This window comes from Schistocerca cancellata, chromosome 1 (genome assembly GCF_023864275.1).
Source record: "Schistocerca cancellata isolate TAMUIC-IGC-003103 chromosome 1, iqSchCanc2.1, whole genome shotgun sequence".
NCBI classification, from domain to species: Eukaryota; Metazoa; Arthropoda; class Insecta; order Orthoptera; family Acrididae; genus Schistocerca; species Schistocerca cancellata.
The window spans coordinates 160,655,936-161,654,268 of NC_064626.1; the positions used below are offsets into that span (position 1 = coordinate 160,655,936).

The 998,333-nt window shown below is 42.6% G+C and overlaps 6 protein-coding genes and 2 non-coding genes across 11 annotated transcripts; 4 read left to right on the forward strand and 4 right to left on the reverse strand.

Annotated features, from left to right (window-relative positions):
* Positions 1–8,885: 8,885 nt before the first annotated feature.
* On the forward strand, positions 8,886–546,552 carry LOC126167666 (huntingtin-interacting protein 1). 4 transcript variants are annotated; one of them, XR_007535451.1, is made up of 23 exons: positions 8,886–9,053; positions 424,836–424,899; positions 435,784–435,983; positions 446,360–446,517; positions 446,609–446,670; positions 447,301–447,441; positions 456,610–456,743; positions 460,812–461,011; positions 468,767–468,905; positions 476,711–476,795; positions 476,889–476,977; positions 481,045–481,251; positions 481,535–481,715; positions 487,386–487,475; positions 491,332–491,379; positions 510,204–510,401; positions 518,185–518,438; positions 524,338–524,490; positions 524,589–524,689; positions 525,841–526,070; positions 535,180–535,352; positions 542,515–542,794; positions 545,613–546,552. XR_007535451.1 is itself a non-coding variant. In XM_049920493.1 (22 exons), the coding sequence occupies exons 1-22, from the start codon at positions 8,970–8,972 to the stop codon at positions 545,613–545,615; spliced, it is 2,994 nt and encodes a 997-aa protein (XP_049776450.1). In that variant the 5' UTR covers positions 8,886–8,969; the 3' UTR covers positions 545,616–546,552. The 4 variants fall into 4 exon arrangements, 1 of the variants encoding a protein (XP_049776450.1); XR_007535453.1 differs by lacking the exon at positions 8,886–9,053 and adding an exon at positions 54,939–55,036; XR_007535452.1 differs by lacking the exon at positions 491,332–491,379.
* Positions 546,553–597,026: 50,474 nt separating this feature from the next.
* Positions 597,027–597,100, reverse strand: Trnat-ugu (transfer RNA threonine (anticodon UGU)). Its single transcript has one exon. It is a non-coding gene; the product is annotated as a tRNA-Thr (tRNA).
* An 85,535-nt stretch (positions 597,101–682,635) lies between these two features.
* On the forward strand, positions 682,636–814,704 carry LOC126167697 (4-hydroxyphenylpyruvate dioxygenase). Its single transcript, XM_049920494.1, has 13 exons — positions 682,636–682,761; positions 710,821–710,847; positions 764,617–764,679; positions 778,102–778,206; positions 792,169–792,294; positions 792,382–792,471; positions 792,569–792,672; positions 802,252–802,329; positions 802,405–802,519; positions 804,303–804,422; positions 809,213–809,335; positions 814,155–814,271; positions 814,351–814,704. Exons 1-13 carry the CDS (start codon positions 682,759–682,761, stop codon positions 814,423–814,425), a joined length of 1,146 nt encoding a protein of 381 aa, XP_049776451.1. The 5' UTR covers positions 682,636–682,758; the 3' UTR covers positions 814,426–814,704.
* A 49,262-nt stretch (positions 814,705–863,966) lies between these two features.
* On the reverse strand, positions 863,967–864,041 carry Trnat-ugu (transfer RNA threonine (anticodon UGU)). The gene has a single exon. It is a non-coding gene; the product is annotated as a tRNA-Thr (tRNA).
* Positions 864,042–889,554: 25,513 nt separating this feature from the next.
* Positions 889,555–890,448, reverse strand: LOC126154430 (MICOS complex subunit MIC19-like). The gene has a single exon (XM_049916138.1). It carries the CDS (start codon positions 890,358–890,360, stop codon positions 889,836–889,838), a length of 525 nt encoding a protein of 174 aa, XP_049772095.1. The 5' UTR covers positions 890,361–890,448; the 3' UTR covers positions 889,555–889,835.
* A 12,009-nt stretch (positions 890,449–902,457) lies between these two features.
* On the reverse strand, positions 902,458–903,071 carry LOC126138247 (baculoviral IAP repeat-containing protein 7-like). The gene is made up of 2 exons (XM_049915222.1): positions 902,901–903,071; positions 902,458–902,753 (listed from the first exon to the last, which is right to left on the reverse strand). Exons 1-2 carry the CDS (start codon positions 903,034–903,036, stop codon positions 902,458–902,460), a joined length of 432 nt encoding a protein of 143 aa, XP_049771179.1. The 5' UTR covers positions 903,037–903,071.
* A 5,388-nt stretch (positions 903,072–908,459) lies between these two features.
* Positions 908,460–909,728, forward strand: LOC126139907 (uncharacterized). Its single transcript, XM_049915235.1, has one exon. The coding sequence runs from the start codon at positions 908,460–908,462 to the stop codon at positions 909,726–909,728; it is 1,269 nt and encodes a 422-aa protein (XP_049771192.1).
* A 71,641-nt stretch (positions 909,729–981,369) lies between these two features.
* On the forward strand, positions 981,370–985,830 carry LOC126167713 (protein RFT1 homolog). The gene has a single exon (XM_049920497.1). It carries the CDS (start codon positions 981,644–981,646, stop codon positions 983,312–983,314), a length of 1,671 nt encoding a protein of 556 aa, XP_049776454.1. The 5' UTR covers positions 981,370–981,643; the 3' UTR covers positions 983,315–985,830.
* The last annotated feature ends 12,503 nt before the right edge of the window (positions 985,831–998,333 follow it).

Genomic DNA, 998,333 nt, shown 5'->3' on the forward strand with positions numbered 1-998,333 from the left:
TTACAATGTTCCTCTCTCTTTTCTGCCCCCATGACACCTCCGCCGTCATCTCCGCCGCCGCCGCCGGATCGCATAGGAATGGTTGCACCCGCCGACACCAGGTTACGAACCTCCACCCCCACGTCTGTGCTGTGCTGCTCCCGGCTAAGGATTCTACTACTGCGGATATACATTTCGTGCAAGGACATGAAGATTAGACACGAGAAATTGGCGCCCATTCGGAGGCATATACAGGGTGGTCCATTGATCGTGACCGGGCCAAATATCTCACGAAATAAGCGTCAAACGAAAAAACTACAAAGAACGAAACTTGTCTAGCTTAAATGGGGAAACCAGATGGCGCTATGGTTGGCCCTCTAGATGGCGGATATCAGCTTCCTTTTTTTTAAATTAGGAACCCCCATTTTTATTACATATTTGTGCAGTACGTAAAGAAATATGAATGTTTTAGTTGGACCACTTTTTTCACTTTTTGATAGATGGCGCTGTAATAGTCACAAACATATGGCTCACAATTTTAGACGAACAGTTGGTAACAGGTAGGTTTTTTTTAATTAAAATACAGAACGTACGTTTGAACATTTTATTTCGGTTGTTCAAATGTGATACATGTACAATTGTGAACTTATTATTTGTGAGAAAAACATGCTGTTACAGCGTGATTACCTGTAAATACCATGTTAATGCAATAATTGCCCAAAATTATGTCCATCAACCGCAATGCATTTGGCAATGCGTGTAGCGACACTCCTCTCAACAGCGAGTAGTTCGCTTGCCTTCCGTAATGTTCGCACATGCATTGACAATGCGCTGACGCATGTTGTCAGGCGTTGTCGTTGGATCACGATAGCAAATATCCTTCAACTTTCTCCACAGAAAGAAATCCAGGGACGTCAGATCCCGTGAACGTTCGGGCCGTGGGATGGTGCTTCAACGACCAATCCACCTGTCATTAAATATGCTATTCAATACCGCTTCAACCGCACGCCAGCTATGTGCCGGACATCCATCATGTTGGAAATACATCGCCGTTCTGTCGTGTGGTGAACATCTTGTAGTAACATCGGTAGAACATTACGTAGGAAATCAGCATACATTGCACTATTTAGATTGCCATCGATAAAATGGGGGCCAATTATCCTTCCTCCCATAATGCCGCACCATACATTAACCCGCCAAGGTCGCTGATGTTCCACTTGTCGCAGCCATCGTGGATTTTCCGTAACCCAATAGTCAGTGCATATTATGCCGGTTTATGTTACCGCTATTGGTGAATGACGCTTCGTCGCTAAATAAAACGTGTGCAAAAACTCTATCATCGTCCCGTAATTTCTCTTGTGCCCAGTGGCAGAACTGTACACGACATTCAAAGTCGTCGCCATGCAATTCCTGGTGCATAGAAATATGGTACGGGTGCAATCGATGTTGATGTAGCATTCTCAACACCGACGTTTTTGAGATTCCCGATTCTCGCGCAATTTGTCTGCTACTAATGTGCGGATTAGCCGCTACAGCAGCTAAAACACCTACTTGAGCATCATCATTTGTTGCAGGTCGTGGTTGACGTTTCACATATGGCTGAACACTTCCTGTTTCCTTAAATAACGTAACTATCCGGCGAACGGTCCGGACACTTGAATGATGTCGTCCAGATACCGAGCAGCATACATAGCACACGCTCGTTGGGCATTTTGATCACAATAGCCGTACATCAACACGATATCGACCTTTTCCGCAGTTGGTAAACGGTCCATTTTAACACGGGTAATGTATCACGAAGCAAATACCGTCCGCACTGCCGGAATGTTTCGTGATACCACGCACCTATACGTTTGTGACTATTACAGCGCCATCTATCACAAAGCGAAAAACGTGGTCCAACTAAAACATTCATATTTCTTTACGTACTACACGAATATGTAATAAAAAATGGGGGTTCCTATTTTTAAAAAACGCAGTTGATATCCGTTTGACCTATGGCAGCGCCATTATAATTTTAATTAATATTGTGTTTATACGGGTTGCTGGTGAGGAGGAAAGTTAGTTATTAGTATTTTATTAATGATCTCATTCATAAGCAGCCATATCACAGTCATCACAGTCGCTCAAGAAAGTTACAATTAAGCTTTACTTGTTTAACCAGAATCGGACGATGACTCTCCTTGTCCGCAGTCTCGATGATTCGATGCGATCTGCAGTCGTGTGTAAATAAAATGTCTTGGTTTTCTTGCGTTGCATAGTCAGTCGGGAAACCTCAGATCGAGCGGAAAGTTTGATTTGATAGAGTTTAATTATCCGATGAAATAATGGAGCTCTTGGATCTAATAATTGCAGGTTCGTTTCCAATTCATCTGAAGTTACCTTCTGATTACCAAAGAAACGACAGTATATTTTCTTGAGTAGCATACAATATATTTTCAATCTCTTTCTTCCAGTAATCTCGATAGCAAAATTACAATTATTCAATGCGGCTATTCGGCACGGAGAAGATCCTAGAAGTCCTCTCAACACACCAGAGAGAATATTTCAAAGAGTAATTATGCGCTCATGGAATAGTAATAGTACTGTACTACTTTGCGCATCGATTCTGCGGGTATATAGATGGTCAAGTAGGAAACGTAATTCACTCATAGAATTGTGCAGGGATAATTAATAGAATATAAAGAGATATTACGCCATCTAGCGGGCCAACCATAGCGCCATCTGATTTCGCCCTTCAAGCTAGACGAGTTTCGTTCTTTGTAGTTTTTTAGTTTGATGCTTATTTCGTGAGATATTTGGCCCGGTCACTATCAATGCACTACCCTGAAGACAGTCTTTTTTTCCCTCACTCTATTTGTGAGTGTAACAGGAACGAAAGTGACAAGTAGTAGTGCGGTGTACCCTCTACCACACCACATACAATGGCTTGCAAAGTATGGACATAGATGTAGATGTAAATTTAGTCTACCTATTAAGATGTCACTCCATGCATCTATAGGGACACAAAACTCACAGAAGAAAGTCTAGCCCTAAGAAGAAAGCGTTCTGAAGAATGTTTTCGTGTTATTCCCTGGGTGATCTCATCATCGTGGAAGACGCGTTGGATCAACATAAATATGCATCTATCATTCAAGATCATGTATACCCTTACGCGCAGTTTGTTTTTCCTCGGCACGACGGCGTCTACCAGCAGAACAAAGCTCTACATCTACATCTACATACATACTTCGCAATCCACCATACGGTGCGTGGCGGAGGGTACCTCGTACCACAACTAGCATCTTCTCTCCCTGTTCCACTCCCAAACAGAACGAGGGAAAAATGACTGCCTATATGCCTTTGTACGTGCCCTAATCTCTCTTATCTTATCTTTGTGGTCTTTCCGCGAAATATAAGTTGGCGGCAGTAAAATTGTACTGCAGTCAGCCTCAAATGCTGGTTCTCTAAATTTCCTCAGTAGTGATTCACGAAAAGAACGTCTCCTTTCCTTTAGAGACTCCCGAGTTCCTGAAGCATTTCCGTAACGCTCGCGTGATGATCAAACCTACCAGTAACAAATCTAGCAGCCCGCCTCTGAATTGCTTCTATCTCCTCCCTCAATCCGACCTGAAAGGGATCCCAAACGCTCGAGCAGTACTCAAGAATAGGTCGTATTAGTGTTTTATAAGCGGTCTCCTTTACAGATGAACTACATCTTCCCAAAATTCTACCAATGAACCGAAGACGACTATCCGCCTTCCCCACAACTGCCATTACATGCTTGTCCCACTTCATATTGCTCTGCAGTGTTACGCCCAAATATTTAATCGACGTGACTGTGTCAAGTGCTACACTACTAATGGAGTATTCAAACATTACGGGATTCTTTTTCCTATTCATCTGCATTAATTTACATTTATCTACACTCCTGGAAATTGAAATAAGAACACCGTGAATTCATTGTCCCAGGAAGGGGAAACTTTATTGACACATTCCTGGGGTCAGATACATCACATGATCACACTGACAGAACCACAGGCACATAGACACAGGCAACAGAGCATGCACAATGTCGGCACTAGTACAGTGTATATCCACCTTTCGCAGCAATGCAGGCTGCTATTCTCCCATGGAGACGATTGTAGAGATGCTGGATGTAGTCCTGTGGAACGGCTTGCCATGCCATTTCCACCTGGCGCCTCAGTTGGACCAGCGTTCGTGCTGGACGTGCAGACCGCGTGAGACGACGCTTCATCCAGTCCCAAACATGCTCAATGGGGGACAGATCCGGAGATCTTGCTGGCCAGGGTAGTTGACTTACACCTTCTAGAGCACGTTGGGTGGCACGGGATACATGCGGACGTGCATTGTCCTGTTGGAACAGCAAGTTCCCTTGCCGGTCTAGGAATGGTAGAACGATGGGTTCGATGACGGTTTGGATGTACCGTGCACTATTCAGTGTCCCCTCGACGATCACCAGTGGTGTACGGCCAGTGTAGGAGATCGCTTCCCACACCATGATGCCGGGTGTTGGCCCTGTGTGCCTCGGTCGTATGCAGTCCTGATTGTGGCGCTCACCTGCACGGCGCCAAACACGCATACGACCATCATTGGCACCAAGGCAGAAGCGACTCTCATCGCTGAAGACGACACGTCTCCATTCGTCCCTCCATTCACGCCTGTCGCGACACCACTGGAGGCGGGCTGCACGATGTTGGGGCGTGAGCGGAAGACGGCCTAACGGTGTGCGGGACCGTAGCCCAGCTTCATGGAGACGGTTGCGAATGGTCCTCGCCGATACCCCAGGAGCAACAGTGTCCCTAATTTGCTGGGAAGTGGCGGTGCGGTCCCCTACGGCACTGCGTAGGATCCTACGGTCTTGGCGTGCATCCGTGCGTCGCTGCGGTCCGGTCCCAGGTCGACGGGCACGTGCACCTTCCGCCGACCACTGGCGACAACATCGATGTACTGTGGAGACCTCACGCCCCACGTGTTGAGCAATTCGGCGGTACGTCCACCCGGCCTCCCGCATGCCCACTATACACCCTCGCTCAAAGTCCGTCAACTGCACATACGGTTCATGTCCACGCTGTCGCGGCATGCTACCAGTGTTAAAGACTGCGATGGAGCTCCGTATGCCACGGCAAACTGGCTGACACTGACGGCGGCGGTGCACAAATGCTGCGCAGCTAGCGCCATTCGACGGCCAACACCGCGGTTCCTGGTGTGTCCGCTGTGCCGTGCGTGTGATCATTGCTTGTACAGCCCTCTCGCAGTGTCCGGAGCAAGTATGGTGGGTCTGACACACCGGTGTCAATGTGTTCTTTTTTCCATTTCCAGGAGTGTATATTTAGAGTTAACTGCCATTCTTTGCACCAATCACAAATCCTGTCCAAGTCATATTGTATCCTCCTACTGTCACTCAACGACGACACCTTCCCGTACATCACAGCATCATCAGCAAACAGCCGCACATTGCTATCCACCCTACCCAAAAGATCATTTATGTAGATAGAAAACAACAGCGGACCTACCACACTTCCCTGGGGCACTCCAGATGATACCCCCACTTCCGATGAACACTCACCATCGAGGACAACGTACTGGGTTCTATTACTTAAGAAGTCTTCGAGCCACTCACATATTTGGGAACCAGTCCCATATGCTCGTACCTTAGTTAGGAGTCTGCAGTGGGGCACCGAGTCAAACGCTTTCCGGAAGTCAAGGAATATAGCATCCGTCTGATACCCTTCATCCATGGTTCGCAAGATATCAGTGGACGTGCGTGGTTCCAAGAGCACCATGATGTGTTTGCCATACTCCCCTGGCCACTACACTCCGCAGATAGAAACCCTGTCGTCTCGATCGAGCTGTTCATACAATGGACCTCAAACTAGAAACCTAGCGCAGCTGCCAACGACACTGTAGTCGATATGGTCTCACATCCCTGTTGGTACCTTCCAGAACATCAATGATTTTCTTCCTGAACATCTCGCAGCAATTTGCACTGCAAACGGTGGTTATTCAGGCTTCTGCCGTGTGGTTACATTAGTGTGACTGGACAGTGTATGTAGATACTGTGGGCAAAATCTATTGCGATTAGGGTTAATAGCAAATAAGCAATCGCCTTGCCGCAGTGGATACACCGGTTCCCGTCAGATCACAGAAGTTAAGCGCTTTTGGGCGTGGCCGGCTCTTGGATGGGAGACCATACGGGCCGCCATGCGCTGTTGCCATTTTTCGGGGTGCACTCAGTCTCGTGATGCCAATGGAGGAACTACTCGACCGAATAATAGCGGCTCCGGTCAAAGAAAATCCTCTTAACGACCAGGAGAGCGGTGTGCTGATCACCCGCCCCTCCCATCCGCATCCTCATGAGGATGACACGGCGGTCGGATGGTATCGATCGGCCACTTGTGGCCTGACGACGGAGTCCTTTTTAATAGCAAAGAAGTAGTAAATTAAAATGGCTTGATATTTAAGAATTACTGCTTATAATTTTAAACAAATGTTTCTGACGTCATTTACCGAGAGCTGTGTGTCACTCAATGATATAGTCTTTCTGGTACATTCAATGGTATATGTGAATACTGTCTGCAAAACGTGTTGTAAATAGAGTTACTAGTAAGCAAATAATAAAGTAAAAACATCATGTGTGGTGCTGAAGATGTGTTGGAGAGCAGTGAAAATATAGCAAGCAATAAAAAAATTTCTTTCATTATTCTGCAGGGCAGATCACCGAGAAAAAGTTTCATAATGGCTTGAAATTGTGTGTATTCTCTCTAGAAAGTTGCTAAGTTCTCTCATCCTCAAGTACTGGATGAATAAAGGCTAGGTATTCCGTGATCTATACTGCCTCAAGACAAAAACACACTTTCTAACTGTAGTTCTTATCTTATTGAGCTGCACTATTAATATCAAATTATAGCTATTAATGGGCAGATTGTGATAGGAATTTAAATTATTAAGTTTGGCCAATAATTGCGTGAAATATTGAAAATCTAATTTTTGTTTATTCTACACTGCATCTGGTACTAGGTTCTGGGCTTTGGGGTAGCGCGTTAGTAATATAGATGGTCGCCATCAACTAGAGTTAATTGCATTTCGGATCCTGTACATTGTACACCAGCGAAAGGGTAACGTACTACGAGCGGGCTCTTGCAATGTTAGAAGTTTAACGTGACAGGTAAACTAGAAAATATTAAAATGGAAAGGCTCACTCTTAAGTGTATTGGGGGGGGGGGGGGTCTGTGAACTGAAATGGAAACAAGATTACTATTCCTAGTCAGACGAGTGTAGGGTAGTATCAGTAGCAGCAGAAAATGGTGTGACGGAAGTATGATTGGTTATGGATGATTAGCGGCACAAAGAGTGAGATACTGTGATCATTTTCCCTGATAATCCAAAAATTCTTTATTCCAGTCAACATTCACGAAAGGTATTTTTTCTTGAACTAGGAGTACTATAATTGTAGGTTCGCCTGTCTTCAGTCTATCTTCTAAGACAATTTTTAGGATTAGTATTGGCTCATTAGTTCCCAAATTATTCTGGAACACAAATGTTCTTCCACATGGTCGGTTACTACATGTCATGCCATCCTTCTGTAATCCAGTGAATTGAAAAGACTGTAGACTCTGGTGCCACATTTTGGGAACTATAGTACATTTAAAAAATGGTTGAAATGGCTCTGACTGAGCACTGTGGGACTTAACATCTGGGATCATCAGTCCCCTAGTCTTAGAACTACTTAAACCTAACTAACCTAAGGACATCACACATATCCATGCCCGAGGCAGGATTCGAACCTGTGACCGTAGCAGCAGCGCGGTTCCGGACTGAAGCGCCTAGAACCACTCGGCCACAACTGCCGGCTATAGTACATTTAGATCAGCTTAAATTCAGTAGATCTGTTGTTAAATGAATAACTATTGCCATCATTGGATTAGTGATAGTAAAAGTAGCCAAATTCATAGCGTATAAAAAGAAATAATTTCAGTTTAAAAATAGTTCAAACTTAACAGTCGATAAAAATTAATTACAGTTACATAATTACTGGCATTTACTGTTTGAGATTAGGCCGGGAAACCGCTTATCGTAACAAACATCATGCACAATTTTAATTTTCTTCTAGTAAGGCTACACTTAAAATGGGCAATTATGAGTGCATTTCGTTGTATTTTCGATCTTGGCCTGTTGTTAAGCACTTGAAACGAAAACTATTTGCTGGAAAAAATCATCCCATTATTCCGTTGGGAGTAGGGGACGCCAGATTACCGGTACATTAACAGCAATTTCATAACGTATAAAAAGAAATAATTTTACTTTAAAAATAGTTCAAACTTAACATTCGATAAAAACTAATGGACCGAATTCAGTCAAAAGCTTCAGTTTATTGTACATGTTTATTACAGTTACATAATTACTGGCATTTACTCTTTGAAATTAGACCGGGAAACCGCTTATCGTAACAAACATCATGCACATTTTTAATTTTATTCTAGTAAGGCTACACTTAAAATGGGCAATTATGAGTGCATTTCGTTGTATTTTCGATCTTGGCTTGTTGTTAAGCACGTGAAATGAAAGTTATTTGCTAGAAAAAATCATCCCGTTATTCCGTTGGAAGTAGGGGACGCCAGATTGCCGCTACATTAACAGCAAGTATGCTGCCACCAAGCCGTCAACGAAATTTTACGGAATTAAACAGTTGAAAATGGGCCAGAATATAGTGAAATACCGTCTCACTGCCAGATTAACTTAGCGATTTTTTTTCACGTGTTTAAAGAACAATTCGAACTAACCGCCGCCGCCGCCGCCAGTAGTTCTCCGTATGCCCGCTTCAGCGCTAGCAGCGCCACCAGAGACTACTGCAACGCTGTTGTGGCTGCTTGCTACTAGCAACTTTGGACGCATATGTTTTGATCCCTGTCGTCAGTAGTGAGTGGAGGCTTGTGTAGTGCGGTGTTGGTCGGGGCTTGCGAAATTATAGCGTTTTAAAATTACTGGCAATGTCGTCGCTGTCGCTTCCGAGGGTTTTGCAGCAACGCAAGACCGGCTTAGAGTTGGAGAGGGAGAATTTTGAAAAGAACCAGGTAAGAGATATCAGTTAATAATCTTGTCATTGACAGCGTGAAAGAAACTACCTTGAGAAAAGTGCGTTAGGTTGAGAAAATATGTATTCTACAGCTGCGGTACAAAGTGCAAATCTTTTGGAGTGCTCGTCATTAGTTCGGTTTAATTCCTGTCAGTTTACTTTTTAAATAAGTTCTTGAAATCTATTTTTCTGATTTTTTTATCGTGTTATATGTGCTTTGAGTGCCATTTAGTTCGTACAATTTTACTTTAAATGGCTGTGAAACTTGGCACTGGAGAAAATTACTGTTTAACATTAGTGTTTTAGCATTTATTGTTCTGTCTCGGCTGCGCGCCTGTATTGGCGCGAAAATATGTAAACATTGGTGACAGTACCATCATAAATGTCCTGGTACAAGTAATCTTGATGGGCATGTTACCTCTCATTTTAATTTTCTTTTCGGATGTACTCTTCAGAATCTTCTAGGAAAGCTGGCACTAATACTGCGAACGAAGACAGAAGTTTAAACCATTGCGGAGTTCATGGTATTAACAGGAGTGAATTTTGTATCAGAACTGAATATTAAATATGTGCTTGCAGTGTCATTGGGTCATCGACAGAACGCATGTATAACGACACAGCAACAGATGCTAGAAAGTAGTCAGTATTTATCTATTTTTCTAACACTTTTTCAGTCATATCATATGCTGGTAAAACGAGATCCTGTCAGAAATGTGATATTTGAAAATTCACAGATTTCATTCTTTAACTGTGCATAAATAATACATATCAGTTATTAGGAAACGTAGTTGTAATTCTTCTGTGTTCAGGCACTGTTGATTGTCTGACATACAACAGAGTAACAACTAACAAACAAAATGACAGATGGTGTTTGTCGAACATTGAGATAATCAGTTATTCGATCTATAGAAAATGCTCATTGCAGCTAATAGTATTAAAGCTAACCAGGACCTACGGTTGAGCCCTAATTGTTCATCACAAAAATCTAGTTCTTGCCTCCTACTGCCACTACTAGAATTTCTAGGTAAGGCGTACTCGCAGTGTCCCGTAAAAGTGGTCGAAAGACTGAGGGAGGATGAACAATTTTTCAGGATTTGAATATTTTGATAAGCTCGATTTCTCTTTCTGCGAAGTAAACTGAGTTGGTGACCCTACGTATGAATAGTTATACATTATTCGTGAAACTGAAGTCAGCCGATTGACTGGCAATACCGTGTCAATCTTAATTTGGAAATATGTTTAAAAAAAGTATTATGCTGAGTAGTATGCTGTCGTTATATGAAAGGCAAAGTGAATGCGTAATTCATCTGACAGACATTAAGAACCTATTTTCAATGATGGTTGTATTGCAGTCTGTCATCTATAGTAAACACACACAAACAGATTACTGTTAGGCAGTAATTACATATTCGGTGTTCACATACTCTAGTTTAAGACGAAGAAACACCAATTCAACAGCAAACACATTAATTATGACAGTGTATAGTTCGGAGCTAATGTTAACATATACCAAGTTCCCGAATCTGTGTAACAATTTTTTATCTGATGTAACTTGGGTTCTGTGTGAGATGGTTACTCTTAGCTTTCGAACGGTTATCTGGTGGATAAAGGGCGACCACACGATAGTTTGTTGTGGGGGAGGCACCAATTATTTTGTTGGAAGAAAAACCTCTATCTACACTGCATTTTTTCCTGTCTTTGAGAGCTAAGACGAGGGGGGGCGGCTTGTCGCGTGTCCCCCTCCCCCCTTTCGCTCGGGCATGGGCGTCCTCGTGGTGGATGCGATAGTTTGCAGCGGTGTACCCCGATGTCGCAGGCAGTAAGAAGTAAGGGCAATTGAAACACAGTTCCCGTTTCTGCATTTGCCCTTGGGGAAAACTTGGTGTTGGTTTATGTTTACATATCATGACAAGCTTGTATCTTATGACGTGGGGGCGACGTGGTTGCAACACAAACAAAACCAGCGCACTAGGTAGAGCTGCGTTGTGCTTACTCGTAATTTTCGTTAAACGTTTGTGTTCGTTCGCTGTTCAGAGTGATTAAGACACAAGAACTGCATTATGGAGGAACGGGCTCAGTTTCCTCATCAAGCCATTCAGATTGAGCTGTTTTTTTTTTTATTTTCCTGCAGTAAGGCAAATGCTGAGTTGGTTCCTGCTCCCTTACATAATCATAGCTTACGCTTTTTACTGGTTGCATTATCCAACACTGGCTTCGATCTTAGCAGACTGTAGTAACGTCGCCGTAACGAAGATGATTCTATGCCATTGGTAGAACTGCCAAGGCTGCTCATCCCCCTCTTTCCCCTCCACTCCCCACCGGAAACCGTTGTTTACGGGGTCTTGGAAATCAATCAATTACATCAAATTAGTCATCGCCTTCAGAGTATGATCAGTTTGAGGCACACGTGCCAGCACTCACTAATGATCGGAACATACGTGCAAGTCGTTCTCAGAGAGGCTGTGGAAGTGTCCGCTGCCCCTAGCTTACGACTCCAGTGTCAACGGGTTGTGCTTCAATGAAACTGCTCACTGTGCAAGGTCACAACTGATGGTAGAAAAAAGTTATGCACTAATACGCCACGACAGATAGTTGGGAATGCGTTCAGTGTCCTTTTTTCATTGTATAATGGTCGTTTTCTTGGTTTAAATTATGTACTTGCTCTGACAGTTCTCTGCCATATCATTTAAGTGTTACGTAATAGCATTAATTAATAAATTGTGTAGAAAGTTCTACTGTATTGCAATGAAATCTTGAAGTCATAAAGACATAATTGATTAGATTAATAAATTACTGTTCCCTGTGTCATAAAAACAGCTATGAACTTTTCCTACCAAGGAATCAGAAAAGTGAGCGTAGTATGCAAACTTTCACTCGTTCAGGTTTTGTGGGATAATGTTTTGCTCTTTGACAATAAATATTTATTGCACAAAATAAACTGTTTCACATGCAGAAATCGTTTAGAATATGGTAAGATACGTGCAATATAGTCCACAGCCTTGCATTTCTTTAATATACATGAAGTGTGACACCTAAATTCCGATTAAGGTTTGAATATAATTGACACATTCAGAAGAAAAAACCTACGCTATCTCAAAGTGAACCTGATTGTCATGGTGGAGCAAAGACGCGTCTTTTATGTTCTATCCCCCAAAACTTGATATGGACGTCTGGAAAGCACAGCAAAATTTCTTTGTTCGTAAATACGAATGTTTTGGAAAAGTTCGCGAGAAACAGCATTTTTTTTTCCCAGAAGCTCGTTTGAAGACCTCTTGGAATTGCACTTCCCGAAGTCTTTCTAAACGCACAAGGACACTGTTGGTTTCCCGACGCGCTGAGAAACATGCTTCGCTGATCTTCCTGAATGTAGCAAAGACGTACTTGGGATTGCAGTATTACGAAATACTAGTTTACATTGTTCTTATAAAACTGAAGCTCTTGTCATTAGTCCGAAGAAAATTTTGAAGTCTCAGCACGTCTACACAGCTGCTAACCTACATCTATGAGAACGTGCTTACTGTATCTAAGCCTTCGTCTTCCTCTACAGTTTTTACCGCCCACACTTCCCTTAACGGAAATAAATATTCCTCGATGCCTCAGGATGTGTGTTGTATTAATCTGCTTCCTTTTAATCAAGTTGAGCCATCACGTCTTTCCTTACCAGTCAGATTCTTTTTTTTCTCCGATCTATTTGCGTAATCTTAAACATCCTTCCTTAGCACTACATTTCAAACGTTAGCCTCGCGTTTTCTGAGCTATTAATAGCGAAAACTTCTGTACAAGGCAACACTTCAAATACCTCCAGAAAAGACTTCCTAACTTTTCAATTTACACACATTAAAGTTTTGTATCGCCTCTTTATTTCGAAATTCAGGGCACAGAAAGCAAGTGTTAGCTCCGAAGCATGCATTTATATTCATTTGCAATTTTTTCATCACCAAATAAAATAAGCGACATTTGTGTAACGATAGAATCGTCTGTTTCCCATGAAGGGTTTTTCACAACAGTTCTGAGAAACGTCAGTACGTGGTAGAACGTCCCCTTGTTCGGATGCAGGCTTGACTCCGTCGTGGCATTCCACCGGTGGTATCAAGCCAGCTCTGGTCCAAACTGACGCGATCTTCAATATCGATTTTGCGTAAGTCGCGTGGAGTACGTGGTCGTCGTTCACATCCAAATATGGCTTGTTTCAATAGATCCCACACGTGTTTGACTGGGTTAATGTCCTGAGAACAGGCTGGCCACTCCATTCTGGCGACCGTAGCATGTTGAAGGAAAGCGTCCACGAGAACAGCGCGGTAAGAAAGGGAGCTACCCATCAAATTGAAATTGTTACCGAAATCTTGGTGGTCGCAGAATCTCGTCCCTGTAAAGTAGATCAGTGAGATTTTCCTCAACGACATCGACGTATAATCCCACCCCACAACATACCACGACCACCATCGCCACCACCTGGCTGCACATATGGGACAAAGTGTTGAAGGCGTTCCGTATTACCGGGTGCCCCCAAGCAAGTTGTCTGTGATAATCAGGGTATATTTATTTTTACTTGAGATACATATTCCATAGATGCAGTATGGCGTGATTACGCTTGGATGTGGAACGAGTCAAAGCAGATACCATATAGATATACCATATAGATATACAGTACATACTGGTATATTACTCGTGGTAGATGATTCAAAACTGGTACAATACAGTAATATAATAAACAATACAATACAAAAATGCAATAGCAATAAAAACAGGAAATGATCCGAATTACTACTCAAATTAATCTCTGCTGAAGAATTCATCTAAAGAGTAGAAACATTTTTCCAGTAGGAATTCCTTTAGCTTTTTTGAATAACGTTTTATTTTCTTTTAGACACTGTATATTACTCGGGAGTGCGTTAAAGATGTTTCTACTTGTGTACTTTACCCCTTTTAGTACCAGAGAGATTTTTCCGTTCACTGTGCATATCACTTTTCCGTCTTGTGTTACAATTATGTTATGACTCATTTGTTTCATATTCAGAGGAATTGAGAAGTGTGAAAACCATGAGTGACAGGAGATATTGTGAGGTAGTGGTTAATATACCTAACTGTTTAAAAAGATTGTGACATGAGGTTGTTGGAGGAACACTACATATAATTCGGACTCCTTTTTTCTGGCTTACAAAAAAAAAAATATTGAAAGTGGTGAGTTGCCCCAAAAGGTTATTCCATAGCACATCACTGAATGAAAGTAGCCAAAATATGCAGACTTTGATACGTTGATGTCTCCAATTTTGGAGATTATTCGAATGGCAAATATTGCTGGGCTAAGCTTTTTTAGTGTTTTCTGTATGTGGAATTCCCAGTTGAGCCGGTTATCTATGTGAACTCCTAGGAGCTTTGTGCACTGAACGCTCTGTAACTGTTGGCTCTCGTGTGCAATGTTAATCTCTTCTGGGATTATGTAACTGGATTGGAACTGTATGTAATTTGTTTTACTGAGGTTTATTGCTAGAGAATTTGCTGTGAACCAGTTCAGAACATTTGCAAGTGCTTGGTTGGCATTTAACTCTACGTCAGTGGAAGTTTTGCTGACTGTCACTATACTTGTCATCTGCAAACATTGTGATATTGCTAGCACTGTTTGAGGGTAGGGATAGGTCATTAATATATATAATAAATGTGTCTCTTCAGTAAAGGAACCCCGACGCCAAACCTGAAGCGTCTGTTCTGCACGATTTCGTGCCCAAATGTAATGTAGTCGATGTGGTGTATGAAGCGCTGCTCGTCATGAACATTAGAAATGGAACTTCGCATCATCCAGTCAACATTTTGATGCGATACATGGCGTCCTGTAGTCTCTTCCGTTCTGGAGCAGTCAATGCACAGCTCCTTTCACTCAGAAATCGCACATATTGGTCGTCCTATGCGCCTGTCGAACGTGGACGGCCTGTGTGGTGTAAGTCAACACTACCTGTCAGTAGGAACCGATACTGCCCGGGGCATGATGGATGTCCAGTCTGCTGTTCCACAGACGCGTCCCGTCTGGTGCTTTTACTTTCAACTGAAATGCAGCAATTAGAGTGCGGCGTTCTATCCGTAGTTATCGCTCATATATATATATATATATATATATATATATATATATATATATATATATAATATGTGTGTGTGCGCGCGCGCGCCTTTTTAAACAATGTCAGGTGTGACCTTCAAATCGGGGCAAGAACTGTCACAAAAGCACGACATACCAGGACGATGCAAAACTTTTGTTGATGTGTGTATATTTGATATTGACAAACTCCTCTCTTTCTGAAATGCATTTCTTGCTATTGTTAGTTTGCATGTTATATCCACTGTACTTCGCGCATAGTCTGTTATTTTATTGCTCAAGTAGCAAATGTCGCTTACTGTTTTCACTATAACGTTTCCTGTGTAATTCCTTCTACATCGGTTGAATAATTCGACCCATTACATCTGTTTTAACTTCTTGTCAAGACGCACTCAATTTCGTTCAGCTCCGTCGCTATCTCCGAATTACAATGCCATCGGCAAACAGTAAATTCATTTCATCTCTGTCGACTTTAATTCCGTTCCTGAATATCGCCTCGGTTTGAAACGTACCAATATATGGGCATTAGGACAAGTATGACATGAAGTGTTGACATCAGGTATCTGGCTGCTACATTTACAGCCTTATATAAATTTTGTAACATTTTTACTTCATTTATTTGGTCATTTTTAACTCAAATTAGTATGTCACTAACTCCATTTCAACTATGTTATGGTTCGACTGTTACTAATCAATACTTGACCATAAATCGTAAGTAGTTCTCATTTTGAAATTCCTGAATACTTTCCACAAGAGATGAAACTAGCTTTTCGTTTGTATTTATGTAAAGCACTCGCGTACATGTTACAAACATTCACCAAATAATAATTTTCATGATATAAACGACTAAATAAAAAGCATTGTTTTCGAACATATTTTACGAATTTCTGTACTAGAAACTAAGGGCGAAGTAAAACTTTGTCGCAGCGTGGTAGGAGCGAGTTAATATTTAATTCTGTAATGTCAGTCTGTAAACGCAACAAATTTTTAATTTTAACCCTTAAATTTTATTTCTGTAATAATGACGTAACAGTTTTCAGTTTTTTGTAGTCAGTTGTGTATCATTTTTGTGCAATAAATATGTAATTGTGGAAGTGAAAACTTCGTGTCAACTTAATTACTTAAAATTTCTCTTGGCATACCAAATCATTAACTACATTGCCAATAACTCAGGAAGTCTCAGCAAAATTGGTGGAGCAGATACTCGAAAATTCTTTTACAACTACTGCAGCGTCAGAGTTGGCCAGAAAACCATCGGTGAAACCCACAAAGTCCTGTTATATTTCAATCCCAGCTCCTCCGCCACAAGTAAAATATTCACACGAAGTTTTCATTGCGCCAAACTGCAACAGAACTGACTCCCAAAAACTGTCACAAAACTGGCACCCTCGAAATCTGAAGCAAAACTGACATCATGATACCTCCGTCGCAATCTGAGTTAAAATGCCATCGGCAAACAGTAAATTTATTTCATCTCCGTCGACTTGAATTCCGTTCCTGTATATCGTCCCACCAATTATAATTTTACGTCATCCATTATTCCGGAAAGAAAATTTGAATACAATCAGAAACTCATTGGCGTTTACAGACTGACATTACCGAATTAAATATTGACTTGCTCCTCTCATGCTGCGACATTTTTAGTTGGGTACTGAAATTCGTAAAAAACTGTTAGATAACGATGTTTTTGTAGTGTTAGTTAAATCATGAAGATTATTAGTTGGTAAATGTTCCTAATATGTACATGAGTTCATGCATAAATACAAACGAAAAGGTAGTTTCACTTCTTCTAAAAAGTGTTCTGGAATTACAAAATGGGAACTGTCTATGACCCATGAAAAAGTGTCGATTAGTAGCGGTCGAACCTAAGCACAGTTGAAATGAAATTGACAGTAGAATAAACTGCGCTTAAAACTGACCAGATAAATGTAGTAAAAATGTTACAAAATTTATATAAGCCTGTAAATGTGGCAGCTTGACACCTGAGTTCAACATTTCGTGCTTACCCAAACGATGAAATATTGGTCCATATTAAGTTCCCTTTACTGTTTGCTGCGTGCCAGGTCAGAAAAATACGTGCGATGTGCTACAGAACCGTCTTACTTGTTTCACAGTTACTGCGGCTCTTTAATGTCTGTAGAGACCTTAGGTCTGAAGTTTGATATCTGCACGTTCTGTAGATAACCTTCCGCTCTTTGTATTTTATCCCTTGCAACTTTTAAAGTTCACACCTGAAGATATACTGATCTACGGATGAGGACAGTACATCTATTTTCAGATATATTTACAAACCCTTAACTTTCGTGGTTTTTATTTAGTGGTCTATAACCGGCTTTTGGCATTTTCGTTCAATTTCAGATAGCTCTGCTTAAACAATAAAGACATGTAATTTTTCCGCGCGTCTGGGATCGAACGCGTGCTGCAGCTGCTGTCAGTATTCGCTAAATTACTGTATAGTTCTTGTGTACGCCTTACAGGCCACTCAGAACACACAGTGAATGCTGTGGTTCAGATATACCGCATAAAGACGCATACTTTCACCTTGAAAGAAGTAAATACTGCTTATGCTTATACGGGTGTGATTAAATTGTTTGGATGAAGCGAGCTGTTGGGCAGCGCGGTGCTGCTTCGCTTCTCTTCAGCCTGCCAGTGCTGCGCCGACTCTCAAATTGCCAGGAGGACAGACAGTGTCCGGCTTTACTCATTACCCGCCAGTCTCCGCTTACAAGAGCGTGTTTGTCAGCTCATGTTTCTTGACTGCCGCGTGCCTGGAACCGTTGCTGGGCGAGGTGCATACACAGCGAGAAGTCAGTTCTCATCGTAGCCAGAACAGCGAGCGCTCTGTGTCAGTAACAGTTTCGCGCCACAGTTTGGGCCTGCATGCTTTATATAAGTCGCCTGTTTTGGATTTACACTTAAACTTCCCTCCGGTTTTTGATAATTTCCAAGAATGATTGCCTATCGAAGTTGGTGAGCTCCAAACGATACATATCGAACGTGCGAGAGTAATCGATTATGGAAGACGTGCGGCGCGCGTTATGATCAATGATTTATGATAGTTATTTTTATCAGTTTTGCGATGTTTCTTCAGTTCATGTACATTACATTCCAGCCGTAATTGTTTGTGATTCCTTTGGGAAATCGACATGGTTTCTCTTGATAGCGAGTGTAATGTCTGCTGCTCCTGACGTTTCTTCTGCGGATTGCCTCACATGGAAAACGCTAATTCCATGCATTCCAGCATAGACAAATGTTTGGCTTTTTGCCGGAAATATGGACTTCAGCCGGACGAGGAAAGGAGGGACTGTGTTGACTGGTGCTGCGAAGTCGGGGGAAAGTCAAAGCATGCGATACTCTGCCGATATTCCTGATCGATATTGGCAGAGTTTACCCTGGGTAAGGGGAAAAAGGAATTGCCCCTGTCGCTTATACATCACGCGGACTGTCACAAGACGATAGCAGTGACGACGAGTAAGGTAAGTCGTGTCATTTGATTTTCAAGTGCTAATCTAACGCTTTTCTTTTGTCGTTGCTGTAGTGACAATTTGAAACATACTCGTAACGCGCGCCTCGAGACTTCCATAATCGATTTACTATCGCACGTTCGATACGTATCGTTTGGAGCCCTCCAACTTCGATAGGCAATCATTCGTGGAAATTACCCTGTTTTTTCCTAACTATAAAGTACGTCTTCAGACCATCTCGTATAGCTTTCACCAAAAATGTCAATTTTCGATTTAATTTTTGTTAGTACAACTCGTGGACAATAAGTTCCCAAAGTTTCAATGTTGAAATCGCATCCGAAGTGCCTGAAAATTAATGAAAAGTGTGACGCGTCATCCCTGCTACGCCCACGTTTTGAAGCAGCACGTCGGCTCAAAGGGATAACAACCCCTAAATTCACAACCAGAGGGTTCCAAATTGTATCCTGGATCTTGTCAAGCCCACTTACAGGTTTCAGGCCGATCCTGTACTTCTCGAAAAGTGTGTTCATGGCAAACTCAAAATCCAAATGAGTCTCTAAATTAACTCATATGGAAACGATGCCCTAAAAACACATTTGCATCTGCTACCGTTGTCAGAATTGCAACTTATGATGCAGTTACTGTATTTAATGATAGGAGGATGAAGGTATTAGAAAGAATGGGCTTCAAGATAAGAAATTTTACTCAAGACATCCTGAGAAAAATAGATTTACAGCGCGATTCTGCAGCTGAAAAGTCAGTTGAAGACCTGGTAAAGGAAAGAAGACAGACAACAGCAACCAGAAGAGAAGCCTTGATGAGAAAGACGACCCAGAGTACAAATGTGGTGCCTTCTGAAGAAGTGACGTAAGGGAAAAAGTTAGGTTGAACTTTAAATTGCATTTCCTGAAAAGTTGTTTTTTTTAAAGTTTATGTACCTTTTCCTCAGTTTCTATTAATGCTGGAATTGGCCGGCCGGAGTGGCCGAGCGGCTCAAGGCGCTACATTCTGGAACCACGCGACCGCTACGGTCGCAGGTTCGAATCCTGCCTCGGGCATGGATGTGTGTGATGTCCTTAGTTCTAAGTTCTAGGGGACTGATAACCTCAGAAGTTAAGTCCCGTAGTGCTCAGAGCCATTTGACACATTTGCTAGAATTATGAAATTTTGTACACATTTCTGTAAACCTAATAAATATTGGCTCAAGAGCAAGTTTTGAAATTGTGATTGCAAGCTGAAATCGGGGCAAAGTGCTTGGAATTTTGCATGAATTTAAAATTGTACTTGAATTATAGTTAAAAATTATGAAAATTCTCCTATTTGACCTATTCCAAGAAACCTAATGAGAGAAACTTACAACGTATAGAGAGATGAAACAGATTCTTTTTGTAGAAATCTCGTGAATGCTTTCTCAGAGAAAGGAACATGCATTATTTTTTGAAAATAAAACTTCAAATTTCATTCATAAAGGTTGAATATATATAACAAAAGAATTTTATATGTAAATGTATTACTTTTATGTAAAGTGTGGTACAAAATGTTATTGCCATATCTCCGAAACTGTGGATTTGGTGCATTTTTGAAATAGTGTGTGTTTATCATCAACGTCCCCCCTTAACGTGATTTGTGCTAGCTTATGAGAGAATTTTTAGCCACATCCGGATCGAATTTTTGCTTCGAGTTAGCGGGTATTGTTCTGGTATACTGATAACGAAGTGTAGTTACTAGCCTGTCTCCCAAGCTCGTTTAGACAAATCTTATGGTGGCCCACATTCCTCACCTCAGAGAATACGAAACATTGCAGAACAGATTTTATACGATTGGCAGACGGATCCTTTCTCCCCAATTCGCTTCGTACCCCGCCATTATCGTTTCAACTCGAGTATTCTTCAGTAGCACCGCATTTTAAAAACTCCTTGTCTGTACCTACTGTTTATCGTCCATATTTCACTTGCATACAAGGCTGCAGTCTAGACATATACATTCAAAAAAGAACTTACATTCAAAGTTAACAAACCTTTCTATAATAAAAATGATTTTCTTATTTCCGGTCTGCATTTTATATCCTCCCCACTTCGACTATCAAGTGTTGTTTTGCTGCCCAAATAGCAGACACTCATCTAGTTTTACCGTATCGTCTCCTGATGTGTTTACCACAGCAGGGACTGATTTAAGTCGACTACAATCCAATACGCTTACTTTACTTTTCTTGATATTCAAGTTATAACCTCATTTCAAGATACTACCCGTTTCTTTCCTTGTTCTTCAAAGTCAAAAAAAGTTCAAATGTGTGTGAAATCTTATGGAACTTAACTGCCAAGGTCATCAGTCCCTAAGCTCACACACTACTTAACTTAAATTATCCTAAGGACACACACACACACACACACACACACACACACACACACATGCCGGAGGGAGGACTCGAACCTCCGCCGGGACCAGCCGCACAGTCCATGACTGCAGCGTCTTAGAGCGCTCGGCTAATCCCTCTTCCAAGTCCTTTGCCGTCTCTGGCATAAATACAACGTCGCCATCGAACCTCAGAATCTTTATTTCAACCCTCTAAAACTTAATTTCTTTTCCTGATTTCTCTTTGGTTTCCTTAGAGCAGCTTGCTCAATGTGTGAATTGAACAACATAGGCTGAAGTTGCAACCGCGTGTTACTCACTTCAGAAGTACTTTCTCCTTTACATGTCCCCCGATATGGCAGTCAAATTTTAATAATACGTCTTAATACACAGATTGTCTCAAGGTTTCGCTTTTGTACGGTTGAAAAATGAAAAACTAATGATCCTGTTTATCTTCAGGCAGGTCTGTATTTTATATAATTCAATCACACTCATATCATGAAGTATTTGTAAAGGTGCAGACAGGAGGACCCCAGTGTTGGGCCGCCTGGTGATTTCGGTAGGAAGTATCGGCAGTGTGTGTGTGTGTGTGTGTGTGTGTGTGTGTGTGTGTGTGTGTGTGTGTGTGTGTACGACAGGGATATGCGATAACCATAGATATTTAGAAAATGTCAATGTTGGGGTGATTAAACGTAGATTTACAGTGTCATATTCGAGTCTATGAAACATCGTAAAACGGTGTTAAACACAACATATCGTCCTCCGGCGTTATTTGTCAACACTGCCAAAAATTTCTCGTCATTTGAGAGTATCTTTTTTTGAACGTACAATAGCAGTGCAGTGATTAAGAGTAGAAGTAACATTTCGAAGAAAAAGTTATATATCGAGTTTTGTCCACATACTCAATTAAGTAGGAAAAGATTCTATCGAGAACTCTGAAAAACTGTCCGATTTGTTTATTGTTCTGAAAAATACTGTAATGTGGTTGAAACAAAGCGCAATAGCAAATGATGAACGAAGAAAAGAATCAGATCTCAAACTGATTAACGAAGTATCCATTAGATGGAAATAAACGTTCTGTACGACTGAAAGATTTTTGTCATTGCATAGACTAAGTCATCCCAGTGCACCACCCGTCCTGCGAGCCTCAGATAGTGTAGATCTGGCAAATGGTTGTAACATTCTGGGGCTTGTGGAAGTGGCTACTCATGAAATTTCCGTAAAAAAATGTACGTTGCAAACAGTAAAGTAAACCCAATAACTGGTGTTGAATATCAAAATATCTATCGTGCAAAATCATAACAAATCAAAAACCAATTGCTGCCAACTGGACATACCAACATATTAACCACACCAAAGGTGTTCGATAATAGAATCAAGAATATAAAATTCCAGTGTTCTTTAGCATGTTCGAAGCCAATGAAAACGATGAAAGACTTGCTACTTGCTTGGAGTAGTTGAAACGAATATACTTGTTTTGAAAAATCGTTCATGCATTGTAGGGAAACAAACCAAATTTGGTTTATGTAGTGAACATCACGTTATTGCACAAGAAAAGAATAACTTAAAATTTGAAACAGAAACGGACCTTCCATAACAGCAAGTTTTTCTGAAACACCGCCTTCTAGATCTTAAACAAGACCACTGCAAATATGGATTACATCGTCGCTATTACGTGTCCAAAGTTGCACTTAAATATCTGACACATCGGCAGAGTCTTTGTACAAAAGGTTCGGGGATGCGTAATGTCAATTATTGTCGTAGTTACGTATTAATAAATACTTTGAAGCGCCAAACTGGTATAGGCATGCGTATTCAAATAAGAAACAGGCAAAATACGACGCAGCGGTCGGCAGCGCATTTACAGGGTGTTTGGGGGGAAATGTCAATATTTTACTCAGGGATAGTGTAAGTAATTCTAAAAAAAAAAATGTTATGTGAACATAGGTCCGCAAATGCTTCGTTAGGGAGGTATGGGTATTGAAAGGAACTTTAATTCTGCAAAATTGATGTGCCCAATGTGAACGTATGCTCAATACAACTGGACCGTAACTTGATTTTCTTGAAAACAGTTAGAGAAATCGTTATGTTACATATTTTTACATAATATTTATTTCCTTTGCATTTAGTACATAATGCATTACAACATGCATGTTACATGTATTCAGTTGAAAAAGATATACCACGTCTTTTACAAACGGCTTTAACACTTATCTTACAGACCGAGCGAGGTGGTGCAGTGGTTAGCACCCTGGACTCGCATTCGGGAGGACGACGGTTCAATCCCGTCTCCAGCCATCCTGATTTAGGTTTTCCGTGATTTCCCTAAATCGTTTCAGGCAAATGCCGGGATGGTTCCTTTGAAAGGGCACGGCCGATTTCCTTCCCAATCCCTCCCTAACCCAAGCTTCCGCTCCGCCTCTAATGACCTCGTTGTCGACGGGACGTTAAACTCTAACAAACACCACTTATCTTACAGATGTTGTACAGTTCTCAGAATAGGTTCGAATATCCCACCATGAACTACAATGCACTTTTGCGCCCTAGTGGTAACATGTGTTGCTTGTTCAGTTGCCTGTGGTTGGTACCTAATCAATTCAGCAGCGTCCATGATGCGACGAAGCAGTTCATCTCGTGTATTTACCTCACTTGGTGCACCTCTGATTTCATCCAACCCCCATTAAAAGGAATCTAAAGACGAAAGGTCAGGTGATCTTCGAGGCCAGTTAATAGCACCGCCACGGCCAATCCAGCGATTAGGGTAGGTGCGGTTGAGATGGTCCCTCACACAGGTAATGTAACATGTGGAGGGGCACCGTCACGTTGAAAGTACAGTCTAGTTGGCTTGGCTAAAGCAATGTCTAATAGTTCCACAAAAGAATTTTCAAAAAATGTAGGTACCACTCTCCCGTCAATGGCTGATATAATGACCTGTCAAAAGGTTACCGATCATGCCGCACCAGACATTTGTGGCTAAACGGACTTGGAAATTTTTCCGTGGCCATAGATGATGATTTCGTGTGTTTATTCCATGTCGTTCAAAACTGGCTTCGTTAGTGAATAGTATGTACGGAAGCAAATGACTATTCTCAGTTACCCAGTGACAGAATTGAAGTCGTTGGGCATTGTCGCCACCGTTGAGATTTTGGGCACCCTGTATGTGAAATGGATACAGGTTTTCCACATGTAATGTTTCCCATACACGTGTCTGTGGGACATTCATACGCATGGACATTCTTCGTATGCTCGTACTGGGACTGCGCTCAACACTTGCGATAATTTCTTCCTGTTCTTGCAGAGATTGTTGACGTGCACGCTTGGACGGAAAATGTCTACTTGGAAAAGAGCGTGTTGCACGCAGAGTGATAAGCACTTTGGTGAACACCCTGCGATCAGGTAATCGTCGAGCGCCTGTGCTATTCTCTTGCAGCGGTAGCACTACACCATATCTGCGTATTCCTCATTACTGTAGACGTGTGGCATTGTTAGCAGCGCGTGTACACTACACAGCTAACCGATCCGTCGCCGGTACACTACACAATGCTTCTTACACGGCGCAGCTGCGCAACCAACGGGTGATTGTGGTACGTACACCACATGACCGTAATACATGGTAGGTTGCGTAGCGTAAACATGGTATGACCCGTGCATTGTTTGCAAGAAAATAACGTTACGGTCCAGTTGTATTGCATATACGTTCAAGTTGTGCGCATCAATTTTGCAGTATTAAAGCTCCCTAACGAAGCATTTGCGACCCTATGTTCATGTAACATTTTTTGTTCAGAATTACTTGTACTATCTGTTTAAAATATTGACTTTTCCTCTCCAAACACCCTGTATAAGGCAGTAAGTGTCTGGCGCAGTTGTTAGATCGGTTGCTGCTGCTACAATGGCAGGTTATCAAGATTTGAGTGAGTTTGAACGTGGTGTTACAGTCCACCGAGCGATGGGACACAGCATCTCCGAGGTAGCGATGAAGTGGGGATTTTCCCGTACGACCATTTCACGAGTGTGCCATGAATATCAGGGATCCGCTGAAACATCAAATTTCCGACATCGCTGTGACCGGAAAAAAGATCCTGCAAGATCGGGACCAACGACGGCTGAAGAGAATCGTTCGGCTTGACAGAAGTGCAACCCTTCCGAAAATTGCTGCAGACTTCAATGTTGGGCCATCAACAGCTCTCAGCGTGCGAACCATTCAACGAAACATCATCGGTATGGGCTTTCGAAGTCAAAGACCCACTCGTGTAGCCTTGATGACTGCACGACACAAAGCTTCACGCCTCGCCTGGGCCCATCGACACAGACATTGCTCTGTCGATTATTAGAAACAAATTTCTTGGTCGGACGAGTCTAATTTCAAATTGTATCGAGCGGATGGACGTGTACGGTAGGGAGACAATCTCGTGACTCCATGGACCCTGCATGTCAGAGGGAGACTGTTAAACCTGTTGGAGGCTCTGTAACGGTATGGGTCGTGTGCAGTTGGAGTGATACATCTAGATACGACTCTGACAGGTGACACGTACGTAAGCATCCTGTCCGATTATCTGCATCCATTCGTGTCGACTGTGCATTCCGACGAGCTTGGGCAATTCCAGCAGGGCAATCCAACACCCCACACGTCCAGAATTGCTACAGTGTGGCTCCAGGAATACTCGTCTGAATTTAAACACATCCGCTGGCCACCAAACTCCCCAGCCGTAAATATTATTGAGCATATCTGGGATACCTTGCAACGTGCTGTCCAGAAGAGATATCCACCCCCTCATACCTTTACGGATTTATGGACAGCCTGCAGGATGCACGGTGTCAATTCCCTCTAGCATTAATTCAGGCATTGGTCGAGTCCGTACCACGTCGTCTTGCGGCACTTCTGCGTGCTCGCGGGGGCCCTACACGATATTAGGCAGCTGTACCAGATTCTTTGGCTCTTTGGTGTGTATTAGGTGTACCTGCATGTTGCTTTTTACATCATCAGGCTCAGATTTTTTCAGGTCGATTATCAACCATGAATGTCTACACGTCGATGATGAAATCAAAATAAACATCGATGATTTTCAAAAAGATGCGTATGCCGAGTCTACGGTATTTATATGTGACAATGGAGATCGGTAAACATCGTAATTGTTGTTCCATAAAAACATGGGAGAACTGGCGGATATCAGTTAACGCCCTGCCACGATATTTCGGCGCAGAGTCTTCTGGCCATCTTCAGGTGAGTGCCACTGTAGTAGTATTGGCGAGTACGCGAGTACGCTCGGCTATTTAAAGCCTTACTGATGTGACATTGCGCATGCGCTGCTCAGCGTGCACGTTCATAACAGCTCCGCGCCCTCCACGGTGAAAGCTTGGCGTATCGATATCAGGTCGATTTTCATCTTTATGCAGATAACTACGTCGACTACGAAGTTGCTCTATAACAGGATTCTAAGTAGAGTTTAGCTGATAACCGTTATCTCGATTGATGAGTCTTGTTGTCAGACAATCTTATTTCCACTGAATCATTGATAATAGAGCTCCAAAAGTTTGATGTATGGGCCAAAATTTTTGTGTCGTTGTAATTCATGGAATGGTCTGTGGAAATACAATGTTCGGCGATTGCGGACTTGATGGGTTGGAGAAGGCGAGTATGCCGTTGGTGTTCCACAATGCGTTCCTGCACAGTTCGTATTGTTTGCCCTATATATGATTTGCCGCATTCACACGGAATTTTGTAAACACCTGATTTACGCAGGCTCAGATCGTCTTTAACGGATCCCACCAGTGACCAAATTTTGGAAGGAGGGCGAAAGATGACTCTCACTTGATACTTTCTCAATATTCTGCCTATCTGTGAAGAAATATTCCCAATAAATGGTAGATAAACAGTCGACCTGAAAGCCTCTTCCTTGTTCCGTCATTCGCAGCCCTTCATCACTCTGTTCACTTGCCTAGGTGAGAAGCCATTTTTCAGAAATACTTTTTGCAGGTGTTCCAGTTCCGCTTGAAGACTGTCGGCGTCAGAGATAGTATGGGCACCGTGGATCAAGGTTTTGAGAACGCCCATTGTCTGTGCTGGATGGTAGCAACTAGTAGCTTGTAGATACAGGTCTGTATGAGTGGGCTTTCTGTACATCGAGTGACCAAGTGTGCCATCACTCTTTCGTCGCACCAAGACGTCTAAAAATGGCAGACAACCATCTTTCTCTATCTCCATGGTAGACTTTGTTTTCATGTATGGAGTTCATATGACGTAAAAATTCTTGGAGACGGTCCAGACCATGAGGCCACACTATCAAAGTGTCCCAACGTAAAAATCACAACGTAATTGTTGACATGCCGTTGATAACGTGTACTGATCGGCTGGACTGCAGCGCGCCTCGGCCCCCTGTCGGGTGGCAGCTAGGAGAGTCGTGGGAACGTCTGGGAGGTAGCTGTGGCACGCGTCGCGGCCTGCCATTACGGATGCCCGGCTACGGCCGGTGGCTTCCCCGTGCCTGCTTCTTATGCACAGCACGCCGCGGCCGCATCGGCGCTGCGCCTGTCGCCCTCCCGACTCTTACTTTATGAACCCGTCGCTGTAGCCGGTGCGCACCGCACATCGCCGGGAACCTGTCCACCTCGCCACGCTTACCGCGCTCATTGTCGAAGTGCTGTGCAACTCGACATTATGCGGATTTATAAATAACTTCTTACAGTAAGTTCTGTATGAATTTAATTAAACTATCTAAAATCATACGAATATCGGGCCAGTTTGGGATGAAACCATTGAAGAGGCACTAACGTGAATTGGTAACAGCTATTGTTGTTGTTGTTGTTGTTGTTGTTGTTGTCTTCAGTCCAGAGACTGCTTTGATGCCGCTCTCCATGCTACTCTTTCCTGTGCAAGCTTCATCATCTCCCAGTACCTACTGCAACCTACATCCTTCTGAATCTGCTTAGTGTATTCATCTCTTGGTCTCCCTCTACGATTTTTACCCTCCACTCTGCCCTCCAATGCTAAATTTGTGACACCTTGATGCCTCAGAACGTGTCCTACCAACCGATCCCTTCTTCTAGTCAAGTTGTGCCACAAACTCCTCTTCTCCCCAATTCTATTCAATACCTCATTAGTTATGTGATCTACTCATGTAATCTTCAGCATTCTTCTGTAGCACCACATTTCGAAAACTTCTATTCTCTTCTTGTCTAAACAATTTATCGTCCACGTATCACTTCCATACGTGGCTGCACTCCATAAAAATACTTTCAGAAAAGACTTCCTGACACATCCATACTAGATGTTAACAAATTTGTCTATTCCAGAAACTATTTCCTTGCCATTGCCAGTCTGCATTTTATATCCTCTCTACTTCGACCATCATCAGTTGTTTTGCTCCCCAAATAGCAAAACTCATTCACTGCTTTAAGCGTCTCATTTCCTAATCTAATTCCCGCAGCATCACCCGATTTAATTCGATTACATTCCATTATCCTCGTTTTGCTTTTTTGGTGTTCATCTTATATCCTCCTTTCAAGACACTGTCCATTCCGTTCAGCTGTTCTTCCGGGTCCTTTGCTGTCTCTGACAGAATTGCAATGTCATCGGCGAACCTCAGTTTTTATTTCTTCTCCATGGATTTTAATTCCTACTCCGAATGTTTCTTTTGTTTCCTTTACTGCTTGCTCAATATACAGATTGAATAACATCGGAGATACGCTACAACCCTGTCTCACTCCCTTCCCAACCAGTGCTTCCTTTTCATGTACCTCGACTCATTGAACTCCCATCTGGTTTCTGTGCAAATTGTAAATAGACACACGCTATTGGTCAGAAATGCTCAACCAGCGATGACAACAAATGTGTCGGTACAGTTAAAAATTGTTGTCAAACCAGAATTTAACCTAGATTTCCTGCATCTCACGAACACGCATCTTCAAGATTAGGCTATTTGAGTGCACTACAGGCAGCACTCGTGTAGTTCTCTCTTCATTATTTTTGTACTAATTGCGGAGGATAGACTCTTCATGCAGAGATTGGAAATTGACCCAAAATATAAAAAAAATTTACATACTGCGCATAGTAGGCAGAAAGACGCTGTAGTGTACGATAATGCGATTGCAGAACAATCATTGGAAGCGGCCACTCCATAAAATACGTAGGAGATTGCGTACGAAGCTATTTAAAGTGGAACGACGACATAAAACAGCAGCTAAGCCACATGCCCACATGCTAGACAGATTCATTAAAAGAATGCCCAGGAAATATAAACCACACGCAAATGAGGTAACTAACAAAACACAGGTTCGACCAGTACTTCCATATCGCTCTAGAATCCGTACAAGATCGAATTGATAGAAGAAACAAAAGATCCAAAGAACAACACCACGTTTCGTTACAGGTTTATATAGTAAGCGGTCAAGCGTCCTCGAGATGCTCAGCCAATTCCAGTGGCGGATGTTGCGAGACAGGCGGTCTGAATCGGGGGTTTACTGTTGAAGTTACGAGCCGAACTTCCCTATAGGAGTCAGTGTATTGCTTCCAGCTACGTACATCTCGACAAGAGACCCTGAAAGTAATATTAGAGAGAGATTAGAGTCCACACAGAGGCTTAGCAGCAACTGTTCTTCCCGCAAATCATTCGCGACTGGAAAAGGAAAAGGGGAGAGACTGTGGTGCACAAAGTATCCTCCGGCACACGACGTATGGTGGCTTCCGGAGTAAAGATCTAGATGTACCTTGTTGGGTAAGCCACGATCGTCTACCAAATCCGTTTCTGTAGTTTTACCATGCGCCCTGTAAGAAAATCTATAGTATTTGAAAACGTAGTTGAAAGCATCAGCGACAGTGAAGGTTTGGAAGTAGGCGTGCAACTCAGACAGCATTATGGTTAAATAAAAAAATAAGTCCACAACGAGCAGGGAATAAAGGTGCGACTGCCAGTCGGGCGCAAATTTTCAATTGATACCACATATGTTTCTTACATTAAAATATTTTTGCTGGAGCTTTTATTTTAACATGTTTAGACATAATTTACGCAGATGGAATTACAGCAGTTACATTACCATATTTGCTCAAAGTTTCATATTGATAGGAATTACAAGCCAAACGCTTTGTAATGCAACCAAGAACTTCAAACCATTTTCTTCTGTGGAGAAAAAGTAGAAACATAGTCAAGGGATTTCCGCTGCCATCCTTGCAGTTTCAGTGTGTGTATTCATAAAGTCTCCCTGTTACAAGCTAGCAGCAGAGGTTAGGTGTAGTTTCAATTATAATGTTTGCTCTTATTGTTCAAAGGAACGTATCACTGTTCATATAAACATTGTTCCTATAATCAATGATATCTAACTATATGAAAGGGGGGAGGGGTAGCCCACTGTTCGCTCACTTTATACATCCATACGCTGCAAGCAAACTTACGGCGTGTTGCAGAAGGTAATCTGATACGAGTGCCAATATCATTTTCCCCCTTTCCTCTTGCAGTTCCGATATCGTGGCTCGTGGCAAAGTGCATGCCTGAATACGAAAGATTTTTGAATCGTGTCCCTGCCAAAATACAGACTGTTTGTCTGCCTCTAACGTAGCCTTCATCTCTAAGAGGTGGGAAGATTCGCTATGAACGACACGTGCTTTAGACTCTGTCATAAACTTCCCATATAAGATTGAGATACGTTAAGAGCACAAAAGTCGTCCGTAGAACTGAAGACGTGCACCAGGCCGTAGAGCCACACGGAGTTTTGATTGACGACGACGACGACGCTACTTCCATTCGCAAATGGCACATAGGAAGAACGACTGATAAAACTTCGTAAGATCTCCATTTCTCTGATTTTCATGTCTTGATCATTTCGCGATATGTACGTCGGACGAAATATTATTTTGATGACCCTTCTCTAATGTAAGATTTCGAATTTATGAAACACGATGCTTAGAGGGGACGTGGCCGCCATTCGGAATAACTTATGGAATATTCTCACCTTTCAACTGAAATTTACGAAACATTCATCTAGGATATTTACTTTTGGAAGAACACAAGGCGATCACGCAGGTGTGGTCCCTTGGCGCAATTTCACCATGATTCTGCCTCTGTTACCGTCTGCCTAATGCAGATGTACGCACTGGATGTACCGCTCTTCTCTTGGTGTCCTGTCTCCTATTAATCTTACCTGATGATGTAAAAATATAGTACAATACATTAAAAATTCCATAACCTAAAATGCTGCCTAACCGTAAGTCAAGCGTTTAGATGTCATCAGCTGCGGGTTCTCTGCACCCTTCGACTCGATTGTCGGCCTTAAGAGACGATCATGACGTCGTTAATATTGCAATCGAAGACGGAAAGCTAACACGACGGACTGCGTCTTCGGCTGCTGCTGCAGACTCCAGTACCAAACGTTCTTTTTATGCCACAACGCTCCCTTCAGTTTCATTCAACAGCTATCTACTCGCATCTTTAGAATTCTGTAGCACCAAATTTCGAAAGTGTATATCTTTCCATGTTTGGACTGTTTTGCGTCCACGTTTCACTTCCATATTAGATTACACTACGAATGAATACTTCCAGGAAAGACTTTCTAAGAAATTTATGTTCGCTGTAAATTCTTTGATAGATTTTCTTACTATTGCCAGCCTAAATTATATAGTCTCTTCACTATTGCATCATTAGATATTTTGCTGCCCAAGTAAGAGAACTCTGGGTATTTTTTCAGCGTTTTTTCCCTTACTTTACTCCCTAAAGAATTACCAGATTTGAGTGCACTCCATTACCTCAGTTTTATTTTCCGTCATCTTATAACCTTTTTTCAAGACATTCATTATGTTTACCTCATTTTCTGAGTCCTATACTTCTCCTTGCACTTTCATTTCTTTTCTAAATTCCTCACATGTTTCTTTTACCGTTTATTTAATCTGCATGCTGAATAACATGGGAGACCGGCGACAGTCTGCTCCCTTTTTCACTACTGTTCCGTTCATGTCCACTGCAATGTGGTTTCTTTAAAAGTTTAACATTTCGCTCCCGTATTTTACATCTGCTAATTTCAGACTTCCAAAGGTGTACGCCAGTCAACTGTCAAAAGTTTTTCTAAATATAGTAAATGTAGGTTTGGTTTCCTACAATTTATCTTTTAAGATCAACACAATTCGCCATGAACTGTTCACAAACGCTGTGAGAAATATTTACGGCCTTTGAAACAGAAATGTGCAGCAGATCTTTTCTATTGCTCAACAGTTACTGAAGTAGTGGGTTACGGATCTAAGTGATAGCGATACCTTGTATCATTCTTTAAAGCACTACGCCAAGGCCTAGTTTACCACGAGTAACTAACTGGAGGCGTGAAATCTAACGTTACTTATATTTGCAAACGCAGTAGATGTAGCGGAGCTCATAATTCAAAGCAACGTGGTGTATAAGCGGATGCTAACAGATTTAGCATAAATAAACACAAGCTGATTGACACAACTGGGTGCCACGGCCTGCGGAGGTCTAAGGGGACAAGGGAAGACCACCGCATGCCGATAAACACAACTGCAATATGGCAAAGTCTTGCTGAAGGTACAGTTGTGGTACGAGGGCAGTTCAATAAGTAATGCAACACATTTTTTTTCTGAAACAGGGGTTGTTTCATTCAGCATTGAAATACACCACGTTATTCCCCAATCTTTTAGCTACACAACACTATTTTTCAACGTAATCTCCATTCAATGCTACGGCCTTACGCCACCTTGAAATTAGGGCCTGTATGCCTGCACGGTACCATTCCACTGGTCGATGTCGGAGCCAACGTCGTACTGCATCAATAACTTCTTAATCATCCGCGTAGTGCCTCCCACGGATTGCGTCCTTCATTGGGCCAAACATGTGGAAATCCGACGGTGCGAGATCGGGGCTGTAGGGTGCATGAGGAAGAACAGTCCACTGAAGTTTTGTGAGCTCCTCTCGGGTGCGAAGACTTGTGTGAGGTCTTGCGTTGTCATGAAGAAGGAGAAGTTCGTTCAGATTTTTGTACCTACGAACACGCTGAAGTCGTTTCTTCAATTTCTGAAGAGTAGCACAATACACTTCAGAGTTGATCGTTCGACCATGGGGAAGGACATCGAACAGAATAACCCCTTCAGTGTCCCAGAAGACTGTAACCATGACTTTACCGGATGAGGGTATGGCTTTAAACTTTTTCTTGGTAGGGGACTGTGTGTGGCGCCACTCCATTGATTGCCGTTTTGTTTCAGGTTCGAAGTGATGAACCCATGTTTCATCGCCTGTAACAATCTTCGACAAGTAATTGTCACCCTCAGCCACATGACGAGCAAGCAATTCCGCACAGATGGTTCTCCTTTGCTCTTTATGGTGTTCGGTTAGACAACGAGGGACCCAGCGGGAACAAACCTTTGAATAACCCAACTGGTGAACAATTGTGACAGCACTACCAACAGAGATGTCAAGTTGAGCACTGAGTTGTTTGATGGTGATCCGTCGATCATCTCGAACGAGTGTGCTCGCACGCTCCGCCATTGCAGGAGTCACAGCTGTGCACGGCCGGCCCGCACGCGGGAGATCAGTCAGTCTTGCTTGACCTTGCGGCGATGATGACACACGCTTTGCCCAACGACTCACCGTGCTTTTGTCCACTGCCAGCTCACCGTAGACATTCTGCAAGCGCCTATGAATATCTGAGATGCCCTGGTTTTCCGCCAAAAGAAACTCGATCACTGCCCGTTGTTTGCAACGCACATCCGTTACAGACGCCATTTTAACAGCTCCGTACGGCGCTGCCACCTGTCGGAAGTCAATGAAACTATACGAGACGAAGCGGGAATGTTTGAAAATATTCCACAAGAAATTTCCGGTTTTTTCAACCAAAATTGGCCGAGAAAAAAAAATGTGTTGCATTATTTATTGAACTGCCCTCGTACTTCCTTGGCGCCCCAGACTCAACACCGCACCTACGTTCCGGTTAAGCGCCCGAGACGAGTGATGGGTATCTTCCGGCTCACCCGCAGCCTAATTCCGCGCCGCTTTCTCTAATGCACCATTGTGTATTGTCCCGGCTGAATACATCCTCTAGTGAAACTATTCGCTGTCGAAGTATCAGTGTTGCCCGTTCTCTCTTCGCAGGACCCAACTAATACAATAAGTCACCGTTGCGCCAGGGGACCACACCTGCGTGATCGCCTTGCGTTCTTCCAAAAGTAAATATCCTAGATGAATGTTTTGTAAATCTCAGTTGAAATCTGAGACTACTCTATAAATTATTCCGAATGGCAGCCATTTCCCCTCGAAGCATCCTGTTTCATAAATCATCATCTCAAAGAAACTACAATCCGTCCTTGTGAATAATCTTGTGGCTGAACAAAGACAAAGCAAGTGGCTTAAGATAATAGTGCGTAAAATAATTTAATCATGGTATCTTGGTGGAACACACTTCTGTTGATTTTTCGCTTTGACCCAGACATGGTTGTGACGTTGCACCGTCGGTGTGGTCAAGGCGGCATCTTTGTGAACAACTTTAATTCAGCAAAGACACATCTGTGTTGTGAAATTTGAAATCATCTTGGAAACTTTTTGAAATTTTTAAAAGAAAACCACTGGCACAGCAGGAAGAACGACACCCAGAAATGAGTAGGCGTTCTACGAGACCTACGTAAGAATTTTTCTTCTTTCACTCTTCCAATGTAGTCTGTATCCTTTTGTCAGATTAGTCTCTCAGTGAAACTTCTGAAATTTAGGTTCCCGACTGAAAGATTTCAAAATTCGTCCGTTTTAAACAACTTGCATTCTTCAGAAATAGTGGACTGATACTCTTGACAAGAGATGCATTGTATATTTTGAAAACACACGTTACAGAAACCTTCCGCATATTTTCTTGTGTTGGCCTGTATTTTGTGATACGGTTCCTCAGGTAAATCACTCTTCCGGAAATCCTCGTTACTTTCACCTCATTTGTTTCGAGATATAAATACTTCTCAAATTCCATTATCGTCTAGCAACACACTCAGTATTTAAACCAGGCCTTGTCTATACCATTTGTGCAGACAAGAATAACTCCGAAAGTATGATAGCAGCTGAAAACTTTGTGGGACAAAGTTGCATGGGACAACGGGGCGATAATTGGTTTTTTGTTGCTAGGTGGGGTCGCTTCAGAGATATGAAGGCCAACTTTATTTTTTTATGGGATGCTATAGTTTGATACTTATTGTCTTTGAAGGTCAACGAAGGTCAAAAAGGTGGCATGAAAGTCTGTTTACAGAAGGTGTTTGAAGTGATGGCCATTGGTATCAATGCAATGCTGCAATGTTATCATGGATTGAGTGGTATTCCTTATCACTTCGGCACTTATCGAAGCACATGCTGTGACAATTCTCTCTCGTATATCGTACAAATAGTAAATATTCACCGAATACGCCGTATCCATCTAACATGCCATTGACATGTAGACACCATTCGACAGTTTCGCAATACAACCCGCGGTAAGACTAGTATCGTCGAATCAAGCGAATGGGAATGATGTATTCCTTCGAAAAACAAGTCGATATGCTTCTCATTTACGGAGAATGCCAACGAAATTCACTGAGAGCTAGATACTTATACCCCGAAAGATATCCTCAACGTACTCAACCTACACGCCGTACATTTATGTGTGTGTGATAAATTTAGAACAGCTGGATCTTTAACGCATCGGAAACATATCCGGCAAAGGATAGTTACTAACGAGGAAATGGAAATAGGTACACTTGCCGGTGTGGTTCGAGATCCTTGTGTTAGTTCACGTCAGATCGCAAGGGACTCTGGCATGAGCCAGAGCAGTGTTGTTCGTGTTCTGCATCGCCATAAGTATCATTCTTACCATATGTCTCCACCAAGAATTAACTGGTACGCATTGTAAGCGTCGCATTGATTTCGGCAGAAAGGCTCAACTTCAGATTCAGATGAATGACACATTTATTAATTTGATTTTATTTACTGACGAGTCAATATTCACGAACCATGGAAATGTAAATTAGCATAGCGTACCTTATTGGGCAACTGAAAATCCATGTTTGCTGCGGCAAGATGCACACCAAAAACCGTGGTCGGTGAATGTATGGTGTGGGATTCTGGAGGACAGAATTATGGGCTCCTATTTCATCGAAAGGAATCTTAATGGTAGGAAGTACACCAAATTCCTGCAAGAAACATTAGGTCTGTTATTGAAGGAAATACCTGTAGGAACAATGAACAGAATGTGGTATCAACACGGTGGGTGTCCGGCACGTCTTTCGCAGATGGCTAGAAATAAGTTGCAGAGATAAATCCCAAATCGTTGGATTAGGCGCGGAGTAGATGGGTCGCCAGACTTGACGACTCGGATTTTTTCTTGTGGGGATTCATAAGAGAAATTGTTTATAAAGACGTTCCAACTACACCTGAAGATATGCGAGAGAGAATTGTCAGAGCATGTGTTTGGATTAAGTGCCGAAGTGATAAGGAATACCACTCAAACCACGATAAGGTTGCAGCTCTGCATTGATACCAACGGTCATCACTTCGAACACCTTCTGTAAACGGACGTTCATACCACCTTTGTGACCTTCGTTGACCTTCAAAGACAATAAGTATCAAACTACAGCATTCCATATAAAAACAAAATTGACCTTCATATCTCTAAAGCGACCCCACCTAGCAACAAAAAACCAAGGTCATATTATGGCCCCGTGGCCATAAGGTGGCTTACGGACAACATCAAATTCACAGTGGAGCATGAAATAAATAATAGCATCAATTTTCTGGATCTCAAAATATCAAACATAAATAACAAACACCATTTTGGTATCTTTCGAAAACCAACAACCACAGATGTTACCATCAATAACACATCCTGCCACCCGGACCAACATAAGATGGCTAATTTCCGGTCAATGCTACATCGTATGCATAAAGTCCCCCTCACCCCCACTGAACAGCACAAAGAAATCAACATAATCAAATCAATTGCTCAAAATAATGGCTATGATGCTTCAATCATAGACACACTCTCTCAAAAAACAAAAGAAAAAATTACTAGCAATAAGTCTTTGCAACAAGCAACAGCCACAATAACTATGAAAGACAAAAAATCAGTAAAATATGAAGCCCTACCATACATAGGCCCACTTTCATACAAAATTTCCAACCTATTCAAGAAGAAGGTCAAAATCAGTTTCTCTACCAATAACAAACTCCAACAAAGGGTCATACACTCACTCCCACACAATAGCATACCCCAGAAAAGATCTGGAATTTATAAACTTAAGTGTAACAACTGTCCTAAATTCTACATTGGCCAAACAGGTAGAGCTTTCGAAATAAGATTCAAGGAACACCTTGATGCCCTACGTCTGAAAAACCTAAGCAAATCTGCTTTTGCCACCCATCTTGCAGAAAACAATCATACAGTTGAGAATATAAACAACCTGCAGATATTACACCTAAAAGACAAGGGTTTCACATTGAATCTCTTAGAGGATATTGAGATTCATACACATAAAAACAGGTTCCCTGATCTCATTCTGAATGAACAGTCAGTCAGTTAACACCCCCTTCCTAAATAACTTTGAAGAAGCTTTCACTTTTTTAAAAAATAACTTAAGCCTAATATTCCATTAAAAACTTTCAGTACACAGGCCCCCAAAACTGCTTATACGTCATTGAAACATTGCTTAATGAAAACATGTGCATTGCTTATGTCATATATTAGAATTTCTCTTAAAATTGTAACAACTAATTAGTAACACACAGTATTTCTGTACTACATATAATGTTTGTAATCTTATTTGTATGTAATTTTATTTATTCGGTTTTAGATTAATTTCATACAATAGCAAAGAGATATTTTACTGTACCCATATCGACTATACAGCTACTGTAAGTTAACATTGTTATGACTGTAAGCTCTTTGCAGATATTGTTCTCTGATATGAAACTTCCTGGCAGATTAAAACTGTGTGCCCGACCGAGACTCGAACTCGGGACCTTTGCCTTTCGCGGGCAAGTGCTCTACCAACTGAGCTACCGAAGCACGACTCACGACCGGTACTCACAGCTTTACTTCTTCTGAGTACCGGTCGTGAGTCGTGCTTCGGTAGCTCAGTTGGTAGAGAACTTGCCCGCGAAAGGCAAAGGTCCCGAGTTCGAGTCTCGGTCGGGCACACAGTTTTAATCTGCCAGGAAGTTTCATATCAGCGCACACTCCGCTGCAGAGTGAAAATCTCATTCTGGAAACATCCCCCAGGCTGTGGCCAAGCCATGTCTCCGCAATATCCTTTCTTTCAGGAGTGCTAGTTCTGCAAGGTTCGCAGGAGAGCTTCTGTAAAGTTTGGAAGGTAGGAGACGAGGTACTGGCAGAAGTAAAGCTGTGAGTACCGGTCGTGAGTCGTGCTTCGGTAGCTCAGTTGGTAGAGCACTTGCCCGCGAAAGGCAAAGGTCCCGAGTTCGAGTCTCGGTCGGGCACACAGTTTTAATCTGCCAGGAAGTTTCATATCAGCGCACACTCCGCTGCAGAGTGAAAATCTCATTCTGGAAACATCCCCCAGGCTGTGGCCAAGCCATGTCTCCGCAATATCCTTTCTTTCAGGAGTGCTAGTTCTGCAAGGTTCGCAGGAGAGCTTCTGTAAAGTTTGGAAGGTAGGAGACGAGGTACTGGCAGAAGTAAAGCTGTGAGTACCGGTCGTGAGTCGTGCTTCGGTAGCTCAGTTGGTAGAGCACTTGCCCGCGAAAGGCAAAGGTCCCGAGTTCGAGTCTCGGTCGGGCACACAGTTTTAATCTGCCAGGAAGTTTCATATCAGCGCACACTCCGCTGCAGAGTGAAAATCTCATTTTGGAAACATCCCCCAGGCTGTGGCCAAGCCATGTCTCCGCAATATCCTTTCTTTCAGGAGTGCTAGTTCTGCAAGGTTCGCAGGAGAGCTTCTGTAAAGTTTGGAAGGTAGGAGACGAGGTACTGGCAGAAGTAAAGCTGTGAGTACCGGTCGTGAGTCGTGCTTCGGTAGCTCAGTTGGTAGAGCACTTGCCCGCGAAAGGCAAAGGTCCCGAGTTCGAGTCTCGGTCGGGCACACAGTTTTAATCTGCCAGGAAGTTTCATATCAGCGCACACTCCGCTGCAGAGTGAAAATCTCATTCTGGAAACATCCCCCAGGCTGTGGCCAAGCCATGTCTCCGCAATATCCTTTCTTTCAGGAGTGCTAGTTCTGCAAGGTTCGCAGGAGAACTTCTGTAAAGTTTGGAAGGTAGGAGACGAGGTACTGGCAGAAGTAAAGCTGTGAGTACCGGTCGTGAGTCGTGCTTCGGTAGCTCAGTTGGTAGAGCACTTGCCCGCGAAAGGCAAAGGTCCCGAGTTCGAGTCTCGGTCGGGCACACAGTTTTAATCTGCCAGGAAGTTTCATATCAGCGCACACTCCGCTGCAGAGTGAAAATCTCATTCTGGAAATATTGTTCTCGTTTGTAATATGAAGCTGGGCCACGTTTTGTAAACGTTATTCGTGTGTGCTGCGTGTGTAATTAAGATGATGAGGTTGAAAGTGACGTCCATTGACTGGAATAGCACTCACATAGTGCATATTGAAAAGTGTATTAAGCTTGCGCTTGAAAACATAAACGCACGAATATTTCGTCAGGCAGAACTACATAGCTCGTAAGTACAAGAACCTGCACGTGTACTTAGTTTAAAACAGAAAACTATCTCATGAGCAATTAGATTTTGTAAAAGAAGTAAATCTTTTGTAAAAATACCATTACCGATATGACAACAAATATTTCTTCTCTTTCCCAGTGCAGCAAACGAATAACAAAAACAAAACTAGGTCCAACTTAGAATGCTTGTAACTGCCATCTGAAGATGGATTTGTAAAGAAAAATCCGAAACCGGTCATGGTCTGAAGATAATAAACCTTTTAAACCATACATGTGGCTGGTAGCTGTTTTTTATAAATTATAAAGCTTACGGAGTATGTTTGTAGATGTAGACGATTGCTTTAGGAAGGCTATAACGGATACCTGCCCCACTGTTCTTCCATCTAAGGTGTCTTGCATGATCATGATGCCGACGGCACATGAAACACTTCATTGTCTTAAGTAAATGATTAATTACTGCTACCTGCTTCCTGCAGCTGTATGAGGTGACGCAGTGGCAAGACAGTGGATCATTTATTTTATTTATTTTTCATAATTAGAGCCTATAATCTGAAAAGCTAAAATAGGCCATAGAAATAAAGTCCTTGGATAGTAATAATATATGCACACACACACACACACACACACACACACACACACACACAAAACTACTTTAAACCCTTTACCAATTACCATCTGCTAATTTACTGCATACGATACAGAATTTATTCTGTTGGTTCATTTATTTTGGTACATGTAACTTGAGATGGTTGTCTCCACTACTGGACAGTGGACCAGCCCTACTGCCCAAATTAACTTTTTCGTGGTTTCCTGAAGTCGCTTAAGCCAGTTGCTGGGATGGTTGCTTTTAAGTGACAGCAGATTTTCTTCCTTAATGCGAGCTTGTGACCCGCATCTAATTACCTCGCTGTTGATGGGGTGTTAGACCGTCATCTTCCATCTATTTTGCAGTGTGCTCCAGCTACGAGACTTCTTTCATAAGTATGCACGTAGTAATAAAATCGAAATATTTGTAGGCAGATGAATCAAGAGTAATGTCCCGGGTTTAGCGCTCGAAAAGGAATTCGTTCCTGGTAGCTTAGACACACGGCCCTAATGACTCCTAGCGTTACTTCGTGAACCTAATTATACCACTTGAGCAAGAGGAATGTTGTTTCGGCCTAGGCTATTTCAGACGTATGTTTCCGCGTACACAGTGTCTGTACACTAGGTAACCTGCTAAGTGTAACCATTATAACTTTCTCCTGCTTTCTGTTATCACGGTATATTCACACATCTGACGCCAACATCCATAATTTAAAACATTTTCATTCCACGCGTAAACTGATACAGAAATCTTAAATGAAATCCATATTTCAGCTTGCTTGTATGGCAAAATCGGGCTGCGCGAATAAAGTTAATGGTAAGAAAATCCACTCTTTAAAAATGTGATTTGAAGAACACAGTCTCTGTCAAAGTTAACAACTTTTACAAATAATGTGGTTTTGAACAAACTTAACTATCTCAGAAACTTCGTGACAGATTGAAAATATATGCCAGACGGGGATTCGAACCTGCAGTGGGGTTTAGCAACTGAGCTATACAGGACACGTAGCGTGTCTCGTAACTTCAATAGTATTGTAGTACCTTTTCTACTTTCCAAACCGCCGGTGCGCCATACAAAACTGTGAGAGTTTCAAAGGACATACTTCTGGATGAATAATAGATAAAAAGTGAAAACACATCCAAAAATGTAGTTATTTAGATGACAACAGAAACAGCTGTGGTGTCACCGTCAGACACCACACTTGCTAGGTGGTAGCTTTTAAATCGGCCGCGGTCCGCTAGTATACGACGGACCCGCGTGTCGTCACTGTCAGTAATTGCAGACCGAGCGCCACCACACGGCAGGTCTAGAGAGACGTACTAGCACTCGCCCCAGTTGTACAGCCGACGTTGCTAGCCATGGTTCACTGAGAATTACGCTCTCATTTGCCGAGACGATAGTAGCATAGCCTACAGCTACATTTGCTACGACCTAGCAAGGCGCCATTACCAGTATAGATATTGAGATTCTATTAATGTATCAAGAGCGATGTTCTACAAATGTGAATTAAAGTTAAGTATTCCAGAAGCTACGTACTACGTATCCTGTTTCAGACCTCACGCCATCCTGCGTGACTTTAAGCTCGTGCCTTTCGGCTTCCTCGCAGTGTGTCTAGGCTGTCTTGTCTAGACACAACAGCGTTGGAGTGTCGTTGAAGTAACAGCAAAAAAAAAAAAAAAAAAAAAAAAAAAAAAAATACAGTGCATTGTCCAACAAGCAACGTAGGCACGTCGTACATGTTAAGCACGAGAACGTAACGGAGATAATAACACTCCATTGGCAGATCCTGTAAGAGGCGTTATGCGTCATTGAGGGGCTTACTGTTCAGATTCGAAGAGCGTACGTTCGAGAAATAATACACTACTGGCCATTAAAATTGCTACACCACGAAGATGACGTGCTACAGCCGCGAAATTTAACCGACAGGAAGAAGATGCTGTGGTATGCAAATGATTAGCTTTTCAGAGCATTCGCACAAGGTTGGCGACGGTGGCAACACCTACAACGTGCTGACACGAAGAAAGTTTCCAACCGATTTCTCATACACAAACAGCAGTTGACCGGCGTTGCCTAGTGAAACGTTGTTGTGATGCCTCGTGTAAGGAAGAGAAATGCGTACCGTCACGTTTCCGACTTTGATAAAGGTCGGATTGTAGCCTATCGCGATTGCGGTTTATCGTATGGCGACATTGCTGTTCGCGTTGGTCGAGATCCAATGACTGTTAGCAGAATATGGAATCGGTGGGTTCAGGAGGGTAATACGGAATGCCGTGCTGGATCCCAGCGGCCTCGTATCAGTAGCAGTCGAGATGACAGGCATCTTATCTGCATGGCTGTAACGGGTCGTGCAGCCACGTCTCGATCCCTCAGTCAACAGATGGGGACGTTTGCAAGACAACAGCCATCTGCGCGAACAGTTCGAGACCATGGCTGCGGTTACCCTTGACGCTGCATCACGGACAGGAGCGCCTACGATGGTGTACTCAACGACGAACCTGGGTGCACGAATGGCAAAACGTCATTTTTTTCGGATGAATCCAGGTTCTGTTTACAGCATCATGATGGTCGCATCCGTGTTTGGCGACATCGCGGTGAACGCACATTGGAAGCGTATATTCGTCATCGCCATACCACGCGGAGTGATGGTGTGTGGTGCCATTGGTTACGTCTCGGCCACCTCTTGTTCGCATTGACGGTACTTTGAACAGTGGACGTTACATTTCAGATGTGTTACGACCCGTGCCTCTACCCTTCATTCGATCCCTGCGAAACCCTACATTTCAGCAGGATAATGCACAACCGCATGTTGCAGGTGCTGTAAGGGCCTTTCTGGATACAGAAAATGTTAGACTGCTACCCTGGACAGCACATTCTCCAGATGTCTCACCAATTGAAAACGTCTGGTCAATCGTGGCCGAGCAACTGTCTCGTTACAATACGCCAGTCACTACTCTTGAACTGTGGTATCGCGTTGAAGCTGCATGGGCAGCTGTACCTGTACACGCCATCCAAGCTCTGTTTGACTCAATGTCCAGGCGTATCAAGGCCGTTATTACGGCCAGAGGTGATTGTCCTGGGTACTGATTTCTCAGGATCTATGCACCAAAATTGCGTGAAAATGTAATCACGTATCAGTGCTAGTATAATATATATTTGTCCAATGAATAGCCGTTAATCATCTGCATTTCTTCTTGGTGTAGCAATTTTAATGGCCAGTAGTGTAGTTTCATCGTACAATTCGTGGAATGCCCTTGACGAGGAAATTATAAATTCATCTCGTGCGGAGGTTCACCGGCAGCCTTTCTTTTTTTTCCACGCGCTATTCGTGATTGAAACACGAAAGCTGAGATGTGGCACAGGGCTGAAGAACGTGTAGTATCAGCTTTGTGCGTGTATTAACAGCAAGTAAACTGGGTCTTTCGTTGGGTATCTTTCGTAAGTGGGTGTGTAATCTCAGAAAGGAACAGTCGGCGGACATCTCTTGTGGTTCATAATTAACACATCTGCGTTGTTTGTTTCCATTCACAAAGTGCTCGATGTGTGAATTGAGTCATGAAATAAATAGTGATGTGAGCTAAGGAGCAACAAGGTAAAGAACATTTTTAGTCTTAGCAGATGCTGAGGCCATGTAAGCAGCTCTTCAGAACTCCAATAGCACCAAAACGAATTCGCCACCTTTCATTGCGAGCCATATACAGCGCGATTGCGAGTTTAGTTATCTCCGTAACTGTAGCGGCAGACAAATAACAGAACGTGTGCAATTTAAGTTGGTGGTATAAGATGTAGATGTCGCTTAAGAGGAAGAACAACGTCGTATTAAAATATGATTACAAAAAGAAAAATGGTAGTGTGATATAAACTGCACTCATTTCAGCAAGTCTCGAAAGGTAAATTTTTCACTAAAAATAGAGCGCTGCTATAGATTTTTTTTTTCGTTCTATTGTCAACTAAGTTACTGCATGCTCTGTAACGAGTTATCCACTGGCGAAAAGTTTAACAGTAGCATACGGTTTTTGTTTGTGCTCGGGATTTGTGCAAAACGAGAGTGCCTCATCAGCCTGCGGCAGACGATTGGACTTGGCCTCGAAGCGAATGAAGCTCGATTATTGCGCGGAGTAACTACCACAGTGGATGCCTTAATGCGCATTCGTACACATTAATCCTCGCTGACGTGTCGATTATCCTACGTTTGAACATGTACAGCGTTCCGCGTACATTACGCGCAAATGGATAAACAGAACGTCCCCGTGGCACGGTGTCGTCCGTTGCCTACAAAGGGACTTACTGATACAATGTCTGAACCGAATAATGAGGGAGTGCACTCAGTTGCAATTCGTTTCCAATTTACTTTTCAGGTGAGAGAGTACGCCCAATTAGAGCTCCCTATATTCACGACTGGTTTAGCCGTGTTCGATTATAAAGGTTCAGTCTGTTGTGCCAAAAACAAAAAAAAAAAGTCGGTTAGATACTGCTTATGGAACGAGACAAGTGACGCATTCTTCTCCTCACTAGGGTCACTTTCGGGGGCAGTAGGACACACTCCCGGCAACATACACAGGCGTAACATCAGCCGATAGGACGGTTCCGTCGAACGTCATGCCCGATTCCTTCCTCGTGATTGCCCTATTGAGATAATGCTCCTCTCTTATGACCTAACAGTCGACTGTGTATCAACTCTAATCTTAAATCCTTTCCGTAATCTGTGACTTCCTTGTTGGTAGGAAGTTACACTTTGTTTTGACCTACACACTTACGGTCTTCGACTGGAATACTCTTTCAGATTCTGAAGGTGGCAGGGGTAAAATACAGGGAGCGGAAGGCTATTTACAATCTGTACAGAAACCAAATGGCAGTTATGAGTGGAGGAACATGAAAGTGAAGCAGTGGTTGGGAAGGGAGCGAGACAGGGTTGTAGCCTCTCCCCGATGTTATTCAATCTGTATATTGAGCAAGCAGTGAAGGAAACAAAAGAAAAATTCGGAGTAGGTATTAAAATCCATGGAGAAGAAATAAAAACTTTGAGGTTCGCCGATGACATTGTAATTGTCAGAAACAGCAAAGGACTTGGAAGAGCAGTTGAACGGAATGGATGTCTTGAAAGGAGGATATAAGATGAACATCAACAAAAGCAAAACGAGGATAATGGAATGTAGTCGAATTAAGTCGGGTGATGCTGCATCAAGGGATCACCAATTTAGCATTGGAGGGCAGCGTGGAGGGTAAAAATCGTAGAGGGAAACAAAGAGATGAATACACAAAGCAGATTCAGAAGGATGTAGGTTGCAGTAGGTACTGGGAGATGAAGCAGCTTGCACAGGATAGAGTAGCATGGAGAGGTGCATCAAACCAGTCTCAGGACTGAAGACAACAACAACTTAAGAGTCTGTGTCGCCTTGTAATGTCGTTTATTCCCATTGTTGAAATTTCTTATTCGAACTACTACTTGCTGAACCCTCTTCCTCTTGTGTTGTCATGCACCTCGCCCATCTCCCCACACTAGTTTATTGTATCCTGGGTAAGTTAGCGACGTACGACTTCGTTTCGTATCTGTGTGGTTTCTAATCTTCATGATTTGATATTGCTACTCCTGTTGACTTTGCTTTCTTCAATCTCTCTCTCTCTCTCTCTCTCTCTCTCTCTCTCTCTCTCTCTCCCTTTCGGAACACTGGAACAAGCCTTCACTATTACCATACGTCATAAGAAAACGGGTTATCTTTTTCGTTGTTACGGGCCATTCTTAAATGTGATTCTACCAGTGCTGGGGATCCCCCTCGGCTAGTCTCCCCTAGCACTTCACTGTTCATGGTCGACATCCGCCGCTCCCCGTAATTACACCAGGCTCAGCAGAACAATAGTACTATGTTCTTTCTGTGACACAAAACAGCATGTATAAGTGACATAATGCATCTCATGTTTGTCGAAAAAAAAAACCGAAGGAGAGACACTTCAATGTACTTTTTTTACCATTACGGGCTTAATATTCGCAACCAAGCTGAGTGTCAATTTGTTGGTACGTTAGGGTCGGATCATTTTTCGCGTCCACGACGGCAGAATATCGTTAGTTATCGGTTTCTCAGGTACTCTCAAGTTGAATTAATCGCGGACTGAGAAATCCTTTAAAGCGCTAAGAAAGACTCTGGTAACTGCAGTATGTTAAATTCTAAATTTTCACATCTTTGCTGATTTTGTAGCTAGCCCTGTTATACGTTAATTCTCATGTACGTTGTTAGGCAACGCCATAGGCATTAAGCATCTGAAAGTAATTCTCTATCTATACCAGAAACATTTTACGGCAGTAATCTCAGCGTTGCTTTCAGTCAATTGCGTTTTAAAGGAATGTTTTAAATAGCTGCAGTTCCGAACTCAACTAGCCTTTTCTTGTACGATAGTCTTCATTAATTTCCTGCGTGCCAAAAATTTACGGTTTTCTATTTTGAACACAGTACCACATATATGCGGGGAATAACACGAACCCTGTATTACGCAACGCTTGCAGATACGAAGTAATAAAGATAACTTATCTACACGCTTTTATCAGTATTCCTAAGTAATTGTTTACACCTGATCACAGCACCAGAATCAGAAGACACGCTAACAGACTAGAGTGAGAGCACTTCCCCTTTGTTCCTGTTTCCATTAAGCTTTTTTCCATGCCCTATTCCGTATCGTTACGGACATGCCGTGTTAATCTGGACTTGCCGTGTTAATCTGGACTTGCCGTGTTAATCTGGACTTGCCAACGTTAGTGGTAGACGGTGATCTTACACTCTACCTGTCGCCACACCTTGCAGTCCCACAGCCTCTCCACCCCCCCACCTTTTTTTTCAATCGCTAAACTCTCTCCCGTAGCGGAAACTGTGCAACCCCCACCCCAAAACCTGTTTTAATGTTATCCAGTGTGAAAGTGTCAACGTTTTCGAAACGTTTGCGAATCGTGTAACTGAGACGGGACATGGGTACCAGCACGGTATTCACCTAGTTGAATATGGGAAACCGCCTAAAAACCACATCGAGGTTGACTGTCACACCAGCCCTCGTCGTTAATCCGCAGGGCGGATCCACTCCAGGGTGGTTGAGCGTCTACCCGGTGGGTATGCGGGGAATAACACGAACCCTGTATTACGCAACGCTTGCAGATACGATACATTAGCCACACTGTGGGGCGGCGGGTGGAATAATTGTTTATTAAATAAAGGTTTTGTTTGTTTTTCCCGGCCGATTAGCAACATATATGGGGCGGCGGGTGGAATAATTGTTTGTAAATGTTCCTATTATTTATGCTGTGGTTTGCCGTTCTCAACACTGGCTCTCTAACTACAATACTGGCAACCAGAAAGTGATTAGCAAAACGTGAAGCCTGTAATTAGAATTCCTAGTGCCCACTTCATCTGAGAAATACATTTATAGCTACAGCTTATAGCTCTGAGGAATTAGGAGATTGTCTGGGATTCGTAATCAGAAACGATTCTCTCTAAAATGTTCACTATATTCTGAAAGCCACATACCAAAAAGAATCCACACAATCCAATTACCAGAGCAGTCTAATGCGCTGATGCAACTATAACTGTTCAAATTAATTGTTTAAGTGAATGCTCGCCAAATTTGATGATAATGTTCATCAAACGCCACGCTAAATAATGGTAGAATGTCTGTCCCGCGATGGCACGTGAAAATACGACATACGCAAACTGAAGATAGATCATTAAAATCATCCCAGAATTAACACTTCACTCGAAAACGATTTCATGGTTACGCGTATCCCGAGTAATTTATTACGGCATCCGAGGCTGTTTATAGCAATGATACCGACGCGACGCGACTCCCGGCACAGGTGGTGTGCTATTCAGCGTGTGGAGAGAACTGGGGCCTTCCTCTCGCGCAGCGTTCTTACATATAAGGCTGCGGTCCGGACGGCTAAGGGAACGCCTGATCAAATTTGCTCTCCCGACTAGCCGCTGGGCTAGTAATGCACCACTTTAAGTTATCGAATAAATCATTGCTTCCTTTGCTGATGGCCGATGAAGCTCTCAATTTAAATGTGCAATCAGCACACAGGTCAGTAATCATAATAAAAGTCTGACGTGGCTAAGTCAAATATTTTGGGCGTGAGAATTAATTTAATTATACTACACGCAGTAGACGAGCTCTGAACTTGCTCTTTGGAGATACGCTATCGCTATAATTTTATAGTTAATCAGTTGAAACTTCTCACATCTTTATGATTATAGCGGATTTCCCTTCTACTTAAATTTAAACATCCTAGCCTTATTTATTCGCCTACTTAATCTATCTTGCTTCCTTAATTTTTAAGACAAAAACCAGAAAATCATGGATTTCAACTAAAATGTTAATTTGTGAGATCCAGAATACTGTCTCTACTAAATTATTATGCAAAAGGAATCTAAATACAAATTTTTAAGTTTCTAGCTCTTTTCTGTTGCGCCAAATTTCTAAAATGGTTAAAGTTATTGAACTGACATTCAACACACATTGATTTAGTATTACTCCTGACATGCTAGAAACGTTTAAAGTATTGCGCAACATTTATGACGTCAGAGCTAGTTACAGCGGACTAGGCTGGCACACAATGGAAAGACTGATGTGAATTTTATACGGCGTGAGTAGGCTCCTTCCCTACAACACGGATGAAAAGTTGATTTCCTGCAAAGTCGGAACTTAGTACATAGCAACACACCGCTCACTATGGACGTCTAAACAAGAGAGAAACTTTCGCGTTCAAAACAAACCTACACATAGGCAAACGAGCCCCGAAACATTGTAAGTACTTGCTTAATAGTGTGCGTGTCGACCTTTGGAATGCAATGAAACAGCGGTTCTGCATGGCATGGAATTGACAAGTCCTAGGTAGATTTCTGGATATGTGGCACCAGTATGTCTACGAGCAGGTCACGAAATTCTGGTAAATTACGGGCCGGTCATAGCGTCCCAGCCGGCCGGGGTGGCCGAGCGGTTCTAGGCGCTCCAGTCTGGAACCGCGCGACCGCTACGGTCGCAGGCTCGAATCCTGCCTCGGGCATGGATGTGTGTGATGTCCTTCGGTTAGTTAGGTTTAGGTAGTTCAAAGTTCTAGCGGACTGATGACCTCAGAAGTTAAGTCCCATAGTGCTCAGAGCCATTTGATCCATTTGATAGCGTCCCAGATAGTTTCCATTGGCTTCAGATCACCCATATTTCGTGACCCAGACATCAATGATTTCACTGTCGTCCTCCGCAGAGGACTGTAACAAGAATCTGGTATTGCAACAAGGACAGTTACCATGCTGCAAGATGCTTCGCTGCCAGGGTACACATCACACATGAAGTAATGCATGTAGTCCTTAATAATCTAGTAGTCCGCAGTTTTTTTTTCTCGTAAATTCTAATTATTGCTATGAATTGTAGACTTCTTACCTTGGAACTCTAGTCAAGTCGACCATATTTGGCATTCAAAGGGAAGTACAAGGTGAATTATATTAGTAATAACTATTGTTAATGTTGTTGTGGCAATAAAAAATACTGAAAACATAACAGAAACAATATAAAGTAAAAATTTAATTCAAGTTGTAAGTGCTAAAGTCCCAGCATATATTACTAGATCTGTTACCGGCAGCCTCGAAAGGACAGCACTGCGTAGCTGTCGTAGTGCTTTCGCTTACCACCACAGGCCCCATGGAAGCCCAGGTGATGACAGTGTAATACTGCATCCACCTGTCTTCCTCCGTGGCACAGTGCATGTTTCGAGCAGCTGTTGGCTTGCATAAATGCGCATCCGGGCCGTCAACCTGGCACACCAAGAAGCATGATAAATCCGACCGCACGATGGTTCCATAAATCCAAGGTCTAATCTCGATGATTCCGTGCCCACTGCAATCGTAATTCACAAAGTCGTAGCGTCAACATGGAAACACGCAGAGGGCCTGTGCTGCGGATCCCCATGTTCAACAACGTGAGAACTCGGACCGTGCATTCCGACGTTGAGCGTGCCGAGTTCCTGACGTCATAGCGTGGAAAAACCACGGTGAAGAGTCTTTCCGAACGTGCAGAGCAAAATCTAAAGCCGGCGGCGCACGGACCGTGCAGCGAAACGTCAACATTCAGCGTGCCAAGTTCAGAGTAGTGCTGAACGTTCAGAACGCTTGTGGGTACGGTACGTGGTATACGTGATAGGAGCGCGGTCCAGCGGCAGTTACCGGCTCTGTCTGGCTCGTACACAACTCTGTTTACGAGATGGACGGGCGTAAAATTTCCACGCTAGCTCTATTACGACGCACGTTTGCTCCCTTGTCCACATGTTCGTTTTGTTATGTCTATAATACACGTAAATAAAAACATTAATATCCATGGACATCTTATAAGGCAAAAAGGGAAATACCAAGTTCAGTTGAACAATATCAGCTTGTAAAAGTTCCATTTAAAATATTGCAATACAAATTCTTATCGTCATTTTTGTCTGATTTCCGTCTTTTCCTTTAGCTGATCCAAATTCCTGGAGGTATGTGCCGTATATGCAACTAAATGAAGGCAGTTTGTTTCTTGCCATACGCGTTTCGCTTCTTTTATTTGGGAAACATCAGCGGCCTGAAATACAGGTTTCTTTTTATACATACAATAAAAGTATTATGTTATAGATGTAATACGAAGAGTGTTTAAGTACCGTTTTGAAATTGAAAAAAGACGTGCTAAGATATCTCAATAATTTTATTTTCGCATGAAAGCCTGTACCTTAATCTACTTTTCTACATAATTTCCGTCAATATTGACGCACTTGTCATCACCACTGTTTTGACTTGGTCATCGTCTTGAAAACGCTGACCGCCCAGGTGTTTCTTCAAGTGCAGGAACAGATGGTAGTCACTGGGGGCAAGATCGGGGATGTACGGAGGATGACATAGTTTCCCATCGAAAAGATGTGATGAGATCTTTTGCCTGATTCGCCACATGCGGACGGGCATTGTCTTGGAGCAAAACGATGCCCTTGCTCAACTTCCATGGACTGTTGCTTTGATTCTGGTGTGACGTTGGCCACTCACGTTTCATCGCCCGTAATTTGGCTTAAGAAATCATCACCGTCGTTGTGGTACCGCTCAAGGAAAGTGAATGTACTGTCTAAACGTTTGGTTTTTTGCACATCCGTTAACATTTTCGGTACCCAACGTTTGCACAATTTTTGGTAATTCAAGTGCTCGGTCACAATGTCATACAAAACACTACGTGAAACATTAGGAAAGTCATCCCGCAAGGAGAAAATAGTGAAGCGTCTGTTTTCTCACCTTATTGTCCACTACCTGCACCAAACTTACATTAACTACCGAAGGACGCCCACTCCGTCGTTCATCATGCACATTTGTGCGGCCATCTTTTAATGCTCTCACCCACTTTCTTAAGATTTCATCATTCATAATGTTTTCTCCGTAAACTGCACAGATATCACGATGAATATCGATCGCTTTTAGACCTTTAGCACTAAGAAATCTGACAACAGTCCGTACTTCAGTCGGCGGGACTCAGGATTATCGGAGGCATCTTAAACACTCAGTACACAACGTAAACAAGGAAGAATCAGACTGTAATGGTGTCAGTGAGTAGGTTAAGGTACAGGCTTTCAAGTAAAAATAAAATTACTGAGATATCTTAGCACGTCTTCTTTTAATTTCAAAACGGTAATTACTTTAAAAAACACGCCTCGTATGATGCTATATTACATGTTTTCGCGTTTTTCTCTTGCTTTTTAGGTTAGAAGCAACTTAGGTAGCACAAGTTCTGTATTGTGAATGTATCGTTCGGTGTTAAGATTTCCAGCGCTGTTAACACGTGTGTGGTCTTGAATTTGTTAGTCTTCATACTCCAGCTGGCCAATTTCTGGTGTTTCATCCACATAATTTGTCACATAGCATGTTTCACTTCCACTCGATCAACATGTGTGTGCTTTCGATGTGTAGTACTGTTGCCAACCATTTATCATTTGCAACCATTTACGTTTGGAGTGGGCTCATGAACTAATACAGTCCATGGTACACATAGACTAAATATTACATCAAGTCTATATACATTTAATTATTGGTATGTTTGTCTGATGATTCCATACCTCAAAACATGTTGCAAAAATGAGTAGTACAAGTAAGATATCTAAGGTTTGTGACTGATAGTGAGTTCTGTAACACATGTTTAAAAATTGGAATTCTAACCTTGAGAGACTGCAGCTTACGGTATCCCCTGAACAAGGTGTGTCCTACTGGTATCTGTATGTCTGAACAGTGTGAATAGGAGCAGGCGTTGTGTGATAGATTTTTTTTTTGGGGGGGGGGGGGGGGAGAGGAATTGTTCTTGACAGAGCGCCCTTGTCGCCGAAGTGCGAACCCAGGACAGAACGACGCCTGGTCCGCTTAGCGCCATGGAAGAGTGGGGGGGGGGGGGGGGTACCCACGAGTATAAAGAGAGAACTCCCTGGCCTTCAAGTACTAGTCCATCAGCACATTCGGTCATAACTGGCTCTGACGAAATTCTTCACATGTCTGTCAAGACGACTCGCCCATTCTCCCGAGAACTCTTCTTACAGGTATGTAGTAATATCAGTTGTAGGTTATACATAAAATATTGTGATGTACGCCCACAATTTGATACAATATTTTGGAGTAAACACCTTCTACTTCAACAGAAGGCACCATTTAGCACTTAGGCTACATTTATTTACATCTCCTCTTCGTTAGACTATGAGTTTAGACTTCTTAACGTCATTATCGGGTGTATAGCTCCATCAAGGTATCACGCACGTGGGAGTTGCCGCGTATTTACGGTACAAGTTGTACTGTTTTTGTGGTTTGATAGATACCAACGCGAACGGTAACACATCGTGTGAATACAATGTTACTTTCACGCGTATGGCACCGTATTCGAGCTAAACACACGATAATGGATTTAAGAAGTCCAAACTCGTTGTGTAACGGAGAGGTCTGAATAGTGCAAAACTGCCTCCTAAATTTCACCAATTTATGCCTATAGTGTCCACTTTAAATAAGGCTTTCTATTGCTTTTGGGAAGCATTCCAAACATTTTCGAAAAATAATTTACGAATAAAATGACGGGAATCTTGTCGAACATTACTAGGCCAAACTTTTATTCATTATGGAAATCCGAGAATCCGGTGACTGTTGTTCAATAAAAAGCGGTTACCCTCGAGACTTAAGAACTCGATCTTATCCATAATCGTCAGTGTTTCTTCTGTGACTGTACTACTTCCGTAGAACAAGGAATAAGAATCTTCAGCCACAATAGTAATTTGATTTTAATTCACGTTGCATTTCGAGCTTTGGGGGCTGATCCTCAGGTTTTCTTTTCTCAGGTTTAGGAATTCAGCATTATTTTATTTAAAATTCTATCACTTGTTTTGATTTTCGTTTGTAAATGCGCGGTCGAGTGGAAAGTGTATACATCAAGATAAACGTGTCCACTCATACTGTGCTTCAAACCATTTCTCCACTGCTGGAAACAGTTATTTTTCGATTTGTCGTAGTTTTGTCAAATTATGTTCACAATGACCCACTTTTTAATAAAGCATTGTATTCTTGCTGGGACCAGAAAACCTAAATCTAAGAAAAAAGAATTTAGATTGTTAAAGCACCTAAACAGAGCCCTCAGCGCTCGAAATGCAGCGGACATTGAAATAAAATCACGATTGTGACTGAAGGCGGTTGTTCATTTTATGAAAGAACTTAGGCACTGGAGGAGACGTAAGTGAGCATTTCGCGTCTAATTTCTATGTCTTTCAATACATATGTAGCACATACATGAAAGTTGTAATAAACTTGTCGTTTACACATCGTAAAAAGTGATGCTAACGCAATAAGCAGTGCGCGGACGGCTCAGAAGACTATGTTTCTGTGTAACAAATATAAGTGCAGGGATCTAAAAATGGCCATAGCTACCAGAAGCCGGCAACGGCAGAAATCTAATAACTTCTCAAGAACTCTTGTAGCCAGCTGCGGTCTCCCTCAACAGGATTTAGTAGTATTAGTTCATTTATTCTTTCCTGATATGATGCATGTCTGAGTACAACGCCGTGTGTGAACGGTAGATCTCTAACGTCTGTGTGTTGGTGATATGTTTATGAAATGACTCCAAAGATGTAAAAACTATTGAGTCAGCTTCCAAGAGTACAGCATATAGGGCCGTAAAAGAACGTAACGTAACATTTACTAGGATGGGGTTAAAAAACTCATAGCATGTGACAAATTGTAACGGACGAGCGTGGAAAACTTCCCCTGATAGCTCTCTTTTGTGTCTGCATCTACATCATACTTCAAAACACCTAACGGTGTATGGCGGAAGGTACTTCTTACATCACGGATTCCCCCTCCCCATCCTTCTCCACTTACGAATGGTGCTTGGGAAGAATAATTGTACACGAAACCGTGATGAAACGCGCCGCTCGTCATTGGATCATATCTAAGCCACTTCTTTCTGTGATTGGTTACATAGCTCTCGTACCACTTTAGTTTCCATCACTACTGTATCGCTTAGTGAGATGTGTGGCACTTGTTTAACCATATTCACAAATTACACACAAAATAGTCTTGCTAGAGATAGCAGCAGCAGAGCGTACATACCGCGCTGGTGACTGCCGGCTACAGTATCGGCACGGACTGCGGCGCAGAACGCACTGCCGGAGATGGGACGGCCGTAGGTGTGGGCTATTGGCCATCGCTAACTGCGTTATCGGACGCGCGGCGGTGCCCTTATCTGATTAGCGACGTGGTGGTGAAGCCGTAGGACCCAGCAGGCCAGTCGCTCAGCCGTGGTCGTCCCTCCGTAGAGTCTGTTTCACGCTCCGCCGATTCATCCGTCATCACCATGCCGCTGATGACGGACAAGCAATACCATCAATATGTGAGTACACTGTGCCCTTCGTTTCTGCTCGAACCGAACCTTCGCTTACGCTCCGAGCGAAACCCTTGCGCGCTGCTGCTGCTTCTGCCACCAAACTTCAGTGCGCTCGCCTGTCCCTCAAGAGTATTGTACCCATCAGAACGCTACGAAACTGAGAGCGTTGAAAAGTAAGATACGACCTGCCGCTAGCATTTCAGGATATTCACAAGTTTCGAAGATTCGGATCACCCGTTTCCCGTACTAAATTACTTCCACTTCGACTACCACTCATGTCCTCAGTCGATCCACTTCTACAAAATATCAAGGAAACTACAATTTATTCGTTTCCTCATATTCGCATCCCAGCATCGATGTTTTTTCTAGAGCTCAGAATCATTTTATTGGCCATTGACACCTTAATTTAGTCTTAACATTCATTCTTGCCTCTTTCAGCCTGTGATCATTTTCATTCTCAGCTGTAGTATCCAATGTCAACAAATTTGTAATGATTAGAGTTGCATCGTTACGTTATAAATGATTTAGCTATCTACTTGTACATCGATGATGTGTGTGCCATCACATTGACCAGTCCGACCACGCAGTAGTAAAACTTGCTTTTACGTGGTAGTTATGTGCAAGAAAATTCAGTGTGGGAGGAACAAATTCCTGTTCCCACGTAATAAGAATCGATTTTGCGTATGATACACCCGTAATCGATGTTACACCTAGGTCTTAGTAATTACAACATTTTGTATGTTACAATGTTTTACTCTTTAAAATTTTATTGGTCTCTTGATGTTGGATAGCTGCGTTTGAAAATGATCATGGGTCGAAACTGTTTAGTAATGCAAAATAAATGTAAAAGTTAAATTTGTTCCAAGTAATTAAACACCTTACGGCGGACTATTTTGTGGTGGGTGGTGGAAACTGAGTCTTGTCGTCGGAAGATGGTGGATTCTCACACTATTGAGCACTTACAGAATTAGTCATCAAAGGACTCGATTGATATATTCAGTCTGTTCCTTCAGCTATAATCCCTGCTTCAAAATATTTGAAAAAGTTTAATGACCCAGCGTTTCAGTAGTTAACTGCAAGTCGTCGTCCTGGTGTATTTATTTGCCAATTTATACGTTTAATGAATGTACTCTGTAACTCTAATAACAGCAAATAACTTTCTTGTATCTATTCTCATATTGTAAATGTTCGTCTCCTTAATGAAAGCTGGCCGTTGTGGCCGAGTGGTTCTAGGCGCTTCAGTCCGGAACAGAGCTGCTACTACGGTCGCAGGTTCGAATCCTGCCTCGGGCATGGCTGTGTGTGGTGTCCTTAGGTTAGTTAGGTTTAAGTAGCTCTAAGTCTGGGGGACTGATGAGCTCGGAAGTTAAGTCCCATAGTGCTCAGAGCCATTTGAACCATCTGAACTTGCCCAATATTTCAAAGTTATCTTTCCATTTTCTCTTGAGTTTGTCCACGACCATGGAACCTAGGAAACGACTAACAGCAGTAGTAGTTCTTCTGTACATGGGATTAGTTGTTGTTCTGACGTGCTTCGGCTAAAAAGTTGATTGTATTTATACATTTTACTTTGACTAGTGCATGCTAACTTACTGTAAGCTTTTGAATTTTACTGCACTTGCAGTGTGAACTGACTTGGGAGTTCCGTAAAAATGAGAAGTAGCGGAGCAGCAGCACTTACATTGCATCCAGAGACGGCTTGGGTTAGTGTTAAATTCCTGGTAGTTGAGACGAACATTGATTAAAGATGGATAGGAACTACACCTGTTGTGTACGGATGCGAGGGAAATCAACCACTGTCTGTAAACTGTTGGAAGCTGTGTTGGCTACGTCGACGGGCCTCAGGCTGCTGTCCAGGGCTGCGGTGGAATTCCTGAGACGAATCCTCAGCATCTCTGGCACGTGTAGAGTAGCCTGTATGGTCCCTGATATTAGCTTGACGGTGAACAGAGAACAGTAGTGGCGACGCGAATCTGGGCGGAAGACGGAAGTGGATGTCCACACGGCTCTCCCTTTACGACTTAACGGGCTTGAGGTATCGCCCGCTGCTTAAAGTACATATGAGCCAGTACGGAGTGCCTCGTTAGTTGGGAGCCGATGAAGGTCCGAACAAGCTCGGAGGGTGAGTTTGCTCATTACTGGGAGCTCCAGCGTTATGTCGGTAACGGAAGCCATTGGGGGAACGAAGGCCAATCTCCACCTCGTTCTTACCTGGGGGCTCTCGTTACAGATGAGTACGGGGTCCCGGGTTCGATTCCCGGCGGGGTCAGGGATTTTCACCTGCCTCGAGATGACTGGGTGTTTGTGTTGTCCTCATCGTTTCATCACCATTCTTGAATGGGGCGAGATTGGACTGAGCAATGGTTGGGTATTTGTACGGGAGACTAGATAAGGTACACACAATAACCGGTGTGCCCATAGAGACGATACGTCACCTTAAAAGTTGGCGTTTCGATACATGGCAAGGTGAATGGGATGTAAGTGATAAGGTACGTAGACTGCACGACTTCCTCCCTGACATAAGGGAGCGGTTGAGAATGAGACATATCGATCCCAGCCGCGGTATGGTACATTTCTTAACCGGGCACGGACCTTATCCCACGCTCTTAAACCGCGTGAGTCTGAGGCAGACACCTACATGCACATGCGGGGAAGAAGGTTCCACAGAACACACTGTCTTTTTCTGCGGGCAATACGCGAACAATAGACATACACTACACTTAGATTACACAGATACAGACATAGATATGTACACAGCAATAAGAGACGAAGAACAATGGGCACAATTAAACGCACTGACAAACAGTATTTCAAAAACAACACATGAAGAATATATACGGACACATCAGAAATGCTTATGTGCAGCGTAACAGAAATCTCCAGAGGATGGACAGCGATACCCACAGTGACAGCGAAAATAGTGACAATGAGGAGGAACAGGAGGAGGAAGCTGAGATATGACAGTAAATAAGCAAATTGCTGGAAATCTAGCCAAGAAAACACCAAATGCTGTACATGGATGCGCACCTAATGTAGTTAATACATAGGATTAGTAACAAATAGGATAAACATTATTTTTCTACTAATAACCATTTGTGTGTGTGTGTGTGTGTGTGTGTGTGTGTGTGTGTGTGTGTGTGTGTGTGTGTGACTCGCGGTCAACGGCTCGATGAAACCATTCCGAGGTATTCACCGTCAGTCACACAGTCACACTCGGTGATGGTACTAACATACTAACAAATCTCTCATCTATCCTACCTTCCTTTTATATTCTTCTTAAAAACAACAAAATTTTATTTATATTTCAACCTCAAATTATTATTTTTAATCATTCTTTGTAAATGTTATAGATAAAACAAAGGAAAGAAAACTGTAAAAAGATGAAAAACGAAAATTGTAAGATGTACGACCTGTTTTAAACATCAGGTAACAGGTCTATAATTTGGCAATAAATAAATAAAAATAAATAAAAATTTGTACTGGCGCTGATAACCACGCAGTTGAACGCTCCACAAACCAATCATCATCATCTAGTTACAGATGTGGCAGCGGTTCATCGCACTGGGTGCACCCTGCTGCAAATCATGGCTCATGTAGGCACGAATGACTCATGTCGCCTGACTCTACAAGCCAGTCTGTTCCTACAGGCAGCTGGCAGTCTTCACGTAGAAATCTAGCCTTGCGTGCGTATTCGAAGCGGAGCTAGCTAGAATTTTGTAACGTCGTCACCAGATCCGATAACGGTCCTCTGGTTTGGAACCGAGTGGAAGCCTTAAATCAAAGGCAGAGACGGTTCTGTGACGATTTTGGACGCGGATCTCTCGAAATCTGCTTCGGGTGAATAATTGTATCATCCCCTTCAAAGGTCGCACCTTACTCACAGGAAGCGAATATTAAGATGACTTGCACGTGTGAAGTTGTTTTTATATATACAAGGTGTACAACTTTGCTTCCGCCGTTTGCCGATAGGTGGCGACAACGGTAAGTAGCGGTCGAAAGAAACAGATCGCAGACTTCACGCAGCTAGCTTGGACCTCGGTCAATATAACCTCATTCAAACATTAGTCGATTTGTGTCTGCATCATAAGGTTGTTCTTGATAGAAAATGTCAGTTTACGAGCCTAATTCTCGTCCTTTGCGGGGGTGTTACTGTTTTGTTTCAATATGAAGCAAACAGCGGCTGAGTCTCATCGAATGCTCTCAAGTACGTATGGTAAGGACTATTAGTGAAAGAACGTGTCGTGAGTGGTTTCAGCGCTGCAAGAACGGTGATTTTAACGTCGCAGCCCGACATAGTGGTGAAACAGAGAATGTTTTCGAAGATGCAGAATTTGGAGACATTGCTGAGTGAAGACGCGCGTCAGACTCAAGAATTGGCTCGATTGGTGGGAGTGACACAGCAAGCCATTTCAAAATGTCTCGAGGCTATGGGCATGATTCAGAAAAAAAGGAACTTGGGTCCCGTGTGAGCTGAAACCAAGAGACGTTGAACGGCGTTTGTGTGTTTGTGAGCAGTTGGTTCAGAGGCAAAAATAGGATTTCTGCATCGCATTGTGACCGGGGGCGAAAAATAGGTTCGTTACGATAGGGGATATCCCGGCCATGCTTCCACGTCGACGGCCAAACCGAATGTTCACAGCCCAAAGATCATGCTCTGCATTTGGTGGGACCAGCTCAGACCCCGGGATAGGTGGGTGGGGTAGACTATTCACGTTAGTCTGTAGACTCTGTGAGGCTGGAGACATAACATCAGACTTTTTGAAAAATATCATTTACACAATCCCGAATATATCAAGGGCAGATGAGTGCGAGAATTATCGCAAAATCACCTCAACGTCTCATCGTCAAAGTTCATGCCTAGAATAGTATAAAACTTCGGACAAGTAAAAGCACCAGTGACAGTTTTGGCATTGTGCGGGATAATGGAAGCAGTACTTAAATAAAATGAAGATACCTTGTTGGTTTTGTCTCTCCAGAAAAAGTATTCGACAATGTAAAATTCTGAAAGATTTCCAAAATTCTGAGAAAATTAGGAATAAGCTTCAGCGAAAGACGTGTAATATGGGATGTGTACAAGAACCAACGAGGAACAAGGAGAATGAAAGAGCAGGAGCCAAGTAATCGGACAGGGACGAAGTATTTCGCTGCCTACTGTTCAGTCTCTGTATCGAAGAAGCAATGACGGAAATAAAGGGTGATTCGAGAGTGGGATTAAAATTTTGGGTGAAAGTGTACCAGCGCTAAAATTCCCTGGTTATATCGCTATCCTCAGTGAAAGTTAACCAGAATTACAGGACCTGTTGAAAGGAATTAAGTCTAATGAATATACATTATGGATCAAAAGTAAACCGAAGAAAGACGAAAGTAATGAGATGTAGCAGAAACGAGATTAGCAATAAATTTAGCATCAAAATTGGTTACCACGAAGCAGACGAAGTGTTGGAGCTCTGCTACCTTGGAAGTAAATATAACAAATGATTGACGAATCGAAGACTAGCATCGGCAAGGCGGGCATTTCTGTGCAGAAGCGGCCGACTAGCATTAACATGGGTCTTAATTTGAAGAACGTATTTCTGAGAATGTACTTTTGCAGCACTGAATGGCATGGTAGTGGACCTGTGACTTTGGAAAAAGCGGCAATGAAAGGAATCGGAGATTGAGATGTGTGTCCTGCTGTAGTAATGTGTTGAAAATTAGATGGACTGATACGGAATACGAATTGCAAAAAATTCAAACTAAATGTCAATGAGAAAACTAATAGCAAGATTTTTTCCCTCGTAAGGCTATTCTATTGGTGTCCACTGTGGGCGGTGATGTGCTCGGTTTCTATTGTGACGAAAGAATGACAGCTGGTAGCTGATAGTGTTCTCGACGCACGTAAAATCGTCAGGCGTGAACCACGTACACAGGAGTGGTTATTCAAACGTCTATGCTAAGCACATAATGTTAATAGAGTAAGATTTCCCGTGGACGAGTGACAGACTACCTCGTAAGTTGGCGAAAAGTAACTCCAAATCTCGTGCAGGGGCCACATCCCTCACTGTCAACTGATTTGCCGCCACATAAGCGCAGTACTGAGGGTCATTTGTTTGTAACACCGATCTTTCGTCCGTCATTTGGGCTTTCGGAACCAGAGCCGTTCTTCTACGTCGTTGTCTTTGAGGGCGAGCGGACCCCATTCCAGTCTATTCCAAGGAAGATTCATGGAAAGTGTTGGGAATCGAACCTAGCTTCTCGGTGCGGCGGTCGGTTTTGCTAACAGCTCATATACGACGGTGTCTACCAACTACATGTAGTAGCCAAGATAGGCCATTCGGTACTGACCGTCCGCCGCTTCATCCTTTGTTTGCTCATGGAGTCATTCGGCTGGATTATGAAGGGACATGGCGTCGTAATACGGCTCTCAGTGCCGTTGTCAGCCCAGACCTTGGAGACGCATCATCTCGCTCAAGTAGTCTTTTAGTTGCCATCTTGAGGCAGAATCTTCACACCAATGAAAATTCCCTGGCAGTACCGGGATTTGACCCTGGTCCTCCGCATAGCAGATTGTCTTGGGATTTATTAATTTCGATGTAGCAGAGTAAAGGTAAGAAAATCGGCTTTCTAATTTAGGGGCGAAAGAGCTTCCTGCTGATTGTCCCATAACTTCGACGATCAGCGAATACAAAGTGCCCGCTCGTATTTTATGTATTCATACTGACGTCGGGTAAAGGTGCATGTAGCCTGAGATAGCTAGGAGAGATAATGTAGGTAGATAAACAGCAGGAAAATGTGAGGTGATTGCAATTTCCGATAACATTAAAAAGACACTGTCCGTTGGATTTATGGCTGGCGCAGAAGCGTCATCTCTGGAGGTAAAGTGTTCGCGCGCGCGCGCGCGCGCTTGTGTGTGTGTGTGTGTGTGTGTGTGTGTGTGTGTGTGTGTGTGTGTGTGTGTGTGTGTGTGATCTTCAGACGAGGTATAGGTTTAACAAGGAAATTTTAGATAATTTTGACGTCCTTCGCCGTCTGATTTGTCGTTTTACTGCGCCGAGCATAGAGTGCGGATATGCATCTTTAAAGTGTCTGAAAAGAGCCATAAAGAATTTATGAAAACTAATGCGTGTGAAGCTTCAAAGCTACTGAATGAAGGGGGCAGAGGGACCATTCTACATTTGAGTAACAGGAAAGTACCCACTTTGTTGGCGTATGTAGCTATCATCTTAATTTAGCTTGCCGATCAAAATGGTACAGTGGTAGCGTGAGTTGGCACTCGGCGGTACTCATCTCAACGTCTTTTTCTTTTTCTGTTGAAAAGAATGTAGCGGGTTATAATATCTAGGATTCACTTTGGGAAATTGAGAACACTTTGATTAGTAGCAATTCTTATGCTAAATTTCCAGCAGCTGTTTCGGTGCACAGTGCTGCAATGCTACCCCTTGCTCCTTGGTGGTCACAGCTACTCCACATATGCCGGTAAATCACCACCTTTCCCCCTCGTCTTTCGTAAACTAATTCTATCCGGATCTGATACTTTTTATGTGAGTGCTGCACTGATATTCGAAAGAGGGTGGTTGTTGACTGGTAAAAAGATAGAAGATATGAAACAGACGTGAATAGAAAAGTTCGTTTTTACGTCTCGGTTGCATGATAATTGGCTGATAACAAATTTTGATCGTGCAGCTGTGACAAAAAAACTACGTTCTAATAACACCTCAGTGTTCACAACTGATACGCGATGAAAATATTGCGGGTAAAAGTAAAGTCTTAAGTTATATAGCAGAGGAATTCTGATATATCAGAGGGATACTAGTGAGAGATAACCGATAGAGGGGTAGGTGATGGAAAGGAAGATATGAGTCAGTTTCTGGTATGAAGTGGCCAAAAAGTAAACCTTTGTTCAAATTAAATGATTAAAATTAACTGCAGAAGCAGAAAACCATTGCCATTTTATGTTTTCTGAGATTCCTTTGTTGCGTCTATTTTGTCATTTTGTTGGAGATGTGGTTAGCCTACGCGCTATGTTTGGCCTCTTAGGAATTCACACACATTTGAACATTTACTTGCATTTGACTTGCCACATCCCTAAGATTAAGATGCTGGTGCTGATCATCATGATGGTAAAACTATCTTAAGTTTGACAAACAATTACATTCGTACATGATGTCTTGTGTATAAGTTAATAAACTGTTCTTGAACCGTTGTTTGCGTTCCTTCACTAGAGGCCAGTAAATGTTTAAGAGTTTCTGTTTTATAACTCGAGACTGATCACTTCCACCTACAATATTTCACCGATCATCGGTTGTCAAAATTCAGGTATTACTAGAATGTCATAGTTCTGTAAATGATTTCTCCTTTTTTATTATTTAAAGAGGTGCTTTTTAGAATTGAAGATGGCCCGTATATTCAATGGAAACTAATCATCAATTATTTCTATAGCGCAGTTGAAACTCTAAAATAAACTTCTGTTATACGAGTGTACAGTTTCGGCATCTCTCGCAACAACATGGTTACATTTAGAATTTGTTTCGAGTTTCCGTATTTTGCAGGGCCCCTTTAGAACGCCTCGGCGTGAAGAAAACTGCCGTTTATTAAGAGTGTATAGTGTCGACAAGGGCCGCTTGTGTTGGCAACACAGAGGGGGTCATTCTCCTACCAGGCTACAGATAACAGCGCAAAATACTCTGAGGACTAGCAGGGTGATCCGCTTAACGTAAACATCCGCCCCTGCAATCAACACTTTCTTTCTTAAGGATCATAATAAAAGCAATTGGCAATAAATTTTTAAATTACTAAATAACGGGAGAGCTTGTTAACTACGTGCCTATCAGAGCTTTATTGTAATCGTACAATTTTACAGACGCTTACAATAAAATGACCGCCCTTACCTACAGTGTGCAGAGACTAGGATCTCGAGCAGGAAATTAGATGAGGCAAGGAATCAGCATATGTGCTCTGTTACGCTTGATCTAGCATGAATGTAGCTAACTACACTTAGCTGAATAACAATAATCAATTACTAGGAAACTTTTCAGTACACCATATAATTTCGACATAAATTGAATACGTATCGAGTGACTCCTCTAAAAATAACAATGTTAGAGAGCTGTTTGGTTAATGGATAAAATTCCGTCAGCTGTCTGTTTTCCATTACGTTTGTCTGTGTGTGTTTCAGATCTAAAACTCTATCTTCAGAGTTCACAACTGATGTTGTAAACCCTGAAGAGCAATCTGTCGCTTTGAAATACTTAACGACAAATAAAAAAGTGGAATACAGGCGGTGTGAAAACATTGCAGTTTCATAAAAAAGCAGAGGTTTCGTAATAATTAGTAAAGAACTAAAGTAATAATGCTAGTGTCTTTCCATATTTTTAGCTGTATGTAATTATCAAAACTTAGTTTTTCACTAGAATAGCATATTGTTGCCTATACTTACGTCCATTTGTTTCTGTCAATAAAATATGTTGTTCACGAGTTGCGCATCTGCTCAGATACAAAAATGTTTATTTTTCTTTGACATAAATTCGTTTCTTCTACTACGTGGAGACTAGTGTAGGAAACTAACAATCATTTTGAAATGTCAGTTTAAGACATTAGTAAAAACTTGAGACGTTCTCTTTCATATATTAATGTGGACGATGTTTCGCTTCCAGTTTTGCCAAAACTCCCTCGTCGATTAATTGCTATCCCCAAAAGTTACCAACAGCAAAGTGTATAGACTGTAATATTTCTGAAGAGGGCTATGCGAGATGTTAGCGCATTAAAAACATTGATATAATGGCAAAGGTAGCTCCTGTGCAGCATTTTTATTATTAACTTTGACTGAAGATTCAGAATGTGTTTACAGTTTGCAGCGGAGTGTGCGCTGATTTGAAACTTCCTAACAGATGAAAAGTGTGTGCCGGAGCGGGACTGAACCTGGGACCTTTGCCTTTCGGGAGCAAGTGCTGTACCGTCTGAGCTATGCTAGCGCGAATCACGACCTACCCTCGAAACTTGACATCCGCTAGTACCTCATATTCATTGCAAATAAAGTGATAGGCTTGAAGATACAAAGCTCGCTGAAGTTACTTTTTGCCTGTAGTGTCATTACGCTGTCGGCATAATTATCATACATTGGACACCAAAGACTCAAACATGTTTTGTTTTAGTGCAGTGGTAATAAATCGGGTCGCTACTAGGCGTTTCAGCGTTCGTGGTGGGCGTTAGGCTGTAGAGGTTCGAAAATAATTTTCATTAAGTTTTTCTAAATTTTGACCAAGTACTTGGTAAATAATTATTATTTTATGCTTTAACTTGACGTTACTGTCCTTTATAAATTTTATAAAGTAAAGTTACTCCCGACTTTATAGATCACCATACTGTGGAACCGATGGGCGGCTAGAAAATCTTGCTACTGATGGAGATACTAAAGTGGGCGGAAGGGGAAAAAGGTTGACTACTCCTGTTGTAGAGCCTGCCTTTACGAAACTTCGAGACTAGCATTTCCTCACTGGAACTGCGTCAGACGATTACATCGATAATCACTCCTTTCTTTGTCAAAGTGTCTGCGCTTTCAGCTACTGTTTCGAATTATTCGTGAAAATGTCTGTTATTTATGTAGTGACTAATAGGAACGATTTAACTGATAACTTTGTAGATTTCGGCAGAACCTCTAAAAGCTTGGTCAGGTAGTGATGATTCGTATGACTAGATTTTTAGCTAGCACAGGAAATCAGAGATCTCCTATTATGACAGATACGAGGTACTGTATCAAATCGAGAAAATATTAGTGGCTTATGCCGTGCTGAAAATCTGCCTGGAACTGGGGTCAGCGGCGCAATTCGCGGTGGCGCAGATTGCTCTGCTCTCTTCGCTCCGGGCTGATGAATTGAGCTGCGCTGGAGAGGACGCACTTTTTGTCACTGTAAGGGCGCTGCCTTCCAGGGCTTTCATTTGTGCTGAGCAGACGGAACAAAAAGCGGAAAGTGGTGTCATGTTCGTCAGACGTAATTGGAAGTCTCGTCTCTTCTTGCTTAGTGCTGAAATCCAGGATTCGTACTTCTGAAAGGAGAGTCAAAATTGTATTCCAACTGTTCACATTTCAATTTTTTCTGCATCTGACGTACACTGAGGTGACAAAAGTCGTGGTATAGCTATATGCGCATATACAGATGATGGTAGTTTAGCGTACACAAGGTACAAAAGGGCATTGCAGTTGTTGTTGTTGTGGTCTTCAGTCCTGAGACTGATTTGATGCAGTTCTACATGCTACTCTACCCTGTCCAAGCTGCTTCATCTCCCAGTACCTACATCAACCTACATCTTTCTTAATCTGCTTAGCGTATTCATCTCTTGGTCTCGCTCTACGATTTTTACCCTCCACGCTGCCTTCCAATACTAAAGTGGTGATCCCTTGATGCCTCAGAACATGTCCTACCAACCGATCCCTTCTTCTGGTCAAGTTGTGCCACAAACTTCTCTTTTCCCGAATCCTATTCAATACTTCCTCATTAGTTATGTGATCTACCCATCTAATCTTCAGAATTCTTCTGTAGCACCACATTTTGAAAACTTCTATTCTCTTCTTGTCCAAACTATTTATCGTCCACGTTTCACTTCGATACATGGCTACACTACATACAAATACTTTCAGAAATGACTTCCTGACACTTAAATCTATACTCGATGTTAACAAATCTCTCTTCTTGAGAAACGCTTTCCTTGCCATTGCCAGTCTACATTTTATATCCTCTCTACTTCGACCATCATCAGTTATTTTTCTCCCCAGATAAGAAAACTCCTTTACTACTTTAAGTGTCTCATTTCCTAATCTAATTCCCTCAGCATCACTCAACTTAATTCGACTACATTCCATTATCCTCATTTTGCTTTTGTTGATGTTCATCTTATATCCTCCTTTCAGGATACTGTCCGTTCCGTTCAACTGCTCTTCCATGTCCTTTGCTGCCTCTGACAGAGTTAGTGTCATCGGCGAAACTCAGTTTTTATTTCTTTTCCATCGATTTTAATACCTACTCCGAATTTTTCTTTTGTTTCTTTTACTGCTTGCTCAGTATACAGATTGAATAACATGGGGGATAGGCTACAACCCTGTCTCACTCCCTTCCCAACCACTGCTTCCCTTTCATGCCCCTTGACTCTTATAACTGCCATCTGGTTTCTGTACAAATTGTAAATAGCCTTTCGCTCCCTGTATTTTACCCCTGCCACCTTCAGAATTTGAAAGAGAGTATTCCAGTCAACATTGTCAAAAGCTTTCTCTAAGTCTAAAAATGCTAGAAACGTAGGTTTGCCTTTCCTTAATCTATCTTCTAAAATAAGTCGTAGGGTCAGTATTGCCTCACGTGTTCCAACATTTCTACGGAATCCAAACTGATCTTCCTCGAGGTCGGCTTCTACCAGTTTTTCCATTCGTCTGTAAAGAATTCGGTTTACTATTTTGTAGCCGTGGCTTATTAAACTGATAGTTCGGTAATTTTCACATCTGTCAACACATGCATTCTTTGGGATTGCTGTTATGGAGCTGTCATTTGTGCTCAGGTAATTCATGTGAAAAGATTTGCGACTTGATTGTCGCCGCACGCCGGTAATTATGACTTCTAACGCGGAATGGTAGTTGGAGCTGGCGCATGGGACATTGCAGTTCGTAATTCGTTAGGGAGTTCAATATTCCGAGATCCACAGTATCAAGAGTGCGAAGAATACAAAATTTCAAATATTACTTCTCGCCATGGACAAGGCAATGGCATGCGACCTTCATTTAACGACCGAGAGCTGCGGCGTTTGCGTAGAGTTGTCATTCCTTACAGACCAGCAACACTACCTGAAATAACCGCAGAAATCAATGTGGGACGTAAGACGGACGTATCCGTCAGGACAGTGAGTCGAGATTTGGCGTTAATGGGATATGGCAGCAGACGACTGACGATAGTGCCTTTGCCAACACCACGACGTCGCCTGCAGCGCCTCTTTGATTCGGGACCATATCTGTTCGAGCCTAGGCGACTGGAAAAAGTATCCTAGGCAAATAAGTAGCGTGTGGCGCGGACCCAACGAACCCGTGGACCCAAGTTGTCAACAAGGCACTGTGTAAGCTGGTGGTGGCCCCATAATGGTGTGGGGTGTGTTTACATGGAATGGACTGGGTCCTCTGGTCCAACTGAATAGACTATTGACTGGAAATGGGCATGTTCAGGTACTTGGAGACTATTTGCAGTCATTGATGGACTTCATGTTCCCAAACACCGATGGAATTTTTATGGGTGATAGTGCGTCACGTAAACGACCCACAATTGTTCGCGGTTGGTTTGAAGAACATTCTGGACAGTTGGAGCGAATGATTTGGCCATCCAGGTCGCTCGAGATGAATCCCATCAAACATTTATGGAACATAAGAGGTCAATTCGTGCACGAAATCCTGCATCGGCAACACTTCCCCAGTTATGGACGTCTATAGAAGCAGCACGGCTCAATTCTGCAGGGACTTCCAATGACTCGTTGAGACCATGCTAGGTAGAGTTGCTGAACTACGCCGGGCAGAAAGAGGACCGACATGGTATTAGGACGTACCCCATTACTTCTGTCACCCAAGTTAATCGCTTTGGCAGCGGCTACAATTGTTCGGTGTGAACCGCGGTGTTAACAACGGATTCGCATTCACTGCTGCGGTTCGAATCTGGTGCAACAGGAAGCGGGAAGAAAACAGGAGGAAACGTTTTCGGCAAGGTGAACTCTCTCCCCCAGGGTTTCGGAGGTTTTCAGGGAAACTTTGTGTATATTTCGGTGCAAGGGGCCCGTGGGCGTCTGTAATTTCTTACGCCATTTACCTTTTCATATGTAGTGCACTGATCTGCAGAGCAATGCAAATGTTGGCAGTAAGCACTGTCTGCAAAGTAAGATTTTCTTCGTTTTCCTATTACCTTGCGCCTAAGATTCAAGAGTACACTTGGCTATGCTAGCAAACTTTTTGTATCAAGATTGCTATGTACGTCTTAAATGTAGTCCTTCGAAATGACGGAAGTAGGTTGAAGCTTTTGACAAGTGTGGTGTTCGTTACTGACATGTGCGGCAAACACGAATTCGGTTTCGTGAGTTTTTGTACCATTCACCACATACCGGTAAAATTAGGAGTACAGTGTTTATCTAAGATTTATTCTCGTAACGTGAATGTGTGTGTATGTGTATGTGTGTGTGTGTGTGTGTGTGTGTGTGTGTGTATGTGTATGTGTGTGTGTGTATGTGTGTGTGTGTATGTGTGTGTGTGTGTATGTGTGTGTGTGTGTATGTGTGTGTGTGTGTATGTGTGTGTGTGTGTGTGTGTATGTGTGTGTGTGTATGTGTGTGTGTGTGTGTGTGTGTGTGTGTGTGTATGTGTTTATTTTAACCCAGATATGTCATGGTTGTTTTGTGAAGTATGAATGTATTTTTGTCAGTGGGATAACGAATCTTGATGTATACCGGGTGATTTTGCGATGTTACAAACTTTCAGGGATGATACAGGAAAATGTATCAATTTGAGGTAAGAGTCCCTGGTCCGGAAACAAGACTCAAAAGTTGACAGTGGTATACATGTGCCCGTACTATTGCTTCTAAGATGGTAAGGTAGGCAACTTTCAGACGTGGTAGTATGGACCAAAACATGAAAAATCTGTCCAGTAAATGTGGGTTCTAAAATGCATACCTTCACAGCTATGGGTACTTCTTCAGCAGAAGAGACGTTTGAGAGTAAAGAATATCAAGAAATGCTAATAACTATTAATTGTATGCATGTTGGACTCATGTTTACGCGACATTTTCTTGTTTCAGTCCATACTACCGCCTCTGGAAAGTATTCTACCGCACCCTCTTAGCAGCAACAGTACCATTGCAAGTATTCCACTGTCTGACGTGCCGGAACCTTATAACCTTCAACTCGGTAGTTTCTGGCCCGGAAACCCTTACCACAAATTGTTACATTTACTTGCTCCATCGTTCCTGAAAGTCTGTAGCATTATCACGGAATCACCCATTACATTGATTTCAGTCGAAACTTGTTGAAGAGCAATTGCAATGGTGGATATTGTAGTAAATAGTACAGGCGATGACAAATACACCGAAGAGCTAAAGAAACTGGTACACCTATGAATGCCGGCCGGAGTGGCCGAGCGGTTCTAGGCGCTACAGTCTGGAACCGCGCGACCGGTACTGTCCTGCCTCGGGCATGGATGTGTGTTAGGTTTAAGTAGTTCTAAGTCCTATAGTGCTCAGAGCCATTTTTGAACACCTGCGAATACCGCGTAGGGCCCTCGTGAGCACGCAGAAGTGCCGCAACACGACGTGATATGGACTCGGCTAGTGTCTGAAGTAGAGCTGGAGGAAACTGAGACAATGAATCCTGCTGGGCTGTCCATATATCCGTAATACTGCGAAGAAGTGGAGATCTCTTCTGAACAGCACATTGCAAGGCATCCCAGATATGCCCAATAATGTTCACGGCTGGGAAGTTTGGTGAGCAGCGCAAGTGTTCAAATTTAGAAGAGTATTCCTGGAACCATTCCGTAGCAATTCTGGACGTGTGGGGTGTTACATTGTCCTGCTGAAATTGCCTAAGCTCGTCCGAATGCGCAATGGATACGAATGGATGCAGCTGATCAGACAAGATGCTTACGTACGTGTCACCTGTCAGAGTCGTATCTAGAAATATAAGGGGTCCCATGCCACTCTAACTGCTCACTCCCCCACCTTTACAGGATCTCCACCAGCTTGAACAGTCCCCTGACGACATGCAGGGTCCATAGATTCATGAGTTTGTCTCCACACCCGTACACGTCCATCCGCTTGATACAATTTGAACAGACTCATCCGACCAGGCAGCTTGTTTCTAGTCATCAGCAGTCCAGTGTCGGTTGACGGGCGGAGGCGAGGCGTAAAGCTTCGTGTCGTGCAGTCATGAAGGTGCACGACTGGGTTTTCGGTTCTAGAAGCCAACATCGATGACGTTTCGTTGAACGATTCGCACGCTGATACTTGATTATGGCACAGCATTGCAACCTGCAGTAATTTGCGGAAGGGTTGCACTTTAGTCACGTTGAACGATTCTCTTCTCTTGCAGGATCTTTCTCCGGCCGCAGCGATGTCGGAGATTTTATGTTTTACCGGATTCCCGATATTCACGATACACTCGTGAAATAGTCGTACGGGAAAATCTCCACTTCATCGCTACCTCGGAGATAGTGTGTCCCATAGCTCGTGCGCAGACTATAAACACAACGTTCAAACTCGCTTAGACTTCCTGTGTGGATTGCAAGCTCTCGACCAGTGTTTTTCTCTGGACCCTTTGGTGCGGGGTATTCAAGATGCTGTTTTTGCTCTCGCCGCGTGTGGTCGTTCAGCGATGTTCGTGTGGACCCCGGGCCACATCGGCATTCCAGGAAAGGAACGTGTCGATCGGTTGGCCAAGCAGGCCACCACTTCGCCACCACTGGAGTTTGGTCTCGTGGAAAGAAACCTCCGGTCAGCCCTACATCGCAAGGTTCGCGATGTCTGGAGCTCTGACTGGTCTGTCTTGAACACGCCAAATAAGCTCCGCATGGTAAAGTCGTCCACGGCCGTATGGAACTCATTCTTGAGGAGCACGCGTAGGGACTCAGTTCTCTGCCGTCTCCGAATTGGACATACGCGGTTGACCTACAGCTATCTCCTTCGCCGTGAGAACCCGCCCAAGTGTCGCTGTGATGCAAGGCTGACAGTGGTCCATCTTCTGATGGACTGCCCCCTTTTAGCCCCCTTGCGGCAGTCCTTTAATTTACCAACTGCACTTCCTTTAATCTTAGGTGACGATGCCTCTCTAGCTGACTCAGTTTTACGTTTTATCCGTGCAGCTGGGTTTTATCCCTCACTCTAGTGTGGGCGCTCTCGCATGATTCCTCAGGCTACACCCACTCCAGCGACTTTAAATTGTGACGTGGATACCAAAATAGTGTCTTTTATGGTAACAAGTTGTCTTGGTACCTCTATCAATGCTTTCCAGCTGGAGGTTCTTCGTTTGTAGTTGAGCTGTTGACCTTATACCTGATCCATCGACCACTGTAGTCTGTTTTACTCTGGTCAACTATTTGCACTGCTCCTTTTACGTGTCCTCTATTTTGTGTTATTGCGGTGTTCATTTTAGCTCTGTACCCATTTGTGTTCCCTCCTTCTGGGTGCAGAGGTTACGCTTTTACTGTATAGGCATTTTACAAGTATGTCTGTTTGGAACAATTTTCTTTGGCACTTCAATGTATGAAGTAAATAAAAGCGTTGTATAAAATAAACCTCAATCGAAACAAGGCCCCCGGAGTAGACAACATTCCATTAGAACTACTGACAGCCTTGGGAGAGCCAGTCCTGACAAAAGTATACCATCTGGTGAGCAAGATGTATGAGACAGGCGAAATACCCTCAGACTTCAAGAAGAATATGATAATTCCAATCCCAAAGAAAGCAGGTGTTGACAGATGTGAAAATTACCGAACAATCAGTTTAATAAGCCACGGATGCAAAATACTAACGCGAATTCTTTACGGACGAATGGAAAAACTGGTAGAAGCCAACCTCGGAAGATCAGTTTGAATTCCGTAGAAATATTGGAACACGAGAGGCAATACTGACGTTACAACTTATCTTAGAAGAAAGATTAAGGAAAGGCAAACCTACGTTTCTAGCATTTGTAGACTTAGAGAAAGCTTTTGACAATGTTGACTGGAATACTCTCTTTCAAATTCTGAAGGTGGCAGGGGTAAAATACAGGGAGCGAAAGGCTATTTACAATTTGTACAGAAACCAGATGGCAGTTATAAGAGCCAAGGGGCATGAAAGGGAAGCAGTGGTTGGGAAGGGAGTGAGACAGGGTTGTAGCCTATCCCCCATGTTATTCAATCTGTATATTGAGCAAGCAGTAAAAGAAACAAAAGAAAAATTCGGAGTAGGTATTAAAATCGATGGAAAAGAAATAAAAACTTTGAGGTTCGTTGATGACATTGTAATTCTGTCAGAGACAGCAAAGGACTTGGAAGAGCAGTTGAACGGAATGGACGGTGTCTTGAAAGGAAGATTTAAGATGAACATCAACAAAAGCAAAACGAGGATAATAGAACGTAGTAGAGTTAAATCGGGGGATGCTGAGGGAATTAGATTAGGAAATGAGACGCTTGAAGTAGTAAATGAGTTTTGCTATTTGGGGAGCAAAATAACTGATCGTCGAAGTAGAGAGAATATAAAATGTAGACTGGCAATGGCAAGGGAAGCGTTTCTGAAGAAGAGGAATTTGTTAATGTCGAGTATCGATTTGTCAGGAAGTCGTTTCTGAAAGTATTTGTATGGAGTGTTGCCATGTGTGGAAGTGACACATGGAAGATGAATAGTTTGGACAAGAAGAGAATAGAAGCTTTCGAAATGTGGTGCTACAGAAGAATGCTGAAGATTAGAGGGGTAGATCACATAACTAATGAGGAGGTACTGAACGGAATTGGGGAGAAGAGAAGTTTGTGGCACAACTTGACCAGAAGAAGGGATCGGTTGGTAGGACATGTTCTGAGGCATCAAGGGATCACCAATTTAGTATTGGAGGGCAGCGTGGAGGGTAAAAATCATAGAGGGAGACCAAGAGATGAATACACTAAGCAGATTCAGAAGGATGTAGGTTGCAGTAGGTACTCGGAGATGAAGAAGCTTGCACAGGATAGAGTAGCATGGAGAGGTGCATCAAACCAGTCTCAGGACTGAATACCACAACAACAAAAAGAATCGTTTGAGGGCACTGTAGAATTATAGGGGACTGGCTCAGCATCCCAGTGAAGACGCGTCGCCTGGCGCGCTGCGTTGGCTGGACGGCTCGGCCGTGGCCTGTCCGTGGCGCGGCAGGAAGAGGGAAACCGGGCATCCTGTGTGCCCGCCCCGCCCCTCCCCACCCCACCGCTCTCACGCCCCCTCCCCCTCCATCTCCCCCCCACCCCCCTAAACGCACCGTCTGCTCCCGCGCTGTAGCCGCGGCGGTCCACGCGTTGCCAGGGACGGCTCTCCAGACATTCTGACTCACGTCGCGCGTACAGCCATCGCTGTTCCCGCGTACCACATCTCAAAATTCTTCGTACCGTATTATTGTTGTGGTCTTCAGTCCGAGCACAGCTTTGATGCAGCTAGTCTGCCTTGTGCAGGCCTTTTCACCTTTGCATAGCTACTGTTCTTCTTCCGTATCCGGCTGCACCAATTATATCTTCCCTTCCCAGTAATTAGCAACGTAGGTTGCTTTGTCATTGACTTTCAAAATATCGTCTTTAGTGCATGTTATAGATAGGGTGAACAGATGCAATTGTTTATAAAGGACAAACAGCTTCAAAAAGGAGGACAAAGGAAGAAAAAAAGAGGACACATCAAACGGGTCAACTGCAGATGAGGATACCACCCGTCAGCTTTGGACAAGTCACGTGACTGCCGGGAATTCCCGGTAAAACTGGTAGTTAATTGTTACTGATGGTCAGGTGATGGTTAACTGAGCAAAATAAAAAAAATTAAAAACATTGATTGTGGTGACAGTGTGGTGTCAATTGTTTTGTTATGTCAACAACACGGAATTGTTTACAAATCGAAAAACGTAAGACCATTCACCTCCCTTCATTTGACGCACCGCTACCAACATCTACAATTCAAGAAGCAGCTGACGACATGTAAACTGTACTTTAACCTTCCGAATACAAATAAATTGAATGACTATGAAACAATGAAATAAAACCATGATAATCGGTCGAGTTATTTCTTACCTTTATTGTCCACTGAGACGTACGTTCCAGCTCCACACATCTTACATTCCGCTTCAAATTCATTTCTCCTTTTCTTGAAAACCGGGTATTTGTAAGAAAGGAGATTAGAAAATGGACGCTTTCGTTTATGCATAGCCAAATATTTTACGTAACTCACTCAGTTGAAAATTACTCACAAATCACACGTGCACTACAGGAAGCCAAGCCAATACAAAGCGAAGATACGAAACGAAAATTTTAAGTAATTGATATTTGCATTCGCTTATAGGTCGATCAACGATAACATCGACGATCTGGGTGCCACATACTAACACCGCCTTCGTGCGTGTTTATCAAGAAGGCTGTGCCAATGGTTAAAGTATTCAAGAAAAGAGCAATGGAGCGAGACGAATTGTAAATTTAACTGTATTACGCTCAACTTTGCGAGAGAGCCGGACACACTAAAAATCCGCCCGGACGCCGAACAAAGAGCTAAAAAGGACATGCCCGGGCTAATCCGGACGTCTGGTCACCCTAGTTATAGACCTATCTACATCCATACTCTGCAAGCCACCTGACGGTGTGTGGCGGAGGCTACCTTGAGTACCTCTATGGGTTCTCCCTTCTATTCCAGTCTCGTATTGTTCGTGGAAAGGAGGATTGTCGGTATACCTCTGTGTGGGCTCTAACCACTCTGGTTTTATCCTCATGGGCTCTTCGCGAGATATACGTAGGAGGGAGCAATATACTGCTTGACTTCCTCGGTGAAGGTATGTTCTCGAAACTTCAACAAAAGCCCGTACCGAGCTACTGAGCGTCTCTCCTGCAGTCTTCCACTGGAGTTTATCTATCATCTCCGTAACGCTTTCGCGATTGCTAAATGATCCTGTAACGAAGCGCGCTGCTCTCCGTTGGATATTCTCTCTCTCTTCTATCAACCCTATCTGGTACGGATCCCACACTGCTGAGCAGTATTCAAGCAGTAGGCGAACAAGCGTACTGTAACCTTCTTCTTTTGTTTTCGGATTGCATTTCCTTAGGATTCTTCCAATGACTCTGTCTGGCATCTGCTATATCGACTATCAACTTTATATGATCATTCCATTTTAAATCACTCCTAATGCGTACTCCCAGATAATTTAATGGAATTAACTGCTTCCAGTTGCTGACCTGCTATATTGTAGCTAAATGATAAATGATCTTTCTTTCTATGTATTCCCAACACATTACACTTTTCTACATTGAGAATCAATTGCCATTCCCTGCACCATGCGTCAATTCGCTGCAGATCCTCCTGCATTTCAGTACAGTTTTCCATTGTTACAACCTCTCGATAATACCATCCGCAAAAAGCCTCAGTGAACTTCCGATGTCATCCACAAGATCATTTATGTATATTGTGAATAGCAACCGTCCTACGATCTGGGCAGATAAATAGGTGGTCCAAGTCCTGTATTGCTCCGCATTCACACCTATCGCTATCACTGTAGCCTCATTTAAATAGGTTTGATTTGCACACAGTTACTCTAGTGCGCAGCCGATTTAATGACCTCCAAGTTGTAAAAGGTAGTTGAAATCCTGCAGATCCCTCCTCAGGTAGTTCCATTGTGGTGTGTGGCACCATTTCTTCCCAAAGAGATAGCCGCCATGCGACGAGCTTGGTGGCGAGCTCTTCAGTAGTTTCAATGAAACTCCTGCGGGATTTCAGCCGGACACGTTGTTTTCCGTGCATATGCATCGGGTGTCGAGAATCATTCTTTTGTTTTGATCTTTCTATCTCGGCGGCTACTTGTCTGCAGATAGTGGGTGGTGCTATGCCTATGTTGGGATAAATTTTGTGCCGGCCAGTATGGCCGTGCGGTTCTAGGCGCTTCAGTCCGGAACCGCGCGACCGCTACGGTCCCAGGTTCGAATCCTGCCTCGGGCATGGATGTGTGTGATGTCCGTAGGTTAGTTAGGTTTAAGTAGTTCTAAGTTCTAGGGGACTGATGACCTCAGATGTTAAGTCCCATAGTGCTCAGAGCCATTTGAACCATTTTTTTTATATAAATTTTGTCTTTGGGAGTTGGTTTGAGGCATCCTGTAGCAATAAGTACAGTTTCGCTTACGGCAACGTCAACTTGCTTAGTGTGAGCAGAGTTCCTCCAAACTGGCTGCCGAGATACTCAGCGCCAGACCTGTGGTGCGCAGAACGTGTGGTTGAGCTCCCCACGATGAACCTGTTAGCTTCCGCAGTATGTTGTTCCTGGCACAGACACTTTTTTTTTTAGTGTTGCGACAGTGCTGCTTAAAAGTAAGCGCTCTGTCCAATGTTACTCCCAGGTATTTTGGGCTGTTTGTATGCTTCAGTTCTTCCCCTTGCCACATGACTCGGAGTTTCCGTTTGGCTTGTTTGTTCCTAAGATGGAAGGCGGATACTTGAGATTTACTAGGGTTTGGTTTTGAGGTTATTGCCTTCGTAATAGGTAGCAAGTTCTGTTAAGGCTCCTGTGAGATTCTCCTCCACTTGTTCAAAGGTTTTACCCTGTGTGGCCACTGCTGCATCATAGGCATAAATGAACATTCGTGTCTGGTGGCTGATGGGAAGGTCATTCGTATAGACGTTAAATAATATTGGAGCCTTTGCAAGTCCATTTTTCTGTGTCCTCCATCGGCTGTTTTTAGATTGTAAGGTTACATAGTAGCGTCTGTTCTGTAACCTGCATTGCACGAACATAGAAAGGGTGTAGTCCTTAGTGACATACACTTTCTGGGTAAGCAACGCATGGCTAACTGTGTCATATGCGGCGCTGACATCCAGGAATGCGACCCCAGTTACTTCTCTCTGATAGCCGTCTTCCATGTACTGTGTGAGATTAAGGATTTGGCCACAGAATGATTTTCCTGGTCGAAAACCAGCTTGTTCGTTAATGAGGGCTTTGTCGACATAATCAGCTATGCGTTTGAAGATCATTCGCTCCAGTACTTTAAATAGATGACAAAGCAGTGAGACAGGCCGGAAAGAAGATTGCGTTCACCACACGAATAACAAGCAATCGGGCGTCCCCTGGAGACGACCTAATTGGCCAATCCTGCAAACACCGGAGCACCAAAACCAAAGATAGCTAGTGTAAGCCTTATGCATTAGAACCGTTGTTCTACATTCAGGCCATCGTCTCTCACGACGATTTTTTTTTCCTTTCTGCGTGTTTTGATCCCTTTCTTAACCAAGTTCTGCTACAATTTTCTTCTCTCCCCACTTGATTTTAGTAGGGCTACCTCGTCATTGGTTATTCGATTTACAAATACAGTCTCAAGTATTCATACGTAGCACACACTGAAGAAGCTTTTCTTCTTGTCTGAACTGTTTGTTGTCCACATGTCACTTTCGTACAAGGCTACACCCCAGACAAGTACAAAAGACTTAACATTTAAATTGAGGATTAATGTCCTCAAAAATTTCTTTATGAGGAATGCATTCCGTCCTATTGCCAGTCGGCGTTTTGTATCCTCTTTCGTTTGTAAATGTGCTTAAATATTCTTATATGCAGTGCCAATCTTCAGTGTATCTCAACAGTATGCAGAGGCTTTGTTCATCTCGCAAGCATGCGTGAATGTAGATAATGTGTACCGCTTGTATTACTTTAACAAAATAACGTATTGATGCTTATGACCCAGCTATTCCCGATATTACTGCCATGTATGACGATCAGTAATTTTCGTGTCACTTAATCGCAAGACCAGGCAGTTGTTCATTAGTGGTACATTTTCGGTACTTCAGCGCATAACTTTATTCTTCCGTTCAATAAAAACACACACTCTCGGCTCGAAAGCCAATAGTTCTTTTTCTGCAACTCCTCGTCGTATTTACTAATGTGGTAGTTGCGTTGGTGTAGTGCGTCAGTGTTGTATTTAAGAACGGAAGGACGAATGTTTGTGACGACTGGGACTAAGCAATTAGGTTAGCACAAATTCTCTTCTCGTTGGATTGGCTGATATCGCAGGCGGCAGAATTTTTTGAAGATGGAACGTTTTCACTCGTTCAAAGATATGAAAAATAGTTAATTATTGATTGATATTGCATAGAGGAGTCATACGAAGGTGTACTCTTAAGATTTACCTAGTAAAGTTGGTCTCGTTATTTCAGTATTGTGTGTAGCCTAGTTTACTTTCCGGGTAGCTCTTGTAATTTATGCGAGATGTGCAAATACCACCTGTACGGAAGAAGGTAGGTAAACTGTTCATTATTTCAAAATTAATCGCTTGATTTATATTTATCCCACTGAGAGATAAGACGGTCAATATCTTTGCGGTTGTCTACGGAATCATGATTGTACCCAGGCGTCCACCTCTTCGTCCGAAGAAAATAGATCACCACGAATATCTTCCTTCAGAGCTCCAGAAATATGGAAATCGTATGAGGAGAGATCGGGACTGTATGGAGGATGTGTAAGGGGTTCCCAGCGTAACTTTCGTAGCGCAGTCCAACCAACCTTGGCAGTACGTGGGCGGGCATTATCCTGTTACAGAAAGATGCCGTCCGTCAACATCCCTGGGCGTTTGGATTCGATGGCGAGCTTCAATTTTTGCAAAATATCTACGTACCGCTATTCTTAAATTATGGCGCCGAATTCCAGAAAGACAGTGAGCAACGGGGTGATGGACGGCGTCATTTTGTAGCAGGATGCCGCCCACTTGTTGTTCAGGTTGTTCGGAGTACGCTGCAGCAGTTTCCCTGGAAAGCCCTTACGTATCCTCGGTACAGTCCAGTTTCCTCCCCATGTGATTTCCAGATTTTTGGAGCCCTGAGGAAAGACATTCGTGGTCGTAAATTTGTTTTGGACTAAGAGCTGCACGCCTGCGTACACATGGGTGTTCCTATGTTGACACTACGTTGTAAATGTAATTGAGCAGGCACGAGATCGTGGATATTGAATCTTGGATCAATGTAAACGTATCGCCTGGTCGACTAGACCGTGTTCCTTGTTGCACAAGATGGATCGTCGTGTCCAGGTACGCCGTCATCCACTTGAACGGCTGCTTGGTATATGCAGCGCCACGAACGCAGCCCTGATGGGTGCCGTATTACTTGCTAGAGTGGGGGGGGGGGGGGGGGCGGCATTCCCCAGGGCTTCCATTGGACCAAGAACCTGCGGCTCAGTGTAAGGTATAATCGAACTATATTATATTAACAAAAACGCTTTTGTTGCAACACTGGAAAACACGTTTTTGTTTTCACGATTACAAGCCAACCTGTAGGGTTACACGTGGACAAGATCGTGCCGTTTTTCATTACAGTACTTAAATTTTTCTCGACTGGATGCTAGATGCGGTTACCTGGAAAACGTCAGAGTTGCTAAACCATCAATTTACTGAGAACTTGGTTTCAGTGCTTTACAGTAGCCGTTTATAGGTTTTACTCTGGCACGTTAGGTTTTCAGGAATATACGATAGAAGATTTAATCAGATACATCTACATCTATATCTACATGCATACTCTGTATATCACATTTAAGTGCCTGGCAGAGGGTTCATCTAACCACCTTCACAATTCTCTATTATTCCAATCTCATGCAGCGCGCGAAAAGAACGAACACCTATATCTTTCCGTACGGGCTCTTGATTTCCCTTGTTTTATCGTGGTGATCGTTTCTCCCTATGTAGGTCGATGTCAACAAAATATTTTCGCATTCGAAGTTGATTAGAATTTCGTGAGACGTTTCCGTCGCAACGAAAAACGCCTTTCTTTTAATGATGTCCAGTCCAAATCCTATATCATTTCAGTGACACTCTCTCCCATATTTCGCGATAATACAAAATGTGCTGCCCTTCTTTGAACTTTTTCATTGTAATCCGTCAGACCTATCTGCTAAGGGTCCCACACCGCGCAGCAGTATTCTAAAAGAGGATGGACAAGCACAGTGTAGGCAATCTCCTTAGGTCTGTTATATTTTCTAAGTGTCCTGCCAATAAAACGCAGTCTTTGGTTAGCCTTCCCCACAACATTTTCTGTGTGTTCCAATTTAATTTGTTCGTAATTGTAATTCCTAGGTATTTAGTTGAATTTACGGCCTTTAGATTTGACTGATTTATCGCGTAATCGAAGTTTTAACGAATTACTTTTAGCACTCATGTGGATGACCTCACACTTTCCGTTATTTAAAGTCAACTGCCAATTTTTGCACCATTCAGATATCTTTTGTAAATAGTTTTGTAATTTCGTTCTTTTTAAATAGCTCTAAGAGTATCTTAATTCACCCAAAGATTCTACGTTTGTTCATGTAGGAGATACATTCTTATGAAATGGGTTTCTGTCACTCTATGCAGAAGAATTCTGCGCAGAAAATCCGGAACAGTTCAACGTTCCACTTTACGCTGTCTGGCAAAAGCCTGCATTCTGATCTTAGCAGAAGTTCCAGCATCAGGAGGCGTCGAGTTGCTTATCCATATATGTACACATATATATATGTACACAGATTGTTGTTAGAGTTTGTGTTTCTCAGGCTCTCTCGTTTCCTGTGCCCTGAGAACCTTGCGTTGTTCGCGCTGCTCTCGTCTCTTTATCGTCCTTTTATTTGGATTAATAACAGAAACAACGAAAAGCTATGAACGGAAGTGGAACGTGCAGATACGTCGTACGAAGCTACGAGACGATAAATTGCTGAGAAATCACTGACACGTAAGTCACGCTGGAGTGTGACGGCGTCTCTGAGAATGCAGGAAAACAGAAGTTGTGCAACATCAGATGTGAATTACGTCACAGGTCGTAGCTGAGCCGATAAACCTACTGCCCCATCGGGCTGTCTTGTCGTAAAGCTGCTATAACTTGCCATTCGAGTTGCATACGTACAGTGTAATTTGTGGGCGTTGGCTGACTTACGTCGTAGTCTTCGATATATCCAGCCATTGGTGATTTTCCTCCTAGCGTAGGAGGTGACGGTCTATCAGAACGGCACGCGAAATGTATTGGGGAGGGAAATCCATCCTGTAATTTGATATAACTGCTTTTTTCGTGAAGAGCAAGGGTAAATAACCTAATAAGATCTCTAGCAATTCATCTCTCGTTCCGCTGCAGTCAGGTAATTTTCCTTATCAACTTAGAAAACGCAGGCGTCGCCAGCCAGGTACACAGCAACCGCAGTAATTAATCCACATCTCTTCCTGAACCACTGGATCATTTCAAGCAAATTTGGTACATCTGTTAGATATTGTCTGAAACTAAATGCTATGGAGGTTAAGAACCAACTGCCTCCCATTAAGGTGAAGTTGAAAGCGCGTTGATATAGGAGATGAACAGAGATAGGGGAAGAAGAGGTAGGCAGAGAGGACGGATGGGAGGAAATGGGCAGATAAGAGGAGGGGGAGGTGGTAGGTAGGGAGGAAGGAGGTGGTAGGTAGGTGGAAGATGGAGAGGGTTAGCGGGTAGGTGGAAACGGAGGTGTGTGAGAGGAGGCATGTGAAAGAGGGACAGGATGAGATGAAACAGTTGTAAGAGGACAGAGGGAAATAGGAAATTTTTTTGACTACTTTGATGCAACCATAGCTAACACCTTCGATCATGTATTTAGTTGAAACCGTGATTACAATTCGTTCCATACTTGTGCCTGTCAATGTGTCAATCAGGTCGCGAAAATGAGCACTGCAGAAGTCAATAATTTTCGAACGTGTTTCGGGACCAAAAATAAAGCGCACGGCTGAATATCGGATATATTTAGCATCCTCTCTAAAGGAGTGTGGTGTGAGACTTTAGGCAGACATACCAGAAGTATGAAATCCAAATTTCCCTATAGATAGTGCTAGCTGTCGGTGTAGGTCCCGTGAGGCCGCGTCTGCAGCGCCATCTGCTTTTTGTAACGGCTGACTAACATTGGTATCTGTTTCAACCCATAAACACGTAGTTTTGTGCCCACGAACTACGATTTGCGGACAGCACTGGTTTTCTGTTTTCATTTGAAGAAAACTACTGCAGAATGACATCGAATGCTTGCTTCGGCGAACATGCTCTTGAGAAAACAGTGTTTCGAGTGTTCAGAAAACTCAAAAGTGGTGATTTCGACGTGAGAAACGACGAGCGTGGGAAATCACCGAAAAAGTTAGAAGACAACGAATTGCAGGCTTTAATGGATGACGATGATAGTCACACTCAACAGGAATTCGCGGAACAATTGATGAAACAGAAATCCGTTTCTCTTCGGTTGACAGCCATGGGAAAGGTGCAGACAGTGGGAAAATGGGTTCCGCATGAACTGAATGAAAGACAGCAAGCAAATCGAAAGACCACTTGCGAAACGCTGCTCTCCATCGAATAGTGACAGGTGGTGAAAAGTGGAACCTAAGCGTCATAAATCGTCGGTGAATTCAGGCAAGCCATCGACATTCACTGCAAGACCAAATCGCCCCGGAAAGCAGACAATGCTCTGTGTTGGGTGGGATCAGAAGAGTGTCATCTATTATGAGCTGCTAAAACTTAGTTAACACTGATAGCTACCGGCAGCAAATGATCGAGCATTACGTTAAAAACGACCGGAATATGGAAAAAGACAAGGCGCATTGCTCCATGATAACGACCCATCACACACACAGCAAAACGCGTCAGGGAAACGATCGAGGCGTTCAATTGGGAAGTACTAGGGCATGCTGCTTATTCTCCAGACTTGGCTCCGTCCGATTATCATCTGTTTACATCACTGGGACACGCACTCGGTGAACAACGCTTCAATTCGTATGAAAATGTTCGAAAATGACTCGCTGACTGCTTCGCTTGAAAAGAACTGCTTTTTGGCGTGGAATGCATAGCCTGCCGGAGAGGTGGGAGATATATATAAATAGCAGTGGAGATTACTTTGAATAAAATATTATCAGTTTCAAACAACAGACGTGTAATTATTGCAACCAAATTCCAGTTCCGTACTTGCACACCTAGTATATCTGTACAATAAATGTATGTGACATACGGGTACGCGTGCGAAGCTAAAAGTAAAAAGCTAGTATACAGATAAAACAGCCACACGTCTTACACAATTTGATTTACTATTACCGAATATCCGTCAGACGCGAGCGTCAAGAGATAATCATAGCTCGGCCGGCATCACAAGGTTAAAAGCTTCTCTCTGTATCGCAGTCAGGGGGAGGATTAACAACTTTTAATGTTGGCGTCTGACTGGCGAAATCGGCAGTTGGAGATTAAATCGTATGCTGTCTTTGGCTGTTTTATCTGAATACTCGGTACTAACATTTGCATCTTTCACGTTGTTTAATTGCTTTGCACCAAGCGGATTGGCGCAGTTTTAGGCACTGCAATCAAGGTTCAGTTCCCCGTCCCAACATGCAGATTTTGGTTTTCACAGGATTTCCTAACATATTTAAGCAAATGCTGAGATGGTTCCTTGGAAAACGACTCTGCCGATTTATTTCCAAAACTGATTGTGTACTCGTGCTGTAAGTTTATGAGAGGATGAATCCTAATTTTGTTTGCTTGTTTTTTCTTAATGGAAACGGAGGAAGTTGAATACTTGCGACAGTTTTCACCAATCTGACGAATATTTTCCCATTACTTTTCCTTCCTCACTGAGCGGCGATAAGTTCAGGTGTTCACAGGCGAGCATATCACTTTTGTAAATGTTTAGACTTAGTGTTAGTAGATATGGGGATACGATGAAATTGCTAATGGCACTTCAGGGTAAAGGAGACGGCAGTGTTGTCTAGTGTCGACCCCATTGGAGGATGGAGAGTAAGTGGAGATTGGCAAAGTGACCGTTCAGACTTTCTCACTCTGAGCGTGCAGGTTTCACTTTCAACGAGCAGACAGGACGCCGAGATGGTGCTTGGCGACGCTACGATATTAGGACTGCGGCTACGGCAATAGAGTACAGCGTGGCAGAGCGCAGGACGTCCTCTCTGGATAGGCTCCTCGGCGGCAGCTCGTAACTGAGTCGTTGCTGACACCGAGCAGGTGGCGCTGTGATTACCAGACTGCACTCGCATCCGGGAGGACGGTGATTCAAATCCGTGTCCGTCCATCCAGATTAGGTTTTCCGTGATTCCTTAAGTCACTCCGATGGTTGCTTTGGAAGGGCCCGACCGATTTCCTTCCCCGTCGTTGAATCACTTAGAGCTTCTGCTCCGTCTGTAATGAGCTCTACATCTACATCCATACTCCGCAAGCCACCTGACGGTGTGTGGCGGAGGGTACCTTGAGTACCTCTATCAGTTCTCCCTTCTATTCCAGTCTCGTATTGTTCGTGGAAAGGATTGTCGGTATGCCTCTGTGTGGGCTCTAATCTCTCTGATTTTATCCTCATGGTCTCTTCGCGAGATACACGTAGGAGGGAGCAATATACTGCTTGACTCTTCGGTGAAGGTATGTTCTCGAAACTTTGACAAAAGCCCGTACCGAGATACTGAGCGTCTCTCCTGCAGAGTCTTCCACTGGAGTTTATCTATCATCTCCATAACGCTTTCGCGATTACTAAATGATCCTGTAACGAAGCGCGCTGCTCTCCGTTGGATCTTCTCTATATCTTGTATCAACCCTATCTGGTACGGATCCCACACTGATGAGCAGTATTTAAGCAGTGGGCGAACAAGCGTACTGTAACCTACATCCTTTGTTTTCGGATTGCATTTCCTTAGGATTCTTCCAATGAATCTGTCTGGCATCTGCTTTACCGACGATCAACATTATATGATCATTCCATTTTAAATCACTCCTAATGCGTACTCGCAGATAATTTATGGTATTAACTGCTTCCAGTTGCTGACCTGCTATTTTGTAGCTAAAAGATAAAGGATCTATCTTTCTGTGTATTCGCAGTACATTACACTTGTCTACATTGAGATTCAATTGCCATTCCCTGCACCATGCGTCAATTCGCTGCAGATCCTCCTGCATTTCAGTACAATTTTCCATTGTTACAACCTCTCGATACACAACAGCATCATCTGCAAAAAGCCTCAGTGAGCTTCCGACGTCATCCACCAGGTCATTTATGTATATTGTGAATAGCAACGGTCCTATGACACTCCCCTGCGGCACACCTGAAATCACTCTTACTTCGGAGGACTTCTCTCCATTGAGAATGACATGCTGCGTCCTGTTATCTAGGAACTCCTCAATCCAATCACACAATTGGTCTGATAGTCCATATGCTCTTACTTTGTTCATTAAACGACTGTGGGGAACTGTATCGAACGCCTTGCGGAAGTCAAGAAACACGGCATCTACCTGTGAACCCGTGTCTATGGCCCTCTGAGTCTCGTGGACGAATAGCGCGAGCTGGGTTTCACATGACCGTCTTTTTCGAAACCAATGCTGATTCCTACAGAGTAGATTTCTAGTCTCCAGAAAAGTCATTATACTCGAACACAATACGTGTTCCAAAATTCTACAACTGATCGACGTTAGAGATATAGGTCTATAGTTCTGCACATCTGTTCGACGTCCCTTCTTGAAAACGGGGATGACCTGTGCCCTTTTCCAATCCTTTGGAACGCTACGCTCTTCTAGAGACCTACGGTACACCGCTGCAAGAAGGGGGGCAAGTTCCTTCGCGTACTCTGTGTAGAATTGACCTGGTATCCCATCAGGTCCAGAGGCCTTTCCTCTTGAGCGATTTTAATTGTTTCTCTATCCCTCTGTCGTCCATTTCGATATCTACCATTTTGTCATCTGTGCGACAATCTAGAGAAGGAACTACAGTGCAATCCTCCTCTGTGAAACAACTTTGGAAAAAGACATTTAGTATTTCGGCCTTTAGTCTGTCATCCTCTGTTTCAGTACCATTTTGGTCACAGAGTGTCTGGACATTTTGTTTTGCTCCACCTACCGCTTTGACATAAGACCAAAATTTCTTAGGATTTTCTGCCAAGTCAGTACATAGAACTTTACTTTCGAATTCACTGAACGCCTCTCGCATAGCCCTCCTCACACTACATTTCGCTTCGCTTTCATCTAACGCATAATGTACGACGGTTTTGAACTTCGTCCACTGACCCTCAACTCTATCTGTACTTGAGACAAAACTTTTGTGTTGAGCCAACAGGTACTCTGAAATCTGCTTTTTGTCACTTTTTCTAAACAGAAAAATCTTCCTACCCTTTTTAATATTCCTATTTACGGCTGAAATCATCAATGCCGTAACCGCTTTATGATCGCTGATTGCCTGTTCTGCGTTAACTTTTTCAAATAGTTCGGGTCTGTTTGTCACCAGAAGGTCTAATATGTTATCGCCACGAGTCGGTTCTCTGTTTAACTGCTCAAGGTAGTTTTCAGATAAAGCACTTAAAAAAATTTCACTGGATTCTTTGTCCCTGCCACCCGTTATGAACGTCTGAGTCTCCCAGTCTATATCCGGCAAATTAAAATCTCCACCCAGAACTATAACATGATGGGGAAATCTACTCGAAATATTTTCCAAATTATCCTTCAGGTGCTCAGCCACAACAGCTGCTGAGCCAGGGGGCCTATAGAGACATCCAATTACCATGTCTGAGCCTGCTTTGACCGTGGCCTTCACCCAAATCATTTCACATTTCGGATCTCCGTCAATTTCCTTAGATACTATTGCACTTCATATCGCTATAAACACGCCTCCCCCTTCACTGTCCAGCCTGTCTCTGCGGTATACATTCCAATCTGAGTTTAGGATTTCATTACTGTTTACGTCTGGTTTCAGCCAACTTTCTGTCCCTAGTACTATATGGGCGTTGTGACCGTTTATTAATGAGAGCAGTTCTGGGACCTTTCTGTAGACGCTCCTGCAGTTTACTATTAGCACATTTATATTGTTACCTTTCCTTCAGTGCTGGCGACGCAGCCGTACTACATGGCAGTTGTGTTGTGCCAGCAACCTGCACCGAAAGTGCAGTGAGCGAACTCCGGCCGCCAACGTGTGGCTGGCGGTGTCCACGGCAGTAGTCGCGAAGCAGGGGATGGCTAGTAAGGTCCTAATTGGACTACGTCTATTTTTGCTAATTGCAGGTCCGTATGGCAAATGTTCCCGTTGAATGCTATTGACTGACGGTGATGTTTGCACCGTAGGACCGTGATGGAATGACAGTGCTATAACCCGCTCTATAGCGGTCGCCGACTCGATTGTCTCTGCTGAATTTGCGGACTTGATTTATATGCTCCGGACCTGACTCGACATTTAGCCATTACACACCCCAGGCGTCACGTAGTCAGCCTTTCGTAATTCTGAAGTGGCGTCTCAGATTTTTGTGACAGCGCATGTTGGCGAACAGTGTTCGCACCAGCGTACTTGGAACCCGATGGCGGCATAATGCTGAAACGACTGCTTGCAGCATTCTGCGGCGGTTTCGCGGTGACCTGCAAGAACTGACTACGGTGTTACATCAGTTACGCTGACTGACCCTCCGTAATTTGTAGTCTGCTGTCGGTTGTTTGGGGGTTGGTAGGAAGAGAAATCGACTGCGAAATGGAATGTTGCAGCCTGTCCTAAGCACGCTCAGCTGGACAGTCTTCCGTGAGAAACACCAGTTGTGCGTGTAAGGTTATTGCATGTGTGAGATACGGTAAATCGCTGGGTAGCGGTGACGCAAGAACTAATTCCAGAATTTTTGAACGAGAATGTTTGAAACGTAATCTGATTGTGAGTCTGCCTGCAGATAGGTGAACCGGTGTCCGTAATTTCTAAAGCACTTAGCTGTATATTATTCGCTAGGCCTCTGTTGGTGGTGTTCACAAATGTTTCCATTGACGACACTCGTGGTCCTGCTGTGTGATACGTAATTTCGTAAACATACTTAAAGCAGATTTCGGAATGATTCCTTGGAGAGACTTCGTTCGTCAATCCTTCCCCAAAGCAGCAAATGCTCCATTTGCAATAATCTTGACTTCTCATATTATAAACCTTTTCTCTTTTACTTGCAGTAGGCCATATACTAGAAAATTGTATTGTTTAAACCTGAATCATCACACCGTAATCCCAATTGGCCCTCTTGTCACATTGTATTTGTCACCATTGGACTGCCGTTTACGATATTTAAGTCAAAAACGCAAAGAATTTTTTTTTTTCATTTCCTGCGTAGCACTCCTAGAAGTAACAAGTAACAGCATCTGAAAATCACGTCACCACAGGCGCTGGTAATAACTATGCAGATAACGCGGAATTTCCGAAATAACTTAAGATTCTCGAGTAAATAATAATATATTCCATACATATTTCATACATTTTTATTAGGCATTACTCGCTTTTGTGCCACCTTCTCGTATATTCAATGGCTGATGTGTAACCACAAAATGAAACAACGTAAGATTCCCTTAATTGTATTTCACAATTAGGCTGTTAGAGTAAGTAACGTTATATCCACCGAAGTGCCTAATTGTTAAATACAGTAAGGTGGTAAGCTTACGTTGTGTTAATTTCATGCCTACACGTCAGCCGGTGAGGTAACGTAAAGGGGACATAAAACTCACCAATGCGTAATAAGATTAGATGAAGTATGTTTGTTGGAAACAATAAATATTCAGTTGTAAAAGACATTTTAACATAATTGAAGCTGCAGCTGAGGAAGAATAGGTGCAAATATTGACAATATGAAACTCATGAACTAAGAAAATTCAGACGCAGGTTCTTGGCCTCTCAGGGATCAGGAATATGGCAGAATCATGCTACTGAGACTTAACTGCTTTCTCTGTGAATTGTTGTGTAACATGACTATTCTAGTTACCTGAATCCCAACTTGTCCACCCCCTTTTTGCGAATGGATTCACTCCTTCAATTTGCTGTTTGCGCTGCGAGCTCACGGTTTCCCGTGTAAACATGTTTCTATCGTTGTACTGAGGGCAAAATGTGCGAGCTGAAGTGTGAAAATACCCACGGGCTGAGGTTGTTAATACCGCATGTACCGAAGCCCCTCAACTTCCCTACACTGACCTCCCACACCAGGCCTCACAGTATTTTTGTCCCACGTGCGTTCTCAGTGTGGCCGTCTCCGCCAGTGAGCGATCGCGTGGTTTTCTACAGCCGGAACTGAAGAGAGAAAAAAATGAAGGCTACGAAGAATGCCGATCATACATAAGCTATGCAACTAACATATCAGTTTTTGTTTTAAATTGGCTGGCTTGACGCAACGCATGCCACAGAACTCTATAACAACTATGTTCGAACTGTGTAGCGATAAATTCGATAATTATTGCGTTTAAAATACACACTACCGGTCTGAAGTTTCCGCTCGTCTGTCATAACAATGGATTTGTGGTCGAATCAGGGATTTCGTTTTGAATATTCAAAAAAATGGTTCAAATGGCTCTAAGCACTATGGGACTTAACTGCTGTGGTCATCAGTCCCTTAGAACTTCGAACTACTTAAACCTAACCAACCTAAGGAAATCACACACATCCATGCCAGAGGTAGGATTCGAACCTGCGACCGTAGCGGTCGCGCGGTTCCAGACTAGCGCCTAGAACCGCTCGGCTACTCCGGCCGGTTTGAATATTCTATCGGCCTCCGTTATGACAATACTCGTAAAACAAGTATAAAACATGTAAAGACTAAACGCCTCTGTTCTGTATTTGACCCTGTGTTCGCATAAAGGGACGACAGGAGCAACTACATCATCACTGATGTGCCTTTTCGCAAGACCGTTCAATTCGAAATTATTTCAGTCCTTTAGCTGTGTGTGTGGCAATCAGTTCGCATTACATTACAGTACATTGTGTGCACTGTGTATACCTGATCAGGTTCATATCATATTACAAGCTAATGGGACCAAATCAAAAGACTGGAATTAAAAAACGCGCTGTAATTAAAACTGTGCATCGGGAAGGCTATTCTAGTAGGGCAATAGCAACAAAAGTTTGCGAAGCTCAATCTACAGTGGTGTATACATTGCAGCGGTTCAAGGAAACTGGTGCCAATGCAAGTGTTCCGCTATCCCGTGTGAACATCATACAGGGAAGATCAGTTCATGTGTGTACAGAGTAAACGTCAGAGGACTCGTGCTGCGCCTGAAATTCGCGAGGATGTAAATAGTGAGTAGGTCTTAAAGGGGTGCACAGCTACTTAAAAAAACAGTATTTCTCAAACATAACTAGTAGATAACGTCAATATGTGCTTGAAATGATGGGGCTGTCCACGATACGACGTTTATGTTGATTAAGTCGGAAGTAAATGACAGTATGAACATTTTCATGAGCTTCTGACTAAAGCAATTTGTAGAGCGTCCTTTCAGTGATAAACACTGGCAACTTGAATTAAATGTTCAAAAATGTGAAATATTACACTTACCAAAATGTCGAGAAGCAGTGTAGTTTACTCCACTGTCAATGAGTCACCGTTGGAGGCAATAAAATCATACAAGTAGATGCGTGTATCTGTTTGTAGCTGTTTAACCCGTGCCAAATACAGAACGTGTATAAGGGGCAAGAGAACTGGTCGCAGATTTGTCTGACTCACTGGAGAGCGTCAGAGAAACGTCGAAAAACCAAAACTGGCAGATGCTTAAAAATCTACACACACTGTATCACACGACAGCCTACTTGTAAAATTTCAAGAACAAATATTAAGTTCAGTTATCTAGGAATAGACTGCAGACTGCTACATATCGTTCCTGTAGGGACCGAGAACCCAAGATTAGGCTCACACAGCGCACAAGACTGAAGAGACTTTTATTCGTATTACTTTGGCGATCTTTCTAGGCGGAAACCGTAATTAATTGGAACACTCAATTTCACTGAAGGATCTTAATACTTGAATCAAGGAAAAATTGTTTTCAGGTGACGCAGGTAATGTTACGTTCGAATTATTTCTTAATAGCAGTTTCTGCCTGCTGATTTCAGTTGATAAACTGTGGAGGATATATACAGTACAACAAAAATGCCGTATAAAATATACCTTTACGTGTTTCGATCAGCCTAATAATAGTGCTATGATAAGGGCTTTACATTGTTTCATTGGTTTTCGTAAATTACATCAAAGACATGTTAACGGTTCGAGAAAAGGAGAAAATGTAGTTGTCGAGGCATTAGCATGTAAAGGACATGATTCGTTAGAGCATAAATTGAGCTGTGTATGCACTCTGTCCCTGGGTTTTATACAGTGGAAAATGTTAGCTTTGGTCCGATCTGTGATGTTGGTATGCCTCTCATCATTAGTTGTGGGTGATGTATATGAAGAGTCTGAACAGTTTAAGAGCACCTATTACTTTTAGAACCAGACTAGCTGGACAGTTAACAGTTCGGAGTTTCTGTCTGGCTCGTGTTTCTGCTCGTTAGTGAGATAACACACGCCGCAGTTATTGGGGTTGGGTTGCAGAGCGATTCATAATCATAAGGCGAGAATCATCCAGCTTCGTTTAAGACCGGACGAGAAAGTCCTTCGTTCATTTGCACAGACATCTCCCCATAAATCTACGTGTGTACTCCGCAAACTACCGTGCGGCACATGACGGAGCCTACTTTGTAGCACTGTTAGTCATTTGCTTTCCGGTTAAATTCGCGAATTGAGCGAGAAAAAGACTTTCTTTGCTCCCGTTGGTCCTGATTTCTCTGGTCCTCGCGGTCCTGAAGCGAGAGCTGTGTTGGTGGTTGTAGGATTGTTCTGTAGTCTGTCGCAAATGTCGGTATTCTAAACTTCCCCTAAGTGTGTTTCGTGACAAGGTCTTCCTCCCCTCACTTATTCTCAAATGGGTTCACTCAGATTTTTCGTAATATTTACCTCTTGATCGAACTTACCTGTAAGAAGTCTTGCAGCAATGTCTGATAAAATTTTTCTCCCAGTGCCATCTCTGATGGCGCCGATGTTGATCATACAGATTTTAAACTGATCTCATTAACAATCGCCGGTCAGAGTGACCATGCGGTTCTAGGCGCTACAGTCTGGAACCGCGCGACCGCTACGGTCGCAGGTTCGAATCCTGCCTCGGGCATGGATGTGTGTGATGTCCTTAGGTTAGTTAGGTTTAAGAAGTTCTAGGGGATTGATGACCTCAGATGTTAGTCCCATAATGCTCAGAGCCATTTGAACCAATCATTAACAAACAGAAAATTCAACGAGAAGGTAAATGAACGACATACCTTCAAATAACATAAACAGAAAGCGATAGTGTTTAAATCACTGTCGTATTTCCGTTCTAGTATTCTAATTTTCTCTTGGCGAATGCTGCAGCATTTCAATAACGCCACAAAAGTCTTTGTCCGAACTGATCGAATAGTTTGTCATGATCTCGGTTTCAGGACTTCAAATCTGATGGGGAAAAAATAAATGACCCTCTAAGGATCCTAAATGGAAGATTGTTTTATTCAGTGTGAGAGTCTGGAACTTTTATCACTGGTAGGGGGTGGGGAGGAGGTGCTGTTGGAAGGTGTAATTGTAAGGAGCACTAGGTTTCTCCTCACATTATCATCAGTAATAACATCAACATTATAGCCAACGTGCTGAAACTGCCTTATCATTGAAGCTCTGCGGTTACAATACATAGTTTCTGTAATCTGCAGATTAAAGCAAATGAACGTTATCGTTGCAATTTGCCACTCGAGCAACACGGATGGGTGCCATTTGAAATAGTAGTAACATATCGCTTCAGTTTGCTTCAGAATTATGACGTCAATAGCTTTACTCTTATGTTGAATCCCTGTGGAAACACGTAGTGAAAATAACTGTCAAGAAGTTCTTCCACGTCGGGTGCCACAACCACAAATTCAATAAGAGAATGCCATTTTTCACGTCTGTATGTATTTGATAGACGTATATGTTAAGAGTGAGTTCTTCAAACTTGCACATCCCCGAACTCAGCTGATCGTGTGAAGGAAATGGCTATGATCATAATAAAGCCAAGGCAGAAAATGGAACTGTCTTTTTAGTAAACAACTTTGGTCTCTGGTAAAGCTTTGTGTGTTCATAAAAATGGGTCACAACATGGTTATAATTTGGTGCTTACGTGAAGATCCTAAGAACCGACTGTCAGATGGTTTTCACGTCAGTGAAAGGTAAAGGCGTATCATTTCCATTCGGATCATTCGTAGTACAGCAGTGTGGAGACAGCTTTTTCCGTTTATATGCGACAGTGAAGTGTGCGTTAGACTAAAACTCCAAATGTCCAGTTCTCGATCCTTAGTATCTTTTTTTGCTTCCTACTCATCTTGAAATGAATTATTAATGTGAAAAAAGTCAAGCTGCACAGATTTGGAGACCATGTTGAACTATAGATGGCCTGGTAAGTCAGTTAAAACTTTGCAGAAGACAAGGGCGCGCCACCTCTAATACGACCTCGCCTACTAAGGAACGGCGGTGTTCAGTCTACGGATGTCGAGGAACTTCGACTCCTCACACTCAGTGTGACGGTTCAAAGTTCGACGTTCAAATATTAAAACGTGTAATTGCGTTCCGTACGACGTTGTCTGTTAGTGTCCATTAGTCAAACCTTAGATTCTGACAACCCTACCACAAACAACGACATTTAATGTAGCAGACACAGATGTACTCCCTAGCAGCTCTGATACTGTGGCAATAATGGGTGAAATGAACGTCTTTTATTATCCAATATCTTGTCGATTAATTTTAAGGCGAAGTTTAATGATTGAGTGCAACAGGCTAAACTGTATTCCCATGTCTGCGGATCCTCTGTCGTGAGCAAAGTAATCACAGCGTTCCTGTTATTCAGTGCCATACTATGATAGTATTTATCTTCTCTACCGGATTCAGTGGAGAGAGATCAGCTTTTCTAATCAAGCAGGGTTAATTTAATAGCTCTTAAAAGACGTTAAAAACATAAAAGCCCACAAAGTATAACTTAGTAATTCGGGAAACTCATGGCTCAATTTAACTCATATAGTAGAGTTTTCCCTTTAATTTCTTCCTTCAAAACACATGTTTCCATGATATGCTGCAATGATTGATGTAATCTCTCTCTCTCTCTCTCTCGCCGCCCCCCCCCCCCCCCCTCCTCCCTTTGTTTCCACGGGAGAGAGTAACATATTTGTTAGCTGCGTATCATGTTTACTCTGCTCTTTGACTACCACCTGCGTTCACGACAGCCTGTAACCACACTAGTTATTTCACATTTGTTCGCAATACTTTCCGAAAGGTTGACCATGGTATTTTCTGCCGCGGCAACAGTAACTTCCTCTAATTGGTGGCGCAGCTGGCTGTCGGGCTCTCTGAGCAGTAATTCCCAAATCGCCAGTTAATCCTAAATTCCGAACCACATTCTCCAACCACGGTGCAGAAAGAGGGCCTGTCCGTATTCCTTTAACGGTTAACTGCAACTGTAATACGCACCCACGCTCGTTTTTCAACCCTACCTCGCAGTATCGGTACCGGCGTCCAGCGACAAGTTGACACCAACACTACTAACAACGCGAACCCTATAGAACACAGTCCGCACATCAGTCCTGTAAATTTGGGTACCCATACGGTAAAAAGTTTCCCCGTCTATACTGGCTCAAGTAGACATAGTTTAATTGTTAATGTTCATTATTATAAAAAATGTATGTATGTGCTGTGTATTCGACATCTTGTCCTAAACCAATGGGTCGAGTTCACCAAACGTGATACACGTCACTTACTATTTGTACAGAAACACTGTGGTGGTAGTAAATGGTCCAAATGGCTCTGAGGACTATGGGATTTAACTGCTGAGGGCATCAGTCCCCTAGAACTTAGAACTACTTAAACCTAACTAACCCAAGGACGTCACACACATATCTATGCCTGAGGCAGGATTCGAACCTGCGACCGTAGCGGTCGCGCGGTTCCAGACTGTAGCGCCTAGAACCGCTGGGCCACACCGGCTGGCTTGGTGGTAATAAACACCTGCGTCCCAGTAAGTTGTGGGTGAGGCCGAATAGGAGGTATCACAGTATCTTAATTTAGGAATGTCTGGGCCCATTTCAAACAAATTTTATATGTGCCCGATCTATTTTGTGTATTATGTGCACCTATGACGGTAATATACCTCTACCAACCGTACGGGTGAGGGTTAGAAGCTGTGACATGAAATAATATTCGATAACAACACAAAGTGTCGATTCCATAGTTATTACTTATCGTCGTCGCGAGCGTAATTGGTAACAGTCAAGATGTTCCACACCTTAGGGGTTGGAGGCGGCGGCGGGATGGGGGGCGTGGGAGAGATGCGGCGGTAAAGACGGTGGCATATCAGTACATCTCTGTAACGGCTGAAGGAATTTCTACCAAACGTGGAACACGTATCACTTGCTGTCTGAAAAAAAGAAAAAAATTGATACATATGACACTATTTGTACAGAAATACTCTCGATGTAAGACTCCCTACTACAGCTTGGGATGAGAGTGAAAATAAGTAGAAACGTTCGAAAAACACATGTTGACATCTCTTTCTTGTTAATAGCTGACGTGTAATACTTTCAAAGTACTGAACGAAGTCTCTCTCTTCATCTGTTGTTCAGTGCGATAGCCAGGTCGTACGAATGACAACTGCAGCAAACGAATAATTCTGTCACCGTGTTTCGGGCCGTATATCATGTCATGCGGCTGAATACGTCAGATAAATTTAACGTTCTCTCCGTAGTGCATGGCGTAAAACAGCGGAGAACCACACAGTGGCAAAAACAAACGCGACATAAGCGTACACGGGCGTAGCCGCATTCAAGCAGGTAACCGTAATATAAAATTAATTCTACATCGGTAAATAAACCGACCATTTTGCACAGTTCAGTTAGTATCAACAAATTATTAAGTAAAACCATGTCCGCAGACGCAATTGCGCAGACAGCAACCACGACTGCGGCCATGCCTAGTCGGGCCCAGATTTCGGTATGAGGACAGCAGCACTGGATTTACGTAGTAATGAAGTGGTGTTTTTGGTCGAGTAAATTTAAAAAAACTAGGCGAAGCTGCAAAGTGGCGATAAACCAGCGAGCTGGGCGTGCGGCGCTGTGCCCGCTATCTTGGCGTGGTCAGTGTGACGTGCCAGCTGGCTGCGGCGATAAGCCACACACAACATGCACCCCGGGCGCAGTGGAGCCGCCGCTGCGTATGTGGCCAGCGCAGCGCTCTGGCGTGTTCGATTTTCTTGCTGCAGTGGGATTTACACGAGTCACTAATTGCTGGCGTTTTTGTCTTTCCTGTTAGATTGCAAATTCAATTTGCCAGTCGATGCGTGACATGAAATAATGTTGCTGACGTCAGATAAACAGATTAATAATATGAACAACGGTAATTTTTCCTCTATGTAATTAGTTGCGTAGCCGTCACCTGGGATTTTGTTCTCGGAGCCACCGTTCCAGAACAGGTAGAAAAAAAAATACTATTCAATTATTAAATCCTACAGAATTGAGGATTTAACAAACGTAGCTAGACTACGAAAGCAGGCTGTCCTCTGAATCTCCGCGAGGTGTGGTCGGGATAGTTTCCTGCGGCGATTACCTAAATCTTCACACAGTCTAGCGTCATGTAAAGTGTAGGTGCATTTTTTGTATGCAACGATGAGCCCACTAAAATCTGTCGATCGTTTGAATCTTCTGGCTGGTTTCCGAATAGTAATAATACTGTGCAGATGGAGAAGAAACTAAAACTTACTGGCAGATTAAAACTTTGCCGGATTCGGGCTCAAGGTGGGACGTTTGTCTTACACGGGCAAGTGCTCTATCGACTGAGCCGTCAAAATGCGACACACGAGCCGTCCTCACAGCTTCACTTTTGCCACCACTTCGGGAAACAAGGCCTTAGCTGTCACTAAGCATTTCTCCAAAGCATACCTTCTTTTTGGAGTGCTAGTCCCTCAAGATATGCAGGAGACCGGCTGCGGAGTGTTGCAGGTGACAGAAGAGGTACTGGCTGAAGTGAAGTGAGGCTGTGACGACGAGTCGTGGGTCGTGCTTGGGTAATTCGCTCGGTACAGCACTTACCCGTGCAAGACAAATATCCCAGCTTTGAGTTCCAGTCCGGCACACAGTTTTCATCTGCCAGTAAGTTTCAAATCAGTTCACACTCGGTGAAAACTTTTTCTAGGTAGAAGCAGCCGTTGTAACCATTCTACATCTACCTGGATACTCTGCAACATTTAAGTGCCTGGCAAAGGATGCATCGAACCACCTTCACAATTCTCTATTATTCCAATCTCGTGTAGCGCGCGAAAAGAACGAACACCTATATCTTGCCGTACGAGCTCTGATCTCCCTTATTTTATCGTGGTGATCGTTTCTCCCTATGTAGGTCGGCGTCAACAAAATATTTTCGCATTAGGAGGGGAAAGTTGATGATCGGAATTTCGTGAGAAGGTTCCGTAGCAATGAAAAACGCCTTTCTTTTAACGATTTCCACCCCTAATCCTGTATCATTTCTGTGACACTCTCTTCCATATTTTGCGATAATACAAAAAGTGCTGTCTTTCTCTGAACTTTTTCGATGTACTCCGTCAGTCCTATCTGGTAAGTATCCCACACTGCACAGCAGTATTCTAAAAGAGGACGGACAAGCGTTGTGTAGGCAGTCTCCTTAGTAGGTCTGTTACTTTTCTAAGTGTCCTGCCAATAAAACGCAATCTTTGGTTAGCCTTCCCCACAACATTTTTTGTGTGTTCCTTCCAATTTAATTTGTTCGTAATTGTAATACCTAGGTATTTAATTGAATTTACGGCTTTTAGATTAGACTCATTAATCGTGTAACCGAAGTTTGAGTTCCTTTTAGCACTCATGTGGATGACCTCACACTTTTCGTTATTTAGGGTCAACTTCGACTTTTCGCACCGTTCCGATATTTCTTGTAAACCGTTTTGCAGTTTGTTTCGATCTTCTGATGACTTTATTAGTTGATGAACGACAGCGTCATCTGCAAACAGCAGAAGACGGCTGCTCAGATTGTCTCCCACATCGTTTATATAGATAAGGAACAGCAAAGGACCTATAACACTACCTTGGGGAACGCGTGAAATCACTTGTTTTATTTGATGACTTTCCGTCAGTTACTACGAACTGTGACCTCTCTGACAGGAAATCACAAATCCAGTCACATAACTGAGACGATATTCCATAAGCACGCGATTTCACTACGAAGTGGTACAGTGTCAAAAGCCTTCGGGAAATCCAGGAATACGGAATCGATCTGAAATCCCTTGTCAATAGCTCTCAACACTTCATGCGAATAAAGAGCTAGTTGTTTCACAGGAACGATGTTTTCTAAATCCATGTTGACTGTGTGTCAATAGACAGTTTTCTTCGAGGTCATTCATAATGTTCGAACACAATAGATGTTCTAAAATCCTGCTGCATATCGACGTTAACGAGATGGTCCTGTAATTTAGTGGATTACTCACACTACCTTTCTTGAACATTGGTGTGACCTGTGGAACTTTCCAGTCTTTGGGTACGGATCTTTCGTCGAGCGAACGGTTGTATGATTGTTTAGTATAGAGCTAAGGCATCAGCATACTCAGAGAGGAACCTAATTGGTATACAGTCTGGACAAGAAGACTTGCTTTTATTAAGTGATTTAAGTTGCTTCACTACTCCGAGGACATTTACTTCTACGTTACTCATGTTGGCAACTGTTCTTGTTTCTTATTCTGGAATATTTACTTCGTCTTCTTTTGTGAAGGCATTTCGGAAGACTGTGTTTAGTAACTGATGATATTTATTTCTTGCCGTTCTTTATACAGCTGGATCCTAGCAGGAGAAGATTCTAAATTGTTCAGCTGTTTTCCCTGCTAGAGTTTTCAAAGTGTATCTTTCGGTAAAAATTACAAATTATGATCCGGAGTTAGATAACTTTACGATGGCATTGGAGAGGATTCACAGACATCACTGTACAAGGTTTGTCTGTTCCGACTCGCTTAGTGCACTACAAGCACTTCACCAAATGTGTCCAGTGGACTGATTTAGATCATCCATGATTCCTTCCAGCGACTCCAACACCGCGGCGAGGGGGTGATCCTTCACTGGGTACCTGGCCATATCGGGATACAGGGAAACGGGGTCGACAAAGCAGCCAAGGAAGCATGTCGGGATGGTGTTGCATGCCACCATCTCATTTTCTGACACATCATGCATCAGTGGGAGACTGAATGGTTGCAGGTGACAGAAAACAAACTGCGGTCGCTCAAATCGACCACACAGGCATGGCGGACTTCATGTAAGCCTCGCCGCTGGAAGGAGGTCCTGCTTACAAGGCTGCGCATCGGACATAGCTCATTCACAAATTGCTTGCTCCTCCAGCGGGAGGATCCACCACTCTGAAGTTTGTGGTGTGTCACTTTCAGTTCGGCATATTCTGGCAACGTGTGTATTGTAAACTGACAACAGGGCTGTCCTCTGTCTGGATGATCTGCACACCATCCTCGCCGATACTGATTCCAGTGTTAAGAGTGGTGAAATTGTGTGAACTGTCAGGCCTCATCCCTAAAATGGTGGGACAGGGAGGCAGATTTTGATGTATTATAAACTGCTCCACCTGTGGGGACAGCCATCGTCCTAAACCATGAGATCGGCATGCTGACTTTTCGTCAGGGTGCTGATGACGCTGATGTTGAGCGCCCCTCACCTCAAAATAATAAAAGTTCATTCAAATGAAACGTGGTCAGTGCGTCTACCTTTGCCTTACACGTGAGGTGACACCACGTAACTGCGGGGTATGGTGGCGCCATCTGTTGCTAGAGAGACTGACGCATGCTCGCCAGTTCATGTTGCATAGTGCCAGTGTGGTTTCACGCCGAAGAAAAGGTGGTCAAGTAAGTTATCGTCGACTACCGTACATGCAGGCGAGTAATCAGGGACAACAAGGAGTGATTAGATTTTTGGCTGAGGAGGGAGTTGGAGGCCGTGAAATGCATCGACGGATGAAGGCCGTGTACGGTGAGTACAGTCTGACTCGTTCAAGTGTTGCGGAATGGCGCAAACGATGCCTTGAGGGGTGCGAGTCACTGGAAGACGACGCTTGTCCTAGAGAGGGTCGTCATGTCATCACATCGGAAATGTTTGCGAAAATGAATGGTTTAGCCTTGGACAACGGCAGAATCACCGTGGACGAGATCCATCGATAACTGGGTGTTAGCGTGGGCACCGTCCACACCTTAGTACTCGAATGGCGCTGTCTTTGAGTCATCTGCAACGTTATCATGAGGAGGAATACGGCTTTCTATCGCGTATTGTCACAGGTGACGAAATTGTTGTCACCATTTTGAACCGGAAAGCAAGCATCAGAGCAAGCAGTGGAAACATGAGATTTCACCACCTCCAAAAAAAAAAGGCCGTGCACACCAGTTCCGGTAAGGTCATGATGATGTCCTCCTTTTTTGACCACAAGGGCCCACTGCTTGTTGAATTCCTGGAACAGGGAACCACCATCAATGCCCAGCGTTATCAAGCCACTTTACAGAACCTTAGACGAACCATCAAGTCGAAACGCCGAGGCATGTTGTCTAATGGCGTTATCCTCCTGCATGATAATGCCAGCCCACACACGCCCATTGCGGTGAAGACGACATTGCAACACTGGAACATCCCCCGTACAGTCCTGACATTTCACCGTGTGTCTTTCGTGTATTTGGATCTGTGAAACAAGCTATTCGTGGACATCGATTCGCAACGGACGACGAAGTGTGTGACTGGGTCCAGGCCTGGATCCGACAGAAGCCTAGTGTCGCAATGGGATAAATGTGCCAACAGTTTTGTCGACTATTCTTGAGTATGTGTATTGTGTATAACAACATTTTTGAGTTAATAAAATCGTTACCGTTACTTTACACTAATGACCGGGTTTCATTTGAATGCCCCTTATAATTTATTTCTTATGTAATGTTTCGAATTGCAGAACAAATGAGGGAAACCTTATTGAAAACTGCGGCACAACGTTGATTTAAGAAAGGTTCCTCATTACATTCCTAAAAGTTATTTCCATTAAGAACATTGTACTCTTGTACACCAGACTGAAGTTTCCGCGACATAGCTAATTTCGTACGTATTTTTCATCATCTCCCACCCCCCTTTCTCTTAATTTTGTTTCCGCCAATGAGCTACACTTCTTTTCTCTTGATGCTTCAAATGAAAGTACTGCGCTGTTAACGAAACTGTTTTGTCCACAGCATCACATCAGTCGATCACTCATTTGTGTTATCTGTGTCGGTTGGTCCCATTACGATTTCTGTTATCTTTATTTTACCGCGCCTTCACAGTACTATTTGAGGTACTGTATCAAGTGATACTTCGCTGCAGGTTCCTGTTGCAGTATTTAAACAACAGTCTTACTGAACCCACATTCTGACTCCCAGATTTTGCCTGCATCGTGTGTAGAATACTGCAGTAACGGCAACGTTCAGTATTTCCAGTATAAGAGGTGGTCTACTGTTGCGATGTCGTGACATTGCACGACGAGTATAAAATGTAATTTGGGGCTGGTACTATTTCCACGTCAATCGTAGTAACTTACTTTCCATATCCACTTTTTTCTGATGTTACTTTTTAAGAAACAGATATTGTCGCAAAGGAGCACAATCGGTGTTAACATTCTGCCAAATGTCCATTTAATCTTCATCGCAACCACACTGTTAACTAACCATTTTGGGTTACTAGATCTCTGATTAGAAGTACTGGTGTGTGTGTGTGTGTGTGTGTGTGTGTGTGTGTGTGTGTGTGTGTGTGTGTGTAAAAGGCAGAGTAAAACATTCGTAACTTAGATTGTAGAACGTCAGTGAACTTCCATATGGAGCCCTTCATTTCTTAATTTTTTCGCAGTAAAGTATCACAGACAAAATGGAACTCCCAGGATGTGTTACAGATCTGACGCATACACAACCCCAGCAATTTCATTTTGACAGTGCACGTCTACGCTTGGAACCTTGACGTATTTTGGGTGTAATTAATTCATTTACCAGTGATTCATAAAAACAGATTTTAGATATCTTCATTCATTGTCGTTCACCAAATCGAGCTACTTACTTTCATACAATAATATGAAGATACAGCAGTGGAAAGCGATAATGAACTGTGCTAGTGTGCAAGACTGTTAAAATATTTTGATTAGGATGTCGCCCACGGTGGGCTTGCCATTTATGTATTAAGTTACTAATTACCAGTATTAAGGAATTCTGTCCAGCTTAGAGGAAAGCGCGTTGTTTGCTTCACGATACGGTAATAATTATCTAAGATATCGGAATAGTTTTTTGTGTTCGATACCGCTGTAGACAAGATCAAAGGTGCTGATGAGTCACGCCCAGTACTAAACTGCCCTGGTAATATCAAGCTGATAACAGATTGTCAAGATTGCACGATAAGAAAAATGTTAACATCTGAATTTAACCCGTACTGTTAGAAAAACGTCAGTGCAGAACGCACTGCCTAAATAAACGTCGAGGAGTGTTCGGTTTGTGGAATGCTATTACGTCATACAGTGCGTCGTCGTTGAGCGATACTGGAGTCAACTCGAACCTCCGCTGTGATGGGCCGCGCAATCCTGACATGGCGTCTCAAACGGCGCGGCTATTAAAGACACTAGAAATATGTAGGCATTGGGTGGAGAAAGCATCTCAATCGGTTTTGTTGCCTCAGTGAAGACACGGTGCAGTGTCTGCTACGGTAAACTGTAGTTTCTGCTGCCACCTATACTGGGGAGGCTGCACTGACTCACTTCCTCCGGCTTTCCAAGCAGGAGGGGAGGTTGGGGAGACTCCCTGGCTCTTACGTTGGCCATTCCACAGTGGCGTTACTCGAATATCCTTGGAAAAAGTTCTTCTCCGCAATGAAGCCAAATTAAGCGAAGCAGCTCATTTCTTAAACGACGTACGCCATCTTAGGACTGACGTAAACGATACGCTTGGCGAGTATTAAAATCACCTTCTCTGCATGCGGTGGTCCTGTACCTAAACAACACATCGGCGGGTCCAGAGTACGGTGAAAAATTTATATTATAGTGAAAATTCACGCAATCGGCCCGTGAATGCTGTCATCAGATTTGTAATTTTCTCTGGCTATATTAAGTTGTAATTGAATTTATTATTAATTGAATAATTAGGTAAGCGTTCCTTGTAAAGTCTGGCCTCACCATGTGTGGGAAACATTGAGGAAAAGTCTTAGTTTTACAATCAGATACTCAGTTCTACAAATTATTTATCTGTAGAAGTAGAAATGTTCTGACGAGTAACGTGTAAGTCGCACAGTAGATTAATGAAGATGGGTAACGTGTGCAGTACATCCAAAAATAATTTTGAAATGGTATACTTGAATTATTTTATTTCGCCTATTATGTAAACGATAATGACTTCAGATTCTTTAATACAACCTCTAATCACAAAATAATGTTCCTTGAATAACGTAGTACAGTTATGACATAGTTTCATTATTTGAAGTGTAAGTGCAACTGCGGAACGTTTTTAAGGAATCACAAGAGTAATATTTTGTACCCAAGTATAGGTAATCAGTAATAACGCCTTAGTCATTACATCTATCTTGACAGCGACATCTTTTCAACTGCAGGTAACTGTTATTGTGTTCATTTACTCGTAGGTTATAAAGTGACGCAGATTTAATTCACAAAAAAAGTCGCTGTAGTCCTTGACAACGGAGTTAAAGCTCTGAAACTCATTTGACTAAAACGGGAAACGTTTAAACATTGTGACTGAAGACGACGTGCTACTACTAAAGAGATTGCTGACCACAACTGGAGATTGCTGTTGTGTTGGTGAGAGTGTATCTGTCGCCAAGGCGAATGGAATAACTAAGCGAGTCATCTGACCCTCGTGTCATAAAGCTGAACGGCCATCTGCATTGACAGTCTATCGCAGTATGAGCAATACGTGCGATACCAGAGCATTTGAGTCCCGATGGTCGACGCGTGAGACACCATATCACATAGCTGCAGCAGACGCCATTTCGAGAGTGTACCGCGAACTCTTTGCTGAAAACCATCGCCGTCGGCTATCGCCTATTGTAACAGCTGATCGACAAGCCTCAGTAGAGCAAGTCACCCGACTAATCGAAAAATGTAAAAACTCCGCGTGGACTTCAGTCACTATACACGTTCGTACACGTCGATAACAAGAAACGAGTATTTTGAAACGAATACGTGACGATGCATCCTCCTGGACAGGACACCGTTCACACGGATAGTGAAAATAGTTTGTTTTGAGAGAACGGAGCCTTCTCGTGAGATGAAACTGAGCCTTCACCTCTCACCAGCGAACTGAAAAGGCTGCTACTGCATCATCTTCTGCGTCCGTTTGTTGGCCCACAGGTATCCTGTAACTTTAACTGACAATATAAACTGATTTTCCTTCGAACTGTATCAGAATGTTTTGAAATACTTTGCATTTATATGAAGATGACTGTGTTCAGCCCTCTCTAAGGTCACATGGCCTCAGTCCAACTGAATACACAGCATAATTACTGCACCCTGTATCCTACATCCACTTGGATCTCTCTCTCTCTCTCTCTCTCTCTCTCTCTCTCTCTCTCTCTCTCTCTCTCTCTCTCCCTCCATTAACAAATTATGGACTGTTGAGGGACTCAAGCACAACAGGTATTTCGTACACTATGAGGCTAATCATATCGTTTGTTTCCTGAGCAGAGGCGTCGCACTTCCTCCACGATTCTCTCGTTGAGTCCATATCCATTTGACTCTCGTATTGAACCGTATACATTCCAAACAGCAATCTGCATAAAGCTATTCTGAAAAACGTGTCTTGCGATCACATTTACGTGCAAATATTACTCAGTTGGTCGCTTTTTTCTTTTTCTTTTTTTCAGTTTTCGTTACATTGTAGAAGCTGAAAGTACCACCCAAGTAAATCCAAAATCATGAGATTCCTTCCCCATGCTTAAATGCCATTGTTGAAGAGGATTTAAAATGGGAGTGCTCTTGCACTACAGATAACAATTTCTGAGGAGTAACAGGGACTGTATGATTGTACCGCACACCCTTCCGGCCAGGCAGACGTCGTATAATAAGTCAGCCTACTGATGCACCGCTTTGAGCATCTGCCCTCAGAACAACATATTTTGTAAACATCATGCAGTCATTAATGTGGAAAGTATAATTGTCACTGGTCGTTAATGTTACAGCTGAGCGGGAGTACTGTATGTAGTATAGATCACTATTAGATGTTGAGTTATTTAACTGTGCAATCATCTTTATCATCTCGAAATTGATTTCAATGGCAAATAAAAACAAATTCGCCTCGACCCAGAATCGAACCGTCGACCTCTTGCACGCTAACCCAAAACGCTATCCACTGCACAAACTACACAGCACTACTCGTGCAAGCTGCCAGAGAAAGTTACCGTGAATGACATTAGAGTGTTGTCAGACGTCTTCAACGTCCATTTACTATCGGAAATATGCGCAAGACGAAATTTTTGACAGACATTTTTGTGTAGAATCGCGCTGCGAACTAAGAGCGTCCGAATTTTTCTTCGCCCTATAAATAGTGTTTGTGTCGGCCAAAGATCCCGAGACAGAAGCGAATAGGAAGTTAGTAGATTGTGATCAATTATTCGGTTTTATGCAGTGGACAGTGACTGTACGTGCTAAAGTGAGAGATAAGGAGAGAACAATTCCACGTGTCTGTATTTTACATGTATGTTTCAATCGCTTTCCTCTCATAAAGTAAAGGCGCCAGTAACCACGATCTAAAACGCCCTAAACAAACAAACTTAAGGGATTCCCTCCTAAAAGAGGTGATAAATATTCAGTGCAGCAACTTCGTGCGTGCGCGGCAGCAAACCATGTTGAAAGAACCCGTGCCGTTAATATCGAGCGACCTCTATCGAGGCGGTGTAGCGTAGGCGGTGATAGGACGGTGTGTGTACGTGGCGGCGCCGCTGTCAGCAGGCTAGTGCGTTGTTGCACCCGACGTGTCTAGGAGCAACTGCAGAAGCTCCCCACAAGCGGCTTTCAGCACAACAAACCGGCGGACAGGCTGGCAAAGGACGCGATCATTACGGGCAGCCGTGTGGCAAGGTCCTAACATTAGAGTTCGTTGCGATGTCGAAGGCATCCCTAACGAACCAGTGAGACAATGAAAGGAGAACCACTAGCGCCGGCTGAGGAGGGAGGAGGATATTAGTGTTTAACGTCCCGTCGACAACGAGGTCATTAGAGACGGAGCGCAAGCTTGGGTGAGGGAAGGATGGGGAAGGAAATCGGCCGTGCCCTTTCAAAGGAACCATCCCGGCATTTGCCTGAAGCGATTTAGGGAAATCACGGAAAACCTAAATCAGGATGGCCGGAGACGGGATTGAACCGTCGTCCTCCCGAATGCGAGTCCAGTGTGCTAACCACTGCGCCAACCACTGCGCCACCTCGCTCGGTAGCGCCGGCTGACACCAACTCCGCTGCTTTTACCTGCCAAGCACTCGAATTCCGGAACTTGCCCAAAACCCGCACTCGAACTCCTTAACAACTTAGCAATAGACATGTGATTTTCTCTCGGCCATTCCCACAGCACGTCAGTAAGCCATACGAATTGTTGTTTTTTTTTGTGGTATTCAGTCAGAAGACTGGTTTCATGCAGCTCTTCATGACGCTCTATCCCGTGCAAGCGTCATCTCCCTATAACAACAACAACAACAACAACAACAACTTACATCCTTCTGAATCTGCTTACTGTACTCATTTCTTGATCTCCCTCAACAATTTTAAACCCACCACCACCACCACCACCACCACCTTTCTCTCCAATATTAAATTGTTGATCCCATGACGTCTCGCAATGAGTCCTGTTAACCTATCCGTTCTTCCAGTCAGGTTGGTCACAAATTTTTCTCCCCAATTCTATTCAGTACCTCATCCAATAGTCACGTTATCTACCCACCTAATCTTAAGCATTCTTCATTAGCACCACATTCCATAAGTTTCTATTCTTCTCTTGTCTATTCCATAAGCTTCTATTCTCTTCTTGTCTAAAATATTTATCTTCCACGTTTCACTTCCATACGTGACTACACTCCATACAAATACTTTCAGAAGAGACTTCCTAACGCTTAAATCTATAAAGGGCTTTCGAAAAGTTTTACTCAGTCGTTCAAATGGCTCTGAGCACTATGGGACTTAACTTCTGAGGTCATCGGTCCCCTAGAACTTAGAACTACTTAAACCTAACTAACCTAAGGACATCACACACATCCATGCCCGAGGCAGGATTCGAACCTGCGACTGTAGCGGTCGCGCGGTTCCAGACTGTAGCGCCTAGAACCGCTCGGCCACCTCTGCCGGCTGCTCAGTTGTCTCCTTTTTATTTTTTGTCAATATACTTGACACATTTCGCTGTACATTGAGCCTACTCAATGTAGCCTCCATCAGCTGTGACGCATCTGGCCCAACGTTCTTTCTATGATGTAAATGCACTTTGGTAAAATTCTGGGGATTGACCTTTACACCATCGCTTGACGCAGGAAATAAGGTCATGCTCACTATCAAATGTTTTACCGCGCAGTTGAGCCTTCAGATGACCAAAGAGGTAAAAATCAGACGGAGCCAAGTCCGGACTGTAGGGAGGATGAACAATTTTCCTACCTATTTTCCTGATTTTCTACTGCGTCATAAGGGCTGTATGGCGTTTGGCATTGTCATGATGTAGTTTCATGAGCTGACCCTGAAGCTGTGGTCTGTGGGTCTTCATGGCACGACGCATCTTGTCCAATGACAAACAGTAACGGTCCCATTTACTTGTGGAACCAGGTTCCAAAAAAGTCAATGAAAATGCCACCGCACTGAACCCAGAAGGAGGAAGCCATCACCTTTCGTTCTGCTATTCGTGAAAGTCTTGGTTTCTTTTTCCGAGGGGATCCCGGATGACCCAACTCCATGGATTGGGTTTTGCTCTCAGGTTCGGACAAAACAACCATGTTTGATCCTGGGCAATGATGCTGTCAAAACACTGTTTCCACTCTTCAGTAAAGATCTTCATGAGACCCTCGCAGACCCTCGCACACATTCTTCCTCATCGTTTCCGTGTCGCGTGAGGCGTAACACAGGAGGACGCAGGATGTTTGTGACGTACCGTTGTCAGTATCCCTCAGTCGCTACCAGCCGTGATTGCGTAAGACCTGGTGACTGCCCACAGCTATGGCGTCACACCGCTGTGTGTCTCCAAAGCATTGGAAGAATGGGGCCTTTCCCCAGGTCGTCACAAACATGACGACGATGATTAACCAGTATAGCGCTCAACCGCTGCTGCTGCTGCTGCTGCAACTCCTAATTACTGGTTTGAGGAGAGCAAACTCCTAATGTTATCCAGTCTGCTGCTCCCCTCGACCTCTGCCGCAGGATAGAATAAATGCACACCATCTGTCTGCGTCTGGTGTTATCAAAGTGCAAGTACGCTTTCTAATTGTTTGCGGAGCGTTTATCTGAGATGGGACGTGGATTGTATTGGCAGACGAAGTGACAATAAATACAATTTACAAATAACTTGGCAGTATGAGCCGACTTATCGGTATGCGTTGCACCCACTTCGACCCGTATGGATGCACTGGAAGGATGTCATAAAGCCGTTGCAGCCTCTCCTGAGGCGTTCTGGCTCACCACTGTTCGAGCCGGCTGCCGATATCCTGGGCAGGACTGGGACAGAGTTGACGTCCAAACCGGTCCCACCCACGTTTTGTTGGAGAGAGATTTGGCCACGGGAGTACCTCAGCACCACGCAAACAGTTTATAGAGGCACATGTTATGTGTTGAAGAGCGTTGTGCTGCTGGAAAACAGAGCGTTGTGCTGCTGGAAAACTTCATCACGATACTGTCGTATGAGAGGGAACACACATGGGACGCAAGATGTATGGAAGGTACCGTTGGGGCGTCAGAGTTCCGTCAATCTCTGCCAACCGTGAGCTGATGCCATACCCGATGGGTTCCCCCATGACGATGCCAGGAGTAACATTCCTGTGCCTCTCCAGTACATTCTAAGTACAGGACCTCTCCCCAGGTCGCCGCCATATTCGCTGACGATTGTCACCCATGGTAGTGCACAACCACGATTCATTTCTGGGCAGGTTTCGGAATTTGTGAAGGGGTTAGTCATCTTGGTATGCTGTTTCCAACATTTACCGAGTCGAAAACAAAATTTCACGGCTGTACCGGTATGAAATGAGCGTTAAGATACAAATGTGTCGATAGGGCACATTTGTTGTGTGAACGACCCTAATTTTTTTTTATTTGGTTGGTATGATATCTGTCAAAGATATTTAGTATATATCAAGTCATGGAACAAACATCATCATATGTTTGCATCGTGTTAACAATGTCGAATTTTGTAGCAGAAAGTAATGATTTGCGGAAAGCATTAATTTTTTTTCATTTGAAAAAAAAAGTGCTGCAGGGTCGCATCGAATGCTTGTAGAGGCATATGGTGATCATGCTCTATCAGAAGCAACGTGCAAAAGATGGTTTCAACGGTTCAGAAATAATGATTTTGATGGGAAGAAATGAAGAACGTGGAAGACCACCAAAAATGTCGAAGACGCCGAATTGCAAGCAATATTGAATGAAGATGATACTCTGTCAGAAGCAAATGGCATCAATGCTAAATGTGGCACAACAAACAATTTCTGACTGTTTGAAATCTATGGGAAAGATCCAAAAGTGTGGAAAATGGGTGCCACATGAATTGAATGAAAGACAGATGGAAAACTGAAAAACCATTTGTCAAATTTTGCTTCAAAGACATGAAAGAAAATTTTGCATCGAATTGTTACTGGCGATGAAAAATGGATTTATTTTAAGAATCCTAAACGGGAAAAATCATGGGTTATCCGGGACAACCATCAACATCGACTGCAAAACCTGATCGATTCGGCAAGAAGACAATGCTCTGTGTTTGGTGCGATCAGAAAGGTGCGGTGTATCATGAGCTTCTAAAACCCGGTGAAACTGAGAATACTAATCGCTACAGACAACAAATGATCAATTTGAACTATGCATTGATCGAAAAAAGACCAGGATGGGCCAGAAGATATGGCAAAGTAATTTTTTTACTCGATAATACACCTGCATACAAAGCAAAACTGCCAGAATGAGATTTTCACTCTGTAGTGGAGTGTGCGCTGATATGAAACTTCCTGGCAGATTAAAACTATGTGCCCGACCTAGACTCGAACTCGGGACCTTTGCCTTTCGCGGGCAAGTGCTCTACCATGTGAGCTACCGAAGCACGACTCACGCCCGGTACTCACAGCTTTACTTCTGCCAGTACCTCGTCTACTACCTTCCAAACTTTACAGAAGCTCTCCTGCGGCTGTGGCTAAGCCATGTCTCCGCAATATCCTTTCTTTCAGGAGTGCTAGTTCTGCAAGGTTCGCAGGAGAGCTTCTGTAGAGTTTGGAAGGTAGAAGACGAGGTACTGGCAGAAGTAAAGCTGTGAGTACCGGGCGTGAGTCGTGCTTCGGTAGCTCAGATGGTAGAGCACTTGCCCGGGAAAGGCAAAGGTCCCGAGTTCGAGTCTCGGTCGGGCACACAGTTTTAATCTGCCAGGAAGTTTCAAAGCAAAACTGGTTCAGGATACAATCAAAACACTTGCCTGGGAGCTGCTACCCCACCTGCCTTGTTCACCAGACTTGGCCACTTCCGACTACCATTTGTTTTCATCAATGGGACACGCATTGGCTGAGGAACACTTCGATTCCTACGAAGAACTCGAAAATTGGGTGTCTGATTGGTTTGCTTCAAAAGACGAACATTTCTATTGGCGTGGTGTCCACAAATTGCCAGAAAGGTGGTCAAAATGTATAGAAACCAGTGGTCAGTACTTTGAATTAAATGTTTTTACTTCTCAATTATAAATTAGTCTTTAATTTTCACAAAAAAAACGCTCGTTTCATACCAGTACACCTGGTACTTGCCGCCATAAAGAGCGAAACAAGAACAAAACAGCGCCAGCACAATCACTGGAGATGAACAGAGCAGCCAGGTCGACAACACATGCGGCGCTGAACTGGCAATGAGTTGCGCTATACGCGCCTAGAAGCACAAATGCGTAATACCCGAGGTAATGTTGTTCCGGTTTTTTCCGTGTACCCCCTCGTAGATGCACTTCATGTCCTCTTGACAGCGTTAGTTACAGGAATTTCAACCGTAGGTACTTTCAACAAGATGGCGCACCGCCGCGCTAGGGGTTCTTTGTTAGACAGTTCTTCCATAAAACCTATCTAAACAGAGGACTTAGTAGAGACCCTACAACATAATGGCCATCACCTTCACAAAAGAAAACCCCTCTTGATTCATTTGTGAGGGTTAGGTTAAGGGTAAAGTGGTCAGTTTACCAGTTCCTCATATACAAACTATTACAGCACGAATATGAGCACAATTCTCTAGAAATATTTTTTTGTAGTCGCAGAACGACTTTATGCTCACACTGTATAACTTGATTTGCTCTCGCTGTCTGGATGATCGAGCGGTGCACATTCTGCAGCAATCGACAGTTGACCACCATCGAAATCCTTTCTGTTTAGTACAGCTTCTAAATCACTCGCCACCGGACTGAACTGGTTGTGGCTCTGATACCTCGCATTCTGGAAACCGCGTTGACGTTCGCAGCACAGCCAGTTGCGAGTTCGGAGAACACGCCTCGCCTCTCCTTCAGCAGCACTTCAGCTGTGGCCCAGTGCCGTTTGCTTTGCGTCTCGCCGACTTTATTTTCGCTGCCGCTGCTAACGAAATACGGCGTGCACAGCCACCAGAAATAACATATCTCCCTTTTGGTGCGTCATACTCGTTCAGTGTTTGCTGTAAGTTTTACTTGTTACGCTGCTCCGCGTACTGGGTCCTTCATTTTTGTCCTTCGTTTACCTGCAGCCGCGTGCTGCCTTTCGACGTCGTGGCGCCCTCTTAAGCATATGCTGTACTTTCTAGACTGCAACGCTAGAGGTGCTCTATAAAAGTTTCTTTTTTGTATTGTTGTGGGTAACGCTTTTCAGTCTTTCCAGAATTCTGCAGTTTAGTGTGAACTTAACTTTCACAAATATCCTTTCAAAATGAAGAGCATATTTTAGAGTATATTTTTCTGCTAGGTTCCACGGCGCCCCCCGGTAGCTGAGTGGTCTGCCGGCACGGTAGCTCAGCGTGTTCGGCCTGAGAGGCGGTTGACCTCTGCAAAAAATGAAAAAAAAGAAAAACTGAGTGGAAGGATCAAAAAATGGTTCAAATGGCTCTTAGCACTGTGGGACTTAACATCTATGGTCATCACTCCCCTAGAACTTACAACTACTTAAACCTAACTAACCTAAGGACAGCACACAACACTCAGTCCTCACGAGGCAGAGAAAATCCTTGACCCTGCCGGGAATCGAACCCGGGAACCCGGGCGTGGGAAGCGAGAACGCTACCGCACGACCACGAGCTGCGGACTTGGAAGGATCAACAAACGAACTTGAATGTCATGTGACGTCTGCAACGACCAAACACAACGATTAACAACGACAAAGTAAAAAAAAAAGCCGGCACGGTAGCTCAGCGTGTTCTGGCAGAGGGTTAGCTGCCCTCTGTAATAAAAAAAAAACTGAGTTAATGGATCAACAACGAACTGAAACGGGTGTCTGGCGACGTCCGCACCGAGCAGATGAAACGAACAAAATGAGATTAAAAAAAAGTGGTCAGCGCGACAGACTGTCAATCCTAAGGGCCCGGGTTCGATTCCCGGCTGTGTCGGAGATTTTATCCGCTCAGGGACTGGGTGTTGTGTTGTCCTAATAATCATCATTTCAGCCCCATCGACGCGCAAGTCGCCGAAGTGGCATCAAATCGAAAGGCGGTCTACCCGACGGGAGGCCCTCGTCACATGCCATTATTATTAAATTTCATTTACGAAGTCTGTGCCGTATAACATTCCACATTCATAACAAACGGCGCTATATCGTGCATTCACAAATGCCAGGAACGCAGAGTGCAACCCTTATTCGGGTCTAGTCACGATACCAGCACATACAGTAAATACATGAAATGGTGTCAGCGAAATCTCATAGAAAACCTTTCTTGTCATCACGTACAGTACTCTCATCACTGTGAAAAATATAATAATCCTTGGGCATGTATTTACACATGCGGACAGATCCCGAGTTTACTCGCATTCCCGCGCCATTCATTGCTGGCTCATCTCGAGATAACTCATGTTGTCTACACGCTATCTGTAGATGCCATCAAGAATGATGTATTTTAACTACTTCGTCCACTTAAGTGTTTGAGCCTGTAGTCAATCTATCATACGCGATTGCCTTCATATGCGTTTTGGTTATTTAGCATTTTGATTGTATTTTGATATTTCAAGTATTTATGTTTTCGTCGTGTAGTTGTTTCTGCTTTCGGAGGTTGTCCTATTCAGAAAACTGAAGAAAATGAGCGAATCTGAAATACTTTTTGATGTTTCGGCGATGGAAATTCAATTTCCCTAGTGAGAATGAACATTCGGATGACTGCGTGAATGGACGTTTTTATGATTGTGGGGACGGTTCCAGTGGCAGTGACATCTTTACGCTTGTAAAGATGCGTAAGATGGCACTGCTTTCAAGTGATTCCGACAGCAACGATGAAGGTGTGAGTTCTTGTGAGTGATTAGTTTTGTCGTAATATTACTGCCTTTTATTTCTCATCGATAAATTTGTAATCAGTTAAATTTAAACATTAATGGAATATTTCGCCGGTACTTGTAGGAACATAAATTTATTAAAAACTTGGTTTTTAGTAACTTTTTACATACATTGATGGTTTTAATACTTCAGATGGTCTACATAGTCTCTCCCCGCTTGAGTAGAACGTACAGTGTGTTCATTAAACCATGTAAAACTCAGAAAAGTCCTTAACCAGAATGTTGTTCAACTCGCGCGACACATTCGTACCTTCCGCGGTCTTGGCGAACGGTGAGAGACCCGTTGTGCAAGCTTGTCGTTTAGTGGCAGGTTAGTATTGATAACAAGAAGTCTCTTCACCCGTGATGATTTTTTACAGAGAATAATTGTTCGCTTTTTGAATTTCCATCTGTCGTTTTTGCTCGGGAACCAATGTGTACGGGGTAAACGTTGCAGACACTTCTCTCTCCTTCAAAACTTGCTGGAAAATGTCCTCAGCACTTGATTTAGAGACGTTGTTTCATTACAGATTGTGACACAATAACGTCGACACACTGAAAATGCAGTTCACAGCTTGACACTGCTTGGTCAGAAGTTACCGGATGCGTATGTGTTGTTTACAGTTGTCAGCTCGGTCGGACTGTGTAATGAGTTTGTTAAAATGTGACTTACATACTCGTATTGCTCTCTGACATCAAGAACAAAATTCCAGGAGAAGATGGAATCCAGGCAGAAGTCATTCTAGCTGGAGAGAAAGATCCCACAAGAAATTAATCAAGAGCATCTGGATTTTGGAGGAGATTCCAGAAGTTTGGAAGACAGTGGTCATCTGCTCTATACACTAGAAAGGTGGCAAAATCGACTGCACCAAGTATAGTAGTAGTTCGCTTAAGCTCTTGCGAAACTTTAATGTTGATAGAATCCAGCTATTTGCGGAAGAAGTGATTTGTATTAAGAGGATTTCAGAAAGGGTCGTTAGACTAAAACACAGCAAAGACGTGGGAATATAGCGCAGACATACATGTGCTCTTCATAGATTTTAAGAAGGTATGTGACTGCATCTACTGGTAGAGCCTGATTAATTACCTAACAGTGTTTGGAATACCCAAGAAACTCGCAGCCTATTTTGAGCTCGCCACACTGATTCCAAAGGCACAGTGAAGCAGACGGCAGCGAGCAGAATCAGTCTCCTTGTGAATCAATCCCAGACGCTATCTGGTGACGAGCAGGACCCATGCCTGTTCAAGAAATCCACTCCAGTCTCTGGTAGTTCGAACAGTCATACAAAAGGGTTCATAATTTTAAATATTTAGGGGTAATGTTCACAGAAGATGCCTCGTGTGAGGCAGAAATCAAAGCGAGGATCCAAGCAGCAAAGCGATCATACTTCAGTCTGATGAAGCTTTTTTAGTCGTGTAGCCCCAAAGGAATTAAAAATTCTAGCTGTATATAACAGTGATGCAACTCGTAAGGCATGGCGCGCACTATTGCAATATTGCGTGAGTGACCGAAGAAATCAATGCGAGTGCCTTTGTTAGCAGCACGATATGGCCTGCAGTATCTCTCTTCAGGGCTCTTGACCATATCGGTTGGACCCTAGACGACTGGAAAACCATGGCGTGGTCAGCTGAGTCCCGATTTCAGTTGATATGAGCTGATGGTAGGGTTGGAGTGTGGCGCAGACCCTACCCAGCCATTGACCCAAGTTGTCAAAACAAGGCACTGTGCAAGGTGGTGGTGGCTCCCTAATGACGTGGGCTGTGTTCGAATGGACCGAGTCCTCTGGTCCAACGGAACCGATCATTGACTGGAAATGGTTATGTCGAGCTACTAGGAGACTTCATGTGCCCAAACAATGATAGAATTTTTATGGATGACAATGCGCCATGCCACCAGGCCACAATTGTTTACGATTGGTTTGAAGAACATTCTGGACAATTATAGCGAATAGTTCGGCCACCTAGATCAAATGGTTCAAATGGGTCTGAGCACTATGGGACTTGACATCTGATGTCATCAGTCTCCTAGAACTTGGAACTACTTAAATCTAACTAACCTAAGGACATCACACACATCCATGGCCGACGCAGGATTCCAGACTGTAGCGCCTAGAACCACTCGGTCAGCTCGGCCAGCCCACCTAGATCGCCCGACCTGGATGCCACCGAACATTTATGTGACAAAATTGAGAGGTCAGTCCGTGCACAAAATTCTGCACTGGGAACACTTCCACAATTATGAACGGCTGTAGAGGCAGCATGGCTCATTATTTCTGCAGGAGAATTCGAACGACTTAAGTCCATCCCACGTTGTGTTGCTACAATACGGTGGGCGAAAGGATGTTCGATACGATATCAGGGCGTATCCCATGGCTTTTGTCACGTCATTGTAGAAGTGCTACTTTGGTGCCTTTGTCATGTGTCGTTTTGGCTGGCAGGTAGCTGCATTTCACCTTGCGACGCTCCTTAGTTACACATCCCGCTCACCTCATATGCTTAAGCAGTCGCATGCTCGGCAACTTGGGCTGGTACCGAGGAGTGAGGGATACTCGCAGCTAACAAGGGAACCTCCCCATCGCACCCCCCTCAGATTTAGTTATAATTTGGCACAGTGGATAGGCCTTGAAAAACTGAACGCAGATCAATCGAGAAAACAGAAAGAAGTTGTGTGGAACTATGAAAAAATAAGCAAAATATACAAACTGAGTAGTCCATGGACAACATAGGCAATATCAAGGAGAATGTCAGCACAAGAGCGCCGTGGTCCCGTGGTTAGCGTGAGCAGCTGCGGAGCGAGAGGTCCTTGGTTCAAGTCTTACTTTGAGCGAAAAGTTTACTTACTTTATTTTCGCAAAGTTATGATCTGTCCGTTCATTGACCTCTGTTCACTGTAATAAGTTTAGTGTCTGTGCCTTGCGACCGCACCGCAAAACCGTGCGATTAGTAGACGAAAGAACGTGCCTCTCCAATGGGATCCGAAAACATTTGATCCAGGAAAACACGTCTGATATATTCTATACGACACTGGTGAAGGCATGTGCGTCACATGACAGGAATACGTTGTCGACCCACCTAACTTGCACACTTGGCGAATGGGTAAAAAGATTCTTCTACCTTGCCCGATTTAGGTCCGATTTAGGTTTTCTTGTGGATGTAATAATCACTCCCAAAAAGTGATGAAAACATAAGAGTGTGTCACATAAACTGCAACAAATGAATGCAACAGTTTCACAGTCGCACAGTTTTCTCTGTGCTCTGTCGAAACATATGTTTGTAAAGTTTTCAAATTTTTCCGTGTGTAGACCGTCAAATCCTGCATATGTTCAAGCAAATCTGAACATGTCCTGGAATTTTGGAGAGCGAAGTTGACTATGTGTGAGTGCCTGAACTCTGATAATTGTCTGAAAATAAAAATTTAAACTTTTCACTCGAGGGAAGACTTGAACCAAGGACCTCTCGTTCCGCAGCTGCTCACGCTAACAACGGGACCACGGCGCTCTTGAGCTCGTATCATCCTTGATGTGGCCTATGGACTACTCAGTTTGTATATTTTGCTTGTTTTTTCCTAGTTCCACACAACTTCTTCCTGTTTTCTCAATTGATCTGTGTTGAGTTTTTCAAGGCCTATCCACTGTGCCAACTTCTAACTAAATCTGAGGGGGGTGCGATGGGGAGGTTCCCTTGTAAGAGACGCGATGCTGTCGTTCTCTCGGCAGTCGTATCCGGGCGAGCCTTGCTTCCAGCTTGACTCTACGCCACGGCGGGCACCACCCATATCGAGCGGAAACGGCCGGCCTTCCTGTTTATGGCGCGGGCTCCCCTGCCGCTGTCGCCCACGCGTCGCCACGCCTCCGGCGCCGCCTCACGTCTCGTTGCAGCACCCAGCTGCAAGCAACGACGCCACTGCACGACCGACCAACTTTTTCTCGCTTCTGAAGGTCGCAACAATATTGTTTACTGTTTTGGTCGTCGCTCTTCTGATTGGTTCGATGCAGTGCTCCTCTATGTCCTCTCCAACGCCAACGTCATCACATTACAGTACCACTTACACTCTGCAGGAGACGTACGTGTAAGATTGCTACTGCGGCGTCTTGTTACGAAGATTCCGTGTCTGTAGGCATTTTTGGGGGGGGGGGGGGGATTTCTCACGTCAGACCTATTGTTTTATAAATTGTCCATAGGTACAGGACTGCACTATACTTGCTATCTCGTTGCACATTGCCTTTGCTATCCGTTTAATGACGTATTAATTTCTATGGCCTACGCACGCTATGGGGACGTTCCGTTCTTTCGCCAGTCAGGAGTGACGTATTACCTTTGGTCATTGAGTTACTCATAACGAGCTCTGCTCCAGATTACATATGCTTATTCAGTATGTGAACCCGTAGATGTAGATGGAAGCTATTATACGGGGTCTCTCAAACATTTTGGGTCAAATTAAAACAGATAGTGGGTCCACAACCCATTATATAGAGATAGGGAACCAATGGCCAGAAATGCATATTTGTGTCACAAACATAGAACGTAGCTCATAGTAATTGGTCAAAGCGACGACCTCCAGTCGCAGTATTGCGACGGCACATGCAGTTCTGCCGCACTCCTGCGAACATCCCGGCTGTATATTGTATACTGGAACTGGCAGCGGGTGATAAACAGCGGACACCCCTGCCCACCAATCGCATACTGTACACAGCTTAGCTCATAGCACGTATCATGTGTCGACGGCATGCATCGCACTGGACCATTAACCTGTGCCTCACGCACACCATTATCCCTAGTATACTTACATGGATATGGTGTCTGTTCTTTCGGACATGTCCGAAAGAACGGACACCATATCCATGTGAGTATATAGTTCTGGCAATACCGGCCATGATCTTCTTCTTCTTCTTCTTCTTCTTCTTCTTCTGTGCGGATGCACACATATTCCCCGAACTCTTACGAGACTTGGTAAGAATGTCTTCCACGAGTAATGAGAGTGTTGGGGTGGGACACGACGAATGTAGTATGTGGACATGCAAGGTCCTGCAGTCGTGCTATCCTCTTCGCCCTCGGTGGCAGGAGATCCCGGGTTCGAGTCCCGGTCTGGACACACATTTTCACTTGTCCCCGTTGATGTACATCAACGCCCGTTAACAGCTGAAGGTATTAATATAATTATTATTATCCTTAGTGTCAGTTGTCCATAGCGTCAGACAGCTTGTAATGTCTCCATCGTGACGTGTGTTCAGTGCATGACGCGTAGTCAAAGATGGAACTTTACTCGTCATGAGGGTTGGCAGACTTGCCTGATGTGCGTTTAATGCACAATGCGGCAGAATGTAGTGCCTGTAAAGCAGCACGAGTCATTCTAACTGGAAGAGGTTTATCTCTGTAGACATCAACGTACGAGAGACGTTACGCCACAGAGAGCCGCCAAAGACATGCCCGAACGGTAGACGTTGATAAGATGGTTTTGGATCATGTGGCCGACCATGCAGTAATAAGCATCCGTAAACTTTCCAGTGAAACGCACACTTCCAAATATGTAGGGTGGAGAGTACTGGTGGTATAGCTTTTACACTCCTTTTATACAAGACCGTGTCAAGCTCTGGGACCAAAGACAGATTTTGAGGCTGCTGTGGTTCCGAACTTCGTAGAGTTTGTATTGTTCATGGACGACGCCTCATTCACCCGTGATCCTGTTCTCAACAGCTATGTCTGGAGTGAGGACAATCCCTACGCCACCCACATCGGTGGCCAGCACTTGAACTCTGCTGGGGGCACTTTCCGTGAGGTGTCTGAATCTCCGTGGTGGAACGACAGACCATTCTTCGTAAAGAGCAGAAACGAGAGAAGGTAGCGATGTTGGACGCTGGCGTATTGAGCGAAGTCTGCGTTATAATCATTCCCAAATTGTTCTATTGGGCTACCCTAAATCTGAAGTCTGTCAATTCAACTAAATAGCTGCGGATTACAATTACGAATAAATTGGAACGAGCACACAGAAAATGTTGTGGAGAAGGCGAAGCAAAGACTGTGATTTATTGGTGGAACAATTGGAACATCAAACAATATAGGGTGATTCAAAAGTAACTGTACACACTTCGTGGGTGTAATGTATGTATCATAATAAGAGTAACGTGTCAGATAGTTTTCTCTGGAATGGCTTTATTTCTATGCATTTGAGTAGGGATCACAAGTGCAACGCAACAACACAAAATTAACTCTTCTCCGAATCCAATGACATGAAGGAACTCTAAGTTCAACTCAGTTGCGCACTGTACGTTTGCTCCAGGTCATGCTCAAAGTGATATCCATGTAGACGAAGACAGTGACGTGCTCGATCTCTTATCGCTCTCGGAACGTCACAGGCTCCGTTCATCTCATGCTGCACAGTTGCACAGCTATTTTCATTTCGCTTCTGTAGTTGTCCCACATTCTCAGTTGCAACACCATACACGAGCTCCCTCAGACGGCCCCGAACGTTGATTCCAGGGGGCTAATATCCGGAGATATGACGCACCTGGACACCATCCATGAACTATCCACTTCCCAGGGTAAGCAGCTATAAGATACTCTCTTGTCGCCCGACTGAGACGTGCAGGGACTCCGTCTACCAGTCAACATCAGTCGATATACAGGCGAACACCTCACGCCAAAAACCTGAACTGGCCCATCATGCAATGCCTACCACAAATGACATTGTAGGAAGTAAATCAGTTTCAGACAAAATTGTGTTTAACATTTTACCCTTCTTTTGATACGTACATTCCACCCTCGAAGTGTGTACAGTTAATTTAGAATCACCCTGTACTACTGAAGAGACTGCCTGCTGTAGTCTTGTCCATACGCTTCTGGAGTACAGCTGCGCGGTATGGGATCCTTACCAGATAGTATGACGGAGCACGTCGGTAAAGTTCAAAGAAGGGCATCTCATTTTGTATTATCACGAAATCGGGGAGAGAATGTTAGATATGGGTTGGGATTGGCAATCACTAGAACAAAGATGTTTTTCGTTGCAGCGCGACCTTTTTACAGAGTTTCAACTATAAGCTTTCTCCTGAGAATACGAAAATATTTTGTTGACGGTCATCTAAATAGGAGGAAATGACCATCGTAATAAAAAGAGGGCAATAACAGCTCGCACGGTAAGATTTAATGTTTCTTTTCCCCTCGCGCTTTAAAGATTAGAACCGTGGAGTAGTAGTTTGAAGGCGGTCCGATGAACCCTCTGCAAGGCACTTCAGTGTGAATTGCAGAGTAATTACGTAGATTTAGGGAGGTTGGGACTCTGGGCAGGCCAGTCCATTTCAGGAAAGTGGCTGTCCATCAATCACTGCCTCACAAATGTTGCTTTGTGTCTGCTACCTTATTGTAACACAAACATTTATCATCTCCGAACTGTTTACACAGTGCTATAAAATTTGTTCATGTACTTAAGCCTTTAGCGTTTTCTTAAGTGCAATAAGGTGATCACATCCTAACCATGAGAAACGCTCACACTGTTACGCCACTTACTTCATACCTTGACATAGATAATCGCCACGCCGAACTACGCAGGTCAGATTGTCTAGAGAGGGGTTCCCAGTAGGAATCTTAGGCAAAACTCCGAGCTGGGTGGCGCAGTCACAAGACCCTGGACACGCATTAGGCAGGACCTGGTTTGAAATTAGGTTCCCTTTTTTTCCTATATGCTGGGATACTGGTTTTCAGCGGAAGACCGTAATGCGGTTCCTCCTTCGTCATAGAATGAACGCTGAGCAGGGAGATTATGAGGTGATTCCAAGATAGAAAAATCAACAAAAATCGCGCGCTAATGAAAAGGCACCTCCTACTTCGTTAGATACCTGTAAAATTCCATACAGATCATGGGCAATAAGTTTTTTCCCTTCTGTCTAAAATATATAGTTGGTCACTGCAATAGTGAAAAGTGCCAAACGTTTGGAAAAAGGCGCACGTCATGTCAGTTTCCAGGAAGGTTTCGCAGGGCGGATACGCTTAATTACATGTCCATATTTGGCATCCATTGAATTAGGGAACACGTTTTGTTATGTATTTTCGAGGGTACTAATCAACATGCATTCCGGAAACAAAGATCTTTGTGAAACTCAATTTGCAGTTTTCGTCCATGACATCTAGAGCGCCATAGAAGACACCGCGTAGATAGAAACTGTGTTTCTTGACTATCGGCTGGCATTCTATATAGATCCGTAGTGTCACTTAGTGAACAAAATACGAACTGACGAACTGTCTGACGCGGTTAGTGGCTAGATTCAGGAATCCTCTCAAACAGAACTCAGTACGTCCTTATAATGGGACGAAATCAACAGATGTGAAAGGGGCTTTGGGTGTACCACGAGGGATTCTTATAGGTCGGTTACCGGTTGTCGTCTATGTATATAGTGGATAATTTCGGAAGCTACTTCAGGCTTTCGCGGTCGGTGCTGCTGTTAATAGGAAGGTTCCAACGCGAAAAAACTGAAGCGAAATGCAGATAGGCCTGCAGAGAATTGACGATTGGGGCAAGGAAAGCATAGGCTCGCCTACATACATTACTTGTGAACAAAAGAACGTATGTAAGTATGTATGTATTGAACTGGGGACCTAGAAACGACGGACAGGCTTAGTCACCGCCGTAGCCCTCAGTGGTACACAACGCCACAACACGCTACAGCAGTCCATTCACCCCGCCGCCGCCCCACACCGAACCCAGTGTTGTTTTGCCGGTCGGCCCCCAGTGTTTGCGTCGTAGAGTAATTATGGTGTACGTGTATGTGGAGAAAGTATACGTGCAGCAATTGCCGACATAGTGTAACTGAGGCGGAATAACGGCAGCCAGTCCGCATTCGCCGATGCAGATGGAAAACCGCCGTAAAAACTATCCACAGGCAGGCCGGCACACAGGACCTCGACACTAATCCGCCGGGCGGATTCGTGCCGGAGACCGGCACGCCTTCCCGCTCGGGAAACAGTGCGTTAGACCGCTCGGCTAGCCGGGCGGGCCATCAAAAGAATAATGGAATTAACAATTAATGATACATCCAGTCACCCGCAACGTCGATAATTGGCATCTCAGAGGCAGGTTGAAACGAAGTTTTCCGCGTGTTCACGTGGAAGAGACTTCCACATGCGTCGAATTTGCTATTTTATAGTGAAGATGTTTTTTCCAGAGAACTTCTTTTTGATGTAAGACCATACATTACAAATAGGTTTAGTGTCAGCCGACTGTAAATGCCAATCCAGTACCTGCACACGCATTGCCCACTCTTCGTTTTTGTCGATGAGCCAACGTTCAGCTGTCGACATCAAATCTCTTTGATTAATTTGTAACATTATGTCCGCATTTAAGTTGTCCGTGAACACCTGCAAATCTGTCTCCAGAATTCAAAGCTAAGCCGTATGGACATTACATGATGGATAAAGGTTCCCTCTAGTGGGCTGTGAAACAACTAAGGCGATATCTTCTACAGTCTGTGTGTAATGCTGACAACGCTGTTACTTGCACAAGATAGGCGGAGTGAATGATTACTTTTCGATTACTGTATTGCACTGTCTTAAACGTGCCAAGGTAGTATTCGAAAAAGCTGATGCCACGCTGAGATTCGTCGCCTCTCAAAAAACTGTAACTCATCCAGGAAAGAAATGGCTTATAAAAACTTGTTAGCCCGATTATTGGGTACCGCCAGCCTGGGACATATCCCTGGTAGGTTTAATAGAATGGTGTGTAGCGTGACGGGTTCGTTTAGTACGCGTGAGAGCGTTGCAGAGATCCTGATCAAACTCCTGTGGCAGACGCAACAACAGGGACATAGTGCATCACGAAGTAGTACATTCTTAAAATTCCGAGAGCGTACGCTCCAAGAACAGACACACAATATACACTACTGGCCATTAAAATTGCTAAACCACGTAGATGACGTGCTACAGACGCGAAATTTGACAGGACGAAGATGCTGTCATATGCAAATGATTAGCTTTTCAGAGCATTCACACAGGGTTGGCGCCGGTAGCGACACCTACAACGTGCTGACATAAGGGAAGTTTCCAACCGATTTCTCTTACACAAACAGCAGTTGACCGGCGTTGCCTGGTCAAACGTTGTTGTGATACGTCGTGTGAGGAGGAGAAATGCGCACCGTCACGTATCCGACTTTGATAAAGGTCGGATTGTAGCCTATCGCGATTGCGGTTTATCGTATCGCGACATTGCTGCTCGCGTTGGTCGATATCCAATGACTTACCAGAATATGGAATCGGTGGGTTCAGGAGGGTAATACGGAACGCCGTGCTGGATCCCAACGGCCTCGTAGCACTAGCAGTCGAGATGACAGGCGTCTTATCCGCATGGCTGTAACGGATCGTGCAGCCCCGTCTCGATCCCTGAGTCAAGAGATGGGGACATCTGCACCAACAGTTCGATGACGTTTGCAGCAGCATGGACTATCACCTCGGAGACCATGGTTGTGGTTACCCTTGACGCTGCATCAGAGACAGGAGCGCCTGCGATGGTGTACTCAACGACGAACCTGGGTGCACGAATTGCAAAACGTCATTTTTTCGGATGAATCCAGGTTCTGTTTACAGCATCATGATGGTCGCATCCGTGTTTGGCGACATCGCTGTGAACGCACATTGGATGCGTGTATTCGTCATCGCCATACTGGCGTATCACCCGGTGTGGTGGTATGGGGTGCCATTGGTTACGCGTCTCGGTCACCTCTTGTTCGCGTTAAAGGCACTTTGAACAGTGGACGTTATATTTCAGATGTGTTACGGCCCGTGGCTGTATCTGTCATTCGATCCCTGCGGAACCCTACATTTCAGCAGGGTAATTCACGACCGCGTGTTGCAGGTCCTGTACGGGCTTTTCTGGATACAGAAAATGGTCGACTGTTGCCCTGGCCAGCACATTCTCCAGATCTCTCTAATTGAAAACGTCTGGTCAATGGTGGCCGAGCAACTGGCTCGTCACAATACGCCAGTCACTACTCTTGATGAACTGTGGTATCGTGTTGAAGCTGCATGGGCAGCTGTACTTGTACACGCCATCCAAGCTCTGTTTGACTCAATGCCCAGGCGTATCAAGGCCGTTCTTACGGCCAGAGGTGGTTGTTCTGGGTACTCATTTCTCAGGATGTATGCACCCAAATCGCGTGAAAATGTAATTACATTTCAGTTCTGGTATAATATATTTCTCCATTGAATACCCGTTTATCATCTGCATTTCTTCTTGGTGTAGCAATTTTAATGGCCAGTAGTGTATTACTTTTTCTCACATGTAACTCGCGAAATTACCCCGTTCCATCAACATCCATTACGGAGGTGCTTCGGGAACTCAAGTGGGAATCCTTGGAAGGACGATGATGTCCTTTACGCGAAGTACTATTGTGAAAAGTTAGAGAGCTGGCATGTGGGGCTGATTGCAGAAATGATTCTAATACCGCCAACGCATGTTTCACCTAAGGACCACAAAGACAAAGTAAGAGAAATTACGGCTCGTACTGAGGAATAAATACAGTCATTTTTGCCTCACTCGGTTTCCGTACGGAACACGAGATGGAATGACCTGTAGCGGTACGAGATACCCTCGGCCATGCACCGTATGGTGATTTCCAGTGTACAAATGTGGACGTGTTCCTTTTCCATTTGCAGCTTACTCTGCCTCGTCGTGGGCGGGACGTTATACTTGGACATACCCGTCGTCCTCATTGTATCGAGCTTCGTTGGGATAAGATTCTACCTGTGATGTTCGACACTCGATTAGACGCCAGTTGCGTAATTTTTAGCGTTTGCTTACGTGGAATGAGTCTGTTTCCTGCCAAGCGATGTCATCACTGCGCATGATGTGAACGGAGTGAGTGCAGGAAGACGGGAGTGTGTGCGCGCCAGCTGTCCGACCTTCGTGCATTGCAGGTGATGCAGGCCGGCTGGTCGCCGTCTGTTGACTCACTTGCTTACACGTGGCGCTGGGTTTTCAACTGACGTCACCGGAGAAAGGAAACAGACTTTCCCCGGAATTCACAGTTTACTCTCCCTCGTACCGTTACTGCGTGTCGAGCAACTGTTTTATCGATCAAGTGTGTGTGTGTGTGTGTGTGTGTGTGTGTGTGTGTGTGTGTTTGTGTTTAACTCGGACACGCTGTGTTTGCTTAAAGGTTGAATCCTCTTTTTCTGGAGCTACACTGCTTCATGTGCGGAATTTCTTATTCTTTGATAAATAAAAGCAATAGTTTGCTTTCGTTCTACAGTATTACTTTTATTGTGTTAACCAGTTTTCGGATTCCAAGCCCGTCTTCCGATATTTACTGACTATTAAAGCCAAAGAAGTTCCAATGTTTGTAAACGACATTGGAAAGAAGTTACCTATCTCGATTGAAGCAGAAACGTACAGTAAGTAACACCTTACACAGTGTGGTGTTAATGCAGTGTTAAAAGTTGAACAGTGGAAAATGTAAAGAGAGTAACATTACAAAACTTTAACACAAAACTGGAACACCAAGTCTACGTAAGTTTATGTTAATAAACAAAACCGATAAAATAAAATTGGTGCTTGTCAAGACTACTTCAGGAAGTATAAAACGTGGCGAGTGACTCTCAAACCAATTAAAAGAAAGAATTATCAATGTAACTACAGAACATATGAGCAAGTGGAGCACTATTCATAAAATAAACAAATGAATAAATGCAGGAAAATGTAGTGTGAAGGAACATACAGTAAACGCCATCTTTGAGTGTGTGGTCGTACTTCATGGTAAAAAGTAAAAAGTTGAATAATACACTAATATAAAAGGAACAAACAGGAAAAATATTAACACTAAACTCACAACTGTGTTTGTGTAATTGTTTGCATTAAATAAATGAACCAATTAAAACGAAAACAAAACTTGATGAGACAAATTGAAGTGGTATTTAACATGGAAAGTAATAAAAAGTACCAGTTAAGAAAGGCTTAACAGTTTTAACTACAGTTTATATGGATTACATAGACAATTTTAATAAAAATCTCAGTGAATACAGGAAAATGGGAATATATAGGAACACATTATGGGAAGTAGTGAAAAACAGGAGTGTGTAAAGTTTAGGAGAGGGAAGTATTATGCTGTGTCTGGTCCTTAAAATTAGATCTGGACTGTGAGCTAGATGTTCGTTAATTTCCAGAGCTTCCAGCAGGTTGAGTGCTAAGTAAAGGACATGGGGCCCTGGCTGCCAGTTGTGGTGGCCCTCACTCGGCATATGCTCAGCAAATCTGGAGTCTGAATTCTGCAACCTCCAGCTGCGTTCACGTTCAGCCAGCTTAGTTGCTATGTTTCTCCCTGATTGCACAATCAGAACAGGTAATACTGTATACCCCACCGTTGTCTAATAACTGGATCTTATATTTGCTATTGAAAATACACTGGAGAGGATTCGCAGATCCTCAGTACGAGATGTCTTGTCTGTTCCGACTCGGTTAGTGCACTAAAAGCACGAAATGTTTCCAGTGGGCCAATCGATTCAGCTCATCCATGGTTACTTACAGCAGCTCCAACACCATGGCAAGGAGGTGAACCTTCGCTGGGTACCGGCCCACATCGGGGTGCAAGTAAAAAACATGGCTGACAAAGCGGCCAAGGGAGCATGTCGGGATGGTGTTGCATGCCACCATCTCATTTTCTGACACACATCATGCATCAGTGGGATACTGAATGGTTGCAGGTGACAGAAAATACTCTGCGGTCGTCCAAATCGACCACACTGGCATGGCGTACTTCGTCAGCCTCACTGATACAAGGAAGTTCTGCTGAACAGGCTGAGCATTTGATACAGCCCCTTAACATGGTTTCCAACTCTGGCGGGAGGATCAACCATTCTTTGAAGTTTGTGGTGTGCCACTTTCAGTTCAACATATTTTAGCAACGTATGTCTTGTCTAGTGTTATCGGAGGAGTCTTCTGCCTCGCTGGAGTTCTGCCTATCATCCTCGCCGATACTGATTCCAGAGTTAAAAGAGGGGAGAAAAATAGTGAACTATCAGGCCTCATCCCTAAATTGATGGAGAAGGGAAGCAGACTTTAATGTATTATGAACTGCTCCACATGTGGGGACATGCTTCGTCCGCATCCATGCGATTGGCATGCTGAAGTTTAGTCAGGGCGCTGATGACAATTATCTTGAACGCCCCTTAGCTGATATAATCACCGACACCACCATTCGGGAGGACGACTGTTCAGTCCCAGGTCCGGCTATCCAGATTTAGGTTTTCCGTGATTTCCCTAAATCGCTCCAGGCAAATGCCGGGATGGTTCCTTTGAAAGGGCACTTCCTTCCCTTCCTTCCCTAATCTGATGAGACCGATAACCTAGCTGTTTGGTCTCTTCCCACAAACACCACCATCCATTTTGAAAAAGATGTGCTCCGAAACACTGTTGCCTGAAACAGCTTTGTGCTGTATAGTGAGATCTACCACATGTCGCAGCATACCCTAATTTACAGAGCAGCCAAGACTCCGACGTTCACGTTCTGCGACGATGCATGGACGCACAACACCGGACGCCTACTCGTGGTATCGTGTCTCGAGAGGAAGAAAGGACGACACATAATAATTGACAAGGGCTTCACTCGATCGTCGCAGGCACGAGAGACTAATCGCGTGGACAGCTGGCAGGACTCCAATCTTCAAAGCACTCACAAACTAGAGTGGTGTTCAGAAACGGAGAACTAGTGAATTTTCAAGGAAACTCAGGGGCAATGAAACTACGAATAGCTTAGTTTCAGTGGAAGTATATTTCTGGCACTACTGAATGGAGTTACTGTCAGTGAACGCTGTCACTGTCACTGTCATGGCCTTAGGCAGCACTTCTAGTCATCTTCCTTCAACATCGTGAAACAGTCTTCTCATCAGTAATGATACTCTGCCGATGTTCTCCCGCGGTCCTAACTACGCATTCTGGCGACGTCCGACACAGGGATAGCGTGCCAGACGGCTACCGAAATGTGTTCTCTCTCACTCGGAGCGTGTTGTGGAAGACAACCTTTATGTACATAGGGGTCACTTGCGTGAACCGTACCATATCTGGGGCATATCACGAGGCTCGTCCTCTGCTGTCACGCGGATCGTTAGGGAACCAGTCACGCGCTCGGTGGACACTGCCCTTCTCGCGTTTATAGCCTGTGGTCGATTCGGCGCCAGGCTGACGCTGTTGGAGTAAACGCTTACGCAAATGCATCCGCTGCCTTCAGAAGCAGCTTCTGGCTACAACAAGAATTAAATGCCGATTTCATCTCTCAGTATCGGATTCCACGATAGTGGTGCGCCGTCCTTCGACCACTTTCCATAGACGCTCACAACAGCGTGGGAACAACCAACCAGCTTCGCAGTTTTCGAGGTGTTCGTTACCAGGAGTTGGGCCGATGTGTCAAAGACGCTAGTGTTAATGAATTTCCGCATCTGCAGTCCGTAGCGTCGAGTAATAAACAATATTTACAAGAACCAGGAGCGAGTAATAAGAAGGGACGACCAAGAACGAAGTGCTTGGGTTAAAAAGGGTGTAATACAGTGATGTAGTCCTTTGCCTCTACTGTTCAGCCTCGACATCGAAGAAGCAATGATGGAAATAGAAGAAAGATGCAGGAGTGGTATTAAAATTCAAGGCGGAAGGATATCAATAATAATGTTCGCTGATGACATTGCTATCCTGAGTGAAAATGAACGAGAATCACATGATATGCTGAATTGAATGAATAGTCTAATGAGTACAGACTATGGATTGAGAGTAAACAGAAGACGAAAGTAATGAAAAGTAGCAGAAGTGAGAACATGAGAAACTTAACATCAGGATTGATGGTCACAAAGTAGAGGATGTTAAGGAATTCTGCTGCCTAGGCAGCAAAATAACAAATAGTGGACGGAGAAAGGAGGACATCAATAGCGGACTAGCACTGGCAAAAATTGTGTTCCTGGCTAAGAGAAGTCCAGTTTTATCTACCATATGCCTTAATTTGAGGAAGAAATTTCTGAGAATGTATGTTTGGAGCATAGCTTTGTATGGTAGTGAAACATAGACTGTGGGAAAACTGAAACAGAAGAGAATCGAAGCGTTTGAGATGTGGTGCTACAAACGAATGTTAAAAATTAGGTGGATTGATAAGGTAAGAAATGGGGAGGTCCCGCGCAGAATCGAAGAGGAAAGGAATATGTGGAAAAAATTGACAAGGAGAAGGGACAGCATGATAGGACATCTGTTAAGACATCAGGCAATGACTTCCATTGTACTAGAGGGAGCTGTAGAGGGCAAAAACTGCAGAGGAAGACAGAGATTGAAATACATCCAGCAAATAATTGAGGACATAGGTTGCAAGTGCTACTCTAAGAGGTGGGCACGGGAATTCGTGCTGGTCGCATGAAACCAGTAGAGAGAGAGAGAGAGAGAGAGAGAGAGAGAGAGAGAGAGAGAGAGAGAGAACCGTCGCTAGAATGACTGCCCGCAATTTGGAAACCCAGAATCTACTCTGTAGGAATCAACATGGATTCCGCAAACAGCGATCGTGAGAGACCCAACTCGCATTATTTGTTCATGAGACCCAGAAAATATTAGATACAGGCTCCCAGGTAGATGCTGTTTTCCTTGACTTCCGGAAGGCGTTCGATACAGTTCCGCACTCTTGCCTGATGAAGTAAGAACCTACGAAATATCAGACCAGCTGGGTGGCTGGATTGAAGAGTTTCTAGCAAACAGAACAGAGCATGTTGTTCTCAATGGAGAGACGTCTACAGACGTTACAGTAACCTCTGGCGTGCCACAGGGGAGTGTTATGGGACCATTGCTTTTCACAATATATATAAATGACCTAGTAGATAGTGTCGGAAGCTCCATGCGGCTTTTCGCGGATGATGCTATAGTATACAGAGAAGTTGCAGCATTAGAAAATTGCAGCGAAATGCAGGAAGATCTGCAGCGGATAGGCACTTGGTGCAGGGAGTGGCAACTGACCCTTAACATGGACAAATGTAATGTATTGCGAATACATAGAAAGAAGGATCCTTTATTGCATGATTATATGATAGCGGAACAAACACTGGATGCAGTTACTTCTGTAAAATATCTGGGAGTATGCGTGCGGAACGATTTGAAGTGGAATGATCATATAAAATTAATTGTTGGTAAGGCGGGTGCCAGGTTGAGATTCATTGGGAGAGTCCTTAGAAAATGTAGTCCATCAAGAAAGGAGGTGGCTTACAAAACACTCGTTCGACCTATACTTGAGTATTGCTCATCAGTGTGGGATCCGTACCAGGTCTGGTTGACAGAGGAGACAGAGAAGAGCCAAAGAAGAGCGCGTTTCGTCACAGGGTTATTCGGTAAGCGTGATAGCGTTACGGAGATGTTTAGCAAACTCAAGTGGCAGAATGCAAGGGAGGCGCTCTGCATCGCGGTGTAGCTTGCTGTCCAGGTTTCGAGAGGGTGCGTTTCTGGATGAGGTATCGAATATATTGCTTCCCCCTACTTATACCTCCCGAGGTGATCACGAATGTAAAATTAGAGAGATTCGAGCGCGCACGGAGGCTTTACGGCAGTCGTTCTTCCCGCGAATCATACACGACTGGAAAAGGAAAGGGAGGTAATGACAGTGGCACATAGTGTCCTCCGCCACACACCGTTGGGTGGCTTGCGGAGTATAAATGTAGATGTAGAATGCCACGAGGCGGTATTCAGTCAGGTGGTGGGCAATGGTCACTTTGTCTTCGTTCATCAGTGTGTCTTTTGCAAAGACGTGAATGTAAAATAAGATGGATTCGAGCTAATTTACCGACACTTGTTCTTCGCATGTACCGTTCGTGCCTGTAACTGGAGGGGGAGGCTCTTACGTGACAGTGATGTACGAAGTAAATTCAGTCACCTACACTTACATGGCTTGTCTAGTGTAGATGTAGCTGTAGACGTAGACCAGAGTAGTGTTGGTATCGATTACAGAGGGCGTGGTCGACAATGCTTGTGGAATCCCCTGGTGACGGCGGAGGCGCGCCGCTGTGCGGCGAGCCGCGCCCTCCCCGTTCAATACTTCTCTATCCCGATGTTGGGAGGCGGCCTCCCACCCGCAGGCGAACGGGTCCTCAGAGAGAAGCGGCATAACAATGAGACCGGCCGCGCGCGCTGCGCATCGATCCCTTTTGTTCTCCAACTTGCCATCCTCCGACTTCTGCTCTGCCCTGCCCGCATCTCTCAAAGCGCCACCGGGCACCACATCGCAAATTACTGAGCGCAAGTGTGCGCCGTCTTCGGAAATTCTGTACTGTGACAGGGAGCGTACCTGTCAGTCTTTTTTTATGCTGCCGATCACTGATGCTCCTCACTGTAATATTTGAAGCAAAACACTGTTTCATTGTCTGTTCACATTCTCCACTTCCTACACTACCGGCCATTAAAATTGCTACACCACGAAGATGACGTGCTACAGACGCGAAATTTAACCGACAGGAAGAAGATGCTGTGATATGCAAACGATTAGCTTTTCATAGAATTCACAGAAGGTTGGCTCCGGTGGCGACACCTACAACGTGCTGACACGAGGAAAGTTTCCAACTGATTTCTCATACACAAACAGTAGTTGACCGGCGTTGCCTGGTGAAACGTTCTTGTGATGCCTCGTGTAAGGAGGAGAAATGCGTACCATCACCTTTCCGACTTTGATAAAGGTCGGATTGTATCGCGACATTGCTGCTCGCGTTGGTCGAGATCCAATGACTGTTAGCAGAATAAGGAATCGATAGGTTCAGGACGGTAATACGGAACGCCGTGCTGGATCTCAACGGCCTCGTATCACTAGCAGTCGAGATGACAGGCATCTTATCCGCATGGCTGTAACGGATCGTGTAGCCACGTCTCGATCCCTGAGTCAACAGATGGGGACGTTTCCAGGACAACCATCTGCGCGAACAGTTCGACGTCGTTTGCAGCAGCATGGACTATCAGCTCGGAGACCATGACTGCTGTTAGTTACCCTTGACGCTGCATCACAGACAGGAGCGCCTGCGATGGTGTACTCAACGACGAACCTGGGTGCACGAATGGCAAAACGTCACTTTTTCGGATGAATCCAGGTTCTGTTCACAGCATCGTGATGGTCAAATCCGTGTTTGGCGACATAGCGGTGAACGCACATTGGAGGCGTGTATTCTTCGTCACCATACTGGCGTATCACCCGGCGTGATGGTATGGGGTGCTATTGGTTACACGTCTCGGTCACCTCTTCTTCGCACTGACGCCAGTTCGAACAGTGGACATTACATTTCAGATGTGTTAAGACCTGCGGCTCTACCCTTCATTCGATTCCTGTGAAACCCTACATTTCAGCAGGATAATGCACAACCGAATGTTGGAGATCCTATATGGGCCTTTCTGGATACAGAAAATGTTCAGCTGCTGCCCCAGACAGCACATTCTCCACATCTCTCACCAATTGAAGACGTCTAGTCAATGGTGGCCGAGCAACTTGCTCGTCACAATACGCCAGTCACTACTCTTCATGAATTGTGGTATCGTGTTAAGCTGCATGGGCAGCTGTACCTGTATACGCCATCCATGCTCTGTTTGATTCAATGCCCAGGCGTATCAAGGCCGTTATTACGGCCAGAGGTGGTTGTTCTGGGTACTGTTTTCTCAGGATCTATGCACCTAAATTGCGTGAAAATGTAATCACATGTCAGTTCTAGTATAATATATTTGTCCAATGAATAACCGTTTATCATTTGCATTTCTTCTTGGTGTAGCAATTTTAATGGCCAGTTGTGTAGAATCCTGTCAGGTATGAAAATTAACTAGCTATGAGTTTAATAAGAAATGACTGAAAGATATTAACACGACTTTTCTACAGAATGACGGAAAAACTGATAGAAACCGCCCGCGGGGATGATCTCCTTGTATTCCATAGAATCTAGGAACACGCAAGGCAATACTGACCCTTTCTTCTCATAAAAAATAGGTTAAGGAAAGGCAGATCTATGTTAATAGCATTTGTTGACTTAGAGAAAGCTTTTGACAGTGTTGACTGGAATGCTTTCTTCGGAATTTGGAGGATAGCAGGGGTATCATACAGTAAGCGAAAGGCTGTTCACAAATGAACAGGAATCAGATGGCAATCATTAGTCAAGGAGCATGAAAGGGAAGCGGTGGTTGAGAAGAGTGTGTGACAGGTTTGTAACCTATCCCTGTTGTTATTCAATCTGTACATCGAGCAAGAAGTAAGAGAAACCAAAGAACAGTTTGGAGAAGGAATTAAAAGTTCAGGGACAACAAACAAAAACTTTGAGGTTTTCCGTTGACATTTGTAATACTGTCAGACTGAGCAAAGGACTTGGAAGAGCAGTTGAATGAAATGGACAACATCTTGAAAGATGGCTGTAAGATTACGAACAACAAAAGCAAAAGAAAGATGACGGAACGTAGTCGAATTAAACCAAGTGGTGCTAAGGGAATCATATTAGGAAACTAGACACTTGAAGTAGGAGACGAGTTTTGCTGTTTGAGCAGCAGAATAACTGATGATGGCTGAAGTAGACAGGATATAAAATATGTATTGGTAATGACAAGAAAAGCGTTTCTGAGGAACAGAAATTTAACATCAGATATATACCTTAGTGTTATGAAGACTTTTCCGAAGGGATTTGTCTGGAGTGCAGCCGTGTACGTGGGCGATAAGCAGTTCAGAGAAGAAGAGAACCGAAGCTTTTGAAATCGGTGCTACAGAAGAATGGTGAAGATTAGATGGATGTTGAAGGTTAGATGGTTAGGTCATGTAACAAATCAGGAGGTAATGAATAGAACTGGGGATACTAGAACTCTGTGCCACAACTTGAGTAAAAGGAGGTTCAGTTGATAGGACACATTCTGAGACGTCAAGGGATTGCCAATTTATTATTTGAGGGTAGTCTGAGGGGAAAATATCGTAGAGGAAAACCTAGATATGAATACAATAAACAGATCGAGGGATGTAGGTTGCATTAGTTATTTAGAGATGATGAAGCTTGCACAGGATAGAGCAGCATGGAGAGCTGCATCAAACCAGTCTCCTGACTGAAGACCACAACAGCAACTATTGGCAGTCTTGCTATTAGAACCTTATCTCTGCTGTTCTGTGTGTATTTATACTGACCGTACGTATAGCAATACGTGAGCACAATAGTGTTGCCATCACTACTTCTGCAGTGTGGCTAAAATACAATGGTCAAGATATACGGCCGTTAGAGGAGACTGGTATGTGTTGCCGATGTTATGCAGAATATTTCGTATGGCCGAGCCCTATCTACCGCTGCACTTGTCTGTAAATGATCTCATCACAGTCTCAGCTCTTATTTTTCTCTCTCATGGCAACAGTACTATTTCGCTTTAGTTTGAAAGATGACAGATGCAAGGGCACTGAATATCTTTGTTGCGTACAGCAATGTAGAATCAACGACCGTAGCTGTGGAACACACAGAGTAATATAAACGACGATCGCAACCCGAAAAATTACGTGCTCGCTGCTACCTAGTGTAAAAGATCTGCAAAAGTAAGCCGTAATTGTGTTACACGTAGATTCGAATACATATTATTTTTTTTTTTTTAGCTTCATATTTTTCCTTGTTCATGAGCAGCAACTTACAATCTTCATGATTTTTTGTAGTCAAAATATGCTACAGTATCGTAATATCTGTATCATGTTTTGATTACAAAAAGAAACAGTACAAGTGATGGTTTGCATGTGCGTGATTTCTGTGAAATGTAGGAGACATAAAACTTCGTAACCTCAAAAAGACATCTACAGTGCAAGAGAGGCAGAAAATCAGATCGGCAAACACACACAAATATTTATGTAAGCAAATGTACTTGAATATGGGAATGAATTCTCGAAATTCATTGTGCAGAGCATGAAAAAATAATTAAATGGTACAGTTTTCCGTTAGTTAAATGATCAGTTACTGTTTCAGATTTTCCAGAAACATCGATGATCATGAACGGGACTTTCTTTTTTTATTAGTCTTTGTATGTCTACATCACTTTTCTCGTATCATGACTCTGCTCGCATGGATGAAATTCATAGTTCTCTCTATTCTGGTATACAACAATAAAGTATTAACGTAAACATTTCATTTTTTACAGCGTATTGAAAATAGTGTTTCAATATTCTGGGAAAGGTTAGTATCCAGAATCAGTTCACAAGTTTCGGAGAAAAGAAGGTAACCATTAAGCCCTATTCCTTTGTTCGTTTCTAACTTTTCATGTGAAATGCAAATGCTGGAGGGTCACGTTCACTCCCATCAGCTGACCTTCGTCTATTTCGCATCCATACTGTGACCCACGTAAACATTTTTGGCCGGGAAATTGACAGGCAGCAGTGTCCCGCAATGTTGTCAAACATGTGGCTGCAATTCGTGTGGCCTGCAGTGTTGCCAGACAATAAAACTTCTATCTGTTGAAAGCATTTTGCAAAAATGGAATGGACCTGTAAGGGACATCACATATAATTCACTGGCGCAACATTCTAGAGTGCTTGGAATCTTCATCTAGAAGCCATGAAAATAGACATCTAACGAGTTGACAGACCAGCTACTGACCTTTTAACTGATGGGTATATGCCTTACGAATGTGTAGTAGAAATAATCGTAGAATTTAAGTGGCAGTCCTGGGAAGGAAGACGACTGATTTCCCGCGAAACGCTTTTGGACAAGTTTAGAGAATCTCTATTTGAGGAAGTGTGAGCGACAATGCTGGTCCCACCATCGTATACGTCGTTTAGCAATCATGAGAATAAGGGTGTTCATGTTGCATACAGAGGAAAATAGACGGCCATTTCTCCCTCGCTCAATACGCGGACGTAGTAAGACAGAAAATTAGTATGAAGACCCTCCACCATACGACGTACGAGGTCCATTCAAGTTCTAAGGCCTCCGATTTTTTTTATAATTAACTACTCATGATGAAACTGGCGTTACTTCTCGACGTAATCGCCCTGAAGACGCACACATATTTCACAACGCTGACGCCATGATTCCATGGCAGCGGCGAAGGCTTCTTTAGGAGTCTGTTTTGACCACTGGGAAATCGCTGAGGCAATAGCAGCACGGCTGGTGAATGTGCGGCCACGGAGAGTGACTTTCATTATTGGAAAAAGTCACTAGGAGCCAGGTCAGGTAAGTAGGGAGCATGAGGAATCACTTCAAAGTTATCACGAAGAAACTGTTGCGTAACGTTACCTCGATGTTCGGGTGCGTTTACTTGGTGAAACAGCACACGCGCAGCCCTTCCCGGACGTTTTTGCTGCAGTGCAGGAAGGAATTTGTTCTTCAAAACATTATCGTAGGATGCACCTGTTACCGTAGTGCCCTTTGGAATGCAATGGGTAAGGAATACGCCCTCGCTGTCCCAGAACATGGACACCATTTTTTCAGCACTGGCGGTTACCCGAAATTTTTTTGGTGGCGGCGAATCTGTGTGCTTCCATTGAGCTGACTGGCGCTTTGTTTCTGGATTGAAAAATGGCATCCACGTCTCATCCATTGTCACAACCGACAAAAAGAAAGTCCCATTCGTGCTGTCGTTGCGCGTCCACATTGCTTGGCAACATGCCACACGGGCAGCCATGTGGTCGTCCGTCAGCATTCGTGGCACCCACCTGGATGACACTTTCGCATTTTCAGGTCGTCATGCAGGATTGTGTGCACAGAACCCACAGAAATGCCAACTCTGGAGGTGATCTGTTCAACATTCGGCGATCCCCCAAAAAAATTCTCTCCACTTTCTCGATCATGTCGTCAGACCGGCTTGTTCGAGCCCGAGGTTGTTTCGGTTTGTTGTCACACGATGTTCTGCCTTCATTGAACTGTCGCACCCACGAACGCACTTTCGGCACATCCATAACTCCATCACCACATGTCTCCTTCAACTGTCGATGAATTTCAATTGGTTTCACACCACGCAAATTCAGAAAACGAATGATTGCACGCTGTTCAAGTAAGGAAAACGTCGCCATTTTAAGTATTTAAAACAGTTCTCATTCTCGCCGCTGGCGGTAAAATTCCATCTGCCGTACGGTGCTGCCATCTCTGGGACGTATTGACAATGAACGCGGCCTCATTTTAAAACAATGCGCATGTTTCTATCTCTTTCCAGTCCGGAGAAAAAAATCAGAGGCCATAGAACTTGAATGCACCTCGTATAAGGGCCGTCAGTAGATGTAGAGGTATGTAAGAAAACGGAGAATCTACAATATTTAGTGCTATTCTTATACGTGTCATTTATTTACCGTTCAATTAGTGTCTAATCGGTGAATGCGAATTCTGCAAGCTGTCCGTTCTCCTCTGTTAGAATCCTCTCTTCTGTGTGCCCTCCTGAGACCTAGTCGCGTCATGTCATCCCCCTTCTGCAGAGTCCCCTCTTGCAGCATTGAAAAGCAACCGCCATTAAGGAGGCAGAAAAGAAGCACCTAAGCGCCGATGAAGCGCGAGAACAAAGGCTCTCTGGAGATAAAAGGCGCCCACTGCACTTCGTCTTTGTGGTCAGAGGACAGCGGAACATGCGAGCGGCGTGCCTCCTGCTGCAGGGACAAAAGCACGGGATAATCGCATACGCGGGTTCCCCTGCTGTGGCGCGTTGGTTGAGGCGGGAGTAAAACTCAAGGAATGCACTGACATTGTTACGCTACACATTACACACTGGATCTTCGTGTTCGCATCCGTTACTACTATGAGTACAAAGTCCAGGAACACATTCAATTATTTATTACGGAAGAACCAAACATTGTACAGATATCATAAATGTGTCATTTTGAAGAGAGACCCTGAAAGTTTTTTCGTGTATAACGCCACAGCGTAGTTTGGTAATTTGTCTAAAGTCAGCGCTACTTGCAGACATGGCGAGTTCAGGTGCGGAGCGAGCTTTCTGCGTGTTGTAGTTCGACGAAAACAAGTGTGCCACAGCTCTTCGTGGATGTTTAGAACCAAGTTCGGTTAGAAGCCACCAACAAGAAAGGCCATTTACCACTGGCACAACAAATTCGTTAAGACGGATTGCTTGTGCCCGACAAAGAGAAGCGGATGTCCCTGTGTGAGTGAAGTGAATGTGGAGCGCGTACGAGAGGCATTCATGAGGAGTCCAAAGAAATCGGTACGTCGAGCATACCGTGAACTCGAAATGGCTCCAATGACAGTGCGAAAAGTTCGGCGATAGAAGCTGCCTATGAAACCATTCAAATTGGAGCTAGTGCAGAAGCTCAATGACGACGACAAAGACAAGCGTTTCTTGTTCACAGTTGCAACAGTTGAATGGGGATGGTATTGTTGATCGCTTAATTTTTAGTGATGAAGCCACTTTTCACACTACTGGAAAAGTGAACAGGCGTAGTTTTCAAATCTGGGATGCAAAGCATCCACAATAATGCATTGAATTTGAGCGTGATTCCCCAAAGGTAAATCATTTTTGCATGTCACGTCGAAAACTGGGCCATTCATCGTCGTCGAGAGCTCTCACTGGATATTCCTACTTCTGACATGTTGCAGCAGCGGCTGATGCCTCAAATGCAATCCTACTCTCCATCTTTCAGCGGATGGACCTCCACCCCATTTTCATCGTGAAGTTCGCGGGTACTTGAACATGGAGCTGTCCCATGTATGGATCGGCCGTGCTAGAGAAGGGGACAGCTGTTTCATGATATGGCCTCCCCAATCACCATATCCCACTCCGTGTGACTCTTCTATGCAGGGACACACAAAACATCTGGTGTGTGTACAGCCTCTTCCACGTGGTTTAGCAGAGCTGCGGGGAGAGAATACGGGAAGCGACTGCCACAGTCGACGATGCCATGCTGGGACAGATATGGCAAGAATTCGATTACCTTATTGACGTCTGTCAGGTCACCCATGGTTCTCATATCGAATGTTTCTTCAAAATGCAATGTTTATGACATCCGTACAATGATTAGTTCTTGTGCAATAAGTAATTGAAAGTGTTCCTGGACATTATGTACATCCTGTGTTTTGAGAACTGTCATGCTGAGATAGAAAACAGCCGAGAATACAGTACTTATACCGATGTATTGGTCTTACAAGGAGACCATACGGCCATCGGATTTTTGTATTTATGACCAGTGACGTTCAGTCTGCTGAAGTAGTTAGATGCGACTAACAACTACTCTCGAGAAAATCCCCTTTGAAGCTTTCCGAGCGTCTTTAATTCCCTAAAGCAAGGACAACTTTCTGACTGGTCGTGTGGCTCCGTAGTAGAATGCTTGCCTTCGACGTTGCGATCCAGGTTCGATTCCCAGCTCGTGCAAATTTGGAAACGAAGGCACATGTTGTACGAACATTTGTGTCAAGCGTAAAATACATAAAGCTGGCGAATTGTTAGCGCTCTTAACTGATAATCGCTGGAACACTGGTTTGAGTCTACTTGCGGCCATTTTTTTGGAATCTCTTTCAGTTCTGTGGTAATACGTACATCATTTTAATATGAACTTCATGATATTTTTGTGAAAAATGCATGCTGTCTCATGTCAAATTACATATTGCACACACAAATCTAGTTTTCGCTACAAATATAATTTCCTAACTATCGGTATTATAGAAAAACTGTTAACCATTGTCTAAATTTTAAAAAAAAATTAAAATTTTCGCTTCACAGATATGCCCGTAGACAGGCACCTTTGTTTGCTTCGGCCGATTGATGTTTGCCGTCTTAACTTCACGTACCATAAATATAAAAACCACAAAAATCCAATTCCCATGTGGGCTCCTTGTTAGGCAAGTGAATTGCGATCTCAGTAAAAATAATCTACATTGTTTGTCAGATAGTTGTGCAGTATAAAAGACAGCGCTGGCTGAAGATCCTCATTGTCAGATCTACTCCTCAAATCTAACCTCGGATACTCAGCTCGTTGCATCGTATATTGATGATTATTTGTATTATGTTGTTGTGGCTCTAGTCATATGAGGTCGCTGAAATTCTGCATGACGGTGAGTATGGCTCTCCTGAACACGTCAATTCCATAATAGCATGACAGTCATGGAAAAGTGATCCACGCAAGCAGCAACATAGCGGAACGATAACGGCAGTCTCACTGTCGAATTCGATACGTGGTGGTGGACGTTCCTCCTACTTACGCGAAGCATAACACAATCTTACTACGGAGAAAGTCAAAAGCTATACCTGGATGGTCGGTGCGTAATGTTTACATATACAGGGGTGATCCATCTGCCCCTACTGTTGTCTTATGCTACCCGCAATGTTTTTGCTCGCATTCATAAACTACACGAGAGATTTTCGTATTCTCTAGCTCGCTACGCTCAAACTATTAGTCCTACAGAAAAAAATGAGCTGGGCATTTTTGTAGGAAATTAGGTGTAGATAATTTTTTTACTGGGATAAGTTTTCGGTAGAGGTCTTAGTTTGAGTTATTAGAGAAAAAAACGTACAAAAGTAACCTTCAGACGCACAACTATCCCCACACACCTCCCCCATTTGTCAGGATTTCTCTGATGTTGCTCAAGACACTTCCTTCTTCGACTGTAAAAATATTTGCGACTGCACCAATTATTTCCCATCGATCTTTTTTGGTCTTCATTAACTGGCCTTATTACGCCACCAGGTTGCTCGAACACTTACTAAAACACTTGTAAAACTGACTTTTTCTAATTTTCACCAAACAATTTTGTCAATTTTTATCTGCATAAAACAATTACATTGTGTCCGTCAGGCCTTCTAAGAGGCCGATGTCTTTGTAGGGGTTAATTTTAGATCGAATTGTCACCGTAATTAGCTTTAGCGTAACATTTACACAAGTCGGTTTTGGGTTATTACTCTCAGGGGCACGTTTAAGTTAATAATGTTAACGAAGTTGTCGATTTGACTGGTAGTGTAAGAGCCAAATCAGTAGAGACAAAAAAAAAAAAGGACCCGCAACTCGTGGTCGTGCGGTAGCGTTCTCGCTTCATACGCCCGGGTTCCCGATTTAGATTCCCGGCGGGGTCAGGGATTTTCTCTGCTTCGTGATGACTGGGTGTTCTGTGCTGTCCTTAGGTTACTTAGGTTTCAGTAGTTCTAAGTTCTAGTGGACTGATGACCATAGATGTTAAGTCCCATAGTGCTCAGAGCCATTTGAGCCAAAAAAGGTCGAATACTGGGAATAATTCATGTAGTTCAAAATCTTAGTGTAGTGGTAGGAGGGAGTGCCACGAAGAACATACTAGAAATGACGATGGTGAGGACTGTGTGAGTGATCGAAGCATGTTTGGTGGTCACTTCTGTACGTTTCTCCTCAACAACTTCAAAACCGGTGGCCTCTAACGAAAACGTATCCCACTCAAAATGTATCTACATCTAATTTCCTACAAAAAGGTCCTGTTCATATTTTTCTGTAGGACTAACAGTGTGCGTGTAGCGAGTGGGAGTATATGAAAATCTCGTACGTGGTTTATGAAAGCCAGTTATAGCATTGCTGTCTCAGCAGGAATAGAACAGGCACTAGTGCTAAACAGCGTATAAAGTTTACTACACTACATTACATCTAACTAATTCTATATGCCATTGGCCGGCCGGGTTGGCCGAGCGGTTCTAGGCACTACAGTCTGGGACCGCGCGACCGCTACGGTTGCAGGTTCGAATCCTGCCTCGAGCATGGATGTGTGTGATGTCCTTAGGTTAGTTGTGTTCAAGTAGTTCTAAGTTCTAGAGGACTGATGACCTCAGATGTTAAGTCCCATAGCGCTCTGAACCATTTGAACCATTTTTATATGCTATTGGTTTAGTTTCTTGTCCATACGGAGCATTTTGGTGTAGATTGCGCAACTGAAGTAATGATTTTAATGAAAATGTCTGCAAGAGATGCACTTGATATTTTCTTCAAAATTATTGTTATCGCCCGGTCTTAAAATCGTTCGGTATTTATTGTGTAGTCCTAAATCTTGTGTATGATTTAATGATACAGTTCGGCTGGAAGATTATTTTTTTGGGGGGTGGGGGGTGGGTGAGTTAGCAATTACGATTGTTGTTACGTCTGATGCTCATTTCACTGTCATTTTGTGGGGATTGCGAATACGGCATAGTATTGCGTGCCTTTGATAACTAGTGTCCAGAGTAAATAAATTTACTGTTCAAGGTACTTCGAGAAATGATATTTTGTTGTAAAATTTTATTTAGTCACTTTGAATTGTAATTATTTGGCTTGGCCAGGTGAAAATTGTTTTTTTTTTTTTTTTTTTTGGCATTATTCTTACTGTCCTTTCGCACTTTCGATGGTGTTGTCATTTTCGATTTTAATAATTGAAAGAGTGATTCTTTTCACTCTCCGTTATTCATGTAGCCTTTTGTGTTCTTCTCGAATATCTGACTTGAAATTCGCTGCTCTTGCGAGTTACTTAAAGACTTCTTTCAAATTTTTGTATTTATAGCGGTCTGTATCACTACATAGATTTTGGTGTTTAATAAAAAATCTATAGAGAATAACTTAAATATTCTGATAAGATAATGCCCCCACAATCCCGAGTCGCTTCCTGGCCGCAGTGTATGTTTCTGATAATCGTATTGTATCATATTTTATACATTTTATTTTTATCGGCGAAATCTTAGGCATCTGACACCTTAAAGGTGGCAGTCACAGGTTGTACAGGGTTTTATGCTAACCGTAACACGTTCAAAAATCACATGGGTGATTTTCATCGACCGCTATGTGCAAAATATTAGTCCTACAGAAAAATGAACAGGCTTTTTTTGTATGAAATTTAATCTAAAATTTTGTACTGAGAAGTTTACGCTGGATGCTACAGTTTCTCACTTATTCAAGAGAAACGTATAATGGTCACCTCCAAACGCATTTTTCTTCAGTAACTCGAAAACTGTGGCCTCCGGCGAAAACGTATTCCTGTACAAAATTTAATTGCAATGAATTTCCTACAAAAAGGCCCCTGTTTTTTTTTCTCTAGCACTAATATCTTCCACGTAGTTGCCAAGAGAATGTAAAAATCTCTAACGCAGTTTTTTAGTACTTTGTGAATGGCAGGAGGGTGTCCACAATGAGGAAATCAAAGAAAAACAGGGAATGAACTCTGTAGATGTAGCAGTCAGGGCGAATAGGCTTAGATGGTGGGGTCATGTTACACGCATGGGAGAAGCAAGGTTACCCAAGAGGCTCATAGGGTAGGAGGAGTCGGGGTAGCTCAGGGAAGAAGGTACCTGGATTCGGTTAAGAATGATTTTGAAGTAATAGGTTTAACATCAGAAGAGGCACCAATGTTAGCACTGAATAGGATCATGGAGGAATATGTTCCAGACTGAACGCTGAAAGGCATAATCAGTCTTAAATGGTGACGGTGGACGGTGGATAAAATCCGTATGTACGAAAAGCTGAATCACGCTTCCCCCTCCCCTCCCTTCCGTTCCTCAGCCCCCTACGTCCACGTACTTTATCCTGTGCTTTTTTAATGCTAGATGATTCTTCAGTTAGGACTAAATGGACTGCATCAGGATTAATCCGTAGTAAAAATGCATTATAATGACTTCAAAAATAATCCGTATGTTGTAATGTCATATCACTGAGTTGCTAGTATTACGAAGTACGTCTTGGATCGAGATGGAGAAAGAGAAGAGTGAGGTACGTGTGGTGTAGGGACGCGGCGGCACGTGGGAGGCGGGCTGCGGTGTGGTGCGGGTGGAGAGGACAAAGGCGGCGCGGCCGCCTCGGGCTGTGCCGGGGGCCCAAGGCCGGCCACTCGGTCCACCAGCCAGACACCTGCCACGGGCGCCCTTTCGCTCTCTCGCTCTCGCCTCACGTGCCTCGCAGCGGCAGCTCGCCGCACAGCCACCGTAAATTAAATGTCCCGCACTCCGCCGAGCTCACACGTTTCTTTCCCAGCAGAGATCGCAACAGTACACGACCGTAGCGAAATGCATCCACATATACAGGGAGACAGCCAAGAGTCTCCATCCTAAATACACGCCGTTCAAAAGATGTCACATACTCCTACACGATGTACTATTGGACAGAACTAGAAGAAACGTTCCTTTAATGAGACAACCGGAAACAGTAACTTTTGAATATGGGCCATTGAAGATACGCAGTTCTCAGCTGGCAATTTATTCAGACGAGGTAGTCAGAGTTGTAAAAGTCTTCCAGCCTGCCTGGCCCTATCTCCGCCGCAACTGTTAAAACAACTTAACCTGCCGCAACGGAGACAAAAGAGTACATGTGTACTAGAAAAGTTAAAGCAGACCAGCTTGGGTTTCTGAAAGCCTGGCAAGTTTCACGGGGCTCCAGCTTGCTGCCCCTGGCAACAGGTTACGCTCTCAGTCCACCGTGATTGCAGAATAGCGAGATACATGTTTGTGTAGGGAGTTTCACTACAGCTTAGCTGTCTGAACGGTTGGAGCAGCAAAATAAGTCAGACGTCAACGAGACTGAGGAGAAATTAAGAATTTTGGGGTACATACCAGTCGCCGGCCGGTGTGGCCGAGCGGTTCTAGGCGCTTCAGTCTGGAACCGCGCGACCGCTACGGTCGCAGGTTCGAATCCTCCCTCGGGCGTGGATGTGTGTGATGTCCTTACGTTAGTTGTGTTTAAGTAGTTCTAAGTTCTAGGGGACTGATGACCTCAGATGTTAAGTCCCATAGTACTCTGAGCCATTTGAACCATTTTGAACATACCAGTCACGAAACAGAACACAGTTCCTGCATGGAAAAAGTTTTTGTATGTTTATCAGGCAGCTCCAAATAAATCGGTAAGTGTCTCGTAATGCGAATTGTGTAAGTAATTGCTGAAAACTCTTTCGGGAACTTGGAGAATGTTACATGTTCGTTTCACCAGCAGCTGCATCAATTAGTAATTTTTGTTTTTTTGTTTTTAGAGAGAGGACGGAGAGTTAGTAGCTGACGAGTGTGTTGGAAATGTGTGCTAAAGCCTTGAAGCTATTTAACAGTACAGGCTTTCTAAATTTAGGGCAAACATTGATTGAACTAAGAAAAAATATAGGGCGCAGTGGACACTAAATGCCACATTCTGGTAATATGCGTCGTTATACGTAGAAAGCAAAGCTTCTTCTATCCAACACGTACTTTTTAGATTAAAATAATACGAAAAACGAACCTCCTGTTTGCGAAAATGCACTAGGGAATTTAGAATGGACTGTTTTTGGCCACTTAACAATGAATTCAGCGAACCCGCAACGTACACCCTGGAAATACTAAAATTTATAAAACTAGATCAATATTTGGCTGAAACACATTACGGTTACAGAAACTAGACTTCGAAAACCTTACTTTAGTTGTCGCTGCAGAACAACGGAGATCCCCACGTTCTTAAGTGCAAAGCATCTCGACTGTCACAGGGGGCTCTGCTTACTACAGAAAACATAGAGGCCTATTTGAGGTGACCTGATTATGGTTCGAATTGAGAACAGCCACTATTGTTGAAAAGAGGGTGCAGTTGCAGAGAGAACCATTCATATCGAAATAAATAAGCTCGAAATACGCCGGAAAGGAAAAAAGGACAAATAAAATAGTTTTCTGGCCTACATGACCCAGAATGAATATATATTACATTAGGCCTCGTCTGGCGATACTCGGTTACAGAACTTCCGAACCGTACTCGTAACACTTCAGTGAAAGCATTCAGAATGAACTGCTGCGTAGCTTAGCACAGCGAGGAGACGGGCGGGCAAACAAGATTCCCTTAGCCTGCTAGGGTTGGGGGCATAGCTTGGCTTGGATGAGAGTAAAGCAGCCTGCCTGTTTGGTTGGTGACGTGCCGCAGCGGACTTGCCTGGCTAACAGATAACCATGGGCAAATTTAAAGCGGAATGGGTACAAGACATGGCCCTGTAGATTACCACAGTTCGCACTTGGGTGCAGATGCAAATACTTGAGCAGTCATACAAGTGAGGCATCAGCATCGCTTCAGTATCAGTGTATAGGAAGGAACTGACAGTGACAATACAGTTCACCACACACATTAAAGGTGCCCTGTGTTACCGATTTTCCTCGGTAAATTACTAGGGCTCTTGGAAACCATCACGTCCGCAGGGGGATGACGACTGTGGTTTATGCGCGACGGGGAATCACCCCATTTTGTACGGAATGTGTGTGACAACCTCCCAGAAACATTCAATGGGCGGTGAGTAGGTCGAGGGAGGTCCGGTAGCATGGCCTCCCCGTTTACCATATCTGAATGCATAGGATTTCTGGCTGTGGGGACATTTAAAAGCATTAGTGTATATCCAACGAATCTACATCGTCCTGACGTTACAAGAGCGTATGACCAATGCCTGTGACTCAGTCTGAATGCATCCTGGTGTATTTGAAAGAGTGCGTGATTCACTTCGAAGAACTGCTGAAGAACGTATCAGGATACGTGTTAACATCATGTAACACTGCCTGAAGTATCTACTTCTGCGTAATAGATACATGGAAGTGGAGGATATATTGGCCCAAACGTCAACAGGTGTCATTATAGCAACTTCTCTCCCAGTTTAGACCATTACTACCTCTTGTAGAATGCTATGTTTCAACGGACAGTGTGATAAATTTTTAATACACTTGAATAGACATTTATAGCTTCCGTGTGATTGCACAGACTTTTATCGTGTATTTTTCGTAAAGGAACTCCTAACTTTCTGGCGCATTAAAAATAGCCTCCCTAGAGGAATTCAACGGCATAACATGTGTGGAACTTTACCTAATAGTAACAAGATAAAAGTGCCGCAAACCATTGTCTGCTGTCAGAAGAGCTGTCCCAAACGTCTGCCCTATTTTACATTATGTGAGCAAACACATCTCGGATACTATTCGTAATTTTCGTAATTTTGTCTATTATGACAGTTGTATGAAGTGCTCGAAATGTTGATTTTGAATCCTGATACATGCAATACGGAAATTCTGGACGAACAACACAAAAAATGTTTCAAATGACTCTGAGCACTATGGGACTTAACATCTGAGGTCATCAGTCCCCTAGAACTTAGAACTACTTAAACCTAACTAACCTAAGCACAGCACACACATCCATGCCCGAGGCAGGATTCTAACCTGCGACCGTAGCGGTCGCGCAGTTCCGACAGCGCCTAGAACCGCTCAGCCACTTCGGCCGGCCGAACAACACAGCACGCTGAATTTAATCTGGACTAAACGCAGCACAAGCCCATCGTAAACGGCTGTTCGCACATTCGGGATTCGTCCGTGATTCCTTGTAGACTACTTCTTTTAATTTTCCCCAAAGACGAAGGTTCACAGGTGTTAAATCTTGTAAGTGTGCTTGTGTTTCCAGACAACCAGTCTAGGGACCTCTTGTCTGTAATTTTTTTTGTGAAATTCGCTGTACATCCATGATACCGGTGCATGTTTTGCCTTCAGTCCAGTGGGATGTCTTCCAATAACTGTGGCAGCATATATGTTAAGAACTGTGTCTACTTGTAGAGTCCCCCCCAGAAAACAGATAATAATATCAATGAAGAAATATTGTACCGTGGGATGGACGTTGTCAGCCAGAAATGTCATAATCTTTAGCAATAATGCGATTCTTGGAATACCACGATGTGGCTGCCCAAATTATTATCGAACCCCCACGATGTTCCACTCTTCGGATTAAACTCGATCTGAAGATGGAAAAAGTGTGAAACAAAACTCATCCGACCAAATGAATATCTCCCATTGCTGCACGTCCAAGTTTTATGACTTCGCCGCAAAGTTTTCCTGTTACACGCATTTGCAACACTGATTTGTGGTTTTGAAATACCGGCTCGCCCTGTAATTTCCTGCTAACGGAGCTTCGTATTTTGGTGCTAACACGGTTAGCGAGTGCGAAGCTTAGTTCTGCAGTGGCGGTAGCAGCTCTCTTCCGCTTCTTTTTCATCGGTCCTCTTCAATGACGATCTGTTCTACGATCACTCGACAAACACTTTCGTCGGTGTTGTTACTTAGTGGTGATGTTTTTCCGCTTTCCCTGTACCCGGTATAAATCTTGAATACAGTGCCGCTTGAAACACCAAACACTACCTTGGTTGCTGAAGCCCACCATACGGGCACCAACAATTTGACCAAGCTGGAATGCACTTACCTTCGACACAGTGCACTCACAACTACATGGAACACTGTTGCGACCACGACACTTGCAAAATACTGAGGAAATGGCACAGGTGCCTTCGTGGTCGCACACAACAGCCTAACCTGCAGGCTTGGCCGGTATCTGCATATACACTGATGAGCCAAAGAAACTGGTACAGGCATACATATTCAAGAGATATATCTAAACAGGCAGAATACGGCGCTGCGGTCGGCAACGCCTATATAAGACGGTGTGTCTGTCGCAGTGGTTACATCGGTTACTGCTGCTACAGTGGCAGGTTATCAAGATTTTGAGTTTGAACGTGGTGTTGTAATCGGTTCACGAGCGATGGGACAGAGCATCACCGAGGTAGCGAAGAAGTGGTGATTTTCCTGTACCACCACTTCGCGAGTCTACCGTGTATATCGGGAATACTGTAAAACATCAAATCTCCGACATCGCAATGGCCGGAATAAGATCCCCCAAGACTGGGACCAACGACGACTGAAGAGAATCGTTCAAGTGCATCCCTTCCGCAAACTGCTGCAGATTTCAATGCCGGGCCATTATAAAGTGTCAGCGTGCGAACCATTCAGTGAAACATCACTCGTGACTGCACTACACAAAGCTTTACGCCACGCCTAGGTCCGTCAATACCTACATTGGACTGTTGAAGACTGGAAACGTGTGGCCTGCTCAGACGAGTCTCGTTTCAAATTGTATCGGGCGGACGGACGTGTACGGGTATGGAGACAATCTTACGAATTCGTGGATCCTGCACGTCAGCAAGTAACTTCCAGCTGGTAGTAGCTTTGTAATAGTGTTGTGCGTGTGCTGTTGGAGTGATACGGAACCCCTGATAAGGCTAGATACGACTGATAGGTGACACGTACATAAGCATCCTGTCTGCTTGCCTACATCCAGTCATGTTCATTGTTCATGCCGATGGACTTCGGCAATTCCAGCAAGACAATGCGACACCCCACACGTCCGGAATTGCTACAGAGTGGCTCCAGGACCACTCTGCTGACTTGAAATACTTCCACTGGCCTCAAACTCCCCAGACATGGGCACTATTGAGCATATCTGGTATGCCTTGCAACGTGCTCAAGTCTCTCGTACTCTTACGGATTTGTGGAGAGCCCTGCAGGATTCATTGTGTCAGTTCCCTCCAGCAGTACTTCAGATATTAGTCGAATCCATGCCACGTCGAGCTGCGTTACTTCTGCGCGCTCGTGGGGCCCTGCACGATATTCGGCAGGTGTACCAGTTTATTTGGCTCTTCAGTGTGTATTCAAGCGTGCATTTCTCGCAATGTTTCCATGTTTTTCTCCAACCGCTGAACTGTGTCGTCTACGAATATCCTAGTCGTATTCGCATATGGGAAAGGCTTGTAATACTGAAAACATTGCGGTGCTGCACCTGGCTGTATGTGTGGTAGACGGGTTGGGTGGGAGTTGACGATGTACCGTCAGCTCTGCGGCAGGCAAAGAGGTGCCTGGCGGGCAAGAGGTGGCTGGCGCATCCGCAGGTCGCGTGGAGTCAGGGTCAGCCGGGCCACGACCGCTGCTGCCGGTGGCTTCGGCTGCGGCCGCCGACCGCCGACCCACGCGCCAACCTCACTGTAACACGACACGCTGTATGCATACTACTCGCAGTTTCTTCTGCTCGGCAAGTGTACCGTGGACCCGGCTGCAGGCGGAAATAACTTGGTCGTCTAACGGGGTACAGGCAACGAAAAGTACACTGCTGTTTGTAAAAAGTGAAACACAAAAGTACCGAGAGATGTAATTACAGTGAAATTTATTCCACACATTAGGGACATGATACACAAATAACTAGCATTACCTGTGTGTACATGCACTATGACTGCGGAAATTCAGTACGGAGTAGCGCCAGCACGTGCTGCAATCAATGCTGCTAGATGTCGTGGTATAGAATCGAAAATAGGCTGAATATGCTGCTGGGGATACTCAGCCAAGTGGTTTGTAGGTGCATCCACACAGCATCAATTGTGGATGCAAGACGACCTGAATGAACAAGTTGCCGACCAACCATATCCCAGACATGTTCAATGGGCGACATGTTCAATGGGCGACATGTTCAATGGGCGACATGTTCAATGGGCGACATGTTCAATGGGCGACATGTTCAATGGGCGACATGTTCAATGGGCGACATGTTCAATGGGCGACATGTTCAATGGGCGACATGTTCAATGGGCGACATGTTCAATGGGCGACATGTTCAATGGGCGACATGTTCAATGGGCGACATGTTCAATGGGCGACATGTTCAATGGGCGACATGTTCAATGGGCGACATGTTCAATGGGCGACATGTTCAATGGGCGACATGTTCAATGGGCGACATGTTCAATGGGCGACATGTTAGACGAACAAGCAAGCCAGGGAACCAGTGGTTCTTCGAAGAATGCTTGCACATTCCTCGCCACATGTGGCCATGTGTTTTCCAGCTGAAATATGGCATGTGGAACGATCTGCAGGACGGGGTAATGCCTCGGGCTGCAAAGTTTCCTTGATGTAGCGGTAGCTGTTAAGATTACCTCCAAGACATAGAAGGCGATTTTGCGTGTTGTAGGCAATGGCGCCCCAAACCATCACATTTAGCGTTTGTCTTCTACGCCGTTCAACATCACAGTATGCATGACTGAGTTCACCACCGCGGCGTATGGAGCCTCACTGTAGGACAACCCCATGTGGGCTAGCCACTCTTTGGCGAATTCGTGCTTGGCTACCACAGGGCCCCAGAATTTGTAGCATCTTTCCCGTTCCGTACTGCATGTCTATCCTCTTGCTATTTTACCCCTCCCAAGTCTGGGGTGTTAATAGGAATGTTCCTCATTGTCTGTCGCTGACATAAGAAGTCTCACCACTGTTTTCGTTACCTTTTCCTTTGTTTCCATTCACCTCTCGTTCCTCCTTCGGCCTTTGAGGTTCCTCTTTTTCTTCGTCCTCCAACAACTGACTGGGTAACGTGTAATTCCCAGCCCAGGTTTGGCAGGTAGGGTTCGATCGTAACTGTGATACAGGCCAGGCCCTGAGCTGCTAGCTTCCCAAACTGCCAATTGGTCCCTCTGTCAGATGTTAGAGGTGTGACGTGTGAACAACCACCTAAGGCGGGTGCGCCCCCTTCTGAAGGGAGCCCCTTGTTGGAAGGAGCGCATCGTCCGAGACACTGGAAGTCATGGGGATTTTGTCTCAATGTGTCAGTCATCTTCCCAATCAACGCTTAAGAGACGTAAACGTAATGAGGCTGATTATTCAAAGATCCTTCCCGCTGCATCACGGTTCCTCGTGGTCTCACGTACTGAAGACAGTCAGTCCTTCACCATGGTAAATCCGTTTATTATTAAGAAAGGTGTTGCTGCAGTTGCCGGCCCTGTCAAATCCTACTCACGTTTACAGAATGCCACTTCGCATTTGGAGATCACTTCTGATTCTCAAGTACAACACCTGATTGCTGCCTCGCTTCTCCACAGTTACTCAGTTCGTGTCAAGGGCCATAGAACTTTCAATTCTTCCTGTGGTGTAATTTACACCAGACTGCTCGACGGTCTAACCGAGGTCGAAATTCAATCTTACCCCTCTGATCAGGGCGTCATTGCAGTTCATCGTGTAATGAGAAGGTAGGTTCCTCCTTAGTGCCCACACACACTCATTTTCTCACCGTTGATAGAGTGGTGCTTCCGTCCAAGATCAAAGCAGGCTATGAAATTACTACAGTCCGGCCGTACATTGCGAACCCAATACGCTGCTACCAGTGTCATCGTTTCAACCACACTAGAATGTATAGACACCTAGCCAAATGTCGTAGGGATGAGCACGAGGGTGTTCGTCTGCCCTCCCCGCTTTATCAACTGCAATGGCGGCCATGCCGCCTCCTCTCGGGATTGTCCCGTGTATCTTGATGAGCGGGCTGTCCGAGAGATCCAGGTAAAGGAAAAAGTGCCTTAACCTGTCTCTTGCAAGTTACTGGCTAGTCGCAAACCCTACGTTCTCCCGTCTGACACCTATAGTTCTGTTTTTATTACCCCTCGTTCCATCAAGGACAGGGGCATGCAGACATGCGACCTCCAATTCGGTTCTGAGGTTTTGAAATCGCCCAGTGTCAAGGTAGCATCGCTATACCCCCGTCCAGCTGTGCAACAAGCCATCAAACTCTGCCCTCAAGGAGCGAAGCCACCAGCTACTAAACCGATAGGCCGGAAAGGACAGGAGTAGTACTCTGTTGAAAAATTCCTCCAGCCAAACAACAACCGAGTCTTCCTCTAACCGGAAAGGCTCGAAGAAGTCCACCGAAGGCAAAACGGTCTTCTCCTTCGCCCATTCGCAGACCCTCTTCGACGGTGTCGCCACATGATACCTAAGCCCGGCCTCCTTGTCGCCGGTGCGCACCAACCACCTTTTTTTCAGCGTTGGACTCCACAAACCGACCGCAGAAGCAAGCCGATAATTCTGTGGACCCCATGGAGTAGGATCCTCCTCCTCCTGTGCCCTGTAGTAGCGACTCTTCGCAGGCTGTCACTCGGCAGCCACCGAGTTGACACTCCTACATCTCTTCATCGTGACTCTCCTACATCTCTTCGTCATCGTGACTCTCCTACAACATCTCTTCGTCATCGTGACTCTCCTACAACATCTCTTCGTCATCGTGACTCTCCTACAACATCTCTTCGTCATCGTGACTCTCCTACAACATCTCTTCGTCATCGTGACTCTCCTACAACATCTCTTCGTCATCGTGACTCTCCTACTACATCTCTTCGTCATCGTGACTCTCCTACTACATCTCTTCGTCATCGTGACTCTCCTACTACATCTCTTCGTCATCGTGACTCTCCTACTACATCTCTTCGTCATCGTGACTCTCCTACTACATCTCTTCGTCATCGTGACTCTCCTACTACATCTCTTCGTCATCGTGACTCTCCTACTACATCTCTTCGTCATCGTGACTCTCCTACTACATCTCTTCGTCATCGTGACTCTCCTACTACATCTCTTCGTCATCGTGACTCTCCTACTACATCTCTTCGTCATCGTCACTCTCCTACTACATCTCTTCGTCATCGTCACTCTCCTACTACATCTCTTCGTCATCGTGACTCTCCTACTACATCTCTTCGTCATCGTGACTCTCCTACTACATCTCTTCGTCATCGTGACTCTCCTACTACATCTCTTCGTCATCGTGACTCTCCTACTACATCTCTTCGTCATCGTGACTCTCCTACTACATCTCTTCGTCATCGTGACTCTCCTACTACATCTCTTCGTCATCGTGACTCTCCTACTACATCTCTTCGTCATCGTGACTCTCCTACTACATCTCTTCGTCATCGTGACTCTCCTACTACATCTCTTCGTCATCGTGACTCTCCTACTACATCTCTTCGTCATCGTGACTCTCCTACTACATCTCTTCGTCATCGTGACTCTCCTACTACATCTCTTCGTCATCGTGACTCTCCTACTACATCTCTTCGTCATCGTGACTCTCCTACTACATCTCTTCGTCATCGTGACTCTCCTACTACATCTCTTCGTCATCGTGACTCTCCTACTACATCTCTTCGTCATCGTGACTCTCCTACTACATCTCTTCGTCATCGTGACTCTCCTACTACATCTCTTCGTCATCGTGACTCTCCTACTACATCTCTTCGTCATCGTGACTCTCCTACTACATCTCTTCGTCATCGTGACTCTCCTACTACATCTCTTCGTCATCGTGACTCTCCTACTACATCTCTTCGTCATCGTGACTCTCCTACTACATCTCTTCGTCATCGTGACTCTCCTACTACATCTCTTCGTCATCGTGACTCTCCTACTACATCTCTTCGTCATCGTGACTCTCCTACTACATCTCTTCGTCATAGTGACTCTCCTACTACATCTCTTCGTCATAGTGACTCTCCTACTACATCTCTTCGTCATAGTGACTCTCCTACTACATCTCTTCGTCATAGTGACTCTCCTACTACATCTCTTCGTCATCGTGACTCTCCTACTACATCTCTTCGTCATCGTGACTCTCCTACTACATCTCTTCGTCATCGTGACTCTCCTACTACATCTCTTCGTCATCGTGACTCTCCTACTACATCTCTTCGTCATCGTGACTCTCCTACTACATCTCTTCGTCATCGTGACTCTCCTACTACATCTCTTCGTCATCGTGACTCTCCTACTACATCTCTTCGTCATCGTGACTCTCCTACTACATCTCTTCGTCATCGTGACTCTCCTACTACATCTCTTCGTCATCGTGACTCTCCTACTACATCTCTTCGTCATCGTGACTCTCCTACTACATCTCTTCGTCATCGTGACTCTCCTACTACATCTCTTAGTCATCGTGACTCTCCTACTACATCTCTTAGTCATCGTGACTCTCCTACTACATCTCTTAGTCATCGTGACTCTCCTACTACATCTCTTAGTCATCGTGACTCTCCTACTACATCTCTTCGTCATCGTGACTCTCCTACAGTGGAACGTTCACGGCCTTCAATCCCACAAAGAGGATTTACGGCTGCTTTTAGCATTGCAGTGTCCCCTTGTAATCTGCCTTCAGGTAACGAAATTGCGCCCTCATGACCGCTTTGAGCTTTCACATTTCTTGCTGACTCGTTTTGACCTTCCCCCGAGATCGGCATTCCATCTCATGGGGGCGTGATGCTGCTCATGCGAGATGACATTCATGCTCAGTACATCTTCCCGACAACCCATCTTCAAGCTGTTGCAGTTCGCCTTTTCCTTCACCACCTGACTTTATCCCTCTGTACTATACAGGGTGTTACAAAAAGGTACGGCCAAACTTTCAGGAAACATTCTTCACAAAGAAAGAAAATATGTTATGTGGACATGTGTCCGGAAACGCTTACTTTCCATGTTACAGCTCATTTTATTACTTCAAATCACATTAATCATGGAATGGAAACACACAGCAGCAGAACGTACCAGCGTGACTTCAAACACTTTGTTACAGGAAATGTTCAAAATGTCCTCCGTTAGCGAGGATACATGCATCCACCCTCCGTCGCATGGAATCCCTGAATCCCTGATGCGCTGATGCAGCCCTGGAGAATGGCGTATTGTATCACAGCCGTCCACAATACGAGCACGAAGAGTCTCTACAGTTGGTACCGGGGTTGTGTAGACAGGAGCTTTCAAATGCCCCCATAAATGAAAGTCAAGAGGGTTGAGGTCAGGAGAGCGTGGAGGCCATGGAGTCGGTCCGCCTCTACCTATCCATCGGTCACGGAATTGTTGTTGAGAAGCGTACGAACACTTCGACTGAAATGAAATGTGCAGGAGCTCCATCGAGCATGATCCACATGTTGTGTCGTACTTGTGAAGGCACATGTTCTAGCAGCACAGGTAGAGTATCCCGTATGAAATAATGATCACGTGCTCCATTGAGCGTAGGTGGAAGAACATGGGCCCAATCAAGAAATCACCAACAATGCCTGCCGAAACGTTCACAGAAAATCTGTGTTGATGACGTGATTGCACAATTGCGTGCGGATTCTCGTCAGCCCACACATGTTGATTGTGAAAATTTACAATTTGATCACGTTGGAATGAAGCCTCATCCGTAAAGAGAACATTTGCACTGAAATGAGAATTGACACATTGTTGGATGAACCATTCGCAGAAGTGTACCCGTGTAGGCCAATCAGCTGCTGATAGTGCCTGCACACGCTGTATATGGTACGGAAACAATTGGTTCTCCCGTAGCACTCTCGATACAGTGACGTGGTCAACGTTACCTTGTACAGCAGCAACTTCTCTGACGCTGACATTAGGGTTATCGTCAACTGCACGAAGAATTGCCTCGTTCATTGCAGGTGTCCTCGTCGTTCTAGGTCTTCCCCAGTCGCGAGTCATAGGCTGGAATGTTCCGTGCTCCCTAAGACGCCGATCAGTTGCTTCGAACGTCTTCCTGTCGGGACACCTTCGTTCTGGAAATTTGTCTCGATACAAACGTACCGCGCCACGGCTATTGCCCCGGGCATCTGCCAACTCCGCATTTGTAAACATTGCACTGACTGCGAAACCACGTTCGTGATGAACACTAACCCGTTGATGCTACGTACTGATGTGCTTGATGCTAGTACTGTAGAGCAATGAATCGCATGTCAACACAAGCACCGAAGTCAACATTACCTTCCTTCAATTGGGCCAACTGGCGGTGAATCGAGGAAGTACAGTACATACTGACGAAACTAAAATGAGCTCTAACATGGAAAGTAAGCGTTTCCGGACACATGTCCACATAACATCTTTTCTTTATTTGTGTGTGAGGAATGTTTCCTGAAACTTTGGCCGTACCTTTTTGTAACACCCTGTATATATCCCTCCATCATTCGCTGTCACCAGAACAGATTTCCTTCAACTTATCGGGCAGCTACCGTGTCACATTATGACGTCCAGTACCCTGGCGACGCTGTTTACGCCCCTCTTCAGACACACTGGTTGCATATCTGCCTCACCGCTGAAGCAGACTGCCCTGTACGAGCCGTAGTGTCATAGAACGACACACACGCCTGCTGGAGGCCCATCATTCTGTCACGTTCGAACGCACTCACATGCCGATATTCCACCGTGTGATGTCGGCGAAGCATAGTCGCTCTTGATTACTCGCTTCCACTTCGTATGACGGCTCCGCAGCGACTGAGCGTTGCGTAACACTGACCTGCTCGGTCGTACAAAAGAGGGCGCCGTTGGTTCTGCGTGCACGCCACCTCTCCGCCACTTAAATCCCTTATTAGGTTCCGCAGTTCTACATGTGTTGCAGACCACTGCGTCTGACAAGGGAAATTCCTCATGCCCACCCACTCAGATTTAGTGGTACCGTATTGGGTAGCCCGTCAAAAACTGAACACACATCAAGCATGAAAACAGGAAGAAGGTGTGCTGAACTGCGAAAAAAGAGCAAAATACAAATACTGAACGCTCGAAACATAAAAAGTGCAATAAGGAGCAATCTGAGAGGGCTACTGCGTCATTGGTAAGTGGTCATGGTACTGACCTGCCAAACGAACGATCAGTGTTCAAACGTTCCTCGCGCTCTTTATTTATATACCGGGTGATCAAAAAGTCAGTATATATTTGAAAACTGAATAAATCACGGAATAGTGTAGATAGAGAGGTGCAGATTGACACACATGCTTGGGGTTTTTATTATTGGTTATAGAATGTGAGTCATTTGGTAAGAATAAGTTACCGTCGCAAGTAAATGTGATGAATTGTGAGAGTAGGCGAGATACCTCATCGACGTCTCACAGAAATGAAAACGCCGGCCGTGGTGGTCGTGCGGTTCTAGGCGCTCCACTCCGGAGCCGCGCTGCTGCTACGGCCGCAGGTTCGAATCCTGCCTCGGGCATGGATGTGTGTGATGTCCTTAGGTTAGTTAGGTTTAATTAGTTCTAAGTTCTAGGGGACTGATGACCACAGCAGTTGAGTCCCATAGTGCTCAGAGCCATTTGAACCATTTGAAGAAATGAAAACAGCAAATAAACAGGTGTAAACAAGGTCACACCCCATAGGGATTGAAGAGTCAATTTTTTAAATTTTTATTTATTTATTTATTTTTTGCAGCTTATGTGACAAGCTATTACATTTGCATCATATCCGTGGGAACAACCACATTCATACGAAAATCTATATCGGGCAAGGAGGCACATCTCACTCACTCACTAGTCGTACAAATAAGGTGCGTTGATAAGAGATTCCTGTCATATGACACACCAGACGTGTTTTACGGTGGAGGATTCGATTGACTTTTCTTCGTGTCATCGAACGTTTGCGGTTCCCATTCGAAAGCCACTTCTTTTCGGCTGCTAATAGAGTAGTTCTGCAGAATCAACTATCACTGTAGGTCTCTACTTACACTTCCTGCTACAAACGGACGTTACACGTCGACAGAGACACAAATTTGAATAAAGCGAACAGCGAAAAAAAACTTGGCGCGAGAGAAGTTTGAACACGGCTCACTGCTTGGCAGGCCAACACTGTAATCACTTTTTTACTTCTATATCGTTCGTTTCGTTTGGTTTGGGTGTACATCACATAACATCCGTTCAAGTTGATCGTTCATTCCTCTACTCAGTTTTTTTTTTAATTACAGCGGACAATCTACTCTGACCGAACACGCTGAGCTATCGTGCCGGCTTACCACGACGTCATTTCTGTTACTGGCTGCTCTATATTGCACTTTTTGTTGTTGAACCGTACATTGTTTCTGTTTTCTATTTTTTTTTTTTTCACAGTCCGGTACGCCTTCTTCCTCTTTTAACTCTTGATTTTTGTTCAGTTTATGACGGGCTGTCCACTGGGCCCTATTACCACTAAATCTGAGGAGTAGTTTCCCTTGTCAGTGTTTCACTTTTTACAAATAATAGTTTAGCTCGTGCTGTTAGCTCGCACTAAACGCGTGATAGCGGAATGCGCCATCGCGGGCGGTCGCGGAAGGTGTGTTGCTTACGTCATTAAATTTGCGATGGAAAGGAGAAAGGAGTGACAGTGCCAACGGAGAAGGCAACTGAATCGTACGAGAGAATATGGTAATGTCTAACATTCTAAGTGCCATATCTAAATGATTAATGGAAAATCTCATATAGAGATGTGAAACAAATACTAACAAAGAGATAGAGGGGCTGGCCAGTACTTACCTCAGCTCAGTACAGCCGATAGATACACACAAAACAAAACCGAAAATTTATGTTCCTAGCTTTCGGAACAAATGTTCCTTCATCAGGGAGGAGAGAGGGGAAAGAAAGGGAAGAAGGGAAAGGAGATTCAGTTACTCACAACCCAGGTTATGAAGCAACAGGGAAAGGAAAATAGGGAGGGTAGCAAGGATGGAGGCATGGTTGTCAGAGGGAAGCCAAAGATATTCTACTGTAAGTACTGTGCCAGCTTCAAACCAAAGAGGATGCATACAGAAGTAAAGAGGTATATAGTATAAAGATAAACACAACTATGCAGGATGAAAAGATGCGTGAATGGCAAAGAGGAAAGGGAAAGAGAAGAAGACTGAAGAGTAAATGGGAGTGCGGTTGTTTAACGTAGGTTCAGTCCAGGGGGATGGCGGGATGAACGGATGTGTTGGAGTGCAAGTTCCCATCTCCGCAGTTCAGAGGGACTGGTGTTGGGTGGGAGAAGCCAAATGGCACATACGGTGTAGCAGGTTCCTAGGTCCCTAGAATTATGCTGGAGGGCATGCTCCGCTACTGGGTATTGGGCATCTCCTAAGCGGACAGTTCGTCTGTGTCCGTTCATGCGCTCAGCCAGTTTAGTTGTTGTCATGCCGATGTAAAAGGCTGTGCAGTGCAGGCATGTCAGTTGATAAATGACATGTGTAGTTTCACATGTGGCCCTGCCTTGAATTGTGTACGTTTTACCAGTAGCGGGGCTGGAGTAAGTGGTTGTGGGGGGATGCATAGGGCAGGTTTTGCAGCGGGGTCAGTTACAGGGGTAGGAACCGCTGGGTAGAGAAGGTAGTCTGGGAATATTGTAGGGTTTAACAAGGATGTTACGGAGGTTAGGGGGCCGACGAAAGGAAACCACCCAGAGTTTGTATCGGGCATTATAATTCTTGCTTAGTGATGACAGTGCAGCCATTGTGATCGTTCATCATAATGCAGAGCAGAAAAAAAATCTGTTCAGGGAAGAGAAACCACTGAAATGGTGCATTCGCAAGCATGGTTATAGCCCCTACTTGATTGGGCAACAAGAAATATTTGTGTGTGATGGCTACATCAGTAATGATATCCAATACCTAAAGTAATAATTAAGAGTACCATGCAATGGGTATGCATCTTGACAATACTGAATATGGACAGTAAAAATTTAGTAGTTCCTGAAGTCCTAAATCTGGAACAGCAGGATTAAAAATGTAACAAAATGTATCTGATGTTCGTGACACTGCGGGACTGTTTGCAGGTTTCCTGGTGATTGGGAAGAAACCTACCCTTAAGCGTATTGTTGCAGGTGACGGCAGCTCAGGCGATCATAAATTATTCCAGGAGTTGCTGCAACTTGGCAAACTTACTGTTTGGTCGGTCAGCCAGTGAAGCGCCGAGGGAGCGCCAGAGGCCACCTGAGGGAGAGACGGCACTCTACATTATGAAGCAGCTAGAAACTTCGTAGTGCGGCTGAAGTTTCGCCCTGTGTGTATGAGCGCCATCCTAGACTTCAGGAGACTTTTACAAACAGCAAATTTCACGTGACACTAGATGATCAACGTTTCGACTACTATTGCCTCAGGGAGGACGACGGTTCAATCCCGTCTCCGGCCATCCTGATTTAGGTTTTCCGTGAGTTCCCTAAATCGGTTCAGGCAAATGCCGGGATGGTTCCTTTGAAAGGGCACGGCCGATTTCCTTCCCCATCCTTCCCTCACCCGAGCTTGCGCTACGTCTCTAATGACCTCGTTGTCGACGGGACGTTAAACACTAATATCCTCCTCCCACTATTGCCTCAAATCAAGACGACATTGTTTTGCGTAGTGTTAAAAAAACAAGTATTCCATATTCTGAAAGGTAGTATGCACCAGCCCTTTAGGTAAATGCGTTTTTTACGTACTGACACCTCTCAAAATACGGAATACTTCGTTAACATACCGTATAGAGAGGTAGCATGTTGTGACGACTAACGCACTTTTCAAGGAACGTAATAAATACATGTCAGATGGATTTTACCAAAATAGATGCCAGAAGTAGACGAAGACTTATTGTGATATTGTTTTAAATATGCGTGATAAAAATTAGAAAGTAAATTTCCAGTTTCCAGCAGGGTTACCCATTAATTTCTGTACAATAATTCGATAACAGCACTTGTCATCTTATTCCTGGAATGAGAGCGATGGTTTCATATATTTGCAGTGTAGACCCCTGAAATGCTAAGTGTAACAGACTGCACGACACCCATTTCATCTCTAGTACCGGCCACTTCCTACTATTATTATTATTATTATTATTATTATTATTATTATTATTACTAGTAGTACTAGTAGTAGTAGTAGAAGAGTTATCATTTACATGTTTATATGTTGCTATTTTTATGTACATTCGTGACAGTTGTTTTTCTTTTGTTGCAGGTGAGTATCTGAGTAACACTCCAGCATAGCAGGAGACGTGTTATCCAGGCAGCCACGGTAGGGCCTGCACAGTGACCTTTAATGTAGCTGAATCATGTCGTAGACACATCATTTTAAACTATTACAGAAGTCAGGACCCAGTGACGTGGACCTATACGTCTTACGCCTAGTCCTCCGCTCGTTAATAGCTATTGTACCCTTACTTATGGCCAGTAATTCGCTATTTTGTAGTTTCACTGAGTCTGACTTGTCGAACCGAGGTATTATTCGTGGCTCTTGTAATTTTTATACAGTGTGATTCAAAATGTTTACAAGCTGACATGGCACATTGGCCATACAAGGCTCAGTAACCACATAGGAACCGGAGGTCACAAATGCCATGAGGGTGCGCTACGGTCACCGAGAGGGGGTTTGTATACAAACACGGCCGGAGCGCACGGACGAAGACCATTGTCATTCACCCCGTGGAAGCGTTGGGAATAAGATGTCTAGCTATACATATTTCGAAATGGCTGAAACGATTTTGATTTATGGCACGGCCAATTACAATGGACGAGAAGCCGTGCGATTGTATCGTGCGAAATATTCCGATAGAAAGGTGCCGTGCCGCACATTATTCGCCACCCTGCGTCACAAATTGTGCGAAACCGGCTCGTTCCTAATAAACAAACGGGTGCCGGTCGCCAACGAACAACACGAACAGTTGGAGCGAAAGAAAGAATTCTCGAAAGGGTGCAGCGTGCGCCGTCAACAAGAACGCGAGGGGTATCCCGCGCCACTGGTACCCTCCAACCCTCCGTCTGGCGCATTGTACACGACGGAGGACTGAATCCATTTCATTTCCAATGCGTCCGGGCATTGCGACCGGCGGACTGCAACAAGCGCATGGGATTTGCGCGTTGGGTTCTGCAGGAATTCTCTGCAGACCGAAGCGTTACAGTGAGTGTCCTCATCAATGATGAGGCTGCGTTCTGCGAGGGTGTGAAGAACGATTACAAACTGCGTACGTAGGCGAATGCTACACGTACGCATGCCTCACAACGCAGATTTGCCCGGAAGGTTTGCGATACTGATTAATTGGGCCGTACTTTCTCCCCGAGCGACTTGAGCGCACGTATCTCGTATTACTACGAGAGATTCTGCCGGACATACTGTTCATCGACGCATTCGATTTCACGACGACGTAGCTCCCCGCGCATTTCGGCGCCCAAATGAGGGCACATCTGCAGGCAACCTCTACCGGCCGCTGGATAGGTCGCAGTGGGCCGATCGCATTGGCCACCATGATCGCCAGATCTGTCCCAATCGATTTTTTTCCTATGGGGGTATCTGAAGGGCGTTGTATGCGAAATACCGATTACATCGCCGGGGGACTAGTGAACTGGGTTGTTGCGTCAGAAGTTAAATATCCACCAGGTGCTTTGAGCGGGTGAGCCGTTCAACGCAGCGTCGTTCTCAGGCGTGTCTCGATGCAGAACTTTCGAGAACCTCTTATAGTTAGCGTCCATTTGTAGCAAATGACAAAATTTAGTAGCCCCGGATAGTATTGCGCGGCCACCGGTTCCTATACACACACACACACACACACACACTGAATGCCTCAACCGTACTGCCTCTGCTTGTAATTAATCATGGCAGAGCGCCGTAATAAAGGAATTTGAAAAACAGGAAACATCTCCAGCTATCTTCAGAACCATTTCTCACGTGTTCTCATGAGGCTTCTACGTTGGAATCTTCCTAATTTTACCATTTTCCTTATGAAAGCATGTCTGTGCTGCTGCTCGCTTTTTTCATGTTCTGAATTTCTAAATCCTTTTCTAGTTTCCGGACTTATCTTCTCGTTAACTTATTTTTCCATTGTGTTTATCGTAACAAGCTGTTTTGGTAGCCTATTACCGCTCATTCTTCCTAAATGCCCGTGAAATCATTTTTTCTGCAGTGTTTATTTTTTGTACGTTTAAAAATATTTTGTAATTGCTGTTTAATTTCCAGGTTTACGTGCTTCTTATTGGACCTAAAATTGTCCCCCTTTTTTCTTTCCACTACGTTTACTTAGTGTACATAGTAATTCGGTGCTCGGGATTCGCTTGTGTGGATGCCCTTTCCGTGCATCGCTTTGTTGTAATATATTATTTTGTATTTATCGATGTGCTCTTATTGTTGTAAATATTAGTTATTACTCTGTTCGTTTTTCGCGAAGCATCATTGATAAAATTTTCCAGCCTATTTTGCCCTGCTGACTCTCCTAATTTTTTTTCCTGGCCCGTATCCCGTATCTTCACGGGGTCGGCGTGGTACTTTTTGGATTTGGCAGTCTCATTGGGAGAGGGTGGCCGGATGTTTCTTGTGTCTCGCCCCCCCCCCCCCCCAACCCCTCCTCAAACGCACACGCACATAAATTTTGTACCCCATCTGTTTGAGTGTAGTGTTACCCACATTAAAGTGTGAGAATGTGTTTCTAAAATTGTGTAACTGAAGCGCGACGTGTTTAATATTAATCGGCCAGGCGCATTCGTTCCTGGGTCGGCACATTTTCCCGAATCCCGAAATCGGCGTCCTAACGCGCGCAGGTATCAGAACGGTTCATTGCCTGTCATAGATACTTCAATTTTCCAAACTTTTCTATTTTACCGATATCTGGTGCTCACATTTGTGGAATATTATTTATTTTAGGAAAAAATTTTCCTCTGTGGAGGTTCTTAAACTACCTCGATTGGCTATCTGTTTCAAAAGACTTACTTCCCCGCCCGGGAGATTTTCAGACAGTTCAGGAAAATCAACCGCTAATGACAGACGGCTTTCTTCAATACATTGTATTGATCATTGTTACTATTATTTTCGCCGCCGCCGCCACCACTACCACTCGAAAAACATCAAAAATATAACTCACACTATATCTGAAGTGCATTTGAATAGCTTGCATATTTTACTATTTTCGTCTAGCGTTTATTTTGCCTAGTACGGAGACTGTTCTTTCAGGATTTGCCGTTTTATAATTAATATTATTATTTCACTTTGTGACTTACGTGATACCACAGTCAAGGTAATCCAGTGGGAGGAAGTCGTGTGCGCCTCCTGTCTGTGCGTCGTGTAAACATTCTGTGAGCCCAGAATTTGCCTAAACAAGCTTGGGGAAACCGCCGAAAACCGAAACTCAGGCTGCCGGTGTACCAGTACACGATAGTTAATCCGCCGCGCTGTTTGTCTCGTTGTAGCTCACATCCCTGTCTCGGAAGCTAGAGCAAGCCTTTACTCTTTACATGCAGGTATTTGAATATCTTACATATACCACAATTTACTACTGATGTTGTGTTGACGCTTGTCTAGATACCTGATGGGTTACAGTAAAGTAAAAGTACTGTTATTTTTAAGGCAGAAGTTGATAAAGATGTTGCGAAAGCGCAGGAATGATGACGAAGCTCGTATTGGAAGGAACATCTCCTCTCTGAACGTGACCGTCTGAAGTGTGCCCCCTATTCGAAGAAGAAGAAGAAGAAGAAGAAGAAGAAGAGAAGAAGAAGAATTCTCGCGAATTTTTCCAACATGTGGTGTCGTGTACTAGCAACGAAGTATCAAATACCTGTTGAGATGCAGCTGACGATGAATTGCAGTTGCTCTAAGGTGCTATAAACAAAGTAATACGCATTAGTGGGTGCGGTTAGCGACTGTTGGAACACCGTTCTGGTACGTGATAATCGTTACCGTTGTATAGTTTTTGCTGGGAATGTGTTAGCGTCATACTGCTTGCATGCTGCGACGTCAGCAGTAACGAGAACAGCGCGCCGTTTAGCGATTATAGATCGTGTAGGTGTCGCCATCGCAGTGATTGCTTCAGTTTCCTCTTTGCTGTCGGAGGTCATTTCCGCTCCATAATCGAAACTACATCGCACTGAAACGTGGCGGCCAAACTTTTCTGTTACCAGAGGACGAAATATTAAAAACCAGCCGCTGTGTGTTGCGGAATGTTGAAGCTCCTTACAGTCCCACCGGCGAGGTTTTAAGGGTTCGGGACCGAGCGGATAAAACGTTATCCGCAACCGCAAGTCAGCGATCGGGATTTGCAAGTCTTCGATTCACATCCGTCGATATTACCTCCAGAACACCGTTCTCCGTCTTTATAGCCCGAGGGACGATGTACCTTTCAGCTGCGCTACGGGACACATGGGAACTGAGATGCGACTGCCAGGGAAGCATCTACCCTAAAATACCGTGGCTAAATGTGCCGCCCCTCCCCTACGCGCTTAATCCTTGCTTGTTTATCTGGAGGATTATGCTTCGGCCGGAAAAAGAATGGCTGGATGTGACGGGCAATAACCTGCTGTGGCTAAAATCAACTAATCGTCTCCATCTGGCCACAGAGGCGAAGTGTAGTCCTCAGTCGACTACAGACAGGGCGACCCTCCAGTCTGTGATGCCTGTGGCATGCAGATTCCAGTACGCCGCTTTTTAATTGAACGTGTTTTCCATTCGGGCATGACGCCAGAAACTAAGAAAAAATACTGTGTTTCTTCAGACTAAAGTTATACTGAATGATGACATAACTTCATACCAATGTTAAAAATGAAATTTTATTCTAATAGGACATAATTTTCAATTTCCCTACCACTCAGCGACTGTAGATGTAAAGACGTTACCATCTCCGTTGCGATGTGTAATTCGTACTGTCTAATACATTCGGTAAAACTGAGAAAGTGGTACAAAGTACCCAGTTGACTGTAACACATTAAAATATAAGTGCAAGTACTGTTGTTAGTCATTCTTTCTCTCACACAGACAACAAACATTTATTCACCCAGTTCAGTGTTAAAACTATGGAGTACCTGAGGATGGCAGCAATCTGAAACCGAACTTTTATCGAAGAGTACTGGCGGGGGAGGGGAAGAGGGAGACCACCACACACTGTACAATGGCTCGCAGAGAATATACAAGGTGGAGAAAAATTGTCAGAAATTTTAAACCTGGATAGCTGATGCCAATAGGAACCAAAATTCCTAATGTTATGTAGCTCGACAACCCATCATTTTTAAACTACGGAAACTTGGCGCCACGCGCTGCGATTGGCTCTGATGTGAGGTGCAGACAAACAGCAAGACTTATTTGAGACCTGTGCGTATGACGTTGAGGCATTGACGTGGCGAGGGACGTTTGTATGTGTGAACCGACCACCATAACGCTGCCCATCAACCGACGAATGGCAACAGGGCAATCCCACCGGAAATCGGAGCGCTTGCCGCCAAGTTTGCGTAGTTCAAAAATGGTGCGTTGTCGACGTACGCGACATCAGTAATTTTGGCTCCTACTGGCGTCAATTATCCAGGGTTAAAATTTCGTGACAATTTTTCTCCACCCTGTATATACACAGTGTCTGTCCTAGGAGTCGCCAGGCGCATTTTCTCCGCTTTTTGGGCAGATATTTTCAATTTCGTTTTTGTAATGTCTAGCTGAAGTCAGCCCAAATAAGTAGTGCCCATCGCGTCTTTCACATGACACATTTGGTAGATTGTTTCGCTTATACTTGTGATATGTTCGATGGACGTTATTTCGGTCTTTAATGTACATACATTTACTTCACAGGGTAGCTGGATGGCCAAAGTGCTGCATTTGTATTGAGGGTGTTGAAGTCTTGAAACTCCAGTACACACACACACACACACACACACACACACACACACACACACACACACACACACACACACACACATATATATATATATAATTACTCCCACGAGTCGTCAGGCGCAGTTTCTCTAATGTTATGACTGATATTTGCAATTTCTTTTTTGCATTGTGTAATTGAAGTTAGCCCAAACAAGTACTGCTCATTACTTCTTTCCGGCGACACTTAGTGTTGACGGAAAGCGTCGATTTGTTTCCCTTTCCTTTTTAAAAGCGGAATTTTACATGCTCACTCAATAGATCACTCCCAAATTAGTCTAATGCGATGTTCTTTTATTGATATGTACTAACAGCGACAATAAAGCACAAATATTAAATACCGAGCGAGGTAGCGCAGTGGTTAGCACACTGGACTCGCATTCGGGAGGAGGACGGTTCAATCCAGCGTCCGGCCACTCTGGTTTAGGTTTTCCGTGATTTCCCTAAATCGCTCCAGGCAAATGTCGGGATGGTTCCTTTGAAAGGGCACGACGGTCTTCCTTCCCGTCTGATGAGACCGATGACTTCGCTGTTTGGTCTCCTCCTCCAAACAATCCAACCCAAGAAATGTTAAAAGGGAATCCAGCATCTACAGCACTGCTCGGGCCCGCGCTGACGTACCTCCACGCAGCAGCTATAGGAGTACTCGTTTTACTTTTCTTTCTTTTTTTCTCTCTCGCTGTTAATATACACAGATAACACGAATATGACCTTAGACTAATTTGGGACTGTTGTATTGAGGTGGGCACGTAAAATTCCGCTTTAAAAATAGTTTGTTCGTAAAGGGAAACAAACCGCCGCTTTTCGTCAACACTAAGTGTCGCATGAAAGAAGTAAGGTCGAACTGGAGTTTCAACACTTCAACACCTTCTTACCCCAATACAAATGCAGCACTTTGGCCATCCTGCTACCGTCTGATGTAGATGTATGTACATTGAAGACCGAAATAACGTCCATCGAACATATCACAAGTGTAAGCGAAACAATCTACCAAATTACGAGCACTCGAAAGTCGTGACACAGTCATCCAGTTGGTGCGGTTTAGTCAATGGGCAGCACTTTCAGAGGAATTTGCTCTTCGTGGTTGCGACAGTATGTTTGCATGTCAGACGTGCTTAGCAGCACAAGTGTAAGCGAAACAATCTACCAAATTACGAGCACTCGAAAGTCGTGACACAGTCATCCAGTTGGTGCGGTTTAGTCAATGGGCAGCACTTTCAGAGGAATTTGCTCTTCGTGGTTGCGACAGTATGTTTGCATGTCAGACGTGCTTAGCAGCACGTGGCCTTAGCTGCACAATCGCTACACAAGGCAGGAGGAAACCTACTACTGAAGTTCAAAAGCACTTGTATAGGAATTTTAAGCTCTTATATTATTCTTGGCAGTAAGTGCATTAACCTGTAGTTAGTGGTTTTCTTTATCAGCTTGAACAATCTACACTTCCCTATAGCACAAGCAATCGACTAGCAGAAGTCGTTCTCACTCGCCTTCAAAGGCATTTGAATAACCAGATTCTTCCAGTAATTATGTCCGCCGCTGTTCGCATAGTAAGCATGAGTGCACACAAATACGCTCGTCGGTATACGTACGTTATTACGTTCCACTTGAGCAGACCGTGCAACTGGTCGTTCGAAAATGAGTTTTTACTTTGGTGTATCTTTGAGCATACTCCAGCTTCAGTGTCGGCCTTCCCTGTGAAGTTAACTCATAATGGGTCATCGTAGAAAAATATTCTGTTGCACATTCTCGTATTGTAGATTATGAAACAGTTGTAGAATTTCTCTCGTGTATGTGGTACTCCGTCAGTCTGCGTTTACTAAAATCAGTATCGAGAAAAGTGAGTGTTCAAGATTTTTCGTAATCAGTTTGTAAGTACACAACATTTTCCTGTGATCTTTATTTTATTTTAAAAAGGTTTCAGAATAGCGTATACTTCCTTGACATCACAAATATATGTATGAAATGGACTTTTATTAATGGTATGGCTAGGGCCCCCCGTCGGGCAGACCGTTCGCCGGGTGCCGGTCTCTCAATTTCACGTCACTTCGGCGACCTACAGTCGATGGGTTGATGATGACACCACAACACCCAGTCCCTGGGCGGAGAAAATTCCCCGACCCAGCTGGGAGTCGAACCCGGGCCCAGAGGGTTGACAATCCGTCACGCTGACCATTCAGCTACCGGAGGCGGACATGAAATGGACTAAAACCAAATAAATCAATCACTAGGGAAGAAATCAGAGCAAAGGCAACAACATGGGAAACTATCAGTAGAAACTGTTCAGGTATAGGTTCCACTTCAGGATTAGTATTTGTTGTAGCAGTTCAAATTTGTGCCTTACTAGAAGGCTTATCGCGAATGTCGCCTTAAAGCCCAGAGTATGTGAGAACGCCTTGAAGTCAGACTCCCATCCACTGTGACCGATCCGTTCCCGCAGTCGTGCTGTTGCCAGATACCCATGGGGAAGCCTCTGGTCGTAGTGTTCGAAATCATACGTGGGAACATGTTAGACAACAGAAATTCCTGTGAGACCTGGAAGATTGCGTAGATACCTTAATGGTTACGGCGACTGCTGACAAGCGCGAAATCGGCGTTCGGGTCGCAGTACGACAAAAAAAAGTTGTCAATATACGTTAATCGAGAATATATCAAAAAAGACTTGGAAGAGATAAACTTCACAGAAGACGACAGCCGGAGCTGAGAAAAATTTAGAATCGAAATAAACAACTTAAGGGTTCTGCGAGGAAAACACAGGAATCTTCACCCGGGTACGAAAGTAACAAAGAGTGAAGGAATAATAGAGTAGTGGAGAGATAGGAAGGAGAACCTCATTCGAAAGAACAACTCTTGTGTGTGTTTTACCTGGCCCGCAGTTGGCCGGATTCGACATAAGGGGAGATCAATCGAGAATACATATACATCAATTGTGAACAGAAAAATCGTTCAAATTTGGAGGCCACGTAGTCAGTGTTCGCAGCTACAACATGGAGTAAGAGTTAGGTTGTTGGGTTCTCCAAAGTCATTCTGTATCAGTATCTAAATTCATTCTCCGCAAGCTACTGTACACAGTGTAGAGCAGGGTGCTTGATACCAAGATTTGCAACATTTTTGTCCAATTCCGTTCACGCATTGACCAAGGAATAAGGGACAGAATGTGTGCCATCTAGTCGCCTGTGTCTTGTTCACCTCTACACGAGATACACGACTGTGGTAGCCATTCTGAAAAGCGGGTTCTCAAAATTTGTCATACAGTTTTACAAGAGCAATGTTGTTGTCTTCCAAACTTTTCTATTTAAGTTCTGCGAACACCCCCGTTAATAGGCTACAGCGGCCTGTTACGACATTAGTAGCGCGTTTCTGATTCAGTTCGACGTCTTACTTGATACGAATTTTAAACTCTGGAGCAGTATTCCAGAACTGATCGCACTACACTGCCCCAGAATCTTTCCAGTAATACGCGGAAATACGCGTTTTGCACGCTTCTGGGATATGAAGAGGGGAGTGAGTTCATAATACTCGGAATAAGAATCCATGTCCTGGAACGTACCGTTTCCGCTCTACGACGGTTGCAGTTCAGACGCTTAACTCATTCACATCTGCTTGAGGAACTGAAATAGGCGTGATTCAGTATAATTATCAGACAACAATTCGCAAGAAAAGATAACGAAACATCCATTATCACTTAAGCACATTTGTTTCTATTAACACTCAGTGCCTCAGCTTCCAAGAACGGTCGAGAACATTTGATTGGAAGCTCAAGTATGCGGGACCAGTTAGCTTGAGTGGAAGAAGGTATGGCCCAATCACGTGACCTTTCAGAATACCTGCCCGCATGTTAGTACCAAACCGGTGCTGAAATCCCTGAAAATGCGTGGCACGAGTGTTTTCGTCTGCACAGACATGACTTTCGCGAATTCAGAACATATTCCCTAGTGAACTTACATTCATGTGTGAACAGAACTCGACATGGAAATAGGTGTGTGTCGATGAAGCGGTGCAGGAACCTCGGGTAGTATGCAACGCGCTGTGGAAAATCGGCTGGACCCATAGCGTGAACCCCTTGCAAGTGGTACGGACTTTGTTGTTGTTCACGCAGAACGTGCAAGACGATACTGGACTAACAAGGGGACCCTCCATACTGTAAATCACGGATTTTGATGCGCTTCAAATATCTTTAAGCTTAATGAGTCACACCTTAAAGATATTTCTAAAAGTTATACACCAAAGAATATACAAAAAAGTAGAAGGTATAAGTGAAACACAATTCGGTTTTAGAAGTTCCCTCGGTACAAGAGAAGCATCGTTTGCTTTTAACATATTAGCGCAACGATGTATGGAGGTTAATCAGCCACTATATGTGTGCTTCCTGGATTATAATAAAGCATTTGACAAAGTTCGTCATGATCATCTCATAGAATTGTTAGAAAAGAAAACACTTGATAAGAAAGACATCCGCATTATATATAACCTCTACTACAATCAAACCGCAACCGTGAAGGTAGAAAATGAGTTATCGAATGATATAGAAATAAAGAGGGGTGTGAGACAAGGTTGCGTTCTCTCACCCTTATTGTTTAATATGTATTCAGAAGACATATTCCAGGCAGCTCTATCAGATGAAATAGCTGGCATTAAAGTGAATGGACTAAACATTAACAATGTTAGGTTTGCTGATGACACTGCACTACTAGCTGGAAACCTCAAAGATCTACAATTACTTCTTGACAAAGTCGCAGAAAAAGTGAAGAATTTGGCTTGACTCTTAACGTAAGCAAGACTAAGTTCATGGTGATATCTAAAACACACCAACAAGAAAATCTTACAATCAATAGGGAAAGAGTCGATCAACTACGTAAATTTAAATATCTCGGAACAATTGTAAATGAGGAGATTGAAAGCTCAGAAGAAATTAAATCGAGAATAGGACAGGCCAGAAGTATCTTTAATAAGATGAAAAATGCATTCTGTTCGAGAGACATTTGTTTAAACACAAAAATGAGGTTGCTAAGATGCTATGTATTCTCAAAATTACTATACGGAATGGAAGCGTGGACATTGAAAAAGGACATGAACAGTTTAGAAGCTTTTGAAATGTGGGCATATAGAAGAATACTTAGAATTAGTTGGGTGTCGAGGATTACTAATCAAGATGTCCTAAGAAGAATGGGAAAGGAAAAAGAATTAATTAAAACTATTAAAGTAAGGAAGCTACAATATTTAGGCCATGTTATTAGGGGAGTAAATTACAAAATATTGCAAATAATACTAGAAGGGAAAATTTGTGGGAAGAGAACGAGGGGTAGAAGACGGACATCCTGGATTACCAATTTAAAAAATTGGTACAACTGCTCAACGTCAGAACTCCTTAGATCAGCCAAATCAAGATCAGAAATTGCCATGATGACAGCCAACCTTCTTAGAGGAGACGGCACATGAAGAAGAAGAAGAAGAAATATGTTGTGCAGGCACTTTCTTCGAGTACCCGGGTATCCGGTATTTTAGCGACGGGCCTTGGTTTTAGAGAAAATAGATTTTGAAGTTTATTGCGCGATTTGTATATTCGTAACATTGTATATTCCGAGTAAGTCAGCGTAGCGCAGCGGTACAGGTTTACGACTACCGCGCTGGAGGTACCGTGTTCGAATCCTGCTCGTGTACTGTTTTTTTCTTCAAAATCGACCGAATTTTTCAATTTTATTTCAGAGAATATCAACACAGTGTTAGGTGTGCGAAATTATAAAGACATATTCAGTTATTAATTTTTTCTGTCCTACAATATTACAAAATCTTATTTTCATCGTCCATCTTGCTTGGTGTGCCAGAACAATATTGTGGGTGATACTTATCATAGAAACAACCGAAGCACAAATTTTCACAACACCACGCGCACTTTATGAAAACAACCGTCTTGCAGGCGCACGGTTTCTTCATGAGCGATACCGGAAAACACAATTCTTTTGCATTCAAAAACATCTTTCATCCGCTAATTTCGATGCGAACCATGCGTATCTAATCATGCTTTCAAAATTAGGTGCGCTGGATTGATGTAGGATTAGCGAATGTAATTTTATCGAATCTTATCTAGAGACGCGATCTCTATTGTCTTTCATCAAGTCGGGAGCATTCTGAATAATTTTCGTGAAGATTTTCTCCTGTCGCTAAAAATAAAGATCACATGTCTGGCAATAAGGAGTGCACTTTGGTGGGACCACTTTCAGGATGCAGGTGCTCGCTTTCCTTTCATCAGTGAATAGCTGATTGTATAAAATTGATTCGGTTAGCCCTCCCCACAAATCGATAATGTACAAAAAAAAAAAAAAAATTCTATCCCGCGTACGGAAGAATTAGAGAACGCAAATATTTTTCGTACACCAGTTTCGTGAACTTCCGGATTTCGTGCAGGACACGACTACATTTCTGTATTTCCCAGTTTATTCGTCTACTCGTTTTTGAACATTAGGGCCAAATTTTCCGGTCGGGTCGTGCATACATAAAAAAAAATGGGAGCAGGATTCGAACACAGTATCTGCAGAGCGGTATCCGTGAACCTTTACCGCTACGCTACGCAGACTTGTTCGAAATATATGTAATGTTACGGGTATACAAAGCGCGTAATGAACTTCAAAAACAATTTCCTCAAAAACCAAGACCCGTCGCTACAACACCGGATAGCCGGGTACTCAGGGTAAGTGCCTCTACAACATATTTGAAGCGCATCAAAATTCGTGATTCACAGTTTGGAGGGTCCCCTTGTAAGACCCATTCCACATGCAATTGTTACAGTACTAACCGGGTTGTCTTCAACGTGATGCAGTATATTTTCAAATCCGGGCGAGCAGCGTTGCCGTGCAGAGCCACAGTCCTGCCTCCTCGTAGTGAAGGTACCTGTTCTTCAGAGACGCTGCGTAACTTGCACAAAAAGTTTGTGCGATGACGTGCTACGTTGTGGGAAACGTTCGTGATACAGCCGACTTGCAGCTCTTATGTTAGCTAGAACTTCGCCATGCACAAGGAGCATGTCTGTGTATTCTGAAAACGTGTACCGAGCGATGTTTACTGTCTCGGAGACGCACAGGCATTGAATAGGTCTCGCAGCAAGGTGACGTTAAGTGACATCAGGTGTCTGCCTCACGTAATGCACATAATCCTGTCCACCCTATTGTATACCAGGGCAAGCAACTCAGAGGCTTTTCTCTTTCCCTCAGCGGACGTTCTCGCTTCCCGAGCACGGGGTCCCGGGTTCGATTCCCGGCGGGGTCAGGGATTTTCACCTGCCTCTAGATGACTGGGTGTTTGTGTTGTCCTCATCATTTCATCATCATCCAGGAAAGTGGCGAAATTGGACTGAGCAAAGGTTGGGAAATTGTACGGGCGCTGATAACCACGCAGTTGAGCGCCCCACAAACCAAACATCATCATCCTCAGCGGACGTGTACGTGTTACACATCTAAATTGAAACTGTCGTAGAACGTAAACGGCACGTTTCCGGACATGGATTCCTGTGCAAAATACACCACTGGCCGTTAAAATTGCTACACCAAGAAGAAATGCAGATGATAAACGGGTATTCATTGTACAAATACTAGAACTGACAAGTGATTACATTTTCACGCAATTTGGTTGCATAGATCCTGAGAAATCAGTACCCACCTCAGGTCGTAATAACGGCCTTGATACGCCTGAGCATTGAGTCAAACAGAGCTTGGCTGGCGTGTACAGGTACAGCTGCCCATGCAGCTTCAACAGGATACCACAATTCATGAAGAGTAGTGACTGGCGTATTGTGACGAGCCAGTTGCTCGGCCACCATTGACCAGACATTTTCAATTGGTGAGAGATCTGAAGAATGTGCTGGCCAGGGCAGCGGTCGAACATTTTCTGTATCCAGAAAGGCCAGTACAGGACCTGCAACATGCGGTCGTGCATTATCGTGCTGAAATGTAGGATTTCTCAGGGTTCGAATGAAGGGTAGAGCCACGGGTCGTAACACATCTGAAATGTAACGTCCACTGTTCAAAGTGCTGTCAATGCGAATAAGAGGTGACAGACGTGTAACCAATGGCACCCCATACCATCACGCCGGGTGATACGCCAGTATGGCGATGACGAATACACGTTTCCAATGTCCGTTCACTGCGATGTCGCCCAACACGGATGCGACCATCATGGTGCTGTAAACAAAACCTGGATTCATCTGAAAAAATGACGTTTTGCCATTCGTGCACCCAGGTTAGTCGTTGAGTACACCGTCGCTGGCGCTCCTGTCTGTGATGCAGCGTCAAGGGTAACCGCAACCATGGTCTCAGAGCTGATAGTCCATGCTGCTGTCGTCGAACTGTTCGTGCAGATGGTTGTCCTCTTGCAAACGTCCCCATCTGTTGACTGAGGGATCGAGACGTATCTGCACGATCCGTTACAGCCATGCGGATAAGATGCCTGTCATACGAGTGATACGAGGCCGTTGGGACCAAGCACGCCGTTCCGTATTACTCTCCTGAACCCACCGAGTCCATATTCTGCTAACAGTCACTGGCTCTCGACCAACGCGAGCAGCAATGTCGCGATACGATAATCCACAATCGCGATAGGCTATAATCCGACCTTTATCAAAGTCGGAAAGGTGATGGTACGCATTTCGCCTCCTTACACGAGGCATGACATCAACGTTTCACCACGCAACGCCGGTCAACTGCTGTTTGTGTATGAGAAATCGGTTGGAAACTTTCCTCGTGTCAGCACGTTGTAGGTGTCACCACCGGCGCTAACCTTATATGAGAATACTCTGAATAGCTAATCATTTGCATATCACAGCATCTTCTTCCTGTCGGTTAAATTTCACATCTGTAGCATGTCATCTTCGTGGTGTAGCAATTTTAATGGCCAGTAGTGTATTATGTACTCCCTTCCCTATACAAGACTTAGAAGTTAACGGAAATTCCCGAGCCCTCTGTAGTAGTCTTCCATTCGCGTTCCCCACGTTCTTGAGATTATGAACAGACGCAACGAAGGAAATGGAAGGTAACGTTAGTTTATTTTGCTTGTGCGTCTAAGACGCGTTGAAAGAATAGCCTTTTTTCTTTCTCCGATCATCTTTGGTGTAGGCCGTTGGCAGGAACACAGCGAGCAGCCAAAATTTCTGTTCATGCGTGACGTGGCGCCTGGCCAGGCGGCTCTGCGTGCAAGAACGCGCCTGTACCAAGCGCCCATCACCACCGTGTTCACAGCAGTGATGCAGCGATCTGCGAAGGACGCCTGTACTATGTCCTTGTCCCGTACTTACCGTATGTGAACCTTGGTAGAGACGTGGTCCGTTTCATGACGACACCTCTCTTACGAAGACGAAAGACGCAGACTGACGTGAATGTGGATAGGTCGTTAAACAAATAATGTACGAATATTAAAGTCTGGCAATAGCAAGAAAAGCGTTTTTGAAGATGAAAAAATTAACATCGAATATAAATTTAAGTGTTCTGAAATCTTTTTATGCGAAACATAGACGATAAACGATTTAGACAAAAAGAGGTTAGAGCCTTTGGAAATGTGATCCTGCTAGGGTTAGATGGGTATATCGCGTAACTAATGAGATGGTACTCAATAGAACTGGAGAAAAAAGAAATTTGTGGCACAACTTCAAGGGATCGGTTCGTAGGATACAGTATGAGGCGTTAAGTGTCACGGATTTAGTATCGGAGTGAAGTGTGTGTGTGTGTGGGGGGGGGGGGGGGGGGGGGGTAAAAATTTTAGGGAGAGGCCGGGCTAGAATAGCATGAAGAGCTCCTTCAGACTGAAGACCGCAACAAAAATAGTGACGTTAGGGGCAATAACGCTGTAGATCTGCACCTTCGTTATGCATTAAAAACCCTTATTCCGGCAAACTATTGAGAACATGGGAAGCAAATGTCTCGCAGTTTCTAGGGTTCAGGCCACAAAGGAAGTGCATATAGCCGAAACGTAAAGCAATTGTCAAGTCATCTAAATCAGATTTTCAGTTACCATTAAATACAAATGTTGTTGTTGTCTTCAGTTCGGAGACTGGTTTGATGCAGCTCTCCATGCTACTCTATCCTGCGCAACCTTCATATCTCCCAGTACTTACTGCAACCTACATCCTTCTGAATCTGTTTAGTGTATTCATCTCTTGGTCTCCCTTTACGATTTTTACCCTCCACGCTGCCCTCCAATGCTAAATTTGTGTTCCTCTGATGCCTCAGAACATGTCCTATAAACCGGTCCCTTCTTGTCAAGTTGTGCCACAAACTCCTCGTCTCCCCAATTCTATTCAATACCTCCTCATTAGTTACGTGATCTACCCATCTAATCTTCAGCATTCTTCTGTAGCATCACATTTCGAAAGCTTTAAATACAATTACTTTTATGAAATATGTTAAACTCGTGTATTAGGTAGTTGTATCCTTTCCTATCTTCTACACTGAAGCGCCAAGGAAACTGGTACAAGCATGCGTATGCGAATACAGAGAGATGTAAACAGGCAGAATACGACGCTGCAGTCGAAAACTCCTATATAAGACAACAAGTGTCTGGGGCAGTTGTTAGATCGGTTACTGCTCCTACAATGGCAGGTTATCAAGATTTGAGTGAGTTTGAACTTGGTGTTATAGTCGGCGCCCGAGCGATGGGACACAGCATCTCCGAGGTAACGATAAAATGGGGATTCTCTCGTACGACCGTTTCACGAGTGAGCCGTGAACTTCAGGAATCAGGTAAAACATCAAATCTCCGACATCGCTGCGGGCAGAAAAAGATGCTGCAATAACGAGACCAACGATGACTGAAGAGAATCGTTCAACGTGACAGAATTGCAACCCTTCCGCAAATTGATGCAGATTTCAATGCTGGGCCATCAAAAAGTGTCAGCGTGCGAACCATTCAGTGAAACATCACTCATGTAGCCTTGACAACTGCACGGCACAAAGCTTTACGCCTAGCCTAGACCCTTCAACACCGACATTAGACGGTTGAAGACTGTAAACATGTGGCCTGCTCAGACATTGTGTCGGGCAGAAGGACGTATACAGATATGGAGACAACCTCATGAATCCATGGACCCTGCATGTCAGCAGGCGACTGTTCAAGCTGGTGGAGGCTCTGTAATGGTGTGGAGTGTGTGTGGAATTGGATCCATATGGGACCGACAGGTGACACATACGAAAGCATCCTGTCTGATCACCTGCATCCATTCATGTCCATCATGCATTCCGAGGGCTTGCAGCAGAACATGTGACACCCCACACGTCCAGAATTGCTACAGAATGACTCCAGGAACACGTTTCTGAGCTTAGACTTCCGCTGGCCACCAAACTCCCCAGACATGAACATTATTTAACGTATCTGGAATGCCTTGCAATATGCTGTTCAGAAGAGATCTCCACCCCCTCGTAGTCTTACGGATTTATGGACAGCCTTGCAGGATTCATTATCAATTCCCTCCAGCACTACTTCATACATTAGTCGACACCGTGCTATGTCTTGTTGTGGCACTTAGGCGTGCTAGCTGGGGCCCTACACGATATTAAGCTTGTGTACCAATTTATTTGGCCCTTCAGTGCATTATATTCTGTAATTGTATTTTATTTTCTGAGGCTGATTCAGTTTTAGAGCAACAGGATGAATATACTTCGTAATTGTTCGTACTGAGTATCATGAAGCTAAACAACTAGCAACCCACATCAGACGCCGCGAGTTGTGTTGTACTGAGTTCCTGAAGAACATTGAGCTTCGTTTAGACAAATGAAAAACTCAATTGGTACAGAGGGTGCTCTGATCATGGAGTTTTGCCAAGACCTGTGCAGACCCTCTTTCCAAAGAATTCCCTAAACTCTGCTAAACTAATTGTTGAGAATTATTCATAAAGTTTTAATTATCAGTGTAAAAATAAAACAGCTGCGACCATGGTTCTGCTCGGTGTTAGACTCTTACTATATACCCACCCTTCAAGGCGACACACATTTGTCTCATCAGTGGATGACTGGGCTGAGACCTTGGTTGTTGAAGTCTGCATGTTGGCGGTCCGCATCGAGATTCGCTTCCTGGACATTTTGGAAACGCAAGATACAGATTAACAGTAAACCGAAGAAAGACGGAAGTAATGAGAAGTAGGAGAAATGAAAATAGAGAGAAACGTAACATGAAAATTGATCACGAAGTATACGTATTTAACGAATTCTGCTACCTTGAACCAAGTAACCCATTACGGACGCGGCAAGGAGGACATAAAAAGATAATCAGTACATGCAAAGAGGGCACTCCTGGCTAAGGGAAGTCTAGTGCTGTAAAACACAGGCATTAACTTGGGGAAGAAATTTCTGAGAATGTACGTTTGGATCACAGCACAGTATGGTAGTGAGTCACGGACAGTGGGTAAATCAGAAGGGAAGGGAATCAAAGAATTTGAGTTGTGCTGCTACAGAAGAATGTTGAAAATTAGGTGGATTCATAAGGTAACACCGAGCGAGGTGGCGCAGTGGTTAGCACACTGGACTCGCATTCGGGAGGACGACGGTTCAATCCCGTCTCCGGCCATCCTGATTTAGGTTTTCCGTGATTTCCCTAAATCGCTTCAGGCAAATGCCGGGATGGTTCCTTTGAAAGGGCACGGCCGATTTCCTTCCCCATCCTTCCCTCACCCGAGCTTGCGCTCCGTCTCTAATCACCTCGTTGTCGACGGGACGTTAAACACTAATATCCTCCTCCATAAGGTAACAAATGTGGAAATTATCCGCAGAGTCAACAAAGAAAGAAACTTGTTGAGAAAGTGACAAGAAGGGGGTACGGGATGATACGTGAAGTACACCAGCGGTAAGATGCAATCGATACTATAACTGCGCGATAGTAATGACGATGTAAACAATGACAGCGCCACTAAAGACGACGAAGTAAATATTCCAGAATTCCAATCTAGAACAGCTGCCAACATGAACTTAAAAGGAGATATCGTCGGTGTAGCAAAGCAGCTTAAATCACTTAGTAAGGCAAGGCATCCGGTCCAGATTCTATACTAGCCAGGTTCCTTTCAGAGTACGCTGATGCAATAGCTCCGTTCTTAGCTATCGTATATAACCCCTCGCTCGTCACAATATCCGTACCTAAAGACTGGAAAGTTGCATAAGTCACAATAATACCCAAGAAAAGAAATAAAAGTAATCCGCTGAGTTACAGGCACATATCACTATCGTCGATTTTTAGCAGGAATTTCGAACATGCGCTGTGTTGCAACATTACGAATTACCTCGGCTCTTTATTTTCATGAAGCATTGAGTGCGAACCGCAGGAATTTCAAATTGATTCCGTATTTTTATTTTTGTTCTGCGCTTATAGGCAGCACACCGCGCCTGGTACACGCGCGTCCGGGTCCACAGCACAGCTACGACACCTGAGGATGGGCTTATAATAGTGCGAAACTGGCAGTGTGAAAATAAAGTAATTTTCAACCTCTATTTTCAGAAGGGTTTTGACACTGTGCCTCACAAGCATCTCCAGATGAAACTGTGTACTTGTGGACTGTCGTCTGTTTTGCGACTGGATTCGTTATTTCCTGTCAGAAAGTTCATAGTTATATTCATTTACGGAAAGAAATAAGAGCAACACAGAATTAATATGGGGCGTTCTCCAAGGAAGTGCAATAGGCCATCTGCTCTCTCTGCTCATTGCAAATTATGTAGATGCCGTCATTTACCATTCTGTTAAGTCTTCAGACGATTAAACCCAATTGCAAAATGATTTAAGCAAGATATATGTATGTTGTGTGTTACAACCAGACGAAACTACTTTCGTCTGGCCATAACTGTGGGTTCTTTGATTGCTCTATGAGAAGGCTCATCAAACAAGAAGACATGAAATAGTAATTCACTTTATTACATAACTGAACAAAAGATTCATTTAACTTTGACACATTTCTTTTCCACAGGAACACTAGATAATTTGCAACTGTCGTTGAGTAGCAAAACATCAGGTGATGCACTTACAAACTACTCTTAAGGTACAGTGTTCAAAATTTACTAAAGTAAAAGCTCATCGGAAAGTTTAAATCGTTGGCCGTACACTGTGATGTTGACTCCTTCACATGAGGTCACGAATGCTCGACACTATATTGAGCTCAGCGTGAGGGCGCTGCTATACTGAGAGAAAGGCCTGGTCTGCAGGAGTGAGTGCCTCCCATTGGTTGTTGCGGATTGGAGCGAACTCTCGCTAATATCTGTGGTATCAATTCGCTTTGCTGACTTTGGTGTGGCACCGCGATCTCTAGACGATACCACAGTGCGAAAAGTGGCAATTGACTGTAAGTAATAAAAAATATGAAGTCACCCACGTGAGTAATAAAGGAATCCTCTAAATCTCGGTTACGCGATAAATCACACAAATCCAGAGACTGTAAATCAATTAAATGCTTATGGATTATAATTACGAATAACTTAAATTGGAAAGATCACGCATATAATGTTCTAGGGAAAGCAAACCAAAGCGATTTATTGGCACAACGCTTAGAAAATGCAACAGGTCTAGTAAAGAGGCGTTCCCGTCAGATCACCGAAGTTAAGCGCTGTCGGGCTGGGTAGCACTTGGATGGGTGACCATCCGATCTGCCGAGCGCTATTGGCAAGCGGGATGCACTCAGCCCTTGTGAGGCAAACTGAGGAGCTACTTGATTCAGAAGTAGCGGTTCCGGTCCTCGGAAACTAACATACGACCGGGAAAGCGGTGTGCTGACCACATGCCCCTCCATATCCGCATCCAGTGACGCCTATGTGGTGAGGATGACACGGCGGCCGGTCGGTACCGTTGGGCCTTCATGGCCTGTTCTGGGGGGTTTTATTAAAGAGGCTACTTACAGTACGCTTGTTCGCCCTCTTATGGATTATTGCTGTGCGGTGTGGGATCTGCATCAGATAGGAGGAGATCGAAAAATTTTGAAGCAGCACAGCTCGTTTTGTATTATTGCAAAGTAGGGGAGATAGTGGTGCGGATATGGTAGGCGAATTGGTGTAGCAGTCATTAAAACAAAGGCGCTCTTCGTTGTGGCAGGATCTTCTCATTAAATTTCAATGAGTAACTGCCTCCTCAGTGTGAAAAAATTTTGTTGGCGCCCACCAATATAGGGAGAAATGATCATAATAAAATAAAACAGAGGTCGCACCGAAAGATTTAAGTGTTCGTCCTCCCCTCGCAGTTAGTGTGGAAGGGAAGGAAAATAGCTTGAACATGGTTCCATGAACCCTACGCCAGGCACGTAAATGTGAATTGTAGAATAATCATGTAGATGCAGACATGTGTTAAGCCATAATAAAATATCTTCTGTGTTAATAGAGTTGCAGATGAAGAGAGAGATAGGAATACATGCAATAAATAAATAATAACGTAGGGTGTGATGACCACTCTGAGATGAAAGACATTAGCGCAGGAGAGAGATTCGTGACGGGCCACATCAAACCAGTCACAAGACTGATGACTCAAACGTTATCACTACGCTCCGCCATTCTGTTGCGACTCCATTAGCGACGCCCTAAATTAGTGTCGCAGTAAGTTTAGCGCATACCAGAACCGCAGACATGTACCTACAAAAAGAAAAAAAAGAAATAACTGATTTTGGAGGTGACATTTAAAACTTCGATTATCGCAACGTATTTATTAAATTTGTGACATAATCTTGGGATCTTATTGTAATACCTTTTTGTCTTTTTATTGTAGGATACGTTTGCTTTCAAGATCAGTAATTATACGAAGAGCGGAAATAGCGGAAATTCATTGTTTGAGAAGCTCTGTGACATACTTGTTCCAGTTCAAATTTTCATCAATATGTACACCAAAAAAATTTGGAGCATTCTAGCCTATTTACTGACTCCTGCTCTTGTACTACATCAGTTGTTGGTATGACTCTATTTTTTGTACAGAACTGAATTTAGTGTGTTTTTCAAATTTAGAGAAAGTCCGTTTCCAGAGACACACTTAATAATTCTTTGGAAAATACAATGTTGCTTTTACTACACTAGTATCGTCTGCAAAAAGTACAAATTTTACTTGTTGAATGTGAAGTAGAAGGTCATTCACATACTAGTGTATAAGGAATCGTAGCGAACCCAAAATTGAACCCTCTGGGACACACGTAAATCAACCTTTTGCGTTCTGTTCGTCAAGTAAGATTCAAGCTAGATGTGTGAAAAGCCATCAGTTCCATAAAACTTGAGGTTTTCTAAGAGAGTATCATAATCTACAGAATTAAACTCCCTGGAAGAATCATACAAAACCTACTAGCAGTATGTTGTTATTTAAGGATTGTACTGTTTGATGAGTGAATGTATACATAGCAATCGCAGTCGAGCAACCTTTCTGGAATTTAAACTCTGATACGCTAAGTAAATTATTTCAACTTAAGTATTCAATTAATCTGTAGTACATTCCTTTTTAGAACATTTTGGAAAATCTCAGTAAAAATTGGTCAATGATTAAGTCTGTCTTGACTCCTTTCTTATGAAGTGGTTTAATAACTGCATATTTTTACCTGTCTTGAAAAATTCCATGTGGTAGTGATGCAATTCATGTATCACCAAGAACATTAATTCATTCGGTAGAGAAGTCCAAAGAAGACTAATTTTCGACCTGCCATCACTTCCGATATTTTCTCTTTATTTTCGTAGATCGTCTAGTTACTTCTCATTTCCTAGCGATCTGTAGTTCGTATTTAATCCATTATTTTTCTGATAATCCTTTTTATTTTTTCGCTTGATTTATTATTTTTGCTTCAAGCTGAGAATCATAATTTTTTAAATACACAAAGATAGTCTTCCTATGTGAGATATTTCTACAACATATTGGAGGCAACTAGCGAACAGCTCATGTAAATCGATAGCCTCAATAAATGTTAAAAAGATTCCTTTGCAGTAGCGGTGAACTACAGGTAAATTCCGTTCTTTGATTGTCGAATTTTTGTCTCTGAGTGACAGCAAAATATTCGTTTTGCGGTAGCCCATTGCCTGCATGTCACGCCACAAAGGCCTGCATATAAACTTTTGTTTGAGAAAACATACTGGCGCCTGCTGTACTGAAACACCTGAATTGCGATGTCAGTTCTAGCGCTATGTTTCATGTCAGTAATTGTTGGTAACATGTGGGAAGTTAGGATTTTTCTTTTCATCCCTGATATTCACTGAAAAATGTGGAACTGTTTCTAATTTCTCGCACTTTAAATACCGCCCATAACAGTTGTCTACATGCAATAGAACAAAGCAGCAGTTATCCCGCAGACTCGTATGATTAAAGCCAACCGCCCCTACATGCTCGGTACAGTGTTTGCAGGGGTAAAGGAGGAAAAACGTACTTCTAGGACAGTAACAATTCTTGGTAGCCCGTGCGAAGCTGTAAGAGGCGCTGCAGTCATGGGCTGTGCGGCTGGTCCCGGCGGAGGTTCGCAAATGGTTGTCTCAGGAAGAAGGGCGACGTTCTCTCGACTCCCTGTTCATTACATTTAGAGAGCCGGTGTTTATGGGAGCCTGTGTGACCATTACGCTGCCACCATTGCACGTCTAAAATTACAGTGCTTAGGGCGCGCGCGTAAAGAGGCATATAGATAGACTTTTTCCGTTCCTCAGTACGCGGTTACAAGAAAACAGATAAGACTATATTGGTACCCTCCACCTCGCCCTGTACTGTGGCTTGCGGGGTATATCTGTAGATACAAAAGGTATTTCGAGAGGATCATTTTTATATACCTGTGCTTTGTGCGTGAAACAATTTAATTAGAAATAGCTTATAGGTAGCGCCCACGTGTTAACTTTAGAACGTGTTAGCAAGGAAAGCACTCTTACATTGTACAGTTGACAATGTAATGACAAACCAAAATGTACATATTTATCTGTAATCTCACTCGTTACACTCAGTTGCGAAGAAAAAATATGCAGGTTATCTGCAGAACTTGTTACTTTCCGCAACTGTATGCGTTTTTATTATGTTAGTCATTCTCAAGTACTTATCAAACTTTTCTTGAAATTGCTTTGGAGAGCCGTGCCATACATTCTAATGAATCCTGTAATTTCGTTCCTACAACCGATCCTCTTCGTCTCAGCGTATTCCGAAGTGTCGTCTGCCGCCGCTCAGCGATAACAATGCACGTAGGCCGCCGCGAATTTGACGACGGAGTGTGTGAGAAACTGCGGGGAAGCTGACGTGATGATGACAAATGGTGAGGCAGTTTGCGCCAATCAGCCACGGTTATTATGTAAGTTGCGTAGTCTGTTACTCTCTTAATGCTGTAACGCAAATGTCTTTTTGGAACATAGCGCGTTGTTACACACAAGCTCAGCATGAGATTCTACTGACAAAGTCCAAGGGCTCCTCTCTGCAAGTTTCGTCCATAAAGAAAGTTTATACCATGTTCGCGTGTAACAAAAAAACACTTCAGTCAAAGAAATGAAGACTACGATGTCTGTCCATCAGACTTCACTCAGGGGCTCGTAAGTCTTTTCTGAGTCCGTTGGCTACCACGGGACTCAAGTCTTCGCAGCATTACTTCCTTTGTGTGCTGCAAGCTTCTCCGCGTGGGATTAGCCGAGCGGTTTAAGGCGCTGCAGTCATGGACTGTGCGGCTGTCCCCGGCGGAGGTTCGAGTCCTCCTTCGGGCATGGGTGTGTCTGTCTGTCCTTAGGATAATTTAGGTTAAGTAGTGTGTAAGCTTAGGGAGTGATGACCTTAGCAGTTAAGTCCCATAAGATTTCACACACTTTTTTTCTTTTGTACTTACACAATCCCTTACGCCCTGTACCTCTCTATCGGATGATTTTCTTGGTGCATAAACTAGGTCCAAGCTTGGACCTGTTTATGATATGGGACTGGACTTACCACTTCCTGGATTTTCTACAACTTTTCATTAAATAAACACGTGGTTCCCATTGCTTGGTTTGACCTGCCACCAGTTTTCAAAATTATCTAGAAGTGCGGGTCGTGCAGGGAAGGTCGTCCAGTGCAGTGTGTGCTCCAGCTTTGTGCCTTTCCATCTTTACACCTTTTCCCTTAATAAGGTAATACACCCAAAACCAGCACTGTAGCCATCCTTTTATTGGAGAAGGTCCTCCATTACCTGGACTGTGGTAGCCCCCTGACCACACAGGGATCACATTGTTGCTGCCTGTGCTGAAAACTCCCCATGTATGCCAACCCATCGTGACTGGGACACGGGGACTCTGAACAATGGATTACTGGCCAGGGAAACATTGCTAAGGCTGGTTGGCACACATGGGGGGAGACTTCGTTTGGACTGGGTGGCACCATGGTAGATGAGCTGCAAGTGAAGCGCATGAAATTTGCAGTCATACAGCCCCAGCAATCTATGTGGAAAGAAAGTCCTTGTTTAATGCAGAGGGACACAACCCTAAAATATTCCCTTCCCTGGCTGTGCCATGGGATGAATGTAAGGCTAAGTGGCAAGCAGAGAAATACTCACCCCCAGTACTTAGTTTGCACAAGGACTGATGGGGTTCCTTCTTGGCCACATAACTCTTATTGTTCGTGGAAAATATAGAAGACAAGAACAGGGAAGTGGCGGCCATCTAGAAAATGAAAAATGGATCAATTTAGATCAAAACAGCATCCCCTGCCAGTCATGGGTGCTGCTCACTTGTAACAAGTTGGGTGACATCCCAGTGACTGTCACTCCCCATGGCAGTCTAAAGATGGTTCAGGGCATGATTTTTCACCAAGACATGCTCTTACAATCTGATGATGAGTTACATATCTGCTTGAAATGATGGGCTGTACAATTTGTCTGTCGTGTCCATAAGAGGCCAAAGAACAACAGGGATGCAACTGGTACCTTCATCTTGGCCTATTGGGGGATTCATTGCCCGAAATGGTCAAGGTGATGGTATACTGATGCAGTGAGAAACCTTGTATCTCTCCTCTCCCTTGTGATACTGCAGGTGTTTGAAATTCTGGCACACGTCTTCACATTGCATTTCTAGCCCCACCTGTAGAGATTGTGGATGATCGCTGCGTACAAACACTCCTTGTGCCGTCCGTCCCCCCCCCCCCCCTCCTCCCCCCCTCCGATCTGTGGCAACTGTGGAAAGTACCTTTCTCCCTGCTCGCCAGATTGCACCATTTTACAGAAAGAGAAGTAGATAAAAGTCTGTGGACAAACTTATTTACCAAGGGGCCAAGAACTAGTATCAGCAGTTGCACCCAGTGTGTATAACAACGTCCTGTGCTGCAATATATCACCTGCCGTGGCGACAGTACTCCAACCCATTACACCACCTACTGTGGGCCCTTAGGGCTGCTCCACCAAACCTGCCCCTCAGATGGTTGGGGGCTCTCCTCTTGCTGCTTCCCCCCTCACCTACTTCGGAATTGTTGACCTCTCACCCACTCGGAATATTGGTCCCTACATCCCAGCTGGAGACTGAACGCCTTCCTCTGGCTTCCCTCGCCTGGAAGGGGTCCCTCAGGACACTTCCTTCCAAGACTACTGCCAGTCTACAACCAGTTAACAGCCATTGGCTGAAGAGGCCACAGCCTGCTGGTAGCAGGGCTTAATGATCATCATCGTTACCTCTCTAAGGAGACGATCGATGAGAAAAAGTACTCAGAGAAGGGATGGTTCCAGTGGCCCCTACTCACCATATTCCACTTTTTCCACTGCTGTGGCTAAGACAGAGATCCTGGAAGCTCCTGAGGCTCTGGGTCACACACACAACTGAACTCAGAACTTACGTGTGTTGATGACTTAGCCCCTCAACCAGTGTCACCATGTGATCCTAGGGCAAAACCCACCTGTGTCTTTTCATGGTCTCACTGTGCACTGACATTATTCGCCAGTGGAATTGTAGCAATTCTTTCTACTACCTGGTTGAGTTAAAGACATCTTTTAAGCACTTCACCTGCCTTCTACATTGCCCTTTAGAAGACTTGGTTTCCAGCAACGTGGACCCTGGCACTTTGTGGATACTAGGGATGCTATAAGAATCGTGCTACTTATGACAGATGGAGTATGCACATACACTCCTGGAAATTGAAATAAGAACACCGTGAATTCATTGTCCCAGGAAGGGGAAACTTTATTGACACATTCCTGGGGTCAGATACATCACATGATCACACTGACAGAACCACAGGCACATAGACACAGGCAACAGAGCATGCACAATGTCGGCACTAGTACAGTGTATATCCACCTTTCGCAGCAATGCAGGCTGCTATTCTCCCATGGAGACGATCGTAGAGATGCTGGATGTAGTCCTGTGGAACGGCTTGCCATGCCATTTCCACCTGGCGCCTCAGTTGGACCAGCGTTCGTGCTGGACGTGCAGACCGCGTGAGACGACGCTTCATCCAGTCCCAAACATGCTCAATGGGGGACAGATCCGGAGATCTTGCTGGCCAGGGTAGTTGACTTACACCTTCTAGAGCACGTTGGGTGGCACGGGATACATGCGGACGTGCATTGTCCTGTTGGAACAGCAAGTTCCCTTGCCGGTCTAGGAATGGTAGAACGATGGGTTCGATGACGGTTTGGATGTACCGTGCACTATTCAGTGTCCCCTCGACGATCACCAGTGGTGTACGGCCAGTGTAGGAGATCGCTCCCCACACCATGATGCCGGGTGTTGGCCCTGTGTGCCTCGGTCGTATGCAGTCCTGATTGTGGCGCTCACCTGCACGGCGCCAAACACGCATACGACCATCATTGGCACCAAGGCAGAAGCGACTCTCATCGCTGAAGACGACACGTCTCCATTCGTCCCTCCATTCACGCCTGTCGCGACACCACTGGAGGCGGGCTGCACGATGTTGAGGCGTGAGCGGAAGACGGCCTAACGGTGTGCGGGACCGTAGCCCAGCTTCATGGAGACGGTTGCGAATGGTCCTCGCCGATACCCCAGGAGCAACAGTGTCCCTAATTTGCTGGGAAGTGGCGGTGCGGTCCCCTACGGCACTGCGTTGGATCCTACGGTCTTGGCGTGCATCCGTGCGTCGCTGCGGTCCGGTCCCAGGTCGACGGGCACGTGCACCTTCCGCCGACCACTGGCGACAACATCGATGTACTGTGGAGACCTCACGCCCCACGTGCTGAGCAATTCGGCGGTACGTCCACCCGGCCTCCCGCATGCCCACTATACGCTCTCGCTCAAAGTCCGTCATCTGCACATACGGTTCACGTCCACGCTGTCGCGGCATGCTACCAGTGTTAAAGACTGCGATGGAGCTCCGTATGCCACGGCAAACTGGCTGACACTGACGGCGGCGGTGCACAAATGCTGCGCAGCTAGCGCCATTCGACGGCCAACACCGCGGTTCCTGGTGTGTCCGCTGTGCCGTGCGTGTGATCATTGCTTGTACAGCCCTCTCGCAGTGTCCGGAGCAAGTATGGTGGGTCTGACACACCGGTGTCAGTGTGTTCTTTTTTCCATTTCCAGGAGTGTATGTTCTGGACACTCCACATGGCGAACTTGTGCCTCCAGGATATTGCCATCTGCAATGTTTACCTCTCCCCCAATCGTGAAGTGTCTCAGAACATATTCTTTGCAGTGGTTTCTCAGATCCTCCACGTTTCCTAATCTCTGGTGATTTCAATGGCGGTAACCATTTGTGAGCCAGAACCACAATCTCTTGTTGTAGTCGAGACCTCGAAAACTTACTGACACAACATGACCTTTGCCTCTTGAATACTGGTGCCGCTCACACCTTTCAGTGTGGTGCACACTGCTTTCTCAGCCATTGATCTTTCCACATGCAGTCCTTGTCTTCTACCATCCATCCAGTAGAGTGTCTGCAGTGAACTGTGTGATAGTGAGTACTTCCCGATCCTTCTGTCTCTCTCAGTGTAACTCCCTGGGTGCCTACCCAGATGGGCCCTCTTCAGTGTTGACTGGGGCACCTCTGCTTCTTGCCTTTGGCTCCCTGGTGCGTGGAGATATAGATGAGGCAGTCCAGAAAAACTACAGCCATTGTTTCAGCAGCTGATTCAGTGCTCCACTGTTCCTCAGCCCTGCCCCGACGGAAGACAGTACCTTGGTGGTCATCAGAAATCGCAGAGGCCATTAGAGATTGTAGGTGGGCTCTCCAGCCTTCGGTTCCACAAAAAGGATTTACAGCTGCTTTTAGCGTTGCAGCATCCCCGTGTACTGTGCCTTCAGAAAACAAAATTGCGGCCTCACGAGCGCTTTGAGCTTTCACATTTCTTACCGATTTGTTTCGACCTTCCCCCTGAGGTCTGCATTCAGTCTCATGGGGGCGTCATACTACTTACATCGGATGACATTCATAGTCAACCCATCTCCCTGACTACCAATCTTCAAGCTGTGGCAGTTCCCCACCTGACCTTTTCCCTCTGTACTAGATATGTCCCTCCATCATTCGCTGTCACCAGGGCAGCCAGCAGGAAAAGTTGGAGGCGATGGTGTTATGGTGTGGTCCTGTTTCTCATCGAGGGGGCTTCCACCCCTTGTTGTTTTGCGTGGCAATATCACAGCACAGGCCTACATTTATATTTTAAGCACCTTATTGCGTCACACTGTTGGGAGAGCAATTCGGGGATGGCGATTGCGTCTTACAACATGATTCATAATGGACAGCCTGTTGTGGAGTGGTTACACGACAATAACATCCATGTAATGGACTGGCCTGACCTGAATCCTAAAGAAACCTTCGGGATGTTTTGGAACGCCGACTTCTTGCCAAGCCTCACAGACCGACATCGATACCTCTCCTCAGTGTAGCACTCTGTGAAGAATGGAATGCCAGTCCCCAAGAAACCTTCCAGCACGTGATTGAATGTGTGTCTGCGATTCATGTCGGCCTCCTGGACCTTGGAGAAGGCTGTACAGGTGGTTCTTAATATGGTGTGTGATCACCAAGGGCGGCAGTACATGGTTTGCAATGTGCTCCTATGCTAGCTACAATGTTGATAAGAGGTTTTTGTGACAGGGCGTTCCATTCCTCCAGAAGCGCGATACACAGCTGCTGGAAGGCCGACGGTGCTTGTGGACGTGCTGCAGTACGTCTACTGAACTAGACCTACACGTGCTCAGTGGCGTAAGGTGGTCAGACCATTCGCCAAATACCCCTCGTTCCCAGAGTTGCTACACCTGCGCTGTTCGATGTGGTCGGGCATTGCGATCCTTTAAAATGAAGTGAGGAGCGTATGCACCCCTTGAGAAGATGTGTCTGGGGAATATTGTCACAATGACATTGTGTGTGTTCAAAGCTTTGGATGTCAGTTTGCGAATGCAGCATTGTGCCTGCACGCACCGTATCACATGAGCACCAAAACGTTCACGTTCGACAATTTTCCTGGCTGTGTTATGTGTTACCACCTGTGGCTATACGAGGGTACGTCCAGAATCACTGGACTGAATTGGCTCTCATCCGAGAAGAGCACGTGACCCAACTCCTCGTTAGTTCAGTCCCTTTGTTCTTGATGTCATTGCAAATGGTGCCGCTGAAGTGCAGGTGTGCACAGAACACAATGTACTGGTCGTCGGGCAAGGAGACCACCCCCGTGTGGTCGCCATGCCATTGTGGAGAATGCGTGTCTTGCTCCTGTTAAATATGGTTCCAATTGGTCCATCTTTTTGACATATGTCTTCCTTTGCGTGTTGTATTATGTAGCGGTCTTCTGCAGCTGTAGTTGACTGTGGCAGACCCGTCCTCTCCTTTGCGGAGCAATGCCTTTTGGTCCAGAATACCCTCCATTCACACAAAATAATACTGTGCGCAGTTCCAAAGTCTGGGCTATACAAGTAACACTTCATTCGTATAGTGCCCACTGATTCTTCTCTGTACAAAGTCATCCACATAATTGTCTCCAGGCAATGTTGTAATGAAGAACACCATCATTGTGCACCATAAGGGCTGACTGACACACACTTCATTTTCCTGTTCATTCAGCTGCCTGGTGCTGTGGGGCCAGTTCTGTGTGGTGTCAGTCACATTGATCTTACGTCATGCGACATCCAACTTTCTGCACACGACTTGGAGACCTCTGGCAACATGCTCGTGAACTTTAATATGTTTTCACTGTGTAGTTAATATTTTATGGTACTTTATCTAGCTCGTCATTAAGTTTTGCAGAGGAGTGTGTGTAGATTGTGCTGGTGTAAGCTGTCGCCAGCACACTGGGTGGCAAAGAGGTTGCGAGAAGATCGATAGTAGGCACCGGAGCAAGTGAGGCCAAAGACAGACTCGCAAGAAACGCGCCTCCAACGCCATCTCAGCCTCCAGTATTTAGATCGCCGCCACAGACCGGAGGGCCCAGTGAGTCACCGAGTCGAGTCTTTAGTCACAGCTCAGTCACGTGCAGTCTGTCGCAGACAGCACTTAACGACGAAGTAGTGTACATAGCGGACTTGTACTTCACCATCAGTGAGGCTAATGTGGACTATTAAGGAAGAGATGATGCCATAAAAACTTGGTTTAAGATAGGCAGTTCTATGTTTATGTTAATAAAGAACCCTGTTAATACATGCGTGCAGTTGTGTTATAGAAAGAGGATACCGGCCACCAAACAACATTCCCAACTTGCTTCCCGTGGTACAAACCTACAGTGAAAACGAGATGACGCAAAATAGTAACCGTATTACGAACTCCGCTCAAAACAATTTCGGAAGACCTAATTCAGTACTTCGGCATCTCCCCCTATCTGCGATACAAAAGGAGTTCAAACGGTGACGGGTGATGCCGTGTTGGCATACAAGGTAGGCGACACCACCAGCGAAGCTGAGATTGTCGGTGTCCGTGGCTAGCTGGGCGTGCCGCGGCCACCGACTGCCGGCCTACGTGAGCCGCCGGCCCCAGCCACGCCTAACAAGGCCGCGGCCGTCCCCAGCTTTACGGCCGCTTGCCCGCGGACGTGTCGCGCCAGCAAAGCAGGCACGACGCTGCGGAAGGATGCGTCTCGTCGCCGAAACACCGCCCTCCTGTGCCCGTCCGCAATATAAGTAACTGAGCCCTGTGTTGGGCCACGCACTAGCCTCTGTCGCGTCTCTCTAAACAAAAGAACGGAGCCAGCATGTCCCTTAGAATTGTGTGTGATGTATACAGGGTGGTCCATTGATAGTGACCGGACCAAATATCTCACGAAATATGCTGACTGAGGACCACATGCGGCAACGAGTTGATACTTCCCGCGCATTTCTTCACCGCCTTGCAGCCAAACAGGATAACTTTGTGGACTCAATTGTCACGGGTGATGAAACATTTACCCGGAAATGAAAGAAGAGGTTCATAACTTTCAGAACAACATGGCGGCGAGCTGGTATGATTTGGGCATACAAAAACTGCAACAGCGTCTACAAAAATGCATCGACAGAAATGGTGATTATGTCGAAAAATAGCTACATGTTGAACCTGTAAACCGTTATAAACCACTGTGTATAAATAAACAGGTCTATGTACTCATAAAAAAATAGACCTTACTTTTGGGATTACCCTGATAATTACACAAAATACATAAATGTTTTAGGCCTACTGCTCAGTTTCCTAGATATTACACAAGTGGAGAAGATTAAAATATACACCATCATACGTTGAGAACCGTTTGGTGAGACACTGGGCTGTGCCGTCATTGTTGTCTGTATTGTTGCTCTATTTTGATCGATACTGTTTCGATAATGAGTGATTAGTCGGTTATTTGACATGCCCATCAAGCAGCAATCTCGGTTCCAACACGAAGTATTTAACTGATCATTACGTTGCCATGCAGATTGTTGTTGTGGAAGCTGGGAAACAGATCTGTGTTGCCTATTGGAAGAGCAGCAGTGTCTACAGGGTGGTCCATTGATAGTGACCGGGCCAAATATCTCACGAAATAAGCATCAAATGAAAAAAACTACAAAGAACAAAACTCGTCTAGGTTGAAGGGGTGAAACCGGATGGCGCTATGGGTGGCCCGTTAGATGGCGCTGCCACAGGTCAAACGGATATCAACTGCGTTTTTTTTTAAATAGGAACCCCCATATTTTATTACATATTCGTGTAGTACGTAAAGAAAAATGGCTCTGAGCACTATGGGACTTAAAGAACGTAGAACTACTTAAACCTAACTAACCTAAGGACATCACACACATCCATGCCCGAGGCAAGATTCGAACCTGCGACCGTAGCGGTCACGCGGTTCCAGACTGGAACGCCTAGAACCGCACGGCCACACCGGCCGGCACATAAAGAAAGATGAATGCTTTAGTTGGACCACCTCTTTCGCTTTTTGATAGATGGCGCTGTAAGAGTGACAAACACATGGCTCACAATTTTAGACGAACATTTGGTAACAGGTAGGTTACTTATATTAAAATACAGAACGTAGGTACGTTCGAACATTTTATTTCGGTTGTTCCAATGTACCTTTGTGAACTTGTCATTTCTGAGGACGCATGCTGTTACAGCGTGATTACCTGTAAATACCACGTTAATGCAATAAATGCTCAAAATGACGTCCGTCAACCTCAGTGCATTTGGCAATACGTGTAACGACATTCCTCTCAACAGCGAGTAGTTCGCCTTCCGTAATGTTCGCACATGCATTGACAATGCGCTGACGCATTTTGTCAGGCGTTTTCGGTGGATCACGATAGCAAATATCCTTCAACTTTCCCCACTGTAAGAAATCCGGGGACGTCAGATCCGGTGAACGTGCGGGCCATGATATGGTGCTTCGACGACCAATCCACCTGTCATGAAATATGTTATTCAGTACCGCTTCAACCGCACGCGAGCTATGTGCCGGACATCCATTATGTTGGAAGTACATCGCCATTCTGTCACGCAGTGAAACATATTGTAGTAACATCGGTAGAACATTAGGTAGTAAATCAGCATACATTGCACCATTTAGATTACCATCGATAAAAAGGGCGCCAATTATCCTACCTGCCATAATGCCACACCATACTTTAACCCTCCATGGTCGCTGATGTTCCACTTGCCGCAGCAATCGTGGATTTTCCGTTGCCCAATAGTGCATATTATGCCGGTTTACGTTACCGCTGTTGGTGAATGACGCCTCGTCGCTAAATAGAACGCGTGCAAAAAATGTCGTCGTCCCGTAATTTCTCCTGGGCCCAGTGGCAGAACTGTACACGACGTTAAAGTTGTCGCCATGCAATTCCTGGTGCATAGAAATATGATATGTTTGCAATCGATGTTGATGTAGCATTCTCAACACCGACGTTTTTGAGATTCCCGATTCTCGCGCAATTCGTCTGCTACTGATGACTGGGTGGTGTGTGATGTCCTTAGGTTAGTTAGGTTTAACTAGTTCTAAGTTCTAGGGGACTGATGACCATAGATGTTAAGTCTCATAGTGCTCAGAGCCATTTGAACCATTTGTCTGCTACTGATGTGCGGATTAGCCACAACAGCAGCTAAAGCACATACCTGGGCATCATCTTTTGTTGCAGGTCGTGGTTGACGCTTCACATGTGGTTGAACACTTCCGTTTCCTTAAATAATATAACTATCCGGCGAACGGTCCGCACACTTGGATGGTGTCGTCCAGGATACCGAGCAGCATACATAGCACACGCCCATTGGGCATTTTGATCACAATAGCCATACATCAACACGATATCGACCTTTTCCGCAATTGATAAAGAGTCCATTTTAACACGGGTAATATATCACGAAGCAAATACCGTCCGCACTGGCGGAATCTTACGTGATACCACGTACTTACACGTTTGTGACTATTACAGCGCCATCTAACACAAAGTGAAAAAAGTGGTCCAACTAAAACGTACATACTTCTTTACGTACTACACGAATATGTATTTTTTTTAAAAATAGGAACCCCCATTTTTATTACATATTGATATCCATTTGAGCTAAGGCAGCGTCGTCTAGCGGGCCAATGCTTATTTCGTGAAATATTTGGACCGTTCACTATCAGTGGACCACCCTGTAGACACTGCTGCTCTTCCAATAGGCAACACAAATCTCTGTTTCTGAGCTAACACAACACAACAACCTGCATGGCAACGTAATGATCAGTTAAATACTTAGTGTTGAAACAGAGATTGCTGCTTGATTGACATGTTAAATAACCGCCTAATCACTCATTTCGAAACAGTCGCGATCAAAATAGTGCATCAATACAGACGACAATGACGGCAAAGCACAGTGTCTCACCAGACCGTTTTCAACGTTTGATGGTGTATATTTTAATTTTCTTCACGTGTGTAATATCTAGAAAAGTGAGCAGTAGGCCTAAAACATTTATGAATTTTTGTGTAATTATGAGGGTAATCCCAAAAGCAAGGTCTCCTATTCTTTATGCGTACATAGACCTGTTTATTTTTACAATGGTTTACATCAGTTTACAGCTTGAACATTTAGGCATTTTTCGACATAATCACCATTTCTGTCGATGCATTTTTGTAGACGCTGTGGCAGTTTTTGTAAACCCATGTCATACCAGCTCGCCGCCATGCTGTTCAAAAAATTATGAACCTCTTCTTTCATTTCGTCGTCGGAGGTGATTCGCTTTCCGGGTAAATGTTTCATCACCCGTGGCAATTGAGTCCACAAAGTTTTCCTGTTCGACTTCAAGGCGGTGAATAAATGCGCGGGAAGCATTAACTCGTGGCCGCATGTGGTCCTCAGTCAGCATACGTGGCACCCATCTTGCGCACAACTTCCGGTAGTTCAGTGTTTCCGTTAAAATTCTGTGAGCGGTGCTTTGGGAAACCTCAGGAACCAACGAGCAGAGATCATCCAGGGTGATCCGCCGATCTTCACGCATGCGTTGCTCGACCTTCAACACTGTCCCCTCAGAAATTGACGGTCTCCCGATCCTTTGTTTGTCGTGAATTTCGGTCCGATCAGCTGCAAACTCTCTACACCACTTACGAACATTTTTGACATCCATGCACGACTCACCATACACTTCCGTCAATTGGCGATGGATTTCAATCGGCGCAGTGCCCTTTGCGTTCAAAAACGGAATAACTGCGCGCAATTCGCACTTGGCGATAACATCCAACTGGGGCTCCATTATCAACGGCTGCCAAGCCAAGACTGAGCGCCTCGGCGTGGCGTGCGCTTGTTTACACATAGCGCGCGAAGCACTCTTCATAACAGTGTGACCAACTGCCACACAGAGTTCTGTACTTACATATAAAAAAAAGACCTTACTTTTGGGATTACCCTCGTAACATGGTTAATTTTGGCTAAATGTTGTTCTCAAATTAAACCTTCATGAATTTTATGTCAGTGGACCTCCAAATGATCTAAACTGCATGTAGTGGTTATGAAGCCTGAAAAGGTTGGGCACCCTTGTGATACACGCTTATTTCCGGTGAATTCCTGGGAAATGTTGTTAGCTACTTTAACATACTGCTGCAGCCCTCATATATGTTTATCATCGCGTTGTCTTATTACAGCTACCAAAATTTTGTATTGCTACCCACCTAACAATATTGAAATACACGGTCCAGCCACACTGATTTGACCACCTGTCAAGCGACTGAATAACCACCTTTTGCAGCGCGGACCGATGCGAAACGTGCAGGATTAGGGTCACTGAGGTTCTGGAAGGTACAGACAGAGATGCAGAGCCATGTCGACTCCATTACCGTGGCCCATTCCTGGACTGAGGATCCATGACGCAAAGAACCCGATCAAGGTGGTTGCACAGATTCTCGATTGGATTTAAATCCGACTAGTTTGATGGCCGGGGGAGGACGGAAAATTCATCCTGGTGCTCTTGGACCACGCAGGTAGACTACAAGCTGTGCTACACGTTGCATTGTCCTGCTGGCAGGTGACATCATACCGATGAAAAGTAAACTGTATGTAGAAGTGGACATGGTCACCAAGGGCGATTGTTGCACAGCCGTACACGCCAACCGCCACCTATCCGGTGGAGCATTAAACGTCATTCATCTGAAAAACCCAACTGTCGCCACTTACAAGGGCGTGGGGTCGGGGATTTTTCCGAAATTTTGTGTGGTGGAGGAGGACCCCCTAACACCTCACGTGGTTAAAATATTAGGACGTACTACTCGGAAAATCCCGGGAAAAATCGATCCGAAGTTTCTTAGGTGCCGTATGAGTATAAAATGATAGTCCATTACCGAGGCGCCGTCTGGGCTAGATGTTTAGGACTCGGACTCCTACGCCACAGGTCTCGGGTGCGATTCCTCCTCCGGCACTTTTTTCTTCTGTTTCATTTTCTTTTGTTATTCCACCAACTATTCAGAAAGTTTCCCAAACCTACATTATCTTTAACAAATTAGTTACATTATTGAATAAAAATTTTCTTTTTGTCCAACACAATTCATGGCGGTGGGTTTTCCATTCATCATTGTAAAGTGCAGGGCTATTACAAACGATTGAAGCGATTTCATAAATTCACTGTAGCTCCATTCATTGACATATGGTCACGTCACACTACAAATACGTAGAAAAACTTATAAAGTTTTGTTCGACTGAAGCCGCACTTCAGGTTTCTGCCGCCAGAGCTCTCGAGAGCGCAGTGAGACAAAATGGCGACAGGAGCCGAGAAAGCGTATGTCGTACTTGAAATGCACTCGCATCGGTCAGTCATAACAGTGCAACGACACTTCAGGACGAAGTTCAACAAAGATCCACCAACTGCTAACCCCATTCGGCGATGGTATGCGCAGTTTAAAGCTTGTGGATGCCTCTGTAAGGGGAAATCAACGGGTCGGCCTGTAGTGAGCGAAGAAACGGTTGAACGCGTGCGGGCAAGTTTCACGCGTAGCCCGCGGAAGTCGACGAATAAAGCAAGCAGGGAGCTAAACGTACCACAGCCGACAGTTTGGAAAATCTTACGGAAAAGGCTAAAGCAGAAGCCTTACCGTTTACAATTGCTACAAGCCCTGACACCCGATGACAAAGTCAAACGCTTTGAATTTTCGGCGCGGTTGCAACAGCTCATGGAAGAGGATGCGTTCAGTGCGAAACTTGTTTTCAGTGATGAAGCAACAATTTTTCTTAATGGTGAACAGACACAATGTGCGAATCTGGGCGGTAGGGAATCCTCGCGCATTCATGCAGCAAATTCGCAATTGACCAAAAGTTAACGTGTTTTGCGCAATCTCACGGTTTAAAGTTTACGGCCCCTTTTTCTTCTGCGAAAACAACGTTACAGGACACGTGTATCTGGACATGCTGGAAAATTGGCTCATGCCACAACTGGAGACCGACAGCGCCGACTTCATCTTTCGACAGGATGGTGCTCCACCGCACTTCCATCATGATGTTCGGCATTTCTGAAACAGGAGATTGGAAAACCGATGGATCGGTCGTGGTGGAGATCATGATCAGCAATTCATGTCATGGCTTCCACGCTCTCCCGACTTAACCCCATGCGATTTCTTTCTGTGGGGTTATGTGAAAGATTCAGTGTTTAAACCTCCTCTACCAAGAAACGTGCCAGAACTGCGAGCTCGCATCAACGATGCTTTTGAACTCATTGATGGGGACATGCTGCGCCGAGTGTGGGAGGAACTTGATTATCGGCTTGATGGCTGCCGAATCACTAAAGGGGCACATATCGAACATTTGTGAATGCCTAAAAAAACTTTTTGAGTTTTTGTATGTGTGTGCAAAGCATTGTGAAAATATCTCGACTAATAAAGTTATTGTAGAGCTGTGAAATCGCTTCAATCATTTGTAATAACCCTGTATATGAGGAGAAATATTGGTTTTTAATCAGAATAACAAAGTCGATTGGGAAACATTCAATTTTTATACATATAATAATTATAAACAAGAACTGCAGTGGTAATTATCATAAAAACAAAGCAATAGTGTTTGCTAAATCTTGCGCATCTTTTTACAATCACAGGGCGTTTGCATTAAATCTGTACAAAAACATGCCCCATTAACATTTACGAAAATGTTTTAGTTTCTGATAATTTTGAGGCAAACCAGGAATATTGAATCATGTCTCGGAATATTGGTGACGATAATTGATGGTGAATTATAGAATGAATTTTTATACAATGTTCCCGGGAATTAATTTCACGATTCTCCAGTAACAATGTGCTCGCAATTTTGCAAGTAACAGATGAAAAAAAATGTGCCAGAGGAGGAATCGAACCAGAGACCTCTGGCATAAGCGTCCGAACGCTAAGCATGTAGACCAAACGGCGGCTCGCCAATGGACTAACATTTTATACTCATACGGCACCTAAGAAACTTCGGATCGATTTTTCTCGGGATTTCCCGAGTAGTGCGTCCTAATATTTTAACCACGTGAGGTGTTAGGGGTCCTCTTTCAGAACACAAAATTGCGGACAAATCCCCGACTCCACGGTCGTGTCGTCTCCTTGTTAGAGTACGTCCAGTTGCGGTATTGGATGGATGGATGGATGGATGGATGGGGTTGCATGGGCGCACGTCGGCAACGTCTTCAGCGCCCGCTCAGTAACAGATTGAGAAGGGTGTCCAGAAAAGACAGAACAGTAAGATAAAACAGAACGTAAAACACGGGTAGCAAGCTTGGAAAAATATGTGCCTACCCACACCGAAGCGTGGGACGAAGAATGCCGTCAGCACTAAAACATGGACAACACAGAATATAGCATATGGAAGTGGCTAGCTGACCGCGGTGTGCAAAATCCAGCCTTCATCGCCGATGAACAGCTATGAGCATGGGTGCATTAACCAGGTGCCTGTTGTGGAGGCCCATACGTAGCAAAGTTCGCTGAACGGTCGTTGAGAGCCCCTGATAGTAACCCCTTGCTTCAGTTGCTCAACAATTGCACTTGTGTTTGCCAGTAGAAATTGTGACCTCCCCTTCTCTCTTTGCTCCGTTTCTTTCGCTGATCTTTCCACTTCTTCCTTCCTTCTTCGTACCGCCGCTGTATCTCAAGGTTTTCAATGCAGAAATGTAATGAGAAGGGGGCACATGTGTGTGGTGGTTCACGATATCGTAGTGCCGTGAGGGAGCGTCACTCGTGCCTGTGGTTTGAGAAGACTGATGACTGAAGTACGAACATTTCTCAAAAGAAAGAAAAAAACAGATATGTGCTCTCTCTCATTTTAAATCTACAAATAGTAGCGTAGCTATTACTATCTATCGTTCTACCAAACTGAATGAGCGCGACAGCATTGATGAAGTTTCAGTCTGGAAAGAAGTTTATTAATGCCAATTAGCTGGAAAAAAAACTCATCCAATCCAGAAGTCACAGTTAGAGTAATTAGTTTCTGATGTGTGTGAAGTGGTCATTAATACTCAAAAGATCGTTTCAATAATTCTGTCACTGTCTGTTTATGATTTGCTATTCAACGTATCAAGTTGACTATGCAATGATGCACATTTGTCGTATCCCGGCAGTAAATAGCTTGTCGCTTGCTTTAAGCATCAAGACGATTGCTATGCCGCTCGTCTAAGTCTTTGATAGTTAATATGAAGCTAATGTCCGTAAATTGCGGTTAATGTTACTGAATCATACATGCGACGATAACGCCCGGGCCCGCATCTCGTGGTCGTGCGGTAGCGTTCTCGCTTCCCACGCCAGGGTTCCCAGGTTCGATTCCCGGCGGGGTCAGGGATTTTCTCTGCCTCGTGATGGCTGGGTGTTGTGTGGTGTCCTTAGGTTAGTTAGGTTTAAGTAGTTCTAAGTTCTAGGGGACTGATGACCATAGATGTTAAGTCCCATAGTGCTCAGAGCCATTTGAACCATTTTTTTGATAACGCCCGATATCCAGCCGCGTATCATGGAACTCCGCGCCGATATTTGAGAATTCGCGCGCGATTTGTTTGCGCCAAAGTCTGGTCGTGGTTCCCTAGAAAATTTTTTAAATCAACTGCGGGTTGTAAATGAACAATTCTATGCCCAATAATGAAAGTTACAGCAGATCGGCACTCGACGACTACTTGATCGCGCACACGAGCAACACCGAAATTTTTGGTTCTTACAAAGAGAAAACATACGATGCATAATGCAACAAGGTGATATGCTATGTTAACACATATTTATATCTATCTCATTAAAACTCATTATCTATTAAATGTTGTACATAATTAAATTATTTTGTAAATAATCAATAAAATTAAGAAGTGAATGACACGTATAAATAATCTCAAGTTGATATGACATCACGGGTCACTACTGGTTTCGACTCCCCTACACTCACGTGACGCAAAGTACTGGGTGATCAAAAAGTCAGTATAAATTTGACAACTGAATAAATCACGGAATAATACAGATAGAGGGGTACAAATTGACACACATGCTTGGAATGACATGGGGTTTTATAAGAACCAAAAAAATTCAAAAGTTCAAAAATTGTCCAACGGATGGCGCTTCGTCTGATCAGAATAGCAGTAATTAGCATAACAAAGTAAGACAAAGCAAAGATGATGATCTTTACAGGAAATGCTCAATATGTCCATCATTCCTTAACAATAGCTGTAGTCGAGGAATAATGTTGTGAACAGCACTGTAAAGCATGTCCGGAGTTATTGTGAGGCATTGGCGTCGGATGTTGTCTTTCAGCACCCCTAGAGATGTCGGTCTATCACGATACACTTGCGACTTCAGGCAACGGCAAAGCCAATAATCGCACGGACTGAGGTCTGGGGAACTGGGAGGCCAAGCATGACGAAAGTTGCGGCTGAGCACACGATCATCACCAAACGACGCGCGCAAGTGATCTTTCACGCGTCTAGGAATGCTTCTTTTGGTTCCAATGAAACCTCGTGTCATTCCAAGCATGTGTCAATTTTTACCTCTCTATCTACATTATTCCGTAAAGTTTTCAAATTTATACTGACTTTTTGATCACCCAGTAGTTCCGACTATATAGGACATACTCACGTAATGTTACAAAATCTTGACAGTCATCGTTCACCCGTGTCGTATATAGCGCGTGGTGCACTACATTTGCCTCGGCACCGGCTTTCGGTGACAACAAATTTGCCAAGCACGGTGTACTTAACCACAGTAGCACGCGAACAGTTTATAAACTTAGCCGTTTCGGAAACAGTTCCACGAGTGGCCCGAAAGCCAATGATGATGCCGTTTTGGACGTCAGATAAATCGCCCGTTTCCGCATTACTACTACTGCGCTGTTGTGTCTCCGCGACACGCTTCATATGCCCTCCGCTGGTAGTGCCGTCACCTGTCGTCTGTCAGCGGCTATTGGACGTTGGCGTCGCAAATGGGCGGTGGTGACATTAATGTGACTGGACCGTGAATTACCGCCCGCAGTGTGGTACGAACGCGCCGGAGCACAGGCATGGGCGCGGGCACGTGCACAGGTTGTGTGTGTGGTGAAGGGAGGGGGGGGGGGGGGTACCGAATTGCCGGCACGCTCGTTGCGACACAGCTGCCCGCGGTCACTTTCCTTTCCTCTCCGCGCCGCTTGCCGGCAATGCTGCCCAGTACAGTGCTGCTGCCCGCTGCCTCAGCGCACCGCTCTTGCTCCTCTCAGGATTCAGCTCAGGGGTCCGCACTCCGTTGCGGTTTTTCCTCCTGCAAACATCAGTCGCTCATAGAAGGTCGTTAATGAAACGAGGAAATCACAGCAAGCTCCAATCAATCTTGGCGCTGGTCGTCCTGCGTGCGGCTCACCCGTACTCGTACAGACTAGTCCATTGATCGTGACCGGGCCAAATACCTCACGAAATAAGGATCAGACGAAAAAACTACAAAGAACGAAACTTGTCTAGCTTGAAGGGGGAAACCAGATGGCGCTATGGTTGGCCCGCTAGATGGCTCTGCCATAGGTCAAACGGATATCAACTGCGTTTTTTTAAAAATAGGACACCTTTCAGCTGTGAAGCCAAAACGGCTGTAGGCAAAAACAGTAGCCATCTATAGAGACCGATGTAGAGGCGGTGCAATAGAGACGTCTACAAAATCGCATTGTATACACGCGAAGCAGCTGCGCCCATCGTACAGAAACTGCTTCATAATTTCTAAGCTGCTTTCAGAAACACATGGAAAGGAAATTTTGTCGATAGTACACTACAAACACACTTCATTTTTTGTTTTAGATCCTAATAGGAAACTGGCAAAGTGAATACCCGTGCAATGCGAGGTTTATCAGCTAGTTAGTTTAATAAGTTGTCGTTACAAAATACTGACAGGAAATACTTACAGAAAAATGGGCAAACTCTTAGAAGGCGACCTCGGAGAAGGTATGTGTGGATTCCGCAGAAACGTAGGAACACGCGAGGCAATACTGATCCTACGTCTTCCATAGAAGATACGTTGAAGCAGACAAAATCTATAAAGGGTGGTCCATTGATCGTGGCCGGGCCAAATACCTCACGAAATAAGCGTCAAACGAAAAAACTACAAAGAACGAAACTTGTCTAGCTTGAAGGGGGAAACCAGATGGCGCTATGGTTGGCCCTCTAGATGGCGCTGCCATAGGTTTAACGGATATCAATTGCGTATTTTTAAATAGGAATTCCCATTTTTATTACATATTTGTGTAGTACGTAAAGAAATATGAATGTTTTACTTGGATCACTTTTTCGCTTTGTGGTAGATGGCGCTGTAATAGTCACAAACGTATGGCTCACAATTTCAGACGAACAGTTAGTAACAGGTGAGTTTTTTAAATTAAAATGCAGAATGCAGGTACGTTTGAACATTTTATTTCGGTTGATCCAGTGTGATACATGTACCTTTGTGAACTTACCATTTCTGAGAACGCATGCGGTTACAGCGTGATTACCTGTAAATACCACATTAATGCAATAAATGCTTAAAATGATGTCCGTCAACCTCAATGCATTTGCCAATACGTGTAACGACATTACTCTCAATAGCGAGTAGTTCGCCTTCCGTATGTACGCACATGTACTGACAATGCGCTGAGGCGTGTTGTCAGGCGTTGTCGCTGGATCACGATAGCAAATATCCTTCAACTTTCCCCACAGAAAGGAATCCAGGGACGTCAGATCCGGTGAACGTGCGGGCCAATCCACCTGTCGCGACATACGCTATTTAATACCGCTTCAACCGCACGCAAGCGATGTGCCGGGCATCCATCATGTTGGAAGTACATCGCCATTCTGTCATGCAGTGAAACATCTGCTAGTAACATCGTTAGAATATTACGTAGGAAATCAGCATTCATTGCGCCATTTAGATTGCCATCGATAAAATGGGGGCCAATTATCCTTCCTTCCATAATGCCGCACCATACATTAACCCGCCAAGGTCGCTAATGTTCCACTTCTCGCAGCCATCGTGTATTTTCCGTTGCCCAATAGTGCATATTATGCCGGTTTACGTTACCGCTGTTGCTGAATGACGCTTCGTTGTTAAATAGAACGCGTGGAAAAAAATGTCATCGTCCCGTAATTTCTCTCGTGCCCAGTGGCAGAACTGTACACGACGTTCAAAGTCGTCGCCATGCAATTGCTTGTGCATAGAAATATGGTACGGGTGCAATCGATGTTAATGAAGAATTCTCAACACCGACGTTTTGAGATTCCCGATTCTCGCGCAATTTGTCTGCTACTGATGTGCGGATTAGCCGAGACAGCAGCTAAAACATCTACTTGGGCATCATCATTTGTTGCAGGTCGTGGTTGACGTTTCACGTGTAGCTGAACACTTCCTGTTTCCTTAAATAACGTAACTATCCGGCGAACGGTCCCGACTCTTGGATGATGTCATCCAGGATACCGAGCAGCATACATAGCACACGCCCATTGGGCATTTTGATCACAATAGCAATACATCAACACGATATCGACCTTTTCTGCAGTTATGTTTTGTGACTTCTGGGTTATTGACCCCTAGACTAATGACAACGTGAAAACCAGAACTGGTAAACGAAGAAAATAACTGGTAAACGAAGAAAATAACTGGTAAACGAAGAAAATAACTGGTAAACGAAGAAAATAACTGGTAAACGAAGAAAATAACTGGTAAACGAAGAAAATAACTGGTAAACGAAGAAAATAACTGGTAAACGAAGAAAATAACTGGTAAACGAAGAAAATAACTGCTGTATATGTTCGTGTAAGTGATGAGTAAAGTCTGCGTAATTTGCCTTCCGTTCCAAGCAAATGTTGGTCCTTCACACACATCTGTGATTATGACATCGTATCTCCTGAATTGTATGTCGCACAGTGATAATTTTGTGCTTAAATTTACTGGTATGTGTGCATATTGTCGCCAAAATGTGTTGCGAATGGAGATACTAGTAGTAATTAAATTGCCATCCCTCATGAAGTTTTATTGCGTGAACAGTGAAAATATAGCGAAGTAAGCGATAAACATTGTTTCTTTCATCATTTAGTTGCTGGCGTCAGCGACAAAAAGTTTTGAAAAGGTCTGAAATTTTTTGTAAATTATCTTGTAAGCTGCAAACTGCTCATATTCTCAAATACTGGATGCATATATTCTGTGTGATTTGCGCGCCATGAGTCAACACTTCCTCAAGATATATACGCTGTTCGTAACTATAATACTTTTATTACTGTGTTAAACGTGTAACGTAAGACTATACCTCGTTATGAATAAATTATGACAACATTTTTAAATTTGGTCATTAATCATGTTAAAGATTGAAAACTGAAGTTTTGTTGACCATGGAAGCCATCTGAGGGGCAACCTGCAACTGGAATTGGTTGGCAGTTTTAGGCCAGTAGTAATATAGATTTCTGCTTGTACTAGTTTAGATCACAGTAACATGCGTGAGTGGTTAAATAGAATTGCCTTTTAACGTGGATTCGAGTAGCTAATCGGCCCAGTTACAGCAAACAGTGTGATTGGTAGAGGATGATACAGAATACTTGTAAATATTGTTGGACACCCCTCGACTTGGTATTACCACTTCGTACAGCCGGCACACTCTGGTAGTAGAGTGTATGCTGTTAACTGAGGATAGTTGCCGCTCTTAAATCTTCAAAACGTAGAGGTAACGCCTTGTATATTTTTTACAGACAGGAAGTGGCAGGCTACACATTCCTCGCTCCCAGTAACGGTTGGGAGGTGTTGCAAACGCTCTTTTCTCTGGCGGGCACCCAAGAGCGCCACCAGCCGGCCACTCTCACTCTGCGTGCTAAAGGTCAAGCAGTGGCGACCACTTGGCACCGGCGCTGCACACAGGGATGTAAATGCGTGCGGGCGTCGTAATTGCAGCAACGGTGCCTGCAGTCCCATTGTATGCTGCGCGCGCAGCCTCCCGTGTCAGTTCCCCCCGCCCCCCCCCCCCCCACCTAATGAGAGTAATTAACAAGTAGCGCGGCGCTCGACAGGTCAGCGAACTCGCCATAGAGGCCCGCTCGGCTCATTCACGTCCGTTGTGCATCACTACTGCTATGATGGCGGTAGGTTCAGGGAATCGGGGGAAGGGGGAGGGGAGCGCTTCAAAGAAATTCGGGACGGGAGGGTGTTCGATAGTTTCAAGGAATCTTGGGGAGGGAGGGGGGCGGCGGGGTTCGAGAGCTTCAGGGAATCGGGGCCCACAAGAGCTTCAAGGAATAGTTGGCAAAGGGCGTGGTGGTGGTGGGGGGGGGGGGGGGGGTGTTAAAGTATCGAATACACATCTGAGAACCGAAAACTTCTAATACTAGTAGATACGTGCTGGCACATTACTGGTCATCCATCTAGATTTCTGTTCTCGGTTGTGTGTAAATCGTGCCTGCGTCCGTAATGTGGGATTTCCTGTCAAACAACACATCTCTAAAAATTCCTTTACGATGCAGTGGCTTGTGCAATTTTAAGGGAACTATACGGCAAATAATACATTATGTGGACCCTATGCACACGTTTAGAGATTTGCGTGTTTCTACAAGGCAAGCCCTCTCACAGACCTAGGTGATTCTGTGATTTTTTTTTTTTTTCAGTTAGGTAAATGGCCGCAATTGTTTGACACATGGTGCATTAAAGACTGACACTTACGTGATGTTGTGACGTCACGTTTTAAACTAACATTTAACCGCTCCCTCTTCGTCACACCATGTTAATGGTTTTTCTGCGACTGAAACTATGACGTTAGCTTTCATTTGCAGTTAATATAAATTTCTTACTTCGTTTTTATCAACATTTACTAGTAGAAAAAAAACCATACAACGGTCATTTTTTTCTTTTGCAGGAGAGCTTAAAATTTTTGTTGTATTGTTGCAAATGTACATACGAGGTTGTTTGATAAGTCTGGTAAAACAGTTATAAAAATGCTTGTTCTGTTAACAACCTTACTTCTCGACGTAGTCTCCTTTGAGGGATATAGACTTCGTCCAGCGATCTTCTAGCTTTTTCATCCCATCGGAAAAATAGGTTGTGTCAAACTCTAATTCGATGAAAATTTCTTTCCAGCAAGCAAAAGTATAAAGTTAGGGAATAGGAAAAATATGCTCGGGGCAAAGTCTGATTGGTGAATATTGTCGAAAGGGGACCAACTCGACGCCCAGTTCGTGCACTTCCTCCATTGTTACCGCTGGTGTGTGTGGGATAATGTATTATCCTTGGGAAAGAGCATTTTTTGCGTGCCAACTTTGCGTCTTCTTTCAGCCAACGCAAGTTTCAAACGATGCAGCAGAGATGTGTAATGTCCAGCTACGGTTCTGCTTTTTTCCAAGAAATCCATGAGGATTATTCCGTGGGAGGCCCAAAAAACAATGACCAACACCGTACCAGCTGACAAAATAGTCTTCTCCTCCTTCGGCGCACTTTCAAAAGCGTTCCTCCATTGTTTTGACTGCCGTTTTCTTCTGGTTTCAATTAACAGCCAGAATTCGACCCACAAGGTCTTCCGGATTGCGATTAAACGTCGCTAGACATTACGTTGAAATATTATCCCTGATGCGCTTTCTGTCGCCTGTGAGCAGTCGCAGCACCGACCTCGCTCGCAGATTCATAGCCAGTTCTCTGTGCAGTATGTTAAGCATTCGCTCAGTTGAGATTCCTGCAGTCTCATCAATCTGTCAATTTTTTATACGGCTGTCTTGCATTTTGTCAGTGGTTTCCTTTGTGGTGACCGCAGTTGGAAGGCCGGAGCACGCTTCGTATTCGGTGCTTGTCCGACCACTTTTAAATTCATCGTCCCAAAATTGAATGGTCTTCAGTGATGGCACGGAGTCCTCGTGACCTTCATCCAATTCTGTTTTGATTTGTGCGGCAGTTCAGCCGGTCAAGTGGAAATGTTTAATAACAGCATGAAACACAATTTTCTCCATTTATAATCGCAGTTGTTCTAGGCGCTTCAGTCCGGAACCGCCCTGCTGCTACGGTCGCAGGTTCGAATCCTGCCTTGGGCATGGATGTTTGTGATGTCGTTAGGTTAGTTAGGTTTAAGTAGTTCTAAATTCTAGGGGACTGATGACCTCTGATGTTAAGTCCCAAAGTGCTTAGAGCCATTTGAACCATTTTTATAATCGTAGCTGACACACTTAAAAGTGTTGAAATTCGTTATACGGCCCTTGCAATAATCAAGCTTATCAACACAGAAGGCGCAACAAAAATGTTCTATTCTTTTGTGGAACTTTACCAGACTTATTATACAACTCTGGTATATGCATGCAAATGTATGCATACTCCTATGTTATTTCTTGAGTTGCATCTTTCTTTCTGTACAGCGATCTTTTTTGTATAACGATTGTGCAGGTGAAAACTACTGCCAGAATTCCGTAGATTTTAGGAACTGGAAACAAGCGCGAACGAATACTCATCTGAGAACTGCAACCTTTTATGAGAACATCAAAACAAATGTTTTCATTGTAATCTTGAATTCTGCAGACACGTGCTGATCCGCTAGGTTAAATGGTGTGCGGGGGGGGGGGGGGGGCGGTGTCTTTTCTGATGAGGTATTCGAATACCCGACTCCAGTTCCCGCTGGCCATATTTGAATCAGCCACCTCACAATTCTTCAGGAGGTTGCTCAAAACTATTCTGGAAATGCTTCGTGGCAACTTTTTCCAGTTACTACCCTAGATGTTTCGGAAATGCTTGTGAAGAGGGAGCGGAATGACCGTCCTATGTGTCTGCTCATGTACACTGTACACACCAAATAGCCGGTTTGATCGCAATTACCATGTCATGATATTTATAGACAGATGAAGCAGCGAGACCCATTCCACGGTGTGTATAAATTGCTTAACACTTGATTGGGGGAAACATTTTACTACAGCCATTCCAAAACATGCATAAAGTCTTTAGCTTCCATTACTAGTCGATCTGAACCTCCTCATCATATTACTCAAGCACTAGAACGTTTTGTCAGCACAGCTCACGGGAGACCAAAAATACGTTCGATCGAAGATAGGTACTATCACAGTCTTTATTCTGTTCTACAGTTCGTCACCATTTCCAACCTGACAGCGTCATATACTTCTTCAACCCACTCCCATGATCAGAAATTAATTTTGAACACTGTGGAAGCCAGCCTACTGGTGCGGTGCAAACCGTCCGACGTTCAAATGTGCGGCTGGGCAGTCACCGTAATGTAATTTAATACAATATGTATATAATAGTAATTAATAAAAACAATAAAAATAATATAGTTATAATTATTATTTGGATATTAATAGTAGTAATTCTTTCTTTGCCAGAGAGGCTAGTGTACGAATTATCAATATATATTGTCTTTGAAATTAGTTTTGTGATGTGAATGAGAGTGTGAATATGCTGGGATAGCTTTTAATAAAGTGACGTCAATAGAAAAGAGAAATAACTCTGGTAATAGTATGCTTACAGTTCTGTTAGGTAATTATAAACTATCTCGCAATCATTGATAACGGAACATTACTATTAGCCCGACGCTGATCAGCAATCAGCAGACCAGCTCTGTATTCACGATGGTTACGGGATTATAAATAATTAATTGCCTCTATCTTGAATCAGCACAGAAATTTCTCAATATATACCAAAAGTATAGTTCAACTCCTGTGCTTACAGCACCAGATAATATTTCGTAGGTCAGTTCAATGAGAAGTAATAAAACCCGTAGCTCCAGATCGTGGTTTCGTATCGAATGCCAATATAAGATAGCAAGCATACTCTTTTGCAGATGATATACTTGAATCCTTTGACCAGGCCTGTCTTCTGGGATGTTATCTCGCAACCGTGAGAAAATCTGAAAGTGGAAATATATTGAATTATTCGTAGCCGCCGCGTAGCTCGTGGAATCTGAAAGAACGTTTAGCGTCCTAACCGGCGGCACGTCTCGAAGATGAGCTGAAAGAAAATTACTAATTATTTTCTAGTATGGCGCCTAACAATGGTCAGTGTTCCGTTAAGGCCACGTCTACTCAGGACAAGCAAGGTTTAGGTTTTACAATTAATTATGTACCATCCACAAGTCTGAAGTCATGAACAACTATATTTTTGGTTTAGTTTACAACTGACATTTACTGCTACAGCAAGATGAGTCTCAGACAATCGTTCTTTCTTCTTAGAGTCGAAGAACAGAAGTCAACCAAAATAGAAAGTTGAGACACAGAATCTCGAATGTCCATGGAATATTCATCAAGGCATACATTACAGCATAATGCATTTATTTACTCTTTGGCATACGTCGCCAGCTATTCATACAATAATTATAAATACATTGTATTTACAACCCCAGGAGATACTACATCACGGAAAGTACGAGAATAATCTCAGGGTAGTGCACCTTGCTGTAAATACCTCCGTCAATTTTGTCTGCGTTGTAAATTCATCGGAAGACATCCTGCTGGAATAGATATAGCCATACGACTGAATCCACTGTGGGGAATCGATAAGTTACAGATACGCCGATGGCAGTAATCGCAGGAAACATTAAACTGCCGCCAATGACGTTCATCCTGTACAAATTGCGCGCTTTGGGGCACCCCACAAGATTACTTCGTGGTTTACGTGTCAACATCTATGAAACATGGATGTTCCTAGTTTGTGCTTGGATTTTGCAAAGTTCATTTCGCGTCTGTCTGTCTTGCAGTCGATAAGTCCGAGTTCATATGTCAAAATTCGCCATGCTGTTTTTGAAATGCCTGCTTGAAAACTGCACCTCCTTTTCGGCCTCGACAGCTTCAGCAAGACTCCGCAACATTTTTTGCGTCACTCCCATCTGTTACTGGTTTTGTTGGCGCCTCCTCAGTAGGTCTGGTTATCCGCTATCAAATTAGTCTGGAGTAGGAACTTCTCTTACGTGCGATAACGCGGCCGGAGTGGCCGAGCGGTTAAAGGCGCTACAGTCTGGAACCGCACGACCGCTACGGTCGTAGGTTCGAATCCTGCCTCGGGCATGGATGTGTGTGATGTCCTTAGGTTAGTTAGGTTTAAGTAGTTCTAAGTTCTAGAGGACTTATGACCACAGTAGTTGAGTCCCATAGTGCTCAGAGCCATTTTACGTGCGATAACTTGTTTCGTTGCTTGATGGATCGCGTGCAAATCGATCTGCAAAATCTTCGACGGACTACATTTTACGAACTGTAACCTTAAATCACACTTGCGCCTGCCGAAAAGACACTTGTCAGTACGACGGTGTGTTCTTTACTTGCTAAGAGTGGAGAACGAGTGGAAACTAGGTGTAAAATATTAGTTCACTTTATTAGAAGATACATATGAATGTTTATTTAACTTTGTATGACCCATTTCCACAGAAATGTTCTCAATATTTACTACTATCTAAATATGGTTGGTTGGTTGGTTGGTTGGTTAAGGAGACCAGACAGCGTGGTCATCCGTCTCATCGGATTAAGGAAGGATGGGGAAGGAAGCCGGCCGTGCCCTTTCAGAGGAACCATCCCGGCATTTGCCTGGAGTGATTTAGGGAAATCACGGAAAACCTAAATCAGGATGGCCGGACGCGGGATTGAACCGTCGTCCTCCCGAATGCGAGTCCAGTGTCTAACCACTGCGCCACCTCGCTCGGTATATCAAATATTGAAGTGGCACTGCATACAAACAAATTTACAAAACACTTTACACGAAGTGCGTAGCCTTGATGTTTGCTGTTAACCCTTTCGTGAGCCGTACGAAAAATGTTTCCCACTACAATGAACTCGCTCCTAGTCCCGTGGGATTCACAGTTCCCACCTCTGTATGGTGCTACCACCTAGTAAACAGTATAGGATACTACTTCCAATTGGAAGTTCCCGCCGTTTTTGCTGTATCTTCGCGCAGAGGCATTGTATAGCTAAGTGTTGCTCTGTAGAGGGGCCTTTCAGTGCTGTTTGCGTGAAATCTTGATTTTTTTCTTCAAAGCTATAGTATAAGGTAAATACTTTTGATTTACCCAAATTTATGAAGGAAAACATAAAATTAGAACGAGGAGAATTCCAGTTTGAAACAAAAGGAGCCATTTCTGCAGTAAAATGAATGGATAACCGTCTAGTCACTTTCCTGTCCTTAATTCATGACCCATGAGAAACAGCCACAGTGAAAAGGAAAAACAAGGATGGTACTATTACAGAGATTTCTTGTCCTGAAGTTGTGGCAGAATACAACAAAATAATGGGTGGTGTCGATAAGTTTGACCAATTACGAGAAAGGTATGCTACTGGCAGACGTTCTGTAAAATGGTGGCACAGAATATTTTATTTCCTGGCGGACGTTGCTGCAGTGAACAGTTTCATCCTGTGGAAAATAAGTAAAAGAGAAAGTGGACAGCATGATCAGCTCACGTACAGGATCCATCTAGCCAGACTATAGGTCGCTGGCTTCTCATTCCAAAAAAGGCTTGGACAAAATCTGTCTTTCTGTCAAAAAGGGTAAAGTACCTGAAGATTTTCGTCATGTGGCTGTAGGGGAGCATCAACCCATTTTAGGAGAAACCTACTGGACGTGCCGTCATTGTAGTACCAAAGATGCGAAAAGAGCACTCGTTGTGTTTGTACATATTGTCAGATACCACTTTGCTTAGACCCATGTTTCAGAAAATTTCATGACAAGTAATTGTGAACAAAAAATTTGTTTTTGTCATTTAACTCCAAGGAAGGGCAGTAGGAAGAATACTTCCCACATTGTTGTGTGACCTCATTTTCAGAGTTGGAGCAAATTTGATATTATGTATGATAAATATACCTATCTGTTAACTACTATCTGCTCTCCATTCATTAAAAAAAACTGCTCAATAATTTTGCCCACGAATGGGTTAAAGTTCAGCGTAAGACATAGTGTAACAGATTCCCTATCCGATATTTTAATCGTCGGTCACAATCTAGGTCAGAATGTTCCTTTGTTCGGCTGTATATCGGCTTCTCGATGCGGTGGCAGCGCGAAGCTGAGAGAGGGCGTGTCACCGCCAGTGCCTTGCATTCGTCATCGCAGTAACCAGCGAGACGTCGTTATCTTCTGTGGTATCGAAGCGTGGCACGGACTTTGTCACGGCACCGCGCTCTTTGGATGATGCCACAACGCTAGCAACCGCTCCTCTGCGTTCTAGATTCAGGCTGTTGAACGTGTGCGTGTGCACATCTCCTCCTAATCCACTGTACTGATGTCAACCAAATTTCGTACGAGGCAATAATCGCTGTGGGTGTAAGAACCACCTACCTAACATAGTTCGGAAGATACGTCATAAACAATCAGATGCCTGAAAAATGCCGCGTCATGCATGACTTTTAAATTTATTACTTCTGTGTTACTGACTACTCGCAGCTTATTTCGCAGACGAGATCCAGATGTGCCACTGAATGTACCTACACAAATATATCTTTGTATGACGCATAGTTCAATACATATGACGTGATAAACATAATTTTAATACATTTATCCTTAATTACTGAGACACTCCTTCAGTCGAGACAACTTATGGAAATCCGGGACACTAGACAGCGCTTTTGACACCTTCCAGCTGCAAATCGAAAACGGCTGCAGTCGAAAACGTAGCTATCTATAGAGAGTGATGTAGAAGCGGTGCCAATCGCATTGTGTACACGCGAAGCGGCTGCGCCCATCGTACAGAAACTGCTTCATTGTTTTCGGTAATATATGGAAAGGAAATTTAGTCGATACTACACTACAAACACAGTTCATTTTTTGTTGTAGTTCCTAATAGAAAATTGGTAAACTGAATACTTGCGCAATGGTGCAATGCGAGGTTTATCTGCTAGTCAGTTTAATAAGTCGTCTTACCAAATACTGACAGGAACTGCTTACAGAAGAATGGGAAAACTGTTAGTAGGCGACCTCGGGGAAGTATGTGTGGATTCCGCAGAAACGTATGAACACGCGAGGCAATACTGACCCTACGTCTTCCATAGAGGATATTTTGAAGAAAGACAAAATCTATATTTATAACATTTGTAGATTTAGAGAAAGCTCTTTGCAATGTTGAGTGGAATACAGTTTGAAACTCTGAAGACACCAACGACTAAAATACAGGGAGCGGAAGGTTATCTGCAACTTTCACAGAAATGACTGCAACTATTATACTTAGAGGACACGAAAGGGCGGTAACTTATCCGTGAAGCTGTTAAATCTGTACTCTGATCAAACAGTAAAAGAAACTAAGGAGAAATTTGGAAAGGGAATAAAAGTTCAGGGAGAAGAAATAAAACCTTTGAGATTTGTTGATGAGTTTGTAATTCTGCCAGAGAGCGAAGGAACAGGGAGAGTAACTGAACGGAATGGATTGTGTCCTGAAAAGAGATTATAAAATGGACATCAAGAAAAGTAAAACAAAGGAAAGGAACGTAGTTGAATTAAATCAGTCTATTCTGAGGGAATCAGAGTAGGAAATAAGAAAAAAGTAGACGAGTTTTGCTACTTGGGCAGCAAAATAAGATGAGCTTTGCTACTTAGGCTGCAAAATAAGTGAAAGAGGGCGCAGTAGAGAAGATATAAAATAGCGAGAACAGCATTTCTGAAAAACAGAAATTTACTTACTTCGAACATAAATCTAAGTTTTAGGAAGTCTGGTTTCAATATATTTGTATGGAGTGAAACATGGACAGTAAAAAAGTTCAGGTAAGAAGAATAGCTTTGAAATGTGGTGCTTTAGAAGAATGCTGAAGGCCAGATGGGTAATTAAAGAACTAATGAGGAGATACATTGATGGCACTATTGATTTAAAGAAGCGCTCGGTTGACTGGATACATCCTGAGGCGTCAAAGAATAGTGTGAATTTGGTAATGGAAAGAAATGTGGGAGATAAAAACTGTAGAGGGAGACCAAGACTCAAACCCGTATAAAAGTTCAAGTGGATGTAAGTAGTTGAACAGTGAGCTGTTGGTTTAGGAGCGCGAAAGAAATGAGCATTTAGGTTTTTTGTTTTTTTTTTCCCCAGCATGACAAGTCATGGGCTAGACAGTACGTCAGCTTATTAAAGCAACATAGGCCATCTTAATCATAGAACGAAGACAGATGAAGGAAGCTGTAAGACAGTCCAGTAGCCGTAACAGTGGCATGTTGTTTTACAGTTGGACACAACCGGGGACCTAGAAACGACGGAGAGGCTCCGTCCCCGCCGCAGCCGCAGTGGTCCACAACCCCACGACGACTACCGCAGTCCCCTGCACCACCACTCCGCCGCCCCACACCGAACCCAGGGTTATTGTGCGGTTCGGTCCCCGGTGGACCCCCCCCCCAGGGAACGTCTCACACCGGACGAGTGTAATCCCTATGTTTGCATGGTAGAGTAATGGTGGTGTACGCATACGTGGAGAATGTGTTTGCGCAGCAACCGCAGACATAGTGTAACTGACCCCCCTGCGGGTCCGGGGATTAGAATAGGCCCGAGGTATTCCTGCCTGTCGTAAGAGGCGACAAAAAGGAGTCCATCCCCCTCACGGGGGTAGTTAGCGCCTGCGTCCGGAGACGGACGGTTCCACGACCTATAATCGTGGTCTTTCTGGTTTTTCACTTCTCGTCTCTTCCTTCCTTTTGTTGGTTCCTTTCTTTGCTCTTCTCCACCTCACTGTCTTCCTTACTCTTTCCCTTGACTTCTCCTTGCCTTCTCATTGCCTTTTTCTCCTTGCCTTCTCATTGCCTTTTTCTCCTTGCCTTCTCATTGCCTTTTTCTCCTTGCCTTCTCATTGCCTTTTTCTCCTTGCCTTCTCATTGCCTTTTTCTCCTTGCCTTCTCATTGCCTTTTTCTCCTTGCCTTCTCATTGCCTTTTTCTCCTTGCCTTCTCATTGCCTTTTTCTCCTTGCCTTCTCATTGCCTTTTTCTCCTTGCCTTCTCATTGCCTTTTTCTCCTTGCCTTCTCATTGCCTTTTTCTCCTTGCCTTCTCATTGCCTTTTTCTCCTTGCCTTCTCATTGCCTTTTTCTCCTTGCCTTCTCATTGCCTTTTTCTCCTTGCCTTCTCATTGCCTTCTTCTCCTTGCCTTCTCTGGTCTCCGCCTCGGCGTTTGAGACAGTCTGTCCTCTTTCTCCCTCTCTCCCTTCTTTTTCCTCTTCTTCCTTCCTCCCTGTGCGTGTCTGAAGGCCGACCCACGCGTTCGCACGCGTAGCCGGTGACGGGGTAACGCGTAAGTCCCCGCCCTGGGTAGACATGCAAGGCACGCGCGTACCCCCTGGTAAAGGCCAGGCCCGGGGAGGGGTGATTGCCTGAGCTGATACCTTCTGACCATGCCGATTGGTCCCTCCGTCTGTTTCTCGGGAGGTGTGACCTGAGGTGTAAACATTCACCTAAGGCGGGAGTGCCCTCTGAGAGGGTCCCCACAAGGAAGGAGCGCGCCATCGGAGACGCTGGCAATCATGGGGGATTCCTCCGCAATGGATTCTACTCCATCTCTCTCGACTTCGACCCAAAAACGGAAACGTGACCAGCCAACAGTGACAAAAGTACTACCGCCTGCCCCACAGTTCCTCGTAGTTTCTCGATCTGAGGACGGAAAGGATTTTTCCTCTGTCAACCCTTTCGTTATTCAGAAGGGCGTAGATGCCATAGCCGGATCTGTCAAATCTTGTACCAGGTTGCGTAACGGCACCTTATTACTAGAAACTGAGAGTGCCTTTCAGGCACAAAAACTGCTTCGGGCCACCCTCCTGTACACGTTCCCTGTCCGGGTGGAGGCCCACCGAACTTTGAATTCGTCTCGTGGTGTAGTCTATACTAGCTCCCTCGACGGATTGACTGACGAGGAGCTTCAGTCTTTCCTCGCTGAGCAGGGCGTGACGGCTGTCCATAGGGTCATGAAAAAGGTCAACAATGACCTTGTACCGACCCGGACACTTTTCTTGACCTTCGATAGTGTTAAGCTGCCATCGCGCATCAAGGCGGGCTACGAGGTTATTTCTGTTCTCCCCTATGTCCCGACACCTACGCGCTGCTACCAGTGTCAGCGTTTCAATCACACTCGACAGTCTTGTTCCAGTGCGGCTAAATGTGTCACTTGTGGCAGGGATGCCCATGAGGGTGACTGTCCACCTCCGTCTCCTCGTTGTGTGAACTGTCAGGGTGACCATGCCGCATCCTCCCGCGACTGTCCTGTCTATAAGGAAGAACGCTGTATCCAAGAAATTCGTGTCAAAGAGAAAGTGTCCACCTCGGCTGCTCGCAAGCTATTGGCTAGTAGGAAGCCCACGCTGCTCCCAGCGGGGAAATACAGTACTGTCCTCGCCTCTCCTCGGACTACCCGGGAGGTAGCAACCCAGACATGCGATCTGACCTTCAGCACCACGGTCGTCCGTTCGGCCAGTGCTAAGATCGCGCGGTCGACGTCTCCTCTTCCTCCCATCACCCCACAGACACCAGCCCCTTCCTCAGCTTCTGCTAAGACGAAGACCCCGAAGTCAGATGCACGGTCCTTCAAGAAGGAACCATCCCGTGCAGACTTCCTCCGTACCTCGACCTCCCAGCCTTCGACCGGTACTTCCACCAAACGTCCTTCCAAAAAGGCGCATAGGAAGCACAGTTCTCCTTCTCCGCCACGGCGCATTTCTTCTCCTGCGCCACCCAGCGGTTGCCGCCCCAGGCAGTCATCCGTTTCGCCTGGCCGCACCGCTGGTAGCCGTACATCTGGCCGTTCACCGGCGGAGGAAGCTCCCCCTCCCGGCCATCCTCCCGAGATGGCCGATGACCCTATAGACCCAATAGACGATGACTGTCCGCCTACTGATAGCGGCGGCAGTGCTCGCTCGAAGCCAGGCCCTCAGCGGCCTTCGAGGTGACCCCTTCTTCCTTTTCTTACGATGGCACTTATTCACTGGAATATTCGCAGCATTCGCTCCAACCGAGAGGACTTGAAGTTGCTGCTCCGCTTGCATCGTCCGTTCGTCGTAGCCCTCCAGGAAACGAAGCTACGCCCATGCGATCACATTGCCTTGGCACACTACACCTCTGTGCGTTTTGACCTACCCCCTGTGGTAGGTATCCCAGCTCATGGAGGGGTTATGTTGCTGGTCTGGGATGATATTTACTACGATCCCATCACGTTGCACACCGGCCTGCAGGCAGTTGCCATCCGCATTACTCTCCCCACTTTTACGTTTTCCTTTTGTACCGTTTACACTCCATCGTCATCTGCCGTTACCAGAGCAGACATGATGCAACTTATTGCTCAGCTACCTGCACCATTTTTGTTAACTGGAGACTTCAATGCCCACCATCCCCTTTGGGGCTCTCCAGCATCCTGCCCGAGGGGCTCCTTGTTAGCAGACCTTTTCAACCAGCTCAATCTTGTCTGCCTCAATACTGGCGCCCCTACTTTTCTTTCGGACACATCTCACACCTATTCCCATTTAGACCTCTCTATCTGTACTCCCCAACTTGCACGCCGGTTTGAATGGTATGCCCTTTCGGATACATATTCGAGCGACCACTTCCCGTGTGTTATCCATCTCCTGCAGCATACCCCCTCTCCGTGCTCCTCTAGTTGGACCATCTCAAAGGCAGACTGGGGGCTCTTCTCTTCCAGGGCGACCTTTCAGGATCAAACCTTCACAAGCTGCGATCGTCAGGTCGCACACCCCACGGAAGTCATTCTCGCTGCTGCTGAATATTCCATCCCTCACCCTCCTTCTTCTCCATGTCGCGTACCGGTCCCCTGGTGGACCGCAGCATGTAGAGACGCTTTACGTGCTCGTCGACGTGCTTTACGCACATTTAAACGCCACCCTACAGTGGCGAATTGTATCAATTATAAACGATTACGTGCTCAGTGTCGTCGTATTAGCAAAGACAGCAAGAAAGCCAGCTGGGCTGCTTTCACACGCACCTTCAACAGTTTTACTCCTTCTTCTGTTGTCTGGGGTAGCCTGCGCCGGCTATCTGGCACTAAGGTCCACTCCCCAGTTTCTGGCTTGAAGGTCGCGAATGAAGTCCTTGTGGCCCCTGAGGCTGTCTCCAATGCCTTCGGCCGCTTTTTCGCCGAGGTTTCGAGCTCCGCTCATTACCACCCTGCCTTCCTCCCCCGCAAACAGGCAGAGGAGGCTAGGCCACCTGACTTTTGCTCCTCGAATTGTGAAAGTTATAATGCCCCATTCACCATGCGGGAACTCGAAACCGCACTTGGCCGATCACGGTCCTCCGCTCCAGGGCCTGATTCTATTCATATTCAGATGCTGAAGAACCTTTCTCCTGCGGGTAAAGGTTTTCTTCTTCGTACATACAATCGCATCTGGATTGAGGGACATGTTCCCGCATGCTGGCGCGAGTCTATTGTTGTCCCGATTCCTAAGCCAGGGAAGGACAAGCACTTGCCTTCCAGTTATCGACCTATCTCACTTACCAGCTGTGTCTGTAAAGTGATGGAGCGAATGGTTAACTCTCGATTGGTTTGGCTGCTTGAGTCTCGACGCCTACTTACCAATGTCCAATGTGGATTTCGTAGGCGCCGCTCTGCTGTTGACCATCTGGTTACCTTGTCGACCTTCATTATGAATAACTTCTTGCGGAAGCGCCCGACCGCGGCTGTGTTCTTTGATTTGGAGAAGGCTTACGACACCTGTTGGAGGGCGGGCATTCTCCGCACCTTGCATACATGGGGCCTTCGCGGTCGCCTCCCTCTTTTTATTCGTTCCTTTTTAATGGATCGACAGTTCAGGGTACGTGTGGGTTCTGTCCTGTCCGACACCTTTCGCCAGGAGAATGGGGTGCCACAGGGCTCAGTTTTGAGCGTCGCTCTGTTCGCCATCGCGATCAATCCAATAATGGATTGCCTCTCAGCTGATGTATCAGGCTCCCTTTTTGTGGACGATTTTACCATCTATTGCAGCGCGCAGCGTACACGAGTCCTGGAGTGCTGTCTTCAGCGTTCTCTTGACCGTCTTTACTCCTGGAGTGTCGCCAATGGCTTCCGTTTTTCTGCCGAGAAGACGGTCTGTATTAACTTCTGGCGCTACAAAGAGTTTCTCCCACCGTCCTTACGACTTGGTCCCGTTGCTCTCCCAATCGTGGAGACAACCAAATTTTTAGGCCTCACCTTTGACAGGAAACTTAGCTGGTCTCCACATGTGTCATATTTGGCCGCCCGTTGTACCCGTTCTTTAAATGTCCTCCGTGTTCTCAGTGGTATATCGTGGGGAGCGGATCGAACCGTCCTACTTCGTCTATATCGGTCGATCGTCCGCTCCAAGCTGGATTATGGGAGCTTCGTATACTCCTCTGCACGGCCATCCATCTTACGCCGCCTCAACTCCATACAACATCGGGGTTTACGACTTGCGATCGGAGCATTTTATACCAGTCCCGTAGAGAGTCTTCATGCTGACGCTGGCGAATTGCCACTCACTTACCGGCGCGATATACTGCTTTGTCGGTATGCCTGTCGGCTACTGTCAATGCCCGACCATCCGTCTTATCGTTCCTTTTTTGACGACTCTCTTGACCTTCAATACGGGTTGTATGTCTCTGCCCTGCTACCCCCTGGAGTTCGCTTTCGTCGCCTCCTTCAACACCTTCATTTTTCACTCCTTGCAACCTTTCGAGTGGGCGAGAGCCGCACGCCACCTTGGCTCCAGGCTCAGGTCCGCGTTCACCTTGACCTCAGCTCGCTCCCAAAAGCGGTCACCCCCGGTTCGGTCTACCACTCCCGTTTTTTGGAACTTCGTTCGAAGTTCATCAACATGACTTTCATTTATACAGATGGCTCTAAGACCAATGACGGGGTCGGGTGTTCCTTTATTGTCGGGGCACAAAGTTTCAAATACCGGCTCCATGACCATTGTTCGGTCTTCACAGCTGAGCTCTTTGCCCTCTACCAGGCTGTTCTTTACATCTGCCGCCACCGACATTCTGCTTATGTCATCTGCTCAGATTCCCTGAGCGCCATCCAGAGCCTCAGTGATCCGTACCCGGTTCACCCTTTCGTACACCGGATCCAACGCTCTCTTCAGTGGCTGGTGGACGTCGGTCCGCCGGTTAGCTTTATGTGGGTTCCTAGCCATGTCGGTATCCCTGGGAACGAAGCTGCAGATGCCGCGGCCAAGGCTGCGGTCCTCCAGCCTCGGACAGCTTCTTGTTGTGTCCCTTCGTCCGATTTTAGCAGGGTCATTTGTCGGCGCGTTGTGTCGCTGTGGCATGCCGATTGGGCTGCACTTACCGACAACAAGCTTCGGGCCTTAAAACCTCTTCCCGTGGCTTGGACGTCCTCCTCACGCCCTTCTCGGCGGGAGGAGGTCGTTTCAGCAAGGTTAAGAATTGGACACTGCCGGTTCAGCCATCGCCATCTGCTGACGGCTGCGCCGGCGCCGTTCTGCCCATGTGGGCACTTGCTGACGGTTAGACACATTTTACTGTCCTGTCCAGATCTTAACCAACTGCGCCTCGATCTTAACCTGCCTAATACTTTCGATGCCATTTTAGCGGATGACCCACGAGCAGCTGCTCGTGTTCTTTGTTTTATCAATTTGACGAACCTCGCTAAGGACATTTGATGATGTTGTTTTTTAATCCTATGCCTGTCAGTCTCTTTTATCGTGTTTTCCCTTTTTAGTTGTTGTTGTCAACTTGTGCCTCGCGGTGCATTCTTAGAGTAGTCAGGGCGCTAATGACCATTGAAGTTGTGCGCCCTAAAACCACAAAAAAAAAGTGTAACTGAGGCGGGATAAGGGGCACCAGCCCGCATTCGCCGAGGCAGATGGAAAACTGCCTAAAAACCGTCCACAGACGGCCGGTTCACCGGACCTCGACACAAAACCGCTGGGCGGATTCGTGCCGGGGACCAGGCGCTCCTTCCTGTCCGGAAAGCCGTGCGCTAGACCGCACGGCCAACCGGGCGGGCCCGATTATTACTTACTTGTTTATCGTATGGCGAAAACAGCAAATATTAAGAAATACATGTAGTCTACAGTTATCAATTTAAGGATTGAGATGCAAAGCTAATATGTTTAAATTCGGGAAATTAGTAGTTCAATAAAACTAAAAGGAAAACCTTTCAAACTTTAAATTAGAACTGTTAATAAAGACAGATACATTTAATCAGTTAAACATCTAAAGAATGACGCCATTTGATAGCAGAGAGAGCAGCATTAATTAAGTCACTGAATGCTCGTGGATACGTTCTCAGAGGGCAGTCTCTGACAATATGTCGAAAGTTTGGTTCTTGGACCCCACAATAATAGACTGGAGAGTTTTGGAGCCTCCCATTTATGCATCATTTGCACCTGGCGTGAGTGGTTCTTACCGCGTTCGGTCTTGGACTCTCATCTCTCTTCAGATCAAATCCTGGTATTGTGACAGGTGGATTTTGAACACCTTGACGTTTTATTGTTATAGCTTATCTCTTCCACCACTCTTAGTTAATGTAGAATATCTTGCAGTTACTTCCATTATGCCACAGTGGAGTGCTTGATATCAAGCGCTCTGGAGGAGGGTCATTTAAGACTATATGAATTTGAACGTCCTGGGATAGTTGGAGTGAAGCAGCTTCCTCCATTTTCGGTTGTATGCTTCTTGGCGTCGCAATTCAAATGATGGAAAATTACTAATGGTATGAAGCCAAGGGATCAATGTGGATTTTAATGTAATCGTAATAATTATCATTGAGTCTTTCAGATGACTGTCTGATTTCCTTATACGGGCACTGTGTTGCCATTGTGGATCACAGTATTCAGCAACTAGGTATTCCGTAAACTGTAGTCCCTAGAGTAAGTGCTTCAGCACCCCAGGTTGTGCCATCCGTTTTCTTTGATACTTCTGGTCTTCAGCTTTTTGCTAATATTTTCCAGGTATCTTTCATATGTTAAAGACCGATCGAGTGTGACCCAAAGGTATTTAAGCTCGAAATTGTGTTCAATCATCTGTTCAGTGTTCACAGTAGTCCACATTGAGCTATTGGTTTGAAATTGTGCTGTCTAAGTGGAATGCGGTTGGTTAGCATATTTCCCGCAAGGGTCGTAAGTTTCTTACCTTGGACATGATCCTTTTGTTTCAGCCATACTTAGTTTTTGATTAGTCCCCAATAATTGCGATAGGCTCTCTAATCATAACGTCTGCGCGGTAAGTTATGTGTTCATTAATAATGCTTCATAAACTTTATGAATGTGTTGAATATTCGGCTCCAGAATAATTCATGCGATGTAACCACGAGCTCTACAGTAGCCATAGCACAGAAAAGGAAGGAAGATGGAATTCAGCATCTAGTCGTCACACATCGCTGGTCACGTGCGACATTTGGTGTCGAAGCTAATCTTTTATTAGTGCTAATGGCTTCATCACAGTCGAAAGTTTCAGAAGTAGGATAAGTAACACAGTATTCCTGGCTCAAGCTGTGTGCGGGCATTTCTCGTTAAGTTCAATTTCAGTGACTTGCGTTTGCGACAAGCACGGTGTCTGTAAACCAAGTATGTTCGAGTGTACTGTTGTTGTTGTTGTTGTTGTTGTTGTTTGGTGATGAGATGGTAATGAACCTGGCACCGTTCAGCAGCCCACTCATACGAAACAGCATCCAGGAATCCGCCAAGCTCAATGTCATCCGACGGACGAGCCACTTGCTCCAGTCAGACGACCTTACTGCGTAAGACGCAGCTAAATGATTTGGAATTTTGCTGATACGTAAGCGTGAAGTCTGGGTATGAGGAACTTTGCGCCACCGTTTGTACAGGTTGGGGCAGATAAAAGTGGCCCAGGGAACAGAGTTACAGGGTACAAACAAACACAGCAGAGGAAAGGAAGTAGAGTACTAACCTCACTGTAGGTGATTTGGAACGTGACCACCATTCGTCTCTTGGCACATCTGGGCCCAGGTCATAAAGTTGCTGAAGGCGGATCGAAGCTGGGCTGCTGGAATTGCTTCAGTCTCGTCCGCAATCTTCCGCCGTAGTTCTTGAAGACTCTTGACAGTTGTAATACTACTTAGACTTCCGGCTCCCCTCACAAAATAATTGCACACTGGCAGCTCAAGTGACCTGGGTGGCCAGCTAGGGCCACGACCAGACTGACTTCCGCTAACAGCTCTGTCAGGTGTGAAGATAGTGTGAATGTGCTTCCAGGTTTGATCTGCTGTATGGGCATTTGCTCCACACTAGAAGGGGAAGAAAGCTAATATGATTCCGTGTGCTTACCGAGTGAACTCATTCCAGACGTGGAAAGGGTTCAGCCAAAAGCCATGAAGAGTACAGGATGTAGTCAGCTGCAGGTGGTGGTTCACGTCGGTACCAATGATGTGTGTCGCTTTGGATCGGAAGAGATTCTCTCTTGTTTCAAGCGGTTAACAGAAGTGGTTAAGACTGCCAGTTTTGCTTCCGAGATGAAAGCAGAGCTCGCTGTTTGCAGAATTGTCGACAGGACCGACTGCGGACCTTTGGTAAAGAGCCGAATGGACGGGCTGAGTCAGAGGCTCAGACGGCTCTGCGACCGTGTAGGCTGGAACTTCGTCGACTTGCCCATTGGGCGGTTGGGTTTCGGGCTCCGCTGAATCGGTCAGTAGTCCACTACACACAGGAGGCGGCTACACGGGTAGCAGGGGCTGTGGGCCGTTGACTGAGCTGTTTTTTCGGTCCCGGGGAAATACAAAAAGGGCTTCAGTCTCAAAGGGTGCTGGTCGAACATAGGAAGAACAGAGATACGGGAACCATCGGTATAACAGTTGTAAATTGTCGTTATGTTCGGAAAGTACAAGAGTTACAAGAGATAATAGAAAACACAGATGCCGAAGTCGTTATAGGCACTGAAAGCTGGCTGAAGCCGGAGATAAGCACAGCCGAACTTTTTGCGAAGAGCCTAACGGTGTTCCGAAAGAATAGGCTGAACACAGTTGGTGGTGGCGTGTTTGTTTATGTTAGAAGTAGTATCTTCTAGCGAAATTGAAGCAGATAGTTCATGTGCGTATGGGCAGGAGTCCTCTTGACAACCGGAATAAAATAATAATTGGATCTTTTTACCGACCTCCCAACTCAGGTGACACAATTGGCTGAAAGGTTCAAAGGAAAATTTCAAACACGTACCCGACTCTCACAATTGTAGTTCGTGGTGACTAATTTACCCTCGATACGTAGGCGAAAATATGTTTAAATCCGGAGGAACGCATAAAACATCATCCGAAATTGTGCTAAACGCATTTTCTGAAAATTATTTCGAGCAGTTAGTTCATGAGCCCACGCGAAAAGTAAATGGTTGTGAAAACGCACTTGACATATTAGCATCAAATAATCCTGAGCTGATAACAAACATCAAAACCGATACAGGGATTAGTGAAGATACGGTTGTCATAGTGAGATTGAATATTGTAACTCCCAAATCCTCCAAATAATACCTGCTAAAAAAGCAGATAAAAATTCACTTGACGTCTTCCTGAGAAACAATCTACACTCCTTCCAAATTAACAATGTACAGTAAGCGTAGACTAGATATGGCTTGAAGGCAAAGAAATAGTATCGACAGCATTTACACCAAATAAATTAACGACGGAGCTGATCCACTTGATACACACAACGGGTCAGAACACTGTTGCAGAAACAACTAAGAAAACAAGCCAAATTTAAACGAAAGCAAAATCCGCAAAATTGGCGATCCTTTACAGAAGCTCGCAATTTAGTGATGACATCAATGCGAGATGCTTATAATAGTTTCCACAACGAAACTTTATCTCGAAACCTGGCAGAAAATCCAAAAATGGTCGTATGTAAAGTATGCTGGTGGCAAGACACAGTCAATGCATTCTCTGCGCGATAGCAGTGGAAATACTATCGACGATAGTGCTGCGAAAGCAGAGTTACTAAACACCGCCTTGCGACATTTCTTCACCAAAGAAGACGAAATAAATATTCCAGAATTCGAATGAAGAATGAGTGACGTAGAATTACATAGATATCCTCGGAGTAGTGAAGCAGCTTAAATCACTTGATAAAAGCAGGTCTTCTGGTACAGACTGTATACCAAGTAGATTCCTTTCAGAGTATGCTCACGCAGTAGCTCCATACTTAACAATCACATACAACCGCTCGCTCGAATAAATATCCGTACCCAAAGACTGGAAAGTTGCACAGCTCACACCAATATTCAAGAAAGGTAGTAGGAGTAATCCACTAAATTACAGCCCCAGATCATTAACGTGCATATACAGCAGGATTTTGGAACATATATGGTGTTCGAACGTTATGAATCACCTCGAAGAGAACGGTCTATTGATACACAGCCAACACGGATGTAGAAAACATCGTTTTTATGAAACACAACCAGCTCTTTACATACACGAAGTGTTGAGTGCTATTGACAAGGTATTTCAAATTGATACCGTTCGCCTAGATTTCCAAAGGGCTTGTGACGCTGCACTACACAAGAGGCTTGGAATATCGTCTCAGTTACATAACTGGATTCGTTATTTACTGTCAGTGACGTCACAGTTCGTAGTAATTGACGGAAGGTCATCGAGAAAAAAGGAAGTGATTTCTGGCGTGCCCCAAGGTAGTGTTACAGGTTATTTGCTGTTTCTCAATTATACAAACGATTTTGCAGACAATCTGGGCAGTCCTCTTAGGTTATTCGCAGATGATGCTGCCGTTTATAGACTAGTAAAGTTATCAGATGATGAAAACAAATTTCAAAACGATTTAGAAAAGATGCTTGAATGCTGCGAAAATTGGCAACTGACGCTAAACAAGGCGAAAAGTGAGAGCTCATCCACATGAGTGCTAATAGAAATCTGTTAAACTTCGGTTACACGATGAATCAGTTTAATCTAACAGCCATAAATTCAACTAAATACGTAGGAATTACAATTACGAACGATTTAAATTGGAGAGAACACACAGAAAAAGTTGTGGGGGAGGCAAACCAAAGAAGTGCATTTTATTGGTAAAACAGTGAGAAAATGTGAGAGATGTACTAAAGAGGATGCCTACACTACGATTGTCCGTCCTCTTCTGGAGTAATGCTGCGCGGTCTGGGACCCTTGCGAGATAAGATCAACGGAGTACATCGTGAAAGTTCAACGAAGAGCAGCACGTTTTGTATTATCGCGAGATATGGGAGACAGTGTCACGGACATGTTACAGGATTTGAGATGGACACCATTAAAACAAGTTTTTCGTTGCGGCGGAATCTTCTAACGAAATTCCAATCGCGAACTATCTCCTCCGAATGCGAAAATGTTTTGTTGAAGCCGACCTACACAGGGAGAACACATTATTATAATGAAATAACGCACGGAAAGATACAGGTGTCAGTTTTTTCCGCGTTGTTACAGTGGAATAGTAGAGAATTGTGACGGTGGTTCGATGAACCTGTACCGGGTACTTAAGTGTGATTTGCAAAGTATCCATGTCCATGTCGATGTAGACGTAGACTGTTTGAAGTAACTGTAGGTTTTTTCCTCCTCCGTTAATGCTGCCACAAATGGCTTCGAAATTGCCAATGTAACGCGCTGAAGTCACCGTATGATGAAAGAAGATGGGACCAATATTGCGGCTTGCAGACACTGCATACCAAACCTCAATCTTATTCACCATGCAATGGTGTTTCGTGGAAGTTATGCGGATTGTCCGCTGTCCAGAACCTGTGATTCCGGGAGTTGGTAGAACCGCTCAGGAGAAACCATGCTTCAGCAGACATAAAGAACAGATCCATGTCCAAGCCTTTCATTGTTATCGCATTGAACCACCACTCGAAAAAACTGGAGGCGCTTAGGATCATCTGCTGGTTTTAATGCATGAACCACAGACACTCAGTAGGCATGCGTGTGCAGGCTCAGGTGGGGTATTCGTCCGCAGGATCGACGTGATATCCCGGTCTCTTGCGATAGGTGTCACGTTGATTTGATAGGAATCTGAAGCATTTTCTGGTGAACTGCAGCCACATTTTGTGATGTACAGCCACGTTTCGGAATGTGTTTTGACTTGTTCAAAACAGATCCTATCTGACGCCATTTTCGGACTAACTGTTGTATGGCATTCGTTGCTAGTACTCTGACGACGTTAAACTTCGCGGCAAACAACTGACCACACTGTTTCCGCGATTTTATTGTCGCGTAATTTTCCACAACGAACACCCGCCGCCCCCAATGTGAGCACCATAGCCCCCTTTGCACTGCTTCACTCGCACTGACGCAGCCCGCACTACGCTCTGAACCGGCGGGGAACACGTAACAGGCGCACACGTGGTTCGCGCGTCACGGTTTGTGGTTATATACATACATCCACTCGTCTGGGCCACTTCTATTGACCCTACCCGGTACTTTCATATGGGATGAAAACTTTTCCTGTCTCCAGTACTGAAAACGGCCACTCCAGGAGCTGAGCGCCACCTCACAAACGTGTGATTGGGACTTTGATTGTGGAAGCGAGTTGGAATTGGAAATTTGGAGATGAGCTCCAAATTTTTATGAGAAAAGTTCAAGGGTACTACGATATCGTTGATCAGACTGAGGTTAACCAACTGCCGACGCATTTTATAACACTACAAGATCGGAGATTGAGTTAGTCTTTGAAATTATGCTGCTTTCAGCTCGAACAAGATGCGCTACACGAAAATTCTATTATCATCAAACACATAAAGGGATAGCGGAACTGGTGCTTAGGAAAGAAGCATTCCAGCTTGCACCGCTAAAAGAAATTCTGTTCTACTGCTCGGCAAGGTCATTTATCTGTAAAAACTCTACTTTTGTGTACAATAGTGGTGCAACGGACAATTATGACCAGCTGGTTCCCAAGAGTCATATATACATAAACGCATGCTGTATTTAGTGTCACATTTCTCACTATTGCAGTTACTTGTCTGTACATTCTTCAGTAATTCGTCAACGAATGTCCAGTTTCAGTGCAGTAATTAAAACCCAGCGGAATGGAAGAAAATCCACATTTAACCAGCGCAACATGTCGTCGTTTTAAATCTCCGGTATACCCACACTGCGGTAGTCTATAGTATCAAAAGTAACAGACGTCGCTTGGTCCACGGGCTGTTCCATTCCTCTTTGCACCGAAACTCCATATTTGCACTTCGTTGACGATTAAGAGAGAAATTTGCAACAGAGCGACTTCCATTTTGGGAAAAATTTATTTTTATTTGATCGTTAATCGGATCTTATAACGGCCATGAGGTTCTTTCTTGCTTCGGACGAAGATTTTTAGTACCTTTTTTACATCATAGTTAATTAATAAATAACAATTTTAATAAGATATAGTAGTAAAATGATTAGTGTCTGTATAGTCAATGTGAGTAAATAACAGTATGAGCTAAAAAAGTTAATAATGACAGTGCTGCTGCTGCTGCTGCTGCTGCTGCTGCTGCTGCTGATGATGATGATGATGATGATGATGATGATGATAGCACATATAAAAAGAATTTGTAGGTGTAAAAAATGCCCATGTGATTTAGCGAGTTCTGGGAAAAAGAAATTAAGGAGATTGCACCAGTTACGAATACTGGTAAATACAGTAGACGTGTCAACTGTCTTCTGAAGCTGGAGATATTTCTCTACTATAATGCAGGAGGTTAATCCAGAGTCGGGTTCGTGCTACTGAGAATGATTTAGAGAAATTGACTGAACGATGGATTGGGACAGAAGGCAGTTTACTCTGATAAGAACTGGTATTTCTCATGTTGTTCAGGCGAAAACTTTAAGGTTGAGGAAAAACATGAGGGATAGCGAAAGTTGGTAAGACAGTAGAGAAGAAAGAGTGTATGGAAATATCTGCGCTTTTCTGCACGCAACCAGGACAGCTGTGAAATATTATCGGTGTCGAACATCACAGATACGTCGAACATACGCATTCATAACCTGTCCTTGGTGCCAGAGCTTTTCTAAGGAAGAACGTGCAGGACAACATCGCTGTAATCAATAATTGGAGGTAAAAGTTTCTTTTTCGGGTCAACAGGGAAGAGCTTTTTATATTTTTGTAGAGCGTGGAGAGATGATGCGTTGTTGCACATCGCAGTTATATGCTCAGTCGAGTTTACATATACATCTATTATTACTCTTAGACTCTTTGCTTAGGGAGAGAAGTTAATATTCGCCCCATTTAGCGAAAGATTGTAGGGATTCCCGATATTTCGGGCTAATGAGACTAGAATGTCCAACCAGTACCGCACGGATTTTGAGTGGGTTGAGCATTGACTATATATCGTATACCGATTTTGATAGTGCGCACAGGTCGGCATTGAGAATCTGTCTTCAGGTTTATTGGTTTTTACGGCTCTTAAGCATTCTTGGCAAGCGTCAGGTCATGTTACCTTTATTAAGGAAGATGATGTGGTGCGATGTTTATGAAAACCTGATTTGTATTCGTCTAGTAGGCTGTATGTAGTTACGTAGTTCGTCACCTATATTGTGTTTCAAGAAAATGTTGAACGGTTTGTAATATTTTGCCTCGTTACCTCATTTATGGTTCTTATTAATCTGCTGCTCGTAATTCTATTTTTTAACATTTTTTAATGATATTTTCCTTAGATTCGTTACCGTCCAAACACCAGCGGTTCACAAGTGCAGACTTTAACAGACAAATGTCATTAATGTATGGTAGAACAGACACGTGTCCGTGTTATTAAAGTCATTTTTATCGGTTTTAGCTGTTCGAGGTGGGATATTTCTCGTTTTGCATTCCATACCCAAAATCACGGAATAATGAAGTCCAACAATACATAACGAACTCTATGGTAGATTTCAAATGCTGTGAGAAATGAAACCCTTGTTAAAATTATTTCCAGTAGTTTAAAAATTCAATTTCTAATTTACAGTTTCTCTTTTCGATGATACGTAATAAGCAGGTAATAAAACGAAACATCTCCGGATATCTTCAGGTTATGCAAAATAACATTGACTGTTTAACAGTGAAACATAAATCAGTCGTTTCATTCATAATCATTGCACATTTCTTGCCGTTTAATAGTGTTTCAACACACTCTGATATAAGCTTTTTATTTCTGTGCTTACGCAGCGACGTTCGTTTTCCACAGAAACATACACGAACTCTATTGTAGTAGATTTCACATGCTGTGAGAAATGAAACCCCTCTTACAATTACTTTCAGTAGTTCAAGTTGTAAAGGTGTCTCTTAAATTGAACGCTCTAGATTTCACGCACGTCATCTCCCCTTGGCATCAGTCGTTGCAGTAATATGTGATCTGACAGCATTCTGCTGCTGCTCGAGAGGTATAGCGACAGGCTGAGAAATACCTTCCCTGGCTGTGAGTAACTGTTTTTTGTTTTTGTCAGAAATGCACTGTTTAGTACTAAGCTTTGTTAGTTCAGTTCACTGCCACCAAATTTTTAAAGTGAATAGATCCAATGAGAATGATCCTATAGTCCTGCAGAGTAATGGCATCGTTGGTGGCTGTTTATTCACCTTCTCTTCAGATTGCATTTTGTTTTTCTGGGACAGTCTACCGATTTCAGGAACGGACCAGTAGTTAATAAAGGATGCAATTGTTGTTGTGGTGAGCATTTTATAAACCTTGAGAGGTAGGTACTTCAGGCTTGTCGATTTTTGAGCCTGGGGGTGTTTTCTTTGTGGGCATTCGCAGTTTTCGTTGAGAGAGAGCGCGGAAGTGCCTGCTTCGGATGCTACAACCGTGGTCAGATATGTGTAGACAAACACAAATACATAAATGTATTTTGTTAGAGCTTGAAAACTGTGCGTGCAAAGTTAAAGAGCTTAAAAATGCAATATGAGAATTGTTATTGCCGGCCGCGGTGGTCTAGCGGTTCTAGGCGCTCAGTCCGGAACCGCCCGACTGCTACGGTCGCAGGTTCGAATCCTGCCTCGGGCATGGATGTGTGTGATGTCCGTAGGTTAGTTCGGTTTAAGTAGTTCTAAGTTCTAGGGGACTGATGACCGCAGATGTTAAGTCCCATAGTGCTCAGAGCCATTTTGAATTGTTATTGTACATACATTCTTTTTTAAGGTGGTGTTCTTACGATTTACTTAACAGATGTTTCCTTTTTCTTCTGTTGCAGGTGAGTACCGGGAGGATCAACCACGGTAGGGCTCACAGTGACCTAAATGCAGCTGATCCGTCCCGTACCTAGATCTTCTCAAGCTGTAACACGGTTTGGCCTTCGGGAGCGTGGAGCGTTCCCTCTCTAGTCCAATCCTTAGCTTGTAAAGAGCTGCTACGGGCAAAATTGTGTGTTGTTATATGTATCCAGCAATATGTGACTTAAGTTACAAGGGGTCTGAGTCACCAAGCAGAAGTGTTGCGTGTTTGTTTATTTTTCGAATTCCACATTCCGAACTGTCCTGCTTCCTTACCTTCGCCGCTATTGTGTCCTATCAACATCATATTTCCTATACTGCCAGAGATATTAAAACTGCCAATCACCATCTGACAGTGGCCGTCTGCGTCTGATAGAGTATAATTCAGGACAGATCCCCTGCGCATTGGACTTCATTTGAATTCATCTCAGTATCAGATATTCCTGTAGGTTTGAGAGTATTACTGTGTTATTTTCTTTTCAGTCGCATGTAAATTTTAACATAGTTGTTTGTTCGTGATATGTACGTCCAAGGACAGCTTTTCTTGGTTAAGCCGAAGTTTTCATGCAAATAATTCAGTCTTAATAGCAGAGATATCGTCTAGGGGTGCACAATAGGACTTTCCTCGAAGTCTTCCATAAACAAATTAGCGATCACAGGAGACAACCTGCTAGGTCGTAGTCTCACTGTCGATATCTCTGACTTTGGTCATCTTTGGTGGCACTAGTGTTCAGTGTGTGTGTTTCCTGCGTTAGTCCAAGAACCGAGGTTTTAAATTTGCCTGTACATCGTCTGTCCGTTGTAGTTTACCTTGAAAATGGCGGGGTGTGCTCCCGCCCAAATATCGGCGGTCGCTATTAATATTACCTGGCTGAATTCTCGTAAGTTGTTTGAAAAAAGAAGGTGCTGTTTAAGGCTTTCCCCGACGTAATGCATATTGCAGAAACACTCTGACCTTGGTTAATATGACGCCGCTGAGACTTTCGTAATTGGTTCAAATGGCTCTGAGCATTATGGGACTTAACTTCTGAGGTCATCAGTCCCCTAGAGCTTAGAACTACTTAAACCTAACTAACCTAAGGACATCAGACACATCCATGCCCGAGGCAGGATTCGAACCTGCGCCCATAGTGGTCGCACGGTTTCAGACTGCAGCGCCTAGAACAGCTTGGCCATCCCGGCCGGCCTTTTGTAATTCTTTGGACGATTGCTTGGTCATCTTCTTCGATGCTGTTCGGTCGACACTAAACATTATGGCCTCAGAGTGGCAAACTGGTTGTTCATTGAAATATACAGGGTGGACATTAATAAAACCGACAAACTGCAGGACGGTATCCTGACATGAAACGGAAGAAAAATGGTCCTATGAACATGCGTCCGGAAATGCATCGTTGCCACGGTAGATGGCGCTGACGATTGAAAGTTCCTCTGACCACGTGACGTGTGTTCCTTGTGCGTTCCAGGCTGTGAGATTGACGCAGCGTACTGTAAACAGCAGAATGGTCCGGTATTCATGTCGGGAACAAGCCGAGATGATGTTTGTGTACGACCAAGCAGATGAAAACTGTTGAGAGGCAGCACAATTATACCGAAACAAATGCCCTCACACACACAGACCACATTGCACAACATTTCACACCCGTTTTTGGGTGTTTGTGTGATCATCATATAGGAGAACGTACAAGGAGGCAGCGAACTACGCTTACACCAGATTTGGAGGACCGTATTCTGCAGGATATTAAGACGAACCCTAGTACAAGCTCCAGGCAAGTGGTCCACCAACATGATGTAAGCCACAGTACGATTATATTTATCCTGCATGACAACCACCACTATACTTATCACGTGCAACGAATGCAAGTATTATCAGCAGCGGATTTCTTTCCACGGAAAGGATTTTGTCGAGGGTTTTTGCATCACACTTACGGGATTTCTATCGTCAGACATCTTTGCCGACGAAACAACCTTTACCAGAACCGGTATCATCAATCTGCCTAATCGTCATCTCTGGCCTAAAAACAATCGTCGGGGAATGGTTGAAGTGTCTCATCAGCATCGGCTCAGCATCAATTTGTGGGCAGGGATTGTTGATCACATACGTGGTTCGGTTATTATCCCACATCGCCACGACGGAGGAAGGTACCTGGACTTCCTGTGGAACGCTCTGGCTGGCCTGCTTGAGAATGTGACGTTGACAATGTGGTTTCTGCACGACTGAGCGCCATCCTACGAGGGTGAGTCAAATGAAAACCTCAAATATTTTTTTAAATATTATTTATTGTGCAGAAGTGGTACAAAGCTGTGTCACTTTTCAACATAATCTCCCCCACGCTCAATGCAAGTCTTCCAGCGCTTACAAAGTGCATAAATTCCTTTAGAAAAAAATTCTTTTGGTTGTCCGCACAAACACTTCTGCACCGCGTGGCGTACCTCTTCATCAGAACGGAACTTCTTTCCTCCCAATACGTCTTTGAGTGGTCCAAACATATGGAAATCACTTGGGGGCAAGGTCTGGTGGGTATGATGGATGAGTAAGACACTCAAAATGCAGGTCTGTGATTGTTGAAAGTGTTGCACGGGCAGTGTGGGGCCTGGCATTGTCATGTTGCAAAAGGACACCTGCTGATAGCAATCCACGTTGCTTTGACGTGATTGCAGGCCGTAGATGATTTTTTTTTTTAGGAGATCTGTGTATGATGCACTGGTGACTGGTTCCTCTAGGAATGTAATGCTCCAAAATGACGCCTTTTTCATCCCAAGAGAGAGTCATCATAACCTTCCCCGCTGATGGTTCTGTTCGAAACTTCTTTGGTTGTGGTGACGAGGAATGGCGCCATTCCTTGCTCGCTCTCTTCGTTTCCGGTTGGTGGAAGTGAATCCAGGTTTCGGCCCCAGGAACGATTCTTGGAAGGAAGCCATCACCTTCTCGTTCAAAGCGCCGAAGTAGTTCTTCACAAGCATCAACACGTCGTTCTCTCATTTCAGGATTCAGCTGCCGTGGCACCCATCTTGCACACTTTTTGTGAAACTGGAGCACGTCTTGCACAGTGTGGTATGCTAACCCATGACTAATCTGTAAACATGCTGCAATGTCATTCAGAGTCACTCGGCGGTTTTCCTTCACTATGGCTTCAACTGCAGCAATGTTCTGTGGAGTCACAACTCGTTGTGCCTGACCTGGACGAAGAGCATCTTCCACTGAAGTCACATCATTTGCGAACTTCCTACTCCATTCGTAGACTTGCTGCTGTGACAAACATGCATCACCGTACTGGACCTTCATTCGTCGATGAATTTCAATAGGTTTCACACCTTCACTACGCAAAAACCGAATAACAGAACGCTGTTCTTCCCTGATGCAAGTCGCAAGTGGGGCGACCATATTTATACTGATACTGCGACGGTATGTGTGCAAGTGCACTACGCTGCCACCTACAGGCCAATTCTGCACGCTGTTTGTAGCACGCTTATCAACTTACAGGATAACGGCGCGAAATTTCAATTTGTTATTTCAAGTTTCAGGTTTTAATTGGACTCAGCCTCGTACTTCCGCATCACAGTTCGCCGGCATGATCTTCCCCGGACTTTGGGTTGGACGCGGAGGCCGTGTAGCATGATCTGCTAGGTCACCAGACTTAAACCTTTGGGGTCATCTAAAGAGAGTTGTGATGTTGAACCAGTTCCTGATTTGTAGATCCTTCAACAGCTAGCTCACTACGCTTGTGACGCTACTCTGAGAGAGGCCGGAATGTGTGAAAGAGTGCGGCAATCCATGATGCAACGTGTGAAAGAGGCACTCCACCCAATGGAGGCCACTTTGAACCTCTATTGTGACGTGGATCGATGCAGCTCGGTACTGTGCTCCGCGACGATTTGCAGTCGTTTACGCACAACGTCCATTTCCGGACACGTAGTCATAGGACTTTTTTCCCCCCTCCGTTTCCTATCACGAATTCGTTCCTGCAGTTTGACGGTTTTATTCATGTTCACCCTGTACTGCAGTACTGAAGAACGTGACACTGTTTCACTTCCGCTACCATGGGCGTTTGTGGTCTATGAAGACGTCACAGCACAGAAGCGCTGGCGTAGCGCGGACAGAACAGACAGGCAGGCGTGTGCGCTGGCATGGCGCCAGTCAGCTGGAGAAGGCATTTACCTCTCATTGTTACCGTCCGCCCGCCGCAGCCCAGCTTCCTAGCCCCCACGAGCCGACTATATTTGGATCGCAGTCGTTATTTCAGCTGTCGACGCTACACGCGTGTTGGGCCCAGCTGCTACAGACAAAGCCCCGATGCATCCCCTATCGGCAGGCGAACTCAGTTCCTTCGTCTCAGTTTCAGGGATCGCTTAGGGATATTTTCTGGGTGTTTTAGTGCAAGGGAGCCGTGGTTCCCGGGAGCTTGTTGCTGAGTGTAACGGTCCTAGTACACAATTGTTTCTTTTTCCCCGCAAAAATAGCGCGGTAGTAGAAAGACTGATGCGAAAGCAATGAGCGGAGGCCTCAGATGCACAGAGTCCACAACCCGCTGTTTCGCAGAGACGAGACAATTAAGACTTTGTATTAGCCAGTCACAGTTTTGTGCACGCTCCTGACTGGACGGTGTTCATTTGCACCAGACCTACTCTAGTTATATTTGTTTGTTTTATACAAACTGCCTGTAGTCATTACAAAGCACATTTTTTGTAATATTATTCCAACAATGTGCAAAGTGTCCCAGGAGGAAAGGTGATAATTCAGGGATATGATAGGAACGAGTATTCGAAGCTAAGAACTCTAGTAAACATAGGATCTAAAATGCATATCATCAGACCTACGAGGGAGCACTAGTTCGTTTTCGCCAATGTGAAACAAATTACTTTTACTAAACAAATGCCCATACGCATTTTAGAGCTTATGTTTACTTGAGTTTCTGCTTCGATCGATCGTTCCTGTCACATCCCTGAATACTGGCCATTCCTCCTGGAACACGGTTGTATATCCCATTTTGTTCTTAGCAATCCGTTAAGTCATTTACAAAATGACTGGCGTGAAAGGGGGATGATTTATATTCAGTTTAGCGCAGTGTGCAACTATTTTTTTATTGCTGCGTGAAGACATGACTGTTATTTCCTTTTCGACTAATCATTTGGTATTCTTTCGTTGTGTTGGCCTCTCCCGGAGAGGCATAACATTACTGAAAACGGTCAAATAAGTATTCTAGGCTCCCAGTTAAGATTCTTAGACTGATAATGTAAAATTTCCAGGGCATTTTGATTGGTCACCCTACCAGCTGTGATTGACAGAGACAAATTATAACGAAACTACAATGAAATCAATACCCCTAGCTGCATGCAGGCGTTGATATGTCAACGGGGACAGTTGAAAATGTGTGCCCCAATCGGGACTCGAACCTGGGATCTCCTGCTTACCTGGCAGACGCTCTATCCATCTGAGACACCTAGGACACACAGGATCGTGCGACTGCAGGGACTTACCTCTGGCACGCCTCCCGTGAGACCCAAATTTTTGCCCCGCACTATATTCATAGTGTCCCTGCCCATCATACTCATTACTCGCGGCTTTTTGCCGATTCCCGTAAGAGTCCTGGCACTGTTTGTGCTTCCGCACAGAAGATGATGATCAAATGGCCGGTGAGTCATATATATATATAAAGATGGTATCTGTTCTTTCGGACATATCTTTTGCAGGTAAAATTTTCTTATGTTCAATCTACATTTAATATTTTCTTATTTCTACCGCCGACGGTTTTTGCTTATTTCGTGTTGCATTAGGAGTTTTATGCCGTATGGTATTCGAGCTTAGAACGTACTGTCAACTCGTCCTTGAATAGTGTAGTCGGTTAGAACTTTTCTCGTAGAAGACGGCGTTTCACCTTAGAACGCCGGTACTGCACACGCTTTTAAAACTGTCGCCAAGTTTCAAAACAGCCCAATCTCTGCCGTAGAGTGGAAGATCCCTCTCGGAGTTACTTTGCTTCGCAAACAGTGACACACATCAAACTATTTTCAGCGAATCGTTTCCGAATAACCGAGCGAGGTGGCGCAGTGGTAAGCACACTGGACTCGCATTCCGGAAGACGACTGTTTGAAACCCCTACCAGCCATCCTGATACAGGTTTTCCCTGATTTCCCTACATCGCTTCAGGCAAAAAGCCGAGATGGTTTGAAAGGGCACCGCCGATTTCCTTCTCCTCCATTCCCTGATTCGAACTTGTGCCCCGTCTCTAATGACCTCGTTGTCGACGGTAAGTTAAACACTGATCTACTACTACTACTACTACTACTACTACTACTACTAATCCTCCTCATTTCCAAATAAAATTCCCTCCTTACGTACTTCAAATCGGTCGTTTCCGTCTACTGCGATTGAAATGTAGATGCGATTAAAACGTTTCCTTGTTTGACGACAGTGAGAGAAGGTGACAAGCATTTCTCGTGTGGAACGCGTGTTGGCAGCCAAGTCGGTGGTGGTTGCAGTAACGCTGTAGTGCTCGGGCAGCGCGCCAGGCGAGCGCGTATGTTGCCGGGAGCGCCTTAAAGGGCCGCCGCTTAGCCGGCACACATACTCGTATTAGCATGTGGTGTGCCGCAACAGCGACAACACACCTACGTAGTCGGCTTGCTGGAATGCCGTCCGGCGAGAGGCGGTGCTAGTCATCTGTGACTCACCGAGCAAAGCTCTACCTTTGTTGCTGCTCTTCAACCAGAGCGCATCGCGTGCAGCCACGGTTTCCATTAATGTCCACAGTCGTCGGAGACTTCACCAGTAGGGTAGTGATTCATCTTGGTCCTAGCTTTTCGACGTGAAGCGATAGGAAATGTGTAACCTAGATACATGTGTTGAAAAATGTCACTATTCTAAGGTGGTTTCCATTCTTCAAGACGTAACCGGTTTCATGCATACATGCCTACCTTCAAACAAAGTAGGAGTAACCCATTAAATTACAGGCCCATATCGATAACGTCTATATGCAGCAGGATTTTGTAACATACATTGTGTTCGAACATTATGAATTACCTCGAAGAAAACTGTCCTACGGTCGCAGGTTCGAATCCTGCCTCGGGCACGGGTGTGTGTGATGTCCTTAGGTTAGTTAGGTTTAAGTAGTTCTAAGTTCTAGGGGACTTATGACCTAAGATGTTGAGTTCCATAGTGCTCAGAGCCATTTGAACCATTTGAAAACTGTCTATTAACACACAGTCAACATGGGTTTAGAAAACATCGTTCCTGTGGAACACAACTAGCTCTTTATTCGCATGAAGTGTTGAGTGCCATTGACAACGGATTTCAGATCGATTCCGTACTTTTGGATTTCCGGAAGGCTTTTGTTACTGTACCACACAAGCGGCTCGTAGTGAAATTGCTTGCGTATGGAATATCGTCTCAGTTATGTGGCTGGATTTGTGATTTCCTGCCAGAGGGGTTACAGTTCGTAGTAATTGACGGAAAGTCATCGAGTAAAACAGAAGTGATTTCTGGCGTTCCCCAAGGTAATGTTATAGGCCCTTTGCTGTTCATTATCTATTTGGGAGACAATCTGAGCAGCCGTCTTCAGTTGTTTGCAAATGACGCTGTCGTTTATCGACTAATAAAGTCATCAGAAAATTAAAACAAACTGCAAAAAGATTTAGAAAAGATATCTGAATGTTGCGAAAAGTGTCAGTTGACCCTACGTAGCGAAAAGTGTGATGTCATCCACATGAGTGCTAAAAGGAACCCAAACTTCGGTTACACGATAAATCGGTATAATCTAAAAGCCGTAAATTCAACTTAATACCTAGGTATTACAATTACGAACAACTAAAATTGGAAGGAACACACAGAAAACGTTGTGGGGAAGGCTAACCAAAGACTGCGTTTTATTGGCAGGACACTTAGAAAATGTAACAGACCTACTAAGGAGACCGCCTACACAACGCTTGTCCGTCCTCTTTTAGAATACTGCTGCGCAGTGTGGGATCCTTACCAGATAGGACTGACGGAGTACGTCGAAAAAGTTCAAAGAAAGTCAGTACGTTTTGTATTATCGCGAAATTGGGGAGTGTGTGTCACAGAAATGATACACGATTTGGGCTGGAAATCGTTAAAAGAAAGGAGTTTCTCGTTGCGACGGAATCGTCTCACGAAATTCCATCACAAACTTTCTCCTCCGAATGCGAAAATATTTTGTTGACACCGACCTACATAGGGAGGAACGATCACCACGATACAATAAGGGAAATCAGAGCTCGTACGGAAAGATATAGGTGTTCATTCTTTCCGCGCGCTTTACGAGATTGGAATAATAGAGAATTATGAAGGTGGTTCGATGAACCCTCGGCGAGGCACTTAAATGTGATTTGCAGAGTATCCATGTAGATGTAGATGCTGCAATAGATATTTAACACTGTATTAGAAATAATTAAGTAGTCATGAAAGCCACGTTCGTTCAGTTGGAAACAATTTATTTAGTTTAAACACCAAATATACTCTCCACTTCAAAAAATTTGTGATGGTAGACAAAGTTAACGCTGAATTATACCTTACAAACATGAGTAAGCGTTTTCCTGCATATTGTATTGTAAATCTGTTACACGGTTTCCTCTAATACCTACTGTCCACAATAATACAGATAACACCGTAACATTTTTCTGATTTTCCTCTGTAGTAAATCTTTGATTAATGTAGAAACATTACTTTTATAACGCTTGTAAAGCTAATATTCGACGATTACTCCCCTTAAAACTGGGAGGGTTATTAATAAGTGATTACTTCTGAAAGAAGTCAACATTGTTCGTAAAATGAATATTATATCCTATATCACGTTAAAGGACCTTTTTCGTATTAAATGTCGTGCAATGATACGAGGACGCCAAAATCAAAAACCGGAGTGCACATAAGTAGACATTAAGCGTTAGTCTTTCCAAATAAAGTGATTCCCACATGCAGACACCTGCATACAACTACAGTTGTCCACAACCAGTCTGCAGACATCAAAATGCGTACATATTATGAAAATGGATTGTTTATGTATGTGCAATGAAGGTGTGTACGTATTCTCCCCATGTTCTCTTAAACTACTGGACCAGTTTCAACCAAACGTGGTACGTCTATCCCTTGCTGTCAGTCAACAATATTTGTGGGGGCAGGAACCACCTACCTATCATACTTAACAATATATGATGTAGAGCTATGACGAGGCGTTGCCGTAGTGACGTTTGTAAAATCGCGTTGTAGATATGCGAAGCAGCTGCGCCCGGCGTACAGAAACCGCCCGCCATCAGGTGTCTTAAATTTGGATACTGTACTTCTGCACTTGTACATTATGCATATTTACTTGTATGACTATTTCATAATTTCAAAGGTGTTGTCACGAATACATGGAAATGAAATTTTGTTCGATATTAAACTGCAAACACGATTCTTTTTTTTTCGTTTCTAATACACGGGCAATGCCGGGTTTGTCAGCTAGTAGTAAATAGTGAGCCAATGCACAACAGGAAACGACTTGATCCCTTTTTCAGTGTATTCGGCCACAACCTGGCGCATAAAGTGAGGGGGCTGTAACACATGAAAAAGTGGTGGAAAAACTACGCCTTTGTAGATTGAACGACAGGAACGAGATGCATTCACTCTTGTAAGGTGAATTGAGGAGCTGCTTGAATAAGGAGTTCCCCCCTCCCCCTCCCAAGATTCGGAAAACTAAGTGTCCTGGAGAACAGTGTGCTGGTCTCGCGGCCTTTATGACGCATCCAAATGATACCATCTATCACGATGACCATCAGCATTGCGTTTCCTGGGAGCATGATCACAGAGTTTAATTTTTTGTAGTTCTTATCGAAAGTGCGCTTCCTGATCTGTAATACGTTGCGGGTTATGTTGGATAAATCTAGCGCCGTCAATGGTTTGTAAATTAAATGCGTAAGCAGTGGCATTGACCTGTTGTGGATGTAGATAACAACTGACGTTATCTAGATAATGTCGTGTTAGTTAGCGTATGTTCTCTTATCTGGAGCGTAAACTACTGTTGGTGACACAGTATTTGATAGTGAAATGTCACTTAGGGCGTACTTAACGACTCGGTTTAGGATCGATATGTATAGGCCAGACTTGTAGTTTCGAAGCGTACTTATACCCTTGTTTCTGAAGTTCGTCTTATTTACTGCTTTTTATAGGCTCTTGGTGAACTAGCTGGGAGATTTTTCGTCTTTTAAGTGTTGGGTACACTCAAAGCTGCTCACGGGTATCAAATACGTACTACCTCAAAAGTATGTTAAACGGATAACCCCGATATTTTCTGTATTCCTCGCAGTATCCGACTGGCACACAAACTTTAATCTATATGAAGCTGGACGTGTTACCTGTTGACTACATTACCTACGTAGAATCTTTCGTTATGTATTTTGTAGTCTTTCAGATGACTGTTCAGCTGGTCCCGAAGACAGTTGATGGGCGATTCACCTAAAGCAGCAAAATGGGACTTCTTTTGTCTCAAAGTAGGAGTTCTTGTCAGGGAACGCAGCCCTAACCGGTGCACACAGCAGAATCTTGTGGTTATTAACAGGATTAATTTATGTTCGGGAGGAGCTTGAATCCAGTCTTGCCTGGTCGCCGTATGTTACCGAAGATACGTACGTGGATGTTCCCTTCACAGATCCGCGATGCTATTCCCTCTGAGTTGTGACTGTCTCAAACGGCCCCGACCGCACTGAAATGTTAAAACTGTAAACATTCTTCCATTTCACGAGTGGAGTTCAAAATGTGCGACACAAAAGATGCAGTGAATATTGCAGGTAAACATTTCCTGTTGAGCAATATATTTCAACACGTGCAGGTCAAATTGAAAGGTTCCAAAGTTTCATCGTAAGAAACTTTAGAGATGTATTGCGCAGTATGAGGAATATTGTATCGACTTTGGGCATTATTACGCAGTATTCTACCCGCTGCCTGAGAGGCTGGATAAATAACCGTGACTGAACTCTGCTGTATAGCATTGCTTTCGTTATTGACCAGTGTTGAGCAGTTGTTAACGCTTAAGGAAAATGCCAGGATGGTTCCTTTGAAAGGGGCCCACCGATCTTTTTCCTCATTCTTGCCCAATACCAGCTTGTGCTCCGTCTCTGATGGCCTTAATCTTCCTTCCCTTAGATTTCGATCTTTGTTTCAGAAGTTAATTTTTCAGTTTTGCTATTATTAATGCGTTGACTGGAAGATGGCTGAGAAAAATCGATGTGGACCCATTACCGAATACACTGAACTGTATACAAGACTTAACTATCTTTGTGAAATATCAAAGTGAAAGAGTATAAAAACAGACGGAAGGAAGATGAGGAAAGTAAAGTTGGAAAAAAAATGAACGACTCTAAGAAATGGCAGTGATGAAATTCCCAGTAGTATTTTGAAAGTTAATAACGTGGGTGAAGTTATGGAGCTAATTTTCTTTTTTCAACGTCATTCCCCCTCCGAAATCTTTCGCTCGCGCATTTTTGCCGCTCCTATGACTTGTCATTCACGTTTTCTCCTCTTGTTAAACAAAGTAGAGCAAATAAGGATGAGTGCAGTATCTGGAGTGCCCAACTTTTCGATCAAGGCTAAATAACTCTCCAGTGATATTGCTTTGTTTACGAATAACTTCAGTGATGCTGTTGACCAATGATATTGACCGGTTCAGTAACGTTGACAGTTTACTGGCCGCTCAAGGCCTGTGCTTTGACCTCTAGAATAGGAATTATTGCAACTGCTCGTTCAACGAAAGATCCAAACCTAAGACTAGTCCAACTTTCAAGTCAGACCAATAAACAGGGGAAACAGAAGTAATACTCTGAACTATAGACTGTATCATTGACATAGATTTACAGTAGGATTCTGGAATATACACTGTGTACTAACATAATGAAATACCTCGAAGAAAGCGATCTGTTAGCACATAGCGCGGATTCATTAAACGTAGTCCTTGTGAAATATGACTGGCTCGTTGGTAACACGAAGTAATGAGCACTGTCGGTAGGGCCTCACAGATTCGGTATTCATAGATTTCCGGAAGGCTTTTGGCACCATTTCTCTCAAGCGGCTTCTAATAAAATTGCTTGTCTATGAGGGACTGTCTCGGTTGTGCGACTGGATTCCTGATTTGCTGTCTGTAAGATCACAGTTCGTAGTAAGTGATCGGAAGTCATAGGTTGAAACAGAAGTGATAGCTTGCGTTATCAAGGAAGTGATGCTGGTCCTTTAGTGCTTTTAATCCGTGTATAGAGTCTGAGCAGCCCTCTTTCATAGTTTGCAAATAATGTTGTCGCTTGCCCCATAGTAAAATCATTAAAGATCTAAATGAGTTGCAATATCATTTAAACGTGACTTCTGTATGGTGTGAAAACTGGTAATTAACCTTAAATAATGAAAAAACGTGAAGTTATCCACATAAGTAGTAAAGGCTCGGTTAAATTTCGTTTACAGTATGAATGTCATAAATATTTAAGGTTGTCGATTGAACTAAATACCTGCGGATAACAGGCACATAGAACTGCTGTGGGATGACCAAAAGGCTGCGTTTTATTGGCAGAAAACTTTGAAGATGGAACAGATGTATTAAAGACATTGTCTACACTAAACTTGTCCAACCTCTTCTGAATGAACACTGTGTTGTTTTTTATATACTTACCATATGGCTTATAGAATCATATTTTAAAAGTACATACAGTTAAGTTGATATAAGATGAAACGTTACGAATCACTACAAACAATACACCTGTAGATCAGTATATATATGTATCTTTGTACGTAGGCCTGTCTAGGTAGTAAAGAATGCGGGAGAACCAGCAGGAGAGAAAGGCAGTTGATAGACCCATTTTTCATCATAGTTGCATATCCAAAGACTCCAACCAGTTACTTGCTGCAGATGTTACTCCTGCAAAGTCTTTCCACGTGCCCATGAATTTTCTTTTTGTGCAGTCGTGCAAAACGTGCGGCAGCGTTTGTTCCGATGTTCCGCAGTCGCACTGACTGCTTTGGTTACGGCGTGGCCAGTTCTGACACGGTTCAGGGAGCCCCTTTTTTTCTTTGTGGGTAGCACCTGTGCTTTTGATGGTCGGATATATAGTGACTAAGATCTTGTGACCATGGGAGAACGTTCACCGATTTCTCCATTCATTTCTTAGATTATAGCTTTCTGGGGACGAGCTAGCCAGTTTTTACACAGTGGTTTGTTTACCCAGACTGGTATTCTAGATTTTAATCGAATGCTTGGTAAGTTGTTCTGTGTTTCATGAATTGGTAAGTCTGTGGATCTTTTGAGTTTCTTCCATTAATGTATTACTGCTTGTTGTCGTCGGAGATTTGGAGGGACAATGCTGACGAGTATTGGCAGTCGTGGTGTTGGTGTGGATCTAAAAGTTCCTGACACATCCTCATTTTGTCATTTAAATGGATGTTTATTTTGTTGACATGGGTTCTTCTACGCAAACAGTAGAACAGTATTCGGCGACAGGGTACACAAGTACTTGTGCTGTAGTTGCTAAGGTTTTTGCATTAGATGCCCAGCTAGCACCAGCACGTTTCCTTAATATACTACTTCTAGATTTTAGCTTCAGTCGTATTAGTTCTGGACCAAGCGAGGTGACGCAGTGGCTAGCACACTGGACTCGCATTCGGGAGGACGACGGTTCAATCCCACGTCCGGCCATCCTGATTTAGGTTTTCCGTGGTTTCCCTAAATCTCTCCAGGCAAATGCCGGGATGGTTCCTTTGAAAGGGCACGGCCGACTTCTTTCCCCATGCTTCCCTATTCCAACCTTGCTGTGTGGTCCCCTTCCCGAGAACACCCCACCTCCCCTATTAGTTCTGGGTCTTTCGTAAATGTCAGAGATATTTCGAGAGTCAAACCCAAATATTTGAGGTATCGACATGGTCGTAATTTTTTGTTACGGAAGGTTATATTCAATTCTCTGTGCGGTATGGAAACTTTACGAGATGGAATTGCAGGAGGGCATTGAAGGAGTTGAAAGGAAGGCAGCTCGAAATAGGGGAGTGTGTGTCGCGGATATAATATGGGACTTCGTGCGATAATCATTAAAACAAAGACGTTTTTCGTTGCGGCGAGATCGTCTCGCCAAATTGCAGACAGCAACTTCCTCGTCCGCATGCAGACCTGTTTTGTTGACGCCCACCTGCGTAGACGAAATGACACTTGTAGTAAAGTAAGAGAAATCCGAGCACACACGGAAAGGTTTGGGTGTTCAATTTACGACGTGCTATTCGATTGTGGAACAGTAGAGAAAAAAATGTGATGGTGGTAAGGTTTTAAGGGCGCACGACAGCAGAGTCTTTAGCGCCCGGAATAAACCGTAATGAGACTAGTGTAACGGAACTACTGATTTGAGATCTACGAATAAAAACGCAAAAGAAGTCCTGAAAAACTTAATCTCCCCCCCCCTCCCCCCCCCCCCCCCACACACACACACACAAAGCAAGGAAAATGACAAATCCAACACAAGGTTTGGAAAATGCGTAAAATCTGCCAACCAGTTGCATAGGTTTTCTGTATACCTTGACCAGGTTTCTTCACCTCTAAGGGTGACTTCATCAGAAGGTAAGGTAACTACATGAGGAACATATCGTCAAAGATGTACAGTTGACGATATGTTCTTCATGTAATTACCTTACCTTCTGATGAAGTCACCCTTAGAGGTGACGAAACCTGCTCAAGGTATATAGAAAACCTATGCAACCGGTTGGCATATTTTTTCATATTTTTCAAATTTGTGTACACGGTTGCTGCAAAAGTCAGCCATGTTCAAAGTTGGTACCAACACAAGGTGTAAGGGGGGGAAAGCGGATACCTGCGGCTGGGTCATCGCTGGAAGAAAAGGATCTGACCCATCCAGTCTGCAACACACTAAACTTTGCAGCATAAAAGCTTACGCCACAGTCCAGACATGACGAAGTGTTAAAACCTTCACCACACACGTTTCGTGATCAGATAAAATTGACGGGAGATCTCCACCTCAATTTGCTTCTGCTCGTTTGCCAGGAAATAAAATGCACTCAGTTCAAATGAGGTGTACAGTGGCTTTGAGCAGACAGGACGGTTCTTTCGCTGGAATAAAAAGCCACTTGTGAGGGGAAAATGCCCAATGCTGAGGTGAGTCAGGACCGGAGCGACCGGCTCGAGAATCTTCTAGGCTGGATAGTTGGCTGCCCTAACAGCATCTTATTGCCCGTCGCCATCTGCCTCTCCTCCTCCCATAACTGCAGACATCTGTGTGGGACCATCGATATGACACCCTGCGTGGGAATGGCGCATTCTGTAACTGTATGTTCCCTGCAGGCCGCCCTCGCCGCTTTGTCAGCCTAAGCACACTACTGGCCATTAAATTTGCTACACCAAGAAGAAATGCAGATGATAACCGCGCATTCATTGGAGAAATATATTATACTAGAACCGACATGTGATTACATTTTCACGCAATTTGGGTGCATACATCCTGAGAAATCAGTACCCAGAATAACCCCCTCTGGCCGTAATAACGGCCTTGATACGCCTGGGCATTGAGTCAGAGCTTGGTTGGCGTGTACAGGTAAAGCTGCCCATGCAGCTTCAACACGATACCACAGTTCATCAAGAGTAGTGACTGGCGTATTGTGACGAGCCAGTTGCTCGGCCACCATTGCCCAGACGTTTTCAGTTGGTGAGAGATCTGGGGAATGTGCTGGCCAGGGCAGCAGTCGAACATTTTCTGTATCCAGAAAGGCCCGTGCAGGACCTGCAACATGCGGTCGTGCATTATCCTGCTGAAATGTAGGATTTCGCAGGGATCGAATGAAGGGTGGAGCCATGGGTCGTAACACATCTGAAATGAACGTCCACTGTTCAAAGTGCCGTCAATGCGACCAAGAGGTGGCAGAGACGTGTAACCAATGGCACCCCACACCATCACGCCGGGTGATATGCCAGTATGGCGATGACGAATACTCGCTTCCAGTGTGCGTTCACCGCGATGTCGCTAAACACGAATGCGACCATCATGATGCTGTAAACAGAGCCTGGATTCATTCGTGCACCCAGGTTCGCCGTTGAGTACACCATCGCAGGCGCTCCTGTCTGGGATGCAGCGTCAAGGGTAACCGTAGCCATGGTCTCAGAGCTGATAGTCCTTGCTGCTGCAAACGTCGTCGAACTGTTCGTGCAGATGTTGTTGTCTTGCAAACGTCCCCATCTGTTGACTCAGGGATCGAGACGTGGCTGCACGATCCGTTACAGCCGTGCGGATGAGATGCCTGTCATGTCGACTGCTAGTGATACGAGGCCGTTGGGATCCAGCACGGCGTTCCGTATTACCCTCCTGAACCCACCGATTCCATATTCTGCTATCAGTCATTGGATCCCGACCAACGCGAGCAGCAATGTCGCGATATGATAAACCGCAATCGCGATAAGCTACAATCCGACTTTGATAAAAGTCGGAAACGTGATGGTACGCATTTCTCCTCCTTACACGAGGAATCACAACAACGTTTCACCAGGCAACGCCGGTCAACTGCTGTTTGTGTATGAGAAATCGGTTGGAAACTTTCCTCATGTCAGCACGTTGCAGGTGTCGCCACCGGTGCCAACCTTGTGTGAATGCTCTGAAAAGCTAATCATTTGCATATCACAGCATCTTCTTCCTGTCGGTTAAATTTCGCGTCTGTAGCACGTCATCTTCGTGGTGCAGCAAATATAATGGCCAGTAGCGTAGTTCTCTTGGACTCTGTACCAAACGTTTATGAATTGCAGAGTGGATTTAGACTTGGCTGCTCGTGACTTGCACATGGTGACCGGCAGCTGGTGGTGTCTCGATCTCCCGGACATTGCCCGGTTGTGGCTCGTCGGCAGGCGATGTCCAGGAAGAGATGAGGTGGTGTGGGAACCTGCGGCGCGGGGCGCGCAGCTGGCGGAGGCCAGCGAGGTCAGTGCAGCTGAGCCGGTCTCGCCTTCCCACGGCTTGCTGGTCGTGACGCAGGCTGGAGGCTGCGGGTGTGCCCGCTGATTCACCAGCCGGCGCCTCCTGAGGAGCTGGCCTAGCCGAGCCGAGCCCAGCGCGCTTGCGCAACGCCGGCTTTTTCCTGCGTCCTCTCGCTGGCTTCTGCGTCTCGATGCAGGCTTCCGCTCTGTGTGCCGGCTTCCCGTGCCTTATTCACGCATTACCCTCACTTCGTACAGTAATAGAAATAAGTATTCATACACTAGAGCGTGGAAAAGTAAACTGCCTTTATTGACAATACGAAACCAAAGACACTAATTGGATATGCACCATACACATTGGCTAATCGCCAATGCAGCTATGATGGTATATAGAACGAGAATAAACAAGCCTTCACAAAACAAAATACAAAAATGTCTGCAAAGTTGTCTACTGCGCTGGGAATTAAGTATTCATACACCAACAAAAAAAGACACTTCTAACAAAGCCAGAACATGTTTACTTCGTATGCATACCCTTCCGATGTATTACTTCTCGCAACCTCCGTGGCATGGAATGGACCATTTTCTTGTAGTTTACGACGTGATACCTTCCCATTTTCGAAGGAGAGCCTCTTTGAAAGAGGCCTTATACGGATGTCGTATTTTGTCACTCGTGTTTCCAGCTCACTCCACAAGTGTTAGATGGGATTCAGGTACGGACTCTGAGCTGGTGTTTTAAGTGTGTGTGTTGTAGAGCAACCACAGCCGAACAATTTGCGCCGTATGTTTTGGATCATTGTCCTGTTGGAAGTAATAATTTCTAGGAAGACCCAAGGCGTCAACACTCTGTAAGTTCTGTTTGAGAATGTTCATATACACAAATCTGTCCATAGTACCTTCCACAAACACAAACTTTCCGACACCAGATGCTGACATACAGCCCCATACCATCACTGCACCACCTCCGTGCTTCACCGTTGGTTAAATGTTGTTTCGGTCGAGGTCTGTATTCGGTCTTCTCCAGACAAATATCCTACCATCATTGTGCACGATATTACATTTGCTTTCAGCACTAAACAATACAGTATCCCAGAAGTCTATTGTCCTGGATACATGCTGTTTCGCGAATTCTATCCGCCACTTCCTGTTCTTTTTACTGATGTAGAGCTTTCGTCTCGAGACCCTGTCTCTGTAGCCCGAACGATTGAGATTGGTACGAACTGCCCTTTCGGAAGTGGTCATGTACATATGCGGATAGTACCGACGCTGTCGTTTTCGGGTTTTTCTTGATGATTCTTAGTAACATTCTGGTCTCTCATGTTGTAAGCTTCTGTGGACGACCGTGTCGTTCACTGTTTATTACTACATGTCTGTCCTTACATCGCTTAAAGTTAGATTGCACAGTCGCTCGGCTTCTCGTCCTATGATGATCGCAATTTCGGCATACGACTTGTGTTGAAGATATTGGGCGACAACGATGTTTCGTTCTTTAATGGTCGTTTCCTTCCCCTTGCGGCCCATTCTGCTGTTCCACGGAACCCTCGTCCGACGTGCTGTTGCTTCACGGCCGCCACACTACTACACAAGTGTGGCATGCACTCCGGGGCTGCGTCAGCCGTTTGTTTGGTTGAAAGTAGTCCGCTGTATGAATACATTTTGCCCTGTCGTAGACCGTGCGGAGTGTGACATTTTATTTTACCAGAATAGATTCATGGCATACGCGAAGCTTCATTACCAAGAACATGGTTGTCTGACGCTACGTCATCGTACTTATTCGTATCGGCACTGGGGGTGATTTACTATCCCAACACACCATCGTAGTTTGTCACCATCTACTGTATGAATACTTATTTCCGTGACTGTAGCTTATCAATTCGTGGCTGTTCATGCGTACTAACCCTGTTCGCTTTTTGTAGTCGTGTCAGCAGTTTTCCGGCTGCATAGGGAAAGGGTTTCCCTTCTGATCCTCCTAAATGTGTGATGGTCGAAGCCATCTAGATGCATTTTAAGGGCTAATATTTCCTCTTGCGCAGTAACTTCTAAAGGATACGCCAGAAAGTAGAAAATGACCAATGAAGGCCTACTTGTTGCACCTGATTTTGATTGCCGGGAATGCCTGTCGGTTAAATAACGTCGCAGCTCGGAAAGCGAAGAGTCGGCAGGGAGGCCACATGGGGTTGAGATAAAAGTCGTGTGCCCACGGACGTTTTCGGTTTGTATTTTTGAAGTTGCGAGTAGGAGATGGTTTGTGGGAAACCACGTGACTGTGCGAATACGTAGTGCCTCTGCGGCCGCGATATTTTGCTCAGTCGTCTTGTTGTTTGTCTCGTCAGATGTTGTTGTTAAGGCTTGGACTTGTTCTGTAAAAAAAAAAAAAAAAAAAAAAAAAAAACTCTTACCGTAGCGTGGAGCCATTTGCTACCTGAAGGTTCTGCTAGATAAACATGACGTGGTTGGCTAGGGCTAGGGTTGACGCACTGATTTGGCAAGTCATGTGAAACCTCTTAATATCGCGCCGCACCCCCTTTCACATGGCGTAGTGTAGCAACCAGACGTGCAATGGAAGTCTCTTGCAGAAACATTAAGCCATGCTGCCTCTATAACCGTTCATAATTACAAAAGTGTTGCCGGTGCACGAACTGACCCCTCGATTATATCCCATAAATGATCGATGGGATTCAGATCGTGCGATCTGGGTGGCCAAATCATTCGCTCGAATAGTCCAGAATGTTATTCAAACCAGCCGCGAACAATTGTGGTCTGGTGACAGCGCACTGGCATCTATAAAAATGGATGGGAACACGTAGTCCATGAATGGCTTAAAACGGTGTCCAAGTAGCCGAACATAATAATTTCAAATCGGCGATCGGTTCAGTTAGAGCAGAGGGTCTAGTCCATTACATGCAAACGCCTCTCATACCATCATGGAGCCACCACCAGCTTGCACAGTGCCTTGTTGACATTTTAGGTCTGCCGCGCGGTTTGAGGCACCATGTCACAGATTGCGTGGCCCCTTCCGCCGGAAGTTTGACTCCTCTCTCAGCTGTGTGTGTGTGTGTGTGTGTGTGTGTGTGTGTGTGTGTGTGTGTGTGTGTGTGTGTGGGGGGGGGGGGGGGTGTTCTTAGCATAAGTTAGTTTAAAGTCGTGTAGGGACCGATGACCTCAGCAGTTTGGTCCCTCAGGATTTCACACACAGTTGAACATTTGAACACTTCGGGTCCGTGTCTTCGTGGCACCTACGCCACACTCGAACCCTACCATCAGCTCTTACCAGCTTAAAGTTTTACTTATCTGATCAGGCCACGGTATTCCAGTCGTGTAGGACCCAATCGATATGGTGACGAGCCCAAGAGAGGCGCTGCAGGCGATGTCATGCTGTTAGCAAAGGCACTCGTGTCTGTCGTCTGCTGCCAGAGACCATTGACGCCACATTTCGCCATTGTGTCTTAAAGGAAACGCTCGTAGTATTTCTGCGGTTATTGCAAGCAGTGTTGCTACTCTGTTAGAACTGACAATTCTGCACAAACGCCGCTGCTCTCGGTCGTTTAGTGAAGGCCGTCGGCAACTGCGTTGTCCGTGGTGAGATGTAAACCCTGAAATTTGGTTTCCTTGACACTGTGGATCTCAGAATACTGAATTCCCAACTCCGAAACTGAATATCCCATGAGTCTAGCTACAACTACCGTTCGGCGTTCAAAACCTGTTGATTCCAGTCGCGCAGCTTTGATTCCCGTCGCGCAGCTGTAATAAAGCCGGAAAGCTTTTCACCGCTGTCTGTATATGTGCATATCGCTATCCCATTACTTTTAGTACCTCAGTGTAGATACCAATAAAATTTCATGTGTTTCTATGCAAATTTTAACGTGATGTGTTTAAGTGACCTTCCCACCAGCGACTTTGAACTCTGTCCCTGTTTTGTTGTTTATCGGCGTGTGTCGCTATTAACCAGTTCGAGTAGATGCTATGAACTTACAGAAGTTCCCGATTAAGTCCGTGTAGAGAACCTCGCGTAATTTCTCTCTCGCGACGCTCCGGACGCTTAGAGGACTGACGAAAGGAACGTTTCATCTTGTACCCATAGATGACTGCGGCAGTGTTCACATGTGACATTGTTCACTTCTTAGAATCGTACCAGACAGTAGCGGCTGGGTGTTCACGAAGTTTTAGAGTCAGGTAAATTTTAGTGAGTCGTTTATAACTGTTACGCTTTTAACAAGTATATAAAACTACAGCGACTACCAGTAATAATAATAATAATAATAATAATAATAATAATAATAATAAAGACAAAAGCTATAAATACTTACTTTTTTTTTTTTTTTTTTTTTTTTTAACCAGACTTAAGTCTGAGAAAAAAAAGTCGATGATAATAAAGACAAAAGCTATAAATACTTACGCTATGCCAATATTGACCTACTCATTTGGAGTAGTGAAATGGAGTAACACAGACCTAGAAGCACTCAATACACTTACACGATCGCAATGCCACAAATATAGAATACATCACATACATTCAGCAACAGAAAGATTCACATTAAGCAGAAAGGAAGGAGGAAGGGGATTTATCGACATAAAAAACCTACATTATGAACAGGTAGACATTTTAGGAAAATTCTTTATAGAACGAGCAGAAACTAGCAAAATACACAAAGCAATCACTCATATAAATACACCAGCTACACCACTGCAATTTCATAACCGCTTCTACAACCCTTTAGATCACATAACATCAACAGATACGAAGAAAGTAAATTCGAAAAAGAAAACACTACATGGCAAGCACTCGAATCATCTAACACAGCCACACATCGATCAAGACGCATCCAACACATGGCTAAGAAAAGGCAATATATACAGTGAGACGGAAGGATTCATGATTGCAATACAGGATCAAACAATAAACACCAAATATTACAGTAAGCATATTGTTGAAGATCCCAATACCACAACAGATAACTGCAGACTTTGCAAACAAGAAATAGAAACAGTAGATCACATCATAAGCGGGTGTACAATACTAGCAAATACAGAATACACCAGAAGACATGACAATGTAGCAAAAATAATACATCAGCAACTTGCCATACAACATAAACTAATAAAACAGCACGTTCCCACGTACAAGTATGCACCACAAAATGTACTGGAGAATGATGAATACAAATTGTACTGGAACAGAACCATTATAACAGATAAAACAACACCACATAACAAACCTGACATCTTACCAATAAAAAGAAGAAACTAACACAACTAATCGAAATATCCATACCCAATACAACAAATATACAGAAGAAAACAGGAGAAAAAATTGAAAAATACATCCAACTGGATGAGGAAGTCAAGGACATGTTGCATCAGGATAAAGTTGACATTGTACCAATTATACTATCAACTACAGGTGTCATACCACACAATATCCACAAGTACATCAACGCAATACAGCTACATCGAAACGTATATATAAAACTACAGAAATCCGTAATTATTGATACATGTTCAATCACCCGAAAGTTCCTAAATGCAATATAACATATATCGTACAGTTAAAAGGAAGTCACGCTTGATCAAGGTCCGCGTCACTTTCCAGTTTTGACCAGACATAACATCTGAGACAGGAAAGAGAAAATAATAATAATAATAATAATAATAATAATAATAATAAGCATAACTTACCTGACCAAAGAATTAACTTTTTTGTGGAATTTTGTTGTTTGTACATAATTAAGTACAGTTTACTGCAATAACGAAATAATGTGTAAGCTTTCGCAACTCTCCATTTCACATTTTTTTAAGTGGGAGTTTTCGTGCTTTTCCAGTATTTGATTTCCTCACTTTCTTAATCTCGGAGGCCCTAGTTCCTTTGCTGGTATCTTTTGCTGGTAATTTCTGTTCCCAGAATGAGACTTTCGCTCTTCAGGGGTGTGTGCACTGATATGAAACTTGCTGGCAGATTAAAACTGTGTGCCGGACCGAGACTCGAACTCGCGATCTTTGCCTTTCGCAGGCAAGTGTTCTACCGACTGAGCTACGCAAGTACGTCTCACAAAACGTTCTCACAGCTTTACTTTTCTGTTAACGTTTAAAATAGATTCAACATAGTTGATGTTTACATCGCACACGAAGGCCGATTCCTGCACAGTAAACAACTAGCTCCAAACACAAAGTGCCGTTTGTGGAAATGAGTAATCTAAAGTAGTTATGTCTACCAAAATGGCCACTTGACAGGAATACAAATGAGGCGCTGAGATCCATGATTGCGTAAAGCACACCGGCGTCGATCGCACATTTAAGTTATTATCAGAGAAACCAGTGACAGGGCTTTTAGTGAGTTTTCATGTATACAGCGTGGGCCTACACTACAGATACTCGTGACTCAGCTTAAGTTCACCAGTTTTCAGAAGCACGAATAAATGCTACAGTCTCACAATCGACGGTGAAGTGCTTTAGGCCCTTACGATTTTCAGCACCTGTATGGTAAAATTCACTCATTCAGAAACTCGCAAAATAGGTTCACTGCTAGTACAACTTTAACATATACTGACGTCCGATCTAATTTTACTACAGTATGTAGTGAGTCAACTAGCATATCTGAGGAATGTTCTGTCATCGAGCAAGATTTATGCCGAGCGAACGAGTATAAAAGTCTGCTGCAGTGTGCTACCACCTGGTGGCACTGAAGTGAACTTGTAGTTCAGTGTCAAGGACTAGCTGTGCACATTGTTTATCAAATCCGTAGGTATTTGCCCCTTAAGGCAGTTACGTCACGCGAGTTGTGGATGCGCAAAAGCTCCTTAAAACTTGCATAACTGATTTTCACGGAGTCTAGAGCAGCAGTAGCACGGTAGATTTAAGTGCGGAATCTTTCAGATTGCAGCGTCTATGTTACATTTAACAGCATTCAGAGAAAAGTACCCAATAAATCCCCAAGATTTCGAAAGTTGGGTGTCCACGTGCTATTGCACTCTTACACAACTGCTGCCACTGGTATAAGAGACCTTTGTCCTACCTTTCTCCAGTGTGACAGAGCAGGTGTTTTAGCTGTCACGTACATGACTGTAATGAGTGCTTCAGTGCTCTTGTAGGGAAATTTCGGGTCGATAGCGCTCCGCAACTTCATTTTATTACCAGACAAAGCGAAGAGAACACCTGGTTAGGGTGGCAGCACTGTCCTGCTGACGTCCGGGAAATGGAAAGGACGATAGTCCTAACATACATTCTAGTATTATTAGAAGTGCTGTGTCGCAACAAGATTCATGTGTCTGCACAACTGCCCTTGACCGCCAGCTTTGTTTGACAATAGGCCTACGTTTCACCCATTATAACTACCACAATACACAGTGTTTATAAATTAGTTGTATGCATATAACCTTCAACCGTGAAAAGGTACACAGAAATGTTTGTTATAGCACTGAATGCAGTATATCTCCAAGGTAGAATTACAAATGTTCATTGTGGGTGCCTTTTGTAACACGACAGGTGTACTATTCTTTACCATTTTCCTGCCAAATCCTGTGAAGCAAATTCTGAAGTGTTGTGGTAACTGCTTGTATTAAGAGTTGTCGCAGCTCGTCGACGTTTCCTGCAAGTGGAGGAACAAATACTCGGTCTATAATGTAACCCCCATACACGGAAGTCCATGGGGGTTAAATCATTATCGTGGTGGCCAGGAGAATGTTTCAACACATACAGTCCAAGTCGGCATATTCCTACGGAGATCAGAGACAGCTTCACGATGATACTGTGATGGCGCACCATATTGCTGAAAAGTAAATACTGTACCCATATTCAGTTGTAATTGAGGCATTAGATAATGTTCAAGCATGTCTGGGTGCGATATGCCAGTTAAAGTTGACTCGGCAAAAAAAAAGACCGTAAATTTTGTTACATCTTACAGCGCAAGAAACATTTACCTTCGGCGAATTCCGAAGATGATCGATTACCTGACATGATTTCTGCTCACCCCGCATTACCGTAGGTATGGAAGGTGGCGTCGTCACTGAATGCAATTTTATTACGAAAATCATCTTCAGTCTGCAGGTAGTTAAACATTGCTACACAAAATTCAGCTTGTTTTTCTTTGTCCCTTTCTGGTAAAGCTTGCAACAGTTGCAGTTTGTAGGGTTTTAATGATACAAGTTTCCATAATATCTTCCACACATTAAAACTAGGCATATTCAGTCCTAAATTGGCGCCGGCCGCGGTGGCCGTGCGGTTCTGGCGCTGCAGTCCGGAACCGCGGGACTGCTACGGTCGCAGGTTCGAATCCTGCCTCGGGCATGGGTGTGTGTGCTGTCCTTAGGTTGGTTAGGTTTAAGTAGTTCTAAGTTCTAGGGGACTTATGACCTAAGATGTTGAGTCCCATAGTGCTCAGAGCCATTTGAACCATTCCTAAATTGGCACCTCTCTTTGATTTACCCGGACTCCGAATATAAGATTGCCGAACCTGTTCAATCGCCGAGTCAGACTCTTCTGGCCGACCAGACGCGGTGTCCTGTGTAATACACGGCCAGTTGTACCAATTAACAACAGTTTGTCTATGAGGCGGATTTGGATTTATGAAACCATAAACAACTCGGCGCACGCTGAACATCTTTATACGACTCGATGATGATTGCTGGAGCAACTCATTCGCGCATACCACCTAGCGGGAATGTCGGGAACTAACAATGTTAAGCAGGAATAAAACTTGACGAGATACTGCAATCAGAGATGTATCTAACATTTCTGTAAGTTATTTATCCTGTTCACAGTTAAAGGTTACTTTTGTGTAACTGATTTATAAACACGCTGTATTTATTGGCAATACAATGCGTGTGAGGCGACATCTCGCCTGAATAAACAAGTGGTCGCTACAATTCTGTTGCTTCATTTTTTCATAAAAACCTAACATAGTGTGCTTTTTGAAAAGATCGTGTCGTGCCGATTGCACATGACGACTTGTTTATTATGGCACATTTTACAACCAAATCACCTAGACATAATTTTTCTTCGTGTCTTTGCTTGCCTTGGAATAAAGTACCATTCGTAAAGCCCGTGAAGCTTTTGCACAGTTGACAATTCTTAATACTGTTCGTAATATCTGAGGAACTTCAGATGTTTATTATTTCAGTCTTTGATCACAATATCAATTCTTTAGACGATGACCGGTTTCAGTCTGTAATGACCATCCTCACATCTTTTTTACACCATGTCCTAAAGTGATAAGGCCATAATGGTATCGTCAAAACATGTAAATATAATCAGCACAGCATCGTCACATAGATCTAAAATTAGGTGTAGAAACGAAAGAAAAATTCGGAGTAGGTATTAAAATCCATGGAGAAGAAATAAAAACTTTGAGGTTCGCCGATGACATTGTAATTCTGTCAGAGACAGCAAATGACTTGGAAGAGCAGTTGAACGGAATGGATAGTGTCTTGAAAGGAGGATATAAGATGAACATCAACAAAAGCAAAACGAGGATAATGGAATGTAGTCGAATTAAGTCGGGTGATGCTGAGGGAATTGGATTAGGAAATGAGACACTTAAAGTAGTAAAGGAGTTTTGCTATTTGGGGAGCAAAATAACTGATGATGGTCGAAGTAGAGAGGATATAAAATGTAGACTGGCAATGACAAGGAAAGCGTTTCTGAAGAAGAGAAATTGGCAAGGAAAACGTTTCTGCAGAAGAGAAATTTGTTAACATCAAGTATTGATTTAAGTGTCAGGAAGTCTTTTCTGAAAGTATTTGTATGGAGTGTAGCCATGTATGAAAGTGAAACATGGACGATAAATAGTTTAGGCAAGAAGAGAATAGAAGCTTTTGAAATGTGGTGCTATAGAAGAATGCTGAAGATTAGATGGGTAGTTCACATAACTAATGAAGAGGTATTGAGTAGAATTGGGGAGAAGAGGAGTTTGTGGCACAACTTGACTAGAAGAAGGGATCGGTTGGTAGGACATGTTCTTAGGCATCAAGGGGTCACCAATTTAGTATTGGAGGGCAGCGTGAAGGGTAAAAATCGTAGAGGGAGACAAAGAGTTGAATACACTAAGCAGATTCAGAAGGATGTAGGCTGCAGTAGGTACTGGGAGATGAAGAAGCTTGCACAGGATAGAGTGGCATGGAGAGCTGCATCAAACTAGTCTAAGGACTGAAGACCACAACAACAACATGCTACATCGTCCACAGAGTCATTATTGCAACCATGTCCAGTTCGTGAAACTTGTGAAACTTCGTCAATTGTATATTTTGTCCTGACTATCGTGTCCCTCCTGTCATAAGTTGCATGCCTTCGACCTAACAGTCACCTGTTCCGTCAGTGCTGCACTCAGTTCTGCTTCCATCGTCAGTAAAATTAATTACGTTAACAGCAAGCAGTTGCGGCTGCCCGAAAGACACTTCTCGTCAGCACTTTGTGTGCGTGCAATGCGGCGTAACAAAGCTCTCTAATTCGAATTGGAACTTGGCTCCATCTACTCGTATGGCCAAGTTAATTTTTGCTACTGCTGTGTGTAAGTTCGGCTGTGTCGAGTAATACTTGATTAAGCAATTAAGAAAAACCTTTAAGCTGCGTGCCAATTACTTACTATTTGGCCGCCGTTCGGGGCTCTCTCGCCTTCAGGAATGCGATAAAGGGAGTAATACAAAACTTAAATTATATCTGGTTTCGTTTCAGATAAAAGGGGATAATAAAAGCACACACCACTTACACTAATCCCGTGAACTGCCTAGCAACTGCCGGAATTAACATTGTTTAGCAGAGAACTGGAACAACCTACATTAACATTAAAGTAGTTAAGCACTGAACGTGGCCCAAAAAGAAATAAAATTCCCTTGAAAATGATAACAATGTAATTACATTGCAACTTGTTGTTATTGTTGTGGTTGTGGTCTTCAGTCCTGAGACTGGTTTGATGCAGCTCTCCATGCTACTCTATCCTGTGCAAGCTGCTTCATTTCCCAGTACCTACTGCAGCCTACATCCTTTTGAATCTGCTTAGTGTATTCATCTCTTGGTCTCCCTCTACGATTTTTACCTTCCACACTGCCCTCCAATGCTAAATTTGTGATCCCTTGATGCCTCAGAACATGCCCTACCAAACCGGTCCCTTCTTCTAGTCAAGTTGTGCCACAAGCTCCTCTTCTCCCCAATTCTATTCAATACCTCCTCATTAGTTATGTGATCTACCAATCTAATCTTCAGCATTCTTCTGTAGCACAACATTTCGAAAGCTTCGATTCTCTTCTTGTCCGAACTATTTATCGTCCATGTTTCACTTCCATACATGGCTACACTCCATACAAATACTTTCAGAAACGACTTCCTGACACTTTAATCAATACTCGATGTTAACAAATTTCTCTTCTTCAGAAACGCTTTCCTTGCCATTGCCAGTCTACATTTTATATCCTCTCTACTTCGACCATCATCAGTTATGTTGCTCCCCAAACAGCAAAACTCCTTCACTACTTTAAGTGTCTCATTTCCTAATCTAATTACCTCAGCATCACCCGATTTAATTCGACTACATTCCATGATCCTCGTTTTGCTTTTGTTGTTGTTCATCTTATATCCTCCTTTCAAGACACTGTCCATTCCGTTCAACTGCTCTTCCAAGTCCTTTGCTGTCTCTGACAGAATTACAATGTCATCGGCAAACCTCAAAATTTTCATTTCTTCCCCATGGATTTTAATACCTACTCCGAATTTTTCTTTAGTTTCCTTTACTGCTTGCTCAATATACAGATTGAATAACATCGGGGAGAGGCTACAACCCTGTCTCACTCGCTTCCCAACCACTACTTCCCTTTCATGTCTCTCAACTCTTATAACTGCCATCTGCTTTCTGTACAAATTGTAAATAGCCTTTCGCTCCCTGTATTTTACCCCTGCCACCTTTTGGATTTGAAAGAGAGTATTCCAGTCAACATTGTCAAAAGCTAAGTCATGACTGGCTCTCCAAAGGCCGTCAGTAGTTCAAATGGAATGTTGTCTACTCCGGGGGCCTTGTTTCGACTCAGGTCTTTCAGTGCTCTGTCAAACTCTTCACGCAGTATCGTATCTCCCATTTCATCTTCATCTACATCCTCTTCCATTGCTATAACATTGTCCTCAAGTACATCGCCCCTGTATAGACCCTCTATATACTCCTTCCACCTTTCTGCTTTTCCCTTCTTTGCTTAGAACTGGGTTTCCATCTGAGCTCTTGATATTCACACAAGTGGTTCTCTTTTCTCCAAAGGTCTCTTCAATTTTGTTGTAGGCAGTATCTATCTTACCCCTAGTGAGATAAGACTCTACATCCTTACATTTGTCCTCTAGCCATCTCTGCTTAGCAGTTTTGCACTTCCTGTCGATCTCATTTTTGAGACGTTTGTATTCCTTTTTGTCTGCTTCATGTACTGCATTTTTGTATTTTCTTCTTTCATCAATTGAATTCAATATTTCCTCTGTTACCCAAGGATTTCTACCAGCCCTCGTCTTTTTACCTACTTGATCCTCTGCTGCCTTCACTATTTCATCCCTCAAAGCTACCCATTCTTCTTCTACTGTGTTTCTTTCCCCCATTCCTGTCAATTGTTCCCTTATGCTCTCCCTGAAACTATGTACAACCTCTGGTTCTTTCAGTTTATCCAGGTCCCATCTCCTTAAATTCCCACCTTTTTGCAGTTTCTTCAGTTCTAATCTACAGTTCATATCCAATAGATTGTGGTCAGAGTCCACATCTGCCCCTGGAAATGTCTTACAATTTAAAACCTGGTTCCTAAATCTCTGTCTTACCATTATATAATCTATCTGATACCTTTTAGTATCTCCAGGGTTCTTCCATGTATACAACCTTCTATCATGATTCTTAAACCAAGTGTTAGCTATGATTAAGTTGTGCTCTGTGCAAAATTCTACCAGGCGGCTTCCTCTTTCATTTCTTAGCCCCAATCCATATTCACCTACTACGTTTCCTTCTCTCCCTTTTCCTACTCTTGAATTCCAGTTACCCATGACTATTAAATTTTCATCTCCCTTCACTATCTGAATAATTTCTTTTATCTCATCATACATTTCATTAATTTCTTCATCTGCAGAGCTAGTTGGCATATAAACTTGTACTACTGTAGTAGGCGTTGGCTTCGTGTCTATCTTGGCTACAATAATGCGTTCACTATGCTGTTTGTAGTAGCTTACCCGCACTCCTATTTTTTTTATTCATTATTAAACCTACTCCTGCATTACCCCTATTTGATTTTGTATTTATAACCCTGTATGCACCTGACCAAAAGTCTTGTTCCTCCTCCCATCGAACTTCACTAATTCCCACTATATCTAACTTTAACCTATCCATTTCCCTTTTTAAATTTTCTAATCTACCTGCCCGATTAAGGGATCTGACATTCCACGCTCCGATCCGTAGAACGCCAGTTTTCTTTCTCCTGATGACAACGTCCTCCCCGCCCGGAGATCCGAATGGGGGACTATTTTACCTCCGGAATATTTTACCCAAGAGGACGCCATCATCATTCATCCATACAGTAAAGCTGCATGTCCTCGGGAAAAATTACGGCTGTAGTTTCCCCTTGCTTTCAGCCGTTCGCAGTACCAGCACAGCAAGGCCGTTTTGGTTAGTGTTACAAGGCCAGATCAGTCAATCATCCAGACTGTTGCCCCTGCAAAGGCTGCAGCCCTGAAAAGGCTGCTGCCCCTCTTCAGGAACCACACGTTTGTCTGGCCTCTCAACAGATACCCCTCCGTTGTGGTTGCACCTACGGTACGGCCATCTGTATCGCTGAGGCACGCAAGCCTCCCCACCACCGGCAAGGTCCATGGTTCAAGGGGGGGGGGGGGGGGTGCAACTTGTCAGTCACGAGGTAAAATCAACAGCTCATGCTAGCTTCAGTAGGATACCACTTGCAACAGATGTTTATAATTAAAGTGCAGCTACTCACGACGGTCCAGCGTGGGCTGTAATTATCATATGGCAGCGAACTTCGTAGATATAGTAATACGTTAATGCAGAAACGATTTACGCCGAAAAAATAGTTCTAGTTGTGGCCACCAGGTATAAATCAGGCGCTGTAACGGTACGACATCCACGCTGTCATTTGACGAGCCCTTAACGTGAGTGGACAGTATGGCTATCGGAAAGAGAGACAGTACACTGTCAGTGAAACTGTTTTGTGTGAACGGCAGCAGTTACAGTGTTGCAATGAGAGAGTATCACGACTGAAAGTTTGAGAAGCTGCCCGATGTCATTTAATGGTTTACAGAAAATTATAATGAAATTCGAAAACATGGGTGAACTTGATGTGGCGCCTGGAAGAGGAAGACTTCCTATCCCGGTGGAAGTTGGTTGCTTTAACTGATCATGCAGCTTGGTACGGGGTTGTGCTAAGTTCGTGCAGTGTCACGAGAATTACTCATCCCACGGTCAACAGTACGGAAAGTTTTGCGGTCTTTTTTTACACAGGTAGCCGTTCAAAGTCCAGACGGCGCAGCAACTGAAACCTCATGATTGGCAGTAATGTTCTGGTTATGCCCTTCGGCTTGTGACACGGATCGAAGTTGATGACATTTGACCGGACAGTATTCTGCGGAGTGACGAGGCACATTTGACAGTATAGGGCGCAGTGAATACACAGGACTGCCGATTTCGAGGTGCTGTTAAACTGCGACTTGTGCACGAAGCACCGTTGCCCTCGCCGTATGTGACTGTGTGGTGTGGATCCATAAGCACCTTCATTCTCGGTCCGTTCTTCTGTGAAGAGAGCACATCTAGAGGGCCTGTAAGGTATACCGTGACATCCGCGCTTCATCGAGACCACCTTATGCGGCGTGTAATTCCTGCTTTGGAATAGCTATTTCGTGGAAACAGCTGTATTCTTTGCAAGATGTTGCAACACCTCACGTCGCTCGCCCAGTGCAAGATACGCTTCCACGAATGTGATATTTCCAGATACATGGCCTGCAAGATATGAATCCATGTGAGTGCTGGTTCTGGGGATATCTAAAAGAGCGCGTTTGCCAGGAACACGTTCTATCTTTCCCTGATCTGAAGGTCAGTATACAGGAACATGTTGCTCACATTCAACCAGTACTTACTTATTTCCGGCATAAATCGGTTACTCATTAACGCATCAGAATATCTAAACCACCCGTTCGGTACATAATCAATGCGTTCTAGTGCTCGGCTGTGTAAATCGGTAGAGCTGGCACGGCCACTGATAAACAGGCTCCTCGGCCACACCGTCGGATACGCCACTGGACTCCATGGACGGCTGACGCAAAGTGTTTCACAATACACTGCATAAGTTTTTTACTAACTTCATAGTACAGATGCTGTCTGAAAATGTCTCTTTATTCAACGATTTGTTTCAGTCTTTCATCACAGGGTGTTCTGCACACTCGAACGCGACAAGAAAGCATACATACCGGGCAAGGTGGCGCGGTGGTTATTCGGGAGGACGACGGTTCTGTCCCGCTTCCGGCCAACCATAGTTAGGTTTTCGTGATTTCACTGAACTGCTCCAGCCAAATGCTGGGATAGTTCCTTTGAAAGGGCACGACCGATTTCCTTACCCGTCGTTAACACAATCCGAGCTTGTGTTCCTTCTGTAATAACCTAGATGTCGATGGGACTTTAAACCCCGTCTTCCTTCTCCTAGAAAGCATACAAGTACGCGTAATGAAGTAAGACTGAGGAGCCCGCATCTCGTGGTCGTGCGGTAGCGTTCTCGCTTCCCACGCCCGGGTTCCCGGGTTCGATTCCCGGCGGGGTCAGGGATTTTCTCTGCCTCGTGATGGCTGGGTGTTGTGTGCTGTCCTTAGGTTAGTTAGGTTTAAGTAGTTCTAAGTTCTAGGGGACTGATGACCATAGATGTTAAGTCCCATAGTGCTCAGAGCAACTTGAACCATTTTTTAAGACTGAGGAATCAGTCCACATGGAGTCAGAGTTTATAGTACTTAAAACGCTTTCAGTTCTGCAAGTTCATCAGAACTGCATGAAGCACAGTCGAATCCATGTAAGGAACTACTGTACCCACGTCACATGCCTCGTAATTTTATTGTTCATAGTACTCTACACAATTAGAAGTGTCTACCATTTAAACTGAACATTTCGTAACTTAAGGACAAGCGAAAAAGAGCACGCGAGGGCAAAAATATAGCGTATTGTGTGCAAGTCAAGGATACTAGATTTTAAACATAGTTCTTAACAATCTTTTTCTGTGACCTACCATGATATAAACATATTGCAACTAGCTTAGAATAATTAATGTTAACTGCCTACTTTTTTATCGTGAGGTTTTGACGGTTGTTCAGTAGATAAAGATATTTTTTGAAAGTGATGTACCAACCTTGATTTCTACCCAGTACACTACAGTTTTGCGCAAATGTAACTGTCGTTGTGGCTAGCGCATAAACAGGACATGTTCTCTCCAGATTGTCCTTCCTTTATGAAATGTTCAGCTTAAAGTGTACGACATTATTTATTGTACACGACAGTATAAATACTAAACTTACGAAGTTATGTTGAAGTAGCCTTCAGTCCGAAGGCTGAAAAGTGTCGCTCAACATGCTGGTTTATCCTGTACAAGCCTCTTCATCTCTGTATGATTACTGCGATGTTATTCATTCGAACTTGTTTACTGTGTTCAAGCCTTAGTCTTCAAATGGTTCAAATGGCTCTGAGCACTACGGGACTCAACATCTTAGGTCATAAGTCCCCTAGAACTTAGAACTACTTAAACCTAACTAACCTAAGAACATCACATGCACCCATGCCCGAGGCAGGATTCGAACCTGCGACCGTAGCAGTCCCGCGGGTCCGGACTGCAGCGCCAGAACCGCTAGACCACCGCGGCCGGCCCACCTTAGTCTTCCTCTGTAGTTTTTACCCCATACAAATTAAGGAGTTATTAATGCTTCTGGGTGTTTCCTACCAACCGATTCCTTCTTTTAGTCCGGTTCTGACATAAGTTTCTTTCCGCCATTTCAGTTTAATACCGTCTCATCAGTTAGTCGATGTCCTATCTAATCTTCAGGGTCATTCCATGGTTATGGTCGTAACATTCGTGCAATTTTTCATTGACGTATTCGCTTGAAAATAAAAAATATATAAATAGCGAAGGTTTGATGATGCGAGCTCCGTTAATTTTCCACTTAAAAAAAAAAAGGGAAGACTGTCAGTTTTCATGGAATATCCTCCAGCCTTCTTTTGGAGCGCCACATTTCTAAAGTTTTGCTCTTCTCTTGTGTGAAATGATTATCGTCAGCGTTTCACTTCTTCACAAGGCTACACTACAGGCAACTAATTTCAGAAGAGACGTGTTAAAATTAGAACTTAATTGATGTCAACCAATTTGTCTCTAAAAATGCTTTTCTTGCTATTGCCAGTCGGCATTTTATATCCTCTCTTACGTCAGTCTTCATCAGTTATTTTTCTGCCAAAAATAACAAAACTCATCTATTGCTTTAGTGCCTCATGTCCTAATGTAATATCCTGAGAATCGCCTGATTTAGACTGCATTCCATTACCCTTGTTTTAGTTTTATTGTTCACCTTAAGATCTCTTTAAAGACATTACTTCTTTCGTTGAATTGATCTTTCGGGTCATTTGGCGTCTCTGAGAGATTTAATTTCTTCTCCCGGAACGGGGATGATTCCATTTACAAATATCCCTTGCGATTCGTTTTCAATGCACCGATTGAAAACATCGGTGATAGGCTACAAAGCTGCTGCTCTCCCTTCTCAACTACTGCTTTGCTTTCATGTTGAGTTCTTAGAGAAGCGGTGTGGTTTCTGTAAAAGTTAACTTCTTCTATATCTCAGCTACCTTCAGAATTTTCATTAGTATTCCATTACGCTGTAGTCTGATTTTTGACGAGCAAGTTTCTCATCTTTGTTTCCCTAAACCGCTTAATGCAGTGACATGTATGGTTCCTCTCAAACGACGCAGCTGATTTCCTCCCCCATCTGACTTTGCGGTCGGTCTCTAATGAAATCGTCGTCGGCGGGACGTTAAGTAATTATTTACCGTGCTTCGCCCTTATTCGCAAATCCGAAAATGAGTACCATTGATGAGTCAGGTATGTCGCATTATTAATACTTGTGTGAACCTTTAGTGAGACGCGTACGGGCTGTTTGTGATGTTATATTCTCTCTACATCACATCATAAAAGCTCACATCTCATGAGTATGCGAGGTGTAAGAGAACGTCAGATGTAGGTGGACAGTAGTTCCAATGTTCTTAATACGACCTCTATTTCTGCATTGTTCCAACGTTGCTTTCGGTGAAGTTAATGGTTGCCAGCGGTCGAGGTGGTGCCGTGATTAACATACTGGTCTCGACTCATCGGGAGGAAGGCTGTTAGACTACCAGACTGGCTTCCCTGATTCAGTTTTTAAGTAGTTTCCGTAAGTAGTCAAGCGAATGGCAGTTTGGTTTCTTCGGAAAGGACAAGGCCGACTTCAGTTTCCGTCTTTCCCCAATCCAGGCTTGGGGTTCATTTTTAATGACCTCATCGTCATTGTTACACTCCAGTCTTCGTTCTTCTCAATGGTCTCTAGTAACAGAAACTTAAACATGTCATCATTCAAGTAGTATATACGCTAATAGATTTCAAAGTTATTTCATATTATTTCCGTTAGTATATACTGAATTAACGATGTGAAGTGGCCAATACAGTTCTTGTTGTGAAAGAAATTTGCGGCTATCAGCCGTAGTGATTCTGTGGCTGCTGGTAGTGTAAAAGTATAGTCACCGGACACTCAGTGGAAAAGTATAAACACAGTGCAGTTAAAACCAGAAAAGAGCTCGTGCTGTAAATTTTCTGCTGGGTAATTTGCACGCTACTTAGCTAAATGCTGTCGCCTGATGGCTTGCATCAACCTGATTATTTCAAATTTTTCAGTCATTAGAATTTAATAATGTTAGAGATAGCAATTGTTGGCTGTACTCAGTGACAAATCATTTTCAGAAATCTGAAACAATGGATTAGGGTTTTGGATTATTTGAAAGAAACAACACGCTTAAATACATCAGCGAACCTTACTTCTTGGCAAGAGGCGTTCTTATTTTTACCATCTTACTGTACTATCAGCACTACGTTTTTGTCGTGCTTTCAAAATGCAGTCGACGAAACCGTAGTCCTGATAAAGATATGAGTGTATATATCAGTCTAAGATGAATGAAAACCTGTCCCGGCATAAATGGAGTTACACAGGAAGTAGCTGGTTCCTGTAGTTATAAAAAGTAGTTTAATCCACAAGCATGGAGCTCAGACGCCTTTATCAAGGCTAAATTAGTCTGTGAAGAATATTCATCGCTTGCAGCAGCGAGCATCGTATTAAAAATAGTGTATAGGTAGCAGAATTATACAGAGTAAATAGCGTAAGAAGCGAACAGTTCGACATAGAAACGTAATTTACAGCAAATGATAGTGTGCAGAGAATACACAGTTTTCTTGTACGTTAAACAATATAACTGCGCGCCTCAGTCGCTATTTTTATAATTTAAACGCACACCTTACATTGTTTCTGCGATAGATATCATCACAGTCTGTCGGATTACAAATGTAAGACATGGGAAGTAGTATGTCTATAAATATAATAATACGTACACTCGTATAGGACAGAAAATAAATCGCACTGAGAAACTCGGTATACTGCATATTGTCAATTCTTATGCACACTTGTATTATAGACTGGAGCTGTTTAGTGAAGCAGTCTCTCCTAAGTGTTAATCTGTGTCCGTTGGGTGGCGTTAATGCTAATAAACTTATCACGCAAAATTCAAATTAATTTTGTAAATTTTTCCAGTATTAAGAATGCAGTTTCCATGTGCAACCAGTCTATAAACTAATAAAATAGACAAATGCGAGGATGAAAACAATTTTAGTTTTGGGTTCCAGTTACACAAGGCGGAACTGAACACTATTGTTTCCTCCTCTGTAAAGTCTGTGAAAGCTATATTGTATCCCCTTCTTGTTGTAAAATCGTTACATAAAACGTGACTTTGCTGTGAAAATGTTCAGCGAGGACGTTAAAATGTTAACATCAAAACATTGGAACTGTAGACATTAGTACCGTCGCCATCTCGCGGCTGTTTGTTAACTTCTGCTGTTGACGCTGCAAGAGTGGCCATAATCGCTGAGATCCACGCCAGACACGCTCACTATCGACGAAAGGATTGCACCGTTTTCCCATTTTGCTGAGTTCCGCCGCACTTACACCGAACGGGGTGGCGCAGTGGTTAGCACACTGGACGCGCATTGGGGAAGACGACGGTTCACACCCGTCTCTGGCCATCCTGATTTAGGTTTTCCGTGATTTTCCGAAATCGTTTCACGTAAATGCCGGGCTGGTTCCTTTGAAAAAGGCACGGCTGACATCTTCCACAATCGTTCCCTAACCCGTTGGGACCGAGGACCTGTTTGGTCCCTTCCTCCAAATCAACCAACTAACTGTGAAGTCTTATACAACCCACCTTGTATAAGGTGTTAGTGTGCCTGTCTCAGTTTTAAATGATTCTCTGGTACTTCTCAGTTCATTCTAAACTCTACTTCGAGGCCTTAATTATGGCAGTAACTGTTCCTCCTAACGTAAAAATTTAATGCTTCGCAAATACATTATTAATAAACGCTAAGGAGTGGGCTGTCCGTCACGGTAACTTCTAGGTCGGCGATGTTGTTGTCTTCATTTCAGAGACCGGTTTGATGCAGCTGTCCATGCTACCCTACCCTATCCTGTGCAAGCTTCATCATCTCCGGGTAACTACTGCAATCTACATCGTCCTAAATCTGTGTAGAGTATTCATGCCTTGGTCTCCCACTACGATTTTTACCCTCCGCGCTTTCCTCCAATACTAAATTCGCCATCCCTTCTTCTAGTCAAGTTGTGCCACATATTCCTCTTCTCCCCAATTCTATACAGTACCTCCTCATTAGTCATGTGATCTACCCATCTAATCTTCAGCATTCTTCTGTAGCACCACATTTCGAAAGCTTCAATTCTCTTCTTGTATTTTATCCTCCATGTTTCACTTCCATACATGGCTACACTCCCTACAAATACTTTCAGAATACTTTCCCCAAATAGGAAAACTCAGCTAGTAATTTAAGTGTCTCATTTTCTAATATAATTCCCTCAGCATCACTTCATTCAGTTCGACTAGATTACATTATCCTAGATTTGCTTTTCTTGATCTTATATCCTCCTTTCAAGACATTGTTTAGTCTATTCAGTTGCTCTTCCAGGTCCTTTGCTGTCTGACAGTACTACGTCTTCTTCAAACCTCAATTTTTTTATTTCTTCTCCATGGATTTTAATTCCTACTCCAAATTTTTGTTTTGTTTCCTTTACTGCTTCCTCAATACACAGATTGAATTACATCGGGGATAGGCTACAATTCTGTCTCTTTTGTCAACCACTTCTTCCCTTTCGTTCTCAACGACTCTTATAACTGCCTTCTGGTTTCTGTATAAACTGTAAATAGCCTTTCGCTCCCTACCCCTGCCACCTTCAGAATTTGAAAGACAGTATTCCAGTCAACATTGTCAAAACCTTTCTCTAAGTCTACAAAAAAGTTAGAAACGTAGGTTTGCCTTTCCTTAACTTATTTTCTAAGATAAGTCGTAGGGTTAGTATTGGCTCAAGTGTTCCAACATTTCTACGGAATCCAAACTGATCTTCCCCTAGGTCGGCGTATTCGTCTTTAAAGAATGCGTGTCAGTACTTTGCAGTCGTGACTTATTAAACTGATAGTTAGGTAATTTTCACACCTAGCTTTCTTTGGGATTGGAATTAATATATTCTTCTTGAAGTTTGAAGGTATTTCGCCTGTCTCATACATCTTGCTCATCAGATGGTAGAGTTTTGTCAGGGCTGGCTCTCCCAAGGCTATCAGTAGCTCTAATAGAATGTTGTCTACTCCCGGGGCCTTGTTTTGTCTTAGGTCTTTCAGTGCTCTGTCAAATTCTTTACGCAGTATCGTATCTCCCATCTCATCTTCATCTACGTCCTCTTCCGCTTCAATAATGTTGCCCTCCAGTACATATGTTAATTGATAGTATTCATTCACAGTACTTTCAAAATAATTGTCCAATACGTTTCGGAGATACTCTATTTTCAAGCACTGCATAGGTATAATGGGCTTTAAATGTGCTTCAGTTTTTCACCTGACAGTAACAGAACGACGCACTTGTTAGATTTAACAATAAAACTGCCTTACACGGGGCTAATGGGAGAAGTTATAGAGAAATGATAAAGTATTGCAATATATTACCTACCTCTGAAAGCACAACGTGCTTTCAACTGGTAAGAGTTCACACTTGCACTTACATTCTGCATGATTTAAAATGTTTGACTGTACTACAATGGTGTCCAAAATTAAAGCAACAAAAGGAAATTCTTCATGGGTTGCGTTTATTTTGCCACAAAACAATACAAACAGGCGACAGTAAAGTAGAAACAATGTAAAAAAATACTTCACGCAGACAACTTCACATAATTTCACACACATGCCGACAGCCGGTTAATGTGCTCAGTGTGGGGTGTGACCACGTCTCGCAGCAATACAGGCCTGACAACGATGGGGTATGCTGTGAAATCACCAGCCTCGTGCTGAGGCAGTGACGCTTACTCTTCCTGCAGAGGAGCTGCTCGCAGCCTCGGAGAGTGGTTGGTGGATGCTAACGTGGTGCAAGCAGTCTCCCTAGTGCACCCCAGACATGCTCTACGGGATTCAAATCGGGAGAGCGAGCAGCCCACGCTATGCGTGCAGTATCTTCCGTTGCCTGGAAAACATCCATCACCCGTGCTCTGCGAGGTCTAGTATATTCGCCCATCAGTACGTCTGCGCCCACAGCACCTCGCAACAACCGCGTATGAGGCCCCAAGATCTCGTCAGGATACATGACAGCAGTTAAACATCGCCGATTCACCCATACAATTTCAATGAAAAAAGGGTTTCGAATGGTAAACATAATCCCAACCACGCACCATTAGGGATCCTCCTCGATCTCCGTCCCTTTCCACAACGTCTGGGCCCCGAAATCGTGTTCCAAGTTCCCTCCAGATGCGAATCCATCGAGCATCACCCTCCAGACTAAATCGGGATTCGTCTCTGAAAAATAGCATTGCCCCACTGTTCGACCGCCCAGGTGACATGTTGTTGACTCCGCTCTAGACGTTCTCTTCTGTGAAAACGCGTCAGAGGTAGACGAACGTATAGCGTTTCTCCGACAATAAAGGCCACTCTGCCGGAGCGCTCTGCACATCGCTTGCCTCGATACAACACGTCTAGTGGATGCTGCCAACTCGCATGCCAGTTGCCGTGCAGCACTAAGGCGGTAGTGTCGTGCCCTTACAGCCAAGTAACGGTCCTCTCCTCAGAAGTAGTCACACGTGGTCGGCCCTGCTTCGATCTTCGGGATAAAGTTTCGGTCTCTATAAACTGTCACCACATCCGAGAAACAACAGAACAATTTACATTAAGCCATCGGGTCAGATCAGTTTGCTACTGTCCTGCTTCCATTCTTCCTACGGCTCTCCACCACGGTGTGTCTGGTAGGCATCGTCTCTGTGCCATACTTCACCTTCTGTGACTGTGTGCACAGCGAAGGTGGATGTGAGGCTACCCAGCAAACACTATCTCGTTTCGTAGGTGCACTGATGTCATCGCCGGCCGGACTGTCTGTTGACCGGAATGCCATCTTCCGTACAGAACACGATCGCACGGACATCTGGCTGGCAGTTTGTAAGGTTATATCCTGAATTAGACACAAGGTGGAGAAACAGCGGTTTTGTTGTTTTAACTTTGGAAACCTGTGCATATTATTCAAATGATGTATACTTATGTTACAGTGATGTAATGAAGTATTGAATTTCTTGTTACTTGTATGTACATATATTCACGAAGTAAAAAAAAAAGTCTCTAAGCACTATGGGACAACATCTGAGGTAATCAGTCCCCTAGACTTAGAACTACTTAAACCTAACTAACTTAAGCACATCACACACATCCATGCCCGAGGCACGATTCGAACCTGCGACCGTAGCAGCAGCGCGGTTCCGGACTGAAGCGCCTAGAACCGCTTGGCCACAGCGGCCGGGGAAGTAAAGTAAGAAATTCAAAAGTTACTTAAATGAGTGACAGTTCACAACCTTCACGTTCTTGCATATTTATCACGATATTTGACTTGCTTATTAGGATACAGTGTGACGAAAATACTCGTTCAGTTTACTGCTTCTCTTGCCAATCGTGTAATAATCCTTGTCGAGATTATAACATAGTTATAAAAATATATTGTTTTACTTATGCATGAAAATGTAATGCACCTACATGCAAAGTGACCGTTAGTACGATATTAGCTTCTTAGGTATCTTTGTTTTTTACAATATTTAATCACTTGTCTTATTACTGGATTTCGAAGTAGCATTTACGTGTAGCCTTATAACTTACATGATGAACAGAATGCTGTAAGCTGTGCGTGTACTTTTATTTTCCTTCCTGTGCCACACAACTTTGTTAATCTCTCGGTAACTCCGAACACACTTCTTTTTGTAAGGCAACGGTTGCAATGTCAGTTCTGGCGTGCCTCTCGTATGTTTCTTAACGGTACTTGTAATTCTGGCAAAACAAGTTTTCTGAAAAATGAAGGTTGTCCCCCGCTCACCATGGGTCGAATTACATGTAAAACTGCCTTGCTCTGCAGAGAGAAAAGTATTGGGTTAATCTGCACACACGAAGGTAATTCTATAGTCCCTGGGTTAGGATCCCCACTAAGAAATGCAAAGTGATGTGCCTCCGACGGCACTGGTGCACGAAGGAAACAGCTGTCTTAACAGATACAGGGGTCTTGTTTTAAGTGTGACCTCGTGTCGCCTTGTCTACACGCGACTCTGTTGCGGAAAGGTGCTTACCGAGAATAATGGGGCCTTGTAGCGCGAGTTGTTTCGAAAGGCCCCTTTGGCTGTCGTGAAATTCGCTACAAGCAAGTGTTACTCCCGCTGTTTACATGCACTTGTTTCAGCTGCTCTCGCCAGCAGAAATCGAAGATTTTCTTCCCGGGCTGTAACGTCGCCCAGCTACATTTCAAGAGCTTGAGACATGATAAAGCCGACTAGTGACAGAATTTGGAAGGTGAGACTGTGTGAAAATAACGAGAATGAACTGAAACCTATTGTAGCTATACATTTTGATTCTGTGATAATGATACAAATTTTCAGGGATGGCTGAGAAGGGTAAATATATCAATTTGAGGTAGCAGATGCCTGTTCCATTTTGTGAGGATGTGTATGGACAAAACCAAGAAAAACAAGCCCATTAAACTTTGGCTCTGACGTGCATGCTTGAAGAACTGTGAGTACTTGTTCATCTTCACTACCGTCAAACAAATTTCTTTCAGCATGCATTTTAAAGCCCATGTTTACTAGAGAATTTTTTCTTGTTTTGGTCCATACTACCATAGATGATGTCCACATCAGAAAGGTTTTCGCTTATAACTTTTGACACAGTTATTTTCAGGTCAGCGTTCCTCATCTCAAATTGATACATTTAAGTGTCAGGAAGTCGTTTCTGAAAGTATTTGTATGGAGTGTAGCCATGTATGGAAGTGAAACATGGACGATAGTGTTTGGACAAGAAGGAAATAGAAGCTTTCCAAATGTGGTGCTACAGAAGAATGCTGAAGATCAGATGGGTAGATCACATAACTAATGAGGTATTGAATAGAATTGGGGAGAAGAGAAATTTTTGGCACAACTTGACTAGAAGAAGGGATCGGTTGATAAGACATGTTCTGAAGCATCAAGGGATCACCAATTTAGTATTGGAGGGCAGCGCGGAGCGTAAAAATCGTAGAGGGAGACCAAGAAATGAATACACTAAGCAGATTCAGAAGGCTGTAGGTTGGAGTAGGTACTGGGAAATGAAGCAGCTTGCACAGGATAGAGTAGCATGGAGAGCTGCATCAAACCAGTCTCTGAAGACCACGATAACCACCACCCTTCTTCATCATCACTGAAAGTTTGTATCATCATTATGAAACGAACCTGTATACAGAGTGATTGTTATTAACGTTTAAAATATCCCGAAGCGATTCGATTACTTTGAGAATAAGGTACATGGGGTCGCAAATGTCGCAAAATACCCCAAAATCTGAACACACATGTTGAAAGTATGACGTCACCAAATGACGTACCTCGTCGTACGTGCAGTGGTCGACCTTACTCGTCTGTCGCATCTGATCATCCGAACCCTGGTCAAGTATTCCCGTCGATCTGGCTCAGGGTCCGCATATGCGACTGTAGCACGTGTCTCAGGGCTTCAGGCTTGAGTTTTGCGTGGGCAAGCAGTAGCTTTGTCACTGCATTAGACAATTAAGTGCTTACATTGATGTAAGATTTATTATTTTATTCACCTGTTTCGTGGTCTACGCTGGTTTACTGCGAACTACAGTACAACAAAAACCTACCGCGTTGCGTCACACGTAAATTAGTGTGAGATTCCAAATTGAATCGGTACTAGTAAATGACCCACGTTTTCTTTATTAAATAATGCTTGTAAACAGAAAAAAGGAACAAAAGAAGCACAAACCAAGAACAGGTTTTACATGGTTACAGCGACGACACTAATTTTGTGGCTTCTACGTTTACAACAGATCACATTTACAGAAGGTGTTCGAAATTTGCACCATTTGTTCGAACGCAAGTAATACATCGCTCAGTCATCACTTCACGGTTAAACCCAACCGATACACGTGCGGCGAGGCATGTCATTTGGTGACGCCACATGTAGAAAAATTCTTATCAGTTTTTGGGGGTATTATCTCCCGACATTTGGAACCTCGTGTGCCTTAAATTACTTGACTGTGTCATCTACGTCACTTCGGGGTTTTAATCGTTAATACGAATCACCTTGTATAAATGTTGTGTGTGTCAGTCTCGGAATAAAAGTTTTTTGTAAGTTCGTGTCCTAAGAGTTCCGTGAATAAGATTAAACATTGATTGGAAATACTGTCCGTTGAACTGTTTATCCGTCGAAAATAGGCCTTTTTCATATCTACTTTCAATGCGGTTTTGTAGCTGTCTTCTCAGCCCCACTTTCCAGTGCGTTAAGGAATTATGTTTTGAGTTTCACCGTCGCTCCACCATTTACTGTACTGATTTTATCATCAATTCGCATGGATCACTTAATTTTGAAACAGAATACACAAATTCAATATTAAATTTTTCAGGTTCAGTTCCAGTGTCTTTCGAAATTTATCGAAAGAAGATATGTTACATCGAGGCTGCGTACTTGCTTGACAGTATTTATATTTAAAACAATGTTGGCTAATTTTTGTTTGTTCCACAGCGTAAGTGCAAATACAGACTGTGCTCGGCACTGCTGGACTGAAGCTCGCATAAGACACATCATGGAGTTGCCCACTTACAGTGATTATATAACAGACATCGGCCATTAGTGGTTTGAATAAATTGTTATGCGTAAATGTGTAGCATCGACTCAAACAGTTTTCCAGGATATAAGATAACTCGCTGAAAAAGACATCGTATAAATTATGCTGAAAGAAAACGGAAAGTTATTAAAGGAGCTACCACTGCTTTTCTGTAGCTCACAAACGAGAAGTCAATAAACATAAAAGTAATACATCAGTAAAGCGGTGGAACTATATACACTGAAACGCCAAAGAAACTGATATAGTCATACGTATTCAAATACAGAGATACGTAAACAGGCTGAACACGGCGCTGCGGTCGGGCAACTCCTTTATAAGAGAACAAGTGTTAGATCCGTTGCTGCTGCTACGATAGCAAGTTATCAAGATTTGTGAGAGTTTGAACGGCATTCTATAGTCGGCGCACGAACGATTGGACACAGCATCTCCGAGGCAGCGATGAAGTGTCGATTTTCCCGTACGACCATTTCACATGTATTCCACGTGGTTGTTCCACGTTTCATCCCTATTGCTTGTAGGAGGTAGTAAAGGTTTCCAGCAGTATAATACTCTTGTTTTATAATATTATAATACGCGTTATAAGAAACTGTTACTACATAAATTGGTTGATGAATACCTCCTGTAACGTCGGATTTCGGTGTATTGCTAAGTGCAGTGTTGCCTGTATTTCGGTATTGTAGAGGAAAGACATAAAGTACAACAGACAGAAGACACGCTGAGCAGTCATTGCGAAACTCCGCATACGTGGACGAAAGCTGCAAAACATGTATTCGCTTCTCCAGCGTTTTCACCTGACTAATGCACTTACAGGGAAGGCTCCTCTAAGTACATACGAAACAGCTGGTAAGCTGCTAGAGACAAGGCCATCTGGACGCTGTGTTTTCCAAACTCAGAAAAAGAACTTCCGCATCAGTTCTTTCCTTAGTTAACGTTCTGTAACAACCATTCTCCATCTCCGTTCATCTTATGTCGATCAGTGTGTGGAATATTATTATAATGCTATTCTTGCTTTCTATAGTTTTTCCTGTGGATAAATTTTATAAATATGAGGACGTTGTACTTGCCACATAACCTCCAAGGCTGCTACCCAGCGACGTGGCACGGTGGCTAGTACGGAGAACGAGGGTTCAAATTTTCGATCGTCCATCTAGATTTAGGTTTTGCATGATTTCCCTAAATTGCTTCAAGAAAAGTACACAGCCGTTTCCCTCCCCCACCCTTTCGTAATTCGAGCTTAGGCTAATTATCTAATGACGACACTGTCAACAGGTCTGTTGCCCATGTTTGAAGACTGACGTCGTTACTCACTGATTATTATTATTATTTCTCTTTTTCTCAGACCTTAGGTCTGGTTAAAAATGGAAAGTGACGCGGACCTTCATCAAGCGTGACTTCGTTTTAACTGTACGGTATATGTTACATTGCATTCAGGAACTTTCGGGTAATTGAACATGTATAAATAATTACAGATTTCTGTAGTTGTATATACACGTTTCGATGTAGCTGTATTGCATTGATGTACTGGTGGATATTGTGTGGTATGACTCCTGTAGTTGATAGTATAATTGGTATAATGTCGACTTTATCCTGATGCCACATGTCCTTGACTTCCTCAGCCAGTTGGATGTATTTTTCAATTTTTTCTCCTGTTTTGTTCTGTATATTTGTTGTATTGGGTATGGATATTTCGATTAGTTGTGTTAATTTCTTCTTTTTATTGGTGAGTATGATGTCAGGTTTGTTATGAGGTGTTGTTTTATCTGTTATAATGGTTGTGTTCCAGTATAATTTGTATTCATCATTCTCCAGTACATTTTGTGGTGCATACTTGTACGTGGGAACGTGTTGTTTTATTTGTTTATGTTTTATGGCAAGTTGATGTATTATTTTTGCTACATTGTCATGTCTTCTGGGGTATTCTGTATTTGCTAGTATTGTACATGCACTTCTGATGTGATCTACTGTTTCTATTTGTTGTTTGCAAAGTCTGCATTTATCTGTTGTGGTATTGGGATCTTTAATAATATGCTTGCTGTAATATCTGGTGTTTATTGTTTGATCCTGTATTGCAATCATGAATCCTTCCGTCTCACTGTATATATTGCCTTTTCTCAGCTATTTGTTGGACGCGTCTTGATCGATGTGTGGCTGTGTTAGATGATACGGGTGCTTGCCATGTAGTGTTTTCTTTTTCCAATTTACTTTCTTCGTATCTGTTGATGTTATGTGATCTAAAGGGTTGTAGAAGTGGTTATGAAATTGCAGTGGTGTAGCCGATGTATTTATATGAGTGATTGCTTTGTGTATTTTGCTAGTTTCTGCTCGTTCTATAAAGAATTTTCTTAAATTGTCTACCTGTCCATAATGTAGGTTTTTTATGTCGATGAATCCCCTTCCTCCTTCCTTTCTGCTTAATGTGAATCTTTCTGCTGCTGAATGTATGTGATGTAGTCTATATTTGTGGCATTGCGATCGTGTAAGTGTATTGAGTGCTTCTAGGTCTGTGTTACTCCATTTCACTACTCCAAATGAGTAGGTCAATATTAGTATAGCATAAGTATTTATAGCTTTTGTCTTGTTTCTTGCTGTCACATCTGTTTTCAGTATTTTTGTTAGTCTTTGTCTATATTTTTCTTTTAGTTCTTCTTTAATATTTGTATTATCTATTCCTATTTTTTGTCTGTATCCTAGATATTTATAGGCATCTGTTTTTTCCATCACTTCTATGGAGTCATTGTGGTTATTATTATTATTATTATTATTATTATTATTATTATTATTATTGTGTGGCGTCATCATATAGACGACATTGATTCGTAGGTTACAATGGATTTGGCAGCTGTTTTAGCCAATTGGCCTATATAGCTGTCACTGCTATGGAAAAAAATAAGTTATTGCTCAGTGACTCATTTTTCGCTTTTGGATGGGAAATCGTGTGACAGGATAAAAGTGAAATAAGACACTGTGACTCTCCTCAACTATGATGTTTCAACTAATTTAAACGTGGCATCTGTTTTGAGTCGCCTGCGCGTGGTACTACTGAAGGAATCATTAAAAAGTTCACCAGATTTTGTCACTAATCAAAGTGCGCGAAGTAGAGCATGCCATGGATGTGTCGACAGGAAGTCATTAATATTTCGCGCGGTAAATTGGCGATGAAAGAACTGTCGTCCCGATAGGTGACCCGTGGCCGGACTGGGATCCAGGAGCAGGTGCGGCTTTTCAATTACGAAGTTGTTTGGAGCGGTTCAAGGGAGATCTGGAGCAGCTTCATGTCACCCTCGATGGGATCTGGATTCACTACTCCCCGAAAACATAGCAACGATAAAAACTACTTACTCCTAGTGAATGTGTCCCGATAGGGCGAATACTGACCTATCGGTCGGAAAACTTACTACGACCATTTTTGGGATACGAAATATCGTTCCCATGAGGTTAATAGAAGAAAGATAAGGTATTACTTAGGGACATTATAGTAAGGTGCTCGGTCGATTCCAGAAGAAATTCAAGGGAACGGAGACCCATTTGACCAAAGAAAAGGGTGTTTCATCACGACAACTTGCTAGATTATTCCTCTGCGAGTTTTCGCCGCAAAACCGCGTTGATAGTGTTTGTGTCATGAATTACTGCCGCGCTCTCTATATTTGTCCTACCTGGTTTCCTGCGATTTGTTAATGTATGTCGATAAGAATAAAGTGCTTGAAGTTAAAAAAAAATGTTCAAATGGAGTTAGTCCAGAGGGGTTTTGGAGTGCTTGGCACTTCATATTTTCGCAGAAGTTAAAAATAATGACACGGACACTAGGAAAACGTTCGAAGTTGTAAAATATTTTAAACAAAAATGCCCTCATTTCTGACATACTTGAAGAGCACAACACAAAAAAGTATTTCTTTGTTTTACGAGTCGGTGGTTACATACTAGTAAGGAAATTCCAAATTGTTTTCTTCAGATGAGGTTTTTTTCCGTGTGCGATGGGTATAATACGTACTGAAACTGGTTGATGTATCAGTGCCAGTCTACAGTTGCTACGAATTAAGTTAGGACTAGCTTTAGGTCCCAATACATCGCCGGGCTCTTGGGAGTTAGTGCACAAGTTGATGGCGGTCTTGAAGAGGAAATGACTCCCGTTTTACTCGCTGCCCGGCCCTGAATGCCGGCAGCGGGCTGCAAAGGGTTAGCTCCGCAGTTAGCTTGCCGGCGGCGAGGCGTCCGCCTCATTTCCGGGCGCATTCTCGCGCTCCACTTGCATCGGAAACTATTTCCGGCCTCACCCCCAGCCTCCAGCTCCTGCTCAGAAAGGTTCTTTGTTTCGGTGGGATCGCCTCCCCAGCCCCCGTTGCCTGGCAACCGTAATCAGCGACGGGGAGCCGCTGGCCTCTCGCAGCTGTCAGGTCCAGCGCAGATGGCCCTTCCACTTCTCGAGACGATTGTCTTCTTCTACGTCCCGCCTATTGTCAGTGTTCTAACCATTTTCTCTGTTCCCAGTGTTGACGAGAAAATCAATTTCGTCTTCAACTGCGTTTCTTAATCATTCTTAAAAGTAGAACCCTAGTAAACATCGACTTTTGTTGTCGAATCCCTGGTTTGTTTCTATAGTATGTTGTTAATATGACCTTCAGTAAGAGAGTTTATTTGCAACGAAATGACGATGTTTGTCAAACTAAAATTTATAGATACACGATGTCCCTCCAACGACTCGCCAGACGCATTTTATTTGGTATTCCGGCACGTATTTACAATTTCACTTTTTCAATGTGTAGCTGGAGTCAGCCCAAATAAATAAAGTTCATCTCGTCTTTCATGTGACGCTCATTATCGACGGAAAGCGTCAGTTTTTCCCGGTTAAACGAAATTATCTGTATATTGAGCAAGCAATAAAGGAAACAAAACAAAAGTTCGGAGTAGGTATTAAAATCCATGGAGAAGAAATAAAAATTTTGAGGTTCGCCGATGACACTGTAATTCTATCAGAGACAGTAAAGGACTTCGAAGAGCAGTTGAACGGAATGGACAGTGTCTTGAAAGGATGGTATAAGATGAACATCAACAAAAGCAAAACGAGGATAATGGAATGTAGTCGAATTAAGTCGGGTTATGCTGAGGGTATTACATTAGAAAATGAGACACTTAAAGTAGTAAAGGAGTTTTGCTATTTGGGGAGCAAAATAACTGATGATGGTCGAAGTAGGGAGGATATAAAATGTAGACTGGCAATGGCAAGAAAAGCGTTACTGAAGAAGAGAAATTTTTTGACATTGAGTATTGATTTAAGTGTCAGGAAGTCGTTTCTGAAAGTATTTGTATGGAGTGTAGCTATGTATGTCAGTGAAACATGGACGATAAATCGTTTGGACAAGAAGAGAATAGTAGCTTTTGAAATGTGGTGCTACAGAAGAATGCTAAAGATTGGATGGGTAGATAGCATAACTAATGAGGAGGTATTGAATAGAATTGGTGAGAAGAGGAGCTTGTGGCACAACTTGATTAGAAGAAGGGATCGGTTGGTAGGACATGTTCTGAGGCATCAAGGGATCACCAATTTGGTACTGGAGGGCAGCGTGGAGGGTAAAAATCGTAGAGGGAGACCAAGAGATGAATACACTAAGCAGATTCAAAAGGATGTAGGCTGCAGTAGGTACTGGGAAATGAAGCAGCTTGCACAGGATAGAGTAGCATGGATAGCTGCATCAAACCAGTCTCAGGACTGAAGACCACAACAACAGCAACATCTGCAAAGCGGAATTTGACCTGCCTATTTGATACAGCAGTCCCAAATGAGTCCAGTGTGATATTTGATACACCGATATGAATTGTCGGGGACAGTAAAACATGCAAAATAACCAGTACTCGAGCAGCGACTGAGTAGCGCTGCTGTACGGCGGTAGCAGTAAGCGCAAGCCAGAACGGTACTGTCGCTACTGGAAGACTTGCTGTTCTTCGTGTTTTAGTGCCCCTGTATCGATAAAAAAATATTACACTAGACGATTTGGGGCTGCTCGCGAATGGGCAGGAACGAATTCCCCTCCAAAAATCTTTTTTGTAGCGGAAAAACTGACGGTTTCCGACGACTCTGTGCGTTGCACGGAAGACGTGATGAGCAGTATTTGTGTTGCATCCAGCTACACAGTAAACAAACTAAATTGCGAATATCTGTCGGAACAGCATAGAAAAAGCGCCTGTCGACTCTTAGGAGGGACACCCTCTATGCAGGTTGTTTAAAAGTTTTTGGATGAAACATCTATAAGTGATAGATAATGTCCTGAGATACAATTTTTGCTAGAGACGAAATGTTCACGCACACTTTCCGGCGAAACAGCGTGTCCTTTTATCCCGGTTTTGCCCCTTAGAGGCGGCAGGGCGTAGGCACTTAGCGTGAGACGTAGTACTGCCTGGCAGTGACAACACAGACAACAGTTGCTTGTGTGAATAAAAATTGATACTACGTACACACACGCGTCTGTATTCTCGTGTGGTAACAGAAGAGTGTGTTTACCCTGTAGTTTCGAATTATGCACGTTTTCGTTACTCAAATCTAGTGAGCTGTTGAACGAACATTAGTCTACACCAGGGTTTCTAAACTGTGTTCCTTGCAGCATTGGTGTTCTGCGGGAAGTAAGTCCTCCGCGAAAAACTATTAATAAAATGGTTCAAATGGCTCTGAGCACTATGCGACTGAACTTCTGAGGTCATCAGTCGCCTAGAACTTAGATCTAATGAAACTTAAGCAACCTAAGGACATCACACACATCCATGCCCAAGGCAGGACTCGAACCTTCGATCGTAGCTGTCGCTCGGTTCCAGACTAACTATTAATAACACTGCGTTTTATCCCGACATTTGGCCGATACTAATTATTGTTTAAAATTTTTATTATGGTTTCTATATTGTTATTTATCTTTTTAAATTGGAGTAATCACTGAATAAAACATTTTCATGATTTTTAAAATTTCAATTAACCTTCAAGGTAGACAAGGTGTTCTATCAAAGTACAAGAATTCTTAAAATATTTTGTCAGAGGAAAAGTTGGGGAACTCCTGGTCTACACATTTTTGCTGCTTAAGTCGTATTAGCGGTGCTTAAAATGTATTCGTGCAGGTTATAATGCAAATTGAATAAAACTCTATTTTCGTTACTAAGATGCCGTTTGGTGCTGTGGAAGGATGCTAAAAATTAGGTGTCCTGCAAAGAAATAGGAAGGTATTCCGCAGAATCGGTGAGGTAAGGACTTTGTGGTACAGAGTGATAAGAAGTGTGCCAATACATCAGAAGTAATTTAAGGGGGACGAAGATGCCAGAAATTGTATCGAAAGGCAGACGTTGAACATATTCAATAAATAATTAAGACTGGCTTAAGAGCTACTCTGAGATGAAGTGTTTGGCACAGGAGAGGAACAGTGGCGAGCCGCATCAAACTAATCAGAAGACTGAAGGAAAAAATAGAACAAGGTTTGAGTTTCCGAGGTAGGAAGAGTTAAACAGATAGCAACAGTCCATTGCCTTGAGCAAGTTCGTAAAGCACTGCTGTTTTACACTTGGTAACGACACAGCGGGTGGTGGCGAGGCGACAGCAGGTGCAGAGCAGAGGGGCCGGCCCTCTGCTTTCAGCAGGATCGCCGTCTCGAGTGGGCGTTAAAAGCACTCGCAGCACGGGCTGCCCACGGCCGCTCAATAGCAATCCCCTTTCCCTCGCCTCCGGTCTTAATTCTGGCGCTCCCCTACTTCCGGCCCCGTCCTGCGTGCCTGAGGGGACGCATTTGTGGTTCCTCTTCCGCCCTCAGACTGCGTTCTATATTTAACGCCTCGTGGACGCGTACATATCCTCCGCAAACTCGTCGCTCAGTCGGATGCTGGGTTTAACGCAACAAGCGTTACGAAATATGTCACACCTTGCAATGTTCCTTTTCCCGCAAAGTCGAAAAAAAAACCTCTGCATCTCATGACCTTCTGGGAGTAATAATCTTCAGGGATGTCAGACAGAATGTTCACATAGGCCCACTTGGAAGATCGGATGGCGCCCATCGGTTCATTGGCAGAATACTAGAAAAATGTTTACAAAAAGGATTGCTTAAAAACCTCGTGCGACCCATGCTGAATTATAACTGAAGGGGTGTGTGTGTGTGTGTGTGTGTGTGTGTGTGTGTGTGTGTGTGTGTGTGTGTGTGTGTGTGTGTGTGTGAGAGAGAGAGAGAGAGAGAGAGAGAGAGAGAGAGAGAGAGAGAGAGAGAGAGAGAGAGAGAGACCCGTACTGACTGGGACTGACTAGGAATATTGAACTTAAAGAAGGGCAGCATGAAAGGTCACAGGCTTGTTTGTTGCTTGTAAGAGAGACGCGCAGATACTGGGAAGCTGAATTAGTGAATGAATGGTCGAAATAGACGAAATCTATCCCCATGAAAAGTTGACCCCAAAAGTTTCAAGGACCAGCTGTAAGCGAAGAACCAGGCCTATTCTAAAACGCCACGTATCACGTCCGTAGGGATGGCTAAGACAAGGTAAGACTACCTCCCAACAGAAAATTCCGTAACCTTCCAATAATACAATGTGACTAATCTCTCAATACAATTGTGGTTCACTTCTAACCTTTCAATATTGACTGTGTATTTAAACTGGTAAATTTTGGAAGTCAGCAGTGCTGCGTCATGACCCTGAAAGATCATTCTAAATAAACTGAAAATTTTTACGTCAATTAAGTCGCCGGGTAACGCGTATAATCGGCTCTTATAAGAAATTCTTCTGGCACAGCCCAGTGCAATGCTGGCCGATACATTTATCATGTATAAAAGAGACAACTGATTTTTCTTTACAATAATCGGGATGATCATGGATTGGAGAAATTAGTAAATTCTTTAAACTGAGATGAATAATTGTCAAAAGTTAATTTTTTATGAGAAAGATTATTATTAAGAGATTATAAAACATTTTACATGGGTCTTGATATAACAATAATACATACGCGCGAGGCTGCTTTTACCTTACATTACAACGCTCAGGCACCGCCATCGCTCCCCACGACCGGTCTCGCTAACTCCATTCACCAGGCTGCTAGCTACTACTTTGCATTGCATTGTTTGGGGGGAAGAGACCAAACAGCGAGGTCATCGGTCTCATCGGATTAGGGAAGGACGGGCAAGGAAGTCGGCCGTGCCCTTTCAAAGGAACCATCCCAGCATTTGCCTGGAGCGATTTAGGGAAACCACGGAAAACCTAAATCCGGATGACCGGACGCGGGATTGAACTGTCGTCCTCCCGAATGCTAGTCCAGTGTGCCAACCACTGCGCCACCTCGCTCGGTGCTAGCTACTACTTACTCCTACTGCCACTCAGTTCCTACTGCTGACGACACTGCTCTGTGGTCCGAGATTCTCTTATAGCTTACATATCAGAGGCAGCGCTTGAGCAATCCATCGAAATTACATCTGCTAGAGTGCGCTAGCATCAAATTCCTTAATCATGGACCTTTTACACTAGTTTCAGTGCGCGTAGAGCAGCAGGAAGAAGGCCTACTAATTGGTACAATGGTAAGTACCCTCTGCGATGAACTTCAGTGGTTTGCAGAGTATAGATGTGGGTGCAAGTATGGTCAGGGTGAAGTGCAAAGCTTGCAACCCAGTTGGATGATTTAATGATACCACATGCGAAGTGATCATTTTACCAACGCACCCTTATAAAGCTTCGACACTGCTGTTGTTTATGGTGGTTAAACTCGAAGATCTCTCCACACTAGTTGTCGCACTCAACTTCCGTCACTGCTGCATTCCTGCTGCATCGTAAACACATTTCTACATCTACATCGATACTCCGCAAGCCACCGCACGGTGCATGGCGGATAGTTCCCTATACCACTGCGAGTCATTTCCTTTCGTAATGCACTCGCAAAAACAGCAAGAGAAAAACGACTATCTATATGCTTCCGTATGAGCCCAAATGTCTCGTATCTTATCACCGTGATCCATACGCGCAATTTATGTTGGTGGCAGTAGAATCTTTTGGCAGTCAGCTTCAAATGTCGGTTCTCTAAATTTTCTCAACATTGTTTCTCGAAAAGGATGTTGCCTTCCGTCCAAGGATTCCCTTTTGAGTTTCCGAAGCATCTCCGTAATACGTCCGTGTTGTCCAAACCTACCGGTAACAACTCTAGCAGTCCGACTTTGATTTGCTTCGATGCTTTCCTTCAGTCCGACGTGATACAGATCCCAAACACTCGAGCGTACTCAAGAATAGGTCACAACAGCATCCTGTAAGCGGTGTCCTTTACAGGTGAACCACTTTTTCCAAAAATTCTCGCAATAAACCGAAGTCGACCATTCGGCTTACTTACCACAGTTATCACATGCTCGTTCCATCTCACATCACTTTGCAACGTTACGGCCAGATATGTAATCAAGCAGGACACTAGTAATGCTGTAACCTAACGTTACAGGTTTGTTCTTCCTATTCATCCGCATTAACTTAAGTTTTTCCACATTTAGGGTCAGCTGCCACTCATCACACCAAAGTGGAAATTTTGTGTAAGTCGTCTTGTACCTTCCTACAGTCACTCAACTTACCGTACCCCACGGCATCATCAGCGAACAACCGCACATTACTTCCTAACCTATCCGCCAAATCATTTGTCATTTTCGTATATAGAGAACAGCACCAGTCCTATCACACTTGCATGGGGCACTCCTGACGGTACCCTTTCCTTTCATGAACGCTCGTGGTCGAGGACAACATATTGGATTCTATTATTTAAGAAGTCTTCCAGCCACTCATATATAATATTTGTGAACTTATTCCATATGCTCGTACCTTAGTTAACAACCTGCTGTGGGACCAGAAATTTAGAAATATGGAATCTGCCTGTTGCCCTTCATCTGAAGTTCGCAGTATATCATGTCCTATTGTAACATGCATTAGACACTTGTTCTCTTTCTTATTCCGTGATGCCTCAGATTTGTCCTACCAAAGTGTCTTTTTTAGTCAGTTGCGCGATAAAGCTCTTTCCTCCCAGCTTCGCTTAAGTACCTTTTTATTAGTCCACTCAGCCGAATGAGGTGGCGTACTTGTTGGCACAAAGGACTCGCTTGCAGGACCACCATGATTCGGATCCACATATGGGCATCGAGATTTAAATTTTCCATGAGGCCGTGGGCCGAACGGACCTATTGTCTTCTGCAAGACTTATTTCCTAACACAGGCCCGGCTGTACTGTACACTGAGTGGACTGTAGGGCAGGCCAGGCGTTGATTTCATAGAGATTCCATCAATTAGGATTCTCGCTCGAGAGCCGCTTCCATGACGTCGCTGCCTGACTCCGCTACCCAGGAGCAGTCAGCTGTAGACGTTCCTCGCCGAAGTAGATACGGACTCTGTCGTAATGGCTTTGTATATTTATTCCTATTGACTTTCAAACGGCTAAACGCGGGTTTTGCTCCCTTCGAAGTTTAAGTTTTGTCCCTTCAGTTTGTATTTCAAAGCTGAGCGTTTTTTTTTTTTTTTTTTTTTTTTTTTTTTTTTTTTTTTTTTTTTTTTTTTTTTAAATGGGCTTAACTCAGTGACAGTCGCCTGAAGTACTGATGCTCTATTCCAAGATGTCTTATATTGTATGTTGTTTCAGTCCACGTCTGAGTGGATGTGCTATTAATCTTTGATAAGCAAACTTGTCAGTCAATGTTACCGGATATTTCTTGCGCCGCCGCCGCCGCCGTCGTCGGACATATCATTTTTATTCGATGTGTAGTTAGTTCTATATTTCAGGAAAGAATTTCTTGCTATTACGAGCCTATATTTCGTATTCTCTTTCCTTTTATGCAATCAATTATTTTTCTGGAATAATAGAAAATCTCTAAGATTTACAGCGTCAGATTTGCTAATCTCATTCCCACATCGAGTGATTTGACTACATTCAATTACTCTCGTTTTTCATTAACTGATGTTCATCAGTTAACGTTTTTATCAAGACTATCTTTTCCGTTCAACTGGCCTTCCAGGCCCGTTGCCATCTGTGACAGTTTCTTTTACTACTTGCTCAGTTTACAGGTTGAACAACTATGGGTCATGTACTATAAAGTCGCCAGTCCCACTGTGATTTGAAAGAGGAGGTTACCGGCAAAACTGTCGTGGTCACTGGTTTGAATTACGACATTTTGCGACTGCTTAGAACACTGAACGGTAATGGATGAAGGTTGGGGGGAGGATTATGGTTAAAGGCCCCGTCGACAAGGGAATTGTTCGAGACGAATCAAATGTCATGATTTATGGTCATAGACGTGGAACATCCAAAGATCGGATGCCGGACGTGATTTGCACCCCATAGCTCCAGAATGCGAATGCACTGCCTTAACGGTCGCTAGACGGAGAAATTAATCACTTGCCTCGTACCTTCACAGCCTGTTGATTGCTATCGTCACTGAATCTCATAAGTTCTCGGTTAATACATAATGTTTTAGAAAGATTCATCCTATTTCACAAGACGTATCGAAATGGAATGTTTACTACGGCACCAGTTATAAGTTGCCGTTGCGGTCACCCGTTCATTACCCTGTGTGCGAGCCGATATGGCATCCACAGTTTCAAAGACACTGGTCTAACGAAGGCACAGGGGCAAACAGTTGAAGATATACAGTCTTCGAGCCCCACAGGAAGCCTATTTCGCTATGGTCCGTATCCGAACCTTTTGACTTAGCAGCCAGTGAGCACTTTAGTTCATAATTGACTGGATTTTGCCGCAGTAACGAGGATTCCCATTCGTTCTGTCAGGTGATCTGCTAATAACACACATCTGCTCAATTTTGTCCCCTTGGATTGTATATCTTATTACCAACATTTACAAGTCAAAATTGAGGGAAGTTTCTACTGACAGAATGGAAAATGCCGTAAAAGTTAGACAGGTCCAGAAAGCTCTTTCAAGGTAATTCAGTGAAATCCTCCGCAAGAGCTAGACAGGTCCAGAAAGCTCTTTCAAGGTAATTCAGTGAAATCCTCCGCAAGAGCTAGACAGGTCCAGAAAGCTCTTTCAAGGTAATTCAGTGAAATCCTCCGCAAGAGCCAGACAACACACAGTTTACAGAAATCTACCCATTTCCTATTGATAAGTCAAGAAACGAGTTGTCCATTGCCAGTGAGCGAACCGGAATATAGGTTCAAATGGCTCTGAGCACTATGGGACTCAACATCTGAGGTCATCAGTCCCCTAGAACTTAGAACTACTTAAACCTAACTAACCTAAGTACATCACATACATCCTTGCGCGACGCAGGATTCGGAATATAGGGTCTATATCCAACAAATCCGAAGTGGGAAGTGCACTACTATGACAGCGACCACCTACAGGCTAGAAACCATTTATTCCGATCATTTAACAACGCCAACCTAGCCAGGCTTCAGTGTTACATCTTCAGATTACAGCAGTTCGACGTAATAAAGTTAATGGCAAAACAGTGTAGCGGCAGTAAAGTTGGCTGATACGGCGACGTTATGCATTACGCGCGCGAAATGACCCAGACGTTAATGCTGTTTTCGGAGGGTAACTTCAGTTTTCGTAATTCATCGTGATTTTATGGACAGTGCTGGCACCGTGATATCCATGAACTTTATAGTATACCAAAATAATAATTGGCTCCTTCTACCGACCTCCCAACTCAGATGATATAATAGCTGAACGGTTCAAAGAAAACTTGAATCTCATTACAGTTATAATTGGTAGAGACTTCATTCAATCTACCCTCGATTTGTTGGCGAAAATACATGTTCAAAGCCGGTGGTAGACAGAAAACATCTTCCGAAATAGTACTAAATGCTTTCTCTGGGAATTACTTTGAACAATTACTTCATGAGCCCACACGAATTGTAAATGGTTGCGAAAACACACTTGACTTCTTAGCCATAAATAATCCTGATCTAATAAAGAGCGTCATGACGGATACACCGATTAGTGAACACAAGGTCATTGTAGCGAGGCTCAAAACCACATCAACCAAACCACTAAAAATAAACGCAAAATATATCTATTTAAAACAGCAGATAAAAATTCGCTTGATGCCTTCCTAAGAGTCTCCATTCCTTCCAAGCTAACTATACGTGTAGAGCAATTCACCTGCCATACTCAGGCATGCAGTAGTCCTACATTAATGCCTTGCATTAGGTGCTAGTTGGTCGAAGCTAGTTGTGTATCTGTACCTCAAGAATAATTGTGCTGCAGTGAATATTGAAGAATAGGGACAGAGATAATCAAACCCAGTATCGACACCTGCCCTACGCCTGTGGAATTATTATACCAAGGGGCCGTCTGGCTTCATATTTCCATCTGATGTAGATAACCATCAAGCAACAGAATAACATCACTTGAAGATACCGTGACACTGCGGGAACATTTGGATTTAAGTACAACGCACGGAGAAGTGAAAAGGAATTTTACGGCGTAAATTCTTCCGCTCACACTGAGCAAGACACTGAATTCACATTCAGGGGGACATCCCTTCAAGTACTGTTCGACTCTCCAGATTCAGGTCTTCTGTCGTCTCTCTAAATCACTAGAGGGAAATGTAGGAAATCCTCATTTGAAAAGGACACAATTTCTTTCCGCATTCCGAGCTCTGATTCGCTTCGAATGACCTCGTCGTCGCTGGAACGTCAACCCTAATCTTCTTCCTCCTTCATTTACTGCAATGATGGGCTAAGGGTCCGTGTTTAGACAAACAACTTAATGAAACAAGTAAATGTATTCTTTCAATTTTCTAATATTCTTTGTTCGGAAAGCATGATCTTTTTGCTACTTATTTTGTTTTCCTAGCGTCTACTCCTCTCGAAATGTCCTGCGTTTAGTACTTGATACGAAGGAAACCCATTTTGACAGTGAAATATTACACCAGTGCAAGTTGTGATGGGCGAAACAACCAGTTCTTGAAGAGATGAACATTTGACACTTCATTCAGCAGCTGCTGGTGAAATACTTTAATTTTTCCTCAAATCGCGAAGTTTTTCTTAATTACCCTGATTACTTTCAACCATTTTATTTAACTAGATCTCACCCTAGTCACTTTGATACCCCACTTGTCCACTGCGTTCGGCTATGAAAATTCGGACGAAAACCCATTGCGTATTTACAAGAGACTTGTTTTTTCCGCGCCACTCAGACTTTTGATCAAAAACATCATCGGCAAACCTCGTTGTTTATACCACGTTTTTATTAGGCCGCCATCATGTCGATCTGTCTCTCTGTTCGTCACAAATTGTTCAGATAATTTTAAATTATCTTACCGATGAGTTCCAGTTTTGTAGAATAATTTCTGAATATACTATGTATACAACCGTCTTCCCCCCCCCCCCCCCCCTGGCAAATGAAAAGCATTATGGTAGCTTGTTGAGTATCCGCGTGAAATACGGAACAAAAAAAAAAGCTGGTGAAAATGTTGGGGGGAGGGGGGAGGGAGGGAGGAGTTATTCAGACGATTGCTTCTCTGCTTCCATATAATGAATACTTTCTTCAGTCACGTTGTTTAATACAGGTTTTCTATAAGTTTTGCACCTTCATTTGTGGTTGCTCACCTTCCGATTGGCCTTAATACTTTGCATGCGAGGTATTCTAATGTCGTTATACATTGGATTTTTGCGTTATGTTTAGATTTTTGAAGCACGCTGAGCATATCCAGACACCATTAAAACCGCAAATGCTCAGTCGTCCTCGACTGAAGTGGTATAAATTATGTCGGTGTGTCTGATCTAAGCTTTGCAGCCACTAACCTGGCTATTGTGGTAGTTTCCATCGATTTAAAAAGGGATGGTGCCACTTCCCCACCTTCAGCATTGTGCCTTAAGTACGTACGCTCGCGTTTCAGGCACATACACACTGGGCCATCAAAGGGCAGCTAACGACAGCCAGTCGTTTCATTGACCGAGATTTGCTTAGTGTGTGCGGGCGGCAAATAGGAGCCATGGAAGGGGTCGGTCCTGATTGCGGTTCGATTAGCTGGAGGTAACATCAAAGCGGTGGCAGTCGGTTGGCGTTGGAGCCCTTCCGGTGTGGACGCCGCGTTCAATGTATGTTGGTTCAGTAGCAGTTTGTTGTCCTTCTAGACCGTATATGTATTTAAGCTTTCCAGGACAGCCACAAGTCTCACTTACTATGTTTTTTTGACCGGTTGTGCTCTTTAATTTAATAAGAGCATCATCAGAAAGTCTGGCTTCTACAGTTTAATTTAACACCCCATTACCACTTTAAAGAGCGAAAGCAGTCAGTGAAACATACCGAATGCGGCTTGTGTGTGTTCCGAAAAACGTAACAGTCGCTCTTTACCCTGCATGCAGTGCTTGCTCTAGCGACGGACGGTATTGATTGTGTTATTTTACTGGAATATAGAGTGACATATGTAGAGAGCGTTAAAGCAGATAGTTTTATCGCGAACGGAAATGTTTATGAACCCTAAGGACTGCGATTATAAAAACAAACTGAAATGATTCGACGCTTTGAGGGAAATAATTCAGTTACTAGACAGTGATATACAGGATGTGGAAGAGAAAATTGTTTTTATTGACATCTTTACGCCTCGAACGACAAATAGAAACAAACAAAACTGGGACTGACTAACTTTCTACTGCTGGTGAGCTGACCTGAAAGAGGTGTTATTTTTGGAAATTTTAGGGCCTACACAGATCAATAGCAATTTTAAATCTGTTTCTTATATTCGAAAGAAATTACGAATGGACATTTTGTCCAACCACCCAGCTCTCTACTTTTTAAAAGAGGGGTCGCCCACCAGCGTCGTTCCTTCTCCTTATTTCTCTTACCAGATTGCTGTATTAAAATAAATGCTGCACATGCGACGGCTGCTAAATATTCTTCATCTCTCGGCCGGTGAAAGTGTAACTAAAATGCTACTTATGTAAGTCTGCAAGCTTTCTCTAAGTCCGCAGGCTTTCGTGGCCGTTGTCACTGAATTTAAAATCTTTTGAGTTATTAGGCCGCGTCATATCTTCTCTAAAACATCGACCTTTCTACCCCCTCTGCTGGGATCTTCCGGTGTCCACTACTGCTAGAACACTATCAGAGATCAGTGTTGCGTTCTCTTATAAAAAAGGGGGTTTTCCCGCGTTAATGCTGGAGAAGTGGTAGGTTTGGTTAAAATTCTTATGGCCACAATTGATGGGCCATCGTCATAAGGCTAATATTCCCGCACTGATGCCGGAGGAGGAGGGGGGGGATGTTATTGGATACTGTTGGTAGCCCATCGTCATTTGATAGATGGGCACTATTCCACACTTAACGCTGAAGAAGTGTTGTCGGCTGAAATTCGTCGTCCTGCTATTGGTTGGCCGTCGTCATTGTCTAGATGCGAAACGGACAGAGAAAGATAGCGGGAATGGTTAATCACAAAAACAATATAAAAATAACAAAACTGAAGCAACATCGTCAAGTTACCAGAGCCAACTGCGATTCGACAATGCCAAATCCCTTCACCCAAAGCCGTTGGTTTGGTGTGAACGAGAAGCTGAACGCCAATGCATTGGCGACCAATGTTGGGCCGAATTCAGTCTCCGTTGTCCGCTGGCCAAGCGTGTACGCACCTTGTGATGAATATTTCCTTCAGTCACTTGGCATAACACAAATTTTCTTTAATTTTTGCTCCTCCGCTTCTAGTTATTGGCTTAATCGATTGCATACGAGGTATTGTAATTTCCTTTGAAATTGAACTTTTTCGTCATGTACAGAGTTTTGAAGCGCACTGAGAATATCTAGACACCATCGCCATACGTTAACGTATGTCGGAGTGCCTGACCTAATTTTGTAGTTCCTAATTCGGCAATTGTGCTAGATTGTATCGATTCTTTTAATGTACTCTCCACTTCAAGCATTGCTCTGTAAGTACGTAGCTTGCGTCTATGGCTAACCAGAACCCAACTCTGGCCATTTCTCTGAAAACAGCACATTGGTTGCAGTTCCCATGCACTACATAATGACTTCTGACCACCCCATTTTATCGCGAGCGCTCACTCCCCAGTCGCATCTCGAATAGGACTGTGCTAAAGCGTTCATAATAAGAATAAATGTGATGAAAGCGAACACAAATGGAATCATTGGTCAGCAGTCGTAGCATGCATGCACTGATGGTGTTTCGGTCTTGGAAGTAAGTAGATCCTATTTATGTACCAGATACCTTGTTACGCTAATTGTTGCGCTAATTGACACTTACAAGATATTTTGCTGTATGAACAGCCATGAAGGTTTTTCTTAATCATATTCTAGCTACATAATTCTTATTTCAAAAATCGTGTACGATCGTAGTCTCAATACTGTTGTGCACTGATAGTCGCGTTGTTGATACGTAACGTGAAAATAACTGCTGCTGCTTCCTGCTCTGCAGTTAAACACGCGCGTGGAGCGCCGTACAGAAAGAAGTCTGCTTTCAAATTTTCCTAGGACTTGTATACTAAATTTAAGGTATTTTTGTAAACTGGACGCGGACCTGAATCGGAAGCGTTGCAGAATTCTAAATAAAGATATTCCATAGACTGCTGTTTAAACTCTTTTCGTTCCATTTGGAATACCTGCATCTTTTAAAATATAAAATTCATCAAATATATGCTAATTAACACATATCTAATCATTATTTTATGAAAACCCACCTTCAGTGGGTTCAAAATTCTTGTTTGTAATTACATAGTTCACGTACATTTCCTGTTTCATTGCAAATATAGTGTCCTGATTATCAAAGATCGTTTAAATTAAGAAAACTTTAGTTACAGGTTTTGGGCAAAAATGAAAAATCAGATACTCTTTATTTGGACTACGTTCATTGTTTTGTTCTACAGATGCAGTCCCACACGAGCAAGTGCTAAGCGTCATAGAAACATTGAAAAAAATCATTCTCACCAACTCGAACACACCGTACAAATTCTTAAAGTTGCCATAGTACCACTGCAATATGAACCCAAAGAATTGATCTGGAGCGAACTTACGGGATTTGTCGCGAGAAATAAGACATTTAAGCTGCCAGACGTACTGAGATTAGCACGAAACTTTGTCACACGTTACTGCGACCGCTAACGTAATATAGAACGCCACGTCATAAAAGAAAAGGAGAAAGGGGGAGGGGGGGAGAGGTCTCTTCTGGACAGCACGTTGCAAGGCATCCCAAATGTGCGCAGTGTTAATGTCTGCGGAGTTAGATGGCTTAAACTCAGAAGAGTGTTCTTGGAGTCACTCTGTAGCAATTATGGACTTGTGGGGTGTCGCATTGTCCTAATAGATTGCCCAAGTACGTCGGAATGCACAATGGACATGAATGAATGCAAGTGATCGTACAGGATGCTTATGTACGTGACACCTATCAATCTTATCTAGACGTGCCAGGGGTCCCATATCACTCCAACTGCGTACGACCCACCATTACAGAGCCTCCACCAGCTTTGAGAGTCCCCTGCTGACATGCAGAGCCCATGGATTGATCAGGCCCCCATAGCCGTACACGTCCATCCGCTCGACACAATTTGAAACGAGGCTCATCCGACCAGACAACATGTTTCCAGTTTTCATCAGTACAGTGTCTGTGTTGACGCACCCAGGCGAGGCTTAAAAGTTTGTGTCGTGCAGTCATCGAGGGTACACGAGTGGGCCTTCGGCTCAGAGAGCGCATATAGATGTGTCGTTGAACGGTTCGCACGCTGACACTGTTCATAGCCCAGCATTGAAATCTGCATCAGTTTGCCGAAGGGTTGCGCTTCTGTCACGCTTAACTATTCTCTTCAGTCATTGTTGCTCTCGTTCTTGGAGGATCTTTTTGCGGCCGCAGCGATATCGGAGATTCGATGTTTGCTGGATTTTCTCGCTACATCGGAGATGGTGTGTCCCATCGCTCGTGCGCCGACTATGAACACCACGTTCAAACAGACGTAAATCTTGATAACCTGCAATTGTAGAAGCAATAACCGATCAAACAACTGTGCCAGACACTTGTCTCATATAGACTTTGCTGACCGCAGCGCCGTATTCTGCCTGTTCACATATCTTTGTATTTGAATAAGCACGCCTATACGACTTTCTTTGGCGCTTCACTGTAAATGCGCCGGTAAGCCTGATGTTCCATTATTATCGCTCAGACGATGTGCAGGTAACGCACAGCATAAAACGTATCCCTATTATCGTACTTGATTGCACTCGAGACAGATTGGTTTCCGCTCCAAGTGAAACGAAATCTATTGAGATTCCAGCAAACGGCGGAAGAATACATGGTGAAATGTTTACATCAGGTTTATTCTTGCGATGAACATGGTAAGCGGCACAGCGATAACAAAGCTGTGGCCTCCGATATGTATTAGACCCTTCCGCATTCACCAGTCCTTCAGCAAAAGGATACCGATTTACTCGAATCTAAGCCGCACCTGAAATTTGAGACTCGAAATTCAAGGGGAGAGTAAAGTTTAAGGCCGCACCTCCAAATCGAAACAAAGCTGGTTCATTGTAATAAAAGACACAATTTAGGTCGAATGAATGACGATACAGGTAGAGTAGTTTGGTTCGAGTCGTAAGCTTAGCAGTTGAGCTTTACCAGGCAGCCATTGCTATGCGTCAGGCGCTCCTTCCGTATTTATACGGGTACCCTTCCTTTTTCACGTGCTTCGTCTGGTTTGAATTGATTGCTCATTTTTCTTTGATATGATAAGTGCCGTTCTCTTTGTTATAAGGGTTCACGTTACTCTAAGCTGAAACTGCATTATTGTACTGTCATGCATTTTTTGTCGCATTCCGATAATGAGTGTTTACGACCTGTCGCCGATCGCGGCATGGCTTGTTTTTGTGCGCGCTGCCGCCGCTTATAATTAAAAAAAGAGGAATTGTCTCATTAGCGAAACAATGGCAAGAGACTGCTGTTTGTTACTTACAGTGCTGCTGTGCCGCCCGGTGTGGCCGAGCGGTTCTAGGCGCTACAGTCTGGAACCGCGCGACCGCTACGGTCGTAGGTTCTAATCCTGCCTCTGGCATGGATGTGTGTGATGTCCTTAGGTTAGTTAGGTTTAAGTAGTTCTAAGTTCTAGGGGACTGATGACCTCAGATGTTGAGTCCCATAGTGCTCAGAGCCATTTGAACTGCTGCTTTCTTTGATAATGATCAACAAGAACCAAATAATAAAGTGCGTATGATAGATGTTCTGAACGAGAGTTGAGCGAAAATTTTTCTCCGTTTGAAAATCTTTGCAGATGCCTCTTTAGTATGTTACATTCTGCACAGAAATTACTGATCTTAGATTTAAAAATCTAGTAAATTGCCGTGCTTCATTTCTGACTGTATCACTATTAGGCATAAGAATAATACGAATATAAACATGACATGATATGTAGATTCTATAGCGTTTGCTGTTGTGAGGACAGGATTTCAATGCGATAGCAGCAAACACGAAATTATAACATGGCAAAATGTTTGTTAGTATTAGTTTTATGGTGAAGAGAATACTGCAAGTGATTCACAATTCATAAAAGTTCCTATTAGCAACCATCTCTTCTCACAGGTAGGAAAAAATTCAGAACGTAGAGTTGGCCATATTGATAAGCACCCGAAACAGTCTTGCGAGTCGGATTTTCGTAGTACATTGAAATGCTGCTACATTCGAAGATGAACAATACGGAATTTGTATTTACTACGTTGAATAATGTATGAAGACGCAGTGGTCGAAACTCGAGGCGGAGAAAAAAAGCTCGTCTTCCACCTTTTTAATTTATTTACTGACGCAGAGGTTTTGGCGCCAGTATTTATCTTTGTGCCTGCAAAGCATGCCTGTGTAGCGCTACATATATTAGACGGCAGAAGTTAGTTGTGTCGGCGCCTACCAACATTTTCCAGAACTTCCGCATACTTTGCACTCCATTCTAAGCCGCAGGCGGTTTTTTGGATTAGAAAAACCGGAAAAAAGTGCGGCTTAGATTAGAGTAATTACGGTTTTTAGGAATCAGTGTTTGCATTCCATTGAGGAAGCCTTTATCTCTGCTCCCTTAGGTCTGTTCATAAATGTTACTGGAGGATTAGCGCCATTCGCGTGTGCGCGAGAGCCCTGAAAAAGTTCCGGGGGCTGTTGGCTAACAACATTAGCGGTGGCGCCCGCTCGTTAGCGGGTCTGAATGGAGAGCAGCAGCGTCTGTATGACAATGGTGGCCGACGGCGGTTCGCACGCGAGCAGTGTGGCCCGAAGCCGAGTAATTCGGTGGGCGGCGCGGGCGGCCACCTGGCTGCACAGCTGGCGCGTGAATGGGGGCCGAGGGCGACAGGTGTCGGCCATTCATCACGGCCGCGCCCGAGGCCGGCCGAGCGCGCCCGACGCGATCGATAGCAGACGGCCGCCGCCCACCGCTGCCGCTGCCGCCGCCGCCACGCACCCGGCAGCCGCTCTGCTCTGGGGAAGGTCATCTCAAGGCCGTCTGCCAGAGTGGCGCTTCGGCACACGCAGGCTGCGGACTGACAGATGTCTCTGCGGTCAGGGTATCGTGATCCTACAAGACGGTGCGCCAGCCATTCTAGCCGATCCAGTAAAGCAGCATCTCGCTATAGCTTCAGGTTGTTGTTGTTGTTGTTGTTGTTGTTGTTGTCTTCAGTCCTGAGACTGGTTTGATGCAGCTCTCCATGCTACCCTATCCTGTGCAAGTTTCTTCATCTCCCAGTACTTACCGCAACCTACATCCTTCTGAATCTGCTTAGTGTATTCATCTCTTGGTCTCCCTCTAAGATTTTTACCCTCCACGCTGCCCTCCAGTACTAAATTGGTGATCCCTTGATGCCTCAGAACATGTCCTGCCAACCGATCCCTTCTTCTAGTCAAGTTGTGCCACAAACTCCTCCCCAATTCTATTCAATACCTCCTCATTAGTTATGTGATCTACCCGTCTAATCTTCAGCATTCTTCTGTAGCACCACATTTCGAAAGCTTCTATTCTTTTCTTGTCCAAACTATTTATCTTTCACTTCCATACATAGCTACCCTCCACACAAATACTTTCAGAAACGACTTCCTGACACTTAAATCCATACTCGATGTTTACCCCTGCCACCTTGAGAATTTGAAAGAGAGTATTCCAGTCAACATTGTCAAAAGCTTTCTCTAAGTCTACAAATGCTAGAAACGTAGGTTTGCCTTTTCTTAATCTTTCTTCTAAGATAAGTCGTAAGGTTAGTATTGCCTCACGTGTTCCAATATTTCTACGGAATCCAAACTGATCTTAACCAAGGTCGACTTCTACCAGTTTTTCCATTCGTCTGTAAAGAATTCGTGTTAGTATTTTGCATCCGTGACTTATTAAACTGATTGTTCGTTAATTTTCACATCTGTCAACACCTTCTTTCTTTGGGATTGGAGTTATTATATTCTTTTTGAAGTCTGAGAGTATTTCGCCTGTCTCATACTTCTTGCTCACCAGATGGTAGAGTTTTGTCAGGACTGGCTCTCCCAAGGTTGTCAGTAGTTCTAATGGAATGTTGTCTACTGCCGGGGCCTTGTTTCGACTCAGGTCTTTCAGTGCTCTGTCAAACACTTCACCCCGTATCATATCTCCCATTTCATTGTGGAACGTGTGACTTCTGTAATATTTCTGGCTTAGCCAGCCATAATATTAGGTGCGGTATCGATAGCAACGCATAGTTTCAATGGTTGGCACTACCACGACTCACAGACGATAGCGACCTCTACATCTACATTTATACTCCGCAAGCCACCCAACGGTGTGTGGCGGAGGGCACTTTACGTGCCACTGTCATTACCTCCCTTTTCTGTTCCAGTCGCGTATGGTTCGCGGGAAGAACGACTGGCGGAAAGCCTCCGTACGCGCTCGAATCTCTCTAACTTTCCATTCGTTATCTCCTCGGGAGGTATAAGTAGGGGGAAGCAATATATTCGATACCTCATGCACCCTCTCGAAACCTGGTGAGCAAGCTACACCGCTATGCAGAGCGCCTCTCTTGCAGAGTGGGCCACTTGAGTTTGCTAAACATCTCCGTAACGCTATCACGGTTACCAAATAACCCTGTGACGAAACGCGCCGCTCTTCTTTGGATCTTCTCTATCTCTTCCGTCAACCCGATCTGGTACGGATCCCACACTGATCAGCAATACTCAAGTATAGGTCGAACGAGTGTTTTGTAAGCCACCTCCTTTGTTGATGGACTACATTTTCTAAGGACTCTCCCAATGAACCTCAACCTGGTACCCGCCTTACCAACAATTTTATATGATCATTTCACTTCAAATCGTTCCGCACGCACACTCCCAGATATTTTACAGAAGTAACTGCTACCAGTGTTTGTTCCGCTATCATATAATCATACAATAAAGGGTCCTTCTTTCTATATATTCGCAATACATTACATTTGTCCATGTTAAGGGTCAGTTGCCACTCCCTGCACCAAGTGCCTATCCGCTGCAGATCTTCCTGCATTTCGCTGCAATTTTCTAATGCTGCAACTTCTCCGTATACTATAGCATCATCCGCGAAAAGCCGCATGGAGCTTCCGACACTATCTGCTAGGTCATTTATATATATATAGTGAAAAGCAATGGTCCCATAACACTCCCCCCTCTGGCACGCCAGAGGTTACTTTAACGTCTGTAGACGTCTCTCCATTGATAACAACATGCTGTGTTCTGTTTGCTAAAAATTCTTCAATCCAGCCACACAGCTGGTCTGATATTCTGTAGGCTCTTACTTTATCAGGCGACAGTGTGGAATTGTATCGAACGCCTTCAGGAAGTCAAGGAAAACAGCATCTACCTGGGAGCCTATATCTAATATTTTCTGGGTCTCATGAACAAATAAAGCGAGTTGGGTCCCACACGATCGCTGTTTCCGGAATCCATGTTGATTCCTACATAGTAGATTCTGGGTTTCCAAAAACGACATGATACGCGAGTCGGTGCTGTCGAGTTCTACGAGCTCCGTGACTGCTTCGCCCCCTTTTCATCAGGTGCAGCCAGCCAGGAAACTTCGTTCCAGTTTGCTCTCCATACGACGGGTCGAAGACTTCGCATCTGTACAAAGTTATGTATTCTTTCTTGCACCAGTAAACCATTTTTACCCACTGCAGTACCGATGTATTTTTCCTGCTCCTTCTCCTACCCACGCGCCGCCTTTCAGGCGGGATACAAAATTAGGCTCCAAGAAGCTGTTCCCAGAGCAGTGGAGGTGCAAGAAGTATATAGATGTCGAAATGTGGTGTGAGGTACCTGTGACAGATGTTAGATTCGGTACCATTCCGGTGAGAAAGACTGGCTGCATAATGCTACTGCTCTGTAATTGGCTGCTGTGTTCGGAGCAAGGGCGCCAAAACGAAGTATAGTTATTATTATTTGTTAAACTACTCATAGCCGGCCGGTGTGGCCGAGCGTTCAGTCCGGAACCGTGCGACGGTACGGTCGCAGGTTCGAATCCTGCCTCGGGCATGGGTGTGTATGGTCGTCCTTAAGATAATTTAGGTTAAGTAGTGTGTAAGCTTAGGGACTGATGACCTTAGCAGTTAAGTCCCATAAGAGTTCACACACATTTGAACATTCTTTGATTAAGGTATTGTTCTTAAACCCCCTGAAGATCCAGGAACCCTCTCGGAGAAATTATACCCTGTTTATTTCCCCAACAACAACAACTACTACTACTACTACTACTACAGCGATAATCGAAAAATGATTTTTTTACCGTTATTGACTTCCAGAACATTCTGTGTTAACGATATAGTTCACGCACACATGCCCTGCAATTTATCTTAAGCCATTCTATGTATCGTTTCTCCCCACAAAATTGTGACTGTTCTTTTATTATGTCATTTATTCAACAATATTTCGTTTATAGGCAGGGCAAGGCAGCCGTAGAAACTACAATTCAACGTAGGCTCCGAACCACATTCCGATTCAAAGGCTTTCTGTTGCCTATTTTCCATCGACCTATGTGGAATATTTCGCGATACCAGATAACTAGGCCGGTCATTTCAACCATGCCAGCTTGACATTGTTACGCGCCAGGTGCATTGCCCCTATCATTTTAGTGAACACTCGAAAATCGTTATTGTTGGCAGCAGCGAGGAAAGGGCGGTAGTACGCGTTTTCCGGTGCTGAGAGAACAGCGTGTGACGTTGTCTCAAGATTTGTCCGCGGGAGGAAGTGACGCTTACGGCCCGTTCTCGGAACAGCGAAACGACGCGACGCGCCCTCCGTGCCGGCAGCGCACTTGGCGGAGATAAACATTCCCCGGAGGGAGGAGTGGCGAGTGCGTGACGGCGGCGCGGCGGGCTGAGTCAGCGGCCGTGAAGGGGGCAGCCAGGCGAGCAGACGGGAGCGCAGAGAGCGTGCCGGGCAGAGCTGCGCGCCGCGGCAGGAAACCCCCACTTGGCACACGTTAACTGGCGCGCTTCGGTTTTCGGCAGCGGAAACCCAGCCTCTGCCCTCCATTTCCACGCCTACTAGCTCGTCCTCCACGTAGTCTACAGCCATTTCTGTGCGTCCACACGATACCTTTATTCTGTTCAACTTCGCGCATGCGCTAAAGTTCCAAACATCGGAGCTACGCATGCGCATTTGCGCATGCGTTACTTCCTGGAAATGCTGTGCGTGAAGCGCATTGCTTCCCGCCTTTGGTGGGAATATTTGCACTCCTTACCAGACGATAGGCAGCTGGAGCCGTAGTGAGTTCAGGCTAGCTGTGAAGCGATGTATGTGCAATAATGAGTGTTGACTTCCGAAGGAAGCACGTTTAAATTTATAGGCGATTACAGAGAAAGAAATGTCGCATGGAATACCGCCTTTAAAGATTATTTGAACAAAAATTTGAGATGTGAGGCCTTCAGCTTCAGCTGTAAAGATACAGTAAACTTCGAAGTAGGAGAATAGAGAAGAATAAGCCTTGTATGAAACAACAAGTTTACTTATACCAGTCACTGTTTATCTCCACGATGCGTTTCAAAGTTTTAAACCACCTTCAGGTGAATTCGCATTTGTTAATATGACGTGTGTTTGTGTTAAGATTTTTTGGAGGAGCTTGTGGCACTGTCTAGTGAGAGAAGCAAGACTATTTCAGAACATGGTTTTGATTTTCTTTTGACAAAAAAACTAAACGTATATTTAACGGTAAGAGTATCTCCAGTGGTCACAAGTACCATCTGTGGCCACTGGAGGTACTCTATTTCACTTTTACCGTTAAATATACATTTAGTTTTTTGTCAAAAGAAACCCAAAACAATGTTCTGAAATAGTCTTTTGTTTCTTCCACTAGACAGTGCCACAAATAAAAAAAATCGTAACACACACACGTCATACTCACAAATGTAAATCCACCTGATGATGGAGGTTTAAATCTTTGAAACGCATCGTGAAGATAAACAGTGACTGGTAACAGTAAACTTGTTTCATTCAATGTCAATAAGTCACGGTAAAGCCTACGTAAAATGTTAGAAGAATAAGCTAGTAATTTATTAAAAAAATGTGTATGAAATCCGTGGACGAATATTTATACTGTGGTGACTTATAGCACGACTACTGAGGAGTCTGACATCTGAACAAAAGAAATGAGGGGTTATGTCTAGCTCCTCAACAAACTATATGTCTAGCTCCTCAACAAACTATATGTCTAGCTCCTCAACAAACTATATGTCTAGCTCCTCAACAAACTATATGTCTAGCTCCTCAACAAACTATATGTCTAGCTCCTCAACAAACTATATGTCTAGCTCCTCAACAAACTATATGTCTAGCTCCTCATGTCTAGCTCCTCATGTCTAGCTCCTCATGTCTAGCTCCTCAACAAACTATACAAATCGAAGTGAACGACATTGATCATACAAAAAAACAGAAATCGGAAAACATGATATCCGTTCTAGTGGATTATGGTAGCTATGAAATTCCCAATCTTATCAAGTCCGAGGATGTTAATGTACACATTATCTTTCACGATTAGAGTCGCGTAAACAAATTAAATACATTTGGTGCGTTGCAAGTTAATTAACCCTCACATAACTATTGTGAACCTCCCTCACGAATTCTCAGTTTCAGGAATAATCACTGAAACGCTTTGTTTCGAAATGCGGGATAAATAGCTCAGAATGATATTGAAGCATTGGTTAGTAACTAACGAAATATTATTGCCAGCCTTATCGCTGCAGTTTCCCAAGCAGATAATCTAAAATCTCACTGTGTCCTCCTCCATAAATTTTCATACAAAACGTGTCGTCACTTTTTATTTTTCGTACCCCTGTTACTTACATACTTCTTCACATACTTACATACAGTCGCGTTTGCATCTACTTTTGCTGTCGCCTTTTCGTCACAATAACCGCAACGTAAGCTCCTGGGCAGACTGCTTGCACAAAGAGCCAACGTGTCTTCACGAGAACGCGTATGCGTACATCCGTTCTTCTTAAAAGTTTTTGTACATGATGTTGTATTCCTGTGCGTCTGCGATTGCCCACGAGGAAAGAGCTATCGTGTGAATGTAACTACGTAGTCCCTTCATCACTCCACATGGGGCTGTCTTTTCAATCATGTGATCTTTGTACATGTTATCTCCCACATCATTTGGCTATGATATCTCCGGTCCTTCTTGGTGTTGCATTTTGAGTGGCGAGGAGTGTATAACTATAATCTTTTGCTTTATTCATTGAGTGTAAATATTACAACTAAGTAGTAATAGAAAATTTGTGTCTTCCAAGTTTTAAGGCTACTCTCGACTTAAATAAAATCCCGTGTAAATAGAATAGTTTTCTCATTGATATACCACTATTCTGCACAGCAGTGCAAAGTTTGGTTACAAAATTAAGCGAAGAAAGATAGAGAAGCACGGGTAACTCCAGAAACAGAGCACTGAAATCAAAGCCTTACTTTCGTTCTGATATGTCAACAGCATCCAGAATTTAATTTAAACTTATTACTATAAATTAAAATTTAGAAACTGCATTTTTATGAACGCATTAAGCATCGTACGATGGTAGTTACAGGGTCCCCATTTGCCAGGTATCTCAGTGTCGGTTACAACTTAGGGCTGCTGCTATGTCATCTCGCATACGTGGACCTGACTTCCGTATCGAATGAGAAAAATAGCTCAAAAGAGTAGTTACATTCATTCGTTCACATTTCGAGCGACGTAGCCCTCTTTCAACATTTATTAGCATGTTTAGCTCTCCCAAATGATTTCTATGAGAAACCCACTTCCGTAACCTATGTTTGTGGGACTCAAACTTCTCGTTAACATTTCCGGATTGTCTTGAGCTAAAACTTGCACAATTGCATTTACATCTGCCCTGCTTATTTCAGTTGATGCCATTTTGATTACAGTCGCAGCTGAAAATCCATTCGTGTGTGCGGAAACACTACCCTCAGAGGGCAATAGTGGTAGTATGCGTGTGCAATTTTCTGTTGTCTATGGAAACGCGCTTTTCTAGCTGGCACTTACGAGAAATGTAACAAAGGGACTGTGCTGAAGAGCGATTAGCTGTAACGGGGGGTGAAATGGTCTTTCCCGGGTGAGCGGGCTACCTGGCGTAGATGAATAGGAAGTAGTATCCATGAATAAGGAGCAGTGCAGCGTGCAGTGATCTCCGTAGGTTCAGTTGATACGCGTTTCTGGCTTTAGTTCCCTTAGTCACCAATTTCTGTGTTCCGTATGTTGTTAACACATTTAGTTGAAAATAAACACATACGTGTGTGAGCACTGCGTTGTCACTCATTTCAAAGGTACGCCGCGGAAGGCCGATGTAACATTGCGAAGATGTCTGTAGGTGCTGCTTGACACAGATTGAGTAGCAATAGAGGCGATTTGCCTCTTCTCTCCTGATTTTACCGACGGACTACGTAGTTAATCCACACGATAGCTCTTTCCTCGTGGGCAACCGGAGACGCACAGGAATACAACGGAATGTACAAAAACGTGTAAGAAGAACGCACGAACGCATACGCGTTCTCATGAAGACACGTTGCCTCTTTGTGCAAGCAGTCTGCTGTGGATCGACTTCTTTGCTCATGAGAGTACGTTGCGTTTATTGTGACGAAAAGTCTACAGCAAAAGTAAATGCAGTCCGATGGATGGCGCAGAAGTTTTGAAAATTGCGTGCCATGTGTGGTCGCTCATTATTCACATTGCAATTTGGCCGTCGACACGCTCCGAAGATCTAGGAGGACAACAGACTCCAACACTTCGAGATGTAACTTTGGCTGGTTAGTCTACCGGCAGTGCGTACTTCGGGGCTGCGGAAGCGGAATCCAATACCACCCCAAAACATAATACCGGGTGCAGAACCAGTATGCCGATGCATAAGACAACAGTTCAACAGTCTCCCATTACGGTGTCTCCAGACTCGAATCTGACCATCGTGGTGGTGCAGACCACGTCGGTAAAAACAATGTCGTTCTATTCGGTTGTCCCTGTCCGTCATTCATTGCGACATTGCCGGCGCAAAAACTTTGGCTTCGACTCAGTGGTAAACGCAGCAGTGGACACCTTGAGGACGGTCCACTCCGCTGCAAAGGACGTCGAATGGTACGCGTGGGTATTGCAGGTTGCGCAACAGACGGGATTTGTTGCGATACAGCTATTTACGCGGCAGAGCGATCCATCTCTGCCAGGCGCACGATATGCGTGTCACCACGTGTAGTCGTGCAACGATGTGGGTGAAATCGGTCCCGTCGTTCCTTCCTGCTTCCAGCGATAACATATCCGCGTCGCAGTTACTTCTTTCCGACCCACACGATAACCGATTTCTCCGAAGTAAATTCCACAAACCCTATAGGCAACTATTCTTCCGCGGTCAACTCCGAAACATGCTCGAAAGACGCCCGATGTCTACGATGCATACTTAAGCTGCTTGCGCAAAAACAATCACACGAAATAACAATTAGAGTACGTCCACACGGCCGTCTGTTCCCCCTTTATACAGCGATTGCAGGTGGCCCTACTGGCGCCCATGATGTGCGCATGCGCTGAAATACTAATCATGTGCATCTGTCGTCGCCGCAAACGCTTGCTGCAAATTTCACCTGATTTGGATGCTTCCTTCAAGGTGATGCATGTTGGATGGCCATCAGTGTACTTAAATGAAAATATCTTTACAACATACTGTTGTGCAGTAATACGAACCTCAGCAACCCTGTACACTCTTACAATACTTTCGGAATACGTTATCACTTCAATCAATCATGTGTTATTTTATTACAAACCCTGTATCCAACGATAAGGAACTGATTAAGGCTAGAGTCAGATCCTTATTACATGATTTAAAAAAAGAATTTGCCACTCGACAAGATATTTATTTACTTAGTTGAAACCAAAGCCCATTTTTTTGCCATCACGCTGTTTATTTGTCTACAGATAGCAAACATTAAAGACCAGTGCTCTTGAATGAACGGAAACAGAATGAGACCAGATCCATCTAATATTTCCATACTTAATTTTTGAGATTCTGCCATATAAGACAAATTCCCCAAAGTGATAAAATTTCGGCAACTTTTCCCCAAATATCTTAAACTTACCATATTCTTTAAACTACCATTTGTTGTGAGTGTTGGTAACTTGAACATGAACAATTATGTATTCAGGGCCGTAAAATTATCGTCCATATCGAAAAATTATAGTACATTTACTAAAATTTTTAATTTGTAAATAAAAATAGCCTTACCAGAAGTAAAAAGAAGCTGCTGTAGGGGTGCCACGCTTCCTTTCTTAACGCTTTTTTCATTTTTTCCATTGTTCTGTTGATTTACCATTAGCGCACCACCTATATCTCACTTGGCAACTCCACACGTGCTACTGTGAAGACACGCAATCCGTTCCTGTCTCTCTTAGTTACACCTCCTGAAGGCATTTATCTGCCTATCTGTCGTTACGTTACATTCGGTTATAAGTTATCGTAGCAATACTGACGAGGTTTCGAGAGATCATCAGTATTTGAAACAGTATATATTAAAAGGACATACATTATAATATAAAAACCATCGAATGAAACCTTAAACTAAAACGACGAATTTCAGTATGGCGTCTCGTCAGAACTCTATCGAAAGTTGCCAGGCATCCCCAACCGTCCAAATGGGCATTTATACGTCATAGTGACGTCACGTAGAGGCTTCGTTGTAGTGGTTCAAAAAATGGTTCAAATGGCTCTGAGCACTATGGGACTCAACATCTTAGGTCATACGTCCCCTAGAACTTAGAACTACTTAAACCTAACTAACCTAAGGAAATCACACACACCCATGCCCGAGGCAGGATTCGAACCTGCGACCGTAGCAGTCCCGCAGTTCCGGACTGCAGCGCCAGAACCGCTAGACCATCGCGGCTGGCCGTTGTAGTGAACCTTACGTCTCCCACAGAATAAAAGGTGATAGATTTGAAGAAATAGTGACATCGGGTGGATATGCCTGTACGTATTGTTTGCACTAAAATCACAGAGATGGCATTAGCAGTAAGGCTAGGAAGATAAAAATACTTCTCCAATTTCTCTGGTGCCGAAAGTTTCTTCCTCAAAAGTTACTCAAAAAGATTTTTCCCCAAAATCGCGAAAGAAAACCCGAATCTAGAGTCGCAGGATTCGTGTAGCGGCAGCTGCTGAAGCTCTTAGACGATAATGGGGTAAGTGCACGTGGCCACTGAGTTAAACCATTTTACTGACTGTCCGGTGCAGGTTTTTGATTTTTTTTGGGGGGGGGGGTGGAGGGGGGGGGATGCATTTGCAACGTTACGTTGCCTGTCGAAACTGGACCGAAATCGATCCAGTCACGGGAAATCTGTGTTAACGAGAAACAGGCCAAACGTGATTTGCAGCTTCGTTTGTTCACGCCGCTGCCGCACCAGGACGCCGGCAGACACGCAAAGCGCCACCTGCCGCTCACCTCTACCTACGTATTTTCCCCTGAGCTCTATGGGTAGTTATGACTCCGAATCTTTTGTCTGCGAGATTGAGATGAGATCAGCAACAAGGGACGGTCCATCTCAGGTCTACTCGAAACGCGAACTGGAAAAAAAAGTGTCGGGAATTATGAGCGTCCTAAATGAAGCAAAGTTCAATCAATAAACCTATTCAACTTATAATCACGTTCAAACTACTTATTGTAATCTCTTGGACTGGCTAAAATCGTGGAAATTACAGATCGTCTATTTCCTCACAGCCTGTTCCAGATGCTCCAAACACAAGAACTTTACACAGAGGAAGCAAATTTTACTATCCGGGCTATGGAAGTATTTCTCAAAACCTACTTCCATAGCGAAATAGCACAGCTACATCTCCTGCTGCAGAAAGTGATGTTAATGGGTCGGATACTTAAGACACGCCATAATTATTTTAAAAAATAAGATACGTAACCAAATGAGGCAGGTTTTCTACTTCTTGTCTAAAGCATTTGTAAAGTGAATTTTAGTCTATAATAACTTACTTTTCAAATAAAAACTGAAAAATCACTTTTATGAAGACTTTTCAGTTAAAACTAAAGCGGTAAATATCAGTGCAGACAACAAATTACCACCTTCTGTTTAGACAGGTCACGAAAATCTTTTCGTTTGGTGAGATTTCTTTCCCTAAAACAGTGTCCTTTTTCGTCAGTTGATTTCCGAAGATCTCCACTAACCAGTCAAACGAACGTGCTGGCAATCTCACGAAACTGGAAAATTTAGCCCTGTAATTTCCTAAATTATACGTATTACATATACGGGTTATTGTACACAGCGTGTGAAATAACCCGTATATGTCACGACCAACAATGTGGGGATGTACACAAAACGTCTTTTCTTGCATTCTCTTTCCATTTCGAACTTGCACACAAAGCTACTAGCTCTTCTACTGAGCACAGACTGAAAGAATTCCTCTGCGTCTCGTACTGTCAGACCTGAGTGCTGCCAGCAAACCTGTCGCGGCCTCGCAGTGCGGTAGGGCCCTAAGGAACAAGTTGGGTAGTGGAGCGCAGTGGTACGATGTCGCGCAAAACAGAAGAGAGACTTAATGAGTTCTACGATCTGCCTATGGAAACTGCACATTGGGTATGGATCTGAACTGATGATATCACGGAGGGTAGAATTACTAGTGTAGGGCCTGACCCTTACTCAGCCGGGCATCTCGAAGACAAGTTGCAGCTACTTTTAAATGAGATAACGTGTTCCAAAACACATACCAGGGTGCTGACCATTTTGGACAACGAACGTAATTAATCGTGTGGGTAAACGTCCGTGGTACAGCGGACACCTCGACTACTTCGAAGGGTGGACCTACGTCATACTAGCGCCGTAACAGCTTCATGTACCAGCACAATGATGATGTTACCTGCCAGACACTTGTAACATTCCCAGCGAGATGTGACATCAATCCTCTCTCCTTTTGCTACCCCAACCTTATTTTTGTAATCTTCTACGCAGGGGGTCGTCAGTATCTGGTTTGCTCGACAGGGTTCATGTTAACGTCAGTAGTACTTTATTCCGTTGGTTCCCCGAACACAGATAGCCGCAAACACATTATGCCTGAAAAATGCCTAAACGCCACAACTTCTACGAACATTTTTCACAATGAAGCTGCATCTGTCAATAATCCTGAGTCGAATAATTAATCTAAGCTCGAACATAGCTGTAACAATAATAAATGCATATTATCAACCCTCTCGTACCTCGCAAATGTAACCAACTGATCTAATCCTAAGCCCGCGAACAAAAACTATAAACCGTGAAACACTGAGCAGACGAAAAATTTTTTACCACTGGGGACAACGTAAGCAGCTGTTCCTGCATGTCTGTCGATACATGACGATGCATGCTGCTACAGATAAAATTAACATTATAAAACTACCAAATATAATAAAAATCTATGACGTGTGGGGAATACAATTTCCTCGCTGACTCTTAAAGAAATGTCACTCCTCGAATCGAGACTTCAGCCTCTGCGTTAACTATCGCGACGGGTACGTGACTGCTTATCTATGAATGAGCTTCAAATGCAGCTGTCTCTCGTGCCGAATTACCCTAGTGTCGAAAGCGTTGCTGTCTGCGTAATTACACTTCAGTGTCTCCTGTCGCCAACGTGCCGTGCCTGGCTGGCGTGCGGAAAGCGTGTTGCGCTTATTTAGAAGAGGGCATTCAATAATTAAGGCAACACGTTTTTTTTCTCAGAGTTTCGTTTGAAAATATGCGGAATTTGTTGTGGGACATCGTGGAATATTCTCGCTTCAGCCCCCATAGTTTTATGAAGTTCCGATACATGACGGCACTATACGTTGCCTTCAAAATGTCGTCCGAATCGGAGGTGCGTTCCAAGTAGAGAACAGTCATTGAGTTTCTTTTGGCGGAAATCCAGAGCTTCGTAGATATTCGTAGCCGCTTGCAGAAACCTGGCAGTGACAACGCAAGGCCTCAAACAGGTCTGCGCACCAGAAAGGAGCTCACAAAACTTTGTTGGACTGTTCTCCGTCGTCTACCCTACAGCCCGGATATCGCACCTTCAGACTTCCATCGCTTTGGCCCAGTGAAGCATACTCTCCGCAGGAAGCACTAGGTGGATGACGGGGAGGTTAGTGATGCAACAGGAGCTTGGCTCCGACGTCGACCATCAGAGTGGTGCCGTCCGGACATACAGCCCCTCCGCGCAAGGTGGCGTAAGGCCGTCACATTGAACGGAGGTTATGTTGAAAATAGGGTTTTGTAGCGAGAAGAGCGGGGAATAATATGGTGCATTGGAATCCTGAACAAAACCTGCCTAACAGTGCGGTGGCGCGGTGGTTAGCGCACTGGACTTTCATTCGGAGGACAAGGGTTCAATCCCGCCTCCGGCCATCCTGATTAGGTTTTCCGTGATTCCCCTAAATCGCTCCAGGCAAATGCCGGGATGGTTCCTTTGAAAGGGCACGGTCGACTTCCATCCTCGTCCTTCCCTAATCCGACGAGACCGATGACTCGCTGTTTGGTCTCTTCCCCCAAACAACCCCCCCCCCCCCCCCCAAACTGCCTACTTTCAGAAATAGTGTGTTGCAGTACTCACCGAATGCCCCTCGTACATTAGTTTTCGGCAAGCCACTGTGAGACGTGCGCTGGTTGCACCTCCACCTTGTTGTATATATGTTATATTAACTGGGGACCTAGAAACGACGGAGAGGCCCAGTCCCCGTCGCAGCCGCAGTGGTCCACAACCCCACGACGACTACCACAGTCCACTTCACCCATCCGCCGCCCCACATCGAACCCAGGGTTATTGTGTGGTTCGGTCCCCGGTGGACCCCCCCCCCCCCCCCCCAGGGAACGTCTCACACCAGACGAGTGTAACCCCTATGTTTGCGTGGTAGAGTAATGGTGGTGTACACGTACGTGGAGCACTTGTTTGCGCAGCAATCGCCGACATAGTGTAGCTGAGGCGGAATAAGGGGAACCAGCCCGCATTCGCCAAGGCAGATGGAAAACCGCCTAAAAACCATCCACAGACTGGCCGGCTCACCGTACCTCGACACACATCCGCCGGGCGGATTCGTGCCGGGGACCGGCGCTCCTTCCCGCTCGGAAAGCAGGGCGTTGGACCGCACGGCCAACTGGGCGGGCCTGTTGTGTATATACTTTTAGATGTATTACTGTGCTTCTTAGTGTTAAGGTGAGTTAGAACGGAATTTTTTTTCGGATTTTTATCTCATTATAAAATTTGCAATTTCACGTTATGTTGAAAATAGGGTTTTGTAGCGAGAAGAGCGGGGGATAATATGGTGCATTGGAATCCTGAACAAAACCTGCTTAACCGAGTGTGGTGGCGTAGTGGTTCGCATACTGGACTCTCATTCGGAGGACAAGGGTTCAATCCCGCCTCCGGCCATCCCGCATTCGCCGAGACAGATGGAAAACCGCCTAAGCTACACCGGTTGAAAATGTTAAAGTTTTTACGTGCATTACTTCAAGATATAATAAAATTGGTAATTTTTTATATAGAAGGCTGTGGATTGCTGTCTTATGAAGATCATATCTAGAAGAAGATGGGCACCAGTTTGAGGAGGTTGAAACAAAGTTTGAGAGACAAGAAACTTTCTGATGGTAAAACCATAAGAGGCAGGCTGACAGACAAAACGATTGATGAACTGCAGCAGTATTATGGGATGACCATTAGAAATAATGCTGAGGATTTGTTGAAAATGAAGCAGGCAGTATGGGCTACCTTCTTCCACAGTCAGTCAACTGATGAAACACCAGTACACCACCTTTGCCCTCCTGTACCTGATTCATGGTGCAACTACCTTGATGCCCAGTACTCAAGCAGTTCATACAGCCAGAAACACTCCATCCCAGCAGCAGTCATGGATATCATAAAACCTTTTTACAGAGACCTGGCAAATCCTGAATTACTGAAGTGTGTGCATGGTCAGACTCAAAATCCCCAATGAGTCGTTCAGTAATCTTACATAGACTCGCTTACCAAAAATGTTTTTGTTGGAATGAGCACACTAAAGTGGGGGGTCAGTGATGTTATTGCTTTTAATGATGGCAACAGTGGTAGGGTGAAAGTGCTACCGCATATGGGAATTAATCCTGGAGCAAAGTGGATCAGAGAACTTGAACGGATGAACAAGATTCGCATTGATAAATCAGAGTATGAAGCACAGTTGGCAACTAAGGAGTCCGGAAAGAAGAAAAGAAGAAAAAACTTGGGAAAAGATAAAGAGGATGATATGCAGTATGGCACAGGGTGCTTCTGAGTGACTAAAAATAAAAAAAAATTAAGCGCATATTGAGTTACAGTCTTTTGAAACTTTAGAAGTCGTTACTGAAAACGTACATTTTCTGTTGCATTTTTCCCTAAATCTCAGAAACCACTTCCAGTAGAGTATTCAAATTTTCAGGGAGTAATAACATACATACCCCGAGCCTACTGAGCTAAAAGAACATAATGTCATGTATAACTAAAATTATTTAGGATAACATACAAAGAAGTACACAGTTTTAACCGTGTAATTAAAATATTGTATTTCCGAAAGCAGTGGCTGAAATGCAATTATTGTAGTTCAGTTGACTCGGAACATAACAGTTTAACGCCCTGTAAAAGTTTCATGTCAATGACTACGGTGGTTCCTGAAATACAGGGAAGCAAAGTCACTAAATTTAACATTGTTGGGACAGGGCGTTCCAACTCCCCTTAAGCCCTAATTTCTGTTTCGCCGTCACGATCAGTACGTGAAATGCCTGTGGAAGTAATATTAGTTGGCTCACCTTTACGTCAGGCGCTGTATCTTCCCTGTGTTTTGTTCCACCTGTAAGTTTTGTTCCCGCGCCCGGGTTCCCGGGTTCGATTCCCGGCGGGGTCTGGGATTTTCTCTGCCTCGTGATGACTGGGTGTTGTGTGATGTCCTTAGTCCTTAGGTTAGTTAGGTTTAAGTAGTTCTAAGTCTAGGGGACTGATGACCATAGATGTTAAGTCCCATAGTGCTCAGAGCCATTTGTATGTTTTGTGCAGTGACGCGTACGTGTTGACCAAGTAAAATCATGCAGCTATACCTTGCGAAGTATAGAGGACGTTCTGCGTGGAGAATGTGAGTCCCATTTTCTGGGAAGTTGTTAATCAATATATGTATGCTTTCTGCGTATCTCGTGGGCGAAGTCTTGAATAGTCGATTAGCAACTGCCTTTGTGGATTCACTTTGGAGACGGGGCGCTACCGTGACCTTGAGACCATCTGCACGGTCGAGGTCGCAGCAGCGTGATCCGGACGTAGCCGGTTCGAACCCTGGAGCTGGAACAAATTTGCTGGCGACTGGAGACAATGTGGCAACTCCTGATCACCAGGCAGTTTACCATTTTGCTAGGTTATTTAACTCTCTCCTAGGTCTCAGCAATTCAAGATGTGTGATACTGTTGGTGAAACGTCTGACGGTTGGAGACTTTAAGTGCGGTGTTCCTCTCATTTGTAGCAACTCTGCATTATATCCTTACCATTTCCCTGTCAGCCGTTCATTATTAACAACATACAGGCGCAAGCGAGTCTTCAGTGAGGTGATAATTTTCAGAAATAACACTTGTAAATTTGTGTGTGAATAAGTCTTTCCAGTTAGAAGACTGAATCATTGTTATGGGCTCTCCAGTCATCAATAACCTTCCCTTACGCTGACTTTATTCGTTGCTTCTTGTTGACAGTCATCAAAGTTTCGAACTGAAGGCGTTGATTTATTTTTATTGTTAAGTTAAACAGTGCAGACACGATTTGGAGCAGAACAATACAGAACAGAACGTAACAAAGCGTTTACATAAAGATTATTTCTGCCCACTCTGGCTTTTCGTGGAAGAGCTACAAGAGCATGTTAAGCGAACATATCGAGCCACCGTCATGTTTGTGATAGCGAGTGACAGTGAGCGACGTAGCAGTGAGGAGAGGTAGGGGGAGGGATGCTGTACCGACCACATCAACTAGACTTACAAATGTCAAGCCTGAAACTTGGATAGCGTGAACTACACGAAAAGCAAATTGGTCTAATCTGTGTCAATCACAGTGTATCTTGAAGCCTGCTGTAGAACTTGGATGATAAACTTCATTTCTCAATGATTTACGTCAGATGATATTGGATAGTGTTACTGCATGAACGAACACATTCTTCAGATTGTTTTGTAAGTGCTCGTGAGTCGATGTACACACTCTCGGTGCAAATATATTACAAGAGGTGTTAGAAAATAATAATCCGTTTTTTTTTTAGATGCGGGATTATGGAGCAAACCAAAAAAAAGTCCAGTAAGCATGGCCTCTAAAATGTATACCTTAAGAGCTATGAGCAGTTGTTCATCTTTGCTTTTGTGAAACACATCTCTCTTGCTGGGCAAGTGCTCATATCTCTTAAAGCATATTTTTAGAGGCCAATTTTATTACACATTTTTCTTGTTTTGGCTCGTACTACCACCTCCAAAAATATGGGATATTTTTTTTAACACTATATAACTTCTTTTCGGCAGAATTTTTAGCTTACCTTGTGGTTACGCACTAGAGTAGGTGAGCTCCGTACCGTTATTAGTGATGCTGAATGCATTGCAAGAATACTAAAAGGTTTATTTCAAAGACAAATAAAGGTGCAATAGACAACACTTACAAAATGAAGTTAGAGTATGAAATACACAAAGGTATTAGCCGTCGCTAGGCACATATTTTTGTGAAATAATTTATCCGTAAGTAAACACCGTTGAAATGAAATTATGTCCAACGATAATAGTAGTTCTGGTATCGTAGAAATGTGTTTAGGTAGTAGCAGTGGCTTTGCGGCGTAATATTATTATTTTTTTTTCCTTCCTTACGCTACTATGCATCCATTTACGGTTTCTTCTCGTACAAAGTACAGGGTGTACAGAAAGTCGGGGAACACTTTCAATTATTTATTGCACAAGAACCAAACATTGTACAAGTGTCATACATATATCATTTTGAAGAGAAATCCTGTATTTTTTTTATGTATACCGCCACAGCGTTGTTTGGTAATTTGTCAATAGTCACCGCCAGTCGCAAACGTGACGAGTTCAGGTCCGGAGCGAGCTTTCTGTGTGGTGGAGTTCGACAAAAACAAGTGTGCTACAGTTGTTCAACTGACGTGTAAGACAAACTGCGGTGAGAAGGTACCAACAAGGAAGGACTTTTACGACTGGCACAACAAATTAGTTAAGACGGGTTGCTTGTGTCCGGCAAAGGGAAGCGGACGTCCCGGTATGAGAGAAGTGAATGTGGAGCGCGTACTAGTGATGTTCATGTGTGACGTTCTGTGTGTCGTGCATCCCGTGAGCTCGAAATGGCTCCAATGACAGTGAGGAAAGTCCTGCGACAGAAGCTGTCTATGAAACCATTCAAATTGGAGCTAGTGCAGAAGCTCAATGATGACGACAAAGACAAGCGTTTTGAGTTTTGTTCGCAGTTGCAACAATTGAATGAGGATGGGGATGGCATGACACTTTTCACACTAATGGGAAAGTGAACAGGCATAATTGTCGAATATGGGGTACAGAGCATCCGCACGAATGCGTGATTCCCCAAAGGTAAATGTTTTCTGTGCCTTGTCACTTCGAAAACTGTACGGGCCATTCTTCTTCGCCGAGAGCAGTGTCTTACATAGAAACGTTGCAGCAATGGCTGATGCCTCAAATGCAATCGGACTCTCCGTTCATCTTTCAGCAGGATGGGGTTTCATCTTTCAGCAGGGTGGGGCTCCACCCCATTTTCATCATGAAGTTCGTGGGTACCTGAACACCATCGATGGATCGGCCGTGCTACAGAAGGGGACAGCTGTTTCATGAAATGGCCTCCCCAATCACCAGATCCCACTCCGTGTGACTCTTTTCTGCAGGGACACATCAAAGATCTGGTGTATGTACCGCCTCTACCACGTGATGTAGCAGAGCTCCGGGAGAGAATACGGGAAGCGACTTCCTCAGTCGACGATGCCGTACTGGGACGGGTATGGCAAGAATTCGATTACCGTATTGACGTCTGCCGCGTCACTCATGGTTCGCATATCGAATGTTAGTAAAAAAAACTTTGAGTTCCTCTTCAAAATACAATATGTGTGACATCTGTAAAATTCTTAGTTCTTGTGCAGTAAATAATTGAAAGTGTTCAAAAAATGGTTCAAATGGCTCTGAGCACTATGGGACTTAACATCTGAGGTCATCCGTCCCCTAGAACTTAGAACTACTTAAACCTAACTAACCTAAGGACATCACACACATCCATGCCCGAGGCAGAATTCGAACCTGCGACCGTAGCGGTCGCGCGGTTCCAGACTGAAGCGCCTAGAACCGCTCGGCCACACCGGCCGGCAATTGAAAGTTCTCCCGGACATTATGTACACCATGTACATTGAAACTGAAACAAATGCACGGCCTGTAACTAAGTGTGTATTAAAAAAACACTCTTCGTTTACATGGTACTCCAGTATTTTTTCCTTCTTTAGTTGCAGGGAATGAGGTCAAATTTTTGTATGAATACCTTCACTAATTGATGTGATGGGCGTTAATTTGAATATAGGATTGCTTACGTTTGTGTATAAATTAAACACTTTCGTAATTCAGAGTGATTAAAGTCCGTTCCTCTGCAGTAACACTGTCCTTCACGCTGGTATTATGTTGTCTCTTGGCGGGAAATATTGAAAAGAGCTAAATGACAAAAGCACGGTTTTGGCTGTCTATAAAAAGATGTGAATTTTGAATCCTGTCTGCAGCTCCTTCGCTTGTACAAATGGCTTATGGTTTGCGTTTTTATATCACAATACCGCCTCGTCTTCTGAACTTGAGTCTGAACCGACGCGCTGTCCAGTGTAACAAAATATTGCGGGAACTTAATAAGACAGTAACCAGTCGACGAAATATAGTGTTTCATAAGTGATGGTCAATATATAGGGATATGACAGGAATGAACTCTTGCTCATCTTCGCTACTTTAAAACGCAACTCTTCTTATCAGCAGGTGCTCATAAAACTTTCAAGGTATGCATTTTAGAGCACATGTTTACTGGACATTAGTTTCTTGTTTTGGTCCATACTACCAGTTATCAAGAATTGCTCATTGCTCTTAAAGTATGCGTTTTAGAGCCCTTGTTTACTTGACCTTTTTGTTTCGAATGATGATTCATGTCATATCCCTGAATATTGACCATCAGAAACTTCTGAAACTGTGTGTGTGTGTGTGTGTGTGTGTGTGTGTGTGTGTGTGTGTGTGTGTGAGAGAGAGAAAGAGAGAGAGAGAGAGAGAGAGAGAGAGAGAGAGAGAGAAGAAGAAGGAGGGGGTTAGGTAGGCCAGTCTGCTTCACTCTATGCAAACATTCGTACATTTTGGCGAAAGATACTTCGAAATTTGCACGCAGTGTTGTAATAGCTTGAAAACAGTCGAGAGAGCGAAGCGAGAATTAACTGTGCGGCACCTTTCAGCACTGAGGAGTGCTAATGGAATGTGGAGAGAGAGCGCTTCATCTGCGCTTGGCAAACCGGCCGCTACTACTGCTGCTGCCGCCCTTGCGTTAAATTGTTGCGGTTTTGTGTTTCCCTCAAGGTGAATGCAGCTATTTTCAGCTGCGAAAGCTGCAGTTTGAGTTAGTATGCTAGCGTGACAATTTCATGCACGTCACATCTAGGGTTCTCCTATCGCTAGAGCTAACGGACGTCTTCCGCTATGAAAATGCATGGCACGCCATTCTGCGTGCTCAAGTGATTATTTACGGAGCTATTGTATATATTCATCGCCGTATTCATGAGCATTAGCGTAAGAGCGAAACTAACTTAAGGGGCGACATAGCCCAGTAGCATAGCTTACGTCACATGTAACAAGGTACTTCTCTTGTTACGGCAGCGAGGAAAAGTTGGTTGTCTTAGCAGCAAACTGAAGCACAAAAATACTAGAACTACTACGGCGTCTATGAAGACAGCTTTCATAAAAAGATTCTTATTAATGTGTTTTATTAACAACTCCATAAACTCATTTTTATCTGATACGTTTGAAACTGCTTGTAGTAAAATATTCGGTAAAAGTGACCTGTATGCTTGTATTGACACGATAAGTGGGTTAGCAAGTGTGTCACTAATCTAAATGCATATCAGTGCCATTTCAGTCTTATACAACGCTGAACTCTGTGTAACAGATGGGATTTTTTTCGCACAGTTTCGTTGTTAGGTGCACGTAATTCCATACAAAAAGCGTAAGCGTTCATTAAATACATACTAAAGTTCAGTGACCATAGACATAAACCTCTTAAGATCTTCTTGAAGTAACCAGCCGTCGGTAATTAAACTGTAGAAATTGCGGTGCCTTAATGTATTCAAAACTTACATTATAAATTTTCTCTCTCGTGGCAAGGCATAGCTTAGCTGTAATCCAAAGCATTTACCTGTTGTTCGTCACTGTCCCCAGTGGGGTTATTTTTACTATTTTTTTCAGGTAAACTAAACCCATTTATTTGCATTCCATCAGCCCTATTCTGTCAGTAGTACATAACATATCAAGTAAAGAGCCGCTGCAGCTCGGTAGTTAAAACCGTTTTCAGCCCGACGGCTGCTTTTACGACAGCAGTGCAAAATCAGGATTCATCCGTTTGGGGCTGGTTGCTCTTATGTTCCGCAGAACCACTCTAATCTGACAGTATCACCATATACACGGTTCAGCGTGCAAGCCAGATCCGGAACGACACTTCAGTTTTTGAAGTGTATAAAGAACTGCCAGGATGGAAATGGCATGAAGCTCATAGGAAGAAGCACTCAAAACGTGAACGACGGAAGAAAAGCAAGTAAACAGTTCGTTATCTCCAAAGTAATCGCCATATCTGTTAATACATTTATCCCACTGTGAGAGAAGACGGTCAGTGCCTCCAGGAAAATACACTACTGGCCATTAAAATTGCTACACCAAGAAGAAATGCAGATGATAAATGGGTATTCATTGGACAAATATATTATACTACAACTGACATGTGATTACATTTTTACGCAATTTGGGTGCATAGATCCTGAGAAATCAATACCCAGAACAACCACCTCTGGCCGTAATAACGGCCATGATACGCCTGCCATTGAGTCAAACAGAGCTTGGATGACGTGTACAGGTACAGCTGCTTCAACAGGTGCAGCTTCAACACGATACCACAGTTCATCAAGAGTAGTGACTGGACTATTGTGACGAGCCAGTTGCTCGGCCACCATTGACCAGACGTTTTCAATTGGTGAGATATCTGGAGAATGTGCTGGCCAGGGCAGCAGTCAAACATTTTCTGTATCCAGATAGGCCCGTACAGGACCTGCCACATGTGGTCGTGCATTATCGTACTGAAATGTAAGGTTTCGCAGGGATCGAATGAAGGGTAGAGCTACGGGTCGTAACACATCTGAAATGGAACGTCCACTGTTCAAAGTGCCGTCAATGCGAACAAGAGGTGACCGAGACGTGTAACCAATGGCACCGCATAGCATCACACCGGGTGATACGCCAGTATGGCGATGACGAATACACGCTTACAATGTGGGTTCACCGCGATGTCGCCAAACAAGGTTGCGATCATCATGATGCTGTAAACAGAGCCTGGATTCGTCCGAAAAAATGACGTTTTGCCATTCGTGCACCCAGGTTCGTCGATGAGTACACCATCGCAGGCGCTCCTGTCTGTGATGCAGCGTCGAGGGTAACCGCAGCCATGGTCTCCGAGCTGATAGTCCATGCTGCTGCAAACGTCGTCGAACTGTTCGTACAGATGGTTGTTGTCTTGCAAACGTCCCCATCTGTTGACTCAGGGATCGAGACGTGGCTACACGATCCGTTACAGCCATGTGGATAAGATGCCTGTCATATCGACTGCTAGTGATACTAGGCCGTTGGGATCCAGCACGGCGTTCCGTATTACCCTCCTGAACCCACCGATTCCATATTCTGCTAACAGTCATTGGATCTCGACCTACGCGAGCAGCACTGTCGCGATACGATAAACCGCAATAGCGATGGGCTGCATCCGACCTTTATCAAAGTCGGAAACGTGATAGTACCCATTTCTCCTCCTTACACGAGGCATCACAACAACGTTTCACCAGGCAACGCCGGTCAACTGCTGTTTGTGTATGAGATATCGGTTGGAAACTTTCCTCATGTCAGCACGTAGTAGGTGTCGCCACCGGCGCCAACGTTGTGTGAATGCTCTGAAAAGCTAATCATTTGCATATCACAGCATCTTCTTCCTGTCGGTTAATTTCCGCGTCTGTAGCACGCAGTCTTCGTTGTGTAGCAATTTTAATGGCTAGTAGTGTATTTACGCTTGCCTACGGAACCATGACTGTTCGCAGGCATGCACCTCGTATGGAGGATGTATAACGGCTTCCCAGCGAAGCTTCTGTAGCGTAGTCGAAACTACAGGCACACCAGGTCCTGGAAAGTCATGATATTTTCATTGATTGAAAGATCCTGCAGCTCTTCTCGTCTTTCTGGAACACGGCCCCACAATTAACGCACAATGGTACGTGTCACTTTGCAAGAATTCAAGCGTGCCATCAAATCCAAACGCCCAGAAATGCTGCCGGTCGGCAACACTGTTGCAGGATAATGGCCGTCGTCGCGTGACAGCGGGGTGAATATGATTAATATTTATGGCGATTACTTTTGAAACGATGAACAGTTGATCTTGTTTCCATGTATCTCGTTTCCATTTGACTCACCCTTAGATATCCAACCTACAATCGAGCATCAGACTTTCATATTGCTAATTTAACACGTGATTTACTCAATCACTGCACCGCCCTCGGTAGCTGAGTGGTGAGCACGACGGAATATCAATCCTAAGGGCTCGGATTCGATTCCCGGCTGGGTCGGAGATTTTCTCCGCTCAGGGACTGGGTGTTGTGTTGTCCTAATCATCATCATTTCATCCCCATCGACGAGAAAGTCGCCGAAGTGGCGTCAAATCGAAAAATTTAGACAACTGTAATGTGCTGCGAATACACAGAAAGAAAGATTTCTTAACATTTAGCTACAATATAGCAGGTCAGCAGCTGGAAGCAGTTAATTGCATAAATTATCTGGGAGTACGCATTAGGAGTGATTTAAAATGGAATGATCATATAAAGCTGATCGTCGGTAAAGCAGATGCCAGACTGAGATTCATTGGAAGAATTCTAAGGAAATGCAATCCCAAAACAAAGTAAGTAGGTTACAGTACGCTTGTTCGCCCACTGCTTGAATACTGCTCAGCAGTGTGGGATCCGTACCAGATAGGGTTGATAGAAGATATAGAGAAGATCCAACGGAGAGCAGCGCGCTTCGTTACAGGATCATTTAGTAATCGCGAAAGCATTACGGAGATGATAGATAAACTCCAGTGGAAGACTCTGCAGGAGAGACGCTCAGTAGCTCGGAACTGGCTTTTGTTGAAGTTTCGAGAACATACCTTCACCGAGGAGTCAAGCAGTATATTGCTCCCTCCTACGTATATCTCGCGAAGAGACCATGAGGATAAAATCAGAGAGATTAGAGCTCACACAGAGGCATACCGACAATCCTTCTTTCCACGAACAATACGAGACTGGAATAGAAGGGAGAACCGATAGAGGTACTCAAGGTACCCACGCCACGCACCGCCGTGTGGCTTGCGGAGTATATATGTAAATGTAGACCGACGGGAGCCCCTAGTCACACATTACTTTTTTTCTTCTTCTTCTTCTTTTCTGCAACCAGAAAGTAATTCGTCAGAACTGAAGACAAAAGCAGACTAGGCAGATAAGCTCTTTTCTCACAAAGTTACCAATCCTGGCCTCATCATGTCAGGTACGTAATTATTGTAGAACAGAATAAATATACACGTGTCATCCCGTTTGTGTGTCTAAAAAATATACTTCGCTGAATTATTTTTTGCCTTCGCCGAAAATAAGCTGCGTCCGCTAATTTAACCTAATTCGGCCGTGCGGTGAACTCTTATTATTCCCCTCTTAGGTTTATAATTAGCTGGCGGTAATTCATTCATCGCTATATATAGAATGTCAGCACCCTTAAATTAACGACATTATACGCCACTGTGAATCGCCGAAAATGTAGAAGACTGAGAAAGCTATTCAAAGAGTTGGATCTCGGGGCGTTAGAGAGTTAGCTAAAGGATTAATCTGACAAAGGTTAATATGAAAGGTCAAGATGTGAAGCAATGGGATTATACGTTCGTAATGTAATTTATGTGCTAGTGTCATCGTCTTGGAATACTCTGTTGTTCATAAAACAATTATTTTATCGTACATACTTGGTGTTCGTCTCACAGAAACTAAATTAAGAAAATTAATGGAGAAAGGCGATCGCGGTTGTGAATGTACACTTACACAGCTAACAATGACGACGTGCGTGTTGTAGGTCCGTTACTGAAACAGGGAATTGTCTTGTGCTTCCCACTACTTTCAGTTCAGGAAGCAACGTGAGAAGAAAGTGTTGCCTGTGCACTTTCATGCGGGCTACATTCTCTCAACATTAAAGTCCTTCCACGAAGGCATAGAAACAGCGACAAAGTTTATGTATACGAGACTTGTAGTACGTTATGTTCTCCATGGGGTTTCGTACGATATATCTTAATGACGTGGAAGCACTGGATTTGACGGCAATTAAATTATTTGTATTGAAGTACGATACATGTTATTCACAGATGAGTTCACTTTTTTAAAAATCACAGAAATATGTACGCAAAACTTTGATATCAAATAGTTTAAAAGTTCCTAAATATTTTTTTGTGCGGAATGTTATGTTATACATTAGAAACTTTAAGTTACTATCAAATTTGTATTTGCTATTTTCGTGGATATGTGAGCGAAGATTTTGGTACCACTGTTTTTCACCTCTTGCTGAGTTTATTTTAACAAAGAGTTAAGGTAATTTTGCATTTAATAATGTGTTTATGGAAGACATAATTCCATTTGAACTTCACGGTTTATTTGCAAGTAAGTGCTGACATGCTATAAAAATTTCTAAGCCTTGTAAGACTATTTAGGATGAGCACCATGTTACTCCTGTAGCACGGTTTTGTACAATGAAAACGTTTCCGGAAGTTGAGCTATGTTGAATATAATACCTTGTAGAGAAAGACTGTCAAGACACAACGTACGGTAACGGCTGAAATGACTTGTTTAGAACCATCTAAAATTTGGCGTTTCCTTTTCAGATTAATTTCTGTGAAAGCTAAAATTTTTTGAAGTATCTCCATTGATAACCCTTGTCCGTGGTTTGTCGTGGCTGTTCGACCCGTCAATTTCTTAAACTGTGTGTGCTGAGATTTTTTTATTGAAGAGAGAACATTTGCTGGAAACGAATCAGTAATATTGTTTCCTGCAATCTTATGAAGGGAAAGTAAGTAAATAAGCAGGCAAGTAAGCAAGTAGACTGGAGCAGCAGTATTCCAATATGAACAAATAGTACTGCTGATGTTTCGCCTGTGGTACGCACTCCATCGAAATGCAGTGAGAGTTTTTACTACTGGCTTGCGTAGAGAATAGTTTGAGAAACAGAACTCATAGTCGTATTGCCGTTTTTCTCTTTCGGTCGACTTCATTTCCTTTCGACTTCCATTTACTCGTCTTTTTTTCTCGTTACGTGTTATTTTTTTATTTGACTTCACACAGTGTTACATTGTTTTCGAGACACTGGATGTATGAGCCACACCGTGTCGAGTAGCAGTGGAATTCTGAACCGCTAATTTATAATTAATTGTGACAAATATATTCTAATGTTGCGTGTGTTGCTGTTGACGTACTAGGTTCTAAAGAACGTGTAAACCTAGACCCTGTGAATCTGTGGTTGTGCCAATGGAAGGTGGTGGGGGTCCTATTGCGAAGTTTAGCGCTGTTGGCGTGTTGACTTTCTCTTAGGTTGCTTCCCACATGTTCCACAGAGGGTGAGTGCTCGCTGGAAAGTGGTTTCTAACGATGTGTGACGAACAAGTGCTGAGCAGGGAGGTCTCGTGTTGCAGCCGTTAGCTTCCGCGCGCTAAAGACGAACTCCAGCTTCGTTCGCCACTTTCTTGCGCTGGTATTCGTTTCGCGAACCCGCTTTCCTGACTAACATGCTACCGGGTTTTCAAGATTTATTGCTTCCTCTTTTTTTTTTTTTTTTTTTTTTTTTTTTTTTTTTTTTTTTTGTCGTGCCGGTGAGTCGACTAGATTTCCATACCTCCACTGTCATCTGAAACTTGATCACTACATAGTGATTAATAATAAAATCATAAACGAGGTATGTAAGCTATCTGACCACAAGTATATGGACACTGTCTTAGTGGTCATTAACATGGGGCGTGTGCATCCTTAGCCTTCTGACGGCTTGCGTGATGTGTCTGAATGTCTTTGGCGGAGTGGCTGTCCTTTCTTCTCCACGATCTGAAAACAGTGAAGGATGCTGGGGTCTGGAGTGAAGTTAACGTTTTGGCTTGTCCCAAAGGTGTTCCAGAGGGTTTGTGGTCGGCACTCTGCGCAGGCCAGTTCATTTCAGGGCTGTTCCTGCCACAGCTACAGTCTTATGACTCGGTGCTGATACACCCATTCGTCGTCGCCGAAATTTTTCAGGACTCTGTACATAATGCATTAATATCCATTCACATTTAGCGTTTTCCTAAGCTCAATAATGAGGCAATACAATAACCACGAAAAACACTCCCATACCGTAACAGTACTACCTCCTCTCTGTTTCACTGGTGGCACCACACATGGGGGCAGGTAACGTTCTCCAGGGCACTGCCCAAACTCTCCCCTTCCACCAGATTGCGACAGCGTATAGTGTGACTCGTCACTCCGAATCATTCGTTTCCAATCACGTAGCGTCGCTCTTTACACGATCTCAAGCGTAGTCTAGTATTGATTGGTATTGATTGTGGGAATATGTGGCACATGAGACGCTGCGTAAACATTGTGCGCCATTATTTTTAACTCCTTACACACACTCATTGTGCTAGCTGGACTGCTGGCAACACATTGGAAATCATGAGTGATTCCTTCCACTGATTTCATGCAGTTTTTTATAGCCACCGACCCCCCTTCCCCCACAATGCCTTCCACAATGTCTGCCTCAGAAGGGCTGATGTTTTGCTTGATGGATTTGTTACTCACGTGACATTCAATTACTACTCGACATGCGAAGTCACCGTACTCTCCTGTCCAACCCATTCTGGTGTCACTGCTTCTCTGCTGATAACAGGATCCTCGTAATATACGGGCGGGTCCTTTGCTCGTGACGTCTAGTGGCGAGTTTGGCATGATAAAGGAGCTTCCAGATACCTGTGATTGTATAGTGTATTTGGCAGCACTCAGCATTAGCGCGTGTATTTTGAAGTACGAACTACACTAAAGTAAAGTGATTCAGTTTTTAACTTTAACTTTAACTTTAAACATGCCGCATGGTTTATCACCAAAAAGCTGGATGAAAAAGTTGCTGCTGTTCCGTTAAAAAATTGGAAAAATGTTAGAAAGCTGCCAATTATAGTTGCCGTAAGTAAATAGGAACGCTTTCATTCGTTCAAAAGTGGCTATGAGCTTTGTTCAGTAGAACGCTGTTATTATTATTATTATTATTATTATTATTATTATTATTATTAAATTTCTGGCGATTATAATTACAACACAAGGAAGGATTACCAGGGTATGACGGAATTTTACTTTTGCTTATATGGTACGCTATGGACGTAAGAGGGCAACAAGGCCCCTGTAGTACTAAACATCTCCTCACAATTACAGAGATCCTTGGTAGAGCCACCCATGACGGAGTTATTCCACCTGCAGAATATATGTGAGAGGCCAAATACGCTCAGACTTCAAGAAGAATGTCATAATTCCACTTGCAAAGAAACCAGGTCCTGAACATGTGAATATTACCGAACTATCGATATAATAAGTCAGGGTTACAAAATATTGACATGAATTATTTGCAGAAGAACGGGAAAACTGGTGGAAGACGACGACGACGACGACGACGGCCACTTTGGATTCCGGAGAAATGTAGGAATACGCGAAGAAATACTGACGCTACAATGTATCTTAGGAGGTACGTTAAGGAAAAGTAAATTTACGTTTGTGCCATTTGTACACTTACGGAAGCTTTTGACATTGTTAGCTGGAATAGTCTCTTTGAGATCATGAAGATAACAGGGATAAAGTACGGGGTGCGAAAAGTTATTTACGACTTTTACAGAGACCAGATGGCAGTTATAGCAGCCCGAGGACATGAAAGGGAGTTACGGAGGGAGAGGTGTAGTCTATTCCAGGTGTTACCCAATCTGTACATTGAGCAAGCAGTAAATGAACAAAAGGAGCTATTTGGAAATGAAATTTAACTTCATGGAGAAGTAAAAAGCTTCCAGGTTCATGAATGACACTGTAGGTCTGCCAGAGGCGACAAAGGAGACTTGGAAGAGCAGTTGAGTGGAATGGATAGCGTCTTGGAAAGAGGCTATTAGATTATGCTTAAGGAAGTATATTAGGAAATACCACTAAAGGCTGCAGATGAATTCTGCTCTTTGGGCATGTATAGTTTCACTTAGTCGCACAGAATGACGAGCTCAGCTCGGAAATGTGCGCTTCAGTATGTGAATGCTCATAGATGGCTCTTAAATACATTCTGGAACAAATGACACACCATTTGTGTCACTTGGTAGCTAATGTTAGTATACACTCAACATGGCAAAGAGAGTAGTTCGTGGTGGTGATGTGGTTTTACAGCAACTACTAAACAATGCTCAGCTACCAGAGTACTCTGTCCGCGCGCGACGATCGGTATACCAATGCACATACCCCAGATTAGAAGAAAAATGACACAAAACGGTGTTCAGTGAGCTTCTCAAGAAAGGAAGTGAAAGTACATGTCATTGTTATAGGGTGTTGCTGCTCTACATTCAGAAGTCTGGTTTGATGTCTACCAGACCCAACAATTATACTAGGTGATACGCAAAACAATGAAACTAGCTGACATCTGATTCCACTAAAATCACTTGCGTATTTAGATATGTCATTGGGTTAACAGGGTTGGATACTTTCCATTCAACTGCTAACTGTTCCAGGCTCGCGTTCCGAAGCGCTCAGGTATAAAGTCATGATGTTGAGGGTGTACCATACTCTGACGAGCGTAGGGGATGATATGGGAGAGCCGCACCACCGACTAGGGAAGGTCCTAGCGGAGGTGGTTTGCCATTGCCTTCCTCCGACCGAATGGGGATGAATGACGACGACGACGACGACGACGACCAGTCATCTCGAGGCAGGGAAAATCCCTGGCCCCTCCGGGAATCGAACCCGGGACCCGTGCGCGGGAAGCGAGAAATCTACCTCAAGACCACGAGCTGCGGACGAAAAGTCATCATACAGGGACCTCATAAAACTAATCCCCAAAATTGCGTAACACTATTGTTTAAATTTTCTATTGGTGGCCCAAAATCTTTAAATGACTACTTGTTGCGGTTATGGTCTTCAATCCGAAGTCAGGCTTGATGCAACTCTCCATGCTACTCTATCCTGTGCAACCCTCTTCATCTCCTGAGTGACTACTGCAACCTACATCTTTCTGAATTTTCTTACTGCATTTATCTCATGGTCTCCCTCCACAGTTTTTACCCCCCACACTTACCTCCAGTACTAAATTGGTGATACCTTGATGTCTCAATCTCTCTTCTCATCCACTCCACGCTTGTTGTCAGACTATGCCATAGATTCCTTTCCTCACAAGTTCTGTTCAGTACCTCCCATTAGTTACCTGATCTACCCATGTAATCTTCAGCATTCTTCTGTAGCAGCCCATTTCAAAATCTTCTGTTCTCTTCTTGTCTACACTAAACTGTTTATCGTCTGTTTCACTTCCATACATGGCTACTCTCCAGACTGATATCTTCCGAAAATACTTCCTTACACTAAAATCTACATTCAGTGTTAACAAATTTCTCTTCGTCAGAAATGCTTTTTGTCGTTGCCAGTCGACATTTTATATCATCTCTGCTTTGTCCATCATCAATTATTTAGCTGCCCGAAAAGCAAAAATTACCTACTACTTTCAGTTTCTCGTTTCCTGATGTAATTCCCTCTGCATCGCATGATTTAATTCAACTTCATTCCATAATCATTGTTTTGCTTATGTTGGTGTTCATCTTACATCCTTCTTCCAGGACACTGTCCATTCCGTTCAACTGCTCTTGGAAGTTCTTCGTTGTCTCTGAGAGAATTACAATGTCATCGTCAAACCTCAACTGTAATTACTGCTCCACATTTTTCTTCGGTTTCCGTTACTGTTTGCTCATTGTACAGATCGAATAATATCAGGGATGGGCACAATACTGCCTCATTCCCTTCTCCACCATTGTTTCCCTTTCTTGCCCCACCACTCTTATAATTACCTTCTGATTCCTGTAAAAGTTGTAAATGGCCTCTCTCTCCGGGTATTTTACCTCTGCTATCTTCAGAATTTCAGAAAGTATTTATTCCAGTCAACATTGTCAAAAGCTTTCTAAAAGCCTACAAATACTATAAACGTAGATTTGCCTTTCCTTAGCCTATCTTCTAAGATAATTCGCAGGGTCAGTATTGTCTCGCGAGTTCCTACATTTCTCCGGAATCCAAACTAATCTTCCCAGACGTCGGCTTTTACCAGTTTATCCATTCTTCTTCTTCTTCAAAGAATGTGTGTCAGTATTTCGCAACTATGACATGTTAAACTAATAGGTTGACAATTTTCACAGACGTCAGCAACTGCTTTCCTTGGAACTGGAATTATTACATTCTTGAAATCTAATGGTATTACTCTTGTCCCATACATCTTGCTCGCAGATGGAAGAGTCTAGTCATGGCTGGCTCTCCCAAGGCTATCAGTAGCTCTGACGGAATGCAGTCTACTTTCGGGGCCTTGTTTCGACTTAGTCTTTCAGTGTCCTGCCAATTCTTCTCGAAGCATCATACCTCCCGTCTCTTCTTCTACGTCCTCCATATACGCATTCAGTGACGTTTATGGGTTGAGTATGACACGGCAACCAGTCGGTACCGTTGGGCCTTCATGCCTGTTCGGGGGGAGTTTAGTGTTAGTTTTCTGTGTCTATAATACTGCCTGCAAGTTCGTCTCCCTTGTATAGACCCTCTATATATTCCTTCCACCTTTCTGCTTTCCCTTCTTTGCTTCGGAGAGGTTTTCCATCTGAGCTCTTGATATTCATATATTTTGTTTTCTCCAAAGACCTCTTTAATTTTCGGTTAGGCGGCATCTATCTTCCCCTTGTGAAATAAGGTTCTAAATCCTCACATTTGTTACCGAGCCACTCCTGCTTAGCCATTTTGCACTTGCTGTCAGTCGTATATTTTTGGCCTTTGTATTTTTCGCCATGCTCATTTACCGCAATTTTGTATTTTATCCTTTCATCAATTAAATTCAGTATCTCCTACGTCATCCAAGGATTTCTATTATGCCTTGTCTTTTTACATCTTTGATCTTCTGCTGCCTTCACTACCTCACCTCTTAACGATATTCATTCCTCTTGCTACTGTATTCCCTTCCCCTACTCTAGTCAAGCGTTGCCTAATGCTCCCTCCGAAACTCACAGCCACCTTTCGTATTATCCACGTTCCATCTCCTTAATTTCCTATATTTTTGCAGTTTCATCAGTTTTGACCGACGATTCATAACCATTAAATTATGACCTGAGCCCACATCTGCCCCCTGGAATTGTCTTACAATATAATATAAAATCTGGTTCCGAAGTCTCTCTTACCATTACGTAATCAATCTGAAACCTTCCGGTTCCTGCAGGTCTCTTCCACTGACTACTTACGACACAAAATTCTTCCTATGGTAAATCTTTAGTTGTGGAATTTATAGCTTTTCCAAAAAATACGTATTTTCTTTTAATTTCGCCTAGTAACCAAGTGAATAAAAATCCTGCGTCGCGCGTAATAGAATTTCGGGCACTTATTCATGCTATCTCAAAATATAAAAAAGACGAACTACTTGAATAACACAACTTCAACGCGAATTCTCAAAAGAAGTGCTAAAAGAACCGTTGTTGGTGTCTAGATTTTAAGTAATTCAGGTAATGGTGCAATCAGTATCATAACGTCAGTATCATACGAGCACAAAACAATCACTGACCAAATCATCTTTAAAATAGCGATGGCCCCCGGACGCTCTTTCCTGGTTGTGCGATTGTTGGGTCTTCTTCACTGACCAGGTACTGCATTCTCCGGCTAATTTTAACTACTGTGTTGCGACTAGTTTATCAAACAGATTAGTACAAGGATGAACACCCACTTGTAGCTTCAGTTTTATAGCTCAGCAAATGTTCTTCCATATCGTCCTAACCTTACTACTTCACACGAGGAAATTAAGGAATAAACTGTGAAAAAAGAAGCAAAGTACAAATACTGAACGGTCCAAGTTATGCAGCATCCATCATAATAGCGTAGCCACGGCATCGTGGCATCGTGCTTATGTGTTGGCCAGCGAAGGAGGAGATCAATGTTCAGATCTCGATCGTGCTGTTTTTTTTCTTTTCTTTTTTCAGGAGATTATGAACTGTCTGTTCGGTTATTGACGTGTCTGTTCGCTGTATTCAGATTTGTGTCTGTATCGTTGTGTAACTTTCGTTTGCAGCTGCGAAGTGTCAGAAAGGGGCCTCCAGACGTACGTCCCTCCTATTTCCTCTACACAAGTTATAACTCTTGCATTCTGCTTTGGAAGTTTTGACTTTCGAATTCCATTGTTGTAACGTTGTTCGCACCCGCTTAACCAAGCGAGGTGGCGCAGTGGTTAGCACACTGGACTCGCATTCGGGTGGACGACGGTTCAATCCCGCGTCCGGCCATCCTGATTTGAGTTTCCGTGATTTCCCTAAATCGCTCCAGGCAAATGCCGGGATGGTTTTGAAAGGGCACGGCCGACTTCCTTCCCTGTCCTTCCGTAATCCGATGAGACCGATGACCTCGCTGTTTGGTCCCTTCCCCCAAACAACACAACCCAAGCACCCGCTTATTTGTTGTTGGCATTTCTGTGAAAGGCCGACGCGGTATCTCGCCTGCTGTCACTATACATTTACTGCGACGGTAGTCTATTCTTACCACATGACTCATATTCTGTAAACAATGTATGGTATGGCAATTGCCAACACTACAGAAGAACAGACACATGAATGACCGGACGGAAACTTCATAAATGAGTGGGAAAGAAATGGGGCACAAGGGAGATTCGAATACGGATCTACCGCTTTGCTGTTCTATACCGTGCCTACACAACCACGGCGCCGTGATTCAAGCATTTCCCTCTATTTTGCAGATCTTGAGCTGGGACCGTTCGCTGTTTATATATTTGCTTCCTTTTTCACTGTTTAGTACACTTTCTTCCTGTTTTCATGCTTGACCTGTGTTCAGTTTTTGACGAGCTATTCACTGGGTCATCTTACTACTAAATCTGAGGGGGTTGCGATGGGTAGTTTTCCTCGTGAGGAGGACACTCTGGTATGGACGACCATTGTCTTACGTACTCGTAATCAAACATTTCAGCTGTGGTGTGTGTAGGGCGTATTTTTGTTTGTTTTATTTACTTGACTGATTATTTTTTCTTTCTTTGCAGGTGAGTACCTGAATGATGATGCAGCATAGCAGGGAAGATGCTGTCCGTGGCAGTCACGGTAGGGGTTTCCGCAGAGTGCACTAGCCTAAACATTCTGTACCAGTGTGCTGCTTCATTGTCACCAACCGCATATTTTCACTTGTAACGTTAATGTTAAACGGGTTCTGTAGGCGAACGGGAAGCAGTATGGTTTTCTCGCTGCCGCAGCTCGACGCTGACCGACCTACTGAGTAACAATCCGTTTGCATGGGGCGCCCAAAACCATATTATGTAAACCGATTTCCCAGTACCGCCTCTCGGTTGTCTTGTAAACACTTCAAAATAGAGTCTGGAAGTCTGCTTCTATTTGCCGGCAATCGCCTTCCGCTCCCATGTAAACGCAACCGGTTTTGAAACGTTCTTGGATTGTCAAGCCACATATCTTTTTCAGAATATTTGGTTAATACGAATTTATTGTGCAGTGATGGGAAAATAGAGGTATTAGGTTGAGAATGAAGTTGTCTAATATTGTTTTAACTGTTTAACGGTTGTTTTAACTGACTCAGAAACTGCATCAGCTGTTTTCCAGACGCCGTAATTAACTGGGCTAGCCAATCAGCTTCAGACGTTAACATGTAAACGGTTTCTGAAATTCGGTTTTCGTCTTTCGAAAGACGTATGTAAATGTCGTAACTGTAGCAACTGTTCCATTCTTTCCGCTATTTCCTATGCTACCTCAAAACGAAGTTACTTTCCAGATAGCCCTCGTACGCCGGTAGTGCACCCATCTGTTGCTCGTCTCTGTCTTCATATAAGCCTAACAAAACTTTCATTACATGATACCCAACGTTGCAGTTACGGAAAATGCTTTTGCCACTGTCCGCTACTATGAAGACCTTCGTTATTGGTTTCGATTACTACTAACCACCATCAGCCACAATGAGTTTTACAATGACAGTATCTGTGTGGATACGTACCTAACTTTCGGCCGGCCGACTCTACATAACGTCAAAAATACCAACTGCACAACGGAACTCAGAAATATAGAAAGGTCTTGATCACGCAGTTCCTTATTAAGCTTTATGCGCTGCAAAATTTCATAATTAGACTGAAGCTGTGGAATAAAATGTACGACGAAATTAACGATGGCACTTATGTACATAATAAGTATCTATCTCAGTAATCCATATAAAGAAATTTCAATTAATATCGTACCTACGTTTGAATCAAACTTTAGTAAAAAGCTCACAAAGGTGAACATACAGACTCAATATGACAGATATCATCACGTATAGGCATATTTGACAATGTCGTAGTGCGTTCGAAGAGAACCACTGCCAAACTGAATGTGACGATTGAGCTATGTAAGAAGTAATCGAAGGCAATGAAGCCAAAGAGTAAGAGCTTGTTTTTGTTAGATACACACACATAAAAAAAAAACTTTTGAATCACCTCTGTTCCGAGAGTAGCGGAACCTGCACAGAAAATTGGAATAGAGATCAACATAAACATAATTTCCGCCCTTTTTATTGCGCATGAAAACCACACATTGCATGCTGTACAACCATACAGCGAGACCTTCAGAGGTGGTGGTCCAGATTCCTGTACACATCGGTATCTCTAATGTCCAGCAGCACGTCCTCTTGCATTGATGCATGCCTGTATTCATCAAGGCACTGTTGGTTCAGAGTGTTCCACTCATCAACGGTGATTCGGCGTAGATCTCTGACTGGTTGGTAGGTCACATCGTACATAAACAGCCCTTTCCAATCTATCTGAGGCATTTCCGATGGGGTTTATGTCTGGAGAACATGCTGGCCACTCTCGTCGAGCGATGTCGTTATCCTGAAGGAAGTCATTAACAAGATCTGCACGATAGGGGGCGCGAATTGTCGTCCATGAAGACTAGTGCCTTCCCAATATACTGCCAATATGGTTGCACTATCGGTCGGAAGATGGCATTCACGTATCGTACAGCCGTTACGGCGCCTTCCATGACGACCAGTGGCGTACCTCAGGCCCACAAAATGCCACCCCAAAACGTCAGGGAACATCCACCTTGCTGCATTTGCTGGACAGTGTGTCTAAGGCATTCAGCCTGACCGGGTTGCCTCCAAATACGTCTCCGACGATTGTCTGGTTGAAGGCATATGCGACACTCATCAGTGAAGAGAACGTGATGCCAGTCCTTAGCGGTCCATTCGGCATGTTGTTGGGCCCATCTGTACCGTGCTGCATGGTGTCGTGGTTGCAAAGATGGACCTCGCCGTGGACGTCGGGAGTGAAGTTGCGCATTATGCAGCCTGTTGCGCACAGTTTGAGTCGTAACACGACGTCCTGTGGCTGCACGAGCAGCATTATTCAACATGGCGGCGTTGCTGTCAGGGTTCCTCCGAGCTATAATCCGTAGGTAGCGGTCATCCACTGCAGTAGTAGTCCTAGGGCGGCCAGAGCATGGCATGTCATCGACAGTTCCTGTCTCTCTGAATCTCCTCCATGTCCGAACATTATCGCTTTGGTTCACTCCGAGACGCCTGGACACTTCCCTTGTTGAGAGCCCTTCCCGGCACAAAGTAACAATGCGGACACGATCGAACCGCGGTACTGACCATCTAGGCATGGTTTAACTACAGGCAACACGAGCCTTTCTCCTCCTTCCTGGTAGAATGACTGCAATTGATCGGCTGTCGGACCCCCTACGTCTAATAGGCGCTGCTCATGCATGGTTGTTTACATCTTTGGGCGGGTTTAGTGACATCTCTGAACAGTCAAATGGCTGTGATACAATATGCACAATCAGCATCTATAGTCACGAGTTCTGGGAACCAGGGTGATGCAAAACTTTTTTTGATGTGTGTAGTTCTACATTTCCATACTGTTATGTACTTTCGCATTACATTCCGTATAACTCCATGTCCAAACGGAATCCATTATTTCCGAAATAGTCTGATCACTATTCAGCATTACGATTGTGTAGGCATCAGATTTTGTTAACTTACGATCCTAACTCCACATCCCCAACCACAATGTCGGCGTTGACGGGCCGAGACGAGGCGTAAAACTTTGTGTCGTGCGGGCACCAAGGGTAGACGAGTGGGCCTTCGGCTCCGAAAACGCATATCGATGATGTTTCGTTGACACTTGTTGATAGCCCAACACTGAAATTTGCAGTAATTAGCGGAAGGGCTGCACTACTGTCACGTTGAACGACACTGTTCAGTCGTCGTTGGTCCCGTTCTTACAGGATCTCTTTCCGGCCGCAGCAATGGCTGAGATTTTATGTTATACTGGATTCCTAATATTCAAGGTACACTTGTGAAAAGGTCGTGCTGGAAAATCCGCACTTCATTCCTATCTCGGAGATGCTGTGTCCCATCGCTCGTACGCCGGCTGTAACACCACGTTCAAACTGATTTAATTCTTGATGAGCTGCCATTGTAACACCAGTAACCGGTCGTAACTACTGCGTCAGACACTTGTCTTATATAGGCGTCGCTGATCGCTGCGCCGTATTCTGCGTTTGCATGTCTCTGTACTTGAATACGCATACCTACAGCAGTTTCTTCCGCGCTTCAGTGTAGATATTGTAAATGAAAATATTCTTGCGCCTGATATTTGCAGCAATCGAAACTGATAGAAGTTAATAATGTTTTAAAGCAGCGGACGGTGGTACGACGCAGTTTTGATCTTAGCAAATACTCAGTGTGTGAATTTAGCTGATGAATATGCATATGAAAAATATGAAGTAAACTATTTACGAGAACTCGTCGTAGAAGGTGGTGCAGTTTTTAGCGCCACTGATGATTAGTGAACAGCACAAATTTTCGCGGAATTGGGAAACTTCCAGCTTTGTCCACTGCGGCCACGCTTGCTTTCCTAATTAATAGAGCGCCATTAGCTGATTAACCTGAGCTGCGGGACGGGACTGTTGTCGCGGAAATAAACGCTGTCATCAGACGTCAGGCCCGGGATACGTGCACGACAACCTGTGTGTGTGTGTGTGTGTGTGTGTGTGTGTGTGTGTGTGTGTGTGTGTGTGTGTGTGCACTGCAGAGCTCATCCGCGAAAGTACCGCGTAGTCCGACGTCGCGGAAACAGAATATCTTCCGCTTGGGCGAATGCCCAACGAAATACCAAGGGATTTAGTCTGCCCGCCGGCATCGCAGCATTTTGCAAAATTAGGAAGCCATAGTCGACACAGACAAATTTCTGCGATACATTTTGAAATGGTATCAGAGTGCTACGTACTTATCAAGGAAGGAAGGAGTATTTTACCGCCTGTTGCTGCATGCCCCGTCAGTTTTGTTGCTGTACGCGGTTCCTTTTCGCTGACTTACGCGTACAAATATTTGCCGTGGATTACAAAGGATTAACCTGCGCAGCTCCATACATTTTTTTGAAAAGTGTCAAAAATCTACCTCTACATCTACATTGATACTCTGCAAATCACATTTAAGTGGCTGGCAGAGGGTTCATCGAACCACCTTCACAATTCTCTATTAATCCAATCTCATATTGCGCGCGGAAAGAACGAACGCCTGTATCTTTCCGTACGAGCTCTGACTTTCCTTACTTTATCGTGGTGATCGCTCCTCCCTGTGTAGGTCTGTGTCAGTAAAATATTTTCGCATTCGGAGGAGAAAGTTGGTGATTGGAATTTCGTGAGGAGATTCCGTCGCAACGAAAAACGCCTTTCTTTTAACGATTTCCAGCCCAAATCTTGTATCATTTCTGTGACACTCTCTCCCATATTTCGCGATAATACAAAACGTGCTGCCATTCTTTGATTTTTTTTTCTTCGATGTACTCCGTCAGTCCTATCTGGTAAGGATCCCACACCGCGCAGCAGTATTCTAAAAGAGGACGGACAAGCGTAGTGTAGGCAGTCTTCTTAGTAGATCTGTTTCATTTTCTAAGTGTCTTGACAATAAAACGCAGGCTTTGGTTAGCCTTCCCCACAACATTTTCTGTGTGTTCCTTCCAATTTAAGTTGTTCGTAATTGTAATACATAGGTATTTAGTTGAAGTAGGGCTTTTAGATTAGACTGATTTATTGTGTAACCGAAGTTTAACGAATTCCTTTTAGCAGTTTGTTTTGATCTTCTGATGACATTATTAGTCGATAAACGACAGCTTCATCTGCAAACAACTGAAGACGGCTGCTCAGATTGTCTCCCACATCGTTTTTATAGATAAGGAACAGCAAAGGACCTATAACACTACCTTGGGGAACGCGTGAAATCACTTGTTTTACTTGATGACTTTCCGTCAATTACTACGAACTGTGACCTCTCTGACAGGAAATCACAAATCTGGACACATAACTGAGACAATATTCCATAAGCACGCAATTTCACCACGAGCCGCTTGTGTGGTACAGTGTCAAAAGCCTTCCGGAAATCCAGGAATACGGAATCTATCTGAAATCCCTTGTCAATAGCACTCAGCACTTCATGTGAATAAAGAGCCAGTTGTGTTTCACACGAACTATGTTTTCTAAAGCCATGTTGACTGTGTGTCAATAGACAGTTTTCTTCGAGATAATTCATAATTTTAGAACACAATATGAGTTCGGATTTTAGTTCTTTAACTTCATTGTGACTTATAAATTGAGCCAGGTGTCGAAATGCTTTTGTTTTAAAAACTTGTTTAATAACATGCTATCATTGATGCCCCAAAAATCTTAAAATTTATACAACACAATATCCAAAACTGTTTTAAATACCTAGAAGAATGGATAACGAGCAATGCAAAAAGGAAACATATTAATAGAGAATAGAGTGCATACATTGAAAAAGGGCATTCGGTATGTCAAAAACATGTAACAAAAAAATTCTTGGCATGGAGCACAAAACAAAGACAGAAGTCCCGAAACACGGTACGCAATAGGAACATTAAACTAACAAGGACAATACTGCAGTGCTTGTGTTCCTTCGGGCATTCATCCATGTCCGGAGGCATTGTACTTCGTAACAACACAGGCACGGCAATATCGTATTTTTCCGGCAACCTTGGGAAAGCTACTTTCAGTTGAAATGTCTCCCCTGTGTGGGCATAATTACGTGTAATGAATGTACGTGTGCAGGTTGTAGACACATGGTTGACGACATGTGCAAGTTCCGTTGTGGCCGTGAACCGTGCTGTGATAGTGACCGTTCGCGATAAGCGGGAAATTTGGGTTAGAGTTCCGTCCAGCACAGATTTACATTGTCGTCATTCCATTATACAGCTTATGGTTGTCTATATTCGCAACTTACATTTCATGTAAACTAACATGATGTGGAGGTCCTGAAATACTGGAAAAAGTTGAAAGAAGAATTTTAAGGAAAATATTGGGACCACTGGCTGCAGTATCTAGACAGTAAATAACAAAATACTTTATATAGAAGCAGGATTTCAAGAAAGAGGTCTCCAAGACAATACTGAACCCAGGAAGAACACGAACGCCACTTCCGAAGGATGAAGTAACTAAAATTAAACCCAAAGAAGGAAACCCAAAGTTGATGTATTGTACCCTCCAAATGGGTTACTCGAATAAAAAATAAATAAAAAACTCTTCTTGTACCTCATTAATTGGTTGGTCGAGCGTTCTTTGGGTGTTTCTTTTCGTTTCGTAGGGGAGGACGTAAATTACTCATCAAAGTAGCATAAAGTTTCACAAATAAGACATTTTAAGCTGTGTCAAATAACTGCGTCTAAGTTTGCCAATGAATGACAGCAGCCTGTTCCAAAAGTTAAGATGCTCTATATGCTTAAAATACTGATCGTTGTATCTTTTCAAGTCTGTTTCTGACCAAACAATACTGTAGAATAACATAGGTACTCTGTAAGACAAAAAAGGCGCTCCACGAAATAATTATCCGTATGGGACGGAAATTGGTGGATCCTTAAGATAATACACATCTTGCAAAACTGAGCGCGACTTACCGTTTCCGGTGTACCTCTGTTAATATAAATCTAAGTCGTATATTAACAGTATTAGCTCTCATTAGTAGGTGATTTATTCAGGAAAATGAGCCTCACAAATTGAGCATGTCAGTAACATGTTGGTTAAGCTCTGGGCCTTACGCAAACAGTTATTCTGCTTGGCATATATTGATAGAGTTGTTGCGTGTCCTACTGAGGTATATCGTGCTAAATTCCGCCCAGTTGGCACGTTAGCCCTTCAAAATCCGAGCTGGTTGGAGGGCCTTGTCCATAATCTTCCAAACGTTCTCAATCGGGGAGACGTCTGGTGACCTTGCTCTCCGTGGTAGGGTTTGGCAAGCAGTAGAAACGTCGCTGTGTGCGGGAGGAAATTATTTTACTGAAGTGTAAAGCCAGGATGGCTCGCCGTGAGGGCAACAAAACAGAATGTAGAATATCGCAGACTTACAGCTGTGCTGTAAGTGTGCCGCCGATGACAGCCAAAAGGGTCTTGCTGTGAAATGAAATGAAATGGCGCCCTACACCATCACTCCTGCTTGTCGGGCCTAATGGCGGGCGACAGTGAGGTTGGTATCCCACCGCTGCCCGGGACTTCTCCAGTCAGTCTCATCTGTTTATCGAGGCTCAATTCGCAGCAGGTCTCATCACTGAAGACAATTCTGCTCAAGTCAGTGAGATTCCAGGCCGAATGTGCCGACATGGGCTTGCCGGCATCCGTAGATGGTAATCGGAGCAAGAGGCGCCGTGAGCTCAACCTCCTTCCTGTGAGCCACATAGTAGTGATCCTTGCGGTCGCAGAAGCAACAGTTGCACGTCGGTTCGATGATACTGGCGAATCCGGGGCTCTGAGTGCGCGTGTTACGATTTTTGGGCCCTCTCGTGATGTCGTTTCTCTCGGGCGACCGCTTCCTTCCTGACCCTGTGTTCGGCCATGGTTCACCCATTTCTGCCAATATTGTCGAATAGCGGCGTCATTCCTATTCAGATGTCGAGCTTTTCCTCAATTGCTCCAGCCGGCTTCTTTGAGCTCAATTAAAAGTCCTCTCTCAAAGCTGCACGCCACTATCTACGGGGCATACTTACGAGGTGCATTCAAGTTCTAATGCCTCCGATTTTTTTTATAATTAACTACTCACCCGAAATCGATCAAACTGGCGTTACTTCTCGACGTAATCGCCCTGCAGACGTACACATTTTTCACAACGCTGACGCCATGATTCCGCGGCAGCGGCGAAGGCTTCTTTAGGAGTCTGTTTTGGCCACTGGAAAATCGCTGAGGCAATAGCAGCACGGCTGGTGAATGTGCGGCCACGGAGAGTGTCTTTCATTGTTGGAAAAAGCCAAAAGTCACTAGGAGCCAGGTCAGGTGAGTAGGGAGCATGAGGAATCACTTCAAAGTTGTTATCACGAATAAACTGTTGCGTAACGTTAGCTCGATGTGCGGGTGCGTTGTCTTGGTGAAACAGCACACGCGCAGCCCTTCCCGGACGTTTTTGTTGCAGTGCAGGAAGGAATTTGTTCTTCAAAACATTTTCGTAGGATGCACCTATTACCGTAGTGCCCTTTGGAACGCAATGGATAAGGATTACGCCCTCGCTGTCCCAGAACATGGACACCATCATTTTTTCAGCACTGGCGGTTACTCGAAATTTTTTTGGTGGCGGTGAATCTGTGTGCTTCCATTGAGCTGACTGGCGCTTTGTTTCTGGATTGAAAAATGGCATCCACGTCTCATCCATTGTCACAACCGACGAAAAGAAAGTCCCATTCATGCTGTCGTTGCGTCAACATCGCTTGGCAACATGCACATGGGCAGCCGTGTGGTCGTCAGTCAGCATTCGTGGCACCCACCTGGATGACACTTTTCGCATTTTCAGGTCGTCATGCAGGATTGTGTGCACAGAACCCACAGAAATGCCAACTCTGGAGGCAATATGTTCAACAGTCATTCGGCGTTCCCCCAAAACAATTCTCTCCACTTTCTCGATCATGTCGTCAGACCGCCTTGTGCGAGCCCGAGGTGGTTTCGGTTTGTTGTCACACGATGTTCCGCCTTCATTAAACTGTCGCACCTACGAACGCACTTTCGACACATCCATAACTCCATCACCACATGTCTCCTTCAACTGTCGATGAATTTCAATTGGTTTCACACCACGCAAATTCAGAAAACGAATGATTGCACGCTGTTCAAGTAAGGAAAACGTCGCCATTTTAAGTATTTAAAACAGTTCTCATTCTCGCCGCTGGCGGTAAAATTCCATCTGCCATACGGTGCTGCCATCTCTGGGACGTATTGACAATGAATGCGGCCTCATTTTAAAACAATGCGCATGTTTCTATCTCTTTCCAGTCCGGAGAAAAAAAATCGGAGGCCTTAGAACTTGAATGCACCTCGTACAATCCAACAGACTACACGGAATGAAATTCGCAAAGACTTTACGCCCTGGTATCAACATGTCCCCTGCTCTAGCTGCGTGGTGAAATTGCGCTGCAGCGTCACACATTCACTCATCTGCCGCCAAAGTTTACAATTTTGCTTGTGTGTACCTGTATGAATATCAATTTATGACCAGTTTGCATAACTCCTGCTTGGTGAGTCGATTTTTTTCTTCTCAGCGTGTATAATTGTGAGATGTGTGTGTTCAGAATTCTTTGCAAAATGATTCCTTGCAGATAAGGAGAAGTGACACGTCTTTCTTTCAAGTACGCCACTTCACGATCATGCAGGACCCAACTTTCGACTGCTTGATTGCTTAAAGTTTGGTTCCGACAGAGCTCTTAATAAATGACGAGGTGCTGACAGTTAACAGTAAACATCCTAAGAAAGATTAAAAACTTGAGAGGTTATTCGTAGGTGTGAGTTAATTATGTTTCTAATGAAACTGGACGTTCTTTGTAATATGGCAAGCAGTATGATAAAATGAACTTCTAGGTATGGGACGTTAGTTCGTTTGTGGAACTGTATCCTATAAGGCAAGGGAAGACCCCAGAGTATTTATGTAATAGTGGCACGGCTGCTTTTATTTTTTACGGCAGTCGTTTGCACTTCGCGGGTGAAACCTCACGTAATACAGCTAGCTATCTGTGTTGTTCTTTCGCCGTACAGAGTATAGAGATACTCCCGAAGCCGTAACAGGTACTAGAAATAAACTGAAAAGTATTCATTAGTAGACAGCATTCGCCCAGTAAACGACGGTCTGTGCTAGTAACGTTGATCTCATCGTGTCCGTAAAGTGTCTTTCTGTAGATACTCGCAAGAATGACGGAACTCCGCGGTAAGAGAACATTGATTCGGTAGTAACTCCCAGCTTTCCCTAAATCTTTTAAAAGATGTAACATTGTGGTTCATTTGAAAAGAATACGGCTCATTTTCTCTACTAGTCCGAGCTTGTACTCCGTTTCCAATGACGTAGTCCTTTGCAGGACAATAAACCCCTCATATTTTTGTTCCTTTGGAAACAATATGAGGAATTGTCAATCTCCTGATAGTAAAACATTCGATCACATAAAAATGAGCCCGATGCTAAAATTTCTGAGATACATGAGCTGAAAAACTGGCGAAAAATCAGTGGAAACTGCAACAACCGGAAAATACCCAGAAGAAATAGTCGAAAACAATTTGAACTGCAATGATCACATAAAACTAATTGTAAGAAAAGCAGATTCCAGGCTGAGAGTCATCTGAAGAATCTCAGTGATAGGTAATTCATCCGTGAAAGAAGTGGCTTATAAAATACTTGAGTTTTGGTCATCACACTGGGAACCTTACCAGGCTGGGTTGATAGGAGTACAGAAGACCAACAAAGAGCCGCACGATTCGTTACGCTGTCGTTTAGTAACACGAATGAGTCACAAGAGGTGACTGAAGAAATTACTGTGGTAGAAGCTACACTGTGGATAAAATAAGTAGGCTGCAAAATGCCATGCACCTTAAGATACGTCCTCTGTCCCGCGTGACGAAGATGTAAGTTGGGTTGCCTATCTTAAGGTGCGCGAAATATTTTCCGGGTCAATTTTATTTTACCCTCATTGTACAAGGGAGATGTTGTGTGACGAAGAGAGCTTAAAATTGAAATAGTGAATCTTCGAAGATATGTCTCCTGAAATGACCACGACGATTGTTCTTCCCACGGACCATTTGCGAATGGAGTTGTGTAGGGGGGAAAGAAAAGTCTGACCTGAAGCACCTTCCGCAACATCATGTACGATGGTGTACAGAGTGTAAACGTTGATGTATTTCATATCACAGGCGTAAGCACGACCGTCGCTGGATGGGACTGGTAACATATGAAGGTCTCACATAAAGGCTCATCATAAAGGCATATAATAAATGTCAGCCGGACTCAGTATAAGTGAAAAATTGATGATATAGAACATTATGGTACTCCCCGCTGTCGTAAACGCTTCTGGAGTCTGGAGCATTGCGGCTGACACCCACCTTAAGAGAATACACATCTTGCAAAACCGAGCGCGACTTATCGTTTCCGGTATACCTCTGTTCATATAAAACTAAGTCGTATGTCAACAGTATTAGCTCTCATTAGGCCAAAAGGTTCATAGTTGTGACTAGAAACGCCCTAATCTCAGTATTTCAAGAACAACAATTTTCTAATTGCTCAGCTTCCTCATTCATTGACACACAACTTCGCCCGACATCATAACCAGCCGTTTATTACCAGAATAACGCAGATTAGAAGACAGAGATACAGTGCACGCGCCCTTCAACTGGATTTCACAGAGTAACGTGAAAGCGCTGTAGTGGCGTTCAGCGGAGGCTCGACTGTGTTTGGGTGGACGGTGTCGTCTCGTCCGCGGCGGAAGTGATGGTCAACGGAGCTGCCGAGGCGCACCTGCGCTCCGCTCCTGCTGACGCTGCGGAAGCCCGACGCTGACATCCGCTTGAGCAACCTGAGTTGCTGCCACCGAGCTTCTTCCTTTCGCTCACAGCGGAAGGTCACTGAGATGCGACTCTCCTCGGTGTGAATCTATGGCGCAGTTGCGAGGGGTAGTCATAAACGGGTAGTTTTCACCTCTCAAAAATAAAGCTGCGCTAATGACACGTGGTCACGGTGTCTGTCCTTCCCTACGTGTTCGCCTTCCCAACGACGGATGCCTTCACGGAGACCTTGGTTGTAGAAGTCTTCACTTCGTGTTGTTGAGGAAACATCCCTCTTTAAAAAATCACCTCTCCGTCATTCTGGAAATGCCAGCCAAGAAATTATTTCTTAACTCTAGAAAAGAGGAAGAATTCACAGGGGGCATGCGGTGAGAATACACGGAGTAGGACAAAATCAGATATAATAATGGACGATAAATAGTTTGGACAAGAAGAGGATAGAAGCTTTTGAAATGTGGTGCTACAGAAGAATGCTGAAGATTAGATGGGTAGATCACATAACTAATGAGGAGGTATTGAATAGAATTGGGGAGAAGAGAAGTTTGTGGCACAACTTGACGAGAAGAAGGGATCGGTTGGTAGGACATGTTCTGAGACATCGAGGGAACACCAATTTAGTATTGGAGGGCAGTGTAGAGGGTAAAAATCGTAGAGGGAGACCAAGAGGTGAATACACTAAGCAGATTCAGAAGGATGTAGGCTGCAGTAGGTACTGGGAGGTGAAGAAGCTTGCACAGGATAGAGTAGCATGGAGAAATGCATCAAACCAGTCTCAGGACTGAAGACCACAACAACAACAATGCAGCATGTGTGATTGTTGTGTGCAGTGGGAGCTAAAACTTTGTCGTGGAACAAAAACCCCCTTGGACTGCTTCCCGCGTTGCTTCGTCTTAATATCCGTAATTACTCATAGAGGTTTTGGTTTATGCTGGTGTTACAGCTTGGCCTTTACTACACCTACACACACAGAGTCCGCAAACCACCGTATCGTGCGTACCGATGCGCATCCTGTGCCGCAACTAATCATTTCCCTTCCTTTCCCACTGGCATGTAGAGCGAGGGAAAACCGACTGTCTATATGCCTCCGTAAGTCCCCTAATTTCTCTTACGCTCGTGGTCCTTACGCGTTATGTTGGTTGGCGGCAGTGGAATCGTAATGCAGTGAGCTTCAGACAACGATCGCCTAATTTTCTCAGTAGTGTTCCTCGAGAAGAACGTTGCCTCCCCTCCAGGGATTTCCATTCGAGTACCAGAATCATTGCCGTAATACTAGGGCGTTGTTAGAGAGTAATAAATTTACCAGCCCACCTCTGTACTGCCTCGATGTCTTCTTGTAACCCAATCCAACGTGGCGTGGATTCCAGATATACGAGCGGAGTGTAAGTGTAGGTGGGACTAACATTCTCTTTGCGGTCTCCTTTACATATGAACTACACTTTCCTAAATTTTTCCCGATGAAACCTAGGTCGACCATTCGCCTACCGTCGTAAAATTCTTACAGGCTCGTTCCACTTCATATCGGTTTGCAACGTTACGCCTAGATATGTAATAGATGTGGCTGTCAAGCAGCACATTCCTAATGCTACATTCGAACGTTACGGGATTGTTTTTCCTACTCATCCTCATTAACTTACATTTTTCTACGTTTAGAGCTAACTGCCATTCATCACACCAACTACAAATTTTGTCTAAGCCATCTCGTATCCTTCTCCAGCAGTTAGTCAGCGACGACACGTTCCCGTACACTAAAGCATCATCAGCAGACGGCCGCAGATTGCTGTCTGTCCGTTAGGTCCTTTATGCATACAAAAATAACAGCGGTCCTATTACACCTCCTGGCCACTCCTGTCAGCGCTACACCATGACAGTCCAGAAACCACTAGGCATCACCTCTCCAAATGGTGGTTGGTTTCTGACGATGTTCGGCGGCGGTGATTCCACTGTGTGCTTTGCTCGGGGCCATAGTGATAGTACGCAGCACTCCTTCTTGGTGATTAGGCGTCTAAAGATGTCATCTGTATCGGTCTGACACAGCTGTAACATTTCCGCTGCTAACACGGTTGGGCGGGCTTTGAGAACGGGTGTGAGCAGTCGCGGAACCCAGCAGAGGGCGACCTTTTCTACTGTTCAGAATGTCGCGCGAGACTTCCAGTACTGATACGCAGCTGCTTTTCACTCCTTCTACAGTCGCTACAATTGTGATTCGCCGGTCTTCGAGTACCAGTCCTCCACTTGTCTTGAGATTCCGGGCTATTCGCAGAGAGGTGGTCTGCCGTTTCGTTCGTCGTTCACACTTGTTTGATCACAGTGTAAACATCTGCCCCATTTCACTCCCGTGTCGTATGATAGTGCGTCGTAGCCGCTCGCTTCCGCCAAACCAGTTGGACTGCTGCCAGCGTTATTCCCATTCAGACACAGAAAAAGTTTTCGTGCCCATACAACCATCTCAACAGTGGAAAGACGATACGACAGTGTTTGCTTTAGCAGTGCAGAAAGTAGGTTGAAGTGGTATCCTGGTACCAAGTCACATACGCTGAATACATGACATGCGTATCCAGTTAGGCGAATTTTTCGTGTCAGTAAAGACGATAAGAAGGTAAGAACTACCGAACAGCCAGTGCCCGCGAGGAAAAACTCCGACTCGGCCGGGAATTAAAGCCGCCCCCTTCGATTAGCTGTCTGCCGCGCTGACCGTGCAGCTACCAAGGCGGACTAGGAAAAAGTCAACGCACGATACTCCTATCAGCAGGCTGCACAGTTTTGTTTTGGTTCCCCTAGCGCCGGGCGTCGGTATTACGAAACAAGGATTTCAGTGTGTATAAAGTCTGCAGACATGTAGATGGAAAGTAACAAAAATGAATTACGTTACTTCGAGGCGATGATTAAAACTTCAAAACTGCCAGTTATATATGATGGACAGGTAGGAGTATGAATAAATCGCGTCCGATGAAGTCTCTGCCATACCTTGTTATTCACGAACAGTCACTATAAGCATCAGGTCCTCAGAGTGCCCCGCCAGGCGTGACTCGAACTTAGTTTCATTGATTCAAAGTACACTACTGACCATTAAAATTGCTAGACCACGAAGGTGACGTGCTACAGACGCGAAAGTTAACCGACAGGAAGAAGATGCTGCAATTTGCAAATGATCAGATTTTCAGAGTATTCATCCACAACCGGCTGACATGAGGAAAGTTTCCAACCGATTTCTCATAAACAAACAGCAGTTGACCGGCGCTGCCTGGTGAAACGTTGTTGTGATGACTCGTGTAAGGAGGAGAAAAGCGTACAATCACGTTTCCGACTTTTATTAAGGTCGGATTGTATCCTATTGTGATTGCGGTTTATCGTATCGCGACATTGCTGCTCGCGTTGGTCGAGATCCAATGACTGTTAGCAGAATATGAAATCGGTGGGTTCAGGAGGGTAATACGGAACGCCGTGCTGGATACCAACGGTCTCGTATCACTAGCAGTCGAGATGACAGGCATCTTATCCGCATGGCTGTAACGGATCGTGCAGCCACGACTCGATCCCTGAGTCAGCAGATGGTGACATTTGCAAGACGACAACCATCTGCACGAACAGTTGGACGACGTTTGCAGCAGCATGGACTATCAGCTCGGAGATCACGGCTGCGATTACCCTTGACGCTGCATGACAGACAGGAGCGCCTGCGATGGTGTACTCAACTACGAACCTGGGTGCACGAATGGCAAAACGTCATTTTTTCGGATGACTCCAGGTTCTGTTTACAGCATCACGATGGTCGCATCCGTGTTTGGCGACATCGCGGTGAACGCACATTGGAAGCGTGTATTCGTCATCGCCATACTGGCGTATCACCCGGCGTGACGGTATGGGGTGCCATTGGTTACACGTCTCGGTCACCTCTTGTTCGCATTGACGGCACTTTGAACAGTGTACGTTCCATTTCAGATGTGTTACGACCCGTGGCTCTATCCTTCATTCGATCCCAGCGAAACCCTACATTTCAGCAGGATAATGCACGACGGCATGTTGCAGGTGTTGCACAGGCTTTTCTGGATACAGAAAATGTTCGACTGCTGCCCTGGCCAGCACATCCTCCAGATCTCTCACCAATTGAAAACGTCTGGTCAGTGGTGGCCGAGCAACTGGCTCGTCACATAGGCCAGTCACTACTCTTGATGAACTGTGGTATCGTGTTGTAGCTGCATGGGTAGCTGTACGTGTACACGCCATCCAAGCTGTGTTTGACTCAATGCCCAGGCGTATCAAGGCCGTTATTACGGCCAGAGGTGGTTGTTCTGATTTCTCAGGATCTATGCACACAAATTGCGTGAAAATGTAATCACATGTCAGTTCTAGTATAATATTTTTGTCCAATGAATACCCGTATATCATCTGCATCTCTTCTTGGTTAGTGAGTAGTGTATGATTCCCTAGCGCTACAACCACTGGTTATCCAATGGGTAATGTGGAAACAGCCCAGACATATTTATACTGAGGTGACAAAAGTCGTTGGATAGGGATACACACATATACAGATGGCGGTAGTATCGCGTGCACAGGGTATAATAGGGCAGTACATTGGCTGAGGTGTCATCTGTATCAGGTGATTGATTGTGGAAAGGTTTCCGACGTGATTATGGCCGCACGACGAGCATTAACAGACCCCGAACACGGAATTGTAGTTGGAGCTTGCTGAATGGGACATTCCATTTCGGGAATCGTTAGGGAATTCAGTGTTCTAAGATCCACAGTGGCAACAGTAAGCTGAGATTACCAAATTCAAGGTAGTACCTCTGCCCACGGACAACGCACTGACCGACGGCCCCCACGTAACGAGCGAGAGCAGCGCAGTTTACGTAGCGTTGTCACTCCTAACAGAGAAGCAAAACTGCGTGAAATAACGGCAGAAATCAGTGTGGAACGTACGACGAACGTATCAGTTAGAACAGTGCAGCGAAATTTGGCGTTGATGGGCTATGCCAGCAGACGACCGACGCGAGTGCCTTTGCTAATAGCACGATGTCGCTTGCAGCGCATCTCCTGGGCTCGTGACCATATCTGTTGTATCCCAGACGACTGGAAAACCATGACCTGGTCAGTTGACTCCCGATTTCAGTTGGTAAGAGCTGATGGTAGGGTTAGTGTGACGCAAGACCCACGAAGCCATGGACACAGCGTGTGCAAAATGAAGGTGACTCCATTTAGTCTTAGTCCTCTGGTCCAACTGAACCGACCATTGACTGGAAATGGTTATGTTCGGCTACTTGGAGACCATTTGCAGCCATTCTACATCTACATCTACATCTATACTCCGCGAGCCACCTTACGGTGTGTGGCGGAGGGTACTTATTGTACCACTATCTGATCCCCCCTTCCCTGTTCCATTCACGAATTGTGCGTGGGAAGAACGACTGCTTGTAAGTCTCCGTATTTGCTCTAATTTCTCGGATCTTTTCGTTGTGATCATTACGCGAGATATATGTGGGCGGTAGTAATATGTTGCCCATCTCTTCCCGGAATGTGCTCTCTCGTAATTTCGATAATAAACCTCTCCGTATTGCGTAACGCCTTTCTTGAAGTGTCCGCCACTGGAGCTTGTTCAGCATCTCCGTAACGCTCTCGCGCTGACTAAATGTCCCCATGACGAATCGCGCTGCTTTTCGCTGGATCATGTCTATCTCTTCTATTAATCCAACCTGGTAAGGGTCCCATACTGATGAGCAATACTCAAGAATCGGACGAACAAGCGTTTTGTAGGCTACTTCTTTCGTCGATGAGTCACATTTTCTTAGAATTCTTCCTATGAATCTCAACCTGGCGCCTGCTTTTCCCACTATTTGTTTTATGTGATCATTCCACTTCAGATCGCTCCGGATAGTAACTCCTAAGTATTTTACGGTCGTTACCGCTTCCAATGATTTACCACCTATGGCATAATCGTACTGGAATGGATTTCTGCCCCTATGTATGCGCATTATATTACATTTATCTACGTTTAGGGAAAGCTGCCAGCTGTCGCACCATGCATTAATCCTCTGCAGGTCTTCCTGGAGTACGTACGAGTCTTCTGATGTTGCTACTTTCTTGTAGACAACCGTGTCATCTGCAAATAGCCTCACGGAGCTACCGATGTTGTCAACTAAGTCATTTATGTATATTGTAAACAATAAAGGTCCTATCACGCTTCCTTGCGGTACTCCCGAAATTACCTCTACATCTGCAGATTTTGAACCGTTAAGAATGACATGTTGAGTTCTTTCTTCTAGGAAATCCTGAATCCAATCACAAACCTGGTCCGATATTCCGTAAGCTCGTATTTTTTTCATTAAACGTAAGTGCGGAACCGTATCAAATGCCTTCCTGAAGTCCAGGAATACGGCATCAATCTGCTCGCCAGTGTCTACGGCACTGTGAATTTCTTGGGCAAATAGGGCGAGCTGAGTTTCACATGATCTCTGTTTGCGGAATCCATGTTGGTTATGATGAAGGAGATTTGTATTATCTAAGAACGTCATAATACGAGAACACAAAACATGTTCCATTATTCTACAACAGATTGACGTAAGCGAAATAGGCCTATAATTATTCGCATCTGATTTATGACCCTTCTTGAAAATGGGAACGACCTGCGCTTTCTTCCAGTCGCTAGGTACTTTACGTTCTTCCAGCGATCTACGATAAATTGCTGATAGAAAGGGGGCAAGTTCTTTAGCATAATCACTGTAGAATCTTAAGGGTATCTCGTCTGGTCCGGATGCTTTTCCGCTACTAAGCGATAGCAGTTGTTTTTCAATTCCGATATCGTTTATTTCAATATTTTCCATTTTGGCGTCCGTGCGACGGCTGAAGTCAGGGACCGTGTTACGATTTTCCGCAGTGAAACAGTTTCGGAACACTGAATTCAGTATTTCTGCCTTTCTTCGGTCGTCCTCTGTTTCGGTGCCATCGTGGTCAACGAGTGACTGAATAGGGGATTTAGATCCGCTTACCGATTTTACATATGACCAAAACTTTTTAGGGTTCTTGTTTAGATTGTTTGCCAATGTTTTATGTTCGAATTCGTTGAATGCTTCTCTCATTGCTCTCTTTACGCTCTTTTTCGCTTCGTTCAGCTTTTCCTTATCAGCTATGATTCGACTACTCTTAAACCTATGATGAAGCTTTCTTTGTTTCCGTAGTACCTTTCGTACATGATTGTTATACCACGGTGGATCTTTCCCCTCGCTTTGGACCTTAGTCGGTACGAACTTATCTAAGGCGTACTGGACGATGTTTCTGAATTTTTTCCATTTTTGTTCCACATCCTCTTCCTCAGAAATGAACGTTTGATGGTGGTCACTCAGATATTCTGCGATTTGTGCCCTATCACTCTTGTTAAGCAAATATATTTTCCTTCCTTTCTTGGCATTTCTTATTACACTTGTAGTCATTGATGCAACCACTGACTTATGATCACTGATACCCTCTTCTACATTCACGGAGTCGAAAAGTTCCGGTCTATTTGTTGCTATGAGGTCTAAAACGTTAGCTTCACGAGTTGGTTCTCTAACTATCTGCTCGAAGTAATTCTCGGACAAGGCAGTCAGGATAATGTCACAAGAGTCTCTGTCCCTGGCTCCAGTTCTGATTGTGTGACTATCCCATTCTATACCTGGTAGATTGAAGTCTCCCCCTATTACAATAGTATGATCAGGAAACTTCTTCACGACGTTCTGCAGGTTCTCTCTGAGGCGCTCAACTACTACGGTTGCTGATGCAGGTGGTCTATAGAAGCATCCGACTATCATATCTGACCCACCTTTGATACTTAGCTTAACCCAGATTATTTCACATTCGCATTCGGTAATAACTTCACTGGATATTATTGAATTCTTTACTGCTATAAATACTCCTCCACCATTGGCGTTTATCCTATCCTTGCGGTATATATTCCATTCTGTGTCTAGGATTTCGTTACTGTTCACTTCCGGTTTTAACCAACTTTCCGTTCCTAATACTATATGCGCACTATTTCCTTCAATAAGAGATACTAATTCAGGAACCTTGCCCTGGATACTCCTGCAGTTTACCAATATTACGTTAACTTTTCCTGTTTTTGGTCTCTGAGGACGGACGTTCTTTATCAACGATGATAATGTCCTCTCTGGTAAGCCGTCAGGTATTTTATCGTTTCGCCCAAGGGGGGGTCCCTCTAACCTAAAAAACCCCCGTGTGCACGCCACACGTACTCTGCTACCCTAGTAGCTGCTTCCGGTGTGTAGTGCACGCCTGACCTGTCTAGGTGGGCCCTACAGTTCTCCACCCAATAACGGAGGTCGATGAATTTGCAACCATTATAGTCGCAGAGTCGTCTGAGCCTCTGGTTTAGACCCTCCACACGGCTCCAAACCAGAGGACCGCGATCGACTCTGGGGACTATGCTGCAGATATTAAGCTCAGCTTGCACTCCGCGTGCGATGCTGGTTGTCTTCACCAAATCAGCCAGCCGCCGGAAGGAACCAAGGATGGCCTCAGAACCCAAGCGGCAGGCGTCATTCGTTCCGACATGTGCTACTATCTGCAGCCGGTCACACCCAGTGCGTTCAATAGCTGCCGGAAGGGCCTCCTCCACATTACGGACGAGACCCCCCGGCAAGCATACCGAGTGCACACTGGCATTCTTCCCCGACCTACCCGCTATTTTCCTGAGGGGCTCCATAACCCGCCTAACGTTGGAGCTCCCTATAACTAATAGGCCCGCCCTCTGTGACTGTCGGGACCTTGCCGGAGAATCGGCCACTGGCCCAACAGGCGAGGCATCCTGTGGTGGCTCGGAAACGATGTCATCACCACTAGGAAGCACCCCGTACCTGTTGGAAAGGGGTAAGGCAGCTGCCACGCGGCCAGATCCCACCTTCGCCTTTCGGCCAGGCACGCGAGAGCCCACCACTGTCCGCCATTCACCCTGGAGTGATGGCTGACCGGTAAGATGCTCACTGCCGGAAGACGCAGCGACATCAGGGGTTCCATGTGATTCCAAGGCCACCGAAGTAGGCATAGGTCTCACCACAGTTGCCCCAACGCCACTACGAGCCGACGCCTGCGCCTCGAGCTCGATGAGCCTAACAGACAAAGCCTCCACCTGCCCCCGAAGAGTGGCCAATTCTCCTTGCGTCCGCTCACAACAACCACAGTCCCTACACATGACTATGTTTACCCTACCCTATACGGTGACAAATTCCCAAGATAATCTTCTGATGAGCTACTCTGATAATCAAGAAACACTCACTGAAATACGAGACGCGAAAACTACGCTAGGTTTTCCCAGAAAAACTATTTAAAAGCTAAGCGCAGCAAATAAGTACAAAAACGCTTTATACAAACAGTACTGTGCTGCTGCTGGTGCTCTCGCTCTCGCTGTCACAAGACAACTGCTGATTCAAGTGACTAGTGGCTAACGGCCGCGAAACAAACAAATGACGGTTTTAGGGCGCTTTCTGTTCTAAACGATCAAGAAAACACTAAGAAATCTAACACGAAAACTACGTAAAGTTTTATCAAGAACTGTTAGTTACTATGCAGAGCAGATAAACACAAATAGAATCCCTTCCTTAGTGGAAGGTCGTAAACAAAATGCAAAATAAACGCTTTATACAAACAGTACTGTGCTGCTGCTGGTGCTCTCGCTCTCGCTGTCACAAGACAGCCTATATGTTCATGGCCTATATGTTTCCAAACAACGATGGAATTTTTATGGATGACCTCGCGCCATGAGATGGTTTTGAAGAACGTTCTGGGCAATTGGAGTGAACTATTTTGCCACCCAGATCGTCCGACATAAATCCCGGGGAACATTTATGGGACGTAATCGAGATGTTAGTTCGTGCACATAATCCTGCACTGGAAACGTCTTTTCTATTACGGACCGCTATAGAGGCAAGATGGCTCAATATTTCTACGGAAGACTTCCAGCGATTTGTTTAATCCATGCCACGTCGAGTTGCTGTACTACTCCGCGCAAAAGAAGATCCGACACGATATCTCGATATTAGGAGGTATCGCATGATTTTTGTCACCTCAGTGCATTACATTACGGTTTCGACGTTTCTCATCCCACCGCGCAAGTATCATTTCATGTCGTGCATCTTCACTGATTTCATTTCCATATTAATTCAATTGAAAGCTGAGTATGTTTGCTCTGTGTCGAAATCTATTAGTTATCGTTGAAGTGACTAGTACTTGCCAGCAGGTCACTGCGTCATCTGTTGCTAAATTGCTAACCCTGGGCACGGTGCACGGTGCACGGTCCAAGATGCATGTTGCCTATCTAATGACTTTCGTGAGGCAACAAAAATTTGATCTTCAATATTTCATATTATTATTCACCGAGTTTACAAATTTTAAACGCTGTCAGTGTACTCATTAGGAGGTATAATCTTATGATAAAGGTTTAACACAAAAAGATAAGTAATACGGTTAGAAACTGTATATATACCTTGAGGCAGCCTAATTAACAGTGCGCAAATTAACCGAAATTTATTCATCCAGTGTTTGTGAATGAGAGCGATTTGCGATTTCCAACATACTATAGGAAAAGATTCAAAATTATGTTAAATTTTCCTTGCATGCTAAAAGTCAGATATTTTACATATCAACTAGTTTGTAACGTAATCAGAGGTATGAAACTGTTTTATATATGGGAGGTCGATTATTTAAGAAATCGAGGATGGGAGTAGTTTATTGCGTTTTGCGAATACCGGGTACAGTACTTCATAGACGCGAGGCAGTATGAGTAAATTATCAGCGGAATTGCAGATTAGATATATAGCTACGATAAACGTAGTAATTTTCACAGGGCATAACAGCCGCGTAGTGGTAATTATTGAAAACTGAGATGTTTGTCATTTTTTCACAAGAGATCGTCAGTATGGCAGGTTACTGAACGTTTGTGGAACGAGATGCAGTCACATTTTGCATAAAATTCGCAGTTATCTACTGTAAATTAATGTAATGGGGTGCATAATCTCGAACTTACGGCAGAAATACACAACCAGTTATTCCTAGAACAGGAAAATAAGAGTTTTTAACCCGCTTTCAGTCAGCATGTACATAATCTTACATCATCGGGTTACTTACGAAGTAGGCGTTGATGCAACATACCGGCGGGAGGTAGGACAGTGGTTAACTTAATGTGTATTGAAGCCTTAGCTCTGAGACAGGTTGCTCTATAACAGAAAAATACACATATTGCGTATGTAACGAAAGAACACTAAATATCCAGAATGAGATTTTCACTCTGCAGCGGAGTGTGCGCTGGTATGAAACTTCCTGGCAGATTAAAACTGTGTGCCGGATCGAGACTTGAACTCGGGACCTTTGAGGAGACGAGGTACTGACAGAAGTAAAGCTGTGAGTACGGGGCGTGAGTCGTGCTTTGGTAGCTCAGTTGGTAGAGCGCTTACCCGCGAAAGGCAAAGGTCCCGAGTTCAAGTCTCGGTCTGGCACACAGTTTTAATCTGCCAGGAAGTTTCATCACTAAATATGTCTGACTTCACGGTCTTTAACATGTTTTAGATGAAAGGAGAGGCAGTTTGTTGCGGCCGGACGCAGTAACTTTTGTCTTCTCAAGCCTTATAAAATAAAAAGAAATGTTCAAATGTGTGTGAATTCCTAAGGGACCAAATTGCTGAGATCATCGGTCTCTATCCCCTGCACACTACTTAAACTAAATTACGCTAAGACCAACACACACCCCTGCTCGAGGGGGGGACTCGAACCTCCGGCGGGAGGTGCCGCGCTATCCGTGACATGGCGTCACTAACCGCGCGGCTATAAAATCCAGACAGTTGCCATATACAGTGTAATTTATACTAGCCCACAATCTCGGCCTTGCCCTGGTAAACATTTTGCTAGTTTTATATTAGAAATGAGATCTTATATCTACTCCTGCAGTAGATACGGTGTGAGCTGATCCCGGACAGTTTCCTCATGCTGGGCGCAGCTGCTTCGTTTGTCTACAACGCGATTTTGTAAACGTTCCTGTGTCAACGCCTCTCCATAGCTCTATAGAAGGCTATTGTTTTCGCCTACGGCCGCTTCACAGTTAGAAAGCTATCGAAAGTGCTGGTGTCAGTGATTTCCTTCAGTTAACTCGACTGTAGGAGTGTATTAGTAGTAAAGAATGAATGTTTTAAAATTTCATGCATGTTGCGGCATTTTTTCGATGCATCTCAGTGTTTACGACGTAGTATCTCTTTAACTATGTGTTGTGCAATGACATATTCGCGTAAGTGCCTTTAACCGCATATATGGATACTGCCTGCGAAATTTATTGCGAATTAAGTTAGTAACACAGACGTAATGAATGGTTTATGACATATCTTATGAGCTATGACGGGTACTTCCGTTCTTACCTGCAGTGCGATTGTTGCCTGACAGTAAGAGATGTGTGTACCAAGTTTAGCTGACATGGGTCCAGCCCACCGGTACTGAATTTCAGCCACACTTGTGCAACGGCAGCGCATGATCGATTTTTCAGCTCGGCTAAATTGTTAGATAGGGGAGGAGCATAAATACGGTCTTTACTTAATCCCCCGAGAAAGAAATCTTGTGGTTTAAAGTTTGGGGAGCGAGGTGACCTTGACAGCACACTCCGCACCAGTGAAAGTAGCCATTCTAATTGCACACTATACTGGCATTCCTGATGGCTAAATAGGGTACTGATGCTCTTCGTGGATCAAACTTGAGATTGTTTGCTACAAAATGACACTCCTATCGATTCTATGAGTTACCCACGGAATTTTTATATCATTCCAAAGTTGTAAAGTCCTTTTTGACTCACTCTGTACGTATGGATTAGGTACCAATGAACTTAATGTAGACATTGCAAGATCAACTTAGGACGTTCCTAGTAGACAGAATCTGCATCTACGTGGATACTCTGCAAATCACATTTAAGTGCCTGGCAGAGGGTTAATCGTACCACCTTCACAATTCTCTATTAACCCAATCTCGTATAGCGTGCGGAAAGAACGAACACCTATATATTTCCGTACGAGCTCTGATTTCCCTTATTTTCTCGTGGTAATCGTTCCGCCCTATGTAGGTCGGTGTCAGCAAAATATTTTCGCATTCGGAGGAGAAAGTTGGTGATTGGAAGTTCGTGAGAAGATTCCGTCGCAACGAAAAACGCCTTTCTTTTAATGATTTCTAGCCCAAATTCTGTATCATTTCTGTGACACTCTCTCCCATATTTCGCGATAATACAAAACGTGCTGCCTTTCTTTGAACTTTTTCGATGTACTCCGTCAGTCCTATGTAGTAAGGATCCCACACCGCGCAGCAGTATTCTAAAAGAGGACGGACAAGCGTAGTGTAGGCAGTCTCCTTAGTAGGTCTGTTACATTTTCTAAGTGTCCTGCCAATAAAACGCAGTCTTTGGTTAGCCTTTCCCACAACATTTTCTATGTCTTCCTTCCAATTAAAGCTAGGTATTTAGTTGAATTTACGGTTTTTAGGTTAGAGTGATTTATCGTCTAACCGAAGTTTGAGTTCCTTTTGGCACTCATGTAGATGACCTCACCCTTTAACTGCCACTTTTTGCACCATTCCGATATTTCTTCTAAATCGTTTTGCAGTCTGTTTTGATCTTCTGATGACTTTATCACTTGATAAATGACAGCGTCATCTGCAAACAACCGAAGACGGCTGCTCAGATTGTTACCCAAATCCTTAATATACCGGGTGATCAAAAAGTCAGTATAAATTTGAAAACTTAATAAACCACGGAATAATGTTGATAGAGAGGTAAAAATTGACACAAATGCTTGGAATGACATGAGGTTTCATTGGAACCAAAAAAAGTATTGCTAGACTCGTGAAAGATCTCTTGCGCGCGTCGTTTGGTGATGATCGTGTGCTCAGCCGCCACTTTCGTCAGGCTTGGCCTCCCAGGTCCCCAGACCTCAGTCCGTGCGATTATTGGCTTTGGGGTTGCCTGAAGTCGCAAATGTATCGTGATCGACCGACATCTCAAGGGATGCTGAAAGAACCCATCCGACGCCAATGCCTCACCATAACTCCGGACATGCTTTACAGTGCTGTTCACAACATTATTCCTCGACTATAGCTATTGTTGAGGAATGATGGTGGACATATTGAGCATTTCCTGTAAAGAACATCATCTTTGCTTTGTCTTACTTTGTTATGCTAATTATTGCTATTCTGATCAGATCAAGCGCCATCTGTCTGATATATTTTTTAATGTTTGTATTTTTTGGTTATAATAAAACCGCATTTCATTCCAAGCATGTGTGTCAATTTGTACCTCTCTATCTACATTATTCCGTGATTTATTCAGTTTTCAAATTTATACTTACTTTTTGATCACCCTGTAGATAAGGAACAGCAAAGGGCATATGACACTACCTTGGGGAACGCCAGAAATCGCTTTACTCGGTGACTTTCCGTCAATTACGACGGACTGTGACCTATCTGACAGGAAATCACAAATCCAGTCACATAACTGAGACGATATTCCATAAGCCCGCAATTTCACTACGAGCCGCTTGTGTGGTACAGTGTCAAAAGCCTTCCGGAAATCCAGAAATACGGAATCTATCTGAAATTCCATATCAGTAGCACTCAACACTTTACCTGAATAAAAAACTGGTTGTGTTTCACAGGAACGATGTTTTCTAAACCCATGTTGACTGTGTGTCAATAGACGGTTTTCTTCGACGTAATTCATAATGTTCAAACACAATACATGTTGTAAAATCCTGCTGCATATCGACGTTAACGATATGGGCCTATAATTTAGTGGATTACTCCTACTACCTTCCTTGAATATTCGTGTGACCATTGCAACTTTCCAGTCCATGGGTACGGATCTTTCGTCGAGCGAACGGTTCCTTCAGAAGTTTCTAATACATTGTGTTTAAGGCAGGAGTTGCTGCTGGGAGTTGCAGACTTGCAGTCGCTGCAGTGGTGGTTCCCTGTTATGAAAACTTCAGAGAGGTTATAGGGTAGACTGGCTCGTCTTTACTAGCAGCCAGTCGGGGCGGAAGGAGGGTCGGCCTGGGGTGGCGCAGATAGCGTTGGGGATGTCTTGTGTCACTCAATATCCTTGGTGTCTGCCGCCTGCCGTCTTCTCGCCCACTCGTCCTCAGACGCGAACGACGGGCAACACTACAGCAACTGTTTCTCACTCTGCCTGCTAACCACAGGGCGGCATGAAGGGAAGCAGTCATTGAGAAGGGGGCGAGGCAGGTTCCTCGGTGACGTAGTTCGGTCAGAGACGACAACCGACTTGGAGGGGCAGTTGAACGGAAGGGATTGTATCCGTAATGGTATTATTTATATGAGCATTAGGCTGTAGTCTTTCGCATGTTTTGTGCTAAAGTTCCGTCTCCTGATACTGGAGATCTCATCTGAGGCTATAAAGCCTCAGTAGTTCCAAACCTAAATCAGCTCAGGTTGCATATAGCATTAGCAGACGAAACGATAGGCACAGACACATGTAACGGAACAGGGCGTGAGGTTCATATAACCAAAAAACGTTATTGTTATTGTTGTTGTGGTCTTGAGTCCTGAAACTAGTTTGATGCAGCTCTCCATGCTACTCTATCCTGTGCAAGCTTCATCATCTCCCAGTACCTACTGCAGCCTACATCCTTCTGAATCTGCTTAGTGTAAGCGATCTGACATTCCACGCTCAGATCCATAGGACGCCAGTTTTCTTTCTCCTGATAACGACGTCCTCTTGAGTAGTCGCCGCCCGGAGATCCGAATGTGGGACTATTTTACCTCCGGAATATTTTACCCAAGAGGATGCCATCACCATTTAATCATACAGTAAAGCTGCATGCCCTCGGGAAAAATTACGGCTGTAGTTTCCCCTTGATTTCAGCCGTTCGCAGTACCACAAGAGCAGGGCCGTTTTGGTTAGTGTTACAGGACCAGATCAGTCAATCATCCAGACTGTTGCCCCTGCAACTACTGAAAAGGCTGCTGCCTCTCTTCAGAAACCACACGTTTGTCTAGCCTCTCAACAGATACCCGTCCGTTGTGGTTGCACCTACGGTACGGCTATCTGTATCGCTGAGGCACGCAAGCCTCCCCACCAACGGCAAGGTCCATGGTTCATGGGGGGGGGGGGGGGGGGGGGGGGTAAAATGATGCAAATTCTGGCTGTGAAAGCTTGCATCGGAAATGATAGTGTCTCGAAAAGAGGTTATCAACATAAATAAATGTCGGATAAGGGTAATGGAGTGTAGTCGAATAAAGCACGTGTTGCGAAGGAATCACGATGAAAAGTAAAAGTAGTGGATGAGTTTTGTTGTTTCTGGAACAGAAAGCTAACGATCACGGAATTAGTGATCTAAAACTTAAATTGCCAACAGCGAAAAAAGATTTTCTGAAAAAGAGGTACAAATATAGTGTCTGCATATGTTTGTGCTTGCAAAACTCGAAAAGTAGTCGGTCGATTGACTTGAATTTTTGACACAACGTTGCCTTCGAATACGCTCTTGTTTTTTTTGTACCAGTTTTTCAATATCTATAATATATAAATCAAAATGTAATATATAAAGGGAAAACACTGTCACCAAAAATCCGTGAAAATTCCTGGCCGATTTACTTCTAATTTTAAACGAATCCATTTAGCATTTACGCTGAGACGACGTAAACATGGAGCAAGAAAGAAAATGCGCTGCTGCCCTATGCTGTAAAAATGTGCTGTTTTATTTCCTTTGTCGCAGGTAGTTTTAACTACTATATCGGGGCATCTAAACCATTAGACATACGCATGAAGTGTGTGCGCAGTTGCGAATGTGGACAACCATCATTTGTAGAATGGAATGACGACAATTTAAATTTGTGGCTGACCGGGACTGCTCCCGGATTTCCTGGTTACCACGAGCGGTTCCCCTACCATCAGGCTATCCGTGCAGAACTTACGGCCAGACCCAACTTCCATGTGCGTCAATAATGTGTCTACAACATGCACTCGCACATCCGTTATGTATTCCCGTACATGGGACACACCTTAATACAAAGACGCTCTGCAGTGTCGAGTGATAAATATGATGTTGTAGAGCGTGTTGTTCAGAAGTACGAAGCATCTCCGAAGAAACATTGCATAGTAATTTGGAATAACACAGGTACAAAATGTTCAAATGTATGTAAACTAACTTATGCTAAGAAACACACACACACACACACACACACACACACACACACAACCGCGCGCGCTGTCGGGAGGGGCCACGCAGTCCGTCCATGGCGCCTGAAACCACGCGGCTACACAGGTACTCCAAAATATCGTTTTAGACGAATTCTTTCTCCCATATATATAGTTTCCTCATTATATGTATTTTTAAACATAAATTGTATAGACAACAATTTGCTGCTTTCTTCCTCAGACACACCTTCACAGAAAATGGGTAATTTGTATTTCTGGCTAATGGCGGAATACTACTATAGAATGTGAATTTGCAATAACAGTAGACAAGGTGCAAGGTCATAGAGGGGAGAAGGGAAGACATGGACAGAGGTGCGCGGAAATCGACATAGAGAACGGAATGGAGCAGTGTGGGGGGGGGGAGAGAGAGAGAGAGAGAGAGAGAGAGAGAGAGAGAGAGAGAGAGAGAGAGAGCAAGGGGGAGGAGGAGGAGGAGGAGGAAGAGGAAGAAGAAAAGAGATGGACAGGGACAAGGGAGGGGCGGAGATCGGGACATACATCCAGTTCCCACACACACATTAGAAACGTGTGTCTTTTCGTTACTTTTCAGTTTAATCAGAGTGAGCTGCAGCAGCGTATGGCTTGGTAAATCTAGTCTACACATATGGTAAATTAAAGCAGCCAGTACGTTTTTCTGTTTGTACCGAAGGCTAATATCAGAAGCCACTTTAAGGATTTTGATACGCTTTTCAGTAACAAACTGGGTGACTAGGAAGGTTTGTGTATTTCATTGTCCGCAGCTCGTGGTCTTGCGGTAGCGTTCTCGCTTCCCGCGCATGGGGTCCCGGGTTCGATTCCCGGCGGGGCAGGGATTTTCTGTGTCTCGTGATGACTGGGTGTTGTATGTTCTTCATCATCATTTCATCATCATAGACTCGCAAGTCGCCGAAATGGCATCAACTAAAAAGGACTTGCAATACGGCGGCCGAACTTCCCCGCATGGGGCCTCCCGGCCAACAATGCCATACGATCATTTCATTTCATTGTATTTCATTACGTATTATAAAGTCGTACGGTCGTAGATACTTAGTGTTGCCCGTGGAAAGCCGTTACGAAGTCTCTTTCTCAAAGTACTTGTTTAAAGTGAAACGTCACAGTAATGGTAACAGACAAGAAGAGAGTATCAGTTTTTGAAGTGAGCTCCTGAAGAATGCTGAAGATTATTTTGGTAGGTTGGAGAACTAATCGAAACCGGCCGGAAACGAGATTATGTGAAGTCTGGACTGCAAAGGGTTTGTTGACACTACACGTGCTGAGTCATCGTGGAAGAATTAATTTGGAAGTGGAGGGAATTGTGAGCGGTAAAAATGGTAAAGAGAGGTCGCGGGTCGACTGCAGTAAGCAGGTGAAAATAAATGTAGGATGCAGTTGTTAGGCGCAAGCGAACAGTCTTGTATAGCATAGACTAAGTGGAGAGTTGCATCGGAACAGTCTAATGCTGATGACTACAAAGATAAATATGACACCTCTGGTCCTGCCCGCCCCTGGTAGCTGAGTGGTCAGCGTGACGGAATTTCATACCTAACGGCTCGGGTTCGATTCCCGGCTGGGTCAGATATTTTTTCCGCTCAGGGACTGGGTGTTGTGTTGCCCTAATCATCATCATTTCATCCCCATAGACGCGCAAGTCGCCGGAGTGGCATCAACTCGAAAGACTTGCACCAGGCGAACGGTCTATCCGACGGGAGGCCCTAGCCACACGGCATTTACATTTTACCCCGGGTACAAAACTGTCAAGCGAGAAACGAGACACTTCGTTAATCTTTAGACACCAGATTTATCTACAACTTACTTCGGCTACGAAAAATGTCAAACATTCATGATTTCATCGTTAACAAAGGAACTGCGCAGTGGAAAACCAATAGAGCCATAAACACGTGATAATCAGTACAGGAAAATAAAATAAAACGACAGTATTTTATTATGGCAGCTGAACTACAGAAGACAGAAATGTGAGCGGTAAAATGTACTTTAAATAGAATGATGGGAAACCCCGTGATGATAGTGTAACTTTAGCGAAATATGTATAGATTAAGATAGAAAAACAAAAAAATTGGTTTTGCTCTAGGGGGAGTCCCCAGAATACATGTATTGTTCAAACAAACAAGGACGCAAATAGCAAGGTTTCTTGAAGAAATTCGCACAACATGAGTAAGAGGTCATAGTGCTCTACAGTTCTCATAATAACTGCAGGTTCGTTCGTGGCAGTGATTCCACAGAATACCGCATTACCAATGCAAAAGCGTGCGTAACACAGTATCGCTCTTTCCAATTCAGCGTAGAAACTCTGCGTGTCCGAGCTGCTCGCGTGCGCCCCGACAAGTTACAGTAGGTTATCTGCTGTTTGCCGGACAGAAGTAAGTTTTCGCATGTGAGCGGCGGCGTCCAGCTTTCTTGCCTGCGCCAGACTGCTGTGTTCTCAAGAATCGGAAATAACTGCCAGGTATAGCTTCTGTTACGCAAGCCGCCGCCGCTGCCATTGCAACCTTGAGGCAGTGGAGTTGCAGGTATCTTTCGATGTGCTGTTTATCGTCGCAGTATTCGTAACCATCTTTCTTTTCTTAAATATTCCTCCAAAAAATAGAATCCCGGCATAATGAAACGAAAGGTCGGGACTTCGTCAATGGCCTGACAGAGCACATATACACTACTGGAAATTGAAATAAGAACACCGTGAATTCATTGTCCCAGGAAGGGGAAACTTTATTGACACATTCCTGGGGTCAGATACATCACATGATCACACTGACAGAACCACAGGCACATAGACACAGGCAACAGAGCATGCACAATGTCGGCACTAGTACAGTGTATATCCACCTTTCGCAGCAATGCAGGCTGCTATTCTCCCATGGAGACGATCGTAGAGATGCTGGATGTAGTCCTGTGGAACGGCTTGCCATGCCGTTTCCACCTGGCGCCTCAGTTGGACCAGCGTTCGTGCTGGACGTGCAGACCGCGTGAGACGACGCTTCATCCAGTCCCAAACATGCTCAATGGGGGACAGATCCGGAGATCTTGCTGGCCAGGGTAGTTGACTTACACCTTCTAGAGCACGTTGGGTGGCACGGGATACATGCGGACGTGCATTGTCCTGTTGGAACAGCAAGTTCCCTTGCCGGTCTAGGAATGGTAGAACGATGGGTTCGATGACGGTTTGGATGTACCGTGCACTATTCAGTGTCCCCTCGACGATCACCAGTGGTGTACGGCCAGTGTAGGAGATCGCTCCCCACACCATGATGCCGGGTGTTGGCCCTGTGTGCCTCGGTCGTATGCAGTCCTGATTGTGGCGCTCACCTGCACGGCGCCAAACACGCATACGACCATCATTGGCACCAAGGCAGAAGCGACTCTCATCGCTGAAGACGACACGTCTCCATTCGTCCCTCCATTCACGCCTGTCGCGACACCACTGGAGGCGGGCTGCACGATGTTGGGGCGTGAGCGGAAGACGGCCTAACGGTGTGCGGGACCGTAGCCCAGCTTCATGGAGACGGTTGCGAATGGTCCTCGCCGATACCGCAGGAGCAAGTGTCCCTAATTTGCTGGGAAGTGGAGGTGCGGTCCCCTACGGCACTGCGTAGGATCCTACGGTCTTGGCGTGCATCCGTGCGTCGCTGCGGTCCGGTCCCAGGTCGACGGGCACGTGCACCTTCCGCCGACCACTGGCGACAACATCGATGTACTGTGGAGACCTCACGGCCCACGTGTTGAGCAATTCGGCGGTACGTCCACCCGGCCTCCCGCATGCCCACTATACGCCCTCGCTCAAAGTCCGTCAACTGCACATACGGTTCACGTCCACGCTGTCGCGGCATGCTACCAGTGTTAAAGACTGCGATGGAGCTCCGTATGCCACGGCAAACTGTCTGACACTGACGGCGGCGGTGCACAAATGCTGCGCAGCTAGCGCCATTCGACGGCCAACACCGCGGTTCCTGGTGTGTCCGCTGTGCCGTGCGTGTGATCATTGCTTGTACAGCCCTCTCGCAGCGTCCGGAGCAAGTATGGTGGGTCTGACACACCGGTGTCAATGTGTTCTTTTTTCCATTTGCAGGAGTGTATTTGCTTGGTAACCTAATCCTCTTCATGTTTCTCAACATAATTTAGAAATGCCATTGCATATACCTGTGAAATCGTGGAAGATACGAAGACGTGTCAGGACAGATTTGTGATACTTTTTTTTCCAAACCTGCATTGAATGAAAGTATGGGACAGCGAAATAGAAACTGAATTAGTACACTGAAGCGCCAAAGAAACTGGTATAGGCCATGACTGTTCAAATACAGTGATAGGTGAACAGTCACAATACGGCGCTGCGGTCGGCGACGCCTTAATAAGACAACAAGTGTCTGGAGCAGTTGTTAGATCGATTACTGGTGCTACAATACCAGATTATCAAGATCGGAGTGAGTTTGAACGTCGTGTTGTAGTTGGCGCACTAGCAATGGGACACAGCATCTGCGAGGTAGCGATGGAGATTTTCCCGTACGACCATTTCACGAGTGTACCGTGAATATCAGGAATCCGGTAAAACATCAAATCCCCGACGTCGTTGCGGCTGGAAAAAAACATCCTGCAAGAGTGGGACCGACAATGACTGAAGAGAATCGTTCGGCGTGACAGAGTTGCAACCCTTACGCAAATTGCTGCAGATTTCAGTGCTGGGCCATCAATAAGTGTCAGCGTGCAAACCATTCATCGAAACATCGATACGTGTTCTGGAGCCGAAAGCCCACTCGTGTACCCTTGAAGACTGGACGACACAAAGCTTTACACCCCGCCGGGCCCGTCAACACGGACGTTGGTCTGTTGATGACTGGAAACAAGCTGCGTGGTTGGACGAGTCTCGTTTGTATCGAACGAATGTACGTGTACGGGTATGGAGACAACCTCACGAATCCATGGACCCTGCATGTCAGCAGGGGCTGTTTAAGCTGGCGGAGGCTCTGTAATGCTGTGGGGCGTGTGCAGTTGGATTGAGATGGGACCTCTGAGACATCTAGATACACTGTGACAGGTGACACGTTCGTAAGCATCCTCTCTGATCACATGCATCCATTCGTGTCTATTGTGCATTCCGACGGACTTGGCAAATTCCTGCAGGACAATGCGACACCCCACACGTCCGGAATTATCACAGTGTGTTTCAAAGAACACTCTTCTGAGTTCAAACACCACCGCTGGCCAGCAAACTACCCAGACATGAACATTATTGAACATATCTGGATGCCTTGCAACGTGCTGTTCAGAAGAGATCTCCACCCCTTGTACTCTCTGTGGGATTCAAGGTGTCAGTTCACTCCAGCACTACTTCAGACGTTAGTAGAGTCCATGCCACCTCATGTTGCGGCACTTCTGCGTGCTCGCGGGGGCGCTACAAGATGTTAGGCAGGTGTACCAGTTTCTTTGGCTCTTCATTGTATTATGTGTGGGTACTATTATGTGTGTTCGGACATGTCCGAAAGAGCAGACACCACACACGTAATAGTAATATCTAAGCCTTGACGGCATTTCATGACATCGTTATTGTGAATGCTTCCTGAAACCGATCTTCAAATGGTTCAAATGGCTCTGAGCGCTATGCGACTTAACTTCTGAGGTCATCAGTCGCCTAGAACTTAGAACTAATTAAACCTAACTAACCTAAGGACATCACACACATCCATGCCCGAGGCAGGATTCGAACCTGCGACCGTAGCGGTCACGCGGTTCCAAACTGAAGCGCCTTTAACCGCACGGCCACAAACCAAACTCTTCTGGAAATCGTGCGATATGCTGCGAGCAGCGAGGCAACTGGACAGGGCGAGCTACGGAAATAGTGTCCGACGAATTGGGAATTTGGGTCGGATGTGAAGCCTGCTCGGATAGCCGAAGCGGTCAAAGCGATCACTCGCATAGAGCGAAAGATCAAAGTCCTAGCCCGCTACAGATTTCTACTTGTCGCCACTGAATTATTTCAGTGTCCTCATACAGCTGATGCAGCTGACGTCGTTATTTCTCTTTAATCAGAAACTGAATTCTCGGTGGAGAATGACACTGGTGGAATGCAAAAGAAGCACTTGCCCCTATGCTGTCGCCATTACACAGGCTTCATTCGCTCTTCTCCCATATTCTGTGGAAGCCAGTAAGAACCTTGCTCTCCTGTAGGACAAATTGAAAGCTTTTTTCTTATTTTAAAATGTACAGTCTAGCAGGGATCGTACTAATATTGTGTGAAAGGTACTGCTTAACTGTTTTACAAATGCTGGGCGATGAAGCGTTCGGAAACGCCGAAGTACTAAGAACTCGCTACTTTTTTTTTCCTCATCCGACATTACTATTGTGAAAGCAAAGTGCTAGGTATGAATTCTTTGAAGTTTACTGAGCGCGCGCGCAAAATTTCCGTTTCCTCCGACAGATGCTACAGTGTTCCAATATGGCGCCCGTAATGTATGCATATTGCATGCAGCATGATGTCATTGTATTTTTGAATACGGAGAAAGAGACTGTGGAGAATATTCACAAACGTTTTGTGTGACATCTATGTAGCATCCGCAGTGAACAGTGCACAGTTGGTCGCTGGGCACAAAGGGTGAGGCCATTGGAAGGCCGTTCGGCGGAACTTCACGATTTGCTGCGAGCGGAGAGGCCGTCAGCGGCCGTCACAGCTGACGCCTTGCAGCGTGCTGAGGTGCTCATTCGTGCGAGCCGATTGGCCAATAACGCCATACCATTTTATTTCATTTCAAAACATTAATATGCGGCAGTCGGTTGCTGCTGTCGTTAACTCAGGAGATGTTTTAGTGTTACCCCGCCCACCCTAAAATTCTGACCCGGCTGCCTCGGACTTTCACCTGTTTCGGCCGTTAAAGGATAGCATTCTTGGAATACATGCTGAAGATGATGTGGTGATTCACACAGTGAAGAAATGGCTGCGTGATCAGAATTGGGACTGGTACCGACAGGGAATAAAGGCCCTAGTATCGCTGGAGGAAGGCCAAGGAACTTGGAGTGGAAAACAGTGTCTGCAGATTAATCTTTCCTAAATGGCTGTAATAACTGCCGAAGAAAAAAATATGGGCATTTCTTTCTGGGCAATCCTAGTATATTCTCAGCGTGAAGCTCATCTGGTGAAGCTTGAATACGTCTTTAAGCTGTCGAGTTAATTTCGACGAATTCTTAATTAGTTCCCGACACTTCTTCAAAATTCAACGTCACTGGTGTGCTGTGATTGCTACTCTGCCCCTGACCTACACGTACAGCGTAATGCGCAGCGCTCCAGTTTGAGAGATAGGTATGCCCGGTTCGAATCCGCGCAGATTAACGTCCACTGATCTGGTCTACCGGCCAGCCAGAGTTGTTTCTTGGCAGTTAGTATGCTCATTTAGGCAAATGCTAATTTGGACGCCAAACTCCGCCTGAGAAGGTATGGCATAGAGTTGAAACACCATAATACACAGAACAGAGTTTACATGGTTCACGGACAGATGGCGCATATTTCTCTCACATAGAAAAGTAATGTTGGTGGTATTGTATGTTAACCGGGGGCCTAGAAACGACGGAGAGGCTCCGTCCCCGCCGCAACCGCATTGGTCCAGAACCCCACGACGACTACCGCAGTCCACTTCACCCCTCCGCCTCCCCACACGGAACCACTCTTTCAGGGTTATAGCGCGGTTCGGCCACCAGTGAGCAACCCCCTCCCCCCCCCTCCGCCCCAGGGAACGTCTCACACCAGACGAGTGTAGCCCCCATGTTTGAGTGGTAGAGTAATGGTGGTGTACACGTACGTGAAGAGAACTTGTTTGCACAGCAACCGCCGACACAGTGTAGCTGAGGCGGGATAAGGGGAACCAGCCGGCATTCGCAGAGGCAGATGGAAAACCGCCTAAAAACCATCCACAGACTGGCCGGCTCACCGGACCTAGACACAAGTCCGCCGGGCGGATTAGTGCCGGGGACTAGGCGCCCCTTCCCAATCCGGAAAGCCTTGCGTTAGACCGCACGGCTAACCGGGCGGACATGGTGGTGGTACTTTCAGTTATCTGTAGACATCTTTTACAAGGACATTGGGCTTGTCTTGGTCTCGCTATTTAAGAGCAACAAAAATAAAGTAACTCACATATAGAGACATTTACATACTCACAGGTTTAGAATGGCAAGTATGGGACAGGAAGTCGGCTGTGGCCTTGTAGTAGAAACCATCCCGACTTTTGCTTTAAATAATTTACGTAAACCAGGGAAAACATAAATCAAGATGGCTGATGAAGATTTGCGCCCCCACCTTCCCGGCACTCTGATTTGAACAGGGAGGGAGGGAGGAAGGGAGGGACAATGTTACATCATATATATGACGGTAGTATCTGTTCCCGAAAGAACAGTTGCCGTTGATGACCATGCAGCTTTGCTAGAAATGAAATACTTAAATGGACATCCTAGCTGCAAACAGGCATGGGGACATGTTGAAATTGCGTGCCCCGACAGGGACTCGAACCCGGGATCATGAAGTACATCAACGCCTGTTTGCAGCTAGAGTGTCCATTTAATTATCATTTAATGTTACATCATTCGGTTTATCCCTTGGGTACAGTACTGTTGTAAATATAAGTTATTTAATAATGGGAAAGGTAATTCTACACAGTTCATCGATTTCTCACTTCCAGACACTACAGACACAGTACACACATTGTTTCATAACACTGTATGCACTATCAACTGATGTGATTTTGTGCACCGCAACTTCCGGTTTGCTAGCCTGAAAAAAAACGAGTCAGCATCACTGTGTCAGTCAAGTGCGAAGCTGAGCTTAGAAAGAGGATAAGGTATTAGTATTACACATTGTACAGCTTTGGTAGTAAGTTTTTCCAGAAAAGTAAAAAAAAAACAAGAAAAAATAGAATGTGCAGGTATTACGTGTCATGTCATATTTTATTGTCATTATTATGTTAGATTTTTTTTACCAAGTGTGTTACCTAAGCAATCCTTCAGTGTATAGTATGTTTGGGTTTACAGGTAATTTTTAATTGCCTTTTTAAATAAGTTTGTTTTAGCAGTGTCTTTAATTTCCTATGGTAAATTATTGCACAGTTTTATTCCTGGATAGAGAATGACGTTAAGAGTTTTATGTTTATTCTTTCTTGATAAATGTAAAATCTGTCTAAATCTTGTTTCGTGGCCACCGACAGAGGCGTTTGTGCAGTAATTACCAATGTTACTTTTGATATGCACCACTGTTTGGCAAATGTATGCTGAGGGTGCAGTTAAAACCCCGGTGTTTTGAACAGATCATTTACAATGATCTCGGCTAGCATTTCTGCTTATTGTTGTTATGGCCTTTTTCTGGAGTTTGAAAACTCTGGTCATATTATGTGCATTTGTTCCGTAGGAAAGGATGTTCCTACAAAGAATTGCCTGTACAACTGTCGGGTAACTTTAACTACAGGAGGGGCATCTAGCCACAAAGTTAAAATGTGTGTGAGAGAGAGAGGGAGGGAGGGAGACTGTATGATCAGAAGTGTCCAGAGAGCCATATTTAATTCTGAATTGACCACTAGTTGCCACGACAGGGGACCCGCCACCCGCCAGTGTAAAAGGAGGCAGAAAGTGTTGTGTTACTAGAGAAGCAGTAACAACAGAATGGGTTGACCAGGAGAGCTCAGTGATCTTGAACGTCATTGGAGGCTACCTGAGTAGCGAATCCGACAGGGACATATCGGCCATTCTAAAGCTGCCCAAAAAGACTATTCGTGATGTAATCGAAAAGTGGATATGCGAAGGAACAATTACAGGTAATCAACGACCACACAGACCTCATGTACTGAGCATTGCGGAGGGTGGTTCTAAAAAATCGCGTGAAATCAGCAGAAGGAAACACTTGTGAGTTCTAAAATGTTACCAGTAGTCAGGCAGGGAATGACAACGCGTAGGGAGTTGAAACGAACGGAGTAAGATGGTCGAGCAGCTCCTCATAAGCCACACATTTCTGCAGTCACTGCTAATTGATGCTTGAGGTGGTGTGATGCGCGACGCTTCTGCACTTTGGACGACTCGAAACCAGTGATTCGGAGTGACGACTGCAGCTATCTGCTGGGTTATGGTTTGGCGAAAGCCTGGAGAACATTACCTGCCATCTGGTGTAGTGTCGACAGTGAAGTGTGGAGGACGTGGTATTACGGTATGTTGGTGTTCGCAGTCATAAGGGCGTCGTCCATTTGTTGCGTTTAGGAAAACGGTAAATGCCGAAGGATATAAACAAATTTTACTGTGTTGTGTATTGGATGCAGTAAAGGAACAGTTCGGAGATGATGGTTGTATCGGAATGACAGTGCATCCTGTCGTAAAACAGCATCCGTGAGGCTTTGGTTTGTGAACAAAAACATTTTTAAGTACTCCCTGTTCCACGACGAGAAACACTTCTGCAAGCACTTGCAATAAGATACTGAAATTAGCTGCCACTGTCAGACATAAACTTTCGCACGTTAAACGCCTCAGCAACGCCCTTCAGAAGTTACTCGTGAAACTTACTTGGCAGTTGACACACGTTTTTACTTGAAGGCGTAAAGTTCACTCGCTACTGTGTTTTCTACTGTCGAAATAGTGTCAATCTCGGTACCCACACGCTAGATGTTTCACGGCAGTGGCCTGACTAGTTTGTGTCAAACTACGACATCAGTCTAAATTGTTTCCGTGACTAATGAAAGCAGCACCAAGTCGAAGGCCTGTAGAGCTGTAGAACCCATTAAGGAGACACTAGAGGTTCTCTGTGTACCTGCCGACAAATCTAGTTGGGCTCCTGTTCTACTGTGGAAGAAACGAGGCCAGGACTAGACCAGGATGTTGATTTGCTTGGCGGAGAGCGCGGCGCACGAGGCGCCATGCTTCCATCATTTGTGTTGCTACAGCACATGATGTAGCGTGCTGCTTCGCTGGAGGGAACATAAATGTCCACATTAATTATCCCGGGTTGCCAGCGCGGACGCTTTTTCTTCCCCTGTGGAATGTAAGCACTGTCGCTGCGCGTACACACACACACTTTTTTTTCGTCACCCCGCAAGGAACATACGGTCTTCTGTACATGCGATGCAGAGATTAAATGACAAGGGTCTGGAGCGAAACGGCATTAAGTTCCTACATCATGGACTTAAAATGCACAGGAGGATGCACTTGGCGGCGTTGGCGGTGATGATACGACCTATGGCGACAGCGATAATTTTGAAGCATTCCTAAAAAGCAGTGGAGCTCACACACTAATTCACTCATAAAGCTGGTTAAAACCGGAAATCGACAGCAGTGGTATTTTTTGATTACATCTAAATGTATATCGAAAGGGTAGACTAGTGGGAACTGATGTGTTGTGTTAATACGAGGGCTATCCACAAAGTACATTACGTTTTGGAATTAAAAATAAATAAAGTATTGATTCACGACAACGCCCGGGCCCACACGGCAAATGCCGCTCGTGAAGTTCTCGAATCTTTTACGTGGGAGTTGTTTCCTCATCCGCCGTACAGTCCCGACCTGGCACCGAGCGACTTCCACTTATTCCCAGCAATGAAGAAGTGGTTGGCTATGCAGCGTTTTGATGACGACGCACAGCTTCAAGAATAGGTAACCACGTGGTTGAAGGCGCAGGCGGCCGAATTTTAGGACGGAGGAATTTCTAAGCTCGTCCATCGCTACGATAAGTGCCTTAATTTAAATGGCAACTATGTAGAAAAGTAGTATTTAAGTGTGGCTTTCATCTGTATATAATAAAAAAAATTTCCAATACTTTATGTATTTTTAATTCCAAAACGTAATGTACTTTGTGGATAGCCCTCGTAGCATTAGACTAGGAAATCAAGTCCACAGAGTTCAAAACTGAAGAAGGTACATGCGAGACTGACTGCGCAAGACTGTCGGTTCCGAGTAATGTCGTAACCATAAAACTGGATCCTTGAATCGACACCAGACTCGGGTCAGATGTGACCGAAAGCTTGAGCGAGAATATTAGCTCGGTAGTACATACGTTTCTCAGTCAGACTGTTATCATTAGGCTGCGGTAGTTGCAGCTTTTTTAGTATTGGTGGTGACAAGACATCATGGAAAACATCATTAAATGCTTTCTTAGGAAATAATTAGAGCAGATAGTTCGGAAGCCCACTCACCGTGAACGTGTATTAGATTCGAAGGCAGCAAACATATCTGACGTCTCTGAGGGCGTTAGCATTGTAAGCTACCTGTGATCATGAGGTAGTCACAGTTGTAAAGATTTCAATAAACTAAAACGAGTAGTAAAGTAGGTAAGAAGGCTCTAGAGGTAATCCAAACCATCAGCTCTCAGCAGGATCACATAGAGGATGAAGTTGAGAGCTAAAGTTAAACAAGCACTGAATACACATGTCAACCTAGAATTTTTCCCAAATATGAATGACTTGGCTGCGATCTTCGTTGTTGAAATCTGCTTTTTGATAGCTCAGGAAATGTTATACGTAAAAATCACGTTATTATGACAATGTATGCCCCACGCAATTACTATGACTGGGGGGGGGGGGGGGGGGGGCACAAATTGGATGGCCGAAAGTAGCAGCACGTGTAAATGTGTCGTGCGTAGAATGATCAGTGGCGTTTAGTGATGCAGAGCCACCACCCTAGACCGCTGGTCGCTGCTCTTCCTCTCTGCAGATTTCCTTAACTACGCCAGCAGATTTCGGTAATATGCTGCTGTGACGGTCACTTCTCACGAACACAATCTGTTAGGAACATGACAGTAAACCTTTTCGGCAGAGTTTTAACCACGTGTTTCCATTGCTTGATTTGCTCCTTCTCGGGGTCACAGTGACACACCCGGCACTCATCTGTGCTGATTAAACGGCTTTGGAAATCACCTGCATTAGCCTGATACAGCTACATCTGCCTCGGTTAGCCAGGCTTTTCGAATGGGCGCGATCATTCGCGTAACTCATAGGGCAGAACATGTCATCTTCGAAACGTCGTGCAAGATGTTTAAAGCCGATCCATGAATGATTTGCAGTTGTTCCACTATCGGCTGGTCTCTTTGAGTACCAGGGCTCCCATTTCGATTCTCATTTCGTCACAGAGAGATTGCCTGTCACCCATTATTCGCCGTTCACATTTTTCAAAACGCCATTCCGTCTGCTCCCGTAAACGCTGGTGCATTGTTGCGGCACGCACCTGTCAGGCAGTGTTGCTGCAGCATTGATCGCCATCAGATTTATTGCACTATCAGATTTTCTGTACTATACTCCACTTTTATGAGCGGGCTGGGCCACGATCGTCTTCAGGCCCAAGGGGCATTAAGTGGCCAGTTAGGGCGCAGGCTTACAGGAGCGCCACACACACCAAAGTGCGAAATTTGTATTCAGGGTGTGCCGTAATTAGTAGCGAAGACTGAAACGGGTCAATGTGTTCTATATTGTAAGACAAAATGTTCCGCAAAAGAGCCTTCTTCAACTATACTGACGTGCTAGCTTAGCGCCAGCTGCTTCGCTCGTATTTGCGTAGTAATTACTTCAAAAATAATTTTATAAACAAATATTATTCTACTGAAAAATTAATGTACCGGTGACCCGTTTCTTTTCCTATGCAGTTCTGACAAACACAATTTGTCGTGATGCCTGTTAAATAACTTGATTTAGTTCACCAGTTGCAACACCCTTTAACCTTTTTATGCTAATTAAGGCTTCTAATGCATGGTCTTTTCCGCATGTACTTCTGACCAAAAAAGGATTCTGGTAGCTGGAGTCAAAGATTCTTGTTAATCATGCCTTTTGCGTTCTTGTGGTGAATATCTAACCGAGAGGTGAAAGATCAATTTTCGTGGAGTTAGCTTTTTTTAATATAACGAAATATTTTCTTAATTTTCATCCCCCATTTCACCCCTTGGGGTTAAATTTCCAAAAACAGTGGTATACGTATTTTTATTTATAAAAGAGAAGTCAAATATCAGTTTTAATAAATGCAGCTTCAAAAATACTTCATTAGTTCTTTAATCGTGATTTATTTTCAGAAAAACTTTCACCGCCATTGGGGCTAAATTTCCAAAAATGCTGGAACTTGTATTTCTTTATTTCTGACCGAGAAACCAAATACTAATTTTCGTATTTCTAGCTTCAGCGACGGATTTTCAGAAAAACTTTTCATCCCCCACTTCACTCCCGGATGGGTTTAGTTTGAAAAATACCTTCTTAAACGAAGCCTACAAGATAAGATAAACACCCTATGCAGATTTCAAGTTTCTGTTCTGTCCTTAGTGGTTTCTGCTGGGCGATGACGACTCATTGAGTCGGGACAGAGCATTTTATACATATAAAATTAGATATCCGTCTTATATCAGCCGCAAAGTGTCTCATTGTCCCATTATCATGTACCACTTATCGATCATTGTGTAAAGGGAACATCCGCAAGCAATCCTGGAAGATCCCCCCCTCAATCCGAAAGTAGCCTCCTTCAGAAAGTTTTATTGGAAGAGAGAGTGGCCCAGTGAGATGTATACGTACTTCCCCTAACCAGACATCTAATGAAAAACGCTGCTGCTGGTGACTCAAGTGTTTGTGCGATTACATCAAATTTGAGCTCATTTATCTCGCAAATAGCTTGTTTATGTACTCCTGTGTACTGAAACGTTTTTACTTTTGTTACTGTATATTTTAATTTACATACAGTTTTCGCTATTAACTGTGACCCATTCTGTGTACAGCTCGAAGAAAAATGCCACTCTTAGCGATCGGCACGCGATTTCTCATCCCAGTTCACAAGTGTATCTGGCAGAACCTAGTCCAGTCACTTCGTTTAACAGAAATGTGATTTAAAAAACGAGGCTGTTGCAACGCTGTAACCCCGTGCAGCGTGGCCAAGAACAGGTAGCAGGAACTGCCCGCTCTATCGGAGCTGTCCCAGTAGCTCAGTGAGACGAGACGACGCCGTGGGGAACGGATATGGAGACTCGCCGATGTCTGAGTCGCGTTCGCGGCAAGCATTTCTTTTCAGTTAAGGCATCAAATTGTATCCAACTGCCTCCTCCAAAATTCTATATCTTGTGTATTTCTTTTTGTTGCTGTTACTTTTATGTAAACATTAAGACATAACATGAAGTTCGTACAGACGTAAACAACCACTTTGTTTCGTCCATAACACAAATAAAGCCGACAGAAAATAATTAGAATACAGTAACATCGTCTGTATCCATCGAGGCTCACGGCCATAGATAGGCTACATTACATTGCAAATTATGCTAGGCACAGTAATTCCATTCTATATGTAAGACGTCAAAGTCACAGAGCGACCTCCTCCCATTTGTAAACACTTCCCCACTTGCTGGGTCAGGTTTTATGGGCCCTACGCAACACACCTGCATCCGCCATTGCCGAAGCGGCATGCATGCGAGGTCGTGAATCTACGTGGGTGGAGTACTACAAACTTGTTTCTTTAAGTATTCCAACAAATAGAAATCTAGTGGATTACGTTCCAGGGAACGTGGAGGTCAGAACAGTGGGCCTCAACGACTTGCCTAGAAACATTTCATTTAAATAGTTACGCACATTGATTCCAAGTTGAGGCAGTACACCATCATGCTGAAAATGTAGCTCTCGCCGAACACCAAAATACGTTTTCTAATGCATCAGGCAAAGTATTGGATAAAAACGTGCACTGCAGAGTCGCATTCAGCTTACCGCCACAGGTAAGGGCTCAGAAGCACTCATCACGCGATTCCAGCCCACAGGTTTGTGCGAAAGCGTGCCTGAAAGCCATGTTCGCGGGTGACATGTGGGTTGTGTTACCGCAGAGCCGGCCGCTGTGGCCGAGCGGTTCTACGCGCTTCAGTCCGGAACCGTGCTGCTGCTACGGTCGCAGGTTCGAATCCTGCCTCGGGCATGGATGTGTGTGATGTCCTTAGGTTAGTTAGGTTTAAGTAGTTCTTAGTTCTAGGGGACCGATGACCTCAGATGTTAACTCCCATAGTGCTCAGAGCCATTTGAACCATTTTTTGTTACCGCCGAAAATGGCTGTTGTGGAGATTGAAAATACCTTGACGAGTGAAACTAAATTCGTCAGTCCACATCACGTTATTTATAAAATGTTCGTTGTCTTCCAATTGGTGCAAAAACCACTCGCGAAACTGTGTTCGTCGAATGCGGTCTTCTAGCTCTGGTGTTGAGTAAACGTGTAATGATATCGACTCAGTTCTACATCGTGCGAAACTTCAATAACAAGTCTTTCCGATGTCTGGAACTGTCTTGCAGTATCATGAATACCTCGCCGAGGTAACAGGAGAACGGTTTCAAGAAGCGCGTCCTCTGTACGTGGAGCACGTCTAGTCCTTGGACTACCTCTGTCCATTACTTTTGAACGAATATTACCGGCTTCCCGATGGCGTTGCTCCAGGAGATGAAAAACATTCTTACCGGGATGGCACCGTTGAGGGTGCCGCGCAGCATACGGACAAGTAGCAGGAACCTGGTTATGACATGCACCCAGCACCAAAACAATATGGACGTATTTACTATATCGGGAAGCCGCCCTACGTGAACTTGACGGGACAGCTATAGTTGTGCACTGCGCTGTCGATACACACATGCATGCAGTTTAACGGATCGCACTGTCTTGTGATAGGCAATTGTCATGTGACAGAATGATGTCCTGCGGATTCGAACCATAGTTCCATGGTGGATGTGGGTTTTGGCTTGGCTCTGAGCACTATGGGACTTAACTGCAGTGGTCATCAGTCCCCTAGAACTTAGAACTACTTAAACCTAACTAACCTAAGGACATCACACACATCCATGCCCGAGGCAGGATTCGAACCTGCGACCGTAGCGGTCGTGCGGCTCCAGACTGTAGCGCCTAGAACCGCTCGGCCACTCCGGCCGGATGTGGGTTATATTTCCCACCAGTCCACTCAGTGAGCTACCACGTCTGGTACGGTAGCGCGGGCTGATACACGTTCCTCTGTGAGTTTCGACGTGTCGCTTGATGTGACACTGTTGCCAGCTCCACGTTTTCATACCTGTGTTTTCACAATAGGCTCCGTCTGATTTTGCTAGGTAAACTATTGTCTTGAATCTGGATGGGGAATCACATGCCGACCTCGGAAGTGCGGCATTTTTTCTTCGTTTTGTGTACGTCGACAATACTTCATTGTAATGTTAGCAAATAAATAAATAAATAAATAATACATGTCGTGAGGCTCGCAGATTGGTGCAAATATTTTCATGTAAAGCCGTTTTAATAATGGTCATAGCCTTTTTAATTGTTACTGTCACTCATGAATCCATTCGAGCAGGTGGAATATGTGAACGCTGTCGTTCAGGTGCAGTGGGGATTGGTGTAAAACACCAAGGAACGACAACTAATGTCAGAGAGAGAGAGAGAGAGAGAGAGAGAGAGAGAGAGAGAGAGAGAGAGAGGGGGGGGGGGTGCAAATGAAATACGAGGGTTGCAACTTTAATAGTGACAACTATTTATATACAGCTCGTACAAAATAGACTGACCTTCAAAGTAGTCACCAGCATTGTGTATAACCCGTTGCCAGCGATGTGCAAGTCGTAGGATACTCTTAGCAGTGGCAGTTGTGTTGACAGTTCGAGTGGCGCGGTCTATTGCCCGACGAATTTGTAGCAGTTCTGAAGCGAATGCCGTGTAGTGTTTCCTTCAGTTTAGAAATCGAATCGAACTTACGAGGGCTTAAGTTGGGGGATTGCAGTAGGTGGTATAGCACTTAGCAGCCCCTCAGTCAAACAAATTAGTAACAGCTTGCACTGTACGTGCTTGAGTATTGTCCTGCAAAATGATGGTCGGGTCCTGTGGAAAGTGTCATCACTTCTGTCTCTAAGCTGGTCGTAGGTAGTGTTCAGAAAATGAATAGCATAAAGCTGTGATGACACTTTCTGCAGGACCTGATCATCATTTTGCAGGACAATGTTCAAGCACGTACAGTGCAAGCTGTTATTGATTTGTTTGACTAGGGGGCTGCTAAGTGCTATACCGCCTACTGCACTCCCCCGACTTAAGCCCTCGTGAGTTCAACTAGATTTCTAAACTGAAGGAAACACTTCACGGCATTCGCTTCAGCACTGCTACAAATTCGTCAGGCAATAGACCAAGCCGCTCGAACTGTAAACACAACTGGCCCTGCTGAGAGTATCCTACGACTTCCACATCGCTGGCAACGGGTTATACACAATGCTGGTGACTACTCTAAAGGTCAGTAAAACTTTGAAACTCGTATCTATTTTGTACGAGCTGTAAATAAATAGTTGCCACTATTAAAGTTTCAATCCTCGTAATTACGTGGCTCTATGTATTGGAGCTGACAATTAAAACTTTCTCTGCCATCGTACAGTCTCGATGAGAAACAGAGACCAGTGCAGCTAGATTGTTGGCAGGAGGCGGTACCAGCTGTTGCGGGGTGGACCACGGGTGGCCTTGTGATGGGATGGGAAAGGATAGCCGGCAGGTGCATCGCGCGGGGTTTGTGGAGTCCGGGAGAGCAGGCAGCCCGCAGCACAACACAGGGACAATGGCGGGCGCGCAGCCAACACCCGACTTGGGGGAGGTCAGTTCTGGGCGCCGGCTGCCGCTGTTCCGCGTGGCTCCCTCCACTCACCACGGTCAGGTGCCGGCCCAGGGTTACGGTTTGTTGCTGCACTTTCTCACCACCACCACCACCACCACCACCACCACCACATCGTCCTCCCCTCCACACATCACATCTAAGATTATTTCACATGCACCAACTACTTAAATACACACTGAAACGCCAAAGAAACTGGTTTAGGCATGCATATTAAAATACAGAGATATGTAAATAGGCAGAATATGGTGCTGCGGTGAGCAAAGCCTATATAAGACAAGTGTCTGGCGCAGTTGTTAGATCGGTTACTGCTGCCGCAAAGTCAGGTTATCAAAATTTAAGTGAATTTGAACGTCGTGTTATAGTCGGCGCACGAACGATGGGACATAGCATCTCCGAGGTAGGGATGAAGTGCAGATTTTTCCCGATGACCATTTCACGAGTGAACGGTGAATATCAGGAATCCGGTAAAACGTCAGCGAGCGAGGTGGCGCAGTGGTTAGCACACTGGACTCGCATTCGGAAGGACGACGGTTCACACCCGCGTCCGGTTATCTTGATTTAGATATTCCCTGATTTCCGTAGATCGCTTCAGGCAAATGCCGGGATGGTTCCTGCGGTCCCTAAACCGATGAGACAGATTAACCAACCAACCAACCAACCCTCCAGCACTACTCCAGACATTAGTCGAGGTCATGCCACGTCGTGTTACGGCGCTTCTGCGTGCTCGCAGGAACCTACCCGATCTTAGCCAGGCGTGCTGGTTTCTTTGACTTTTCAGTGTGTAACAAGTAAAGCTAGATTACTCCTCTAATCTCCTACGTCGACAAATTGATCTTCAACAACTTGTTAACTTGGCCGGAGATTACAGTAATAATATAGGGCTGAATATCAACACCAAAAGATGCATTTTATGATTGTCACATGACAGCCTGACTCCTTAATATGAAGAGTAGACACGTTAGAATACCTTGGAATGTGCCTTTATGAACATTGCATGTGAGACATGCAGATAAAATGGCGCATAGAGAACGCCCGTAATGCTGTCATAAAATTCAAGAACATTCTGGAAAGTACAGGCATAGACCTCCACTGTAAGACTCCGGTTTGTAACATGCTGCATCTGATTTGTAATTCTATATCGTTCTAAAGGGCAGGCACTAAATAAAACAGCAGCAAAGGAGATGAAGCCCTTTGAATTGCGGATTTACCACAGAATGCTTTAAGTACCGTCGACTACAAGAATAATACCTAGTTGTGACCAACACACAGTCAGCGAGAAGTATTAACGTTTATAAGAAGGAAAAAGTACATACCTGGAACATATCTGGAACATACCTTATGGCTCACCAAATACTTCTGTTGGTTAGCCCGATCAGATGCCCTTTTTTCCGAGCGACAGTTGCTTTACAAGAATGTGTAGATTTTGTCATCACGATGAAGCATGATTTTTAAGAAAAGAGTTGACAGTTTCCTGAGACATGCAAGTCAAGTCAACTAGTAGAGGGAGAGGGAGAGATTTTCTACAAGAACAGACATTTGAAGATCTTATCCTCGGGAATGTGTTGGTGCGAAACTGTTTAATTACACTCACTCACGCCACGCGCATCGTGGGGAAGTGCAGGACGAACAGAGGGACTTTCCTGTTCCTCCGCACAGAATTGTCGGCTCCGTAGCCGCCAGTCAATGACAGTGTACGAGAATCGTTATCTCTTTGTGTATATGTCAGTTTATATTTCAGTTGGCTGTACAGAAAATAGGGTTGTTGTTATTAAGCTGTTCGATTTCGCTACCACAGAAAATATATCCGCATTTATACGGGGTGATTGACAAACTGCAGGAAACGATTCCTGATAAGGAGAAAAAAAAAGGTCAGACATATGGCAGGAAATGCGTTCCCAAGAGTAGTACAACAAGCGGAAGGTCTTTGATAGTGACATCTACATCTATACCCTGCAAACCACCGAGAGGTGCAAGGCAGAGGGCACGTCCCATTGTACTAGTTATCAGGGTTTCTTCCCGTTCCGTTCACGTATAGAGCACGGGAAGAATGATTGGCTACCTCTGCGCGTGCAGTAATTATTCTAATCTCATCCTCGTGATCCTCACATGAGTGATAAGTAGGGGGGTCGGGGTGTGTATATTCGTAGGGTTATCATTTAACGCCGATTCTTGAAACCTTGTTAATAGACTTTCTTGGGATAGTTTACGTCTTTGTCAGGCTGCCAGTTCAGTTCCTTCAGTATCTCTGTAACGCTCCTCCGCGGGTGAAACAAATCTGTGACCATTCGTGCTGCCCTTCCCTGTATACGTTCAGTATCTCCTGTTAGTCCTGTCTGATGACTCCGGTATTAGTACCAGGCAGGTGGCCCGCCAGCTTCAGGTAAGCCAAACGACCGAGTGGAGCATTCTCCGTATCACTTAACACGTAAGCATGTGTTATTACCTGCGAACTTGCCTCCACGGTGGCGGTTTTGTCGTTGATTCGTTGCACAGGCCACCACGGTGCTCGCATTTTTGTCGCCCATCCTAATCACAGATGAGCCTACTTTGACGAGGTATCGTCAACCTCAACAACACCTACCCACCCACGGAGAATCCCCGTAGTATGGTGGCAACGAACCAGCAGCACCAGTTGAGCCTCAGTGTATGGGTGGGGGTTATTGGCAACCACCTCGTGGGATCAGTCATTTTCCCACAGAGGCTCACAGGCGAGGAATATCTCTTCTTGCGGACGACTGTGCTTCCTCTGCTGGAAGACGTGCCTGGTGTGGAGAGGAGGGTTATGTGGCTCCTACATGATGGTGATCCAGCTCATTGGGCTCTTGTATGTGGGCCTAAAACAGCAGCACAGAAGGAAAAACGTATCTTGCCTGATGTCCTCATGTGTACTTTCAATCACTGAAACAAAATACTGTCAAAGGTCTTCTCCCTCCTCATTCGAGTAAGTGTACCTCTCTTGGAAAACATTTCCGGTCATATGTCCATACGAAATGTTTTGCAATTTATCCTTTCGGGGATCGTTTCCTAAAATTTATTCGTGTTTACAGCAGGTTAGCAAAATTACCCTGTATACATCTTTCCAACTAATAATTAGAGGTTCTGCTTCGTTTCCAGTACTAACTTTCCTTAGCTTCAAGCCAAATCACTTCCTTCACATTGAGTAGTAAACTGACCGTCCATGCTCGACTCAAATGCTTCGTAGCGTTTACGTGGAGCAACTACCGATTATGAGAGCTGAAATCCAACGCCCAAGCCCACATTTCAAAATCGATAGTAGAGTGTTTACTTGGCTGATCGGGAGCGGTATTAAGAAAATGATTTCCGCAAAATTGTATGTCGACGCCCATGTGACGGTAGTTTCTCTACTGCTTCGAAGATAACACCGGAAGCTGTCTCTTTCTGACATGGGAAGTTAGTGCACTGCTGTCATCGGGAAAGAGAACGCAAGCAGTCCTTGAGAGAGCCCTCAGCAGCGTGACATGTTTACTTTTTTAATGGCGTATCTCGAAAGTGCCTTGCTTCTGCCCGAGCTAAGGAGCAGGTCGTGAGCTAATAAGCTTAATTGGCGTAACTTGAGGTTGCACAATAACCGGGAGAAACCAGCGCAACTTGCTGCTCTGGCCGGCGAGTCCATGGGCCGTACGGAGAGGCACTCTGCAGACACAAGTGTCCTTTGTGTGCGGGGTGTGTCAAATGTGGCAAGAAGAGAACCCCCTACCACCAAGAGTAGTTGTCACGAGGCAGCTTGCTAGCTTACCTAACTATACAGCTTTGTAACAGCGGCGGGTTGTTAGGCAATAGCTATGGAAACAATAGATGACAATACAGATAAGCTACAATTTATAATGTTTTATTGGGAAAGGTTTTGTATGAGAATGTAAAGTATGATGATGCTGCCTGGCAAATAGGTCACTGTTCACTTACAGTGATCTGTCTTTAAACTTGGGCATCGTCCTAGATCCAGTGGCCGATCCACTATAACTCTTTGTGGTGGCGACTGTGCATGAATTCTGATACTCTGCCCTCAGGTATTATCTAGAGGTATGTACGTGCAAAATGCTGATAGAGCCGGGTGTCTAAGTATTTCCATGCTTGGCAGATGGATGTCTACATAGAAACTGTTTGCGTGATGGTAGGCGGAAGTATAACATGGTTCTTGCCCTGGGCGCCCGCTCTCAGACCTCGGAGTCTCAATGTAACTATGTTGTGTCCGTGTTGTAGGCAGCAAAAATCAATAAATAAGTGTGTGTGTGTGTGTGTGTGTGTGTGTGTGTGTGTGTGTGTGTGTGTGTGTGTGTGTGTGTGTGGAGGGGGGGAGAGAGAGAGAGAGAGAGAGAGAGAGAGAGAGAGAGAGAATTCCTAAAGGACCAAAACTGCTAAGGTTATCAGTCCCTGGACTTGAACCTCCAATGGGAGCGACCGCGCAGTCCGTGACATGGCACCTCAAGCAAGGCAGTACGTTGCTCTTCTATGTAGGCTGTGTATGTTGTATGTTCTGGACTTTAGGAGGACACAGCATACTCTTACCAACACTTATAGCAGGTATCATATTGGATGACCACAGTAATTATTGTTTACGTTTTCATTATTTTCCCAAAATTATGGTCACGTGACTGGAGTTCAAATACTTTAAACTGTTGAATCCACGAGCACCAGCAGAACAACAGTTGAGCGAGCGGCGTGTGTGCCAGGGGCAGAGTGAATGTATGCATAAATCTGTGAGGCTTCACCAATGTTTGCAACTTTTCACTTTTCGTTCGCGACTTCTTTTCGTTCGCGACTTCTTTTCGTTCGCGACTTCTTTTCGTTCGCGACTTCTTTTCGTTCGCGACTTCTTTTCGTTCGCGACTTCTTTTCGTTCGCGCGACTTCTTTTCGTTCGCGCGACTTCTTTTCGTTCGCGCGACTTCTTTTCGTTCGCGCGACTTCTTTTCGTTCGCGCGACTTCTTTTCGTTCGCGCGACTTCTTTTCGTTCGCGCGACTTCTTTTCGTTCGCGCGACTTCTTTTCGTTCGCGCGACTTCTTTTCGTTCGCGCGACTTCTTTTCGTTCGCGCGACTTCTTTTCGTTCGCGCGACTTCTTTTCGTTCGCGCGACTTCTTTTCGTTCGCGACTGGGATCCCTTTGTTTTCACGATTCGATCTGTTAATTTTTCTGTTGTGTAAAATAGTTAAAGTGCAAGAATTACTGATCAGCAGACCGAATGACACCTACCAAAAGTGAAACTTCCCAGTACTTTGGTAAACTAGATAATAAAGAAGTACAAAATCAGTTTGAAAAATTTGGAGTCTCTGGTACGACAGAAGTGAAAAAGCACTTGAAAAAACACACCAGAACAACAGTAAGATAAAATTCTTTAACAAAATGAGAGATCGAATAGAATGTTATATAGTTACTGGTATGAATATATGGCGACATGGCTCGAAGGAGGGCAGCAATAAGAAAGTTTTGAGATAATAGAGTTTCAAAAATTACTGGATTAAGAAGCTGTCATAGGAAATCATACCTTAACGATACAATCTACCATAATAATCTTGATTAGCTGGAAGAATGCACTTAAAAAATGTTTATAAATATGGGAGCTTTGAGTTTTTTTTTTCTTGAACTAGTCCCTTGTATCATAAACAGAAATTCATTTTAATAAAATCTCAGCTCTGCAATTTCTGTTTCTTAATTTTCAAACATAAGTATTGACACCTCAAGGTATCCTTTCCGCCCGATACCATGTCCTTGGGTGTTAGTTGGCAATCTGGCAAAGTGTATTAGTCAGTGGTTCGATTAATGTTTACATAAAAATAAAGTATAAGATCTGTTACTTTGTTGTGTCCGCTCGAAGAAACTATTTTTTGAAGAACATCTTTCTCTAACACGATTTTTACTTTTGAAAAGTGTTTACCATTCGGAAAATTTTCTTGGATAGACAAATAATACGGCATTAGTTGCATTCACTGTAAGAGTTTTTGCGCGTGAGTGGGGAAAGTTTAAATGTGGCCACAAAAGCGTAAACTACGATCATCGCTTCGGTGGTCATGTAGCAGTGACGACCTCGGCGTTGGAAGCTTGTATTGACTCACTAATTCAAGAAGACCGACAATTTGTATTCAAGATTGCTATAGCTCTTTCCATCACAAAAAACAAACCGAATTATCATAATGTGTACGGAGGTTGGAATGAGGGAGAGCTTACCAACCATCGCAAAGAACAGTGTGTTCGCACCTACACGGCGGTCAAAAATCGCTTCAACAGCGAAGCTGATGTATTTTTGGACAGGATTTTAAATGTCATAAAATTGGGATACATACTGTTGAGCTGAAGTCAGTGTCAAGCATGCATTGAAAACACAGTGAATCACCTGCGTGTACGTAAATGGGAACGCAACCATTGGCTGGTAAAGTTATGTCAACTTTCCTTTGGACTGCCCACTGTCCGATTTCCTGTTTGGTTTTTGTTGCTAGAAACTATGGACAAAGTAGATTGGGAGCCCCTTCATCTTCCGCACAGCCCCTTCGGATTTTACTTTCTATGATCCAGTGAAAGGATCTTTGCGTGGGATCAAGTTTAATGACAACGAAGATGTAGAGAAAAACGAGATTTTCGTCTTCAGTTTAATTGTTTTAATTGCAGTTGACCCTGTTTTGTAACCCACGTAAAAATCATCGCCGTCCATCAAGAAAACTCAGTAATATATACTCTGTCTGCTTTTATCCACGCTCTCTTGTAAACCAGTTGCAGCTGGTGACCAGCAGCTCGGCACAGCTCGCATCTCCGTAAACATCACGTATTCTCCCGGTGATCACCAGCTACGTGAAAGAGAGATAGAACACAATTTTTGTGTTGTTACAAAAGGAACACATGACAACTTTCAAACATAAGAAGTCTTGTCAGAACGCATACTGCACACATTTGGTCGGCTGCTGAGGAAGAAGGGTGTCACAAACAACTTTGTGAAACTACAAGATCAATGCAAAGAAAACTCGTGAAGAGTGAGTCAATTTTTGCCGTACGTCTATTAGTTTGTTTACTCGTTAGAGGTTTCTACAAGCAGCCAGTAGATTGCGCTGCTGAGATCTGATATTGCTGTTATCTTCAAGTTTGTCAGTGTTCCGAAAAAATTGAAGTTTGAGGTGAAATTTCTCGTTCAATGATTTTGACATAGATCTAACTCCATACTGACGCCTAGAATCACTTAGCACTTCGTTCATCTTTGGTTGTCAGTCATCTACAGAAAAGACTGTTAACAATCGGTTCGTAGAATTACGTCGTCGACGAGTTTTCGACAGCGATTTGTTTCGTGATGGTGTACCAAAATCGGTTATTCCAAGAAACATTTATGTTGTACATAGTATTTTTAAAGATGACTGCCACGTGACTTAGCGTGAGACAATGACGTGCTTATACGTATCGGAGACTTGTGCATATTGGAAACGCGCTATTTTTCCATCAACGTTTAGCCATGGATAAAAGATGTGTTGCATCGGCTGCCGGCGGATTGAGCACCGTTTTAGCGAGCCTCAAAAACAGGTTCCTGTTAATTTGATAATGGGAAACACAAAAAAAACTCGATCGAGGAAATACAAAATCTACTTCTACCATCGTAACAGGAGGTGAAACTACAATATATTCGTACGAGCCGTAAATAAGCAGTAGTCAGCTACTAGCATTTATAAATGACATGAAAGCAATAAAAGTGAAAAACTTCCAAGAAAAGTATTGCTCATTAGTTTGATTACACTGGATATATTGCGACCGTTGTTTTAGAGTGTAGAACAACAGTTACTGCAGAATTATACACGATGGCTTGTTCGCTACAAGCCATCAGAGAAAATAGGAAGAACAACTGAAAAAGCTTATCTTAGTAGTGACAATGTCAACTGTCTCACAGCATGTCAAACAACTGATAATTTGACAGAGGAAAACACTCTCTTATTTCTCGTATTCACATGATTTATCGCCTGACGTCTTGTTATTCTGCCCTTGTGTCAAACAAAATATGGGCGGACAGCTGTATGTCACCTCGTGAAGCAGTTGGATCCTCCCGAAAGAATGTTTTTGAGGTGCTAATATGAGCTGAAAAAAATCACAGCTGGATCGAACATATTCAGACGTAAGTTAATTAATTTCAGACGTAAGTTAATTTCAAACACGAATATTGTGAGAAACAGTAAAACACTGTATACCAAACATGTTTTCTCTTTTTTGTAAAAACTTTAATGACAACCCCCTAGCAACCACTCAGCATCTGTTCCAAATGACAAACTGAGACGACTTAGATGTCTTATACAATAATCCACTGACAGAGGTGAACGCTGGGTTCACTTCACCACACACATTTGCGATAAAAGTGTAATATTACATAATAGCTACAATAAGCTTAAGTTTCCATAGCGATTGTCTGAAGCAAGGCACCGGCTTTAAGTACATGTGTAGGAGAATAAAAGGATGGTAGATCATGCCAGGGGATTTCATCCAGAACTGCACAAGCTAAAACGGCATTGAAGGAGAAGAATAAGAAGATGATTTAGAACGTGAAAAACTACAAGCTTTTCAGGCATGATAGTGGAGAAGGGTCCTAAAGATCTCATGCACAGAGAGAGTGATCAGTGAAAAATCTAATGTTGTGGACAGCTGTCACAGAACGGAGGGACCGATGGATGTGACACATGTGTGTACATTGCTCCTTCATCATGAAATTAATACAAGGAAAAACCGTGGACTGGAGCATAACACATCCAATAGGGTCGTGCCTAGTAAAGCACAGTGGTTTTCAAACCAGCCTTCGTGTTGGGGACAACAGTGGAACAGGAAGCAATGTTAATGCGGTACGACGAAGAGCGCCTGCTGTCCTGCACGGTTCCCCTCCTGACTTACCAGCTGTAAATTAGTAAAACGAGAGAAAAAAAAGACCAGGAAGGGTCGTTTTCTTAATTTGTTCGATGTCAGGTGGGCTTTATCCCCGAATGACCCTTCCCTCTCGGAATGTAAAAGTATAAACACGCAGACAGCGGAAGTACCGAGGGGAGCGAGCGTGTTGAACTCGGAACCGGCCAGGCAAGAGAGGGCGAGGGCAGATGTGCCGGTGGCCGGTGGGAATCTGAGCGCCGCTCGCCTGTGAGGCAGGTGTCTCGTCTGGTCGTGCCGAACAATGGTGGGGGCCGAGCAGCTGCCGAGGACCGACGCCGCGCTCCGGCAAACACACGTCTCCGCTGCGAGGACTTGCTTTCAAAGAGATGGGAACAAAAGATAGCTGCAATAAAAAATGGACTTCAATCTCCCTGTGCGTAGCGTTCGTTCCTCGTGGTCCAGTGTGAACGCTGGAACGAAATCGCTTAAAAACTATTCGTTATTTATGCTTTAGTGCTCCGTTAGTACACATCAACATTTGCATGGCGTCCAGATCGACGGATCATTAAATTGAAGTGCTGGTTTTTTCGTCAGTTTTCGCATTTCTCGGATTTTCTCATCTCACTCATTTCGTGACACATACACTACTGGCTATTAAAATCGCTACACCAAGAAGAAATGCAGATGATAAACCGGTATTCATTGGATAAATATATTTACTAGAACTGACATGTGATTACATTTTCACGCAGTTTGGGTGCATAGATCCTGAGAAATCAGTACCCAGAACCACCACCTCTGGCCGTAATAACGGTCTTGATACGCCTGGGCATTGAGTCAAAGCTTGGATGGCGTGTACAGGTACAGCTGCCCATGCAGCTTCACAGTTCATCAAGAGTAGTGACTGGCGTATTGTGACGAGTCAGTTGCTCAGCCACCATTGACCAGACGTTTTCAATTGGTGAGAGATCTGGAGAATGTGCTGGCCAGCACAGCAGTCGAACATTTTCTGTATCAGAAAGGCCCGTACAGGACCTGCAACATACTGTCGTCCACTGTCCTGCTGAAATGTAGGGTTTTGCTGGGATCGAATGAAAGGTAGAGCCGCGGGTCGTATCACATCTGAAATGTAACGTCCACTGTTCTAACTGCCGTCAGTGCGAACAAGAGGTGGCCGAGACGTGTAACCAATGGCACCCCATACCATCACGCCGGGTGAAACGCCAGTATGGCGATGACGAATACACGCTTCCAATGTGCGTTCACCGCGATGTCGCCAAACACGGATGCGACCATCATGATGCTGTAAACAGAACCTGGATTCATCCAAAAAAAGACGTTTTGCCGTCCGTGCTCCCAGGTTCGTCGTTGAGTACACCATCGAAGGCGCTCCTGTCTGTGGTGCAGCTCAAGGGTAATCGCAGCCATGGTCTCTGAGCTTATAGTGCATGCTGCTGTAAACGTCTCCATGTGTTGAGTCAGGGATCGAGACGCGGCTGCACGATCCGTTACAGTCATGCGGGAAGATGCCTGTCATCTCGACTGCTAGCGATACGAGGCCGTTGGGATCCAGCTCGGCGTTCCGTATTACCCCCCTGAACCCACCGATTCCATATTCTGCTAACAGTCATTGGATCTCGACCAACGCGAGCAGCAATTTCCTGATACGGTAAACCGCAATGGCGATTGGCTACAATCCGACCTTTATCAAAGTCGGAAACTTGATGGTACGCATTTCTCCTCCTTCCACGAGGCATCACAACAACATTTCACCAGGCAACGCCATTCAACTGCTGTTTGTGCATGAGAAATCGGTTGGAAACTTTGCTCATGTGAGCACGTTGTAGGTGTCGGCACCGGCGCCAACCTTGTGTGATTGCTCTGAAAAGCTAATCTTTTGCACATCACAGCATCATGTTCCTGTCGATTAAATTTCGCGTCTGTAGCGCGTCATATTAGTGGTGTAGCAGTTTTAATTCCAGTAGTGTACGTGGAAAGAAAAATGTTTCCCCTCTCTTCTTTCAATGTACTCCAGTGCTATTGTAAGAGCAAAAACCTTCCGTAATGCGCAACACCCCTCGTGTAGCGTCTGCCCCTGGTGTTCGGTGGTGAACATCTCCGTAACGCTCCCACGCTTACTAAGTGATCACGTGACGAAACGCGTAACTCTGCTTCGGATATTCTGTCACCTGTGAATTCTATTCAGTAAGATTCACCGGCTGACCAGTGACACGAGAGATTCAGTTGAACGTAGCTTTCGTCAATCGTCTCCTTTGTAATCAGCCATCACACATGATCTCGTGAGCAGATAAGGGCTAAACTGTTGCTATTCTGTTGTACAGCAAAGGGAGGACTAATCGTTATAGGGATTGGGAACTGATGACAGTTATGTATGCACTGACAAGATGAAACATTATGACCATTGTCCACCGCAACGTTGGATGCGCCTGGTGGCGTTGCGGGCGGGTGATGCTATAACAAAAGTATGTAAGCTGAGCAGACACGGACGGGGATCAGCCTAGCGTAGATATGGACTGCAAATGGTGAAATCCATTGAGATAAGTGGCTTTGACGAAGGGCACATTATGATTACGCAGAGCTGTGAACGAGTATCTCGAAAACGGCGAAGCTGGTCGAATGTTAACGCGCTACTGTCGTGAGAATCCACGGAAAAAGGTAGGCCAGTGAAACTACCACTAGGCGCTAAATGTTTGGACGTCCAGCACTCTTCACAGAACGTGAAGTTCGGGTACTTGACTGCTCTGTAAAGTAGGATAGACGGTGACCTGTGGTACCTCTGCCGAAAAGCACAGTGCTGGTGCACGCACAAGTGTTTCGAAGCACATGGTTCAAGGTACATTGTTGAACGTGGAGCTCTGCACCAGATCACCCGTACATGCTCACGTGTTGACCCAGCGACATCGTCAGTTACGACTGCAGTGAGTACGGGAGCATCGGGATTCGAGGGTCAATCGAGGTAAACATGTCAGATCTTCGGGTGAATCGCATGTTTGCTACACTAGGTCGACGGTCGTCTCCACGAACGCCCTGGTCGACGTGAACAGCGGCTCGAAACGTGTAGCCGTGGGAGCAGGCTGGTGGGAGCATTATTACGCTATAGAAGACATTCCCTTGCAGCTGCAAAGGACCTGTGATGATAACTGAAGACATGCTGAGAGCTGCGAATCACCTCCACCCCTTCATGCTTGATGTCTTCGCCGATGGCGGTGTCGTCTTACCCGACGGCTATGTCGTCTTTCACCAGTACACTTGTCCATGTCTCTGAACCAGAACCGTGCTACAGTGGTTTGATGAGAACTGATGTTGATGACCCGGCGACCAAATTCGCCTGATGTAAATCCTATGGAACCCATGTGGGTCGCTATCGTGGGCCATCACCGCGCACGCAAATCAGCGGCCTGTTATTTACGCAAATTACATGACCTCTGTCGCCCCATACCTCCCCAAACCTACCCATAAACTGTCGGATCCCTGATATGCAGAATCAGTGATGTATTTCGTTTCAAACACGGGCAAACAAGCTATTAAGCAAGTGCTCATAGCGTTTTGGCTCATCAGTGTATTGCAGCCATGTTTGTGTGCTGGGAGTCTGCGCTTGAGGCTGTTGGATCGGGCCATTTTTGTAGCTCGGTAAGTACTCTACGGGAAGGCGACAGGAAGAATTGCGGACACTATTTCAGTAGGGTTCTGTAAAGGTTTGCATCGAATTTGATTTACTGAAACATCATCGAAACCGCCCGCCACATTGCCGAATAGGCGTAAATATTGCGTGAACAGCATGACTAGGGGAAACAAAACAAAGAAGATAGGTGTACATTTATTGCTGAAGTCAAAGTATTTTTCGTTCACGCAGGACGGTATCTGGTCTGCAGTTTAGCTGAGTCGCAAAAGAGAATTGCTGTAAATAGGTGAGAATTTTGTAACTAATAAAAAGCTTGTGATTAAGATTTTAGGGGTGCGCAAGAGTCTTCTATTACATCCGAAGATTGTTGCTTCGATGCCTGCTTTGTCTTGAGCGTTTTTTTTGATCGCTTATTACAGAGTTACTCACTGTTGTGTCTGTATTTTCACGGAAGCAAATTTAATAAGGGGTAACAAACCGAATACATCATAATTACACTACTGGCCAAGAAGAAATGCAGATGATAAACGGGTATTCATTGGACAAATATTTTGTACTATAACTGACATGTGATTACATTTTCAAGCAATTTGGGTACATAGATCCTGAGAAATCAGTACCCAGAACAACCACCCCTGGCCGTAATAACGGCTTTGATACGCCTAGGCATTGAGTCAAACAGAGCTTGGATGGCGTGTAAATCAACACAATACCACAGTTCATCAAAAGTAGTGACTGGCGTATTGTGACGAGCCAGTTGCTCGGCCACCATTGACCAGACGTTTTCAATTGGTGAGATATCAGGAGAATTTGCTGGCCAGAGCAGCGGTCGAACATTTTCTGTATCCAGAAACGCCCGTACAGGACCTGCAACATCCAGTCGTGCATTATCCTGCTGAAAAGTAGGGTTTTGCAGGGATGAAGGGTAGAGCCACGGGTCGTAAAACATCTGAAATGTAACGTTCACTGTTCAAAGTGCCGTCAATGCGAACAAGAGGTGACAGAGACGTGTAACCAATGGTACCCCATACCATCACGCCGGGTGATACGCCAGTATGGTGATGACGAATACACGCTTCCAATGTGCGTTCACCGAGATGTCGCCAAACACGGATGGGACCATCATGACGCTGTAAACACAACCTGGATAAATCCGAAAAAATGACGTTTCGCCATTCGTGCACACAAGTTCTTCGACGAGTACACCATCGCAGGCGCTCCTGTCTCTGATGCAGCGTCAAGGGTAACCGCTGCCACGCTCTCCGAGCTGATAGTTCATTCTGCTGCAAACGTCGTCGAACTGTTCGTGCAGATGGTTGTTGTCTTGCAAACGTCCCCATCTGTTGACTCAGGGATCGAGACGTGGCCTCACGATCCGTTACAGCCATGCGCACAAGATGCCTGTCATCTCGACTGCTAGTGATACGAGGCCGTTGGGATCCAGCACGGCGTTCCTTATTACCCTCCTGAACCCACCGATTCCATATTCTGCTAACAGTCATTGGATCTCGACCAACGCGAGCAGCAATGTCGCGATACGATAAACTGCAAACGCGATAGGCCCAAGCCAGAAACGTGATGGTGCGCATTTCTCCTCCTTACAGGAGGCGTCACAACAACGTTTCACCAGGCAGCGCCGGTCAACTGCTGTTTGTGTATGAGAAATCGGTTGGAAACTTTCCTCACGTCAGCACGTTGTAGGTGTCGCCACCGGCGCCAACCTTGTGTGAATGCCCTGGCAAGCTAATCATTTGCATATCACAGCATCTTCTTCCTGTCGGTTAAATTTCGCGTCTGTGGCACGTCATCTTCGTGGTGTAGCAATTTTAATGGCCAGTAGTGGACGTTATAATTCTGTAACGAGCCACCTAAGACCATGTATCCCTTATCACGAAATACTCAGAAAACATCCCTGAAAAACCACCGAAATTAAGTCTGTAGTTAGAGTTAACCCTGTAGGGTATTTCTGAATCATTGCAAGGATGCGGCTGCACGCTAGAGCTGTCGTTGCGTTAGCTCCAGAACTGCGCCGCGAGGCGGCAATGCCGTTACGGCGTGTAGGCCGCGACACGCCTGCCAGCCGCGTTCCTGCGCTGCAAGGACGCCGCCGCAACACGGAAGCGACGCCGCTCGCTTGCCGATTGCGGCCGCTGCAGCCCGCTGTGCCCGTGCGAGCGCTCCATGTTAAGCGTACGCGTACGCTGGAAGTGACGTGTGGCTTCCATAAGGTACCGCCGGTGCTACCCTTGCATCACCCTTCAGCAATCGATACCCGCTCCAGATTGTACGGAGCGAGGTAGAAAGACAGCACGTGGCTCTCGAAGGCATCTTACAAGTGGCTGGTTGAAGTGCTCAGCACCGAGGCTCGGAAAATCAATGACCTCAGCACTGTGCGTTGTCTCATGTAGCGTGCAGATATGCAGACTGTTATATAAGACGGCAGTGTGGCTCCATGAATTCCTGGGGGTCATATTACCAACCCAAAAGTCCACCTTTCAGTCCTCATTCATTTAAGTATTTTTTTGTGTCACGTTTCCCGTCCTTTACCTTGGAAATAATTAGGATATGTGAAAACTGCATAGTTGCGCAAGTCGGTCAAAAGCTGGGAAGAAATAAAGGGCATACCACCCTGATCAGGATCATGCCTAGTAAAGCACTAACCGTGGGGTTCTAGACTGCTTTACTGTACAGTCAAAGTCAACATTTTTGCTGGCCTCTTCGACCCCTTCATGGCTAATACGTTTGCCTTTAGATATGAAAATTTTCCAGAAGGTAACTGCCCAGGAAAGGTGGGTATAAGATAAACATCAACAAAAACAAAACGAGGATAACGGAATGTAGTCGAATTAAGTCGGGTGATGCTGAGGGAATTAATTAGGAAATGACACTTAAAGTAGTAAAGGAGTTTTGCTATCTCGGGAGCAAAATAACTGATGATGGTCGAAGTAGAGAGGATATGAAATGTAGACTGACAATGGCAAGGAAAGCGTTTCTGAAGAAGAGAAATTTGTTAACATCGAGTATAGATTTAAGTGTCAGGAAGTCGTTTCTGAAAGTATTTGTATGGAGCGTAGCCATGTATGGAAGAGAAACATGGACGATAACTAGTTTGGACAAGAAGAGAATAGAAGCTTTCGAAATGTGGTACTACAGAAGAATGCTGGAGATTAGATGGGTAGATCATATAACTGATGAGGAGGTATTGAATAGAATTGGAGAGGAGTTTGTGGCACAACTTGACTAGAAGAAGGGATCGGTTGGTAGGACATGTTCTGAGGCATCGAGGGATCACCAATTTAGTAATGGAGGGCAGCGTGGAAGATAAAAATCGTAGAGGGAGACCAAGAGATGAATACACAGATTCAGAAGGATGTAGGTTGCAGTAAGTACTGGGAGATGAAGAAGGGTGCACAGGATAGGGTAGCATGGAGAGCTGCATCAAACCAGTCTCAGGACTGAAGACCACAACAACAACTACTACTACCCAGGCATACACCCTCCCCCCCCACTCCTACCCCTCCACCTATTACATGATCTGATTTTCACTACTCGACCGAGAGCATCAAGCTGGGAATTCTTCCTTCTTCTTTCTTCTTCTTCTTCTTCTTTCTTCTTCTTCTTCTTTCTTCTTTCTTCTTTCTTCTTCTTCTTCTGATTCAAGTTGGCGGATCACTCTGGACGTAAAGTTGCGGCGTGGAAGGCAATGTCTAACGTGCAGTTGAACCATTGGTACTTGCATTGTTTAATTCATAAATTTCGGGCGTATTATAGTATTTGAGAGTTGTAGCATCGCGTTTTAGTACCTGAATAGTGTAAATTCGCGTAGTCGTCTGTCATCTGTTTTTGTTTTGAACGGCCAGTGTCGGTTGGTCACAGTCAGTGTGCTCCCTGCCGCCGTTGGATAAGCAGCTGCAGCAGCAAGTCGTATACTCCTAGCTCACTCATTTGTTACATAGTTTACTTCTTAATTTCTTTGCGTGTTTTTGGTACTTGCATTGTTTAATTCATAAATTTCGGGCGTATTATAGTATTTGAGAGTTGTAGCATCACGTTTTAGTACTCGAATAGTGTTAAATCGCGTAGTCTCCTTCCGCCGCCGAGCAGTGTGTCAGCAGTGCACAAGTGGCAGCATTACTGCATTTACTAGGCAATCTTGTATTTTAATAACCGCTTCAATTTTGTGTCGTTTTGTTTGCGCTCTCTGTGGATTAGTTCAGACGTTCTTTGCACAAGTTTTAGCATGGATAGGGACTGCAACTGCTGTGTTCGGATGCAGGCTGAGTTGGCATCCCTTCGCTCCCAGCTTCAGGCAGTGTTGGCTTCGGTCACACAGCTTGAGGCTGTTGCCAATGGGCATCACTGTGGGGGTCCGGATGGGGGTTTGTCGGGGACGGCCAGCTCGTCCCACGCATCCCCCGATCGGACTACGACTGTGGTTGCCCGGGATACTGCCCGCATTGAGGCTGATCCCTCACCTGTGGTAGAGTGGGAGGTCGTCTCAAGGTGTGGCAGGGGGCGAAAGACATTCCGGAGGGCTGAACGGAAGGCCTCTCCAGTTTGTCTGACGAACCGGTTTCAGGCTCTGTCTCAGGCTGATACTGATCTTCAGCCTGACATGGCTGCTTGTCCTGTTCCAGAGGTTGCCCCTCAGTCTGCAAGATCCGGGCAGTCGCAGAGGGTGGGCTTACTGGTAGTTGGGAGCTCCAACGTCAGGCGCGTAATGGGGCCCCTTAGGGATATGGCAGCAAGGGAGGGGAAGAAAACCAAAGTGCACTCCGTGTGCATACCGGGGGGAGTCATTCCAGATGCGGAAAGGGTCCTTCCGGATGCCATGAAGGGTACAGGGTGCACCCATCTGCAGGTGGTCGCTCATGTCGGCACCAATGATGTGTGTCGCTATGGATCGGAGGAAATCCTCTCTGGCTTCCGGCGGCTATCTGATTTGGTGAAGACTGCCAGTCTCGCTAGCGGGATGAAAGCAGAGCTCACCATCTGCAGCATCGTCGACAGGACTGACTGCGGACCTTTGGTACAGAGCCGAGTGGAGGGTCTGAATCAGAGGTTGAGACGGTTCTGCGACCATGTGGGCTGCAGATTCCTCGACTTGCGCCATAGGGTGGTGGGGTTTCGGGTTCCGCTGGATAGGTCAGGAGTCCACTACACGCAACAAGCGGCTACACGGGTAGCAGGGGTTGTGTGGCGTGGGCTGGGCGGTTTTTTAGGTTAGATGGCCTCGGGCAAGTGCAGAAAGGGCAACAGCCTCAACGGGTGCGGGGCAAAGTCAGGACATGCGGGGACCAAGCAGCAATCGGTATTGTAATTGTAAACTGTCGAAGCTGCGTTGGTAAAGTACCGGAACTTCAAGCGCTGATAGAAAGCACCGAAGCTGAAATCGTTATAGGTACAGAAAGCTGGCTGAAGCCAGAGATAAATTCTGCCGAAATTTTTACAAAGGCACAGACGGTGTTTAGAAAGGATAGATTGCATGCAACCGGTGGTGGAGTGTTCGTCGCTGTTAGTAGTAGTTTATCCTGTAGTGAAGTAGAAGTGGATAGTTCCTGTGAATTATTATGGGTGGAGGTTACACTCAACAACCGAGCTAGGTTAATAATTGGCTCCTTTTACCGACCCCCCGACTCAGCAGCATTAGTGGCAGAACAACTGAGAGAAAATTTGGAATACATTTCACATAAATTTTCTCAGCATGTTATGGTCTTAGGTGGAGATTTCAATTTACCAGATATAGACTGGGACACTCAGATGTTTAGGACGGGTGGTAGGGACAGAGCATCGAGTGACATTATACTGAGTGCACTATCCGAAAATTACCTCGAGCAATTAAACAGAGAACCGACTCGTGGAGATAACATCTTGGACCTACTGATAACAAACAGACCCGAACTTTTCGACTCTGTAAGTGCAGAACAGGGAATCAGTGATCATAAGGCCGTTGCAGCATCCCTGAATATGGAAGTTAATAGGAATATAAAAAAAGGGAGGAAGGTTTATCTGTTTAGCAAGAGTAATAGAAGGCAGATTTCAGACTACCTAACAGATCAAAACGAAAATTTCTGTTCCGACACTGACAATGTTGAGTGTTTATGGAAAAAGTTCAAGGCAATCGTAAAATGCGTTTTAGACAGGTACGTGCCGAGCAAAACTGTGAGGGACGGGAAAAACCCACCGTGGTACAACAACAAAGTTAGGAAACTACTGCGAAAGCAAAGAGAGCTTCACTCCAAGTTTAAACGCAGCCAAAACCTCTCAGACAAACAGAAGCTAAACGATGTCAAAGCTAGCGTAAGGAGGGCTATGCGTGAAGCGTTCAGTGAATTTGAAAGTAAAATACTAGGTACCGACTTGACAGAAAATCCTAGGAAGTTCTGGTCTTACGTTAAATCAGTAAGTGGCTCGAACCATCATGTCCAGACACTCCGGGATGATGATGGCATTGAAACAGAGGATGACAAGCGTAAAGCTGAAATACTAAACACCTTTTTCCAAAGCTGTTTCACAGAGGAAGACCGCACTGCAGTTCCTTCTCTAAATCCTCGCACCAACGAAAAAATGGCTGACATTGAAATAAGTGTCCAAGGAATAGAAAAGCAACTGGAATCACTCAACAGAGGAAAGTCCACTGGACCTGACGGGATACCAATTCGATTCTACACAGAGTACGCGAAAGAACTTGCCCCCCTTCTAACAGCCGTGTACCGCAAGTCTCTAGAGGAACAGAAGGTTCCAAATGATTGGAAAAGAGCACAGGTAGTCCCAGTCTTCAAGAAGGGTCGTCGAGCAGATGCGCAAAACTATAGACCTATCTCTCTGACGTCGATCTGTTGTAGAATTTTAGAACATGTCTTTTGCTCGAGTATCATGTCGTTTTTGGAAACTCAGAATCTACTATGTAGGAATCAACATGGATTCCGGAAACAGCGATCGTGTGAAACCCAACTCGCTTTATTTGTTCATGAAACCCAGAAAATATTAGATACAGGCTCCCAGGTAGATGCCATTTTCCTTGACTTCCGGAAGGCGTTCGATACAGTAACGCACTGTCGCCTGATAAACAAAGTAAGAGCCTACGGAATATCAGACCAGCTGTGTGGCTGGATTGAAGAGTTTTTAGCAAACAGAACACAGCATGTTGTTCTCAATGGAGAGACATCTACAGACGTTAAAGTAACCTCTGGCGTGCCGCAGGGGAGTGTTGTGGGACCATTGCTTTTCACAATATATATAAATGACCTAGTAGATAGTGTCGGAAGTTCCATGCGGCTTTTCGCGGATGATGCTGTAGTATACAGAGAAGTTGCAGCATTAGAAAATTGTAGCGAAATGCAGGAAGATCTGCAGCGGATAGGCACTTGGTGCAGGGAGTGGCAACTGACCCTTAACATAGACAAATGTAATGTATTGCGAATACATAGAAAGAAGGATCCTTTATTGTATGATTATATGATAGCGGAACAAACACTGGTAGCAGTTACTTCTGTAAAATATCTGGGAGTATGCGTGCGGAACGATTTGAAGTGGAATGATCATATAAAATTAATTGTTGGTAAGGCGGGTACCAGGTTGAGATTCATTGGGAGAGTCCTTAGAAAATGTAGTCCATCAACAAAGGAGGTGGCTTACAAAACACTCGTTCGACCTATACTTGAGTATTGCTCATCAGTGTGGGATCCGTACCAGATCGGGTTGACGGAGGAGATAGAGAAGATCCAAAGAAGAGCGGCGCGTTTCGTCACAGGGTTATTTGGTAACCGTGATAGCGTTACGGAGATGTTTAACAAACTCAAGTGGCAGACTCTGCAAGAGAGGCGCTCTGCATCGCGGTGTAGCTTGCTCGCCAGGTTTCGAGAGGGTGCGTTTCTGGATGAGGTATCGAATATATTGCTTCCCCCTACTTATACCTCCCGAGGAGATCACGAATGTAAAATTAGAGAGATTAGAGCGCGCACAGAGGCTTTCAGACAGTCGTTCTTCCCGCGAACCATACGCGATTGGAACAGGAAAGGGAGATAATGACAGTGGCACGTAAAGTGCCCTCCGCCACACACCGTTGGGTGGCTTGCGGAGTATAAATGTAAATGTAAATGTAAATGTATTCCGTTGTGTTTTACCTTCGTCTAGATATTGAGGTTTTCTTTGTTTTATAGTCAGCAATAGTTATTTTTGCTTTTCCATCCGATGCAGGACTACTTCGTGCGCACCGGTGGTTCCGAACTAATATACACGAATCGAGAATCTGAGCGATTTTTGGCTGTTACCGATACTGATACTGGCAAGACATCGGTCCCGGTAATTCACAGACCGCATCAAAATGTCTGTATAGCTCCGCAGACTAGCCCGGACATACAAAAAGAAGCGAGCAAAAAACTTCACTATGTATGTACAGGGAGAAGATTTAATTAAAGATTTATTTACTTACTAAAAGATTACAACAACTTATGTTTTATGTTTACATGCAGTACTGCTCGTCTATTACGCTTTTCACATATTCTGAACGCAGTTAATGTTCAAATAACTAAAAGATTTTTGGATATAATTACTTTTTAACAGGTTTCTCATTTTTTAATTTACTTGTATTGTAAAACCTTGCTTCTTGATTGATTTCCGGATTCTGTGTCAACGGAAAGTGCCCTGTAGGTTTTAATGAGTGAGTTTGCTAGTATCAAAATATATGTCATAAATTGCCGAATCTTTTGAGTGCATTGACTTAGAAGCTTAAAATTTGTACGTCGCTAAGGGGCCATAGAGCTCAATACGCGGCCTAAACTGGAGCGTGATAAGTGTACCCGTCACTGAGGAAAAGGATTCTTAACAGTATGACTGACTGACTGAGAGACGTACGAATGGTTCCTTTTGTACAGATTGAGGCACGGAACCCAAAAAATGGAGAATAGATAGCACTAAGATCCGATGTTACATAAACACATAGGTGTTACAGACAGTTTACCTTCGTGGGTGGATTTTTCAGAAATTCTCGCTTGTTCCGCAGAGTTCAACGTGTTTAGGCAGTAACTACGTGTGCTTGTCTTTAAAATATAGCTATATAAGAGATGCATATTAATTCTCACTAAAAAAAAGAAAAGTTCCACTGAACTGCTGTTGTGTGTGCTTTGAATCGTTAGATGTGCCTAGTGTACGTCGTAGTAATCCTCTAAGAAAAGCATTTTATTTTCGTCTTCGATAAGAGAAACGCTGACAAAATAAAAGTGAGGCGGAGAAGTGTTTTTTGGTGAAAAGTTGCTGTGGCCACTCTTGTAAATTGCAGCATTACTCTTGCACAGCGGTTTAGTAATGGCGTTAGTTCCCTTGCCAGCTAGCCGTCGATCATATCTGAACAGAGGAAAAATAAATAGCGTTATTGGAAGAAGGTGTCAGTCACATATGAGTTGTGATCGTCCGAATATACTAAAGCTGGAAGTGGAGAAAATGCTGGGCTGGTGACCACAACGTATAGCGACCGAACCAGATTCCTGAAGACGTTGAGAAACAAACTCGTTCGAATGTAACACACAGGTCCTAGGGAGCAGAGGTCAGTATTCCTACAGGGACTCGCCCTTGTGCTACACAAACGCATGTAGGTCGCCAGGTGCACGTTCTCGTCGTCGTCGTCGTCGTCGTCGTCGTCGTCGTCGTCTGTCTCTCTCTCTCTCTCTCTCTCTCTCTCTCTCTCTCTCTCTCTCTCTCTCTCTCTCGTTTGTATTAAGATTTACCTTTCAACGACCTTGCATAGCTAAGCAAGTAGAATAAGTTGTTTTACAGTACGTTGCTACATTTGTAGCTACACTCCGCAAGCAATATTACGGCGTGTCCCAGAGAGTACTTCTGATATGAAGTATTATGGCGACACGTTGCTGTGCTTTGGGTTGTGCCTTGTTTCCTTTTCTGATTTTGAAATGAGTGCAGAGACTAATCCTGGGCCGTGGCGTGGTTCGAGACGATCTCTCACAACACCAGAAGGGATGAGTGAGCCACATGACCACGTGTCATTTCTGCTTTGGTACGAACACAGAACGCGGGTGTAGTCCGGTTGCCCTGCGAGGAGGAGGCAGGCCCTTACCGCTCCCTTAAGCCGTCGGCACACGAACCGAGCATCCGAACGTTGAGCGTGCCGAGTTTCTGACGTCACAGCGTGGGAGTCTTTCCGAACGTGCAGAGCAATATCTGACATGTCAGATATTATGAGCGTGCGTCTGAGCGTTGACCAATGAGATGGCAAACGCCACCTACGTCACACGCACGCCGTCTCCCTTCAGTACAGAGTTGAGGCGCCATATTGGCATTCATTTCAAGCCTATATGTATATATGCCGTTTCTGGGCACCAGCAAATTGAGAATCACTGGAAAACCCGTTGTTAGCTGTGTGATTCGTTCCAATAAATTAATGACAAACATCATATTCGTGGCAAAAGAAGTATTGTAATTTGCGTATTATGAGAGTAGGCTACTTGAAGGCAGCGACGCACTGAAGATCCACCCAAAACGCATTGTTCTTGGTACAACTTCCTATAATTAAATTTCAGTTAGTAACTTATCTACGATTAAGGTTTTCAGCAACGGTTAACATAAAATAATTGGAGGTCTTTCGTATTTTGTTCGTGCAGCGTAATGAGTAGCGTCAGTGTCATGTGCTGAGGTGCTAATTGGGCCGGCGGTTCGCGTCTCGACGCTTCCATATTTTCTTTCTTAACATTCGCGTTTTAGTTGGGTTCTGATACTTTATTATTAGTTTAATAAGTATTTATTATAATATTTGATATGTAAACCATTTTTTGAGGGGTGACTTTGTTCGATTGGCTTAATCTACAGGGCAGCTTGCGCTACTTGCATAAAGATATTTTGCTCCTTTATCTTTTACGCTTCGTAATTCACATGTTGCAAAGATTCTGCAACGTGGGGGGGGGGGGGGGGGGGGTAGGAACAGTCATCATGTAAGGCTGACCTTGGGGTTTTACTAAAATGTGGGAATGATGAAATAACCAAGAACCAAATTAGTGCCGCACTGTTTGTAATGGAACTTTTATAAGCCTGTGTCCTTATTTATTGGACATTGTACTTTCCTTTTCGTGGAGGATGCAGGAAATTTGCGTTTTAATAGAGCTAACGTGGGAATTTTACGCACGCCCGTTAAGTAAACAGTGTGATTTACGACAGGAAACATCCCACAACTGCCGCTAGAGTGCGTCGCGATACCGTATACCACGCTGGGGCCCACGTACCGTATGCACAAGTCGCACCGTTCCTGAGCGTTCAGCAGCACGTTGAACTTGTCACGCTCAGCGTTAACGTTCGGCAGCAAGGTCCGTGTGCCGACGGCTTTAGCCTCGGGCAGGTCTAAGTTCACAGCTGTTTACGCTCGCAGCCGACTGCCACGTTAATGTGGTAGCAGTTTTCATACCGCTATCTTTATCCGCCCCGCCACCACTCCCTTCCCTGTTCCATTCACGAATGGTGCGCGGAAGGGGAGAGTGTACGTAAACTGCCGTACGAGGACGAATTTTACACTTATTTTCTAGTCGTAATCGTTTTGCGGGACGTATACGAGAAAGTTAGATTTTGCCAAGTTCCTCTTCGAATTACGGATCGGAAAAACCGACCGGTTAAAACCGAGACCGGTCTCTTAGTTCTGAATAATCAGAATTTTTCTGTATTTGTTTGGTCTCAGGAAACGAGGACTAGAAACAACATACAGCACTTCTTATTAAATAAAACAGTAAACCAGTGAAAAACTGCTTTTAATAAACATTTTAAATACAAGAATGCACTTGTACAATCCGAGAAAACATGCAGCATTTCTTATTAAATAGAACAGTAAACTAGTGAAAAACTGCGAATATCTTCTGGGGGGGGGGGGGGTAGCTGCCCCCGCCCTGCCCCTCGCTGGGTACGCCCATGACCCCATATGTCCAGAATTTCTACAGAATGGCTCCAGGAACACACTTCTGAGTCTAAACACTTCCGCTGGTCACCAAACTCCCCATAGGAACGTTATTGACCATATCTGAGATACCTTGCTATGTGCTGTTCAGAAGAGATCTCCACCCTCTCGTACTCTTACGGCTTCATGGACAGCCCTGCACGATTCTGTGTCAGTTCCCTCCAGCACTACTTCAGTCGAGTCCCTGCCACGTCGTGTTGCGGCACTTGGGCATCCTCGCAGGTGTCCTACACGGTATTAGGTAGGTGTACCAGTTTCTTCGGCTCTCCTGTTTATATGATAGCGAGAGTGGTGTATACTACATGTGGCGCAGTGTTTGATCTCTCTGTCTGAAATTTTGAAGATACACTTTTGAAAACCTGAAACATGCTGCATAGTTCTTTATTGCTATAGGACGAGCCAAATGAAGCCAAATGGCTGTTCAGGATTATGGCTGCATACTGCACTACAGACCATAATATTGGGTCTTTCGGTTTGAAACTTTGAAAATGGCCTTGCGAAAAATCCGAAATTCTCAGTATAAATTGTCTAACATCCAAATATCTGATGTCAAAGCAGTATTTTCCACTTACTGCATTTTTACTTGTTTTTTAAGCTATATACTTATATCATACAATTCGTTCAAGCTATATGCTGAGTATTATTTTACTTAGGGCAGTTTATAATGGGCGATATAGTAGTAAGTGCCTCGCCACGAGCATGAGTGGTTACTGCGCTGCAGGCCTCAATTTCGAGTATTTTGACAGAAATTTTGTTTATAGTGGTGATAGACTCTGAATTTGGTGAAATGGTTTGTCGACGGTCTTCAGGTAGCCAAATGCCTCGTCATGAGCATTTGTGATGCCGCACTAGAGGCTAAAGCTTGAAATTACCCTCACGAGAAGCTTTAATTTGCTGTAAGATTTGGTCGGTGATCGGATTATCTTAAGGTAACCACATGCCTCGTGATTTGCTTGAATGGTCATCGTGCTATGAGCCGCAATTCTAAAATACGCTCATGACACACGAGGAATTTGCTAAGGTATTTAACGACGATCTTAAGGTAGCAAAAATACAGAGGGGTCTAAAAAAATGCATCCGTTGTTTAAAAGTCTTAACTTGCAAACTAATTGACGGAGTTGTCTCATTTTTGGTGAAAGTATGGCTTAAAGTCCAACTTAAAGCTATCGCTGTAGGTGTTCGAAATGGTCACCATTAACATCCACACACAAACGATGCCGCCGAAGTGCAACACGAACTACTGACTGCAACGTGTTCAGTTGGATATTTGCACATGAATGTACGATGGCTTCTCCAAGCTCATCCAATGTGCGTGGTTTTTGTCGATAAACGACGTCCTTTAGTGTTCCCCACAGGTAAAAGTCCAGAGGAGTTAGGTCTGGGGAACGTGGTGGATACTCCACAGCGCCTCTACGGCCTATCCATCTTCCTGGTAGATTCTCGTCGAGATACGCCCTAACACGATTTTCTTAGTGGGCTGGGGCACCATCTTGTTGAAAGTAAACTCTTCCGTCTCCATGCAAGTCTCGGATGGCAGGTAAAATGGATGTCTGAAGCTTCTGAAGGTACACCTCACCGGTAGCTGTGCCGTCAAAGAATGGCCCAGTCAAGCCCCGGTAAGACAATCCACACCACACATTTACTCCTGGCAAATTCACGGCTTTGTCTACATGGACGTTCGGATTTTCGGCGGCCCAGTGGATGCAATTGTGGCGATTTACTGTACCATTGAGTTTGAACTGTGCCTCATCAGACCACACAATCATCTCTGCAAACTCTTCATCGTTGCGCAACATGTTAGTAAACCACTCGCAGTACTCCATTCTACGATCTGGGTCGGCCTTGTTCATTGCGTGTAGCAATCGTGGGATGTAGCACCTCCACTTTGCTGTCTTCAAAATTCGCCGAACACTTGAGCGGCTCACTCCAGTTTCACAGGCACACTGTCTCACAGACTTCAGTGGTGAGCGAGTGAATTGTTATAACACACGATGGGAGTTAGCTGGACTTGTTAATGTTACAGGTCGTCCAGATAGTTTTTGTGTACATCTTTAACTCAGCCTTCGGCTTCAAATGTGTCTCGAATGCGACGAATCGTTAAAAGTGTCGGTGGCTGTGTTTGATACTCATTTCGCCATTGCCGTTGAACCTCATTAATGTTTTCGTACTTAAAATACCACTTCAAAACTGACTTCCTTTCATCGAATGTAAGCTTTGCGCCAGCCATGTTTACTCGAGTAACTAGGTGCAACTAAGAACAAAACACTGACTCTCTGGCGACTGTCATCTGACAGAACAAAACAAAACAACACAATACAACGCTTGTGTGGTGTTTGTCGGAACTACAAACTATTACACTACCAAAGATGAGACAACTCCGTCAATTAGTTTGCCAGTTATGGACTTTAAACAATGGATATATTTTTTTGGACCCCTCTGTATATGTATCAGAGCTGTCATGACGTCAATGTTTGTATAGACCCACTTATAAAAAAACACCGCTTCTAGAATTTCGATAGAACATACTAAATCAAAATTAACTGCTGCGCGTTTAAAGATTACAGGGATTGACGTCCCGTTCTGTAGGCATAGGCTCAGCTCAGTTTCAACTCTGGTTTGGGCGCTGCGACGGAGGTAAACTCCAACCTCGTGCGAAACCGTCACCGATAGATGCGGTTAGACAGTCTAACTAGGGTTGACTTGAAATTTCCTCAACCCGAGTTAACCCGGTTTGGTAATCGATTGGACCCCTCTCTGGCTTGAGCGCTCTGTGTTGTCCCCATTTGGTCTTTACGGTAGTTTATCACTGCCTCCACCAGACATCTGTTGTATCGCAAAACGGCACCAAACCTAGTCTGGAAATATGTTCACGAAGTAACGTAGCAAGAAAGTACAATACTTCATTTCCTTTAAAAGTTTAAGGCTTTGTCTGCCATTTCTATGAAATCATAAAACAGGGAGGAAATTATACTAACAGTAGAGAAACGGTAAAAATATGAAATACCATTTTACTTTCCATTCCTAAATTTCTCTGTTTCTCACATTAAGCAAACGAAATATCTATAGCACATACTTTGGGATGTATTTTAAATCTTCCTATATTTTCGAGTACATACTACGTTAGTAACATACCTAAATTAAGCTTAACGCAAAGTTTGACATTATTGGATCTTCAGATTTCGGCGTACAAATATGGAATAGTCCATTAGTTTAAAGTTTGTCAAAGTTAAAAAAAATAATGGAACATGTCAAAGAAAACCGTATAAAACATAAGAACACAACAGAAAAACAAACGGAAAGTCATCGAGTAAAACAGAAGTAATATACGGCGTTCCCCAAGCAAGTGTTATAGGCCCTCTATTGTTCCTGATCTATATTAACGACATAGGAGACAGTCAGTAGCCGTCTTGTAAAGTCATCAGATGATCAAAACGACTTACAAAATGATTTAGATAAGATATCTCTATGGTGCGAAAACTGGCAATTGACCCCAATAAGGAAAAGTGTGAAGTTATTCACACGAGTACTAAAAGAAATCAGCTAAATTTCGATTACGCGATAAGTCACACAAATATGAAGGCTGTAAATTCAACTAAATACTTAGGGATTACAATTGCAAATAACCTAAATTGGAACAATCACATAGATAATATTGTGGGTAGAGCAAACCAAAGACTGCGATTCATTGGCAGAACACTTAGAAGGTGCAACAGGTCTGCTAAAGAAACTGCTTACACAACGCTTGTCCGCCCTATTTTGGAGTAGTGCTGTGCTGTGCGGTGTGGGATCCGCATCAGGTTGGACTGACGGATGACATCGAGAAAGTACAAAGAAGGGCAGCTCGTTTTGTATTATCGCGAAATAGGGGAGATAGTGTCACAGACATGATACGTGAATTGGAGTGGCAATCATTAAAAAAAAAAAGGCGTTTTTCGTTGCGACGGGATCTTCTCATGAAATTTCAGTCACCAGCTTTCTCCTCCGATTGAGAAAACTTCCTGTTGGCACCCACCCACATAGGGAGAAATGATCATCACGATAAAGAGAGCTCGTTTTTCCCGCGTGCCGTTCGAAAGTGGAACGGTAGAGAGACAGCTTGAAGGTGGTTCATTGAACCCTCTGCTAGGCACTTTATTGTGAATAGCAGAGTAATCACGTAGATGTAGATGTGTGGGATGGCAGGAGAAGGATGGGTGAGCGGGCGGTCTTTCTCGTTTCATTTGCGTCTTGAAAATTACAGGCTGTGCACCTATCAAAATATTGGCGCTCCATTACTGCAGGTTATTTGAATACTGTGACGTTAGTTCGGTAGCACAATAACGTTGCTAAAAAATCTAGCCTGTTGAGGTTCATGTTTATGATCGAGATTTATCTTTATGGTCGTAAAGCAGTGCATTAAAGTTTTGGTAATGTTCTCGTTGCAGTTTCACTGACTGCAACGTCCATCATCATCTTTAAAAGCCATCGCAAGCTGACGAACATCACTAGCATATTGCCTCATTTTATCTTTATTCTTCAGCCGTTTTGATGGGTTACGTGGCCTTTTTCTGGCATATCGTAAAAAGTTGACATTTATTCCCTCATCTTTCTGGCGTAACTGCTAAACTCTGTGCCCTTCGTCAAAACCACTGCTGCCTTCTCCTTTTTAAGATACGTAGACTCTGTAAGCACATACAATCATTCGTCCAAACACACCACTAATAAACTTCTGTTAAAATTTAATCATATGGTGACGTGGGAAGCAAATATAGACCTATGCACAAACTGATAATTAAGACTGTTTGTGGAGTTAATGGTAAGAGAAGAATTCTAATGATATTCAATTTGCTTATAATTCTGCTTTACAGGGACGCATTCAGTGTGGCAGTGTTAAGCAACAAAACAATCACCATTTACTGCCAGGTATCACTACTCCACCACATACCTTCGGAAATTCCAACGAGTAATATACATGTACTGTTAAATCTAATTTCAAACTTTTCCTGTCGAACAAGTGGGACCGTAACTAAGCGTATAGACTCTAGCTGAATATATTTGGTTTGTGAGAAGGCTTTCTGTTCTCGCTGTATCAGGCTAAACGGTTTGGTTAGATGCAATACCTTCAACTGTTAAATAACTCTTCAGAAGTTGGTTTATTATTTTTAAGTACTTCCCATTGCATATAGTTTCGAATTTCTAATAAGAACTCCCTCTAGAATGAATTAACGGCAGTGTTTGTGCCAGTATTGAGATAGTTCACTTTTAATACGCAGCGGATTTGTTAATATTGCGGTCGCAGGTGTGATTATCATTGTCTCCTGCATGGAGAATGGCCTTCTGCCGCTGTGGGATGCTGTGAGATCTCTGATGATGATCCTCGATGGTCGATCTTCGTCGTTACTGCAAGTAGCGGCCGTCGGAAACCGTTTGAACCAATTTAATTGAAAATTGTTACTCATGTAATCCGTATCCAGCTCGTTATAAGATGCAAAACAAAGGTTTCAAATAATCCACAACATAGATCTACCAGTGTATGGGATTTCAGGCGAAAATCCACGAATATTGGCCAAAGAAAGAGTACACGCCCGCCTGAATTTGTTTGCCAGCGTACTCGTTTATTTGGATATTTACCAAGCCGAAACTTCGTGCTGTGCCCTTACAGTTGGTAATAACCATCTTTTACTTTCGACCAGAAGCTCTAATGTGCACGTAACGTTTTTATCCTGTACACCTCCTTCACAGTCCAGATAGTACGCACGATGTTCTTTTGGTGATAAAATTATTAGTTCTTGACATCTGCTGTTCCTCTTCACCCCTTTCAACTGTACGTGTCAAACAACTACGAAACGTCACTAAGCTTCAAAAATATCCTGGTCAGCATTAATATTTCCACAATATCTTCAACTTATCTCTTCTTGATCTTGAAGCTTTACTATTAAAATACTTCTGTCCACACTTAAATCTCTCATCCTTGTAGTCTGGCTCCTTTTAGTCATTCAGTGTCCTTTAAATAAAGTGTAGCTCGTTATAAAGTTTATCATATTGTTCTTATACACCGCCATTACGCGCCGACACCACGGCAATTTTCAGCCCTCGACAATAACTCTCGTATCAGATAACTTTTTACTATATTACCAGGCACTTGGTTTAACGTTCCAATTTACAAATCTCAGTTCCTATCGCTGCTCCGCTATGTTACTTTCTTACCGTCTTCCACAAAACTGTGAGCACTAGTACACTTCCATTCCAATTTACTCTGCACTTTCAATTGGTTCCGTCATCTACTTTCGCTTAAAACGCAGATTAAATACAATCTTTACTGGGCAGAGCATGAGAAAATTAACAGTAATTATTTCATTATAGGAATTACTATAACTTGAAACTTTTCAAAACCAGTTTTTTTGCGCCACAATGGACTAGATATTTTCTGTATTTCTTCTTCGAATAAAGCCATATTATTCAAATACTAGCACCACAAAACTCAACATGTCAATATAATGCATTGACGTTTGTCGGTCCACTATGGAGTTAACAAACTATGGTCGGAACTTTAATGGTTCAAATGGCTCTGAGCACTATGGGACTTAACAGCTGAGGTCATCAGTCCCCTAGAACTTAGAACTACTTAAACCTAACTAACGTAAGGACATCACACACATCCATGCCCGAGGCAGGATTCGAACCTGCGACCGTAAGGGTCGCGCGGTTCCAGACTGAAGCGCCTAGAACCGCTCGGCCACTTTGGCCGGCGGAGCTCTAATACAATGCATTGATAATGGGAGTAAGAAAAGTGTTTCTGTCGACTGCGCGAAAATGCGAAAGATTGGGAGGAAACATCTCGCTTTGGATACGGTTCTGACATTCCGATACCGTTTTCAACAGTACGAACACCACACCAAAAAGGAAAAAAGGTAGTATGATGGAGAAACGTCCAGACAACATTCTTCCAGCAGTTTTTCTGGTGTTGGTACTGTCCTACGGTAAACGCCGCCAACAAACATCCTCTCTGAGTTTCTGCTGTTACCCACTAGGCGTCTTTTGTATGTTGTAAATCAGGCTAGGAGAACCACTGCCCGTTCCTCTAGCAAAAGCTGTACGTTTGTAGGAAGGGGGAGCGAAGGGGGTGGCCGGGAAAGGCGGTCGCTGTTTTGAAACTTGCTGGCGTATCAAATTTTGTGACCCATCTCGTTAGCAGCTCTTGTAGTGTCTGGAGTGAACACTATAGCGTCCGTGACATTAATGTTTACGCGGTAACGCACCCACAATGACATTCCTTTCTTACACGTTTTGGGAGTACTTCCATTTTATATTCACTCATCTTCAGCTGTGTGTGTTTATATACGCATCACGAACATTGCTTCTTTAGTTACGTTTTACGGTAACTGTTAAAAGCTAACGTTGCAAAATTCTGCCCGTAGACCGGATACGGCTCACGGGCCGCCGATTGCTATCCGTGTTGAAAATAGTAATGCCCTTTTAGCAATCCATTTAGGGTCTCCAGAAGTAAATTTTAAATGTGTTAATTTCGTTCCATTAAGAAGGACGCGTTGAGTTGCGTGTGATAAGAGGTCCCGTTTCCACTCACAAACCTGGTTCGATGCATTGTAAACTCTTACATAGTTTAACATACCTCATTCTTCTGACATAGGTGTACGGTAACTTAGCACTCCTTTGTATGACCCACACCTACGTCTCCTTGCTCATACGCGTGGAGAACCACTGTCCGTTCCTCTTGCAATAGCTGTTCATTTGTATGGAGGGCGGCTGAAGAGGATGAGATTGGTGGGGGAAGGGGGGAAGGTAGGAGGTGGAAGGGCTCGGCTCTGGTGCTATCTTGTAGCTTGTATCGTGCCACTGAAATATGAAAAGATGTTTATTTCTTGTGTCAAGAATAAATATTTCGCTCTGAAACAAAGGGTGCGCTGGTTTGAACGTACTGGCAGACTAAATTTATCGGAGTGCGACTGTATCACGGAACGCAGATAGTGCTCTCACCGAACGAGCTGCCCAGGCGCTATTCACGACCGGCACTTGTAGATTCAAATCTGTCCGCATCTTTCCTACTCAGCAAACTTCGTGGAACCTCATCTCGTACGTTACTGGACTGGCACTCTCGCAAGAAAAGCTAAATTGGAGAAATGACTTCCGCACCTAGACGGCTGTTTATATGATGAGCTTTGTATATTTACGTAATTTTTGAGTTAGTCAGTTTGATGCGTGTTAGTTCTGGACATTAATGGAGTACCACCTCACGTCCACATGACCACACTACGTTCGTCGGATTGCCCAATAATGAACGGTAAAAGTTAGGCTATAGTAGGGTGAACAAATTATTTTCGGTGAAAACCGGGACACACTCACCCGGGTGCCAATGGACACCTCATTCCACATGTACCCAGGTTTCTTAATTTTAAACATGAATGTTTTGTTGATACATTTTGTTAACCCGATTATTATAACTAATAAGGATACAAAAGATTGGTATAATCTAGATATCTGTATAATTAATGACATTTAATAAACGTATACAGTAACAAAGAAATGTATTACGATTTTACAAAATTTTACAGCCATTCAACTTTTAATTAATTAATATTAACGTGAGCTTAAAATCACTGAGCACTTGTAGATGGAATTGACTGTCCTTGTAGAAAAGGGTATTTTTCACTGCCTCCAGCCTTCTTGATCATGTCTTTGTTCTTTGAGACACAATGATAAAACTCGGCACAATCCATTTTGTAGTTGTACAGGATCTGCAGGATTGCTTCAAGAGAGTCCACCTCCATTCTGTTTCTTTCATCAGTCCACTGGATATTCATGAACGAAAATATTCTTTCCACATTGGCATTATGGGCTGGGATGCAAATAAATACTTTGCAATTATTACCAACGCAGAGTAATGCTGAAATCAGTCACAGCTTTTAAAAAAACTCACCCACTTCTCATGACATTCCAATGGTGTTTTCTTTTATCATCATTCCACTTGTGAAGACTTTCTTCAACAAAATTTGTCAGTATGCCGAACTGATCAAAGAGAATGGAATCGTCGATTTTAATCTCTTTACCCTTCAAATAAGAAACTGTCTCTTCAACACTTTCCCATTTTGGCACTCTCTTCAGTAACATCCAATCAAACACCGGCGATGAGGGTAAATATGAGGCGCTCCACTTGCTGAGATATTCTATACAAGTGTCATAAAACTTGTTAACTTCTTCTCTAAAACTCCTTTCCGCTGTTTCTGACACTTCTGCTCTTTTAAGGACAGATTTAACATTAAAAGAAATGAACTGCTGTTCTCTCCTCTTTCAACAGATTCCAGAGTATTTTTCAAAACATCATTTACCTCTATTACACTTTTCGTGCTTCCCTCAATTTCATTTATCCCATGCTGCAAAGTGCTAAGCTGACTGTGAATGAACCATACGTAGGCTTCACTTGAAGGGTTACTGAAAAACTGAACCAATATTTTGGGGGCTTTGTCTTCATTTAGGAAAAAATCTTTTAACGGTTCAAACAGGCGGATTACTCTTTCAACTGCTGGAAACAGTGATAACCAGCGAGTTTTCGAGTGACACATTACATTCATATATTCAGTTCCCACATAATCACAGAACTCCTTAAGCCTCTCTGTTCTAACAGCATATACGTAAAAGTGTGAGTATACCTTCATGACGATAGTTTCAACATCACAGCTTAAACTGTCAGCAGATGTCTGCACGCTATTGTGTAAAACGTGTGAAGGGTACCCTATGCCTTCAACGTTCTCATGCAATGTTGCCTTTAATTTGAGAAATACGTTGTATTTGCCTTGTCTTTTTAAACCACCAAAGTTTGTGTTGTCTCCACAAAATGCCACACTTTTTTTTCCCTCAAGATCAAACATTTCGATAGTATTCATACAAAATCTTGAAATTTCGTCAGATGTTTCATTAGGTAGGGAACTCACCTTCAAAAGTTTGGTCTGAATTCCCTGATTAATATCGAAAAACTGAACAACAAACGGAAATATTTTAGTGGCCTTATGATTGCTGGCATCAGCGGATATCCGGTAGAAAGAAGACTTTTTGATGTATTCAAGGCTTTCCTTTACACTCTGGGGAGCAATAACTCCTTTCACTAAGGCTGGCACTTTAGTTCTTGCTGAACTAAACTTTTTTGCAATGAAGAATCATCAAACATAATGCTATTAAGCTTATTAGTACAATCACTAGATCTATAAGTTTGGTGATGTTTTACCGTGTGGTAGGCTAGTGTAAGCTCGGCTGCTCTCGTCTCTTCACTTGACTAATGTTTCACAAAATAATTTTGTAGAGTTTTACTGCAGCTCGGTGCACTGTATCTGTTAATGTGTTTCTTTGACCTGATGTGATCAATTATGTCGGAACGTCCACCATGACTTATACTAATAAAGCAGTTACATACGGAACACTCTGCTTCGTAATCAAAACGACCTTTCTTAATGAAATTCCATTCCTTGGAATAGCAGTCATTGAACTTGCAAGCATGTTTCGGCATTGCGTTTCACAGTACTGCAGCAATAATACCACTAATGAGAAAAAGCTATTGCAGTTTGTGTGACAAAACATCAACTACTACACTGTTCTGACAATGAGTGTGTGAGTAAGTGGCGCGACAGTCGGACGGTTTCATAGCTCTGTTACAATAATACAACTTACTACTTGTTGGCAAAAGTACCGCTCAAAGCAAATTATTGCCTGAGTGTATCAATACTGATACTGTGATTACTAGTATGGGACAATGGAGGTTTTAGACAAATAAGCTAAAATATATTAATTTCTTGTGTTGTATTTCCTTTAATATAGCGAAATCCCAAAAAATTTGAGAAAGTTTCACGAAATGTATTTAAAAACTGAATTCCGGGACTTTTGAGCGTCCCGAAACAAATTTTCGGGACACCGGAACACACGGATGAAAAGCGGGACAATCCCGGTTTTCCGGGACGTTTGGTCACCCTACCGCTATAGGGGCTGACCATCCTATAAACAAGTTTGAATGTAGTATCAGCATCACAAGGGCTGTAGAGTGAATTACAGATATTGCCGGGAACTGGAATATTTACTTGTTCGAGAATACATATCAACATAAACTGAATAATACGCACAAGGCAGTTCATTATTACCCCCTTTGCTTTGTTGTTTGCATTGTTTCTAATTGCTTCAATGAAAATAATTTCCCCTGTTGAATAACTTTCATTAAAAACAGTTTACAGGATGTCTATCTTCGTACGTAGGCGTATACAAAGTGTTTGCATTTTATTTTTTCATACATTGTAAAACTTAAATAATTTTTCGGTTTATGATATCTTTCGTGGGAGGGCATTTGTGCAAAAAATAGGAAGTCTTAGAGTAGTTTTCGCGTTATGGCGATTCTAAAAGAAGCCATGAATCAGAATTCATGGAATGTACGTTCATGTAGATTGTATAGGGCATTGTAGAAATCACAGTCGAGCGATGTCTGGTAGTGGTGATATCATTGTACACTTTCAGTCCGTACTTAGTTTTCTTCTTCAGCTTTCTAAGCTTCAACTAATGGTAAACGACAGTTTATTCCTGTTCCTAAGAGCCCACGATTTCAAGTGATTCACGCTATTTCATCCCTCCATTGACCATCGTTCGGTGTGGCTTGACACATTACTTCATTGGTAACACGTGCGTTGTACGGACAAATGTGTCCTGGTGTTCTCCACCGCAGCGTACAACCCCAGGCTGCCGGGAACATTTTCCTGTGCGGTGATTTAATCACAAGTATACGGGCGATTGACAGTAATTTTACTCATTGACTCATCCTTTGGTCTCCACCATTCACGAAGTTTTATGCTACCTCAATAACACAGGAACCTTTGTGTTAATCCTCTGGACACATTCACGTAGACATCCTGGCCAATGATTGCACTGCTACATTAGCTCTGGAAGCCTCAACAATAGACCTCTCGAGACAAATCCCAGAAGTTGACTTGCGGACACCTATCACATGCTATATCTTAAAAAATGGGGACAAAATTGGATGACCAATATATGTCCCAACGAACTCCAAACGATAAGCCTCCAACAGTGGAGAATGTCACTTCCAAACCCTCGGAGAGAAGCTGGGATTCCGTTGTCGCACCCATATTGGTCATACTTGAAACAAACACACACACACACACACACACACACACACACACACACACACACAGACACAGAGAGAGAGAGAGAGAGAGAGAGAGAGAGAGATAACAGGCACGACAACTCTTCAGTGTCACAGTTTGCGATTCAAGACACTCCGCCACATCGATAAAGCGTCTGCATCGCATTTCACGTACAGCGCAGATCGCGTCTTGGCGAATCATTGCTACATATCATAGTTGATGTGATGAAAGCAGCTTGCGTTTTTATGTTCCTTTGGGAAACTGTATATTAACAGTTAATTTAAAGCACTCATTTTAGTGGACTCTCGGGGTAGAATCGGGTAGATGACACTTCCTATTTATTTTCCCGCAGTCCTGATATAAATCCCCAGATTTTACCTCCCGAACTTGAAATCTCTGTGATGGTTGTCCATACTAGCCGGAAGACTTTGGATGATGTCTCCTATTTACGATATCCTCTTCTCGTATGGATGCAATAGGGGGAAGACTTGAAAGCGACATAAAGTGGAAGGAACATTAAACGAAATTAATTTCATGGAAGGCCAATGGGCGGGCTTTGGTTTATTTGAAGGATTCTAGGAACGTGTGGTTCATCTACAAAGAATACTGCATACAGGACACTTAAATAACCCATTCTTGAGCTCTGCTAGAGTGTTTGGGTTTCCCGGACCCGATTACAGCTAGACATTGAAGCATTTAAGACGCTTTCTAGTGGATTTGTAAGCGGCAGGTTCAATCGACATGCGAGTATTACTCAAACGGGAATCCGTGGAGGAAAGAAGACGCTCTCTCAGCTCGCCACATTTCCGTGCCCGCCACATCGTCTGTTTTTTTTTTTTTTTTTTTTCAGTTAAGGCAGGGTTCGCACAGAAGCATACAAAAAGCGACACGACACGCTGCGGTGGATGATAATGAATGGCGTTTCTGAGGGACTCAGCAATGTCAGTGTTCGTCTCTTTGTCCTCATTTTCGATGCGCCAATACAAGCGTTTTGCGAGTAATATTGAACGTGACCGCGAAACACAGTTGCGGAAGTTTAGAGAACTGGCGTTTGCAACAGACTGCAGAACTATCCTACCGCCACCAACGTACTTTGCGCATAAGGACCGTGAAGACAAAGCCAGAGAAATTACAACTTGTACGAAAGGCTATAGACAGTCGTTCATGACTCGCTCTATTTATAAGTGGTACAGGAAAGGGAATGACTGATAGTAGTGGTACAAGGAACTCACATGGTTGCTTGCGGAGTACGTTTGTAGATGTAGAAAGAAATGTAGTTGCAGGATGCCACTTCAACCTCAGCCCTTATTCTGGAGCACCATCTGGCCTCACACTTCCTTCCTCTCGCTGCTCTTCGTTTAACGGTACCGTCCGTTCACTGTTATCTGTAAGTCATTTCTGGACCTAACTCTACCCGTTTTACTCGGAAAACCCTTCTAAAGGCTCATTGAGAATAGGATAAAGGGACGAATACCACAGTGTTGAGTTCCTCAGTAACACCAATTATCGTCATCCACAGCAGTGTGTCTTATCGGTTGTTGCGTCCCATCAGTGGTAACCCCGGCTGGCTGGGAAGAACCAGCCGATTTGACGGGCAGGGAAGTGTGGCGGGCGCAGTGGAAACAGCAGCAGCCGCTAATGGAGAAGATCCAGTTAACGTTAAGCAGAGTGGCGCAGTTAAGCTTTTACGCTCGTCGCTGACCTAGGAGGCCACGGCGCGGCTCTTGCACTTAATTACGTCTCGCTGTTTCCGTCGCCCATAGGGTCTCCAGTAAGCCGGACCGTGGGCCGCGAGCGTTGGCTGCCCGCTGCGCAGCCTCACTGCCAAACCGGATAGTCCCCAGCTTTCTTCGTTTATAACCAGTAAACACTGTGGTCAGTGTAGCGCACCTTCTTGTAGCTTTCTGCGAAAAATATTTCGATCGTCAGCATCCGAAGTTGGCCTTCGCAGCGTACACCAGAGCGATGTAATCCGAACTTTGAACTGCTGTTCTGAGGCGCACAACATTGGGGATCGGGTCACTCGCCTTTAGTAACACCGTAGGGTTTTCAGAGTTCGCCTGCTGGGACATTTAATAAAACGGGGCTATACAGTGTTTTCAAGGCACTGGAGCAGGTACGAAAGCAACACAGCAGGAAGTTTCTCATCTGCTCAGACTGAGTTCCCTATAAGCCATACAAAAGATGTACTGATTAGGAATAATAATTCAGACTATACACGATTTCCTACAGAAGATCCAAAACCGAGACAAGGGCGTGGTTTTCTGCTGGTACCACGACACGTTGGGACGCAGGGAAACAACGCAGCGCAACGCAAGAATCATTCTAGTGATGGTGGTGTAATTCGGTGTGGCGTCCCCAGTGCACCGAAGACATCGTCTCAGTAACTCCAACTAACTGTAATACTATTAATTCTTATTCTAACTATTCTGCGCAATGCAGTTTAAAGGGTCACTTTTGCGAATCACCATCATTGTATCCCATTGCGACGCAGGAGTTTGAAATGTGGGTCAAAGGTACCTAGAAATTTCCACTGTAATAGTCACACTCGGGCTGGACGACGCTTCGAGCATCGTGTCGACACATGCGCAAAAAAAAAAAAAAAAAAGAGCCAGAGCTCTGAAGTTGGTGAGAGGTGTAAGGTGGGTTAATGGTGGCACATTTACGCCAAATCACACCACAGTTCTGCCAAAAACCACCGCAGACTTCAGCACGACGGGCAGGCCGTCACACCCCCTCTTACCCACATTTGACCGCAATGCCCAGCGTTGAAATCGTGCTGTTTTTTTTATGGTCGGCAAGGGAAACACACACACACACACACACACACACACACACACACACACAGAGAGAGAGAGAGAGAGAGAGAGAGAGAGAGAGAGAGAGAGAGAGAGAGGCGTTCAGTATCAATACAAAAAAGCCTCAGGAGCCGGCATGTGGGCATCAATGGAATCACCCCTTCCCTTGGAGCGTTGATTCACACGTACATCTTGCTTTGGAAAACGACTGTTTGCAGTATGTTGAGCACCAGTACGTTTTGACAACCTCTGACACAGCTGAGAACCCCGGCCGATGGAGTCGTTCTGGCACTGTGAGGTTACAATCGCATTGAACGCGACCACATCCTTTTGGAGTGTAGCGCGATCGCAGTTTTTGCTCTGGTATACAGGTTGGAATCACTGTGGACCGTTCAAACCCATTCGACGGATTTTGAACATGGATCCAAAGCAACAAAGGCTATTTATTCCGATTTGTTTCGCGCTTTGTTGTGGCGTCATAACGGGGAAATGCGACATTGACACATGCTTATTCACCCGGTGAATGAGCGAATAAAACGTCAAAGGGTACCTCGAAGAACCCTTCCCGCCTACATCTTCCCCGTCCGGTCTCCTGCATCCCCCCCCCCCCCCCATCCACCCCAGTTTCGGCCACATACTCGGTGCCACCCCACAGTGGGCACTTTAAAAATGTACCTGTACAGAGACAGCCAGTAATTGATGTTAAGGCATCTCTTCCGACACAATGCAACAGAGCGCGCGGTTGTGGATTCGTCATCGGCCTACCCTATTCTACGAAACAGTGATTGATAATCTGATCTGTCAGTGTGATAAAGGTCCTAACGTATTTGGAGATAACGTTTGAATGGAATCTTTCCATGTCCCGTTGTGGTGGGGATTCGGTTTTCATTTGACTGCCCTCATCTAATAATTTTAATCGTCTATGAGTCCCTTTAGGTTCGTAGTGGTGTATCAAAGTGAAAGGTAGAGATAACGTCTCTGAGAGTCGGAGGGGGATTGTCAGATTAATTTCTTATATCTCTGCTGTATTTATGTTATGTGAATACAGCGATTCACGTTGTAGAGATGAGGAACTGTTTTCTACAATTTCACATCTGGTGCTGGCTTAATTTTGATGAGATTTTTTTCTTTTACTATTGTTTGAACCTGCCATGTGAAATTCAAGTCTGTCTTGAAAGTAAGAAGAAACGTTCTCACTTTATCATGGACCCTGGCTGGCATCCCTCTCGGATGTTGTAGTAGTCATGTGGTACCCCTTTCCCCTCCCCATTTCTGTCCATGAATGTTTCGTTGCTGACATTTATTTGTTTAAATAAGTAGTAAATAAATGAATAAATATATTTACATAATTTGTAAATAAATACTTATTGGTGGTTTGTTTAATATGTAATACAGCTTGAATTTGTCGTAGAGTGTGAGTAAAGAAAAGTGCATTAATAATGGAACAAACTTCGACCTCGAGCTACATTTAACATAAGTCTGTTACAACCACTTTTATTTCGTATTTACTGTCGTTGTCTTCAGCAACTCACAACCAAGTTTCATCTCTGGACGTAACTGAGATCATGGGCTATGCAACAAATCAGTCAGTAGTTGCAGCCAGGATTGTGATGAGAGGAGGTGGACGACACTATCAGCCTCCACCTCAAAAGTTGTAAGGCAACTCCAGAAAAAAACCTACGTCTGGTTGGCTGGATGTGTTTGGTGCGGTGCGTTGTGAACATAAAATGGTTGCATTCTAATATCTAGGTTTTTCAATAGCCTTGGAGCAGTAAAACCGTAAGCGTGGGATGGTTGTTGATTAGTGACGTTTGTATCTGATCCCTGACGATATTGAGCCTGCTGTTTTTAACTGCTACCACCTGAAGGACACGTGTCTCATAGAAGACATTAACGGGATGATTTAGTAGTTATACTTATTCACACCCTACAAAGAAATGTGACCTCGTCAGTTTGCAACTTTCAGCGATACACTCAGTGGTATGGGCCTGCCCCGTCGTCGTCGAGTAGTCTTAGCAGCTTGTTCTATCTTCACTTAAGCCACCTGTTCCTCTGTTGTCCTACAACTCAATTCATAATTGATAATATGTTTAACTAATTTGCCTTTCCCCATTCTGTTTTGTTGTTTCCATATAATTTATCTTTGCTCTTGTACATCTGTATAAAGCGTATATATTCATCTCTTACAATATTGTTTCGTATTTGATCTCTGAGGGTTACCCTTCTTAAGTCAGATTATAAATTTTGTCTATTCTTTTATAGTGACAGTTAAATAACGATGTTATACTTGTCTCTTGTGATAAATTTCCATAGTCTTATGGCCAGAATTTTGGTAACTTTGATTGTTCTCCTCATTTATACATCTGAAGACGATCTGTTCTCTTTGTTACAGGCCATCAGCATCAGCAAGGCTATCAACAATATGGAAACTCCAGTGAAGCAGAAACATGTGAGAAGTATCCTTTTTTACGATAGAATTTTTACTGGCGTTACCACAGTGCCATGGATAGAAAATAGATTTTTCCCGTGTCTTGCTAGAAAGGTAACTTCCATAAGTATGCTGAAGCTATGCGATAAATTTCCGTTAGGTACCAGTTGTTGCCGGCCAGTTGATGTGAAGTGACTGCCGTGGCTTGTATGTCAGTATCACTGCTTATTTTTGTGGTATTTTCTCATTTGGTCTCGTGAAAAATCAGAGATATTCACCAGGAATAAGGTCAGGAACTTCAATGTTAGTAGCCAGCGAAGTCAACAGCTAACAATAGATGCAGTTACTTGTGCATTCATGTGAAGAAGAGGATCTGCATAGTTGTTCCTGCTTGTGCAGCAATTTCACAGACTCATTTGCAGGTATCCATACAATTTACAATATGATAAGAAAAAGATCAGTTGGATTTATAACACATTCAAATATTTATTAATACTTCAGCCGCATATGCATTTCTTCACTTCTTTCTTCTTTCGCTTGTTCCTTTTTTCCCACAGGGACGCAGGGTCGGCATGGTTAATCGGATTTGGCAATGTTAGATTAAGGGGTGACTGGATGCCCTTCCTGCCACCACCCTGTACAACCCCCCCCCCCCCCCCCCCCCCCCGCGACGGAAATAGTGTACCCCAACTGTCTGCGTCGAGTGTAATCCATGGAATAATGCGAAAGTGGTCAGTTGTCTGCGAGCCGTGTAACTGAGGCGGGACATGGGGACCAGCCCGGTATTCACCTAGGGGATGTGGAAAACCGCCTAAAACCCACATCCAGGCTGGCCGACACACCGACCGTCGCCGTTAGTCAGCCGGGCGGATGCGATCCTGGGCCGGCGCGCCTACCCCAGTCCACGAAGCAGTGCATTAGCGTTCTCGGCTAACGTGGCGGGTTATTTAATTTTTAATTAAAATTGTAGAAAACTATTCAAGCAAATATCAGTGTATAGACTTAATACTCATACACTGAAATGACAAAAGTCGTGTCGGACCTACATTGCTTCGGCGTAGTGCAGCAACCCTACGTGGAACGGATTGAACAACTCGTTGGAAGTCCCTGCAGAAATATTGAGCCATGCTACCTTTATAGCCGTCCATAATTTCGAAAGTGTTACCGGTGCAGGATTTTTTCACGAACTGACTTCTCGATTATGTCCCATAAATGTACGATGGGATTCGATATGAGTGGTCAGATCATTCACTCGAAGTGTCGAGAATGTTCTTCAAACCAGTCAGGAACAATTGTGGCCCAGTGAGATGGCCCACGTCACCCATAAAAATTCCATCTCTGTTTGGGAACTAGAAGCTTTTGAATGGCTGCAGATGGTCTCCAAGTAGCTGAACATAACCATTTCCAGTCAATGATCGGTTCACTTGGACCAGAGGACCTCGCATCGTTATGGAGCCACCACCAGTTTGCACAGTGCCTTGTTGACAGCTTGGGTCCACGGCTTCGTGGGGTCTGCTCCACTCTCTAACCCTACCACCAGCTCTTGCCAATCGCAATAGGGACTCGTGTGACCAGGCCAGGGTTTTCCCGTCGCCTAGGATTCAAACGATATGGTCACGAGCCCAGGGGAGCCGCTGCAGGCAGTGTCGTGCACAGCATCATAGGCACTCGGGTCGGTCGTCTAGTGGCATAGCCCATTGACGCCGAATTTTGCCGCACTGTACGTTCGACGCACGTCTGGCAGTGATGTCTGCGTTTATTTCAGGCAGTGTTGATTGTCTGTTTTCATTGGCAATTCTACGCAAACGCCGCAGCTCTCGATCGTTAATTGAAGACCATCGGCCATAGCGTTGTCCTTGGTGAGAGATGATGCCTGAAATTTTGTTTTCTTGGCACACTCCTTACGCTGTGGATCTCGGAATACTGAATTTCCTAATAATTTCAGAAATGGCGTGTGCCATGCTTCTAGCTCCAACTGCCATTCCGCGTTCAAAGCTCGGCAATTCTCGTCGTGCGGCTACAATCACGTTGGAAACCTATTCACATGCAGCATCAGCACGCAAATGACAGCTCCGCCAATGCGCTGCTCTTTTATACCTCGTGTACCCGAAACAACCGTCATCTATATGTATTCATATCGCTATCCCATGTCTTTCGTTACCTTAGTGTACATTACCACAATACATTACTAGTACTGTAAAATTGACACTGCATCTCAAAGTCTTGTTCATTGCACGTACAACAATCATTACCGTGTCAGAATGGATTTTTTACTTAGTAGCAGGATGAGTGAGGTGTAAAAGCCTGAGTAACACAGACCAAATTGAAGAGTTCCAAGATAATATTATTGCCTGAGTAACAGTACATTGAGAGTCATACTCTGTGGTAGGTGATAGTTCCCATCAAGAGCACTCATGCAGTAGTTTCTCGGGGAAACGGGTGGGGGGGGGGGGGGCGCAAGACCTGAGACAATGGGCGCACTTGCTTCCCATTGTATAAGGACGTAGCCAAAGAGGGGTCGTGGAGGTCCGGACCCTCACCTTCCTTCACCGAAATGAAATTCCTGGAGTCACTCCAAAAGAAATGCACACTGTTTTTGTATAGAAATACAGTTTTCATTCTGCATGTGCGAAAGTTTTACAGTGTGTATATACATCCTTGCCGCTTGTTTTCAAACTTAGTTCAGCCTGTTCCCGTGAGTGGCGCCGTCACAGCATGTCTTCCAGATGGCTGCTACACTTGACGTTCGTCAAAAGCAACGTGTTGTCATAGAATTTCTGTGCTGTGAAAGCGAGACAGTGGGAAACATCCACAAGAGTTGAAAAAGGTGTATGGAGATGCTGCTGTCGATCGCGGTACAGTTAGTCGGTGGGCAAGCGGGTTACGTGATGAAAGCGGGCACGGCAACATTGAGGATTGTCCTGGCAGCGGCAGGCCTCGTACTGCACGCACTCCAGATAATGTGCAGAGAGTAACGAATTGCTGACACACGCATCACAGTGAACGAATTGTTACTCTACGTTGGAATAGGGGAAGGAAGTGTTTGCAGAATATTGAAAGTGTTGGCGTTAAAAAAGGTTTGTGTCAGGTGGGTTCCCAGGATGTTGACAGTGGCTCGCAAAGAAACAAGAAAAACGGTATGCAGCGAACTTTTGGAACATGTGACTATCATCTCTTTGGGAAACTGGAAGACTCTCTTCGTGGAACAAGGTTTGAAGAGGATGACTCCCTTGTGCACACTGCCAAACAGTGGCTCCAACAGGTTGGTCCAGAATTTTACCATGTGGGTATACAGGCGCTGGTTCCAAGATGGCGTAAGGCAGTTGAGAGGGGTGGAAATTATGTGAAGAAATGAAAATATTGTTCCTAAAGGATGAATCTACAAACTGTAAAACTTTCAAACATGTAGAATAAAAGATGGATTTTAAATAAAATAGTGTGCATTTCTTTTGGAGTGACCCTCGTACATACGACCTAGCTGCCTTGTACTGAAACTATTAAACTAAAAGATATCTTGATTTTCTATCATACGATGAAAAAGGAATACGTAATATCGATACTCAACAAGGCGAACGATAGATATAAACTATCTCTCTGTCGATAGAACTACACGCTAACGCCCATCCCAGCCAAGACCAACTACTGTACTTTGTTGGCCTTTCTTTAGCTGATTGTTGGGTTTTATTAATCATTCAGTTTGCACTTGCAGTTGAATTTAATTAAGTACCATAGTTTCTGTGTTGTATGCTGTTCTGACAGCTTCTAATTGTGGATAAGTTTGTAGCAGGAAAGAAGCAGTAGACCGATCTTGATTCGTCCGTCCACTAGCTACAAACTTATCCATAATTAGAAACTGTCACACAGTGACAAATCTAAAGTGTTCAGTGAGAACTATTTACGTGTGCAACAACAAGGATGCAGTGGGAATGCATTTGCATCTGTTGGACGAATGTTATGAAAACAAACCCTCGAAACCGACGTTTCACGTAAGTCACATGCAACGATATAATTATGTATTATTTATATTTTAGGACAATTAATCTAAAAAAACACACCACATGTCATAAAGAAAGCATGTAAACCGTCTGAGGATGAATCACAACGATCGAAACCGGTAACGATATCCTTTGAATAAAGGAACTGAAAGTAAATTTGTGGCTAGTTGCTGTCCTAACACCACCAACATTTAATATTGTTTCACAGGATGTTTGACACACACCACTTACGAACCTGTAATTATTCCAGTTGGTTGTGAAATAACTTGAGATTGCTGCGGTGATAACGGCCTGCCTCGCAACAGCGAAAAGAGTCATCTGGGCAGGGAAGAACTGAAGCATTGTGGATATTATTGGTATTCTCGCATAACACGCCTTAAGAGACTCGCCCAGATAAATATTCTCTTCAGTATATGTCATGGCCCTGTGTATTAAAATATCAAGATGTTAATCAATAATAGTATGTATTACTTAAACTCAGAAGGAGCGACACCCAATAGAGAGATTCGTACATAAATAACAGTACCTCAAGGATTCAGTTCCACAAGTTACTTCCGTGGGCCATAAAAAAAGAAACTTGGTGGATGTGTGTGTTTTTAATCTTTTTTTATAAGACTTCTAGTCTCTTAGATACAACCTTGGCACAGGTTCATCAATGATGTCTTTGTAGTTTGGACGTTTGGTGGATGATGACTTTTCCGAATGGCCAGCTTCTTTCCCAAATTACCGTATCCACCTCCGCCTTCCTCATTTTGAAATAGTTTGTTGGCTTCCCACCCACACTTGTGCTGAATCAGAGTATATTTTAAGAAACAATATATCCACTACAACTGCTACCAACCCTTCCCTAGTCAGGTGCTTACTTCTCTTCAGGTAAGTTATCCATGGTAAAAGAACCGGTTCTTAACGTTGATCCTTCAACAAATAACTTCTCTCAGGTCTTCCTATTCAACTGCTATTCCAGTGACACAATCTAAAAACAAATTTCCCAGGCTGCCTTCTTCCCGTTGCCACTGAAGTATCTACTTCCAAACGATAACAAAGCATGTTCTCATGACCTAATACCATCCTTCCTGGCATTCGACATATGATGTTGCAAGGGAATGGAGGTGGAAAAAGAAGTGATTTGTCAGTAAGTTATAAACTTGAATCCGACGTCCTCTATCCTAAGAAGCCCAAAACATTAGGTTCACTGCATTCATATATCCGTTGTTCACCGCGATGATACTTACCCGCGATGTCACTTTGACATGCCCATGCCCAGTTTCGGCCGTGTTGGGTGCTTTGAGTTTGTGGAGAGTTCTTTCATCGAAAATTCCAGCTTGCGTTGTTTCAGAGTGTACTAATGTATCCGATCGAAATCTTAAGTTTAAAGGAATCATACTTTATACATAAGTGGAGGCGTTCAAGCAATATTTTCTTTTGTTTACATCAATTATGGTGCGCTGTTTACTTTTATGGTAGTGGTTTTATTTCTGTCTTTTGATTTTGGCCTTGCCTTAACTTTACTCAAGACTCCATTTTTTCTCTTCTTTCCTGTGTTTCTCATTGACTTTCAAATCGCAAGTACTAGGACATCCGAGCGCACTGTATCAACGATGACGCCTCCGGAAAACAGACGGCTACGGCTACATAACGGCTCTGATTGCTGGGGGTAGGCTCTCATTCATGCCTTTCATTCCTCCCGTCGACAATTATGCATTGTTCACATTTCCTCTCCCACAAGAAAAGATTCTTGCTAGAACAGTCGGAGACAGTGGTCATGTATGTTGAGCTTTCGTGGGTATGACTGTATGAATGTTTATCTGTGCTTTGCTTCTTTTTCCGAAGAAGGTTTTGCCGAAGAACTTTATAGTAATTCCCTTATGAAGTTTGTTGTAAATGACCCACTACACATCCGTATGAACAATGATGACCATAATTAAAGCACCAGAAGAAAAGAAATGACATTCACTATGCCACATTAAGGTTGTACATAGCACAGACAGAGGTAAACTACATTGAGACTAATGCACTGACAATCTAATGAAACAAGAACTCTGCTCTGCATGGAAGTATACCAGTATGCAGTTCTATTTGACATTTCAGTGACATGCAAAAGATAAGATTGCAGGCCTCGCTTCTATCCTTATTGCACACGTTTATGGGTTAGCAAAGACCACGTAGGTAATAGTTATGGTTTTTTTTCCCCATACAAGCATTGCTTTCGGAGTTCCAGCTTCATTTGTTATCGTTGCAGATATAGTAAAAGAGGAATAAAATGCGCTACGAAAGCATCCTTTTCACATCACATCCGTTTCTTCGTGGCTTTTCGAAATATATCAACGGAAAAAAGTTACATTAATGAGGCCAAATGTGTCGTATTAAAAGAGGAAATACGCATTCAACAACAGAAAAACATTCGAAATTGCCTTCCTTACATTCTGTTATTCATGTATACTCTGTAATTTTTAGCATTTAAAACAGCTGCTGCGTGCACACAACAGAAATAATGAGCAAGAAGCAATCACAAACATTAGTCTGCAAATGTTTTGGGCTATTTAAGACGGCGTCAGGCCCTGCCCACTCTGGCTTCATAACAACGTACAGTGAAAGGTTATAGCGCCATCCCCCACCTCTCTTTTTTTTCTCCATGTGTAAGAGCGAAAACTTTCCGTACTCAAGCCTGAATTGATGTCATGCGTCCCCAATACCCTTTCCACACCACCCCTACCGTCATACGTTGTCGCTCCCCCTCTCACATTCACAACATTTTTGTTAGTTGAAATGCAATAATTTTTGTTTCGATCGCAATTAGGCATTGAAATAATTTCAGTGGCGATAAGTGGAAATTTCTGCTGGACTGGGAGTCGAACCCAGATTTCCTACTTCTCGCTAATAGTCGCCTTGACTGCCTAGGCAATCTGTACATAACGACTGTCTGATTCAAATTCCCGTTTTGTCGCACACTACTGACACAGTGCCCTCGGTCCGTCATAGCAGTTGCTCGCCAGCATTTGCCTTAGTCCGGCAAGAGTTCAGGAGTGTGTGAATTTGCAATGAAAAGGCGTTCTGGCTGTCAGGCGATGCTCGAAAGAACAGGCACCATAGGTATGTATGGCTTGACGGTCATAAGATCTCATGAGTGCGAATACACACTCTCCCCCGAGCTCTTGTGGGGCTCCAGTCAGCAATGAGTACGATCGAGGCGCCATGTCTGTAGTGTGCGACAAGATAGGAATTTGGTTCAGACAGGAGTCGCGTCCAGATAGTAAAGGCGATCAAAGTGACTTTGGTGAGAAGCGGGAAATCGGGGTTCAAGTAACTGTCCAGCACAAATTTTCGCTTGTCCCACTGAAATTATTTCCATGCCCAATTGTAACCAAGTCAGAAATTATTTCATTTATTACATACGGTATACGAGTATACACGGCTGCAGGATCATGATAGGTGTCTGTTGTTTTGGGCATGTCCAGAAGAACAGACACCACACATATATAAATTCTTGCCAGATCTTACTACATTCTTCGACCACCGTTCTTCCTCCAAGATTCCCAGATCTGTGGTTGTCCCTTTTGTAAACTATGCCCCATCCACCCAGCCAGTGGCAAAATGCACAACTGTATAAGACATGAAATATCAGTAGGCATTAGCGATCTTTCTGTTCAACACTTCAGTAATTTAAGCCCTTAAAAACTTTAATCCAAGTGGAATATTTACATTATTAGCATTGAAGAAATATTTAATACTCTGTCCTATTTTTCTTCTCAACTGTTCGCACTACCGTTAAGTGCGGTCGGTTCGGAAGAAATTGGCATTGTTGGTTTTAGTATTCTTGTGAAAATGGAGGGAGTGGCGTGTACCAGCAGTTACGAGAAGAAAAGGGTGAAACATTCTTAAGAATATCAAGGAAATATTGTGAAGAAAGCCAAAATTCGTTAAAGAGGCAAAGCAATTCCGAAAAATGTGTGTCCGCAAGTGTCGACATTTTCTGCACATGGAATGCAAGGATGACCAGTACCTTTCTATGCAAGGACTGGTCATGTCTAGTGATGTTAAAAAAACACCGCCGAAGAAGTGAGAAAGGGTGCAGGCGTGAAAAATCTTTTAGCTACTGTGTCCTCGTTGGAGACAAACGATTTGAGCCATATAGAAAAGATTTTCTAAGTAGGCCTATTTGTGCAACAACTCATGCTAGAGTTAAAAGTATTCACAAACTACTGTGTAGTGGACAGACACCGAAAGACAGAAGAGGGAAATGTAAGAGTGTCAATACTGTTAATGCTATGCCGTCAGAGGAAATTGTCAAAATTACAGATAACATCAGATTGTTCCCCATTAAGGAAAGTCATTATGGTAGCCGCACTATGCACTACGTTGACTGTGAACTGTTTGTGAAAAAAATGCACCAACTTTTTATTGGCAAACAATCTCGCCATTGAAATACTACTATAATGTTTTTCGTGAAAACTTTTCACTTGCTTGCCGAAGACCGAAAGTTAGACACTTGCTGCACCTGCGAAGAGTTGACGTTAAAGATTAAGTCAAAAAAACAAAATGAGGTAGCAAAACGAGCAACAGTAGCCGAGAAGATTGTCTACGAGTGAAGATCCAAGGTGGTTTCATGATGCTCTGCAAGATGGGAAAAGACCGTTGGAGACTAATCCTAGACCTACTGCTTGTGGTTTAGACTACACGAAAATATTGAACTTCCTCGTGTCCCGGTGCAGGAGCTGTTCTTCTTTCGCCAGCTGACTGTTGCAGTATTTTGTACACATAATCTGCATACAAGGTAATCTCTCTTTTTATCTCTGTCTCGAAGGGAATGTAAAGAAAAGATCCAACGAAGTATGTATTTTTCTATTGAACTACATCAAAGACCATATAGCCCAGGAAGTGAAAAACTTCTGTTTTCTGATAACTGCTCGGGGCAGAACAAACACAACACAATGATGCGCCTGCATTTGGCTCTTGTGGAGTTAGATCGATCTGGGAAGATTGAACGTTTTTACCTTATCCGCAGTCATTCATTCCTGCCATGTGATAGGATATTTGGGGTAATAAAGAGAGCTTTCAAGAAAGTAGAGAGAATGTACATAATCCATGAATTAATGGAGCTTATAGTGACTGTAAATTTCATCATGCAATTGGTGGATGGAGGTGAAATAGTAGACTTCAAGACGTGGTGGCCACCAATTTATAAGATGGCTAGCATTTCTATTGAAATGTCGAAAAGAGATACTCAAAGGGCTGATGAGGTGCCACTAAATATTTCAAAGTTTCATCATTTCTGTTATAAATCATCAATTCCAGGAGTTATGGAAGCAATAATTCATTAATGCGCTTCAGACCAGTAACTTCTCCTTGAAATTTGACCAAAAGAAGCAGCCACAGTTGCCAGATAAGTGTTAAAAGGATACAAAAGTGCCTATTGGTGTGAAGAAAATGGAAGACATTAAACAATGTGTACTATTTGTTCCTGACAGTGAAAGTATGCCATCCTTATGGATGAAATATTAACTTGACCTACAGCAAATATGCAAGAAACATTAGGTGAACTTCTCTACTATAAACATTAAATACTATTTAGTTTTGTTCCTTGTTTTTTCCTTTTGTAAACAGTTTAATCAGCAAAAGCATTCAAATGTGTTGTATTACAGCTCTGCAATAAACATAAGCACAGTGTATTGTATTCTAGATAAAAGTAGTTAATTTGTTTTGGTATTTTTGAAATTTGTTTTGATCAAATTCATTGATTGCAAAAACAACCTAAATCCAAGGCATAAAAAGTTTTTTGCAATGCAAGTGGGTTAGCATGTACGTGTGAGATGTTGACACTAAACCTGTTGAGTGCTACTTAAGGTTAAGTTTCACCTTATTCTAATAATTTATGTAGTAGGCTACTTATATTGTTTCTCTCACTTTCCTTAAAGGTTTCTGAATGTGACTTTGGTTGTTTTGTAATCGGCAAGTCATTTATAAAATATCGCAATTACTGGGTCTTCAGTGATACAACACATACATACAGTTTGTGTGTCTGACTTGAAAATCTACAGCTGAGAGTGCTCGCATATACAGCATACAGTGATGTTCTTCATTTTCTGTGCATGTGGATCCTATGTTAGCCATACAGTGATACTGCTGGATGGAGAGAAAAGATGGTTGTTAAGTTCACTAAAGCCAAGTTGAGACTGGTGCTATTACTCAAATTTTGCATTTCTGTATTAACAATTTTTAAGGCTTATGAAATGATTTAGTTGTGTGTGAAAATAATTCACCAGCATACAAAGATGAGAAAAATTCTTTGTCCTCAGCAGAATTGTCAGATGCACCACAAGGTGGCAAGCTTTACATGAGGATGGCATCCACATTTTTCAAGTACTTGTAAGTGGAAGCTTTAGAGTTCTGCAATAGATGACGTAATTTACAAATTGTCAGAAAGATTTGCATTAGTCCTCACCAACCTACCATATTGTACATAATAAACTACCCTTGGCAAAAGTGTTTAATTTATCCTCATTGACAATGACCAAGAAAACAGTTGTTTTCTTTTGTTTTAGTTCAAACACAACAAGTGAATACCAATAATGCATCACTTGTAACGTGCTTGTTGTAAGCAGAAGTCACTAACTGCCGTATCTGGCAAGAGTTGGGTGCTGCTAAAGATTTCATGATCCGTGGACTGCATTGCAGATTCAATGAGATAGCTGTTTAGCTCATAATTAAAAGATTTCAGCTTGTGACAAAGGCCAACTTTGTTGTTATACATTTTTTTTGCTAGTCATAATTAAATTTCCTTCCACTGATTGCATAAAATTATATTTACCTAATCAGTGAAATTGAGAAACATCATGGCTAAATAAATGTCTGTCAGGTAAAGATGATCCAAACTTGAAAACAATAATTTTCTAAAACATGTAGACCTTAACGTATGTCAGGCACAATTATTGGAACATTTCAAGAAAAAGGTGGAGCAACTTTCTGGGCATGTGTGCTTAGACTGCCTTTGCAGGATAGTCGTATTGTTGCATGGAAGTTCTGTCATGTGCTTCACAAGGTGCTGAGAGAAGGCCACCCACAGGTGTTACCATATTCACAACGTTACAGAGGGAAGATTGAGGACCTGGGGAAATATTGGGTGAGTAAATATTATTTAGTAGAATTTTAGCAGCAATGTTTCCACCCATTTGGTTTGCTGTGCTCTTTTCATGAGTATTCCATTTGATTTCTTATGTTGTTCTTGTTCTGCGTAGTATAATATTAATTCTTGGTCTCCATGTCTCTTAAAAATAAGCGTAATGATAAAAGCCAGAGTTTTGAGATACAGTGTAGGATGCAAACAATGCTATTTAAAGATTAACCATTAGTGTTTTCTGTTGCTCCTGATTACATTGTTTTTTTTTTTTGCAGGTCTAGATATCTCAAGTTACATATTTCAGAAGTTGTGACAGCCACGGCATTATAGTTAGGTGGAGGGTGAACTAAAATATTATGATTTTAAAGGCATTCCCTACATGTGGGTCAAATCATATATTAACAGTAGAAAACAGAGGGTGGTTAACAAATGGTATCACAAGAAATAAACTAAATTCAGAGTATGAAAATATTTGATATGGTGTCCTCCAAGGTATGATGGTTGGGTGACCCCTGTTCATGGCATAGATAATGATTTGGCAGGGCTGTTGAAGGACTCTTGCTGATGACACAAGTTTAGTCCCACTGATAGAGGGCTCAAACACACCCATTCAAGATGGAGCCACACACCCATCCAAGATGCAGCCAGGAGAACAACAGAACAGGCATACAAATGATTCACAGCAAATAGTTTTAACTCTTACTCATACAAATCTTCACATTTCCAAACAAATAAAAGTGGCTTACAGGTGCTAGAAGAAGAGATCAATTGGCATGCGCTGGATGAGGCTCAGTTGCTGAAAGTCATTGACATCTGGGTGGATAATAACCTGAGGTTATTAACAAAGTGACAAGTTGACCAAAAATCTCAGTTCTTCTTGCTTTATGCTTAGAAATCTTTCTTGGAACCAAAAAGTATTCATTCACTGAAGTGTGCTGTAAGAAAATTAATAATCAAACACCTTGTAGAAGCCTCTACTTTGTTTTCTGGTATCTTAAACTTGGAGTGCCAATACATTTACATTCTGATGGGGTTTGTGATTAAAAATGAGAGTGAATTTAGGATGAACTGTGCAGTTCACAACCACAACACCAAAAGTAATAATTGCCATACTAGACTACCATACTAGACCACCTGTCTAGGGTTCAGACTGAAGCTTTATATTCTATTGCGAAAGTCTGAAACAGGTGCTGACAGACATTGGACAAGAAACAGATAATCCGCAGATATTCAGAAATGTAGTGACTAGGTGACCCTGCCATATTAGCCATTCCTTCTATAATTTGTCAGAGTATTTCAATGCTCGTCTGTGAGTTTCAGTTTATGTTAATGTTGAAACTAAAGTGTGTTTTTAACTTTTCAGTAATAGATCGTTAAAGTGGTTCCTGAAATCAGTCATGTGCCCCCCCCCCCACCCCCCCACCCCCACCCCCACCCCCGCCAGTGGATGCTTGAGGAAAACAAACCATGTCCATATTCTGGCTTTTGAGAAAAATAAACATGCAAAATCTTCTTTGTTACAAATAACACATGTAACATTCATTGAAACATTGTATTTGTTAGAATATAATTACCATTGCAGTTAAGGGACATTTGCCATTCAGTGTTTGCCATTATGGAAAAGAGTTCTGACTGATTGTACAGATGCTGAGATTTTGAGCAAAACTGGGCCAAGTGCACACAATAAATTTTCATTGCAAGAAATTTATTTGTAAATACGTTCCACTAGCAACCTCCATAATGCTTTACAATTGTTAGATATGTATTGTAATCGGATAAATGTCCTAAACTCTCCCCCCCCCCCCCCATCCTTCTCTCTGCCCATCTCCTCCTGTCCCCTCTCTTTGTCTATTTCCTCGTCCTTCACCCCTCTGTCCATCATATCCTTCCCTTCTCTCTGTCCATTTCCTCTCCCTCCTTTTACCATCTCAGACCTCAAGCCTTGTTTATTGTTATTTGCAAAATAAACCTTAATGGTAATTGAAGGACTGGGTAAATCAGTTGGGATCATTGGTACATGGAATATGAGACACCCTTCTCCAGCTGCTGGATGTATATGGTCCACAATGATTCATTTTTTAGAAGTAGAGAAATCTGCTAACAGATGATGGATAAATAAACATTCCAGGACTAGTTTCCCTGAAAGATCTCTGTATCAGCTACAAGAAGCAAATATTGGGAAGGGTCCATTTTTTTGCACTCAAGTGGTCCATACCAAAACGGTACTGACATGATCCCTGTGCCCCTGGTAGAACTGTCAAAACTGCAACCTCACTTCCTCCTGTATTCAATTCCCTCTGCACAAAATTGGGCAATTTTGTAATTTGTGAGGTAAGTTTAACAAAACTGGAGCATTATGGGATAATACTACATGAATGAGCTGTTTAGATGAAAACTATTGTACAGAACACTTTACTTGTATTACTGCAGCATATACAGTAAATTACAAATTGTACCAGTGTTCTAAAAATGAGGAGAAAGTAAAATAAAATTTATGTTTACTGTACATAGATTTTAGTGTAATGTATAACAGACATATTTTATTTGCTTTTCACAAATTATTAATAGCACATAAATTATTGATTGGAAATAAAAGAAAATGGTTGTATTTAAATGTTGAGAGCACATTCCTTTCAAAGGCTTGTTTTTGTTATACTTTTCATTGCCTTGCTTTGAGTGAAGCAAAATCATTGATTATTTTATTCAAATCATATTGAGCAGCTGTGTTATTTTCTATTGACAAGATAGCTGATTTTGACTATCTGCATCACCTATACTGGATCTTAAGTAGCTTTTCTAGTCATCTTTAATCTGCTGAAAGTACATTCAGAAGATGCTACAGTCACTTCTTCAGGTTGGGGGGGGGAGGGGGGGGGGGGGGGGAGATCAATGAGAAGTTGTGCCAGTACTCCTCATGAGCCCTTCCTGCTGGAATTTAAAAGCTGCTCTTTTGCTACCTCAGCTGTATCATTGTTTCTGCTATATTTGACACAAAAATCAGCTGCTTTTTTCTCGAAATGAAACACGGGAATCTCATTTAAGATTGTCCCGACACAAAATTAAAGTGAGATGAAATTGTGTGCTTTACATGAGATTTGTTTCCCATTTCTCTTATTTTATTCAATAATTTCAAGCACTCTAGCTCAAACGGCTTTACTCCATTCATCAGTTGGCAGAAACTGGCAAAAATCAGAAGTCTTCACTCAAATAGTTCACTCAGCAATCACTCGCCAACCTTAGAGATTTTACTACATCATAGCGGAGTAGCAGCAGGAACTCCAGTGCTGGACATGAGCTAGTTGTGTAAGTGGTAGCTGAATAAATTAAGCATGCTATTGATACACATCCTCTGTGACATCTGTTCGGTAGTAGTCCTTTCCTTATGATGCTGCTTGGGTGGAATTAAACTATGACAACAGTGTGTTTCTTTTAGTCTCATGCTGAAGGAAAAGCTTCTTGTTGCAAGTAGAAGATACGAACACATGAGACCGGAGAGCTTGTGTACCTTTGCCAGTTAATTGTTAAACTGTCTTACTTGTTTCAGAAACAGATAAGTTGAAACTTTGTAATCTTACCCATTGACAGATTAAAACCATGTCACTGATTAGGCAGTAGGATTCCAACTATTTAGCAATTCATTTTAAGCAACTGCAATTCCCAAAGGAGGGTTCATCTGCAATAGCAATAAAGATGGCTCAAGGTTGGGTGGGAGAGGAGACAGAGCAGGAGAAGAAGGGAATGAAGAGTGAGTGAGTGAGGGGGGGGGCAGGGGGGGGGGTTAATAAAGATAAGAGGAAGAGATTAATACTTACAAGCAATTCTCTTACATATTTAGCAATTGTGAAGCATTGCTGGGTTTGTTAGTACATACATAAAATAGATTAGGTACATTCCTAAGAGTATCAGTCGAGTAATTTCTTGTTAGTACACTTCTCAGAAGCAGCCCCCCCTGCGGGTTCAGGGGTTAGAATAGGCCCGCGGTATTCCTGCCTGTCGTAAGAGGCGACTAAAAGGAGTCTCACATGTTTTGGCCTTATGTGATGGTCCCCTCTCGGGTTTGACCTCCATCTTTCTAAATTATTCCGAAGAGCGAGCCAATTGGGGAAGGGCGCCTTACATGGTGCACTGTATCCGTCGTGCAATTAGACCTTTAGCCGTCTTTCTCGTCGTTGCAATGGTGTCCCGCTCGTTTTTGATCTCTTGGGCGATTACCACACTGCACTCTGCAGTGTTTCTTTTAACTGCGACGACGACCTTGGCCATTTTTGCACCTAAGATCCAGCACGGTAGCCAGTCCGTTGTGGTGGGGCCGCCATGTACCCTCTTGGTTGTAGCCCCCTGACAACACAGGGATCGCTCTACTGATGCCTGCGCCATTAACTCCCCACGTATGCCAAGGAGTAGATGCCTATCCTCCTGGGGTATCAGGACTCCCGGCAACGGCCATCCTGCCAGGTGGCCTTTGCTGTGGCTGGGTGGCGCCCGTGGGGAGGGCCCTTGGTCGGAGTAGGTGGCATCAGGGCGGATGACCCGCAATGAAGCGTGGTACATCATCTCTCGCTGGCGGCCAGCCGCCAGCAGTCTCTAAGCGTTCTCGGGCTCAATTTAATGCTCAGAAGTACGATCCGAAAATGTTCCCCTCCCTGGCCACGCCGTGGGAAGAGCGTAAGTCCCAGGATGGAGGTAACAGTTATTTGCCCCGATTCTTAGTTTGCACGAGAGCTGATGGGGAGTCTTTTCTCTCCACAAAGCCTCAGTTCTTCGTCGAGCATTTAGAGGACAAGTTTGGGGAGGTGGAGGGCTTGTCTAAAATGCGCTCTGGCTCAGTACTGATACAAACGGCATCCTCCGCCCAGTCACGCAGGTTACTTGCTTGTGACAAGTTGGGGGATGTTAACGTTACTATTACTCCACATAAGAGTTTAAATATGGTCCAGGGTGTTATTTTCCATAGGGACCTCCTTTTGCAGTCTGATGACGAGCTGCGCGCCAACTTAGAACGTAGAGGTGTTCATTTCGTCCGGCGCGTTCATCGGGGTCCGAGGGACAATCAGGTTGCTACCGGTGCCTTCATCTTGGCCTTCGAGGGTGATACGTTACCGGAAAAGGTCAAGGTGATGGTCTACCGATGTGACGTCAAGCCCTATATCCCTCCCCCGATGCGGTGCTTCAAGTGCTGGAAGTTCGGCCATATGTCTTCCCGCTGCACTTCCAGCCTCACATGTCGAGATTGCGGACGCCCATCTCATCCCGATACTCCATGTGCCCCGCCTCCCATCTGCGTCAACTGCGGGGAGCACCATTCACCTTGCTCGCCAGACTGCAGAATATTCCAGAAAGAGCGCAAAATCATGGAATATAAGACCCTGGACCGACTGACTTATACTGAGGCCAAACGGAAATACGACCGATTACATCCTGTGCGAATGACAACTTCCTACGCCGCTGCTACACCACCTGTGCTAGCCCCATCAGTTTCACGCCTTCCGGCCGGATCGACGAGTGGTACAACTCCTCCTGCCCCCTTGCCAGTGGGGGGCTCTACCCACCGGGTTGCTCCTGTGCCACCTACCTCAGGAGCAACACCATCCCCCCCATCGGGGACGTTGGTCCCCGCTTCTAAGCCGGAGAAGTGTCCAACTTCTTCGGCTTCTCATGCTCGCAAGGGGTCCCTTGGGTCCCTCCCTTCCCAGGTTTCCACCGGCGGGAAGGCTGACGATCGACAGTGGCGTAAGTGCCCACAATCTGCAGGTCGAAGGGCTTCCCGATCCTCCTCAGTCCCGGAGACTGAATCGGTGAAGCCCTCCCAGCCAGTTAAACCCAAGGAGCAGCGTGAGAAATCAAAGAAGAGCAGCTCTAAGCCCAAGGAACGCGCGGTGGTAGCCACCCCATCGCAACCTTCTAGCTCTGCGTCTGGGGACGAGGTGGAGATTCTGGCGTCCGCTGAGGACCTCGATCTCGCCGGTCCCTCAGACGCCGTGAATAGCAATAGCACTAGCACGGGTGCTCAATCGGAGGCAGCAGGTGACCCAGCGGCGTAATCTGCCGTCCCAGTCCCGGCACGCCTTTCTCAGCCATGGACAAAACCATCCTCCAGTGGAACTGCAGCGGTTTCTTCCACCATCTAGCTGAGCTCCGCCAACTTATCAGCCTTCACCCTTTCCTCTGCATTGCTCTGCAGGAAACTTGGTTTCCAGCAATGCGCACCCCCACCCTCCGTGGCTATCGGGGTTATTATAAGAACCGAGCAGCTTATGAAAGAGTGTCTGGTGGCGTCTGCATCTATGTCCTTAACTCTCTTCACAGCGAGTCTGTCCCTCTACAAACAGCTTTAGAGGCTGTCGCTGTTAGGGTGTGGACGCCGCAGGCTCTTACCGTCTGCAGTCTTTACCTTCCACCGGAGGGTGATGTCGCGCAGCATGTCCTGGCTGCGCTGATAGCCCAATTGCCGCCACCTTTCTTATTACTGGGCGACTTTAACGCCCATAACCCTCTGTGGGGTGGGTCAGTGGCAACAGGTCGAGGCGCCACCGTTGAGCATTTATTGTCGCAGCTCGATCTCTCGATTTTGAATGATGGTGCCTCCACACACTTCAGTGTGGCGCATGGCACCTACTCCGCCATTGACCTTTCAATCTGTAGCCCTAGCCTCTTACCATCTGTCCACTGGAGTGTGCATGACGACCTGTGTGGTAGTGACCACTTTCCGATTTTTCTGTCACTACCACAGCGTCACTCTTCTGGGCGCCCTAGCAGATGGGCTATGAATAAGGCTGACTGGGACTTGTTCTCCTCCACTGCCGCTATTGAGCCTCTCTCAACTGATGCGGTGGTTACATCGGTCACCGCCGGCATCGTCACTGCCGCAGAGTCTGCCATTCCCCGTTCTTCTGGGTCCCCTCGGCGGAGGGCTGTGCCTTGGTGGTCGCCTGAGATCGCTGAAGCGATTAAAGATCGCCGGCGGGCGCTCCAGCGTCACAAGCGACATCCCTCCATGGACCACCTTATTGCCTTCAAACGGCTGCGTGCGCGGGCCCGCCTCCTTATCCGCCAAGGCAAGGAGGACTGCTGGGAGCGGTATGTGTCCACCATTGGCCTCCATGTCACTCCATCGCAGGTCTGGGCCAAGATTCGACGGGTCTTCGGCTATCGGACCCCTGCCAGCGTCCCTGCGCTCTCACTGCATGGAGCAGTTTGTACTGACTCCGACGTCATTGCAAACCGCTTAGCAGAGCATTTTGCTATGAGTTCCGCTTCTGCGAATTACCCCCAGGCCTTCCGCTCCATTAAAGAGCGGATGGAACGTCGGAGCCTTTCTTTTCGCACCAACGCTTCTGAATCCTACAACGCTCCATTCAGTGAGTGGGAATTTCAGAGTGCCCTTGCCGCTTGCCCTGATACTGCTCCCGGGCCAGATCGCATCCACTGTCAGATGCTGAAACACCTTTCAGTGGACTGCAAGCGACGCCTCCTCGACCTTTACAACCGTCTCTGGGTCGAGGGTGAGTTTCCGTCGCAATGGCGGGAAAGTATTGTCATCCCCATTTTGAAACCTGGAAATAACCCTCTGGAGGTGGACAGCTACCGTCCCATTAGTCTCACCAACGTTCTTTGCAAGTTGCTTGAACGGATGGTGAGCCGGCGCTTAAATTGGGTGCTGGAGTCTCGGGGCCTTCTGGCTCCGTCTCAGGGTGGGTTCCGTAAAGGCCGCTCCGCCACCGACAATCTGGTGAGCCTTGAGTCGGCCATCCGTACAGCCTTTGCCCGCCGTCAGCACCTGGTCGCTGTCTTTTTCGACATGCGGAAGGCGTACGATACGACATGGCGTCATCACATCCTTTCTACGCTTCATGGATGGGGTCTTCGGGGCCCTCTGCCGATCTTTATCAGAAATTTTCTGTCGTATCGTACCTTCCGCATGCAAGTCGCGGCCTCGTATAGTTCCTCCCTCGTCCAGGAGAACGGGGTACCCCAGGGCTCTGTCCTCAGTGTCTGCCTGTTTTTAATTGCAATAAACGGTCTCGCTGCGGCAGTGGGAAATTCTGTCTCCGCTTCCCTGTATGCTGACGACTTCTGTCTTTACTATAGTTCTATTAGCATTGCAGCAGCTGAACGTCAGCTACAGGGCGCAATCCGCAAGGCGCAGTCTTGGGCTGTAGCGCGTGGTTTTCAGTTTACGGCAGCCAAGACCCGCGTTATGCATTTCTGCCGGCGCCGAACGGTCCATCCTGAGCCGCGGCTTTATCTTGCCGACGAACTTCTAGCTGTGGTGGAGACCCACAGGTTTTTGGGTGTCCTTTTTGATGCCCGGTTGACTTGGCTGCCTCATATCCGGCAGCTTAAACAAGCGTGTTGGCGGCATCTCAACGCCCTGCGTTGTTTGAGCCACACCCGCTGGGGCGCCGACCGATCCACCCTGTTGCGGCTCTACCAGGCGTTAATCCAGTCTCGCCTGGATTATGGGTGCCTAGCTTATGGCTCAGCATCCCCATCTGCGTTGCGGGTGCTGGACCCAAATCTCCACAGCGGGATACGCCTTGCCACTGGTGCTTTCCGCACCAGCCCTGTGGACAGCGTCCTAGTGGAGGCAGGTATACCTCCACTGCGGTTCAGACGCCAACGTTTGCTGGCCGCTTATGCTGCCCATGTTTTTAGCTTGCCCGGGCATCCAAATTATCGTGTCCTGTTCCCGCAGTCGGTCGTCCATCTGCCAGACCGTCGGCCCCGGTCGGGTTGTCCGATCGCCGTACGCATCAAGGAGCTTCTCTGCGGGCTTGGGTTTTTCCCAGTTCCACCTCCTTTCCGGGCGCCTCTGCGTACACCCCCGTGGTGTGTTCCTCGCCCTTGCCTTCGGCTCGACTTGGCACAGGGCTCGAAGGACTCGGTCCCTCCAGAGGCCTTCCGCCGCCGCTTTTATTCCATCCTGGCCACGTATCAGGGCTCTGGAATTGTTTACACCGACGGTTCGATGGTTGCTGGTCGTGTCGGGTATGCGCTAACTCTAGGGGACCATTCCGAACAACGGTCCTTGGCGGCTGGCTGCAGCGTTTACACTGCTGAGCTAGTCGCCATCTTTCGTGCCCTAGAGTATATCCGCTCCTGCTCAGGTGAGTCCTTCGTTATCTGTAGCGATTCCCTGAGCGGTTTACGAGCTCTCGACCAGTGTTTTCCTCGTTCTCGTCTGGTGATGGCTATCCATGAGTCCCTGCATACTCTTGCGCGTTGCGGCCGCTCTGTGGTCTTTGTGTGGACCCCCGGTCATGTCGGTATCCCGGGCAATGAACATGTTGACCGCCTGGCGAAAGAGGCCACGAGTAAACAGTCTCTGGACGTTGGCCTCCCAGAGACTGATTTGCAGGCAGTCCTCCGCCGAAAAGTTTTTGCGCTTTTGGACGCTGAATGGCGCAATCGGATCATGCCCAATAAACTCCGTGCAATCAAGGAGACGACGACTGTGTGGCAGTCATCCCTGCGAGCCAACCGCAGGGACTCTGTCGTCCTTTGTCGGCTCCGCATTGGCCACTCCCACCTGACACACAGTTATTTACTGCGCCGGGAGGACCCTCCTGTATGTCGCTGCGGGGCGGCTTTGACAGTGGCCCACATTTTGTTGGCCTGCCCCCTTTTAGCTGTGGTCAGGCAGACATTTGCGCTGCCTGATATGCTCCCTGCCCTCTTATGTGAAGACCCTGGTATGGCTGCCTTAGTTTTACGTTTTATTAGGGCAGGGAGTTTTTATTCTTTCATCTGAGTGTTTGTTCTGTTCTTTTGTGTTGATTCTGGCCATTGGCCTACGATTTTACGCTGAGTTTTTAATGTGTTCTCGGTGGTTGGCTTTTCCTTTTTATCTCTATGGTCGGCCAACCACTGTCACACTCTGTGTGATTTTAATTTGTTTCGTCTGATCTCTGTAGGAGTATTTCTTGTCCTGTGTCGTCTGACGTCTTTCCTGTTGTTCGTTTTTTTTTTTATTCTCTTTGGGTGGTTTCCCTTTTTTTTTGGAAAAAGGGACCGATGACCGTCGCAGTCTGGTCCCTTTAATCCCCCCAAACCAACCAACCAGAAGCAGCCTGCTGTGGCTGCTTCTGGAATTGGACACAAGTCTTAACCTCCTCCTCTTATCTTTGCTAATCACCCTTCCCCCCCCCCCCCCACCCCCACCCCCCTCTCTCTCTCTCTCTCTCTCTCTCTCTCTCTCTCTCTCTCTCTCTCTCTCTCTCTCTCTGTTAATTTGTAACTTAACTTGTTCCACATCCTTAGTGGTTTTCCTTTGTGATGGTATTAATGGAATATAATGTGTGTGTGATTAAGTCAGTGAATAAATTGTTTTTTTCTCAATCACATTTACAAAAATCTGCTAATAACTATTTTTATTACAGTGCCACTTGAGGGAGGGATATGGGAAATTAATACAAATTTACTGCTCATTACTGATGACAAAATTGGACTTCCATAGACGTAATCCTCGGTTTCCAGGAAACATGCAAGTTACTCAAGAAGAACTTGAAAGTATTGGAGAAAATGATATAAATAATTAGTAAGCATTGTATTACATATTGTAATTGGGAATCTTGCTCATGTTGTTTGTACATAGTTTAATTTTAAAAACCTGTGTTCACTACTTTCAGCTTCCAGATGTCAGTGGAGATGTTTGACTACATGGATGAAATTCTAAGTCTTCAGTCAGCAGGTAAAAAGCAACTCCTTACAAACTTTAGTTATGTATCTGTGTATTGCGAAACAAAACATTTCCCCCTATAAACTACGAAGTAGAAGTTTTCAATGTGCATTATTTTGTGTCAACTGCATGAGGCTACTACGTGTTTAAGTAGCGCATCAGAGTGCTTGTGAAATTTTGTGGACTTAGTACATTCGTTTGCCTGGCCATCTTCTGCAGCAGCTGTTGTATACCAATTACAATTATTTTTTCCCAAACTAAATGTTCAGTAGTGTAATAGTGTTTTTCACCAGACTTGTTTCAATCCTGCTTACAAATCATCTTGAGTGGTCATTGGTGCTTTTTCCATGTTGTTAACAAGGGCAGAAGCACTGGATGTGAGAATATGTAAGGGGAAAACACCCATGACCACACTGAAGATGCTTTGTAGATAAACACATCTGGTAAAAACTATTAAATTGCAGTAAGTCTTAAAGCGCACGCGTGCTAGCGCACACACACACACACACACACACACACACACACAGACACAGAGAGAGAGAGAGAGAGAGAGAGAGAGAGAGAGAGAGAGAGAGAGAGAGAGAGTAATACAGTGTTTACAAGCTGTTTTTTTGTTTCATACAAGCTGTTTTATTGTTTCAGTTTTTGGACAATTAGACATGTCCCGGTCGAATTCAATGACTAGTTGTGGACAGTGTCGCCTGGCTCCACTAATACCATGTATACAAGACTCATCACAACTCTATGACTATTGTGTGAAAATACTTTTTAAATTACATGCAAGTAAGTACAATACATATATATTCATATTTTTATGATTATTGCTCAAATTAGAGTTTAATATTAATCCTTGTCTGTCTGTTCTCACCAAGTTTCTAGTGATAGTGGTTCACAGTTTTCTTCTGACTTGACAACATTCATAACAATGAACTTTTATCCTGTTGCACTGAATAGTTTTGCTTGTACAAGTTTTAAAGGGCTTATTTTCAGTGATTGATTCAAATGGAATTAATTGACTCCTGTGCCATTACAAAATACTTTGCTGTTGATAGTGTACTGGAAATAGATATTCATTGTAACTTACCATGTATCTCTTCCTTGATTTTCAACAGTAATGCAGTGGACTCAACTGGATGTAAAAATGCACAGGAAGAGGTCTAAGTTGCAAAACAGAGAAAGTACCTTCTTTCATAAAATGATGCTCGTGCCCACCAAGATGTTTTGACAATGGTGAACTGAAAGTTTTGGTACCATTTGTTGTATTCGAACTGATTAATGCTATATGCTGTCATTTCATCAGGTCTGGCTGTCTCCAATCTCTTATTCCCACCCACAAATCAAACTTGTGGGTGGGGAACAATTTTAGCCCAACATGGGAATTACATCAGCTGTAGATTGATAATTTGGAGGCCTTGCAAAATTGTGTTTCAGAATTGAATTCTGTTCATTGGGAAACATTCGGCAATGTGTTTAGACCTAAAAAAGGTGACTGTTTGGGGATACCAAACCATATCTGAAGAAAAATCCCCCTCGTCATTAAGGTGACAATCAGTACCACCATTCAAAATTGGACCAGATTCCACTGGATCGAGTGCAGCTGTAGAGCTCCAGGTTAGCTCTCTTCAGGGCACAATGTCATTAAATATTTAGATACATCTGCGTGTCCCAGATAGTTTACTTTCATTTTTTCGTTTAAGTGAAATGGCACTTACCAGCACTGTTCCTTAGACATGCTAACATTGACATTGTTTAAAAGCTTCTTCCAGCTGTTTCATATGTTCTTCCATATTCTTTGAAAATACAATTACATCATAAAGATACATCATGCAGGTTTTTTCCAATGCTGGTAATGTCCCCATGGTGTGGATAAGCTGTATTCTGGAACTGCTTCACACTTTTGCTAGCCACTCTTCAAACATTGGCCCATATTGTTGAGAGTCTCCGTAATGTTTGAGATGGGATACACGTTGGTGACAGTGTGTGTGTGTGTTAAAGAAGTGAGAATCGCAACAGAGCTTGTGTTTCTTGGTACCGTCTGAGTACTTTCTGGGCACAATGGCAATATTTGCACTCCAGGGGTTATCACTCTACTAAGTGATCCCGTAAGCATAATGTGGGTCAATGAGCTTCTCAGTCCAAGGCTCCAAGTGCTTTGGGACCCTGCATGGTTTCTTATATACTGGAGCATTGCTCCCTCTTGGTATCCTATCCTATGTTATTAGTGTTGCTGGTAGCAGACCTACTGGATTGAACAAATCCACGAGTCTAAGCAATAAAGCTTCAATGGCTTCACAATCCTTTCCTTAAAAGTATTTAACTTTATCATGTAGTGCAGAATTGCTAATTGTATGCTTGTGGCTGCTGTCATTACTCAGCCTAGCAATATCATCATCTTCCAAGACAATCAAAATAGCAGATTAACCTTGTCCATGCCAAAATTGTCCAGACTTACAGGAACCATAAATTCTGGATCTTGATGTGTAACACATACACTCCCTCCATTGCAGACCAATGGTTTTACAATGCACAGTAATTCACTTGTTAACTCGGTACCTACACTAATCCGGATCAGTTTTCCTGTACTTGCTAGTACATAGCCTTTGTATTAACATTTAGTGTATGTGTACATTGCTTAGATGACACTACTTTCACAAGATGTACCCCTTGTGACATTGTTTCACTAGCAACTCTCTTCTTCAGTCAGCAGGTAAAAAGCAACTCCTTACAAAGTCTAGTTATGTATCTGCGTATTGCGAAACAAAACATTTCCCCCTATAAACTATGAAGTAGAGGTTTTCAATGTGCATTATTTTGTGTCAACTGCAAGTTCCACAAAGTTTGATCATATGTCATGAAAGATCAATTACAGCACAATGTTTATTCAGAAAATAAACTCGGAGAATTGTGCAGTACTCTTCATGAATGTGTGGAAATATCAACATATTTTTCTTAAATCTTTCAGCCCCAGTGCTAAAAGTGAGCAATGTTATCCCCAACGTTCTCACCTCATTGTTACCCACTCCACATAACCTATACTGTGGAGACTGCATATGTCCCTACCCAGGAGGGCCACACTAACAACTTGCACGCATGCACCCTTGTCTACCAACAATTCACACTCATTATACCAGACTACATCAATCAAGCAACGATCTGGCTCTGAACTCGTCCTTGCAGTGTACTGTTTTATTGGGAATGATCTCCAACATTCAAGGCACCCCCATTTGCATTTAATGCATGCTTCTTTCTGTTGCGCTTATCCTAATTTCTACTTTCACAGTCACGGACCTTATGCTTAACCTCACTATGTTCGAAGCACTGTGGTTAGAGACATTGCTTCTTCATGTGGTCAACGTCTGTAGCACTGAACCTTGGAGGAGATGACACCAAGGTCACTCTATTTCAGAATTGCAATTTGTATCTCCTCCAGCTGTGTGACAATTCTAATAGCTGAAGACAGATCACCAAGATTATCCAGTCTCATCCATTATGACATACCTGCAGAATTACCCCTTATGAATACATCTAAGGCCCTATTGTCTGCTTTCCACAAGAGGATTCTCTCTGCCTATACATTGTGTGTCAGTTCGTAAGATTGTGAGATTAACTTACGAACTATGTCAGAGATGCCCTCTTCTGACTCATTATGTTTCTGTGTTAATTCTGTGAGCTTTTCCCTGACGAATCTGGCACTATTTTGCCTGCAGTTGTGTTGGGTAAGCCTTTTGGCCAGCTGGTCAAATGTCCTGTGTTTTACCAAGGGTTTCATAGTATATGATATACATTTTAGCATTACCCATTATCCGTAATTTAGCAATAGACAAAAATGTCACATCGCTCCAATTCCCCAAGTGAGCTGCTTTCCTCACATCTTCCAGAAAGGCTGATAAGTCCTCATTCTCAGATGCTTTCTCAGAAAAAGGTGTAATGAGATTAGCTGCGATAGAATCGTTGGGTGGCACACACACATTTATTATGGTCTTGTATCACCTCCCTGTGATTGCAGGAATCTACTCCCTGCCCATAATGCTTCTAGCTCTCTCTGCTTTTCTTCGCCAGCCTGGATTTGTTCTCGGAGTAACACAGCTACCTGACATTTCAAAATTTCCCCAATTTCCACAGTTTCACTCAGTTACTGCACAGCTTCTGGTCATTGTGTAGCCTCTATTTTAACTTATAATACAGAACAAGTAGAGACCTAGTATACTGACACACTAGCAATAAACGAAGACAACTAGACAACTACATTAATCTTTCTACTTAACATAGCCCACCGGGAGTCACTGCTCTTCTGTGCTTCGTGGCAAAACCTTTTACAAGTTTCACATGTTACTGGTACTGCTTCACAACACAATAATTCATATCCTGATAAATTACAATACTACCACTAGTTCGCCATAAGTACTCTTCCCTATAGTTACCTTGAAACTGTGAAAGACCTCCAGGATCATGTGACCTGTACAGTGTCACTTTAAAGTTCATATGCAGATCCTTCCAACTCAAATTGGCCCAAAATAAAAGAAAAGGTCAACAAAAATTGTTCTCTCACCTCATTGCATAGCGACAGAAGTCAATCACTGCTGATCTGCAGGAATGGCCCCTGGACAGTATCAACAGCTGACATCAGCACATCTTGAATCCAGTGTGGAGGACTAAAAGTTATTCTGACACTAATGCAACTTACACTAAGGTGTAGACTTTCATGGCCAGAAATACCATGCCCATTATAAATATCCGGGCTGTTATGCCGTGGTCGGTTGATGAATTCTGTGTCAATTCCCAACATTTCGTCTCCGACTGCGGGAGACATCAAGGGGGTCCGTAGCTCGATGGAAGGTCCAACACACCCACTGGTAGCGAGCCAGTGGGTGTGTTGGACCTTCCATCGAGCTACGGACCCCCTTGAAGATGTCTCCCGCAGTCGGAGATGAAATGTTGGGAATTGACACAGAATTCATCAACCGACCACAGCATAACAGCCCGGATAATTATAATGGACACTAATGCAACTTGTCAGAACTACTTCTTGCCACCAAATCTGTAGACATTGGGACATCAGAAGACCACTTCGTAGCACCAGATTTGGAGGAGCCCACCAGATGCGGCATTCTGCTTCGACATTCTGTAGGACAGACAAACAGAAGTGTGGTGGCGGAGTCCTTTGGAGCACCTGGATGCTGATGAGACCTCATTCAATTAACAATCATTTATTAGCAAGTGTCTTATACTCACTTTGTCTTCTTCCCGGCACTGCCTGGCAGTGGCCGTGCTGAGCACACATTGCATGAAGGTGCAGAGCAGCATGTCAGTGCCCAGTGAGGAATTCACAGGCTCTGGCATTGTTGAGGATCAGGTGCCTGGTGCATCGCTACAGACTCACAGGGCAGTGGATGTCTCCAGAGCCTCGGCATTCTCATTGGGTCAAGCTGCACTTGAACTCGGTTCCAGACATCTACCTGTCATTGTCGTCAGTTGCCGACATGGCATGTAGATGGAAGACCCAAAAGTGATGTGAAGAACAGCCTGAGAGAGGTTCCCAGCATAGGTATTACTTGTACTTCCCAGGAGTAGCAGCACATGTGACTTGCTCCCAAGTTGCGCAGCTCACAGATGGACAAATCGGTTCTTCAGTCACAGGAGATTGGCCTGGTGCCCATTTTCAGTCCGTCACCATTGTGACTGGCAGGAGTACAGCTCATAGAATCGAAGTTCCCTCCACAGCTGGATGGTTGTGGACTCGTAGCAATGGACTCCCAAGGTGACAGCGACTGTAGACACTTCTTTGTATTCATCAGAGCATCCTGCAACTAGTAGAGTTGATGTTCCATCAGTATCCATGATGCGAATAGAATGGCCTAACTCTGAGAGTAAATAGAAGCAAGGCACGGGGTTTATGGCAGTTGGTGACGTGATTCCCCCCAATAAAGGTGACCAAATGTGCTCCTTTTTTTTTTCTTTTTGATCATGTCAGCACTCTTGGCTGGCCTAATGTTTATATCATTATTTTAAGCAAAGCTTGGAATCTGAAAGGTGTTCTTGTGTGATCCCTTGTTACAGAAGAGTGTTGTCTGCTGTGTCCTGTTGTCTAAGTGTTGAATTAGTGTTTCCTGCCAGCCTCTGTTATACCCTATGAGGGGAAAAAGCCCCTCTCTGTCTTTACTTTGGCACTCCCACTGCTGACATTGGTTGCACTATCGTTGCATACATGGCGGATGTGTTCCAGTTAGCGTCATCCCTGCTGGTTCTAACAAAATTTTATTCCTACACTTAATTATCGTTCTGCTGTGTAACAAGATAGATGACGAGCTGACCAAAATCAGCTCAAAAATTGCAAAATCTTCTATGTTTCTGTCAGTTGTAGATTTGGACACTTAACTAGAATATAGCTTCAGTTTCTAAGAAGAGCTTTTCAGAATAGGTCTCCCCCTGTGGGTCCGGGGGTTAGAATAGGCCCAAGGTATTCCTGCCTGTCGTTTGAGGCGACTAAAAGGAGTTTCATATGTTTCGGCCTTTATGTGATGGTCCCCTGTAGGGTTTGACCTCCATTCTTCAAAATTTTCCCGCAGAGCGAGCCAATTGGGGAAGGGCGCCTTACTGGGTGCATTGTGTCCATCGTGCATTGAGGTCTTTAGCCCACTTTCTCGTTGTCGCATTGCAGTCCTGCCCATTCTCCAGCTCTTGGGGGAGGACACCTTCCTGGGTGCGTTTTCCACCATGCACTATGCAGTGTCGATTTGTGTGTTGACGATTACCATGTACTTCTTTGCACCTGATATCCAGCACGGTAGCCAGTCCATTGTGGTGGGGCCACCATGTACCCTGTTGGTTGTAGCCTCCTGACCACACAGGGATCGCTCTGCTGATGCCTGCGCTGTTAACTCCCCACATATGCCAAGGGGTTGATGCCCATCCCCCTGGGCCATCGGGATTCCCGGTAATGGCTATCCGGCCAAGTGGTCTTTTCTGTGGCTGGGTGGCGCCTATGGCGAGGGCACCTGGTTGGAGTGAGTGGCATCAGGGCGGATGACACACAATGAAGTGTAGTCTATCATCTCTTGCTGGTAGTGAAACACCAGCAGTCTCTAAGCGATCACAAGCTCAGTTCCACGCACAGAAGTATGATCCTAAATCGTTCCCCTCCCTGGCCACACCATGGGAGGAACGCCAGGCTAAGGATGGCAGCAGATCTTATTCGCCCCGGTACCTTGTATGTTAGAGAGCTGATGGGGAATCTTTCATGACGATGAAGCCTCAGTTTTTTGTTGAAGATTTAGAGGACAAGTTTGGGGAGGTGGAGGGCTTGTCCAAAATGAGATCTGGGTCAGTCTTGATCAAAACAGCATCCTCTGCCCAGTCACGGGAGTTACTCACTTTGACAAGCTGGGGGATGATTCTGTAACCATCATGCCCCATAAGAGCTTAAATATGGTCCAGGGTATCGTATTTCACAAAGTCCTTCTTTTGCAGTCCGACGATGAGCTGCGCGCCAATTTAGAGTGGGGAGGTGTACATTTCGTCCGGCGTATACACCGGGGTTTGAAGGATAAGTCAGGTTGCCACCAGTGCCTTCATCTTGGCGTCTGAGGATGATACATTGCCCGAGAAAGTCAAGGTGATAGTCTAGCTGTGTGATGTAAAGCCCTATATCCCTCCCCCGATGCGGTGCTTTAAGTGCTGGAAGTTCGGCCATATGTCTTCCCGCTGTACTTCCAGCATCACATGCCGCGATTGTGGACGTCCATCACATCCCAATACTCCATGTGCCCCATTTCCCATCTGTGTTAACTTCGGAGAGCACCATTCGCCTTGCTCACCTGACTGTAGGATTCTCCAGAAAGAAACGAAAATCATGGAGTATAAGACCCTGGACAGACTGACGTACACTGAGGCTAAGAGAAAATTCGAATGCCTGCATCCCGTGTATATGACATCGTCTTAAGCTGCGGCTACAACAGTTCTGGCATTGTGAGCTCTGCCATCCCAGGTCACTTCTCAGAGCTGGAAGACTACACCTGCCCCTTGATGGTGGGGGAATTTCCCTCCCTGTTGCTCCTGCACCACCTACTGTGGGAACATCATCTCCCAACCATCGGGGATGTCCGTCCCCACTTCTAAGCCGGAGAAGCACAAGTCTTGTTCGACTTCTCTCACTAGGAAGGGGTCCCTTGGGTCACTCCCTTCCCAGGTTTCTTGTAGTGGGAAAGATGACACCTGAAAGTGGCTGAAGAGCCCAAAAGCAGCTGGTCGTAGGGCTTCACACTCATCCTCAGTCCCGAAGACTGAGCCAGCGAAGTCCTCCCAGCCAGGGAAAACCAAGGACCAGCGAGAGAAATCCAAAAAGAAAACCTCTAAGACCAAGGAGATTGCGGTGGCACCCACACCACCACTGCCTACAAGCTCTGCGGCTGAGGATGGGGTGGAGATTTTGGCATCCACTGAGGACTTAGAGCTCGCCAGACCCTCAGACACAATGGATATAGACTGCTCAGGCAATAAATTGGTGGTAGCAGGTGACTCTGAGGCGTAAACTGCCTCATTGAATGTTCCATGCCTTCCCAGTCTCACGACATCATCCTCCAGTGGAATTGCAGCGGTTTTTTCCACTGCCTGGCTGAGCTACGGCAACTGTTAAGCTTTACACCTGCTATCTGCATTGCCCTACAGGAAACCTGGTTCCCAGCAATGCAGACCCCTCCCTCCATGGCTATAAGGGATATTACAAGAACCATACGACTATAATAAAGTGTCAGGTGGAGTTTGCGTTTATGCCCTAAACTCGGTCTGTAGTGAACATGTGCCCCTTCAGACCCCTTCTGAAGCTGAAGCTGTGGCTGTCAGAATAAGGACAACACAGGAAATAACTGTCTGCAATGTATATCTTCCTCCAGATGGTGCAGTACCCATGAGTGTATTAGCTGCACTGGTTGGTCAACTCCCTAAACCCTTCCTACTTCTGGGAGATTTTAACGCCCATAACACCTTTGTGGGGTGGTACCATGCTTACTGGCTGAGGCAGAGATGTCGAAACTTTAATGTCGCAATTCAACCTCTGTCTCTTCAATACTGGGGCCGCCACATATTTCAGTGTGGCTCATGGTAGTTACTCGGCCATTGATTTATCAATTTGCAGCCTAGGATTTCTCCCATCTATCGACTGGAGAGCACATGACGACCTGTATGATAGTGGCCACTGCCCCATCTTCCTGTCACTGCCCCATCTTCCTGTCACTGCCCCAGCATCAGGCACACGGACGCCTGCCCAGATGGGCTTTGAACAAGACAGACTGGGAAACTTTCACCTCTGTTGTTGCCACTGAATCTCACCCACACGGTAACATTGATGTGATGGTTGAGCAAGTGACTAGCACAATTGTTTCTGTGGCAGAAAACGTGATCTCTCGCTCTTTAGAGTTTGTAGAATGCCTGGTTGTGGCTCCAGGTGATTTTTTAAATGAAGAAATTAGTTTATTCTAGACATTACATCCACTAATGAGGTATAGAATTAGTGAGGATATTCAACATAGAAGGTTACTATGTTCAGAATACCGAAGTATATAGTAAAAACAAAGATGATGAGACTTACCAAACAAAAGCGCTGGCAGGTCGATAGACACACAAACAAACACAAACATACACACAAAATTCTAGCTTTCGCAACCAACGGCTGCTTCGTCAGGAAAGAGGGAAGGAGAGGGAAAGACGAAAGGATGTGGGTTTTAAGGGAGAGGGTAAGGAGTCATTCCAGTAGTATATTTTTTTATATTCTTCTGAAAGTATATAGTAAGGGTTATATCTGGTGTTAATTCTAAAACATCCTGCAGAGACCTCTTCAAATAAGTTTTAGACCTATGCTTCAAAATATATTTATCTGACTTATACGCCAAATCTCACTGCAGCTTTTACAAGCTCATTGGTTTTATATATTTCACTAAACCATGTACAATTTTTTAGGCTTACCACCGGATACACTGGGTGGCCACAGAGAGAGGTTTCTTAAACAATTTAAAGACCTGAGACAGTTCTACCTTACTGCAAATACAATGCAATACTTCCAGTCCCTTATACAAATTCCGTTGTTGCCAGAGGTGAGTAAAAATGATTAAAGGAATAAGTTGCAATATTAATGTACATTTATGTGTAAGACAGATACTGTTTACCATCATAGTCAGTATTCCACTTAGCTTTAGTATTGAATTTCTTTTCATAATTCCTGTTTGACTTTCTCATTACTTTCTATGCCCATGTATTTTTTATATCCTTCTGAAAACTATTTTGTATGTGCTTCAGGTTTCTCTTTTTCAGGTTTTCACTGATTGTGTTTTATTTCACTTCTTTGCTTTGTTGTGTTGTACTCTCAACAGTAATATAGCAACCTTCCAAAATCTTGACATAATATTTTCACTACATACCTCTTGACGATCTGCTTATCATCTTCCCTCTGTTGGCCCTCTTTTGTCATCTTTCTTACAACATAAGGGTATGTTAACTTCCAGTTTTGATGTTCAGACAGATTGTTTTCAAGTTATTTTATCACTAACTTGATTTTATGCAGATTGGCATCTCCACTAAATTTAAGGTACTGCTGTGCTTCCTGACTGCAACAAGGATGACAGTGTCAGTTTCCACATTTGTTTCAGATGTGAATAACTCACTCTTCCCCCCCCCCCCCCCCCCCCCGCCCCCACCTCCCCCCTCCAATTCATTGCCCATTAAATGTAAGATGACAAGCTATCAGCTAATGTTCGTTTGGTTCCAACTTTTGTCATAACCATTTTTTTTAATTGGTTGGTTGGTTTGTGTGTGTGTGTGTGTGGGGGGGGGGGGGGGGGTCTATACATTAACATGGAAAAAGTTAAAGTTTTTACTTTTTACTGTTGCAAAACAGGCATGTGTGTGTACCCTTATATCATCACTAGTTAACCAAAGAACTGCTTGCTTCCTGAAATTCATCATCACTCAGTAGGTCTGGTGCTCCCGTGTCCTTTTGTGTATTATGTGACTGAACTGTTTGAAAGCTTGGGGGTGTCAGTATGATTGGATAAATAAAGTTGTGCCCTGAAAGCTGAATGTTTGCTAGTAGCTGCTGAGATAGTTTTTAATTCATTTCTTGTTTCACTTGTTGTGGAGAAATATATCCCCACCTTTATGAACTTTTCACTCGAAATCAGTAACTACAGTATTTGTGGCACAATAGTGTTGCAGTCATTGTGTAACATACATGTGTTCATTGACTCTAAAAGGTGAGGTCTATTTGCTGGCAACGAGTTCGGAACATTTCTCTCACAAGTGGATTGTCTTCCCAATAGTTAAAACATAATTTTTAGAGAAGACTGATCTTTAACACTGTCATACATTCTTCCAGTGAATAGATCGTGAATTGTATTCTTTCCTTATGAGTGCATCTTTGTCAATGAATCAATATGCAAATTACCCAAGCTCTCTTTAAATCCACAGCTTGTGTATGTCCTTCCCTCCGTCTATCTCCTCCTCCGCCCCCTCTCTGCCCCTCTCCTCCTCTCCCCCCCTCTCTACCCATCTCCTCCTTCCCCTTGCTCCCCCTGTCTGTCTCCATATTATCACCCCTCCTCAATACAAGGTTGCTGGTTCGTACTCCCCACAGTATTTTTTTTTTTTTTTTTTTTTTTTCTGGATAGTAAGTAACATGCGTAAAAAAGATTGGTTGAAATTGGTCCACTGGTTTAGGAGTAGTATTTTATAAATTGTGTGGACTAGTGAGTTCTTAACAGCAAGAAATTTGCTACCGGCATTGGTGTCTCATATGTTTCATGTACATATTCTATTCAAAATTAAAATGTTGCCACTGCTTATTTCTAATTTCAACCAGCTTCTATCCCAAATATAATACATAATTTGGATACTAATCCCAAATACTTCTACAGTTCACTAATATTTAGTTTTTGAATTTTTCCCACAAGTTTCAAGGACACACATACCCCTCCAAAGCAGTTACAGGTGGCTTGGTCTTGGTTCTGCAGTGTTCTACATTTACTTGCTAATTGGTTTTACGAAGTGCTATTTCTAATCCAAGAAAAAAAGTTGACATGGACACAGCACATCATATGCTACCCAGGTATCTGTTTATTTTGTTTAACACTTGCACAACTGATTCAGAGAACCACAATAATTCTCCAACTGATAGCAAAACTCAAGAAATCGGTCTCCTCCTCCTCATTGCTGTTGCTGGCTTTCTTCTTCCTGTTGTTGTTGCTGCTGCTGTTCTCCCATCTCGTCACTATATCTCTCAAGCAAAAATATATTTTATTGCTTAATAATAGAAGGAAGAAATTGGAGGAATGATTAAGTTGCTTGAGAGATATAGTGATGAGATGGGAGAACAGCAGCAGCAACAAATCTGAAACATTTCTCTCCACATGTGGATTGTCTTTTATGTGTGTTTGAGGTTCGCCGATGACATTGTAATTCTGTCAGAGACAGCAAACGACTTGGAAGAGCAGTTGAACGGAATGGACAGTTTCATGAAAGGAGGATATAAGATGAACATCAACAAAAGCAAAACGAGGATAATGGAATGTAGTCGAATTAAGTCGGGTGATGCTGAGGGTATTAGATTAGGAAATGAGACACTTAAAGTAGTAAAGGAGTTTTGCTATTTGGGGAGCAAAATAACTGATGATGGTTGAAGTAGAGAGGATATAAAATGTAGACTGGCAATGGCAAGGAAAGCGTTTCTGAAGAAGAGAAATTTGTTAACATCAAGTATTGATTTAAGTGTCAGGAAGTCGTTTCTGAAAGTATTTGTATGGAGCGTAGCCATGTATGGAAGTGAAACATGGACGATAACTAGTTTCGACAAGAAGGAAATAGAAGCTTTCGAAATGTGGTGCTGCAGAAGAATGCTGAAGATTAGATGGGTAGATGACATAACTAAGGGGGAGGTATTGAATAGGATTGGGGAGAAGAGAAGTTTGTGGCACAACTTGACTAGAAGAAGGGATCGGTTGGTAGGACATATTCTGAGACATCAGGGGATCACCAATTTAATATTGGAGGGCAGCGCGGAGGGTAAAAATCGTAGAGGGAGACCAAGAGATGAATACACTAAATAGATTCAGAAGGATGTAGGTTGCAGTAGGTACTGGGAAATGAAGAAGCTTGCACAGGATAGAGTAGCATGGAGAGCTGCATCAAACCAATCACAGGACTGAAGACCACAACAACAACATGTGTATGTTTAAAATGCTCTATAGTTTTGTGTATAATGGCTATTGAAAATCTAGTGCCGTGAAGACTGTGATCATCTATTGTAGTTTCTGGAAAATTGAGTTTATTTGCCAGTGAAATTATGTCTGGTGAGTGTTTTGACCTGAACATTCAGAGTGGTTAAATGGCAAGTGTGAATACCATGTAGTGAAACTAAACCCCTTGTTGTGCTCTCTGTGTTATCCCACACTGACATTTTACTTCTAATTTGCTCTTTGGACATTGTCATTAGACTTGCGGTAATATGTACATAATAGGGCAACAAAAGTGACACTGTGTATTATTATCTGTAATATTACACTGCTTTGCATTGCTTTAGCATACTGAATATCATCTTTTTCAAACAATAAAAATGATCATACACTGGAACAATTGGCATGTCAATATGATGTCAGGTCGAAAGGTGTTAATTACAGCATTTTATTTTTAATATATACTTTAAAATTAGATCATGGGTCAAATGAATAAGAGCAACCAGTTGAGAAATCAAATGAATTGCTAGTACACAGGTGCTGCTCATCATGACAGTAGGAACACTGTTTGAAATTTAAACTGTGCTTTCAATTTTAAGCAAAGGTCTTTCCATGTACTGTAATAGTTTTATATTTGTTTTCTTATTGGTGCTGTGACAAAAATAATGTATCAGAATTACAATTTCATAATGTTGTAGAAATACAGCTACAACATAGTAAAAATGTGTAACAAAAGCATGTTTCATAGTAAAACCTAGATATAAGTTTAATGTAATACATTACAAACAAATGTACTAGTGAAAACCTTGTTATTAATTATTTATTAAATAAAACAGTAATATAAAATATGTGCATATTAGTTGAAAATAAGTATTACTTGAATTATTAATTAGTGTGGATAGCACCCAGCAGAAATTTATAAATTATGTTTGCGTGTAGAAACCACCGAACTTCTTAGTGGAAGCCGATCTTCGCAGTTATGTGACACCAGTCGTAGTGCTTCCACCAGAGGAGAGTACTCATGAAACAGAGTCTACTGATGGTACCCTGATTGATACTACTGATACGGGATCAACTGGAGAGTTATTGGATTTACATAGTCGAAATGGTTCCATATCGCCAGATGTACTAGCAGAAAGGTGACAATTATTGTCTTATAACTAGATGTGGTTTTACATATAGCTAATAATCATTTTGCTGTTATAGTTCCTTCAGATCTTTGGTAAAGTAATTTCTCTAGCTGGCTGGCCTGCAGTATGTAGGCTACTTACGAGTGATCCAGTGACCATTTGAATAATTGTTGTACTGTCAATGTGTTGTTTTGCTTTGTGAGTGAAAGTTATTTTTAGAAACACTCAAGTTTCATACCACAACTGCAATAGAAATGAATTTTACCAAATAAAGTTGTATAAATGGACTGAACATAGTGGAAAATCCAGAATGACATTGTTAATAGAAAAGATTGCTACTCACTATATAATAGAGGTGTTGCGTAGCAGAAGTAAGCATTCCTATCATGTGCTGTTGCTTGCAGTTGTGTGTATGTGAGTTGAATAGTTGAATGTGTGTGTGTGTGTGTGGGGGGGGGGGGGGGGGGGGAGGGGGGGCTTGTCTAATTCATAAGGCACTTTGGCCAAAAGCTTACTTGTCTTACAGTCTTTTTGTTATCTCTGACTCAAAAGCTCCACTACATGGTGAGTAGCAATCTATCCTTTTCATAATGTTGTCTTTTAACATACTAATATCTGAAGTTATCCCTTAGAATGTTTACCTGGAAATATGTTTTATCTTTATGTGCATTAAATGGTTTGAAATATCTCCATGACTTATGCAGATCCTCTATATGAAGACTTTTTCTCTAGCTCCACTTCCGCTACTGCTTATGTTGTTACGTCTCTGCTACTCCTTGTTTGGTTGCCTGAACTGGCTGCTGCTTCTATGATTTAACAGATAAAAATTGAATTACTGGCTCTTTATTTATTGTAGGCAGTTTGAATATGATGAAAACTTAGGCATCATTTTTCAGTATCTTCCAATTTTTGACTTGCATTCAATCTGAGACTGGCACAGGAAGGTGGTGTCACTTTTCTGCTCTAGGTTATTTCATCTATCAAAGGGGACAAGTTAAAGTGACACACCAGCAAAGCTATATTTTGCTCAGGTGAACAACAACAACAACAACAACAATAATAGTAATAGTAATAGTAATAATAATAATAATAATAACAATGAATGTATAACACCACTTTAAATTGTGAAACTAAATGGATTGTGTTATATCACAGCACAGGAAGATTTGTTAAGACAACAGAGCCACCAGATACAGCATAAATTGCTAGGTTAATGATTTATTTGCTGCTGTAGCTCAACTGCACTTGACATCCTTTCAGAACAATGTACTTGTCTGTGGTATTTTTCCTTCTCTGCTTTACATGACTATACAGTTAAGTCCTCCACTTTGTATATTAAAGGCTAACAGTGTTGTGGGAAAAGTTACACAGTGCCAAAGAATTTTATATTCATAAATATTGAAGTGCTAAGAACTTCGATGCAGATGTGTTCCTGAATGTGTTTTTATGTAATAATGATCCTTCTGCATGCAGTAAAATCCAATTACTAAGAACTTTGATAAAGTTTTTTACAAATAAACCTCTCTAGGAAATGTTGGATATGTGCACATGGGAAATCGCATAATATTCGTACTGTGTACCTAATTTTCATTTATGCAAAAAATAGTAATGGTATTCTTTTTTGATCCATTTTTCACTTCAGTAACAGATAAAGGTGTTCATATATTAAAAAAACATTAAATGGTATAAATAGTACAAAGGAAGGATGCCCTAATCTAAAAATTAGAACTGCCTTGCAAGAGTAAGATGTTTGAGATGGCTAAGGGACACTTTCTGGAGTTGCCTAGATGTACGACAGAATGTCCTCCTCTGATGTTATGGGTGGCAGTTCATTAGACAGGTAATGGGGTTCTTGTGCTGTGTTATCTTAGACTCACACATTATCTCAGCAATGAATTATTTAATTTTTAATGATAAATATGAGGTATTATTAATTTTAACAGCAATATATGTGTGTTATAAAAATTATCATTTACTATTACATCAATAGTTTCTTCACAAAGCCAGTCATTTAGTGTGAACAAAAGAAGCCATTAGTGTCAACAAAACCAAACCACGATATTGGCCACCCAGGGGACACTCAATTCTTTCATGAGTACATGCTTTGCTACCAAGGGGCCCTAGCCTTTGCATCAGTATTTCGTTTTCTGTGCTGCAAGCCTATACTTGCGCTATCTCTTTCCTCTCTGCCTTTCCACCGGATGGTCCTCCTGGTGCAGATCCCACTTGGATCTGTTACACGATTTAGGACCCTAGTTTTTCATCTCACTTCCAGTGCTTTGTACACCTTTCCATTAATAAATACATGGTCCCCATTGTTGGGTTCAACCTGCCACTATTTGACAAATTTTTCAGAACTGCACATCATGCACAGAAGGTCGCCCAGTATTTCACCTTTGTGCCTTTCCATCTTAGTGCCCTTTCTTTCCAATAGGGTAGTATGCCCAAAACCCAACACGGTAGCCATCCTGATGGGAGGGGGTCATTAAATACCTGTATGGTGATACTCCCCTGACCATGCAGGGATCACACTTTTGGTGCCTGAGCCAGAAACTCCCCATGTATGCCAAGGAGTATGTGCCTGTCATGACTGGGGCATGGGAACTCCGAGCAACAGAATACTGGCCAGGTAGTTATTACTGAGGAGAGACTCCATTTGGAGTAGGTGGCACTATGGATGGTGTGCATTTGAAGCAGATGAAGCTTTCTAGCCTCTGGTGACCATATGGTCCCATCAATATCTTCAGATGGAAAGAACTCAATCAGTGTAGAGAGATATGAAGCTAAAATGTTTCCGTCCCTGGGGATTCTTTTTTGGCCAAAAAGCCTTTATTCTTTGTAGAGAATGCAGAGGAAAAATTTGGGGAAGTTGAACCATCCCCAAAATGAAGAGTGGGGCAATTTTGATTTAAATGGCATCCACTGTCCAGTCTTGGGTGTTGTTAACTTGGTGACATTCCAGTAACTATCACTATAGTCTAAATATGGTTCAAGGCAACACTTTCCATCATGACCACCTCACTGTAGTCTAATGATGAACTACATGCCATCTTGGAGTGATGAGATGTATGCTTCATCCATCTTGTCCATAGCGGGCCATAGGGCAACAGAGCTGCGATCGGGGCTTCATCTTGGCATTTGAGGGCAATTATTGCCTTTAAAGGTCAAAATGATAGCACACTAATACCACTGTGATGTGAAACCTTATGTTACCCCCCCCCCCCCCCCCTACACACACACACACACACACACACACACACACACACACACACACACACACACACACACACGGTGCTTCAGGTGCATGAAATTCGGACATGTCTTCACATTGCAATGCTAGCCCAGTCTGTAAGGATTGTGTAGGACAGTTGCAGGTGAATGTTTCTTGTGTCCCTCTCCCCTTATATGTCAACTGTTGAGAGACCATTCTCCTTGTTCACCAGACTGCTCTCTCTCTCTCTCTCTCTCTCTCTCTCTCTCTCTCTCTCTCTCTCTGAGAGGGAGAGGGAGGGGGGTGGGCATAGGACTCTGGAGAGACCAACATACCAAGAAAAAGTGTAAGCGTCTTCACCTGCACGCGTGACAATGACGTGCTACAGCTGCTCAACCATGCCTGCGCCTTGATGGTTGGTGGCTCTCCTCCTGCTGCTCCCCCCACACACATTTTGGGAGCAATGCCTCCCTATCTACTGGGGATGTCATCTCCATTCCCCCAGCCAGACACGCATCACCCTCATCCGGCGTCTCCTACCGGGAAGGAATCCCTCAGGACACTGCCCCTCAAAGGTTCCTACCAATCTGCAACCATGTATCAGCCAATGGCTGAAAGAGGCATAGGTTGCTGCTTGTGCGGCTTCACAACCTTCTTCCCAGTCATCTAAACCCATTAAGGAGAAGAAAGATAAAAAGAGGTCTTTCAAGATGGAGGAGGTCCTGCTGGCCCTCACACAACTGCTTCACGCATGTTCCACTTCTGTGGCTGAGACAGCGATCCCGGCAGCCTGTGAGGCTCCAGATCGCACCACACCGTGTGTCTCAGAACCTGTGTATTGATACCATAACGTCTCAACAGGTGGTAGCAGGTGACCCTAGAGCTTAACCTGCCTCCTTGGTCTCTTCACGCCCTCACAATATATCCACAGCATGATGCTCCAGTGGAGTTGTAATGAGTTTTTCCACCCCCTGGCTGAGCTACAGTGTCTCTTAAACTCTACATTGCCCTTCAGGAAACTTAGTTTCCAGCAACATGGACTCCTGCCCTTTGTGGCTACTGTGGATATTTTAAGAATCATGCTAACTATGGTAGGATGTCGGGTGGAGTTTGAACATATATTCTGGACTCTGTATATAATGAACATTTGCCTCTTGATACAACTTTGGGGGCTGTGGCTGTTTGGGGGAGGGCATTTCAGGATTTTACCATCTGTAACGTGTCTCTCCCTCCAGATAGTGATGTACCTCAGAATGTATTGTCTGCATTGGTGGTGAGGACATCAAGAACTTACTGGCAGATCTCTACTTTTGTCTCTTGAATACTGCTGCCACACACACTTCAGTGTGGAACATGAAACTTACTTGACCATTGATCTTTCTGTTTGCAGCCATGGTCTTCTCCCACTCAGCCACTGGGGTGATGTGGTGGTGACCACTTCCCAATCTTGTCTGTCTGTCAGCATCACTCCCCTGGACACCCACCTATATGGGCTATCAAAAACACCAACTGGGATGCTGTAACCTCCTCTGTCGTTCTTACCTCTCTGCTAAATGGAGCTATTGACATGGCTGTCCAAGATGCAACAGCAGCCATTCTATCACTGGATGACTTAGTGATCCCCTATTATTCGGGATCCCCATTGGAAAGACAGTATCTTGGTGCCTCTCAGAAATTGCAAGGCCATTAGAGATCTCAGATGGGTGATAAAATCTTCTCGGGTAGCCGAGTCAATGCATTGTTCTCCGGCAACGTTTCAGCAAGTTTCTAACTTACCATCTTCAGGTGAAGTGTCGAGTTCATGTCACATCCAGAACTTTATAGCTGCTGGGCCACTGACTAATGGATAGGATGTCACAGGTGAGTGAACTGCAGCAGTACGTCCTTGTCCCAACAGCGTTGCAAGAACACAAGTCTGCTCAGCAAACTCACCTTCTTGATCCAGAGTTTTTGCTGCTGTAGTTCACACACTTGTAATGTCCTATCCGTAAGCCCATGGTCCACTGGCTATAAAGGTCCAGATGAGATATGAACCTGGCAGTTCGCCTGAAGATAGCAAGTAAGAAACTTGTTGAAACGTTTTCGGAGAATGACGCATTGACTCGGCTGTCAACCTGACAAGATTTTAGCATTGAGATTCGCCAAGAAATCCTGCATTCTCATATCTCAGATGGACTCTCCAGTGCCGTAAGTGGCATCAATCAGTGGGACACCTCTTTGCCTTTAAATGGCTCCATGACTGGGTCTGCCACCTAATAAAGTAACGGAAATGAGAATGCTGGGAGCATCACATTTCAACCATTACACAACATACACCTCCTTCACAGATTTGGGTGAAGATCAGACAACTCTACGTATACCAGTCCCCTGCAAGTGTACCTGGTATTTCCTTGAAATCTGCTGTTTTCACTAACACAGACACAGCCACCATACATTTTTCTCTTTATTATGCTCAAGCCTTTGCATCTGAGAACCTTCATCCTCCCTTTTGTGACAGCGTGTGGAGCTAATGCACTTACCTTTCATTACTTGCACCTGGAGCCCTTTAATGCTCCATTCAGTGAATGAGAATTCCTTACTGCCTTAGCCCTTTCGCAGTCGGGAGGACGACAGTTCAATCCCGCGTCCGGCAATCCTGATTTAGGTTTTCCGTGATTTCCCTAAATAGCACCAGGCAAATGCCGGGATGGTTCCTTTGAAAGGGCAAGGCCGACTTCCTTCCCTGTCTTTCCCTAATCCGATGAGACTGATGACCTCAGTGTCTGGTCTCATCCCCCACAACTACCCAACCCTTAGCCCTTTGGTCTGAAATAGCCACAGAGCCAGACTGCATTCTTAAATGCCTATCGGCAGATTGTCAGTGTCGTCTCCTTATCATCTTCAACCATGTCTGGAGCATCATCACACCAGTACTGAAACTGTGTAAGATCACCTTGTGATGAGCAGCTATCATCACCCAGTTAGTCTTACCAGTGTACTCTGTAAGTTGTCTGGTACACATGGTGAGCCGGCAGCTGTGTTGGTTCCTAGAATCACAGGGCCTTCTGGGTCTGTCCCAGGGCCATTTTCACTAAGGCTGTTCCACTACTACTAATTTGATTAGCATGGAGTCTGCCATCCGGACAGCTTTTGACCAATCTCGACACGTTATTGCAGTCTTCTTCTACCTATAAAAGGCTTTTGACATCACATGGCGACAATGCAGCCTTGCTACCTTACACGAGTGGGGTCTCTGGAGGCCAGCGTCCAATTTTTGTCCAGAACTTCCTGTCACACTGTACTTTGTGGATTCAAGTTGGTACTCGTCCCAGTACACCCCTGTCCAAGAGAATGAGGTCCTGCAGGGCTCTGTATTGAGTGTCCCTCTCTTTCTAGTGGCCATCAACTGTCTAGCAGCAGCTATGGGGTATCCAGTATCACCCTTCTTGTACGCCAATGATTTTTGCTTTGACTATTGCACCTCTAGTGTGGGTGCTGCTGAATGCTGACTGCAGGGCGCCATTCGGAAGGCGCAGTCATGGACTGCCAACCATGGCTTGCACTTTTCAGCTCCCAAGATTCACGTCATGCACCTCTGTTGACGTACTGTTCATCCACAACCAGAACTATGCTTTGATGCATATTTGTTGTGGATTCTCCATTTTCACCAGATTAAGCATAAGCTTCTCAATGCACTTAACTGCCCCAGTAACACGAGCTGGGGTCAGACTGCACTGTTCTTCTGCAGCTTTATAAAACCCTGATCCTGTCCCATCTTGATTATGGGAGTCTGACATATGGTTCAGCATCATGTTCAGCATTTGTCACTGGCTTCGATACCCCACTGTGGGATGTGACTTGCGGGTGTGAAGTCACCCTTCAATACATCGTATGTTCCTGTAATCCTCCTGGCCTCACCCTTCATTAGTCATTGCCCTTTTCACATTCCAGCACTGCACTGTCCTCTATTCCACCAGCACACCTACAGTCTTGTACTTCTCTCCTTTTCCGCTACCACCGCCCTCCGTCTGAGTCCCTGACTGCGCCTATCTGCCATGCCATATCTCTACCTCATCCCTGTACATTCCCACAAGCAGCACTTTACCATCCCCCACCCCACCCCCTACCCTGCTATTGCTCCCCCTCCTCACCCCAGCCTCCTCCTCTTCCCCACCACCCGGTTACCTCTCCCATCAAGTACTCCTGTTTACGGGCTGGCCTCAGCAGCCAGACTGTGGTCATGTGTGTGTGTGTGTAAGTTGCGCTTGCGCTTGTGTGTGTGTGTGTGTGTGTGTGTGTGTGTGTGTGTGTGATATGTCTATTTTCGATGAAGGCTTTGTTGCCCGAAAGCTCACTTTCTGACAGTCATTTTGTTGTGCTTATCTGTGACGCAGCATCTCTGCTATATGGTGATTAGCAACTATCCTTTTCTTAGTACTGTTACTGTCCATCATGGACTTCCCATTGTGTGATTGTGTACCATGTTAACATTTTATTTTGTATAACGTTCTTCAGTGGTTTGTCACAGTACAAGGAAAATGGAGATTGTTAGTGAAATCAACTTCTTGTTACAGGGACAATTTAATTGAACACCTACATATGGAAATAGCACGCCTTCGTCAAGAAATTCAGAGACTAACAGCAGAGCACAAAAGGATTGTGGAACAATTGAATGAGCGAATAATGGACTTGGAGACCCAACTAGCAACAAAGGTTTTTTGGACTGAATACTATAGAGAATAATAGCTTCATTAGAAGGGTTAACTTTGGTGGACTTGTGTGTAAAATTGAACTGAAGGCAATTGTCTTCAATTGATCATTTGCATAACCATTTCTATCAGACCCATTTTTGTGTAATGCATGCCTGCCCCGTTTTTGTATAATGCACACCCACCCCTTTTTTGTATAATGCATGTCTCCCCCATTTTGGTATAATTCATGTATATTGTATAAAATAAACTTTTCATTGTATTAGTGGCAGTGTACAATATAAATTACTGGATGTGTCTATCTTCACTGGATGAGTAGGCCACAGCACAGAGTAATCTTATGGAAGTATTTGATTTGCTACATTGTGTGTTGACTTGGAGGTAAAAATATGTACTGAGGTACCCGCTGTTTTGTTTTCAAAATTGCTCATTCACCCACTTTGGTCTGTGTGTTTGAGGCAATGTAGTCTAGCATTCTCTAAGAATCACTGCACTTGCTGTGACATTGAGATTGGTACGAACTGGAGACTCTGTCTCCCAGAGAGAATATAAGAAAAGCCAGTTACAGTTGAAAGTAGCAGATATGACAACATTCCGTTTTAACTGTATTGGCAGATAAAATAAAAGAAATTTGAATATTAAAAAAATGCAAACCATATGAATTGCAAAGAAGGTAAGTACTGGTGAATAGGAAAATGAGGGGGTTGTTTCTTCTCATCCCCTTGTCCATTGTCTTTGTTTTTAGTAGATGTACAGCACAGTGGTTCATTAAAGATTATTGACAGTTACATTTTTTACTTATTTATTTCTTTTGGTAGATATTTGCAACACCATGATGCAGCATGATAATAAATTTTCATATATCCTAGTTGCTGTGCGGGGTTCAGATATTATTCTTCAACTTGAGAGGTTCAGATTCTTTTGCTCAGCTGAGCACACGTTGAGCAGACATTGGTGTGGGACATGTTACTGAACACTAATTCTGGCAGTCATTGACTGTTTTGAATAATGATTTAATGTATTTGCAAACATCTTCTTGGAACTCATATGATGAAATGCCTCAATTAGATTTCCAGTTGTTTAATGTCGGGAGAAAATACATTACCCCATTGTAAATAATGTCTTCTACCATCTGTACTCTGCATTGTGGTAATTTCATATAAAATACCTCCAATCATTACCATGTCCCTATGTGAAATGTGATGTCCACATTTATAGATGGAGGGCGTCCTTGCCATTGTAGAGTTCCACGTCAATCACTTGTATCAACTGCTTCCCATTAGATCAGACAAGCTGAGAATATACCTCCTTATATGATAAGAATGGGTTTCGGATAAATTCTGGTAATTGTTTCCATAAATCATCGTAGACAACAAAGATATTGTTTGCACCTTTCACTGTTGTTATGGGGAACATTGTCCCTAATGTTTTCGCATCTGAACTAATATAAAATGCCTAAAACTCCATGTCAGTAGGATGTTATTCCTCAATGAAGAGGAACATGGGGTGAAAGATGATTTTTATCTGTTAGTGATGAAACATTGTTGATTGTCAACGGTTCTCATGCTTCAGTGACCTTGTAAGTTTCTGCAGTGAGCCACACAAAGAAGGGGTCACAAACCCAGTGAACACACTTAGGGAACCTCAGTGATACTGTTGCACCAAGGTGTTACACCACAGAGAGAAATTTCATTATGGCAGTGGAGCAGGAGGTTAGTATTTAGTATTGTGTGACTGTTGAATTAAGACATGGATATCAGAATCCATACATATTTCTTTGCAGTACTGAGAGTAAAATTAGCATACATTTCTTCAGTCAGACATAATATATGTAGTTCATTTGGAATAAATTTTCGTGTAGCGGTGGCTGGTTCCAGTTTGTTTTATTTGTGGTGGGAAATCATGGTTCTGACATTCCAAGCCGATCTTCAGGCTCTTGTTAATTCATTTTGACTTTTCAGCTGAGTAACCGTCTTCCATTGGGTGATATGCTGTTTCCTTGATAAACAGTGACCTGCATTAGTTTTGATATGTTATAAGATTATAAAAATATACAAATTGGAAGCATTAAAAGTAAAAGTGTGTAGTATGGTTGAGGCATTGCTTGGCACATAAACAAAACTGCTGAGCTTTTTGATAAACCAGTATTCACAGGCAATAGAAATGCACATGTTGTACTGGCTGATTACATTGTGCCAGAAATACAGACCAACTGGTGTGAGGAACTGAGTTAAGTGGAGTAAGCAAGGGCAGAAAGGACAGGGTCAAGGGGGGGGGGGGGGGGGGGTGAGAGGCAGCAAGTATGTGAAATGGGAATGTGGCACCAGTGAGCTTGCTCTGGCACCGGTAGGGAGAGTTGTGTATTGGACACTGTGACTTAACAGGAGTAGAACAAAGGAAGAAGGTAAACTAAACTGTGAGAGGTAGTTGGGTGTGAGTGCAGTTATGGTCATGGTGGTAGGGGTGGAAGTTGGTTTGGGACAGAGGGTGGTGATTTAGGCCAGGGAGATTATAGGAATAAAGAATGTCTTGAAGGATAATTTCTATCTATGTATTTCTGAGAATCTGTTGTTGGTGGGAAAGGATCCAGATGGCTTGGACTGTGAAGCAACCATCGGAACTGAGTATGTTGTGCTCAGCAGAATGTTCCGCCACTGGACAGTTAACTCAGCCCATGACAACATCAGTTACAACAGAACTTGTCTACGATACGGCTCCTTTCACAGATGACCCTGCCCCTGGATAGACTGTAACTGTGAAGGGATTGGAGTAGGGTGTGCTTGATGCTTGCATTGGATAGGTCTTGCATATGGATCTACTGCAGGGGTATGATCCGTGTGGTAAGGGGTCGGAAGTATACAGGGTGTTAAAAAAAGGTACGGCCAAACTTTCAGGAAACATTCCTCACACACAAATAAAGAAAAGATGTTATGTGGACATGTGTCCAGAAATGCTTAATTTCCATGTTAGAGCTCATTTTAGCTTCGTCAGTATGTACTGTACTTCCTTGATTCACTGCCAGTTGGCCCAATTGAAGGAAGGTAATGTTGACTTCGGTGCTTGTGTTGACATGCGACTCATTGCTCTACAGTTCTAGCATCAAGCACATCAGTATGTAGCATCAACAGGTTAGTGTTCATCGCGAACGTGGTTTTGCAGTCAGTGCAATGTTTATCAATGCGGAGTTGGCAGATGCCCATTTGATGGGGAAATAGCAGTGGTGCGGTATGTCTATATCGAGACAGATTTCCAGAACGAAGGTGTCCCGACAGGAAGATGTTCGAAGAAATTGATCGGCGTCTTAGGGAGCACGGAACATTCCAGCCTATGACTCGCAACTGGGGAAGACCTAGAACGACAAGGACACCTGCAATGGACGAGGGAATTCTTCGTGCAGTGGACGATAACCCTAATGTCAGCGTCAGAGAAGTTGCTGCTGTACAAGGTAACGTTGACCACGTCACTGTATGGAGAGTGCTACAGGAGAACCAGTTGTTTCCGTACCATGTACAGCGTGTGCAGGCACTATCAGCAGCTGATTGGCCTCCACGGGTACACTTCTGCGAATGGTTCATCCAACAATGTGTCAATCCTCATTTCAGTGCAAATGTTCTCTTTACAGATGAGGCTTCATTCCAACGTGTTCAAATTGCAAACTTTCACAATCAACATGTGTGGGCTGATGAGAATCCGCACGCAATTGTGCAATCACGTCATCAACACAGATTTTCTGTGAACGTTTGGGCAGGCATTGTTGGTGATGTCTTGATTGGGCCCCATGTTCTTCCACCTACGCTCAATGGAGCACATTATCATGATTTCATACGGGATACTCTACCTGTGCTGCTACTAGAACATGTGCCTTTACAAGTACGACACAACATGTGGTTCATGCACGATGGAGCTCCTGCACATTTCAGTCGAAGTGTTCGTACGCTTCTCAACAACAGATTCGGTGACCGATGGATTGGTAGAGGCGGGCCAATTCCATGGCCTCCACGCTCTCCTGACCTCAACCCTCTTGACTTTCATTTATGGGGCCATTTGAAAGCTCTTGTCTACGCAACCCCGGTACGAAATGTAGACTCTGTTCGTGCTTCTCCAGGGCTGCATCAGCGCATCAGGGATTCCATGCGACGGAGGGTGGATGCATGTATTGTCGCTAACGGAGGACATTTTGAACATTTCCTATAACAAAGTGTTTGAAGTCACGCTGGTACGTTCTGTTGCTGTGTGTTTCCATTCCACGATTAAAGTGATTTGAAGAGAAGTAATAAAATGAGCTCTAACATGGAAAGTAAGCGTTTCTGGACACATATCCACATAACATATTTTATTTCTTTGCGTGTGAGGAATGTTTCCTGAAAGTTTGGCTGTACCTTTTTGTACCACCCTGTATATATTGCATAAGAATGGAATACCACATTGAGAGGTGCTTGAATACAAGTGTGACATTGAAAATGAATCTTTGGATAGGACTGAAATTTATGTAGAATTGATAATGCTGTTAGATAGGATGCCAACTGTTTTGGGTTTGTGTCTTATGTTTTGAGGGATGTTGGGAAGGAGTTTGGGCTAGGTGGATATGCGGGAAGTCAGCAAGGCAGGGTCCAAGTCCTACTTGGGTTTGATGAGGCAGTTCACTTGAGGCACGATAGGTATTGTTTGCAACTGATATTCCAAAATGGATGTTGGATGTCAGTAAATTGGAAATGTTTAGGGGTGGTGCCAAGACTGCTGCTCAAAATTTTTATGGCAGTGATTTCAGTTTGGCAGATGGGGTGTAGGTAGTTAAGGTTGCTTGGTAAAAGAATTTTCTGAAGGGCGCAGAGGTGATGTGGAGCTTGTTTCATGATTTGTTTGTCCAGTGTTAGATTAGTGATGGATAGGGACAGGCAGACGCTGAAGATTTGAAGGTTGTCGTGAAAGGAGTGGTGGTATTCAGAAAAAGTAATTTTTGTGGCTGGCATGTTTGAAAGCAGGGAGGGGAGGAGGAGGAGATTGTATGGGTCAGGTGGCATTTATACAACAGGATGTGGGACTACAGGTAGGAAAACTTTTCTGGACTAACATAGATTGATCGAACAGGCACCGCCTGAGAATGAAATGTTGCTGTAAGTAGGGAAAAGGGTTGTAAATGAGTGAAAAGCATGGGTAAACAATTTTGGAAATACTGGAAGTAAAATTGCCTGGTGTACACTGAGGTGACATGCAAATATACAAATGTTGGTAGTTTCATGTACACAAGGTATGAATTGGTGGAGGTGTCATTTGTTATCAGGTGATTCATGTGAAATGGTTTCCCATGTGATTATGACCACATGATGGGAGTTAAGACTTTGTAGCGGAATAGTAATTGGAGGTGGTTGCATGGGACATACCATTTTGGAATTTATTAAGGAATTCAGTATTTCAAGATCAACAGTGTCAAGAATGTGCCAAGAATACAAAAGTTCATCTCACCACAGACAACGCAGTGGCTGACAACCTTCATTTAATGACAGAGAACAGTGGTGTTTGTGTAGAGTTATCATTGTTAACAGACAATAACCACAGAAGTCAACGTAGGATGTACAAGGAATGTATCCGTTAAGACAGTGCAGCAAAATTTGGCATTAATGGGCTATGGCCGCACACAACCTATACGAGCGCCTTGGATAACAGCGTGAAATTGCCTTCAGCACCTGTCCTGGGCTTGTGATGACAATGGTTGGCGTCTAAATGACTGAAAAACTGTGATCTGGACTGATGGGTCTCGATTTCAGTTAGTAAGAGTTGATGGCAGGGTTAATGTCTGGGGCAGTCCCTGCAGAGGCGTGGACCCAAGTTGGCAACAAGGCACTGCGCAAGTTTATTCCGGCTCCATAACGGTGTGGGCTGTGTTTACATGGAATGGACTGGGTCCTGTGGTCCAACTGAACTGATCATTGATAGGAAATGGTTCTGTTCAACTACTTTGACCATTCACATCCCTTCTTGATTGGTTTGAAGAACATTCTGGACACTTTGAGCGAATCATTTGACCACCCAGATTGACTGACACGAATCGTATCGAACATTTATGGCACTTAATTGAGAGGTCAATTTGTGCACAAAATCCTGCATATGCAACATATTCACAATTATGGATGCCTGTAGAAGCAGCGCAGCTCTATATTTCTGCAGGGCTCTTTCAGGGATGTGTTGAGTCCGTGCCACATTGAGTTGCTGCACTGTGCTGGGCAAAAGGAGGTCTAACACAATATTTAGAGGTGTCCCATGACTTTTGTCACATCATTGTAAGTTAGAGGAAAAAGCATGAAGCAAACATCTGAAGCAGATGTAGGAAAAGTGAAAATAATACACACACAAGGTGGCTGAAGGATCTGTCAAAAATGGCTTCACGGTTTGAGGATTGAAAACAAAAAGAATTTACACTGTGAGTTGTAGAATGGTTCCACAGTTAAGAGACATTTATTTGAATATTGATGATTGTTGCACTCCTCCTTGCCCCAGTATGCTTTCTTTGCGGTTGTTGAACTCTACCTCTTTGGTGGCTCCATAAAAACCTGTGTCCACATCAAGGCCCTAACAGTCAACAGTATCTGCATGCTTAGAAATGGGAAACATCTTATCTATAATCCTCTCACCCATCCCAAAGTGGTATTTTGCCACCCACCCACTTGCAAAATATGCTAGTATATCCTTATCTAGTAACAACCCCTTGCCACATGGGTTGTACCCCAGTGGAAGACCCAGGGGCAAGACCTGTCTTATGCACCCACCCAGAACATCCAGTCCAGTCCAGTCCTATCACAGGCATCCTACCCTATTAGAGGAACTTTAAGTGAGCATGAGCACCAATCAGCTGTGTGCAGAAATGAACGGTCACTGACAAACTGTGGCCAATTGCGGTGCATGCTGGTGAACACAACATGCTAGATGTCAGTGCCCACTTCACAGCCCAAGCTACGAGGATCCTTTCCCCTAGTCTCTCTAAAATATGTATATGAGAGTTTTCCTTGCAAGACAGTCTTTAATCTTGTAATCCTCTTGGGCTCGATCTCTGCTAGCCTCTGTCCCACATGGACCTCCACCCCTTCCCCATGACCTCCACATTACTCGGCCTACATTCACACTCCTCTCTGCAGCCCTGTTTCTCAGTCCTGCCTCCCCCTCCACCTCATTATGCACTACCCACAACTCTCCATGCAGTTCACTGGTGCCATATTCCTGTCCAGTACACTTGCTACATCTTCTCCAAGCAGTTAGCCAACATACTCCAATGTTTTCTCCCATTCCTCACCTTGTTTCTCCACTCACCCATCTACCCAACTCTACCTATCACCCCAGTCAAGGGCAGTGTGGTCGGCTGGGACAAGACAGTATAGTTGGCCAGCACAGGACAGTGTGGTCGTGTGTGTGTGTGTGTGTGTGTGTGTGTGTGTGTGTGTGTGTGTGTGTGTGTTTGTTTTTCAGTTGTTATAATTATAAAAATATATTACAACTTTGCCCGCATCTCGTGGTCGTGCGGTAGCGTTCTCGCTTCCCACACCCAGGTTCCCGGGTTCGATTCCCGGCGGGGTCAGGGATTTTCTCTGCCTCGTGATGGCTGGGTGTTGTGTGCTGTCCTTAGGTTAGTTAGGTTTAAGTAGTTGTAAGTTCTAGGGGACTGATGACCATTGATGTTAAGTCCCATAGTGTTCAGAGCCATATTACAACTTGAGTCACAATAGCATTGTACTGCTCGATAAAAATTTCACATTATCTTTGTAACTAATGTATTGTTTATTGATGTAAAGGGATTCACTATTTTTATTTCTTCTTCAGGACAGTGAACTTCTTCAGGAAAAACAGCTGAAGGATGACCTACTTCAGCAGACGGAGGATTTTTCAAGATACCAGGAAACAGAAAGTAAAACAATTTACTGTTTCAGAATCAGTTTATTATTTCTCTGTCGAGATTAAATTACATTTTCATTTGTTTATTGTATTACTTGTATTACAGAGAAGGCCAAAACAATAGAGGAAAAGTTTCAGAAATTAAAGGAGGTGTACACAAAACTGAGAGAGGAACATATTCAGCTAATACGACAGGTAATAATTTCTTATTCAAACAGTTGCTTTCAAACTTACTATAAAATTCTTTGTAAAGGGGGGATTTCCTGTTCACAACAGAAATATTGACCATGTGGATGTCATTATCTGTATAATTAAATAAAGTGAAAGGCTTTCAGAAAATGTTTGTTGTGAAAAGAGATCGCATGGTCCTATGGAGGAAATTAATGGTGTTGATGGATAAATAACTGGAAGGATTCATAATCTTGGCACATTTTGATTTATTTAAACATTTTGTGGCATCAGATCTATGACCTTCAGGTTTTAAAAAGAGCAGAGGTGTGTAGGAAATGTAGTTGTAAATTGATATGTTCCTTGCATGTCACTGCTCTCTTAAACATGTAATGATGCTTGCAAAGTTAAAACTGATAAATGTTTAAATAAGTCAAAATGTGACCAAGATTAGGAATTTTTCAGTTTATTTAATATTTGTCACCTTTAAATGTGAATGAACAGACACAAAAAAGTATTGTGGCTTACCTGTAAATTTTAAATAACCACTGGAACATGTAAGGAACATTATCCAAATGTGATCATATCAACATACTGTAATAATGTATTATTACTTCTAATCTTTTACTCTCATATAATTTCAGTTTTAATAAAAAAAACTATAGTGATGTGATTAGTTGAGGGAGATCTATGTACCAAGTGTGGAACATTCAAGGACTGTGTGTTAATTTGGTTTATATTTATTTAAGATACATATTTAACATAGAATGAATCAAAATGTTTGGTTAGGTGGTGAGGGAAGAAATTTTACCTTCAGTGCCAGGCCGAGTGATGGAACACAGTAATCTAAATCTTAGACATCACACATTCATCTCTGTAAAGAAATTGAGTTTCATAAACAGGGTATTATTAAAGAACAGTTCAGTATGGGATAATATGCACTGCTGTGGTATTAGATGTCATCAGTGCTGGCTCTTAATGACTGAAAATTACAGAATGTTACTTTTAACCAGTTGTCATCTCTTTAGAACTAGACACTAAGGATCTACACTATCTGTGGCTCCCTGGATATAGAAGTTTTAGCAGACACTCATAACAGTCTCACTATTGCCTTGCTGCACTTCAGTTTCTATAAAGCTGCTTTCGTTGTGAATTTTCCCTGGCAAGAATGCTTGGGCTTAACTATTCCACTCAGTACGTCATGTCTCTAGGGGTACTGTATTTTTAAATCGATAGATCCTTTCCTGAAGAACTGCAGTAATCTTTCACTGAACTTATAACCTCAGTTCTCTTTGTTGGTGTGTACTTCATCCTTTCATATATTCTCCTTTCCTGTGCCCCGTACTATTATTCATTTAACTGATAATCTCCATTCCATTTTCATTATTCAGTATTGGATTTCATTGAAGTAGTTAGAATCGAGATGGCAGTAAGCATAGTTTAGAATTAAACTGGTACCATGTGGTAAATTTGCTATCAGAATTTTTGTTATCATGTGAGTATGTATGATTGCCAAAGTTGGGTTATTTTCAAAATATATGATGGGGTCATTTGGGAAATTGGAGATACCTGGAGGCAATTACAACCAAAAATTGGCGTGAGTGAAAGAGGAAACTAGTAAGGCTTATGTTAAGAAATGACTGATGAGCATCTGAGATTGGACCAAGTCTGCTAGTGCTGGGTATGGGATAAAGGCAGTGTACAGCAAACATCTAATCTACCTTCAAATTAATGATCCATTTTCAGTGCCAGTGATTCACTAATTCCTTATCCCTGTGTATATATCCCGGTGTTGGCTTCATTAACACATCTGCAACTGATTTATGGTAAGAAAACATATCTTTTCCATTACGTGATGATAAGATGTAATTTGTTAACAGGTAACATACTTTCATAAGTTATGACATTATCAGTCAACTTGATTCACAAGTATATTACTTTCCATGTGACAGGTTTCAAAGACTTTTTTCCTTTTCATTTCTTTCCCGCCTTTCTTTACTAAACTATAATAAATTTTACATTATTGCTAACTCAGTTCCCTCGCATTGGTTCCAGCCTACATTCATCTCGTTCCACTTCACTATTAAAAGATTTTATTGTCTGTCTTGGATCTGCTGCTTATATTTCTCAACAACAAAAATAAAATTTTTCTTCCTTGTAGTATTGTTAATATCCAGTGGCAACTCCAATTTTTATTGCCTTTTGGCAAGCAGATTAAAAATTATTCACTATGAGCACTTCATATCACCATAAATAACTCTGGGAGTATCCAGCATGTGCTATACAACAACAGTGAAGATGAGCTTGAAAAGACTCAAAACTACAGTGGTGCACGAAACTTCAGGACAAAAGTAACTTTTGCATGATGTGTCAATGTGGTGAAACTTGGACCATACTGGTCCATTGAAAGACAAGCTACAGTATAGTGTAGTATAGAAGGCAACTGAAAGAAATACACAGTAAGATGAACAGAAATGAAATATTCAGAGGCAATAATTACATTGAAGTCATCACAATTTATGATGGTATCCTGAACGTTACAAATGGGGGACGTTGTTCTTGAAAGTACGTGTGTGGGTTGACAACTGCTGGATGGTCACTGGTGCATGTGGACGTTCTGCAGTATGTCTTCACAACACATCTCGCACATGCTCCACGGTACTTGTGTGTGTGTGTGTGTGTGTGTGTGTGTGTGTGTGTGGGGTGGGGGGCCGGAGGCACATGGAGTAGTAGTACAATGCCACAATAATGTGAAGTTTTGGAAGTCAGTACACCCAGTATTGTTGTGACATTTTACTCCTTTCCTATGTCCATCTTTCCAGAAGTCCGTTCAGTTAAAAGTTCATTTTATGGATGACAATGTGCAACCACGTTGAACTGCACGGATGGAGCAGCTCTTGAAACGAAGATATATGGCGAATGGCCTGGTCTGCTTGTTCCACTGACTTAAATCCCATGGAGCACATACAAGATGTATTTGGTTGATGTATTGTAGGATGACCACATCCTTACCCAACATGTGGCCAGCATAGGATCACATTGCGAATTATGTTTTGCTATCTGTGGTGATCTTACACCCTATTAAGGACCATATTATATTCAGTTACTACACAATCACGTGTTTTACAGTATCCATGATAGATAAGCTCAATCATATGCTTGGCTATGACATGGTGTATTCTCTGTTTGATGTTCTAAGGACTCTGTTGCTAATTGATGCCATTCCTAGGAATGAGCTGTGTAACAGTTTGGAAAAACGCCTTATAACACCTTAAAAGGCTGCAGTTTCTGTGCAATGCATACCAAACTTATTTTATATTATTAATAACTGGCTGTCTTGTCAGCCGATCAAGAGGGTAAAATTTTCACTCTGAAGAAATTCACTGTCTTGAGTTCAACAGGAATTGTTGTACATAAGAGTACATTTGCAGCAGTTGCACCTCTGCAAAGTTGCCCATGGAGCTGGGTACTGTCTGTCTCTACTTCTGGCTGCTAAGTTTTCTTTGAAGTACAAGCTGAGATGTACATCTCTGTGTAACCTTCCATTGTCATGTCTTCCCATACCATAACCTCATTATTCTAGTCTGAGTTTGGACTAATTCATTATCTAGTCTTGAAGTACCTGTATCCATCATAAATGAGCCCATCTCTGCCCTGTCTTGAATGAGACACATACTGTTGATATTTAGTATGCAGTCATTCATTCCAAGCCAGCAGCTACAACACTAGAAGAAAGAATCATCTTCACTATTCTGGGTTAAATCTGACTTTGGTACAGAAAGGGGTGAATTATGCTGCCACAAAAGTCTTTGGTCATTTATCAAATTGCATTAAAATTCTGACAGGTAACCAACAAATATTTAAAAACAAGTTCAAAGGCTTTCTGAATGACAACTCCTTCTGCTCAGTAGTTGAATTTTTAGATATTAAGTAGTAAGTGAAAAAAAAATTATATTCTGTAAAGAAAACTCGTGTTAAACTGACAAGTTTCACATCATTATGAAGTGTTGTATTCATGATCTATGGAACAAGTATTAATGAAATGTAATGTAATCAAAAATAAAATTACCTACGCCATTTTCTGCATTGTTTAGAAAGCAGATGTAGATAAACAGTTACTTCATGCAAGAACTGTAAGTGATCAAACTCAGAGACTGCAAGCAGAAGCAGAAGCAAAATTGCAGGAAATGCAGTTTGAGAGATCAAAAATGGAGCAGAACCTTGTACAGTCAGCAAATGAGGCTAGCGAACAGGTAGCTGCACTGAAGGCTGCACAAGAAAATGCAAAATTGGAGAATGAGGTTAGTAAAATATATAATATAAGGCTGCCCCACAGCCTTCCCTTTGCCTTTCTTTAGCATGATCCAGTAATTTTACATATATGATGTGTAGTTTTATTACATGCTTAAAAGTTGGGAAACATTACTACAATTTGAAATGAAATATGGAATCATATAAGAATGTTTAAAACAATCGAAATAAAATTTAAAATGAAAATGTTTTATCTTACACATGTTTCATCTAAAGTATTTCTCTTTTGTGTAATACTATTGCTTGAAGGAAGATGGATACGTTTGCTTACAGACACTTGCAGCGCGAGTGGACTGGGTGTTAAAAGAGAAAAGTAATCTTGAAAGTGAACTCCACGATTTGCTATCACAGAAGGAAGAGTTAGATCAACAGTTACAGGAAGCAGAAGCTAAGCATAAAAAATTGCAGGATCAGTTAAAGAAAGAGGCAGAGGATAGAATGAAAAGCATACTTGGTAAGTATTGCTCATGACAAACATGTTGGTGTAAGAACATAAATTGTCAAAATGGAATGAAGTTCCCGGTTTTTTTCTTTCAAAGTGATGCTATGGCAGAAACTTGTATTGTGTTCAAGGAATGGATGGAAAATCTCTTAACATAGAAAAAATATTTAATTATAGCGGGCAACTGTACTGAAAAGTGGAAGCAAATGCTTTCTTTGGTTTATAAAATTCCATATGGAGGCTTCCAAAAAGTTATTCTTGTTCCTATGTATTCATTATTTGTCAGTGGAACAGGAAAGGGAGGAGGTATATTTCTTCAGAAAGTACAGTTTCTTCATATGTCTGCGAAGATGAAACTTTAAATATAATTTACATGGAGTCCATTTACATTTGGCAATACTGGTTAGCTCCAGGATATGAAGTAGAATATCACACAGACCATAAATATTGCTCTCGTAGGGTTCACGAGGACAAGATTATGGTTTATACTAATCATAGTGTGTGTAGAGGCACTTAAACAATCATTCTTGCTGCACTCCATACGTGAAAGGAATGAGAAGATGCCCTAGTAATTGGTACAGTAGGAAGTAGTATCTGCTATGCAGTTCAGTCATTTTCAGAGAAGGGATCTCGAAGTAAATGAAAAGCAAACAACTTGAATGTATTAGTGGTTTCAAAAAGATGGATTCTTAAATCATTTTTTTGTGCTACTGACACTTCATCAGACATATAACCTCTTTCACTCAATTAACTAAAATTCTGCAGATTTAGGATTGGAAAGATTGCAACCAAAATTTTAGGCTTTAGTTTTCTTAAACTGAGATCATGCACTTTCTGGTGAATTGTAAGTGATGGTAGCCATTGATTATGATTTCAGGACTATGAAGTGTATGGGCAACAGTTTGCCAGTAAAGTTGGCTGATTTATGAGGACCTCAGTTTGTGCAGATCAATATAATTGGGATGAAGGGTAGATATCTTACCTTCAGCATTTCTAGTCACCATTTTTAAATACATGCTTCTCAATTGTTAAAATAGAGGTACCGATGTCTGGCTTTTTTCCTCACTCCATGTGCTCTGGCTGATGTGAATAATTGACTGTGTCTCTTCTGTTGAGAAATGACTAACTGGACCACACATCTGCCTTGATTGTTTAGTTGGACTCTGTCACTATCTGACAAATGCAAACAACAGTGGACTGGCGATTACTTTGATTTCACATGCTCAACAGCCTAGCTTCCATTAGGTCTTTACTATAATTTAGCTTGTACTTTTGAAATGAAAGTCATTTACTGTCATCTGAAATGATAAGAATTGGCATCTTAGTATCTCAAATAAAATGTCTGGTGAAGCTCTTTTCACTCATTTAATCAATTGAGTTACACTGCCAATTAAAATATAAGAGAACTACCATCGTCCCACAATAGTCAACTGGAGACCAGGAACTGATTTTCCTTGTAAGTCATCCTAAATGCCCCTCTTCATAAGGTATACTGCTTGAACTTCTTGGAAGGTTCTGTTTGGCTGCACATTTTTTGCTTTCAAATACTCAGTTTCAAAACTTACAAATAGAATGTAGATTACATTGTTTATTGGAAGTTGACCATCTAAAAACAGTCTTGAGAACGGGATTCTCCTGAACAGTTACTGAAGTCTTCTGCATTATGTTTATTGTTGTATGATTTGTAAATTTAACTGATATTTAAACTTAATATTCTAATTTAACTTTGAGTCAAGTAGATTATTATTATTATTATCTTCTTGACTTTTTTTCTCAGACTTAAGTCTGGTTAAAAATGGAATGTGACGCGGACCTCGGTCAAGCGTGACTTCCTTGTAACTGTATGGTATATGTTATATTGCATTTAGGAACTTTCGGGTAATTGAACATGTATCAATAATTACAGATTTTTGTAGTTGTATATATATGTTTGGATGTAGCTGTATTGCATTGATGTACTGGTGGATATTGTGAGGTATGACTCCTGTAGTTTATAGTATAATTGGGATAATGTCGACTTTATCCTGATGCCACATGTCCTTGACTTCCTCAGCCAGTTGGATGTATTTTTCAATTTTTTCTCCTGTTTTCTTCTGTACATTTGTTGTGTTGGGTATGGATATTTCGATTATTTGTGTTAATTTCTTCTTTTTATTGGTGAGTATGATGTCAGGTTTGTTATGTGGTGTTGTTTTATCTGTTATAATCGTTCTGTTCCAGTATAATTTGTATTCATCATTCTCCAGTACATTTTGTGGTGTGTACTTGTATGTGGGAACGTGTTGTTTTATTAGTTTATGTTTTATGGCAAGTTGTTGATGTATTATTTTTGCTACATTGTCATGTCTTCTGGGGTATTCTGTATTTGCTAGTATTGTACATCCGCTTGTGATGTGATCTACTGTTTCTATTTGTTGTTTGCAAAGTCTGCATTTATCTGTTGTGGTATTGGGATCTTTAATAATATGCTTGCTGTAATATCTGGTGTTTATTGTTTGATCCTGTATCGCAATCATGAATCCTTCCATCTCACTGTATATATTACCTTTTCTTAGCCATGTGTTGGATGCGTCTTGATCTATGTGTGGCTGTTAGATGATACGGGTGCTTGCCATGTAGTGTTTTCTTTTTCCAATTTACTTTCTTTGTATCTGTTGATGTTATGTGATCTAAAGGGTTGTAGAAGTGCTTATGAAATTGCAATGGTGTAGCTGATGTATTTATATGAGTGATTGCTTTGTGTATTTTGCTAGTTTCTGCTCGTTCTAGAAAGAATTTTCTTAAATTGTCTACCTGTCTACAATGTAGGTTTTTTATATCTATAAATCCCCTTCCACCTTCCTTTCTGCTTAATGTGAATCTTTCTGTTGCTGAATGTATGTGATGTATTCTATATTTGTGGCATTGTGATCGTGTAAGTGTATCGAGTGCTTCTAGGTCTGTGTCACTCCATTTCACTACTCCAAATGAGTAGGTCAATACTGGTATAGCATAAGTATTTATAGCTTTTGTCTTGTTTCTTGCTGTCAATTCTGTTTTCAGTATTTTTGTTAGTCTTTGTCTATATTTTTCTTTTAGTTCTTCTTTAATATTTGTATTATCTATTCCTATTTTTTGTCTGTATCCTAGGTATTTATAGGCATCTGTTTTTTCCATCGCTTCTATGCAGTCGCAGTGGTTATCCAATATGTAATCTTCTTGTTTAGTGTGTTTGCCCTTGACTATGCTATTTTTCTTACATTTGTCTGTTCCAAAAGCCATATTTATATCATTGCTGAATACTTCTGTTATCTTTAGTAATTGGTTGAGTTGTTGATTTGTTGCTGCCAGTAGTTTTAGATCATCCATGTATAGCAAATGTGTGATTTTGTGTGGGTATGTTCCAGTAATATTGTATCCATAATTTGTATTATTTAGCATGTTGGATAGTGGGTTCAGAGCAAGACAGAACCAGAAAGGACTTAATGAGTCTCCTTGGTATATTCCACGCTTAATCTGTATTGGCTGTGATGTGATGTTATCTGAATTTGTTTGGATATTAAGTGTGGTTTTCCAGCTTTTCATTACTGTGTTTAGAAACTGTATCAATTTAGGATCTACTTTGTATATTTCCAAAATCTGTAGTAACCATGAGTGGGGTACACTATCAAAGGCTTTTTGGTAATCAATGTATGCGTAGTGTAGGGACCTTTGTTTAGTTTTAGCTTGATATGTCACCTCTGTATCTATTATCAGTTGCTCTTTACATCCTCGTGCTCCTTTGCAGCAGCCTTTTTGTTCTTCATTTATAATTTTGTTCTGTGTTGTATGTGTCATTAATTTCTGTGTGATGACTGAAGTTAATATTTTGTATATTGTTGGTAGGCATGTTATGGGGCGATATTTAGCTGGGTTTGCTGTGTCTGCTTGATCTTTAGGTTTCAGATAGGTTATTCCATGTGCAAGTGTATCAGGGAATGTGTATGGGTCTGCAATGTAACTGTTAAATAATTTAGTTAGATGTGAATGTGTTGAGGTGAACTTCTTTAGCCAGTAATTTGCTATTTTATCATTTCCAGGGGCTTTCCAATTGTGTGTAGAATTAATTGCTCGGGTGACTTCATGTTGCAAAATTATCACTTCAGGCATTTGTGGTATCATCTTGTATGTGTCTGTTTCTGCTTGTATCCACCGTGCATGCCTGTTATGTTGTACCAGGTTTGACCATATGTTGCTCCAGAAGTGTTCGATGTCTGATATGTTTGGTGGATTGTCTATTTTAATGTGTGTGTTATCCATTGTTTGGTAAAATCTCTTTTGGTTTGTGTTGAATGTTTGGTTTTGTTTCCTTCTATTTTCACTTTTTTTTGTATCTTCTAAGTCGTTTGGCCAATGCTTGCAATTTCTGCTTTTTTTCATCTAATTGCTCTATTGCTTCTTGTTGTGAGATTTTACCTAAGCTTTTTCGTTTTTTGTCTGATATTTCATTTCTTATAAATTGTGTTAGCTGTCAGATGTCTTTTCTCAGTTTTTCTATTCTGATCTGTAACCTGTGTTGCCATGCTGGTTTTGTGGGTTTCTTCTGTGTGTTGGTTTGTTCTGATCTCTGCCTAGTGTGTATATTTAGTGTAGTGAGTGCTCCTATATAAACCAGTAGTTGTAACTCTTCCATAGTTGTGTGTTCATTTATTTTGTTGTGTATGATTGTGTTGATAGTTTTTATTGTTGTTTCGACTTGTGGGTTATTTGGCGGTCTATGCAAGAATGGTCTAATGTCTGTATTTGTGTCTTTGTATTCTATATACGTCGGCTGAAATTTCTCTTCTATATCTAACACGTGTCTCTCTTCGTGTTCTATTTGTGCTTGTTCTGGTGGCTGTCTTAAGATTTCGTTTTCCTCTGATTGTTTAATTGATGCGTGTTGGTCTTTGTTTGTTTGCTCTGGGATGTTTGAGTCCATTACTGTGTTTTCTTCCTCTTCTGATTGCACATTATTTTGTTCCAGTATTTGTTGTACTTGTTGTTTGATGTTTTCTAATTCTGACTGGGGTATCCTGTTATTTTTGATTATTACACGGATCTGATCAGCTAGTCGTTGTTCTGTTAAAAATTTTAATTCTGGGTATCTGGTAATAAATGTTGTGTATACTTGTGATCTGTATCCAGTTATGTTGGTTCCTAGGTTTGTTCCTTGGTAATAACAGAACATGAGGTGTCGATTAACTTCATCTGACCATCTCATCCTCTGTCTTTGTTTTCCTTCTAGGGTGGTTGCAGGAAGCATATCCTGCAAAACACCTCTATTCGGATTTAAATCCTTTTCCAGTTGGCTAGCAGTGTCGTTACCATTGTGGGCGGGCATAGGGTTCAAGCGTCGTCCCCGACCATGACGGCACTTGTCCGAGGCTTCTTTAGTTCTGTCCTGAACCAAGTAATCACACTAAAAGGGGGGTTAGCCCTATTAGTGGTTTGTTCTTTTCGTCGCCTTTTACGACTGGCAGAACATACCGGAGGCCTATTCTTTTCACGGGCCTCCACGGGGATTATTATTATTATTATTATTGTTATTATTATTGTTATTATTATTATTATTAATATTATTATTATATCATTGAGTATAGGCTATTTTTTGCTAATTAGGGAGTGATAACGAAATTTGTAAAATTTGTGCCGAGATTCTGAAATTACTTCCATTTTTTCTAGTATCCTGTGTGGTGCAGGCTGAAACCATAGTGCAAAAAGCAATTCATGAAGTCGACAATCCAGCTTTATCAGCAGTTACGTGTACACCAGGTAATGAATTATGAAACAGATTTTAAGAAAAATTTAATGTATAATACATTCGTTTGCTTATTTCAAAACACATGCAAAGATATGAATAAAAACTGATGTTTGGAAACAGGAGGACAAAGATGATCTAGTCTTCCTTAGCATGAGAATAATGATACTGTCACTATCCTCCATCTCTTGTGTACAGGATTTGTCAGCAACTATGTACCTACTATTGTATTTGGCAAGAAGAAGTCGATAATCAGCATATGTTATCCAAATGAATATAGATGTCCATAATTATCAGCAGATATTGTAGTTCCAACAATAAAGAATAAGAGGTTGAATAATGCACTTACTTAATTATCCAATTGCTATTTTTGGAAATGAAGAGTTCAGATCTTAATCATGAAACAACAAAGTTGTAGGAAAATCAGGATTTTTTCCCTGCAGGAGAAAAAGGAATTGGAAATATAAAACATTAATTATTTCAATTCTGAATTACGTTTACATAGATTTGCAATATTAGTCGAGGGGAGGAGATGTAAAGAAAAAAATCATATTTTAACTGTGGAACTACTATGTATGAGATAGATGGCTGTACTCAAATAAACTGTTTTGAGATTTGAAGATGATGTGGGAGCAAAATGAAATAATTATATGTAAAGAATTGTACCTCCCTCTACGCTACCAAATAACTGCTATTTGCTTGCTTCTTAATAAAGCAACAACATGCAAAAGTGATAAATACAGAAGCAAGGCTTTTTTAGAAATGTTTTGTTGGTGCATGTTTTTGTTTTCATATTCTTAGATGTGAAATCTGTGCCTTCTTGGGTGACATGAAGTCTGTTGAGGGCTCCTTGACATATGTTTTTGTTCCATTTCTTGTTTTTTTTCCCATGTTTTTAAAGAAAGGAGACCAGATAGTTTTCTATGGTGAAGAGCAGTGGTACTTTCGGAGAAACAGATGTGTACACATTTAGGCCATAGACAGCAACTACCTGAGTGTTTCAGACCAGTAACACAACTCTTACTTGTTTCAAAAAGGAATAAGACAACATACATTGCCGAACACTAATGAATACTATCATGCAATTTGAAATCTCCTCAAAACTAACTAAATTATTACTGATATGTAGAAAAGAAAACTTCTGCCAAATTAAAACTTCTTTGGGAAGGTTGAAAAATTTAGACTGAACTTTGGATAGCATACAGATGATTACATCTCACCTGTTTTATTTAACCACACCCTAGCAAAAACTGAGATAGGTCATGAAAACACATTTCAAATGAATTCCTGCACCAAATAGTATCACCCATTAAACGTGATATTCCGATATTTTACTTTATCCCAGAAGATAATCTCTCAAACATAATGTACACAAATTGCAAAATAGCCATTATGTCGCAACGGGCTGCAAGTAGGAATCCTTTATAGCCAAAATAACTGAAATGATACAGAAATTGATGCGTAACTGCTGCTAACAGGAAAGCTTGCAACTTCCTTGAATGTTGCAGTATTTTTGTAAGATTCTAAGTTGAGGAAGGACTGTCATATTTGAAACAAGAATTAAAAGAATTTTTTTCCACATAGCATGGATAACTACTCCCAAGAACTGAAAAATGAGGGGGGGGGGGGGGGGGGGGAGGAAAGCTTACATGCACTGTATAAACATTTTAATATTTATAATTAGGCTACACTGGGCAGGGCATGTATCTAGAATAGCCTACCTTGCATATTTTTCTGAAGGAGGGGAGGAGGAGGAGGACCAAAACAAGACTGAAGGATAAAATGATGGAAGATGTGATAATGATTAATGAATGCCACAAATAGATGATTGATACACAGAATGGAATTGAGCAGAAGAGGTTTATTGAGGAGCCATGGTCACAGCTGTTTTTTCTTGATTACACTATAGTTGTAAAAGTCACTTTTCAGAAATACTGCAGTCACTACAAGAAAATAGGCGTGTAAATTTTGTGTTCCAAAGACTATAATTCACTATATACGGGAGGGTTTTAATTAAAGTGCAGCTACTAACTGAGATCCAGTGTGGGCTGTAATTATCTTAATGGCAATGAAACTTGATACAGTGGAAAAATCCGGGATATAATGTAACATATTATGAAAAGGAAAGTGCCACTCATCTTATAGCAGATATACTGAGTTGCACATAGGCACAGCAAAAAGACACTCACAATTTGAGCTTTCTGCCTTTATCTGCGACTCAGCATCTCTGCTATATGGTGAGTGGCAGCTTTCCTTTTAATAATGTTGTGGCTGTGAAACTTGACAGGTATTCTAGTGCATTAATGTGGAGCTGATTTAGAATGGAAAAAAAATAGTTTTGGCCACCAGGTGCAAATCTGGAGTTGTGAATGCAAGAAAAACTGACAGAATTATTTTCATTTGAGATATATTACAGATGGGACATAGGCAGAGAATGCCAAACAAATGAGAAAGGCACAATGTAGATTTAGTTATTAACATTTGCTTGCACAGTTTGCTCAGTATGAGCTACAGAGATGTCAACAAGATGATGCATCTTTAAGACTGTGTGATCAGCATTTGCTCGCAGTAGTTGTGGTGGAATCTGAATGATTATTTCCTGTGTACTGACCTTCAGAGTAAGTAGAGACTGAACGTACCCAGGTGAACACATTCTTTTAGATATACCTAGAGCCAAAAGCCTGAAGGATTCAGATCAGGTGATCTTGCAGGCCATGCATCTGGAAAACTTTGAGAGATAAAATATCGGTGGAAGGTTGCATTAAGCAGATCTTTCACTGGGTGAGCGGCATGAGGTGTTGCCCCATCTTTCATGAAAACAGTGGTTTACACACCATTGCACTGTTACAGAACAGGAATCACATGCTGTACAAGGAGGTCTGAATAATGTACAGACATTACAGTACACCTGACAGACCGTCTGGGTATAGTCTCTGCAAAGAGGAATGTACCAAGAAGAATGGTAGTTGTGAATACGCACCACACAGTCACATATGGTGAGAAATTCAGAATGTTTCTGCAGATCTTGAGGTTTCAGTTGCTGTACTTTCTGGATCTTGTGCAGGTGCCAGTGTAAAATAAACTGCATAACTTTCCGTATGGTTGACCATGGGATGGACAGTTCTCATGATACTGCACGAGCGCTTGTACTACCTGGGGCTGCATGGTCAGCTAGAGTAAAGACAGCTTTGTTCAGACTTCCACCGGGGTAGGATGCTATCCTCTTCCAAGTGCCACACTAAACTAACCCATTTTTGTGAATTTCATTATCATAATCTTTAAAATATTTAATGACATCGGGTGTCTCATCAAATCTTTCAGTCAGTGATACTCGCTCGATGCAGCACTGTAACCACTGCAATTCACATAAGAGTTTCACTAATAGTGCATGGTCTCTTTTCTCAATAGTCTCACTGTTTATTCACATAATGGCTAGTCAAATGACAGTGTGTATATCATACAAACAGTGTACAGTGCTTTATTTGCATCTGGTGGCCAAAATTGAAACTACCCACCTCCCCCTCTAGCGTAAATCGGTTCTACTTTAACACATTAGCATATCTACCAAATTTTGCTACCATATGATAATTACAGTTCACACTGGACCTCAGTGGGTAGCTGCACTTTAATTATAACAACTCAGTACTTTAAATTTCGACCATTCTGATAAATGTTTGTTTATTTTTTATTTACAGTGTTACAAATCTAACAGTACTTGAATTCAATTAGAATGTAATCTTTCTTTGCTCTCTTACTTAACTGATAAAATGTGTAAGGAATTTTGTGCTTTCTATTTATAATTTTATTCAACATAATTGTGATTTGTCTTTAATCAAAGAATGATCATTTATCTCAAATATTCTGTATCAGCCACAGAGTTGCTTCGAACTATCATCTCACAGCATCTTGCATGGATTTGTAAGTGAAATAAACAGCTTACATAGTAAAAAGTGTCCAGTTTGTTTATTATCCCCTTTGATTGCTAGTTGTTCTTGTAGCTGCTTGTAGGCATGTAATATATAAGAGCATTTTTTTGAGGTGGAAGCAAAGATAAGAAAAGTAATAAATGTATTGCAGATGTTACTAAAAATTTCACCTCAATAATGAAATGATTACAAAATTCTTATTAAAAGTTATTAGTCGTATGTTTTTATTAAACTAATCACTTTTTAGATTAAATTACTTGGCATGTTGTGAAGGAAAATTGGGTTTTAATACATTTTTATTAGATAACGAATATGTGGTGTTTGATTTCCAGTCCAAAAATTTGAGGGCTGATCCCTGATCCGTTGGTGCCTTACTTGGCACCCTAAGAGTTTCAACCCCACCCGCATGAATAATTGTCCATGTAATGAGTTTCCAAATTGCAAAAATATGCAGGTGTACCTTCAGTAGTACCATGCTCCTGAAGTACTTTCGTGTTCAAACCAGACTTACACATGTACTTTTTTTTATCATGATGTGTATAAACCCAAGATTTAAATACATTATATTCATATGTAATTTCCATAAATTACTTCACATTAGTGCTGGAAAATCTCTTTAAAGTGTCCAGAGACACTCTTTCTTTTGTGAGCATTGCAATCAATCATTTTGATGTTAACCCGTGGTTATCAACTACAGGACTGATAGTTCAATGAGAGAGTGTGTGACGATGCACTACTACTGCGCTGTAGCAGATTATGCATCACCCAACAAAAGACAACATTGTGAGCATTTTTTTCTCATGTCATAAGTGTGGAGTATCTGCTTCAGGTGGCCCATTAAATTATAACGAGTGTGGTAAGATAAGACCTCTTGTTCTGAACTGTATGCAAACCAGTGCAGCACCACGCACACAGTCGTTAGAAGACTGAAATCGCAACTGTGGTAGATTAGCTTTACCTACAGTATCTCAAATCCATTTATTTGTATCTGGTATTTGCTTTAGTCTCTGTGTTTGATCACAGAAAAGTACAAATAAACAAACTTGAGGTACCATGGGCGAAGTTGATCTCTGTCGGACAAGATCATTTTACTATTTGCATATTCCCTTGATCGCAGTGTTAGCTTAGCTTCATTTACCGTACTTGAAGAACATTAACAGTGTTTTTTTAAAACTGTGTAAACTGATTCCCCACGCATCCCCACTCCCTCCCCCTCCCACAGGCCAAGCTCCACACTGTGGCCAGTTGCATCTAATGGCTGCTGACATCATATTTCCCCACCATCCATCTAGTGCTTGCCACACCAGCACACGTTTGTTGTGCAACACACTACTCCACCATTCCAGCACTGACACAGGGAGTGAAGCATTATGTCGCAGGGTGAATCTGATCTTACTGCTACCTTAGAGTTTGCCCTCGGCCAGTAATCAACCACCCCTCCCTTACACCCCCACCCTACCAATCTAAAAGTGCGTAAAACTGGGTTTCATGCTTTTCTCAGCCACTGTATCAGCTCACGCAGATCATCACAGTCCCGGCACACGCTCCTGTCCCATCACCCGGCTGAACCCCACTGCCATCCACCTGCTGCATTTCAGTTCCTGCAATCACGGCTGTTGTTTGCTTCCACAGAGACAAAATTTTTAGGCTCCTCAACTACCAGTGACTCCATGCACTTCACCCTAAAAGTTGCCCAGCTCGAGCCCTACAGAGGTGCTTGACATCATCGCAGGTGTACCACAGTCGGGCAGGTTTTGTGTGTTGAAAAACTTTCCCTGTTAGAAATGCGGTGAGCAGTGGAGGTCCCTGGCAGCCCCAGTGGTTCTTTTTCATGAAGCGCTCTGTCTGTCAGAGGAGTTGGGCCATATACGACTGCAAGCTCCTCACGTTACCGGAGGTGGTGCAGTACCTGATTGATGGCGCCAACCTGATGTGCAACACTTGGGACCCTAGAGTGGAGGCTGTCCTGCTGTTGACACCATCTGCCCCAGCAGAGCTGCCTAAGACACATGCCACCTCACACCCACCACCGGACCCATCCTCTGGTGTGAGTTGACAAAACTATGTCTTCAGACAGCGAGGCACCTGCCACCACCCCCACGATATCGGCACATGCTTCCTCCACAACGCGTGACCCATTCCACAAAGAGGCAGAGGCCGAGGTGCCTACATCTCCCAGCTGGCGAGCTGTGGCACTCGTGCAGGCACTGGGTGCTGCTCGCTGTGCATGATCTACCTGAGCACCAGCACACTACTGTGGCTCCATCAGGCTGCATTCCCCCCACCCAACCATCTGCACCCCAGCTCACCCAACTAAGCCTGCCCCAACCACACTGTGTTGCCACTGCCCACCGCGACTGCCAGTATGGTGGGGTGTTATCTCAGAGCCGAGCTTGTGACGTGACACTCGGAGGCCATTGTGTACCATGCCGCCGCTCTTTCACCGTCACTGGCAGCCACAGCCTTGGTCTTGCCGCCACCACACCTCCACCAGTGGCACTCCACTGATAGACGCCGGGAGTGGCCACTACATCCTGCAGCCTGCCCTCTTCCCCCAGGGGCTCGCCACTCTTAGGTGGGTTTGTGCTTGGCTACCACAGGACCCCAGCCTTTGCAGCATCTTTTCCCTTCTGTGCTGTATGTGTTTCCTCTTGCTGTTATTTTTCCCCTCCCTTGGGGAACAGAATTGGGGTGCTCTTGGGAATGTTCTGCATTGTGCATCGCTGACATAAGAATAGTCTCACCACTGTTTTCTGTTTCCTTTTCCTTTCTTTGTTTTTCTCCTATCCTTCTTCAGCTTCAGCATTTGAGGTTCCTCTGTCTTCATCTTCCCTGTGTGCTCCTGAAGGCCAACCCATGCATCTGATGCGCAACAGGTGACAGGGTAATGCATAACTCCAAGCCCCGGATTGACAGGTGGGGTTCGCCCAGGGAAGTGAGATCACTTGAGCTACTAGCTTCCCAAATTGCTGATTGGTCCAACTGTCAGGTGTTTTGGAGGTGTGAAGTGAGATGTGAACAGTCACGTAAGATGGGTGCTCTCCCTTGTAAAGGGGATCCCCAGTTGGAAGGAGCATGCCATCTGAGACACTGGCAATCTTTGGGGATTTTCTCGTAATGAGCCAATCATCTTCACAATCAACGGCTACAAAATGTAAACGCAATGGAGTTAACGATACAAAGTCCCTTCCAGCTGCACCACAGTTCCTCATGGTTTCATGTACTGAAAATGGTCAGTCCTTTGCAACGGCAAATCTGTTTATTATTCAGAAAGGTGTTGATGCAATTGCCAGCCCTGTGAAATCCTGCTCTCGTTTGCAGAAAGGGACTTTGCTTTTGGAGACTAATTCTAATTCTCAAGCACAACAACTGCTTGCTGCTTCACTTCTCTATGGCTATCCCATTCGTGTCGAGGCCCATAGAACTCTGAATTCTTCACGTGGTGTTATTTACACTAGGCTGCTTAATGGTCTGATTAAGGCAGAAATTCAAACATACCTCTCTGATCAGGTGTCATTGCAGTCCATTGGCTGATGAATAAAGTAGATGAATCCCTAGAGCCCCCATGTACTCTTTTTCTCACTTCTGATAGTGGTGCTTCCATCTGAGTTCAAATCAAGCTATGAAATTACCACAGTCTGATTGTACATTCTGACCCTGATGCGACCAGTGTCATCGTTTCAACCACACTCTAATGTCTTGTCGACACCCAGCCAAATGTGTAACATGTGGTAGGCATGTGCATGAGGGCAATTTCTGCTGCCTCCTCCCCACTGTATCAACTGCGGTGACACCCCCCTGCGGGTTCGGGGGTTAGAATAGGCCCGCGGTATTCCTGCCTGTCGTAAGAGGCGACTAAAAGGAGTCACACTTGTTTCGGCCTTATGTGATGGTCCCCTCTCGGGTTTGACCTCGATCTTTCTAAATTATTCCGAAGAGCGAGCCAATTGGGGAAGGGCGCCTTACATGGTGCACTGTATCCGTCGTGCAATTAGACCTTTAGCCGGCTTTCACGTCGTTGCAATGGTGTCCCGCTCGTTTTCGATCTTTAGGGCGGGGATACGTCCCTGGGTGCGATTACCACGCTGCCCTCTGCAGTGTTTCTTTTAACTGCGACGACGACCTTGGACAGTTTTGTACCTAAGATCCAGCACGGTAGCCAGTCCGTTGTGGTGGGGCCGCCATGTACCCTCTTGGTTGTAGCCCCCAGACAACACAGGGATCGCTCTACTGATGCCTGCGCCGTTAACTCCCCACGTATGCCAAGGAGTAGATGCCTATCCTCCTGGGGTATCAGGACTCCCGGCAACGGCCATCCTGCCAGGTGGCCTTTGCTGTGGCTGGGTGGCGCCCGTGGGGAGGGCCCTTGGTCGGAGTAGGTGGCATCAGGGCGGATGACCCGCAATGAAGCGTGGTACATCATCTCTCGCTGGCGGCCAGCCGCCAGCAGTCTCTAAGCGTTCTCGGGCTCAATTTAATGCTCAGAAATACGATCCGAAAACGTTCCCCTCCCTGGCCACGCCGTGGGAAGAGCGTAAGTCCCAGGATGGAGGTAACAGTTATTCGCCCCGATTCTTAGTTTGCACGAGAGCTGATGGGGAGTCTTTTCTCTCCACAAAGCCTCAGTTCTTCGTCGAGCATTTAGAGGACAAGTTTGGGGAGGTGGAGGGCTTGTCTAAAATGCGCTCTGGCTCAGTACTGATACAAACGGCATCCTCCGCCCAGTCACGCAGGTTACTTGCTTGTGACAAGTTGGGGGATGTTAACGTTACTATTACTCCACATAAGAGTTTAAATATGGTCCAGGGTGTTATTTTCCATAGGGACCTCCTTTTGCAGTCTGATGACGAGCTGCGCGCCAACTTAGAACGTAGAGGTGTTCATTTCGTCCGGCGCGTTCATCGGGGTCCGAGGGACAATCAGGTTGCTACCGGTGCCTTCATCTTGGCCTTCGAGGGTGATACGTTACCGGAAAAGGTCAAGGTGATGGTCTACCGATGTGACGTCAAGCCCTATATCCCTCCCCCGATGCGGTGCTTCAAGTGCTGGAAGTTCGGCCATATGTCTTCCCGCTGCACTTCCAGCCTCACATGTCGAGATTGCGGACGCCCGTCTCATCCCGATACTCCATGTGCCCCGCCTCCCATCTGCGTCAACTGCGGGGAGCACCATTCACCTTGCTCGCCAGACTGCAGAATATTCCAGAAAGAGCGCAAAATCATGGAATATAAGACCCTGGACAGACTGACTTATACTGAGGCCAAACGGAAGTACGACCGATTACATCCAGTGCGAATGACAACTTCCTACGCCGCTGCTACAACACCTGTGCTAGCCCCATCAGTTTCGCGCCTTCCGGCTGGATCGACGAGTGGTACAACTCCTCCTGCCCCCTTGCCAGTGGGGGGCTCTACCCACCGGGTTGCTCCTGTGCCACCTACCTCAGGAGCAACACCATCCCCCCCATCGGGGACGTCGGTCCCCGCTTCTAAGCCGGAGAAGTGTCCAACTTCTTCGGCTTCTCACGCTCGCAAGAGGTCCCTTGGGTCCCTCCCTTCCCAGGTTTCCACCGGCGGGAAGGCTGACGATAGCCAGTGGCGTAAGTGCCCACAATCTGCAGGTCGAAGGGCTTCCCGATCCTCCTCAGTCCCGGAGACTGAATCGGTGAAGCCCTCCCAGCCAGTTAAACCCAAGGAGCAGCGTGAGAAATCAAAGAAGAGCAGCTCTAAGCCCAAGGAACGCGCGGTGGTAGCCACCCCATCGCAACCTTCTAGCTCTGCGTCTGGGGACGAGGTGGAGATTCTGGCGTCCGCTGAGGACCTCGATCTCGCCGGTCCCTCAGACGCCGTGAATAGCAATAGCACTAGCACGGGTGCTCAATCGGAGGCAGCAGGTGACCCAGCGGCGTAATCTGCCGTCCCAGTCCCGGCACGCCTTTCTCAGCCATGGACAAAACCATCCTCCAGTGGAACTGCAGCGGTTTCTTCCACCATCTAGCTGAGCTCCGCCAACTTATCAGCCTTCACCCTTTCCTCTGCATTGCTCTGCAGGAAACTTGGTTTCCAGCAATGCGCACCCCCGCCCTCCGTGGCTATCGGGGTTATTATAAGAACCGAGCAGCTTATGAAAGGGTGTCTGGTGGCGTCTGCATCTATGTCCTTAACTCTCTTCACAGCGAGTCTGTCCCTCTACAAACAGCTTTAGAGGCTGTCGCTGTTTGGGTGTGGACGCCGCAGGCTCTTACCGTCTGCAGTCTTTACCTTCCACCGGAGGGTGATGTCGCGCAGCATGTCCTGGCTGCGCTGATAGCCCAATTGCCGCCACCTTTCTTATTACTGGGCGACTTTAACGCCCATAACCCTCTGTGGGGTGGGTCAGTGGCAACAGGTCGAGGCGCCACCGTTGAGCATGTATTGTCGCAGCTAGATCTCTTGATTTTGAATGATGGTGCCTCCACACACTTCAGTGTGGCGCATGGCACCTACTCCGCCATTGACCTTTCAATCTGTAGCCCTAGCCTCTTACCATCTGTCCACTGGAGTGTGCATGACGACCTGTGTGGTAGTGACCACTTTCCGATTTTTCTGTCACTACCACAGCGTCACTCTTCTGTGCGCCCTAGCAGATGGGCTATGAATAAGGCTGACTGGGACTTGTTCTCCTCCACTGCCGCTATTGAGCCTCTCTCAACTGATGCCATTGATGCGGTGGTTACATCGGTCACCGCCGGCATCGTCACTGCCGCAGAGTCTGCCATTCCCCGTTCTTCTGGGTCCCCTCGGCGGAGGGCTGTGCCTTGGTGGTCGCCTGAGATCGCTGAAGCGATTAAAGATCGCCGGCGGGCGCTCCAGCGTCACAAGCGACATCCCTCCATGGACCACCTTATCGCCTTCAAACGGCTGCGTGCGCGGGCCCGCCTCCTTATCCGCCAAGGCAAGGAGGAGTGCTGGGAGCGGTATGTGTCCACCATTGGACTCCATGTCACTCCATCGCAGGTCTGGGCCAAGATTCGACGGGTCTTCGGCTATCGGACCCCTGCCAGCGTCCCTGCGCTCTCACTGAATGGAGCAGTTTGTACTGACTCCGACGTCATTGCAAACCGCTTAGCAGAGCATTTTGCTATGAGTTCCGCTTCTGCGAATTACCCCCAGGCCTTCCGCTCCATTAAAGAGCGGATGGAACGTCGGAGCCTTTCTTTTCGCACTAACGCTTCTGAACCCTACAACGCTCCATTCAGTGAGTGGGAATTTCAGAGTGCCCTTGCTGCTTGCCCTGATACCGCTCCCGGGCCAGATCGCATCCACTGTCAGATGCTGAAACACCTTTCAGTGGACTGCAAGCGACGCCTCCTCGACCTTTACAACCGTCTCTGGGTCGAGGGTGAGTTTCCGTCGCAATGGCGGGAAAGTATTGTCATCCCCATTTTGAAACCTGGAACGAACCCTCTGGAGGTGGACAGCTACCGTCCCATTAGTCTCACCAACGTTCTTTGCAAGTTGCTTGAACGGATGGTGAGCCGACGCTTAAATTGGGTGCTGGAGTCTCGGGGCCTTCTGGCTCCGTCTCAGGGTGGGTTCCGTAAAGGCCGCTCCGCCACCGACAATCTGGTGAGCCTTGAGTCGGCCATCCGTACAGCCTTTGCCCGCCGTCAGCACCTGGTCGCTGTCTTTTTCGACATGCGGAAGGCGTACGATACGACATGGCGTCATCACATCCTTTCTACGCTTCATGGATGGGGTCTTCGGGGCCCTCTGCCGATCTTTATCAGAAATTTTCTGTCGTATCGTACCTTCCGCGTGCAAGTCGCGGCCTCGTATAGTTCCTCCCTCGTCCAGGAGAACGGGGTACCCCAGGGCTCTGTCCTCAGTGTCTGCCTGTTTTTAATTGCAATAAACGGTCTCGCTGCGGCAGTAGGAAATTCTGTCTCCGCTTCCCTGTATGCTGACGACTTCTGTCTTTACTATAGTTCTATTAGCATTGCAGCAGCTGAACGTCAGCTACAGGGCGCAATCCGCAAGGCGCAGTCTTGGGCTGTAGCGCGTGGTTTTCAGTTTTCGGCTGCCAAGACCCGCGTTATGCATTTCTGCCGGCGCCGAACGGTCCATCCTGAGCCGCGGCTTTATCTTGCCGACGAACTTCTTGCTGTGGTGGAGACCCACAGGTTTTTGGGTGTCCTTTTTGATGCCCGGTTGACTTGGCTGCCTCATATCCGGCAGCTTAAACAAGCGTGTTGGCGGCATCTCAACGCCCTGCTTTGTTTGAGCCACACCCGCTGGGGCGCCGACCGATCTACCCTGTTGCAGCTCTACCAGGCGTTAATCCAGTCTCGCCTGGATTATGGGTGCCTAGCTTATGGCTCAGCATCCCCATCTGCGTTGCGGGTGCTGGACCCAATTCTCCACAGCGGGATACGCCTTGCCACTGGTGCTTTCCGCACCAGCCCTGTGGACAGCGTTCTAGTGGAGGCAGGTGTACCTCCACTGCGGTTCCGACGCCAACGTTTGCTGGCCGCTAATGCTGCCCACGTTTTTAGCTTGCCCGTGCATCCAAATTATCGTGTCCTGTTCCCGCAGTCGGTCGTCCATCTGCCAGACCGTCGGCCCCGGTCGGGTTGTCCGATCGCCGTACGCATCAAGGAGCTTCTCTGCGGGCTTGGGTTTTTCCCAGTTCCACCTCCTTTCCGGGCGCCTCTGCGTACACCCCCGTGGTGTGTTCCTCGCCCTTGCCTTCGGCTCGACTTGGCACAGGGCTCGAAGGACTCGGTCCCTCCAGAGGCCTTCCGCCGCCGCTTTTATTCCATCCTGGCCACGTATCAGGGCTCTGGAATTGTTTACACCGACGGTTCGATGGTTGCTGGTCGTGTCGGGTATGCGCTAACTCTAGGGGACCATTCTGAACAACGGTCCTTGGCGGCTGGCTGCAGTGTTTACACTGCTGAGCTAGTCGCCATCTTTCGTGCCCTAGAGTATATCCGCTCCTGCTCAGGTGAGTCCTTCGTTATCTGTAGCGATTCCCTGAGCGGTTTACGAGCTCTCGACCAGTGTTTTCCTCGTTCTCGTCTGGTGATGGCTATCCATGAGTCCCTGCATACTCTTGCGCGTTGCGGCCGCTCTGTGGTCTTTGTGTGGACCCCCGGTCATGTCGGTATCCCGGGCAATGAACATGTTGACCGCCTGGCGAAAGAGGCCACGAGTAAACAGTCTCTGGACGTTGGCCTCCCAGAGACTGATTTGCGGGCAGTCCTCCGCCGAAAAGTTTTTGCGCTTTGGGACGCTGAATGGCGCAATCGGATCATGCCCAATAAACTGCGTGCCATCAAGGAGACGACGACTGTGTGGCGGTCATCCCTGCGAGCCAACCGCAGGGACTCTGTCGTCCTTTGTCGGCTCCGCATTGGCCACTCCCACCTGACACACAGTTATTTACTGCGCCGGGAGGACCCTCCTGCATGTCGCTGCGGGGCGGCTTTGACAGTGGCCCACATTTTGTTGGCCTGCCCCCTTTTAGCTGTGGTCAGGCAGACATTTGCGCTGCCTGATACGCTCCCTGCCCTCTTATGTGATGACCCTGGTATGGCTGACTTAGTTTTCCGTTTTATTCAGGCAGGGGGTTTTTATTATTTACTCTGAGTGTTTGTTCTGTTCTTTTGTGTTGATTCTGGCCATTGGCCTACGATTTTACGCTGAGTTTTTAATGTGTTCTCGGTGGTTGGCTTTTCCTTTTTATCTCTATGGTCGGCCAACCACTGTCACACTCTGTGTGATTTTAATTTGTTTCGTCTGATCTCTGTAGGAGTATTTCTTGTCCTGTGTCGTCTGACGTCTTTCCTGTTGTTCATTTTTTATTCTCTTTGGGTGGTTTTACTTTTTTTTGGAAAAAGGGACCGATGACCGTCGCAGTCTGGTCCCTTTAATCCCCCCCAAACCAACCAACTGCGGTGACAGCCATGCCACCTCCTCTCAGGATTGTCCCGTGTATCTCAATGAGTGGGCTGTCCAGGAGATCGGGGTAAAAGAAAAAGATCCTTACCCGATCACTCGCAAGTTATTGACTAGTCACAAACCCTGCATTCTACCATCTGAAACTTGTAGTACTTTCTTCCTACATCTCGCTCCATGAAGGATGTGGCGACACAGACATGTGACTTCAAATTCAGCTCTGAGGTTGTGAAATTGCCCAGTGTCATGGTAGCATCACTGTCCCCTCTTCCTGTAGTGCAACATGCCATCAAACTCTCAGCTCAAGGGGCGAAGTTACAGATACGTAACGGGCTGGCCAAAAAGACAGGAGTAGTACTCCTGTGAAGGCTTCCTACATCCCTCCAGCCAACAAACACCCGATTCTTCCTCTGATAACTGGAAATGCTTGAAGTAGTCCCAAAGGCAAACAGTCTTCTCCTTCGCTGACTCAAAGATCCTCTTTGACGGTGTCACCACATGACACTTTTATCCGTGCGGCCTCCATGTTGCTGGTGCGCACCACCAACAATTTTTCTGCATTAGGCTCTGCAAACCAATAGCACAAGAAAGCCGATGCTTCTGTAGACTGATGGAACACGATCTTCCTGCCTCTGTACCCTGTAGAAGTGAGTTTTCAAAGGCTGGCACTAGGCAGCTGCCAAGGTGACACCCCTTCGTGTTTTCCTCGCCATGACTCTCCTTCAATGGAGCATTTGCGGCCTTCAAGCCAACGAAGAGGATTTACGGCTATTTTAGAATTACAGCGTCCACTTTTTCTCTGTCTTCAGAAAACAAAATTGTGTTCTCACTACTGCTTTGAGCATTCGCATTTCTTCCTGGTCTCGTTTGACCTTCCCCCCTGAGGTCAGCATTCCATCTCATGCTGTTCATACAGGATGACGTTCATAGTCAACCCATCTCCCTGAATACTCATCTTCAAGCTGTTGGAGTTCGCCTTTTCCTTCCTTACCTGACCTTTTCCCTTTGTACCATTTATATCCTTCAGTTATATGATGTCACCAGGACAGACTTACTCAGTCTTATTGGGCAGCTACCTCACCCATTTCTGCTGCTCAGTCATTTTAATGTGTACCATCCACTTTGGGGTTCTAGAGCGATCATTTGTAATGTGCTATCCATTTGCTGACTCCTACGCCACCTTCGTGCACATCCAAATGGCAGCTTACTAATGCTAACTGGTGGCTTTACTCCTCCCTGTTCACCTACAAAGAACAAGATTTCCCAATTTGTGATGATCTGGTGGAATGTCTTACAAACATTATCCTTACTGCCACAGAATGTTCCAATCCTCACTCTTCCTCATTATCAAGCTGTGTCCCAGTCCCTTGGTGGACTGAGCCATGCTGCAATGCAATTCACATGTGGAGGCGAGCTCTCCACATTTTTAACAATCATCCTACAATGGCAAACCACATTCATTATAAACAGATGTGTGCACAGTATCATCATGTTCTTCAGGATAGCAAAAAAGCTAGCTGGATTCCATTCACTACTTCTTTTAACAGTTCCACCCACTCCTCTGTCATGTGGGCCAACCTCTGACGACTCTCTGGAACCAAGATTCATTCCCCAGTTTCTGGCCTGACAGTAGTAGACGATGTCATCGTGGACCCTCCTGCTATCTCCAACACCTTGGGCCACCATTTTGCAGAAATTTCGAGCTCTTTCCAATGTCACCCTGTCTTCCTCCATTGAAAATGAGCAGAGGAAGCTCGAGTGATAATCTTCTCTTTCCTTAGAATTGTCTGTGCTACAATGCCACCTTCACTATTAGGAGCGAGATCATGCCCTCGGTTCATTCCAATCCTCTGCCGCAGAATCAGACGCTGTTAACATTCAGCTGTTGTAACACCTTTCTCTTACAGGCAAGCACTTTCTGCTTAAGGCCCTCTATTGTTCGTGATCTACACACATAAAAAAAGAAGGTTATGCATCACTTCGGTTCAGAGAATTCTGGAACATGTACAGAAAATTGGAATAGTGATCAACGTAAACATCATTTCCGCCCTTCTTATTGCTCATGAAAACCACACATTGCATGTTGTACCACAATACGGCGGGACCTTCAGAGGTGGTGGTCCAGATTCCTGTACACATTGGTATCTCTAATATTCAGCAGCACGTCCTCTTGCACTGATGCATGCCTGTATTCATCGTGGCATACTATCCACAAGTTGATCAAGGAACTGTTGATCCAGATTGTCCCAATCCTCAACAGCGATTCGGCGTAGATCCCTCAGAGTGGTTGGTGGGTCACGTCATCCATAAACAGCCCTTTTCAATCTATCACAGGTATGTTCGATAGGGTTCATGTCTGGAGAACATGCTGGCCACACTAGTTGAGTGATATTGTTATCCTGAAGGAAGCACATTCACAAGATGTGCAAGATGGGGGCGCAAATTGTCATCCCTGAAGACTAATGCCTCACCAATATGCTACCAATATGGTTGCACTATTGGTCGGAGGATGGCATTCACATATCATACAGCCCTTATGGCGCTTTCCATGACCACTAGCGGTGTACGTCAGCCCCACATAATGCCACCCCAAAACATCAGGGAACATCCACCTTGCTGCATTTGCTGGACAGTGTGTCTAAGGCATTCAGCTTGACCGGGTTGCCTCCAAACATGTCTCCGACGATTGTCTGGTTGAAGGCATATGCAACACTCATCAGTGAAGAGAACATGATGACACTCATCAGTGAAGAGAACGTGATGCCAGTCCTGAGCGGTCCATTCAGCATGTTGTTGTGCCCATCTGTACCGCACTGCATGGTGTTGTGGTTGCAAAGATGGACCTTGCCGTGGATAACGGGAGTGAAGTTGCGCATCGTGCAGCTTCTTGCGCACAATTTGAGTCATAACATGACATCCTGTGGCTGCACAAAAAGCATTATTCAACATGGTGGCATTGCTGTCAGGGTTCCTCTGAGCCATAATCCATAGGTAGCGGTCATCCACTGCAGTAGTAGCCTTTGGGCAGCCTGAGCGAGGCATGTCATTGACAGTTCCTGTCTCTCTGTATCTCCTCCATGTCCAAACAACATCACTTTGGTTCACTTTGAGATGTCTGAACACTTCCCTTGTTGATAGCCCTTCCTGGCACAAAGTAACAATGTGGATGCGATCGAACCGTGGTATTGATCGTCTAGGCACAGTTGAACTACAGACGACACGAGCCATTTACCTCGTTCCTGGTGGAATGGCTGGAACTGATCGTCTGTCAGACCCCCTCTGTCTAATAGGTGCTGCTCATTCACGGTTGTTTACATCTCTGGGTGAGTCTAGTGACATCTCTGAACAGTCAAAGGGACTGTGTCTGTGATACAATATCCACAGTCAACGTTTATCTTCCCGAGTTCTGGGAATAGGGGTGATGGAAAACTTTTTTGATATGTGTATGTTTACGACATAGGAGACAATCTGAGTATCACTCTTATATCGTTTGCAGATGATGCTGTTATTTATCATCTTGTGTAGTCATCGGATGACCAAAACAAATTGCAAAATGATTTAGATAAGATATCTGTACGTTGTGAAAAGTAGCAATTGCTCCTGAATAAAAAAAAAAGTGGGAAGTTATTCACATGAGTATTAAAAGAAATTCACTAAATTTTGGTTACGCGATAAGTCATACAAATATGAAGGCTGTAAAGTTAACTAAATACTTCAGGATTACAATTACAAATAACTTGAATTGGAATGATCACATAGATAATGTTGTGGGGAGAGCAAATCAAAGACTGTGATTAGTCGGCAGAACATTAGAAGGTGCAATAGGTGTACAAAGAGGCTGCTTATGCCACGTTTTTCCACCTTATTCTGGAGTATTGCTGTGCATTGTGGGATCAGTATCAGATGGGATTGACAGATGACACCAAAAAAAGTTCAAAGTAGGGCAGCTCTATTTGTATTATCGTGAAATAGGGGAGATAGTGCCACAGACATTATACATGAATTGGAGTCGTAATCATTAAAATCCAGGATCTTCTCATGAAATTTCAATCACCAGTTTTCTCCTACGATTGCGAAAACATTCTGTTGGCGCCCACCTACATATGGAGAAATGATCATCATTGCTCGTTTTTACCGCATGCTGGTCGGGAGTGGAATGGTAGAGAGATAGCTTGAAGGTGATTCATTGAACCCTCTGCCAGGCACTTCATTGTGACTAGCAGAGTAATCACGTAAATGTAGATGTTAATATGTACAACCGCATTTGGACAGAGGGCACATTACCCAGACACTGGCATGAAGCCATTCTCTTACCCATACCTAAGCCCAGTAAGGACAAACGACTTCCTTCGAGCTACCGCCCCATCTCTCTCACCAACTTTGTTTGCAAAGTGATTGAACATATGATTCATGCCCGGCTGGTATGGTGGCTTGAGCCTCGCAATTTACTAACCACTGTACAGCATGCCGTTCTGCAGTTGACTATCTAGTCACTTTGTCCACCCATATCGTGAATGGTTTCCTGTGGAAATCCCAGACTAGAACAACAACAACAACAACTCCTGCTGGATAACTGATAGCCTACATGGGGGGCTCCAATGGCTACCTGCCCCGTTGCTTTGAGGACTTTTAAAAGGACGGAGTTTTCAAGATGCATGTGCATTCTACCTTGTTGGACACCTTTATCCAGGAAAACAGTGTGCCTCAGGGTTTAGTCCTGAGCGTTGTCCTTTTTGCTATTGCCATTAACTCTATAATGGCCTGTCTCCTGCCGGGCTTCGTCGGCTCCCTTTTTGTTGTTGATTTTGCCATCTATTGCAGTTCTCTATGGACCTGTTGCATTGAGTGATGTCTTCAGCGATGTCTCGATCGTATTTACTCATGGAGCATCAACAATGGCATTCGTTTTTTCACTGACAAAACTGTTTGTATGAATTTCTGGTGGTGCAATTGGTTTTTCCCAACATCTTTACATCTTGGGCCTGTTGCCTTTCCGTTCGTTTAAACTTCAAATTTCAGGGGCTTGTCTTGATAGGAAACACTCTTTGTTTTCTAATTTGTCTTACCTGACAGCCCGCTGTAAGAGATCTGTTAATGTCCTAAGTGTTCTCAATGGTACTTCCTGTGGTGCAGATGGAACCACCCTCCTCCGTTTGTACTGGTCCCTTGTCCATTTGAAACTAGGCTATGGGTGCTTTGTTCATGCATCTCCACGTCCGTCCCTCTTACGCAGCCTCAACACTATCCACCATCATGGCATCTGTTTGGCCACTGGCACCTTTTACACTAGCCCAGTCGAGAGTCTGTATGCCAAAGCTGCTGAAATACCATTGTCTTACCACTGTGACTTTCTCCTCAGCAGATATGCATGCTGTTTGCTGGCCATTCATGGCCACCCATCCTGTGCTGCCTCCTTCAATGACTTCTTTGATCCCTAGCATGGGGTGCACCCCTCTTCCCTGTTACCTCCTGGAGTCTGCTTTCGGCACTTGATCCGGCGGCTTAACTTCACACTACCTGCAACTTACCCGGTGGGTGTGAACCTTTCACTACCTTGGCTTCGTGTGGCAGCCCATGTTCACCTTCTTTTTCACTCGCTTCATAAGGACGCTATTCCAGCCTTGCTGTATTGCCTTAAGTTTCATAGCCTTCATATGGAATTTCGCGATAGTACCTTCGTGTATGCTGATGTCTCTGACTGACCGTAGTGTCGGGTGTGCCTTCGTTGTTGGTGCCAACGTTTTTTGTTATCAGCTTCTGGCACACTGCTCAGTATTTCAGGCCACGGAGTACATTCACCAAAACGGGCTTTTCCATTGTGTCCTCTGCTTAAACTCTTGCAGTGTCCTTCAAAGGCTCAGTGCACTGTACATACCAATGCCTTAGTGCAACTGGTCCAGGTAAACTGTCACTTGCTCACTCTTGAAGGAGCAACTGTGATGTATATGTGGGTTCCTGGTCATGCTGGTCCGCCAGGAAACGAGGCTGCTGCCAAGGCTGCAGCCCTCGTACCTCAGCCCACTAGTTCCTATATTCCCTCCAGTGAGCTCTGTGTTGCTGTCTGTCAGGAGGTGGTGTCACTTTGGCATCACTATTGGTTCTCCCTTCATAGGAATAAGCTCCAGAGTAGCCTCTTCCAGTGGGTTGGAAGACCTCCTTTTGGTCCTCCTGCCAGGAGGAAGCCATTTTAACTAGGTTATGTATGTGGCCTTTTTAGCCATGGCCATTTAAGTGGTGTGCCCCCACCACTTTCTGCACATTGTGCCGAAGTTAAACTGTTCGCCATTTCCTGACAGAATGCCCCTTTTTTAACCATTTATGTTCCTGCTTGGGTTTGCCGTCTTGAGTTAGTGGCCATTTTAGTGAAATGAGCAAGCTGCTGATCACTTTTTACTTTTTATTCATCATAGCAATATGACAAAGGCCATTTGATTTTTAGTTCTGGACCTCTGTTTCTCTATGGTATATTTTATAGACCTTTCTCCATGTCCCTGTTTGTAGCTGTTTTTTCTTATGTCGATTGGGATTGACTTGTGGTAGTCTTTCAACTCTTGTCTTCGTGTTCTATAGTTTTGACTTGGGCTCATACGACCCCAGTTGGTTTTGCAAAGAGAGAGAGAGAGAGAGAGAGAGAGAGAGAGAGAGAGAGAGAGAGCACCTTGCCCTCTCCTTCTCGCAAGACCAAAACTGTGTGGTGACATACTACTATGTGATGATGCATGTCATCCATCTAATCTAGCAGACGATCTCGTGCTGTAGCAGAAGACTCAACTCCCAGAAAAAAACTGCCACATTAACTCCATGCATCTTTGGACGAAAGGGGTTTCTCTGTTTGCAGCTCTTTGCTGCAGCATATGGTATTTTCCTGTAAAGCATGCTACTGAAAGTGTCTCTGAGTCTTGGCACCTCCTGGACCAGTGCCGAGCTGTCCACCCAAGTGCAGGGATCTAACGTACCTTTGGTGTTAAAACTCATGTTCAATTTATTTCATCATCAAAACTTAACAGCCTGCCATACTGCTACCCGATAGGTGCACAACCCATGAAGACATCAATGGAGAGTCAGTTTTGTGTGTCTGTAAAGTAAACCACAATGCAGGCTCCTGCAGAACCTATGAAGGACTAGTGGGGGAGATTGATACCTTGCTTCAGGGGAACATTATTCAGAACCCAGCTCATGGTTATGTGTCCTGAGCATGGAGGATCCATTTTATGGAACCCATTGAGTTATAGCGAGTGCCACTAAGTCCGACCTCTTTTTGTGAATACACGAACCCCTATGGAGCCACATCTGTGGCTGTTAAAGACTGAAATCCCCAACTGTGTTAGATTAGATTGACATATGGTACCTAAAGTTTCTTTTATTTGTAATAGAATTTTGCTTCGATCTCTGTGTTAGATTAGCCCTGAAGAACATTAACAGTGTTTCTCATGTTGTCTTCAAAAAACTATGTTGACTCATTCCTCACTCACAAATAGTGGGAATTCCTTATTTGTACTTTTAATGTCTTCATAAATGCTGGGGATTATCGGAGCAACTCAATTGAGAGTTTTTGTTCATAGACATTTCTTGTGGCAACTTACCTTTATAAATGCGTTCTGCTATTAATTGTGCCTGTTAACATGCCCTATGCTGACCCATCTGTCTTATGCTCCACACTTAACAAACTCATAGTACCTGCCTGCCCTACCCTGTTCAGTGAGGAGCACCATTTCCACAAGAACATTTTTGTGTTTTAATTTTTCATTCTTTCAGGCTTTAGAGACGGACTGTTTTGTAAATCACCACAAAATTCCCTATTTTGGTAAGAGGAGCAATAACTTCTGTAAGAACATGTGTTTCACCCAGCAATCATACAGGAGTCTCAGTATGAAAGCTGTTTACTAAAACACAAGCTGTGACCTCTGATATTCGTAGAGTCTGTTTTATGTTCTGTATCTGTTTCGTGTGGGGTCAAATGTGTGGGAACGCATCTGGTCAGTATTAAAACTTGGTGTGCATCATATTTGACCCACACACAGTAACCCTTTTCTTCCAGAGAAACTCATTTTGTGTTTGTAGAACAATGTCACTCAGTTGCTAATATTGTTGGTAATAAACTAAGTGTCTATTCACTGTAGTGGACTTGTACTTCACTCTAAGGAAAAATGTTTTCATAATCGACCAGTGTAAAAATGTGTTAAAATTTGTGTGGTGAGATAGAACAAATGGATTCTTCACAATTTCCATGAAATATTTGATAAGCAGTAATTTGTAGAGGAGATTTATTTATAACATGAAGAAATGTTCATATAGTATACTTGTAGTAAATTTTATAAGAATGACGTAGGACACTGGCTCTGTTTGTCAGCTTATTATCTATTCCTTGGAGGATATGTCAATGAACGAAAGCTCAGCTAACAGCCTTATTTATTTTTGTGATTGGATGATGGGTTCAGATTCAGATGCTGTGTGCTTTAGAATTTAACATTACCTCAATTAAGTGTAGATAATTTTAAAATAAAATAAATTAATTTTGAAACAAATGCTTCTAATGGCAGCTGTTGTAATGACTCAAATATATATTTGTAGAAATTCCTGTTTTTGGTATCTGTTTGTGACACCTGCTATCTGAAATATTTGCTTTAAATATAAATACCTGTAAAGTAATTTTTGTAGCAAGTAGTGTACAGCATAATAATTGCAGTACTAACATGCATCTATTGGTCAATCTCAGCATATTGTAAAGAATGTGATTACATAAATATTTTCATTAATGCTTTGAAACTTTCACATTATATCCATTATAATTGATTTTGATTGGTAGAAAATTTGCTATCAAAATGACTCTATGGGGGGTGTGTTGTCTGAAAATTTGAAGATTGTTTTCATCTTGCAGATTATTTCCAAAGTCTGACGGATCCTGTTGTTGCATCATTGGATGACATCAGTGCATCGTACAAAATGTTCCATGACAACTCGGCAAATATAGACGACCTCTTAAAACATATTTCACATGTTGCACACCTAATAGCTAATTACTTAATTCAAGGAAAAACTACTTCAAACACATCACCAGACATAGAATTTGGAGAGAGTAAGTAGTGTCTAGTTATAATTATTGATTTGTCTTGTTGCAAAAGAGAATACTTTCTAAATGGAGGAAAATTCTACATTTTCTGTCTTTTTGTGAGAAACAGTTTTCATAATTTTTTCTGTCATGTCTCTCACTTCTTTATATTGCTGATGTCATATTAAATGTGTGTGCAACAGTTATGATAGAATTTTTTAAATTTTTGAATGGATAGACTGGTGTAATTTTAGGTGTTAAACAGTGAAATCATCCAGGCCATTCTCATTTAATGGTACGAGTAGTTAGTTATTACAATTAAAAATGAAGACTGTTTGTCTACAATCTGAACCATTAAAATGTTGCATAAACAAGTATCCCTTGTACTGTTATCATTTACATAAAATACTGATAGAACAGTTTAGGTGTACATATGACTCGCAGATTGTACAATTAATAGGATTAATTAGCCATAAAAGACCTATGAATCCTAAATAAGTCAATAGCCTGAACAGAGTAGTTGCTAACAGATAACAATTGATGACTAATTTGTCTGTGATCAATGAGGTTATACAAAATGTAAGCAATAGAACTGCTTTTACTGGCTGAGTATATGGTATTCCATGAATTAAACTTACTTTTACACTGAATGCATGTTACGTTTATCCTCTATCGATTGTAATGTATAGTGTAATTTAACTAGATACATAAAAAAAATCTTATATTAAGTGGGAGCAGAACACACACATAAAAGGAGGTTATAATTACAATTAGGCTAGCTTTTGTAACAGTGGCTCATTCTTCAAGCAGAAGGGTTGAAGGGGAAGGAAGAGGGATGAAGGAAAAGGACCTTGGGAAAGTCACCCAGAACCATGCGTTAGGGAAGACTTACCAGACGGGACGAGAAGTAAAGACTGATTGTTGGGGACTGCATCGGACGAAATTTGAAAACCTTATAGCTTAAAGGTGGAAGACAGGCTAATATGCAAGACAGAGATTATTGCTTAAACTTAAACATTGTGCAGGGGTTAATAAGAGTGAAGAACTTGAGTGCATTGTACGTAAGGGATGTAGGAGGGGCGGGGTGGGCGGGGAGGGGGGGGGGGCAGTTACAAATAGACAAGTAAGATAATGAAAGATGTGGAAAACTAAAATGGAGTGATGAAAAGAGTGGATACTGTGAAGAAAGGCTGAGACGGTTAACGAAAATTAAGGCCTGGTGGATGCAAGAACCATGGATATGATGTAGTGCTAGTTCCCAGCTGCAGAGTTCTGAAAAACTGGTGTCTGTTGGGAGAATCCATATAGCATGTGCGCTGAAACAGGCACCGAGGTCACGATTGTCATGTTGTAGAGCAAGCTCTGCAACAGGATATCGCATGTTGCCAGTATACACCCTCTGCTTATTCCCAGTCATCCTAATTGATAATTTGATGGTAGTCGTGCTGATGCAAAAGGCTGAGCAGCTGGTATGTGACGTGTCATTTCACAGGTGGCTCTCCCTTTGATACTATATATTTTGCCACTTACATGGCTGGTATAAATGGTGGTAGGAGGATGCATAGGGCAAGTCTTGCTGTGGGGACAGTCACACGGGTAGGAGCCATAGGGTAGGGAGATAGGTGCAGAAGGACAATAAAGTCTGACAAGAATATTGTGGAGATTGGGAGGACAATGGAAACCTATTCTAGGTTTGGTGGGTGAAATATAAGACAGAATGGATCTCATTTCACAGAATGATTTTAGGAAGTCATGGCCTTGTTGAAGTAGCTGATTAATACATTCCAGACCAGAATAATACTGAGTGACCAGTGGTGTGCTCCGAAGTTTTTTGGAAGGATCAGCAGCACCAGGATTGGATGTGATGGCCCAAGAAATGTGCTTTTGAACTAGGCTGGTGGGGTAGTTACATCCAGTGAAGGCTGAGATGAGAAAGATGGTGTATTGCTGTAAAGAGTCTGCATCCAAACAAATATTTTTGCCTTGAATGCCAAGGCTGTATGGGAGGCAATGTGTTTTAGCACAGCAGTTACAAACTTTCAGGAGAGAGCGAGTATACCTAGAAATGGAAGATCACATGGCAATGCGCAGTCAGAAATGCTTTAGTGTTGAAGTAATGTTGACACAAAATACAAGAAAAGGAGGAGATGAACAGGATGAGAAAACGTGTAGTACAGCTAAAATGCCGGGACGGCTTTGGCTGGTGTAAGCAGCAGATGCTACATACGTCATAGTGTCAGATGATGTGGCAGGTTTGTGGCCATGCTCCTTGTAAAGCTTCATTTTGCCAGCTGACAGAGTAGAAGTAAGTGGCACATGACACAAATGCAAGGAACACAGAGCTCATCGATGTGCATCTTTCATATGAGGTCGCTGATTTAAATGGTAGACACATACAGTGGTTGTATGCCCAATGTTCCCCACAAGGTAAACTCCCTGCTGCACCTTCTTTGTAGACTTTTACTGGAGGTTGTCTGAAAGGAATCCTTCAGTGAGGGGAAACAACAGTGTGAGTGAAAAGTGATAATAGTAGCCAATAAGGAAATCGCACTGGGGTTGGTATGCCGGTACCGATATGTTAGCTTTTCTCAGTCGTGTCAGGACTTTCCACAGCAATATCTGGTGGATCCTGTATGACAACTCCATGCACCCATGGCCTTTCCATGGTAGTATTTACAAGTGTGCACAACAGATCACCATTTGCCAGCCATCATTTTGTTCGTCAAAGAGGCAGTTTTCATGCAGGAGGAAATTTCAGCCCATGTAACACCCAAAATTGGTCAGAGAACAACCCATATGCATCAAGAACCCAAGCAGCGTAGAAATGTGTTTCAGTTAAAGTCAGGATTGTCATAATTGGAAACCATCTTGTCAGGCCATACTCGTTGCAATGTATGACAGGTGCAACCTACCTCATCTTTCGTCAGCAACAATTGCTGTAGCTATTGGATAATGCATGCTTACCTGCTATGATGCGTTGTGCCCTATGGTTTCAGCATGATGGGGCCCCCCCTCACATCATCACCCGGGAGCCAAACTGCACAATAACACTGGGTTCGGTGTGGGGCAGCGGCAGGGTGGGTGGACTGCTGTGGCCTATTGTGAACCACTGAGGGCTGCGGTGGGATGAAGCCCTCAGTGGTTCACAACATGCCACAGCAGTCCACCCACCCTGCCGCTGCCCCACACTGAATCCAAGGTTATCGTGCGGTTCATTCCTAGGTCCCTGGTTTAATAAATACATACATACATACATACAGCTGACTGTGTGTTATTTAGCTGCTGGTGTAAATTAGCCAAATATGCAGTGAAGTAGGATAATGATGCCTACCTGCAGATATGATCCGTAAGTTGCAGAGATGTGAGCCAGCAAAAAAAGAAAAAAGAAAAGAAAAAAGAAAAAAAAATAAGAGAAATCGAATACAAAATTGGGCAAGTGTTTTAACAAATTAAGAAATAAAATGGAGTAGAAAAACATAGACGTACATCATTTGCTGTACACGATTTAAAGTACAATTCAAAGGTATGTTAAGTTTTTTTTTTAAGCCCATTCAGAAAGCATGTTCGTATTGATACTTCATTCGGCTTCCTAGCATCTTCTGTTCTTGAAATTTCCTAAATTTGGTAGTTAATCAGAAATAAACCATTTTGATAATTAAATATCACACCAAAGTAACCTTTTATATGTAAAATAGCTAGCTCTTGAAGAGAACAATTGTTAGCACTTCATTTAGATAGCTAGCACCAGCTGTTCAGGGTTACTTTCCAGAGATGATTTTTTGCAAAACTAGACCTCATGCTATTCCTTTTGATAAGTCATTTGCCCATTTCCCACTCATTGTTTGTCTGCAAAAATCTGAGCAAAAGCCAGTGTGATCTATAGGGTGACATGTTTTTGCTCTGTTCAAACATTTGGGGGGGGGGGGGGGGGGGGGGACCAGGGAGGAGAGACGATGTAACGAATCGGAAAAAGGCTATTGTGAAAATTTCAAGTTTTTCAGATGTCCTTTGGATACACCATTTACTCATGTAATGATGTACATGATGATGATGATGATGATGATGATGATGATGATGATCTATGTGCCCTATTTTTTGTCCATTTTTTTCTAAAAGACGAGACTCGTTACTCATGTTCTCTATAGCAAACAGCAAACGATCTAGGATGCCATTTGCATACACCCGATGAGCTTGAAATTTCCACTAATTTAAAAGTTACTGAATGAACAATGCATATCTAGATTATTTACAGCAACAGTTAAGTAATGTTTTACTTTCATTTTGAAGAGGTATTGTCTCCAGTGGTGACTGGTTATCATACACTAATGTGCTACATTACACCGTGAATATTGCATTAAAGTTATGCCTTTTCACTTTGAATGCAAGCCCGAAGTTGCACTAACATTACACTGTTTCTCTTCAAATGCGAGCCGGAAATAATATTAAAATTCTGTAATTCCTCTTTGAATGCATGCTAATAGAACTGACAAAAACAGATTTTGTAGTGCTCTCTCGCCGATGACATTGTAATTCTGTCAGAGACAGCTAAGGACTTGAAAGAGCAGCTGAACGGAATGGACAGTGTCTTGAAAGGAGGATATAAGATGAACATCAACAAAAGCAAAACGAGGATAATGGAATGTAGTTGAATTAAGCTATTTGGGGAGCGAAATAACTGATGATGCCCGAAGTAGAGAGGATATAAAATGTAAACTGGCAATGGCAAGCAAAGCGTTTCTAAAGAAGAGAAATTTGTTGACATAGAGTATAGATTTAAGTGTCAGGAAGTCGTTTCTGAAAGTATTTGTATGGAGCGTAGCCATGTATGGAAGTGAAACATGGACGATAACTAGTTTCGACAAGAAGGAAATAGAAGCTTTCGAAATGTGGTGCTGCAGAAGAATGCTGAAGATTAGATGGGTAGATCACATAACTAAGGGGGAGGTATTGAATAGGATTGGGGAGAAGAGAAGTTTGTGGCACAACTTGACTAGAAGAAGGGATCAGTTGGTAGGACATGTTCTGAGGCATCAGGGGATCACCAATTTAGTATTGGAGGGCAGTGCGGAGGGTAAAAATCGTAGAGGGAGACCAAGAGATGAATACACTAAGCAGATTCAGAAGGATGTAGGTTGCAGTAGGTACTGGGAGATGAAGCAGCTTGCACAGGATAGAGTAGCATGGAGAGCTGCATCAAACCAGTATCTGGACTGAAGACTACTACTACTACTACTACTACTACTACTACTACTACTACTATCTGCAATAACTAGAAACTAGTGTTGAGTGCTGAAGTGACAGTCAGCCACATTAAGATTAACTCGGAGAAGGAATGTAGCTGTTTGTTTTCTACTGCGCATGCTCTGATGTGACAACATCCCTTATGGCACTATGATTGCTACGTTGCTCACAGCACTGAGTGAGTAATTTTCTTTAAAATTGTGTGTAGCATATTGTGCAGGTGTGCAGTATGAACCACTGTCATGATGGAAGTCTGGACAAGTGGTCTAAAGCACAGTCTGATAATTTGTGGACCCAAGTTTGATTCCTACCAACATCATTACTATTATTTCTTCCATTGTTTTCCTCACATTGTTAAACTATGAATTATGAAATTTGAGAACAACAGTTCAATTTACATACCTAAAATTAATAAATTTCGTTACTGTCTGAGTATACGAACAAATTCAGCATCGAAGTGTATCCTGTACATGATGTGCTGAAGAGGCCCATTTCCAGTAGATCTTTGGAGGAGGAAATGAGATTTAAAGAGTTAATGTACTTCAAATTTAAATCTAACAACAGAGGGGCATGGAACAAGGCTAACCAATCGGGTTTCGTAACATGGAAAATTTTGAAATACTTGCAAAATATTTTGACCAGCTTCTTACTGTCCATTATCAGTTGATAAGCTCTAATATTCAGTCATAAAAATCTAAAAAAAGATTTCCATCAACTATCAAAAAAAGTGAAGAAGTTATTAAAACATTAGAAAGCTAATGGCTAAGACTCTATGCAGGAGAGTTTTTGAAATGGTCTCTACCAGAAACAAAAAAGAGCTAAAGTTAATCTTTGAGAGGACCTGAAAAAACCGTAAAACAACCAGGAGAGTGGAAGGTAGCCTTGCTACATTCACTACATAAGAAAGGCAATAAACAAGATATTAACAACAGTAACGATGACAGAGGAATTTCTTTGCAACTAGTTGTATTTTCTGGGATAAACTAGAGTAGAAACAATACTGGTAAGCAATTTAGGTGAATATCAAGGTGGATTTGGGAAGAGGAGATCATGTTCTGAAGAAATATTTAGTCTGAAGTCAATCATTAGTCACAGATTATTGAATTCAAAAAGTCGGTATTTTTGTTTGAAACTGTGTAACATACTGTGCAAACATAGAATATGAGGGGCTTAAAAGCACCATTCTCACAACTCCACTGTGAGTGACTAGTCTAAAGCATGAGTTGGTAATTCACTGACAAAGGTTCGATTTGTGCTGATGCAAATGTATTTTTTAATTTGTTTATATTTTTTTTAATTCCTCACAGTGTTGAATTATTAACAGTAAAAGTTACTGTGTGATGCATTCAAGCACATATTGTTACGAATTGAAGTTAATTTGATTTATTATTTAGTTTCCTAGTATTTACTAACCCCCTTTTATTTCATTTTAAACTGATAATGATACCACTTTGGCGACATGAGGCTGAATTGTATAATAAAAAAAAAAGGGCAGTCACTGTGTTTTTCTAAGACAATGTGCCTCGTCTGTATATTGTTAAATTTGTCCAGAGTTGTTTTCAAAGTTAGTGATGCATTTTAAGAATTTTTCATGTTATTCTGTAGCAAATGTAGGCTTAATGGACATTAAGAATGACTGCGCAGGGATACATGAAACTTTGTCATCAATGTTGCAAATACACCATCGAATTTATTCACAGGAGAGTAGTGGTTATATGAGAGTCTCTAGAAGAATTCTCTCGTCTGCACATGCAACGTAGCTCTCATTGCAGAACTGTCGATCAGACTTTGTCATCAGTATCCCACTATGGCCCCCTGCTGTGAGACATGAAGTGCACAGTGATTATATTGAGGCTTGGCAGACAAAAAAAGGGGGCAGAAGGGTGGATTGCTATTGTTTTAGTAACATAACCAAAATTCTTCCATCAATTTTGATGTTTGTACTACTTAAAATAAGTGTTAACAAAGATCTGTCCATGGTGGGAGTGCAGATAACCACAAGGCTATCTTGCTGAAGTACTTAGGGACGTCATCTTAACAGTTTCAGGAATATGAGGACCATAGAAGTGTTAAGGTAATTATATGAAGGTCTTGGCACATTTCTGGAGTAATATTGTGGCTGAACAAATTTGTCAACAACCTTTTACTGCAAGACCAGTGTTGGGCACAGTTATCTGGTATAAAAAGTTGACTAAGCAACACACTCAAACTTAAAAAATTCAATAGCTTAATAAAGGGGGCTTGAAGATGTATTAAGTAGCAGGAAAGTTTATTCATTCATTTCAGGTCACCTTCAGCTAAACTTTTTACTACTGTTGTCAATATGCATACTGGATTTCTGAATCAATAAAAATCATATTCTTGCCTCCTTAACATTAATTCATATCGAAAGGTACATAGACAAAATAACGTAAATAAAATAGTAATTCTACTGATTTTAAATGCCAGACTAATGAACTGACTTGTATCAATTTAATTTAACAGTCATAACTGTAAGTAATTAGTTAACTCTTCTTATATCTCATCAATGTCTGTGCTAAAATTTGTTTTGGGTTTTGCATTTCTTCAGGAATTGCAGAAGCCTGCAAACAGGCTGGAACTGAGTCACTTGTACTTCTTGCAAGTGTAAAATCAGTGGCTCCATCGTCATCTATAACAGACAATGCAAACACTGTTAAGCAGAAAGTTAAAGATGTGACTGATTTAATGGAAAGGCTGATAAGTCAGTTAAAAGGAGACTCTGCAGAAATGATAGAAGATCTAGTTGAGAATGAACTATCAAGTATGGACAAAGCAATAGAAGAGGCTGCAGCTAGAATAGAGGTAAATTTCTGGATATTTTTTACAAATGACTAGCTCATCTCAGAGCATTCAACAGCAGATTGTTAATTAATTTTCTCGCATGAAACACCTTGGCTAAGCTGATACAGAAAGTTTTCCAACAAACATCAGATGATGAGAATTTAAAGCCATGTTGACTGTTAATTGACAAGGACTGAAAAATCTTTTAGTATTTTTGAAACGGAGACCAATTCCTGGCACAAAATTAGTCGACTGTTTAAGTTATTTAATGGAGCAACATGTTTGGTGTTATAAATCTCATCTCCAGGCTGCAATGGGAGAATAAACACATACAGAGAAAATGTACAAAGATATTATAGTTGTTCTGTACAGTCTTTGCATGTACTGTGGTCATCCTGTGGAGAAAAAAGAATGCTAACCTAATATCAGCAAATACTCATTTCATATGTTGATCTGCTGTTGACATAAAAAATTTTAATAATCAGTATCTTGGTTCGAAAAAATAGCTGCCTTCTTGTGATTCATAAACTTGCTAAGGATAGTTAAAACAGTACATCACAATGAACTCTGCTGTGCAGCAGAAACAAGATGATGATCAAAACAAAATGCATATATTGTTGTCAAATCTGTGATGTTGGTTGATAAAATGCATTGCAGTAAGGTTGACTGTGACAATTTGACGTTAAAAAATGAGAGAATAAATTATTTTAAAGAATAACAAGATAATTGAAGTTGATGAACTATTAGTTAGTGAATTCTGTAACTTCATTTAGGATCTCATTTTTCTACTTTTAGCAATGGATATATTATTTCCATTTCCTCCAAGATGCATTGCTGTGTCCTTTTTCATATATGTTTTGCTTTAGCTGACTTGTTAGCCTTATTAAGTCTGAAACAGTCAGTGTGTTGTTTAAAATGGGTTTTAAAATGTCTGCGTATTTGGCCATTGTAGTATTTCTTGCAGTATCTGAGCATTATAAAATCCTGATTTGCTCAGTTTCTCATCTTGTTCTGAAATGTCATGAACCAGTTCCTTCCAAAAGTTGTTGGTGCAAAAATGATACTGCAACATGTATCTATGTTTTTAAACTGCTTGGCTAAATTATCTCAAATATGTATTTTGTACAAAATTATGTTTCTGCTGCACATTAGACTTCATTGACAGGTTGTGTTTTAAGTATCCTTTGCAACTTCATTAACAGTGGTCAACAAGATTGCAGCCATAGCAATGGTGGTATCTGAACACACCATAAGACGACAAACATGTCATAAGAACAAAGTGACTGATGATTTACAATTTATGCAAACAGTAGACCAGCATGTAATGTGAATGTTGTGTCATATAGATTATCCTTCTTTTTCTCCACAGCACATCACAAGATGTACAGAACATTTTAATATACAGCTTGTCCCAAAAAGAATGATCCAATTTTAACTTGTAACAATATTGAGCCAAATTTCACTAGGTAACTGAAACAGTGCTAAATGTTTATGCTTATCCATTATGGATATTTTAGAACCGTGACTGTATATTAATGTAAATAAGTTATACACAACTGCAACCAGTCACTTTTTCAATAATAATGCTTTATTACATTAACCGGTTTTCGAACCCTTTCAGGTTCATCTTCAGATGATTTCGGGAGGATCTGGGAAGTTACATCATTACTGGTAGTAGCATAATGCTGGGTGCTGGTTCTATGGCAGAAAGATGGGTCACACTTTAATGTATCGTCATGACTATACCTTATCTGTCGATATGGATGTAAATTTAGTTTTTACTTACTGTGACAGTATAGGCGGCTTTTTTCGTATCTGTCTGCCTCCATTTTGGTGTCCTGAACACTTAGGCAGACAGATACGAAAAAAGCCGCCTATACTGTCACTTAAGTGTTCAGGACACCAAAATGGAGGCAGACAGATACGAAAAAAGCCGCCTATACTGTCACAGTAAGTAAAAACTAAATTTACATCCATATCGACAGATAAGGTATAGTCATGACGATACATTAAAGTGTGACCCATCTTTCTGCCATAGAACCAGCACCCAGCATTATGCTACTACCAGTAATGATGTAACTTCCCGGATCCTCCCGAAATCATCTGAAGATGAACCTGAAAGGGTTCGAAAACCGGTTAATGTAATAAAGCATTATTATTGAAAAAGTGACTGGTTGCAGTTGTGTATAACTTATTTACAGTGCTAAATGTAATTGGCTGGTCTAGAGTTTCAGGAAAAATCCGCTAGAGGTCGCTGACCTGGTGCTTGCAGCGAGTCTTGTGCAATATGGCATCAGCACAACAGAAGACGTATTGTGTTATTGAATTTAGTCCTACTCAATCAGTGATCTCAGTTAAGCGGGCATTTCATATTCGATTTCATGCTAAACCACCATCACCAAAGAACATTCGACAGTGATATAAACAATTTGAAGAAACAGGGTGCCTCTGTAAAGGCAAAAGTCCTGGCCGGCCACGCGTTCCTGAACAAACAGTGGAACAAACCCAACAAGCATTTGAGCGGAGCCCCCCGCAAGTCTACGCATCGTGCTAGCCGAGAACTTGCGTTACCGCGTATGACAGTGTGACGTGTGTTAGGTGTCGTTTAGCCCTCAAACCATATAGATTACAACTGGTACAAGCTCTTAGAGATACTGACAAAGTGAAGCCAGTGGACTTTAGCAGTACTATTCTATAGGACATGGAAGAGAAACTTTTTTTATGTCATGGTTGATATTTAGTGATGAGGCAACTTTCCGTATTAGCGGTATGGTTCACCATCATAATGTGCATATATAGGGGCCAAAAGTGAATGTTTTTTGTGCTGTTTCACAAAGCAAGGTTTATGGACCCTACTTTTTTGAGAAAGAAAAAGTAACAGGACAGTCATATCTTGCAATGCTACGAAGCTGGTTATTCCCCCAAGTTGACTCTGATAATTTCACCTATCAGGAAGCTGGAGTACCACTGCACTGGCACAACGCCAATGTGCCTCAACGTTGGATAGGGCGTACAGGACTGTGAGACCAGGCTTTACACTCTTGGCCTCCTAGGTCCCCTGACTGAACACCGTGTGACTTCTTCCTGTGGGGCTATGTAAACAATGTGTTTACGTTCCTCCCTTACCTCGTGACATTGATGAACTAAAAACCAGAATATCAGCTGTTGTAGTTTCAGTGACAGAAGACACCTTACGCTCATTGGGATGAATTTGGCTATTGGCTAGATGTTGTCTGTGCAGCCAATAGAAGACATGTTGAACATTTATGATGGATTTTTATAAACTTCTGTGTTTTCTGAGTAACTGAGTATGCAATTTGTTCGTGTAAGCCCTTCTGCCTAATAAATATTCTATTTAAAATTGGATCATTCTTTTTGGGACATCCTGTATATGCACACTTTTACTGAAAATTATTGTTTTGTCATTGTAGCTTGGAGATCAGTTTTACACCTCATTAAATAATGTAAGTAGTCAACAAATTTAGTGGTTGGTAATGGTCTCGGTATAACCTTTTCATATCTAATAAGATGACCTGCTTCAGTATCAGCTCCATACTGGCACTTTTGCCCTTGAATTTATATTTGAAATTTTATGTAATTACTCTAAAGTTTCTAAAAGGGCAATTAAAAAATTATATCACACCATTTGTGAGATTTTTTGGAAAATAAAGAACATTTGCTCTCCTGATGTTTGGCTGTTTAGTGAAGCTAGTCCATAATTCTGAATTCATTTAAGTATAGAGGCTTACCATGTGTTATTTGCACTGTACACCTGCTCATGCAATGAATGTAATAAGGATACAGCAACAATAAATACGCAGTAGCAAGGTCACATAACTGTGAATCTTATGATTTGATTTTTGCATGACGGAAGAGCTACGCTTATGTAGTGTATGATGAAGTTTATCACAAATGCGGCTTCTTTCCAGAACTTGTGGTTAGTCTTAATGATAGATTTTTGTCATTTGAGTATGTATGAACATGCTAGAAGGAAAAGGTGAGTTTTGAATTCTTTTTGTCTTCATAGAAATGGAGAAACGGCCTGCAAGTAAATCCTTTGTGGGTGACAATTACTGCCTCCAGGATACTTTCATAAAGTATCTGGACCTGCAAGAGATTGCATAATACAAGAAGAAACTGTATAATACAGGGTGATTCAAAAAGAATACCACAACTTTAGGAATTTAAAACTCTGCAACGACAAAAGGCAGAGCTAAGCACTATCTGTCGACGAATTAAGGGAGCTATAAAGTTTCATTTATTGTACATTTGTTCGCTTGAGGCGCTGTTGACTAGGCGTCAGCGTCAGTTGATGCTAAGATGGTGACCGCTCAACAGAAAGCTTTTTGTGTTATTGAGTATGGCAGAAGTGAATAGACGACAGTTGTTCAGCGTGCATTTCGAACAAAGTATGGTGTTAAACCTCCTGATAGGTGGTGTATTAAACGTTGGTATAAACAGTTTACAGAGAATGGGTGTTTGTGCAAAGGGAAAAGTTCTGGACGGCCGAGAATGAGTGATGAAAATGTAGCACGCATCCAGCAAGCATTTGTTCGCAGCCCAGGAAAATCGACTCGCAGAGCTAGCAGAGAGCTGCAAATTCCACAATCAACTGTATGGAGAGTCCTACGAACTTATCTGTCCGTAACTACCTGAACGTCAACTACCCGAGGCGATGGATCGGCCGCCATGCAGCCCGTGACAGAGCACTTCATCACTGGCCTCCAAGAAGCCCTGATCTTACCCCCTGAGATTTTTTCTTATGGGGGTATGTTAAGGATATGGTGTTTCAGCCACCTCTCCCAACCACCATTGATGATTTGAAACAAGAAATAACAGCAGCTATCCAAACTGTTACGCCTGATATGCTACAGAGAGTGTGGAACGAGTTGGAGTATCGGGTTGATATTGCTCGAGTGTCTGGAGGGGGCCATATTGAACATCTCTGAACTTGTTTTTGAGTGAAAAAAACCTTTTTAAATACTTTTTGTAATGATATATAACCGAAGGTTATATTATGTTTCTTTCATTAAATACACATTTTTAAAGTTGTGGTATTCTTTTTGAATCACCCTGTATAATATGGACATACAACAAATGCCCAAGTCTTCATGTGATTATTTGAAGTAGTGTGTTAAACTGAATGTTTCACAAATTTTGTAGAAATTTTGATAGATACCTTACAGACAAAATATTTTTTATTATCTCGATGAGTTACTGAGCAGCAGGATTGATCAGTAAAAGAACTATAGTCTGAATCATCCAAATAATTTGACAATGTAGGCCTGCCTAGAAACATGTTTGTCTACTTTTGCTGTCCAAAATCATTAGAGCTGCAGATGCTCGTTTACGAAAGTCCTTTATACATGACTTGGGCAAATAGCAGCATACATCTCGTGTTTTCTATAGGTTAAGACAAGACTGTTTGAGAGTTATTAGGTGCCACATTTGACTTCACAGTTTTACACCATATGAAGCAAAAAATATTTTAACACAATTAATAAATCATCAGATTTCACAAAACTTGTACAAGAACTTAGTGGTATATCAATCTTAAATGAAGAAAATACTCTGAAGCTACCTTCAGCCATTTGTATAATGAAGGCTTCGTATAAAACCTGCATGAACCATAGTTTTGTATGACAGTGACTCTCAGTATGGTGTTCCCTCCACCCCCTCTCTTCCTTTCACAAGAAGTGCTCTTTGTCATAATTGAGGATAGCAGATGGACACTCAAAGCTAACTTATGACATAAATAGTATAATGGTGGCTATTTGGAAACATTTGCTATAAAATTTAAGTGTAAAAGTTACTTAACATGCAACGATAAGTTTAAATTTGTGCAAATAGTGCATATAAATGCTGTGTCTCGTGTAATAATATTGTATTTTTGGTAATTCAGTTTTTGTCTTTCTTTCAGGAAATGTTAAATAAATCCAGAGCTGCTGATTCTGGTATTAAGCTTGAAGTAAATGAGAAGATTCTAGACTCTTGCACCAACTTGATGAAAGCAATTAGGTTGCTTGTTCAGAAATCTAAACTTTTGCAAGCAGAAATTATTTCCCAAGGAAAGGTAACAAAACTTATTTAAAGTAGTTTTTTTACAGGACATTGGTAATTGCTTTTTTCTGACTAATTTGCAGACGTTATGTAATTTTCATTTTGTGGCAGGGGACTGCATCTACAAAGGAATTTTATAAACGAAATCACCAGTGGACTGAAGGCTTGATATCAGCAGCGAAGTCTGTGGCAGTGGGAGCTCGTTTCTTAGTGTATGTCCATCATAAATCTGTAATACATTAACTAAGAAATTGAAGACATGTTACATACCTCTCAAATTTTATATTTTTGTTTACTAGCTTTATACTTGGTGTTGACCAGTTACTTACTTATCTCAGTTTGTAAGAACAACTTGCATGTTTAGCTCATCTAAATAGATCACCAGATTTTTTATTTCTAGAAATTAATAGGTGCTTGTACAGAGTTCATGCTGTTTAAGTGAGCTGTGGCTTTAACATAGTTTTTGATTAATATTAATATAAATGTAACTGCTTCCCCATCCCGATCTTTACTTCATGTAGAAAGGTGGGGAGGGGGCAACTTATTCCCACAGTAATATTTTTTCCTGGGTTAGAAAATTATGCATACTGAAATTGGTTGACATTGTTCCAGGCATTCCAGAGTGACGCCTATTTTTATGTTGTCCTTTTTTCACTGCTACTACCTCCCTATTCAATGCAGGCATGAGCGTGCCCCCCCCCCCCCCCCTCCCTCCCTGCACCACACACACACACACACACACACACACACACACACACACACACACACACACACACACACACACTTTGAATGAATCCTAGAGGTGTGCCACACATGTAATATGATTCAAGACAATTGAGTTGACAGTTCTATAACCTTAATTCATTTGCATTGTTGTTTTGACTGGTCTGGAAAGAATGAGTGTGATATTACCATGGGTTTTTGTGGTTACCTTTATTCAAGAATGTAATTAAAAGTTAGCACATTGTTGGTACACTGTGAAACAGTAAAGTAACATAGTCTGTCTAACCTTAATTATATGGACAATGATCTGAAATGATAAATTAGTATCCAGCTATTAAAGCATTGACAGTTCCCAGTCAGAAGTTAGACACCGAACTTCTTTGTTCACTGAATGTGGTCATAATGGGGCAGTTGAGCATGAGCAGCATGGTGATAAGAATATAATACCTATGTTTTTTACACTATGTATGGAACTCCGAGAGTGTATGAACTTTTAGACAAAGAAGTCTATTCTTTGTGTAGATTCTCTGAAAGAAAGCATATTTTATAATAGAGGTAACAGGTTTATTTAATTCTTTATGTATTCTTCTTACAAGAAAAATTTTGATAAGTTATACTGACTACTAATATTTACTTGTAGATCGGCAGCAGACAAAGTTGTTAGTGGAAATGGAAAATTTGAACAGCTCGTTGTGGCATCCCAAGAAATTGCTGCAGGAACAGCACAGTTAGTTGTTGCAAGCAGAGTGAAAGCAGACAGGAATAGTACTAACCTTGCTGCCCTGTCCCAAGCATCAAAAGGTGTGACCCAGGCAACAGGTGGTGTTGTTGCAACTGCAAAGTCCTGCAGCCAAATGGTAGTGGACAATGGTGAGTGTGGTAATGTTTCTCAGTAATAAAATGCGTAGGCTAGGCCACATAAGACTTGTGTTTGATAAACGTGATTGTCAGATAATTAATATTCTTATTTATTGGATGGTACTACACCATTCATGTTGCAGAAGTATTTTACTTAGTTTTGACTGATAATACTAGAGACAACATTTTAATTGCTGTTTCAACCTTGTATGAGGTGTCTTTGGAAATGATTTATAATTGCATTGTTTTACAAATCCCACTGAGGCTACGAGCACATCCTCTCGTGGGATGATGAACTGATTCTAGGGCACCACGCAGATGCTAGATGGCAGTTATGAACATTGTGTATGATGAAAGGACAGCACTTGCTTGTTGTTAAATAGGAAAGCTGTGTGCAAAATGGAAGGTAATAAGTGTGGAGAAAGATGGACAACATGGTGTTTGTGGAGGGAAGGAGCCTAAATAACAGATATTCATAAACATTTAACTGTGATGTGTGGTCAAGAAGTGCCTGTGCAAAAGACTGTTTACAGCTGGGTTAGTGGAGTCACTGTTAGAAAGAAATCTGTGTGCAAGAATGTGAGTATGAGTCATACATCAATGTCGTGGTTTCCAGGGTACATTGAGGTTGTATCAGCAGCAGGGTATACAGTGACACCCGTACACAGATGTAGTAGTCATCAAAGGTGACAGGGAAAGTAGTCGAAAGGAGTGCTCCTCTAGCACAAGAGATGTGCGGCTTCACACCTGAAATGCCACGACTGCAGAGTTGACATCAGTGGGATTCTCTGTTGTGCCATGGACTCCATATTCACTGGATTGCACACCATCTGTCTAAGCTTTGTTAGATAATGTGAAGGACACACTGTGAAGTAAGAGGTGGCAGTGACGAAGAATTGCAGGCAGCTGTCCACGAGTGGTTGCGTAGTACCACCAGACAGTGGTTCCATAGACAATAACCAAGTTGCCAGGAAGGTGGCAGCAGTGTACTGATGTCAATGGGGAGTATATTGAGAGAGCCCACGTACACTGACTCGCATTTCGTTAACAAATACAGTAAAAAACCAATTATTATAAATCATTTCCAAATGCCCCTCATAGTTATCAGTACTGTTTTAGTTGCTTGTTTATTCTTCTACAGATCACTTTACAGTGATATTAACATATTTCAGCCTAGTACAACCAAAAATGTAATTAAAAGTTAACAAAAATGCCTAATAACTTAATATTCCATGAAATTGGAGGAGAACTGCCTGCTGTCAATAACTTATCCCAGCCATCTTCATGTGTATACTGGCATAAATACACTGATCTTCCCTGTTGAAAATACCACCAGTGTATGCAGTGGCAACTGGGTGTGCTGTGTATGTGCTGGCAGGGTTTTAAACAGGGGAGCTAAGATTACTTTTGCCATTACACACCTGAAGATGGTCAGAGGACTCTGTGCTGAAATATCTTCAAAGCAGGTTACTGACTTCCATCGGTTTGCTTGAAATTTCATGGAATACACTATATGTCAGGCAAGTTCTAAAGTTCATAATTTAATGTTGTATTTAATTCCAAAATGAATGTTGCACCAGTTATTCTCTCACATTGCAATCACTGTACACACTACACATGAGTCCTTTGGCTGACATCAGTATAATAAAGATATCTGCACTTCTTCATTACGTTCCTTTTGTGTTCCCATATGCTCCTAAGAGTCACCAGATGCATTTTCTCTCCTGTTTCAGCAGATATTTTGAATTCCGGTTTTGCAATGTAAAACTGGAGACTGCCCAGACAAATAGAACTTATCATGTATTTTATGTGATGCCCAGCATCAATGAAAAGCATCGGTTTGTTTCCTGTTAAAAAGAAAATGATTTAAAAATGGAATCGTACATTCCCATTTGATTAAGTGGTCTCTTATTAGTCTAGTGTGATATTTGTTTCATTGATATCTATTAACAGAGACAGTAAAACACAAATACTTACCAAATATTATGAAAAGGAAAGGTACTAGATAGGATGTGCCTATCTGTGACTCAGCATCTCCACTGTTTGGTGAGTAGCAACTTTCCTTTTCATAATATTGTTACATTCCAGCCTGAATTTTCCATTGTTTGACAAAGAAATACCAGTTACTTCAGCAGTCACAGTGCAGTTCTGCTGTATGGGGCTAGCAGTCAGCCAGGATGGTGCTGTCACTGCTGGAATACTGTTTATTCTTATTGTTCAGCAGGCCGTGTTAATGGATATTGATAAAACAAATATTGGACTAGGGAACACACTATTGATTGAACATGCAAAATTCCGCTCTAACAATCATTTTGTTTGTAATGGAAAACAAACCTATGCTTTCCGTCAACGCTAGGCATTAAGAGGAGATGTTGTGGTTGTGCTCAGGAAAATGAAAAGCGCTTGGCATTTATAATCTCTGATCTGTGGCATACAATTTCCAATAACATGTGTTACACTCTGCAAGTATATTGAGTGATCAGAAACAGTCTGAAAAGCTTGTAGGAGTGTTGCAAGGGAGTGTGTGTTGAGAAATAATTGCTAAGAAAAAACTGATACATTGTGCTGTTTCAGAGTTACTTAGTGCTGAAGTTAGCCAATCAGGTTGTTGCGCGTGCAAATTCAAACTTGTGTCCATGCTAAAAATGTGGTAATGCACAGATATGTGGGTCTGTGAGTTATCACTTTTTCAGATGCTCATTACCAGTTAAAATGTGTGTTTTTCACCAGTGATAACTTTAAGCCAGGTGAGAAAAAACTGTCTGTTTGGTTTGAGGACACAAAACGGAGAACGTGTTTTGTGACGCTGCTTGAATTTGCATGTGTGACAAGCTGATTGATCGAATATTTTTATTAACAATTATTTCTCAGCAAAATCTCTGCTGCAACACCCTTATAAGCTTTACAGACTGTTTCTGACGACTTGTGTAGTGGAACCACATCATTGTCTTTCAATTTTTACTAACCGTAACTTTTTTGTCAACACTGCTTACACACACACACACACACACACACACACACACACACACACACACACACACACACAATCACTAGGCTCATTCTTGTTGCTTTTCCCTAAGCTCATTTCAACAACTTCCTATGTGCATAACTGTATGAAACAATCAGAGCAAAGAAGAAGCAGCAGAAACATTTTTATGTGAAATGTGTAGCAAAACACATTTCATGTAATCTTGAACACAGTGATGGACTTGTCTTAGTGGGCACTTACCTATTACTGAATGTCATAGAAACAATTAAATGTTAGTATCTTTTCAAAATCTTTCTCAAATTTAGCAAACTTTTTTGAATTCTTTATTTTTGTAAACAATATGTTAAGACTGTTTTAGGTTAGGTAGCATATTTTTCTTATATAGAGAGGTATATAGCAAACCCTTAAAGCTTGTCATCAACTTGATGGTTAGTTCGAGCACCACAGTGTGTTTAGCTTTGTTTTGGCCTAGTGGAGGTGGTACACCATTGCCTTCCTCAGATCTTTGGCAAGTTTCACATTAAGTTGTGGTGCCAGAGATGGAAGAAGTGATAAGCAACAGATTAAGATTAGAATCGTAGGTGTGACTGTCTGTCTTGACTCTGTACCATCCGGGACTGGAGCAATGGAATCAGATTCTCTGCCATTGTCTTTGTTATGCCTTGACACAAGAAGTATCTTCCCCACCCTTCCCATAACGATATTTCACCATCCACCCAACTTACGCAATATCCCCCCTTCTTCTCAACCCTTGCCCCCCATGACCTTATACATCTGGAAAACACCTAGATGTATATAACCTGCCCTGTATATCCTCCCACTATCACCTACTCCAGTTCTGTCCCAAGCATTTGCATTCTTATCGAAGGCAGGGCCCCCTGTGAACACAGCCAGGTAGTCCACCAACTTAGCTGTAATGACTGTGCGGTATTCTAAGCAGGCACATCCACTAACAAACTGTTTGTCTCCTTGAATGGACACCAAAAACTGTGACCTGGGCAGAGCTGGACCATCCAGTTTGCTGAGCGTGCTGCACAACATGGTGTGTTCGACTTCAGCGGCTGCTTCTCAGTCTGTCTCCAGTTTTTTTTAATTGTGCGGGTGATAACTCTACCTCTAACACAGCCATCGTATCTCTAATCCCCCTGGCCTTAACCTTATCTAATCACTGTCTCCCAGCTTCCTCTTTCCCCTTCCTTCTCCCACTGCAGCTTCCCATATGTCTACTAAACTCCTAGATCACCTGCAGGTCCTTAGCCGTTTCTCTACTTCTCTCTTCTCCCACAGTGTAGTTCCTTGATACTGTATCTTGCAGCCACCATCTTGTCCCTGCCATGACCTTGCCTGCTTCCTGAGGCAATACTGCACCATCTTCTCCCCTGTTACCTTTCTGGCTCACTGTCTCACACCTCTTCTGTAACCCCCCCCCCCCCCCCTCCCCACTATCCACTACAGTACGCACAAGTGTGTGCTTGTGTTTGTTTCTTCATCTGTTAAAAGATTTTGTCCCATAGCTAGGAAAGAAAAACAGGCTGCACAAATGTGCATCGTAAGCACACAGAAGTTTGTGTTACAGTAGTCTCTAAGCATTTTAAAGGTTGTGACTTCTGAAATTTTCCCGGCGTATTTCTTCTTCTAATAATTTCCGGGTATGCAGCCGGATCCCGTCGACATTCTGTATTTCTTTGGGACATTCAATGGAATACAATGTAACAAAAATTTTATCCCCGGTTTCCGGTTTTTGGGATTCCGTAATCAAGGAATCAGTGGAAATACGTCTTGCCAATAATCTTATAAATCGTGACAACGGCTTTCAGCTGGATAAAAATTGGAATCCTGTTATTAAAATTATACAATCACAGCGGAATCGACAGTGTCATTCGATACTCAATGACTAGATGAACCTTTATTTCCACCACCGAGGGCAGCACGTACAACTCGGCTATGCTGCGCATGTCAACACCTGACGCATACGCTGTAGGATGCCAGTACATTTCACATGCGCGAGATTCGGCATAAATACCGCGACTGCACCTGGGCTCTTCAGTAGTTGTGTAATCACCTGATGATGGCCGGACGTCTCTGGGCCGAAATATCGTGGCAGAATGTCGACGGGATCCGGCTGCATACCCGGAAATTATTAGAAGAATTTTAAAGGTTGTTCAACATTTTGTTCAGAAGTTCAGCATGTTTTTTGCATTTTAACCGATCATCTGTCCAAGCTCCCAAAAGCTTTGTAAGATGTTTGTTCAGCGCTACAGTCCCATAATTCTTAGATTAAGTTGCTTCTGATTTTCATTGTTGTCTCTAATGCTCATCTATACCATTTTGTTCTCATTTAACATGATGAAATTGCTTCTAAACTGTCATTGTGTTGTCATGGAGACTTGGCATAAGGCATAAGAGATGTCCTAACACAGAGCCTTTATCTACTTTCAAAGTAGCTTTTATTTTCATAAACAATAACAACAGTATCAAGAAAAGAATAGATTGCTAATCAATGTAAAAATTACCCGTTGAGTTGCAGACAGACAAAACGAAAAGATGGTTACACATTATAGCTTTCAGCCAAAGCCTTTATACACACACACACACACACACACACACACACACACACACACACACACACACACACACAAAGCAAGCACACCTTGTGCAAGTATGACCGCCACCACCACCAGCAGTTCCGACCTGTGGCAGTGGTCATGTGTACATGAGGTTTGCTTGCTTGTGTGAATGTGTGTGTGTTTTCTTCGCTGAAGAAGGCTTTGGGCAAAAGCTGTAATGTGTAACAGCCTTTTCATTGTGCCTGTCTGCAACTCTACAGTTCATCTTTAAGGTGGTGTAGCAGTCTATCCGTTTTCTAATATTGTTGATATATTTATTTTATTTTATTTTCATAACATTTCTTCCATATGTTGCTTTCCAGTTATAAGAAACTCCACAGATATCATCTGTATCTGTTTAAATTCATAAAGACCAGTCCATGCTTGATCAGATTGAAGGCTTTTAATAGATCGAGGAACAGTCCAAAGTTCAATTCATCTTGGTCTGTAACAATCATGACTCACATCAGACAGCTGTTTTGGCAGTTTTTCCTAAATCATTCTGAGAATTAATTAGTATTTTAATTTTGTACAATAAGTTAAGTAATTTCTACTGCACGGCTTTGTCATTTTTACACTGTAGTGTACAAATATACTTTTTTAAAAGATGAACCTGTTATTTCCACAGATTTTTATCAGTTACATGAGAATGTATTTTGAGTGAACTCCATTTAACGACCTTATCTGTGATACCACCAGAATTATAGGATCTTTTATATTTTAATTTACTGATTGTGTTTCTTACTCCTATGCTACTACTATAGTCACTAGATGCAGCAATGTGGTATTTTCAACTTTGTTGACTTTAATGTTATTATTTGGATTACATTGATTTTTGATTAAATTTTGTGCTACATTAGTGTAATGTTAATTAACTACATTGACAATCTGTATGTAATCTTAAAAAGTTCTTTCAATCCTCCTTCTGACGAATTTACTATCTTTCTTGAATTTACCGTCTTTCTTCGTTTACTCCCACATTATTATTAATACCTTACAAGACTCTTAATTCTCTCAGTTCCTTGTTTAATAATTCAATAATTTGCTGACATTCTTGCTGCTGCTACAGCAACATCTTAAAGAGTCTTATACAGTGTTTCAAAACTCCTACAGTTTGACATGAGAAACTTCTCAAGAGGTGGTGGCGGCTTCTCTCGCAAGCTGTTTACTTCGCTGCTGCTTCTTGTACTAGTGGTTGTCTTCAAACCAGATATTTTAATCCTTATGTTTATCTCACTGCTGCTGTTCTGATTTTAGATTGAAAATGCTCTCGCTCCTACCTGCAACAGGAATTTGAATCACCATGAATCTGAATAAGGGTGACCTGAGACCCACCCATAATATCAGTACCAACTTCATTTCTGACCTGTTGAAGTGTAAACCATGGTTGGTGAAACCCAGTATACCAATAATCTTAACAGGCACCTGAGAACTGTTTGCAAAGGCAACCATTATCACCACCATTTCCAGCTAGGCATTAACAGGCTTCACAGTTAGGCATTAACAGGCTTCACAGCAACACTGATACATAGCTGATGATGGTAAAACACCTCAAAAAAGCGCGTGCTGGTGTCAAGAGTTACTGAATCTATCAATCATTCACCACCAATAATGTCCCTGCCCACATTGTTGTCTGCCACATCCATTATTGGTACTTGATCTTGCTTTGTGAATTCCCTACATAGAGCCTGTAAGACATGGGTCACACGCCCATTCCCTGCATTAGCTGTAAAGATCTTGGTTACTTGTTAACACTGTGCCTAACATTCTGTATACATGTGAGCCACCGTCTTCATTAACAGCTCTCTCTTGGGTTTCCTAACCATGACTGAGGTCTGCTAATTGTTTTTTACACCAGTTTCTGCCAGAGGCCCCCTTTTCTACACTAGCAGAAGCCCCCTCCCTCCACCCACCTGCGACAATTGGTGAAACCTGTTTTTTTAATGTCCAGAATAAAACTGTTTTATTTTTTCCCTCTCTTCTTACCAGCCCCCTGTGCTCAGTGTCTCCCCTTCCTCTTGATTGTACGTGGTTGACATATGGTTTCTTCCAGCTGTGCCTGAAGGGCACAGACTTTCTTCGCTGTTTTCTCATTGCATTGTCCCCAATGCACAACTCCTAGCAAACCTCATTGCTTACTAATTCTGTGATAGCTCACACACGTTGTACTCCTGCTCAATTATGTGTTTAGAATTACTGCACAACAGCAGCTCATACGTGCTGTTTGGTCAATAAAGCATGTGATACATGAGGCCTGTTTCTAATAGGAGTCAGTAAATCCATGAAAAAGGATGGAAAAAATGATTCGGATATGAGCTCAAGATGTGTATGAAAGCAAAGGTAAAGAAAAGGTATGGCTGACTGACACACTGCTGTTTTTCCTTACTTGATATTAATTATGGCAACAGAAATAACTGATTCTTACGAGATTTGAAAACCATTTATGGTTGTGTGCTGGGTTAATTTGAGGTATTTATACTGGAATTTATGCCTGCAACCATGTCTTTCATACTTACAGTTCATACATAATGTTTGTTGTATTTCTCTAGCAGGAAATGTTCACATCTCAGTTTATTAAATGCATGGATACTACAATTATACACACAATGAATTATATTACAGTCGAGTACTTTTCATATTTACTTATTTCTGTGTATGAAATAAATTGCCAACTTCCTGAATCCCCCAAATATCACATGCTTCGATAGTCTTTATAGACATATTTGTTTCACTCTCTCTTTCCTTTCCTTGAGAAGTCTATTGTACTGTTGATTCTCTGGTATCAAACACTGTTTCGAGTATACTATGTGTAAGATAATTCTGGCTCTTGTTTCATGGTTATTAAGAAAGTTGTTGCTAAGGGTTAGTAGTAGATTTATAAATGTAACTTCCTTAACTATAAATTATTTTAGTTATTTCTTAATCTCGTTGGTGTTGTTGTTTTAAGTACGAGATTACACATCTCTCTAAAATGAGATAAATATGTGGGGATCAGTATAAAAATACATAAAAAGGTTCAAAACACTTGTAGAAGATGATCCACTTTAATGAATGTGGAAGGAGGAAAAAAGTTTTGGTAAACCAGGAATAAGAGAACTAAGTAAATAATTCAGACGGACCTCCTGTTATGGATTGTGACAGAGGAGAAGTCATGTGTGTTGATGATTAGGTGGAGATAAAGCAGTCAGACAATGGTCACATGGCACACAATTTTCAAAGGAAATGGGGATATGAAACTGAATACATAGGGAGAATTAGTGATCAGAGATAAAAAATCAGTAAAGCAGCAGTTTGCTCGGTGTGTTCTGTGCTGACTTGACTGGTGAACATACAAGCACATTTCATAGTTACCTACTCATTAGGACTGTATTTCATATGACAGAAGACTGTATTATTCCAAGACATATGGAGCCTAGGTTTTTTTAAAAAAAATTAAGGGTAGCCATAAACTGTGAAACACAATACATGTGGCATGTACCAAAACACAAATAAGGCATTTTTGTTCTCATGTTTTTAACTTTTACAGAGGAGCTGGATGTGAGTGGCTTGACTTTACATCAAGCAAAACGGCTGGAAATGGAGTCCCAGGTTAAAGTAATTGAGCTTGAAGCAAACCTGCAGCAGGAACGTCTTCGATTGGCAGCACTCCGGCGGCAGCACTATCAGCTAGCGGGGGTCGCGGAAGGTTGGGATCCAGAGGTATGTTGATTTCTGGGAATTAATGTGCTTCACATCTACTTCGAACATACTATTTCTCGAAACCTCGGTTGACATCACTATTTCAATACTTACCACCTCCACCTCCACCACTATCTCCTCCACTACTAACATTGCCAGCAGTTTCATTTCCTTAGTATAGGTTAAGACAAGTATTTACTGTTTTCCTGTTTCTTAATTCATTTGTATATTAATCAAATACACTAATCTTCCTGGAAATAAAATGCCAAGGGGAAAATGGTCTTATGTGAGCAGAAATAATTGTTACAAATTTAGGTACTTGCATGGAAAGCAAATGATGTTTCAAATCAGGCAATATCAGACTGATCTGATACATTTGCTTTCAATGTGAGTACCTAAAATTGTAGCAATACCTTGATAATAATGGAACAATAGGATCACATTGTATTGATTGCTTATGTGTTTTTAATCTCTTCTTGGACACAAAAAGGCCTGCTTAGAATACATAGCAAAATGTGGAAATAAAGCTGTTTGCATGGACTAACTAGAGTATAGACTAAATAATTTTACCACTTTTCCAAAGTAGTGGGTACACACTTAATATTACTTGTATCCGTTACTGAAATCTGATAAGTTTAATTTTTACTCATTCACTAGTCTTTTCGTATGTACTACATAGAGACCACGTACATTCTGATTCTCATCACATTAACAGTGAAAGTTTGGTATTTTCTCCATAACCATGTAATATTTCAGATACCCATATTTTTTTCCAGTATTAAGAAATGCTTTCTATTGATACCGATACCATAGGCATCATCACCAGTATTGATAAACTAGTTATGACAAGGTCAGACAGTAGAAAGTCGTAAAACTGTCGAAATGTAAAATCAAGTACCAGTAAATGTCAGTGCCAAAGGGTAGGCAAGTTCAAGCATGACAGAGCGATCAGTCCGTATAAAATGATTTTGCACAATGATTAGCTGGTACTAGACAACACAGTGTGACCACAGAACTGAGGGACACTCTCGTCCACTTTTAATCAGATATTGTATCTATCTCTGGAATCATCATCATTTTTGTATTCCCATGTACCTAACGTGGTGCAGGGGCTCTTTTCATCATGTTCACTCCTCAGTGTAGTTTACTACTCAGCACATAATTACAAGTTAAAAATATAACTCATTTTCATAAAAAAACACAAAGAAAGTATTAAAAAGGGACAACACTACAGTCCATTCAAAAGATTACATAATTGAGAAGGTTACTAAAATGAACTGCAGTAAAACTTCGTTCATACATTTTTTCAACAGACTACAGAAAGAAAAGGTGTAAGTGTGAAAAATGTTTATATGAAATATAGCACCATACTATCAAATTAATTGGTAAATAAAAATGGAAAAATCTAGTAAATAAAAAGTTACATTCTACAAAACGTTATATAGGCTTACTAGGTACCATATTTAACAAGGATATAAAGAAAAAATGTAAACCTCTACACAGAAGAAAACGTCATTTTGTAAAAAGTTCCGTAATTTTTGCTAGTTTTTTCTTTGACAACGCAATAGCGTACATTGCATTTACTGCATCATTCAACATCACGAAGGAGTTCTGAGGCTCTTCTGTATCATCCTCATTGTCAGTATCTTCCTCATCCAGGTCCCGCGTTCAAAGGAACCATCTCGGCATTTGCCTAGAGCAATTTTTAAGGAAATCGTGGAAAACCTAAATCAGGATAGCCAGATGCAGGATTGAACTGCCATCCTTCTGAATGTGAGTCCTCAACGATAGGCATGGGTTCTGTAGTGACAAGGTTTTCATCAACGTTCACATAATCCTCAAATTATGCTGATATGGTAGGGAGCAGGATACAGGGGCTGCTGGGGTAGAAGGCTGAGCAACAAATTGAGGATAGAATATAAATTTTAATTTATTGCGCAAGCAGAGTCATGCAAGGTACTTGTAACAACATATTGATGTGTAACTTGTCCAATTCAAATGTATATCAGCTGATTTAACAGGAATCATCAACAAGTTATCTAACATCAAACAATCTGCAAATATGAGATTTAAACCTTTCCCAAAATTGTAATGCTTGTAAAGTGTTATTATGAAACACAGAAAATTACCAAACTGGTCACTGTATTTAAGTCTTACATAACCTAGTGGGCACAATGGCTTCCAGTAAATAATATCACGTATAGCAATATCTGTCCACTACAGCACTGTCTTACATGACCTTGGGTGCCACAATGATTCACAGAACCAACTCATATAGTTAACAGGTAAATATTACCCACAATGGCACTTGTGTTAAAATCTTACGTAGCACACCAATTTACCAAGACAATGCAATTAATGCCAAGTACAGTCTGGTCCAGAATAATGAGTGCCCTACCACTGATTAAACTACTCAGAATCAATAATGAACTTTTTTACAAGGCAAGCACATTCAGTTCAGACAAGTTAACAAGACAGTGTCTCCATTTGAATTTTACCACAGAAATCCATCAGTAGTCGTAGGCCAACAGGTAAACAGTGGTGTCACAGTAGACTTAAACTTTACTTGACTAGCGTGACAATTTGGGAGTCCCTTAACTGACATAAGTTCAGTAACGAACTGAAATGCAATTTAAAGACACTCAAGTAAGGGTATTGTGAAACACTTCATCAACAATTTAAGCAAAGACGCCCACATAGGCATTCCAGTTCATATGTAAATCAACCAGGGCACAAGTCAGTATTTCAACACGCGACGTGGGAGCACTCACTGCTCAGCAGAGCAAACCAGAATGCAATGGAAAGAGGTCTCACTGTAACTCCACCAGATGAAGATGCAGCAAACTAACAGCTCATAGCCAATAGCTGCAGAATGAGGAAGGTTGAACTCGTAAACAGAACGAACGACAGCGAGTCACTGCAGCACCTCCAGTTCTGCAGCTCGGCCGGCCCCAATGCAACTGCCACGCTCACACCACTTGCCGACGCGACTTCTGTGGTCTTCCAGCGTTGCTCCGCCCAGGCCCGCGCGTCTCTGATGCCTCTCTTCAAGTCAATTTCATACTTCTTCATTACGTGAAATTTCGTCAATATGATCATTTCCACCATGATCATAGACAACAGTTCGAAATGGTATCATCTAAAACTCTGTGCCATGGAGCTGCAATGTGCCTATCATAAGAAACAAATTCATTAATAATTTCTCGAAGTGTTCTTGTACTCTGGTAGCACAACATGAAATAAATCACAAGTAAATATCTTACCTTGAAAATGTCGCCCCCCCCCCCCCCCTCCAATGTTTACACACCTGATGGCATGCTGCACGAGCATTTTCATTTTGCGATAATGCAACTTAAAATTATGTATTATTCAAAGGTCAAGTCGCTGGAACAACTCACTCATGCAATTTGCTGGAGAGAATTCCATGGTCACATTTCTCAAATAGGAAGTAAGGTGAGGATGTGCTTGCACACCTGTCTATGAACAATAAAATTTTCCAGTCTGCTGCAGAGGTAGGAGATGAGATACTGGCAGAAGTAAAGCTGTGAGTACCGGGCGTCAGTCGTGCTTCGGTAGCTCAGATGGTAGAGCACTTGCCTGCGAAAGGCAAAGGTCCCGAGTTCGAGTCTCGGTCGGGCACACAGTTTTAATCTGCCAAGAAGTTTCATATCAGCGCGCAGTCCGCTGCAGAGTGAAAATCTCATTCTGCTGCACCCATTTTTGCATCGACACTTCAAAGCCAGCTTTCAAAAACTTTTGTCATAATCCAGGTGCAGTTTGTGGCAAATGACAGTGTTCTTAAAACAATGGGGCTTGGCAAATTACCTGATTGTAGAGGGGGGGGGGAGGGGGGGAAGCTTCTCACTCTCATCACTTTACACGTTGTTTACTGCGTTTTCCTCTGTGGCAGTTCTCACCTGTGAATGCCATTGTGCGGTCAGGCATAACATTGTAAAACAAGCCCGTCTCATTTGCACTGAAAATGTTTTTAGGAGTATATTGGAATGTCAGTTCTTTCAAATGGGTTTCCTTCCAATCTTGCACTGTCTTGGAATCGACACTTGTGCTTTCGCCACATACATTCTGACAACTGATGCCATGTCTTACCTTAAATTTGTGCAGCCAACCTGATGAAGCACCGAAATTTTTCACATTGAGTCGAATTGCAAATTCATTTGCTTTTTTACAAATCATTGGGCCACTGATAGGAATGCCTTCTGCACTATATTGCCTGAAACACTGCAACGATCGGTCTTCCACGTCTTCATATCTTCCGCCCTGAATGTGTGTCCGCTTACTAGCAGAAATTCCAAACGCACATGCACTATCTTCAATTTCCTTTTTCTTTGCTGCTATAGAATCTAAAGTAGGCATAGCAACTCCTAATTCCTTGGCAATATCCACTCACTTTTGATTACTGTTTTCCTTCCCAACTTTCAAAATTTGTAGCTTTTCAGCGATATTAATGCTTTTCTTCTTTTTTCCACTCAAGTTACCAGTTCTCAAAGTTATTAGAAATGCAGTAATACAGTACTATAGCTTGTACAGTGTGAGGTGTGTTTCGGGATTCCAGAGTGACACGCAACAATTCTTGTCCAGTTGTGCTATAGTTCGGCAGAAGTCGTGTAATTTCGGGAAAACAAATGAGTGCTACACCTACTACCACCCTTCCCTATGGCTATCACCACTGCCATAATAGTAAGCTTCGTATGTTATACTGTACTTTCCAGTACTGTACAGTCTCTGTATAACATCTGGTTTTTGTGATGACTCTAGTATTGCAGTTTATACTGTTGTTGCATATCTGCCAGTCTATAAAACAATCTCAAGTCTGTCACATTGAAAATTAATTGTTAGTTGGATTCGAATATTTGCAACGAAGTGATTTTCTAGTTGACAACTGCGGTGCCATGTTAATAGATGGTGCTTAGGCCGGTATTATACTATCAAATTTTCTTTGACAATGATCTTTGATGCAACGCAAAAGGGGGTCTTACACTGTCATCAAATATCTCATCAAAGTTCCTTCATAATGGCTGTCGAAGACTTAATACTATTCTCTGCAGTTCAATTTTACTTACAGCATCGGCAGTGTAGTGTGATGATGTTGGCAGCAGAATCTTCATATTATACAAATATTTTGTTATGAAATGTTCATTTTATGAGTATAACTAATTTACTGAGTGGACAAGGGTACATACAAGAATCTGCCAACCATAGAGCAAGAACAGATTTAATTATTTACTTCATGGTGAAATAAATTCCCAGCAATGAATGGTCGTTACCAACAACAACACTCTACGCCACCGATGCCGTAAGTAAAATTATACCTGGTCTGCAGTTGTGTGCACTGCAATTGCATTGTCATTGCAGTTGGAAGAGAAGCGCTAGAAAAGGAAACATACTTCGGTAAAGCCATGGACTTCACGGTGATGGGAGCTGCAAATCGAAGACGTAAAGTCGCATGAAAATCCCTTTGAGAATGGACGAGAGTACATTTCAATATGTGCTCAAGAAAGTGCCTCCTCATATTATGTAGGTGAACACTCTCCTCATAAATGCTACATCAGCAAAAGACAGACTTACCGTAATAATGCAATTTCTAGCTACTCTAGATTACAGTACCAGTATAGCACTCTAATGCTGCAATACACATTGACGAAAATAATACCGGAAACGTTTGAAGCTATTTATAACGCACTGAAGGAGGAATATGTGAAGGCAAATAAATTTAATACGTACTGCAGTCATGGATAAATTTTTATTTCCACAGAAACTGTAGATTTTCTCCTTTATATTCTCAGGGGTATATACTGGCTGTACTTCATGGTTCCAGTAGCATGTGCAATTTTTCTTTGTAGCTCTCACTTTTTATTCTGGTTTTGTATTTGGGATGTCGTAAGCTACACAGTGCTTAATCTGTCTCGAATATTTCTATCAGTTTCGTTATATATGCGACACACCATGTAAATTCGGGAGTCTTATTGATAAACATTGTGTGTCAGATAGCTGCAGCGATCCTAGTGTTCAAAGCCGGTTGATTTCTCCATGCAGTAAACATAAGACGAACGGTTCCTTTGATCCAATCTAAGGCGAGGTGCTAGATTTGATAAAAGACAATTTGACCAATGCCAACTCTGACAAAGTTCCTTATTACGCTATCAAATTTTATTATCGTCTAATATTGGCCTTACCAATCCATTTCCTGGCAACCCACTCGGAACCACGGCATCATAACTTGTGCACACTGTGGATATTTTGCTGGGACATAAAAAAAAGTATAAGTGAAAAACATATAAATGAAGTTTTACAGTATTTAGGATACTTGACTCTGTATCATCAAGATAAGCATCTCAGAAAAAAATAAAATGGTACCTACAAAACACGAAAAGATGCACAAATGAAATATAAAGTAATGGCACTTACCACACAGTTATATGGTTGTGAGAACTGTGTTCAAAGAGAACTATTGAAACAATGGAAATTAAATTCCTGAAAGTAATGGCTAGATGCAGCCTGAGACACAATATAAGAACTGCAAACATCAGACAGATATGAAAGAAATTGTAATTAGAACAAAAAAGATTAACTGTTACAAGCACCTTTTACAAATGGAAGACAAAAGCACTGTGAAACACTCTTTCCTCTAAAAATTAACAGTTTGGAGAGGTGTTGGATGTTGGTGAAGGCAACAGTGTTTGTTTCTCATGCACCCCTCCTTTCTTGTCAAAACTCACAGTATTTTAAATGAGATATTCTTGTTGTACTTAGTATCCCTGTCTCTCTTCTCCTTTCCCAGTTATTACTTAAATGTAGCCTTCATTCTGGATCATGAAGCTAGCTAGCTTTACATGGATATGGTGGGAAATGTTTTTCTGTTGTTTCATGTTCACTACTTCTGAGAAAGAATTTGATCAGGTATTTTAGAAATTGTGAACCCCATTTATTAAATGTTTTTCTGTCATCCATGTGTGTGTTTATGTGTTTAAAGTTTTATTGTTATTGTTGTGCGTATATTTTGTGTGGGAAGTTTGTAATTGTCTATTGTTGTGTCTATGTTTTGTGTGGGAAGTTTGTTACTGTCTATTGCTATGCCTATATCGTGCGTGAAAAGTTTGTTATTGTGTACTGTTGTGCCTGTAATTTCCTATTTACTACAGATTAAAATTATGTTCCTCTCTAGGCTGATGAGCAAGCACCCAGTACCCCTAAATAAGTAAATGAAGATGCAGTGTACATGTAAAAAGTAATTGTATATAATCTCTTGAGTCATAGTCACCTCATTAATATTAAACCATGAAGATGAAGTTTCGAGATAAAAGCCTTCACCATAAAAGAAAGGTATAGACTCAGGCAGTCATTGCCATAACAAGAAGTTCAGTTTACCTCTGCATCATAACACTGCCAAACTGCAGGCTGGTGACTTCACAAGGAGAATACAGTCTACATTTAATCCAAACCGGGTAATTTTATTCATTAATTGTAATCATTAAGAGTGATATTTAAGTTAAAATATGTGACTTTATATGATACTTGTTCAGAAGTTTCTATAATTATAAATGATGTGTTGTTGTTGTGGTCTTCAGTCCTGAGACTGGTTTGATGCAGCTCTCCATGCTACTCTATCCTGTGCAAGCTTCATCATCTCCCAGTACCTACTGCAACCTACATCCTTCTGAATCTGCTTAGTGGATTCATCACTTGGTCTCCCTCTACGATTTTTACCCTCCATGCTGCCCTCCAATACTAAACTGGTGATCCCTTGATGCCTCAGAACATGTCCTACCAAATGATGTGTATGTCGTCAAAAGTACAATAAAACAGGACCCTTCACATATGAGAGATGGAGATTATTAATCGTGTGCCCTAAATATACACAATGCTGTTAAAAAGTTTTTTCTGGGCATACTAAAGATTATCACCATACTCTACCTATAACCCCACAGTACCGTATTGGAATTGGTATTTTATGCATCTCAGGCATTGAATGTTATTTATGATATGTATTAACCTTGTTTGATTGATTAAGCTTTTATTTAAATTTGATTTTTTTTTTTATGATAAACATAGTCAGTATTCTCAGTAACTGAAGCAAAGTTACCTTCATCCTTATTTGATTTATGAGTTTCTGTTATTAAAAATGAGAATGCTCAATATCTCTCACTGGAGACTAATACAGGTGCCTTATTGAGTGGCAAAATGTCCGATGAAGCACTCATACTGAGACCACTTAACTTAAAATTTTCGGTGATAATAGAAAATCACGATAAATGTAATACATGAAATCCCCATTTGTTTTCTTTTGTGGTTCTAGAAACCTTGTTAAAAAAAATGGCCGTCCATTTGTATTACAAACTTTTATTTCATTTATTCATGTTATACATATCTTATATAATAAAAAGGTAGTCCTGATGCACTAGTGTAGCATATACTATGAACGCTCAAATGTGTTCGGGTAATTTTTTTTCTCTCCTGAAACATTGCAACATGGAAGAGCAAAAGTACTAACAGTGTGTTTTTTAATGCGTTTGTTTTATAAAACTGTAGAAGGATGATTGCAGAACACTGTCTTCATTGTATAAATGAAAAGACTTAAGGTAGATTGGGGCTTCAAAATGTACATTCTGTAATGAAATACCAATCTGATAGATAGCCAACTTCAAGGGCAGTACAACACTCTTGGACTGTGTCAAGGGTATCGTGACTTCCAAGAAAATTAGGGAAATCACAGTAACAAATGTACTGAAATAAAGACAGGATGAGGTGGTTGGAACTGTGTGAAATACTGGGTGTTTTAAAGTCAGTATTAGAGTTTTAAGGCTTTGTAGCATTTTTAATATTCAATTTACAGTTATATATAATACATCAAATGAAAGAGCAACTTGAGAAAATTTCATTTCTAAAGTCCTAGTACCAAAGATGGCTACTAGTGAACAGAAGGCTTTTTTTTGTTTTACAGTTAACAAGAACTTAATCTAAAATCCATATTTGATATCATCAGTTTGAAGAGACTGGCTGTTGTTGCAAGGGAAAGACTATGGGATGACCAAGAATGACTGAAGAATGTGTTGAACAAGTGAGAGAGTCTTTCACAATTAGCCCCAAGAAATGAGTTCAGAAGGCTAGTCGTGGATTAGCAATTCCAATAGAGTTTGTGTGGAGATTTTTAAACTTTTAAGAAGGCACTTCCAACTCGGTCCTTATTATTTACAGTTGTTAAAAGCTCTAAAGCCTACAACTATGTGCCAACTTCACAAACAAAATGTTGCTGCATGACAGTAAAGAGTCCCTGGTCAGTCATCGTCAGTGATGGATCAACATTTCATCTAAGTAAAAATGTTAACACATGTAATACACGCATTTGGGGGTCAGCAGATCTCCACAAGATGATACAGTTGCAATAAGACTCCCTTAAACTGCATATTTTTGCACCATATCCCAGTAAAAAGTTTATGGGCCTTTCTTTATCGGTGAAGCAATTGTAAATGGTGTTTCTTATCTTCACGTGCTAGAACTATGGCTCTTTCCTTGATTGGAAGTAGCTGAACCACCAGAACTTTATTTGGCAGCGAGATTGTGTGCTGCCTCATTGGCATAACTCATTTGATGTATTTTTAAAAATTGAGAGTTAATGTAATGAATGCTAAAAGGCCTTAAATCCCCAATAATCATTTTGAAGCACCCAGTACAATGAAAATTGTCAGGGTTGAGTGCAATTTCAATATACAGTTGATTAAACAACATTGTACCCAACTGCTGGATTGGGCCCAAGGGGCCAGATGACAGAGGGGCCGGATGACAGAGCTTGTTTCACATGGCCTTCACTTTCACCCCATCTGAGCTTTATCTCCAGACACACTAATCAAGGTGTGGGGAAGAACTTGTCTATCAACTCGATGTGTGCTGTGTGATGACAGGTGCTCACATTGAACACTTGTAGGGAAAACTGTTTGAGTTGATCTTTCATTTGATGTATTTTTAAAAATTGAGAGTTAATGTAATGAATGCTAAAAGGCCTTAAATCCCCAATAATCATTTTGAAGCACCCAGTGCAATGAAAATTGCCAGGGTTGAGTGCAATTTCAATCTCTCACTTCATCTGATGTTCAAGCATTCACATTTGCTCATAGTGAAGATAAATTTTGTATGTTCGTATCTCAGTCAGGAACAGTTTAGTAAAATACTTTTTATTGTTAACATGTATTTTGGCATTACATTGTACTGTTGTTTTGGAAATATTTTCATATTGAGTATGTTAATTGTTGCCTTGTTTTTCCACAGTAAACCATTACCAAGTATAACAGCATCATGAAAGAAGTGTTTCAACTGATGATGAAATCTTGAAGGGAAAAGATAGTTTTGACTGCAGACTGTGAAACGTGAAGACACAGCCTACAAATGAGGCTGACCTGTAGCTGCTGATGCAACTACATCTGAGCCTTTTCCATGTACCAATCTTTTCTATGTATTTTATTTATATGTGATATCCACAGAGTATATTAGCGGTATTTAACACTTTTGATTAATGCCGTAAGCAATGATTGCAACTCATTTCATAAGAAGTTTTTGCCTTACATTATGTTGGGAAAGAGACAAATGTAAATATTGTACGCATCATAAACATCATTAGAATGTGTGGAAGTTTGAATCATTGAACTCAGGGACTGAAGTGTCTTTAAAATATGAAACTGTTAATAATATTGTTTTCAATTTTCCCATGTAAGTCATCACACTGGTCTTTATTTATTGTTTTCTAATATGTATTAAAACATATCACCTCTCCATTGACAAATGATATATGCTAACAGTTCTTATTCAGCTGTACAGTAATAGTAAGAACTGCTGATCATACCAAAATATAGATCAACAGGCCCCTCAGCCATGTTGTTTGTGAAGTATTTTACTCTACCAAAATAACACCAAAATCAAATAAATGTAAGTCATAGAAAATTTTTGTCATTCAGTAATAAAGAAAATTTACAAACATCAGAGGATGATCTGTTAAAAAGTAATAATGCGAGGCATTTGTAACATGTTCAGCATTTTAAATTATTTAATTACCTGTAATTTGTAAACAGTTGAAAGAACACATTAATTACAGTAATTGTTTACTCACAAATCTGTGGATTTGTTAATAATTCTGCCTACTGATGGTACTATGTATTATATGTAATGGCAGATGATTCTGGTTTGTAATAATACAATCATTTTTCATTTTTAATGCTGTTCTTGTCATTTCAATTATGTGTCTTTTGTTTTGTTCTGTGCTGTCTTCATTTTATCTGGCGTCATTGGACAACATCTTTATTGCTGTTGGTTTCCAGTTTTCACTCAGGAAGTAATTAATTGTCTGGTTATAACACATTATCATCATATTAAGTAGATCATTCTCTGTTGAAGAGTGAAATCAAACATAGACACAAGCAGAAGGTGACAAAAATTCTAGTACTGGCAGTTTATTATTATTAATAGAATAACGTCTTTGGTTATAACAAACATTTAATCAGTCCATGACCTGTTTTGCGCTTAAAATTCCATCTACAAAACTGACACATACAGGAAAAATTCCATCTACAAAACTGACACATACTGGAAAAACCATAAGAACAGGCTAAGAAAACGAGGTGACTCACTTATTGTATCTGGTCATGTATAGCAAACAGCCAGGCCAGTCTGTCTAAAGGATCCAAGTCACTGCATCTTGGGTGAGTCTAGGAAAAAGAGCAATCCACTATGGATGCCAGCAAGGTCTGAGCAGAAGATCGCACTCAAAGGTCTCTAGCACAGAGCCAAGGTATGTAGAAAAAGGAGGTAGGCCATTTTGGCTCCTGGTGAACAAAAAAATTCTGGGACACCCTTGCACACCTTTACGTCACTTTCAGGACTCTTGTGGCTGTGCATTCGGTAGGACATGGAAGTTGTCGTGTGCATCCAAAGAAAAAACTTGTTTCATGTCAGTCATGAGTAAGGGTCACTGTAGTTATGGTGTGGTTCAGTGCATTGATATTGCTTGAAATATGAGAAAAATTGTCATGGGTTTCCCAAAGAAGAGAACTTGCTAGGTGAATGGATAGTACCATGCAAATGGGCGGACAAAGTGAATATTTAACTAAAAGTGCAGTTCATTTTCAGTGAAGATTATGAATGAGATTTGAGAAATGAAGTTCTAGGGTTACCTTCAAGAAGCTACTACACACAGCTATACACATTGTAAACATTCCAAACTAGAATGAGAAAGAAATTATAGAAAGCAGAGATGTAAACAAAAAGATAAGTAGTCAGTACACAAATGACACTCAAGAGTTATAACTCAAAAATTAACCTAAAATAAATTAATTCACAGAGTTCATGAGGAAGACAGGACTACAAAAGTTCAAGAGTTCATGCTTTTTTCGTGCAGCACTGGATTTCTCTAAGACAATGAACAATTCACTATATTGCATAGGAAATAAATACAGTAAATTATGTTCTTCAGGTTTATTAGCTTTTGCCCCCAGATACTACAGCTTCAATTCTCATGCAACTAACAGATATTTTTTTCGTATTCTCGAGGTGTAAGCAACTGAGCTCTTATACATGCACATTTGATGTGCTACTCTAAGGCCTTAACAATAACAGTGTAAGTCACAGTTGCTGCATACAAATATGAAGGCTGTAAAGTTAACTAAATACTTCAGGATTACAATTACAAATAACCTGAATTGGAATGATCACATAGATAATGTTGTGGGGAGAGCAAATCAAAGACTGTGATTAGTCGGCAGAACATTAGAAGGTGCAATAGGTGTACAAAGAGGCTGCTTATACCACGTTTGTTTGTGGGCGAAGGAATTTAAATGCAGAGTACTCTCAACGATTAAAGTTTGCATGATCTGTCGGTTGTGTAAACAGTGGAAGCAACCAGTTTATTATGACTTTGACAGAATTATGACTAGTATTTTGCTTCAGAATTCATTAAGACATTTGAGGAATCGGGAATAAATGTTGTATGTGACATGTTATACAGGTGGAAAACATATGTGTTTGGAAGGAATTGTGTGTCAATAAAGATAAAACATATGAGGGTAATCCCAAAAGTAAGGTCTAAAATTTTTTTATAAGTACATAGATCTGTTTATTTCTACAAATGTTTACATCAGTTTACAGCTTGAACATTTAGCTGTTTTTTGACATAATCACCATTTCTGTCGATACATTTTTGTAGATGCTGTGGCAGTTTTTGTATGCCCATGTCATACCAGCTCGCCGCCATGCTGTTCAGAAAGTTATGAACCTCTTTTTTTTCACCTTTTTTTCACATATGGCTCTCCAGCCATATGTTCTTCTAACTTAGGGAACAGGTGATAGTCACTGGGCACCAAGTCAGGACTATAGGGTGGGTGGGTGATTATGTGCCACTGAAACTGTTGCAGGAGAGCAACGGTTTGCCGAGCAATGTGTGGGTGAGCGTTGTCATGGAGAATGTGTTCGCCTTTGCTCAACATTCCTCTTCTCAGGTTCTGAATTGCCCGTTTGAGTTTTTTCAGAATCACACAGTACCTGTCTGCATTAATTGTGGTCCCAGTGAGCATAAAGTCGACGAACAATACCACTTTCCGATCCCAAAAAAACGATTGTCACGAGTTTACTGACAGACTGTGTTTGTTTGAATTTCCGCAGCCTTGGTGAAGAAGGACGCCGCCACTGGCGTGATTGTTGCTTGGTCTTAGGTGTAAAGTGATATGCCCAGGTTTCGTCACCCGTGACAGTTGAGTCCAGAAAGTTGTCCTGTTCGGGTGCAAGGCGGTGAAGAAACGCACAGGAAGCATCAACTCGTTGCTGCATGTGGTCCTCAGTCAGCATGCGTGGCACCCATCATGCACACACCTTCCAGTAGTTCAATGTTTCCATTAAAATTGTGTGAGGGTGCTTCGGGAAACCTGAGGAACCAACATGCAGAGATCATCCAGGGTGATCCACTGATTTTCACATGCTTTGCTCAACCTTCAACACTGTCTCCTCATCAAATGGCCTCCCGCTCCTTTGTTTGTCATGCATTTTGGTGCGGCCAGCTGCAAACTATCAACACCACTTACGAACATTTTGGACATCCATGCATGACTCGCCATATACTTCCGTCAATTGGTGATGGATTCTTTGTGTTCAAAAACCAAATAACTGCGCACAATTCGCACTTGGCGGTAACATCCAATGGGAGCTCCATTCTCAAAGTCCGTCAAGCCAAGACTGAGCGCCTCAGCATGGCATGCGCATGTTTTACACACAGTGCGTGAAGCACTCTTAAGAACAGTGTGACCAACTGCCACACAAACAAGAGTTCTGTACTTATAAAAAAAATATAGGAGACTTTACTTTTGGGATTACCCTCGTATTTCATAGATGCAGGTGACGATACTAGGAATAACATGGGTTTTCTGCAATGTACCATATCTGTTAGAGTATTGAGGAATCATTTCATTACACCACCTAATAGGTCTTAAATAACAGAGGCAACTATACAAGAACTTTTTAAAACAGAAAAAAATGACCTAACAATCACATGAGGCATTACCCAAGCACACTTAAATGTAACTCGACGAATGCGTGCATATTTTCATGACAAGCAGCTAAGCCTTGAAGTATGCTCTTAACAGAGACATTGAAAGTAATTTTATTGAACTCGTTAATGATGTCTTGAAATCTAGAGTTCCAAAAGATGAATGTTCATGTGGATTTGGAATTAATCTCTTAATTCATGAGAATACACTAAACAGATTCATAGACATTTGTTTGGCAATGCCTGTTGGTGTTAGAGAAGATAGTTGCCTTTCCAGAAGGGTTTTATCTAGTCGATGAAATCTCTCTTTGATAGTTTCGAAAGCTAAAGCTGACGGTATGAAAGTTGGCTACATATTAACTTCCAGACTAAATTGAGACTGCTTGGAATTTTTTTCTATGGTACAAGAATTTAAGGTAAGGAACAGGTTGCGTCTCCTTATACTGACAGGTAATGCATGTGATAATTCTTTCTGTGGAAACACGCTGGTTGCTGAAGAATTAAATGCAGGCTCTTCCCAATGTGATGGTGACTCCTGTTTCGCACTCCAAGTTTCATTACCAGTGAGCTATGCGTTGCTGATGAACCAGTATGAGAAATCGCAAAAGCTGTGAATGATGAAGAAAATTTGTTAACAGATGTAGTAACAGCATGTGATAACTAAATAATCTCAGATGTCCTTTCAGATGCGGTGAAATACATTGCAAGCTTTATGGCATTTAAGTGCCAAAACACTGATAAATTGTTAGGTATTCCAGCATAAAAACGTCAAGTATTTTAAGAATAATTTGCTGCTGTTCATGGAAATGAATTGTGAAAACAATAAACTGTAAAGTCTCTGTGCTCTGTTTTGAGGCAGAAGTTTTCTGAGGTTCATCACATAACTGTTGCTCTTTATGTAAGAACAAGGACATTAATAAGGATTAGGTATCTTAATCAAGAAGCAAAGTTGGAAGCCATGAAAAAAATGTGCCATACAGAGGAAGCAGCTTTGGACTGTATCTTCTGTATCTTCATCTGGTAAAAAACAACAGAAATCTGGAACAGACTTCATTAAAACCTGCTTCTCATCAAACAAGTAATTTAGTTCTCATCTTAATGATCATTTATTTGGTCATAATGTGTAATACAGATGGCATGGTGCACTTGCCATGTAATCACACCGCTACACAGCCTCATGATAACATCAGGGGACATCAGCAAGCATTTCTGCCAGAATGCCCCTCCCCTCCCCACCCCACCCAGCACAGGCACAAGCTGTGTGCGAATTGAAGTAAACTGAAATCTGTATTAATGAAGATCGGTAAACCGAGACTGATTGGTCTGAGCACTTAAAATACTTCAGTTGATGAATTCATGACACTTCTCAAGCTATTGTTGAATCATAATTATTTTCAGTTTAATAATAGAGCTTACAGAGTCTGAGGGGCTGGCTGTGGGCTCCCCATTAGTGAGTATAATTGCTAATATTTTTGTCAGCCATATTGATCACCAGTTCTTTTTGTTATATCCGAATCATTTGCATAACATAGTACGTTAGCATTACTACTTCTTTTGTACAATGGTCTCAGTGAAAGTCTGGCAATTTCAACAAGATCTAAATGACTTGCATCCCAATGTACAATTTACACATGTACACAACTACCCCTTACCATATTTGGTTCTCCTTATTACTGTACAAGACAATAAAATTATGTATAGTATTTGCAGAAGGAAATGACTACAAATAGAACTATCCACAGTTTGTCCAATCACCTGCACAAGTATAAAATGGCTGCATTACAGGCTACGCTGCAGTGAGCCAATCGAGTACCATTCAGTACACAAGGTTATGAAAAAGAACTTACAGTTGTTCTGTGAAACAGTGGACACTTCCAGAATGAAATTTTCATCCTGCAGCAGATTGTGTGCTGATATAGAACTTACTAGCAAATTAAAATTGTGTGCTGGACTCGGATTCAATCTTGGGACTTTTTCAGGCAAGTGCTCTACCAACTGAGTTACCCAAGCACGACTCAACCTGTCCTCATAGCTCAGTCAGTAGAGCACTTGCTGATGAAAGGCAAAGGTCCTGTGTTTGCCAATTTAGTTTTAATGACTGTTAATGACTTTATGTTGGACAAACAGGGCATATGTTCACTATTTGGTCCAAAGAATGCCAGGACATTAGTAATTCATGATCTGCATTAATTAATTACCTAAAATACCTGCCCAAGATGCAGTGACTTGGAGCCTTTGCACTGACTAGCCCGACCGTTTGCTATGCATGACGAAGTACAATGAGTAACAATATTATGAAAAGGAAAGTTGCCACTCGCAACATAGCGGAGATACTGAGTCGCAAATAGTCACAGCAAAAAGACTCTCACAAATAGATAAAGCTTTCGATCAGTAAGGCCTTCATAAAAAACAAAACACACACACACTCTCTCTCTCTCTCTCTCTCTCTCTCTCTCTCTCTCTCTCTCTCTCTCTCTGCAGTAGTCTCAGGCAACTGAAACCACACTGCAAGCAGCAGTACTAGTGCATGATGGGATTGGCAACTGGGTGGGGGTAAGGAGACTGGGGTGGGGAGGGGATAGTGTGGTAGGGGTGGTGGACAGTGTAGTGCTGCAGGTTAGTCGGAGGGCAGGGGAGGGGATAGCGAAAAGGAAAGACGGTGTGATCGTGGAATGACAGCTGTTTAGTGCTGGAGTGGGAACAGTGAAGGGGCTGGACGGGTGAGGACAGTGACTAACAAAGGTTGAGGCCAGGAGGGTTACTGGGAAAATGTATTGCAGGGAAAGTTCCCACCTGCATAATTCAGAAAATCTGGTGTTGGTGGGAAGGATCCAAATGGTACAGGCTGTGAAGCACTCATTGAAATGAAGGATGTCATGTACAATGAGTGAGTCGCTTCATTTTATTAGTCTGTTCTTCTCATTTTTCAAGTTATATTTCCCTAACTTCTCTTCTTCTGTATAGTACAGTTTTTTTATTCACATGAAGATGGGATGTTAACATCCCAAAACCACTTGTGGATTGAACAAATCATTATTACAGTTGAAATTATCCATCTCAGATGCAGATGTCCTACAAATAAAATTTTGAGTTTCTTATAAGCCAAAAGGCAGGGGAAAGAGTACATGAAACAAAGAATTTTTCAGTCAAAGGATATGAAACAAAACTGAAGAATATTGAAATGGCACCAAAAGATTTTTAACACTAAAAATATAGAGAAACGAGTTAGTGTGTGTGTGTAAGATTGAGAACTCTCATTTGAGGAGATTTTTACGAACAAGTAATCAGAATGTGCAAGTTAAAGTAACAAAGTGAACTCATTACAAAAACAGAAATTTTTGTTTCGCATGTAATCTAGCTGTTATCTATAAAGGTATGCTGTTGGTAGCTGCACCTCCTTTGAAACTGGATGAAAAGTTGGTGGTGGTGATATGCTTTGAATAATATAGCCCACACCAGAAATTTGCAATTGAAATACTTTACTTGCACTTAGATGTTACATGACCTACTGTTTATGGCCAGATCAAGAATCATCTACTTCAATTTTGCACAAATAATCCGAAAGCCACATAGTACACTTGCTTTATGCCCGATAATTGAAACTTGCTGGCAGATTAAGTGTGTGCCAGAAGAGACTCAAAACTCATCACCATTTCCATTTGCTGGCATGTGCATGCAGGAGATCTCCTATGAAGTTTAGAAGGTAGGAGACGATGTGCTGGCGGAAGTAAAGTTGTGAGTGTGGGTGTGAGTCTTGTGTGGGTAGCCTCGTTTAGTAGAATGCTTACCCCTGAAAGGCAAATGTCCCAAGTTTGAACCTGAGTCTGGCGAACAGGAAGTTTCATATCAATGCACACTCCATTGCAAAGTGAAAATTTCATTCCGATAATAGAGTGAAGTGATGTAATACTAACATAAGTATGCACAAAAGTTAATGTGTGATGAACAGATATTTACCACAGTCACAGAATTATATTGTTAAAACACTGTCTTTCGGCTTCAACATTCAAATACGAGGGCAGTTTTTTTTTTTTTTTTAACCTCTAATAGACTATTCAAAAGTTTTGTACACTTATCGTTACTTTTCAGCATAATCACTGAAAAGAATGAGACATTTATCGTATTGGTGGGCAAGCTGTGCAATACCTTCTTCCTCTTCAAAAATGTTGCCGCCATTGATGTCAAATGAGCAGTGACGTGGTTTTCAAGATCTTTGTTGGTTTGAAAGAGCTGCCCTCCTTATCCACATCTTCAGTTCAGGGAAAAGGTGAAAGTCGCTACTGGGTGCCAGGTCAGGACTGTACAGCAGGTGATCAAAAATGTCCCATTGAAATTGTTCAAGGAGCTGTTGGGTTATGCCAGCAGTGTGTGGATGAGCATTGTCATGGATCAACACAATTCCTGAAGTCAGCAGTCCTCTTTTTTTTGTTTGGAATGGCTCTCTGCAAATGTCATAAAATTTCACAATAAGCAGCTGCATTGATAGTGGTTCTGGGCTACATAAACTCTACAAGCAACACACCTTTTTGGTCCCAAAACACGATTACATTTTTGAGAATTGAACAGCGGAAGGAGATTTGTTTCAATGTGAACTTTCAGATACAGAAATAATTTCTATTGAATTTGCTTAAATATGTGGTCCTATTTCAGTAACAATTTTTTTTTAGTAAGGCAGCTAATTGCTGTGAAACTAAATGAGTGCAAATATTGCTGGCATATTTTTGTCATTAGCTGCATAAATGTTCTAGTCATGTAGCTTTTTCATCTACTTTATCAGGAAGTTAGTAATTGGGTATGTGTTTACACACAAAAAATGGCAACGAAATCTGAAATTATTGATGTTTTATAACTAGCACATTTTTTTTTTGGCAAACTAAGCTGGTTCATTAACTCCTGACAACCAAAGGAATGTAATCCATAGATATCACAAAAACGGATGTGCGTATGTTCCAAATTTCCTCCTAAACCACTGGACCAATTTCAACCAAACTTCATACAAACATTCCTTACTGCAAGGCGATATGACGTCATAAAGACTGAGATGCGTGAAAAAATTCCACATCATGCACAGAGTTTTAATACATTTATTCTTTACTACAAAGACATTCCTACAGTCAAGTCGGCTTAAGGAAATCCTTGACACCTGGCAATGCTCTTGACAACTTTCAACAACTAAATGCAAATGGCTGTAAGCAAAAACAATAGCCTCCTATAAAGCTATGAAGAGGTGTTGCCACAGAGACATTTACAAAATTGCATTGTAGTTCCTGGACATGTAACTAGAAATATTGCTTATAATAAAATTCTGAGTTAAACAAACATTACAGAGAATTTGTACTTTGCATACTGTATTCCTTAATTTGGATACTGTTCATACACATCTGTACATTATGCGTATTTTTTTGTACGACTGTTTCATAATTTTAAAGGTATTTTCACGAATATATGGAAATGAAATTTTTTCCATGTTACACTACAAATACATTTCATTTTTAGTTTTCATTTCTAATAGGAAGTTGCCAAAATGAATACCCGGCATTGCTGGGTTTGTCAGCTAGTAGGTAATAAATTTAAGTTTGAAAAGCCCTGCGTCAACATCTGAGATTTTTATGTACAGTGCACACATTGTATGCATGATAGCATTGAAGATGTCAAAATTAATAATTGTTGTTGTTATTTTGAGGTTAAGTTAAACTTGACAGGTGGAATGAATCCACCTGCTTTGTCACATGTGGAAATGAGAACCTGATGAAGTGCCCATGGTGTTAGTGGGCCTCACATTTATGGCTTTCCTTTATCCATTGTCAGATAGCTCATATGTTGGCTAGATGCTGGCCTAGCAAACTTTGTAACGTCAGCTGCAGTTTATGCAGTGCTCCTAGTACCGTATGCATTTTTAACACTAAGGTGCCATATTAAAATGCTGTGTGTTTTCAGATTGTTATAGTGTAACCTTTAGTATTTATGGGAAATATGAGGGTAAGTCAATTACTATCTGCAAAATAGTTTTAAAATTTTATTGTAATCAAATAGGAAACTTACAAGAACATCATTTTTCGACATAATCTAGGTCCATCGTTGTACAAGCTTCCTGATGACCTCATAAAAGAAGGTTCTTGGTTGAGCTGCGAACTGGGAATGCACTGCTTCTTTCACTGCTTCGTCCAAGGCAAATCGACAGCCCCTTAATGCCTGATTGAGTGGACCAAACAAGTGATAATCAGAAGGGCAAGATCAGGGCTATATGGAGGATGATCCAGTACTTCAAATTTGAGTTTCTGGAGTGTTTCAGCAGTATGTGGACAGACATTGTCATGCAACAACACATCTTTTGACAGCAATCCTCGGCGTTTGCTTCCTATTGCAGGCTTTAGCTTGGCAGTAAACTGTAACATACACTGTTTATTGTTGTGCCCCTTTCCCCATAATGTTCCAATACTGGACCTTGTGTGTCCCTAAAAACTGTAAGCATCAGTTTTCCTGCGAACGGTTGGGTCTTAAACTTTTTCTTGCACTGCAAATTTGGATGTTTCCATTCCATGATCCTGTGTAAGAAGTTGTCCCCTTTGTTACCATTGCGCTCCAAATGTTTTTGCAGAAAGTGAGTTTGTTTATGCAACCGTGCAAGTTGTTTTGGAACCCAACTTGCACAAACTTTATGAAACCCAAGTCTGTTGTGGATGATTTCGTAGGCAGAACCATGACTAATTTGCAGATGATGTGCCACTTCATCAATAGTTAATCGTCTGTCTAAGAGAATCATTTCATGCTAATGTTCAATGGTTTCTTCATTTGTGGTGGTAAACGGTCATCCGGCTCCTTCATCGTTCATAATACTTGTGCAACCATTTTGGAATTTTTCAATCCATTCAAAGACACTCTGTTGTGGAAAAACACTGTTCCCATACTGTACCGAAAGTCTTCAATGAATTTCGGACCCTGATATGCCTTTCGACCACAAAAAACGGATCACTGAACGTTGCTCTTCTTTGGTGCAAATAGACAGCAGAGCAGCCATGATTAACAGCACAGCAGCAATAACAGAACTAATGTCTTAGCAGCTTGAAAATTGCAAAGATATAACAACAAATAAACAAAACATGCGTCATCAATGTGAAATGACAGTACTACCAAAATAAACAAAAATATAACTAAATTGCAGATAATAATTGACTTACCCTTGTATATTTTATGCAACTATGGTAAACAAACCTGTAGCCTATAAATATGATGCTACTACATTAATTTAGAGGAAGTGAGCTAGGTTATTCATAATATCATATAAGACAACAAAACAAATGAAAGTGGAGTGGCAGAGCATTTAGGTTGGCACTTAGACATAGTGAAGGAGCTTCTTCAAATAATGTTACAAAGTAACTGGATTAGATACTGTGCAGATGATATGGAATATAATGTGAAGTGCTCCTGCATTAGAACTGAATGAAGTAAGTAGAAATGAATAGGCAGCTCCATGGGAGGGTGGTCTATACCATGGGTCCAGTACATTAAAATGAAGTGGCGTGCTTCTCTATAGTGAATTTTAGGGAACACTTACACTGATAAATGAATGAGTACTGTTCAGTGTCTACCCACAGAAAGGTATTAATATGCTATTTGTAAAACTAATGAAAGGCTCTTGTGTGACAATTGGTCACGTGAACGAAGAGGTTTCAGAACTCATTAAGATATGGTAATGTACCTGGCTCATGATGTACAGAGATGATTTATCAGGGTATGTGTACATACATCAAGAAACGTTTGAGATTTCTATGCATATGGTTATAAGAAAATGTAAAGTAAACTGACAAATCCGCTAATTGCCAAATAATTAGGTAAATATACTGAATCATCAAAAACGTATTATGATGACTGCAAGGCACCAAACACTGGATGCATCCAATGGATTTGTATCAAATATAAATTTGTTGTTGTTGTTGTGGTCCTCAGTCCTGAGACTGGCCCGATGCAGCTCTCCATGCTACTCTATCCTGTGCAAGCTTCTTCATCTCCCAGTACCTACTGCAACCTACATCCTTCTGAATCTGCTTAGTGTATTCATCTCTTGGTCTCCCTCTACGATTTTTACCCTCCATGCTGCCCTCCAATGCTAAATTTGTGATCCATTGATGCTTCAAAACATGTCCTACCAACCGATCCCTTCTTCTAGTCAAGTTGTGCCACAAACTTCTCTTCTCCCCAATTCTATTCAATACCTCCTCATTAGTTACGTGATCTACCCACCTTATCTTCAGCATTCTTCTGTAGCACCACATTTCGAAAGCTTCTATTCTCTTCTTGTCCAAACTAGTTATCATCCATGTTTCACTTCCATACATGGCTACACTCCATACAAATACTTTCAGAAACGACTTCCTGACACTTAAATCTATACTCGATGTTAACAAATTTCTCTTCTTCAGAAACGCTTTCCTTGCCATTGCCAGTCTACATTTTATATCCTCTCTACTTCAACCATCATCAGTTGTTTTACTCCCTAAATAGCAAAACTCCTTTACTACTTTAAGTGTCTCATTTCCTAATCTAATACCCTCAACATCACCCGACTTAATTCGACTGCATTCCATTAACCTCATTTTGCTTTTGTTGATGTTCATCTTATATCCTCCTTTCAAGACACTGTCCATTCCGTTCAACTGCTCTTCCAAGTCCTTTGCTGTCTCTGACAGAATTACAATGTCATCGGCGAACCTCAAAGTTTTTACTTCTTCTCCATGAATTTTAATTCCTACTCCGAATTTTTCTTTTGTTTCCTTTACTGCTTGCTCAATATACAGATTGAATAACATCAGGGAGAGGCTACAACCCTGTCTCACTCCTTTCCCAACCACTGCTTCCCTTTCATGCCCCTCGACTCTTATAACTGCCATCTGGTTTCTGTACAAATTGTAAATAGCCTTTCGCTCCCTGTATTTTACCCCTGCCACCTTCAGAATTTGAAAGAGAGAATTCCAGTTAACATTGTCAAAAGCTTTCTCTAAGTCTACAAATGCTAGAAACGTAGGTTTGCCTTTTCTTAATCTTTCTTCTAAGATAAGTCGTAAGGTTAGTATTGCCTCACGTGTTCCAACATTTCTACGGAATCCAAACTGATCTTCCCCGAGGTCCGCTTCTACCAGTTTTTCCATTCGTCTGTAAAGAATTCGCATTAGTATTTTGCAGCTGTGACTTATTAAACTGATAGTTCAGTAATTTTCACATCTGTCAACACCTGCTTTCTTTGGGATTGGAGTTATTATATTCTTCTTGAAGTCTGAGGGTATTTCGCCTGTCTCATACATCTTGCTCACCAGATGGTAGAGTTTTGTCATGACTGGCTCTCCCAAGGCCATCAGTAGTTCTAATGGAATGTTGTCTACTCCCGGGGCCTTGTTTCGACTCAGGTCTTTCAGTGCTCCGTCAAACTCTTCACGCAGTATCTTATCTCCCATTTCATCTTCATCTACATCTTCTTCCATTTCCATAATATTGTCCTCAAGTACATCGCCCTTGTATAAACCCTCTATATACTCCTTCCACCTTTCTGCCTTCCCTTCTTTGCTTTCCTGTAGGCAGTATCTATCTTACCCCTAGTGAGACAAGCCTCTACATCCTTACATTTGTCCTCTAGCCATCCCTGCTTAGCCATTTTGCTCTTCCTGTCGATCTCATTTTTGAGACGTTTGTAATCCTTTTTGCCTGTTTCATTTACTGCATTTTTATATTTTCTCCTTTCATCAATTAAATTCAATATTTCTTCTGTTACCCAAGGATTTCTATTAGCCCTCGTCTTTTTACCTGCTTGATCCTCTGCTGCCTTCACTACTTCATCCCTCAGAGCTACCCATTCTTCTTCTACTGTATTTCTTTCCCCCATTCCTGTCAATTGTTCCCTTATGCTCTCCCTGAAACTCTCAACAACCTCTGGTTCTTTCAGTTTATCCAGGTCCCATCTCCTTAAATTCCCACCTTTTTGCAGTTTCTTGTTTCAATCTGCAGTTCATAACCAATAGATTGTGGTCAGAATCCACATCTGCCCCTGGAAATGTCTTACAATTTAAAACCTGGTTCCTAAATCTCTGTCTTACCATTATATAATCTATCTGATACCTTTTAGTATCTCCAGGATTCTTCCAGGTATACAACCTTCTTTTATGATTCTTGAACCAAGTGTTAGCTATGATTAAGTTATGCTCTGTGCAAAATTCTACAAGGCAGCTTCCTCTTTCATTTCTTCCCCCGAATCCATATTCACCTACTATGTTTCCTTCTCTCCCTTTTCCTACTGACGAATTCCAGTCACCCATGACTATTAAATTTTCGTCTCTCTTCACTACCTGAATAGTTTCTTTTATCTCGTCATACATTTCATGAATTTCTTCATCATCTGCAGAGCTAGTTGGCATATAAACTTGTACTACTGTAGTAGGCACGGGCTTTGTGTCTATCTTGGCCACAATAATGCGTTCACTATGCTGTTTGGGTAGCTAACCCGCACTCCTATTTTTTTATTCATTATTAAACCTACTCCTGCATTACCCCTATTTGATTTTGTATTTATAACCCTGTAATCACCTGTCCAAAAGTCTTGTTCCTCCTGCCACCGAACTTCACTAATTCCCACTATATCTAACTTTAACCTATCCATTTCCCTTTTTAAATTTTCTAACCTACCTGCCCGATTAAGGGATCTGACATTCCATGCTCCGATCCGTAGAACGCCAGTTTTCTTTCTCCTGATAACGACGTCCTCTTGAGTAGTCCCTGCCCGGAGATCCGAATGGGGGACTATTTTACCTCCGGAATATTTTACCCAAGAGGACGCCATCATCATGTAATCATACAGTAAAGCTGCATGTCCTCGGGAAGAATTATGGCTGTAGTTTCCCCTTGCTTTCAGCCGTTCGCAGTACCAGCACAGCAAGGCCGTTTTGGTTAATGTTACAAGGCCAGATCAGTCAATCATCCAGACTGTTGCCCATGCAACTACTGAAAAGACTGCTGCCCCTCTTTAGGAACCACATGTTTGTCTGGGCTCTCAACAGAGACCCCTCCGTTGTGGCTCCACCTACGGTACGGCCATCTGTATCGTGAGGCACGCAAGCCTCCCCACCAACGGCAAGGTCCATGGTTCATGGGGGTAGAATATAAATTTACCGTTGCAATATAATTTACATGAAAAGTCTACAAGAAGTATCTCCAATGATGTAACACGAGATGGTATGTGTAATTATAAAAGAATAATATGATGAAAATACTTACATGTTTAGAAATGGTACATAACATCTTTGGCATTAGTGGGGGATCTGTAGTGTAACATGATGTTCATTAGAATATCATATTCCTTTATGGTTTCTTACTGAAGTCAAAGGTGGTTGTGTTCTGTGTTACCTTGGTGTTGCGTAAATGAGTGGAAAAATGTCCACTTGGCATACCCTCAAATCTGTGTGTGTGGATGTTACAGACAATATGTGAACACGCAGTGGCTAGAACCCACAACACGATATGAAAAAGGTCATTGGCCATGGGTGACAACTGGTACTTTGGTGGTACCTATGAAACATGCCGTGAATTCCTCAGAGCAAGAGGGTCACCAATATTGTCAAGGGCCAGAACAAATGAAGACTGTCATTGAACTTATTTACTCTCATAGTAGACGTTACCTGAAATGCTTTGATGTATATTGAGTTATGTAATTGTCATTACTAAGAACATTATTGTAAACTGGATCTGTTGTTTGTTTGACTTGGGTTGTCCAACTATAGAAGAACCATTGAAGAAAGGAGTAAACTGATTATTTCAGTAGTGCTAAGTGATGAAAAGTTTTCTTTAAGCAACACCCTGCTGGAAGAAGGAGTCTGACAAAATATAGTTCATACACAGTTGTGGTACAGAATAGCTGGACCACAAGAACTTCTAGAATGGCGACCAGAATTATTTACAAGAATTAGCAAAAAGATAACACTGACTGAGTGACAGATTCAACATGGATGAGACATACACATGCAGCTACCCAGAGCGTACGTTTGACCCCAACTGTAAGTGAAAAACTATACCCCTCCAGAACCTACTGTGCACCAAATACTGATAGAATGGTCTACTAATAGAAGTAAGAATAGTTAAAGAATTAATATAATCAATTACCTGTTAATTAAGGAAGAGTATATCAGCTTGTGACTTTTAGTATGGCTGTGAGCAGTATGTGAAAAATGATTGTGCTACTGGATAAATGTTAAGCTAGATGAGATATGAAGTTGTAAGAATATGAGTTCTGTGGACTGAATTTCGAAAACAAGGTTCTAGAATTAGGAGCATAGTTGAGGAAACATGTGGTTCAAACTAGATATAATGAGTGAGGAATCAGGAACATTGCATAGACTCTATTCTGTGTGTGTATGTCAAGACTGTTTGAGAGGCACATTAGTGAAATCTATGGCAGATTTCATAAGAGCTGGGGGAATGGTGCACAGCTGACTAGAATACTTGGTGCAGCCAGAAAAAATTTCAAAGATCTTCCTCTACAGCAACAGAGGCAGAGCAGAATGGGTCAATAGCCAGGGAGAATTTCAGCCAAAGAACCACTGCTAGTGCTACAGCAAACATGGAAGCTATTGCAACACTCAGAATGAGCTGAGCATCTGAGCCAGCAATGTAGTGCAATGACATCATACTGACAGAAGGATATTGTCATAATGGTGACTGCACAAATTTTTACAAGAAAGCTTAAGTCGGATGCAAGAGTGAGTAACTATTCAGTATACTGACACAGTGAAAAGAGTGTTCTGAAGTGACCAAGAGAGCTGAGCAAATGAGAAAAGCAGAAGGCAAATGATGCTATTTGCACCTCATCGTAACAGAGTACAAGAGCTTGTACTGCATAAATACTACTTCTGTTCTGAAGGGAGTTCTATTCAGTTTGCAGGTGTTCTGTCAATAGGGAAGTACTATGTCAACTGATCATCTGCTTTGCTGGTCACCTTCGACATTCTGTGGAGCAGCAAGTCCTGTATGGAAGGACTTAGCCACAGTGTGGACTACCGAGTCAAGGCTGACTGGGAACTGCGGCTGTCACCATCTGGCAGGCTTTCTGGACGCCTAGCTAGTAGGACCTGGGAGCAGATCATCATCTGTCATGATGTTGGTATGCCACTGTTGGCACTTTGTCTCCATTTCTGTGGCAGGTTACACTGAAGTGACAAAAGTCAAGGGGTGCCTCCTAATACAATGTCAGACCTCCTTTTGCCAAGTGTAATGCAGCAGCTTGACATGGCATGGACTCCACACATTGCTGAAAGTCCCCTGCAGAAATATTGAGCCATGCTGCCTCTATAGCCATTCACAATTTTAAAATGGTTGCCAGTGCAGGATTTTTTTTGTATGAACTGACCTCTCGGTTATGTCCCATAAATGTTCAGTGTTATTCACGGTGGGCAATCTGGGTGGCAAAATCATTTGCTGGAATTTTCCAGAATTTTCTTCAAACCAGTCATGAACAATGACTGGTGACTGAACTGGATGGTAGACACCCTAAAGCAGCTTAATATGCTGCTGAGTGGTAGCGTCTGGCCAGAAGGCAAGAAAGCAGCATTCACAGTTGAAAACATGGATAATCCTTTATTTAAATAAAAGTCAACAGCCTTACAACATCAATAAAATAGCTTTTAAAGACAATAAGTAATTAAACAATTTGTCAGATATTAACAAGGAAATGAGATTAGGAATTCATGTCAGCAAAAGATCTTTTAAACAATTAAGAAACTAAGCAATCTGTGAAACATTAAGAGGTATTGGAAGTCAGCCAAACTGCATATTAATAATCAAAACATTAACATATACAACAATTTTAATTGGCTTTTAAATATAAAATCTTAAATGACTGCAGCATATTTGATAACAATTGCAGTAACAATGCAAGTAATGCTTTGCGTCCATTGGTGACATGTTCAGAACCAGGAGAAGTTACACAGGTACAATTCATTCACGCAGCAGGTGAGATAACCCAACAGACAGCATGGGTGGTGTGAACGCATCACCCATGGGTGTGCTGGTGGATGGGGCAGGTCCTGCACAATGTGAACTACAACAGACTAAGATCTAATGTTATAAAATTAGTAACAGTGCACTGCTCTAAAAAATATAGCACATATTTCATTATATTACCATTTAAGAGACAAACACGAATAAATAAAAAGCAAACACATGCCCAATCAGCGAATATGGTAACCTGCATCTAAATCTATACTCTGCAAACCTCTGTGAGGTGCATGGCAGAGGGTACATTCCATTGTACCAGTTATTAGTGCTTCTTCCCATTCCATTCACATATGAAGGGAAGAATGATTGTTCAAATGCCTCTCTGCATGTGCAGTAATTATTCTAATCTTATCCTCATGACCCCTATGTGAACAATACATAAGGTTTTGCAGTATATTTTTAGAGAAACCATTTAAAGCCAGTTCTTGAAACTTTGTAAATAGACACTCGCAGGAGAGCTTCTGTAAAGTTTGGAAGGTAGGAGACGAGGTACTGACAGAAGTAAAGCTGTGAGTACCGGGTGTGAGTCGTGCTTCGGTAGCTCAGATGGTAGAGCACTTGCCCGCGAAAGGGCAAAGGTCCCGAGTTCGAGTCTCGGTCGGGCACACAGTTTTAATCTGCCAGGAAGTTTCACACTAAGGATAGTTTATGTCCATCTTCAAGAGTCTTTCAGTCCAGTTCCTTCAGGGTCTCTGTGACACTCTCCCACAGATTAATTAAACCTGTGACCACCCACGCTGTCCTTCTCTGTGTATGTTCAATATCCCCTGTTAGTCCTACCTGCTACAGGTACCACACACTTGAGCAATATTCTAGAACTGGTCGTACCAGCGATTTGCAAGCAATCTCATTGGAGACTGATTGCACTTCCCCAATATTCTACCGATAAACTGAAGTCTACCACCTGCTTTACCCACGACTGAACGTGTGTGATCATCCCATTTCATATTACAACAAAGTGTTACACACAGGTATTTATATGAGTTGGTCGATTTCGACAGTGACTCGTTGATATTACAGTCATAGGATAATGCATTTTTTTCATTTTTTGAAGTGCAAAATTTTACATTTCTGAACTTTAAGAGCAAGTTGGAAATCTCTGAAACATGTTAAATCTTGTCAAGAGCTGACTGAATATTTATGCAGCTTCTTTCAGATAGTACTTCACTATAGATATCTGCATCATTTGCAAAAAGTCTGATTTTACTATTGTCTGCAAGATCATTAACATACAACATGAATAGCAAGGATCCCAAGACACTTCCCTGGGGCACACTTGAAGTTACTTCTACATCTGATGACGACTCTCCATCCAAGATTACATGCTGTGTCCTCCCTGTAAGCAACAAAGCACTTAACATATTTTACAGTAAGACACTAACCATATGTAACAAATCAGGCAGCTCTTACCAATGTAAACTCCACTGTTTCAAATAACTAGTTGACCAGATCTCAGATGTCAAACTTTGTTTACCAGGCTGCCCATAATAACTACAGTGGAAAAGTACATTCTTATTTTAGCAGAATTTACCATGGAAAATCTCATGGTCAGTCAACTAACAACAATGTTTTACAAATACTTAACTAAAATGATTACAGTGAAAATGCCTCTGATTAAGTTAGACTTCATTGTATTTAAAAGGAAGAACAACACACAGTTCAGCCCTCAACATGGTCCACAGTAAGCCACTCGAAATATGACAAATTTAAACAGGCAGTTCTAATTAACGTACTTCAGTAGTTCTGTAACACAGACCATGCAGCTTCCACATATTTCACAAACATTGGCGACTAATGTCTGTAATGAAGCAGAGTTGCTTCCATTAAGGTAAACTTCAGTTCTTTTGGAGTGAACCCCATAAACAGCAAACACAGCAGACCTTTCAGGCAGGAGAAACTAGTCTCAGCACTATGACTTTAACAAAACAAGGCGCATCAGCCACAGAAAGAGTCTCACCAAATATATTTGATGAACTGGTAGTGAAGTGGCACTCAAAATCTCCACGTGCTTGGCACAAGTAAATTTACAGAATTTCACCATCACCAAAGCCAACACAAAACACCGTCTTCCTAGACTGAGATCTGTTCTCTGCAAAAGCTGTTTACTATCGGCTCCAGACAGTGGAGGTAAACCAGCCTTGTGCCCTGAACTGCTCATTCCAGTTTGGCCCACAAATTCTAACTGTCAGTCTTCGAGCCGGTCAGAGCTCTTCATGTGGAGAACCACAAAAGATCGTGCCCCACAACTGTGATCTACCAGCTGATCTATCGATGCAAGCCGGCATGGATCAGTACATGGTGTAGTGTCACCCATAAAAATTCCATCATTGTTTGCCTACAAATGGTCTCCAATTAGCCCAACATAACCATTTCCAATCAATAATCGGTTCAGTGGGACCAGAGGACCTATACCCTACCCTGTAAACACAGCCCACCCCATTATGAAGTCACCACCAGATTCCACAGTGCCGTATCGACAGCTTGGGTCCGTGGCTTCAAGGGATCTGCACCACACTTGTACCCTACCATCAAGTCTTACCAACTGAAACCAGGACTCATCTGACCAGGCCACTGTTTTCCAGTCATCAAAGGTCCAATGAAATTGTTACAAGCCCACAAGAGGAGCTGCAAACGATGTCGTGCTGTTAGCAAAGCCACTCGTGTCGGTCGTCTCCTTAACATAATTTGTCCATTAATCCCAGATTTTGCCACACTGTCCTAATGGTTACATTCTTCATTCATCCCATATTGATTTCTGAAGTTATTTCAAGCAGTGTTGCTTGTCTGTGAGCACTGACAACTCTATGCAAACGCTGCTGCTATCCGTCATTAAGCGAAGGCTGTCAGCCATGGTGTTATCAATCGTGTGAGTTAATGCCTGAAATATGGTATTCTTAACAATGTGGATCTCGAAATATTGAAATCCCTAACTATTTCCGAAATGGAATGTCACATGCACCAAGCTCCGACTACCATTCCACGTTCAAACTTCTGTTGACTCCTGTCATGTGGCCAAAAACACGTCATAAACCTTCTCACATGAATCACCTGAGTACAAATGACAGCTCCACCAATGCACTACCCTCTTATACATTGTGTAGACGATACTACCACCATCTGCATGTACGGATATTGCAATACCATGACTTTGTACCTCAGTGTTTGAAAGTGTGTCTCTCATCAGGAGGCCAGAGTACTTCTCTGCACGATTTTGTGTACTTTGTTCAGAGCTAGTAGACACCTTTCCTGTGTGTAGTCCACAAAAGGTTCGTTTATGCCCTGGTCATCTTCACTGAGAAGCTGTTGACTACCTTGGGCAGCATAGACGGCGATGTGTGCTGCTTTGTGGGGCAATGGCTTCATTGGTGCTGATGTTGCCAATTGTGGTACTCCCACTGTGGCTGTGGGCTGCACACTGGTTAGCACATTTCAAGTTGGTGCTTATGGCTTGTGCTCCCACCAGTGATAGCTGCTAAAATGTCGATGCACGAACTGCTGTATTTTGTGAACAATGATGTTTAATATTCTATATTGTTTTAATAATGCCTTTGGGCATCAGACAGGCATCTACCCTCCGAGTTGGCATACCTATATTCCTTAGGTGTACAGCTGTAGATCTCTTGATCTCTATAATCTCTTGATCTCTACACACCACACAACATTGCGTGCTACCCTAAGGGCACTACAGTATTCAATTTAGTGAAAATTATGAGACAACGTGGATGGAAGAAGTGTTTAACTCAGACTGCGGTGTTATTTGTTAACCTGCAAGTTCTTGAGAGGCCTCTTTTTACACTAAATGGAAAATTTCAGTTTAAGGCCTCTTCAACAGTGCAGTCGATAGGGACAGAGCACAAGCTCGGAATATGAAAGGATGGGGAAGCAAATCAGCTGTGCCCCTTCAAAGGAATCATCCCAGCATATGCCTGGAGCGATTTGGGAAATCGAGGGAAACCTTAATATGAATGGCTTCTAATTAAAGCTAATTCCACAAATCATAATCCCTTACATTTAATTCCTTAATCTGATACACTAATTCCCAGATGACTCTTTATCCTTCATTTAATAATGCATTGGTCTATGAGTCGATTTCATTATTCAATATTACTTCATAAAGTTACTAAACCAGATGACAAATAACTGATGCAAGGTAATTCAGGGTGTTGTTCGCGCTTTACTACCCAAAAATGCAATCTGCATGAATGGTCACCAGAATCGCTACAGTTCTGGTAGCTGAAATGTTTATATTCATAACATAGATACCATATTTCTCTCGGTATTGCTATATGCATTTCAACTTCTGTTCTGCAGAAATTCGACCCTTGTGTAATGTTATAAATTTATCTAATGAATGAAGGATATCTGTATTTAAGATATCATTTAAAAAGATCAAGTTCTGAACTGACAGTATTTCCAACAGCTTGTCAGGCCAAAATAGCATAGTGCGTGTCAATATGATCATTGTCATTCCTGTAATCATGGCCAGAAGGCGGAAGGTTATTCTGGCTATGTCATACCCTGCAACTTCCCCTTCCCATAACAATGCAGAATTATAACCTTCGGAGTGAATACCAAACAAATGCAATGTGCGCCCGTTCTCTGAAAATGCGGATAGGGGGTTAGCATTCCCCCCCCCCCCCCCCCAACACTCTGTTGCTTCAAATTTCCCTAGAACAGCTGCACTTCACACGCCTGTGTGTCAGTTCGGACCACCCTAGTTGGATAGATGATGATACTCTCTAGCTGGCAACCCTGTATTTCTTTCGAGGACATTACTGGCTGCACATGTTCTCCAAGTAGCCAGACATAACCATTTCCAGTCAATGATCGGTTCAGTTGGACCAGAGGATCCAGTCCATTCTATGTAAACAAAGGCCACATCATTATGCAGCCATCACCAGCTCGCACAGTGTCTTACTGACAACTTGGGTCGACGGCTTCGTGGGGTCTGCGCCATACTTGAACCCTACTACCAGCTGTTACGAGCTGAAATAGGGACTCATCTGACCAGCCATAGTTTTCCAGTCGTTTAGGGTCCAACCAATATAGTCATGAGCCCAGGAGAGGCGTCGGAGGCGATGTGCTGTTAGCAAAGGCACTCGCGTCAGTCGTCTGCTGCCACAGTCCATTAACGTCAAATTTCGCCACACTGTCCTAGCGGATACATTCGCCGTTCGTCCCACATTCATTTCTGCAGGTGTTTCAGAAGTGTCGCTTGCTTGTTAGCACTGACAACTCTACGCAAACGCCGCTACTCCCGGTCGTTAAGTGAAGGCCATCGGCCACTGCGTTGTCCGTGGTGAGAAATAATTCCTGAAATTTGGTATTCTCGACTCTGTGGATCTTGGGACAGCGAATTCGCTAACAATTTCCGAAATGGAATGTCTCTTGCGTCTAGCTCCAACTACCAATCCACATTCAAAGTCTGTTAATTCCGGTCGTGCAGGCATAATCTCGTCGGAAACCATTTCACCTGAGTCGCATGAGTACAAATGACACCTCCACCAATGCACTGTCCTTTTATACCTTTGTACGCAACACCACCACCATCTTTATATGTGCATTTCGCTATCCAAATGGTTCAAATGCCTCTGAGCACTATGGGACTTAACATTTGTGGTCATCAGTCCCTGAGAACTTAGAACTACTTAAACCTAACTAACCTAAGGACATCACACACATCCATGCCCGAGGCAGGATTCGAACCTGCGACCGTAGCAGTCACGCGGTTCCGGACTGAGCGTTCGCTATCCCACGACCCTCTGTGTATTTCTCTGCTTTACGCGTTTGACAGTTACTCTTCAACTGCCAGAACACAGCGCACAGCGTTTCCTACTGGTACAGCAGCTTGCAGTATAAGTGGCAATCTCATCGGACATTGGTTAATCACAGCTGGTGGGAATTTCACGTCACTACTTATGCTGTGGATCCAGGCGGCACGCAGAGCAAATTTTTCTGGAGTTTATAATAGTGAGTTCATAGTGTCCACAGATGTGGTACAACTTGGTGCTTGTCTCGTACGCTGTGAGTAATGTCGAGTGCAATATCACTGTGGTGGATGGGCGCGGATACATGGTTGGATTCTGGGTAGCAGAGGAGAGGGCGATTGTCACAAACAGCAATTTTTCTCACCCCTTCCATCAATACAGCATTAACATCCCACAGATTCCTAGAATTTTAATGGTAATATCAAAAGATATAAACATTATTTAATATATTAATAACATCACTTTGTTTGCATTGAGCTTCACTTTAGAATAAATTGAAAGACACCACAGTTCAGAAAAACATGTAGTTTCCAAAGCTTGCTTACAAAATTTTGAAACTTTCATGTGTAGTTCAACTGATTTAAGAAGTACAGGGCTATTACAAATGATTGAAGCGATTTCATAAATTCACTGTAGCTCCATTCATTGACATATGGTCACGACACACTACAGATACATAGAAAAACTCATAAAGTTTTCTTCGGCTGAAGCCACACTTCAGGTTTCTGCCGCCAGAGCGCTCGAGAGCGCAGTGAGACAAAATGGCGACAGGAGCTGAGAAAGCGTATGTCGTGCTTGAAATGGACTCACATCAGTCAGTCATAACAGTGCAACGACACTTCAGGACGAAGTTCAACAAAGATCCACCAACTGCTAACTCCATTTGGCGATGGTATGCGCAGTTTAAAGCTTCTGGATGCCTCTGTAAGGGGGAAATCAACGGGTCGGCCTGCAGTGAGCGAAGAAACGGTTGAACGCGTGCGGGCAAGTTTCACGCGTAGCCCGCGGAAGTCGACGAATAAAGCAAGCAGGGAGCTAAACGTACCACAGCCGACGGTTTGGAAAATATTACAGAAAAGGCTAAAGCAGAAGCCTTACCGCACTTCCATCATGATGTTCGGCATTTCTTAAACAGGAGATTGGAAAACCGATGGATCGGTCGTAGTGGAGATCATGATCAGCAATTCATGTCATGGCCTCCACGCTCTCCCGACTTAACCCCATGCGATTTCTTTCTGTGGGGTTATGTGAAAGATTCAGTGTTTAAACCTCCTCTACCAAGAAACGTGCCAGAACTGCGAGCTCGCATCAATGATGCTTTCGAACTCATTGATGGGGAAATGCTGCGCCGAGTGTGGGAGGAACTTGATTATCGGCTTGATGTCTGACGAGTCACTAAAGGGGCACATATCGAACATTTCTGAATGCCTAAAAAAACTTTTTGAGCTTTTGTATGTGTGTGCAAAGCACTGTGAAAATATCTCAAACAATAAAGTTATTGTAGAGCTGTGAAATCGCTTCATTCATTTGTAATAACCCTGTATAACAGTAAGGCTCTCAAGGCTCTCTCAAGACTTTGAAAGAGCTTTAATTTACACAATCGAAAAGCGCACTCATCATTATTAGTGTGCCGCTCAGCACTGCAAATGTGAATACTCAATTTCCTCTGGCTTTCGGATCCTATTTGTCAACTATTAATTTATTATTGCTTACAATTTCGACAGCCGCACTTGGAATCCAGTGTAGGGTGTATTTTCACATACCTGCAGATAGATGTACATAATTTTTTTTAACATTCACTTCGAGATTTGTAATTAATTAGTAAGGTTATTATACAGGACACACAGAATATTTATGGAATATTAAATGAAAAGGAAAACGCCCCAAACCCTTAAACCATGATTTGTCATTCATTTACTAGTTCGTAATCTTAACCACTAGGAAACGTGACCGATAAAGGAGATACTCTATGTGATCAAAAGTATCCGGAGACCTGGCTGAAAATGACTTACAAGTTCGTGACGCACTCTATCAGTAATACTGGAACTCTCGCAGGCATACGTTCTGTCAGGTGCCCGAAGGTTGCTTGGGGAATGGCAGCCCATCCTTGACGGAGTGATCCACTGAGGAGAGGTACCGATATCGGTCGGAGAGGCCTGGCACGAAGTCGGCGTTCTCAAACATCCCAAAGGTGTTCTACAGGATTCAGGTCAGGACTCTGTGCAGGCCAGTCCATTATAGGGATGTTATTGTTGTGTAACCACTCTGCCACAGGCCGTGCAATATGAACAGCTGCTCGATCGTGTTGAAAGATGCAATTGTCATCCCCGAATTGCTCTTCAACAGTGGGAAGCAAGAAATTGCTTACAATATAAATGTAGGCCTGTGCTGTGATAGTGCCACGCAAAACAACAAGGGGTGCGAGGCTCCTCCATGGAAAACACGACCGCACCATAACACCACCGCCTCCAAATTTTACTGTTGGCACTACACACGCTGGCAGATGACGTTCACCGGGCATTCGCCATACCCGCACCCTGACATCGGATCGCCACATTGTGTACCGTGATTCGTCACTCCACACAACGTTTTTCCACTGTTCAATCGCCCAATGTTTACGCTCCTTACTCCAAGCAAGGCGTCGTTTGACATTTACCAGCGTGATGTGTGGCTTATGAGCAGCCGCTCGACCATGAAATCCAAGTTTTCTCACCTCCCGCCTAGCTGTCACTGTACTGGAATAGATCATGATGCAGTTTGTAATTAGTGTGTGATGGTATGGTTAGACGTCTGCCTATTACAGACTACGACCCTCTTCAGCTGTCGGCGGTCTCTGTCAGTCAACAGACGATGTCGGTCTATATGCTTTTGTGCTGTACGTGTCCCTTCACGTTTCCACTTCGCTATCACATCGGAAACAGTGGACCTAGGAATGTTTAAGAGTGTGGAAATCTCACGTGCGGACGTATGACACAAGTGACACCCAGTCTGCTCTTTCAAGATGTCTAATGACTACTGAGGTCGCTGATATGGAGTACCTGGCAGTAAGGTGGTAGCACAATGCACCTAATATCAAAAAAGCGTATGTTTTTGGGGGTGCCCGGATACTTTTGATCACAAAGTGTATATTATTCAGGAAGCCCCTGAATTCTACACGCATGATTCATGCTACCTTTACTTACTTCTTTGCGAGTGAGTCTCCGATTTTTGGGGACAGCATGCTAAATCTATGGAACCAAAGTTCAAGGGTACCCATACCATCTCTAAACAATTCCAAATGCATCACACGTCAAACCTGAGAGGGAGCCACACGTGAGCTATCTTGGTCTTCTACATTCCAAATGGAGTCAACCAATAGAACATAACGGATTCACCACACCAGCTCCTCCATAGCCTGCTCTTGCTGGAAGACCGACATAAATCATCTTCCAAGTTCCCGTTTATTCTGCCGTAGCTGCAACATTGTTGGTCACATGCCCAGTGCTTCTGGTCGTTCTACGCGTAGAAAGTAATTCCCGGCGCCGGTGAATCCTCGGTGATATTCAGTCACATTATCACTTCCAACTGGGTTTCTCTTATACACTAAATATTTTCTAAGTTCCCTCCCAGGTATCTTATAGTGTTTGCTACTATGTTCACCAGCTGCCACTTGTTTTTGTCTCCAATAATGTCATGTGTAACTATGCCACTTATTTGCGTCCGCATATCGCCGTAGTTTGGACTCTCTAGTACAATATCGTCTGGTGTACCAATGTCACCACATGCCCACTTATTTGTCAGGGGTTTCTTTATACTGCATAAATATTTGGAGTATGGTCTATGGTCTGCCAGGGACTGAAGCTTGCCTCTAGATGCATTTACATGGCTCATAAGCATCCCATCCTTGATGTTTGGAAATGTGTCATGAACCCTGAGACCTGTTGTGAAAGTGTCCCAGTTTCTTACCCACTCACGTGTTTTTCATGATTTTAGGTTTTATTTGGTTGTTTCCTGGTCCGTAATTTCCTTTGCGAAACCTGTGTGAGTTCCCCCGTACCCGACAGTAAGCTCTATTGGGGAGACGCCTCATATGACTCATAAAGCCTCAACCAGCTCTGCCCTGTGAGCCTCAGCAGCACACTCCTCCGTGTACGCCTTAAGACTTATTTTTAATCGATTGTATCGCAGTTTGTGTGTCTTGACGCTGCTGTCCCAGTTGTGGCCTCGCGAACCGTGTCGAGTTTGTTATTGGGAACAGGTACAACCAGCCTGTTTTGTCCGCCACTCGTGGTCTCGCGGTAGCGTTCTCGCTTCCCGAGCACGGGGTCCCGGGTTCGATTCCCAGCGGGGTCAGGGATTTTCACCTGCCTCGAGATGACTGGGTGTTTGTGTTGTCCTCATCATTTCATCATCATCCAGGAAAGTGGCGAAATTGGACTGAGCAAACATTGGGTAATTGTACGGGCGCTGATAACCACGCAGTTGAGCGCCCCACAAACCAAACATCATCATCTACAGCCTGTTAAAGGATACTTTTTAACTGCTTGCAATGTTTTCTGCAGCAGGTGAGCCCACAGTCCTATTCTCAGGCAAGCAACTTAGAAGTTACTATATTAAATTGCCTGTAATTTTCTAAGTGACTGACATTTTCGAGACTTTTAGTGCTCATGCTCTTTATTCTCCGAAAGGCAGATGAGAAATTGTGAAATTCATATGTGTAAAGACTTAAACACGTTTATCCAAAGCTCTGTTAAATCGCGTAGAACCTCAGATAGATCTACATATCGGAGAATACGAAGCAGGGTTCAGGAAGGGAACAGATTTGGTGTCTGAGAACAATATTAACAACGAGACAGTCCAGAAACACCACAACAACATTTGTTGATTTCAAGAAGGCGTACGATTCCATAGACAGAGAAACACTTTTCAATTCACTGGAAGAAGTGAAGGTAGACAACAAGATCAGAAAACTAATCCAGGAAACATTAACAAATACAAAATCCAAAGTGAAGTTCATGGGAGAGATTTCGGAACTATTCGAAATCAAGACAGGAGTGAGACAGGGAGATGGCCTATCACCCATTTTATTTAACGCAGTTTTAGAGGAAATAATCAGGACATGGGAGCCAATGGGGTAAAGATGGGGAGACACAAAAATAGAACCACAAATATAAAATATCTAGCCTTAGCCGATGATATAGCCATCATAACAAATAACAGAAAAGGAGCCAAAGAATCCCTAGAGAGACTCAACATGAAATCGCAGCCAGAACAGGATTAGAAATTTCGTATGAAAAAACCCAGTACATGGACACAAAATCCACAGACAGAAAGCCATTGGTAACAAAATATGGAAAGATAGCACAAATAGAAAGTTTCAAATACCTGGGAGAGATTATACAGTAAACAGGACTAAATTCGACAGCCAATGAAGAAAGAGTTGTAAAGCTGTACAAAAAGACTTACATGGAACCATTACAACAAAAGGAGTATTTTCGTTAATGCCAAATTAAGACATTACAAAACAGTAGTCTTACAAAAAGCCTTGTATGCTTCAGAAATGACAGTGACCAGGAGAAGAACGAAAATCAAGGGAATGAAAAAGCAAGAAAGGAAAATTCTGAGGAAGATCTATGGGCCAGTTCAGAGACAGGAGATCTAGATAAAAAGACCGACAAAAGAACTGTACAAACAGACAGAGACAATTACAGACATCGGAAAAAGAAGGGCTAAATTCTATGGGCACATTTATAGTATAAACGAAAATAGGCTGATCAAGAAGATTTTTAACACAGTGATGAGTAATACGATGAAAACTAACTGGGCAAAGGAAATCGTGGAAGACCTTAAGAAACTAAATATCTCCACAAAGGAAATAACAAACAGAGAAAATTACAGAGAAAAAAGTCAGGAAACAGAAATTCGAGGAAACACCAAAAGAGAAGAAACCAAGAAAGAAGTGGACAAAAGAAAGGAAGAAGAAACACAGTGAATATATGAGAAGTTTTGTGGGAAGAGAAAAGAAAGAGACAAAAAAAGTGCCCCGAAAATTAATTGTGTTTTAACGCTCTCCTAAATGGGGAATTAACGATGATAATAATAATAATAATAATAACAAACACGTTTAAGAAAATGCCCATAGCTCTGCCCCCTACCCTCCGCCTGGATACGCGTCTGGTGATGCAGTGACAAAAGAAGCTTACTGCCCTGCTTACCGGAAGTAATTATGTAAAACAGCGGGGATTTCAAACTGTACTAAAAGTCTAGAAACAGTTTACGTCTATAGGGGATAACGATGGAGCAGGAGCGACGGCGGGGTGTGGCTCCACTCACACCAAAATGTCACTCTGTTAAATACGGGAACAGCTGCAGGTCGTCAGCTACGATACCATACGACCAGTTATCAAACGAACACATTGAGTGGGGATACATTGTAATGAGGCGCTGATATACAACGAAAGAACTTTCTAGACCCCGGGGCACAGCTGAAAAGGAATTATCTAGCTCATGTATTTATTTTTCAGAATTGTGTCTCGCTAATAGCTTATATATTTGAAATTGTGCCTCTGAGAGATTCACGTATTGCATTTGCTAATTTAGTTTTAACTCAGAATTTTCAAATTACTTTATCTATGGTTCCTTGTCAACGGAGTCAAAAATGGTTCAAATGGCTCTGAGCACTATGGGACTTAACATCTGAGGTCATCAGTCCCCTAGAACTTACAACTACTTAAACCTAACTAAACTAAGGACGTCACACACATCCATGCCCAAGGCAGGATTCGAACCTGCGACCGTAGCAGTCGCGCGGTTCCGGAATGAAGCGCCTAAAACCGCTCTGCTACCGCGGCCACCGTCAACGGAATCTAATGCCACTTTAAAATTAAAAGGAAGTTACAACTATGCCTTTGGAGTTCGAAACCTGTGACGAATTATGGATTTGAAACTGAATGTGTTCTAAGAAGGACCTCCTCTTCCTAAATCCACCCTGATATTCAATCAAATGACTATCGAGTGATGACACTACTTTATTCAGCAAAATTTTCGAGAAGAAATTATAAGCAGGCAGCAAAAGGCATATGCCTCTACAGTTACTGAATTTTGTTTTTCATCCTTCTTAAGCAATGGACGAATTAATAATAATAATATAATGTAATATATTATTATTATTATTATACTTATTGTTCTTGTTACTCTTTTTCGTTAGCGTTTGTCCTACTGTGTGACAAAATTCACTATTTTGATGAAATGATAAGTAAATGGACACCCTAGCTGCAACAGGCGTTGATATACTTCACTATTTTGATCCAATGTCTCCATTCTGCAGTGACTTAGCGGTGTGAAGATTTATAGTTGTTGTGTAGCGTGCCTGAACACCTCTTAGTCGATTCTGGGGACTCTTCCCAACAAGAGCCATATGGCATTCTCTGGTTGTTTGTTATTGTCTCACATCTGATAGAAAAAGGATTGAAATCTTCTATAGTCTAAAACAAAATTTATTTACATGTCACCACTTTCACACCACCAAACCACCACTATTTCTTTTCCAGGTAGTAAGTCATACAGTTTGCTTCAAATTGCTCTAGGTGCTCAGTGTCATGCTTACATATGCGTCATCCTCTTCCCTCTTCTACCCCTACCCCCATTACTACGAGTGCTATGGGAGTGCTTCCCATACAGAACATTTTTCCATATATTATTAAATACGTGCAACAAGCTTGGAAGAAATTAATGCAGGTATTACGCTTCACATTTTCCCATTCCTACTGCTACCGCTACCCCGTTCAAATGGTTCTGAGCACTACGGGACTTAACATCTGAGGTCATCAGTCCCCTAGAACTTGAGAACTACTGAAACCTAACTAACCTAAGGACTTCACACACATCCACACCCGGGGCAGGATTCGAACCTACGACTGTAGTGGTCGCCTAGAGCCGCTCGGCCACAGCGGCCGGCACCGCCACCCCGTCCCTCGGGCTTTAATGTCATTGAAACTGTCACCGATCAACCCACAAACTCCAAGAACAATCGATTCGACGCTAATATACCCTGATCAGTCAAAACGTTGTGGCCACTAGGTGGAGCAGAGATGAATGGGGAATCTTTATAGCGATGACGAGGCTCGCAAACTGGGAAAACCCCGATTGGTTGGTTGGTTGGTTGGTTGTTTGGGGAAGGAGACCAGACAGCGTGGTCATCGCTCTCATCGGATTAGGGAAGGATGGGGAAGGAAGTCGGCCGTGCCCTTTCAGAGGAACCATCCCGGCATTTGCCTGGAGTGATTTAGGGAAATCACGGAAAACCTAAATCAGGATGGCCGGACGCGGGATTGAACCGTCGTCCTCCCGAATGCGAGTCCAGTGTCTAACCACTGCGCCACCTCGCTCGGTGAAAAACCCCGCTATATACTGAGGTGCCAAAGATCATGGGATAGCGATATGCACATATACAGCTGGAGGTAGCATCGCGCACACAAGGTACGAAAGGGCGGTGCATTGGGCGGAGCTGTTATTTCAACGCAGGTGGTTCATGTGAAAAGGTTTATGTCGGGAATTAAGAGACTTTGAACGCGCAATGGCAGTTGGAGATAAACACATAGGCCATTCCAGTTCTAAGAGTCTTACAGAATTCCGTATTCTGATATCCACAGTGCCAAGAGTGTGCCGAGAATACCAAATTTCAGGCATTACCTCTCACCACGGGAAACGCAGTGGCCGACGCCCTTCACATAACAGCCGGCCGGAGTGGCCGAGCGGTTCTAGGCGCTTCAGTCTGGAACCGCGCGACCGCTACGGTCGCAGGTTCGAATCCTGCCTCGGGCATGGATGTGTGTGATGTCCTTAGGTTAGTTAGGTTTAAGTAGTTCTAAGTTCTAGGGGACTGATGACCTCAGATGTCAAGTCCCATAGTGCTCAGAGCCATTTGAACAATTTTGAACCTTCACATAACGACCGACAGCAGCGGCGTTTGCGTAGAGTTGTCAGCGCTAACAGACTAGCAACACTGCGTGAAATAACCGCAGAAATGAATGTGGAACGTTGGAAGAACGTATGAGTTAGAAGAGCGCGGCAAAATTTGGCGTTAATGGGCTATAGCGGCGGACGACCGACGCGAGTGCCTTTGCTAACAGCACAACATCGCCTGCGGTGCCCCTCCTGGGCTCGTGACCATTTAGAACGATCCCTAGACGACTGGAAAACCGATTTCAGTTGGTAAGAGCTGATGACAGGGTGTGAGTGTGGGGTAGGCGGCTCGAAACCAAGAACCCAAGATGTCAACAAGGCACTTCGGAAGCTGGTGGTAGCTCCGTAATGGTGCGCGTTGCGTTTACATGGAAAGACTGGGTCCTCTGATCCAACTGAACTGATCATTGACTGGAAATGGTTATGTTCGGCTACTTGGAGACCATTTGCAGTCATTCATGGGCTTTATGTTCACAAACAGTGATGGAATTTTTATGGATACCAGTGCATCATGTCAGTGGGCAACGGTTCACGATTGGTTTGAAGAACATTGTGGACAATCCGTGCGAATTATTTTGTCACCCAGATGGCCCGACATTAGTCCCATAGAACATTTATGGGACATAATCGAGAGGTCAGTTCGTACACAAAATCCTGTACTGGCAGCACTTTCGTAGTTATGGATGGTTATAGAGGCAGCATGGCTGAATATTTCTGCAGTGGTTTTCCGACGACTTCTTAAGTCCATGTCACGTCGGATTGGTGCACTACACCGCTCAAAAGGAGGTCCGGCAAGATATCCCACGAGTTTTGTCACCTCAGTGTAAACGACTTTGACAAGGGGAAGCTTGTTAGGCCCCTCGTCTTGGAACGAGCTACACGGAAATGGCGAAACTGTTCATCTCTTCGCGTGCTACTATTGTGAGCGTCAATGGGAAGTGGTCGAAGGACGATGAAATCACTAGTGGCGAACAAAGTATTTGAAGTCCACCCCTCGTGACAGAATGTTGAGGTTGGAGGCTTGTCTACTCTGTAAAGCAGGATAGGCAGGCGAATGTGGCAGGTTTGACACGCAGGATGCACACGATCACCTATACTGAACCGTGGATCAATGGAAACAAGTCGCCTGGTCGGACGAATCACGTACACTACTGGCCATTAAAATTGCTACCCCAAGAAGAAATGCAGATGATAAACGGGTATTCATTGGACGAATATATTTTACTAGAACTGACATGTGATTACATTTTCATGCAATTTGGGTGCATACATCCTGAGAAATCAGTACCCAGAACAACCACCTCTGGCCGTAATAACGGCCTTGATACGTCTGGGCATTGAGTCAAACAGAGCTTGGATGCAAGTACAGGTACAGCTGCCCATGCAGCTTCAACACGATACCACAGTTCATCAAGAGTAGTGACTGGCGTATTGTGACGTGCCAGTTGCTCGGCCACCATTGACCAGACGTTTTCAATTGGTGAGAGATCTGGAGAATGTGCTGGCCAGGGCAGCATTCGAACATTTTCGGTATCCAGAAAGGCCCGTACAGGACCTGCAAGATGCGGTCGTGCATTATCCTGCTGAAATATAGGGTTTCGCAGGGATCTAATGAAGGGTAGAGCCACGGGTCGTAACACATCTGAAATGTAACGTCCACTGTTCAACGTGCCGTCAATGCGAACAAGAGGTGACCGAGACGTGTAACCAATGGCACCCCATACCATCACGCTGGGTGATACGCCAGTATGGCGATGACAAATACACGCTTCCAATGTGCGTTCGCCGCGATGTCGCCAAACACTAAAGCGACCATCATGATGCTGAAAATAGAACGTGGATTCATCCGAAAAAATGACGGTTTGACATTCGTGCACCCTGGTTCGTCGTTGAGTACCCCATCGCGGGCGCTCCTGTCTGTGATGCAGCGTCAAGGGTAACCGCAGCCATGGTCTCCGAGCTGATAGTCCATGCTGCTGCAAACGTCGTCGAACTGTTCGTGCAGATGGTTGTTGTCTTGCAAACGTCCCCATCTGTTGACTCAGGGATCGAGACGTGGCTGCACGATCCGTTACAGCCATGCGGATAAGATGCCTGTCATCTCGACTGCTAGTGATACAAGGCCGTTGGGATGCAGCACCGCGTTCCGTGTTACCCTCCTGAAGCCACCGATTCCATATTCTGCTAACAGTCACTGGATCTCGACCAACGGGAGCAGCAATGTCGCGATACGATGATCCGCAATCGCGATAGGCTACAATCCGACCTTTATCAAAGTCGGATACGTGATGGTACGCATTTCTCCTCCTTACACGAGGTATCACAACAACATTTCACCAGGCAACGCCGGTCAACTGCTGTTTGTGTATGAGAAATCGGTTGGAAACTTTCCTCATGTCAACACGTTGTAGGTGTCGCCAACCTTGTGTGAATGCTCTGGAAAGCTAATCATCTGCATATCACAACATCTTCTTCCTGTCGGTTAAATTTCGCGTCTGTAGCACGTCATCTTCGTGGTGTAGCAATTTTAATGGCCTGTAGTGTATATGGTTACACCAGGTCGATGTTGTGTCCAGACATGTCTCATCCCAGTCACGGACGCCAGTGGTTGAAGGCAGTGTTATGCTATGGGGGACATTCAACTGGGCTTCCATCAGACCTATGTTAGTATTCGAAGACAGTACGACAACTGCGTAATCTTTATTACGACCCACCTGCATTCCATCACGCTTGGTATCTTCCCTCATGGCAATGGCATCTTCTAGCAGGGTAGCTGTGCATTTCACAAGGCCATGATCATGCATTAGTGATACACTATGTGATCAGAAGTATCCGGACACCCCCAAAAACATACATTTGTCATATTAGGTGCATTGTGCTGCCATCTGCTACCAGGTGCTCAATATCAGCGACCTCAGTAGTCATTAGACATATTGAGAGAGCGGAATGGGGTGCTCCGCGGAACTCACGGACTTCGAACGTGGTCAAGTGATTGGGTGTCATTTGTGTCATACGTCTGTACGCAAGATTTTCACAAACATTCCTAGGTCCGACAAACTGCCTGTTGGCTTCTGTCTCGGGTTCTTCGGCCGCCGTTCATCTAATGATTTTTCTGACGTTTCGCCAGCACGAGTGGCTGGCATTGTCAAAGCTTCACCCTCCATTGCCGGTGGTGAAGCTTTGACAATGCCAGCCACTCGTGCTGGCGAAACGTCAGAAAAATCATTAGATGAACGTCGGCCGAAGAACCCGAGACAGAAGCCAACAGGCAGTTTGTCAACAAGTGGCCACGAAAGCCTTAACAATTTTGTATTCCTAGGTCCACTGTTTCCCATGTGATAGTGAAGTGAAAACGTGAAGGGACACCAGAATTAATTATTAACGAACAAATTCAAGAACTCAATAAAATTAAACTACAAGATAAATAATCAGCACCAAAATCACAAAAGCGTACAGGCCGACCTCGTCTGTTCACTGATAGAGATCGCCAACAGTTGAAGAGCGTCGTAATGTCCACACCATCACACATGAAATCCAAACCGCATCAGGATCCACTATAACAGTTAGGCGCGATGTGAGAAAATTTGGATTTCATGGTCGAGCGGCTGCTCATAAGCCATACATCACGCCGGTAAATGCCAAACAACGCTTTGCTTGGTGTAAGGCGCGTAAACATTGGACGATTGAGCAGTGTAAAAACGTTGCGTGGAGTGACGCGAATCATGGTACACAATGTGGCGATCCGACGTCAGGATTGCGTATGGCGAATGACCGGTGAACGTCATCTGCCAGCGTGTGTAGTGCCAACAGCGAAATTCGGAGGCGGTGGTGTTTTGCTGTGGTCGTGTTTTTCATGGAGTGGGCTTGCACCCCTTGTTGTTTTGCGTGGCACTATCACAATACAGGCCTACATTGATGTTTTAAGCACCTTCTTGCTTCCCACTGTTGAAGAGCAATTCGGGGATGACAATTGCATCTGTTCATATTGCACGGCCTGTGGCGGAGTGGTTACACGACAATAACGTCCCTGTAGTGGACTGGCCTGCACTGTGTCCTGACCTGAATTCTATAGAACACCTTTGGGATGTTTTGGAAAGCCGACTTCGTGCCAGGCCTCACCGACCGACATCGATACCTCTCCTCAGTGCAGGAGAAGAATGGGCTGCCATTCCCAAAGAAACCTTTCAGCACTTGATTGAACGTATGCCTGCGAAAGTGGAAGCTGTCATCTAGGCTAAGGGTGGGCCAACTCCATACTGAATTCCAGCATTACCGACGGAGGGCGCCACGAACTTGTATGTCATTTTCTGCCAGGTGTCCGGATACTTTTGATCACATAGTGTATAAGGAGGATGATAGGGAACTCAGTTGACGTCTTAGCCATCAAAAGCGGCTGTTCCGAGCCTGATGGATTAAATCCAGGCCGCTGTCGGTCTCTTAACTCCACGTCGATAAACGATAGGCCCGTAAAGTAAGGGAACTGCGTGACTTGTGTGTAGGTGTCTGGTGCTCCGCACCTCCGGAAACCTACCAAGGGCTTTTGGAATCCTTGCCACGCAGAATCACTGCTGTATTCCGTTTCAAAGGTGGATCAGCACGCTATTAAGCAGATGGTCATAATGTTTTGGCTCATCGATATTATTTTTAGATTTTATCCACTTCTCACCCCTAAGGCTGTTAGGGATATGTTACTTCTAACAGTATATCCTCGAGATAGTATGTCATACATGTACCACGTTTGACTGAAATCAGATTTATGCTTTCTTATCACTACTCTCCTATCCCCATCTCCACAAATAAGAGAACTTGGGTTTGCTTAGTACCACGGTAATTATCTCCTGATGCTGTATCATAAAAACACCAAATTTGACTGAAATTTCTGCTGTTGTTCAGGTGTTGCAGAGCTGTGTAGGAACACACACACACCATTTTTACGGTTTCGTAACTCATTCGGTAAAAGCGGAACGTTTATTGAGTCACCTTTGTCCATCTGTAGCTTTCTTTGTTCAATTGTTAAAAACAATTATTCTCACGGATGGGTATACGTATAGAGTTCAAATTTATGTCATACGCTAAGGTCAAAGATCCCTTGGCGGCTTAAAAAACTCAAGCTTCTAATTCAATGCAATCAAAAGATACGGCCTTTTACGCCACACATTTTCATACAAATTCACTCATTAAGGCCTATAAGGCACTTCCCGGTGACCTATACTCGTGAAATTTGGCAAGAAGGAACGTTTCGCCCCACAAGTAAAGGAAAAAAGATCAGAATATTGTCAGTTTGAAACTAAATCACACGGAAAAAAATTTCTTTTGACTTTTGTTATCCGAGTTCAAACTTGAAATTGAAACATTCTCTAAAGTCTTGGAATCCCCAGGACCGAAATCCTGCCCGTAACAATGTCGATAACGGGCAAAAGTCATCGATATTCTCGATCAACGTAATGGATGAACTATCTGTATACATAATCAAGTTTGGACGGAACACTCGCAACGCGAGTCCCATTCGCATCTGGCCAGTTCTTTATACTTATAGATGTATAACAAACCCAATTAGAGTCATGACAAGAGGGGATTTCGTTCCATCAGTTATCGCTACATTTCCCTGCCACTTTTATTCGCATAATTTATATTTGGTTGTCTCCATAGGAATCATGTAACATCTGTTATATGGGAGACACAAACGCCAATATTAAGAATCTGTGCGCCTCCACGGTTACATATTCCAGAATCTTCGGTTACACCCTAATGGATTTAATATTCACTTCAGAGAGTTTGGTAGCAGTTACTTGAATCCCTCCAGCGGAGATGGAGAAACAGGAAGTTACTAGCGTTGTTTACAGTGACTAAACGAAAGGGCTCATGGACACAGCTGTGGCACGGAGCCAGCCACATGAGTAGCCACTTGTTCGTACGCGCCACTTGGCTTTTCAGAGGTTTGCTGTTGCTAAGCTGCACAACTGTTGCTTACTCGACCAGGGTTAGTGCTTACAGTAGTCTCTCTTTCCATGAATTACTTCATCTTCTGTCCACAGCGGGATATTAAAAGAGATATATGACACAAAGTACCTTAGAAGTTAAGTCCCATAGTGCTCAGGGTCATTTGAACCATTTTTTTAACTCGTTATTGAGCCATTGCTTTGAACTCATTTAGTAAATGTACCACTTCCATTTGATGCAAGTATGTTTTCAATAGATCATATACTTCTGCTACAGTTCAGGCAAGATGGGGACACGATTATTAAAAAGGGATGTTCACAAATATTTTTCAGTCTTGGTAACGTTTCAGAACCATTAAGAAATCAATACTACGAATTAGTATTGAATAAGTGAGACCTACTTTTTGTTTATCATTTATCTAGCAAAAACTCAAGAACGATCTGTAACGGAAATCAGACATGTGGAGCCAATCTTTTATCGAGTACGAATTCCGAATGAAGTTTAATGCGGCATGTGGAGAATACTCGGTACTATCTATTAGATAAGCCTTTAAAGTGCTCGTGATTGCGCTACGGTCGCAGGTTCGAATCCTGCCTCGGGCATGGATGTGTGTGATGTCCTTAGGTTAGTTAGATTTAAGTAGTTCTAAGTTCTAGGGGACTGATGACTTTAGAAGTTAAGTCCCAAAGTGCTCAGAGTAATTTGAACCTTTTTTATTTTTACTCGTGATTGAGCCATTGCTTTGAACTCATTGCCCGCATCTCGTGGTCGTGCGGTAGCGTTCTCGCTTCCCACGCCCGGGTTCCCGGGTTCGATTCCCGGCGGGGTCAGGGATTTTCTCTGCCTCATGATGGCTGGGTGTTGTGTGATGTCCTTAGGTTAGTTAGGTTTAAGTAGTTCTAAGTTCTAGGGGACTGATGACCATAGATGTTAAGTCCCATAGTGCTCAGAGCCATTTGAACCATTTTAGCCATTTGAACTCATTTAGTAAATGTACCACTTCCATTTGATGCAAGTATATTTTCAATAGTTCATATACTTTCCAGTATCTTTGGTCTATGTTTCACACTGTATTTCAGTATCTCTATGTGGCTACATACACGGTGTAGCTATAAGTTTCCGGACGTCCATTCCCCTTCGTTATCACAGGCAGTAGTAGATCGCGTGGCTTGCATACGTTTTCTTCTTCCACGAACCATCTCGATGAAACTCTTTGCCCGCTGCAGTCGTGATTGTCAATGTAGTTGGTTCAACAAAGGAACACACGGGGGTCGTGTGCTACGCTGTACTGTGTCCAACAATGTAATCTGAACTACGTGCTCCGAAATATTTGTGCCTGTACCAGCAATGCATTCCGCAGTCAGACGTGCCGCCTATCCTGCTTTACAGAGCAGCCAAGCATCCGACCCACACATTTTGTGGTGAGGCTTACGCGTCCAATACCTTGTCAGCTACTCGTAGCGTGACCATCCTTCCCATAGATGTTCACGACAGTAACAAGCGCCACAGCCGACGAGTTTCGTCGTTTCCGAGATGCTCATTCCCAGGTGCCGGGGGAATAATAATCTTCCTTCGTCAAAGTCGCTTACGTCAGCGGATTTCGCCATCTGCTGGCTCACAAAGCCATCAGGCAGCACTGTCTCGCAGTGGGCAGAGGTCACAATGTCACGCCTCATCAGGTATAGAGATGGGCAAAACTGTTCTTTTCAGAGATCGGATCAGAACTGTTCACTCCCTGAAATGAGCTAGATCTTTTTCATGACTCACCACTCATTCACAATAGAAAATAAATGGAAGGCACATTGCCCTTTAAACTTGGTTTATTCCAGTACGATACCTGTATTTTGATCTCATTTGATCCCATTTTGAAGTAACACAGATAATGAGTAAGAATTTTGTATTGTTTATTGAAATTTCCACGATATGACAAAGTTTTTGATTATTGATATATTTTGCACTGTCGTGGTTTTTTGGGTGATCGGAAAATGTTGTAACTTGAGATTTACATTAACAATATATTTGGCTATAATGTATTAAAATTTCATTAACCTCGTACAAATACACTGCAAGCCACATATTTTTAAAGTGAACGTTTCCTTCCTAAGACGCCTAAAATCGCAAAATCCGTACCAGAATAAGAAAAAAAAATTGACTGTAAGACTCAAGTGCTGCATATAGCCTTTCGCAGAATAAAACAAGGAAAATATTGGTGTATCTCATTTTGCAATACGTTTATCGGTTCGCTCGTAATTAAAGCGTAAATTCGAGTGTCCATAATAAAAATCCTATAGTAAGAGGAGTCGTCAGGAACCTAATCTGATCAGTTTAAACAAATAAAAATAAAATAAAAACAAATGATGTATACATAACATAATAATGTAATATACATAGCAGTATTACTATGAAGAACAATATCCAGTAAAGACGAACTCCGATGCAGAGGCGCTGAGTCAAGCAGGTCGAGCCACGAGCTGTATTACTGCGTGAGCTAAGACCGCAGAGACCAGAGTGACACCTGAGTTGCTCTGCTCAACGCTCTGGCTAGAGTCGAGAACGGTGGGATGAGCGTTGAGCCGCCGAGTTCCTGGGGTGGGGGGAGCGGTGAACGGCCACGAGTCACCCGCTCCGTTCTCTTGCGAGCAGGTTGTTGCAAGTAGTTCTTATGTTCTCCGCTAGGAGGCTCTCTGTCCTGTTGCTCGCATCAACTGCCCAGAGGGCAGGATGTGCGACTGAAACGATCGCCGACGGAGTGCGATGCTAAGTTAAGCTGCGCCAGACACTGCAAGCGGCAGAGGAAGCACAGAGACAGCACGGCATATGTGAAACACAAAATCCAATGGGGCACTGCGCAATGCAGGCAGCCAAGGTAGAAGCATGGCAGAGGCCGGCGCTGGCTGTGTTGTGTGGCGTATAGTGTGCTCTGACCAGCAAAGGCCCTGCTGATATGCTCCGTCTCTCTCTCTCTCTCTCTCTCTCTCTCTCTCTCTCTCTCTGCTGTGGGAAACGTTTGGAGCTACCGTTCTTTTTTCTGAATCACTGATTGTTCACTCCTTTGAAAGATTCAACTCTATGAATCAGTTCAGGAGCTGATCCCCCATCTCTAATCAGGTATAATGCTAATGTCTCGCAAGGCATGACTGTTCTGCATGTACATAAACAAATATATGCACAGTAGACTGTCGCCGTTGTTGTCGAAGATGTATTGCACCAGAATTAAATTAAGAATAGATTCCAGCTTTTCCTCCCTCACTCACCACCGAGCTTTCCGGGACGTTTCCCTTGGTTGTAAGTTAAACACTGGAACCGACATTACAAATATGTGTGCGGCGTTTTACGATGGTCCGTCGTCTTCCGCTTCTCATCTTGCATGGTTTCCTATCCGTCCACTCTTCTTCCTGAAGGTACTTTCAATTCATCTTGCATCCATCTTCTAAGTGGTCTTGCACTTTTGCTTCTCTCAGATGGCGTCTGTTCACAGATTTTTCTGGTAATCAGTTGCCATTTATTCGGTGAAGGTGACCATAAGACGTTAATTTTTATCGTCTATCGCATCGCGAACAGTGGGGGAACTGGTAACAGTCTGGGAAACAAAATTCATAATTCTTAACTTAAAGCACTTTACCCTGTAAGGTAACGGAGGAAAATATGGAGCTTTTCCAAGTAGTTCATAATTTAAATTTAAATCACAGCAGCAGAAATAATATGTTGGGCTGGTGTACTTCAATCAAAATGTTTTGTAGTAGAATTAAGTTATAAAGATGTTTAGAACAACTGCAAATTAAGTCGTTACTTTATTATGGAGACACCATTCAGTTTCGATATTTGTAGTGCCAAACAAGTATTTGTATGTTTCATAATTCGTACAAAGACGTCATTAAATTAAGGGAGTTATTTCTAATTATGTAAATCTGATAGCATGTCATAAATTAGTTCTGATTTTAATTTTCTGTGCTTAAGAATAAAATTATATATTAATTGCGGAATGAAAATAGTGTAATGCAAAATGAACATGAAAATACTTGTTTGTGTTTTGATGAGCGTTGTAGTTCCATTGCGTAGTGTTGTTTTTTTAATTGCAACGAATTATAAAATTATGTGGTGCTAAATGTGTGTAAAATTATATAATGTATATACGTTTAAGTATTTAAATCTTATAAAAATTGTAAACGAATTCTGGCCATGTTCAGGAATTATTTTGATTAATGTAGTGTCACGTGACCCGACTCAGGACTGGGGATATGAGCGGGAAACAGTGTTGCCAATTTAGCGACTTTGTCGCTAGATATGGCGACTTGTGCCTTCGTCTTAGCGACAACAAAAAACTTTTTAGCGACAAAAATTATTTAGCGACTTATCTGGCGACTTTTGGAGTATTGACGACTTTTGAAGTACAAATCAAAACTACTTTGGGCCAGAATTTTCATTAACAAAACTAAGATTTTAACTATAGAATGGGTACTACACTGACTTTGTTCTAGATTTACTGAGTTAAGTTCTTAGCAGATCATGTAGCATTGTTCAGCATTTAGTAAACCTGAATGTGGGAGTTGCCTACAGAGTAAGAAAACCTTGATTATAGAACAATTCATTATTCATTATCCACTAGCCTGTTATCGTCGATAGCACATGGACCTATTATTCTTCAACTTTTGAACTCCCTTTATTTTTCGAATTGACGAAAAACATACGTAATATTAAATATGATAAATCCATTTCTGTCCAGCAACCTCCAATTTTTAGAAATGTTAACTCGCAGTCAAATTATTACCACATGCACAGTGGTAACGCAAGAACAATTCGGTGGGGGTATCTCAGACATTATTACGTTTTAAACAATGAACAATAGGACTGATATCGAGTTACCGAGCGAGTAGATTGTTTCATGACCTCTGAGTTTTAATGTATTTTCAGTGATTATAAATTGGTGAAACTTATGTTGTGGTGACTTACATAATGGATTTACCGCAGAAGAAGAAGCAGTACGCTCAAAAATATCGGGATGCGTGGGAAGCAGAACTTGAATTCAATGGGTGGCTGAAACCAGTCGTTGGAGACTTATCCAAGGCAAGACGTCAAGTATGTGCAACAGAGTTTTATGCTAAATTGTGTGATATTAGAAAGCATTCGAAAACTATTAAGCATAAACAAAAAACTGATTAAAAAAAAAACACAAACCACCTTACCTGTGAAAATTGTTCCGAAAACTACAGTTAGAATAGCATGCAGAGCGGAAGCCGCCCTTTCTTTATTTATTGCTGAACATTGTTCTATTTTAGCTGTAGATCATTTAGGAATACTGTGCAAGAAGATGTTTTCCGGTGATGAGGGGCGCTAAAAACATGCAATTACGTCGTAAAAAGTGCACTAACATTATAACTGAAGTTGTGGCTCCATATTTTACACAATCATTGGTTGAAGATACAGGTAACCAAAAATACACTGTACTAATAGATGAATCCACAGATGTATCAGTATCTAAAATGCTAGGTATCGAACCGCGCTACTGCTACGGTCGCAGGTTCGAATCCTGCCTCGGGCATGGATGTGTGTGATGTCCTTAGGTTAATTAGGTTTAAGTAGTTCTAAGTTCTAGGGGACTGATGACCACAGCTGTTAAGTCCCATAGTGCTCAGAGCCATTTGAACCATTTTGCTAGGTATCGTTGTACGGTACTTTAGTATAACAACCAAACCATTAGATCAGCATTTCTCAAATTCGCTGTAGTAGAAACTGCAGGTGCAAGAAATCTGACTGCTGTTCTTGTGAATTCTTTGAAAGATCTCAAACTTCCAGTCGCTAGCATCTCGGCTGTACCTTTACATAACACAAAATCTTTCTCTGTGTCATTCTCCATCTCAGCCATACGACTATGGAACGCACTCCCCTGTGATCTGCGTCTTATCCAGAACCACTCAACATTCAAGAGGGAACTCAAAACTTACATATTAGTGACGGTATAGCCACCATTGTTGTGCCCCTCTCATCTCTTTCTATCTCCTCTCCATCATAGCTTCGCATTTTACCATTCTATTTCTCTTCCTCTAACCTATCTACCTCTTTTATAACTCTTTCACCCCATTCTATCGCCTTATGTCTCTGCTCGATGAGAATAACTCACAAGCTGCAAGAATATAACGAGAAAATTCCCAACTAGCAATAGGACTGACATTCATAAAAGAAAAATATGTTTACTTTCATATACATAGTCATTACTATTATTATTATTATTATTATTATTGTTTCTTTCTTTCTTTCCTCAGACGTTATGCCTGGTCAAAAATGAAAAGTGACGCGGACCTTGATCAAGGTCTGCGTCACTGTACCATATACGTTATATTGCATTTAGGAACTTTCGGGTAATTGAAGATGCATCAATAATTACGGATTTCTGTAGTTGTATATATAAGTTTGGATGTAGCTGTATTGCTTTGATGTACTGGTGGATATTGTGTGGTATGACTCCTGTAGTTGATAGTACAATCGGTATAATGTCAACTTTATCCTGATGCCTTATGTCCTTGACTTCCTCAGCCAGTTGGATGTACTTTTCAATTTTTTCTCCTGTTTTCTTTTGTATATTTGTTGTATTGGGTATGGAGGTTTCGATTATTTGTGTTAATTTCTTCTTCTTTTTGGTGAGTATGATGTCAGGTTTGTTATGTGGTGTTATTTTATTTGTTATAATGGCTCTGTTCCAGTATAATTTGTATTCATCATTCTCCAGTGCATTTTGTGGTGCATACTTGTATGTGGGAACGAGTTGTTTTATAAGTTTATGTTGTAAGGCAAGCTGTTGATGTATTATTTTTGCTACATTGTCATGTCTTCTGGGGTATTCTGTATTTGCTAGTATTTTACACTCGCCTGTGATGTGATCTACTGTTTCTATTTGTTGTTTGCAAGGTCTGCATTTAGCTGTTGTGGTATTGGGATCTTTAATAATATGCTTGCTGTAATATCTGGTGTTTATTGTTTGATCCTGTATTGCAATCATGAATCCTTCCGTCTCACTGTATATATTGCCTTTTCTTAGCCATGTGTTGGATGCGTCTTGATCGATGTGTGGCTGTGTTAGATGATACGGGTGCTTGCCATGTAGTGTTTTCTTTTTCCAATTTACTTTCTTCGTATCTGTTGATGTTATGTGATCTAAAGGGTTGTAGAAGTGGTTATGAAATTGCAGTGGTGTAGCCGATGTATCTATATATGAGTGACTGCTTTGCGTATTTTGCTAGTTTCTGCTCGCTTTAGAAAGAGTTTTCTTAAATTGTCTACCTGTCCATAATGTAGGTTTTTTATGTCGATAAATCCCCTTCCTCCTTCCTTTCTACTTAATGTGAATCTTTCAGTTGCTGAATGTATGTGATGTATTCTATATTTGTGGCATTATGATCGTGTAAGTGTATTGAGTGCTTCTAGGTCTGTGTTATTCCATTTCACTACTCCAAATGAGTAGGTCAATATTGGTATAGCATAAGTATTTATAGCTTTTGTCTTGTTTCTTGCTGTCAATTCTGTTTTCAGTATTTTTGTTAGTCTTTGTCTATATTTTTCTTTTAGTACTTCTTTAATATTTGTATTATCTATTCCTATTTTTTGTTTGTATCCTAGATATTTATAGGAATCTGTTTTTTCCATCGCTTCTATGCAGTCGCTGTGGTTATCCAATATGTAATCTTCTTGTTTAGTGTGTTTTCCCATGACTGTGCTATTTTTCTTACATTTGTCTGTTCCAAAAGCCATATTTATATCATTGCTGAATACTTCTGTTATCTTTAGTAATTGGTTGAGTTGTTGATTTGTTGCTACCAGTAGTTTTAGATCATCCATGTATAGCAAATGTGTAGTTTTGAGTGGGTATGTTCCAGTAATATTGTATCCATAATATGTATATTTAGCATGTTCGATAGTGGGTTCAGAGCAAGGCAGAACCAGAAAGGACTTAATGAGTCTCCTTGGTATATTCCACGCTTAATCTGTATTGGCTGTGATGTGATATTATTTGAATTTGTTTGGATATTAAGTGTGGTTTTCCAATTTTTCATTACTATGTTTAGGAACTGTATCAATTTAGGATCTACTTTGTATATTTCTAATATTTGCAGTAACCATGAGTGTGGTACACTATCAAAAGCTTTTTGGTAATCAATGTATGCGTAGTGTAGCGACCTTAGTTTAGTTTTAGCTTGATATGTCACTTCTGCATCTATTATCAGTTGCTCTTTGCATCCTTGTGCTCCTTTGCAACAGCCTTTTTGTTCTTCATTTATAATTTTGTTCTGTGTTGTATGTGTCATTAATTTCTGTGTAATGACTGAAGTTAATATTTTGTATATTGTTGGTAGGCATGTTATGGGGCGATATTTAGCTGGGTTTGCTGTGTCTGCTTGATCTTTAGGTTTCAGATAAGTTATTCCATGTGTAAGTGTATCAGGGAATGTGTATGGGTCTGCAATGTAACTGTTAAATAATTTAGTTAGATGTGAATGTGTTGAGGTGAACTTCTTTAGCCAGAAATTTGCTATTTTATCTTCTCCAGGGGCTTTCCAATTGTGAGTAGAATTAATTGCTTGGGTGACTTCCTGTTGCAAAATTATCACTTCAGGCATTTGTGGTATCATCTTGTATGTATCTGTTTCTGCTTGCATCCACCATGCATGCCTGTTATGTTGTACTGGGTTTGACCATATGTTGCTCCAGAAGTGTTCCATGTCTGTTATGTTTGGTGGATTGTCTATTTTAATGTGTGTGTTATCTATTGTCTGGTAAAATTTCTTTTGGTTTGTGTTGAATGTTTGGTTTCGTTTCCTTCTATTTTCACTTTTTTTGTATCTTCTAAGTCGTTTGGCCAATGCTTGTAATTTCTTCTATTTTCATCTAATTGCTCTATCGCTTCTTTTTGTGAGATTTTACCTAACCTTTTTCGTTTTTTTCTGACATTTCATTTCTTATAAATTGTGTTAGCTGTCCAATGTCTTTCTCAGTTTTTCTATTCTGATCTGTAGCCTGTGTTGCCATGCTGGTTTTGTGGGTTTCTTCTGTGTGCTGCTTGGTTCTGATCTCTGCCTAGTGTGTATATTAAGTGTAGTGAGTGCTCCTATATAAACCAGTAGTTGTAACTCTTCCATAGTTGTGTTTTCATTTATTTTGTTGTGTATAATTGTGTTTTTATTGTTGTTTCGACTTGTGGGTTATTTGGCGGTCTATGCAAGAATTGTCTAATGTCTGTATTTGTGTCTTTGTATTCTACATATGTCAGCTGAAATTTCTCTTCTATATCTAACATGTGTGTCACTTCATGTTCTATTTGTGCTTGTTCTGGTGGCTGTCTTAAGATTTCGTTTTCCTCTATTATTATTATTATTATTATTATTGATTGTTATAATTATTTTTTGTTTGCTATAATTATCATTGTACTACTGTTATAATCTCTATTTTTTTCTTTAACATTAATAATGTATAACATGTTATATGTCCTTGATGTTCTGTAGAAACTGAAATTTGTTCAATCTTAGTATGCCTGGTTAGGTGTAAGAGAGGGCCTGAAGGCCCTAATCTTGCCAGGTAAAATAAATGCATAAATAAATAAATAATATGGTAGGAATTGGCACAGATAATGCTTCTGCAATGGTTGGAATGAACAATGGGCTTTTCAAACAACTCAAGAGAGAATATGGTTTGAAGCATTCAGTATTGATCCGTTGCATTTGCCACTCTCTTCAGCTTGCAGTTTCACACGCCTCAGTGAATACCATACCTAGAAACATAGAGTTTCTTGTACGGGAAACCTACAATTGGTTCTCCATTTCACCCAAAAGAGAAGAGGAATATAAAAAGGTTTATGAAGACTAGATACACTTGTATTTCTCATGCAGTCACTCGGACAAAACATAGTTTTTCCAACTGTTGATTTGTTGACAACACCAGTTCCAAGCGAATGTTTGTACGCAAATCCGAACCTTGGCTTTATGTATGAACAGAAATTGTCTGAGTCAAGTTTGTCTGAAGAAAATAAAGTTTATTTAAAGAGATGCATTCAGCTTAGTCCGAAATTCATAAAAGAAATTCAACAAAGAGTGCCAAGTAACGTTACGATCCTGAAAAAATGTCAATTCTGAATGTTGAAGAAACACTAAAAGTGAATAAAAATAATGCTGTAGCGGATGTAGCCAAAGAATTAGGTTTTAGTGGCGATTTCATAGGCGGTATGCTGCAAGAATGGCATAATATCAACCTCATTATGTGGAATAACACTACTAACACTCCAGAATGAGATTTTCACTCTGCAGCGGAGTGTGCGCTGATATGAAACTTCCTGGCAGATTAAAACTGTGTGCCCGACCGAGACTCGAACTCGGGACCTTTGCCTTTCGCGGGCAAGTGCTCTACCAACTGAGCTACCGAAGCACGACTCACGCCCGGTCTCACAGCTTTACTTCTGCCAGTATCTCGTCTCCTACCTTCCAAACTGGCAGAAGTAAAGCTGTGAGACCGGGCGTGAGTCGTGCTTCGGTAGCTCAGTTGGTAGAGCACTTGCCCGCGAAAGGCAAAGGTCCCGAGTTCGAGTCTCGGTCGGGCACACAGTTTTAATCTGCCAGGAAGTTTCATATCAGCGCACACTCCGCTGCAGAGTGAAAATCTCATTCTGGAAACATCCCCCAGGCTGTGGCTAAGCCATGTCTCCGCAATATCCTTTCTTTCAGGAATGCTAGTTCTGCAAGTTTCGCAGAAGAGCTTCTGTAAAGTTTGGAAGGTAGGAGACGAGATACTGGCAGAAGTAAAGCTGTGAGACCGGGCGTGAGTCGTGCTTCGGTAGCTCAGTTGGTAGAGCACTTGCCCGCGAAAGGCAAAGGTCCCGAGTTCGAGTCTCGGTCGGGCACACAGTTTTAATCTGCCAGGAAGTTACTACTAACACTGTTCGATTTTGGAGTGAGGTTTTGCAGTATAAAAACGCCGCAGGGGAGAATCCTTTTCCTTTTATTTCACTGCTAGCAATGACTGTTCTATGCCTACCGCATTTAAATGCAGAAGTGGAAAGAATATTCAGTTCTATGAACATTATAAAAACTAAACAACGTAACAGATTATCGTTAAAGACAAATAATGCTTTAATCATATTGAGAGACCAGCTGAAGAAACAAAATAAAGATTGTGCATCTTTTGGCATGCCGTCAGACGTATTGGAGCTTATTGGAATGAACAAAAGTTACTCTTTTGCGACAAAACCAGTCGAACTGCATCTTTGGAGCGACGTTCAACCATCTACATGAACTACAGTTCTGTCAGAGCATGAAACAGAACAGTTATTCGATCTTATGAGTGACGACGATGAATAGGTCACATACCGGTATGTATATATTTTGTAACCTAATTAGAGTTCTTGCTTTCTTTTGTTACAAATATAGTTGTATATTTCTAGTATATTTGACTACTGTGATTGAAACAACAATTTACGTGTTGTGTCAATTACGATAACATGTTCAATTAAACGTTAGCGTATTTTTATATGTATGTTGTTGCAAGCGATGCATCATTTAATTAAGACAATATAGCAATTACGTATGAGACAATTTTTATTAATATTTTATTACCACCCCCCCCCTACTGGCTTATTGCACCATTCACAGCACGAAATTTTCAGTACACCCCTAGTAAAATCAGTTTTAGCGACTTTCTAGCGACTTTTGATATTGAATCTAACGACTCGGGTTTTTTAGAGTTGGCAACACTGGCGGGAAACGGTAGTCTTGTCGTTGTCCGTTGTGGTGGTAAGTTCGGAGGGGCAAAGTGCCGCGAATGTAAGCGTGGACGCCAGAGTACGTGAATAAACTGTGAAGGAACAACGAAAAGTATGTAGGTGTGAAACAATAAACCGTGTGTACGAATGGCACCGATTATTATATATCCAGATCGGATTTGTGAACTTTAATGTGCATGGCCACAAAGTTAGAAAAGTTTTTTTTTTTTTTTTTTTTTTTTTTTTTTTTTTTTTTTTTTAAATAAATAAGTTTCAATCTGAACTTGTCTAGCGTACCTCATATTGCGCAAGGTGGTGGTATGGACAATTGTGTATTCAATTCACTGCTGTTCAAAGGCTAGCCAATATATGACTCAGTGTTAGGAGCGCTAATGCAACCGTTCACTACTAAACCCCTTTGCACATGAGCCACGTGAAAAATAGGTAATGAACGAGCCCGAGTACAGTTACAACTTATCTATATCTTAATGGCGCTGCTCACAAACAAGGACCACGATGCCGAGGTATGAAGTTGATTACTAGTCCAATCAAATAGCAAATATACCTTGCAAAAGGACACCCAGTATATTCTACGTAAACACAATCCACACCATTATGGAGCCACCACCAGCTTTCAGAGTGCCTTGTTCACAACTTCGATCTATGAAATGATAATTAAATCAAGACCCTACACTGTTGACGGGCGCTGATGTACATCAACGGGGACAGTTGAAAATGTATGCCCCGACCGGGACTCGAACCCGGGATCTCCTGCTTACATAGCAGAAGCTCTATCCGCCTGAGCCACCGAGGGGACAGAGGATAGTGCGGCTCCAGGGACTCATCCCTTGCACGCTCTCCGTGAGACTCACCTTCCCAACTTAACGCCCACACACTACATTCGTAATGCCCCTACCCATTACGCTCATTACTCGTGGCAGACAATCTTACCGAGTCCCGTGAGAGTTCGGGCAATACGTGTGCATCCGCACAGATGAAGAAGGTCGATGGCCGGTTAGCCTCAACTATACGAAGATGGTATCTGCTCTTTCGGACATGTCCGAAACAACCGATTCCATTTTCATACACTACAGCCCATTAAAAATGTTACACCAAGAAGAAATGCAGATGATAAACGGGCATTCATTGGACAAATATATTATACTAGAACTGACATGTGATTACTTTTTCACGCAATTTGGGTGCATAGATCCTGAGAAATCAGTACCCAGAACAACCACCTCCGGCCGTAATAACGGCCTTGATACGCCTGGGCATTGAGTCAAACAGAGCTTGGATGACGTGTACAGGTACAGCTGCCCATGCAGCTTCAACACGATACACAGTTCATCAAGAGTAGTGACTGGCGTATTGTGACGAACCAGTTGCTCGGCCACCATTGACCAGACATTTTCAATTGGTGAGAGATCTGGAGAATGTGCTGGTCAGGGCAACTGTCGAACATTTTCTGTATCCAGAAAGGCCCGTACAGGACCTGCAACATGCAGTCGTGCACTATCCTGCTGAAATGTAGGGTTCCGCAGGGATCGAATGAAGGGAGAGCCGCGGGTCGTAACACATCCGAAACGTAACGTCCACTGTTCAAAGTGCCGTCAATGCGAACAAGAGGTGACCGAGACGTGTAACCAATGGCACCCCATACCATCACGCCGGTGATACGCCAGTATGGCGATGACGAATACACGCTTCCAATGTGCGCTCACTGCGATGTCGCCAGACACGGATGCGACCAAGATGATGCTGTAAACAGAACCTAGATTCATCCGAAAAAAATGACGTTTTGCCATTCGTGCACCCAGGTTCATCGTTGAGTACACCATCGCAGGCGCTGCTGTCTGTGATGCAGCGTCAAGGGTAAACGCAGCCATGGTCTCCGAGCTGACAGTCCATGCTGCTGGAAACGTCGTCGAAAAGTTCGTGCAGATGGTTGTTGTCTTGCAAACGTCCCCATCTGTTGACTCAGGGATCGAGACGTGGCTGCACGATCCGTTACAACCATGAGGATAAGATGCCTGTCATCTCGACTGCTAGTGATACGAGGCCGTTGGGATCGAGCACGGCGTTCCGTATTGCCCTCATGAACCCACCGATTGCATATTCTGCTAACAGTCATTGGATCTCGACCAAGGAGAGCAGCAATGCGATACGATAAACCGCAATCAAGACAGGCTGCAATCCGTCCTTTATCAAAGTCGGAAACGTGACGGTACGCATTTCTCCTCCTTACACGAGGCATCACAATAACGTTTCACCAGGCAACGCTGGTCAACTGCTGTTTGTGTACGAGAAATCGGTTGGAAACTTTCCTCATGTCAGCACGTTGTAGGTGTCGCCACCTGCGAGACCTTGTGTGAATGCTCTGAAAAGCCAATGTTTTACATATCACAGCATCTTCTTCCTGTCGGTTAAATTTCGCGTCTGTAGCACGTCATCTTCGTGGTGTAGCAATTTTAATGGCCAGTAGTGTACTTGGATCTATGCCTTGTGGGGTCTGTGCCACACTCGAACCCTACCGTCAGCTATTCCCAACTAAAATCGGGATTCATCTGGCCCGGCCACGGTGCTCCAGTCGTCTAGGGTCCATCCGATGTGGTCACGAGCCCAGGAGGGGCCCTGCAGGCGATGTCGCACTGTTAGCAAACGCACTCGCATCGGTCATCTGCAGCCGTGACCCGTTAACGTCATACTTCACGGTACTGTCCTAAAGGATACTTCGATACTTCTTCGTACATCCGACATTGACTTTTGCGGTTATTTCACGCAGTGTCGCTTGTCTGTTAGCATTGACAACTCTACAGAAACGACGCTGTTCTGGGTCATTAAGGGATGACCGTCGGCCACTGCTTTGTCCGTGGTGAGAGGTAACGCAAGAAATTTGATATTCTCGGCCCAGTCTTGACACCGTTGATTTCAGAACATTGAATTCCCTAACGATTTCCGAAAGGGAATGGTCCTGCGTGTAGCTTCCAACTTCCGTTCAGCGCTCGAAGTCCGTTAATTCCCGTCACGCGGCCATAACCACGTCGTAAACCTTTTCACGTGAATCACCTGAGTACAAAGGGCAGCTCCGCCAATGCATTGCACTTTTATACCTAGCGTACGCGACACTAGCAGCATCTGTATATGTGGATGTCGCTATCTCATGACTTCCGTCATATCAATGTATGTCGCATTCTAGCAGGGAATTAACTTGAGTAATTTCGATATTCTTAAGTCTCATGAAGGTTTATTTGTTGTAGAACATATTTAGTGCGTACCAAGAAAACGGTTTAGATTTCCGCCATGTTCTCATTGTGCACTGCATCTGAGAAATTCTGTCACTCCGTCCGCCCCCGGTAGCTGAGTGGTCAACGCGACAGAATGTCAATCCTAAGGACCCAGATTCAGTTCCCGGCTGGGTAGGAGATTTTCTCCGCTCAGGTACTGGGTGTTGTGTTGTCCTAATCATCATCAATTCATCCCTATCGACGCGCAAGTCGCCGAAGTGGCGTCAAATCGGAAGACTTGCACCCGGCGAACGGTCTACCCGACGGGAGGCCCCAGTCACACGACGACTCCAATCTTATACAGGTGCGTAGGGTAACAGGCGCGCCCCACCTTTTATTCCGATATTTGATGCCACAAGTTTCCTCGGCTGACTTTTCCTGCTGTGCCACTGAATTGAGAAGTCTACTGAACCGTACGTCTACCCTTTTTCCCGCAGTTGTGTTTGCCACTGCTGTTACTATTGCAGATATGGGTCTTTTCTTGAACATGCAGCAAGTCGGAATACGTCCAATTGGTTCAAAAGACCTGCAAACAAATTGCCAGTTTTTGTTTTACCCATCGCAAGCTAATCAACAGTAGGCATCCCTTTCACAGCCTAGCAAACGCAGGTCGAAATCGAATTCTCCTGTTTTGGAGCAGCGCCATCAACTTCCACCTATTTCATGGACTGCAGTTTCATTTCTGACAAAAAATGGCAGATTTGTGTCTCATCTATAGTAATAAATTGGCACACAAAATCAGTTGGATTAATTTTAAAATGTTTCAGACATACCTGCTAAGTGCGTTCTAGCATTTGCTTGTAATGAGCATTCTTGTGCAAAAGTCTCTCGTAGTTAATTCTTATTTCTCACTGTAACGCACTGTTTCTTCTGATATTACTGCAGTGTGAGCTACCTCATACACATTTTATCGCCGATCGTTCAATAACATATTGTGTACTTTCTCGTTGTATTTAAATCCTAGTCGCGCGGGGTAGCCGCGGGGTCTTGGGCGTCGTGTGACGGACCGCGCGGCTCCCTCCGTTGGAGGTCCGAGTCCTCCTTCGGGCATGGATGTGTGTGTTGTCCTAGTGTAAGTTAGTTTAAGTTACACTAAATAGTGTGTAAGCTTAGGGACCGATGAACTCAGCACTTTGGTCCCATAAGATCTTACCACAAATTTACAAATATTCAAATCCTTTCTGTCATTTACCTTAAATGCATCATCTTCGAGAGGGAATCGAATTCTCTATCTCATACAGATTTAATCGCTGATCGTTCAGTAACATATTGTGTAACTTCTCATTGTATTCAAATCCTTGCTGTATTTCTGTGATTTGCCTTAAATGTAACAGCTTCAAGAGGAAAACAGGAGTGTTTGAATTCATTCGCATATTTATTAACTGGAAATGAAGGTGCAGAGCGTCTATAAAACTTGATCAACTTCGGGTGGATTCTGTTTGCTATACATCATCGAATAAAATCACTTTTATGACAGCCCAATATTCCTCGTTATATGTTTGAAAGCAACGCATACGGCAGGACTTAATTAAAAAGCGATTTGAATGAAATGGAAGACTATTTGATAAAGCCAACAATTAATTTTCGTTATTGTGCAGTATGTACCAACATGATAGCAACAAAATTTCATTTATATCATTGCGAACAGTTTCTAAAATTACAAGTGAAATATCAGTAGGCTCGTGATATCGGTTACAAAGTTTTAATCTTTTACAGTCGACCACTATATGGCATTAGTGAGGTGAGATAATTGTATCGTTTTAAAAAGTCGTTTGTTATTATTAAAACATGGCGGCCCAGAAACAGACCGAATATTTTTTACACAGAGCGTTTAAACTAACAGTCGAAACTTTCCTACTCCTTTTTAAACTAAGCTGCATACCTAACTTGTACGACTTCAGTGGAAATGCCCTGAAAATATCCCCCTGTTTTATGCCAAATTTACACCAATGAATGAATAATAACGAGATCGGGTGCTTCCCCAGTTGACGGATAGGGGAAATGCCTCCCAAATGGGAGATAGCGAGGAAATGAAATACTCGAAGCAGATCTAAAATAACCTGGCCTACGAGTGCGCAGCAGCACTCGTAGAATTAACTACAGGAGGAGACAGAGTCGATACAGTTAAAGAGCGAACACAATCCTACGGAAATGGTTGTCATCAGCCCAGCTGTCTCACTGCGGTCAGGAAAGTATGGAGAACTACCACATGAATCATCTCACTGTAGCAAACCATTTCCATCTACGACGTTCCTTCTGTGATTAAATTTTTCGTAGGTAAAATAGTCACCTATTCATACCTCCGCCTGGGACAGTCTCTGACGAGATTAATAATAAAAAAAAATTAACTCAAAGAAAACGGCAAAGTGAAATGTTAGATCACAATATTTGAAGTGCAAGCTTTAAGTGATTGATATGCAGGGCTGAGCAGGTTGATCTATCATCGGAAATAGCTCGGGATAGAGATGAGGTACAGCAAAATGTTTTAGATAAAAGTTGAAGGTGTCAAAGACGATCACACATTGCTACTAATGGCCATAACCTCGAAAGTGATTTTTGAGGTAATTTGGGGGTTACAATGATTTTTTTAAAAGGGAACTCTAATATTTGATTTAAGATTTGAAAAGTATGGCAAATTTTACGTATACAGGGTGTTACAAAAAGGTACGGCCAAACTTTCAGGAAACATTCCTCACACACAAATAAAGAAAAGATGTATGTGGACATGTGTCCGGAAACGCTTAATTTCCATGTTAGAGCTCATTTTAGTTTCGTCAGTATGTACTGTACTTCCTCGATTCACCGCCAGTTGGTCCAATTGAAGGAAGGTAATGTTGACTTCGGTGCTTGTGTTGACATGCGACTCATTGCTCTACAGTACTAGCATCAAGCACATCAGTACGTAGCATCAACAGGTTAGTGTTCATCACGAACGTGGTTTTGCAGTCAGTGCAATGTTTACAAATGCGGAGTTGGCAGATGCCCATTTGATGTATGGATTAGCACGGGGCAATAGCCGTGGCGCGGTACGTTTGTATCGAGACAGATTTCCAGAACGAAGGTGTCCCGACAGGAAGACGTTCGAAGCAATTGATCGCCGTCTTAGGAAGCACGGAACATTCCAGCCTATGACTCGCGACTGGGGAAGACCTAGAACTACGAGGACACCTGCAATGGACGAGGCAATTCTTCGTGCAGTTGACGATAACCCTAATGTCAGCGTCAGAGAAGTTGCTGCTGTACAAGGTAACGTTGACCACGTCACTGTATGGAGAGTGCTACAGGAGAACCAGTTGTTTCCGTACCATGTACAGCGTGTGCAGGCACTATCAGCAGCTGATTGGCCTACACGGGTACACTTCTGCGAATAGTTCATCCAACAGTGTGTCAATCCTCATTTCACTGCAAATGTTCTCTTTACGGTTGAGGCTTCATTCCAACGTGATCAAATTGTAAATTTTCACAATCAACATGTGTGGGCTGACGAGAATCCGCACGCAATTGTGCAATCACGTCATCAACACAGATTTTCTGTGAACGTTTGGGCAGGCATTGTTGGTGATGTCTTGACTGGGCCCCATGTTCTTCCATCTACGCTCAATGGAGCACGTTATCATGATTTCATACGGGATACTCTACCTGTGCTGATGATGATGATGTTTGGTTTGTGGGGCGCTCAACAGCGTGGTTATCAGCGCCCGGTCTACCTGTGCTGCTAGAACATGTGCCTTTACAAGTACGACACAACATGTGGTTCATGCACGATGGAGCTCCTGCACATTTCAGTCGAAGTGTTCGTACGCTTCTCAACAACAGATTCGGTGACCAATGGATTGGTAGAGGCGGACCAATTCCATGGCCTCCACGCTCTCCTGACCTCAACCCTCTTGACTTTCATTTATGGGGACATTTGAAAGCTCTTGTCTACGCAACCCCGGTACCAAATGTAGAGACTCTTCGTGCTCGTATTGTGGACGGCTGTGATACAATACGCCATTCTGCAGGGCTGCATCAGCGCATCAGGGATTCCATGCGACGGAGGGTGGCTGCACGTATCCTCGCTAACGGAGGACATTTTGAACATTTCCTGTAACAAAGTGTTTGAAGTCACGCTGGTACGTTCTGTTGCTGTGTGTTTCCATCCATGATTAATGTGATTTGAAGAGAGGTAATAAAATGAACTCTAACATGGAAAGTAAGCGTTTCCGGACACATGTCCACATAACATATTTTCTTTCTTTGTGTGTGAGGAATGTTTCCTGAAAGTTTGGCCGTACCTTTTTGTAACACCCTGTAAAATGATACATTATTCAAGATCATGGCAAGAGTCAATGAAAGTGAAATCAGAAAATATGTTTGTAGTTCTGGTAGGGATTAACTCGGAATAGAGAAGGGATACCGGAAAATGCAATGTTAGATACGTGGTGGAAGGGGCATCCCGAGGAATGTGATAGAAGCGGACTCATCCAGCGACTTGTGAATCAGTAATGTACGTTTCATTTATGCTTTTTCTTTCTTGCAAACATAAAAATAATATTTATGCATTGTGATGTACTTATTTTTGCCAATAATCACATTAATTAAAACTCTTAAGTTCAAATTTCTCTTCGCTCTTTCCAAATCGGTCCTCACAAATAGGGGTTTCCATGGAATAGAACTCAACCTTCGAATGTCCTTATATAATTGCCTTTAAGAACATGGTTATAGGTAGTAATATGTGACCCCTAATGCCCTTTCCAATTTATATCTAAAATTATATTTTGCTGTATCCGTCGTCTGTTCCATGTTAATCTCTACTAGAACTAAAAACATATTTGCTTATTTGACCTGCACTGAACCTTGCCATGATCTCGAACAATGTATCATTTTATATGTAAAATTTGCCGCGCTTTTCAGATCTTGAATCAAATATTAGGGTTCCCATTTAAAAAATCAGTTTAACCTCCAAATCACCTTGAAAACCACGTTCGAGGTCCTGGCCCTTAGTAGCAATGTGTGATCCTTTTTGTCATCTACAACTTTCGTCTAAAACATTTTGCTGTATCTCATCTCTGTCCTGAGTTATGTATTAAAATGATCCACTATCCTACATCTGTCGAATTCCGACATGTGTTTTAGGACGTTCCTCCTTCCGCGTTATGTAACACGGTCTTCTCACAAACAGCCAAGATTCAATTGTTTATTCTGAATCAAGGACCTGATTCTTAAACTCTTCTTGTATGCAGAATGTAGACTGGTGTAACTCCTGCCTCATATGTGCGGTTGCGCTGATGTACTAATTATTTGAATATCGACGCTTGTAGTATGCACATCATGCCAATTTAAAGTTTATTCCATGTCGCCTTGATAGTCTTGCAATTTTAAGGGCCAGCAGCGTATCCGTAGAAACCTCCTAAAGTACGGCAGAGATACTGACCGACCTCCGGGTCATCCTCTGCCATGTGACGTTATTTGGATGCGACGTGGAGGGGCATGGGGTTAGCATACCGCTCTCCCGGCCGTTGTTTGCTTTCCAGACCTTGGAGCCGCTACTTCTCAGTCATTTAGCCTCACGTGTTAGAGTGCACCGCGTTCCAGTCTTGCAACTAAGTAAAAATCCCTGGTAGTAATGGGAACTGAAATCCGGTCCTCCACACCACATGGCAGCAAGATGCGATGACCCCTTTGTTCCGGAAGCGGACATCAAGCTATGAGAAATAACAAAATTTAATTTGCTTTGCACTACTGAACCTGCACAACGAATTTACCCGATGCTACGCTATCGGATGCAGGTGTACATTGGAACATGCTTTGTGCACAGGCCGTAAGCACCATTACGGGAAGCGACGACCCGGGACTGCGAACGGCTGATGCAACGAGTGGCCAGATGTTGCATCAGCCTACTCTCGGCGGAATACGGCGAACCGTGGAAACGCCAGTGTCTATTATGAGGCCGATTCGGGTAGTTGTCTGATCATAGTCGTCTCTCTGCTGTTCCATGTAGATCGTCTCCTTACGATGTTTCCTAGTGTCACTGTCCACTCTGGCGTGTACTTTTTTTTCATGAACAGAGTTGCCATTGAGTAAATTATGAATCGTGGTCGCTATTAAACGCGGAATCGTGAATGACGGTGGTAATTCTTGATGTGTCTCTCGTTATCTATCGCATGGGGCGAAGCGGTGTGCAATGGTGGATTACGCATCAATTCAACGTTGGAGGATTGGAGTGTATGTGACGACGGTGTGTTGGGACGTACGGCGTTGAACTGTGTGTGACGTAATACGTGTGCAAAATACATGTGTGATACACCACGGAAAGTGGGCATTGAATTTTAAACCAAACGTTCTCTCATTAACCTTAATACTGCTTTCTGAATCAATATTTCATTCTACAGTATGGTATATTCTATTACGAAAAATTCTGACATGGAATTGTCAGCGAAATGCGAGGTTCCATGTTCGAGTCCCTCTCTCATACATAGATTTTATCTGCCAGAAAGTTTCCTGTAAGTAATATTACCTTGAAATCATCTTCACTCAGCACCAATAACTTGTCTGAATTATCATAAATCATAGAGCTGAACTCCAATTTTCAAAAGAGCTCATCCTTCTTTTTGTATTGTTCGTTGCCTGTTTTACAAAAGTTGCAACAGGCGAACTCTGTGACATGCATCGTATTGCGACTGACAGGAGAAATGGAGGCGAGTGTCTTTAGAAATCATACTTAACAGCACTACAGTTATTAATTATGGTACCAGACGTCATTAGTAATGCAGATGGTATTTTTAACGTAACGCTCGTTTTCGAATCCAAACTTGTTTTGTACTTGCGAAACTGAACTTTAGCACGTTCTCATTCTGATTATGAAAAATCGTCATTCTGCAGTCACATCGGTCGCCTGAATGGTATCATGCCTGCAGCATTTGCAAAAGTATCGTAATTTCGATTGTCTTAACCTTCCTCCCACGAATTAATTAGGTTTTTGCTGCCAGCGTGCGTGTTTCAACACACGTTGCCTGAATCAGACACGTGAACTTTCTTTTTTGGAACCTGTTTTTAAAATACTAGTTCGCCTCTGGACTGCATGTTATTTGACTGTTATTCATTGCACGATCTTATTTCATAAAACTTGCATACACTTGTGTCTTTTCATGTAGTCTACGTCATGTTACATTTTCTGTTTTTCCATCTACATCATACTCCGCAAGCCACCTCATGGCGTGTGGCAAAGGTTATTTCTGGTACCACTAACTGACCCCCTCTCCCCCCCCCCCCGCCCCCCGCCAGCCGACCGCGGTGGCCGTGCGGTTCTAGGCGCTCCAGTCCGGAGCCGCACTGTTGCTACGGTCGCAGGTTCGAATCCTGCCTCGGGCATGGGTGTATGTGATGTCCTTAGGTTAGTTAGGTTTAAGTAGTTCTAAGTTCTAGGGGACTGATGACCACACAAGTTGAGTCCCATAGTGCTCAGAGCCATTTGAACCATTTGAACCTCCCCCCCCCCCCCCCCCCGCCAACCCTACTCCACTCGCGAATGGCGCGTGGGAAGAATGATTGTCGGTGAGCCACTGTGTACGCTCTAATTTCTCGATTTTTCTCTTCGTGGTCACTACGGGAGGTGTATGTGGAAGGAGGTAATATTTTGTCCGATTCTTCCTGGAAAATGGTTGGTTGGTTGGTTGATTCGGGGGAGGGAACTAAACAGCGAGGTCATCGGCCCATCGGATTTGGGAAGGATGGGGAAGGAAATCGGGCGTGCCCTTTCAAAGGAACCGTCCCGGAATTTGTCTGAAGCGATCTAGGTAAATTACGGAAAACATAAATCAGGATGGCCGGACGCGGGTTTGAACCGTCGTCCTCCCGAATACTAGTGCAGTGTACTAACCACTGAGCCACCTCGCTCGGTCCCTGGAAAATGCTGTCTCGAAATTTCGGTGGTAAACCACTCCGTGATGCACAACGCCTCTCATGTAAAGAGTGGCAATGGAGTTTGTTCATCATTTCGGAAGCGTTCTCGGGCCGACTAAACGATCACGTGACGAAACGCGCCGCTCTTCGTTGCATGTTGTCTATCTCTTCGATCAGTCCTACCTGCTAAGGATCTCATATTAATGAACAATACTCAAGAATTGGTCGAACAAGCGCCTTATAAGCTCTTCGTTCGTATATGAGTTACATTTCCTTAAGATTCTTCCTATGACTCTCAGTCTGGCATCTGTTTTTCCTGCTATTTGTTTTATGAGGTCATTAAGGTCGCTCTTTGATAGATATTCCCAGATATTTTACGGTAGATAATGTTTCCGACAATCTTTCATCAAAAATGTAGTTGTACAGTAGCGGATTTCTTTTCCTGTGCATGCTCAATACGTTATATTTATTTATGTTCACAGATTACTTTCAAATTTTTGCTCTTTAATGAGCGACGTTATCGAACTTAACATGCTGTTGTCACCCTTGATATCTTCGCATAATGGATTGTTACTTGGTTCAAATGGCTCTGAGCACTATGGGACTTAACAACTGAGGTCATCAGTCCCCTAGAACTTAGAACTACTTAAACCCAACTAACCTAAGGACATCACACACATCCATGCCCGAGGCAGGATCCGAACCTGCGACCGTAGCGGTCTCGCTGTTCCAAACTGAAGCGCCTAGAACCGCACGGCCACACCGGCCGGCTGGGTTTGCTACTGTTCGGACGTATCTATTGAGATAGGAGGTTGTACTATGTCATTGCGTTAGTTATCGAACTTCAATTGTTTTTTGCCAGAAATGTAATGTTACACACCAAATTTATGTTCAGTCGTTTAGCTACGGGAGGCACTATTAAACATGTTAAGTGTGCGCTTTGGTGTTATCTCAGAAGGAATGAAGGCGATACTTTTACTTCACTTAAGTTGTAGCAGTAGATTAAGACATCTTCTTAGTCACATATTCGTTTCGGCTTACGTAGCTGCTTTCGAATATTTACTAAAGCAACGTGCCACTAACATAAAAACGGCACCAAGCTCACATGGTACGTTAGCATATGTGATGATTTACAAATTATAGCTAAAATGCTCCCATTCGTGATGGTAGACAAACAGTCAGGGCATGCGAAAACTACGATACGGTAGGCCGCACCCGTTTACTGGAAGGTTACGCTGTTGCGCGGAACGGGAACGTCAATAGCATTTTGCTTTGTCCTTCACGGGCTCACTCTCAGTAGGCATTCGGAGTTTTTTGTTCAGTAAACTCAATAAGCACATAGCGGTTTTTGTTGTGATATTTTGCTACTGTTTCCTTATCGTACGGTCCTGAACTTAGTATTTTGAAAAACAAAGGAACCAATGACCGGAAACTGACATTTCATGTGGCCTCAGAGGAAACTGTTTGTAAACTGATAATGTTTCATAGGAAATAACTGCCCGACACATCGATACTGCTCATGCTAGCTAGAAAAACAAAAATGAGTCTATGTGTGAAAGCTTATGGGACTTAACTGCTAAGGTCATCAGTCTCTAAGCTTACACACTACTTAACCTAAAGTATCCTATGGACAAACACACACAATCATGGCCGAGGAAGGGTTCGAACCTCCGCCGGGATCAGCCGCACAGTCCATGACTGCAGCGCTTTTGACCGCTCGGCTAATCCCGCGCGGCGCTAGAAAAACAATTCACTATCTAATCAAAAGAATCCGGTTACCTATTAGTTGACATTAATATGAGATGTGTCCACCCTTCGTCCTTATGGCGGCTTTAACTCTGCTGGGGACACTTTATAAGTGAGGTGTCTGAATGTTTATGGAGGAATAACAGCCCATCCTTCCTCAAGAGTTAACACCAGAGGAGGTAGTGACGTTGGAGGCTAAGGTCTCGAATGAAGTCGACTTTCTAACTCATCCCAGTGGTGTTTCATTGGGTTCAGACAGGGACTGTTGGCGGGTCACCTCATTTCAGGAATTTTCTTGTTCGTAAACCATTGTCTCTCAGATGCTGCTTTGTGTCAGGGTGCATTGTAAAGCTAATACAATGTCATCGTCTCCTAATGTTGCCATGTGGTACTCAATACAAAATGCTGTAAGATGCGTTCATATCCTTCAGCATTTAGCACTGTCTTAATCGCAATAACAGGATCACACTTTAAACACATCCACATCTATATATATACTCCGCTGGCCATCCTGATTTAGGTTTTCCGTGATTTCCCTAAATCCCTCCAGGCAAATGCCGGGATGGTTCCTTTGAAAGGGCACGGCCGATTTCCATCCCCGTCCTTCCCTAATCCAATGAGACCGATGACCTCGCTGTCTGGTCTCCTTCCCAAAAACAACCCAACCCCACCAAGCGGTTTGTGGCGGAGGGCACAATTCGCGCCAAAGTCATATTCCCCCCCCCCCCCCCTCTGTTCCACTCGCGGATCGCGCGAGGGAAAAACGACTGTCTGAACGCCTCAGTACGAGCTCTTATTTCCCTTATCTTTGAATGATGATCATTGCGCGATTTGAAAGTTGGTGGTAATAATATATGCTCTACATCCTAGGTGAAGATTGGATTTCGGAATTTAGTGAGCAGCCCCTTCTGTTTAGCGCGTCGTCTATCTGCAAGTGTGTTCCACTTCAAACTTTCTATGAGATTTGTAACGCTCTCGCGATGGCTAAATGTACCAGTCATGAATCTTGCCGCTCTTCTCAGGACCTTCTCAATCTCTTGAATCAGACCCAACTGGTAAGGGTCCCATACAGACGAACAATACTCTAAGAGTGGATGAACTAACGTATTGTAAGCTATTTCCTTTGTTGAAGGACTGCATCGCTTCAGGATTCTACCAATAAACCGCAATCTAGAGTTCACCTTACCAGTTACTTGTGTCATCTGATCATTTCATTTGAGATCATTTCGAATAGTCACACCCAGATACTTGACTGACGTTACCGCTTCCAAAAACTGATCATTTGTTTTGTACTCATACATTAATGGGGATTTTCGCCTTGTTATACGCAGTAGGTTACACTTACTATTATTGAGAGATAACTGCCAGTCATTACACCACGCATTTATTTTCTGCAAATCCTCATTGATTTGTTCACAACTTTCGTGTGATACTCCTTTCCTGTAGGCTACAGCATCATCGGCAAACAGTCTAAGGCCGCTGTCAATACCATCAACCAGATCGTTTATGTAAATCGTAAAAAGCAGAGGACCTATTACACTGCCCTGGGGCGCACCTGAAGTTACTCTTGTTTCTGTTGAAGTTACCCCGTTCAGGACGACATACTGCTCCCTGTCTGCTAGAAAACTTTCTATCCAACCGCATATGTCATCGGATACACCGTAAGCCCGCACTTTTTGTAGCAAGCGACAGTGCGGAACTGAGTCGAACGCCTTTCGAAAGTCGAGAAACATGGCATCAACCTGGGAGCCAGTATCTAGAGCCTGTAGTATATCATGCACAAAAAGGGCCAGCTGTGCCTCGCATGACCGCTGTTTCCTAAAACCGTGCCGGTTTCTGCAGATGAGCTTCTCAGACTCTAGAAAGGTCATTATGTCTGAACACAAAATATGTTCCATGATTATACAACAAATCGATGTCAGTGAAATTGGCCGGTAATTATGTGCATCCGATTTTCTGCCCTTTTTATAGATAGTAGATAACGACATCTGGCCTTTGCCAAACTCAGATCCTTGCATCGGATTGCCACAGGGTATACAGTGGTTTATCTTTCCAAAACACCATTTTCATGTCCAGTGATGTCGCTCTTTAAACCGCCTTCAGGGCCACTTAGTACTGGCTACAGAAATATGCGATACATAAGGAACTGCTCGACCTTAGTACCCCATTGTTTTTAGCTCCCTATGCACAGTCGCTGTGGTGGCTTGACTGCTGATGACACTTTGGAACAGACGACTGATTCCTTCCGCTGATTTCAAAAATGGCTCTGAGCACTATGGGACTTAACTTTAGAGGTCATCAGTCCCCTAGAACTTAGAACTACTTAAACCTAACTAACCTAAGGACATCACACACATCCATGCCTGAGGCAGGATTCGAACCTGCGACCGTAGTGGTCACGCGGTTCCAAACTGAAGCGCTTAGAAACCGCACGGCCACACCGGCCGGCCCGCTGATTTCGAGCGAGTTTTTAGAACCACCCTCGGCAATGCTCGTCGGTCTTCGTTCATCAGTGCGTAAACTCTGCCTGGACTTGGTTTAGCTGTGGTTGTTCCTTCGCGTTTCCACTTTACACTCACATCAACAACAGTCGACTTTGGCAGTTTTTGAAGAGTTCAAATGTTGCTGATGGATTTGTCAGCTAGGTGGTATCCAGTGACTACTGCACGTTCGAAGTCACTGCTGTCACTACCTCTCCACTGACAACACAACGCTGCGCTAAACCTTTTATACTGCCGGATCCGCCTCTCGTGACATCTGGTGGTCAATTCCGAATTGCATACGGTTGTCCGGGTTGTTTTGATCACTAGTGTACACCATCGTTTGCAAAGTATCCACCGTTTACGTTTTTCGGTTGGGTGCCGAAGGGTGAGACATTACTCGTTACAGGAATTTGCTGACATGCATTAAATTGCTGACATGCATTAAATGCTTGGTGAAACAGGGTGTAGGTCCCAGAAAGTTGCACCAATGTACAGAAAAATTTCTCAGCAGGCGTAACCCTAACTAGCACAAATTTATAGCAGTGGAAAGAAACTTAACGAGAAAATGCCTGGCGTAAGCCACAGAAGAGACCAAGATTCCTAACAAAATATTGTTCTCACAGTAGCACAGGGCGTACATAAAGTCCGAGGACACTTTCAATTATTTATTGCACAAGAACCAAACATTGTACAGATATCATACATATGTCATTTTGAAGAGAAACCCTGAAAGTTTTTTTTCATGTATACCGCTACATAGTAGTTTGGTAAGTTCGTGGGTCCCTGAACACGGAGCCGCCGTGCTACAGAAGGGGACAGCTGTTTCATGAAATGACCTCCCCAATCACCAGTTCTCACTCCGTGTGACTTTTTTCTGTGGGGACACATTAAAGATCTGGTGCATGTACCGCCTCTACCACGTGATGTAGCAGAGCTCCCAGAGAGAATACAGGAAGCGACTGCCACAGTCGACGATGCCATGCTGGGACGAGTACGGTAAGAATTCGATTACCGTATTGACGTCTGCCGGGTCACTCACGGTTCGCATATTGAATGTTTGTAAAAAAAAAAAAAAAAAAAAAAAAAGACTTACAGAGTTTCTCTTCAAAATGTGGTATGTATGACATCTGTACAATGTTTAGTTCTTGTGCCATAAATAACTGAAAGTGTTCCTGTACTGTATATACGAGGGCAGTTCAATAAGTAATGCAACACATTTTTTTTCTGAAACAGGGGTTGTTTTATTCAGCATTGAAATAGACCAGGTTATTCCCCAATCTTTTAGCTACACAACACTATTTTTCAACGTAATCTCCATTCAATGCTACGGCCTTACGCCACCTTGAAATGAGGGCCTGTATGCCTGCACGGTACCATTCCACTGGTAGATGTCGGAGCCAACGTCGTACTGCATCAATAACTTCTTCATCATCCGCGTAGTGCCTCCCACGGATTGCGTCCTTCATTGGGCCAAACATATGGAAATCCGACGGTGCGAGATCGGGGCTGTAGGGTGCATGAGGAAGAACAGTCCACTGAAGTTTTGTGAGCTCCTCTCGGGTGCGAAGACTTGTGTGAGGTCTTGCGTTGTCATGAAGAAGGAGAAGTTCGTTCAGATTTTTGTGCCTACGAACACGCTGAAGTCGTTTCTTCAATTTCTGAAGAGTAGCACAATACACTTCAGAGTTTAATATTTGACTATGGGGAAGGACATCGAACAGAATAACCCCTTCAGCGTCCCAGAAGACTGTAACCATGACTTTACCGGCTGAGGGTATGGCTTCAAACTTTTTCTTGGTAGGGGAGTGGGTGTGGCGCCACTCCATTGATTGCCGTTTTGTTTCAGGTTCGAAGTGATGAACCCATGTTTCATCGCCTGTAACAATCTTTGACAAGAAATTGTCACCCTCAGCCACATGACGAGCAAGCAATTCCGCACAAATGGTTCTCCTTTGCTCTTTATGGTGTTCGGTTAGACAACGAGGGACCCAGCGGGAACAAACCTTTGAATATCCCAACTGGCGAACAATTGTGACAGCACTACCAACAGAGATGTCAAGTTGAGCACTGAGTTGTTTGATGGTGATCCGTCGATCATCTTGAACGAGTGTGTTCGCACGCTCCGCCATTGCAGGAGTCACAGCTGTGCACGGCCGGCCCGCACGCCGGTGATCAGACAGTCTTGCTTGACCTTGCGGCGATGATGACACACGCTTTGACCAACGACTCACCGTGCTTTTGTCCACTGCCAGATCACCGTAGACATTCTGCAAGCGCCTATGAATATCTGAGATGCCCTGGTTTTTCGCCAAAAGAAACTCGATCGCTGCCCGTTGTTTGCAACGCACATCCGTTACAGACGCCATTTTAACAGCTCCGTACAGCGCTGCCACCTGTCGGAAGTCAATGAAACTATACGAGACGAAGCGGGAATGTTTGAAAATATTCCACAAGAAATTTCCGGTTTTTTCAACCAAAATTGGCCGAGAAAAAAAATGTGTTGCATTACTTATTGAACTGCCCTCGTACACACTGTATTTGGGTCGTATGGGAGAAGGTTCACCAATAAGGACCGGATAACTAGTCTGTGAAATGCACTATTCAAATAATACAGAATGGGGAATTTTGGTGCAGTAGCGGTTATACAATTTTCACAAACAACGTGCGCAAACAATGGGGCCAAAAGATTTTGAACCCAAGGCTTAGATCTGTCAGTGTATTTCGATGTAACATAAGCAATGAAACTGTCGTCTCTCGCTTTCTATAGCTGCTTTGAACCTAAGTTTGTTGCTATAAGTGCAATTTGTCATTAAAAAGTAAAGATTCATTTTCAGCTATCTGTTGCTTATCTCAAAGTACTCCGTTTAGTATCATTCGAAGTATGTATACTTTTGATCCTAAAGATTTGGTATGCTCTTTATACCGTATTCCGGTTGTTTCTTTGCTTCATATGTAAACATAAACAGGAATGGGTTTCTCCACACCACTGTCTCCCTACCCAACTACCCTGGGCAAACTTTATTGTCACTGGGACAGTACACTGATTTCCAGAGAGAATTCGTCCTCACATAGTATTGCAATATCGCCATGTAGTATGTTCGCTGAAGCTTTCATGATTTGATGTGTGTACCTCAATATTATGATTTTGAAATGAAGTACCTTGTGGAACACGATCAGCTGTGATAACAGATACCACCTCCTCATTATCTTCTATTATGTCCGCTGCTAGAGATATTTTCAGTACGTTCCATATTTATGTCCCTACACTGTCTCACTTTCTTTCCCTGCCACACTGGGTATGTTCTAACGATTCTCTTGTCTTCACTCACAGCAAATACAAAACATAGTCCGCTGTCATGCACCGAATTGAAGTTGACTGCAGTTCGGTTTGTTAAGAATTTAGGAGAAGTTCACAAGCAGTTGTAAGACAGACATATATTAAATACACTCCTACGACATTAATGTCTAAAAACTAAGAATCACTATACTTTCAGATCATAAAACTTATTATTTCGGACGCTAAAACGATTGTATAAAAATTTACGAAGTATGAGGCAGTAGTTAGTAACGGGTGATGTTCACTGATTACATACCATGGCGTAACTAATGAGAGAACGGCGGTCATAAAAATCATCATGACGTTATTTGCACTAATATACGCAGCGGCATAATGAACTACAAAATATGATATAGAGCGGAATGTGAAGTTAAATTTTAGTTGTGCTGTCAGGTACCAACATAACCAACATGTCGGATATCGCGACGTACTCCGAAAAAGGCGCCAAACGCACGTTACAGTTATGCCTGTAAACGTCACAGACATTTAAGCTGTTTTATTACACCCTAATCTAACCACCACCTCGGAAATCGTGACTTATTCCTAATAAAACCGCACTCCATGCACGACTTGATAACGTCTTGCCACAAGTCAAAAGTTAATGCACTTTTCTACAATACTGTAGCACAACAAATCGTATTTAGTTCGCGTATTTTCCGGACATCGGCAATAATTCGGAACTAATTGGTACATTATTACCTGGTGTTTCTGGTCGCACAGTCTCCCAGCTGTCCACATTATTTTTTCCACTTCGCCGTTGTATCTCTTGTTGTTCTAGTTTTGACCTGAGATCGCGTTGTAATCCACTGCATACTCCTAGTGTGGAATCCCCGTTACTGACCAGTCTGATCGAACGTGGCAGCCGTTAACGAGAATAGTTGCAACCTCAGGTCGCTATTGGGTTTGCCATCAACTGTCAAAGACAGTGCTATCACTGAAGTACTAGAGCTGTTTACACGAAAAGCCCGTTCGTAATATTCATTGCTCCGCAACGTTCTTTGTGGGCATCTTCTGTAGAACAGCCGTTGCTAGGCAACTGAATTATATTGCACGGTGTCATAGACCGTACTATTGCTGAATGTGGACACCGATAAGTGTGCATATACGAGGGCAGTTCAATAAGTAATGCAACACATTTTTTTTTCTGAAACAGGGGTTGTTTTATTCAGCATTGGAATACATCAGGTTATTCCCCAATCTTTTAGCTACACAACACTATTTTTCAACGTAATCTCCATTCAATGCTACGGCCTTACGCCACCTTGAAATGAGGGCCTGTATGCCTGCACGGTACCATTCCACTGGTCGATGTCGGAGCCAACGTCGAACTGCATCAACTTCTTCATCATCCGCGTAGTGCCTCCCACGGATTGCGTCCTTCATTGGGCCAAACATATGGAAATCCGACGGTGCGAGATCGGGGCTGTAGGGTGCATGAGGAAGAACAGTCCACTGAAGTTTTGTGAGCTCCTCTCGGGTGCGAAGACTTGTGTGAGGTCTTGCGTTGTCATGAAGAAGGAGAAGTTCGTTCAGATTTTTGTGCCTACGAACACGCTGAAGTCGTTTCTTCAATTTCTGAAGAGTAGCACAATACACTTCAGAGTTGATCGTTTGACCATGGGGAAGGACATCGAACAGAATAACCCTTTCAGCGTCCCAGAAGACTGTAACCATGACTTTACCGGCTGAGGGTATGGCTTTAAACTTTTTCTTGGTAGGGGAGTGGGTGTGGCGCCACTCCATTGATTGCCGTTTTGTTTCAGGTTCCAAGTGATGAACCCATGTTTCATCGCCTGTAACAATCTTTGACAAGAAATTGTCACCCTCAGCCACATGACGAGCAAGCAATTCCGCACAGATGGTTCCTCTTTGCTCTTTATGGTGTTCGGTTAGACAACGAGGGACCCAGCGGGAACAAACCTTTGAATATCCCAACTGGTGAACAATTGTGACAGCACTACCAACAGAGATGTCGAGTTGAGCACTGAGTTGTTTGATGGTGATCCGTCGATCATCTCGAACGAGTGTGTTCGCACGTTCCGCCATTGCAGGAGTCACAGCTGTGCACGGCGGGCCCGCACGCGGGAGATCAGACAGTCTTGCTTGACCTTGCGGCAATGATGACAAACGCTTTGCTCAACGACTCACAGTGCTTTTGTCCACTGCCAGATCACCGTAGACATTCTGCAAGCGCCTGTGAATATCTGAGATGCCCTGGTTTTCCGCCAAAAGAAACTCGATCACTGCCCGTTGTTTGCAACGCACATCCGTTACAGACGCCATTTTAACAGCTCCGTACAGCGCTGCCACCTGTCGAAAGTCAATGAAACTATACGAGACGAAGCGGGAATGTTTGAAAATATTCCACAAGAAATTTCCGGTTTTTTCAACCAAAATTGGCCGAGAAAAAGAATGTTGCATTACTTATTGAACTGCCCTCGTACACGAAGCACTACACATTTATTTACAGCTGCTTTAGTCTTTCTTTATCGCACGTCCTATGATAACTACGCCGTGTTGAATATACTCTGGTGTGCAAAACTTAAGGTCGAAAATAACTGAAAATAAATGTCGTGTGACTAGGGCCTCCCGTCGGGTAGACCGTTCGCCGGGTACAAGTCTTTCGATTTGACGCCAATTCGGCGACTTGCGCGTCGATGGGCATGAACTGATGATGATTAGGAGAACACAACACCCAGTCCCTGAGCGGAGAAAATCTCCGACCCAGCCGGTAATCGAACCCGGGCCCTTAGGATTGACATTCTGTCGCTCTTCGATATAGTTCGTTGGGTTTGGTATGGGCGGACGCCGCAAGACATCCGTTCAAGTTGATCGAAGATTCCTTGACTCAGTTTTTTTAATTACAGAGAGCACGCAGCCCTCGGTGCCGGCACCACTCAGCTACTGGGGGCGGACGTCGAAAATAACTGCCGCATGATGCGTCACCGCCAAGTAACATAGCTCGATGAAATTTGGATCATACATAGAAAGAACTGCTGCAGTATAAGTACGGAAGGTGACTATATGAAATAGGGAATAAGACGAACAGAAATGTCTCGTTAAGTGATTTCAGAAGGGGGGGGACATGATTATTAATAGGGTGTGTAATGAACACGAAAGGCAAAGCATGCTCTGCAACGTGCTCCCATGTTAGCCACAAGGTTGGTAAGGAGTTATCGTGGTAGGGCGTCCTGTTCCTCCACCAGCACGGTGGACAGCCACTGCATGTCGTTGACGCATATAGACGTGGTTCATTGCCTCTCCCCGACGCAATCCACACACGTTCGATGAAATTTAAGACAGGGACACGGTCAGACCAGTCCATTCACCGAATATCCTCTTGTTACAAGAGTTCCTCTACGTGCCCTATTCGAAAAAATGTGTAAATGTGCGTGAATTCCTAAGGGACCAAACTGCTGACGTCATCGGTCCCTAGACTTAAACTCTACTTAAAATAACTTAACACTTTGCCGTCCGCACGTCTCGTGCAAATTTATTCGCTTGGCGCCGGCAGCGCTTATTCGGATTACTTGGCTTGTCGCCGGCCGCTTGTCACCTTTCCCTTGATGACAAGCTTCAAACACATTAACTTTTGCGCGATTTAATTTTCCGGAAATCCTCTATTTTGCAGTATCGTTCCACAAACTCGAATTTTCTTTTCAAGTAACTTCTCAGCAAGTTCTACACTATTATAATAATTTTCCATGCAGAGCTGATGCCACTTTCCATCAGTAGGTGTCAATAGTTCCATCACTGTTTTTGCTAAAGGCTGTCCAACGCCGGAATATGTCTTGAATGAGGAAATGTATCCCGTACTCGAATCACATAGCATCCGAATGAGTATGCCGTATTTCGTAATTTTCGATGGATTGTAAACTTTAAAATTTAACCGTACACGCCACGGTATCATTCCTTCATCAGTTGAGATGTTTTGACTTAGATTAAACATTTTTTTAAACTTTTTGGAAAAATAATCAATTACGAATTGCACTTTGACAATCCGGTCGGCATTATCCGGTATATTGTTGCTGTTGGAAAAATGTAAAAATGATAATAATTGTCTGTATCGGTTGCGGAACATGGTTTTGCGAAATATCGGTGTGTCTATCAACGGATTCGTTGACCAAACTGTTTTCGAACTTCGGGTCCCGTAACATCGACAGATTTGGCATTTTTTAAATCCAGTTTCCTTCTATTGCAATTTTGACTGTAGTATTTGGTGGTTTCGTTGCTAATATATTCAAATAGATCGTTCCCAATATATAATACTACGATATCCTCGAAGCTCTGTGTATCTTTCGGAAACATGTTTGGACCCGGGGATCCTTCAAATTTATTATTGGTCCTCGGTAAATCAAAGTCTGACCACTGTGCACTGTCTCCTTCGTCTGATTCAGCCGAATCAGTTGGCAACCGTAGCGTTCGCTGAATTCTTCATGGACGTATTTCACTATCTTCCTACGATTCTGCTTCACTTTCATTTTTTTTATATCCAATGTCTTCTTCTTCCCGATCGGTCAAGTCGTCCGGAACGTCAGACAAGACGTCCGCGCATTCATCGTAAATAATCGTATCGTCTCTTTCGTCTGCCATAATGAAAGCGCACAAGTACTTATAAAACAAAATAACTTGCTGACGGTGCAACTTATTGTTACCTAAACAAAACACCAACAGAATGAAAAAGATACTAAAGTGCTGTCACCGGCCACTGAGCTGTACTATGCACACGACACCACTGTGGTGTCGCCGGCCGTTGACCGCTATTTCGCGCATGACACCACTGTGATGTCGTCGGACGGCATAGTGCTAATCTAACTTATGCTAAAAACAACACACACACCCATGCCCCAGGGAGGACTCGAAACTTCGGCGGGAGGGTGCTATTCGATGTGGTCGCTCATTGTCATCTATAAAAATGAAATCAGGCCGAAATCATCTCTGAAAAGACATACGTGAGGAAAGACAGAGTCACAATAACGTTGACCAGTGAGTGTACCTTTTCAAAGTTTTCGAGGTCACTGCGTCCATGAACATTGCACCTCCTCGTACCTTAGCACATAGGCCACCAAAACGATCTGGTTCGATAATGTTCACGGGTGCATTGCGTGTAACCGCATCTGACCATATGAGGGTACGTAATGTAGCAGGAGTAATGTCGAACATGATCGTTTTGACTATGCAGGTGTTGTGGTCTGCGGAGGCATAATGTTTCGTGGACGTACTGACCTACAAATCTTTGAAAACGGTACACTCACCTGTAATTTCCAAGGATGATTGCCTACCGAAGTCGCGGGGTCCAAACGATACATATTGAACGTGCGATCGCAAATCGATCATGCAACTCTGGTGGCGAGCGTTATGAGTATGTTTACGGTGGTCACTACAGAAATGACAAGAGAAGAGCGTTACAAAAATACTTGTAATTGCAAAGGATACGACTTACCTTACTCGTCGTCGGTGTTGTCGTCATGTTAAAGTCCATTACGCTGGTCTGGATGGATAATTTGGAAGAGTCGAACCATGTATTCTTCCCGATACTCGTTCGTTCTCCGCACTGTCCGCAATGAAATTGTAGCGGTATTTCAGCATGGAAACTGTACTTACGAAGTTTTACACACTTGGCACCACCACAATCTACACAGTCCCTTCTTTCCTCGTCCGGTAGTACTCCATATTTGCGACAAAAAGTCAAACAATTTTCTATCCTGGATAAACATGGAATTAGATTTTACCATGTGAGAGAATCCGCCAAAGAAACACCAGGAACACCAGGCGTCCCACTCACTAACGACATAAGTCGTCTAGGTTTCCCTAGCAACTCACAAATAGGTATGTAATTTAGAGCAACTACGGGAACAACGGGAAACAGATAAAAATGACGATCACAAATAATTCATCACAACGCCCGCCACCGGAGTCGCATGATCGATTTACGATCGCACGTTCGATATGTATCGTTTGGACCCAGTGACTCCGATAGGCAATCATTCTTGGAAATTACCCGCTCAGCTGTCAACATTATCGTGACACTGTACTCTTTCCCTACTGTGTGTCTTTTCATGGGTGCATTCGACCCCGATTTCATTTTCATGGATGAAAATGCGCGACACCATCGAATTGCGCAGGTAAAGGAGCTCTCGGAAAGAGAAGAGATTCGGTGAACGGATAGGCCAGCCCGTTTCCCTGCTTTAATCCCATTGAGCACGTGTGGGATGCACTGGGGAGAACATATCGTAGCATGTCAACATGCACCAATGATCCTCCACACAGCAGTCAACCACGCCTGTGGAGAAACGGAAAGCCTTACTACAACTCCTTATCAACTTTGTGGCCTGCACTGGAGCATCTTACAGAACATGTTTCACCATCCGTGTTGTTCACACATCCTATTAAGAACTACGTACTGCCTTGTGCGGTGTCCGGTGAACCATCATAAATCGCCGTGACTTCAGTGTAAATATTGTCTTCGAATAACAGTGTCATTTCTATTCGTCTCATTGCGTATTGTTTTCAGCTACCGTTCCTACTGTACTGTAACAATTGCGTCTATGTTACTTGGTAATGACACACCATGCGAAAGTTACTTACGTCCTTAAGTTTGACACATCACTGTAGTTACCGGTATGTAACACGAAACGTAAGAATAATTACGTTGTTGTATGTTACAAGAATGTTGCAGGGTGCATAAAAACTACGATAAGCTTTGGTGTGCTGATTGTCTTCACAGAAACATCAATGTGATGAGTATCGAGCCTGTCTTGTTCAAGGCACACACAATGTTCTTAAGGCAAGGTCGCAACGCAGAAATGTTTGGAATAAATGCCGTAAAGCACGTAAACAGTATGTTATAGTAACTCATTTAGTGGCTCAATGCGATGCTATTTTCCTGCTTCGCAGATGCTGGCAGAAGCTGCGCCAACATGACGAAGATGAAGTGAGAAAATGAATTCGTATTCATCCATCTCAACCGCAAGCGAAAATTCTTTACTGTTAATGAACAATGTCATCATGCTATCTACACGAATACATTAGTATGAGGTTAGAACAGCTGTGCCTCTCAGAGCGATAAAAAACTATTAGACAGCAAAACCAGAAAGCTTGTTACTACGGTCTCGTTTTATTATACGAGTATTATCCATTCATAGTCAGTCTTCAATACTGTATTGTCGTTTCCACAACTACACAGCAATTTTAATTCGCAGTCATCCGTAACAACCAAAATGGAAAAAGCTTAATGTTAATAAATCATATGAGAAACAATGCTCTGGACCAAATAATTTCAAAATAACGTACCAAAAACATCTTTTAGAGATGGTTGCCTTACTCTTCTTAATTTAAAGATAGGAAGTATTTGTCTGTTGTTGGCAGTACGTACCCAGAAACAGGTATGCTATTTTTCCATGTGTTGTTATCACATAAAGATGAATATAATTTCACCTAATTCAGGTCTATGTATTGAGCGCAATGATACAAAAAATCTACTTCCTGCTTTCTTCTTTTTTGTAATGAGATCTTCATTCAGATGTACCAAGCAGTACTAAGACCTTATTTTTAATAAAGTTTTCATGTTTAACATTGTCTATGATACTGACGATGTTCTTCCCGTTAGGGAAGATGTACTTTATTCTTGAAAACTTCAGTTTCACTTGTTTTGAAACAATCTGAAATACCTTGATGCAACTGTAGGCAGTAATTAAAAGTCATGTGACAACAATTTATGTCGCAGCTTCGTTTTTAGCAGCACTGTTAAAACCAGTATGAATACATGCAGATATGAACGCAGTACTTGAAGTAAAGATAGCTGAGTAGCTGTTCAATACCTCTTGGATTCACCGAACATAAAGAGGACACTGATTGTCTTTACTGTCTGTTTATTAGGGTATTGACAAATGTTGAAGTCTGGGGCCATAGCTGGTGGTAGTGTCATTACTGTTCTCTTTCGAGCATGCTGGACAAGAAGGTGGACCGAAGAGCGTCAGCTCATGCACTCACACTACAGACCACCCGCCCCTCGGCAGACTTGGTCTGAGAGCACGCACACTACCACCATAATCAGTTTGACCCCCTAGTATAGACTATTGATAGAGACGCTCTGTACACTTGCAGTGGTAGGCTGAATCTTCGTTGTGTGAAACTAGCAATTTTATTCGTAGTACTTTAACCTCTCCGATATGCCAAGACTTAGTGAGTATGACAACCAAATCGCTCACTCAGGCACATTCTGAGGAACTTATCGATAAGATATCTGCGCTTAGGTACTCCCATATTGCTTATTGTAAGTTTTCTGTTGTAGCTCAGTTTGGCTTTTAACACTAAATAATTGGACTTGTAAAGTGTAACTAAAAGTTGGTACAGTTTGAACCATGACCAGTGGAGCTTTCCCATCAGATTTTGTTGAAATCTACTATTGACTTTTCCCAGTAGTAGGAGTATGCGCAACTGCAGCCAATATTTCAGGTTTTCCAGTCTTTATTCAGATTACGTTAGACATTTATTTTGAAATAAATTCGCAGAATACGAATAACTTGGCTTCAGCTGTGTTAGGTGTCGATGTACTACCTACTGACGACATACGAAAATTTGTGCCACACGGCGCTCGAATCCGTATTTGCCTCTTACAGCAATCGGTCGCCTTACAAATAGGCTACCCGTGCATGCCTCTCGGACCGACTCAGACTTCCATATGTCACCAGTAGATAGTACATCGACACCTGACGCAGCTGAAGCCAAGTTATTCGAAGTCAGTGAATTTATTTCCAAGTAATTTCGATCGGCTATGTTCCGTCAACAATAACTGTTCGCTCAGACATACAACTAAATATTGGATAATTACGTTTAAGAATCTAGGCCCAAAAACTGAACCCTTTAGGTGAATTTTGGTAATTGTTTTTTGTTGGACCTCGAAAGAGTAACCTCTCTACCAATAACAGTAAAGAATGTACTCGTATTTAAGTTGTTTACCCGGACAGCTAAGCCTCCTCAGCAACGCGAATGATGAGGTCCACCAAAGATCCGCGAACACTCAATACACCTCCACCATAACATCGACAACGCACGAGGGCTACATCCTCAAAGCAAGATTGATAGTATCGTCAATGGATTTCCCTTTTCTGCAGTCTTTCAGGACGTTATTAACACATTTTTTTCACACTGATATCGAAGCCTCTTTATTAGTACCTTCTCATATATTTTATCAAGGCCATTAAAAGAGAAAATGTGTCTGTAAGACTTCGGCTGTACTTGATTTCTATCTTCGCATTGTTTTAGGATTATTATTTCTAGTGATTTAAGTAGGCTCAGAAATTTTCGTCGGGCAAAGCAAGTCGCTTATCAGCCCAGTTAAAAACATCACAAGTAAACACTGCCTCATATGAAGGCATCCATTCTATGGCTATTTGATGGATGGTAAAGGGTTCTGATTTTTACCAAATAAAAGGAAGTTTACTGTCCATTTTCAGGTTTCCCTCCAGAACAGAAGATGCGAGTTCTGAAACAGTCAATAGGTATTAAGAGAAAAAAATAAAATTTTTATTTTTATTTTATTACTTTGTTAATGTCTACGTGTGAATACTGGGCGATTCTACTTAAAAATGCTGGCAAGATTTATCTACATCGTTCCTAGCTGGAACACAGAGCAATTACTTCATTACGTCCGTCCCTTTTTTGTCATATCTGTTTTTGAAATTCAAATAAATTTCTGCTTCACTGATCGCCAAACACTTCTACTCGCTGTGGGCTACGGCGGACTTTTACAGCTTATGTTGGCTGCCCTGAAGAACGAAAGTGCCGGCGGAACCGGCTGAACGCAAGGTAAAGATTCGAAGGTGTCGCACGCGTTTGTATGCCAGTTACCACCAGCACGTGTTGCTTAGAATGCAAATCAGTTCATCAGCACAAGAAAAAAAAAACCTGATTGAAAGAAGTATCTTACCCAGTTTGTCTCTTGAGAAGCGCTAGTCAACAGAGACGAATGAAAGCTATCAATTTATGACACGCCACATTTTCGGATCTTGCTACAGAACGATCATGTCCGAGCAGCTATTCTCACACTGCGTTAAAAAAAAGCTTTTCTTCAGTTGTTGATCATAGAAATAGACATTCTTGAAATTCGTAACTCTGTACATAGTTATAAAACATTAAATGGTCCACTATTTCAGACGCCTCAGTAAGATACCGACGAGATTCAACACGAAGATCATTCTCCACTCTACGCGCCCCAGGAGTTCAAATTGGCCACGACACGATGTTCATTTCTTACAAGCCAAACTTTTGTTCATTCCGAACTTCTTTCTAATGGAAAGAAAGAGACACCGGTAAATAAGCGAAGCCAATTCGCCTACAGTAATTATTAACAAATTACAATGGTTTCTTTGGGACTTTAAAGGCATTTAACCTATTTTTTTGTCAGCCACTGAAAGTTTATTGGAAATTTGTTGTTATATTTCCGTTCGTACTAATATTACATAAATCAATTTGATCTTAGGAATACGTTTACTTATTTGTAACAGAGATTTCCGTTCCTCCGTTTTTCCCCTCCTTAGACGTAGAGCTATAAGACTCAATAGTTATAAAGCACAAATACTTGCCACCGAAACTTTATGGCACTACAAATCTATGTGTGAACTATCGCTGGAAACCAGTTACCTGTCTTTCGCATTTAGTTCTCTTATCACTTGACCTATCCAGGTGTCTGCTGTACCAGACAGAATCTTTAGCCTCCTACCATCACTCTCTTCACTTCTGAACTTGATATAGGGTCTTTGGGCATCTTGCTATGCACTCCTGTGAGAACTACGGATCTTGTCGCAGTAGTTTGCAGTGGCTTGCGTGCTTCAACGAAACCTAAGGTGCAACCACAGCGGGTGGTGCCTATGGAGAGGCGAGACTAACATGTTCATGAAGAAGGGCGGCAGACTTTTCAGTAGTTACAGGAGCAACAACAGTCTTGATGATTGACTGATCTGTCCTTGCAGCATCAGTCGTCGTGGCCTTGTTATGTTCGTACTGCAAAAAGACTGAAAGCAAGAGGAAGCTTTTTTTGTTTTTGGAATCATCAGTCTTCTGACGCCATTCCTCTCTTGTACGAACCTCTTCATCTCGGAGTAGAACTTGCACGCTAATTATCTGTTGAATGTATTCTAATCTCTGTGTTCCCCTAGTGTTTTTACCCTCTGTAGATCCCTATAAAGAAATGAAGAGAAAAGCTGAAAGACGCACAGAATGGCGACAAGCTGCCATTGTAGCTGTTGCAAACCAATCCTTGGATTGACCACTACAGAAGAAAGATCCCTCTAGTGCCATGGAAGTTATTCCCTGATCTCTTAACACATATCTTATCATCCTTCTTGTCAATGTCTTTCATATTTTCCTTTGTTCGCGATTCTGAAGAGAACCCCCTCATTCCCTGTTTTATCAGTGCACCTAATTTTCGATGTCCGTCTTAGTAGCACACCTCAAATGCTTCGATTGTCTTCTCTTCCGGTTTTCTCACAGTTCATGATTCACTATCATACAGCGCTGTGCTTCAAATCTACATTCTAGAAAATTTGTTCCTCAGACTAAGACCGATGTTAGATGCTAGCGGACTTCCAATGGCCAAGAATGCTCTTTTTGCATGCACTTATGTGCTCCTTATGTCCTTCTTGCTTCGTCCGTCATGTGCTGCTTCGCTTACATGGTAGCATTATTCTTTAAAATCGTCCGCCTGCTTAGGTGGGTGGTACCGTGCTCGCCTCTCATGCAAGCGGGCCTGGGTTCGATGCCCGGCCGGGTTGGAGATTTTCTCCGCTCGGGGACCGGGTGTTGTGTTGTCGTCATCATAATTTCATCCTCATCAGCGGCGCGCAAGTAGCCGAATGTGGGGCCGAATGAAATAAGACTTGCACTTGGCGGCCAAACTGCCGGCCAACGATGCCATTCGCTCATTTCCATTTTTTCCCTAAAATCATCTACTTCGTAGTCCCCAGTTTTGATGTTAAGTTAATCGCCAATCTTATTTCTACTACTCCTCATTAGTTTCGTCTTTCTTCGGTTTACACTCAATCCAGATTATGTACTCATTGGGTTCATTATTCCATTCGACACGACCTGTAGTTCTTCTTCACTTTCAAATGTTCAAATGTGTGTGAATTCCTAAGGGACGAAACTGCTGAGGTCATCGGTCCCTAGACTTACACTCTACTTAAACTAACTTATGTTAAGAACAATACACACACCCACGCGCAAGAAAGGACTCAAACCTCTGGCGGGAGGGGCTGCGCAATCCGTGACATGACGCCTCAAACCACGCGGCCGCTCCGCGCGGCTTAACTTTCACTGAAGATATTTATGTCATCAGCGAATCTTATCATTGGTATCCTATTTCATATTGTATTACCAGAATTTTAATCGCGGCTGTGAACCTTTGTTTTGTTTTCGTCATTGCTTTTTCGATACACAGATCAAACAGTAGGAGGGAAAGACACCACCACTGTCTTACACCCGTTTTAATTCGAGCACTTCGTTATTGGTCTTCCATTTTTATTGCATTCTTGAATATTGTACTTATTGTGTATTATACGTCTTTCTCTACAACTTAATCTAATTTTTTCCGTAATTACGAACATCTTGCATAATTTTACACTGACGGCCGCTTTTTCCAGGGCGACAAAAGCTATGAAATACAGCCGTTATATTTTCCGAGCATATACAAGTACACTGTATGGATCAGCGTGGAGAGCTGCTTCGTTCGAACTGAACACCACGACAACGACATATTACGACGACGTGCTGAAAAGTAAAGCGTCCGAATATTTTATATGAAAATTCGTCGAGGTATTTAAATGGAATAAACGTTATTAACGTTCTACATCTTTCTCCTTCATGTCTACGTATTTATTTCTTTTATTTCTCAACATAGTCGCCCTGGCGACGAACACATTTCTCCCAACGAGAGAGCAGTTTGTTGACACCGTCACTTTAGAAGTTTGACTTCTGGAGCCACAACATCACTTCTGCTTGCAGCGCTTCTTCACTATCAAAGTAACGTCCTCGAGGTGTCCTTCAGCTTTTGGAAAACGATAAAAATCGGATGGGGCCAAGACGGGACTGTATGGAGGATGATCCCAAGATGTCGGGTTGTTGCGGATGTCGCAGCGCTCGTGTGTGGTCTTGCATTGTCATGCTGATGGAGAAGGTTCTCCACGTGTGGACGAACTCGTAGCATTCGAAACTCGATTACAGCATGCTGTTTCTCACGCACAGAGTAGTTAACGTTACGCACCGCCATGTTACACACTATAATTCGTAGCCCTCTAGTAGCAGAGGGCTGTAAACATGTAGACATGAAGAATAAAGATGTGGAATGGTAATAGCGTTTGTTTTATTTAAAAAGGTTTTAGTATTTTTACATAAAATATTCCGAGGCGTTTTTAGCACGCTCTCGTAGGCTTAGAGATAAATTTCCCATCGAGGATGATGCCACTTGAGATGGTATATGGGAGGAAGGATGGTGAATAAAAAAAGCTGCGTCTTTTTCAAAGAAACCGTTCCGTCTTTCGTATTTAGCAATTTCAAAACGCCAAAAAGAGCCTAATTCTAGACGGCCGAACGGGGATTTGAACCGACATCATCTCGAACGATACACTGGAATTCGCAGGACCAGCATTCGTCTCGCTGGAGAATCCCCCGATCAAGCTGGTGCACTGGTTAAGGCAATGGACTCTGAGTAGGGAGGTACGGGGTTCAAATCCCCGCCCTGGCATCCACACCAACATAATCATATATTAAGCAAGCCACTGTACAGTGCGTGGTACAGGGTTTCTCTAGCTTGCTTAACATGGTTGGTTTCTTTGAGAAGGACACGGTCGATTTTCTTTACTGTCCTTGTCTAATCCTAGACCGTGCTTCGTTTCTAGTGACCTCTGCTGTCGACGGGACGCTAAACCCTAACACTCGCCGAAGAGTCTCTGAATGAGAGTACATTATCACAGACAGGTAAGTCTTTTGTACATTGGCAAGTTGACGGAAGATTACGTCAGTGTTTTTCCAGTCGCCAAGAGCGTCCTGTGTTTGGCGAAAACACATGTTTGCGCTGTCTTCAGTGTGGCGCTCACTGCAATATCGCTGGAGAACCGCGCGGTTAGCAACGACCAGCAACGTGCGCAACACGTGATTGGCGGTGCCCTCCTGCAAGGACAACTTGTTTGGTCGAAGCCTTCTGACTTCTGGCTTCCTGCCCATAAGCCATAACTTGCTGCCAGTATGCGACAAACTATCTAGTATTAAAACAGCCAACAACATTTTACATTCACTTTGCCATCCCTATAGTCTTCTGATTCTCGTAAGAGATTATGTGGAAGGGACGTCATCAATATTGATCGATTAGTCTGCGATAACCATAAATTGAATTTTAAAAGCCCCACCTTCTCTTACTATTGTGAACATAATTAGGATCGCAAGTGGAAACAATATTATGCGGTACCTAAGCCCACTATTCTATTATGGAAGCTAATATAAATTGTAATAAAATTTGAGAGGGTGCGTTAAGGTGATTTTGGACTGCATTCATACACAAGAAAGCCTGGTGCCCGCAAGGTATTAAAGGGTAATTTGACAATGTGTTTCTTATTGTCTCGCATAGGGATTGCTATCTACATCTTACATCTCTACACCATAAGAAAGCTTATGTTGTGCGGTTGAGGCTTCTTAAGGTACTGTTGCTCATGTTACGAGTATAACTAAGTGCCTCTACTAATTAAGCCCAAAAATTCATGGTAGCAGGAATTGCTTTTATTGCTACAGTTCTTTAAAGGTGGTGGATTGCACACTTACTAATTAGACATTTGCTAGACAGAGCTGAACTAGAGCTGAAATGTAAAATGTAAATATTGTGTGACTAGGGACTTTACTTCTGAGGTCACCAGTCCCCTAGAACTTAGAACTATTTAAACCTAACTAACCTAAGGACATCACACACATCGATGCCCGAGGCAGGATTCGAACCTGCGACCGTAGCAGTCGCACGGTTCCAGACTGTAGCGCCTAGAACCGCTCGGCCACCCTGGCCGGCCTGTGACTGGGGCCTCCCGTCGGGTAGACCGTTCGCCGGGTGCAGGTCTTTCGATTTGACGCCACTCCGGCGACTTGCGCGTCGATGGGGATGAAACGATGATGATTAGGACAACACAACACCCAGTTCATGAGCGGAGAAAATCTCCGACCCAGCCGGAAATCGAACCCGCGCTCTTAGGATTGACATTCTGTCGTGCTGACCACTTTTGTTTCGTTTTGTTCGTTGTTGATCGTTGTGTTTGTTCGTTGCGGACGTCACTTGACATCCGTTCAAGTACGTTGGTGATCCTGTAACTCAGTTTTTTTATTACACAGGCCAACCAGCTCTCTGACCGAACACGCTGAGCTACCGTGCCGGCGTCCACACAGCTACCGGGGTCGGACACTGACATGTGGTAACATGATGAGAAATAGCTATGAAGATGTGCGAGGTGCCGGAGCTAGCAGTGTATTTAACACTAAATTATTCTAGAATCTACATATGTAAATGATGCTCTAAGCCCCCCCCCCCCCCCCCCCCTATTCTAACTCCGACTTTTGCTGTTGCACATGGATTAAAAAGATACGCGAACTGACTGTAACAAACCCTGCAAGTGGAGTTGAAAAAGAGTTTGGCACCTGCAATAATTTAATTTGATAAATATGTTAAATAAAGGATGGTTTCATTAACATAGTGAGAAATGATAGGGTTGCTCTACCGATTAACAGAATGAAAGTTCTCTCCAAAATAACAATATGATTTATTAAGACTAAACACAAAATAATAAACAAAAACACATGAAACATTTACAATACATCAAATTGGCTCAAATTGGATACTCAAATAAACGCTGTGAAGGTTAATTCGTCCCTAAACTAGATTGTGACGTTTATGACGAAGTGGTATGTGGAGCCAATTCCTAGCAACTCAAATCTTAAGAGAGACACACACAGCTAACCCAACATTAATTGCTGGTACATTAGTGAGAACTCAGACAATGAACACCCAAGATAGAACAAAGTTAGAAAAGACGAACAGGCGCGCTCTGCTGAGCTCTGATTATCGCCTAGCAAAAATGCCTGCTTTGCCGGTGCTGCGGACGTACATTACCAAGCTGTCTTCTTAGCTGCAAGGACACGATCTGGCGTACTGGAAGCGATGGCTGGTTGCTTCGACGTCCCGTCGTGGTGATGATAATGTCGCGAGTATAGCCCGAAACAAGTTGTCCTGGTCTGGTTGTTCCAGACTAAAGACTTCCTAGCAATACAAATGCGCCTCTGAGGGAGACGACGAAGGCTCGCCACACAATCACTGACGGTACAGTGATTGATTTTAACAAGCGAAGTCACACAGTAACTCCGATACAGTCAACTTTAGCCAAAACTGCTCAAGACAGACAACATAGGCCTCTTGTACGCAGAACGCTCAATTGCCAACTGTACTCGGAAAGTTACATTGAAGTCGAAACTTCAACAACTTTGTCAAGCAGTTACAATTAAATAAACGTATATTAGACAGCCAACGGAAGCAGGCTGACCAGAGCAGCGAGAACTCAGTCTTGTAACCTAACCTGACCGAAAGGCGAGAGCCGACTACCCCACAAGAGCACCCGTACAAACCGAACACAGAACATTCCCGCCTCCACGACAGTGGCCGTGGTTAACTGTTCCAATCAGCAACTCGAAAACCGGCGGGAAAATTCCACTCTATTGCCGGAACACTACCATTCCACCAATGGAGATTCTTGGCGCCAATTTCTTCGCCGATTTTGCTACGTCACGGAGCTATGCCCTGAGCAAGCCAATCACAGTTACTATTTTGCAGAAAGCGCGGGAATTTTCCCGCCACAACTGCCTGGGTACACAAGTCATTCCCACACCTCGTTGGTAGCCCGCCAGAAAGTGTTTTCGCCAAGTTTCTGCGAAGTAACGGAACCTCTAGCCCAGCCACTACTTCAGACCCCTGCGGGCGTGTCTCTTGACAATGTCGGCGTCTGGAAAGCATTCACTCGACTCCCTCACACCCGTCGGCTTACCCTTTCAAAGTCAGCAGAGCCCACCTGTCACCGGACCACCCGGGTGACGAGAGACGCTGCGTGGGAAGTCCGCATGTGAAGGAATAGCAACTTTCCACCGCATGCAATTAGAGAGGAGAATCGTAAGATAGAAATATGAGAGGGGGCTCATGCCACCTCTCAGATGTATTAAGAGTACGTTACAAAATTATATTTAACTTAGGTGCAGTTTAATGCGTGGCACTTGATGTCCTATACATAATACAGTGATCTCTAAACAACTCCGCTTTCTCTTGACAATCGATGATATTGTCACTATAATTGATAGTAGTACTGCAGACACTCTTGATTTTCCTATTGTAACTAGGGACTGCTAAGTTCGAATGTAGTCTTGTGGGAATACACTGACGGAAACAAAAATCGCAACACCAACACAGTGAATCTAGAGTAATGAAATTTGGAGAATATATTTTGTCTACGTTATATATTTAAGTGATTAACATTGTAATATCTTAGGTCAATGTAAGCACGAAATAAGCAATTGTAAATGTGAAATGCGGGTACAATAATAACTGGTGTAACCACCAGAATGCCGAATGCAAGAATGCAAACGTGCACGCATTGTGTCGTACTAGTACCGGATGTCAGTTTGTGGGATGGAGTTCCATGGATGTTGCACTTGGTCGGTCAATACCGAGACGGTTGATACTCTTTGTGCGTGACGGTAGAATTGTCGTCTGATGACGTCCAGTATGTGCTACATTGGAGACTGATATGGTGGTCGATCAGGACAAGGAAGCATGTCAATGTAGACCATGTTGGGTTATCACCCCGATACGTGGGCGAGCGTTGCCCTGTTGACCCCCCCCCCCCCCCCTCTAGAATGCTGTTCATGAATAGCAGCACAGTAGATCGAATCATCACAGATAGACGTACAAATTTGCAGTCAGGATGCGTGGGATAACCACGAAACTTCTTCTGTTGTCATACGAAATCGCACCCCAGAACATACATCTACATCTACGTCATTACTCTGCTATTCACAATAAAGTGCCTGGCAGAGGGTTCAATGAACCACCTTCAAACTGTCTCTCTACCGTTCCGCCGCGCGTGATTAGCCGAGCGGTCTCGGGCGCTGCAATCATGGACTGTGCGGCTGGTCCCGGCGGAGGTTCGAGTCCTCCCTCGGGCATGGGTGTGTGTGTTTGTCCTTAGGATAATTTAGGTTAAGTAGTGTGTAAGCTTGGGGACTGATGATCGTAGCACTTAAGTCCCATAAGATTTCACACACATTTGAACATATTTTTTCTACCGTTCCACTCTCGAACGGCACGTGGGAAAAACGAGCACTTAAATTTTTCTGTGCGCGCCCTGATTTCTCTTATTTTATCGTGATGATCGTTTCTCCCTGTGTAGGTGGGTGCCAGCAGAATGTTTTCGCAATTGGAGGAGAAAACTGGTGATTGAATTTTCATGAGAAGATCCCGTCGCAACGAAAAACGCATACTCTGAGAGGAATCTGACTGGTATACAATCTGGACCGGAGGCCTTGCCTTTATTAAGTGATTTACGCTGCTTTGTTACACTGAGGATATGTTTCTCATCTTGGCAGTTGTTCTTGATTGGAATTCAGGAATATTTACTTCGTCTTCTTTGGTGTAAGGTTCAAAATGGCTCTGAGCACTATAGGACTTAACATCTATGGCCATCAGTCCCCTAGAACTTAGAACTACTTAAACCTAACGAACCTAAGGACATCACACAACACCCAGTCATCACGAGGCAGAGAAAATCCCTGACCCCGCCGGGAATCGAACCCGGGAACCCGGGCGTTTTGGTGTAAGTCCAGTGTGTCTAGCACGCAGACAGACTGGTTGAGGGCCCTCAACTGACCACCTTCTGACCAACACACGGCCGTCACTGACACCGAAGCAGAATCACCTTTCATTAGAAAACACAATAGACCTGCACCTTGCCCTCGAGTGAGCTCTCGCTTGACACCACTGAAGTCGCAAATGGCGGTGGCTTGGAGTCAGTGGAATGCACCGTATAGGGCGTCTGGCTCGGAGCTGTCCTTGCAGTAAGATTTGAAAACAGTTCGTTGTGTCACTGCGGTCCAAACTGCTGCCATACGCCGAACACGACGGTCTTCCCTCTCGGTAGTGCCACGTGGCTTGTCCGGAGCCCGGTCTTCTTGCGACCGTACATTCTCGTGAGCACTGCTGCAGACAATCATGTGTAATGGCTACGTTCCTGTCAAAACCTTCGACCATAAATATAATAGACTGGCCCTGACGTCATTTTCGTGGCTCCAACATCTCTGGGCTAAAGTCACGTGAATGTTGGCAAAACATGGTTGTTTCGTGTTGCGCTTATGGCTGTACTCAGCGTTTTGTCGGGGGAAATGGCATTACATTTGACGTGTGTTTCTATGATAATGCAGATGCGTTTATTGAAATCTGCTGAAGTGACTTTTATATGTTTTTTACACTTGAAATAGAGTATCATGTAAATTAAAGCGTTGAAAGAGATGCCTGTAAAGTCAGACTCATATTACATTTTGGAAAGTATCTGTGATAATTCGGTTACAGAAGTAAGTATAAGTGTTTCTCGTTCCTACTCATAGGTTACCTAAGGATGAAAACCGAAGACAGCTTTGGATACAGGCCCTGAAACGGAAAAACCTTAAGGCATCTGCACATAGGCACCTTTTTGTATATACAAGTGAGATTATAATAAGGTAAGAGCACCTATAGTCGACACATGAAGAGCATGTTTTTCTACCTTCTAATACTATTAAATAAATGTAGGTTCCAAAATTATTTTCTGAAACTTCATAGTCTCACCTTTCATCTAAAATATCATTTTTTTAAAACTGATAGTTTAAACTTTTGTAAAAATAGTAGGAACTGAACCTTTGAAGTGCACCTAAAATTGATACTCTAAAATGGACCTGCTGCTAAAAAGGCCATTTTTGGGACCTATACTTGACATAATTCCCATATCCCATTTTCTTTTATAAGTGACTAGAACTCAAAACGCGGCGAATCCAACATTTAAAGTTTTGACACGAGCCCACTCTTATTGTTTAAAAGAATTTTAACGACGTTTTACTTTAACTGATAGTTTATAGTAATTTAGGCCCGCTGCCCACCAGAGGGGCCTTCGATATATTTTTTAGATTTTATAAATGGTACTGTGAACAAATCCAGGTCAAATGTAGTTCTGACATAATTTTTCGCAAATAAAAATGTAATTTTTGTTGGAAGCGTTTGGCAGTCAATTGAGAAATGTGGGTAAAATACGATACAAACAAAGGATGGCAGACCGCTCATTTGAAATCCCGCCACGTTTTGCCAACAGTCACGTGGTTTATATTGGAGCCACACTAGCCCTATAGCTTCTGCACAGCAAGACCAGTCTACTAGTATCTATGGTCGAAGGTCAAATCGCTCTGCATTATCGCAGAAACTCATTGAGGGGTTGATAATGGCATCTTTATCTCCTTAGAGGCATTCTTGACTAACATAATCTCACAACGACCAATATCAAACGTAAATAACGCTAACGACCGTTACAGTCAGTATTTGAAGCAAACCTCATACGCATTCTCATAACGACGCTACTAGTGCCACTCTTATGCAACTGGAGCCGAAATTTGAATAGAGATTATCTTTCAGGTGTCGAAAAGCGCCTTAGGTGGCACACCACCTTCTTTTATCCCCCGTCAGTATATACTGAAGTTCAAATGGTTCAAATGGCTCTGAGCACTATGGGACTTAACATCTAAGGTCATCAGTCCCCTACAACTTAGAACTACTTAAATCTAACTAACCTAAGGACATCACACACACCCATGCCCGAGGCAGGATTCGAACCTGCGACCGTAGTGGTCGCGCGGTTCCAGACTGTAGCGCTTAGAACCGCTCGGCCACACAGGCCGGCTAGACTGAAGTGGCCACAGGTATTTAACTGTCTAGTTGCTGGTTCGGAACTATCCTGAGTGTCTGCAGGATGTCGTGTTTTATGCCCGTCGGCGGTAAAGCACAAGGTGGAAGCAATGCAGCCGGTGGTTGACAACGTCCTTTTCGGAAGGTGTCAACACTGTAGGCGGACGAATGTCATGCGTTGAAGGACATGGCACGGAAGCAGAAAGAGATTCATGTTATGAGATGATAATTAAATCAATACCATAAGTTGTCGACAGGCGTTGATATACATCAACGGGGTCAGTTGAAAATGTGTGCCCCGACCGGGACTCGAACCCGGGATCTCCTGCTTACATGCAGACTCTCTATCCATCTGAGCCACCGAGGGCACAGATGATAGTGCGACTGCAGGGACTTATCCCTTGCACGGTTCCCGTGAGACCCACATTCCCAACTTTATGTCCAAGTACATTCGTAGTGCCGCTGCCCACTACACTCATTACTCGCGGCAGACAATCTTACTGAGTCCTCTAAGAGTTCGGGCAATGCGAGTGCATCTGCACAGAAGAATGAGGTCAATGGCTGGTTACCCTTAACTATATATACCATGGTATGTGTGTCATCTGGAGGCTGCTGCTTGGAACTGAGAGGTGCCAGGCGTGTGCTTGTGTCTCTGTGGTGGCCGCCTTTCGGGATATTTGTTGCGTACCTATTGCTTGGTACACAACAGGAACCACTACTATTTCAGTCCTTCTCTTTGGAGGTCTGTTATTGAATCACAGCTCTCCGAAAGTTAACAACAAACCTCTCGTTGAAACAAAACACTTCTCTAGTAGCGCTACTGCTAACGTTGTATTGTCATCTCCATGACGCTCTCACGCTTGCTAAATGCACATGGTTACTTACTATATACATGAACTGTGGGTCTCTCGGGAGGCCTGCCAGAGATAAGTCCCTGCAGTCGCACTATCCTCTGTGTCCTCGGTGACTCAGATCAATCTCTGTAATAAAAATGGTTCAAATGGCTCTGAGCACTATGGGACTCAACATCTTAGGTCATAAGTCTCCTAGAACTTAGAACTACTTAAACCTAACTAACCTAAGGACATCACACACATCCATGCCCGAGGCAGGATTCGAACCTGCGACCGTAGCAGCCTCGCGGTTCCGGACTGCAGTGCCAGAACCGCACGGCCACCGCGGCCGGCTTATCTCTGTAATAAAAAAATTGAGTCAAGGAATCAACAATCTACCTGAACGGATGTCTTTTGACGTCCGCCCAGACCAAACACAACGAACTATATCGAACAAAATGAAAAAAAAAGAGATGGATAGAGCGTCTGCCATGTGAGCAGGAGATCCCGGGTTCGAGTCCCGGTCGGGGCACACATTTTCAACTGTCCCGTTGACTTATATCAACGCCTGAATGCAGCTAGGGGTATTCATTTCATTGTAATTTTATGGTTACTTTCTTTTGGATCTTCTTCAGTTTCTTTATTACCCTACCTGTTAAGAGACCCAGACACACGAAAATACTCGAGAATCTGTCGAAGAAGTATTTTGCAAGTCTATTTGTACATGAGTTAAATGTTCGTGGGTTTTTTCTAATGAAATTCAATCTGACACGTACCTCTTCTATTGTTAGTTTCATACAGCCCCTCCACCGTAAATCGCTCCGGATACATGCTCCTAAAGAAGCGCTTGAGGCAACTGAGTAATCAGATAGTAATAGATATTTCCAGCTACTTCTGAGCAAGACGTTATATTTGTTCATGCTGAGGGTCAACTGGAAATCTCCACAGCACGTGGTCTTCTGAAGGTATTCCTGGATTTCACCTCCATTTCCCGGCATTGCAGCAATACGCTGACGAGTCAAAGCATTATGATTACTACCGAACACGAGACTAAATGTCCCCTTGGAGCGCTGCGGGCGCGTGATGCGATACTGAAAGTATAACAAGTGCAAAAGAAGCGAATGTGGAATCATTCTTGCGAAGAAGCAGACCGGAAATACGGAAATCCACTGATATATCAATTCTGACAAAGGACGGATTGTTATGACCCGGCGGTTGGGAACAAGCACCGCAGAACCGTTCGGGTGCTACTGCCGCCAGCATCTGTGGGAAGTGGTTGAATGACGGTGACGCCACAAGTAGGCGACTTCCACGCCTCATCACAGAACGTGGTCGTCGGAGAATTGGACACTCTGTAAAGCGGGATAGGGGAGGCGATCTGCGGCAGATTTGACAACAGAGAGCAAGGCTGGTGCAGGAACAAGTGTTTCGGGGCACACTGTCCAGTGCACATTGCTACACAGCACACGATCCTTTCGCGTTCCCAAGTTCACACTTCCCCCGTCGGAGGTTCGAGTCCTCCCTCGGGCATGGGTGTGTGTATGTCAGCGTAAGTTAGTTTAAGTTAGATTAAGTAGTGTGTCAGCTTAGGGACATATGACCTCAGCAGTTTGGTCCCATAAGACGTTTCAACAAATTTCCAATTTCCATGTCCACACAGCGATATAGTTAATTGTGACTGCAGTGGGCGCGTGCTCATCGCGACTTGACTATGTATCAATGGAAACGTATCGCCTTGTTGGATAAACTATGTTTTACACTGATCGGCCAGAACATTATGACCACCTACCTAACAGCCCCGCCGGCCGCGGTAGCCGAGCGGTTCTAGGCACGTCAGTCCGGAACCACACGGCTGCTAAGGTCGCAGGTTCGAATCCTGTCTCGGGCATGGATGTGTGTGATGTCCTTAGGTTAGTTAGCTTTAGGTAGTCTAAGTTTAGTGACCCGTGGTCTAGGGGTAGCGTCTTTGATTCATAATCAAAACGTCTTCGGACACGGGTTCGATCCCCGCCACTGCCTAAATTTTGATAAATAATCAGCACTGGCGGCCGAAGACTTCCGGCATAAGAAGTCAGCCTCATTCTGCCAACGGCCTTATCAAAGAGGGCGGAGGAGCGGATAGAGGTTCAGGGCACTCTCTTGTCCTAGGGGTGGGAAATTGCCCCTAAAGGCGGAAGAATCAGCAATGATCAACGACATGAGGATGCAGAAGGTAATGGAAACCACTGCATTAAAGACACTTAACGTGTATCCACAGGACATGTGGCCTGTAATTGAAGAAGTGTCATGATGATCTCTCCATTGGCAAAAGATTCCGGAATAGTCCCCCATTCGGATCTCCGGGAGTGGACTGCCAAGGGGGAGGTTACCATGAGAAAAAGATTGAATAATCAACGAAAGGATACGTTCTACGAGTCGGGGCGTGGAATGTCAGAAGCTTGAACGTGGTAGGGAAACTAGAAAATCTGAAAAGGGAAATGCAAAGGCTCATAGTAGGGGTCAGTGAAGTGAAGTGGAAGGAAGACAAGGATTTCTGGTCAGATGAGTATCGGGTAATATCAACAGCAGCAGAAAATGGTATAACAGGTGTAGGATTAGTTATGAATGGGAAGGTAGGGCAGAGGGTGTGTTACTGTGAACAGTTCAGTGACTGGGTTGTTCTAATAGGAATCGACAGCAGACCAACACCGACAACGATAGTTCAGGTATACATGCCGACGTCGCAAGCTGAAGATGAGCAGATAGAGAAAGGGCATGAGGATATTGAAAGGGTAATGCAGTATGTAAATGGGGACGAAATATAATAGTCATGGGCGACTGGAATGCAGTTGTAGGGGAAGGAGTAGAAGAAAAGGTTACAGGAGAATATGGGCTTGGGACGAGGAATGAAAGAGGAGAAAGACTAATTGAGTTCTGTAACAAGTTTCAGCTAGTGATAGCGAATACCCTGTTCAAGAATCACTAGAGGAGGAGGTATACTTGGAAAAGGCTGGGAGATACAGGAAGATTTCAATTAGATTACATCATGGTCAGACAGAGATTCCGAAATCAGATACTGCATTGTAAGGCGTAGCCAGGAGCAGATATAGACTCAGATCACAATATAGTAGTGATGAAGAGTAGGCTGAAGTTCAAAACATTAGTCAGGAAGAATCAATACGCAAAGAAGTGGGATACGGAAGTACTAAGGAATGACGAGATACGTTTGAAATTATCTAACGCTATAGATACAGCAATAAGGAATAGCACAGTAGGCAGTACAGTTGAAGAGGAATGGACATCTCTAAAAAGGGCCATCACAGAAGTTGGGAAGGAAAACATAGGCACAAAGAAGGTAGCTGCGAAGAAACCATGGGTAACAGAAGAAATACTTCAGTTGATTGATGAAAGGAGGAACTACAAACATGTTCCGGGAAAATCAGGAATACAGAAATACAATTCGCTGAGGAATGAAATAAATAGGAAGTGCAGGGAAGCTAAGACGAAATGGCTGCAGGAAGGATGTGAAGACATCGAAAAAGATATGATTGTCGGAAGGACAGACTCGGCATACAGGAAAGTCAAAACAACCTTTGGTGACATTAAAAGCAACGGGGGTAACATTAAGAGTGCAACGGGAATTCCACTGTTAAATGCAGAGGAGAGAGCAGATAGGTGGAAAGAATACATTGAAAGCCTCTATGAGGGTGAAGATTTGTCTGATGTGATAGAAGAAGAAACAGGAGTCGATTTAGAAGAGGTAGGGGATCCAGTATTAGAATCGGAATTTAAAAGAGCTTTGGAGGACTTACGGTCGAATAAGGCAGAAGGGATAGATAACATTCCATCAGAATTTCTAAAAGCATTGGGGGAAGTGGCAACAAAACGACTATTCACGTTGGTGTGTAGAATATATGAGTCTGGCGATATACCATCTGACTTTCGGAAAAGCATCATTCACACAATTCCGAAGACGGCAAGAGCTGACAAGTGCGAGAATTATCGCACAATCAGCTTAACAGCTCATGCATCGAAGCTGCTTACAAGAATAATATACAGAAGAATGGAAAAGAAAAGTGACAATGCGCTAGGTGACGATCAGTTTGGCTTTAGGAAAAGTAAAGGGACGAGAGAGGCAATTGTAACGTTACGGCTAATTATGGAAGCAAGGGTAAAGAAAAATCAAGACACTTTCATAGGATTTGTCGACCTGGAAAAAGCGTTCGACAATATAAAATGGTGCAAGCTGTTCGAGATTCTGAAAAAAGTAGGGGTAAGTTATAGGGAGAGACGGGTCATATACAATATGTACAACAACCAAGAGGGAATAATAAGAGTGGACGATCAAGAACGAAGTGCTCGTATTAAGAAGGGTGTAAGACAAGGCTGTAGCCTTTCGCCCCTACTCTTCAATCTGTACATCGAGGAAGCAATGATGGAAATAAAAGAAAGGTTAAGGAGTGGAATTAAAATACAAGGTGAAAGGATATCAATGATACGATTCGCTGATGACATTGCTATCCTGAGTGAAAGTGAAGGAGAATTAAATGATCTGCTGAACGGAATGAACTGTCTAATGAGTACACAGTATGGTTTGAGAGTAAATCGGAGAAAGACGAAGGTAATGAGGTAGTAGAAATGAGAACAGCGAGAAACTTAACATCAGGATTGATGTTCACGAAGTCAATGAAGTTAAGGAATTCTGCTACCTAGGCAGTAAAATAACCAATGACGGACGGAGCAAGGAGGACATCAAAAGCAGACTCGCTATGGCAAAAAAGGCATTTCTGGCCAAGAGAAGTCTGCTAATATCAAACAATGGCCTTAATTTGAGGAAGAAATTTCTGAGGATGTACGTCTGGAGTACAGCATTGTATGTTAGTGAAAACATGGACTGTGGGAAAACCGGAACAGAAGAGAATCGAAGCATTTGAGATGTGGTGCTACAGACGAATGTTGAAAATTAGGTGGACTGATAAGGTAAGGAATGAGGAGGTTCTACGCAGAATCGGAGAGGAAAAAAATATGTGGAAAACACTGATAAGGAGAAGAGACAGGATGATAGGACATCTGCTAAGACACGAGGGAATGACTTCCATGGTACTAGAGGGAGCTGTAGAGGGCAAAAACTGTAGAGGAAGACAGAGGTTGGAATACGTCAAGCAAATAAGTGAGGACGTAGGTTGCAAGTGCTACTCTGAGATGAAGAGGTTAGCACAGGAAAGGAATTCGTGGCAGGCCGCATCAAACCAGTCAGTAGACTGATGACCAAAAAAAAAAAAAAAAGTTCTAGGGGACTGATGACCTCAGCTGTTAAGTCCCATAGTGCTTAGAGCCATCATCATGTAACAGGCCCTGTGTCCACCTCTGGCATTGATAACAGCAGTGACGCGTGGTTACTTGGAAATAGTGGGACCTTGGTAGGTCACTGGAGAGAGGTGGCATCGCATCCGCGCGCGCTCACACACACACACACACACACACACACACACACACAAGTAACCTAATTTCCGTAAACTCCGGGGGGGGGGGGAGGTGGGGGAGGGGGAGTGATGAGCTCTGACGTCAAGTTAAGTCATATATCAGATCGATCGATTCAGATCTGGCTAGTTGCGGGGGGGGGGCAGCACATTGACTGCGTTCCTCGAACCACTCCATCACACTCCTGGCCTTTTGACATGGCCATGGTCTTGTTGTAAAAATCCACTGCTGTCAGGAAACAAGATCGCTATGGTGTACTTAGTCTGAAACCAGTGTTCAATACTCCTTGGCCGTCATGGTGCCTTGCACGAGCCCCACTGGACCCATGGATGCCCATGTTAATGTTCGCCAGAGCGTAGTGGAGCTACTGCCAGCTCGTCCCCATACCGTGTCAAGGAGTTGTTCCGTTGGAAGACGATAAATTCGCGCCCTCCCATCGTCATGATGAAGGTGTTGGGGATCATCAGACCATGCAACGCTCTGCCACTGCCTCAACGCCCAGTGCTGACGGTACGTGCTCATTTCAGTCCTAAATGCCGATGTCGTGGTGTTAACATTGGCACATGCACGGGTTATCAGTTGCAGAGGTCCATCGTTAGTAATTTTCGGCGCACTGTGTGTTCAGACACAGTTGTCCTCTGCCCAGCATCTAAGTCTGATGTTAGTTCGACCACAGTTCGCCGCCTGTCCTATTTTACCCGTCTGCCCAGCCTACGACATCCGACATCTGTAATGAGGGGTGGATCCCAATCCCACGACGTCAGGACGTGGTTGGCTTTGCCAAGAAGACGCTCACCACAGCACTCCTCAAAGACCCGAGAAGTCGTGTCGTTTCCGAAATGCTCGATCCGAGCCTCCAGGCCATCAAAATCTGCCTTCAGTCAGACTCAGGTAGATCGTACGCCTTCCCCATTCTGCGAGGTGCATTCAAGTTCTAAGGCTTCCGATTTTTTTTTCTCCGGACTGGAAAGAGATAGAAACATGCGCATTGTTTTAAAATGAGGCCGCGTTCATTGTCAATACGTCCCAGAGATGGCAGCACCGTACGGCAGATGGAATTTTACCGCCAGCGGCGAGAATGAGAACTGTTTTAAATACTTAAAATGGCGACGTTTTCCTTACTTGAACAGCGTGCAATCATTCGTTTTCTGAATTTGCGTGGTGTGAAACCAATTGAAATTCATCGACAGTTGAAGGAGACATGTGGTGATGGAGTTATGGATGTGTTGAATGTGCGTTCGTGGGTGCGACAGTTTAATGAAGGCAGAAATCGTGTGACGACAAACCGAAACAACGTCGGGCTCGCACAAGCCGGTCTGACGACATGATCGAGAAAGTGGAGAGAATTGTTTTGGGGGATCGCCAAATGATTGTTGAACAGATCACCTCCAGAGTTGGCATTTCTGTGGGTTCTGTGCACACAATCCTGTATGACGACCTGAAAATGCGAAAAGTGTCATCCAGGTGGGTGCCACGAATGCTAACGGACGACCACACGGCTGCCCATGTGGCATGTTGCCAAGCAATGTTGACGCGCAACGACAGCATGAATGGGACTTTCTTTTCGTCGGTTGTGACAATGGATGAGACGTGGATGCCATTTTTCAATTCAGAAACAAAGCGCCAGTCAGCTCAATGGAAGCACACAGATTCACTGCCACCAAAAAAATTTCGGGTAACCGCCAGTGCTGAAAAAATGATGGTGTCCATGTTCTGGGACAGCGAGGGCATAATCCTTACCCATTGCGTTCCAAAGGGCACTACGGTAACAGGTGCATCCTACGAAAATGTTTTGAAGAACAAATTCCTTCCTGCACTGCAACAAAAACGTCCGGGAAGGGCTGCGCGTGTGCTGTTTCACCAAGACAACGCACCCACACATCGAGCTAACGATATGCAACAGTTTCTTCGTGATAACAACTTTGAAGTGCTCCCTACTCACCTGACCTGGCTCCTAGTGACTTTTGGCTCTTTCCAACAATGAAAGACACACTCCATGGCCGCACATTCACCAGCCATGCTGCTATTGCCTCAGCGATTTTCCAGTGGTCAAAACAGACTCCTAAAGAAGCCTTCGCCGCTTCCATGGAATCATGGCGTCAGCGTTGTGAAAAATGTATACGTCTGCAAGGCGATTACGTCGAGAAGTAACGCCAGTTTCATCGATTTCAGGTGAGTAGTTAGTTAGAAAAAAAATCGGAGGCCTTAGAACTTGAATGCACCTCGTACACACGGACATCATGGTCACTCATACCACATGGCACCGTGCGTGTGTCTGACTAGCAGTCATTCCTCGCCAGGTGGCGTTGGTACTGCCTGGATGGGTTTACATCGGTAGCAGGTCAGTGGTCATAATATTTTGCCTGGTCAGTGTATACTCTAAGACGATGATCGTGCTTGAATATGCACTCATCCAGGAGAATGGCTACTCAAAACGCCCACGCAGGCCGGTGGGGACAGTGTTATGCCAGTGGGGGCAGTCACCTGGGCTTCCATAGAACGTGTGGCAGTAATCGAATGCACCAAGACAGCTGTGGACTACGTCAACATTATCGCGGAGCACCTGCGTCTCTTCATGCTTGATGTCTTCCCCGGTGGTAATGGCATCGTCCAGCATGAAAACTGTCCTAGACTCAAGGCCAGCCCAATACTACAGTGGTTCCCGCTGTATCGCTGCTGTAAAGCGTTCCACAGGTTGACCAACACTCTATTAAGCAGAGAGTCATGATGTTCTGGTTCAGTAGGGCGTACCACAAGATCATTCGCGAACTTCCAGCATTATACACTAGATCGTTTATAATTTACATTCAGGATGTAACAAAACGAAACCGACAAACAGTGGGGACTTTAGAATGAAATTTTCACTCTGCAGCGGAGTGTGCGCTGATATGAAACTTCCTGGCAGATTAAAACTGTCTGCCAGGAAGTTTCAGTTGGGACTTTGTGTGCCTTGAGGAGCAAATTACGATTAGGAACAGAGGGCTAGAAACGACGTCACAGAACATCGAAGTAGCAGAGACGGGTAATGCACTCTAGGCCTCCACTCGGCAGTAACCTGTTCGGATTTTAGTTGCGAATAAAATTCACCGCCGGTATTAGGCCTGCACAGGAAGGAGAGCTAGTAGCGTGAAGTTTCTGATTTTGTGTCAGTGTCCCAGGTTAAATTCCAAGGCTCCCTACAGCGTCTTACTGAGGGAGGGAATTTACAGTGTTTGTGGTGATCCGTCCACCGGATGTGGACATCAAGCACGGTAACCCTCTCGATGCTGTTCAAAAGTATGCTATGTGCTCGCTCCGGGTTTCACACTCTCCCTTCTTTTTCACCACCATAACAACACTAACTCGACACTCAGCCAGTCAGCTTTACTAAGGAAACACAATTCACACACAGTAATCTTGCTGCACAAAGGATGGGTGCCCACAGGCACACGTAAAGGCAGTCTTTTCGATTCTTGACGTCTAATAGGTCTTCTAGCCAAGAATACTATTCGACATTTACAGTGAAGTGACAAAAGTGTGTGTGTGTGTGTGTGTGTGTGTGTGTGTGTGTGTGTGTGTGTGTTGGGGCTTACGGTCGCTCAACGTCGAGGTCATCACCCTGACACACATTAAAAGAAAAGAATGAGGACAAAATTTAGTAAAATGGAAGCATACACGCAAAGAAAGCGGGAAAAGATGAAAACTGCTGTATAAGAAAATAAAACGCAAGGAACACGAGAAAGGAGCGTCAAGGATGCCACAGAAAATTTTCACTGGCTGGCTACTTACGTAAAATATGGGCGAGCCAGTCACCTTGTGAACAAATTAAGACCCTCTCCCTAAAATCTTGGTAAAACCATTGATAAGTCACAGAACTAAAAATTTAACCACATTCGTTTGAGTATTTCATAAAAGAGATGGCAGATCCGCCGGCTAGTCAGCCTCGGCCCGCTGGTCAGGAAATAAAACGCAGTCCAATAAAACGTGGCGCACAGTGACCTGGACGCCACAAGTACCACACATTGAAGGGTCCTCTCGCTGGAGCAGGATGCCATGCGTTATAGGACTGTGGCCTATCTGAAGCCGAGTGAGGAGAAACTCGTCCCGTCTACGTGGCTGGAAGGAAGTACACCACACACGCATTGTGGGCTTGATTAAACGGAGCTTATTGTCAGTCATTCTCCCACCGATGTATGACTCGCGAGCTCAACAGCGAGGTGAGTGCGTGCAGGGGGATGGCACACTGAAATACCTGCGGATCGAGACACGCCTCCTTGATTGCGAGATCTGCCCTTTCGTTCCCAGCAATGTCTACGTGCCTTGGAACTCATCAGAAAGCCACCTCCTTTCCCATTCGTCGTAGTTGGAGGAGAGCATCCTGGATGGTATAGACTATTTTAACTGCTGAATACAAGCGATGCGATGAGTGAATGGCACTTAGTGAATCGGAACAGAGAAGGAATTTAGGACAGGAAGAGCGTCTCATATGATCCAGTGGCCGCAAGATCGCAGACAATTCTGCATCAAAGACCAGTCGGACCATTGAATATCGCGTCGGACCTCCTTTTCCGTGGTGTAGTGTACCAGATCGACGTGGCATGGACTCAACTAGCCGTTGGAAGCTCCGTGCAGAAATATTGAGTCGTGCTTCCTCTATGGCCCTCCATAACTGCGAAAGTGCTTCCAGTGCAGGGTTTTCTGCACGAACTGACCTCTCGATTATTTCCCGTAAACGTTCAATGGGATTAATGTCAGGCGATCTGGGTCGCCAAATAATTCGCTCGAACTGTCCAGAATGTTATTCAAATCGTGAACAATTGTGGTCTGCTGATAAGACGTATTGTTATCCCTAAAAATTCCATCGCTGTTTGGCTTCAAATGCCGAACATAACCATTTGCAGTTAAAGATCGGTTGGTTGAGACAGAGAGTCAAGGCCATTTCATGTAAACATGTTGTTGTTGTGGTCTTCAGTCCAGAGACTGGTTTGATGCAGCCCTCCATGCTACTCTATCCTGTGCAAGCTTCTTCATCTCCGAGTACCTACTGCAGCCTACATCCTTCTGAATCTGCTTAGTGTATTCATCTCTTGGCCTCACTCTACGATTTTTACCCTCCATCCTGCCCTCCAATACTAAATTGGTGATCCCTTGATGCCTCAGAACATGTCCTACCAACCGATCCCTACTTCTAGTCAAGTTGTGCCACAAACTCCTCTTCTCCCCAATTCTGTTCAATTCCTCCTCATTAGTTATGTGATCTACCCATCTAATCTTCAGCATTCTTCTGCACCACCACATTTCGAAAGCTTCTATTCTCTTCTTGTCCAAACTATTTATCGTCCACGTTTTACTTCCACACATGGCCACACTCCATACAAATACTTTCAGAAACGACTTCCTAACATTTAAGTCTATACTCGATGTTAACAAATTTCTCTTCTTCAGAAACGCTTTGCTTGCCATTGCGAGTCTACATTTTATATCCTCTCTACTTCGACCATCGTCAGTTATTTTGCTCCCCAAACAGCAAAACTCCTTTACTACTTTAAGTGTCTCATTTCCTAATCTAATTCCCTCAGCATCACCCGACTTAATTCGACTACATTCCATTATCCTCGTTTTGTTTTTGTTGATGTTCATCTTATATCCTCCCTTCAAGACACCATCCATTCCGTTCAACTGCTCTTCCAAGTCCTTTGCTGTCTCTAACAGAAATACAATGTCATCGGCGAACCTCGAAGTTTTTATTTCTTCTCCATGGATTTTAATACCTACTCCAAATTTTTCTTTTGTTTCCCTTACCGCTTGCTCAATATACAGATTGAATAACATCAGGGATAGGCTAAAACCCTGTCTCACTCTCTTCCCAAATACTACTCCCCTTTCATGCCCCTCGACTCTTATAACTGCCACCTTATTTCTGTACAAATTGTAAATAGCCTTTCGCTCCCTGTATTTTACCCCTGCCACCTTCAGAATTTGAAATAGAGTATTCCAGTCAACATTGTCAAAAGCTTTCTCTAAGTCTACAAATGTAAACACAGCCCACACCATTATGGAGCCACCACCAACTTGCACAGTGCCTTGTTGACAACTTGCGTCCATGGCTTCGTGGCCACACTCAAACCCTGCCATCATCTCTTACCAATTGAAGTCGGGCATTGGGAATACTATGGTCTGCATCGAAACTGTCTTGAAAGTCGGGGGCCTGCTGAAAGTTATTCTCGCTCGCTTGGAGTAATTGAAACTGACTTTGGTTCACAAATAACTTTTTTTACGAAAAAAAATACTGTTGGGCTAGAGCATTCCTGGCACTTCTAGAAACGGGGCTGTATTTGAGATGGAAGTGGGTGTAAGCATGACCATAGAGAAGTTGGAGGAAAAAGAGTAGTAGAAAGATGGGTTGTTATCTAGATAAAATACTGTGGGGGCAATACATTCATAGCAGCCCTGTTTATGGGTGAGGGATTGGACATGTAACTTCTACACTGGAGCGCCTAAAGCAGCTTAGAGCAAATGTGAATCATATATGGTTACTATCTGACAGGAAGGTACTGTTAGGGTAAGGCATCCCTAGCAAGCCTAGGGGCGAGATGAAGGTGTGAAAGGTATGACTGAAATTATTGTCGTGTGGCTAGGGCCTCCCGTCGATGGGGATGAAATGACGATGATTAAGACAACATAACACCTACTACCTGACGGGAGAAAATCTTCGACCCAACCGGGAATAGAACCCGGGCCCTTAGGATTGACATTCTGTCGCTGTGGTCACTCAGCTACCGATGGCGGCCACTAATGTTATTGAAAACGTACGATATTAGTTTTGAATCCGCAATTTTTGGGTTGTGGGGCTGATTGGTAACATCCCTGATGACATGTAACTCCTAAGATTCGGGTTGGTGGTATAAAGCGTGCAACACAAAGTTTAGCCCTGGTAGACATGGAAATAATACTGTGGGACAAGGACACCCTTAGCATTACTGTGAATGGGGACACATACAGGGAGGGAAGGGATAACATACTGAAATCCGTGGAGAAATTTCAACTGAACTAGGTATACATACGGCTTACTATCTTGGAAAAACGTTGCGGAGGACGATGGGGGTTTGATACCTCTAGCACCCTTATTTATGGAGAGGGGGTGGACTTGTAAGCATAACCCTGGAACTCTGGGAACAAATCCAACCAAATTTGGTATGTATATGACTTAGCGTCCAAAAAATTGAATTATCCGATATCAGACTGTGAAAAACGGGGAAACGCCAAGTATGATGGAACACTGGGTGTTACACACAGCAGTGCAAGAGAAGGGGCATTGTTCCAATCCCTATGTGGTTTATTACATACACTGTAAGGTGTCAGGCAAATCCAACACCTTCCATGAAAACCCTGACATGATAAGCAAATCCAGTAGTATGTCACATAGCTCCGAATAAATCGTGACATTAAATTAACCAAAGTAATACGAGTAACGAGTGAGCAAATGGAATACCACAGACTAACACAAGAAGGCCTAAATGCATGTCATACCTTCCCACAGTGAGACAGACGCAGTTCCGAGGGGAGAAACGAGAACAGAAGCCGAGAGCAGAACTGTGTTAAGCTGAAGGCCCTACGATAAGGGACGGACACCCACGTCGCCAGCCGCAAGTTTTAGCGTGAGACTATTTCGCGTCTCTGTTACGTCAGGACCACCCCCCAGCCCATGTTAACAGATAGAGCCCTCCAGAAGAACAGTATAGATCTTACGATAGCACTAAAAGGACCACACCAGCTGCAGGTTTTAGCGTGAGACTTTTTCGCGTCTCTGTTACGTTGCAAACTTTAAAAACATTGCCCCACCACGAAAAGTATAACGTTTCTCATTGCATAGACAGATTTTTTGTAGGCGGAGCTTAAGGTTAACATTGAGACCCTGATTGGTCAGATGAAAACACATTCAGATAGTTTTTTTAAACCAACTTCGGTAAATTGTAGTAAGGAGAAGTTAGGAGAGAGTTGCTTCCGAGACGGCGAGGTGAGCGGAGCTGTGCTGTCCGCCGCCCCCTGACGAACACCAACAAGGTAATGAACGCACGCGATGCCGCATAACAGCGCATAAAGCTTCACTCAGAACTGCAGAAGTCTCATCTGTTACACCCCCTTTTTGCGTAATACTAGTGTCGATCGTCAATTAAAGCTCATGGTGTTCACATTTGCCACTTGAAGTGAAAATCTGAAACGCGATGATTTTTCTGTTATATAGTTATTGAGAAGCCACATCAGCCACTGTAATTTACGACAAGTTAGATAAGTAATTAAAGATAATTGAGGGTGACTGTAAACCATTTTGATAGTTTTCTCTCTTATGAAACTTAATTTAAACCTAGATTATAGATGTGATATGGCATAGGTCATCCTTCGATCCATTGTAGAACTTGGAAACCCATTCAGGGAATATTCGTTCACATTTTTGTTCAACGCAGTTGGTTTTTATCATCCTGTATTAAAACATTTCCTTTTATCAATAGTACAATTTATAAACAATGTTTTGTGAGTAGAATAAAATTTCCAATGGTAAACTTAACTGCTTTTTCGACGTTATTTTACCAGCTAACTAAAAATAGGAAAGCCTTGAACCCCTTCCACTAAATTTAGTTAGTATTAAAATTCTTTTAGAGGGAGTGCAGTAGAGATGACGCTGAAATCATTAAGTATTTGGTTATATCATCGCTAGTCTCACTGAACTCTTCTGAATTCTGCATATCATGTGTGGTCTGGCGTCTCCTTACCAGCAACAGGTCCCAGATTCAAACTAGTCAATTCCCTAAAAAACACGCTCAGAGCGTCGTTGCGCGAAAGTGGTATGGAGACACGATATAGAACAAACAGACACCACTCAGAATGTTAGAACACCGGCTGTTGAGCGAATCCTGCACACGCAGTAACTTGCTGGCTCGACCAGCAGCCAGGAGGTCGCGGCGTGGCCGGTGTGTGGCTCTTGTTTACTCCTCGTCCTCCGAAGGCCGCAGAACCTGTTGGACGGCCGCGCCGCCGATCTCTGTGACCGGTGCTACGGCTAGGCGGCAGCCGCTGTCGGTGTACGTATGCGGTGCACCGAGTTTCGTCATCTTGGGTCCGCATAACGCTCTCGGTATCCAACTTGCAGTTCCCAGCGGCAATCAATAATGAAGGACTCTCGGCAAATTTGAAACATGACATAACTGTTGTCTTTCGGGTGACCAACTCTCCGTGTTTCCCCAGATCTCCGATATTAGAGCAATTTTTTTGTAATCCCTTATTGACAGCTTATTTCTCCCACATATTTCGGCAGCAATCACTGTTATAAATATTAATCCCGTGAAGTACTGTCGCTGATTAAAGTTCTCGGACCGACAAGTGTCGAAGAAATTTCGTATAATAACCATCACTATCGTCGACATTTTTCTTTTCTGTTCGTGCTTCTATGGAAAGAAAATGGTCGGGCTCCATGCAATACGAGGAGCGAAGAAACAATGACATAGCCTACGCTTGCAGTGGAGTCCCGGGAGGGGGAACATTAACCTGTTTCTCGGTCAGCACTGGCAACCCACGGATGTTCTCGCCTCTTACTGATCAGCAACTATGAGACACAGAAACAACAAGGACTCGCGAAATGTGTAAACGAACTTGTTATATAATTTATTTCTCAATTGAATCAAACAGGACAACAACATTTCGCAGCGTTTCGAAAGGGCCAGAGCTGACAGATTGCTTAAGTTGGCAGCAATCGAAAACAGAGGGCAGCAAACACGAAATATACCGACGTGAGTAGTCTTCTTTCCGTTATCGTATCTACTATATAGTACTACACTTTACTATACTATACTGTACTATATCTGATTACACGTTTTTGCATTTTAGGCTGATCCCGGCGGAGGTTCGAGTCCTCCCTCGGGCATGGGTGTGTGTTTGTCCTTAAGATAATTTAGGTTAAGTAGTGTGTAAGCTTAGGGTCTGATGACCTTAGCAGTTAAGTCCCATACGATTTCACACACATTTGAACATTTTTTGCATTCTAAAAACTTTCTCTCGGTTTGTAAAAATACCCGTGTGACATAATAGAGTAAAAGTAAGCCACGTATGCCAATATTTTCAAATACTTAAGTCTCCATTGTCATCCATTATAAGAAAATGAGATGTAGTTGTGCAGTTGAAATTTATTGCGACTAAGTCTCCCTTAAACCTACCGTAAAATTATGGTCAGATGTTCGTCATCTCCCTTAAAACAACGAGTAAATACTAGTCTCCCTAGTTGTCTTCAGTATAAACGTAAATGTCGTGTGACTAGGGCCTCCCGTCGGGCAGACCGTTCGCCGGGTGCAGGTCTTTCGATTCGACGCCCCTTCGGCGGCTTGCGTGTCGATGGGGATGAAATGACGACTAGGACAACACAGCACCCAGTCCCTGAGTGGAGAAAATCTCTGACCCAGACGGGAATCGAACCCGGGCCTGGAGGATTTACATTCTGTGGCGCTGACCACTCAGCTACCAGGGGCGGACTGTTATCTTCACTAGTAATCCTAGATTACAAACCCTCCTCAAATTTACGATTACTGTTGGTACCAATTCGCGGTGCCCGCCAATCTAGTATTGTTAGGATGCAAAACAGGAAATTTTGTATTTATTTTGTTCTCATACGTGAAATACCATTGGAGACCTTAAAAATGTAATGAACTAGTGCATAAATTATAAATTATGACTTACTTTGAATAAAATATGGATTAGTAAAATTTACAATGGATTAGTAACAATATAACATCTTCCTCCCTTAACTGTTCTAGGTTTAAGAAACGAACGGCTAGTGAAACTAGTATTTGAGAGATGAGAAGGTCAGAGGATCATATTCTAATAGCTCTGAGTCGCCAAAGAAGGGATTCACTTGATACATACGTCCGCCAGTGTTGATTATTGCAGACGTTATCACTACACGACAGTGATTTCCAAATGGTTCAAATGGCTCTGAGCACTATGCGACTTAACTTCTGAGGTCATCAGTCGCCTAGAACTTAGAACTAATTAAACCTAACTAACCTAAGGACATGACACACATCCATGCCCGAGGCAGGATTCGAACCTGCGACCGTAGCGGTCGCTCGGTTCCAGACTGTAGCGCCTAGAATCGCACGGCCACTCCGGCGGGCTAGTGATTTCCACCTAAACTGAATGTCCAACGGCGGTTACCTGAGCGTCCTGGCCAAGGATGCTCGTATTTGCTGGGCGTCATCTTGTGATTAGACAAGAAACGAAGCATCAATTTTTTTTTTTTTTTGTCATTAGTCTATTGACTGGTTTGATGCCGCCCGCCACGAATTCCTTTCCTGTGCTAACCTCTTCATCTCAGAGTAGCACTTGCAACCTACGTCCTCAATTATTTGCTTGACGTATTCCAATCCCTGTCTTCCTCTACAGTTTTTGCCCTCTACAGCTCCCTCTAGTACCGTGGAAGTCATTCCCTCATGTCTTAGCAGATGTCTTATCATCCTGTCCCTTCTCCTTATCAGTGTTTTCCACATATTCCTTTCCTCTCCGATTCTGCGTAGAACCTCCTCATTCCTTATCAGTCCACCTAATTTTCAACATTCGTCTATAGCACCACATCTCAAATGCTTCGATTCTCTTCTGTTCCGGTTTTCCCACAGTCCATGTTTCACTACCACACAATGCTGTACTCCAGACGTACATCCTCAGAAATTTCTTCCTCAAATTAAGGCCGGTATTTGATATTAGTAGACTTCCCTTGGCCAGAAATGCCTTTTTTGCCATAGCGAGTCTGCTTTTGATGTCCTCCTTGCTCCGTCCGTCATTGGTTATTTTACTGCCTAGGTAGCACAATTCATTAACTTCATTGACTTCGTGACCATCAATCTTGATGTTAAGTTTCTCGCTGTTCTCATTTCTACTACTTCTCATTACCTTCGTCTTTCTCCGATTTACTCTCAAACCATACTGTGTACTCATTAGACTGTTCATTCCGTTCAGCAGATCATTTAATTCTTCTTCACTTTCACTCAGGATAGCAATGTCATCAGCGAATCGTATCATTGATATCCTTTCACCTTGTATTTTAATTTCACTCCTGAACCTTTCTTTTATTTCCATCATTGCTTCCTCGATGTACAGATTGAAGAGTAGGGGCGAAAGGCTACAGCCTTGTCTTACACCCTTCTTAATACGAGCACTTCGTTCTTGATCGTCCACTCTTATTATTCCCTCTTGGTTGTTGTACATATTGTATATGACCCGTCTCTCCCTATAGCTTACCCCTACTTTTTTCAGAATCTCGAACAGCTTGCACCATTTGATATTGTCGAACGCTCTTTCCAGGTCGACAAATCCTATGAAAGTGCCTTGATTTTTCTTTAGCCTTGCTTCCATTATTAGCCGTAACGTCAGAATTGCCTCTCTCGTCCCTTTACTTTTCCTAAAGCCAAACTGATCGTCACCTAGCGCATAAGGATCAATATAAGGCGAAAGAAAATACTTTCCGATTCTGCGACCAAAGAACTCTATAACATCAGATGCTCCAGATCTATGGAGAGAAACATAACGAGCAATCTGAAAACTAGTACAAAAAACGTTGTTAGTTCTGCTGTGCAATTTAAAAACTCGAGTGTGATCTAAACATTGACAGGGTTATCTGAAAATTGATTTTCCTCGATTTTCATTTTTTCTTTACTCATTCCAACGTAGTTAATAATAACGCCAAGACATGTAACAGAAATCTATAAATTAAATATATTAGCCATATCTTACCGTACGTGAATTTCATAAAGTCAAGTGCTCCAAACAATGCAGACGCCTCTGGAATAAACTTCGATCTCGTTTGCTGAGACATGTCACAAACGATGATAAAAATTACGAATGAACTATGCAAGTATTCCGTAAGTAGAAAGTGTTCCAAATTCTCAATTTAAAGCGAATCACATGTTTACATCCTTCGTATCCAAAGCGATGGACTCTCTGCCAGTCACTCAGAGTCACGGACATACACTCCTGGAAATTGAAATAAGAACACCGTGAATTCATTGTCCCAGGAAGGGGAAACTTTATTGACACATTCCTGGGGTCAGATATCACATGATCACACTGACAGAACCACAGGCACATAGACACAGGCAACAGAGCATGCACAATGTCGGCACTAGTACAGTGTATATCCACCTTTCGCAGCAATGCAGGCTGCTATTCTCCCATGGAGACGATCGTAGAGATGCTGGATGTAGTCCTGTGGAACGGCTTGCCATGCCATTTCCACCTGGCGCCTCAGTTGGACCAGCGTTCGTGCTGGACGTGCAGACCGCGTGAGACGACGCTTCATCCAGTCCCAAACATGCTCAATGGGGGACAGATCTGGAGATCTTGCTGGCCAGGGTAGTTGACTTACACCTTCTAGAGCATGTTGGGTGGCACGGGATACATACGGACGTGCATTGTCCTGTTGGAACAGCAAGTTCCCTTGCCGGTCTAGGAATGGTAGAACGATGGGTTCGATGAGGGTTTGGATGTACCGTGCACTATTCAGTGTCCCCTCGACGATCACCAGTGGTGTACGGCCAGTGTAGGAGATCGCTCCCCACACCATGATGCCGGGTGTTGGCCCTGTGTGCCTCGGTCGTATGCAGTCCTGATTGTGGCGCTCACCTGCACGGCGCCAAACACGCATACGACCATCATTGGCACCAAGGCAGAAGCGACTCTCATCGCTGAAGACGACACGTCTCCATTCGTCCCTCCATTCACGCCTGTCGCGACACCACTGGAGGCGGGCTGCACGATGTTGGGGCGTGAGCGGAAGACGGCCTAACAGTGTGCGGGACCGTAGCCCAGCTTCATGGAGACGGTTGCGAATGGTCCTCGCCGATACCCCAGGAGCAACAGTGTCCCTAATTTGCTGGGAAGTGGCGGTGCGGTCCCCTACGGCACTGCGTAGGATCCTACGGTCTTGGCGTGCATCCGTGCGTCGCTGCGGTCCGGTCCCAGGTCGACGGGCACGTGCACCTTCCGCCGACCACTGGCGACAACATCGATGTACTGTGGAGACCTCACGCCCCACGTGTTGAGCAATTCGGCGGTACGTCCACCCGGCCTCCCGCATGCCCACTATACGCCCTCGCTCAAAGTCCGTCAATTGCACATACGGTTCACGTCCACGCTGTCGCGGCATGCTACCAGTGTTAAAGACTGCGATGGAGCTCCCTATGCACGGCAAACTGGCTGACACTGACGGCGGCGGTGCACAAATGCTGCGCAGCTAGCGCCATTCGACGGCCAACACCGCGGTTCCTGGTGTGTCCGCTGTGCCGTGCGTGTGATCATTGCTTGTACAGCCCTCTCGCAGTGTCCGGAGCAAGTATGGTGGGTCTGACACACCGGTGTCAATGTGTTCTTTTTTCCATTTCCAGGAGTGTATATTGCAAACGAGATAACGTTTTGTCTCAACAGGAGATTAATTAACGATCTTTCAGTGAAATAACCTGCACATCTGTTTTCACCATGGGAATATGTAGACAAGGTAGATAATGGATTTATAAAATACTGTCGAAAATACTTCTGATAATCCTGCAAGATACGGGGTGTTCAAAAATCCTCTCCGCAGTGCCGTATGATTGTTAGCCTCGCGTGCCGTATGATTGTTCGCCTGCTTGGGTTACTTCCCTTCAAGTGGACTCTCCCAACATTCCACTGTCTCGTTTATCTCAGCCAACGTCAGTAGTATCGTTGGTGTGTGTCGTTACGTGTTGACGTGAACGTTTAAGTTTAGTTGCCTTGTTCGTTTGTTTCGTTTTTGTCACTGTTAAAATACTAACCATTGAAGAACGTGTGTTTTTTGTCGAACAAGAGTTCAAAGCTGGCGGTAAATACACAGTTTCATTTCGTCAAACATTTAATTGAGTTTTCCCGGAGACAACACTCCCACATCGCGATACTGTGCGAGATTTGATAAACAAATTTCGAAGTACGGGTTCAGTGACAGATGCACCGAGAAGTGGTCGTCCTAGCGTTTTGTCTTAGGATAAACTACTCGATATTTCCGATAAAATGTCCATGAGTCCGAAAAAGTCAGTAAGAAAACTCGCCCAGGAAATCGATGTTAGTGTCGGAACGGCCCACACAGCTGTAAGGAAAGAACTAGAACTTTTCCCATACAAAGTGACAGTCGTGCAAGAACTGAAAAATAGTGATCATGGCAAGAGACTGCATTATTGTCAATGGTTCAAAAATTTCGTTCAACAAAATGGAAGGGATATTCTTAATGAAACGCTTTTCACTGATGAGGCGTCGTGTACATGAACTCGCAAAATTCTCGTAGCTGGTACTGCAAATTCATTGTGTATTCATGAGGAACCACTTATTTCTGTGAAAATAGGAGTTTGGATTGCAACTTCTAGATGTCGGATTGTGGGTCCCATATTTTTCAACGAAACAATAAACGCACAACGATACTGCAGTGATATTCTGTACCCATTCATAGGAGAACTTGCTTTAAGTGAAATACTGAAGGGTTATTTTCTACAAGGTGGTGCAACCGTGCATACAGCTCGCGTTTCAATGTCTCTGATTGCTGATGTTTTTGGTGATCGCATAATTTCACAGGGACTTTGGTCTCCATGATCACCTGACCTAACACCACCTGACTTTTCCTTCTGGTTCAAATGGCTCTGAGCACTATGGGACTTAACATCTGAGGTCATCAGTCCCCAAGACTTAGAAATACTTAAACCTAACTAACCTAAGGACATCGCACACATCCATGCCCGAGGCAGGATTCGAACCTGCGACCGTACCAGCAGCGCGGTTCCGGACTGAAGCGCCTAGAACCGCTCGGTCACAGCGGCCGGCTTTCCTTCTGGGGTGTAGTCAAAGCAACTGTCTATAAGAACCGTCCAAAATCAGCCGCATGATTCCGGAATGAAGCGCCTAGAACCGCTCGGTTCCGCGGCCGGTCGGACCCCTCTCTTCGAACTATTCATGCGTGACGTTCTTCGACCCAATGAAATGAGGCACTGCCGTGTCCTATTGCTAAGGAGCACTCACCATGGGTCATGTGAGCAGAGGCCACCTCCATGATGATTGCTCGATATTCTGCGTCCTGTGGACTCGCTACATGTGTACTAAATTCTGCCACCTAGTCCAACAAGTTGGCAGCAAGTAGTCGGGATTGCCGCCGGCTGAAGTTTCTAGTTGACTACAGAACCTAGTTGTTGGTGTGATCTTCGGTCTGAAGACTAGTCTGGCGCAATTCTCCGTGCTACTCTATCGCGTAAGACTCTATCGCGTAATACTCTTCATCTCCGAATGACTCCTGCAACCTACATACTTCTGAATCTACTTATTGTATTTATCTCTTGGTCTCGCTCTAAGAATTTTTCCTTCGACACTTCCCACCAACACTAAATCGCTGAACCCTTGATGTCTCAGAATGTGTCCTACCAATGGATCCCTTCTTTTAGTCAAGTTGTGCAACAAATTTCTTGTCTCCACAATTCTGTACAGCCCCTCTCACTAGTTACATGATCTACTCATCTAATCTTCAGTATTCTTCTGTAGTATCACAGTTCAAAAGCTTCTGCCTGATCTGTTAATCCTCCACATTTCACTTCCATAAAAGGCTAGAAAGACATCCTAACATTTCAATCTACGAGGGTTGAAATTTAAATAGTGGCAACTATTTATTCACAACCGATACAAAGGAGTTACATGTTTGCACCTGTTACTATCCTTCAGAGTGCTGGCCCATGTGGCCGAGCGGTTCTAGGCGGTTCAGTCCGGAACCGCGCTGCTGCTACGGTCGCAGGTTCGAATCCTGCCGCGGATGTGCGTGATGTCCTTAGGTTAGTTAGGTTTAAGTAGTTCTAAGTCTAGGGGACTGATGACCTCAGATGTTAAGTCCCTTAGTACTTAGAGCCATTTGAACCATTTTGTCCTTCAGAGTAGTCACCAGCGTTGTGTAGAACCCGTTGCCAGCGATGTGGAAGGCGTAGTTTACCAGAGCCTATTCTGTTGACGGTGCGAATGGAGTGGTCTAAAATTAAGGTGATTCTCGTGTGAAACTGCCGTGGTGTTATCCTAACGCATTACCTTCATTTTTACTGTTCGTTTTTGAAGCATCACCTGCGACCAGCTTTGCGAAAGAAGCGGCGACAACGATGGGACTGGGAAGTATTGTACCATCCAGCATACTCCCCGGACGTAAGTCCTTGTGACTTTGATTTGATTCCGAAGATGAAGGAACCACTTCGTGGCATTCGCTTCAGAACTGTTCCAGAGATTCGACAGGGAGTAGACCATGGAGTAGACCGCTCCATTCGCACCATCAACAGAGCAGGCCCTGCTAACAGTATACTATGCTTTCCACATCGCTGGCAACGGGTTGTACACAACGTTGGAGACTACTCTGAAGGACAGTAACAGGTGCAAACATGTAACTCTTTTGTGTTGGTTGTGAATAAATAGTTGCCACTGTTTAAGTTCCAACCCTTGTATATTCGGTGTTAACAAATTTCTCTTCTTCAGAAACGCTTTTTTTGTCATTGCCAGTCTACATTTTATATCATCTCTACTTGGGCCATTGCCAAACTAACAAAATACCTTTCCTGCTTTTAATGTATACCTAACTCCTCCCTCAGCATCATCTGATTTGATTCGACAAACTTCGATTACTATTGTTTTTCTTCTTTGGTGTTCGTCCTATATCCACTTTTGAGAACATTGCCCATTCCGGTGCGCTGTTCTCCCGAGTCCTTTTCTGTGTCTGACAGAATTACAATGTCATCGGCGAACAGAAAAGTTTTTATTTCTTCTGCCTGTACTTTAATTCGTTCTGTAATATTTTTCCTGGTTTCCTTTGATGGGCCGCGCGGTTAGAGGCGCCATGTCACTGCGAAGCCTCTCCCGCAGGAGGCACGAGTCCTCCCTCGGGCATGGGTGTGTATGTTGTTCTTAGCATAAGTCTAGGGACCGATGATTGGTTTGGTTTGGTTCTTTGGGGAAGGAGACCAGACAGCGAGGTCATCGGTCTCATCGGTTTTTAGGGAAGGACGGGGAAGGAAGTCGGCCGTCCTCTTTCAGGGACCGATGACCTTAGCAGTTTGGTCGCATAAGAATTCACACACATTTCCTTTGATGCTTGGTCAATGTACAGATTAAATTACCTCGGAGACAGACTACAGCCCTGTCTCACTACCTTCTCAACGACTGTTTCCGTTTCATGCTCCTCGAATCATCTAACTCCCGTATGGTTTCTATACAAGTTGTAAATAGCGTTTCGCTCCCTGTATTTCACCCCTACTATTCCAGTCAACATTGTCAAAAGCTTTTTCCAAGACTTCAAATGCTATGAACGTACGTTTGCCTTTCCTTAACCTAAGAGAAGTCTTAGGGGTCAGTATTGCCTCGCGTGTTCCTATATTTCTCCGGAAAACAAACTGATCTCAGAGCTCAGCTTTCACCAGTTTTTCCATTCTTGTTCAAAGAGTTCGTGTTAGTATTTTGCAATCATGACTTAAACTGATAGGTCGATAATACACCTGTCAACATCTGCTTTCTTTGAAATTAAAAAAAAAAAAACAATCTTCTTGAATGAGGGTATCCCGCCTGTCTCTTACATCTTACACACCAGGTGGAATATATTTGTCATGGTTCGCTTTCCCAAGGTTGTCAGTTGTTCTAATGGGATGTCATCTACTCCAGCTGCCTTGTTACGACTCAGATCCTTCAATACTGTGTCACATTCTTCTCGTATCATACCTACGATCTCACCTTCATCTACGTCCTCTTCCCTTTGTATAATATTGCCTTCAAGTTCATTTCCCATGTATAGACCCTCTATATGCTTCTTCCACCTTTCCTTATTTCCCCCTTAGAACTGGTTTTCCATGTAAGCTCTTGATATTCATACACCTACATCTCTTTTCTCCAAAGGTCTCTTTATTTTCCTATAGGCGTTATCCATGTTTCTCCTAGTTATATATTCTCCTATACCCTTGTATTTGTTCTCTACCCGCTCCTGCTTAGCCATTTTGGACTTTCTGTCCTTTCCATCTTTCAGACGTTTGTATTCCCTTTTGCCTGCTCCGTTTGCTTCATTTTAATATTTTCTCCATTCATCAGTTAAATTCCATATCTTCTGTGACATCCAAGGGTTTCTACCAGGCCTTCTCTTTCTACCTATGTGATCCTCTGCTGCCTTCACTATTTCATCTCTCAAAGCTACGCACTGGTCTGCTACTGTACTCTTTCCCCTGTTTCTGTCAATCATTACTTAACGCTCCTTCCTAAACATTCTAAAACCTCTGTTTTTTTCAATTTAATTACCTGGTTTATTGCAATTTCTTCAATTTTAATCTACAGTTAATAACCAGTAAATTGTGGTCAGATCCCACATCTGCTCCTGGAAATGTATTTCTGTTTAAAATCTGGTTCAGAAATCTCTGTCTTACCATTATACAATCAACCTTAAACCTTCCAATGTGTCCAGGTCTCTTCCACGTATTAATGATTCTTAAACCAAATGTTCGTGATGATTACATTACACTCTATGGAAAATTCTACTAGGCGACTCCTTCTTTCATTCCATTCCCCCAGTCCATATTATCCTACTATTTTTCCTTCTCTTACTTTTCCTACTGTCGATATCCTGACCCCCATCACAATTTAATTTTTCTTTCCCTTAACTATCTTGTTGTGGTTGGCAGAAGAGCCAGCACCGTGTTACTAGAGGAAGCCGAAAGGCACGCGTTTTAGCTCACGCAGGCTAGCGTGAGGTCTGGAACAGGACAAGGAAATTAGAATTTAGAAAAAACGGACGTAGCTGGTGGAATACTTAACTTTAATCCATTAATGGTGAACGTCGCTCTTGACTGTACATGATTCAGTATCAATAGTAACTGGTAATGGCGCCTTGCTTGGTCGTAGCAAATGACGTAGCTGAAGGCTATGCTAACTATCGTCTCGGCAAATGAGAGCGTATTTTGTCAGTGAACCATCGCTAGCAAAGTCGGTTGTACAACTGGGGCGAGTGCTAGGAAGTCTCTCTAGACCTGCCGTGTGGCGGCGCTCGGTCTGCAATCACTGATAGTGGCGACACGCGGGTCCGACGTATACTAGCGGACCGCGGCCGATTTAAAGGCTACCACCTAGCAAGTGTGGTGTCTGGCGGTGACACCACATTCCTCCCCCGCAAATCGGCGTACGGTTGTGGCATAAGGCTTCCGCCCGCTGTGGGGAGGAACCCATGTTGACGTATGCGACGAGGTGGGGAGCCTAACAACAGGCGAGGCTGTGCCACCCGCACCCTGCCATTCGGACCGCGGGGAGCTAGGAAACGCCTGAAAACCTGCTTCAGGGTGCACGCCAACATCCGGTGTATGCGCCCGCAGAGAGACAAGAGGGGCCGAAGGGTCGACCTCCATCGGGCCGGGGCACCCGACGGGCGAAGACGACATACGGTCCGGAGCGGGCAAGAGTTCCATGTCGGAGGACAACTGGTCACAGGAAGCGATCGGCGGCGCGTGACCCATGGAGGCGCCCGGCGGTTGCAGCGTCGCGTCCACTGCGGGCGTCGCCGGTGGGAGAACAGGCGGCGGCGGCGGCGCGTCGCCATGGGGCAAAAAGGAAGGCAGCGTCGGTAACACCTGGGGCCGAGGCGAGCCAGTAGATTGGTCCCCAGGGCGCTGACCGGACGGCGCCGTCGCTGAAAGCAGATGGGGAGCGGCAGATCCCGTGCGACGACAGAGGCGTAGCTGATTGAGATGCCGACGCACCTCACCAGAGGCCCCCAAAAAGGCCCCCAAAACCAGATACATAGCGCGGCCGAGGCAGCGAAGAATGTGCCCTTCGAGCCAACGCCGTGAACCTCGATAGTGGCGGTAGTAGACCGTCGCCTGGGGCAAAAGCAGGAGTCTGCCGCTGCACAGGAACCTGATGCGGCGGATGTAGCAAAGACATCAAGGTTCGATGAGGGCGACCGTGGAGCAACTCAGCCGGCGAGCGACCATCTTGGGGCTGAGAGCGATACGAGGACAAAAAGAGGAATAACGCGTCCTCCCGAGAATGCGACTGTTTCAATTTCAACATCTGTGACTTGAAAGCCCTGACCAATCGTTCAGCGGCGCCGTTTGACTGTGCCGAAAACGGCGCGGACGTCAGATGTTGAATACCATTGCCCTTGCAGAATGACAGAAATTCTGCGGACATCAATTGTGGGCCATTGTCGGAAACAATAGTCTGTGGAAGACCTTCAATGCAAAAGACAGCAGATAACGCTTGGATGGTGGCAGATGACGTCGTGGAAGACATCCGGACAGCAAAAGGAAAATTACTGAATGAATCTACCACAACCAACCATCGAGCATTCCAGAATGGACCAGCAAAATCGATGTGTAAGCGTTGCCAAGGGGAAGTGGCTTTTGGCCATGCAAAGAATGTCCGTGGTGGTGCTGATTGTTGTTCGGCACACACCATGCAAGAAGAGCACATATTCGTAATCGTGGCATCGATTCCGAACCAAGTACAGTGCTGACGAGCAAGTTGTTTCGTTCTCACTATACCCCAATGTCCTTGGTGGAGAAGCTGTAAGACAGAGTACTGCAACGAACGTGGGACCACCACCCTGGACTGATCATTATCAGAACGCAACAGCAAAACACCACGTCGTACAAAAAGTCTCTCCTGGTGAGCAAAAAATCGGCGAACCAACGGATCCCCGATCCATGACTTTGACAAGGGCCATTGCGTAGCAACAAAACGCAGAACGGTAGCAAGGACAGGGTCGGCAGCTGTGGCTGTAGCTACACGACGAAAATCAATCGGAAACGATTCGACCACGTCATCGGTTTCCGAATCAATGAACATGCAAGCAAGTTCGGAGGAATCGAATGCTCTATCCTCAGCAACAGGCAAACGGGACAACGCATCGGCGTTTCCGTGCTTAGCAGTGGACTGATACAAGATATCGTAGTGGTACTGCGAGAGGAAAATAGACCAGCGAATGAATTTCTGCGCTGTACGTGAAGGTACAGGCTTGGTCGGATGAAAAAGCGATGTCAAAGGTTTGTGATCTGTGATGATGGTAAAGTGACGACTATACAAGAAATCATGAAACTTTGTAACACCAAATACGAGAGCCAATGCTTCTTTCTCGATCTGTGAATAATTTCGTTGCGCAGACGAGAGCAGTTTGGACGCAAAGGCACTAGGGCGATCGTGCGACCCATCTTTGTGCGCAAGCACAGCACCGATCCCGAAATCCGATGCATCCACCCTCAACAAAAGGGGCTTCTGGGGATCGAATGGCGTAAGGCAAGTATTGGAAAGCAACGCCGATTTCAACTGGCGAAAGGCGCGTTCGCATTCCATCGTCCAGACGAACGGAACACCTTTACGGCGTAAGCAATGAAGCGAAGCTGACATGGAAGAGGCATGTGGAACATATCGGTGATAATAGTTAATTTTTCCCAGCACACTCTGTAGCTGCTTCAAATTTTGCGGCGAAGGCAAGTCTTGTATGGCACGGAGGTGCTCGGGACTGGGATGTATGCCTTGGGCATTGAGTACATGTCCCAGGTAGGGCAAGTCACGAGCAAAAAACACGCACTCTGTAGCTGCTTCAAATTCTGCGGCGAAGGCAAGTCTTGTATGGCACGGAGGTGCTCGGGACTGGGATGTATGCCTTGGGCATTGAGTACATGTCCCAGGTAGGGCAAGTCACGAGCAAAAAACACATATTTGTCCTTCCGCAAGCGAAGACCATGTTGCCGCAAGACCTGAAATAATGTTCGGAGATTGGCTAAATGTTCTTCTTCCGTCTTTCCGGAGATCACAATATCGTCCAGATAGTTTGCTGCTGTAGGGACCGACGCACAAACAGTTTGTAGATATTGGTGAAACAATGCAGGGGCGGATGCACACCCGAATGGCAGTTGTTTGAATCGATACAAGCCAAGATGCGTGTTAACCACCAAAACGCGCTGGAATTTGTCGTCCACCGGTATTTGCAAGTAAGCATCTGCTAGGTCCAACTTCGAAAAATATTTACCCGGACACAGTTTGTCAAAAAGATCTTCCGGGCGGGGTAAAGGAAAAGTTGCAGTCACTAGTTGTGGATTCACTGTTGCCTTGAAGTCCACAAAAAGTCTCAATTTTCCGGAAGGTTTTGGCAAAATTACTAAGGGTGATGCCTAGAGAGAAGTCTGCACACGTTCAATTACACCTTGTGATTCCAAATCGTGTAATGTTTTAGCGACCTCATCACACAATGCGTGGGGAACATTGTGCACTCTGAAAAATTTCGGTTGCGCGTTTACTTTCAGTTCCAAATGTGCTTTATAGTTCTTAGCGCAACCAAGGCCCGGTGCAAAAATGTCTGCAAATTCTTCACATAGACGAGAAACTGTCAGAAGGCACAGTCTGGTTCACTGATAGGACCTGATTTACTACAGACGAGTTAAACAACTGAAATAAATCGAAACCAAACAAGATCACTGCAGAAGAAGAACGAAGGACGTAAAATGACACAAGTTTTGTTTTTCCCTTGTATGTTGCAAGAAGGCTGCACTGTCCTAACACAGGGATCTCTTGACCTGAATAGCTAGTTAACTTAACAGTTGCGGCACGCAACGGAGCTATGCCCAGCAGTTTGTAAGTGCCTTGATTGATCAGTGAAACTGCAGCCCCGGTATCGAGCTGGAATGGTGTCACTTTACCGTTAATGTCCAAGTCCACAAAAAGTTTATTGCCCTGCTAACGACAAGAGCGACTGTCTCGTGCAACGTGAACTGACACTGGTACAAAATCAATTGCGATTTGACAGGAGTTCCAGCGATGTCGACGCACACTATTTGTGGGATGAACACAGTCACTGTTAGAGAGAGTGGCACTGGGCAGAGTGGAATGGACTATATGAATTTCCATGGGCGAAGTTTTGCGAGCCTGAGTATCCTTGGTTCGATTCCGATTCCGCGTGAAGCAAAGGGCCTGGAATGATTTTGAGTTTCTGATCTGAGCTTTTTCTGGCAAACACTTTGAACATGTCCTTTTTTATTACAGTAAAAGCAAATAGCTTGGCGTGACGGGCAATTCTCATGCGAATGTCTAGTAGCACACCGCTACACGTGGCTGAGAGCCTGGCGGCAGCAGCGCGGCCGGGCGCGAGGGCTGTTTACTGTTCCGTGCAGCTCGCCCAGCGGGCCGGTTAACCTGACACACGGGTGGCGAAGTTTCAAATGAGTCCTGAGCAAAGTCAAGTGTGTCCTGCCGATCCAATATGTCCATCACTTGTTGAAGGGAGGGATTGACTAGTTTCAAAATCTGTTCCCTTATACAAACATCAGAAACGTTCTGTGCAATTGCATCACGTATGATAGTAGATAGTATCTGAATACGGGAGTCCACATTAACACTCAAAAGCACATAGTAAGGCCTTGCAAGGTTGCAACCCACTCCCGATTAGTCTGACCTGCCGTACGTTTTGTACGGAAGAAGGTATACCGTTTGGCAACTACATTGACTGATTCTTTGAAATATGCATCTAATGCAGACAAAATTTCGTCGTAGGACAGAGTTGCTACGTTGCGTCGGGGAAATAATTTGGCTATCACACGGTACGTGTTCACCCCTACTGAGGACAACAAAAAAGGCTGCCGCTCGTTACCTTGAATTCTGTACATGGCAAGATGGAATCCAAATTGGCGTGACCACTCCGTACAGCTTTCCAGTGCAGCATCAAAAGGACGAAAAGTTGGTGCAACTGCGTGTTGTGGCTGCGTTAGCGGTGGAGCGGTGGCTGCCGCGTCGTTTTGCATTGCACGTTGACCCTGGACGAGCTGTCCAAGGGCATCCAGTAATGCCTGCGTCTGCTGATTCTGTAAGCGATAAAATTCGGACAGTACATCTGGAGATGGTGGTGAAGCCATTACACAAGTAAATCAGGGCAATATAGTTAAGAACGCAGTGTTGCCTCGTCGCCAATGTTGTGGGTTGGCAGGAGAGCCTACACCGTGTTATTAGAGGAAGCCGAAAGGCACGCGCCTCAGCTCACGCAGGCTGGCGTGAGGTCTGGAACAGGACAAGAAAATTAGACTTTAGAAAAACGGACGTAGCTGGTGGAATACTTAACTTTAATCCATTAATGATGAGCGTCGCTCTAGACGGTACATTATTCATAATATCAATAGTAACTGGTAATGGCGCCTTGCTAGGTCGTAGCAAATGATGTAGCTGAAGGCTATGCTAACTATCGTCTCGGTAAATGAGAGCGTATTTTGTCAGTGAACCATCGCTAGCAAAGTCGGTTGTACAACTGGGGCGAGTGCTAGGAAGTCTCTCTAGACCTGCCGTGTGGCGGCGCTCGGTCTGCAATCACTGATAGTGGTGACACGCGGGTCTGACGTATACTAGCGGACCGCGGCCGATTTAAAGGCTACCACCTAGCAAGTGTGGTGTCTGGCGGTGACACCACGTATCTCATAATTTCATTTATCTCATCATACATTTTTTTCAATCTCTTTATCATTTGCGGAGCTAGTTGGCATATTAACTTGTTGCTGTGGTTAGTGTTTGCTTAGTGTCTATATTGGCTTCACTCTGATGTTCGTAGTAGCTTACACGCATTCCTATTTTCTTATTAATTATTATACTCAATCCTGCATTGCCGTCATCATTGAACCATACAGTAGAGCTGCATGGCATTGGGAAAAATAACGACTGTAGTTCTTCAGGAACCACACGCTTGTCTGGCCTCTCAACATATGTCCCTTCATCGTAGTTGCGCATACGGTACGGCTATGTGATTCGCTGAGGCGCGCAAAAAAAAAGGTCAAATGTGTGTGAAATCTTATGGGACTTAACTGCTAAGGTCATCAGTCTCTAAGCTTACACACTACTTAACCTAAACTATCCTAAGGACAAACACACACACCCATGCCCGAGGGAGGACTCGAACCTCCGCCGGGACCAGCTGCACAGTCCATGACTGTGGCGCGCAAGCCTCTCCACCACGCCAACGTTGATGGTTCATGGGGAGACATTATGTGTTCTTAATACAGTTCATTACACAGTTATAAATTTACAATTTAAGATTCAACAATGTGTTACGTGGCATTCATGTGTCTTAGTGAGATTTATAGCTGACGTACCTAGGTAATCGGAAAGCTATTTTTCTGTTGAACTGTACTAAGTGGTGCTTGCCGAGCTGAAAGAAGGAAAGAAAATTAATACTGAATGCTAGCTTTTACTTTTTTCTACTAAAAATATGCAAGGTGCGTTTGTGCACTCAGACCTGAGCGCAATATCGTGTGTGAACTTAATCATGGACATGTGTGAACTTAATCATGGATATCTGCCCACCAAGACCAATCTACTTTATGCAACTCTCTTGAATTAAAATATGTATGTATCAATGGCTTAAGGGTGAAGCCCATATTACATTGCACGGAGTCAGATACGTAGATATTAGAACAAAACGGAGTGACTGGATCTAGAATAACTGATAGATTCAGAAATGGTTCAAATGGCTCTGAGCATTATGGGACTTAACTTCTGAGGTCATCTTTCCCCTATAACAGAACTACTTAAACCTAACTAACCTAAGGACATCACACACATCCATGCCCGAGGCAGGATTCAAACCTGCGACCGTAGCGGTCACGCGGTGCCAGACTGTAGCGCCTAGAACCGCTCGGCCACCCCGGCCGGCAACTGATAGATTAACTCGGACAAATAATACTAGTCAGAAACAGTAAAGAATAAATATGGTACTATGTTACTGAGAGAACTATAGACAATACAGTATGTAATGAATGGTTCATCGCGATTACGAAGACCAACACATATTTACGAGTAACGTCGAATATTAATTTAGTTATGTCAAAACATAGGGCATTAAGGTCATCTCTTACATGTAACGAGACACTCTTAACATTAACGTGCATTATGACATCCATATTATGAAAGGTCTCATATGTGGTAGGTATTTAACACTTAGGAATGTTATACTACAGAAGCAGTAAAAACACTAATAGCAATAGCAGGTAAAAAAATCTGTTTATTTAAATTTATGAAGCGTAGTATACTGAAGATAATTTACGGACATTTAGAGTTAGACTGTGAGCCTATTCCTATGTTTATGCTTCTCTCCTAATGCGACGTACAAACCGCTATTATAATTTTTTACTGAAGGTATAGCAAAATGTCTCTTAAGCAGTAGGTACGGTGTAAACTAACTTTCGTATGATACTCTAGAGACAACTGTCTACGTAATTTCACAGCCGTTGAAAAAGAATAGAGATCTTTTCGGGGAAAAACAGCATGTTTTACCAAAGAAATGACTGGATTAGCTTGTAAAAGAGTCCAGTGTACTGGACATACTCAGTCACTGTACCTTGTGAACTATGGAAACGAAACTGTTGTTTGCTCACTTAGTCTATTATTCCCATTGTTTCGTCTGACCGTAGTTCGATGTTGTGCATGACTTTGCAGTGCTCTCTGTGAAAAGGATGTCTCTCTCGACGCTGCATCATCACCTTAAAATAAGTTGCGAGGCAACTCTTATGTCTTGCACTCTACGTTATATTTATCTCTGCACCTTGTTACCTGACACATAAGTGCTTAGAAGCTAGCAGTTATCTTAAGCAAGTATGGAAAAATAGAAAGTCCCATTACTAGTATGCTATCACTGATTCCTGCACTGCAAATCGGTCTCAGTTCCCTCCCTGTATCCGGAACATGTTTGCGTTATATGATACGCCCTCTTATTTCCATTTACATGAATTACTGAAATTCAACGTATTCTACTACATCAGATAAATGATGCGGGTTTCCCGGATCGTATACAACAGTGTGCCAAGCGTTTGCTTTCTCATAAATGAAAAGCGATTGCTCATTCTAGCTGCAACATTTAGGCGATTTCCAGTAGCAATAGAGTCGAATGATGGTTAGTTGCTTACTCGTCTGTGTGACGAACCTGCAAAATGTAAAATATTACGAAAAGGGATAAAGTGTTTGTACATATTCCAGGTAAACAAAATTTTATCTGCACACTTTTTCTTTGAAGCTTTCCGAACCACAGAAGAACTGTGGAGCTCTATGAAAGAAGCTCGACCTTCCTCATGCACACAACAGGTGGAAACTGTACACTGAAAAACGCTTAGAATTCTTTTTCTGACAACGACCTTACCTTCGGTGTCTCCTAGCCCACCAACCATACGAATTTCCGTGTATTACTCTCACTCCTTCAGTGACTTTAATGAAACAAGAGCATTTTATTTCTAATAATGTTTCGAAATAGACGGCTGAAAAATAATTCGCACCCCCTCATGACTAGCACGAGGCGTGATCAAAAAGAGTATTTTTTTAATTTAGCGTGCTTTATACATCCGATTTCCAAATTTTTTGTTTATCTTGTTGGTATACATGTTCCTGATGTATGTCTGCATGTTCATCTCTTGAATATTTAGTTTGTTGTTGACAGTCGAGGAGGTTATTCCTGTTTTCGAATGCTCGACGATTTTTTTTTACTTTCGAGAAAGATGCATCAGAGTATCTGCATTAAACTTTACATGAAGAGTAGAATACAGTCCAGCACCGCACTCGAATTATTAACTGTCGCTTTTGTCGAATCTGCTATGTGTAAGACAAGAGTTAACGAGGGTCGAGCAGACGTTGAAGACGACAATCGTCCCAGACGTAGGACACCAATTACTGGCGACAATGTGGAAGAAGTAAAGAAAGTGGTTCTGGAAAATTGCTGAATCACCATCAGGGAGCTTGCTGACGACAACAGCATATCCTTTAGCTCACGCCAAGCAATTTTGTTGTTTTATGTTTTGGGCATGAAACATGTAGCGCCAAACTTTGTTCCGAAACTGTAGAATTTCGACCAAGAACGACGTCGCGTAGACATCGCTCAGGAACTGTTGAATGAAATCGACAACGATCCAGAACTTCTAAGGAAGGTTATAACAGATGACGAAACATGAGTGTACGAGTATGAGATCGAAACCAAGGCCCAATAATCCCAAGAGGCTGAGGAGCCAAGACCGAAAAAAATTTGACAAATTCGATCACACGTGAAGGTTCTCCTCGCTGTTTTCTTCGGTTACAAGGGGATAGCTTATCCTGAGTTCCTTATGATAGTACGTCAATAAAGAATACTACCCGGAAGTTATGTGTCGTTTGCGTGGATCAATCCGAAGAAAGCGATCAGAATTGTGGCAATGTTTGTTGTTGATTCTTCTGGCGCAAAACAAAACCGTTATGTTGCGTGACCCTTCACCTTCGTCACCCCTCCCCACCCTCCTCAACGACCCTCGCCACGTATGACTCCCGGCAACTTCTTCCTATGACGTCGTTTTGCCAGCACTGATGAGATGAAAACAGAATCACTGAAGGATCTGAAATCTGAATAGCGTAAAGAGAGGCGAGTTCCAGAAATGCTTCCAAGATTGGAAGAAGCGCTGACACAGTTGTATTATATCTGAGGTGTATTACTTTGAAGGGCACAAAGTTGATTATGGAGAATAAATAAAGGTTCTTTAAGAAGCTTTGTCTGCAAGAAGTGTTTTCAGTCAGGCGCAAGAACTTCCTTCACCGATATCGGGAGCAATCTGAGCGATGTGTTTGTCATTCAAGACGATAATACACGAACACAGGTGGGTATCTCGTGATCACGTTCCTCCAAGAGACAGTAATCGAATGCAGTGATCTGCAGAATGCTGACAGGAAGCCCACTGAGCCATTTGGGACCAGTTGATACTTGCAGTGTGCCGTCATAGGAACTCTCCTTGACATTATAATCTAGTGACTAGATGAGCTCACTAGAGCCCTATCGAAGACAGGCTTGAGCAGCAATGTCTGCTCCATCTTGTGACTACGAGAATCCAGTCACGATGCAATTCACGAGATGGACCAGTACGGTACTAAAAGTTACCCACCAGCAGATTTTGATTTTCAGTTGTGCAAAGATATTCACTTTGACACAGACTGCCTTTGTTTTGGTCGTTGTTTCCTTTCATTATGTCTCCAAGATGGCTGCCGAGTGACATACACAGGTATATCTCGTCAACAAAATGTTGTTATACACTCCTGGAAATTGAAATAAGAACACCGTGAATTCATTGTCCCAGGAAGGGGAAACTTTATTGACACATTCCTGGGGTCAGATACATCACATGATCACACTGACAGAACCACAGGCACATAGACACAGGCAACAGAGCATGCACAATGTCGGCACTAGTACAGTGTATATCCACCTTTCGCAGCAATGCAGGCTGCTATTCTCCCATGGAGACGATCGTAGAGATGCTGGATGTAGTCCTGTGGAACGGCTTGCCATGCCATTTCCACCTGGCGCCTCAGTTGGACCAGCGTTCGTGCTGGACGTGCAGACCGCGTGAGACGACGCTTCATCCAGTCCCAAACATGCTCAATGTGGGACAGATCCGGAGATCTTGCTGGCCAGGGTAGTTGACTTACACCTTCTAGAGCACGTTGGGTGGCACGGGATACGTGCGGACGTGCATTGTCCTGTTGGAACATCAATTTCCCTTGCCGGTCTAGGAATGGTAGAACGATGGGTTCGATGACGGTTTGGATGTACCGTGCACTATTCAGTGTCCCCTCGACGATCACCAGTGGTGTACGGCCAGTGTAGGAGATCGCTCCCCACACCATGATGCCGGGTGTTGGCCCTGTGTGCCTCGGTCGTATGCAGTCCTGATGGTGGCGCTCACCTGCACGGCGCCAAACACGCATACGACCATCATTGGCACCAAGGCAGAAGCGACTTTCATCGCTGAAGACGACACGTCTCCATTCGTCCCTCCATTCTCGCCTGTCGCGACACCACTGGAGGCGGGCTGCACGATGTTGGGGCGTGAGCGGAAGACGGCCTAACGGTGTGCGGGACCGTAGCCCAGCTTCATGGAGACGGTTGCGAATGGTCCTCGCCGATACCCCAGGAGCAACAGTGTCCCTAATTTGCTGGGAAGTGGCGGTGCGGTCCCCTACGGCACTGCGTAGGATCCTACGGTCTTGGCGTGCATCCGTGCGTCGCTGCGGTCCGGTCCCAGGTCGACGGGCACGTGCACCTTCCGCCGACCACTGGCGACAACATCGATGTACTGTGGAGACCTCACGCCCCACGTGTGGAGCAATTCGGCGGTACGTCCACCCGGCCTCCCGCATGCCCACTATACGCCCTCGCTCAAAGTCCGTCAACTGCACATACGGTTCACGTCCACGCTGTCGCGGCATGCTACCAGTGTTAAAGACTGCGATGGAGCTCCGTATGCCACGGCAAACTGGCTGACACTGACGGCGGCGGTGCACAAATGCTGCGCAGCTAGCGCCATTCGACGGCCAACACCGCGGTTCCTGGTGTGTCCGCTGTACCGTGCGTGTGATCATTGCTTGTACAGCCCTCTCGCAGTGTCCGGAGCAAGTATGGTGGGTCTGACACACCGGTGTCAATGTGTTATTTTTTCCATTTCCAGGAGTGTATAAGAGTATTCAGTGTTTAACTTGAATTTATTTTTTCCTGGATACTTGCTGCAGCGTCTGTTCGTGTTGCACAGGTGAAAATTTACCGTCTCTATAGTATTTTATTCTTAAAAATCTACCAGTATTATTTGGAATCCCTATAGCCACGACATAGGCCGAAATTTTGCTTTCTACAAACATCGAAAATTCTATTTAAAGCCGGCCAGTGTGGCCGAGCGGTTCTAGGCGCTTCAGTCTGGAACCGCGCGACCGCTTCGGTCGCAGGTTCGAATCCTGCCTTGGGCATGGATGTGTGTGATGTCCTTATGTTAGATAGGTTTAAGTAGTTCTAAGTTCTAGGGGACTGATGACCTCAGATGTTAAGTCCCATAGTGCTCAGAGCCATTTTTCTACTTTTTTTACTGTATAAATTCATTTAAAACACTACATATATTAGTTTCAGTGCTGTCTACTCTCACAATCAAAGTACAATTAAACGTTTCTAAATTGCATTTCTGAATTTATTTCGTTTTCTCTTTTGGATTTGCAGATCTTTTATTTCTTCCGTGTTAACAGTTAATATTATTGGATAAAATTATTGGATATAGATTCCGCCTATTCCTTGATTCAGGGGATAGATTAACTTGCTGATAAAATTCACATTTACATCCTTTGGTTTGCAGATGGCAAGCTATGAGTGCAGAACATCATACAGATAGTCCTGCAGAACTATGTAATTTAAAATCAGGGTAAGAACAAAAACGATAAAAAAATGTCTTTAGGTCTCATTTTGTTAGATCAGTTACAACCTCAAATATATTCACTTTTACAGTTGTCCAACAAACAAAACCCACTGATGATAGCACAGAAGCTCTGAAACATGTTTAGGTAAAAAAAAACTGTGTTGCATGAAAGGGGGAACCTGTATCCAGTTATTTCGTTTTAGTTACTAGTTGCGTAGATACGGTCCAGGCTAAGTTTTCTGAGTTATAAACATTTAAAAAACTAGCCAATCTATCTCTGTAAAGTAAATTCTCTCAAAACAAAGCCACTATTAATTTATTCTTCTCTTACTATATCTCTGAATTGGTAGAAAATAGCGGATACAGCAAAAAACAAGTCAGTGTTGCTTTCTTCACTCATAATCGAACTCGTGTTCTTGACAAATTTAACACATTATTTCAAGTTAAAGTTAATTCTTCTATCGAAATTACTTTGAACAGCAGTGAGAAATGTAGGAGCAGTTAAAGGGCAGAGAGTAGAAGAATTTATTTCCGGTCTTGTAGGAAATATTTTCACTGGGGCTGGGAACGGAGGGTGGGGGGGAGGGGGAGGGTGGAGAAGTAGCGGGCAGAGTGCTGCTGGAAAAACTTAAAATGCATTTTATTTTTAAATATATGTACAAAAATATTGTCATACTAGCCCACAATATATACCCATAATTAAAATTGGCAATATTTCTAATTTTAGTTTGCCGGCCGCGGTGGTCTTGCGGTTCTAGGCGCTGCAGTCCGGAACCGCGGGACTGCTACGGTCGCAGGTTCGAATCCTGCGTCAGGCATGGATGTGTGTGATGTCCTTAGTTTAGTTAGGTTTAAGTAGTTCTAAGTTCTAGGGGACTGATGACTTAAGATGTTAAGTTCCATAGTGCTCAGAGCTATTTGAACCATTTTTTAATTTTAGTTTGTCGTTCCAGATTTTAATTTATAGGAACTTATTTCACATATTGCATACTTGTAATTTTTCCATCTTTGAAGTTTGGCGCCTGTTGCTTCATGAGTTTTAAATTTGGGCATGACTTTTCCTTGTTTTTGTTTCCTGAATAGTTTATTGCAGTTTGGATTTCGAGTGGAGCTTGCCCCCGTACCTCAAGAAATCTGTATATACTGGTCTGCGGGAGTAGAACTGACTATTGTACATTGAAACTTTCGCATTCTTTGACAGTTTTCTGTCTACTGCAACTTAGTTCGGTACATGTACATGTAGGGAAGTAAGCGCTTTCGTCTATATAAGTATCCGCTAAGTAAACGCAAAATGTTTGTAGGTTTTCACTCATAGACATCGCTAACATTAAGTTCTCAACAGAACAGTCACCAATCATATCAGGATCCAGCACTGTCAAACCCAACATAGAAACTTCCTGATTTCATTTCTTGAATATTAGTCATGTGCAATATCAACGTTTGTAGCTTTCGCCTCCAACTTTATGTTCAATGAAATTTACAACTTTGGGTTCTTACATCACTGCACACTTCACTTCCAGCTTTCATACTGCTTTTTTCAAAGTCTGAAAACGTTGTTGACAAAGATGATTTCAGATCTAGATTACCACATTCATCAACACAGTTGAAAAGACATGCTGATAAGGTGAATTTTTCTTGGCATTCAACGAAGAAAGATCAATTGGAATACCATGTCCATTAACAAGACCATGGATCGTAAATAGCAGGCAAAAGACTTTGTGCAGTTCTTGAAAGTTCCATCAACATACATTGTCGCACCAAGTATTTTGGGGTTTTCGGCTTCAGAAGACATGGCAAAATTCTTTTCAGCCACATTATGTAACAACAAATCCACCCCATGTGTACTTTTCACACTTAATGTATCTGGGACAACATGAACCTGCTGAATACGTTTACATCATATCGGCAGAATTTTCTGTCTGGCTTCGTAAGTGGATTTACGAATGCTGTCGACGTCTTTAATGGTTGTCTCTTGCACGTGTTCTCTTTTCAGTTGGTTACATGTATGATTTAATGGTCTCTCACATGTATCTTCCGTAGTTTTCCTCTTCAAATCACAAACTATTTTCTGATTCTGAATTTTATCACCAGCTATTTTTGCGTGGTTGTGGCAGTATTGATTATCGAGCACAATGGACGCATTTTTAATAAAACTTTTGCAATTCTTGATGTGAGATGTCCGTCGCACTATACCATATTTTGACCATTTTTGGAATCTGAAAGCATAACCTTTCTGAAATAGCATTTTCTTTCCTGTTCTACTCACAGTAGCTGCAACAGCATGGGGGGAGGGGGGTTGGGGGCGGACATGGTCATTATGAAACGATCTGCCATAGACTGAAACCTGTGCCCGCAAACTACCCTTCTTAGGATGGCTGTATCTGTTGGCACTTAAGATCTCTGTACACAGGCCAACCAGTCAGCCCCCCCCCCCCCCCTACGAAGGGGTCTGCCTCAACAACCCATTTGCCTGTGTGTGAGCGATTTTGTAACTATTAGGTCTGTCGTCAAGTTGCATCAGTTTGACGACGGACGATTGCCTGCTAGCTCTGACTGCTGCCAGCCCACACTCCATCAGTGCCAACAGGTAGGATCCACCAAGTAGTTGCCCACACACAGACAGGTAGGCAAGCGAGTTGACACACAGGTTGGGCTCTGAATGGGCGGCTTTAAGGCCCCATACGCAGGTGAACCACCGAGTGGAACTGCCTTGGGCCATTACCCTGTGTGCAGGAGGTTTTATACCAGTTGGAGGGGACTGATGACCTCAGATGTTAAGTCCCATAGTGCTTAGAGCCATTTGAACCAGTTGGGTCCATGGTCTGAGTGCATCAGTTTGTCAGTGAACTGCTACCTGCTAGCCCTGACCGTTGGGAAGGTAGCGTCCACTAAGCACTCGCTGGGGTCCACACAATATCGGATGGGTTGCTGCTATGGTTGGTGAGTCGGTCACCCAACCAGTCAGCCTGTCTGTGGGTGTCTTTAATTTCGTTACAAACACTAAAAATGGATATCGACCACTACCAGAGTTAAGTACAGAAGGCCCTTATGTGGGACTATTAGCAGGAAGCCTAGGAATGTGCAAAGTATTAGGAAGAAGAAGAAATTGGTGTTGCTAGGTGGTAGCTATGGGCGAGATGAAGGCCCTCAGCTAAAGGATAGCTTCGGAGTAGGGTAATGGGCCAAGAGTATATTCAAACCAAATGCATGGCTAAGTCATGTGATGGAAGACTTACGGAGTTTACTTTAGGACTTATTGAGAAAGGACCATGGTGATGCAGGAAATAGTTTAGACAACATTGGGGAGTTTGACGTAGGTCGCGATATGGCTGAGATAGCCTTCCTGACTTGAGGCACCAATGTACACTTTGTCAAGCTGATCCAGCGTCATGATCCTCCACATCTTACTGGAGCCGTAAGGCGGATTAAAGTGGGGGTTAGAAATGGAACTGATGGCAGCCAACTTAGCGTGTATTGCAGCATGTGCAGCAGCAGCAGAAGAGACATCAAGTGCCATAATTGGAAGTTACATGCACAAAATAGAGGAATTCAACATTGTTATCACTTGTCTAATACGTTCGATGCCCCTGCCCCCCTCCAGGTGTGGTAGCTCGGGGAACGGCAGTTGCCCGACGCCAGCCCTAGCGTGTTCTGACTATCGGCGGCGTCTAGTCTACAGTATGTTTTGTTTACTGTGAGGGTCGGATTTGCGTCAGCCCGTGCCTGGGCATTCCGCAGTGAACGCTAGTGGCGATTTAGCTGTTGGTTGATCTCTCTGTAGCGACACTTGTGCAGGTAAGTGCATTTGCTTTCAGTTTATCTCTTTTACCTATAAAGTAATTATTTTTGGTCTAATTACACGAATTTTATTTTTATATAAATATCTCAAAACAGGGGTGGACGTACGGGGAAATTATTTCCTGTTGGAGGTAAATTTTATGTGTAATTACGCTGAAAATATTTATTTTGTACATAAACAACGAGAAATTGAAAACAAATGCACTTTCCTGCACACGTTTCACTGCAGAAAGGTAGGATGATAAACCACCAGCTAAATCGCAACTGACGTTCACTACAGAGTGCCCAGGCAAACACAGTAAACAAAACGTAAACTAGGAGGTGTCGATAGTCAGAACACCCCAGGTGTGGCATCGGCCGCCTGTTGTGCACCGAGATACCACGTCTGGTGGGGAGGGGCAAGGAACGAGTTAATACGCTATCTATGGTTTCAATATGGTTTACCAGGCTCACATTTTCAGCAAAATGTTACCTTGTTTTACAGATCAAGCCCACAGAGAAATGCTGTTCATAATTCTCGCCGAAATCTCACATATACAAACCCACGCTGTAGTCATGCACAACACGCTCTTTCCTTCTCAGTACAATGCAGGACTGCCATGTTTCTACCACCCCATTACACACACAAGAAGCGAACACATCGGAAGCCAGAACAAGGGAGCCGTCTTTGTTCGGCTACAAACTAAAGAAGGGCCACACTGTCCACGCAACTGCCTTCAGTCTCACTGGCTGGGCCCTGCTTGCCCCAAAGACCTTAGTTAAGACAAAGCAATGTAGCAAAAACAGTGTGACTTCGCAAATAATTGACTACTGCGCACATATAACACAGTAAAAGACTACTCGTCAATAACAGACATAAAACATGACACATGGAAATTATCAATAATAACAGACAATTATCAAGAAACAGAAAGCACTGGAAAAAGTAAGATGGGGCATTTCAAAGACTTAACAATCCTTCATCAAAACACAGAAGCAATAAAGAATAAAATACAGACAACTAAAGGTGAGCACAGTAGTTTGTACGAGTATCTCTCAGCACTGGTGTAAAGACACAAAAACCCAACATGTATCGTTATCGACGGATGAAATGAAAGACTCTTACTATATAACTACTTCAAATCATGATGGATCATGTTTTTAGATTAGAAAAGGAACACGTTTTAAATCGAGATAAGCCCTTAGCACTGTAAGTGAAGCCCTCACTTTGAAATATCAGCTATTGAATTAACAAGATTTCACATCAGTAAGAAATTACTTATTTGATATGTGTATCGATCATCCAATGATGGTGTGCAAACTGTTCTGAATAAACTAATAAAATAGACGAAATCTCAACTACAAAAGTCAACATAATTTTGTGTGGTGACTGAACTGACAAAAGGCTAATAACGTGTAGCCGGCCGCTTTGACCGAGCGCTTCTAGGCGCTTCAGTCCGGAACCGCGGGACTGCTACTGTCGCAGATTCGAATCCTGCCTCGGGCATGGATGTGTGTGATGTCCTTAGGTTAGTTAGGTTTAAGTAGTTCTAAGTTCTAGGGAACTGCTGACCTCAGATGTTAAGTCCCATAGTGCTCAGAGCCATTTTTTGATAAACTTAAACACAAATATTACAAATAAAACTAGCAGCGTCCTCAAAATATCCTTCAGAGATTTGTTATGCTCGTTAAATTAGTGTAACTACAATCAATCCATCAGTAATCGACCGTGTTACCAAAAATATAAACATGCAAGAATGTATTGTAGCTGTAAATAATCTTGGACTCTCGTTCCATTTCTGCCAAATAACAGTACAACTAGTTGTGGAAAAAATCCCTAAGCTACAGTCCTGCAAAAGACATTTATCAGAAATAAAAGTGCAAGTTTTTTCAAGAGAGCTAGCAAACCAAATTTGGGGTGAAGTGTATGCAGAAAATGTAAAATTCTCTAAGTTATCAACATTACTTAAACTGAACTTTGAAAAGGCGGTTCCGAAATCATGCTCACCAGTAACAATGTCTCACAAAATCAAATAGATAGCAGCAATTATTATCAAGTCATACCAACTCCTTGAGTACCTAACTTTCATGAAAGATCGTCATAATGAGCCATAGTTCTTTAATATCTATCATAGCTACAAAAAGATTTATAGAATGGTGCTTACTGCTGCAAAAATCCATGTAATAAAAGCAAAGCATTCTGGGATATGATTAAATAGGAAACAGGGAGAGAAAAGGAAGAGCATAACAACATACTGATAAGAGAGGAGGAAAAAGTAATAAGTGATCCAAACCATGTAGCACAGTACGTGAATCAGCATTTTCAAGTATTTCAGAAAAATTACAAATAAAATTGCCAGAAACAACTATAACACCTGTAAGTCAGTAAGACCGCACGAAACATAAAAATTAAAAGTCAGCAGGCCTAGATGGAGTAACAATATATGTGCTGAAACAACGAATAAACAGTATACTAGCTCCTTTGACTTGACTGATGTCGGGTGACTAGGGCTTCCCGTCGGGTAGACAGTTCGCCGGGTGCAAGTCTTTCGATTTGACGCCACTTCGGCGATTTGTGCGTCGATGGAGATGAAATGATGATGGTTAGGATAACACGACCCCCAGTCCCTGCGCGGAGAAAATCTCCGACCCAGCCGGGAATCGAACCCGGGCCCTTAGGACTGAAATTCTGTCGCGCTGACCACTTCTTTTTTTGTTCGTTTTCGTTCGTTGCATCTGCTCGTGGCGGACATAGCAAAGACACCCGTTTCAGTTCGTCGGTGATGCATTAACTCAGTTTTTTTTATTACAGAGGGCAGCCAACCCTCTGACCGAACACGCTGAGTTACCGTGCCGGCACCACTCAGCTACCGGGGAGCGGACGCTGCTTTGACAAACACAGTGTATAAGTCCTTTACGTTAGGGAAATTTCCAGAGTATTTAAAACAGGCAAGATGTGTGCCTGTGCCAAAGAAAGTTAATTGAGAAGACATTGAGAAACCACCCAGGAGACTCCCACCGACCCAGCATGGGCTATTACGTCGTTGCTCCCCTTCAAATGCAGACAACGAGCTACAGCAAAATACTCCAGATTGTCAGTGGGTTGCCCTTTTTGTTTTGGTTGCCCTAGCAGCGTGCCACGGTTCTGCGACGGGGGGGATTTCAGTATGTACCTGAACTACAGCCATGTACATGCAAATAAACAAAGTATTAAGTAGCTTTATTGTTGATGTGTTGGCAAATGTGCCAACACCTTGTAGATAGAGGAGGCCGAAATGCACGCTATAATCTAACGCAGACGGGCGTGAGGTCTGGAACAGGATACGTAATGAATGCTATAAAGAAAAGTACGTAGCTGCTGGAATACTTAACTTTTAATCCATCATTTGTATACAGCATTCTTGATGATACAAGTGAGACCCTCTCTAGAAATGGGTAATGGCGCCTTGCTAGGTCGTAGCCATGGACTTAGCGGAAGGCTATTCTAACTATCTCTCGGCAAATGAGAGAAAGGCTTCGTCAGCGTAGTCGCTAGCAAAGTCGTCGTACAACTGGGGCGAGTGCTAGTCCGTCTCTCTAGACCTGCCGTGTGGTGGCGCTCGGTCTGCAATTACTGATAGTGGCGACACGCGGGTCCGACATGTACTAATGGACCGCGGCCGATTTAAATCTAGCACCTAGCAAGTGTGGTGTCTGGCTGTGACACCACAATTGTATTCGAGGTGATGACTGAAACTTCGTGACTACCTCTGGTACGGTATGGTACTGAACTGGAGACCTAGAAACGATGGAGAGGCTTCGGCCCCGCCGTAGCCTCAGTGGTACACAACCCAACAATTGGCTACAGCAGTCCACTCACCCCTCCGCCGCCCCACACCAAACCCGGGCTTATTGTGCGGTTCGGCCCCCAGTAGACCCCCTGGGAACATCTCACACCAGACGAGTGTAACCCCAATGTTTGGGTGGTAGAGTAATTGTGGTGTACGCGTACGTGGAAAAAGTGTTTGCGCAGCAATCGCCGACATAGTGTAACTGAGGCGGAATAAGGGAAACCAGTCCGCATTCGCCGAGACAGGTGGAAAACCGACTTAAAAACCATCCACAGACTGGCCGGCACACCGGACTTCGACACTAATCCGCCGGGCGGATTCTTGCCGGGGACCGGCGCGCCTTCCCGCCCGGAAACTACCCCTGGTACTTGAGGATAAACAATGATGTGACATGGCTCCTTACCGAGAGTCAACAAGCAGAGTTTTCTCGGCGGCTCCGAGACGCGCACCACCTGTTGACGCGTTCCGCGGGTCACCTGGGCGACCTCGGCAGCCAGCGCGCTGGCCAATGGCGAGCGGAGAAACCGCCGAGCCTCCAGTCCGGGCGCCGCGGTTAAAAGACCGGCCGGCCACACCCCAATCAAAACACGACGCTCTGCAGCCAACCGAGCAACGCCGATCATGGTGAGTCCTCGCGCCGCCTTCTGTTACCGCATTGCCCACCACACTTACCGCACGGACTAGTATTTGAAGGCAGGCACCAGTAGTCGTCACATAATGTTATTCTTTGCATGCGATCGTCTTAAAAGTACATAAACCAGATCTGCACAGACAGACTGCGAGCCACATTACAGTGCGAGGTGGAGTGTACTTCGTATCAATAACACACATTTTCTATCCTGTTGCATTGGCGTGTGGAGCGAGCGAGAACTGATAGTCTCTACGCCTCCACTTATCTTACCCTCGTTACTCCTACGCGAGATTCACTACGGCGGCAGCAAAAATATCGCACAGTTTTCTAATTTAAGCAACCGGTTTTCTCAAGAACATCGTTGCCATTGTTATACATTTGCATGACTGTTCCGCACCTCACATTTAAGTGCCTGCTAGAGGGGTCATCGAATGACTTCGATACTATTTATCTATCATCCCACTCCCGAACAGCGCACAAATATATATATATATATATACGGAAAATTCAGTCGTTTCGTGCGAGCTCCCAGTTCTCTTATTTTATTGCAATGATCATTTCTCTCAGTGTAGGTGGGCGTCAACATAATATTTCGCATCTGGAGGAGGATGATGATGATTGAAAAACGCACTCGCGTATCATATTCGTGATACTCTCTCCCCTATTTCGCGATAATACAAAACAAACTGTCCTTTTCTGAACTTTTTCGATATCTGTCCTTTCGGGTAGCGATCCTATACTACACAGCAGTACTCTAGCACACGACGGACAAGCGAATTTGCTGCATCTTTTAAGTGTTGTGCCAATAAAACGAAGTCTCTGGTTCGCCTTAAGCACATCCTCAATCCTAGGGTTTTAGTTGAAGTGACAGCATTTAGATTTGTGCAATTTATCGTGTAATCTAAACGTAACGAATTCCTGTAAATATTCATGTAGATGACCTGCCACTGTTCATTATTTAGGGTCAATTACCATTTTTCGCACCATACAGGTATCATGTCTAAATGATTTTGCAATTGCTTTTCATCTTCTGAAGACTTTACTATACAGGAAATAACAGCATCATCTGTAAACTATTTAAGAGGGCTGCTCAGACTGTCTCCTAAATCATCTATATAGATTACGAACAACAGATGGTCTATAACACTTCCTTGGGGAACGCCAGGTATCACCTCTTTTTTACTCGATGGCTTTCCGTCAGTTAATACGAACTGTCACCTTTCTGACAGAATATCACTAATCCAATCGCACAACTGAGACGACACGTCACAGGCACGCCATTTGATTAGAAGCCGCTTGTGAGAACGGTATCTGAGGCCTTCTGGAGATCAAGACATATGAAATTAATTTGATATCCTCCGTCGATAATACTCATTATTTCATGAGAAGTTGCGTTCCACACGAGCTATATTTTATGAATCTCCGCTGACTATGTGTCAATGATCGTTTTCTTCGTGGTAACTCAAAATGCTAAATCTTCCAAATTCGTTCGTTTATCGTGTTCCATAGATTCCATCACAAAGGAGAACCTTTAAGGATGTAGAACGAGTCAAAGCATAACTTACATTAGTATGAGAAAAAGACACCATAGAAATTTAATGTGTATACTGTATTAAAAACAATAACCTATTACTACAATGCATAGTGCTATTCGCACTTATCTATACATCTACATAAATTAGTCTTCCCTTCCTCCCTCCCCCCCCCCCCGGTCTCTTCATGTCTATAAGTGAAGGATGATCTTAGTAACTACTGTAAGGATGTAGCTTTACAACAAATAGTGCTATTGATTCAAGGTAGCTAATTACCATAGGAACTGTGAGCATGAATTAAGGAACGTTGCAAGCGTTGATGATTTCGACGTCTGAATATTTCACAAATCATTTACTGGAACTTAAGAGACATTTATGGGAGCTACTGCTGCTTAAGCTAATGAATAAAGAGTTCTTAGACCCCTCCTACCACCTCACATACATGAACTTAAATGAAAATTGAAAGAGAAACTAAAGACACCTTCGTCACAACTACACAGTTTATATCATTAATGTTTTTCCTTCCAAACATGTTTAGGGACACTCTTATTATAAGCTCTAGGTAATCCACAAAAGAATTGTTTAAAATTGGATTGTTTTACGCTCCTGATAGAAAAAATGATTACAATCTCCAGGATATTTGTCATCAGCATATTATTTACGTGTAAAGCACATTTTTAATTTCCCCAAGTTATTTTAAGAGACTAATTTTTCACATTTTCCAATGAACTCTTATCTAACTATTAAAGAAGGTTCTTGAAATTCCATGACTTTGAGACAAAAAAAAAAAAAATTAACCACGAAGGAAATTTTGCGAATGCGACGGAAATCGGTAGTTTTGATGTTCATATATAGACAAATGATTACCGTTTCAGAAAAATTCTATCATTTACTCAAGATAAAGAGCTGCACAAATAGAGCAAGTCAATAACGTGTTGCCGTCCACTGTGACCGAGCGGTTCTAGGCGCTTCAGTCCGGAACCGCGCTGCTGCTACGGTCGCAGGTTCGAATCTTACCTCGGGCATGGATGTGTGTGCTATCCTTAGGTTAGTTTGGTTTAAGTAGTTCTAAGTCTAGGGGACTGATGTCCTCAGATGTTAAGTCCAATAGTGCCTAGAGCCATTTGAACCATTCAATAACGTGTTGGTCCACCTCTGACGCCTACAGAAGCAGCTGTTCGTGTTGGAACTGAAAGACAGAGTTGTTGGATGTCCTTCTCACGGTCACTGTGCCAAATTATGTTCAACTGACGAGTTAGATTGTCAAAATCGCGAGATGCTTGGAGGGCCCTACCCAGAACTTTCCAAATATACTCTGTTTGGGAGAGATGCGGCGACCTTGCTGGCCAAGATAAGCTTTGGCAAGCACAAAGACAAGCAATAGAAACTTCCACCATGTGCAGGTGGGCATTATCTTGCTGAAATGTAAGCTCAAGATGGCTTGCCATCAAGGACAACAAAAAGGGGCGTAGAATATCATCGACGCACTGTTGCACTCTAAGGGTGCCGCAGATGACAACCAAAGCGATCCTGCTATGAAAAGAAATAGCGTCCCAGACCATCAGTCCTGACTGCGGGCGACAGTCAGACTGGTAACCCACCGCTGTCATAGGCATCCCCAGACCCGTTTTCGGCCTGACTGGAGTAGAACTGTCTGCCGTGATGACTCCCTCTTCTGAAATGAGCCCCGATGACCAGAGAAAACATGTCTGGAGACGCCTCAGACAGCGGTGGAATACCAATCTATCACCCACCATTCGGCCTGACAACCGGGAATGATGATCTGCGATGCCATTTCTTTTCATAGTCGGACACCTGTCGTTGTTATCCGCGGAACGTTTACAGCACAGCGGTACGTCGACGATATTCCGTGCCCCGGTTTGTTGCCCTTCACGGCAAGCCATCCTCGGATAGGTTTAAGCACACGGCATACGTTTCTAGTGCTTGTCTTCGTGCTTGCAGGACTCTACCTTGGCCAGCAGGTCACCTGATCTCTCTCCAATTGAGTACATTTGGAGCATTATGGGTAGGACCTACCAACCAGCTCAGGATTTTCACAATTTGAAGCGCCAATTGGACAGAATTTGGCACTACATCCCTCTGGAGGACATCCCAACAACTCTATCAATCTACGAGGTGCATTCAAGTTCTAAGGCCTCCGATTTTTTTTTCTCCGGACTGGAAAGAGATAGAAACATGCGCATTGTTTTAAAATGAGGCCGCATTCATTGTCAATACGTCCCAGAGATGGCCGCACCGTATGGCAGACGGAATTTTACCGCCATCGGCGAGAATGAGAACTGTTTTAAATACTTAAAATGGCGACGTTTTCCTTACTTGAACAGCGTGCAATCATTCGTTTTCTGAATTTGCGTGGTGTGAAACCAATTGAATTCATCGACAGTTGAAGGAGACATGTGGTGATCGAGTTATGGATGGGTCGAAAGTGCGTTCGTGGGTGCGACAGTTTAATGAAGGCAGAACATCGTGTGACAACAAACCGAAACAACCTTGGGCTCGCACAAGCCAGTCTGACGACATGATCGAGAAAGTGGAGAGAATTGTTTTGGGGGATTGACGAATGACTGTTGAACAGATCACCTCCAGAGTTGGCATTTCTGTGGGTTCTGTGCACACAATCCTGCATGACGAACTGAAAATGCGAAAAGTGTTATCCAGGTGGGTGCCACGAATGCTGACAGACGACCACATGGCTGCCCGTGTGGCATGTTGCCAAGCAATGTTGACACCCAACGACAGCACGAATGGCACTTTCTTTTCGTCGGTTGTGACAATGGATGAGACGTGGATGGCATTTTTCAATCCAGAAAAAGCGCCAGTCAGCTCAATGGAAGCACACAGATTCACCGCCACCAAAAAAATTTCGGGTAACCGCCAGTGCTGAAAAAAGGATTGTGTCCACGTTCTGGGACAGCGAGAGCGTAATCCTTACCCATTGCGTTCCAAAGGGCACTACGGTAACAGGTGCATCCTACGAAAATGTTTTGAAAAACAAATTCCTTCCTGCACTGCAGCAAAAACGTCCGGGAAGGGCTGCGCGTGTGCTGTTTTCACCAAGACAACGCACCCGCACATCGAACTAACATTACGCAACAGTTTCTTCATGATAACAACTTTGAAGTGATTCCTCAAGCTCCCTACTTACCTGACCTGGCTCCTAGTGACTTTTGGCTTTTTCCATCAATGAAAGACACTCTCCGTGGCCGCACATTCACCAGACGTGCTGCTATTGCCTCAGCGATTTTCCAGTGGTCAAAACAGACTCCTAAAGAAGCCTTCGCCGCTGCCATGGAATCATGGCGTCAGCGTTGTGAAAAATGTGTGCGTCTGCAGGGCGATTACGTCGAGAAGTAACGCCAGTTTCATCGATTTCGGGTGAGTAGTTAATTAGAAAAAAAAATCTGAGGCCTTAGAACTTGAATGCACCTCGTATGCCAAGCCGAATAACTGCTTGCATAAGGGCCAGAGGTGGACCAACGCGTTATTAACTTGCTCAGTTTGTGAATCTTTTTCTCTTGGATAAAGCATCCACTTTTTCTGAAATTGTAATCAACAGTACATGTACATCACATCAGCCGTTTTCCGTCGTATTCGGATAATTCCTTCGTGGCTCGTCTTCTTTTTGTCTTAGAGTGTACTTCGTTGTTTTTATGATTTTGTTTGTATTTTGCAGTAGCGTTTGCAGTTTGATTTAACAGTGTATTCATAAGTGACAGTTTATGTTCTTATAATGTTTAGAATGGCAAAGCATTTAAGAGAATGGACGTGGAATTATTAAACGGTAGGTTGGCTACCTATACGACACACTTTCGTAATATGTCAACCTGGCTGTTTCCTCTGCGGTATGATAGTTATATAATGAGTTCGTCCTATTGCGTACAAAGCGCTTTATGTGAACTGTTTTATCGACATAACTAGTCAGCCTCCTTCGTACTGATGCTAAAAACTAATGTTAACGGTTTTGTTATCTGTTCGCAAACTGTAAGCGGTGTGTATATGCTTCAACGATTTAATAGCGTTTGCTGACGAGAGACGTGCGATTCCGCTGTAGTTGAGTCTACCTTCAAGAAACTATGTTTTAACTTAAATTTGGACGTTGTATAACAATTATTTTCTGTTTCGCATCTGCTTATCTGTACTGTCAGCCTGCATGGGCTGTAACATTGGGGATCTTACAGCACTTTGTTTGCTAAGAACTCCAAGTAATTTGAAGTGGAATTCTGATTAATGATTTGGAATGCACGTGTATATTAAGTCTGTGGCTGCTTACTTCTGTACAAATCTGACTGTACACCAACTCTCATTACGTATGCAGGCGGTTCTCAGCTTACTTTCGTATCCTTGTTTATTGACAGAGCGTTGTGCAAAGCTGTCAACGCCTCAAGGAGATCGGGTGTTATGTAATCTTTGGTCTCAGGGTGTTCTGTTTACACAGAACTTAATTCTCTTTCTCAAGTTTACGTCGACACGGTGGAGTCTCCTTAATGGACGTCCTCTAGATCAAATTCATCTCTGTCACAGGATAAATTATTTTCCTGCTTTGTCATCCTGAGATGAAACTTACAGATTTAATGAAACTGGCACTTTAGTGTAAGGCTTTTTTATTTTTTATTTTTATATTTTTTTTACGCTTCACACCTCTCTGCTTCCATGCTTGCCGGCGATCATGAACCATACGTACCATGGTCCATTCTCACTAGCAGTTTTTATCTCGTTTTTCCCTGCGCTGCATCTTTCTACGCCATGCTTCCTGATTCCGGTTCTCTCAGGTACTTCAGTACTTCATTCAACTATCCCTCCTTAGCTTTCCTCTTCTCTCAGAGTACCGCTCCTTATTAAATAATCCCTCGTCCTCTATAAAACGGAAGAATGTTCCCTACAGAGCTATGTCTCCTGAGGTCGCATTATTCTCTAGCCTTGTTCATAACTAATCAGTACGCATATCATTCTCACAATTTATTGATCGCATATTCTCAGCTTCTCTCCATATTTCCTAATTGTGCTCCAACTTTATCACCGCTGCAGCATTACAATGTGTAGAACAGCAAAATAGACTGGACTCACTCTGGTCTAAACATTATCTCAACAATGTCTTCCTTAACATTATTTTCTTCAACAAAACTATTAGATATTTAAATCATTATTTTTTCACTACTCCATTGATTCAGTTTCGATTGTTCGTCTATTACCTTCGTTTGTTGATAGTTCCATCAACTTTCTATTTGTTTCACTAATATTCAATCTGACTTTTATTTAATCCTGTGTCAATTTCTGTTCCGTTTATCCATCCGTTCTTCGTATTTATTGATCGTGCTCTCATTAAATTACAATCCTTTCCAATTTTTTTTAATCTTTATCTCTTATTATCTTCTCCGAGATGAGGAAGAACAGAATTTAGAAGGTTCCAAAAATTCTCTCTGACGCCAGTGCATTGTTTTGCGTTTATCTGATATGATTCCATTTTTGTAAACCCCTGTCGCCAGTTTTGTAAAGACCTGATCGCTACTGCTGTGGAGGCCGAGTCGCCACTGTTGTTACGGTAGCCCGAGTTTGTGAGGTCGTGAAACGGCTTCTGGTGCAGTACACCGCGAAGACAATTTATCCTTGCCACTATTGTACAGCTATCCCCCACAGTCAGGTAAAAGGATAGACGAACGAAGTTCTACACTCCAACAAATTAGTAACAAAGTCACACAAATAAGTGAAAAAGGTTTATTATCATTGTGACTTGTTGAAAATAAATCTGCAACACTGCATGTAATAGACCACAAAAAAGGCCGGGTAATGTAACGCAAAAAAGGCCCCCAATGACTAAGTGCTAATAAGCGTAGGTAAACGTCACAGTACATAACAAATACAATTTACAACTGTCTGTTGACTTCTAAGAGTTCACTGAACGACGTTCCCTGTCTGAGCGCTGGACGATTGTCTATAACCAAGAGGACGAGAGCTGCTCTTCCGTCTTCCGAGTAGGCTTCCTACCGTTGTCGTCCGGTCATTGGCGGATTGTACTTGGCCGGCAATTAGCCGAGGCGATGTCGATATCTTCATCCTCACCGCCGCCCGTGGCGCTGGTGGAGTCTCTATGGCACTGGCACCAGCTTGAATTTTGCGCCTATGGTTCTTTTGCACTGGCTGTGTCTTTTTCAGACGACACAGCACCCCCAATCTTTAACTTTTCCCTGGCCGATTTTGATGTCTACAGTAATTCATCAGAGCTTTCAGTGTTTTATTGAACTCCATCCCCCACCTGCCTCGTATCATTTGGACTCTACAAACCAAATCGTTTCCTCAACACAGTCTCCGTAGAGTTCATTCAGACTTGGACTACTTTGTTGTCGTTGTTGTTGTGGTCTCCAGTCCGAAGATGGTTCGATGCAGCTCTCTATTCTACTCTATCATGTACAACCCTCTTCATCTCTGAATAACTACTGCAACCTACAGCCTTTTGAATTTGCTTACTGTCTTACTCCTGGCTCCCTCTATAATTTTTACCCCCCCTCCCCCCCCCACACACACACTTCCCTCCACTATTAAACTGGTAATCCATTGATGTCACAGAATGTGTCCTATCAATTGATCCCCTCTTCTAGTCAGGTTGTGCCCCAAATTTCTTTTCTCCCTAATTCTATTCACTACCTCCTCATTAGTTACATGACATACCAATCTAACCTTCTAATAAGGACTATATTCACTGAAGCGCCAAAGAAAAAGGTATAGGCATGCGTATTCAAATACACAGATATGTAAACAGGCAGAATAGTGCGCTGCGGTCGGCGACGCCTGTATAAGACAACAAGTGTCTGGCGCAGTTGTTAGATTGGTTACTGCTGTTACAATGGCAGGTTATCAAGGTTTAAGTGAGTTGGAACTTGGTGTTATAGTCGGCGCACGAGCGATGGGAGACAGCATCTCCGAGGTAGCGGTGAAGTGGGGATTTTCCTGTACGCCCAATTCTCGAGTGTACTGTGAATGTCAGAAATCCGGTAAAACATCAAATCTCCGACATCGCTGCGGTCGGAAAAAGATCCTGCAAGATCGGGATCAACGACGACGGAAGAGAATTGTTCACCGTGACAGAAGTACAACTCCAGAATGAGATTTTCACTCTGCAGCGGAGTGTGCGCTGATATGAAACTTCCTGGCAGATTAAAACTGTGTGCCCGACCGAGACTCGAACTCGGGACCTTTGCCTTTCGCGGGCAAGCGCTCTACCATCTGAGCTACCGAAGCACGACTCACGCCCGGTACTCACAGCTTTACTTCTGCCAGTATCTCGTCTCCTACCTTCCAAACTTTACAGAAGCTCTCCTGCGAAGTACAACTCTTCCGCAAATTGATGCAGATTTCAGTGTTGGGACATCAACAAGTGTCAGCGTGCGAACCATTCAACGAAAGATCATCGGCGTGGGCTTTCTCAGCCGAAGGCCCATTTGTGTACCCTTGATGATTGCACGACACAAAGCTTTACGCCTCGACTGGGTCCGTCAACACCGACATTGGCCTGTTGATGACTGGAAACATGTTCCCTGGTCGGACAAGTTTCGTTTCAAATTGTATCGAGCGGATGGACGTGTTCGGGTATGGAGACAACCTCATGAATCCATGGACCCTACATGTTAGCAGGGGACAGCTCAAGCTGGTGGAGGCGTTTGCAGTTGCAGTCATATGGGACCCCTGATATGTCTAGATACGACTCTGACAGGTGACACGTACGTAAACATCCTGTCTGATCACCTGCATCCATTCATGTCCATTGTGCATTCCGACGGACTTTGGCAATTCCAACAGGACACTGAGACACCCCACACGTTCAGAATTGCTACAGAGTGGCTCCAGGAACATTCTTCTGAGTTTAAACACTTCCGCTTTCGCTGGCCACTAAACTCCTCAGACATGACCATTATTGAGCATATCTGGGATCCCTTGCAACGTGCTTGTCAGAAGAGATCTCCGCCCCCTCGTACTCTAACGGATTTATGGACAGCGCTGCAGGATTCATGGTATCAATTCCCTCCAGCACTACTTCAGACATTAGTCGAGTCCATGCCACGTCGTGTTGCGGCACTTCTGCGTGCTCGGGAGCGCCATACACGATATTAGCCAGGTGTACCAGTCTCTTTGGCTCTTCAGTGTAGATTATACAAAAGCAGTACGATAGGCTAACAAAAAAATCCAATAAATTCTTTGTCTTTAAAAATAATGGAACATTAGGGCCTTACATCCCGTCGACGACGATTTTATTAGAGGAAGTGTGTCGTATTTAAAGTAACCACCCAGGCATTCACCTTAGTCGATACAGAAAAACACGGAAAAACAAATGTGGATGTGTAGATGGAAATTTAATCTCTGGGCTTACCGAATACGAGTCTTTTGCCTTGCCTGGCCACTGTGACATCTCCTGTTGTCACTTTCTTTTGTATGATTGTTTGCAAAGTGATTTTGTACTCTTGTTTGGCAGTTATAAGCAGCGTCAAAGATACATTCCTGGTTGCCACGAAGTTGCATATTTGTCACCTCCTACCTCTTTTCTCTCACTGTCACAACCATTTCCTTCTGCACTCGTTATTTATTGACTGTCGTCATGGTACTGAAGACAACAACAACTCCAAGGAGACCGGGCTTATGATGCAACTTGCGATCACGTGAGTTATGATTAAATAGCCGGCCGACAGCTGAATGCACACCTGTGCAACATGCTGCAGTATCATTTGCTTCTGGCATCAATGCCAAGTCAACGTATCACTCATACTCCAAGGGTCTTCGGTTCGTAGGTGACAGTAAATTTCATTCAGGGTAATAAATATCAGACGGCTGCTGATTTGGTGAACAGTAACGATGAGCCAGTAAGCTGCATATAGTGACTAGTTGGCTAGTGCTGAGGTAAGGAATCTCTTCACACTTCCTTACAAGGTTTGCCGGTAACTAGCGCAATGCAGGCATAATGTTACACGTTTCGAACAGTAACCGCGCGAACCCAGAAAAACTGAGGCTTTCCTGCCTTTTGTCACGTACTAAGATAGTCATCAGTACTTGTTGAATCTCTGCACGTGCCTGTACTGTGCAAGCTACTCTTCGACCTCGTTGACTGTGGTCATTCTGCAGTGTGAAATAAGGCTACGATTTGAGGTAGATATGTTGTTGAAGTAACTGTAATGTGTGTTAATAAAAAAATAGATGCCTCAGTTCGTGCATTAAGAAAAAATAGCAGTATTTCAACGAAACATAACATATTGGAATGAGGAAGGAAGTTATTTCGCTCAATTCGGAGGTATAGGCTGTGTTGATCATCATACGCAAAATTTCAGAACATGGCTTTAATTTATCGCAACGATCGCTGCATGCTGACTTCTACGGAATTAATTTCAAGTAGCGGTGCGGGCGGATGAGTCTAATGGATTCTCGAGACGTAACATATGCTTGCACGAAAGATGCAGGGCTCTGTTTTCCAGAAGGTAAACTGACGAAACTTTTAAAGGTCCACAGGACTCAATGGCTCGTAAATAAAGCGGGACGTAGTAACTGACAAACAATATACACTTAGATCTACTTCTGTATTTGGAGTGGTGCACACGCATATCCACAACAAGAGAGGTGCCGCAGTGGTTAAACAACTGGACTCTCTTCCGAACGGACCGGAACCAAATCCTCGTCTGGTCATCTAAATTTAAGTTTTCTGTGCTTTCCGTAAATCGCTTAAACGGTTTTCTTGAAAAGGATACGATCTAATGCTTCCGCTGTCCTTGTCAAAGCCGTATCTGATGACAACGCCGGCGATGGAAAGTTAAGCTCTAATTTTCCCTGCTCTTTGAGACTAACCAGCAGAGAGTAAGTGGTTGTTTTCACACGTTTGTAATAGCAGATTACTTATCCTTTAATTTTATGATGTTTTACCACAATATCACAGACTATCAGAGGCAAAATCCAACAACTCTTTGATACCTTACGTTAGTTACACCACATATGAGAATAGTTTTCCTTGAATCCAACTCCCGGAATTTATTTTTGCAAGAAATTATGTATCAGTTTATTTGATCACTGCCTAACATACACTTCGCAGTTAAACGGGGAACGATTATTTTCCTTTCGTAGTTCATTTCTCTCCTGTATAATTCGAAGCTACTATTTAGACTGGCGAAATTCAAGTTTCTATGGAGCTTTTCGGCAGCCCGGGTAACAATATCTGTCCCCAACCTCACCTCCCCCCCTCCAGCGGATCCATTAACTATTCGATAGTGTCTAGTCCCCTCCTGAACACCACATGGCTAGTACTGGCTAAGACGACAACTAACTGACGCCTGTAAAAAAACGTATCTTTGTATGATCCTGTTGGAGGCAGTTCCTATGCAAGAGTAACTACTTGTCAAAACCCTTGCATGAACCACTTGTAAATACACCACATCAAAAAAAGTTTTGCATCACCCCGGTTCTGACTATTCAGAGATGCCACCCGGCCAAAGGTGTCAACAGCTATGCATGAGCAGCGCATATTAGACGGAGAGGGTCCGACAGCTGATCAGTTCCAGTCATTCCACCAGGAAGGAGGTACACGGCTCGTGTCGTCTGTAGTTCAACCATGCCTAAACGGTCAATACCACGGTTCGAACGTGTCCGCGTTGTTACTTCGTGCCAGGAAGGGCACTCAACAAGGGAAGTGTCCAGTCGTCTCGGAGTGAACCAAAGCGATGTTGTTTGGACATGGAGGAGATACAGAGAGACAGGAACTGTCGATGACATACCTCGCTCAGGCCTCCCACGGGCTACTACTGCAATGGATGACCACTACCTACGGATTATGGTTCGGAGGAACCCTGACAGCAACACCACCATGTTTTGAATAATGCTTTTCGTGCAGCCACAGGATGTCGTGTTACGACTCAAACTGTGCGCAATAGGCTGCATGATCCGCAACTTCACTCCTGACGTCCGTGGCGAGGTTCAGGAGACCATGCATCGCGGTACAGATGGGCCCACCAACATGCCGAATGCACCGCACGGGATTGGCATCACATTCTCTTCACCGATGAGTGTCGCATATGCCTTCAATCATACAATCGTCGGAGACATGTTTGGAGGCAACCCGGCCAGGCTGAACGCCGTAGACACACTGTCCAGCGAGTGTAGCAAGGTGAAGATTCCCTGCTGTTTTGGGATGGCAGTATGTGGGGCCGACGTACGCCGCTGGTGGTCATGGAAGGCGCCGTAATGGCTTTACTATACCTGAATGCCATCCTCTGACCAATAGTGCAACCATATCGGCAGCATATTGGCGAGGCATTCGTCTTCATGGTCGACAATTCGCGCCCCAATCTTGCACACCTTGTGAATGACTTCCTTCAGGATAACAATATCGCTCGACTAGAGTGGCCAGCATGTTCTCTAGACATGAACTCTATCGAATATGCCTGGGATAAATTGAAAAGGGCTGTTTATTGACTACTCTGAGGGATCTACGCCGAATCGCCGTTGAGGAGTGGGACAATCTGGACAAACAGTGCCTTGATGAACTTGTGGATAGTATGCCACGATGAATACAGGCATGCGTCAGTGCAAGAGGACGTGCTACTGGGTATTAGAGGTACCGGTGCGTACAGCAATCTGGACCACCAACTCTGAAGGTCTCGCTGTATTGTGATACCTAATGCAATGTGTGGTTTTCATGAGCGATAAAAAGAGTGGAAATGTTGCACAGGTTCCGGAACTCTCGGAACCGAGGTGATGCAAAACATTTTTTTAAGTGTGTAAATCGTTGTTTTGCACATTATCGAATGTAAATTACTGAAGGATGAAATCCGGTTCAAGAATGATTTCTTTGGTCAGCAAGAGACGGTTACAGAGGTTGTCTTTGTACACTAGTGTCACACATTACGCTCTTTACTGGAAGACTAAACTTTCAGTATATGGAACATGTCTTCACAGATGAGTTCAGAAACTCTCCCTTGCTCTCACATCACGTAAGAACAACAGCGATAAAATTAGAATGATTGAACGCACACAGACAATTGCCTTATATCGCACTATCCAACTTGCGCTAGAATATTGCTATGGGTGCGAAATCACAACATACCCTTATCTGTCAAAATAATTTTCAGGCAAGGCATTGCGAACAACATTCCAAAAATCCCTGTCTCCGGAACCAGTTTTCATTACATGACTTTCCAATTTTACAGGGTGGGGCAAATAAAAGTGGCCTGGGGAACAGAGTTCCAGGTACAAAGAAACACAACAAAGGAAATAAAGTAGTAACCTGACTATAGCAGACGTTGAAAGTGACCATCATTCATCTCTTGGCACTTCTGGGGGGATCGAAGCTGGGCTGCTGGAATTGCTGCAGTCACATCCGAAATGTTCTGCTGCAGTTCTTGGAGATTATGAGGGTTGTTGCGATACGCCTCAGACTTGAGGGCTCCGCACACAAAATAATCGCACACTGAATGATTAGGTGAGCTAGGTAGCAAACTAAAGCCGCGACCAGACTGACCTCTGCTAACAACTCTGTCAGGCGTGAAGACTGTGTACATGTGGTCCAGGTTTTGGCCAGCAGTACGGGCAGTTGCTCTTTCCTGTTGGGAGTAACTGTACGTCTTTTCCTTGTCCTTAATGCTGCTAAAAATTCACATCCAATCGTATCCACTACTCCACGCCACTTTTATTTGCCCCACCCTGTATAACAGGCAAGTTGAAGTCTTCTCTACTACAATAACATGATCAGGAAATTTAAGCGTGATGTTCTCCAAGTTTTCTCTGGAGCGCTCTGCGACTACAGTTTCTAAAGCAGGTGGTCTATAAAAGCATACAATTACCATTTTTTACCCAACTTTGATGCTTCACATATTGAATGTGTAATAATATCACTGCATACTATAGAATTTTTTAAGGAAATAAAAAAGCCGTCGCCATTGGCTTCTAGCCTATCCTTGCTATCTGAATTTAGGATTTCATTTCCGGTTTCAGCGAGCTTTCTGTTCCTAATACCATGTAGCTTTTTTGCTTGTATTAACTGATGCTAATTCTCGGACCTTAGGAAGAACGATCGTGCAGTTTACTAACGCCACATTAACACTGGCCCTTTCCGATCAGCAAGGATGAACATTCTCCTCTGAGAGTGATGTAGCTGACCTATCTCAGATTTCTGCTGACAGTTCATCGTCGTCCCTATGCTCCTCTAACCTAAAAACTCTCCTTATACACGCGCCACACATACTCTGCTTCCTTTGTTAGTGACATATTGAAGGGTGGCTTACAATTTTCCACGACAGCGGTCGAGAAATTCGCATCTGAGATCGTGGCAGAATCTTTTGGGCCTCTGGTTTCTTCAACTCGGTTCTCCACTAGAGGACTGGGATTGATTCTGGATACAACGCTGCAAATAGTGAGCTGTGCTTGCCTTCATCAGTCCAACCAACCATCGAAAGGAACCAGGCATGGTCTCACAGCTGGCGAGTATTATTCGTGCCGACATCAGCGATGATTTGCATCCGGTTGGACATAGTGTTCTCAATAGCCGCCGGCACGGCCTTCTTCTCATCTCGGACGAGATGTCCCAGTAACATACGAAGTGCACAGTGGCTATTTTTTTTACCGATCTGCCTGCCGCCGCGCAGAGGGGCTCCATTACCGACTAACGTTGGAGATGACAGTGATCAGCATACCCACCTGCTGCACCCGACAAAACTTAACAGACAAATCCCGTTCTGGACCAGATATGTTATCAGTAAAAGGCAGCGCCTCAAAACTGTTGCGGGCGTAAGCGGAGAGCCGGGCGGCCAGTTTCCACATTCGCCTTCGGTCCAGACATAGGCAATACTACTACTGTCCGCCACTCAACCTGAAACTAACGGGTCAGACATTACGCATCGGGAGACGCAGTGACCACAGGTTTTCAAGGCGGTTCTAACAGCGCCAAAGGTAACTGTCTGCATAGAGTTCGTCTGTGATATGATGTGGGTACCAGCCCGGTATTTACCTAGTTGGATGTGGGCAAAAAAAAAAAAAAAAAAAAAAATCGGCTTGCTGGCTCACCCACCAGCCGTCGTCGTTAATCCACGAAGTGGATTCGAAACGAGGCATATTCGCTTCCCGAATTCCGGAAGCAGCACCTTAACGCGCTCGGTTATCCGGGCGGGGTCAGAGAAAACTTGGAGAATATCACGGGTACATTTTCTGATCATGTTATTGTAATTCGGAAGACTTTAACCTGCCAGCTATAGGACTAGATTCACGCAACGAAAACTCATACATGAGACGGGGATTTGTATAAGGTTGTACTGAATCTCTTGTCTGAAAATATTCCCAGTAGAGAATGGGCTGCTGTGATTTCGTGCATACCGTGTATAGGCAACAAACTGTAATATTGATTGGCGACTCCATGGAGTGCTGTGTGCACAACGACCATATATGTTAAATTAAAAGGAAGGTCGGCGTTGGCCGTAATATTGATGTTTTATTGATAGCAGAATCGATTTTCGATCACATGGTGATCATCTTCAATGCTGTACAAATTAAACTTAGACACTGGTATCAAGCGTGGGATCAGCCGAGCGGTCTGGGGCGCTGCAGTCATGGACTGTGCGGCTGGTCCCGGCGGAGGTTCGAGTCCTCCCTCGGGCATGAGTGTGTATGTTTGTCCTTAGGATAATTTAGGTTAAGTAGTGTGTACGCTTAGGGACTGATGACCCTAGCAGTTAAGTCCCATAAGATTTCACACACATTTGAACATTTTTGAACTGGTATCAAGTTATCAGTAACCAAAACTGAGAAGCGATCACAATAACTCAGTGATCGCTTCTCAGTTTTGGTTATTGATAACTTGATAGCAGTGTCTGAGTTTAATTTGTACAGCACTGAAGATGATCACCATGTGATCGAAAATCGATTCTGCTATCAATGAAACATCAATATTACGGCCAACGCTGACCTTCCTTTTAATTTAAAGTGTAATATCTGTAAACAGTGCGTATCTTAATTAGTAGCGAAAACTGACACGGGTGAATGTGTACAATGACAGAAGCAAAGCCGTTGCAGTAACCGTACTTCTGCAAACAGAGTAGAAGTTGGCAGTGTGTGGTTACCAGCGCCAATGCTTTCAGTTTCAAATATTGTCATCGTTAGTATAAATTTATTTAAAATATAAACTCTTCTATTAAGTCCTCATCTAACTGGGTTCTAATTTCTCCCAACACTTAGCTTAGCAAGAAATAATATACTACTTTGCACGTTACATGTTGTAATTTACTGGTGAGTTTTCATCACATGTAACATACAAGTTACTCACTTTAACAGTGTCTTATGCTTCACAATTCAACATAAAATTAGATTATATTTTTCGTATTTCTGTCCCATTTTTTCCATGGAAGGTGAGTATTTGTCAATTATAGAATTAAAAAGTCCCATTATTAAACTAGAAAGATAACAGAAATTTCATATTTTCGCTCTTTCGTTTCAGTTTAATAGATAGCACAATAGGTCTAGTTTTTCCTGCTTTCATTAAAAACTTTTTAAGATCTCAGGAATTACTTAAGATGAGATAAAGTGTGTTTTTTTTTATATTTAGCACTGGTACAAGAATCGGAAATTCATTTCTGTTACAGAGGAATGTCAATGTAGTCCTTATTATAGAAGAAAAAACAACCCGTTTCCACGACCATTACACACAGATTTATTTTCACATGTCTTACCAAGCGCCGGAGCAAAGCCAGCTAATGTGTGGAGGTGTCAAATGATAGCTCGCTTCAGAGGAAAAATATTCTCCAACCGGTACTGTCTAGGTCGCTACACCTTAGGAGTAGCTCTGATCTTTTCTTTGCGTCACGTCTCAGTTTTCTTGGTCTCTGCAGAGGATGTCCCGAATCTTTAGGCGCAAAATTACACAGATGCTAGGCTAGCGGCTAGAGGACTTTAAACGGCATAATTTGAGGAACCAATCCTCAATATTATTCAGTCTGTACATTGAGCAGGCAGTTAAGGAAATCTGGTTTTCGCACAGTCCGCCGTCTCCCTGCGCGCCGGCCTGGGTGGCCGTGCGGTTCTAGGCGCTGCAGTCTGGAGCCAAGCGACCGCTACGGTCGCAGGTTCGAATCCTGCCCCGGGCATGGATGTGTGTGATGTCCTTAGGTTAGTTAGGTTTAATTAGTTCTAAGTTCTAGGCGACTGATGACCTCAGAAGTTAAGTCACATAGTGCTCAGAGCCATTTGAACCATTTCTCCCTGCGCGTTCGTCCGTTGAAAGGAACCATGATCACACAGACCCCCAAAATGGGCTCGAAATGTTGTGAGATATGGTTGTTGCCTGTGAGCGTGCTTATTGTGGTATAGCCATGCTACCTCTCGACCGTTTCCATACGCTTGGGCGTACACAAACACCATCTCGGCTTATTCCCGACATGAATACCGGGCCATTCTGCTGCTTACAGTACGCTGCAGTAATCACACAGCTTGCGACACACAATGGTTCAAATGGCTCTGAGCACTATGGGACTTAACATCTATGGTCATCAGTCCCCTAGAACTTAGAACTACTTAAACCTAACTAACCTAAGGACATCACACAACACCCAGTCATCACGAGGCAGAGAAAATCCCTGACCCCGCCGGGAATCGAACCCGGGAACCCGGGCGTGGGAAGCGAGAACGCTACCGCACGACCACGAGCTGCGGACGCGACACACAATGGACACGCGGCATGTGGTCAGAGGAACTCCCGTTCGTCAGCGCCATCTATCGAGGCAAAGATGCTTTTTTTTCCTTTATTGGATTTCGATTCCCCACAAGGGGGCGGGCTGGCAGCAGCTTAGTACGCTGCTCTTCAGCCTACAGAATTTTTAAAACATAAGAAGATAAGAAACAATAAAAGCAGGCGATAAAACGGTGACGTAAATTGCAAAATGGCGGAAAATTGTGGAAAGTTAAAACATAAAACAAATGGTGGGCGATGATAATAAAGTACACAGGAAGCAGGGAGGGAAAATAGTAGAGAGACGGTTAAAATAACATGGCGACAGTCTGGTTTCTGTTCGCAAGAGATATAAAAATCACACACAGTGACAGTATGATATCCGTTTGCAATACTTCGGAAAAGACGCACAACACTTAACAGTCACTGGAAACACTGCACTAAAAAGACGGCACGAAGATTACACACCACAGGCAAGGGCAGATGGGGTGGGGGGGGGGGGGGAGACCTGGACAGACGAGGCAGGGAAAAGGGGGGAGAAGAGGAAAAACGAAAGGGGGGGGCAGACGGAGGGAGAGGACTCAGAAGGGGGGAGCAGGGCAGATGCGAGAGGGAATGGGGAAAGGCAGAGGAAGGAAACGCAAAAGGACTCGGGGGAGAGAAGGGAGGCTGAGAGAGGGTAGGTGGGTAAAAAACAGTATGGAAAGGGGGAAGAGGGAACCTGGGAAAAGGACAGAGGAAAGGAGGGGAGGTGAGGATCAGAGTTGATAGGAGGGATAAATGGAGGAGAGAGCGCATCATCCTGGAGGGGGAGTTGACAGAAGCCACCTTGGGAAAGGAGATGAAGGGTGTAGAGATGGAGGTTAGGGGGACACAACGGTAAAGGTGCAGCAGAGGGTGGGTGTTGGAGAGGAGAGCAGCAACCAGAGGATGAGGGGGATCAAGGCAGCGGGAGGTGTAGAGTATGCAGATATGTTTGAGGAATAGGAGCAGATGGGGGAAAGGAATCAGGTTGTAGAGGATCCGCGAGAGGAACGGGAGGTGTTTATGGAAGGCGAAGCAGAGTGCATGGCGCTCGAGGATCTGTAGGGACTTATAGAATTTAGGGGGTGGGGGTGGATATCCAGGTGGGACTGTCATAACAGAGGATGGGACAGACTAAGGATTTGTAGGTGTGGAGGATGGTAGAGGGATTCAACCCCCATGTCTGGCCAGAGAGGAGTTTGAGGAGCTGGAGGCCATTGTGGGCTTTGGATTGGATAGAGCGGAGATAAGGGATCCAGGTGAGCTGACGGTCAATGGTGAGGCCAAGGTAGGTGAGGGTGGGGAACGATGCATTTCCGGACACATGTTCATGAGACTGTTCTTCCTCCATTTCCAATCAGGACTCAGTCCCTGCAGTTTTTCGGTTTTATTAATATTCACCCTGTATTGGCTCTATTTCCCAAGTCCAGCGACATATTTCCAGTTTTTCACAGCATGTACGCCTATCTTCTACTGTCTCTTCTAGACTGCAGTTTCGGCACATGGAGACTCAGCATAGACCTATTTTGTAAAGTTCGCTATTAGCAGTGATTTTCCGGCGAACCAAATTATGTCTCTGTGCGCGCAGTTGAAGTGTTTAGCGGATTGTACAAGTTTTCCCACATTTTTCTTCCAATTTAGAGTTTCTTAATGCTTTTGATTTTACAGCTGTGCTTTCGTTGTAATTAGTTCCACAGCCTTCATGTCCTGATAATTCTATCTATACGTTTCTTCGCGTAGCTGTTATCTACAAACAAACGTTTGTTGAACTTTGCTATTAACTGGAATTCCTCCACTTCCTGGTTGTATTACGCATCTAGTCAGGCTTGGCTTCCTCACGTTCCGGTGTACGAACGTATCGCGAAGTAAAGATACCATGCATTTCACTGTGTTGTCCACTATCTATTCAGGCACAATTCACGGCACATCTTCCAGCTTCATTAGACCGTGTTCTGGGTTCGTCTCCCGTTTTAATCTACCAGGAAGTTTCAAAACAATGCACACTCCGCTTCAGAGCAGAGCGAAAGAATGATTCATATTTCTGTCCCACTATGGAAATCATATTTACGTACAAGCTTCCCCCTGAAACGATCTGCGTTGTGGGCGAGTTTCTAACAATAATACAGGCACTCAGATACGACTACATATAGCATGATACCAGCTATATTCGATAATAATATTCGCGCAGCTCTGTCTAAAAAAGGACATCAGCCGTGGAACTTGGAAAGGCAATCTGTCTTTGACGTACGGTACAGGAACTATTTTATCAGTGTATGAAAATGGTTCAAATGGCTCTATGCACTATGCGACTTAACATCTGAGGGCATCAGTCCCCTAGAACTTAGAAATACTTAAACCTAACTAGCCTAAGGACATCACACACATCCATGCACGAGGCAGGATTCGAACCTGCGACCGTAGCAGCAGCGCGGTTCCGGACTGAAGCGCCTAGAACCGCTCGGTCACAGCGGCCGGCTATCAGTTTATCGATCAATACAAAAGAATCAACTTCTGAAAGGAAAAGGGCATTGCGGCATCATAGAGAATGAGACGGTGACCAATCAGCAAAGAGTAGTATCAATAAACTGATACTTTTCTTCGTACGTCTACCTTATACGCTACCTGATCAAAAGTATCCGAACACCTATCAGTAGACATTATTATGGGGTGTGTCCACTCTTCTCCTTTATGACGGATTGGACTCTACTGGAGGCACTTTCAGTGCGGTGTCTGAATGATTGTAGAGAAGTGGTGACCCACCTCAAGAGCCGAAACCAGTAGATTTTGATGTATGTTGGGGTGTGGTGCGAAGTCGACGTTGGAACTCCTCCCAGAAGTGTTCCATTGTGCTCAGGTCGGGGCTCTTGGCAGGGCAGTCCATTTCAGGAATTTTACTGCCTCACACTTCCTGCTTTATGACAGGATACACAGCCATCCTGGTGCGAATCATCGTTCCCGAACTGTTCCTCTGCGGTACTCAGTACACAATGCCGTAAAAGTCTTCAAATCCTTCCGCTTTTAGTGCTGTCTTTGGCGTTATAAAGTGACCACCGCCTAAACACGAAAAACAGCCCCATATTTTAACCCTCCGTACTTCACTGTTGGCATTGTACATGGTGGTAGATAATGGTCTAAGGACATTCGCACCCATATCCTTCCCTCTGATTGTCACAGGGTACAGAGTAATTAATCATTAAAAATCACTCGTTTTCAGTCATCCACAGTCCACTGGCGTCTTTATTTCCCTACGCATATTGTGCTAGCTGGACTGCTGGTAGCACTTTGAAACTCACGAGTGATTCCTTTCAGTGATTTCTTACAACCACTGTCCGCAATGCTCTAGTGTCCCTCTCCGTCAGTACATGTGGTCTGGCTGATGTTGGTTTAGCTGTGGTTGTTTTTTCACGTTTCCACTTCACAGTCGCACCACCAAAATTCGACCTGAGCAGCTTCAGAATGGGTTGAAATGTCCCTAATGGATTTGTCATCCAGGTGACGTCGAATGAATAGTCCACGTTCGAATTCACTATCTGCCGATTCTCCACTAACAACACAGTACCCTCTGCTTCCTTTTACACTGGCAGCTTCGCCTCTCGTGATATTTAGTGGCCATTTCCGCATTACATATTGTTGTTGTTGTGGTCTTCAGTCCAGAGACTAGTTTCATGCACCTCTCCATGCTACTCTATCCTGTGCAAGCTTCTTCGCCGGCCGCGGTGCCCAAGCGGTTCTAGGCGCTTCAGTCCGCAACCGCGCGACTGCTACGGTCGCAGGTTCGAATCCTGCCCCGGGCATGGATGTGTGTGATGTCCTTAGGTTAGTTAGGTTTAAGTAGTTCTAAGTTCTAGGGGACTGATGACCTCAGATGTTAAGTCCCATAGTGCTCAGAGCCATTTGAATCATTTTTAACCAAGCTTCTTCATCTCGCAGTACCTACTGCAACCTACATCCTTATGAATCTGTTTATTCATCTCTTGGTCTCCCTCTACGATTTTTACCCTCCGCGCTGCCCTCCCATACTAAATTTGTGATCCCTTGATATCTCAGAATATGTCCTACCAAGCGATCCCTTCTTCTAGTCAAGTTGTGCCACAAATTTCACATCTCCTCAATCCTATTCAATACTTCCTCATTAGTTATGTGATCTACCCATCTAATCTTCAGCATTCTTCTGTAGCACCTCATTTCGAAAGCTTCTGTTCTCTTTTTGTCTAAATAATTTATCGTCCACGTTTCACTTCCATACATGGGTACACTCCATACAAATACTTTCAGAAACGACTTCCTGACACTTAAATCTATACTCGATGTTAACAAATTTCTCTTCTTCAGAAATGCTTTCCTTGCCATTGCCAGTCTACATTTTATATCCTTTCTACTTCGATCATCATCAGTTATTTTGCTCCCCAAATAGCAAAATTCCTTTACTACTTTAAGTGTCTCATTCCTAATCTAATTCTCTCAGCATCACCCGACTTAATTCGACTACATTCCATTATCCTCGTTTTGCTTTTGTTGATGTTCATCTTATATCCTCCTTTCAAGACACTGTCCATTTCGTTCAGCTGCTCTTCCAGGTCCTGTGCTGTCTCTGACAGAATTACAATGTCATCGGCGAACCTCAAAGTTTTTATTTCTTCTCCATGGATTTTAATTCCTACTCCAAATTTTTCTTTTGTTTCCTTTATTGATTGCTCAATAAACAGATTGAATAACATGGGGGATAGGCTACAACCCTGTCTCACTCCCTTCCCAACCACTGCTTCCCTTTCATACCCCTCGACTCTTATAACTGCCATCTGGTTTCTATACAAATTGTAAATAGCCTTTCGCTCCCTGTATTTTACCCCTGCCACCTTCAGAATTTGAAATAGAGTATTCCAGTCAAAAGCTTTCCCTAAGTCTACAAATGCTAGAAACGTAGGTTTGCCTTTCCTTAATCTATTTTCTAAGATAAGTCGTAGGGTCAGTATTGCCTCACGTGTTCCAACATTTCTACGGAATCCAGACTGATCTTCCCCCGGGGTCGGCTTCTGCCAGTTTTTCCATTCGTCTGTAAAGAATGCGTGTTAGTATTTTGCAGCCGTGGCTTATTAAACTGACAGTTCGGTAATTTTCACATCTGCGAACCCCTGGTTTCTTCGGGATTGGAATTATTATATTCTTGTCGAAGTCTGAAGACATTTCGCCTGTCTCATACATCTTGCTCACCAGAGTTTTGTCAGGGCTGGATCTCCCAAGGCTATCAGTAGTTCTAATGGAATGCTGTCTACTACATCCTCTTCCATTTCCATAATATTGTCCTCAAGAACATCGCCCTTGTATAGACCCTCGATATGCTCCTTTAAACTTCCTGCTTTTCCTTCTTTCATTACATATTAATGTCCGGATACTTTTAATCAGATGGTGTACGGGCTTTGTGGGTACTGTAACGAAAGGGGAATTTGATGAATGACACCAATTTGGGAATCCTCTCACATGACGGGACAACAGAACTTCGCAGGGATTCAACTACTCTTTCCAAGAAGAAAATGATACTCAAAGTTAAAACTGTTACGTCACCATGCAATACCACTAATGAGAGTGCAAAACGGACACGGGTGTTATCTTGCACGTACCGCATTGCGAAGATCATCCTTCAGAACTGGCAGATCTAAATCACCTGTTGCTTGGGTGTTACCGCTAAGAGAGTTAGCTGGTAACACTCTATAAGGCAGTCGTCAAACTGGGACCTCCTCTTCCTGCAAGTGTCACGGAGCATGTCCGACAGCCAGAAATCTATGTACACTTCCCGAGACATTTTCAAGAGGCGTATACATATCTCTGAATTCCAGAATGTGAAGTTATCGAGCCACAGCAGGAGTCTCACGTGATTGACTCCAAAGGTGCACACCAACAGCTGATCCCAGAGGAAGAAACCGTGCTATTTGTTCACAGTCTTAACTGCTACCCGCATTAATTATTTATATTCGATTATGATCTGCACAGAACGCCCACCGACTGAAATACGGTTGTTCGCAGCATAACATCGTTATAACGCATAAAAATTAAGATTTTTCGAAACTTCATGTAAACATAACAAGGAAATATGTTCAAAATGTTCAAATGTGTGTGAAATCTTATGGGACTTAACTGCTAAGGTCATCAGTCCCTAAGCTTACACACTACTTAACCTAAATTAACCTAAGGACAAACACACACACCCATGCCCAAGGGAGGACTCGAACTTCCGCCGGGACCAGCCGCACAAGGAAACACGTAATTTGTAAAGTTATTAAATAACAATGTGCGTGGCCCAATAGCTGGGAAGCTAGCGCCAAATAAATACAATAAAAATGATTGTAAATTGTGTAGTAATGAGGAGAACTACCAAAATATGCAGAAAATATCGGAAGTAATAGTAAAGCAAAGGTTAATATCCGTTGGACATCTCTACCAAATGAATGAGAACAGGCTAACGAATCAAAGAAATCAACACTAGTACGGATTACATAAATAAGAAAAGAACTAGAAAGGAACAACATCGAATAATGGAAAATACAAAATGAAACCTTTTTATGAATAAAATACTAAATTTAAAACGCTTTCAAGGCAGGCGAAATGAGAAATTGGGAACAACATGGACAGAAGAAAGGAAAAGACAACATAGGGAGAATATGAAGGAGCTTTGGAAAAATGGGAAACAAAGATACGAAGATAAAAAAGATATTTTGAGTTCCGCATTTGGTAGTATTACTCAGTATAGGATCATTTACAGTCACCATGATTTTGACTTTAAAGGTTTGCAAGAATCTGTCTGTATCTCACTATTAGCCTCGTTCCCCCCTCCCACTACAGACACAGAGAGGTGGAGAGAAAGAGAGAGAGAAAGAGAGAGTGCTTCAGTGTCTCGTCCGCCCCATAACATTCTCCTGTCTACATTAGCAGAAGGTCCCACTGATATCCGCGGCGCCAAGTGAAACCGAGACAAAACACCAACATAAAATTCCCTTCCGTTTTCCGAAAAAATGTGGCTCAATATTTGCCGCTGACGCAGCTCCACGAGTTTCTGTTGTGACGCGACACCTCTGTGAGACAGGGCTGAGGTGCACGATAAGGCACAGTGCGACGGCCTAAATGAGGCACGAGAAGACCCTGCAGAGAAAGTGGAATGTCGCCACCGGTGCTCTCGCGGCTTTTGTGAAGCACGACGTAACAGTCGCTCTGGAGAATACCCTGACCGTGAAAATATATTTTTCTTTTATTTAACCGGACGACAGTCACTGGGAATAACAAAGGAAAAGCTGGTCAAAATAAAAAGCCTTCGTTCGTACTTCAACGAAATATTTTATTTAATTTCTATAATAATGAGTGAGATCACCCACGAGTTTAATTTTTTTTTACAGTTGTCAATACCTTTGACCCACACTGACACAGATTCAGGTTCATTTATGTTACGATGATTCCTGGTCCTGAGAACTAAAGGCATCGAAGAGAGATAATAGGATTTACCCATATCTATATTGTAGACCTCTGCGATCTGAAATGTCCGATAAGCAATGACGTCAAGGCTGTTAAAACTTTCTAGACCTGCAACTTTATCGACTTTAGGTCCACGTTCTAGAGCCATTACCGAGCTGATTGGCATCATTGTTGCTAAGGGTTAAGTTAAGAACTCCACCACAGAACACTGATGGAGCATGCAGGATGACTTGTGCACCAACATAGGTGGACTTAGAAAATTTATGATCGGTTGCGTAAGCCGAGGACCGCCAAACGTACATCGAGAACCGGGGGCTCGTGTTTGCGCACGTGTTCCTCAATGTCGAACGATGGCAAGGAGGATCATGGACCAGGTTCTAAGGCCTTGGTTGGGACAAGGAAGTACTAACTATAAAAACTAACTAAAACTGAACTTCGTCCGAACAGTACCGACCGGCCGTCGTGTCAACCTCAGCCCACAGGTGTCAATGGATGCGGATATGGAGGGGCATGTGGTTAGCACACTGCTCTCCTGGCAGTCAAGTCAAGTAGCTCCTCAGTTTGTCTCACAAGGGCTACCCATTATGGCCGCACACCCACCGTCGTCGCCGGCCGGTGTGGCCGAGTGGTTCTAGGCGCCTCAGTCTGGAACTGCGCTGCTGCTACGGTCGCAGGTTCGAATCCTGCCTCGGGCATGGATGTGTGTAATGTCCTCAGGTTAGTTAGGTTTAAGCAGTTCTAAGTCTAGGGGACTGATGACCTCAGATGTTAAGTCCCATAGTGCTTAGAGCCATTTTTTTGTTATGGCTCATCTTGTTGATTCTAGGGTGATTCCACTTTGACTGCTAGAAGGTCCAGATCTGTATTTTAGCAATATTTGAAGACATAACAAATGCGTTTTTCAGGAAATTCTTAATGATCGAACAATCCCAGATCGGAACAATGGTATGGTAGAAATAATTTTTGACTTGGTGTTCATGATCCATATTTTTATTAAACTTCTTATAAATTCACATATACTTCTTAATTGTCACATCATCAAAAAAACAGTTTTGTATCAATCTTCATATATTTAATTTCCACTTAACCAAACACAAAACTTGAATGCTCTTTTACAACGTAAAATAACAACTTTACTTCTGCAAAGTGAAACAAAGACTGCTCTGTGAGCATTCGCGCCAAAACGGTTACGAGAAAGTCAAAGATTATGACAGTCTCACAGAAATGAATACACACAAGAACCACATCACTGTAATATATCGATACATCGGAGTACCTATGCATTAATGAAACCAAATGTGAATATTGTCACAAAAATATGTCTCTTACTTCGCAGAAAAGTAGTACGATATTACTGGTATCGAGAACTGGGGACGGAGTGCCGTAATGGTCACGTAAATAAAGAACCATTACAATGTCCAGCGCCTGTGGACGGGCTAAGTCTGGACGAAACGTGAAATACAAAGTCGTTTTGCGACAGCTGTCTACCATGTTGGTCTATAAGGAAGGCATCACTCTGCAGCGACTGAAGTAAACACAACACGCAACACGTGCCTCGCTAGCGGAGCGCTGGCCGTGACTGCTCCGTAACGTTGCCAGCGTCAGACTGAACTAAGAAGTAAATCCTCTATCAGGTCCTGAGGACCTCGCGATGTCTTTCGGCCACGGTTTCCTTTGCAATGTTGGTTGTGCGGATGCGATATGGAGGACTAAGTCGTTCCATTAGTTTTTTGAGTTTATTTGTACCAACGGCAAATAGTTCAATGTCACCAGAAAAGCTAAGGTTTTCCATTAACACACATGGTTGTCCAAGTTAAGAACACTCATTGTATGACTACTAACAATGTGGTGGTATGGAACGTCCCTACCTGAATTTGCCTTCAATCCTGAATTTCTCACTGTCCTGATGTAGACGAACTGAAATGCAGCATTGATGTATAAAATCACCAGTATAATGATACAGATTGAATCAATATCCTTTTTCACAATAACTGTTAGCACAGATTAAGCCAAAGACTGCTTCAATTACTACGAGTGTAAGACAACGTCGCTAACAATAGGCTACGAGTAATGATGAAAGTAGCCGGCCGATGTGGCCGAGCGGTTCTAGGCGCTTCAGTCCGGAACCGCGTGACTGCTTCGGTCGCAGGTTCGAATCCCGCCTCGGGCATGGATGTGTGTGATGTCGTTAGGTTAGTTAGGTTTACGTAGTTGTAAGTATAGGGGACTGATGACCTCAGATGTTAAGTCCCATAGTGCTTAGAGCCATTTGAACCATTCATGACGAAAGTTTTTAGAAGAGAGTTCTCCGTGATGCTGACCCTTACTTTTATCTGTTTCAGACAACCTACACCGACAAGGGCGCCAAGGTAAGCTGGGTGGCAGTCTGTGCTGGCTGTTGCTGCTGCGTAGCCTCTGCACCGAGCAAACCGGTCCTACGAGACGCCGTCAACCCCGCTGGCGGTCAGCGTGTGACGTCCTGGCGACACGCAGGCCGTTACCTTCCAGCCATTTTCTAAAAACCGTAGAAGAGCACTTCCGCTTCTGAATGTATTTTGTATTCGCCATCATCAGTGCGCACCGCACCCTCGATATGAACTTACCTTAAGTTCGTCACATTTCGTTTCGCAGATACACTACTGGCCATTAAAATTGCTACACCACGAAGATGACGCACTACAGACGCGAAATTTAACCGACAGGAAGAAGATGCTGTGATATGAAAATGATTAGTTTTTCAGAGCATTCAGACAAGGTTGGCGCCGGTGGCGACACTTACAATGTGCTGACATGAGGAAAGTTTCCAACTGATTTCTCGTACACAAACAGCAGTTGACCGGCGTTGCCTGGTTAAACGATGTTGTGATGCCTCGGGTAAGGAGGAGAAATGCGTACCAACACGTTTCCGACTTTGATAAAGATCGGATTGTAGCATATCGCGATTGCGATATAGCGTATCGCGACATTGCTGCTCGCGTTTGTCGAGATCTAATTACTGTTAGTAGAATATGGAATCGTTGGGTTCAGGAGGGTAATACGTAACGCCGTGCTAGATCCCAGCGGCCTCGTATCACTATCAGTCGAGATGTCAGGCTCCGCATGGCTGTAACGGATCGTGCAGCCACGTCTCGATCATTCGGCCAATAGATGGGAACGTTTGCAAAACAAGAACCATCTCCACGAACAGTTCGACGACGTTTGCAGCAGCATGGACTGTCAGCTCGGAGAGCATGGCTGCGGTTACCCTTGACTCTTCATCACAGAGAGGAGCGCCGCCTGCGATGGTGTACTCAACGACGAACCTGAGTGCACGAATGGCAAAACGTCATTTTTTCGGATGAATCCAGGTTATGTTTACAGCATCATGATGGTCGCATCCGTGTTTGGCGACATCGCGGTGAACGCACATTGGAACCGTGTATTCGTCATCGCCATACTGGCGTATCACCCGGCGTGATGGTGTGGGGTGACTTTGGTTACACGTCTCGGTCACCTCTTGTTCGAACTGACGACACTTTGAACAGTGGACGTTACATTTCAGATGTGTTACGACCCGTGTCTCTACCCTTCATTCGATCCCTGCGAAACCCTACATTTCAGCAGGATAATGCACGACCGAATGTTGCAGGTCCTGTACGCGCCTTTCTGGATACAGGAAATGTTCGACTGCCACCCTGGCCAGCACATTCTCCAAATCTCTCACTAACTGAAAACGTCTGGTTCAAATGGTTCAAATGGCGCTGAGCACTATGGGACTTAACAGCTGTGGTCATCAGTCCTCTAGAACTTATAACTACTTAAACCTAACTAACCTAAGGACATCACACACATCCATGCCCGAGGCAGGATTCGAACCTGCGACCGTAGCAGTCGCGCGGTTCCGAACTGCGCGCCTAGAACTGCGAGACCACCGAGGCCGGCAAAACGTCTGGTGAATGGTGGCCGCGCAACTGGCTCGTCACAGTACGCCAGTCACTACTCTTGATGAACTGTGGTATCGTGTTGAAGCTGCATGGGCAGCTGTAGCTGTACACGCCATTCAAGCTGTGTTTGACTAAATGCCCAGACGTATCAAGGCCGTTATTACGGCCAGAGGTTGTTATTCTGGGCACTGATTTCTCAGGATCTATGCACCAAAATTGCGTGAAAATGTAATCACATGGCACTTCTAGTATAATATATCTGTCCAATGATACCCGTTTATCATCTGCATTTCTTCTTGTTGTAGCAATTTCGATGGCCAGTAGTGTAGGCTGACTGGCACTAACAAAACATACAAAACTAAATTCTATCCTGGCCTGTGTGTTTTTAACTTCTTCATTGAAGTTAGTTTCTTAACTTATGAACGCAAACGCAGACATTCGTGCACGGTTTATTTTAAGGTAACGTACTCCAATGGGTGAAAACGGAGTCCTTACAGGATAGCTTTGTTGTCCGCCTGTCAGTCATAATTTGACACTGGCAATCTCGTTCAAAAAACATGTAGGGAACTCCAGTTAGGCTGTAATCATGAAATCCAACAAGAAGCCAGGCTGCAAATGCATGTAAAACAAAAAAAATTCGGAAATTGTTAATTTCTTATTATATCACATAAAAATATATATTTCTCATTTCTTTTACAACTGCCAGTCTGTTCGTCTGTTACGACCCATTTTCCTCAGAAACGGGTATAAGTATCAAGGTGAAATTAATGTCTAATACTAAAGTTTACAGTCTCCCCATTCCCATTTCGAAAAGTAGAGTAGATTAGTGACATACAAGTCGCCGAAGTGGCGTCCAAACGAAAGACTTCCAACAGGCCATTAAGCAACACGAAATTGTTGTTATTATCTAAATACATAATTGAGTTTGCATGGAACTCTCAGAGTACAAGCGCTACTCGCAACTGACCGGTTTTGTTTGGTTTTTAGCTGCAGCAAATATGGTGGTATTTGACGTTTATCTACACACATCAAAAAAAAGTTTTGCATCACTCCATTTCCCAGAACTCCAGAAGATAGACGTTGACTGTGGACAATATATCACAGACACAGTCCCTTTGACCAGAGATGTCACTAAATCCGCCCAAACAGCCAGCCGGCGTAGCCGAGCGGTTCTAGGCGCTACAGTCTGGAACCGCGCGACCGCCCCGGTTGCAGGTTCGAATCCTGCCTCGGGCATGGATGTGTGTGATGTCCTTAGGTTAGTTAGGTTTAAGTAGTTCTGAGTTCTAGGGGACTGATGACCTAAGAAGCTAAGTCCCATAGTGCTCAGAGCCATTTTCCGCCCAAACATGTAAACAACCAAGCATGAGCAGCGCCTATTAGGCGGAGGAGGTCCGACAGCCGATCAGTTCCAGTCATTCCACCAGGAAGGAGGTACACGGTTCGTGTTGTCTGTAGTTCATGGTGGAGCGGCTGCTCATAAGCCACACATCACGCCGGTAAATGCCAAACGACGCCTCGCTTGGTATAAGAAACGTAAACAGTGGACGACTCAACAGTGGAAAAACGTCGTGTGGAGTGACGAATCACGGTACACAATGTGGCGATCAGATGTCAGGGTGTTGCTATGGCGAATGCCCAGTGAACGTCATCTGCCAGCGTGTGGAGTGCCAACAGTTAAGTTCGGAGGCGGTAGTGTTATGGTGTGGTCGTGTTTCCCGTGGATGGGGCTTGCAGCCCTTGTTGCTTTGCGTGGCACTATCACAGCACGGGTCTACATTGATGTTTTAAGGACCTTCTTGCTGCCCACTGTTGAAGGGCAATGCGGAGATGGCGATTTCATCTTTCAACACGATGGAGCACCTGTTCATAATGCACGGTCTGTGGCGGAGTGGTTGCACGACAATAACATCCCTGTAATGGACTGGCCTGCACAGAGTCCTGACCTGAATCCTATAGAACAGCTTTTGAATTTTTTGGAACGCCGACTTTGTGCCAGGCCTCACCGACCGACATCGATACCTCTCCTCAGTGCAGCACTCCGTGAAGAATGGGCTGCCATTCCACAAGAAACATTCCAGAACCTGATTGAGACGAATGCCTGCGAGAGTGGTAGCTGTTATCAAGGCTAAGGGTGGGCCAACACTATATTGAATTCCAGCATTACCGATGGAGGGCGCCACTAACTTGTAAGTCATTTTCAGCCAGGTGTCGGGATACTTTTGACCACATAACGTAGTAGGAACTGCTAAAGTACGAGGTTTGTCCGGAAAATACGTATAAAGTTGAATAATGTCTTTATGTTACAAGTTGCAGTCACCGCCAGGTGGGACTACTGCTGTAATCAATCCCATCAACGCTCAGTTCGAGTCAGAGCACTCTGCGTGAAGGTGAGAGTGTGCGGCAGCTTGTTGACAGTTACCCTTTTTCACCTGCCGTCGGCATGGAGCTCTCTCTGATTGAGGAACAGCACGTCAAGTGTCTTGCAAAGCTAGGCAAGAATGGCCGTGAGATTTTTGAGTGTTTGAAACAGGTTTACGGAGACAATTCTCTGAAGGAACCAACCGTGAACAAGTGGTTAAAAAGGTTCCGGGATGGCCGAGAAGAAGTGAACGATGACCCTCGCCCAGGACGCCCGTCGACATCGAGTTCCGATGCAAATGTTGAACGAATTCGGGCTTGTGTTCTTAAAGACCGTAGATTGACAGTCAGAATGATTGCTAACGAGCTGTCAATCCCCAAAACAATCGTTCACGAAATCCTGACACAAATACTTGAAATGAAGAAATTGTGTGCGAAAATCGTACCGAAGCTCTTGACGCCAGAACAGAAAGCAAAGAGGGTTGAGTGCTGTGAAGATTGGTTAGAAGCAGAGGAAAGAGGGGACTTTCTCAACCGAGTCATCACTGGAGACGAGTCCTGGTTTTACGAATTCGATGTAGAGCTCAAATCTGAAAGCAAGGAATGGAACCTAGCAGGATAACCGAGAACAAAAAAGTCGCGAAAATCAAGGTCCAATGTGAAGACAATGTTGATTGTTTTCTTTGATTTTAGGGGCATTGTTCACAAGGAATTTGTCCCTCCCGGCCAGAGAGTGAACGGAAATTTTTACGTTGATGTTGTGACACGTCTCAGAGCTCATGTGGCCCGAGCTCAACCGGAGTTGGCAAAAGGGGACAGGTGGATCCTTCATCACGACAATGCGCCCGCTCACACGTCGCTCGTTGTGCGCGAGTTTTTGGCACGAAGCTCAATCACCGTGACAGACCACCTGCCTTATTCACCCGATTTAGCCCCGTGTGACTTCTTCATGTTCCCGAAGTGCGAAATGGTGCTTCGGAGGCGGCACTTGGGAGATGTGGAAGCCGTCAAGGAGGAAACGACGCGGCAATTGAACAACATCACAACTGAAGACTTTCAGCAATGTTATCAACAGTGGAAACGGCGTCTCATGGCGAGTACTTTAAAGGAGACTATATTGCAATACCTGAATAATTGTAAAATAAAGTTATTATTCAACTTTTATACGTACTTTCCGGACAAACCTCGTATAGTACAGAAAGTAACTGAAAGAAATACGCAATGAGACGAACAGAAATGACAGTTTAATTAAACGAACAATAATTACACTCCAGTCACAGCCATTCGTGATGGTCCCCTCGACACTGCGAAAGGCGGGAGATGGTTCGTTATAGGGTGTGTGATCACCGCGGACGGCAGCGCACTAACTGCAACCGTGCTCCCATGTCGGCCACAACATTGGGAAGGAGTTCTAGTGGTAGGGTCTTCAAGTTCTTCCACTAGGTTGACGACTACTGCCGGCCGCGGAGGCCGAGGGGTTCTAGGCGCTTAAGTCCGGAACCGCGCGACTGCTACGGTCGCAGGTTCGAATCCTGTCTCGGGCATGGATGTGTGTGATGTCCTTAGGTTAGTTAGGTTTAGGTAGTTCTAAGTTCTAGGGGACTGATGATCTCAGATGTTAAGTCCCATTGTGCTCAGGGCCATTTGAACCATTTGACGACTCCTACATGGTCGTTGGTACATGTGGAAGTTTTGCAATACTTCTCTTCAACAAATCCCACAGTTGCTCGATGGGATTGAAGTGGGAAGAAAGAGCAGACCAGTCCATTCGCCGAATACCCTCTCGTTCCAAGAACTCTACCTGCGCTCTTCGGTGCGGTCACACATTTTAATCCATAAAAGTGAAGTCAGAATCGAAGGCATCCTTGGAAAGACGCACTTCAGGAAGGAGTAGCCCTCCCCGAGAGCTGAGTGGTCATTGCGACGGAATGCCATGCAAAGGGACCCGGGATCGATTCCTGGTTGGGTCGGCGATTTTCTCCGCTCAGGGACTTGGTGTTGTCCTCATCATCATCTCATCCCCATCGACGCGCAAGTCGCCGAAGTGCCGTCAACTAAAAAAAAGGACTTGCACCAGGCGACCGGTCTACCCGACGGGAGGCCCTGGTCACACGACACTCCATTTTAGGAAGAAGTACATTACCACAATGACGTTCACTAATAAGCGTACCCTGTTTAAAGATTTGGGGTTCAGTGCGGCCTTACAACATGATTCCTCCCCATACCGTAACACCTGGACCACCAATGCCGTCATGCTCGACAATGCTGGATGTCCCATCGTATGGCGAGAGTTGGGAACACGTAATGCATCCAGGAAAACTGTCGAACTCTATCGTTCTTGTAGTCGAGCTACTGTGGTACGGGTAGGCATAATCCTGCATGGGTTGTTTGTTTGAGCACGATACACTCGCAGGTCACCATTGTACTTCTTCCCCATGTGCGCCTTTCCTCAGGTGCATTTGGCCTTGACTTCATTTTCATGGACGACAATGTGCGACCGCATCGAACAGCACAAGTGGTGGAGCTCTTGGAACGAGAAAATATTCGGCTCATGGAATGGCCTGCCCCTTCCCCCGACTCGAATCTCATCGAGCACGTGTCAGATGCCTTAAGGAGACACGTCCACGTCCGCCAACGGCCATGCAGAAGTTTGCGACAGCACAGGTAGAGGAATGGCACACCCTACCACAAGAACTCCTTACCAACCTTGCAGCCAGCATAGTAGGAGGTTGCAGAGCAAGCACTGTAGTCTGTGGTGGACATACGCCCTATTAAGAACTACACTACTGGCCATTAAAATTGCTACACCAAGAAGAAATGCAGATGATAAACGGGTATTCATTGGACAAATATATTATACTAGAACTGACATGAGATTACATTTTCACGCAATTTGGGTGCATTGATCCTGAGAAATCAGTACCCAGAACAACCACATCTGACCGAAATAACGTCCTCGATACGCATGGACATTGAGTCAAACACAGCTTGGATGGCGTGTACAGGTACAGCTGCCCATGCAGCTTCAACACGATACCACAGTTCATCAAGAGTAGTGACTGGCGTATTGTGACGAGCCAGTTGCGCGGCCACCATTGACCAGACGTTTTCAATTGGTGAGAGATCTGGAGAATGTGCTGGCCAGGGCGGCAGTCGAATATTTTCTGTATCCAGAAAGGCCCGTACAGGACCTGAAACTTGCGGTCGTGCATTATCCTGCTGAAATGTAGGGTTTCGCAGGGATCGAATGAAGGATAGACCCACGGATCGTAACACATCTGAAATGTAACGTCCACTGTTAAAAGTGCCGTCAATGCGAACAAGAGGTGACCGAGACGTGTAACCAATGGCACCCCATACCATCACGTCGGGTGATACGCCAGTATGGCGATGACGAATACACGCTTCCAATGTGCGTTCACCGCGATGTCGCCAAACACGGATGCGACCATCATGATGCTGTAAACAGAACCTGGATTCATCCGAGAAAATGACGTTTTGCCATTCGTGCACCCAGGTTCGTCGTTGAGTACACCAATGCTGGCGCTCCTGTCTGTGATGCAGACTCAAGGGTAACCGCAGCCATGGTCTCCGAGCTGATAGTCCATGCTGCTGCAAACGTCTTCGAACTGTTCGTGCAGATGGTTCTTGTTTTGCAAACGTCCCCATCTGTTGGCCGAATGATCGAGACGTGGCTGCACGATCCGTTACAGCCATGCGGAGCCTGACATCTCGACTGATAGTGATACGAGGCCGCTGGGATCTAGCACGGCGTTACGTATTACCCTCCTGAACCCAACGATTCCATATTCTACTAACAGTAATTAGATCTCGACAAACGCGAACAGCAATATCGCGATACGCTATATCGCAATCGCGACAGGCTACAATCCGATCTTTATCAAAGTCGGAAACGTGCTGGTACGCATTTCTCCTCCTTACCCGAGCCATCACAACAACGTTTCACCAGACAACGCCGGTCAACTGCTGTTTGTGTATGAGAAATCGGTTGGGAACTTTCCTCATGTCAGCACGTTGTAGGTGTCGCCACCGGCGCCAACCTTGTGTGAATGCTCTGAAAAGCTAATCATTTGCATATCACAGCATCTTCTTCCTGTCGGTTAAATTTCGCATCTTTAGCACGACATCTTCGTGGTGTAGCAATTTTAATGGCCAGTAGGGTATGTGTCGCCGTCTGTAATGTGCAGAGGACCATTAAAAATTGGCTGGCTCTGAGCACTATGGGACTTAACATCTATGGTCATCAGTCCCCCAGAACTTAGAACTACTTAAACCTAACTAACCTAAGGACATCACACAACACCCAGCCATCACGAGGCAGAGAAAATCCCTGACCCCGCCGGGAATTGAACCCGGGAACCCGGGCGTGGGAAGCGAGAACGCTACCGCACGACCACGAGATGCGGGCCATTAAAAATTGCTGCGACTTCAGTGTAATTATTGTCTTTGAATTAAAGTGTCTTTTTGTTCGCCTCATTGCATATTTCTTTCATTTATCTCATGTACAATCCTGTAGCAATTCTTTCTGTGTGTCGTACAAGTTTCTTCTGGCTATGTTACTTGCCCAGTGACCCATCATGCGAAAGTTACTTTCATCCTTAAGTTTTGCACGCCTGTGTAAACTGTTTCTCCATATAAAAAGTTCTATATACAGCAATGTGGTGTTATGTTTCCTTCCTCGCAATCGGTTTTGATCGAAAATCTTTACATTATGAAAATTTTACATATGCTTAATTGGCTTGCGATTACAATACTATTATGCAAGATGAATCGTCTGAGACTTTCTAATGCTATCCGTTCGCAGATTAAAATTGTGCGAAATAATGTTATAGAAGATCCAGCAGCTGGAAACCTCTCTCGCATACCAGGTATACCAATGATACCATTCACTTTAAGTACATCAAGGTTTCGTTTGAAGTAACAATAAAGAAGGCTCGAGAGCATTCACTTTAAGCGACTCCATTTCCCAATCAAGGTTTCGTTTGCAATAAGAATAAACAAGGCTCAAGTTCAGACATTAAAATACTTTTTCAATTGATTTACAATCAAAGCGCTTTTCGCAAGGTCCAATGTACGGGGTGTTCGAAAAGTCTCTCCGCTGTGCCGTATGACTTAGCCACACGTGCCGTATGCCGCAGTGAATGTACCGAAATGAAACTCAGTGAAATACAAGCTATTAATTCATTGAATATTCATTTTTACTTACAAATTTTCACATTAAATGTTGAAAGTGTCCCCCCCGTTGTTGAATACACAATCAATTCGTCTAATCATGTTTCCAAACACAAGCTGTAACATTTCTTCTGTAACAGAAGCAGTGAAAGTCGATATTGCAGTTTTCAATTCATCGACGGAATTTGGACGATTTTTATAGACAGCTGCTTTCGCTGCACCCGAGAAGAAAAAGTCAGGTGGTGTTAGGTGAGGCGATCGTGGAGGCCAAAGTCCCTGTGAAATAATGCGATCACCAAAAACTTCAGCCAGCAGTGACATTGAAACGCGAGCTGTATGCGCTGTTACGCCATCTTGTTGAAAATAACCGTTGGTGCTGAGTACTTCATATATTTATTGACTGAACTTAACATTCTAAAATGCAGTCATCATCTTGTTATTAACAAGTACAGTCTTATGTTAAAGCTTTAAGACAACAAGTCAGTGTAACAATAACACAAGTTCTCCTATAAATGGGTACAGAATACCACTGCAGTATCGTTGTGCGTTTATTGTTTCGTTGAAAAACCCAGGCAGGCGGACAATCACACGGCATCCACGGCGAAAAATCATACGGCACTGCGGTGAGACTTTTTGAATACTCCGTATGTTGCCCTTTCACGGACTGGTAGCTCACAAAATCAGTTCATACTCTTACTACCAGGATACAAAAGAACAGAAAATGCTGTACATTCAGAAGTTTTGTAATTGTACTGTGTACGAAAAAAATTACAAGCAAAAGACGAAAACAATGGGGTCTTATTCGTTCATATTCTGTACGATTTATTTTGACTTCGAGATCCATGTCGTCAAAGTGGACAAAGTTGCAACGAGAAGACGAAATTTGCGTATCGACACAATTCCCAGGAGTATCCTAGATTACTGTACATATTTACTTCCCATACGTGTTCAGCAATTGCGAAATATTGCCGGGATCGCTATAAGATAATAACATTAACTTCAAACACAAACTGAGATCGTAATTAGTTGACAACTCTTACGCCGTAGAAGTAGTTCTGAATGTATAATAAAATGTCTGTGTGTGTGTGTGTGTGTGTGTGTGTGTAGTCAGAGACAGAGAGAAAGAGAGGTGCTGATTACTTCATATATTTATTGACTGAATTTAACTATTTAAAATGGAGTCATAATCTTGTTATTAACAAGTACAGTCTTATGTTAAAGGTTTAAGACAAGAAGTCAATGTTACAAACTGTGTATACGTTTTGAGACAGCTTAACTCATGGTGAGCAAATTGCCCAGATTATATCCATCCAGTATTTGAAAATGAGAGGACTAACAGGCTTCCAATAAAATTTACACATAATTTCAAACGTTTTCGAAACTTTTCCTCGTTGGGCACCCCCTCTCTGCTAGTAATCAAAGGAAGAAAGATTATTTATTCCTCTTTTACATTTTCGCTGTTTATACGTAAATGTTGAGCCTCAGGCATTCATTACTTCTTTGATAAAGGAGGCCCGCGTTATACCGAACGTGATTTTTGAAACTATATGAGGGTTTTCCCTTAAAACTTCCGGGCTGATGGGCTGTGGTCGATGTACAAAACTCTCCCCTGACGTTTCGTCTCCGACTGCGGGAGACATCCTCCGAGGCAAAGCGCCGCTTTCTTAACGCTAGGGCAGCGTTCGAGTGGGGTCCCGTCTACAGAATGCCTTTTTCAGTCGAACAAAGAGTGTTTATCGTTGAAACTTTTTTATATAAATCGTTTAAAATGTTAAATGAAAGATTAACAATAAAATATCGAGAGACAGCTGATCCAGCAAAGAGTATTGTGCAGAAATTGATCACTAAATTTAGAGCGACAGGTTCAGTCGCTAACGTCAAATGTAACCGTGTAAGGAAAATTTATTCGCCGGAAAATATTGAACGTGTTCATGAGACTATGGTAGGAAGTCCATGGAAATCACCTAGACGTCTATCCTCCCAACCGAACATCAAACGAAAGCAATGCCAGATAAAGTTGTACCTGTTACGTGTGCGAACGTAAAAAACAAGAGTGATACTAGCGTTAAAACCTACGGATTACGCACAACGACGACACTATTGCGAATGGTTACTGACGCACGACGCTGATTGCTATCTGGATCCAAATCTTTACTTCATTTTCGCATTAGCGGTTACGTTAACTCTGAAAATATAATCCCATATAACGCTTTGAGGTGCCTCTGTATGATTTGAAAGCAGACGTTTGGTGTGCAGTTTCAGGACAACGGATTATAGGCCCTATTTTCTTTAACAACACCGTCAACTCCCAAGTGTATGTAACGGAATTGTTGCAGCCATTCATTGCACAGCTAACAGAGGAAGGAGAGTATGCGTTTCCACAGTAAGATGGCGCCAGGGCGCATAAAAATGGTTCAAATGGCTCTGAGCACTATGGGACTCAACATCTGAGGTCATCAGTCCCCTAGAACTTAGAACTACTTAAACCTAACTAACCTAAGGACATCACACACATCCATGCCCGAGGCAGGATTCGAACCTGCGACCCTAGCAGTCACGCGGTTCCGGACTGAAGTGCGTAGAACCGCACGGCCACCGAGGCCGGCTTAAGGCGCATACTTCACGGTTTTGAATGTCGTACGTCCACGAAGCTTTCGGAGAAGAATGACAGTTTCTGCAGGTTTTGGCTTCCCAGGTCGCCCTATCTTTCTGCCTGTGATTTTCATTTTTGGGGTAATTTAAAGGGTAAAGTCTACTGTACCAACCGGCGTACAATTGATGAGGTGAAAACCTACATTAGCAATGCGATCGCGGAAGTCATACCAAATGAACTGGCAATTTTTTCCAGAAAACATATTGAGGTATGCTGAGTTTGTATCGAAGTTCATGCTGAATGTTTTCAGCACTTCCTGTGAACTATTGACCTACTGAATGTAAAGTACATTGTTTTTCATAATAATAATTTACTGCTCAGTAATTTACAATAAACGGCCTAGCGAGGTGGACTCGTATTTGGGAGGACGACGATTCAAACCCGCGTCCGGCCATCCTGATTTAGGTTTTCCGTGATTTCCCTCACTTCAGACAAATGCCGGGATGGTTCCTTTGAGAGGGCACGGCCGACTTCCTGCCCCATCTTTCCCTAAACCGATGGGACCGATGACCTCGCCGTTTGGTCTCCTCTCCCAAACAAACAAACCAACCAACCAACCAATAAACGAATGAATTGTCTGTATATTGCTTATGAGACATGGGGCCTCTTTTATTTTCGCCACCCTGTATAAATGTGCGTGGGAAAAAACATAGCTTGTGACAAATATGTTAACGGTGAGCATATTTACATATTTTTCAATGACAAAGTATACTCTAACCCAGGGCTTCCCAACGTGTGGTCCGCGGACCCCTTAGGAGTCCGCCGGCTCTTTCTAGGAGGTCCGCGGCCACCTTTCACCAAATCGTGTAAAATAATGAGTAAAATTATTGAATAAAAATGTGAAAATCAAATTCGTCACTACTTTTTTTCTTTGAAAAACATGTGTATAGCACTCGAAAGTTGGTAATAACATTCGATCTTTGGCAATAATATTTGACAGTCGGCAACACGAACCACAACATTGGTGCGGCTCCCGCTGTCGGAGGTTCGAGTCCTCCCTCGGGCATGTGTGTGTGTGTGTGTGTGTGTGTGTGTGTGTGTGTGTGTGTGTATCAGTGTGTGTGTGTGTGTGTGTGTGTGTGTGTGTGTGTGTGTGTGTGTGTTGTCCTTAGCGGAAGTTAAACTTAGGAGGTTAATAGTGTGTGAAACTAGCGACTGATGACCTCAGCAGTTTAGTCCCATAGACTTTACATACATTTGAACATTTTTCTTCGGATTTCACGAAAAATTACACACACACACACACACACACACACACACACACACACACACACACGACTGTTACGAAATATGCATGCTCCTTACACAACAGTTGCCAAACAGTGGAAGTGAACAGACCACAGGCGGTAGTTTGTCAACAGCGAACAGTTTGGACGTGACGTTCATTGCTCTTGGAGGAAGGCAGCTCCAACGTGTGAAATGTCAATTACCAAGTAATATTAATCAGGATATAGTGTGTTGAAAAAAGTGAGTAAATCCACTAGTAAGTATCTGGATACAGTGGGAATTCAAATTGGATCGTTAATTTCAAGTTGTTTTCATTCATCTCATAACCAAAGACTATTGATCCCCCGGGGGGGGGGGGGGGGAGGCAGGCGAAGGAGGGTCATTGGCAACATGGTACTTGCATTAAGAAGCTTTCCGTTCCCATGGGTTTTGCTCTGAAATTTAAAGTTACTGTGCTCTTGACTGATTAGGGGTCCGCCATGGATTTACGACTGAAGAAGGGGTCCGCCAGCTGAAAAAGCTTGGGAGGCCCTGCTCTATCCGTAATAGTCACTCGTTACGCATTGTACTGAGAGGTCACAACTCTATTGTGATCGCCGGAACATGGTAACTACTTAGGTAACTAACTAACCCTTCCCCACAGACGACCCCCTGAAAGCACTTTACGAGCAACGGACTCTCAGGTGAACTTAAGTCATTACCGAGAACGTAAGATATACCAACGGCTGACGTAGTCTCGTTTGAGAGGATCGGAGATTTCTCGGCCAGAAATACCGGCCACCCAACAGACACAGACAGTGACTATGTCGGTAGCAGCGAAACGTTAACGAGGCAGGTTGTGAGCACGTGCAGGCGTCTTGCAACTCCACAGCCATGACTCAGGCCATGTTTTGTGTGTTTCACTCGTAGCTGCTCTTTTAAGTCCAAACAACGCGTGAGTAATCCGCTCGGATGTTTAAAAAAAGCTTGTCGCAAGAAGAGAGTACCAGAAGCGAAGAAGTTGTTGAAATTGTTTTCAACCGATGACATATACATATCACGAATGTACCCGTGTTTCAGGAAATCTCACTCTCAAATACAGTAGACCACGAGGTTGTAAGAGGTTCCTAACATCACTACTAGTTGAACGAAAAGCGGTGACTAATATTCTGCAAAGCAGGAAATAGTACGACAAAAATTTCTCTCTGATCCGTTTATTTTCATCTCGTGCTAGCTTTGGGAAATTATGATCATGCCGCAGCTGCTTTTTCCTAGTGTTTGGACTGAATGTTCGTTTATTAGTGCCATCAGCCAAATGTGTAATGTTCTGTTTTATGCTTTTGTAGGCCCTGCTTGGTTTCGTGCAGTAATGCATTACTCTTTTCATGACGTGTATTTTGTTCGCAGAGAACGGTGTGCTGACCACATGCCCCTCCGTATCGGTATCTGATGACGCCAATTGTCCGCCACACACCGTTGGGTGGCTTGCGGAGTATAAATGTAGATGTAGATGTAGAGGACGACATGGTGGTCGGTCGGTATCGTTGGGCCTTCCGAGGCCCGTTCAAACAGAGTTTGTATCAGAAATGCTTTATGAACTTTGGAGTCAGACTACTCGCACCTCCACATTTAACAAAGATTTTACTTTTGAATTATTAATAAGAGAATGTTTGATAAACAGACTGATAGGACATATTTAGACGCACGCACTCCCACAACACTTGTGGGCAGATGAAAATCACCGTGGTACAACACAGGATACACACCAAAGGGCACCGAGCGAGGTGGCGCAGTGGTTAGCACACTGCACTCACAATCGGGAGGACGACGGTTCGAGCCCACGTCCGGCCATCATGACTTAGGTTTTCCGCGATTTCCCTAAATCGGAATGGTTCCTTTGAAAGGGCACAGCCGACATCTCTCTCCATCCTTCCCTAACACGACGGGACCGATGACCTCGCTGGTTGGTCCTTCCACCTAATCAACCCACCACACCACCAGCACTATAAGATTCTTCTAAGTGCTTGAATTGTAGGTGAATGTGTGGTAGGGTCATATGTTTTCCTCTAACACCTAACATGTTCTGTTTACAAGATCTTTTAATATAACACTCTTCCACTCTGCATGACGTACACTAAAACAGAAAATGAAGCTTGTGATCTGTGCATAATGGTGTTCCATCACATTTACATCCAATGGATGATATCTACCATCAAATAGGTTGAGAGCAACCAGTTCCCCTCAGCCATCAGTCCTTGCGCTATTATCTTTTGGTGCCCCCATAGAGTTTAAATATCTATGGAGTGAGCATTCGGATGCGCAGAATGGGATCTCTGTCCGCAACATCTCCTGCACCTCAAGTCACGTGATTTTGGGACGGCGCATTTTAGTCCGTATAGCGCTTAGTGTATTTTGAGTGTTATCTATCGCTGCAACAGATAGACCATCTTCAGAAGTGCTGTGAAGCTTTGTATACGCGTTTTACAGAAAGCTTAACAATCCGATACCAGGAAGTAAAGTTAGCCTAAAGATGTGAAGAGCAATAGCATTGTGGTTTTTCGCCACAATATCATATCTCAGTTTCCACTTTATCTTTTTCCGTAACGGGATAAGAATTGACAGTTAGCAATGCTTTTTTATGCTTTCCCTTGCACTTACTCGTATTTTCGAATCGCTGTTCTAATTAATTCCGTTGCAAAGACACGTAACACTGTAGAACTATAACATTATTACAGTGAATACTGTAAGCGATTTGCACCACCTGCTTGTCCATTATTATTTTCAATTTTTCTTTATTTGCCCCTCTACTTCTTATAGACAAGCAAAATATCTATAACATTTTTCACCATTTCATTCGAAAAGTAAAACCGCACACTACACGCAAAAAATAAAGAATACAAGATCAATGGCCGAATTTCGGAGTAATAAAAAAATGATAGTCAACCATTTTTTTACGTTTTCTATTGCATTGATTAATATTGTCGAATCTGCTCTAATTGATTACGTTACAATGACACCGTATAGGAAACTGTCTCGTGTAGAAATACGTAGGTACACACAAGAGTCTGAGAACGTGCATACGTTGTAGGAAATTAATCATATTGTCATGTATAAATTTTATCTGTATATGAACGCAGCACCAATATGTATGCACTGACTGGCAGTTTAATACACTTGCAAATTTATCTAGCACTTGTCTCTTAAATACACTGACATAAAATCGCAGAAATTATCTCTACGATACAAGACTTTATAATACCGTGTCTCTATATCAACATATAAAATGCCTCATATCACTATGACATTTACAAATATACATTCGTCGCACATACCTATGAAAAGTAGCTAGTCCTTCTTTCACGTACCTTCATAGCAACGACATAACTGCACTATCTCTGTTACTAAAACTCAAACGTGCAGAAATATAATAACCAAAGCGAATACGGTTAATATTGAAGTTACCCCCTATTATTGCAAATTGTAGACAAGCAACGTCGTCCCAAAATCACGTGAATAGCCCGACTTGATGTTGAAAATATTTTCAGTAGGCTATTCTCACTTCATTTATATACACTGAAGAGCCAAAGAAACTGGTACACCTGCCTAGTGTCGTGTAGGGTGCACATTGGACTGCATTCGGGAGGACGACGGTTCAATCCCGTCTCCGACCATCCTGATTTAGGTTTTCGTGATTTCCTTAAATCGCTTCAGGCAAATGCCGGGATGGTTCCTTTGAAAGGGCACGGCCGATTTCCTTCCCCATCCTTCCCTCACCCGAGCTTGCGCTCCGTCTCTAATGACCTCGTTGTCGACGGGACGTTAAACACTAATCTCCTCCTCCTCCTCCTAGTGTAGGGCCCCCGCGAGCACGCGGAAGAGCCGCAGCACTATGTGGCATGGATTCGAGTAATGCTGAAGTAGTGCTGAGGGAACTGACGCCATGAGTCCTGCAGTGCTGTCCATAAATCTGTAAGAGCACGAGGGGGCGGAGATATCTTCTGAACAGCACGTTGCAGGGAATCCCAGATATTCTCAATAATGGTCATGACTGAGGAGTTTGGTGGCCAGCGGAAGTGTTTAAACTCAGAAGAATGTTCCTGGAGCCACTCTGTAGCAATTCTGGACGTATGGGGTGTCTCATTGTCCTGCTGGAATTGTCCAAATCCGTTGGAATGCACAATGGACATGAATAGATGCAGGTGATCGGACAGGATGCTTACGCACGTGTCTCCTGTCAGAGTCGCATCTAGACGTATCAGGGGTCCCACATCACTCCAACTGCACACGCCCCACACCACTGCAAAGCCTCCACCAGCTTGGAACACTCCCCTGCTGACATGCAGGGTCCATGGATTCATGAGTTTTGTCTCCATATCCGTACACGTCCATCCGCTCTATACAATTTGAAACGAGACTCGTCCGACCAGGCAACATGTTTCCAGTCATCGACAGTCCAATGTCGGTGTTGACGGGCCCAGTCGAGTCATAAAGGTTTGAGTCGTGCAGTCATCAAGGGTACATGAGCGGGCCTTCCTCTCGAAAAGCCCATATCGATCATGTTTCTTTGAACGGTTCGCACGCTGACACTTGTTCATGGCCCAGCACTGAAATCTGAAGCAATTTGCGGAAGAGTTGCACTTCTGTCACGTTAAACGATTCTCTTCTGTCATCGTTGGTCCCGTTCTTGCAGGATCTTTTTCCAGCCGCAGCGATGTCGGGGATTTGGTGTTTTACCGGATTCCTGATATTTACCGTACACTCGTGAAATGGTCGTACGGGAAAATTCCCACTCCATTGCTACCTCGGAGACGCTGTGTCCCATGGCTCGAGCGCCGACTATAACACCACGTTCAAACTCACTTAAATCTTGATAATCTGCCATTGTAGCAGCAGTAACCGATCTAACAACTGCGCCAGACACTTGTTGTCTTATATAGGCGTTGCAGCAGATGTTCCTAATGCAGAGACGCATTATCAAAGTGTCATGGAACGTACAAAATCTTTCAGGACAGCCCTGCGGTATTGGAATGCTTGCACCAGCCCATGTTCCGACGAGTGCATGTCTTCGAAGCCACTGGAGAAGATTTGAACGTCAATAACTCAGTTATCTAATGATTTTGTGACATATGTTTAAATGAACCTTATCCCTGGTTTTGGCGTGAGGAATCTGTCAACAGAGTTTGTAAAAGTATTCTCGACTCACCGAGTACTCAGGATGTGCCAAAACTTTTGTGTCAGTGGACCCTAAACTGATTACTCTGAGATAATAAATATTTACTTTTTTACTGACGTAGATAACGTCCCCCTTATAACAACAACTTAAAAATGTCAACCTCCCGTTTCAGTGCATCATTACAACATGACACACTTTTCTCGGTACATTTATTCGGTTTTTTTCCCGTGCTACATCTCGTTGTACCTTGCATGAAACGTATGTCTGCAAGTTACAACCAGTCATGAATTGTGTAACAATATCAAACTTCACAGTGATCACATCACGAAAGATTACTTATTGTTCTTCAAGGTAGCGGCATCAACACCGGTGCGTCAGACAGATGTCTCAAAATGTTTGTTTGTTATGGGGTGTCGAGGAATGTGAAGCGGAGGCAGTGATTGAGTAGGGGACGAGAACTGTAGTCTATCTATCGTGTTATTCAATCTTTGCGTTGAGAAAGCAGTAAAGGAAATTATAGTAATACTTTAAAAGGGAATTAAAGTTCTGTGAGAAGAATTAAAATTTTCAAGGTGTGCCAATGTCATTGCTTTCGTATCTGTGACGTCAAAGGATATGGAAGGTCAGTTGAACGGTATGGGTAATGCCTTGAAAAGTGACTATAATATGAACATCAACACAAGTACAATAGGAGTAGCTAATAGGACGGAGTCGATTTAAATCAGGTGATGCTGAGGGAATTATGGTAGGAAATGAGATGCTATTAGCAGAACAAGAGTTTTGCTGTTTGAGCATCAGAATAACTGATGATGACCGAAGTAGAGATGATGTAAAACGCAGACCAGAAACAGTATGAAAAGCGTTTCCGAAAGAGAAGACTATTTTGACATTAGTATCTGTACATACGAAAGTGCAACGTGGACATTCAGATAAGAAAAGAACATAAGGTTTGATGTGTTGCGATATAGAAGAATGCTGAAGATTAGGTGGGTAGATCGGATTACTAACGAGGTAAAACTGAATCAAAATGCGGAGAAAAGAATTTGATAGGCTAGTCTTGAGGCATCAAGGAATAGTCGATTTCGTAGAAGTGAGAGGGGAGGTATAACACTTTTGACTACAATAACCAGGTTCAGATGGATGTTGGCTGCTGTAGTAGCTCAGAGACGAAGAGACTTGCACATGACAGGTTAGCGTGGAAAGCTGTACCAAACCAGACTTCAGAATGAAGATTAGAACAGCAACAAGAACAACATGAAACACGAGCCACTTTCGAACAAGCACCTGACACAATATACATAAATGACCTTATGGATAACATCGGAAGTTCACTGAGGCTTTTTGCGGATGATGCTGTAGTATATCGAGAGGTTGTAACAATGGAAAATTGTACTGAAATGCAGGAGGATCTGCAACGAATTGACGCATGGTGCAGGGAATGGCAATTGAATCTCAATGTAGACAAGTGTAATGTGCTGCGGATACATAGAAAGAAAGATCCTTTATCATTTAGCTACAATATAGCAGGTCAGCAACTGGAAGCAGTTAATTCCATAAATTATCTGGGAGTAGGCATTAGGAGTGATTTAAAATCGAATGACCATACAAAATTATTAATCGTCGGTAAAGCAGATGCCAGACAGATTCATTGGAAGAATCCTAAGGAAATGTAGTCCGAAAACAAAGGAAGTAGGTTACAGTACACTTGTTCGCCCACTGCTTGAATACTGCTCGCCGGTGTGGGATCCGTACGAGATAGGGTTGATTGAAGAGAGCGAGAAGATCCAACGGAGAGCAGCGCGCTTCATTACAGGATCATTTAGTAATCGCGAAAGCGTTACGGAGATGATAGATGAACTCCAGTGGAAGACTCTGCAAGATAGACGCTCAGTAGCTCGGTACGGGCTTTTGTTGAAGTTTCGAGAACATACCTTCACCGAGGAGTCAAGCAGTATATTGCTCCCTCCTACGTATATGAGGATAAAATCAGAGAGATTAAAGCTCACACAGAGGCATACCGACAATCTTTCTTTCCGCGAACAATACGAGACTGGAATAGAAGGGATAACCGATAGAGGTACTCAAAGTACCCTCCACCGTAAGGTGGCTTGCGAAGTATGGATGTAGATGTAGATGTAGACACGCATTCGCCACTCAGGACTCGTACCGACTGAAATATCAGTGTCCTACCGTTTTTAATACACTACTGGCCATTAAAATTACTACACCAAGAAGAAATGCAGATGATAAACGGGTATTCATTGGACAAAAATATTATACTAGAACTGATATGTGATTACATTTTCACGCAATTTGGGGGTATAGATCCTGAGAAATCAGTACCCAGAACAACCAACTCTGGCCGTAATAACGGCCTTGATACGCCTGGGCATTGAGTCAAACAGAGCTTGCATGGAGTGTACAGGTACAGCTGCCCATTCAGCTTCAACACGGTACCACAGTTCATCAAGTGTAGTGACTGGTGTATTGTGACGAGCCAGTTGCTCGGCCACCATTGACCAGACGTTTCCAATTGGTGAGAGATCTGGAGAACGTGCTGGCCAGGGTAGCAGTCGAACATTTTCTGTATCCAGAAAGGCCCGTACAGGACCTCCAACTTGTGGTCGTGCATTATCCTGCTGAAATGTGGGGGTTTCGCAGGGATCGAATGAAGGTAGAGCCACGGGTCGTAACACATCTGAAATGTAACGTCCACTGTTCAAAGTGTCGTCAATTCGAACAAGAGGTGACCGAGACGTGTAACCAAAGTCACCCCACACCATCACGCCGGGTGATACGCCAGTATGGCGATGACGAATACACGCTTCCAATGTGCGTTCACCGCGATGTCCCCAAACACGGATGCGACCATCATGATGCTGTGAACAGAACCTGGATTCATCCGAAAAAATGACGTTTTGCCATTCGTGCACCCAGGTTCGTCGTTGAGTACACCATCGCAGGCGCTCCTGTCTGTGATGCAGCGTCAAGGGTAACCGCAGCTGGTACTCCATGCTGCTGCAAACGTCGTCGAACTGCTCGTGCAGATGGTTGTTGTCTTGGAAACGTGCCCATCTGTTGACTCAGGGATCGAGACGTGGCTGCACCATCCGTTACAGCCATGCGGGTAAGATCCCTGTCGTCTTGACTGCTAGTGATACGAGGCCGTTGGGATCCAGCACGGCGTTCCGTATTACCCTCCTGAACCCACAGATTCCATATTCTGCTAACAGTCATTGGATCTCGACCAACGCGAGCAGCAATGTCGCGATACGATAAACCGCAATCGCGATAGGCTGCAATCCGACCTTTATCAAAGTCGTAAACGTGATGGTACGCATTTCTCCTCCTTACACGAGGCATCACAACAACGTTTCACCAGGTAACGCCGGTCAACTGCTGTTTGTGTATGAGAAATCGGTTGGAAACTTCCCTCATGTCAGCACGTTGTAGGTGTCGCCACCGGCGCCAACCTTGTGTGAATGCTCTGAAAAGCTAATCATTTGCATATCACAGCATCTTCTTCGTGTCGGTTAAATTTCGCGTCTGTAGCACGTTATCTTCGTGGTGTAGCAGTTTTCATGGCCAGTAGTGTATATTACAATGCTCAGTTTAGAATCTTTTAGCACACCGAAGCTAATCATCCGTACAGTTTTGACCCGAAAGGTTCGAGACATTCTTTATGTGTTAAATCTAAGATTTTGATTCTCTAAACTTACCTCCTCTTCGGCGATTTTTACACGCTGCGCTAGTTGTATACAGTTGTCTCTGGGGATGAGCAGCGCTCTTCCAGAATTGATCCCAAAGTCTTCCATTGTTGCGTCTCACCAGCAGATGTAATCTCCATTCCTCATCACTCATAACAGAAGTTTAATTAAACTGGTGTGTGTAGTAATAGTGGTGAGTGCGAGTTACTCCACGCGAGTCTCTGCACAGTTACGTTCAGAATATAGGCGCGCATAAAAGGAGTATTAGAGGTGTGTTCGAATGAAGCGCCGCCGGGAAGGGCGAGAGATCTTGCCGGCTCATCGCGAAAGTCAAAGACCCCCGCAGGTTTACGAGCCGTGACCAGGGAGATTGGGCACACGGCAGTGACGTGTCGCCGTGCGAGACGCTGGCGAACCCGCGTGGCGCGCAGTCGCCATTCAGCTGTCGGAAGCCATGCCGCAGAGCAGCGACCGGGTGGCGGTCGCGAGCCGCGGCCTTGGGGTGCTGGGGCGCGCCGCGGCCAACGGGCTTCAGGTTGGGTCCTCGCAGCGGGCACCACGCATCGCAGGCGGCTGTCAGCGGCACGACGGCAAGGCCGACGTGCGGCTCGCCAACGGCATATACCCGCGCCCGCGCAAGGTAAGACACGGGGCCGGCAACCTGCAGCTCGGCCTCATTTACCAGACTGGTCTAGGTATTCTACCGTATCTTCCTTCGCCGTCGGCGTTGTCGTTGTTGCCGTGAGGCACCGTTATACCAAGAGGAAAGGCGCGTCGATCTTAGAGCACGAGATATGGTAACCTTAAGTCATTGACAACACACAACGGTCACTGTAGCACCTGATTCCAGAATAGCTGCAGTAGTTAGGATCTTGTCAGGGGTAAAATACAGGGAGCGAAAGGCTATTTACAGCTTGTACAGAAAGCAGATGGCAGTTGTAAGAGTCGAGGGCTATGAAAGGGAAGCAGTGGTTGGGAAGGGAGGGGGACAGGGTTGTAGCCTCTCTCCGATGTTATTCAATCTGTATATTGAGCGAGCAATAACGGAAACAAAAGAAAAATTCGGAGTAGGTATTAAAATCCAGGGAGAAGAAATAAAAACTTTGAGGTTCGCCGATGACATTGTAATTCTATCAGAGACAGCAAAGGACTTGGAAGAGCAGTTGAACGGAATGGACATTGTCTTGAAAGGAGGATATAAGATGAACATCAACAAAAGCAAAACGAGGATAATGGAATGTAGTCGAATTAAGTCGGGTGATGCTGAGGGAATTAGATTAGGAAATGAGACACTTAAAGTAGTAAAGGGGTTTTGCTATTTGGGGAGCAAAATAACTGATGATGGTCGAAGTAGAGAGGATATAAAATGTAGACTGGCAATGGCAAGGAAAGCGTTCTTGAAGAAGAGAAATTTGTTAACATCGAGTATAGATTTAAATGTTAGGAAGTCGTTTCTGAAAGTTTTTGTATGGAGTGTAGCCATGTATGGAAGTAAAACGTGGACGATAAATAGTTTAGACAAGAAGAGAATAGAAGCTTTCGAAATGTGGTGCAACAGAAGAATGCTGAAGGTTAGATGGGTAGATCACATAACTAATGAGGAGTTATCGAATAGAATTGGGGAGAAGAGCAGCTTGTGGGACAACTTGACTAGAAGAAGGGATCGGTTGGTAGGACATGTTCTGAGACATCGAGGGATCACCAATTTGGTATTAGAGGGCAGCGTGGAGGATAAAAATCGAAGAGGGAGACCAAGAGATGAATACACTAAGCAGATTCAGCAGGATGTAGGTTGCAGTAGCTACTGGGAGATGAAGAAGTGTGCACAGGATAGAGTAGCATGGAGAGCTGCATCAAACCAGTCTCAAGACTGAAGACCACAACAACAACAACAACAACAACATGCCTCTTGACCAGGTCTCCAAAGCTTAACTCGTAACGCGATCCCTTCGAAGCAAATTGTCATAAAGATCGTCTATAAAGGCTTCGTACAACGATAAGAAACGTTGCATTTTATGGAATAATACAGATACGACCAAACTGCCTTGTTTATTCTGTTGTATTTAACGTAACTTTGTTCACAGTTTTATTTCGCATTCACCACTCATTCACACTCTGATGTGGAGTATATGCCAGTGCCTGACCCTAACTCCCAAGTTCCATCGAAACATTTTTGGTTGCTCGACACCAACAGTCAATGATAACAATGAGCGTATGGCATTGGTGGCCGGGAGAACCCTCGCGGGGCGGTTCGGCCGCCACTCCACAAGTCCTTTAACGCCTCTACGGCGACTTGCGCGTGAATGAAGATGAAATGATGATGGAAGACACACAACACCCAGTCATCTCGAGGCAGAGAAAATCCCTGACACCGCCGGGAATCGAACCCGGGACCCCGTGCGCAAGACCTCGAGCCGCGGACAGTCAATGAATTTGATACAGTATTTTGTAATTGAGTCTTCTAGTTTAGCCACCGCCCTCCACGAATGTTTGTTAGGCGTAAGAAAATTACACATTTTTCTCTCCGGTCCGCTATTATTAAGAGTTCGCGTAAAAGTTAACGTGTTTCTCCTTTTCATAAATTGGAGCCAGCTCTCCGCGATATAATTAAAAAAGAACGGTCTCAATACCGCGTCCCTCGTGAGATGCGTATAGATTTATCCTGGAATTGACCGCCCTGTAGGTGTACTCAATTTAATGACTACACTTCACTATCCGCGATTTCGTGTAACTGTATATCCTTTTGTTACTCTGATCGTATACTGTAGTTATTTAAAACTCGCCCCTATATTTTTTCACAACGCGCAATTAGCACTTCTTTGCTTATTTATTTCTAAGAGTAAACAAAAAATGACGCCGCGTCATCGGCTTCGTCGATATAAAGCAAAACACCTCAATATGCCCAATTTTACCTCTTCTTATAGGATCGGCTACTTTACTCATTAATTTACTACACATTAATTCCAATAACACTAAACAGGTGCCGGCCGCGGTGGCCGAGCGGTTCTAGGCGCTTCAGTACGGAACCGCGCGACTGCTACGGTCGCAGGTTCGAATCCTGCATCGGGCATGGATGTGTGTGATGTCCTTAGGTTAGTTAGGTTTTAGTTCTAAGTTCTAGGGGACTGATGACCTCAGATGTTAAGTCCCACAGTGCTCAGAGCCATTTGAACTATTTGAACTAAACAGGTATCGCCTTATATTTTAATTGTATTCAAAAGCATGTTATTATTATTATGACAGATTGAATCGCAACAAATCGCGCGGCGTGCGTTTTTAACGATAGCTTTACACTCGCCCAACTTTTATTCATGCAATATTATATATAAATATACACACAGCACCGCAAGATCGATCTCTCTACCGTAACCAATAGAGGAAAATACGCTATTCAAGTTCCGTTACATCTGTCTTGCCTCGTATTGTTACAGTATGTCTGTTAACAAAGCAAAAAAAAATATTTGTTTCGTAAATAATTCATCTTACTTCTCGACATAGTCTCCTTCGTGAGTCCACCGATCCTCCAGCTGTTTCATCTCATCGGAAAAATACGAGGCGTTTTTTTAAGTAAGTACCGTTTCGAAATTTAAAAAAAGGACGTGCTAAGATATCTCAAAAATTTCATTTTTACATGAAAGCCTGTACCTTAATCTACTTTTCTACATAATTTCCGTCAACATTGAGGCACTTGTCATAACGTTGTACCAGTTTTTGAATACCCTCATCATAGAAGTCTGCCGCCTGACTTGTTAACCATTGTATCACCACTGTTTTGACTTCGTCACAGTCTTGAAGACGCTGACCGCCCAGGTGTTTCTTCAAGTGCAGGAACAAGTGGTAGTCACTGGGCGCAAGATAGGGGCTGTACGGAGGATGATCTAGAGTTTCCCATCGAAAAGATGTGATGAGATCTTTGGCCTGATTCGCCACATGCGGACGGGCACTGTCTTGCAGCAAAACGATGCTCTTGCTCAACTTCCATGGACTGTTGCTTTGATTGTTGTGGTACCGCAAGGTTCGGTCTTGGGTCCTCTGCTGTTCTAAATATGTATTAATTACTTGCCACTCTATATTCACGAAGATGCAAAGCTGGTACTTTTTGCCGATGATACAAGTATAGCTATCACATCCAACAGACAAGAATTAACTGGTGAAATTGAAACGATGTTTTTCAGAAAATCATTAAGTGGTTCTCTGCAAATGGGCTCTCACTAAACTTTGACAAAACACAGTATATACAGTTCCACACAGTAAATGGAAAGACACCATTAATAAATATGACTTCGATCAGAAATCGGTAGCTAAGGTAGAATATTCAAAATTTCTAGGTGTATGCATTGATGAGGGGTTGAACTGGAAAAAACACACTGAGGATCTGCTGAAACGTTTGAGTTCAGCTACTTATGCTATTAGGGTCATTGCAAATTTTGGTGATATACATCTGAATAAATTAGCTTACCACGCTTATTTTCATTCTCTGCTTTCGTATGGCATCATATTCTGGGGTAACTCATCATTGAGTAAAAGAGTGTTCATTGCACAAAGGCGTGTAATCAGAATAATTGCTGGAGCTCATCCAAGATCATCCTGCAGACACTTATTTAAAGAGCTAGAAATCTTCACTGTAGCCTCACAATATATATATTCACTTATGAAATTTGTTATTAACAATCCGAACGAATTCAAAAATAATAGCAGTGTACATGGCTACAACACTAGCAGAAAGGATGATCTTCACTACTCAAGGTTAAATATAACTTTGGCTCAGAAGGGGGTAAATTACGCTGCCACAAAAGTCTCTGGTCGCTTACCTAATAGCATCAAAAGTCTGACAGATAGCCATATAGCATTTAAAAGGAAATTAAAACAGTTTCTTAATGGCAACTCCTTCTACTCATTAGATTAATTTTTGGATATAGTAAGTGGGTAATTTCCCAACCCCCACAAAAAAAAATTGAGTGTCATATAATATTTTGTGTAATGTAATATCTTGTATAGACACCTTTTATTAACCTGACACGTTCCACATCATTACGAAGTGTCGTATTCATGATCTATGGAACAAGTACTAGTCTAATCTTATCTCTAAACCTCTCAAGGAAAGTCAATGCACTGTCTAAACGTTTGGTTTTGTGCACATCCCACATCCGTCAACATTTTCGGTACCCAACGTGCGCACAATTTTCGGTAATTGAAGTGCTCGGTCATAATGCCATAAAAAACACTACGAGAAACATTAGGAAAGTTATCCCGCAAGGAGGGAACCGTAATGCGTCTGTTTTCTCTCACCTTATTGTCCACTTCCTGCACCAAACTTTCATTAACGACCGGAGGACGCCCACTCCGTTGTTCATCATGCACATTTGTGCGGCAGTCTTTAAATGCTCTCACCCACATTCCTACCATTCCATCACTCATAATGTTTTCTCCGTAAACTGCACAGATCTCACGATAAATATCGATCGCTTTTAGGCCTTTAGCACTAAGAAATCTTGTAACAGCCCGTACTTCACAGTCGGTGGGACTCACGATTATCGGAGGCATCTTAAACACTCAGTACACAACGCAAACAAGGAAGAATTAGACTGTAATGGCGCCAGTGCGTAGATTAAGGTACAGGCTTTCATTTAGAAATAAATTTATTGCTGTATTTTAGCACGTCTTTTTTTTAATTTCAAAACAGTACTTGCTTAAAAAACACGCCTCGTAGCTTCTATCAGACTCTGCAAAATACTCGTAGATTGCAACTATCAACTCCTCATTTGAAGAAAATTTCTTTCCAGCGAGTCAATATTTCAAGTTAGGGAACAGGAGGTAGTTACTTTGGGCTAAGTCCAGTGAAATGGATGGATGAGAAACCAATTAAAAGTCCATCCACTTTCGTCATTATTATCGCCGATGTGCGGGATGCGAAAGAGCACTTTTTTGTGTACCAACCATGTTGTTTTTTCAACCAAAGCAAGTTTCAAACGATCGAAGAATGAAGTGTAATAGGGTCCAGTTGTGGTCCTGCCTCTTTTACGAGTAATCTATGAGGATTATTCCATGGGAATCCCAAAACGCAGGGGCCATCACATTATGGTTCTTTGCACAGGTTTCTACATCTATACTCCGCGAGCCACCTTACGGTGTGTGGCGGAGGGTACTTATTGTACCACTATCTGATCCCCCCTTCCCTGTTCCATTCACGAATTGTGCGTGGGAAGAACGACTGCTTGTAAGTCTCCGTATTTGCTCTAATTTCTCGGATCTTTTCGTTGTGATCATTACGCGAGATATATGTGGGCGGTAGTAATATGTTGCCCATCTCTTCCCGGAATGTGCTCTCTCGTAATTTCGATAATAAACCTCTCCGTATTGCGTAACGCCTTTCTTGAAGTGTCCGCCACTGGAGCTTGTTCAGCATCTCCGTAACGCTCTCGCGCTGACTAAATGTCCCCATGACGAATCGCGCTGCTTTTCGCTGGATCATGTCTATCTCTTCTATTAATCCAACCTGGTAAGGGTCCCATACTGATGAGCAATACTCAAGAATCGGACGAACAAGCGTTTTGTAAGCTACTTCTTTCGTCGATGAGTCACATTTTCTTAGAATTCTTCCTATGAATCTCAACCTGGCGCCTGCTTTTCCCACTATTTGTTTTATGTGATCATTCCACTTCAGATCGCTCCGGATAGTAACTCCTAAGTATTTTACGGTCGTTACCGCTTCCAATGATTTACCACCTATGGCATAATCGTACTGGAATGGATTTCTGCCCCTATGTAAGCGCATTATATTACATTTATCTACGTTTAGGGAAAGCTGCCAGCTGTCGCACCATGCATTAATCCTCTGCAGGTCTTCCTGGAGTACGTACGAGTCTTCTGATGTTGCTACTTTCTTGTAGACAACCGTGTCATCTGCAAATAGCCTCACGGAGCTACCGATGTTGTCAACTAAGTCATTTATGTATATTGTAAACAATAAAGGTCCTATCACGCTTCCTTGCGGTACTCCCGAAATTACCTCTACATCTGCAGATTTTGAACCGTTAAGAATGACATGTTGTGTTCTTTCTTCTAGGAAATCCTGAATCCAATCACAAACCTGGTCCGATATTCCGTAAGCTCGTATTTTTTTCACTAAACGTAAGTGCGGAACCGTATCAAATGCCTTCCTGAAGTCCAGGAATACGGCATCAATCTGCTCGCCAGTGTCTACGGCACTGTGAATTTCCTGGGCAAATAGGGCGAGCTGAGTTTCACATGATCTCTGTTTGCGGAATCCATGTTGGTTATGATGAAGGAGATTTGCATTATCTAAGAACGTCATAATACGAGAACACAAAACATGTTCCATTATTCTACAACAGATTGACGTAAGCGAAATAGGCCTATAATTATTCGCATCTGATTTATGACCCTTCTTGAAAATGGGAACGACCTGCGCTTTCTTCCAGTCGCTAGGTACTTTACGTTCTTCCAGCGATCTACGATAAATTGCTGATAGAAAGGGGGCAAGTTCTTTAGCATAATCACTGTAGAATCTTAAGGGTATCTCGTCTGGTCCGGATGCTTTTCCGCTACTAAGTGATAGCAGTTGTTTTTCAATTCCGATATCGTTTATTTCAATATTTTCCATTTTGGCGTCCGTGCGACGGCTGAAGTCAGGGACCGTGTTACGATTTTCCGCAGTGAAACAGTTTCGGAACACTGAATTCAGTATTTCTGCCTTTCTTCGGTCGTCCTCTGTTTCGGTGCCATCGTGGTCAACGAGTGACTGAATAGGGGATTTAGATCCGCTTACCGATTTTACATATGACCAAAACTTTTTAGGGTTCTTGTTTAGATTGTTTGCCAATGTTTTATGTTCGAATTCGTTGAATGCTTCTCTCATTGCTCTCTTTACGCTCTTTTTCGCTTCGTTCAGCTTTTCCTTATCAGCTATGATTCGACTACTCTTAAACCTATGATGAAGCTTTCTTTGTTTCCTTAGTACCTTTCGTACATGATTGTTATACCACGGTGGATCTTTCCCCTCGCTTTGGACCTTAGTCGGTACGAACTTATCTAAGGCGTACTGGACGATGTTTCTGAATTTTTTCCATTTTTGTTCCACATCCTCTTCCTCAGAAATGAACGTTTGATGGTGGTCACTCAGATATTCTGCGATTTGTGCCCTATCACTCTTGTTAAGCAAATATATTTTCCTTCCTTTCTTGGCATTTCTTATTACACTTGTAGTCATTGATGCAGCCACTGACTTATGATCACTGATACCCTCTTCTACATTCACGGAGTCGAAAAGTTCCGGTCTATTTGTTGCTATGAGGTCTAAAACGTTAGCTTCACGAGTTGGTTCTCTAACTATCTGCTCGAAGTAATTCTCGGACAAGGCAGTCAGGATAATGTCACAAGAGTCTCTGTCCCTGGCTCCAGTTCTGATTGTGTGACTGTCCCATTCTATACCTGGTAGATTGAAGTCTCCCCCTATTACAATAGTATGATCACGAAACTTCTTCACGACGTTCTGCAGGTTCTCTCTGAGGCGCTCAACTACTACGGTTGCTGATGCAGGTGGTCTATAGAAGCATCCGACTATCATATCTGACCCACCTTTGATACTTAGCTTAACCCAGATTATTTCACATTCGCATTCGCTAATAACTTAACTGGATATTATTGAATTCTTTACTGCTATAAATACTCCTCCACCATTGGCGTTTATCCTATCCTTGCGGTATATATTCCATTCTGTGTCTAGGATTTCGTTACTGTTCACTTCCGGTTTTAACCAACTTTCCGTTCCTAATACTATATGCGCACTATTTCCTTCAATAAGAGATACTAATTCAGGAACCTTGCCCTGGATACTCCTGCAGTTTACCAATATTACGTTAACTTTTCCTGTTTTTGGTCTCTGAGGACGGACGTTCTTTATCAACGATGATAATGTCCTCTCTGGTAAGCCGTCAGGTATTTTATCGTTTCGCCCAAGGGGGGGTCCCTCTAACCTAAAAAACCCCCGTGTGCACGCCACACGTACTCTGCTACCCTAGTAGCTGCTTCCGGTGTGTAGTGCACGCCTGACCTGTCTAGGGGGGCCCTACAGTTCTCCACCCAATAACGGAGGTCGATGAATTAGTACCCTTTGTCAGTGCTATTTGGAACACGTCCCACACACGTGAGCAGTATTCTAGGATCGGTCGCACAGGTATTTTGTAAGCAATCTCCTTTGTAGACTGTCTAAATGTTCGTAGTATCTGGATTAAATGTTCCTAATATCGTGCAAATCAATCTAAGTCAAACACCTTTTAGCGTACGACTGAGCCTATGTGATCGCTCCATTTCATGACCCTACAAACTATTACACTGAGGTATCAGTATGTGTTGACCCATGCCAGATGTACTGATTGAAAGTTCGTATTATCCAGAAGGAATGTTCCTAATATCACGCAAATGAATCGAAGTTTGCCACATTTTTGCCTAAGACTGAGCTTTTGTGATCCCTCCATTTCTTATCCCTACAAACTGTTACAACCAGGCATCAATATCTGTTGACCGATCCAGTGGTAACTCATTGATACTGCAGTCATAGGATACTCAGTTTTTAAATTTGATGAAGTGCCCAGTTCTGAACATTTACAGCAGTTTTCCAATTTTCGCACCTCTTTGTTATCTTACCACGATACGTACTTGTATGAAGGTTTGACCAGTTCTTTTCATACACTACTTCATTATGGATAATGGATCATTTGCGGAAAGCTTTGATTACTTTTAATATTGTCTGAAAGGTTATTGATATACAACATGAAGATCAAGCGGCCCGACGCACTTCCCTGGACGAAACCTAAAGTTACTTCTCCAGCTGTCAACGACTCTTCATCCAAGATAACTCGCTGCATCATCCCTACCACCAAATCCTCACTCTAGTAACACATTCACTTGATACCCCATCCGATAATACTTTCGAATACCGTGTGAAAAAAGTGTGTGTTTGGTTTTGGAGAACCGATGTTTTAGGTGTGAGAAATGCGGTAAAACCTGATTTAGTGCATGCAAATATGTTTTTGTATGATACACGCTACACCGAATACAAGAAAAAGGAAGAAGGCCCGAGTCTGAATCAAGCAAGCGTTAATTTATTCCATATATTTGTAAATAAACGCAAGCGTTGATTTTAGTTAAAGGGTCTAAGATGGAACCGCCGCTGAGTATATTCTTCTACTGTATAATGTATTACCGAACTTGCATCATCAAGAAGTGTTTCGAGTACTTTGCACATCGATATAAATAACGACAGTCAGTGTTTTTAGCACTTTTGATATCGACTGATGCGTTTCAAACGGGTAGTATCTAGCCTTAGGCTGCACTTTCGACACGGTGGTTAGTTCACGCAGAAAGAGCTTTGTGGGTGTGACGTAGGCTGAGCTGGACGAGCCAAAAGGGTGTCGTACCAACGTCCACATGATTTTCACGTTACACAGTTTACAACGAAGGGGAATCAAGAGCAGCTGAGCTTTCACTCTCTAATCTCCATCGTTGTGCCTCTCTATTATGCTTTAATATTTCGTTAGTTAAAATTTAATATTATTGTTGTGATTGTCTTAAAAATCCTTTTTTTGTTTGTGGCATAGGCAGCTTTATACACTATAGCAAGGGCATGCTAATAATATAAATGTCTCGGTAGCTGTACCATCCAGCGAGAGTTTCACGGACGATTAGATTACATGACGGTACGATACATGTTACTTTCAGTTATAACAAAGTGCCTGCTTACTATCAGAGTTTTCTTGATAAAGGGCTTTATTTGCTAGTCTTTTTGTTTCTTGAGGTGCGCTTTGATGGTTTTTGCGTTAGATAAAGAGCCAGAAATAAGCGTTGTAAGATATTATCAATGGCGGCTCGTGAGTATACATTCTGTGTGTTCAAAGTCTTTAGACTTGGATAAAAATGAGAGTGTGAAATTAATAGCATTTGCTATAAAACAGTTATACTTATCAACATATTTATACAACAATAGCCACCGTCAATAATAATAACAACAACAATAATATACATAACTAGACTGAATAAAGAAAGAATTGTGTCTGTGGAATTTTGTTGTGTTGTACATAATTAAGCACAGTTTAGGGTAAGAACGAAATAATGTTCAAGCTTTCGGTACTCGTATGTTTTATATTTTAGTTGTAAGTGAGAATTTTCGTGCTTTTTTATTTTTTGGGACAAATGTTTGAGGTCTCTAACATATATACCAGTTACCGAATTAATTTCCGCGCTGAAAATCAGACATTCTTACGTTGCGCCCATACAAGTTACGCATATTATACACTTCTTTCTTAAACGTTCGCTTGTAGTCACGTTTATTTGATTTCATCACTTCTCAGTCAACGGAGCTGGCCTTGGAAACTCAAGTTCCTATGCCAGGCCTCGATATAATGGGGTGGGTGGTGGGATTGGGGGGGGGGGGGGGGGGGGCAAACCGGGGTATCTGCATCACGCGGCAATTTAAGGGGGCGCCAAATTCATAGTCTTGAAGAAAAAAACCTTTTTTATCAAAGCGCCTAGCATACAGCGCACGTTGATCCATCGATTATTCATATGATTTTGAAACGCGTCCCTGTGGGTCACTGAACATTTTTAACACATTCTTAATTGATATCTGAGCGAATCATAAGTTGATTTTTGAATGAGTCCATAGTGAACGTGATGTCTCTGCCACGGGAATCCCCGTCGCATCAAGAAATAATAAACATTCCTGCAGACAAAAGGGGGTGGGGTTGTACGAGCTGAGACGAATAAACCCGAATGGGTGAATACCAGTCGCTGTTTGTTTATGTGGTTGTCTGGGTGTCGGAATGATTAGCATTGTTATAATTACTAGCGGAATCCATAGATTCACACCACCAGAGTCGAAATAAACGACTAATAGGAACAACAGGTGAGAAAGAATACATATTATCTTCTCCGTGTTCGCAAGAAAATAAAATTTTGAAAGAAAGTTTTTGCCATATCGCTACTCTACTAAGGACCAGTTGTACAATTCTGGTTAGCAGCCGCTAAGTTCTGTTCTCGGAATATCGCGGAAAACGCGTTGTACGAACACGTAATAACGCTTAACCAGAGAATAAGTGCGGAATAACTAAACCAGTGATTCTGGCAGCGTTAGTGAAGTTAATTGGATCGTAAGTTTTGACATTAGCAGGAATAGTCCCCAGAATTAGTGATGAGAGGATTATTTGTTAGAACGGGGAAGGAGAAGAAACGGGGACATCACACAAATTACATGGAAGAATTTGATGATTAAAAATTTATATAAAAATTTCATGCTACTGCTACTACTACTTTTTCGATCTCGTGCTTGAAAAACTGGAGCATATGAATGAAATGTGAAACTATTCCTGCCGTAAAACTCTTTGCTTGTAGTAGGTCTAATAGGCGTTTGATATTGATGCTTCGTGAATTATATTCTGGCGTGTTATTTATGTAAATGAGGTAGATAAAAATGAACTTCTGTGCCAAAACAATCTCGCTTATTAGACATGTGTTACAATTGCTGCAGTATTAGGAAGGTCTATTTCGTTTTATCTAGGGGACAGTGACAAAATAGACGTAATCAAATCGAAAAACCACACTAGTTTTGGCTACTACCCGTATTAACAGATTTTTCAGTAGTAGACAACGACATTTTGATTTTTCATGTAGCGTTTGTCTCACTTTGATGAGGTAATAGATTCTTTCGCAGAAAGCTGCAGCAAGATTAGAGAGAAAAAAATGCTGGGACCTAAGTGATGAAGAAATGTGTACTTATTGCTTGTCTCTTGTCTTTACTGGTTTTATGTTACATATATTTAATTTTATGTCACACGAAAGAGAAATTTACAAGCTATTAGGCAACAAAGAGTGCAAATTTTCTGAAAAGTTCTTATTCTTCCGGTCAAAAATAATGCCACCCATTGATAATTGTGAGTTTTTTGAACGGGGAGTAGGATGTCAAACCGACCAACTGGGGGCAGGAGAGGCACCACTGGACGTTTTAATTTTCACTGTCCTGAATAAAGCGTTGATGGCTTCCATTACAAAATATACACGTCTGAATTCCTCATAGAGAAATACAGTAACGTGCAATGGAAGAATGCTGTATGAAAGGTGTACGCAGCACTATGGCACACTTAAGAACAAATAACATGTCTTACATTTCCTCGAATGTATATGTTTTATATATCAATCTCTTCAGAAAGATATGCGCTACAAAATAAAGATGTTTTCAAAAAATCGATTTTTTTACAAATGTTTGTCGTCGCAACTCGAACGCTTAACTGTGTGTGTGTGTGTGTGTGTTGGAGTGGTGAGGGAGAGGGAAGGGGGGGGGGGGGGTAAGGGCCGGCCGAAGTGGCCGTGCGGTTAAAGGCGCTGCAGTCTGGAACCGCAAGACCGCTACGGTCGCAGGTTCGAATCCTGCCTCGGGCATGGATGTTTGTGATGTCCTTAGGTTAGTTAGGTTTAACTAGTTCTAAGTTCTACGGGACTAATGACCTCAGCAGTTGAGTCCCATAGTGCTCAGAGCCATTTGGGGGGGGGGGGGAGGGAGGGGCCGCCACTATCAAGTTTTTGCCACAGTTCGGAAACATCGTAGATCCGGGCTGTCCTTTGCAGCTAACGTTTTTTTCTGTTAGCACATGGAATAGATTCAACAGACTTCATGTTGACACTACACACAAAAGCCGATTCCCACACAGTAAACAAGAAACTCCAAACGCAAACTGTCGTTTGTGGAAACGATTAGATTCAAGTAGTTCTGTCTACCAACATGGTCATTCTACTAGAAAACGAATGAGAACAAAATTCAAAACTTATTATACTATATCTCATTCAGACTCACAGAACAGATTTTTCCATCAGTATAACTATAGCGTGTGCTGATGCTCGACCTTAACTATAGCGTGTGCTGATGCTCGACCTTAACTATAGCGTGTGCTGATGCTAGACCTAATTTCACTGTACAGTGAATGAATTTGCGTATCTGAATGTGCTACCGTCTAGCGGTATTTATGAGAAGCGAATGGGGATAAAAATCTGCTGTTGTGTGCTACTAGCTGGTGGCGTTGATGTAAACTTGTAGTTGAGTGCACACTGTGAACTGTGAATGTTGTTTATCAAATCCGTATGTATTTGGCCTGTAAGGCAATTACGTCACGCCAGTTGCGCATGTGCAAAAGCTCCTTAAAACGTGCACAAGTGAAGCTGTGCTCGCGACCCTGATGCCCAAGTTTCACCAAATTTAGAGGAGCAATGTAGCGTAGCCTGGTAGATTTAGCGCCCTATATTTCAGATTATCGCATCTACATTATGTTTAACAGCATTCACAGAAAAATAACCAATAAAAACGCAAGGTATCAAAAGGCAGGGTGTTGACGTGCTCTAACACAATAGCCGTCACTGGATGTAGTAAAAATTTTTTTTGTTCTGCTCGGTGCGGACGTCGCAAGACACCCGTTTCAGTTCGTCTTTGATCCATTAACTCAGTTTATTTATTACAGAGGGCAGCTAACCCTCTGACCGAACACGCTGGGCTACCGTGCCGGCGAACCGCTCGGCCACTTCGGCCGGCTCCATGTAGTAGTAGGCAGAAAAGAACCTGTAGGATTCTCCGAGAGTTTGACGGCTCTGGTAAGAGATTCACAACCTTCCACAGTACGGAAAACACTGGCTGCCCTGAATAAATATATAGGCGTACTTGGTCTGTGCATAATAGTGTACGTTACCAATATGTTCCAAAATGCATTACGCAAGAATGCGATTTTTCACGCGTCGTATCTTAGGTTCTATTGATCACAGAGATAAATTGTCAAATTTTGGAGAGCCCTTGACATAGTGAGCATTTGCATACCTGTCGGGAGAATGGACGTACCGTTGCTATCCAACAGTATAGGGTCCAAATTTTAAACCTCGTGCACTTGCTACAGCCGAGGCAAATTAAGCAAATTGGTTAGTTCCTTTGCTAGTGTGCTCTGGGGTGGATTTCTTAATGGGCGGGTCGTGAGAAACTCCCGGAAAAATATGATTTATGCATACGAAAAGTACCAGTTGTGGGGATGGCCACTTCTATAATTTCTATTCATGGCTGATCGTCGAATATTTTTTCATATCGTCTTAAGAAGATATTCTCGGGGATCTATGCAACGTTTCTTGGTCAGCTTACTTGGCAGAAAACGGCAAAAACACGACACTTAGGCCGCGCGGAGCGGCCGCACGGTTTGAGGCACCATGTCACGAATTACGTGGCTCCTTCCGTCGGAGGTTCGAGTCCTCCCTCGGGCATGGGTGTGTGTGTTCTTAGCATAGGTTAGTTTAAGTTAATTTAAGTAGTGTGTAACTCTAGGGACCGATGACCTCTGCAGTTTGGTCCCTTAAGAACTTACACACATTTGAACATTTTGAACGACAGTTAGTTTTTCGTAAATCTCGGAATCTGGAACAATTTGCTGTTCTTCATTTTTTACTTTTGTTTCGTCTGTATTTACTTCTTTTACAACAGTTGCAGTGCCAGAAATATCATCGGTACTACTTGAACTCAAAGTCGAACCAGCAACATTTCTTGCGGAAAATTTTTCTACTCTGCCAAGCGTTTTTAGAACATTAGCTTCTCGTTTTCGCCTTTCCTTCGATCATTTCCGAAATGCTGCCACACTTAATTTTGCACTTTTGTTTTTTTCACTGTTATTCATGTTAAGGCACTTAGCTTTTAAATATGGAGCGATGAATTGACCAACTTGGATTACTCGACGTAACTGTGCTACGAAAGAACGACAGTGCAGAATAATTTAATTTCATTGTCACCTGTTTCTCTGTTGTCAGTGAACAGTAGAAGCACACCTGTCAACTGAAATTCGTCTCGTAAAGAAAACGGGACAGTCCCTTTTTTGGCTTCCGTTTCCCGCGTCCCCGGAATTTTAACTGGGACGCAAATATGTTCTGAATATTCTTGACACTGTCTTTCTAATTTAAAAAGCAAATAATTTTTGCACTTCCTTACAGTGAGGTGCGCTGGGTCGACTCTTATCCCACTTATTCTTAAAACATTTTAGCGGTGTCTGTGGGCAAAGAAGACAGACTACGAAGTTTAAGTAGTCTTGTTGGCAGTTGATGTGGGGTGTTGTAATGTGTGTGAGCACTGCTGTTATGTATACACGCAAATGCACCTTTTGTTCCAACATAAAATAAAAATATCCTTTCCCCGAAGAAAAAAAGCTTAGTTAAGAAGTTTAATATAAAATTCGCAATGCCACGTACTATTCTATTGCACAGAGTGGAAACTTTGATATCGTGTAGGCTGCAGCACAATAAATGAGACAAACGAACGTTGGTTTCTTCTCCTTATTTTTCGCCAAAAAAAGTGACTAAGTAAATAAACAAAATTTGTAAACTGTTGTGAAGTGTATTTCACATATGATTGGATATTCAGCTTATGTTCTTCTCATATAAACGTGTTTAAAAATGTAAAACACTCCCATTATCAACATGTTTGTTAAACAGGTGTCATTAAATCAAAGCTCAGATATTGAAGAACACAGAGTTTTCACAATAATTACAGTAATGGAGGGTTGACTTGATACTTCCCCGTAATTTCTACAAGAAATTTAAGTGAAGTCGGGTTTAACATATTGAGGCCCACACATGTTACAGTATTTAAGAAACTGCTGATTATCACAGCTTTTCATGGGTCCCGGGATTTTCATGGGGAAAATATGGTAGCGTTAAGTAGAAGCCGACAACATTCTCGGAATAATAACATTTCAAACATTGTATTGTAGATTGCCGTCCTGACAGCTTACTTCAAAATATTTTCAACAATCATGAAGGTGATACCAGACAGAAACCCAATGTTAAATTTCAATTCAGTCACCAAGTAAACAATGTATATTTCCAAGCTTGTAATGTCGAATTTCGTTCTTAAGGCTTATTTAAACTAGCAAGTTGTTTAAAACAGTATTAAAAATTTTTGCTGTTTGTAAGCGGAATTATTTTAAAACGTGAAAGGTTAAAATGAGTACACAGCAAAAAATGCGAACTAGGGTGCGCCTCTAGGCCCGGGCTTAGTGGTCCTATATGTAAATCCGCCTCTGGCCGTAGGTTCATCTTGATGTTGCTGCATCGACACATGGAAATCACGTAATGGTATAAGTTTCAGTACTTCTTGTTCACAGAGAATTCTGTTTCGCATGCTAAATGTTCGGCGGTGAACGTACAAAATCTGACTACATGCTGTTGATACATATTTCGGTCCAAGGCTTACTGACTGATGGCGGCATAAAAATCGCTCTATTTATACGATTTTAAACAATTACTGTTATTGTTACATAGTGAATTTTGCATATTTAACAATTAAAGATTTTACATATATCTTCCTAAATTACATAGAAAATTACATGGAATAACAGTGAATAATTTCATGCAAATACAGGAAAGAATCAGTTTCTTTTAAGACTATAAATTACATGTTTTATCATTTCAACAATATATTTCCTTAATTTGCATATATTATTTTACTAACTTAAACTAAAATCATCCTATCGTTGTCAGATGTACAGAGCGGTTAGTTTTACTGAATGAAAGGCCTAAATTCAATTAATTAAATTCTGTACTATTAAAATTTTACATTTCTATATAGTCGTATATAGTTCTATTAACAAATACCAACTGTAACATGAGCATGTTTGATACTGTCTGAAAAATCATTGTATCACATTTCTGTTAGGAGAATATAGAATTTCTGACTTTAAAAACATAAAAATAGCACTTTCTCGATGACTTGAAATATCGGAACATAAATCGTTAAGTACTCCATAATTACAGTAGCAAATTTATTCCTACCACGTTCCTGTAGTAAATTATGATGGTACATTACTTTTTAATCCAACATGTTTCCTTCACATACCGGAGGATATCTGTGGCATGTTGAGCTGCACGGCGAACGGATTTCTGCGGCCTTGTGAAACTATGGCGGATGCGTTCGACGTCTGTGTCATACACTCGGGGACGGCCCGGTGATTTTCCTTTATACAAAGAATGTGTTCCCGGAATTGTTCATGCCATCGTCTTATGCTCTGTGCTGTAGTAGGATCCACATCCTATCCTATACGAAAGTCAAGCTGAACAGTATTACCCCGAGGTTGCTCTTTCCAACAATTCGCTGTTCATGCACATATCTCAAATAACATAATAGCGAAGATTTTTTAAAATCGAATTATTCTTTTTTACACACCCTGTATTTTTGAGCCGCTTTGGCTCAGGAAACACTTAGCTTTGCCGAGCTGCAAATTATTAAGCACATTTGTCACAGCATACAGATGTTCATGTTCAAACGCAATATACTTTGTTTACTTCTCACTGACACAGATAACCCGAGACGTCGCCATGCTACTAGATCACTACAGTTCGTCGCAGTCGTAAACAAAAGGCGACATATAACAATGACAACTTTCGAACGAAGCTCAGCTTGTCTTGGTTATACTGCAGATGTCGTAAGGTTTCTGTCAGTCGTACACAAGACAGTCGGCAAGAAGGTTATTGATATGTAACGATCACAATTTCAGACGGCAAATTATATTTACGTTGGGTCTTAATACATACGTACTATTTTAAATCTCCGGCGCTGATTTGTTCCACTGAGTGCAAATAAACCGCTAGCTAGCAGAGCAGGACAATAAGCTGTGGCCGGGTGTAAAAAAAAATAAAAAAAACCTTAGGTTGTCACGAAATTCATTCCGGAAACTGAGGCGAAGTTAAGATCTTTTCACTCGACCCACGTATAAGGCAAATCCCGAGGACACACGTCTTCCTGCTCTGTCGAGAGCTCTCTCCTGTGCCCTGGGCCTTGATGTATTTTACATTCGCACAAGAAAATAGAAGCTAGTATAGCAGCTGGTCTCTATTTTAGCAATTGCTGAGACGAATGTGATAGGACTTTGAAGATGTAGTGATATGTCTGACTTGCTCCCTTAAGGATTAACAGGGAAGGTTGTAATGTGTTATCAGGATGACTTCTTTCGTGCAATTTTTTGTGGGTGATCAGCAGCAACACTCTCCTAACTTATTTTTAGACTGTCTTCTAAACATCAATTAAAATTTTAATACTATATTTTAACATTGATAAGCACGACAGTTTTAGAGGCTGTGTGACTGGGTGGATGAATGTGAGTGAAAATGGGAGAGAGCGATTGCCAGTATCAGCGAGTTTGTTTTTTGCTTATTTAATTTTACTTGTTTTAACCACACATGTATTAAATTAACCTCACCATTATGCATTCTCAACCCACAAAAATATACAAATGCCAATAATGAGGCTACTCGGTCTGATTTGTAGCTTCTGTTTACCACAAAAATTTCCTGATGATTCCCAGGTGATTCGGAAAGAAGCTGTCTCCCCCATGTTCGGAAATTATAGTAAGATCCGGCCCCAGTTCTACGATATCCCCCCATATCCCCAAACTGGGGAAAAACTTGATAATGGCGGCCCCTCCTCCCCCCGCCCTCTTAGAGCATTTGAGTCAGAACGTCAAAAATAAAAATAAAAAGTCTTTTCAAAAATATGTTCATTTTGTAGCGCACATCTTTCTGAAAAGTTTGATGTATAAAACATATAAGTTTTTTTTTTTTTATAAAGAGGTCGAGCCCCTCCACGCCCACACCGGCATGATGGCCAACACAAAAGGTCTACTGCCATCTCTGCATAAGGGTTAGTATTCACTAAAGTGAGGTGTCGCAGGATGTGGGTACTGCGATGTTTGCGTACGTCTGGTTAGGATTAACCATTAATACGCGCTCATCTGGAGATAGATTGGTCGAAATCTGACGAAGGGTAGCGGTTTGAAGGGCAGAGGGAAAAAAGTGCCAAGGCAAGAGCCAAGGGAAAAAAACCTCTGCGAAAGTTAGGTCGGGCGGCAAGAGCAGTAGCGGTTGTCTTGCTGCCTGCGATAGGTTGTGCAAGGATAGGCTTTGTTAGTAGTGGGTATCACGCATGTCGATACCTTGACGTTGTGCGTTTGTGCTGCTCGGCGGCTGGCGCTGGGTGCTGGTACAGAGTCCTCGTTCAGCGTCCTGCAACCTGCAACAGTTATGTTTGTTATCGGTCTTGTGTCCGGTAGGTCATATACCGGAGGCACAGTGTGAGGCAGTGTTGGGAGATTGTTCGTGCGTCTGTGGGCGAGCTCGTCGGTGTCCCTGTTGTGGCCTGTTGGTCGGCATGTTATTTGGTCTTAAGTATGCCAAAGTGCAGTGCCACATCTTTTCACACATCATTCTTGTATCGCACGTCACTATATTTCGATCTTAGGAATGCAAATGTGTATATTTTATATTGGAAGCCATCAAACCTATATTCTAGACAGTGGAAATTAAAATGTCCTGTGGCGCCTCTCCTGCTTCCAGTCGGTCAGTTTGACAACATACCCCCTTTAAAAAAACCTCACAATTAATACTGATTGGGACTATTTGTGATTGGGAGAATAAGAAATCTTCGGAAAATTTGCACTCTTTATTGCCTATTAGCTAATAACCTTCTCTTTTGTGTGACACGAAATTAAATATAGGAAATATAAAGCCAGTAAAGACAAGAGAAAAGCAAGACAATACACCTTTCTTCAATCCTTAGGCACCAGAATTACTTCTCTCTAACTTTGCTACAGCTTTACATGGTGTGCTTTCCTTTCTGCGAAAGAATCTATTACCTCGTTAAAGTTCGTCAAACGTTTTGCTATATAAAAATCAAAATAACGTTGTCCAATACTGAAAAAGCTTTTACTATGAGTAGTACCCAAGGCTGGTGTGGTTTCTCTATTTGATTATTTTTTTGTCGCTGTCTGCTAGATAAAACGAAATAGGCCTTTCTAATATTGCAGCAATATTATACACATGCCAAATAAGCGAGACTTTTGACACAAATTGTCGTTTTTATCTACTTCATTTATATAAAGAACACAACAGAATACAGTAATACTGTCAAATGCCCAATACGCCTACTACAAGCAAAAAGTATTATGTTAGGAAATAGTTTCACATTTCATTATTATGCTCCAGTTTTTCAAGCGCGAGACCGAAAAGTAGTAATAGTAGTAGAAAACCTTTATATAAATTTGGATTCGTCATATTATTCCAGATAATTTGTGTAATATCCCCATTTCCCCTCCTTCCTTGTTCCAACAAACATTGTCATCACTAATTCTGTAAATATTCCTGCCATTGTCAAAACTTATTCTCTGGTTAACCTCACTACCCGTGCCAGAATCACCGGTTTAATTATTTCGAATTTATTCTCCGGTCAGGTGTTGTTATGTATTCGTACAACGCGCTTTCCGCGATATAACGAGAATAGAACTTAATCGGCTGCTAACCAGAGACTGTCCAACTGGCCCTTAGTAGTGTAGTGATCTGGCAAAAATTTTCACTCAAAATTTCATTTTTTTTGATACACCAAGACGATAACGTGTAATCTTTCTTACCTGTTATTCCTATTAGTCGTGTATTTCGACTCTGGTGGTCTGAATCTATGGTTTCTGCTAATAATTATAACAATGCTAATCATTCCGACACCCAGTCAACCACATAAACAGCGATTGGTATTCACACATTCGGGCTTATTCGTCTCAGCGCGTATAGCCCCGTCCCCTTTTGTCTGCAGGAAAGTTTATTATTTCTTGATGCGACGGGGATTCCCCTGGCAGAGACATGTACACTATGGACTCATTCAAAAATCAACTTATGATTCGCTCAGATATCAATTTAGAATGTGTTCAGAAATGTTCAGTGACCAACAGGGATGCGTCTCAAAATAATATGAATAATCGATAGACCAACTTGCGCTGGATGCTAGGCGCTTTGTGAAACCAGGATTTTTTTTTTTTTTTTTTTTAAGAATATGAGTGTGGTGCGTCCTGAAATTCCTGCCTGGGGCAGATACCCTGGTTTGCCCTCCCTAGATCCGGTTTTGATAAGATCGGTCAGAAGGACTTATACCATTGGCGTTTGCTGAAAGAGATATGGAACACATTTTAAACAAATTTTATCGCCTGTTTTCATGAGCTTTATCAGCTCCTCTGTCCAGGTTGAGCACGGATTCCTTAGGTAAATATCGTATGAAAACCAACTTCTTCTCTTTATACCAAAGTTCTATCGTATAAATAAGGATGGTCACCAGCGTACAGCCTTTCTTTTGAATTTCGGGGAATATTTAACAGTTGCACTCTGATGGATTAATGAACAAACTTCACTGTTGGCAATATTCCATCAGATGCACAACTAGAGCGAGTTCTTCTTGTTCGTTGGGATTCAGTAAGCAGCTCTGGATGATGTCCTGTCGTCGATCATCTCTGTGATAACAGCTACAGCAGTTCACTGTACACGTAAATAACATGGTCACATATGTCCAGCAATTTCCTAACACTGCTCACTGTTCAAAGCTACCACTCACGAGAATGTTGCAAGATGCAGGAGGATTTGTTGGTCTTCGTCTGGTCCAGTGACACACACTAAATTTATGCAAATGCGAAAGTACCTTGCATTGTATGAATGTAGCAAGGATACATCATTACAGTCGTCGTCTGCGTTTAAAAGTCTCAATGAGCGAAAAAAGTGCAAAAATCACGATTGTTTTATTGTAGGAAACACAAATTCCAGATTGTCACTGGAAAAGCTTTGAGTGCATGTAACTTATCCACGAAGGAGATTCCAGCAGCTTAAAACATATTTAGCATAGTTTGCCTGTCTGGGATCCATGCCACACGAACCGAAAAGTTGGAAAAAGACCTTCTTGAGTTTTCATAAGTTCATAAGCTTGATAGCAGAGAACTGAGGAATGTTCCAAAGGGATTATCAACGAGAAGTGCATTTTACGTCATGAAATGTCAAGAGCCTGCCTTCACGAAAGATTTTAAGAACACACTGCAGCTCCCTGCCTCCCTCTTACGCATGTTATCGAGACTGTAGTGACAAATACACTCAAGGACGAAAGTAACTTTCGCATGATGTGTCAGTGCCAAGCAACATAACTCGATGAAACGTGGGCCAAACATATAAAGTACTGCTAGTAGGATGTGTGATCAGCACCAATGGCAATGCAAGCTCTCCAACGTGCTCCCATGCTGGCCACACTGTTGGTACAGAGGTCTTATGTAGGGCGTCCCATTGCTCCACCAACAAAGTTGACATCTGCTGCATGATTTAATATGTATCCCAGACAGATCTCACATATACTCTAACGAATTTTAAGTCGGGGGAATGGACAGGCCAGGCAATTCATCAAATATTCTCTCATTCCAATAGCCCTTTTAGCTGCGCTGTTCAATCCAGTCGTGCACAACACCTGGACAACCAAAACCGTCATATTCGACCATGGCTGGACGTTTCTCATATGGAAAGAGGTGAGAACACATAATGCACCCAGTTACCATCGTTGCAGCTCCTTGTATCTCCTGTATTTTTTGTATTCTACAACTTCCATCATAATAAAAGAAAAAATGGAAAAAACTGCACTTTCAGTACACACAACGTATAAAGCCGTTAGAAAAAAAATGTGAAAAACTGCAATTTCAGTACACATAATAAATTAACTAAATGCGTTTTTTACGCCATGTCATGGCCTAATGTGATTCAAAGCAGTCTTGTGTCTATCCTTGTTTGGTTATCTGCAATGCCACTCTGCACTTGTTTGAAACAGCTCCTATAAACCTTGTAATTTTTTATGTGAAGAAGCTTAGTTTTATGATTTTTTTATATTTATCTGCAATGCCACTCTGCACTTGTTTGGAACAGCTCCTATAAACCTTTCATTGGGTAATTTTTTATGTGAAGAAGCTTAATTTTATGATTTTTTTTAATGTTTCAGATACATCCCATAATCTATATCAGCCTGCTTAGTGTCTATTAAACAGTTATTTTTATATACACTTCGTAGTATCAACATTTGTTTCCTAACCTGTAGCAATATGGCGATCAGCGTGAAAGTGAGACGACATGTTTCTCCGCGGGAAAAGAGGTAATTTGCCGTTAAAAAGAATTTGTGTAAAGATTGTAAAGACGAAAAATCACGAAATTAAAGGCACGTGTGTCGAGCTGACAATTTATAATCAGTGCTCTGAAAGTGGATATCTCGAATTTTCAGCTTGGAAGAAGTGAGGCGAATACTCGACAAGTTCCGCAAAGCACCGCGTCTGCTAGCGAAAAGTGGACTACAGTTACTTAAAAACAGCACGCAAGAACTGCTAAATCGTGTAAACAGTGAACTTATCGGTCACACAATCTTTGTGCACGAAAATCATTTTGAAGTGCTTTCAACCGTGGACTGTGATATATCAACGAGCTGTGTCGAACCACATGGGAAGAAAAAAAGGCATCAGAAACAAACAGAGTCGCATCAACCACAGAAAAAAAAATCAACCGTGAGCGTAGTCGCCGAGAGTAAATCAAAATTAAGTGTTCCTCAAGATGGATTATCGACTGTTATGAACAAAAAAGACAAAACAAACTGCCGCTACGCAACACTCAAGTACCGGTGCCGGTAGGCCTAAAAACAGTTATCAACAACCAGCAAAAACGTGTAAAATAAACCTATTTGTAGGTAGTCAAGGACGGAACATAGCAGCGGAATTTCAGCGTAGTGGAACTGTGTGCAAAATTTCAGGTAGTGACTTCCTTGAACCATAACATGAAAACAGCAACAACAAATAACGACTTTTTCGTGTTCTTAGCGGGAAAAAATGATGTAGCAAGACACGAAACGAAAGACCTAGTGATCTCACTCAAATGAAGGCTACACAGCTGAGAAGCTCAAGCATGATCGTCTTTTGTATTCCACATCGACATGACTTGCCATTTTGGTCCTAAATAAAGAAGCGCAACTAAACAGATCCTAAATATATGCTAGAGATTCAAAAATGTTACATTTGTGGGCATAAGCTGTGAACGAATACTTGGGAGAATTAACCACGAAATGCCAGGTCAGTGAAACAATACATTGGCAGAACAAGAGCGATGTCTTTTAGGACAATAATACTTTCCACCAGTGCAACATCAGATGTAAGTGTATGTGTTTCATATGTGTCTCAAACAGACTTCAGTGCGCACGAGAATAATTTATCATTTTTGCACTATAATGTGCAGGGTTAAGGAAACAAAATAGATGCTTTATAATAATTTATCACAGGATTATCTCCAAGTGTATAACCCGTTAATCATACGAATAAACCTGATGTAAAATACAAACGCGATGATTGGTCAAAAGCCGTAGAACATGCACTGGTGTTCTTACGCACTTGGAAGTAGGTCCTACATGTGTATTAGATATCTTATTATCAAATTACATTAAATGAAACTTTGAGATATTTAAATGTATTAAAAGCTTTCAACGTTTTTCTTAATAACCCTTTAGCTACGTATTTCTTATTTCAAAAATCGTGTACAGTCACAGACAGCCTTTGCTGCGTTGTGCTCTGATTGTTGCGCTGTTAATGCGCGGTATGAAAATGGCTGAGGCTGCTTTCTGTTCCGTAGTGAAACACGCTCGTGGAGCACGGTTAAAAAGTGCCGAGAAATAAGCTGTTATTAATGTTTTTCATAAATTTACAGAGATAATCGGCTTTGAAGTTTTCCAGCATATAGTATGCAGTTGAGAGGAACCCTGTTTTGAACGTATAGCGCAGTCGGTAGCGTATTGTCATGTAAACCGAATGTGGTTACTCGTACGTTGCTTCTAAACTCCCCAGCATAATTTTTTTTTTTCTCTTTCAATTTGAAATACCTACATCTCGTAATTATAAACTCACCATCATTTTTTATGAATATGCACGTCTTCTTGTTTGCAATTACATATTGGATGCGAAATTGTTGATTCCATTTCAAGTACAAATTCTTAATAATCGATGTCTTATGGAAGATTGTTCATTAAAGTTGTTTAAATTAAGAAAACATAAGAATTTAATTTTTAAGGCAAAATGAAAAACCTAATCCTCTTTATTTGGACTATGTCCATCGTTTTATACCACAGAGGTAGATAAGTATCGTACAAACATGAAAAACCATCATTTTCAAAGCATCGAGCTCGAGCACGTCATACAAATGCTGCATTTTTACATTTGCTACTGTACCATAACAATATGAACCCAATAGAACTGATCTGGAGCTAAGTTGCGGGATTTGGCCCGAGAAGTAACAAGGCTGTTAAGCTGCCAGACGTACTGGAACCAACACACGCAGCTTTTTCATACGTCACTGCCGAACGCTGGCGGGATACACAACTGCTCGTCATAAAAAAAAGAGAAAATGCTGAGCCTGATTGGCTTCGTGGATTTTTTTGTTGATAGGCTCGTTATCAACGTAGCAGGTGACACTTCCAGAACTAAAATGTATTTCTCGGATTCGGATAAGGAAGGAGCTAAGAGATTACCAGACGGCCGACTGCAATTGATACCTTCAGTGGCCTCAATATTTAACTATACGGTGAAATCCTTCAGTACTCTCCTACGTTCCACACAACTTATGCAGAAAAATTACGATGTGGTTAAGTCGGGAATTTTCATCATTCTTGTTTTTAATTACAATAGTACGTTAGCTAAAAACAACAACGTGTTGCGCGTTTCGTCTAGTCGTCCAAGGAGCGTATTGTGGGAGATTTGCAGTGTATATTTCATTCTGCTTAAAAATTAAATTACATTAGAAGCAGTAGTGCTCCTCTGCTCGCCTCTTTCAACGTGTGAACTGCAGTTGACCACGTCACTGCACGCTACCTGTACCAGCTGACCGGCCGGAACTGTCTAAGTTACATGTCCAGTAAAGCTGTTGTCCCGTATTATCGCTAAGTCGATGCGCGCGTAACGCACAGCACAAAACGTACCCTTATTATCGTACTTGACAGCACTCGAGACAGATTGGCTGCAGTTCCACGTGAAACGGAATTCCAATGAGGATCCAGCAAACGCGGAAGGTTACATCACGTTTAAGGTTTATTGGCTCTAAGCACTATGGGACTTAACATCTGAGGTCATCAGTCCCCATCAGGTTTATTCTAATGATGAACGAATTGTAGTAATAGTTACAGATCACCAGGAACAGTGGGCAACATTCAATATTGCAAATTAGAAGGTTACGACCTATTGTAGAACATATATTAAAGATGGTGGTGTTGCAATCTACTCAAGAAGTTCATAACCACCACAGAAAAAGTGCAATGTTGAGAAACATTTCGAAATTGCAGTTCTTAAACTCACAAGTTTCCTTCTTATCCCATCTGCTAAGTCTCCCCTGATCCAAGGTTCTGGGTGACTTTTCTGAACTCTGCCTCTTCCTAAACCTCACCAGTCGTTTTCCTTCACCCCTCTAACCTTCTCCTGAAACCCCTCTGCCAGAAGAAGGAAGCAGTGTCTCAAAAACCTTGCAAACTGTAATACCTTTTGCATGTGTGTTTTCCTGCCACCGCTTGGCGAAGAGATATTTTATCTATCCAATTACATTATATCTTCAAAAATTGATTAGGAACATTATTATTATGAGTTAGCTGAAATCCCCTATTTATGAGTATGGCATCCATCTTGAAATAAATATTTTATGATTCTGAATTATTGCCTGAATTAAATAGTGAGAAGTGTTAACTAATTCATAAAAATATGAAAATAAAATTAGATTTTCACAATTCAGAATCTTGTAGGTATTAGAGCAAAATAGACAATTGAAATTTTGAGGGTCCAAACTTTTAATGACAATTATTTTGTAATTTCAAATAACTTAAAATATGTTCTCAGAAAGTCAGACATGTCTGCTTTCAAATGATTAGTAACAACACCACCTCTGCTACTTATTATCTCAGAAAGCTTTTCCCATTATGTGATGCCAGATTTCGGTTAGCTGCAGCTTTTAATTACTCAGGCTTCAGTAAAACTAATAGCATCATTGTAATCAGGAGGGAAAATCTAAATCATGGAAATGTGAATGTAACTGAGCTTTTACATCAGTAACAATTTTACATATGACTGTCTACATTACCTGTTATATGTGCAACTGCATTAGATATAGAATGAGAGCGCAAAAAGTTTTAGTTATTCTTGGGAACAGAAAACATGACTGATGGATTAGATTCCAACTTCCTACATTTCAAATTCGAACAGGTTTCCTTCTATACCAGGAGCTCATTCTGTACAACATAAGAAGACTTATGGGGATACAATGCTGATCTCGGGAAAACTAAAACCAAATATTCTTGCTTCCCCTGCCTGTGGCATAACAAAGCAGATGATCAGCATTACATCAGGAAAGACTGGCCAACAAGAACTCATTCCAGGTGCACACAACACAAGAAATGAGCCCCTTTTGTCGAGGGAGAAGATTCTGGAATCATCACTGCACGTCAAACTTGGCCTTGCTGCACAGTATGTTAAAGGTTCAGGCAGCAACAGTAAGGCTCTGAGTCTTGTCAGACAAAGTTATAAGGATTAAATATAAATGATGGAAATTTCACTGGACCTCAGATTTGTGTCATGTTAAAATCAGAAGAACTTGTAACTACAATGACTCTTGAGGAATAAAATGCTTGGAATGCTTTTAGAATGGCAGTGCACCAGTTTCTGGGCAACAATAGAAGTGAGAATTACAGTCAACTGACAGAGAATTTGATACAGAGTTATTGTTAATTTGGATGTAGAAAACTGGGGAAAATGCACTGTTTTCTCATAAACGGTTCTTTAGGCCAATTTTAGGAGCTGTAAGTGAAGACCACAGTGAACGCTTTCACCAAGCCATTTACTGCATGGGAGAAAGATATCAGGGGCGTTGGGACTGTGATATGATTGTGGACTGTATGTGGGTATAGTACAATCAGAGGGAAAGCCATTTTAATGCATATTTTTGAATGTCACCATTATTGATGAACATTCAGCATTATTCAATATTTTTGCACTCATTACCTGCAATTCTTGAGATAGACCTACTACATGGATTTCTTCTATAGGACACTAGTTGTATTAAATAAGCATGCAATATTGGTATCTGTTCAGAAAATAGAAAAAAATCATTATCAGATTAAAAATATTGACATTTAAGAAAAACTACTTATATGTTCATAATCAGCATCACCAAACTAAGCCTTGCATTACCAGGGAGAGAGGGAGGGGTGGGAGCACTTTATGCCCAACTTTTACTTTATATTTCAAAATTTTGAAAAAAATATTTATTGTTTTTAACGATTTCTTACACCACATTCCATATTATTTAAAAATTTTCACTAGAACAAAAATTTTGTGAACATAGGTTCTCACAACAAAATATGATATTCATATTTTCAGGTCCAGAACCCTCATTACACAACTGTATATTTTTAAAAAGCATGTTGTGAATAAAAATCAATGTAAATATTAACAATATTTGTATTTTATTTTTATTTATTTATTTTGGGGTCGGGGTCATAAAGTATCCCTCTCCTTGCTAACACATTATGGCAAATGCATTGTTATTGCTGAGAGTGTGCCAAAGGTTTTCAGGTTCTGGATACTACTTATACATAAGTATCTATATGACAAGTAAGCTGTTAATGTAAGTTCATGACAATTAACAATTTTTATTTATTTTTTGTGGTGGGCACAAAGTAATCCCTTCTCCCCCCCCCCCCCCCCCCCCCTCCTCTTTCCCCCGCAGTCCCCAATAGTATACATTGTGGAAAATGCATTACTATTTCTAGGGTTAAGTAATAAACACAAAAAAATAAGATAAACAAAAACTTAATGAAACAACATTTTGAAAATGATAGTTGCTACTCACCATATAGCGGAGATGTTGCGTTGCAGATAGTCACAACAGAAAGACTGATAAAAAGTGGGCTTTTGGCCAACAAGACCTTCACTAAAAATAGACAACACACACACACACACACACACACACACACACACACACACACACACACACACACACTTTCTGTCAGTTTTTTTGTGTCTATCAATTGCCATTTCTGCTATATGGTGAGTAGCAACTATCCTTTTTGTAATATTGTTACATTCCATCCTGGATTTTCCGTTGTTTGAAAACTTCATCAAATTTTGTTATTTAGAGCTATATTACAATATGTTAATGCCTTGGTTATTGAAGATGTACCATCCGCAAATAAACTGATCTGATATATATTCATCACAGCTTAAATACACTCCTGGAAATGTAAAAAAGAACACATTGACACCGGTGTGTCAGACCCACCATACTTGCTCCGGACACTGCGAGAGGGCTGTACAAGCAATGATCACACGCACGGCACAGCGGACACACCAGGAACCGCGGTGTTGGCCGTCGAATGACGCTAGCTGCGCAGCATTTGTGCACCGCCGCCGTCAGTGTCAGCCAGTTTGCCGTGGCATACGGAGCTCCATCGCAGTCTTTAACACTGGTAGCATGCCGCGACAGCGTGGACGTGAACCGTATGTGCAGTTGACGGACTTTGAGCGAGGGCGTATAGTGGGCATGCGGGAGGCCGGGTGGACGTACCGCCGAATTGCTCAACACGTGGGGCGTGAGGTCTCCACAGTACATCGATGTTGTTGCCAGTGGTCGGCGGAAGGTGCACGTGCCCGTCAACCTGGGACCGGACCGCAGCGACGCACGGATGCACGCCAAGACCGTAGGACCCTACGCAGTGCCGTAGGGGACCACACCGCCACTTCCCAGCAAATTAGGGACACTGTTGCTCCTGGGGTATCGGCGAGGACCATTCGCAACCGTCTCCATGAAGCTGGGCTACAGTCCCGCACACCGTTAGGCTGTCTTCCGCTCACGCCCCAACATTGTGCAGCCCGCCTCCAGTGGTGTCGCGACAGGTGTGAATGGAGGGACGAATGGAGACGTGTCGTCTTCAGCGATGAGAGTCGCTTCTGCCTTGGTGCCAATGATGGTCGTATGCGTGTTTGGCGCCGTGCAGGTGAGCGCCACAATCAGGACTGCATACGACCGAGGCACACAGGGCCAACACGCGGCATCATGGTGTGGGGAGCGATCTCCTACACTGGCCGTACACCACTGGTGATCGTCGAGGGGACACTGAATAGTGCACGGTACATCCAAACCGTCATCGAACCCATCGTTCTACCATTCCTAGACCGGCAAGGGAACTTGCTGTTCCAACAGGACAATGCACGTCCGCATGTATCCCGTGCCACCCAACGTGCTCTAGAAGGTGTAAGTCAACTACCCTGGCCAGCAAGATCTCCGGATCTGTCCCCCATTGAGCATGTTTGGGACTGGATGAAGCGTCGTCTCACGCGGTCTGCACGTCCAGCACGAACGCTGGTCCAACTGAGGCGCCAGGTGGAAATGGCATGGCAAGCCGTTCCACAGGACTACATCGAGCATCTCTACGATCGTCTCCATGGGAGAATAGCAGCCTGCATTGCTGCGAAAGGTGGATATACACTGTACTAGTGCCGACATTGTGCATGCTCTGTTGCCTGTGTCTATGTGCCTGTGGTTTTGTCAGTGTGATCATGTGATGTATCTGACCCCAGGAATGTGTCAATAAAGTTTCCCCTTCCTGGGACAATGAATTCACGGTGTTCTTATTTCAATTTCCAGGAGTGTATGTCACCATTTAGTTCAATTTTCTTAATAAACAGTTCCAGCTCTTCTGGTTTCATACTTTTCATATCAGTTTAACTTACTTGTCTACAATGCTGTATATTCACATCAAACCCACCTCAGCATTTCTCGAAACCAATCAACAGAACTTTGTTACCCAGAAAGCAAAGTTGCTAATACAATTCTACTGTTTCTCAAAATCTCCCATGTGCTCTGCTTTGTTGTAATGTGTAGGACTAATAATACAGTCAGTTATTCAGTATACTAGGCCCAGTTCTGTAAATTTATATTACACTATCAATATTAATCACTGACAGCATATTTACTGAACATCTATTCTTTTGCAGCCAGATGGAGGACGATTTGTTCACTTTGATCACATCACTTTCTGGGTTGGAAATGCAAAACAGGTAAGTGTTTTCCAGAGCTGTTTATGTCTTTACTCTGAATACTATCTTTTTAAATAATGTTATGCACCTGTTCTCTCAAGATACTGAAGCTGTTTATAAAGCTACAAGTAAGAATGCAGTTACACAAAAATTTTTTTAAAAGTATGACTGCTCAGTTTCAAGGTCCTATCCAACTCTGCTTCAGTTATTTCATCCTCTCCATGACATCCATTCATTGATAATCATTTGTTATTTTACAGCAATAAAATCTTTCTCACTCAGTAAATACAATTTAACAAGCCACAAATTTATCACATGTTTTTAAGGCCATAGTCAAGGGGATCTTTTTCATTGATAAACTCTGATGCTTTTGAAGTACCAGTCGGTTTATTTCTTACCTTCCTTTGGATGTTCTTAAAAGTTAAAAAATACTTCTGTTCATTTTGTGTTTGTCTTTTGCTGCCTGTTAGTTTGCTATATTTGTCACAGCATACTCCAAATGAATCTTATAAGGATTAGTTGTTTATATTAATTACAGCTCTTTCTCTATCATTTTATATCTTTAAGTTACTATGGTATAAATACAACAGTAAAATAACTCCCACTATTTGGCATACTAACACTCATACGTGAATAGAGTTAATACACCTGAACTGCAGTGTTTCAGCTTTCTGTCTTCGGGGTTAAAACACATTGTTATTCCAGTAGATATCGAAAAGTGCCGTAAGCACCTGTTTTATAATTATATACTTAATTTGTTAGAAGCATTCTCTTAAAATGTCATGATGTTGAAGTCAAGAAGCTTCCATGCCACTAAATATCATTCCATTTATTTTATTTTGGTAACATTCCATCCATGTTTAAAAAGTGATTCATAAAAGGAAATGGAGGTATCGTCTGTATGCATAAATTTGTAAATAAAATCTGGTGTTTCTGTCTTAGAATTAATCCAGTACATTATTATGAAATATAAAATATGCTAAGATTTTGCTTTTGTCAACACATTAATAAAGAAAATGTCAACAATCTGTTTTGTTAATTTTGTTTGCCTTCCACTGATGCTCCTCCAAAATGTAGATAGATGTGTAATGAACTACAGATGACTGAAATGCCCTTCAAAATATAAGAGAGCATGTCCAAAACTTTCTGAGTGAAGGGCTAGTAAAATTGGTTCCCTTAAAATTATAGCTATAATTGAGAATGCTGTTGTAACTTTACTTGGCTGTGTTAGCAAATCTAGCCTCAGTAGGCATAATACTAATTATCTGCAAGTACTCTAGCCCTCGATTTTACAAAAAAAAAATAAATAAAAATAAAAATAAAATAATAAAAAAAAAAAAAAATAAATAAATAAAAAATGTGTAATGCAATGCTAGCTTTGAAATGATTACTGACAGCTCTTCTATCCTTATCTATTAAGATTATATACATTTTATGGAATATTTGATTGGTAGTTGGTGGAACATTGACATATTAAAAACTTAAACACCCAGTACTGAAGTTCCACAATAATATTTATCAGTAGTTCATTATGAACTTGCTTTTGGCTCTTCAGGCCATACTCAGATTACTTAAGATGAAACAGGTAATCCATACATCATCAGTGAGAATTTGTAGCTGTACAAAGATTGTTTTTCAAAGCTACATGTCATTTTATGACTTTACAAGTTCTGTTCAAAAAATTGTGGAACTTTGTCCACAAAATTTTTCTATGATTCTAGGTATGCCTCTTGCAGACTGCGCGAAGCATCGTCTGTGAATTTTCTTTTATCTTGTCGATAATTGCATTATCCTCTGAATGGGGTTTTCAACTCTGGAAACAAAAGAAGTTTGCAGGGTCCAGATCTGGAGAGTATGGAGGATGAGGGGCACAGCGATTTCATTTTTTGTGCAATAGTCATGCACCAACAGGAATGAATGTGGGGGTGCATTATTATATTGCAGAAGCCATGAATTGTCTTTCCACATTTCAGGCCATTTACTTCTCACATTTTCTCACAGGCATCACAACATGTCCCAATAGTATCATCGATTAACAGTTTGTGTCTGTAGCATGAATTCATGATGAGCATTTGACCTGACCTAGTCGTGGAGAAACTTCCCTGAGCCATTGTGAAGATTGAACGTTGGTCTCACCATCATAATTGTAGACCCATGCCTCATCACCAGTTATGAATCTCTAATTGAACATCTCATTCTCATTTGTGCAATCCTAAAGCTCTTCACAGATTGCAAGGCAAAGCTCTTTCTGGTCTTGATTCATGAGCCACTGGACGAACTTGGCAGCAACATGATGCGTTCCAAGATGCTGTGTCAGGATTTCATGACATGAACCAAGTGAAATGTTACATTCTTCTGCAATCTCTTGGATAGTCAGTCTTTGATTGGCATGCACAAGTTCACTGATGTTCCTGACATGAGCATCTTCGGAAGACAGCGAAGAGCGTCCTGGATGAAGATCATCTTTAACTTCCATCCAGTCATTTTTAAACCATGTGAACCATTTGTAATACTGAGTATGGCTTGAGCACTCATCACTGTAGGCTCTCTGCATCATTTGGTGCGTGTCTGTAAAGGTTTTCTCGAGTTTCAAGCAAAACTTAACACAGACAGGTTGCTCCTCTATCTCTGCCATTTCAAACTGTGCGACACAATGTTCTACTCAATACAGCACTGAACAATAATTAAGATATATACAACAACAAAATTTCTGGTAGCTACACATTAAACATATGTGTGTGCAGGGATGCCAGGAGTGTGTTGCTAACACACTATTGGTGCAAAATTATGAATGTTCTGAAATTTTCTGAACAGACCACATATATTGATACTAAAACATGAGCATAAACAGATTCACAAAGAAGCTCTAAACAAATACATCTTCAATTACTTTGTACTCAAAGATTAAAAATATAGGAATGTATAAGCCAAAAAATGTTATACAAGTGAATAATGATGCAGACTACTATATTGTATGGACAAACTGGCGAACGTGATAAAGAGGCCAAAAATGGGGGGGGGGGGGGGGGGCGCAGAGGGGAGAAAGAAGTCTATGGAATGTGGGTGTGGAACAGCTATAATAAGCACATTATCTAATGGTGAGGACAATATTACAATATTAACTTGCTGCTGCTACTTTAGTGAGGTGAGTAATGGAATTGTGTTTGGTTGTTAAGAAGCAGGTCAGGATCCTTCGAATGATGTTTATTAATAGCAAGAATTTCAAGTAAGTTTTCTGCCTTTAGTTCATTCATGGATAACATCAAATTTAATATCATAAGAATGACATTCACTCAGTGCATGTTTAACAAAGGTGGAATCTTCCCTTAGTTTGCTGGCAAGTGCCTCTGAAGTCCTGCCTTCATATAGCATGGGGCCCTATTTGTATAGTTGTGGTTTAGTGCTTTCTGAGGGAGGAAAGGGCAGCGGAAGCTGAAAATGGAAAGAGGAGAGGAGAGAAGAAGATAAGGTGAAAAGTTTGATGGTGGAACAGAAGGCATGTGTAGTGGTGAAATGGAACGTGAAAGGGGATAGGTAGATGGAGGACAGGGACTAGTGAAGGGATAGAGAGTTCCCAGCTGTATAATTCAGAAAATCTGATGTTGATAGGAAGGATCTAGATGGTGCAGCTATGAAGAAGCAGTCACTGAAGTGAGCACATTGTGTTGGGCAGCACATTCAGCAACTGGGCGGGCCAAATGTCTCTTGGGCATAGTTTGGTGGTGAACATTCGTGCGGACAGGCAGCTTGTTAGTTGTTATACCCACCTGGAAAATAGGTCAGTGGTTGTAGCTTAGTTTGCAGATGACATGGCTGCTTCGTGCCTTTTATGGGATGAGAGATGCCTGTGACAGGACAGGATTAGGTGTTAGTGGGAGGATGTATGGAATAGGTTTTGCAGCTAGGTCTTTTGCAGAGATATGAGCCATGAGGCAAGGAGTTGGGTGCAAGAATGAAGTAGGGATGGACAAGAATGTTATATATTTTGTGTTCAGCAGAATACCACTTTGGGAGGGGTGGGAATGATAGTAGGTAGGATAATCTTCATTTCAGAGCTTGGTGAGATCTAGACAGAGCCCTGGCAGAGAGTATGTTTCAGTTCCTTCAGTACTGGGTGGTACTGAGTCATGAAAGGAGTGCTCCTTTGTGGCTGGACAGTAAATGTGTGGGAGGTGATAGGAGACTGGAGAGACAAGGCATGAGCTGTTTGCTTCTGAATGAGATTGGGAAGGTGGTTTCGATCTGTGAAGGTCACAATGATGCCCTTATCATATTTGGAGAGAGCTGCTCATCACTACAGATGCAATGATAATGGGTGGCTAGGCTGTGTGGAAGTGGCTCTTGTTGAAGTGAGAGATTGCTGATGGTTGGGAGGCTTGATGTGGATGGAGGTCTGATGTAGCTATCCTTGAGGTGCAGGCCAACATTGTGGAAAGTGGCTTTTTGAGTGGGGCAGGACCAGGTAAAGCAAGTTGGGGAGAAGGATTGTCGATAGGATGCCTTCACCCTTAGTACAGATCACAAAGATGTCATCAATGAATCTGAACTATGTGAAGGGTTTGGGATTCTGGATGTTTAGGAAGGATTCATCTAGATGGCCCATGAACAGGTTGACATAGAATGGTACCATGCGAGTGCCCATTGCTGTAACGTGGATTTGTTTGTAAGTGATGCCATAAAAGGAGAATTAACTATGGGTGAAGATTAGTTGGTCACGGTGACAAGGATAGAGGTTGTTTGTCTGAAATCAGTTAGGCATTGGGAAAGGCAAGACCATGAGCTTTCGGGATAGAGAAGGAGGTGGCACTGACAGTGAGAAGCATGGTGTCGGGTGGTAAGGGAACAGGAACTGTGGAGAGTCGGTATAGGAAATGGTTGGTGTCTCTTATGTAGGAGGGCAAGGGAAGCATAATAGCCTGAAGGCTAGAGCAGAGATTCTCTCTGTGGGGGCACAGTAACTGGTCACAATGGGGCACCTGCATGGTTGGGTTCATTGACTTTAGGAAGCATATAGAAGGTAGGAATGCAAGCACTGGTGGGGTGAGGACAGAAGTTCTAGAATGTGCCTAAGGATTTGATGACGGACTGAAGATCTGTTGGATTTCTGGAATAGAGGAAATAATGGAGGAATACACTGTATTTAAATTACTGGACAGAAAAAAGAACAGTTAAATGGAGTTCTCTGTTTATATATAGGTCTAAGTATGTTTTTAGTATTACTTAATGAACTTGCATTACTATGCTCTGAAGTTGGATTAGAAATGAACATTGATAAAACCAAGATAATGATCAATGAATGGAACCTGAGGGAAGTATATCAGTTGGAAGTACACAACTCCAAAGAGTCACAAAATATATCTATCAGGGTAAACTGATAAACATGAAAGGAGATTTAAAACCAGAAATATTGTGATGAATTAAATTGGACTGGCAAGCTTATGGGAGGTACTCTCCAATTTTGAAATCTAAGTTGTTGGTTGAGCTGAAGAAATCTATTTTTGACTAATGTATATTGCCAGTAATAACTTATGGCAATGAAACATGGACATTAATGAGTTCATTGTTAGGAAGCTAACAGTAGCCCAAAGATCAATGTTGGGTTATATGAAAAAAGACAGGAAGGGTGGAGTTGAAATAAGATGAACAATGAAGGTTACCAACATAATGGAAAGAGCGAATACCTTGAAATGGCAGTGGGCTGGTCATGTTGCTCGAACAAAAGATGGTAGATGGTATAAACAAGTCCTAGACGGGAACCCAATTTACCAAAAGAGACCTAGAGGAAGACTACCAGACAGATGGGACAGAGATATAAGGAAGACAGTGGGATTCAATTGGCAACGGGAAGCTCAGGATTGGAAGAAACGAAAGATCTTACTGGAATGCTTTGTTACGCACTGACTCAAAGAGGCCACATCATTAAGTGACAGAACTGGCTGATGATGGTGATGATGATGTTGATGATGATGTTGATGGTGATGATGATGATGATGATGTTTTCCTTGTCCATAGTGTTGTAATTATAAATTTCTCACTTCGTATAGATTTTTTGCTGTTATCTTTATACAAATGATAAAGTTTCAGACGTGTCAGCTGAAACTGCTGTTGATGGTAATACAGAACTTGATTTTCTGAAAATAAATCAGATCCTTAGAATGTGATGAATTAAAGTCTTAAGGCTTAGTGAATATTATGTTGAGCAGGTCTCTGAATGCTGTGTTACAACAGTAGTTTTTGAAAAACACATGTTAATAGTTCTGACAGTTTTCTGATCACCATGTGGCATCCATACACAAATAAAAGAAAATACTCTGTATATGTAGTACATTGTATAAATGCAATGAAATATGCAGGGTATCTTGAGTATTTTAGACAAGGCTAATGCAATAATATTTGTGACAGTTTGGAGCAGTTCTCTTTCTCACTCAGTTATTCATGATGAGCAGTGAGGAAAGAAACTTGTTACCCTGTATCTCTCTCACTTCATCATTAGACAAATCAAATGTCAATGTAATGTCATCTGAAGATAAAACAATATGAACAATGAATGCTTGAAAGTTAATTTCCTTAAATATTTATTCAATGTAAGTTTCTCTGTGATATCAAAAATACATCAGTTGCTACACCACTGACTGCATATGTAGGTGTACAAATACTACCGTATACTACTGAAAGTGTAATCTGTGTGGAATACTTCTCAGAGCAGTCACACTCGCACCCTAACTCTAATGATGCTGATACCCAACAGACAAAAGAAGGTAGAGATAATCTGTGTTCTCATGTCTTAAATACATATAAAAGCAGAATTGCATCCAACAGTGTGATTTTGAGTCATAAGCAGCTACTGTGGCTACAGGGATTGATTAAGCTTAGAAGATGTATATTAGCAGTAAAAACAAGTTTGGAACATTACAACAAGCAAGTACTGTATTAAGTTTCATAAAGCAGTTAGAGAATTTGTTAAAGAGATTATGCTGACTTAACTGGAAACTCACATTGTTCGTTGGTACTTTAATATTGATTTTCTCTCTTATCTTACTAGTTGAGGACACCTAAAATGTCTGTATTTTTTTTTATTTTAAAGCTTCAAAATATGATTAAAATTACACTGCAATAATCATAACAACTTCTTTTTAGACTGTGATCCATTTAGTGATTGAGATGTAAAAGTGATAGCAAATACTTATCTGACCAAGACAGTCAAATGTTGGTAGAAAACATGTCAGTTACTCTCTGATCATAAAAGGAATTTACTGTATAACAGAATCATAAACAATGATTCATGAAGGCTGGAAAAACCATAAGTGTGGAATAGTTAAGAAAGATTTACAGAGCAACAGCATTGATGAAAAATTTAACTCGTCTTAAACATATTGCTCCCATATTTTTAGTGTTGTCTTCTCCTGGAACAAGTGAAACAGTACCAGGGACAAGGGTTGGATAACATGTCTGATTAATGTGTCTTGCATTAGCAAGAAAAACCACAACCTAATTCAACGAGCTCTATCATAAATATATTGTTGCCCAAGGCAGCAGACTCCAAAGGCAGTAGGTTTCCCAAAACTTAGTTTCTCATAATATACTCCCAACATGGTGGTACATGAAAATTCCAGTGCCTACACAAAGTTTGAGATGGAGAGTTCCCTGTGTTCAGCACTGGGTATCGGGCTGTGATTATCATACGTTGTGGCCATTATGTGCTCAATTGTCAAGACAAAGTTCAAAAACTGAGACTTACTAGTCATGTTATATACTGAAAAATTCCATTTACCATCACAACTGCAGCACTCTTTTTCCAGTAAAGCAGGTATCTCTAGTTCAATTGCTCATGAGTATACAACTCAATAAACTCAGCCTAAATTGTTTATGCAACTGTTTTGAAATTGGAAGTGTTTGTGGCCATAGATAAATTTCTAATTTAATATACAAGAATCATTTAGGAAGTAGCATAAAACTGATCAGAAAAGTTTTGCAGTGCCTGCTTATCTGCAAAATGTGTGTGTAACTAGATTCCAGGTCTACAAGAAATGAAAGAATAAGATTTATGAAACTTAGAAAATACATTGCTCTGCAAATCTTAAGGATGATACAGGTAAAGTAATTACTTGGTGGAAATTAAAGTGTAGGACCATGTTCCCATACATCTGCCAATGGATCTTACATGGTGTGAGATCAGCATGACTATAGTACCGAATGAGGGCTGGCTCCAGAACACTAGGCAGTTGAGGGAACCAGAAAAGACAGTGTGGTTACATTCTGCATTACAGCATGGTCTGAAGACAATATGTGGATGACTTCCCATGGTGTAGAATCACCAGGAAACTGGAGGGAAGACAATGTGTGATGAGTGTAGCTCAGGAGTTTAGTGCTGCTCACAACATTATTTCACGTGCATTGGAAGTGTCCCAAACCACAGACTCTGCTGCTCAAAGGAGAGAAGCAGGTCGATAATGATCACCTACAGCAGCAGATGAGTGCTACATTGTGCAACAGACAAGAATGGACCCTTATCCAACAGCAGGTGCATTTATAACCACATTTAACATGATTGCAAGGCATGCAATGTCATGTGTCACAGTGGCACAACAACTGCACTATTTGCTTGAGGATGAATACATTGTGTTCCTGTAGCTTTATTGTTTTTAAGAGTCTTGATACTAACTTTAACTTCTTCCAGTGTGGGTTCTGCTACTGATCTCTGGTGCTCTTCATCTCTGTTTACCTCCTGCTCCACCTCTTCTGTCATACCGGCATCAACCCCACCTTCATTTTCCGATTCTGCATTCAATAGTTCACTAAAATACATCACCCATCTGTCTAAAATCTGATTTTTTCCTCCAATCAGATTTCCCTCCTTATCTTTACAGAAAAACTCTCTGGGTTGGAATTCTTCTCATATAGAATTTCCTTGTTTCTTGACCAGCATTTCTCTCTTCTAACTCATCAATCCACCATTTTTTCAAATTATCTCTTTTTCCTCCTACATTCCTTATCTACTTCCCTTCTCTTCTCGTGGTATTCTTCTATAGCACCTCTACTTCTCCTCTGCAGGTGTCTGATGACTAGTAATATTGGAGCTTTAATCATTAATTACTTCATAATTATAATAGCAAATTTATTCCTACCATGTGTCTGTAGTTAGTATTGTTTGTGATGGCACTTTAACATTTAATGCAACATATTTCCTTCATTCTCCATACTGGTGAGGGCCAATGTAAACAATGTCAAAACAATAGCTTAAATTAGTGCAAATTATTAATTTGATGCAAAAAAAAAAAATCTTTGGTGTATTCGAATCCAGATAATAAGAAAAGACAAAATCAAAGCAGCAGTTCAAATTGGTGTAAATCACTGATGTTACACATATACCCTCTTCGGGAGAGTGGGAATGAGACTGGAAGAGGATACAGGATCCCAAAAAGGGTTGTGGTATTAAACATTTCTGTTTGTTTCATTGCATATTTCTTTCAGTTATCTTTTGCATTACACTGTAGCAGGTATTTCTATATATGGTCAAAGTTTCATTGAGCTACATTACTTGGCAGTGACTTATCATATAAGAGTTACTTTTGTCCTTTAGTTTCGCTCACCATTGTACCTTTACTGTGAAGTAAACACGAAATAGTAATCAGAATAAAGGTAGTATGTTCAAAAGTGCACATCTTTGAAAGTAAAATCTGATGGCTGGCAACATTCAGTATCCTGTAGCTCCAGCCCATGCACTATAACATGCTTGGATTCTCCTTGACATGTGTCAACAAAGTTATTGAGACACTGCTGCTCAAGATTGTTTCACTGCTTGACAGCAGTCCTACTGAAATTATCCAGTGCATGAGGGGAATTCCTGTGAAGATGTAATCAAATTTCAACTGGACCAAAGCTTGCTCAGTCAGGCTCATGTCAGCAGACACACAGGCCATTCCACTCAGATGATTGTGGTCCCTTGAAGGAATATGTTTAAAAGGTGGGTGCAGTGTGCTCATGCATTACTGCATTGAAACACCAACCCTTCGATAAAAAATTAACTGAATGACTGCACAATAGACTGGAGGCTCCTGTCCTGATATTGACAGCTCTCAGTTTGCCTCGAATAATGGTGACTGGTGCCCAACAGAATATCTTCCCAGAATATTACTGATTCACCTCCATGCTCAACCATCAATTTGCATGCCTAGGACATGCGTTGACTGCCTCCATCTTCTACAGTGATTACAAAAAATCATACAAATCCTGCACTCATCTGTGAAGAGAACCCAATACTGTTGAATCAGGTTCCATTCAAGGTGTTCCCTACTCCACCTTTTTCACATGCCATGGTGGCAGCAGAGTTTGTACTATTGCTCATAATGGATGCCTAGAGGTTAAATTAATTGTGTGACATTCATTGCATACTGTCTTCGTTGACTCAGCACTGTCAGTGGCCTCCAGAAAGGTCTACCTGGCCCACTGCAATGTGTCACTTCAAGGTCACTCAACAAGAGCTGTAAAGATGGTCGTATGAGTGACAAACAAAAGTGAAATGTGAGGTGCTGCAACATGTGAACCAATTACAGTGCAGCAACAAAATCCTTGTCTGGCTTTGATGCTATCATGTTGCTGGCTTCTGTGTAGACACTGTGTATTAGTGTGTGACTGTCTGCTTCTGTATAGTTGTACGATGTTGTGTTACTGCCTTGACTATAGTTCTGTTTATTAAAGAATGACACCAAAATGATGTAGTTCACCAAGTGACAACCCCTTGCATCATGGAGTGCCAATAATTAATCAGGCTTTGGAATAGCTATGAAAGACACATGAGTTTTATGAGCAAATAAAATAATTTGCGTCTGTTCAGGGACACGTGTCGATACCTGCTGATAAAAGTTTTAGAGTGTACCTAAAAAACTCTAGGACTAAGCCAAAGAACTGTTATAAGGAAATGGATACTACTTCAAGACTTGCAAGATACTGAAGTAAATTTGTGGAGAAACGCCCCTGTGGAGAAAGCAGTATGTTTTAAGTACTCTTGGCAAGGAAAAAAATGCAGCAGCCTTGTCCAGTTACAGATCTTGATTTGTTCCAAACTGATGCAGTTCATTGGCACATTTATGGATATTACAGTAGGAAAGAACACCCCACAATAATGAAGCTACTAATTTCTTTAAAAGACTGTGAACTTTTCTCAGGGGGGAAAATGTCATTTAGAATGGTGTTAAAAGGTAAGGGCTTTCACTTTAAAAAGTTAGATGGATGAAAACTGTTACTTGAAAAAGCTCATGTTGTTGCAGCTCATGGTGTTTTCTTGCATAAAATTGTAGTAAAGGATATCCATTCAATTATATGGTTCGATGATGCCTGGCTCAGTTGAAGAAGCAGGTGTTCAATGCTGGACAGAGGGCACTCAGAAGAGCAGCGACCATCAGCTAACAGAAAGAAGATCCTGATTAATAGTGGCCCATGCAGGTTCTTCAAACAGTTTTGTGTGTGAAGGACTTTTAGTTTTTTAATTGAGAAAAAATACAACTACCATGAGGATATAGCCCACCCATGATTTCTGCAGTGGTTTAAAATTTGCTGCTCCGGTTTAATGTTCTGATAGTGTTTGTAATTGATAATTACCTTACCATTAGGTGGTATTATGCAAAACTTCAACAACTACCGACTGCAAAGAAATTATGGTGCAGTTGGTACAGGTGAGAGATATTGCTGCGGGCATGAGCATGACAAAGCCTCTGTTATATTGCCTTGTAAAACAAACTAAGCCTGTGATGCCTACATATGTTGTAGATGAAATTGCAAGGAAACAGGATCATATAGTAATTAGGCTACCACCTTATCACTGCCATTTCAACCCAAATGAATTCGTTTGGAGTGATGCCATGGCTTACATTAGAAATAATAACAAGTCATTTACAACAACAGAAGTGGAAAGGCTGCTATGTGAAGGGCTCCCTACTGTAAACACCACCTCATGGAGGAACAAAGTAGGCCATGTTGGCAAGCATGCTAGAGAAGCACAGACTCCTGATGGAATTATAAATGCATTTTTATTACCAGTTAAATGCCACATTAAATCAGAGTTGCAGTTCGTCATCCACATTGGATATACTGAAATTTTAAATGCGAATGAAAAATTAATGATTTCTCTTGAAGAAGAAGAAGAAGATGATGACAATGATGATAGTTTTGGTGCCAATGCTGGTGATAGCGAAGGAGAACTGGCTGGAATTGTGCCACTGACAATGTAAATTGGTGGGTGCAAATGTACACAGAATATATTCTTACTTTCTGCAACTGAGTAAGCTATTCATCTTTTTCTTTATTTCATTCTACGATTGTGGATAGCATTTTTTGGTATGCTTAGGTTCACAATATTATACGACATTTTACACGCAGCTATTACTGTAACAATTTGGGTCTGCTTCTCACAGACATTGTCATTAACTTCAGGTGTTGTTTATTTGCAGTTTCATACCCTATCAAACACTTTTTCTACATCATTGTTCTCTCCATTGTTAGAAAAATGTACTTTGTTGTACTTACGTATATATTATTATGCGATGGCTTATATACATGCTGATTGCAACTTACATTTCCAAAACATACTTCAGAGCTGTGGACATGTGTGATGGCAGCTATTGGAACCTCACAATTGCAGTATAGCCAACTACACGTGAGCTGTCAAGTGACACGTTTCAGTGGCCTGGGTATAGTGTGCTGTTCTGTTGCATTCTCCTTGGGATACCTACAAGTCGCAGTTTGTAGGTAGTGGTCATTTGTTGGTGTTATCAACAGTGGGCAACCACAGTGAGGCACATCTTCAATGTATTGTGTTTCATGACAGTGGCTGAATGTTCTAATAACATCACTGTGGTACAAGCCAATACAACAGGCACCTTCCCATGTTGACAACTCTCCTTACAATAAAGTGACAATGTGCACACCATCTAAGCTTGAAACGACCCTTTGAGACAAAGGTACAGATTGAACAACCTACAAAAGCATTGTCTAACTCATGATCAGTGAACTGAACTGAACAGATGTGCAGAGATATAGATTTATCGTGGTCAAAAGAGTATTAATAAAGATGTTTCCGATTTAAAAAAAGAAAACACAAACTATTCAAATTATTAGCATGGAGGACACTTTGTTTGAACCATTTATTTCATATCACAGAAATAACAATAGTTAGTATTAATATTTGCAAACAACAGACAGGTTATCAGAATTGATCTGATTTTCCAATTTATTACCAAACCATTCCTTCTTATTGAAGGTTCTTCCTCATATAAGGAGATAAGAAAGATAATGTAAATATGAAAGAATATAATAGTGCAGTCATCAGTGTGAGGTTAACAGGGTTTTGGTTACTGCCACATATGTCAACTATCCCATTCATGTTTCACAATTTAGTTGTTCTATATTGTAAAGCATCTGTTTTTCATTGACACAACATATTTTCAGGCTGCCAGTTACTACTGCACTCGGTTAGGGTTTGAGCCAGTTGCATACAAAGGGCTTGAAACAGGATCTAGAAAAGTTGCAGCCCATGTTGTAAAACAAAATAAGGTAAGTTGTGTAACATATTTTTTCTGCTATAAATAGGATTAAGTTATGATTGGCACACAAGACTCTTATAACCTGATGAGTGTGTTTGCAGCTATACGATCCATTACCTGAGCCTTCAGTTTTTGATGTTTCTTTGTATATTGTCAATATAAGTTAAAGGGATGAATAAAAAACCTACTCACCAAGCAGTGGCAGGAGAATATGCACACAGAAAGATCTAACTTTTTAAGTATTCAGAGCCAGTGGCTCCTTCTTCTGGCAGAAGAATTGAAGAGGAAAAAAGAGGGGTAAAGGCTTAAGGAAAGGGATACAGTTCAGAAAAGTCATAAAGAACCCCAGGTCAGGGGAGACTTACCAGACAGGATGACAAGGAGAGACTGATTGTTGAGGGCTGCACCAGACAGGATTTGAAAATCTGAGAGCTTAAAGATGGAAGACGGGGTAGTATGAAAGACAGAATACTACCAAAACATCATACAAGAGTTAATAAGAGTGAAAGAGTGAAAAGCTAAGTGAAGTGTATGTATCAGAGGTTGCGGGGGGACAGCGAAAAATAGAAAGGTCAGAAAATAAAAGATGTAGAAAACTAAAACAGAGTGAAGAAAGGAGCAGTTACTGTGAAGATATGCTGAGACAGAAGGAACTAACATAAATTAAGGCCAGATGGGTGGCGAGAAACAAGGACATGTTGTAGTGCTAGTTTCCACCTGTGGAATTCTGACAAACTTGTGTCTGGGGAAAGAATCTGGTGCGTGTGGTGATACAGGCAAAGAGGTCATGACTGTCATGTTGTAAAACATGCTCTCCAACAGGTTATTGTGTGTTGCCAGTATACGTCCTCTGCCTATGTCCATTCATCCTGACTGATAACTGGATGGTAGTCATTCCAATGTAAAAGGCTGAACAGAGTTTACATAACTGCTGGTATACAACATGTGTCATTTCGAAAGTGACTCTCCCTTTGATAGTACATTTTTGCCACTTGCAGGAATAAGTGGTGTTAGGAGGGTGCATAGGGTAAGTTTTGAAGTGGGAATGGTCACAGGGGTAGGAGCCATCAGGTAGGGAGATGGGGTCTGACAAGGATATTGTGGAGACTGGGAGGGCAATGAAAAGCTATTTTTGGTGTGGTGGGTAAAATCCCAAACAGAATGGATCTGATTTCAGGGCATGATTTGAGGAAGTTATGGCCTCATCCAAGAAGCTGATAAATACATTCAAGGCCAGGATAATAATGGGTGACTAGTGGTGTGCTCCAAGGTTGTTTTTTGGTGGGATCAACAGTACAAGGATTGAATGTGATGGCCTGAGAAATCTGCTTTTGAACTAGACTGTTGGGATAACTATGTCCAGTAAAAGCTGAGGTGAGAGTGGTGGTGTATTGTTGGAAAGAGTCTTAATCCAAACAAATATGTTTCCCTTGAATGCTGAGGCTTTATGGAAGGGAACATTTGAGATAGAAAGGGTGGAAACTGTCAAAATGTAAGCACTGTTGTTTGTTAGTAGGTTTAATGTGGACAGTAGTGCGTAGCTGACCTTGATGAGGATGAGATCAACATCAAGGAAAGTGGCATGGGCTTTGGAATAGGACCATGCGAAATTTAATTGGGAAAAGGTATTAAGAGATTCCAGGAATTTTAACAGGTCAGTCTTACCATGAGTCCATATGGCAAAGATGTCATCAATGTGTCTAAACCAAACCACAGGCTGAAGACTTATGGATCTCAGGAAAACCCCCTCCAAGCAACCTATGAAAAGGTTGGCTTAGGAAGGAGCCATCCTGGTTCCTATGGCCATACCACTGATCTGTTTGTATGTCTGCCCCTCAAAGGTGAAGTACTTGTTGGTAAGTATAAAGTTGGTTAAGGTGAGTAAGAAGAAAGGTGAGGTGTGTGGTTTAGGTGGATTAAGAAGTTCTATGGATTGAAGTATAAGTTCTTGTTAGGGGCCTGAGGTTTTCAGGAGGGATAGAGGTCAGTTTGAATTACAGCAATTGGATCTTGATGGCAGACTAACTTGGAGTCCCTCCTAAAAATCTTAGGCCCCTCACAAGGATTTAAACCTGAATCCTCAGAACTTCCTACCCCTCCTTTTGCCTTCTTCCTAAGATCCACAAGCCCAGTTATCCCTGTCGTCCTATAGTTGCTGGCTTCAAAGCTTGGAGGGGGCTTTCCTGGGATCCATAAGTATATCTGCCTTAGTTGGTAAACACCTGCAACCCACAGTACAAAAACTTCCCTTCAATATTAAAGATACCAACTATTTCCTAGATAGTCTGAAATCTGTGCCCATCCACTCCCATCACACACCTTGCTCATCACCATTGGTGCCATCTCCCTCTATACCACCATCCCCCATGTAGATTGTCTGTCTGCTGCTGAGCATTTCCTCAGTCAGCATCCATGTGATTCAAAACCTACGACATTCTTCTTGTTCATCTTAATCGACTTTATACTCATCAACGAGTACTTCACCTTTGAGGGGTAGACGTAAAAATACGTAAGTGCTGTGACCTGGGAACCAGGTTGACTCCTTTCTATGCCAACTTTTTCATAGGTTGCTTGGAGGGGGCTTTCCTGGGATCCATAAGTTTTCAGCCTCTGGTTTGATTTAGATACACTGCTGACATCTTTACCATATGGACTCATGGTGAGGCTGACCTGATGAAATTCCTCGAATCTCTAAATACCTCTTCCAAGTTAAATTTCACATTTTCCTATTCCGAATCCCATGACACTTTCCCTAATGTTGATCTCATCCTCACTAAGGCCAGCTACACACTCCCGTCCACATTAAACCTACTAAAAAACAACAATACTTACATTTTGACAGTTGCCATCCTTTCCATGTCAAATGGTTCTTCCCACAGAGCCTCAACATTTGAGGCAAACATATTTCTTTGGATTAAGAAACTTTCCAACAATACATCACCACTCTGACCTCAGTTTTCACTGGACGAAATTATCCCAACAGCCTAGTACAAAAGCAGATATCCCTGGCCATCACATCCATTTCTCGTACTGCTGATCCCTCCAAAAAACAGCTTTGGAGCAGACCGCTTGTTACCCAGTATTATCCTGGTCTTGAATGTACACTCCTGGAAATTGAAATAAGAACACCGTGAATTCATTGTCCCAGGAAGGGGAAACTTTATTGACACATTCCTGGGGTCAGATACATCACATGATCACACTGACAGAACCACAGGCACATAGACACAGGCAACAGAGCATGCACAATGTCGGCACTAGTACAGTGTATATCCACCTTTCGCAGCAATGCAGGCTGCTATTCTCCCATGGAGACGATCGTAGAGATGCTGGATGTAGTCCTGTGGAACGGCTTGCCATGCCATTTCCACCTGGCGCCTCAGTTGGACCAGCGTTCGTGCTGGACGTGCAGACCGCGTGAGACGACGCTTCATCCAGTCCCAAACATGCTCAATGGGGGACAGATCCGGAGATCTTGCTGGCCAGGGTAGTTGACTTACACCTTCTAGAGCACGTTGGGTGGCACGGGATACATGCGGACATGCATTGTCCTGTTGGAACAGCAAGTTCCCTTGCCGGTCTAGGAATGGTAGAACGATGGGTTCGATGACGGTTTGGATGTACCGTGCACTATTCAGTGTCCCCTCGACGATCACCAGTGGTGTACGGCCAGTGTAGGAGATCGCTCCCCACACCATGATGCCGTGTGTTGGCCCTGTGTGCCTCGGTCGTATGCAGTCCTGATTGTGGCGCTCACCTGCACGGCGCCAAACACGCATACGACCATCATTGGCACCAAGGCAGAAGCGACTCTCATCGCTGAAGACGACACGTCTCCATTCGTCCCTCCATTCACGCCTGTCACGACACCACTGGAGGCGGGCTGCACGATGTTGGGGCGTGAGCGGAAGACGGCCTAACGGTGTGCGGGACCGTAGCCCAGCTTCATGGAGACGGTTGCGAATGGTCCTCGCCGATACCCCAGGAGCAACAGTGTCCCTAATTTGCTGGGAAGTGGCGGTGCGGTCCCCTACGGCACTGCGTAGGATCCTACGGTCTTGGCGTGCATCCGTGCGTCGCTGCGGTCCGGTCCCAGGTTGACGGGCACGTGCACCTTCCGCCGACCACTGGCGACAACATCGATGTACTGTGGAGACCTCACGCCCCACGTGTTGAGCAATTCGGCGGTACGTCCACCCGGCCTCCCGCATGCCCACTATATGCCCTCGCTCAAAGTCCGTCAACTGCACATATGGTTCACGTCCACGCTGTCGCGGCATGTTACCAGTGTTAAAGACTGCGATGGAGCTCCGTATGCCACGGCAAACTGGCTGACACTGACGGCGGCGGTGCACAAATGCTGCGCAGCTAGCGCCATTTGACGGCCAACACCGTGGTTCCTGGTGTGTCTGCTGTGCCGTGCGTGTGATCATTGCTTGTTCAGCCCTCTCGCAGTGTCCGGAGCAAGTATGGTGGGTCTGACACACCGGTGTCAATGTGTTCTTTTTTCCATTTCCAGGAGTGTATTAATCATCTTCTTCAAGAAGGTGATGATTTCTTCCTAAAATTATGCCCCAAAGTGAGATCCATTCTGTCAGAGATTTTGCCCACCGCATCTAGATTAGCTTTTCGTTGTCCTCCCAATCTCTGCTATATCCTTGTCAGACCCTATGCTCCTTCTGCACTCATCTCCCTACCCTATGGCTCCTAACCCTGTGACTGCCCCCACTACAAGACTTGCCCTATGCTTTCTCCTACCACCACTTATTCCAGCCCTGCAAGTGGCAAACCATATACTGTCAAAGGGAGAGCCACCTGTTATGTAAATGCTGTTCAGCTTTTTACATCAGCATGGCTACCAGCCAGTTATCAGTCAGGATGAATGGACATAGGCAGAGGATGTATACTGACAACACACAATGTCCTGTTGCAGAGCATGCTCTACAACATGACAGCCATGACCTCAGTGCTTGTTTCACCACACACACCCCATCTAGATTCTTCCTCCAGACACAGTTTCTCAGAACTCTGCACGTGAGAACTGGTGCTACAGCTTTCCTTGGTTTTTGCATCTTTCTGCCTTAATTTACTTTAATTCATTCTGTTCCAGCATTTATTCACAGTAACTGCTTCTTTCTTCACTCCATTTTATGTTTTTACATCTTTCATTTTCTGACCTGTCTATTTTTCACCGACCCCACTCCCACCTCTGTTACATACAATGCACTTAGCTTTTCACTCTTATTACCTCATGCACAATGTTTTAGTAGTTATCTCAATCTTGCATATTACCCTGTCTTCCACCTTTACGCTCTCAGGTTTTCAAATCTCGTCTGGTGCAGTTCCCAACAATTAGTCTTTCCTTCTTATCCCATCCGGCAAGTCTTCCATGACCTGGGCCTCTGGGTGACTTTTCTGAACTGTACCCCTTTTTGTAAACCTCTCCAGTCCTTTCCTTTCACCACTCTTCCTTCCCCTGCAATTTATCTGCCAGAAGAAGAAGCCACTGGTGCTAAAAGCTTGTAAAAGTTAAACCTTTTTGTGTGTATGTTCTCCTGCCACTGCTTGGTGAGTAGATTTTTTATCTATCAATTTACGATATACTATCAATAATTGATTATTTTCATTTGTATACATCTCTCACATAATTTTTCACATCTGACATTGCCAAGATAACTTTATTTATCTTCTGCTGACTGGAATTTTTCAGAACTTTTGTGTTAAATGGCTAGACTAAGTACCATATCTCCCCATTTAGTCAGAATGTGTTTGCTTTCATTTTCTGTGTGTGATTGATAATGTATGTCAGTGCAGTTGTAGTTGCACCATAAGAGTGTGAATCAAAATTCATGCACATAATATAATTCATGCATGTCGTATTGCCATTCTCATGATAAGCATAAAATGTAGTGTGTAGGAAGATTTATTATGACAGTAGTTCTTATACAGAACTTCAGAACCTGTCACTTCTCAGTGAACTTTTTTCCATTCATATAGAAGCCTTACATCATAGTCAGTATGACGTGCTGCGCATGTGCAGACCAAGGCTCAGCCTGTCTCAGCTTTGCCCTGTCCTTCTCAGAACTGCTCAGTACAATGCAACATTTCATTAATTAAAACTTCCAGGCTGAATTGTCGTGGTCCATATATAAAACTTCTTCTCCTTCCTGACGTTTCGTTGCCGGCTGCGGGCAACATCTTCTGAGGTGAGTCGGCGACTGCTGGGCGCTGGTGGTCCCGCTTATATAGAGCGCTTAGATGGTGCCAACACTCGTCACGTGCTTTCGACTTTAAAACTCTCTCTGGCTAGTGCCATCTCTCTCGATTACAGGTAATCAATTGTCACGTCGTTGATACAAAGTCGAACGCCATATCTTGTCTAGTTTTAATCCTTCTTCTTTTCTATTAAAACTATTTCTGTGCTTATAGATCTCTATGGCTTCTCTATACATGTGAGTGTAATAATGTGAGGTCCTAGCTATCATGTTTGTCTCACTAAATTTTATTTCGTGATCACCGTCTTTGAAAATGTGTTCCGCTACAGCTGATTTTTCAATCTGTCCCATCTACAGTTCCTTTAGTGTTCCGTTAGGCGGGTATTACACTCACATGTATAGAGAAGCTATAGAGATCTATAAGCACGGAAATAATTTTAATAGAAAAGAAGAAGGATTACAACTAGACAAGATATGGCATTCGATTTTGTACCAACGACGTAACAATCGATTACCTGTAATCGAGAGAGATGGCACTAGCCAGAGATAGTTTTTAAGTTGAAAGCACATGACGAGTGGTGGCGCCATCTAAGTGCTCTATATAAGTGGGACCACCAGCACCTAGCAGTCGCCGACTTACCTCAGAAGATGTTGCCCGCAGCCGGCAACGAAATGTCAGGAAGGAGAAGAAGTTTTATATATGGACCATGGCAATTCAGCCCGGAAGTTTTAATTAATGAAGATGCCGGCCATGAAAGCTTACATGCTATGAATGCAACATTTCATTTACCAGTGCAACATGCCATAATTCCTTGTGGCATTTGGTGTGGCATTTTGCAGGCAGAATGATTTTCTTCAGTTTCACAGAATAATGGTGTCTTTTGCTATTTAATCACAGATCAAATGGTTGTTTGCACAAAAAGAGGCAGTGTTGTGATCTATCATCCCAACATAAAAATGAATGGCAAACACGGAAGGAAAGGAAGATAATTTTCAATATCTGTTATGTATTTGCAGAATCAATGGGTAACACAGATTTAGTATGGAATGGCATTACAACACCAAGCAGAAAGAATTTATAGATTTAGTTGATGATGAAAAAGCAAAAAATTGCACCAACTGACCAAAAAATCATATGGGGTTTATTGTTCCGTATATCAAGCAGCACCTTTTGCTAAATTTACAAGCATGGAGCATGTGATGAAATTGGTGGCAGAAACAGCAAGCATTACTAGATCCTCAGTTGTAACTATTGAAAGGAAGAGTATACATTTTACAGGGTGAGTCACTAACTATTGCCACCTAGAATAACTCCAAAAGTATGATAGTAGCTGAAAAGTCTGTGGGTCAAATGTTGCTGATACGATGTTGGTGTTTTGTTGCTAGGTGGGGTTGTATCAGAGATGTGAAGGTCAACTTTTTTTTTTGATAGGATGCTATAGTTTTGTACTTATTTTCTGATAGCGGCTATCGAGATGAATCCAATGATGTGTAACAGTAAGGTCTTTGAAGTTCAACGAAGGTCAAAAAGGTGGCATGAATATCCATTTACAGAGGATGTTCGAAGTGATGACCATTGGTATCAGTGCAGTGCTGCAAATCTTCTTATCATGGATTGAGTGGTATTCCTTATCGCTTCAGAACTTATCAAAGCACATCTCTGACAATTCTCGCTCGCATATTGTGCAAATAGCAAAATATTCACTGAATGTGGTCTATCCATCTAACATGCCATTGACATGTAAACTCCATTCGACGATTTTGCAATACAACACTAATAGGAATGGTAAGACTAGTATTGTCGAATCATGTGAATGTGAATTATGTATTCCTTCAAAGGACAAGTCGATATGCTTCTCATTTACTGAAAAAGCCGACAAAATTCAGTGAGACCTAGAGACTTATACACTGAAAGGTATCCTCAACATACTCACCCTACATGTTGTATATTTAAATATGTGTAAGATAAATTGAGAACAACTGGACCTTTAATGCATCGGAAACATATCCTGCAAAGGAAAGTTACTAACGAGGAAATGAAAATTAGTACTCTTGCCACTGTGGTTCGAGATCCTTGCATTAGTTCACGTCAATTCGTAAATGAATCTGGCATGAGACAGAATAATGTTGTTTGTATTCTGCATCCCCATAAATATCATCCTTACCATATCAGTCTCCACCAAGAATTCACAGGTATGGATTGTATGTGTCGCATTGAATTCTGCCGATGGGCTCAACTTCAGATGCAGAGGGATGACACGTTTATTAATTTGATTTTATTCACTGATGAGGCTACATTTACGAACCATGGAAATGTTAATTTGCATAACCTTCATTACTGGGCAACTGAAAATCAATGTTGGCTGTGGCAAGTTGCACACCAAAAACCATGGTCGGTGGATGTACAAGGTGCATTCAAGTTCTAAGGCCTCCGATTTTTTTTCTCCAGACTGGAAAGAGATAGAAACATGCGCATTGTTTTAAAATGAGGCCGCGTTCATTGTCAATATGTCCCAGAGATGGCAGCACCGTACGGCAGATGGAACTTTACCGCCAGTGCCGAGAATGAGAACTGTTTTAAATACTTAAAATGGCGACGTTTTCCTTACTTGAAAAGCGTGCAATCATTCGTTTTCTGAATTTGCGTGGTGTGAAACCAATTGAAATTCATCGACAGTTGAAGGAGACATGTGGTGATGGAGTTATGGATGTGTCGAAAGTGCGTTCATGGGTGCGACAGTTTAATGAAGGCAGAACATCGTGTGACAACAAACCGAAACAACCTCGGGCTCGCACAAGCCGGTCTGACGACATGATCGAGAAAGTGGAGAGAATTGTTTTGGGGGATCGGCAAATGACTGTTGAACAGATCGCCTCCAGAGTTGGCATTTATGTAGGTTCTGTGCACACAATCCTGCATGACGAAAATGCGAAAACTGTCATTCAGGTGGGTGCCACGAATGCTGACGGACGACCACACAGCTGCCCGTGTGGCATGTTGCCAAGCAATGTTGATGCGCAACGACAGCATGAATGGGACTTTCTTTTCCTCGTTTGTGACAATGGATGAGACGTGGATGCCTTTTTTCAATCCAGAAACAAAGCGCCAGTCAGCTCAACGGAAGCACACAGATTCACCGTCATCAAAAAAATTTCGGGTAACCGCCAGTGCTGAAAAAATGATGGTGTCCATGTTCTGGGACAGTGAGGGCGTAATCCTTACCCATTGCATTCCAAAGGGCACTACGGTAACAGGTGTATCCTATGAAAATGTTTTGAAGAACAAATTCCTTCCTGCACTGCAACAAAAACGTCCGGGAAGGGCTGCGTGTGTGCTGTTTCTCCAAGACAATGCACCCGCACATCGAGCTAACGTTACGCAACAGTTTCTTCGTGATAACAACTTTGAAGTGATTCCTCATGCTCCCTACTCACCTGACCTGGCTCCTAGTGACTTTTGGCTTTTTCCAACAATGAAAGACACTCTCCATGGCCGCACATTCACCAGCCGTGCTGCTATTGCCTCAGTGATTTTCCAGTGGTCAAAACAGACTCCTAAAGAAGCCTTCGCCGCTGCCATGGAATCATGGCGTCAGCGTTGTGAAAAATGTGTACGTCTGCAGGGCGATTACGTCGAGAAGTAACGCCAGTTTCATCGATTTCGGGAGAGTAGTTAATTAGAACTTGAATGCACCTCGTATGGTGTGGGATTCTGGAGCACAGAATTATAGGCCCCTATTTCATAGAAGCAAATCTTAATGGTAGGAAGTACACCACATTCCTGCAAGAAACATAAGGTCTGTTATTGGAAGAAATGCCGTTAGGAACAAGGAACTGAATGTAGTATCAATACGATGGGTGTCCAGCACATTTTTCGCTGATGGCTAGAAATGAGTTGCGGAGACAATTCCCAAATCCTTGGATTGGACACGGAGGAGATGTGTCATGGCCAGCTTGCTCGCCAGACTTGACGCCTCTGGATTTTTTCTTGAGGGGATTCGTAAAAGACATTGTTTATAAAAATATTCCAACTACACCTGAAGATATGCGAGAGAGAATTGTCAGAGCATGTGCTTCGATAAGTGCAGATGTGATAAGGAATACAACTCAACCCACGATAAGAAGATTGCAGTACTGCATTGATACCAATGGTCATCATTTCAAACGCATTCTGTAAATGTACCAATACCAGAGAAGAAAAGTTGCTACTCACTCACCATATAGCAGAGATGCTGAGTCATGATAGGCACAACCAAAAGATCCACACAATTATAGCTTTCGGACACACACACACGCACACACACACACCACTCATTTGGTCAGCTCTCTGAGACTGCAGATGTGTGTGCAAGTTGTGTTTGTGTGTGTGTGTGTGTGCATATGTGTTTGTATCTACTGCTGACAAAGACTTTAATGGCCAAAAGCTATAATTGTGTGAATCTTTTTGTTGTGCCTGTCGCAACTCAGTATCTCCGCTATACGGCGAGTAGCAACTTTCTGCCAGCCAGTGTGGCCGAGCGGTTCTAGGCGCTTCAGTCTGGAACCGCGTGACCGCTACGGTCGCGGGTTCGAGTCCTGCTTTGAGCATGGATGTGTGTGATGTCCTTAGATTAGTTAGGTTTAAGTAGTTCTAAGTTCTAGGGGACTAATGACCTCAGATGTCCAATCCCATAGTGCTCAGAGTCATTTCATTCAAGCAACTTTCCTTCTCTGGTATTGTTACATTCCATCCTGGATTTTCGATTGTTTGACATTCTGTAAATGGACGTTCACGCCTCCTTTGTGACCTTCGTTGACCTTCAAAGATCTTACAGTTACACATCATTGGATTCATCTCGATAGCCACAATCATAAAATAAGTACCAAACTATAGCATACCCTTTAAGAAACCAAAGTTGACCTTCATATCTCTGAAGCGACCCCAACTAGCAATCAAAAACCAACATCATATCGTGGCCCCTGTTGTCCCTTGCAACTTTTGTCCCATAGACTTTTCAGCTCCTATCATAGTTTCAGAGTTATTCTTGATGGCAATAGTTAGCAGCTCGCCGTGGATATTACTGCAAAGAATTTTGGTTAAGTCAAGGTGCATGCCTGGAACAAGTTTTCAATTTAAGACCGTTTATTTTTCAGTTTCTTATGGAAAAAGGAGAGCAGGAATGAAAATTAGAACATCCAGAATGAATTGCAGACCTCTCACTTTAAGTAGACTTGGCTGCAAACTATCCACAATAAAACTTTGCAAGTTGAGAAACAACTTACTTCTGATTTGGTGAGGATAAATTTAAAAATAAAATCACTTTCTGGAAGGAGCAACTTCTGACAAATAATCATCCATTTCTCTGAGCTTGCTGGCATTAAGGAAAGTGCAAATTTTGAGGAATTCATTGTGGCACTGAAAGAATTACAGGAATAGATTTCTGAATGTTTTGAGGACAATGCCAGTCTTACATCTGTTACTTAGCTATTTTTGAGACTGTTTGCTGTTTCAGGAGAAAGTGCCTCTGTGCATGTGCAGATGGTACCAACTGATCTGCAGTGATATTTCTGTATAGAAGGTAAATTTGTTAAGGATGAAACTATCCCAGGCCTCTAAGTTCTTTTCCTCAGGAAGACTTTCCACTTCTCCATAATGGAGTTGCAAACATGATACAATATTTTGATCACATATATGTATGAAAGGCTTTTTTGATTATGGAAGTGATCAATTATATGGCAACCAGAGTGCCAAAAATTTGCAAAAAGCTGTGTGTCTGTCCATATGCCAATAGTCTGTAACAATTATAAATTTCATTATGTCTTCACTAAAGCAAAAACATTAAATAATACTGAAGCTAGAATTTTCTGGCAGATTAAAACTGCATGCCGGACCACGATTCGAACTCGAGATATTTGCGAAGGGCAAGGGTCCTGAGTTTGAGTCTTGCAAGGAAGTTTTGTATCAGCACACACTGCTGCAAAGAGAAAATTTGATTCTGGAAACAGCCCCCAGGCTGTGGCTAAGCAGTGTCTCTGCAATATTTTTTTCTTTTGGGAGTGCCAGTCCTGCAAGTTTTACAGAAGAACTTCTGTGAAGTTTGGAACGTAGGATATTAGCTACTGGCAGAAGTGAAGCTATAAGCAGGGGTCGTGAGTCATGCTTGAGTAGCTCAGTCCGTAGAGCACTTGCCTTTGAAAGGCAAAAGTCCTGAGTTTGAGTCTCGGTCTGGCACACAGTTTTAAGCTGCCAGGAAGTTTCATACCAGTGCACACTCTGCTGCAGAGTGAAAACTTCATTCCGAATATTAAAGCTTTTTTTGTTTGTAATCTGTGTTGTTGTTGTTGTTGTTGTGGTCTTCAGTCCAGAGACTGGTTTGATGCAGCTCTCCCTGATACTCTATCCTGTGCAAACTTCTTCATCTCCCAGTACCTACTGCAACCTCCATCCTTCTGAATCTGCTTAGTTTATTCATCTCTTGGTCTCCCTCTATGATTTTTACCCTCCACGCTGCCCTCTAATACTAAATTGGTGATCCCGTGATGCCTCAGAACATGTCCTACCAACCGATCCCTTCTTCTAGTCAAGTTGTGCCACAAACTCCTTTTCTCCCCAATTCTATTCAATACCTCCTCATTAGTTATGTGATCTACCCATCTAATCTTGAGCATTCTTCTGAAGCACCACATTTCGAGAGCTTCTATTCTCTTCTTGTCTAAACTATTTATCGTCCATGTTCCACTTCCATACCTGGCTACACTCCATACAAATACTTCCAGAAACAACTTCCTGACACTTAAATCTATACTCGATGTTAACAAATTTCTCTTCTTCAGAAACGCTTTCCTTGCCATTGCCAGTCTACATTTTATATCCTCTCTACTTCGACCATCATCAGTTATTTTGCTCCCCAAATAGCAAAACTCATTTACTACTTTAAGCGTCTCATTTCCCAATCTAATTCCCGCAGCATCACCCAATTTAATTCGACTACATTCCACTGTCCTCATTTTGCTTTTGTTGATGTTCATCTTATATCCTCCTTTTAAGACACTGTCCATTCCATTCAGCTGCTCTTCCAAGTCCTTTGCTGTCTCTGACAGAATTACAATGTCATCAACGAACCTCAAAGTTTTTATGTCTTCTCCATGGATTTTAATTCGTACCCTGAATTGTTATGAAATATCTAACCAGACCACTTGTAAGACGTTCAGTGTTCCTTGCACATCTGCATTGCCATCTGAATGTGGCAAATTCAATTTTCCCCTCTTCCCACTCAGAAAGCAAGGCATGATAGTGGGGAAGTGTGCAGTCAGGTAACAGAATTTAGCCCGTGAGTGGGAAAACTGCAATCATGCAGAAGTTTTAGCCATCCCTGCCTCAGATCAATGAGAATTTGTTCTTAAAGCAATATCATTGTGTGTGTGTGTGTGTGTGTGTGTGTGAGGGGGGTTGGGCAGGGGGGGCGGGAGCACTTGCTTGTACTCATGCACACCTTCACTCATGTGTTTGCGATCAGATTACACTGAATTTCATCACAAAATTTTATATAGTTCATAAAGATGCTGTGGCCTTTTGATTATCTCTTTTATCTGCATCAGTATATATGTCCTATAAAGAGATTTACAGTATCATTTGTCTATATTTTAAATGAAGATCTATATAAATCCAAAAAGGGAAGAATATGAAGGATAGATGAAACTGGACTACATTAACAAATAAAATTTTATTTCAAATAACAATAACATATTTAGCTTATTAGCATCTTAATCTGTAACAGATCCTGTTCCAATTTGTTTCTGCATATGAGCCCAATAATGAAGAAATGGGCAAGCACTTGGTGAAACATGGAGATGGAGTGAAAGATGTTGCATTTACAGTTGAAGATCTTGACACAATTGTAAAGGTAAGTATACTGCAGAAACTTTTAGTATATAATGAAATTATTTTGTTTTAGTTACAATAGATTTTATATTTTTATGTGTCCTTTCAGAGAGCCAAAGAACGTGGTGCAGTTATTGTTAAAGATATTTGGGAAGAAAGTGATGATGATGGAATTGTTCGATTTGCAACAGTACAAACAGTAAGTAATAAAAATTAATATTCACATAGGAAGTACAGCCAATGGTTATTCTACAATGCATATATAAATTTCTTTTGAATTTATAAATATTTTACAGTATGGGGACACAACACACACTTTTGTGGAACGTGGCAATTACAAGGGTGCTTTTCTGCCAGGCTTCAGGAAAGTTACAAGTAAAGATGGCCTTAGTAAAATATTGTAAGTATTTCAAAGAAGTTTCCTTTTTATAGGATGGAGGCATTAAAAAAAAATAGGAAGCAAATAATTACAGAAAAGGAATTTAATTTCAGACGGCAGGAAATTAAAAAACACAGTGCAAAGGTGAAAAAATCACAGGACTTTGGATGAGTGGTTCCTTTGTATAGCAATAGAGATGTGAAACAGATATGCAGATATTGGGCAGGATAGTCACCTAAGATAAAATGCCAAGAGAGAGACAGCATAACAACAGGATGTGGTGGAGTACCAACAATGAAATCTTAAATCTAGTTATATCCAAGACTGGAAAATTGTAGGGGAGGGGGTAGAGAGTTAGCTATTATATCTGGTAGGTATTGCAATAAAATAGCCAGAAATAAGGGGAAGAGCTATAGGGGGAAAGAAAACACAGAAACTAGGGAGGAAGCATAGATGATATTCACTTTTTGCATGGTTGTAACCCATATAATAACTTTCTGATGTCAAACAGCACCCTGGCCATGACATTGATCCCAAGATGACCCACAACTGGTCTCAGTTAGCCTATACAAATGATGGTGTATGTTATCTTCCACATTAAAATAAATCTCAAAACATAACAACTGTTTATTTAGTCTGAACATAGCAGAAACTGATAATAAGAGATAACCTAACAATGAACTGGTGGGATGGAACATGAAGAAGAAGTGAGAAAGAGGAGCAGGGATGGGAGAGAGGAGAGAGAAATACTATGAAAAGAGGAGTGCAAATGTGGGAAAAAGGGGAACAGCATGGAAAACATCACAAGACGAAAGGGCAATAACAAGGGCTATTGAAGAAGTCAACTAAAAATAGGGAATAGTAGAGACTTAGGTCAGGTGTCTGTGAGAACAGGGTATGTGCTGAAGGGACAGGTTCCACCTCTATAGCCCAGTGTAGCCGATGCTGAGAAGAAGCAGAGGGGAAGTTCCAAATGCACTGTATACTGAAGCTGTTGCTGAAATCATTTGTGTTGTGGGATGCAGCATGTTCAACAATCAGGTGATGAAGTTTCTTGTTAGTGACAATTTGGCAGAGGACAGCTAGTTAATTGTCATACAAACTGCCAAGTAATCAGACCATGTATGGCATATTATGTGGATAATTTTACATACCTCCCTAGTTCTGATTAGGTAGGAAAGGTCTTCAATTTGATTTCAGTATGATTGGTGAATGGGTATATGAGTTGTCAATAGCGAAATGATCCATCCAGTGGAATATTTGCTCCAGGGATAACATAAGGATGGATGTAATATACTATATTACATAGGTTGTGTGGACAATGGAATAGTACTTTGTGGGATTTGAGTAGGATTCTTGGTATGCCATATTTCATCTTTAGGTGTAACAAGAGGAAGTCAAAGCTCTGTTCTGGGTGGTACTGGGTCATGAAGGAAACACCTATCAGTGCTGCTTGAACAATGCAGAAACTATATTCCTGCACTAACTAGGCAGGGTATTATCTGTAACTCTTCAGGCTTTCCCGGCGATCTAATGACATCTTGGGTTGTCGGGTGTTCTGCCGGATATCAGCGTCGTACTTGCACGATATTTCGGTCACGTAGCTCGAGACCTTCATCAGGTGCGACCTGAGACTCAGGTCGCACCTGATGAAGGTCTCGAGCTACGTGACCGAAATATCGTGCAAGTACGACGCTGATATCCGGCAGAACACCCGACAACCCAAGATGTCAGGGTATTATATGTCTGTGAAGGCTCTGTCAAGGTTAACAGCCCATTTTGATAACTCCTGCTTCCCACTGAAGATGTGGTGTCCATGAGTTCCAAGACTATGTAAGATGGGGACTCGTGTGGAACAGGTGACAGCTGTCAAAATGAGGGCACTATTAATGCTATTATTTTATATGGACAAGGGTCTTTATGGTGTAAACAGAGAGTGGAAATTACTATCCAGGGAGAAAGCTAGTTTAGAAGAAAAGGTGAATCAGATTTGGTTGTAGATGTCACAGTTTTCAAGAAAAGAGCAGAGGGTCAAAATTATGAAGATATCATCAATGAATTTGAACCAGGCAAGGGATTTGAAATGGTGAACAGATAGGAAGCACTCCTCTATTTGACCATATACTCACTGGCATAGGAAGATGCAGTGCAAGTACCTATGGCACTTCCACATATTTGTTTGTGTAACTGGGTTTCAAAGTAGACGTAATTCTTGGTTAGAATGTAAAAGACCTCTGCCTAAACAGAGAATGGAAGAAACAGTTATGTGAAAATCTAGCTTTTCTCACTAGCAAGAGCAAAGTAAAATACCATTCACAAAACTACTGAGAGGAGAACAAGAAAGGAAAAGTAAAAGAGATAGCGAAGGAAATGATTAAAACAGTACAAACTGCTAATGATCAGCAGATCTCAAAGAAAAAGGCAGAAAATGTAGGAAATAAATCAAAACAGTGAAAAATACAATTGACCAGTAGTTCAGGATAACAGAGAAGAAGATATCTGGGGAATTAACAGTGATGTGAACCAAACAAACTACACACAAGAACATCAATCAGTTCAACTTTGAATCTGTTTTATTTGTCAAAAATGTTGTACCAGTGACTGCAGAATCTTATGCTTTTCGAAGACCTGCAACTGCAATGGAAATAACTCAAACATCAGCACTAATCACTCTGACAGCAGAAAAAACTTCAACAGGATCTGCAACCACCTCAACAATATCAACAACAAGATCAGATTAGATTAGATTTACTTTCATTCCAATTGATCCTTAGTGAGGAGGTCCTCCAGAATGTAGAACATGTCAGAAAAACAGTAACACAGGACAAATATTTACAAGTAAAACAAAAAAGTTAATGTATCTTCCACAGGTCCCAAGGGGAATGATCAGCTTTATTTTTTTATTTTTTTATTTTTTTTTAATGAACACTATTTCATTTATATATCTATCCAATTAAATAATGTTATCGATAATTGATTGTTTTTGCTGTTACTGAGAGAGATGTATCATCAGGATACATGATTACATTTTCTTTTACTAATGTTGGCATGTCAGTCACATATAATATAAACATTAGTGGACTAAGTATTAAGCCTTGTGCTACCCCATACTTTACTAATTGAAAATCAGAGTAAAATGTTTCCACCATATTGCTTACCTTTTCTACGCATTGTTCTCTCTCTTCTACAAATGATTTTGTTAAAACGGCTTTTGACAGAACTTTGATGGGATGTTGGGAAGAGATGAAGACTGATTCTTTCCTTCTCATCCTGTACAGTAAGTCTCCCCTGACCCGCAGTTCTGGGTGACTTTCCCAAAATCACCCCTTTTCCTAGACCTCTCCAATCCTTTTCCTTCACCCTTCTTCCTTCCCCTTCAACCCTTCTGCCTGAAGAAGGAGCCACTGGCTTTCAAAGCTTGCCAGTCACAACAGTCTTTTATGTGTGTGTTCCGCCGCCACTTGGCAGGTAGATTTTTTATCTATCCAATTGAATAATCTCTCTTAGTAAGTAATAGCTCAATCAATGGTTTAGAAACAAGAACTATCATGGGCATAGAAAGGACAAATGAATATTTAAGTAAAAACAATCTATTTATGAATGAAAACAATTAACATGGAAATATTTGGACAGAGAACAACAAACAAAGAGGAACTAAATATAAGTCTTAGGGGGTATACTGATAACAAAAGTTAACAGTAGAAAATTCCCAGGATTGACAATAGACATATTTACGATTTTGACAAATCATATATGAAAGACACGCTTAAAAATAAACAACAGTGTATTTTAAATGAAGAAAATGTCTCACACAGTTGATGTAGATATACTATTAAAGATGTACTATGGATTAATTCATCCACATCTACAGTACTGTATAATAATATGCTGTGTTACAGCAAATGCCCATATAAACCAATTGCTGAAGCTGCAGTAAAAGCAATCAGGTGTATTGGAAGGCTATGACAAAGAGAATCTTATAAAACCAAATTCAAAGAATTTTAAAATTTTGACAGTCCCCTCCATCCATATATATGAAGTTATAATGTATTTCAAATTAAATTGTACATTAATGCTAAATAGAGAACTACAAAACTACAGCAGAAGAGTTAAAGATGACTGTCACATCAACAGTACCTGGCTACAACTGCCGCGCGGGGTTAGCTGAGCGGTCTAAGGTGCTGCAGTCGTGGACTGTGCGGCTGGTCCCGGCGGAGGTTCGAGTCCTCCCTCGAGCATGTGTGTGTGTGTGTGTGTGTGTGTGTGTGTGTGTGTGTGTGTGTGTGTGTGTGTGTGTGTGTGTATGTTTGTCCTTAGGATAATTTAGGTCAAGTAGTGTGTAAGCTTAGGGACTGATGACCTTGGCAGTTAAGTCCCATAAGATTTCACACACATTTTTTTTTTTACTACAACTGGTTGATACAGACCCTATTAAAGCTGAGTGCTTATTATGCAGCAGACTACCAAACAGTTAAAAAATATAAAAGCAGTACCAATTTTCAAAACAAAATTAACACAGTACTTAAAAAACAGCATTTTGAACAGTGTTAAGAGATATTTTGAGACTAGTCCAAGAGAACTAGAAAGAATTCGCAGTACTAAAACAATATCCTTAGAAATGTGCAACAGATACTGTGTCAGTGAAAAAAGAAACATGAATTTTTTCACATGTTTAATTAACACTCTAGCATTGCAGCAGAAACTGAGATTAGATACCTATAACTAGTAAATTAAATTTGCCTATGTTTTCATTAATTACTATACACATATGTAGAAGTAAGTCTACTGTAAAATTGTTATTTATCCTGTACCTGTAATTGTTAATGAATATTGAAATATCTAGTATTGCTCTAAACAGTGATGAGACAATAATGAATAAAGAAATAAAATTTGTTGGCCAAAGTATTAGAAAGATGTTGGTGAGTTTGGAAAAACTGTGAAAGATATTAATGTATGGTAGTAAGGCTACGGGTATGTAGCATGCTGGTATACAGTGACAGGGTACCTACAATAACAAGAAAGAAGTCTGATGGCATTGTAGTGTGAATAGCGAACAGGTACTGGAGCTGTCTAGTGTGTAGTAAGGGAGACTATGAACAATGGGTAGGACTCACTAACTAGTGAAGATGAAGGATCATTTGTGGAAGCATTGTAACCAACCAAGATGAGGTGAGCTGTAGCGAGACCATAGAGAGATGGCTGTGGAGCTTTAAAAGCACATAAAATGTTGGAATATGTGAGGTTGTTCATTTGAGATGGTAGATTAGTTCAGGTGACCGGTTTTGGAATAAGCTTAACGTTCTGAGGAGCTGTTGGAAGTGGTGTTGGGCTTCGGGAATGGGTTCATTAATAGTAAGGTTAGAGAACACATTGTAAGACTCTCAAGGAAACTGTTGGCCACATAATCACTGAACTGAAGGGACTGTGCCTGAGTGTCTCTGGAATTAAGACTGTTTCACTTAGATCAATAGAAGAGTACTTGAGAATCATTTTGTAATTGGCTGTTAACACATTCACGATAATATAAGTAGCAGCTGTTACTCCATAGTTTACAGTTCAGATTCAGATTCATCATTCAACATCATTACATGCTACAGACTTATCTTATTAAAAAATGAGCAGGGTAGATATATGGTTGTAACATACCATTGGCTCACATGTTGAAAGGAAACGAGAAGAATGTTATTGTAGGTAAAGAAGATTTTAAATCATTACATCATCTTAGCAACAAGGTCTCCCAGTGGTATGAACTACAACTGATCACTAGCACTATAACAACACTACAGCATTAAGAAAGTAAAAAATACAATTGTATAAAAATTACATTAATAATAAAACAATGAAAATAATCAATTATTGATAAAATAATGCAAATGGATAGATAAGAAATCTACTCATCAAGTGGCAGCAGGGGCACACACTCACACAAAAGAAGTTAATGTTTACAAGCTTTCAGAACCAGTGGCTCCTTCTTCTGGCAGAAAAGTTGAAGGGGAAGGAAGAAGAGTGAAGGAAAAGGACTGGAGAGGTTTAGGGAAAGGGGTACAGTTCAGAAAAGTCACCCAGGGAGACTTACTGGACGGGATGAGAAGAAAAGACTGATGGCTCCTTTCTATGCCAATCTTTTCATGGTTCGCTTGGAGGGGGCTATCCTGCAATCCACAAGCCTTCAGCCCCTGGTTTGGTTCAGATGCATTGATGACATCTTTGCTGTATGGACTCAAGGTGAGGCTGACGTTTTAAAATTCCTAGAATCTCTAAATACCTTCTCCCAATTAAATTTCACGTGGTCCTATTCTGAATCCTGTGGCACTTTCCTTGATGTTGATCTCACCTTCACCGAAGGCCAGCTACACACTACTGTCCACATTAAACCTACTAACAAACAACAGTACTTACATTTTGACAGTTGCCATCCTTTCCCTGTCAAACGTTCCCTTCCATACAGCCTTGGCATTTGTGGCAAACATATTTGTTTGGATGCAGACTCTTTACAGCAATACACCACCAATCTCACTTCATGCTCCACTGGACACAATTATCCCGATAGCCTAGTTCAAAATTAGATTTCCCGGGCCATCACATCCAATTCTGATACTCCTGATGACTCCATAAAACAACTTTGTAGCACACCATTTGTCACTCAGTTTAATCCTGATCTTGAATGTATCAATCAGCTACTTTTCCAAGGCCATGACTTCCTAAAATCATGCCCTGAAATGAGATCAGCTCTGTCTGAGGTTTTACCCACCACACCTGGAATATCTTCTTGTCATCCTCACAATCTCCCCAATATCCTTGTCAGACCCTATGCTCCTTCTGCACCTATCTTCCTCCCATATGGCTCCTACTCCTGTGACTGTCCCAGCTGCAAGACTTGCCTATGCACCCTCCTACCACCACCTATTCCAGCCCTGTAATTGACAAAACATACAATCAAAGGGGGAGCCACCTGTGAAATGACAAGTCATACACCAGCTGTTATGTAAACATTGTTCAGCCTTTTACATCAGCATGACTACGACTCAGGATGAATGGGCACAGGCAGAGGATATATACAGGCTACACATAATATCCTGTTGTAGAGCATCCTGTACAACATGACAGTCATGATGTTGGTGTGTGTTTCACCACTCATGCCATCTGGATTCCTGGATTCTTTCACCAGATGCCAGTTTCTCAGAACTCTGCAGGTGGAAACTGGCACTACAACATGTCCTTGGTTCTCGTCACCCATCTGGCCTTACTTTACATTAATACTTTCCATGTCAGCATTTATTCACAGTAACTACTCCTTTCTTTACTCCGTTTTAGTTTTCTACATCTTTCATTTTGTGAGTTGTCTATTTTTTGCCAACCCCCTTCCCACCTCTGTTACATACAATGCACTTAGCTTATCACTCTTATTAACTTGTGCACAATGTTTTAGTAGTTATCTTTGTCTTGCACATTATCCTGTCTTCCACCTTTAAGCTCTCACATTTCAAACCTTGTTCAGTACAGTCCCCAACAATCAGTCTTTCCTTCTCATCCCGTCCGGTAAGTCTCAGTTGACATGGGGTTCTGGGTGACTTTTCTGAACTGTACTCCTCTCCCTAAACTTCTCCAGTCCTTTTCCTCCACCCCTCTTCCTTTCCCTTCAGGTCTTCTCCCAGAAGAAGGAGGCATTGGCTCCGAAAGCTTGTAAACATTAAATCCTTTTGCATGTATTTTCCCCTGCCGCTGCTTGGAGAGTAGATTTCTTATTTATCCATTTACATTGCATTAATAATAATCAACACAGAGAAGTTAATTCATGATGTGGAGTTTCCTGTCACTTTAAAAGGATGTGATGGCCTGGAAATTGAACTTGGGCCTTTGCTTTTCATAGAAAATACTCTAGGAACGTTCGGAAGTGTAAAATTGTGCACTTCACAAAAAGGAAAAATATAATGTCCTGTGACTAACATCAATGACTCACAGTTGGAATCGTCCGGCTCCTTCAAATACCTGGATATAACACTTCATATCTGGGTGTAATACTTCATAGGGATATGAAACAGATTGATCACATATGTTCAGTCATGGGTAAGTCAGGTGCTAGACTTCAGTTTATTGTTGTGGTACTGGGGAAGTGCAATCAGTCTGTAAAGGACATTGCTTCCAAATCACTCATGCAATCCATTCTAGAATATTGCTCAACAGCATAGAATATTGCTGAACTGCGTAGAACCTGTTCCAAATGGGACTAAAGGGGATACTGAATGTATACGGAGAAGGGTAGCATGATTGGTCACTGATTTGTTTGATCCAAGGGAGAGTGACACTGAGGTGCTGGAGAAACTGAATTGGCAGCCTCTTGAAGATAGATATAAATTGTCCAAAGAAAGCCTATTTACAAAGTTTCAAGAACTAGCTTTAAATGATGACACTAGGAAGATACTACAACATCCTACTTATCACTCACATAGGGATCATGAGGACAAGATTAGATTAATTACAGCACTCACAGAGCCATTTAAACAATCATTCTTCCTGCACTCCATAAGTGAGTGGAATTGAAAGAAATCGTAATAACTGGTACATGACATGTGCCTTGCAGTGATTTGCAGAGTGTAGATGTAGATGTAGATTGGAAGATGGTCATTTCCCCTATGTTGCCTATTTTGCTGGTTACTTGTGGAACACCACTGAGGTTACTTGCGAATATCATATAAGAATGACAACGGAGTTTGTTTCAATATAAGACTCCTCACAGATCAAAACATAACGAATCATTCCTCTGCAATATGAAAGATTTATCCTAAATCTCATGATACAATTACGAATGTTGCTGTTGTAAATTAAGAAGATTGTGTATATCATAATGTAAAATTCAAGGGAATAGTTTCCACAAAGAATTCATGGGATATGAGGTTTTTGATTCCTGACTCATCATTTTTGCAGTAGCACCTAGTGACTTAAATTGGAAACTCGTTTGTGACAACAAATGATAAGCCATAAATTTAAATGTTGCTCTTCTGCTGATGATTTATAAAGCAATGAAGAGTTCATTTTTGCACTTGTGTTAACACAACAGTCAAAGCAAAAAGTAAGGTGTATAAACTAAATTTTTTAACTGCTGACAACAATGTAAAACTGTACTTAAGAGAAAATCATTCTACAGAAAGAAGCAGTATCACTAAAAAATGACATAAAAGATTCCAGAATTTGTAGAGAGCCTTAGAGAGATTTTCAAAACTTTGTAAGCTGTAACAAAAAGAGAAAAGTCTCTTGGAAGATATATTTAATAAGAAGTGGGAGTGTCAAACTTTTATTCTTGTCTGTCTGGTTCTGGGAAATTGCAGTAATTATTCTGAAAGCTAGAAACCTAACATTTGTTTTCATGCATGTCTGTTTCTTGTCTTCTCTTTTTTGCTCTTTTCTAAGTATGAGAGTTTTTGATACTGATTTTTATTTGAGAATCTGCAGAGCTTTTTACTTCTTTCAATTATTTAATTATATATTTTGGAAACTGGTTTCATCTTATTGTTCTGTCTTCACAGATTAGGCCTATCAACCTGTTCTGGCCACAGTTCAAGGAAACTGGTTCTATGTGTTTAAATTCTCTACTTGTTTTAGGCCTCCTGGGAGACTTGATTTCATAGATCATGTTGTTGGAAATCAGCCAGATCTACAAATGGAATCAGTTGCTAAATGGTAAGTTATGTAAACTCTGTTTGAAATACTAATACATGAAAATCACAATTTTGCTAATCCACTTATTAATTACAGGTATGAAAAGAATTTGATGTTTCATAGATTTTGGTCTGTTGATGATTCCCAGATTCATTCACAGTATTCCGCTTTACGATCGATTGTGATGACAAATTGGGAAGAAACAATCAAGGTAAAAGAAAAGTGCTTTAAATGTTAGTTATAATATATTAACATACTAGTTGTAATATACTGCCATCACTATAGAAGAGGGGAATTCATTCATTCATTTTTTTTTCAGCAATGTACCTCACATCTTCAGTCCAAATAAAAACAAGCCTTTTAATTTAGGCATTAAAGGTATTAGATTTTCTTAAAGGCTGCAGAAAATAGGGTTTTTGCAAGTGATTGGATGACATCAAAATCAGGCAGTAATATGTGCATGTGACTGTGATCAAAAGCGAGCAGCTGTTTGGTTATCTCCAGGCTTTGATGAAGGCGTGCAAAAAAAGAAAAGAGTAACAGGCCTCTGAGATATTCAAGTAATACCGACAGAAAAAAGTTAGGCAAGAGTAAGATAAAGAAGAGTTACTATATTACCTATGTCATGTTCCATCAAATTATAAGAATTGGGCTCCATACTGTTACCATAATGTTACATGTGCTTCCCACCACTTATTCTTGTGATGGACATGGTAATTAGACCATTTAGTAATTTTGTATTGCTTGTAATTGAGGAAGACCAAGATGATGTTACACCCATTGCCAAGAAGATAAATACCAAACACCAGTTTGAAGATTGTCATTCTTCTCCAGGAATATTAATATTTCCCGAATGAAGTATTTCACTATAACAAAAAGTGCAGATCTTAGAAATTTCAGAGGTGCAGTTAGGATAGTTGATGTATAAAAATAAGACACACAGTACATACTTTTTGGAACTACTAGTTGCTTCATTGAAGAGGAGAGAGGATTAGGTTGACTAAGGTTAAAAAAAGGAGGATAGGTCTTTCAGACCCCAGGACGAGAGACACCCACCTTTAATGAGGATGAGGCTAGACAAAGATGAAGGCTGATGCATCAGAGAGGGTAGGTCAGAGACAATATAGTGGTAAGCACTTTGCTAGCTTCAGTGTCTAGATAAAGGCTCTAAACTGTGACAATTTCAGGCCAGAGATAAGGACACTAGACTGAAGCTGGCATCTGAAGCTAGCACAGTGCTTACCTGTGTTTCCTCTCTTTCTCTGATGCTTCTTCCATTGATTTATGTCAAGCCTTGTTCTCATTACAGGTAGTTGTCTCCCATCTGGGGACTGTGTGACCTGTCCTTCATTTTTAACCATATCCAATCTTACTTTCTTTCTTCCCCAATAATGGAGCTCTTAGTTCAGTGTGTGTTTTGTTTTCTTTTATATGTGTCATGGATATTTTAATATACAACAACAATTACATGTTTTAAGTCCAGTACAGGAATATAATGGTTGGTTGGTTTGGGGAAGGAGACCAGACAGCGTGGTCATCGGTCTCATCGGATTAGGGAAAGATTGGGAAGGAAGTCGGCCGTGCCCTTTCAGAGGAATCATCCCGGCATTTGCCTGGAGCAATTTAGGGAAATCACGGAAAACCTAAATCAGGATGGCCGGACGCGGGATTGAACTGTCGTCCTCCCGAATGCAAGTCCAGTGTCTAACCACTGCGCCACCCCGCTCGGTGGGAATATAATGATACAGTTAGTATGCAATACATGTGATGGGTCATAACTGTGGTTGACAATGATGGTATGTATTTGACTGTGGACTGGGAATGCTGAGTCATGAAAACAAAGCATATGATCTGTCATGCTGGCAGGAACTTTACAGTAACATTCCTTTAATTTAATAATGTAAACATTACTCAGTCAGTGTACATTCCTTGTGCACTAAACGATGAAATAGATGTAATACTGACTTTTTTTCAACCAAACACTTATTTTTCAGATGCCAATCAATGAGCCTGCTCCTGGAAAGAAGAAGAGCCAGATTGAAGAATATGTAGATTATTATGGAGGAGCTGGAGTTCAGCATATTGCTCTGAACACACAAGATATTATCAGTTCTGTGAGTAATTTCATTTATATTTTTTGCTCATCAAAATAAAATATTTAGTTAATTTAATTTTTGGATTCACAATGCATTTATGCACAAAATTGCCATTATAATCATAAAAAATCAGATGTGCAATTTATTTCTGAGAGTAATCTGAAATGAGGGAAGGAACAGGGATCAGAATGTAATGGTCCATTGATGACCACATCATTTGAGATAGAATACAATATCAGATAGGGAAAGGATTGGGGAAAGAAACTGGATGTGTCTTTTTCACAGGAACCATCATAACAGTCATCATAATTTATTCCAGGAAACCATGGAAAACCTAACTCTGCATGGTTTTATGTGGATTTGAACTCCACTCCTGCATGTGAGTTAAGTAGCTTAACCACTTAGCAGCCTAACGTTGTTGGAAATGAACATACTTATGAGATCCAAACAATAGCATTTGAATTCATTGTTATTGCTATTTAAAATTTATTCATTTATCATTATTGGGAGTTGTAATAAATGTTGAGTGTGTATGTAGAATCAGTGATGTATGTGTGCCATGTTCAGGAATTACAATTAGACAAGTGAGAAGTCTCTTAACTTCTGCTCTTCATCAGTCCACATCTCTCTTTATCTGCAGCTTATGCCAAGTCTCATATGCATGTTTTCATTCTGAATCATATTGCACTGTATCATTATCACTTCCCTTCTTTGAAAAATTAATGATTCAAAATGCTTAGCAAATATAAGATGTTTACTTTTTTCTCTGCAAAATACATTTTGGCACTTTGAGAGTTTGTTCTTTAGGTAAGAGTGTGTCTGTGCCCCTCATTATTTTTTATATGTTCATAGTCAAGAGCCATCCTTAGCTGAGGCCTTCTCCACATAAGATTCATGCTTTAATCAACAGATATTTGAGATCAGCTTCTAGTACGATCTGCAACTGACAATAAAAGTGCTGCATTCCTCTATTACACACAAAGGTAGAAATTCCAGTAAGTGAAAAAATGATGTTCTTATATCCAGTAACACCCAAAGACATAAAAATGGCTGTCAGTAAACTAAAGAGTAAAATGACCTGTGGATTTGAGGGCATCCCTGAAAAAATTATTAAATGTAGTGCTGATAATATTATCTCTCAACTTGCTAATATATTCAATGACTTCTTTGCAACAGGAGTGTTTCCAAGTAGACTTAAGCTATCAATAGTAATACCAGTTTATAAAAGTGGGTACAAGTTTGACATTAAAAATTTGAGACCACTATCACTATTAGCTGTATTTTCCAAAGTAATTGAAAGACTAATGTACAGTATACTACTAGACTTTGTAAGCAGACACAAAGTTCTTGTGACTGCACAGAATGGTTTCAGCAAAGCCAAATAATTGGAGACAACTCTCTTCAAATTCCTAAAACTTGTTTGCAAAGCTAGAGAGCATAATGAACTAAACTGTGGATTGGTTTTGGACCTTTCCAAAGCTTTTGACCTTATAAATCATGACCTAATACTTTTAAATCTATATATATTTGGTACTCATGGTGTAGTCTATGAGTGATTCAAGTCATATTTATCTGATAGGAAACAAAGAGTGGAAATTTGTCAGGAAGGAAAAGTTTATCATTCTGAATATAAAAAAAAGTTGATTATGGGGTGCCTTAGGGTACAATAGTGGACCCATTGTTGTACTTGCTTTTTATTAATGACCTGCCACAGCATTTTTCAACAGCAGATATGGTATTATTTGCATGCAGGTGATACGAGCGTAATTATGAAAGAAACAAATGATTAGGCCTCTGAATTGCAGCAGAAAATTGACAAAACAGTGCAAGTAGCGCAAAAATGATTTAAAGACAATTATCTAATTATTAATGGTAAGAAAACTGTATGGATAAATTTCAACAACATAAGAAATAAAAGTAAAGCCCATGTAAAGGTTACATTAGGGAATTGACAAATTCAGGAAAGGAATTATATAGAATTTTTAAGATTATGAGTGGATGGACATCTAGGAAGGGAAAACATGTAGAAATGCTTTTGAAAAGTTAAGCAAGTACAGTTACATATTAAGAATGCTCAGAGATTGTTGCAGTGATGAAACAATGTTAAGTACTTATTTAGCCTATATGCATAGCCTACTAAGTATTATATAGACTACTATTCTGGGGAAATTCCACTTTTGCAAAACAATCATTTAAATGTCAGAAGAAAGCTGTAAGATTAATAAAAGTTGTTACTTATGGAGAATCATGTACAGGTGTTCTTAAAGAATTAAAACTTATGAGCCCGCTGTCTAATTTATAATTGAAAATATGTTTCATTGAAACTTATCGAGTGTTTTCAGCTTTGAACAGTTATCAAACAAGAAAGAAATGACTTTCATAGGGATGGACACTCAAAATCAGTATATCGGGACAGTGTATTATATAGACCAAAAATTCTTTTCGATGCATTGCCAGATGTGATCAAAATAATAATATGCCTAAAAGAGAAGTAAATGATCTACTAATAATCCACAGCTTCTAACAGCATTAATGAATATTAAGAATATTGCTCAAATCTATAGTTTCTCCTCATTATCTGACTACGTGGAAATGTATAATTATCAAAGCAATTCTAGGTAGCAAAACTCCTTTTACTAATGTATTCCTATTAATTAATGTGTGTAAGTATGTGTCTTTTGTGTCATTCGTGCGGATATTAATTTCTATTTTATGATACATATTTAACTAGAATATTTCATTGATAAAACCAGTCAAGAGATTCCAAGATGTGCTGATAAGAAAGCAGTCAGTCTAGATGTTACAACTTACATGTGACTATATTTGCATATAAAAAATGTTATACTGCGTTGGACCTTGAGAAATCCTGTAACTTGCATGTGATAAAATGAGAAGTCAATAAGCAAAAACCATAAAATCAAATTTTACAGTGCACTGCCAGTGACTCGGGATTTTGAAAACAAAGCTTTTATATTTTTTCTATAATACAGAATATTTCCTTATGTACCCCCAACAGGTCAGTGAACTGTTCAGGACCATCCATCATGCCTTTCCCTTCTGCTATCTTTTGGGCTCATTTTCAACCATAGACTTTCCACTTTTCCTCCATACTCGAACAAAGTGCCTTATGATATAAAAGTTTAAATTGATGTTATAGAACATTAACTATATAATGTGTCTAATGATTGTCTCTGTTGATTGGTTAGTGTGGTATGTTTACTTGATTTATACATTTTCTTTAGTTCGATTATACACTCCTGGAAATGGAAAAAAGAACACATTGACACTGGTGTGTCAGACCCACCATACTTGCTCCGGACACTGCGAGAGGGCTGTACAAGCAATGATCACACGCACGGCACAGCGGACACACCAGGAACCGCGGTGTTGACCGTCGAATGGCGCTAGCTGCGCAGCATTTGTGCACCGCCGCCTTCAGTGTCAGCCAGTTTGCCGTGGCATACGGAGCTCCATCGCAGTCTTTAACACTGGTAGTATGCCGCGACAGCGTGGACGTGAACCGTATGTGCAGTTGACGGACTTTGAGCGAGGGCGTATAGTGGGCATACGGGAGGCCGGGTGGACGTACCGTCGAATTGCTCAACACGTGGGGCGTGAGGTCTCCACAGTACATCGATGTTGTCGCCAGTGGTCGGCGGAAGGTGCACGTGCCCGTCGACCTGGGACCGGACCGCAGCGACGCACGGATGCACGCCAAGACCGTAGGATCCTACGCAGTGCCGTAGGGGACCGCACCTCCACTTCGCAGCAAATTAGGGACACTGTTGCTCCTGGGGTATCGGCGAGGACCATTCGCAACCGTCTCCATGAAGCTGGGCTACGGTCCCGCACACCGTTAGGCTGTCTTCCGCTCACGCCCCAACATCGTGCAGCCCGCCTCCAGTAGTGTCGCAACAGGCGTGAATGGAGGGACGAATGGAGACGTGTCGTCTTCAGCGATGAGAGTCGCTTCTGCCTTGGTGCCAATGATGGTCATATGCGTGTTTGGCGCCGTGCAGGTGAGCGCCACAATCAGGACTGCATACGACCGAGGCACACAGGGCCAACACCCGGCATCATGGTGTGGGGAGCGATCTCCGACACTGGCCGTACACCACGGGTGATCGTCGAGGGGACACTGAATAGTGCACGGTACATCCAAACCGTCATCGAACCCATCGTTCTACCATTCCTAGACCGGCAAGGGAACTTGCTGTTCCAACAGGACAATGCACGTCCGCATGTATCCCGTGCCACCCAACGTGCTCTAGAAGGTGTAAGTCAACTACCCTGGCCAGCAAGATCTCCGGATCTGTCCCCCATTGAGCATGTTTGGGACTGGATGAAGCGTCGTCTCACGCGGTCTGCACATCCAGCACGAACGCTGGTCCAACTGAGGCGCCAGGTGGAAATGGCATGGCAAGCCGTTCCACAGGACTACATCCAGCATCTCTACGATCGTCTCCATGGGAGAATAGAAGCCTGCATTGCTACGAAAGGTGGATATACACTGTACTAGTGCCGACATTGTGCATGCTCTGTTGCCTGTGTCTATGTGCCTGTGGTTCTGTCAGTGTGATCATGTGATGTATCTGACCCCAGGAATGTGTCAATAAAGTTTCCCCTTCCTGGGACAATGAATTCACGGTGTTCTTATTTCAATTTCCAGGAGTGTATTTCTATTTCTTACATAAGGAATGTAAAGTCACCGCACTGAGTTTTAAATAATGAATTTAAATTTTATTTGTGTTAGTTGCTGCCTCTTAGTATAGAATTCATTTTTATGTTTTTTATTTCTTTTTTTACAGATAACAAATTTAAAACAAAGAGGGATGGAGTTCCTATCAGTTCCAGATAGTTACTATAAAATGTTGAAAGAAAGACTGAAGAATGATAATATAAATATCATGGAAGATCTTGACACTTTGCAGGTATTATCTCACAGTAAAATTTTTATAGGTATTTGACTACATGAGTACATGCAGAGTGTAATTATCCCCTCCTGATGTATATAAATAATGAGGCATTCAATATATATGTATCCTAGGAGCCTGACTCATACAGTATTACTAATCTCCTCTAAAAACAGTTGTAACTTACAATTATTCAGCTACTAGTAGTGCTCACAAAAACTTCTCGATGAATTGTCAATGGCAGAATGCACAACCAGTTTACTAATAACAGCTTGGTATCAGCATTTTAATTTTATAGCTAGCCACTATGCAACCTCTAACATGGTAAGTTTGTTACTGTCATGTGAATCAGTGTTGTACATACAGAGCAAATGTTTCTAGAAAGGTACTGCAAAATTTAAAAGCTTTACAACAAACTGAAATTCTGTGTAAAATATGAAGACCCATTTTCAATTTGTTATTAACAACCACTTCTGTTTTAAAATTTGTCAGTTTTTATTGTTAAAACAATGACAGCTCCGAAATGGATCAGGTAGTTTATTTACAGTGACAGTAACAAGAATGGTGTTGTGACGAAAAGGAAAATCGACATGAAAGGTTTTGTTGGATTATTTTTTATGATTTTCATAAGGCCCAAGCTTGACAACAAATCACTTTGTTAATCTTCTGGTAGTTAATCACCTTCAGGACAGACTGTTTAAAATTACTTAACAGAATTTTGTCGTGGTCATTCTTCCATAGGTGCTCAATTTTGTGAAGGGCAACCAAAACCACTTGCTCTTCTAAAAAACCATTAATGCTGTTCAATGACTGGTGAGGATGTGCATGTAGTTTACCATAAGTTAAAGGCTTCCTTAGACACAACAAAGACTGTGTGTACATTTATTTGTGAAAAAGATCTGTTTCTGATGGATTCCACTCAATCTGACTGAAATACACAATGAGCTCATGTAAACTGGCATCAGGAAATGCTAATTCCGTGTACAGCATCACAACACATGATGAAACTTGGACATGTTCATAAAAGCTGCAAACAAAGGTGTAATCAACTATCTGCGTGTTTCAAGGTGAACCAAAATCAGTGAAAGTGATTTGTTTGTGAAGTGCTACCAAGAAAATGATAACCTGTTTTTTTAGTTACACTGGATATGTCATGATCATTGGTTTAGAGGACCAACAACAATTAATAGACAACAGTTTGTTTGCCTTAAGTTAGCTATGAAATCAGGAAAAATAACTGAAAACATCACATCATTCTTCATCATGACAACACTAGCTGTCACACAGGATGCCAATTGATTGTTAGACAGAGGAAAACAAATGAATGTCTCTCGTCTGTGTTCACCTGATTTATCACTGAAGCACTACTTTTTGTCCCCTTATAAGGGCAGCACTTTCAGTCATATCAAGTAACTTTCCAAACCCTGTTTTTAAGTACCAAACTCAAAATGGAGAAAATGTGTACAAAAGTAAATTTTATGGGCTAAATTCTGAGAACCAATCAAATAATTTGTATAAAAAATGTGTTTCTTTCACCATTTTTGTAAAAACTTAAAAGGTGGCACTCATAAGGATTCTGACCATCAACATAAACAAATTCTGTTTAAACATGGGCTTGAAACCATGGTGTAATTTGACATTTTTCACATTAACAAATGACTGCCAGTGCCAAAAGAAGTGATGTGAGAGAAAAATCTTAAGACTGGCTGACAGCTGAACCTAGACCTTTCAATCTGACATTAACTCACTTACCCTGACTATGAATGCCTAAAATATCAATTCAGAGCTACTGATTACCACATGGACATACTACCACTCAGTAATCATTTACATATTGCATGCCACCATGGGCTTCCTGTAAGTTTCACAAAATTTGCATGCTTTCTTGCTTGTGCTTCTTTTTTTTTTTAAAGAGAGAGAGAGAGAGAGAGAGAGAGATCTTGAAGGGTTCATTCTTAGTTGGTCTGTCAAGAGTGTTTATGTAAATTATTCTTATTAAATGTCTAAAATAAACAATTTGAAAGCTGCATGTTTGTGGTTGACAGGCATATAGCTGGTTTACAGCTAAATACCACTCTTTATTTCACACCCACAATGTGTTAGTCCAGGTTATTTAGACATTTCTTAATCTGAATATCTCAAATTAGAATAGCAAAATGTGAGAGTTATTTTCTTAACAAATTATATAGGCACATTTGAAATATAGGTCACTGTCATCCACTACAGATTTTACTAGCCACTCTCAAATAACATTTATGTCCACATGGCTGTGAATGTTATAATTAAACATCCAGATTACACTATGCAGCTGTGAAGCTTCATATATACATAATATGTAGTTAATACACTAAAAGCACGTTAAAACAAGTTTATATACTCATATTTAATGGATGATAAAGTGAGTGAAAACAAAATTGTGAAAGTTTTTAAGTAGAAAATCTTGTTGGCACCCTATAATGTGTTATAACATTTATTTGGTGTTTTCTCTTAAGTTTCTGTAATTATTCTTGAGCCTCATTTGCTCCATATGTGAGTATGGTACTCAGGCCCTTGCTTTAGTCCTCAGAAATGCTCTCTTGGAGGGATAAGTTGAACAATTGCTGAACATATGTCTTCCAATTTCTTCCCTACCTTCAAAATTTTACTATTCTTTCAGATAAACACAATGTGCAATTCTTTCAAATCTGATGCACTGACAATATCAGTAATGGTTATGGTTAGTTAATTAGACAGTGTCTCTGAGTTCATGGAGTCTGAAATATTTATGTATAGCAATGTGGGCCAACATCCACAGATAGGGTGATAGTATCAGTAATAAGATTAAAGTTCAAAGTGTTTGATGTTAAACAACTAAAAACCCATTTAGATAGTACCTTGGCTATTAGTATTAGATTTGTATCACTATTGAATGTTATGATTTCTGGAAACCTTCTAACAACTTTGAAAATAATCAATTTTTGAAAATATAAGTAATTGGATAAACAAATAATCTATTCACCAAGTAGTGGTAGGAGAACACACACACAAACAAGGTATTTCAATTTGCTAGCTTTTGGAGCTAGTGGCTCCTTCTTCTGGCAAAAGGGTTGAAGGAGGAGGAGGATGGGTGGAAGAAAAGGACATGTGAGGTTTAGGAAAGGGGTAGAGTTTAGAAAAGTTGCCCAGAAACCTAGGTCAGGGCGACTTACCAGACGGGATGAGAAGGAAGTAAGTTTTCACATTCCTTTCATAAATCTTTTAAATGGTTTCAATCAGATTGTGCACCCAAGCTCTATTCATCTGTAACTCTTTCTGGGCTATTGTAATATTAATCTAAGTTTAAAATCAGCTAATTATTTTCCATAATTTTGTAGCATAAGGTTTGCTTATGACATTGTAATTATGTCAGAGACAGCAAAGAATTTGGAAGAGCAGTTGAATGGAATGGACAGTATCTTGAAAGGAGGATATAATATAAACATCAACAAAAGAAAATCAAGGATAATGGAATATAGTCAAATTGATTCAGGTGATGCCTAGAGAATTACATTAGGAAATGAGACACTTATAGCAGCAGATGAGTTTTGCTATTTGGGCAGCAAAATAACTAATGATGGATGAAGTAGAAAGGATATAAAATGCAGACTGGCAATGGCAAGAAAAGCATTTTAGAAGAGAAATTTGTTAACATCAAAGATAGATTTAAGTGTTAGGAGGCCTTGTCTGAAGATATTTGTTTGGAGTGTGCCATCTGCATGTGAGGAAGTGAAACATGGATGATAAACAGTTTAGACAAAAATAAACTAGAAGCTTTTGAAATGTGGTGCTACTGAATAATGTTGAAGATTGGATGGCTAGAACATGTAGCCAATGAGGAGGCAGTGAACAGAATTGGGAAAACAAGGAATTTATGGCACAACTTGGCTGAGGAAAGGGAATGGTTGATAGGACATATTTTGAGACTTGAATGGACCACAAACTTAGTATTGGAGAAAGTGTGGGGAGTAAAAATCATAGAGGAAGACCAAGGGATGAATGCAGTAAGCAGATTCAGAAGGATGTAGGAATCAGTAGTTATTCAAAGACGAATAGGCTACCACAGGATAGAGTAGCAGTCTTCAGACTGATGACCACAACAACTACACATGGGTCAACCACTAGAAGTTTCCAGACTATTTGTGCTTTCAGTTGATATTTTCCCAAACACTTGATAATTCAGTGTGTGTAATCATCAAAACCACACTATAAATCAAACATTCAGAACTCCAAATAGGTAAACCAGAAGATGAAAGATCTAGTGAATTATAATTCAGAGAGATAATTAATTAAACCTGCAGTGAAAAATATGAATGGACAACTTAGTTCTTACATTACTCTTAGGTATTCACCAGGGTCAAAAAAATCTGAGGAAATAATATTATAAATTATGAGAGAGAATTGTTGGTCACTATTTACATTCAGGATGTGAAGTATGTCTACAGACACTCAGAGATGAGTGTGCAATAGGTTGGCAAAGTTTAAAAGGAAGGGCAGGTCACTCAGATCCCAGGATGAGAGGTACCCACCTGTAGTGAGAACAAGTGTAGGCAAAGATGAAACAGGAGGTGTAATAGTCTCTCTGAACTATTAGTTCCAAAAGCTAGGAAGTGTATCACTTTTACTTTTACGTAAGTCTGTTGGCAGTACTACTCATCCTCCCTGTTAAAGATGAATATAGGTCAGCAATTTTACCCCATAACATATTAATTTCCTTGACGGAATTTTCCTTCAATACAACGGAGGAAACAATTTTGGATACAGTCTTCTTAGCTTATGCTCTATGACAATCAGTGAAAAATCATCACTTGTTTCATTTCAGGAACTCAAAATTTTAATTGACTATGATGAAAATGGTTACCTGTTGCAAATATTTACCAAGAATATGCAAGATCGACCAACTCTGTTTCTTGAAGTGATTCAGAGACATAATCACAATGTAAGTTCAATTAATTGTGTCACATAATATATTTATTTTAGGTTTTTTAATTTACTAAATATGTCATACATATTTTCAGGGATTTGGTGCAGGCAATTTTAAGGCCCTATTTGAAGCCATTGAAATAGAACAAGCTGAAAGAGGAAATCTCTGATGTTATGATAGCATATGCATGTTCATAATGTGGACAAATAGTGCACATATTACACTGGTGCAGTGTTCATGTTCATGATTTGTATTTAGATTTCATTTTCTGGAGAGACAGGAGTTATGTGTAGAGAAAAAATTGATTACAGCCTACATTGTCCCTCACAATGTATTGTATATACCACATAGTAAAGCATCTTTAAACACTATACTTCAAAAGTGAAATGATAAATCTTTTGTAATACTGGTAGATTTATTAAATAAAGATTTTTAATTTATACAGTTATTTGTTGTTTTTTCTGTTATGATGTAAAATCCTTCCTTCTAATAGTGAATTGTGCAGTTATCATGGAAATTCCAGGGTGGAAACAAACAAAAAAAATCAGAAATGGCAACTACTCACTTGCAGGTGAATCGTATGTGGTGTGCATATATACATACATATACGCAAGTTTCACTAGCTTTTGAGATTTTTCTGGAGATGTAGTGTTTTATATGACTATGCATGTGCTTCTTTTTACTGCAGAATTGAAAATGTGGCAAGATTTGTCATAACACTTCATCAGCAGTGGGATGGTCAGGGTTTGAGCACCAGCGCACTTGATCTGGGAGTGAAGAAGAAATTAGCTGTGTTATTTAGAGACACAACAGAAAACTTTAATTGCAGTTTCAGGGTGATAGTTTGAGCCACATTCATCACAAATACAACTCTATAATTTTAACCAATGAGTTGCTTCGCTTTGCCATGGATACCCTTAAGAAACATCAAGGGGAATCCTAGAAGAAACTACTGAATAATACACAAAATATAAAAAGAACTGCATAATCTGACAGCTAGATATCACGTGAATGTTGCTGGTACAATGTGTCCATATCTAGGAGCCTTTTGGTGAAGGAGTAGCACATGGAAACTGACTGCAAGGCTACTTGTTTGTATATATCAAATTGCTTGGACCCAGAACTTTCTCCAGTGAATAAAATATGTCCCTAAAGTCAGATTCTTAACAGTCTATTATTCTCTTAATATCAATGGACACAACATTTTTTTAGACACACGTTCTTTTAGATATGTGAAGAAGTGAAAGTCAGAAGGTGTCACATCTAATTAAAGGGGTAGATGTTCCAGCAGTTCACACTTCAAATCTCTTAGTTTCCCATTAACAAAGCACCTTTGTGGGTAGGTGCATCCTCCTGATGAAAGTTGATTCTTTTTTCAAAGCATCCCTCTTCTCTTTGTTGTTTTTTTATTATTATTATTTTACGCTGGGGACTTTTGCAGTATTCACCAGTCACCAGTTTTTGTTATAAAGAGTAGACACTCATGGTGTAATGAAATGAGACACTGTGTGTAAAATTCCTTGAAGTCCAGTGGGGTGACAAGCTAAAATGGAATCAACATACTCATAAACTAATGAAGAAGCTTGGTTTAGCATGTTTGTTCTTATAAGTATATCTTTTGGTGTTACTGTAAATATATGAGTATTGGCTTACTTAGCATATTTTGATTTCCTGTTGCCTTATGGACTTATCTTCTGGACAGTAGTAAATAAGGTGTTTAATCAGCAGAAGCAAGCAATAAGAATATTGTGTAAAGTAGACACTTGCACAATTTATAAAGGACTTTTTACAGATCAGGCAATTTTTGCACTTACTTCCCAGAGAATTATTCCCTTGGTACTTTTTGTTGCTTACAATACTAATCATTAGCTGAACTTTGATATACACAATCACAATGCAAGAAACAAAAATAATTTTTGTGTAAGTTTTACCTCCTTGTCTAGGGTTCAGACTGGTGTTAGGCACTGGGTGTAAAGGTATTCCACAAGATCCTACCTAGCATTAATATGAGAAATTGGGAATCTCCAACAATTCAAAAGAAAATGGAAGGCATACTGATATGTCCCATCCCAATGGAAATATCACACAAATATACATCAGACATACCGGCTACAGGATAATCTTAGATGGGAAACTCACATTGACAACATATTAAAGAAGCTAAGTACCATGTGTTATTTAATGAGAGTGCTAGAAAACTGCTGTCATAAGGACTGTCTAATGACAGTTTACTATTCTAATATACATTCTGTCCTAAAATATGGGGTCACTTTTTGGGGTAACTCGCCATCCTGCCTAAAACTATTCAGGATGCAAAAAAGAATAGTGAGAATCATGGCTGGAATAAAAAGGCACAAACCATGTAGACCATTATTTAAAAGGATGGGGATTCTTCCCCTTCCATGTATTTTCCTATTTGAAAGTGCAATGTTTATAAAGAAATATACAATAACAAATCCTAGTATCCTCCCCAAAAATGAAAATGTTCATCATCATAATACAAGACAGAAAACTGACTTTCATGTACTCCATACAAAAACCAGTTTGTGCCAAAAAGGAACATTACACCATGGAAAAATTATCTACAATAAATTGCCAAGAGAAATAAAAGTAATGACAGATGTAAAAAATTTTAAAGCAGCATTAAAAGAATATCTGTTGACACATTGCTTTTATAGTGTGGAAGAGTTCCTCCAAAATCCTCGAGAGTCTAAGTGATGATTATGCAAATACTGTAACCATTAATATTGGCCTATAAATACTTTCAGATGTAATTCTCAAGTTTATAATGGGGTTCAAGTATAAGTTGTATAGCGACTTGCCCAGTATATGAAGTAAAATTCTGTGAATGTAATTCTCTAGTGTACATGTCAGTTCATAGTGTAGAAGAGTTCCTCAAAAATCCTTAGAGCTTAAGAGAGGATCATGCAAATACTTTAATCGTTAATATTGGCTTATACATGTATTCAGTTGTAAACTTAAAGTTTCTAATGTGGTTTAATTATAACTTACACATTGACTTGCCCAGTATATGAAGTGCTGTAAAATTTTGTGAACATAATTTTCTAGTTTCTAAAGTGTTTTAATTGTAAGATATACTTTGACCTGTCCAATATCTGATGTGCTGTACTGTACATGTAAGATTTACTGGACCAATAAATACAATACAAATACAATACAATACAATACCATTAAATGTTTTATTGTACACAAAATATATGTTACACAGTAATGCCACTGGCTCTGTTGTAAAGACATGACCACACTAGGCCAATAAAGGCCAACAAATGACAGCCAACTGCATTATTGGCAAAGATTTGCTTAGGGAGTACAGACAGCAAATTGATGCCAGTGAACTGGTTGGCCTTGGTTGCAGTTCGGTCTGCTGGCAGTAACATTGAAGGTTGGTGCTGGGATCCCTCTGCTGGTGTGGATATTGGGTTGAATGTTCATTGGTTCAGTAGCAATTTGTTGTACCTCTAGAAAGAGTGTGTATTTAAGTTTTTCAAGACGGCCACAAGTCATACTTAGTATGTTTTATTGACTAGTTTCGCTTTTTAATTCATCAAGAGCACCATCAGAAACCCTGGAATTTACAGTTTAAAGTACAGTAGTTGGTTGTTAAATGAAACTGCAAAATCAGGCAATAAAACATACCAATTGCAACTTGTGGATGTTCATAAAAACTTAATTTCAATGGTCATTGTTTCCTCCGTATGTACAACCCACTCTTGCTAAGGACATGTATTTATTGTGTTTAATAATACTGGAGTACAGATTGGAATATGAAGAAATAACCACCAAGACCTTATCAAGCCAGGCACACCACTAAGTGAATTTCTAAAAATCTGTAGAAACATTTTGACAACTGGAAACAAATGCATCATAATTAGAGGCACAAATTATGTTTAGCACAACAAAACTTGGCGAGCAATGAGAATACTGAGGAAAACAATAAAAAAAATGCCTCAAGTACATTTCTACATTGTCAGTATTTCATGGAGACACAATCTGATGGAAAACTCATGTGTAAACATTGAAATTGTCACAGCAAACAGAATATTCCAGAAAATCAGTAGAGGTTTCCTGAGTGTGACATTTATAGAGATAGAGATTGGTAACAATGAGCACTTTACCAGACATGGTCCCCACATGAATACTAGAGGAAAAAAAAATTATAAGTGCCAAAATAATCAAATACATCAACAAGTCGTCTATACATCAAGGGATTCCAGTCCCTATGTCACTAAAACAAAAGTTGCCTGAAACATTAAAACCACCATTATCAGTGGCAGCAGCAGAGCTGTTGTCATTATCAGAAACAGCTGCAGAACAACAACAAGCATCAGCACAGAAACTGTCATTATCAGCTTCAGGCCACCAACGTCCACCAATAACAGTAGAGGACCTGACTGCTTCAACAGCAGGAGCAGAACAACCAGCAACAGCAGGATCACCACCATGTGAAAAAGCATCCTGTCCAGCAGAAACAATTAGTGGAGAGCTGATCAGAAGAAGAGTGACACAAGTATCATCATCAGCAGCAGCATTCAAGAAGGAAAAACAGTCATCACTAACAGCGACAGCAATACCAACTCCAACAGGATCAGGAGTACCAGCACAAAGGAGCTCTGTAGTGACAGCAGCTATTCCTCATTGTACGTGCCTGAGACCACAAAAGTCTTCAACTCTAAATTGAGATTTTTTATGGTATCATCGCAGAATGAGAAGGTCCCAATCAGTATGTACGTAATACAATCCATTCTAATAAACATCAGTGTTACTTGCACAACAGCTCCACCTCCCTTGCAGAAAATTACTGCTGAAATACAGGTCTGTCAAAGGAAATAAATCTCAGTCCCAACAATGGCAGCACCTCTACCAACTGTGTCATTAATAATAAGCTCACAATTTTCAACCAAGTTATCCATAGCCTGTTTTGAAAGTTAGATCAATTTATAATAAATATTGATGAACCAAGAGGTGCAAATTGTGCTCACTTTCTCTGCCTAACAGAGTACCATTTCACTGTTGGCATTGAAATGCTCACTATTCCAAACTAAGTATTTTTGACCCCATATTGTAGAAAGCATATGACCAGAGGTGGGGTAGCTATTTATGTGAAAAGGAATCTGTCCTTTAGTACAATAAATGTACAAAAATATTGTGTGGAGCAACATTTTCAGGTATGTATTACTGAAATCTCAAAGACAGCAAATAAAAGGTGGTCCTACATGGATGCAACAATAGATCTCTTAATAAAGTGGCTTCTGAATGGGGCAAAATATAGCATGGGGTTCCTCAGGGATCTCTCCTTGGACCCTTGCTGTTTTTAATATATCTTAATGTTCTACCCCTGTCCATTAGTAAAAAATGTGAATTCACATTGTTTGCTAATGATACAAGAACTGTAGTAGATAGTACGTCCACTAAACTGATCTAGACCCTGATGTTAATTACATACTCAGAGAAGTTACATTGGTTTACAAATAATTCTCTTTCACTTAATATAAAAAAAAACTAATTTTTTTTCAGTTCCACACTAAAAATAAAAATCCAGAAAACATAGTCATTGCACATGACAACCAGGTACTAGAACAGGTGTACTCCACTAAATCCCTAGGGGTTCATATTGACAGTAGGTGCAACTGGAAACATCATGTGTCCCTAACTCTAAAAAGGCCTTCCCACTCAGCGACATGCAGAGTGGGGAGGCATCTGAGTGATGTCCTATTGAAGTCTTTCCAGTGCTGCTTGGTGCACTGGAAAAGGCTTCTGGATCTGGAGTGTAAGCCTAAATAATTGTATCATGTAGGGATACCTCATGTGTGATTGGCTCCAGTCAGTTTCTGTGAAAGTAAGAAATAGTTCAGCGTGCACATGCTGATTGTAATGTGCATGAGTCTCATTGTACTGACCCAGCTGCTGGTGCTGCTTACTGGATTGAAGTGCTGCGGTCTCTAGTCTGTTGGCACGCAGATTGTGGTACTGCCGCCATGATATAAGATGTGCAGGTAGCTGTTGGTGTGTGTGTGATATATATGAAGCAGTTAAGGGCAAAACTGAACAGAGGCAAGGATAGGGAATGGATAACTCTGAGGATTACACTATCTTGTACTAGGCAGGAGAGCTCTACATAATCCAGAGAACAAGAAGCAAGGATTTACAGCTTCATTACACCAGTATTCTGAATCCTCCACTCTGTCATTAAGAAAGGGACCACTCATGTACTACATTCAAAACTAAGAATAAAGTAAAAACTATGCAGAAAAATGCTAAACAAAACCAGTAATCCAAAAAAATTGAGACCCCAGAAAATAGATCTGGCAGAAATGGTGCTACTTCCAAATGACTTGGCACTAAATTCACTGACCACTTCCTCACAGTGGCATTAAACATTACACCTAGTAATAAAGAACCAAATACAGATGCATTTGATTTACTTGTGCAGACACTGGATGCACCACCAACAGATACAAGGTGCATTTTTTAAGCAAGTACTGTTTTGAAACAAAAATAAAACAAGTAGACTTCCAATAGCAACTTTATTTTCACATGAAAGCCTGCACTCTAATCCACTTTTCTACACAATTCCCACCAATATTTGGCATGTTCACATTTGTTTGTGAGTATTTGAAATGCCACCACTGACTGAGAACCCTGCCAAGTGTGAAATACACAATGTGATTCACTTTCTTAGTCATAAATGTGTGAAATCAGCTGAAATTTATTGTCAGATCAGCGAAATGCATGAAAAAACGTTATGAGTGGGTGGATGTTACAGAAATGGGTGAGAGCCTTTAAAGATGGCTGTACAAATGTGCATTACAGGGACTGAAGAGGAAGACATTCAGACACTACTAATGACTTGGTGCAGAAAGTTGATGAAAAAGTGAGAACAAACAGACACTTCATGATTTCAGTGTTATATGATGAGTTTCTTCAAGTATTGAGGGCTGCGCTTTATGCTATTGTTGTCTAATCAGGTGGCAGATTTCTGTGAGGATGGTATTCAAAAACTGGTTGTACTATAGAATAAGTAGGTCATTCTAGTCTGGTCACAAGCATCACCCACTGCAGCAAATGCAGGGCTCCCTGTGAAAGCAGTCATTTGATCCACAAGCTAAGCTGCAATCACTGTGCTGTGTTCTATGATGTGGGCACGTCAACAAAAAAGCAACCTGACTGCATGAATGACCACTGACAAACTGTGATCAAAAGACAGCTGGACCACCCAGTTGCTAAGTATGCTACCCAACACAACATTCTTCACTTCAATAACTGCTTCACATTCTGCATCATCTGGATCTTTCCTACCAACAACAGCTTTTTTGAATTTGGCAGGTGGCAAGTCTTCCTGCAATATATCCTATGTTCCCGTAACCCCCCAGACCTCAACCTTCATTAGTCCCTGTTCATCAGCGACCCATCCCCTTCCCTGCTCCCACTCCACCACTACACATCCACAGTCTTTTATCCCCTCCTCACTTTCCTCCTTTTTCCTTTTCTGTTCCTCCCCCCCCCCCCCCCCCTCCATCTATCCTCACAACTGCACCCCTAGCTTCCCTACCTTGTCCCCACCATATCCCTATATTATCTCATAAGCAGCACTTTAGCACCCTCCCACCCCTATCCTGCTATCCCTCCCCCTCTCTGCCCCAGCCTTCTCCTTAGCCCCAACATCCAGTTTGCTTCTCCCATCATGTGCAGTTGCTCGCAATCCAGCCTCGGTTGGCAGACAGTGGTCATGTGTGAGTGATTGTGCTTGTGTGAACGTGTGTATATGTGTATGTGTGTGTTTTTTTTTTTTTGCCTACTTTAGAGGAAGGTCTTTAGGCTGAAAGCTCACATGTTTAGCACTATTTTTGTTTTGGCTGTCTGTGACTCAGCATCTCCTCTATATGCTGAGTAAGAACATAATACTGGCACTTTCAGTCCTGAATTTTCCATTGTTTAAAGTACAGGTTTTCAAATAAAATAAAATTGCAAAGAAAAGTCTACCTGTTTTATTTGTATTGCAAAATGGTACTTATGTTAGTTTCAAAACCACAATGCTTAAGGAGATTACAAAGGTCAGTAAAAAGTAGTAATTCTGCTGGCTATGTTTATGCTTCTACGTTCCGACAAGACAGCATTACTGTCAAGTTAATTTTGTTATTAATTGATGACACAGGGAATATATTCCTGACAGGATTAAATTTGCTGTAGTAACAGCTATCTACAAAACTGGACACAAGTAAATCACCTCTATTGTAGACCTATATATCTCCTTCCAGACTTTTCAAAAGTGTAATGTTTGCAGATAATGCAGGCATACCAATCAAGTGTCCAAATTCAACCCTAGCTGAACAGATCTAGAAGCAACTCACAGCTGACAGTTTAATCCTCAACCTCACAAAGATTCATATGATGCAATTTTGGACAAACAATAATGATATGACTATGTGTCATAAAGCAATAATGGCCTTTTAGCAACAGCAAAAATGGAGTCAACACATGGATATACTGGTCAAGACGCTCAGTTTAACTCTTATTGTCTTAAAAGCCTCTTCCATTGTTGATTGGCGACTCCATGGAGTGCTGTGTGCACCACGACCATATATGTTATATTAAAAGGAAGGTCAGCGTTGGTCGTAATTGTGTTGACTTAAAGACAAGTGTGTCAGCTTATTTGTATGTTTTCACTCCCTGTTGACTTATGGAATTATTTTCTGGGCCAGTGCATCTAAAGTAAATAAAATGTCTTTACAACAACAGCAAAAGAATATTGTCAAAAGCAGATAACCATATACATGGCAGAGGCCTTTTTAAGGATCTTTTGTTTTTCTTACACTTACTTCCAAAAACAGTTATTCCTTAATGGTTTTTACTGTTGACAGTAAATACCAGTTTCAACTAAACCACAGGTAGGCAACTGGTGGCCTTCAGGCCAAATCCAGCCTGGCTGGTTTCAGTCCAGCCTATGGAAGAAATTCATGTGTGAGAGAGTGAGTCATTGCAGAATTTTACAACAGAAGTTTTTAAGACAGCAACTATAAAATGTCATGAGTGAAGAAACAGTGTTCATGATGTGTAAATAAATGTAAACATCTGAAGATCGGGTGCACATAGAATGAATGTACTCTCAAAAAAGAGTTTTTTTAGGCTTAGCTTTACGGCATGATTTGTCATGAAATGGGTGCCATTGACATCAGTGCATTACTATATAAATTGTATTGATGTCATGGATGCTGTAGTTTGGTCTTCACGCACTAAAGATGCAAGTGTCCTGTAATGTGAAGAGGTGGTCTGTGAGCTTAAGTAACTATGTGAATCAGGCCCATTGACCATCCCTAGGTTGCTCATGACTGAACTAAACTGTGATATACACAGTCACAATACAGGTTACAAAAATAATTTTCATGTAGACTTTGTCTCCTCCTCCTGGGTTCAAAATGTATTCAACAAGCTTTCATCTAAGATAAAGCAAGAAACTGGGAATTCCTACTAGTTCAAAAAATATCAAAAACACAGCACATTAACCATTGTTTCAACAAACTATCTGAATACCTAAATTCAGTGTTTCAAATTATCTGTTATTTATGTGGCAAGTGCAGTGTTTTTTGTTATAAAGATGTACGACAAGTAATAACATACAACAAATAGAACTTTAAACAATGAAAAATCCAGGATAGAATGTAACAGTATTAGGAAGAGGATAGTTGCCACTCACCATATAGTGGAGATGCTGAGCCACAGATAGCCACAGCGAAAAGACTGTCAGCAGAGTAGAGGTGGCAGACAGCAGAATGTACCTTGAGGAAGCATACAGACCCGAGATGGAAAAAGGGTAGAGCAGATACACTCGTCATCCCTACACAACACCTGCTCCCAACCCCTTGCCTTATGGCTCATGTCCCTGTAATAGACCTAGATGAAAGACCTGTCCCATAAATCCTCCAACCACCACATACTCCAGTTCAGTCACAAACATCATCTATCCCATCAAAGGCAGGGCTACCTATGAAACAAGTTATATAATCTATGAACTAAGCTGCAACCACATTACTGCATTCTGTGTGGGCATGACAACCAACCAGCTGTCTGTCCACATGAATGGCCACCAGCATACTGTGACCAAGAAACAGCTGTACCACCCCACTGCTGAGCACACTGCCTAACACGACATTCTTCACAGCTTGTGCCATCTGGATCCTTCACACCAACACCAGCTTTTCTGAACTGTGCATGTGGGAACTCTCCCTACAATATATTCTATGACCCTGTAGCCCTCCTGGCCTCAACATTCGTTAGTCAATGTGCTTACCCATCTAGCTCTATCCCTGTTCCCATTCCAGCATTACACAGCCCTCTGTTCCACCAACACACCCTCAGCCCTTCACTTCCCACCCACCATCTAATGTCCTGACTGCGTCTAGCTACCCTACCCTCCCTCCACCCCGCACCTGTATGCTCCCATAAGCAGCACTGTACTGTCCCCCACTCCTACCCTGCTACATCTCCCCCTCCTAATCGCAGCCCCCCCTTAGCCCCACCACATTGTTGCCTCTCACAGGCACTGCTACTCACTGTCTTGGTTGTGTGTGTGTGTGTGTGTGTGTGTGTGTGTGTGTGTGTGTGTGTCCGTCCGTCCGTCCATCTGTCCGTGTATGTTATCTATTTTCAACAAGACCTTGTGGTTGAAAGCTCACTTTCTGGAAGTCTTTCTGCTGTTAATGTCTGCAACTCAGCATCTCTGCTAGATGTTGCATAGCAAATTACCCTTTTCACAATATTGTTAAATTCCATCCTGGATTTTCCGTTGTTTTATTTTGCCTGACAGCTTTCCTTCCATCCCAAAACCAAGTGCTGTTTTCCTTTGTTACTTTTTCTAATGCTTTACAATACTCATTGGTCGTCCTTCTTTCTCTTCTTCCCTGTGTTACTCTTGTTGCCTTACGAACTGCACTGCAGGCTCTACTTACAAGCTACACTGTACAAACTGTCTTGGCTGCACACAGTAGGTGGCTACAAGACCACGCTGATTGTTGGTGGAGCATCTCATGTCACACATTACTGCCACCAATGTCATTAATCTTATACCTCCAAATTGATCACTCTTCTTGTGTCACTCTCATGTATTTTCACATGTTATTTCAAATACCTTTCTTGTGCCACATGCACTTGTATCTCAACTTACCAACCCCTCCCCATATCCTCCTCCTCCTCCTATCTATTCCAGTTCACACCTACTAACTTCACCTAATCTACTCACATCTGCCCTGCCCCTTCTTCACACTTATCCACCTACAGACCTGCAAACCACATTACAATCTTTTTATTTTATTTTTTTATCTCATTATGTCTTCAGGCCAATTTCTGTTGGTTTTCGCCTTTCACTATCAGCACCTCCCTCAGATTTTTTCTTGTTTCCCCTTATTTCACCCATTTCATCCTTTTTGTGATTTTTCACATGTATTTGGGTGCAGTTACGCCATTTTTCAGATGTAATTCTATGTTATCTATATATTTTTTAAGCATTCTTGCCCAACATCATTAATCCTTGCTCCTTCCTCTGCATCAATACGGAAAAGTTTTCTTATTCCTAGCCAGGACCCAGTCCCACATACTGTTCGTGTGTTTTGGTTGGATCATGGTGTTACCATCAAATTACCCATCTACAGCTGTCAATCTTCCTTCCACAATGACCTCCTTCTGTTAAATTCTGACAATCCTCAACCCTCACCAACACAGTCTTGGAAAAATATATCAATCAGGCTGAAACCTCCTTGCAATACCTTCTTTCCATCTGAAAAATTCTCCTGTTATGCAATCCCATTTACTGGACCCCATAACACACACTGTAACTTTGCCCTCCAGGAACTAGAGTAACAAGCACAAATCCACCTCAAAAAACTCTCCACCCTGTTCACTTCTCACTCCCATCTTGACTATTACTACCCACCACTTCTACAAAAACTTCAAAACCTCCCCCGCATCCCCTCTTACCTGACAAACTACCCTCAAAAACTCCCTCCCACCACCACACAGAATCCAGAATGTAAACAGACCTGAAACACAGTCATGAAACTTTTCTCCAAAAGCATTAATCCTACAGAAATATCAGTCCTTTCCAAAGGCCTTACATTTTGTCCCACACCCGAATTCAGTCATGCAAGACTTGTCAAAGACCTTCTTTCTTTCTCCCAGTCCCTGCAGTGGAAATAGTCTTTTGCTGCCAATTGTACCAATCAGACACAACTAAAGACCAAAGTTGAACCCTTCTTCACTCAGTTCACTCCACCATACAACTGTGATCCACCACCACTCCCCAAAAATCATCCCTTTCAACCTTCCTCAAATTCCTTAATATGCAATCTAACCTTATATCCACAATCCACTAACCAAAAAATTGATCCCAGCCTTATAACCGTACCTACCGACAAAGGCTCAACAACTTTTCATTTGAACTACAAGGATTACCTGGCACAAGGTCTCCACCAGCTGTCGGATTCACCCATCTACAGACCCTGTCACAGTGACCCCATTCCATAAACCCAGCACTATTTCCATTCTCTCCTAAATTCCTTAGTCCCACCCCAGAACCTCTCCCTAGAGCCAATGCCTCTCCTCATCCCTACCACTCCCCACACTGCTACCTTCTACCTGCTTCCTAAAGCCATAAACCCCTAGGATGCCCCTTTGTGGCCAATTACTGTGCCCACACTGTTCACTTCACCTGGTCCTACTCAACCCATCAAGCTACCCTATTCAATGTTGACCTCCACCTCAAAGATGGCCACATCAGTACCTCCATCCATATCAAACCTACCAATGAGCAGTAATACATCCACTTCGACAGCTGCCACCTGTTCCATACCAAGAATTTGCTCCCAAACAGCCTAGAAAGCCATGGCTGTCACACCTGTAGTGATGAGCAGTCCCTCTCAAAATATACTGACAGACTCACTGAGGCCTTCACAGACTGTAATTACCCTCCAAGCTTTGTACAAAAACAGATCTTCTGTGCTTTATCTCTGCAGTCACCCATCACACCCCAATTTATCTACCAATCTGATACCTGTTGCAAAACACTTTCAGAGCATTGCGAGCTATTTTAAGCAAATTTTCTAATCAAAGTCCTGTTCACACAGTATAAGAATTACACCAAAAATAACCAGAGTCTGCAAAGTAAACACTGTAAACCAAATCAAATGCCAATCACCATGCACTTCACCTTCCTGCACTGGCTGATACGTGGGAGTCTGGCATGGAGTCATCAGAGGGAGCACCTGATGACAAACACCATCCAGGTAGTTGTGCCACAGTGGCTGACAGTGATACTGCACCAGCTACTAAATTTCCATAGTGATGTCAGATGGCATCATTACACTTTTAAAGACATTTCTAAAATTGAAGATAAAAATCCATTTTCACATTTGCTTCTAGTTACCATTCATAAAATGCAGCACACAACTCACATAATTTATTAGGTTCTGTGGGAGCACACAAGCCTAAACCACTTGATCATGGAAAGATTTAGTACAAGGTTTACTGAATACTGATTGGAAGATTTATAAACAAATAACTAAAGAACTAATAAAATACAAAAAAACAGACAATATATGACTACGTAACACGTTATAGGGAGAACTCATCAACTACTATGAGGAATTCTTGTAAAGAATAGGAGCAGTGTGCTCTGAGGGAACCTTTTTACTTGGATTTGAATACTTTGGACTTACCACTCATTATTTTTTTCAGTTCTGTTGGAAGCCTACCAAAAATGCAATCAGCTGAAAAGTGCACATTTTCCCATACAATGCTTAAGGAAATGATATCCAAGTGTATATCACTTTTCTATGTTGTGTTCACTAAATAATGTAGCAGTTCCTTTTGAATGAGCCAGTACTCTCAACAACAAATCCAATGATGAAATATATATACAGGGACAGCAGAGCTAGGATTCTGAGACACCTGTACAATGTCCTACATGAAGTTCACAAACTGACACTGTAGATCAATCTGACTGCGTGTTTCTGGCTACAAATATTCTTCATGGGTGCACAGAGTTGCCCCAAAATATAACACCATATGAGATAATAGGCTGAAAGTAATCGAAACAAACAAACCTTCATGTTTCATAAACAGTTGAGATCATTCTTGTAGTGAAGATTGCAGCATTTAATTTCTGCACAAGATCTTGAACATTATACTTCCAAGAAAGTGTTCCATCTAATACCCTCAAGTTCTAAATATTTAAAGTGGTTGACTTTGCTGACTGTTTGACAAATTTTGTACAGCAAAATTAACTTTTAAAAAGTTCTATGCCAGAAACTGTTTGCACTGCGTACACTTAAGCACTGATCTGCTCTCTGAAAGCCATGTGCTGATGTTTCTAACTACACCATTAACTAAATCATTTATATTGAATTCACTAGAACACAGGTTATCTGCAAACAGAACAATTTTTGAATCATTGGTACTGTACAGTTGAGCTTTTCCCCCAATCCCATTAGTTTCCAACTTATGCAAAAGTATTGTATAGTCTACATAATCATATGCTTTTGTTAAATCATAGAAAATACTGACTGTCCTCAGCCTTTTGTTTACCTTTGCTAGTGTAGAATATCCCTTCCTGAAACCACACTGAAAGTCTGATGGCAAACTATGTGTAGTCAGATGTGCCAACTGCTCTCCCACAATTTGCTTTCTCACAAAGTATTGAAACCATTGATTCCAAAGAAATTGGTCATTGGCCACCAACTGTCTAAGTTATCTTTTTCAACTTTTTATTTATTTAGATTGTTTATAAAATGGTTTCACTGACAAGTACTTCATTGTGTTGGAAAATTTGCCACACGTGAAAGACATATTGAACAAGGGACTGAGTACATAATTAACATGTGGTGCACTGATCTTTATAATCCTAACTGAAATTTTATCATATCCATGGGCATCTTTACTCTTTAACAATGTAAGCAGCCTTTCCCCAGTGGTTCCACCTGCATATGCGTTCAAGACATATATTTCTTTTCTTGCCCCTCTCTGTATCCATCTTTACCTCCCTCTGCCTGCTTACTTCATCCTCCCATCTTTATCCTCCTCCCCCCACTCTTTTTCTCTTCATCTCCTCCTCCCTCTCTCTTTTTCATTTCCTCCATCCCCTCTCGCTGACCATATCCTCCTCTCCCTCTCTCTTTCCCTCTCTGCCTCCCCCTCATCCTTTTCCACCTGCTCACTACCCCTCTAAACCTTCCACCTGCCTCATTCATCTCCCCCTCCTTCCCTATCTCTGTCCATTTCCTCCTCCCCCTCACTCTGCCCATCCCCTCCTCACTCTCTCTACCCTTCTCCTCCTCTAATCGTAACCTTTCACCAGTCATGCTCATCAGTATGTGATGGCCCTGTAATGATGTTGTTTTGTTGTTGTTGTGGTGGTCTTCAGTCCGAAGACTGGTTTGATGCAGCTTTCCATGCTGCTCCATCCTGTGCAAGCCACTTCATCTCCACATAACTACTACACATATATCCTTCTAAATCTGCTTACTGTACTCATCTCTTGGTCTCCCTCAATAATTTTTATATGCCCACACTTCTCTCTAATTCTAAACTGGTAATCCTTTGATGTCCCAGAATGTATCCTACCAACCAATCCCTTCATATAGTCAGGTTTGGCCACATATTTCCTCCCCAATTCTATTCAGTACCTCCTTGATAGTTATGTGATCTAGCCACCAAATTTTCAGCATTCTGCTGTAGCAACACATTTTGAAAGCTTCTGTTCTCTTCTTGTCTAAGCTGTATATTGTCCATGTTACACTTGGCTACACTCTACACAAATACTTTCAGAAAAAGACTTCCTAAAACTTAAAACAATACTCAGTATTGAAAAATTTCTCTTCTTCAGAAACACTTCTCTCATCATTGTGAGTCTACATTTTATATCCTCACTCTGTTGGCCATCATCAGTAGTAATTCTGCTGCCCAATTAAAAAGCTCGTCTACTACTTTATGTGTCTCATTTCCTAATCTAATTCCCTCAGAAGCATCTGACCTAATTCAGCTATATTCCATTGTCCTTGTTTTGCTTTTGTTGTTGTTCATCTTATGTCCTCCTTTCAAGACACTGTCCATTCTGTTCAGCTCCTCTTCCAAGCCCTTTGCTGTCTCTGACAGAATCACAATGTCATCAACAAACCTCAAAGTTTTTTTTTCGTTCTCCTTGGACATTAATTTCTACTCCGTTTTCTTTTGTTTCCTTTACCGCTTGCATAATGTACCGATTGAATAGCACTGTCTATAGGCAACACTCCTGTCTCATTTCCTTCTCAACCATTGCTTCCTCTTCGTGCCCCTCAATTCTTATAACTGCCATCTGATTACTGTGCAAGTTGTAAGTAACCTTTCACACCCTGAATTTTATCCCTGCTACCTTTACAATTTCAAAGAGAGTATTCCACTCACCACTGTCAAAACTTTCTCCAAGTCTACAAGTGCATATCTCCTTAAGTATCCTTAAGAAACATTGTAGGGTCAGTATTGCCTCACATGTTCCTACAGTTCCCCACAATCCAAACTGATCTTCCCTGAGGTCAGCTTCTACCAGGTTTCAATTATTCTATATTGAATTCCTGTCAGTATTTTGCAACCATGACTTATGAATTTGTTAGTTCAGTAATATTCACACCTGTCAGCACCTGCTTTCTTTGAAACTGGAATCCTCACATTATTCTTGAAGTCTGGGGGTATTTCACCTGTCACATACATCTTGCACACCAGATGGAAGAGTTCTGTTATGGCTGACTCTCCCAAGGCTGTCAGTAGTTCTTACAAACTGTCGTCTACTCCTGGAGCCTTTCAGTGTTCTGTGAAATAATTCTCGGAGCGTAACATCCCCCATCTCATCTTCATTTACATGCTATCCCATTTCTATAATACTGCCTTCAAGTTCACTCTCCTTGCATAGACTCTCTATATACTCCTTCTACCTTTCAGCTTTCCCTTATTTGCTTAGAACTGGTTTTCCATCTGAGATCTTAATAGTTATAAACCTACTTCTCTTTTCTCCACAGTCCTCTTCAATTTTCCTGTAAGTGGTATCTAGCTTACATCTAGCAAAATATGCTTCTAAATCCTTACGTTTGTCCCCTAGCCATTTCTGTTTAGCCATTTTGCACTTCCTGTCAATCGCATTTTTTATTTCCCACTCACCTGCTTCATTTATATATTTCTCCTTTCATCAGTGAAATTTAATATCTCCTCCATTATCCAAGGATTTCTATTAGGCCTTTTACCTATTTGATTCCCTGCTGTCTTCACTATTAAATCTCTCAAAGCCACTTGTGGCTATTGCGTGTTGTAGGGCAGTAATAACACACTTTAGATGTCGAATATACATTTATTTAGCACAGAAGCAAGCAGATAGAACACGGCAGCACAAACGTAGCGCACCAAGAGAACGTAGACAAAGATAAATCAAAGATGATCAAGTCCAAAGATATGGCGCTTTACACCAGAGGAACCACAGAGTCGTGCTGAACTGATTTGAGAGCGTGGCAGAGTGTGATGGCCTGCAGGTCTGGTAAAAGTTCGTAATGATGTAAGAAGTCCAACCCAATCACATTTTCATCCATGTCAGCAACACGGAAAGTCCAAGGAAAGGTGGCGACTGGTGATAGGCGAAGCGACATCTTGATGGATCCAAGGACCACAATAGGAGAGTGCTTTGCAGTGATCAAAGTGAGATTAGCAGAAGAAAGCATGTTGCCCACATGCTTGGCCAGGATAATGCTGATATCGGTGCCAGTGTTGACGAGAAAGCGAGTGCCTGACAACAAGTCCATGATGTAAAGGCATCGCGCCACTGGAGCAATTGGTTCAGCATCTGACAGTCGGTGCCGTGAAGGATTGTGGCGCCTAAACATGCCCACCAGAATCATTTGGGTACGTGTGAGGCATGCGGAAGTTGTGAGCAGCGTCCCCATAAGTGGCATGATACCAGCAGAGAGGGTAAGCTTGGAGGCATGGCATTGTGGAGTGGGATGAGGATGCAGCTGACTGGGTCATTGCTTGAGACCTCTTGGGCTGCTGCTTGGGTGGGGTCGGCTCCTGTCGGGAGGCCACAGGCAGTACCTCCTCTAGGCCGCTAGGCAGCTTCAGACAGGCCGCTGAGGTGTGTGTGCTGGCCTCTGCCAGCAGAGCAGGGACCTAACTGAAGGTGCAGGCATGCTAACTGATAGTGACGGGGATGTCGTCCGTGACAGGCGGTGTTGGGGACAAACAATAGCGTAGGTGCGGTCGGCCATGCTTAAGTGAACCTTGAGAGGGTCAGTGATGTGATATACACTCCTGGAAATTGAAATAAGAACACCATGAATTCATTGTCCCAGGAAGGGGAAACTTTATTGACACATTCCTGGGGTCAGATACATCACATGATCACACTGACAGAACCACAGGCACATAGACACAGGCAACAGAGCATGCACAATGTCGGCACTAGTACAGTGTGTATCCACCTTTCGCAGCAATGCAGGCTGCTATTCTCCCATGGAGACGATCGTAGAGATGCTGGATATAGTCCTGTGGAACAGCTTGCCATGCCATTTCCACCTGGCGCCTCAGTTGGACCAGCGTTCGTGCTGGATGTGCAGACCGCGTGAGACGACGCTTCATCCAGTCCCAAACATGCTCAATGGGGGACAGATCCGGAGATCTTGCTGGCCAGGGTAGTTGACTTACACCTTCTAGAGCACGTTGGGTGGCACGGGATACATGCGGACGTGCATTGTCCTGTTGGAACAGCAAGTTCCCTTGTCGGTCTAGGAATGGTAGAACGATGGGTTCGATGACGGTTTGGATGTACCGTGCACTATTCAGTGTCCCCTCGACGATCACCAGTGGTGTACGGCCAGTGTAGGAGATCGCTCCCCACACCATGATGCCGGGTGTTGGCCCTGTGTGCCTCGGTCGTATGCAGTCCTGATTGTGGCGCTCACCTGCACGGCGCCAAACATGCATACGACCATCATTGGCACCAAGGCAGAAGCGACTCTCATCGCTGAAGACGACACGTCTCCATTCGTCCCTCCATTCACGCCTGTCGCGACACCACTGGAGGCGGGCTGCAAGATGTTGGGGCGTGAGCGGAAGACGGCCTAACGGTGTGCGGGACCGTAGCCTAGCTTCATGGAGACGGTTGTGAATGGTCCTCGCCGATACCCCAGGAGCAACAGTGTCCCTAATTTGCTGGGAAGTGGTGGTGTGGTCCCCTACGGCACTGCGTAGGATCCTACGGTCTTGGCATGCATCCGTGCGTTGCTGCGGTCCTGTCCCAGGTCGACGGGCACGTGCACCTTCCGCCGACCACTGGCGACAACATCGATGTACTGTGGAGACCTCACGCCCCACGTGTTGAGCAATTCGGCGGTACGTCCACCCAGCCTCCCGCATGCCCACTATACACCCTCGCTCAAAGTCCGTCAACTGCACATACGGTTCACGTCCACGCTGTCGCGGCATGCTACCAGTGTTAAAGACTGCGATGGAGCTCCGTATGCCACGGCAAACTGGCTGACACTGACGGTGGCAGTGCACAAATGCTGCGCAGCTAGCGCCATTCGACGGCCAACACCGCGGTTCCTGGTGTGTCCGCTGTGCCGTGCGTGTGATCATTGCTTGTACAGCCATCTCGCAGTGTCCGGAGCAAGTATGGTGGGTCTGACACACCGATGTCAATGTGTTCTTTTTTCCATTTCCAGGAGTGTAGTAGGTGAAGTTGTAGGTCCGACAGCAGTTAGGTCATCCACAAAGTCCCAAGCATGGTATCTGGTAATATTTGATCATCAGTTAACGCTCAAAGGCGCCACCAAAGCTGCAAAGATGTGTGGTCGTGGAGGTGCTCATCATGAATAATGTTGTGGATAGCCTCCACTGGCGGGTGAGAAAGGCGTTTGATAAGCAATGTTTTTGCTGTTAAATACTTGGACAAGGCAGGCAGTGAGAGGTGCAGATCACTGATGAGGCCCGGATAAGCATGGAAGTGGCGCACCAGGCAGACGAAACGTGCATCATCATCCGAAATTCCGTGGATATCTAGTAGGTGATCCACCAATCCAAACCAAGTCTTAGGGTTGTCCTTTTGCAAAGCAAGCAGCTAAGGAAACCTGCACATGTTGATACAGTACTAGTAAGCAAAGATCTGTGTGAGCGGGGCAGGAAGCCCCCAACACCAGGAGTCCAGTAGCAATGAAGAGTGCGTCGCCCGAGGTCTGCGTGGGGTGAGGGGTGGCCGCAAGCAGCACACGATGTGGAGTGATCAGGTGCAACCAACGGCACGATGTGTCCCAACTGCACGCCCGATGGCGAACATGACGCGGGTGTAACGGCCAGTGCCATTGCAACAGTGGGCGGAAGGCAGTCGCGGTGCAGCCAAGGGGGGGCTCATCCGGGAACCGGCATGGGCGGAATGGCTGGTGCCATTAGAAAGTGGGTGGAAGGCAATCTTGGTGTGACCATGGAGTGATGATCATAAAAACTGGCATGGTCGAGGCGACTGGCATTGCCGAGGTGACATACAGGGGGGGGGATTCGGGAAGCGCAGGGGTTTGCAACGTTAGGCATATAAGAATGTGCAAATCTGTACATTGGAATGGTCAAATTACAGTTCTCGAACTTTGTCGGCACATCAAACAAAATAGGAGAAGACTGTGTAGCTGAGGGGTGAGCCACAATGTCCTTCACTGGATTATCGTTCACAAGGTCACTAAGCGGCATGCACTGTCCATATAGCAGCCGCTGCTGTGTAGTTGCACTTGATGATGGCCATATTGAGCCAGTTAAGATTAAGTGGCCACCGGCATTGCTGGACATAGGTAATTGTTCACTTTTAACCAAATACACATTAGGTACACTTGTAAATATACAAGTGCAGTTAATAGGGTGTGAGGCAGTAGCACAGAAAGATGCTGGTAGATACAGTGTTCTGAAGACAATGTGGGCCAGCACACAAAGTCCCTTAACGTTGAAAAGAAACACAAAATAATTCACGAACACATGATGATGATGTTGGGGTCACCACTGTGGCTATTACGTATCGTAGGGCACACATTTTAGATGTCGAATATACATTTATTTAGCACAGAAGTAAGTGAATACAACATGGCAGTACAAATATAGCACGTCGAGAGACCATAGACAAAGATAAATCAAAGATGATTAAGTCCAAAGATATGGTACTTTACACCAGAGGCGCCATATGCCCATTGATCTTCTACTGTAATTTTTTCTCCTGTTCTAGCGAATCATTGCCTAATGCTCACTCTGAAACTCTCAACAATCTCTGGTTCTCTCAGTCTACGTAGATCCCATCTCCTTAATTTTCTAACTATTTGCAATTTCTTTAGTTTTAATCTACAGTTCATAACCCATAAATTGTGGTCACAGTCCCCATCTGCCCCTGGCAGTGTCTTACAATTTAAAATCTGGTTCTGAAATCTCTGTCTTATCATTACATAATCAATCCAAAACCTACCAGTGTCTCCAGGTCACTTCCCCATATACAACCTTTTGTCATGAGTCTTAAGCCAAGTGTAACCTATTATTAAATTATGCTCTGTGCAAAATTCTATCAGGTGGTTTACTCTTTCATTCCATTCCCCGAGCTCATATTCACTTACAATTTTTCCTTCTCTTCCTTTTTCGTATTTGATTCTCTGTTGCCTTCACTATTTCATCTCTTAATGTCACCCATCCTAGTCCTCCATCACAATTAAATTTTCATCTTCCTTAACTATCTGATTAATTTCTTTCATCTCATCATACATTTCTTCAATCTCTTCATCATTTGTGGAGGTAGTTGGTATATATTTTGTACTACTGTGGTAGGTGTAGGTTATGATAATGCATTCACTGTGCTGTTCATAGTAGATTATCTGCATTCCTATTTTGTCATTCATTATTAAACTTATTCCTGCATTATCCCTATTTCATACTTTATTTATAATGTTGTATTCATCTGACCAGAAGTCCTGTTCCTCCTGCCACCTAACTTCACTAATTCCCACTACATCTAACTTCAACCTGTCCATTTCCCTTTTTAATTTTCTAACCAGCCTACACAATTAAGGTTAATTTTCTAACCAGCCTGCACAATTGAGGTTGACACACCGATCCACAGAATGCCACGTTTGTTTCTCCTGATGATGGCATCCCTTTGAGTAGGCCCAGCTCGGAGAGCCAAATGGGTGACTATTTTACTTCTGGAATATTTTACCCAACATGATGCCATCATCATTTAACAATACAGTAGAATTTTCCCATACTTTCAGCCATTCACAGTACCAGCACAGAAAGGTCATTTTCATTTATGTTAAACTGCCAGATCTGCCAATCATCCAGACTGTTGCCCCTGCAATTAGTGAAATAGCTGTTGCTCCTCTTCAAAAACCACATGTTTGTTTGGGCTCTCAACAGATGCCCTCTGTTGTGGTTGCTCCTGCAGTTTTGCTATCCATATTGCTGACACACGCAAGCCACCCGACCAATGGCAAGGTCTACACTTCATGGAGGGGATCTCCTGCAACACAGTTCGATAAAGTAGGTCGATGCTACTCCCATACTCCACATATTGTGCAGGGCTGACTACACAGCAAGGCTTGAAAATCATTTCTTTGCTCCTGACGTACAGGTTGCTATCCAAAGTAGACTGATAGAGAAGGGCGATACTACTCCAACACACTTGTCATGAAGGGTAGCCTACATGTCGGGTCCTGGAAAACTGGCTGTTTAATAACATATTTTCATCTGTATTTACAGTATTAAGACATCAGTCCCAAGACAAATATAGAAACATTGGAATGTAGCTACCTATTTCTTAGCTGTTGAAAATCAAGCACTCTCTTTACAAAGTTTACTAGTTTTGGATGAATACCCAACAGTAATAAAACGTTCAAATGAAAGATTTTATAATCACACAAAATTCTAGGTAACAAATTTTAACCCCTGCCCCCTCCATGCTCTCGCCCCCTCTCCCCCCCACACATGCATGAAAAAAAAAAAAAAAAAAAAAAAAACTGGATTAATAGTCTCAAAACAGTTCTACAGATCAAGTTGATACTTGATTTATACCAATGTACAACATTTATCAAGATGATAAAAACAAAATTTCATTGATATTAATGCTATCTCATTACCAAGCCAAAAGTTTTTACTTTGTTATAATAGAGCAGTGGCCCACAACTGTTGTATAAATAACTGTCTTACCATTCAGAATTATTTTAATATCATGACGAAACTGAAATTCAAGTAACAATGATGCCCAAATGGAAGACCAACTGCGATGACAATTACCGCCCGCATGCCACCAGTACCAGCCGATTGAGCAAGAAAGAGCTTTTTGTACTGCATGGGTGGCACTGGTTATGGTGCATCCACAGTGCTGCATTAAACTAACAATAATTTTGTTTTGAATTTAGGTAAGTCAAGTTCACAAAGCTAAACAATTTGTATGGAACACAATAAAACTTCTGTTGCTGTAGAGTTTACTCCATGTTGGGGACTTAATAATTTTCACTGATGGCTCTAAAAATAAAGAAAAGGCAGGGAGAAAATAGAGTATTTAACAATGCATGGACAGATTTATACTTTTTTATTGATTGTAAAAGAAAACCCCTACGCTTAATATATTAAAAAATTATTGCTGTTCAAAAAGAACATGATCTCACTCACCATTATGATAGCAAGCATTAAGCAAAATTTGAGTGACTTTTGGGTGATTTATGGAAAAATAAAATTAATGCACTTAAATCATCAGTAGACAACCAAAAAACACTTTGTAACAAGTCAGGTGTATGTGTGAGTTTAAGGGTAACCAGAATACTTGCAAGGTCTTGTGGACCATTACTGACAGCGAACCAGTAAAACAATGTGCTTTAGTTATAGCTGAGGAGGAGCGCCCACATAAAAAATGCAGATATTTATCTATCTACAAGAATGTACTCCTGGCATACTGAAGATTTGGACAATAATTTAAGTGACAGGAAAGGACAAGATTATTTGAATGGTTCTTTTCAGCCATTGATGAAAGTGGGGCCACTACAGATACTATGCAGCTACTCATATTTCTGTGTGGAATTGATCACAACTTTAATCTTTTTGAGGAGCTTTTACAGTAAAACTTAACAAATGGCTGTCAGTGCTCTTACCTTGGTAACACCTGCCGCAAGCAATGATGGGAAGCTAAAATGTTGGATGAGCTAATTTGTATGACCAATGACAATGATGTTTTAGTTTCAATCATGGAAGAAACAAATATTGTATTTTAACATAATATCTTTTGGCATAAGTATGTTCTGCAGTGTGATGGAACTGAAGTTTTGCAGAGAAACACATATACACATAAGCATATAATAAATGTTTTAATATAGGTGTTATTGTTATTATGTTCTTGCAGAAGTTGTCTGTCTATGCAACTAAATATGACTATTTTATGCTCCCTGCATTTCACTTCACTGTGTTTACAAAATGTCATGTATTACAGGCCATTAATGACACTTCGTAAAAGAAAGTGAAACATATGTGACCCCCCCCCCCCTCCCAAAAAAAAGAGACTTTTTATTATATTTTGATGCTATTGATGTGTGCACTTGTTTTGGGAGCCTTAAACATCACCTTGTGATTAACAGAAAATGCCTGAATCCTTCATCATTCATACATTTGATGACCTAAAACAGTCGCAAATTACTGTGGTTTCCACAAGGCTGTATTCTTTGATTACACTCAGCAGCATCTTCCTTGTACATCTCAAAGCAGCTTTCAGGAAACAATTGTGGGTTCCTCTTTCAGTTCCTCCAAATACCCACCTTCCTATTTTTTTTTTAATGGCTCTCCCTAATTTTCTCCTTCCAAACACAGCCTCATCGATTTTGACAATAAGTCTGGCATCACCGAGTTTCTCACTTCATTTAAAACAAATTTCTGTGCACGCTTCTCTGCAGAAGCTTCTCCTGCCTAAAACTGTCTTCTAAGATAATTACAGTTCATCAATAATTTTAAAAAAAGGATCCTGCACCTTTTCACTCATAGAAAAGTTAACTGCAAAATTTTTCCCTTCAGCAAGAATTTTTGTGAATGCTACAACTCACTCTTTGTCTACCCCTTTTTTCAGCTCCACTGCACCCCATCTGTACCTTTCGTTCCAATTTAGTTCAGTTTATTTTTTATTAAACATGTCAAGTTGCCAGCTTTATACGCAACAAACAAATTTGTATTAGCCATACTGGAAAAAAAATTAGACTTTTTGCGGACTGAAAAATCACATTTGCACTAATACACAGAATCAGGAACACAATTTTCCACTTAGTCTCTACGTTATTTTCTTTATTTTCAGCACTACAGTTTATCTTCCTTTTTTTTTCAGGAAATTTGTTTCCACATGAGAGGAGTAGTGTTTTACTCCACTTACAACTTTAAATTTATATTTGTCATACTATTGCTTCAGTTTTCTTTTGAAGGTGCTCGGTTTCTTTGTACTCCCATGGTATTAGTTTTTCTATACATCTGATAGCTTTCTTTTGAAGTTTTAAAATTATCTGAATGTATACATCTGCTGCTCCACCCGACATTGGTATCCAGTACAATACGTGTAGGAAGATAAGTCCATAGCACTTTTGTAGCAAGATTTCTGTGTCCGCCACATAGCACATTTTATCATAAAGAATATATTTGCAACTGCTTCTGAACAGACCTTAACAATGTGGTTTTCCCATGTCAGAAATTTGTCCACCACTATTACCAGAAAACTACTACAGTCCACTTCTCCTAAGCCTGCATTGTTAATGCTCAGAATAAATCCTGTGTGCTGTCAGTTCTGTTTGTTTCAAATTTTATACATGTTGTTGTGTTCTTGTTGATCAATAAATTATTTTCTCTAAAATACCTTTCTGCCATTTGCATGTTCTAACTGTCTCTCTCAATTCCAAATCCTCCATTGAGTCAGTACATACTAGTAAAGTTGTGTCATCAGCATATACACTCCTGGAAATTGAAATAAGAACACCGTGAATTCATTGTCCCAAGAAGGGGAAACTTTATTGACACATTCCTGGGGTCAGATACATCACATGATCACACTGACAGAACCACAGGCACATAGACACAGGCAACAGAGCATGCACAATGTCGGCACTAGTACAGTGTATATCCACCTTTCGCAGCAATGCAGGCTGCTATTCTCCCATGGAGACGATCGTAGAGATGCTGGATATAGTCCTGTGGAACGCCTTGCCATGCCATTTCCACCTGGCGCCTCAGTTGGACCAGCGTTCGTGCTGGACGTGCAGACCGTGTGAGACGACGCTTCATCCAGTCCCAAACATGCTCAATGGGGGACAGATCCGGAGATCTTGCTGGCCAGGGTAGTTGACTTACAACTTCTAGAGCACGTTGGGTGGCACGGGATACATGCGGACGTGCGTTGTCCTGTTGGAACAGCAAGTTCCCTTGCCGGTCTAGGAATGGTAGAACGATGGGTTCGATGATGGTTTGGATGTACCGTGCACTATTCAGTGTCCCCTCGACGATCACCACTGGTGTACGGCCAGTGTAGGAGATCGCTCCCCACACCACGATGCCGGGTGTTGGCCCTGTGTGCCTCGGTCGTATGCAGTCCTGATTGTGGCGCTCACCTGCACGGCGCCAAACATGCATACGAGCATCATTGGCACCAAGGCAGAAGTGACTCTCATCGCTGAAGACGACACGTCTCCATTCGTCCCTCCATTCACGCCTGTCGCGACACCACTGGAGGCGGGCTGCACGATGTTGGGGCGTGAGTGGAAGACGGCCTAATGGTGTGCGGGACCGTAGCCCAGCTTCATGGAGACGGTTGCGAATGGTCCTCGCCGATACCCCAGGAGCAACAGTGTCCCTAATTTGCTGGGAAGTGGCGGTGCGGTCCCCTACGGCACTGCGTAGGATCCTACGGTCTTGGCGTGCATCCGTGCGTCGCTGCGGTCCGGTCCCAGGTCGACGGGCACGTGCACCTTCCGCCGACCACTGGCGACAACATCGATGTACTGTGGAGACCTCACGCCCCACGTGTTGAGCAATTCGGCGGTACGTCCACCCGGCCTCCCGCATGCCCACTATACGCCCTCGCTCAAAGTCCGTCAACTGCACATACGGTTCACGTCCACGCTGTCGCGGCATGCTACCAGTGTTAAAGACTGCGATGGAGCTCCGTATGCCACGGCAAACCGGCTGACACTGACGGCGGCGGTGCACAAATGCTGCGCAGCTAGCGCCATTCGACGGCCAACACCGCGGTTCCTGGTGTGTCCGTTGTGCCGTGCGTGTGATCATTGCTTGTACAGCCCTCTCGCAGTGTCCGGAGCAAGTATGGTGGGTCTGACACACCGATGTCAATGTGTTCTTTTTTCCATTTCCAGGAGTGAATTTACTGCATACATTTACTGCAGAAGGCATATCATATATATATGTGATAATGAGTAGAGGCCCTAATACTGAACCCTGTGCTACTCCATATTTACAACCAAGAGACAGAGGTTTTTTACCTGTATTTCCAGATTTATGCTTTATTTCAACACACTATTGTCTGTTTCCCACAAAAGCTTTTATAATATCAGCGGCTCTTCATCTTATGCCTTAGCAGTGTAGTTTCTTTAAACAATTCGATGATGGACACAATCAAAAGCTTTGGAGAGGCTAAGAATAAGTTACTTTACTTTATATATGACAAAGGCCTTGTTGATCATGCGTTTGATCTACAAGCCTTTTCCTTATTGATCATACATTTGCTCTATGAGCTTTTTCCATTTCTTTCTGCCAAGTGCATTGTCTGTTCATTCAGTGTTGTTCATCCTAGCTGTCTCCTCCTGGATGTTATCTCGCTACTTAAGTTCTGGGTCTTCCTCTTCCTTTCGCTCCATCTACTGTCCTGCCAAATACTATTTTGCGTGTCCATTTTCGATCATTCTTGGTGTATAGCCCGTCTTCTTTAGCACTTAGATGATGTTATGGTGTTAGTACAAATGATGTTATGTTGTTGGTAGAGCTCTCTTAATTCTTCATTTTCTTGTTATCCTACATTCCATGAAATTTTCATCATACACTAGTCCAAAATTTTTTCTTGGTATTTTTATTTCAAATATTATGTTTTTCTTTAACTCACTTTCTAAATATTAAAACTTTACATGCATATTATATTATTGGTGTAATAGCTGATTGATATGAATGGCTTTTTAAATTAGTATTAAGTGATCTTTTCTTTAAGGTTTTGATGAAACTAAGAAGTGTTTTGTTCACTGTTGCCAGACAGGCATCTATTCCTTCATCTGTTCTACTGCTGCTGCTAGATAGACTCCCTACATACTTGAAGCATTCAACTGTCTTGAAACCATCTACAGCCAATTTTTTTTTGGATCATGCAGGACATCAGTTATGTGTGTCATGAAGTTTGCGACTGCAGTCTTTTGCATCTCCCCTCTCTGAACCTATGTTGTGCTTTGTTTAAGATATTTTGTTTCTATATGAAGTTTATAATTCTATCTTTAATCACTGTTTTTACTATTTTAGACAGAACAGTTGTGATTATTAACTGTCTATAGTTTCCTGCATCTCCTTTAGCCCTTAATTTAAATATTGATACTGTCTTGCTCCTTTTTAAACATCTTGGGAATACTTCTTCTTCATTACTAAATTTTTAAGAAACATCAGAGATTTTGCAAGATATGTAGTTCAGTATTTTATTATTTTTGCTGATATGCCATCCAAACAATCTGTATTTTTATTTTTTTAACATTCCAATTATTTTTGAAACTTCCAATTCATCTGTGGAGAGGAGGTACAAACTCTCAGTCACACTTTTTGGACTTTCTACACGTTCCTTGATATATTGTTATGTTTTGTTTTAGAAGCTTGCAGCTATATAATGTTGACTGAAACTCTGGTGGATCTATCACTTCTTTCTCCTCTGTTGTCAATATTATATTTGTATCTTTGAAGACACGTTACTCTTCTCTGTTCTTGGTTATATAATTCCAACTGGTTTAAAGATGTTAGAAGACATTTGTATTTCAAGTTTCTAATGGCTAGCCTTTGTTTCTCTTCAAATCCTAATGTATGCTTTCTTCTTGCATCTGTAAGCCTCATGACCATCCTGTCCTTTATCTTTCTGGACAATTTCATACAGGTCAGTCAGTTCACCTCTTGCTGTTTTAATTTCCATGTAAACCACTTTTCATTTGGTTTACAACTAATAGTTCTGCACATTCTTGAACAAGCTATATCTATATGGTCTCTTAATACATAACAGAAAGATTCCCAGCACGTTTTTAGTGTCCTCTACGTACACATCACCCTACTTTTCTGCATGTAGCAAAAATTCTAGTGTATACAAATTTCCAAGTTTAGTTTGTCTAAATTCAGCCATTATGTTGTCCTCCCTTTTTATATCATCTCACAGTTCAGTTGTTAGTCCAAAATGGTCTGCAACAACAGTATCTAGAACCTGAACTTTTTGTCCGTCAATATGTATATTTGAATATAATAGAGGGAAACATTCCACGTGGGAAAAATATAATTAAAAAGAAAGATGATGAGACTTACCAAACAAAAGCGCTGGCAGGTCGATAGACACACAAACAAACACAAACATACACACAAAAATCTAGCTTTCGCAACCAACGGTTGCCTCGTCAGGAAAGAGGGAAGGAGAAGGGAAGACAAAAGGATATGGGTTTTAAGGGAGAGGGTAAGGAGTCATTCCAATCCCGGGAGCGGAAAGACTTACCTTAGGGGGAAAAAAGGACAGGTATACACTCGCACACACACACATATCCATCCGCATATAAACAGACACAAGCAGACATTTGTAAAGGCAAAGAGTTTGGGCAGAGATGTCAGTCGGGACGGAAGTACAGAGGCAAAGATGATGTTGAAAGACAGGTGAGGTATGAGCGGCGGCAGATTGAAATTAGAAATTAGCGGAGATTGAGGCCTGGCGGATAGCGAGAAGAGAGGATATGCTGAAGGGCAAGTTCCCATCTCCGGAGTTCAGACAGGTTGGTGTTAGTGGGAAGTATCCAGATAACCCGGACGGTGTAACACTGTGCCAAGATGTGCTGGCCGTGCACCAAGGCATGTTTAGCCACAGGGTGATCCTCATTGCCAACAAACACTGTCTGCCTGTGTCCATTCATGCGAATGGACAGTTTGTTGCTGGTCATTCCCACATAGAACGCTTCACAGTGTAGGCAGGTCAGTTGGTAAATCACGTGGGTGCTTTCACACGTGGCTCTGCCTTTGATCGTGTACACCTTCCGGGTTACAGGACTGGAATAGGTGGTGGTGGGAGGGTGCATGGGACAGGTTTTACACCGGGGGCGGTTACAGGGGTAGGAGCCAGAGGGTAGGGAAGGTGGTTTGGGGATTTCATAGGGATGAACTAAGAGGTTACGAAGGTTAGGTGGACGGCGGAAAGACACTCTTGGTGGAGTGGGGAGGATTTCATGAAGGATGGATCTCATTTCAGGGCAGGATTTGAGGAAGTCGTATCCCTGCTGGAGAGTCACATTCAGAATCTGATCCAGTCCCGGAAAGTATCCTGTCACAAGTGGGGCACTTTTGGGGTTCTTCTGTGGAAGGTTCCGGGTTTGAGGAGATGAGGAAGTGGCTATGGTTATTTGCTTCTGTACCAGGTCGGGAGGGTAGTTACGGGATGCAAAAGCTGTTTTCAGGTTGTTGGTGTAATGATTCAAGGATTTCGGACTGGAGCAGATTCGTTTGCCACGAAGACCTAGGCTGTAGGGAAGGGACCGTTTGATGTGGAATGGGTGGCAGCTGTCATAATGGAGGTACTGTTGCTTGTTGGTGGGTTTGATGTGGACGGACGTGTGAAGCTGGCCATTGGACAGGTGGAGGTCAACGTCAAGGAAAGTGGCATGGGATTTAGAGTAGGACCAGGTGAATCTGATGGAACCAAAGGAGTTGAGGTTGGAGAGGAAATTCTGGAGTTCTTCTTCACTGTGAGTCCAGATCATGAAAATGTCATCAATAAATCTGTACCAAACTTTGGGTTGGCAGGCCTGGGTAACCAAGAAGGCTTCCTCTAAGCGACCCATGAATAGGTTGGCGTACGAGGGGGCCATCCTGGTACCCATGGCTGTTCCCTTTAATTGTTGGTATGTCTGGCCTTCAAAAGTGAAGAAGTTGTGGGTCAGGATGAAGCTGGCTAAGGTAATGAGGAAAGAGGTTTTAGGTAGGGCGGCAGGTGATCGGCGTGAAAGGAAGTGCTCCATCGCAGCGAGGCCCTGGACATGCGGAATATTTGTGTATAAGGAAGTGGCATCAATGGTTACAAGGATGGTTTCCGGGGGTAACAGACTGGGTAGGGATTCCAGGCGTTCGAGAAAGTGGTTGGTGTCTTTGATGAAGGATGGGAGACTGCATGTAATGGGTTGAAGGTGTTGATCTACGTAGGCAGAGATGCGTTCTGTGGGGGCTTGGTAACCAGCTACAATGGGACGGCCGGGATGATTGGGTTTGTGAATTTTGGGAAGAAGGTAGAAGGTAGGGGTGCGGGGTGTTGGTGGGGTCAGGAGGTTGATGGAGTCAGGTGAAAGGTTTTGTAGGGGGCCTAAGGTTCTGAGGATTCCTTGAAGCTCCGCCTGGACATCAGGAATGGGATTACCATGGCAAACTTTGTAAGTAGTGTTGTCTGAAAGCTGACGCAGTCCCTCAGCCACGTACTCCCAACGATCAAGTACCACAGTCGTGGAACCCTTGTCCGCCGGAAGAATGACAATGGATTGGTCAGCCTTCAGATCACGGATAGCCTGGGCTTCAGCAGGTTTTTTAAGAAGGATTGAGAGGCAAGGCTGGAAGTCAGAAATTCCTGGAAGGTTAGGAGAGGGTGATTTTGAGGAAGAGGAGGTGGGTCCCGCTGTGACGGAGGACGGAACTGTTCCAGGCATGGTTCAATTTGGATAGTATCTTGGGGAGTTGGATCATTAGGAGTAGGATTAGGATCATTTTTCTTCGTGGCAAAGTGATATTTCCAGCAGAGAGTACGGGTGTAGGACAGTAAATCTTTGACAAGGGCTGTTTGGTTAAATCTGGGAGTGGGGCTGAAGGTGAGGCCTTTGGATAGGACAGAGGTTTCGGATTGGGGGAGAGGTTTGGAGGAGAGGTTAACTACTGAATTGGGGTGTTGTGGTTCCAGATTGTGTTGATTGGAATTTTGAGGTTTTGGAGGGAGTGGAGCTGGAAGTGGGAGATTGAGTAGATGGGAGAGACTGGGTTTGTGTGCAATGAGAGGAGGTTGAGGTTTGCTGGAATGGTTGTGAAGGGTGAGTGAGTTGCCTTTCCGGAGGTGGGAAACCAGGAGATTGGATAGTTTTTTAAGGTGATCTACAACTGTGCTTAATGTTTCTGTGCATCCTGTTGGATTTTTTATATGAAACTGGAGATTGTATGTCCCAACAATGTCATGAAAACTTCTTATGAAGCCACTGTCTTTCAGTGTACCTCCTTTTAAGTCAGCTGCTATTATTACAAAAAGATATTTCTTCATGGCTTTATGCAATAGCGCATCAACTTCCTGAAAAAGCTTTCAATGCTTGAGCTAGGTGGTCAACATATCCCTATTAAAATGCATATTTCCCCTATAAACTTTATTTGCTCTGCTGCTACTTCAAAACAAAAGTCTGTGCAATTTGAGATCTTTTGTGGCGTACAATCCTCTTCTTCGCTGTCTACATATATTGGTCCTTCTGCACTTTTAAGTGAGTTCTGCAATAATACACTAAACCATGCTCTGCCAAATACTGAGTACTCCAGCAGCTAATAGAACTTCTCAGTCTTCTGATCTGTTAGGTGCATATTGGACATTTTTATGCAGTATTTTTTAACTGATTTTTTAAAAACTCTATTGCTTTATTTGCTATATTGTTTTTTTCTTTACCTTTGAGTACCAACAATTTTGGTCCTTTTACATGGGTTTCCTGTTCCTGGTGCTTCTTCCCATGGGTCCAGATGCTGCCCCTCCAACTGTCAGATCTACTGGTGATGCTAGCTCTGCTACCTCTGATACCAATGGTTGTTCTGCTTTGTCTGGAGCTACTGAAGATACTACTGTCGATGGTGCTGATGTATCTTCTACTTATGATGTGCAGCCACAGATGCTCCCCCTCCTGTGTTGCTGGTGCATCTTCCTTTTCTTCTCTTCTCTTTTCTTTTGTAGTTGGCAGTGGATCTATTGCAGGTAGCGTAATTTTTACATGGATGACCATTCCTGTTATATTTATCACGTAAAGAATTTCCTGCCAAGCTCTTTCTTTCTTAGGTGTCGGTACATGGCAATAACAAGCTTGCACTGGCACTTTTTGGGTCAACAGATCTTTTTTAGCATTTCCCTGCAGCACTGGAATTGTTTGTCTTTTTGAACTCTCTGCATGTAAGACTCTGTATTTATTCGTTACTGGAACCTGGAAAACATTCGTATTTAACAGAGGACAGAATAATTTGTTAGGCGTAATATGTACACTTGCTTGTTTAGAGGTTTTCAGCTCTGTGGGGATGTGTAAATACTGAATCAAACTTCTTCAGCATTTCAGTATACTGTCTGGCTTTACTTAGGCTATTTTGCAGTCCTTCCCTCACACTTACAGAACTTCAAATCCAGTGCTGCAGATTTCAAAGGTACCTTCATAGCTGTTGCTTTCATTTCCACAGTCTATGAATTTTCACCCAGTTTCACCACATGTTGTAACAACTTTTATCATTTTTATCCCAGTAAACAATTTACTGACTGTAATTTACCAATATGTATGGAGTGGTTTACCATTACATCTATACTTGCTGCTATCTTAACTCATGCAAGAAATAAGAGTCACTCCAACAAACCTTAGACATTTTCTGTGACTAGCTATAACTCCATGGGACATACATCACTGGATAACACATCCTTTGTGTTCCGTAAGAACAAAATCCCAATAACAAAGTCATTTGAAAGTTACATCTCAAACTGCAATGTCTGAATGGAGTGAAATCAAACTGTCTGTTGAAAAGGGAGTACTTTCTTAGGCTGAAGTAATCTGTTTTGGTATTTCTCATTGGCTACTTACAAGATCACCAAATGCATCATTAACAGCCATGGTTGCCTTCTAAAGTGATTAAAGACTAATAAAATTAATGTCTGTAAAAATATATACACTTTCACTAAAATTATTCTTTGGGTGGTGTGACTTAACACACATGAGACGGTACCACCCTCCTCTGATCAGAAGGATCTATGCAGCACATCAGAAAGGTACTAGTGGAACTTAAATTATTGCCAATTTGTTACAGACAATACTGTAAAGAAACAACAGCTTGACGTAGAACTTGGACTACGCTATAGGTCATTCTGTTTCCTCAACCCTGCAAGTCACATTCACTGGCTTCATCATCTCACAACCAAACTGTTGTCTTCTGACCTAAACTATACCTTGGGCTATGCCACAGGCCAGTCTATCACCACAATCAGATTCTTCACTTTCACATTTGGTGGCATTGCCAACTCTCAACCAAATTGTTGCCTTCCAATCTATTACAGACCTTGGTCTATACTATGGGTCATCATAGAAATACAAGGATTCTGCAATCACAGAAAATAAGCAAACACCTGTCCATTCAACAGGAATCATTCATGAAAGTCTGTTATTAATATCAAAACTGCATATTTTATACAAACTACTTCGGTCAGACCATTGCAAAATAAAAATTTTTGTAATTTAGACAAATCACGCAGTAACTACTTCAATATAAAAAGCACCAAACTGCTATACACATTAAGAAAAACACCAAGGTGCAACAAATCAGAAAATTATGTTCAGAGCTGTCCATAAAAAATGAATAATTCATTGCAACCTGTCACCAACATAACATCTCACATTTCAGAATAAATCATTAGTAATGTTTCACCATCAATTTGCTAAATATATCAATAATAAAAACACCAATATCCTGCATTAGCAAAAACTGAAGAAAGGGAAATCTACACAATGCGAGTAATTTGTGTGTGTCTATCACCACAGGTAAAATTACATATTATATTCAAGCTACATAGTATCAGCCTGTCACCACTTCAAACATTCCAAAGTTCATACATATTCATTAATATCTATTCCAAAAAATGTAATTGAAGTTGTACACATTAACAACAGATATGCTTAGAAGGAATATTTATTTATAATGTATCAATATCTGGCCAAACCAGTATGTAAAGAAATAATGCAAGTAGTTCATATCTCCTAGCCAACATCTCATCATTCCCTCTAGAAGTGCCTGTCTTCATTTGGCTGCCATCAACCATATAAACACAAGCACTGCCAACATTTACACTACACTATAAACAAGATCAGTACGTGGAAGGCCCATAATAAAGTTTAGTCACTTTTTCAATTTAGCACTTTGAAAGGAATGACTATAGGGGGAGATCTATTTCATCACAGAGTATGGTAAGTGTTGCAACTGATGGAGGCAGAAACATGAGTGGAGAGAACGAGGGTCTGGTCAATTGTAGAATTAAAAGTTAATGGACAGAGTTGGGCTGTAATATTCCATTATTTTTTCAGTGTATTGTCCACCAAGAAACATTATGCTGCAAAAGTCTCACATCGAAAGTAGTAACGGACATTGTGATATCCACTGTACCAAACAACGAAAATAGGTGAATGCAGCGCCAATTCCAACAGTTTCTGTGAGATATGGAAGCAGATCAAGTATTCTGAAGTGAGATGGTTAAGTAGAGGTACAATACTGAAAAGATTTTTTGACCTTAGAAAATAAATCAACATGTTTATGATAGAACAAGGCAAATGTGTTCCCCATCTTCATAGTTAATAGACATTGGATTTTTTACAGCTTTAGCTAATGAGTTAAATACGTTGAATATGTGGCTTTGAGGAAAACACAAATAAACATCTGATATGCACACTTATGTAAAGCTGTTCCAAATGGAGAACAAGCTCTTCATAAAACATATGGATGAGAAAAAGTTGGACCATTTCCAAAATTGTAAAAAAATCCATCAAGGAAGTTGGAATAAATTTTCAGTGGAAAAATGATAAAATGAAATGCATTATAATGCAGCTAAAATCACTTCAATGAAACATTTTTTGACTCTGAGAGGTTTCTCGTGAACTAAAAATTTTTGCATGCAATTTTTCTTGTGATACTGGGAATGTACTGAGTAATTTACAGACGAATGTGATTGATCTTCAGTGTAATAACACTCTAAAAGCTCATTATATGAAATCAATGATCTTGTTAAATTTTATGGCAGTTTGCCATCCCAGTTTGAAGAATGTAAAAGATTTGCTAAGCAAATAATTAAATTTTTGAAAGTACTTACTTATGCCAGCAAACTTGTTCAACACTCAATTACAGGCAAAATAAATATTGTTCTTGTCTCACAGATGAGCATTTGAGTGCCACTCTGCGAATTTTTGTGACAAAAATGAAAGCCAACATTCCACAAATAGCCAATTAAATACGGCCTCAAAAATCACATCAAATTTTGATTTGATTTCTGTATTTAATTATTGCAAAATTTTCATTTAATTTGACTATTTTTTCTCATTTTCTTTTTGTCATTGTTTCTACTTATTAGTGACATGATGATGAATAAAATATATAAATAAATACTTGTGTTTTTGCATTTTTAATATCATCAACATAGTCATAGGTGCACCAAATTAGTAACAAGTGAGGGCTGCCTTTATTTTATCTTGCCACTATTTGGCCCTCAGTTGCTAAAAGGTTACCAACCACAGCAGTAGAGGATTCATCTGAAAAATTCCCAATTTGTACAATACAATGAGTGCACACTACATTGAAACCAAATGTACGAGCAACAGAGTATGTGTCAAGTGAAAAATTCCAGATCCTTACATAAAAACTTACCGATCTGTAAATAAATTATGACCTCCAGCCTACAGCTTTTCTTTTCCAAATCAACACATTTACTAACTGTGATCTCGATGCTTGCTCTACAGCACAACACAAAAGTTATTTCAGCACTATAAAACACTGCTTTAGTTGTTGCTGGTGTGTTGCAGAGATGCTCATAAAATAAAAACATTAATCATAGTTGTAAAGATGGTGTTGCTATGATGAATGGTTGTAGAGTAATCTCCGAGAAAACAGTATTAAATATAATCTGTAAAAATGATTCTGTCTTCATGGTACACGGACACTATGGAAAAGAAAGGAAAATAAATGTATGTATGCAAACAGTTATTCATGTTCATTTGCCCTCTAAGTGATTGGACCTACAGAGTAAACAGTTAACAATGGTAAAAAGGATGAAGGTTATTCGGAAAGTAAAGGAGGTTTTTTTTCCTACAGAAATTTTTATTTGATACAATTTAATGAAACTATATTTGAAGTACAACTTGATACCCAAGCTACTTTTATATGTAATCACTGTTCAAATTTAGGCACTTGTCGCATCATTTGCCAACTTTTTTATGCCTTCTGCATACTCAGTTGCTGGCATGTTCTTGAACCACTGATTAATGGCTTCTTTAAGTTCATGAGGGCATGCAGCTTTACTGTATGATTAAAGGATGATGGCATCCTCTTGGGTGAAATATTCTGGAGGTAAAATAGTCCCCCATTCGGATCTCCGGGCAGGGACTACTCAAGAGGATATCGTTATCAGGAGAAAGAAAACTGGCGTTCTATGGATCGGAGCGTGGAATGTCAGATCCCTTAATCGGGCAGGTAGGTTAGAAAATTTAAAAAGGGAAATGGATAGGTTAAAGTTAGATATAGTGGGAATTAGTGAAGTTCGGTGGCAGGAGGAACAAGACTTTTGGTCAGGTGAATACAGGGTTATAAATACAAAATCAAATAGGGGTAATGCAGGAGTAGGTTTAATAATGAATAAAAAAATAGGAGTGTGGTAAGCTACTACAAACAGCATAGTGAACGCATTATTGTGGCCAAGATAGACATGAAGCCCACGCCTACTACAGTAGTACAAGTTTATATGCCAACTAGCACTGCAGATGATGAAGAAATTGATGAAATGTATGATGATATAAAAGAAATTATTCAGGTAGTGAAGGGAGATGAAAATTTAAGTCATGGGTGACTGGAATTCGACAATAGGAAAAGGAAGAGAAGGAAACGTAGTAGGTGAATACGGATTGGGGCTAAGAAATGAAAGGGGAAGCCGCCTGGTAGAATTTTGCACAGAGCATAACTTAATCATAGCTAACACTTGGTTCAAGAATCATGAATGAAGGTTGTATACATGGAAGAACCCTGGAGATACTAAATGGTTTCAGATAGATTATATAATGGTAAGACAGAGATTCAGGAACCAGATTTTAAATTACAAGACATTTCCAGGGGCAGATGTGGACTCTGACCACAATCTATTGGTTATGAACTGTAGATTAAAACCGAAGAAACTGCAAAAAGGTGGGAATTTGAGGAGATGGGATCTGGATAAACTGAAAGAACCAGAGGTTGTACAGAGTTTCAGGGAGAGCATAAGGGAACAAGTGACATGAATGGGGGAAAGAAATACAGTAGAAGAAGAATGGGTAGCTTTGAGGGACGTAGTAGTGAAGGCAGCAGAGGATCAAGTAGGTAAAAAGACGAGGGCTAGTAGAAATCCTTGGGTAACAGAAGAGATACTGAATTTAAGTGATGAAAGGAGAAAATACAAAAATGCAACAAGTGAAGCAGGCAAAAAGGAATACAAACGTCTCAAAAATGAGATCGACAGGAAGTGCAAAACTGCTAAGCAGGGATGGCTAGAGGACAATTGTAAGGATGTAGAGTCTTATCTCACTAGGGGTAAGATAGATACTACCTACACACAAAATTAAAGAGACCTTTGGAGAAAAGAGAACCACTTGCATGAATATCAAGAGCTCAGGTGGAAACCAAGTTCTAAGCAAAGAAGGGAAAGCAGAAAGGTGGAAGGAGTACATAGAGGATCTATACAGGGGTGATGTTCTTGAGGACAATATTATGGAAATGGAAGAGGAGGTAGATGAAGATGAAATAGGAGATATGATATTGCGTGAAGAGATTGACAGAGCACTGAAAGACCTAAGTCGAAACAAGGCCCCAGGAGTAGACAACATTCAATTAGAACTACTGACAGCCTTGGGAGAGCCAGTCCTGACAAAACTCTACCATCTGGTGAGCAAGATGTATGAGACAGGTGAAATTCCCTCAGACTTCAAGAAGAATATAATAATTTCAATCCCAAAGAAAGCAGGTGTTGACAGATGTGAAAATTACCGAACTATCAGTTTAATAAGTCACAGCTGCAAAATACTAACGTGAATTCTTTACAGATGAATGGAAAAACTGGTAGAAGCCGACCTCTGGGAAGATCAGTTTGGATTCCGTAGAAATTATGGAACACGTGAGGCAATACTGACCCTACGACTTATCTTAGAAGAAAGATTAAGGAAAGGTAAACCTACATTTCTAGCATTTGTAGACTTAGAGAAAGCATTTGACAATGTTGACTGGAATACTCTCTTTCAAATTCTGAAGGTGGCAGGGGTAAAATACAGGGAGCGAAAGTCTATTTACAATTTATACAGAAACCAGATGGCAGTTATAAGAGTTGAGAGACATGAAAGGGAAGCAGTGGTTGGGAAGGGAGTGAGACAGGGTTGTAGCCTCTCCCCGATGTTATTCATTCTGTATATTGAACAAGCAGTAAAGGAAACAAAAGAAAAGTTCGGAGTAGGTATAAAAATTCATGGAGAAGTAATAAAAACTTTGAGGTTCGCCGATGACATTGTAATTCTATCAGAGACAGCAAAGGACTTGGAAGAGCAGTTGAAAGGAATGGACAGTGTCTTGAAAGGAGGGTATAAGATGAACATCAAGAAAAGCAAAATGAGGATAATGGAATGTAGTCGAATTAAGTCGGGTGATGCTGAGGGAATTAGGTTAGGAAATGAGACACTTAAAGTAGTAAATGAGTTTTGCTATTTGGGGAGAAATATAACTGATGATGGTCGAAGTAGAGAGGATATAAAATATAGACTGGCAATGGCAAGGAAAGTGTTTCTGAAGAAGAGAAATTTATTAACATTGAGTATTGATTTAAGTGTCAGGAAGTCGTTTCTGAAAGTATTTGTATGGAGTGTAGCCATGTATGAAAGTGATACATGGACGATAAATAGTTTAGGCAAGAAGAGAATAGAAGCTTTTGAAATGTGGTGCTAGAGAAGAATGCTGAAGATTAGATGGGTAGATCACATAACTAATGAGGAGGTATTGAATAGAATTGGGGAGAAGAGGAGTTTGTGGCATAACTTGACTAGAAGAAGTGATCTGTTGGTAGCACATGTTTTGAGGCATCAAGGGATCACCAATTTAGTACTGGAAGGCAGTGTGGAGGGTAAAAATCGTAGAGGGAGACCAAGAGATGAATACACTAAGCAGATTCAGAAGGATGTAGGCTTCAGTAGGTACTGGGAGATGAAGAAGCTTGCACAGGATGGAGTAGCATGGAGAGCTAGCATCAAACCAGTCTCAGGACTGAAGACCACAACAACAACAACAAGTTCATGATCATTTCAATAGAATTGTCCATTCAAAAAATCTTACAATTTGGGGAATAAGTGAAAACCCTTGGAGCTAAATCTGGACGGTATGGTGGATATCGAAACATTTCCCACTGAAACCGCTGAAGCAAGTCCTGTGTCACTCCCACTCCACACAGATGGGCATTATCAGGAAGGAGGATGACTCCACTTCTTAACATTCTGTGCCACTTGCTTTTAGTGGAATGGCAAAGGTGTTGAAACATCTGACAGTAGGTCGCTGCAGTCCACTGTGAAATGCCTGCCTTCTTGGTTTTTTCTTTCACTCCTTGATTTGTGTCCATCAGTCACCACTGAGAGCTGGCCCGAACAATCGTGAACATTCTTCAATCCACCATTAACCATGATACACCATTTCTGAACTGATGCTTCATTCATCACATTGCCATAAACTTCAGTTATCTTGCTATAAATTTCAATGGGTCAGACTTTTTGTGCAATTTAAAAACAGATAACACTGCTCACCTCACAATTGGTGGGATCATCAGTCTTGTCACACATTTTAAACTCACACAGAAAAGCAGTAAGCAACCATGTCAAATCATAGATGTCACCAAACGAAAGCAGATGAGTACCAAGGTCACTGGTAGGTTGGCAGTGGCGGTGGGTGGGCACATTCACATGTCAAAACAAAACGTTCTTTACTTTATGAATGACACTCGTATGTTCTCAAGTGTAAGATGGCAATCAGATGTGGATATGGTGTAATAATCAAAAGACAGGAAGATCATGTGACCTGATAAAAGTAATATAAAGGAAGAAAGATAAGGGTTTTACATCCCATTGAAAGCAAGGTCTTTAGATATGGCACTCAAGCTCATATTGGTAGAAGAAACTGGCTGCTCTTTCAGAAGAACCATCACAGCATTCACTACAAGTATTTAAGGAAATTACAGGAAACCTAAATCTGGATTGCTGACATCCTGAATACAAGTCATGTGTTTTAACCACTGTGCCACCTTGCTTGGCTCATAAATGATAATATATCTTACAGAGTCTTCTTCATAGTAGTTTCTGCCATCAGGCTGATTTACAAAGAATGCCCAAAGAGATTTAGTGCTCCTGAATCCTAGTCTCTGACTGGGTGCTATGGAAGTGGATTTGTGTCAAGCCAAGTTTGATTCCACCAGAACAGTTATGCACAGCCACTGTGATATTTCAATAAAGGAAAAGGAAGTCAGCAATCAGTCGCCAATTCAATAAGTATTTTTTTGCAGATCTAGATTTCAGCCAATGAATAGCTATCCTCAATGCATTCAAACTGAGTCATTGAGCTTGTGACAATGCATTTTAGTAAGCAATTAACAATTACTTGCATATGTAGTTAGTCTAAATGACTTGGTTTAAATGCACTGACAATACCTGTTCAACAGCTGAAATCCAGCTCTGCAATAGAGTACTCACTGGAGTTGAGACTGATTTCTGAATTCTGTTTGCTGTTTTGGAATAATGGTAGCTATACTTTGGTGTTGTCTTGGTACTATTGCTACCCTTGCTGGATGGAATACCGTCTGTGACTCATGGAACTTTTGGTGTTGTCTTGGTCCTACTACTACACTTTCTGGACAGAACACCATCTGCAACTTGTGGAAATATTAAATGTAATCTTACAGTACAGATTTTCATCCCTAATAACAGTTCAGTTTGTCATTCAACATGATGTTTACTCCTGGTGTGAGGAACATGAAGTGATGAACTTCAGCAATTACGCTGGCCAGCCCTATCGCATTATTCTAATGTTAATCATAAAAATAAAAGACATGAGGAAAAGCTTCCACTCAACATATTTCATGAGCAACAATGCAAAATTACCCTAGGTGATCAAGTGCTTATAAGAATCAGTTCTGAAAAAAAATATATGCTGAGAGGAGGTGGAATATTAGTCAAGATTCTCCCTTAAAAAACAAACATATATTTTTCATGGCCTGACATTATTTTATCAAATTAATGTTGAAGAGGCTACCATATTTAACCCAACATTAAGAAGCAATAAGGCTCTACTGAGGAAGAAAATGTCAATCTTTCACAACCCAAGTATTACTCCTATGACTGCAAAGAGATGAGAAAAGAGAGAAGAAAATTGTAAAGTAATGTTGTTATACCTGAAGAAATTTCATTTTGTAAGACAATATTTAAGAACTTTAGGAGAAATATAGCAAAACTCCCTGAAGCACTGAAGCTCCACGACAGATGTGGATACTTGATTGGGTATTGAACACATAGTTACAGCTCCTGCAACTATCCCATACTACACAAAAGGCAGTGACTTAGACTTAAAACCTGGTTAATAACAGAGAAATCCAACAAGAATGTTCATGATAAAAGCAGTCACCAGAACCCTAAAATAACATAATACATGATAAAACATGAGAGAAGAGAAAAAATGAAAAGGAAGAACCAAGTGAAGGGAGTGTAAACAACAGGAATCAGTGAAGCAATTCACGGAAGTTTCCAGAATGAGATTTTCACTCTGCAGCGGAGTGTGCGCTGATATGAAACTTCCTGGCAGATTAAAACTGTGTGCCCGACCAAGACTCGAACTCGGGACCCTTGCCTTTCGCGGGCAAGTGCTCTACCAACTGAGCTACTGAAGCACAACTCACGCCCTGTACTCACAGCTTTACTTCTGCCAGTACCTCGCCTCCTACCTTCCAAACTTTACAGAAGCTCTCCTGCGAACCTTGCAGAACTAGCACTCCTGAAAGAAAGGATATTGCGGAGACATGGCTTAGCCACAGCCTGGGGGATGTTTCCAGAATGAGATTTTCACTCTGCAGCGGAGTGTGCGCTGATATGAAACTTCCTGGCAGATTAAAACTGTGTGCCCGACCAAGACTCGAACTTGGGACAGGCAAGGGTCCCGAGTTCGAGTCTCGGTCGGGCACACAGTTTTAATCTGCCAGGAAGTTTCAATTCACGGAAGCTCCAGAATGAAAATTAGTGCAAACTATTACACTAGGGAGACGGTTGCTGAAGAAGTCTCATGTGTCGCAGGGACTACATTAACTACTACAACAAGAATAAAATGAAAATAAGATGGCACTTGTGTGAAATCCTGCACGAGGTTGGAGATCACCATGGATTTGTCTAATACTGCTGTTCCTTGGAATAACGATGGGTAGCTCATAGAAATTTGGAAAAAACTAAATCTTGCTCAATTATTTATTTATATCTCATTCTAAATTATAATGTAATTGGATGGATAAAATATATTCTCACCAAGCAGTGTCCGGACAACACACATATAAAATGTATTAAAGTTTGCATGCTTTTGGAGCCAGTGGGCCTCCTCCTGGCAGATAGGTTGAAGAGGAAGGAAGAGGGATGAAGGAAAAGGACTGGTGAGGTTTATGAAAAGGAGTAGAGTTTGGAAAAGCCACCAAGAACTCTGCGTCAAGGGAGACTTACTGGATGGGATTTCTCATCCCGTCTGGTAAGTTTCCCCCAACCCATGGTCCTGTTTTTTTCCAAATTCTACCTCTTTCCTTAAACCTTACCAGTCCTTTTCCTTCATCCCTCTTGCTTCCCCTTCCACCCTTCGGCCAGAAGGAGGAGGCAAACTTTAATACCTTTTACATGTGTCTTCTCCTGTTGCTGCCTGGTAAGTAGATTTTTTTGTTTAACCAATTACGTTACATTTTCAAAAACTGATTATTTTCATCCTAAATTATGCTTCAATGCCTAGTATGGATTCTGGATGACTGATGCTCCAGTCTTCATCTGACAATCCTGATTTAGTTTTTCCATGGTTTTCCTGAATTACTGTAGGCAAATGCCAGGACGATTTCCACTATTTCTATTATAATGCTATGGCTGACTACCTGTGCACCCTTGGTAAATCAGACGTGTAAGTATGTAAATATCAGTATACGTAAATTATGTTCCTCCTTCCCCTTAGACTGTAATATCATGACATGTCCAATATCGTTGTAAAAGTGATATACAAGCACATGTAACTAATACTGCTATGTTAATATCATAATGTTCCTCAAAAATGTCTGCTTCCAGGTTTAATTCCCAGTATTGTCAGGAATTTTTCCTTGGTGGGAGATTGGATGGTTGTGCACTCAGTATCGTGAAGCCAATTAAGGAGCTACTTAATTGAGGGGTAGCTGCTCCTAGATCAAAATGTCAACATCAGCTGGGAGAGTGCTGTGCTGGTCTCATGTTCCTCCCCACTGCATCCAGCTATGAATGACTGAGGATGACATTGTGGTCAGTCAACTAACGTATGGTCTTCAGGCCCTGATCATGGGGTTTCCTTTCTGCCTTTCTTCAAAAATAAAAATTCTTCAGTATGTGAGGGAGTTTTCTACCGAGTATTAAAAACTTGTGTTGACTTGGTACTATAATGCCAATGAATAAAGGGGTATTTCTTGAAAGAATTAAAAATAAAGTAATGAGTCCCATGTATGACTTGAAGTTAAAGAAGTAACCGTGAGACTGTCAAAAGGTCTAATGTTTGATACAAGGATTTTCCCTGTCAATGACCAATTCTTTTATCTTTTATCTCTGGTGATGGTGGGCAAATGCAAAAAGTACCAAGATTCACTAATGTCTGAACTCCACGCTGAAATGTACATCCCACTTTAAGTGGGACAGAAAAACCACAACGGCATACCATCTATAACAAAACCATGTCCAGTAAAAAAAGTGTAATGTTTATGCCAACCTTCTGGTTGAGAACAGTTTTACCTTTAGTGACACCCATTAACAGAAATGTTGGAAAGGAAACTACCTCTAATTATCAAAACATTGTACTCCTTCCAGTCTTTTTTCTAAAAAATAAAAAAGAATAAAGAATAAAACAGGGGGGGGGGGGGGGGGGAGGGAAGTGACCTATTATGAAGAAAAGGGACTCAGAGACTCATTTATCACAATGTAGTTTGGTAATTGTTATATCATTTTTGGTTTTGTAAAGGATTCTTTTCAGAGAAAGCCATGTATGATCTCAAAAATTATGTTGTGGCGGAGCTAAGAAAATCCTTTTCATGTATTCTGTGTCCTTGTGAAAAACTTTGATAGTGTCCAACATAAAACTCTACTTAAGAAACTAAAATACTATGGTGTTGCTGACATCCCACTTGCGTAGAACTTCACCACAAAAAAATCAGAGGATTGCATCAACAATTTGCACCATAGCAATAAAATTAATATCAGAATGTTTAATTCCACAAGCTTCCGTATTGGGATTACTGATATTCCTAACCAAAATAAATGATCATCTAATTACTTTAAAGGCTATACTCTTTGTTGAGGACAAGTAAACTGAAAAGGGGCTCAAACTCAACCATACCATAAACAGCCTAAGTAATAAAATGAAAAGGTCGACAACTTGTTCGCTGTGAATGGTTTAAATTTTAATTTCATAAAATCTCATCTTACACAATTTCAAACAAATACAACCGACTGGCTGTTTCAGAATTTATACATTGACAGCCATACACCAAGTGAAACAGTGAATGTAAAATTATTTGGGGTCAAAATGACTAAAAAGCCATAATGTAGTCATCACACCTATAAACAAATCAAGAAGCTTAGTAAAGCATGTTAGGCCCTCGCAAGTAACTCATCCTGTGACAACTTGAAGATCACGATGTTGATTTTTTCTCCACAAACTTCCACTCTCCATTGCCTTATAGAACAGTGAATGTAAAATTCTTTGGGTCAAGATGGCTAAAAAGCCATAATGTAGTCATCACACTTATAAACAAATCAAGAAGCTTAGTAAAGCATGTTAGGCCCTCACAAGTTAACTCACCTTGTGTCAACTTCAAGATGATCTTGTTGATTTTCCCCACAAACTTCCACTCTCCATAGCCTTATGGAACCATCTTCTGGGCCAATGCAGCTGAAGTGAGTAGGGAGATATAAATGACACAATGACTGATTGAATAAATCTCCTGAAATGTGTACAACTGATCACTCTGCCAAGTGTTTCTAGAAATTAGCACTCTGTGGTAACAGTGACATTAATATTTTCAGCACAGAATTTTTACACATCAGAAACAGACTGTTGTTGTTGTGGTGGTCTTCAGTCCAGAGACTGGTTTGATGCAGCTCTACACGCTACTCTATCCTGTGCAAGCTTCTTCACCTCCCAGTACCTGCTGCAACCTACATCCTTCTGAATCTGCTTAGTGTATTCATCTCTTGGTCTCCCTCTACGATTTTTACCCTCCACACTGCCCTCCAATACTAAATTGGTGGTCCCTTGATGCCTCAGAACATGTCCTACAACCGATCCCTTCTTCTAGTCAAAGTGTGCCACAAACTTCTCTTCTCCCTAATTCTATTCAATACCTCCTCTTTAGTTATGTGATATACCCATCTGATCTTCAGCATTCTTCTGTAGCACCACATTTCAAAAGCTTCTATTCTCTTCTTGTCCAAACCATTTATCGTCCATGTTTCACTTCCATACATGGCCACACTCCATACAAATACTTTCAGAAACAACTTCCTGACACTTAAATCTATACTCAATGTTAACAAATTTCTCTTCTTCAGAAACGCTTTCCTTGCCATTGCCAGTCTACATTTTATATCCTCTCTACTTCAAATATCATCAGTTATTTTGCTCCCCAAATAGCAAAACTCATTTACTACTTTAAGCGTCTTCATTTCCTAATCTAATAGCCCCAGCATCGCCTGACTTAATTCAACTACATTCCATTATCCTCATTTTGCTTTTGTTGATGTTCATCTTACATTCTCCTTTCAAGACACTGTCAATTCTGTTCAGCTGCTCTTCCAGGTCCTTTGATTTTTCTTTTGTTGCCTTTACTGCTTGCTCAAATAATACAGATTGAATAACATCGGGGATAGGCTACAAACCTGTCTCACTCCCATCCCAACCACTGCTTCCCTTTCATGCCCCTCGACTCTTGTAAGTGCCATCTGGTTTCTGTACAAATTGTAAATAGCCTTTCACTCCCTGTGTTTTACCCCTGCCACCTTCAGAATTTGAAAGAGAGTATTCCAGTCAACACTGTCAAATGCTTTCTCTATTTTCTAAGATAAGTCGTAGGGTGAGTATTGTCTGATGTTTTCCAACATTTCTACAGAATCCAAACTGATCTTCCCCGAGGTCGGCTTCTACCATTTTTTCCATTCATCTGTAAAGAATTCGTGTTAGTATTTTGCAGCCGTGGCTTATTAAACTTATAGTTCGGTAATTTTCACATCTGTCAACACCTGCTTTCTTTGGGATTGGAATTATTATATTTTTCTTGAAGTCTGAGGGTATTTCGCCTGTCTCATACATCTTGCTCAACAGATGGTACAGTTTTGTCAGGGCTGGCTCTCCCAAGGCTACTCTCCTTTAATGTTCTAATGGAATGTTGTCTATTCCCAGGGCCTTGTTTCAGCTGAGGTCTTTCAGAAACTGTCAAACTCTTCACACAGTATCATATCTCCCATTTCATCTTCATTTACATCCTCTTCTATTTCCATAATATTGTCCGCAAGTACATCACCCTTGCACAGACCCTCTATATACTCTTTCCACCTTTCTGCTTTCTCTTCTTTGCTTAGAACTGGGTTTCCATATGTGCTCTTGATATTCATACAAATGGCAGAAACAAGACTACCATAGAGAATTCTAAGAATATCACTACAGGACAATAAGATCTCTAACACCCAGCAAAGTTCAATAGTTAATGTTGAGTCACCAACATTCCTGAACTGCCATAACAAGTTTGGAGTTGATTTAGACCAGGGGTAGTCAACCTTTTTTACCTGCTGCCCATTTTTGTATCTCTCTTAGTAGTAAACTTTACTAACAGCTCATCATGGTGATTTATAAAAGTGGTAAATAGCTTTAGTTCACAATTTTTTAAAGGAGTGTTACTGCATGTTAATGTATATCATAATAATTACTTCACAAATACTTTGTCAAAATTTTATGAGGATTTAATGAAAAAGTTTTTAAAATCTCTCCTGCTATTGCCCACCACAAATGATGGAACACCCACTAGTGGGGTGGTAGGGACCAGGTTGACCATCACTGGTTTAGACTTTACAGGCATTATACAAAGTGTGCTCTGATCTGTAAAGTACTCATTAGGGTAAAAAAGCTGGATCTTCCTTTTATATATATTTATGCTACTTTGCTTTCAAAGCTGTTTCTGTAATAGCAGGTTTCTAGTGTGCCATATATTAAGAGTACTTTAAAAACTGTGATGGTTTAGCACTGTGACAAGCTTACTTGATTCTGCAAAACCAAGATTTGCCTCCAAAATATGAAAATTTCAGTCAACTATTCACATCAGCAGTGAATAATAGACTTCACCATTTCACATGTAACATAGGTCATCCCCAATTATATCACATGCATATAACTACTTGCCAACTGACATGTGCCAATATGCAAAGCCAAATTAGAGCAAAGTGTGTGCTTTCCTTATGGAAGTAACACCCTGGGAAAAAATATCAAGCACACAAAAGCAAAGTTAAGCTAACCATCAGCTGGTCATCAAAGAAAATTGTCACACAGCACTCAATTTAGTGGTAATAATGGAAAAATGTGTGTCACAAAGCTAATCTTCACATCATTTCCAAATTTTTACATCATAATTAGGTTTCCTAGCCCATCATACAGCCTTAAACTAAAGTACTGATCAGTTAGATTGACCACTGTTAGTACTCATGCCTCTTTTTTTCAAAAGTGCATGTGCTGAATCTTCACTTGCCATCTAAATAACAAAAAATAAACAAAGAATTAATTAGAAGAATTCTGTGGTGATCCATTGGACTACAAGCTATGTATCAGGCACTGGCCAACAATTCCAAAACTGGCCACTAGGAGACACAGCAGCCAGGTGACACCGCACAACAACTGCACCTCTTTCATATGCATCTATGTAGATAATCACCACTCAGTCCTCGTCCCCATTCTGCTCTGGCTCATTTTGTCATTGAACTATTTGTACTGTCTTGCCATATGGCACTCCATTGTACTCGTTATTCCTGGTGCCTGTTATCAGAAAATATACTTGTTCTAGAAGTTACAATGAAATGAACACCCTTAGCTGCTTACAGGCATTGACATATGTCAACGGGGACAGATGAAAATGCGTGCCCTGACCAGGACTCGAACCTGGGTTCTCCTGCTTACATGGCAGACGCTCTATCCATCTGAGCCACCGAGGACACAGAGTATAGTGCAACTGGAGTGATTTATCTCTGGCATGCCTCCCGCAAAACCCACATTCTCAATGTATTGTCCCGCACTACATTCGTAGTGCCCCTGCCCATTATAGTCATTACTCGTGGCGCGTTGCCGATTCCCGTAAGAGTTCGGGCACTGTTTGTGCATTAGCACAGAAGAAGAAGATGGTCAAGTGGCTGGTGAGCCTTTAACTATATATATATACTAAGATGATATCTGTTCTTTCGGACATATCCGAAAGAACAGATACCATCGATAACCATGCAGCTTGTTAGAATGAAATTACAATGAAATGAACACCCTTAGCTGCTTACAGGTGTTGACATACGTCAGTAGGGACAGATGAAAATGTGTGCCCTGACCAGGACTCGAACCCAGGATCTCCTGCTTACATGGCAGATGCTCTATCCATCTGAGCCACCGAGGACACAGAGGATAGCGCGAGTGCAGGGATTTATCTCTGGAAAATCTTTTGCGAAACTCACATTCTCAGTGTAATGTCCCGCATTACATTCGTAGTGATCCTACCCATTATACTCATTACTTGCGGCACGTAATGAGTATAATGGGTGGGAGCACTACGAATGTAGTGTGGGACAATACGTTGAGAATGTGGGTTTCGCGGGAGGCATGCCGGAGATAAATCCCTGCAGTCGCACTATCCTCTGTGTCCACAGTGGCTCAGATGGATAGGGCATCTGCCACATAAGCAGGAGATCCCGGGTTCAAGTGCCGGTCGGGGTACACATTTTCATCTGTCGCCGTTGACATATGTCAACGCCTGTAAGCATCTATGGGTGTTTATTTCATTGTAATTTCATTCTAACGAGCTGCATGGTCACCGATGGTATCTGTTCTTTCGGACGTGTCCGAAAGAACAGATACCATCTTAGTATATGTTCTAGAAGTGTTTTCATGTTGTATGTTACAACAAAACTTGTGACAATTGTGGGCATTTTCTGTGTTCATTTGCCAACCATGAACCCGGCACCCCAGGCTACCTCACCAGGTAAATCAATGAAAGTTGTGCTCTAACATTTCCTGCAACAGCAGTTAGACAGACAGAAATATCAGGAGACCTTGTTCTCCACATTGCTCTCCCAGTAGGCAGCTATGAATCCACTGCCATTCCCATCATGTGACAACAGCATTTCACCGCATTCCAGGTAACTCTTCCAGATGTGGTAAAATCCCTTTTCCTGCCGTGGATCTTGCCTAGTACATACCAAATTTTGTGCATATTGGCCCCTCTCATAAAACCTGTGCACCTCACCTTTGATGAAATGTGTGCTTTGTTATCTACCTACCTCCACAGCCACAGTCCTGTCATTGCATCCCGAGTGGAATTTTATTAGTGTTGTAAATAATCTGACCAATCATATCATGCATAGGAAGCTGAACTGCAGGGACCAACTAGTAAATACTGTTTTGTGACTCTGTACATAAGGAATCTTATGCCAAAGTGATGATTAAAGACACTACTATTTGGGGGTGGAGGCTCAGAATGAGGAAGTGGGTCAGTAAGCTCTACAATTGGAAGATCCTTCTGTGGAGGACATTTTAAAATTATTCCAACCCTTTGAAGTTTCCCAGGCCATAGGCTATCAGTAGGATTTTGGGGTTGAGGTGGCGGCTGTCATTTCAGAACCAGAACAGGAATCCAACCTAGCTGAGGCAGCTAATGTGGCAACTGCAGAGAACAAACACTGCTGCCCTATAGTTCAGTCTTGTACACAATGAAAGCAATCTCAGCACCCCAACTGGCATTTGTTTTCACCCCAACTGGCATTTATTTTCATCGTGCTCAAAATGTTTGAAAACATGTGAGAGGCAAATGCCCTGATAGATGGGCATGGTGTGAGATATGGCAGTTGGGAGGACATCTCGTGTCAGTCTTTTGTGCTTGTGGTAAACAACACATGCAATGTCAGGGCCAATTGGAACTTAATGTGATTTTGTTGGACTCCTCCAACTCGGGAGTATCACCTCAGGAACTGTTCATCACACTCACTTTGCGTGACAAACAAGTTCAGTCACAGGTCGATACAGGCACCTCTGCATCCCTGTTAAACTACCAAACGTATATCTAGCTAGGAGTGCCTCCCTGAAGTCCACAGTTGAGCACTTGGTAACATATAACAAACAAAGCATTCCACTTAAAAGACAAATCTTGATTGTGGTGTCATACATACAGATTTTATGCTACCTCACCTTCCTTGTGGTTCACAGCATGGATACAGAGAATCTTCTCAGTTTTGATGTCATTTACCTTTCGGCCTCAATAAAAAATACTCTGAGATCTTCTCTGAGGGTCATGGCAAAACAAGGAACTTTGTGGTGCACATCACTCTAAAGAAGTCAGCATGCCCCCACTTCTTCCATGTGCAACCCTTGCTCCTCGCATTGTGGAACACCGTCAAAAATGGACTGGACAGGTTGACAGCTTTGGATGTCAGTGAACCCATATCCATGAGTGAGTGGCGGACAGTGTCAGTTATCATAAAAAGCCATCAGGCAAACTGTGCCTGTGTGGAAATTTCAGGGTTACAGTTAATTCCTATACAATTCTCGATACATATCTCGTTTAAAAACCTGATGAACTTTTCTCTGCACTCATGGGAGGACAGGATTTTTCAAAAACTGACTTCTGTGAAGCTTACTTACAATTACCTCTGGATGAAGAATCACAGGAAGTCCTCATACTAAACACGCTACATGGGTTGTGTAGGTTCAAATGTTTAGTTTTTAGGATTGCCAGGGTCCTTGCCATTTTTCGAAGATTCCTTGAACAACTGCTGCAGTATGTCCCAGGATGCAACAAAATAACACTGTGGTGATGGGGTTCACAATAGCAGAAGACGTAAAAAACTTGCAGCAGCTGTTTCACACCCTCCAGTCCATGTGCCTCAAATGCAATCTTGAAAAATCAGTTTTTTTTCCCAACCATCAGTGGAATTACCTAGGACATTTTATCTTCCACAATGGTATTCAACCCACACAGAAGCCAGTCAAAGGAACTGTCACACTTCCCTGCTCAGGACTGTCAAGGAACTCCAGTATTTCTTGGGAATGATCACATATTACAGCAAATTCATCCCGAGTGTGGCATTGATTGCACACCTGCTAAATAATCTGCTGACAAAGGGCATCCCTTTTGTTTTGTCCAATGTGTGAGCAGGCTTTAAAGCAGGTCCTTATATTGGCCCCGTGCCTTGACACACTTCAACAAGGTAAACAGTTGGTGGCGGCAGCTGATGCCTCTGAACAGAACTTGGGTACTGTCCTGGCACATAGACCACTCAGAACATCCAATTGCTATCCTTCGACGACACTCAATGCTGCACAAAAGAGATATTTTGAGATTAATTTTGTGCTAAAGAAATTTCATGTTTTCCTTTACGGAATGAAGTTTCACCGCATTAAGGATCATAAGCAATTACTCTCCCTCTTTGGTCCAGCTGCAAAGCTACCTGAGAGGGCTCCCTATTGCCTCCACTGCTGGGCACTTTTTCTCAGCAGGTACTATTAGGAAATTCACTTCTGCAGTACCAAACAACATACTAATGTGGACGCCCTTTCCCGTCTCTCGATTGGACCCAACCCGGTGTTTGGTCAAGAGCACATATCATGTTTCCATTTGGACAAAGTTGTTCAACAGGCGGCGGATGCTTTCTCTATCATGGCAACCCCTGTGGCTGCAGTAATGGCAAAAGACACCACCTTACGATAGGTATGGTGGGACATCCAACATAGCTGGTCTGACTGCATTCCCGGTCAGGACTCCAACCTGTTACGCCATTATTTTCACCTTTGACACCAGCACAGGGTGTTACCCTCCTCAGTACTGACTGGCGGTCTCATCAGATGGTTCTGCCTGAACCTTTGTTCACAACAATGCTGCAGCACCTGCACGAGGGTCGCTGAGGAATTTCGTCCAGCATCTTGTGTACTGAATAGGCTGGCAGATTTAGCGTCTTGCTCACAGCTGTTCTCAGTGTGAAGAACAGCAGGTGGTGCCCCACCAGATGTTCTCTTCCTGGCCAACACCCTCCCCTCCATGGGAGCAGGTTCATATTGACTTTGCAGGTTCCTTCCTGGATATTACCTGTCTGATTGACATCAATAAGTTTTCACACCTTCCATACATAGTCTTCCTCTAATGGTGATGTCGGGTAATGGAAAATAATTCACTTCCCAAGTTTCCAGTTGGGTTCATACAGGTTGACTCCAATAGGAAAGAAGAAGAGGCTGGTGGAACTGCTCCAAAGCTGTCAGCCCCACAAGCTTATCCACCTCATGCAACCATCACCAACGGTGCCATCTGAGGCACTGTCTCTCAGTTTCAGGCCAGGCACTCAGGTGTGGATGCAGGGGTTCAGCCACTATGACAGTGGATTCTGGCAGCTGTCCGATGGCAGCAGGGCCACTGTGTGTTCACTTAGGACACAGAGGATGGGACGGTAACGCACCATCAAAATCAGCTGCACCTGCAGCAGGATACCCAACCACCCCCTCCTCCAAGCTCTACACTGTTCGCCCACCATGATGTCACCACCATCCTTTGTTTCTCCACCGTCACAGCCTCAGTTCCCTCCTCTCCTGCTTTCAGGGTGTTCCTGCCTTCAGACTCTCCACCCTGTGTGGCACCTGTGGCCCCACTCTTGTCTTTCTCCATTTGTAAGCTGTTCGCGATGGACTGGATCTTGGCAGGCAACCAGAGTGTGGTACTGGCTCTGCCAGTGCCACCCCTGCCATGCCAGTAGCTGACAAGGACATGATGTGGCCTCTGCTCTCTGCAGTGGAGACACAGAAACGACAACTGCACTGCCAGGTGGGGCCTTTGTGTGTTCCTATCTGTGCCGACTGGGGGCTGGTGAAATCGAACAGGTTGCCCTACACCCCCAATGACATCGACCAGGTTCAGGGCACTGCAGGACACGTGGCTCGACATGGGTTGCCACAGCAAGAAGTAGATTGTTGCTCCCCCATGGACGAAGGGGTGTGATAACCCAGAGACTACCACCTACATATTAGGTACCAGCCTATGTCTATGTTAGCACTCATTTGCATAAAACTGTCCCTCATATGTAATTTTGTTAACAGTAAAAGTCAAGTCACTTATAGTGTTGACATCATGAAACAGGTGGCATGGAGGGTGCATATTCATGGCATCCTACAGAATATCAATATATGTGACCACGTAAAATGATTCATCAGTGCACAATTTTACAAGTTCATATGAATTAGTCTTTTGGGGTGATTCGGTCCAGGCACAGGATAATTTTAGTATAAAATCATACCATCCAAGCTACATGTGGTGTTAGTTCACACAGCTCATGCAGACCACTATTTAATAAGCTGGGAACTTCTATGGTGTTTCACTATATCTATTCTCTGTTGAGATTTTGTTACTGGCAATATGTTCTTGTTAGAAAGGAATACCTTCATCCATTTAGAGAATACAATGTACATTGAGGTGACAGAAAGTCATGGGTTACCTCCTCATATTGTGTTGGATCTCCTTTTGTCCAGCATAGTACAGCAAGTCGATGTGGCATAGGCTCAACAACTTGTTGGAAGTCACCTGCAGAAATACTGAGCCAGCTGCCTCTATAGTGGTCCATAATTGCGAAAATGTTAACAGTGCATGATTTTATGCATTAACTGATCTCTCAGTTATGTCCCATAAGTGTTTGACAGGATTCATGTTGGGCGATCTGGGTGGCCAAATCATTCGCTTGACTGTCTAAATTATTCTGCAGTTGCAAACAATTGTGGCCCAGTGATATGCTTGGGAACATGAAGTACATGAATGGTTGCAAATAGTCTCCAAGTAGCTGAACATAACCATTTCCAGTCAATGTTCAGTTCAGTTGGACCAGAGAACACAGTCCATTCCATGTAAACACAACTCACACCATTACAGAGTCACCACCATCCTGCACAGTGTCTTGTTGACAACTTGGATCCAAGGCTTGGTGAGGTCTGCATCACACTCGAATCCTACCATCAGCTCTTACGAACTGAAATCCAGACTCGTCTGACCAGACTACAGTTTTCCAGTCATCTAGCATCCAACTGACATGGTCATGTGCCCAGGAGAGGCACTGCAGGTGATGTCATGCTGTTAGCAATGGCATTTGTGTTAGTCGTCTGCTCCATAGCCCATTGTGAAAGTTCGCCACTTTGTCCTAATGGACACATTTGTCATACATCCCACACTGATTTCTGGAATTATTTCACGCAGTGCTGCTTGCCGTTCCCACTAACAATTTTATGCAAGCACACTACTCTCGGTTGTTAGGTGAAGGTGTGAGAGATAATGACCAAAATTTGGTGTACTCAGTACTCTCTTGACGCAGATCTCAGAATATTGGATTTTCTAACAATTTGCAAAAAGGAAAGTCCTATTCCACTAGCCCACCAATGCACTGCCCTTTTATACCTTGTGTAAGTGATACTGCTGCCATCTGTATATGTGCATATCACTATCCCATGACTTTTATCACCTCATTGTACATGTACTTTGGAATCATATCTTTATCTGTTGTTGAGAAAAAGGAGTCTTACTCTTCAGAAAGCATTTTCAGCAGGTTTACATAAAGACTGAAGGTAATTATAGTTTAAATAAAATAATTTCATGGTTGACAGATTGTAGCAGAATCAGCAATCAGTGTTGCCGAGGCACACCAAGTCACAATTGTTAGGGCTCTCTACAAATGCCTACAGAACAGGCAACACAGTGAGCATGTGGAGCTCAAACAACCATACATCAATGAGAGTTATTTTAATCCACATTGCGCATTTTCAAGGTCAGTCTGACAAATTTTCTCTGGGCATACTCTTTCTGTTCTCCACAATAATAATTAAGGCCTATTTACACTACTGACATCAAAATAAATGGAAATTATGGTATACACATCTTGTAATGGTTAGTCACAGTACATTAGCCAATACAACCAATCTGATTATACAAACAAATCACAATTTGTACTGATTTAAGGTCAGTGTCAGTCTGACTGGGTTTTTGTACATCAACCCAGCAAATACATATTTGGTTACTATCAACAGAACACACATGCCTTCTTCCCCACACCTGCCTTCATTAGTAGCTTCTAATTAACATATATTGCAGTCATATTACCACTATTATTGTTCCTGTCTAAGGATTTCATTTTTATTCACTTGATGCAATGAATGTTTCATGACGAGATGACAATGTTACAGTGGTTCTGTGCAATAAATATAAAAAACATGTCTCATATCTGTCTTGTGCCATTGCTGATATTCTCAACTCTCTTCACATTTTATTTATGGCAGAGAACACCAGCTTGACATAAAATGGTAAAAAGATCTCACAGTTTTTGTACTACTACTGCTTACTGGTGATTTAAGTATAATAGGGTGTCTGGGAAAACTTAATGATACTGATGTTATATAATATGTATTACAAGTATATGTGATTAAATGTCTTCAACACTAATCACAGTTCATTAGCACCAGTAACCAGTTTATTACCAGCCAAACAGCTATAAAACTTTTATTGGGATAAAATGGCTAAAAACATCACAATGGGCACATAAGCTAAATTTTAATGTAGCAGAAACTGCCAGCTATTTCTTTTTCTAATTTATTCAGCCATCTTTGAGCATTGCATGCTACTGATGATATGACAGCAGTGATGTTTTTGGGAAAATTTAAGTTTATATTGAAAGGATAAGCTTATGGGAAATTGGGGTGGTGTACTGTTGTAGTGTCCAACAAATTCACATCCACCAAGATAGAAATAGAAGCTGCATGTGAGATTCTTGGGGGAAAACTCAGTATTATGGATGAGTGAAAACTTATGGATCCTTACATCAACCACAAGACTTGTCCCCAGATGTAACCCAGAACTGTAGAGAAAACCTCTGTTCACTAGCAAGTAAGTTTCCCAATCATTGTTGGAGGAGACTTTCATCATCCAACAGTCAATTGGGATAGTTACAATTTTGTTAGTGGTGTGCATTACAAGACAAGTTGTGAAACATCATTAGATGCCTGCTCGGAAAACTACCTAGAACACATAGTTTGTGATCCCACTGATGATAGTAATATATTGCATATAATGGCAACAAAAAGATATGACCTTTTTGAGGATGTCACAATAAAACTATTATCAGTGACCATGAGGCAGCTGTAGTAACAGTGGTTACCAAAGTACAAAGGGCAATGCAAACTTGGGTCAGGGTCTACAGTAGAGTTCCAGAGCACGAGTCGATAGTCATACGTTCATTTGCTTTGATAGCTAGTGGCCACTTGCTGGCCTTAGTCAGCCAGTCAAGCACAGCAGCAGCAGCAGCTGGCCAAGACAGAAGCAGCAACAGGGAAGTAATCAATTTTGTGACTTTTAAGAGTTCCTAACCAGGAGCAAATTGTATAATTTCATCTGTGTGCTTTGATAGTTTATTTTCTTGAGTTTCTGCATGTTAATTTAATATATTATAGACACCTTCTCATTTTTTGTTTGAATTGAAAAGTAAACCAATTTTGTTATATATTACAAGTTCCTAAAGAGAGGCGAATTATTAAATTTCACCTGAGTGCTTTGGTAGTTTGGTTTTTGAATCTCTGCATATTAATACAATTTATTAGATACAGTTGTTGTGTTTTCGTCAGGGTCTACAGCAGAGTTCCACAGCACATATTGATAGTCCGTTTGTCTTAGTAGTGTAGTTTTCCATGGTCTTTAGTATGGGTAGGGACTGTGACTTGTGTGCAGATGCGAGCCGAGTTGGTGACACTTCACTCTCACCTCCAGGCTGTGAAGGCTTCTGTTACACAGCTTCAAACTGCAGTGGATGGGCATCACTGTTGTGGGCTGGTCATGGGGATCCAACAAAGGTCCAGCATGTTTCTTTCCTCTAATCAGTCCTCACCAGTGGCCAGCCCAGTTACTGCTTGCAATGAGGTTGACCCCTCACCTGTGGTTGAGTGGGAGGTCATCTCAGGGTGTGGCAGACAGTGAAAGAAGTCCCAGGGGATTGCACGTAAGATCTCCCCAGTTAGTCTGATAAACAGGTTCCAGGTGCTGTGTGTGGCTCACACTGTTGCTCAGCCAGATGCAATCCCCTGTCCTGGTTCAAAGGAAACCTCTCAGCCTGCAAGATCTGCACAGTCACCGAGGGTGGGATTATTGGTAGTTGGGAGCTCCACTGTTACGCAGGTTTCGGGGACCCTTAGGGACATGGCTGCCAAGAAGGGGAGGAAAGCCAATGTGCACTCTGTGTGCATACCAAGTGGAGTCATTCCAGACATGTAACAGGTCCTTCTGGATGCGATGAGGAGCACAGGGTGCAGCCAACTCCAGGTGGTGGCTCACTTCAGTACCAATGATGTGTATCCCATTGGATTTGAAGAAATTCTGTTTGTTGTTGAGCAGCTAACAGAGATGGTAAAGGGTGCCAGTCTTGCTTGTGAGATGAAATCCGAGCTCATCATTTGCAGCTTAGTTGACAGTACTAACTGCGGACCTCCAGTACAGAGCCAAGTTGAGGATCTGAATCAGAGGCTCAGATGGTTCTGCGATCACGTTGGCTGCTGATTCCACGACTTATTCCACAGGGTGTTTAGGGTTTCGGGTTCCATTGAATAGGTCACTACATGCAGGAGGTGGCTACATGTGTAGCAGAGGATATGTGGTGTGGATTGGTCAGTTTTCTAGGTTAGAGGGTCTTGCAAAAACACAAAAAGGGCTTCAGGACTCAAAGGGTGCAGGCCAAACAAAGGAAGAATGTAGATACAGGAACCATCGGTATAACTGTTGTAAATTGTCACAGCTGTGTTGGAAAAGTACCAGAGCTCCAAGTGCTAATAGAAAGCACCAGGCTCAAATCGTTATAGACACTGAAAGTTGGGTAATGCTGGGGATAAGTTCAGCCGAAATTTTTGCGAAGAACCTAATGGTGTTCTGAAAGGATGATCTACACACAATTGGTGGTGGCATGTTTATTGCTGTTAGATGTAGTTTATATTGTCACGAAGTTAAAGTAGATAGTTCCTGAAACTTACTTCCTGGCAGATTAAAACTGTGTGCCAGATCCAGACTCGAACTTGGGACCTTTGCCTTTCGCGAGCAAGTGCTGTGGGGGCAGGTCATGAGTCGTGCTTGGGTAGCTCAGTTGGTAGAGCACTTGCCTGCAAAAGGCAGAGGTCCCAAGTTTGAGTCTTGGTCTAGCACACAGTTTTAACGTGCCGAGGCATTTCATATCAGCGCACCCTTCACTGCAGAGTGAAAATCTCATTCTAGTTAGTTCCTGTGAGTTAGTATGAGCAGAGGTCATTCTTGGCAACTGGAGTAAAATAATAATTGGATCCTTTTACAGACCTCCCAATTCAGATGATACAGTTGCTGAAATGTTCAAAGAAAACTTGAGTTTAATTTCAAACATGTACCCGACTAACACAATTATATTTGTTGATGACTTTAATTTACCCTCAATATGTTGGCAAAAATACATGTTTAAATCAGGAGTAAGCATAAACCATCAGCCGAAATTATGCTAAATGCATTCTCTGAAAATTATTTCAAGCAGTTAGTTTATGAGCTCATGCGAACAGTAAACAGTCACGAAAATACACTTGATCTCTTAGCAACAAATAATCCTGAGCTAATAACAAGCTTAAAAAAGGATACAGGAATTAGTGAACACGGGGTTGTTGTAGCAAGACTGAATATTGTAACCCCCAAATCCTCGAAAAATATACCTATTCAAAAAGGATAAAAATTCACTAGACGCCTTCCTGGGAGACTGTCTCCACTCCTTACAAATTAACTATGTAAGTGTGGACCAGATGCGGCTTGGATTCAAAGAAATAGTATCAGCAGTAACTGAGAGATTTATGCCAAATAAATTAAAAAAATGATGGAGCTGATCATCCTTGGTACACAAAATGGGTCAGAAGCTCAGAACACTGTTGCAGGAACAACGAAAAAAGTATGCCAAATTTAAACAGACGCAAAATCCCCAAGATTGGCAGTCTTTTAGAGAAGCTCGAAATTTAGCATGGACTTCAATGTGAGATGCTTATAACAGTTTCAATAACGAAACTTTGTCTTGAAACTTGGCAGAAAATCCAAAGAGATTCTGGTTGAATGCGAAGTACCGGTATGCTAGTGGCAAGACGCAATCAATGCCCTCTCTGCACAACAGCAATGGAAATACTATTGATGACTGTGCTGCCAAAGCAGTTATTAAACACAGTCTTCCGTAATTCCTTCACCAAAGAAGATTACGTAAATATTCCAGAATTCGAATCAAGAACAGCTGCAAACATGAGTGATGTAGAAATAGATATGCTCAGAGTAGTGAAGCAACTTCATTCACTTAACAAAAGCAAGTCTTCCAGTCCAGACTGTATACCAGTTGGGTTCCTTTTAGAGTATGCTGAAACAATAGCTCCATACTTAACAAACACATACAACCGTTCACTAGACAAAAGATGCGTACCCAAAGACTGGAAAGTTGCACAAGTCACACCAACATTCAAGAAACGTAGAATGAGTAATCCACTAAATTGCAGACCCATATCATTAACATCGATATGCAGCAGGATTTTGGAATGTATATTGTATTCGAACATTACGCATTACCTTGAAGAGTAGTCTATTGACATGCAGTCAACAAGGATTCTGAAAACATCGTTCTTGTGAAACACAAGTAGCTCTTTACTCACACGAAGGGTTAAGTGCTATTGGCAAGGGATTTCAAATTGTTTCCATATTTCTAGATTTCCAGAAGGCATTTGACACTGTACAACACAAGTGGCATGTAGTGAAATTGCGTGCTTATGGAATATTGTGTCAGTTATGTGACTGGATTTGTGATTTCCAGTGAGAGAGGTCACATAGTTCGCAGTAATCGATGGAAAGTAAAACGGAAGCGATTTGTAACATTCCCCAAGGTAGTGTTATAGGCCCTTTGCTGTTCTGTATCTATATAAACGATTTAGGGGACAATCTGAGCAGCCGTCTTAAGTTGTTTGCAGATGATGCTGTCATTTATTGACTAGTCCAGGCATCGGAAGATCAAAACAAATTGCAAAACGATTTAGAAAAGATATCTGTATGGTGTAAAAACTGGCAATTTTCTCAATAACAGAAAGTGTGAGGTCATCCACACGCATGCTACAAGGAATCCATTAAACTTCTATTACACGATAAATCAGTCAAATCTAAAGCCTGTACATTCAACTAAATACCTAGGAATTACAATTACGAACAACTTAAATTGTAACGAACACACAGAAAATGTTGTGGGGCAGGCTAACCAAAGACGGTGTTTTATTGGCAGAATACTTATTGTTAGAAAATGTAAAAGATCTACTAAAGAGACTGTCTACACTACACTTGTCCATCCTCTTTTAGAATACTGCTGTGCGGTGTGGGATCCTTACCAGATAGGACTGATGGAGTACATCAAGAAAGTTCAAAGAAGGGCAACACATTTTGTATTATGGCAAAATAGGGGAGAGGGTATCACTGAAATGATATAAGATTTGGGGTGGACATTATTAAAACAAAGTTGTGGAATCTTCTCACGAAATTTCAGTGACTAACTTTATCCTCCGAATGCGAAAATACAAGGTGTACATAATGTCCGGGAACACTTTCAATTATTTATTGCACAAGAACCAAACATTGTGATGAAACATTGTGCAGATATCATACATATGTCATTTTGGCGAGAAACCCTGAAAGTTTTTTTTTTTTTTAACAGGAATAATTGTCGAATCTGGGGTACAAAGCATCCACACAAATGCATTGAATTTGAGCATGATTCCTCAAAGGTAAATTTTTTTGAGCCGTGTCACGTCGAAAACTGTATGGGCCATTCTTCTTCACCGAAAGCACTGTCACTGGATATTCCTACTTGGACATGTTGTTGCAGCAATGGTTGATGCCTCAAACACAATCGGACTTCCGTTCATCTTTCAGCAGGATGGGGCTCCACCCCACTTTCATCATGAAGTTCGTGGGTACCTGAACACAGAGCTGCCGCATCGATGGATGGGCCAGGCTACAGAAGCAGACAGTTGTTTCATGAAATGGCCTTCCGGACCACCAGATCTCACCTGTGTGACATTTTTCTGTGGGAACACTTTAAAGATCTGGTGTATGTACTGCCTCTACTACGTGATGTAGAAGAGCTCCGGGAGAGAATACGGGAAGCGACTGCCACAGTCGATGATGCCATGCTGGGACGAGTATGACAAGAATTCGATTAGCATATTGACATCTGCCAGGTCACTCATGGTTAGCATATCAAATGTTAGTAAAAAAAAATGTTTAGTTTTTGTGGAATAAATAATTGAAAGTGTTTCTGGACTTTACGTACACCCTATATTTTGTTGACGCTGACCTACATGGCGAGAAACGATCATCTTAATAAAATAAGGGAAATCAGAGTTTAGGTGTTCGTTTTTTCTGCACTCTGTGTGGGATTGAAATAACAGAGAATTAGTGTAAAGGTGGTTCAATGAAGCCTCTGCCAGACACTTACATGCGGTTTGTGCAGTATCCATGTAGATGTAGAACAATGTGTATATTCTGTTAACTAGCTAAAACGACAGAGGTGTCATATCTCAATAAGGAGCTTCAAAGATTTAGCTTTGGAGACAAGCATGTAGAAAAACTATGGTTCAGTTTTAAAAGAATAGTTGACCATGCACTGGACAGATACCAACCTGGTAGAACAGTTCATGATGGGAAGGATCTTCATGATACACAGTCACTGTAATGAAACTTCTAAAGAGAACATACTGCATAACAGTTGTAAAATACAGTATAATGTTACAGATAGAGATGCAGAAGAAAATGCACATGGCTTACACAAGAGCAATACATGAAGCCTTCAGTGACTATCATAGCAAATCACTATCAAAAGTTCTCATACAGAACTTGATGAAATTCCGTTCTTATGTAAATGCTGCTGGTGGCACCAATGGTAATGTCCAGGCACTCATGGATGGGCCAGTAACTAAAATTGGGGGTAGCAAAACACAAGCAGAAATGCTGAACTCTGTTTGCAAATATTCCTAAAAAAAAGAAAAAAAAAAGAAATAATCCAGGAGAACTTACCCAATTTCATTCTCATTCTCATACAACTGAAAAAAATGAGTGAAATATATGTCACTGTCAGTGGTGTTGAGAGAAAGCTGAAGTACTTAAAACTGAACAAAACTCTTAAGGCCTAATACAACGCTATTACATACTACAGCATATTTGTGGTCAAGTTATTCCTCTCTTTTAACCATAATATAGTGCAGGTCCCTTAAACAAAAAGCTGTGGCCAGTGGTTGGGAGAAAGCTCAGGGCACACCTGTGTACAAGGGCAGCACGAGTAATACATAAAACTTTTGTCCAGTATCCCTGTCTTTCATTAGTTGTACAATCACAGAACCTACTTTGAACATAATGACCTCCTCCATGTCAACCAATGTGGATTCCGAAATGCTGGTCATGTGAAACCCAACTTGTGTTTTTTTCACTAAATCCTGAAAGCTAAGGGAAAAGAGAGTCAGGTAAGTGGAGTGTTTCTTGACTTCCAAAAATTATTTGACTCTGAACAACACAGACACACCTATTATCAAAAGTACAATCATATGGGATATCAATGCAGCAAGGATGCAGCATGTTTTCTTGCAAGGATGGTCATCAACAAACACAGAACTAACCTCCAGGGTGCTCCTGGGAAGTGTGCTAGAACATGACTTTTGACAGCTGATGATGTTACCTGCAATGAAATACTGTCTGAAAAGAGCTGCACAAATATTCAGCTACTCTTGGTGATAATATTTCAAACAAATTCAAAGATTGGCAACTTGCTTCAAATGTTCAGAAATGTAATATTTTGGATTTCACAAAATGATTTAAAAAAATGCAGTATCCTATGATTTCAATATCAATGGGTCAAATTTGGTATCAATCAACTCATAAAGATACTTGGTTGCAACAGTTTAAAGAAATATGAGACAGACTCACTCATAGGTAAAGTACGTGGCAGACTTTGGTTGACTAATAGAACATTTAGTAAGTGCAATCAGTCTACAGAGGAAACTACTTACAAAACATTTGTGTGATTCAGAATATGTTCAAGTGCGTGGAGCCCACATAAAACAGGACCAACAAATGATACTGAATTTACACAAAAAAGGGCAGCATGAATGGTCACCAGTTTGTTTCACCCTGAGGAGAGCATCACACAGTTGTTGCTGAAAGAACTGAACTGGCAGGCACTTGAAAATACGAGGTATGTCCACAAAGTACATTCCATTTGGTTATATAAAACAAACATGTACAGATACAGAAAAAAATATTTGTTGGACAAAAATCTACAACTGTTAAGCTACTTGTCTACATAGCTTCTGAAATGTTGTGCACACTTGCCACAGCGTGGCACAAGGTTTTGCATGCCATCTTCATAGAAGGTTGCAGCCTTTGTATACAACCATGTGGTAACATGTTCTTTCAGCTTGTCATCATCGTTGAAGTGTTGACCACCAAGGACAAATTTTAGGTGTAAGAAGAGATGAAAGTCGCTAGGAGCAAGGTCCAAGCTGTACGGAGGACGATCAAAAGCATCCCAGTGAAATTCCTGTAAGAGTTGTTTGGTCACATTTGCTGTGTGAGGACGGGCATTATTGTGGAAAAAACAACACCTTTTGACAGTAATCCTTGGCGCTTGTTCTGTATTGCGCAGCACAATTTCTTAATGGTCTCGCAGTAACAGTGTGCATTGATTGATTGACCTTGTGGTAAGAAATCAATCAACAAAATGCCTTTTCTGTCCCCAAAAATGGTGCAAATGACTTTTCAATGGGGTCAAGATTTGCTTAGGCTTAACCTTCATAGAGGATGAAGAGTGCCTCCATTCCACTGATTGCCATTTTGTTTCAGAGGTGTCATATGATACCCAAGTTTCATCCCCTGTGACTATCCAGGAAAAAAACCATCACTTTCTTCATTATAGCATGTCAAAAACTGAATTGCACTGCCCATTCGCTGTTTTTTGTGTTGCTCAGTAAGAATTTTGGGTACCAAATGTGAGCAAAGTTTTTTTAATATTTTAGTTTTTCAGTAACAATTTCATGAATTAGCAATCGTGAGATTTGCGGATCTTCCATAGCAAGGGCAGTAAGTGCAAACTTACGGTGTGCTTAATCTTCTCTTCAATTGTGTGAACCAGTTCATCAGTATCCACAGACCAGCGTCTACTTCATTCTTCGCTGTGCACCTGATCATGTCCTTCATTGAACAGTCTGACCCATCTTCTAACCATTGAATCACTCATAGCATTTTGTCCGTAAACCTTGCAGATTTTCCAATGAATTTCCTTTGGTTTAACTTTCTCTGCATTTAGAAAACGAATCACAGATCTGATTTCAGACGCGGTGGCATTTTCAATTACAGCTTACATTATAAAGAAGCACTACAAAGCACATGTCAGCATCAGCGATCTGAAAATGGCATACGTCTTCTCCTTGAGTCAAAGTAACTGCCGTACATGCTCGGAACTGCGATCATAGTGCTGCCGCAGATAGAAAAAGAAACAGAACTTACTTTGTGGACGACCCTCATGTGGCAGCTTACTGAACGTGTCTTGCACAAGACTCACAACAATTAGAAACAGACATCATTTTGCTTTTTATGTTGTTTTTGGACTTAAGACAGTTAAAAACTGATTCTTCCCTTCCGATACGGTACGACGCTGCTGTGCTGGATGGGCTTACATAACTCATGGTGCCACAACAGGTGCTGCTGAACTTGTGCAGTCATGATCATTGAACACTGCGGATGGTATAACGTGCAACTCAAACCATAGCCATCACATTGTGATTCATTTGTCATTTGTAGCAAGACCCATTTACATTAAGACACTTACAGCACCATTTATTTGTAATATTTTCATTAATTTTTTTCTTTTTAAGCCATGGTGCTTCCTCCCATGTCAATGATATGCTGCTCAAATTTGACATTGTTCTGAGAAGTGGTTTTCTTTCTAGAGCATTTTGAAACTGAAATTTTACTTATGGACACCATGTATGTAAAGAACAAGAGAGATCCTATAACACTTTCCAGGCACACTCCTGACTACACCCATCTCTGACAAACAATCACCTTTCTAGAACAACACACTGTATTCTAAAACTTAAGAAGTCTACGAGCCTCACATATCTGGTAACCTATTCATTGAGTTTCGCATGAGCAATGCTTCCTAGAACTGTACTGATTTGTGGACAGAAGCTTCTCTGTCAAGGAAATTTATTATATTCGAACTGAGAATACATTCCAGATTTCTGCAGCAAACTGATGTTAAGGATATAGGTCTGTAATTTTGCGGATCCATTATTTTAAACCTCCTATAATACAGGAGTCACTTGCACTTTTTTCCATTCACTTGGAAATTTGCACTGGGCAAGAGATTCGTGATAAATGCAAGCTATGTAAGTGGCCAATGCTGCAGACTACTATGCATTAAAATGAAATAGGATTGCATCTGGACCTGGCAATGTATTTGTTTACAACTCTTATAGTTGCTTCTCTATTATAGGTATGCCTGCCACTATGTCCTCCATGCAGGAGGATGTGCAATGGTCTAATGACAGTATATTTGTAAGATCTTCCTCTGTGGACAATTTCTTAAATGAGGAATTTACAATGTCAGCTTTCTTTTTGTTGTCTTCTATTCCAAAACCAGATCGGTCAATGAGTGACTGGACAGATGCCTTCAACCTGCTTAGTGATTTTATGTAGGACCAGAATTTTCTCCCATTCTTGGCAAGATCTTTTGCTGAAGTATGATGGAGGTAGTAGTTGTATGCTTCGTGCAGTTATCATTTTACAGACATGGCAGTCTCTAATAACTTTTGCCTGTCATTATTTGTGTGTTCTATTTTTGAAGCAAGAGTGTAACAGTCTCTGCTTCCTCAGCATTTCCCAAATTTTATTATCAAATGACAGAGTCTTCTCCATCCTTAATCCACTTACTTCTCCAGAGAACAGTGTACAACCTCTTTAAATTTTGTCTATAATTCCTCTCTGTTCATTATACTGAAACTAAATTATGACCATTCATTTTCTAAGTGGGATGCTAAAATTGCTAATCTGCCCCTTCTAACAAAAATACTCTCCTAGCCTTCTTGATGGATTTATTAACTTTAGTAACCATCATCGCTATGATAACATCATAATTACTAATACCTGTCTCTATACAGACACCATCGATTTGGTTAGGCCTGTTTGTAGCTACGTCTAAAATACTTCCATTGTGTAAAGACCATTGAAGTAGGTGCTGAAGACAGTTTTCAGAAAACTGTGTTCAAAAGTACTTCGCAAGACTGCCTATCATACCACCTACAATGAATCCATAGCCTTATCAGTCCGTATCTGGTAGGCTAAAGTTGCCTCCAATTAACAGTGCACGAACTGGGCATTTCCACACTACTGTTTTAGAATTTCTTTGAATGATTCTGAAACTGTTACATGGTAAATAAAGACTCCAACAATTACTTTGATTTCACCTAAAAGTGGGCAAGATCTTTTGATAAGGTATGATGGAGGTAGTAGTTGTATGCATCCTGATAACCTCATCATCACATTCCATTTCGACCTTAATTGAGACAATATTTTTTCAGCCGCAATGAACACACTGCCTTATCAATATATATTGCAGGCCTCACCAAACATTTCAGAGATTTCTACTTTGGTTTTTAGTTAGCTCTCAGTTGTGAGAATAATCATGCAGTAATAACTCTTTATTTTTGACTGCCTTTATTCATGGTTCTGCTGGTTTTCCTATGTGTATTGTAGGTAACTGATCATAAATTAAGGAATTGTAAAATTCTTAGTTTTTTCATGCAGTCTCCAGGATAAATTGGTTTAGAAAACACAGTAAACCTAACTGCCTAATTTTGATAAACAAGTGGCATCCCGTAAAAGCATGCCTACATTATGAGACTATGAAAAATATTCACAATACAAGTTAAGCAACATGTATTTATTCACATACACTTGAACATTGATTAATACATTTATGATCTTAGATAATACAGTACATCTGGAGTCCATATAATGGCTTTGTGTTAGTTCAGATTTCAAGAGTAAATTCAGCAGGTTTACAGACAATCTGCGTCAGAAATAAAGAAGCTGAAAATTAAATTTTCAGTTTTATCTTGATTTACACCTCACTAATCACCTTTAAGTCAACTATCGGTCATCCAAAAGGTTGCCTTAGCTTGTCAGCCCCTGCAAGTCATTTTTACTTTTAGTGACAGAAAGATCCTCGGCATAAAGAACACATTATCATTGCATTATACTACGTTGGTTATATACATATTATTAGTGTAGGTTTTTTTAAAAAGCAGATGATCAGGCTTTCAACAGATTTGACACGGTCTTCTGTCTTTTTCTACTTGTGTCAATGTTTTTGTCTCTATAATTCTATTGGATCCCGTTAAACTGCTCTTCTTGTGATAGGTGTTCTCCACAGACTTCCCTCCTCACTGATTCTTTCCAGTACATATGTATTTTTAATTTATATGTCCCTCAATTTTTAAATCCTTCTGTAGTACTACATTTCAAAATGTTTCCAGTTTCTTCTTCTCCAGTGTCTCAAAAGTTGAAGTTCATTTTCATATAATGCTGTGCACCAGACATACATTATCAGGAACATCTTTCTCCATTCCATACCAATACCACTTATCAGTAGAGATTTTATGTTAAGCATGTTGTTATTCTCATTTCTACTATTCTCTTTGCTCATTTTATCTTTCATCCAGATTCCATAATAAATATATTGCACATTCCTCCTTTAACAGGTCAACTACAGTGATGAGCCAAAACGTTATGACACTGCCCTCCGCAAGACTGAATGCTACCTTATGGCATTGTGGGCACACAGTACAGTAAGAAAAATATTTATGCAGAGCAGAGACCAATGAGGCATTGTTATAGCAACAATACGAGACATAATTTGGATTAATTAACTGACATAGTGACCCAGAGCATCTCAGAAACAGCAATGCTGGTCGGCTGTTCACATGCTACTAATGAGAGCATCTATGGAAAGTGGCTGAAAGACTGTGAGACCACCAGCAGCCAACAAGATATAGTGCATCTATGCCTCACATGGAACACAGAGGCCAGAGGTTTACCTGCTCTGTAAAGCAGGGTTAGTGGCTATCTGTGGTAGACCTAACAACAAAGTGCAGTGCTGGTGCAGGCACAAGTGTTTTAGAGCACACAACTCAGAAAACAATGTTGAACATTGTGCTCTGCAGCTGATGAGCATGTTCAACGGAAACATGTCACGTTGTTAGATGAATCATGTTTCTAGCTACACCAGGTTAACAGTTGCGTTAGGATACACCATCATCCAGGCAAACAACTGCGTGAAACACACACCATGGAAAGGACGCAGGTTCATGGGGGTAGCATTATGCAACGTGGGACATTCAACCATGGAAACCGTGGTAGTAATTGAAGGCACCATGACAGTTGTGGACTTTATTGGAACTGCATCCCTTCATGCTCAAGTCTTCCATGATAATGATAATGATGATGATGATGTCTTCCTGACAATGATATCTTCCAGCAGGATAACTGTATGTGCCACATAACCTGACTCATGCTACAGTGGAATGAGGAACATGATAGTGAATTCATGTTGATGTCTTGGCCACTGTATCATCTCATTTCTCACAGAGTACCATTGTCCACATGCTACTGTTTCATATATGAATTTAGAAACAAGCAGCCTCTCCCCTCCCCCTATATGACAAGCTGAAAATGTTAAGTGAAAAAAATTTACTTACCTGTAACGATCTTCAAATGGCAGCATAGACTTCTCTTACAATCAGAAAGGCTGTGCAGTTTGCATAACTAAGGCACACTACCATCTGAAAATCAATTTGAGCCCAAAAGTCCACACTAGCCTATAATGAACTAGTTACTAGTTCATTCAAATCAAACTGTAACTGATTGCAGTATTTTACTCAGGTACTGAGATAAAAACCAATTACTGGTATTTAATAAGCATCCAACCAATTATAAGAATAATTGTTTTGTAAAATCATTACATATTTTTAATTCTGAATTTCACAAATCACAATAAACTGAAATGGCCACATCCTGACTAAAGCATAGAGCCAGTTCCAACAAATGAACTGGAAATATTGAAGATCAGTAATTGTGTATAATTCAAAGATCACTGGGTGCCACTAATACTCAAAGTGCAGTAGAAGTCTGCTCAGAGCTTTCTAAAGCTACCATTATTAGTAATCAAAAAATCCTTGTGAACCAACAGAAGTGAAAATGTGGTTCAGAATAAACCAGAATGAAAGTTGTGGAACTCAAATAAGCTTTTGAAATGACAAAATCACAATGGGCCATCAATGAAAAGGATGTTGAACTAAACTACTAAAAAGGTAGTGAGGTGGGTCATTTTAGTTTCTCATTCACATAAATGTCATGCAGGCCTCTGACAATGAAGAAAAAATCACAACAGGTTAGGGTTAATTAATTAATAATATCCCTCAACAGTCACAAATATTTTAATTTCTAATTACTGACCTACACATTTCTGAGCTACAACTCCATTTTCAAGAACTGTATGGATATAAAGTTTCAATTTTTCATCTAACAATTACAGAATCACACACTTATGAAGATTTAATGAAATACACTGTACCTCAGGCAAGATTAATGAGAGATTTCTAGAGTAATGAGAGAAACAACATCTTGTGACATATTACCTGCATTTGACTACATAATCTTCGTCTTCTGCACTGGTGATAAATCTCCCACATTTGTACCTACATTTTGAACCTATGTAACATTTTTATGACAGTACTACATGACTCAAATGGTGCTTATTTAAACTATGTGACAGTGATGTGCTGGGCTACTGGAAACGAAATGGAAAATGATAGAGTGTATTGATTTGTGGATCAACGATAAGGAAATAGTGTTCATTGCCTCTTGTGAGTCTGCTGTATTGAGAGATAGTTATGACTGAATATAGAAAATAATTTGTTGTATTCACTACCTGTCTGTCCATTTAGCATGTCAGTGGGTTGGAAATCTGTTGTCTGTGTATTTCAAGTGCCTTAAAACACAACAATGGAAACTCCAGATAGGAATATCAACAATGCAGGAAAAGATAGGTTGCTACTTACCATGAAGTAGACATGTTACGATAAAGTTGCAGACAGGCACAATTGAAAGATGCTCACACAAAACTTTCAGCTACAGCTTTAGTCAGCAAATGGAACACACACCAATCATACACACAAGCAAGGACACGTCATACACACGACTGCCAACACTGACAGCTAAGGTCAGATTCAGCCAGGGAGATGGTAGATGTGTGTGTGTAAAGGTGTGCTTGCTTGTGTGTATGAATGCTGTACATCTCTCTTTTGCTGACAAAAGCCGTGTCCAAAAGCTTTGTGTAATTGCCTTTTAATTGTGCCTGACTACAGTTTAATGTGTCACCTTTGCAGTAAGTAGCAATCTCTCTCTTTCCCTACATTGATGAAGTGCTGAAGAATATTTAGTTTCATGCTACTCCAGATTTACAATACACATTTAACCCAGGAGATGATGTATTCATTGTATTTCATGGCAAATGATCTGCCTGTCTTACCTGTGTGAAAACTGACAGCCTGTACATGTGATCTTGTACACATCTGGTTGTTTATGTTTTTCAAGTTTGTTGTAATTGTGAGGCAGGACATGATTTATTTCAGTACATGTGTAATAACTTATTTTGATGCCCTGCCTTTTGAACTGACTGGCAATTTTACAAGCAGCTCTTCCAATGAATGGAATAATGAAATAACGTGGTTTTAGTATCCCTTGGTAACAAGTGTGTTGTTTCCTTTCCACTTTCATTCTTTTCCATGCATTTAAAGAGGTGATCAATTGCGAATGGTGACTATCCATTATTAGTAGCTATTTGCTTGATTACTGCATATTTCATCAACAAAATCATTTGTGCCTTTGGGCTATTCACCGCCCTCTTAATCCTGCTTCTGTATGCTGCCAGTTTTTGAGCAGGGAAGGAGCTGCTGTGAATAGTTCTATTTGTTGCTGTTTTTTTCTATATATGGCAAATGCATTTCTTTTTTATGCAAACAGTTAGGTCCGGAAAATTTAATATTTGCTCTCCCTCATGCTTGATGGTGAATTTGATGTTTCCAGGATCACATGTCCAGAATGTCCCAGTTTTACAATAGGAAGGACAGCCAGTTCATTTGTCATACAATATAATGAACATATGCCAGTTCCTCAGTTAAATGTACATCATAAATCTGCGATGGCAACTCGTATAGATGACACCAAACACAGCATTCCAGACCTCAATAAAAATCTCACTATCAGCCATAGACAAACTTTAGGCACACAACTATAAGTACTCTTAAGCACTTGAAATACACAGATAACAGATTTTTCAGCCCACTGACATGCTGAATAAAGAGACAAGACTCTGAATACAATAGATTACTTTTTATATTCAGTAATGACTCTCTCAATACAGCAGACTCACAATTTCCTTATCCCTGACCTATACATAAATACTCCCTAACATTTCCATCTCATTCCTCCTGCTCGCCCCTCTGCTCTACTCCGCTCTCCTACATAATCCCCAGGATGTACTCAGTGACACTTTCTAGGCAATTTCATTATGCACTACTAAAACACTATTAAGTTACAATCTCAGAAAGTATAAATGACATCTGTAGTTACTCTGTATGTAAATAAACATGTTAAATTCTGTGCTGAATTTGGAAGTATGTGCAACTAAAAAAGTTAACTGTCACTGCTCTAAGTAAGTTATTAATTTTTTTTATTTTTTATATCTTCAATTACACAAATTGACATTCATAATAGTAAATCCAAGACCCAACCATATTGCTGTCAAATAGATTAAATATGCTCCATTTGAGTCATGTAGTACTGTCATAAAAATGATCAATACTTTCAGAATGTAAGTGCAAATGTGGAAGTGCCACAGAAGACGAACGTGATGCGGTAAAGTGCAGGTAACATATTACTAGACTTTATTTCTCTCATTTCTCTAGCATATCTCATTAGTCTCACCTGAGTATTACAGTTGCAGATAGCCTACAACTTAATAACTAAGTCAATCAAATCTAAGCCGGCAAGACTTCAAGAACAAGAACAAACAATAAACTTATTGGAAACTGAAGTTAATCAACATGTAAATTCATATAACGAAACAGTCAAAAACACTAAAGTCAGGCAGCTCCGAAAGATTAAATTCAGGCAGGTTTGCTCTGAGAATTAGTCAAAGATGTGCTCCATAGAAAGAGCCTAAATTGCATACAAATGGTATCTCCACTTTCTTGTAACTAATTGTTACAAACTTTTGAGATCACACAGAAATGCTTATTATCACAGCTACAAAACAACTATAAGGCCATTCATATACAATTAATGAGAAGGATCGTGCTACCAATGTACATCGACTACATTTATGATGTGGAACAAATGGCAGTTTTTTTTCTCAAAATTTTTCTCCTGTTTAAGTACATCATTGGTTGATAGTTTAAGTACTTGTGCTTCCACATACTGCTCCCTAACAGAAAGCACTTGAGAAGGAAAAAAACTCTTTGGGAGAATACATTACATTAAGAATAAACTAAGTTTTATAACTAACGTTGTAGAATGCATCACTTAGTAAAAGAATGGTTGTACTTTCTTCTGGATGATCTCCCCATTTCAACACAATACATATAGCCCCATATCCTATGAAATGATGAGCAGCTACTTTCCTTATCAAATTGATAAGGTAATATTTTTTTTAATATTGAAAGAATTCAAAAACAGTTACACTGCATCATCAATACTTATATATACCTACCTACATTCCATAGCAAGTAGATAAATGCCATATTTCTTCTGACAATTCTTTTCTCGCATGTAGCATACTCAACTAATTGCCTGACAGAGAATGAAAGCTTCACAGCACTACATAAACAATTGACTACGTTTCTAATGTTCTAAAACTGCAATTCGTTCTTTCATTATAGCTGAACATGATCAATTGTAGATGATTTAACTACAATAAATGTATGCCTCAATAATATCTCCTTTCAGGATAATTGCATATAGTGACCGTATGAATGTGAAGAACATAATGTGAGAACATTCTTAATCCATATTATATGCTACATACAGAAATTTTCACAAATAGATTGCTAATTCATCATCCCAGCATATCGTTAGCAGGTATTGCAATGAGTGTGCTGTAATGAAAACATCTTCATTTGAAAATCCTACTAATTTTGACAAGTTAGATGGGAATACATCATTAAAATTTTAGCACTTTTGTTTTCATATGAACAAACGAATGAATACCAATAGCAGATGGATAGAAATTGTGAATATGTAATGGAACAGTGGAGGATGCAATAAAATAACCCCAGGCAGTATTGTTTATCGTACTTTTAATTAGATTTTAAATTTACATAACAATGCTATAAACTGTGGGAAAAGATAGTTACATATATACACAAACCAGTCCATGCCGATTTCTTTCCAGTCGCTCCTTAAAGATTGGGCAATCCAGGCGATGTACGATGTGGTATTACGCACCCACACTGACAACTCTCTCCAGCACTCAGCACTCACTCTTTTTACAGCATGTTAGGTCACATCATCTTCTCCCTACGTGTTCTTTTTCTATTGTGAACGCGACCGCCATGCGACTGTCATGCCTTATTAGACATAATATTTCTTCTTTTCATGTCAATACATGCTGAAAATGCTTCAACTTCTTTTGCACACAATAATGTCTGTCTTGGGTGTTGTTTGTAGCAATTGATGACAACGGCCTTTGCATCCTGGCAAGGTATTACTTGGTTCTCCACTGGCATTTTTGGAAAGCTTTTCTTCACTTCTTGAACAGCTGCCTCGTATTCTTCTTCCATTCGGCGATTTACCCTGTTATGGGTGTCCTGGAGCTTAGCTAACCTTCTCTCCCAGTAGACATCATTATTTCTTATTTCAGCTTCTTTCTCACGTCTAACTTCAAGAGAGGTCTTTGAAGGTTCGTTTTCGTTGATGTACTGCTGCTGACTTGGTGAGGAATTACTGTTCTTGGGGCGTGCATCGTCTTGACTTTCCGTCTCACCTGCTCCTTTAAGACGCTGAACAACTGAATCAGAAACCTTGATCACACTTGCGGGATCTTCATTTTGTAAACTAATTTTTCTTGTACTGCCAGCATTGCCCATCTTCTGCGCTTGCTCTATGTAACTTCCACTGTATATTTATACCGCTCCTGAAACACCTCTCTCCCAAGTTGAACCAAAGACATTACTATTCAAACCAGAGCTGTTGCCGGTGCGTTAAGATATTCTGTACATCCAATTAGCCCCTGCCCGGACGGATATGAGAACTTCACACATTTTTTCAGAAGCTCCACGCGTTCTTTCGGTTATAGATTATATTCTCTTCCACTACTAAATGCATACAGAGTTAAAACATTATAATGTCAATGATGTACGTAAAATTGTAAAAGCTGAAATAGTTGGAATTTTTCAGCAAATTATACACAATCAAGAGCAAAAATATCGTTTACATGGTGAAGAAGACTGTGGGTAATAACTTTCATAATTCTCGGATTTAGAACAAGCAAGAATATACGTAGCCGTTTGGTCAATAATATATCATATTCATGTGATTACATATCGCTGATGATTGAGGTATAGAAGGAAATATTCGTGTAATACTAGGCAGAAAGTTAAGTTTTAGTGTACTACTGTACACATTACATTTAATAAACTGTATTTGTTGCATAATGTCACGCCCAATTATGTTAAAGATAAGAGTCGAATCAAATGCATCACAAACTACTAAAGCCCCGCCCATGCGCAACAAACTGTCTGCGCAAATTTCTGCGCACATCACTTCCGCGCAGACAGATGCCTGTGAACAGGAGATTTTCGCAGATATGTGCACAAATCTTTAAGTTAGAGTTCACGGTTTGAGCGAAATTGCTCAAATCTGTGTGTTCACATCACATAAACGCAGACGAAAAAAATGGCTCTGAGCACTATGGGACTTAACAGCTGAGGTCATCAGTCCCCTAGAACTTAGAACTACTTAAACCTAACTAACCTAAGGACATCACACACATCCATGCCCGAGGCAGGATTCGAACCTGCGACCGTAGCAGTCGCGGGGTTCCAGACTGAAGCGCCTAGAGCCGCTCGGCCAAGCACAAACGAGTTGGAGCTTGTACACAGGAGAATGCCGCAAATTTGGCGCGCGAAAAGTATTTGAGATAGCTGTTTGTTTAATTTAGTATTTCTCATCTGCGTGCGCATAGAACATAGATCTATGGTTTGTGTTTATGCATGTATGTGTGTGTGTGTGTGTGTGTGTGTGTGTGTGTACGTGCATGTGTAGTGAATGTTAAAATAGCTGACGTCCATGCTCTAGAATTGTAGAAATGTATAGGGCTCATACATGTTCGTGTACTGTAAACTTGAGAGTAAGGAATACAGCAATACAGATAATCAGGTAGCTGCTTATCATTCTTTAGTAGAGAAATTGCCAGCGGTTGACCTTATGATAGGCAGCGAAAAGGTAATAAAAAATAAGAAATTCGTTGCGATCTGTTAACTACAATGAACTAACCAAAGTAACGAAATCTATTCGATCTGACACTGGGGGATTGGTAGAAAACCAGCGCTCAGTACTGTCCTATGCCATAATCTTATAGAACAATGTAAAAAAATAAGGCCCTATTTGTTCTAAAAGAGAGCGTAGTCAGGATATTGTGTTAATGTAATAGTTAAAGATATTAAAATAGTGCCTTCAGGGATATACGAATCACTACACATGTTTTACTTCCTAATATAATATGTGTTTCATAGTAAGAGTAATTTTGAGGTGATCTGTAGAATTCGACACCACATTACTAGAAGTATGAATCCCTGTCTACAATTTAGAATGGAGTTTTACATTCTGGTGCAAAAGACTTTAACAGGTTGCTGGTAGACTTCAAACAGGAAATTGAAAATCACGACTCACATAAAATCTAAATTATCGCTCATTGGCCACTTACATAATCTCTAAGAGCGTGTGTATCATTTTTAAACTGTAAAAACATTGGCCCTACCTGAAACATGTTAGAATTGAGGTAAAGAACCTAATTTTCCTTCCTGAAATCATTCTTTAGGACTTTGTATATAGCATGGAATCTACATCGACATACTTCTCCACAAGCTACCTTACGGTACAATGTACCACTACTAGTAATTTCCTTTCCTTTTCTATTTGCAGACAGAGTGAGGGAAAAATGACTTTCTATATGCCTCTGAACGAACCCAACTCTCTCTAGTATTATCTTCATGGTCCTTAAGCAAAATGTACATTTGCAGCAGTAGAATCGTTCTGCAGCTGGCCTCAAATGCTAGTACTCTAAATTTTCTCAATACACCTTCCCTCCAGTGATTCTCAATCGAGTTCCAGAAGCATCTCCACAATACTTGTGTGTATTCGAACGTACCAGTAACAAACCTAGCAGACTACATCTGAACTCCTCGGTATCTTCCTTTAATCCAAGCTGGTTCAGATCACAAGCACTTGAAAACTACACAATAATGGTGCACACTAGTGTCCTGTATGTGATCACATTTACAAATGAACCACTTTTCCAAAATTCTTCCAATAAACCGAAGTCGACCACTTGCCTTCTTCCTTAATACAGTCCTTACACACACTCATTCCATTGCACATTACCTTGCAACGTTATTCATAAATATTTCATTGACGTGACTGTGTGAAGCAGCACACTGTTATACGGTTTGTTTTTCCAGCTTATTTGTATTAACTTACATTTTTCTACATTTAGAGCTAGCTGCCATTCATTACACCAACTAATAGTCATCTTGTATCCTGTTACTGGCACTCAACGACGACAACTTCCTGTGCATGACAGCATCATCAGCAAACACTAGTGGACTACTGCTTAGCCTGTCCACCAGATCATTTATGTATGTAGAAAATAGCAGCGGTCCTATCACACTTCCCTGGCGCACTCCTCATGGTACCTCTGTCTCTGATGAACACTTGCTGCTGAGGACAACATGTTGGGTTCTGCTACTTACGAAGTCTTTGGGCCACTCACATACCTGGGAACCTGTTCCCTATACTTGTAGTTTCGTTAATGGTCGGCAGTATGGCACCGTGTCAAACTCTTTATGGATATTTAGCGATACGGAATTCGCCTGTTGCCCTTCATTCATGGTTCACAAAAATTTCATGTGAAAAAAAGGCAAGCTGATTTTCATATGAGCAATGCTTTCTAAAACCGTGCTGATTTGTGAACTGAAGGTTTTCTCTCTCTCAAGCAAATTTATTATATGCGAACTCAGAATATGTTCAAGGATTCTGCAACAAACGGATGTTACAGATATTAGTCTGTAATTTTGTGGGTCCATTATTTTACCCTTTTTAAACACAGGAGTCCCCTACGTTTTTTGCAATCGCTTGGGACTTGGCGCTGGGCGATAGATTCACGTTAAATGCAAGATGTAGATGTAGTTAAGTACTGGAGCAATGCTGTAGAGTTGTTGTTGTTGTTGTTGTGGTCTTCAGTCCTGAGACTGGTTTGATGCAGCTCTCCATGCTACTCTATCCTGTGCAAGCCTCTTCATCTCCCAGTACCTACTGCAACCTACATCCTTCTGAATCTGCTTAGTGTATTGATCTCTTGGTCTCCCTCTACGATTTTTACCCTCCACGATTCCCCTCCAATGCTAAATTTGTGATCCCTCGATGCCTCAGAACATGTCCTACCAACCGATCCCTTCTTCTAGTCAAGTTGTGCCACAAACTTCTCTTCTCCCCAATCCTATTCAATACCTCCTCATTAGTTACGTGATCTACCCACCTTATCTTCAGCATTCTTCTGTAGCACCACATTTCGAAAGCTTCTATTCTCTTCTTGTCCAAACTAGTTATCATCCATGTCTCACTTCCATACATGGCTACACTCCATACAAATACTTTCAGAAACAACTTCCTGACACCTAAATCTATATTCGATGTTAACAAATTTCTCTTCTTGAGAAACGCTTTCCTTGCCATTGCCAGTCTATATTTTATATCCTCTCTACTTCGACCATCATCTGTTATTTTACTCCCTAAATAGCAAAACTCCTTTACTACTTTAAGTGTCTCATTTCCTAATCTAATTCCCTCAGCATCACCCGACTTAATTTGACTACATTCCATTATCCTCGTTTTGCTTTTGTTGATGTTCATCTTATATCCTCCTTTCAAGACACTGTCCATTCCGTTCAACTGCTCTTCCAAGTCCTTTGCTGTCTCTGACAGAATTACAATGTCATCGGCGAACCTCAAAGTTTTTACTTCTTCTCCATGAATTTTAATACCTACTCCGAATTTTTCTTTTGTTTCCTTTACTGCTTGCTCAATATACAGATTGAATAACATCGGGGAGAGGCTACAACCCTGTCTCACTCCTTTCCCAACCACTGCTTCCCTTTCATGCCCCTCGACTCTTATAACTGCCATCTGGTTTCCGTACAAATTGTAAATAGCCTTTCGCTCCCTGTATTTTACCCCTGACACCTTCAGAATTTGAAAGAGAGTATTCCAGTCAACATTGTCAAAAGCTTTCTCTAAGTCTACAAATGCTAGAAACGTAGGTTTGCCTTTTCTTAATCTTTCTTCCAAGATAAGTCGTAAGGTCAGTATTGCCTCACGTGTTCCAACATTTCTACAGAATCCAAACTGATCTTCCCCGAGGTCGGCTTCTACCAGTTTTTCCATTCGTCTGTAAAGAATTCGCGTTAGTATTTTGCAGCTGTGACTTATTAAACTGATAGTTCGGTAATTTTCACATCTGTCAACACCTGCTTTCTTTGGGATTGGAATTATTATATTCTTCTTAAAGTCTGAGGGTATTTCGCCTGTCTCATACATCGTGCTCACCAGATGGTAGAGTTTTGTCATGACTGGCTCTCCTGATGCCATCAGTAGTTCTAATGGAATCTTGTCTACTCCCGGGGCCTTGTTTTGACTCAGGTCTTTCAGTGCTCAGTACTCTTTCTAAAACCGAATTCGAATTCCATCAGGACCTGGCGACTTCACCAGCGGTGCTTATTACTATATCCTCCATACAACAGTCAATGTGAAGGTCAAACGATGGCATGGTATGTACGATTCTTCCGCGTGAATGATTTCTCAAATGCGAAATTTAAAAATTTGACTTTACTTTTGCTGTCTTCTACTACCACATCAGACTGGTCAACAAGTGACTGGGTAGAAGCCTCAGACCCACTTAGCGATTTTATGTAGGACCAGAATTTTTTCAAGTTCTTGGCAAGGTCTATTGCTAAGGCATGACGGTGCTATTTTGTAAATTCGTGCATGGATCTTGCAGACGTACGAATTTCTGTTAACTTTTGCCTGTCGTTATTTGAGCATTCTCTTTTGAACTGAGAGTGCAATGGTTTTTGCATTTTTCGAATTTCGTTGTTAAACCATGGTGGGTCTTTTCTGTTCTTAATCCATTTAGTCGACACATAATTCTCATAGGTATGATTTACAATCCGTTTATACTTTGCCTATAATTTCTCTACGTCCACTGTACTGAAATTAAATGACGTCAATCCAGTGTGTAATTGGGGTACTAACAACTGTCTATTTGATCTTCCTAGCAGAAATACTCTCCTAATCTTCTTGTTTGCTCTGTTAACTTTAGTATCCAAAGTCGCTATGATGATATCACACTCACTAATCTCTGTCTGTATACTGACACTGCCGATTAGGTCAGGCCTGTTTGTAGCTACGACATCAGAAATATTTCCACTGCTTGTGTGCTGTTGAACTGGCTGCTCAAGACAGTTTTCGGAATATGTGTTCAAAAGAACTTCGCCAAACTCTCACTGTGTACCACCCGCAAGACTCTATAGACTTCCCAGTCTATGCTCGGTAGATTAAAGTCACCTCCAACTAATGTTGGATGATGTGAGTTCCCCACACTACTGATTGTAGACTTTCTCTCAATGACTCTAAAACTGTCACAGGGGCTAGCGTGGCCATTAAAAACATCAAACGACTGATTTGATTTCACCTACATCTGTTAGATGTGGCCAGATAACTTCACTGTCACATTTAAATTCGACCTCAACAGAGACAATACTTTTGTCAGCGGTAATGAATACACCCCCTCCTATGGCGCCTAATTTATCTATTCGATATACATTCAATGAATCACTAAATATCTTAGAGCTGCCTAATGCAGGTTTCGGCCAGCACTCAGCCCCGAGAACAATTTGAGTGCAAGAAACTTCCTAGTGGGCAGTAAATTCGGGAACTTTGTTACGAGTACTACGAAAATTACCTGATACAATTTTAACAGTCGTATTTTTACTACAAACGTGGTCTGATTTCGCTATCTGCGAATCGTCTGGTATGTGTTCATCAGAGAACCTCAGCCTACTGCCTAGCCTAAAAGTACTCTGCTACCCAAGAACCTGCTTCTTTGCGTAGTGCACCTCTGACCTATCAAGGGGAGTCCTACAATTCTGCACCTGATAGTGCAGGTCCAGATATCTGCAGCCAAGACAATCACAGAGTCGACGAATCCTTTTGTTAAGACTGCTATGAATGGTGAGCTACACTTGCACCACACATTATGAAGCCAGCAGTCTTCACCAACTCCGCCAGCCGCATGTATGAGCTGAGGATGGCCTCAACTTGCAGATGACTGCACCCTCCAGACTCGATAACTGCAGGCAATGCCTTCTCTACATCTCTAATGACAGCCCCCCCCCCCCCCCCCCCCACAGTCAGACATACCAAGTGCACATTGGATTTCTTTCCAATCCTAATCGCTATCTGCCTAAGGGACTTGGTACGCTTTGTGTATGATTTTTCTCGATGCTTGTTTCGAAACTGCAGTAGAAACTTCTAGATCCTGTAGTATCTTCCTGTTGACAGGAATCTCAACATCACTGCTACTCTCGTCCGTACACAAGTATTTTTCTGCATTCTGTGACAAGTTACGAGCCCCAAAGGATAATTATACGTTTTCAAAGCCACCCACAAATAATTAAACCAGTCGTCGGGTTCACCCTTTAACTCATGAAGAAAGTTTATGTGCGGAAACTGCCTACTCTTCCGCAACCACTGTCTAGAGCATTTTGATCGGTCTTTCTGTTTGTTGCATTTTTTAATGTCCAACACAGACTTTAATAGAATTTCCACCATTTCCAAATATATGACATAAATTTTAAGTTTACAAGGGCATACTTACTTGCCACTGAAATTTCTTTTGTTAAGAATGCTGTGAATTGCGAGCAGTCTATATTGGAACTTGTGTCGTTTGAACACACCACATTTGCTGCGACCTGTTGTATGTACAGTGATTTGCACAAAAATCTGAATCGATAGATCATTGCATGTGGAAGGGCTGTAAGCAAAAAGGTGAAAGTGACTGGAAAGAAAATGAGATCAGACACCCATGTAGCAAGCAAGAGTTTTTAAACATAAACGTGTGTGAAATACGTTTTCGTGTTTCTTAGTTAGCATCCGATACACATTTTGACTTAGAATAAATGTTATTTTATCTGGACTAAATCTCATGAATTCCATCACCATTAAGAAATGTTGGTGAATTGCAAATAGCCACAAATACTTATAAAAAGCTGTATTTTTATAATGTAACTCGTTTTAGGATACATGCACATCTGCATATGGCTAACCAATCAATCCAATTTATGATTTTGGCAGCAGCATGCCTTCAACTCATGTGCAAGTATATTTGAATATACTATATATATTGCGGTACACCTTAGTGATTGTTCCCCATTGTGATTAGGCTGTTTCTTAATGTAGCACTCTGCATCCATGTGGTCAGATAGAATGAAAACTAGTTATGAGAAAGATCTTTAATATTGCCAGTATAATACTGGAGCTTCTCTAGAAGAATATCAGCAACTCCACAGTCAAATGCTTTTGACAGGTCACAATCAACACCAGTTGGCAATATTATATCATTCATCATTTTGTATAATATTATTTGTAAATTGAAAAATACCATATTATATGTAGAGATTCTATTGAAATCCAAATGAAGAGTCAATAAGTGTCTTATTCCCAACTGTTTGAATAAATATCTGCACGAGTTTTTGGGATGGGCTCTATTCATAATTCTTCTGACAGTTGCAAATAGCAAAGCTTCGACTGAGTTGGAAGGCTGTCTTCGTCGCAGACAGGTAGCATCCTGTGAACAAGAATGCATAGAACATGCTAGAAGTTGTCGTTGCTGCTGCAGGCATGTATAATGAGCATTCAAATGAAACCCAGTTACTAGTATAAAGTAACGGTAACTTAAAAGTGGAGTTATACACATACACATACTCAAAAATAGTCGCCAAAACCGTTGGCACATTTATCGCACTGCGGCACTAGCCGGTCGATTCCATCCTGGAAGAAGCTAGTAGGCTGCTGTCGGATCCAGACCTGGACCCAGTCACACGTTTCGTCGTCCGTTGCGAATCGATATCCGCGAATAGCTTGTTTTAGAGGTCCAAACACCGACGGATCTCGTCCACGGTGATTCTGCGGCTGTCCAATCACTTCCGCAACCTTATCCAGTATCCGATGTGACGACACGACGAGCCTGTCCAGGACGACCATCGTCTTCCAGTGTCTCGCGCCCCTCAAGGAATCGTTTTCGCCATTCCACAACACTTGAACGACTCAGACTGTACTTACTGTCCACAGCCTTCATTGGGTCGATACATTTCACGTGATCTCCAACTCCCTCCACCGCCAAAAATCGAATCACTGCTCATTGTTTGTGCTTACTCATCTGCATGTTCGGTAGTGATCGGTAACTTGCGTGACCACCTTCTCTTCGGCGTGAAACCACACTGGCGCTATGCAACATCAAATGGTGTGCACATGTCAGTCTCTCTACCAATAGATGGCGCCACCATATCTGCAGTTACGTGGTGCCATCTTACCTGTAAGGCAAAGGTAGATGCACTGGACAAGTTTCATTTGAATGAACCTCATAGATGCAAATCAATGTGTATAGTTCTTCTGTACACACTGTGTCCCAGCTTTGAACAAGTGTGCATAAAACACCTTCACACTGGGAGTTGTGGTGACTACTGGGTGCATGTAGAAACATGTCAGTGTCTGTAGGTCTTTTGTACACATTGTGTTCCACTTTGCCATCTGGTTTCCATTTCACCAGGATATAAAGGGGTCGTAGGGTGCCATCCTGATCGAACACCTTGGTAAATTGTATGTTGGAGTGAAGCGAGTTGAGTAGATGGAAAAATTCACACAAGCTGCCCTACACATGCGACCAAATGGTGCATTTATCATCCACATACCGATAGTTGATTTTAGATTGGCTTGTTATGATGCTTTCTCCTCGAAATCTTCCATGAACAAATTCATCACAACTTACGACAAGGGCGACCCCCATTGTAACACTTAATGTCTGTTCACAATAATTTATATCAAACTGGAAGCCCATTGAGAAGAACAAAAACTCGAAAAGTTCTAGCCGGGTTGGTGTCAAATACGTTACTCATCAATTTCATGGAGTCTTTTAGTAGTATCCAGGCAAGAGGGACACTATGTCGCAACTCACCAACAGGTCGTTATCATTGAGGCGAAGTTTTTACATGCTGTACAAAATGGATGGAATCGTGGATGTGATGTTCAATTTCCCCACAGATGGATTGAAGAGAGCAGTCAGAGGAGAGAAGATGTTTGTACAAGCAATGTGTTGCTGCTCCTGTATTATTAACTATAGGGCAGGGTGGAATGCCTTTTTTGTGACCTTCGGCAGCCGATGCATCGGAGCTGGTGCAGCAGCAAGTAGCCAAAATGTCTTAACAGTTTTTACATCAACGGTTCTGTGAAAAAGTTCCATGGTTTTCCTCTGGAAGTGAGTAGGTGAATCTTCTTCAGTCTTCCTGTAAGCAGCACCATTGAGAAGTTCATACATTTTCTGTTTATATTATGAGTGGAGGAGCAACGCTGTAGCACTAATTTTGTCAGCAGGTAGGACGACCACCTCTGGATCGTCACGTAACTCTCGGATGGGCACTCTTCAAGCCTGTGAAATGTGGTGAGATTGTAGTGAGTGCTTGGTGTAATCTTATTGATTGATAGAATTGGGGTGAGGTTGAGTCCTTTCCCGAGCACCGACGTTGCTGCATCATTGATTACTCTCCATTTAAGATTGATCACAGTCCGCTTAGGTGTTTCTTGTACGGTTTTCTCTCGTGCTGCAAGACATTCATACTTTGACGTCTGTTTACTTATAGATTTTCTTCGTGTGCTGTCTGCCTTTGTCCATGTGATAGCATCAACCTATCTCCAATAAGTGGGAAGAGCTGAAGTTATCTTGAGATGAACATCCAATAGTTTTTTCGAGGTGGTAGCCAGGCAGAGGCATCTCTCTCTGTTACCAGCGCCAAGCTGTGTCGCCTTGTGATGCGAGAGCCCACTACAGTCCTAATGTGATGAGGTATCTTGGCGAAAGATGGTATCAAAGTACCAACTAGATATCTAATCATGAATGCAAGTGAGCAGAGCAGTAGCCCCTTCTTGTTCTGTAGCTTCTCCAGCATCTTCATTTGTTGAAACGAGTGGAGAGATGCATACTGTGATACTGAAGCAAGTACACTTCCAAGCCATCATAAAATCCTCAATTCCTATCAATGAGAAGTCCATTTTTACGACTGGAAAAAATAAGATTTTGCTTTACATTTTATAATGCAATGTTTTTTCTTATCTGTAGACAACGTACATTGTATGAATCGATTAAAATTTGTATCACAACTGTGACAAAATATACATATGTCTAATAATTATCATTTAGTAAATTATAATTTTATATATCAATATTTTAAGCTTATTAAATGACAGTTTTGCTTACATTATCTATAACATATGATCTGATATCTGATGTATGATACATGATCTAAGAGTTTTGTTCTCTTTCACTAATAATATATTTTATGGTTTTTGTGAACCACATCTCATTTTGCACATAGTACTATTACTGCTATTTCTTTTGCAGTGTAGTGCACAATAAATCATTTACACTATAGAAACAGATTTCTGTGAAAAATGAGTAGAGAGATGTTTTTTGAGAAACTGTTATGGTTTATATCTCTCAAGTCTGCAGGGAGTTTGCGTTTTAGCAATTTTGGTTTTGGTTCTGTGTAGGATGGCTTTCATTTGAGTTTCATGGTGTAATGTTCAGGCTCATGGCAGCAGTTCCATTTCCTTGTGCCACAGTTGTGTTGCGTCTTGACATTTTGAGTATCAGAAACATATTTGAATATTTTAAAGTGTAGGAAAAAGGAAGGAAGGAAGGAAGATTAGAGCTTAATGTCCCTTTGACAATGAGGTCATCAGAGATGGAACATAGACTAAGATTGAGAAAGTTGAAAAAAAAAAACTGGCCATTCCCTTTCTGAGGGGACCATTCTAGCATTTGCCTGGAGCGATTTAGGGAAATCACAGAAAACCTAACTCTGGACGGTCAAATGTGAATTTGAACCGTTGTCCTTTTGCATCCGGTTTTGTGTGCTAGTTACTGAGCCATCTTGCACGGTCCAGCATAGGGGATATGTACAGTCAGTTTCTCAAGAAAGTGTACACCATAATTTTAAACATAATGACCACAGCAACATCTCTGGTAGTGGTCTCGAATCTGTAATCAATGTGCCACTTGCACAGTGTATAGATAAACAGTGTGATAGTTGAAAGTAGTGGAGCAATGGGGCTTCAAGCACCAGCGACGTCACAGCCTATCTCTGACGTCACAATGACGTAATGATGACGTCACAATGACGTAATGATGACGTCATAATGATGTAATTATGACATCACATTCACAACCTATCTATGACGTCATAATGACGTAACTATGACGTCATAATGACGTCATGATGACGTAATGATGAATTACGTCATAATGATAGTGTAATATTTTTATGAATTTATGATGACATACTTGGAGGACTTTTGCCAACAGCGTTGGCCTTATTTCCGCATGTTTTGATACTGACCTTACATAATATGACGTCTTTAGCTCTCTGCAATATTGTTGACAGTGCCACAACCTACATAGCTATATTTTGTTAAGTCATGGTGATGTACTTGATGGCACTGACCTTACGTAATATTCACACACACACACACACACACACACACACACACACACAAGGTATGCAATAAAAACAAGCTTATATGTTTATTCAGATATCATTTAATGCAAGAAAAATAATTTTGTTACAAAATGTTATTAATTTATTTTACACTTTTACTTAAATCTACTTCATCATCTGCCAGATCAGATTTATTTTGCAACCATAAATACATGCAACGAGGGAACCAGCGATAGTGTTCACTCCATGGATCATCACCATCAACCCAATCATGCAGTGTGCCACCACAGTAGAAGCAGGTCGTGTGATCAGCAGTACCAGAGTAGAAGAAACCTGCTTCAGCCAGTTCTTCAGCCTTTACTGGGATATACGAGGGCCAATCATGGAAGGATTGTTGACGTACTTGTTGACAGCAATACTGAGGCCATGCTGGTTGTGCTGTATGCATGAAAGAGAGTTTTTTAACTGTACAACAAGGACAACATGTGTTGATACCTGCAAGATGGTATGATGCAGGACATATATGTCTCAGAAATGGTATGTCATCCAATTGCCAGTTACTCTCTTCAATGTTACAATACATACATTTTACAGTATCATCGTTACTGTTGTGATTTGGTCTATAGAAGCCCATCTCTGCTACGTCTTCAGGCTTCAAAAAGTCGATGGGCCAGTTACCATTCTCAAAAGTCTTTAGACGCTCAGCAAATGTAGGGTACATTGTGTAGCCTGCTTACAATTCTCAGTGCACGTGCACATGTGTTATGCGGTTACTGACTTGTTATTTGCTCTTTATATATTCTAATGATTAGATAACCAATTCTTACATAATTATTCCAGCTTCTCGTAATTCTTCTTCAATAGAAATAATCTCATTGTCATGTGATGAATTACCTGCTGCTTTTGACCCATGCAAAAAGAAAAGACGTTCAACAAGTTCATTTGGGTCATCCCAGTACACATAATCAGGAGGTAAATTACTGCTATGTGTCTTCCATTGTTTTACTTCTGGAACATTACCTTCTGTTTCTTTCTCATCTACAGTAATTCCTTTACCACTATGAATACTAGGTTCACTTTCCAAAGTTTCCTCACTTAGCTGACGATGTGCTTTTAGTAAATTTGCTCGAGATGATTTTCGAACTTCGCTTACATCAGACCGATTTAAATGAAGAATGCGTCGTATGATTGTTTTATATTTTATACTGTTATTAATATTAACTGGTTTATGAGCAGAATAACCTTTCTTATGGGCATTGGTAGCTTTTAAAATTTTTGCATACGTAAGAAGATCAGATTTTGTATAGCTTCTAGCTACAGGTTTTTTTCTAAGAAGTAGATTATATAATCCTTTTGAACCATTGTATGTTACATCATTAATGATTATATCCGCTCCATCAATTATCGCTTTTTCATTCCCTATCATCCACCCATTACGGAGGTCATATCTCATACCATACACTTCATCACGTTCTTTAGGAGGAATTTGCCTTAATATTGATGATACTAATGTCTCATCAGGTGGAGTGAGAATACCTGGTTCCACATCATCTTCCACTTTTTCCTCTTGATCGGATGATATAACATCAGGTGAAATAAGATTTTCTGGTTTCACTTCCTCTTTATAATGAGATGATGTAAATGTAGGATATGAAAGTTTTTCTCTTTTACTAATAGAAACAAGTTCTCTCAGAGGATCAGAAACTGGCTTCAATTCTTCCTCCAATTGTTTTTTTCTTTTAATCTCTTTTTCCTTAAGGGATAAAAATTTTTTACGTATATTTCTTCTAGCAGACATAATTTGCCTTTTCAATTTTATATTGCGGTTTACAGCCTGTTGAAGCATTTCAAGTTATTTGTATGGTTGGCACTAGATAATGATTGAAACAGGTACTGAGGTTACGTCTCATCTGAGAAATATAGTCAAATTACAGCATATTTATATTACCTCATACTCAAATTCCACATGAAGACCATAATTTCCCAATTGAAATGGGTGTGGTTGTTTAAAACTGAATTTATCTCCTTCCTTTACACTTAAAGGTACATTTAACGCAAGCTCAGTTTCCTTGCCATTGTGTACAAATGTAATCACTTCCAAATCAGGTGATGCTGAGCGTAGTTTCATAGTTCCTGTATAAGGAATATCATATTCATACTTCCCATTATGTAACAAATATTGTATAGAATTAGGATTTGTGGAAGGTATGCTATCTATGCGTAAAATGAATTTCTGACTTACTTTAGAGAGTGTTTTATCTACATATGCTTTGTTAGCTGCATCAGTTTCTATTATTGGTTCTCGCAAATTTACAAGACGCTTATGTCGTATATCAAACACTCGATTTGTTACATCAAAGAGATCTAACATATTTATATTAGGCTGTGACATTTTAACTCGAATATTATTCTCATTTTCTAACATAGATGTTACTTTATGATCGATTTTTTTTACAATATTTTCAACATATTTCTTATTAACAGCATCATACATATTAACAGGATCCAAAACATTTTCAATTCTCATATTGTTTATATCAAGAACACCTTCCCTGACTGATAAATTATTCAGTAGTAAATCATTCTGAGGAATCTTATAGGAATCGACAAGTGGTCTGATTTTTACTTCTAACTGATTATATTTTCCATCCACATAACCCTTTGTAGCCACATCATTTGATATTAATGGATCTATGACCCCACTTAGTCGTTTACCTTTAAGTCGTATGATATTGGTTCTATCATCTGACTCTAAGATGCTCTTGTTTTTCAAGTCCATTTTTTGCTCAAACTGCTTCTTAAGCTGTATAACTGAATCATCCACATATTTCTTTGTGCTAGCATCATTATTTTCCTTAGGAGAAGAAAGGTTGCTAATGCGTTTCGAGTTAAGTCTGATAGAATCACTTAAGACATCTAATGCACTTAAAACAACATTAAGTTTGTTCCAGGTAACTATATTGTCAACAAACCTTCTAAGACTAGTTATGGAACTATCAACATACTTTTTGGTAGATGCATCACTGTTCTCCAGTGGATCTCGCAAACCTGAAACACGTTTGTTTCCAAAGTTGACTGCATCATGTGAAAGATGTAGTATACTGAAAAATGATTTTAGCTGTGGAATCCCTTTACTGATTGAAGCTAAGAAATTGTCAACATATTGCTTTGTAGCTACATCATTCACTGCTTGTGGTTCAGAGAGAACAAGCTGAACGTTTCCAGAGGACTGCATTGTGCAAACTAAAATAAAAGTAATGCGAAGTCTTCTTAAATGCAAAAGTACTCATCAAACTTCTTGCGATAACGTCCATTGTGAATTTTATCATCTTTGCTGATAACTAAGAAACTGTGTGGGTCACTATCCCAAACTTGTTTACACAAGTTTAGAAACTGAGCATAATCCATATCTGTATTAACATGATCATTGTATACATGCCTTAAATTACACTCATCTTGTTTGAATAGTATAATCATGTTAGCATTATCTCTAATCAGTTGCTTTGGGATCCGGCTGTATGTCTGACATAGGTAAAGGCAATCAATATCATAATGTCGTCCCATGCAAAAATAAGCCCTTATGTTGTCCTGTTTGTCGCATATAACATCATCAAAAATAAAAACTGAAGATGGTAAGGCTTTATCAGGTAAAATAACATCTTCATTGTTTGAAAATGTAAAGAATTTGATCCCTTCAAGCCCGGATAATATGTTTGTGAGAAATTTATACTTCGCTTGATGCAACGATTTTGAATATATATAAAGATTCTGAAATTTTAGACCATTTTCATGAATTAGAAGATTCACTACAACGTTAGTTTTTCCACAATTTGAGGGACCGCAAATAATGCATCGCACAGTATCTGGTAACAAATCACCATGTTTCTTCCTCTTACCATCTGCATTATCAAATGAAATATTTGTAACTGGTAGTTGGAGTACATGTTTCTTCAAGCGCATGTTGGTTAAAAGTGTTACAGATGCTTGGTGTAATGTATATAAAAGTAGATTTTTCCTACCAACCTAATCATTTAATGGCTAGACACGCTCAGAGGAAGGTTGGCAGAGGTATTTTAAACACAGCTATTAACAAACTCCCTATAGAATTGCACCTACCAGGATACAATTATTGTGGTCCAGGTACCAAACTACAGAAGAGATTACAACGTGGTGATCGTGGTATCAATCCACTAGATGATGCATGTAAAGAGCATGACATAGCATACGCCACATTTCCAGATAATCTTTCACAAAGACATAAAGCTGATGAAATGTTAGCAAAGAAAGCTTGGGAACGTGTTAAAGCGAAATCTGCAAAGCTTGGTGAGAAACTGGCGGCATTAGGAGTTGCAGGAACAATGAAAGCAAAAGTTAAATTGGGGATGGGTGCAAAAAATTCTTCAAGGAGGAAGAAAGACACATTGAAGAAGGTTATTACAAAGGTAGGTAGAGCTATGAAGGGATTAAAGAAGAATGGGAATCTTCTTAGTACAGCTAAGATTGCTCATAAAATAGCGGTAGACAGTGTTCGAAAAACAGGAGTTGAAAATTTACAAAAGAATAAGACTCGTTTTATACCTATTCCAAAAACAGGTGGTGCTTTACCTCTTATTCCAATTTTTGCAGCTCTTTCTGCTATTGGAAGTCTTGCAGGTGGAGCCTCTGGTATAGCTAAAGCAGTTAATGATGCAAAAAGTGCTCGTAAGCAGTTGGCAGAGATGCAACAACATAATAGAAAGATTGAAGCTATAGCTTTGCAAAAGGGTAAAGGCCTTTATTTAACCCCATACAAAAAGAATGGTATGGGACTTTATCTAAATAAAGGAACTAAAAAAAAAAAATTCAGTTGATCTTACCAGATCGACCTCTTACAAATATCGATTTGAGATTCTATGCAAAAAAGTTGAAAATACCTAATTTCCGAGGTGTTTTCATGAGAGACACATTACCTAAAACAGCAAAAAAATTTGAAAGTGCAATTGTGAACTTGAACACTTCAAAAGAGCCTGGATCACACTGGGTTGCATACAAAAAGAAGAATGATACTGTCTACTACTTTGATAGCTTTGGTAATCTACCACCACCTTGTGAAATCTTAAAATATTTGAATCATTGCACTTTTAAATATAATTACAATACCTTTCAAGCAATTAATAGTTACAATTGTGGTCACCTGTGTTTGAAATTTCTTTGTAAAGAATAAAAGGAGCTACAAGTGTACATACATATGCATTCTCACAATGGATATTGGACAAGGTAAGACATTAACTGTTAGTGGAAAAAAATCAGTGCTGGTAACAAAATTTAATCCAGCATTGGATGTATCAAATGGTGTTTATGAAATAGCGCTTCTGAACTATTTTTCGTACAATTCGATACCTAATGTTACTCCACAGAATTGCAATTTCTATTTTTCTAAACGTGATGATATATTCCAGAAGTTTGTCATTCCAACTGGTTCATACGAATTGCAAGATATTTTCTCTGAACTGTTAATACAAACAAATGAATATAATGCAAAATTAGCAAGTTCATCTTTCAAAATTTTTCTTGACTTTGATTATGATAAACATCTTAATCGATGCAAAATAAAGCACAATGTTACACTAAACTTTGATTTAAATAACAATCTTGGATCCCTTCTAGGATTTACAAAAGGAGTGATTAAAGGCGATAAAGATCATAGAATTGTATCAACAGCTAACCATCCAGTGAATATTCAGAACATAAATGTTTTAAATATAGAATGTAATATATCAGGTGGTTCCTATATTAATGGTGAACCTTCTCATGTTATTCACCAGTTTTGGCCAACAGTAGCTCCAGGATATAAGATTGTGGAAACACCAAATTTGCCCATTTATATGCCAGTCATTACAAGATACATAACAGATTTGATAATATCTATTTGTGACCAAGACGGGCATGTTGTACCACTAGATGAAGACGAAATAACTGTTAGACTTCACTTGAGACGAATTAAGTAATGGGAATTGTGTATAAGGAGAACTGTAATTTTAGTAATGGAAGTGGTGTCACTATCAAAAAAGTAAGAAAAAATAAAAAAAAGCTTTTAACTATATACAGTAAACAGCTATTGAAGTCATTAGGGTACAAATTAGTATAAATACTATAACACCATAGATGGTAACAACACTTCTGCGTGGATTGCTAAACAGTGAAAAAGGAACGATGAGCAGTATTTTGAATGTTCGTGAAAACATTACTTTCGATGATTCAATTCATCGAATTGAGAACCATGCATACAAACCTTATGGACAATCAGTATTTGGGTATAATGATTCAGTATCAATTGTCATTCAAAATGAAAACAGTTACTTATTACCTTCGGAAAGTAGATTATTCATTGAAGGAAAAATAGTAAATACTGCTAAAACTAAGGCAACTGATGCTAATTTAGGCAAAAACTGTGCACTTTTCTTATTTTCAGAACTTCAATATCGTCTTAATAATGAAGTTGTTGACCATGTTCGTAATCCTGGAATTACTACACTTCTGAAGGGAACTGCATCTTTTACACCTGATCATTCCAATATACTGTTAAATGCAGGATGGGGCTCAGTTGAAAACATCAAAGAACTTGTAGATAGTAAAGGTCATTTCAACTTCTGTATTCCTTTGAAAATGATATTTGGCTTTTGCGAAGATTATAAAAAAATTATACTCAATGCACGACATGAATTAGTTCTAATTCGTAACAGGAATGATGCATCTTCTGTATTAGCAACTAAATCAGATCCGGATGTGCAAATAATACTGGAAAAAGTGTGGTGGGAAATGCCTCATGTGCATGTAGCAGATAAAAATCAAATTCCATTGTGGAATATTTTGAAAAATGATAGAAGTTTAAGACTTGCCTTTCGTCATTGGGATTTAATAGAAAGCATAGCACCAGAGATTAATTTTTGGTCCTGGCAAATTAAGTTCACAACAAATCTGGAAACTGCTAGATATGTAATTTTGGGTTTTCAAGTTGATAGGGAAGCCTATGACAAAGATTCTAGTATATTTGATAGTGTAGATATAACAAATTTGAAAGTGTATTTAAATTCTGTGCGATATCCAGAAGAAAACTTTCTATGTGATTTTGAAACCAAAACATTGGCTCAAGCATATGATTTATATTCAAGATTTCTGCCTTCATATTATATTCATAACGGATTAAGTAAACCACTTTTGAGTCCAATTGAATTCCATAACAACCCCATATTTGTTATTGATTGTTCACATCAAAATGAATCAATAAAATCCTCCATAATAGATATGAAGATTGAGGTAGAAACAAAGAATCCTTTTAAAAGAAACACAATGGCATACTGTCTTGTAATACATGATGTTATTATTGATATGAACCCCACTACCAACCGTGTGATAAAACGTGTGCAGATATAAGCTTATAAAATTATATTCTACTGTTAGTACCGCTCTTGTAACAGACTGAATCAAAATGAATAAGGTAATAATCATTGAATCAAGACACAATATTGTGACTTGTTTAATGGTGAACTTGATTGAGGATGCAGAAAAAATATTAAGTGTTCATACTGTACCTTATTCAGCAAGTACACTGGAAAGTCTTATAAGAACCTTGGTTCTAGCGCACAGTGAGTGTAAAACAATTGCATACTCTAGAAATCATCTGCAAATGGAAATTCTACGGTGCTTGAAGAATGTTATTCCAGATGACTTAAATCTCATACAACTTGAAGATTATGGTTTCCAAGAAGATGAGTGCGACGTTTTTATGGTGTTTCAATGGTTAAAGTCAATAAATGTTTGTAAAACTATATTTAGAATATATCAAAAACTGGGACAACCTCAGAATCTAAATGGTTTAGATTATTATCTATTTCCTGTCAAGCTCTTACCTAAGTTAATCTCGGTTCCACAAATCTTTAAACTGTTACCACAATGTATGCAAGATGATGAATATTTAAAATGTTACCAATATTGTTATCGACTTCATGCCAATGATGTTAGAGATAATTGTTAAATGTGAATGTAAGTGATAAGGTTTATTTTTTTAATAAAATACTGAACAACTTATATAGACTTGCTATTTTTATTAACTTTATAGGTATACATTTTACATATCACAAGTTTTGATAATGACATATTGTGCTATACATCCGAAAGTTTTTCTATCCTATAATGTCCCCATGGTAATGTATATACACCATTTTTTTCCACATACCTTTTATCATCATCATATGTTAATGCTAATTTTCTTTGCTTTATAGTGTGTACTATATGAGAATTAGATTGAATAGTGTATTGTGTAGTCATTTTTGGTACATTATCCAATATGCAACTACGATAGTCATCAATACTTATTTGCTTCAGAGATGCACGTTTCACACCTTTCGCCTTCTTTATAGTAGAATGAGAATCAGTATCTATTACATACATTTTTGCTCTTAGACCAATAAATTCAGTTACAATCTCTCCATTAAATTCATCTTTCATTAAACCAATTACACGTTTGTTACATATTGGAATACTATATCTATTTTCAGATGGATATCCTGAGGTATCAAACATACAATTAATGTCGGGTCTGATATCACTATACAAATCACTTGTAGATATAAGATATACAAAGCTGTCAGTATCAGTATAACACATTTTCACTTTTTGTAGAGGATACTTTTTCAACATATAATTATAATGGAAGTTAAACATACTTGTTTTAGAAATGTCAAGGATTGTCATTCCTACCGCAATCGGTTTATCAAATACTACTGATGTTTTTGCCATTTCTATAGCAACTAAAGATTCATCGAAAATAACCCTCTTCTTAAAATTTGGTTGGGCAATATATGCTGCTGCACCATACCTACCATTCCATGATGTTACCAATCGAACATCTCGCATTTTTCTTACATTTTGCATAGTCTTACCAAAGGTACTATTATTCATTAACTTAAAAAAGTTTTTTTCAAAATCGTTTTTAGCTTGAATCCTTTTTCTTGTGTTGATTTCAATATATGGTTTCATCCATGCCTTCTGAGAAAATGATAGAATTCTGTGAATCTTTTCTAATTCAAGACCTAAAGAGAGGCTTTGTTTAAGATTTCTGTAATGTAAAACATATTTCGTTTTATCATAAAGTGTACACATTAATCTAGGTGGGGCTTTACTATTACTCTTAGGAGATTTCATTTTCTCAGGGCACAAAGGAAAATCTTGATGTTGATCATGACATTTTTTGGGATACTTCAGATCAACTTCTAATATGTATCCAACATCAGCTTCATCCAATACATTCATTACATTGAATGTTTGTACCTCATCTGATGTTAACCACTTAAAATTACCAACAGGTAAGTATTGCATCATTGCCCACCCATACAGATTATTTACATCAAAATATCCAATGAATGATTCTTCCTTAGAAGAATCATAACTCTTCATATACTTGTTATTAGCTACAGCATGTCTGTGTGAGCAATGAACAATACCTCCTCTGATTCCTCTTTCAACAAATTGTAATTGGGTTACATCTGTAATTAACTCCAATATTACATTAGTAGATTTAAGAAGAGCATCCCAAGCTAAACCTGGTGATGTTACATAATGAGCAGGATCTAATTTATATGTATCAAGACATAATTTTCTGAAATTTTCAAATACATCAGCTAGCAATAGAACATCAGATTTTAAGTATATATCTGAATAATCTCCAATAGTTTTACATTTAAAAAGAGTCCATACATCTAATGCACGTTTATACTCTAAGTGTGATACAGTTTCGCCTGTTAGAAGACTTTGGAAATGTTCTCTCTGTGGTAGTTTTGTTTCTTGCAATTTCATTTCATCAGTGATATACTCATATGGGAAGATACCTTTCTGACATACTAAACTGAACTGATCTTCATCATTAAAGTATTTTCTTGTTAATTGTAAAGAGCATTTATCCATATATGAGACACATTTTTCTAATGAACAAGCTAAAAAATTTAGAGAGTCTATAAATCGGTATTTAATGAAGCCAAATGATCTATCACCTATTACTTTTTTCACATATTTTGTAAATGACTTGTATTTTTCAGTATTTGTAGGTATTAAGGTGACACGGCTTTCATTCTTTTTTGAAATTTCCTTCTCCTCATCAGATACCTTGCATTCACATAAATCTTTTATAAGAAAGTGAGCATCATAGTTAGTTAAGTTATGGAATATTACTGGTACTATCACACTAGGCTTATAATTTAAATTACAAGATTGATGTGCTGCTCCACGAAATTTTCCAGTAAAGTGACAATGATCCTTGACTCTTACATCAGTTGGTAGGAAGTGTTTTTTACATATGTGGCATGTTTTAGCGTTTTCAAAGAATTCTTTGTCCTGATCATTCATCTGTAATTGCTTTTTATTCTTAAAGTACTGTAATATATTATCCGAAATTGCATTTAGATTATCAGTAAACCACTTCATACAATCTAACCCCCTATACAAGTAAAAATTGGAATATTTTTCATCATGAGTACAATGTACATACATTGCAACACTGTATGGAACATGAACATGTACAGGTTCTGAATGAGATCTCTCACTACTTTGAGAACATGTTGTGAGAGGTTGTAACATACATTCAATATCACCATAAATAACAAATGGTACCTTTTCCTTATTGCAGTAGTTTTGAAATTGTATAGTTTTAGTTTCTTTACTTGGCATTACTGTTCTCACAGCCTGAAATTTAATACAATCTGCCAAATGCACCTTCAGTTTATCCTCTGTATAAAAGTAACACAAACATCTTTCACAGAAGTGAATCGATTGTTTATGGCTTGTTAGTGAAGATCTCATCAAACGAGATAGATTGGTTATGCAGTAGAAGTGATAAATATTAGAAAAAGCAGTTTGAAGTACTAATAAATTTGCATGCCTATTATATCTTTGTTTGCTTATATGTATAGGTACAAAATTAAACTCTTTATTTTGAGTAATATTTTTCCTTGCAACCATCCAATCACCATTATCATACTGAATTCCATAGACATTAACTGATATACCAGGATTCTGCCTCTCGAATTGAGTAAGATATTTAAACTCCATTGGAAATGGAATTCCAGTAAAATTAAGTTCATTTTCAAATTTTTTATAATTAGACAACTTATACTTATTCTGTTTCACTGGATACAAAGCACATAACACTGCCCATTTAAAACATTCATTATCACTACTATGTATGCTAACTACCGCTCTCTTGTCTCTAATTACATCAGGCAATTCATGATTCCTCCCAACTCGAAAGCCTTTATTTACATTAAGATTTACACAAAGCTTTACAATTTCCTTTAATGCTAAACCTGAATCTCTCTCTTGAAATGAATCAAATTTTTTCATGATTGCCTCCACAACATGTTCTGTGTACCATGCATATATATCGTCAGAAATAAAAAACTCTTTATTTTTAGATGAAATATAAATTTCCTTTTCCTCAGCAGATATTGGTGAGAGGAATATGCACAAAAGAGAACAATTGATTTTCAAAGCCTGATGTTTTGTTTCAACATTTGTTTTAAACAATGGAAAACACCTTTCCAAAAAAAGTCGAGGGTCTTGAATGTTGTGATTATATATTTCACCAGTACAAATACGTTTTCGGAATGCTGATTGTCTATCAGTCCATTCTAATTCTACATCTGCTTCCTCACTTCTTCGCTTTTGCGGTAGAGCACTAGTAGCCATGTCCCCACAGTTTGTACAGTCTATCTGTACCGAGAAGTAATTGCTTACAATTTGAATATACACACTTGATTTCTCTGTTTGAGAAATCCGTTTTCAAATGATACTCTGCTTCACATTGGTCATATCTACAGAACACAGAATCTGATATCGAAGATGTCTGTAATATATATAACAATTCTTTGAAGTAGTGTACTCCAAGTTCTTTTGGATTGAATACGAAAAGTTCAGTCTCATAAGTACACTGGAGTTTGCTGTATCTCAGATAAGCTAAGTAATGCTCACCTTTACAGAACTTGTCATTTATTTCTTTCAAAATTACTTCTTCCAGAAGCCTTTTATATTCTAAGAAATTGTTACTGACACTGTGTAATCTAAATCTGAAGTTGAGTGTATCCTCATCTTTAAGTTTTCTATCACACCCATCATCCACAAAAGTGTTAACATCTACAACCTTCACATTCCCATGTCCACATATTTTATTAAATTCTAAAGACATTTTTCTTCTTTCTAAACGCAAAGTAATTAGTCACACTATAAAACACTCTACAAAACACACTATAAAACACACTATAAACACTCTTCTTAGTCTACACAAAAACTAACTGTGTCCATATTATTTTCCTCAACTCTTCCAGTATATGTTAAATGAACTTTTCCACTGTTGAGGTACTCCAAATCTTCATCGCTCATCTTAGAAAACCGAGTAGGAAGAAAGATTTTTGTGCTTTCTAATTCCACAAGCACCGCTGGTCCAAAGGGTGTAGTAACCCTTTTTGCTCGTAGTATTATGAACTTCTCATTTATAGGTAATGTTGACAACCTTGTTGTTGCCTTCTGTATGCTAGCCCCACTGCCAAGAGCATTAAGGTTCTGCAATGAAGGATTCCTATCTTAAGATATAATATAAACTATTTCATCTTTATGTTAATGCTTAACTATGCTTAAAGCAATAACATATACGTACATTTTGGTAGGTCTTTGCAGCAAGATCAATAACACAGCTATTGACTTGTAGAACTCTAACTTCTCTGATCTGTGAATGAGCTTATATACACACTCCACCAGGATATCTCTAAAGTTCCACTTTTTTGACTTAAAAGGTTATCCAGAAGGTTAGAAGATTTAATGCTTTGCAGCTTCTACAAAACTAAAAGGTTATCCATCAGGTCAACGTGCTGAAATGTGACATCCGCCTGCAGGCTGATGAAATTTGTGCCCCGTGCAGAGGGTTATCCATAGGTCAACAATCTAGCAGTCTTAATTATAACAGAAAGCATGCTAATTAATCGATGTGATACCAACCAGTTGGCAAACGAAATGTTTACAGATTATCCATCAGGTCAACAGCTTGAATTGTGACATCAGCTTGCTGGCTGATGAAATTTTACCCCATGCAAAGGGTTATCCACAGGTCAACGAGCTAGTACTCTTAATTACTCCTAGTGTCTGCTAATTAAACGATATGCAATTCTGGTCCGTCTGATAAAATTTTATCACATGCAAAGGGTTATCCATAGGTCAACAGTGTAGCAGTCTTAATTATAACAGAAAGCCTGCTAATTAATCGATTTGATACCGGTCAGTTAGCTGACGAAATGTTTACAGATTATCCATCAGGTCAGCATCTTGAACTGTGACGTCAGCCTGCTGGCTGATGAAATTTTACCACATGCAAAGGGTTATCCATAGGTCGAAATTTTACCCCATGCAAAGGGTTATCCACAGGTCAACGAGCTAGTACTCTTAATTACTCCTAGTGTCTGCTAATTAAACGATATGCAATTCTGGTCCGTCTGATAAAATTTTATCACATGCAAAGGGTTATCCATAGGTCAACAGTGTAGCAGTCTTAATTATAACAGAAAGCCTGCTAATTAATCGATTTGATACCGGTCAGTTGGCTGACGAAATGTTTACAGATTATCCATCAGGTCAGCATCTTGAACTGTGACGTCAGCCTGCTGGCTGATGAAATTTTACCACATGCAAAGGGTTATCCATAGGTCAGCGAGCTAGTAGTCTTAATTACACCCAGTATCTGCTAAATAAACGATATGCAATACTGGTCTCTTGGCTAACGAAATGTTTACCACAAGCATAGGATTATCTACATAGGTCAATAAAAGTAATGATTTGTTAAATCCATGAAGAAACGCACTTTGAAAACGTTATTCATAGGTCAGTGAGCTGGTGGTCTTAGTTCCAACCAGCAACTCATAATTAATCGATAAGTGGTATCAGTCTGTTGTCTAACGAAATGTTTAGCGTATGCAAAAGGTTGACAATAGGGTCAACAAGCTGCTTAAAAATACTCATCTCTTTATTATAAAGCCAGCCCTTGGAGGAGGGAATAAAGAAGAAGCTATTTACGTCATTGCAATGAGCTAATGAGAATAGGGTCAACACACTGCTTAAAAATACTCAGCTCTTTATTATATATCCAACCCTTGGAGGAGGGAATAAAGTGGAAGCTATTTACGACATTGCAATGAACTGAAGGCGTTATATTTATTTATCTGTAAATTATCTCCTCAACCAAACTAAAATGGTATTTATACCACAAATTTGTGAAGCATATTAGTCAGTTCACTCTTCACCATTCTGGTGTGTGTGTGTGTGTGTGTGTAAACTTCTTTCAAGATGTATACTGTAATCTTCGACTGTCAAGGCTTCAAGACATGTGCGAATGAATTTGTTCCTAAGGACTTAGCATTCCAAATGCTGTGCGATGATGGAACAGTGTTTGCCTCTGGAAGTTACATTCTTCAATGTACAACACCGTATTACGAACTTGATATCGAATCAGCAAAATGGTTGGCAGAGAACCATCACCACTACAACATTAATTCAGTTGGAGTCTCACTGGATAGTGCATTAAACTCTATCAAATCAGTGGTACCAACAAACTGCACTGTACTTGTTAAAGGTACTGAAAAAGTGAAATGGGTAAGAGAGTTCTTACCTGACTGCCTAATAACTAATGCGGAGGAGAAAGGCTGCCCTTCACTACATGCTCTACGTATGCTGAATGGCATTGGCAGGTACCAACCAGTAACTGCGAAATTGAACACAAATCTGCTGGTGAAGTGGTACAAAGAGTACTACTTAAAAAATGATGTCAAACAGTGTGGTGTAAAGAGTGTAATGGACCCATACTAAAACAGGCAAGTGTGAACTGTTAGACAATTGTGATTCCTGTGAAAACTGTGAAGCTTATTTTCATTTCCTAGTATTCAGACCTTTTTTGTAAATGCTTTAAAATTCCTGATGTGTTGTTTGATGGTGTGCATCTGTGGTATAACTATTAGGAACTTGAAGAAGCAGTTGTTTGTTTGGTATATCTTTAAAACATAACTGTAATTTTATGTAATTCTTTAAAAAAACTGTAATTTTATATAATAAAATTACATGTTATGTTACTGTAATCCAACTGTTATGTTTTCTATCAAAGCCTAACCATTTCACAAATGCTTTATTTCCTTTCCTGTACAATACTTTCTCTACTAGATAAGTATTGGGGTATTTTGTTTTTTGTAATTCATGACCATAAAACGCGCCAGCAATATTATTTAGTTCAAAATCTTGCAGAGTGTATGTCCTAGGATTTGTTTCTTGGACTCCAATTATCTTAAATATTTCTGTAGACCAATTTGGTGTGTATCCTTTATCAAAAATGGCTTTGTTTTTACTGATTCTTACGAACTCTCCTACTTTAAATTTCTGCTTTGATTTGTCTATGGTACGTATTTTATTATATACTGTGGATAAAAGGTGATTATCATTAACATCGCAAGGTCGCATCTTAATTGTGGAATGCTTTGTTCTATTATATTTATCAATTAAATGTGGTAGAATGTTAATCCACCTGTAAGAGCCTGTAGCTGTAAATTCTTTAAACATTAGTCCTTTTAATGTTCTGTTGAAACGTTCAACAACTGAAGCCTTCAGATTGGAATAAGTAGAATAATGATGGATGTTAAGTCGCATCATTAACATTTTAAATTTTGAATTATAGAACTCTTTTCCAAAATCTGTTTGTAAAAATGCAGGCACTCTCTCACTGTGTTTGTACAATTTCTTAATAGCTTTAGTAACTTCATCTCCAGACTTGGTCTTTAAAGCAACTGCCCAAGCATATTTCGAGTACACATCAATCAGTGTTAGTATATACTTGTAACCTGAATTGTATTTAGAATATGCACTCATTTCCACTAAATCAGCTTGATGCAAGTCATCAAGTCCTTTGGTAATAACTGTCCGCCTAGGATACACTTTTCGAGCACTACGATGGAGCTCATTAGCAATGGCACGTTGTGTCATATTGAGTTGTGTAATTAGAGAAAAGTGATGTCATTTACACATGTCTGCTGTTCTTTATACATGCAGAATATATATGAAAAAATTCAATGTCACTTCAGTGTGTGTGTGTGTGTGTGTGTGTGTGTGTGTGTGTGTGTGTGTGTGTGTGTGTGAATATTACGTAAGGTCAGTGCCATCAAGTACATCACCATGACTTAACAAAATATAGCTATGTAGGTTGTGGCACTGTCAACAATATTGCAGCGAGCTAAAGACGACATATTATGTAAGGTCAGTATCAAAACATGTGGAAATAAGGTCAATGCTGTTGGCAAAAGTCCACCAAGTATATCATGACTTCATAAAAAAATGATGTCGCAGTGAGCTAAAGACATCATATTATGTAAGGTCAGTATCAAAACATGTGGAAATAAGGTCAACGCTGTTGGCAAAAGTCCTCCAAGTATGTCATCATAACTTCATAAAAATATTACACTATCATTATGACGTAATTCATCATTACGTCATCATGACGTCATTATGACGTCATAGTTACGTCATTATGACGTCATAGATAGGTTGTGAATGTGATGTCATAATTACATCATTATGACGTCATCATTACGTCATTGTGACGTCAACATTACGTCATTGTGACGTCAGAGATAGGCTGTGACGTCGCTGGTGCTTGAAGCCCCATTGCTCCACTACTGTTGAATGTTTTGTTTTGTCAGCTGCAGTTTAAAATGAGTGCAAAATATCTGAAAGTTCACGACACAATGTCCCTTGTAAATCATCGAAAGGGACCAAAGCTTTCATATGGAGCTGCTGCTAAATTTCATAGAAAGTCAGAAACACTCATCCAGAAGTGAATCAAATGATATTTAATGTTACTGCGTAAAATCAAGTGCAGGAACGCCAGTCCGAAACGAGAGAGCAGAGAAGGCTGTGAAGAAGACGTCAGACAATTGCACGCTGAGTGACCCCTCTCCAGAATGACAATGCGATGGCAGTGACCTCAATACGAAGAGAACATAAGCGCCGCGCTGACTGGCCATGGACCAGTTCTACAGAAACGCCTACATAGAAGCATCCGCTGTATTACTTCACTTGTATTGGAATCGTTATACTGAAGCACGTTGATTATATTGCATGTTGTCTTTTATTTGCGACACATCTATGTATTTCTTAAAGATAGCTATTGTCATTTTTTTTTAATAAAATTCATTAATACGATTTGCTTGAATTGTTGTCTATCGATCCGAGAAAGCAGGTTTCCTAGGCACCCCATAATTGACAACTAGACAGGATCCAACACTGGCGACTACTATTCAGAAGATCCCAGTGCCTGACAACCATGGATTTTCTTTTGTGTTTTCCTGGCATCTTAATTCTACTTTGTCTTTTTCTTGTTTGTTTATTTGCTTTACTAGTGTCTCTATAGTATTTTTGCTGATCAGAGTTTTCAGGAGGGCGTTTTGGAACTTTTCTTTGCTTGCATGCTTATTTACGTTGCTTGCCTTGTCTGTCTATCGCAGTGAGCAACCGACCTCTCCCATCCCCTGCTCTGGCGCCAAAGCTGCAAGCAGTAGATGCAACACAGCTAATGCAGATGTTTCAGACTCAGCAAATATCAACACTGCTAAAGATGGCGCAGCAGCTCCTGACGACCTGAGCCACCAGTACCGAGCAACAAGCCATACCTGCAACCCCGAGCGCCATACCGCCTTTACGACAGTTTAGTGAAAAAAAGAGTAGTGGCTCGAGTGGTTGCAACAGTTTGAAGCCCACGTAATTGCTCGTAATGTACCAGGTACTGTGAAACTCCATTATATTTTGTCAACAGTAGGAAATGCAGTGTTTCACCTCATCCAGAAATTGTTCCCTAACGCCACTAAGAGAGAACTTTCCTATGATCTGCTTGTAGATTTGCTAACTAACTCTTATGATCAACAAGTGTATGTGGTAGCAGCTAGGTACCAATTCTTTCATTGCAAGAAACAGTCAGAACACACTCATCGCGAGTGGGTAACAGATTTGCAGGGTATGACAAGGAAATGCAAATTCAAATGTGCTTGCAGTGCTTTTTATTCAGATGTGATGTTGCGTGATACGATCGTGTACAATGTAACTGATGTTAAACTTAGAGAACAGATTTTGAAACAGAATGATCCATCATTTCAAAATGTAGTGCAAATACTACACTCCTGGAAATTGAAACAAGAACACCGTGAATTCATTGTCCCAGGAAGGGGAAACTTTATTGACACATTCCTGGGGTCAGATACATCACATGATCACACTGACAGAACCACAGGCACATAGACACAGGCAACAGAGCATGCACAATGTCGGCACTAGTACAGTGTATATCCACCTTTCGCAGCAATGCAGGCTGCTATTCTCCCATGGAGACGATCGTAGAGATGCTGGATGTAGTCCTATGGAACGGCTTGCCATGCCATTTCCACCTGGCGCCTCAGTTGGACCAGCGTTCGTGCTGGACGTGCAGACCGCGTGAGACGACGCTTCATCCAGTCCCAAACATGCTCAATGGGGGACAGATCCGGAGATCTTTCTGGCCAGGGTAGTTGACTTACACCTTCTAGAGCACGTTGGGTGGCACGGGATACATGCGGATGTGCATTGTCCTGTTGGAACAGCAAGTTCCCTTGCCGGTCTAGGAATGGTAGAACGATGGGTTCGATGACGGTTTGGATGTACTGTGCACTATTCAGTGTCCCCTCGACGATCACCAGTGGTGTACGGCCAGTGTAGGAGATCGCTCCCCACACCATGATGCCGGGTGTTGGCCCTGTGTGCCTCGGTCATATGCAGTCCTGATTGTGGCGCTCACCTGCACGGCGCCAAACACGCATACGACCATCATTGGCACCAAGGCAGAAGCGTCTCTCATCGCTGAAGACGACACGTCTCCATTCGTCCCTCCATTCACGCCTGTCGCGACACCACTGGAGGCGGGCTGCACGATGTTGGGGCGTGAGCGGAAGACGGCCTAACGGTGTGCGGGACCGTAGCCCAGCTTCATGGAGACGGTTGCGAATAGTCCTCGCCGATACCCCAGGAGCAACAGTGTCCCTAATTTGCTGGGAAGTGGCGGTGCGGTCCCCTACAGCACTGCGTAGGATCCTACGGTCTTGGCGTGCATCCGTGCGTCGCTGCGGTCCGGTCCCAGGTCGACGGGCACGTGCACCTTCTGCCGACCACTGGCGACAACATCGATGTACTGTGGAGACCTCACGCCGCACGTGTTGAGCAATTCGGCGGTACGTCCACCCGGCCTCCCGCATGCCCACTATACGCCCTTGCTCAAAGTCCATCAACTGCACATACGGTTCACGTCCACGCTGTCGCGGCATGCTACCAGTGTTAAAGACTGCAATGGAGCTCCGTATGCCACGGCAAACTGGCTGACACTGACGGCGGCGGTGCACAAATGCTGCGCAGCTAGCGCCATTCGACGGCCAACACCGCGGTTCCTGGTGTGTCCGCTGTGCCGTGCGTGTGATCATTGCTTGTACAGCCCTCTCGCAGTGTCCGGAGCAAGTATGGTGGGTCTGACACACCGGTGTCAATGTGTTCTTTTTTCCATTTCCAGGAGTGTAGATCAGTACAATTCAGGTACCACGTCGGCCGATAAGTTTGAGCAGCCACCAATTTGTCGAGTTGAGTCATCTCTTGCTTGCGACTAGCCCATTAGGCAGTGGCAGCTTGCACGCGCCACACCGCATTAACTGTTCTCCATGCCGTGTAAGCAGCTCTCTAAACAGGCACACAGAATTAATTCATGCCCTCGGTGCTATTCAAGGCACAAATAGCAAGACTGCATGTCCAGACAAGCAGTGTTACGTTTATGGCAAGAAAGATCACATCCAATACATATGTTTGCAACTGAACAAACATAATAATTCTGCCCATTTACAAAAATCTAGTCATAAGGCCCATGTAACAAATGCAGAGTATTCAAAGCCTGCAACAGGCATTAGAAAAACTAGCAATTTGAACAGTTTCTTCATTGCTACACCAGTCCAACGAACTTCTTGTTCATTTGCATATTAGTGGCAAACATCTGAAATTTCAGTTGGACACAGGTGCCTCTGTTACACTGCTGAATCGTAACACATATGAACTGTTAGGCTCCCCACACCTATCTCAAACTAGCATGCACCTGATGGCTTATGATGGACAAGACTTCTCATTCTCGGAAAATGTAGTTTGCCTGCCATGTATCGCTTGCACACGCGAACTGTGACTTTCACTGTGCTACAATCACGAGACTGTGAGGACATATTTTCCCATGTTCGTTTGATTTGTTTGGCTTTAAAATTCAGGACAATGTGTTGTAAGTGTTTGCATTCAATGCAAAAGACTGTGTAGCTAGCTTGCTGAAAGAATTCCCTGAACTCTTTTCTGAAGATTTAGTTAGGCAAGGCTAATAATTTTGTTGTACATATTACTATGAAAGACAATGCTCAGCCGAAATTTTACCAGGCCAGAACTGTTCCCCTTGCATTATGGGACAAAGTCGCTGCTGAACTTAATGAATTCCAAGGTAGCGGAGCTATTGCTCCCATACAAGCTAGTTAATGGGCAAGTCCTCTGGTTTTGCTCCCCAAAGCTTCAGGCCACAAATGCCTCTGCGTTGACTAAGTATACAGTCAACCCTCAAACAGTGGTTGATACTTATCCACTGCCATGCCCAGAGGATCTCATGGACAGATTAGGCGCTGGTCACTACTTTTCAAAAAATGATTTGCGCAACACATATCTTCAAATACCACTAGATGAAGTATCTCAAAAAAGTGTGTTGTGAACACTCATTTGGGCTTGTTTAAATATTTGCGTTTGCCTTTTGGCAGTGCTTCTGGACCCGCCATTTTCCAATGGTATTTGGAACAGCTGACTGCTCAAGTACCAAACTGTTCAAACTATTTGGACGAAATTGTCATAGCAGGTCGTACACCTGAAGCACACATTGCAAATTTGCGTGCTTTGTTTCGTGTGTTATCTGATGCAGGACTAGAATGTAGACTAGACAAGTGTGATTTTCTTTCAAACCTGACTTGCAGTATGTTGGTCATGTTATAAACAGTCATGGTGTACATCCCCTTCAGTCACATTTGTTAGCCATACGTAATCTGCCAGTTCCTCACAATGCCACAGAATTGCAGTCAGTTTTATAGAAAATAAACTATTATATTCGGTCCATTCCGACTGCAGCACAAATCATAGCTCCATTGATGTGCAGTCTGAGGCACTTTGCCACAGTTTGTGCGGCTCCCCCCGTTGGAGGTTCGAGTCCTCCCTCGGGCATGGATGTGTGTGTGTTGTCCTTAGCGCAAGTTAGATTAAGTAGTCTGTAAGGATAGGGACCGATGACCTCAGAAATTTGGTCCCATAGGAACTTACCACAAATTTCCAATTTCCGCAGCTCCATTGCATCGCTTGCGTCGCAAGAATGTCCCCTTTGTTTGGACAGACGAGTGCCAAGAAGCTTTTCAAAATCTTAAAGATGCATTGCTCAGTGATCGATGCTTTGTTCACTTTGATCCTGAAGAACCAGTTGTGTTGCACGTTGACGCTTCCTCTTACAGAACTGGTGCAGTGCTTTCGCACAGATTTGGTGGCAGAGACAGGCCTTTTGTTTTCGCATCAAAAGTGTTGTCCAAGGATCAGTGTAACTACTCACAAATATAGAAAGAGGCATTGGCTATTGTGTATGATGTCACCAAATTCCACCAATATTTGTATGGCAGAGAATTCTACTTAGTAACGAATCACAAGCCAATGTAGTCCTTGTTTCATCTCTTGAAGCTGGTTCCTGTACAAACTGCCAAAAAATTGATTTGTTTTTGTCTCTATACCAGTATGAGCTTGTGTATCGTCTGACAGCTCAACATGATAATGCAGAAGACCATTCACGTTTACTGACTGGCCCTGATATAGACTTTCATTTTTCTGCTACATCTTGTTGTCACACCGATACTCAGGATTCTGAATTGCTTCAATCCTTTCCTCTGAACTACAGAAAAATTGCACAGGCCATGGTTTCTGATTCAAATTTGAACATTTTGCTAAAATACATTCGCACATCTTGGCCTCGCTCATTCCATAGCGTAAACAACTCTGTAGTGCGCTGACACTTTGCACGTCGGCATAGCCTCGCTGTAGAGCAAGGTATGATTCTTGTTCAAAATGACAGTGGACAGTCACGTGTGTTGATCCCCAATGCTTTGTAAAAAGGAGTGTTCCAGTTACTTCACCAAGGACGTACATATGAAACAGTACTTGGGAGGGTATGGACACCCAAATAGAACAGAAGATGTCACAGTGTCATGCAGAAAATCAGTACGCTCTGCCATAAAAATTCTCTGCTTGGCCTAAACTCACAAGTACCATGCCAATGTGTGCACATAGACTTTGTGGGACCTTGTTGGAACACTGGTTGGTTGACTGTGGTAGATGCTTAGAGCAAGTTTCCTTTTGCTATGCCAATGATCTTGAGAAGATCACGGAGCACAATTCAGGTGTTGTCCTCTATTTTTTGCCTCGAAGCTTTGTCTGAAGTCATAGTGTCGAACAACGGCCCTCAGTTCACGTCAAATCAATTTGAAACATTCTGTGAACACAATGGCATGCAGCATCTAAATATTGCACTGTTCCATCCACAGTCCAACGGCGAAGCGGAACGTTTTATCAGAACCTTCAAGCAGCAAGTGGTCAAACTTCGCCGGCCGCGGTGGTCTCGCGGTTCTAGGCGCTCAGTCCGGAACCGCGCGACTGCTACGGACGCAGGTTCGAATCATGCCTTGGGCATGGATGTGTGTGACGTACTTAGGTTAGTTAGGTTTAAGTAGTTCTAAGTTCCAGGGGACTGATGACCGCAGCTGTTAAGTCCCATAGTGCTCAGAGCCATTTGAACCATTTTTTGGCCAAACTTCGCACCGCACACACCAGGGATCAAGCATTGCAACTGTTTCTCGCCTCCTACGAGATGGACCATCGCCAGCGGAATTACTTCAAGGCCACCACCATCGGACACTGCTCGACCTGCTCCACCGTCCTCAGCATTCAGCGCCGAAGGAAGGCCACAAGTATTGCTTAGCGCCGCATGAATTGTGTTTTTCAGGGTTTTTAGCGGCAGTATACAGTGGGCGCGAGGCGAGATCCTTCGTCGACTTGGCGCACACATGTGTCTCATTCAGGCCCAGACAGATTGCAGCGCCGACATTACAGCTAAATTCGCCACTGTCATGTGCACGGTGATCCTTCTGTCTCTCTTCCCCAGATTCACGGATCTCGAGGGCAGCGCGGCCACAGCAGCCGCCAAAGGGTGTCATCACGACACCGCAGGACGACCCCATGAGGACGGAGCCTTCACCTCCTCCACCTCCTCTCGTCCTAGCGATGGAGCTGGACCCGCGCATGCTGCAGCAGCTGACGCCTTCTACATCTTGCTATGGGCCTCAGGAGGTGGATGCGTACCCTGCTCGTCGTTTCCTGGGGTACGTTTCCGCCAGAGCGAAGGCCGGATGGCGGGGTACGACATGAAACCTGACGTTCTCTGTAGGCACAGCTTCCAGTCCCTCAGGGCATCCACACTCCTGCCTCCCCCGTCGTTGTCGCGCTCCCTGTACAACGACAGTCCATCGTTTTGGGTGAGGGGGGGGGGGGGAAGGGAGGAATGTCATGGCGTAAACATAAGCGCCGGAACGCCAGTCCAAAACTAGAGAGCAGAGAGGGCTGTGAAGATGACGTCAGACAATTGCACGCTGACGGACCCCTCTCCAGCATGACAACGTGATGGCAGCAACCTCTATACAAAGAGAACATAAGTGCCACACTGACTGGCCACAGCCAAATTCTACAGAAGCGTCAAGACCAGCGACATGGATAGAAGCATCCACTGTACTACTTCACATGTATTGGAATTGTTATACTGAATGACATTTATTATACTGCATGTCGCCCTTTGCTTGCGACATATCTATGTATTTCTCAAAGTCTGTAATAAAATTCATTAATACGATTTGCTTGAATTGTTATCTAGCGATCCGAGAAAGCAGGTTTCCGAGGCATCCTATATTTGACGAGTAGACGACATAGAACATTTAGAAATTGGAAACATTGATGATTTACCAGACAGAGAGCTAAGGTGACAAGTGTAACCTACCCTGCAACACCCTTACATGCTTTCTAGACTGTTTTCTACCACCATGCATATCAGCAGAGGCTTAGATTCTTATTTATAGACGTGGAGGTATAAAAATGCGAGATTGCACTACAGGCTTAACGCCGTACATTGGTCTGAAGCTGGTGCCGCCATCTTAAATGCCGAAAAACATTATCAGACTACCGTTTACTAATGCTTTTTGTTCTTAATGTTTGTCCTGTGCACACAAATGTTGTTCTAAACAGTAAATATTAGTGCTTGCGTACTAACACAGTGTTAAAAATTTTGTGACTTTTTCATATGCATATTTGAACCAGGAATATTACTCATTTGGCATCACTAATGTAAACTTGTTTTGAATAACAAAGAAGAGAACTATACAGTGTGAAAAGGCTGCTTTCCTAACCCAGCATTTTCCTTAACTGGTAGAGCACTTGCCTGCGAAAGGCAAAGATCTCGAGTTCGAGTCGCGGTCCGGCACATAGTTTTACTCTGCTAGGAAGTTTCAACATCTAGTTTCCTGCAAAAGGCCGTGGATCAGAACTTCTTAATGTCAGTTTAGAACGTAACACTGGCTTCGAAGACGTGGCAGAAAAACGAAATGTTTGGCATTGTACAAAAGCGTGTTAGAAAACAGTGTTTGAACCAGGACCAGAGGGAGCATCTGTTGTGACTTAGTATAGTCTGTGGGACACGATCATTCGCCTAGAGCAGGGCTTCACAACATACGTGCTCTCGGAGCAAGCTGTGAGCAGCGCGAGCACGCTACCCCCTCTAGCGGACCAGAGCGGAGAGTGGGGAAAGTCACGTGGGGCACACAACAGCTGCCGCCATTCAATGTAAATCCGCGGCCACCTGCAGGGATATCACTAACGAATTATTACTGCGACAAATGAAACAAATAAAGGAGAATGTACACGTTCCACATAATTTTATTAGCTTAGTGTATGCCTCTACATTCGCATTAATTTGTGAACTGTTACACAATAAAAGGTGTCACGGAATTGTGGGATTCTCGGTTATCTTGTATTTTTTGCCCTTTACAATTGTGTCTATGTTCGGAGTAACTGTTCTTGTGCATTTTAGGCGCAGCGTGCAGTTTAAATTTCGATCAGACAATGCGTTTCTCGGGCGCGTCTTGTTACATTTCATTGCAGAGAACAGTTGTTCACAAACATACGTGGAACCGAACATTGATATTATTGTAGCCACCTGTTTGTGCAAACGAGGAAATCTATCCTGAGGGAAGTGTCTGTAGAATTCCAAAATGTTTTTCTTGTTCTGAAATTTGTCTCTGTATTCTCTGTCACACTGCAGGTCAATAATTTCTTGCTGCAGCTCAGGACGAATCTCTTAAATATTCTCTGAATATGGAGAGAACAGATCAAAATCACTGTCTAGTGCTGTCAGATCTTGAAAGCGCTGATCAGCTAAACTATGTGAATAACGTTCACAGTCTTTGTGAACATCTTGCATGGATGATAATTTAGGAAAATGAGCTAGGTTTCCTGTTTCCAGCTGACTCACCCAAAGTGTCAATTTCATTTTAAAAGCCCGCATCTCGTGGTCGTGCGGTAGCGTTCTCGCTTCCCACGCCCGGGTTCCCGGGTTCGATTCCCGGCGGGGTCAGGGATTTTCTCTGCCTCGTGATGGCTGGGTGTTGTGTGCTGTCCTTAGGTTATTTAGGTTTAAGTAGTTCTAAGTTCTAGGGGACTGATGACCATAGATGTTAAGTCCCATAGTGCTCAGAGCCATTTTTTCATTTTAAAAGCTCGTATTCGATCTATGAAATGAGTAATTAGCTGATCTTTAACTTGTAGTAAAATGTTCAAAGCATTCAGATGGCTAGTTAAATCTGCTAAGAACGCGAGATCACATTCAAACGTGCGCGTGCATTTCCCCTCCCTCCCCTCCCTTCCTACTCCACGACCTTGCACCTGCTCGCGAGCACGTGCCTGAGCAGACGCGAGTACTCGCGCTCAAAACCGGCCACTTGTTAAGCCCTGGCCTAGAGTATACGTGATCAAACTTTAAAGTGGCCGCTGCGATGCTTGTATATTTAATAGGCGGCAATAGCAGCGGCAGTTTGAGATTTAAATTCGGTGAGGGGCGAGGTATACCGTTATGATGCTTGGATGGCTGCACACTATGCTATTCTGGAAAGCATTGCGGAATCTCCATCTCCGCTCTGGAGGCCCACTGCAGCTTTGCGTCATTGCGTCAGCATTGGTGCCTAGGTGACTTCTAAATCGGATGAGCTTTTATAGTTCGTAATTTTTCTACGTTGGGGGGTAGAGAATAACGATGATCGAATGTTGGGCTAATTGATTTGAATGGATGCGGATCTGTAGTACTCCCATCTAATTTGGGGACGTACCCCACTGCGCGCATTTCCGCCAAATGGTCAAGAGATGCTCCTGTTGCACTAACTCAGGTTGTTCTGTATCTACACGGGTTGCAGAAGGTGGTGGATATATCTTTCTCCTACTTCTGCTCAGTTCCGACTTAAATTGGAATGAACACATGCGCGAAGCTGCAGAAATGGGAGCAGTTGCAAGATGCGTAGGGGATGACTAAAACCATGTTGGAATTTTACTGTAGCAGCTAGGTTCGGGAAAGGTGACTCGTTTCGAGATATGGGAGTGCCATAAATATGATTGAGTAGTGGTAGTAATCATTAAATGAATTGTCAATAGGATCCAACGCATGTATGTGCTTGAATGGAAGGAGCCAATTCCAAATCATGGACATCGTTTCTAGCGGATAGTGTAATACTAGAGATCTGAAAAGCTAGTGTACATTTTCTTATGACCTCAATCGACACATCATCTACCACTACTGTTTGTACTCCTTCTCAATCACTCGTCGCCTATAACTTAGTGGATATGTCGAGGAACCTCTGATGTGGTCTCGAGACAGAATGCTCTACAAATACTAAATAATTATCTAGCTGGGGCGGTGTGATGGAGTCGCAAATACCGCTTACATACCACGTTCGTTAGCCGAATCACTTTCTAAGTTCAGTGATTTTATAGCGAGGTTGCATCGTGGGTTGATAATACACATTCCTACGATCTCCGTTACAGTATTTGTCCGGAAAAAAAATTCATTACCTCATTCAGAGATAATGTCATTCCTCAATTCGTGAAGTGGGTATAGCTTTTAACATGGATACTTGCGGCGCCTGTGCAACCAAGACCGCTTGTGACAGTAACATGCAGTACTTGTTGCGAGTTTTTTTAACACCTGGTCGATTACTTCTCTCTTTCTAGGACACGGTGGTAGGATTCACAAAAATAGAACTTATGAGAAATGTCCACCCATAGCTAATTTGTGGTCAGTATTATTTCGTATCGTAGGCAACCAGTGATTGATGAAGTGTTATACTTAGTAGTAGTGGTGTGTGCATGATATGTTCGTATTTGAGCATCAGGTTTTAAAGTATTTCCTTCTTGAAAGGAAATGACTCTGGATTTGACTTGTAGTACTGTGATAGCAAAGGAAAGAGTATGTAAGTCAGTCATAAGGAAGGTACAGATATTTCCATTTCCAGAGCCACAGCCTTCAGTGCGTAACATTTAATTATAAGTATAAATATAAACTATATATGTGACTGGTTTGCCAGAATGATTCAGCGTACGCATGGTCTGTGGTGGTAATGATTCACTTTTCCTGTTAACGGCAGCAGCCGTCCGAATGTAGAGGTCTGTTGGAGTGTAGGAATGTATCTGAGTTAACTTTGCCCTCATCTAAACGACCGAATAGCGAACTGATACTTAGTATGTGTTGGACGGCTATCGTGATCAAGTGGAAATTGAGAAAACCGTGTATGGAGTTGCGTTTGCGATGTAGCATTATTCCCTTCCATGTACCAGGTGATCAAAAAGTCAGTATAAATTTGAAAACTGAATAAATCACGGAAAAATGTAGATAGAGAGGTATAAATTGACACACATGCTTGGAATGACATGGGGTTTTATTAGAACCAAAAAAATACAAAAGTCCAAAAAATATCCGACAGACGGCGCTTCATCTGATCAGAATAGCAATAATTAACATAACAAAGTAAGGCAAAGCAAAGATGATGATTTTGACAGGAAATGCTCAATATGTCCACCATCATTCCTCATCAATAGCTGTAGTCGAGGAATAATGTTGTGAACAGCACTATAAAGCATGTCCGGAGTTATGGTGAGGCATTGGCGTCGGATGTTGTCTTTCAGCATCTCTAGAGATGTCGGTCGATCACGATACACTTGCAACTTCAGGTAACCCCAAAGCCAATAATCGCAAGGACTGAGGTCTGGGGACCTGGGAGGCCAAGCATGACGAAAGTGTCTCGGCTGAGCACACGATCAGCACCAAACGACACGTGCAACAAATCTTTCATGTGTCTAGCAATATGGGGTGGAGCGCCATCCTGCATAAACATCATACGCTCCAGCAGGTATTTATCAGCCAGGCTAGGGATGATGCGATTCTGTAACATATCGGAGAACCTCTCACCCGTCACGGTAGCAGTTACAAAACCAGAATCACGCATTTCCTCGAAGAAAAAAGGCCCGATAACGGTAGATGTGGTAAATCCAACCCATACCGTGACTTTCTCATCGTGCAATGGAGTTTCCACGACAGTTCTAGGATTTTCGGTAGCCCAAATTCTGCAGTCGTGGGCGTTGACAGACCCTCGGAGCGTGAAATGAGCTTCGTCGGTCCACAACATGTTACTCAACCAATCGTCATCTTCCGCCATCTTTTGAAACGCCCACACTGCAAATGTCCTACGCTTCACTAAATCGCCAGGTAACAGTTCATGATGCCGATGGATTTTGTTCAGATAGCATTGGAGGGTACACCTCAGTGCCAACCAAACAGTAGTGTATGGAATGCTGGTGCGAAGTGCGACTGCACGAGCGCTGACATCCCCGTGCATAGATGAACTCACTACTGTCTCCATTTCTTCCTGAACTGTCTCAGCAGCATTACGCTTTGTGCTCGGTCGGCCACTACGGGGTCTATTGTCTAAACAACCCGTGGCTTTGAACTTCGAAATCATCCTCGCCACAGCTGCATTTGTCAATGGACCTTTACCTGTTCGAATCCCCTTTCTATGGCGATAGGATCGTAACGCGGAACTAGCACATTCCCCATTCTGATAATAAAGCTTCATTAAAAGTGCCTTTTTAGGTAACGTCAACATGCTGCAACTGCTGACGCATCTGATTCTCTCTCTCGTTACAGCTTCCTTTATACACGATTGTCACTGATGTTTTGCTGACCAGTGCCACGATTGTCGCTGACGTTTTGCTGTCCAGCACCATCCGTTGGACATTATGTGAACTTCGGTTTTTTTGTTCTAATAAAACCCCATGCCATTCCAAGCATGTGTGTCAATTTTTACCTCTCTATCTACATTATTCCGTGGTTTATAAAGTTTGCAAATTTATACTGACTTTTTTGATTACCCGGTAAATTGTTCGGTTGACTGCTAGTGTCCATTTCACGCCTTTATTTAGTTGAGGGAGGATGGATTGTGGTGTGTGCATCTAATATGTGGAAGTTAAATTTGTCTGTTCTCTAAACATGGGAAAGACCTTAGTTGGCTTGTAAATTATAGGGATGATTTGGAATCTGTTACATCGCCGACTCCGGTATTCGAGAGTGGAAATATCAGTTTCCTCTATTTGTTTCTAGCTACTCAGTGGTTTACAGCATGCTGCACCTCACTGAAGTTTGAGTTTTGTAGAGAAATAATTTCCAGTCTATATCTTGGGAATTATGTTGCGGTAGGATGTTGCCTAGTGCTTGATATCGAGAAGTATGATATTAAGGCGAAAATACGTGTGTTCTTGTACTCCCCGAGTCTGGAGATGTGTGTAGAAAAGCGAGCAAGCAAGGAAGCAGAAAGTGTAGCGTGTTTGTTCCGAGAGCAACTTCAGTCCTTTGAGGGTGCTCTGATGTAAAAGGGATGATTTTGTATGGCTGACGATATGAATTGTATGTTTACTAGATCGACATGGTACGCAGTGATATATTGCCTGGATGGAGATCGGTTTCATGCTCGAATATTCTTGTGAGTCTTGTATGTATTTGATGATCTGTAGACAACTTTGCGAGGTTTAGTTGTTGGTGCAATATGGTGATCAGTGTAAAATAGTTTATTACCGCAGAACGTCATGGCTGTAGAAAGAAATAAATGGCTGACGGTGCTTCCCTAGGACTGGGGAGCATCGTGACATATAAACGATGTGAGTGTAGACTTATGATAATTTTTTTCGGGTGCTGTACAGATATAAAAGATAACTGCACTGTTTGTGTAAAATGTGTATATATTGCATTGTAAAGTTAGTATGGTTTATGTTATGGCATGACTAGAGAGGATGACTGTATGTCCTATCGTGAGGGACATATAGATTCAGCACATCAATAACTGTGAGGGTATGAGAGAGGTTTTTCACGTGGTAAATTATGTGCACTATAGATACTGAAGATCAGTCATCAAGAGGAGACATTACCTGTACATCGATTGGTGTGAGACGGTAGCAGCAATCGTAATATTTAATTGTAGTTACACAGGTAAACATCTTCCGGGCTTCCAATATTCTTGTGAGTCTCGTATGTATTTGATGATCTGTAGACAACTTAGTGGGTTTAACTGTCAATGCAATTTAGCGATCTGTGCAAAGTAATTTTACCTCTGAAAGTCCCAGAAAGAAAAGGTGGATGGTGCTTCTATAACGGCAGCATCAGTAATTCGCCATGTAAATCCGATAAGACCCAATAATAATGCCCGATTCATTCACACACCTTGTGCTGGGATATAGGAGCCTCTACATAGCAGTGAGAACATTTGCCTATGTTGAGATCAGGAAGGCTATCACGTCAGGAGCGCTGGGAAGGGTGCATTAGATGTTATTTTCGTATACAGGCTCTGTTAGGGCAAGAATTTCTGTGCATATAAGCAGAGACATACAGAAAGCGAGCGTTAACTATTTCTGGGACACTATACAATTCCCGAGAGGTCGACTTGGCTGTTATTTTTTACAAAGACATGTGACATAAGAATAGCATTAAGAACATTGTAGATGACGAGTCACCAAGTGGACATTTCACTGGTACACACGGCTGAACACAGCTTATATGTTCCGTTAGGGGGAACTTTCACCTGCGTCCGTTGTTGGCTCACGGCTGTGCGCGACCCAGGGGCATCTGCACCGGTGTGTAGGTGGACATGTATTTGGATAGGATATTTTCAGGTGTCAAGTATGAAACGGATGTCACCACTTTATGCTTGAGGGGAGCTGTGCGTGGTTTGACAGCTGATGGCCACGTCACTTGACAGGTTTGCCGCTAACCTTCTGTGCATTGATTGCATTATATTGCGAGCAGGTCTGTAGGCTGCACTATGTATTATTTGGACAGTTTAGGAGTACTGAGTGTGTCTACACATCACTGCGCTGCATTATTTAGGAACAGTTAGCTGCTCTGTGCTGAATTATTTGGGAAAATTAGGAGCTGTTTGTGTGTCTGCAGACTGCGTATTGTGAACCCAAGCACATAAGGTCGAGTGTTTTGTGCCAGTGTGATGAATGTACTCCATCCCTAAATAAAAATAAATAGAGTGCACTGCTTCCTTACTTTCCCCAGCAGCCCCGCGCAGCCTGAGTCATTTTTGCGCCATTTCCCCCCTACAGAGCACCATCTGGGTATAAGTCACAGGTGGGATGGCAGTACCCTCTGGTGGCAGTAATGTGTACTAGGTCAGTTGGAGTCTATATCTCATGGTGGAGTCATTGTTTGAAAAAAAAAACTTTTGTTCATCATAGGCAGAGTCGTTTTCCTGCCCTTTCCCCCCACCATCTTGGACAACATCATGCACTGTGCACATTAGTACACGTTAATGCACGTTTGTGTACATTAGCTAGACAACATGGGTTGGTAAGGGGACATGGCGGTCGGTCGAGGATTGTGGTGGAGAGTTTAACTATTTCGTTCCAAGTCTAGGTGGGTGTGGCATTCACAGAAATTCATTCCACGGTAGCACTCTCTGGTGGTGTCAGTATGTACTAGGCCTCATGGTGAACACAATGTATGCCGCCATCTTGAATAACAGTAGTCGTGTCATGAGATGACGTCACAGGCGACAGCACCCTCTGGTGCTAGTACTGTGTACTAAGTCAGATTGAGCCTGGAGCTCTTGGCGAACGCACTGTTTGCCGCCATCTTGGATTACGTCACAGATGACAGCACCCTCTGGTGGTGGCGATGTGTACTAGGCCTTGTGGTGAACACACTGGATGGCCGTGCTGCATGAAAATGATTAAATAAAGACTTATATCCAAGTCCTTTCCCCACAAATCCTTAGGAAGAGGTGGCGGTTGGGTGACTTGGGTTAGTACAAGTGTCCTCCCTTTCGCTCCATTTTCATAGCTTAGTAGAGATATGCGAATTGACTTATGTTTAGCCGCCAAAATTCAAACTTGGTGCCAGTTCGTTGGAAGAAGTGGCGGTCGAGTGACTTAGGTTAGTGGAGGTCAGCCAAGTGAGGTATGTTCGCGCGATTTTCTTAGCTTAGTAGAGATAATCGCGGTGTGATGCATTATACTGTTGAAATTTGAACTTCCTGCCCATTTTTCGAGGGGAGTTGGCGGTCAGGCGATTGAGGTTAGAAAAAGTGTTCTTTTTTTCCTGCAATTTTCTTAGGTTGGTAGCGAATTCCCAAATGACCTTTGATTACCACCAAAATTCTAACTTGGCGCCAGTTCATAGGAAGAGGTGGCGGTCAGGCGACAGAGATTAGTACAAATATCCTTTCTTTCGCGCCATTTTCTTAGATTAGTAGGGAAACCCTAAATGACCTTCGTTTAGCGCCAAAATTCAAACTTGGCGCCAGTTCGTAGGAAGATGTGACGGTCAGGCTACTTAGGTTAGTGGAGGTAGCCCAAGTTGCCTACCTTCTCGTGATTTTCATTGCTTAGAAGAGATAACTGTGGTGTGATGCATTACCCTGTTGGAATTTGAATTTCCCACCATTTTTCTGGGAGAGGGGGGTTAGGTTAGTGGAGGAAGCCCAGTGTTCTTCTTCCCATCAAAATTCAAACTTTCTGTCAAAAGGCGCCATTCTGAATAACGTAATCGCCGCCATCTTACGTATAGGGGGTGTAATTTCAAGTTTTAGTTACTGTAATCGTAAATTCAGGCAGATTGTAGCGCAGTCGTTAGGCATTTGTACAGGTTAGTTCATACATTCTTTGCGTGTTTCCCTTGTGTTACCTAGGCACGGACTTGTGTTTCAGTAACCGTTGTTCAACATCGATTAGAATGCACAGGGACAGTGATTGCTGTGTTTGGATGAGGGCTGAGTTGGCATCCCTTCGCTCACAGCTGCAGGCGGCGCTGACTTCGGTCACGCAGCTTGAGGCTGTTGCCAATGGGCTCCACTGTGGGGAGCCGGACTTGGGTATCATGGGGATGTCAACCTCGTCCCATCTGTCCCCAGATCGGTCTGCCGCTGTGGTTGCCCCGGTTGCTGCCCGTAGTGGGGCTGAGCCCTCGCCTGTGGTTGATTGGGAGGTCATTCCAAGGCGTGACAGGCAGCGAAAGACATCCCCAGAGGCTGATCAGAAAGCCTCCCCGATGTGTCTGACAAACAGGTTTCAGGTGCTGTCTCTGGCTGAGCCAGATGCAGCTGCCTGCCCTGTTTCAGAGGATGATTCTCAGCCTTCAAGGTCCGGGCAATTGCAGAGGGTGGGCTTATTGGTAGTTGGGAGCTCCAATGCTAGGCGCTTAATCAGGCCCCTTAGGGATATGGCGGCTAAGGAGGGGAAGAAATCCAGTGTGCACTCCGTGTGCATTCCGGGTGGAGTCATTCCTGACGTGGAAAGGGTCCTTCTGGATGCCATGAAGAGCACAGGGTGTAGCCAGCTACAGGTGGTGGCACATGTCAGCACTAATGACGTGTGTAGCTTTGGATCTGAGGAAATTCTCTCTGGATTCCAGCGACTATCTGATTTGGTGAAGGCTGCGGGTCTTGCTTACGAGATGAAGGCAGAGCTCACCATCTGCAGCATCGTTGACAGAACCGAATGCAGAGCCAGGTGGAGGGTCTGAATCAGAGGCTCTGACGGTTTTGCGACCGTGTTGGCTGCAGATTCCTTGACTTGCGCCATAGGGTGGTGGGGTTTCGTGTTCCGCTGAATAGGGCAGGAGTTCACTACACTCAGCTGGCGGCTACATGGGTAGCGAAGGCTGTGTGGCGTGGACTGGGCGGTTTTTTAGGTTAGAAGGCCTCAGGAAAGTACGGGGTGGGCTGCAATCTCAAAGGGTGCATGGCAAATACAGGACGTGCTTGGATCAAGGAACAGTCGGAATTGTAGCTGTAAATTGTTGTAGTTGTGCTGGGAAAGTCCCTGAGCTGCAAGTGCTAATAGAAAGCACAGAAGCTGAAATCGTTATAGGTACAGAAAGCTGGCTAAAACCTGAAATAAGTTCTGCAGAAATTTTTACGAAGTCTCAGACGGTGTTCAGGAAAGATAGATTAGGCAGAATTGGTGGTGGAGTGTTTGTGTCTGTCAGTAGTAGTTTATCTTGTAGTGAAGTCGAAGTAGATACTCCGTGCGAATTGGTATGGGTGGAGGTTATACTTAACAGCCGAACTAAATTAATAATTGGCTCCTTCTACTAACCCCCAGACTCCGATGATATAGTTGCTGAACAGTTCAGAGAAAATTTGAGTCTCGTGATAAATAAATACCCCACTCATACGGTTATAGTTGGTGGGGACTTCAACCTTCCCTCGATATGTTGGCAAAAATACTTGTTCAAAACCGGTGGTAGGCAGAAAACATCTTCCGAGATTGTCCTAAATGCTTTCTCCGAAAATTATTTCGAGCAGTTAGTCCACGAACCCACGCGAATTGTAAATGGTTGCGAAAACACACTTGACCTCTTTGTCACAAACAATCCAGAGCTAATAGAGAGCATCATGACTGATACAGGGATTAGTGATCACAAGATCGTTGTAGCAAGGCTCAGTACCGTTTTTTCCAAATCCACCAGAAACAAACGCAAAACAGTTTTATTTTAAAAAACGGATAATGTGTCACTAGAAGCCTTCCTAAGAGACAATCCCCATTCCTTCCGAATTGACTATGCAAATGTAGACGAGATGTGGCTCAAATTCAAAGATATAGTAGCAACAGCAATTGAGAGATTCATACCTCATAAATTAGTAAGAGATGGAACTGATCCCCCATGGTACACTAAACAGGTCCGAACGCTGTTGCAGAGGTAATGGTAAAAGCATGCGAAGTTAAGAAAAACGTGAAATCCCGAAGATTGGCTAAAATTTACAGACGCGCGAAATTTGGGACGGACTTCAATGTGAGATGCTTTTAATAGGTTCTACAACGAAACATTGGCTCGAAATTTGGTAGAAAATCCGAAGAAATTCTGGTCGTATGTAAAGTACACAAGCGGCAAGACGCACCCAATACCTTAGCTGCGCAGTGCCGATGGTACTGTTACCGACGACTGTGCCGCTAAAGCGGAGTTATTGAACGCAGTTTTCCGAAATTCCTTCACCAGGGAAGATGAATGGAATATTCCAGAATTTGAAACAAGAACAGCTGCTAGCATGAGTTTCTTAGAAGCAGAATACCTTAGGGGTTGCGAAGCAACTCAAATCGCTTGATACGAGCAAGTCTTCAGGTCCAGATTGTATACCGATTAGGTTCCTTTCAGATTACGCTGATACAATAGCTCCCTACTTAGCAATCATATACAACCGCTCGCTCACCGATAGATTGTACCTACAGATTGGAAAATTGCGCAGATCGCACCAGGGTAGTAGGAGCAATCCATTGAACTACAGACCTATATCATTGACGTCGGTTTGCAGATGGGTTTTGGAGCATACATTGTATTCAAACATTATGAACACCTCGAAGGGAACGATCTATTGATACGTAATCAGCATGGTTTCAGAAAACATCGTTCTTGTGCAACGCAGCTAGCTCTTTATTCGCACGAAGTAATGGCCGCTATCGACAGGGGATCTCAAGTTGATTCCGTATTTCTAGATTTCCGGAAAGCTTTTGACACCGTTCCTCACAAGCGACTTCTAATCAAGCTGCGGGCTTATGGGGTATCGTCTCAGTTGTGTGACTGGATTCGTGATTTCATGTCAGGAAGGTCGCAGTTCGTAGTAATAGACGGCAAATAATCGAGTAAAACTGAAGTGATAGCAGGTATTCCACAGGGAAGCGTCCTGGGACCTCTGCTGTTCCTGATCTATATAAATGACCTGGGTGACAATCTGAGCAGTTCTCTTAGGTCGTTCGCAGATGATGCTGTAATTTACCGTCTAGTAAGGTCATCCGAAGACCAGTATCAGTTGCAAAGCGATTTAGAAAAGATTGCTGTATGGTGTGGCAGGTAGCAGTTGACGCTAAATAACGAAAAGTGTGAGGTGATCCACATGAGTTCCAAAAGAAATCCGTTGGAATTCGATTACTCGATAAATAGTACAATTCTTAAGGCTGTCAATTCAACTAAGTACCTGGGTGTTAAAATTACGAACAACTTTAGTTGGAAAGACCACATAGATAATATTGTGGGGAAGGGGAGCCAAAGGTTGCGTTTCATTGGCAGGACACTTAGAAGATGCAACAAGTCCACTAAAGAGCCAGGTGACACTACACTCGTTCGTCCTCTGTTAGAACATTGCTGCAAGGTGTGGGATCCTTACCAGGTGGGATTGACGTAGGACATCGAAAGGGTGCAAGAAAGGGCAGCTCGTTTCGTATTATCACGTAATAGGGGAGAGAGTGTGGCAGATATGATACGCAAGTTGCGATGGAAGTCATTAAAGTAAAGACGTTTTTCGTTGCAGCGAGATCTATTTACAACTTTCACCAACTTTCTCTTCCGAATGCGAAAATATTTTGTTGAGCCCAACCGACATAGGTAGGAATGATCATCAAAATAAAATAAGAGAAATCCGAGCTCGAACAGAAAGGTTTAGGTGTTCGTTTCTCCCGCGCGCTGTTCGGGAGTGGAATGGTAGAGAGATAGTATGATTGTGGTTTGATGAACCCTCTGCCAAGCACTTAAATGTGAATTGCAGAGTAATCATGTAGATGTAAATCTCAGATGACGTCATGTGCTGTTGCCAAGTCTATGCGACACCATCTTGGATGGTGTAATCCCCCTCATCTTGGATACATCTGGCAACAATGCAGAGTGGCGCCCTTGCCCCAATAGTTGCGTACACCATTATTACTCTACGACACAAACATTTGGGGCTACACTGGTGTGAGACGCTCCCTGGGGTTCCACTGGGAGCCAAACCGCACCCTATGGTATGGGGTGGCGGTGGGGTGAGTGGACTGCTGTAGCCTGTTTTGAGGTTGTGAACCACTGAGAGCTACAGTGTGGATGAAGCTTCTCCATTGTTTCTTGGTCTCCAGTTCAATACAATACAATACAATACAAATCTGCAAGAAACTTGAGTAGACAGTTAAAAAGAACTCTATAGCCTATTCTATTCAGAGAGCCATGCCTGTGAGGTATGGTGACTCATCAGATGGTATCCACGGTATTCACCAGCTGGCTGGAGATCTGCTACAACCTATGGTGGTGGCTTGTGGGATTTACAGTGGCCATATTTATACAAAATCCGTACACTGAAGCCTATGACCAGTAGAGCTACAGGCATTGAATTTCTATCCTTTAAGGTTAGGCTTGTGTGAAGTATTCAATATCTTTTTAAGACTTTGCTAGAACCCTGTTGACACCTCATAGCAAGACCTGAGTAAAGCGAAACGGATGACTACAACAAGAAAGTAGTGATACCTCAGTACAATTTGACTTGAAAAGAATGTGATAGTCTTTATACTGTCGACGGGCGTAGTACCGATTAATTCCTTAATAACAGACGACATAAATACAGAATAAAGCCGACGACACGCCAATAGGGTAAGTGATAAAAGTGGGTCGGTAAAAAAAAAGTACCTGCAGCAGCATGGGGACGTGGGCGCCCACCAGCAACTCCAGCAGAATTGACCCACATACACCGTACCACGTCAGTAGCATATATAACCGCGTCGTTAGAATCAAGCCAAGTTTACTCGGTGTACCGTAGAAGTCAACTGGTGCCTAGCCTCGAGTCGATCGATAGATTACGCAATTCAGCGTTTCCGTTTGCCTAAGGGCGTAGTGGCATAGCTTCTAAACGAGTTCTTCACAAGTCAGTGTGACTTATTTTGGCATACGCGATAGAGCTTGTGCGATCACTGTTAGTGACAATGGTTCTGAATGTATATTGCTGCAAGTAACTACAACCGGTTCTCAAGGGCTAAGCTTTTTTGATCTCCCGTTCCACTGGGCACTGCTATTGTACCTGAATTATTAAAGTAACACGCTTCATGGTACGAAAAGGGTTTGTTGCTTTAAAGTGCACTGTGTGCACATCTCTCAGTGACACCTAGTAATTGTTTACAATATTTAGATGAGGAGGTATGTCCTTGTACTTGGAATGTTTCCCGCAATTGCTATTTTCAAATGAACACAGCTGCAATCTATAGATGCTATTTCCCAATAGGTCAATTTGAGCGTCCTCTTTAACGTTTTTGTACATGATATAATAAAATTACAATAAAAATACACTTCAAAGTGGGGAGGCAAGCTCAGAGAGACTGTCATATAAAATACATAAATACATAATAAAATACGAAGGCATGCAGACTGAGCTCGAAAATCTTACACTTAACACAATAACCATTTTCAAATACATTTTTTAGTAGCTAGACCAGGCGGTATTGCTATAACTTTTCTCCCATTATTCCTGTTGTTATGTACCTGTGCTTATAGGTTGGTATATTTCACATGTATTGAGCAATGTGCACCTAACGGTTCTGCATATACCTTACAGTGCGTCATGAATTTCAGCATTACTTCTTCTTGATACTGACACATGATCTTCTTAACAATTTTTGGATCTCTAAAAATGCTTTAATACTGGGGTGGTATATTCATTCCTGATATTGTATCATTACGAGTTTTGTTTCTTTGTGCCTGGACTGTTTATTACCATAAGTCATCATTGATGGTCTTTATGGTGTTTTATTCAACCTACCTGCAATATCCTATGAATTGTTGCACTGCATCAGAGATTCTTGCAGACAACTCTAGTTGGTTTTCCAGCAAGAAACTTACTTTGGAGTCTGAAAACCGCAAGTCGGCATGGTATGTCATAGAAAGTAGCATGAAGTATGGATGTTTTTCTTTTTCCTTCTTTTTTTTCAATTTACAGCACGAATTTTTATATGGGTTTTGTAAGGGCACAGATAACTATGTTTGGTAAAATCAATACAGTATTTTGATTGGATGATGATTGGTTTGTGGGGCACTCAACTGCGCGGTCATCAGCGCCTATACCAAGTCCCAATTCTTCCACATTCGAATTTTTAACATAGTCCAATCCAGCCACTGTCACAAAAGATGATGATGATGATGATAATGATGATGAAATGATGAGGACAACACAAACAACCAGTCCCCGGCCAGAGAAAATCTCCAACCCGGCCGGGAATCCAACCTGGGACCCCGTCATCTAGAGGCAGCAACGCTAACCACTAAACCACGAGCTGCAGACGTATTTTGATGTGAAACGGGGAGAGCGTGACTGTGTTACAATGTTTTCTAGTTGCGTTACGTAAAGGTGCTGGATGCTGTAGCTAAGCGAGGCTCGGTGCAGTCACTGTGTTGTGATACAATGGTATGTACTACAGTCAGCAGCATCTGGTGTTGTGTCGGTAACGTGTGTACCTCCGAACGCGAGCTGCTCGTTCGGTGCCTTTATGACGAACAACATTCACATGTCCGAGAAACGTAGGAAAATGTGTCTGGCTCGTTTGCACAGCGGTAGGGTCAATATCGATTTGCAATACTCGACAGTTTTCTGTTATCTTTGCATATGCAAAACCAGTAATACTTCAGTATGGCTGGAAATGCTGCAGACTGATAAGCTGGTTATGCATAGTCACTTCTATATGCCCTGGTACTCGTACCGTGACTACAGCTACAAAATAAATGGCAGTTCTCGCATTACTTTGAGAGAAGTATTACTAAACACGATCAATAATGGGTATTAGTTACAACGTATCTTGAGTAGAACTTCGTGGTATTTGTATATTAATATGCGATTTCTGCTTAGTTTGAGATCTCTGCTAGGAGCAAGTTTACTCAGGCAGGATCTGACTATACTGCCATATTATATTGTATCTTTCTCACGTAGCAAGGATTTTCAAGAAAATACTTATTGTAGTGGGCCCTTGTTAACATATGAATCTCCGTCAGTTACTACTGCTACAGTGGCAGATAAGGATGGCCCAATCTGTCCGGAAGTATAACTGATATTCGTACTGGGTTGGTATATTTGCATTTACTCAAAACTATGTCCATTATGGTTCTGCTTCTTCAGTCACACAATAGAGTCAGGTTGTGTGAGAAACTAGAAATACTCCCCTTTATATACTGAAAGCTATTAGCATTAGCTTAAATGCTATGATTGATGTGGTAGATTGTGCAGAATGGTTTCAGGTTAGCTCTGAGCAGTCTAACATTGGACTTATTTAAGACATTAGGCAAGTGCGTAACCATTTATTTGATAATGGATCAAATGATTTGACTTTATGTTTTAACAATTCTTTGCTAAGTTTGGATACAGTGGGTGTTTTATAAAGGGATATCATCTTCAGGTATACTCCGGTTAGCACAGAAACGCACGTCTGAAGGTCGTAAACAACAAGTGGGCACATGGTCAGACAAATGAACACCCTACATCAAGAGTGATGGGTGCTGTGTGCCGCCAGAGGAGTGGTGGGAGAGCCGGCGCGCATTCGAACCTCTGCTCACCTTAGTGGCTAAGCTTTTCAAATCGTAATTTCGTTAATATTTCTTACCAGGAGGACGGAAAGATGTTTACCAAGCAGTCGGTATATGATCCTACAGTGTAGAAGTCTTTAGTGACAAGCTATGGTCCTGTTGCCTAAAGTTTTTATTAGTTTCCTGTTTCGTAATAAATTTACCTTACTACTAGATAATAATCAGCAATCTTGATCCTAAAAGGGGTTGAACTGCTGCCTCTCTGTGTGAAATCTGAGTGTAAAATAATTAATAGTCATGACTTTGTTTTAAAGTATGATTCTAACTCAACTCGTGTAAGATTTAAATGTTGTATAGAATGTTAGCTGTTTTGACGAACTATTTCATCTTTGCGTAAATAACATTGATGATATCAACAGTAATGGCAATGTGAAAGTGTTACATTTGTATTACACTCTGTGTACGTATATATAGAAATTTTCTCGTAGCAATATAAACCATTGACTGAAAAAACATCTCGTAATACATGTTAAGAGATAGAACTGCACTATGCGGAATCATTGTAGGAATGGGATAAAACAGTTGTGTATTGGTAGCAGTTGTTACTTGCAAACGTGAGAATTTTTGTGTCTCGAGTTATCCAACGACACCAATAACACTGAATGGCATGGCAATTAACTTACTCTGCATTTGCTAGGTGTTCAAAGTATCACACAAGAACTAGTTCTTGACTGACTCTCGAGTAGAGCATAGCTTGTGTTCTTCATGTGTATCTAACACTCGCAATGACTTGCAGCCGTATGTCTTTTGAGAAATGGATTACTGTTACGCATTAGAGAGGCCTTTTGCTACATGTAGTGTATTTCACTTATAGTGACATTAATCAATCTAACTCAGTTTTCTGTGTGCCTCACGGAGGTCTTTTGTCTCCCATAGCATTAATTAAAGTTAAGTAATGCATTACCATGGAATCATAACAAGTTATTCTCTTCAGATCTTTCGTTCATGACCAAGTGTAAGTGGTAGGCAATAACTAATTTACGTAATTTGTAACTGCTGTATCACAAACTTGCTCATACTTTCACGTTTTTCTATAACTGGCAGAAATTCGGCGCAAATGATACAGTGTGTACTAATCAGCTGGATTATCAATTATTTCTCGTAACATGAATCTTATCATTTTCCTCTGCTCTAGCTGCTGATGCTTAACACTATGACTTACATTATAACAGGACACAACTGAAAGACCGCAAGGAACCCATGCATTTTATTTTTTTTGTTCTAGCAGAGCAGCATGCATCTCTGTTGCAATCAGTTCTGTTCCGGATAATACATTTTACGGATACAAAAAAATAATTAAATGATTCGTATCTTTCTCGTATTATTGTGACATTCTTATCACTAGATCTTTCTCATACAGTCCTTTGACCTCAATGTGTTGGTATGCTTGTCTCTTAAAGCATAGTGAGAACATGCTCGTAACACCATATCTTTTTTCTTCCTTTTCCTCTTCTGCTTTGTTATGGTGACAATTTTACCCGTCGGTGCGACTTTAGGATTAGAAGCAGGCGGTGCTGCTTGAGGCAGCACAACTGGTGAGTGATACAGCTTTAGCTATTGTAGTACGACCAGGTAATTGAATTTCAGCATTCACTGGGGAGATGAAGCGCAATACAGGGAGGGGGCCATTGCACTAAGGAGTGAACTTCTTAGTTCGTCTCACTTTTTCCACAGGATTTTGGAGCAACACCAAATCACCAGGTTTATATCGAGGGAGTGTAGTGCATTTGTTGCTACATTCTAGCTGTTTTTGTGTGTCTTTCAAATTAATGTGTGTAACTTGGTTCCACATGGCTTTGAGATAGCAGGCTAGCTTTTTCACTTCTCCCATATTGACGTCAGGGGGCAATTTGTCAGTCTCAAAAGGTGAAGTCATGGGTCTCCCATAGACTGCTTCGTGTGGGGATTATACCGTTGGCTCATGAACACCACTATTGTAAGCTGAGGCAACAAATCCTACACATTTTCCCAATCTAACTGGGTCTTCCCAACACAATACAATAGCATTTGCACAATACTTTTGTGCATTCGCTCTAGGCACCTGTTGGCTTTAGGGTAAAAGGCATAGTTCGCCATTTTTTATATGTAACATACTGAAAATTTGTGCAAACAATGCCAACATAAAATCTGAGCCCTGGTTAGTGATTATTGCATCCAGACTTCCAAATGGCAATACTAAGTGACTGGCAAAGGCACAAGCAACAGTTTCAGCGGTCATACTGGCAAGTGGAATCAAAATTATGTAGCTTGAAAAGTAATCAATAATTGACAATATATATTATTCTTGGTGCTTTGTGGAAATGGGCCGCAGATCTCCAAGGCCACAATTTGAAATGGTTTCTATGCTACTGGTAACGTTTGTGAGGGAACTTTAGTCCTTGATGGAGGCATTCTTTGTGCACAAGACAAACAGTTTTGTATATACTTCCAAATGTCAGTTTGTCGACCTCTCCACCAGCAATTTGAGGCTATTCTTGCATTAATGTGGCCCGTTGCCCATTATGGTAGGCAGATCTGTAAACTATCATTACACTGTGGTATTATTCATTGTTGGAATTCTTTAGGTGGTACTACTCTGTTACCTAAAGTGGTCTTGCGACATAGTATACAGTCTTCTATAACAAAATCACAGAGTGATGCATACCGGTGGCATTCCACATCTCTCTCTTGTAATTCTTTCAATTCTTTTATGGAAACATCATCTGTTTGCGCAACCCTAACTTTTCTGCTAAGGCTGTCAGCATTCCTGCACAAGCAGTCAGGCTTATGCCAAACTGTATAATCATATTCTGATAAGTTTTATGCCTATCTACTCAAGTGACTATTAAACTTAACATCCACACTAAAGCAGAATGGTCCATAACCACAGTGAACTAATGTCCATACAAGTAACAATTAAAGTAATTTACCCCAAACATGAGAGCTAGCAGTTCCTTCTCTGTGGTACTATAATTTCTGCAGAATTCATTGGTCTGGAGGCATAACCAATTGGTCTTTTCCCACTATTATTTACCTGACTTAAAGTAGCTCCGACAGCACAGTCTGATGCGTTCTTCGAAAGAATAAAAGGTTTTTCAAATTCTGGATGTAATAGTAAAGGTGAACTAGTCAAGATTTCTTTAATTTTCTCATTGTTACTTTGCATTCATCTGGCCATTCAAATATGCACCCTTCTTTAGTAATTTTGTAAATGGCTTCTCTATTGTAGCATAATCCTGCACAAAACATCTATAATGATTGGATAAACCCAGGAAAGATTATACCTCTAACATTTTTTGGGGTTGGAAAATTATCCACTCCTTCAGTTAGCCTAGGATCTGGTTTAACTCCATCTGAGCTAATGGTGTGCCCCAGGTACTGGGCCTGTGACAGTGCAAAAGAACATTTTTCTAGTTTTAAACTCAAGTATGCAGTTTACAATCTAGACAATACATTTTTAATCCTTCAGCATGCTCATCAACTATTTTTCCAAAAATTACGATGTTGTCGAGATACGCAAGACACATAGTAGGCCTTATACTTCTCAATACCAAGTTCGCAAATCTTTGAAAAGTTGCAGGCGCATGTCTTAGCCCACAAGACATGCGTAAGAATTCATACAGTCCAGATGGGACCATAAAAACAGTTTTCTGTCTATCTCGTGGTGCAATGGGAATATGATGATATCCAGAACGCATATCCAGGGTGGTAAACTACTTGCAGTTTCCTAGCCTGCCTAGGGTCTCGTCGATGCTTGGCAGAGGGTAAGTATCCGCTGTGGTAACCTTGTTTATCGCTCTCATATCGACACACAGACGATAGGTTTTCTCTACTGATTGATTTTTTTGACACAATGACAATTGGACTGGTCCACGGACTTGCAGTGGGTTGAATTATCCCTGCAGCCAATTGCTGTTGAATCGTATCTTCAACAACAGATTGTAATTGATGAGGTACATGATACTGCTTCTGCACAGTTGGTCAAGCGTTTCCCGTAGGAATTTCATGTTGGACTAGGTCAGTTGCTGGCAAATATTGTCTTCCCTCGAATAACCACACATATTCCTCTAAAATGGGATACAAAAGATTTTGCTTCAAGTATGGCAAATGTGTCAACTCTTTCAACTGATTTCTTGTCGAGGGTGTTAGTGTGCAAACGTTCCACACAGGTAACTGCTTATATCTTTCCTGTTGACACTCTTTCTGGTTAGAAACTTCTATTTGCATAGTTTCTTCGCCAGTAGCTATTATTGTGCCACATGTGGTTCCTATGTCCCATTGACCAAAATTGTCAACACACACACGTATTTGAAGTCTGTTCCCTTTTACTTTGTTTCTACGTAGACCTCTCCTAACATGGATTTGCAATCTGTCATGAAAGTAATTCTGGGCCAGCCGGTCGATCAAAAAGTCCGATCTCGGCGGTACCCGGTCTTCGACTTCAATGCACAGAACGTCTCCTATTCCATCGCTAATTGTTACCGGTGTGATAGTTTTCAACGCTCATGCAGGCTGTTCAGTTGGAGGTCAGGACCTCCCTTCAGAAGTTCCTCACAAATGACACGTACGCTTACTGTCTGGACAGTGCTCTGTATGACTGACGCTAACAGTGTGCGACCTATAATCTATAACAGGAAATCGTTCTCCAGGATATCAAAATCCTGTCTGAGTTTCCTTACTACTGCCATATCAAAGACATACTTTTTTTACTTCAATGTGCAGATGTGTTGCACAGATGCCTGCAGAAATGATTATCACGTCTCCAAGTCTACTTATATTGTAGCGTGGCGGTATTAGCAAACGCTTTTCATTATTAGAAACAAAAAGAACACTAATCTGAGCTCTAGTATCCACAAGAATTTTGACAGTCTTCCCTTTGAGCTTTCCCTCTAAAACTAAATTTGCCACCTCCGTGGGTTCTCTCCTTTTTATAGGGTTCATATACTTCATTTGGGGCGAAGGTGGGTCGCAGAACATGCCGCACGTTCATTTTCCCGTGGAGTAGTACTCCTGTTTGGCTGATTACTTTTTTTGTTGCCTGTCGGCATGTTCCTCTTGGGGTAATTCGCCCACTCATTTTGGTCGTGTTCGGCGGTATGACATTACTTACAACAGGAAGCCCAGCAGTGTTCGGCCGTTTGGTAGGGCTGCCCGCATCTTTGGCAATTCGTGTCATTAATGAACACATGTCGCGCTTCGTTGGCGTGCGCGGGTGCAGATACGAGGTGCATTCAAGTTCTAAGGCCCCCGATTTTTTTTCTAATTAACTACTCACCCGAAATCTATGAAACTGGCGTTACTTCTCGACGTAATCGCCCTGCAGACGTACACATTTTTCACAACGCTGACGCCATGATTCCATGGCAGCAGCGAAGGCTTCTTTAGGAGTCTGTTTTGACCACTGGAAAATCGCTGAGGCAATAGCAGCACGGCTGGTGAATGTGCGGACACGGAGAGTGGCTTTCATTGTTGTAAAAAGCCAAAAGTCACTAGGAGCCAGGTCAGGTGAGTATGGAGCATGAGGAATCACTTCAAAGTTGTTATCACGAAGAAACTGTTGCGTAACATTAGCTCGATGTGCGGGTGCGTTGTCTTGGTGAAACAGCACACGCGCAGCCCTTCCCGGACGTTTTTGTTGCAGTGCAGGAAGGAATTTGTTCTTCAAAACATTTTCGTAGGATGCACCTGTTACCGTAGTGCCCTTTGGAACGCAATGGGTAAAGATTACGCCCTCGCTGTCCCAGAACATGGACACCATCATTTTTTCAGCACTGGCGGTTACCCGAAATTTTTTTGGTAGCGGTGAATCTGTGTGCTTCCATTGAGCTGACTGGCGCTTTGTTTCTGGACTGAAAAATGGCATCCACGTCTCATCCATTGTCACAACCGACGAGAAGAAAGTCCCATTCATGCTGACGTTGCGCGTCAACATTGCTTGGCAACATGCCACACGGGCAGCCATGTGGTCGTCCGTCAGCATTCGTGGCACCCACCTGGATGACACTTTTCGCATTTTCAGGTCGTCATGCAGGATTGTGTGCACAGAACCCACAGATATGCCAACTCTGGAGGCGATCTGTTCAACAGTCATTCGGCGATCCCCAAAAACAATTCTCTCCACTTTCTCGATCATGTCGTCAGACCGGCTTGTGCGAGCCCGAGGTTGTTTCAGTTTGTTGTCACACGATGTTCTGCCTTCATTAAACTGTCACACCCAAGAACGCACTTTCGACACATCCAGAACTCCATCACCACATGTCTCCTTCAACTGTCGATGAATTTCAATTGGTTTCACACCACGCAAATTCAGAAAACGAATGATTGCATGCTGTTCAAGTAAGGAAAACGTCGCCATTTTAAGTATTTAAAACAGTTCTCATTCTCGCCGCTGGCGGTAAAATTCCATCTGCCGTACGGTGCTGCCATCTCTGGGACGTATTGACAATGAACGTGGCCTCATTTTAAAACAATGCGCATGTTTCTATCTCTTTCCAGTCCGGAGAAAAAAAATCGGAGGCCTTAGAACTTGAATGCACCTCGTACAAATCTTCCCACTTTCTCGTGTAATAGAGCCAGTCTGACTGCTTCATGCAAGGAGGTGGGGGTGACTATGTTTACCTCACTCCCTACTTGTGGATTGATTCCGCATATGAATACATCGATTACTCTCGCTTGTGCTTCTTCAATTAACACTTCATTACGTGTATTGTCCCTTCCTAGGGTGTTTGCGCGACAAGATACTGCCCCAATTCTGTCTTCAAATGCTTCAGAGCCCTCTCTGCTTTCCTGTCTAAGGATGGACAATCGATCATGGTAGTAGCTAACACCACACTTGTTGGAGTACTGCTCTGCCAACCCCTCTGTCAAGTATTCAAAAGTGGGTGCTTCCCGCAACGATTCCACTGATTAAACATAAGTCCGCGCGTCGCCCGAAAAATTCAGCTTGGCGACGTTTAACATACAATGGTCTGGTAATGCGCATGTACGTCCCATCCCCCTGCAAAAATGTTGTTACATTTTCAGCCGGATTTTCAGAAAAATAAGGTACAAAAGTTACGGCTGGAAGTGTATTGGTCATATCTGGTACTAGCTTTTTCTGTTTCAACTTTAGGGGCACTTGAAGGGCCCGGGGTTGCCGCATTTTCGGCAGTTCTGGCTTCACGTTCGCGAGTTATAGCGTTAAACCGTTCCTGTAGCTCTATTTATTCAAGTGACCGGGTGCTTATCTGCTGTTGCAGCAAAATAATGCGATGTGACTCGTTTAGCGCCGCAGTTCAGCATAGGGAGCCGATTCGGTCCTGTCCACTTTTCTTTTTCTCCCTTTAAGGTTATTTTCACACCTGATACAGGTAGGCTGGCAGCGGCATACTACGCCGCTCTCCAGCCACAGATATGACAAACGATACAAAAGAAGACAGTCGAAAAACAGACATGGTGGATATACAAACGTAGACATACAAAATTAAAACACACGGAGCCGTTCACGGGTGCAGTGTTCAAAATGAAAAAAAATACGTCCAGAAACATGGACACGCACAGAGATGACACACGCCAACAATGGAGAACAAATGATGTTTCTCTGCCTCGTGATGACTGGGTGTTGCGTGATGTCCTTAGGTTAGTTAGGTTTAAGTAGTTCTAAGTTATAGGGGACTGATGACCATAGATGTTAAGTCCCATAGTGCTCAGAGCCATTTGAACCATTTAGAACAAATGATGAAGCACTGGAACACGAACACGATGGCACACACAAATGCTAGGCGATGATCTCCAGCACGCAAAAGTTCACTATACGTGTACGAGTCCGGGGACCTACCAAAGGGGAAAAGGTGGGGGAGGAGTGAGAGGGGAAGGTGTAGATGCCAGTGGCAGAGGAGATGTGAGGGGGAGGAAAGAAGGTAGAGGGGTAGGGGAAGCCTGGAGGAGAGGAGAGAGGGAGGAAAGGAGGAGGGAGAGAGGGTTCCCATGGGAAAAGGCATAGGGGGTGGAAGGGGAGGATCAAAGTTGGTAGGAGGGGTAGATGGAAGGGATGAGGGCATCATCAGGGAGGGGGAGTTGGTGGAAGCCACCTTGGGCGAGGGTATGGAGAATGGAGAGCTGGAGAGCTGGTGGGGCGTGGGAATACAGGCACAGTAGCGAACGGGGGTTGGAGACGATGGGAGAGACAAGCAGGTGAGGGGGATCAAGTTTAAGGGAGGTATAGAGGATCCGTATCCATTCAAGGAAAAGGTGGAGGTGTGGGAACGGTATGAGGTCACACAGGATCCACGTGGGGAAGGGGAGGTGGATACAATAGGCGAGGCGGAGCGCATGGCGTTCTGGGATTTGAAGGGATTTGTAAAAGGCAGGAGGGGCGGAGATCCAGGCGGGTGGACGTAGCAGAGGGTAGAGCGGATGAGAGATTTATAGGTGTGGAGGATGGTGGAGGGGTCCAGACCCCAAGTGAGGCCAGAAAGGAGCTTGAGGAGACGGAGTTGGGAGTGTGCCTCGGCTTGGATTGTCCGGAGATGGGGGGTCAAGGGGAGAGGAAGGTACTCGAGGGTGGGGGCGAGGGTGATAGGATGGCGATAAATGGTGATAGAGAAGTCGAGGAGACGGAAGGAAGGGGTGGTTTTGCCTACAATAACAGCCTGGGTCTTGGAAGAATTGACCTTGAGCAACCACGGGTTACACCAAGTGGTGAACCAGTCAAGACAGGATTGGAGAAGGTGTCGGGAGCATTGCGGGGTGGGGGCGAGGGTAAAGAAGGCGGTGTCTGCGGCGTATTGGAGAAGGTGGACAGGGGGTGAAGGCGGCGGCACGTCCGCCGTATACAGAAGGTAGAGAAGAGGGGAGAGGACGGAACCTTGGTGCACACTGGCGGAGTGGTAGATGGTGTAGGATCTGTGTTATGGATGGTGACGTAGGAAGGACGTTGGGAAAGAAAGGACCCGATCAGACGGACGTAGTTGATAGGAAGGGCAAAGGTTTGGAGCTCGAAGAGGAGACCGGAATTCCATATACGGTCGTAAGCGCGTTCTAGGTCGAGGGAGAGGAAACTTGTCCGCTGATTGGCGTGGACGTAAATCAGGCATGGTTACAAAACTGGGACTGAAATTGAACAGATGTATACAAAAAAAGGTCTCGCTCTATTCTAGGCGATGAAAAGATCCCTCGGCGGAAGCTGACCAAAGTTGTTAACTAGCAGAATGCATTGCAGACACTTACATCACGCGGAGGTGGCGTCGGCGTCAGGTGCAGCGGCGGCGTCGGCGTCGGGGGCGGTTGAGAGAGGTGGCTGCCCAGTTGCAGCCACCCAGCAGTAGCTCTCGGGGCGACTCTTGTGCTGCCGTGGGACGCGAAGTAGCGGCGCGCGGCCATACAGCGCGCTCCCTCATTCTTTGGATCGTCACGGCCTAAAGCCGTCGGCACACGGACCGTGCTGTCGAACGTTAACGTTGAGCAAGCCAAGTTCAACGTGCTGCTGAACGCTCAGGAACGATGCGACTTGTGCATATGGTACGTGGGCCCCAACGTGGTATACGCGATCGCAACGCACTCCAGCGGCAGTTGAGGCATGTTTCTAGTTCGTAAATCACACTGATTACGTGCGTAAAACTCCTACGTTAGCTCTATTAAAACGCACATTTCCTCCATCGTCCACGAAAAGGAATGTACCATGTCCAATCAATAGGGACACAGACTTATAAAAGTTCCATTACAAAGGAGTGCGGTACAAATTTAGAATACTTCTCCATATGAGACAAACATTATTTCATCATTCCCACATTTTAGTAAAACCCCAAGGTCAGTCTTACTTGATCACTGTTCCTACCCATTAGCAGAATCTTTGCAACATGTGAATTATAAAGTGTAAAAGAATAAGGAGCAAAACATCTTTATACAAGTAGCACAAGCTGTCCTGTAGAGTAAGCCAATCGAACAAAGTAACCTCTCAAAAAAAAGTGAATTTTTATTTACATAACATCAAAAATCATAGCATATACTTATATTAAACTAATAATGAAGTATCAGAACCTAATAAAAACGCGAATATCTGGACAAAAATTTGGCGGTGTTACGAAGCGAACCACCACCCCAACTAAATCTTGTTTTTTTTTTTTTTTTTTTTTTTTTTTTTTTTTTTTTTTTTTTTGTCGTTGGGTTCGGTCGTTGCGGACGTCACATTACATCCGTTTAAGTTCGTTTGTTGATCGTTCCACTCAGTTTTTTTATTACAGAGGCCAACCCGCTCTCTGACCAAACATGCTGAGCTACCATGTCGGCTAATTGAAATTTAATTATAACAAATTGTACCAAGAACAATGCGTTTTGGGTGGATCTTCAGCGTGTCGCTGCCTTCAAATAGCCTACTCTCGTAATACGCAAGTTACAATAATTCTTTTGCCATGAATATGATGTTTCTCTTTATTTTATTGGAACAAATCACACAACTATCAACGGGTTTTCCAGTGATTCTCAATTCGCTGGTGCTCAGAAACGGCATATATACATATAGGATTGAAATGAGTACCAATGTGGCGCCTGACAACTCTGTACTGAAGGGAGACGACATGCGTGTGACGTAGGTGGCGTTGTGCCATCTCATTGGTCAACGCTCAGATGCACGCTCTCCATGCTACTCTATCCTGTGAAAGCTTCTTTATCTCCCAGTACCTACTGCAACCTACATGCTCCTGAATCTGCTTAATGTATTCAACCCTTGCTCCCCCTCTACGATTTTTACCTTCCACACTTCCCTCCAGTACTAAATGGGTGATCCCTTGATGCCTCAGAACGTATCCTACCAATCGATCACTTCTTCTAGTCAAGTTGTGCCACAAATTCCTCTTCTCCTCAGTTATATTCAGTACCTCCTCATTAGTTATGCTATCTGTCCATCTAATCTTCAACATTCTTCTGTAGCACCACATTTCAAAAGCTTCTGTTCTCTTCTTGCTGAACTGTTTATTGTCCATGTTTCACATCCATATATGGCTACACTCCATACAAATACTTTCAGAGAAGACTTCCTGACACTTAAATCTATACTCGTTGTTAACAAATTTCTCTTCTTGAGAAACGCTTTCCTTGCCATCACCAGTCTCCATTTTATGTCCTCTCTACTTCGACCATTCTCAGTTATTTTGCTCCCCAAATAGCCAAACTCATCTACCACTTTAAATGTCTCATTTCCTAATCCAATTCCCTCAGCATCACCTGATTAATTCGAATACATTCCATTATCCTCGTTTTGCATTTCTTCTAAGTCTTTTGCTGTCTCTGATAGAATTATAATGTCATTGGCATACATCAAGATTTTTAATTCTTCTCCCTGGATTTTAATACCTACTCCAGATTTTTCTTTAGATTTCTTTACTGCTTGTTCAGTGTACAGATTGAATAATATCAGGGATAGACTACAATATCATGGATAGGCTACAATCCTGTCTCACTCCCTTCTCAACCACTGCTTCCCTTTTGTGCCCATCAACTCCTGTAATTGCCGTCTGATTTCTGTACAAATTGTAAGTAGCCTTGTACTCGCTATATTTTTATCCCTGCAACCTTAGAGTTTGAAAGAGAGTATATCGGTCAATATTGACAAAATCTTTCTCTACGTCTACAATTCCTATAAACGTAGGTTCACCTTTCCTTAACCTAGCTTCTAAGATGAGCCGTAGATTCATTATTGCCTCATATGTTCCTACAGTTCTATGGAATCCAAACTGACCTTCTCTGAGGTAAACTTCTACCAGTTTTTCCACTTGGCTGTAAAGAATTCATGTTAGTATTGTTTAACCATGACTTATTAAACTAATAGTTCTGTAATTTTCACACCTGTCAGCACATACTTTCTTTGGAATTGGAATTATTATATTCTTGTTGAGGTCTGAGGGTATTTCGCCTGCCTCACTCTTCTTGCCCACCATGTGGAAAAGTTTGGTAATGGTTGGCTATCCGAAGGCTTCTCCTGGGGCCCTGTTTCTGCTTAGGTCTTTGAGTGGCCTGTCAAATTCTTCACACACTATCATATATCTCACTTCATCTTCATCTACATCCTTATCCATTTCCATAATATTGCCCCCAAGTGAATCTCCTTTGCATCGGCCCTCTGTATACTACTTCCACCTATCGGTTCGATTCTTTGCTTAGGATTGGTTTACCATCTGAGCTCTTGATATGCATACAGGTGGTTCTCTTTTCTCCAAATGTCTCTTTAATTTTTTTATGGGTCGCATAATTCTTAACCCTAAATTTATATGCTTGTGCATCCTTACATTTGTCCTCTAGGCATTCCCACTTAGCTGTTTTGCACTTCCTGTGGATCTCATTTTTGAGACATTTGTATTCCTGCTTCATTTACTGCATTTTTATATTTTCCTCTTTCATCAGCTAAATTCAATACCTTTGTGTTACCCATGGGTTTCTACTAGCCCTCATCTTTTTACCTACTTAATCCTCTGTTGCCTTCACTATTTCAACTCTCAAAGCTTCTCAACATTCTTCTGCTGCAATCCTTTCCCGTATTCTTGTCAGTCATTCCCTAATGTTTCCCTCTGAAACAACCTCTAGTTCTTTCATTTTATCCAGGTCCCATCTCATTAAATTCCTATCTTTCTGCAGTTTCTTCAGTTTTAATCTGCAATAAATTGTTGCCAGAGTCCACATCTGCCCCTGGAAATGTCCTAAATGTCTATCCTACTATTATGTAATCAATCTGAAACCGTCCAGTGTCTCCAGATCTCTTCCACATATACCGTCTTCTCTCATGATTCTTAAACCAAGTGTTAGCTATGATTAAATTATGCTCTGTGTAAAATTATACCAGCCAGTTTCCTCTTTCATTCCTTACCGCCACTACTTTTCCTTTTATTCCTTTACCTACTATCAAATTCCAGTCTCCCATGGCTAATAAATTTTCGTCTCCATTAACTAATACAACAATTCTTTTAACTCATCATACATTTCTTCAATCTCTTCATCATCTGCGAAGCCAGTTGGCATGTAAACTTGTACTACTGTGGTAGGTGTGGGCTTCATGTATATCTTGGCTACAATAATGCTTTCACTATGCTGTTCGTTGTAGCTTATTCGCATTCCTATTTTTTATTCATTATTAAATCTACTCCTGTATTACCCCTATTTGGTTTTGTGTTTATAACCCTGTACTTACCTGACCAGATGTCCTGTTCCTCCTGCCATTACTAATTCCCATTGTAGCTAACTTCAATCTATCCATTTCCCTTTTAAATTGTCTAACCTACTTGCCCGATTAAGGGATCTGACATTCCATGCTCCAGTCTGATACTCAGTGCAATTATTAATTATGTATTTGTCCCTTTTGATTTGGACTCTGCAGGTCAACGATCAGAGAGATGCATGGATGTTTTTATTTGTTTGTTGCCGAAAAGAAGTGGCTAATGTTGCCATTATAGAAGAGGAGAGTTAGACGAACCATTCAGGGTAAGAGTGTTGATGTTAAGCAGCAAAGTAAAATCTGTTTTATGTGTCAACAACTTGTTTTCACTGTGGTGTTCTTAATTGTGCCCAAACACACAATCTAAGTAATCCTTGGACTAGACTACCTGCGCAAGTGTCAGGCTAACCTCAATTCAAGAAGTGGACTTGCCGCATTAGTCATCAAAGACGAGGAGGTAACTCTATTCTTTGATGAATCAGTGAATGGAGTAGGTATGATGATTGGGTTTCTTAAGTTCTCTGTAGACTCAGGAGAGTATTACAATGAGGATCACCATGCACATATTGATTCACTATGAGAGATTAACGAAATCAGAAGTAATACAGGGAAAATAATTATTCAGAAGATTGAATGTATAGTGTCATACGAATTATAAGGGTAGCTAAGGCATGTATTACAGAAGAATAGGCGAGTATTTTCAGGTTTCACAGTAACTACAAGTGGCTTTACCTACAAACTTCAGGTCAAACGGGACAGATTCTTTTCCATGCGACCACAGATAGTACCTCTTGTAAACAGAGACAAGGTATCTTAGAAAATCCTATTTATGTCATAATGAGGTTTTATTGAACTGGGATTATGTTCTTACAACAGCCCAATAATAGACGTGATGAGGAAAGATGAACTGTGAGACTCGTTCTTGATTTTTGGCAGATTAGCACTATTGTTGATATGCAAATAGAGAGTCTTAAAACTTTAGACGAGATACTACAGAAATTTCATGGCATACAAGTGCTTAGTTCACTAGATATGCAGGCGAGTTACTGGCAGGTAGAGCTCGATCTACCTTGTAGGAAGTACACCGTCTTTCTGTGTAGTGGAACGTGTTATGTGTTTGGAAAGATACTCTTTGGACTCAATGTTTCATATGTGGCATTCACTTGAGCTGTTACATACCAAGCCGGCCAGAGTGGCTGAGCGGTTCTAGGCGGTAGAGTCTGGAACCGCGCGACCGCTACAGTCGCAGGTTCGAATCCTGCCTTGGGGATGGATGTCTGTGATGCAGTTAGGTTAGTTAGGTTTAACTAGTTCTAAGTTATAGGGGACTGATGACCTTAGAAGTTAAGTCCCATAGTGCTCAGAGCCATTTGTTACATGCCAACCCTGTATCACACAGCTGGCCACAGTATTTCATAACTGCAAGACCTCGTTCACTTTGTGTTCCTTGCGGGAGTGTCAACAAACGTGAAACCAAACGGCAGCGTTTCACCAAGTTAGCAGGTCAGGTTGTAAAGCAGGACATCAGCGCTTTTCACGAACTGGGTAGCTAGCATCAGCAGAAGCTTAGTAAAGCAATACAGCTGAGAAGTATCACGTCACCATCTTTCGTGAAGTAAGGGGACGCGTCGCTAAAGCAAGAAGGTGTACTGAATATGGTTACAGTGTGTTCGTATAACAAATGAGTTAAGGAGATATGGCGCGATATGAATCGCTGATACACTCGTATTAGGAAAGCCTATGCAGTCTTTTCAAGTGGCGCTATGTCAAAATAGCCAATATTTCACGCTATAAATACTCCTGCATTTGAATTCAGAAGGGAGGTGTTCAGAAGGATCGATGGTGTACAGGACTCGCGTACTCGATTGTCTGATATGGTATTAACGCTGGGTATAAGTCTGTTGTAGATTTCCTGCTCATACTCAATACACAGCTTTGAATACCGTAATACCATATACGCTACGTAATAGAATCAGTCTCTATGGCGATGACATATCTATTGCAGATAAATTCTAGGCCCAGCATCTGTTAGATCAGGTTTTACAAACTTTTGTTAACCATTATGTAACGATTAACCTCAGCAGATACGAACTCAGAGAAAGAGAAGTGAATTTTTTTGGAAATGTTATGAAACCAAGTGGAATCCAATTTGATAAAAAAAAGTTAAAGGCAGCCATAGAGTATTTTATACCCTGGCTAAAATTTTTTAATAAATGGTTTATTAAGATGGAAGGCCTAACTCAATCCCATTTGTGCACCTTGACAGGGAAGAAGGCAATGTGGATCTGGGACGAAACCACACAATAAGAATTTGAGGCATTGAAAGAGGCGCTAATGTCTACTCCGCTACTTGTACATCCACACCTTAATAAAGAGTTCTGTATCCCCTCAGATAGCTCACGGAGTAGCTTTGTTGTCGCACTGTTCAGGAGTTTGAAGAGGGTGAAGAAGTGGTAGCCAAGCCAATAATATATGAAGGTGGTGTCATCAATAAAGCTCAACAACATTACACTGTCACAGAACTGGAAGCTTTGGTGATAGCGTGGATGAGAAACCAAAATTTACAGCAATCGCAAGGCGCTGCATTTCCTCATGTCCGTAAAACTGACTCATAATCACTTAATGAGATAGAGATTGTACTACCCTCAAGAATTGAAATTTAAAATTATTTACATACCAGGCCTGCAAAATGTTGTCACATATGCACTTTACCATAGTTCAATTCGGCTCTCATGAAGCAATGATTCAGATTTAAATGAAAATACATACGGTTTAATGAACATGAGTTGTTTTGTGCTTGATGTGGGACACATAATGGTTGGGTTGGACGACTTGCGAGTAGCTGGAAAAAGACTGGAGGAGTTGGAGCAGCTCATTGATAAACAGCAAAGGGAAATGGAATGTAAGATAATAGTCCTGAACTGCAGAAAGCTGCTTAATCTTAACTAAAGCTTAATCCTAACTGTAGCTCAATCTTAACTATAGTAATAGTCATAGATTATTATGCTCACATTGCCTGTGTTTATTAGAGAATCTTTCGGTGTTTGAAATTGTTACCAGTCAATAAGTGTTAAGACTCATGTAGTTAATACACCCAAGTCTATTCAAATGAGGAGGACAAATCTATGAGAGACATCCTTATGAAGAAGAAATTAAACCATACTTAAAGAATAGAAGATAGAAATGAAATATGGATATTATATAACCACATTGTAAGAAACAGCATGTAAAAACGAATGTCTTTGTAAATTTAAATGAGTTATTGGGACACAGTATAAGCGTTCATCAATTATTTTAGTGGGGAGGTTCATGTGTGATGTGTTGGATAAGCATTTGACATACCTCTGATATGCTACAAAACCTATCCCCATAAGGTCATACAGATTAAAAGAAAACAAACTAACACAAAGGGAAACAGTTTATCTAATTAAGTTACCACTGCACCCCAATTAAACATGATATATGGGTACAGCATCTCACACAGACGTATTGATAATAGGATCGATCAAACTATGAAAAGAAATTAAAGTTTGCTACAACAATATGATTTATTGTTAGAGAACCTCAAAAACGAGGATGACAGCCTTGCCACAGGTGGGTGGATGCATGATAGAATCAAGAACAAACACCAATACTCTTTCCTGAGAGAGTTGTGGCTGCAGTTACTTGGCTATGGAAATTAAATCCGCAAAATGAAACCTTTCTCTCGCCTCGTCTCTGTGAATCCAAATATGGCTCATGTTCACCGCTTAGTGATATATGAGAACAGAGGATGGCTAAAGGCAGAGAATTCTAAGTCCAGCCACAGCATCTGAGTTCTGCTCTAAGTTGGAGACATCTCGCTCTACATCCGAAAGTCAAAGCATACTGTATCAAGGCCTCCAGAGAAGTTCTCGACACTCTGCCCTAAGAAGAAGGGTTCACTTACTCTCCTCTACAAAACATAGCTGGTTCTGCCAACACTGGAATCTCGACAGCCAATGGCGACAAAGCAACAGACCTTGCAAGTTCCAACCAATGATGATTCAATAAACATGCAAACAAATTCACTACCCTTACTGATTCTGCCATGGCTAACCAATGTCATAAATTTCTCTCTTGGAGCAGCGTAGAACCATTACTACCATTTAGAAGGCATGCACATGCAAATGCATAGAGACTCTCCCCCACTACCAAAATAATTACTACGAGGCAATTAGGGATCTCCATACTATGTTTTGAACAAAAATTCCCTTCTCCAGGCCTACAGGCTAAGTCCATGCTGGCAGCATCATGTTTTCTATTATCCTTTGGGTATTATTTTTGTAAAAAGATATTCTCTGTACTTCATGCACAGTGAAATTTTATAATGGGCTGAGCCACCCTCACTTTTCATCCCTTCTGCATTCAGTCAGCAGAGCACTCTTCGCAATCTGTACCTGACCAAAACTTTGGCTTTCAGCAGAAACATTTTTACGACCAGTGTACTTTCTGTCTGTTAGAGAGGAACAAGGTCTGTAGAGATTGTCTCTACCAGTGGCAATATGTAAAGTTGAGTTTTTTGTGTGTCAGAATACAAACAGGAACAAGCGCTGCCTCACTCTCTGCTCATATTGTGTATAGTAGCAACGAGCAATAGTTGATGTGTTCCATGTGTCAGAATATAAAGAGGAATGAGCACTAGCTCACACTTGTTTCCCAGTGTGGTTAAAGTATTTGACTGTTTGTTGTTGGAACTAGTTACAAGTAGAGCGTTCAGCTCTGAAAGCGAAAGGTAGAACTCAGGAATTGGAAGTTGCTGGAAAGGACTGACATATAGACTGGTAGTGTGTAATCGTTGATGTGGAAAGATATAAAGCTACTCTTCGAAGAAAGTTGAACTATTGGGAAATAAATTGTTCTTAAATTGTGTCCTTAAGTGCTTGCAACCTTACTCATTATCAATGAAGCCAATAACTTCTCTCCATTCCAAAATCACCTGTGCTAAACATCCTAGAACAGAAGCAAGGACAACTACCATTTACAAAGAGACACATTACATAGGGATTGGCTACACTGCCAGCATATGTGGTAATTCATGATCCACTAAAATGGAATATTGGCACCTCAGTGAGTGCAAATACTAATCTCTACAATTCCCCTCAAACTGTGACCAGTCTGCTGTTCTCTTGGCTTCTCAAATTAGAACCACAAATTTCTGTCACACCATTCCTGTTCACTATGGCCCTGCAAATGAACAACACAACAAAGGCCACAAAAATACAAAGCTCACTCTCCAAACTTGTACCATCAAAACTGTCAGTAGGAACTAGTGATGACAGCTGGAGTGTCCCCTTGATGAATGGAGAAACTTAACTTTGCAGCATATACTTCTGACACCAGATTGTTCGGGTGGTGAGGTGATAGCAGTAGAGGCGGAGCAAACAGCTATCCAAAGGATAGGAAGTTACGTCACCTCCTACACTGGAATGTGGGTTGAGAGTATGACATATCTGATTGAACTACACTTTTACTCATGTTGCATACAGAGGTGTAGTCACTGCTGTAGGGCAGGCCGTTGACTCTTGAGTGCTTGAATAAGGCACGTACATTTGATCACCTCAAAAATGGACTCTATCTGTGTTATCACAAGTAAAAGAATGCTAGTTTCTTCAGGGAACAGGTTAATGGAATGTCCCAGGAGCGAAAGAAGTCGGCTGATGCGTTCTTAGATAGGATTAGAGGCATCAACGCACAGGCCTATGAGTTAACGCAGAATGATCAGATGGATAAAGTTATTCCGCAGAAGATGGAGCACTGAGCCACATATGTATTTTTGGGAGGTTTTCCACACAATATGCCATATGTTGATAAGAAAACAGATGGATAACACAAAGGATTTCGCCACTGCCTTTAAAGTTGCTACATAACTGGAGCAAGTAGACATAGCAACTGGGGTGCAGGACAACCAGAATTTATTTTTCACAGGTGTGAAGTGCCGTAGGTGAGCATGTATGGGCCACATTCGGAAACAGTGCCACCAACTGCAATGCTATCAGTTGAGCATTAGGTGAGAGATTATCAAAATAGGAAGGAAAGTCAACAGCATCAGGGAAAGGCTTTGTTAAACGTCAATGGGAATTCCTTAACTGCTTGACGTCGTTCCCAGTAAAACAGAACGCTCCAAAAGTGTATGCAGAGGCAGAGTGTGTTGCTTGTTGGGCACAATAAATAAAACGGAACACTGCTTTTTAGTGAACACAGGGCCTCACATGATACTATTTAGTCTGGATTTCCTGGCTAGGAAGAGACGGAATTCTTGTGACATACATTTCACGGACTGGGGGACAATGATGTGCCATCACTTGCATTCATGAGGATGATGGTTCAAACCCACGTCTGTCCATCCTGATTTAGATTTTCTGTGATTTCCCTAAATCGCTTCAGACAAATGCCAGGATGGTTCCTTTGAAAGGGCATGGCCGATTTTCTTCCCTAATCTCACGAGGCTGATGACCTCGATGTCTGGTCCCATCCTCAAATCAACCAACCAACCATTGGTGCCAACATTGTTCAGTTTCTGTATTGGAGCGAGGAGTTATCTGGAAGTGTTGCTCCATATCGGTGAGGGATACTGTGTGGTCCTGGGATTGGATTTTCTGAATAAGCATCAAACAAAAATTCATGTTTCATACCACAGTAATGAACTCAGTGGGACACCGTTCCTGTTGAGAATAGCCACTGTAAAAGTTACATTGTCGCAAGTTCGATGATCATGAAGGTGGAACCGAATACAATGCAATCACTATCATTAAAGCTCAAATGCCATAATAAAGTAACAAGAGGTATGGTATACTGTGTGCTAAAGAGCTGTTGTTACAAAATGATGAACTGCTTATTTCGCATTTTTTTGTAGATAGAGGCATGGCACATGTGCAGGAGATAAATGGATATTACATGGTACTGGTGGGTGTCGATAACTTTGGCTCTGAAGAAATAGATCTGTCAAAAGGACCACTTGGATGTCCTACATGAGGACGATTTAAATAGACTGAGTGAAGACCTTTATCACAAGCAAACTTTCAATACATCTGCTTTACATGAGAAAGTAAAACACATAAAACGAAGGGGCAGGTCAACTACAGAGGCTTTGTTAATACAGTTTGTGGATATGTTTAGTCATAATGACTCATTACTAGGAATACCTGTGATGTAGAGTAAAATCCTGATGAGGGATAAACCTCTGGTCTACAAGAAATTGTACAGAATTCCAGGTCTATAAGGGAAGAAGTCATCAATCAGCATCTGGATGATGGCGTTATTGAAGGAAGTGACAGTCCATAGAAAGCAACCATAGTCATTGTCCCAAAGAAACCATTGGATGGAATGAGGAGGTACAGAATCAGTTGCAGTTACTGATACCTAAATGCAAGAACAGTCACAGATGCATATCATATGTCGAAAACAATTGTGACTGTGAATAGCCTAGGTCACTGCAAATACTTGTCCACAATGATTTAAAGAGTGGGTATCACCAGTTGCTAGTGGTTCCAGAAGACTGGCTGAAGACCACATTCACCATTCCATGAAGGCACTATCAGTGTCAATGAATGTCATTTGCTCTTAAGATGCACCAGACAAGTTCTAGAAGTTGCTGGATGGAGTGCTAAGGGGATTAAAATCATATCAGTTTAAGATCTATTTAGACGATATTCTCGTTTACTAAAAATGTAGAAGATCACACACAATGACTGGAGGAAATGTTTAAAAGGTTGCGTTAAGTATTGAAAAGTTTCAGTTTGAGTTTATGGAGTTAAATGATTCAGGTCATGTGGTTAGTCACGGCTGTATGAAGACTTTCCTAAGATTGATATGTGCTGTGTGGGATTTCTTAACACCATAAACAATGAACCAACTTCAATCATTTTTAGCCCTCTGTAATTATTATAGAAAATTTGTGGAACTGTTTGATGAAATCGCTAGTCCATTAACTGATTTATTACGAAAAAATCTCAGAAGTTAACTGACTGTCAGACCATGTTCAAGAAACTGAAAGAGGCACTAACAACAAGCCCTATCTTCTTCTTCTTCTTTCGATTTCGGCCATCTTTGGACCACGTTCAACAATTCACTTGCCCGGCTTTTTGATCTTTTTTTCTCTCTTCCCAATATTTCCTCATCATTTTCGAGTGGTTCCTCCTCCGCTCTTTCGACCATTTCCTGTTATTATTCTTTAGTTTCGTTTCTTCTGGAAAACACTTAATTTCGTTCACTATTTGTCTAAACTTTTCCCTGTCCCTGATTGACTCACGGGTGACATTAAAATAGGTCAAATCCTTTTTCACCATCTGTATCCATTTATTGTTGGTTTTTTCGTTCCTGTTACTATGTTCAAACACTTTTCTTGTTAGTCTGTTTCCATCCATCCTCGACAGGTGACCATAAAACGTTAGTCTGTGTTTACGCATTGCCTCACTCACTTTCTCAATAGTTTTGTATATTTCCTTATTACTCTTTAGCTTGTACTCTTCTCCAATCTTTCTCGGTCCTAATATTTTTCTCAAAATTTTCCTTTCTTTCTTTTCCATGTTTTCTATTTCCCCCTTTTTGTTAAGAGTTAGGCACTCCGATGCATACAGGCATTCTGGTCTAATGACAGTTTTATAATGTCTTAATTTAGCTTGAATCGAAATGTTTTTTTTGTTATATATGTCTTTGGTTTTTTGAAAAGCAAATTCCATTTTCCAAGCCCTATCTAATATTTTCAGATCATGAGAAAAAATTCATCCTATCCTATGATGTAAGCGACTAGATGAATGGATGTATTCTGAGTCAGAATATGCATGATAAGGAACACCAAGTGGTATATGCATCAAGACAGTTGAATAAAGTCAAATGGAGTTACTCAGCCATGTAGAAAGAGATGTTGAGTGCTATACATGGTATTACCTATTTCTGTTGTTACCTGTACAGTAAGAAATTCAAAGTTATAACAGACAATGTGGCATTTAAGTGATTATTAGGAATCAAAGGTCCTTCAAGTAGACTAACTTATTGAGCATTCAAGTTGAGTGATTTTGATTATGAGGTAGTACACAAATCTGACAAGAAACATAATGCTGGAGGCTCGAGAAGAAAGATTGGGCTCATGCAGGCACTTGGCTGAAGCTTTACAGAGTGACATGATGTGCAGACCACAGACATAGACTGCCAATTACTTAGAACATGGTCGCAATTCGCTGTTCATTACAGGCTGTTGTGTAATAAGACAAAGTACAAGCCACACAAAGTGGTACCCACAGCTTTGAAGGATGAAGTGTTAAAGGATGCACGTGACCATATGTTAGCAAGTCACAGAGTATGAAGGACAACTGATCCTCATTTTGCTGAGTGATACTGGTAGAGGATATGGAGGCAGGACTGTGACCAGTGCGTAAGGAATAGCATAACATGTCCACAACATGCCAACCTTTGTCATTCTAGTGTATCACTGCAAAGATTACTGAAGGCATGCAAACCATATGAAATGGTGGGAATGGACGTTTTGGGCCCACAGTTGCAATCCTCAATCAACAAGCCAGTATAGTGGTACAGCCCTTGATAAACAACTGATTATTAATGTTTCGCAAAGCTGACACAGTAGTTACAAGTCAGAGCACCAATTTTAGTCTGAGCTGATTGAATAACCATGTCATCTATTGCAAATTTGGAAGCTAAGAACTAGTCCCTTACATCCTCAATTATATATAAAAACAGAATGTGTACGTCAAACTATCGATAAAATGTGAAGGTATTATGTGAACACCCATCGCAACAGCTGGGACATTTACCTACTTTATGTCATGTATAATTCCGAAGTACACAACAGCACTGGGCTTCCACTGTATGAGGTGGTAACAGCACAAATATGGCGTCATGTTTTGAAATGATTAAGCCTAAAGCTGGGAGAAAGGGGAGTCGGTGAAGTAGTTTGCAAAGATGTTATGGGATGTTTTGGGACTGCTGAAAGAAGTGAAGATGAAGGTGTACAAGAATCATGAAAGAGCTGGACGACGTGTTGGTGAACTACCTGAGCACAAAATTTGTCAATGGTTGATGCTGGCAAATATCTACACACTGAAGGATAAAAGAAAAAATTCCTTACATGGTGTCAAGGGTCATATTAAGTCGTACAACTGATGTTACAGTTACCAACAACAACTTCCACTGTCCATGTGCGACACAATAAGCATTTTAAGGGTACTTTAGAATAATTTACAAGTGCTAGTAACGCTACCAGCAAAATGCGCTAAAACTGAGAAGGGAAGAAAGAAAAGAGAAACTGATGTGTGAAAGGTATGTCGAGTGAATTCTGCACACAGGCCACACCAATATATATTAATAGGATGGGGTACACGAAATAGTTTTATGAGTAATATATGTGACAATTGCCTCACTGTCTTGTTGTAGTGGGGTCATGTTGTGTTTTGCTAAGATTTGTGGGAATCGTTTAGTTTCTGAGTGACTAGGAGTGTGCTTTTGCACTATGTTTTTAAAATAATTTACTGAGAAAGAAGAGTTTTCGTAATTTCATTTTCTAGTTCGTCGCGTGATGATGCAGAGTAATGTTGGTTAAGGAACAGCAAGTGCACCATTTGCTTTATGTTGAATTAAAGTAAGAGGCAGAGGAGAAAACTTGTGTTTATTTTATGTCATTATGTCAACATGTAGAACATAAGTTCAGATTTTTTTGTCTAGATATGAAAACAGATGCAAATCTGGGGGGCAGATGTCTTTGAAGAAAGGAGAGATGTTACTCCATGACCTAGTCTGTGGCACTGAACTGTCTGGAATCAATGTATCAAAACTATGGCATAGGGAGATGGATTTTGTCATTGTGATGACCACACACTATGAAGTAAGCAGACACATTATAACACCATCACTTCTGAAAAGCATGTCCAGAGAAGCAGACCAGACGAGAAAAGGAGGCCATGTGAAGTTCTGTTGGTTAATAATTTGGCAATTGAGCACACTAACTTGTTTAGGTTCCCACACTAAACGTCTAGTGAGAAGAAAACACTGGATGGTCCTGTACACATAATTAGTACTTGATTCAGAAACTCTGCTCCAATTTGCTTAGATGTTATTAGTATCTAGACGTATACATGATGTGAGCTATGCCACTAACACCAACCTATAACATTGAAGCAAAGACAGTCGCAGTAAACGATGTTGTAGCCAGTCACCTACTCTGGGCTTAGGTTCTAGAAGCTATAGGCATTCGACCTTTGCAGAAGACTGCTTTCGGACTCCTAGCATCTTCATACCGCCAAGTCATCTGCTGGGTGACTACTTCCTGAGGGTGTCTACCACACTGGCGGGATGTGTGTTCGAGTCCAGAATGATAGCTGCCAGGCTACCCTGCTGTTGCATTTCTGTCCTTGTGAATCACCTTGCCGCTGTTTATGAACCCTGGGCAACGACACACTTCTGATGCTTTCACACTGAGGGCTATGGTTTGAGTACAATCCTTCTCTGTTGTGTATTCCGTGATCTGAGGTGGGCCAGCGGCCTAGACGAGGCCGCCAGCTACTCCCGTCGTGTTGACATTTGTAGATTATGTATCATATGCATGCCAATGCACAGGTGCATCTGCTAACGACTCCTCGCTGAGCTCTGTGACTCACTACGTTATCTCAGAGCTAATAACCTCCCCAGCAGCAACTACACATTTGTACCTAATGTCAATAAAAGCGTAGTCCAATTAGTGTTGTATTGCAAGTGGTCTGCCACTCTCTTCATCACACCACCACTCTCAACCCACGTTCAGGCGGAAGAGGCGGTGGTACCTCGTGACCTTCTCATAATCACTTCCTCCACTTCTGCTCGAATCACTTCGGTACCCCAATAGTGCGTTTTAGAGAACATGGGAATAAATAGTAAGCAAATCATAGCGGGATCGACTGCTCACAGAAATGATAGCGATCTACAAACGAACAATAGGAAACCAAGAGACAAACCCAATCAAATAAAGAATGATAATGGTGGATGAAGGGTTAGGAACTGTTCAAATATCATTTGTTTGCCTTTCTGAAGTTTTTTTATTACTTTATGTACTTAATACCATGAATAGGATTTTATCATTTTTAAAGGTTTGGGTAGTATACAGTTTTGTAGTGTCACTTAAGATAATAGCCTGGTTGTGTGACTACAAATAACATTGACAGCATATCCAGGTATATTTTTCTAATTTGAGCAGGTCCTCAAAGATCTAGAGGACCCAGATGCTGATGAATTTTGGATGGGAGTGGAGAAAGGATGTTTGTGGCTGAAGGAATTTTTGATAGTAAAGAATAAGAGCTGATTCCCGGTGCCTATGGTCATGAAGTTGACTGGTTGTTCTGGAGGATCGTCGAACACATAATCCCCTTCCTGCCACTGAAGTTTGATCTGGGGACGGATATTGGTGTGGTAAGAGGGAATCTGTCTTTGGGGTCTGCTTTATGTCCTTCTTTGGTTATGATCTCCCTGGAATTCTTTTTTTTTTCCCTTCTTACTTTGTCTTACTTAGAAGGACCAGACTTAGTTCCCTCTTTTCCAAAACAGCAAAGTGTCATCGCCACTCTTATTCCATCAATCACAATATAATTATGCAGCCACGCAATATCTCAACAGAGGCTTCCCTGGAAGTATCTCACACAGGGCCAAAATATCCTTGTAAAACCATAATCTAAGATAGATAATATTAAATGTACTGTACTTTCATGGACAAAATATGAAATCCAATTTATGACTGGAAAACCTGAATGTTAATAAAGGAGTATGAAGAAAAACTGTCATGGCTCAGGAGAGGGCCTAACCATCAAATGCCACAGAATCATGCCAAATAGTCAAAGTTAACATATAAGACATAATGGCTTCAAAATATGAAGAAGAGCTTACTTTATCCTCAAATGGAATACGGGCAAAAGGGTAGTATTTTTCAGTCGTTTAGAGTGGAAACAAAAGGAAATAAATTAATAACAATAAAACGGTAGACTTTCTGGATTGCATGGACATGAAAAGAGTTTTGATATGATGTGATTGGTGTGTACATGGTAACCTGAGATCACTCACTCTGAGTCTGCTTGTGCTGTGACTACTGTATTTAAGAGAACCTAGATGAAAGTAACTGAACTGAATAAGGTAACCAAGAGGAACCAGTGGACACTAGCTGTTGAATATGATGCAAAATGACAATGCAGTTTGTTGTTTTGATGGCCCGTATCATGTGATCATAGACGAAAATAGCTCTAGCTCTGCTGACTGACCCATAAGAATAAAACAAACTTTTTATTAATAATTACATATATTCTACAATACAAGGGAAGGGTCGAAAATGTAGTAAATTATTACAACATATTGTGAAGCTACATTAGTCAGTAGAACGAACATTCTTAAGCCAGAAATGAAACAGTATGGATAGTTATAAGAAAATGAATTTGATAATTTAGGATTAATTGAACTTTTGTGTGAGTTGGCGCCATATTTTGTGTTACAGATGATCTTTTTTGTTAGTATTTCTACTTGGATACCATAACTAATGTTTCATTGCTTTTGAAGTGGTAGATGAAATCTAGTTTTGTAGGGTCACTTAGGTTAATACTTGGAATTGGCATCGGTAGTAACATTATTTTTTTAAATTGTGCAATTTTTAAGAGATGTAGAAGACATAGATGCCAGCATTTTTGTATGGGCAATGAGGAGGTATTTTGACGCTTGAAGAAGTGTTTTGATAGTGGGGAATCAGAGCCAGTTTCCAGGGCCCATGGTGGTAAAGCTGGTAGGTCCATTCTCAGAATAAATGAATGTCACTATCCTCTGGCCGGTCACTGAAGCATGGTCCAAGGAGTGACCTTGATGTGGGGACCAAAATCTGTTTTTGGTGTCTGTATGTTGTCCTTCTTCGGCTCTGATCAGGAATTCTTCCTTTTTTCCTTTCGTTCTGTCCCTTACTCAGAGGTGCCAGACTTGTTTATCCATTTTCCATTGTTCAAGGTGTCATCACAACCTCTTTCTATCACATCAATTATCATGTGATTATATTGTACCAGCCACACAATACCTTACTGGAAACTCCCTTGAAGATAACGGAGCCATGCAGAGTAGCTGAGCAGACTCAGGCGTCTTGTCAAGTTTCACGTGGCTCCCCCTGTTGGTGGTTCGAGTCCTCCCTCGGGCATGGGTGTGTGTGTTGTGCTTAGCGTAAGTTAGTTTAAGTTAGTTTCATTAGTATTTATTATTATTATGTTTTACTTTTCTTTTACATGCTTGGGATGTCATTTTTTATTACAAAATGTGCAGTTAATATATTTCTATCCAGCTTTAGGAATTGTTAACTTTCATACTGCAGGAATGGTTCTTCAAGGCACCCAGTGTCAATTTCATTATAGAAAGTATTTAAAATTATCTTTGAAAACACAGATTTGTCTTTGAGACCAGAATGTGTAGATGTCCACTTCTGATTCAAACAATTTGCAGGTGTCCATTTTTGATGCACACAGATTCAATTCATAATGCTGACAGTCCTTTACGAGAGTATCATCTGCGAAACTGTAGTAATTTGAACATAAATTGAAATAAATTAAGCCTTAAACTGCGGTGTGTTACTGAAAAAAGTCCTACATATAAAATAAGTTTTTAATTATGTTAACTTGTTTTGCTCACTTACAAGATATTGAATAGTAATGAAACTTTTTTATATTTTATGCTTACATTACGAGTAAATTGACAGAGAAACTTAAAATTTTAAATTATATTTGGAAATCTAAATGCAAATGGGCGTTAATCTTATCTCAGATAGACATTGCCGAAATCAGTCTGTGTGTTTCACATTCACAGGGATCATCAGGCAAATCTGAGGCATCAGTTCGTTTCTGTAGTACATTTTGTACCACTCAAGAGTGGGAAGATTCTTCCAGTTTCCTCCAAAATGTTTTGATTATCAGTCTGTCAATGTCTCGAAATTTGATATACCAGTGCGAATGTTATGTCAGTTTATCTCTTAAAGTTCGTTGTTGACCTTAGAAATTGGTCTCTCTGCTCCCATATCTGTTTTGTAAGTAAATTCTTCTTTGACAACCACTTTGTCTGGCTGCGTTTTCCAAAAAATCATGCACTTGAATGCTAAAAGCTTGAGTGGAGCTGACATGCAGCCTTCATATGATGCATAGCTTGTTCTTTCCAGTCTTGAGGTACCCAATCTCTTCCATTCAGTTTCACAGTTCCACCCTTCTCGAAAGCTTTGTGATACTCAGATTTATCAATTACAGAATCTTTTTCTCCTAGATTTGTTTCTGTAACGTCAAACACTATTTGAGGGCAGGAAACAGTGGCCAGTAACTGGGAAGACGATTTCGATATTCATTATGTTTGCTGGTGCATAGCTAGCCAGGAACTTGTTCAATGTTGTTAACATGCTGATATTCTTGTTGTGCGCTGCATGTCTTTCTGCCATCAGGCAGATGGTCTTATAGTCTGAGTGATCAACAGCTTTCAACCACTAAATGCATTGGAAGCCATCTCATTAGAGGATTTCTTGCTTTCATCTTCTGTCCAACTGTATATTGATATATTAGCAAAGTTTAGACAATCACTTGACAAGCCTAGGATAACTGAAAGGTTGTAGCAATGAAAGTGTCTGGAGTACTAGGCAATTTGATATGTTACCTTAAGGAGAACAAGGTTCTTTTGACAGTCGAAGCTCAAGAGGAAAGAACCTGTTGGTTTTATATGCAAGTGCTGGAAAAAAGCTTGTGCTTGTTTCTTGTGTAGTTCCAATGTAATTTTCAGTCCAGACTTCACAGTTTCATTTTGTTCCATTGAGAGTCTATCTCCCAGATCAATACGTCTGGTGCACTCATCTACATTTGGGTAAGAAAATCCTATGTTAAACCATGTGTATAAAACTTTTCTGAAAAAGGCTTGAGTGACTTTCTCTTGATTGTCTCTTTTTGTACTGAACATTGCTCATAGTTTGCTGACGCTGAGATCCGTTGGCAGATAAACACGGGATGTTTTTTCTCTTGAATAATACGATTCATAGACATTTAGACAGCAAGTGATGGATGCTGGCGTGGACACCTTGAGAAACGTTTCGTGACAGACTTGCAGATTATTGCTACATTAGTTAATAATACTGTATTTAAAAGTGGTAGTTCTTCTTCCTTTTAGGGTTATGCATTTCGGAATGATGGTAACTGAGAAAGACTGAATTTTGCTTAGTCTTTTCAGGGATATAGGAAAATGCGTCATGGAAGTCTTTAATGTCAAACATCATTAGCAATGAACATGCTAACGAACTCCACGGTAACATGTAGAAAACACTGCGAAACCTATAGCAGAATAACTGTACACACAAAGAAATGAAACCACTACAGCAACTGTATATAGTCATGTAAGAATAGTATGCACATATGACAATTGAAGAAATTATACAGAAATGTAGCCAGAATCATATAAAGTAACAGTGAACATCTACATTTCTCCTTTAACATACTAATTGTAAGATTATGTCGAAGCACCGAGTTTGGAAACATGTTTACTTTGTTGGTTCAAGTGTTGCGTTTTAATATTTAGTTTTCTTGTATTATAGTGCATATTTTAAACAGTGAATCTCTCACCCTTTCCCCTAAGCCCTTTGGCCAACACTCGAAGCCACAAACTCAGATATTATCTCCAGAATAGCTGAGGTAAAAATTTTCCCATCTCTCTGTCAGTAATATGCCCTACACTACTACTTTTCATGGCCCTGTATCTCGGACATTTTTAGAATAAGGCCAGTTAAAATTCTTATCAGATGTCTCCCTATACAGTATAATCTTATGTTATTTGTGAGATAAAAATTCTTTGCAACACTTGATAATTACATGTAACACACGCAAAAAGGGAGCAGTGTAGATTACAAGCTATCCTTATCTTTGTCTCTTTTCATTGTTTCTTTTCCACTTTTCAAGTTGCCGATTTCACTTCCTGGTTTTTCCTTGCGTGTTGGTGATACATTTTGCTTTATTTCGCTCACTTAACTGTTAATTATTAATAGTAATACTGTAAAACACTTAAGAATCTGAAATACGCGTTTGCACGTTTATTATCTGGCACAGGCGGACCCCATGTCTGATTTCAGGGTTCATGTGATTATGTACAGTCTAATCATTGGTTCACTTTGGTTTATTCAGCGAATGTCCGAAATTTATACCAATCTGTTGTGTAAGTGTCCACTTTTGAAGTGAACGATGAAATTTGACATGTAATTTATCCATTTCTGAAACAAACGAACTTCACCAATGAAAAGAGCTGAAAATTCCCGATTGGTACTCACTGATTGCTATAACTCGACTGGAAGGACAGAGATCCAGGTTTGAAATTAGGCTACTCATATGTCTGAAATGAAACCAGGTTTTATTGAAACCAAAGCCAATTGCAAAAACTGGCCAGCAGGTGGTGCTGAACAGCAATACATCAGTGATGTCGCATGAGAATCCTGAAGAGTGTGAGATACTCTGATATGTTAAGTATCGTATCATCCTTAGCCTGGATGATAAACACTTGCTGCGAGTTATAAATTTTATGCAGCTCAGCGTTTATGCAGCTCTCTTGAACAAATCGTGTGATGAGGATCGATTGTTGAGCTGCCACTTCCATCATGTTTGGTCTTCCGAGTCCAGAGTGATTATTGGTTATGGAGTCACTTGAAGTCACAAGTCTACTGCGATCGTCTGCCCACTATAGGGATGCTAAAAGACAATGTCTGATGGCAATTTCACACCACTATGCTTTGTGCTGTGAACTGCTTTTCACAATATTAGCGAACTACTACAGGTTTTGTTCCCCCTCAGGAGACACCGCCTTAACGAAACACTGTCCGTGTGGGCGAGGGGGTTTGTGTGATCCAATGAAGTGGAGGGCTATGCCGGCGGTGGTGTAACTACCGGCAGGGCCTCCCAAGCCGGACAGGTCTCCATAGAGGATCCAGACAAAGTGTGTTTCACAACGTCCCGTCTAGTGTCCTGTCCTATCCTGTTCTGTTCTGTCCCATCCTATACATTCCCTTCATTTCCTTTTCCTCCTTGTGATTGTGTGGCAGCAGACACAGTCCCCTAATGTGGACAACGGAAGATCCTTGGAAACCAGAACGACGTTGATGCACATAGGCCTTACTGCGAAGGGATGGATAGCGTTCTGTAGTCGTGGTGAAGACAAGCTATCTAAGGGGTAAGGCCCTGAAATAAAACCTTGGCAGGTGTCCAGGCCATGAGGTGGCAGCCCCACCAGGACACTCGGGGGCTGTGGGCTGATAACCCACACCACCAAAAAACACATATCACAGAAACTAAAAGGAGAAACAGCCGGATGGATCTTAAGGATATGACCTTTGGCCTGAAAAGGAAAACCCGTATCGGTTTTTGGAATGTAAGGACGTTGAGAGAGGCAGGAAGGCTAAGACAAGTTGAAAAAGAGATGGAGAACTATCGACTAGATATATTGGGACTAAGTGAAGTAAGGTGGCCAGAATCTGGGGAATTCCAAACACAAAATGGTGGAGTGTTGCTGTATGCGGGTCAGACCGGTGAGGACACGATGCAGAAGAATGGTGTAGGGCTCTTACTATCTAAAAGCAGCAAGAAGAGCTTACTGGAGTGGAAACCAGTCTCAGAACGGATAATAACCGCACGTTTTAAAACAAATGTGCGATATGTCACTGTAGTTCAATGCTATGCACCTACTGAAATAGCTGAAGGAGAATTAAAAGATGCATTTTATACAGAGCTTAACGGAGTTCTTAGACAGATAAATTCTAGGGACATAAAAATTTTAATGGGTGACTTGAACGCAAAAGTTGGTTCAGAAAATGAAGGGCTTGAACATATCATGGGCGTGCATGGCATGGGGATCAGGAATGTAAATGGTGAACTGTTGATAGATACATGCGCTCAACATGACCTAGTCATTGGAGGCACATTGTTTCCACATCGTAACTGCCATAAGGTAACATGGGTTTCTCCAGACCACGTTACCGAAAATCAAATAGACCACATAGTCATAAGTCGCAAGTTCCGACACTCTCTGTTAGATGTCAGAAATAGAAGAGGGGCAGACGTTGGAAGTGACCACCACCTAGTTTTGGCGGAATTCAGACTGAAGATAGTGGCAAATAGAACCAAGCTCAATCATAGGTGCAAGAAAATAGAGGTGGCAAGATTAAAAGACCAACAGATCAAAGAAACATTTGCCCTTGAACTACAAAACAGATCCCAGGCCCTCTCTGAAGAAAACTTTATGGAAGAGGGAATTGAAACATGCTGGCAAAAAATCAAGAACTGTTATTTAGATGTGGGAGAAAAAATCCTAGGATTTAAGGCACATCAAAGGAAAGAATGGATCTCCGATGCTACGTGGAATGAAATCAGCCACAGGAAAGAACTAAAACTTAAGTTAAATTTTTGTAAGACAAGAGCGCAGAAGAGCGAAGCGCATAAAGAATACATGGAGGTAAACAAAAAAGTGAAAACATTGCTACGTCGAGATAAAAGGAAATGGGTAGATGAGCAAGCAAAATTAGCAGAAGAGGCAGCAAGACAAGGAAATATGAAAGACCTCTACAACATTACCAAACCGTTGTCAATGAAGAACTTCAGACATGAAGGACCAGTTAAGAACAAGAATGGTGTGATGCTTACAACTCAACAGGCACAGCTACAGAGATGGGAGGAGTACTTCAGGGAACTGTTAAATTGTGAAGACAACCAAGAGAAACAAGTACGAGATGTTCCAGAGGAAGTTGAAGAAGACCAAAATATAAATTTGCAGTGCCCCACAATGGACTAAATTAGGATTGCCTTGAAAACACTAAAAAATACAAAGGTCCAGGCCTAGACAACATAGCACCGGAGCTCTTAAAAGCCGATACTGAAAGTACTGTTAAAGTGCTCCATCCTTTGCTGAAGCATATTTGGCTTGAAGAGAAATCTCCAAAGGAGTGGAAAAATGGCTTGGTGGTAAAGCTCCCAAAAAAGGGAAATTTGTCAGACTGTAACAACTGGCGTGGTATTACATTGCTGTCAGTGCCCAGTAAGGTCCTCACCAGAATTATTTTAAACAGAATTAAAGAATCCCTTGAAAAGCGACTGCGTAAAGAACAGGCCGGTTTTAGGGCACAACACAGCTGTGTTGATCTTATTAACACTCTTAGGATCATCTTAGAGCAAAGCAAAGAATTCCAAGCAACCATGTACCTGGCATTCATTGATTTTGAAAAGGCCTTCGATTCCGTGAAACATAAAGTGCTCTGGCAGGTGTTGCGGAAGTATGGCATACCACAGAAGATCTTAAACATCATAAAAGATCTATATGATGGCTACGAATGCTGCATACTCCACAAGGGAAATATGACAGAGCCCATAAAAGTAACAACCGGAGTCCGGCAGGGTTGCATTTTGTCACCAACACTTTTTCTACTCATTCTAGACTCTGTTATGAGAAGAGTCACAGCAGGCAGGAGACGAGGAATCCAGTGGGGGATCCACGAACGTCTGGAGGATTTGTATTTTGCAGACGACATAGTTTTGTTAGCTCCAAGGTTGACTGATATGCAAGCTAAATTAAGCTTGCTGAAAGAAGAAGCAGAGACTGCTGGCCTCAAGATAAATACAGGCAAAACAAAGGAAATGAGAGTAAATTCAGGTAACATGGAGATGCCCCTGTTAATAGGTGAGCAGCGAGTGGCGACTGTCAACTCATTCCTGTATCTGGGTAGTATAGTGGCGGAAGATGGCGGAGCTGGAGATGACGTGAAAAACCGCATTAAAAAGGCAAATGCTGCCTTCATACAATTGTATCCAATATGGAAAAATAGAAATATCACATACAAAACAAAACTCCGTATTTTTAATACAAATGTGAAGGCCGTCCTTCTGTACGCCAGTGAAAACTGGAAAATGGATAAAAAGATAACAACCCAGTTACAAAGCTTCATAAATAGATGTCTTCGACGCATCATGAATATCTGGTGGCCAGAAAAAATATGTAATGAGGAGCTTTGGCGAATAACAAACCAGATACCTATAGAAGACCAGATACGAGAGAGAAAGTGGGGCTGGTTGGGGCACACCTTGAGAAAACCAGATGGAGCCATCGAGAAAAAAGCATTGGAATGGAATCCCCAGGGAACAAGGAAGAGAGGAAGACCAAGGGGCACATGGAAGAGGACAGTGGAAGGGGAAGCAAAAAGAGTTGGCAAGACCTGGGCAGAATTGAGGCAAATGGCCAAAGACAGAGACGGATGGCGAGTTCTCCTGGATGCCCTAAGCCCCCATAGGGGCCAAAGGAATTAAGGCAAGTCAAGTCACAGGTTTTGTTGATGAATGACAGCCAAAAAGTTGTGTATTTGTCATAAAGAACATCATCTTTCATAAAAATTAGTTGTTATGCTAATTATGGCTTTTATATCATTTGAAGCCCCATGTGTTATTCTTTTTCGCGCTTTCTTGGTTTCAATGGAGCCACATGCCATTTCAAGCATCAGTGTAAATTTTTACCTCTCTGCCTACATTATTACACGAAGTATTGAATTTTCAAATGTTAGTGGGCTTTTGGGTCACTCTATATATGTTATTTTTTCAAGAACTTCTGAGAAAATGGGTTGCAGACTAACTAGTCTGTACTTGTCAGAGAACATTGGAGCTCTTTTTTGTGGAGTAGCACAATGTAACTATTTTAATTACCTCTGGATAGCTACCTTACTTCAGACATGAATCAACTAGGAGACAGAGCAGTTTCTTCATTCCATATGTTGCTATGTTTAGGATTTTATTTGAAAACTTATTGTGTCAGTGGAAGTTTCATTATCTAATTTCTTCTTCGCTTTAACTATCTTTTGCTCTGTTGTCATAGATGAATAACATGACTTAATGGTGGAGTCTTCCTTATTTTTAAGCAGATGTAGGGCATGCACAGCATTACTTTTGTTATTCTGTGTCATTCTTTGGCGTATGTTTGTGAAGTATTTGTTTGAAGCATTGCTATCAATGGCAGGATTACTTTATTGGTTACTTTGAGCTGAAGGGTTTTGCTAATATTGTCTCATGATTTTCCTGTTTCTCTGTTAATTATCTTTCATGAACTCCTGACTTTGTTCAATGACTGAGTACTGATGTTTCCCACAAACCGATGTTTTTGCATCTTTCAGTGTCTTATTGAAAATTTTCTAGTAAGGTTTATAATATTCATCAAAATGGTCCAGCCTTTGTCAGTCCTTGCTAATGCTATAAAACTGCTCCAGTTTTGTAAAGGCTGCAAGAAACCCTTCATAAACCATGGCAGATGGTCTGCCTTTCCTTTCACTTTCCTTGTTTAACTCGGTAGGCGTTCTTCTATTGCTTTTCCATAAACATTTAATAAAATGTTATACTTATCATTTATACTGTCAGAAAATCTAGTTTCCAGAAACATCTTTGAACTCAAGTAGTTATAAATACATGGAGGTATTTTCTCAACAAAGGAAAAACACTGATGAGTATAAAAATCAATATTTATATGCTGGGAACGCTCATACACTTTGTCCTATGCCAGTAATTCTAGCAGATATATGAGATAGAATCAGATATAAAATTTTGTAATTGCACTTTGTTAAATCATCTGTATCTCGTCATGGCAATTATATTTTAATAAATAATACGATTATGCTTTGGGTATAAGTATGATGGTTCTAGAACTTATCATTTGATGACGATACACAAGAGAAATGTAGATAAATAAAAGTTTTTAAATAAATGACTGACTTCATGGTCAAAATTATTTACATATAAAATATCTGGTGTTCTGTATTCTTCTCATTAACGTTTCCGTAATCTGTAATGAATTTATCACCAACTCTCCCTTCAGCAAGTAAGTAAATTATACATTCTCTCAAAAATAAATGTTCATCTGGTTTTGATGATGCTCCCAGTAGGATAGCAACCAGCTGTTCCCATTTAAAAAGCCTAGTCTTATCTGAAATATACAATGCACTACTCAAGGCATTTTTACAGAGAGACTGAAATGTGCTGTTATTAAACCCCCTTTTTAAGGTAAGTGATAAGAGAGACGTCAATAACAACCTAGCTGTTTCACTGTGACATCATTTTCGGAAATATTCGAGAACATGATGTATTCTAGAATAGTATATCTCCTTAGTAGCAATAATGCCCACAGCAAATCACAGTTTATGGTTGATGAGAGTTGATCTGCTCGAGAATGCCATTCATATGTTCACTCACCAAATTTTACAAGCATTAAAGAATAAAAAAGTACCAGTTGATATTTTCTGCGACCTATCTAAGACATTTGGCTGTGAGAATCACAGTATTCTCCCAGATAAATTGAAGTTTTATGGGACTGATGATATAGCGAAGCAGTGGATAATGTAATAACTAAACAAAGAATGCGGAAGGTTTTACTTAGTAATTCAACCAAATTTAGTACGGGAAAATGCTTCAGATGTGGAAGAAATCATGTATGGGGTTCCCCAAGGCTCAATCTTAGATCCACCATTGTGCCTCACATATGTAAAAGATCTGTCTAATATACAACAAGCAGAATAAATTCTTTTTGTAAATAATTCTAGTACTGTAATCAAGCGAAGCATACATACAGAAACAGAGGCAATGATCAATAATGTTCTCAGAAGTATCACTGACTGATCTTCTGTGAATGGTCTCACACTCAGTTTTAAAAGTATGCAACATATTCAGATCTGCACATCTAGGAGAACGACACCAGTGATAAGTGTAAAACATGGCAAGAAAATAATAAATGGGGCGGGAACTTCAAAATCCTTAGCTATTTGTATTGATCCGAACTAAACTGGAAAAAGCACATTTTGGAACTCCTGAAACAATTTAGTTCAGACACATTTGCACTTGGAATCATTGCAAAAATGGGAGAGAGGCAAATTAGTAAGTTGACGTATTTTGGATATTTTCATCATTAACGTTATATAAAATAATGTTCTGAGATATTTTATCTTTGTGAATCAACATCTTTGTTACTCAAAAACGAGCTATATATGCTGTACGCGCCCGATCTTCTTGTAAACATCTGTTTAAAGAGGTGCGCTACTGGTTACTGGGTCATAGATTGTGTTCTCTCATGAAATTTGTTTAAATAGTCCACTGCAGTTTAAAAGGAACAATGATGAACATAGTTACAATACCAGAAGGAAGAATAACCAACATTAGTGAACAATAATGTTGTCTTTATTTTTGATCACTTACCCAGTGATAAAATGTCTGACAGACAGTGAAATAAAATTTGAATAGTACATGAATAAGTATAACCTTGATAGCTCCTTCCATTCATTAGAAGAGTTTCTGCTATTGTAATGTGTAAAAAGTGGTGGATAGGAGTTAATAGCTCACATCTGTATATTAAAAAAAGCATTGTAAATGTTTAGCATGTAGCCATATTTACAAACTAAATTACGATGTGAAAGTAAAATAAGTCGTTCCACATCAGTACGATATAGCGTGCAAAATTATCCAGGGTACATGTAACTACCTGACTAACTAACCTTCCGAAGTAAAATCTGTGGAACGTCGAGAGTATCCGTACAAACTACTTCATTTGATCGTTTCTTGAACTGTGTACAGAAAATTCTGTTCTCAGGTCTCTGAAGGAAGTTTTGGGGACTTACATGTGCTGTCTGTTTGTACAATTTTTGAGCTATGGGTGGGCGTTAAGAATTTTCATTACGTTTTATCTTTAGTTAATGATCCTTGGAACTAGCAGACAGCTTTTCTGCAAGTGTTTTGTTTTCGGCTGCTGGAAATTTATAACGCTTGTTTATGATGTAATTTTTGTTATTATTGAGCCCGTGTTTCATAGTATTTTTCTCCATGGCTAAATGTAGCGTTTTACATCATGTGCACATTTTGACGTTTCGTGTCACTGGTGTTTATGAATCAATAATTAAAGATTACTTTGTGGTTGTGAAATGTAAACTTTGATCTGTTTCGTGTGCTGTCAAGAACATAAACGTGTTCGTATACGTAAGCAATGAAGAGGGATATTTTGAGTAGTAGTATCAAGCATGCCTCATTTAATATCGTGTTTCAAATTTTTTTTCGTTGCATTACGTTTTTAATGAACGCATTTGTGATACGGTACATAAATCAAGATGTAATCGGTGTTACTAACGTGCGTTTGTTATTACTTGAATCCACAATTCTTTTTATAAGTAGAGAAGCATTTCGCAGAGCCTGCCTAAGCAAGTCACTACAGCATAATTGGCAACAAGTCACCAATCTCATATGGATTACTGTGCCACTAAGCATTTTTCTGAGTATAGTGCTTGGGTACTTGTGGCTTTATGTACTTAAACAACCTAGCCATGAAATCACACAGCATTATTCAGTTGGAGTGTACGCCATCTGCGCAAGTTGCGTTATTGAAATGTTCAGTGAACCGCTGTACCTCACGGCCCAGGTTTTCTTATTTTTGAGGCTTAAAATAATTTTGGACACAATACATGTTGTAGTAAGGACAGTTACATTTACTTTACTTGTGATTTATGTACGCAATGGAGCTGTAATTGCTTTCTCTGTTGCACAGGTTTTGTCTGTGCTTGTGTATACTACTGGTTATTATGTATATTTTTGGCGTTACTTGAAGAGGCATGCTACTGTTAGAAAGAAAGGCCATGGTCGCCATGGAGATTCTACCCGTGAAAAGACTGAAGAAGCTGGAAAGGAAAAAGAAAGTTTTCCTATTCGGTCAATGGCTGACTTATTTCCCAGGAAATGTGAGAATAATGCATTCATCAGTTACCAGATGACTGTTTTGACGTGGAGTTTTTTTAAACAAGGAATAATGAAGCAGATTTTAACAGAGGGTGAGAGATATATCATGACACTTTTCTCAGTTTTGTCATTTTATGAGCAAGGTGTTTATGATATAGTCAACAATCTGGGTTCACTGGCAGCTCGTTTTATTTTTCGCCCAATTGAAGAAGCAGCATATTTCTATTTCTCACAAACTGTAGAAAGAGAAGTGCCTATGAAAGACCAAAAGAAAGAAGATGTAGATGAATCTGCAATGGTTCTGAAACAGTTATTGAGTGGTTTAATGTCATTAGGACTTGTTGTTGTAATATTTGGCCAATCATATTCAAAGTTGCTTCTGCTGCTGTATGGAGGTGAGAAACTTACAATGTACCCAGGTCCGTTATTAATGCAAACACATTGTGTATCAATACTGTTGCTTGCCATTAATGGTATCACAGAATGTTATGCAATGGCAACAATGACAGCAATACAGATTGACCGATACAATTATTTTATGATTCTTTTGTCTTTTGCATTTCTACTCATTTCTTGGGGCTTAACTAAGTTGCTGGGTGGAGTTGGTTTCGTTCTTGCTAATTGCTGTAACATGACAGCACGAATTGTGCATAATAGTACATTCATCCATAGACGTTTCAGTGGAACCTCATACAGTCCACTGAAAGGCCTAATGCCTGGTCTTCATTTTTCTGCAGCCCTGGTGGCTGCAGGTATGTTGGTAAAATTCTCCGAGGTTTACCTGTTTGACTCTTCTAAATTTATACATTTTATGATTGGTGTTATTAGCTTTCTGTTTATACTTTCAGTTTGGGCATATGAATCACGTGTTTTAGTTGTATCTGCTCTGAACAAACTGAAACATTTAATGAAGAAAAAGAAACGTTAAAGCAGATTAATATTAAAATTGTTGAATACTGTGAAGTGTATGTAAATTTTATAAAAAGGTTCAAATGTAATGTTAAATTGTATCTCTAAGTTATAAACTGGTGCATTTTTAAGCTTCTGTGGCAAATCTGCATTCTGAGATTGGCATTGATTATTGCAAGGCATGTTTTATATACACTTTAAATATTGAATGTTGCTCTTAAATCTTATTTGGTATAATGATTTCTCTTTATTTTTAATCTACTGATTGTCAGTTGGTGGAAAAAAAAAAGCTTTCCTTTGCTCATTAGACTTTAAGGCTCTCTCATTTTGTATTTGGTGATGTGACTGCAGTGTTTATTCAGATTTGATGAATAACTTTTCACACATACAATTGTACCAAATAGGAAGGTAGACCACTGATCACAAATTATGTGCAGTTCATGGCTCTGTCTTGCGTGGTGTGTTACAGTGAGTGTTTCCAGTCTGAATGTATCTATTAGCACAAAGAAATTTGTCACTGCGAATGCCACTAATGTAATGTCTTCCTCATTTTACCTCTGCCATTCACATTCATTTCCATAACCATTCACCCATAGTACTGAGAGATTAGGGTGAGCTCTTTAATTTGCCATTAAAAAAATAAAATTCTTTTTAGCATACCTAAGATAATCTAGTTTTGCTTTTTGAATATAGAAATCTACATCTATACTCTGCAAGTCACTGCAGTGTGTGACACAAGGTACTTTGTTTCCCATTATCATTTTGTCCTCTTCCTTGCCTTCTGTGAATGATGTCAGAGAAGACAGATCTTTGATAGATATCCATATTGGATTCTGCAGTCATGCTCGTTTTATGAGATATGTGGAAGAGCAAGAAGTATGGGGTAGGTTTACTACAATGCATTGCTGAATACTAATGTGAGCGAAGGTCCTTCTGTGATCAAATATAGGTGACTTGTTGATTCCAAATAGGAAAATGGAGTTGATTTTAAGATTGTGACTATACTTTTATGGTGTACTTTATTTGATACTGTATTTTTGAACCAGATGTCACATTTGGCAAGGTGTATTATGATATACAGTATTAGGAGTAAAAACTGTCATTTTTGTGAATATTGTGTGCTGAAATAAGATTATTACTTGTACTATTAGTGATTCAGTTGTGGCCATGTACCACCAGTATTACATCTTGTATCACTCAAGCTTATGAATGTGAGGAGACAGAATGTACAACTGACTGTATTGTGTTTAATGACTTACATTCACTTGCTAATTTTCAACTCCTTGAACATTCCATTTTACAAACAACTGATGACATGTAGCTTCACAGCACGTATGTGTAATTCATATGTAAGTGTTCATTGGTTTTCACGTGTAATGTGCATTTTAAGATAATATTAATGCATTTTTGAATGTGGCTGTTACTCAGTGACCATATGCTACAAATTATTAAACAGCCAACCTATTGCACATAAATGGTACCTTGATCTAGGTTTCGACACCTATAGGGGTGTCTTCATCAGAATGAGATGTTTTTAAATTGTTAAATTACATTGCTAAAAAGCAGTAGTCAGAATCTGGAACAGCTATTCTCAAGTCAAAAGTAAAATACAACGTTCTAGCCTTTGCCACATGTGCACAGCTGGGAACATCAGACTCAATGTTGATGTTGCTCCCAGCTGGGCACATGTGACAAAGGCTAGAACGTTGTATTTTACTTTTGACTTGAGACTAGCTGTTCCAGATTCTGACTATTGCATTTTGGTAATGTAATTTTATGATTTAGCAACATTTTATTCTAATGACGACAATCCTTGTAGGTGCTGAAACCTAGGCCAATGTAGTTATCATTTATGTGCAGTTGGTTGGCTGTTTAATCATATGTTGAAATAATATTAATAGTTTACAAAGAATCTTTCAGACAATTTGAAGTTTAGTGTTTTTGCATGAACATTATTATTTGTGTATGTTGTGTGTTGGCGTATGAAATAACAAGGAAGTTGTCAACTGGTGAAAAACAAAAACCAATGATTTTGGATTTTTTGAAAGATAAATGAATTACAGTTCTTTGTTGTAAGCACTAGATGTCAAATTCTTTTTACGTTGCTTTCTAAATTATTTTGCCTGATTATTGGTTGTAACATAAGACAATCCAGAATATGGAGACACATTTATTGAAAATATTTTAAATAATCATGTTATATCAATGTTCTACTGTATATTAATTGGACTGAGAATGAAATAGGGTTTTGTGATTTATTTCCCAGTCTTCACATTCTGTACAAAATACATGGTTGAAATATTGGAGAATATGTAAATGGAAAAAGATATTAAAAGCCATTAGACCTAGATAATTGATCCTTTGTGAATAAATTTAAGGTTTATTATATCTATATTTATAAGTAAGTTAATGTGGATAAGGTAGACACGCACATTACATTAAAATGACAAAACATTGTCAAGGAAAGGAACATAGACACCCGTTTCAGCAAACTGGAAGTACCCTTTTACATATCGATAGCTTCCTTGCGTTACATTTATGATGGTCTCTAGCCTGAAAGTAACAGTGTATCATACATAGTATTAAAAATGCAGTATAATTAGCTATATTAGTCATCTGTGAACGAAATAGCGTGCACATCACTGTAATGGAATACATCAATCCATAATTGTAAACTTGTGTGTCATCTTTGGATTACAAACAGTTACTTGTAGGGCATAACTGAATAAGAGAGACAGTAGCAATAAGAGAAGGCATCTGAAATGGAGGAATATTGTGAAAAGAATCATGGGCAAAATGGATAAAATAACAGTGCTTGGATTTTACCACCATTGCCAGAATGCATCAATACTGGATATGCATTTGATATTTTGTTACTGCTTGGGGACTGTGGGTTGTTTAATGGGTGTATGATGTAGTTTTTAATTTTTAATATATAACAGTAAAAACTATGATGTCATCAGGTCTGGCTGTATCTTGTAGGTGAAGTTTACAAGTTTACAGGCCGGAGGGAGGGAGGGGGGGGGGGGGTGTTTCAAAGTTCAAGGAGTGCCAAAATTTGGCCAGAAGCACCGTAAATTTCAGCAAATTGAGCTTTCATTCTTTTTATGTTGTTTTCCCTCCTCACCAGCATAATCTATTAACATTACTCTTAAGCAACAACCACTTGCTGCTTCCTCAATAATGACTCATTCCAGTCAACAATACCAGTAAGCAGAGAATGATTTGCTGCCATGATAATACTAAAACTTCCATCCTGCCTCAAACTAGCAAGAATGTGCTTAAAGCCAAAAAGCCCTTGATTTGATGTCTCCATAGTTGAATTGTTAGCATCACAGCCTTTGGTGTGGAAGGATCCAAGTTTGATTTCTGGTATCTTCTCAGATTTTTCTAAGTTAATATGGTCTATAATAGGATGCACTCATCTGCGTGAGGCCAAATGAGCAGCAGTGGCACCATCAAGATTCATCTACTGGAAGGATTACTGACATGTTGATCACACATCTCTGTCGTACTGCTTTGTAGGCTGCAGTCACTATGTGGAACAGGCACAAGGCCTTGGCAGTGAAAATTTCATTCAGCAGCAGGATTTCAGCCAGCTTATCTCAGAGTTGAACACTGTCACACGGGCATGCCTTGGGTACGGCTATGGGTATGCTGTTTTTATGCAAGTTCCATTTGCCATTTATGTATCTATCACAGAGGATTCCTCCATTCAGTTTGTAAGGCTGCTCTCTAAGTAATTTCATGATTCAGATTTCCTTTACTTGTCACTATTAGTCTGAGCTATATAAAGAACTCTTTAAGCTCTTGCAATTCAGTAGAACTGTTTCACTTTCCTCCCTACGCAGACATAAATATTCTGTTCTCATTGTGACTGTTTTAAGTGTGCATTCCTTCAGTGCTCACATCCAACTCTGCTATCCTTACTGGTACCGCACAAAACAATGTCGTGCGCAAACAGTGTGCACAGTGAGATTTGGTCTCTTTCTTCCCTACGACACAATGTCCACATTGAATGGCCTGCATGAAGACTCCTGATGCAAGTCAATTTGAACTGGTATCTGTTCTGTCAAACTTACAAAGCTTCTTACTCATGTTCTTGCATTTGCACATGTGTGGCACTAGTTTCTTTCTCATACACTGCACCTTTCCTATTGTGGCACACTGTCATTTTTTTCCTCTAATTCTTTGATGACTGTGTGGCTTGTTGAGTCGTATACCAAATCTGTTGTTACTTTACCTGGTGTAAAACCAGTCTGTTGCTCTGCTATTGATGTTTTGTTTCTGGGCCATTTGCCAAGAGCTTGTCCAAAACTTTTATGGCATGTGACAGAAGTTTAATTTCTCTCTAGTTAGCAGACTCACATATGTTACTTTTAAATGAGCACAAGTGTATTGTTTCTCCATTCATCTGAACTCACCTATTTTATTGAGTAGCATGATAAATCTGTTCCTGTCACTTCTTTAAGAAAGAAAGTCTTCATTGCTCAAAAATGTACCATGTGTTCCTCACCCATGATCATCTTGTAGAGATCTGTTTAAGGAGTTGGGCACTCCGATTACTGCTTCACAGTATACTTATTCCTTTGTGAAATTTGTTCTAAATAATCCACTGCAGTTCAAAAGGAACAATGATGTACATAATTACAATATCAAAAGGAAATATGACTCTTGTTACCCCACATGAAGGTTGTCTTGAGCACAAAAAGGTGTGCACAATGCTGCAACTAAAATTTCTGAGAACTTATCCAGTGATATAAAATGTCTGACAGACAGCAAAGTAAAATTTGAAAACTAACTAAAAAAGTTTCTTCGTGACAACTCCTATTCTCTAGAAGAATTTCTATTATTGTAATATATAACAGGTGGTGCATAGGAATTTGTAAAACCCTTATAAATTTTCAGTGGTGCTGAGCCAGTCATAGAGTATTTTTTTGAAGGAACACATCACAATTTGATCATATATTTCCTGTGTACAGTCTAGATTTTGGCTTTCGTGCCATTATCAAGTACAATGATCTTAGACAGTTAATATATTTTGCTGTCTACGGTGCAGGATGACATATTATTTCATGTCATTATCGAGTACAGTGTTCTTAAACCATTAACATCATTTTGCTGTGTAATGTCCAGGATGAGCTGTTGAACTGTGTGTATGTCACAGAGCACAGGAAACAGCAAAATGACATTACTGGTCTAAGAACACTATAGTCAATAATGGAAAGTCCAGGATGGAATGTGACAATATTGTGAAACTCGATAATGGCGTGAAATAATGTCATCCTGTACAGAACACAGCAAAATATGTTAAATGATCAGAGACCATTGTACTCAGTAATCCAGACTGGCTAAAGTACATTGAGTTAAGCCTCTTTACCAGAAGAGTGATAAAGATATACTGTCAAACAATCGACCAGTTTCACTGTTGCCAGCTTTTTCAAAAATTTGGAAAGGTTGTGTTCAGCTGTCTTCTTCAGCATCTGACTGCAAATAATATACTGTCCAAGTCACACTTTGGCTTCCTTAAGGGTCCTGATAGAGAGAAGACTATTTATGCATACACTGAGAATGTACTTATTTCATTAAATAACAAATTAGAGGCTACTGGTATTTTTTGTGAGCTGTCAAAACCCTTTGACTGCCTGAATCACAGAATTATCTTAAATAAATTAGAACATTATGGCGAGAATGTCGTGAATGCCTGCAATGAGTCTTCATCTGGGGAGAATTAATTACGTGTGATGGTGCTCAAAGTTCCATCTTTGGTCTGTTGCTTTTTCTAGTGTACATTAATGATCTCTTGTGTGTTACATTGTCAGTTGCTAAGTTTGTTTCATTTGCAGATGATACAAACATTGCAATAAACAGCAAGTCAAGTACAGATTTAGAAATAGCTACTAATCGAATTTTCACTGACTAATTCACTGTCATTAAACATTGAAAAGACCAACTATGTGCAGTTCAGAACCTGTAAGATTTCCTTCCAGCATGTGTATAACTAATGAAGACATGCAGATTGATGAGGCTGACAGTGTTAAATTTCTGGGGTTACAACACAATAATAAATTCAGTTGGGCAGGCCATATTACAGAACTGATGGAGCACCTAAACAAGTCTGTATCTGCAGTGCAAATGATGTTAGATGTAGGAGACAAAAAAATATAAAAACACATGCATACTTTCATTCTGTTATGTCATAAGGGATCATATTCTGGGGTAACTCATCAAGCCAAGCAAAAGTTTTTAGAGTGCAAAAGTGTGCAATATGCCTCATTTGTGGCGTAAATTCAAGAACATCATGTTCAAGGAACTGAATATTCGAACTACTGCTTCTCAGTATATTTATGTCTTAATAAAATTTATTGTAGTTAATGTGTCTCTATTTTCAACCAATAGCTCAATATACAGTATCAATTCTAGGAATAAGAACAATCTACATAAAGACCTAATCTCACTTACCTTGGTAAAAAGGGGTCCAATATTTAGGAACACACATTTTCAATAAATTACCAGCAACCATTAAAAACTTTGTTTCAGATAATGCACAGTTTAAATAGAGCTTGAAAGATTTTTTAATAGGCAACTCATTCTGCTCTATAGATGAATATCTTAACAAGGAGTGTTAGACCAGTTTCAGTAAAAATGTCTGTTAGATTTGTTTTGACAGCTCTTGGACCCAACAGTCAAGATTAGATATTTTGTGTTTGATAAATTTATTTAAAGTACATAACTAGCAGTACTGTAATGTGTTCACATATTTTGACAATCTCCTGACAAATGATCAGGTAAGTGAATATTATATTGAAATGTTTTATGTTTTTTGTTATACTTTCTGACTTGTTCCATACCCACAGGAATCATCTCATTTTTGGGTCTATGGAATGGAAACTGAATTGACTAATCTAATAGTGTGAAAGCCAAAATCTAGATTGTACATAGGAAATATACAGTTATTGACTCATTCCACATCATTAAGATTTATCATGCAAATGATCCATGGAAGTTGACACTAACATACACCAAAAACCCTTCCAAGTTCCTAAAGTGACGTCAACTGGTCTAGTTGTCTTTCCATTTCTGTTTTTCTTCAGGGTTGTAAACACTTTTTTGCTGGCATACAGCTCATGTCATGTTCCAGCAGTGCTCTCTCTCCCTTTCTTAAGAGAAGATGCTGAGACTTCTGTCATTCAGAAGTCTCTCAGGGTAACCGTTCCATCATACTGTAATCTTATTCTCTTGTTTGAGTATGAATCCAACTTCATTCTTTTCTTGTATAATGGGTATGAAATCCTTAGTCATTTTGTCTGTGGCCCTATCTACTCTAAAAATGTTTCTTGTGCAAGCTTGTTTCCAGTTTCTCATAGACATTATTCCCTGCAGCTGCCTTTGTGTTTCTAACTGACCTTTTTATGTATTATTTGCCATCTTATGTAGTCATCGTCATCAGCTGCTCTGATTTCATCCCAACTCTTCTTGGTACCAGGCTTAATTTGGGATCCACAGACCACTAAACTTAGCCTGTGGTACAGCCCCCACCAGGTGAAATTTTGTCATCAATAACCCCAAAAAATTGCATTTTAGAGCAGTTGTCGAATTAGATGCTGTTAATAAAGAATTTATGACTATTTATCTGATTATATCTCATACCATTTTCTAAAACCCAGTATTAATTAACGCCTATAACTCAGGATTTATGACTATCACACCAACATAAGTAATCAATTATTGATGCTGTAATGTAAATGGATAGATAAAAAAATCTACTCATCAAGCGGTGGCAGCGGAACATATAGACAAGAGGATTGAACCTTTACAAGCTTTCGGAGCCAGTGGCTTCTTCTTCTTCTTCTTCTTCTTCTGGTGAAGGAAAAGGACTGGAGAGGTTTGGGGAAAGGGGTACAATCTAGGAAAAGTCACCCAGAACCCCGAGTCAGGGGAGACTTATTGGACAGGATGAGAAGGAAAGACTGATTGTTGGGGACTGCACCAGATGAGATTTGAAAAGCTGCCTCTGAAAGCTTATTACAGTTAAATCCTTTAGTGTGTGTGTCCCCTGACACACTTGATGAGTAGATTTTTTTTACCTATCCATTGACTATTTATTTAATTATATCTCACATGATTTTTTTAAAACACAGTATTAAATACAAACAATAACACGTGTAATTTACAAACAGCCATCTAAATTTTTAATATAATCAATTTGTTGTTTATTGCCATCAGGAAATTGTCGAGAGTTCCATAACAGACCCTTTTGAGACATTCTGTAACTGTGACAAACAGTTTGCCAGGCTGTTTCATGCTCACAATTTGGAGATGGAGCCTTACCCCATCTGTGAACAGAGTCCATGTTTCTGCCATGATTGGTGCATTGTTTGTTAAACATTGTCCATGTTCTATAGTGTAATTACAGAGATAAAAAAATCCACTCACCAAGCGGCAGCAGAATAAAAAACACACACACACACAAACAAAGGTTTAACTTATGCAAGCTTTTGGAGCCAGTTGCTCCTCCTCCTGGCACAAGAGTTGAAGGGGAAGGAAGAGGGGTCAAGGAAAAGGACTGGAGAGGTCTAGGAAAAGGGGTACAGTTCAAAAAAGTCACCCAGAACTGCAGGTCAGGGGACGTACCGGACGGATGAGAAGGAAAGATTGATTGATGGGACTGCACCAGATGAGATTTGAAAATGTAAGAGCATAAAGGTGGAAGACAGGGTAATATGCATGGCAAAATTACTGCTAAAACATCGTGCACTGGTTAATAAGAGTGAAAAGCTAAGAGGATTGTATGTAACAGAAGTGGAAAGGGGGATGGCAAAAAATAGACAGGTCAGAAAATGAAAGATGTAGAACACTAAAATAAAGTGAAGAAAGGAATAGTCACTGTAAAGAAGTGCCAAGACGGAAAGAATTAACATAAAGTAAGACCAGGTTGGTGGCAAGAACCAGGGACATGTTGTACCACTATTTCCCACCTGCAGAGTTCTGAGAAACTGGTGTCTCGGGGAAGAATTCTGATGGTGCGTGTGATGAAACAGGAAGGTCACGACTGTCATGTTGTAGAATATCGTCTGCAACAGGATATTGTGTGCTGCCGATATACACCCTCTGCCTATGCCCATTCACCCTAACTGATAACTAGGTGGTAGTCATGCTGATGTAAAATGCCAAACAGTGTTTACGTAACAGATGATGTATGACGTGTCGTTTCATAGGTGGACCTCCCTTTGATAGTATATGTTTTGGCTGTTTCAGGGCTGGTATAGGTGGTGGTAGGAGGGTGTATAGGGCAAGTCTTGCAGTGAGGATGATCACAGGGGTAGGGGCCATAAAGTAGAAAAATGGCTGCAGAAGGTGCATAGGGTCTGACAAGGATATTGCATTGATTGGAAGGGCAACAAAAGGCTAATGTAGCTGTGGTGGGCAAAATCTCAGACAGAATGGATCTCATTTCAGGACACGATTTTAGAAAGTCATGGCCTTGTCAAAGTATGATTAATACATTCAAGACCAAGATAATACTGACAAGTGATATGCTCCAAAGTTGTTTTTTGGAGGGATCAGCATCAGCAGTACCAGGACTGGATGTGATTGGCTAAGAAATATGGTTTTGAACAAGGCTGGTGGGGTAATTATGCCCAGTGAAGGCTGAGGTGACAATGGTAGTGTATTGCTGTAAAGACTACATCTAAACAAATACATTTGCCTCGAATCCCAAGGTTATATGGGAGGGAATGTTTGACATGGGAAGGATGGCAACTGTACAAATGTAAGTACTGTTCGTTGTTAGTAGATTTAATGTAAACAGAAATGTGTAGCTGGCTTTCAGTGAGGATGAGATCAAGAAAAATGGCATGGGATTCAGCATGAAATTTATTTGGGAGAAGGTATTAAGAGATTCCAGGAATTTTAACAGGTCATCCTGACCAAGAGTCCATATGACAAAGATACTGTCAATGTATCTGAACAAGACCAGGGGCTGAAGGCTTTTCTGGATCCCAGGAAAGCCCCTCCAAGTGCCCCATGAAAAGGTTGGCATAGGCAGGAGCCATCCTGGTTGCCATAGCCATACCTAGGATCTGATTGTATGTCTGCCCCTCAAAGGTGGAGGAGGTGTTGTTGGTAAGTATAAAATTGATTAATGTAAGCAGGAAGGATGTCATATGTTTGGAATCAGGTGGGTGCTGACTGAGGAAATGTTCAGCAGCAGACAGACCATATACGTGGGAGATGTCGATATAGAGGGAGAGGGCATCAATGGTGACAAGCAAGGTGTGTGGTGGCAATGGGATGGACACAATGTATGAAACGTTTGCTATTGTAACATAGGACGGAAGTCTTTGTACAAAGGGTTGCTAGTGTTGATCAACTAGGGCAAATACACATTTGGTGGGTGCTTCAAAAGCCAGCAACTGTAGGATGTCCAGAATGATTGGGTTTGTGGATCTTAGGAAGGAGATACAAGTTGGGAGTGCATGGTTTGCATGGGGTAAGAAGTTCTATGGACTGAGGAGTATGTCCTTGTGAGCGGCGTGAGGTTTTTAGGAGGGACTGCAGGTCAGTTTGAATCTGAGGGATGGGACCTTGATGGCGGATGCTGTTTGTAAAGGTGTCAGATAGCTTGTATGGGCCTTACTACCATACTCCTGTCAGCCAAGTACCACAGTGGTAGATCCTTTGTCTGCTGGGAGGATCAGCTTTTAGGGAATGTAGAGTTCTGCAGAGGACAGGTTAGAAAGGGTTGTGAAGCAATGCTGGGTGTCAGGAATTCTTGGAACACTTGTAAGGAATGACTCTGAAGTAGTGGTGGCAGGTCAAGTTGGAATTGTGGTCGGAACTGTTCAAGGCAAGGTTCAATGTCAGGTTTGCTGTTGGAAAGGTTTTGGAATTGGGTTGCAAAATGATATTTCCAGTTGACATTAGCGTGTAAAGGAAAGTACATCGTTCGTCAAAGCAGCATCATTAAATGCAGGTTCACAGCTGAAAGTGAGACCCTTGGATAATACAGACAATTCATGAGGGGAGAGTGTCTTAGACAAGAGATTGAGAACACTGTACCATTGTGAGTTGTTATTGGTCTTGGAGGCAATGGTGACAGCTGTGAGATATTGAGATTGGCCAAGCTCGGTTTGTGGGAGAGGAGTGGTGGTTGATGGTGTGGCTGTCTGGGGAGATGCAGAGGGACAGGAAGGGAAACACTACTGTTGAGGTAGTTTAGGAGAAGGTGGGATAGCTTTTTCTAGGTGAAGTCTGACATGTTGCAGTCTGAAGTTGGCTTGGTGGATGATACCATCCAAGGAAACATGAGGGGTAAATAACTGCAGGATTTTGTAGGAGGAGAGAAGCCTGGTGGAGTAGAAATTGACAGATGCTGATGATGATGATGTGTGGTTTGTGGGGCACTCAACTACGTGGTTATCAGTGCCTGTACAAAGTCCCAATCTTTACACAGTCCAATCTCGCCACATTCTGGAATGATGATGAAATGATGAGGAAAACACAAACACCCAGTTCCCAGGCAGAGAAAATCCCCAACCCAGCAAAGAATCAAACCTGGGATGCCATGATCCAGAGGCAGCAATGCTAGCCACTAAACCACAAGCTGCAGACAATTGACAGATGAGGCATATAGGTCACAGATTAGACAGGTAAGTGCAAGAGATTGCTGTGCTTGGAACTGTAGAAGAGCCTGGTGTAGAATAGGATTACAAAGAGGAATGGGTTTTCAGTGTTAGGCCTTTGGGAGTAACTCCAAGAGACAAGCAGGTTTCAAGAAGCAGAATGTGGGACCTCAGTTTTGATAGTGTAAAATCATGTTTTCGAAAGAATGGGTGTAATATGGGATGGGATTCATCATGGCATTTTGGAGTGTTATAAATGGTGGGATTGGCAAAGAGAGCAAGTTACAGCAGCAATGCTCTGAAAAATGACGCACAGAGCCTGGCAGCGTATTATCCTTTGCCATGAGAATGACAGTGCACAGACTGATCCTTTGGACAAATAATGGTTCATATCGTAATAAAACTCTAACCTCATGTTATTTATTTAGGTTCACAGGTTTATGTTGGTTATTAGAGGGGTAACGGGAATTTGTGGTCTCCCTGCACATTGTAGGTATAGTTTAAATAAGTTACTAGGCAAGACAATAACAAAATTTCAGTTTGAGCAAGACTAGGTACAAGCTACTGAATTGCTGTTGCCTGCCCATCATCTACTAGAGTAGATAGTTTCGTATACAGCTGTCCTTCTGCTGGTGTGTTGACTTTGGACTGTCTGATGATGATCAGAATTGTGACATTGGTTCATTACATGACAGCTGAAATGGGATGGTTTATAGGAAAGACCATCATCAGAAACTAGAAGTTTCTTATTCTTCTGATAGAAAACCTCTGCAAAGATAGCCAAAACATCAGTTTTATTTTATAGTTGTTTTTAATATCACAAAATGATGTGGCTTATCACTCAAAAGGATTTTATTTGAGTTTACATTGGCTGTGGAGTCCTATATACTTAAATTCTTTAGAATACTGTTATGCGTTGTCCCATCGGGAAAGCCAAGCATGTTAACATGCTACTTCTGGAATCCAAGGAGACAAGCCTGCCCCAAATTCAATCTGCCTCATGAATTAATGACAACAGTGGGTGAGCCAGCTAGCTTGGATGTCACTTTTAGGAAGTTTCCCACATCCATCTAGGTAAATGCTAGGCTGGTACCCAGCTCCTACTCAGAGACATGGTACCCAAACATTTAGAAAATATTCTCATACTTGAACATGTGATTTATTCTGTATGCCTACAGATGGGGTACACAAATTCCATCCTGAGTGAGGATAGTGGCATTTGGAAGGGCTTCCAGTCTCCAACTGTCACTAACATTGCCGAAGCCCATAAAAAATCCTGTCCCCTTAGATAGGCTTATCAATTTCTATGGGTCCAATGCAGGACGTATTTCTGATGTACTTAAACTTCTTAACAGCTGACTGAAAAATTAAACTTTACTTATTTCATTGTATTTTTCACTAGACATGGCTTTCTTCAGAAATGGTATGTGCACAATTTGGGCTGAACAACATGTTCCTAAAACAGGCCTGTCTAAATCAGCTTGAATTCTTTTGAACACGTTTTCACTCTCCTTTCCCTTCACACCTCCAAAATCACTGTTAGTGTTTTCAGCAGTACAATAAACAAACTTTACTTAGAGTTCATATTTTTTTCACACACTGCAAAAGATACTGAGTCAGAATTTGAGCAATTTCATCTGTCATTTCATCTAAATTTAAAAATTTAACTTGAATTCTCTCCTCCAGACTCACACACCATACAACAATTGGAACAAGTGAAGAAATTCTCTTCTGTCTGCACTATCCAATGTTACTGCTGCAAAATTAATGTTTTCCAAAGAACACAGCCACTTGAAGGGCAGTGCAGCTGGAACACAGTTCCCAGCCCAGATATCTCGGGGTCACTCTTGACTTTCAAGCAGCACTGTCTGAATGTAAAACAGAAAGTACCTGCAACATACAACATATTGCCCAAAATTATGGTAATGTCAGCAGCAAAACCAGTTAAAACTACAGCTTTATTTTTGTGTTATGCTGCAGGTGAATATGCTAGCCCTGTTTGGTATCATTCTGCCCGTACTAAACAAGTGGATATTGCTCTTAATGAGTCATGTAAACTAAGTAATAGATGTCTTGAAACATACACTGAGGGATAAATCCTATTACTTAGTGTTGATAGCTGCATGCTGAGGAAGGCATAAGGTATCTACGTCCAATGAACACTCGTTATACGGTCACCATCCTCCTCCTTCGTTATTGACATCCAGGAAAAACTGTCCAGCAGACTTGTTGCCAACTATCTGTGTGGAAGATGAGGTCTGAACACCACAGCATGACACTTTCAGAGCTGGTTTCACTGAAGAATGGTCCATGTGGAAACTCCAAAAAGGCTGAGAACAATCTGTAACAATGGAGTCACCCTACCCACCCACCCACCCCGATCATCAATCCTTTGTGACTGTGCCCTTCAGCAGACTACGCAGTGCTTTTATGCCAACATAGAATATGTCCTAAGGGATGTGCTACTGTCTAGCAGGATTTATGCAAAGTGAATGAGGATAAAAGTCTGCTGCAGTGTGCCTCACCTGGTGGCATTGACATAAACTTGTTAAGTGGTAAGGGCTAGCTGTGCATGCCATTAACTGTGCACATTTTTTATCAAATCTGTATGTATTTGGCCTGTAACACATTTAAGCCGTGCCAGTTGCAAATGCGCAAAAGCTCCTTAAAACTTGCACAACTGAAGGTGTGCTCACAACCCTGATGCCAAGTTTTACAAAGTTCAGAGTAGCAATGTAGCATATCACAGTACATTTAGTGCCATGTAGTGCAGATTACGGCATCTACATTACGATTAACAGCATTCAAAGAAAAATAACAAAAAATTTGTAAGGTGTCAAAAGTTAGCGTGTTCATGTGCTTTTACACAGCAGATGTCACTGCATATGACAGTCAGACTTCGTGTTAATGACCCAGAATTATTAATGTCTCCTTTATGTTACACTACTGGCCATTAAAATTGCTACACCATGAAGATGACGTGCTACAGATGTGAAATTTAACTGACAGGAAGAAGATGCTGTGATATGCAAATGATTAACTTTTCATAGCATTCACACGAGGTTGGCACCAGTGGCGACACCTACAACGTGCTGACATGAGGAAAGTTTCCAACCGATTTCTCATACACAATCAGCAGTTGACCAGCATTGCCTGGTGAAACGTCGTTGTGATGCCTCGTGTAAGGAGGAGATATGCGTACAATCATGTTTCCGACTTTGATAAAGGTCGGATTGTAGCCTATCATGATTTCAGTTTATTGTATCACGACATTGTTGCTCGCGTTGGTTGAGATCCAATGACTGTTAGCAGAATATGGAATTAGTGGGTTCAGGAGGGTAATACGGAACGTCGTGCTGGATCCCAAAGGCCTTGTATCACCAGCAGTCGAGACTGTTAGCAGAATATGGAATC

What these genes read in the sequence shown, in the direction of transcription:
- LOC126139907 (XM_049915235.1), top strand. Translation starts at nt 908,460, where the DNA reads ATGGTAACAACACTTCTGCGTGGATTGCTAAACAGTGAAAAAGGAACG.
- LOC126167697 (XM_049920494.1), top strand. An exon ending in GGGTTGGAAATGCAAAACAG is followed by an intron (nt 764,680 to 778,101) that starts GTAAGTGTTTTC and finishes ACATATTTTCAG; the next exon opens with GCTGCCAGTTACTACTGCAC. An exon ending in CACAAGATATTATCAGTTCT is followed by an intron (nt 804,423 to 809,212) that starts GTGAGTAATTTC and finishes CTTTTTTTACAG; the next exon opens with ATAACAAATTTAAAACAAAG.
- LOC126138247 (XM_049915222.1), bottom strand. Translation starts at nt 903,036, where the DNA reads ATGTACCCTACATTTGCTGAGCGTCTAAAGACTTTTGAGAATGGTAAC. An exon ending in TAACGATGATACTGTAAAAT is followed by an intron (nt 902,754 to 902,900) that starts GTATGTATTGTA and finishes TCATGCATACAG; the next exon opens with CACAACCAGCATGGCCTCAG.
- LOC126167666 (XM_049920493.1), top strand. Translation starts at nt 8,970, where the DNA reads ATGTCGTCGCTGTCGCTTCCGAGGGTTTTGCAGCAACGCAAGACCGGC. An exon ending in TCTAAGTCTTCAGTCAGCAG is followed by an intron (nt 446,671 to 447,300) that starts GTAAAAAGCAAC and finishes TTATTGTTTCAG; the next exon opens with TTTTTGGACAATTAGACATG. An exon ending in GTGGGAGCTCGTTTCTTAGT is followed by an intron (nt 524,690 to 525,840) that starts GTATGTCCATCA and finishes ATTTACTTGTAG; the next exon opens with ATCGGCAGCAGACAAAGTTG.
- LOC126154430 (XM_049916138.1), bottom strand. Translation starts at nt 890,360, where the DNA reads ATGGGCAATGCTGGCAGTACAAGAAAAATTAGTTTACAAAATGAAGAT.
- LOC126167713 (XM_049920497.1), top strand. Translation starts at nt 981,644, where the DNA reads ATGAAGAGGGATATTTTGAGTAGTAGTATCAAGCATGCCTCATTTAAT.